Below are 1,153,433 nucleotides of genomic sequence, written 5' to 3'. Positions count from 1 at the left end.
GACCTGCCGGGCCCGGTCGCACTGGCGACCGCTGCGACCGCGGTAGTTACGCCACTGCTCCTACGCATGAGGACGGGAATACTCTGGACCTGGTTTTCTCCCATCCCAGCTCACTGCACGACTTTACTAACTCACTCTCCCTCTCTCGGACCACAACCTTCTTTTCTTCTTTGTCAAGAATTGTCTGCTCACACTGGACACCCCCACCTACCACACTTTCTGGAAAACGCGTACCATTAATACCCAGCAGCTTATGGACAATCTCCATACATCTTCCACACATCTTTAGCCCCTATCTTCTCCCTCTCCTGTCCAGACTTAACATTGTCACACTTCGATAATGCACAGAAGAATGACCTAGATGAAGCAGCACCTTCTACACGCAGAAAGACCCAACACAGATAACAGCAGCCCTGGCACACTATGCAAAAACGCTTTCTTCAGAGTTGCTCAAGGTGCGCAGAGCGGCAGTGGAGAAAATCTCTTAGCAGAAGACATCCACTATAAGTTCATGCTAAAAACCTATAACTCTGCCCTTCATCTGGCCAACAATTCTACTTCACCACCCTTATCACCTCACTATCCAACAACCCAAAATGACTTTTTGAAACCTTAAACTCCCTCCTGAAACATAAAGTACAGGCTCCATCACCAACCTCAGCTGTGAGGATCTGGCCACTTATATCCTAGAAAAAATCAACTACATCCATCAGGATATCTCAGCCCAATCTCCTCAATTGTTAAATGAATAATATGCCGCTTTTGTCTATACATAATGAATAAAGTATATTGTGACAAGTACTGCTCGTGTAAGAGAATGATGGCCCACTCTTGCACAGAGGCCTACCGGAGGATTCTCCTGTTCTCCTGAGGGACAATCCAAGCCTGATAACTGTGTAGCTGCTGAACACACAAAGCAACTCTCAGAAACAATCAATTGTTCTCCTGTTGTTCTGTGTCTACAGAGGCTACAGGGGAAAGGCGTGCACCTGGAAGAATAGAGCAGGTGCAGACTGAACCTGGAGTGGATCCAGTAGAATAATAGACTTGTAAAAACAGCCGCACTCGGGAAATGGGTTTTCAATTGCGTCAAATGTGCAAAATTTTATTAGGAGAACACCACAGTAGTAATAAAGTGTTGAGGTAACGTTTCGACCCCTTGAAAGGTCTTTATCAAACCTCACTTTAGGGTACAGATAAAAGGGGAGGGAAGGAGACACCGCACTGAGGAGATTCGCACAGGCTCCTAGGGAAAGCCAATAATAAAGAGATCAGGGGTTCAGTAAGGCACGGAAGAGGGGCGTGATCCCAACAAGAACTGCGGGTCTGGAGTGTAGGAAGCTTCTGTGGTGGCTTTCCCAAGTGCGGCTGTTTTTTCAAGTCTACAGAGGCTACAGCAGAGGTCATCCAAGGCAGAGCCTCGCAGCTAGTTACTTTTAGTGTTGGGTAGAGCAGACAGAGAGACAGAATTGAGTGATTCCATAATTTTTTTCACTATGCTTGGTTAAAAAAAGTAACCATTACTGACTACCATATTTTTTGTTCTTGATTTCTTTTAGTGTTTCTTAAAGCCAGAAAGTTGCCATTTGAAATGACTTTAGTTTTGTGCCATGTCTGGGATCTGCTTTTTTTCTACAAAAAATAAAACAACTGAATGAACATCCTCCAAGGCCGGTGATTCCCTAATTTTTGCCATTGGTTGTATAATAGCTGAAGTCCTTCATCTTTGCTTTTCTTTTTCATGCAACGCAGACCACCATCACTTCTTCCAGCCAAGACTCGTCTCTGCATAAAATAACATAGTTACATAGAGCACCGCTTCAAGAGCACATTCCCCACTTTTTCCCTTTCTTCTACACCAGGGGTCCCCAACCTGTAGCTCGGGAGCCACATGTGGCTTGCGGTCCCATGAATTGTGGCTCGCGACTGTCTGCCAGCTTGGTGCATTAGCTCAATGTCTAGCAAACTGGTATGAAGAGCACATCTCAAAATGGTGAATTTTGGGAGCAGCCATGTACAGAAGTGCAGATCTGGATGCACATTTACTGGTCTTAGGGGTTTAGAGATGTTTTAGGTATGGTACACTAGAAGATGGTACTGTTAGAGGAGATGCTCAAAGCTGGACGTGACAGTGTGTTGGGAGTCTTTGATGGGAGAATACTGAAAGGTGGTATTGTGGGAACCCTTGGATCTCAGTTTACTGCTTTGGAGTGATTTCTGTGCAAAGCTTTGGTTATCATTATACCTGTAATGGGGGCTTTGGTTGAGACTACTTTGGAGGGGAGTGGGAGCTGGATGTGGCTCGTGACCCTCTCTCTAAGCTGAATGTGGCTCTCAAGGTCATAAAGGTTGGGGACCTCTGTTCTACACTACACATCTGTATACAGATATGCACCCACCATTAATACATAATTGGTTATTATGCAACCCACCATTGAAAATAAAAAATTATAATATGCCACTGAGCCCCTTCTAGCTATACATAGCCACTTTCCCCACCTAATTAATATATACCGTATTTTTTCGGATTATAAGACGCACTTTTTTTCTTCAAAATTTTTTGGGGAAATGGGGGTGCGTCTTACAATGCGGATATACCTTACCAGCACCGTTGCAGCAGGCTGCAGGCTAGGATGAGGGGGTGTCTGGTGGTGCTACCGGTGCCCGGTGGTGCTGCAGGTGTCTCTGGTGCTGCTGCGGGGGTCTCCGGTGCGGCTGCCGGGGTCTCCAGTGCCGAGATCTCCATCTGCGCATGTGCCGCCCCTGGCGGCCATTTTCATGGAGTCCACAGGAAAACATGCAACTGCGGGGGCTTTGGCCTTTCATAAAATGTTGACAGAGCTCCCGCAGCAGCACTGGAGACCTCCGCAGCAGCACTGGAGACCCCCGCAGCAGCATCGGAGACCCCCGCAGCAGTACTGGAGACCCCAGCAGCAGCATCGGGGACCCCCGCAGCACCACCGGAGACACCCGCAGCGGTGCACCGCACATCAGAACACCCACTAATCCCAGCCTGCGGCCTGCAGCATCACCCCACTCCTGCCTCCTCCAGCAGCAACCCTGGGACCCCGCTTCACCGCAGCCACCACCCCTGTAAGCAATAAGATGCATGAATTAGAAGAATCACCATTTTATTAAAAAAAATGTTTTCCTATTTTTCTCCTCAAAATTTGGGGTGCGTCTTATAATCCGAAAAATACGGAAAATTAATTAGTCCCTGTACTCTTTCCCCAAATTCATTACCAGTCACTGCATACTCAACGCCCCCCACTATGTACCTCCCACTCCCCCGACTCATTATATTTACATGCCCCTTCCACCCCAATTCATTGTCATATCTTCTCTCTCCCACCCTCAAAATTCATTATCAACAGCTCCCCCACCCCACATTCAATACATCATTTACTCCCCCACCCTCAAAATTCATAATTACTTGCTCTCTCCCCAGGTCATCATTTGCTCTCCCCACCCTCCACCTTCAATTCAATTGCTCTCCCCATCTCTCACTCATTCATCATTTGTAGTCTCCCGTCCCCTCCCTCCAATTCATCATGTGCAGTCCCCCTTCCCCCACTTCATCATGTGCAGTCCATTTTAACCCCACTTTATCATGTGAAGTCACTTTTAACCCCCCACTTCACCTTGTGCATTCCCCTTTAACTCCCACCTCATCATGTGCAGTCCCCTTTACCCCCATGTCATCCTTTTAATACCCCCCTCGTCATCATATGCAGTCCCCTTTAAACCCCCTCCCCACATCATTATGTGCTATCCCCTTTAAACCCCCTCCCCACATCATCATGTGTAGTCCCCCTTACTCCTTCCCCCATGTCATAATTTGCGGTTCCTTTTATCACCCCCACACTTCATCACGTGCAGTCCCCTTTAAACCCACTCCCCACATCATCATGTGCAGTGACTCTTACTCCTTCCCCCATGTCATAATTTGCTGCTCCTTTTATAACCCCCCCCCCCCACTTTATCATGTGCAGTCCACTTTAAACCCACTTCCCACATCATCATGTGCAATGACTCTTTCTCCTTCCCCCATGTCATCATTTGCAGTTCCTCCTCCTCCGGTCACCCATTTAATTCCTTTTATACAGAAAACAAAAACGTTTTGTATATTTACTTAGCAGTTGCTCCCCAGCAGCATGGCTCTGCCTCCAGCCTCCGGTACATGTCGGGCGGCCCGTACGCAATGACATCACCGTGTACGCGCCATCACCTGACAGGAAGTACACAGAAGATGGAGAGAGCGGGAGCTGCGCAGCCGTCAAGGTAAGATGGCCGTGCACAGCTCCAAGAAAACTCCGGGGCCCCAGCACTGACGTGTGCGCCGCAGCGATGAGGCCCGATGGACAGAAGCACATAAGCACGGCCCCGGACCTGCACGCCCATCAGTGTACTGCTGTTCACTGGGCCCCATACAGCAGTAATGCCCTGATGGTAGCCATGGTGGCACCTGTGGGTTCAAAATACTCACTACACCATTAGTTAAAATCCTTAAGCAGTGAAGCTTACAATTTGGGGTCATTTGGTGGGGTTTCTGCTGGTCTGGCACCTCTGGGGCTCGGCTAATGGCACCTACAAACTATTCAAATGGAATCTATGTTTTAACCCCTTCATGACCAGAGGTATTTTTGTTTTTGCGTATTTTGCTCCCCTTCTTCCCAGAGCCATAACTTTTTTATTTTTTGGTCAATATGGCCATGTGGAGGCTTGTTTTTTGCAGGACAAGTTGTACTTTTGAACGACACCATTAGTTTTAACATATTGTGTACTGGAAAGCAGGAAAGAAAATTTAAGTGCGTCGGAATTGCAAATAAAACTGCAATTCCACAGTTGTTGGTTTTTTTTTTACCGTGTTCACTAAATGCCTAAACAGACCTGCCATTATGATTCTTCAGGTCATTACAAGTTCATAGACACCAAACATGTCTAGGTTGTTTTTTATTTAAGTGGTAAAAAAAAATCCAAAGTTTGGTAACAAAGAAAATGGCGCCATTTTCCAAAACCTGTAGCGTTTCCACTTTTCATGATCTGGGGCTCGATGAGGGCTTATTTTTTGCATGCTGAGATGACGTTTTTATTTATGTAATTTTGGTGCAGATACGATCTTTTGATCACCCGCTATTGCATTTTATTACAATTTAGAGGCGACCAAAAAATGTAATTTTGATGTTTTGAATTTTTTTCTCGTTCCGCCGTTTAGTGATCGGATTAATTTTTTTTATAGTCATAGATCGGGCGATTCTGTACGCCACAATACCAAATATGCATATATTTGTTTATTTTTTCATCGTTTTATTTTGAATGGGGTGATTTGAACTTTTAGATTTTTTATTTTTAAAATATTTTTAAAAACTTTTTTTTTTACTTCTTGCATGCTTCAATAGTCTTCATGGGAGACAAGAAGCTGCAGTACTTTGATCTCCTCTGCTACACACTTGCTATGAGCGCTTACCACAGGGAGGCACTCATAGCAATCTGGCAATGACAACCATAGAGGTTTGCAAGAGACTTCTGGTTGTCATGCCGACCCATTGGTGACCCACAATCATGTGACGGGGTCACTGATGAGTGGGATTTACGACGTGCTTCTGGTAAGCACCAGTAAAATGCTGTTGTCATTAATTGCCGCTGTCAATGTCTTAGTTAACAGCCAAGGGCGGATGGCGATTCCACCTGCAACGGTTGCAGACACATGTCAACTGTATAACACAGCCCTAGATGAATTCCTTAAGGGGTCTAGTTTCCAAAATGGGGTCACTTGAGGGGTTTTCTGCTGTTTTAAACACCTCAGGGGCTCTGCAAATAAGGCATGGTGTCTGCAATCTATTCCTGCCAAATTTACACTACAACAAATACCAAATGTTACTTCTTCCCTTCCAAACCCAGCCGTGTGTCTAAACAGAACTTTTTGGCTATATGTAGAGCATTGCGGTGCTCAGAAGAAATTGGGTAACAAACTGATGAATCCACTTTTTCATGTTTCCCCTTGCAAAAATGAAAAATTTTGGGATAAAGCAACATGTTTGTGAAAAAATAGAAATGATTCAATATGAGGACATATGCTGTGTAGTACCTGTGGGTTCAAAATGCTAACTATAACCCTGGATAAAATCCTTGAGGGGTGTAGTTTCCAAAATGTTACTTGTTGGGGATTTCTGTTGTTTAGGCCTCTTAAGAGCCCTGCAAATCTGACATGACGCCCCAAAATCTATTTCAACCACATTTTTGTTCCTAAATTCAAATGATGCTCCTTACCTTGCAAACCCTGCCATTTGTCCAAATAGAGATTTCTGACCACATGTGAGGTATCAGTGAGCTCAAAAGAAACTGGGCAACACATATATCTCCCCTCCAGTATTTTACCAGTGACTTTCTCACAGTGGGAACATAGCCATAGTTATAACACTTAGATTAAGAAAGATGAATTTTATACTAAACTCTCGAATTGATTATTTTCTAAAAGTGCACATCTTACACCTGGTCAGCAGTAGTGGCATATTGCTTGGACATGCTATAACATACTTTTTCGGAAGGGTCCAACTGCTGTGACCAATACAGATCTTCATTATGAAGGAGTTGCTCATTACGGTGGATCAGTGGTTAGCACTGCAGCCTTGCAGCGCTGGAGTCCTGGGTTCAAATCCCACGAAGGACAACATCTGCAAGGAGTTTGTATGTTCTCCTCATGTTTGTGTAAGCAGGTTGTAGGATGCAGTGATGCAAAGATACTCCTCGCATGGAGATGAACGGTTAAATTTCAAAAGATTGAGAACTAAAACAATGTGATAGCAGTCCACTCAATAAATTTATTGTGTCTGTGGCTTCTTCAGCTGCAGATGATCCGGTGAGGGTTGTAGTCCCAGCAACAGCTGATGCAAGATCCTCAGAGGAGATTCCACAGCTCACAGTATGTCTTCTGGTAGCAACAGACGCTCTCTGGTTTTTCACGTGGCCCCTAGTCCATGAACTTGTGCAGCCAAAGTCAAGGTAGCTGTGTACAGTCTATTGTCATGGGAAGTCTGCAGTATACTGTCCGGCAAAGAGGGCCACAATGACCAGTCCTGCACACGCTTCCCGCTCCTGTGCCCGCACGCAGACCCACATCCCTTTCTCTGCTGGTCTCAGTGGCTCTTGTGTGGCCGACCGCAGTATGTTGCGGTGCTGCGGCACACCAGGCGGAGCACGCTGCACACACACCTGTTTTCTCACTGCTGGCGGGAAACTGCCCGTCACTGTCCACACTTTTATGTTTGCCAAGTCCCCTGCTTCCGGGTGAAGAGGTCTGTCCGGTTCCCTATTCTTTCCCCGGAAAACCTGGGACACAGCCTTGACAGTTCCGGACCTAGCACAGTAGAGGTGCCCGCAGCCCGGTCTTCCTCCTTACACTCCCCCTCTCCTTTAGCTCACCATTCCACAGGCGAGAGTTCCTGTAGTAGACATTGGCATTCTTCCACCTCAAATAATCCGCTGCCAAATAGATTGGTCTTGTTCATATCGAGTGGGGGGTATTCCAGCAGTTGCCCGCTCGGTACGACGTAACTCGGGTTGAGTGGTAGAGTCCAGCTCCCTGTGGAGGACAGGGGTTCGCCTGAGTTCTTTGTAGCAGCCATCTCTGAAGTTTCAGGCCTTCATACTTCCTCTGGATTAATGGGCAATGATCCATCCCCTTCAGGGAAAAAAAACAAATGTATCCTCTTCATCTCAATCAGGAACAGTAGGGGTGAGCGTTGCAGGAACACTTGGTATTCTCTCCCCTTCTTCTGGGTCTCGAGACAGACAAGGATGCAACATACTTTGGTGGACTATTCGGGTAGGAGCTCCTTCCTCACCTACAGATTGGACTTCATAGACAGGACCATTGGACCTAACTAGGCATTTCACCTGATAAGGAGTCTTTTCCCAACGGTGTTACAACTTGCCTCGAGGTCGCTTATCTCGGACCAACACAGGGTCTCCGGCCTTGAGAGATGTCCCCAGAAGAGGTGCCATTTCATGATGCTGAAGCTCTCGAAACCTGGTATGCACCAGCCGATTAAGGGTCTGCAACCAATGTCGATGTTTTAGACCCAGGAAGACATCCCCATCCGTGGGTAGTCCTTTGTTGGCTCCAATTCCAACTCTGTAATCTCTCGTCCTCTTTGCCCAAACAGCAGGGTATATGGGGTGTATCTGGTCGTACTGTGCACCCGATTGTTGTACACTCAGACCAGTTCAGCCAAATACTCAGGCCAGCGGACTTTCCTGTCTTCTTCCAACGTTCTCAACATTTGGATCAGTGTCCTGTTGAAGGTCTCACAGGCTCCATTCCCTTGAGGATGATAGGGCGTCATCCTGGACTTCTAGATCTGGTACAGACGGGTGCAGCTCCTCCATCATGCGGCCTTGGAAACAAGTTCCCGGATTAGAGTGGATTCTCTTCGGACAGCCGTACACCCAGATGAAGTCTCAACAAATAGCCTGTGCAGCCGACTCAGCAGTGTGATCTCGAGTGGGAGTCACCACAGCAAATTTGGTGAAGTGGTCGGTCATCACTAAGCAATGTTCATATCCCAGATGAGCTGGACCCACAGTCAAGTAGTCGATCATCAGCAACTCTAAGGGAGCGGAAGCCATGATGGTCTGTGTGGGGGCTCTCTGTTCTGGAGGTTTGACCAGTTAGCAGCTTTGACATTGCTGATAGGCTTCTTCTACCGCAGTCTTCAATTGGGGGTGGTAGACTAACTCCTGTAACCACTGGAATGTCTTCTCCGGGCCAAAGTGAGGCCCTCTCTCATGAGCCTCATTAGCTACCATGCTGATCAACTTCTCCAGGAGTACCACTTGCCAGGTAACCCCCAACTCCCATACCAACTGCACTTTCTGATACAGAAAGCTGTCTTCCAACTGAAGTCTTTCCCTCTGCCTGAGAATCTGCAGCATTCCTGGGGACAGATCATCTGTTTCACTTCGGCTAGAGAGTCGTTTCAAGGTCCCCCACTGTCTCAGCTGAGCCAGTTCCCTATCTTTCTGCTGGAGTCACAGCCAGTCGTCTTGAGGTTGTCCCAGCACTTGTTCTTTCAATGCCTCTCCGATCTGTCCCTGCGTCACTGCCAACGTCCTGCCGAGGCCCCCAGAACCAAGGAATTTCTTCTGCCTCTAGCTCTTCATCTTGGTCGTGTACAAGCCGGTCATGGGTCACCCTCGACAGAGCATCATCATGTGTGTTCTCGGCCCCCCTTTCGGTACGCAATCTTGCACAGATACTTTGCCATGTGGGCCACCCATCTCTGCTCCAAAGCCCCCAGTTTTGCATTTTCTATTTGGGCCAGGGGGTTGTTGTCGGTGCCTAAGACCTCGGACCCTGACAAGTATTTGGCGAATTTCTCAGTTGTCGCCCACACCAGCATCAGCAATTCTAACTTGAAAGAGCTGTAGCTATCCGGGTTCCATTCTGAGTCAAGAAGGGACTGGCTTGCATAGGCAATTACTCACTTCCTCCAATCCTGCATTTGTTACAGTACAGCTCTTAGGCCGTGAAGTCATTATCATGATGGGTGAAGACATCATGGTAATGCTTCAGCACTTCTTCCACCTGTTGCACCTGTTGGGGTGAGAGCGCCGTCAGTTCTGCCCGCATCTGCTCCACGATTCAACGCCCTTCCTTCATGCTTCCAGATGACTGCTCCGGGGCATGGTAATGGCTGCAGTCCAAGGGTCTCCTGGTTTAACTGCTAGCTGAACAGCCTCTGGTTGCATCATTTCTACTGGCATGCCCAGCACTTGCGCCACTTCACTCCACTGTGAGAGCGTAAGATGATCCTCTCCCAGGTTAACACACCGCACCACTACGCTACCGTCATGTACGATAGCCAATGTCTGAGCAATGAGGAGTCCCAGGGGTATTTGGTGCAGCACCATTGGTTCTATCTGGACTTCAACTCCCTCTTGGTGTGTACAAGCTCATACAGGCAACATGAGTACCGTCTTTCAAGGCGGCAGAATCAGATTAGCAATGGCCGGAATCACCACTCTTCCCATAACTTTTCCTTCAAATGAAATCTCTTGCCTGAGCAGCCTGTATCAGATGTTGAAACACCTTCCTCTGGCGGGTGCAGGGGCTCCATCAGTCTAGAAAAGCAACTGTTGACAGAAGAGTCTCGAGTTCTTTTAGGACGTTCATCCCCAATGTCACAGCGGGGCCATTACTTGAATTTCTAGTGGTCAATACAACTCTTTCCGGCCCACATCTTTGCCACACATGGTAATCTGCATCCAGACCATCCCTGCGATCGTGATGTGCAATTGATTGGCCGCGGTTAGATTAATTACCGGGCCCCTTTCGGGCCATGTTGCCTTAGAAAAATGACGTCAGAAATAGGTTTCTTGCATGGTCATGCACTGGGAACCGGTATAGACTATACAGCGGACGTCCCGACCATCCATTTCGGCACATACAAGGGGGCTCAAGGAAATCAAACTTATGGGACTACCTTCTCTCCACCTTGGCTGCTCAGGCTCCGGGCGTCGTCCCCTGGCCACGGAGCCCACTAGTTTAACGCCTACCCCGCTTTGCGCACTCTCGAGCATAGTGTCCAATGTCTCCACATCTGAAACAGATTGGCTGTCTGTCTGAAATTGTCCTGTTTCCTGGCGAGGTACAAGAGGCAAGCGGGGGTTGGGCTAGTTCTTTCTCTGGTTGTATTTGGAGCCAAATGGGGGGCTTTTCTGAGGTCTGACCACTCTTCCTGCATTTCTTGTATTTCCTTCCGGATCTCTCTGACCCATCCTGGTTCAGCTACGGGGAAAGCGGGCACTTCCCCACTCCGGACCTTCATCGCTGAGACTGCTATCCCCTGCTCCTGCTCCCACACGCTCGCTTCTGCTCCAATCTCTAAGAAACACATGCGCGGATTAACTCGCAAGCACTCCCGCAGGGCCTACTGATACTGGCTACAAGTTGGTCTCTCAGAATCACATCAGGAGGCCCCACACCCACATCATCTCGCTTGGTGATGGCTGCGTGAATCTCCTTCAAGGCGTTCATATATTTGGTCATGGACTCTCCCTCACTCTGATTGCGGCTAAACAAGCGCATGTGCTATTCTCCAAAATCCGTGGGGTCCCCATGCATCTCCTCCAAAATCTGTAACACCTTAGTGAAAGTGTTCCGCTCATGTGGGGGCCAAAACATAACAGAACATCTGGCTTCTCTGTCCAGGGCCATCACAGCAATCTCTGCCTGCATTGTGGGTGTCATAGGGTGCATCCTCAGCATTTCCTTGACCCGCTCGGTCCAGTCCCATAACAGCAAGATGCTCCCTGTAAACTTTTGGGAGATTGCTGAGCATGGCCCCCAGTGGTAAGCTGGCCCTTGGGGCACCAATGACGACCTGGTCTGCCACTTCTGCGCTCGTGGACTGCATCCTGGGATGCAGTGATGCAAGAAAGGCAGTGCAAGGGTTAACAATTTAATTGAACGGTAAAGATATTCCTCGCAAAGAGATGAACAGTTACATTTCAAAAGATAGGGAAGTAAGCAACAACAATGTGATAGCAGTCAGCTCAATAAAGTTATCGTGTCCGTGGCTTCTTCGGCCACAGATGATCTGGTGAAGATTGTAGTCCCAGCAATGGGGCTGATGCAAGATCCTCAGAGGAGATTCCACAGCTCACGGTATATCTTCTGGTAGCAACAAGCGGTCTTCGGTTTTACCCGTGGCCTCCAGTTCATGAACCTGTGCAGCCAAAGTCAAAGGAGCTGTGTACCATCTATTGTCAAGGGAAGTTTGTGGTGTGCTGTCCGGCAAAGATGGCCACAACGACCAGTACTGCACACGGCTCCCGCTCCTGTGACCGCGCGTTGTACTGAGCTTCGCAGAGCCCACAGCCCTTTCTCTGCTGCTGGTCTCAGTGGCATGCTCGTGTGTGGCCGACCGTGGTGTGTTGTGGTGCTGCGACACACCAAGCGGAGCACAATGCGCACACACCTGCTTTCTTACCGCTGGCAGGAAACTGTCTGTCGCTGAGTGTTCTTTTCGTTGGCCACGCCCCCTGCTTCCGGGTGAAGAGGTCTGTCCGATTCCGTATTCTTTCCCCCTGGGACTCAGCCTCAACAGTTCCGGACACGGCATAGTACAGGTGCCCGCAGCACGGTCTTCCTCATTACATTTGCGTGGGTTTCCGCTGGGTACTCCGGTTTCCTCCCACATTCCAAAGACATACTGATAGGGAATTTAGATTGTGAGCCCCACTGGGGACAGCGATGATGTGTGCAAAACCGTAAAGCGCTGCAGAATCTGTTAGCGCTATATATAAATAAAGATTAATATTATTATTATTATGGTGTTGTTCTTTCACAGTATTTTCCTGCACCTGCATTCTATACCACTCGGAATTTTCCTTTTGCCTTTCAGCTGACTTTCATCTAATATGTATAGGGGCCTATAAACCAACAGAGATGTTTCTATCAATTTGTTTCCTTCCCAGATATCCAAGAATGTCTCTCTCACTATATGAAAAAGGAAATTAATTAATGAAATGAAAGCTTATTTACTGAATGACTTTCTCAGTTCATTTATAAGCCCGCAAGGGCAGGGTCCTCTCCCCTCTGTACCAGTCTGTCATTGTTAGTTTGTTTACAGTAAGTGATATTTGTATTTTGATGTAACTCCTTCTTATGTACAGCACCATGGAATCAATGCTGCTACATAAATAAATAATAATAATTTATTAATTTACATATTTATTTTCTGTACATATTACATTTTTCTTTTCCCTTAAATGACCTATACTGATGAAATGTTAACAATACATTTAAATATATTGGATAGCTCGTATAGTAAGATCCATTTAGCTTGGTCTGGCATCTATAACATTTTGTGGATCTTTGAATTCTGAAAGCCATTTGAGTATGCAAACGTCAGTGCCAAATATGTCTTATTATAGGATAATAGATAAAAGGTTATACCACAATTGTTTTACATCAGTCTGTGTCCTAACTTGGTAAAAATTATGATTACCCTATTAACACTACATTAGTTTATTCCCCTATAACATTTAATTGTGTTTCACCTTTTCCGAGAATTGTGGAAGACAATATGCAGAACAACTGCAGAATTTATGCACTAATACTGTATTTTGTAGTTTTCAAGAAAACAAATAGATTGTCGGATGGTGAGTAAAGCTATCGGGATACACATCTGGAGGTTTTGTGCCCCACTCCCTTATGCCCTGATGGTGTTTATACAATGGGCACCATATTTAAAGCTAAAGTGAAGTCTTTCCAAAACCCAACCAGGCCTGACATAAAGTCCAGTCCTGCCCTGCTCCCCATTCTCAATAAACCTATAAAGAAACAATAAAATCAAAATGTTGCCACATTTTTTTACCTCTTTTTTCTATATTTCTTTAAAACCGGCCTAGACTTATATAACTAATTTTATTGATGGAATAATCTTAAATAATCCCAACGCGCTTTAAACCTTATGGTAACCCATTTAATTATTTGTATAGCCTATACTTTATTCTCCTCCCCCTCACATTCCCCTCTTTTTCTTTATATTTCTTATATATCCCCACCTTCCAGTTTTCAGTGTTACAAACACCTTGTACTAATTCATTTAGATCCACCTATAGATTTTAATGATAGGTGTGCTGGTGTAACATATACCTAATTCGTTAGGAACAGAGATTGGAGTAATATTTCTGGCGTAAGGTATGCCACAACTTTCCATGGATTCATTGGGTGCACTTTTCCATGCCCTGTCCCAGCTCTGCTTACTTAGCGCACAAATTTTGTAACATTGGAAGATGTTATACACCAGAAAACTGTCAAACACCATCAAGAATCAGGCCCATAGTGTTCAAGTTGCATTTCAGATGGGTTTATTATCTACTATATCAAATACCCATGAAGCTGACGCTACTGGGGTTCCTCGTTTCGGCCAAAACTTGACGTCAACTTCAAAGTCCCAATGTCAAAATACAGAGAAACTTTAAAAAGGTCTTTTACCAGCTGCTTTTCTGTCAACCCTAACTGGCCGCCGACGGAACCTGAATCAAGGATGTACATGTGGGGCAAGCACTCTGTGATGCTGATGACATGGTGGCATGTTGCAGGCATTTTGTTTGGTGATTCACGTCAAGATTCTGTATAGTGTGGTATTGGGTGGAGTTTGCATGTTTGTATAATGACAAAGGATTACATAATGGCAGGCACTTTGGTGGATCCGAAATCACATAGAAAGGAAAGGCACAATATGTGTCTATGTTTTGTCTGTGTGGGGTACAATAAAGATTTATTTAGCTAGACATCAACTCATGTTAAATGAACTGCCGGTTAATTTCCTTCTGAACATTACAGCCAATGACTATATAGAAGTAGGCTTGCTTGTTTACGGATTTAAACAGGTTACATAGATTGCTTAATGTTATAGAGCATTTTTCTTCACAGCATATTGAAAGCAATCTGTGTACGTCAGCTAATATAATGTGAACCATTTGGCAGACACAGGCTTTTATGAAGTTTTGTGGTGTTAGGGCTCCAAAGGCTTTTTACTAAAGTAAGGAATAAAAGGTTTTGCTAAATCTGGCAGATTGATAGATAACAGAGGGAAAGTTACAACTCAGTAGTTTTACAATAGTGTTTGTGCCTGAGCCTCAGAGTTTGGGCAGGCTTTTGTTCTTTAATTCATAATGCATTATTATTATTATTAACCTTCTAGTGAAATACGTGATATACCAGTAGTCCCCAAAGTTTATTACTCTGAAAGATCATTGCAAAAATAGAAGCCAAAGCCATTACTATGTCACAGCATAATGTCAGTAAGTATAAAAGGATTGTGATGCAACCCAAAAATTACTGTAAAATGCAAGTCTCAAAAAACAAGTCATCCAGACATCCAAACATCCAGAGACTCTACAGGACTGCAGCCAAGACATCATGGCTCCATCACATGGGACACAGATTTGTCATTCTACAAGATGCCAGCTTAGGGGACATTGGCCCCGGCTGGAAAAATACAGATCTGCTCAATTAACCATCGCTGAACCATGGTTACGCTTGTGAAAACTAGGTTGGGACCATACGGTCACCTGGAACCTATGGATACAATTGGAGCACTCAGGGAATATGTGGTCACCTGGCACCATAGATACATTTGTGGAAACCAGGTTGGGACCATCTGGTCACCTGGCACCATGGACACCTTTGGGGAAACCAGGTTGGGACCATCTGGTCATCTGGCCATGCACCTCAAAGGACTGTCATCTTACTAAGCTTGTCATTACCTATTTTTTGTGTGCATGCCACAGGTGGGGTAGTCGACCCAGGATGCTCTGAAGTAACAGCTGCTCTCATCCCTGCGAGTCAGCAGAAGGGTGAGACTCTAATGTGCACCATATTGGGGTATTTTGCTGGGACTGTTCTATGTGTTATTTGCCTGTTTTGTGGTTCAGTAAAGTATTGCCATACTGTTTTTCCCGCACGTTGTGTTGTCTGAGTAGCGTTATGCCCACGTTAAAAGGAGAGCAGGCGTTTGGTGGGGCGATTCCTGGTCCATGCGGTTTTCGGCTATCAGACCATTGTGCCTGCCAACCCCCTCATGTCTCCACAAGTGGCATAGCATAATCTTTGCCTACATGGCCGATGTTACGACATAAGTCACCCCATCCTTGGGCATCTTTCCGACAAGCATATTTCCTTCTCCATATTTGGACCAAAATATATGGACCAACTGTGGTTCTACCTACCTGAACAAACAGCCTCATAGTCATATATGAGCTGGCTAGTTTGGGTCAAGATACCTACTGCTGGTCTGTGTCTTGCTATCCATATATAGATTAATATGAAACATGCTGGTCTAAAATCGTCTTTAAAGAGTAACCCTTGTTTTCATTTTTAATTCATAAATCAATAGTTCAAATGAAAATAAGCAACTTTGTAATATATCTTATCAAAGTCATCTGCTCCTTTCTCCTCCTGGACTGATCATTCACTCTTAATTCAACCTGTATTGCGTGAAGATAAATGTTTATATTACTGAGATAGGAGATGTCCGTTACTCATAAGACTCTATGTAGAGCTCAGGAGTGGCGAGCTAGAGGCAAGCACTAACATCTTTCTGCAAGTTCTCCTAAAATGATAGTTACACTTTAGGCTAAGTTCACACTAGGCGTTTTTTAAATGCAAATTTTCAGCTGAGTTTTACAGTACCTGCAAAGTCTATGATATTTCAGAAATCTCATGCACACAGCTTGTATTTTTTTGTCCTCAGAATCTTGTGATTTGGGTGTTTTTTGCACAATGGAGCATGTCCCTTCTTTCAGTGTTTTTTTCAGCGCTTTCATCCATTGAAATGAATACGTGGAGAAAAAACGGTGGAAAAACGCAAGTATCATGTTTTGCAGTGTTTTTTTTATACCAAAACCTCATTCTTTGGAATATCACTTTTTTTTCAACACTAAACTTTATCAGCATTCAAAAGAGACAAATCTAGCGTGCCAAAACCGAAGCAAAAAAATGCAGCAAAAACATAAGTAAAACCAATGAAAACATGCTTTTTTCTGCAGCTTCTTTCCTGTCAAGAGATCAAGTTTTGCTGCTGAAAAAAAAGTTGTGAAAACACCTAGTGTGAACTTATCCTTAGGCCGGGGTCACACTTGCGAGTGCAATGCAAGAAACTTGCACGAGTCTCTCGCATCAATACCCGGCGCTGCCGCCAGCACTCGGGACCACAGCGTGGGGCTGCATGTATTTCTAAGCAGTGTCGGGTATTGATGCGAGAGACTCAAGCAAGTTCTTGCATTGCACTCACAAGTTTCCAATTTCCAAACAATTTTCCATTATTGGGCCGGTGTCACACTGGCGTTTTAAATGGCCGAGTACAATGCGATAAAAAATCGCATTGCACTCGGACCAATGTTAAGCTATGGGGCAGCTCCCACCAGCCGACTTTTTGTCGGCCGTTTTCCTCAGTCCGAGACAATCGCAGCATGCTGCAATTGTCTCGGACCGAGGAAAACTCTCAGCTCACTCGCACCCATATAAGCCTATGGGTGCGAGTGAGACAGCGCACACCACTCGGATATCATTATCGTTATAAGCGGACCCCAGCAATGGAGGAGATGGAGAAATTCATTTCTCCACCTCCTCCGCAGCTGTGCTCCGATCCTCCCTGTGCGAGAGAATCGGAGCACAGACGCAGGACACTCGGCTCCTGCTCTGCTGCGAGCAGGAGCAGAGTGTCATTAGCATATCGCATCCGATGCTCTCTCATCGGATGCAATACGCCAGTGTGACGCCGGCCTTAGAAAAAAAACTCTACTTCTTTTCTAGAAACAGCACCACTTTAGCCCACGAGCTGTGTATCATTGGCTCTATATATAAGGCCTCTTTCACATGTCAGTATCTCCGGTACTGACAGTTTTCTTACGTACCGGAGACACTGACACACGTAGACCCATTCAAATGAATGGGTTTATGCACATGTCTCCATGTTTTCACAGACTGTGTGTCCGTGTTGAAAACACGGAGACATGTCCGCTTTTCTCCGGCAGCACGGTCCGCAAAGCGTCCCGCACACGTGCACACGGAGAACAGTGTGCACTCTCCTCCATGTGCACGTACCACGTGACCGCTCACACAGGACAGGCTGCCGGCGCTGAGAACAGACATCGCAGGAGCTGGGTGAGTATTTCTCGGCAAGCAGGCGGGTGCACGGGGGATGGGAGGCGGGAGGTGACTCCAAACTTTATTTTTAACAAAAAAAAACAAAAACCTTGATTTTTCATTCCTTCTCTCCAGCGAGCGCTGCTAGGGAGAAGGAATGAATGCCGCCTTCAGCACCAAAAGCAGGGGACAGCACTTAACTCTAGCGCTGTCTCCTGCACAGTCCGTGTGGTCCTCAGTCGGCACACGGGCGGCACACAGCTGCTGCACGTGTGCCACACTGATGTGCCACGTGAGCACATGGATGCACGGAGATGGATAACTCCAGTACAGATTTCTCCGGTACCGGAATTATCTGGACGTGTGAAACTGGCCTAAGACACAAGCTAGCACTGTTCCTAGAAAAAAAAAATCAACAACTTCTATTCTAATCTTGGAAACCTATTAACCCCTTAGTGACCGAGCCAAATTTTTGAAATCTGACCAGTGTCACTTTATGTGGTAATAATTCTGCAACGCTTCAACAAATCCCAGTGATTTTTAGACTGTTTTTTCGTGACACATTATACTTTGTGATAATGGTAAATTTAGATCAATATTTTTTGTGTTTATTTATAAAAAATATAAAAAATTTGAGGAAAATGTTAAAAAATTAGCAATTTTCTAAATTTGAATGATTATCCCTTTAATCCAGATAGTCATACAACAGCAAACCATTAATAAATAACATTTCCCACATGTCGGCTTTACATCAGCACCATTTGTAAAATGTTATTTTGTTTTGTTAGCATTTTAGGAGGTTTAAAATTGTAGCAGCAATTTTTCATTTTTTCAAAGAAATTTACCACATTTATTTTTTTAGGGACTTATCCATGTTTGAAGTGACTTTAGGGGTCCCATATATTGGGAAACCCACAAACGTGATACCATTTTAAAAACAGCACCCCTAAACATATTGAAAACTGCAGTCAGGTAGTTTATTAACCCTTCAGGTGCTTTACAGGAATTAATGCAAAGTGGCATGACAGAAATGAAAATGTGTATTTTTACCACCTAAATGTTGCTAACTTCTAAACAGATTACTACAGCCGTCTGACTCTAGGGCAGATATTTGGTCATGAATTGCCATGGCAAACATCAGGACCACACAATCATGATCTGAGGGCACCAATTGGGATAAAGAGGAAGCCCCCACACTCTGTTAACCATTTATAATGATGTAGTCACTATTGACAGCAGCATCTAAGGGGTTAAACAGATTTAGAAGGTGCAAATACTGATCGTGGCTGATACAGCAAGTTGTCAGCTATAGTGCACAACCGACAGATGCTGGATTGTCACCTGTATGGGGAGGCTATTCTCTTATATCTCAGGTCAGTTAAAAGATGTATTGGCGGTCATTCAGGGGTTAAACTAATTACGAATGTTATTATATCACCAAAATGGGAATGTCAGGGTCTCGTGAGCCATGTGTGGCTCATGAGTCATGGGGGGGGGGGATACGCCATAATACTTGCATAAAAGCTGTGAAAAGTTGCAAAAGTTTTATCAGGAAGGATTCTCCACACCCCGTTCCACCAATGCTTTGTCCATTTGGTGGTGCTGGGCAAAGCTGGCATGAACATTTTTAGAACTTCTTTCTCTTGTGGAAAAAACTGATATTTTAAATATAAAAATACATATGATAAAGTAGAATAAGCAAATGTGATGTTACCAGGGCATCTGACTCAGGGAACAGGATTCTTAGGTAATACGGGCCCAGTCAATCCTACACTAGATCTGATAATAAGACATTTATAATGTGGCCATGTTTTATTGCTTATTTTACAGACGCGATATCCAAACGTACCTTAAGTGGTTCTATTGACCTGAACTGAGATCATCATACAGTAAGTGTCTGTGGTGATAAAAGTTCAGTACAGCAGAACCACAGAGGATTTCGAGAATATGACATTAAAGGGGCTGTCTTGGACTTTAAAGGGACTGTCTGTGACATCTGCCCTCATGGAATATTAATGAGCAACAACCGATCAGCAACCACAGATTTGCTGAAGCACTCACGTGACAGAACAATGTACCGTGATCTCCAGAAGACCCGCACTAACATCAGTGGACAGTGCCAGTTTGGGAGGTGAGTAAAAGCTCCTATCATTTTATTCAGGGCAGCACGGTGGATCAGTGGTTAGCATTGCAGCGCTGGAGTCCTGGGTTCAAATCCCACCAAGGGATGTTTGCATGGGTTTCCTCCGGGTACTCCGGTTTCCTCCCATACTCCAAAGACACACTGATAAGGAATTCAGAATTGTTAGCCCCATTGGGGATAGCGATGATAATGTGTGCAAAACTGTAAAGCACTGTGGAATATGCTGACGCTATATAAATCAAAAGATTATTATTTATTGAGGAAACTCAGGAATTTAAGAAGGGGTTGTCCAAGTAGTGCACAACCCCTTTAAGCATAAATAATTAGAAAATTTAATTTAATTCTGGTCACAAACAGATTTCCCAACGTTATTTGATGGATTTGTATTGTATTACCTCCAGTTCAGCTCCTAAGGGGAGCACCATGAAATATGAATCCAGAAATTATGGAAATTTATGTTCACACTGAGGTTTTTTCATGGGTTTTAGTGCTAAATCCATTTTTATAATAGTGTACACACGATGTCTTTAAATAGCCCCTGAGGTTTTCCTAGGCAAAGTTGCTTCAGGAAAAATTCTGTGTTTTTGCTGTCACTTTTTGTGGCTGCTTGGCCATCAGCATCTTTCTTTTCAATATACTTTCAACTATTAAGAGTGGAGAATGAACATGTTACCTCATTAAATGTATTTGATGCATTTTAGCAAAAACAAAAAGTAGATTATAAATACAAGAAAAGGATAATAAAAAGTGAAGATCTTGGCTAAAAACTAATGCTTACAAAAATACACAGTGTACATTAGGACAAATCGTTAAGGATCATTATAGTTTCAATTAATTTTATTTTCATTAACATAGCAAATTACAACAGGCTCGCGCACATGGGAGTGCAATAAACTTAGATAAAAGAGAATATACATATGTAAACACAACTTCACAAACCTGAATATGACAAGACAAGTACAAAGGAACACATACATGAGGAGAAATGGGGTAGGAAAAGAGATTCTATACAGTGCTCTACAGCAGGTAGCGACGTAATCGCAGGACGAGGCGATGGTTTATTCTGTTTTATGGGTCCCCTCCCCCCCTCTCCGCCCCAACAGGTACAAAACCCACTCCTTTAAATATCAGAATCTTCCTCTGGGTGTCGTTTACTGATGGCTTTATATAGACAAGGTTAAAGTCTGACTGAGGTTTAGGTTCGTTTTTAGTTCTATCCATGGTTTCCAGACTTGGTAAAAAGTATCCCACAAGTCATTTCTTGTTGCTTGTATACGTTCATATATAAGAATTGTATTCATCTTATCTCTAACTGACTGCATAGAAAGTGAAGGCGACTTCCAGTTGGCAGGAATGTGAAGCTTAGCCGTCATACACATTTGGCCTATCAATTTGTGGAACCTGTTAGAGAAGCCTGGGTATTTGGCTCCCAGAAGAAAGGCAGCCGGCTCAAGTTGTATTGCTTTGCCATACATTTGTTCTGTTGTAAATTTAACTTATTGCCATAGAGCCGAAACAACCGGGCACTCCCACCAAATGTGCTTCATGTCTCCTATGGAGCCACATCCTCTAAATCATTTATCTGTTATGTTTGGGTATATGGCGTGAAGTCTACTTGGGACTTGATACGTTCTATGGAGGATTTTAATGGACGTCTCCACCAGGGAGGTCTGATGGCTGCCCCTGGAGACGGTGTCGCAGCATCGCCGCCAATTCTCTAAAGACAAGTCAATACCCAGATCTTCCTCCCACTGCTTCATGTATTTTAATTTGTCGTCTCCATGTGAAATGTTTAAAGACGAGTACAACAGGGAAATAGTTCCCCTACCCAGGGGATCATCATCTCTGTTCGAAACTGATAGCACGGAATGGGATCTTATGTTGTAAAATTTGTTCTGCAAAATGGAATACTTGGCATATACGCAATGTCTCCTTAGCGGGTGGTACATATTTTTGCAGGAATTCCTGTCTGGTTAAAATTATATTGAAGGGCGTGCAAAGATGCTTTAGGATGGTTATTCCATTAGTTACCCACAAGGCATATGGGTGGAAGTCAAGCCCAGGTGTGAACATGGGATTATGGAAGAGGGGGAATAGTGGAGAGGATTTGGACTGAAGGTTAAACTTGAATCTCTCCTTCCTCCAGAGGATTAGGGAGAGAGCTGTAAATGGTGCTGTAATGTGAGTCCTTTCGGGAGTTTCTGGTGGACCACATGAGACTGGATAAGGAAAATGGGTTCAGGAGAGATGATTCCAAGACAACCCATCTAGGTTTGTAGTTAGTAGCACAGGCGCTAGTCAATTGGGCTAATTGGGCGGACTTATAGTGTAGTGTAAAATTGGGTAAGGAGAGCCCCCCAGTTTTCTGTGTATGAACATAGATTTTGTCGAATTCTGGGTTTTTTTTCCTTGCTAAATAAACTTTGAAATCATAGAATGGATTTCGTGAAAAGTCCTATAGGGTAACGGGAAGGGAAGGGAGCAGAACAAGTATAGGAATCTGGGCAGGGAGACCATCTTAATTGCGTGTATCCTGCCCAACCAAGATAACGTCATGGAGGACCATCTAGCCAGGTCAGCTCGAAGACCTCTTTTCAGTGGGAGATAATTCCATTTAAATAGGGTTGATCTATGGGAAGTGAGGTTGACTCCAAGATAAGTTAGGAAGTGCTCATTTTGAGTAAATTTAAACTGGGAGACTATGTTTGTTTGCATATCCTTTGGTGTATTAAGGAATAGGGCTTCGGATTTATCGACATTGATTTTGAGGCCGGAGACCAACTCAAATTTACGGAGAACTGAGAATAAATTTGGGAGAGTAGTAAGTCGGCTGGATAGAGTCAATAGTAAATCATCGGCAAATAGACTAGCCTTATATTGTGCGTCAAGTCCAGTAGGTCCGAGTATGTTTGGGTTAAGTCGTATGGCTTCAGCCAATGGCTCCATGGCCATGGCAAATAGAGCTGGTGAGAGTGGACAGCCCTGCCTCGTCCCTCTTTGTATAATAATGGGAGTAGGTCGAGTGGACGGAAGCTTCAGATGTAGGTCTGTCATATAATAATTGTAGGCACGAGACAAGGTTATGGGGCACACCAAATTTAGATAGAACTTCGAATAGGTAAGTCCACGAGACCGAGTCAAAGGCCTTCTCTATGTCTAAGGCTAATAGTAATAGTGGTTGTTTATGATAGTTTACTGAGTATATGATGTTTACATTTCTTCTAATATTGTCAGGACCTTGCCTTTTAGGAATGAACCCAACCTGGTCATGGTGAATGAGAGTGGGTAAGAGTTTTTTGAGTATTGCGGTAATAATAGACGTAAAAAATTTTAGGTCAACATTTCGCAATGATATGGGTCTGTAATTTTTGGGATACGGGTGGTCTTTTTTTGGTTTCGGGATCACTGTCACAAGGGCAACGTAGAACTCAGGGGGCATCTGGGAGCCGTTTAGTAGAGCATTGCAAAAGTTTTTAATATGGGGTGTGAGGGTATCTTCAAATTTCTTGTAGTAGAGTGCTGTGAGGCCATCGGGTCCGGGAGCTTTATTTTTTTGAGATTTTTAATTATTGTAGACATTTCATCTGTAGAAATAGGTGACTGGAGTTGATCAACAGCAGAGTTGGGGATTTTAGGGAGCGTCAGTTCATCCAGGAAGGAAGATAAGAATTGTGGCGGGGAAGGTTGTGGGGCAGAATATACGAGGGGCGATCCAAAAGTAATGATAATCAATACTAAACACAATGAATATAGTCAAAAAATAAATTTATTTTTCTACATAGTCTCCTAACAAGTCTATACATTTAGTCCATCTCTTTTCTAAACTTAGAATTCCCTTCGAAAAAAATTCTTGATCTTGACCCTCAAAAAAATCCCCAACAGCGGTTATCACGTTGCTATTGTCGTCAAATTTCTTGCCCCGGAGGTATTCCTTGAGCCGAGGAAAGAGAAAGAAGTCACTGGGGGCTAGATCTGGTGAATAGGGGGGTGTTCCACCAGTTCAAAGCCCGCTTCTTGATTGGTAGCCATGGCAACAGCAGCTTTGTGAGCCGGAGCGTTATCTTGGTGAAACAACACTCCAGCCCGCAGTTTGCAGCGCCTTTTCTCCTTGATAGCCTCCCGCAATCTTCTTATTTGTTCTGCGTAGTAGGAGCCCGTAATAGTGGCTCCCTTCTCCAAATAGTCCACCATAATAATTCCTTCAGCGTCCCAAAAAACGGACGCCATAACCTTCCCTGCTGAGCTTGACACTTTGAATTTCTTCGGCGTCGGTTCGTCGGCTTGTTTCCATGTCATCGATTGTTATTTAGTTTCGGGATCAAAGTGGTGGATCCAGGTCTCGTCCATGGTCAAAAAACGTGACAAAAAATTTTCCTTGTCTGCTTGGAACTTTTCGAGATTTGCTATTGAAATGTCAACTCGTTTCTTCTTTTGTTCATCGGTTAACATTTTTGGCACCCAACGCGCGGAGACCTTTCTCATATGCAATTCTTTTGCAAGGATTCTTTGAATACTGCCATATGAGATCCCTGTGACCTCATCTACATGCCTGATAGTCACTCTTCGATCTACCAATACAACTTCTTTAACTTTTTTCACGTTTTCTTCATTGAGGGACGTGGATGGGCGTCCTTCACGATATTCATTTTCCGTCGATGTTCTTCCCAGCTTAAATTCCTTGGCCCAGCATGCAACTGTGGAATATGGAGGAGAAGAGTCCCCCAATGTTTCCACCAAGTCGCTGTGTATGTCTTTGGTAGTCATTTTTTTCAAGCAGAGGTATTTGATGACAGCTCTGAGCTCGTTTTTTTCCATTTTGATGTTCACTCCTCGGAAGTTCATATTCAAATGAATGTAGCTCCTGGGAATCGTGGTCTATTTAAGTAATTTTTTTTCCTGGACTAGTGGGTACCTAAGAGAGAAGAAAACATTTTATTTTAATTTCTGTGTGCAATAGAAATAACCGATTATCATTACTTTTGGATCGCCCCTCGTAGTTTCTGATAGTAGTCTCGGAACGTGTCATAGACAACATCTGGGTGGGCTGAGACTCGGCCCCTGGAGTCTTTAATAGAGGTAACATTATTTAGGAGTTCTTTACATCTGAGTTTACGCGCCAGCATACCAGTTGGCTTATTAGCTTGCCTATAGAAGGTTGATTTTGTCCATGTTAACGCTCTCTCTGTTTTATTTGTAAGAATAACATTTAACTGTAATTTAGTGTCTCTGATCTGTTTGATTAGATAGAGGGAAGTGGAAGTCTGGTTAGCGAGCTCAAGTTTTATAAGTTTATTTTCCAGGCGTGTTTGGAGTTCGGATCTTTGCTTCTTTCTATTAGAGGCAATTTTAATTAATGAGCCGGTAATAAATTTTTTGTGTGCCAGCCAAACAAATCCAGGGGATGCGTCTTCAGTAACGTTAGCCTTGAAGTACATTCCCAATTCATCTTTAATTTTAGAAAGGACAGAAGGGTCGGTGAGTAAGGATTCATTCAGTCTCCTTTTAAATAATTTAGAGGTGGTGACATTGAATTTAAATGTCGAGAGGACCACATCGTGGTCAGACCACGATGATGGGATGTGACGAGAGAACAGGGCCGAGGGGAGCGTATTTGCTGCGGCCAAATGTAGATCTATTCTTGAATAAGATCAGATGAGGTGATCGTATGTGAGTGGAGCGAGCTTTGATAGAATTAATTGGAAGACCAACATCTGGAAGGCTGCAGGGAGATAGCTGTTAACAATACAAATATTCAGACGTCGTGAGGTTCCAAGAAGGATAACGAACCTGCCTTCAGGGTCTGAGTATGAGCTAACGAGCTGAAATGGAAAGCTATTTTTAATAAAAGTGGCAACACCTCTGATTTTTCGACTCCAGGTCGACATGTAACATTGTGAGTAGTTGGCACTAAAATATTTGGGGCGAGATGAGTTGGAAAAGTGGGTCTCCTGTAGACAAATTATGTCTGGTGCGTGTTTCGAGTAGTCAAGGAAGGCCTTCCTGCATTTTATGGGCGAGTTGAATACCTGAACATTGTGTGAAATAACATTACACATGATTTAATAGATATTTACTGCTAATGAGTGAGAAGGTATAGGCTGTGCTCCGGTTCATGTCATCGTCAAGCAGGCGCTAGAATAGCCGAGAAATACAGTAATGATCTCTGTAGGAAGACAGTAGGGAAGAAACAGACTGGGGGAAGTCGAAGACGAATAAAACAATTAACATTATTAAACGGATAACAGATCCAAAAAGTATGGTGATCTGGTTTACCATATTAGGTGGAGCACCAGGTTTGGGCAGCATGTTATGAACCCGACAGCCAGACCCTTAGGGGAGAAAAGGAGGAGAGAAAAAAAAGGGGGGGGGAATGGGGGGAGAGTGGTAGGGGTAATGTGAGATAGGGGTGGCAGGAGCGGAGTGGGAGGGAGTAGAGGAGTATGAGGGGGGTTGGTGGGGTAGGGCTGGGAGAGGGTAGGGTGAGGTGGGTAAAAAACCAAGTAAAAGCATAAGGGTTTGGTGGGCCCTTTATATTAAGACGGAAGCAGGGTAATCATATAAGTAGTCGGAATGTAACTACGGAGTCCAGGCAGGGCCGAAAAAGGATGGCGCAGGTTCTTTGCTTCCCTCTTCCCTGTTCTGGAATCAGTCAGAATGACCAATAGTGCCATAAGCCCTGCCATAAGTTTCTGATTAAGTAATCATATAGGTGGACCAGGTCAGGCGATCCATGCATTCTGGCTCCTTGTTCTGGAGGTATTCTTCCATTCCCTTGTAGGCCGCAATTTTCGTTGTGTCAGGGCTGGTGTGTCAATAGAAACTGGGACCCCTCCTCTAGTGTACGACAAGTGTATATTTGGGAGTCATATGTAAAGATTAAAGAAAAGGGAAAGCTCCATCTGTATTTGATTTGCGTAATTGAAGGGCTGCTGTTATAGGCTTGAGAGATCTCCTCCTGGCAAGCGTGGCTGTCACTATATCGGCATAGATGTGTACTGAGGTTGGCAAGCCGGGCAATACGGGGTTCTCTCTTGCAGCAGTCAGTATTAAATCACGAGCTTCCTCGTAGTGTAATTTTAAAATCACATCTCTGGGCATTTCACTGTTGCGTGGGTTACCCAGGGCCCTGTGGATTCTGGTGATGTGAAGCATGGTCGGGTCCGTGCCAGGCAGCAACGCAGTGAAAAGGGTGGTAGCCGTGTCCTTAAGTGCCACAATGTTTTAAGGGAGACCCCGGATCCGTATGTTGCCCCTGCGCGATCTGTTCTCATAGTCTTCGCATCTGAGCTCGAGGTCAGCGATACGCTCTGTATGTAGTTTGAGGACTTCCTGGTCTTCCTCTAAGGCGTCCGCGGTGGCATCCATCTTTTCCTCTAAGGTAACCGTGCGCTTCATAATATCTTGCAGCTGGGAGGATATTTTCTGCATGGCCGAGGTGAGCTCTGATCGGAAAGTCTCTTGCAGAGATTTAGTAAGAGCCGCAGTGGAGATCACCGTCTCTGCATGTGAGGCGGCCTCTTCCCGATCTGAGTCGCCTCCTGTGCTCTTTGCAGAGGCTGGGGGGAGAGCTGTTGCAGCGGCCATCTTGGGAGTATTGCTGCTCAGAAGAAGCTCCGTGATAGTGCGGCCCGACGGTTGTGCTGGGCTTCCCTTCTTCGGCATCGCCGGTGGGGTATCGCCTGGAGGAGAGATGGGTCCGACAACGGTAAGGCTAGCGTGCTTCGGTTGCTAATTGGGGTCCAAATAGGCTGATCGGGTAGCGGAGCTCAGCGAAACATGTCAGTCACTGCCGAGGTCCGCGCATGCGCCCCTCGCTAAGGATCATTATAGATTATAGATCAGGGAAAAAAATCAGCATAGTTAAATGTTTACATGCTGTAAAAAATTATCCAGTTAAAGATGTGTAACATTTACTTATGTAGTATGACAAAACCTGGTGTTTATAGTGTATAACAAAGTGCATGTGCACCTAATGAGCTGAGTGTTGGTAGACACTCTTCCCTCTGCAGGTGCTCTCAAATAGGTATCCTCTGTTCACTTCGGAACTTTTTGTCATGCTTGTCAGGAAAGGACAAGAGCCTCTACAGTAACATGGCCATATGACAGAGAAGACTAATTTTAGAGGGAAGGTAAGATGGGAATTTGTTGTCAGCTGCCAGATTCTATCCAGATCTGTCCCACAGCAGTACTGTTTTGCAAAACCAATGGAGCACATGGAATCAGAAAAAAAAGACTTTTTTATCTAGAAAAAAAAACAAAACAAATTACTTTAAAAGCTTATCAGTATATCTGGTATGGAAATGATTATGTTATCCGAATATGTTTACTCATCACTACTGGGTTGAGTTAAAGTTCTGCAGTCACATACAGAGGCCGAATCCTGACCGGAGCACTATGCATACTGTCAGGACTCTCTTCCTTTGCCAGATATACTGAGCAGTCATGAGGGCAACAGTATGTGATTTGCCGCCTAAATTCTCATTGGTTTCTCTCAATGTACAGACGCAAGTACAGTTGATCACTGGGAGCCGGCGTGCTGCAACTTCTCTGAGTTGGCTGTTAGCTTGACAACCGGATCAGAGATCTGCCGATTCGCAATCCAGGAGGCAGCAAAATGCAGATGCGAGGGGAGACAGTTCAGACCACATTCAGAGGCCCGACTGCTCCCCCCTGCTGGCTACACTTGCGGCACATGCCCACCCCCCCTCCCCCGTCAAATACGACTTAGCCTTGATACAACACTGGTTCTCCGATGCTGCTCCAACTCTGTATTGATAGGCTGCAGTGGTAAAGTCTTGACTCAGGACAAGAAATCCATGAGGCTGATGGAGTCTCGGGGATCATCCAGGACAAAAGGGTGGACAGGGCTGAAGAGGTACTGTACTAAAGGTACCGTCACACTGAACGATATCGCTAGCGATCCGTGACGTTGCAGCGTCCTGGCTAGCGATATCGTTCAGTTTGACATGCAGCAGCGATCAGGATCCTGCTGTGATGTCGTTGGTCGCTGCAGAAAGTCCAGCACTTTATTTAGTCGCTGGACTCCCTGCAGACATCGCTGAATCGGCATGTGTGACGCCGATTCAGCGATGTCTTCACTACCAACATCGGGTTACTAAGCGCAGGGCCGCGCTTAGTAACCCGATGTTTACCCTGGTTACCATCGTAAAAGTAAAAAAACCAAACACTACATACTTACCTTCCGCTGTCTGTCCTTGGCGCTGTGCTTCTCTGCACTGGCTGTGAGCGCCGGCCAGCCGGAAAGCACAGTGGTGACGTCACCGCTCTGCTTTCCGGCCGCTGTGCTCACAGTCAGTGCAGGAAAGCACAGCGCCGAGGACAGACAGCGGAAGGTAAGTATGTAGTGTTTGTTTTTTTTACTTTTACGATGGTAACCAGGGTAAACATCGGGTTACTAAGCGCGGCCCTGCGCTTAGTAACCCGATGTTTACCCTGGTTACCGGCATCGTTGGTCGCTGGAGAGCTGTCTGTGTGACAGCTCTCCAGCGACCAAACAGTGACGCTGCAGCGATCTACATCGTTGTCGGTATCGCTGCAGCGTCACTCAGTGTGAAGGTACCTTAAGGAAGGAAGAAACATGAAATACTGTGCCCTATATCCCACATGGCACTACCTGATGAACTTGAACTGATTAGTAAATGTTTGCCTGTTGTAAAGAATTTGGTGTTCCCTGAATTGTGTGAACTGGAGCCTGAAGGCGACGTAGCAGTGCGGACTTCAACTGAGTGTGATGCACCCACACTCTACAGCACAGTCTGTAAAGTTTCACAACGAAACCAGGCAGTTTCAACGTCATGAATACCGCTCTGCAGAACACAATGGAGAACTGCTTTAAGTCCATACATTTGCACACAAGTTTTCCTGCAATTGACTGCAATGAACTTGATCAGCTTTTAGAGTTGCCGCATGTGGGACATTTGAATAAAAATCTTGTCCACACCCATCCTCTCTTTTTTATCTATATTTAGGTTCAATCTGCCTGTTATAATACTAGCTAAAGAGTCATTTTCTGCCCCAGTTCATACTATTCTGAAGCTCGGTATCCAGTCTTTAATGTTGAGTTATTCATTGAAATCATTTCTTGGTGTTCAGTCGTCCAGTAATACCAGTCACTAGATATACTCTATCTTGAGATATCTGTAGCATATCCACAGCCAAATGGGGAGTATGTCTGTTGCTTGAAGGTGGATACATATGTGGCACCCCAGGGGTCCGGTTGCCACAGTGGCATTGCCTCCCTCACAGGGGGTGATGTTATGCCTGGAAGCAGAAAGGGATCCCCTTGGCAGGTAACACTAGCATGCAACACTTTCCACTTTCCTGACTCCATATCAGAAGGGGGAGCTCTAAACCCAGTTTCAAGGAAGCTGCCCTATAAGTTCTGGTCTGGCGGGGTTAGTTAGTGCAGTCAGAGACAGTGAAGGAAGAGGAGGCAAGTGAGGAGAGCCTGCGAGTGGAGCTGCGACTGAGCTCACCCCAGGACTAAGTGCCAAGGACCGGACACCGGAATGGTTGTGTGGGGACTGCATGCCCAGCAACTGAATCTGGAGGACAGGAGATTGCAGGTCTTCTGCCCACAACTGACACCTGAAGGCACAGCAGCAAACTATAGTCCGAAGTCACCATGAGGGAGTGACACCTGGAAAAGGCTCGAGCTGCCTGCCTTACGGGTAGTGTTCCACTTAAGGGACAGACTCAGAGAGGGAGTTGAATAGAACATAAGGCATCAAGGACTTAAGGAACAGCGCAGAAGGAAGGCCTCCAAATCCACCAGGCTAGGTGGATACTGAAATGCTTCCAGGCTGACCGGACCTCCAAGATCACCTGTCACCAGTGCTCTGGACTGCATCAGCAATTAAAGGTAAAGAAACTGCAGTCACCGTGTCCTCCAATCATTCCGACACTCCAACATCCACAACCCCTCATAGACTGTCCTGGTAGCCCTGGGGCCCCGCTCTGCCTGTGGGGAGCAAAACCATCCCAGCTGCATCACTATTGGCCCCAACGGTCTCCCTTTAAGCAGCATCGGCCATTCCTTGCCAAGTACCACAAGTGACGTCACAAATAATCCAATTTTCCTATATAAACTTTATTCCTTTCCATCATCCATCCCCTTTAAATTGCACGCCCAGGGCCACGGACTGGGTTACCGCTGCCGTGACCACCCCTTTAAGAACCATCCAACCCGTTTCCGAATACCCCATGACCCTAGCGGGCGTCGCACATATAGCTGTAGAATAGATGGAGAGATGGTCACTGTACATCAGGGGTGTCAAACTGCATTCCTCGCGGGCCTCAAACCATGCGTGTTTTCAAGATTTCCTTAGCATTGCACAAGGTGCTGGAATCATTCTCTGCAGTTGATTAAATTATCACCTGTGCAATGCAAGGAAATCCTGAAAACATGACCTGTTTGCAGACCTCGAGGAATGCAGTTTGACACCCCTGCTGTACATCCATTGTATGTTACAGAAAAAGCCTTGCATCTACCACCACAGTGGACAACAGCCTACAAAAGCCCTGGACCTATTTCCTGTTATCCTGTTACACAGTAGTTCAGCAGCCACAGTCTCTAATATGCAGTAATTTGGTGAACAATGCTCTGGTGCTCAGACCTAGATAAATAACTTAAATTATTCTGGATTCTGCTAAATATTAGACATCCAGTGGAGTCATTATTATAGGGATCCACCAGTGTACTAGCACAGGGACCCTCTGCTGTGTTACTTATAAAATCTAAAGAAAATGTATTTTTAAGTTTTGTGTCCCTTTAATTTTACAAAGTCAGCAATCATTTTGACCTTTATTCTAGAATTCTCTTACTACCCTGGGGTTGGGTGTGGTGCCCTATTTACTTTTCAGCCCAGACACTACGATAACCTGCTTAATTTTCATTCAACTATCATCACATAAATCTAAAACACAACTATTATACTCAAATAGTGTTTTAGTGAATAGTTTTTTTATCAGACAATCCACACTCGTAATGTTTCAGGGCCAGTTTTAATGGGCCACTTTTAAAACACTACCATATCTCTGTCAGCAACATTTAAAGGGAATCTAATAAAAAAAAATTCAAACTGCTCAAACCAGGGGCAGCATAAATCAGATAAGTCTGTATTATTTCAGCCATTCTACTCATAAACAATGCAGAGTTTCAGAAAAAAAACTGCCAAGAGACCAAGCATCTTGGATGATTAGTGAGAAGTCCCCCTGACAAGTCACTTCCTATACAAACAGGGAGAAACTTGTCAGATAAGGAGAGTAAAGTGAGAAAAACCCTGTGGGAACCTACCTCAATAATCAGCCAATACACATAGTCCCCAGTGGTTGGTATCCTTCTGTGAAAGTTAAAAACAAAAAACACAGTGGTTTCTGAAATAGCCTGAAACTGACAAAAGTAATTTTCAATTTAAATTGACTGAACATCAACTAATGAAAAACATAGAACTAATCAAGATGGTCTGGACAAAAAATATAGCAATAACAGCAAACAAATGATTTCTGTAACCCTCTAGGATACTTCTGCACCTGTCCACAGGTCACAGGTATTTTGGCCCATTCCTCGTGAGCCACGAGAAAACTGCTTCAGCTGTCTCAGACTTGAAAGGTACTTTCTCCAGACTGCATATTTCAGCTCCTTCTACAGATGTTCAATAGAATTTAGATCAGGGCTCTTAAAAGGCCACTTTAAAATAGTCCAATGCTTTGCTTTCAGTCTGTAACATCCGTGCGGGCATGGCGTCCCATCTCCCTTCTTCCTCACCACTCTGGGCCCTGCTGTGAGTTTTGTCCTCTGCTGGCTCCATACTCTGGGCCTCATGTCCTTGCTTGTTGCATACCTCCTGGCTGTATGCTTAGGGCGGAGGCCCGGCACTTCCTGTTTCTTATAGTGACTGTGTGCAGGGGGCTTCGTACCCTGGTGTGTACCTGTGTCCTGTGTCTCTCATTTCAGCCACCCAGGGGGGCTTCGTACCTTGGCCTGTACCTGTGTCCTGTATCTCTCATTTCAGCCATCCAGGGGTGCTTCATACCCTGGTGTGTACCTGTGTCCTGTGTCTCTCATTTCAGCCACCCAGGGGGGCTTCGTACCTTGGCCTGTACCTGTGTCCTGTATCTCTCGTTTCAGCCATCCAGGAGGCTTCATACCCTGGTCTAAATCCTTGTTTCTGTGCCTTGTCCCATTCCTGATCTTGTCTGAACTTAGTCCTATACCTGTGTCCGTTTGTATCCCTGTCTGTAGCCTTTCCTATTTCACTGTGTGTTTCCTTGTGTTCACTCCTTCAGCTCTTTGCTCCGCCTCCTGCAGATCTGTTTTTTGCTACGCCTCCTGCGGCTCTACTCTTTGCTCTGCCTCTTGCAGCTCTGCTCTTTGCTCCACCTCCTGTTGTTCTGTTCTTTGCTCCGCCTCCTGCGGTTCTGCTCTACTTCTGTCTTGCCTTCTGTGGCTCTTTCCTGCTCTCCACACCGTGCAGCTTTGCTATGCTCCCACTCCATGCCCTGTGTGTCCTTGTCCCTCCAGTCTGTACTGGTTCCCATCTGCTCCCTTATACTACTTATTCCAGCCTGTGTTCCAGTGTTTCCTGAATCAGTTCCTGTCCCTCCAGTCTGAACTGGCTCCTATCTGTTCCCTACTCGTACCTGCCTATGTTCCCATCCTACCCAAACCAGTTCCAGTCCCGCTAGCTGTGCCCGCCTGCCTGCCTCGAGTGCCAGCCGTGCTCGCCTGCCTGCCTAGAGTGTCAGCCGTGCCCGTCAGTCAGGCCAGCCATGCCCACCTGCCTGTCTAGAGTGCCAGCCGTACCCACCTGCCAGAGTGCCAGCCATGCCTGCCTGCCAGAGTGCCAGCCGTGCCTGCCTGCCAGAGTGCCAGCTGTGCCCACCTGACAGTGCCAACCATGGCCGCCTGTCTGCCAGTGTGCCAACCGTGTCCACCTGCTTGCCAGAGTGCCAGCCGTGCCCGCCAGAGTACCAGCCATGCCTATCCGTACTTGCTCGCACCTGTCACTTGTGTTTTGTCCCTCAGTGGGATCAGCTGCCACAGCCAGACACTACCCTGGAGTGGTACCTAGCAGCTACCTGCCGCACAAGCCTGAACTCACCATCAGAGGCTCCAGTGAATACCAAGGTAGCTGCTTAGTATTGCCCTTTCCAGGGTAGTCTGGTTTGTGGCACCGTGGGATCACAATCCCCTCGCTCACGCCACCCAGTCAAGGTGGGAGCGTGACAGAATCATTCATGGATGACTCTATTTTACCAAGGGTAACAGGAGAAATTGGACCCCAAAATTTGTTGCAATTTGTCCTGAGTACGCTGATACCAAATATGTGCAGGTAAACTACTGTTTGGGTGCATGGCAGAGCTCAGTAGGGAAGGAGCGCCGTTTGACTTTTCAAAGCAAAATTGGCTGGAATTAAGATCGGACTCCATGTTGCATTTGGAGAGTCCCTGATGTGCCTAAACAGTGGAAACCCCAAACAAGTGACCCCATTTTGGAAACTAGACCCCCTAAGGAACTTATCTAGATGTGCGGTGAGCACTTTGAATCCCCAAGATCTTCACAGAAGTTTATAAATTAGAGCCATAAAAATAAAAAAATCATATTTGTTTCACAAAAATGATCTTTGCGCCCCCAATTTTTTATTTTCCCAAGAGTAACAGAAGAAATTGGACCCCAAAAGTTATTGTGCAATTTGTTCTGAGTACGCTGGTACCCCACATGTGGGGGTAAACCACTGTTTGGGCGTATGGCAGAGCTCAGAAGGGAAGGAGTGCCACATTTTACTGTTATGGTTTGCAGGTGCCATGACCAATTGGGAGAGCCCATGAGGTGTCAAAACAGCAGAACCCCCCCTTAAGTGACCCCATTTTATGAACTACACCTATCATTGAATTCATCTAGGGGTGCAGTGATCATATTGATACCATGGGTGTGTCACAGAATTTTATACCACTGGGCAGTGAGGACAACATAACTACATTTTTACCACCAGTTTGTTTTAGTCAAAGATTTTACATTTTCACACAAGTGGGTAAAAATGTCAACAAAATTTGTCCCATTATTTCCTCTGAACGTGGCAGTACCCCATATATGACTGTACAGTGCTACCTAGCCATGCGGAGAGACTCGGGAGGAATGGAGTGCTATTTGCCTATTCAAGTGAATGGGTCTGTGCACATGTCAGTGTTTCCATGGACCGTATGTCTGTGGGCAAAACACGCTGACATGACAATGTCCCGCACACGTGCATACACGTAACACACATGGATGTCATCCATGTGACATGCATCGGCGTCGGGGCTACAGTATGCGCTGTTCCACGACGCTGGGTGCTGAACATGGCTCTCCTCATTCTTCCCTGCTCTGTCGGTGATCGGCGCGAGCAGGGGAGAATGATGAGAGTTACATTTAAATAATAAAAGAGACAACAGGAGGCAGCTGATGGGACTATTACTCCCATGAGCATACCCCTGCTGATGTTAATAACAATGACAGCAGGAGCGTCGGATGGGAGTATTCATCTGCCGGTCCTGCGCTGTAAATAAATATGGTAATTAAAAAAATGGCTTGGGTTCTCCTCTATTTTTTGATAACCAGCCAGACTCACAGCTGTGGGCTGCAATCCTCAGCTGTCAGCTTCAGCAAGGTTGGATATCAAGAATAGAGGGGTCCCCATGCCATATTTTTTAATTATTTAAATAAAAAAAATTAAAAAAAGGGCGTGGGGTCCCCCCCATTTAAGGGGCCATGGATATTGACCCCCCAGGCTAAAAATAGCAGCCTGCAGCTGCCCAGAAAAGGCACATTTATTAGATGCGCCAATTCTGGTGCTTTGCCCGGCTCTTTTCACTTGCCTGTAGCGATGGCAAGTGGGGTAATAGTTGTGGGGTTGATGTCACCTTTATATTGGCAGGTGACAATAAGCCCACGGCTTAGTAATGGAGAAGTGTCTATATGACTAATCCTATAGTTGTATGGTAAATAAAGACACAGCAAGAATAAAGTCTTTTATTTGAAATAATACTAAACACAGTTTTCCATTTTTATTATTACACCTAATTCCAGCGAGGTCCTCCATCTCCTGTAATAAAAGTAAAATAACCCACAATATACCATACCTGTCCATCATTGTGTCCCACACAGTAATCCATGTCTGGGGGATAATTAGTTTGCAACCTGGACAGTGCCAAGATGTGACCGTCCCAGCTGAAAACCGGTGAATGACCTGCTGGGAATGCAGTGTCAGTGACCGGGGGTGACATCAAAGAGGTAACTTCCGATCACTGAGCTCCACTCCCAGCGGTGACTTCAGTGAGATCCCCAATAGCACCGTGAGCTGTGAGCACTCACAGTGCTAGCGGGGATCTCACTGGATCTCATCGCAGTTCAGCCCGGCTGGGAAAGGAGCTCAGTGACCGGAGGTTACCTCTATGATGTCACCCCCGGTCACTGACGCTGCAGTTTATGTCGACGCAGCTGAATGATTTGCAGCTGCTAGACAACTTGAATACATGTGGTGATTGCCTAACTAACAGGCAATTCCCACATGTATTCAAGCTGTCTAGCAGCTGCAAATCATGCAGCTGCTAGACATAAACTAAATCCCCAAGCAAATCTAAATACTCGGAGACCACCTGAGCATGCTCGAAAAAACCCAAGTAAGGCTAGTTTCACATTTGCGGTAGGATCCGCAGCGTTTAATCCGCATCCGCAAGTGCAGGAAAAAACGCATAGAAACACGTACAAAAGCGGTGTTTTTTAGAAGCATGCGGGGAACGCATGCGGTTTAAAAACGCCGCATTTGTATGTGTTTCTATGCGTTTTTTTCTGCGTTTGTGTTTTTGGTGCGCATGGTGAAAAAATTAACAGGAGAAAAATCCAGAAAACCAGACCGCGCCAAGGTGACTTCAGAGGGCGTGTATTATGGGATCTCTATATATAGTCCCTTGAACAGCTGAAATCTTCAGATTTTGCTCCTGTATGCTGTGTCATAATGGATCTTCGCGTGGAGAGCTTTTATTTCAACCTGGATTTAAGCATCAAGCTGTTTATTGCCTGTGCGTTTGCTTGGGAGCAAGACAGAAATCGCGAAAGAATGAGAAGGAGACGGCGTAGGCGTTTTTGGAGACACCCCATTATTGAATTATGTGAGAGACGTGGAGCCTACCACACGCTGTATGGCGAGCTTAATGCCAACCCGGAGAAATTCCATCAATATACAAGGATGTCGCAAGACTCGTTCCGGGATTTGCTTGCTCGTGTCCAAGGAACCATACGGAGACAGGACACCCAGCTCCGTATTTGTAATCCAAAACCAGGAGTGGGTGATAAAGGCAGAGGTGCTAGTTATTTTAATATTATAATTTGCCTCTAATTGTTTCACTCCTTGTTTTGGCTTACAAATACTGATATAAAACACTGACCACATACTGCTATTGTGACGGCAGCCATGTTGCTTAAGTGGTAAGGTTGTTGACGTCATTGCGTCCTGATTCTGCTCTGCTATGCAGTATCCATTGGACACAGACTGAAGAGACAATGACTGTCATACAAAACAGATCTATACTCATCAAGTCAGGTGTCAGAAATAATGAATTCATGATGCACATATAACAGCCTCATGAATTCGCTATTTCTGACACATGTACATATAGATATGCCGTGTTTATGACCACCATCGTCCCTTCACTTTGTGTGGAATATTATGTACACAGACTAGAAAATGGAGGTTACACAAGGCAGTTCTCTACTCACCAGGTCAGGTGTCCTAACTAATGAGTTTTTGGACACCTGACCTGTTGAGTATAGTTCTGCATTGTATTTCCGCCATTTTCTCTTCAGTCTGCAACACTAGTCACAGACTAATGGAAGAGATTATGGAGATAATACATTAATTTTTTTTTTGGCCCACCTCATATCTCTATACTAGAGACACTCAAAGCTGCAGTCATTTATTTGCTAACTACTGGAGCTATGATGTGGCCAAAAAATGAAGTGTTCGGCGCACGGTGTGTGTTGACGGCGGCGAAAGACACAATAAACCACACATAATTGATGGCAAAACAACATTATTTTTTTTTTTACACAAACTTTTAATTTAACTGCGCCTGCTTGGGGTAGAGTGATGTAAACGGGGGGTGTGAAGCAGTGAGGCCTGGCTAACAGTGGACGACGCAGGGATGGCAGGAGAAGGGGCAATGAAACTTGAGGGGTCTGGTAGTTCGGGGATAGGGCTTGACACATGAGAGGCTTGAGACGCACTGGATGGGTGAGACAAACCTGACATTACAGACACACTGGGAGGTGAAGGGGGAGGAACTAAGAGTCAGCTGTTTTTTTTTTCCCTTTCTGGGATTGCTGTGTTCTGGGAGGACTCGGAGGACTCATTTGTCGTGGCATGGTCATGGTGGGTGACCTGTTAGGGTCCGGCTGCATTGTGCCAGAGTCCATAGTGCTCGTAGAGTGTGCAGCCATGCCAGAGTCCATAGTGCTCGTAGAGCGTGCAGCCATGCCAGAGTCCATAGTGCTCGTAGAGCGTGCAGCCATGCCAGAGTCCATAGTGCTCGTAGAGCGTGCAGCCATGCCAGAGTCCATAGTGCTCGTAGAGCGTGCAGCCATGCCAGAGTCCATAGTGCTCGTAGAGCGTGCAGCCATGCCAGAGTCCATAGTGCTCGTAGAGCGTGCAGCCATGCCAGAGTCCATAGTGCTCGTAGAGCGTGCAGCCATGATAGAGTCCATAGTGCTCATAGAGCGTGCAGCCATGCCAGAGTCCATAGTGCTCGTAGAGCGTGCAGCCATGCCAGAGTCCATAGTGCTCATAGAGCGTGCAGCCATGCCAGAGTCCATAGTGCTCGTAGAGCGTGCAGCCATGCCAGAGTCCATAGTGCTCGTAGAGCGTGCAGCCATGCCAGAGTCCATAGTGCTCGTAGAGCGTGCAGCCATGCCAGAGTCCATAATGCTCGTAGATCGTGCAGCCATGCCAGAGTCCATAGTGCTCGTAGAGCGTGCAGCCATGCCAGAGTCCATAGTGCTCGTAGAGCGTGCAGCCATGCCAGAGTCCATAGTGCTCGTAGAGCATGCAGCCATGCCAGAGTCCATAGTGCTCGTAGAGCGTGCAGCCATGCCAGAGTCCATAGTGCTCGTAGAGCGTGCAGCCATGCCAGAGTCCATAGTGCTCGTAGAGCGTGCAGCCATGCCAGAGTCCATAATGCTCGTAGAGCGTGCAGCCATGCCAGAGTCCATAGTGCTCGTAGAGCGTGCAGCCATGCCAGAGTCCATAATGCTCGTAGAGCGTGCAGCCTGTTGTGAATTCTGTGGCTGAATTCACTCCTGTGGTCACAAGTGGTACTGCAGCTTCTGAGCTTCCTCCCTCAGGTGTTCTGGTGAGCTCATTAACTGCTTCATTACTTAACTCCGCCTGATGCTGCTATCCTTGCTCCTTGTCAATGTTTCAGTGTTGGATCTGAGCTTCTCCTGATTGTTCCTGTGACCTGCTGCTCTGTATAGCTAAGTGCTTTTTGCTTTTTTGTTGCTTTTTTTCTGTCCAGCTTGTCTTTTGTTTTGCTGGAAGCTCTGAGACGCAAAGGGTGTACCGCCGTGCCGTTAGTTCGGCACGGTGGTTTTTTTTTTGCCCCCTTTGCGTGGTTTTGCTTTAGGGTTTTTTGTAGACTGCAAAGTTCGCTTTACTGTCCTCGCTCTGTCCTAGAATATCGGGCCCCACTTTGCTGAATCTATTTCATCCCTACGTTTTGTCTTTTCATCTTACTCACAGTCATTATATGTGGGGGGCTGCCTTTTCCTTTGGGGAATTTCTCTGGGGCAAGTCAGGCCTATTTTTCTATTTTCAGGCTAGCTAGTTTCTTAGGCTGTGCCGAGTTGCCTAGGTAGTTGTTAGGCGCAATCCACAGCCGCTTTTAGTTGTGTTTAGGATAGGATCAGGTGTGCAGTCTACAGAGTTTCCACGTCTCAGAGCTCGTTCTTGTATTTTTGGGTATTTGTCAGATCACTGTGTGCGCTCTGATCGCTAAGCACACTGTGTTTCTGGATTGCCTTCATAACACCTGTCATTAGCAAACATAACAGTACAAGGAGCCAAAACTAATGATTCTCAATAGAGGGAAAGAAAAAGTTCTGACATCATTTTTTTTTTTTTTTCTGCTCTGTGTTCACTTTTTTTTTCCCCTAGACATTTGGGTGATTCTGGACACAGGTGTGGACATGGATATTCAGGGTCTGTGCTCTTCAATGGATAATCTCGTTATAAATGTACAGAAAATTCAAGATACTATTGATCGGAAGTCTATGTTGGAACCAAGAATTCCTATTCCTGATTTGTTTTTTGGAGATAGAACTAAGTTTCTAAGTTTCAAAAATAATTGTAAGCTATTTCTGGCCTTGAAACCTCATTCTTCTGGTAATCCTATTCAACAGGTTTTGATTATTATTTCTTTTTTGCGCGGCGACCCTCAAGACTGGGCATTTTCTCTTGCGCCAGGAGACCCTGCATTGAGTAGTGTCGATGCGTTTTTCCTGGCGCTCGGATTGCTGTACGATGAGCCTAATTCAGTGGATCAGGCTGACAAAAATTTGCTGGCTTTGTGCCAGGGTCAGGATGATATAGAAGTATATTGTCAGAAATTTAGGAAATGGTCAGTACTCACTCAGTGGAATGAATCTGCGCTGGCAGCTTTGTTCAGAAAGGGTCTCTCTGAGGCTCTTAAGGATGTCATGGTGGGATTTCCTATGCCTGCTGGTTTGAATGAGTCTTTGTCTTTGGCCATTCAGATCGGTCGACGCTTGCGCGAGCGTAAATCTGTGCACCATTTGGCGGTACTGCCTGAGGTTAAACCTGAGCCTATGCAGTGCGATAGGACTATGACTAGAGTTGAACGGCAGGAATACAGACGTCTGAATGGTCTGTGTTTCTACTGTGGTGATTCCACTCATGCTATTTCTGATTGTCCTAAGCGCACTAAGCGGTCCGCTAGGTCTGCCGTCATTGGTACTGTACAGTCCAAATTCCTTCTGTCCATTACCTTGATATGCTCTTTGTCGTCGTTTTCTGTCATGGCGTTTGTGGATTCGGGCGCTGCCCTGAATCTGATGGATTTGGATTATGCTAAACGTTGTGGGTTTTTCTTGGAGCCTTTGCGGTGTCCTATTCCATTGAGAGGAATTGATGCTACACCTTTGGCCAAGAATAAACCTCAATACTGGGCCCAGCTGACCATGTGCATGGCTCCTGCACATCAGGAAGTTATTCGCTTTCTGGTGTTGCATAATCTGCATGATGTGGTCGTGTTGGGGTTGCCATGGCTACAAACCCATAATCCAGTATTGGATTGGAATTCCATGTCGGTATCCAGCTGGGGTTGTCAGGGGGTACATGGTGATGTTCCATTTTTGTCGATTTCGTCATCCACCCCTTCTGAGGTCCCAGAGTTCTTGTCTGATTATCAGGATGTATTTGAAGAGCCCAAGTCCGATGCTCTACCTCCGCATAGGGATTGTGATTGTGCTATCAATTTGATTCCTGGTAGTAAATTCCCTAAAGGTCGATTATTTAATTTATCCGTGCCCGAACACGCCGGTATGCGCAGTTATGTGAAGGAATCCCTGGAGAAGGGACATATTCGCCCATCGTCATCACCACTGGGAGCAGGGTTCTTCTTTGTAGCCAAGAAGGATGGTTCGCTGAGACCGTGTATTGATTACCGCCTTCTTAATAAGATCACTGTTAAATTTCAGTATCCCTTGCCATTGTTATCTGACTTGTTTGCTCGGATTAAGGGGGCTAGTTGGTTCACTAAGATAGATCTTCGTGGTGCGTATAATCTGGTGAGAATCAGGCAAGGAGATGAATGGAAAACTGCATTCAATACGCCCGAGGGTCATTTTGAGTATCTGGTGATGCCGTTCGGACTTGCCAATGCTCCATCTGTGTTTCAGTCTTTTATGCATGACATCTTCCGTGAGTATCTGGATAAATTCCTGATTGTTTACTTGGATGACATTTTGATCTTCTCAGATGATTGGGAGTCTCATGTGAAGCAGGTCAGAATGGTTTTTCAGGTCCTGCGTGCTAACTCTTTGTTTGTGAAGGGATCAAAGTGTCTCTTCGGTGTGCAGAAAGTTTCATTTTTGGGGTTCATCTTTACCCCTTCTACTATCGAGATGGATCCAGTTAAGGTCCAAGCCATCCAGGATTGGATTCAGCCGACATCTCTGAAAAGTCTGCAAAAGTTCCTGGGCTTTGCTAATTTTTATCGTCGCTTCATCTGTAATTTTTCTAGCATTGCCAAACCATTGACCGATTTGACCAAGAAGGGTGCTGATTTGGTTAATTGGTCTTCTGCTGCTGTGGAAGCTTTTCAGGAGTTGAAGCGTCGTTTTTGTTCTGCCCCTGTGTTGTGTCAGCCAGATGTTTCTCTTCCGTTCCAGGTCGAGGTTGATGCTTCTGAGATTGGAGCAGGGGCGGTTTTGTCACAGAGAGGTTCTGATTGCTCAGTGATGAAACCATGTGCTTTCTTTTCCAGGAAGTTTTCGCCCGCTGAGCGTAATTATGATGTGGGCAATCGAGAGTTGCTGGCCATGAAGTGGGCATTCGAGGAGTGGCGTCATTGGCTTGAAGGAGCTAAGCATCGCGTGGTGGTATTGACTGATCATAAGAACTTGACTTATCTCGAGTCTGCCAAGCGCTTGAATCCTAGACAGGCCCGTTGGTCGTTATTTTTTGCCCGCTTCGACTTAGTGATTTCGTACCTTCCGGGCTCTAAAAATGTGAAGGCGGATGCTCTGTCTAGGAGTTTTGTGCCCGACTCTCCGGGTTTATCTGAGCCAGCGGGTATCCTCAAGGAAGGAGTCATTGTGTCTGCCATCTCCCCTGATTTGCGGCGGGTGCTGCAAAAATTTCAGGCGAATAAACCTGATCGTTGTCCAGCAGAGAAACTGTTCGTCCCTGATAGGTGGACTAATAAACTTATCTCTGAACTTCATTGTTCGGTGTTGGCTGGTCATCCTGGAATCTTTGGTACCAGAGAGTTAGTGGCTAGATCCTTCTGGTGGCCATCTCTGTCACGGGATGTACGTACTTTTGTGCAGTCCTGTGGGATTTGTGCTAGGGCTAAGCCCTGCTGTTCTCGTGCCAGTGGGTTGCTTTTGCCCTTGCCGGTCCCAAAGAGGCCTTGGACACATATTTCGATGGATTTCATTTCTGACCTTCCCGTTTCTCAAAAGATGTCAGTCATTTGGGTGGTCTGTGATCGCTTTTCTAAAATGGTCCATCTGGTGCCCTTGGCTAAATTGCCTTCCTCCTCTGATTTGGTACCTTTGTTCTTTCAGCATGTGGTTCGGTTGCATGGCATTCCTGAGAATATTGTTTCTGACAGAGGTTCCCAGTTTGTTTCAAGGTTTTGGCGAGCCTTTTGTGGTAGGATGGGCATTGACCTATCCTTTTCCTCGGCTTTCCATCCTCAGACTAATGGCCAGACCGAACGAACCAATCAGACCTTGGAAACATATCTGAGATGTTTTGTTTCTGCAGACCAGGATGATTGGGTGTCCTTTTTGCCGTTGGCTGAGTTCGCCCTTAATAATCGGGCCAGCTCGGCTACCTTGGTTTCTCCATTTTTTTGCAATTCTGGGTTCCATCCTCGTTTCTCTTCAGGACAGGTTGAGTCTTCGGACTGTCCTGGTGTGGATTCTGTGGTGGATAGGTTGCAGCAGATCTGGACTCAGGTAGTGGACAATTTGATCTTGTCCCAGGAGAAAGCTCAACTTTTCGCTAATCGCAGACGCCGTGTGGGTCCCCGACTTCGTGTTGGGGATCTGGTTTGGTTATCTTCTCGTCATATTCCTATGAAGGTTTCCTCTCCTAAATTTAAACCTCGTTTTATTGGTCCGTATAGGATTTCTGAGGTTCTCAATCCTGTGTCTTTTCGTTTGACCCTCCCAGACTCCTTTTCCATACATAATGTATTCCATAGGTCGTTGTTGCGGAGATACGTGGCACCTATGGTTCCATCTGTTGAGCCTCCTGCCCCGGTTTTGGTGGAGGGGGAATTGGAGTATATTGTGGAGAAGATTTTGGATTCTCGTGTTTCTAGACGGAAACTCCAGTATCTGGTTAAATGGAAGGGTTATGCTCAGGAAGATAATTCCTGGGTTTTTGCCTCTGATGTTCATGCTTCCGATCTTGTTCGTGCCTTTCATGCGGCTCATCCTGGTCGGCCTGGGGGCTCTGGTGAGGGTTCGGTGACCCCTCCTCAAGGGGGGGGTACTGTTGTGAATTCTGTGGCTGAATTCACTCCTGTGGTCACAAGTGGTACTGCAGCTTCTGAGCTTCCTCCCTCAGGTGTTCTGGTGAGCTCGTTAACTGCTTCATTACTTAACTCCGCCTGATGCTGCTATCCTTGCTCCTTGTCAATGTTTCAGTGTTGGATCTGAGCTTCTCCTGATTGTTCCTGTGACCTGCTGCTCTGTATAGCTAAGTGCTTTTTGCTTTTTTGTTGCTTTTTTTCTGTCCAGCTTGTCTTTTGTTTTGCTGGAAGCTCTGAGACGCAAAGGGTGTACCGCCGTGCCGTTAGTTCGGCACGGTGGGGTTTTTTTTGCCCCCTTTGCGTGGTTTTGCTTTAGGGTTTTTTGTAGACTGCAAAGTTCGCTTTACTGTCCTCGCTCTGTCCTAGAATATCGGGCCCCACTTTGCTGAATCTATTTCATCCCTACGTTTTGTCTTTTCATCTTACTCACAGTCATTATATGTGGGGGGCTGCCTTTTCCTTTGGGGAATTTCTCTGGGGCAAGTCAGGCCTATTTTTCTATCTTCAGGCTAGCTAGTTTCTTAGGCTGTGCCGAGTTGCCTAGGTAGTTGTTAGGCGCAATCCACAGCCGCTTTTAGTTGTGTTTAGGATAGGATCAGGTGTGCAGTCTACAGAGTTTCCACGTCTCAGAGCTCGTTCTTGTATTTTTGGGTATTTGTCAGATCACTGTGTGCGCTCTGATCGCTAAGCACACTGTGTTTCTGGATTGCCTTCATAACACCTGTCATTAGCAAACATAACAGCAGCCATGCCAGAGTCCATAGTGCTCATAGAGCGTGCAGCCATGCCAGAGTCCATAGTGCTCATAGAGTGTGCAGCCATGCCAGAGTCCATAGTGCTCATAGAGTGTGCAGCCATGCCAGAGTCCATAGTGCTTGTAGAATGGAAGGCCATGCCAGGGTTCTGCTGCATCATGGTGGTGGCGGTACGGAACGTCATGCCAGGGTCCTGCTGCATCATGGTGGTGGTGGTATGGAAGGCCATGCCAGGGTCCTGCTGCATCATGGTGTCAGTGTTCTACTTCGGAAGGCCCAGGACATTGCTCCTCATCAGAAGAAGAAGACATTCTGATGCATGCAGAAAGAAAGAAATGGCAGAAATTAGGACATGTAGAGACAGAAAATAGAAAATAAAGGCATTGGCTAGGATATACTAACATTGTTCAGAGGCTTGATTTCTCAAAAATGCTGTGGTCTGTATGCTCTGCTTGGCTGTCTGCTGTGGTCCGTCTGTTCTGCTTGGCTGTCTGCTGAGTAGTGACCTGCAAATGTCCACTACCTCCCTTTATCACCTGGTATGTGGGGGGTGGCTTATCAGGGTCTAGAGATGTTTTTCTCTGGTGCAACGCATGCTTTTACGAACGCAAGCAAACGCATGTGCTTGTGAACACATGCGTTTACATAAACAGCAATGCGTTTTTTTGGCGCATTCCTTATGCAATCGACCCCATACGTTTATAGGCGGCAAATTGACGCCTCTAAAAATTACTACATGTTGTATTTCCGCGCAAAACGAAACGAAGCATGCGTCGTCAAACGCGGCCAAAAGCAAACAATCGCAGACGCATGCGTCCCTAATGTTAAATATAGGAATACACAATGCATGCAGATATATGCGGAAGAAACGCTGCGGACACAACCGCAAATGTGAAACCGGACTTACGAGCATACTCGCTCATCACTATTCAGGACGTCTGAAAGAGGCCTTATAGCAGGTTTTTATGTTTGGCTGCTGTCACACACTAAAAGACGGTTTTTATTGCAAAAATTAGTTTTTGCATGACCATATTTTGAGAGCTATAATTTTTCCATATTTTGGCCCACAGAGTCATGTGAGGTCTCGCTTCTTGCAGGACGAGTTAACGTTTTTATTGGTACCATTATCGGGCACATGACATTTTTTGATCACTTTCTATTCTGATTTTTGGGAGGCAGAATGAACAAAAACCAGTAAGGCTACTTTCACACTAGCGTCGGAATCTCCCCGTCGTAATGCGTCGGGCAGAGATTCCGACGCTAGCGTTTAACGCATTTCACAACGGAGGCAGCGGATGCATTTCTCCTGTGCATCCGCTGCCCCATTGTCAGGTGCGGGGAGGTGGGGGCGGAGTTCCGGCCGCGCATGCGCGGTCGGAAAAAGCGGTCCGTCAGGAGCAAAAAACGTTACATGTAGCGTTTTTTGCTCCCGACGGTCCGCCAAAGCACGATGCATCCGTCGCACGATGGATGCGACGTGTGGCAATCCGTCAATACAAGTCTATGGGGAAAAAACGCATCCTGCAAGCACTTTTGCAGGATGCGTTTTTTCTGCAAAACGACGCATTGTGACGGATTGCAGTTAACGCTAGTGTGAAAGTAGCCTAACTCATTACTTTTTTTGGGGGGGAGGGTGGGGGCGTTTATACCGTTCCATGTGTGGTAAAATTGATAAGGTAGTTCTATTCTTCGGGTTAGTGCGATAACAGCAATACCTCATACAGTTAGGGCCAGAAATATTTGGACAGTGACACAAGTTTTGTTATTTTAGCTGTTTACAAAAACATGTTCAGAAATACAATTTTATATATATAATATGGGCTGAAAGTGCACACTCCCAGCTGCAATATGATAGTTTCCACATCCAAATCGGAGAAAGGGTTTAGGAATCATAGCTCTGTAATGCATAGCGTCCTCTTTTTCAAGGGACCAAAAGTAATTGGACAATGGACTCTAAGGGCTGCAATTAACTCTGAAGGCGTCTCCCTCATTAACCTGTAATCAATGAAGTAGTTAAAAGGTCAGGGGTGGATTCCAGGTGTGTGGTTTTGCATTTGGAAGCTGTTGCTGTGAGCAGACAACATGCGGTCAAAGGAACTCTCAATTGAGGTGAAGCAGAACATCCTGAGGCTGAAAAAAAAGAAAAAATCCATCAGAGAGATAGCAGACATGCTTGGAGTAGCAAAATCAACAGTTGGGTACATTCTGAGAAAAAAGGAATTGACTGGTGAGCTTGGGAACTCAAAAAGGCCTGGGCGTCCACGGATGACAACAGTGGTGGATGATCGCCGCATACTTAATTTGGTGAAGAAGAACCCATTCACAACATCAACTGAAGTCCAGAACACTCTCAGTGAAGTAGGTGTATCTGTCTCTAAGTCAACAGTAAAGAGAAGACTCCATGACAGTAAATACAAAGGGTTCACATCTAGATGCAAACCATTCATCAATACCAAAAATAGACAGGCCAGAGTTAAATTTGCAGAAAAACACCTCAAGAAGCCAGCTCAGTTCTGGAAAAGTATTCTATGGACAGATGAGACAAAGATCAACCTGTACCAGAATCATGGGAAGAAAAAAGTTTGGAGAAGAAAGGGAACGGCACATGATCCAAGGCACACCACATCCTCTGTAAAACATGGTGGAGGCAACGTGATGGCATGGGCATGCATGGCTTTCAATGGCACTGGGTCACTTGTGTTTATTGATGACATAAGAGCAGACAAGAGTAGCCGGATGAATTCTGAAGTGTACCGGGATATACTTTCAGCCCAGATTCAGCCAAATGCTGCAAAGTTGATTGGACGGCGCTTCATAGTACAGATGGACAATGACCCCAAGCATACAGCCAAAGCTACCCAGGAGTTCATGAGTGCCAAAAAGTGGAACATTCTGCAATGGCCAAGTCAATCTCCAGATCTAAACCCAATTGAGAATGCATTTCACTTGCTCAAATCCAGACTTAAGACGGAAAGACCCACAAACAAGCAAGACCTGAAGGCTGCGGCTGTAAAGGCCTGGCAAAGCATTAAGAAGGAGGAAACCCAGTGTTTGGTGATGTCCATGGGTTCCAGACTTAAGGCAGTGATTACCTCCAAAGGATTTGCAACAAAACATTGAAAATAAAAATATTTTGTTTGGGTTATGTTTATTTGTCCAATTACTTTTGACCTCCTAAAATGTGGAGTGTTTGTAAAGAAATGTGTACAATTCCTACATTTTCTATCAGATATTTTTGTTCAACCCTTCAAATTAAACGTTACAATCTGCACTTGAATTCTGTTGTAGAGGTTTTATTTCAAATCCAATGTGGTGGCATGCAGAGCCCAACTCGCGAAAATTGTGTCACTGTCCAAATATTTCTGGCCCTAACTATATATATCTTTTTTTATGTTTTGGCGCTTTTACACAATAAAAACTATTTAATAGAAAAAAATAATTATTTTTGCATCCTTTTATGCTGAGAGCTATAACTTTTTTTTATTTTTCAACTGATGTAGCTGTATGGGGGCTTTTTTTTGCAGAACAAGATGTCGTTTTCAGTGGCACCATGTTTATTTATTTGATGTTTATTTGATCGGATGTCCTTCCACTTTTTGTTCGGCGATATGATGATACAGCATTGTTTTTTGCCTTGCTTTTTATTTTTAGTTTTTATGGTGTTTACTAAAGGGATTAACTAATGAGACAGTTTTATAGGTCGGGTCGCTGCGGATGCGGCGATACCAAATATGTGTACTTTTTATTGTTTAGATTTTTTTTCATTAAAATATTTATTTAGAGATTGAATAAATATTGATTTTTTTTATTTTTGATTTTTTAAAAAAATATTTTACAATTATTTTAATTTTTTTTTTACTTTTTTCTAATTTTTTGACTTTGTCCCACTATGGGACAATCATTTCTTGCAAGCTGATCGCTTCTATAGCTTGCAGATGAAGCAGCACTGACAGGGAGACTTGGTGATCATGCACTGTGCATGATCACCAAATTTCCAAGCTCTGGTGACCCGGATGTCATCATGACGACATCGGGTCACCATGGCAACAATCAAGAGCCTGCATCACGCCGCAGGGTCTCCGATTCAAAGGCAGAGGGGCTGTCAGCCCCTGTGCTGGCTTCCGGAATGCTGCAATTGTGTTCGATCACAGTATTTCGGGGTTAAAGTGCCAGGATCGGTCTGTGCCCCCCTGATGACGGCAGACCCTGAAACGCACATTGGTACAGGGCTTATCTTGGGGACCTCTACTATACAGGCATAAGGTAATAAATTGGGTGGCTTTTGAGCGTACTTACCTAAGTGTACTTTAGCTATGGATGCATATATATGCTTTGCGATTATCGGCTCTATCTAAAGGTACCTTCACACATAACGATATCGTTGCTTTTTGTGACGTAGCAACGATATCGTTAAGGAAATCGTTATGTGTGACAGCGACCAACGATCAGGCCCCTGCTGGGAGATCGTTGGTCGCTGAACAAAGTCCAGAACTTTATTTCGTCGCTGGATCTCCCGTGGACATCGCTGGATCGGCGTGTGTGACACCGATCCAGCGATGTCTTCACTGGTAACCAGGGTAAACATCGGGTAACTAAGCGCAGGGCCGCGCTTAGTAACCCGATGTTTACCCTGGTTACCAGCGTAAAAGTAAAAAAAAAAAAACACTACATACTTACCTACCGCTGTCTGTCCCCGGCGCTGTGCTCTGCACTCCTCCTGTACTGGCTGTGAGCGTCGGTCAGACGGAAAGCAGAGCGATGACGTCACCGCTCTGCTTTCCGGCCTCTGTGCTCACAGCCAGTACAGGAGGAGTGCAGAGAAGCAGAGCGCCGGGGACAGACAGCGGTAGGTAAGTATGTAGTGTTTGGTTTTTTTTACTTTTACGCTGGTAACCAGGGTAAACATCGGGTTACTAAGCGCGGCCCTGCGCTTAGTAACCCGATGTTTACCCTGGTTACCCGGGGACTTTGGGATCGTTGGTCGCTGGAGACCGGTCTGTGTGACAGCTCTCAAGCGACCAAACAGCGACGCTGCAGCGATCCGGATCGTTGTCGGTATCGCTGCAGCGTCGCTTAAAGTGAAGGGGCCTTTAGGCCCTTACATAATTGACACTTTGCATTGCACTTTAACCCCTTAAGCCCCGAGGGTGGTTTGCACGTTAATCCCTTTATGAGATTATAACTCTGGAACGCTTCAACGGATCTTGGCGATTCTGACACTGTTTTCTCATGACGTATTGTACTTCATGTTAGTGGTAAAATTTATTTGATATAACTTGTGTTTATTTGAGAAAAAAATGGAAATTTGGCGAAAATTTGGAAAATTTCGCAATTTTCCAACTTTGAATTTTTATACCCTTAAATCACAGAGATATGTCATGCAAAATACTTAATAAGTAGCATTTCCCACATGTCTACTTTACATCAGCACAATTTTGGAACCAAAATTTTTTTTGTTAGGGAGTTATAAGGGTTAAAAGTTGACGAGCAATTTCTCATTTTTACAACACCATTTTTTTTTTAGGGACCACATCTCATTTGAAGTCATTTTGAGGGGCCTATATGATAGAAAATACCCAAGAGTGACACCATTCTAAAAACTGCACCCCTCAAGGTGCTCAAAACCACATTCAAGAAGTTTATTAACCCTTCAGGTGTTTTACAGGAATTTTTGGAATGTTTAAATAAAAATGAACATTTAACTTTTTTTCACACAAAATTTATTTCAGCTCCAATTTGTTTTATTTTACCAAGGGTAACAGGAGAAAATGGACCCCGAAAGTTGTTGTACAATTTGTCCTGAGTACGCTGATACCCCATATGTGGGGATAAACCACTGATTGGGCGCATGGCAGAGCTCAGAAGGAAAGGAGCGCCATTTGACTTTTCAATGTAAAATTGACTGGAATTGAGATGGGACGCCATGTTGCGTTTGGAGAGCCCCTGATGTGCCTAAACATTGAAACCCCCCACAAGTGACACCATTTTGGAAAGTAGACCCCTTAAGGAACTTATCTAGATGTGTGGTGAGCACTTTGACCTACCAAGTGCTTCATAGAAGTTTATAATGCAGAGCCGTAAAAATAAAAAATCATATTTTTTCACAAAAATGATCTTTTTGCCCCCAATTTTTTATTTTCCCAAGGGTAAGAGAAGAAATTAGACCACAAAAGTTGTTGTGCAATTTGTCCTGAGTACGCTGATACCCCATATGTGGGTGTAAACCATTGTTTGGGCGCGTGGGAGAGCTCGGAAGAGAAGGAGCGCCATTTGACTTTTCAATGCAAAATTGACTGGAATTGAGATGGGACGCCATGTTGCATTTGGAGAGCCCCTGATGTGCCTAAACATTGAAACCCCCCACAAGTGACACCATTTTGGAAAGTAGACCCCTTGAGGAACTTATCTAGATGTGTGGTGAGCACTTTGACCCAACAAGTGCTTCATAGAAGTTTATAATGCGGAGCCGTAAAAATAAAAAATCATATTTTTTCACAAAAATGATCTTTTTGCCCCCAATTTTTTATTTTCCCATGGGTAAGAGAAGAAATTAGACGACAAAAGTTGTTGTGCAATTTGTCCTGAGTACGCTGATAACCCATATGTGGGTGTAAACCATTGTTTGGGCGCATGGCAGAGCTCGGAAGGGAAGGAGCGCCATTTGACTTTTCAATACAAAATTGACTGGAATTGAGATGGGACGCCATGTTGCGTTTGGAGAGCCCCTGATGTGCCTAAACATTGAAACCACCCACAAGTGACACCATTTTGGAAAGTAGACCCCCTAAGGAACTTATCTAGATGTGTTTTGAGAGCTTTGAGCTCCCAAGTGTTTCACTACAGTTTATAACGCAGAGCCGTGAAAATAATTTTTTTTTTTTTCACAAAAATGATTTTTTAGTCCCCAGTTTTGTATTTTCACAAGGGTGACAGGATAAATTGGACCCCAAAAGTTGTTGTCCAATTTGTCCTGAGTACGCTGATATATGTGGGGGGGAAGCACTGTTTGGGCGCATGGCAGAGCTCGGAAGGGAAGGAGCGCCATTTGGAATACAGATTTAGATGGATTGGTCTGCAGGCATTACGTTACATTTGCAGAGCCCCTGATGTACCCAAACAGTAGAAACCCCCCACAAGTGACCCCATATTGGAAACTAGACCCCCCAAGGAACTTATCTAGATGTGTTGTGAGAACTTTGAACCCCCAAGTGTTTCACTACAGTTTATAACGCAGAGCCGTGAAAATAAAAATTTTTTTTTTTCACAAAAATTATTTTTCAGCCCCAGTTTTGTATTTTCACAAGGGTAACAGGATAAATTGGACCCCAAAAGTTGTTGTCCAATTTGTCCTGAGTACGCCGATACCCCATATGTGGGGGGGGGAACCACTGTTTGGGCGCATGGCAGAGCTCGGAAGGGAAGGAGCGCCATTTGGAATACAGACTTAGATGGATTGGTCTGCAGGCGTCACGTTGTATTTGCAGAGCCCCTGATGTACCCAAACAGTAGAAACCCCCTACAAGTGACCCCATATTGGAAACTAGACCCCCCAAGGAACTTATCTAGATGTGTTGTGAGAACTTTGAACCCCTAAGTGTTTCACTACAGATTATAACGCAGAGCCATGAAAATAAAAAAAAAAATTTTTTTCACAAAAATGATATTTTAGCCCGCAGTTTTGTATTTTCACAAGGGTAACAGGATAAATTGGACCCCAAAAGTTGTTGTCCAATTTGTCCTGAGTACGCCGATACCCCATATGTGGGGGGGGGAACCACTGTTTGGGCGCATGGCAGAGCTCGGAAGGGAAGGAGCGCCATTTGGAATACAGACTTAGATGGATTGGTCTGCAGGCGTCACGTTGTATTTGCAGAGCCCCTGATGTACCCAAACAGTAGAAACCCCCTACAAGTGACCCCATATTGGAAACTAGACCCCCCAAGGAACTTATCTAGATGTGTTGTGAGAACTTTGAACCCCTAAGTGTTTCACTACAGATTATAACGCAGAGCCATGAAAATAAAAAAAAAAAATTTTTTCACAAAAATGATATTTTAGCCCGCAGTTTTGTATTTTCACAAGGGTAACAGGATAAATTGGACCCCAAAAGTTGTTGTCCAATTTGTCCTGAGTACGCTGATACCCCATATGTGGGGGGGGAAGCACTGTTTGGGCGCATGGCAGAGCTCGGAAGGGAAGGAGCGCCATTTGGAACACAGACTTAGATGGATTGGTCTGCAGGCGTCACGTTGCATTTGCAGAGCCCCTGATGTACCCAAACAGTAGAAACCCCCCACAAGTGACCCCATATTGAAAACTAGACCCCCCAAGGAACTTATCTAGATGTGTTGTGAGAACTTTGAACCCCCAAGTGTTTCACTGCAGTTTACAACGCAGAGCCGCGAAAATAAAAAAATCTTATTTTTCCCACAAAAATGATTTTTAGCCCCCCACATTTTTATTTTCCCAAGGATAACAAGAGAACTTGGACCCCAAAAGTTGTTGTCCAATTTGTCCTGAGTACGCTGATACCCCATATGTTGGGCTAAACCCCTGTTTGGGCGCACCGGAGAGCTCGGAAGGGAAGGAGCACTGTTTTACTTTTTCAACGCAGAATTGGCTGGAATTGAGATCGGACGCCATGTCGCGTTTGGACAGCCCTTGATGTGCCTGAACAGTGGAAACTCCCCAATTCTACCTGAAATCCTAATCCAACAACACCCCTAACCATAATCCCAACGGTAACCCTAACCACACCTCTAACCCTGACACACCCCTAACCCTAATCCCAACTCTAATCCCAACCGTAAATATAATCCAAACCCTAACTTTAGCCCCAACCCTAACCCTAACTTTAGCCCCAACCCTAACCCTAACTTTAGCTCCGAACCCTAACCCCAACCCTAACCCTAACCCTAGCCTCAACCCTAACCCCAACCCTAGCCCCAACCCTAAACCTAGCCCTAACCCCAGCCCCAACCCTAGCCCCAACCCTAGCCCTAACCCTAACCCCAACCCTAGCCCTAACCCTAGCCCCAACCCGAGCCCTAACCCTAACCCCAACCCTAGCCCTAACCCTAACCCTAGCCCTAACCGTAGCCCTAACCCTAGCCCTAACCCTAGCCCTGATGGGAAAATGGAAATAAATACATTTTTTTAATTTTATTATTTTTCCCTAACTAAGGGGGTGATGAAGGGGGGTTTGATTTACTTTTATAGCGTTTTTTATATCGGATTTTTATGATTGGCAGCTGTCACACACTAAAAGACGCTTTTTTATAGCAAAAAAGTTTTTGCGTCTCCACATTTTGAGACCTATAATTTTTCCATATTTGAGTCCACAGAGTCATCTGAGGTCTTGTTTTTTGCGGAACGAGTTGACGTTTTTATTGGTAACATTTTTGGACACGTGACAGTTTTTGATCACTTTTTATTCCGATTTTTGTGAGGCAGAATGACCAAAAACCAGCTATTCATGAATTTCTTTTGGGGGAGGCGTTTATACCGTTCCGCGTTTGGTAAAATTGATAATGCAGTTTTATTCGACGGGTCAGTACGATTACAGCGATATCTCATTTATATCATTTTTGTTATGTTTTGGCGCTTTTATACGATAAAAGCTATTTTATAGAAAAAATAATTATTTTGGCATCGCTTTATTCTCAGGACTATAACTTTTTTATTTTTTTGCTTATTATGCTTTGTGGCAGCTCGTTTTTTGCGGGACAAGATGACACTTTCAGCGGTACCATGGTTATTACATCCATCTTTTTGATTGCGTGTTATTCCACTTTTTGTTCGGCGGTATGATAATAAAGCGTTTTTTGGCTCGTTTTTTTTCTTTTTTTCTTACGGTGTTCACTGAAGGGGTTAACTAGTGGGACAGTTTTATAGGTCAGGTCGTTACAGACGCGGCGATACTAAATATGTGTACTTTTATTGTTTTTTTTTTTTTTAGATAAAGAAATGTATTTATGTGCATAATATATATATATATTTTTTTATTTATTTAGTAATATTTTTTTATATTTTTTTTTACACATGTGGAAAAAATTTTTTTTACTTTTTTACTTTGTCCCAGGGGGGGACATCACAGATCGCCGATCTCACAGTTTGCATAGCACTGTGAGATCGGCGATCTCACTCATCGCTGCAGGCTTACAGAGCTGCAGCTGCAGTCTGCTCCTGACCCGGAAGTACTCCCTGCAGGACCCGGATGCAGCCCTGCGGCCATTTTGGATCCGGGGACTGCAGGGAGAAGACCTCAGTAAAAGGTGAGCACATCACCTTGTACCGATCCTCTCAGGGAAGCACGCAGGGAGCCCCCTCCCTGCGCAATGCTTTCCTGTACCGCCGGCACACCGCGATCATGTTTGATCGCGGTGTGCCGGGGGTTAATGTGCCGGGAGCGGTCCGTGACCGCTCCTGGCACATAGTGCCGGATGTCAGCTGCGATAGTCAGCTGACACCCTGCCGCGATCGGCCGCGCTCCCCCCGTGAGAGCGGCCGATCGCCTATGACGTACTATCCCGTCGGTGGGAATTAAGGCCCACCCCACCTCGACGGGATAGTACGTCATATGGGATTAAGGGGTTAACTTTCCATACGCCTGTATATATTTTGCATAGTAACATCTTGGTTTGATTAGATATTTCTGTATTTTTTTATTTCTGTAGCATAATGATTACTTGATTATTTGATCTGATTCTTGTTATATATTTGTCCACATTATATTGATTTACAATCATTGACCCCTATGTTGCCCCTTCTTTCTTTGGTATTTTCCCACCCCTCCTTATGGTTTTTGTATCACATTATTTTTTGTTTGAATATTGGACATTTGTCCACTTGCATTGTCCATCTGTGCACCGAGTATAATATTAATTTGGATTTATTGTTGATTTTACCATTCATTTAGCCATCTTAATCTATGTGCACTTTTCCTTGGAATTTTTGTACTTAATTAGTTACAGCAGGGTTTTTGCTCATTTTATTTCTTGTAGGTTTTGTATGTTTTATAGCCATTGTGAACATGCGTTAATGTGCTGCATGCAGGGCTGGTTTTAGACAAAGTGGGGCCCTGGGCAAAAGTTTAATGTGGGGCTCCAAATGCTCACATATTACAACGTCATACAGAAACATTTCAGTTGTATTTACATGCACTGAGTTCACGCAATTAAACGAGCGTGATCGACAATAAGGAAGTTGTTCGACCCTTGTTTCCTGGCCTCTTTTCTCCAGCAGAGGAAGAATGATGGAGACAGATAGTCTTCGATACAGTATAATGCAGGTCCCATATAGTACATATAGTATAATACAATCCCCTAGGTCCTTGATAGAGTATACTGCAGCCCCCTCAGAGTATAATGCAGCGCCACATACAGAGTATGAAGCAGTCCCCCCACACAGAGTATAATGCACCCTCCACACAAAGTAGAATGCAGCTCCTTCAGAGTATAATGCAGCTTCCTCAGAGTATAATGCAGCCCCCTCACACACACAGTATAATGCAGCCCCCCACACACAGTATAATGAAGCACCCCACTCGCAGTATAATACAGCCCCCACACACAGTATAGTGCAGCTCCCACACACAAAGTACAATGCAGTCCTCCTCACACACAGTATAATGCAGCCCCCCCCCCACAGTATAGTGCAGCCCCCACACGTGGGTTTCCTCCAGGTACTCCAGTTTCCTCCAACAATCCGAAGACATACTGATAGGGAATTTAGATTGTGAGTCCCATTGGGGACATTGATGATAATGTATGTAAAGTGCTGCGGAATTAGATAACGCTATATAAGCAAAGCATAATATAGTGAAGCATTTTCACACACACACAGTATAGTGCAGCCTCCCCACACACAGTATAGTGCCACCTCCCTAAACAGAGTATAGTGCAACCTCTACAAACAGTATAGTGCAGCCCCCACATACAGTATGGTGCAGCCACCACATGTGGGTTTCCTCTGGGTACTCCGGTTTCTTCCAACAATCTGAAGACATACTGATAGGGAATTTAGATTTTGAGCCCTATTGGGGATGCAATACATACAGCTGCGGAATAAGGCCGGTTTCACATTTGCGGTTGTGTCCGCAGCGTTTCTGATGCATACATCCGCATGCGTCTTGATTTCATATCTTTTACATTGTGGACGCAGGTTCATGCGTTTGCTTGCGTTCACCTGCGTTTGCATACGCATGCGTCTTTTTGCGGTGTCCGGCTGGGCGCGGCTAATGCACCATGTTGCCATTTTTGAGGTGGCAAATTTCCATCAAATATGCGCAGGCATGCGCATGAGTGTGTGTTAAAAAAGGTATTACTGTCTATGGGAACGCATGCGTACGCATGTCCTTGCACACGCATGCGTTTGATGCGCTTGCGTACTTTGGACTGTGCATGTCCAGGAACCAATTTAGACATGCCCATTGAGACACACCCTCCTGGAAATATCGAACGCATATGCATAAAAAGGGCAAACGCATGCAAAAACGCATGCAAACGCAGCGTTTTTTGCCATCATGCATAAGCTGATGCGGATAAAAAACGCTGCGTTAGCATGCATTGGAATGCGTTTTTGCATGTGTTTGCGGACAAGACGCTGCGAACTCAACCACAAATGTGAAAATAGTCTAAGATAACGCTATACAAGCAAAGCATAATATAGTGCAGCATTCTCAAACACAGTATAGTGTAGCCTCCCCACACACATTATATTGCCGCCTCCCCCCTGATGCCGGTGGGCTTAGCTCAACTTCCATTTTGGGGGTGACAGGTTCCCTTTAATGGTGGACAGGTGACTTCTTCTCAGTCTTCTGGCTACCGGAATTCTCCGCTTCAGCGTGGAGGAAGCTCAGTCGCAGCTTCCATCCAACTCTTTACTCTCCTGCGCTCCTCTTCCCCTTTCAGTCTCCTACAGACTGCTCTGTTCTCGTTCTTTCCAGGAGCTGCAGCACCTCACGTGGCTGCACGGTCCCAGACTTCCTCTCAGACTATCTTTGTCTGGCTGCACTCTTTCCCTGTTTCTGACAGACTAACTCTTTCTGTCCCTCACTCCAGCAGACTAACTAACTCCTCCCCCCATGCCAGAATATATATATCTAGGGAAGCTTCCCTAAAACCGGGATCAGAGCTCCCCCATCTGGCCTGGAGTCAGAAGAACAGTGTTGTAAGTGCTGAATACCTGTTAAAGGGATCCTTTCTCACTTCCAAGCATGACATCACTCTCCCCATGAGGAAAACAATGCCACTGTAACAACCGGATACCTGGGGTGTTACACAGCCTCCCCACATACAGTATAGTACAGCCTCCCCACACAGTATAGTGCTGCCTCCCCACACACAGTTTAGTGCAGCCTCCCCACACAGTTTAGTGCAGCCTCCCCTCACACAGTATAGTGCAGACACACACACAATTCTTACCTCTCCTCCTCGTTCCCCCACTTCTCTGGCTTCCCCAACCGTAAATATAATCCAAACCCTAACTTTAGCCCCAACCCTAACCCTAACTTTAGCCCCAACCCTAACCCTAACTTTAGCTCCGAACCCTAACCCCAACCCTAACCCTAACCCTAGCCTCAACCCTAACCCCAACCCTAGCCCCAACCCTAAACCTAGCCCTAACCCCAGCCCCAACCCTAGCCCCAACCCTAGCCCTAACCCTAACCCCAACCCTAGCCCTAACCCTAGCCCCAACCCGAGCCCTAACCCTAACCCCAACCCTAGCCCTAACCCTAACCCTAGCCCTAACCGTAGCCCTAACCCTAGCCCTAACCCTAGCCCTGATGGGAAAATGGAAATAAATACATTTTTTTAATTTTATTATTTTTCCCTAACTAAGGGGGTGATGAAGGGGGGTTTGATTTACTTTTATAGCGTTTTTTATATCGGATTTTTATGATTGGCAGCTGTCACACACTAAAAGACGCTTTTTTATAGCAAAAAAGTTTTTGCGTCTCCACATTTTGAGACCTATAATTTTTCCATATTTGAGTCCACAGAGTCATCTGAGGTCTTGTTTTTTGCGGAACGAGTTGACGTTTTTATTGGTAACATTTTTGGACACGTGACAGTTTTTGATCACTTTTTATTCCGATTTTTGTGAGGCAGAATGACCAAAAACCAGCTATTCATGAATTTCTTTTGGGGGAGGCGTTTATACCGTTCCGCGTTTGGTAAAATTGATAATGCAGTTTTATTCGACGGGTCAGTACGATTACAGCGATATCTCATTTATATCATTTTTGTTATGTTTTGGCGCTTTTATACGATAAAAGCTATTTTATAGAAAAAATAATTATTTTGGCATCGCTTTATTCTCAGGACTATAACTTTTTTATTTTTTTGCTTATTATGCTTTGTGGCAGCTCGTTTTTTGCGGGACAAGATGACACTTTCAGCGGTACCATGGTTATTACATCCATCTTTTTGATTGCGTGTTATTCCACTTTTTGTTCGGCGGTATGATAATAAAGCGTTTTTTGGCTCGTTTTTTTTCTTTTTTTCTTACGGTGTTCACTGAAGGGGTTAACTAGTGGGACAGTTTTATAGGTCAGGTCGTTACAGACGCGGCGATACTAAATATGTGTACTTTTATTGTTTTTTTTTTTTTTAGATAAAGAAATGTATTTATGTGCATAATATATATATATATTTTTTTATTTATTTAGTAATATTTTTTTATATTTTTTTTTACACATGTGGAAAAAATTTTTTTTACTTTTTTACTTTGTCCCAGGGGGGGACATCACAGATCGCCGATCTCACAGTTTGCATAGCACTGTGAGATCGGCGATCTCACTCATCGCTGCAGGCTTACAGAGCTGCAGCTGCAGTCTGCTCCTGACCCGGAAGTACTCCCTGCAGGACCCGGATGCAGCCCTGCGGCCATTTTGGATCCGGGGACTGCAGGGAGAAGACCTCAGTAAAAGGTGAGCACATCACCTTGTACCGATCCTCTCAGGGAAGCACGCAGGGAGCCCCCTCCCTGCGCAATGCTTTCCTGTACCGCCGGCACACCGCGATCATGTTTGATCGCGGTGTGCCGGGGGTTAATGTGCCGGGAGCGGTCCGTGACCGCTCCTGGCACATAGTGCCGGATGTCAGCTGCGATAGTCAGCTGACACCCTGCCGCGATCGGCCGCGCTCCCCCCGTGAGAGCGGCCGATCGCCTATGACGTACTATCCCGTCGGTGGGAATTAAGGCCCACCCCACCTCGACGGGATAGTACGTCATATGGGATTAAGGGGTTAACTTTCCATACGCCTGTATATATTTTGCATAGTAACATCTTGGTTTGATTAGATATTTCTGTATTTTTTTATTTCTGTAGCATAATGATTACTTGATTATTTGATCTGATTCTTGTTATATATTTGTCCACATTATATTGATTTACAATCATTGACCCCTATGTTGCCCCTTCTTTCTTTGGTATTTTCCCACCCCTCCTTATGGTTTTTGTATCACATTATTTTTTGTTTGAATATTGGACATTTGTCCACTTGCATTGTCCATCTGTGCACCGAGTATAATATTAATTTGGATTTATTGTTGATTTTACCATTCATTTAGCCATCTTAATCTATGTGCACTTTTCCTTGGAATTTTTGTACTTAATTAGTTACAGCAGGGTTTTTGCTCATTTTATTTCTTGTAGGTTTTGTATGTTTTATAGCCATTGTGAACATGCGTTAATGTGCTGCATGCAGGGCTGGTTTTAGACAAAGTGGGGCCCTGGGCAAAAGTTTAATGTGGGGCTCCAAATGCTCACATATTACAACGTCATACAGAAACATTTCAGTTGTATTTACATGCACTGAGTTCACGCAATTAAACGAGCGTGATCGACAATAAGGAAGTTGTTCGACCCTTGTTTCCTGGCCTCTTTTCTCCAGCAGAGGAAGAATGATGGAGACAGATAGTCTTCGATACAGTATAATGCAGGTCCCATATAGTACATATAGTATAATACAATCCCCTAGGTCCTTGATAGAGTATACTGCAGCCCCCTCAGAGTATAATGCAGCGCCACATACAGAGTATGAAGCAGTCCCCCCACACAGAGTATAATGCACCCTCCACACAAAGTAGAATGCAGCTCCTTCAGAGTATAATGCAGCTTCCTCAGAGTATAATGCAGCCCCCTCACACACACAGTATAATGCAGCCCCCCACACACAGTATAATGAAGCACCCCACTCGCAGTATAATACAGCCCCCACACACAGTATAGTGCAGCTCCCACACACAAAGTACAATGCAGTCCTCCTCACACACAGTATAATGCAGCCCCCCCCCCACAGTATAGTGCAGCCCCCACACGTGGGTTTCCTCCAGGTACTCCAGTTTCCTCCAACAATCCGAAGACATACTGATAGGGAATTTAGATTGTGAGTCCCATTGGGGACATTGATGATAATGTATGTAAAGTGCTGCGGAATTAGATAACGCTATATAAGCAAAGCATAATATAGTGAAGCATTTTCACACACACAGTATAGTGCAGCCTCCCCACACACAGTATAGTGCCACCTCCCTAAACAGAGTATAGTGCAACCTCTACAAACAGTATAGTGCAGCCCCCACATACAGTATGGTGCAGCCACCACATGTGGGTTTCCTCTGGGTACTCCGGTTTCTTCCAACAATCTGAAGACATACTGATAGGGAATTTAGATTTTGAGCCCTATTGGGGATGCAATACATACAGCTGCGGAATAAGGCCGGTTTCACATTTGCGGTTGTGTCCGCAGCGTTTCTGATGCATACATCCGCATGCGTCTTGATTTCATATCTTTTACATTGTGGACGCAGGTTCATGCGTTTGCTTGCGTTCACCTGCGTTTGCATACGCATGCGTCTTTTTGCGGTGTCCGGCTGGGCGCGGCTAATGCACCATGTTGCCATTTTTGAGGTGGCAAATTTCCATCAAATATGCGCAGGCATGCGCATGAGTGTGTGTTAAAAAAGGTATTACTGTCTATGGGAACGCATGCGTACGCATGTCCTTGCACACGCATGCGTTTGATGCGCTTGCGTACTTTGGACTGTGCATGTCCAGGAACCAATTTAGACATGCCCATTGAGACACACCCTCCTGGAAATATCGAACGCATATGCATAAAAAGGGCAAACGCATGCAAAAACGCATGCAAACGCAGCGTTTTTTGCCATCATGCATAAGCTGATGCGGATAAAAAACGCTGCGTTAGCATGCATTGGAATGCGTTTTTGCATGTGTTTGCGGACAAGACGCTGCGAACTCAACCACAAATGTGAAAATAGTCTAAGATAACGCTATACAAGCAAAGCATAATATAGTGCAGCATTCTCAAACACAGTATAGTGTAGCCTCCCCACACACATTATATTGCCGCCTCCCCCCTGATGCCGGTGGGCTTAGCTCAACTTCCATTTTGGGGGTGACAGGTTCCCTTTAATGGTGGACAGGTGACTTCTTCTCAGTCTTCTGGCTACCGGAATTCTCCGCTTCAGCGTGGAGGAAGCTCAGTCGCAGCTTCCATCCAACTCTTTACTCTCCTGCGCTCCTCTTCCCCTTTCAGTCTCCTACAGACTGCTCTGTTCTCGTTCTTTCCAGGAGCTGCAGCACCTCACGTGGCTGCACGGTCCCAGACTTCCTCTCAGACTATCTTTGTCTGGCTGCACTCTTTCCCTGTTTCTGACAGACTAACTCTTTCTGTCCCTCACTCCAGCAGACTAACTAACTCCTCCCCCCATGCCAGAATATATATATCTAGGGAAGCTTCCCTAAAACCGGGATCAGAGCTCCCCCATCTGGCCTGGAGTCAGAAGAACAGTGTTGTAAGTGCTGAATACCTGTTAAAGGGATCCTTTCTCACTTCCAAGCATGACATCACTCTCCCCATGAGGAAAGCAATGCCACTGTAACAACCGGATACCTGGGGTGTTACACAGCCTCCCCACATACAGTATAGTACAGCCTCCCCACACAGTATAGTGCTGCCTCCCCACACACAGTTTAGTGCAGCCTCCCCACACAGTTTAGTGCAGCCTCCCCTCACACAGTATAGTGCAGACACACACACAATTCTTACCTCTCCTCCTCGTTCCCCCACTTCTCTGGCTTCTGCAGAGCATCTCATCAGCTCCACTGCTGGCACACGCTGAGTCAGAGGCAGGGGGAGAGTGATGGGAGAGGGAGCGTCATCTGACAATCTCTCCTCCATCACTGCTTACAACTGTATCGGCATCCATGATGCCGATAAGTTGAATGCATGGTGCAGGGGAGGGAGCAGCAGAGCCTGGCCCTTCTTACTCACAGGCCCCATAGCGAATGCATGGTATGCCACTATTAGCGGCACACCACAGGCTGGGGGCCCCTAGAGTAGTGGGGGCCCTAGACAGCTGCCTGGTCTGCCTGCCCCTAACATCGGCCCTGGATGCATGTATACGAACTCAAACCAAGCTCAAATTTTATGTTTCATAGTAGGTACAATGTTCTTTTCTTTGTATGCGTCAGTGAACATAAAGCTGATGTGATTTGCCAAAAAGCTTCAGTTTTGTCCCCTCTGTCCAAAGAGTGTTCTACCAGAAGCATTGAAGCTTGTTAACCCCTTCATGACCCAGCCTATTTTGACCTTAATGACCTGGCCATTTTTTGCAATTCTGACCAGTGTCCCTTTATGAGGTAATAACTCAGGAATGCTTCAACGGATCTTAGCGATTCTGAGACTGTTTTTTCGTGACATATTGAGCTTCATGCTAGTGCTAAATTTAGGTCGATACATTTTATGTTTATTTGTAAAAAAAAATTGGAAATTTGGCGACAATTTGGAAATCTTGCAATTTTCATATTTTGAACTTTTATTCTGTTAAACCAGAGAGTTATGTGACACAAAGTAGTTAATAAATAACATTTTCCACATGTCTACTTTACATCAGCACAATTTTGGAAACAATTTTTTTTTGTTAGGAAGTTAAGGGTTAACCCCTTCCCGACCCATGACGCCACATAGGCGTCATGAAAGTCGGTGCCAATCCGACCCATGACGCCTATGTGGCGTCATGGAAGGATCGCGTCCCTGCAGATCCGGTGAAAGGGTTAACTCCCATTTCACCCGATCTGCAGGGACAGGGGGAGTGGTAGTTTAGCCCAGGGGGGGTGGCTTCACCCCCCCGTGGCTACGATCGCTCTGATTGGCTGTTGAAAGTGAAACTGCCAATCAGAGCGATTTGTAATATTTCACCTATTATAACTGGTGAAATATTACAATCCAGCCATGGCCGATGCTGCAATATCATCGGCCATGGCTGGAAACACTAATGTGCCCCCACCCCACCCCACCGATCGCCCCCCCAGCCCTCCGATCTGTCCGGTACACTGCTCCGGCTCCCCTCCGTCCTGTGCTCCGCTCCCCCCATGCTCCAATCACCCCCCCCCGTGCTCCAATCACCCCCCCTGCACTCCGATCCACCCCCCCTGCAGTCCGATCCACCCCCCTGCAGTCCGATCCACCCCCCGATGCTCCAATGCACCCCCCCCCGTGCTCCGATTCACCCCCCGCGCTCCGATCCACCCCCCCATGCTCCGATCCCCCCCCGTGCTCCCCCCCCACCCCATCATACTTACCGATCCTGCCGGGGTCCGTCCGTCTTCTCCCTGGGCGCCGCCATCTTCCAAAATGGCGGGCGCATGCGCAGTGCACCCGCCGAATCTGCCGGCCGGCAGATTCGTTCCAAAGTGCATTTTGATCACTGAGATATAATCTATCACAGTGATCAAAATAAAAAAAATAATAAATGACCCCCCCCTTTGTCACCCCCATAGGTAGGGACAATAAAAAAATAAAGATTTTTTTTTTCCACTAATGTTAGAATAGGGTTAGGGCTAGGGTTAGGGCTAGGGTTAGGGTTAGGGCTAGGGTTAGGGGTAGGGTTAGGGTTAGGGCTAGGGTTAGGGGTAGGGGTAGGGTTAGGGGTAGGGTTAGGGCTAGGGTTAGGGCTAGGGTTAGGGGTAGGGTTAGGGGTAGGGCTAGGGTTAGGGGTAGGGTTAGGGGTAGGGCTAGGGTTAGGGCTAGGGCTAGGGTTAGGGCTAGGGTTAGGGTTTCGGTATGTGCACACGTATTCTGGTCCTCTGCGGATTTTTCCGCTGCGGATTTGATAAATCCGCAGTGCTAAACCGCTGCGGATTTATGGCAGATTTACCGCGTTTTCTCTGCGCATTTCACTGCGGTTTTACAACTGCGATTTTCTATTGGAGCAGTTGTAAAACCGCTGCGGAATCCGCAGAAAGAAGCGACATGCTGCGGAATGTAAACCGCTGCATTTCCGTGCAGTTTTTCTGCAGCATGTGTACAGCGATTTTTGTTTCCCATAGGTTTACATTGAACTGTAAACTCATGGGAAACTGCTGCGGATGCGCAGCATTTTCCGCAGCGTGTGCACATACCTTTAGAATTAGGCTATGTGCACACGGTGCGGATTTGGCTGCGGATCCGCAGTGGATTGGCCGCTGTGGATTCGCAGCAGTGTTCCATCAGGTTTACAGTACCATGTAAACCTATGGAAAACCAAATCCGCTGTGCCAATGGTGCGGAAAATACCGCGCGGAAACGCTGCATTTGTATTTTCCGCAGCATGTCAATTCTTTGTGCGGATTCCGCAGCGTTTTACACCTGTTCCTCAATAGGAATCCGCAGGTGAAATCCGCACAAAAAACACTGGAAATCCGCGGAAAATCCGCAGGTAAAACGCAGTGCCTTTTACCCGCGGATTTTTCAAAAATGATGCTGAAAAATCTCACACGAATCCGCAACGTGGGCACATAGCCATAGGGTTAGGGTTGGAATTAGGGTTATGGCTACAGTTGGGATTAGGGTTAGGGGTGTGTTGGGGTTAGTGTTGGAGGTAGAATTGAGGGGTTTCCACTGTTTAGGCACATCAGGGGTCTCCAAACGCAACATGGCGCCACCATTGATTCCAGCCAATCTTGTATTCAAAAAGTCAAATGGTGCTCCCTCACTTCCGAGCCCCGACGTGTGCCCAAACAGTGGTTTACCCCCATATATGGGGTACCAGCATACTCAGGATAAACTGCGAAACAATTCCTGGGGTCCAATTTCTCCTGTTACCCTTGTGAAAATAAAAAAATGCTTGCTAAAACATCATTTTTGAGGAAAGAAAAATGATTTTTTATTTTCACGGCTCTGCGTTGTAAACGTCTGTGAAGCACTTGGGAGTTCAAAGTGCTCACCACATATCTAGATAAGTTCCTTGGGGGTCTAGTTTCTAAAATGGGGTCACTTGTGGGGGGTTTCTACTGTTTAGGCACACCAGGGACTCTGCAAACGCAACGTGACGCCCGCAGACCATTCCATCAAAGTCTGCATTTCAAAAGTCACTACTTCCCTTCTGAGCCCCGACGTGTGCCCAAACAGTGGTTTACCCCCACACATGGGGTATCAGCGTACTCAGGAGAAACTGGACAACAACTTTTGGGGTCCAATTTCTCCTGTAACCCTTGGGAAAATAAAAAATTCTGGGCTAAATAATTATTTTTGAGGAAAGAAAACGTATTTATTATTTTCACGGCTCTGTATTATAAACTTCTGTGAAGCACTTGGGGGTTCAAAGTGCTCACCACACATCTAGATAAGTTCCTTTCGGGGTCTAATTTCCAAAATGGGGTCACTTGTGGGGGGTTTCTACTGTTTAGCCACATCAGGGGCTCTGCAAACGCAACGTGACGCCCGCAGAGAATTCCATCAAAGTCTGCATTTCAAAACGTCACTACTTCAATTCCGAGCCCCGGTATGTGCCCAAACAGTAGTTTACCCCCACATATGGGGTATCACCGTACTCAGGAGAAACTGGACAACAAATTTTGGGGTCAAGTTTCTCCTGTTACCCTTGGGAAAATTAAAAAATTCTGGGCTAAATAATTATTTTTGAGGAAAGAAAACGTATTTATTATTTTCACGGCTCTGCATTATAAACTTCTGTGAAGCACTTGGGGGTTCAAAGTGCTCACCACACATCTAGATAAGTTCCTTTCGGGGTCTAGTTTCCAAAATGGGGTCACTTGTGGGGGGTTTCTACTGTTTAGCCACATCAGGGGCTCTGCAAACGCAACGTGACGCCCACAGAGCATTCCATCAAAGTCTGCATTTCAAAACGTCACTACTTCACTTCCGAGCCCCGGCATGTGCCCAAACAGTGGTTTACCCCCACATATGGGATATCAGCATACTCCAGAGAAACTGGACAACAACTTTTGGGGTCAAATTTCTCCTGTTACCCTTGGGAAAATAAAAAATTGCAGGCTAAAAGATCATTTTTGAGAAAATAATTTTTTATTTTTATTTTCATGGCTCTGCGTTATAAACTTCTGTGAAGCACTTGGGGGATCAAAGTCCTCACCACACATCTAGATTAGTTCCTTTGGGGGTCTAGTTTCCAAAATGGGGTCATTTGTGGGGGATCTCCAATGTTTAGGCACACAGGGGCTCGCCAAACGTGACATGGTGTCCGCTAATAATTGGAGCTAATTTTCCATTTAAAAAGCCAAATGGCGTGCCTTCCCTTCCGAGCCCTGCCGTGCGCCCAAACAGTGGTTTACCCCCACATATGGGGTATCAGCTTACTCAGGACAAAATGGACAACAAGATTTGGTGTCCAATTTCTCCTATTACCCTTGGCAAAATAGGAAATTCCAGGCTAAAAAATCATTTTTGAGGAAAGAAAAATTATTTTTTATTTTCATGGCTCTGCGTTATAAACTTCTGTGAAGCACCTGGGGGTTTAAAGTGCTCAATATGCATCTAGATAAGTTCCTTGGGGGGTCTAGTTTCCAAAATGGGGTCACTTGTGGGGGAGCTCCAATGTTTAGGCACACAGGGGCTCTCCAAACGCGACATGGTGTCCGCTAACAATTGGAGCTAATTTTCCATTCAAAAAGTCAAATGGCGCGCCTTCCCTTCCGAGCCCTGCCGTGTGCCCAAACAGTGGTTTACCCCCACATATGAGGTATCGGCGTACTCGAGAGAAATTGCCCAACAAATTTTATGATCCATTTTATCCTATTGCCCATGTGAAAATGAAAAAATTGAGGCGAAAATAATTTTTTTGTGAAAAAAAAGTACTTTTTCATTTTTACAGATTAATTTGTGAAGCACCTGAGGGTTTAAAGTGCTCAATATGCATCTAGATAAGTTCCTTGGGGGGTCTAGTTTCCAAAATGGGGTCACTTGTGGGGGAGCGCCAAAGTTTAGGCACACAGGGGCTCTCCAAACGCGACATGGTGTCCGCTAACGATGGAGATAATTTTTCATTCAAAAAGTCAAATGGCGCTCCTTCCCTTCCGAGCTTTACCATGTGCCCAAACAGTGGTTTACCCCCACATGTGAGGTATTGGTGTACTCAGGAGAAATTGCCCAACAAATTTTAGGATCCATTTTATCCTGTTGCCCATGTGAAAATGAAAAAATTGAGGCTAAAAGAATTTTTTTGTGAAAAAAAAGTACTTTTTCATTTTTACGGATCAATTTGTGAAGCACCTGGGGGTTCAAAGTGCTCACTATGCATCTAGATAAGTTCCTTGAGGCGTCTAGTTTCCAAAATGGGGTCACTTGTGGGGGAGCTCCAATTTTTAGGCACGCGGGGGCTCTCCAAACGTGACATGGTGTCCGCTAAAGAGTGGAGCCAATTTTTAATTCAAAAAGTCAAATGGCGCGCCTTCCTTTCCAAGCCCTGCCGTGCGCCCAAACAGTGGTTTACCCCCACATATGAGGTATCAGCGTACTCAGGACAAATTGGACAACAACTTTCATGGTTCAGTTTCTCCTTTTACCATTGGGAAAATAAAAAAAATTGTTGCTAAAAGATAATTTTTGTGACTAAAAAGTTAAATGTTCATTTTTTACTTCCATGTTGCTTCTGCTGCTGTGAAGTACCTGAAGGGTTAATAAACTTCTTGAATGTGGTTTTGAGTACCTTGAGGGGTGCATTTTTTAGAATGGTGTCACTTTTGGGTATTTTCAGCCATATAGACCCCTCAAACTGACTTCAAATGTGAGGTGGTCCCTAAAAAAAATGGTTTTGTAAATTTCGTTGTAAAAATGAGAAATCGCTGGTCAAATTTTAACCCTTATAACTTCCTAGCAAAAAAAAATTTTGTTTCCAAAATTGTGCTGATGTAAAGTATACATGTGGGAAATGTTATTTATTAACTATTTTGTGTCACATAACTCTCTGGTTTAACAGAATAAAAATTCAAAATGTGAAAATTGCGAAATTTTCAAAATTTTTGCCAAATTTCCGTTTTTATCACAAATAAACGCAGAATTTATTGACCTAAATTTACCACTAACATGAAGCCCAATATATCACGAAAAAAATAATCTCAGAACCGCTAGGATCCGTTGAAGCGTTCCTGAGTTATTACCTCATAAAGGGACACTGGTTAGAATTGCAAAAAACAGCAAGGTCTTTAAGGTCAAAATAGGCTGGGTCATGAAGGGGTTAAAAGTTGACCAGCGATTTCTCATTTTTACAACAAAATTTACAAAACCGTTTTTTTTAGGGACCACCTCACATTTGAAGTCAGTTTGAGGGGTCTATATGGCTGAAAATACCCAAAAGTGAAACCATTCTAAAAACTGCAACCCTCAGGCTGTCGTCATACTAGCAGTATTTGGTCAGTATTTTACATCAGTGTTTGTAAGCCAAAACCAGGAGTGGAACAATTAGAGGAAAAGTATAATAAATGCAGAAGTGGTGCATGTTTCTATTACCCACTCCCGGTTTTGGCTTACAAACACTGATGTAAAATACTGACTAAATACTGCTAGTGTGATGGCAGCCTCAAGGTGCTCAAAACCACATTCAAGAAGTTTATTAACCCTTCGGCCGGCTTCACACTTGCAAGTTTTACGGACGTAAGAGCGCAGAAACTACGTCCGTAAAACTCGCAAAACATACGGCACAATTATTCTCTATGCCCCTGCTCCTATCTGCCGTATTAAACTGATCAGTATTATACGGCTTTCTACGGCCGTAGAAAATCGCAGCATGCTGCGTTTGTCACCGTATTGCGCAAATTAAACGTCAATGAAAGTCTATGGAAGCCCCAAAAATACGGATCACACACGGACCAGCAGTGTGACTTGCGAGAAATACGCAGCGCTGTTAGAGAGAAAAGCCGGCAATTCATTGCGGTGTACAGTAAAATCACACTGACAGCTTCCAGTAGAATAGGTAGAATAAATGTCTACACATAGAATAGGTATATATATATATATATATATATATATATATATATATATATGTCAGTGAGACACATATATATATATATATATATATATATATATATATTAATATTTCTTCCAGCGCTAGACAGCTTTAAAGCCGGTAATTCAATTACCGGCTTTTGCTATCTCCTTCCTAAACCCGACATGATATGAGACATGGTTTACATATAGTAAACCATCTCATATCCCTATTTTTTTTGTATATTCCACACTACTAATGTCAGTAGTGTGTCTATGCAAAATTTGGCCGTTCTAGCTAGTAAATTAAGGGGTTAAATGGTGGAAAAAATTGGCTCGAGTTCATATGAGGACAACCAGCAGAGGGCGCCCTCTTATGATCTCGAGCCAGGGAGCTTTCTAGGAAAGTTCCCACGATCTAGGAACAGCCAGCAGAGGGCGCCTCACCGCAAATGCAGGTAAATATAGGTCAATGACCTACTTTACCTACATTCTCTGGGGTTTTGCAGACATGAGCAATGTTGCATTAGCAAAGCTCGTGGCTGCAAAATATTTTAACCCCTTCAGATGGATTTACATCGTTGGACTTTACAGATCTGCGGAAGGTAAGGATATTGTTGGTTTATTATGTTTTTTTTGTTACAGAACGAGTGTCTTCAGTGATTGGATTGGGCGTTCAATAAAATATTAAAACAACCTTTGTTTTTATTTCATTAAAATAATGTTTAATAATGTGTTTGTGTATTTTTTTAACCCTTTACTAGTATTGGATTAATAATGGCTACACGGGAATGGGAAGAGAGTGGCCAAGTGCCAGAATAGGCGCATCTTCCAGATGTGCCTTTTCTGGGGTGGCTGGGGGCAGGTGTTTTTAGCCAGGGGAAGGGGGCAATAACCATGGACCCTCTCCAGGCTAATAATATCTGCCCTCAGTCACTGGCTTTACTACTCTGGCGGAGAAAATTGTGCGGGAGCCCACGCCAATTTTTTCCGCCATTTAACCCCTTAATTTACTAGCTAGAACGGCCAAATTTTGCATAGACACACTACTGACATTAGTAGTGTGGATTATGCAAAAAAAATGGTGATATGAGATGGTTTACTGTATGTAAACCATGTCTCATATCATGTCGGGTTTAGGAAGGAGAAAGAAAAAGCCGGTAATTGAATTACCGGCTTTCTGCTATATCGCGCTGGATGAAATATTAATATATATACATATATGTGTCTACTGACATATATATATATATATATATATATATATATATATATATATAGACAGTATATATATATATTTTTTTTTTAACACATGGATCCCTTGTATATCCGTATGTCGGTTTTGCAAGCCTGTGATAAAAACACGCAGTACGGATGACATACGGATTACATACGGAGGATGCCATGCGCAAAAAACGCTGAAACACCCTGCCTACGGAGGAGCTACGGACCACTATTTTCGGGACTTTTCAGCGTATTACGGCCGTAATACACGGACCGTATTTTCATACGCTGAGTGTGAAGCCGGCCTTCAGGTGTTTCACAGCAGCAGAAGCAACATGGAAGGAAAAAATGAACATTTAACTTTTTAGTCACGAAGATGATCTCTTGGCAACAATTTTTTTTATTTTCCCACGGGTAAAAGGAGAAAGTGGACCCCAAAAGTTGTTGTCCAATTAGTCCTGAGTACGCTGAAACCCCATATGTGGGGGGAACCACTGTTTGGACGCATGGCAGGGCTCGGAAGGGAAGGAGCGCCATTTGACTTTTTGAATGAAAAATTTTCTCCAATCGTTAGCGACACCATGTCGTGTTTGGAGAGCCATTTTGGAAATTAGACCCCCAAGGAACTTATCTAGATGCATAGTGAGCACTTTGTACCCCCAGGTGCTTCACAAATTGATCCATAATAATGAAAAAGTACTTTTTTTCACAAAAATTTTCTTTTAGCCTCAATTTTTTCATTTTCACATGGGCGACAGAACAAAATGGATCTTAAAATTTGTTGGGCAATTTCTTCTGAGTACAGTGATACCTCATATATGGTCATAAACCACTCTTTGGGAGCACGTCAGAGCTCAGAATGGAAGGAGCGCCAATTGACTTTTTGAATGGAAAATTAGCTCCAATCGTTAGCGGACACCATGTCGCATTTGGAAAGCCCCTGTGTGCCTAAACATTGGAGCTCCCCCACAAGTGACCCCATTTTGGAAACTAGACCCCCCCAAGGAACTTATCTAGTTGTGTGGTGAGCACTTTTTACCCCCAAGTGCTTCACATATGTTTATAACGCAGAGCTGTGAAAATAAAAATTCATTTTTTTCTCTAACATGATTTTTTAGCCTGCAATTTTTTATTTTCACAAGGGAAACAGGAGAAATAGGACCCCAAAAATTGTTGTCCAGTTTGTCCTGAGTACGATGGTACCCCAAATATGGGGGCACCACTGTTTGGGCACACGTCGGGGCTCGGAAGGGAAGTAGTGATGTTTTGTAATGCAAACTTTGATGGACTTGTCCGTGGGCGTCATGTCGCGTTTGGAGAACCCCTGATGTGCCTAAACAGTGGAAACCCCCCAATTATAACTCCAACCCTAACCCCAACACACCCCTAATCCCAACCCTAACCACAAACCTAACCCAAACACACTCCTAACTCTAATCCCAACCCTACCCCTAACCCTACCCCTAATCCCAACCTTAACTTTAGCCCCAACCCTAACTTTAGCCCCAACCCTATCCCTAACTTTAGCCCCAACCCTAACCCTAATTGTACCCCTAACCGTATGTCACAATTCCCCTGACCGCTGTCCGCAATTGGTCAGGATTCCCACCGTGACCGTTACCCCTACGTCACGGATTTAGGTGGCTTTAGGCCAACAGACGGCTATCACATGTGCAGGGGGGCTTATCTTAGTTATCCCTCCACTCCACGATGTGATGAAAAAACACACACAGGGCTATTGACCTCTTAGTTTACAGCAGGGGCTTATTCTAGGTATCCCACTGCTTTGCTATATACCACGAACTGCAGGGATTTATGTATATCCCGCTTACAGTTCCACTTAACACTTGCAGCTCTCTGGCGCCCCCTTACTCTCAGGTCAGATTAGGTACTGCACCCTGGGTAATTAGTCGCCAGAAAGGCTGCCTGCTATGTACTGGCTATTGGGCACGCTGCAGCGACGCAATAACTACTCCCACTCAGGCAGGAACAATAATTATTAACGCTGCAGCCGCTACAACATAACCCAAAAGTCTGCACACTTCTCGCTGCCACCAGCTTTGATTAAACGGGTCCGAAGCTAACCCAACACAGTAGCGTAATTCTCTTCAAGAGACAGGGTACGGCTTTTAGAGCATGGATGAACGAACTAATATGAAATATTATATCCCATAAAAATAATTAGGCAGTGCTTTATCAAAAATAGTTTATAAAGATGTTACAAATGAGACAATTGCAAATATGTACATGGGTAATTATAACATAAAGGGAATAAAAGAGAATAGATAACACTCACATGTTAAAAGCATGGCGGACACCCCAGGCTAGTGCAGTTTCCATACATCCCAGTCCATGGGATGTACTCAGCTCTTCCAGGACAATAGGACAAGAAGTCCAGAAGAAGAAATCAAGCAGAGAGACTGAGCTGGGGAGCCTGCCAGACACTTAATACCTTAAGGCTTTGACATCACAGAAGGGCTGGCTTATCCAGACCCTCCTCTCTCTACATTCTGAGTACTTCAATCTTAAATTTATCTACTTGCTATAACTTCGCTACAACACATGACAGAGTCAGACCAAACCTATCATTCATCTCGGATTAACGTGAGCATTCTAATGAGATCAAATATGTCCTATCTGGGATACATATTTACAGAGAAATCCCTACTTCTTTACCAGATGGAGTTAGAAGCCCGTGTTTCGCGGGATGTGTAGATACACCGAGTGAGGATAAGAATATATATTTTCGTATTTCTATCTTAAATCATTTGCCTAATATCTACCAAAAACTAAACAAAGAATCTTTCATGAATTTTTGGAGCCACTTTTCCATTTCTAATTGGTGAAGGTGGGAGGGGTGAGGGACTTTCCTCTGAGCCTGGAATTTACGACCCCAGGGCAATAAAACCCCCTTCTAGCATACAGTCTGTAGCCCAGAGAGAAACAAGTAGAGTCAGCTAGTGAAGGGGGGGTTTAGCCCACCTCATGAGCTGAAGAGCAACTAAACTTATATGATATTTCATACCATATCGTGACACCTCCCCCTTTTGGTGTGCGCTAGGGAGGCAGTACCCCACGGTATGCCTCCATGGGCACCTCAGTAGGTTCACCCTGGCGGGAGAGTCCATCTGCATTCCCATGCTCTTTGCCCGTTTTATGTTCAATGGTGAAGTCAAACTGCTGAAGGGCAAGGCTCCAGCGTAGCAACCTGCCGTTGGTTCCACACATGGCGTTTAGCCAGCGCAGAGGGTTGTGGTCGGTCACCACAGTGAAAGTGTGACCATACAAGTAGGGCTGCAAGCGCTGCAGGGCCCAGACTATGGCCAGGCACTCCTTCTCGATTGTGGAGTAGGCCACTTCCCTCGGCAAAAGTTTCCGGCTCAGGTATAACACGGGGTGCTCTTGGTCCTCTGAGTCAACCTGGCTGAGTACAGCACCAAGGCCAAACTCGCTGGCGTCGGTCTGCACCAAGAACGGTCGACTGCTGTCGACTGCTTTCAACACAGGGGCGTTGCACAGTGCGGTTTTCAACGCCTGGAAGGCCCCCTCACAGCCATCTGTCCAGTTGACGATGTGGGGTAGCTTCTTCCTGGTGAGGTCCGTCAAAGGTTTTGCCAGGCTACTATAGTGCTTTACAAAGCGCCTATAGTACCCTGCAGTGCCCAAGAAGGACATCACCTGTTTCTTGGTCACGGGAGTGGGCCAGTTCACGATCACTCCCACTTTGTCAGGCTCTGGCTTCAGGGTGTTCCCGCCTACCCGGTGCCCCAGGTAGTGAACCTCCCTCATGCCCATCTGGCACTTTCCCGGCTTGATAGTCAGTCCTGCTTGGTGAATTCGCCTGAGCACCTCCTCGAGATGCTGCAGGTGTTCCTTCCAGGAGGGACTGAAGATGGCAATGTCATCCAAGTACGCCACGGCGTACGTCTCCAGTCCCTGAAGCAGGAGGTTGACCATCCGCTGGAAAGTGGCAGGGGCATTCTTCATGCCGAAGGGCATGACCGTGGACTCGTACAGTCCGAAGGGCGTGATAAAGGCGGACTTCTCCTGCGCCTCGGGGCTCAGGGGAATCTGCCAGTATCCTCTACTCAAATCCATTATTGTCAGGTATTTTGCGCCAGCTAACTTCTCAAGCAGCTCCTAGATGCGCGGCATGGGGTGCGCGTCAGAGGCTGTGATGGCGTTGAGTCCCCTGTAGTCCACACAGAACCGGGTGGTCCGGTCCTTCTTTGGCACGAGAACTACAGGTGAGGCCCACGCACTCTTTGACCGTCGAATCACCCCTAGCTGTAACATCTCATCAATCTCTTGGCGCATAATCTGCTGCACCTGGTCAGAGATTCGATAGGGTGTTCGCCGTAGTGGGGAGTGATTCCCGGTGTCCACCTCGTGGACTGCTAACTCAGTCCTCCCAGGTCGGTTGGAGAACACAACCCGGAAAGGTTCCAGTGTGGTTTGCAACTGCACCCGCTGGGGTTCAGTTAACGAGGCGCTTACCTCCACATCCTCGATGGACCCATTGGCCTTGGCTTGGGCCAGCAAGTCCAGGAGGGTGTCTTCCTCACCGTCTTCGGGCAAGCTGCAGACCGGTAGGACTAAAGGTTCACGTTCGTGATGAGCCTTCATCATGTTGACGTGAAAAGCCTTTCGCCTACCCCGAGCGTGGTCAAGCGTGACCACGTAAGTGACCGGGTTGAGCCGTTGGTGGACGACGTACGGGCCCTCCCAGGCGGCCTGAAGCTTATCCGTTGGTACGGGGACCAGCACCCACACCTTTTGACCCACGTGGTAGGTCCGCTCCCGGGCGTTCTGGTCGTACCAGTGCTTCTGATCAGCCTGAGCCTGCGTCATATTGTCATGCACCAACTGCGTCAAGGTCTGCATCTTGTCACGGAAGCGCATGACATACTCCACTATGGACACTTCAGAAGGGTTCGGCTCCTCTTCCCAGGATTCTCTTACCAACCCAAGGGGTCCCCGGACTCGCCTGCCGTACAGGAGCTCGAAGTGGGAGAACCCCGTCGAGGCCTGCGGAACCTCTCGGTAAGCGAACAGCAGGTGTGGGAGGTACCGCTCCCAGTCGCGCCCTTGGGTCTTAACCAGCATGCGTAGCATCTGTTTGAGGGTACCATTGAAGCGTTCACACAAGCCATTGGTCTGTGGGTGATACGCACTCGATACCAGGTGCTTCACCTGCATTCTCTTACAGAGAGCCTCCATTAGGCGAGACATAAATTGGGTCCCTTGTTCAGTAAGCATTTCCCTGGGAAATCCTACACGTGAAAAGATAGCCAACAGGGCATCCGCCACCTTATCTGCCCTAGTTGACAGAGCTACTGCCTCTGGGTACCGGGTAGCATAGTCTACCACAGTAAGGATGTATTGCTTTCCAGAGCTGTGGGGACGGCCAGCGGGCCCACAATGTCCACCGCGATCCTCTGGAAAGGCTCCTCTATCACTGGCAAAGGGATCAGGTGAGCCTTAAGAGCAGGCCCCGCCTTTCCCACTCTTTGACAAGTGATACAGGAGCGGCAGTAGTTTGACACATCTGTCCCCATCTTAGGCCAATAGAAGTGTTGAGACAGCCGGGTCTTAGTTTTGCTGATCCCCAAGTGTCCAGCTAGCGGGATCTCATGGGCAATCCGCAACAACTCACCCCGGAATTGCTGCGGGACGACCAGCTGTCTTTCCCTCAACCACTCCTTTTGTGATTCTCCGGGTACTGTCTCCCGGTACAACCTTCCTTGTTCCCAGAACACCTTCTCCTTATCAGTCTCGGAGAAGCGCGTCCCGGCGAGTTGTCTCAAACTCTCTAGGCTCGCATCTGTGTGCAGAGCGGCCTGAAACTCCTGGCTAGGGGAAACCAAAAGCGACGTCAGGGTCCCTTCCCCACGGGAATCCTCTTGGACCTGCTCTGGGTCCACCTCTGGTTCAGTCACAGTAATGACTGAGGAGGGTCCGGAAGGCAGACAGTTATCTGCGTTCCGGGCACTCTGACTGCGGGTGACAGCAGCTACGTAGGCTGTCTCCCCGGGGGTTTCTACAGTCCCATCAGCCGGCGCTGCTATGGGCTCTACCTCCCCATCCACCCCCAACACTTCAGGGGCAGTGCTACTTATGGGCCAGTTACCTTCCTCGGTGGCACTGGTCACTTTCATGGCATCACCTTCCTCACGGTTCCTATGCATCTCCCCATTTCCTGTAGCACCGACACTTGCCCCTGTTAGGGGTTCCTCAGCCGTCTCACTCCGCAGAGCGACGTGGCTGGGCACGCCTGTACCTATGGACACATTAACCTTCACAGAAAAATCATTATCAGGTTCAGCTGGCACAGGTACAACATTTTCACCATCAATCCTAGGGAAAAAATGGTTATTAGATGCATCATTACAAGATAAAGCATGGTCAGGTAACACATGCGATCTCCCATCATCATCATCAGGGTTAACGGTACCCTTATTAGTAGATTGGGGAGGGGTATCAGTGACGTAGTATGCAAACATCCTCCCCAAATCAGTCGCCAACAAAACATCAGTGGGCAAATTATCCGACAGCCCCACTTCCTTCACCCCGCTCCCAGCACCCCAATCAATAAAAACCCGGGCCATCGGTAAGGGACAGCTGATGCCCCCAATCCCAGTGACAGTTAGGGTTTTCCCCGGAATGATTTCTTCAGGGGCTGCCAGTTCGGGTCGGATGAGGGTTCGTTCAGCCCCGGTGTCCTTGAGGCCTATAGCAACATGGCCTCCCACAGTGACGGGCTGTACGTTGTCACACATCCTCCCAACCACACCACCCACCAAAAGAACTGCTGCATTAGGCCCTGGGGCCTTGGCTGGGGTGTTCTTCTGCTTGGCTGGGCAGTAGGTACTGATATGACCAGTCTGATTGCAGTGGTAACACTTGCGAGGTTCGGTGGTAGGTCTGGTGCTGTTGGCTAAGGGGACAGGACCTCTGGTGTGCTGGCTGGCAGGGGTACTGGCGTTGGTTGCAGGCTTACCCCCTCTCCAGCTGGTGGTGACTGGCTTCCGCGCTTCCGATCTACGGTTGGACTCATAGGCATCGGCAATCTGCGCTGCTTTCGTCACGTCTTTGGGTTCTCTGTCCATCACGAACTGTCGCACCTCAGCTGGGCAAAGATGAAAGAACTGGTCTTTGATCATCAGGTCTCGCAGCTGTGCAAAGGTGGTCACTGACAGTCCTTGGGTCCACTGGTCAAAGTGGGTCCCCAGTCCATGCACCACATTACTGTAACTGTCGTGTGGGCCACGTTGGAGGGTCCGGAACTTTCTACGGTACACCTCGGGTGTAAGCTGGTACTTGGCTATCAGAGCCTGCTTGATGGCCTCATAGTCACCATCTTGTTCTTGAGGGAGGGCAGCAAACGCCTCCAGAGCTTTACCTCTCAGCCCTGGTGTCAGGTATCGTGCCCATTCATCTGTAGGCAGCCGGTACTGTCTGCAGGCTTTCTCAAAGGCCTGCAGAAAAGTGTCCAAGTCCCCGTCCTTCTCCATAACAGGGAAGTGATCGGGCCGGGGCTTAGGTATCTGAGCGCTGCTAGGCTCACGTCTCTGGGCGGTGGAGGGCATCCCCCCTTGCCAGAGCATCTCCAGTTCATGTTCTCGCTGGGCTTGGCGCTCGGCTCTCTCAGCCTCCCGCTCGGCTCTCTCAGCCTCTCGCTGGGCCTCTCGTTCGGCTCGGGCCTCCTGCCGATACTGCTGAATCAGCCGTAGGTGTCCCTCATGGTCATCAGTGGGGAGTTCTTCCAAGGCCTCCTGCAGGTGGGGGTCCAATTCGCCCGGATTGCTAACAGGGCCAGCATTCAGTGGTTGGACCTCTGCTGCAGCACCATGTTCGCTGGTGCTGGCTTCTGCGGCCTCTGCGCTCTGAGAGCGGTCTCGAGCGGCTTCCCATTGCACCAGATCTGCGACCAGTTGGGCTTTGTTTTTGCTTGCAAAGTCAATGTGCTGTGTCTTGCATAAGGCAACAAGGGTGTCTCTGGTCTGCTGCTCATAAAAGGTTTCTCCCAGCACAACCATGGTTGCCAAATAAAAGATAGGATAGAAAAACGAAGAGAAAGGGAGGGGATAATTACCAGTACGCAATTGTCTCAAGACTAATAAAACACTGAGTTCGTTCTCCAAACTTATTTGCGCAGAGTCCTCGCAAGAACTTTCTGCAAGTTTTTAGTGAGAGGAATGATTACTCAAACCAAATCACTAATGCTCTAAGATATCCCACCGCCTTGCCACCAATTGTCACGATTCCCCTAACCGCTGTCCCCAATTGGTCAGGATTCCCACCGTGACCGTCACCCCTACGTCACGGATTGAGATGACTTTAGGCCAACAGACGGCTATCACATGTGCAGGGGGGCTTATCTTAGTTATCCCTCCACTCCACGATGTGATGAAAAAACACACACAGGGCTATTGACCTCTTAGTTTACAGCAGGGGCTTATTCTAGGTATCCCACTGCTTTGCTATATACCACGAACTGCAGGGATTTATGTATATCCCGCTTACAGTTCCACTTAACACTTGCAGCTCTCTGGCGCCCCCTTACTCTCAGGTCAGATTAGGTACTGCACCCTGGGTAATTAGTCGCCAGAAAGGCTGCCTGCTATGTACTGGCTATTGGGCACGCTGCAGCGACGCAATAACTACTCCCACTCAGGCAGGAACAATAATTATTAACGCCGCAGCCGCTACAACATAACCCAAAAGTCTGCACACTTCTCGCTGCCACCAGCTTCGATTAAACGGGTCCGAAGCTAACCCAACACAGTAGCGTAATTCTCTTCAAGAGACAGGGTACGGCTTTTAGAGCATGGATGAACGAACTAATGTGAAATATTATATCCCATAAAAATAATTAGGCAGTGCTTTATCAAAAATAGTTTATAAAGATGTTACAAATGAGACAATTGCAAATATGTACATGGGTAATTATAACATAAAGGGAATAAATGAGAAAAGATAACACTCACATGTTAAAAGCATGGCGGACACCCCAGGCTAGTGCAGTTTCCATACATCCCAGTCCATGGGATGTACTCAGCTCTTCCAGGACAATAGGACAAGAAGTCCAGAAGAAGAAATCAAGCAGAGAGACTGAGCTGGGGAGCCTGCCAGACACTAAATACCTTAAGGCTTTGACATCACAGAAGGGCTGGCTTATCCAGACCCTCCTCTCTCTACATTCTGAGTACTTCAATCTTAAATTTATCTACTTGCTATAACTTCGCTACAACACATGACAGAGTCAGACCAAACCTATCATTCATCTCGGATTAACGTGAGCATTCTAATGAGATCAAATATGTCCTATCTGGGATACATATTTACAGAGAAATCCCTACTTCTTTACCAGATGGAGTTAGAAGCCCGTGTTTCGCGGGATGTGTAGATACACCGAGTGAGGATAAGAATATATATTTTCGTATTTCTATCTTAAATCATTTGCCTAATATCTACCAAAAACTAAACAAAGAATCTTTCATGAATTTTTGGAGCCACTTTTCCATTTCTAATTGGTGAAGGTGGGAGGGGTGAGGGACTTTCCTCTGAGCCTGGAATTTACGACCCCAGGGCAATAAAACCCCCTTCTAGCATACAGTCTGTAGCCCAGAGAGAAACAAGTAGAGTCAGCTAGTGAAGGGGGGGTTTAGCCCACCTCATGAGCTGAAGAGCAACTAAACTTATATGATATTTCATACCATATCGTGACACCGTAACTTTAGCCAAACTCTAACCCTAATTTCAAAACTGGGGTGGAAGGTGGTGATCGCCGGGTCAGGGAGCAATAACCAGAGCAGGGGGTAGATCAATGGGCCAATCACCAGGGCAGTGGGATATCACTAGGGCAGGGGGCAATCAGCGGGGCAGGGGGCAGATCAGCGAGGCAGGGGGCAATCACCGGGGCAGGGGGGCTGTCAAGCGTGGGGGGTTGCAGAGAGATGCAGCAAGGAGGCGATCCGCGGGGCACAGGGGCAATCAGCGGGGCAGGGGCAATCAGCGGGGCATGGGAGCAATCAGCGGGGCAGAGGGCGATCAGCGGGGCAAGGGGGGCAAACAGTGGGGCAGGGGGGCTGTTAGGTGTGGGGGGCTGAGGAGATGCAGGAGCTGGTAGCAGCAGCAGGGGGTGATCAGGGTGATCACTGGGGCGGGGGGAGTGATCACCAGGGGCAGGAGGTGGCTGTCAGGAGTGGGGGCTGAGATGTAGGAGCCTGAAGCAGCAGCGAAGGGTGATCACTGGGGCAGGGGGGTGATTACGGGAAGGGAGCGGAAGGTCAGGGGATTGGACGGCGGGGGAGCAGGGGCAGCAGAGGGGAGTACTGGATTGCGGACAGGCGGTGGCGGTCAGGCTGAGGCAGCGGCAGTGGTCATGCGTGGTAGTGGTGGCGGAGGCGGCAGCAGCAGACAGGAACCTCACTTTCTAGCTTCCACAGAAGGGATGAAGCTGGAGAGTGATGGCAGCCATGTTTCACTCCGCCTCTCCACATCTGATTGGAGGGATAGCATCACAAAGCCACCCCCCTGGGGTCAACTAGAGGTCCTCACATACCTGCGGGTCAGGTGACATTTCAGTGACCCCGGTCACCCGACCTGCAGGAACGTGATCCAGCCATGATGCATATGCTGCGTCACAGATCGGATTGGTACCGACTTTCATGATGCAGCGTATGCATCATAGGTCGGGAAGGGGTTAATGTGCATAATGGTAAATTACAGCCGCTCTTTTTTATGTTTTGCTTGCAACTGTGCTTTCCTCCTCAGTCATCATATATGTCTACTTTGGCCAAGACAGTGATGGTGTTATCAAAGTGTTATCAACTCACTCAGGAAAACAGGTAACATACTAAAAACTGCAACGGACCCTGCCAGTTCCTGTAGAGACTAGAGATCTTAATCCCGCAGTCCCTAGTAGTTGCTGCATGAGCTGAGATATCCCTAACCAGACAAGAACATGGCAACTCGGATCTATGCAGCCTGAAAGGCCGTCAAGCGCTTCATGTTCCTCCTAAAGAACTGGAGGGCAGACCAGAGAGCAAATTACCTGCAGAAGAAAAAGTGTGCTGAAATAGAAAGAGATTCAAGAGTGAGTAAAACAAACCACGAAATTCAAAATAAGGGATTAGGTATGTACTGTTAGAAAATATGCCACCTACTTCCTAAAAAGAAAGAAAAGATGGGTGCAGCGTAAACAACATAACCATAAAAGAGATATACCGTAGCTGATCTTCCACTAACTGGCTTAAACTACAGCAGTATGGCTGGACATCCAAATGAGACTATCATCAGCAGGAAATACCAAAGGGGGAAAGTATATAAAGCCACACCTGAAAGGTGATAGGGCAGACAAATGAGTAAATGAAAACACCTGTTACACTAAAAAGACTGAAGCAAGGATAACAGAAATTTGGCACCAGGCTGAAAGGTGTATCTGTTGTGGCTTGGCAGACAGACTAGCTGACCACAAAGCACAGGCTCAAGGGACACATCAGTGGGGCCCCCATCCCGATTCCCCAAAGGAACAGGACCCTGTGGAGCGCCCGCCACATCCACCTGTTGATGCGAGTGAGCTAGGGCTTGCTGCTCCATGGACAGCTTCTGCATAAACTGGGAGAGCTCATTAACCTGTTCCATAAGAGCCCTTACCGGATCCATTGTTATATACACTTTTGATTGTGGATGTAACATTTGCATGTAGCTGGAAAGTGGGACCCTGGAGTTGGTTATTGGTGAGCCTTTGGCAGCCCAATCCTACACTGCTTGTGTCTCTTGTATTCTGCGGCTCTGTGTCCCTGTCTTCTATCAGGTAGTTTGTTGTGTGGGACATATACTATTTTAGTGCCTTCCCCCAACATGGAGATTGGCTGTCATAACACTTGTAATGTAACTTGGGGCAAGAGTTCACATTATGATAGTGCAGCGCCCCAGGGTCCTGGTCGTTGCAGTAATGTCATTCTCCTCTAGGGGGAGTGATGTTACGTTTGGAGGCAATTAAGGAGATCTCTTTACCAGGTAACACCAACACACAACACACTTCACACTCCAGTCCACCAGGAGGAGCTATGCTCCTATTTATTACGGCACTCTTCACATATAGGTAAAACTGGAGGTCTGGATAGGAAGTTATATAAACATAAGGATGAATTACCTCGGGGAGATCAAAACATCCAACACCGCAGAGACACCACCACGTGTTTCTCAACACAGTGATCCAGAACACTGCCCCCATCCCTTATGGGAAATATGCAAATGCATGTAGAAAAGCCGCGGAGACACCATCACGTGTTTCTCAACGCAAACAATAAATAGCCAGGTCTTTCACCGGGAAGGAACAACCACGGGAAGGGCAGCATCCATGAAGGAAAACCACCTATGCCAAAACATGCTATCCATCCACAGACAGCTGTTTCGGGGTATTTGCCCCTCATCAGTGTGGAGTAGGAAACTGGCTATTAGGAGCAGTGCCCAGTAAAAGGACTATAAACATAAGGATGAATGACCTCGGGGAGATCAAAACATCCAACACCGCGGAGACACCATCACGTGTTTCTCAACGCAGTGATCCAGAACACTGCCCCCATCCCTTATGGGAAATATGCAAATGCATATGCAGATTCTCCTCCCCATTGTACTCATACTAAAATATGTATTTTTTCCTATCATTTTAACCCTTAGGTTATTTGAGAAAGTAGAAATGGGCCCAATTACCTGAGTTGACCATGCACCTATATTATTAGATCTAAAATCCTCCCATTTTCTAACTCGGGCTTGTTATTGGTGTTTGAATGAATTCTTGGTTAAGCACCCAAATACCATGAAAACGTTGACTATCTTTCTGAACTCAATTAGGGTTCGATGTCCTCTCCCTCTGTTTTAAGGGAAGCACACAAGGCAGTAATGCGGGGTAATTGTTTTAAACAGGGGTCTAGATTAAAAAAAGATGCCAAATTTGTATATAATGAACTAACCTCCCAACTTAAAATTATGGAACTTAAATTGAACTCATCCCCTTCTATGACAGTGTCCAGCGCCGTTCCTGTGGCCGGGGACAGTTAGTGTACAGCGCCATGCTGCTGCCTGTGGCCGAGGACAGTGTGCAGTGCTGTTCCTGTGGCCGGGGACAGTTAGTGTACAGCACTGTGCTGCTGCCTGTGGCCGGGGACCGTGTACAGCGCCGTGCTGCCGCCTGTGGCCAGGGACATTGAATGATGAGTGTGTACAGCGTCGTGCTACTGCCTGTGGCCGAGGACAGTGAGTGATGAGTGTGTACAGCGTCATGCTACTGCCTATGGCCGGGGATAGTGTACAGTGCTGTTCCTATGGCCGGGGACAGACAGTGTACAGCGCCGTGCTGCTGCCTGTGGCTGAGTACAGTGTACAGTGCCGTTCCTGTGGCCGGGGACAGTTAAGTGTACAGCACTGTGCTGCTGCCTGTGGCCGGGGACAGTGAGTGATGAGTTTGTACAGTGTCGTGCTACTGCCTGTAGCTGGGGATAGTGTACAGCGCCGTTCCTGTGGCTGGGAACAGTGAGTGTACAGCGCCGTGCTGCTGCCTGTGGCCAGGGAGTTAGTGTACAGCGCCGTTCCAGTGGACGGGAACAGTGAGTGTACAGCACTGTGCTGCTGCCTGTGGTCGGGGACATTGTACAGCGCTGTATCGCTGCCTGTGGCCGGGGACAATGTACAGCGCCGTGCTGCCTCCTGTGGCGGGGACAGTGTACAGCGCCGTTCCTGTGGCCGAGGACAGTGAGTATACACAGCACCGTTCCTGTGGCTGAGGACAGTGTACAGCGCCGTCCCTGTGGCCGGGGGCAGTGTACAGCGCCGTTCCTGTGGCCGGGAGCAGTGAGTGTACAGCCCGTTCCTGTGGCCGGGGCAGTGTACAGCGCCGTCCCTGTGGTCGGGGGCAGTGTACAGCGCTGTTCCTGTGGCCGAGGACAGTGTACAGCCCGTTCCTGTGGCCGGGGGCAGTGTACAGCGCCGTTCCTGTGGTCGGGGCAGTGTACAGCGCTGTTCCTGTGGCCGGGGGCAGTGTACAGCTCCGTTCCTGTGGTTGGGGGCAGTGTACAGCGCCGTTCCTGTGGTCGGGGCAGTGTACAGCGCCGTTCCTGTGGTTGGGGGCAGTGTACAGCGCCGTTCCTGTGGCCGAGGACAGTGAGTGATGAGTGTGTACAGCGTCATGCTACTGCCTATGGCCGGGGATAGTGTACAGTGCTGTTCCTATGGCCGGGGACAGACAGTGTACAGCGCCGTGCTGCTGCCTGTGGCTGAGTACAGTGTACAGTGCCGTTCCTGTGGCCGGGGACAGTTAGTGTACAGCACTATGCTGCTGCCTGTGGTCGGAGACATTGTACAGCGCCGTGCTGCTGCCTGTAGCCGGGGAAAGTCAGTGTACAGCGCCGTTCTGCTGCCTGTGGACAGTGTACAGCACCGTTCCTGTGGCCGGGGACAGTTAAGTGTACAGCACTGTGCTGCTGCCTGTGGCCGGGGACAGTGAGTGATGAGTGTGTACAGTGTCGTGCTACTGCCTGTAGCTGGGGATAGTGTACAGCGCCGTTCCTGTGGCTGGGAACAGTGAGTTTACAGCGCCGTGCTGCTGCCTGTGGGCAGGGAGTTAGTGTACAGCGCCGTTCCAGTGGACGGGAACAGTGAGTGTACAGCACTGTGCTGCTGCCTGTGGTCGGGGACATTGTACAGCGCTGTATCGCTGCCTGTGGCCGGGGACAATGTACAGCGCCGTTCCTGTGGCCGAGGACAGTGTACAGCGCCGTTCCTGTGGCCGAGGACAGTGAGTGTACACGGCACCGTTCCTGTGGCTGAGGACAGTGTACAGCGCCGTCCCTGTGGTTGGGGACAGTGTACAGCGCCGTTCCTGTGGTTGGGGACAGTGTACAGCGCCATTTCCTGTGGCAGGGGCAGTGTACAGCGCTGTTCCTATGGCCGAGGACAGTGTACAGCCCGTTCCTGTGGTTGGGGACAGTGTACAGCGCTGTTCCTGTGGCCGAGGACAGTGTACAGCCCATTCCTGTGGTTGGGGGCAGTGTACAGCGCCATTTCCTGTGGCAGGGGCAGTGTACAGCGCTGTTCCTATGGCCGAGGACAGTGTACAGCCCGTTCCTGTGGTTGGGGACAGTGTACAGCGCTGTTCCTGTGGTAGGGGACAGTGTACAGCCCGTTCCTGTGGTAGGGGACAGTGTACAGCGCCGTTCCTGTGGCTGAGGACAGTGTACAGCGCCGTTCCTGTGGCTGAGGACAGTGTACAGCGCCGTTCCTGTGGCCGGGGGCAGTGTACAGCGCCGTTCCTGTGGCCGGGGGCAGTGTACAGCGCCGTTCCTGTGGCTGAGGACAGTGTACAGCGCCGTTCCTGTGGCCGGGAGCAGTGTACAGCGCCGTTCCTGTGGCCGGGAGCAGTGTACAGCGCCGTTCCTGTGGTCGGGGGCAGTGTACAGCGCCGTTCCTGTGGCCGGGGGCAGTGTACAGCGCCGTTCCTGTGGCCGGGGCAGTGACTGTACAGCCCGTTCCTGTGGTAGGGGGCACTGTACAGCGCCGTGTGTCCGGGCGGCGCCGCTGGCCGTCACTGTGGGCGGGGGGAGGACGCTTCCTGCCTGTTGCTGAGAGGAAGTTTCGCGTCCTGCTCGCTACATGCCGCCGTGCACGGAGTGTGTGGCCGGGGGCGGAGCGGCATGGCAGCCCCCGCTGCTCCCCAGCATATAGCACCGTTAGAGCAGCAGTACGGCCATGGCGGCTCCTCTCACCCCCGGGCACTATAACACACGTGTATAATGGAGCTGCAGAGCCTGCGCCCGCCGAGTGAGCTGCCCGCTGAGGAGGACGTTGCTGCCTACGGGCCGAGTCCTCACACAGGACGCAGCGGGGAAGCCGAGCTCCTACCGGGGACGCCACGGGACGGGACTATGAGCGACCGTGCTTGGGTGGAGGACGAAGGAGCCCTGGCGGTGCAGGAGTCCGGGGAGTGTGAGCTGCTCGCTGGACCCGCGGAGGAGCAGGGGGAGCTGCTGAGGAAGCTGAGCGCCCTGCACCTGGCGGAGCGGGCAGTGCCAGTCCTGCGGGGCCACAGGTACAGCGAGGAGGGCAGGATGCGCGGCCACATGGATGCCCGGTACCCGGAGCCCCTGAGCACGGAGGAGTCTCCCCGCAGGAGGGCGCGCTCCCTGCCATGGAACCCCATCCCGGAGGCGGAGGACGAGGACGACTCCCTGCTGTGCTGCTGTAAGCTGAAGAAGAAGGTGCAGTTCGCGGACTCCCTGGGGCTGTGCCTGGCCAGTGTCAAGCACTTTCTGCCCTCCGATGAGCCGCTGGTGCCCCCGGCTGTCCTGGCCAGGCTTCAGAGCTACCCCCCGGCCGTGCCGGAGCTCCCGCCGGTGGAGGACACGGCCGTGTGTGAGGGCCCGGTCCCCGCGGAGCTGCTGGCCCGGCTGGATGAGCAGGGGGTGTGCCTGGAGCAGGTGTCCGCCTCAGCCTGGGGGGTGGCCGGGTACGTCCTGGTGAAGGACCCCGGAGACAGTGCCCAGGTGAGAGTCCGCTACACGTTTAATGAGTGGCTGTCCTTCCTGGACTGCCCGGCCTCTGCCCCCCAGCAGAGCACTGCCCCTGGCGCCCAGCGCTTCCACTTCAGCCTTTGTTACCCGCCTTCTACCTCTCTGATACACTTTGCCATCTGCTTCACTACCAGTCATGGGCAAGAGATCTGGGACAACAACCATGGGGCGAACTACACTGTGAGCTGCCAGCAGAACTGGCTACCTGCGCTCCAGCCCTGCAGCCCCGGCCTGGAGGAGTCTGGGGGTCCCCAGCAGTGGTAGCACCCACACTTGGTGCTCAAAGGGTTAACGGGTCACTCTCCTAAGCACAATGGCACTGACTGGCACCTTATCCACATCTGGGCAGATACTGGTCACCCTGATCCGAAATGTCCGCCGGCTTCCTACTACACAATCTAGTGGCCCCCCAGGAATCTACTATACCCCCTGCATTCTCACAGCCACACATGATCGATGGAGGTCACAAGGACACTTCATGTGAAAGGACGGGGTTAATGCCCACTGCGCACGTAATCTGTGAATTATCTGCCCATTACGGGGGCATTTCTGGAGGATGATGGGATGGACTGGGTGATGGCACTGCACAACGTTTCCTCTTGGCTTCTAAATGGGATAATGTGAAATAAATCAGGTTTTTATTTGCCTTCTATCAAGAATCTTCCTTATAACAGACTGATAACGATTATTACTCACCGTGTATGATACGGGTATATGGGAATGATGGCCAACGTTACTGCTCATACAGGGGCATCACCCAGCTTTCTGTAGGATGATGCAGCCTGGTTGGGTGGGTACAGGGATTGGTAAATTTGCCACTTTGGACATGGAAAAGCTGGATGGCGCTGTGCTGGCAGCCATATCTGTTCTTACTCTGCTTTCCCAGGAATGGACATAAGTAGTCAATCCAATTTGCACGGGGCAATACCCAACACAATAAATGGCGCACTGCAACCTGTCGAGCTATCGTATGCTGGGACTTGTAGTGAAACAACAGCTCAAGCATCAGTAATTGCAGAGCTGTGTCCTAAGGGCAGGGATGTAGAATGTTTGCTAGGTGGGATCGGCCGTTGGCACGTTTCTTGGCCACTGTGATATCTATGAGGCTTGCACAGTTTTATAGGAGTGCACTTTACAGCACTGCACTTTACAGCATTTCTTTATGCACTTTCCTATTTTTTTACATGATTAAAGTCCTGCTTCTGCACCATTGTACGGTTTGTGTCTGTTTAATAGAACGTGAGGCTAAGGTTTATCGATTTACCCCTTGTTTTCTCGAATTATGACACTTTGTTCCAGTTTTACAGTATGCGTTTGTCTAAAAAGCAAAGTTGGGCAAACAGTAACTATTTACAGTCTCCAGTGCTGCAGTCCATGAAGCTGCCAAGTGTTCATTACTAAATCATGACTTGTAGTGCCTCTTGTCTCGCGGCTCCAAAACACGACAATACAATCTGCAACTTTATTTATGGCATTTGCTGTGTCACCGTCAACCGGCTCTGTCAACTTATTCTGCCTCTATGAATGGATCACATAAGGAATTCTGTAAAGAATGTTGGGCTACGTTCACATTTGCGTTGTGTGCTGCGTCAGCGGCACAACGCACGCAAAAACGCATGCAAAACGCTGAGTTTTGTGACGCATGCGTTCATTTTTATAGCGCAAAAAAATGCAACAAGCAGCGTCCTCTGCGCCCTGACGCTTGCTCCCAAAAAACGCATGTGTCACAAAACGCATCACAACGCATGTCCATGCACCCCCCATGTTAAATATAGGGGCGCATGCGTCGCCGCGGTTGTGCCCGACGCACCGCAAATGTCAACGTAGCCTTACAAGTTTCCTCTGCGGCCCGTGACCTGTATTAATGCACTTTGCATCTTGTCACTATTTGGCAATTAATTGGAAGGTCTGCAGCAGTGGAGATGTATGTAATGGTGTTCTGCAGCAGCTGAGTGCATTATGGTATTCTGCAGTAGTGGTTGAACTGTATAGTATACACTGCTATAGAAGTTTTGTTTTTTAATTTGGGGAGCACTACAGGTCAGCCAGTGTGGTTGGTTCAGACGAAGGGGCTTTCTAGAAAAGCAATGTGGAGGAAGATATTGGCACATAAGTAATTATGATTCTGACAATCCCTTCTCAATCACTCTGGAAATTAAAGCAAATTAACATCTATACTCCCCTCCGATTCAGGCGCTGTTCCAGCGGTGACGGCACTAGCTCTCCCGGGGCTTGCGTGACACAATGGTGGAAGCAGTGATTGGGAAGGGGTTATCCGAGTAATAGACAACCCCTTTAAGACCCAATTTACACATCTGATCTGAGTCTCAGCAGTTAATAGACACATTATAATGTGTGGCCTTTTTCCGGACTGCAAAATAAAAAAGAAAAATAATTGTACTGATTTGTGGACAAAATGTACTCATTCAATGTAATGGCTCTGCAAAACACATGTCTGTTGGACATGTGTCACTGGTTGTGAGAAGTTTAGAAATGTTTGATTTATTTTTTAGAAAAATGAATGACGATTATGGTTAAAAGTGGACACGCAAACCAAAAATAATTGAACGTCATATCCAGCACTTTGATAAAAATAATTTTTTTCCTGAACGCAAAGAAAAAAAAAACAAACTATTTACGTGAATTCAGTGTTAGCCAGGGGTATCATCGTGTTTACATTTCCATTTTTTTTTTTTTTTTGCTCCCCTTCTTCCCACTGCCATAACACACATATATAAAATAAATATATATATATATATATATAGTTTTCTATTGGAGCAGGTGTAAACCCGCAGCGGAATCCGCACAAAGAATTGACATGCTGCGGAATGTAAACCGCTGCATTTCCGCGTGTTTTTTTTCTGCAGCATGTGCACTGCGGATTTAGTGTCCCATAGGTTTTCATTATACTGTAAACTCATGGGAAACCGCTGCGGATCCGCAGCAAAATCCGCAGCGTGTGCCCATACCCTAAGGGGCACATGTCATCTGATCAGATCAGCTGTCATGTGCCGGAAAAGGTGCAGGCTCTAGCGATGAATGGAGGGAGGCATTCAATGACGGACTATGCCCGTCATTGGCCGTTAAGTGGTATTTCCATCTCCAAAATATATGGCCTACCCATAGAATACACCTTTATTGGGGTTTTTGTCAAGCATTTATTTTCATTTCCAGAGAGTGCATAGATGGTTATAAAAGAGATGAACAAGCCATACTTGCCAATTCCTAGTCCAGCATTGCCATTCTGTCTCCACAGGACTGGAAGTGATGACCACCAGACTTCTGAGGCCGGTCATTGACTGTGTGGTCAGGTGGTGGTTCACGTCTGGAGCATGAAGTGGATTCCATTACTAAATATGACTTGATGATTTCTTTTATAATCAATTAGACAAGCTGATAATCAGGTATGAGTATTCGCTAGAAGACGTGTTCTATTAGCGTCATGTGTAAATATGCTGGAAATCGTCTGATGAATGAACCACACACTTGTTCATCGAGTGATTGGATCATTTATGCTAGCATTAAAATCGTGGTTTTTACAGCATATACTTCTGAGCAAACAGATGTACTTTAGAAAACCTGATACTTTGTTCGTTATATGATTGTTCTTTGTGCATAGTGTTGTGGTTGGCCAGTATAAACAGGCTACTAAATGACAGCCGGTCGACTTGTATATAGCCGATCCTCAGTTTAGCGGTCAAACTCACTTAGTGTTGACGAGCCTTTAGGAACTGGTGTAAGTTGCCTTCTGCTCACTAATGAGGCAGGATGTTCTGGATACTAAGGATATTTTTCTCTTTTGAAGTAGTGTACGGTAGTATCTCTTCTCTCTAAAGCACTGATTGATCTAGTAACTTACTGCTAGGAGTGGAGAGCGCAGTCCTGGAGCAACAGAGTGTTCACATGTCCTGATTTTCTGACAATTCCTACCACGTTTGGTAAATCTGGCACCAGGGGACGATTCATTAAAGGGAACCTGTCACCCCGTTTTTGAAAGATGAGATATAAATAGTGTGAAATAGGGGCAGAGCTGGGCTTTACATTAGTGTCCTTTTGGTGCCTTTATTCCCCCGGGATGCTGCTGAAATACCTTTGTGAAGTGTCCGTTTTGTCCTGTCAGTCAAGTTGGTCAGGTCGAATGGGCGTTGTAAAATAGCAGTTCCTCCCCCTGATTCTCGGCTTGTCTTTCGTAAACGCGATCTGTGAATAGCACAGATCGCGCTTTTTCTTAGCGCCTGCGCAGTGAATTTGCCTCCGGCGCCTGCGCATTATGTTTTGCCCATCTGTGGGCAAAGCATAATTGACATCATTGCGCATGCGCGGGCCTTCACTTTAGCCGGGGTGCCCCGGAAGTTGTCATATCGGCAAAGTGTTATTCTGGATGCCGTATCTCATCCCACACTGCGAGCGTAAGTTTTGTGCCAAGATCGCTCGCCTGCCTTACGCTCGCAGTGTGGGATGAGATACGGCATCCAGAATAACACTTTGCCGATATGACAACTTCCGGGGCACCCCGGCTAAAGTGAAGGCCCGCGCATGCGCAATGATGTCAATTATGCTTTGCCCACAGATTGCCGGAGGCAAATTCACTGCGCAAGCGCTAAACATAACGCCAACGGCGGAACTAAACTTCGCAGGGAATCGCATGAGGTGGGGGAGGAACCGCTATTTTACAACGCCCATTCGACCTGACCAACTTGACTGACAGGACAAAACGGACACTTCACAAAGGTATTTCAGCAGCATCCCGGGGGAATAAAGGCACCAAAAGGACACTAATGTAAAGCCCAGCTCTGCCCCTATTTCACACTATTTATATCTCATCTTTCAAAAACGGGGGTGACAGGTTCCCTTTAAGAAGACCGGTGTTGCTACTTAATTTAACATTTTGTGCCAAAAGAAATGACTCTAATCCGGGACTGAAGTAACGTTTCTGGCCTATAAAACGCCAGCATTTTGTGAATTTGGCAGGTGGATGGAGCCAAGCTTGGCTATTTCCTCAAAAGGGGGGGTGGATAGTGCCAAATGTTGCAATGTTTTTTTGTTTTTTACAGCCATGATTTTTCAGTGTTTTATGGTGAAAACACTTAGATAAATCCACCGTTCATGATTTTAGAAACTGATCCTTTTAAAACTGATGTCCCGACCATAAAAACAAAAATCAGTAAACTGCTACTCAATAAAATCCCAGCATGTTGTGGTTTTAATACTTGTTACTTTATTGTAATAACCAAGCGTTACAGGGTTGTAAATGACATATATGTACCATTGGTATTAGGGTATGTGCACACCTCAGGTTTTTTTTCCCGACAAAATCCTGAGAATTCCGCCAGAAATTCGCGTTTTTTTTCCGCTCGGATTTCTCGCGGAATTTGCGCGTTTTTTTTTGCGTTTTTTTTTTTTTTTTTTTTTTTTTCCTGAATGTCAGTTTTGCTATTAAATCCGCAAAAAGAATGAGCATGTCCATTCTTTTTGCGGATTGCGTTTTTTTTGCGGGAAAAAAACGCATACATCTGCACAAAAAATGCGGAATGGATTCTAAATGATAAAATGCATAATTTTAGCGTTTTTTTTATAGCGAAATTCCGCAAAAAAAAACGCAAAAAATCCGGACGTGTGCACATACCCTTAGGAGTTCAAAGAATGTTTTTGTTTTTTTTTTCTGAAGGGTATATTGTAGTTTATTTAAAGGGAGTCTGTCGCCCCCAAAATGTATATGAACTGCGGCCACCGGCATTAGGGGCTTATCTATAGCATTCAGGTTAGATTGTACTCACCCAGGGGCGGTCTGGTCCGGCACCTCCTATCTTCATACGATGACGTCCTCTTCTTGTCTTCTTGCTTTGGCGCAGGCGTACATTGTCTGCGTTGGGCCTCTCTGACCTTTCCCAGCACCTGCGCACTGCAGTACTTTGCTCTGCCCTCAACAGGACAGATAATGTACGCCTGTGTCGGAGCCGCGGCAAGAAGATAAAAAGAGGACGTCATCGTATGAAGGTAGGAGGCGCTGGACCGCGACGCCCATCGGACCCGGACCGTCCCCCCAGGTGAGTATAATCTAACCTTTATTTCTCATCTTTCAGGATACATCGGGGGCTTATCTACAGCATTACAGAATGCTGTAGATAAGCTCCTATATGATTTTGGGGGTGACAGGTTCCCTTTAAAACAAAGAATGGCCTATCCCTAATTGTTTTGTGAGGTTTATGTACAATTTCCTTTTTTGCCAGGTCATATTTGTCCTAGAATCACTTTCAGATAAATGTAAATTGATAAAAGGGGTTGCTCGCTCCTGGACAAACCTTTTCTTAGAGGTATTCCCATCTCCAAGATCCTAGCCTTATATGTAGTAGGTATAATAATATTAGCAAATACCTCCAATTATAAATGTAGTATAGTTCTTCTGATTTGCTATATTGCTTACCCCATGTGCAGCACATTGCAGTAGCTTGGGTATCCATGGTTACGACCTCTGTTACTTGTTACTGGTCGTCACCATGGATACCTAAGTTACTGCAATGCACTGCGCATGGGGTAAGCAATATAGCGAATCAGATGAACTATACTACATTTCTAATTGGAGGTACTTGCTAATATTAATATTACACCTACTACGTATCTGAGTAGGATATTGGAAATGGGAATACCTCATTAATTGCTTGTCACTTTCCTGCATTAGTACATGAAGTAATTAGTTCCTGGAAGGGGTCTGCATGCATGGAGGGGTCTCTGCAGCTGACCACCCTGTACATGTGGCTGATATTTGCTATAGTCTGTCTTTTTTTCCTTTATTTCCATAGCTGTATAAGTCTGAGCAAAATATTGAATTAACACTTATGGTAAACACTGTAGAGAGGGAAAAAAATAAAAATGCCAGAATTGAGATTTGGTAACCTCTCTTCATTCCCCTTTCCTTCGGGGAAAAAGAAAAAAAGGATTAAAAAGTGATCAAAACGTTGTAATTACCCCAAATAATTGTGAATAAAAAAGTCAGCTTACCATGAGGAAAAACAAGCCCTCACTCCACTCACAATGTTGCAAGTCGTCAAAAATGACAGCAAAAAAAACCCTTTATTTTCAAAATTCAGATTTTTTTTTTTTTTTTGATAACCTAAAGTGAACCTGCCAGCAGTTTTGGCCGATGTAAGATATGGCTACTGCCTTTCAGGGCTGATATACAGCATTCTGTAATGCTGTATATAAGCCCCCGGTCTGACCTGAAAGATAAGAAAAATAACTTCTATTATACTCCCCTGGGGGGGGGGGGGGGGGAAGCGGTCTGGTCCAATGGGTGTCGCAGGTCTGGCGCAATGCCGGGGAGTGATGAAGCAGGAGGGCGGCGTCGCAAGAAGATGGGAGGCGCCAGACCTGCGCCACTCATCGGAACGGACCGCACACCCCCCCCCCAGGTGAGTATAATAAAACTTATTTTTCTTATCTTTCAGGTCGGACCGGGACTTATCTACAGCATTATAGAATGCTGTAGATAAACCCTGAAAGGCTGTGTCTGCATCTTGGGGTATGTGCACACGATGCGGATTTTGCTGCGGATCCGCAGCAGTTTCCCATGAGTTTACAGTTCAATGTAAAGCTATGGGAAACCAAAAACATTCCGCAGCATGTCACTTCTTTTTCTAAAACTGCAGTGAAATCCGCAGAAAAACCGTGATAAATCCGCAGCGGTTTTCCACTGCGGATTTATCAAATCCGCTGCAGAAAAATCCGCAGTGGTTCATAATACGTGTGCACATAGCCTTATAGCGGCAAAAAAACTGCTGACAGGTTCCTTTTAAATAGAAAAAATCCTTGCGATTTTGGAATCTCTGTAGTCTCACTGACATGGATAATGTTTTAATTTTTCAGTACAATGAATGCCGTAAGAACAATGGCAGAATTTTTTTTTTTCATCCCACTTGGAAAATTTTTCCCATTTTCCAGTACATTGTATTGGAAAAATGAATTGTCATTCAAGAGTACAACCCGCCCTGAAAAAAAACAAGCCCTCTTATGTCCATGATGACAAAATTTATAATTCTCTAGTGTTTAGCCCCTTTATGACCTTGGATGTATAGATACATCTGTTAATGGTGTAATGAGAAAAAAAATCTAAACTCCAGAAATGTTTATTGAATTCATTGGGGAGTGTAGTTTGTAAAATGACTTCATAAATAGGTTTTTTTTTGTTGTTCTGGCACCCTCAAACCAATCCAGCAAAATCTGAACTCCAATATGGCGCCTCTTTCCTTCTGAGTTTTGCACTGTGCCTTAAAAGTAGTATTCCCCCACTTATGGGGTAGCGGCGTACGCAGGAGAAATTGCACAGCAAATTGTGTGGTGCAATTTCTCCTGTTGCGCTTATGAAAATGCAAAATTTTGGGCCAAAATAACAATTTTGTGGGGGAAAATGATTTGTTTTGTTTTTTTCTCCCCTGCTCAACGTTATAAACTTCAGTGAAGCACCTTCCTAACAAAGAAAAATTGGTTCCAAAATTGTGCTGATGTAAAGTAGACATGTGGAAATATTATTTATTACATCACAGAGATATGTCACACGAAATAGTTAAGGACATTACAATTAAAAGTTTGAAAATTGCTAAATCTTCAACGTTTTTGCCAAAAAAAATTTTTCCCCACAAATAAACACAAGTCATATCAAAGAAATGTTACCACTATAATGAAGTACAATATGTCACGGAAAAAAGAGTCTCAGAATCAGTGGGATCCATTGAAGCGTTACAACCACATAAAATGACAGTGATCAGAATTGTAAAAATTGATCTGGTCATTAATGTGAAAACCATGTTCGGTGAGTAAAGGGGTTAAAAAAAAAAATCATTACATACAGCTGGTGAAATAAGCATTGAACAAGTCACCAATTTTCTAAATACATCTCTAAAGGTGCTATTGACATGAAATTCTCACCAGATGTTGGTAATAACCAGAGCCTGTGTCAGCACCCAGCAAGTGCCGGGGCCCACCTGCCATCAGAGACACCGGAGCACTATGGGGGCCCAGTGCCGGCGCCTTCGAGCAGGCCCACCCACTTGCTCAGGGCCCCGGCACTTGCGATACTTGCCTCTCCCTGCCTCCACCGCTGTGGTGTCTTCTGTGTCCTCTGACTGTGACGTTTCAGGTCAGATGGCTCGATGACGTCAGGGCTGTGTGCCCTCTGCCTGAACAGTCAGAGTGCAGAGCCGGAAGACGCCGACGCTGAGGAGTCCGGAGCAGAGCAGCCAGTGAGGAAGAGGTGAGTATTTCATTTATTTATTTATTTATTTATTTTTTTTTTTTTATAAAGGTTTGGAGCAATATATGAGGAACATCAGAAAGGGCCCATTATATAGGGCCCATCATACATTAGAGCATCATATAGGGGGCCCATATTATATGGGGCCCTTCATACACAGCATCATATTTGGGGCCCATCATATACTGTATAGAGCAATATATGGGGCCTCTTCTGTATGGAACATCATATGGAGCCCATTATATATGGAACATATGGGGCTCATTCTGTATGGAGTATTTTGTGGTGCCCATAATACTGTATGGAGCAATATATGGGGCTTATTATACTGTATGGAGCACTATATGGGGTCATTATTCTGTATGGAGCAATATGAGGTCTATTATATACCGTATGGAGCAATATATGGGGCCTGTTGTATACTGTATGGAGCAATATATGTGGCTCATTATACTGTTTGGAGCATTATATGGGGCTAATTATTTGGTATGGAGGACTATGTGGTGCCCATAATACTGCATGGAGCAATAAATGGGGCTCATTATTCTGTATGGGGCACTATGTGGTGCCTATAATACTGTATGGAGGACTATACTGTCTGGTTTCTGAGCTATTGTAGAACTTACAATAGATATCACTCATGTAATGTAAGAAGTAAGTGAAATCTTTGGCATTTTACTATACCTATATTTCTCTGCATGAATCGTGCTATGTGTTTAAAATGGCCCACTGGGAATCTTTCGCCTGGGGCCCACGAAAACCTGGAGACGGCCCTAGTAATAACCCATAGAATCCACACAGGCAAAAAAAATCAAACCATAAAGTAAGTTACAGTATGTGTTATAATGAGAAATGACCAGGAAAAAGTATTGAACATGCTTACTGAAATGTATGTAATACTTCGTACAAAAGCCTATGCTGGTGTTGACAGCTTCAGGACGCCTCCTATATGGAGAAACTGGTCTTCAAAAAATACAGAAATAATACTTGCTTCCTCTGCCATAGATCCAGTGCTGATGCCAATCCTACTATTTTTCATTTCCAAGTGCCTGGCATCAGGCCCATGTCTTCAGCAGTCAGGTGCCATATTGTTATCACAACTGAGTGGTCAGTAATACAACATGTGAGCCCTGTGGCTGCGATGGTCATGTAAAGAAGAAAAAAAATTGGGGGGGGGGGGGGGGGGAGAGAGATTGACAGCACTAGCACTTGATTTCCATGGGAAATAAGATATTAATAGAATTTATTTTAATTTTATAGAAATACTGTACGAAGATATCCATATACAAATTTTATTAAATATCATAAATGCAAATTACTTGTAGTAATCGTACTAGTGAGAACTCTAATACTAATACTAGAAATGATTTGCAGGACCCTGGTCCACCAGCCAGGTCAATAACCCATTGCCACCAACCAGAGCCTCTTCTGCTGACCAGGCACGGTACAACATAATACATTATTTCTGTACAATGAAGACTTCAGGCCGTGACTACAAATCAGAAGAGGTTTCTGTGGATTCCGGCAGGTAGTAGGTTCGCACAGCACTGGTTGGCATCCACAGACTACAGCTGTGTTCAAAATAATAGTCCAATATCACCAACCAGATTAATCACTGGTTTTAGTATAAATTATATTACCACATGTCAAACAATTTACCAGTTGGTGCAGTAGATTCTAAAAACCGACAGACTCCGCATTCATTATCTGCATGTTTTTGAGTCTGTATATGAATAATTAATCCCTTTCTGGCATTGGACGTACTATTCTATCCATGTGACCTGGGACTTAATTCCCATGGACGGAATAGTACGTCCATTGCGATCAGCCGTGCTCCTGGGGGGAGCGCGGCTGATCGTGGCCGGGTGTCAACTGATACTCACAGCTGACACCTGGCACTAAATGCCAGGAGCGGTCACGGACCGCTCCCGTCACTTTAATCCCCGAAACTGCAATCAAACATGATTGCAGTGTTCCGGACAGCCCCCTCTGCCTTTGGATCGGACCCCGCGGCATGACGCAGGGTCCCTATTACTCCCATGGTAACCAGAAATGAGAGACTTCCTGTCATGAGCAGTGTTTGTCAGGAAGTCTCTGAGGTCAGTGTGCACAGAGTGCAGCGCTCACAGCCTATACGGCATGCAGATCTGCATGCTATAGAAGCCATCAGCCTGCACAAAATGAGTGTCCCATAGTGGGACACAGTGTAAAAGTAAGAATGAATTAATAATATTTGTAAAAATATTTAAAATGGTAATATAATAATAAAAACATCAATATATATTCCATCAATAAATAAATATTTTAAAGAAAAAAAAATCTAAACAAAAGTACACATATTTAATATCCCCGTGTCTGTAACGACCCGAGCTATCAAATTGTCCCACTAGTTAACCTCTTTAGTGAACACCATTAAAAAAAGGCAAAAAAACAATGCTTTATCATCATACCGCCGAACAAAAAGTGGAATAACACGCGATCAAAAAGACGGATATAAATAAACGTGGTACCACTGAAAATGTCATCTTGCCCCACAAAAAAACAAGCCGCCTTATAGCTCCATCACTGGAAAAATAAAGTTATAGCTCTCAGAATAAAGCGTTGCCAAAATAATTACTGTTAATATAAAATTGTTTTTATTGTATAAAAGCGTCAAAACATACAAAAATTATATAAATGAGGCATCGCTGTCATCATACTGACCCGAAGAATAAAACTGCTTTATCAATTCTACCACACGAGGAACGGTATAAACGCCCAACCCTCCCCCTCCCCCCCCCCCCCCCCAAAAAAAACAAAACAAAAAAAACTGTGGGCCAAAATATGAAAAATTATAGCTCTCAAAATGTGGTGATGCCAAAAGTATTTTTTTGCTATAAAAAGCGTCTTTTAGTGTGTGACGGCTGCCAATCATAAAAACCCGCTATAAAATCTGCTATAAATAGTAAATCAAACCCCCCTTTATCACCTGCTTAGTTAGGGAAAAATAATAAAATTAAAAAAGTATGTATTTCCATTTTCCCATTAGTGTTAGGGTTGGGGCTAAATGGTTTGAATTAAGTTTACAGTTGGAATCGGGGTTAGGGGTGGGTTCGGGGTGTGTTGGGGTCAGGGTTGGGGTTAGGGATATGTTGGGGTTAGGGGTGTATTCAGATTAGGGTTGGGGTTAGGGTTGTGTTGGGGTTAGGGTTGAAGTTAGAATTGGGGGTTTCCACTGTTTAGGCACATCAGAGGCTCTCCAAATGCGACATGGTGTCCGGTCTCAATTCCAGCCAATTCTGCTTTGAGAAAGCCAACGGTGCTCCTTCCCTTCTGAGCTCTGCCATGCTCCCAAACAGTGGTTTACCCCCACATATGGGGTGTCAGCGTACTCAGGATAAATTGCACAGCAACTTTTGGGGTTCAGTTTCTCCTGTTACCCTTGGCAAAATAAATTGGGTGTGAAAATGATTTTTTATTTTTCCGGCTCCACATTATAAACTTCTGTGAAGCACTTGGGGGTTCAAAGTGCTCACCACACATCTAGATTAGTTCCTTAGGGGGTCTACTTTCCAAAATGGTGTCACTTGTGGGGGTTTCCACTGTTTAGGCACATAAGGCCACTTTCACACTAGCGTCATACTCGGCCCGTCGCAGTGCGTCTGGCCGACGTACCGACGCTAGCAGTGAATGCACCGCACAACGGGGGCAGCGGATGCATTTTTCCAGCGCATCCGCTGCCCCATTGTGAGTTGCGGGAAGGTGGGGGCGGAGTTCCTGCCGCGCATGCGCGGTCGGAAATGGCGGACACAACGCTGCAAAAAATGTTACATGTAACGTTTTTTGCTGCCGACGGTCCGCCACAACACGGCGGACGACGGTTGTGACGTGTGGCAAAGCGTCGCAATGGAGAAAAAACGCATCCTGCAAGCACTTTTGCAGGATGCGTTTTTTCTCCTAAACGACGCATTGCGACGTGCAGTGCATGACGCAAGTGTGAAAGTAGCCTAAGGGGCTCTCCAAACGCGAAATGGCGTCCGATCTCAATTCCAGTCAATTTTGCATTGAAAAGTCAAACGGCGCTCCTTCCCTTCCGAGCTCTGTCATGCGCCCAAACAGTGGTTTACCCCCACATATGGGGTATCAGCGTATTCAGGAGAAATTGCAAAACAACTTTGGTGGTCTGATTTCTCCTGTTACCCTTGGGAAAATAAAAAAATTGGGATCTGAAATAATTTTTTTGTGAAGAAAAGTTAAATGATCATTTTTTTAAACCCCTTCATGACCTTGGGATATTTCGTTTTTCCGTGTTCGTTTTTCACTCCTCTCCTTCCCAGAGCCATAACATTTTTATTTTTCCGTCAATTTGGCCATGTGAGGGCTTATTTTTTGCGGGACGAGTTGTACTTTTGAATGACATCATTGGTTTTAGCATGTCGTGTACTAGAAAACGGGAAAAAAATTCCAAGTGCGGTGAAATTGCAAAAAAAGTGCAATCCCACACTTGTTTTTTGTTTGGCTTTTTTGCTAGGTTCACTAAATGCTAAAACTGACCTGCCATTATGATTCTCCAGGTCAGTACGAGTTCATAGACACCTAACATGACTAGGTTATTTTTTATCGAAGTGGTGAAAAAAAATTCCAAACTTTGCTAAAAAAAAACAAACAAAAAAATATTGCGCCATTTTCCGATACCCGTAGCGTCTCCATTTTTCATGATCTGGGGTTGGTCGAGGGCTTATTTTTTGCGTGCCGAGATGACGTTTTTAATGATAGCATTTTGGTGCTGATACGTTCTTTTGATCGCCCGTTATTGCATTTTAATGCAATGTTGCGGCGACCAAAAAAACGTAATTCTGGCGTTTCGCTTTTTTTTTTCTTGCTACGCCGTTTAGTGATCAGGTTAATGCTTTTTTTTAATTAATAGATCGGGCGATTCTGAGCGTGGCGATGCCAAATATGTGTAGATTTGATTTTTTATTTATTTTTTTTATTCATTTATTTTGATTGGGGCGAAACGTGGGTGATTTAAACTTTTATATTTTTTTTTTAATTTTTTTAACTTTTTTTTTTTTTACTTTTGCCATGCTTCAATAGCCTCCATGGGAGAATAGAAGCAGGCATAGCACGATCGGCTCTGCTACATAGCAGCGATCATCAGATCGCTGCTATGTAGCAGAATTGCAGGTGTGCTGTGAGCGCCGACTACAAGGTGGCGCTCACAGCTGCCGAGGATCAGTGACCATAGAGGTCTCAAGGACCTCTATGATTACTATTCTGAAGCATCACCGACCCCCGATCATGTGACGGGGGTCGGCGATTACGTCATTTCCGGCCGCCCGGCCGGAAATGGTAGTTAAATGCCGCTGTCTGCGATTGACAGCTGCATTTAACTAGTTAATAGGTGCGGGCAGATCGCGATTCTGCCCGCGCCTATTACGGGCACATGTCAGCTGTTCAAAACAGCTGACATGTCCCGGCTTTGATGCGGGCTCACCGCGGAGCCCTGCATCAAAGCAGGGGATCTGACCTCGGACGTACTATCCTGTACGAGGTCAGAAAGGGGTTAAACATTCCAAAAATTCCTGCGAAGCACCAGAAGGATTAATAAACTTCTTGAATGTGGTTTTGCGCACCTTGAGGGGTGCAGTTTTTAGAATGGTGTCACTTTAGGGTATTTTCTAAATGGTATTGTAAAAGCGAGAAATCGCTGATCAAATTTTAACCTCTTGACTCCCTAACAAAAATTTTGGTTCAGGCATGTACTATGGAGGACAGAGAATGAACTTCAATCCAATATTGCAGCCAGCATGCAGCCAGCGGGTAAGGAAAGGGTGGATCAAACACCCGAAAACCCCGCCTCTATGGCTGAAGATTGTTCCCTCCAAATTCAGGTGACAGTGTCCCTTTAAAAACGGAGGGTCTATCGACAAGGCTTGGAGATTGCTCACTCTCCTAGCAGATACCAAAGCTACTAACAATACTATCTTTAATGAGATATGTTTTAATGAGGCTGTATGAAGAGGCTCAAAAGGGCTCTTTGTTAATGCGTCCGGGACTAAACTTAGATCCCATTGTGGGAAGTGTGGTTTATGGATCGGTTTTGACCGTTCACATGCAGACATAAAACGGGATATCCACCTATTGCCTGCAATATCATAATGGAAGAGCGCTCCTAGAGCTGAAATTTGAACTTTTAGAGTGCTTGCAGAGAGACCTAACTCAAGTCCCTTCTTCAGAAACTCGTAATATTGGAAATATGGGTATTTCAGAAGAAAACTGCGTTGTGTGGAACTCGAGAAATTTTCTCCAGATTATGGCATAAATTCTTGTAGTGGATGGCTTTCTACTTTTTATGAGGGTATCTATCAACCCTTTAGAGCAGTGTTCCCCAACTCCAGTCCTCAAGAGCCACCAACAGATCATGTTTTCAGGATTTCCTTAGTCTTGCACAGGTGATGCAATTATCACCTGTGCAATACTAAGGAAATCCTGAAAACATGACCTGTTGGTGGCTCTTGAGGACCGGAGTTGGGGAACACTGCTTTAGAGAATCCCCTAAGATTCAGTAATTGCCTCTCAAATTCCAAACTGTCAAGTTCATACCCTTTACCTGAGGGTGGTAGAAGGGCCCCTGAGACAGTAGGTCTGTGGTCTGAGGAAGAATCCAAGGGTTGGTAATTGACATTGCCCTGAGCCATGAAAACCATAGCCTTTTGGGGAAAAAAGGAGCTAACAACACTCTTGCCCCTTCTTCCCTTATTTTTCTGATAACTATGGGTAGAAGATTCAATGGGGGAAAGGCATAACCCAGACTGAATGTCCACGGAACCTGTAGGGCATCAAATATGTCCGGATTGTCCTGTCTGCACAACAAGGCGAATGTTCTGACCTGTCGGTTGGACCTTGTTGAAAATAAGTCTATCTGAGGTACTCCCCATCGGGCATTTATCAGTTTGAAGATTCATCTGTTGAGCATCCATTCGACTTGATGAAGGGTGTAGCGGCTGAGGAAATCAGCACAAAGATTGTCTATACCTCTATATATCAGGGGCTTATCTACAGCATTCTGTAATGCTGTGGATAAGCCCCTGATGCCAGTGGGCGTAGCTCATCTTCGATTTTGGGGATGACAGGTTCCCTTTAACCCTTCTGAATCTTTGACTCCGTGGCAACCTTTCTCTGGCTCTAATTGATACACCTGGAGTGGGGTGTTTATAGACTCCCAGCCTGCTGCTGGAAATTGCCGGTGATATTTCCATTTCTCCCTGTTGAGGCTTAGAGCTATAGCAGTCGGCTATCACCCTTCTTGGTGTTGCTGGAGGATGTCTGTGTTCCATCTCTGAGTCTTCTCAAGATAAGTGTTCCCCTGGTTCGTCTATCCCAGCTGTCTTTAGTGGTAGTGGGGATTGACTAGTGCTTAGCCCATTGTTCCCTAAGTAGGGCTTATCACCAGGGTCAGGCAGGGATTAGGTTTCTGCTCGGCGATAGGTGCAGAACCTATATATTGACGTTTAGGGCAGATAGGGTGACTTTAGATCTGCCTAGGGGTCTCCAATCCCCCTTTCCCTAGAGTTGGGCTCCCTTCACATCATCCTTTCGTGTTGCACTTAGTCTTTTCTACACTGTCATTGACACTGGGAACATTACGAACTGTACCACTTTTTCCAAGGCACTGGTACATGTCATGCTGATGACACATGGATGTCATCCGTATGTCATCTGTGTGCGTGTGTACGGCACGCATTCTGTCTGTGTTGCGCTTAAAAAACGGATATGTCTACAGGTTTTTCACACGGACACACGGTCCATGTGAGAAACCTGACATGTGCGCACCACTATTGAGTACAATGGGTGTGCTTGTGTCTGTATTTGCGTTTCTTAAAAAAACGGACTGCATGCGGACAGAAAAAATGGGCTTATGAAGGGGCCTCAGACTAGCCAGACGAAACACATAGGAACTATTACATTAAGGTGTGCATGCTGGTTTTCTGGAGAAAAAAATACCTTAATAAGTCAGTATATTTTTGCTTAACTCGGAAGTGAACAAAACTATTGCTCCTTGGGTGGAGCATGGGCAGGATGTTGTGTTGCTACTCTTCAAATTCATGAAAAGTTACACCACTTAAATGGTGTAAATTACTCCAGACACTGATAAAATATTCCACTGCCTTCAAACCATCAATATGGTTGATGGACTAGTAAAAGTTATATTTTAACTTATTAGTCGCACCCTGCTTATCATATTGTCTTTTTGATCGGTGGTCATAGACAGGGGATACCCTAATGGCATTTTGAGAAAGGCTTATAATGAAGCCAAAGGGGTTAACAGAAACAATCTACTGGTACCTACTGAAATGTCCACATGTAGATACATCACAACCTACAATAATGGTGCACAACAAATCCGGGCAATATTGCAAAAACATTGGTCCATACTTCTTATGGATGAGGACATTGGAGAAATGGTAGGTCAACATCCCAGAATTACTTTCCAGAAAGGGAGTTCCATTGGGGACAGATTGGTACACAGTCACTACTCTTACCAAAAAAAAAAAAAGAAACCTGACTTTCTAATCATCTGAGGGGGTGTTACAAATGTAGTGGCTGTGTGGCATGCCCTGTCATATCAACAGGATTCAGTTTTTCAAGTGGAATAACAAGAAAGGAATATCAAATATATCACTTCATTAACTGTGGAACTAAAGGGGTGATATATAGAGCGGTCTGTCCATGCGGCCTTGAATACAGTATATAGGCAAAACCATACGTGAATTTAGAAGACGAGTGGGAGAACACTTGAGGGACATTGCCCTAAAAAGAGAAACTCCCCTGGCTAGACACATGAATGCCAAACATAACTGAAAAAGCTGTGATTTGAAATTCATCGGGATAGATAGAATCAATGCGCCTAAAAGAGGTGGGAATTGGGAACAAGCTTTACTGCAATGTGAGACAAAATGGATCTATCGCCTCAAAACACAAACAACTAGAGGCGTTAATGAAATCCTTATTAAAAGTTGTTTCCTCTAGAATAGAGCTGTAATAATGCCAATCTCCATTGGGGGATATACCCAAGTGTAGACACCAAATTATGGATAATGCTACTCACCAATATCCCATGCACAACCTCAGTTCTTCTTTCTGTGCTGCCTCTTGCTCTTGAGGGTGATATAGGGCAAAAAATAGGGCAAGCCGCCGCGGAATAAGGGCGCCTCATCTCGTTTTCCTATCCTAGGGTGCCAACCTCCATTGATAGGTGACAGGAGTCGGATAGAGACTATCCCTCTAACTTTCTCTTTTCCGTGTACTAGGACTGAAGTATACGTCTCACTGTGGGATTGTTTAATATATTTCCATACCATTTCTCCAATCGTTCAATATTTCAAACTAGTCAATTCTTGGAGTGGTGCTCTGCCATAGCCATATAACTTGGTTCATTAGTCAAATCAGTATATCTCTGATCTAAATGAAAAATAAATATTTTTCCCTCTTATGTATTTAATTATCAAATGCTTTGACTTTAGATTCTCCTTCCTATAGGGAGGTCCAGGTAGGATCTTATTTGGGTTAAAGAATTGTCTGTTTATAGCACAAAGCGCTTTTTTCTAGCAGCATATGTGCTTGAAAGGGTTAAACATTTTGTCATCTATGACGCGGCCCCAGGATGTGACGTCTGCGGTCCGGCGCTGCGTTCCAGCTGCTTGCACTCCGGAAGTCACAAAATGATATACACACATTGAAGCTGGAAATGACGTGTGCTGTTCATCTATGCGCTCCACAGCAGCGCGCATAGGATGTGACGTCGGAATACCCGACATGAGGATTATCTGGCGGTCTATTTAACGGCAGCTTATAACAGGTATGACAGGCCGTTCTACTCCCCCGCTGTTATAATGGTCTCCCGTGTGAATTGATGGAGAGACACTTTACCTTCCCCTGATGAGTATAACAAATGAAACGCGTAGGGAAGTAACTGTTTCTATGGGGTTACGGTATGGGTCATAGCTGGTAAATTTTGATTGTGGGGTATTTGTGTAGATGAAAAGGTGCCTCCTCCCCAGACACAATGCCAGCAACTATGGTCCCAGTCTCACCTGATGAATCAGAAATATAAGGCGAGATCGTTCCTTTATTATATTTTTGAATTATCTATGAATTTTTTGCACTTTATCCAATACTGTTGACCTATGATTTTCCAAATGTGGGTTTCAACTTGAGTCTAGATATTGCATGAAGCAAATTGCTTCTTGGATCCTTGGAGGGATATATAGGTCATAATTTTTGGTCCCTCGGATCCTTCTAGTGACATTTTAATTATTGTGGTATATTCAGCATTTAGCTGAATGTGATTTTTGTGAGTCTATTTGTTGTTTGTGATTTTGTATTTGAGTACTTTTTTTACACAATATATTAAAAGTTATATTTTAACTTATTAGTCGCACCCTGCTTATCATATTGTCTTTTTGATTGGTAGTCATAGCTTTTAGAGCAAACCTCAGACAGGCCTGCACATGTGCCTTCTTACGCAAGGGGACATTGCAGGCACTGGGTTTTAAACCTTTACTGCGTAATGTGTAACCAATGGTTTTCTTGGTGACTGTGGTCCCAGCTGCCTTGAGATCATTAACAAGTTCCCCAGTGTAATTTTAGGCTGCTCTCTCACCTTCTAAGGATACCTCATGAGGTGAGATTTTGCATGGAGCCACAGATCGATGTTCATTGACAGTCATTTTGTATTTCTTCCATTTTCTTACTATTGCACCAACAGTTGTCTCCTCACTCAGCATCTTACGTATGGTTTTGTTGCCCATTCCAGCTTTGTGCAGGTCTACGATCCTGTCACTGACATCCTTATAAAGCTCTTTGGTCTTGCCCATGTTGTAGAGTTTAGAGTCTGACTGATTAATTGAGTCTGTGGACAGGAGTCTTTTATAAAGGTAGCTATGTAAGACAGTAGTCTTTAACGCAGGTAATGAGTCGATTAGGAGCATCTAACTGGTCTGTAGGAGCCAGAAGTCTTAATGGTTGGTAAGGGAACAAATACTTATTTCTCACTGCAAAATGCAAATAAATGTATATAATTTATACAATGTGTTTTTCTGGAATTTATTTTTGATATTCTATCTCTCAATGTTAAAATTAACCTACACTTATAGATTGTTCATGTCTTTGTCTGTGGGCAAACTTACAAAATCAGCAAGGGATCAAATACTTATTTCCTTCACTGTAACTAACCATGCAAGTATGTCACTGTAACAGTATTGGCAAAAATCGTATCATTACAATAGTAGGTCACTAATGTATAATTGCCAAATATATCATACAACCTGTCAAATACAACTTTATTTGTGTAATTTAATCAGCTGGATGAAACATTCACAGTTAGCCCAGCCATTTACAGTAGCAATGTATGTTTTTCAGTAACTCCGTCTGAGTATTTGTATATTACAGATCTTTCCTGGGCCTCAATGGTGGAAAAGAATAAACAATTTCAATAGATTAAATGGTAAAATAGATTGGAGAAAAAAGATGAAATAGTAAAAAGTAAATTGGAGAAAAAAAATAAGATCAAACAACTTTTAAAAAATACCAAAAATATCAACTTCAGTGTTGAACCACAGAAATTAATAATAAAATATTTGGGAAGACTCAATAAGACACTAACCATGATGAAATGGTTAGTATCTTGCATCATAACTGTTCAGTATTTCCTAAACAGTGAAAGCTATGCCATTTGTAGCAGAAAAATAGTAAAAAAAAAAAACCCTACATTTTCAAGCCTTATGTCTCTAGATTTTGTAAATAATTTTGAAAAGATAATACATTCCTAAAATGGAATGGCATTTAGAATTAGAAGAATCTCTGAAACGTTTACACCTGCACTCCAGACTAATCACCCTCTTTGACTGCTCCTAAGCAGAATAGTCTTTTATATAATCCATCTCTCAGAAAGAAGTCTATACAGGATCCTAAAATCTGTACACTGTTTTGTTTTACTAATCACAAAGTAGATGATGCTGTAATGCTTAGTGAATATTGAGTATACTAAAAAATTCCTGTGTAAGTTTCCATCTAAAATATATATATATATATATATATATATATATATATATATATGTGTATATATATATATATATATATTGCTAAAAAAAATAAGGGGAACACTTAAACAACAGACTATAACTCCAAGTAAATCAGACTTCTGGACTTCTGTGAAATCAAACTGTCCAATTAGGAAGCAACGCTGACAATCAATTTCACATGCTGTTGTGCAAATGGAATAGACAACAGATGGAAATTATTGGCAATTATCAAGACACTCTCAATATAGGAGTGGTTCTACAGATGGGGACCACAGACCACATCTCAGTACCAATGCTTTCTGGCTGATGTTTTGGTCACTTTTGAATGTTAGTTGTGTTTTCACACTCGTGGTAGCATGAGACAGACTCTACAACCCACACAAGTGGCTCTGGTAGTGCAGCTAATCCAGGATGGCACATAAATGCGAGCTGTGGCAAGAAGGTTTGCTGTGTCTGTCAGTGTAGTGTCCAGAGGCTGGAGGCGCTACCAGGAGACAGGCCAGTACACCAGGAGATGTGGAGGGGGCCATAGGAGGGCAACAACCCAGCAACAGGACCACTACCTCAGCCTTTGTGAAATGAGGAACAGGAGGAGCACTGCCAGAGCTCTGCAAAATGAACTCCAGCAGGCCACAAATGTGCATGTGTCTGCACAAACGGTAAGAAACCGACTCCATGAGGTTGGTCTGAGTGCCCGACGTCCACAGATGGGGGTTGTGCTCACAGCCCAACACTGTGGAGGATGCTTGACATTTGCCATAGAACACCAGGATTGGCAAATTCGCCACTGGCGCCCTGTGCTCTTCACAGATGAAAGCAGGTTCACACTGAGCACGTGATAGACGTGACAGAGTCTGGAGATGCCGTGGAGAGCGATCTGCCCACAACATCCTTCAGCATGACCGGTTTGGCAGTGGATCAGTAATGGTGTGGGGTGGCATATCTTTGGAGGGCCGCACAGCCCTCCATGTGCTCGCCAGAGGTAGTCTGACTGCCATTAGGTACCAAGATGAGATCCTCAGACCCCTTGTGAGATCATATGCTGGTGCGGTTGGGCCTGGGTTCCTCCTAATGCAGGACAATGCCAGACCTCATGTGGCTGGAGTGTGTCAGCCGTTCCTGCAAGATGAAGGCATTGAAGCTATGGACTGGCCAGCCCGTTCCCCAGACCTGAATCCAATTGAACACATCTGGGACATCCTGTCTCGCACCTTCCACCAATGTCACATTGCACCACAGACTGTCCAAGAGTTGGCAGATGCTTTAGTCCAGGTCTGGGAGGAGATCCCTCAGGAGTTCATCCGCCGCTTCATCAGAACATGCCCAGGCATTGCAGAATGGTCATACAGGCACATGGAGGCCACCCACAGTACTGAGCATCATTTCCTTGTCTTGATGCATTTCCACTGAAATGGGATCAGCCTGTAACTTCATTTTCCACTTTGATTTTGAGCATCATTCCAACTCCAGACCTCCGTGGGATATTAGTTGTGATTTACATCGATCATTTTTAGGTTTTATTGTTCTCAACACATTCCATTATGTAATGAATAAAGATTTACAACTGGAATATTTCAATCAGTGATATCTAGGATATGGGATTTTAGTTTTCCCTTTATTTTTTTTGAGCAGTGTATATATTTTTATATATATAATATACATATGATTCTCGCAAAATTAACAAAATTAGAATTTCATCAAAAAGTAAATTTATTTCAGTTCTTCAATACAAAAAGTGAAACTTATATATTATATAGAGTCATTACAAACAGAGTTTTATTTCAAGTGTTTATTTCTGTTAATGTTGATGATTATGGCTTACAGCCAGTGAAAACTCAAAAATTATTTATTAATGTTTTTCTGTGGTATGACTATCTAAATTAAAGGGATAATCACTCAAAGTTTGAAAATTGTTAATTTTTTTTTACATTTTTGTCAAATTTTTGATATTTTTTATAAATAAACACAAAACATGCCTAAATTTACCATGATCATGAATTATATTATGTCTAACGCCAGTGGGTTTATACCTTGTTTCTTTGGCATTACTCTGCATGTCTCTGCTTTAACCCTTTGCTCCTCTCCCCCAAACTTGCAGGGATACTGTAGTCTGTTATCTCTACTGTATGGATGCGGCTCAGTTCCATGTGCCGCTGCGTAGCTATACATGTGCTCTGATGTCTTTGCTCTGCTGCATGACCACCTGCACGTGCGGTCCCTCACTGCCACTGTGGAAGCTATCCGTGGGTTGCAAGGTCCTCTGTAGCTGGTGCATGACTTTCCACGTGTGTTCAGGCTAGCAGTCACTGCCAAGTGCCCTAAGCCACAGTTCCTCTGATGTCTGTGCTGTAATGGTTTCTGTTTGTGCTTGGGGTACGTGCGGCCACACCTTCCCTGCTTTTATTAGTGTTTGTATGTGTACTTTTGTTGCTTTCCTCAGCTTATCCCTGAGGGGCAGCTTCTACATAAACTCTCTGTTTCCTGTTGGGCGTTGTCAGAGAATTGCATTATGTTTCTGAGTCTTGCCTTGTGTGTGAGGTATCCAGCTACCGTTCTGTCTGCAGTATATTCTGGGAGAGCCGATACTTGTTTTTTCACCTGTTCTGGGGGAAAAGTACCCAGATCCATTAGTATCTTGTTTTTTCACCTGTTCTGGGGGAAGAGTACCCAGATCCGTTAGTATCTTGTTTTTCTGCCTGTTTTGGGGCAGAGTACCCAGATCTGTTAGTATCTAGTTTTTTCCGCCTGTTCTGGGGGCAGAGTACCAAGATCCGTTTGTGTCTCGTTCTTCTGCCTGCTCTGGGGTCAGAGTACCCAGATCTGTTTATGTCTTGTTTTTCCACCTGTTCTGGGGGCAGAGTACCCAGATCCGCCTATCCTGGAGGCTGCATATCAGTACCTGATCCTGTCTGAAATGTGTCCTCTGTGTTATGTTCCTGCAGTCCTTTTGTGTCTGACATCCTGTACCCAGTGACTGAGAACCTCCTAGGCTCATCTTTTAAAGATGGAGTCCAGTGTTCTTGCTGAGCGTTTACTACGCTGTGCTCAGCCTGCTATGCGGCGCTAACTCCGCCCGGCACAGGTCAGGCCAGCAGTGCTTGCACCATCCCGCTTGAGTTCCTTCCTAGGTCCAATGCCCAATTGTCCGATGTCCAGCCTGTGTCTGTTGTCCTTCCTGTGTCCAATGTCCTGAGGTTCAGGCTGTGTCCAGATGTCCAGCCTGTGTCCGATAACCTGATGTCCAATCTGAGTCAAACATCCTGAGGTCCAGCCTGTGTATGATGACCTCATGTCCAATCTGAGTCCGATGTACTGAGGTCCAGCCTGTGTCCTGATGTCCAGCCTGTGTCCGATGTCCTGATGTCCAGTCTCTGACCCGATATTCCACCGGTTCCTCGGGGTCCATCCTGTGATGACGTCTATCCTGGGTTGGTGTCTGATGTTCTCCTGCTTAGCCTGTGCTACGCCTGAGGCCTGAGAGAGAGGCCGTCCTATTAAGTCCATGCTAGATGACCCTGGACTGCTTCAACTCATGCTGTCCTCCTGCCTTTGTCTGTTATCCTGAGACGTGTACCCTTCCTTGATGTGTGGAATAGGGATACTGGCATCATTATGTTTTGTTTATGTACTGTGTTTTCATTTAAGTAAACTTTGTTTCTTCATACCTGAAGTTGTGCGGTGTAATCTAGTTCTGCACATTGCCATCTGCTTAGCTGCCACAGACCCTGCTCGCTGCCTTTCCCTAGTCTAGGTAGGCCAGGTTACTCTATGTGGTCCAGTGGGTCCATATACCATTGCCACTTGGGACACTCGCCCACGACGTCATGGCCTGGTGATGTGGAGACGTCGGATTGGCCGCTTCTGCGGTCGCAGTCGTAACAGCGTGTCTTGAAAAAACAATCTCAAAATGACTGGGATTTGTTGAGACATTCCACATAAAGTGACACTGGTCAGATTTCAAAAATTTGGCCCGGTCACTAAGGGGCTAAAATAAGTGTCCACATTAGAGATGGGGAAATGGAACGATTTGCGTGACTCCAGTCTATCAGCTGTGCCTGCCTGTCTATCAGCCGTGTCTGCCAGCCTGCATATCTTAGCACCTGGGAGTGCTCTTATATTATGTTTGACTCCCTTTGTCTGCATGATTTGCCACTGTTAGACAGCCTCAACACGTGGGGATTGCCTGTTTGTTAGGGAATCCTCACATATGTTGAGTAGAGTTGACCGACTTTTACTTTTTTCGGATCGAGACAAAAAAGTCGGGTCGGGTGAAATCAGCCGATTATTGCGAAAAGTCGGGGGCCGACTAAAACATGAAACCCAATGCAAGTCAATGGGAAATCAAAGGCGGCAGTGAGTGGAGGACAGGAAAACACCTACAGTGCCCATTTTAATGCCAAAAACATCAATTCTTATTACTTAAGCTTGACAATCTTAATTTACTTTATAATAATAGTTAGGCATTGAAAACTGGGGGTCATTTGGCTAAAGTTGTGGGGGGGTTGGGCTGGCTCAAGATTTTCGTGGGCCCAGGAAACGCGGAATATGTCACAGAGGTGGAGCAGGGAGAGGTAAGTATTTCAACTTTGCAAGTGCTGTGATCCAGAGCAAGCAGGGGGGGCCCACTCGTTGGCACTGGCACAGGGCCCCTCATAGTACGGTGGTGTGTTTGACGACGGGTGGCACCTCCCACTGGCAGAAACACTTTTGCGTACTATGAGGGGCCCTGTGCCTGTGACGTCGCCAACAAGTATGCCTCTCGCCTGATGAAGGAACCTGCACTTTCATCTGCACCATCCTCTTTGCTCCCGTGTAAGGTGGTATTGTATGCGGGAAGGGGAACCTGACTTTCAGCAGGGTCAGATTCTGGCTGTGTAGAGTGCAAGGGGAATGTAGTGGTGGTCTGGGTCAATGTACCAGCAGACTCATCTAGCAGTGGCTGGGCAATGGGCAGGATGAGGAGGAAACACAGATACAGGCCCAAATAATAAAGTAGGCTAAATGCAGTTCAGAATTGGTAATAGGACTAAACGGGCAGCATTGCTTTGTTCAGTGGAGGACAACTGTAATGAGCGGCAGACACAGTTAGTAGGCCCAAATAATAAAGTAGGCTAAATGCAGTTCAAAATTGGTAACAGGACTAAACGGACGGCATTGCTTTGTTCACTGGAGGACAACTGTAATGAGTGGCAGACACAGTTAGTAGGCCCAAATAATAAAGTAGGCTAAATGCAGTTCAAAATTGGTAACAGGACTAAACGGACGGCATTGCTTTGTTCACTGGAGGACAACTGTAATGAGTGGCAGACACAGTTAGTAGGCCCAAATAATAAAGTAGGCTAAATGCAGTTCACAATTGGTAACAGGACTAAGCGGGCGGCATTGCTTTGTTCAGTGGAGGACAACTGTAATGATTGGCAGACACAGTTAGCAGGCCCAAATAATAAAGTAGGCTAAATGCAGTTCAAAATTGGTAACAGGACTAAACAGGTGGCATAGCTAGGTACAGGGGTGGGCTCCTCTGCTGAGTAGCAGACAGTGGTAGTAGGCGCAAAGTATTAACTGGTCTAAATGGAGGCCAGGGCCCCTGTATATTTTAACTATCAACTATCATTTCAACAAATTTGTATTGGCAGTGCCATTGAAGGATTTAGCAGCACAGACTACACAGTGTTGGAGCAGGGAGAGGTAAGTATTGCAAGTGGTAGAGCACTGTTCGAGCTGGGGGGAACACTTTCTCGTGGTCGGTGGTACTGGCACAGGGCCCCTCATATTACGACGGTGTGTCTGATGTTGGTTGTGCACCACCACCATCAGAGACACTTCATTGTACTATGAGGGACCCTGTACCAGTGCCGTCGCCCAAGAGTGGGCACACCCACCTGTCCAGGCAAACGGCACTCGCACGGGTGCTTGCGCCAGGTGGTGACCACGGCCCTGTGGGGGGGAATCAGCCCATTTAGGGAGATATAAAAATGGCCTATGGTGGACATTCAGCATCTGCAAATGGAGGAATTGGAGCAGTCAGTAAGAGGAGGCCAAAAGCAAGACATTTTTCTGGCAAGCTACGTGTCAGCAGGGGAAGGTGGGGCAAAATAATTTGAAATCCATGATTGGTTCATTTTAATGAAGGTTAGATCATCAACATTTTGGGTAGCCAGACATGTCCTTTTTTCGGTCAGTATTGAACCAGCAGCACTGAAGACCCTTTCTGATAGCACACTAGCAGCAAGGCAAGCGAGTTCCTGCAATGCATATTCTGCCAATTCTGGCCAGGTGTCTATTTTAGATGCCCAGTAATCAAAGGGGAATGACCTGTGAGGGAGAACATCGATAAGGGAGGAAAAGTAGTTCGTAACCATACTGGACAAATGCTGTCTCCTGTCACTTTAAATCGATGCAGCAGCAGCACCTGTAGTGTCAGCGGTCATTGCGAAATCACTCCACAAACTGGTCATAAAACTCCTCTGTCCAACGCCACTTCGGATTTGTGCACTTCTAACACCTCTGCCATGTTGCCCCTTACGGCTCGTGTGAGAACCATCACCGCCGCTGTGTGCTAGGAATACCTGAACCAAACGGTCTACAAGAGTTGCTTGTTTGGTAGCCAATATTTGCTCATTTCCTTAATGTGCGTCAAACTTTGCATTAGCAGACGCATTAGTGGGATGCTCATGCTTATGATGGCGTTGTCTGCACTTACCAGCCGTTTGCATTCCTCAAAACACTGAACGACTTGACAGAGGTCTTGTAGCTTCGACCACTGCACACCATACAACTCCATGTCTGCCATCCAAGTGCCTGCCCGTGTATGTGTATCCTCCCACAAATTAATTACAGCACGCCTCTGTTCACACAGCCTCTGAACCATGTGCAGTGTGGAGTTCCACCTTGTTGCAATGTTGATTATTAGGCGGTGCTGGGGAAGATTCAGCGATCGCTGATGGTTCGGCATACAGCTGGAGTGTACGGGCGACCGGCGGATGTGCGAGCAAAGTCTTCGCACCTTCAGGAGCAGGGCTGGTAACTCCGGATAATTTTTGTGGAACCACTGCACCACCAGGTTCAAGGTGTGAGCCAGGCAAGGTATGTGTTTAAGTTCTGAAAGGGTTATGGCAGCCATAAAATTCCTTCTGTTATCACTGACTACCTTGTCTGCCTCAAGATGTACACTGCCCAGCCATGACTGAGTTTGTTGCTGCAAGTACTCGGCCAGTACCTCCGCGGTGTGTCTGTTGTCGCCCAAACACTTCATTTGTAACACAGCCTGCTGACACTTACCACTAGCTGTTCGATAATGGGACACCTCGTGTGCAACACTGGCAGCTGCGGATGGAGTGGTCATGCGACTGCACTCTGTGGACGAGCTTTCACTTCTTGAGGAGGAGGAGGGGTGGCGAACGGCTACAGCCAACTGGTTCCTAGACCGTGGGCTAGGCAGAACTGTCCCACTATGGCTGTCCCCTGTGGACCCTGCATCCACCACATTAACCCAGTGCGCCGTGATGGACACGTAATGTCCCTGGCCATGCCTACTGGTCCATGCATCTGTCGTGAGGTGCATCTTTCCACTGACTGATTTCTTCAGTGCATGGACAATGCGGTCTATGACATGCTGGTGGAGGGCTGGGATGGTTTTTCTCGCAAAGAAGTGCCGACTGGGTAGGTCATAGCGTGGTACTGCGTAGGCCATCAGGTCATTGAAAGCTTCGCTTTCAACCAACCGGTAGGGCATCATCTCTAACAAGATTAGTATAGCAATGTGGGCGTTCAAACCCTGTGTACACGGATGAGAGGATGAGTACTTTCTTTTCCTAACGAGAGTCTCTTGTAGGGTGAGCTGGACTGGAGAGCCGCATATGGTGGAACTAGCGGTCGTGGTGGTGGACATGGCAGATTGAGAGAGGGTTGGTGATGGTATTCTTGATGTTGGCCTATATACAGTGTTTCCTACCAATAACCTTGTGATTCCCTGACTGCTTTGGCCTTGCAATGACACCTCCACATTTGCTGCTGGTGGTGTCCTAACCGGTGGGCTTACAGTGAGGGAAGCAATGTAGCGTTGCTGACTACCTTCATTCTGAGCTGGTGCACCAACGGTACGGGACGTTTGGTAGTTAGTCCAGGCTTGCAAGTGCATGCTGGTTAAATGTCTAAGCATGCACGTTGTATTTAAATTTTGAAGATTCTTCCCTCTGCTAAAGGTCTTTGAGCATTTCTTACAGATAACTTTGCACTGATCATTCAGATCTTGGTTAAAAAATTCCCACACTGCACTCATCCTAATATGTAATACCTTTTCAGGCATTGCACGCTGTGCTACTTTCACCGGATGGCCATGCTGTCCTAAAACTGTTTTTGGTTTTGACAAACCTTTTTGGCCAGATACGGGCCTGCCAGATGAAAGCTGTTGCAATGTAGATGGCTGCTGTGGATCATCCTCCTCCCTTCTGAGCTACTGGCAGCGGCACCCTCTTTCCCCAATGGCTGCCAATCTGGGTCAACACCTGGGTCATCTATCACCTCCTCTTCAATGTCAAGTGCACCTTCCTCTGTGTCACCGTGTAAGGTGCTATAGCGTTCGTGACGGGGCACCATAGTCTCAACAGGGTCAGATTCTGGCTCAGTATACTGCGAGGGCAATGTAGTGATCTGAGTCAATGGAACAGCATAATAATCTAGCTGTGGCTGTGCATCTGTGCACTCTATGTCCGATTCATCTTGTAATGGGCTGTTAACAATTTCCCTCTCTAACCCAGGCACGGTATGTGTAAAGAGCTCCATGGCGTAACCTGTAGTGTCGCCTGCCGCATCCTTCACTTTTGGTTTGGGTTAAGGACACAAGGAAGCGACTTGTTCCTGACCGTGAGCATCCACTGACAACTCTCTGCTTTCATATTTCGAACTTTCTGAAGAGGAGGCGAAAGAGCTAGAGGCTGAGTCAGCAAGGAAAGCCAAAACTTTTTCTTGCTGCTCTGGCTTTAAAAGCTGTTTTCCTACTCCCAGATAAGGGAGCCTTCGAGGCCTTGTGTAGCCAGACGGTGACGCTGGCTCAACACCTCGAGCCTTTGGTGCTATTTTGCTTTTCCCACTACCACCGTCATTACCAGCTGGCAATGACCGCCCACGGCCTCTTCCACCAGACTTCCTCATTTTTGGAAATATCTAACCAAAATAACAACCGTTATATGGTACTGTAAAACAAGGTAGAAGGTGTATATAAACTTGTTGAGAATTTAAATCTCCCTTTTTTTGGGGGAGACTGCACCAAAACTCAGGCCCAGTGTATTACACGACACAATGTAAGTGGCAGAATGTGGCTGGAAGATATACAACAAACTAACAGAACTGACATAGATCCACTTAGTGCCAATTTAAATCTCCCTTTTTTGGGGGGGAAACTGCACCAAAACTCAGGCCCAGTGTATTACACTACACAATGTAAGTGGCAGAACGTGGCTGGAAGATATACGATAAACTAACAGAACTGACGTAGATCCACTTAGTGCCAATTTAAATCTCCCTTTTTTGCGGGGAGACTGCACCAAAACTCAGGCCCAGTGTATTACACTACACAATGTAAGTGGCAGAACGTGGCTGGAAGATATACGACAAACTAACAGAACTGACGTAGATCCACTTAGTGCCAATTTAAATCTCCCTTTTTTGGGGGGGAGACTGCACCAAAACTCAGGCCCAGTATATTACACTACACAATGTAAGTGGCAGAACGTGGCTGGAAGATATATGACAAACTAACAGAACTGACGTAGATCCACTTAGTGCCAATTTAAATCTCCCTTTTTTTCAGGGGAGACTGCACCAAAACTCAGGCCCAGTGTATTACACTACACAATGTAAGTGGCAGAACGTGGCTGGAAGATATACGACAAACTAACAGAACTGACGTAGATCCACTTAGTGCCAATTTAAATCTCCCTTTTTTTGGGGGGGGAGACTGCACCAAAACTCAGGCCCAGTGTATTACACTACACGAACGTGGCTGGATGATATATCAAAAAATACAAGGACTGTAGTACAATTTCAATCTCCCTACAATGATCTCAGGACAAATATGGCAGCAATAAAAAGGACTGCTGCACACAACAGTGTGGACAAATAAACAAGATAACTGCAGAAAGGAGCAACAGGATTTTTGCTTTTAAAAAAGCAGTTGGTTTGCACAGCGGTGTACAAACAGCAATGCAGCTATCTGGGAGCCTTATAAGGCAGCCTAATAAGCTCGAACAAAGTCCAGCTGACCATGATCGACATCCTTGGAGACTCGGAGCATGGAGCCGCTGTGTCAGGGCGTATACAATCAAAGAAGAAATGAGGAATCCAGCTCAACGACGTAGTGAAAAAAAATTCTTTCTTTATTCACTTGGAAATATATTCAGTGGAGGATAAAAACATCAGCAATACAAAGGATAAAAAGCGATATCAACGCGTTTCTGGTGACAAAGCACCCTTAATCATGGCCGATCCCACACTAGGATCGGGTCGGGTTTCACGAAACCCGACTTTGCCGAAAGTCAGCGATTTTTGAATTTGTCCGATCCGTTTCGCTCAACCCTATTCTCCACCCCCACTCCCTTTGATCGACTCTGTAAAGGGAATCCCTCTACAAAGGGATTGATCACGGACATTTATAGTATACTGTTCACTCCGCCATCATTCCCCCCTCCTAAACATGCTTACATGATAAAGTGGGAGAGATACCTGGGGAGGGAACTTCCGCTTCCTATCTGGCAGGTCATATGGTCTAAGGCAGCTAAATCGTCACCATGCATAACACAAAAGGAAAATCAGTACAAGATACTGATGCATTGGTATCATACGCCGGAGGTTTTACATAATATTTACCCTGCCACGTCTGATAAATGCTGGAAATGCCTGGGGGCTATGGGCTCATTGCCACATATATTCTGGGATTGCGAGACTATATCCCCATTCAGGAATAGAGTACAGGGGTTGATTTCTCAGGTGTTAGATGTACAGAGTCCTCTGGATCCAGTGACTTTTTTGCTTAATGTTCCCCCGTGCCAATGACAAAGGGCCCTGCTAGGCTGCTCCTCCATATCCTAACATCGGCGAAGTGTCTATTAGCCTCGTCCTGGAAGAAAAGATCAGCTCCCACTATGAAAAAACTCCGGAGGAAGATTAACCCCTTTACCCCCAAGGATGGTTTGCACGTTAATGACCGGGCCAATTTTTGCAATTCTGACCACTGTCCCTTTGTGAGGTTATAACTCTGGAACGCTTCAACGGATCCCAGTGATTCTGACATTGTTTTCTCGTGACATATTGTACTTCATGACAATGGTAAAAATTCTTTGATAGTACCTGCATTTATTTGTGAAAAAAACGGAAATTTGGCGAAAATTATGAAAATTTCGCAATTTTCCAACTTTGAATTTTTATGCAATTAAATCACAGAGATATGTCACACAAAATACTTAATAAGTAACATTTCCCACATGTCTACTTTACATCAGCACAATTTTGGAACCAAAATTTTTTTTCGTTAGGGAGTTATAAGGGTTAAAAGTTGACCAGCAATTTCTCATTTCTTCAACACCATTTTTTTTAGGGACCACATCTCATTTGAAGTCATTTTGAGGGGTCTATATGATAGAAAATACCCAAGTGTGACACCATTCTAAAAACTACACCCCTCAAGGTGCTCAAAACCATATTCAAGAAGTTTATTAACCCTTCTGGTGCTTCACAGGAATTTTTTGAATGTTTAAATAAAAATGAACATTTAACTTTTTTTCACAAAAAATTTAATTCAGCTCCAATTTGTTTTATTTTACCAAGGGTAACAGGAGAAAATGGACCCCAAACATTGTTGTACAATTTGTCCTGAGTACGCCAATACCCCACATGTGGGTGTAAACCACTGTTTGGGCGCATGGCAGAGCTCGGAAGCGAAGGAGCGCCATTTGACTTTTCAATGCAAAATTGACTGGAATTGAGATGGGACACCATGTTTCGTTTGGAGAGCCCCTGATGTGCCTAAACATTGAAACCCCCCACAAGTGACACCATTTTGTAAAGTAGACCCCCTAAGGAACTTATCTAGAGGTGTGGTGAGCACTTTGACCCACCAAGTGCTTCACAGAAGTTTATAATGTAGAACCAGAAAAATAAAAAATCATTTTTTCACAAAAATTAACTTTCCGCCCCCAATTTTTTATTTTCCCAAGGGTAAGAGAAGAAATTGGACCCCAAAATTTGTTGACCAATTTGTCCTGAGTGTGCTGATAACCAATGTGTGGGGGGGAACCACTGTTTGGGCGCATGGGAGGGCTCGGAAGGGAAGGAGCTCCATTTGGAATGCAGACTTAGATGGAATGGTCTGCAGGTGTTACATTGCATTTGCAGAGCCCCTAATGTACCGAAACAGTAGAAACCCCCCACAAGTGACACCATTTTGGAAACTAAACCCCCTAAGGAACTCATCTAGATGTGTTGTGAGAGCTTTGAACCCCCAAGTGTTTCACTACAGTTTCTAACGCAGCGCCGTGAAAATTAAAAAAAAAAATCAATCCCCCAAAAATTATTTTTTAGCCCCCAGTTTTGTATTTTCCCGAGGGTAAGAGGAGAAATTTGACCCCAAAAGTTGTTGTCCAATTTGTCCTGAGTACGCTGATACCCCATATGTTGGGGGGAACCACCGTTTGGGCGCATGGGAGGGCTCGGAAGGGAAGGAGTGCCATTTGGAATGCAGACTTAGATGGAATGGTCTGCAGGTGTCACATTGCGTTTGCAGAGCCCCTAATGTACCGAAACAGTAGAAACCCACCACAAGTGACACCATTTTGGAAAGTATACCCCCTAAGGAACTTATCTACATGTGTCGTGAGCGCTTTGACCCACCAAGGGCTTCACTACAGTTTATAACGCAGAGCCGTGAAAATAAAAAATCCTTTTTTTTTCCCACAAAAATTATTTTTTAGCCCCCAGTTTTGTATTTTACCAAGGGTAACAGGAGAAATTGGACCCCAAAAGTTGTTGTCCTAATTGTCCTGAGTACACTGATACCCCATATGTTGGGGTAAACCCTTGTTTGGGCACACGGGAGAGCTCGGAAGGGAAGGAGCACTGTTTTACTTTTTGAACGCAGAATTGGCTGGAATTGAGATCGGACGCCATGTCGCGTTTGGAGAGCCCCTGATGTGCCTAAACAGTGGAAACCCCCCAATTATAACTGAAACCCTAATCCAAACACACCCCTAACCCTAATCCCAACAGTAACCCTAACCACACCTCTAACCCTGACACACCCCTAACCCTAATCCCAACCCTATTCCCAACTGTAAATGTAATCTAAACCCTAACTGTAACTTTAGCCCCAACCCTAACCCTAACTTTAGCCCCAACCCAAACTGTAGCCCTAACCCTAGCCCTAACCCTAACCCTAGCCCTAACCCTAACCCTAATGGAAATAAATACATTTTTTTAATTTTTCCCTAACTAAGGGGGTGATGAAGGGGGGCTTGATTTACTTTTATAGTGGGTTTTTTAGCGGATTTTTATGATTGGCAGCCGTCACATACTGAAAGACGCTTTTTATTGCAAAAAATATTTTTTGTGTTACCACATTTTGAGAGCTATAATTTTTCCATATTTTGGTTCACAGAGTCATGTGAGGTCTTGTTTTTTGCGGGACGAGTTGACGTTTTTATTGGTAACATTTTCGGGCACGTTACATTTTTTGATCGCTTTTTATTCAGATTTTTGTGAGGCAGAATGACCAAAAACCAGCTATTCATGAATTTCTTTTGGGGGAGGCGTTTATACCGCTCAGCGTTTGGTAAAATTGATAAATCAGTTTTATTCTTCGGGTCAGTACGATTACAGCGATACCTCATTTATATCATTTTTTTATGTTTTGGCGCTTTTATACGATAAAAACTATTTTATAGAAAAAATAATTATTTTTGCATCGCTTTATTCTCAGGACTATAACTTTTTTATTTTTTTGCTGATGATGCTGTATGGCAGCTCGTTTTTTGCAGGACAAGATGACGTTTTCAGCTGTACCATGGTTATTTATATCTGTCTTTTTGATTGCGTGTTATTCCACTTTTTGTTCGGCGGTATGATAATAAAGCGTTGTTTTTTGCCTCGTTTTTTTTCCCTTTTCTTATGGTGTTTACTGAAAGGGTTAACTAGTGGGCCAGTTTTATAGGTCGGGCCGTTACGGACGCGGCGATACTAAATATGTGTACTTTTATTGTTTTTTTTTATATTTAGATAAAGAAATGTATTTATGGGAATAATATTTTTTTTTCCATTATTTAGGAATATTTTTATTTATTTATTTTTTTACACATTTTGAAATTTTTTTAAAAACTTTTTTACATTGTCCCATGGGGGGACATCACAGATCGGTGATCTGACAGTTTGCACAGCACTCTGTCAGATCACCGATCTGAGAGCAGTGCAGGCTTCTTCACAGTGCCTGCTCTGAGCAGGCTCTGTGAAGCCACCTCCCTCCCTGCAGGACCCGGATCCGCGGCCATCTTGGATCCGGGTCTGGAGCAGGCAGGGAGGGAGGTAAGACCCTCGCAGCAACGCAATCACATCGCGTTGCTGCGGGGGGCTCAGGGAAGCCCGCAGGGAGCCACCTCCCTGCGCGATGCTTCCCTGCACCGTCGGCACATCGCGATCTAGTTTGATAGTGCCGGATGTCAGCTGCGATAGACAGCTGACACCCGGACGCGATCGGCCGCGCTCCCCCCGTGAGCGCCGCCGATCGCGCTGGACGTACTATCCCGTCCGTGGTCATAGGGGCCCACCCAACCTCGACGGGATAGTACGTCCGATGTCAGAAAGGGGTTAAATAAATGAGACGTATGGAGAATCTTACAGCCTGTATTAATAATCAACTTGATTTGTTCAATTGCATCTGGGCTCCATGGGATGACTATGTAACTAAGCTAACCAACTGATGTTACATGCCTTTTTTCTTTCTTTCTGTGTCTTTTCCCCTCCCTGACTTTTTCCCTATCCCTTCCCCGTACCCCACCTACTCTTAGATGATGCATTAGATGTTTGCCCTAATTTTAATTGGAGCAGCAGTGCTGCATACTGTGCCACTGGAAGAAACATCTAAAACGTTTTGCATTGTTTTGCATAATTTTGCTACAACTATACTTATATTTATGATGTTATTTGTATGAGAAAAAGGAAAATCTTTCAAAAATAAACAGTTTAAAAAAAAAAGAAGGGGGATGAGTGGAAGACCACCTTTAATACACCTAAGAGACATGATGAAAACCTAGTGATGCCATTTGGGTTAACTAATATTCCTGCTGTCCTTCAGCACTTTGTAAATGACATTTTTTGTCACCTCACGGGTAGATTTGTGGTGGTCTATCTTGGTGACATATTGATTTATTCGCCTGACCTTGAGTCACATCAGGTACATGCCAGGCAGGTTTTACAGACAATAAATAATTTGTCAAACCAGAGAAATCTATGCTCTTGGTTCAGGAGATTCCTTTTCTGGGTTATTACTTATCGTTCACCAGTTTTTGCATGGATCTGGCAAAAGTCTGGGCGGTACTGGATTGGGAACGTCATGAGGTCTTAAATGCTTTGCAAAGATTTTTAGGTCTAGCCAACAACTGCCATAAGTGCATCAAAAACTTTTTGGTAGTGGCCAAACCTCTGACAGATATGACAAGGAAAGGGATGGACTTTTCCATATGGTCCAGTCCAGCCAGTGATGCATTTGATATCTAAATAAATGTTTTACTTCCATGCCAATTCTTATACAGCCTAACATCACTCAGTCATTCATTATAGAGGTTGAGATGTCTGAAGTGGGGGTGGTGTATTGTCGCAGGTCGCATCTCCAAGTAAATGGTGTCCGTGTGCATACTTTAAAAAAAAAAAACTGTCATCTGCTGAGAAACACTATGAAATTGGTAATTGGGAACTCTTGGCAATAAAGTGGGCTTTTAAAGAGTGTTGACATTTTTTGGAGGGGGCGGTACATCTGGTCATGGTAATCACGATCATAAAAATGTTATATATTTGTAATATGCTAAGCGCTGACACCAAACAAGCAAGATCATCATTGTTCTTCACCAGATTTAACTTTTTTGTGACGTATAGGCTGGGAATAAGAACATTAGGTGGATGCATTATGTCATTGTTTTTCTGGGGGTGGAGATAATTGTGAAACAGTTATATATGCTCGCCCCTGACAATTGGGATTGCCAATGTTAGTTCTTACTGCCTGGTTCTGGAGTTGGAGGTGTAGTTCATGGTTAGTGTTAATTTCAGTGGAGAGTTTTAGTTTTTTTCCAATTAGAAATCATCCACTCCTAAGTTTGTAAGATAATTTATTAATTGATCTTGCTAGCATGAAGGTAGAAAAATGACCGAACAAAGATGTTAGCACAATCTCCTGTCTCCCTCAATACAATTTCATCAAGTTTAACCCCTTAATGACACTAGCTTTTTCCGGTTTTGCATTTTCATTTTTCGCTCCCCTTCTTTCCAGAGCCATAACTTTTTTATTTTTCCGTAAATATGGCCATGTGAGGGCTTATTTTTTGCAGGACAAGTTGTACTTCTGAATTACATCATTGGTTTGAGCATGTCGTGTACTGGAAAACAGGAAAAAAATTCCAAGTGTGGTGTAATTTAAAAAAAAAGTGCAATCTCACACTTGTTTTTTGTTTGGCTTTTTTCTATGTTCACTAAATGCTAAAACTGACCTGCCATTATGATTCTCCAGGTCATTACAAGTTCATAGACACCAAAAATGTCTAGGTTCCTTTTTATCTAAGTGGTGAAAAAAAAAATCCAAAATGTACTTTAAAAATTGCGCAATTTTCCGATACCTGTAGCATCTCCATATTTCTGGATCTGGGGTGGGTGAGGGCTTATTTTTTGCATGCCGAGCTGATGTTTTTAATTGTACCATTTTGGTGCAGATATGTTCTTTTGATCGCTCATTATTGCATTTTAATGCAATGTCACGGCGACCAAAAAAATGTAATTCTGGTATTTTGATTTTTTTTATCGCTACGCCATTTAGCGATTAGGTTAATCTTTTTTTTTATTGATCGGGTGATACCAAATATGTGTAGGTTTGATTTTTTTACTTTTTTATTTTGAATGGGACAAAAGGGGAGTGATTTAAACTTTTATATTTTTTTCATATTTTTAAAAACTTTTTTTTAAATTTTGGCATGCTCGAATAGCCTCCATGGGTAGCTAGAAGCTGCCACAACTTGATCGGCTCTGCTACATAGAGGCGATGCTCAGATCACCCCTATGTAGCAGAATTACTGCATTGCTATGAGCACTGACCACTGGGTGGCACTCATATAGCAATCCGGCATCAACAACCATAGAGGTCTCAAGCAGACTTCTGGTTGTTATGTCGATGTGCCGATGACCCCCGATCACATGACAGGGGTCACCGGTGAGCGCATTTCCGGCCAGATAGCTGGAAGTGCTTGTTAAATGCCGCTGTCAGAGTTTGACAGTGGTATTTAACTAGTTAAAAACTGCAGGTGGATCACGATTCGACCCGCACCTGTTGTGGGCACATGTCAGCTGTTCAAGACAGCTGACATGTCCTGGCTTTGATGCGGCCTCACCGCCGGAGCCCACATCAAAGCGGAGGTTCTGCCCTCGGACATATTATTCCGTCCGAGGGCAGAAAGGGCTAAATAGATAAAAATAAGGGTGTATCTTAACAATAACTTTAGCTTGGAAAATGTGTGGATTGTTCAGGAGATTATTACTTGCAGTTTTGTCTATGTGCATATCCTCATCCTCTGCTATTTCAGCTTATCACTACTCTGGGTGGGAGAAGGGACAGATCAGAGTAGATATAGGAGCATAGCAAGGCATGAGAACCCAGCTTCTCCACCTTCAGGAGTAATCTGAGGGACAGGGATAGGCCAGGGCACCCCAGGTCTAGCGATCTGGTTAGCCCCCAAGGTCCCAACACCTTCATGACATTATCCCAGTCTATCACCCTACCCGTGCTCTCCATTCTAATGATCTAAGGATAACATGTTCCATATTTCGAATCTTCCACTCCTAGCTTTTAGACTCTTCTTGTGTTGCAACAGTCCTCTGTAATGCCCTATCACAGACAATCTGGTTACTTGCCAGTGTTCGTAATGTTAACCGTGCCCTAAAAACACATTTCTATAGATGGGCATATCACAGCACCGCACCAATCTAGCGCCTTTCTGTTTTACTTTCTACATTTTTCTCAGAATCTGGTCCTATCATCTTCTCACTCATCCTCAATGTACTCAGTATCAATTTGTATCTGTATACATAAAGATACTGGCCCCTGACTGTCATGTGCAATTTTACTTGAATACCTTTATGTATTATAATGATGGCTGGACTATACACGACAAGCAGTTTTAACCTTTTGCGTCGCCCCTATTTTCTTATAGATTGTAAGCTTGTGACCTGGGTCCTCCCTCCTCTTGTTTAAATTGTAGAATTGTGTTACTCTGTAATGTCTGATATTGTTTGTACATGCACCCTCTGAATTGTACAGTTCTGCAGAATTATTAACTAGTGTATAAACTAAGTGCGCTATGCTGTTCATTCCCTTGCAGGGTGCACTCTCCATCTCAGAATATGGCAGCCTTGGCAGGGGAGAGGGACACTTGAATTATTGTAACCCTAAAATTCGCAAGGATGTGTGAGAAGGAAATTCAGAGATATAGCGCTATAGCTTCTATATCATGCTCAAATAAGGAAGTTCAAACTGTCTTTGTACCTGCAGAGGAAACGTGCTAGTTAATGTCCAGTGATTGCAACAGTAGTGTCTATATATATATATATATATATATATATATATATACGATCACTTGAAAGGGTTGACCAGTGAAAACAAGTGATAGCTCATTGATTGGTTCACGTATGACCTCTGGGAATCACTCCAATTTTTATCCCCGTTACAATGGAGCCACAGCATGCATACCGGATTGCTGCTCCATTCAGTCTTTATGGGAATGCCAGAATAAGTAGAGTGCACTGCTCAGCAACCCAATACGTGGAGCAGTGAGCAAGAGTGCACACTATCGTTACAGTCTTACGGGGATAAAAGTGCTTTGTTGTGCCAAACCGTGCAGATCCTATATCCTATGGTCTGGATCCGATCAATAAGTTATCTCCTATCTGTGGATAAGTAATAAACTGTTTTCTCAAGACAACCCTTTAAGAAAGGAGCGTAAAAATGGGACAAGAATTATGAGATAAGTTTTTTTTAAACAGTAGTCTGGCTTAGGAAACATTCTTACATAACCCATTAAAGTGAATCTGTAAGCAAGATTTTGCTATGCAATCTAAAAGCAGCATAGTGTAGGGACAGAGATCCTTATTCCAGCAATGTGCCATTGTAGTTTTTGTAAAGCCCTGTTTTCTCTATCGCAGAACCAGCAGTTCTCTGAATACTGAGCTCTGTATAACCCAGCCCACACCACTGATTGGCAGCTTTCTGTGTACACTGTACCTTGGCAAAAAGCTGCTAAACAGTTGTAGGGGCAGCACTGCACAGAGTAGGAGGACTGCATGGCATGTGACACCTAGTCCTTTAGTGATAATTTCCTGCTGATAAAACATTGATTTAATTGAAATCACAAGAAGCAGCCCATTAAGTAACACATTACTGGAATCAGGGTCTCTGTCCCTACATAATTCTGCTCTCAGATTAAATAGCAGAAACTTAGTGACATATTCCCTTTAATGAATGTATTATTCAATTCTGTCCAGGATCCTCATCTATGAACTAGAGTGGAGAATAGCTGAGAACATTTAAATACATTTTTTTTTTGACTGGCACTTTCACTACTGAGGACCCTGCAGTAGAATAAATTGACACAAAGCTCATTGATTTAAATGAAAACCATGTAATGGACTTATGTAGTAAATAAACATTTGTGGCCTGTATGCTGTGTTTTTACAGGCAAATGAGCGATCAGTAAAGGAGGGAAGCAGCACTGGGTGAAGAATAGAGCTGGAGTGACAGAGACTTTCCATCAGATATACAAATAGCTATTCAGCTATTCAATTGAAATGCTAAGCAACGGACTGGCCATGTAAATGTGTTTCTAGACTTGTCTTTGAAAGAACTACAGACGCACATAAATAGTTTGGGGTGTGAAATCCTGCTGACAGATTCCTTTTAAGCTCTCTTTTAACTGGAGGCTGTTGAAAGTGAAACTGCCAATCAGAGCGATTTGTAATATTTCACCTATTAAAACTGGTGAAATATTACAATCCAGCCATGGCCGATGCTGCAATATCATCGGCCATGGCTGAAAACACTAATGTGCCCCTACCCCACCCATCGCCCCCCCAGCCCTCCGATCTGTCCAGTACACTGCTGCGGCTCCCCTCCGTCCTGTGCTCCGGCTCCCCCCGTGCTCTTGTCCGCTCCCCCCATGCTCCAATCACGCCCCCGTGCTCCGATCCAACCCCCTGCACTCCGATCCAACCCCCTGCACTCCGATCCACCCCCCCCCGTGCATCATCCAACCCCCCGTGCTCCGATCCACCCCCACCCGTGCTCCGTTCCACCCCATCCGCGCTCCGATATCCCCCCCCCCGTGCTCCCCCCCACCCCATCATACTTACCGATCCTGCCGGGGTCCGTCCGTCTTCTCCCTGGGCGCCGCCATCTTCCAAAATGGCGGGCGCATTAATCAAAGTGCATTTTGATCACTGAGATATAATCTATCACAGTGATCAAAATAAAAAAATAATAAATGACCCCCCCCCCCTTTGTCACCCCCATAGGTAGGGACAATAAAAAAAATAAAGATTTTTTTTTTTCCACTAAGGTTAGAATAGGGTTAGGGTTAGGGCTAGGGTTAGGGTTTCGGTATGTGCACACGTATTCTGTTCCTCTGCGGATTTTTTCGCTGCGGATTTGATAAATCCGCAGTGCTAAACCTCTGCGGATTTACCGATGTTTTTCTGCGCATTTCACTGCGGTTTTACAACTGCGATTTTCTATTGGAGCAGTTGTAAAACCGCTGCGGAATCCGCAGAAACAAGTGACATGCTGCAGAATGTAAACCGCTGCGTTTCCGTGCAGTTTTTCTGCAGCATGTGTACAGCGATTTTTGTTTCCCATAGGTTTACATTGAACTGTAAACTCATGGGAAACTGCTGCGGATCCGCAGCGTTTTCCGCAGCGTGTGCACATACCTTTAGAATTAGGCTATGTGCACACGGTGCGGATTTGGCTGCGGATTCGCAGCAGAGTTCCATCAGGTTTACAGTACCATGTAAACCTATGGAAAACTAAATCCGCTGTGCCCATGGTGCGGAAAATACCACGCGGAAACGCTGCGTTGTATTTTCCGCAGCATGTCAATTCTTTGTGCGGATTCCGCAGCGATTTACGCCTGTTCCTCAATAGGAATCCGCAGGTGAAATCCGCACAAAAAACACTGGAAATCCACGGTAAATCCGCAGGTAAAACGCAGTGCCTTTTACCCGCGGATTTTTCAAAAATGATGCTGAAAAATCTCACACGAATCCGCAACGTGGGCACATAGCCTTAGGGTTAGGGTTGGAATTAGGGTTTTGGTTAGGGTTGGGGGTGTGTTGGGGTTAGGGTTGTGGTTAGGGGTGTGTTGCGGTTAGGGTTGTGATAAGGGTTATGGCTACAGTTGGGATTAGGGTTAGGGGTGTGTTGGGGTTAGTGTTGGAGGTAGAATTGAGGGGTTTCCACTGTTTAGGCACATCAGGGGTCTCCAAACGCAACATGGCGCCACCATTGATTCCAGCCAATCTTGTATTCAAAAAGTCAAATGGTGCTCCCTCACTTCCGAGCCCCGACGTGTGCCCAAACAGTGGTTTACCCCCACATATGGGGTATCAGTGTGCTCAGGACAAACTGCGCAACAATTACTGGGGTCCAATTTATCCTGTTACTCTTGAGAAAATAAAAAAATGCTTGCTAAAACATCATTTTTGAGGAAAGAAAAATGATTTTTTATTTTCACGGCTATGCGTTGTAAACGTCTGTGAAGCACTTGGGGGTTCAAAGTGCTCACCACATATCTAGATAAGTTCCTTGGGGGGTCTAGTTTCTAAAATGGGGTCACTTGTGGGGGGTTTCTACTGTTTAGGCACACCAGGGGCTCTGCAAACGCAACATGACGCCCGCAGACCATTCCATCAAAGTCTGCATTTCAAAAGTCAGTACTTCCCTTCTGAACCCCGACGTGTGCCCAAACAGTGGTTTACCCCCACACATGGGGTATCAGCGTACTCAGGAGAAACTGGACAACAACTTTTGGGGTCAAATTTCTCCTGTTACCCTTGGGAAAATAAAAAATTGCAGGCTAAAAGATCATTTTTGAGAAAATAATTATTTTTTTTTTTCATGGCTCTGCGTTATAAACTTCTGTGAAGCACTTGGGGGTTAAAAGTCCTCACCACACATCTAGATTAGTTCCTTTGGGGGTCTAGTTTCCAAAATGGGGTCATTTGTGGGGGATCTCCAATGTTTAGGCACACAGGGGCTCTCCAAACGTGACATGGTGTCCACTAATGATTGGAGCTAATTTTCCATTTAAAAAGCCAAATGGCGTGCCTTCCCTTCCGAGCCCTGCCGTGCGCCCAAACAGTGGTTTACCCCCACATATGGGGTATTAGCGTACTCAGGACAAACTGGACAACATTTGGGGTCCAATTTCTCCTATTACCCTTGGAAAAATAGGAAATTCCAGGCTAAAAAATCATTTTTGAGGAAAGAAAAATTATTTTTTATTTTCATGGCTCTGCGTTATAAACTTCTGTGAAGCACCTGGGGGTTTAAAGTGCTCAATATGCATCTAGATAAGTTACTTGGGGGGTCTAGTTTCCAAAATGGGGTCATTTGTGGGGGAGCTCCAATGTTTAGGCACACAGGGGCTCTCCAAACATGACTTGGTGTCCGCTAATGATTGGAGCTAATTTTCGATTTAAAAAGCCAAATGGCGTGCCTTCCCTTCCGAGCCCTGCCGTGCGCCCAAACAGTGGTTTACCCCCACATATGGGGTATGAGCGTACTCAGGACAAACTGGACAACAACATTTGGGGTCCAATTTCTCCTATTACCCTTGGAAAAATAGGAAATTCCAGGCTAAAAAATCATTTTTGAGGAAAGAAAAAATATTTTTTATTTTCATGGCACTGCGTTATAAACTTCTGTGAAGCACCTGGGGGTTTAAAGTGCTCAATATGCATCTAGATAAGTTACTTGGGGGGTCTAGTTTCCAAAATGGGGTCACTTGTGGGGGAGCTCCAATGTTTAGGCACACAGGGGCTCTCCAAACGCGACATGGTGTCCGCTAACAATTGGAGCTAATTTTTCATTCAAAAAGTCAAATGGCGCTCCTTCCCTTCCGAGCCTTACCATGTACCCAAACAGTGGTTTACCCCCACATGTGAGGTATCGGTGTACTCAGGAGAAATTGCCCAACAAATTTTAGGATCCATTTTATCCTGTGCCCATGTGAAAATGAAAAAATTGAGGCTAAAATAATTTTTTTGTGAAAAAAAAGTACTTTTTCATTTTTACGGATCAATTTGTGAAGCACCTGGGGGTTCAAAGTGCTCACTATGCATCTAGATAAGTTCCTTGGGGCGTCTAGTTTCCAAAATGGGGTCACTTGTGGGGGAGCTCCAATTTTTAGGCACACGGGGGCTCTCCAAACGTGACATGGTGTCCGCTAAAGAGTGGAGCCAATTTTTCATTCAAAAAGTCAAATGGCGCTCCTTCCCTTCCAAGCCCTGCCGTGCGCCCAAACAGTGGTTTACCCCCACATATGAGGTATCAGCGTACTCAGGACAAATTGGACAACAACTGTCGTGGTTCAGTTTCTCCTTTTACCATTGGGAAAATAAAAAAATTGTTGCTAAAAGATCATTTTTGTGACTAAAAAGTTAAATGTTCATTCCATGTTGCTTCTGCTGCTGTGAAGTACCTGAAGGGTTAATAAACTTCTTGAATGTGGTTTTGAGTACCTTGAGGGGTGCATTTTTTAGAATGGTGTCACTTTTGGGTATTTTCAGCCATATAGACCCCTCAAACTGACTTCAAATGTGAGGTGGTCCCTAAAAAAAATGGTTTTGTAAATTTCGTTGTAAAAATGAGAAATCGCTGGTCAAATTTTAACCCTTATAACTTCCTAGCAAAAAAAAATTTTGTTTCCAAAATTGTGCTGATGTAAAGTATACATGTGGGAAATGTTATTTATTAACTATTTTGTGTCACAAAACTCTGGTTTAACAGAATAAAAATTCAAAATGTGAAAATTGCAAAATTTTCGCCAAATTTCCGTTTTTATCACAAACGCAGAATTTATTGACCTAAATTTACCACTAACATAAAGCCCAATATGTCACGAAAAAACAATCTCAGAACCAATAGGATCCGTTGAAGCGTTCCTGAGTTATTACCTCATAAAGGGACACTGGTCAGAATTGCAAAAAACGGCAAGGTCTTTAAGGTCAAAATAGGCTGGGTCATGAAGGGGTTAAGGGACGGTGCTGTATAGAATATATAGTGAGTAAGGAAAATATTCAGACCCCTGTAAATTTTTCACTCTGTTTCATTGCAGCCATTTGGTAAATTCAAAAAAGTTCATTTTTACTCTCATTAACGTACTGAAAAAAAAACAAGTGTAGAAACTTTTGTAAATTTATTAAGAAAAAAAGAGAAACGGAAATATCACATAATAATATAATAATTTTTATTTATATAGCGCCAACATATTCCGCAGCGCTTTACAAATTATAGAGGGGACTTGCACAGACAATAGACATTACAGCATAACAGAAATACAGTTCAAAATAGATACCAAGAGGAATGAGGGCCCTGCTCGCAAGCTTACAAACTATGAGGAAAAGGGGAGACATGAGAGGTGGATGGTGACAAATGCTATAGTTATTCGGACCAGCCATAGTGTAAGGCTTGGGTGTTCATGTAAAGCTGCATCACATGGTCATAAGTATTCAGACCCTTTGCTCAGACACTCACATTTAAGTCACATGCTGTTCATTTCCTTGTGATCCTCCTTGAGATGGTTCTACTCCTTCATTGGAGTCCAGCTGTGTTAAATTAAACTGATAGGACTTGATTTGGAAAGGCACACACCTGTCTATATAAGACCTCACAGCTCACAGTGCATGTCAGACCAAATGAGAATCATGAGGTCAAAGGAACTGACCAAGGAGCTCAGAGACAGAATTGTGGCACCGCACATATCTGGCCAAGGTTACAAAAGAAATTCTGCAGTACTCAAGGTTCCTAAGAGCACAGTGGCCTCCATAATCCTTAAATGGAATAAGTTTGGGACCACCAGAAGTCTTCCTAGACCTGGCCGTCCAGTCAAACTGAGTAATCGTGGGAGAAGAGCTTTGGTAAAGAAGGACCCCAAGATCACTGTGGCTGAGCTCCAGCAATGCAGTAGGGAGATGGGAGAAAGTTCCATAAAGTCAACTATCCCTGCAGTTCTCCACCAGTTGGGCTTTCATGGCAGAGTGGCCAGACAGAAGCCTCTCCTCAGTGCAAGCCATATGAAAGCCCGCATAGAGTTTGCTAAAAAACACACGAAGCACTCCCAGACTGAGAAATAAGATTCTCTGGTCTGATGAGACAAAGATAGAACTTTTTGGTGATAATTCTAAGCGGTATGTGTGGAGAAAACAAGGCACTGCTCATCACCTGCCCAATACAATCCCAACAGTGAAACATGGTGGTGGCAGCATCATGCTATGGGGTTGTTTTTCAGCTGCAGGGACAGGATGACTTGTTGCAATTGAAGGAAACATGAATGCGGCCAAATAGAGGTATCCTGGATGAAAACCTCCAGAGTGCTCTGCACCTCAGACTTGGCCAAAGGTTCACCTTCCAACATGACATTGACCCTAAGCACACAGCTAAAATAACAAAGGAGTGGCTTCAGAAGAACTCTGTGACCATTCTTGACTGGCCCAGCCAGAGCCCTGACCTAAACCCAATTGAGCATCTCTGGAGAGACCTGAAAATGGCTGTCCACCAACATTCACCATCCAACCTGACGGAACAGGAGAGGATCTGCAAGGAAGAATGACAAAGGATCCTCAAATCAGGTCTGAGAAACTTGTTGCATCATTCCCAAGAAGACTCATAGCTGTACTAGCTCAAAAGGGTGCTTCTACTCAATACTGAGCAAAGGGTCTGAATAATTAACACCATGCGAAATTTCAGTTTTTCTTTAATAAATTTGTAAAAATTTCCACATTTCAGTTTTTTTCAGTCAAGATGGGGTGCAGAGTGTACATTAATGAGAAAAAAAATGAACTTTTTGGAATTTACCAAATGGCTGCAATGAAATGAGTGAAAAATGTAAAGGGGTCTGAATACTTTCCGTACCCACTGTAACTAGAGAGGATGGTACGTAATAAGGGACAGTAACATATATAACTAGAGAGGGATGGTGTTATAATAAAAAAGGAAATTATGTAACTAAGGACGGCGCTATTGATAAGTGGGTACACTATATACTAAGGGACTGTGCTATACATAATAAGTGAGTAACTATATACTAAGGTACTGTGCTATACATGAGTATATTACAGTCATGGCCAAAAGTATTGACACCCCTGCAATTCTGTCAGATAATACTCATTTTCTTCCTGAAAATGATTGCAAACCCAAATTATTTGGTATTATTATCTTCATTTAATTTGTCTTAAATGAAAAAACACGAAAAGAATTGTCCTAAAGCCAAATTGGATATAATTCCACACCAAACATAAAAAAGGGGGTGGACAAAAGTATTGGCACTGTTCGAAAAATCATGTGATGCTTCTCTAATTTGTGTAATTAACAGCACCTGTAACTTACCTGTGGCACCTAACAGGTGTTGGCAATAACTAAATCACACTTGCAGCCAGTTGGCATGGATTAAAGTTGACTCAACCGCTGTCCTGTGTCCTTGTGTGTACCACATTGAGCATGGAGAAAAGAAAGAAGACCAAAGAACTGTCTGAGGACTCGAGAAACCAAATTGTGAGGAAGCATGAGCAATCTGAAGGCTACAAGTCCATCTGCAAAGACCTGAATATTCCTGTGTCTACCGTGCGCAGTGTCATCAAGAAGTTTAAAGCCCATGGCACTGTGGCTAACCTTCCTAGATGTTGACGGAAAAGAAAAATTGACAAGAGATTTCAACGCAAGATTGTGTGGATATTGGATAAAGAACCTCGACTAACATCCAAACAAGTTTAAGCTGACCTGCAGTCCGAGGGTACAACAGTGTAAACCCATACTATCCGTCGGCATCTGAATGAAAAGGGACTGTATGGTAGGAGACCCAGGAAGACCCCACTTCTTACCCCGAGACATAAAAAAGCCAGGCTGGAGTTTACCAAAACTTACCTGAAAAAGCCTAAAACGTTTTGAAAGAATGTTCTCTGGTCAGATGAGACAAAAGTGGAGCTTTTTGGGCAAAGGCATCAACATAGAGTTTACAGGAGAAAAAAAAAAAAAAAAAAGAGGCATTCAAAGAAAAGAACACGGTCCCTACAGTTAAACATGGCGGAGGTTCCCTGATGTTTTGGGGCTGCTTTGCTGCCTCTGGCACTGGACTACTTGACCGTGTGAATGGCATTATGAAGTCTGAAGACTGCCAACAAATTTTGCAGCATAATGTAGGGCCCAGTGTGAGAAAGCTGGGTCTCCCTCAGAGGTCATGACCCATCCAGCAGGACAATGACCCAAAACACACTTCAAAAAGCACTAGAAAATGGTTTGAGAGAAAGCACTGGAGACTTCTAAGGTGGGCAGAAATGAGTCCAGACCTGAATCCCATAGAACACCTGTGGAGAGATCTAAAAAATGGCAGTTTGGAGAAGGCACCCTTCAAATATCAGGGACCTGGAGCAGTTTGCCAAAGAAGAATGGTCTAAAATTCCAGCAGAGCATTGTAAGAAACTCACTGATGGTTACCGGAAGCGGTTGGTCGCAGTTATTTTGGCTAAAGGTTGTGCAACCAAGTATTAGGCTGAGGGTGCCAATACTTTTGTCTGGCCCATTTTTGGATTTTTGTGTGAAATAATCAATGTTTTGCTTTTTGCTTCATTCTCTTTTGTGTTTTTTCATTTAAGACAAATTAAATGAAGATAATAATACCAAATAATTTATGTTTGCAATCATTTTCAGGAAGAAAATGAGTATTATCTGACAGAATTGTAGGGGTGTCAATACTTTTGGCCATGACTGTATATACCAAGGGACTGTGCCATACATAAGTGAGTACACTATATGCTAAGGGACTATGCTATATATAATAAGTGAGAACATTATATACTAAGGGACTGTGCTATACAAAATAAGTGAGTACACTATATACTAAGGAACTGTGCTATACATAATGAGTACACTATATACCAACTGTGCTATACAGCTCTGGCAAAAATTATGAGTCCACCACATCAAAACCCTGTCATGGGCAGCCCAATCTCCAGACCTGAACCCCCATTGAAAATCTCTGGAATGGAATCAAAAGGATGATGGATAGTCAAAAGACATCAAACAAATAACTGCTCATATTTTTGCACCAGAAGCAGTGTGAAAAACCGGTGGAAAGCATGCAAAGATGCATAAAAGCTGTGATTAAAAATCATGGTTATTCCACAAAATATTGATTTCTGAACTCATCCGGAGTTAAAACATTAGCATTGTTGTTTCTAAATGATTATGAACTTGTTTTCATTGCATTATTTGAGATCTAAAAGCACTGTTTTTTTTTTTTTTACATTTTGACAATTTGTCTTTGTCAGAAAAAAACAAACAATGTATTGCTTGGAACTTCGGAGACATGTTGTCAGAAGTTTATAGACTAAAAGAAGAATTTACATTTTACTCAAAAATATACCCATAAAGAGAAAAATCAAACAAACTGAACATTTTGCAGTGGTCTCTTAATTTTTGCCAGAGCTGTACATAATAAGGGTACATTCCTGTATCTGTGTGCTGCCCACTTTTAAGGCTATGTGCACACGTAGGAACTGTGGTGCAGAATTTTCCGGACTAAATCTTCATCTCCTGGCAGTATCCGCAGGTGCGTTTTCTATGCGTTTTTTGTGCAGATTTTACCACTGTAGATTTCTATAATGGAGGGGTGCAGAAACGCTGCAGAACTGCACAAAAGAAGTGACATGCACTTCTTTGAAATCTGCGTTTCTGCACAGATTTTTCTGCACCATGTGCACAGGTTTTTTTTTCACATTGATTTACATTGTACTGTAAATCACAGTGCAGTTCTGCAGCGTATCTGCTGCAGTTCTGCACTAAATCTGCACTAAATCTGCATCGTGTGAACATACCCTTACAGACGCATTGAGCATGTCCTCCAAATCGAATCAGAACAGGACATTCTCTGACCATCAAGGATCTCTTTCTCAGATCAGTGATTTTCACGGATGTGTGAATGAACCTATAAAACTCTACGAGTCCATGTGCTGTCTGATTAAAAAAAAAAATCTGTCATCACGCAGGCATATCACCCAAATGTGTGAATGCAGCCTAAGGAATTTTACAGATAACATGATTACTCCAAGTCACACAGTGCAGATGCAGAATAATATTTGCATCCATAAACCTACTGCCGACGTCTCGTTTCTCGTTTGACTAGAGTCAAGGTCTACCAGAATGATGGAAAGAGAAAAGTATGGCGAAGGCGTGGTACAGCTCATGATCCAAAGCATACCACATCATCTGTAAAACATGGTGGAGGCAGTGTGGAGGCAGTGTGATGTCTTGGGCATGCATGGCTGCCAGTAGCACTGGGTCACTAGTGTTTATTGATGATGTGACACAGGACAGAAGCAGCCGAATGAATTCTGAGGGATTCAGAGCCATACTGTGTGCTCAGCTCCAGCCAAATGCAGCCAAACTGGTCGTTGTTTCATACTACAGATGGACAATGACCCAAAACATAAAGCCAAAGCAACCCAGGAGTTTATTAAATACAGAAGTGGAATATTCTTGAATGGCCAAGTCAGTCACCTGATATCAACCCAATTGAGCATGCATTTCACTTGTTAAAGACTAAACTTCAGACAGAAAGGCCCAGAAACAAACAGCGACTGAAAACCACCACAGTGAAGGCCTGGCAGAGCATCAAAAAGGAGGAAACACGGCATCTGGTGATGTCCATGAGTTCAAGACTTCAGGCAGTCATTGCCAACAAAGTGTTTTCAACCAAGTACTAAAAATGAACATTTTATTTAAAATTATTTAATCTGTCCAATTTACTTTTGATCCCTTTAAAAACAGCGTGGCACATGTTAAGGAGCTGAAACTCCTAAACCCTTCATCCAATTTTAATGTGTATACCCTCAAATGAAAGCTGAAAGTCTGAACTTCAACTGCATCTGAACGGTTTTGTTTAAAATTCATTGTGGTAATGTCTATAACCAACATTAGAAAAATGTTGTCTCTGTCCAAATATATATGGACGTAACTGTATGTATACAATATATGTGACCTTGTTATTTTCAGGGCTGCGACGATCATCATGATGAGTTGTGGCTGGGAGATGTCGACATGGGGGTCTGATCAGATGGAGAAGAAACTGGAGAGTGTTGTTCACTTGGTTGGCTGTTGTGAAGGGGTTTCTCTTCACCATGGAGATTATTCTGCGATCATCCACCACTGTTGTCTTCCGTGGGCATCCAGGTCTTTTTGCATTGATGAGTTCACCAGTGCTTTCTTTCTCAGGATGTACCAAACTGTAGATTTTGCCACTCCTAATACTGTAGCAATTTCTCGGATGGGTTTATTCTGCTTTCACAGCTTAAGGATGGCTTGCTTCACCTGCATGGAGAGCTCCTTTGACCGCATGTTTACGTCACAGCAAAACCTTCCAAATGCAAGCACCACACCCCAAGTCAACTCCAGGCCTTATATCTGCTTGAGAATGACAATGAAGGGATTGCCCACACCTGTCCAAGAAATAGCCTTGGAGTCAATTGTCCAAATATTTTTGGTCCCTTTAAAAACAGGGTGGCACATGTTAAGGAGCTGAAACTCCTAAACCCTTCATCCAATTTTAATGTGGATACCCTCAAATGAAAGCTGAAAGTCTGAACTTCAACTGCATCTGAATTTTTTTTAAATTCATTGTGGTAATGTCTATAACCAACATTAGAAAAATGTTGTCTCTGTCCAAATATATATGGACGTAACTGTATGTATACAATATATGTGACCTTGTTATTTTCAGGGCTGCGACGATCATCATGATGAGTTGTGGCTGGGAGATGTCGACATGGGGGTCTGATCAGATGGAGAAGAAACTGGAGAGTGTTGTTCACTTGGTTGGCTGTTGTGAAGGGGTTTCTCTTCACCATGGAGATTATTCTGCGATCATCCACCACTGTTGTCTTCCGTGGGCATCCAGGTCTTCTTGCATTGATGAGTTCACCAGTGCTTTCTTTCTCAGGATGTACCAAACTGTAGATTTTGCCACTCCTAATACTGTAGCAATTTCTCGGATGGGTTTATTCTGCTTTCACAGCTTAAGGATGGCTTGCTTCACCTGCATGGAGAGCTCCTTTGACCGCATGTTTACGTCACAGCAAAACCTTCCAAATGCAAGCACCACACCCCAAATCAACTCCAGGCCTTTTATCTGCTTGAGAATGACAATGAAGGGATTGCCCACACCTGTCCAAGAAATAGCCTTGGAGTCAATTGTCCAATTACTTTTGGTCCCTTTAAAAACAGGGTGGCACATGTTAAGGAGCTGAAACTCCTAAACCCTTCATCCAATTTTAATGTGGATACCCTCAAATGAAAGCTGAAAGTCTGAACTTCAACTGCATCTGAATTTTTTTTTTATTCACTGGGGTAATGTCTATAACCAAAATTAGAAAAATGTTGTCTCTTTCCAAATATATATGGACGTAACTGCATAAATTATTCAGTCTGTGAGTCTCCCCAATTAACTGTAAGGCTATGTGTACACAAAAAATATACAAGGTTTTACAGTACATACAAAGGGAATGAGATCCCTAAAGTCTCATGCTCACGGTTGCTTATTTTTTCCTTATAGACTTTCAGCAGATTAAAATCTGCATAATGTCAATTCTTGCAGCTTATTTCACCCGTACTAATGGGGAAAATGCGTAACAAAAGTTTGGCAAAAAATAAATTTTATGCAGCATTCTTCCTGCCAACACATTAGGATTTGCAGCAGAATTTTCTCCTGCAAATCCTGAACATGTGCACATAGCCTTAGTCCCTGCCCTATGTCCCTCCATATAAGTCATTGATAGCATCATAATGAATTTGTGGGTGGGAGAAGACACTATCAGGTACTGAACATCCTCTGATACCTCCCAATTTGTTACAAGTCCCCAATAGCTCCTCCTCTCACCTTTCAGTTCATTATAAAGTGTCTAGCATTGCCTTTTCCCTCAGCTCCATCATTGCCCTCTCTCCACCTCCATCATTGCCTTCTCATCACCTACATCATTGTTCTCTTCTCCCCCACCTCCATCATTGCCCTCTCCTGCACCTCCATCATTGCCTTCCCCCCACCTCCATTATTGTAGCTCTCTCCCCCACAACCCCTGATTGTCCTGGACCTCTTCCCAGTGTATTGTTTAAAAAAAACAAAAAAACACCACCACTCACCTCTCTGTCCATTCTCCCTCAGCATTGTTGTCGCCGGCAACTTTATCTGACACAGGCGCGTGTTGCTGCTTGCTGACATCATTCTGCTGCACGCGCTTGTGTCAGACAGAAAGCGCCACACCGAACAGGAAGCAGAGGGCAGTTCCCTGCAGCTCCGCTGCCATTTTCTCCTGTAGGCAGTGGAGCTGCAGGGATCGCTCCCTGCCCACTGTGTTTGATGAGTGCAATCAGGTCATTGGCTTCCCAGAGCTTTGGGCTTCGAGAAACAGGCCAGATTGCCCTCAGTATTAGCTGCCCTGCAAGGGGCCTCCTGCATCTCCATGCCCGATGCAGCTACAACGGCTGTAGCGGAGGTATGTCCGTCCCTGCCTCAATACCACAGTACAGCTGTATATAACACTCTACTATAAAATCCAGTTTGAAGCTGGCATTCATGCCATCATTACTGGCATGGGGGTCTTCAGCAGAACCCCAGCTGCAACTCCTCAGTGCACAGATAAGTCACAGGGGTGTTAATGGGAGCATGGAATAACGTTCCCCCCCGTCGGCACAATGTAAATGCTGTTGTAAGAGATTGAGAATGGCAGTTAACAGGTTACCAGTCACGGGTGGAGCTCAGCTCTATGTGCAGCTATTAGAGGCAGATGATGACTGCTTCATGAGGTATGTTGCTGTACTCACGATTCTAGAGGAAAAGGCAACCAAGATCAGCTCTACAGTGCACGTAAAAGCCTGATAATTGGTCAGATATCTGTAGTGGAGGCAGAGCCAAGCAAAGCACAGCAGAGCTCTGCTGGAAGCCTGTGCTGTTTGACACATCCATGTCATACAAATATCCAAAAACCATATATTCATAATTATAGTGGCTAGAGACATATCAATATTAGTCTCACCATTAATAATCAATTTGTGGGTTACTATATTATACAATCTACATAAGAATACAAAGTATCCAAAATAACACAACTCATGGAAATATAAAACTAAATGCAAATTTATTGCACAAAAAATGTTAAAAAACATGGACCATATCATAACTGATACATGTTAGAGGATTGAAAAAGAGAAAATAAATCAAGTGTAGAAAAAAGGAGGTGTTAAGTGAAGTCAGACAGTAAAAAATATTGTGCATTGTTAAACCAAAAGATAATGATCAAATTCAAAGATACATGTAAAATATAAATAACTGCCAATCAAGTCAGTCCATATAGAAATGACTGCAATGTAATGTTTACCCATGGTGAAGTCAGTGGACCATACACATTACCACAACCGCCTCAACACGAGTTTCGCAATTTTGCTTTCTCAAGGGCAGTGTCAGGTAGCTTCAAGCACAGCTCTATGCTATGCGGCTAGTCAGGAGCACACAGAAAAAGTGGCCTACAGGGCTGAGGAGAAACACTGTACTACACAGAAATGTACTTTTTGGAGAAAAAGATCGTCCATTCAGCTATGTGAAGTTGACCACACAGGCAGATGGAGAAGACAAGAGACATACGGCTACAAGAAAAATAGGAAGAAGAAGAATAGATTTACTATGCTTTGTGACAAAATAATAACATGGTGGGAGTAACCCTTTAAAGGAATGGGTGGCCTGGACGTCTTAATATGATCAAATAAAGTGTTACAAGAGTTAGATTTCTTCAATGGGACACCGGTCTAGGGAACCAGCCTGATTGGATAATTTTGGAGTCGGAAAGGAATATGGGGCAATTAGTGTCTGTCTTGTGAGCTTTTTGTGTTCCTGTGGACCAACATGTTAAGCTATAGTTTGAACTCGATGCACCCTTTTCTTTTTCAACTGTATTCACCAATTGGCAAATAGCCCTAATGCAATATGATATAACAATGCATTAGCAAACTAAGACTGCAACAAAATATTTGACAATTGTTAGTTTATTTTCATTCTAGAAAGAGACAATCATAGAGAGTTATATGTCATTTGTTCAATCATACAGTTAAATAAATGGATTTCATCTGATAGGACTGATTTATTCTCCTAAAGGAAAAAAAGAGTTAACATATCCTTTCTATATTACTGCTGAAGCCTTGAACCTTTTAATAAATAAAAAAATATACACCAGTATAGTTATTAGATGAGTTAAGAATGGATGAAGAATATTAATTTGTATCAATCCGGAAATGCAACGCAAGAGTTTATAGAAGTGGACCGATGTGTCAGTCATCCTGAAGGTGAAGGCAATATTACTGGTTCCCTGAAGACTCGATGATCAACTTGTTAGTGGTGTACAAGTGCCCAATTGTAACCTGCAAACAAAAAGAGAAACAATGTTATCACTTCATACATCAAAAATAGAGAATCCAAACAGAAGGCAAACAACACGTGCTTCTCGGATCAAAGAGATAAAACAACGGTAACTGTGGCTCCTGAAACACTGGTGGTACTCAGTCATCCATATATGTTATCCAAGTGGAAAGAATAAAGTCCCTGAAGCTCAGTCTTAAGAAGCAGCATCTTTTAGTGCTATACTGTATATCCACGTGCAAAAAAGGAACAGGGACAAAGAAAACAGCGAGCGGCCCAAGGCCATTTTGTGTCAGTCCAACTTGTTCTCAGGGCAGATTCATAAAAAATGATTATAGGACTGGCACAAAATGTCTGTAGGCCACTCAATGTCTGTACACTGTCCTGACCCCTCTATTTGCCCTAATATGGATCAATAAAAAAGAAGGTGCAAATGTATTCTTTCTACTTGGTCCATCGCAACTAGAGACCATGCTTTATCCTGAAATGAAGAGTGACCAAGCTTTCTCTGTAGGACAGTTAAAGTATGAGACACAATAGCAGAGATTAATCAATGTCTTAAAGAAAAACTGCCTATCACATCCAATGACAGCACAGCCTTCATCTAGAATTCACTTCTTGAAAGATGAAAGCTTTGTCATACTGTGTTTGCAGCAGGAAAACAATCCATACCTGCCAGTAGAAAGGCAAATCCACATATTCTAAATGTGGGTTAATAAATTACAGGGAACCTGTCACCAGGTTTGGCCGATAGGAGTTACGGCCTTCCAGGGCTTATGTACATCATTGTATAATGCTATATATAAGCCCCCAACGTGACCTGGAAGAGAAGAAAAATATCTTTGATTATACTCACCTGCAGGGCGGTCCGCTCCGAGGGGTGTCGCTCTTCTTTTTTGTGAAGGAGCTATTGATTGACCTGGTTTCCTGACATGCACCTGTTTAGCCAGTACATTATTTTTTGTCATTTAGCATGAGTAAATTGAGAAAAATCACCCATATTACCAATTTAATGATAGTAAATTTGCAAATGTAATGAGGTCATTAATGTTTATTAGCTGTTGGCTTTCCGGGCTGGCAGAAAACCATGCTCCTTGCACATGTTTAGGCCATACTTCAATTATATAAGGGGATACAATCTCTATGATGCCGTGCCCATGTGCAGTGTTCAATAGGAATGGATCCAGGCACAGGGACGGACACAGTATTTCACAGCAGGCAATGTAAGAACTATTGCGGCAGCTTACACAACCACCACCTGATCTTCACTACAGCACAGACGGATGTGATCAGAGTTTTTTTTGTTTTTAAATTCACTTTCTTTCCCCAGACTAAATACACTTGCATGTGAGTTTACACACGAAGCAGAGAGCGCCACTCTTGGCCGTCTGCCATGTTCCAGAGGTCAATGTCTCAACATTTTCATAACAGTTCAGTTACCAAAAACAAACACGGCCCTGAAAATACACAATACCCTGCATGCAAAAGAGGTACGGCGAGTCCAGAACGACTCCTCTCCAATGACTCGCTGTACGGAAGAATCAGAACTTTGCTCTGGAACAATCGATATCGGAAGCAATGAACTAAAGTGCTTTGTGGATCACACAGCAAACGTTCCATTTCAGGGTTAGTGGCCCCTTACATGACCATAAATGGGATTTAGCAAGTCCGAGCTTTATTAGCAGCTCTGCAATCCTTCTACCACTGCATGTTATATAGCTTCTGCTCTCATCCGATAGCGTCCGGTGGAAGATACTGTAGTCGGCATCATACATTTACTTCCACGGTGACCAGCAATGATAACACAGCCGGGCACAAGCAGCAGAACCTGCTTACAGCTTCCTTATTTATTTTACTCACTTATATAGCGCCATTAATTCCACAGCGATTTACCAACATCATCATCACTGTCCCCATTCGGACTCACAATCTAGATTCCCTATCAGTATGTCTTTGGAGTGTGGGTGCAAACCGGAGAAGCGGGAGGAAACCCACGCAAACACGGAGAGAACATACAAACTCCTTGCAGATGTTGTCCTTCTTTGGTGGGATTTGAACCTAGAATCTCAGTGTTGCAAAGCAACAGTACTAACCAAAGAGCTATGCTGCCCACAGTGCCAACCTCTTAACCAACAGCCATCCCTCCATCCTCTACTTCCCGAGAAAAATAGTCTTAGTTACTCACCGGTTAACGGTGTTTTTCGGAGTCCATGACAGCACTACGGAGAGAGGGGATCCGCCCTTCAGGAACAGGAAACCTACAGATACATAAGGGCGGCACCTCTCCCCACGCATCAGTTGGTTTACAGAGCACAAGAGGACCACCAAGGTTAATAGCATACACAATAAACAATAATACAATATTAACTATTCACTACCCGTGAATTATATATAAAGGAAGAGGTGTACACCCAGAACTTTAAGAAGACGGGAGGGTATGTACAGGTGCTGTCATGGACTCCGAAAAACACCGTTAACCGGTGAGTAACTAAGACTTTATTCGGTCGTCCATGACAGCACTACGGAGAGAATTACAGGGAGTAACTAACTAGGGAGGGACTACAGCTTGCAGCACCCTTACACCAAAAGAGAGGTCAGAGGAGGCACCCAGGTTCAATCTATAATGGCTATAGAAAGTGTTTGGAGAAGACCAAGTAGCAGCCTTACAAATCTGGTCGATCGACACCTCCAATCTTTCTGCCCACGAAGCCGCCATAGCTCTAGTGGAATGCGCTTTAAGACCTTCAGGCGCCGGCTTGCCCTTTGAGATATAAGCCAGCGAGATAGCCTCCCTGATCCATCTAGCTAGAGTAGACTTCGATGCTCTATGCCCTTTCCTACTACCCTGATAGGACACGAATAAGGCATTATCTAACTTCCAGGGATCAGTTACCGCTAGATACTGCAGGATACATCTTCTTACATCTAAAGTGTGTAACTTCCTTTCCTTATCGTTAGTAGGATTGGGGAGGAAAGATGTAAGGACTATTTCCTGTGTTCTGTGGAAACTGGACACTACCTTAGGGAGATATGCTGGATCAGGGGATAGTATCACTATCATCCCTAAGCTGCATGTAAGGGGGAACCCTGGATAATGCTTGGATGTCGCCTATCCTACGCGCCGATGTTATGGCCACCAGGAAGGCTACTTTAAGGGATAGATTTTTAATAGAGGCTGAAGTAATTGGCTCAAATGGGGCCTCTGTCAAGGCTGAGAGGACTAGGTTCAGGTCCCAAGGCATGACTCTATTCTTCACAATTGGCCTAGACCGTTTTGTTGCCCTGATGAATCTGCTGACCCAGTGATTCTCAGCAATGTTGCAGCCAAAGAGGGCCCCTAAGGCTGATACCTGCACTTTAAGAGTATTTGGGGATAACCCCATATCTAACCCCCTTTGTAAGAATTCCAAGATCTGGACAATCGGTATTGACTTTCCAGCTGTTGCCCCCGAGTTCTGAAGAAACCTCTTCCAGATTCTGACATAGATTTTTGTGGTTATCATTTTCCTGCTTTTCAGCAGCGTGTTAATGAGGGCCAGCGAGAACCCTCTATCTTTTAGTAGCGCCCGCTCAAAATCCACGCCGTCAGATGAAGGCCAACCGCTCGAGGATGGTAGACTGGGCCCTGGGATAGGAGATCCGGAATGTCTGGTAAGACCCATGGGTCGGACACCGACATAGCCCTCAGGCATGGAAACCACGTCCTTCTGGGCCAGAAGGGGGCAATTACTATCACTGTGGCCTTGTCCTTCCTGATTTTCCTCACCACCAGAGGAAGTAGAGACAGGGGAGGAAAGGCGTAGGCTAGCCTGAAGTTCCAGTCTATGAGGAGGGCGTCTACTGCCAGGGGATTTTCTCTGGGGTTCAGAGAGCAGAATTGTGCCACTTTCCTGTTTCCTTTTGTGGCAAACAGGTCTACCTCTGGTTGTCCCCACCTTTCCACGATAAGGTTGAAGATGGTGCCGTTCAGGGACCACTCTCCCTGCCTTAATGTGTTGCGACTTAAGAAATCCGCTGTAGTGTTTTCTGCCCCTTTTATGTGTAGAGCCGTCAACGAGAGAAGATGTTGCTCTGCTAGATGAAACAGACGATCTGCTACACACATCAGGGATCTGGAACGAGTCCCGCCTTGGTGATTTATGTATGCCACGGCGATTGTCCGAGAATACCCGCACGTGGTGGCCCTGTAGATAGACAAGGAGTGTTTTAACCGCCTGTTCCACAACCGTTAACTCCTTTAGATTGGAAGACATCTCCATCTGATCATGATCCCAAAGCCCCTGGACCAATGAATCTCCCATGTGAGCCCCCCACCCAGAAGGGCTAGCGTCCGAGGTGATAATATGAGTTATATTATACTCCCAGGGGACCCCTGTGGACAGGTTCTTTTGATCTAACCACCACTCGAGGGATACCACAGCGTCTTGGGATAGGGTCAGCAGACTGTCCAGACCTCCTCCCAACCTTTTTTGATGTAACAGCACCTCGCCCTGGAGTATCCTCGTATGATACTGAGCCCATCGGACCGCTGGAATACAGGACGAGAGAGACTAACAGAGACATGGCTCTACGTAGGGACATGGTGGGGTTTTTTGAGGCATTCAGCACCTGAAGGTGCAGGCGATTAATTTTTTTCTTGAGGCAAACGGCATTCCTGAACCTGGGAATCCAGGGTCAGGCCTAAAAATCGCTGCACCGTCATGGGCTGTAACCGAGATTTTTTAACGTTTAGCATCCACCCCAGACGCTCTAGAGCCGACATCACTTTATGCAACTGTTCTAGACAGTGATCCGCCGTTTTACCTACGATAAGGAGATCGTCCAGGTAGGGGATTATTAGAATGTTATACTCATGTAGGTGTGCCATAACTTCCGCCATTACCTTGGTAAATACCCGAGGGGCGACTGAAATCCCAAAGGGAAGGGCCCTATACTGGAAGTGTCTTATTACCCCATCCAATCGTACCGCCACCCTCAGGTATCGTTGGTGACCTGCATAAATAGGGATATGGTAATAGGCGTCCTTCAAATCCAATACTACCATAAAGCAGTTTTTAAACAGCAACTTTATTGCGGTATTAATAGTTTCCATTTTAAATGGTTGAACGGTCAGAAAATTATTCAGCGCTCTAAGGTTGATAATTGTTCTGAAGGAGCCGTCTGGTTTACTTATTAGGAATAGAGGAGAGTAGAATCCACTACCCTGTTCTCCTTCCGGAACCTCAGATAGGACATTTTTATCGAGCAGATCGTGAACTTCCGCTTCCAGGGCCGCCTGTTCCGCTGGAGAGGATCTGAGAGGGGTGACTCTGAAGAAGTTCTGAGGGATAGAGGAGAATTCTAGCCGCAGACCCGTAGCTATCAACCCCAAAATCCAATCACTACTGGAGATCTTGGACCAGGCCAGGTAGAAGGCAGATAGTCTACCTCCCACCGGGGCGACTAGTCATTGGGGTGGTTTTTTGACTTCACGGGGTGGCTCCTGACGTCCTCCACCAAACATGAACCCAGTACCTCTCTTCTTTTTCTCGTCCCATCTGCTCTGATCTCTGGCCGGTCTCCTCCGGAAGAATCTTTTCCCTGCGAAGGGGCGCCTGTAAGAAGTAGTTGGTAGATTAGGAAACTTCTTCTTCTCATCTCCGGCTTTCTCTAGTAGCTCATCTAGGACTGGCCCAAACAGGTATTCCCCTTCGCATGGGATAGAGCACAGACGAGATCTGGACTGAAGGTCACCCGGCCAACATTTCAGCCATAGGGCTCTGCGCGCTGCGTTCGATAGTCCTGCCGCTCTAGCCGCCATTCTTGCGGAATCCGCAGAAGCATCTGCGAGAAAGGCAGCAGCATTTTGAATTGTTGGCAGGAATTTCAACATGGAATCTCTGGAAACACCTTCTTCCAATTTAGACCCCAGCTGATCTAGCCAGACCATCATCGATCTAGCTGCGCATGTCGCAGCTACCGCAGGTCTCAAGGCACCAGCCGACATTTCCCATGTCCCTTTAAGGAACGAGTCAGCCTTTTTATCTAGAGGATCCTTTAGGGAAGCCATGTCGTCAAAGGGGATAGAAGATTTCTTAGATGCCTTAGACACCGCCGCGTCTAATTTTGGTGCCTTATCCCATGTGTTCACCATGGGGTCCTCAAAGGGGTATCTTCGTTTAAAGGCCGGTGGAAAAGAGCCTTTTTTCTCTGGCTTTTTCCATTCTTTTTTAATGAGGTTTTGGACCTTGTCATTGAGCGGAAAAAACCTACGTTTTTTAGGGTCTAGGCCGCCAAACATTAAGTCATGTGCTGAAAGTTCTGGTCTTTCATCCGCCACCCCCATAGTGGATCTAACTGATTTAATCAGTTTGTCCATTTGGTCCAACGGGAAACAGAACCGGTTAGACTCTTCATCCGAAGAGGACGCTGAGGAGACAGAGGCGTCTGAATCATTCTCCCTACTTGGGCCAACAGACGAATCCGAATTTGAGGCGCTAGGCTCCCTTCTTCTTTTGGAAGGCTCCCCCCGGGATAGGGATTTCAGGGAATCCTTCACCTCCTTTCTGATAATCTCCCTAAGATTTGATGTGAAATCCGGAGACTCCTCCGCCACCTATGGGAGCGGAAAAAAAGGTTATGTAATTCCTCCGGTGCTACCGCTATATAGTATCCCATTCAACTATTTCCTACCGTCTGCCGCACACACGACTGACAAAGTCTTTTAGGGTAGGCGTCTGGCAAAGGGCAAGCGCATAGCGCGCACTCCTTGTTTTTTGATTTACCAGCGCTTTTTTTCCCCTATGGAAATAAACATAGGAAAAGACTGCATCAGGGTACATTCACGAAGATCTCTTACCCAGGCAGTAGCGGTAGGTACCGGATTACTGGGGGGTCGGTCCAGATCCTTCTGTCTTGATCTGCGACTGGCCTGAACACTGTGCCCGCGGGTCTTCTGCTGGGTATTTGCCTCCGAGGATCTGTCCTCTTGCTCCAGCAGGTCACCGGCAGCTTCTGGCACCTCCATAGCTGCAGATGCCATTAGCAGCTCTGCAGCAGTCTAATCGGCCATATATAGCCCTCCCCCATCCGGAACATGTGCAGGTGTGCATGGCCAGCTTAATCAATCCCCCCCCTGTGCCGGACCCTGCTCCACCCGCCCCTGGACGCTCCCTCCCCATCGCTCCCACCGCATGCAGGACTGCGGTATCCCAGCTGAAGCCGGCCGGCGTCTAACTTCCGGTCCCGGCTCCGCCCCCCCTCGCGTCACTTCCGGTAACGCTAGAGCGCTCAGGGACGCACCCGGAAGCCGGCGTCGCCGGATCCCCCAGCCGCACCCCGCCATACCATCACCGCACATGGCCCCAGCACAGCGGCGATCGCGGCGGAAGCCGGCGCCCGACCCCCGGATCCGCCCCGATCCCAAAGGAGTGCAGAGGGGCGCTCCGGGAAGCCCGCGCCGCATGGATAGGCCTCAGAGGTAGGGAGGACAGGGGCACGGGAGAGCGAATGGACCGGGGGGGTGGGGGAGACATACTCACCTTTGCTGGCCACAGAGACAGACCTCCTCCGGACGCTGCTCCCCACTGCACTGCTCACTGTCGTGGAGCCCTACCCGGGCCCACCGTGGCGCTTCCAGGGACCCGCACTGCCCGAGGTATGAGACCCCCTCGCTACCTGGGTCGGACAGCCGGCCTGGGTGCTTGATAGGTGACTGAAGACCAATCTGTAGGGAATCCTGTCCTCCAGGAACAGGAAACCAACTGATGCGTGGGGAGAGGTGCCGCCCTTATGTATCTGTAGGTTTCCTGTTCCTGAAGGGCGGATCCCCTCTCTCCGTAGTGCTGTCATGGACGACCGAATAAAAATGATGCTAATGTCAACTACACATGAAGACTTGTCAGACGTGGTCACCAAGAGTAGATGTCAGTTCAGAAATGGATAGCTGCTATATTCAGCTGCTAACCAACAGGGGGCGCCACGTAAGACAGGAATATAGACATGCACAGAACCACAACAATGGGGAGGGCGTGTGTATTCATTCTACAGCATCTACTACTGTACTGGCTAATCAGGACCCCTGCTACCTCAGCTACAAGGGAGAAACACAGGAGACACCATGCTGCTATTACTATAGGGGTAAAGTTGGTGCTGCTGCTATGACCATGGAAAGGGGGGGAAGGGATACCTTGTTTGTTAATCTGATACAAGCTTTGGGAAAAGAGTATGTATTGTGCAAAACCAAATGTCTATACATTGTCTGTAGATTGCATCATTACTGGTGCTTAACACCTTAGGCCATGGAAGCCAAAACCATGAGAGGAACAATCAGAGAAAAAGTATAATTCAAACACGTAACCACTTCTGCATTTATTACCCACTCCAGGTTTTGGCTTACCAATACTGAGGTAAAATACTGACCAAATACTGAACATGTGAACGTGGCCTTAGAAGTTGGCTACGAAAACAAAGATATGTCCAGGGCTGTCATATAAGCAGTTCATGGACACGATATTTTCTGAAGAGACCACATGTAATACCGCAACACTGTGTTGTGCTATGTACACTAAAAAAGTGTAATGGAACTTTTCAAAGCTGTACAACGCCATAGTGGCCAAAACACAAACAAAAAACTTACATGTGAACATAACCTTCGTTCAATTACAGATAAAACTAAAGGGAATCTGTCACCTAATTTTGGCTCTATAAACTGTGTCCACTGCCATTGAGGGCTTATCTACAGCATTCGGTAATGCTGTAGATAAGCCCCCGATGTAACCTGAAAGTTAAGAAAAACAAGTTACATTATACTCACCGAGGGGTGGTCCGGTCCGATGGGCATCGCAGGTCCGGGGCCTCCCATCTTCATGCGAAGACGTCGTCTTCCTTGCTTCTGTTGCGGCTCCTGCGCAGGTGTAATTCTCTGCCCTGTTGAGGGCAGAGCAAAGTACTGCAGTAAGCAGGCGCCGGGAAAGGTCAGAGAGACCCAGCACCTGCGCACAGCAATAATTTGCGCTGCCCTAAAAAGGGCAAATCAGTAGGCCTGTGCAGGAGTCGAAACAAGCAAGGAAGAGGAGGTCATAGCATGAAGATGGAAGGCGCCGACCCGGACCCGCGACGCCCATCGGACTGGACCGCCCTGGGGTGAGTATAATCTAACTTGTTTTTCTTAACTTTCAGGTTACATCGGGGCTTATCTACAGCATTACAGAATGCTGTAGATAAGCCCCTGATGGCAGTGGCGGCAGTTTTTATGAGAAAAATGAGGTGACAAATTCCCTCTTCAATCCCGGTTTCCTTCATTTCCAGAGAAAAAGATAGTATACTAATTCAGTACCAGGCAGATATAATGCATTGGGGAAGGAGACCAAAATGGAGAAAGGAAACCTGATTATAAGCTTCTTTGTGGTTTCAAAGCCCCCAGGATATACCAGAAGATGGCCACCAGCTGCATAGTATGACTGCAAAAAGAACATAGTGCGATTGTACAACGGGTACCGTGTGGAACTACACTTATTTTTCATGTTTTTTTTTAGAGATTTGGGCTGTTTGTGGAGATTTACTCATACTCCAGTAATTTTACATACCTGTCGTCTTTTATTGCCATTTTCTCATAAATGATCAAGCATGATTAGGCAAGACGTTAACAGATAGTATTCCAGGGTGCGCAATATGGCAGAAACACTTAGTATATGACACTCCTTCTATAAATAAAGCCAGTTCCAGCTCATACAGATATTTATCGTTGGCCTCACCACTGCTTGCATTGATCTCCACACCGCTGGCTGGCAGTGACTGATTGTGCAGTATTAGCACTAAACTAAAATGTGTAACACATTACTAGCTAACCAAACATGCAGAGCACACAAAGTCGACATCTCAGAGATCCGGTCACAGTCTCAAAAGGCTCTTGTACAAGGCTGTGTTATGGCCCCTTACAGCCAGTGACAACAAAGAGGGACAGGAGAAAATGGAGCTAGTTAGTGCTTAGCATGTGACATAATTTATATAGCGCCATCATCAGGGCCGTATTTAGAGTTTATGCTGCCCTAGGCACTTTTCGTGCTGCCTCCCCCATTGGTATGACTAATGCAGATACTGCCGACAGTGACTTAAGGTACCTTCACACAACGATTTCGTTAACGATATTGTTGCTTTTTGTGACGTAGCAACGATATCATTAACTAAATCGTTATGCGTGACAGCGACCAACGATCAGGCCCCTGCTGGGAGATCGTTGGTCGCTGGGAATGATCAGGACCTTTTTTTTGGTCGCTGATCACTTGCTGTCATCGCTGGATCGGCATGTGTGACGCCGATCCAGCGATGTGTTCACTGGTAACCAGGGTAAACATCGGGTTACTAAGCGCAGGGCCGCGCTTAGTAACCCAATGTTTACCCTGGTTACCATTGTAAAAGTTAAAAAAAAACAAACAGTAGATACTCACATTCCGGTGTCTGTCACGTCCCCCGGCGTCAGCTTCCCACACTGACTGTCAGCGCCGGTCGGCCGTAAAGCAGATCGGTGACGTCACCGCTGTGCTCTGCTTTACGGCCGGCCGGTGCTGACACAGTGCAGGGAAGCTGACGCCGGGGGACGTGACAGACACCGGAATGTAAGTATGTAATGTTTGTTTTTTTTAACTTTTACAATGGTAGCCAGGGTAAACATCGGGTTACTAAGCGCGGCCCTGCACTTAGTAACCCGATGTTTACCCTGGTTACCCGGGGACCTCGGCATCGTTGGTCGCTGGAGAGCTGTCTGCGTGACAGCTCTCCAGCGACCACACAACGACCTAAACAGCGACGCTGCAGCGATCGGCATCGTTGTCTATATCGCTGCAGCGTCGCTAAATGTGACAGTACCTTTAGGCTTCTTTGACATCAGCAATTTTTGCCATTTGCGGCAGATCCAGCAGTTTTTCAGCATCTGCCACGTAACGGATCACTTACGGCAACACTGTGTTCGGCCTCATTCGTTCAATATGGGGCTTGCGGACATGTGTAGCACTTGCCACGATCCGGATAGCAGTGTTTTTGTCTCACCACAAGTGCAAAACTGCAAGTGCCGCACATGTCTGCAAGTAGCCATCACTACCTGTCCCTGCACCTTGCTAGCTCATCCCCAACATCCCACTCTGACCTAAAACTACACTATAAAGCTTTAGAAAAACAATTTATTAACTGCCATATTCCTATGATAATGAGGGATCCAGGTTACGGCGTAGAATGGGACGGGTAGTCTCCGGGTCTCCAATCTCTCCCCCTCGCTGCTCTTATCACGCCCCGCTGGGCGTCATCATTCCTTCTTTTCTCGCCCCCTATGCTAAAATTCCCGCCTCCTCCTGATAATGTATGACGGGCAGCCGGACATCAGTTCCGGTCCGGTGCATTGTGGGGGCTTATCAGGTGTACGACCAGTACGGGACAGCTTCAATATGAGGACTGCGCGTGCACCTGGACCCAGACCGTACAGCCCATAAACCTGCTGTATTTTTACAGCAGCTATCTTAATCTGATGAATTGGTATGGCATAACTGAGTATAGCTAGGAGAGTCTCCCTTATTATTAAAACATAACTTAATACAACACTAAAATCATGGACAAAAAAGACACAACGAAAACCACGTGTATAAAGTGCTCGTGCATACCAGTGCTCAAGATAAAAAATGGTTTGGTCTCACCATTGTAGTAGACATATTAATAGAGGGTCCATTTTTTCATAAGAAGGGGAGGGACTGAAATATTTCTCTGACTCCCTGTCGTGCCGCTGGCTCCTGACACTGTGGCTCTCTGACCGGCGGGGACGATTTCACCGCCGATCAGAAGCGGTGTTTGCTGCGCTGTCATGCACATGACAGCGTGTCAAACACTGCAATGTCGGGCCCGCTCTGCTGGATGACAGGCTGCATGGACACATCATGCAACCTGCCATCTAGAGATAGTAGAACCGAGTGTGAGGTCACATTCTGCTGTCCTTGACTTTTCTGCAGCAAATAGGCTGCAAGAAAAGTCAACCTGCGTATTTGCAGCGTTTTTTTTTTTACCATCCATTCAGTCAATGGGTGAAAAACGCTGAAAAAAGTGACATGCTCCATGCCACAAAAAAGCACAAAATGCTGATCACACAAAAAACCAATGTGTGTGCAGGAGATTTCTGAAATACCATAGGCTTTGCTGGTACTGCAAAAAGCAGCTGAAAATTAGCATACAAAAGCAGCAAAAAAAAAAAACACAGCAAAAACACCCAGTGTGAACTTACCCTAAAACATTACTAATAAGGCTGTGTTGATGTGTTGTATTTTTGCAGGGTTTTTTGCTGCTTTTTTATGCAAGTTGTAAGCTGCGTTTTACAGTATCAGGAAAGTGTATGAGATTTCAGAAATCTCATGCACACACTTTGGTTTCATTTCCCTGACTGATTTGGAAAACTACTGTGTTTTTAGAAACTGCAACATGTCACTTTCAGGTTTTTATGCCTTTGTTTAAAAAAAAAAAAATGCTGAAAGTGACATGCTGCACTTTTTAAAAACGCAGCAGAAATCGCAAGTAGTAGTTTTTGGTGCAAAAACCTTAGAGTTAAATCAGACTTTTTTGGGGAGGTGGAAGGGCACTAAACTTTATCAACATGCACGAGAGACAACAAAACACAGCAAAAACTGCTTTTTGTAAGCAGCTTAAATGCAGCTTTAAATTTGCATTAAAAAAAAATGCAACATGTGAACATAGACTAACAGTTCCATACATCTCGTCATCACTATGTACAGCGCTGCCTAAAAGAAAATAGTGGACAAGCTGCTAAATATCAGAAATGTCACACAATAACAATCAGTCATAAATGCTGACAACCCCACATGTAGGTGCAGACCGTATGCCAGGGTAGTGTCATTATGGATAGCAGAGCTCATATTGGACCTGTCTATGACCTTCTAGGGACCACCTAGTATTTTCCCCCATAGTGACCCTTAGGCTAAGTGCACACGCTGCAGATTCCATTGCGGAATTTTCCACAGCGGATTTCCAAAATCCGCAGTGAAAAACCGCTGCGGTTTTTACTGTGGATTTACTGCGATTTCTTTTGTGGTTTCCTCTGCGGGTTTTCACCTGCAGATTTTTATTGGAGCAGGGGCAAACCCGCAGCGGAATCCGCAGAAAAAATGGACATGCTGCGGAAAATAAACCGCTGCGTTTACGCACGTTTTTTTCCGCAGCATGTGCACTGCGGATTTCATTTCCCATTGCTTTACATGGTACTGTAAATGCATGGGAAACTGCTGCGGATCCGCAGCTACGGAAACGCAGCAAAATCCACAGCGTGTGCACATACCCTTAGGCTGGGTTGACATTGCGTTAATGGGTTAACGCTAGCGGACTCCATTACATGGTGAAATTGTCGCAATTAATGCCATGCAACGGATCCGTTAGCGCACCCGTTGACTTGACTGCAATGTGCTAACAGATCTCTAGTGCATCGCTAGAGCATGCCATTTTTGGCACGCGCTAGCGATGTCCCATTAGTTTTGGACTATGTGCTAAACGGACTGCTCTAACGCAATGTGAACCTAGCCTTACATGACAGGCGGCTGCAGACCATCTGCTGACAGCACAGTGACATGATGAAGGTGCCAGGACTTGCAGGCATTGCTGGGACCATGGCATCCCCTGGAGGTGCACAGAGCAGTATCAGCCCCCATTCCTCCCCCAAAACGTTTCACACATCATTACCTTTCTCTCCAACACATAGACTCCTTTGATCAGTGCTCCCCGGCTATACTGCCCCCATCACAGAGCAGCCCCGAGCCCCTGACATGCACTTACACTATCCACGTCCCGGTAAAGAGAATGCTGGCAGCGTGTTGGGCAGGATCACCCAGCCTGGATTCCTGGATTCCTTGGCATGCAGGTGCCAAGGCTGTGCTGACGGCTGTTCTGGCCTTCAGCACTTCACAGTACAGTCCGGGATCCAGGTTGAGGCTTCACCCTCTGTTTCAGCTGCTCTTCTCCCAGGATGGTGCTCGCCACCACCAGCGCCCCCCACCGCCAGCTGCTCGCAGAGGTCCTGATGGGCAGAGGGCTTCAGCCTTTCCGATTACCGGCCAAGGCACCAGCAGTCCGGCCGGGGTACAGCAGAGGGACGTGATCCAGGATGTGATCCCCAGCAGCCAGGACACTGAGGTGAACTGTCAGGCAGCAATTGAATTAGGCGCCTCAGCGAGGAGGGGGCGGGGCCTATGATATGACGTGTTTCCGCTTCTGGCTCCCTGTGCAGTACATTTGACTGCGTGGGATCCGAGACCCGCTGCAGCCAGAAAACGTAGGTGGGTGGAGCCTTAGGAGCAGGGAGGAGGAGGGCGGAGGGCAGAGGTGGGCGGGCAAGCCCCGGAATATTGAAAAAAAAAAAGCAAAAAAACCCCCAAAACCCTTGTTCAAGTGCCGCCCCCCCCGCATCCTGCCGCCCTAGGCACGTGCCCTCAAGTGCCTAGTGGTAAATACAGCCCTGGCCATCATATTCTATAGTGCCTTGAAGACATCACTGTCCATCATTGGGGCTCACAATCTACAGTCCCTATCAGTATGTCTTTGGAGTGTGGGAGGAAACCGGAGAATCTGGCGGAAACTTGTAGCACTGTAAGATCCAGAAGAGAGCAAGATTCCAGAAGAGGACCCTTTAAAAACACTTTTATGGCGACATATTGAAATTCATGTAGAAAAAAGGATCCCGCTTTCTACCTGGAAGAAATCCAAGCAAACAAGGGGGATCATACAAACTCATTACAGATGTTGTATTGGAGGGAATTAAACCCAGGACCCCAGCGCTGCAAAACAACAGTGCTGAATCAAAGTATATTTGTAAAAAATATATATATTTCCTATACTACAACAAAAACAAACAGTAAGCTCAAAACAGGAAATCATGGGAGGAAGAAATCACCAGCTAGAACATAGCATAAAAATGCACTGAACAGAAGGATAAATGCACACAGAAGGCTATGAAAATGCTCAACAAATAAAATTAAAGTTTCTTAGCGACAATGTGGGTTAATATTGTTTGTAGTCAATAGGGGGCAGTGCAGGCCAGCAAATAAAGTGGGATCCAATATGTATAAGTCCGCAATCATTAATGCAATGATATAAAGTGGGATCCAGTATGTATAAGTCCGCAATCATATAAAGCGGGATCCAGTATGTATAAGTCCGCAATCATATAAAGGGGGATCCAGTATGTATAAGTCCGCAATCATATAAAGGGGGATCCAGTATGTATAAGTCTGCAATCATATAAAGCGGGATCCAGTATGTATAAGTCCGCAATCATATAAAGGGGGATCCAGTATGTATACGTCCGCAATCATATAAAGGGGGATCCAGTATGTATACGTCCGCAATCATATAAAGTGGGATCCAGTATGTATACGTCCGCAATCATATAAAGTGGGATCCAGTATGTATACGTCCGCAATCATATAAAGTGGGATCCAGTATGTATACGTCCGCAATCATATAAAGTGGGATCCCGTATGTATACGTCCGCAATCATATAAAGTGGGATCCCGTATGTATACGTCCGCAATCATATAAAGTGGGATCCCGTATGTATACGTCCGCAATCATATAAAGTGGGATCCCGTATGTATACGTCCGCAATCATATAAAGTGGGATCCCGTATGTATAAGTCCGCAATCATGAATGCAATCATATAAAGCGGGATCCAGTATGTACAATGAGGAAATAAGTATTTGATTCCTTACTGATTTTGTAAGTTTGCCCACTGACAAAGACATGTATAAGTCCGCAATCATATAAAGCGGGATCCAGTATGTATAAGTCCGCAATCATATAAAGGGGGATCCAGTATGTATAAGTCCGCAATCATATAAAGGGGGATCCAGTATGTATAGGTCTGCAATCATATAAAGCGGGATCCAGTATGTATAAGTCCGCAATCATATAAAGTGGGATCCAGTATGTATACGTCCGCAATCATATAAAGTGGGATCCAGTATGTATACGTCCGCAATCATGAATGCAATCATATAAAGCGGGATCCAGTATGTACAATGAGGAAATAAGTATTTGATCCCTTACTGATTTTGTAAGTTTGCCCACTGACAAAGACATGAACAGTCTACAATATTAAGGGTAGGTTAATTTTAACATTGAGAGACAGAATAACAAAAATAAAATCAAGAAAATCACATTGTCTAAATTATATACATTTATTTGCATTTTGCAGTGAGAAATAAGTATTTGATCCCCTACCAACCATTAAGAGTTCTGGTTCCTACAGACCAGTTAGACGCTCCTAATCAACTGGATAACTGCATTAAAGACAGCTGTCTTACATAGACAACTTTATAAAAGACTCCTGTCCACAGACTCAATTAATCAGTCAGACTCTAACCCAGCGGTCCCCAACCTTTTTGACCTTGAGAGCCACATTCAGCACTGAGAGAGGGTCGCGAGCCACATTCATCTCTGAGAGGGGGTCACGAGCAACATCCTGCTTATGTCCCCCTCAAAGTTGTGTCAACCAAAGCCACCATTATGGGTATAATGATAACCAAAGCTTTTCCACAGAAATCACTCCAAAGCAGTACACTGAGATCCAGGGGTTCCCACAAAGCCCCAATTCAATATTATCCCATCAAGGACTCACAACACTCTGTTGTATCCAGCTTGAAAAACGTCCTCTAACAGGTAGTATCATCCTCCAGCGTACCATACCCCTGCTCTAACCTCTATAACATGGAGAAACCGAAGAACAAAACGCCGAACTTATGGTCTAAAAGGAAATACCAGGACAAACAAATATTTGAATAAAATTACCTTTATTAAACAAGAGTGGTAGAGGGTAGTACTAAATCAAAAAATGTGCCCGTACACAGAATATAAAATCAATACAAAAAAATACATAATTAAAAGAAGTTACAGGTCTGTGAGAGCCAGAAATCTTGCATGTTTTTTGGTGACCAAATACTTATTTTCCACCATAATTTGCAAAATAAATCTTGCCATATCAGACAAGTTGATTTTCTGGATTTGTTTTCTCATTTTGACTCTCATAGTTGTGGTCTTCCTATGATGTCAATTACAGGCCTCTCTCATCTTTTTAAGTGGGAGAACTTGCACAATTGGTGGCTGACTAAATACTTTTTTCCCCACTGTAAATAAGGCCCAAATGAAATTCAAAGAAAAGAGGAAAGGGATAGTACATATCATAAAAAGTGTCAATTCCCACAATATGCAGATAAATGCACAAAAAAAAAGTCCAAAAAGGAGCATATGCCCAAAGAATAATCCTGCAGTGATATATCAACTAAAAAGCAATTGTAAATGCAAAAAAATGGTGCTACTGTAACAAAAGTGCAATTATGGATAAAGTGCTGCGTGCAAAACCATATGATGCAGGGGCAATAAAGCACAAAAAAGTGCTATGTGCAAAGGCAATGATGTAAGAACAATGAAAGGGGCCTGTACCTTTAAGGTCCTCCGGTCTGAGTACAAGGCACAGCCCGACGCGCTTTTCGGAATAAATTCCTTTGTCGGGGGAACATGTAAAGCACCTATACGCCATTCACTATAAGGAAATATATATATTGACTGATGTGTTGTTTTATTTTATGATATATAGGTACTACTGTATTTAGTTTGTCCTCTACAACATAGGCAAGACCAAAGAGCTTTATAAGGATGTCAGGGACAAGATCATAGACCTGCACAAAGCTGGAATGGGCTACAAAACCATAAGTAAAATGCTGGGTGAGAAGCAGACAACTGTTGGTGCAAAAGTAAGAAATACAAAATGACTGTCAATTGACAAGGATCTCGGGCACCATGCAAAATCTCACCTCATGGGGTATTCTTGATCATGAGGGAGGTGAGGAATCAGCCTAAAACTACACAGGGGAGCTTGTTACTGATCTCAAGGCAGTTGGAACCACAGTCACCAAAAAAACCATTGGTAAAATTACGCTATAAAGGTTTCAAATCCTGCAGTGCCCGCAAGGTCCCCCTGCTCAAGAAGGCACATGTGCAGGCCTGTCTGAAGTTTGCCAGTGAACACCTGGATGGTTCTGTAAGTGATTGGGAGAAGGTGCTGTGGTCAGATGAGACAAAAATTGAGGTCTTTGGCATTAATTCAACTCAACGTGTTTGGAAGAAGAGAAATGCTACCTATGACCCAAAGAACACCGTCCCCACTGTCAAGCATGGAGGTGGAAATATTATGTTTTGGGGGTGTTTCTCTGCTAAGGGCACAGGACTACTTCACCTCATCAATGGGAGAATGGATGGAGCCATGTACCGTAAAATTCTGAGTGACAACCTCCTTCCCTGTGCCAGGACATTAAAAATGGGTTATGGCTGGGTCTTCTAGCAAGACCCAAAACATACAGCCAAGGCAATAAAGTAGTGGCTCAAAAAGAAGCACATTAAGGTCATGGAGTGGCCTAGCCAGTCCCTAGACCTTAATCCCATAGAAAACTTATGGAGGCAGTAGAAGGTCCGAGTTGCCAAACAAGGGTTTTGCCACCAAGTATTAAGTCTTGTTTGCCAGAGGGATCAAACACTTATTTCTCATTGCAAAATGCAAATACATGTATATCATTTATACAATGATTTTCTTGATTTTATTTTTGATATTCAATCTCTCAATGTTAAAATTAACCTACTCTTAAAATTATAGACTGTTCATGTCTTTGTCAGCGGGCAAAGTTACAAAATCAGCAAGGGATCAAATACTTCTTTCCCCCACTGTATAAGTCCGCAATCATGAATGCAATCATATAAAGTGGGATCCAGTATGTATAAGTCCGCAATCATATAATGTAGGATCTAGTATGTATAAGTCCGCAATCATATAAAGTAGGATCCAGTATGTATAAGTCCACAATCATGTAAAGTGAGATCCAGTATGTATAAGTCCACAATCATGAATGCAATAATATAAAGTGCATGGAATAGCAGACAAATGCTTAAAATACACCGGACGTCAGTAGGCCCAGTAAACATTATTATTATTATTATTATTATTATTATTATTATTATTAATAAACATGACAGTGACACTACAAATTGTGATACATAAAGGAATTACCAATGGCAATCCTTTCCCTCTGGGATGGCAACAACTACAATATATTTCAACAAAGCCTTCAAACCTTGTATGCAGACTTAAAGGGGTATTTCCAAATTTAGAAGTTATTCCCTATCCATGCGATAGGGGATAACCTTTGGATCGCTGAGGTCCAATTGCTGGGATAGCCACCAATCCTGAGAACCAGGGCTCTGAGCACTAGGTCAATAGAGAAAAGGTTGATTAGGTGCACTGCCGCTCTGTTCATCCTTACTGGGAACAACAGAGTGCACTTTGCCCCTGAGGAAGCTACACTGCAGGTGGTGATACGTGTGGGTTTCCCCCCTATCCTTTTATCAGTTACTACACAGGTTTTACCTACCTGCTTTTCATTTGGTTTACTTGCCATCAGTAGGTTGTGCTGGCAGTCCACTATACGTGTAGTCTGACTGTGTCATCTTTGTATTGTTTTTCATTACTCCTTTGGTCTTTTACAATTAATATATTGGGAGTTAGGCATATGTATTATTGGATCTGTTCCGCCCTTGTTTTAAGTTGATCCTTTACCATGTTGGTGCCCTATTGCTTTTTTTGTGACCCTGTTTTGTCTGCTCTGGTCCATGCAATGCTATATTTCCTCTGCGTTGGCCGCTGCAGGTTGGGAGTATCTATTCAAAAGCCGTTTCTCCTTGGTGATCTAGATTCATCTTTATCATAAACCAGTAAAATAGGCGGCTGTCTTGTATTCCTCTGCTATCATCAGCTTTGCTTCTGGAGGGAAAAAAAGGGGGTCGGTTTTCCCGGGCCCACTCATGCAATGGTGAGCTAATTCGAGAGAAATTTTTGAGAGTACCGTAATTCAAATAGAGAGTAATTCTTATTACTATGTGGGGCACAAATAAATATTGACATGACAATTATTTTCGCTATTATTTCTGAGTAATAAATCGAGAGTAATTATCATTACTATGTGGGGAACTAAGAAGAACTTACTGTTTTTGTGCCACACAGCAGGTGCAGTAATAAGGACGCATAAGGCAGCAGCCGCTGAGCATTGGGGTAACAGCAGCATGGCCAATTCATGACAGCCCACCACCCACGGAAAGCTGTACCCCCCCTGAGGAGACCCTATCCTTATATGCCTCTCCCGGGCATTTTTTTTTAGAGCTAGATGCGACCTGTTCTTAAATTTGCAGGTATTTCAGCCCGCAAGATGCATATAAGGTTAGGGTCTCATCAAAGTGGAACACCTTGTTGCGTCTGATGGGCTCACATGAATTGGCCAATTTGTACACTAAATAACTTCCTTTTTAAAAAAAAAAAATTCTATAGCAGTAATTCGGTTTCAATTTTATAAACTCAATGTTTGCATATTATAGTATTTCAGAGTGCACCCTTCATAAAAAAACCTCAAATGTGAGTTGCTATATAACTGTACTGTAATTACATGCATGATCTGAAGGACTTGTATCTACCACTATATTGGCCCAGTACGGCGGTAATATCGGTCTTGGTATTTGTATACTGAATTTTATTCAATAACAGCATTGTTATCTGCTGAGGTACTCACTACACCCCCAATAATTAGTGAACTCCTACTTATTTGTAAGCATGATTACCAAGGTTAGGGGCCCACCCAGACAGGTTTGCCCTGAACGTGATGAACTCCTAGCTAAGCCTCTGTCACTAATATTCTGCTTAGATAGTTCCTGAATATTATAAAAAAAATGAAATATATAAAAGTTACTTCATTTTTCAAGTAAAGGAGAAGGAAACACTTAACTGGCAATAACTGTTTCAACCAGAGTTCACATCTTACATGTCTTCCTCCTTTGGTAGTGCAATCATACAGAGGTATGTATATATATATATACACAGTGGGGCAAAAAAGTATTTAGTCAGTCATCAATAGTTCAAGTTTCACCACTTAAAAAGATGAGAGGCGTCTGTAATTTACATCATAGGTAGACCTCAACTATGGGAGACAAACTGAGAAAAAAAAATCCAGAAAATCACATTGTCTGTTTTTTTAACATTTTATTTGCATATTATGGTGGAAAATAAGTATTTGGTCAGAAACAAAGTTTCATCTCAATACTTTGTAATATATCCTTTGTTGGCAATGACAGAGGTCAAACGTTTTCTGTAAGTCTTCACAAGATTGCCACACACTGTTGTTGGTATGTTGGCCCATTCCTCCATGCAGATCTCCTCTAGAGCAGTGATGTATTTGGCTTTTCGCTTGGCAACACGGACTTTCAACTCCCTCCAAAGGTTTTCTATAGGGCTGAGATCTGGAGACTGGCTAGGCCACTCCAGGACCTTGAAATGCTTCTTACGAAGCCACTCCTTCGTTGCCCTGGCGGTGTGCTTTGGGGCACTCAAAATCTCACGATACATGGCCCCATTCATTCTTTCATGTACCCGGATCAGTCGTCCTGGCCCCTTTGCAGAGAAACAGCCCCAAAGCATGATGTTTCCACCACCATGCTTTACAGTAGGTATGGTGTTTGATGGATGCAACTCAGTATTCTTTTTCCTCCAAACACGACAAGTTGTGTTTCTACCAAACAGTTCCAGTTTGGTTTCATCAGACCATAGGACATTCTCCCAAAACTCCTCTGGATCATCCAAATGCTCTCTAGCAAACTTCAGACGGGCCCGGACATGTACTGGCTTAAGCAGTGGGACACGTCTGGCACTGCAGGATCTGAGTCCATGGTGGCGTAGTGTGTTACTTATGGTAGGCCTTGTTACATTGGTCCCAGCTCTCTGCAGTTCATTCACTAGGTCCCCCCGCGTGGTTCTGGGATTTTTGCTCACCGTTCTTGTGATCATTCTGACCCCACGGGGTGGGATTTTGCGTGGAGCCCCAGATCGAGGGAGATTATCAGTGGTCTTGTATGTCTTCCATTTTCTAATTATTGCTCCCACTGTTGATTTCTTCACCCCCATCTGGTTGGCTATTGCAGATTCAGTCTTCCCAGCCTGGTGCAGGGCTACAATTTTGTTTCTGGTGTCCTTTGACAGCTCTTTGGTCTTCACCATAGTGGAGTTTGGAGTCAGACTGTTTGAGGGTGTGCACAGGTGTCTTTTTATACTGATAAGTTTAAACAGGTGCCATTACTACAGGTAATGAGTGGAGGAAAGAGGAGGCTCTTAAAGAAGAAGTTACAGGTCTGTGAGAGCCAGAAATCTTGATTGTTTGTTTCTGACCAAATACTTATTTTCCACCATAATATGCAAAAAAAATGATAAAAAAACAGACAGTGTGATTTTCTGGATTTTTTTTTCTCAGTTTGTCTCCCATAGTTGAGGTCTACCTATGATGTAAATTACAGACGCCTCTCATCTTTTTAAGTGGTGGAACTTGCACTATTGCTGACTGACTAAATACTTTTTTGCCCCACTGTATGTATGTATATATATATATATATATATATATATATATATATATAAATATATATATATATATATATATATATATATATATATATATATATATATATATATATATATATATACTGCTCAAAAAAATAAAGGGAACACAAACAACAGAATATAACTCCAAGTAAATCAGACTTCTGTGAAATCAACTTAGGAAGCAACACTGTCTGACAATGAATTTCACATGCTGTTGGGCAGACGGAATAGACAACAGATGGAAATTATTGGCAATTATCAAGACATACTCAATAAAGGAGTGGTTCTGCAGGTGGGGACCACAGACCACATTTCAGTACCAATGCTTTCTGGCTGATGTTTTGGTCACTTCTGCATGTTGGTTGTGCTTTCACACTCGTAGTAGCACAAGATGGACTCTACAACCCACATAAGTGGCTCAGGTAGTGCAGCTCATCCAGGATGGCACATCAATGCGAGCTGTGGCAAGGTTTGCTGTGTCTGTCAGCGTAGTGTCCAGAGGCTGGAAGCACTACCAGGAGACAGGCCAGTACACCAAGAGACATGGAGGGGGCTGTAGGAGGGCAACAACCCAGCAGCAGGACCGCCACCTCAGCATTTGTGCAAGGAGGCACAGGAGGAGCACTGCCAGAACCCTGCAAAATGACCTCCAGCAGGCCACAAATGTGCATGTGTCTGCACAAACAGTTAGAAACCAACTCCATGAAGATGGTCTGAGTACCCGATGTCCACAGATGGGGTTGTGCTCACAGCCCAACACCGTGCAGGACACTTGGCATTTGCCACAGAACACCAGGATTGGCAAATTCGCCACTGGCGCCCTGTGCTCTTAACAGATGAAAGCAGGTTCACACTGAGCACGTGACAGACGTGACAGAGTCTGGAGATGCCATGGAGAGTGATCTGCTGCCCGCAACATCCTTCAGCATGACCGGTTTTGGCTGTGTGTCAGTAATGGTGTGGGGTGGCATTTCTTTGGAGGGCAGCACAGCCCTCTATGTGCTCGCCAGAGGTAGCCTGACTACCATTAGATACTGAGATGGGTTCCTCAGACCTCTTGTGAGACCATATGCTGGTACGGTTGGCCCTGGGTTCCTCCTAATGCAGGACAATGCCAGACCTCATGTGGCTGGAGTGTGTCAGCAGTTCCTGCACGATGAAGGCATTGAAGCTATGGACTGGCCTGCCCGTTCCCCAGGCTGACCACACACACTACTGGGCATCATTTCCTTGTCTGAAGGCATTTCTACTGAAGTTGGATCAGCCTGTAACTTCATTTTCCACTTTGATTTTGAGCATCATTCCAACTCCAGACCTCCGTGGGATATTAGTTGTGATTTAGGTTGATAATTTACAACTGGAATATTTCATTCAGTGATATCTAGGATGTGGGATTTTAGTGTCCCCGTTATTTTTTTGAGATTATATATATATGTATATATATACATATATATACACATATATATATATATATATATATATATATATACATACATATATATATATATATATATACACATATATATACATATATATATACATATATATATACATATATATATACATATATATATATATATATACACACACACACACACTACCATTCTAAAGTTCAGGGTCACTTAGAAATTTCCTTATTTTTGAAAGAAAAGCAGTTTTTTTTCCAATTAAGCTAACATTAAATGATTCAGAACCACACTCTATACATTGTTAATGTGGTAAATGACTTTTCTAGCTGCAAACGTCTTCTGGTTTATAATGCAATATCTTCAAAGGTGTATAGAGGCCATTTCCAACAACCATCACTTCAGTGTTCTTATGGTACCTTGTGTTTGCCAACTGTGTAAGAAGGCTAATGGATGGTTAGAATACCCTTAAAAACCCTTGTGCAAGTATGTTAGCACAGCTGATTAGAAAGCCTATAAACTGACCTTCCTTTGAGCTAGTTGAGAAGCTGGAGCATTACATGTGTTGGTTCCATTAAACTCTCAGAACTTTCATGTGAAACTCGACAGTCTATTCTTGTTCTTAGAAATGAAGGCTTTTCCATGCGAGAAATTGCCAAGAAACTGAAGATTTCCTACAACGGTGTGTACTACTCCCTTGCAAGGAGAGCACAAACCGACTCTAACCAGAGTAGAAAGAGAAGTGGGAGGCCCCGCTGCCCAACTGAGCAACAAGACAAGTACATTAGAGTCTGTAGTTTGAGAAATCGATGCCTCACAGGTCCTCAACTGGCAGCTTCATTAAATAGTACACGCAAAACACCAGTGTCAACGTCTACAGTGAAGAGGCAACTCTGGGATGCTGGCCTGCAGGGCAGAGTGGAAAAGAAAAAGCCATATCTGAGACTGGCTAATAAAAGAAAAAGCTTAATATGGTCAAAAGAACACAGACATTGGACAGAGGAAGATGGGAAAAAAGTGTTATGGACACACAAATCCAAGTTTGGAGTGTTTGAAGCACACAGGAGAACATTTGTGAGAAGCAAAACTGAAAAGATGCTGGAAGAGTGCCTGACGCCATCTGTCAAGCATGGTGGAGGTAATGTGATGGTCTGGGGTTGCTTTGGGGCTGGTAAAGTGGGAGATTTGAACAAGGTAAAAGGGATTTTGAATTAGGAAGGCCATCACTCCATTTTGCAATGCCATGCCATATTCTGTGGACAGCGCTTGATTGGAGCCAATTTCATCCTACAACAGGACAATGACCCAAAGCACACCTCCAAATTATGCAAGAACTATTTAGGGAAGAAGCAGGCAGCTGGTATTCTACCTGTAATGGAGTGGCCAGTGCAGTCACCAGATCTCAACCCCATTGAGCTGTTGTGGGAGCAGCTTGACCGTATGGTACGCAAAAAGTGCCCATCAAGCCAAACCAACTTGTGGGAGGGGCTTCTGGAAACATGGGGTGAAATTTCTCCAGATTACCCAAGCAAATTAACTGCTAGAATGCCAAAGGTCTGCAATGCTGTAAATGATGCAAAGGGAGCGTTCTTTGATGAAAGCAAAGTTTGAAGGAGAAAATTATTTCAAATAATTTTTTTTTTTTTTCGAACCTTGTCAATGTCTGGACTAAATTTTCAATTCATTTGGCAACTCATTTGATTAATAAAAGTATGAGTTTTCATGGAAAACACTAAATTGTCTGGGTGATGGTGGCGTGGAGGAAGGAGCGGCCATTTTCTTCCGGACTGTGCCCGTCGCTGATTGGTCGCGGCAGCTATGACAGGCAGCTGCCGAGACCAATCAGCGAATGAATAACCATGACAGAAAGAAGGACAGACAGAAAGACGGAAGTGACCCGTAGACAATTATATAGTATATACAGTGGGGCAAAAAAGTATTTAGTCAGTCAGCAATAGTGCAAGTTCCACCACTTAAAAAGATGAGAGGCGTCTGTAATTTACATCATAGGTAGACCTCAACTATGGGAGACAAACTGAGAAAAAAAAATCCAGAAAATCACATTGTCTGTTTTTTTAACATTTTATTTGCATATTATGGTGGAAAATAAGTATTTGGTCAGAAACAAAATTTCATCTCAATACTTTGTAATATATCCTTTGTTGGCAATGACAGAGGTCAAAAGTTTTCTGTAAGTCTTCACAAGGTTGCCACACACTGTTGTTGGTATGTTGGCCCATTCCTCCATGCATATCTCCTCTAGAGCAGTGATGTTTTTGGCTTTTCGCTTGGAAACACGGACTTTCAACTCCCTCCAAAGGTTTTCTATAGGGTTGAGATCTGGAGACTGGCTAGGCAACTCCAGGACCTTGAAATGCTTCTTACGAAGCCACTCCTTCGTTGCCCTGGCAGTGTGCTTTGGACCATTGTCATGTTGAAAGACCCAGCCACGTTTCATCTTCAATGCCCTTGCTGATGGAAGGAGGTTTGCACTCAAAAGCTCACGATACATGGCCCCATTCATTCTTTCATGTACCCGGATCAGTCATCCTGGCCCCTTTGCAGAGAAACAGCCCCAAAGCATGATGTTTCCACCACCATGCTTTACAGTAGGTATGGTGTTTGATGGATGCAACTCAGTATTCTTTTTCCTCCAAACACGACAAGTTGTGTTTCTACCAAACAGTTCCAGTTTGGTTTCATCAGACCATAGGACATTCTCCCAAAACTCCTCTGGATCATCCAAATGCTCTCTAGCAAACTTCAGACGGGCCCGGACATGTACTGGTTTAAGCAGTGGGACACGTCTGGCACTGCAGGATCTGAGTCCATGATGGCGTAGTGTGTTACTTATGGTAGGCCTTGTTACATTGGTCCCAGCTCTCTGCAGTTCATTCACTAGGTCCCCCCGCATGGTTCTGGTATTTTTGCTCACCGTTCTTGTGATCATTCTGACCCCACGGGGTGGGATATTGCGTGGAGCCCCAGATCGAGGAGATTATCAGTGGTCTTGTGTGTCTTCCATTTTCTAATTATTGCTCCCACTGTTGATTTCTTCACTCCAAGCTGGTTGGCTATTGCAGATTCAGTCTTCCCAGCCTGGTGCAGGGCTACAATTTTGTTTCTGGTGTCCTTTGACAGCTCTTTGGTCTTCACCATAGTCGAGTTTGGAGTCAGACTGTTTGAGGGTGTGCACAGGTGTCTTTTTATACCGATAACAAGTTTAAACAGGTGCCATTACTACAGGTAATTAGTGGAGGAAAGAGGAGACTCTTAAAGAAGAAGTTGCAGGTCTGTGAGAGCCAGAAATCTTGATTGTTTGTTTCTGACCAAATACTTATTTTCCACCATAATATGCAAATAAAATGTTAAAAAAACAGACAATGTGATTTTCTGGATTTTTTTTTCTCAGTTTGTCTCCCATAGTTGAGGTCTACCTATGATGTAAATGACAGACGCCTCTCATCTTTTTAAGTGGTGGAACTTGCACTATTGCTGACTGACTAAATACTTTTTTGCCCCACTGTATGTATATATATATATATATATATATATATATATATATATGTATATATATAGTAGGGAATGCTACTCACTTGGGTGCGTCAAGAAGCATTTCAATTTAAATGTCCATGTTGGATTATTGATGTCTTAAACTATCCCTAAGCAAAGGAAAAATAAGCAGCCTTCACTGCACTGGAGGAAAAAAACAAAAAAACAGTTCTTTGGACAAAGTCCCTTGTCAGCCAGTCCTGGTCACACAAGCTGGATAGCATCCAGTACACTGGCTCAGTCTGGATATCCACGAGTGAGGACTTCTCCCTCCACAGACAGACATGTTCCAAACAACGGACTCCATTTAACCTGTTAACCACACGAGGTATGTGGGCAGCCTGACCCGACCATCTCTCAGGCTGCCCGTAAAATCTGTAATATATATACTGTAGTTTCATTTTTTACATTTAAAATTTTTAAAAAATGACAAAAAGGAAAACAGGCCAATGTAAACGTTTGGGCACCCATGCATGGCTATTACCTAGTAGCTCCAACTTTTGAAAGAATCACAGCTTGTAAACACTTTCATAGCCAGACAAGAGTCTTTAAATTCTTGTTTTAGGGATTGTCCTTAGTGATGAGTGAATATACTCATCACTCGAGATTTCCCGAGCATGCTCGGGGTTCCTCCGAGTATTTTTTAGTGCTCGGACATTTAGTTTTTCTTGCCGCAGCTGAATGATTTACATCTGTTAGCCAGCATAAGTACATGTGGGGATTCCCTAGCAACCAGGCAACCCCCACATATACTTATACTGGCTAACAGATGTAAATCTTTCAGTTGCAAGAAAAACAATCTCCGAGCATTACAAAATACTTGGAGGACACAAGAAATCTCGAGTAACGTGTATACTCGCTCATCACTAATTGTCATGCATTCTTCCTTGGAAAATTCTTCCAGTTCTGTGAGATTCCTGGGTCATCTTTTATGCACTGCTAATTTGAGGTTCAGCCAGATTTTCAATGGTGTTCAGATCAGGGGACTGTGAGGGCCATTTTAAAAACTTCAGTTTGCATCTTTTGAGATACATTATTGTGAATTTTGGTATGTCTTTAGGATCAGCATCCATTTTTGGAAGCAATCCTCTTTTCAACTTCAGCTTTTTTACACATGGTGTTATACTTGCATCAAGAATTTGTTGCAATTTCATTGAATCCATTCTTCCCTCTACCCATGAAATGTTCCCAGTGCCATTGGCTGCAACACAACCCCAAAGCATGATTGATCCACCCCCATGCTTAATGGTTGGCGAGATGATCTTTTCCTGAAATTCTGTGCTCTTTTTTTTCTCCACACATACCTTTGTTCACTGTGGACAAATAATTCTATTTTCATTGCTTCACAGGACTTGTTTCCAAGATGCAAAAGGCTTGTTTAGATGTTCTTTTGCATACTTCTGATGCTGAATTTTATGGTAAGGGTCCAGGAGAGGTCATATTTGTTCAGGTGTCTCTGAACAATAGAACAATGTACCACAAGTACTCCAGAGCCTGCAGTCAAGCGGGGTTCTGATTTGCCTCTCTAGCAATTCTACAAGCAGCTCTCACTGAAATTTTGCTTGGTCTTCCAGACCTTATCTTGACCTCTACTGTTCCTATTAACGGACATTCCTTAATTACATTTCGAACTGAGGACAGGACATCTTGAAAATGCTTTGCTATCCTCCGATAGTGTCACGAGGGTGTCACATACCCCTGGAAGACTTGGAGTTAGATGGTCACATCGGGTAATGAATCACAGTTCTCTTTAGAGATGGTGTGATTCATGTCCTAATTTAAATGGATTCCCTATCCTTCAGTGCTGAGAGGGTTAAGGACTCTTTCCATGCTGGCTGAGACCATACAGCCTGGTTGTTCTCAGCTGCAACTGCTTACCCTTTACTCCCTCTATATATACAGGCGCTGGGTATTTATCACAGCTGGTGAAAGATTCATCTTCCTGTGCTGTTTGCTAAAGCTAAGTAGCTGAAGTGTGGAGTTTGGAGCAGTGGATGTTGCTGAGTGAAAATCGCATACTGCCATTGTATTGCCCATATATTTTAGTGCCCAGTACATTGTAATGCCCAGCTCATGCTTCTGAAGACACGCACCCGTAAATTAGGCAGGCTTTCATCTCTGGATGTTGCTGAGTGAAAATCGCAAACTGCCATTGTATTGCCCATATATTTTAGTGCCCAGTACATTGTAATGCCCAGCTCATGCTTCTGAAGACACGCACCCGTAAATTAGGCAGGCTTTCATCTCTACACAAATGCCAGACGTGTGGACGCTAATGTGTTTTAGGCACACTGGGGCTAAGAAAGAAGGGGGACATTTGGATTTGGGAGTGCAGAATTTACTGAATTTCTTTTGGGGGCCGAGGAAACTCTGGAGTAAGCACTCAAATTAGAGAGCAGGATAAATATGAGCAGAGCCTTACTGCGATCTTTTGGAGACCGGAAAAAAAAAAAAATCAACAGAAGGTGTAGAATTGGTTTTATTTATTTTTAACGCCGTTCCTCGTGTGATATGAGTGATTAGCTGACTTTATTCTTCGGGTTAGTGCGATTACATCAAAACCAGATTTATTAATTTTTTTTGTTTGGCTGCTGTCGTGCACTAAAAAATGCTTTTATTGCGGATCGCCATATTTTCAGAGCTATCATTTTTCATATTTTGGCCAACAAAGTCATGTGAGGACTCGTTTTCTGTGTGACGAGTTGACATTTTTGTTGGTGCCATTTTTGGGCACATGACTTTTGTTGGAATTGGTTTTTTTAGGCCGCTCCGTATGTGGTAAAATTGATAAAGCAGCTTTATTCTTCGGGTCAGTACGATTACAGTGATACCACATTTATATTTTTATGCTTTGGCGCTTTTACACACACTATTTTATAGGAAAAAAATATTTTTTCATCGCTTTAGTCTGAGAGCTATAACTTTTTTATTTTTCTACTGATAGAGCTGTATGGTGGCTATATCTTTTGTGGGACAAGATGACGTTTTCAATTATAACATTTTTATTTACCGTATATACTCGAGTATAAGCCGACCCGAGTATAAGCCGACCCCCCTAATTTTGCCACAAAAAACTGGGAAAACTTATTGACTCGAGTATAAGCCTAGGGTGGAAATGCAGCATTTACCGGTGAATTTCAAAAATAAAAATAGATCATTATTTCCCCATAGCTGTGCCATATAGTGCTCTGCACCGTTCATATTTCCCCATAGGTGTGAACCATATAGTGCTCTGCACCGTTCATTGTGCCCCCTAGCTGTGCCATATACGGTGCTCTGCACCGTTCATTGTGCCCCATAGATGTGCCATATACGGTGCTCTGCACCGTTCACTGTGCCCCATAGCTGTGCCATATACGGTGCTCTGCACCGTTCACTGTGCCCCATAGCTGTGCTGTGCCATATACGGTGCTCTGCACCGTTCACTGTGCCCCATAGCTGTGCCATATACGGTGCTCTGCACCGTTCACTGTGCCCCATACATAGCTGTGCTGTGCCATATACGGTGCTCTGCACCGTTCACTGTGCCCCATACATAGCTGTGCTGTGCCATATACGGTGCTCTGCACCGTTCACTGTGCCCCATAGCTGTGCTGTGCCATATACGGTGCTCTGCACCGTTCACTGTGCCCCATAGCTGTGCTGTGCCATATACGGTGCTCTGCACCGTTCACTGTGCCCCATAGCTGTGATGTGCCATATACGGTGCTCTGCACCGTTCACTGTGCCCCATAGCTGTGCTGTGCCATATACGGTGCTCTGCACCGTTCACTGTGCCCCATAGCTGTGATGTGCCATATACGGTGCTCTGCACCGTTCACTGTGCCCCATAGCTGTGCTGTGCCATATACGGTGCTCTGCACCGTTCACTGTGCCCCATAGATGTTCCACATAAATTTGTGCCGCCGCTGCCGCAATAAAGAAAAAAAAACACATACTCACCTCCCTTGATTGCAGCTCCCGGCGTCTCGTTCCGGCGCCTCCATCTTCCCGGCGTCTCTGCTCTGACTGATCAGGCAGAGGGCGCCGCGCACACTATATGCGTCATCGCGCCCTCTGCCTGAACAGTCAGAGAGCAGAGACGCCGGGAAGATGGAGGCGCCGGCCGGGAAGATGGAGCGGCGCCCGGCGGCTGGAACGAGGACAGGTGAATATGCTATACTCACCTAGTCCTGGCGATCCTCGCGCTGTCCCCTCCTGTCTTCGGTGCCGCAGCTTCTTTCTCTATCAGCGGTCACCGGCACCGCTGATTAGAGAAATGAATAAGCGGCTCCGCCCCTATGGGAGGTGGAGCCGCTTATTCATTTCTGTAATGAGCGGTCCCACGTGACCGCTGAAGAGAGGAAGAAGCTGCAGCGCCGAAGCCCGTGGGACGGCAGGGACAGCGCGAGGATCGCTGGGACTAGGTAAGTATGCCTCAGCGCCCTCTCCCCCTCACCCGCCGACCCCACCGCTACCGTGACTCGAGTATAAGCCGAGGGGGGCACTTTCAGCCCAAAAATTTGGGCTGAAAATCTCGGCTTATACTCGAGTATATACGGTACATTCATCTTTTTGATCGCATTTTATTCCACTTTTTGTTCGGGGTATGATGAAAAAGCATTTTTTTTTGCCCTGTTTATTTTTTCATGGTGTTCGTTAAAGGGATTAACTAGTGTGATAGTTTGATGGGGCGGGTGGTTTTGGATGCAGCAATACAAAACATCTGTACTTTTTTTTTTTTTAACATAAAAATAAAATGTATCTGTACTATATATATATATATATATATATATATATATATATATATATATATATATATATATATATATATATGTATTTACACCGGTATATATAAACTATTTTCTGATATTTTTAAAATGTTTACAATTTTTTTTAACTTTATTTTATTTTTTTACTTAGTTATTCCATGTGACTTTGACTTTCAGCAGCCTGATTGTTGTTATAAACTAGTGCAATAATTTATAACTAAGTGCTGCACTGACAAGTCCCTTAGCCCATGTCTGCGTATGATGTAAGGGGCTTACCATAGCCTGGTGACCTGGATGTCACCATGACATAAGGTCACTATGGCAATAATCCGGCCCCAGCGATGACATTGATCAGAGGGCAGAAGAAACATAAACTATTACATTATATATATTATTATATTAGATTATATAGGGAATATAAACTGATGACGACCTTTAACACTCTCACTGCAGGAATGAATGTGTCGCATGGATTTATGTCTTTTTACATCAACTAAGGAACTTGCCCCTCAGATTATGAGGGGTCATCACAACAGAACCAGACCCCAATAAAACAATCCTTATCTAAGAACTGGCCCAATATTTATGGACATAACTGTTTATCACTCATGGTAATTCTGCTTCATGTCACCTGGCTTATCCATGGTTTTTCCTTTTTTTTTTCTATACTATGTTGTGCATAAATATGTGATTCTTCAGAATTTGTTTTAGTCTTTGCCTGATGAAGAGACCTGTGTAGTCTTGAAAGCTTGCAATTTGTTACCATCTTTTCAGTTAGCCATTAAAAGGTATCAACCACTGAGGACTCTCAATTCTAAATATTTTTCTATCTACTGGCTAACACGGTACCAAGATATATTTCTTTCCTGCACGAAGCACCCAGTATGTCATAGGTTGGGAAGCACTACTACTACTGGGACCATCCAAGGTTGGGAAGGGGTTAATAAAAAACGTAAATCAATATGTTCTGAATTCATAAAAAATGAAAACCCGAAATTTACAAAAATTTGGAAAAATTATGATGTCTGCACATAAAAAGATGGTTATACCAAATAGTTTGAAATTAACGTTTCCTATATGTCTGTTATGTTGCTATCATTTTTGTTAGGGCTCACCAGATGAGGTGGATCCACTAACCCTCTAGTCCAGAGGGGAACACGGACCCCAGACACTAGCACAGCTTCCACGGGACATGTGGAATCATGGGGACTAGAACTAACTGGAAACTCCTGAGCAGATGGACAGATGAAGTGGAACCCAGCAGATGCATGCGAGTTGAAACACAGTAGTACAGATAATGGAGCATATCAAACACTAGAGTCAAAATCCCAAGACAAGTGTGTGTGTCAATGGGCCTTAAATAGATCTAGGGAGATGATGTCATTGATCCATGCCAGGCAACCTGCAACACCCGATGTGGAGCACAACAGAGGGCAGGGGACCAATGAGAAGGGAGCAGAGCCCGGGATATCCGGGACAGGTGTGTAAGAATTTTATTTTGACCATTTCTTTTTCGGTGACATTATAATTACGGTATATTAGTTGAACAGCAATTCAAGAAACTTTCATAAACCTACTGTTTTAGGGAAAGCCAATAGATTAGAAGCCACACAGATATCTCCCCCAATTTTAAAAAAGTTTGTCATACAGAATACTAAACAGTATTTAATAAGTTTGCTAACACTTCAGGTGCTTCAAAAGAACTAATGCAAAGTGGAAAGAAAATAGTGTGGTCAACTAAAAAGGTGGACATACAAGATGACAGTCCAAACAAAGGAAAAAGTTATTACAAATTAGTTGCCTTATTTATAAGCCATCTAGAAAAAAAACATTCATAGCAGGCCAGAATAAATGTTGACTCATTTTAACTCTCCAGCCTTAATCGTAACATCAAATTATAATAGAGATACCAGCTTTTTTCCTTTGTTTGTAATATAATTTACCTGTTCTGATCGACGGGCTTTCTGGATCTCTATGTTCAGTGAGTAAAATAAGCATTGAACGCATTACCAGTTTTCTAAGTAAATATATTTATAAAGGTGGTATTGACAAGAAACTCTAACCAGATGTTGGTAACAATCCATGCAGGCAATAAAATCAATCATCTTTAGAGCGATCTTCTGCAGTAGCTACTTTGCACCATAAGGCTATGTTCACACTATGCGGTTTTTACCGTGGAACCGCCGCGATTTTGCGCTGCGGGTCCGCAGCAGTTTTCCATGCAGGGTACAGTACAATGTTACCCTATGGAAAACAAAAACCGCTGTGCCCACATTGCGAAAAATCACGGAAAAAAACGTGCGGAATTGCTGCGGAAAAAAAGAAGGAGCATGTCACTTCTTTGTGCAGAATCGCAGCGATTCTGCACCCATAGAAATGCATTGATCCGCTTACTTCCTGCATGGGGCTGTGCCCACCATACGGGAAGTAATGCGGATAATGTGCGGGTTATACCCGGGGTGGAGGAGAGGAGACTCTCCTCCAGGCCCGGGAACCATATTTGAGTAAAAAAAAAAAGAATTAAAATAAAAAATAATGATATACTCACCTCTGAAGTCTCAGTGCTGCACGCGGCCGTCCGGTCTCAGGTTTGCTATGCGACCAGGACCTGCGGTGACGTCGCGGTCACATGACCGTGATGTCACGAAGGTCCTGGTCGCACAGCATCACTGGAACCGGACCGCCGCCTGCAGCACCGAGGAGATCGGGACGTCAGAGGGTAAGTATATAATTTTATTATTTTTAACATTACTATTGATGCTGCATATTGCTGCATATGCAGCATCAATAGTAGGGGTAAATCCCGCAGCGGAACCCGCAGGACAAACCGCGATAAATCTGCAGGGATAACCGCAGCGGGTTTGCCCTGCAGATTTATCAAATCCGCTGCGGGAGAACCCGCAGGACAGGACGCAACGTGTGAATGTGGCCTTAGGCTTCATTCAGACATCAGTTTTTCACATACGTATTCTGTGTTTTCTTTTACAAATAGAACAAATACCCATTATAATCTATCATGCTATGCTGTTCACATGCCTATGTTTATTTGCAGACTGTGACTACTGATGAGGTTGAAGCATTATTTATTTTTATAAGTACCGTACTAGTGATGAGCGAATATACTAGTTACTCGAGATTTTTTGAGCACGCTTGGGGGTCCTCCGAGTATTTTTTAGTGCTCGGAGATTTAGTTTTTCTTGCCGCAGCTGAATGATTTACAGGTTAGCAGCATAAGTACATGTGGGGGCTGCCTGGTTGCTAGGGAATCCCCACATGTACTTATGCTGGCTAGTAGCTGTAAATCATTCAGCTGCGGCAAGAAAAACTAAATCTCCGAGCACTAAAAAATACTCAGAGGACCCCCGAGCGTGCTCAAGAAATATAAATTCGCTCATCACTAATAAGTACCATTTATTTCTCTTTGGACCTAATATCTAGTCATCTGATCCCATGCATGTCATGAGTACCTAGATACTATCAAAGTAAATATGTATGCAAAAGCGAAAGGATCTGGGTAATCATTGACTGCCCTCTGGCAGTATAAGGACAGACAATGGTATCCTTTTAAATATTTATATTCAATAAAAGTTATCATTTACTATTTTTGGGGTGTTCCCATGTGAGCCATTACCCTGAGCCTCTTGATTAATTACTTACATCTATCCACACTGCGTGTTCGCAAAATAATCATGGAAATATGTCTGGTTTTGATCTGCATCACAGATCATAATTACCAATTCAAGCAATTCAAGTCTATGGATCAATGAAAATCATGGAAAGAACATGGATGAGATCCGTTTGCTGTCCTTAATTAACATTGTAGTGCATAGGAATAATCTTTACAATTTGTTTATTTAAGGCCATGTTCACACTATCAGTATTTGGTCAGTATTTGGTCAGTATTTGTAAGCCAAAACCAGGAGTGGAACAATCAGAGGAAAAGTATAATAGAAACATATGCACCACTTCTGTATTTATCACCCACTCCTGGTTTTGGCTTACAAATACTGATGTAAAATACTGACCAAATACTGCTAGTGTGAACATGGCGTAAAACTGAAACACTGACCAAACACTGAAGAAAATTAAATAAAAATCACTGGTGACACTAGTAACCATTTTTTGAGTACTTGAAAAATCACTGACGTCCAAATGAGGCCAAAAGGTCCGCCTCTCGCTGTCTTCTCTGAGCTGTTGATGTTGACAGTCACAACTCAATAGCGCCAGAGTCTGCTAGATAAGCTGCCGAGCTGTGCCTGACAGTGTCTGGAACGGAGGGGAGAAAGTGAACACCTTGAAAATCTCTAAACAAACGCCCAGTTGTACTACAAGCAAAAATTTCATATACTGTACCATAGAAGGAACAAATGTCAACATCTCTGCAATTGAATGACGTAGCACAAAATGGAAAACAGCAGTGGAATCAGGGAAGCTCGGGGATTTTTATGAGGTTTTTAGTTTTTGAGCTGGTTAAGGGTCCTCTTCAAACACAATTAAGCTGGATTCCCATGCAAATTATGGTCCATCACTAGAGTTTCTAGCAGTGCTACTAATTTAATCCGTTCACCATTCTCGTAAAGCACAATTCCATGGACAACCCCTCTAAGTACTATAACCACACCACTGTTGTCTGTCGTTAATAATACATATTGATATGAATGTTCTAAGTTCTATACAGTTAACCTATCAGCTCTATACTTGTGGTTCAATGCCCGACCTTTTTCCACATTTAATGAATGCATGCATCCCATATTTCCTGCCATGTGAGATATGACCCCTGTGTGAAGTTGTCTAATATACATATGTCAGAGATAAAATGTAATTTTAGTCTGGTGCATTAAACAATTATATGCCGTCCTAAGCGCTCTACTTGGAATTGTTGTCAAATTAATCATTAGTCATATCACTCTGCAATAAAAATCAACATTGAAATCTGTTCCAACAAGTTTCAACTTATAACAGAAAAGGCTAAATTTGTAAATGTCAAGGTCATTCCATTCCTTGTGCAATTACATGGCCGGTATTGGATTTTTATGCAAACAAGGTAAGGGATGAAATGAACTGAATACTCTCTCCAGACAAACCACTGTGACCTCTAACATGAAATGCCTTGCTTACTCTGAGCTGCTTTCAATAGAAAATTGATGCAATAATTCAACTCTTAACATTCTTTAATGTATACTATAGGCACCATGTGGGCATAGAATATATTAAGTATTATATATTCCTACATACAGTGTGTATGGAAAGTATTCAGACCCATTTAAATTTTTCACTCTTTGATTCATTGCAACCATTTGGTAAATTCAAAAAAGTTCATTTTATTCTCATTAATGTGCACTCTGCACCCCATCTTGACTGAAAAACCCCCAGAAATGGTAGAAGTTTTTGCATATTTAATAAAAAAAAAGAAAAACTGAAATATCACATGGTCACAAGTATTCAGACCTTTTGCTCAGTATTGAGTAAAAGCACCCTTTTGAGCTAGTACAGCCATGAGTCTACCTGGGATGATGCAGCAAAATACAATTTACCGTATATACTCGAGTATAAGCCGACCCGAGTATAAGCCGACCCCCCTAATTTTGCCACAAAAAACTGGGAAAACTTATTGACTCGAGTATAAGCCTAGGGTGGAAATGCAGCATTTACTGGTGAATTTCAAAAATAAAAATAGATCATTATTTCCCCATAGCTGTGCCATATAGTGCTCTGCACCGTTCATATTTCCCCATAGGTGTGAACCATATAGTGCTCTGCACCGTTCATTGTGCCCCCTAGCTGTGCCATATACGGTGCTCTGCACCGTTCATTGTGCCCCATAGATGTGCCATATACGGTGCTCTGCACCGTTCACTGTGCCCCATAGCTGTGCCATATACGGTGCTCTGCACCGTTCACTGTGCCCCATAGCTGTGCTGTGCCATATACGGTGCTCTGCACCGTTCACTGTGCCCCATAGCTGTGCTGTGCCATATACGGTGCTCTGCACCGTTCACTGTGCCCCATAGCTGTGCTGTGCCATATACGGTGCTCTGCACCGTTCACTGTGCCCCATAGCTGTGCTGTGCCATATACGGTGCTCTGCACCGTTCACTGTGCCCCATAGCTGTGCTGTGCCATATACGGTGCTCTGCACCGTTCACTGTGCCCCATAGCTGTGCTGTGCCATATACGGTGCTCTGCACCGTTCACCGTGCCCCATAGCTGTGCTGTGCCATATACGGTGCTCTGCACTGTTCACTGTGCCCCATAGCTGTGCTGTGCCATATACGGTGCTCTGCACCGTTCACTGTGCCCCATAGCTGTGCTGTGCCATATACAGTGCTCTGCACCGTTCACTGTGCCCCATAGCTGTGCTGTGCCATATACGGTGCTCTGCACCGTTCACTGTGCCCCATAGATGTTCCACATAAATTTGTGCCGCCGCTGCCGCAATAAAGAAAAAAAAACACATACTCACCTCCCTTGATTGCAGCTCCCGGCGTCTCGTTCCGGCGCCTCCATCTTCCCGGCGTCTCTGCTCTGACAGATCAGGCAGAGGGCGCCGCGCACACTGTATGCGTCATCGCGCCCTCTGCCTGAACAGTCAGAGAGCAGAGACGCCGGGAAGATGGAGGCGCCGGCCGGGAAGATGGATCGGCGCCCGGCGGCTGGAACGAGGACAGGTGAATATAACATACTCACCTAGTCCTGGCGATCCTCGCGCTGTCCCCTCCTGTCTTCGGCGCTGCAGCTTCTTTCTCTATCAGCGGTCACCGGCACCGCTGATTAGAGAAATGAATAAGCGGCTCCGCCCCTATGGGAGGTGGAGCCGCTTATTCATTTCTGTAATGAGTGGTCCCACGTGACCGCTGAAGAGAGGAAGAAACTGCAGCGCCGAAGCCCGTGGGACGGCAGGGACAGCGCGAGGATCGCTGGGACTAGGTAAGCATACCTCAGCGCCCTCACCCCCTCACCCGCCGACCCCACCGCTACCGTGACTCGAGTATAAGCCGAGGGGGGCACTTTCAGCCCAAAAATTTGGGCTGAAAATCTCGGCTTATACTCGAGTATATACGGTATGCCAAATTAAAGCAGTGACAAAGTATGAGTTTGGCAAAATATGTACATTCACAGGCCTCATTGTGCTAGCATATGAAAAAATTTGTATCTATCAAGCTATGTTGCGCATTTGCCTGTGGAATTTTCTGTGTGGATTCTTCCTCTCTTGGCAGAAAATGCAGTTGAAAATCCACGCAGATTTGATGCGGATATTCACGCGGATTTGTATAAGTTTTTGTAAGCTAAGTAAAGATATATTATTTAGCAAAAAAAGAATTGTGACGTCGTTTCCTTGCCAACCTCTTCTTTTACATACTCCATTGAAGAATATTTACACAGATAGATAAATCTATATAGGATATTTTGATAGATATATCTATAGATAGATAATACCAAGCCCGATGTTTAGTAATACACATAATAAAATGGTACATAATGAGTTAAAGACACACACACACACACACACAAAATCTGCCTTAGGCTGTGGTCACACTTGCGAGAAACTCACATGAGTCTCGCACCTCAATACCCGACACTGCCCCTGGCACTCGAACCAGAGCGTTCACCTGCATAGAACTACATGCAGCCACACACGCCGCTCCTGAGTGCTGGCAGCAATGCTGGGTATTGAGGTGTGAGACTTGTGCGAGTTTCTCGCAAGTGTGACCCACCCCTGCCTTAAACGCAGTATGATTAATTTAAAACAAATGGAAAAAAAATGGAGTGGCCCCCCCCCGCGCAATTTTCAAAACTGGAGAGGGAAAGCCAATGACTGGGGGCCGATGTTTATAGTCTGGTAAGCTGACATGTGCCCGCAATAGCGGCAGGTGAAATCGCGATTCACCCGCCGCTATTAACTAGTTAAATGCCGCTGTCAAACGCAGACAGCGGCATTTAACTACCGCATCAGGCCGGGCGGCCGGAAATGAGCGCATCGCCGACCCCCGTCACATGATCGGAGGTCGGCGATGCTTCTCCATTGTAACCATAGAGGTCCTTGAGACCTCTATGGTTACTGATCGCCGGTAGCTGTGAGCGCCACCCTGTGGTCGGCGCTCATAGCACACCTGCATTTCTGCTGCATAGCAGCGATCAGCAGATCGCTGCTATGTAGCAGAGGCGATGCCTGCTTCTAGCCTCCCATGGAGGCTATTGAAGCATGGCAAAAGTTAAAAAAAAAGGTACAAAAAATGTGAAAAAAATAAAAAAAATATAAAAGTTTAAATCACCCCCCTTTCGCCCCAATCAAAATAAATCAATTAAAAAAAAAAAATCAAACCTACACATATTTGGTATCGCCGCGTTCAGAATCGCTCGATCTATCAATTAAAAAAAAGCATTAACCTGATCGCTAAACGGCGTAACGAGAAAAAAAAAATCAAAAACGCCAGAATTACGTTTTTTAGGTCGCCGCGACATTGCATTAAAATGCAATGACGGGCGATCAAATGAACGTATCTGCACCGAATTGGAATAATTAAAAACGCCAACTCGGCATGCAAAAAATAAGCCTCAACCGACCCCAGATCATGAAAAATGGAGACGCTACGAGCATCGGAAAATGGCGCAATTTTTTTTTTTTTTTTTTAGCAAAGTTTAGAATTTTTTTTCACCACTTAGGTAAAAAATAACCTAGACATGTTAGGTGTCCATGAACTTGTAATGACCTGGTGAATCATAATGACTGGTCAGTTTTAGCATTTAGTTAACCTAGCAAAAAAGCGAAACAAGTGTGGGACTGCACTTTTTTTTGCAATTTCACTGCACTTGGAATTTTTTTCCCGTTTTCTAGTACACGGCATGCTAAAACCAATGATGTCGTTCAAAAGTACAACTCGTCCCGCAAAAAATAAGCCCTCACATGGCCATACTGACGGAAAAATAAAAAAGTTATGGCTCTGGGAAGGAGGGGAGCGAAAAACGAACACGGAAAATTGGAAAATCCCAAGGTCATGAAGGGGTTAAAGGCTATCATCGTGCAGAGTAAAACAGAAATGGAGGCTGTAATGGAGATCAGTCTTTGTCAGCAATGAACTCCGCTTTTGCCTAGGACATAATGATAGCCAGAGATCTGGAAACTATCTGTACAATGTCATGAAGAGGCCTTCACAAGAGAATATAACACTGGTTCTACTTCTGGAATTATGGTGTACGGTGGCATAATGTATGGTAGTGTCCCAGGAGCCATTTTCAACAAGACAATACCAGGCTGCATGTTGCTCATACTACTTTGAGCAGCCTGTGTGGCTTATAGGAGTTATCATGCCCTGAAGCCTCTCCAGAATATTCTCTCATCGAGCAAACCTGTGATGCCATTATTTGGCAATTGCGAAGAGAAATGCCAGCAGCGGAACCTGATGATTTGCTCAAGTGCATCAAGCATGGTGGAAAATTGCTCAAACATTAAAGAACTCCTCCCATAATAATTTGTATCCACTTAATATATTGCAATCATCATATTATATAGCACTGCATACTTACAATTGATCATTTTGCCTTTCTACCCAGCTAATTCCTCTGTCTTCCATTAGGTCTATGACATCACTGACTACCTAAATCCTTTTAAGTTCTGTGTAGAAACAGAAGGTCTCTTTTTCCTGTATGACTCATAAGTCACTGCAAAAGAGCCTGGTAGGGGTACAATGGAGCATCTGAGTCAGGATTTGAAGGGGTGAATAATAAATGCAGGGACAATAAACTTCCTGTTCCACTAGAGCAGAGAAAACAGAAGAATTAGCTGGGTAGAAAGGCAAAATGAGCAATTGTAAGTACACAGTACTACAGTGCTATATAATATGATGACTGGCATACATTAAGAAGATAAAAAGTGATGGGAGGAGTGCCAAGGCGTGTAAGGGCATGTTTTTCTGCACATGGATTACAAACTTGATACTGAATATATTGTGATATTTAAAAAATTTTGAATCCATTATTTATAACAGCTGTTTATTATTAACCAGTCTATCCTTCCGGTGATTTCAATAATTTCACAAGTTTTCCTTCTTGGTGCTGCAATTTCAATCTTGAGTGTAGGATGCAGTGCAGTATATATACAGGTGGATGGGAATCAGAGACGGCTCAGTGTAACCCAGTGGCGTAACTACCGCGGTCGCAGCAGTCGCCAGTGCGACCGGGCCCGGCAGGTCAGGGGCCCGGGCCCGGGGCACCCAACACCATGTTGCAGTGCAGGAGATTCCTCCTGCACGGCAACAGTCCGAGGCGTATCTAGGGGGAGGGGGCTGCCGGGGCGCGTGAGAGACAGGAAGCAGCTCCAGTCATCGTGCCAGGTGAGACTGTCAGCTTCTGCTCTGCAGCCCCGGGATAGAAGGTGAGATCAGGGGAGGGGGAGGTGCGGGACGGAGCCGCATTGGTCAGGAGAAGCTGAGGAGCTGCGGAGCTGCAGCCGGTTTACATCAGCCACCCCTGTACCAGAGAGGAGATTGTGAGTTGTGTATATGAGCTGGTATCGTGTGTGTGTGTGATATCTGTAGTGTGTGTGTGTGTGTGTGTGTGTGTGTGTGTGTGTGTGTGTCAGAGACTTGTGTCCCTTGTCCCCATGTGCCAGTCTCCCTTGCCCATTTGTCTGTGTGTCCCCATGTGCCTGTCTCCTTTGTCCCCTTGTGCTTGTGTCAGTCTCCCTTGCCCACTAGTCCCTGTGTGTCAGTCTCCCTTTCCCACTTGTCCCTGTGTCCCCTTGTGCTTGTATCCCCTGCCCCCATGTGCCCCTTGTGTCAGGCTCCCTTGCCCACTAGTCCCCTTGTGTCAGTCTCCCTTGCCCACTAGTCCCCTTGTAACCTTTTCCCCTGCCTCCTAGCCCCCATGTGTCCCCTTGTGCCTGTCTTCCTTGCTCCCTAGCCCCCCTATGTTACCCTTGTGCCTGTCTCCCCTAGCCCCCTTGTGCCCTCTCCCCTGCCCCCTCGTCACCATTTGCTCGTGTCTTTCTCACTGCCCCTGTATGGAGGGGCTGCATTATACTATTAGGGGGGCTGCGTTGTATTCTATGGGGGTTACATTGAGTTGTATGGCAGGGCTGCAGGGGGGGGGGGGGCATTTGGAAGTTCGCACCGGGGCCCCTAACTTTGTAGTTACGCCACTGGTGTAACCGTCACACAATACAGCTTCACTTCAAATAGGCAATACCTGGGCTTCAAATGCCAATTAATTGGCATCTACTTTGCTGCTTTTCGGTTCAGTGCACCATTCACAGATGTCAGACATGGCAGCAAGTTAAGAATAGATTTCCATCTGTTACAAAATGTCACCTGAGGCACATGAGCCTTTCTACAGCATGTGAACAGTGAGTCTGTCATCTTGAGAAGAGTTAGTATGATAACGGCTGGGAAACAGACAGTCGTTTTAGCGCCTGGATTGTATTGGCTTTGTTAAAGGGAACCTGTCAGGTCCGCCGTGCCCCCAGAACCATCAGCAGTGGTGTCTGCATATATAAACACCCTGCCTAACAGTCCCTGTGTTATATTACACACACAAACAGATCTTTAGGAAAAGTATTTCTAAAGTTTGCTTATGATATGTAAATGAGGGGGCTTTCACTAGTCGAGGGGGTGAAAGTATCACCAGACTAGTCAGCTCACTTAGCATGTAATCACGCCCCTGCTTTACCTGTGCTGGCGTCATCACTAGCACTATACTTCCCTCGCGAATGTACATATCACTGGTGATGATGCCAGCACTTGTAAGTCAGGGGCATGATAACATCTAAGTGGGCTGACTAGTCTGAGGAAACTAACGCCCCTCGAATAGTCAAAGGCCTCATTTACATATAAACAAACTATAGAAATACATAAACAGATCTTTAGAAAAAGTATGTAATGGAACACAAGGAATTTATATATGTAGACAAAATTGTCAGTGGTTCTGATGACACGGGGGACCTGACAGGTTCCCTTTAATGAAGCTTTGCATATTAAATGTTGAAAGGGCTTGTTCACTAGTGGGCAACCCCTTCTTAATTGCTCCAGTGTGAATCATAAAATAAAAACACTTTATACTTACGGTACCTTGCGGTGTGCCGCTGTGATTCCTGGTGGTCACATGACATTGTTACGTCACATACCCACTGCAGCCAATCAGTGGTCGCTGATTGGTATAGCCAATCAGTATTCTGTCAGAGCCTTAAGGCTCCGTTCCCATGAAGAGCTTTTGGTGCGTTTTTGGCGCGGCATCTCACAGTTCCAGCAAAGTGGATGTGATTTATAGAAATCTCAGGCCCACAAAAAATTGTGCTGAAAATCTCGGCTTATACACGAGTATATACGGTACATTAGATGCGGAAAATCTACAGGTAAAAAAAAAAAGTTTTGTCAAAGCCAAATGCCAGGAAGTATCAAAAATTTTAATGAAAGCAAAACATACCAAAAGAGACAAAAATGTAGCATCAAACATTTGATAAAAACGTGTGTAAAAAACACACAAAACTTAATGAAAGACAACAAGTAACCTAATTTAAACAAAAGGTGCAGTAATGGTGCAGAAATTCTGCAACATCAAAAAATCACTAAAAGCTCATCTGGGAATAAAGCCCAAGTGAATCTCTGCTCTTGCATGTTCTCTTAATTATTCCTGTACTCTTCGTCTATACAGACTATCACATTTAGAGAAGCTACAAAAAAAAAGTGCAATTCCACAATTGTTGTTATTTATCTTAGCGTGTTCACTGAATGCTAAAACTGACCTGCAATTATGATTTTCCAGGTCATTACGAGTTTACAGACACCAAACACATCTAGGTTTTTTTTTTTTATTTAAGTGGTGAAAAAAAATCCAAAGTTTGCAAGAAAAAAAAAAGGCAAAAAAGGCACCATTTTCCGAGACCCGTAGCGTCTCCATTTTTCGTGATCTAGGGCTGGGTGAGGGCTAATTTTTTGCGTGCTGAGCTGACGATTTTATTCATGCTATTTTCATGTAGATATGATGTTTTTATCGCCTGTTACAGCAATGTTGTGGTGACCAAAAAAACATTATTGTGGTGTTTTGACTGAGTGTTGCAGCAGAACGGCGCAGGATACCGGAGAAAGCAGCAGTAGGTGAGTATATTAATACACTCACACTACACTATGTGCACGTAAACTGTGGGGAAAATAAGTATTTGATACACTGCCGATTTTGCAAATTTTTCCACCTACAAAGAATGGAGAGGTCTGTAATTTTTATTGAAGGTACACTTCACCTGTGAGAGACAGAATCTAAATATAAAGGCTGAGAAAAAGATACTGGACCTCAGAGGAAGTTTAAAAATCATGAACATCAAGTAACCAATGCTGCAATGTGGAAAATGGCGCCTCAACAGGAAGGGAGGTATATTACAGAATTGTTTATTTCTGCAGTAAAAAAAGCTACTTTTAATTTTAGAATAGTCCCAGATTGTCCCAGATAGTGACACTGATAATCTGTTTGCATGCGGTTATTATTTCCAGCGTATTTTGAGTGATGTAACATATTTCCATCTGCTGGATTTAACAATTTTGTCACCAAAGACACTAATTACTGATTGAAACACTTATCAATTGGAATATCTGTGTATCTATGGCCAACTATAAAGCAATTAGGACAAGTAGTTTGCTCATTATTTAGTTGAAACTATGGATGGTATTTTGATGGAGACAAATCTGTTCATTATGCAGTAAAGTGCATGTAGGAGAACTGTACAAAAGGCCTTTTGTTTCTTTACATAGAAAGTAACCAAGTAACTAAACTGGTCTATTAATTTGCAGCACAGTAGCCATTGTTGGGTGTATTACATGTAGAAACATTAATTTAAAGAGGACTTTTCACTAGATTTGTTTTATTTAAACTGAATACCTCCTCTAATTGGTGCTGCCCCAGTGATTCTGGAACAGTTTTTACTGTTCATTTGTGCCCCACCGTTTCAAAGTTATGCCCTCGGTAATAAAGAAGTACATTTTCCTTTCAATGAGCTGGGCGTATACTACAGAATGTCTTTGTGGACCTTTGCTTTTTCTCCTCTGACTCTGGCCAATCAAAACATGGCCACACCCAGAAAGAAGTTCCGCAGTATACGCCCAATTTGTTGACAAAAAAATGTGCAGCTTTACTATCGGGGCCATAACATTGGAATGGAGTGGCACAGAAGAAAAAGAAAAAACATTTGCAGAATCAGTGGAGCAGCACCATTTGAATGAAATAATCAGTTTAAATGAGAAAATCCAGTTACATGTCCTGTTAAAAGGGGTCTCAGCTGATCACTAGGGATTCAGAATTATGATTTATGATGTTCAGCTGATTGGCAGGGCTGGCTGTTTCTTAAGAAGTGACTTATAGTGAGACAACGGCCTTTATCTTATTTAATTTTTCCGTACTACGTAATTCTTAACCAATGCCATGGTTTTGAATACAACTTTACTTTCCTTAATTTCTGGAATATGACCTAAAGGGAATGACATAAACCCACAATTTACACAGTAATTATTACAGATGGTAACATCAACATATCTTATACTTAATGAAGATCAAGAAAGACAGCCTCATACGAGGAAGGAGAGGGAGTAATATGCTTAATAGTAAAGATAATTGTGGAAGCGCACAGACTTCAAGAAGATAACAGTTGATTCATCACCAGAAGCGGAGGCTTTTGCATTTACATACTCATGTGTACACAGTCTGGAACACATTCTGTCTTCCTACAACTGCTTCACTGCTTTACAGTTTCTCAATTAAAATGTCATTTCGTGTGACTAACTAGAAAATCAGTTTTGGAAATGCTCCCACCCATACATGAGCACAATTCTGGGTATAGGGCACTAAAGTCTACCACTTATCAATTAGAAATGCTCCCAGCTATACAGGAGCACAATTCAGGGTACAGGGCAGTGAAAGCACCACTCCAGCATTTTTTATTTATTTCAGTGCAAGAGTGGTGCTAGTAATCCAAGTTCCCTGACCATGGCATTATACTTACCAACTGCCGTCTTCATCTGTTCCCAGTGACTTCCTGGTCCCGTGCCATCATCTTGTGACAGCAACTTCTCACTGACTGGAAGTCAGAGGTAGCGGTCACAAGCTCTAAACGTAAAGGTACTGTCACACTCAGCGACGCTGCAGCGATAAAGACAACGAGCCGACCTAAACTAGATCGCTGGAGCATCGCTGTTTAGGGCGCTGTAGAGACGTCAAACACAGCAACTCCAGAACGATGCAGGAGCGATCCAGTGACGTAATGTCGACTCACTTCTCGTTCTCGCTGGTTGTTAGCTCCATGTCAAACAGCTGGAGTGTACCGATCCGACACATCTAGGGGCCCTATGCTCGTTGCTGGCGTCGTTGCTTTTGATGTCAAACATGACGATACACACCGACCTGGCGACTAAATAAAGTTCTGGACTTCTAGCTCCGACCAGCGATGGCACAGCAGGATCCAGATCGCTGCTGTGTGTCAAACACAACGAGATCGCTATCCAGGACGCTGCAACGTCACGGATTGTTGTCGTTCTCTTTGCAAAGTTGCAGAGTGTGACGGTACCTTAAATCTATGAGCCTCGTCCTGGCTCTAGTAAGAGTTGTGACTTCCAGGTCACCCAGCAAACACTAGAGCAATCATTTGAAGACCGACAGGAGCGGCACTGGGAACAGATGAAGCCAGCATCTGGTAAGTATAAGACTAAGTGCAGGGAACTTAGATTAGTAGCACCACTCCAGCACTGAAGAAAAATACAAAAAGCTGGAGTGGTGCTTGAAATTTAGCAGTTATTGATAGTTTAGTAAAGGCATTCTACGATATCAGAAAAGGTTTTTCTCTTCTCTATTGTCCACATACCACCTCTTTAACTCGCTTACCATTAAGTCTGACAATCAGTATCTAAAAGAAAAACTGCTTAATAACCAGTCTTTTCAATATAACAGCATATCCTTAGCAACCAGTCTGTCCTAAATGATTTCATTCAGCTCAAGGCATAGTTGTATATGAACTGAGCGCAGGAGAAGTAACAAAAGACGTACCAGTCTTAATGAGGGACATGCAGGAACATGCGCCAAATTTATCAAGATGTGGACACCACTGAATGAATTTGGTGCATCTTCTCAGCGGCGTGCTCCTCGCTAGAAATGTTAGAGATGGGAGTAACATTTTTAGTGTAAGGAATGCCACCACTTTTGTTGCACTTGACGGGCGAACATAGCCATGTTCCTATTCTTCCAACACAGTGCTACCCATTTTGACAGAGCTGCCTAAAACTGGCACGAAAACGCCAAAAGCTGCAACATTTTTGCACAACTTTGCATTGCACAAAAGTTGTGCTACTCTTCAAAATGTTTTACATCAGTTTTCTGGCATAAACACTGTGATGAATCATCCTGCAATATAAATCAAACTACTGGTAAAAAAAAAATCAGGTGGATAAAGACTTAAAAGCGTTGGTCCTATGTTAGCCATTTTTGAGACAGGAAAATCTGTCTCTATGTTGGTCACGAATGGTTGGGCTATGGGAACAGCTGGACATCCTATGCTGCTTTTGCAACACCCATTAAAATCAATGCCTTCTTGGTTGTTTCCAGAGTCCTGACCTCCTATGGTCGTCACATACAGTTAGGTCCATATATATTTGGACAGAGACATTTTCTAATTTTGGTTATAGACATTACCACAATTAATTTTAAACAAAACAATTCCGATGCAGTTGAAGTTCAGTCTTTCAGCTTTCATTTGAGGGTATCTACATTAAAATTGGATGAAGGGTTTAGGAGTTTCAGCTCCTTAACATGTGCCACCCTGTTTTTAAAAAGACCAAAAGTAATTGGACAGATTCAATAATTTTAAATAAAATGTTCATTTTTAGTACTTGGTTGAAAACCCTTTGCTGGCAATGACTGCCTGAAGTCTTGAACTCATGGACATCACCAGACACTGTGCTTCCCCCTTTTTCATGCTCTTCCAGCCCTTCACTGCAGTGGTTTTCAGTTGCTGTTTATTTGTGGGCCTTTCTGTCTAAAGTTTAGTCTTTAACAAGTGAAATACATGCTCAATTGGGTTGAGATCAGGTGACTGACTTGACCATTCAAAAAAATTATTGATTATAGCGCCATTTATTCCATGGCGCTTTACATGTGAGGAGGGGTATACATAATAAAAACAGGTACAATAATCTTGAACAATACAAGTCACAACTGGAACTTCTTTGCTTTAATAAACTCCTGGGTTGCTTTGGCTTTATGTTTTGGGTCATTGTCCATCTGTAGTATGAAACGACGACCAATCAGTTTGGCTGCATTTGGCTGGAGCTGAGCACACAGTATGGCTCTAAATACCTCAGAATTCATTCGGCTGCTTCTGTCCTGTGTCACATCATCAATAAACACTAGTGACTCAGTACCACTGGCAGCCATGCCCAAGCCATCACACTGCCTCCGCCGTGTTTTCCAGATGATGTGGTATGCTTTGGATCATGAGCTGTACCACGCCTTCGCCATACTTTTCTCTTTCCATCATTCTGGTAGAGGTTGATCTTGGATTCATCTGTCCAAAGAATGCTCTTCCAGAACTTTGCTGGCTTTTTTAGATTTTTTTATTTTTTTAGCAAAGTCCAGTCTAGCCTTTTTATTTTTGATGCTTATGAGTGGCTTGCACTGTTCAGTGAACCCTCTGTATTTAATTCCATGCAGCCTTCTCTTTATGGTAGATTTGGATATTGATACGCCTACCTCCTGGAGAGTGTTGTTCCCTTGATTGGCTGTTGTGAAGGGGTTTCTCTTCACCATGGAGATTATTCTGCGATCATCCACCACTGGTGTCTTCCGTGGGCGCCCAGGTTTTTTTGCATTGATTAGTTCACCAGTGCTTTCTTTCTTTCTCAGGATGTACCAAACTGTAGATTTTTCCACTCCTAATACTGTAGCAATTTCTCAGATGGTTTTTTTTTTTGTTTTCGCAGCTTAAGGATGGCTTGTTTCACCTGCACGGAGAGCTCCTTTGACCGCATGTTTACTTCACAGCAAAACCTTCCAAATGCAAGCATCACACCCCAAATCAACTCCAGGCCTTTCATCTGCTTAATTGAGAATGACTTAGTGAAGGGATTGCCCACACCTGTCCATGAAATAGCCTTGGAGTCAATTGTTCAATTCACTGGGGAACACAATTTTTTAAGAGTTAGGGTACCGTCACACTATACAATTTACCTACGATCACGACCAGCGATATGACCTGGCCGTGATCGTAGGTAAATCGTAGTGTGGTCGCTGGGGAGCTGTCACACAGACAGCTCTCCAGCGACCAACGATGCCGAGGTACCCGGGTAACCAGGGTAAACATCGGGTAACTAAGTGCAGGACCGCGCTTAGTAACCCGATGTTTACCCTGGTTACAAGCGTAAAACTAAAAAAAAAAAAAAAACAGCACATACTTACATTCTGGTGTCCGTCAGGTCCCTTGCCGAATGCTTACCGCACTCACTGACTGCCGGCCGTAAAGTGAAAGTGAAAGCACAGCCGCTGTACTCTGCTTTCACTTTACGGCCGGCAGTCACAATGCGGGAAGCAGACGGCAAGGGACCTGACGGACACCAGAATGTAAGTATGTGCTGTTTTTTTTTTTTTTAGTTTTACGCTTGTAACCAGGTTACCCGATATTTACCCTGGTTACAAGCGAACGCATCGCTGGATCGCATCGCTAGATTGGTGTCACACACACCGATCTAGCGATGACAGCGGGAGATCCAGCGATGAAACAAAGTTCTAAACGATCTGCTACGCCGTACGATTCTCAGCAGGATCCCTGATCGCTGCTGCGTGTCAGACACAGCGATATCGTGACGATATCGCTGGAACGTCACGAATCGTACCGTCGTAGCGATCGAAATGGTATAGTGTGACGGTACCCTAAGGTCAGACAACTGTTCTTAATTAATTTTTGGATGCTGAATCCAGAAATGATCTCAGTTTTTCTCTATCACGTCAAGTTTTTGAACTATAGGATCTTTGTCTTCTCAAAACTATGTAAACTACTGTACCTAAAAAGTGTTTTGTTTTTTTTAAATAGTACAAATATGAACAAAAAATGAAATATATAAGAAATAGGCATGACAAAGTTGTGACTACTCTTACAAGTTGCCACGTAGCTCTATATGAGTCGAATTGTAATCAGATAACAAGTCTTATTACAGATATCAGTGCAATTGTGCTTCTCTGGCAGGTAAGTTGTGTAGGAAAAACTTGACGTGCTAGAAAAAAAATGACTACATTTTTGGTATCAGCATGCCAATTTTAGTATAAATCAGCTCAAAAACCTAACTCAACAGAAATTTTTTTTCAAATTGTTCCCCTGTGGTCTCTTTAAAAACAGGGTGGCACATGTTAAGGAGCTGAAACTCCTAAACCCTTCATCCAATTTTAATGTGGATACCCTCAAATGAAAGCTGAAGGTCTGAACTTCAACTGCATCTGAATTGTTTTGTTTAAAATTCATTGTGGTAATGTCTATAACCAAAATTAGGAAAATGTTGTCTCTGTCCAAATATATATGGATCTAACTGTATACTCAGACACTGCTGTCTCAACCATGAATGGATGAGATGGTAATAACCCTTTAAAAAAGGTCTGTCTACAATAAGCAGCTACAGATTGTCCATATTTGGTGAGCTGACATTACAGACATAAGCAAATTGTAAAAAAACAAACACAGAAAAATTAGCCTCTGCAGTTATGTTCTGTATTGCTGGCATCATATCTCCAGGCGGCCACTGATTGGTAACATGGCGATAGCTTGTCAGCAAAAGTTGGAAGGAAACGGCAAAGTAACTGCTCTGGATCAGTGGCAAAATAAAGAGGTGCAATTTTTTTTATTAACATTTACAGCTCTTTTTATTACTTTTTTTTTAGAAATCATAGAAGATCTCACTCGTAATATATGGGGAAATTATTTTAGTTGGAATGCTGATTGTATCTGACCGATAGGTGGCAGTAAAATGCAAGAAAAGACAACAAAAGTCATTCACTAATAAATAACAAAAAAAAATAAATGTGTGCTGAGCCTTGGCTAATTGAATTACTTTTTGTTTTGTTTTTTTGAAAATCAGTTTAAAAAATAAAACAGCATGCTTCACTGTGAATTTTTCCAGGTGCCATCTATTTTACAAAATGCAGAATTGTAGAACAGACAGAGATAAATGGTTTGCCATGATTCGAATGTGAAATGACAAAAAGCTTGCTTGTTCTCTGTGAAATAAAGCTAACAATTCAATATAAATGAATCCAGTCCTATCCTTAGGGCTCATACCTATTTTCGAGAAAAAAACGGCCTGATTTCCGGACAGCTATTGTAGTGTAATGCGATTTCCGTGCGATTTTTTCCATGGAACATCTGTATGACATCCATATGCAACGCGATTTTAACATGAGATTTTTACATACAGCAGTGACGCTCAGGTTAGAGGGCGCTGTGACGTAGTCAGTGCGCGCCCTCTGCTGAGCGTCAGTGCTGGAGACGGAGCCGCACGAGGAGCAGGTAATTATTGAAAGCGCCGGCGTCCTGAGAAGAGAGGTGAGTATGTGATTTTTTTTTTTTTTATGGCAGCACCAGCAGCATTCTAAGGAGCACCTATGGGGCCATAATCAAAGGTGCAGAGCATATATGGCACAGCATTATAAGGAACACCTATGGGGCCATAATCAAAGGTGCAGAGCATATATGGCACAGCATTATAAGGAGCACCTATGGGGCCATAATCAAAGGTGCAGAGCATATATGGGGCACAGCATTATAAGGAACACCTATGGGGCCATAATCAAAGGTGCAGAGCATATATGGCACAGCATTCTAAGGAGCACCTATGGGGCCATAATCAAAGGTGCAGAGCATATATGGCACAGCATTCTAAGGAGCACCTATGGGGCCATAATCAAAGGTGCAGAGCATATATGGCACAGCATTATAAGGAGCATCTATGGGGCCATAATCAAAGGTGCAGAGCATATATGGGGCACAGCATTATAAGGAACACCTATGGGGCCATAATCAAAGGTGCAGAGCATATATGGCACAGCATTCTAAGGAGCACCTATGGGGCCATAATCAAAGGTGCAGAGCATATATGGCACAGCATTCTAAGGAGCACCTATGGGGCCATAATCAAAGGTGCAGAGCATATATGGCACAGCATTATAAGGAGCACCTATGGGGCCATAATCAAAGGTGCAGAGCATATATGGCACAGCATTATAAGGAGCATCTATGGGGCCATAATCAAAGGTGCAGAGCATATATGGCACAGCATTATAAGGAGCACCTATGGGGCCATAATCAAAGGTGCAGAGCATATATGGCACAGCATTATAAGGAACACCTATGGGGCCATAATCAAAGGTGCAGAGCATATATGGCACAGCATTATAAGGGGCACCTATGGGGCCATAATCAAAGGTGCAGAGCATATATGGCACAGCATTCTAAGGAGCACCTATGGGGCCATAATCAAAGATGCAGAGCATATATGGCACAGCATTCTAAGGAGCACCTATGGGGCCATAATCAAAGGTGCAGAGCATATATGGGGCACAGCATTCTAAGGAGCATTTATGGGGCCATAATCAAAGGTGCAGAGCATATATGGCACAACATTATAAGGAGCATTTATGGGGCCATAATCAACGGTGCAGAGCATTCTATATAGCACAGTTGTATATGGAGCATCTATGGGGCAATAATGAACGGTATGGAGCATCTATTTTTATTTTTGAAATTCACCGGTAGCTGCTGCATTTTCTACCCTAGGCTTATACTCGAGTCAATAAGTTTTCCCAGTTTTTTGTGGCAAAATTAGGGGGGTCGGCTTATACTCGGGTCGGCTTATACTCGAGTATATACGGTAACTCTGGCCTGTCTATTTTTGTTATTGATGAATGGTTTGCATCTAGATGTGAACCCTTTGTGTTTAAGTCAACAGTAAAGAGAAAACTCCATGACAGTAGAGACAGATACACCTACTTCACTGAGAGTGTTCTGGACTTCAGTTGATGTTGTGAACGGGTTCTTCTTCACCAAATTAAGTATGCGGCGATCATCCACCACTGTTGTCATCCGTGGACGCCCAGGCCTTTTTGAGTTCCCAAGCTCACCAGTCAATTCCTTTTTTCTCAGAATGTACCCAACTGTTGATTTTGCTACTCCAAGCATGTCTGCTATCTCTCTGATGGATTTTTTCTTTTTTTTCAGCCTCAGGATGTTCTGCTTCACCTCAATTGAGAGTTCCTTTGACCGCATGTTGTCTGCTCACAGCAACAGCTTCCAAATGCAAAACCACACACCTGGAATCCACCCCTGACCTTTTAACTACTTCATTGATTACAGGTTAACGAGGGAGACGCCTTCAGAGTTAATTGCAGCCCTTAGAGTCCATTGTCCAATTACTTTTGGTCCCTTGAAAAAGAGGACGCTATGCATTACAGAGCTATGATTCCTAAACCCTTTCTCCGATTTGGATGTGGAAACTATCATATTGCAGCTGGGAGTGTGCACTTTCAGCCCATATTATATATATAATTGTATTTCTGAACATGTTTTTGTAAACAGCTAAAATAACAAAACTTGTGTCACTGTCCAAATATTTCTGGCCCTAACTGTACGTAGTATATTGCCCAGTCACGTAGTATATTGCCCAGCCAGTAGTATATTGCCCAGTGATGTAGTATATTGCCCAGTGACGTAGTATATTGCCCAGTCACGTAGTATATTGCCCAGTTACATAGTATATTGCCCAGTGACGTAGTATATTGCCCAGTCACGTAGTATATTGCACAGCGACGTAGCATACAGCACAGAGCCACGTAGTATATTGCCCAGCCACGTAGTATATTGGCCAGTCAGGTACTATATTGCCCAGCCATGTATGTAACAGGTTAAAAAATAAGAAATGAAACATAAACTCACCTTCAGAGTGCCCCTTGTAGCTCTGTCGCCTGTGTGCGGTGCACGCGGCAGCTTCCGGTCCCAGGGTTGGTATGAGCGCAGGACCTGTGATGACGTCGCGGTCACATGACCGTGACATCATGGAAGGTCCTTCTCGCATAGCATCTTTGGAACCGGAACCTGCCGCTTGCACTGCCGAGGACAAGACGCACGTCGGAGGGTGAGAATAACCTTTTTTTTAAATTATTATTAACATTAGATAGTTTTACTATTGATGCTGCATACGCAGCATCAATAGTAAAAAGTTGGTCACACAGGGTTAATAGCTGCGTAACCAGAGTGCGTTACACCGCGTTCTGGTAACACTGGCATTAACCCTGAGTGAGGGCTGACTGGATGACTGGAGGGGAGTATGGAGCGGGCACTGACTGTGGGGAGGAAAGAGCGGCCATATTGCCGCCGGACTGTGGCCCTCGCTGATTGGTCGTGGCAATGGTCGTGGGCGTTTTGCCACGACCAATCAGCGACTTGGATTTCATGACAGACAGAGGCCGTGACCAATGAATATCCGTGACAGACAGACAGAAGGACAGAAAGACGGAAGTGACCCTTAGACAATTATATAGTAATTTATACAGTACATACAGTTCATAGTTTTGATGCCTTCAGTGTGAATGTACAATTATCATAGTCATGAAAATACAGAAAAATCTTTATGAGAAGGTGTGTCCAAACTTTTGGTCTGTACTGTATATATATATATATATATATATATATATATATATATACATATACACACATATATATAGATACAAGTATATATATATATATATATATATATATATATATTGTAAATAAATTGAATTATAGTAAAAATAAAATTCTGAGAGGCTATTCTTTTTGTAGGTTCCTATAGTCCAATAATCACCCACTTTCTAATTAATTGATTGATCTCCTTTTTGTAAGTATGCTTCTGAATCTTCACTAGGAGCCCTTTCACACTTTCAATTTTCTCATACATATTCTATTTTTGTTTTTCTTGGATAGAACACATCTATTACACACACGTATTATAGTCCATGGGGCTGTTTACATGACCAGTATTTTTTGTGGACTGAATCTTTCAGCGAATACACATCCAAAATGTGGACCAGCACAGAGATGCTTGCAGAGCTAGTCATGTTCAAAAAGTAGTAAACATCACTATCCCATTTTCCAATATGGCTGTCTGAACCCAGTCTTATTTTCACACCAGTAGTTCTGGTTAGTATTTAGTCAGAACTTGTGAGCTAAAACCAGGAGGCCTCCTAAACATTGTACCACATAATAGTTTGCTTTTGGTTGGTTGCACTCTTCATTTTGTCTTCCAAATACCAAATACTCTTTTGTGATTTTATTATTCATTTACCGGTACTTCTTAAGGCCTCATTCACGCTTTAGTATTTGGTCACAATTTTGCATCAGTATTTGTAAGCCAAAATCAGGATAGGACCCTACATGGAAAGATCCACTCATGTTTAGTATTTTGGATCCACTCCTAGTTTTGGCTTACGAACATTGATTAAACTTTGACTAAAAATAATGATCTGTGAAAAAGGCCATTGTGTTTTCGTAGAGTTTGTATACCATCTTTAGAAATCTGGGTTTCCTGCTGCTTATGACAAAGCCTAACAGTAAAATACCCGTCCACATTTATTATTATTATTATTATACATTTTTATAGCGCCATTTATTCCATGGCGCTTTACATGTGAATACGGGGCAAATATAGACAAATACAATGGTATTACTTGAAGGGTCATATCCAATTGAGAAAATGATGGGACTATATTCATGTTGTGAATCTCATATCAGGGGGCATCTTAAAATTAATGTTGATTTCAATCTCAAGCTAAAACAGTAGCTCTATTTTTATTTATTTAATTATTTATCACACCTTGCAAAATTATGAATGGTAGATATATATATATATATATATATATATATATAATATATATACATATATTATATATATATATAATAACCAAAATGTGTCCTTCTGTCCGAAGCCTCCGGTGCATGCCAGGTCATCGTTTGGAGCAATGTTAGTTAATGCAGCAGCAGCTTCACAGGTGGGCTGGGGGGGAGGAGAGAGAGAAAGTGAGAGAGATAGAGAGACTGTTCCATTTTCGTGAAGTATTCAAATGCACTGTCAACAGTGTGCATGTGCCGGCCATAGTCATGCCATACACGTACTGAGGCGCCATTTTAGTCACGTGTCAAGTAAATTGTACTGTTGAATAAATGTTATTCTCCTCACCAGAATTCGGTTTCAGCAGCATGGGTGCTGCTGGTTCAGCCACCGAGTATACAGAGCGGCTGCTGTAAACGGCCTAAAACTGACACTGGCTTCTACATTGAGGCCGGCTGTCAGTCACAGCCAATGATGCGGTTACAGACTCCGCACTGTATACTCACAGCGGTAACTGAACCAGCGACGCCTCGCCCCTATGACTGAAACCGAATTCTGAGAGGAATACAGCTCATTTTCATCTCGCCGTATTCAGCTGCATGTAGGCCCCAGGCAGCATAATAATGCTGTTACGGGCTCATACTCAGTTGGGTGAAATACGGCCGAGTCTCGCAGGTTAAAACCCGGCTCTGCCGCCAGGACTCCAGAGTGGAGCGTGCCGCCGCACAGCAATACATGGAGCTGCACGCTCCGCTCCCAAGTTCCGGCGGCAGAGCCGGGTGTTACCATGCAAGACTCGGACGTTTTTCACGCAAGTGAGTATGAGTCCTAACTTGCAGTTTAACCACGTTATTGCTGGTCACAGGTTCCCTTTAACATAGCACAAAAATATACCAATAAAAGTGCTTTCCACCCGGATGTAGAATGGGTTTAATAGCTAGTGCGTATATATAATCAATCAATTATCAATAAACAATAAAAAATGTACTTAGTCAATATTTTAGTTATGTATATATATGTATATAAAACTTTCTTTTCCTTGTCAAAGGTATCCATAGCGCTTATTTTCTAAAACATGTTTTAACTTAAAATATGTCTTTTGATCCATACACAAGCATCTTTCATTATAACTTTTTTCCACAAAATCCTATTAGTCTCATGTGGTGACATTTAGAGATCTATTTCATGTCAGTCTAGGCTCACACCACATGTGGATTTGATCCAGCTGAACTACTGTAAATGATGTTCTGAGCACAAATATACTGTATGTATGAAGTTGCATATGTCCACCACTTACTGCCATTAAAAATTATGATAAACTGCAGTTTACTTTTTTCGTTACATGTGGTTATATTGAAAACATAGTCAGCTGTTTTATTGACTATAACTGAGATAAAGAAATTCCAGGATAATCCAGCCAAAGATATGTTATAAGAACAGTGCACTCTTGCGATATGTATGGCTAATCAGTTTATGAACACTTGAGATATACAATACTTTTCAGGAGATTTTCACGCTTTTTACACCATTCACACTCCTCAAATGTGAAATAAAATGAGACTCAATTGTTTGACAGAATTCTAAAAATTGTAAAACGCGTTTTGAATATTGTTAGTGCTCTTACACAGCTAAAGGGTACTACTTAGTAAACAAATAAATAATATGCTATATAAATAGAATGTTATGTGTTAATTACTTATAATGTATGAATAAAATGGAAACAATATTTCAAGGAAGACATTGATTTATATAGTGCCCCGTAGCAGGGCTCAGTAAGTTGGCTGCATAAATCGGATGGATATCAGAACACAATGTTTGTCCTGGCCACGGCTCTCTCGACCATAGCATGACAGCAGCATGTATGTCGACTTATACGGCCGACTTACAGCTCCCTCGCTCCCATGATTGAATTCTGCAGGTGGCTCCTTGGTCCAAGTAGGAAGCACATATGATATGAAACTAGCCTTAATTGTACAGTATGTTCCATACAAAGATGTTAAGATTAGATTGTACACAACTGTATGTAGACTATTGCTTTTGCTTTTTCTTTTTCTGGCACATAGATTCTTCTAATGACTAAATACAAAAGTTGCTTCTAATAAATAAACAATATGACCAATTGTAAACGTGTAATTGTATTAATTTTATTACTTTCAATAAAAAAATGAACAAGATGTAATTAATATTTATCAAAAGGAAACTGATTATTATAGGGCCCTGTTCTTCCCCCGTGATTGGCTTCTAGAAGTGGCCACCTGGGCCTTAAGTTTAAAACTGATGGTATTGAAAAATGGAAAAATTGGTTTAAAAAGGACCTGTCACTTGCTAAAAAAATTTGAGGTAAATAATTTTTAAACATCTCTGATTCCTCAGGACTTTTCCATTTCACGCTGTGTCAATCCATTGCTGAGATATTCATATTTGTCTGTTCTGGAACGCACTATATGGAGTCCAACTGGTTGTTTCTTCAGAGTCTTCTCTGGGGGCGTGTGCTTTCACTCCTCCTTCTCCGACACGGCCAATCACAGCTCATCATCGTGTGAGTCTGTTAGAATGCTAGATCAGATGCTGAGCTATGATTGGTTGCATCTGGGATGGAGGAGTGAAAGTGTACGACCCAGTAAAGACTGTGAAGAAGCATGCAGTTGGACTGCAAATCAGAAATTTCATAGAGTTCCTCCAGAAGAAACGTGAATCTCCACAATGGGAGGGGAGCTCAGGGATTTTTAGAAGGTACGTATTTAACTCAGCACTCGTGTAAGTCCACCACTGAATGGCTAAAAAAGAATCCTCAATTAAAGGGGTTTTCCCATGAACAAGGTAGATTTTAATTAATAGATCTTGGAGTAAAACAAGTTCCATATTTGGATGTGTATAATCTACTATATAAAGCTGAATGTGTGTGTGTGTATGTGTGTATGTGTGTGTATGTGTGTATGTCCGGGATTGGCATCTGCACCGTCGCAGCTACAGCCACAAAATTTTGCACAGTCACACATCTGGACCCCGAGAGCGTCATAGGCTATATTGTGAGGCGAAATTTTAACCCCGCGCGTTCCAATTCACCAAAAAAATTTGCCCCTATCTACATACCGGTGCTCAGGAAGGATATAATGGAACTAGAGAGAGTACAAAGGAGGGCAACAAAATTAATAAAGGGGATGGGAGAACTACAATACTCAGATAGATTAGCGAAATTAGGATTATTTAGTCTAGAAAAAAGACGACTGAGGGGCGATCTAATAACCATGTATAAGTATATAAGGGGACAATACAAATATCTCGCTGAGGATCTGTTTATACCAAGGAAGGTGACGGGCACAAGGGGGCATTCTTTGCGTCTGGAGGAGAGAAGGTTTTTCCACCAACATAGAAGAGGATTCTTTACTGTTAGGGCAGTGAGAATCTGGAATTGCTTGCCTGAGGAGGTGGTGATGGCGAACTCAGTCGAGGGGTTCAAGAGAGGCCTGGATGTCTTCCTGGAGCAGAACAATATTGTATCTTACAATTATTAGGTTCTGTAGAAGGACGTAGATCTGGGAATTTATTATGATGGAAAATATAGGCTGAACTGGATGGACAAATGTCTCTTTTCGGCCTTACTAACTATGTTAATATGTTACATAATGGGGAAAAAAGTGAAAGGAAAAGTGTTGGAGGCGTCGAAGCTACAGCCACAAAATTTTGCACAGTCACACGTCTGGACCCTGAGAGCGTCATAGGCTATGTTGTAAGGCGAATTTTTAACCCCGCGCGTTCCAATTCACCAAACAATTTTGCCCCTATCTACATAATGGGGAAAAAAGTGAAAGGAAAAGTGTTGGAGGCGTCGAAGCTACAGCCACAAAATTTTGCACAGTCACACGTCTGGACCCTGAGAGCGTCATAGGCTATGTTGTAAGGCGAAATTTTAACCCCGCGCGTTCCAATTCACCAAACAATTTTGCCCCTATCTACATAATGGGGAAAAAAGTGAAAGGAAAAGTGTTGGAGGCGTCGCAGCTACAGCCACAAAATTTTGCACAGTCACACGTCTGGACCCCGAGAGCGTCATAGGCTATGTTGTGAGGTGAAATTTTAACCCCGCGCTTTCCAATTCACCAAACAATTTTGCCCCTATCTACATAATGGGAAAAAATGAAAGGAAAAGTGTAGGAGGCAAATTGACAGCTGCCAGATGTGAACAAGGGGGACTTAAAGAATGAGAGCGATGGCGCCAAAGAGTATATACCGTACAGTTGCTAAGGTGGGGCCCCGACATGGGATACTCACCACACACGGGGATATGAACACACACAAAATGCGCCACACACTACCATGTGCTTGAACACATATTACCCTCAGCACACATTTCACCACAAATACACCAACCTCGCCACATAAAAGTTGAAACACAAAAGTCGCCACTCGAAACTCGCCACGCGCAGAACTCGCCACATGCAAAAACTAGGCTCTTGCAAAACTCGCCACAAGTGCAAAACTCACCTCATGGAAAACTCGCCACACGCAAAACTTGCACACGCGGAAAAATTGCCACATGCACAAAAGTTGCAACACATGCAACAGTTGCCTCACACAAAACTTGCACATACTCAAAAGGCACCACACATAAAACTCACCACGTGCAAAACTCGCCATGCGCAAAACTTGCTGCACACAACTTGCTACACTAACCTGTCACATGCAACTCGACACACAAAAAGTTGCTACACGCATGTTGCCACACAAAACTCATCTCACAAAAGTCGCTACATGCATGTCGCCACACGCAACTCAACACACACAACTTGACAAATGAAACTCGCCCTAAAACACACACAAGTCTGGTATTATCCTTCAAAAAAAAAAAAATCTGATTAATAAGTAGACAAACTACAACAAATGTACCATATAGGAAATACGGCAGCTGTCAGTCACATGACCTGTCTATTATGTGTATGTGTGAGCTAATATATATTGCCAGGGGGAGGGCTTCCTGTTGGCTGGGGATTTATCAGGCTGCCAATTTAGCTTACAAATACTGAGGTAAAAATACTGACCAAATAGCATGTGAACGCGGTCTAATACAGGAGGAGATGACACACAGGTATATACTATATACAGGAGAGATGACACACAGGTATATACTATATACAGGAGAGATAACACACAGGTATATACTATATAGAGGAGGAGATGACATACAGGTACATACTATATACAGGAGGAGATGACATACAGGTATATACTATATACAGGGGAGATGACACACAGGTATATACTATATACAGGAGAGATAACACACAGGTATATACTATATAGAGGAGGAGATGACATACAGGTACATATATATACAGGAAGAGATGACATACAGGTATATACTATATACAGGAGGAGATGACATACAGGTATATGCTATATATAGAAGATGACATGCAGGTATATACTATACACAGGAGGAGATGACACACAGATATATACTATATACAGGGGAGATGACACAGGTATATACTATATACAGGAGGAGATGACATACAGGTATATACTATATATAGGAGATGACATTCAGGTATATACTATATATAGGGGAGATGACACACAGCAGGTATATACTATATACAGGGGAGATGACATACAGGTATATACTATATACAGGAGATGACATACAGATGTTTACTATGTATAAGGGAGATGACAAACATATATATATACTGAGGTAATGAGGTGAAAATGAGAGGTGTGAGGTGAAAATGAAAAGGTGTGAGTGCAAAATGAGAGGAGTGAGGAAAAATAGTGGAGTGATCAGAAAATGACAGATGTGAGGTTGAAATGACAAGTGTTAGGGGGGAATGAGAAATGTGAGGGGGAAAATGAGAGGCGTGATGGGAAAATAAGAGAAGTGAGGTGCTATAACTAATCACAGATATTTACTATGCCCAGGCAACGCCGGGCTCTTCAGCTAGTCTTATATATGTGCCACTGCTGTGTACTGTGTAATGGCCGTGTCTGACCGAGCAGCAACATGGTATGATTATAACACATTTCCTAGACTGGGGGGATGCAAAAGAGAGTATACAGACAGAACATAATAGGATCGTAGCTGATTTAGTTTGAGTTCACGTCTGGCTACTCTGCGTCTTTAATATTGAAGGGAGCATAGTGGCAAAAATTAGTGACACAATACTGTGACATGGGTCACAGTTTTTGATTTAATTCTGTTCAGCTTGCCTAAAATAAAAAAAAATAGTTATAAAAAATGATTTGTTCAAAAAATTATCACATATGACAATGAGTTTACATACAAAATGCTGATATAAATTACAATGAACAAAGTAACAATGACAAACTGGAACAGAGGGGAAGAGGGTCCTGACCTTGTGGACTTACAGTCTACGGTTCACTAGTTTGTTTTTTTTGTTCAATTTTTCTATTGAACCCTCATTTAGAAAAAAAAAAGCCTGATTTTCATTAGTCGACACTCAGTAAATTTCAATTGAAAATTACTTTTGTCAGTTTATGTTATTTCAGTGACCATTGTGGGTTTTTCTTACATTACCAGAATGATACCAACAATTTTGTCCACGTCACTAAGAGAATGTTTTCGTAGCAAGAACAATCCAATATGTCCTCATGATAGGATATAAATGTTCCAATGGCAGATAACCTGAGAGGGGAATGTCCATGTGCCTGGGAGTGATCTGCTACAGACACAAATATCTAGAGTCCCCACAGCATTTTCCAGTGATTCGCAAGCGGCTAAATCAAAACGCGCTGCTGCCGATATATTATCATATAAAAGGTAAGTCTACATATTTGTATTAACCATCTGTCAGCATTAATAAAGGGAACCAACAACACAACCTTCAAAGCTTATCAAAAATATATTTTTCGCATCGTGGAACAACAGTTAGTTGATATCTATGTAATGGCCATTTAAGCTTATTGACTATATTTATATTTTCAGGGCTTCATTTTGATATACTGTTGGCAACCAACAAGTGAAGTTTTTCTCTAAAACCCCAGTATATTGAAGCTTCATTTTTAAGAGGTAAGGTGCACAATAGTGTGAATTGTGCTAGTCAGTTACATGCTAATGAAGAACAATGGTCAAGCGTATCAAAATGAAATATATTTATAGTTATATGAGCTAAAAGTGCACAAATATATATTTAAAAAAAAAAATCATGATTTTTATATAACCACAAAATACATACAAACAGCATAAACTAAAAAGGCTATGTCAGCTTAAATATTTACATACAAAAACGTAGCTGGTTCAAATTAGATTTGGAATCATTTGAAATAGTTAAGAATAAGTGATAAACTGAGGAATGGACAAGGTGCTATCAGAGTACAGTATACTGTTACGCAAGGACTTTTTTGGTCATTATGGTCATTAAATGATCAATGCCGTCTCATCTATCTTTAACATACATTAATAATATATGTACTATAACAAAAAATCTCTATATATAGCATGTATATATATATATATATATATATATATATATATATATATAAAACTTTCCTTGGAAGAAGAAGAATTACTGATGTTTGAAGAACAGAGGGCATTAAAAGATTTATAGGACTTGGATATGACTGATAAAAAACCTGGGCATCAGTTGGTTAAGTTCCTAACATCTAATTTGGATTATTATCCGTTGAAGTCAAGACCAGCAATCCTGGATAAATTTCAAGAGGTTGTTGAAGTGGAACTGATTGAACTGAGTAAAAATACAACAAAAAAATCCAAGGGCAATTTGAATAGAAAAGAAAAAATATCATTAGATCAATTAGCACAAAATAAAAATCTTCTAATTAAAAATGCGGACAAAGGTGGGGCGATTGTGGTGATTAATGCTGGACTGTATAAAATCCTAAACCTTAGAGATCTAGAGAAACCGGATGTTTATTTGGAATTAAAAGAAAATACTACTGTGAGATTTAACGGTGAACTTCTAAACTTACTCCAGGAAGGTGTAACAACATGAGCTTTGAACGAAAAAAATAAAAAAAATTGCTATTTGGACCACCCTGTCATTCCAGTGCATCATTCGCTACCAAAAATTCATAAAAATATATTTCCACCTCCTATGAGGCCCATAGTGGCGGGGATTGGTGCACTGGGTGAAAGGCTGGGTGAGTGGTTGGATGCACATCTCCAGCCACTAGTGTCTTTGACTCCTAGCCATATACGTGACACGAAGGCAGTGGTTACCATGATGCATGCTTTTAAGTGGGAGGCTGGTTTCACATGGTTTTCGTGTGATGTAATTAGTCTGTATCCCTCTATTCCCCACAATGTAGCTCTCAAATGTTTATCCTTCTATCTCAGGAAATATAGCAGCTATTCGGAGGTTTTATGTGATTTTTTAGATGTAACGTTTGTCGCTAGTATTGAGGAGGACAGGGTATTGGTGCTCCCTTACCGAAAATCAACTGCTTCAAACAGTATACTGGCAGCTACATCTTGCCACCCCCCACATGTTATTAGAAACCTACCGGTGGGGGAACTCATCAGGACTAAACGCAACAGTTCTGATGATTCTATATATACAAGTGAAAGTAAAAAAAGTTTGCAGCAGATTACAAAACCGTGGTTACCCTAAATGGTGTTTGGAAAGAGCCCATTTGATTGTCAGGAATATTAGCAGAGACTCTTTACTTAAACATAAATGTAAGAAAAATCAAACGGATAACAATATTATTACATTCACCACGGGGTACAGTCCACAATTTAACCAGATCACTGATATTATGCGGAAGTACATGCCTATTTTGCGACAAGATATAATTCTCAGAAACATCTTGGATAATCACGTGGTCCGATTTGTGCCAAAAAGAGCAACTACATTAAAAAACCTTTGGTCTCCCAGCTTATTTGTGGAGGTAGAATGAGATCAAAGGAAAAACTGGCTTAGGCCGGTTTCACAAGTCAGTGGCTCCGGTACGTGAGGTGACAGTTTCCTCACGTACCGGAGACACTGACTCACGTAGACACATTAAAATCAATGTGTCTCTGCACATGTCAGCGTGTTTTCACGGACCGTGTGTCAGTTTGGAAAACATGGAGACATGCCAGTGTTTGTGGGAGCGCACGGATCACACGGACCCATTAAAGTCAATGTGTCTGTGTAAAACACGTTCCGCACACGGATGCTGTCCGTGTGCAGTCCGTGTGCCGTTCAGGAGACAGTGTTACTGTAAGCGCTGTCCCCCCAGCTTGTGGTGCTGAAGCCCCATTCATTTCTTCTCTCCAGCAGCGTTCGCTGGAAAGAAGGAATGAAAAATCATTTAAAAAAATTTTTTTTTTTTTTAAAGGGTGCCGTAATCTGCCCCCTTCCACCCCCTGTGCGCCCGCCTGCTGGCATTAAAATACTTACCCAGCTCCCTCGGCGCTTCCATCCTCTCAGCGTCGCTGCTTGTCCTGTATGAGCGGTCACGTGGTGCCGCACATTACAGTGATGAATATGCGGCTCCTCCTCCCATAGGGGTGGAACCGCAAATTCATTACTGTAATAAGCGGCACCACGTGACCGCTCATACAGGAAGAGCTGCGACGCTGAGAGGATGGAGGCGCCGAGGGAGCTGGGTAAGTATTTTAATGCCAGCGGGCGGGCGCACAGGGGGTGGGAGGGGGCAGATTACTGGCAACTTTATTTAAAAAAAAAAAAAAAGATTTTTCATTCCTTCTTTCCAGCGAACGCTGCTGGGAAGAAGGGATGAATACCGGCTTCAGCACCACACACAGGGGACAGCGCTTAACTGTAGCGCTGTCTCCTGCACGGTCCGTGTGGTCCTCAGTCGGCACACTGATGTGCTAGGTAAGCACACGGACACGGATAATTCCGGTACCGATTTTTCCGGTACCGGAATTATCTGGACGTGTGGGACAGGCCTTAGTGCTCTTGGTTTCCACAAATATGGAGCTAACGTGTGCAAATGTTGCCAGTATGCTACAAAGGATAAAAAATGTGTTTCTTTTACACATAAAAAAGAGTTTCCATTACGCAGTTTTATAAATTGCAATACGGACAATGTTATTTATCTAATTCAGTGCAATATTTGTCAATTTCAATATGTGGGTTGTACCATGAACCCTCTGAAAAAACACATCCGTAAACACTTTGTCCAATGCAGTTAATTTGCCTCCAGCAGGTTTCTCTGCACTTTCACGACATTTCGCCAATAAGCATAATGGGGATCTAAAATCTTTTTCCTTCAAAGGAATAGAGAAAGTGTCTGGGCCCGTTAGGGGGGGCAACTTACACGAAAAAATCCTAGCAAGGGAGAGTAAGTGGATTCTTTTACTGGAAACTAGAGTGCTGTGTGGTTTAAATAGCTGCATGAACTTGATAACGCAATATTAAATATAAATTGAGATGTTATAATAGAAGCTCTATAGTCACAGTAATTTATTTAATATGAAATAATTCCACTATTACCCCCCTTTTTTCCTGTTTTGTGCTGTGAATATCTAAATATTTAATATGAATCTTTTTTGTATCCTATAGATATAGTTGATTTTTATTTGTATTTAATGTGGATTTTAAATATTCGTTTTTTTCATGCTGTTGAAATCCTTAGGTAAGGATCAATACCGCAAGGGGTTACTGTTGGCTATGGGGTTAACTGGGTTAAATCAAATCTATTGGAATTTTCTATACACACCTTTGACACCCAGTAACCCATATGGGCCTTTTTTTCTCCTTCTCTATACTACATTTGCAGTCTTGATTCAGTACTCATTTGGACCTGGAGGAAGACACATGTGGTGTCGAAACATGTCGTCCATAAGGGACTGAATGTATGCAATATTGTAACTGAAGAAATCTGGAACTTTTTAATGGATAAATAAAAGGTATATTTTACTCTACCATTGGGCTGATCGCTGGAGAAACAAAAAGTATATATATATATATATATATATATATATATATATATATATATAATTACAGTTAGGGCCAGAAATATTTGGACAGTGACACAAGTTTTGTTATTTTAGCTGTTTACAAAAACATGTTCAGAAATACAATTATATATATAATATGGGCTGAAAGTGCACACTCCCAGCTGCAATATGATAGTTTCCACATCCAAATCGGAGAAAGGGTTTAGGAATCATAGCTCTGTAATGCATAGCGTCCTCTTTTTCAAGGGACCAAAAGTAATTGGACAATGGACTCTAAGGGCTGCAATTAACTCTGAAGGCGTCTCCCTCGTTAACCTGTAATCAATGAAGTAGTTAAAAGGTCATGGGTGGATTCCAGGTGTGTGGTTTTGCATTTGGAAGCTGTTGCTGTGAGCAGACAACATGCGGTCAAAGGAACTCTCAATTGAGGTGAAGCAGAACATCCTGAGGCTGAGTCAACAGTAAAGAGAAGACTCCATGACAGTAAATACAAAGGGTTCACATCTAGATGCAAACCATTCATCAATACCAAAAATAGATAGGCCAGAGTTAAATTTGCAGAAAAACACCTCAAGAAGCCAGCTCAGTTCTGGAAAAGTATTCTATGGACAGATGAGACAAAGATCAACCTGTACCAGAATGATGGGAAGAAAAAAGTTTGGAGAAGAAAGGGAACGGCACATGATCCAAGGCACACCACATCCTCTGTAAAACATGGTGGAGGCAACGTGATGGCATGGGCATGCATGGCTTTCAATGGCACTGGGTCACTTGTGTTTATTGATGACATAAGAGCAGACAAGAGTAGCCGGATGAATTCTGAAGTGTACCGGGATATACTTTCAGCCCAGATTCAGCCAAATGCTGCAAAGTTGATTGGACGGCGCTTCATAGTACAGATGGACAATGACCCCAAGCATACAGCCAAAGCTACCCAGGAGTTCATGAGTGCCAAAAAGTGGAACATTCTGCAATGGCCAAGTCAATCTCCAGATCTAAACTCAATTGAGCATGCATTTCACTTGCTCAAATCCAGACTTAAGACGGAAAGACCCACAAACAAGCAAGACCTGAAGGCTGCGGCTGTAAAGGCCTGGCAAAGCATTAAGAAGGAGGAAACCCAGCGTTTGGTGATGTCCATGGGTTCCAGACTTAAGGCAGTGATTGCCTCCAAAGGATTTGCAACAAAATATTGAAAATAAAAATATTTTGTTTGGGTTATGTTTATTTGTCCAATTACTTTTGACCTCCTAAAATGTGGAGTGTTTGTAAAGAAATGTGTACAATTCCTACATTTTCTATCAGACATTTTTGTTCAACCCTTCAAATTAAACGTTACAATCTGCACTTGAATTCTGTTGTAGAGGTTTCATTTCAAATCCAATGTGGTGGCATGCAGAGCCCAACTCGCGAAAATTGTGTCACTGTCCAAATATTTCTGGCCCTAACTGTATATATATATGTGTGTGTGTGTGTGTTTGTGTGTGTGTGTGTCACTGACATATGTTTTTTATGTGTATATATATATTCTATTCTTAACATGTCAGTGTGATTTTGCTTTATGGCGGACATGAATTGCCGGCTTTTCAAAGGACACCGATGCGTAAAAATCGGACAGCACTCACATGGGTGCGAATGCTGTGGAATTTTTTCTCGAACCCATTGACTTGCATTGGCGAGTCTCGTCTGAGATACGCAGCAAATCAAGCATGCTGTGATTTTTTTCTCAGTCCGATTTCAGATGAGAGAAAACTCGCAAATGAGATGTCACCTATTGAATAACATTGCTCTGAGTGCAATCCGATTTTTTATCGTTTTGCGCTCGTCTGTTTTTCTCACAAGTGAGTATGAACCCTTAGTATGAAGAAAGCTGCACAAAGTCTTCCCTTTCCTAATTAGCAAAAATTCAAGTTACTAACAGTGCAGCCTTTATAACAATGATCTAACATCATATAATATCTATAATACATTTGCAGTGATCACGGCAAAATATCCCTCCAAGGTATGCATAATATGGCTTTTTAAAATAGTTGTAGTTGTTTATTAAAAGACCCTTGTTTTAGCCTATTTCCCAATCCAGTAGTCTGCAATGAAGTATCAGGTGAGTTATTGGCCTCTCATAGGGTATGTGTACACTTTTCTCTTAGGTGCCGGCAAACCTGCTGAATTTTGTAAGAGGAAGACACTTCAGGAAAACACAACTATATACCTGTGTATATATATATTTTTATCTAAGGGTCACTTCCGTCTTTCTGTCTGTCCTCCTTTCTGTAACGGATATTCATTGGTCGCGGCCTCTGTCTATCATGGAATCCAAGTCGCTGATTGGTCTCGCCAGCTATCTGTCATGGCTGCCGCGACCAATCAGCGACGGCCACAGTCCGATTAGTCCCTCCCTACTCCCCTGCAGTCAGCACCCGGCGCCCGCTCCATACTCCCCGCAGTCACCGTTCACACAGGGTTAATGCCAGCGGTAACGGACCGCGTTATGCCGCGGGTAACTCACTCCGTTACCGCCGCTATTAACCCTGTGTGACCAAGTTTTTGCTATTGATGCTGCCTATGCAGCGTCAATAGTAAAAACATCTAATGTTAAAAATAATAAAAAATGATATACTCACCTTCCTCCGTCTTTCCTGCTCCTGGCTACGCTCTGGTGACCACTCCATGCAAGTGGCAGGTTCCAGTGGCAAGGATGGTATGGGAGAAGGACCTGCCATGACGTCCCAGTCATGTGACCGCGACGTCATCACAGGCCCTGCGCGCCTGCACGAGAAGGACCTGCCATGACGTCACGGTCATGTGGCCGAACTACAAAGGGCCCTCGGAAGGTGAGTATATGTCTATTTTTTAACCTGTGACATACGTAGCTGGGCAATATACTACGTGACTGGGCAATATACTACGTGACGGGGCAATATACTACGTAGCTGGGCAATATACTACGTGACTGGGCAATATACTACGTGACTGGGCAATATACTACGTGGCTGGGCCATATACTACGTGGCTGGGCCATATACTACGTGACTGGGCCATATACTACGTGACTGGGCCATATACTACGTGACTGGGCCATATACTACGTGACTGGGCAATATACTACGTGGCTGGGCAATTACTACGTGACTGGGCAATATACTACATGGCTGGGCAATATACTACATGGCTGGGCAATATACTACATGGCTGGGCAATATACTACATGGCTGGGCAATATACTACGTGGCTGGCAATATACTATGTGGGCTGTGCAATATACTACGTGGACATGCATATTCTAGAATACTCGATGCGTTAGAATCGGGCCACCATCTAGTCTACTATATAATTGTCTAAGGGTCACTTCTGTCTTTCTGTCTGTCCTTCTGTCTGTCACGGAAATCCCAAGTCGCTGATTGGTAACGGCAAAACAGCCACAACCAATCAGCGACGGGCGCAGTCCGACAGCAACATGGCCGCTCTTTCCTTCCCGCAGTCAGTGCACACTCCATACTCCCCTCCAGTCAGCGCTCACACAGAGTTAATGGCAGCGCTAATGCACCCCGTTATGCAGCGGTGTAATGCACTCCATTAACGCTGCTATTAACCCTGTGTGTCCATCTTTTTTTACTATTGATGCTGCCTATGCAGCATCAGTAGTAAAAAGATCCAATGTTAAAAATAATTAAAAAAAAAATAAAAAATCATTATATACTCACAGTCCGTCGGCCCCAGGATGCAGCCGAGGCTTTTCCCGCTCTTCGCGACGCTCGGGTCCATGCATTGTGGTCTCGCGAGATGATGACGTGCGGTCTCACGAGGAGTGACCGGCCCAGTCCGGCCGCTCCCTACTCTCCTGCAGTCAGTGCCTCCTCCATACTCCCCCCTCTCCCCCCAGTCAGCGTCTTCCACCCACATATCGTTGTAGCAGTCCGTTAAACTGACTGCGTTACACCGTGGCATAAAGCGCGGGATTTAAATCCCGCTTCCCTGATTGGTCACGCTGGTTGGGTGCGACCAATCAGCGACATTGCCGCGGGATTTAAATCCCACTTCCCTGATTGGTCGCGTCCAGCGACATTGGCCCAGCCGGCGCGACCAATCAGGGAATCAGGATTTAAATCCCGGGCCAATGTCGCTGATTGGTCGCGCCGGCTGGGCGCGACCAATCAGGGAAGCGGAATTTAAATCCCGCGCCAATGTCGCTGATTGGTCACGCCGGCTGGGCGTGACCAATCAGGGAAACGGGATTTAAAACATGCACTCTGGGACCGCTCACACGGGGTTAATGCCAGCGGTGACGGACCGCGTTATGCCGCGGGTTACGCACTCCGTTACCGCTGCTATTAACCCTGTGTGTCCCCAACGTTTTACTACTGATGCTGCCTATGCAGCGTCAATGGAGAAAAAAATCTAATGTTACAAAAAATAATAATAATAATAATAATAATAAAAAAACCTGCTATACTCACCCTCCGTAGTCCGACGATGCGCTCGCACCTTCCGCCAGCTTCCGGTCCCAGAGATGCATTGCGAAATTACCCAGAAGACTTAGCGGTCTCGCGAGACCGCTTTGTCTTCTGGGTAATTTTGCAATGCATCCTGGGAACGGAAGATGGCCAGAGCCGCGCGCCCATCGCTACAGCGCCGTTGGATCCCAGGGGGTGAGTATGTAACTATTTTTTATTTTAATTCTTTTTTTTTTTTTTTTAACAGGGATATGTGCCTGCACTGCTAAATACTGTGTGGGCTACTATATAATACGTGGGCAGTACCATATACTACATGGCTGCTATATACTACGTGGACAGTACAATATACTACATGGCTGCTATATACTACGTGGGCAGTACTATATACTACATGGCTGCTATATTCTACGTGGGCAGAACTATGTACTACATGGCTGCTATATACTACGTGGGCAGTACTATATACTACATGGCTGCTATATACTACGTGGGCAGTACTATATACTACATGGCTGCTGTATACTACATGGCTGTGTTTACTGTGTGGCCACTGTTATATACTGCGTGGCCTGTATTAACGCATCGGGTATTCACATAGTATATAGCACAGACCACGTACTATTTGTATGCTATATACATGGCTCCTATATACTACGTGGCCTGTGCTATATACTATGTGGCTGCTATATACATACATATTCCAGAATACCCGATGCGTTAGAATCGGGCCACCATCTAGTATTTATATAATTGCCTTGTAATGTTTTCATTTCCTGTTTTGTTCAGATGTCACCGTATCCCAGAATTCAAAGCGAAGGAAGTTCACCGACCGCCATATTGGAAAACCTAAGTGATGGGTGTCTCAATATGGAAACTGCTGCTGGTCCCAACCTATTGCGCGGTACCACCAACGGAACAATGTCACACCACACACACACACTATACGCCGTGCGCATCACACACACATTTACGCAGCCTTTTGCGCGGTGCCACCAGCGGAACACTGTCACGAACACGCTGCTGCCGGGATCAGCCGAATGATTCACTGACTGCCGCCATCTTTGTACAGGAGGAGAGCATGCGCAGTTTTAATGTGACCACCGCTATCTGTCTGTACAAAGATGGCGGCAGTCTGATTTACTGCACCTGTGTGAATTAGGAACAGGTGCAGTGAATCATTCGGCTCTACAGGCAGAGGAAACCGGTCACATTAAAGGGGTTTTCCCCACGAACGAAAGTTAATTTTAAAAATTGTCTGTGTCTGACCGTATATGGAGCAAACCACATCTCCTGGGCAGGGGAGGAAGCAAAATACAATACTGACATTACAGCAGGGGATCACAGTGGATTCATTTTGTGAGGTAAAATATTTCACTGACTGTTTTTAAAAAAATTTTTACCTCACAAAATGTATCCTCTGCGATCTCCTGCTGTAATGTCAGTATTGTCTTTTGCTTCCTCCCCTGCCTAGGAACTGTGGTATGTTCGGTGCATGGTCAGACACAGACAATTTTTAAAATGAAGTTTTGCTTGTGGGAAAACCCCTTTTAAAAGCAAATATCAACGCTAACATGGCTCCTCATTAAAGTATGCCAGTGACAATTAAATGAAAGCAGCAAAGGCACAACGCCGAAGAAAACAAAGGGCAAATGAGACTCGAAGAGCAACAGCATTGCTGGGCCAAAATCAATGCATATAAGCATACCTCCCAACCGTCCCTCATTATGCGGGACTTTCCCGGATTTCATGCTTGTCCCGGCTGTCCTGCACGGGACGCAGAGCGTCCTGCAGACAGAACAGGAGAAGCTGCTGTCACACGCCCCCTTTTGTTAGGCCCCGCCCCTTCCCCGTCGGTGTGTTCCTGAGTCTTCCAGTGTGCCACACCTGAGGTGTGAACATAACACAGCCGGACACAGCCTGGGTGCCGGCGGCAATGTAAGCAGCAGACCATGAGTGGACTGGAGGCTGCTAACGGGACAAATGCAGATCAGTGAGTAGTGGATGTCACAGAGATGACTCACTCCGTCCAGTGCATTGTGGAGGAGCAGCTGCAGCCTCCTGGGAGATAGTGACAACACATCAATGTGGCTGCTTTATTTCCCCAGACATTAAAGGGCTAAGCCTAAGCCCCTATGACAGTCAGTCACTGTATCATCATGTGCTAATTACAAGCTGCAGCTCCGCTTGGTACACACACACGGCTGAGGCTCCGCTCAGTACACTTCGTACACAGACACACACACGCGGCTCTGCTCGGTGCACCTCGTACACACACGCGGCTCCGCTCGGTTCACCTCGTACACGCACGCGCGGCTCCGCTCGGTTCACCTCGTGTGTACACACACACACACACACACACGTGGCTCCGCTCGGTGCACCTCATACACACACGCGGCTCCGCTTGGTACACCTCACACACGCACGCGGCTCCGCTTGGTACACCTCGTACACACGCGGCTCCGCTCGGTGCACCTCATACAGACACGCGGCGCCGCTTGGTACACCTCGTACACACGCGGCTCCGCTCGGTGCACCTCGTACTGTGAAAGGTGTACGGAGCAGAGTCGTGTGTAAGAGGTGTACGGAGCACAGCCGCGTGTGTACGAGGTGTACGGAGCACAGCCGCATGTGTACGAGGTGTACGGAGCACAGCCGCGTGTGTACGAGGTGTACGGAGCGGAGTCGTGTGTAAGAAGTGTACGGAGCACAGCCGCGTGTGTACGAGGTGTACGGAGCGGAGCAGCGTGTGAAAGGTGTATGGAGCGGAGTCGTGTGTGTACGAGGTGTACGGATCAGAGCAGAGTGTGAAAGGTGTATGGAGCGGAGCCACGTGTGTACGAGGTGTACAGAGCAGAGCCACGTGTGTACGAGGTGTGTGGAGCAGAGCCATGCGTGTACAAGGTATACGGAGCGGAGCAGCGTGTGCAATGTGTATAGAGCGGAGCCGTGTGTGTATGAGATGTATGGAGAGGAGCCGTATGTGTACGCAGCGGAGCCGTGTGTGTGGAAGGTATACGGAGCAGAGCAGCGTGTGCAATGTGTATGGAGCGGAGCGGTGTGTGCATGAGGTGTACGGAGTAGTGCCATGTGTACGAGATGTATGGAGCGGAGCCGTTTGTGTATGAGGTGTATGGAGCTGAGCCGTGTATGAGGGTGTATGGAGCGGAGCTGAATGTGTACGAGGTGTATGGAGCAGAGCTGAATGTGTACGAGGTGTATGGAGCGGAGCCGTGTGTGTATGAGATATATGGAGTGGAGCCGTGTGTGCAAAGTGTAGGAGTAGCTATGCGTGGCCATTATACGATACGAAGTATCATGTGCGGCCAATATACAGTATGGAGCATCAAGTGCGGTCATTATACAGTATGGAGTATCATGGCGGTCATTATACAGTATTGAGCATCATGTGTGGCCATTATACAGTATGGAGCATCATGTGTGGCCGTTACACAGTATGGAGCATCATGTGGGGCCATTATAAAGTATGGAGCATCATGTGTGGCCAATATACAGTATGGAGCATCATGTTCGGTCATTATACAGTATGGAGCATCATGTGCGGCCATTATACAGTATGGAGCATCATGTGTGGCCATTATACAGTATGGAGCATCATGTGTAGTCATTATACAGTATGGAGCATCATGTGCGGCCATTATACAGTATGGAGCATCATGTGGGGTCATTCTACAGTATTGAGCATCATGTGCGGTCATTATACAGTATTGAGCATCATGTGCGGTCATTACACAGTATGGAGCATCATGTGCGGTCATTACACAGTATGGAGCATCATGTGGGGTCATTATACAGTATGGAGCATCATGTGTGGCCATTATACAGCATGGAGCATCATGAGCGACCATTATACAGTATGGAGCATCATGTGCGGCCATTATACAGTATGGAGCATCATGTGGGGTCGTTATACAGTATGGAGCATCATGTGGGGTCGTTATACAGTATGGAGCATCATGTGTGGCCATTATACAGTATGGAGCATCATGTGGGGTCGTTATACAGTATGGAGCACTGTGTGGGGTCGTTATACAGAATGGAGCATCATGTGGGGTCGTTATACAGTATGGAGCACTGTGTGGGGTCGTTATACAGTATGGAGCATCATGTGGGGTCATTATACAGTATGGAGCACTGTGTGGCCATTATACAGTATGGAGCATCATGTGGGGTCATTATACAGTATGGAGCACTGTGTGGCCATTATACAGTATGGAGCATCATGTGTGGCCATTATACGATACGAAGTATCATGTGCGGCCATTATACAGTATGAGCATCATGTGCAGTCATTATACAGTATGGAGCATCATGTGCGGTCATTATACAGTATGGAGCATCATGTACAGCCATTATACAGTATGGAGCATCATGTGGGGTCATTGTACAGTATGGAGCATCATGTGGGGTCATTATACAGTATTGAGCATCATGTGCGGTCATTATACAGTATTGAGCATCATGTGCGGTCATTATACAGTATGGAGCATCATGTGGGGTCATTATACAGTATGGAGCATCATGTGTGGCCATTATACAGTATGGAGCATCATGTGTGGCCATTATACAGTATGGAGCATCATGAGCGGCCATTATACAGTATGGAGCATCATGTGCGGCCATTATAGAGTATTGAGCATCATGTGGGGTCGTTATACAGTATGGAGCATCATGTGGGGTCGTTATACAGTATGGAGCATCATGTGGGGTCGTTATACAGTATGGAGCATCATGTGTGGCCATTATACAGTATGGAGCATCATGTGGGGTCGTTATACAGTATGGAGCAACATGTGGGGTCGTTATACAGTATGGAGCATCATGTGGGGTCGTTATACAGTATGGAGCATCATGTGTGGCCATTATACAGTATGGAGCATCATGTGGGGTCGTTATACAGTATGGAGCACTGTGTGCGGCCATTATAGAGTATTGAGCATCATGTGGGGTCGTTATACAGTATGGAGCATCATGTGGGGTCGTTATACAGTATGGAGCATCATGTGGGGTCGTTATACAGTATGGAGCATCATGTGGGGTTGTTATACAGTATGGAGCATCATGTCGGGTCATTATACAGTATGGAGCACTGTGTGGGGTCGTTATACAGTATGGAGCATCATGTGGGGCCATTATACAGTATGGAGCACTGTGTGGCCATTATACAGTATGGAGCATCATGTGTGGCCATTATATGATACGAAGTATCATGTGCGGCCAATATACAGTATGGAGCATCATGTGTGGCCATTATACAGTATGGAGCATCATGTGCAGTCATTATACAGTATGGAGCATCATGTGCGGTCATTATACAGTATGGAGCATCATGTACAGCCATTATACAGTATGGAGCATCATGTGGGGTCATTGTACAGTATGGAGCATCATGTGGGGTCATTATACAGTATTGAGCATCATGTGCGGTCATTATACAGTATTGAGCATCATGTGCGGTCATTATACAGTATGGAGCATCATGTGGGGTCATTATACAGTATGGAGCATCATGTGTGGCCATTATACAGTATGGAGCATCATGTGTGGCCATTATACAGTATGGAGCATCATGAGTGGCCATTATACAGTATGGAGCATCATGTGCGGCCATTATAGAGTATTGAGCATTATGTGGGGTCGTTATACAGTATTGAGCATCATGTGGGGTCGTTATACAGTATGGAGCATCATGTGGGGTCGTTATACAGTATGGAGCATCATGTGTGGCCATTATACAGTATGGAGCATCATGTGGGGTCGTTATACAGTATGGAGCACTGTGTGGGGTCGTTATACAGTATGGAGCATCATGTGGGGTTGTTATACAGTATGGAGCATTATGTCGGGTCATTATACAGTATGGAGCATCATGTGTGGCCATTATACACTATGGAGCATCATGTGGGGTCATTATACAGTATGGAGCACTGTGTGGCCATTATACAGTATGGAGCATCATGTGTGGCCATATTTTTTTGTTTATAATTATTCTTTATGAACAGTGTGATCAGCAGTGCTAAATGGGTGTGGTTGGGACGTGGATATGGATGTGACTAGTGAATGGGTGTGGTCAGAGGCGTGGCCTAAAATTTGCCGCGGCAAGCGTTGCGCGCCGCAAACTTTATCCCTCTTTCCCAACTTCAAAAGTTGGGAGGTATGCATATAAGCATAGGCGTTAAGCACATGAGTCCCCCGAATCAAAAGTCATATGATTATCACAGGATACCATTAGGCAACAACAGCTATGCCTGCCTGCTCCCATCATGACATTACCGCCCTCCTGATGAGATAGCATCAGGCCTCCGTCTAGTAATGTTCTTACCTCCCTTCTGAGTATGTTTTCCTGGGTCTTCTTTGTTCGAAACATTAGACTCGAACAAAGAAGACCCAGGAAAACATACTCAGAAGGGAGGTAAGAACATTTCTAAAACAATCCACAGCGAGGAGATTGGAACAAAACAAAATCCTCTAAACTGCATGCTCGCAAACGCCAGAAGCCTGACAAACAAGATTGAAGAACTAGAAGCAGAAATATCTACAGGTAACTTTGACACAGTGGGAATAACCAAGACATGGTTAGCCCTATGACTGGGCAGTTAACTTACAGGGTTACAGTCTGTTTAGAAAGGATCGTGAAAATCGGAGAGGAGGAGGGGTTTGTCTTTATGTAAAGTCTTGTCTAAAGTCCACTTTAAGGGAGGATATTAGCGAAGGGAATGAGGATGTCGAGTCCATATGGGTCAAAATTCATGGAGGGAAAAATGGTAACAAAATTCTCATTGGGGTCTGTTACAAACCTGTTATGGACCTGGTGGTTAGGAGCACCCGGAACGACCTGATGGTTAAACTAACACAGGACAAGCTCTGGGAAGTGGGAGCTCTGCTGACCGCAAGCCCTAATCCTATCACACATACTAGAAATAGCTGTGGAGCGTACCTAACTCTGCCTAGACGACTCTTCACAGCCTAAGAGCTAACTAGCCCTAGAGATAGAAAATAAAGCCTACCTTGCCTCAGAGAAATTCCCCAAAGGAAAAGGCAGCCCCCCACATATATTGACTGTGAGTTAAGATGAAAGTCACAAACACAGAAATGAAACAGGTTTCAGCAAAGGAGGCCAGACTTACTAAACAGACTGAGGATAGGAAAGGTATCTTTGCGGTCAGCACAAAAACTACAAAAAGACCACGTAGAGTGTGCAAAAAGACCCCCGCACCGACTCACGGTGCGGAGGTGCCACTCTGCATCCCAGAGCTTCCAGCTAGCAAGGCAAAATAATGATAGCAAGCTGGACAAGAAAACAATGAACAAATAATTAACAAGCAGGGACTTAGCTTCTGCTGGAGTAGACAGGTCACCAGAAAGATCCAAGAGCGAACTGAACCAGTACAAGAACATTGACAGCTGGCATGGAGTAACGATCTGAGTGGAGTTAAATAGAGCAGCCAGCCAAAGAATAAACTAAGTCACCTGTGGAAGGAACCTCAGAACCAGCAGCTCCACTCACAGCCACCAGAGGGAGTCCATGGACAGAACTCGCCGAAGTACCATTCATGACCACAGGAGGGAGTTCGATAACAGAATTCACAACACAAACCCCCAAATATAACAGAAACCATGGAAAGTCTACTTCTAAAGCAGATAGATGAAGCTGCAACCCATAATGAGGTCCTGTTTATGGGGGACTTTAACTACCCGGATATTAACTGGGAAACAGAAACCTGTGAAACCCATAAAGGCAACAGGTTTCTGCTAATAACCAAGAAAAATTATCTTTCACAATTGGTGCAGAATCCAATCAGAGGAGCAGCACTTTTAGACCTAATACTGTCTAATAGACCTGACAGAATAACAAATCTGCAGGTGGTCGGGCATCTAGGAAATAGCGACCACAATATTGTACAGTTTCACCTGTCTTTCACTAGGGGGACTTGTCAGGGAGTCACAAAAACACTGAACTTTAGGAAGGCAAAGTTTGACCAGCTTAGAGATGCCCTTAATCTGGTTGACTGGGACAGTATCCTCAGAAATAAGAATACAGATAATAAATGGAAAATGTTTAAGAACATCCTAAATAGGCACTGTAAGCTGTTTATACCTTGTGGGAATAAAAGGACTAGAAATAGGAAAAACCCAATGTGGCTAAACAAAGAAGTAAGACAGGCAATTAACAGTAAAAAGAAAGCATTTGCACTACTAAAGCAGGATGGCACCATTGAAGCTCTAAAAAACTATAGGGAGAAAAATACTTTATCTAAAAAACTAATTAAAGCTGCCAAAAAGGAAACAGAGAAGCACATTGCTAAGGAGAGTAAAACTAATCCCAAACTGTTCTTCAACTATATCAATAGTAAAAGAATAAAAACTGAAAATGTAGGTCCCTTAAAAAATAGTGAGGAAAGAATGGTTGTAGATGACGAGGAAAAAGCTAACATATCAAACACCTTCTTCTCCACGGTATTCACGGTGGAAAATGAAATGCTAGGTGAAATCCCAAGAAACAATGAAAACCCTATATTAAGGGTCACCAATCTAACCCAAGAAGAGGTGCGAAACCGGCTAAATAAGATTAAAATAGATAAATCTCCGGGTCCGGATGGCAAATGTGGTGCCAATATTCAAAAAGGGCTCTAAAAGTGAACCTGGAAATTATAGGCCAGTAAGTCTAACCTCTATTGTTGGTAAAATATTTGAAGGGTTTCTGAGGGATGTTATTCTGGATTATCTCAATGAGAATAACTGTTTAACTCCATATCAGCATGGGTTTATGAGAAATCGCTCCTGTCAAACCAATCTAATCAGTTTTTATGAAGAGGTAAGCTATAGGCTGGACCACGGTGAGTCATTGGACGTGGTATATCTCGATTTTTCCAAAGCGTTTGATACCGTGCCGCACAAGAGGTTGGTACACAAAATGAGAATGCTTGGTCTGGGGGAAAATGTGTGTAAATGGGTTAGTAACTGGCTTCGTGATAGAAAGCAGAGGGTGGTTATAAATGGTATGGTCTCTAACTGGGTCACTGTGACCAGTGGGGTACCGCAGGGGTCGGTATTGGGACCTGTTCTCTTCAACATATTCATTAATGATCTGGTAGAAGGTTTACACAGTAAAATATCGATATTTGCAGATGATACAAAACTATGTAAAGCAGTTAATACAAGAGAAGATAGTATTCTGCTACAGATGGATCTGGATAAGTTGGAAACTTGGGCTGAAAGGTGGCAGATGAGGTTTAACAATGATAAATGTAAGGTTATACACATGGGAAGAAGGAATCAATATCACCATTACACACTGAACGGGAAACCACTGGGTAAATCTGACAGGGAGAAGGACTTGGGGATCCTAGTTAATGATAAACTTACCTGGAGCAGCCAGTGCCAGGCAGCAGCTGCCAAGGCAAACAGGATCATGGGGTGCATTAAAAGAGGTCTGGATACACATGATGAGAGCATTATACTGCCTCTGTACAAATCCCTAGTTAGACCGCACATGGAGTACTGTGTCCAGTTTTGGGCACCGGTGCTCAGGAAGGATATAATGGAACTAGAGAGAGTACAAAGGAGGGCAACAAAATTAATAAAGGGGATGGGAGAACTACAATACCCAGATAGATTAGCGAAATTAGGATTATTTAGTCTAGAAAAAAGACGACTGAGGGGCGATCTAATAACCATGTATAAGTATATAAGGGGACAATACAAATATCTCGCTGAGGATCTGTTTATACCAAGGAAGGTGACAGGCACAAGGGGGCATTCTTTGCGTCTGGAGGAGAGAAGGTTTTTCCACCAACATAGAAGAGGATTCTTTACTGTTAGGGCAGTGAGAATCTGGAATTGCTTGCCTGAGGAGGTGGTGATGGGGAACTCAGTCGAGGGGTTCAAGAGAGGCCTGGATGTCTTCCTGGAGCAGAACAATATTGTATCATACAATTATTAGGTTCTGTAGAAGGACGTAGATCTGGGGATTTATTATGATGGAATATAGGCTGAACTGGATGGACAAATGTCTTTTTTCGGCCTTACTAACTATGTTACTAAGTTTTTTTTTTACGAAACGTATTTCATTTTTGGGTACAAATTACAAATGTACACCAGCACTGCCAATGAGTATCGGTGTTTGAAGCTGCATATACTGACACCCTCTTGCCCTTCTACATAATATAATGTACTGTGATAACTCTATTTTGCCTTGAAGAGAGCCTGTAGCTAGTGACATCATATGTCTGGTGTCTGAGCAAGCGTGATCAGTCGGAACGCTGCCAACTCTGATTGTCCAGCACTGCATGGATTCAAGGTGCAAGAATCCACAGTACTTCCATTAGCCATACCACAGATTGTCAATCAGTACAGAGGACTTCAAATGCCATCTACACAGAGTCTACTCAAATTGGCAGGTAGGCGCTCAGCAGACCATTTATTAGTATTCTTCACAGGTGTATTTAGCGCATATCATTGCTATTTTCTAGGTGTCTCACCAATTTATGCTCCCTGCCAGGCAGGAGTAGTCTATGATCACCTTCGCTGAGAAAGATGGAAACCAATGGTATCTGTTATGATCAGGTAACCTTGGAGCAGCATGAATAACTTTCACTGGAGTAGGTGGTAACTATACTGACCGCAAACCCTGATCTTAACAACGCAACTAGAAGTAGCCGTGGGGTGTGCCTAACAAAACCTAGACACCTTGACACAGCCGGAGGACTAAACACCCCTATAGATGGAAATAGGAATTTCTACCTTGCCTCAGAGCAGAACCCCAAAGGATAGGCAGCCCCCCACAAATATTGACTGTGAGTAGTAGAGGAAAAGACACACGCAGGCAGAAAACAGGATTTAGCAAATGAGGCACACACTAGCTAAATAGGAAAGGATAGGACAGGATACTAAGCGGTCAGTATTAAAAATCCTTCCAAAAATATCCACAGCAGAAAATACAAAAACTCCACCATCTAACTAAAGATGTGGAGTGTATATCTGCAACTCCAGAGAATCCAACAAGACTGAGAAAACACTGACACAGTCTAAGCTGTACAAGAGAAAAACAAATGAATAGCACAGAATATAAGCACACTGCATGTGTGCCACAGAAACAAAAACCAGACACTTATCTTTGCTGAATTGGCAGCTAAGCAGGAGAAGCTAGAAAGTGATCCAACACTTCACAAGAAACATTGACAACTGGCAAGGACTAATGAATCCTGCACACCTAAATATCCCAGTCAGAACTGCAATCAGCAGATACACCTGGCCAGGACTGTGACTCAGACAACTGCATTCCCACTTACAACCACTGGAGGGAACCCAAGAGCAGAATTAACACCCCGTTATTTTATGTATTAGTTGCTTTGAAGACAAGAGCATTTTTGTAATTGTATTAGTGACCTGATTTTGCTATCCCTGATATAGAATGATTAAAGTGGTTAGACACTACTTTACATGTCACTCCCATAGATATGCTCTTCACTAAATACCTTACTTTGCCAAATTCTGCTGTAACCTGAGCTGCTCCCACATGATCTCTGGCTGACAATCTCCTGCTTGATCAGATTATCCCTCAGTTCTGGTCTTTAAAGACTGACAGGTGGGAGGGGCTTGCCATGAGATTGGGCGGAGCTTGTTGCACAGGTGTACAGGGCTGCATTCAGCAGAGCTCACTCGCTTTCTGTGAACACTGCCAGCTCTTCCTTGTATCTGTATATATAGATAGCAGGGTGCATATACATGTACGTACACTGCTGTATACCCTGTGTAATGCATATACACCCTGCTGTATTTTCTTTATAATATAAATACATTGAGATCTCTCCCCATCCATCCATATATCCAAACCATCATCCATGTTAGTGAGGGGGGTAGAAGATAATCTTTACTGACAGGACTGGTGTAATGGTGCTTGTTCACTACTTCTACAGTGTCATGTACAGGACATAGTGCTGGTCCTGTGTGTGACATAAGGAGTGGGAGGAGTTTAGGAGTCTGTCCTCCCTGCTGGCTTGCAGCTCAGCAGAAGGAATGATGGGAAATGTAGTAAGAAGGGAGCAGAGGATTCTGAAGAGGAAGTAATCACTATGACAACAGGGCACATGAAGTGAAGCAGAAAGATTAAAACAACATGAAACTTGGCAGAAAAGTTATATGGGGATATTTAGGGGCATTATCCTTAAGAACTTAGGACAAAAGCCATAACTGAGTCAGGGTAGTGGACAACTTCTGCTACTATTACTAGAGACAGTCATTTTCTACCACTCCAAGTGTAGGTAGGTCTAACGTTCAGTTAATGACTTTTCCTTTCTTATCCATGCCATTCCCAATTATGTGGTGCTGTAAGCATTAGACTTCAAAGCTATCACATGCTAGAGTCGAGTTATTTGAGTCGAGGTATAGAAAATATAAACTTTAAATTATGACAAGACCAAAAAATACTTACTAAAATATTAGGGCGACAATTTCATCATGGGGTCATTAAAAAATGAACAGGGCTCTTTGAATGAAAAGTACATTTTTTTTTTCAATTGCTAATAAATAAAAAAAATCCAGAAGTTTAAAATGAATATTTGTGCTGCAAAATGAAGACCATTGAAATTCACTTGACAGTTGCTTCAGATCTAAACATCTCAGGAACAGCGTTACATGAGCTGCCAAGTAAACCTTAAGTACTCATTATCGATGAAATGGTATTCACTCATCATTCGGCAATTCCTGGACTTGTTGACATTCACAAGCAGAAAGTTCAATTGTATTTCAGGTCCCAAATGAGCATATCCAAAAGTAATAAAGAAAAATCATAGAAACGAAAGTGCATCCGTAAAAAAGTCATTACCAAGTTATTATAAAGCACAGCAAATACATTACAAGACAGTTAACTAAAGACTGCATTGCTTCAGCTCTTCTCCAGTTTGATTGACCAAAGATACCGGAGAACAAATAAGTGATTGCTTTAAAGGTCTTCTAGCAGTCGTAAGAAATCATCTTGGGTCAGCACAATTTACACTAATCATATAAATAAGGAATTGCCCTTGTACATGTGGGAAGTAAGAATGCGGTTTAATTCGCAGGACGTCATCTGGGTAATAAAAGTTACATCAGCCAACAGACATATTTGGCTACAGTAAAACGCTAAACACATTCATTCAGCCTCCCTATCAGGGAAACACGCTATCTATTCAGTCATAGGGCCTAATACGTACTTTCCTAAGTTTATGTTAAAGCGACTCATCAGATTTCACAATGTATTTCTGATCACCGTAGGGGCTATTTTACTGGCTAAATTCCCTGATTTTCTGAATATGTTATTAAAAGGGACCTGTCAGAAACTTCTATACTCCCAAACCATGTAGGTTGTAATGAGCAAGTTGATCTCTTTATAAACCCAAAGCGGCTCTCTAGCAGACTGAAATCATGTTTTGAGGTTCTGTATATGTATCTGGAAGTGTATTGGGGCGTGACGATGGACTTCCAGCTCCTCAGCCTCACGCTGTATTCCCTCCCCTGTATCGGAGCTATTGACCGGTCAGTCAACCAACCAGACGAGTGGAGCAGGGAAAACTGAGGCTGAGGAGCTGGAAGAGCGTGGTTATTATACCCCAAAGCACAGCCAGACATATATGCACATACTGTAACTTCAAGATGGGATTTCTCGCTGCTCCAGCATTGCATTAGGGTTATAAAGAGATCAGAGATTAGAGGTCTGCAATCCTTTGAAAGATAAGCAAGTTGATCTCTTTATGACCCCAATGTGATTCTCCAGCAGTGAGGAATCTCATTATGTAGTTCTGTATTTATGTGTAACTAGATGGCAGCCCGATTCTAAAGAATCGGGAGTCTAGAATCTAATATATAATTGCCTAGAATACTACTGAATCGGGAGTCTAGAATCCATATATACTTGAAATTCGGCAGGAGCTTGAAGAGCAACGTCACTGGGCCCGCCTCCACGCAGTAGAAACTTGCTGTGAGGTAAAAATTCAAAAATCACACCAAAATGGCGGGCGGAGTGTGTCACAGTACGGCACGTTTCTGATTGGTCGCTTGCAGCAGGCGGCAACCAATCAGACACTGGACACTGTTGACGTCACTTATCTCCGGACATTAGCTCCGGACATTATCTCTGCACATTAGCTCCGGACATTAGCTCCGGACAAAGCCACGGAAGTTGGCACAAATTGCAGGAAGTAGTATTCTAGGCAATTATATATTAGATGACAGAGAACTCGGCATGAGACTGAGGAGCTGGAAGTGCATGGTCACACCCAGGGCCGGACTGGCCATCTGGCAAATGCCAGAAGGGCCTGTCTTGTCGTGGGCCACATTGTCTGCTACACTGTTAACAAAAACGGTGTTCTCAAGATACCCATATTGTTAAGAGTTGTGGCGGAGGTATAATTAGGAATATTGGTCTTGTAGTAAATCTTGCTTTCCTCCACACAGGGTAATATTAGTAATATATCCCATCTGGTGCTTGGTTACGGGGACAACATGGGCCTGTGTGATTTCAAATGCCAGGGCTGAATTTCAGCCCCAGTCTATACCTGATCACACCCCAATGCACTTCCAGGCACATGCATACATACATACGGAACTTCAAATCGGGATTATTCGCTGCTGGAGAATCACTTTGGGGACAATAGAACAGCTTGTTTATCTTTTAAATGGCTACACTTTCATAATAATGGTTTGGGGGCATAAAATTTTCTGACAGGTTCTCTGTGTATGACAAATTACGGTATAACCTACCCAGTGAGTAGGTGATAACTGATAGATCCATTGGAGCATGCCTACTAAGGTCCCCCACATATTATCTTTTGTCATAAAAATAATTTGGGGGCCTAGAAATTTCTGGTGGTGGTCTTTACATAGTTTTCTTAGAGCTGACAGAAATTATGTGGTAGCTTTAAAATCCAAGACAGAGTGGCAGTATAATCCTTTTTGAAAGGTTAAACTTAACTCAATCCCTGCCCACCTAATCTGATTGACAGATCCTCCGTGTCCCATCTCCCGGCTGCGATCTCACACTGCTCACTACAAGCAGCAGCTGTCAGGCTGGGTGGATGGTGACAATCATGAGCTCGCTCACTTTAGCTGGGTTCTAAAACTCTTCTTTAACCCCTTCATGACCCAGCCTATTTTGACCTTAAAGACCTTGCCGTTTTTTGCAATTCTGACCAGTGTCCCTTAATGAGGTAATAACTCAGGAACGCTTCAACGGATCCTAGCGGTTCTGAGATTGTTTTTTCGTGACATATTGGGCTTCATGTTAGTGGTAAATTTAGGTCAATAAATTCTGCGTTTATTTGTGATAAAAACTGAAATTTGGCGAAAATTTTGAAAATTTCGCAATTTTCACATTTTGAATTTTTATTCTGTTAAACCAGAGAGTTATGTGACAAAATAGTTAATAAATAACATTTCCCACAGGTATACTTTACATCAGCACAATTTTGGAAACAAAATTTTTTTTTGCTAAGAAGTTATAAGGGTTAAAATTTGACCAGCGATTTCTCATTTTTACAACGAAATTTACAAAACCATTTTTTTTAGGGACCACCTCACATTTGAAGTCAGTTTGAGGGGTCTATATGGCTGAAAATACCCAAAAGTGACACCATTCTAAAAAATGCACCCCTCAAGGTACTCAAAACCACATTCAAGAAGTGTATTAACCCTTCAGGTACTTCACAGCAGCAGAAGCAACATGGAAGGAAAAAATGAACATTTAACTTTTTAGTCACAAAAATTATCTTTTAGCAACAATTTTTTTATTTTCCCAATGGTAAAAGGAGAAACTGAACCACTAAAGTTGTTGTCCAATTTGTCCTGAGTACGCTGATACCTCATATGTGGGGGTAAACCACTGTTTGGGCGCACGGCAGGGCTTGGAAGGGAAGGAGCGCCATTTGACTTTTTGAATGAAAAATTGGCTCCACTCTTTAGCGGACACCATGTCACGTTTGGAGAGCCCCCGTGTGCCTAAAAATTGGAGCTCCCCCACAAGTGACCCCATTTTGGAAACTAGACGCCCCAAGGAACTTATCTAGATGCATAGTGAGCACTTTGAACCCCCAGGTGCTTCACAAATTGATCCGTAAAAATGAAAAAGTACTTTTTTTTCACAAAAAATTTTTTTAGCCTCAATTTTTTCATTTTCACATGGGCAACAGGATAAAATGGATCCTAAAATATGTTGGGCAATTTCTCCCGAGTACACTCATACCTCACATGTGGGGGTAAACCACTGTTTGGGCACATGGTAAGGCTCGGAAGGGAAGGAGCGCCATTTGACTTTTTGAATGAAAAATTATCTCCATCGTTAGCGGACACAATGTCGCGTTTGGAGAGCCCCTGTGTGCCTAAACATTGGAGCTCCCCCACAAGTGACCCCATTTTGGAAACTAGACCCCCCCAAGGAACTTATCTAGATGCATATTGAGCACTTTAAACCCCCAGGTGCTTCACAGAAGTTTATAACGCAGAGCCATGAAAATAAAAAATAATTTTTCTTTCCTCAAAAATGATTTTTTAGCCTGGAATTTCCTATGTTGCCAAGGGTAATAGGAGAAATTGGACCCCAAATGTTGTTGTCCAGTTTGTCCTGAGTATGCTGATACCCCATATGTGGGGGTAAATCACTGTTTGGGCACATGCCGGGACTCGGAAGTGAAGTAGTGACGTTTTGAAATGCAGACTTTGATGGAATGCTCTGCGGGCGTTACGTTGCGTTTGCAGAGCCCCTGATGTGGCTAAACAGTAGAAACCCCCCACAAGTGACCCCATTTTGGAAACTAGACCCCCCAAGGAACTTATCTAGATATGTGGTGAGCACTTTGAACCCCCAAGTGTTTCACAGACGTTTACAACGCAGAGCCGTGAAAATAAAAAATCATTTTTCTTTCCTCAAAAATGATGTTTTAGCAAGCATTATTTTATTTTCACAAGGGTAAAAGGAGAAATTGGACCCCAGTAATTGTTGCGCAGTTTGTCCTGAGTACGGTGATACCCCATATGTGGGGGTAAACCACTGTTTGGGCACACGTCGGGGCTCGGAAGTGAGGGAGCACCATTTGACTTTTTGAATACAAGATTGGCTGGAATCAATGGTGGCGCCATGTTGCGTTTGGAGACCCCTGATGTGCCTAAACAGTGGAAACCCCTCAATTCTACCTCCAACACTAACCCCAACACACCCCTAACCCTAATCCCAATTGTAGCCATAACCCTAATCACAACCCTAATTCCAACCCTAAGGCTATGTGCCCACGTTGCGGATTCGTGTGAGATTTTTCAGCATCATTTTTGAAAAATCCGCGGGTAAAAGGCACTGCGGTTTTACCTGTGGATTTACCGCGGATTTCCAGCGTTTTTTGTGCGGATTTCACCTGTGGATTGCTATTGAGGAACAGGTGTAAAACGCTGCGGAATCCGCACAAAGAATTGACATGCTGCGGAAAATACAACGCAGCGTTTCTGCGCGGTATTTTCCGCACCATGGGCACAGCGGATTTAGTTTTCCATAGGTTTACACGGTACTGTAAACCTGATGGAACACTGCTGCGAATCCGCAGCGGCCAATCCACTGCGGATCCGCAGCCAAATCCGCACCGTGTGCACATAGCCTAATTCTAAAGGTATGTGCACACGCTGCGGAAAACGCTGCGGAAAACGCTGCGGATCCGCAGCAGTTTCCCATGAGTTTACAGTTCAATGTAAACCTATGGGAAACAAAAATAGCTGTACACATGCTGCAGAAAAACTGCACGGAAATGCAGCGGTTTACATTCCGCAGCATGTCACTTCTTTCTGTGGATTCCGCAGCGGTTTTACAACTGCTCCAATAGAAAATCGCAGTTGTAAAACCGCAGTGAAATGCGCAGAAAAACTGCGGTAAATCCGCCATAAATCCGCAGAGGATTTAGCACTGCGGATTTATCAAATCCGCAGCGGAAAAATCCGCAGAGGAACAGAATACGTGTGCACATACCGAAACCCTAACCCTAACCCTACCCCAACCTTAGTGGGGAGAAAAAAAAAAAAAAAACTTAATTTTTTTAGTGTCCCTACCTATGGGGGTGACAAAGGGGGGGGGGGTCATTTATTATTTTTTTTATTTTGATCACTGTGATAGATTATATCTCAGTGATCAAAATGCACTTTGGAACGAATCTGCCGGCCGGCAGATTCGGCGGGCGCACTGCGCATGCGCCCGCCATTTTGGAAGATGGCGGCGCCCAGGGAGAAGACGGACGGACCCCGGCAGGATCGGTAAGTATGATGGGGTGGGAGGGAGCACGGGGGGGGATCGGAGCAAGGGGGGGTGGATCGGAGCGCGGGGGGGTGTAACGGAGCACGGTGGGGGGGGTGTAACGGAGCACGGGGGGTGGATGATGCACGGGGGGTGGATCGGAGTGCAGGGGGGTTGGATCGGAGCACGGGGGGAGCGGACAAGACCACGGGGGGGGGGCGGAGCACAGGACGGAGGGGAGCCGGAGCAGTGTACCGGACAGATCGGTGGCTTGGGGGGGAGATCGGTGGGGTGGGGGCACATTAGTGTTTCCAGCCATGACCGATGATATTGCAGCATCGGCCATGGCTGGATTGTAATATTTCACCAGTTTTAATAGGTGAAATATTACAAATCGCTCTGATTGGCAGTTTCACTTTCAACAGCCAATCAGAGCGATCGTAGCCACGGTAGGGGGGGGGGGGGTATAAAGCCACCCCCCCTGGGCTAAACTACCACTCCCCCTGTCCCTGCAGATCGGGTGAAATGGGAGTTAACCCTTTCACCCGATCTGCAGGGACGCGATCTTTCCATGACGCCACATAGGCGTCATGGGTCGGATTGGCACCGACTTTCATGACGCCTACGTGGCGTCAAAGGTCGGGAAGGGGTTAAATATAAAGCATTATAGAGTCATTTTGACATGAATTTTGAAGGTAAGTATACCAGTCTCTCACCTGTTATAATGAGCTTAGAAGCATTGTTTCTACTTAAGCAGTGCTTTTTAAGCTGTGGGGAAAAATTGCTGGAGCACAATAAAACACTTAAATCTCCAGTGAGCTACCATAACCCCCCCACCAAGGTGGTACTGTGTTAAGGTACCGTCACACTCAGCGACGCTGCAGCAATATAGACAACGAGACGACCCAAACTAGATCACTGGAGCGTCGCTGTTTAGGTCGCTGTAGAGACGTCAAACACAGCAACTCCAGAACGATGCAGGAGCGATCCAGTGACGTAACGGCGACTCACTTCTCGTTCTCGCTGGTTGTTAGCTCCATGTCAAACAGCCGGAGTGTACCGATCCGACACACATCTAGGGGCCCTATGCTCGTTGCTGGCGTCGTTGCTTTTGCTGTCAAACATGACAATACACGCCGACCTGGTGACGAAATAAAGTTCTGGACTTCTAGCTCCGACCAGCGATGGCACAGCGGGATCCAGATTGCTGCTGCGTGTCAAACACAATGAGATCGCTATCCAGGACGCTGCAACGTCACGGATTGTTGTCGTTCTCTTTGCAAAGTTGCTGAGTGTGACAGTACCTTAAAGACTCAGAATCACAAATGCTGGAAAAAACATGTTTAGTGAGGAAATGCAGGTGGGGATTACATTTTGGGGTATGTAGCAGCATCTTGGCTTCAGTACTTGATACTACTTCAGGGCATTTACCAGTTCATAGTAGAGCTGTCGAGTGACAGATTCTCCTTTAATGTGCACGTTAATGATGCATTGGAATAGGAACATTTTCATCAGTTACATGAAGGCGAACACATTATTTCAACCAATTCTTTTAATTTGCCATTTAAAAGTGGGGCATTAAACATTTATGGGCCACCTGCTTTTCTATCTCTTACAATCTGCTCTAAAAAAATTTGCCAACTGGAACAATCACTGAAGATTTTGTTAAAATGTTTCTTTTCAGAACTTAATTTTTATATAGATCTTCTTAAAGAGGTCAGCCAGTTTCTCTTGTTAGTGCAACTTTCCTTCCTGCCAGTGGAGGAGCATGTGATAAGACCAGTTCATCAGCCTCCTCCACCTCACATGGTACAGATGCTTTTCTAATGAAGGAAATGCAATAATAGAAAGGAATATACGGATAATTCTGCTGTGCTGCTGGTCAAGAAGATTCCATTGGAGATGATGGTGTTGAACAAAGAGCAGTTGTATTAATCTATGCGTTTCAGAGTTGAACGAACTCCTGTATCAGGAAAACACAACGTTTTATTTCCTGATGAAGGAGTTTGTTTAACTCTGAAATGCGTAGATTAATACAACTGCTCTTTGTTCAACACCATCGTCTCCACTGGATATCTTCTTGGCCAGCAACACAGCAAAATTATCAGTTTAACCCTTTCTACTATTTCATTTCCTTCAATAGAAAAGCATCTTTACCATGTGAGGTGGAGGAGGTTGATGGACTGGTCTGGGCAAATGCTACGCCACCAGCAGCAAATCTTTGGACATGCCTTTGAAGGGCTCCTGTTGGCTTCCAAAGGGCCTTCAAACCATCACTGTCTTTATTGAACCCATTATGTATTTCTTAAAATGCTACTTTAAATTTTTGAATCTCCATCAAACCAATTTTATAACTGGGCTTGTGATATGCTAATTAGTTGGTGACTACTCATGGAGGCATTGTTTTCCCCGGACTAATCTTCCCACTAACCATATTATCAAGCCCACGTGGGTGTGAGTAACATGATTTGCAAAAGCAGTGTCACAGCAGGCTCTTGGCAAATCTTGGACATATACACAATATTTTGCCTGCCTGGAAATACGCATTAAAGCGGATGTACGTACCTTGGCTTTGTCAGTGCACGGCACATGCCCAGGGTAGCAGCGGTGGTGAAGAACTCGGAAGACTTGCAAAGGCCCAGCAGTTACGGCTGGCTGAGTCCTATGTCACTGCCACCACCTTGGCAGATATTTGCAAAAACCTGGTGGTGATGCTGCTCTGGCAAATCATATTACTCTAGACAGCAGGGGCATGATAACATGATCAGTGGGAAGATTAGTCAGGGGAATGCAAAGCTCCCATAACTAGTTCCGCACTAATTAGCATATCGCAGACCCAGTTATAAAACTGATTTTATGTAGATTCAAAGATCTATTTGTTAGGAAGAATATAAGGTTTCAATAAAAACAGAACTTCTTAAGTTAGATTGGTTTAAGTGTTATACTTATATAGTCGATAGAACATACAGTTGTGTCTACCCCTTCAGCTACAATTAACCTCTCTCGGCAACATTTTTGGGAAATGCCCTTAGGTCATCACAGTCTATGACCTGACACCATTGTTCCTGAGTAAAGGCAGGAATCAAAAGATTGTTGTAATGATTTGCTGGGCTCTTACTACCAGTACATTAATGACTGGCATACAATTCTATAAAGGGGTCTTCTCCCATTGCAGCAAAGAGCACAGTAAATTGGGGAGCAGGTAAGAATATAACCTTCATCAACAAGTTCCCCTATTTTTATATTTTGGGCATATTTTTTCGATGTGGGGCCAGAAACTGATTTAGACTGGCAGTGTCTCTTTTTATAGTTTTGTTCATATTTAAAGATTTATTTTTTCTATTTTTTTCTCATTTATATTATACTAGCTGAAGAGCCCGGCGTTGCCTGGGCATAGTAAATATCTGTGGTTAGTTATAGCACCTCACTTCTCTTATTTTCCCAATCACATCTTTCATTTTCCCCCTCACACCTCTCATTCCCCCCTAACACTTGTCCTTTCAACCTCACATCTGTCATTTTCCGATCACTCCACTATTTTTCCTCACTCCTCTCATTTTGCACTCACACCTTTTCATTTTCACCTCACACCTCTCATTTTCACCTCATCACCTCAGTATATACATGGATTGTCATCTCCCTTATATATAGTATACATCTGTATGTCATCTCATGTATATAGTATATACCTGTATGTCATCTCCCCTGTATATAGTATATACCTGCTGTGTGTCATCTCCCCTATATATAGTATATACCTGAATGTCATCTCCTTCTATATATAGTATATACCTGTATGTCATCTCCTCCTGTATAGAGTATATACCTGTGTGTCATCTCCCCTGTATATAGTATATATCTGTGTGTCATCTCCTCCTGTATATAGTATATACCTGCATGTCATCTTCTATATATAGCATATACCTGTATGTCATCTCCTCCTGTATATAGTATATACCTGTATGTCATCTCCTTCTATATATAGTATATACCTGTATGTCATCTCCTCCTGTATAGAGTATATACCTGTGTGTCATCTCCCCTGTATATAGTATATATCTGTGTGTCATCTCCTCCTGTATATAGTATATACCTGCATGTCATCTTCTATATATAGCATATACCTGTATGTCATCTCCTCCTGTATATAGTATATACCTGTGTGTCATCTCCTCCTGTGTATAGTATATACCTGTATGTCATCTCCTCCTGTATATATATGTACCTGTATGTCATCTCCTCCTCTATATAGTATATACCTGTGTCATCTCTCCTGTATATAGTATATATCTGTGTGTCATCTACCCTGTATATAGTATATACCTGTGTGTCATCTCCTCCTGTATTAGACCTCGTTCACACGTTATTTGCTCAGTAATTTTACCTCAGTATTTGTAAGCTAAATTGGCAGCCTGATAAATCCCCAGCCAACAGGAAGCCCTCCCCCTGGCAGTATATATTAGCTCACACATACACATAATAGACAGGTCATGTGACTGACAGCTGCCGTATTTCCTATATGGTACATTTGTTGCTCTTGTAGTTTGTCTGCTTATTAATCAGATTTTTATTTTTGAAGGATAATACCAGACTTGTGTGTGTTTTAGGGCGAGTTTCGTTTGTCAAGTTGTGTGTGTTGAGTTGCGTGTGGCGACATGCATGTAGCGACCTTTGTGAGATGAGTTTTGTGTGGCAACATGCGTGTAGCAACTTTTTGTGTGTCTAGTTGCATGTGACAGGTTAGTGTAGCAAGTTGTGTGCAGCAAGTTTTGCGCATGGCGAGTTGTGCGCGTGGCGAGTTTTATGTGTGGTGCCATTTGAGTATGTGAAAGTTTTGTGTGAGGCAACTTTTGCATGTGTTGCAACTTTTGTGCATGTGGCAATTTTTCCGCGTGTGCAAGTTTTGCGTGTGGCGAGTTTTCCATGAGGTGAGTTTTGCACTTGTGGCGAGTTTTGCAAGAGCCTAGTTTTTGTATGTGGCGAGTTCTGCGCGTGGCGAGTTTTGAGTGGCGACTTTTGTGTTTCGACTTTTATGTGGCGAGGTTGGTGTATTTGTGGTGAAATGTGTGCTGAGGGTGATATGTGTTCAAGCACGTGGTAGTGTGCGGCGCATTTTGTGTGTGTGTTTATATCCTCGTGTGTGGTGAGTATCCCATGTCGGGGCCCCACCTTAGCAACTGTACGGTATATACTCTTTGGCGCCATCGCTCTCACTCTTTAAGTCCCCCTTGTTCACATCTGGCAACTGTCAATTTGCCTCCAACACTTTTCCTTTCACTTTTCCCCATTATGTAGATAGGGGCAAAATTGTTTGGTGATTTGGAAAGCGCAGGGTTAAAATTTCACCTCACAACATAGCCTATGACGCTCTCGGGGTCCAGACGTGTGACTGTGCAAAATTTTGTGGCTGTAGCTGCGACGGTGCAGATGCCAATCCCAGACATACACACATACATACACACACACACATTCAGCTTTATATATTAGATATTGTATGTAAAGTCTAAAAAGATATTTGGAAAAGAAGGGGAAAGCATTTTAACATATCAATACATTATTTATTTTGTGCGGATTTTCTCCTGTAGCGGACTTGCATATTAGCCTCAAGTGCAGAGAAAGGTCAGACCTGTCGGAGTTTCCTAGGACTCAGCAGCTTCTATTCCTCTCCCTGCTCCTAGTGATCACATATTCGCGGTCTGAGGAGGAACCAGGCAAGTGTTTCCTAAACTGTATACACAAGCGCTGGTTCAGTACTGTGCAAATAGAGATGGAGAGGGTAAACATGGTAATAAACCAGCTCTCTAGTGATGGGCAGCCTGGTTCTTTTTGGTGGTCTGGATCACTTGGCTCCGCTCACCAGAAAGAGCCCACTATTTTGGATCGGAAATGGATCTCTATTAAACATGTGTCCACGAAATCAAAGCAGAAACCCCTTCCTCCAGTAGCCGAAACCCCTCCTCCTTGCAGCCAGCCAATAGCATCAATGGGTGGGAATGGTTTGGGGCACCAAAAGCCTCATTTTACCCTCAGTGACAGCCATTCAGAGATTTTGGTGGCGCTCACTGGACTGCCCACTCCCATAGTTCCCATCAGGGAGCCAGCTCTTTTTCTCTGATCGGTTGCAAACTACCCATCACTATAGATCTCCACCGCAGCTTCATAATCTAGCGAAAACTGCTTAGTCGAATAATGTTTTAGAACGTCAGCGCAAGAATAAGAGAGGACAGCCCGGAAGTATAAAGTCTATGGGCAGTCCACAAACGAATAAAAAAGTTACAAAACAAAAGGAAACATTTAGAAGTGTCTTTATAACGCCATTTTCCTTGAAATCTAAACATTTCTATATAGGTGGGTGCAACCTAGTGATGTCAGGACACCCTATATCAACAGGCAATTACTTCATTTATGGGGCCTAATGAGCCGTTTTAAAGGGAAAAGTCTCCAGAAAAAAAGGCTATTAGCCTGCAGATACGGGGTTAATTTGCAGTTTTATAGCGTTATAATGCTGCTTGGAGCCTGCCTTTAGCCTAAGGTAGCGTTAACAATAAAGGAGTGTTAGTCAGGGCCGGGGACAAGGTCTGTATACTCATAGAAGTGACTGAAGCAGTGATGGCACCGCCCCATGACTGAAGTATAAAGTTCATTTTCTCTCTGCAGCATTAGGCTAAATGGGGGCACTGGCCAGCATTATGACACTATTAACCCCATATCTGCAGGTTCATGGCATTTTTCTGGTGACAGGTTCCCTTTACACAATTCTGTTGGCTTGTAATATTATGATCACAGAAGCTAAAATTGGTTTAGACTTTCACTGTTGCAAACTCTGAACATCGACAATGAAGTACGTTTTTGACCGCAATCCTAAAACTATGCAGAGCTTTCTATTTTTCTGAAAAGGCATAAGAAATCCCTTTACAAGGTAACTTTAGCACTTAAAATACAGCAGTTTTAAATCAATAGGATCTTGACAACGGAAAGAGAATTTTCTTTTTCCCTGACAAAACATTCATTTTAACAATTCTGCTCCGCAGTAATCTCATTGAATCTTTTATAGAGCTCGGCTCAGCAGAAAAAGCTCTAATTTGCTTAGCAAGCATCTCTTACAAAACATGGATGGACTTTGCTTCTATTATTATTCATACATCTGGATTGATTTGAGAAGTCCATGAATTTAATCGATGTCACCCGCCACTGGAGCACGATGTCCTTCAACATTTAATAAAGGGATGTCCCATCAATAGAACCTCTGTTTATTTTTTGCAGCCTCCCTGATAACAAGGCGATTTCCTGGTGCTGGACAGCCCCTTTCTGGTGGAGGACCACCTGATAGTAATCTGACTGTATGTGGCCTTATCAATGAGCTATTACCGTAGGGTGACGCTGCAGTACTGAAGCTCAACTGGCAACCCTTGAGACCTTCAGAGTGATAACGACCTTTTGCAGAAGCTGCATTCTGCGTTGCCTAATATGATAATTCTCCCTAAAACACATAAAAATGGTCAATATTATTGGACAAACCCTTCAATTTACATTTCATGCTGTGCCGTGTTAAATGGCTGCAGTCCGTTAACATGTTTGCTGATCGGTGGCCTTTTAATAACCTGTTTACACAACAATCCATTCTCAGGCACGCATTGAATGCTCAGTTCAGTGCACATAGGCTACAATTGTTCTCAGCAGCACGGATCTTGTTTACATAGGATGATGAGCTGCCGAGAACAATGATGCTTTGGACAAACCAAAAGATCATTTCAGCCAAGAAACTAGCGCCTTGCTCACTCCACGGGAGACTGGCAGCCTGTATAGACTCTACAATTAGGACTGCTCGTTCACGATAATCGAGCAATGTAAATGCAACTTTAAAGCGATACTGTCACCAGGTTTGGCAGATATGAGGTAAGAACACCACCTTTCAGGCCTGATATATAGCATTCTATAAGCTGTATGTCTGCCCCCCAACCTGACCTGCAAAAGAATAAAAAGCGTTTTCTTATACTCACCTGCGGGGCGGTCCGGTCACATAGGTGTCACTGGTCTTGGTCCGACCCCTCCCATCTTCTTGTGATGCCATCCTCCTCCTTGCTTCAAGTGGATGACGTGCCCGACGACATCCAGTCTCCCTGGCTTCGCGCTCCTGCACAGGCGCACTGCTCTGACCTGTTGAGGTCAGAGCAAAGTACTGCAGTGCACAGATGCCCGGAAAGGTCAAAGAGACCCAGGAAGTATAATAAAAGCACTTTTCACCTCTTCCAGGTCGGGTTGGGGGCAGATTATACAGCATTATAGAATGCTGTATATCAACCCTGAAAGGTGATGGCTGTAACTCATATCGGACAAATCAAAAAGCCACATTTTGATTCTTCAAAAACAATTCATCCAATTACACTTCTAGTTTAGAGATAAAAAAAAATTACTAGCCAAGTTGTCCCAAGCTCATCAACAATACAAGTTGATTTTCTGAGTTTTTTAAAAAGATGATATGATTGCTAGAATATACACAGTATGATCTATTTATCAATGTGACCAAATATACAAAACAATTAGCAAATATAGGTAGAATTAGCTAATCGCTAATCCCCAATCACACACACACAGCAATGTCAGCGCACACAAAGGAACCGTCTATTACACGCTGCTTACATCATTCACTACTGAACTTTATTCATTCACTGAGTTAATCGTTCAACATTGATGTGTATGCCAGCAAATAAATGGGAGAAGTACTGGATAAAAACAAAGCAATCAGAGGATGCCGGACCCATTTTTCACTGTTTCATTGCAGCCATTTGGTTAATTCAAAAAAGTTCATTGTTTCCTCATTACTGTAGCCTCTACACCCCATCTTGACTAAAAAAAACAAATGTAGACATTTTTGCAAATTTATTAAAAGAGAAAAACTGAAATATCACATGGTCTTAAATATTCAGACCCTTTGCACAGAAACTCATATTTAAGTCACATGCTGACCATTACCTTGTGATCCTCCTTGAGATGGCTCTACTCCTTCATTGGAGTCCAGCTGTGTTTAATTAAACTGATAGGACTTGGTTTGAAAAGGCACACACCTGTGTATAAGACCTCACAGCGCATGTCAGACCAAATGAGAATCATGAGGTCAAAGGAACTGGCCAAGGAGCTCAGAAACAGAATTGTGGCAAGGCACAGATCTGGCCAAGGTTACAAAATAGTTTCTGCAGTACTTGAGGTTCCTAAGAGCACAGCGGTCTCCATAATCCTTAAATGGAAGAAGTTTAGGACCACTAGAAGTCTTCCTAGACCTGGCCATCCAGCCAAACTGAGCAATTGTGGGAGAAGAGCCTTGGTGAGAGAGTAAAGAAGAACCACAAGATCACTGTGGCTGAGCTCCAGAAATGAAGCAGGGAGATGGGAGAAAGTTCCACAAAGTCAACTATCCCTGCAGCCCTCCACCAGTCGGGCCTTTATGGCAGAGTGGTCCGGCGGAAGCCTCTCCTCAGTGCAAGACCTATGAAAGCCCTCATAGAGCTTGCTAAAAAAACACATGAAGGACTCCCAGACTATGAGAAATAAGATTCTTTGGTCTGATGAGACAAAGATAGACCTTTTTGGTGATAATTCTAAGTAGTATGTGTGGAGAATACCAGGCACTGCTCATCACCTGCCCAATACAATCCCAACAGTGAAACGTGATGGTGGCAGCATCATGCAATGGGGGTATTTTTCAGCTGCAGGGACAGGACCGGTTGTCATTGAAGGAAACATGAATGTGGCCAAGTACAGAGATATCCTGGATGAAAACCTCATCCAGAGTGCTCTGGACCTCAGACTTGGCCGAAGGTTCACCTTCCAACAAGACAACGACCCTAAAAACACAGCTAAAATAACGAAGGAGTGGCTTCAGAACAACTCTGGGACTATTCTTGACTGGTCCAGCCAGAGCCCTGACCTAAACCCAATTGAGCATTTATGGAGAGACCTGAAAATGGCTGTCCACCAACGATCACCATCCAACCTGACGAAACAGGAGAGGATCTGCAAGGAAGAATGGCAGAGGATCCCCAAATCCAGGTGTGAAAAACTTGTTGCATCATTCCCAAGAAGACTCATGGCTGTACTAGCTCAAAAGGGTCTGAATACTTACGACCATGTGATATTTCAATTTTTCTTTTTTTAATAAATTTGCAAAAATTACTATATTTGTTTTTTTTTTTCAGTCAAGATGGGGTGCAGAGTTTACATTAATGAAAAAAAGTGAACTTTTTTGAATTTATCAAATGGCTGCAATGAAACAGAGTGAAAAATTTAAAGGGGTCTGAATACTTTCTTTACCCATTGTATATACTCGTTGTGCAACTGTTGTACACATACACAGCAAAAACTAATATACATGACAAGTGGAAGCTGTGATCTAAATACTGCAGCAACCATTGTGTGATATGTCACCTGAAATCACTGCTTGTGGACTGGCTCCACGCCATTAATAACCGCCCCCCTCAATGTCTGTCTAATGAATTTTCAGAGACATGCAGCAGAATATGTTACAGCTATTCTCGGCCATCTGTCCTTTTTCCCTCTCTGCAGCAATATGAAAGTGCACGGGTTGTAATGTAATACATTGCGCTGTATGCCACTGCACGTTTGCTAATACTGACATATCAATTTAACCTATCAAGAGTCACAACTTCTTTACGGCCGTGCTGCATTGTAAAGGACGTCTGTCTCCTCTATCTCCGGATGCCGACATGATTTTGTTTATAATTTAAAACTCCTTATAGAGGCCTCTGAGAAATGGAATAGTAGGCTGCACGCCGTACAATAAGAAGCCAAGTGAATGGGAGCAGTGTTCTGTCCGGGTACACCGGCAATTCAATTTGTATGTTAATCCAAAGCAGGGCTATGCCTAATCCAAAGAGTCACCAGGGGGGTTTCACAATGAGGGTTTTCAAGTCTTTTAATTATTAGGTACCAACAAGGCTATTTCAGAGTTTTAATCTCATCTAGGTCAATAGTTAGGAAGCCTTAACTGGAAAACAGCCTGCTGCTGCATAACTGCTGTGCTGCTGCATAACTGCTGTGCTGCTACATCGCAGCCTGAGCACTGTCTGATACCATAGCGTAACGAGATATTGCAGCAGAAGAACATAACATTACAGGGAATCTGTCACCAGGTTTTTGTTATGTAATTTAGACGATAATGTAAGAGCAGAGACCCTGATTCCAGTGATGTGTCACCTACTGGTCTTTGTCTTTATGTTTCAGTCCAATAAGTGCTTTATCAGCAGCAGATTATCATTAGAGGACAACTGGTCTCGTGCATCCGTGTCCAACCAGGCTTCCAGCACTGATTAGCAGCCCTCTGTCACTATGCAATATACAGTGGGGCAAAAAAGTATTTAGTCAGTCAGCAATAGTGCAAGTTCCACCACTTAAAAAGATGAGAGGCGTCTGTAATTTACATCATAGGTAGACCTCAACTATGGGAGACAAACTGAGCAAAAAAAATCCAGAAAATCACATTGTCTGTTTTTTTAACAATTTATTTGCATATTATGGTGGAAAATAAGTATTTGGTCAGAAACAAAATTTCATCATGTTCATGGTGTTTGATGGATGCAACTCAGTATTCTTTTTCCTCCAAACACGACAAGTTGTGTTTCTACCAAACAGTTCCAGTTTGGTTTCATCAGACCATAGGACATTCTCCCAAAACTCCTCTGGATCATCCAAATGCTCTCTAGCAAACTTCAGACGGGCCCGGACATGTACTGGCTTAAGCAGTGGGACACTTCTTGCACTGCAGGATCTGAGTCCATGGTGGCGTAGTGTGTTACTTATGGTAGGCCTTGTTACATTGGTCCCAGCTCTCTGCAGTTCATTCACTAGGTCCCCCTGCGTGGTTCTGGGATTTTTGCTCACCGTTCTTGTGATCATTCTGACCCCACGAGGTGGGATTTTGCGTGGAGCCCCAGATCGAGGGAGATTATCAGTGGTCTTGTATGTCTTCCATTTTCTAATTATTGCTCCCACTGTTGATTTCTTCACTCCAAGCTGGTTGGCTATTGCAGATTCAGTCTTCCCAGCCTGGTGCAGGGCTACAATTTTGTTTCTGGTGTCCTTTGACAGCTCTTTGGTCTTCACCATAGTGGAGTTTGGAGTCAGACTGTTTGAGGGTGTGCACAGGTGTCTTTTTATACTGATAACAAGTTTAAACAGGTGCCATTACTACAGGTAATGAGTGGAGGAAAGAGGAGACTCTTAAAGAAGAAGTTACAGGTCTGTGAGAGCCAGAAATCTTGATTGTTTGTTTCTGATCAAATACTTATTTTCCACCATAATATGCAAAAAAAATGTTAAAAAAACAGACAATGTGATTTTCTGGATTTTTTTTTCTCAGTTTGTCTCCCATAGTTGAGGTCTACCTATGATGTAAATTACAGACGCCTCTCATCTTTCTAAGTGGTGGAACTTGCACTATTGCTGACTGACTAAATACTTTTTTGCCCCACTGTACATTGCTGGAATCAGGGTCTCTGTCCCTACCTCATGCTGCTGTCTGATTGCATAGCAAAGAAACCTGCTGACAGATTCCCTTTAAGAAGGGACAAACTATGACAACATTTCCCTTCTTAACCTCTTCACCCCAGGGGCCATTTTACATTTTTACATTTTTCCCTCCCCTTATTCCAAAAGTAATAACTTTTTTATTATATTTCCACCCATATAGCAGTAAGAGGGTTTGTTTTTTACAGGAGGGGTAGTACTTTTGAATGACACCATTGATTTTCCTATATAGTGTACGGGAAAATTGGAAAAGAAATTCCAAGTGCAGTGAAATTGCAAAAAAAAGTGCAATTCCACAATCTTTTTTTTAATTATTATTTACTATATTCACCATATGGTAAAACTGAGCTGGCAATAGGATTCTCCAGGTCAGTATGAACACGCGGATACCAAACATGCATAGTTTTGTGGGAGGTTTTTCAAATGGTGAAAACAAATTTTGAAATTTGTAAGTAAAATGTCTTGTGCTTTTGTTGCCATTTTCCAAGAGCCGTAGTTTTTTCATTTTTCAGCATCTAGGGCTATGTGGGGGCTTATTTTTTGCTCCCTAAGCTGACATTTTTATTGATTACACTGCTGCTCCCATAGAAGTAGATGGAGCGGTGTCACATATTACAATACGGCTTCCGTAAATGTGCACAGAGCTGTGTCACACATTAAACCACTACTCCCACAGAAGTGGATGTTGCGGTGTCACACATTACATACATTAGATACTGTGTATCTAATCCCATCATGTGATACACTACACTGAGCCCTGTATTTAATCCCTGCATGTTACAGTACGCGTATCTAATCCAGCACGTGATACACTCTGCGTATCTAACCCCAGCGCATGATACTACAAGCAACACCAACTAACAGAATAGAAGCTGTCGGCCGTCCTGGGTGACACTGTCCACATGTCAGTATCGTTTTGCTGTCAACAACAGAATGTCTTTGCACTGTGATCCTAAACTTCATCCTCTTTTAAAGGACAACACGTTTTAAAATTTATAATCTTTAAAGAGAACCTGCTAAAAAACTGAGTTACCGTATATACTCGAGTATAAGCCGACCCCCCTAATTTTGCCACAAAAAACTGGGAAAACCTATTGACTCGAGTATAAGCCTAGGGTGGAAATGCAGCATTTACCGGTGAATTTCAAAAATAAAAATAGATCATTATTTCCCCATAGCTGTGCCATATAGTGCTCTGCACTGTTCATATTGCCCCATATCTGTGCCCCGTACAGTGCTCTGCACTGTTCATATCTCCCCCTTGGCTGTGCCCCATATAATGCTCTGCACTGTTCATATCTCCCCCTTGGCTGTGCCCCATATATGCTCTGCACCGTTCATATCTCCCCCTTGGCTGTGCCCCATATATGCTCTGCACCGTTCATATCTCCCCCTTGGCTGTGCCCCATATATGCTCTGCAGCGTTCATATCTCCCCCTTGGCTGTGCCCCATATATGCTCTGCAGCGTTCATATCTCCCCCTTGGCTGTGCCCCATATAGTGCTCTGCACTGTTCATATCTCCTCCTTGGCTATGCCCCATATAGTGCTCTGCAGCGTTCATATCTCCCCCTTGGCTGTGCCCCATATAGTGCTCTGCAGCGTTCATATCTCCCCCTTGGCTGTGCCCCATATAGTGCTCTGCAGCGTTCATATCTCCCCCTTGGCTGTGCCCCATATAATGCTCTGCAGCGTTCATATCTCCCCCTTGGCTGTGCCCCATATAGTGCTCTGCAGCGTTCATATCTCCCCCTTGGCTGTGCCCCATATATGCTCTGCAGCGTTCATATCTCCCCCTTGGCTGTGCCCCATATAGTGCTCTGCAGCGTTCATATCTCCTCCTTGGCTGTGCCCCATATAGTGCTCTGCAGCGTTCATATCTCCCCCTTGGCTGTGCCCCATATAGTGCTCTGCAGCGTTCATATCTCCCCCTTGGCTGTGCCCCATATATGCTCTGCAGCGTTCATATCTCCCCATAGCTGTGCCCCATACAGTACTCTGCAGCGTTCATATCTCCCCCTTGGCTGTGCCCCATATAATGCTCTGCAGCGTTCATATCTCCTCCTTGGCTGTGCCCCATATAGTGCTCTGCAGCGTTCATATCTCCCCCTTGGCTGTGCCCCATATATGCTCTGCAGCGTTCATATCTCCCCCTTGGCTGTGCCCCATATAGTGCTCTGCAGCGTTCATATCTCCCCCTTGGCTGTGCCCCATATATGCTCTGCAGCGTTCATATCTCCCCATAGCTGTGCCCCATACAGTACTCTGCAGCGTTCATATCTCCCCCTTGGCTGTGCCCCATATATGCTCTGCAGCGTTCATATCTCCCCCTTGGCTGTGCCCCATATAGTGCTCTGCAGCGTTCATATCTCCCCCTTGGCTGTGCCCCATATATGCTCTGCAGCGTTCATATCTCCCCATAGCTGTGCCCCATACAGTACTCTGCAGCGTTCATATTTCACTTTAGCAAAACAAAAGTCCAAACGTAACGTTCTAGACGCCTCTGACCAATATTAATACACAAAACAGCAAAGCCAGCCACTAAATTTTAAAACTTAACATTTAATATGTATACTTCTAAAACAATATCTTATGTTTAAAATTATAATTAGGTGCTCATGCGTACCAGTGCACTAGACAAAAAATAGTTTGATCTCACCAAACGCCGTTTCTCTCCTTCTTATAGATTTCTGTGCTTTTCCAGAGCACGGCGTAGGGGAGAGACAAGTAAACCTTTTCCCCTCAAGGGGGAGACGAAGGGGAGGGGGTGGGGGTTGAAACCTATCTCCCCTGTCGTGCCCCGTGTATAAGTCTCCCGCCCTGACAAGGGCAGTTCCCAAGTTTGAGCCTGTTTAAATGAAGCCCATTGGAAAATATAGCCACCCTGGATAATGTATCGTCTTATACTTCCTTTTTTCTTCCCGACGCGTTTCCCTCCCCGTTATGGGGGTTCATCAGGGGATTGAAAGAATGTCCAGGTTCATGAAGGAGACTGCTTGACCCTCACATGGAGGATACTACTAGATGAGGTTTTGTCTGCCACTGCAGAATACCTTCATGAACCTGGACATTCTTTCAATCCCCTGATGAACCCCCATAACGGGGAGGGAAACGCGTCGGGAAGAAAAAAGGAAGTATAAGACGATACATTATCCAGGGTGGCTATATTTTCCAATGGGCTTCATTTAAACAGGCTCAAACTTGGGAACTGCCCTTGTCAGGGCGGGAGACTTATACACGGGGCACGACAGGGGAGATAGGTTTCAACCCCCACCCCCTCCCCTTCGTCTCCCCCTTGAGGGGAAAAGGTTTACTTGTCTCTCCCCTACGCCGTGCTCTGGAAAAGCACAGAAATCTATAAGAAGGAGAGAAACGGCGTTTGGTGAGATCAAACTATTTTTTGTCTAGTGCACTGGTACGCATGAGCACCTAATTATAATTTTAAACATAAGATATTGTTTTAGAAGTATACATATTAAATGTTAAGTTTTAAAATTTAGTGGCTGGCTTTTCTGTTTTGTGTTGAGCGTTCATATTTCCCCATAGATGCTCCACATAAATCTGTGCCATGGCCGCTGCTGCTGCAATAAAAAAAAAAAAAAAAAAAGCCATACTCACCTCTCTTGATTGCAGCTCCCAGCGTCCGGTCCCGGCGCCTCCATCTTCCCGGCGTCTCTGATCAGGCAGAGGGTGCCGCGCACACTATATGCGTCATCGCGCCCTCTGACCTGAACAGTCAGAGCAGAGACGCCGGGAAGATGGAGCGACGCCCAGCGTGTGGAACGGGGACAGGTGAATATTACATACTCACCTAGTTCCCAGCGATCCTCGCGCTGTCCCTGCCGTCCCACGGTCTTCGGTGCCGCAGCTTCTTTCTCTATCAGCGGTCATCGTTACCGCTGATTAGAGAAATTAATAGGCGGCTCCACCCCTATGGGAGGTGGAGCCGCCTATTTATTTCTCTAATGAGCGGTCACACGTGACCGCTGAAGAGGGGAAGAAGCTGCAGCACAGAAGTCCGTGGGACGGCAGGGACAGCGCGAGGATCGCTGGGAACTAGGTGAGTATGCGTCAGCGCCCTCTCCCCCTCACCCGCCGACCCCACCGCTACCGTCACTCGAGTATAAGCCGAGAGGGGCACTTTCAGCCCAAAAATTTGGGCTGAAAATCTCGGCTTATGCTCGAGTATATACGGTAAATAACTGGTAAAAATCCCTGAGCTTCCCCGATTCTGCCACTCTTCTTTATTTTGCACTGGGTCGCTCCATTGTAGAAGTATTCACATTTGTTGCTTTTGGAGCGCAGTATGTGAAATCTCTCCTTGCAGACCAACTGGGCTTTTCTTCACAGTATTCTATGGGGATGTGCGCTTTCACCCCTCCCAATTAGCTCAGCAGCATCTAAGATTGATAGACTGCCAGATCAACTGTAATTGACAGCATCTGGGTTGGGGAATAACGCATGCCCCCTGAGAAAACTCTGAAAAAAGACCACCCAGCAGCTACAAGCAGGGATTTTAAATGTGAATATCTCTTTGATGGAGAGGCACAGCATAAAATGGAAGAGTGTTAGAATCAGGGAAACTTGAGTAAAAGACGGGTCATGTTAAAATAATTTAGTTCATTATATTTAATGCGTGACCCAACCTTGTAAAATAAATGGCCTATTTTTAGAATAGGGCATCTATATTAGATTGGTAAGGATCCAATTTTTGACACATCATTCAATCAAACTACCTCTAAAGCGTCCATGATCCTATGGTAATCTCTTAATTATTTACATTACTCTATAATGGAAAACATTATTTTGTAATGGCTGCACTAGTTATGGAAGCTTCGGCTTATTCACTGCCTCTTTAAGCTGATGAGCGTCTGGGGTGCCTAGAGTAAAACTACCACCAATCTAATATTGATGGCCCATTTTATTGATGGCTAACAATTTTAATGCCTGGATAACTCCTTCAGGCAATGTGGGCTTCTGACTCTTTAGCCCTGGTTAGCCCTGCTGTCAAAAAGGTTCTGCAGTGACAGGGACAGCTTAAGCCTGTGTTCACATCTGCATTGGAGGATCAAAATCAACTTATTTGCTAGAAAAAAAAAAAGTGTAAACATGCTGCGGCCCAAAACGATAAAAGGCCTCATTTTAAAGAGGTTGTCCACGGGGGTGCCGGGTGTCAGACCAGTCCTCAACTGATCAGACATTGATGACCAATCCGAGTTGTGGACAAACTTTAAAAGTAGTGGACAACCTCTTTAGGTTAACAAGGTCTGTTGGACTCCATTTCTGATACATGATGGATGTATCCCCGACTTGAATTCTACCTTCCTGTTCCAATGAGGGAACAAAAAAAAATGAATTACTGACTCAGATGTGAACAGATCCTAATGTCAATCACTATCCATTGATGAAAAGGAATGTACGGTATCTTTTTTGGGGGGGGAGTAAAGTAGGTGGGCAGGCTTGGCCAGAAAACCAAGAGCCAGGGTGGTGGCCAACTGAGAGGTGATCTTGGCAAAGTAGTTTCCAAGTAATGTCCTCTTCATGGTCCAGCCCCATAGCTGTGTTCTGATGTCAGAGGACACTAATCCTATTCACACCATACAGTCCACTGATGTCTACAATAAAAGATGATTATGCCAGAAGTCTGGTCCTTGCAGCTGGTGTCTACGGATGAAATCTTAAGCAACTCACTGGTCGTTTCAATGCAGCCAAATGTTGATATTAGATATGACACTAGCTGGATTGTGAACAGTTCCATATAATCCTTCACTAGAACAAGACAGCAAATATCCTGCCATTTACCAATTGCAGACTGCTATTTTCCTGCAACAGTGTTTGCAAGCAAAATCCTGGCCTTTTATAAAGAGGCGTTTTATATCTTTGTGCTCGGCAAATGGAAAAACTAAAATAAATTGGCATTAATGGCATTTAATTGAGTTATAGGCCCAACGGAAATTGGCTTCTATCAAATAGTTTTATTTTGGAGCAACGTCCCTGGTGTCATTGTGGATAGCGGGAGGTCGAAATTATCTTCCTCATGTTCAAATCTGGCAAATGTGATTGGAAAAGGATGAAGCAGCAGCTGCTCTATGGGTTAAAAACAAAGTCTAGTAAACAAGTTGGGAAATGTCGAGTTTATGAATGCCTCGGACCAATTAAGTGGTGAAAAATATCCTTCAAAATATCAGGATCAGCCCGTTTCAGAAAATGACCAACTTCTATAAAATAAGGCTTATGGTTTATAAAATGTACAACAAGGCAAACAGAAGCCTTCTCAAAAACAAAATATGAGAAAACCTCAAATTGGAAGGGCAATGAAAAAAAAAATACTAATGCATCACGGCAACTGCGCCAATAATGGTTTACTGTAGTTTCTAAAGGAAGATTATATGAATAGGAAATTTTCACAGCCCAAACTCAAATATAAACTAGGTAGAAAACCATATAGGGACTTAGACACCACAAAATCATACATTTTTTATGCTTTTGTGGTCTACAAAATTATCTTTCTTCAATAGTCAAAAAAGGATGTTTGTCGCCGCATTGGCATGGCCCAAAATAAGTTTTTTGAAGGCGTCTTGACACCTTATCTCTGACACCACTTTACTTTGACTATTTAAACCACAATTTACTGTATACTTTTCAAATGACATTTACGGTCCATTTACACTTCAAGATTATCGGAAATGAATATTCCTGGGAACGCAAGTCTCATGATAATCTTCTAAACAGGAGGCTGATCGCCTAATAGACAATCAAAATGTTGATTTGTCGAGTGAAATGATCTTTTGTTTTGCCCAAAAGATCATCAGTCTCGGAAGCGCATTGTTTGGTGTAAAAAAGACGTGTGAGGATGAGAATAATGGCAACCTATGTGCACTGAAACATCTGTTAAAAATTGTTTTAATTGATTGTTGGAGCCGGATTGGCCTGTGTAAACAGTCTATTAAATGACATCATGTGTAGTGATGAGCCAGTGTGCTCGTTACTCGGCCTTTCTGAGCATGCTCGGGTGTTCGCCGAGTATTTTGTGAGTGCTCGGAGATTTAGTTTTTGTCTCCGCAGCTACATGATTTGCGGCTGCTAGACAGCCTGAACACATGTGGGGATTCCCTAACAAACAGGCAATCTCTGCATGTGTTCAGGCTGTCTAGCAGCCGCAAATCATGTAACTGCAGAGACAAAAACTACATCTCTGAGCACTACCAAAATACTTGGAGACCACCTGAGCATGCTCAGAAAACACGAGTAACGGGCATACTCGCTCATCACTAATCATGTGTTGCAAATGAGCCCCATCAAAGAACGTCCTTCCAACACATTTCCTTCAAGACCCCTTACTTATGTAGTGATTGCGAGGCAAAAAATTTGAAAAAAAAAAAACATTGTGATGACCATGTTCTTCAGCCTATCATACAATGAAATATATAAAACAACTTCCAAATGAGGCCGTGACACAAGGAAATGACATGTCCTTCTTACTGGGGGGAATCAAAACACAGTTACAATAGAACAACATACAAATGGTTATAAATTATAATCATAACACATATAAAGAATGGATGATGGTTACGATCAACCGTCAATGTTTGGATCCTGGACTAGATCTTAGGCTGCCGTCACACTAGCAGTATTTGGTCAGTATTTTACATCAGTATTTGTAAGCCAAAACACAGTGGACCTATACCAGCAGATGACATGGCCTCCCCAAACTATCACTGATTGTGGAAACTTCACACTAGACCTCAAGCAGCTTGGATTGTGGCCTCTCCACTCTTCCTCCAGACTCTGGGACCTTGATTTCAAAATGCAAAATTTACTTTCATCTGAAAACAACACCTTGGACCACTGAGCAATGGTCCAGTTCTTTTTCTCCTCGGCCCGGGTAAGACACTTCTGGCGTTGTCTATTGGTCATGAGTGGCTTGACACAAGGAATGCGACACTTGTAGCCCATGTCCTGGGTACATCTGTGTGTGGTGGTTCTTGAAGCAATGACTCCAGCAGCAGTTCACTCCTTGTGAGTCTCCCCCAAATTTTTGAATGACCTTTTCTTAACAATCCTTTCAAGGCTGCAGTTATCCCAGTTGCTTGTGCACCTATTTCTACCACACTTTTTCTTTCCACTCAATTTTCCATTAATATGCTTGGATACAGCACTCTGTGAACAGCCAGCCTCTTTAGAAATGACCTTTTGTGGCTTACCCTCCTTGTGGAGTGTGTCAATGACTGCCTTCTGGACACCTCTCAAGGCAGCAGTCTTCCCCATGATTGTGGTGCATACTGAAACAGACTAAGGGACCTTTCTAAACGCTTAGGAAGCCTTTGCAGGTGTTTTTTGTTAATTATTTTAATTTACTGAGATAATGACTTTTGGGTTTTCGTTGGCTGTAAGCCGTAATCATCAACATTAACAGAAATAAACACTTGAAATAGATCACCCTGTTATTAATGACTATATAATATATGAGTTTCACGTTTTGGATTGAAGAACTGTAATAAAATTAACTTTTTGATGATATTCTAATATAATGAGAAGCACCTGTATGTGGGTCCTGGAAATAAATCTGATGAGGAGTGTTTCTTATGTCAGGTCCTCTGCTAGTCATGTAGTGAACAGAAATCAGTGCCAAATCTGCCAAACCATGTACAATAGCCTCAACCAAAGCATCTCACTGACTTATAATAGGGTCTGTTGGGCTCCACTGAGGTGTTCATTGTTTTGCCATATGAAAGGCTACTCTTCCTGCCAAAAATGACAGAATCTAATGAAGCTTCTGACTTGCAGTAAACATTTGACTGTTTCATAACCATTATCCTCTATATTTAATATAGTTGGCTGTTGCTTACAATGTGACTTTCCACTAGTATCTGACCCCCTTTCATAAGACTTAAAGGGAAGCTGTCAGCAGGTTTTTGCTATGTAATCTGATAGCAGCATGATGTAGGAACAGAATCCTTGATTACAGCAACGTATCACTTAGTTAACTGGGTTCAGTAGTTGTGATAGAATCACATTTTTTTCCTGTTACAGATTTAACAGAGCTTGGTCATTATTTTATTTATTATGCCTTGATAATACAGTATAGCACCATTATATTCCACAGCACTTTACAGACATTGTCATCACTGTCCCCATAGAGGCTCACAATCTAAATTCTCTATCAGCATGTCTTTCGAGTGTGGGAGGAAACTGGAGAACTGGAGGCAACCCATGCACAGGGGGAAAACAAACTCCTTGCAGATGTTTTCCTTGTTGGGATTTGAACCCCAAACCCCAGTGATGCTAACCACTGATGCACCGTGCTGCTTATTTGTTGAACTGTGTACACCCTTGCCCACACTAAGGGTATGTTCACACGTTCCTGATTTCCATCCTTTTTTTTTCAGGACTGTTTTTTAAAAAACTGCAGCTCTTGGCAGAAAACGCAGGTCCTTTTTTTGTCCTTTTTTGATGCGTTTTTTGATCCTTTTTTTATGCAGTTTTCTATGCAGAGACTGTGTGTTTCCTAGGAAGCTTTTTAGGGCTAAAATGGCTGAAAATACCCTAACCCTACCCCTAACCCTACCCCTACCCCTATTCTAACCTTAGTGAAAAAAAAAAAAAAATTCTTAATTTTTTTATTGTCCCTACCAATGGGGGTGACAAAGGGGGGGGGTGTCATTTACTATTTTTTTATTTTGATCACTGAGATAGGTTATATCTCAGTGATCAAAATGCACTTTGGAGCGAATCTGCCGGCCGGCAGATTCGGCGGGCGCACTGCGCATGCGCCCGCCATTTTGCAAGATGGCGGCGCCCAGGGAGAAGACGGCCGGACGGACACCGGGAGGCCGGGTAAGTATAAGAGGGGGAGATCAGGGCACGGGGGGGGCATCGGAGCACGGGGGAGGGGCATCGGAGCATGGGGGAGGGGATCGGGGCAGCCACACTCCACCCACGCACTTCCGCCCGCTTCCCCGCACTTCCTGCTGCAGCGGTTCTGCACCACGAACCGCAATAAAAACCCGCAGATCTATTTTTGATCTGCGGGTTTTACTGCGGGTTTGACCTCACAATGGAGGTCTATGGGTGCAGAACCGCTGCGGCTCCGAAAAAAGAAGTGACATGGTACTTCTTTTTTCCCGCAGCTATTCAGCGCGGTTTTTTTTTTGAAATTCAGGATCATGTGCACAGTGGTTCCTGTTTTCCATAGGGTACATTGTACTGTACCCTGCATGGAAAACAGCTGCGGAACCGCAGCGCCAAAAACGCTGCGGTTCCGCAGTAAAAAACGCACTGTGTGAACATGGCCTAAAGCTTCCTGTGTACACTGTATAGTGAGAGAGAGCTGATAAACAGTGTTGGGGGCATAGCTGGACTAGAACGCCTGAGTCCCGTCATCCTGTAATGATAATCTCTTGCTGATAAAACACGGATTGTATTGACACAGAGAAACAGAGGAGTAAATTACACATCACTTTAATGAAGGTCTTTTCCACTACATCATGGTCTTCTCAGGTTATATAGAAAACACATGATAGATTCCGCTTTAACTCTTCCTAAAAATCACTTTTTTAATATACTTTTTTTTACCTGCGCATCTCTGTGTGAGTCAAATAACCTTTTGTTGTCATATAGACAATACATATATGGTATTAGGGTATGTGCACAGGTTGCGGTTTTTGCTGCGGATCCGCAGCGGATTTGACGCTGCGGATCCGCAGCAGTTTTCCATGCGGTGTACAGTACAATGTTAACCTATGGAAAACAAAAACCGCAGTGCACATGCTGCGGAAAATTCAGCGCGAAAACGCTGCGGGAAAAAAAGAAGTAGCATGTCACTTCTTTCTGCGGATTCCGCAGCGGTTTTCAACCTGCACCAATAGGAAAGTGCAGTTGAAAACCCGCAGAGGAAACCGCAGAAGAAACCGCGTGAAAACCGCAGTGGTTTTGCACTGCAGATTTTCCAAATCCGCTGCGGAAAAATCCGCAGCAAAATCCGCAACGTGTGCACATACCCACCGCATATATATACTATATATATATATATATATATATATATATATATATATATATATACATAAATAGTGATTGTTAAAAAGAGTTAGGACTTATGAAAAGGGGTTAAATAGAAGTGGAAAACCTCTTTAAACCTCATCTAATTCATTTACTATCTCACATAATGATGATGGCTGCACAGTTCCTCTCACACAATTATAGTGTAGAAGGTCACAATTCTGACCATATACTTATGATGATCTATTATCTTATTTAGGAGGACAGTTAGAAAGAAAATCACAGTGTTATCCCAGTAGACAGGGATAGTCCTGGCTCAAGCTGGTCATGTGATTGTGTACTGATGTGTCATGGGATTTACAGCAGCAACTAGAGCAAGGGTGGGCAATTAATTTTGCCATGGGGCCGCATGAGAAATTTGGATGGTTTTAGAGGGCCGGACTAATATAATTAATTAGTTTTTACCCAATACTGTAGTATACATATGCTATATTTTCATAAGCATACAGTATGTTAAACAATGCAGAGATTTACAATACATAATGTCCAGATTTCATTCATTAGTGCCCCCATAATGTCCAGATTTCATTCATTTGTGCCCCCATAATGTCCAGATTTCATTCATTTGTGCCCCCATAATGTCCAGATTTCATTCATTTGTGCCCCCATAATGTCCAGATTTCATTCATTTGTGCCCCCATAATGTCCAGATTTCATTCATTTGTGCCCTCATAATGTCCAGATTTCATTCATTTGTGCCCTTATAATGTCCAGATTTCATTCATTTGTGCCCCCATAATGTCCAGATTTCATTCATTTGTGCCCCCATAATGTCCAGATATTATTCATTAGTGCCCCCATAATGTCCAGATTTTATTCATTAGTGCCCCCATAATGTCCAGATTTTATTCATTTGTGCCCCCATAATGTCCAGAATTCATTAGTGCCCCCATAATGTCCAGATTTCATTAGTGCCCCCATAATGTCCAGATTTCATTCATTTGTGCCCCCATAATGTCCAGATTTCATTCATTTGTGCCCCCATAATGTCCAGATTTCATTCATTTGTGCCCCCATAATGTCCAGATTTCATTCATTTGTGCCCCCATAATGTCCAGATTTCATTTGTGCCCCCATACTGTCCTGATTTGTCACTTGTGCCCCCATAGTGACAAATCAGGACAGTATGGGGGCACAAGTGACAAATCAGGATAGTATGGGTGTACAAGTGACAAATCAGGACAGTATGGGGCCCATACTGTCCTGATTTGTCACTTGTGCCCCCATCATTCAGTCCTGACTCCTGATAATTGTGCCCCACAGCCCCATAATGTCCTGTTTGTGCTGCCCCCATCCGCATTCCCCCCAGGGCTGGCTGCTGCTCCCTCCCCCCTATCATGCATGCAGGAAGGCGCCAGGCAGCTCCATCACCCGGTCCCCGCGGCATGGAGCACTTACCACCGACACCGTCCGACTCCACAAGTGACCTCTGTACAGCCGCACGCACAGAACACCGGCGCAACGGAGCAGAGCAGCGCAGCAGCCTGTGTCACGCTGAGTGACGTCACCCGCTGCTGGTGCTTCCCTGATGCGGAAGTGCCAGCGGCGGTCAGCGCCTCTCAGCGGACAGAGGTTTGAATGCAGGGTGCACAGGCGCAGCGTGGCTGAAGGGAAGGGGAACCAGCGAAGCGCAGCAGCTGTCTCTGGCGGCTGGCCGAGCGGTGCCGGGGGCGGCGGGCCGTTTACAATCGTCAAGCGGGCCGGATGCAGCCCGCGGGCCGCATCTTGCCCAGGTCTGAACTAGAGCAGGGATCCCCAACTCCAGTCCTCAAGGCCCACCAACAGGTCATGTTTTCAGGATTTCCTTAGTATTGCCCAGGTGATAATTGCATTACCTGTGCAAAACAAAGGAAAACCTGAAAACATGATCTGTTGGTGGGCCTTGAGGACTGGAGTTGGGGAACACTGAACTAGAGGACCAAAATGCAGGATTTGCTGTAGGAATCCATATGTCTAAAGGGAAGAAAACAGGAGGCTGATTTACACCCCTCATCTGATTGTCACACTCTGCTCTACACTTCCTAGGGTGTATTAGGTTACTAGCAAGTGCCGAGTGTGACAGACTATTATTATTGTTATAGCGCCATTTATTCCATGGCGCTTTACATGTGAGGAGGGGTATATATAATAAAAACAATTACAATAATCTTGAACAATACAAGTCACAACTGGTACAGGAGGAGAGAGGACCCTGCCCGCGAGGGCTCACAATCTACAAGGGATGGGTGAGAATACAGTAGGTGAGGATAGAGCTGGTCACGCAGCGGTTTGGTCGATCGGTGGTTACTGCAGGTTATAGGCTTGTCGGAAGAGGTGGGTCTTCAGGCTCTTTTTTAAGGTTTCGATGGTAGGTGAGAGTCTGATATGTTGTGGTAGAGAGTTCCAGAGTAGGGGTGATGCGCGAGAGAAATCTTGTATGCGATTGTGGGAAGAGGAGATAAGAGGGGAATAGAGAAGGAGGAAGGAGATCTTGTGAGGATCGGAGGTTGCGTGCAGGAAAGTACCGGGAGACGAGGTCACAGATGTATGGAGGAGACAGGTTGTGGATGGCTTTGTATGTCATGGTTAGGGTTTTGTACTGGAGTCTCTGGGCAATGGGGAGCCAGTGAAGGGATTGACAGAGGGGATAAGCTGGGGAATAGCGGGGGGACAGGTGGATTAATCGGGCAGCAGAGTTTAGAATAGCTTGGAGGGGTGCAAAAGTGTTCGAGGGGAGGCCACAGAGCAGGAGGTTGCAGTAGTCAAGGCGAGAGATGATGAGGGCATGGACTAGGGTTTTTGCAGATTCTTGGTTGAGGAATGAACGGATTTGTAAAATATTTTTGAGTTGAAGTCGGCAGGAAGTGGAAAGGGTTTGGATATGTGGTTTGAAGGAGATATCAGCATCAAGGATTACCCCGAGGCAGCGAGCTTGTGGGACTGGGGAGAGTGGGCAGCCATTTACTGTAATGGATAGGTTCGTTGGGGGGGGGGGGTCACGTGAGATGGGGGAAAGATGATGAATTTTGTTTTGTCCATGTTAAGTTTCAGAAATGTAGCGGAGAAGAAGGATGAAATAGTGGACAGACATTGAGGGATTCTGGTTAGTAGAGAGATGATATCTGGTCCAGAGAAGTAGATCTGTGTGTCATCAGCATAGAGTTGATACTGAAAGCCATGAGATTCTATGAGCTGTCCCAGGCCAAAGGTGTAAATGGAGAAGAGCAGGGGCCCTAGGACTGAACCTTGTGGGACTCCGACAGATAGGGGGCGAGGTGAGGAGGTGGTGTGGGAGACGCTGAATGTCCGGTCTGTTAGGTATGATGAGATCCAGGATAGGGCCAAGTCTGTGATGCCAAGGGATGAGAGGGTCTGTAGTAATAGGGAAGGGTCCACTGTGTCAAAGGCAGCTGACGGGTCCAGGAGGAGGAGGACAGAGTAGTGTCGCTTGCTCTTGGCGGTCAAGAGGTCATTGGTGACCTTAGTAAGGGCGGTTTCAGTGGAGTGGTGTGACCGGAAGCCAGATTGTAAGCAGTCAAAGAGGGAGCAAGAAGAGAGATGGGAGGACAGTTCAAGGTAGACGTGTTGTTCCAGCAGCTTGGAGGCATAGGGGAGAAGTGATATAGGGCGATAGCTAGATTCAGAGGATGAGTCAAGAGAGGGCTTTTTGAGGATAGGTGTGATGGAGGCATGTTTAAAGCTTGAGGGGAAAACAACAGTTGTTAGTGATAGGTTGAACAGATGGGTTAGGGTTGGGATGAAGACTGTGGTGAGGTTTGGGATGAAGTGGGATGGGATCGGGTCAAGTGCACAGGTGGTGAGATGTGATGTTGAGAATAGAGTGGAGAGTCAATCTTCCGTAATGTTGGAGAAGTTGGTTTTGGAGGTGGAGGGCTGGGAAGTCGGGAGGAAGGGCTCTGGGGGTTGTTGACCAAAACTGTCTCTGATGATATCAATCTTCTGCTTGAAAAATGAGGCAAAGTCTTCAGCTGAGATGAGTGGGAGGGAGGAGGTGCTGGGGGACGGAGGAGAGAATTGACGGTGTTGAATAACTGTTTAGGGTTGTGAGACAGGGAGGATATGAGATGAGAAATAGGTTTGTTTAGCTGTGGCGAGTGTGGTCTTGAAAGTATTGAGGGACTGTTTGAATGCGTTGAAGTGCTCGTTGGAGTGGGATCTTTTCCATCTGCGCTCAGCAGCCCTGGAAGCTCGTCTCAGTTCTTTGGTCAGGCTGGTTTGCCAGGGCTGTCTGTTGATTTTGCAAGCTTTGGTATGTGTAAGTGGGGCAGCAGATTCCAAAGCTGCAGCTATTGTGGTGTTATATAGAGCGGCAGCGTCAAACGCATTGTGCAAGGAACTTATATCTGTGAGAGGGAGGAGGGATTCAGAGAATGAGTGTAGGTCAAGGTGTTTAAGATTTCTGCGAGGGTGTGAAAGTTTGTGGGGTGGGGATTGTAGACATGGAGTGGAGAGGGAAGAGAATGTGAGAAGGTTGTGGTCAGAGAGAGGAAGAGGTGAGTTAGAGAGGTTAGATAGGGAGCAGAGGCGAGTGAAGATGAGGTCCAGTGTGTGGCCATCTTTGTGGGTGGCTGTAAATGACCATTCAGTGAGGCCGAAGGAGGAAGTGAGAGATAGAAGTTTAGTGGCAGCTGAGAGGGAAGTGTCAATAGGGATGTTGAAGTCAGCCCATGATGATAGTAGGGATGTCCGCGGAAAGGAAATGAAGTAGCCAAGTGGTGAAGTGGTCAAAGAAGGTGGTGGCTGGCCCTGGGGGGCGGTAGATGACAGCCAGTTGGAGGTTGGAGGGGGAGTAGATGCGCACAATCACGAGGGAGTGCGGTTATAGAAGAAACAATACTGTAAGAAGGTAAAACACTAACATTGTTCAGTTTCCGAGAAAGCTGGGTGATGGCCAATGCAGCTACCATCAGGTTATTTGTGGCACAATTTACCGCAAACATGCTGTGAAGAACATTTGCTTGCTGTTTTTAGGAAGAAATGCTCCAAAATGAAAAATAAAATCAGGCCAATGATTGAATAATGATCAATTCCTGGCATTCCACCCATGGTCTTACACACTTCATTGTGAAGATCCATTACTGAAAAAGAGAAAAGCATTTGGCATTTGAAAAGCATTTCACTCCTGACTTTGTGGAGTAGACAGGGGGAAGGAGAGAAACATAATAGAACAGTGGCTGGCACTTCTGGGCTGTATTACTGCCAGCCTGCTGAGAGCAATTACCATAGCATAGACATCACCACCTTTATTGAGCATTATTGAATAAAGCATGAAGAATAAAAGGGTGTTCGATTCAACAGAAAATGTATTAAAAATTAAGTAAAATTAAAATGTAATCTAAAATTGAGATTGGATCAAATGACTCAATCTGTGTATGCATAAATGTTTAGAACAGAGTTATATAAAAAAAAACGTTTAGAACAAATTAATAACATTTTCACCTCTAATTAAGGTATATGACTCAGCTATTGAGTAGTTATAATAATATTAATCTTTATTTTTATATAGCATAACATATTCCGCAGCGCTTTACAGGTTGCACACATTATCATCACTGTCCCGGTTGGGGCTCACAATCTAGGTTCCCTATCAATATGTCTTTGGAATTGGGAGGAAACCGGAGAACCCAGAGGAAACCCACGAAAACATGGAGAGAACATACAAATTCTTTGCAGATGTTGTCCTTGGTGGGGTTTGAACCCAGGACTACAGGGCTGCAAGACTGCAGTGCTATCCAATGAGCCACCGTGCTGCCCCCAAGAATTTAATTTTGCTAATTTCAATAAACAAATGTAAAAGTTTGGGCACCCCAGATCAAAATTACTGTTATTGTGTACAGTTAAAGAGATTGTCCACTACATTTTATAATTTCCCCATCAATTTTAACCTTGTAAATATATACTGCTTCCAAATGTGCCTGTGAGCGGCGTTATGGACCCCGGCTGCAGCCACTGCTGACATCACGTGAACTTCCGGAATCCCTTCATTCAGCCAGGTGTGATGCAGTCGCAGGCAACCCCCCGACCCAGATTGACTGGGCTGTTGGCAGACTTTTACCACATGTCACAGCCCAATATCCAGCACGTGCACGCGCTTTCCCTTTCTCCTCTGAGCGCCGGAAACTGAACTGTGACATGCGGTAAAACTCCGCCAACAGCCCAGTCAATCAGGATGGGGTGCCTGCAACTGGGTGAAGCCCAGACCAGAACCATATTCACTTGAATATGGGGCCCGAACATCCATTGTTTGCAACACTGCTATGTGCATGACAGCGCGGCAAACACTGCTCCTGATCGGTGGTAAAATCATTACTGCCAGTCAGAGAGCCGTGTTCCCGCACTGTCTAATGACAGCGTGAGCCCGCAGCTGTCATTGGAGGTAAAAAGTTTACCTCCGGTCAATGGCGTGGGCAGATGGGACTACTGCTCCCATCAGCCTACGCCTGCTGCCGCTAAAAACACCGAGAGCAGGAGCGGCTGATGGGAGTATTCATCAAATTACATTATGCGCAAATAAATGAAAAAAGAAATGGCATAGGCTCCCCTGTATTTTTGATAACCAGCCAAGCAAAACTGACAGCTGGGGGCTGTAACCTGCAGCTGTCAGCTTTAGCAAGGTTGGTTATCAAGAATAGGAGTCCCCATGCAATTTTTTAAATTTACATAAATGATTTTAATTAATGGTGTAGGGTCCCTCCCACTTTTGACAACCAACCTTGCTAAAGCAGACAGCTGGGGCTGGTATTCTCAGGTTGGTAAGGTGCCATGCATATTGACCCCACCCAGCCTAAAAATAGCAGTCCACATCTATTAGATGCCCCAATTCTGGCACTTATGCCAGTCTCTTCCCAGTGAAGTCGTGTTCAGTGTCCGTGCCCAAACAGTAGGTGTTCTGTACGGAAGCCAAACTTTACTGTTTGGGTTCACCCATCTCCAATCATTTCATCTTCAACTTTCTAACTGATCACAGGGGTCAGTATTGGGCCCTCTTCTTTTTAACATATTTATTAATGACCTTGAAGGGGGCATTCAGAGTAGAATTTCAATATTTGCAGATGACACTAAACTCTGCAGGGTAACCAATACAGAGGAGGACAATTTTATATTACAGGATGATTTATGTAAACTAGAAGCTTGGGCTGATAAATGGCAAATGAGCTTTAATGGGGATAAGTGTAAGGTCATGCACTTGGGTAGAAGTAATAAGATGTATAATTATGTGCTTAATTCTAAAACTCTGGGCAAAACAGTCAATGAAAAAGACCTGGGTGTATGGGTGGATGACAAACTCATATTCAGTGGCCAGTGTCAGGCAGCTGCTACAAAGGCAAATAAAATAAAGGGATGTATTAAAAGAGGCATAGATGCTCATGAGGAGAACATAATTTTACCTCTATACAAGTCACTAGTTCGACCACACTTAGAATACTGTGCACAGTTCTGGTCTCCGGTGTATAAGAAAGACATAGCTGAACTAGAGTGGGTGCAGAGAAGAGCGACCAAGGTTATTAGAGGACTGGGGGGTCTGCAATACCAAGATAGGTTATTACACTTGGGGCTATTTAGTTTGGAAAAACGAAGACTAAGGGGTGATCTTATTTTAATGTATAAATATATGAGGGGACAGTACAAAGACCTTTCTGATGATCTTTTTAATCATAGACCTGAAACAGGGACAAGGGGGCATCCTCTGCGTTTGGAGTAAAAAAGGTTTAAGCATAATAACAGAAGCGGATTCTTTACTGTAAGAGCAGTGAGACTATGGAACTCTCTGCCGTATGATGTTGTAATGAGTGATTCATTACTTAAATTTAAGAGGGGACTGGATACCCTTCTGGAAAAGTATAATGTTACAGGGTATATACACTAGATTCCTTGATAGGGCGTTGATCCAGGGAACTAGTCTGATTGCCGTATGTGGAGTCGGGAAGGAATTTTTTTCCCCAATGTGGAGCTTACTCTTGCCACATGTTTTTTTTTTGCCTTCCTCTGGATCAACATGTTAGGGCATGTTAGGTTAGGCTATGGGTTGAACTAGATGGACTTATAGTCTTCCTTCAACCTTAATAACTATGTAACTATGTAACTATGTAACAATAACAGTAATTTTAACCAGGGGTGCCCAAACTTTTACACGCCACTGTATAATACATAGTTATCGAATCAAGTTTCTCAATTCTCTCTTGTCCTGTGAAATATAGAAACTTCACAGTGCTCATATAACCTAACCTATCTTTTAAAGTTTAGCTGTTTGTGGTGCAGACCTGTCAGGGTCATTGTTTTCATAAGTTTGCCAGCTCTCTTTACAACTTCCTCCCCTCACTCCTCTTCACTGCAGAGAAGCCTTTTGCTTGATTTAGTGCCAATGCTGCTGGGATCACAGGGTGTAATTAGCTGGCAGGCTCGCACTACAGTCACAAAGCCAGTTTGTATCTCACTGTTGGCTATGATAATCAAGTTATTTGAGATATATTTATCTTTTTTAAGGGGAATCAACAGTTCTTGTTCCAGCTAATCTGAGAGCAGCATAATATACAGATGCCCCTTCCAATAGGCATCACTTATTGGCTGCTTCCTGCAGGTTTGATAAAATCACTGTTTTGTTGGTAATCACTGTTTGTTGGTAGATTATCACTAGAGGACTAGTCAACCTGCTGCCATGTACTCCACTATATTCATTGGCTTTGTATAACCCTGCCTCTTTATTGATTGACAGTTTTCTGCCTATGCACAGTGTACATAGAAAGCTGTCAATCAGTGCTGTGGGTGGAATTATAAAGAGCTCAGCATTCAGTGCACAGTTATTGATATTTAAATACATGATTTTAATAAATGGTGTAGGGTCCCTCCCACTTTTGACAACCAGCCTTGCTAAAGCAGACAGCTGGGGCTGGTATTCTCAGGTTGGTAAGGTGCCATGGATATTGACACCAACATTAAAACTGCAACAAGCAACCCAGCAAGTGATACATTGCTGGCATCATTGTCTCTGCGTTCAGATCCTATGGCTCTCAGATGGGGTAACAAAACTTTTTCATGTTTGAGAGCAATCAGTGTTATTTACCGATATATACATGTGATAGTCTATGAGACTGATCACGTCAGTGATTTTTGCGGACTGAGTGGCCTATGCAAAATAATGGAGCTCTTTGACCTTTTATGGCACCTGAGCACTGCAGTACTTTGTTCTGACCCCAATAGGGCAGATAAGTACGCCTCTGCAGGAGCATGATGCCGAGGATATGCGTCATCCACACGAGGCAAGCAGGAGGGCAGCATCGCAAGAAGATGGAAGGCACCGGACCAAGAAGAGCGACACCCATCGAACCAGACTGCCCGCAGGTGAGTATAATAAGTTACTTTTCTTCTTACAGGTCGGGTTGGGGGCAGATATGCATCATTATAGAATGCCGTATATCAGCCCTGAAAGGTGATGGCCGTATCTCATATCAGCCAAACCTGGTGACAGGTTCTCTTTACGTGTGACAAACGTGCAAAAGAATAGGAAATCAGGATGGGGCAAACTCTTTTTCAAACAACTTGACGTCACTGGGGACCGGAGGGGCAGTCAATGCTCTCTTCTTCAGTGGGATGGGAGCGCATCGTGTGCTAACTCCACCTACCAAGTGTGTCCTCACGCTCGCACTGGCCAGCATGAGGACATAATCCTTCAATGCATGTGAACACTGAGTGAGCATGCTCGCAGTGCAAGTGGGGGTGTAAAGGGCTGGCAGCCGGCAAAATGCGGCTGCCAAAACCAGCACCGTAGTCCCCGGGAATCTGCCCAGGAGCCGCAGAAAAGTTAATTGAGCGGAGGTCCCCCAACCCCTGTTCTTGAGAGTACTAGGCAGAATACAAATATGTATTCCTCAGATTATGAAATGGACATTATATAGTTTAGTGTAGTGACATAATTATTATGTACTAATTGTCACAATTCCACTTTTCTGTGTGTCTGGATTCAATGAATTACTGTCTGCCGTTCAATCTAGAGCAATGTTGAGCTGTCACTATTTGATGGACAGTTCAGCTGCCCAATCGGATGCTAGGGCATCCTGTGCTGTCAGTGTCTTGAATGACAGTTTAGCCATCCAATCGGAGTAAGGGTGGTGCCTGAGCTTCATCCATGTCTCCTGTTTGGATAATTACCTGGCAAATTAGCCATCTCTGCCTCAGACTAGTGCCAATTGTAGCTTCTTGATCATTGGTTTGTTTGCCTTGTTTCTCTATGCTCTGTTCTACTGCTGCCTGACCTCAGACCATGCTTTGACCATCCGTTTGCTTTGAGACTTTGCTTAAACCAATATCTTCCTGGTATTTTGACTCCTGGACCATGATCTGACTATTCTTTTGTATCACTCCTCTGTTTATCATGTACCCTTCTGGCTTCTGACCTTATGATTACCCAGCCTCGCGGCTTGTCCGTGAATAGCGCCACACTAATGTCTTCAGGATTAATTCAGATATCTAAAATATCATATAATAAGTGTTACTCCATTTTAATCAGAAATCAGACACATGTATGTATACAATAAATATAGTTTGATACTCAACTGCACAATAAAACTAAAATTTTAAAAATAGTAAAAGCAATGAAAGCAAGGGGAGACCGGTGAGAGACACAAAATAATAAAGATAAAAAAAAGCAATACAAAGGGTAGCCACAAGATGGCACAATACTACCAAGTAGTGACAATAAGGCTACTTTCACACATCAGGTTTTTTGCATCAGGCACAATCCGGCGAATGTTAGAAAAACTGGATCCGGCGCAGATTGTGAAAAACTGATGCGACGGAACAGTTTTTTCAACGCATCCGGCTAGCATATCTAGATAATGTGGAGCAGGCTCAGTTTAAAAAAAAAAACGGAATCCGGTGCCGGAATCCGTCATTTTCCGGATCGGCACCTTCCGCTCCCATAGACTTCCATTCTAGCAAACAGCCGGAAGCGCCGGATCCGGGTTTTCCGGCTTTTTCGCAGGAGACAAAAAACGTTGCTATGGATGTTTTTTCAAGAAACCGGAAACGGCAGAAAACCGGACGAAATGCAAGGTCATCAGGCGCAATCCGGCACCAATACAAGTCTATATGAAAAAAATCGGATCTGGCGTTAACATTCACCGAATCCGTTTTTTTTTTTTAAATTTAGCCGGGTTGAGCCTGATGCCGAAAATCTGATGTGTGAAAGTAGCCTAATAGGTGTATATAGGCACATAGATATCCACAAGGTTAATTATAATGCAATTGTAACAAGCTGGATATATAGAGATTTGGTGCAATGTAATGCACAAAAATAAAATCAATAGTGAACAGATAAAGATGCATTAAATTATATATACCCCCAAAAATTATAACAGAATGCGTCTTGACATTGGTCTCCACCTAAGACCCCTTAAAGGGACACTGTCACCTGAATTTGGAGGGACCAATCTTCAGCCATGGAGGCGGGGTTTTTGGGTTTTTGATTCACCCTTTCCTTACCCGCTGGCTGCATGCTGGCCGCAATATTGGATTGAAGTTCATTCTCTGTCCTCCGTAGTACATGCCTGCACAAGGCAACCTTGCCTTGCACAGGCGTGTACTATGGAGGACAGAGAATGAACTTCAATCCAATATTGCGGCCAGCATGCAGCCAGCGGGTAAGGAAAGGGTGAATCAAAAACCCAAAAACCCCGCCTCCATGGCTGAAGATTGGTCCCTCCAAATTCAGGTGACAGTGTCCCTTTAATACACATACCGGTCTAATGATGTATGTATAGCCAGCTCTGCAACCAGAGTTAATCCAATACATCCAGGGAAAGCATTTCTACCAGGGCTGTGTAGTCAGTAAGCCAAACCTACGACTCTGACTCTTCATTTTCCCATAAAGTGCAGCACAGATTCATCTCCTCTAAAAGCCCAGATCCTTACATCAGGAACAGAACAGACATTTATACCACATTTCATAACTTTCCAAAATTCTTACATCACATCCTGCATTGCACCAGTATCCAATTTATTACATATTTTAGGAGTTAGAGTCAGTCCAGATTCCATTTTATACCGACTGACTCTACAAAAATGGACATAGGCTCCTACTCCACGGCCTTGATTTCTACAACATAAAACAGGATTCTTTACTGTAAGAGCAGTGACACTATGAACTGTGTGTTCTAAAACGCTAAAATTGAACTAGATGCCTTCTTTAAAGTTGCTTTTAGACATATGCCATTCATATAAAAGTAGGTACTAAATGATTGCTTGGTGCCCATTGCATTGAAAAACAGTTTTAATGGAGTTTGTGACGATGGTAGTTGTGTACCCTACTGGCTAGACATACCCTAAAGGGGCATGACTAAGTGGCTACCGGGTCTTCGCTATAGCCTCTGATGGTGAAGTTAGGTTTGGGCAGCAGGGTAACCACTAGGTTCTACTCCAGGGCAATGTCAGGACCTGCATGAGCTGATCATGCCAAAGCAGGTATACGCAGTACAGAGGGCAAAGACAGAAATGTAGTCAGTTAGTCAAAGGTCAGGGCAGTCAGCAGAGGTTCAAGATACAAAGCAGAGATCAGGAGCGGACAGATCAGACGGAACGGGTTGTGGTAGTGCAACTCACTCAGCTGCTTCACAAAAGTAGACACAGGAACATTTCTTCTGTTGGTTTATTTAAAACATGGCATTAACCAGTGCAGAGTTCACTGAAATAAAACATAGCCGTTCGGGCAAAAACAGGAAACAAAAAAAAGATACCGTATATCACAGTCCACGTGTTGGTGGTAATCCGGCCGCTCAGGGTACAATCAACAAAGTCCAGAACCGCTACACAAAGTTTCTCTGGAGACTTCCTCGCCTCCAAACACACAGAGAAAAATACTAAGTGACCAGACATTTAACCTGCTGAACCACACCCTTGAGGTGGACATATGGGGAGTAGTGTCCTGCAAATCTCTTACACCTATTCACAAAAAAACATTAACTCTCCTTGGTTTCACATCACGGAACATATCAATTTCTGTAGAGACTGGCTCTGCCTCCCTATAACCAGAAGGAATATGCAGCAGAGCAGGGGAATGCTACAAGAGGCAAACTCAGGGAGACGGCCAAAGACGAGGGGAAGCAGAGCAATGACCGCAGTGAGTCAGACATCGCTGAGTGGGCATGCGAGTTATAGGCTTGACAGTGTATTGAATGTGCATGGAGGCTTATGAAGATCGCAGCACTACAAAATTAAGTAAACTGCTATTAACAAAAATATAAAAAGTTATGGTTACCGCACTAGATGACTGGAAGTGGGGAGCTCATCTGGACATTAAATCATATTACCATACTTGGATTTTTTTTTCCCCAATGGAGAAGAAAACTGGCTTCTGGCTCATAGGGAGATATTTTCCTTCAACTAAATCAACAATGAAAGATAAAAGGTTAATCCAAATGGATTTATGCCTTTCCTCTTGGCTCGCATGCAAAATAAGGTTAATTTTGTTGCTAATAAAATTAAGGACACGGTAAGGTTGCAAATGTCATTAAAGTCTAAGTAATGGATATCAAATAAATGAGCTTGCCAATATTGATTAAAGAAAAAGAAAGAAAACATAGTTTATTGCATATCCCCTTCAGCTTTCCTACAATTCTGAGAACGGCAAGGTCGGCATGGAACATGTCTTTCTTACGGTGAACACAACATGTAATAGAGCAGTCTCCATTTATGTCATTGGTGGTACTTTATTGATTTAAATCCCTCTTCTCTCTCCTGTTTAGATGGTAATAGCCCCATATTTAGTAAGTGCGCCTTAGTGGAGGAAAGTCATTTTTATAATTAATTTTGAACAGTCCCTTTGTGAGACAAGGTAACACAACAGCATGACTGACTTACGCTCGGATAAACTCACTGAGCAACAGGCAGGGATCTGCAACCTTCAATACAAAGCCACAGCCTGCAAAATCTATAGTAGGCAGTGATTACATTTCGCAGGAAGAGGAACAGAGGAATGCTACATACCATAGGCAGCCACTCAATGCAATCACTTATAGTAAAGATAATAAACACCACCCACACACACTGTGCTAGGATCATAGTACTACATGTAGCTATACATGCTCATCACTCAGTAATAGAAATAATATCACACTGAAATAAACTATGGAAAACTTAAGTTCTTTTTCCAAAAATTGATCAGTGATAAATTGAAATCAGTTAATGGGAATCTGTCAGCAGGTTTTTGCTATGTCATCTGAGAGCAGCGTGATGTAGGGGCTGAGACCCTCATTCCAGTGATCTGTCACTTGCTGGTCTGCATACCGCCATTGTAATACAATTACAGTTTTCTCTGCTGCAGTTCTAGCAGTGCTCAGAATGGTGAGCCCTGTACAACCCCGTCCACACCACTGGCAGCTTACAGTGTACACTGTGCACTGACAGAAAGCAGCTAGTCAGTGGTGGTGGAGGGTTTATGCAGAGTACGTGACTAAAAGGCACAAGAGACCTAGTCCTGCAGCGAGACTCGTCGGCTGATAGAACACCGATTGTATTGAATCAGCAATACATAACCTAGTGACATCACGGGAATCATCATCTCAGAACATACCTATATCATGCTGCTTTCAGATTACACAACACAAATATTCTGACAGATTCCATTTAAAGGGGTATTCCCATCTACAAGATTCCATCCCAATATGTAGTAGGTGTAATAGTAATATTAGCCAAAAAAAACCTCCAATTAGAAATATAGTATAGTTCTTCTGAATCACTATGTTGCTTACTCCATGTGCAGGGCATTGCAGTTTAATGTACTACATTTCTAATTGGAAGTATTTTTATTATTATACCTACCACATATTGGGATAGGATCATGGATATGGGAATACTCCTTTAAATCTTCTGTTAAATTAAGAGAGAACTTTAGCATTGATGACCTGTCCTTAGGATATGACACGGGCACCTGTGGGCAGGATTAGTGACACGCTGACATTAAAAATCGCTGTCACAGATTGACAGTGATATTTAACAGGTTAACAGAGGCGGGTGGATCGTGATTCCAAACAGCTAAAATGTGCTGGGAAATATGTGGCACAGCGCTGGAGCCCATATCAAAAAGGGACAGGGCATGGGCAGTACATGTACGGCACATGTTGTGAAAGGGTTAGTCTTTTATGTTAATTATTTCTTCCAGGCTCCGGGGCGTGCAGTGCCTGAGAGAAATCCCTGCCTCCCATCTTCATTATAATAGCGCCTCCCTCCCATACATGTCACACTGTCCTGTGATGTGTAGTTGCGGCGCCGTAATCCCGTGCATGCGCTGTGCAATTGCGCTGTTATGGGTGCCTTATCTGCCCTTCCATGGGCAGTGCATTCATTATTATTATTTATTGTTATAGTTATTAGAGGTTATATATTCATCCTGCCTCTGTGCAGAGACTCGCCGGCGCCTGCGCAGAAGCAGGATGAAGACACTCAGGTAAGACTATTTAAGCTATTCTATTACCTCTATGCCCACAATGGCTTAAAAGTGTCCCAGGAGGTGACGGATTCCCTTTAATACTAAGTGCTGGACAATCAGGGACTAACTCTGGTCTGGAGCAAATTTACTAAACTAAATGCATCAAATTTCTGGCTCAATTTGCCCTCCAACAAACCCTCTTATATCCCACCTGTATACAATCACATATATGTTCTAGATGTCTTTTGTTCCACTGCAGGGTTATGGATTATTAGAATTGTCACGCACGTGTATGAAAAGGGTGAGACTTCAGATGCAGCAACATGCACTAGAATGTTTCTGCCACTTTTTGGCACAAAATAAAGCAATTAATAGGTGGTATAAAACTTAAACCAGATATTTTAAATGAACCTGCTGGGTGATTTAAGCTGCCCAAACCATGAACTGCAGCCTGGTGGAATGATTGCAGACAGATTTATTATTCTCTGAAACATGCCAGAGTTTCAGAGAAAATATACAGTACTTTAAACATCCACTGTAGGTAATAGACAGGTATCCGCCTATGTACATGTGAGGGAGAGACCACCTGCAGCAGCGCAGAGAAGAGCCGGGCGAGTCTCGTCTCCAGCTTTGGCTGAATCTTCTAGGACTTCTCTGAAACACTGGGGCATCGTAGAGAGTATTCTTGCAGTCAGGTTGCGATTCATGATGCCAGCAGTATGGGCAGTATGAATCACCCAACAGGTTCCCTATGAAGATGCAACACATTAAGGCTATGTGCACACGATGTGGATCCGCAGCGGATTTTTCCACGCAGAAACGCTGCAGATCCTCACTGTGATGTACAGTATCATGTAAATCAATGTATAAAAAAAATGTTGTGCACATGGTGCGGAAAAATAATTGTGGAATTGCTGCGGATTTAAAAGAAGTGCATGTCACTTCTTTGTGCGGATCTGCAGCGTTTCTGCACCCCTCCATGATAGAAATCCACACAAAATCCACATCAATTCCACGGCAAATCTGCACAAAATCCGCATAAAAACCACGGCAAATCCGCAGATGCGGATTCTGCCAGGAGATGTGGATTTTGTGCAGAAAATTCTGCACCATATTTCCTACGTGTGCACATAGCCTTAGGCTAGTGCACACGTTGCGGATTAGCCTCTGGAAATTTTTGTGCGGATTCTGTATCTCTTGGCAGAAAACGCAGGTGCGGATTTGATGCATTTTTTTAATGCGGATTTGTGCGGATTTCTATTATGGAATGGGTACAAAAACGCTGCAGATCCACACAAAAATGACATGCTCGGAATTTTCTGCACCATTAGCACACATAGGCAGGTCCCAACAATGAGTATCGCCTTATCGTGACTGCCGGGTGCAAATGAATTAGCCAATTTATACACTAAGTATTTCTCAATTTTTCATATTTTTTTGTGCAGTAATGTTTTCATGCTACAGAGTGCAACTTTATTTGTTAGCTATATATGGAGATGGCTACTCATAGTACGCTCCTGTTCCTACCTGATTTCTGTTCGGAAGTGACGGTCAGTCTTTTGATATTAGACAGACGACAGACAGATCTGCCCACATATTTCTACATATCATTTCAGCCTATATCAGTCACTTCTTAGAAGACCACAGTCTGGTGCCCGTTCGAATGAACAGTGAATGCGGACTAGTTTGTATGCTGCTCTTGTCCTCAGCTTCATGTACAGAGCCACTATAATGCCTGGTGTACTGGTACTATTAGAATTGCTTCTCTCACTGGTGGCGGAGATCCAGCATCATGAATTCTATGTGCATCATGATGACAGACATCGTTTATTATTACTAGAAATATTCATCTTCATTATTCCTCTACCACATTTACTATGTTTTCCTTTTATAATAGAACAAATTTATTAAGCAGCCTTCAGCCTTGTCAGCAGATGTGTGCACTTATAATAAGGGTTGTCTGGTCTCTCTATGTCGATAAGCCACAAGAAATATTGAAGAAATGCTTTTCTGAGCTTCATGTTGCTCAATCCTTCATCATCTGAGGGTTTAACGCAAGATCAAACAGACATTCAAGAACACTTACTTTTACAACCTTGGTCATCACTCTACTGTACAACTCAATGCAAAATGAAAGCGATGGAAACAAGATTCTGGGAGCATTCCAGATTATAAATATGCATCAAACTAAGAGCAAAGATCCTGACATGCTCTGCTGATCAAACATACTTAAGGACCATAACATGACCACAAATGGTGATGAAATGGTTGCATAATGCTTACAACGTGCTCTTAGTCCTAGATCATTCACTACTTACAGGGACCCGGTTATCAGCTTTCCAGAGAAGAAACTAATTATATTTTTCGGGAGGGTGGTAATAGAAAAGACCATAAACTTGACTACAAGTGGCTTATCCATCACTGAGAAAATCAACTTTGAATCTTTATACAAGTTTAGCTCATGGTGCCGTAGGGTAGACTGATTCCTGTCAAGTTCACCAATCCTCTGTATCATTCCCTGTCTAGCTCACTCCCAATGGTTTGTATATTGTCTGTTCAGCATGATGATCTCTCAATAAGCAGCAAATCAAGCCAATTGGGTGGCATTAGGCAGGGAATAATGCGGAGGATCAATGCACGCTTCGTACACTCCTTGGCTCAGTTACATAAATCTTCAAAGTTGATTTTCTCAGCAAAGGAACATCCATTTGTGGCCTGGAAGATAGGTGTGAACTTTTCTTACTACCCGATCCAACAATCTCGTGCGACGGTTGCGCCGTGTTGTGGCGGACCGCCGGGAGCAAAAAACGTTACATGTAACGTTTTTTGCTTCCGACGGTCCGCCATTTCCGACCGCGCATGCGCGGCCGGAACTCCTCCCCCACCTCCCCGCACCTCACAATGGGGCAGCGGATGCGCTGGAAAAATGCATCCGCTGCCTCCGTTGTGTGGGGCATTTCACTGCTAGCGTCGGTACCTCGGCCCGATGCACTGCGACGGGCCGAGTACGACGCTAGTGTGAAAGTAGCCTTACAAAAATGGTGGCAAATTTCCGGTATGCATTCCACATCAACAAAAGGTTGCTCAACACGAGATTGAAAGTACTTCTATGTATAGCAAAAAAAGTAGAATATTTACAAATATTGCATTGTGTATCACACCTAATACACCATGCTGTTCCATCATGATATGAGATTGCCCCATACAGTAGGCCTGCCACTCCTCAAGGGCCATCATAAAGGTTGAGCGTTGTGGAACTCATGTCAACATGGGAGAACGCTCGTAACAGTCTTCTACTCTTCAAATTTCCAGTAGTTCTAGCAAAGCTTTGGTACCATTTTATTTTGGGTGAGTGTAATCACTGCTGCATGAATTCTTAACACTGCTGTCTGTGAGTTGTTGGCATGCCTTATCACAGCATTTCTCCTCCTTTAAAACGGATTTTGGCAGCACATTTGTGGATCTTTTGAAATCATGTAATGTCTTCTAACAATGATTTCACCTTGGGGTATGTGCACACGTAAGAATTTCTTGCAGAAAATGTCCGGTTTTCTTCAGGAATTTTCTGCATGCGTATTTTTTTGCTTTTTTTTTTTTTTTTTGCGCTTTTTTTCCGGAGCTTTCCCAATGCATTATATAGCGGGAAAAACGCGAAAAAACCCGCAAAATTAATAAACATGCTGCGTTTTTTACGGAAAAAAACGCATCATGTGCACAAAAATTGCAGAATGCATTTTAAATGATAGGATGCATATGTAAGCGTTTTTTATCATGAAAAAACAAAAAAAAATGCAACGTGTGCACACAGCCTTAAAAACAAAGTTTCCATGTTGTTTATTTATTACCAAACACGGGGTCGGATATAATACAGCCATGTGCAAAAGCCATGATCATGTGCTTAAATGTGCTATTTTGATGTCATTTTTGAAGCCAGAGCAAGGAATAAAAGCTTCTCTGCAAAAATAGAGAAGTAGAATGTTTTCGACAGACCCAGTCACTTGAAAGGGAACCTTTAATGCAAATAAACGCTATTAACCTGCCGATATGCGGATAACCTACAGGATAATAGTGTTCTGACGCTACAATGAGAGCAACGTTGCCGCGAGGAAATGAACTTTATTTCAGTCATAGGGGAGAGGCCGGTGCAGAATCGGTCACTGGTCAGTGCATACTGAGCGGCGGATGTACCTGCACACCCGCCACTGAATGACAGACGATCAAATATGGCCATGCAGCTTCAAAACATTATTAATGGGAATCTGACAGCAGGTTTTTGCTATCTCATCTGAGGACAGGATGAGGTATGAGTTAAAACACTGAATTCAATGATGTGTAACTTACCAAGAAGTGTGCTGTTTACCTACAGTGAAGACTTTAACACAACATATCATTGCTAACATGCACTTGCTAGCCCGACTTCACACTCTCCTGTGATAAGCAGCTCACTGTCTATAGACTACGTACACAAAGAGCCTGGTGTGGGCGGGGGTAGAATTCTCAGCTATGCTTCATCTTACATCTGATTTGCCAGAATGGCTGCACCCAGCCAACTGATACATCATTGGAATCAGGGATTCTTTAGCTACATCAGGCTGCTCTCAGATGAGGTAGCAAAAAGCCTCTGACAGATTCCCTTTAATCTGCAGATTAACTCAATATCAGCAGGTTAATTACATCTTTTTACATGACAGGTTGCCTTTAAAGAGAACCTTTCTTATCCCCAAGATTTATTGTCCAGCAACTGTAGAATTAATCTGCATGTTACGAGGGAGGTTTATTAAAGATTTCCCCTGACCCACTTCTATTTATCACAGGATGTTGAAATTGCACATGTGTAATGATATAAGTCTTTATAGGTTACGAGACAATTTGTAACTCAGAACGGATAACGGTCTTGATTTTACAGGTGCTGAAGTGGTGTGAGGTTATATAATGGACCCAGTGGAATACAGAGCAGTCATAAAGTTCCTTTACTTGAAAGGCCGCACACCAAAGGAGTCTTTCGATGAGATGAAAGACGTTTATTGTGATGATTCCCCATCATACGATGTATTCAAAAACTGGCATCATCAATTCAAATGCGGTCGGACATCAGTTCAAACAGCTCCAGATCCAGGATGACCCCAGTCTGCTATTGAAGAACACACAATCCAGCAAGTGGAGGTCGCCATTTTGGAAAATTGCATGTAACCATTCGCCACTTAGCCCAAAATGTCAAGATTAGCGTGGGGTCTGTGGAAAAAATAATCCAAGACCATCTTCACATACATAAGGTATCCGCTCGCTGGGTCCCCGGCTGCTCACACCTTTCCAGAAGAAGGAACGAGTCGAATACTCTCAGGCTCTATTGACGATGTGCCAAGGAAACAAGGAGGACTATTTCAACAGACTGATCACACAGAATGCATTGGAAGGATCATGAATAACCACCTCCAAAAAAGGCACATGCTAAAAACGCTCAACAGGCAAGGTAACGCTCACAGTATTTTGGGACCAGCACGGAGCAATATTTTTGAATCTTTTAGCAAATGGTACCATGAACACTGGGGCATACTATGCTTCACTGCTGCAGAAATTGCAGGTGGTCATCAAAACCAAAATACATAGCATGCTCACCAAAGGTGTCCACCATCTGCGAGACAATGCACCAGTTCACAACTCACATGTTGCCCAAATGGAAGCATGTTCCTTATTCACCCAACCTGGCACCATTGGACTTCCACCTCGTTCCAACAATGAAGTTATTTTTGAAGGGCAAGCATTTTCCAGATGATGAGACTCTGATTTCTGAAGTTACAACGTGGCTTTGGGTGCAACCTGGCTTCAACAAGCGAGGTGTTTACATTTGCTTAAAGAGATGGGAAAAGTTGTGTGTCCCTAGCAAAACAAATTGTTTCCAAAATTGTGCTGATGTAAAGTAGACATGTGGGAAATGTTATTTATTAACTATTTTGTGTCACATAACTCTCGTATAACAGAATGAAAATTCAAAATTGAAAATTGCGAAATTTTCAAAATTTTCGCCAAATTTCCATTTTTTTCACAAATAAACGCAAAAATTATCGACCTAAATCTACCACTAACGTGAAGCCCACGAAAAAACAATCTCAGAACCGCTAGGATCCGTTGAAGCATTCCCGAGTTATTACCTCATAAAGGGACACTGGTCAGAATTGCAAAAAACGGCCAGGTCATTAAGGTCAAAATAGGCTGGGTCATGAAGGGGTTAAATCACAGATATGTCACACAAAATACTTAATAAGTAACATTTCCCACATGTCTCCTTTACATCAGCACAATTTTGGAACCAAAATTTTTGGGGGTTAGGGAGTTATAAGGGTTAAAAGTTGACCAGCAATTTCTAATTTTTACAACACCATTTTTTTTTAGGGACCACATCACATTTGAAGTCACATTCGGTGGTCTATATGATAGAAAATACACAAGTGTGACACCATTCTAAAATCTGCACCCCCAAGGTGCTCAAAACCACATTCAAGAAGTTTATTAACCCTTCAGGTGTTTCACAGGAATTTTTGGAATGTTTAAAAAAATAAAATGAACATTTCACTTTTCACAAAAAATTTACATTAGCTCCAATTTGTTTTATTTTACCAAGGGTAACAGGAGAAATTGGACCCCAAAAGTTGTTGTCCAATTTGTCCTAAGTACGCTGATACCCTATATGTGGGGGTAAACCACTGTTTGGGCGCATGGCAGAGCTCGAAGAGAAGGAGCGCCATTTGACTTTTCAATGCAAAATTGACTGGAATTGAGATGGGATGCCATGTCGCGTTTGGAGAGCCCCTGATGTGCCTAAACATTGAAACCCCCCACAAGTGACACCATTTTGGAAAGAAGAGCCCCTAAGGAACTTACCTAGATGTGTTGTGAAAACTTTGAACCTCCCAGTGTTTCACTACAGTTTATAACGCAGAGCCGTGAAAATAAAAATTCTTTTTTTCCCCACATAAATTATTTTTTAGCCCCCAGTTTTGTATTTTCCCAAGGTAACAGGAGAAATTGGACCCCAAAAGTTGTTGTCCAATTTGTCCTGAGTACGCTGATACCCCATATGTTGGGGAAAACCTCTCTTTGGGCGCACGGGAGAGCTCGGAAGGGAAGGAGCACTGTTTTACTTTTTTCAACGCAGAATTGGCTGGAATTGAGATCGGACGCCATGTCGCGTTTGGAGAGCCCCTGATGTGCATAAATCAGTGGAAACCCCCCAATTCTAACTGAAACCCAAACACACCCCTAACCCTAATCCCAACCATAACCCTAACCACACCCCTAACCCTAATCCCAACCGTAAATTAATCCAAACCCTAATTTTAGCCCCAACCCTAACTTTAGCCCCAACCCTAAACCTAACTTTAGCCCCAACCCTAACTTTAGTCCCAACCCTAACCCTAATGGGAAAATGGAAATAAATACATTTTTTTAATTTTATCATTTTTCCCTAACTAAGGGGGGTGATGAATGGGGGTTTGATTTACTTTTATAGCGTTTTTTGGGCGGATTTTTATGATTGGCAGCAGTCACACACTAAAAGACGCTTTTTATTGCAAAAAATAAATTTTTGCGTCTCCACATTGTGAGAGCTATAATTTTTTCCATATTTTGGTTCACAGTCATGTGAGGTCTTGTTTTTTGCGGGACGAGTTGACGTTTTCATTGATACCATTTTCGGGTACGTGACATTTTTTGATCGCTTTTTATTTGGTTTTTGTTCATTCTACCTCACAAAAATCAAGCTATTCATGAATTTATTTTGGGGGGGGCTCTTATACCGTTCCATGTTTGGTAAAATTGATAAAGCAGTTTTATTCATTTGGTCAATACGATTACAGCGGTACCTCATTTATATTTTTTTTATGTTTTGGCGCTTTTATACGATAAAAACTTTTATATGTAAAATAATTATTTTTCCATCGCTTTATTCTGAGGACTATAACTTTTTTATTAGTTCGTTGATGACGCTGTATAACGGTTCATTTTTTGCAGGACAAGATGACGTTTTCAGCGGTACCATGGTTATTTATATCTGTCTTTTTGATCGCGTGTTATTCCACTTTTTGATTGGCGGTATGATAATAAAGCGTCATTCTTTTTTTACGGTGATCACCGAAGGGGTTAACTAGGGGGACAGTTTTATAGGTCGGGTCGTTACAGACGCGGCGATACTAAATATTTGTACTTTTTCTTCTTTTCTTATTTAGACAAAGAAATGTATTTATTGGAACAATATTTTTTTTATTTTGGAATTTTTTTTGTTTTACACACATGTAATTTTGTTTTTGTTTTTTTACTATATAGGGTCAGATCGCTGATTTGACACTTTGCTGTGCACTGTTTCAGATCAGCGATCTGACAGGCACAGCAGGGAGGCTTCCCGACTCCTGCTCTGAGCAGGCACTTGGAAGCCACCTCCCTGCAGAACCCGGAGGCCCCCCTTGGCCATTTTGGATCCAGGCCTGCAGGGAGGAGGTAAGAGACACTCTAAGGGTCTCGGGGAAGCATTCAGGGAGCCCCCTCCTTGCGCGATGCTTCCTTATGCCACCAGAACGCTGGGATCATGTTTGATCACAGTGTGCCGGGGGTTAATGCGCCAGGAGCGATCCGTGACCGCTCCTGGCACATAGTGCCGGATGTCAGCTGCGATAGTCAGCTGACACCCGGCCCCGATCGGCCGCGCTCCCCCCGTGAGAGCGGCTGATCGGTGATGACGTACTATCCGGTCGGTGGTTATACGGGCCCATACCACCTCGACAAGATAGTACATGCGATGTCAGAAAGGGGTTAAAGATTTTTCTGAATTTTCATGACTATGAAAATTGTACATTCACACTGAAGTCATCAAAACTATGAATTAACACATGTGGTGTGTCCAAACTTTTGGTCTGTACTATATAAACATACATACATACATACATACATATGTGGTAATTCACGCATAGAGGTAGGAAAAATGAGAACACAGTCTCTTTAAGTCTTTGTTGTTTTATGGTCAGGCAGCATAAACCAACCCATGGGAACAAAACTCAGCCTTTCTGGCTAAAACAGGAACAAAACAACAAAAGGAAAACAAAATTGCTGCAACAGTCTGTATGTTGTGGGCGGCACCTCACTCTGGAGCAGCACAAGTTCAGTCTGTGCTTGACTAGCCACAAAGCCACTGCAGACTCCTCTCTCCAGGCTACCTGAACCCAGACTGCCTGTAGAGCTAGGTTATTTAACCCCTTCACGACATGCTCCGTACTAGTACAGCACATGTCATGTCTCCCTCTTTGATGTGGGCTCCGGCGCTGAGCCCACATCAAAGTCGCGACATGTCAGCTGTTTTGTACAGCCGACATGTGCGCTCAATAGTGGCAGGTGGAATCGCGATCCACCCGCCGCTATTAACTAGTTAAATGCCTCTGTCAAACGCTGACAGCGGCATTTAACTACCGCTTCTGGCCAACGGGCCGGAAATGCGCGCATCGCCCATCACCTCCTTGAGACCTCTATGGTTGTTGATGCTGGCTTGCTGTGAGCACCACCCTGTGGTCGGTGCTCATAGCAAGCCTGTAATTCTACTACATAAGGGCGATCTCAGGATCGCTCCTATGTAGCAGAGCCGATCAGGCTATGCCAGCTTCTAGCCTCCCATGGAGGCTACTGAAGCATGGCAAAAGTAAAAAAAAAAATGTTTTAAAAGATATGAAAAAAAAACAAAAAAAATATAAAAGTTTAAATAACCCCCCTTTCGCCCCGTTCAAAATAAAAAAAAAAAAAAAAAAAAATAAAACACATATTTGGTATTGCCGCGTTCAGATTTGCCCGATCAATAAAAAAGAAGGATTAACCTGATCGCTAAAAGGCGTAGCGATAAAAAATTCAAAATGACAGAATTACGTTTTTTTTTTGTCACTGCGACATTGCATTAAAATGCAATAATGGGCAATCAAAAGAACGTATCTGCACAAAAGTGGTATCATTAAAAACGTCATCTTGGCAGGCAAAAAAGCCCTCACCCAACCCCAGATCACGAAAATGGAAACACTACAGGTATTGGAAAATTGTGCAAGCAGAGCATTCTATATGGCACAGCTTTATATGGAGCATCTATGGGGCCATAATGAACGGTGCAGAGCATTCTATATGGCATAGCTGTATATGGAGCATCTATGGGGCCATAATGAACGGTGCAGAGCATTCTATATGGCATAGCTTTATATGGAGCATCTATGGGGCCATAATGAACGGTGCAGAGCATTCTATAATGCACAGCTTTATGTGGAGCATCTATGGGGCCATAATGAACGGTGCAGAGCATTATATGGGGCACAGCTTTCTATGGAGTATCTATGGGGCCATAATGAACGGTGCAGAGCATTATATATGGCACAGCTTTCTATGAAACATGTATGGGGCCATAATGAACGGTGCAGAGCATTATATGGGGCACAGCTTTCTATGGAGTATCTATGAGGCCATAATGAACGGTGCAGAGCATTATATATGGCACAGCTTTATGTGGAGCATCTATGGGGCCATAATGAACGGTGCAGAGCATTCTATATGGCACAGCTTTATGTGGAGCATCTATGGGGCAATAATGAACGGTGCAGAGCATTATATATGGCACAGCTTTATATGGAGCATCTATGGGGCCATAATGAACGGTGGAGAGCATTATATATGGCACAGCTTTCTATGGCACATCTATGGGGCCATAATGAACGGTGCAGAGCATTATATATGGCACAGCTTTATATGGAGCATCTATGGGGCCATAATGAACGGTGCAGAGCATTCTATATGGCACAGCTTTCTATGGAGCATCTATGGGGCAATAATGAACGGTGCAGAGCATTATATATGGCACAGCTTTCTATTGAGCATCTATGGGGCAATAATGAATGGTGGAGAGCATTATATATAGCACAGCTTTCTATGGAGCATCTATGGGGCCATAATGAACGGTGCAGAGCATTATATATGGCACAGCTTTATATGGAGCATCTATGGGGCCATAATGAACGGTGCAGAGCATTCTATATGGCACAGCTTTATGTGGAGCATCTATGGGGCAATAATGAACGGTATGGAGCATCTATTTTTATTTTTGAAATTCACCGGTAGCTGCTGCATTTCCTACCCCAGGTTTATACTCGAGTCAATAAGTTTTCCCAGTTTTTTGTGGCAAAATTAGGGGGGGTCGGCTTATACTCGAGTATATACGGTATATATATTTCACACATTTCCATACAAATGCTGGGAGTATTGCACATATTAATGCAGTATTTCGGAGATGGCTCTCATTTGTAACACTATTGCTGAATAGATGGAACAGACCTAAGAAAGCAAGGAAGTAAAAATGAACTGTTGGCTTATAAACCTGCATTGACAGTGTGAAATTAGAGATGTGTTCTGTGCCAATGATTATTATCAGAATATTTTAGGTTATTAGTTTGATCTGTGATTTGGGAATAAGGATGTTTGTGAGTGATTTTGCTGCATGGCCATTTTGTGCTTTATAAAACAAACATTACTGAAAGCTTAATTTCATCCTGCAGGGACAAGAAAGTTGGATAAAGAGATTATCAAGTACCAATTGTAACCTGGATCCTATTACTTAGGCAATCTCTGCAATGCAGCTATTTTATCAGGCTGATATGCCGCACATAAGAACAGGGTTGCCTAGCAAACGGCAACCTATTAGAGCTACATAGAAAATGCACTTCACATAAGGACTAGAGGAGAGGTGTTGTGTCTCACTAATAGCCTCTCACATTTCAGCATTATGAAGATTATACTTGTATCTACTAAATTACTATCAAAAAGACATAATTGCTTATTTTTGGTAGGTTTTCATTCACTGCCATTTATAACTTATACTTACCCCTGGATCCACTTTATTAGCAGTCACAATGAGACTTCGCTCAGTAAGGCTTCCCACCTCTATAGATACACACAAGGGCAGCTATTCCGATTTAGGGATTTTTTTACTGCTGCACAACCTCTTCTTAATAACTTCAGTGCCCCATATACAATAAAAACACTATATTTACCTTTTACAGTGGTGCCATTCCAACCATGTTGGTGGTGGTATTCCTATCAGGTCATATCACATTATGTTATGTGACTACTGCAGCTAATCAGCGGCTGCTGATTGGCTGCAGCCTTTACTATTTTGTCAGAGCCACGTCTACACCCATGGAATATTGATGAAATGCAGCTGATCAGTGGCTGGAATGACATGAGGTGAGTAGAGTTGAATGGCATCAGGCAAGTAGAGAGTGGAATTATGTGAGGAGAGTGGAGAGTGGAATTGCCTGAGGCGAGTAGAGAGTAGAATGGTGTGAGGAGAGAGTGGAATAGCATGAGGCAAGTAGAGAGTGGAATGGCGTGAGAGCAGAGAGAGGAATGGCATGAGGCGAGTAGATAGTGGAATGGTGTGAGGTGAGTAGAGAGTAGAATGGTGTGAGGAGAGAGTGGAATGGCGTGAGGTGAGTAGAGAGTAGAATGGTGTGAGGAGAGAGTGGAATAGCATGAGGCAAGTAGAGAGTGAAATGGCGTGAGGAGAGTAGAGTGGAATTGTCTGAGGCGAGTAGAGAGTAGAATGGTATGAGAGTGGAATGGCGTGAGGAGAGTAGAGTGGAATGGCGTGAGGAGAGTAGAGTGGAATGGCGTGAGGAGAGCAGAGAGTAGAATGGCATGAGGCGAGTAGATAGTGGAATGGCGTGAGGCGAGTAGAGAGTAGAATGGTGTGAGGAGAGAGTGGAATGGCATGAGGCAAGTAGAGAGTGGAATGGCGTGAGGAGAGTAGAGATTGGTATGGCATGAGGCGAGTAGAGAGTGGAATGGCGTGAGGTGAGCAGAGAGTAGAATGGTGTGAGGAGTGGAATGGCGTGAGGAGAGTAGAATGGTGTGAGAGTGGAATGGCATGAGGCAAGTAGAGAGTGGAATGGCGTGAGGATAGTAGAGATTGGTATGGCATGAGGCGAGTAGATAGTGGAATGGAGTGAGGTGAGCAGAGAGTAGAATGGTGTGAGGAGTGGATTGGTGTGAGGCGAGTAGAGAGTAGAATGGTGTGAACAGAGAGTGGAATGGCATGAGGCAAGTAGAGAGTGAATGGCTTGAGGAGAGTAGAGATTAGTATGTCATGAGGCGAGTAGAGAGTGGAATAGCGTGAGGTGAGTAGAGAGTGTTATTTTATGTGGGTCACTGAAGTGATTAAGCTGGGATTGTCCAGTATTTGACAACCCCCTTAATGACCGCAGCAACCTTATAATGCACAAGTAAGGCCCAAGTCATCATACCTACTTGAAGCTGCCTGGTGCCACAGATTTCCAGGGGCCTTTTCACAACATTTGGACCAAAACGTAGAGAAAATTAGCCAAAATTAGGGCTACATTAGCAGCAGTAGTTGGTATTACCTGTGGTGTAATGAACCTATGATATAAAGGGAACCTTGGAAACTTACATTTGGAGAGCCAGGGTGTAAGAATGAACAGTTCTCTTATATTAAAGGGAGCCTATCACCCTCAAAATGATTTCTAGACTTGCTATAGTGATATAGGGGACTTCATGCCTATACAAATCATACTAGCACTTGTTACTAATACAGGGCTTGTGAAATTAGCATTTCATTCATATTCATATGAGAGGGCTTTGGTGCACCCACGGCGTGGCCATGAGCTGGGTGCACCGTTACGCCCCCTCAATTTGCATGTTGGGGACTGCCCTGGCTTGTGATGCGTAGCGCTCACTCCTAGAGCGAATGCTGCCGCGTGTGTGTGCGCATGAGCACGGATACTGGCAGTGTTAGCCATTTGTGCACACAGGGGCTGGCACGCTCTCTTACCTGGCTCTCTGTGGACACCATGAGTGGAATCAGCAGAGAGCCGTTTCCATGGAATATGCCATAAATGCCATCACTACAGCCAAGCACTATGCATAGCAATGAATAGAGAGGAAAAACTTCTCTATTCACCGCTGGTCAGATGCCAGATAAAATGTGGTAAAGGGAGACCACCATTCTGAAGAAAGGTGCGGATCGCAGAATTAGATCTCATAACACAACCCATTTAATTCTACCAAAGACTCTTTTTCGGTTCTCAGCTATCTTAGGAAATCTTTCCTTTTCGTTTTGTTATTGCTACAAGTAATGGGGTGAGATGTCCTCTGCTCCTGGACCAGTAGTGACCTATAATGGATCTGTATTGTTATTCTATAAGCAAAGAAAATCTGTGATATAAATTGACTATTTTACATATTTTTAATGGATATCTAGTGAAAAATTTTGAATGTGTAGCTACATCACTTGACGGTCATCTAGACAGTACGCTTGCTAGTATCCGTATCACCTCACTGTCCAATAACCCTAAACGTCTCTTTGACACTTACCAGTCCCTACTCAACCCAAGAGTGCAGGCCCCAACCACTGATCTCCGCGCTGACGATCTGGCCAATTACTTCAAAGAAAAAATTGACCACATTCGACAGGAAATCATCTCCCAATCTCTTCATACCATGCACTGTCCTCCCTCCCCCACTGCATCTAGTTCACTCTCTGACTTTGAACCAGTTACAGAAGAAGAATTAAATCAGGCTCCTTGCATCTTCTCGCCCAACCACTTGCACCAGTGACCCCATTCCGTCACATCTCCTCCAGTCTCTTTCCCCGGCTGTCACCTCTCACCTAACAAAAATGTTCAACCTTTCTCTCACTTCCGGTATTTTTCCTTCCTCATTTAAGCATGCCATCATACATCCATTACTTAAAAAAACCTTCCCTCGATCAAAACTGTGCCGCTAATTATAGACCTGTCTCTAATATTCCCTTCATCTCTAAACTCCTCGAACGCCTGGTCCACTCCCGTCTTACCCGCTATCTCTCAGATAACTCTCTTCTCGAGCCTCTTCAATCTGGTTTCCGCTCTTTTCACTCTACTGAAACTGCCCTCACTAAAGTCTCTAATGACCTACTAACAGCTAAATCTAATGGTCACTACTCCATGCTAATTCTCTTGGATCTCTCCGCAGCATTCGACACTGTGGATCATCAGATCCTCCTCACTATGCTCCGCTCCATCGGCCTCAAAGACACCGTTCTCTCCTGGTTCTCCTCCTATCTCTCTAACAGCTCCTTCACTGTATCTTTTGCTGGTTCCTCCTCCTCTCACCTTCCCCTTACTGTTGGGGTTCCTCAAGGATCAGTCCTAGGCCCCCTCCTTTTCTCTTTGTATACTGCCCCTATTGGACAAACAATCAGTAGATTTGGTTTCCAGAACCATCTCTATGCTGATGACACCCAATTATACACTTCTTCTCCTGTTATCACGCCAACCTTTTTAGTAAACACCAGTGATTGTCTTACTGCTGTCTCTAACATCATGTCCTCCCTCTATCTGAAACTGAACCTGTCAAAAACTGAACTCCTCGTGTTTTCTCCCTCTATTAACCTACCTTTGCCTGACATTGCCATCTCTGTGTGTGGTTCCACCATTACTCCAAAGCAACATGCCCGCTGCCTTGGGGTCATACTTGATTCCGAGCTTTCATTCACCCCCACATCCGATCACTGGCTCGCTCTTATCTGCATCTCAAAAACATTTCTAGAATTCGCCCTTTTCTTACTTTCGACTCTGCAAAAACTCTTACTGTTTCACTTATTCATTCTCGTCTGGACTATTGTAACTCTCTACTAATTGGCCTCCCTCTTACCAAACTTTCCCCTCTCCAATCTGTCCTGAATGCTGCAGACAGGATCATATTCCTCACCAACCGTTACACCGATGCCTCTACCTTGTGCCAGTCATTACACTGGTTACCCATCCACTCAAGAATCCAGTACAAAACTACCCTCATCCACAAATCACTCCATGGCTCAGCACCACCCTACATCTCCTCTCTGGTCTCAGTCTACCACCCTACCCGTGCCCTCTGCTCCGCTAATGACCTCAAGTTAGCATCCTCAATAATCAGAACCTCCCATTCCCGTCTCCAAGACTTTACACGTGCTGCGCCGATTCTTTGGAATGCACTACCTAGGTTAATACGATTAATCCCCAATCCCCACAGTTTTAAGCGTGCCCTAAAAACTCATTTGTTCAGATTGGCCTACCGCCTCAACGCATTAAAGGGAACCTGTCACCCCGAAATTCGCGGGTGAGGTAAGCCCACCGGCATCAGGGGCTTATCTACAGCATTCTGTAATGCTGTAGATAAGCCCCCGATGTTACCTGATGTTTTCTCCTCTTTCAGGTAACATCGGGGGCTTATCTACAGCATTACAGAATGCTGCAGATAAGCCCCTGATGCCGGTGGGCTTACCTCACCCGCGAATTTCGGGGTGACAGGTTCCCTTTAACCTAACTATCCCTGTGTGGTCCATTCAAAAAAACAATCAGGTTCCTTGCAACATGTTCTCATACACTTTATGCAGTTAATAGCCCTCTGTGTCTGTACTGCTACATACTTAGGCAGTTAACTGGTTCATGCAGCTTTACATGAACACCTGAGCCTTACACTATGACTGGTCCGAATAACTAAAGCAATTGTTACCATCCACCTCTCGTGTCTCCCCTTTTCCTCATAGTTTGTAAGCTTGCGAGCAGGGCCCTCATTCCTCTTGGTATCTATTTTGAACTGTGATTTCTGTTATGCTGTAATGTCTATTGTCTGTATAAGTCCCCTCTATAATTTGTAAAGCGTTGCGGAATATGTTGGCGCTATATAAATAAAATTATTACGGTATTATCCGTAAAGGGTTTGGCCACTCCTTTTAAAATGATGGTCTATCCTCAGTAATCAATATCTGATCAGATACTGGGGGTGGAGGGGGAGTACAACAACCGAAAACCGACACTGATCAGTTGCTACCAGTGGCGGCAAAATTTCTTGGATGATGCTGGAACACAGCAGCTCGGTTATTTCTCGGTTATAGTAGCCATGGCTGGGTGCTGCAGATCTGTGAATCTGAAGACACAAAAGAGAATAGTAAAACCAAAAACACTCCGTTTGAAAAAATGTTGCAGTAATTCGCAAGTGCTAGTAAAAGCTACTAGCACTTGCGAATTACTGCAACATTTTTTCAAACTGAGTGTTTTTGGTTTTACTATTCTCTTTTGTGTCTTCAGGTTTCTTGGTGGTGTGTGAACATGATCATACAGACTTGTTCACTGTGCAAGTAGCCCATGTGTTCCTGTTTCCAGATCTGTGAATCTGTAGTACCCATTCCCGGCCACTATAGTTTTGGTGGAGCTGCTGTATTCCAGCAGCATTCAAGAACTCCTGACCGCCACCAGTAGCAACTGATCGGCAGGGTTGGGGAATGTTGAACCCCCACCAATCAGGTATTGATATCAGATATCAATGAAAAAGTAGTGGATAAAACCCTTTTACAAGAAACATTAATGAGGGTAGGGGGCTCCAAGAAGAGAAATAAGCAGACTTAGCAATGCTATTAACACAAATTGTACTGTGTGTACCCAGCTTCTGCGGCGCAGTAAGGTTTTAATCAAATTATTTGTTTTAATCAGTATTTCTACTTATTCCTCACTAATCTTTAGCGCCTTCTCTGGACTGCAATTATAAAATTAAACAAAGCATGAGAGATTACAGAAGTCTGCTATGTTCCAGCTTACATGTGGACCTGATTTATCCTGCTAAGTCCATTGTTAAAGCTTGGCAGTTCGGAGATATTGATAAATGTAAGCACATTATTGATGCCACTTAGAAAAAACACAAGATTGATTATTTACCCAGAGGTGCACTGGCATAAGCAATGACCATCAATACCAGTATACTGCTGACTAACACACAACAAAATGCCTACAAGACCAGGAGTTCATTTACAATTACTGTGATTTTCTCAGCATTAAACTGGGACTATCCTGTGCGTTATAGATATAACTGTAGTTCAGTTCACCACTTAGTGAGAAAAACCTACAGAACTACCGTACATTTCAGAAAATGTATTGATCCAAGTACCGGGATACATGAATATGTCCCCTATTTAGCCAAGGGACCTGATCACATAGGGCCCGATTTATGAAGACTGACATTGTGCATGGCACAGCTGAAGGAGGATGGACCTAATACATTAAAGGGTGCACACCTCTTAATGAATTATGCACTTCTTAGCGCCATCAGAAATGTTACTCCAGTCAGGGACTGGAGTACAGTTCTGGTGTAATTTACACTACCAATCTGGAGTAAATTTTGATGAGTTTGCCAGGGTGGGACTCGTCATGTCTTATTCCACCCAAGCTCCATCCACATTGGTGGAGCTTGGCTAGACAGGAGTAAAAACAGTAAAACTCAACATTTTTGTGCAACTTACTTCAAGTTGTGTCATTTCTGTGCGATAGTTCAAGGTGCTTTACGACAAAAGAAATGGCAAAAACACTTTAAGGAATCAGGTCCAAATGTTTCTGCATTACATTTTGGGGAACCAGCGAGTAACCAGATACATGGGTAACCCCCTACGAAGTCATAGACTGCTAAGACAAGTTCAAATTGACTCAGTTTGTGCTTCTTTCTTAGAGTCAATCCTTTCAGACTAGAACAACAACACAGTAGATTGAGACAACAAAAGTCTGAACCCCTTGGTTGTTTGAATGATTGGTATGTAATACTACATTGCCCAATGCAGCACCCGCTACAGTGAAAGATTATTACCAGGAGGAAAAGCTGCCTGAACCGCCATCAGCGAGACGGGGGAGAGGTATAACGGAGACACAATCTATTGTAGTATTTACAGTTTACGTACAAAGAAGAAAAGAATGTGTATGTAAATATGGCCAATGTGAAGACTGACAAGGGGGATGTGCTGACTTCTACAATAAGTCACTCAGCCATCCCCCATCACACACAGCAATAATGGACAGACTATCTGCCAGGACCCAGTAATATACCCCATGCTATTCCATTCTTTATACCAGGCTGCCACTACAGGCCCCCTCCAGTACTTCTGGCTTTACAGTATAAGCATGTACAGATGGACACTGCTGGGTAAAGCGTTGCTGTTTCCTTCCCAGTGCGACAAGTCCACACATGCCGTTTTCTTATGCCTCCACAGGGTAAGCATGCAAAATATACACAGCAGGGGCAGGGCAGACGGAAGGTGGTGCCATCACATAGTTACTAAATGAAGGCAGGAAGAAGACCTGATGAAGTAGAGGCAAACAACTCAGAAGATAGACAACCAGAAAGACCAACATTTAGGTTTCTGTATGATTAGAAGCTGGTTGTTTTTTGTAATACTGCTTTAATATCTGCTGTAGAATGGGCAGGATGTTAAAGACGTTGTCCAGTTACACGATACCGATGACCTAGCCTCTAGCGTAGGTCATCAATGTCAAACTGGTGGGGGCCTGACAACCGGCACCTCCACCGATCATCTGTTATTAGCATTGGCGGATCCTATTCCAGAGCACATCACATTGAGCCGAGCAGTGCTGTCACGTTCAGTGTGTACAACAGCTGATTGGTGGGTGTTGGCGCTGGACTCCCACCAACCTGAAATTGATAACCTGTCTTAAGGATTGGTCAACATGTGAGTGGACAACCCTTTTAATGACATTGCCAATGATCTGTCTGTAGTCCTAGGGATGCGTCACTGGCTATACTTGAATTAAACATATGCTGTAACGCACAACTCCAGTGTGCGCTTTAAATGTAAGCGTCCTGCCCCCATTCTTATACTCACCTCCCAGTGGCTTCACCTTTTACCGACACCACTCCAATCCCGTGACTCCATCTTGTGCCTATAACTTCTGACTGGCCGGAAGTCAGAAGTCACAAGTGCTCAATGCAAGCCTATGACAGCCAGAACAAGGATGTTGGAAAGTGACCTCCGCGCCGCTCCATGAAACACTGGAGCTGCCAGTGAGTTTAGGACAGGAGGCAGGGGAATTACTTTTAAAGCACCACTCCAGCGGGGCAATAAAAAACACTGGAGTGGTGCTTTAAATAGAATTTGTTAGCACATTTTTACACATTGATTTGGTGGTATGGCTGTATAGATGCTTGGCCGCGAATAAAAATAACTTCTTTGTAGAGATCTGATGTCCGTTCATGACAAATCTAATGTAGAAGTCGTATGCAGATCAGGCTGGAAGTTCATTGGGGGCAGTCCTGACGCATGAACACGCCCCCAGTGCACTTCCAGCCTGATTTATCTCAGCAGTTAGCTTTATGGCAACTACGGTACTTATTGTTCTGACCTGTATGTCGCTTCCATTTACAACATGCAATATTCATTAATTATTTAACGTGCATTTTTCTGCAGTGCAGTCAGTGCTTAGACTTTTTAACCCCTTCATGCGGCTCAAAGACACTACTTATTAGGCAGCACAGCTGCATAATTTCCTTCTGAAGGTACAAGTGAGAGTTTTAGATGTGCTCTTAATATTGTGCTGTCACCCCTGCTGTGATTACTCATGGCATTATAGGAGAACAGTTCAATTTGTCTGCAACAAAAAAGTCACAGGTACGCCATCAATCAAAGTATCAATCGAGAATGTTTTTTTCTGCACTAACTCTGTTCAATTATTATTAAAGAACACTAGGATCTTTATCAAGCTGTCCAATTCAGGAGAATGCAGTTTTATACATAGATTAATGGCGCCGTATGTTAGGCCTGTGTGGCACTAATAATATGCACCTAGAGATCCCAAATATAAAAACGATAGATCAGGAGGCTGAGCTCTGCTAAATCTAATATACCCACATAATAAAAGTTTTATAGACCAATATTATCAGTGTGATGTCAGGGACCACTGCACCAATACCAAACTACTAATGAAATGTAGGAACACTATCCAAGGAGACATATTGACATGGCGTTGGCAATGACACCTTGTCATGTAATCCTTCTGTAGTAAGTGTATCCCTACAAACCGCTTTGTAGATTTCTTTAGATAACTACTATTCAGGGAATTCCTGAAGATATAATCAAACAGGACAAGCACAAGGTCAAAAGTGGCCAGTTTTTGCTTATTTTTTTCTCGCTGCTCCGTTAGTATTCCGTTCTTAAATGGAGCCAGAGATATGGCCATTTTATTCAGTGCTCATTTTTATGGTCTTTGCAAAGGGGGTTTGCTCACAGGATTCTCTTCGGTGTGCCGTTAGGGTTTTCTATTATTTTGTGAGCAATGTCACCTTGGTTAAGACCATAAAGAGGAGCACTACGTTAAAAGGCTAATATCTCTGGAAACGTATGACAGATTGAAAAACAAACAAAAAAAAACAGAATACTCAGGGAATGAAATAAGAGAAAAAAATATCTTCTTTTGATATGATGTTACAGTAAGTCCTCTTACATATGCATTGGGTGTGTAACAGGCTGCAGAACAAGGGGATGCAATCATTTTTAATACAAATAATAATAAATTAAGAAATAAATATATAAGGCAAGAATACAGGCACAAACTGACAAATCATTTTTACGCAAATTGCAAGCGGTCACAATTGGGTTTTTCTAAGGCCGGTTTCACACGTCAGTGGCTCCGGTACGTGAGGTGACAGTTTCCTCACGTACCGGAGACACTGACTCACGTAGACACATTAAAATCAATGTGTCTCTGCACATGTCAGCGTGTTTTCACGGACCGTGTGTCCGTTTGGAAAACACAGGGACATGTCAGTGTTCGTTTGAGCGCACGTATTAAACGGACCCATTAAAGTCAATGGGTCCGTGTAAAACACATACTGCACACGGATGTTGTCCGTGTGCAGTCCGTGTGCCATGCAGGAGACAGCGCTACAGTAAGCGCTGTCCCCCCAGCGTGGTGCTGAAGCCGCCATTCATTTCTTCTCTCCAGCAGCGTTCGCCCCATAGGGGTGGAGCCGCATATTCATCACTGTAATGGACGGCACCACGTGACCGCTCATACAGGAGAAGCTGCAGCGAGGAGAACAAGCAGCGAGGGAGCCGGGTAAGTATTTTATTAACAGCGGGGGGGCGCACAGGGGGTGGGAGGGGGTTGGGGACAGGGATCTTTTTTCTTTTTTTAAACACCAAAAAAAAAAAAGATTTTTCATATCTTCTCTCCAGCGAACGCTGCTGGAGAGAAGAAATGAATGGCGGCTTCAGCACCAGATGCAGGGGACAGCGCTTAACTGTAGCGCCGTCTCCTGCACGGTGCGTGTGGTACCCAGTCGGCACACGGATGCCGCACGTGTGCCACACTGATGTGGCACGTGAGCACACGGACACTGATAATTCCGGTACCGATTTTTCTGGTACTGGAATTATCTGGACGTGTGAGACTGGCCTAACAGACAAGCCAATTAATATAGAATGACATCCGAATCCTGTGTACTATTCTGTCCAAGAATATACTGCCAGATTCACAAATCTGAAAATGATAAGAACCATAGGGATGGGATCGTCACACTTTCTGATGGATTATACGTTTCCTGCATGTTAAACTGTCACCCAGAAACTTCAAACTATAGGACAAATATATCATTTCTGCCTTTATTAATTAGTGTAAAAGTAGACTAGGCTGACAGAGGCGCATATTTGGAGCATCCTGCCATGTATTTGGTCTGCCCAACAACACTTTGTGGTTGATTTACATTAGACCAATATTTTGTGACTACATTTTGTTGCAGTTTGGTGCATGTCAACGCACTTGCTTTCTTTTCTAAACTCCTTCTCAAAACAGTTTTTAAATACGGTACAAATTATGTTAAAATTCTTGCCCTGCAGCAGCGATACGCACAGGGATGGTCCCCACCTGCATCCCCTCCTTGATTGTGGCATGTGGATCCCATATTAGCAGTAGCTATATAATAAGCCCTTGCACAACTACCACATGCATTTCTCCTTTTTTGAGGTTACCCGTTTTGTAGATATTCTTTTTATCTAATTTTCAATAAATAATGTAATTTTTAATACATGTGACATATTTCTCTTCTTTATCCTGGAAATGTATACATGGTCAGATTGTGTTTATGCATCTAATTAAGTAGGTAAAATGGAGGGGGATTGTTAATTTGATAGTTTACACATTGTACTCCTCTCCTATGGTGACCCATAGCATTGGTTTTCTGGTGCCCGGCGGTCTCTGTGCCCTGGGACTCTTGCCTTTCCAATCACAGGCTGCAGGCAGTCACGTGAGAGGTCATCACAGGAGACCAGAGGTACAGGGAAATCTTTCTATGGCAATGCAAAAGGGGTACCATATTTGTTGGACTACATTAACCCCTTCAAGACCCAGCCTATTTTGACCTTAAAGACCTTGCCGTTTTTTGCAATTCTGACCAGTGTCCCTTTATGAGGTAATAACTCAGGAACGCTTCAACGGATCCTAGCGGTTCTGAGATTGTTTTTTCGTGACATATTGGGCTTCATGTTAGTGGTAAATTTAGGTCAATAAATTCTGCATTTATTTGTGATAAACACGGAAATTTGGCGAAAATTTTGAAAATTTCGCAATTTTCACATTTTGAATTTTTATTCTGTTAAACCAGAGAGATATGTGACACAAAATAGTTAATAAATAACATTTCCCACATGTTTACTTTACATCAGCACAATTTTGGAAACAAAATTTTTTTTTGTTAGGAAGTTATAAGGGTTAAAATTCGACCAGCGATTTGTCATTTTTACAACGAAATTTACAAAACCATTTTTTTTAGGGACCACCTCACATTTGAAGTCAGTTTGAGGGGTCTATATGGCTGAAAATACCCAAAAGTGACACCATTCTAAAAACTGCACCCCTCAAGGTACTCAAAACCACATTCAAGAAGTTTATTAACCCTTCAGGTGCTTCACAGCAGCAGAAGCAACATGGAAGGAAAAAATGAACATTTAACTTTTTAGTCACAAAAATTATCTTTTAGCAACAATTTTTTTATTTTCCCAATGGTAAAAGGAGAAACTGAACCACGAAAGTTGTTGTCCAATTTGTCCTGAGTACGCTGATACCTCATATGTGGGGGTAAACCACTGTTTTGGCGCACGGCAGGGCTTGGAAGGGAAGGAGCGCCATTTGACTTTTTGAATCAAAAATTGGCTCCACTCTTTAGCGGACACCATGTCACGTTTGGAGAGCCCCCGTGTGCCTAAAAATTGGAGCTCCCCCACAAGTGACCCCATTTTGGAAACTAGACGCCCCAAGGAACTTATCTAGATGCATAGTGAGCACTTTGAACCCCCAGGTGCTTCACAAATTGATCCGTAAAAATGAAAAAGTACTTTTTTTTCACAAAAAAATTCTTTTAGCCTCAATTTTTTCATTTTCACATGGGCAACAGGATAAAATGGATCCTAAAATGTGTTGGGCAATTTCTCCTGAGTACACCAATACCTCACATGTGGAGGTAAACCACTGTTTGGGCACATGGTAAGGCTCGGAAGGGAAGGAGCGCCATTTGACTTTTTGAATGAAAAATTATTTCCATCGTTAGCGGACACCATGTCGCGTTTGGATAGCTCCTGTGTGCCCAAACATTGGCGCTCCCCCACAAGTGACCCCATTTTGGAAACTAGACCCCCCCAAGGAACTTATCTAGATGCATATTGAACACTTTAAACCCCCAGGTGCTTCACAGAAGTTTATAACGCAGAGCCATGAAAATAAAAAATAATTTTTCTTTCCTCAAAAATGATTTTTTAGCCTGGAATTTCCTATTTTGCCAAGGATAATAGGAGAAATTGGACCCCAAATATTGTTGTCCAGTTTGTCCTGAGTACGCTGATACCCCATATGTGGGGGTAAACCACTGTTTGGGCGCACGGCAGGGCTCGGAAGGGATGGCACGCCATTTGGCTTTTTAAATGGAAAATTAGCTCCAATCATTAGCGGACACCATGTCACGTTTGGAGAGCCCCTGTGTGCCTAAACATTGGAGATCCCCCAGAAATGACACCATTTTAGAAACTAGACCCCCAAAGGAACTAATCTAGATGTGTGGTGAGGACTTTGAACCCCCAAGTGCTTCACAGAAGTTTATAACGCAGAGCCATGAAAATAAAAAAAAAAATTATTTTCTCAAAAATGATCTTTTAGCCTGCAATTTTTTATTTTCCCAAGGGTAACAGGAGAAATTTGACCCCAAAAGTTGTTGTCCAGTTTCTCCTGAGTACGCTGATACCCCATATGTGGGGGTAAATCACTGTTCGGGCACATGCCGGGGCTCGGAAGTGAAGTAGTGACGTTTTGAAATGCAGACTTTGATGGAATGCTCTGTGGGCGTCACGTTGCGTTTGCAGAGCCCCTGATGTGGCTTAACAGTAGAAACCCCCCACAAGTGACCCCATTTTGGAAACTAGACCCTGAAAGGAACTTATCTAGATGTGTGGTGAGCACTTTGAACCCCCAAGTGCTTCATAGAAGTTTATAATGCAGAGCCGTGAAAATAATAAATACGTTTTCTTTCCTCAAAAATAATTATTTAGCCCAGAATTTTTTATTTTCCCAAGGGTTACAGGAGAAATTGGACCCCAAAAGTTGTTGTCCAGTTTCTCCTGAGTACGCTGATACCCCATATGTGGGGGTAAACCACTGTTTGGGCACACGTCGGGGCTCAGAAGGGAAGTAGTGACTTTTGAAATGCAGACTTTGATGGAATGGTCTGCGGGTGTCACGTTGCGTTTGCAGAGCCCCTGGTGTGCCTAAACAGTAGAAACCCCCCACAAGTGACCCCATTTTAGAAACTAGACCCCCCAAGGAACTTATCTAGATATGTGGTGAGCACTTTGAACCCCCAAGTGCTTCACAGACGTTTACAACGCAGAGCCGTGAAAATAAAAAATCATTTTTCTTTCCTCAAAAATTATGTTTTAGCAAGCATTTTTTTAGATTCACAAGGGTAACAGGAGAAATTGGACCCCAGTAATTGTTGCGCAGTTTGTCCTGAGTATGCTGGTACCCCATATGTGGGGGTAAACCACTGTTTGGGCACACGTCAGGGCTCGGAAGTGAGGGAGCACCATTTGACTTTTTGAATACGAGATTGGCTGGAATCAATGGTGGCGCCATGTTGCGTTTGGAGACCCCTGATGTGCCTAAACAGTGGTAACCCCTCAATTCTAACTCCAACACTAACCCCAACACACCCCTAACCCTAATCCCAACTGTAGCCATAATCCTAATCACAACCCTAACCCCAACACACCCCTAACCACAACCCTAACCCCAACACACCCCTAACCACAACACTAACCCCAACACACCCCTAACCCTAACCACAACCCTAATTCCAACCCTAACCCTAAGGCTATGTGCCCACGTTGCGGATTCGTGTGAGATATTTCCGCACCATTTTTGAAAAATCTGCGGGTAAAAGGCACTGTGTTTTACCTGCGGATTTTCCGCGGATTTCCAGTGTTTTTTGTGCGGATTTCACCTGCGGATTCCTATTGAGGAACAGGTGTAAAACGCTGCGGAATCCGCACAAAGAATTGACATGCTGCGGAAAATACAACGCAGCGTTCCCGCGCGGTATTTTCCGCACCATGGGCACAGCGGATTTGGTTTTTCATATGTTTACATGGTACTGTAAACCTGATGGAACACTGCTGCGAATCCGCAGCCAAATCCGCACCGTGTGCACATAGCCCAATTCTAAAGGTATGTGCACACGCTGCGGAAAACGCTGCGGATCCGCAGCAGTTTCCCATGAGTGTACAGTTCAATGTAAACCTATGGGAAACAAAAATCGCTGTACACATGCTGCGGAAAAACTGCACGGAAACGCAGCGGTTTACATTCCGCAGCATGTCACTTCTTTGTGCGGATTCCGCAGCGGTTTTACAACTGCTCCAATAGAAAATCGCAATTGTAAAACCGCAGTGAAATGCGCAGAAAAAAACGCGGTAAATCCGCCATAAATCCGCAGCGGTTTAGCACTGCGGATTTATCAAATCCGCAGCGGAAAAATCCGCAGAGGACCAGAATACGTGTGCACATTCCTAACCCTAACCCTAGCCCTAACCCTAGCCCTAACCCTAGCCCTAACCCTAGCCCTAACCCTACCCCTAACCCTACCCCTATTCTAACATTAGTGGGAAAAAAAAAATTTCTTTATTTTTTTATTGTCCCTACCTATGGGGGTGACAAAGGGGGGGGGGTCATTTATTATTTTTTTTATTTTGATCACTGAGATAGATTATATCTCAGTGATCAAAACGCACTTTGGAACGAATCTGCCGGCCGGCAGATTCGGCGGGCGCAGTGCGTATGCGCCCGCCATTTTGGAAGATGGCGGCGCCCAGGGAGAAGACGGACGGGACCACGGCTGGATCGGTAAGTATGATAGGGTGTGGGGGGGACCACGGGGGGGGGGATCGGAGCACGGGGGGGGGGGGGAATCGGAGCGCGGGAGGGGTGGAACGGAGCGCGGGGGGCGTGGAATGGAGCACGGGGGGGCTGGAATGGAGCACGGGGGGGTGGAACGGAGCACGGGGGGGGGTGGATCGGAGTGCAGGGGGGGTGATTGGAGCACGGGGGGGTGATTGGAGCACGGGGGGAGCGGACACGAGCACGGGGGGGAGCGGAGCACAGGGCGGAGGGGAGCCGGAGCAGTGTACCGGCCAGATCGGGGGGGTGGGGGGGCGATCGGAGGAGTGGGGTGGGGGCACACTAGTATTTCCAGCCATGGCCGATGATATTTCAGCATCGGCCATGGCTGGATTGTAATATTTCACCCGTTATAATGGGTGAAATATTACAAATCGCTCTGATTGGCAGTTTCACTTTCAACAGCCAATCAGAGCGATCGTAGCCACGAGGGGGTGAAGCCACCCCCCCCTGGGCTAAACTACCACTCCCCCGGTCCCTGCAGATCGGGTGAAATGGGAGTTAACCCTTTCACCCGATCTGCAGGGACGCGATCTTTCCATGACGCCGCATAGGCGTCATGGGTCGGAATGGCACCGACTTTCATGACGCCTACGTGGCGTCATGGGTCGGGAAGGGGTTAAGAGGCATACCAGGTTTAGACAGCAGAAAAAAATAAGAAAAACATATTTCATACTAATTAAAACTTCCCTGTTGGGATACAGAAGTAGAGAGGTCAATATCTCTAATTTTAATGAACTAAGGTAAAAAAAAAAATAGAGGTAATAGATCTACTGTTAGTGATTGTCTGCAGTATGTGCTGTATACACACGTAGCTTTACAGCATGCACACTATGTACACTCTGCAGCTCATACATACATCTATAATATAATGCTGGGAGTGTCACTCTGTCCGAAGCCTTTATAGACTGCGCAAGCGCCGGCGCAGTCTGGCCCCCACAGAGTGACGCTCCCAGGAGATCGCGGTATGCGTAAACACTGAACGCACACCACAATCTCCACCGGAGAGTCAGGGACCGCCAGGAGGGTAAGTATATTCACCTGTCCCACATTCCAGCGCTGCGTGCGGCTCCGTCTCCCGGGTTCTCTGCTGTGACGTTCCCAGTTCAGAGGGCGCGATGACGCGCTTAATGCGCGCCGGCGCCGCCCTCTGACTAAACAGTCACAGTCACAGCCAGAGGAGCCGGAAGATGGCGGCGCGCAGTGCTGGAACGGGACAGACAGGTGAGTATAGCAAGTGCTGGGGACCTGAGCTAGCAGTGACTCCGGCACCTGACCCCCACAGCGCGCCGGTGTCCCCGCCTGCTCAGGCCCCCAGCACTCGGTGCCCAGCGACGATAGGGGAGTATGGTTTTTTTTTTTTATATATATATATATGGCAGCAGCATACGGGGCATATATAATGGAGCATCTTATGGGGGGCATATAATACAATGGTGGCGCAGGATGGCAGCAGCACATGACAGAACGGGCGCAGGATGGCAGCAGCACATGACAGAACGGGCGCAGGATGGCAGCAGCACATGACAAACGGGCGCAGGATGGCACCAGCACATGACAGAACGGGTGCAGGATGGCAGCAGCACATGACAGAATGGGCGCAGGATGGTAGCAGAACATGACAGAACGGGCGCAGGATAGCAGCAGCACATGACAGAACGGGCGCAGGATGGTAGCAGCACATGACAGAACGGGCGCAGGATGGTAGCAGCACATGACAGAACGGGCGCACGATGGCAGCAGCACATGACAAAACGGGCGCAGGATGGGAGCAGCACATGACAGAACGGGGGCGCAGGATGGCAGCAGCACATGACAGAACGGGCGCAGGATGGGAGCAGCACATGACAGAACGGGGGTGCAGGATGGGAGCAGCACATGACAGAACGGTGGCGCAGGATAGCAGCAGCACATGACAGAACGGGGGCACAGGATGGGAGCAGCACATGACAGAACAGGGGCACAGGATGGGAGCAGCACATGACAGGATGGGAGCACCAAATGACAGAATGGAGGCGCAGGATGGGTGCAGAACATGTCAGAATGGAGGCGCAGGATGGGCGCAGCACATGTCACAATGGGGGCGCAGGATGGGACCAGCACATGACAGAATGGGGGCGCAGGATGGGTGCAACACATGACAGAATGGGGGCGCAAGATGGGTGCAGAACATGTCAGAATGGAGGCACAGGATGGGTGCAGAACATGTCAGAATGGGGGCGCAGGATGGGAGCAACACATGTCACAATGGGGGCGCAGGATGGAAGCAGTACATGACAGAATGGGGGCGCAGGATGGGTGCAATACATGACAGAATGGGGGCGCAGGATGGGTGCAACACATGGCAGGATGGGGGCGCAGGATGGGTGCAGCACATGACAGGATGGGGACGCAGGATGGAGCAGCACATGTCAGAATGGGGGTGCAGGATGGGAGCAGCACATGACAGAATGGGGGCGCAGGATGGGTGCAACACATGTCAGGATGGGGACGCAGGATGGAGCAGCTCATGACAGGATGGGGACGCAGGATGGAGCAGCACATACCAGGATGGAGACCATATACCAATATAGATGCTAGCCACCCGGGCGTAGAACGGGTTCAATAGCTAGTACACAATACTGCTGCATGCAGAGTACTCGCACACTTAGCTCTGCTGTATGTAACACATACAGCTCTGCTACATACTCACAGCAATGATGCATGTACTCAGCTCTGCTGTACAGTCATGGCCAAAATTTTTGAGAATGACACCAAAATTATATTTTCACATGATCTGCTGCCCTCTGGTTTTTATTAGTGTTTGTCTGATGTTTATATCACATACAGAAATATAATTGCAATCATATTATGAGTACCAATAGGTTATATTGGCAGTTAGAATGAGTTAATGCAGCAAGTCAATATTTGCAGTGTTGACCCTTCTTCTTCAAGACCTCTGCAATTCTCCCTTGCATGCTCTCAATCAACTCCTGGACCAAATTCTGACTGATAGCAGTCCATTCTTGCATAATCAATGCTTGCATTTTGCAAGAATTTGTTGGTTTTTGTTTGTCCACCCGTCTCTTGATGATTGACCACAAGTTCTCAATGGGATTAAGATCTGGGTAGTTTCCAGGTCATGGACCCAAAATCTCTATGTTTTGTTCCATGAGCCATTTAGTTATCACCTTTGCTTTATGGCAACATGCTCCATCATGCTGGAAAAGGCATTGTTGGGCGCCAAACTGCTCTTGGACGGTTGGGAGAAGTTGCTCTTGGAGGACATTCTGGTACCATTCTTTATTCATGGCTGTGTTTTTAGGCAATACTGTGAGTGAGCCGATTCCCTTGGCTGAGAAGCAACCCAACACATGAATGGTTTCACGATGCTTTACAGTTGGCATGAGACAAGACTGGTGGTAGCGCTCACCTCTTCTTCTCCGAATAAGCTGTTTTCCAGATGTCCCAAACAACCGAAAAGGGGATTCATCAGAGAAAATGACTTTGCCCCAGTCCTCAGCAGTCCACTCCCTGTACCTTTTGCAGAATATCAGTCGGTCCCTGATGTTTTTTCTGGAGAGAAGTGGCTTCTTTGCTGCCCTCCTTGAAACCAGGCCTTGCTCAAAGAGTCTCCGCTTCACAGTGCGTGCAGAAGCACTCACACCAGCCTGCTACCATTCCTGAGCAAGCTCGGCACTGCTGGTAGTCCGATCCTGCAGCTGAAACAGTTTTAAGATACGGTCCTGGCGCTTGCTGGTCTTTCTTGGGCGCCCTGGAGCCTTTTTGTCAACAATGGAAGCTCTCTCCTTGAAGTTCTTGATGATGCAATAGATTGTTGACTGAGGTGCAATCTTTGTAGCTGCGATACTCTTCCATGTTAGGCCATTTTTGTGCAGTGCAATGATGGCTGCACGTGTTTCTTTAGAGATAACCATGGTTAACTGAATAGAAACAATGATACCAAGCACCAGCCTCCTTTTAAAGTGTCCAGTGATGTCATTCTTACTTAATCATGACTGATTGATCGCCAGCCCTGTCCTCATCAACACCCACACCTCTGTTAATGGATCAATCACTAAAACGATGTTAGCTGCTCCTTTTAAGGCAGGACTGCAATGATGTTGAAATGTGTTTTGGGGGTTAAAGTTCATTTTCTGGGCAAATATTCACTCTGACATTCAGGAGTATATGCAAATTGCCATTAGAAAAAATGAAGCAGTAGACTTTGGAAAAATTAATATTTGTCTAATTCTCAAATTTTTTGTCCATGACTGTATGTAAACGCACACAGCTCTGCTACATACACACACATACATACACAAATACTACATGCACACTAAACTTTGCCATATGTAAACATGCATGGCCCTGCTGCATAAATACACAGACCTGCCACATACACACACACACATGCACCTCTGCTACATACACACACATGCATCAGCTATATACACACACATACACAGCGGCTCCATACACACACTTCTGCTGCATACTGTAGACTGATCACATGATCTGATATGTAAATCCTTCAGATACTCAGGATGAGCCACATCCCTGCAGGTCCTGGTAAGCTTTCTTTTCTGCCCTGCACCGATCAGATAGATCAGTGTCGTCTGTCTGGCAGAAGGAGGGAGCAGTTCTCTCAGTCATCAGGTAGAGCACAATGTCAATGTTTTCTTTGATCACAATAACCTGTCTCCAGTATGTTAGGTGCACACAGTTTTAGCAACATTATTTTCATAATAAACAGTACATTTTATAGTTTAAAAAAATACAGTACTAGTTGTAATTTTACATAATCGGCTGTTTTACACACAGAAATGATGAGAAGTTTCCATTTTGAACATTCTGGGCAACAGGTGGTGGGTCGTCCGGCATAATGAGTGAATATCTTTATCCTTTATGATCATTCTTGTATTTGTGGACTTGGGGCATTTTACTCTGACTCAGACACTGAAGCAGTGAGAAATGTATGTGCTGACACACAGAAATGAGAATATCAAATTTGGGCAAAACTTTTGTGATATTCAGCAGTTCGAGATTGTGTAGGCAAAGGTGCTAGGTTCATTCCTAAAGAATCCAGATTTTCAGAAATGTCACCCATTGTTGTCTCAATAAATGACTTTGAAAGAAACCCAAACCCCCCCACACAGCAAATAGAAAGCCTGACACTGTGGCGTTAATATTTTCACTACAATTAATTAATACTGCCCAACAATGGAAGAAATCGTTGCTAGCGCACCATGTCGAGTCAAACAAAAACATGGCATCCCCTGCGTACAATTATTTTTCTTTAATCAATTGTACTATTGACTGGTTTGATTTAATACAGTCTAGAGCCATCATGCTGATTTTTATTCAATCCATTTACCAGCTCCAAACATTTCTTCAAAATCTTTGCCGAGTGCAAATAGATTTCAAGCAAATATTAATGAAAGAAGAATAGGGGTGAGTAATGATTGGGGGGGAAACACACATAATAGGAACTTGGAACTGTGGACAATGCACAGAAGGGAAACTAGGAATAGTATAAAAATATGTGCAAAAGAATAAAAAAATACGTGTATATATATATTATTTCATGGCAAAATTTCATTAGCCCAGGATCCAATGCTGCTAGCCCGGCAAATGACGCCATCATATCCACTGAAGCAGTCATGAGCATGTGGCAGATCCCAAGAATGTTGGAGAATAAAACCTTACACCTTCAACCCCTAAACAACCAAGGGTTTTTCAGTTTTTTAATTTCTGTTTTTTGCTCCTCTTCTTCCAAGAGCCATAACTTTTTTATTTTTTGGTCAATATGGCCATGTGAGGGTTTTGTTTGCAGGACAAGTAGTGCTTTTGAAGGACACAATTGGTTTTAACATATCGTGTACTGGAAAATGGGAAAAATATTCCAAGTGTGGTGAGATTGCAAAAAAGTGCAATTCCACAGTTGTTTTTTTTCTTTACCATGTTCACATAATGCTAAAACTGACCTGCCATTATGATTCTCCAGGTCATTACGAACTCAAACACTAGTGATGAGCGAGTGCACTCGTTGCTCGGGTGACCTCCGAGTATTTGTTATTGCTCGGAGATATAGTTTTCATCGCCTCAGCAGCATGATTTACGGCTGCCAGATACGCTGAATACATGTGAGGAATGCCTGTTTGTTAGGGAATTCCCACATGTATTCAGCGTATCTGGAAGCTGTAAATCATGCAACTGCGGCGATGAAAACTATATCTCCGAGCAAAAACAAATACTCGGAGGTCACTCGCTCATCACTAATAAACACCAAACATGTCTAGGTTCTTTATTATTTAAGTGGTGAAAAAAAATCCAAAAATTTGTTAAAAAAAAAAAAGTGGCACCATTTTCCCATAGCATCTCCATTTTTCATTATCTGGGGTTGGGTGAGGTTTTATTTTTTGCGTGTTGAGCTGACGTTTTCAATTATACCATTTTAGTGCAGATCTGATATTTTGATCACCCGCTATTGCATGTTATTGCAGTGCAGTGGCGACCAAAAAAAACTTAATTCTTGGGGTTTTAATTTTTTTCTCGTTACGCCATTAAGCGATCGGGTTCTTTTTTTATATTGATAGATCGGGTGATTCTGAACTTGGCGATACCAAATATGTGTACATTTCATTGCTTTGAGTGAGGCAAAAAGGGGATGATTTGAACTTTTATTTTTTAATATTTTAAAAACTTTCTTTTTTTCTTAACTTTTTGCATGCTTCAATAGTCTCCATGGGAGACTAGAAGCTGCAGCACTTTGATCGCTTCTGCTACACACAGACGATCAGATCGCCTGTGTGTAGCAGAAAAGCTCACTTGCTATGAGCGCTGACCAGGGTGGTGCTCATAACAATCTGGCAAAGACAACCATAGAGGTCTGCTGCAGACCTCTGATTGTCATGGTGATTCATGTAGAAAAGCCGCGGAGACACCATCACGTGTTTCTCAACGCAAGCAATAAATAGCCAGGTCTATCACCGGGAAGTAACAACCACGGGAAGGGCAGCATCCAAGAAGGAAAACCACCTATGCCAAAACATGCTATCCATCCACAGACAGCTGTCTCCACGGCTTTTCTACATGTATTTGCATATTTCCCATAAGGGATGGGGGCAGTGTTCTGGATCACTGCGTTGAGAAACACGTGATGGTGTCTCCGTGGTGTTGGATGTTTTGATCTCCCCGAGGTCATTCATCCTTATGTTTATAGTCCTTTTACTAGGCACTGCTCCTAATAGCCAGTTTCCTACTCCACACTGATGAGGGGCAAATACCCCGAAACAGCTGTCTGTGGATGGATACCATGTTTTGGCATAGGTGGTTTTCCTTCTTGGATGCTGCCCTTCCCGTGGTTATTCCTTCCCGGTGAAAGACCTGGCTATTTATTGCTTGCGTTGAGAAACACGTGATGGTGTCTCCGCAGCTTTTCTACATGCATTTCCATATTTCCCATAAGTGACGGGGGCAGTGTTCTGGATCACTGCATTGAGAAACACGTGATGGTGTCTCCGCGGTGTTGGATGTTTTGATCTCCCCGAGGTCATTCATCCTTATGTTTATTGTCATGCTGATTCATCAGTGACCCGTAATCATGTGAAGGGGTTACCGATGGGCAGGATTAGCGACGCGGTTCCAGTAAGCACGAGTTAAATGCCATTGTCAGATTGACAGTGGCATTTAACTTGTTAACAGCTGCGGGTGGATCGCGATTCTACCAGCGGCTGTTGACGGCACAGGTCAGCTGTGTAGATCAGCTGTCATGTGCCCGGAAAGGTGCAAGCTCAGTGCCGGAGCCCGCAACAAACATGGGCATACTATTACACCCAAAGTCGGAAAGGGGTTAAAGAGTAATTTTTTAATATTTATGTCATAAATCATAAACGCATGTGAAAATAAGTAACTTTGTAATATATCTTATCAGATAAATCTGCTTCTTTCTCCTCCAGGACTGATCATTCATTCTCAAAAATCTCAATACACAGGTAAAACCTGTATTCAGTGAAGACAGATTGTTACATTACTGAGACAGGAGATGGCAGTTACTACTGATAAGATTCTATCTATAAAATGTAAAAGTCTGTCTTCACTGAATACAGATAGTTACCTATGAATTAAGAATTTTGAGAATTATCAGCCCTGGCAGAGAAAAAAGCGGATTTATCTGTTAAGTTATATTACAAAGCTCTTATTTTCATGTGTAATATTGATTTAACTAATAAAAAATGTCCATGTCATTATCATTTCATCTTTAAGGCCTTTACTGGCCAGCCAAGCAGTGGAGTACTGCAATGTATGAGATGGAGCATTATCCTGCAGAAAAATTATAGTTTTCTTGAAAGATGCAGACTTCTACAAGTACCACTGCTTGAAGAAAGTGTCTTCTAAAACTTTGAAGTAGGTTTGGGAGCTGATTTTGAGCCCATCTTCAACCAACAAGCTCATCTTTAATAATAACCGCCCAAAAGGAGTTCCCTACCTCTATCTTACAGGTGTCTGACTCGAAGTGGAGGTTTGTGCCCGTTACAGTCACTCATCTCATCAGTCCATAAAATCTTTGGAAAAATCTGTCTTCAGATATTTCTTGGACCATTCTTGATGTTGCAACATATGTGACTTCTTCAGTGGTGATCAGGTTTCCTTACCTTGGCCATGTATCTGAGCAATGAACACCTTGTATTCTGGGCCTCTACGGAGGTTGCACTTCTGGAATATGACAGCACTGGAGGACAATGGTTTCCTGGTCTCTTCGTGTTTGATTATTCTCAAATCTTCAAAAAATGTCTCTTCAGAGAGGAAGAAGACTAGAACTCTAGTGCCACCTATTAGAAGTAGCAATCCTAACAGTCAATGTCGACCCTTTAACGAGCCTTGTCACATGACTTAGGATAATAGCCAAACCGGAATCTCAATTTGCAGACACTGTGTTTTGGGGTACTGCCCCTCGTCAGATACTTCTTAGATCTCAAACCTTTGGCGCTTAATTTGAGTCTTTTTTTCTCAACATGCTTTTTGTGACCCTGTTGACTATTAGCAACAAAACTTTTGATGGTTCTGTGACCACGGCGTAACATCTTAGTAATTTAGTGAGTGCTGCATCCCTCTGTAAGACTTGTATGAATTTTTGACTTTTAACTGTTCGGCCCATGTTTCAGGAGGAAACAAGCTGCCTCACCCTCCTTTATTACACAAATTCACATCACCTAATCTGCTTGAGCCAATAAACATGCAAGTTTATACAGCTCGGAGTTGGAAAATCTGCATAAAAATGATGAAATGATCATTATACTTTCAGAATAATTGTATATACAGTGGATATAGCTTTCAGCAAGTAGCCATCCCCCACAAACAGGTGCATAAAGTCATGCACACAGTAACGCATTCTCCCTAGACAAAATTAGTCATGGTCTGAGCCGTACTGAAGAGTTCAGTACTTTTAAATGAGACACTTTTCAGAAGGGAGCCATTAGTTTATTAAATTTCTTATCTGTTCCTATGCGAATGGCACGTAAAAATTGCCTGTCCTTTTTTAGCATCTCATTACAGTTCCAAACTATCTCTGTAAATGAGCACAGCACAACATTGGTATGTGGGCAACGTCATGAAGGTTTCCATGATAAATCAGGTGTACACAAGCCTAAGAAATCCATAAGCAATGCAATGCCAACCACATTGCCACTGTACTCTAAAGTGCTGGATACATGTTCTTCGGAGTAATCCAGGCTGATTGTCGATCCTGAGTTGGGTGGATGCCCAGAATATGCTACCTGTCAGACTGCACCGTGACTACTGGAACATTTAATGGAAGAGACTGAGCCCACGCTGGCAGGGTCTTCTCTGATCCTGTATCAGTTGGTGACTTGTTTTGTTCAGGATCATTGTACGTTGTTTTTATTATGTATACACCTTTTCACATGTAAAGTGCCATTGAATAAATGGTGCTATAATAATAAATAATAAAGAGGATTAATGGTACAGGATTTAGTGGTGACTGCTTTGTGGCAACATTTTGGGAAGGTCCTTATGTTGTGAGTTTGTTGAGAAGGAACGTAAGAGGCCTGCACAAAGCCGCAATACCAACCCCACTGAACATCTTGGTGCAGTGTTTCAAAACTGACTGCAAGCCAGACCTTCTTGTCCAACATGTGGGTCTGACCTTTATCTTCTGGATAAATGGGTTCCAATTCCTATAGATATATAAATTGCCTCTTCAGAGGGGAAGAGGACTGGAACTCTATAGCGCCACCTGTTGGAAGCAGCGATCCTACAAGTCATTATCTCCCCTTTAACGAATCTTGCAATATGACTGAAGATAAAAGCCAAATCAGATTTTCAATTTGCAGACACTGTTTCGGGGTATTGCCCCTCATCAGTGCAAAGTATGAGAACTGATTTGGCTAGGTGAGAGGCTCTGGATTGGGGTCTAAGGGGTAACGTTTCTCCTTGTGGAGAGTGGCATACCATCTTTGGCATGCCTCCTCAACTTGGCATGCCAATTCCCATAGACACACTGCAATATTGTATTATTTTGTGTAACACTATCCCAGGAGCTGCCAAAAAAACCTCAACACCATATTAACACTTAAAGTTTTGGAAATAGATATGCAACAACTTTATATAGATGTAATGGTCACATGTCCATATACTTTTGACCATATAGTGTATATTTGGACATAAAAGGTTTGATGGATCCCGTTGCATCATGATGTACAGTATGTACAATCCCTGCTCCTCTCACCTATGGTGATCTAGACCTGTGTAATATACCGTAATTATTCAGTTCCACTTCTAGAAAGATTAGATGAGATTGCTGCAAAACAGTGTAATGTTTTTTTGCAAGCATGTCAAGGACTGCAGCTCACTAGAGAAAAAGCTATAGATTTATATATATTTAACTAAGGCTACTTTCACACTAGCGTTAACTGCAATCCGTCACAATGCGTCGTTTTGCAGAAAAAACGCATCCTGCAAAAGTGTTTGCAGGATGCGTTTTTTCTCCATTGACTAACATTACGCGACGCATTGCGACGGATTGCCACACGTCGCAACCGTCGCGCGACGGTTGCGCCGTTTTTCGGCCGACCGTCAGCTGCAAAAAACGTTCCATGTAACATTTTTTGCAGCCGACGGACCGTCTTTTCCGACCGCGCATGCGCGGCCGGAACTCCTCCCCCACCTCCCCGCACCTCACAATGGGGCAGGGGATGCGCTGAAAAGCAGCATCCGCTGCACCCGTTGTGCGGCGGAGGCAACGCTAGCGTCGGTAACCTCGGCCCGACGCACTGCGACGGGCCGGGCCCGACGCTAGTGTGAAAGAAGCCTTAATGTCTAGGATCTGCAGCAAAATTCTGAGACTGACACTTGGCTTTCTTCCAACGATGTGCCGCACATGTGCTTGAGAAATAGCTCTGTTTTCATTTAACGCTGCTCATCAATAGCTTTTTTCGTGCAGATGAGTGAACAAGGTATCACACAACTACTCACTTTGCATCTGCTAAATCATGACCCTGCCCCCCTTACTGTCAGATGTACTCAATATGGCATATTTTTCTCCCTTTAAGCAATCAGTCTATGACAGATGTTTAGCCATGACCGATGGTGGAGGTCAGCAATGATGTTACTTAAAACTAACTGTACCATATCATTTAGACTGGACAAATTTGCACCTTCGTGCTTAATGTGCCAAGATCACCTATATGGAAAGTAAGAAAGAAGACAAGCGCCCATAGGGTGATATTGCATGGTATGTAGGGGTGGGGGCAAAATGCTGTTCACCTGATGGCATTGATTATAACAACTCTAATATAAAAGTCTGTGTTCGTGTAAGCCATTGCAGTCCACCAGCAGATAGAAAATTCTCTTCTTCTGCACACAATATATAATGAAATTTAGGATAGGCGTTTGAAGACCACCACATTGCTGCAGATGAGAGGTTATGTAAGATGCCCAAATTAGGTAGTCGTGGGCGAGCTCTGGTCCCCACTCACTCTGGCATCCTACAGACAAGTGGCGTCTCAGTCCTGGTATGCTGTTGTGTATGTGGTGATCTCCACTTACTTGTGGCCAGCAGGCCTCTTCTGAGTCAAGGAATCCCTCTTCTGGGACCAGGGCAGCAAACCGTCCAAGTGGTTCATAAAAACCAAACTTTTACTGAGAGAATTGCAGTTTGTACAATATTTACCATCAGGTATAAAGGCTAAGGTCCAACGGGTTGTCATTTTCCCGCAGGTAGCGGATACAACTTTAGCCCTGGTTCTCGGGATAAGCGGCATATCCCCCTTCCTGGGTTTCCTAGCCCTTGGGAATTTTCCTCACCTCTATCAGCATTTCTGGATTGTGATACCTTCTGCCACATGTAGTCTGAGTCCATCTTTCTATCTAGCTTTGCAAGCTGTGTATGCCCCTGGCCCCCGATGTCCATCTCGAGGTTGTCTTTGGCCATTAGACGAACTCGAATGAAAGATATTTAAGGCAGAATATTGAGCTCACATTTTCCCTTAGCAGTCTGTTACCCCTGCTGTATATGCACTCCTGCTTTAGCATAGACTGAAATTACACTTCCTGCCTCTGTCTCTAAAGGTACCTTCACACTGAACAACATAACGATATCGCTAGCGATCCGTGACGTTGCAGCGTCCTGGCTAGCGATATCGTTGTGTTTGACACGCAGCAGCGATCTGGATCCTGCTGTGACATCGTTGGTCGGAGCAGAAAGGCCAGAACTTTTTGTAAATGTAAAAAAAACAAACACTACATACTTACATTCCGGTGTCTGTCGCGTCCCCCGGCGTTCTGTTTCCCTGCACTGTGTCAGCGCCGGCTGGCCATAAAGCAGAGCACAGCGGTGACGTCACCGCTCTGCTTTACGGCTGGCGCTTACACAGTGCAGGGAAGCAGAACGCCGGGGGACGCGACAGACACCGTAATATAAGTATGTAGTGTTTGGTTTTTTTTACATTTACACTGGTAACCAGGGTAAACATTGGGTTACTAAGCGCGGCCCTGCGCTTAGTAACCCGATGTTTACCCTGGTTACCCGGGGACTTCGGCATCGTTGGTCGCTGGAGAGCTGTCTGTGTGACAGCTCGCCAGCGACCACACAGCGACGCTGCAGCGATCGGCATCATTGTCTAGATCGCTGCAGCGTCGCTAAATGTGACGGTACCTTAACACTCAATCCCCCTCCCATATGGGTTGGTACTACAGCTCTTTCCTAGCCAACTGCAGCCCATGGGGATATTCTACCTGTACCACATACAAGTATATAAACACATTCAACCCTTGGGGGTCTGGAAGCAATCCACGAGCTTCCACCATCATTACAGTTCCACACTCCAAGGTTGAAGCATGTAGTATACATACAACTTACTCATATACTATGGTTATTAAAGCTCCACTATCAACCTGCTGTCAATGATGCAGAGCCTCTGCATCATGACTACCAGCTTACTTTTGACAGTATACGTCCCATGTGTATCCGTGTGACCAATGCTGTGTGAGAAGAGGACCGCCTGACTGGCGCATTACAATAGCTAAGCCAGACCTCTTCTGTTACAGTGAAGCATATAGAGAGAATGGGGCTGGCTTAGCCATTAAAATTCTACATCTCTGTAGCCTTTACCCAGGCATTAGCAAAGTATAGCAAATTGAAAACTAAGAGTACATACTATTGCTCTGATGGTTGATGGCCCAGCATTTGTCTCTTTTTGTACTTATGTCCACAACTATATGGTACAGCAGAAATAACTAGTCTCTTCTTTGAAGGTGGAAGACAGACAACATGACATATGAATGGGCATATACCACTGGTCTTACCTGACGCTGAATGACCTCCAGGTTTTCTTTGGCCCTGTATATGAGAGACTGTATCTCATGGAAATCATCAACATTCTTCTTCTCTCTGAAGGCATCTCTTACTCTTCTGATGGCATATGTTCTGGAAATAAAACGGTAAATGGCAATATCACCATCACCATGTATATTAAAAAAAAGCAGAGATTTCCTAAATCAAAGATGTGTGCGAAAAACAGGATTGCTTTATTGTAATGTGATTGGTCCAGGGCTGTCCACTAATGTCAATGGATCTTGCCCTCAATGGTTTCCCCTGTATTTTTGATAACCAACTGCCTCCAATCACAGCAGTGGGCACACGCTATCTTTTGACAGCGTGAGGACTGCGGCTATCTGTGCGGCGGTGATTTTACCGCCGATCAGAAGTAGTAAAGCCGAACCCGAACTTCCAGGTGTCCACCCAGCTCTATTCACCACAAAATAATAATGAAAAAAATTAGATTGCCGTATCATGCTGTTCCTCTGTTATTCCTATTAGAAATGCATCTGGCAATGGCAGTAATAACTGAACAATATCAACCTGTTTAGTGACTTTTTTCCCCCTGAGTTGTCATTTTCATGTTCATTATCTATATTATGAGACCAGAGGCACAGCACAATGCAGCAGAGTTCTCAAACACCATGAGCTTAGGCTCCTTTCACCTTGTGTTTTTGCCCACATTAGAGACTCCAGGCTTGCATCCGAACCCCCCACAAAATGGGCTTTGGGCGTATCCACCGATGGGGCCATTGACTACAATGGTGCTAATAAAGTCAATGTGACCTCTGACTTGCATCATTTTCGGGCGTAAACACCTACTAGAGGTGGACACTCAGCGTCTGAGTATCCGCCTCCAACAGGTACGTCAGAGCAAATGTTGACGCATACACCCAAATTCTGGTTTGCGAGGGGTCTGGACACAAGCCCCGACGGGACCAACGAAGGTGGGCAAAAATGCAGTGTGAAAGCAGCCTTATATATTGAGGAGTACACTTATCCACTAACACAGACATGTCTGGCGAAGAGAAACCAAAAGAGCACGCTGAACAGTTGAAATACATAGAACTGGTAATCCCTTTAATTTAACCATATATTTTTATATATGTGGAGGTGGCAGTATTCCACTATAGGATATGTGCTTGTGCATGACACCTCTCCCAGAATAAATGTTATAATACAAGAGAATATGATCTACAAAAGGCTGTATAGGGAGAAGGAATGTGGATAGCATCTAGGGTTACCTGATGGTAGTGTAGTACTGGTACTCGGTTCATGTGCGCGCACACCCCGACGCGCGTTTCGGAACTGAGTCCTTCGTTAGGGACGTCACTCTTTGCACACAGTGCCAATAATTACCACCTACTGTTAAATAAAGGTGTTTTATTTCACAACTTTCAGTCCCATATCCATCCTTCTCGATCCATGTTCAGCATACTCTTGGTTTCTCACGTATCTCGAATGGTCTGCCATTCAAGTTTCTAAGGGTACCGTCACACAGTGGCATTTTGATCACTACGACGGCACGATCCGTGACGCTCCAGCATCGTAACAATATCGCTCCAGCGTCGTAGACTGCTGTCACACTTTGAAATGCACGACGCTGGAGCGATAATTTCATGACGTATGTGCGATGTAGAAGCCGTTGGTTACTATGCGCACATCGTATACAATATCATGCACACCTTTGTTACACCATGCGATCATGCCGCCTGTTGTGAATTCTGTGGCTGAGTTCACTTCTGTGGTCACAAGTGGTATTGCAGTCTCTGGGCTTCCTCCCTCAGGTGTTTTGGTGAGCTCGTTGGCTGCCTTGCTATTTAGCTCCACCTGAGTCTGTCTTCCTTGCTCCTTGTCAATGTTCCAGTGTTGGATCTGAGCTACTGCATCTTTCCTTGGGCCTGCTGCTCTGCTAGATAAGTGCTTCTAGTTTGTTTTCTGTTTTTTCTGTCCAGCTTGCTATTAACTTTTGCTGGAAGCTCTGAGAAGCAAAGGGGTGCACCGCCGTGCTGTTAGTTCGGCACGGTGGGTCTTTTTGCCCCTTTGCGTGGTTTTCGTTTTAGGGTTTTTTGTAGACTGCATAGTTCTCTTTGCTATCCTCGCTCTGTCTAGAATATCGGGCCTCACTTTGCTGAATCTATTTCATTCCTACGTTTGTCTTTTCATCTTGCTAACAGTCATTATATGTGGGGGGCTGCCTATTCCTTTGGGGTATTTCTCTGAGGTAAGTCAGGCTTGTATTTCTATCTTCAGGCTAGTCAGCTCCTCAGGCAGTGTCGAGTTGCATAGGTAGTTATAGGCGCAATCCACTGCTGCTTATAGTTGTGTGAGGATAGATCAGGTACTGCAGTCTACAGAGATTCCACGTCTCAGAGCTCGTCCTATTGTTTTTGGTTATTGCCAGATCTCTGTATGTGCGCTGATTACTGCACGCTGTGTTGCCTGATTGCCAGCCATAACAGTACAAGGAGCCACACCAATGATTCCCAATAGAGGGAAAAAAGAAATCCTGACATCATTTTTTTTTCTTAGCTCTGTCTTCAGTCTTTTTTTTCCCCTAGACATTAGGGTGCTTCAGGACACAGCTGTGGACATGGATATTCAGGCTCTGTGCTCCTCAATGGATAATCTCGTTGTAAATGTACAAAAGATTCAAGATACTATTGATCAGAAATCGATGCTAGAACCAAGAATTCCGATTCCTGATTTGTTTTTTGGTGACAGAACTAAGTTCCTGAGCTTCAGAAATAATTGTAAGCTATTTTTGGCCTTGAAACCTCATTCTTCTGGTAATCCTATTCAACAGGTTTTGATTATTATTTCTTTTTTGCGCGGCGACCCACAGGACTGGGCGTTTTCTCTTGCACCAGGAGATTCTGCATTGAGTAATGTTGATGCATTTTTCCAGGCGCTGGGATTGCTTTACGATGAGCCTAATTCAGTGGATCAGGCTGAGAAAAATCTGCTGGCTTTATGCCAGGGTCAGGATGATGTAGAAGTATATTGTCAGAAATTTAGAAAGTGGTCAGTACTCACTCTGTGGAATGAATCTGCACTAGCGGCTTTGTTCAGAAAGGGTCTCTCTGAAGCTCTTAAGGATGTAATGGTGGGATTTCCTATGCCTGCTGGTTTGAATGAGTCTATGTCCTTGGCCATTCAGATCGGTCGTCGCTTGCGCGAGCGTAAATCTGTGCACCATCTGGCGGTATTGTCTGAGAGTAAACCTGAGCCTATGCAGTGCGACAGGACTATGACTAAAGTAGAACGGCAAGAACACAGACGTCTGAACAGACTGTGTTTCTATTGTGGTGATTCTACTCATGCTATTTCTAATTGTCCTAAACGCACTAGGCGGTTCGATAGCTCTGCCGTTATTGGTACTGTACAGTCCAAATTCCTTTTGTCCATTACCTTAATGTGCTCTTTGTCATCGTATTCTGTCATGGCATTTGTGGATTCAGGCGCTGCCCTGAATCTGATGGATTTGGATTATGCTAAACGTTGTGGATTTTTCTTGGAGCCTTTGCGGTGTCCTATTCCGTTGAGAGGAATTGATGCTACACCTTTGGCCAAGAATAAGCCTCAGTACTGGGCCCAGCTGACCATGTGCATGGCTCCTGCACATCAGGAAGTTATTCGCTTTCTGGTACTGCATAATTTGCATGATGTGGTCGTGTTGGGGTTGCCATGGCTACAAACCCATAATCCAGTATTGGATTGGAACTCTATGTCGGTAACCAGCTGGGGTTGTCAGGGAGTACATGGTGATGTTCCATTTTTGTCTATTTCGTCATCCATTCCTTCTGACATCCCAGAGTTCTTGTCGGACTTTCAGGATGTATTTGAAGAGTCCAAGTCTGATGCCCTACCTCCGCATAGGAATTGTGATTGTGCTATCGATTTGATTCCTGGTAGTAAATTCCCTAAGGGTCGTTTATTTAATTTGTCCGTACCTGAACACACCGCTATGCGCAGTTATGTGAAGGAGTCCCTGGAGAAGGGACATATTCGCCCATCGTCGTCACCATTGGGAGCAGGGTTCTTTTTTGTAGCCAAGAAGGATGGTTCGCTAAGACCGTGTATTGATTACCGCCTTCTTAATAAGATCACTTAAGTTTCAGTATCCCTTGCCATTGATTTCTGACTTGTTTGCTCGGATTAAGGGGGCTAGTTGGTTCACCAAGATAGATCTTCGTGGTGCGTATAATCTGGTGAGAATCAGGCAGGGAGATGAATGGAAAACGGCATTTAATACGCCCGAGGGTCATTTTGAGTATCTGGTGATGCCGTTCGGACTTGCCAATGCTCCATCTGTTTTTCAGTCTTTTATGCATGACATTTTCCGTGAGTATCTGGATAAATTCTTGATTGTTTACTTGGATGACATTTTGATCTTCTCAGATGATTGGGAGTCTCATGTGAAGCAAGTCAGAATGGTTTTCCAGGTACTGCGTGCTAATTCCTTGTTCGTGAAGGGATCAAAGTGTCTCTTCGGTGTGCAGAAAGTTTCATTTTTGGGGTTCATCTTTTCCCCTTCTACTATCGAGATGGATCCGGTTAAGGTTCAGGCCATCCAGGATTGGACTCAGCCGACATCTCTAAAAAGTCTGCAGAAATTCCTGGGCTTTGCTAATTTTTATCGTCGCTTCATCTGTAATTTTTCTAGCATTGCCAGACCATTGACCGATTTGACCAAGAAGGGTGCTGATTTGGTTAATTGGTCTTCTGCTGCCGTGGAAGCTTTTCAGGAGTTGAAGCGTCGTTTTTGCTGTGCCCCTGTGTTGTGTCAACCTGATGTTTCTCTTCCGTTCCAGGTCGAGGTTGATGCTTCTGAGATTGGTGCAGGGGCGGTTTTGTCACAGAGAGGTTCGGTGCTGGCCGGTCATCCAGGAATCTTTGGTACCAGGGAGTTGGTTGCTAGATCCTTCTGGTGGCCATCTCTGTCACGGGATGTGCGTGCTTTTGTGCAGTCCTGTGGAATTTGTGCTAGGGCTAAGCCCTGCTGTTCACGTGCCAGTGGGTTGCTTTTGCCCTTGCCGGTCCCGAAGAGGCCTTGGACACATATTTCGATGGATTTCATTTCTGACCTTCCCGTTTCTCAAAAAATGTCGGTCATTTGGGTGGTCTGTGATCGCTTTTCTAAAATGGTCCATCTGGTGCCCTTGGTTAAATTGCCTTCCTCCTCTGATTTGGTGCCTTTGTTCTTCCAGCATGTGGTTCGTTTACATGGCATTCCTGAGAATATTGTTTCTGACAGAGGTTCCCAGTTTGTCTCGAGGTTCTGGCGAGCCTTTTGTGGTAGGATGGGCATTGACCTATCTTTCTCCTCGGCCTTCCATCCTCAGACTAATGGCCAGACCGAACGAACCAATCAGACCTTGGAAACATATCTGAGATGTTTTGTTTCCGCTGACCAGGATGATTGGGTGTCATTTTTGCCGTTGGCTGAGTTCGCCCTTAATAATCGGGCCAGCTCGGCTACCTTGGTCTCTCCATTTTTCTGCAATTCTGGGTTCCATCCTCGTTTCTCTTCAGGACAGGTTGAGTCTTCGGACTGTCCTGGTGTGGATTCTGTGGTGGACAGGTTGCAGCAGATCTGGACTCAGGTGGTGGACAATTTGACCTTGTCCCAGGAGAAGGCTCAGCTTTTCGCTAATCGCAGACGCAGTGTGGGACCCCGACTTCGTGTTGGGGATCTGGTTTGGTTATCTTCTCGTCATATTCCTATGAAGGTTTCCTCTCCTAAATTTAAACCTCGTTTTATTGGTCCGTATAGGATTTCTGAGATTCTCAATCCGGTGTCTTTTCGTCTGACCCTCCCAGACTCCTTTTCCATACATAATGTATTCCATAGGTCGTTGTTGAGGAGATACGTGGCACCTATGGTTCCATCTGTGGAGCCTCCTGCCCCTGTTTTGGTGGAGGGGGAATTGGAGTATATTGTGGAGAAGATTTTGGATTCTCGTGTCTCTAGACGGAAACTCCAGTATCTGGTCAAATGGAAGGGTTATGCTCAGGAAGATAATTCCTGGGTTTTTGCCTCTGATGTCCATGCCCCAGATCTTGTTCGTGCCTTTCATGTGGCTCATCCTGGTCGGCCTGGGGGTTCTGGTGAGGGTTCGGTGACCCCTCCTCAAGGGGGGGGGTACTGTTGTGAATTCTGTGGCTGAGTTCACTTCTGTGGTCACAAGTGGTATTGCAGTCTCTGGGCTTCCTCCCTCAGGTGTTTTGGTGAGCTCGTTGGCTGCCTTGCTATTTAGCTCCACCTGAGTCTGTCTTCCTTGCTCCTTGTCAATGTTCCAGTGTTGGATCTGAGCTACTGCATCTTTCCTTGGGCCTGCTGCTCTGCTAGATAAGTGCTTCTAGTTTGTTTTCTGTTTTTTCTGTCCAGCTTGCTATTAACTTTTGCTGGAAGCTCTGAGAAGCAAAGGGGTGCACCGCCGTGCTGTTAGTTCGGCACGGTGGGTCTTTTTGCCCCTTTGCGTGGTTTTCGTTTTAGGGTTTTTTGTAGACTGCATAGTTCTCTTTGCTATCCTCGCTCTGTCTAGAATATCGGGCCTCACTTTGCTGAATCTATTTCATTCCTACGTTTGTCTTTTCATCTTGCTAACAGTCATTATATGTGGGGGGCTGCCTATTCCTTTGGGGTATTTCTCTGAGGTAAGTCAGGCTTGTATTTCTATCTTCAGGCTAGTCAGCTCCTCAGGCAGTGTCGAATTGCATAGGTAGTTATAGGCGCAATCCACTGCTGCTTATAGTTGTGTGAGGATAGATCAGGTACTGCAGTCTACAGAGATTCCACGTCTCAGAGCTCGTCCTATTGTTTTTGGTTATTGCCAGATCTCTGTATGTGCGCTGATTACTGCACGCTGTGTTGCCTGATTGCCAGCCATAACAGCCGCCACAGCGGGACACTAGACGACGAAAGAAAGTTTCAAACGATCTGCTACGGCGTACGATTCTCAGCGGGGTCCCTGATCGCAGGAGCGTGTCAGACACCGCGAGATTGCTGGAACGTCACAAATCGTGCCGTCGTAGCGATCAAAATGCCACTGTGTGACAGTACCCTAAGACGTACACCAGCGTTTCAGAGAAAACAAAGTTTGTAGATCCAGGAACAATGGGCAGAGATAAGACAAGTCTGGTGCCGCCCTGGGCCGGTCTATCCCTATGTGCACACATGGAAAAGACCTGTCAATCAACTACAGCAGTGCAGGAAAAAGGCGCTTGGGTTTACATAGTGGGTAAACGAGAGCAACCAGCACCCGACTGGACACGTTTCGAGCAACAAATGTGCCCTTAGTCCTCAGTGAGGACTAAGGGCACATTTGTTGCTCGAAACGCATCCAGTCGGGTGCTGGTTGCTCTCCTCTACCCACTATGCCGGTCATGTCTCAGCAGCATTTTAATGTGAATAAAGTTTTTTACATTTTATTCCTGGAGCTGGATCCACATTTCCTTTCTCTAAACATGAAAAGACTGACAGGTTCCCTCTAAGGGCTCCTATGAGATTAGGAACAGGAAAGGAAGAATCAGAAGGGGCAAGGAGAGGAGGGGCACTCCACACATTAAATATTTTCCATTATTACATTATTGATAGGTTTTTAAACATTTTTTTTACTCCTAAATTATTCAATATAGCAGCCAAAGGCATCAATTTTTTTTTTTTATGAATTATTAATAAATTATATTTTTTTCCTCAAACTAAAACAATCCCCTGCAAGCGTATAAAACTGCTCAAAAAGCGTTACACTGTGACAAATAAAAGTAACTAACGCATGTTATTCCATTTGATGCTGCATTGCCATAAAATACAACTGCCAATGGTATCCAACAGCTAAAATAAAACATAGAAAAAAGCCTAAAGGGAAAAAAAATAAAAAAATCCCATTTTGTGACCGGTTTACTTTGCCTAATGACGGTTAATCCCGTGTGTTGATATTGCATAAAAGAAAATGATTTTTGCCATTTATTTTCAAAAAGGGGATTAATGACAGATGAGCCCATTAGATGGAGCTAAGCAGCTTCCAGGATGTCTTCTATGGGATCACTGACATTTTCCAGACACGGCTCATGCATAATACATCTCCAGTCCCAGGGAGCACGCTGGCTGTGGTGTGCCACCCTGCTGCCATGCACCAGCAGATGGTGTGTGCTTTTAATTAGGGCCCGTTCACCTAGAATGTGACTTGGGTGTGTATTGTTAATAGAATTTATTAAATATGGAAGTGCACTCATTAAACAGCTGGCACCTTAGGATGAGTTTTATTGTTCCCGGTAAAGATGAAATGTTTAGCTTTCAATACAAAAAGGATAAAGGGTATCGTGTTTGCGTTATGTTCAGCGAGGAAGGAAAATAATTATGGCTGATATTGAGAATTATCATTATCTTGGCGCCATCACGTATCCAGAGCCATAACCTTCTCCTCTAATCAAACTATGTTTATCACTTTGCTGAGCTGCCAAAATGGTCAGAAAATATGTGTCCTATACAACACCCATCTCCAGTGATACACCACTTCCGCTAAATCAGCAGTTTATAATAACCCCGCTCATCTTCTTTATGGTCCATCAGGATATCATCAAGCCTTCAAAATTTTTTTATCTTTTTTTAGGATTTTGGCATTTTCTCAAGTAAACAACATATTGGGAACCTCATGTTCCAGGAGCTCTCAAAACAAGGAAAATGGAAGGACAACTTCTCGGTTCTACTGTAATAGTTAGGAGCATGGCAGCTTTAGAGGGTGGATTTACGTTTGCTTATTTTTTTTTTTATCCACTTGTATAAAAATAATAATCTACCATTTCAGGTTTATAGCTCCGGTGTAGACCTTCGTATCTCCACTGTTACAGACTAGGCTGAAACCCTATGCAATATCATCCAGTAGTCTTTCCAGGTTTGTGAAGAAAATCTACAGTTATTCTATGTGACTGCAGACTCTTGAACCTCACATCGTGCACTGCATGTGCTACCAGGATTCTCTGGATCCAGCAGCGGGTGGTCATGTGATCGCAAGTGTACAATATGCATACTTCCGGCCACAGTCCGACTAGACGTACACGGCTTTGATCAATACAAGTGAAAGCCGCACACGACTAACGGAAATGTGCCTGGGAGTATGCGGTCACATGAATGCCTCGTTGGGCCGGCATCAGTGAATCCTGACAGTGTGTGGCTTGTGTACTATGACTATTCGAAAGTCGTCACAAACTCGAACAACGTCTTTAAGGTCCATCGATATGTGACGACCATTGGCACTAAATGATCAGCTACTTGTTTGCGGTCATTTAATAGCTTCTTTACACAGCGTGACCTGGCTTTAGATGCACACTAGACTGCCATATAAATAGACTGCTATTATTCTCGGCAGCACAAGTTCTGTTTACACAGGGCAAAGTGCTGCCGACAATGATGATCTTTTATGCAGCACTAGATCATTTCACATAATGAACAAGCGAAACGCTCATTCATTGGGTGGGTGATCAATAGACTTTATAGACTGCATGATTTTTGTGAATGAACATTTCTAGGAACTCTTGTCAATGACAATCTTGCACTGTTAACAGACCCCAACTTCCTTCCATTTTGCTCATTTACAATTTGTAGGGGGTCGGACAAAAGGGATTAAAACTTCAGAATCAGACTATACAGTTTGCTTGTTGTCTGTTACCATGGATACCCTTTGTCATACAAAGATGCTGTATACACAAAGCAGTTGGCAATGGTTATTCCCATCTCTAACATAGCTAGGACCGACATCTAAAGGTACTGTCACACTAGACGATATTGCTAGCGATCCGTGACGTTGCAGCGTCCTCGCTAGCGATATCGTCCAGTGTGACAGGCAGCAGCGATCAGGCCCCTGCTGTGCTGTCGCTGGTCGGGGAAGAAAGTCCAGAACTTTATTTGGTCGCTGGACTCCCCGTAGACATCGCTGAATCGGCGTGTGACACCGATTCAGCGATGTCTTCACTGGTAACCAGGGTAAACATCGGGTAACTAAGCGCAGGGCCGCGCTTAGTAACCCGATGTTTACCCTGGTTACCATCCTAAAAGAAAAAAACAAACAAACACTACATACTTACCTACAGCCGTCTGTCCTCCAGCGCTGTGCTCTGCACTCCTCCTGTACTGTCTGTGTGAGCGTCGGTCAGCTGGAAAGCAGAGCGGTGACGTCACCGCTCTGCTTTCCGGCCGCTGTGCTCACACAGACAGTACAGGAGGAGTGCAGAGCACAGCGCTGGAGGACAGACGGCTGTAGGTAAGTATGTAGTGTTTGTTTTTTTTTACTTTTAGGATGGTAACCAGGGTAAACATCGGGTTACTAAGCGCGGCCCTGCGCTTAGTTACCCGATGTTTACCCTGGTTACCGGCATCGTTGGTCGCTGGAGAGCGGTCTGTGTGACAGCTCTCCAGCGACCAAACAGCGACGCTGCAGCGATCCGGATCGTTGTCGGTATCGCTGCAGCGTCGCTAAGTGTGACGGTACCTTAACTCATTAACGGGAGAGGTCAGTCGAGAGGTGGCAGTGTGCCTGCTTTGCAATTTTTGAAAAGGGTACATATAAATTATTGGGTAATTTCCATCATGTTTTAGCTTAAAAAAAAGTTGTTTTTTTTAACTAATCACATTTTCATTCTAAATACCGTATTTTCTGGTGTATAAGACGACTGGGCGTATAAGATGACCCATAACTTTTCCATATAAAATATCGAATTTGGGATATACCCGCTATATAAGACGGGGGTCATCTTATACGCCCAGTCATCTTATACGGCGTGTGGTTCCCAGGGTCTGGAGGAGAGGAGACTCTCCTTCAGGCCCTGGGATCCATATTCATGTAAAAAAAATAAAGAATAAAAATAAAAAATAAAAAATATGGATATACTCACCTCTCTGACGGACCCTGGCTCTCAGCGCTGCAAGCGTCTGCCTCCGTTCCTAAGAATGCAGTGAGTGAAGGACCTTCGATGTCAGATGACCGCTCACGTGACCACGACGTCATCGAAGGTCCTTCACTCACTGCATTCTTAGGAACGGAGGGAGACGCTCCGTCGGAGGGGTGAGTATATCCATATTTTTTATTTTTATTCTTTACATGAATATGGATCCCAGGGCCTGAAGGAGCGTTTCCTCTCCTTCAGACCCTGGGAACCATCCAGGATTGCTCCGTACACCCGTACCTGGTGTATTAGACGACCCCCGATTTTTGGGAAAATTTTTAGGGGTTAAAAAGTCGTCTTATACGCCAGAAAATACAGTATTTTGAATTTGATGGGTTGTCTAGTTTAACTTTATTTTCAAAAATGTATCAGGGACAAGAGTTTTTTTTTTACACTTACCAATATATAAGTATCAGGCCACGTGCCCACGATCAGGATATAGCAGCGTATATTTGCTTCGTCCAAACTGTCTAATCAGGCAGGTAAATCTGCATGTGTTTAGTGAACCATCTAATGACTGGCTATCAGGGAAAATACGCAGTGGAGACTAGCGTTCTTGACATCCTTTATTGATCACCATGGTGTCAACTACCGTAAGTACCTTATGTGTGTTACATGCATTACTAGTATTTATTCACTTACTGCAGGGCATTTATTTATTGTTTTTACTATGGAAAAAGCCCAGCTCCGGAGCCCACTCAACACGCGATCACCCCCACAATCATGTGAATATACCTGATTTTACGTTAAGAGGTTTAAGTAAACTTGTCAGCATTTTTTGACTGTGCAAAACTTCTTTTTCTGGACTTGAATAATGGCTGGAGTCCTGGTCAGACACTACAGCGATCAATCAACTAGAGGAAGAGGAGTTGGGGAGCATTCTTTACATAGAACAGAAAGTAGCTCCTAAGGTCATGTTCACACATTGCGCTTTTGCGCCGTTTTTTAATGCAAATTTTAAGCTGCGTTTTACAATATCAGCATAGGATATAAGATTTCAGAAATTTCATACACACAGATTGTATTTTATTTCCTGACTGATCTGGAAAACTACTGCATTTTTGGAAACTGCAGCAGGTCAATTCTTTCAGCGTTTTTGCAGCATTTTATCACCCATAGATAGAAATGAGTAAGTGCAAAAATGCAGCAAAAAGTGCAAGTTTCAGGTTTTGCTGTGTTTTTGGTGCAAAAACCCTAAGGAAGTCACATCATGATTTTTTTGGGGGGAGGAGGCACTAAACTTTACCATCATGCACAAGAGAAAATAAAAACCCAGCAAAACCTGCTTTTTGTAAGCAGCTTCTTTAGGCCGGGTAACCATGATCCGGAAGTAGCAGCGCTTTTGACGAAGAACATGTTCGCTGCGACCAAAGCGCTACCATCTAATGAACGCAGGTGAAAATCCTCATGTGTTCACTGAACCGTGCGGATTGACCACGTCCAAAACCTTGTATTGATGTAATTTCTGTTGTGGACACTAGCGTCGCTGCAAGTGAAATTGACATGCTGCGGTCTGGAGAGACGCGCCGCATGTCCGTCCCCGCAGCTGAGCCGCAGGCGACTATGCACACATAGTAGACATGGAATTTCTAGAAATCCCATCCACTACGCTGTAACATCTGGCTGCTGCGTATTTGACGCTGCATAAAAACCGTCAGCAGTTTCTGATCGTGGGCACGTACCCTTACACTTATCTCCTGGACAAGTTTCCGCCATCCCGTTTTGTCTTCTGAGGTGGCTTCTGGTATAGAATGAATGGAGAGGAGGCCACACAATGGGAGTCACACAAACGGTAGAATGATCACTGTCCGGTGTGACAATCTCAGGGTTATTATTTTAGATTACTGCTGCTCTATATTGACAATATGGGGGCAAGTAACCGTCTGAGACATTTCCTCCCACTAATAACAGTATAATCCATGGCACGGACCATTCCAATTCTTTTCTTATTCATAACTATCAGGTGCATGGGAGAAGTAGTATTCCAAGATGACCTACAGCTGTTTCGCATGTACACACACTTTTTCAAGGTCTCCTGGTAAGTTGAGAAAACATGTGCCAATATGAAAACGGCTAGAGGTGTTAAATTGCTGTCTTTACCAATGACCGGGTGATCATCTGATGACAGGCAACTTCATAATGCTATTAACTTGTAGATTAACCCCATATCTGCAGGTTAACAGTGTTAATGGACATGACCGGTTCTCTATAAAATAATTATTTTACTACTTCCTAATTTGTAAAGTTACATCAAATTGATAGATTATCTCTAAGCATTTCCATCTCAGTCAAAAAGTGATGCCACATTATAGCTGTAGGTCCAATAAAACCTAGAACGAAAGACAATCCAATGTTGATCATTGAGAAAGGGAATAGTATCCATAAAAGGGATAGTAAAATATGTCTCCTGAAACTGTTGGAAACATTACAAGTATTCTGTAGGAAATTGAAAAACAGATAATTCATTGAATCTGTAACCAACACAAATATGGGGGGTAATAAAATGGTTCAAACATCACTGGAAAATGGCAGTGAGCTAAAGACAGAGAGAAGCAGATGGATCTTATGTGGAACACAATAACCAGGCGCTGGTGATAGGGATCCGCCTGAATTACTAGCATCAGATGGATAAACCAGGAGACAGCAATTTAATGGGTTTATGGGTCAGAGGGGAATCACAAAAGCTGCAGAAGGGCAAAGGGACAAGACACTTGGAGACATGAAACCCTCAGGAGCTGCAGGGGGTCTCTTTATAGAAGAGCTCTTTGTCATCATGAGGGCTTAGGAGAATTTACTCCATAAGAATAATCTGTGCCCTTCCATCAATATGTAAATCGACACTGAAATTAATGCATAAAATTAATGATTCAGCATATAATGTATGTACATTTTTACACATACATATTGGTACATGTTAGTCCTTAACCCCTTCACAACCTAGCAATTTTCCGTTTTTGCTTCCCTTCTTTCCATAGCCATAACTTTTTTATTTTTCAGCCAAAAGAATAATCCAGAGGTAGTTTAAAATGCAAACTAGGAGAAGAGGCGATATTATGATCTTTTGCATAGGGCTTTAATCATAACATCTCCAGGTTTTGCATCGCTGGAGTCTGAAAAAGGGGTATAAAAGATCCAATTGAGGCACGGGGGGAGTGGGGAGAGATTGGAAGTACTGGCATTCAGGACGGGGTCCACAGAGAGAAGGGGATTTAGGCCAGGGTTACATTTGCGAGTGCAATGCGAAACACTCGCACGAGTCTCTTGCATCAATACAAGGAACTGCCGCCGGCTCTTGGGAACGGAGCATTCAGCTGCATAGAAATACATGCAGTTGCACGCTCCGGTGTCGAATGCCGGCGGCAGTGCCAGGTATTGATGCGCGGGTTTCTCGCATTGCACTCGCAAGTGTGACCCCGGACTTAGAAGATCTCTCTAGAGGAAAACATTCCTGGGGAATGGAGTCCAGGGAGCAATGAATAAGGAGGAGGAGGCCACACCAAGGAGAGGACATTCCAAGAAGAAAAGAAGGCTACACCAATGTGGCATAACAAAGAGGTACTAAGACACCAGTGAGATAATGACTGCAGATGAGACCGAGTATGTAGGGAGAGGTCTTTTTTTGGTAACTATGATATTGTGGAAAAGACTGTAACATTAAAGGGAATCTATCAGTAGGATCAACCCTTCTAAGCTGTCTATATAGGCATGCAGGTCATTGGAGGCCTGAGTAAAATGATACCTTGATATCCGTGATCCGATGTGTTATTCCAGAGAAATACGCATTTTTCTTATATTATAAATGAGATAATAAGATCGATGGTTCGAACGCTGATCTGCATGAGAATCTGCCTCCAGAGATTATTTTCAAGGGAACCTGTCAGGTCCCCCTTGTCCCCTAACCCAACAGCATTCACTCATTTAGGAGTAAATTCCCTGAATAACCAGCCCAGTATAATGCTTTTCTGCACAAACGAGGTTGAAAAAAAAGCATTTATAATGTCCTTGTTTCCTATGCTAATGAGGGCTTTGACTAGCAACGGGGCGTTAGTTCCTCAGACTAGTTGACCCTTTTTCCATGTTTGATAAAATAATTTGCAGAAGCTGTGTCATTGCCGCTCATGCAAATCTGGCACGTGCGCGCCGCTTATTTTGGTGTACGCTTCCGAGGCGCGCACTGCGCATGTCTGGGAGTTCATAAGATGGCTTCCGGGCATGCGCAGTGAGCGCCTCTGAAGCAGCTCCTGTAAATTACATTACCACGCCCACGGAGGTGTGATAACATGAAAAAAGGGCGGACTAGTCTGGGGAACTAGTCAAAGCTCTCATTAGCAAAGCAAACGGGGGAAATATAAATGCTTTTTTTAAACCTCATTTGACCAGAAAAAAAACATTAAACAGGGCTGGTTAGGCAGGGAATTTACTCAGAAGTGAATGCTGCTGGGGTGGAGGGCATGGGGGACCTGACAGCTTCCCTTTAAACAAAAAATAACTGCAGATATCCAGGTGTCACTTTATTGAGCATCCTATGACCTGCGTGCCATATAGATGGCTGAGGGATGATCCTACTGACAGATTACCTTCCAGAAATTAGCCCTTATAGACTGTTCACTTGATCCAGGATATAAAACCATATCTTTTAATACACTTTTGTTGCTGTGCTTCCTTTGCTGACCATCCCCTAGAATCTAGGTAAGCATAATGCCATTGTGCAGTATTCCTAACATTTGAAATTGGTACTGTTAATAATATTTCCTGATATCGTTGCATGGTATTCTTATCATTTGATATTTATATTGCTTGCAGTAAAAGTATTTCTCACAGGACACATCATCATTCTCCTTTACCTGTAGTTGTAGGAATTGAACTTCTGGCTTTCTCTTAATAACACCTTGTAAAGATTTAACACTTGCGTCCGACTTGAAGATGCCATTTTTTCTTCAAATGATACAAGGGTTTTTGTCACAGAAATTCTGACATACGATCAGAGAGGATTTTCTGCGCAGGGAAAAAAAAATGATAAATCTTAAATGAGTGAATATGAAATGAAGATTTAAATAAAACATCTACAAAAGCCTCCATCAGAGTCAGTACTATGTATATTTATAACAGGGTAGAAAAGGTTCCCATATAAAGCTTGCGTGAAACTGGCCTAAAGGTCAGATGCCGCCTCATTACAATGGCTTCTGATTTTTTCAGAATCTGATCGATATGATAAATCTGCTATAATCCATTTGACGCCAGGATTTAATTGTTAGACGGGAGAGGGAGGGTTGGAGCGGGGATCTCTTACAAAACATTACGTTTTCTCATAGACTTGTATTAGCGATGGATGGCCTCATGTTTCATCAGTCATTCGCTGGATCCGTTGAAAATTGTTTACCCGGTGGCTGGAGAAAAAGGACATAGTAACTTTTTTTTGTTTTCAACGAAAAAAAAACAGACAGCGACGGATCCGGTGCCGTCTGTCGTTTGCTGGTAGGGAAGCCTATGGCGACGGATTCCGTTTTTTTTAACTGAGCATGCTCCGATTTTTTTTTAGGATCCAATTAGCTGGATCGGCTAGTCGGATCCAGCGAAAAAATGGATCCGTCGCATCAGTTTTTTGTACAATCTGCAACGGATCCGTTTTTTTTTCAAACATTCGACAGATTGTGACTAATGGCAAAAACTGATGTGTGAAAGCAGCCTTACATCACATTTCATCAAACAAAGAATTTTTTCACATTTTTCTGATCCCGAAAAAATCAAAACAAAACAAGCACGATGTCTATATACCGTACATCCTCAAGAATAAGCCGACCCGAGTATAAGCCGAGACCCCTAATTTTGCCACAAAAAAACTGTGAAAACTTAATGACTCGAGTATAAGCCTAGGGTGGAAAATGCAGCAGCTACCGGTAAACGTCAAAAATAAAAATAGATACCAATAAAAGTAAAATTAATTGAGACATCAGTAGGTTAAGTGTTTTTGAATATCCATATTGAATCAGGAGCCCCATATAATGCTCCATACAGTTTATGATGGGCCCCATAAGATGCTCCATATTAAAATGTGCCGCATATAATGCTGCATAAAGGTTAATAATGGCCCCATAAGATGCTCCATAGACACATTTGCCCAATATAATGCTGCACAAATGTTGATTATGACCCCATAAGATGCTCCATACAGACATTTGCCCCATACACTGCTGCACAAATGCTGATTATGGCCCCATAAGATGCTTCATACAGACATTTTCCCCATATAATGCTGCACAAATGCTGATTATGGCCCCATAAAATGCTCCATACAGACATTTGCCCCATACACTGCTGCACAAATGCTGATTATGGCCCCATAAGATGCTTCATACAGACATTTTCCCCATATAATGCTGCACAAATGCTGATTATGGCCCCATAAGATGCTTCATACAGACATTTTCCCCATATAATGCTGCACAAATGCTGATTATGGCCCCATAAAATGCTCCATACAGACATTTGCCCCATATGCTGTTGCTACGATTAAAAAGAAAAAAGTCACATACTCACCTCTTGTCGCTCAGGCCCCCAACACTTGCTATAGTCACCTTTCCCCGTTCCACCGCTGGGCGCCGTTGCATCTTCTGCACTGAAGTTCAGGCAGAGGGTGGCGCGCACACTAATCGCGTCATCGTGCCCTCTGACCTGAGCGTCACTGCAGAGGACGCGGAAGACGGAGCCCGGCGGTGGAACGCAGACAGGTGAATATCGCGCAATGCCCCCCCGTTATACTCACCTGCTCCTGGTGCGGTCCCTGTACGTTCCTGGTTCTCTGGGCGCCGGCAGCTTCTTCCTGTGTTGCGCGGTCACATGGTATCGCTCATTACAATAATGAATATGCGGCTCCACCCCTATGGGAGTGGAGTCGGGTCCATATTCACTACTGTAATGAGTGGTACCATGTGCCCTCTCAACACAGGAAGAAGCAGCCGACGCCCGAAGAACCAGGGACCGCGCCAGGAGCAGGTGAGTATGATTACACAGCTGCCGCACCCCCTCCCCTGCCGACCCCTGGGAATGACTCAAGTATAAGCCGAGAGGGGAATTTTCAGCCTAAAAAAATGGGCTGAAATTCTCAGCTTACACTCGAGTATATACGGTAAATTGCAAAGTAAAAAAAAACAACGTTAAGGTTTTTGGAATATGGGGACAAAAAATACAAAACGGAAATAATGAAAAATGGCCTCAGAGAAGGGGTTAGAAACAAGGGTGTTTTTAGAATTAACCTTGGAATGAGCTATGAATCATATGGACTTTAAGGTTATGTTATATTTCCAATTAAAAAAATTGAATGCAATCGCGCCCCATAAGCTTTATGTAGTTGCATACAGCTCTGGCAAAAATTAAGAGACCACTGCAAAATTTTCAGTTTGTCTGATTTTTCTCTTACATTTTTGAGTAAAATGAAAATTATTCTTTTATTCTATAAACTACTGACAACATGTCTCCGAATTTCCAAGCAATAAATTTTGTATTTATTTTCTGAAAATGAGAAATGGTCAAAATATCAAAAAATGCGTTGCTTGCAGACCTCAAATAATGCAAAAAACCAAGTTCATAATCATTTAGAAACATCAATACTAATGTTTTAGCTCAGAAAGAGTTCAGAAATTAATATTTTGTGGAATAACCATGATTTTTATTCACAGCTTTCATGCATCTTGGCATGCTTTCCTCCTGTCTTTCAACACTGCTTTTGAGTGACCTTTTGCCACTCCTGGTACAAAAATGTAAGCAGTTCTTTGTTTGATGGCTTGTGACTATCCATCTTCCTCTTGATTACATTCCAGAGGTTTCCAATGGGGCTCAGGTCTGTAGATTGGGTTGGCCATGACAGGGATTTGATGTGGTTGTCCTTCATCCACACCTTGATTGACCTAGCTGTGTGGCATGGCGCATTGTCCTGCTGGAAAAACCAGTTCTCAGAGTAGGGAAACATTGCCTGAGAAGAAGGAATCAACTGTTTTTCCAGGATAATCTTGTATGCGGCTTGATTCATAAGTCCTTCTTCCCTGTGGTTTGACTGATCAGTGGGGATCTCAGGATCAATTGGTTTCAGAGAAAGAAAACAAAGCTGCTAGAATGGTCCAGTCAATTACCTGGCCTAAATCCAAATGAACATTTATGGAAGAAAATAAAGCTCATATTTAATAGAAGGAGCCTACGGAAGCTTCAGGATTTGAAAAATGTTTGTGTGGAAGAATAGGCAAAAATCACACCTGAGCAATGCATGTGACTAGTTTCTCCATACAGGATGCGTCGAAGCTGTTATCACCAACAAACGCTTGTGTACGAAGTATTAAATACATTTCAGAAAGCATGTTTAATACTTTTTCCTTGTCTCATTTCTCATTATTACACATAACTTATTTTATGGACATCTGTGGTTTATTTGCCTGTGTGAATTGGATGCGTTGTTACCTACATCTGGTGAGAATTTCATATCAATAGCACCTTTAAAATATTTACTTAGAAAATTGTATATATGTTTGTATGCATGTGTGGTATATATATATATATATATATATATATATATATATATATATATATATATATATATACATAAATGAGGGCAGCACAATGCTCACCAGTGGGTGCCTCCTGGATAAGACCGTCCACATGTCCATCCACATAATGTGCCAAACAGAAAAAGAAGGCGGCACTCCAATGGTTTGTAAAGGTGAAAAGGCTGTGAAGTTTATTTCAGACCCACATCTCGCGACGTTTCGGCTTGCACTGAGCCTTTCTCAAGCCATGAGAAAGGCTCAGTGCGAGCCGAAACGTCGCGAGATGTGGGTCTGAAATAAACTTCACAGCCTTTTCACCTTTACAAACCATTGGAGTGCTGCCTTCTTTTTCTGTTTGGTGTGTATATATATATATTTTTTTTTATAGTGCAGCAGTGTTGATGCTTTGTGACAGAGAGGCAGTGACCACAGGAGAGTTCAAAACAAAGTGTATTTAATGTCCAACATACAAACAGAGAACAATTATTAACATTTTTTAACCTGTGACATACGTGGCTGGGCAATATACTACGTGGCTGGGCAATATACTACGTCGCTGTGCAATATGCTATGTGGCTCTGTGTTGTATACTACGTCACTCGGCAATATACTACATGGTTCTGTGCTGTATACTACATGACTGGGCAATATACTACGTCACTCGGCAATATACTATAAGGCTTGGAAATATACTACTTGACTGGGCAATATACTACGTGGCTCTGTGCTGCATACTACGTCACTGGGCAATATACTACGTGGCTGGGCAATATACTACGTGGCTCTGTGCTGTATACTACATGGCTCTGTGCTGTATACTATGTGGCTCTGTGCTGTATACTACGTAACTAGGCAATATACTACGTGACTGGGCAATATACTACGTGGCTGGGCAATATACGTGGCTCTGTGCTGTATACTACGTAACTGGGCAATATACTACGTGGCTGGGCAGTATACTACATGGCTGGGCGGTATACTACGTGGACATGCATATTCTAGAATACCCGATGCGTTAGAATCGGGCCACCATCTAGTATCGGTGGTGAATGTTCTGCTGCCTGCAACATCCTCCAGCATGACCGGTTTGGCAGTGGGTCAGTAATGGTGTGGCAAGCCATTTCTTTGGAGGAATGCACAGCCCTCCATGTGCTCGCCAGAGGTACCCCGACTTCCATTACATACTGGGATGAGATCTTCAGACCCATAGTGAGACGATATACAGATGCAGTGGGCCCTGGGTTCCTTCTGATGCATGACAATGCTAGGCTTTAAACGGCTGAAGCGTCATCAGTCCCTGCAAAATAAAGGCATTGATGCTATGGACTTGTCTGCCCATTCTCTAGGCCTGAAACCAATCGAGAACATCTGGGACATCATGTCTCGTTCCATCCACCAACACATTGCACCACAGACTTTCCAGGAGCTGACTGTTGCTTTAATCCAGGTCTGGGAGAAGATCCCTCAGGAGAACATCCGCTGCCTCATCAGGGCCATGTCAAAGCATTGGAGAGGTCAAATAGGCATGTGGAGGCCACACACACACTACTGAGCATCATTTCATTGTCTTGAGGCATTTCCACTGAAGTTGAATCAGCCTGTAATTTTAATTTCCACTTGGAGTATAATTCCAAATCCAGACCTCCATGGGATATTAACTTTGATATACATTGATCATTTTAATGTTTTATCATTCTCAACGCATTCCACTACGTAACGAATAAAGATTTGCAACTGGAAAACTTCATTCAGTGATATCTAGGATGTGGTATTTTAGTGTTCCCTTTATTTTTTCGAGCAGTGAGTATGTCTTTTCTAGTAAATAAAAAACAATACAAGTTTTATGGGTGCTTTTTTTTATCACTGTCACCAGAGTTTCATCAGTGTCAGTTTTTACCATCAGATTTTTGTTAACGTTTTATTGTTTCAGATGAAAAAGGGACATAATTTTCTTAAGATTCTCATATCTAGCAGTTTGTGAAAAATGTACACAGATGGCATGGATTTTCTCATGGACCCATAAATTTGCATTGGTAAGTTTGAGTCGAGACTCAGATCAATATGGGTCATGTCTCCATAATTTTGTAATGGAACACTTGAGCCACTGCATCAAAGCTTTTACATTCTTGCATAAAAAGCTTTGAAAAGTCAAGTAACTTTGGTGAAAATGGAGGTGTTGCTAACATTTTGTGACTTCAGGTGTTTTCACACCATTTTTGTTCAGCTTTGGCAAAGTGGGCAAAACTAAGGTGGGACAGGCACATGGCACAAATTGATGATAAGCAGCAGTGTTGGCTATGCCTCAAATCTTACTCCAGTAGGGAATAAAGTAGGATTTGTGAAGAGGAGCACAGAGTGATGTACGCCACTCAGACACACTTGAGTCATTAAGAAGCAAGCACCTCTTAATAAATCAGGAGCCTTGCACTCTACTCCATCCCGTCATCAAGAGTGTCCAGAAGATTGCCAGAAATACAAAGACATGTGTGAACAGCATCATAGATTATAATAGGTAGGAGTTTAATCTCTAAAAACCATGGATAGAGCTCATACAATTAAAATTGAAGTTTGAAAGAGCCTTAAAACATATGTGCCTGCAATCACACAGCCAGGCTCTGATTCATGCAGATGCTGGTTAGGGCACCATAAATCTAAAGACAATTACCCTTTAATTACTACACATGTGAAGCAGTTGTGTCTAGTCTAGGCAATGCCATCTAAACTAAAAACATCAACAGCACAAATTTTTCAGTTCAGACTGTATAGCTCACAGAGCAATGCCTACACTGGATCCACGCCACCGCTGAGAAGCTTTCTGCATATACAGCTCTGGCAAAAATTAAGAGATCACTGCAAAAGTCTTAGTTACTCACCGGTTAACGGTGTTTTTCGGAGTACATGACAGCACTACGGACAGAGAGGGGATCCGCCCTTCAGGAACAGGAAACCTACAGATATATAAGGGTGGCACCTCTCCCACGCATCAGTTGGTTTACAGAGCACAAGAGGACCACCAAGGTTAATAGCATACATAATAAACAATAATACAATAACTAACTATTCACTACCCGTGAATTACATATAAATGAAGGAAGAGGTGTACACCCAGAACTTAAGAAGACGGGAGGGTATGTACAGGTGCTGTCATGGACTCCGAAAAACACCGTTAACCGGTGAGTAACTAAGACTTTATTCGGTCGTCCATGACAGCACTACGGAGAGAATTACAGAGAGTAACTAACTAGGGAGGGACTACAGCTTGCAGCACCCTTACACCAAAAGAGAGGTCAGAGGAGGCACCCAGGTTCAATCTATAATGGCTATAGAAAGTGTTTGGAGAAGACCAAGTAGCAGCCTTACAAATCTGGTCGATCGACACCTCCAATCTTTCCGCCCACGAAGCTGCCATAGCTCTAGTGGAATGCGCTTTAAGACCTTCAGGCGCCGGCTTGCCCTTTGAGATGTATGCCAGCGAGATAGCCTCCCTAATCCACCTAGCTAAGGTAGATTTTGATGCTCTATGCCCTTTCCTACTACCCTGATAGGACACGAATACGGCATTATCTAACTTCCAGGGATCAGTTACCGCTAGATACTGCAGGATACATCTTCTTACATCTAAAGTGTGTAACTTCCTTTCCTTATCGTTGGTAGGATTGGGGAGGAATGATGGAAGGACTATTTCCTGTGTTCTGTGGAAACTGGACACTACCTTAGGGAGATATGCTGGATCAGGGGATAGTATCACTCTATCATCCCTAAGCTGCATGTAAGGGGGAACCCTGGATAATGCTTGGATGTCGCCTATCCTACGCGCCGATGTTATGGCCACCAGGAAGGCTACTTTAAGGGATAGATTTTTAATAGAGGCTGAAGTAATTGGCTCAAATGGGGCCTCTGTCAAGGCTGAGAGGACTAGGTTCAGGTCCCAAGGCATGACTCTATTCTTCACAATTGGCCTAGACCGTTTTATTGCCCTGATGAATCTGCTGACCCAGTGATTCTCAGCGATGTTGCAGCCAAAGAGGGCCCCCAAGGCTGATACCTGCACCTTAAGAGTATTTGGGGATAACCCCATATCTAACCCCCTTTGTAAGAATTCCAAGATCTGGTCTATTGGTATTGACTGACTAGCTATTACCCCCGAGTTCTGAAGAAATCTCTTCCAGATTCTGACAAATTTTTGTGGTTATCACTTTCCTGCTTTTCAGCAGTGTGTTAATGAGGGCCGGCGAGAACCCCCTATCTTTTAGCAGCGCCCGCTCAAACTCCACGCCGTCAGATGAAGGCCAACCGCTCGAGGATGGTAGACTGGGCCCTGGGATAGGAGATCCGGAATGTCTGGCAAGACCCATGGATCGGACATCGACATAGCCCTCAGGCATGGAAACCACGTCCTTCTGGGCCAGAAGGGGGCAATTACTATCACTGTGGCTTTGTCCTTCCTGATTTTCCTCACCACCAGAGGAAGTAGAGACAGGGGAGGAAAGACGTAGGCAAGCCTGAAGTCCCAGTTTATGAGGAGGGCGTCTACTGCCAGGGGATTTTCTCTGGGGTTCAGAGAGCAGAATTGTGCCACTTTCCTGTTTTCTTTTGTGGCAAACAGGTCTACCTCTGGTTGTCCCCACCTTTCCACGATAAGGTCGAAGATGGTGCCGTTCAGGGACCACTCTCCCTGCCTTAATGTGTTGCGACTTAAGAAATCTGCTGTAGTGTTTTCTGCCCCTTTTATGTGTAGAGCCGTCAACGAGAGAAGATGTTGCTCTGCTAGATGAAACAGACGATTTGCTACAAACATCAGGGATCTGGAACGAGTCCCGCCTTGGTGATTTATGTATGGCACGGTGACTCGATTGTCCGAGAATACCCGCACGTGGTGGCCCTGTAGACAGACAAGGAGTGTTTTAACCGCCTGCTCCACAGCCGTTAACTCCTTTAGATTGGAAGACATTGATCATGATCCCAAAGCCCTTGGACCAATGTATCCCCCATGTGAGCCCCCCACCCAGAAGGGCTAGCGTCCGAGGTGACAATACGAGTTATATTATATTCCCAGGGGACCCCTGTGGACAGATTCTCTTGATCTAACCACCACCCGAGGGATACAATAGCGTCTTGGGATAGGGTCAGCAGGCTCTCCAGACATCCCCCAACCTTTTTTGATGTAACAGCACCTCGCCCTGAAGTATCCTCGTATGATACTGAGCCCATCGGACCGCTGGAATACAGGTCGAGAGAGAGCCTAGCAGAGACATGGCTTTTCGTAGGGACATGGTGGGGTTTTTAGAGGCATTCAGCACTTGAAGGTGCAGGCGATCAATTTTTTCTTGAGGCAAACGGCATTCCTGAACCTGGGAATCCAGGGTCAGGCCCAAAAATTGCTGCACCGTCATGGGCTGTAACCGTGATTTTTTAACGTTTGGCATCCACCCCAGACACTCTAGAGCCGACATTGATCCGCCGATTTACCTACGATAAGGAGATCGTCCAGGTAGGGGATTATTAGAATGTTGGACTCATGCAGGTGTGCCATAACTTCCGCCATTACTTTGGTAAATACCCGAGGGGCGACCAAAATCCCAAAGGGAAGGGCCCTATACTGGAAGTGTTTTATTACCCCATCCAACCGTACCTCCACCCTTAGGTATCGTTGGTGACCTGCATAAATAGGGATATGGTAATAGGCGTCCTTCAAATACAATACTACCATAAAGCAGTTTTTGAACAGCAGCTTTATTGCGGTATTAATAGTTTCCATTTTAAATGGTTGAACGGTCAGAAAATTATTCAGCGCTCTAAGGTTAATGATTGTTCTGAAGGAGCCGTCTGGTTTACTTATTAGGAATAGAGGAGAGTAGAATCCACTACCCTGTTCTCCCTCCGGAACCTCAGATAGGACATTTTTATTGAGCAGATCATGAACTTCCGCTTCCAGGGCCGCCTGTTCCGCTGGAGAGGACCTGAGAGGGGTGATTCTGAAGAAGTTCTGAGGGATAGAGGAGAATTCTAGCCGCAGACCCGTAGCTATCAACCCCAAAATCCAATCACTACTGGAGATCTTGGACCAGGCCGGGTAGAAGGCAGATAGTCTACCTCCCACCGGGGCGACTAGTCATTGGGGAGGTTTTTTGATTTCACGGGGTGGCTCCTGACGTCCTCCACCAAATATGAACCCAGTACCTCTCTTCTTTTTATCGTCCCATCTGCTCTGGTCTCTGGCTGGTCTCTTCCGAAAGAACCTTTTTCCTGCGAAGGGGCGCCTGTAAGAAGTGGTTGGTAGATTAGGAAACTTCTTCTCATCTCCGGCCTTCTCTAGTAGCTCATCTAGGACTGGCCCAAACAGGTATTCCCCTTCGCATGGAATAGAGCACAGACGAGATCTGGATTGAAGATCACCCGGCCAACATTTCGTTGGATCGTTGGCAGGAATTTCAACATGGAATCTCTGGAAACACCTTCTTCCAATTTAGACCCTAGCTGATCCAGCCAGACCATCATTGATCTGGCTGCGCATGTCGCAGCCACAGCAGGTCTCAAGGCACCAGCCGACATCTCCCATGTCCCTTTAAGGAACGAATCAGCCTTTTTATCTAGAGGATCCTTTAGGGAAGCCATGTCATCAAAGGGGATAGACGATCTCTTAGATGCCTTAGACATGGCCGCGTCTAATTTTGGCGCCTTATCCCAGGTGTTCACCATGGGGTCCTCAAAGGGGTATCTTCGTTTAAAGGCCGGTGGAAAAGAGCCTTTTTTCTCTGGCTTCTTCCATTCTCTTTTGATGAGGTTCTGCACCCTGTCATTGAGCGGAAAAGACCTACGTTTTTTAGGGTCTAGACCGCCAAACATTAGGTCCTGCGTTGAACTTTCTGGCCTTTCGTCCGCCACCCCCATGGTGGATCTAACTGATTTAATTAGTTTGTCCATTTGGTCCAACGGGAAACAAAAACGGTTTGACTCTTCTTCCGAAGAGGACGCTGAGGAGACAGAGGCGTCTGAATCAATCTCCCTACTTGGCCCAGCGGACGAATCTGAATTTGAGGCGCTAGGCTCCCTTCTTCTCTTGGAAGGTTCTGCCCGGGATAGGGATTTCAGGGAATCCTTCACCTCCTTCCTGATAATCTCCTTAAGATTTGAAGTAAAATCGGGAGACTCCTCCGCCACCTATGGGAGCGGAGAAAAGGCTATGTCACTTATCCGGTGCTACCGCTATACAGTATCCTATACAACTATTTCCTACCGTCTGCCGCACACACGACTGACAAAGTCTTTTAGGGTAGGCGTCTGGCAAAGGGCAAGCGCATAGCGTGCACTCCTTGTTTTTTGATTTACCAGCGCTTTTTTCCCCCTACGGAAATAAACATAGGAAAAGACTGCATCAGGGTACATTCACGAAGATCTCTTACCCAGGCAGTAGCGGTAGGTACCGGATCACTGGGGGGTCGGTCCAGATCCTTTTGCCTTGATCTGCGACCAGCCTGATTACTGCGTCCGCGGGTTTTCTGCTGGGGTTTCGCAAGGGTCTCCGAGGATCTGTCCTGCTCCTGCTCCAGCAGATCACCGGCAGCTTCTGGCACATCCATAGCTGCAGATGCCACAAGCAGCTCTGCAGCAATCTAATCAGCTATAAATAGCCTTTCCCCGCCGGGACATGTGCAGGTGTGAATGGTCAGTAATTAGTCTCCCCCCTGCCCGGGGGGGAGGGGGAGGAACATACTTACCACGCTGACCCCAGAGACAGACCTCCTCCGGACGCTGCTCCCCTCTGCACCGCTCACTGCCGTGGAGCCCTACCCGGGCCCACCGTGGCGCTTCCAGGGACCCGCACTGCCCGAGGTAGGAGACCCCCTCGCTACCTGGGTCGGACAGCCGGCCTGGGTGCTTGATAGGTGACTGAAGAAAATCTGTAGGGAATCCGGTCCTCCAGGAACAGGAAACCAACTGATGCGTGGGAGAGGTGCCGCCCTTATATATCTGTAGGTTTCCTGTTCCTGAAGGGCGGATCCCCTCTCTCCGTAGTGCTGTCATGGACGACCGAATAAATTTTCAGTTTGTCTGATATTTCTCTTTACAGGTACCGTATGTATACTCGAGCATAAGCCGACCCAAGTATAAGCCGAGGCACCTAATTTTGCCACGGAATACTGGGTAACCTTTCTGACTCGAGTATTAGCCGGGTATGTATTGTCCCCTCATTCCTATCCCGGTATATGTGGTTCCCCCCGTCCTGTCCTGCTCTGTGTGGCTCCCCCTGTTGTATGAATGGCTCACCCCCTTCCTTGTATGCATGCCTCCCCTGTCCCATCTTGTATGCATGGCTGGGCTCCCCCGTTCTCCTCCATCATACTCCCCCTCCTTGCACCGTCGCTGAACGTCTCTGCATCTCTGTCCCGACGCGCAGCTTTTTACTGTGCTGAGTGGTCACGTGGTACCACTCATTAAAGTCATGAATATGCACTCCACGCCTATGGTAGTGGAGTCGCGGCCATATTCATGACATCAATGAGCGGTATCACGTGACCGCTCAGCACAGGGAGAAGCTGCCACGCTGGGACAGAGATGCAGAGCGATGCACCGACGGAGGGTGAGTATTGAGGCCTTCTGGAAGCCGGCGGCTGCAGCTGTCACTGTGCTACAGCCGCCAGCTCCCCGCTCCCCCGCCGGCTTCCTGGACCATGACTCGTGTATAAGTCGAGGGGGCACTTTCAGCACATAAAAATGTGCTGAAAATTTTGGCTTATACGCGAGTATATACGGTACATTTTTTAATAAAATGTAAATTGTTCTTTTATTCTATAAACTACTGACAACATGTCTCCGAAGTACCAAGCAATAAAATTCTGTATTTTCTGAAAATGAGAAATGGTCAAAATAACAAAAAATGCATTGCTTGCAGACCTCAAATAATGCAAAAAAAAAAAACCAACAAGTTCATAATTATTCATAAACAACAATACTAATGTTTTAACTCAGGAAGAGTTCAGAAACCAATATTTTGTGGAATAATCATGATTTTTAATCACAGCTTTCATGCATCTTGGCATGCTTTCCACCAGTCTTTCAAACTGCTTTTGGGTGACCTGATGCCACTCCTGGTACAAAATAGAAGCAGTTCTTTGTTTGATGGCTTGTGACTATCCATCTTCCTCTTGATTACATTCCAGAGGTTTTAAGTGGGGTTCAGATCTGGAGATTGGGCTGGCCATGACAGGTATTTGATGTGGTGGTCCTTCATCCACACCTTGATTGACCTAACCGTGTGGCACGGCGCATTGTCCTGCTGGAAAAACCAGTCCTCAGAGTTGGGGAACATTGCCTGAGTAGAAGGAATCAACTGTTTTTACAGGATAACCTTGTATGCGGCTTGATTCATACGTCCTTCGCAAAGATTAACCTGCCGAATTCCAGCTTTGCTGAAACATCCCCAATCCTCCACCAAACTTCACAGTGGGTGCGAGACACTGTGGCTTGTACGCCTCTCCAGGTCTCCGTCTAACCATTAGACGACCAGATGTTTGGCAAAGCTGAAAATTAGACTGAGAAGATTACCTTACTCCAGTCCTCTATGGTCCAATCCTTATGGTCTTTGGCAAACTTCAGCCTGGCTCTCCTTTGCTTCTCTTTGATGAAAGGCTTTTTTCTAGCTTTACATGACTTGTGTCCTGCCGCTAGGAGCCTGTTACGAACTGATCTTGCTGTGCACTTCACCCCAGCTGTCATTTCCTTTTGTAGGTCACTTGATGTCTTCCTGCGGTTGCTGAGTGACATTTGAATAAGATGACGGTCATCCCGGTCAGTGGAGAGTCATTTTCGCCCTCTGCCTTTCTGTAGCTTTGTTATCCCCAATGTCTGCTGCTTGACCTTGTTGTAATGAACTGCAGTCTTAGAAATTTTAAGGATGGAGGCAACAGGAAGCGCACTATGTCCCTCTGCTAGTAAATGGACACAGCCAGAATAGATCCCTTCTTTTCCTCATTCAAGACTTTTCTTTTCAACTCCTTTTGCATGGTTAAAAGATATTTTTTCAATCCTATCACTTTTGGGATATTACTAGCACTTGTTTTGCCATCCAGCTTGTCCTATTGCAAGAGGATTGTGAACACATGAGCAGTGTTTTTTATATTTTCCTTTGTTAAATAAGATTTAGTTCAGGTGATCACCTAATCAGAAGCACATTAAGTAGAATGAGGTGTACTGTGGTTGGAATTCAACTGATACTGGAATGGAATGGCTGTCCGACATGTAGAGAAGCCGATTTTTATAAAACTGTGCAGTGGTCTCTTCATTTTGGTTATAGGATGTTTCACCCCCGGGTACATTTCGCCCACGCACATTTCATCCCCAGCATTTGTCCCCCAGGAGGATACTTACCTGTCGCAGTTGCAGCTCCTTGGGTCATGGAGTGCAGTCTAGCGGTTCCCTGTGACGCCAGATGGAAACAGTTGATTTAACATGTCACAAAAGTGCAGCACTCTGTACAGTATTTTTGTGATGTGGATTGATGACTAACGGGAATTCATGAACCACAAGGAAAAACTGGCGAAACATCCAAACACAAAATTCTGGGGGCAAAACGGTACAAACAGGGCAAAATATACCCGGGGGTGAACTGCTGGGGCTGAAACATCCAAATCCCCTTAATTTTATACAATACAGACATCTGAGAGCGGTCGTAATTTACGGTCGGATGGAGCGCCTCCTGTCCAGGATTCAACAGCATCATCATCATACATGGTATATAAAAAGTAAACATATAACCCAGACCCATTACCACACACTCGGGATGGGTAACACTCTACTCAATCAGTAAACATACTGATCCGCTAGGCAATTATTAAACTGCACGCTGAATCAAGGAGTGTTGTACTTTTTTTTGGATAAAAAGTTATAACTTCATTGACACAAACAATACAAAAGATAAAACAATGCCTCACAACCATAAAGATCAATTATATGATGGCAGGTAAAGCCCCCGTCACACAAAGCGAGATCGTTAGCGAGATCGCTGCTGAGTCACAAGTTTTGTGACGCAACAGCGACCTCAGTAGCGATCTCGCTATGTGTGACACGTAGCAGCGACCAGGCCCCTGCTGTGAGATCGCTGGTCGTGTCGGAATGGCCTGGACCTTTTTTTGGTCGTTGAGGTCCCGCTGGGTAGCACACATCGCTGTGTTTGACACCTTACCAACGACCTCATGACAGGACGTCCCTCATTGAGGTCTGTTAATCGTCATGAAATAGCTGCCATGTGACATTGTTGTACAGGTCGCTACAGGTCGCCGCATCGCTGCTGCGTCGTTGGGAAGATCTCACAGTTTGACATCTCACCAGCGACCACATAGCGACGCAGCAACGATCCCTGACAGGTCGTATCGTTGTCGGGATCGCTGTAGCGTCGCTAAGTGTGACGGGGCCTTAAGCGTAGAAAGAATTCTAATGGTAGCAGGAAAGCACCAGATAATAAACATTCTTTGACTTATTAAGCCTGACAGAGCATGCTGAGAAAATATCTCGATTAAAGGGAACCTGTCACCCCGTTTTTTCAGTATGAGATAAAAATACCGTTAAATAGGGCCTGAGCTGTGCTTTACAATAGGGTATTTTTTGTCCCCTGATTCCCCAACTATGCTGCCGAAATACCTTACAAAAGTTGCCGTTTTCGCCTGTCAATCAGGCTGGTCAGGTCAGATGGGCGTGGTCACAGCGCTGTTTCTCCCCCACATCTTGCTTATCTTCCCGTTGGTGGTGTAGTGCTTCTCGCATGCGCAAGTGCCGAATGCACTGCGCAGCTGTAGAAAAAGAGTGCGATCTGCGCTATTCAGCGGTTTCTCGGTGGGCGCGGCCATCTTCCTGAGGCCGCGAGTGCGCAGATGGAGTGTTCTGCTTCCCGGGGCTTCAGGAAAATGGCCGCGGGATGCCACGCGTGCGCAGATGGAGATCGCGGCGGCCATTTTCCTGAAGCCGAGATGCGAACTCGGCTTCCTCTGAAGCTGTCGCTAAACGCGCGTTGGGGTTTGGCAGAGATCGGCGTGCCATGTGTGGCTGGAAGCGGGGAGCTCCGTACACTTAGGTAATACGTATATATTGGGGGTTTTTTTTTGCCTAGTGTTTCTGACATAGTTAGGCAATAATCTGCAGGGCATTGTAGGTCTGATTTAGACTAGCAATTGGGCGTATTGAATATATGTACGTCTGTATGGCCCTCGGTTGCACTAATTATAGTTCGGAGCATTGTTTCAATTGCAGCATTTGACAGAGTTGCGGTCCTCACTGCTCATTTTTGTTGGGGCAACGATATTAACAACTGCATGTATTGGATTTGATATTTGCTCTGTTTAAGAAATTTGTCCAGCGCTTTTGTATGCGGGCTTTGCATGGTGTTGTCTGGTTGCCCTGGCAGAACGATTGAATTTATGCGGTACATTACATGCCTTGTAGCCATTTTTTGCCGACATTGATTTAGCACATCGTTTCAGCTCATGAGTATGTGTTGATTTTGTTAAGATGTTTTCTTAGCATGCTCCATTGTCAAAACCGACGGGATTAGGCAGGCAATAGTTAATACGGCATTTAGGCTTTATTCAAACTAGCATTGACGCGTATTAAATATATGACCACATGTATGGTCCTTGGTTGCACTAATTGTAGTTGCGGCTTTGAGCATTTTTCTTTCAACTAGGCAACTGAATTTAGTTAAGTGGTCTTATGACTGGGCTCAGCAATTATTAAAAGTTGTGGTTCTTCACTGCTCATTGTACTAGGGCAACGATATTGGGATCATTGCATGTAGCGAATGTGACTGTGGCCCTGCTATTGATTCTGGTTAGTAAATTTGGACACTGTCTCTGATTACGGGCTTTGTATAGCGTTTCTATTTACCCAGGTGGGATTATTGAATTAATACTAAAACATTGCACGCATTACAGACCCCCGTTTTTCACTATCATCAATCCAATATTTATGTCCAGAGCAGATGTATAACAACATTCAAAACTCAGCATAACAATATCTTTCAATTCAAAACGTGTCAAATTTAACTTAATCGAGATATTTTCTCAGCATGCTCTACTGTCAGGCTTAATAAGTCAAAGAATGTTTGTATTACCTGGTGCTTTCCTGCTACCATTAGAATTCTTTCTACGCTTACCTGCCATCATATAATTGATCTTTATGGTTGTGAGGCATTGTTTTACCTTTTGTATTCTTTGTGTCAATAAAGTTATAACTTTTTATCCAAAAAAAAGTACAACACTCCTTGATTCAGCGTGCAGTTTAATAATTGCCTAGCGGATCAGTATGTTTAATGGTATATAAAAAGTCTACACACCCCTGTTAAAATATCAGGTTTTTGTCATGTAAAAAAATCATACCAAGAAGAAGAATTTCAGAATATTTTCCACCTTTAAAGAACTCCTCTCATCAAAATTTGTATCCTCTTAATATATTGCAGTCATCATATTATTTAGCACTGTGTACTTACAATTGCTCATTTTGCCTTTCTACCCAACAAATTATTCTCTTTTCCATTAGGTTCGTTGACATCACATGATTAATAACAGACCAGCTGAATCCTTCCAAGATCTATATAAGAACAGGAGGTCATTTTTTCCTGCAGTCATAAGTCACTGCAAAAATCCCTGGCAGGGGGAGGAGTGGCAGGGACAGGAATAAAAGAGGGGAATATAAATGCAGGGACAAGAGACCTCCTGTTTCTACATAGAGTAGATATAAGAGAATAATTAGCTGGGTAGAAAGTCAAAATGAGCAATTGTAAGTACACAGTGCTATACAATATGGTGACTGTAATATATTAAGAGGATAAAAACTTTGTGAGTGCTTCTTTATATTACCTAATCTGTGCATATCCATTTAGAAACAAATAATTTTGAAGGGGAAATAAAAATAACAAAACTAAAATATTGTTGTTGCATAAGTGTGAACAGACCTCTTATAATTGGGGATGTGGTTGTGTTGAGAATTAGCTAATCACATTTAAACTTATGTTAAATAGTTATGAGTACACAGCTGCCATCATTTAAAGGGATTCTGATTAACCCCATATAAAGTTTAGCTGTTCTATTAAGATTATCCTGACATTTTCATAGTTTCACTTTACAGTAAAATCACAGCAAAAGGATCTCATTGTTGAAAGATACAAGTCAGGAGAAGGGTACAATAATTTTTATCCAAGGCATTAGTTATTCCATGAAACACTCGGAAGACATCATCAAGAAGTGGCTTAAATTTGGCACAACATTGACATTTAGAAATAATTGTCCCACAAAAACTGATGAAAGGACGAGAAAAAAATTGGAGGCTGCCAGAGCAACAGTCAATGAGACGCAATATTTTTTTCCAAGCACTGGTTGTGTACCGCTTGTGATAATATTCTCCCAAATTATTGATCTGCCTGACCTGTGTGGTAGAGTGGCAAGATGGAAGCCTTTTCTTACAAATAAAAACCATCCAAGCCCAGCCATGTTTGGTCAAATACTACATCAAGTCTGCCAAAAGCATGTGGGAAAGTGTGTTACAGTCTGATGAGGCCAAGTTTGAACTTATTGGTAAGACTATAAAAAGGTATTTTGGGTGCAAAGCCACCACTGTGGATCACCAAAAGAACACCATATCTACAATGAAGCATGGTGGAGGCAGCAATATGCTTTAGGGTAATTTTTAGGCAGCACGATTTGGGGCTTTAGTGAAGGAGGACAACATAATGAAAAGTTCCAAATAAAAAGGTGAAGCTGATAAAAAGGTGAAGCTAATGAGGCATTTCACTTTCAGCCCGATATCAACCCTAAGCATACCTCCAAGTCAACAAAAAAATTAGCTTTGCAAAAAGACCAACATTTTGGAATTGCCAAGCATGAGCCAAAACCTGAATTTAATAGAAAATCTGGGTTGAACTGAATAGGAACGTGCAGCCCTAAAAGATTTCAGTTTGTTTCTCAAAGGATTTGTACAGATTACGGGCAACATTAAAGATAGGAAAAGTTCTGAAATTATTCTTCTTGTTACTCCGGCATTTTATCAGGTGTATGTAGACTTTTTATATCCACAAGCAATTGAGCTCGGGTCAGGAGACCTGTGGCCAGACTTGAACTTGCAGCTGAACTTTGGCCTGATGCTGAGAATACAAACCGCAAAGTATATTAGAGAGTAGCAGAAGTTTCCATTTATACAGTGATACCTTTTAGTGTTGTTTACAGAAAACTGGTGTATTGATCTGCCACAAAATGACAAATGACATACGCCTCTCGCTTTATATGTCTTTGCATCTTTCTACATCACAGAGTCATGGTCGAAAGTGTTTGCACCCTGGAAATTATTCCAGAAAATGAAGTGTGTCTTACAGAAAATTATTGCAATCACACATGTTTTGTTTTACACGTTTGTTTATTTCCTCTGCGTGTATTTGAATAACACAAAAAATACACAAAGAAAAAAGTGGAAAATTGGACATGGAGATCAGAAAAAGGAGAAGAGAACTATCTGAGGACTTGAGAACCAAAATTGTTGAACAATATCAACAATCTCAAGGTTACAAATCCATCTCCAGAGATCTTGAAGTTCCTTTGTCCATAGTGCGCAACATAATCAAAAAGTTTACAACCCAAGGCACTGTAGCTAATCTCACTGGATGTGGATGGCAGAAAAAAAAATGATGAAAGGTTGCAACGCTGGATAGTCCAGATGGTAGATAAGCAGCCCCAATCAAGCTCTCCTACAGGCTTAGGCCGGCCTCACACTAGCAGTATTTGGTCAGTATTTTACATCAGTATTTATAAGCCAAAACCAGGAGTGGGTGATAAATACAGAAGTGGTGCATATGTTTCTATTATACTTTTCCTCTAATTGTTCCACTCCTGGTTTTGGCTTCCAAATACTGATGTAAAATACTGACCAAATACTGCTAGTGTGACGGCAGCCTTAGGGTGAATTAAATTAAACGCTATGGCAGGAGACCCCACAGCTGACATAAAAACATAAAAGCTAGACTGCATTTGCCAAAATGTGCGGAAGTAAGCAAAAAATCCTTCTGGGAGGGCATCTTATGGACAGATGAGACCAAGATATAGCTTTTAGGTAAAGCACAACATCGTATTATTGACTGAAAACGGAATGAGGCCTACAAAGAAAAGAACACGGTACCTACAATCAAATATGGTGGAGATCCCAAGATGTTTTGACAGCGTGAAAGGCATCAAGAAATCTGAAGATTACCAACAGATTTTGGGACGTAATGTAGTGCTCACTGTCAGAAAGCTAGGTTTGCGTCCTAGGTCATGGGTCTTCCAGCAGGACAATGACACCAAACATACTTCAACAATCAGCCAGAAATAGAGGGACAAAGTGCTGGAGACTCCTGATGTGGCCAACAATGAGTCCGAACCTAAATCCCATTGAACACCTATGGAGAGATCTTAAAATTGCTGTTGGGAGAAGGCACCCTTCAAATATGAGAGACCTGGAGCAGTTTGCAAAAGAGGAGTGGTCCAAAATCCCAGTTGAGAGGTGAAAGAATTTAGTTGATGGTTACAGGAAGAGACTGATTGCAGTTATTTCTTCCAAAAGGTCTGCAAGCAAATATTAAGTTGAGGGTGCCAACAATTTTGTCCGGTCCACTTTTGAGGTTTTGTGTGAACTTATGGCCAATGTGCGTTGTTTTCTCCTTTGTGTATTGTTCCAATACACACAAAGGAAGTAAATGTGTGTATAACAAAACATGTGCAATTGCAATAATTTTATGTGAGAAATACTTCAGTCTTTTAGCCATGACTGTACAATGGATATTTTCTACATTGTCCCTCATGTCCACTCATCTATATATAATACAGTTAAACATGGACATTGTGCAGAAAATGTCTATTGTCCAGTCTGGTCCTCCTTGGCAGCTGGACCAGGGTAGTCTTAAAGGTGTTGTCTAAGTTTGTGAGCAAAGTCTGCACTCACTCGGTCACGATTCCCTGTGCGGGTGGCCGCATACCTGCTGTTACATGCCGACTGGTCTCAATAGAAATTGGAAGAAGCTGAACGGGTCTACTCGGAATGTGATCGCCTACATGTGATCATGTGGCAGCTTGCTCGCAGCAGCAATACTGGAGAATCATGACAGCAGCCAGGATTCAGACATCCGCAGTAATATGAGGTGTCTACAGACTTTTCTCTCTAACCTGGACAACCCCTTTAAGTTTTGCAGCTGGCTTCCTTGGCGCCTCTGTCGCTCACCACCTCATCATGATGTCATAGGGCATAGTAAGCTCCTGAAGTACCCAGGGTGCCAAGCCGAGGATGCTGTGGAGGACTGGACACTGTGCCGGAGTGGAAATCTCCTTTTGATCATCTCTGTAGACCAACCAAAGCCGGGTCACTCTTATTCGGTAGTTTCTTTCATTGTTTTCTTTTTACAGGTTTAATAACAATCAGAAATGAGCACAGTGATAAAATACAATGCAGTAAGGCGCCCTGAGGTCAACAGACTTAAACGCAGCTAAAAAAAAAATATAAAAAGTGGCACGATAATAGGCATCAAAGGGGGCATTGCTGGGAGTTATCAAAAGGGTTAAATGGCTTTGGCCCACTGATCTTACACAACCGTTACACAGAGAGGGTTGCCCCATAACAAAAGCAGGTGATGCCAGCCTGACCCAAATACAGCTGGCATCAAAGTGGGCAACTAGCAACATTTTACAGATGTGGATAAGTAACTGGTGTTTCTATAGGTCACAATGATCTCGCACCCCCGTTACACGGATAAAGATGTACCTGGCCAAACGGGTCCGGGGCATCTGAGCTGGCACCAAAGTGGGCATTGTCGGTTTTCACAGATCTGAATAAATAATAGGTATTTAAATATCAGAGACTTGGCTATGTGGCCACTATGATGGAGGGAACCTGTTTGGGCCAGGTAACAGCGTTCTGCTCTTGATTGGTGTATGTGGAAAGGTTGCGCCTGATCAGTGGCCAAAGACACTTAAAGGGAACCGGTCACCTCGTTTTTTCAGATTAAGATAAAAATACTGTTAAATAGGGCCTGCACTGTGCGTTACAATAGTGTATGTAGTGTACCCTGATTCCCCACCTATGCTGCGAAATACATTACCAAAGTCGCCGTTTTCGCCTGTCAATCAGGCTGGTCAGGTCAGGTCAGGTGGGCGTGGTGACATCGCTCTTTTCTTCCCCAGCTTTCCGTTGGTGGCGTAGTGGTGTGCGCATGTCCAGAGTTCCGAATCCCCTGCGCGCACGTGAAGAAACAGCGCGCGATCTGCGCTATTATCCCTGTCATCGGTGGGGGCGGCCATCTTCCTGGGGCCGCGCGTGCGCAGATCGAGTGCTCTGCTGCACGGGGCTTCAGGAAAATGGCCGCAGGATGCCGCGCGTGCGCAGAAGAGATCGCGGCGGCCATTTTCCCAAAGCCGAGTTTGCATCTCGGCTTTGGGAAAATGGCCGCCGCGATCTCTTCTGCGCACGCGCGGCATCCTGCGGCCATTTTCCTGAAGCCCCGTGCAGCAGAGCACTCGATCTGCGCACGCGCGGCCCCAGGAAGATGGCCGCCCCCACCGATGACAGGGATAATAGCGCAGATCGCGCGCTGTTTCTTCACGTGCGCGCAGGGGATTCGGAACTCTGGACATGCGCACACCACTACGCCACCAACGGAAAGCTGGGGAAGAAAAGAGCGATGTCACCACACCCACCTAACCTGACCAGCCTGATTGACAGGCGAAAACGGCGACTTTGGTAATGTATTTCGCAGCATAGGTGGGGAATCAGGGTACACTACATACACTATTGTAACGCACAGCGCAGGCCCTATTTAACAGTATTTTTATCTCAATCTGAAAAAACGGGGTGACAGGTTCCCTTTAACTCTTTGTAAGCACCAGTGACTTATTCAGCTCTGTGAGATGTGGCTATTTCTGATGCCCAGAAGCCATTTGGGCCAGACTGGAGTATGATGCGGGGCATCACCATCTGTGGATTCTTAGTGTGACAGCAGTGGCTCAAAGCAGTTTAACCCTTTAAAAACACCAGTGACATTTTCAAATCTGTAAAAATTGGCTGTTTGCCCACTTTGATGCCAGCTCTGATGTGCAGACCCCATTTGGGCCAGGCTGCAGTGACCCACATTTGATGCGGGCATCACTATCACTGGGTAAATCTGACAGGGAGAAGGACTTGGGGATCCTAGTTAATGATAAACTTACCTGGAGCAGCCAGTGCCAGGCAGCAGCTGCCAAGGCAAACAGGATCATGGGGTGCATTAAAAGAGGTCTGGATACACATGATGAGAGCATTATACTGCCTCTGTACAAATCCCTAGTTAGACCGCACATGGAGTACTGTGTCCAGTTTTGGGCACCGGTGCTCAGGAAGGATATAATGGAACTAGAGAGAGTACAAAGGAGGGCAACAAAATTAATAAAGGGGATGGGAGAACTACAATACCCAGAGAGATTAGCAAAATTAGGATTATTTAGTCTAGAAAAAAGACGACTGAGGGGCGATCTAATAACCATGTATAAGTATATAAGGGGACAGTACAAATATCTCGCTGAGGATCTGTTTATACCAAGGAAGGTGACGGGCACAAGGGGGCATTCTTTGCGTCTGGAGGAGAGAAGGTTTTTCCACCAACATAGAAGAGGATTCTTTACTGTTAGGGCGGTGAGAATCTGGAATTGCTTGTCTGAGGAGGTGGTGATGGCGAACTCAGTCGAGGGGTTCAAGAGAGGCCTGGATGTCTTCCTGGAGCAGAACAATATTGTATCATACAATTATTAGGTTCTGTAGAAGGACGTAGATCTGGGGATTTATTATGATGGAATATAGGCTGAACTGGATGGACAAATGTCTTTTTTCGGCCTCACTATGTTACTATCTGTGTGTCATTGATGTAGGAACAGTGCCTCAAATTAATTTAACCCATTAAAAACACCACTTATTGAAATCAGTGAATATTGGCTAACTGCCCGCTATGATGCCAGCTCTGAGGTCCAAAACCCGTTTGGGCCAGGCTATCTTAACTTGCGTTTGACCTGGCGTAGCCCTATGTACTTATATATGGTGTGGCATCAGCGGCCAAAGTCTTTTAACCCCTTCAAAAACACCAGTTACTGTGAAAACGGTCTGTCTGCCCACTCAGATGCCAGTTGCGATGCCCAGACCCCATCTGGGCCATGCTGGAGGGACCCGAATGTGACACGTGGCAGCACTGTGTCATGGCGGTGCGGGACCGGTGGGGCAAAGTCATTTAACCCTTTTTATACCTCCTCTCGGCTCCCACTATGACGCCAATCGGGCCACTTGTAGCATTTTTGGGAGCTGTATTTAACCCTTCTCACCCCGGGGCGCCGCTGAGCTGTAAGTTTATCATTGTGCTAGTTGTTTCTCATTCAACCAACAAAATACAAACATTGTAAATAAGAAGCTGGACACCTAGGAAGCCAACTCCAGCCTCAGAGATGGCGGCGCGATGATGAGGACTTCTGTGAAGCGCTTCACCTGTCATAGACAACAGTCAGAAGTACGGACCTCACTGACGGCAAAGGATTTCTCACAGTGCAGGTACAAGCTGGGCCACAAGCTACTGGGGCTCTGTGCCTGTCTGGAGGTGCAGCCCCTCAGTGCGGGCGGCCAGGAGGACACTACGCGGGACACTCACTCTGCTCCGGGACCAGGTGACAGGAGAAGCCGGATCTCAGGAGGCAAAGGACCTTGTGTGACGTCACAGCCATGTGATCAGGCACGCGTGGGGGAGGAGTCAGGCTTCAGCTGGGGGCGTGTCCTGTACGGGAGCTGCTGAGGTGTCTGCTGCCTCCCCCACAGGCGGACAGCGCATGCGCTGCGGCTGCACTGCGACAGGTCGGTAGGTGTCGCTGCTACTCGTAGTGCAACACAGTGGGATGGTTACATGGCCGCTGCGAGAAGCAGGTCACCAGCATTCAGCAAGGCTGGCCTTCTACACCTGTCTGGTCGAGGTCCCTTGTGTCGCAGTTCAGGTGTTGCACTGTGACGTAGCAGCGACAGCCTATCACTAGAATCACATTCCAGATGGATTAACCCCTTAAAGACCAGTAGTTCCGTTTTTGCGTTTCCATTTTTTGCCCCCCTTCTTTCAATGGCTGTAACTTTTTTTATTTTTCCATCAATATGGCCATGTGAGGGCTTGTTTTTTTGCGGGACCAGTTGTAGTTTTGAACAGCCCCAATGGGTTTTACTATATCATGTACTGGAAAACGGGAAAAAAATCCAAGTGTGGTGACATTGCAAAAAAAAAGTGCAAGTCCACAATTGTTTTGGGGATTTTTTTTTACCATGGTCTCTAAGGTTACTTTCACACTAGTCCGTCGGTACGGGCCGTCGCAAACCGTCGGCCCGACGGACAGTGTGATTGATTAGCACAACGGGGGCAGCGGATGCAGTTTTACAACGCATCCGCTGCCCATTGTAAGGTCCGGGGAGGAGGGGTCGGAGTTCCGGCAACGCATGCGCGGTCGAAAATGGCGGACCAGATGCACTGAAAAAGTTACATGGAACGTTTTTTGTGCGTCGCAGCCGCCAAAAACACGACGCATCCGTCGCACAACGGATGCGACGTGTGGCCATATGTCGCTAATGCAAGTCAATGGAGAAAAAACGCATCCTGTGGACAACTTTGCAGGATGCGTTTTTTCCCCAAAACGACGCATTGCGACATCCGTCACACGAAGCTAGTGTGAAAGTAGCCTAAATGCTAAAACTGAACTGCCATTCTGATTCTCCAGATCATTACGAGTTCACTGGCATCAAACAGGTCTAGGTTCTTTTTTTATTTAACCCCTTCATGACCCAGCCTATTTTGACCTTAAAGACCTTGCCGTTTTTTGCAATTCTGACCAGTGTCCCTTTATGAGGTAATAACTCAGGAACGCTTCAACGGATCCTAGCGGTTCTGAGATTGTTTTTTCGTGACATATTGGGCTTCATGTTAGTGGTAAATTTAGGTCAATAAATTCTGCGTTTATTTGTGATAAAAATGGAAATTTGGCGAAAATATTGAAAATTTCGCAATTTTCACATTTTGAATTTTTATTCTGTTAAACGAGAGAGATATGTGACACAAAATAGTTAATAAATAACATTTCCCACATGTTTACTTTATATCAGCACAATTTTGTAAACAAAATTTTTTTTTGCTAGGAAGTTATAAGGGTTAAAATTTGACCAGCAATTTCTAATTTTTACAACGAAATTTACAAAACCACTTTTTTTAGGGACCACCTCACATTTGAAGTCAGTTTGAGGGGTCTATATGGCTGAAAATACCCAAAAGTGACACCATTCTAAAAACTGCACCCCTCAAGGTACTCAAAACCACATTCCAGAAGTTTATTAACCCTTCAGGTGCTTCACAGCAGCAGAAGCAACATGGAAGGAAAAAATGAACATTTAACTTTTTAGTCACAAAAATTATCTTTTAGCAACAATTTTTTTATTTTCCCAATGGTAAAAGGAGAAACTGAACCACGAAAGTTGTTGTCCAATTTGTCCTGAGTACGCTGATACATCATATGTGGGGGTAAACCACTGTTTGGGCGCACGGCAGGGCTTGGAAGGGAAGGAGCGCCATTTGACTTTTTGAATGAAAAATTGGCTCCACTCTTTAGCGGACACCATGTCACGTTTGGAGAGCCCCCGTGTGCCTAAAAATTGGAGCTCCCCCACAAGTGACCCCATTTTGGAAACTAGACGCCCCAAGGAACTTATCTAGATGCATAGTGAGCACTTTGAACCCCCAGGTGCTTCACAAATTGATCCGTAAAAATGAAAAAGTACTTTTTTTTTCACAAAAAAATATTTTAGCCTCAATTTTTTCATTTTCACATGGGCAACAGGATAAAATGGATCCTAAAATTTGTTGGGCAATTTCTCCCGAGTACGCCGATACCTCATATGTGGGGGTAAACCACTGTTTGGGCACTCGGCAGGGCTCGGAAGGGAAGGCGCGCCATTTGACTTTTTGAATGGAAAATTAGCTCCAATTGTTAGCAGACACCATGTCGCGTTTGGAGAGCCCCTGTGTGCCTAAACATTGGAGCTCCCCCACAAGTGACTCCATTTTGGAAACGAGTCCACCAAAGGAACTAATCTAGATGTGTGGTGAGGACTTTGAACCCCCAAGTGCTTCACAGAAGTTTATAACGCAGAGCCATGAAAATAAAAAAAATAAATATTTTCTCAAAAATGATCTTTTAGCCTGCAAATTTTTATTTTCCCAAGGGTAACAGGAGAAATTTGACCCCAAAAGTTGTTGTCCAGTTTCTCCTGAGTACGCTGATACCCCATATGTGGGGGTAAACCACTGTTTGGGCACATGCCGGGGCTCGGAAGTGAAGTAGTGACGTTTTGAAATGCAGACTTTGATGGAATGCTCTGTGGGCGTCACGCTGCGTTTGCAGAGCCCCTGATGTGGCTTAACAGTAGAAACCCCCCACAAGTGACCCCATTTTGGAAACTAGACCCCGAAAGGAACTTATCTAGATGTGTGGTGAGCACTTTGAACCCCCAAGTGCTTCACAGGAGTTTATAATGCAGAGCCGTGAAAATAATAAATACGTTGTCTTTCCTCAAAAATAATTATTTAGCCCAGAATTTTTTATTTTCCCAAGGGTTACAGGAGAAATTGGACCCCAAAAGTTATTGTCCAGTTTCTCCTAAGTACGCTGATACCCCATGTGTGGAGGTAAACCACTGTTTGGGCACACGTCGGGGCTCAGAAGGGAAGTAGTGACTTTTGAAATGCAGACTTTGATGGAATGGTCTGCGGGCGTCACGTTGCGTTTGCAGAGCCCCTGGTGTGCCTACACAGTAGAAACCCCCCACAAGTGACCCCATTTTAGAAACTAGACCCCCCAAGGAACTTATCTAGATATGTGGTGAGCACTTTGAACCCCCAAGTGCTTCACAGACGTTTACAACGCAGAGCCGTGAAAATAAAAAATCATTTTTCTTTCCTCAAAAATGATGTTTTAGCAAGCATTTTTTTATTTTCGCAAGGGTAACAGGAGAAATTGGACCCCAGTAATTGTTGCGCAGTTTATCCTGAGTATGCTGGTACCCCATATGTGGGGGTAAACCACTGTTTGGGCACACGTCGGGGCTCGGAAGTGAGGGAGCACCATTTGACTTTTTGAATACGAGATTGGCTGGAATCAATGGTGGCGCCATGTTGCGTTTGGAGACCCCTGATGTGCCTAAACAGTGGTAACCCCTCAATTCTACCTCCAACACTAACCCCAACACACCCCTAACTCTAATCCCAACAGTAGCCATAACCCTAATCACAACCCTAACCTCAACCCTAATTCCAACCCTAACCCTAAGGCTATGTGCCCACGTTGCGGATTCGTGTGAGATTTTTCAGCATCATTTTTGAAAAATCCGCGGGTAAAAGGCACTGCGTTTTACCTGCGGATTTACCGCGGATTTCCAGTGTTTTTTGTGCGGATTTCACCTGCGGATTCCTATTGAGGAACAGGTGTAAAACGCTGCGGAATCCGCACAAAGAATTGACATGCTGCGGAAAATACAACGCAGCGTTTCCGCGCTGTATTTTCCGCACCATGGGCACAGCGGATTTGGTTTCCATATGTTTACATGGTACTGTAAACCTGATGGAACACTGCTGCGGATCCGCAGCCAAATCCGCACCGTGTGCACATAGCCTAATTCTAAAGGTATGTGCACACGCTGCGGAAAACGCTGCGGATCCGCAGCAGTTTCCCATGAGTTTACAGTTCAATGTAAACCAATGGGAAACAAAAATCGCTGTACACATGCTGCGGAAAAACTGCACGGAAACGCAGCGGTTAAAATTCCGCAGCATGTCACTTCTTTGTGCGGATTCCGCAGCGGTTTTACAACTGCTCAAATAGAAAATTGCAGTTGTAAAACCGCAGTGAAATGCGCAGAAAAAACGCAGTAAATCCGCCATAAATCCGCAGCGGTTTAGCACTGCGGATTTATCAAATCCGCAGCCGAAAAATCCGCAGAGGACCAGAATACGTGTGCACATACCGAAACCCTAACCCTAGCCCTAACCCAAACCCTAGCCCTAACCCTAACGCTACCCCTAGCCCTAACCCTACCCCTAGCCCTAACCCTACCCCTAACCCCGCCCCTAACCCTACCCCTAACCCTACCCCTAATCCTAGCCCTAACCCTAGCCCTATGTTAACATTAGTGGAAAAAAAATTCTTTATTTTTTTTATTGTCCCTACCTATGGGGGTGACAAAGGGGGGGGGGGGGTCATTTATTATTTTTTTATTTTGATCACTGAGATATTATCTATCTCAGCGATCAAAATGCACTTTGGAACGAATCTGCCGGCCGGCAGATTCGGCGGGCGCACTGCGCATGCGCCCGCCATTTTGGAAGATGGCGGCGCCCGGGGAGAAGACGGACGGACCCCGGCAGGATCGGTAAGTATGATGGGGTGGGGGGGAGCACGGGGGGGATCGGAGCATGGGGGGGTGGATCGGAGCGCGGGAGGGGTGGAACGGAGCACGGGGGGGTGGAACGGAGCACAGGGGGGGTGGAACGGAGCACGGGGGGGTGGAGCACATTAGTGTTTCCAGCCATGGCCGATGATATTGCAGCATCGGCCATGGCTGGATTGTAATATTTCACCAGTTATAATAGGTGAAATATTACAAATTGCTCAGATTGGCAGTTTCACTTTCAACAGCCAATCAGAGCGATCGTAGCCACGGGGGGGGTGAAGCCACCCCCCCTGGGCTAAACTACCACTCCCCCTGTCCCTGCAGATCGGGTGAAATGGGAGTTAACCCTTTCACCCGATCTGCAGGGACGCGATCTTTCCATGACGCCACATAGGCGTCATGGGTCGGATTGGCACCGACTTTCATGACGCCTACGTGGCGTCAAAGGTCGGGAAGGGGTTAAGGGGTGAAAAAAAATTCCAAAGTTTGTGAAAAATAAATAAATAATTAATTAAAAGTTGCCATTTTCCGAGACCTGTAACATCTACATTTTTCAAGATCTGGGTCCGGGTGAGGGCTTCTTTTTTGCACACCGATCAGTTTTATTCAGAGGTGTCAAACTGCATTCCTCGAGGGCTGCAAACAGGTCATGTCTTCAGGATTTCCTTGTACTGCACAGGTGATAATTTAGTCACCTACACACATAATGATTACAGCATCTTGTGCAAAGCTAAGGAAATCTTGAAAACACGCATGGTTTGCGGCCCTCGAGGAATGCAGTTTGACAACCCTGGTTTTATTGATACCATTTTGGTGTATACACAACCCCTGGCAAAAAATTATGGAATCACCGGCCTTAGAGGATGTTCATTCAGTTGTTTAATTTTGTAAAGAAAAAGCAGATCACAGACATGGCACAAAACTAAAGTCATTTCAAACGGCAACTTTCTGGAAACACTAAAAGAAATCAAGAACAAAAAATGTGGTAGTCACTAATAGTTACTTTTTTTAACCAAGCATAGGTGAAAAATTATGGAATCAATCAATTCTGAGGAAAAAATTATGGAATCACCCTGTAAATTTTCATTCCCAAAACTAACACCTGCATCAAATTAGATCTGCTCGTTATTCTGCATCTAAAAAGGAGTGATCACACTTTGGAGAGCTGATGCACCAAGTGGTCTAACATGAATCATGGCTCCAACATGAGAGATGTCAATTGAAACCAAAGGAGAGGATTATCAAACTCTTAAAAGAGGGTAAATCATCACACAATGTTGCAAAAGATGTTGGTTGTTCACAGTCAGCTGTATCTAAAATCTGGACCAAATCCAAACAACATGGGAAGTTTGTTAAAGGCAAACATACTGGTAGACCAAAGAAGACATCAAAGCGTCAAAATTGGAAACTTAAAGCAATATGTCTCCAAAACAGGAAATGCACAACAAAACAAATGAGGAACGAATGGGTGGAAACTGGAGTCAACATCTGTGACTGAACTGTAAGAAACTGGGATTAAAGGAAATGGGATTTACATACAGAAAAGCTAAACGAAAGCCATCATTAACACCTAAACAGAAAAAAAACAAGGTTACAATGGGCTAAGGAAAAGCAATCACGGACTGTGGATGACTGGATGAAAGTCATGTTCAGTGATGATTCACAAATCTGCATTGGGCAAGATGATGATGCTGGAACTTTTGTTTGGTGCCGTTCCAATGAGATTTATATGGGTATGTGCACACGATGCGGAAAACGCTGCGTATCCGCAGCGTTTCCGCAGCTGCGGGTCCGCAGCAGTTTCCCATGAGTTTACATTACAATGTAAACCTATGGGAAACAAAAAAGGTGTGCACATGCTTCTTTCTGCAAATTCTGCAGCGGTTTTACAGCTGCTCCAATAGAAAACCGCAGTTGTAAAAGTGCAGTGAAATCCGCAGAAAAACCGCGGTAAATCCGTGATTAAATCTGCAGCAAAAACGAAGCGTTTTTGCCCTCCAAATTTATCAAATCCACTGCGGAAAAATCCACAGAGGACCATTCTACGTGTGCACATAGCCTCAAGATGTCTGCCTGAAGAGAGCATGCAAATTTCCACAGTCATTGATGATATAGGTCTGCATGTCAGGTAAAGGCACTGGGGAGATGGCCGTCATTACATCTTCAATAAATGCACAAGTTTATGTTGATGTTTTGGACACTTTTCTTATCCCATCAATTGAAAGGATGTTTGGGGGATGATGAAATCATTTTTCAAGATGATAATGCATCCTGCCATAGAGCAAAAACTGTGAAAACATTCCTTGAAAAAAGACACATAAGGTCAATGTCATGGCCTGCAAATAGTCCGATCTCAATCCAATTGAAAATCTTTGGTGGAAGTTGAAGAAAATGGTCCATGACAAGGCTCCAACCTGAAAAGCTGATCTGGCAACGGCAATCCGAGAAAGTTGGAGCCAGATTGATGAAGAGTCCTGTTTGACACTCATTAAGTCCATGGCTCAGAGACTGCAAGCTGTAATAAAAGCCAGAGGTGGTGCAACAAAATACTAGTGATGTGTTGGGAGGTTTTTTTTGTTTGTTTTTCATGATTCCATATTTTTTTCCCTCAGAATTGAGTGATTCCATAATTTTTCCCCATGCTTGGTTAATAAAAGTAACCATTACTGACTACCACATATTTTGTTCTTGATTTCTTTTAGTGTTTCTTAAAGCCAGAAAGTTGCCATTTGAAATGACTTTAGTTTTGTGCCATGTCTGTGATCTGCTTTTTCTCTACAATATTAAACAAGTGAATGAACATCCTCCAAGGCCGGTGATTCCATAATTTTTGCCAGGGGCTGTATGATCTTTTGATTGCCCATTATTGCAATGTTGCAGTGACCAAAAAAAACCCATAATTCTGGTGTTTCGATGGTTCTTTTTTTTTTTTATTTTTTTTTTTTTTATTTTAGGGCAAAGGGAGTGATTTGAACGTTTATTTAAAAAAAAAATAATTTAAAAAACATTTTTTTACTTGATGCATGCGTCAATAGTCTCCATGGGAGACTAGACACTGCGATCATCTGATCACTTTTGCTACATAGAACAGGACTGCAGCCCTGCTCTATGTAGCAGATGCTCACTTGCTATGAGAGCCGACCGCTGGGGTCTCCTGCTCTCCATGGGAGGAGGTAATACCCCGATGGCAGCCCTGGGAGTTTGTATGTCATACATTGTACAGTATGCTTGTCATACACTGTAGTTAAATTGTACAGTGTGCTTGTCATGTGCTGTGGATACATTGTACAACTGTGTGTCTGCAGGGAGAGAGGGACTGCCACCAGAGATACAGTACCCCCTTAAGCCCCCCTTATGGGGCCATGAATATCAGGATATGGATGAGGGGACCAATCATACCAGGACCCTCTACTTTTGTGTGAAATTGCATTTCTGTGACATCCTGTGCCATCACCTTTTGCTGTTTTACTTTTATTCTTTATATTTGTACTATTATTGTTTTTGTGATTCTCCTTTTCGTAATAAACATAGATATTTTTTTTTAATGTTTTTTGGACTTTGACTCCCAGTCGCTTAGGCTAGGTTCCCTTTGCGTTAATTGGTTAACGCTAACGGACAGCGTTGCACGGCGAAAATGTCGCAATTAACGCCGTGCAACGGGTCCGTTAGGGCACCCATTGACAGCAATGTTATTTCTACCAATAGCGCATCGCTAGCGCGTGCCAGTTTCGGCACGCGCTAGCGATGTGCCGTCCTTTTGTGACGGACCTCGGACGCTGCTTGCAGACCAAAAAGAAACATTGCGTTAGCGCAATCCGTTAGCGCTATGCGCTTAACGGAATTGGAACCTAGCCTTACAAGTCTCAGTGTTATACATTGTAGTTACATTGTACAGCTGCATGTCATCCATTGTACAGTGTGCCTGTCACACACTGTAGTTACGTTGTACAGCTGCGTCTCATCCATTGTACAGTGTGCCTGTCACACACTGTAGTTACGTTGTACAGCTGCATGTCATGCATTGTACAGTGTGCCTGTCATACAGTGTAGTAACGTACAGCTGCGTGTCACCCATTGTATAGTGTGCCTGTCATACAATGTAGTTACATTGAACAGTTGCGTTTCACCCATTGTACAGTGTGCCTGTCATACAGTATAGTTACATTGTACAGCTGGGTGTCACCCATTGTACAGTGTGCCTTTCATACAGTGTAGTTACATTGTACAGTTGTGTGTCATCCATCGTACAGTGTGCCTGTCATATATTGTAGTTACATTGTACAGCTGTGTGTCACCCATTGTACAGTGTGCCTGTCATACAGTGTAGTTACATTGTACAGCTGTGTGTCACCCATTGTACAGTGTGCCTGTCATACACTGTAGTTACATTGTACAGCTGTGTGTCACCCATTGTACAGTGTGCCTGTCATACACTGTAGTTACATTGTACAGCTATGTCTCACCCATTGTACAGTGTGCCTGTCATACACTGTAGTTACGTTATACAGCTGTGTCTCACCCATTGTACAGTGTGCCTGTCATACACTGTAGTTACATTGTACAGCTGTGTGTCACCCATTGTACAGTGTGCCTGTCATACACTGTAGTTACATTGTACAGCTGTGTGTCACCCTTGTACAGTGTGCCTGTCATACACTGTAATTACATTGTACAGCTGTGTGTCAACCATTGTACAGTGTGCCTGTCATACACTGTAGTTACATTGTACAGCTGTGTGTCACCCAGTGTACAGTGTGCCTGTCATACATTGTAGTTACATTGTACAGCTGTGTGTCACCCAGTGTACAGTGTGCCTGTCATACATTGTAGTTACATTGTACAGCTGTGTGTCACCCAGTGTACAGTGTGCCTGTCATACATTGTAGTTATATTGTACAGCTGTGTCACCCATTGTACAGTGTGTCTGTCATACACTGTAGTTACATTGTACAGCTGTGTCACCCATTGTACAGTGTGCCTGTCATACATTGTAGTTACATTGTACAGCTGTGTGTCACCCATTGTACAGTTTGCCTGTGATAGTGTAGTTACATTGTACAGCTGTGTGCCACCCAGTGTACAGTGTGCCTGTCACACACTGTAGTTACGTTGTACAGCTGCGTCTCATCCATTGTACAGTGTGCCTGTCATACAGTGTAGTAACGTACAGCTGCGTGTCACCCATTGTATAGTGTGCCTGTCATACACTGTAGTTACATTGAACAGTTGCGTGTCACCCATTGTACAGTGTGCCTGTCATACAGTATAGTTACATTGTACAGCTGTGTGTCACCCATTGTACAGTGTGTCTGTCATACACTGTAGTTACATTGTACAGCTGTGTCACCCATTGTACAGTGTGCCTGTCATACACTGTAGTTACATTGTACAGCTGTGTCACCCATTGTACAGTGTGCCTGTCATACATTGTAGTTACATTGTACAGCTGTGTGTCACCCATTGTACAGTGTGCCTGTCATACACTGTAGTTACATTGTACAGCTGTGTGTCACCCATTGTACAGTGTGCCTGTCATACACTGTAGTTACATTGTACAGCTGTGTGTCACTGTCACGATTCCCCTGACCGCTGTCACCAATGGGTCAGGATTCACACCGTGACCGTCACCCCTACGTCACGGATTGAGGTGACTTTAGGCCAACAGACGGCTATCACATGTGCAGGGGGGCTTATCTTAGTTATCCCTCCACTCCACGATGTGATGAAAAACCACACACAAGGCTATTGACCTCTTAGTTTACAGCAGGGGCTTATTCTAGGTATCCCACTGCTTTTCTATATACCACGAACTGCAGGGATTTATGTATATCCCGCTTACAGTTCCCCTTAACACTTGCAGCTCTCTGGCGCCCCCCTTACTCTCAGGTCAGATTAGGTACTGCACCCTGGGTAATTAGTCGCCAGAAAGGCTGCCTGCTATGTACTGGCTATTGGGCACGCTGCAGCGACGCGATAACTACTCCCACTCAGGCAGGAACAATAATTATTAACGCCGCAGCCACTACAACATAACCCAAAAGTCCGCACACTTCTCGCTGCCACCAGCTTCGATTAAACGGGTCCGAAGCTAACCCAACACAACAGTAACAGTAGTGTATTTCACTTCAGAAGACTTAGGGTACGGTTTTTAGAGCATGGAGAAGAACTAACATATAATAGTATATCCCATTAAAAATAATTAGGCAGTGCTTTATCAAAAATAGTTTATAAAGATGTTACAAATGAGACAATTGCAAATATGTACAAGGGTAATTATAACATAAAGGGAATAAATGAGAAAAAGCAACACTTACATGTTCAAAGCATGACAGGCAACCAGGCTAGGGCAGTTTTTCCCATACGTCCCAGCTCATTTGGACGTGAGCAGGGCTCTTCCAGGACAAGACAAGAAATCAAGCAGCAAGTCACTCCTCAGAGCCTGCCAGACACTTAAAACATTAAGGCTGTGACATCACAGAAAGGCTGGCTTATCCAGACCCTCCTCTCTCTACATTCTGCCTAAACTTTAAACTATTCTCTCTAATTTCTATAACTTCACTACAAAACACGTCATAGTTCTAACAAACCCATCAATCATCTCGGGTTAACGTGAGCATTCTAATGAGATCAAATATGTCCTATCTGGGATACATATTTACAGAGAAAACCCTACTTCTTTACCAGACGGAGTTAAGAGCCCGAGTTTCAAGGGATGGGTACCTACACCGAGTGGGAATACGAATATATATTTTCGTGTTCTTACCGTAAACATGGTGCATAATATCGTACCAAAACCAAACAAAGGATCTTTCATGAATTTTGGAGCCACTTTACCAGTTCTGACTAGTGAAGGTGGGAGGGGTGAGGGACTTTCTTCTGAGCCTCGACTTTACGACCCCAGGGCAATAAAACCCCCTTCTAGCATACAGTCCGTAGCCCAGAGAGAAACAAGTAGAGTCAGCTAGTGAAGGGGGGGGTTTAGCCCACCTCATGAGCTGACGAGCAACTAAACTTATATGATATTTCATACCATATCGTGACACCTCCCCCTTTTGGTGTGCGCTAGGGAGGCATTACCCCACGGTATGCCTCCATGGGCACCTCAGTAGGTTCACCCTGGCGGGAGAGTCCATCTGCATTCCCATGCTCTTTGCCCGTTTTATGTTCAATGGTGAAGTCAAACTGCTGAAGGGCAAGGCTCCAGCGTAGCAACCTGCCGTTGGTTCCACACATGGCATTTAGCCAGCGCAGAGGGTTGTGGTCGGTCACCACAGTGAAGGTGTGACCGTACAAGTAGGACTGCAAGCGCTGCAGGGCCCAGACTATGGCCAGGCACTCCTTCTCGATGGTGGAGTAGGCCACTTCCCTCGGCAAAAGTTTCCGGCTCAGGTATAACACGGGGTGCTCTTGGTCCTCCGAGTCAACCTGGCTGAGTACAGCACCAAGGCCAAACTCGCTGGCGTCGGTCTGCACCAAGAACGGTCGACTGCTGTCAACTGCTTTCAACACAGGGGCGTTGCACAGTGCAGTTTTCAACGCCTGGAAGGCCCCCTCACAGCCATCTGTCCAGTTGACAATGTGAGGTAGCTTCTTCCTGGTGAGGTCCGTCAAAGGTTTTGCCAGGCTACTATAGTGCTTTACGAAGCGCCTAAAGTACCCTGCAGTGCCCAAGAAGGACATCACCTGTTTCTTGGTCACGGGAGTGGGCCAGTTCACGATCACTCCCACTTTGTCAGGCTCTGGCTTCAGGGTGTTCCCGCCTACCCAGTGCCCCAGGTAGTGAACCTCCCTCATGCCCATCTGACACTTTCCCAGCTTAATAGTCAGTCCTGCTTGGTGAATTCGCCTGAGCACCTCCTCGAGATGCTGCAGGTGTTCCTTCCAGGAGGGACTGAAGATGGCAATGTCATCCAAGTACGCCACGGCGTACGTCTCCAGTCCCTGAAGCAGGAGGTTGACCATCCGCTGGAAAGTGGCAGGGGCATTCTTCATGCCGAAGGGCATGACCGTGGACTCGTACAGTCCAAAGGGTGTGATAAAGGTGGACTTCTCCTGCGCCTCGGGGCTCAGGGGAATCTGCCAGTATCCTCGACTCAGATCCATTATTGTTAGGTAATCTGCGCCAGCTAACTTCTCAAGCAGCTCCTCCATGCGCGGCATTGGGTGCGCATCCGAGGCTGTGATGGCGTTGAGCCCCCTGTAGTCCACGCAGAACCGGGTGGTCCGGTCCTTCTTTGGCACGAGAACTACAGGTGATGCCCACGCGCTCTTTGACCGTCGAATCACCCCCAGCTGTAACATCTCATCGATCTCTTGGCGCATAGTCTGCTGCACCTGGTCAGAGATTCGATAGGGTGTTCGCCGTAGTGGGGCGTGATTCCCGGTGTCCACCTCGTGGACTGCTAACTCAGTCCTCCCAGGTTGGTTGGAGAATACGACCCGGAAGGGTTCCAGTGTGGTTTGCAACTGCACCCGCTGGGGTTCAGTTAACGAGGCGCTTACCTCCACATCCTCGATGGACCCATTGGCCTTGGCTTGGGCCAGCAAGTCCAGGAGGGTGTCTTCCTCCCCGTCTTCGGGTAAGCTGCAGACCGGTAGGATGAAAAATTCACGTTCGTGATGAGCCTTCATCATGTTGACGTGAAAGGCCTTTCGCCTACCCCGAGCGTGGTCAAGCGTGACCACGTAAGTGACCGGGTTGAGCTGTTGGTGGACGACGTACGGGCCCTCCCAGGCTGCCTGAAGCTTATCCGTTGGTACGGGGACCAGCACCCACACCTTTTGACCCACGTGGTAGGTCCGCTCCCGGGCATTCTGGTCGTACCAGTGCTTCTGATCAGCCTGAGCCTGCGTCATGTTGTCATGCACCAACTGCGTCAAGGTCTGTATCTTGTCACGGAAGCGCATGACATACTCCACTAGGGACACTTCAGAAGGGTTCGGCTCCTCTTCCCAGGATTCTCTTACCAACCCATGGGGTCCCCGGACTCGCCTGCCGTACAGGAGCTCGAAGGGGGAGAACCCCGTCGAGGCCTGCGGAACCTCTCGGTAAGCGAACAGCAGGTGTGGGAGGTACCGCTCCCAGTCGCGCCCTTGAGTCTCAACCAGCATGCGTAGCATCTGTTTGAGGGTACCATTGAAGCATTCACACAAGCCATTGGTCTGTGGGTGATACGCACTCGATACCAGGTGCTTCACCTGCATTTTCTTACAGAGAGCCTCCATTAGGCGAGACATAAATTGGGTCCCTTGATCAGTAAGCATTTCTCTGGGAAATCCTACACGTGAAAAGATGGCCAACAGGGCATCCGCCACCTTATCTGCCCTAGTTGACGACAGAGCTACTGCCTCTGGGTACCGGGTAGCATAGTCTACCACAGTAAGGATGTATTGCTTTCCAGAGCTGCTGGGGACGGCCAGCGGGCCCACAATGTCCACCGCGATCCTCTGGAAAGGCTCCTCTACCACTGGCAAAGGGATCAGGGGAGCCTTAAGAGCAGGCCCAGCCTTCCCCACTCTTTGACAAGTGATACAGGAGCGGCAGTAGTTTGACACATCTGTCCCCATCTTAGGCCAATAGAAGTGTTGAGACAGCCGGGCCTTAGTTTTGCTGATCCCCAAGTGTCCAGCTAGCGGGATCTCATGGGCAATCCGCAACAACTCACCCCGGAATTGCTGTGGGACGACCAGCTGTCTTTCCCTCAACCACTCCTTTTGTGATTCTCTGGGTACTGTCTCCCGGTAGAACCTACCTTGTTCCCAGAACACCTTCTCCTTATCAGTCTCGGAGAAGCGCGTCCCGGCGAGTTGTCTCAAACTCTCTAGGCTCGCATCTGTGTGCAGAGCGGCCTGAAACTCCTTGCTAGGGGAAGCCAGAAGCGACGTCAGGGTCCCTTCCCCACGGGAACCCTCTTGGACCTGCTCTGGGTCCACCTCTGGTTCAGTCACAGTGATGACTGAGGAGGGTCCGGAAGGCAGACAGTTATCTGCGTTCCGGGCACTCTGACTGCGGGTGACAGCAGCTACGTAGGCTTTCACCCCGGGGGTTTCTACAGGCCCATCAGCCGGCGCTGCTATGGGCTCTACCTCCCCATCCACCCCCAACACTCCAGGGGCAGTGCTACTTATGGGCCAGTTACCTTCCTCGGTGGCACTGGTCACTTTCATGGCGTCACCTTCCTCACGGTTCCCATGCATCTCTCCATTTCCTGTAGCACCGACACTTGCCCCTGTTAGGGGTTCCTCAGCCGTCTCACTCCGCAGAGCGACGTGGCTGGGCACGCCTGTACCTATGGACACATTAACCTTCACAGAAAAATCATTATCAGGTTCAGCTGGCACAGGTACAACATTTTCACCATCAATCCTAGGGAAAAAATGGTTATTAGATGCATCATTACAAGATAAAGCATGGTCAGGTAACACATGCGATTTCCCATCATCATCATCATCAGGGTTAACTTTACCCTTATTAGTAGATTGGGGAGGGGTGTCAGGGACGTAGTATGCAACCATCCTCCCCAAATCAGTCCCCAACAAAACATCAGTGGGCAAATTATCAGACAGCCCCACTTCCTTCACCCCGCTCCCAGCACCCCAATCAATAAAAACCCGGGCCATCGGTAAGGGACAGCTGATGCCCCCAATCCCAGTGACAGTTAGGGTTTTCCCCGGAATGATTTCTTCAGGGGCCGCCAGTTCGGGTCGGATGAGGGTTCGTTCAGCCCCGGTGTCCTTGAGGCCTGTAGCAACATGGCCTCCCACAGTGACGTGCTGTACATTGTCACACACCCTCCCAACCACACCACCCACCAAAAGAACTGCTGCATTAGGCCCTGGGGCCTTGGCTTGGGGGTTCTTCTGCTTGGTTGGGCAGGAGAGACTGATATGACCAGTCTGATGGCAGGTGTAACACGTGCGAGGTTCGGTGGTCGGTCTGGTGCTGTTGGCCACGGGGCCAGGACCTCTGGTGTGTTGGCTGGCAGGGGTACTGGCGTTGGTTGCAGGCTTACCCCCTCTCCAGCTGGTGGTGACTGGCTTCCGCCCTTCCGATCTACGGTTGGCCTCATAGGCATCGGCAATCTGGGCTGCTTTCGTCACGTCTTTGGGTTCTCTGTCCATCACGAACTGTCGCACCTCAGCTGGGCAAAGATGAAAGAACTGGTCTTTGATCATCAGGTCTCGCAGCTGTGCAAAGGTGGTCACTGACAGTCCTTGGGTCCACTGGTCAAAGTGGGTCCCCAGTCCATGCACCACATCACTGTAACTGTCGTGTGGGCCACGTTGGAGGGTCCGGAACTTTCTACGGTACACCTCGGGTGTAAGCTGGTACTTGGCTATCAAAGCCTTTTTGATGGCCTCATAGTCACCATCTTGTTCTTGAGGGAGGGCAGCAAACGCCTCCAGAGCTTTACCTCTCAGCCCTGGTGTCAGGTATCGGGCCCATTCATCTGTAGGCAGCTGGTACTGCCTGCAGGCTTTCTCAAAGGCCCGCAGAAAAGTGTCCAAGTCCCCGTCCTTTTCCATAACAGGAAAGTGATCGGGCCGGGGCTTAGGTATCTGAGCGCTGCTGGGCTCACGTCTCTGGGCGGTGGAGGGCATCCCTCCCTGCCGGAGCATCTCCAGTTCATGTTCTCGCTGGGCTTGGTGCTCGGCTCGCTCAGCCTCCCGCTCGGCTCGCTGGGCCTGAGCCTCTCGCTCGGCTTGCCGCTCGGCTCGGGCCTCTCTCTCAGCTCGGGCCTCTCTCTCGGCTTGCTGGGCCTCCTGCCGGTATTGCTGAATCAGCTGCCGACGTCCCTCATGGTCGTCAGTGGGGAATTCTTTCAAGGCCGCCTGCAGGTGGGGGTCCAATTCGCCCGGATTGCTAACAGGGCCAGCATTCAGTGGTTGGACCTCTGCTGCAGCACCACGTTCGCTTGTGCTGGCTTCTGCGGCCTCTGAGCTCTGAGATTGGTCTCGAGCGGCTTCCCATTGCACCAGATCTGCGACCAGTTGGGCTTTGTTTTTGCTTGCAAAGTCAATGTGCTGTGACTTGCATAAGGCGACAAGGGTGTCTCTGGTCTGCTGCTCATAGAAGGTTTCTCCCAGCACAACCATGGTTGCCAAATAAAAGATAGGATAGAAAAACGAAGAGAAAGGGAGGGGATAATTACCAGTACGCAATTGTCTCACAACTAAAAAGCACTGAGTTCGTTCTCCAAACTTATTTGCGCAGAGTCCTCGCAAGAACTTTCTGCAAGTTTTTAGTGAGAGGAATGATTACTCAAACCAAATCACTAATGCTCTAAGATATCCCACCGCCTTGCCAATAATTGTCACGATTCCCCTGACCGCTGTCACCAATGGGTCAGGATTCACACCGTGACCGTCACCCCTACGTCACGGATTGAGGTGACTTTAGGCCAACAGACGGCTATCACATGTGCAGGGGGGCTTATCTTAGTTATCCCTCCACTCCACGATGTGATGAAAAACCACACACAAGGCTATTGACCTCTTAGTTTACAGCAGGGGCTTATTCTAGGTATCCCACTGCTTTTCTATATACCACGAACTGCAGGGATTTATGTATATCCCGCTTACAGTTCCCCTTAACACTTGCAGCTCTCTGGCGCCCCCCTTACTCTCAGGTCAGATTAGGTACTGCACCCTGGGTAATTAGTCGCCAGAAAGGCTGCCTGCTATGTACTGGCTATTGGGCACGCTGCAGCGACGCGATAACTACTCCCACTCAGGCAGGAACAATAATTATTAACGCCGCAGCCACTACAACATAACCCAAAAGTCCGCACACTTCTCGCTGCCACCAGCTTCGATTAAACGGGTCCGAAGCTAACCCAACACAACAGTAACAGTAGCGTATTTCACTTCAGAAGACTTAGGGTACGGTTTTTAGAGCATGGAGAAGAACTAACATATAATAGTATATCCCATTAAAAATAATTAGGCAGTGCTTTATCAAAAATAGTTTATAAAGATGTTACAAATGAGACAATTGCAAATATGTACAAGGGTAATTATAACATAAAGGGAATAAATGAGAAAAAGCAACACTTACATGTTCAAAGCATGACAGGCAACCAGGCTAGGGCAGTTTTTCCCATACGTCCCAGCTCATTTGGACGTGAGCAGGGCTCTTCCAGGACAAGACAAGAAATCAAGCAGCAAGTCACTCCTCAGAGCCTGCCAGACACTTAAAACATTAAGGCTGTGACATCACAGAAAGGCTGGCTTATCCAGACCCTCCTCTCTCTACATTCTGCCTAAACTTTAAACTATTCTCTCTAATTTCTATAACTTCACTACAAAACACGTCATAGTTCTAACAAACCCATCAATCATCTCGGGTTAACGTGAGCATTCTAATGAGATCAAATATGTCCTATCTGGGATACATATTTACAGAGAAAACCCTACTTCTTTACCAGACGGAGTTAAAAGCCCGAGTTTCAAGGGATGGGTACCTACACCGAGTGGGAATACGAATATATATTTTCGTGTTCTTACCGTAAACATGGTGCATAATATTGTACCAAAACCAAACAAAGGATCTTTCATGAATTTTGGAGCCACTTTACCAGTTCTGACTAGTGAAGGTGGGAGGGGTGAGGGACTTTCTTCTGAGCCTGGACTTTACGACCCCAGGGCAATAAAACCCCCTTCTAGCATACAGTCCGTAGCCCAGAGAGAAACAAGTAGAGTCAGCTAGTGAAGGGGGGGTTTAGCCCACCTCATGAGCTGACGAGCAACTAAACTTATATGATATTTCATACCATATCGTGACAGTCACCCATTGTACAGTGTGCCTGTCATACACTGTAGTTACATTGTACAGCTGTGTGTCACCCATTGTACAGTGTGCCTGTCATACACTGTAGTTACATTGTACAGCTGTGTGTCACCCATTGTACAGTGTGCCTGTCATACACTGTAGTTACATTGTACAGCCGTGTGCCACCCAGTGTACAGTGTGCCTGTCATACACTGTAGTTACATTGTACAGCTGTGTCACCCATTGTACAGTGTGCCTGTCATACATTGTAGTTACATTGTACAGCTGTGTGTCACCCATTGTACAGTGTGCCTGTCATACACTGTAGTTACATTGTACAGCTGTGTGTCACCCATTGTACAGTGTGCCTGTCATACACTGTAGTTACATTGTACAGCTGTGTGCCACCCAGTGTACAGTGTGCCTGTCATACACTGTAGTTACATTGTACAGCTGTGTCACCCATTGTACAGTGTGCCTGTCATACACTGTAGTTACATTGTACAGCTGTGTGTCACCCATTGTACAGTGTGCCTGTCATACACTGTAGTTACATTGTACAGCTGTGTGTCACCCATTGTACAGTGTGCCTGTCATACATTGTAGTTACATTGTACAGCTGTGTGTCACCCATTATACAGTGTGCCTGTCATACACTGTAGTTATATTGTACAGCTGTGTCACCCATTGTACAGTGTGTCTGTCATACACTGTAGTTACATTGTACAGCTGTGTGTCACCCATTGTACAGTGTGCCTGTCATACACTGTAGTTACATTGTACAGCTGTGTGTCACCCATTGTACAGTGTGCCTGTCATACACTGTAGTTACATTGTACAGCTGTGTGTCACCCATTGTACAGTGTGCCTGTCATACACTGTAGTTACATTGTACAGCTGTGTGTCACCCATTGTACAGTGTGCCTGTCATACATTGTAGTTACATTGTACAGCTGTGTGTCACCCATTGTACAGTGTGCCTGTCATACACTGTAGTTATATTGTACAGCTGTGTCACCCATTGTACAGTGTGTCTGTCATACACTGTAGTTACATTGTACAGCTGTGTGTCACCCATTGTACAGTGTGCCTGTCATACACTGTAGTTACATTGTACAGCTGTGTGTCACCCATTGTACAGTGTGCCTGTCATACACTGTAGTTACATTGTACAGCTGTGTGCCACCCAGTGTACAGTGTGCCTGTCATACACTGTAGTTACATTGTACAGCTGTGTCACCCATTGTACAGTGTGCCTGTCATACACTGTAGTTACATTGTACAGCTGTGTGTCACCCATTGTACAGTGTGCCTGTCATACACTGTAGTTACATTGTACAGCTGTGTGTCACCCATTGTACAGTGTGCCTGTCATACATTGTAGTTACATTGTACAGCTGTGTGTCACCCATTGTACAGTGTGCCTGTCATACACTGTAGTTACATTGTACAGCTGTGTCACCCATTGTACAGTGTGCCTGTCATACACTGTAGTTACATTGTACAGCTGTGTCACCCATTGTACAGTGTGCCTGTCATACATTGTAGTTACATTGTACAGCTGTGTGTCATCCATTGTACAGTGTGCCTGTCATACACTGTAGTTACATTGTACAGCTGTGTGTCACCCATTGTACAGTGTGCCTGTCATACACTGTAGTTACATTGTACAGCTGTGTGTCACCCATTGTACAGTGTGCCTGTCATACATTGTAGTTACATTGTACAGCTGTGTGTCACCCATTGTACAGTGTGCCTGTCATACACTGTAGTTACATTGTACAGCTGTGTCACCCATTGTACAGTGTGCCTGTCATACACTGTAGTTACATTGTACAGCTGTGTGTCACCCATTGTACAGTGTGCCTGTCATACACTGCAGTTATATTGTACAGCTGTGTCACCCATTGTACAGTGTGCCTGTCATACACTGTAGTTACATTGTACAGCTGTGTGTCACCCATTGTACAGTGTGCCTGTCATACACTGTAGTTATATTGTACAGCTGTGTGTCACCCAGTGTACAGTGTGCCTGTCATACACTGTAGTTACATTGTACAGCTGTGTGTCACCCATTGTACAGTGTGCCTGTCATACACTGTAGTTACATTGTACAGTGTGCCTGTCATACACTGTAGTTACATTGTACAGTGTGCCTGTCATACACTGTAGTTACATTGTACAGTGTGCCTGTCATACATTGTAGTTACATTGTACAGCTGTGTGTCACCAAGTGTACAGTGTGCCTGTCATACACTGTAGTTACATTGTACAGTGTGCCTGTCATACACTGTAGTTACATTGTACAGTGTGCCTGTCATACACTGTAGTTACATTGTACAGTGTGCTTGTCGTACATTTGCACTGTATACTCATTACTTTCCGACGCTCTCACATTTGTATTCCTGGCACACCTTGACTCCGCCCCCACACGTGACAGAGCACATGGTGGTGACGTCACGTAAGGTCCTTCAGCCTTGGGAGCTCTCTAGGCCCGCAGTCATGCGCCTCCTTGCACAGCTTCTGTGAGTGTGTAGTGTGCTCCGGCTCTGCGGCCTCTTACCATGGAGGCACGAGTCCTGTCCTGTCATGGCCAGGGTGCTGCACCAGCTGACTGTAGAGGGGACATGTGACTGGTACCGCTGTGGGGAGGTCACTGGGTGCGGGGTGAACGTTGCTGCAGATTTCCTGGTCGCTGACAGTTTCGGTGCTGTACACAATAGTTAACCCTTTCATCAGGGAAGGGAACTTCTCATTAGGATACAGCATAATGTCTGATCACTATGAGTGCAGGCGAGCCATGCGGGAAGCCCAGCATTGTATGACCACAGGGCAGTGCACATCCTGTGTGTGGGATGTCACAATGGAAACTGCAGATATTACTAACTAGATCTGTGCCACCTGATGAAGCTGGTGTACTTGTTTTGAAGATGCATGTAACAATGGCAGTGTAATCCTTTTTGAAAGTTTTCTGTCTGATCTGCAAAAGAGTATGTTGTGAGTCCAGCTAGCGTGCCAGAGTGCATTCATTTATTCTCTGCCCATATAATAATAATCATCTTTATTTTTCTATAGCGCTAACGTATTCCGCAGCGCTTTACAGTTTGCACACATTATCATCACTGTCCCCACTGGGGCTCACAATCTAAATTCCCTATCAGTATGTCTTTGGAATGTGGGAGGAAACCGGAGAAAACCCAGAGGAAACCCACACAAACACGGGGAGAACATACAAACTCCTTGCAGATGTTGTCCTTGGTGGGATTAGAATGGCAAAATAGAAAAAGTAGGCGCGCACTTACCCTGTTGCGGTGAATATCACTTTATTAGGACATATAAACAAACGGATAGCAGGGAGGGATAGAGTCAGCCACGGACAACGATCGTTTCATGCTCTACGGCACTTCAACGGGTCCTAACGCTGAGTGGAACAGGAAGGAGTTTTATAGACCCATCCGGATCCCAAACTCCTCCCCCTGGACTCCAAACATAAACTGTGTTACATTTAAAACAAAATGATGTTAAAAACAACAATGATAAAATAGCACATGCTGAGAACTACAAATAAACCGAATATAACTTTTAGAAACAATAATTGAGACACTTTTATAACAAAACCGACATGTCGACTTTGTCATTCAAACCAGATGGTCCTGCTGCATCTGCGCGCAGGATCCATCTGGCTTCCCTGCGCAGCAGGAGGCGGCACAAATCCCCTCCTCCCTCAGGCAACGAAACCCGCTCCAAACCCGCAAATCTCAGTACGTGGGCATCTCCTGCATGGTAAGTGTGTAGATGGTCTATTAACCTCGGAGCTCCTTTCCCTGTTCTAATGGAATAAAAATGCTCCCTAATCCGAACAAATAGCGGGCGAAATGTTTTGCCAATGTAGAAGCGTCTACACGGACAAAAAAGAACGTAGACGACATGGGTAGTCCTGCAAGAAATAAAGTCCCGTACAGTGTGCTGGATATGACCTACTCTAATTCTATTACACACTTACCATGCAGGAGATGGTTTGAATGACAAAGTCGACATGTCGGTTTTCTTATAAAAGTGTCTCAATCTTTGTTTCTAAAAGTTATATTCGGTTTATTTGTAGTTCTCAGCATGTGCTATTTTATCATTGTTGTTTTTAACATCATTTTGTTTTAAATGTAACACTGTTTATGTTTGGAGTCCAGGGGGAGGAGTTTGGGATCCGGATGGGTCTATAAAACTCCTTCCTGTTCCACTCAGCGTTAGGACCCGTTGAAGTGCCGTAGAGCACGAAACGATCGTTGTCCGTGGCTGACTCTATCCCTCCCTGCTATCCGTTTGTTTATATGTCCTAATAAAGTGATATTCACCGCAACAGGGTAAGTGCGCGCCTACTTTTTTCTATTTTGCCATTGGATTCTGTGTACATTTTTTCTGGCAGCAGCACCCCGTTGATTCAGGTGTAGAGGATTCATACAGCCAGTATCACTTTCTGTGGTGCTAGACCGATGATATAATACGGTCATTGAGTCTGACCTTTGAGCAGTGCGGATGTGTGTTTTTTCTACTATTGGACTTGGTGGGATTAGAACCCAGGACTCCAGCGCTGTAAGGCTGTCCACTGAGCCACCGTGCTGCCCCTAATGAGATTGACAGCTCCTCAATTCCCGTCCTCACTGCTGCTGAGGTCTCACACTAGTCAGTACAAGCTGCAGCTGTTATTCAGACTGGGTGGATAGAGAGTGAATACACCTTATAATAATAATAATTTTATTTATATAGCGCCAACATATTCCGCAGCGCTTTACAAATTATAGAGGGGACTTGTACAGACAATAGACATTACAGCATAACAGAAATACAGTTCAAAACAGATACCAGGAGGAATGAGGGCCCTGCTCGCAAGCTTACAAACTATGAGGAAAAGGGGAGACACGAGAGGTGGATGGTAACAATTGCTTTAGTTATTTGGACCAGCCATAGTGTAAGGCTCGGGTGTTCATGTAAAGCTGCATGAACCAGTTAACTGCCTAAGTATGTAGCAGCAACAGATACAGAGGGCTATTAACTGCATAAAGTGTATGAGAACATGATACGAGGAACTTTTTTTTTTTTTTTTTTTTATGATAGGCCACACCGGGATTATTAGGTTAATGTGTTGAGGCGGTAGGTTAATCTGAACAAATGAGTTTTTAGGGTACGCTTAAAACTGTGGGGATTGGGGATTAATCGTATTAACCTAGGTAGTGCATTCCAAAGAATCGGCGCAGCACGTGTAAAGTCTTGGAGACGGGAGTGGGAGGTTCTGATTATTGAGGATGCTAACCTGAGGTCATTAGCGGAGCGGAGGGCACGGGTAGGGTGGTAGACTGATACCAGGGAGGAGATGTAGGGTGGTGCTGAGCCATGGAGTGCTTTGTGGATGAGGGTAGTAGTTTTGTACTGGATTCTGAAGTGGATGGGTAACCAGGGTAATGACTGGCACAGGGTAGAGGCATCGGTGTAACGGTTGGTGAGGAATATGATCCTGGCTGCAGCATTCAGGACAGATTGGAGAGGGGAGAGTTTTGTAAGAGGGAGGCCAATTAGAGAGTTACAATAGTCCAGACGAGAATGAATAAGTGAAACAGTCAGAGTTTTTGCAGAGTCGAAAGTAAGAAAAGGGCAAATTCTAGAAATGTTTTTGAGATGCAGATAAGAAGAGCGAGCCAGTGATCGGATGTAGGGGGTGAATGAAAGCTCGGAATCAAGTATGACCCCAAGGCAGCGGGCATGTTGCTTTGGAGTAATGGTGGAACCACACACGGAGATGGCAATGTCAGGCAAAGGTAGGTTAGTAGAGGGAGAAAACACGAGGAGTTCAGTTTTTGACAGATTCAGTTTAAAATAGAGGGAGGACATGATGTTAGAGACACCTTGCTCATGAGCTCTCTCTTGCTGAACTCCGTAAAAAAAATGTATATAGCCATTCTTATGTGGATTTTCTAAGTACACCAGGCTAATGTATACAATATGTTGCCCTTCCAGCAGAAAACCTAGAATTGATATGCGAGTGTTTAAAGAAAATCTATCAGCAGGTTCTTGTTATGTCATCTGAGAGCAACGTGATGTAGGTACATAGACCCTGAATCCAGTGATGTGTCACCTGCTGGTCTGCATGCCTTCATTTTCATACAATCACAGTTTTTTCTGCTCCAGATCTACCAGTGCTCAGAATGCTGAGCTGTGTATAGCCCGCACCATTGGCAGCTTACTGTGTACACTGTGCATTGATAGAAAGCAGCTAATCAGTGGTGGGGGCAGATTACACAGTTACGCAGTTGACTAGGAAGCAAGAGACACCTAGTCCTGCAGTGATAATCTCCTGCAAGTAATACACTGATTTTATTAGCACAACAACACACAGCCCAGGAAGTGACACACCACTGAAATCAGGATCTCTGCCCCTACATCATGCTTCTCTGTTGTGAATTCCGCTGTCCTGTGGGGAAGCTGTTTGTTCCTGATGGATGGACAAGTAAGGTGATTTCTGAGGTTCATTGTTCGGTGTTGGCTGGTCATCCTGGGATTTTTGGTACCAGAGATTTGGTTGCTAGGTCCTTTTGGTGGCCTTCCTTGTCGCACGATGTGCCTGCTTTTGTGCAGTCCTGTGGGACTTGTGCACGGGCCAAGCCTTGCTGTTCCCGCGCTAGTGGGTTGCTTTTGCCTTTGCCGGTCCCTGAGAGGCCCTGGACGCATATTTCCATGGATTTTATTTCGGATCTTCCTGTTTCCCAGAAGATGTCTGTTATCTGGGTTGTTTGTGACCGGTTCTCTAAAATGGTCCATCTGGTACCTTTGCCTAAGTTGCCTTCCTCCTCAGATTTGGTTCCATTGTTTTTTCAGCATGTGGTTCGTTTGCATGGCATTCCAGAGAATATTGTGTCTGACAGAGGTTCTCAGTTTGTCTCTAGATTTTGGCGGGCCTTTTGTGCTAGGATGGGCATTGATTTGTCTTTTTCTTCGGCATTTCATCCTCAGACTAATGGCCAAACTGAGCGAACTAATCAGACCGTGGAGACCTATTTGAGATGCTTTGTGTCTGCTGATCAGGATGATTGGGTGTCTTTCTTGCCGTTGGCCAAGTTTGCCCTTAATAATCGGGCTAGTTCGGCTACTTTGGTTTCACCTTTCTTTTGTAATTTTGGTTTTCATCCTCATTTTTCTTCTGGGCAGGTTGAGCCTTCTGATTGTCCTGGTGTTGATTCTGTGGTGGACAGGCTGCAGCAGATTTGGACTCATGTGGTGGACAATTTGACGTTGTCTCAGGAAAGGGCTCAACGTTTTGCTAACCGCCGTCGGTGTGTTGGTCCCCGGCTTCGTGTGGGGGATTTGGTTTGGTTGTCTTCTCGTCATGTTCCTATGAAGGTTTCTTCACCTAAGTTTAAGCCTCGGTTTATTGGTCCTTATAAAATTTCTGAAATTATTAATCCGGTGTCTTTTCGTTTGGCTCTTCCAGCCTCTTTTGCCATTCATAATGTTTTCCATAGATCTTTGTTGCGGAGATATGTGGTGCCCGTTGTTCCCTCGGTTGACCCTCCTGCCCCGGTGTTGGTTGAGGGAGAGTTGGAATATGAGGTTGAGAAGATTTTGGATTCTCGTTTTTCGAGGCGGAGGCTTCAGTATCTTGTCAAGTGGAAGGGTTAGGCCAGGAGGATAATTCTTGGGTTGTTGCCTCCGATGTCCATGCCACCGATTTGGTTCGTGCTTTTCACTTGGCTCGTCCTGATCGGCCTGGGGGCTCTGGTGAGGGTTCGGTGACCCCTCCTCAAGGGGGGGATACTGTTGTGAATTCCGCTCTTGGGCTCCCTCCGGTGGTTGTAAGTGGCACTTTTGTGAATTGTGCTCTTGGGCTCCCTCTTGTGGTTTCAAGTGGTATGGCTGCTCCTTGGATTTAGCTGTCAGCAGCTGCTTCTACTGATTGTCTTTTCTGCTCGGCTATTTATGCCTGGCTCTTTCCTTCAGCCAGTGCCACTTGTAAATGGTTCCTGGTTGGATTCACATCTCTTTGGATTTCCCTGTTATCCTGACCAGTTCAGCAAAGCTAAGTTCTTGCTTGCTCTTTTCTGTCCACAGATTGTGGACTTATCCGTTCTGTGCTTTCTATGTTTGTCCAGCTTATCAGTATGAATTATCTCTGTGTTGCTGGAAGCCCTGGGAAGCAGATTTACCCTCCACACCTTTAGTCAGGTGTGGAGATTTTTGTAATCTCTGTGTGGATTTTTGTAGTGTTTTATACTGACCGCACAGTATTCCATCCTGTCCTATCGATCTTGCTAGACTAGCCTCCTGTGCTCATCCTGGTTTCATTCTGTGTATGTCTTTTCCCTCTCCACTCACAGTCATTATTTGTGGGGGGCTAATCTATCCTTTGGGGATTTTCTCTGAGGCAAGATAGTTTTCCTGCTTCTATCTTTAGGGGTAGTTAGATCTTAGGCTGTGACGAGATGCCTAGGGAGAGTTAGGAGCATCCCACGGCTACTTCTAGTGTTGTGTTGAGCTTAGGGACTGCGGTCAGTACAGTTACCACTTCCTTCAGAACTCGTTCCATGTTGCTCCTAAACCACCAGATCATAACACTTGATCATGATCGCATAATAAGTGACGGTATCCTCCTACTGAGATGCCCACGTGAATACTGATGATGCACATACTGTACCTCTCAGCTGGTGTGTGGGTCATAATGTCATTGGCACCGCTCACTTCTGATAGGAAAGCTGGTGGCTCTGGAAACTGGCAGATAAACCCTTTAATATAACGCCTCTAGATTGCAATCATTGTTATTTGGTTACTGTATGTTGATATTATTTAGGCATTATATATTGTCTACTGCATGTTTTTGCACTGATAGCTTGACAGTATTGTGCAGTACTGTATCATTCAAGGAACTCTGTGGAAGTTTTACTTGTCCCATTACTTGCACTGTTTCTGTGCTACAATGTCCAGCACTTATAATAAGTTTTTTTTATTGAATTATTTGCACACAATATGACAGTATACAATATGGGGGGGGGTAGGGGGGAGACAGGACCAACAGAAGGTTCCACACAAGACCCCATTCTAAGGCCAGTTTCCGATACTGGAGATGTTCATGTGTGTAATACTTACAGCACACGTGTGGCAACCGTGTGCTGCATCAGTATCACACGGACGGGCACCAGGGAAGAAAACGGTACAGTAAGTGCTGGTCCCTGGCGCCGGGTGCTGAAGATTCTCTCATCATTCTCCCCTGCTCTGCCGGTGATCAACGCGAGCAGGGGAGAATGAGGAGAGTTGTATTTAAGTGAGAACAATGACAGCAGGCGGCGTCTGATGGGACTATTACTCCTATCAACCTACCCCTGCTGCCGATAATATCAGTGAGAGCAGGAGCTGCAGATGGAAGTATTCATTAGCCGCTCTGGCGCTGTAAGTAAATTAAAAAAAAAAAATGGAGTGGGTTCCCCTCTATTTTATATAATCAGCCATGGAAAACTCACAGCTGGGGGCTGCAACCCTCAGCTGTCAGCTTCAGCAAGTCTGGGTATCAAGAATAGAGGGGAACCCATGATGTTTTTTTAAATTATTTAAATAAATAATAAAAAAAGGCGTGGCCTCCACCCCATTTTTGACAACCAGTCTTGCTAAAGCTGACAGCTGGAGTCTGGTATTCTCAGTCAGGCTGGTAAGGGGCTATTGATATAGGCCCCCCTTAGCCTAAAAATAGCAGCCCGCAGCTGCCTAGAAAAGGCGCATCTATTAGATGGGCCAATTCTGGCGCTTTGCCCGACTCTTCCCACTTGCCCTGTAGCGGTGGCAAGTGGGGTTGACTTCACCTTTGTATTGTCAGGTGACATCAAACGTACAGATTACTAATGGGGAGGCATCTATAAGACACCTATCCATTACTAATCCTATACTTACATGGTAAATAAAGACACAGCCAGAATAAAGTCCTTTATTAGAAATAAAACACACTTTTAATTTTAAAATAGCAGGCGTTAAGTGACTATAATTGTTTATTACACCTAAGCCCTCGTCTTCTGTAATAAAACTAAAATAAAAAACAACAATATCCCTCACCTGTCCATGTTTCTGTCCCACGCCATAATCCATATCTGGGGGATAAACAGTTTTCAACCTGGATTGTTGTAAAAAATGGGGGCACCCCTCTATTATTGATAACTAGCCTTGCTGAAACCCACCCTGGATTTTTAAAAAAATATTTATTTACAGCACAGGCGTTGATTGATGAATACTCCCATCAGCCGTTCCTGCTCTCGCTGTTATTAGCAGCAGGTTTAGGCTGATGGTAGTAATAGTCACATCAGCCGCCATCTGCTGTCATTGTTCTCAATTAAATACAACTCTCATCATTCTCCCCTGCTCGCGCTGATCAAGGGAGAATAATGAGAGCCATCTTCAACACTCGGTGCCGGGAAACAGTGCTTACTGTAGCACTGCTTCTCAGGTGCTGGGACATCACACAGATGATATCCCAGAGTGTTATCCGTGTGCACGTGTGCGGGACGTTTTGCGGCCCATGCTCATGGTAAAAAACGGACATGTCTGCCTGTGGGTCACATGTGCACAGACCCATTCACTTGAATGGATCTACAGTCATGGTCAAAAGTATTGACACCACTGCAATTCTGTCAGATAATACTCATTTTCTTCCTGAAAATGATTGCAAACACAAATTATTTAGTATTATTATCTTCATTTAATAAAAACACAAAAGAGAATGAAGCAAAAAGCAAAATATTGATCATTTCACACAAAACTTCAAAAATGGTCCAGACAAAAGTATTGGCACCCTCAGACTAATACTTGGTTGCACAACCTTTAGCCAAAGTAACTGCGACCAACCGCTTCCGGTAACCATCAATGAGTTTCTTACAATGCTCTGCTGGAATTTTAGACCATTCTTCTTTGGCAAACTGCTCCAGGTCCCTGATATTTGAAGGGTGCCTTCTCCAAACTGCCATTTTTAGATCTCTCCACAGGTGTTCTATGGAATTCAGGTCTGGACTCATTGCTGGCCACCTTAGAAGTCTCCAGTGCTTTCTCTCAAACCATGTTCTAGTGCTTTTTGAAGTGTGTTTTGGGTCATTGTCCTGCTGGAAGACCCATGACCTCTGAGGGAGACCCAGCTTTCTCACACTGGGCCCTACATTATGCTGCAAAATTTGTTGGTAGTCTTCAGACTTCATAATGCCATGCACACGGTCAAGCAGTCCAGTGCCAGATGCAGCAAAGCAACCCCAAAACATCAGGGAACCTCCGGCATGTTTGACTGTAGGGACCGTGTTCTTTTCTTTGAATGCCTTTTTTTTCTCTTGTAAACTCTTATGTTGATGCCTTTGCCCAAAAAGCTCTACTTTTGTCTCATTTGACCAGAAAACATTCTTCCAAAACGTTTTAGGCTTTTTTAGATAAGTTTTGGCAAACTCCAGCCTGGCTTTTTTATGTCTCGGGGTAAGAAGTGGGGTCTTCCTGGGTCTCCTACCATACAGTCCCTTTTCATTCAGACGCCGACGGATAGTACGGGATGACACTGTTGTACCCTCGGACTGCAGGGCAGCTTGAACTTGTTTGGATGTTAGTCGAGGTTCTTTATCCAACATCCGCACAATCTTGCGTTGAAATCTCTTGTCAATTTTTCTTTTCCGTCCACATCTAGGGAGGTTAGCCACAGTGCCATGGGCTTTAAACTTCTTGATGACACTGCGCACGGTAGACACAGGAACATTCAGGTCTTTGGAGATGGACTTGTAGCCTTCAGATTGCTCATGCTTCCTCACAATTTGGTTTCTCAAGTCCTCAGACAGTTCTTTGGTCTTCTTTCTTTTCTCCATGCTCAATGTGGTGCACACAAGGACACAGGACAGAGGATGAGTCAACTTTAATCCATGTCAACTGGCTGCAAGTGTGATTTAGTTATTGCCAACACCTGTTAGGTGCCACAGGTAAGTTACAGGTGCTGTTAATTACACAAATTAGAGAAGCATCACATGATTTTTCGAACAGTGCCAATACTTTTGTCCACCCCCTTTTTTATGTTTGGTGTGGAATTATATCCAATTTGGCTTTAGGACAATTCTTTTTGTGTTTTTTCATTTAAGACAAATTAAATGAAGATAATAATACCAAATAATTTGTGTTTGCAATCATTTTCAGGAAGAAAATGAGTATTATCTGACAGAATTGCAGGGGTGTCAATACTTTTGGCCATGACTGTACGTGTGTCAGTGTCTCCGGTACGTGTGAAAACTGTCACCACACCTATTGGAGGCACTGACCTGTGAAACTGGCCTAAGATAGTGATGAGTGAACATGCTAGGGAGAAGGTGTGCTAACCGAGTGTCTTCGGCGTGCTTAAATATTCAAGTCCCCACGGCTGCCTGTCTCGTGCCTGTGTGTTGGGTAATAATCCCTGCATGGGTTGCAGATGTTGAACGGCCACAAGACATGCACTCCGAAGTCACTCAGCACCCAAGCATGCTCCAATAACACCTTATCCGATCACATTCACTCATCACTAAAAACGACCTATAGGAGGGATAGCCAATGACTGCCTAGGTGTTATATGTAAACAGAAAACAATTTGGACAACTAAAATATATACAAATTGATGTTCTCTTTATTATCTTTATTATTGAATAATAATAAAAACATTACATAACATTTGGAGAATTACATGCATAGGATAAATAGTACAAGTCCAGAAGATTATATTACATTACCTATGACTCCTGCCCATTCCGTATATACATCAGCACTTGGCTGTGAAACTAGTGGGATATTATAAAGCCTACAAATATAAATGATATAATCACCCACTGCTCTACAATGCAAGAAGTGAACCCCTCTTATCAGATACTGAACAATATGTCCAAATAACCTGAAGATAGTCATGGTAATGATGGCAATCAATCAGAAATGCAGGGTAGCACTCACAATATCTATACATACCCGGTGGGGGTGGAACACGTTTCTCCTTGCTTGTTTTTCTCTTGTTATCCTTACTACCTTATTACTGATTTTTATTTACTTATTATTCTGTGCTTATATAACACCATTAATTCCTCAGCGCTTTACAGACATTATCATGACTGTGCCCATCAGTATGTCTTTGTAGTGTGGGAGGAAACCGGAGAACCCGGAGGAAACCCACGCAAACATGGTGAGAACCCAGGACCCCAGTGCTGTAAAGCAGGTTACTTGTGTGCTGTTTAGTACCTGATTTGAGAGGGTTCACTACCTACACTGCAGAGCATTAGACTGGTTAGTTATATCAGTAAGTTTTTACCCCACTAGTTTTCATAGTTTCCTACCTTACTACTAATGTACAGAATTTATTATCTGCTGGTCAGGAGCCATTTGCGATATAATTTAATCTTCTGGTACGATTTATCCTATGCGACGCTTTGGTGGTTTACTTTATTTAATTCACCCAATTTTATGTAATGTTTTGATAACACTCATTAATAAAGATAAGATCAATTTGTATATACTTGTTGGATTTTTTTTGGATTACCTATACAACCTAAGGGGGCCTATACACTACAAGATAATCGCGAACTTACATGTTTCAATTTCAAAGAAGAAACAGAATAAACAGCATGTGCAACAATAAAGGCACCCCTATTTAATACTTGGTTGCACACCCTTTGATATTGATGACAGCCTCCAAAGTTTCTTGTAGCCATGTATAAGCTTCTTCTCAGATGGTGTTTTACTTTTCTTTGCAGTTTGTTCAAGCTCTTGAATTTTTGCAGGGTTCTTTTCCCCAATGGCAGATTTCCGCTCACCCCAAAGATTTTCTATGGGATTGAAGTCAGGACTCATTTTTGGCCATTTTAATGCAGTCCATTTTTTTTCTTTTTCGTCCATTCCTGTGTACTTTTGGATGTGTGCTTTTGGTCATTGTCTTGCTCGAGGACCCATGATCTTTAACTCAAACCAAGTTTTCTTACACTGGGTAGGGCATTTTGCTCTAAAATCTCTTGAAAATTCTCTGACTCCATGATTCCTGTGATATGGTCAGGGCCTCCAGTACCAGACACAGCAAAGCAACACCACAGCGTTATGGATCCTCCACCATGCTTAACTGTTGGTACGGTATTCATTTCCTTAAAAGCTTCATTGCGCTGTGTGAACATACTGTTGCACTGCATTACCAAAGAACTATGTATTTGTTTGATCTGTCCACAGAACATTTTCCCAGAAGGATTGTGGTTTGTCAAGGTACTCTTTGGCAAAGATCAGTCGTTCCTTTTTATATCTTTTCTTCAGCAATGGTTCATTCCTTGGTCTCTGCCCACAAATCTCTGCGTGGTTTAGTGTGCGGCGTATCGTACTTTTTGAAACCATGACTCGAGACTGTTCCAGGATCGTTGGCCTTCAGGTCTTTGGCGGTTTGATGTGGTGTTTTTTTACACCATTGGCCTCAACCTTCGAAGACATCTTTTGTCAATTTTCCTCCTTCAGCTATGTCCAGGGAGGTTCTTGACTTTTTCATGCTTGGCATTGTGCTCTGTTGAAACTGGGATACCAAGGTCTTTGGAAAAGTCCTTTTTCCCTTTGGAAGTCTTGAGTTTGCTAATAATAGCGGTTCTGATGTCGTCAGACAGCTCCTTCACCATTGTGACAAAGGAATAGTACCTGCAATATGGGTTTTAAAACACTGAAGTCATCATTGGCTAATTCATGTCACATGGCCACTGACAATTAATCAGAGGTGATTCTCATTTGTGATTTACCACGTCTCCATAGTAATTTATGCGTCTCCATACTAATTTAATGTAAAAAATGCCAATACCAGTGTTATAACAAGCTTTAGGTTTTCTTTTTTCCCCTCCCATTGTTTTGTTTTAAATTGTTGTTTATCATTTGCTCTTTTGTATTTAACAGAATTGCTCTATACAAGAAAAACTGTTTCACGTGATTCATTTTTTTTCAGGAGATATTCCACATTATGTACTATGCTGCGATGAGCAGGACTGTACCCATTATAGCCTATAATGCTATTCACATGTCTGTTTTTTGATCGACCGTGTGTCCATGCAAAACTTTCAGAGGCATTTCCTTTTTTTTTTCTGTAGCTATGAAAAGGGCCTAAACTAGTCTTTGGGTCTATGAAAAACATGTACAGGACATGGATAGGAGAAGCTTTATAATTCATTTATTTCTTTATGCATCTTTGAAAAACACTGATAGTAAACACGGACAAGCCGACCATACACTTATGACATGCCAACCATATACTGATGACATGCGGACCATACATTGATGGTAAAAACGGACACACGGACCATACACTTATGACACGCCGACCATACACTGATGACATGCGGACATGACACGCCGACCATACACTGATGACATGCGGACATGACACGCCGACTATACACTGATGAAATGCAGACATGACACGCCGACCATACACTGATGACATGCGGACATGACACGCCGACCATACACTGATGACATGCGGACATGACACGCCGACCATACACTGATGACATGCGGACATGACATGCCGACCATACACTGATGACATGCGGACCATATACTGATAACATGCGGACCATACACTGATGACATGCGGACATGACATGCCGACCATACACTGATGACATGCGGACCATATACTGATAACATGCGGACCATACACTGATGACATGCGGACCATACACTGATGACACGCGGACCATACACTGATGACACGCGGACCATACACTGATGACACGCGGACCATACACTGATGACACGCGGACCATACACTGATGACACGCAGACCATACACTGATGACACGCAGACCATACACTGATGACACGCTGACCATACACTGATGACATGCGAACCATACACTGATGATGACACGCGGACCATACACTGATGACACGCGGACCATACACTGATGACACGCAGACCATACACTGATGACACGCAGACCATACACTGATGACACGCTGACCATACACTGATGACATGCGAACCATGCACTGATGATGACACGCGGACCATACACTGATGACATGCGGACCATACACTGATGACACGCGGACCATACACTGATGACACGCAGACCATACACTGATGACACGCAGACCATACACTGATGACACGCAGACCATACACTGATGACACGCAGACCATACACTGATGACACGCTGACCATACACTGATGACATGCGAACCATACACTGATGATGACACGCGGACCATACACTGATGACACGCGGACCATACACTGATGACACGCGGACCATACACTGATGACACGCGGACCATACACTGATGACACACGAACCATACACTGATGATGACACGCGGACCATACACTGATGACACGCGGACCATACACTGATGACACGCGGACCATACACTGATGAGACGCGGATTATACACTGATGACTCGCGGACCATACACTGATGATGACATGCGGACCATACACTGATTACACGCTGGCCATACACTGATGACATGCTGGCCATACACTGATGACATGCTGACCATACACTGATGACACGCGGACCATACACTGATGACACGCGGGCCATACACTGATTACACGCTGGCCATACACTGATTACACGCTGGCCATACACTGATGACATGCTGGCCATACACTGATGACATGCTGACCATACACTGATGACATGCGGACCATACACTGATGACACGCGGGCCATACACTGATGACACGCGGGCCATACACTGATTACACGCTGGCCATACACTGATGACATGCTGACCATACACTGATGACACGCGGACCATACACTGATGAGACGCGGATTATACACTGATGACTCGCGGACCATACACTGATGATGACATGCGGACCATACACTGATGACACGCGGGCCATACACTGATTACACGCTGGCCATACACTGATGACATGCAGACCATACACTGATGGTAAAAACGGACACACGGACCATACACTGATGACATGCGGACCATACACTAATGATAAAACGGACACTCTGATGACACCAATACCATTTTTTCACATGTGTTTAAACATGAACGAATGAGGCCTAAGTGGTACAGTGGGATCACTATACAATCAGTCACAACTGAATACACATGCTGGAGAAATAACTGTGAAATACATGCAGCTAAATTAGAAAATCTATATTTGTATGTGTGTAATCTGCACAATACCGCACTCAGTGCAGGGGAATATTGTGGCCCGGATTCTGACGGCTGGCTGTATGGGCTGTCCTATATGAGGCCGCACTCTCCCTCTAGTTACAGGGCATGTGTGCAGGTATAGAACATGATTGCAGATGGAGCTGATTCTTTCTTTGGTGCGTTTCAGGCCTTGTTCTGAAGTCAGGAGATCCATACTGAAAAACTCACAGCCTTGCTGGAAATGGTATTCCACAGTCAGTAACAGAATTTCTGGTAAGGAATCTTCTGAACTTAGTTGTTATTTCTTTTCGTGACTTGTATTATAGAACATGCCGACTTTTAAAGAGGTACCGTATTCTCAACATTGGAAGTTGTCCCCTCTTCAGAAGGTTGTGGGTGTCCAACTGCTGGAGATCGGGGCTCTGAATCACTCCAATCATTATCTGCTATCTCCAAACATGTATCTTATGACCATAACTGTCCATATGATTAAAATATCACATTCCTTATCCCACACGTTAAACACTATTAAAGGTAAACTCCATTAAAAGAATTAATAGTCCCATGTACGGCAACATGGCACCAAACAAAATATACAGCTTATCCTGCATTTAGCTCCATTGACAGAAAAACAAAAAAAATGTAAAACATAAAAACCGATACTGACCCACAGAATAACTCTAGGGCAGTATTTTCACATAGCATACATTCACTGTCCGGTTTGCGATGTCTGGGTGGGCCGCGGGTCTACTGATCCCATCTCAGTGGCCTCATAGGCTGTTGAGTTGCGGTCCATACTTGAATAGGCAATGTCGGATGTGTGAAACCGGCCTTAAATGTCATTTTTCCTGCACGGTGAACTACAAATAAAGGAAAACCAGGATAGAATTGGCTAGAATAGTTTTTTCATAACTAACACGTATGGGAAAACCAGTTTTGAATATCATAAAATGTCTGATCTGTTAAGATCCACATCCTTTTACCTCCATAGAACACTGTACTTATTGCAAAGCTTGCTTGGCTACCTATGCCTCTGTTCTTCACCTTAGTGTAGGTACATAATGCTGACATCTAGGGTAACGTCTCTCCTGGAGACGTGACATGGAGAGTGACATGCCAGTGTCCGGAGACTTATAGGCCACACATTGCTCCTCTGGGAACATAGAGCTGGGTTGTTGGTGGTTCCAGCTCTTTTGTAGGCTCCATTTAGTGTCTGTGAAAAGTGGAATCATGTAATACAGCTATTCATTTACATTCCCTACACTTTTTGCTGATTAAAAGCAATTCTTGTGTGCAAAAAGTAGGAAATATTTAGGTTGACCCCTTCCTGCCAAAGCCTGTTTTCACCTCTCTGACCAGGACAAAGTTTTAAATTCCGACCAGTGTCACTTTTTGTGGTAATATCTTTGAAATTCTTCATATCCCAGCGATTCTGAGATTGTTTTTTTTTCGTGACACATTGCACTTCATGGTGGTTGTAATTTCAGGTTGATATGAATTGTGTGTATGAAAATATCGAAAATAATGGCCAAAAATAAAATGTTGCAATTTTTGACCTTTACATTTTTGCAGCATAGTCATGCTGTACAGAGAAGTTAAGAATAACATTTGCCACTTGTCGACTTTACATCAGCTTCATTTGCTTTTTGGTTGTTAGAAGAGTTAAACGTTTTAGCAGCAATTTTTCAATGAAATTACGAAACCTATTTTCTTAGGGACCTTTTCACTTTTGAAGTGACTTTGAGAAGCCTATGTGACAGAAAACACACAAACAAGACCCCGTTTTAAAATCTTCCTTCTCATCATATTCAAAACCAAATTCAGAAACGTTAACGCTTTAGGTGCTTCACAGGGATTAATGCAAATTGGATGAAATTAATGAAAAATTACAAAAATTAAAATGGTGCTTTAGCCCTAAATTTTAAATTTTCACAAGGGTTAAAGGAGAAACTGGACTCAATAATTTGTTGTACAATTTCTCTTGAGTATGCCGATACCCCATATGTATTTGGAAACTACTTTTCTCCAGTCACCTTCCACGACAGCGGTACTGGAGGATGTCTCCCCGCCCTAATGGGGGACAGGAAACACTAAGAGGTTAAATACTCTCCCCTTCCTGCCACCTCCAGTGTTTTTCCTGTCCCCTATGGGGCATGAAGAGGTCCTGTGGTAGTGCTGCCGTGGCCGGCGATCGGAGCACTCAGGTCTTACCTAGCCGGGCAGCCTGGGTCGGGATGTGTCTCCTCCCTGCGGCGCTGCTCCCGTCTCCCCACTTTGTGCGGACTCGGGACCCTTTCTCCGCTCCTCCTGCGCTCCTTCGGGAGTAAAGCGGAGCGGTGTGGTGCGGCCGGGGTCCCCGCGCGGCTCCCCGGCATTTCCTCCTCTCCTCATGGCCGGAAACGGTGGACGCGTGAACCGGAAGTACCCGAGCTTCCGGTTCACGGCATGTGCGTTGCAGCGGTGGAACGCACGCGCGTCGGACTACAGTTTGGATGGCGGCATAGCGGTCTTTCCCCTACGCCTGGGACCGGGAGGAGGAGCACAAGATTGGACGCAGCTTCCACGGTATTTAACCCTGGTAGTCACCTCCAGGTAAGGCCCCCTGTCTGACTGACTGGACTTCAGTACTGACTGACCATGGAGGGTGTCAGATCTGTCTCTGCTTCTGCCGAGCCCTGCGTCCTCCCTCCTACCGTGAGTAGTGGGTTAAGGTCCCTCTATCCCTGTATTCCTTAGGGTGCATATACTTAGTCCCCCTTCTCTCTCTCTTTTAGGGAGGCAAGGCCTCTTCCCCTAGGAAGGACAGATCTTCCAAGACAAAATCGGAAGATCGAAAATGTGGTGTTTGTGCATCAAAGCTACCTTCTCTTACAAGAAGAGACTGTGCCAGCCCTGCACTGATGAAATAATTCGCTCAGAACAGCCATCCTTGTTTGAGAGCATTAAATCCCTCATTAAACAGGAAGTTCCGTCCTCAGTATCGGCCCTTTCCCAGTCTCTGTTACCTCCGCCACCTCCTCCTAAAAAAAGGAAGATGGCAACAGTTACTTCTGATTCAGATTCTGGTGAACTTCATTCCTCTGGCTCGGAGGATTTGTGGGAGAATGAGGGCTCCACTTCCACCCCCAAAGAGGAGAGTAAAAAATATTATTTTTCCTCCAGAGGACATACAGGAGTTAATTAGTATGGTCAGGGGGACAATGGGTGTCGAGGAGGAGGAGGAGAAGCCATCAGTGCAAGATGAGATGTTCGGTGGGTTAAAACCTAAAAAATTAAAGGGGTTCCCTATACATGAGAATGTACAGAGTCTCATCCTTCATGAATGGGAATCTCCCGAAAAGGGTCTTACTGTTCCCTCTGAGCTTAAAAATCATTTTTCTCTCGATGGAGACGTCTCCCTGTGGGATACCCCTAAAGTAGACGTGCAGGTCTCTAGAGTGTCAAAAAAGACAACCCTCCTTTTCGAGGATTCTTCCCAACTCAGAGACCCTATGGACCGCAAGATGGAGAGTTTACTAAGAAGATCGTGGGAGACTTCTACCAATCTCCTTAAAACAAACATTGCGTCCACCTGCGTGGCTAGATCCCTATTTCGTTGGCTCCGCACGCTGGAAGACCACCTTACCCAGGGAACATCTAGGGAAGTAATCTTAGATTCTCTCCCGCTTCTCCAGAAAGCTACGGGCTTCCTTGCCGATGCTTCGGCAGAGTCCGTAAGAGTGGCTGCCAAATCGGCAGTTCTCTCTAACTTAGCCAGAAGAGCTCTATGGCTCAAGTCTTGGAGTGGGGATATAACGTCCAAAACAAAGCTCTGTGCCATTCCCTTTCAGGGCCGCTATCAGTTCGGGCAGGCCCTGGATGATATTCTGGATAAAGCAACGGACAAGAAAAAAGCACTTCCGGAACAGAGAAATCCGAAGAAACGTTTTTTTTGTCCCTCAAAGGAGCAACCTTTCCAACGGGAATTCAAAGGGAAAGGCAAATCAGGACGCTGGAGCTATCCTAAAGGGGGGAAAGGTAGGAACATCCTGGTTCCCCAGTCCCAGCAGACCCCGGACAAACAGTGACTACTCCCAGGGCTTTGGGGGGCGTCTCTCGAGCTTCATCAACCAGTGGAGGTCCATTTCGTCGAACCAGTGGGTACTCGACACTATTCAGAATGGACTAAAATTAGAGTTCGAGAGCCCTCCCCCTCATCACATATGGATAACCTCATTGCAGAGTCTCAGCCCTCAGGGCGCATTCCTTTCCGGCCTCCAGAACTTACTCCAGGAAGGAGTAATTTCCCCAGTACCTCATCAAGAAATTGGCAGAGAACACTATTCCCACCTGTTTCTGATCAAGAAGCCTTCGGGGAAGCACCGAATAATAATCAACTTGAAACCCCTGAATCAAGTAATAACCTACAGGAGGTTCAAGATGGAGTCGGTCAAAACAGCGATCCCTCTGATAGGACAGGACTGGGCGATGGCTACAGCAGATCTGAGGGACGCTTATTACCACGTCCCAATCCATCCAGAATTCCGGAAGTACCTAAGATTCACAATATCTCAGGATCGGGAGATGGTACACTACCAGTTCAACTCCCTTCCCTTCGGAATCGCCTCAGCTCCCAGAGTCTTTACAAAAATCATGACATAAGCCATTATATTCATCCGTCTTCAGGGGATCTGCATAGTACCCTATCTAGACGATCTACTCAGTCGCTCCCTCAGTCTCCCGCCTCAGGGACAACTTATCAAGATCTCTAGAAATCCTAAAGTCGTTGGGTTGGATCCCAAATCTAGGGAAATCGGACCTTCATCCCTCCAGGAGGAAGAAGTTCCTAGGAGTCCTTCTGGACTCGGAGGCGAGAAGATCCTTTCTGCCCAGAGAACGTCAACTCGATCTGGTACAGAAGATAACAGCATTCAGAACCCTGAAGGCTCCTACTCTACGACATTCCATGTCTATGCTGGGATCTCTAACATCTTGTATCCAGATGGTACCTTGGGCACAAGCCCACACGAGAGTCCTCCAAACCCACATCCTATCATCCTGGGACGGACAGCAGAGTTCTCTCGCCAAGAGAATTTGCCTTCCCAATCATGTCAAGGCATCCCTGACATGGTGGCTACGGCTCCGAAACCTCCAACAGGGGGTCAGTTGGGATCAAATCCCGCTAAAGACACTAACATCGGATGCCAGTCAAAGGGGATGGGGAGCTATAGTTGAGGGAACCCATTTCCAGGGCACCTGGGCCCCAGACATCAGAGCAAGCTCTTCAAACTTCAGAGAACTGAAAGCGGTGGAAGAAGCATTAAAAGCTGCATCCTCCATTGTTCAAGGACACCATGTCAGAATATATTCCGACAATATGACCACGGTAGCATACCTTCGTCTTCAAGGAGGCACAAGATTCAGGAAACTAAAAACCTTAGCCTCAAACATTTTTTTCTGGGCAGAGAGGCACGTCCTCTCTATCTCAGCAGTTCATCTGAAGGGGTCAGCCAATACCCAGGCAGATTTCCTGAGCAGAAGGGATGTACATCCAGGGGAATGGTGTCTGGACCAGGAGGTCTTTCTCTTCCTGATTTCCAGATGGGGGATCCCAGAGGTGGACCTTTTTGCCAACAGTCAGAATGCCAAGCTGCGAACTTATTTCTCCCTAAATATGACAGACAGAGCACTGGGCATGGATGCGTTCTCTCACCCGTGGAGGTTCAACCTTGTTTATGCATTTCCTCCGATCCCATTGATATCAAAAACTCTACAGAAGATCCGATCGGAACGAGTTACGATGATTCTAATCGCGCCAACATGGCCAGGGAGGAGTTGGTACAGCGCCCTGTTAGACATGGCTCAGGAAGGTCCAGTATGTCTACCTCAGAAGGAAAATCTTCATCAGGGACCGTTGCTGCATCCAAACCTTCACAGATTGAATCTTTCAGCATGGCTTCTGAGGCCGAGATACTAAGGGCAAGAGGTCTCTCAGATGGAGTAATTCATACTCTCCAGAACAGTAGAAAACCCATAACAAATGCCATTTATGCCAAAATCTGGAAGAAGTTTTCATCGTGGTATCTTCCAGATATTCCAGACCCATTTCATCCAAATATTGCCAAAATTCTGGACTTCTTACAGAGGGGTCTAGAGTTGGGTCTTAAGCCTAACACCTTAAAGGTACAAATTTCAGCACTTAGCTCCTATTTAGATCAGGAACTAGCCAAACATCGGTGGATCAGGCGTTTTGTAACTTCAGCAAGTAGAATCCGTCCCAGAGTTCTCAACAATACTCCTCCTTGGGACCTTAATTTGGTCCTTAATAGTCTAACTCGGGACCCTTTCGAACCTTTATCTCAGACTTCATTAAAGGTTCTTACCCTAAAAACGGTCTTTTTAGTGGCTATTACCTCTGCCAGACGGATAGGAGAACTACATGCCCTATCCATACAAGAGCCTTACTTAAGGGTAACATCTGATAGTATAATCCTTCGTCTAGATCCTACCTTCCTACCTAAAGTAACATCAGACTTTCATAGAGGTCAGGACATAGTGTTGCCCTCATTCTACCAGGATCCTTCTAATGTGAGAGAAGAGTCCTTCCACACTCTGGATGTCCGCAGAGTGGTTCTACATTATCTTTCACAAACAGAGAGTTGGAGGATTGACCAAAATCTCTTCATTCAACTCTCCGGGAAGAACAAAGGCAGAAAGGCTACGAAAAATACTATCGCCAACTGGATTAAACAAGCCATATCTCTGGCATACTCATCCCAGAATCTACCACCTCCTCCATCACTGAAGGCCCATTCTACACGTTCGGTGTCAACATCATGGGCAGAGAGAGGTGACACTTCTACGGAGCAGATTTGCAGAGCCTCCACCTGGTCATCAGTACATACGTTCACCAGGCACTACAGGCTTGATTTCAACCGGGATTTAACTTTCGGCAGAACAGTTCTGCAAGCGGTTGTCCCCCCCTAGAAATTATTTGTTGGTACTACTCCAGTACCGCTGTCGTGGAAGGTGACTGGAGAAAATAGAATTATTCTTACCGTTAATTCGGTTTCTAGGAACCTTGCACGACAGCACTAATTTCCCTCCCTATCTGATGATTTTATTGGATGATTCCTGCACTTGAGTGGTAACTATACATACTACTGTGTCCAGAAAAAACACTGGAGGTGGCAGGAAGGGGAGGGTATTTAACCTCTTTGTGTTTCCTGTCCCCCATTAGGGCGGGGAGACATCTTCCAGTACCGCTGTCGTGGAAGGTTCCTAGAAACCGAATTAACGGTAAGAGTAATTCTATTTTCAGGCACAGCTCAGAAGGGAAGGAACTCTATGTTAGAGTAAAGATTTTGCTGGAATGGTTTGAGGGTGCCATGTCACATTGGCAGAGCCCCTGAGGTGCCAGAACAGGAAAAAAAAAACATAGAGACCCCATTTTTTAAACTACATCCCTTAGTGAATCCATCTAGGGTTGCAGTGATCATATTGACACCACATGTGCCTCACAGAATTTAATACCATTGGGCAGTGAAGAAAGAATAATTAAATTTTTACCACTAAAATTTTGTTTACAACAAAGATTTAAAATTTTCACAATAAGAAATAGGCAAAAATGGCCCCATAATTTGATATACAAGTTCTGAACTTGGAAATACCCAATATATGGTACAAGTTTGTAAAATACACCCTGGGAATCTGGAAATTCATCTACGGATTTAGTGGTGACTTTAACTCCTTGGGTGTTTCTTGCATTGGATGTTGCATAGTGAAAATTACTAATATGCCAGTGTAGTGCCCAATACATTCTGTCCATTGTTATGGTTGTGAAGATATGCTCCCCGTAAATTATGTCGGCTCTCCTAGCTATAGTGTTTCCAAACATGTTGGCTAAGTAGCTCAGGATTTGGGAGCGCAGATGCTGCTGGATTTCTTTTAGGAGAGCCAGGTCTCTTTTCCAGAGCCTTTGAACTACCAGTAATGTGGACACCCCCTATATATCTGCTCACAGATGATGGAACTGAGTGGGGGCTTGTTTTGTGGGTTGAGATGAAGCTTTTGGAACACCTTTAATACCAGGTTCACATTTACTCTATAATCTTCACTGACCATTTTCTCCGGGGGTGACTTTCTACATCTCCGAAATACAGATTTAGATGAACCACCCGATGTATCCATTCACTATAATGAGGCAGCAGAGTACCTCTGATCTCCGCCTGGCCTCGGTTCAGTTGTGTCAGTCTTTTGAGAGGTGCACAAAATAGTGGTGGACTATGCTTTTGTGTTCGTCTAAAAACATTGACACCACCGGATCATAGACCAGACTAAAGGTACCGTCACACTCAGCAACTTTGCAACGAGAACGACAGCGATCCGTGACGTTGCAGCGTCCTGGATCGCGATCTCGTTGTGTTTGACACGCAGCAGCGATCTGGATCCCGCTGTGCCATCGCTGGTTGGAGCTAGAAGTCCAGAACTTTATTTTGTTGTCAGTTTGGCGTGTATCGTCATGTTTGACATCAAAAGCAACGACGCCAGCAACGAGCATAGGGGGCGTCTCAGCGTCTCCTTCTAGCCAGGTAGGCGTGTTACATTACAAAAGGAGACGCCCTCAGCCGCGACGGCCTGGGAGGGAACTTGCAGCAGGAACAATGGTTGTGGGCGGAAATGAGTGGCTGTGACGCCGTCTCCCTGTGAACGCTGATAGGCCACAGCGGGATCATCTGTAGCTGCGTTCCGAAATATAAACCGCGACTCTACTCCTTTGCAATCACTTGTGCGTCCTCCGCCACCTACGAGCCTCACGTGAGCATCCTGTTTGGAATTCCAGAACTCTGCATACTACCGACGTCTTCGTCCTCCATCTCTTTCAAGTTATCAACAGTTAGTAATATCTTTGTGCTGTTTGTTTCATCTGCCATGCAGCAATGCTAATTTATGTGTATTGTAGATCTCTGCAGAGATCTGTTTGAGCTTGCAAGTTTGTAAACAAATACGCTTTTGCGCTGGCTGGCAGCCATTTTGAGCGTTCGCTTTATGAAAAGGTACACAAATACATTTTTGCGCTGGCTGGCAGCAATTTTGAGCTTTCGCTTTATGGAAAGGTAAACAAATACACTTTTGCGCTGGCTGGCAGCCATTTAGAGCTTTCGCTTTATGGAAAGTGTATTGTAGAGTGATGTATACTACATCTCTGCAGAGATCTGTTTGAGCTTGCCAGTTTGTAAACAAATACGCTTTTGCGCTGTAGTATTGGCCGTTAGTGGTCATTACTGGGTAACAAGGATTTGGTGATGTGGTGTGTAGCCTTAGGATGTTCACCAACAAAATGGCCACCGCCAAAATTACATTTGCCATCCACAAAATGGCTGCTAGCAATAGGAAAAAGCACACGGCCCATCCACAAAATGGCTGCTAACAATAGGATAGGATTACTTTATTCCTCAAATCCGTATGATAACAGCGGTACCAGATTTATAAAGGTCTTTTTTTATACATTTCCTTAGTACCACACACATTTTTTTTGCATCATCATATTTTGAGAGCTTTAATTTTGCCATGTTCTTACTGACAAAGTTATGTGAAGGTGTGTTTTTTGATGGGCGAGTTGAAGATTTTATTGATACTCGTTTGGGGTACATAATTTTTGATCACTTTCTATTATGATTTTTTTATAGAATAAAATATTGGTTTATGTATTGCTATATTCTGAGAGCTTAGCTTTTTCAATCATCCGTCAAGATGACGTTTTCAGGGACATCATTTCTATTTACATAAGAATTTTTGATCTGGTTGTATCTAATGTTTTGTCCAGTTGTGATAACAAATATGTGTATTTTTTGTTTTTACATAAAATCTCAATATTTATTGGCGTAATGTTTTTCTTAGTTTTGTTAACCTTTTTTTTTTTACCTAGTCCTCATATGGTACTTTAATTTTTATCTGCCTTATCCCTGCTGTAATGCATTGCCATACCCATGCATGGCAATGCATTACAGCTGTCAGTGTGACACTGACAAAACGCCTTTTAGACCCAGCTTATGGCATGTTCTAACAGGCCACCGTGGCTGGCAGACTCAGAGGTCATTATTTAAAGGCTTAAACAGGCAGGAGCAGTGCAGGAAACAGCCCGGGCTGTTACAGCAGGAACTCTGCTATCAGTTAAGCCAAGCTCACAGTTACAATTGTGCAGGCACAGATCCTGCGCCTGTATAATCACTAGGACGGATCAGTACATACATTTGTGGAAATACATAGCAAAATAGGACACACTGTTCCATTCAATGTGGGGGAAGAGTTTAAAGGGCTTTTACACTTAAAAAAATAGTGAACCCCAAACACTTGTATTTATGTAAAATAACATACAGAGCAACTACTCACTCTTCCCCAACCCCGGGTCTAGCGCTTTCCAGTTTCCTGGAAAGTGGATTGGTCGTCTTGGGCCAGTTGAATGGCCACCAAGGTCTCCCGATCTGTCCCCCTTAGACTTTTATCTTTGGGGTCATTTGAAGGCAATTTTCTATGCTGTGAAGATACAAGATGTTTAGCATCTGAAACAGCAGACACTGGAAGTCAGTGCTAGCATTTCTTCTGCGGTGTTGCTATCAGTTTGTCAAGTGTGGGAGAAGAGGGTTGCATTGACAATTTAACACAATGGGCAGCACTTTAAACACATTTTATAAGTCGTCATAATCTTGTAAATAACTAATGAAAGAATAACGTTATGTTAAAACCAAGAACACCATTGTTTTTGTTGTGAAATTCTCAATACGTTTGATGTGTCACATGACCCTCTTCCCATTGGAAAAAATAAAGTTGGATCCAAAATGGCTGACCTCAAAATGGCCGCGATGGTCACCACCTATCTTGAAAAGTTTTCCCCCTCCCATATACTAATGTGCTACAAACAGGAAGTTGATATCACCGACCATTCCCATTTTATTTAGGTGTATCCATATAAATGGCCCACCCTGTATATATAGAAACATAAATACCGTATATACTTGAGTATAAGCCGAGATTTTCAGCCCATTTTTTTGGGCTGAAAGTCCCCCTCTTGGCTTATACTCGAGTCATACCCAGGGGTCGGCAGGGGGAGGGGAACGGGGGCTGTCTAATAATATGAAAAATGAAGAAAGATAGCACGGCACCACTACTGTTTGAAAACCCAAAATCTCCACAGCTACTTGCCGCTGCTGTGCCGTATATGCCTGGTAAAAGGACACTCGGGTGTACTGTTTCAGTAATGTATAAGTCCTAAATGAAGAAAAAGCAGAAGTGCACTCACCGGTCCTGAAAAACACCAATCCTTTATTTAGAACATGTGCAGGTGACAACAGGGAGAACGTGGACAGAAAGGATGACGGCCGTTTCGCGCTGCCGCGCTTCATCAGGACCCGTAGAAGTGCGGCCGTCTAATAATACTCACCTGCTCCTGGCATGGTATTTGCAGGTCCCTGGGTGCCCGACACCCCAGCTTCTTCCTGTACTGAGCGGTCACATGGTACCGCTCATTACAGTAATGAATATGCGGCTCTACCTCCCATAGGGGTGGAGCCGCATATTCATTACTGTAATGAGCGGTAACGGTGACCGCTCACTACAGGAAGAAGCAGCAGCAGCGCCGGGGAAGCAGGGTCTGCACCGCACTAGGAGCAAGTGAGTATAGTGGAGAGGGGGAGCGCAGCTGTGCGCGATATTCACCTGCTCCTCGTTCCAGCCGCCGCTCCATCTTCAGCATCTTCTGCAGTGACGCTCAGGTCAGAGGGCGTGGTGACGTGGTTAGTGCACGCCCTCTGCCTGAACCTCAGTGCAGAAGATGCTGAAGATAGAATGGCAGCGGAACAAAGTCAGGTGAATATTGAAAGTGCCGGGGGCCTGAGCGACGGAGAGGTGAGTGTCATTTTTTTTTTTTATCGCTGCAACAGCAAATGGGGCAAGTGTCTGTATGGAGCATCTTATGGGGCCATAACGTTTGTGCAGCACTATATGGGGCAAGTGTTTGTATGGGGCCATAATCAACGTTTGTGCAGCGCTATATGGGGCAAATGTCTGTATGGGGCCATAATTAACGTTTGTGCAGCACTATATGGGGCAAATGTCTGTATGGGGCCATAATTAACGTTTGTGCAGCACTATATGGGGCAAGTGTCTGTATGGAGCATCTTATGGGACCATAATCAACGTTTGTGCAGCACTGTATGGGGCAACTATCTTTATGGAACATCTTATGGGGCCATAATCAACATTTGTGCAGCATTATATTGGGCAAATGTGTCTATGGAGCATCTTATGGGGCCATTATTAACCTTTATGCAAGATTATATGGGGCATATTTTAATATGGAACATCTTATGGGGCCATCATAAACTTTATGGAGCATTATATGGGGCTCCTGATTCAATATGGATATTCAAAAACACTTAACCTACTGATGTCTCAATTAATTTTACTTTTATTGGTATCTATTTTTACTTTTGACATTTACCGGTAGCTGCTGCATTTCCCACCCTAGGCTTATACTCGAGTCATTAAGTTTTCCCAGTTTTTTGTGGCAAAATTAGGGGGGTCGACTTATACTCGGGTCGGCTTACACTCGAGTATATACGGTATATGAAAATTGAGAGCAGCACAAGTCATTATGGATGATGGGTGAAGGCTTTTTTTGAAAACCCATCACAACATAGTCCAAAAAAAGCAGCCCTTAGATGTGATATTTCAGCTTTATGTACTGAGCCTTTTTGATGCAACAATTCAATGCAGGATGCAACTGTAAATAGGAGAAATCAAACACAAACAAACATTGCCAAAAGAATTAGGATTGCATTAGGATTTATGTATAAAAATTCCTAAAGTGCCATAGAGATTAAAGTGACATATATAATGTCTGATTTGAATACATGAGCGTGTAAACTTTTCAAAGTCGACTTATTTATTAAAGGGGTTTTCCACTATTTGGCCAACCCCTTTTTAAATACAATACTGCCCAAAGTAAAAAAAAAAAAATAAAAATCAGCATATGCTCACGTCCCGGACCACAACCGACATAAATGTTCCTTCTGGGAGAAGTGTGAGCTCTGCAGGTCATCAGTGGCTGTGGTCTCCAGATGGAGACCACAGGCTGGAATGGTCTTGTTGATCCTCTTCAGCAAGGAGTCCTGCTTTTGTCTTCAGCACAATTATAGCTTAAAATTGGTCTGTAGACCACATAGGCAATGCCATAGAGAGGCAATTACGAGGCAATGTCACACCAGTCATCCCAGAATTACAGTGTGGGGTGGTATAATGTATGGTAGCCAGTCCCATCTCGTCTTCATTCCATGTACACCAACAGCTAGTTAATTATTAGGTACCCAACAATCGGTGATCTTCAGGAGTGTATCTTAGTAAATGTACCAGCAATTTCTTACATATGCAAAGTGTCAAAATAATGACAGACCTCCCAGTATGTGTGAACAATATAAGCTTCAGACAAAGGAAATAACGCACCATTTGCAACAAGAAACAAAAAGTACAATACTTTATTTGGGATCCATGAAGTATCGTTTCTCCTTGCGGAGAGTGACATGATAAGCATGTCGAGGTGAGGAGACTTAAAGCCGCAATGCTCCTCCGGCTTTAAGTCTCCTCACCTCGACATGCTTCTCATGTCACTCTCCGTGAGGAGAAACGATACTTCTTGGATCCCGGTCAGACGCCTCTCAATCAGCCAAACCAGATCTCCGCTTTGCACTGACAAGGGGCAGTACCCCGAAACACAGTGTCTGCAAATTGAGATTCTGGTTTGGCGTTTATCCTAAGTCGTGTGACAAAGCTCGTTAAAGGGTTGACATTGACTGTTAGGATTGCTACTTCCAATAGGTGGCACTAGAGTTCTAGTTCTCTTCCTCTCTGAAGAGACAATTTGCAATACTTTATTTGTACATAAATGGTTGCACTTACAGTAGAAACACATACATTGCACAAAAGCCAAGTAAAAAATGCTTTAAAATCAAGAAAGTGGAAGAGCACCAAAAAGTATGGTATAGGATCAACAATTAGTAAATCTATTACTCAGTATCCCATTTTTTAGGGGAACATTGCCTTGTTAGATCCAGGCACTGGCCCTCAAATATCTAATGCAAATGATTACAATTATGCCCAACACTTCTAGAAAAGGGATTGGAAAAATCACTAATATGTGACAATTGTAAAAAATAGAAGCAAAACCTTCCAATAAAGGAACAGAATATGGTAAGTTGTGCCAGGGATACATGTGATACACAACCCTTCAAATAAATGATTAGAAATATAGGGAGGTCAATTTGCTTATGGAACATTGATGGTATCAATAGAAGTAGAACACGCTCCTTCCAGTAAGGAATTTTAAAATGTCCATACCCATCCAATATGAGATAAGATTTAAGGGAAACTGTCAGCAGGTTTTCACCCCCAAACTATTTATATGTGCATATAGCGCTTTCAAAGGCAAGTCCGGCCATACCTTTACATGTTCGGCCCCTTCCTCTGTTACTGAGAAATCGGCATTTGAATTGATATGAAAATAAGACTGAAGAACTATTTGTAGCTCTGAAGCTTTTGTCACTCCAGCTCTGTTTCCTGCCAGCATTACCTGTTTCTGCTTGACTGACAGCTCAATAATGTGTGACTTCAGGCAAAGGAGCTGTCAGTTAAGCAGAAAGAGGTGGCTCTGGGCGGAGAATAGAGTTGGAGTGACAGAGGCTTCAGATCTACAAATAGTTGTACAGCCCCATTTGCATATAAATTGAAAGGCTGATCTCTCAATAATGAAAGAAAGCACTGGCCATATAAAGGTATTGCTGGACTGGTCTCGTAAAAAGCTACATGTGTATATGAATAGTTTGGAGTGTGAAATCCTGCTGACAGATTCGCTTTAACCTCTTCACGATATACATTTATATATGTCAGGGACAGTCATATATCTTGTCCCTGAATTTGATGTGGGCTTGCAAGCACGCGGAGCCCACATCTTTCCTAATATATGACAGCTGACTTAATTAGGCTTCATGCGCCTTTAAAGGGAACCTGTCACCCCCGAAATCGAGGGTGAGCTAAGCCCACCGGCATCAGGGGCTTATCTACAACATTTTGTAATGCTGTAGATAAGCCCCCGATGTATCCTAAAAGATGAGAAAAAAAGGTTATATTATACTCACCTGGGCAGCGGTCCGATCCGGTGGGCATCGCGGTCCGGTCAGGGGCCTCCCATCTTCCTTGAATGACGTCCTCTTCTGGTCTTCATGCTGCGGCTCCGGCGCAGGCGTACTTTGCCGTGTTGAGGGCAGAGCAAAGTACTGCAGTGCGCAGGCGCTGGGAAAGGTCAGAGAGGCCCGGCGCCTGCGCACTGTAGTACTTTGCTCTGCCCTCAACAGGGCAGACAAAGTACGTCTGCGCCGGAGCTGCAGCGTGAAGACCAAAAGAGGACGTCTGATGAAGATGGGAGGCCCCGGACCGGACCGTGACGCCCATCGGACCAGACCGGGACCGCCCCTGGGTGAGTATAATCTAACCTCTTTTTCTTATCTTTTAGGATACATCGGGGGCTTATCTACAGCATTACAGAATGCTGTAGATAAGCCCCTGATGCTGGTGGGCTTAGCTCAACTTCGATTTTGGGGGTGACAGGTTCCCTTTAACAGCCCTGTTAATGAAGAGAAGGAAAAAGCGGAAACTCGCCCAGGAGTGATGAGATTAAGGAAGCCAAATATAGTAAACTATTATGTTGTAAGCTGGATCCTATCCGATATGGTGTTTGGTAAACATAAATAAATAGTATAAAGGTGATAAAATGAATATACAAGTAACCGTCAATACACTTAGTGTATAAACGCACAATAAAGTATTAGAAATGTAAGGCTACTTTCACACATCAGGTTTTCAGTGTCAGGCTAAATCCGGCTAATTTTCAAAAAACCGGATCAGGCGAATGTTGCCACCGGATCAGGTTTTTTCCCATAGACTTGTATTAGTGCCAAATTGCATCGGATGACATTGCGTTTCATCTGGTTTTCGCAGGATCCGGCAAATCTGCCGCTTCCGGTTTCTTGAAAAAACGTCCACAGCAACGTTTTTTGTCTCTGGCGAAAAAGCCTGAAGCGCCGGATTCGGCGCTTCCGGCTGTTTGCTAGAATGGAAGCCTATGGGAGCCGGAAGGTGCCATAACCGGAAAAAGGCGGATCCGGCGGCCTGATCCGGTTTTTTAAACGGAGCATGCTCCAAATTTTTTTTTTGTCCAGTAATCTAGATAGGCTAGCGGGATCCGTCAAAAAAACGGATCCGTCGCATCAGTTTTTCACAATCTGCGCCGGATTCAGTTTTTCCAACATTCGCCGGATTTAGCCTGACACTGAAAACCTGATGTGTGAAAGTAGTCTGAGTGATGTATGTCTAGTAGTAAGGCGAAAGCAACCAAACCTTATCTATCAAAAATGATCAGTATCAATAAAAATAGAACCAGCTCCATTCAATATGGATTTATAAAATGAATCGATACCTTTCCATTATGGAATAAGGTTAAAGCAGCTAAGAAAAATATAATGTTATAAAATTGAAATCATTCAATATGTGATGTAAGGGGTTGACACGCTTAGCTGCTTCCTCAGGTAGACGCAGAAACACTTAGGTTACTTTCACACTAGCGTCGGTACGGGCCCGTCGCAGTGCGTCGGGCCGACGTATCGACGCATGCTGTGAAGTAAAAGCACAACGGGGGCAGCGGATGCAATTTTACAACGCATCCGCTACCTCATTGTAAGGTTTGGGGAGGGGGGGGGGCGGAGTTCCGGCCGCGCATGCGCGGTCGGAAAAAGCGGACCCGAAGGACAAAAAAACGTTGCAAGCACGTTTTTTTTTGTCCCGACGGACTGCAAAAACACGTCGCATCCGTCGCACAACGGATGCAACGTGTCGCAATGCGTCGCTAATGAAAGTCTATGGAGAAAAAACGCATCCTGCAGGCAACTTTGCAGGATGCGTTTTTTCTTCAAAACGACGCATTGTGACGTGCGTCAAACAACGCTAGTGTGAAAGTAGCCTAAGATAGTGAAACTCCTGCTGGTTTATTGAAGTCAGCATAGACCAAAATATAAAAAAATGTGCCTCTCTGTTGCGGAGATATTAGCACTCAAAGTATTGGCACCTAATAAGTTAACTTTTGTTAAGTCAAAGTGGGTATTATCAGATAGTAACTCATACAGAAAAATTAAAAAAACAAAAATATTTTATTCCACTTTGCAGCCATAATTACATTGTGTGTCCATTCCATCATGAAAAATGTGGTCCTCTTGAAAAGGCTCATACTATATAATTGTCTAAGGGTCACTTCCATCTGTCTGTCTGTCCTTCTGTCACGGTTATTCATTCGCTGATTGGTCTCAGCAGCTGCCTGTCATGGCTGCCGCGACCAATCAGCGACGGGCACAGTCCGATTAGTGCCTCCCCTACTCCCCTGCACTCACTGCCTGGCGCCCGCTCCATAATCCCCTCAACTCACCGCTCACACAGGGTTAATGGCAGCGGTAACGGCCCGCGGTGTAACACACTGCGTTACCGCTGCTATTAACCCTGTATGTCCCCAACTATTTACTATTGATGTTGCCTGTGCAGCATCAATAGTAAAAATATGTAATGTTAAAAATAATAATAAAAAAAAAAAAAACCTGCTATACTCACCATCCGCTGCCTTTCCTGCTCCTCGCCACGCTCCCGGGACCGCTCCATTGCAAGCGGCAGCTTCCGGTCCTAGGGCTGGTGTGCGACAAGGACCTGCCGTGACGTCACGGTCATGTGACCGCGACGTCATCACAGGTCCTGCTCATACCAGCCCTGGGACCGGAAGCTGACGCTTGCAATGGAGCGATCCCGGGAGCATCGCGAGGAGCAGGAAAGGTGGCGGATGGTGAGTATAGCAGGACTTCAACGGGCCTTCGGAAGGTGAGTATATGTTTATTTTTTTAAGTCTCTATACTACGTGGCTCTGTGCTGTATACTCCGTCGCTGTGCAATATACTATGTGGCTAGGCAATATACTAAGTGCCTGGGCAATATACTATCGTGCCTGGGCAATATACTATGTGGCTGGACAATATACTCCGTCGCTGTGCAATATACAGTTAGGTCCATATATATTTGGACAGAGACAACATTTTTCTAATTTTGGTTACAGACATTACCACAATGAATTTTAAACAAAACAATTCAGATGCAGTTGAAGTTCAGACTTTCAGCTTTCATTTGAGGGTATCCACATTAAAATTGGATGAAGGGTTTAGGAGTTTCAGCTCCTTAACATGTGCCACCCTGTTTTTAAAGGGACCAAAAGTAATTGGACAATTGACTCCAAGGCTATTTCATGGACAGGTGTGGGCAATCCCTTCGTTATGTAATTCTCAATTAAGCAGATAAAAGGCCTGGAGTTGATTTGAGTTGTGGTGCTTGCATTTGGAAGGTTTTGCTCTGAAGTAAACATGCGGTCAAAGGAACTCTCCATGCAGGTGAAACAAGCCATCATTAAGCTGCGAAAACAGAAAAAACCCATCCGAGAAATTGCTACAATATTAGGAGTGGCAAAATTTACAGTTTGGTACATCCTGAGAAAGAAAGAATGCACTGGTGAACTCATCAATGTAAAAAGACCTGGGCGCCCACGGAAGACAACAGTGGTGGATGATCACAGAATAATCTCCATGGTGAAGAGAAACCCCTTGACAACAGCCAACCAAGTGAACAACACTCTCCAGGAGCTAGGCATATCAATATCCAAATCTACCATAAAGAGAAGACTGCATGAAAGTTAATACAGAGGGTTCACTGCACGGTGCAAGCCACTCATAAGCATCAAGAATAAAAAGGCTACACTGCACTTTGCTAACAAACATCTAAAAAAGCCAGCACAGTTCTGGAAGAACATTCTTTGGACAGATGAAACCAAGATCAATCTCTACCAGAATAATTGGAAGAGAAAAGTATGGCGAAGGCGTGGTACAGCTCCTGATCCAAAGCATACCACATCATCTGTAAACCACGACAGAGGCAGTGTGATGGCTTGGGCATGCATGGCTGCCAGTGGCACTGGGTCACTAGTGTTTATTTATGATGTGACACAGGACGGAAGCAGCCAAATTAATTCTGAGGTGTTCAGAGTCATACTGTGTGCTCAGATCCAGCCAAATGCAGCCAAACTGATTGGTCATCGTTTCATACTACAGATGGACAATGACCCAAAACATAAAGCCAAAGCAACCCAGGACTTTATTAAAGCAAAGAAGTGGAATATTCTTGAATGGCCAAGTCAGTCACCTGATCTCAACCCAATTGAGCATGCATTTTACTTGTTAAAGACTAAACTTCAGACAGAAAGGCCCAAAACTGAAAACCACCGCAGTGAAGGCCTGGCCGAGCATCAAAAAGGAGGAAACACAGCGTCTGGTGATGTCCATGAGTTCAAGACTTCAGGCAGTCATTGCCAACAAAGGGTTTTCAACCAAGTACTAAAAATGAACATTTTATTTAAAATTATTGAATCTGTCCAATAACTTTGGGTCCTTTTAAAAACAGGGTGGCACATGTTAAGGACCTGAAACTCCTAAACCCTTCATCCAATTTTAATGTGGATACCCTCAAATGAAAGCTGAAGGTCTGAACTTCAACTGCATCTGAATAGTTTTGTTTAAAATTAATTGTGGTAATGTCTGTAACCAAAATTAGAAAAATTTTGTCTCTGTCCAAATATATATGGACCTAACTGTACTCCATCGCTGTGCAATATACTACGTGACTGGGCAATATACTACGTGGGCTGTGCAGTATACTACGTGGCTGGGCAATATACTACGTGGCTGGGCAATATACTACGTGACTAGGCAATATACTACGTCGCTGGGCAATATACTACGTGGCTGGGCAATATACTACGTGACTGGGCAATATACTACGTGACTGGGCAATATACTACGTGACTGGGCAATATACTACGTGGCTGGGCAATATACTACGTGGCTGGGCAATATAGTACGTGGCTGGCCAATATACTACGTCGCTGGGCAATATACTACGTGGACATGCATATTCTAGAATACCCGATGCGTTAGAATCGGGCCACCATCTAGTATGATATAAAGGTGTTGAAGGATTTACATTTTAAAGACCCACATATCCATTAATACTGTACTTTTTTAAGGGAATTGATTTTACTGATAGATTTTCTTGAAGATTACTGACAAATTTAGGAATTGTGATTAGGGTTGAGCGAAACGGATTGATCAATATCAGAAATCGCCGACTTTTGGCAAAGTCAGGTTTCGTGAAACCCGACCCGATCCCACAGTGGGATCGGCCATGAGGTCGGCGATCTGCGCGCCAAAGTCACATTTCGTATGACGCTTTAAGCTCCATTTCTCAGCCAATGAAGGTGCATGCAGAGTGTGGGCAGCGTGATGAAATAGGTCTCGGTCCCCACCATCTTAGAGAAGGGCATTACAGTGATTGGCTTGCTTTCTGCGGCGGCACAGAGGCTATAAAGGGGCGTGCACGCCGACCGCCATCTTACTTCTGCCGATCTGAGCATAGGGAGAGGTTGCTGCAGCTTCGTCAGAAGCAGGGATATATTTAGAGAGGGAAGATTAACCCCCAAACCGCTTGTGCTGTAGCGATTTCCACTGTCCAACACCACCTTTTCTTTGCAGGAACAGTGTTTTTTTTGGGTGCATCAGCTATGTAGCTTCTAAGGCTGCATTCTAAGGCTCCCTGATAGCTGCATTGCTGTGTGTATGCCGCTGTGCAAACCAACTGCTTTTTTCAAAGCAAAAATCCTGTTGCTTCTTTCTGCACAGTTCTGTTTTTTCTTTCTCCACAGTCTTTTGTGTGCACTGTGCAGCAGCCCTTTTTATTGCTGCCATACTTGTCCTTTAAAGGGACACTGTCACCTGAATTTGGAGGGAACAATCTTTAGCCATGGAGGTGGGGTTTTTGGGTGTTTGATTCACCCTTTCCTTACCCGCTGGCTGCATGCTGGCTGCAATATTGGATTGAAGTTCATTCTCTGTCCTCCATAGTACAAGGCAATCTTGCCTTGCGCAGGCGTGTACTATGGAGGACAGAGAATGAACTTCAATCCAATATTGCAGCCAGCATGCAGCCAGCGGGTAAGGAAAGGGTGAATCAAAAACCCCAAAACCCCGCCTCCATGGCTGAAGATTGTTCCCTCCAAATCCAGGTGACAGTGTCCCTTTAATCATTGTAGGGCGACTGAAATTCTACTCCAGCCGTTGTATTTTTTGATATATCTGGCAGCCACGTTCTGCCGTGTCCATTGTGTGGTGTAATACACAGTGCCTTTTTTTTTTCCTGCAGTCTCCCGTCCCCCCCCCAAAAGGGAGCTTTACATTGCCACTAAGTGGATCTACGTGAGTTCTGTTTGGCGTATATCTGCTAGCCACGTTCTGCCTTGTCCATTGTGTGGTGTAATACACAGGGCCTGTTATTTCCTGCTGTCTTCCCGCCAAAAAAGGGAGATATAAATTCTCCAATAGTTAATATACACCTTCTACCTTGTGCAACAGTAGCATATAACGCTTGTTATTTTGGTAACATTTCCGCAAAAATGAGGAAGTCTGGTGGAAGAGGCCGTGGGCGGTCGTTGCCAGCTGGTACTGATGGTGGTGGTGGTAGTGGAGCATCTGGTGGTACTGGGAAAAGCAAGATAGCACCAAATGCTCGAGGTGTAGAGGCAGTGTCATCGTCTGGCTACACAAGGCCTCGAAGGCTCCCTTCTCTGGGAGTAGGAAAACAGCTTTTAAGGCCGGAGCAGCAGGAACAAGCTTTGGCTTTCCTTGCTGACTCAGCCTCCAACTCCTTCACCTCCTCTTCAGAAGCTTCGAAATCTAAAACCAGCGAGTCGTCAGTGGATGCTCCAGGTCCGGAAAAAGTTGTTTCCTTGTGTCCTTCACCCAAAATAAAAGTGAAGGATGCGGCAGGCAACACTACACTTTACTCCGTGGAGCTCTTTACACATACTGTGCCTGGGTTAGAGAGGGAAATTGTTAAAAGCCCATTATAGGAAGAATCGGACATGGAATGTACAGATACACAGCCACTGCTTGATTATTATGTTGTTCCATTGACTCAGATCACAACTTTGCCCTCGCAGTGTACTGAGCCCGAATCTGACCCTGTGTGTGTCTGACTATGGTGCCCAGTCCCGAACTCTATAGCACCTTACACGGTGACACAGAGGACGGTGCACATGACATTGAAGAGGAGGTGATAGATGACCCAGTTGTTGACCCAGATTGGCAGCCATTGGGGGAAGAGGGTGCCGCAGCCTGGAGCTCAGAAGCCGAGGAGGATGATCTGCAGCAGCCATCTACATCGCAAAAGTTGTCATCTGGCAGGCCCGCATCAGGCCCAAAACGTGTGTCAAAAACCACAACAGGTGTAGGAGAGCGTTGCAATCCAGTGGCAGTAGCATGGTGTGCAAAGCCTGAAAAGGTATTCCATAGTAGGACGAGTGCAGTGTGGCAATTTTTTAACCAAGATCCGAATGATCAGTCCAAAGTTATATGTAAGAAATGCTCCAAGACCTTTAGCAGAGGGAAGAATGTTCAAAATTTAAATACAACGTGCATGCGTAGACATCTAACCAGCAGGCACTTGGAAGCATGGACTAACTACCAAACGTCCCCTACCATTGGTGCACCTGCTCATATTGAAGCTAGTCAGCAACGCAACATTGCTTCCCTAACTGGAAGCCCACCGGTTATGACACTACCAGTAGCAAATGTGGAGGTATTGTCGTAAGGCCAAAGCAGTCAGGGAATCGCAAGGTTCTTGGTTGGAAACACTGTAGGTAGGCCCACATCAAGAATACCATCGCCAAGCCTCTCTCAATCTGCCATGTCCACCCCCCCCCCCCCCCCGCTATTTCCACCATATGCAGCTCTCCAGTCCAGCTCAGACTAAAAGACTCTCGATAGGAAAAGAAAGTACTCTTCCTTTCATCCGTGTACACAGGGTTTGAACAGCTACATTGCTCGACTAATCTCGTTAGAGATGATGCCCTACCGTTTGGTTGAAAGCGAAGCTTTCAAAGCCCTGATGGCCTACGCAGTACCACGCTATGACCTACCCAGTCGACACTTCTTTGCGAGAAAAGCCATCCTAGCACTCCACCAACATGTCAAATAACGCATTGTCCATGCAATAAGTCAATCGGTCAGTAGAAAGGCGCACCTCACAACAGATGCATGGACCAGTAGGCATGGCCAGGGACGTTACGTGTCCATTACCGCACACTGGGTTTATGTGGTGGATGCAGGGTCCACAGGGGACAACAATACTGGCACAGTTCTGCCTAGCCAACGGTCTAGGAAACAGTTGGCTGTAGGCGTTTGCTCCTCCTCCTCCAGAAGCGAAAGCTCGTCCACAGAGCGCAGTCGCACGATCACTCCATCCGCAGCTGCCAGTGTTGCACCCGTGGTGTCCCATTATAGATCAGCTAGTGGGAAGCGTCAACAGGCTGTGCTGCAAATGAAGTGTTTGGGCGACAACAGACACACCGCGGAAGCACTGGCCGAGTACTTGCAGCAAGAAACTCAGTCATGGCTGGGCAGTGTACATCTTGAGGCAGGCAAGGTAGTCCGTGATAATGGAAGGAATTTTATGGCTGCCATAGCCCTTTCAGAACTGAAACACATACCTTGCCTGGCTCACACATTGAACCTGGTGGTGCAGTGCTTCCTCAAAAACTACCCAGATTTACCAGCCCTGCTCCTGAGGGTGCGCAGACTTTGCTCGCACATCCGCTGGTCACCCGTACACTCCAGCCGTATGCCTAACCATCAGCGATCGCTGAATCTTCCCCAGCACCGCCGAATAATCGACGTGGCGACATGGTGGAACTCCACACTGCACATGCTTCAGAGGCTGTGCAAACCGAGGCGTGCTGTCATGTATTTGTGGGAGGATACACATACACGGGCAGGCAGTTGGATGGAGTTGTCTGGTGTGCAGTGGTCGAAGCTCCAAGACCTCTGTGAAGTCCTTCAATGTTTTGAGGAATGCAAACGGCTGGTCAGTGCGGATGACGCCTTCATAAGCATGAGCATCCCACTAATGCGTCTGCTGATGCAACGTTTGACGCACATCAAGGAGCAGGCGTCTGCGGCCGAGGAGGAGGGAAGCCTTTATGACAGTCAGCCCTTGTCTGCTCAGCGAACTATCCTGAATGAGGTGGCGGACGAAGAGGAGGAGGAGGATGATGGGGATTAATACTTATGGGAGGAGGATGCTTCACAGGGGGCAATAGAAACTGGTGGCATTGCAAGGTCAGGTACAGTGTTTTTGCGGGCCACAAGTGATGTAGATTTTCAAAAAAGTGCTTCTCAACCCAGCACAAGCAGTGAATTGACACCTGGAATTTTGGCCCACATGGCAGAGTATGCCTTGCGTATCCTAAAATGGGACCCCCGCATTATCAAAATGATGACCGATGACGATTACTGGTTAGCATGCCTCCTGGATCCACGATACAAAGGCAAATTACAAAGTATCATGCCACATGAGAACCTTGAGCAAATATTGGCTACCAAACAAGCAACTCTTGTAGACTGTTTGGTTTTGACATTCCCAGCACACAGCGGCGCTGATGGTTCTCCCACGAGCTGTAGGGGGCAACATGGCAGAGGTGTTAGAGGTGCACAAAGCCGAAGTGGCGTTGGACAGAGGGGATTTATGACCAGGTTGTGGAGTGATTTCGCAATGACCGCAGACACGACGGGTACTGCTGCATCGATGCAAAGTGACAGGAGACAGCATTTGTCCAGTATGGTTACCAACTATTTTTCCGCCATTATCGATGTTCTCCCTCACAGGTCATTCCTCTTTGATTACTTGGCATCTAAACTAGACACCTGACCCGAATTGGCAGAATATGCATTACAGGAGCTCGCTTGCCTAGCTTCTAGTGTGCTCTCAGAAAGAGTCTTCAGTGCTGCTGGTTCAATACTGACCGAAAAAAGGACACGACTGGCTCCCCGAAATGTTGATGATCTAACCTTCATTAAAATGAACCAATCATGAATTTCGAATTATTTTGCCCCACCTTCACCTGCAGACACGTAGCTTGCCTGAAAAATTGCTTGTATTTGGCCTCCTCTCACTGACTGCTCCAATTCCGCCATTTGCAGGTGCCGAATGTCCACCATAAGCCATTTTTATACCCCCCTGAATGGGCTGACTCCCCCCACAAGTCCGTGGTCACAACTTGGCGCAAGCACCCGTGCGAGTGCCGTTTGCCTGGACAGGTGTGTGTGCCCACTCTTGGGCGACGGCACTGGCACAGGGTCCCACATAGTACAATGAATTGTGTCTGACGGTGGTGGTGCACAACCAATGTCAGACACACCGTCGTAATATGAGGTGCCCTGTGCCAGTACCGCCGCCCACGAGAGAGTGTTCCCCCGCAGCTCGAACTGTGCTCTACCACTTGCAAAACTTACCTGCCCCACCACTGTGTAGTCTGTGCTGTTAAATCCTTAAATGGCACTGCCATTACAAATTTGTTGCAATGATAGATGATAGATAAATATACAGGCCTGGCCTCCATTTAGACCCCTTAATGCTTTGCGCCAACTCACACTGTCTGCAACTCTGCAGAGGAGCCCACCCCTGTACCTCACTATGACACCAGTTTATTTATGACTAATTCATTGGCTGACATTTAGCCAACTTTAGTATTTTGGCCTACTAACTGTGTCAGCCACTTATAACAGTTGTCCTCCGCTGAACAAAGCTGTGCCACCTGAGTAATCCTGTTACCAATTGTGAACTGCATTTAGCCACCTTTTTTTATTTTAGGCCTCTGTCTGTCTGTCTGTCTGTCTGCGCCAGACATTACAACTCTCCCCCTCTGAAACAAGCTAGGCTGCCTGGTTAGTCCTGGTAGCAGTTTTGAACTGCATGAAGCCACCGTTTTTAATTTTAGGCCTCTGTCTGTCTGTATGTCTGTCTGTCTGTGCCACACATTACAACTGTCCTCCGCTTTACAAAGCTATGCCGCCTGTGTACTACTCAAACTAATTTTGAACAGACATTAGCCTACTTTTTTTTATTTTAGGCCTCTGTCTGTCGGTCTGCGCCACACATTACAACTCTCCCCCTCTGAAACAAGCTAGGCCACCTGGTTAGTCCTGGTTGCAGTTTTGAACTGTATTTTGCCACCTTTTTTATTTTACGCCTCTGTCTGTCTGTCTGTCTGCACCACACATTACAACTCTCCCCCCCCCTGAAACAAGCCAGGCCGCCTGGTTAGTCCTGGTAGCAGTTTTGAACTGCATGAAGCCACCGTTTTTAATTTTAGGCCTCTGTCTGTCTGTATGTCTGTCTGTCTGTGCCACACATTACAACTGTCCTCCGCTTTACAAAGCTATGCTGCCTGTCTACTACTCAAACTAATTTTGAACAGACATTAGCCTACTTTTTTGATTTTAGGCCTCTGTCTGTCTGCGCCACACATTACAACTCTCCCCCCCTGAAACAAGCTAGGCTGCCGGGTAAGTACTGGTAGCAGTTTTGAACTGCATGAAGGCACCTTTTTTAATTTTAGGCCTCTGTCTGTCTGTATGTCTGTCTGTCTGTTCCACACATTACAACTGTCCTCTGCTTTACAAAGCTATGCCGCCTGTGTTCTACTCAAACTAATTTTGAACAGACATTAGGCTACTTTTTTATTTTAGGCCTACTGTGTCTGTCTGAGCCACTTATTACAGTTGTCCTCCGCTGGACCAAGCTATGCCGCCTGTGTACTCTTCTGACCAGTTTAGAACAGCATTTAGCCTACTTACTTATTTTGTCCTAGTAACTGTGTCAGACTCTCACAACAGTTGTCCTCCACCGCTGAACCCAGAATATAGCCTTATATTTTATTTTAGGCCTACTCAGTGTGTCAAAGCCACTAATTACACTTGTCCTCCTCCACTTAACCACGCTATGCCGCCTGTGTACTCCTCGTACCAACTCTGAAATGCAATTAGCCACCTTTTTTAATTGTGGGCCTACTCTGTCTCTCTGAGCCACTTATTACAGTTGTCCTCGGCTGAACAAAGCTATGCCGCCTGTGTACTCCACTTACCTATTTTGAACTGCATTTTGCCTACTTACTTATTAAAGCCTACTAACTGTGTCTGCCTCCCATTACTGTTGTTCTCCAGTGAACAAAGCTGAGCCTCAATTTTCATCCGGTGTCAGATATTTAACTGCATTTGGCCTACTTCTTTGGTTGGGCCTACAAATGGTGTGTGCCACAGCTTGGTGTTTTCCACAGAATAAAGGTGATCTTAAATTTACAAGCTTTCAGCCTATATCAAATATTAAACTGCATTTGGCCTACTTGTTTGGTTGGGCCTACTAGCGGTGTCTGCCGCTGCTTGGTGTTCTCCTCCACTTTACAAAGCTGAGCTTCAATCTTCAGGCTTTTGGGCTATATCAGATAATATTATACTGCATTTGGGCTACTGGTTTGGTTGGGCGTACTGTTGTGAATTCTGTTGTCAGGCTCCCTCCTGTGGTCATGAATGGTACTTCGGCCGGTTCTATCTATGGAATTCCTCTGGTGGCTGTGGGTGTTTCTGAGTTTCCTTCCACAGGTGACGAGGTTAATTCGTTAGCTGGCTGCTCTATTTAACTCCACTTAGATCTTTGCTCCAGGCCACCTGTCAATGTTCCAGTATTGGTCTTGTTCACTCCTGGATCGTTCTTGTGACCTGTCTTCACTATAGAAGCTAAGTGCCTGCCTGTTTTTCTCTGGTTTGCTATTTTTCTGTGCAGCTTGCTATTTTGTTGTTATCTTGCTTGCTGGAAGCTCTGGGACGCAGAGGGAGCGCCTCCGCACCGTGAGTCGGTGCGGAGGGTCTTTTTGCGCCCTCTGCGTGGTCTTTTTGTAGGTTTTTGTGCTGACCGCAAAGCTACCTTTCCTATCCTCGGTGTGTTCAGTAAGTCGGGCCTCACTTTGCTAAATCTATTTCATCTCTGTGTTTGTATTTTCATCTTTACTCACAGTCATTATATGTGGGGGGCTGCCTTTTCCTTTGGGGAATTTCTCTGAGGCAAGGTAGGCTTTATTTTTCTATCTTCAGGGCTAGCTAGTTTCTTAGGTTGTGCCGAGTTGCATAGGGAGCGTTAGGAGCAATCCACGGCTATTTCTAGTGTGTGTGATAGGATTAGAGATTGCGGTCAGCCGAGTTCCCACGTCCCAGAGCTCGTCCTTTATTATCAATAACCACCAGGTCATTCCGTGTGCTCTTAACCACTAGGTCCATTATTGTCCTGACCACCAGGTCATAACAGCGTACTAACGGTGTCTGCCGCTGCTTGCTTTTCTCAACTGTACAAAGCTGAGCTTCAATCTTCAGGCTTTCGGCCTGCATCAGATATTACACTGAATTTGGGCTACTGGTTTGGTTGGGCGTACTAACGTTGTCTGCCGCTGCTTGGTGTTCTCCTCCACTTTACAAAGCTGAGCTTTAATCTTCAGGCTTTCGGCCTAAATCACATATTACACTGAATTTGGGCTACTGGTTTGGTTGGGCGTACTAATGGTGTCTGCGGCTGCTTGGTGTTCTCCTCCACTTTACAAAGCTGAGCTTCAATCTTCAGGCTTTCGGCCTACGTTACATATTACACTGCATTTGGGCTACTGGTTTGGTTGGGCATACTAACGTTGTCTGCCGCTGCTTGGTGTTCTCCTCCACTTTACAAAGCTGAGCTTCAATCTTCAGGCTTTCGGCCTACATCACATATTACACTGCATTTGGGCTACTGGTTTGGTTGGGCGTACTAACGGTGTCTGCTGCTGCTTGGTGTTCTCCTCCACTTTACAAAGCTGAGCTTCAATCTTTAGGCTTTCGGCCTACATCACATATTACACTGCATTTGGGCTAGTGGTTTGGTTGGGCGTACTAATGGTGTCTGCCGCTGCTTGGTGTTCTCCTCCACTTTACAAAGCTGAGCTTCAATCTTCAAGCTTTCTGGCTATATCAGATATTACACTGCATTTGGGCTACTGGTTTGGTTGGGCGTACTAACGGTGTATGCCGCTGCTTGCTTTTCTCAACTGTACAAAGCTGAGCTTCAATCTTCAGGCTTTCGGCCTACATCAGATATTACACTGCATTTGGGCTACTGGTTTGGTTGGGCGTACTAACGTTGTCTGCCGCTGCTTGGTGTTCTCCTCCACTTTACAAAGCTGAGCTTCAATCTTCAGGCTTTCGGCCTAAATCACATATTACACTGAATTTGGGCTACTGGTTTGGTTGGGCGTACTAATGGTGTCTGCGGCTGCTTGGTGTTCTCCTCCACTTCACAAAGTTGAGCTTCAATCTTCAGGCTTTCGGCCTACATCAGATATTACACTGCATTTGGGCTACTGGTTTGGTTGGGCGTACTAACGTTGTCTGCCGCTGCTTGGTGTTCTCCTCCACTTTACAAAGCTGAGCTTCAATCTTCAGGCTTTCGGCCTACATCACATATTACACTGCATTTGGGCTACTGGTTTGGTTGGGCATACTAACGTTGTCTGCCGCTGCTTGGTGTTCTCCTCCACTTTACAAAGCTGAGCTTCAATCTTCAGGCTTTCGGCCTACATCACATATTACACTGCATTTGGGCTACTGGTTTGTTTGGGCGTACTAACGGTGTCTTCCGCTGCTTGGTGTTCTCCTCCACTTTACAAAGCTGAGCTTCAATCTTCAGGCTTTCGGCCTACATCACATATTACACTGCATTTGGGCTACTGGTTTGTTTGGGCGTACTAACGGTGTCTGCCGCTGCTTGGTGTTCTCCTCCACTTTACAAAGGTGAGCTTCAATCTTCAGGCTTTCGGCCTACATCACATATTACACTGCATTTGGGCTACTGGTTTGGTTGGGCGTAGTAATGGTGTCTGCCGCTGCTTGGTGTTCTCCTCCACTTTACAAAGCTGAGCTTCAATCTTCTGGCTTTCTGGCTATATCAGATATTACACTGCATTTGGGCTACTGGTTTGGTTGGGCGTACTAACGGTGTCTGCCGCTGCTTGGTGTTCTCCTCCACTGAACAAAGCTGTGCCGCCTGTTTACTCCTTTTACCAATTTTGAACTTCCTTTGGCCCACTTTATTACTTGGGCCTACTAACTGTCTGCCACTCATTACAGTTTTTCGCCACTGAACAAAGCTATGCCGCCTGTTTAGTCCTTTTACCAATTTTTAACTGCATTTAGCCTACTTTATTCTTTGGGACTATATCTGTGTTTCCTCCTCATCCTGCCCATTGGCCAGCCACTGCTACATGAGTCTGCTGGTACATTGACCCAGACCACTACATTCCCCTTGCACTCTACACAGCCAGAATCTGACCCTGCTGAAAGTCAGGTTCCCCTTCCCGCATACTATACCACCTTACACGGGGACAAAGGGGAAGGTGCAGATGAAAGTGCAGGTTCCTTCATCAGATGGGGGGGCATACTCGTTGGCGACGTCACTGGCACAGGGCCCCTCATAGTACGCAAAAGTGTCTCTGCCGGTGGGAGGCGCCCCCGCCGTCAAGCACACCGCCATACTTTGAAGGGCCCTGTGCCAGTGCCAATGCCAACGAGTGGGCTCCCCCTGCTTGCTCAGGATCACAGCACTTGCAAAGATTAAATACTTACCTCTCCCTGCTCCACCGCCGTGACGTAGTCCGCGTTTCCTGGGCCCACTAAAATCTTGAGCCAGCCCTACCCCCCACAACTTTAGCCAAATGGCTCCCTGCTTTCAATGCCTAACTATTATTATAAAGTAAATTAAGATTGACAAGCTTAAGAAATAAGAGTTGATGTTTTTGGCATAAAAATGGGCACTGTAGGTGTTTTCCTGTCCTCCACTCACTGCCTACTTTAATTCCCCATTGACTTGCATTGGGTTTCGTGTTTCGGTCGATCCACGACTTTTCGCAATAATCGGCTGATCGCCGAAACCCGACTCGATCCTAAAAAAGTAAAAGTCGCTCAACTCAAACAAATTGTGATGTTTATAAAAGACTCTTGTTTCTCTACAATTTCAGGGAAAGGGAGGTATAACATGAGTACTTTTCCCACTTACAAATAGAAACCGTAACTCGTGTTACGAATGTACTATTCCTCATCCGCCTTTTGATAAATTTATCTGAAATTGTTCCACTGATATGAAAAATAATGTCTCTGATGATGAATTCTTCCCCACTTCTCTAGACTACCTAGATGTCTTCTTCCCACCATGAAAATTAATTTGCGCGAAGCTTCTGAATGAAATTGCAGAGAATTGACCCGCTTGGGGAGAATGGCAGCATCATAGTACCAGGGCGGTAAAGAGAGTGTGCTGACTATATAAACTGTCTTTTATGAGCGTATTGACCATAATTCGAGCCTCTTATTATTTTCTCACTCTTAGATTTGCCATTAGTGGCTTTAGTAGAATCTTTAAATGACCGCCATAATTATTCTGCAAATTACTCGACGCAAATTGATCAAAGAGGTCTCCCCTCATTGATGAAGCAGATCGTTACATCCTCATGTCACCGTGTGACAGAGGTGAAGGAAATTGATCATACACCTTACATTTTCTGTTTCATTGAACCAAGATAGTGTTGTGACATTGATTTCCAATCCAAGCCTCATTAGCGTTTGTTAGCTGCTTAGTAACAGATTACTGGGTGTCATTCATATGCCTTTTGAGACTAGTCTGAATGAATTGTTCACTGTCAGAAGTTTGATGGCAAAGCAATAAAATGTGAGAATGATAGTTTAGCTGGTTATTATCATGCTAATGGCAATGTTAGCAGTGAGGGAAGTTTGAAACAGGAACTTGGGACATTTGACTTCTTACAACGCGATTCCTAATCATCTGACATTAGTTCGGAATTTGTAAACATTGCCTTTCGATATGCCCATTAGATGGTGCTGCCAGCAATGCCTTTCCTTTCCAAGTTATTGCTGATCGTAGAGCCCTTCACTTATGAGAAATCCTTTTATTAGTGGTACATAGGCTGTCAATACTGCAGATGTCTGTCATCAGCAGATTTTTCTCATCTCCATTGGTACCAGTATGCCGTTCTGCCTTTCTTGCCTTATGTATAATACAACCGCGTTACATTTAGAATTCCAATACCGGTTTGCTGGTTTACAATCACTATTTACGTCAGAGGTTTGGAAGGTGATTTGCAAATTTCTGTAATATGGTGTACTGTTATTGGAATTCTGTGTTATTGATGCCGGGTAATCCTAAAGCAAAGTATACTAGGAATAGACTCCACCTTCACGTGCAGAAGAGCACATCAGTCTGCTTCAGAAACTTTGTTTACTCTTAAAGGGAATCTGCCATCAATATTTTGTATAAAATCCAAGAGCAGCATGATGTAGGGGCTGAGAGCTTGATTCCAGCAATGTGTCACGTACTAGGATGTGTGTTAAGGTTTCAATAAAAGAAGTGTTTTAGCAGCAGGAGGTTATCACTACAGGACTGCAAGTCTAGTGTCTCCTAGTCCTGCTGCTCTTTTCAAGCCCCGCCCCCACTGCTGATTAGCAGCTTTCTATGCATGCAAAGTGAACATAGGAAGTGGCTGACCAGTGGTATGGGCGGGGTTATTTAAGGCTCAGCTTTTTTCAGCACTCCTAGATTTGCATCAGAGAAAACTTGGATTGTGTCAAAAACAGCATGCAGAAAAGTGAGTGACACATCACTTTTATCAAGGTCTCAACCCCTCCATCATGTTGCTGTCAGCTTACATAGCAAAAACATAGTGGCAGATTCCCTTTAAAGGGATGACCTCTACTGGAAAACTCTTAATACAGTGCCCCACAGAAAATAGAAAGATGGTTGTATTATGAGACTGCTGCAATCAATCAGTCGATGCTAACTGTCTGCAGTGTTGATGAAATATTAACCAGCTGTCACTTTACACAACGATCACCCATTGAGAACTACAGCACCAGCATTGTTGTAATGGAATTGCTAGAATTTTTCGCATAGCGCTGAATTGATTAGGCATGTGTTGTCCAGTAATGATGAAGAGTTGCTGAGAGGTGGTGAAGGCCTTCTGGTCCTTTGGCATGAGTTGAACCAGGATTCAGGGTTTTAACCAGTATTTTTGAGCCAAAACGCTTTTGCTGTTGACCGAAGCATTTTAGGCAAAATGTAATGATGGGTTGTCCAGTAGTAGATATCCCCTCTTAACCCCTTTACCCCCAAGGGTGGTTTGCACGTTAATGACCGGGCCAATTTTTACAATTCTGACCACTGTCCCTTTATGAGGTTATAACTCTGGAACGCTTCAACGGATCCTGATGGTTCTGACATTGTTTTCTCGTTACTTATTGGGCTTCATGATAGTGGTAAAAAATTTTGATATTACCTGCGTTTATTTGTGAAAAAATGGAAATTTGGTGAAAATCTTGAAAATTTCGCTATTTTCCAACTTTGAACTTTTATGCCCTTAAATTACAGAGCTATGTCACACAAAATACTTAATAAGTAACATTTCCCACATGTCTACTTTACATCAGCGCAATTTTGGAACCAAATTTTTTTTTTTAGTTAGGGAGTTATAAGGGTTAAAAGTTGACCAGCAATTTCTCATTTTTACAACACCATTTATTTTTAGGGACCAAATCTCATTTGAAGTCATTTTGAGGGGTCTATATGATAGAAAATACCCAAGTGTGACACCATTCTAAAAACTGCACCCCTCAAGGTGCTCAAAACCAAATTCAAGAAGTTTATTAACCCTTCAGGTATTTCACAGGAATTTTTGGAATGTTTAAAACAAAATGAACATTTAACTTTTTTTCACTAAAAATTTACTTCAGTCCAATTTGTTTTATTTTACCAAGGGTAATAGGAGAAATTGGACCCCAAAAGTTGTGGTACAATTTGTTCTGAGTACGCTGATACTCCATATGTAGGGGTAAACCACTGTTCGGGCGCATGGCAAAGCTCAGAAGGGAAGGAGCGCCATTTCACTTTTCAATGCAAAATTGACTGGAATTGAGATGGGACGCCATGTCGCGTTTGGAGAGCCCCTGATGTGCCTAAACATTGAAACCCCCCACAAGTGACACCATTTTGGAAAGTAGAGCCCCTAAGGAACTTATCTAGATGTGTGGTGAGCACTTTGAACCAGTTTATAGCGCAGAGCCGTGAAGCGCAGAGCCATGAAAATAAAAATTCTTCTTTTTTCCACAAAAATAATTTTTTAGCCCCCAGTTTTGTATTTCCCCAAGGGTAATAGGAGAAATTGGACCCCAAAGTTGTTGTCCAATTTGTCCTGAGTACGTTGATACGCCATATGTGGGGGGGGGGGCACCTTTTGGGCGCATGGCAGAGCTCGGAAGGGAAGGAGCGTCATTTGTAATGCAGACTTAGATGGATTGGTCTGCAGGCACCACGTTGCATTTGTAGAGTCCCTAATGTACTTAAACAGTAGAAATCCCCCACAAATGACCCCATATTGGAAACATGACCCCCCCAAGGAACTTATCTAGATGTGTTGTGAGAACTTTGAACCCCCAAGTGTTTCACTACAGTTTACAACGCAGAGCCATGAAAATAAAAAATCTTTTTTTCCCACAAAAATGATTTTTTATCCCCACACATTTTTACTTTCCCAAGGGTAAACAGAGAAATTGGACCCCAAAAGTTGTTGTCCAATTTGTCCTGAGTACGCTGATACCCCATATGTTGGGGTAAACCCCTGTTTGGGCACACGGGAGAGCTCGGAAGGGAAGAAGCACTGTTTTACTTTTTCAACGCAGAATTGGCTGAAATTGAGATCGGACGCCATGTCGCGTTTGGAGAGCCCCTGATGTGCCTAAACAGTGGAAACCCCCCAATTCGAACTGAAACCCAAACACACCCCTAATCCTAACCATAACCCTAACCACGCCCCTAACCCGAACATGCCCCTAACCCGAACATGTTTTTTTATTTAGATAAAGAAATGTATTTATTGGAACAATATTTTTTTTTTCATTATTTAGTTTGTTTTTTTTTACTTGACAAAGCACTGTGTCAGATCAGCGATCTGACGTGCACTGCTCCAGGCTTGCCGACAACTGCTCTAAGGAGGCGCTTGCAAGCCACCTCCCTGCAGGACCCGGAAGGATCCCCACGGCCATTTTTGATCCGGGGCCTGCAGGGACAAGGACGTAGGAGACCCTCTGATTAACGCGATCACATCGCGTTGTTTCGAGGGTCTCAGGGAAGCATGCAGGGAATGCTGCGATCATGTTTGATCGCAGTGTTCCAGCGGTAATGTGGCGGGAGCGGTCCGTGACCGCTCCTGGCACATAGTGCCGAATGTCGGCTGTAATAATCAGCTGACACCCGGCGGCAATCAGCCGCGCTCCCCCTGAGAGTGCGGCCGATCGCCTATGACGTACTATTCCATCCATGAAAAGTAGGGTCCGGGTCACATGAACGGAATAGTTCATCTAATGGCAGAAAGGGGTTAAAATAGATTTAGGCTGAAGCTGCATGCTAGCTTTAACTCTTTGGAAACATGGCTATTGTTTTTTTTTCTCTTATGTATTTTTCTACCTTGCCTCTGAAAATCCATAACTGTTTTATTGTTTTATTTTTCTGTCAACATAGCTTACACATGTTTGGCATTACTGTAATGAGGAGATACCAATTAATTTACAATGTGCATACCTCTAGAACTACAAGCTGGGCACAATGTACTGGCACTACAATGGCATATTTGTATTTTCACTCTGCAACATCCATTGCTGCTTGTTTGTGGAAAATATCCAGGGAGTCATATTTGTGGGGTTGATATCACCTTTGTATTGTCTTGTAACATCAAGCCCATGGCTTACTAATGGCAAAGCGTCTGGAGGACAACTATCTATTACTAATCCTGTAGTTATGTTGTTTATAAACACACAGCCAGAATAAAGTCCTTTATTAGAAATAAAAAAAACACACTTTTACTTTTTTATTTTAAAATAACAAACACAGTTATACTCACCTAACTCCCATTCCACTGAAGCCATGGTCTCCTGTAAAAAAACATGAAATAATAAACAAAAATACTCAACTAATGCCCAATTCCAATGAAGCCAACGTCTCCTGTAAAAAAATAAAAAAACACCATATCCCTTACCCTTTCGTCGTTCTTTCCCATGCCATACTCCATGTCTGAAATAAACCATTTTCAACCTGGACGATGCCAAGATGCGACCGTCCAGACTGAGAACCACTGGTAAATGAGCTGCTGCAATCTCAGCCTTAGTGATTAGCGGTGACTTCATGGAAGTTACCGCAGGTCATTGAGGCTGCGTTCCCAGCATGGCCTTCAGTGAGATCACCGCTAGCACATTGAGAAACTGTTTCACTGTGCTGTCAGTTTTGCCTAGCTGATTATCAAAAATACTGGGGAACCCATGCTGTTTTTTTACATGATTTATTTAGAACGCAGGCGGTGGCTAATGAATACTACTATCAGCCGTCGCCTGCTCTCGCTGTTATTAGTGTCAGCAAGCGTAGGGTGATAGGACTACTGGTACCATCAGCCAGCGCCAGTGACCAGAGGTAAACTTTTTACCTCCGATCACAGATGCAGGCTCACGCTGTAATTTGACCACGTGGAAACCACAACTCTAACTGGCGGTAATGATTTTACCACCGTTCAGATGCAGCGTTTGATACGGATCCCGAACTTTACTGTTCGGTTTCGCCAGTCTCTGAGGTGTCGTTTGTAAAATGGAGTCACCTATCAGATGTCCTGCTTTCCTGACACCTCAGAAGATCTGCCAATGTGACATGGCACCCGCAAACCATTCCAGGCAAATCTGAACAACTCCGATATGGCACTCCTTCCCTTCTGAGCTTTGCACTCTGCCGAAAAAGTAGTTTTTGACCACATATGGAGTATTGCCGTACTCAGGAAACATTGCGTAGCAAATTTTTTGTTCCATTTTCTCCTATTAGCCCTTTTGAAAATGAAAAACTTTGAGCTAAAACAACATTTTAGTGGAAAAAATAACTTTTCATTTTTATAGCCCAATGTTATAGAATTCTGTGAAATACATGTGGGTTTAAAATGCTCACTACACCCACAGTGGAATTCTTCAAAAGGTGTAGTTTCCAAAAATGGGGTCCCTTATGGGGGTTTCTGCTGTTTTGGATCCTTGGTGGCTCTCCAAATATCTATTCTAGACAATTTTGTACTCCAAAAGTCAAATGGTGCTTTTTCCTTCTGAGCCCTTCTGTGCGCTCAAACAGTACTTTTTCACCACATATATTAGTCTACTCGGGAGAAATTGCACAACAAGTTGTAAAGTCCATTTTTTCCCGTTACCCATGTAAAAATCAACATTTGGGGCTAAAGCAACATTTTTTTTTTATGGGAAAAATGTATTTATCCATATTCACGGCTTAACGTTATAAAATTCTGTGAAGCACATGTGAGGTCTAGGTGCTCGCCACACCTCTAGATAAATTCCTTTAGAGGTGTAGTTTCGAAAATAAGGTCACTTGTGGGTTTCCACTGTTAAGGACGTCATGGGCTCTGAAAACACAACATGGCGTCTGCTACCTATTCCAGTCAATTTTTAGCTCCAAAAGTCAAATGGTGCTCCTTCCCTTTTGAGCCCCATTGTGCACCCAAACAGTAGTTTTCCACCACATATGAGGTTTCTGTTCTCACGAGAAATTGGACAACAAATTAGTGTTACGTTTTCTACTGTTACTCAAATGAAAAGTTTGAGGCTAAAGTAACATTGTTGTGGTAAAAAGTTAAATTTTCATTTTTTCCTTCCACATTGTTGTAATTCCTGTGGTGCACCCAAAGGGTTAATGTACTTCTTAAATGTGATTTTAAGCACCTTGAAGGGAGCAGTTATTAAAACGGTGTCACTTTTGGGCAGTTTCTGTCATGTAGCCCCTCAAAGTCACTTCAAATGTGCTAGGGTCACTAATCTTTGTTGGAAAATTGCTGAACTTTGAACCCATCTAACAAAAAAATGATGCTGCGAAAATGATGCTACTGTAAAGTAGACATATGGGAAATATTATTTATTAACCATTTTGTGTGGTATAACTATCTGATTTAAGGGCAAAAAAAATCAGTTTGAAAATTGCAAAATTCAATTTTTTTTAAATTGTCTATATTTTCATAAATAAACACAAATCATGTCAACCAAAATTTACCACCAACATATGAAGTACAACATGTCACGATGTTTCCAAATGTTTTGCAATTTGGAACCAAAGCACAATTTGTAGGAAAAAAACAGTAAGCAATTATTTTGCTACAAACAGGAAGTAGTGTAGAGGCCTGATTAGTGGAAGTTTGTAGTCCCCACTGTCAGAAGAACAGAGCTTTCCCCTACAGGTTGGAGTCCTAGACGTGACTCTCGCCTACTAGATGACTTACTTTCTATCTACTTTCTATCCTGTGGATATAGGCTTTGAATACTCCAAAAATTAAGTTGTTAATCACCTTAAGTTTTATATACTATATACTGGTGAATCATATGTGTCATAGAAAATGACTAGCAAAAAGTATTTACTCCTCATCCCCTTGGCATTTTTTGTGTTTTGCTACCTCACAACCTTGAATTTCGCTGCTTTTTCTGAGGGTTTGCATCAGTTCATGTAAAGAACATGCCTACAACTGCAAACGTTTGGTTTTCTTTTTATTGTGAGTAAAATAAGAAATAGGGCAAAATAACTGAAAACTTCAGTGTGCATAACTATTCACCCCTCTAACGTAAGTACTTTGTAGCGTCTTCTTTTGTGGTATTTACAGCTACAAGTCACTTTGGATAAGTCTCTATGAGCTTTCCACAGCTTGCCAATAGGATTTTTGCCCATTCCTCAAGGCAAATATTCTTAAGCTCCTTCAAGTTACATGGTTTTCTATGCTGAACAGCAATCTTCAAGTCTGACCACAAATTCTTATTTGGATTAAGGTCTGGGCTTTGACTAAGCCACTGTAAAACATTTACATGTTTCCCCTTAAACCACTCGAGTGTTACTTTAGCAGTATGCCTTGGGTCATTGTCTTGTTGGAAGGTGAACTTCCGTCCCAGTCTTAAATCACTGACAGACTGAAACAGGTTTTGCTCAAGAATATATCTTTATTTCGCACCATTCATCTCCCCCTCTACTCGGACCATATTGCCCGCTGCCAAAAAACATTCCCACAGCATGATGCTGCCACCACTATGTTTCACTGTGGAGATGGTGTTCTTGGGGTTATGGGCTGTGTTGGTTTGGTGAAAGACATAGCATTTACCTTGGTGGCCAAAAGGTTACATTTTAGCCTCCATCTGACTACAACATCTTGCTCCATACATTTGGGGAGTCTCCCACATGTCTTTTTGCAAACTCAAAATGAGCCTTACATTTTTTATGCGTAAGTAAAGGCTTTTTTTTGCCTACTCTTCCATAAAGGCCACCTCTATGGCATGTACAGCTTATTGTCATAGTATAGACAGATACTCCAGTCTCTGCTTGGAACTCTGCAGCTCATTCGGGGTTATCCTTGCTCTCTTTGCTGCCTCTCTAATTAATGCCCTCCTTGCCCAGGCTAAGAGGTTTTGGTGGGTAGCCCACTCTATGCAGGTTTGTTGTGGTGCCATGTTACATTTGCTGATAATGGATTTTATGGTGCTTCTGGGATTATCAGAGATTTGGATTTTTTTTTATAATTGTCGTCTTCACATATTGTGTGACGTTCTGATATGTTGTGCCTGTTCCAAATTAATTGTTAAATCCAAGTACACGTACAGAGAGAGAGAACCACATTGACATGCTTAGTATCAGAATAGAATTCCTTTGAGTCACTCTTGGTCACTCTTTATATACAGTTGTGCTCAAAAGTTTACATACCCCGGCAGAATTTTTGCTTTCTTGGCCATTTTTTTCAGAGATTATGAATGATAACACCAATACTTTCTCCACTCATGGTTAGTGGTTGTGTGAAGCCATTTATTGTCAAACTAAAGTGTTTTCTCTTTTTAGATCATAATGGCAACCTAAAACATCTAAATGACCCTGATCAAAAGTTCACATACCCTGGTGATTTTGACCTGATAACATGCAGAAGTTGACACAAATGGGTCTGAATGGCTAATAAAGGTAACATCCTCACCTATGATCTGTTTGCTTGTAATCAGCGTGTGTGTATAAAAGCTGAGTGAGTTTCTTCGACCCAGACAGACTCTTGCATCTTTCATCCAGCCACTGACGTTTCTGGATTGTGAGTCATGGTGAAAACAAAAGAATTGTCAATGGATCTACGGGAAAATGTAGATGAACTGTATAAAACAGGAAAGGGATACAAAAAGATATCCAAGAAATTAATAATGTCAGTCAGCAGTGTTCAAACTGTGATTAACAAATGGAAAATCAGGGGCTCTGTAAAAACAAAACCATGGTCAGGTAGACCGACAAGAATTTTGGCCTCAACTGCCAGGAAAATTGATCGGGATGCAAAGAAAAACCCACAAATAACATCAGGTGAAATACTGGATTCTCTGAAAGCTAGTGGTGTGGCTGTTTCAAGATGCACAATAGGGAGGCACTTGAAGAAAAATGGGCTGCATGGTCGAGTCGCCAGAAGAAAGCTATTACTGCACAAATGCCACAAAATATCTCGCCTACAATAGGCAAAACAGCACAGAGACAAGCCTCAAAACTTTTGGAACATGGTAACTGGAGTGATTAGACCAATATTTAACTTTTTGGCCACAACCATAAATGTTGCATTTGGAGAGAGGTCAACAAGGCCTATGATGAAAGGAACACCATTCCTACTGTAAAGCACGGATGTGGATCGCTGATTTTTGGGGATGTGTGAGCTACAAAGGCTCAGGAAACTTGGTCAAAGTTGAAGGAAAGATGAATGCAGCACGTTATCAGCAAATACTGGAGGCAAATTTGCAATCCTCAGCCCGGAAGCTGCGAATGGGAGACACTTGGATGTTTCAACATGACAACGATCCAAAACACAAGGTCAAGTCAACCTGTCATTGGCTACAGCAGAACAAAATGAAGGTTCTGGAGTGGCCTCCTCAGTATCCTGACCTCAATATTGACTTACTCTGGGTAGATCTCAAGCGCGCAGTTCATGCTAGACAGCGCAGCAATTTACAGGAACCGGAGGCTTTTTGCCAAGAATGGTGGGCAGCTTTACCATCTGAGAAAATAAAGAATCTCATCCACAACTACCACAAAAGACTTCAAGCTGTCAATGATGTTAGAGGGGGCAATACACGGTATTAAGAAATGGGGAATGTGAACTTTTGATCAGGGTCATTTGGATGTTTTGGGTTGTCATTCTGATTTAAAAAGAGAAAACACAGTAGTTTGACAATAAATGGCTTCACCAAACCACTAACAATGAATGGAGTAGAAGGTTTGGTGTTATCATTGATATTCTCTGAAAGCAATAATTCTTCCGGGGTATGTAAACTTTTGAGCGCAACTGTAGGTTTTTAATAGTCATGCATTGTAACAATAGAATTGGCTCAGCTTATCTCTGAATATTTACTGGCATTAGCATACATACTTCTAGTTGGCTAAAGTTAACCCTATTCACACCCAGCTTTTGGATCTAGGTGTGGCTCTACTCCTTAGGCTACTTTCACACTTGCGTTTTTAGCAATCCGTTGCAATCCGTCGTTTTGGGCAAAAAACGGATCCTGCAAATGTGCTCGCAGGATGTGTTGTTTGCCCATAGACTTGTATTAGCGACGGATCGCGACAGATGGCCACACGTCGCGTCCGTCGTGCGACGGATCCGTAGTGTTTTGGTGGACCGTGATAAAAAAGTTCAATGTAACGTTTTTTGTCCGTCGCGTCTGCCATTTTCTATCGCGCATGCGCCGCCAAAATTTCACCCCTTCCTTCCCGGACTTCAGATTGGGCAGCGGATGTGTTGAAAAACTGCATCCGCTGCCCACATCGTGCACAAATTTCACAACATGCGTCGGTACGTCGGGCCGACACATAGCGACGGACCCGTACTGACGCAAGTGTGAAAGTAGTCTTAGTTTCACTTTTCCGTTATCTCTAAGTCTTTAGACAAAGACATTCCTTAGAGCCTCTATCTTAACATAGACTCCATTTTGCAAGCAAGGAGATGCACATACAAAAACCAAAATGTAGTCAGGATAGATAAATATAAATCCTGCTCTCACATAACCCAACCCTGACTTGTACATCTCAACAACTTTGGCCCTGACTTGTTTGGAGATCTCCTTGGTCTTCATGGTGTTGTTTGGTTAGTGGCGCCTCTTGCTTAATGGTGTTGCAGCCTCGGTGGTCTTTCAGAAAAGGTGTGTATATATTGACAGACCATGTGACACTTAGGTCACATTCAAATGTTGTTTTTTGCTGCTTTTTTTATCCAGGCAACACCTGCTTGAATCTCGTTTTTTGCTGCATATGGCTGCATTTTTGTTGTGGCTTATGCATGCTGACAAAGTTAGTGACCCCCCAAAATATCCTGAGTAGTGATGAGTGAGTGTACTCGTTGCTCTGGTTTTCCCAAGCACGCTCGGGTGATCTCCGAGTATTTGTTAGTGTTTGGAGTTATTTACAGCTACTAGCCAGCCTGAGTACATGTGGGGGTTGCCTGGTGGCTAGGGAATCCTCACATGTAATCAAGCTGTCTAGTAGCTGTAAATCATTCAGCTGCCGCGATGAAAGCTTAATCTCCGAACACTAACAAATACTCGGAGATCACCCGAGCGTGCTCAGGAAAACCCGAGCAACGAGTGCACTCGCTCATCACTAATCCTGATACAACTTCTTTAAGGTTTTTGCATGAACAGATACCTGCGTTTTTTGCTGCATTTTTGCTGTTTTTGCACTTACTCATTTAACCGTTTCCTATGGGAGAAAAAATGCTGTAAATACACAAAAAAAAGCGCTGAAAGAAGTGACGTGATGCAGTTTTCAAAAACACAGCAGTTTTCCAAATCGGTCAGGAAAATAAAACTAATGTGGTTTGCATGAGATTTCTGAAATCTGGTACTGTAAAACACAGCTTAAATTTGCATAACAAACACAGTAAAAAACACTTAAAAACGCAGCGTGTGAACATAGCCTTAGATTGAACACAGGTTGACTTCCTCTCACTTATGAAGGTAATTGCTTGCACCAGAAATTTTTAGGGGCTTCATAACAGAAGGGGTGAATACATAAGTACATGACGACAATTTTTAGTTATTTGAGCCCATAAATTTAGTGTAGGCATACATTTTTCTCACTTCGCCCACTAAGACTATTGAGTGCTAATGCATCACACACAAATCAAATTACGAAAATACTTAAACACATGTTGTAGTGCAACAAAATATATAAAAAGCCAAGGGAGTGAATACTTTTCAGAAGCTAGTATTATTTGGTTGACGTAGGTAAGAGATGGTTATATCTCTGCACATGCCCACCATAAGATGATAGTATCCGATTTTGTCAGGACATGCCATATTGATAGCGGTAATGATAACGCCAAATTGTCAGTTTATTCCTATGTGTTCAGAAGGAATAATTTTAAGTTATATTCTTATTCCAATTTTACACTGATAATCTTTATTGTTAATGAATAATGATTCTGATTGCCATACCTATTTGTTTCAGTGCAGTGTTGCTTATCAGTGTAAATGTAAGCATAAGCCTCATAGGGTCTCTTCTGATGGCAGGCTGGGGGCCTTTGTTAGACCATTTTCTTCCATGGCAAGCCTGTGAATGTGTGCCACAGAAGGGGTAACTACGGGGGCTTCCTTCCTTTTGTTTGTTGTGTGTGGTATTACCCATAGCATGGTGTTAAATAGCTGGGATTAGGTTTATATCTGACCTTGACCATTATCGGGATGTCAGATGGTAGGCCGACTTCAGACGGGAATATGCAAAATTGTCTATTTTTCATCAAGAAAAACAGGATTATTTTTCATCCTTATGCTGTTGGTATGTCTGTTTTTTACATCCATGAACCATCCTTGTGCCCATTTTGTACATTCGTATTGCATCTGTTTTGTGCATGAACTACTTAATAAAAAGGTCAAATGCAGTTTCCTATCTTAATAATTCTAATTGATTTGTGAAAAATGCATGACATACATATGAATGGTAACCCTTTTTACTCACCCACTGACTGATGGGAGAATATAATCCGAAATATGGATCAAAGTAATACTTGCTGTTTGTTTTTTTCACACGTAGACCATTGGTTTGTGTGAAAAAAGTTCATGTGAATTATGGTAACTTGCATTGGTCAGTGTTGTATCCGTTAGTTTTACATACAGACAGCACACGGACGAACGAACCTTAAGTCGGAGCTCATGCCTAATGGTGGGTTTAGATGAGCACAATCAAAATTGTACATTTTTACATCCGTCTAGTGTTCATTCTGTCTGTTTTTCATTTGTGGTCCATTCATATACCGTCCATATACAGTACAGACCAAAAGTTTGGACACACCTTCTCATATAAAGATTTTTCTGCATTTTCATGACTATGAAAATTGTACATTCACACTGAAGGCATCAAAACTATGAATTAACACATGTGGAATTACATACTTAATTTCAGTTGTTTCACACTTTTTTTTAATGTCTTTTATTCTAGGTTCTTCAAAGTAGCCACCTTTTGCTTTGATGACTGCTTTGCACACTCTTGGCATTCTCTTGATGAGTTTCAAGAGGTAGTCACTGGAAATGGTCTTCCAACAATCTTGAAGGAGTTCCCAGAGATGGTTAGCACTTGTTCGCCCATTTGCCTTCACTCTGCGGTCCAGCTCTCCCCAAACCATCTTGATTGGGTTCAGGTCTGGTGACTGTGGAGGCCAGGTCATCTGGCGTAGCACCCCATCACTCTCCTGTTGTCCTGTTGAAAAATAAATGATGGTCCAACTAAACGCAAACCAGATGGAATAGCATGTCGCTGCAAGATGCTGTGGTAGCCATGCTGGTTCAGTATGCCTTCAGTTTTGATTAAATCCCCAACAGTGTAACCAGCAAAGCACCCCCACACCATCACACCTCCTGCATGCTTCACGGTGGGAACCAGGCATATAGAGTTCATCCGTTTACCTTTCCTGCGTCGTACAAAGACACCGTGGTTGGAACCAAAGATCTCAAATTTGGACTCATCAGACCAAAGCACAGATTTCCTCTGGTCTAATGTTCATTCCTTGTGTTCTTTAGCCCAAACAAGTCTCTTCTGCTTGTTGCCTGTCCTTAGCAGTGGTTTCCTAATTGCTATTTTACCATGAGGGGCCTGCTGCACAAAGTCTCCTCTTAACAGTTGTTGTAGAGATGTGTCTGCTGCTAGAACTCTGTGTGTCATTGACCTGGTCTCTAATCTGAGCTGCTGTTAACCTGCGATTTCTGAGGCTGGTGACTCAGATAAACTTATCCTCAGAAGCAGAGGTGACTCTTGGTCTTCCTTTCCTGGGGCGGTCCTCATGTGAGCCAATTTCTTTGTAGCGCTTGTTGGTTTTTGCCACTGCACTTAAGGACACATTCAAAGTTTTCCCAATTTTTCGGACTGACTGACCTTAATTTCTTAAAGTAATGATGGCCACTCGTTTTTCTTTACTTAGCTGCTTTTTTCTTGCCATAATACAAATTCTAACAGCCTATTCAGTAGGACTATCAGCTGTGTATCCACCAGACTTCTGCTCAACACAACTGATTGTCCCAACCCCATTTATAAGGCAAGAAATTCCACTTATTAAATCTGACAGGGCACACCTGTGAAGTGAAAACCATTCCCGGTGACTACCTCTTGAAGCTCATCAAGAGAATGCCAAGAGTGTGCAAAACAGTCATCAAAGCAAAGGGTGGCTATTTTGAAGAACCTAGAATATAAGACATAATTTCAGTTATTTCACACTTTTTTGTTAAGTATATAATTCCACATGTGTTAAGTTTTGATGCCTTCAATGTGAATGTACAATTTTCATTGTCATGAAAATACAGAAAATCTTTAAAGGGAACCTGTCACCCCGTTTTTTCAGTATGAGATAAAAATACTGTTAAATAGGGCCTGAGCTGTGCGTTACTATAGTGTATTTTGTGTACCCTGATTCCCCACCTATGGTGCCGAAATAACTTACCAAAGTCGCCGTTTTCGCCTGTCAATCAGGCTGGTCTGATCAGATGGGCGTGGTGACATCGCTGTTTCTTCCCCCAGATCTTGTATATCTTTCTGTTGGTGGGGTAGTGGTTTGCGCATGCCCAACTTCTGAATCCACTGCGCAGGCGAAGAAAAAACACGCGATCGGCGCTATTTCCCTGGTGAGCGGTGGGGGCGGCCATCTTCCTGAGGCCGCATGTGCGCATATGGAGTCCTCTGCTGCCCGGGCCATTGCGAACTCGGCTTCAGGAAAATGGCCGCCGCGATCTCCATCTGCGCACGCGCGGCCACAGGAAGATGGCCGCGGCCACAGGAAGATGGCCGCCCCCACCGATCACCAGGGAAATGGCGCCGATCGCGCGTTTTTTCTTCGCCTGCGCAGTGGATTCAGAAGTTGGGCATGCACAAACCACTACGCAAGATCTGGGGGAAGAAACAGCGATGTCACCACGCCCATCTGACCAGACCAGCCTGATTGACAGGCGAAAACGGCGACTTTTGTAAGTTATTTCGGCAGCGTAGGTGGGGAATCAGGGTACACAAAATACACTATAGTAACGCACAGCTCAGGCCCTATTTAACAGTATTTTTATCTCATACTGAAAAAACGGGGTGACAGGTTCCCTTTAAATAAGAAGGTGTGTCCAATCTTTTGGTCTGTACTGTATGTGTTTAGTAAATCTGTATGGCATCTGTGCTTTCCATAAACAATTTAATAAATGGCAAAGACCAAATACCATTGTCTATCTTAATAATTTTAATGGACCTGTGAGAAACGCACAGCTTAGGCCTCTTTCACACTTCAGTTATTTGGCGTCAGTCTAAAACCGCCATTTTCCTCAAATAACGGATCCGTCATTTTTTTTGACGGATCCGTTATTTTCCCATAGACTTGCATTAGTGACGGATTGTGACGGATGGTCGTCCGTTCCATCCGCCATGCGACGGATCCGTCGACATTTGGCGGACGTTTTCTGAAAATAGACGGACATTGGAACGTTTTTTGTCAACGCCGAAATGGCGGATCGCGACAGATCCGTCGCGTCCGCCATTCCATAGAATGGGCGCCTATGGGCGACGGATCCGCCGCAACCGTTTTTTCGGCGGATCCGTCGCCCCAATCCGTTTTTTCAATTGCGCATGCTCCAAAAAGTAGATACTTCTCCCAGACAACCCCCAAGTAACGGATCCGTCAAAAAAACGGATCCTTTAGAACCGTTTTCGCAACAATTGTGACGGATCCGTCAATCCGTCACTATGTCGGTAGTGACTGACGCCAAAAGACTGAAGTGTGAAAGAGGCCTTATGGATGGTAGTCCGTATGTGCTCAGTTTTTTGCTCATCATTTACTTACAATGGGCAGGTCTGATCCAGAATACAGATTAGAGTATGCTGCAATATTGTACACACAGGCTACCTGTCCGTGTCTACATAGGGCCATGAGAACTACCACATTGACTTGCATTGGTCAGTGTGCTGTGCGTATGCTGTCAGTTTTGTATATGGACAGCATGCAGAAGTTTAATAACCTCATTGGAATTAGTGCTAGGGGTGATGGCAACTGGTATGAGTCCCAAGCCCGTGCCACCGCTGTTCTGTACTTTCAAAGCACCACTAGCGGAGGGGGTTTTTTCTGCACTGGAGTGGTGATTTAAAATAAGCCATATTTTTATACTCCCCTCCCGGCGGCTTCAACTTTTACAAACGCCACTCCAATCCCCTGGCACCATCTTGTGCCCATGACTTCTGACTGGCTGGAAGTCAGAAGTCACATCACAAGAGCTCAATGCACGTCTATGAGAGCCAGAACAAAGCTCTCATAGAGATGTATTGACAAGTGAACTCTGATGCTCTCCATGAAACACTGGAGCTGCCGGCAGGTGGAAAAGGATGAAGGGGGCGGCAGGTGAGTATGAGACAAGGGGAAGGGGAATTATATTTAAAGCACCTCTTCAGCGCTGCAATAATAAAAAAAAAGTATAAGAGTGGTGCTTTAAGGAACAGTGCAGGAAATCCTTTTTGTCCATGATGTGAAAGTACAGCACTGTGCTGGAAGGGGTATTAAATAATGCACAAAGTGTATAAGTTCTGATCTTCCTACAATACCTTTTTGGCGTATAATGCAAATGTGAAGAGTGCCTAATGTCAATTTGAGAGGCACACACATGCTTTGATGCTCAGTAAATCACTGAATGTGACCCAGAATTCTTTTTCAAGAAAAGAATACTTGCTGTAAAAAGCAGATCATAAATCTACTGACTTGATTTGAAACAGTGGAAGACTAGGAAGGCTGAAGGTCAAGAAAATGATTAATTAGGTGGTTACATTCTCTCTTTAAACAAATTAAGGACTGCAGATATGCCAGGGGCGAGAAGCACAGCACAGAAGAGAATCTCATCAGCATGTAAAACTGGATAGATCATCAAAAAGAAATTGAAGCAGAACTTTTAATTACAGTGAATGGCTTCAGTCAAAATCCTTCTGTTTAATTGTCACTAGCAAAGAATCCACTGAGGACGTGGAGTGCACATATTCCTTTGAGTCATGGTAACTCTTTTAAGGGTTTAGCACACTAAAACTTTCCAGGAAAGAGACAAACTTTTTTACTTATCTTGATTAGAAAACTAATTTTCATATACGCTATTAGGAAACTCTGAAATAATAGAGGGGATCCTTTTTCAGGATTCTCAATAAATGGCCAGAATGGAGAATAGTTCCTGCATTACCCAGGTAGCTCCCGTATTTCAGTAGATGCTGTATAATGCTCAGCCTCCACATTTGGTGGTACTGGAAGGAAAATGAGGTCTTCCTGCCAGGTTTCCCCCTAAGATTATTGGAGGTTTTGTATTTTAGGGGTTTTCTTGTTTCCTGACTGCAGCTTTTGTTTAATTTAAAAAAACTGTGCTTTTCTTACCCTTCCTGGATCAAATGCTGAGTCCACCATTTTCATCAGAATGTCATCTGAATTTCATCAAAGTTTGGTCTCGTAGTCCAGGAAAAACAGCATTTGGATTGCATCCGACTGAGTCTGATTTATTCATGAACTCGTAGATTTGCATTGCCAATTTTGATTCAAAACTCGGATCAATATTGGACATGTCTCCGCAATTTTGCATTCAGTCCAAAAACAGACAGGTAAACAGCCTCATAGACTTTACTAGGTCCAAGTTCTGTCCTTACAAGTAGAACATTAGTAACAATAATGATAATTTTATTTCTATAGCCCCAACATATTCTGCCGCACTTTACATTTTAGAGGGGACTTGTACATACAATAGACATTACAGCATAACAATAAACACAGATCAAAACAGATACCAAGAGGAGTGAGGACCCTGCTCGCAAGCTTACAAACTATGAGGGAAAAAAGGGAGACACGAGAGGTGGATTGTAACCATTGCTTTCGTGGTTCGGACCAGCCATAGTGTAAGAATCAGGTGTTCATGTAAAGCTGCATGAACCAGTTCACTGCCTAAATATGTAACAGAACAGACACAGAGGGCTATTAACTGCATAAAGTGTATGAGAACATGATGCGAAGAACCTGATTATGGTAAAAATTTTAATGGGCCACACAGGGATAGTTAGGTTAATGCGTTAAGACGGTAGGCCAGTCTGAACAAGTGCATTTTTAGGGCACGCTTAAAACTGTGGGGATTGGGGATTAATCATATGCACCTGGGTAGTGCATTCCAAAGAATTGGCGCAGCACGTGAAAAGTCTTGGAGATGGGAGTGGGAGGTTCTAATTATGGTGCTAAACTCAGGTCATTAACAGAAAGGAGGGCACGGGTAGGGTGGTAGACCAAAACAAGGGAAGATATGTAGGGTGGTGTTGAGCCATGGAGCGCTTTGTGGATCAGGGTAATAAGTTTATACTGGATTCTGGAGTGGATGGGTAACCAGTGCAATGACTGGCACAAGGTAGAGGCATCGGTGTAACGATTGGTGAGAAATATGATCCTGGCTGCAGCATTCAAGACCGATTGGAGAGGGGAGAGTTTGGTAAGAAGGAGACCGATTATTAGAGAGTTACAATAGTCCAGACAAGGATGAATAAGAGAAACAGTGAGAGTTTTTGCAGAGTTGAAAGTAAGAAAGGGTCGAATTCTAGAAATGTGTTTGAGGTGCAGATAACAAGAACCAGTGATTGGATGTGGGGGGTGAATGAAAGTTCGGAATCAAGTATGACCCCAAAACAGCGGGAATGTTGCTGGGGAGTAATGGTGGAACCACACACGGAAATGGCAATGTCAGGCGTAGGTACATTAGCAGAGGAAGGAAACACAAGGAGTTCAGTTTTTGACAGGTTCAGGTTCCAATTATGTGAAACAAAGGTCTATGTTTTGGGCAGCAGCTGTAACAACCCTGCCGGCATCACTGCATGGCCTTCCATTCCCCACCTGCCTGTTACATCAACTCACTCACCCAGTGCCATGCTGTGAGATCTGTCTGCTGCCGGTTCCATGCCATGTGCTCCATGGCCGCTTACTCTGTGTGCACTTCCTGGCTGTGTGCATAGGGGGCCGGCGCCAGCAACTACGGATTCTTATTGAGACTGTGTGCACCCTAAGGTGCTCCTGGCCTATAGCCCTGAGGCCTCTGATACTTAAAGCATCCTCACCCATTGGAGGATGCCTGAGCAAACTATTTCCCTCAGTTAGCACTTGCTACTGAGCTGCCAGGTTGTGTATGTTTCCTGTCTCAGAGGGCTGCAATTAGCAGGCCTTAATCTGTGTTCTGTTTGTGTGTCCGTTCGTGTCTGAACTCTGGTCTATGTCCGTTCCTGTCTGTACTCTGGTCTATGTCTGTCCCTGCTCCTCTTTTGTCATTAATCATTTCCCACTCTGCTGTGTGTACCTCCACCTTATCTTTCTGCTCTGTTCACCACTGTCTGTGGCTCTGCTTCTCTCTGCTCAGTTCTACCACAACCTGTGGTTCTGTGTCTCTCAGCTTTGCTCTCAGCTCTGCTCTCTGTAACTTTGCTCTGCACTCTGACCTTGCTCTACACTCTGTGGCTTTGCTCTCAGCTCTGCTCTCTGTAACTTTGCTCTGCACTCTAACCTTGCTCTGCACTCTGTGGCTTTGCTCTGCGGTTCTGCTCAGCTCTCGCTCTGCGGCTCCGCTCCTTGTGGTTCTACCGGGCTCCGCTCCTTGTGGTTCTACGTCTCTTGCTCTTGGCTCCGCCTCCAGCGTTTCTGCATGTGGCTCCGTCTCCAGCTCTTAGCTCTGTCTTCTCCTTCTTTGCTCTTAGATCCGCCTTCTCCTTCCTGCTCTTACTCCGCCTCCTGTGGTTCTGCTTTGCATCCGCTCTTGCTCTACCTCTGTTCAGCAACTTGCCGTACAGGTTCCTACCTGTTACCATATACTCTCCAGTCTGAACAGGATCTTACCTGTTTCCATACACCCGCCTGTACACCAGTTTCTACCAGAGTATCAACCCTGTCTGCCTGAGTGCCAGCCGTGCCCGCCCGTCTGCCTGAGTGCCAGCCGTGCCCATCTGTCTGCCTGTATCTTCATCAAGCCAGTCTGCCCGTCAGGGCCTCTGCCGTACCCATCCGTCAGCCAGTGACACAGCTGTGCCTGCCTGCCTGTGTCTTGTCCCGGTGGGATCAGCGTCCACAGTCAGACTCCACCCTGGAGTGGCACCTGGTAGCTTCCTATTGCACAAGTCTGACCTCACCATCAGAGGCTCCAGCGAACACCTAGGAAGCTACTTAGTTACGCCCCTTACAGGGAAGTTTGGTCTGTGGTCCAGTGGGGCCACACCCCTAGACGCCCGCGCCAATCAGTCTCGGCGCGAGCGTTACAGCAGGTTAAGGGTTAAGACTTTTGTACATCTGTAACATCATGCACAGCTCTTGGACAAGTGTTGCACTATTTTATTTTAACCCCTTAAGCCCCGAGGGTGGTTTGCACGTTAATGACCGGGCCAATTTTTACAATTCTGACCACTGTCCCTTTATGAGGTTATAACTCTGGAACGCTTTAACGGATCCCGGTGATTCTGACATTGTTTTCTCGTGACATATTGTACTTCATGGTAGTGGTAAAATTTATTCGATATAACTTGCGTTTATTTGTGAAAAAAACGGAAATTTGGCGAAAATGTAGAAAATTTCGCAATTTTCCAACTTTAAGTTTTTATGCCCTTAAATCACAGAGATATGTCACGCAAAATACTTAATAAGTAACATTTCCCACATGTCTACTTTACATCAGCACAATTTTGGAACCAAAATTGTTTTTTTGTTAGGGAGTTATAAGGGTTAAAAGTTGACCAGCAATTTCTCATTTTTACAACACCATTTTTTTTTTAGGGACCACATCTCATTTGAAGTAATTTTGAGGGGTCTATATGATAGAAAATACCCAAGTGTGACACCATTCTAAAAACTGCACCCCTCAAGGTGCTCAAAACCACATTCAAGAAGTTTATTAACCCTTCAGGGGTTTCACAGGAATTTGTGGAATGTTTAAATAAAAATGAATACCGTATATACTCGAGTATAAGCCGACCCCCCTAATTTTGCCACAAAAAACTGGGAAAACTTATTGACTCGAGTATAAGCCTAGGGTGGGAATGCAGCATTTACCGGTGAATTTCAAAAATAAAAATAGATCATTATTTCCCCATAGCTGTGCCATATAGTGCTCTGCACCGTTCATATTGCCCCATAGATGCTGCACAGATGCCCCATACAGTGCTCTGCACCGTTCATATTGCCCCATAGATGCTGCACAGATGTCCCATACAGTGCTCTGCACCGTTCATATTGCCCCATAGATGCTGCACAGATGCCCCATACAGTGCTCTGCACCGTTCATATTGCCCCATAGATGCTGCACAGATGCCCCACAGTGCTCTGCACCGTTCATATTGCCCCATAGATGCTGCACAGATGCCCCATATAGTGCTGTGTGCCGTTCATATTGCCCCATAGATGCTGCACAGATGCCCCATATAGTGCTGTGTGCCGTTCATATTGCCCCATAGATGCTGCACAAATGCCCCATATAGTGCTGTGTGCCGTTCATACTGCCCCATAGATGCTGCACAGATGCCCCATATAGTGCTGTGTGCCGTTCATATTGCCCCATAGATGCTGCACAGATGCCCCATATAGTGTTGTGTGCCGTTCATATTGCCCCATAGATGCTGCACAGATGCCCCATATAGTGCTGTGTGCCGTTCATATTGCCCCATAGATGCTGCACAGATGCCCCATATAGTGCTGTGTGCCGTTCATATTGCCCCATAGATGCTGCACAGATGCCCCATATAGTGCTGTGTGCCGTTCATATTGCCCCATAGATGCTGCACAGATGCCCCGTATAGTGCTGTGTGCCGTTCATATTGCCCCATAGATGCTGCACAGATGCCCCATATAGTGCTGTGTGCCGTTCATACTGCCCCATAGATGCTGCACATAAATCTGTGCCATGGCCGCTGCTGCTGCTGCTGCAATAAAAAAAAAAAACACATACTCACCTCTCTTGATTGCAGCTCCCAGCGTCTCGTTCCGGCGTCCTGTCCCGGCGTCTCTCTGCACTGACTGATTAGGCAGAGGGCGCCGCGCACACTATATGCGTCATCGCGCCCTCTGACCTGAACAGTCAGAGCGCAGACGCCGGGAAGATGGAGCGGCGCCCGGCGGCTGGAACGTGGACAGGTAAATATGCCATACTTACCTAGTCCCAGCGATCCTGACGCTCCCCGCCTTCCTCCCCGTCTTCTGTGCTGCAGCCTCTTCCTGTCAGCGGTCACCGGCACCGCTGATTAGAGAAATGAATTGGCGGCTCCACCCCTATGGGAGGTGGAGCCGCCTATTCATTTCTGTAATGAGCGGTTCCACGTGACCGCTGAAGAGGGGAAGAAGCTGCAGCACAGAAGATCGTGGGACAGCAGGGACAGCGCGAGGATCGCTGGGACTAGGTAAGTATGCCTCAGCGCCCTGTCCCCCTCACCCGCCGACCCCACCGCTACCGTGACTCGAGTATAAGCCGAGAGGGGCACTTTCAGCCCAAAAATTTGGGCTGAAAATCTCGGCTTATACTCGAGTATATACGGTATTTAACTTTTTTTCACACAAAATTTATTTCAGCTCCAATTTGTTTTATTTTACCAAGGGTAACAAGGTAAAATGGATGCCAAACGTTGTTGTACAATCTGTCCTGAGTACGCTGATACCCCATATGTGGGGGTAAACCACTGTTTGGGCGCATGGCAGAGCTCGGAAGGAAAGGAGCGCCATTTGACTTTTCAATGCAAAATTGACAGGAATTGAATGGGACGCCATGTTGCGTTTGGAGAGCCCCTCATGTGCCTAAACATTCAAACCCCCCACAAGTGACACAATTTTGGAAAGTAGACACCCTAAGGAACTTATCTAGATGTGTGGTGACCACTTTGACCAACCAGTTGCTTCACAGAAGTTTATAATGCAGAACCGTAAAAATAAAAAATCATATTTTTTCACAAAAATGATCTTTTCGCCCCCAATTTTTTATTTTCACAAGAGTAAGAGAAGAAATCGGACCTCAAAAATTGTTGTCCAATTTGTCCTGAATACGTTGATACCCCATATATGGGTGTAAACCATTGTTTGGGCGTATGGCAGAGCTCGGAAAAGAAGGAGCGCCATTTTACTTTTCAATGCAAAATTGACTGGAATTAAGATGGGACGCCATGTTGGTTTGGAGAGCCCCTGATGTGCCTAAACATTAAAACCCCCCACAAGTGACACCATTTTGGAAACTAGACCCCCTAAGGAACTTATCTAGATGTGTTTTGAGAACTTTGAACCCCCAAGTGTTTCACTACAGTTTATAACGCAGAGCCGTGAAAATATATATATTTTTTTCGCAAAAATTATTTTTTAGCCCCCAGCTTTGTATTTTTACAAGGGTAACAGAATAAATTGGACCCCAAAAGTTGTTGTCCAATTTGTCCTGAGTACGCTCATACCCCATATGTGGGGGGGAACCACTGTTTGGGCGCATGGCAGAGCTCGGAAGGGAAGGAGCGCCATTTGGAATGCAGACTTAGATGGATTGCATTTGCAGAGCCCCTGATGTGCCCAAACAGTACAAACCCCCCACAAGTGACCTCATATTGGAAACTAGACCTCCCAAGGAACTTATCTAGATGTGTTGTGAAAACTTTGAACCCCCAAGTGTTTCACTACAGTTTACAACGCAGAGCCGTGAAAATAAAAAATCCTTTTTTTTTCCACAAAAATGATTTTTAGCCCCCCAAATTTTTATTTTCCCAAGGATAACAAGAGAACTTGGACCCAAAAAGTTGTTGTCCAATTTGTCTCGAGTACGCTGATACCCCATATGTTGTGGTAAACCCCTGTTTGGGCGCACGGGAGAGCTCGGAAGTGAAGGAGCACTGTTTTAGTTTTTCAATGCAGAATTGGCTGGAATTGAGATCGGACGCCATGTCACGTTTGGAGAGCCCCTGATGTGCCTAAACAGTGGAAACCCCTCAATTATAACTGAAACCCTAATCCAAACGCACCCCTAACCCTAATCCCAACTGTAACCCTAACCCTGACACACCCCTAATTCTAATCCCAACCCTAATCCCAACCGTAAATGTAATCCAAACCCTAACCCTAACCCTAGCCCTAACCCTAATGGGAAAATGGAAATAAATACATTTTTTTTTAATTTTATTATTTTTCCCTAAGGCTAGGTTCACATTGCGTTAGGGAAATCCGTTTAGCGCTAGCGGATTGCGCTAACGCAATGTCTTTTTATGTGTCGCGTTTAGTGGTCACGTTAACGTCCCCGCTCTGGAAGATCGGGGATCGCACCTCGGGCGCGCCGCGGACGCTGCAAGCAGCGTCCGAGGCGCGCCACAAAAGAACGGCACCTTGCTAGCGCGAGCCGAAAATGGCAGGCTCTAGCGATGCGCTACACCCGAAAATCACATTGCTGTCAATGGGTGTGCTAACGGACCCGTTGCACGGCGTTAATTGTGACATTTTCGCCGTGCAACGCTGTCCGTTAGCGTTAACCCATTAACGCAATGTGAACCTAGCCTAACTAAGGGGGTGATGAAGGGGGGTTTGATTTACTTTTATAGCGTTTTTTATATCGGATTTTTATGATTGGCAGCCGTCACACACTAAAAGACGCTTTTTATAGCAAAAAAGTTTTTGCGTCTCCACATTTTGAGACCTATAATTTTTCCATATTTTGGTCCACAGAGTCATGTGAGGTCTTGTTTTTTGCGGGACGAGTTGACGTTTTTATTGGTAACATTTTCGGACACGTGACAGTTTTTGATCGCTTTTTATTCCGATTTTTTGTGAGGCAGAATGACCAAAAACCAGCTATTCATGAATTTCTTTTGGGGGAGGCGTTTATACCGTTCCGTGTTTGGTAAAATTGATGAAGCAGTTTTATTCTCCGGGTCAGTACGATTACAGCGATACCTCATTTATATCATTTTTTTTATGTTTTGGCGCTTTTATACGATAAAAGCTATTTTATAGAAAAAATAATTATTTTGGCATCGCTTTATTCTGAGGACTATAACTTTTTTATTTTTTTGGTTATGATGCTATATGGCGGCTCGTTTTTTGTGGGACAAGATGACGTTTTCAGAGGTACCATGGTTATTTATATCCGTCTTTTTGATCGCGTGTTATTCCACTTTTTGTTCAGCGTTATGATATTAAAGCGTTGTTTTTTGTCTCGTTTTTTTTTTTTTTTTTTTTCTTACGGTGTTCACTGAAGGGGTTAACTAGTGGGCCAGTTTTATAGGTTGGGTCGTTACGGACGCGGCTATACTAAATATGTGTACTTTTATTGTTTTTTTTTTAAATAAAGAAATGTATTTATGGGAATAATATTTTTTTGTTTTTCTTCTTTATTTAGGAATTTTTTTTTTTTTTTACACGCGTGGAAATTTTTTTTTTTACTTTTTCACTTTGTCCCAGGGGGGGACATCACAGATCACCGATCTGACAGTGTGCACAGCACTCTGTCAGATCGGTGATCTGACATACAGCCAGGCAGGATTAGAGCTGCAGCTGCAGCCTGATCCTGACCCGGTAGTGCTCCCTGCAGGACCCGGATGCAGCCCCGTGGCCATTTTGGATCCGGGGCCTGCAGGGAGAAGACGCTCGGTACACGGTGAGTACATCACCGTGTACCGATCGTCTCAGGGAAGCCCGCAGGGAGCCCCCTCCCTGCGCGATGCTTCCCTACACCGCCGGCACACCGCGATCATCTTTGATCACGGTGTGCCGGGGGTTAATGTGCCGGGAGCGGTCCGTGACCGCTCCTGGCACATAGTGCCGGATGTCAGCTGCGATAGGCAGCTGACACCCGGCCGCGATCGGCCGCGCTCCCCCCGTGAGCGCGGCCGATCGCATATGACGTACTATCCTGTCACTGGGAATTAAGTCCCAGGTCACCTTGACGGGATAGTACGTCATATGGGATTAAGGGGTTAAAGAAAATAAGACCTTGATTGACAACTTGGAATGAACCTGAAATGAACCAGAAATTTGTATAAGAAGTTTTACAACATCCATCCTCTGCCATTCTGAATTTATTATATTTGTCGTTTGCAATGGATGGTTCTTGTTATGGAGGACAATGATAGAAGCTGATCATTGGACCTGTTATCAGCTACATACGTGGTCAAAATTGTTGGTACACCTCGTTTAATGACAGAAAAACCCACAATGGTGACATAAATAACTTGAATCTGACAAAAGTAGTATGAAATAAAAGATCTATGAAAATGAACAAAATAAAGTCAGACATTGCTTTTCAACCATGTTTCCACAGAATTAAAAAAAAAAAAAATAAAACTCATGAAATAGGTCTGGACAGAAATGAAAGTGTGTACATAGCCTTATTCCCTGTCCTGTGTCCCTCTATTCATTATAAGTACTAGATAGCATCATAATGAATTTGAGGGTGGGAGAAGACATTATCAGGTACTTGGCATTCTCTGCTACCTCCCAATACGTTACAAGTCCCTGATTTCTTCTCCCACCTTTCAATTTATTAGAAAGTGTACTATGCACCTTACCCTCTCCTCTCCCAAAAAAGTCCCCAATAGCATCACAATGAATTGTGAGATGGAGGAGGAGGAAGATGCTATCAGGGGCTTAGCACCCTCCTCCAGCACCCAATTCATTTTACATCCATATCTAACGTCCTCCTCCCCTCCCCATAAGTCCATAATAAGTCCTCCTTCCTTCCATCCCAATCCCCCACATCCCTCATTGTCGTCCTCCTCCCCCTCCATCGTTTCCCTCTCAACCACCCCCATCATTGCCCTCTCCACCACTTCCATCATTGCCTTCTCCACTACTCCATCATTGACCTAACTACCACCTCCATTATTTCCCATTCCACCACCCCAATCATTGTTGTCCCCCACCTCCCCTATCATTGCCCTCTCCACCACCTCCATCAGTGCCCTCTTCACAACCCCCATTATTCTCCACCACCTCAATTATTGTTCTCTCCCACCACCCAAATCATTGTTCTCCCCCACTACAACCATCATTGCCCTTTCCACCACCCCAATCATTGTTCTCCTCACCACCCCATCATTGCCCTCTTCACCACCTCCATCATTGCCCTCTCCACCACCTCCTTCATTTCCCATTCCACCACCCCTCAATCATTGTTGTCCTCACCTCCCTTATTGTTGCCTTCTCCACCACCTCAATCATTCTTCTCTCCCACCACCCACATCATTTTTCTTCCCCATTACCTCCACTATTGCCCTCTCCACCACCTCCATCATTGTCTTCACAACAACCCCATCATTGCCCTTTCCAACACCCCAATAATTGCTTACCCCACCACCTCCATCATTGCCCTCTCCACCTCCCTCATTGCCCTTTCCACCACCTTCCTCATTGCCCTTTCCACCACCACCATCATTGTTCTTCCCCACCACCTCTATCGGTGCCCTCCACCACCTCAATCATTGTTCTCTTCCGCCACCCCAATTATCCTTCTCCCTCACTATCTCCACCATTGCCCTCTCCACCACCTCCATCATTGCCTTCACCACCACCTCCTTTATTGCCTTCTGCACCTCCTCCATTATTGTTCCCCCCACCTCCCCCAATGTATTGTTAAAATAATACAGCACCACTCACCTCTGCACGTTCCCCCGCAGCATCATCGTCGCTGGCAGCTCTCTATCTGACACAGGCTTGCGCTGAATGCTGACATCATCCATCCGACGCAGCAGAGGACGGATCCCTGCAGCTCCAATTGGCTGCCATTTTATCCTGTAAGATGCGGAGCTGCAGGGATCGTTCCCTGCCCACTGCACATGAGGGCAATCTGGCCTTGAGTCCCTCTGAGCCTCGGGATCAGAAAAATAGGCCAGATTGGCCTCAGTGTTAACCGCCTTGGAGTGGCCCCCCTCCACCTCTGGGCCCCGATGCAGGTGCATCAGAGGTATGTCCGCTCCTGCACTGACTAACACTGATGAAAATCAGATGAAAATCACTAATGAATCAGCCCATATTTGAGAAAAATTACGGATGTCTGAATGAGGTCTTTGAATGTTAAGCAGTTCTTGGCCACATGGCAAATTGTTGATGATAGGGGGTTGATGTCAAAATTTAGCTTTGCTGGGATTTATACTCTGTCGTTATAGAGACTTTCATTTCCACATCTTTCACGGTAACATAAGGGGAAAAAGGGACCATAGTATTGCCTCCATGTCAACGGGTAGAAGTCCAAAGACATTTAGCTAAATTCTATCATAGCCGTCCTCATCATTATTATTTCCTAGAGAAACATTGAGGACACGCAATGCTCTTTTTGATAAGTTGCGACTTTACCAGGATTGGTAGGGTGGCGTAACAGTTTTTCATCATCTCATAGAGTATTCTCAATGTTAGCAGTGTGACAGTGCTCCCCATGACTGAATGCTGTTGTACAGAGTGACAGATGATATTGCCATTGAAGGGTTATGTCAAGAGATGATTATTGACAAAATTATTTGTATATGTCTTATTCATATATCTTTGAAGTTGTTTATAACTATGTTTTGATCAGTTTTGTGATAAAAGAAATTTGTTTGTACCATTTTTCAGTAATTTATGACGAGTTTTGACAGAGTGCTTTAGATTACAATCGAACTATCTGATGTAATAACCTTCAAAGAACAGACTGACAAAGTAACAGCTAGTATCTCACAAAATGTGCTTACTACATGGTGTAGCTAAATCATCCAAAAGTTTTGCCAACTGCTTCAGCCATGGCACCGCATATCTATGGCTGGGGTTTTGAAAATTCCATCTTCATGTTTGCGTGTGGGCAAATGAGAATATTTCAATTTTACTTCCACATCCACAGACTACTCATTCTGTTGTGGAAATGTCACAGAAGTCCCACACTCAATGTACACTGCTCACAAAAATAAAGGGGACACTAAAATCCCCTATCACTGAAGGAAATATTCCAGTTATAAATCTTTATTCATTACATAGTGGAATGTGTTGAGAACAATAAAACGTAAAAATTATCAACGTAAATCACAACTAATATCCCACGGAGGTCTGGAGTTGGAATGATGCTCAAAATCAAAGTGGAAAATGAAGTTACAGGCTGATCCAACTTCAGTTAAAATGCCTCAAGACAAGGAAATGATGCTTAGTAGTGTATGTGGCCTCCACGTGCCTGTATGACCTCCCTACAATGCCTAAGCATGCTCCTGATGAGGCGGCTGATGGTCTCCTGAGGGATCTCCTCCCAGACCTGGACTAAAGCATCCGCCAACTCCTAGACAGTCTGTGGTGCAACCTTGGTGAATGGTGCGAGATATGATGTCCCAGATGTGTTTAATCGGATTCAGGTCTGGGGAATGGGCAGGCCAGTCCATAGCTTCAATGCCTTCATCTTGCAGGAACTGCTGACACACCCCAGCTGCATGAGGTCTGGCATTGTCCTGCATAGGAGGAACCCAGGGCCAACCGCACCAGCATATGGTCTTACAAGGTGTCTGAGGATCTCGGTACCTAATGGCAGTCAGGCTACCCCTGGCAAGCACATGGAGGGCTGTGCGGCCCTCCAAAGAAATGCTACCCCACACCATTACTGACCCACTGCCAAACCGGTCATGCTGAAGGATGTTGCAGGCAGCAGATCGCTCTCCACGGCATCTCCAGACTCTGTCACGTCTGTCACATGTGCTCAGTGTGAACCTGCTTTCATCTGTGAAGAGCACGGTGCCAGTTGCAAATTTGCCAATCCTGGTGTTCTGTGGTAAATGCCAAGCGTCCTGTACGGTGTTGGCCTGTGTGCACAACCCTAATGTGTGGACGTCGGACACTCAGACCATCCTCATGGAGTCGGTTTCTAACCATTTGTGCAGACACATGCATATTTGTGGCCTGCTGGAGGTCATTTTGCGGCGCTCTGGCAGTGTTCCTCCTTGCACAAAAGCTGAGGTAGCCGTCCTGCTGCTGGGTTGTTGCCGTCCTACGGCCCCCTACACCTCCTGGTGTACTGGCCTGTCTCCTGGTAGCACCTCCAGCCTCTGGACACTACGCTGACAGACACAGCAAACCTTCTTGCCACAGCTCGCATTGATGTGCCATTCTGGATGAGCTGCACTACCTGAGCCACTTGTGTGGGTTGTAGAGTCCGTCTCATGCTACTACGAGTGTGAAAGCACAACCAACATTCAAAAGGGACCAAAACATCAGCCAGAAAGCATTGGTACTGAGATATGGTCTGTGGTCCCCACCTGCAGAACCACTCCTATATTGAATGTGTCTTGATAATTGCCAATAATTTCCATCTGTTGTATATTCCATTTGCACAACAGCATGTGAAATTGATTGTCAAACAGCGTTGCCTCCTTAGTGGACAGTTTGATTACACAGAAGATTGATTTACTTGGAGTTATATTAGGTTGTTTAAGTGTTCCCTTTTTTTTTCAGCAGTGTAGATGGGAAAATTCCATGGTTAAGTTGCAGCAATATCTCACATCTTTGCTGCCTTTGTGCTTGAAATTCGCAGTTTGTCAGTTCTTTATTAGGATTTTCATGGAGGATTTAATTTTTGCAAAGCTTAGGGAGGAATCTATATCAAATCCAAAATGTAATTTGCAGCAGATTTGAAGTGAACATGTTTGCCTGATTGCAGATAGCTAAGGATTTGTGTACATGAGTTTTTTAAAGTGGGTCTGCTCCATATCCTCTTGAAAAAGCAAATAGAAAACGTACATAAGAATGAACACATGCATTCCAAATTCCCATGAACAGTGACCAGGGAAGGTTGTAGTGAAGATGGTTAAGAGGAAGCAATGTATTTTTTGAGCAGAGATCAGTGAAACCGTTGATGGATCCTAAAAGTGGATGACAATGCAAGGTGAAATGCTAGTGGATTGACGATGACAACAATCTTACAGGGACCGATGAACCTGTGTCCCAGTTACTAAGAAGGAACCTTCAACTTTATGTTCTTTGAGGACAACCACAACAAATCACTAACACACAGGTCCGGACCCACCAAACATCTCCGACCAGCCACACTCTTATATTTGGACACCTTACCACGCTGATGTCATTTATGAAGAAAAACGTTCCTCCTTGGGTACTTCTGAAGAACAATTCCTATTGAAAGAGCAGAACTAAGGATGTAATCTGTATGCCCCGAAGAACGAGAACTTACTAGTAGACTCGTGACAACTATTATTCACTGCAAATTCAGCTAGAGGCAAGTAGGTAACCCAATCTTCCTGATTCTCAGACAAAAAACACTTAAGATAAGTCTTAAGATTTTGGTTTACACTTTCATTTGGCCCATTAGACTGTGGATGAAAGGCTGGAGAAAATTAAACATGGATCCCTAAACGAGCGCAAAATGCTTTCCAATCTTTGTAAATAAATAGCGCCACCTGTTGAAAACAATATCAGTAGGAATCCCATGTAACTATTTCATTTCTTTTGATAAAAATTTGCGCCAAGGTCTTGGCGTTAGGTAAAGTGTGTAGCCCAATGGAATGAGACATCTTGCTGAATGTGTGCACCACTACCAATATTACAGTATTACCCGAAGATACAGGTAGATCAGAGATGAAATCTACCTACAAATAAAGGTACCGTCACACTACACAATATCGCTAGCGATCCGTGACGTTGCAGCGTCCTCGCTAGCGATATCGTCCAGTGTGACAGGCAGCAGCGATCAGGCCCCTGCTGTGCTGTCGCTGGTCGGGGAAGAAAGTCCAGAACTTTATTTTGTCGCTGGACTCCCCGCAGACATCGCTGAATCGGCGTGTGTGACACCGATTCAGCGATGTCTTCACTGGTAACCAGGATAAACATCGGGTAACTAAGCGCAGGGCCGCGCTTAGTAACCCGATGTTTACCCTGGTTACCATCCTAAAAGTAAAAAAAAACAAACACTACATACTTACCTACAGCCGTCTGTCCTCCAGCGCTGTGCTCTGCACTCCTCCTGCTCTGGCTGTGAGCGTCGGTCAGCCGGAAAGCAGAGCGGTGACGTCACCGCTCTGCTTTCCGGCCTCTGTGCTCACACAGATAGTACAGGAGGAGTGCAGAGCACAGCGCTGGAGGACAGACGGCTGTAGGTAAGTATGTAGTGTTTGTTTTTTTTTACTTTTAGGATGGTAACCAGGGTAAACATCGGGTTACTAAGCGCGGCCCTGCGCTTAGTTACCCGATGTTTACCCTGGTTACCGGCATCGTTGGTCGCTGGAGAGCTGTCTGTGACAGCTCTCCAGCGACCAAACAGCGACGCTGCAGCGATCCGGATCGTTGTCGGTATCGCTGCAGCGTCGCTAAGTGTGACGGTACCTTTAGTCCAAGGTCTACTGGGAATGGCCAGTGGTTGAAGATCCCCAGACAGATGAGTATGAGGGCCTTAGAATGTGCACAAACACTGCAGGAAGCTACATGCTCCTGAAATCCTGGTGTTTCCCAAAACATCAAAAACTTTATGTAAAGGAGCTCTGTGGTGGCTTTACTACCAGGATTCCTAGACAAGACCAAATCATGATGTTCGCTTAAAACTTTAGGAAGAGATTCAGAGGAACAAAAAGTTTACCTAAAGTAAAGGCAGCTGGGGTGTATCCCTGGGCCTCTTCAAACTACCTCTCCAGATCAGAACATATAGTTGCAATAAATACCCCTTTCTGTAATATAGTAACCGGTTAACATTTATCTCTACCTCCAGGAAAACAGTGAGATAACCCATCTGCCTTAATGCTCTAATTCCTTGTCCTATACATCACAAAAAGTTAAATCTGGTGTAGAACAAGGACCATCTTGCTTGTCTAGGTCTCAGATGCTTAGCAGATTCCAGATATAAAATATTTTTATGATAGGTGATTACCTTCACCTTATGTACTTCCCCTTCCAAAAAATGTTGCCGCTCTTTAAAAGCCCACTTTATTGTCAAGAGTTCCCTATTACCAATGTCATAGTTTTTCTCAACATACGATAGTTTCTTTGAAAAGTATGCACACGATGCCATTTTACTTGTATACACGCCCTGCAACAATAAAGCCCAACCCCCCTTTAGACGCATCAACCTCTACAACGAATGTCTCAGTGACGTCAGGCTGTATAAGAATCGACACGGAAGCAAAACATTTCTCTAAGGTATTAAATGCTTTACTGGCCGGACTGGACCATATGGAAAATCCGTCCCTTTCCTGGTCATATCCCTCAGGGGTTTTACCATTACAGTAAAGTTTTTGATGAACTTACGGTAGTAGTTGGCGAAACCTAAAACCTTTGTAAAGCCTTTAAGTCCTTAAGACGATCCCAATCAGTACCACCCAGACTTTCGCCGGATCCATGTGAAAACCGGTGGATGATAAGTAATAACCCAGAAAAGGATTCTCCTGAACTGAAAAGATTCATTTCTCTGGTTTGACAAATAATTTGTTGCTCAGTATCTGTAAAACCTGCCAGACACGTACCTGATGTGATTTGAGTTCACGTGAATACATCACTATGTCAAAATAGACCAACACAAATCTACCAGCCTGCCTCTCCGGCCAAGAAGTATTAGATAACCTACTTGTCCCTCCCAACTGCATGTGTTCTTCTGTTGACTCAGCCCTAGATTTCCTTGCCCCAGGCCCCTTGAAACTTGGAGAGTCTCTTTGTCTCTGATGAAAATAGTGGTCCACACGGATAGCCAGAGACATGGCCACCTCCAGAGAAACATGGTCAGAGTCATCGTATATATGAACCAGAGCCTGAAGTAATTCCTCAACCCTCCGAAGTGACTTAGAATCCGACAGGAGAGAAAAAGCCCAGGATTGGGGGTCACCCTGCAGGGGAGAATTATGATCCCCACCTGTTGCTCCTCGGTACCTGAGGAGTGAGGACATAATTTAAAGTTTACATGCACCCTGGTCTATTCTTGTCCCCCTGGATTACTCTGAAGGTGAAGACGCCAGGTTCATGTGCTTTGCTATGCTCAAATATCATCCCTGATCTGTCCCCTCCTCCACCCAGGGTAGTGGCAACCTGAAGTAGATAGGAATACACTAATCAGACAAACAATAGAATATGGACAAAATACCATCCATACAATATACACACACCAAACACAGAGTGGGACACAAGAGAGTTAAAGGAAAAAGAAACCAAACAGGAGAGGAAAAAGCCTACACTGTTTTGTATGATAGTGAAGTGCTTCTAACCAATGTTGGAGTTCGTGAAAGTAGACACCACAGTCTCCTGGCCCCTCATTGTCACTGTATTCCCATGTCAGCATCCTTCTCCACAGATACCACTCTGTTGAGCTCTTGAGTTTTTTGTTGGCACGGCTGTGATGCTGACCCCCCATCTACACACATGACCACTGCAGTCAAACACACGATAACTTAGAACTGCGTTTATGATTCACAGGCTGTAGAATGCAGCTGTGATTATTGGCGTTGGCCCTGTAGAATGTATGCAATAGCAGTCCGCAGAATTGTGAATGCTGCTCTGGACTAGATCAGACTCTAAATTAGGATCAGGTGAAGATAAACAATGCAACTGAACTTGATTATATTTACATATCAGGTGTAACATAGATTTCAAAGGTAATATACCCTGTAAGATGTCAATGTGGATGGGATTTATGAAAGTTTTAAAAGCACATAAAATATATGCCATGTTACAGTCCAGTCGCCAATGACCCCGGCAGACTCTTGAAATGTGTCACTTCTATATGAAATAGCTAGAGAATGTTAATCTGAAAAATGCTTGCCCTGTGGACTACAGGAAAAGGGCCCCTCTTTGCCCTTTTAACAATGTATTCTCTGTTTCTGATTACCATCTTATACGTAGATGTTTGTAATGATGAATTGATGCAAGATTGTGATCCTATGTTAACCCCTTGGCACAAAATGACATGGCATGCATCTGGGCAGCACGGTGGCTCAGTGGTTAGCACAGCAGCCTTGCAGTGCTGGAGTCCTGGGTTCTAATCCCACTCATGACAACATCTGCAAAGAGTTTGTATGTTCTCTCCGTGTTTGCGTGGGTTTCCTCCGGGTCCTCCGGTTTCCTCCCACATTCCAAAGACATACTGATAGGGAATTTAGATTGTGAGCCCCATCGGGGACAGTGATCATAATGTGTGCAAAACTGTAAAGCGCTGCGGAATATGTTAGCGCTATATAAAAATAAAGATTATTATTATGCATGTATGTCAGCACTGTGGTCATCATGTGTGGAGCGGGCTCAGGAGCCGAGTGGTACATAGCTGTCATCTATCTCTAATGGAAGCGTGCAGAGCTGAGCACTGATTGCTGCTATTAACTATTTACATATCAGCGTCAATCTCTGACATCTGTATTGAAATGGAGCAGATAATTCCATCAGATTCCCTGCTGAAGGACTCTGACACTGCCATCCTGGTACTCCTATGAAGCTCAGGGGATTGTGATTGTCATTGTGTAAAGCAATGCTGTTGTTTAAAGGATGTAGTAAAATAAATGATCAGAGAATCACAGGTTCATGTCCCCTAAAACGGCGCAAAATTAAAGTTAAAAAAAAAAGTTTATGAAGATAAAAAAAATACAGTAGTATAGCAGTAAAAATTTGAATCCCCACTTATTTCCCATTAACCTCTTTCTGCCAGCTGACGGAATAGTACGTCGTCAGCTGTCATTATCCCCCGCTTTGAGGTGGGTTTCGGCGGTGAGTCCACCTCAAAGAAACCACATGTCAGCTGTTTTCAACAGCTGACTTGTGCTCGCAATGGGTGCGAGCGGAATCGCGATCCACCCGCTCGCATTAACTAGTTAAATGCCGGGGGGCGTGTCCGGATGCCAAGCTGAGCAGACGTGTGGTGAGGGAGCTCCTGCCATCTTCCAGCTATAAATAGCATAATATCACCCTGCATCACCGGGTTCCACAGTCAGCATGGGGCCCAGGAAACCTAGAAACACACAGCAACCAGCGGTGGACCAGCCAGCGCAGCGGACAGCTCTGGACACCTTCCTGGGCCTTGAACAGGTCCAGGGAGATACTCAGGCACCATCTTTACAGAGGCGGGTCGGTGAGGAGGGGGTTTCCCGGCGTGACACTCTGCATCAGGACAGCATTCAGGAGGCAGATGGCTGCAGGGAGGAGGAGGAGGAGATCTCCCCCTCTACATCGGGGGAAGAGCCGTGCACAGAAGGAGCTGAACTTCATGGAGACCAGACCAGCACCGCTGCTGACAGCAGCCACGAGGTGAGGGGGAGGGGGGATGTGGGGCCCCCCTTCCTACACCCGTCTTATCAGCTCACACAAACAAACAGCTCCTCTTCACATCAGGAGGCCCATGGACGAAATATTACACAGGACACTGCCTATATCCAACCCCATCGGGGACACTACTCCTCTCATTGTCCACATTCTTCAGTTAACTATCCTCCTAACTCACAGCCTGTTGGCAGCTTTAGGGGGCCTCCCCCTCCCTCCCAAGACTGGCAGTCTATTCTGGCATCCCTACCATCTAAAGAGGACTTTAAGATCCTTATCAGTGAGGTCAAACACATATGCAGGGCAGAAATAGCCAATGTAAGACAAGATTTACAACACTTAAATGGGAGGATAGAAGCCCTGGAAGAGGAACATGACTCCACAAGAAAACACATGACAGAAATTCACCAGCTAGTGTCCTCACAATAAAAAGTGATGGAGGAAATGCAGTCCCACTTAGAGGATTTGGACAATAGAGGACGCAGATGCAACATTCGTGTGAGAGGAGTGCCTGAGGTAGAGGACTCTGAATCTCCTGATCTGATCCTGCAGGACATCTTTAATAACATTCTGGGTGCACCTTCAACCAATATAACTAAGTTGGACAGAGCACATAGGGCGCTACAGCCTAAGAACATGTCTACTCAACCCCGAGATATTATATGCTGTGTTCACGACTTTACTACTAAAGAATTGATCATGTCCAAAGCCAGGACCCGGGACCAGATCCCCTCATTTCGGGGAACAGAGGTTCAGCTCTTTCCAGATCTCTCCCGTATTACCCTGCAGAAGCGGAGACACCTCAGGCCCCTGTTGTTAATACTCCAGGAACACCAAATTAAATATAGATGGGGGTTCCCATTTGCCCTGACAGCCAGGAAGGATGGAAAGTCTGCGTCTCTGCACACCCCTGCTGATGTGACATCCTTCTGTACAACCCTAGAGATCCCAGCGGTTGACATTCCGCCATGGGTCCTGCATGTCCCTAGGGCTCCCCCTCCGCCGGTGTAGACCAAGATGGGGAGAGGAAGGCGCGGGGCGCGTGGGGGAGGTGGGGAGAGGGGTGGCTGCGCCCCGTCTTCCCCCCGTGCCCGTAGACTTGACTCTTAGTTTAGGCTTGTTTAGAACGGGCCGCGTACTCTCTTTTTCCCTAAGTCCCCCTTTCTGATTGGCCCCTCTGCTTTTTGGCCTGCGACGCTGGAAATGGGACATCCAAACCCCGCCGAGGGATGGATACAGTGCTGCCCCTGTGTGTCTGGAGCCGCATCATTTACTGAAACAATTGAAGCAGGTCACCCGGGAAGGCGGGTGGCGGGGGCTCCACCAGGGCCACTTCGGTTGCTTCTCAGTTGCCCCTTTCTTCACGTTGGAGGGGCGGCTGGCTGGTGATGCACTGGCTCTCTCGGATTCGGAGACTTCCACCTATCCTAGGGCTTCCCTGGGATTGTTATTGAGACCTACTATTTCTACCACTCTGGCCCTCCGAGCCAAGAGTGGGTTTCCTCAGGGGATCCCTCTCTGGATTAAACCCCGGGTATTGTTCTCAATTGTTCTTCTATGTTTTTTTCACTTTTTGGATATGTAATTTACTAACTGAGTGTCTATGTCTTCCCTTTTCCCTGCTGTTTTTATCCTACCCAACCATCCAAATTTCGTTTTCACCCTCGGTTCGATCCTTGACAGCCTTCATCTGGTGGACCAGCCGCGCTGAGATAACCTCTATGTTAACCTACACCTTCAAAGGTAACGGTCCCGACACCTGCACTACATTCCACTCAATACAACTAAGATGACACGTATTGTATCTATTAACGTGCGGGGTCTTAATTCTCCCCGCAAGAGGAAATTGCTGTTACAGGAGTTGCGCTCCACTAGGGCAGATGTGGCCTTTATCCAAGAGACCCACTTTGACTCTACAGGCTCATTTAAGTTTGCCTCCCACGTATTTCCCCAACAATACCTAGCAAGCACGAATTCTAAAAAAGGGGGGGTTGCAATCCTGATTGCAAAAAACTGCCCCATACAAGTCACTGGAAATCACTCTGACCCTAAGGGACATTACGTGATCCTAGAGGCACAGGTGGGGGGCTCTCCTCATATTCTCGCTAACATTTATGCCCCGAATGAGGGACAGATTCGCTTTTTGAGGGGGGTATTCTCACTAGTGGAGGGGCTTCCCCGCGCGGCAACGATAGTGGGTGGGGATTTCAATCTTCCATTCTCTGAAACATTTGACAGGCTCTCTCTCGGGGGGTTGCCGCCCTCTGACTCTGTAAAGAAGCTGTCTTTGGGCTTCCGGAGGATTATAAGATCTGAGGCTCTCTTTGACGCATGGAGGGTGGCACACCCTGGAGAGAGGGCCTTCACCTTCTTTTCGCAGCCACACCGGACCCATACCAGGATCGATTACTTCTTTGTAAACTCTGCTATTCTTAAGAGGCTGGGGGGGGGGGGGGTGGAACTGGGCTCCATTACTTGGTCAGATCATGCTCCTGTGATCATGGAACTTGAGGGAACCCACTCACGACCTAGATTTGGCCACTGGCGCTTAAATGAATCTCTACTCAAGGACCCGGAAGTTAGGGCCTCACTGCATAAGCAACTGGAGGAATTCTTCCAGCTCAATACAGGCTCGGTCTCCTCCCTGGGAGTTCTGTGGGAAGCACATAAGGCGGTGATGAGGGGCCATTGTATTAGGGAGGGCGCCAGGGCCAAGAGATCCGCAGGGGTCCAGAGGGCACATTTGACTTCTCAATTAAAGCTTCATGAGAGGAAACTCGCTGAATCTCCCTCTCTGGCCGCTTTGAAAGAGGTGGTCAGACTAAGGGAAAAATTAAAAGATCTGGCGGTGGCGGAGAAGCTGCTAACTTTCTCTAGACAGAAATTCTATGAAAGGGGCAATAAGGCACATACCCTCCTGGCACGCCAGCTGAAGGAACGCTCCGCGGCTTCATGTCCTCAGACCTTACGGGACGCTGCAGGGGTGACGCACTATCACCCTGATGCCATAGCTGACATTTTTTATAATTTCTACAAAAAACTGTACAATCTCGGTCCCTCATCGGCTGATGGTTCCCAGGGTTCAGGGGCTATTGGAGACTATCTTGCTACCTTAGATCTCCCCTCACTACCTAGTGAGGCGATTGAATCTTTAAATAGCGCAGTATCCCCCGAAGAGGTAGAGGAGGTTTTGGAGTCCCTACCCATGGGAAAATCACCTGGCCCTGATGGTCTGACGTATTTTTACTATAAGACATTCGCCAAAACACTTCTTCCTCACATGACCTCGGTATTTAACTCCTTCTTGCAAGGCGACCCAATCCTGTCCACAATGCTACATTCCCACCTCATCCTCCTTCCAAAGCCGCCTAGGGACCCCTTGGACTGTGCAAACTATAGGCCAATAGCCCTTTTGAATTCGGATTTGAAGGTGTTCACCAAGCTGCTGGCCTCCAGACTTAATAAATGGCTACCCTCGATTATTCATAAAGACCAAGTGGGCTTTATTCCATGCCGTCAGGGGGGGTGATAACACTAGGAGGGTTGTCGACTTGGTGGACATCTCGAACCGAAAGAAATTGCAAACATTAGTACTGAGCCTCGACGCCGAGAAGGCTTTCGATCGCCTCTCCTGGCCATTCCTTTTTAGTACGATGCGGGTCTTTGGCATTTCTGGGGGATTTTTGTCCGCGCTGAGATCCCTATATAACCACCCTACAGCGGCCATAAAACTTCCTCTCTGTACATCTAAACCATTCACTATATCGAATGGCACCAAGCAGGGGTGCCCTTTGTCGCCTCTTCTGTTTGCCCTTTGCATAGAGCCCCTGGCAGCGTCCATACGACGGGACCCCAATATCTCTGGGGTGATGATTGGGAGTAAATCTTTTAAGATCGCACTATTTGCGGATGATGTTCTATTGACGCTTACTAATCTCCACGTGTCCTTTCCGAACCTCATGAGGGCTTTGAGGAGATACGGGGACCTATCTGGATATAAAATCAATTCCAGCAAAACGGAGGCTATGCCGCTGAACATCCCCCCTGAGGTATGGGACCATCTATGCCTGAATTTTAAATTCAGGTGGAAACAGGATGCTGTGAAATATTTGGGGGTGAATATTACGTCCTCATACGAGACCCTCTACAAACTAAATTTCCCCTCCCTCTTTAAAGAATCAAAAGCCTGCCTAACTAAATGGCAATCACTTCCTCTCTCGTGGATGGTTCGGATAGCGGCGGTAAAAATGAGTCTTTTACCCAGATTGATCTACGCCTTTGAGACCCTCCCAGTTGGAGTTCCGGTCTCGGAACTGAAGTCCCTTCAGGCGGCTATTATTAGGTTTATATGGCAACAAAAGCGCCATAGAGTGGCTAAGGAGGTTCTCACAGCTCATAAGACCAGGGGAGGGCTTTCTGTGCCAAATATTCTTAAATGCTACTGGGCTACACACCTGAGGAGAATGCCCTGCTGGACGTCCCTATGGGCCTACAGCAGGTGGAATGAAATAGAGAAATTATGGCTTGCCCCAATACACCCTAACTCTCTTTTATGGTCGCCAGCACAATATAAGTCCTTTCCACCCCTTCTAGGCCCCATGCAGTCCACTCGTGACATTTGGAACACCTGCACACGGAGATTCGCCCTCATGTCACCTTGCTCTCCCCTGGTGTCCTTCATCTATCAGCCACAGCTCCCAGGCAGTTTAGAATCTCCTATGGTTCACCCTTGGCTTAAAGCAGGCCTATTAAGATTTGCGGACATTATAGACGGGGAGACCATGGAGATTCACTCCTTTGATTATCTTAAGCAACATTTCTCGATTTCCAACAGGGAATTCTTTCAATACCTACAAATTAGAGATTTTGCTAACTCCCTATATGGTAAAGCGGGAGCTTCTATCCCCACGGATTTCGAGAAAATTTGCAGGAGAGGTGTGAACACCAGGGGTCTGGTTTCAGAAATTTACAACATTTTATCGGATCCACAGGATGGGTCTGGTGAATCTTTTCTATATATGCGCAAGTGGGAGGCCGCCTTGGAGCGGCGTATTTCTCCCCGAGAGTGGTCTGTCATTTGGAGGAATGCCACAAAATCATCAGTGTGTACTCTCTATAGAGAAAATATCTATAAGATACTAATGCACTGGTATCACACTCCAGAGTTTCTGCATGGACTGAATCCCTCTATCCCTCCCTCCTGTTGGAGATGTGGGGGAAGCACTGGGTCTCTTGTCCACATATTTTGGTCATGCCCAAAAATTGTGCCCTTTTGGGGTCAGGTTAAGTCCCTCATAGATAAGGTATTGCATGCAGACATAGAACTAAACCCGCTAGTGCTTCTCCTGGGTCACGGGGCGCCGGGTATGGGCAAACTTTCCAATAGATTATTGCAACATATCCTTACGGCGGCCAGATGCCTGATTGCTCGTCTTTGGAGACAGCCGAGTCCCCCTTCGCTTCAGATCCTCCTTGGATGCATCATGGATGTCAGAAGGATGGAACACCTTACAGCCTTACTAAATGACTCGGTGGTGCGCTTCCAGGCTATATGGTCCTTGTGGGATTATCATGCAGCGGGATCCGACCTGTAGTGCGACTGAGTTCGGATTTGATTAATCGATTTAACTGAGGTTTTTCCCTTTTTTTTTTTTTCCCCCTCTCTCTTTCCTCCCTTCTTTCTACCCCTTATTGTCTTGTCTTTGTCATTTACGTCTTTGTAGAATTAAGGTCATTGTTGGCCTTATATTGTCTATTTTGTTTATATCGTTTACTGTTCATGCATTCTATACAGAAACTAAATGCTTGTAAGACCCTGTTTTGTTCTAAAACGTTTAATAAAATAAAAAATGTTATGGTTAAAAAACTAGTTAAATGCCGCTGTCAAACTCAGTATTAACCCCTTTACCCCCAAGGGTGGTTTGCACGTCAATGACCAGGCCAATTTTTACAATTCTGACCACTGTCCCTTTATGAGGTTATAACTCTGGAACGCTTCAACGGATCCTGGTGATTCTGACACTGTTTTCTCGTGACATATTGTACTTCATGATAGTGGTAAAATTTCTTTGATAGTACCTGCGTTTATTTGTGAAAAAAACGGAAATTTGGCGAAAATTTAGAAAATTTCGCAATTTTCAAACTTTGAATTTTTATGCAATTAAATCACAGAGATATGTCACACAAAATACTTAATAAGTAACATTTCCCACATGTCTCCTTTACATCAGCATAATTTTGGAACCAAATTTTTTTTTTGTTAGGGAGTTATAAGGGTTAAAAGTTGACCAGCAATTTCTCATTTTTACAACACCATTTTTTTTTAGGGACCACGTCTCATTTGAAGTCATTTTGAGGGGTCTATATGATAGAAAATGCCCAAGTGTGACACCATTCTAAAAAGTGCACCCCTCAAGGTGCTCAAAACCACATTCAAGAAGTTTATTAACCCTTCAGGTGTTTAATAGGAATTTTTGGAATGTTTAAATAAAAATGAACATTTAACTTTTTTACACAAAAAATTTACTTCAGCTCCAATTTGTTTTATTTTACCAAGGGTAACAGGAGAAAATGGACCCCAAAAGTTGTTGTCCAATTTGTCCTGAGTACGCTGATACCCCATATGTGGCAGTAAACCACTGTTTGGGCGCATGGGAGAGCTCGGAAGGGAAGGAGCGCCGTTTGACTTTTCAATGCAAAATTGACAGGAATTGAGATGGGACGCCATGTTGCGTTTGGAGAGCCACTGATGTGCCTAAACATTGAAACCCCCCACAAGTGACACCATTTTGGAAAGTAGACCCCCTAAGGAACTTATCTGGATGTGTGGTGAGCACTTTGACCCACCAAGTGCTTCACAGAAGTTTATAATGCAGAACCGTAAAAATAAAAAATCATATTTTTTCACAAAAATTATATTTTTGCCCCCAATTTTTTATTTTTCCAAGGGTAAGAGAAGAAATTGGACCTCAAAAGTTGTTGTCCAATTTGTCCTGAGTACGCTGATACCCCATATGTGGCAGTAAACCACTGTTTGGGCGCATGGGAGAGCTCGGAAGGGAAGGAGCGCCGTTTGACTTTTCAATGCAAAATTGACAGAAATTGAGATGTTACGCCATGTTGCGTTTGGAGAGCCACTGATGTGCCTAAACATTGAAACCCCCCACAAGTGACACCATTTTGGAAAGTAGACCCCCTAAGGAACTTATCTAGAGGTGTGGTGAGCACTTTGACCCACCAAGTGCTTCACAGAAGTGTATAATGCAGAGCCATAAAAATAAAACAAAATTTTTTTCCCACAAAAATTATTTTTTAGCCCCCAGTTTTGTATTTTCCCTAGGGTAACAGGAGAAATTGGACCCCAAAAGTTGTTGTCCAATTTGTCCTGAGTACGCTGATACCCCATATGTGGGGGGGGGGGGGACCACCGTTTGGGCGCATGGGAGGGCTCGGAAGGGAAGGAGCGCCATTTGGAATGCAGACTTAGATGGAATGGTCTGCAGGCGTCACATTGCGTTTGCAGAGCCCCTAATGTACCTAAACAGTAGAAACCCCCCACAAGTGACACCATTTTGGAAAGTAGGCCCCCTAAGGAACTCATCTTGATGTGTTGTGAGAGCTTTGAACCCCCAAGTATTTCACTACAGCTTTTAACGCAGAGCCGTGCAAATAAAAAATATTTTTTTTCCACAAAAATTATATTTTAGCCCCCAGTTTTGTATTTTTCCAAGGTTAGCAGGAGAAATTGGACCCTAAATGTTGTTGTCCAATTTGTCCTGAGTACGCTGATACCCGATATGTGGGGGGGAACCACTGTTTGGGCGCATGGGAGGGCTCGGAAGGGAAGGAGCATCATTTGGAATGCAGACTTAGATGGATTGGTCTGCAGGCGTCACATTGCGTTTGCAGAGCCCCTAATGTACCTAAACAGTAGAAACCCCCCACAAGTGACCCCATATTGGAAACTAGACCCCTCAATGAACTTATCTAGATGTGTTGTGAGAACTTTGAACCCCCAAGTGTTTCACTACAGTTTATAACGCAGAGCCGTGAAAATAGAAAATCTTTTTGTTTTCCCACAAAAATTATTTTTTAGCCCCCAGTTTTATATTTTCCCAAGGGTAACAGGAGAAATTGGTCCACAAAAGTTGTTGTCCAATTTGTCCTGAGTACGCTGATACCCCATATGTTGGGGTAAACCCCTGTTTGGGCACACAGGAGAGCTCGGAAGGGAAGGAGCACTGTTTTACTTTTTCAACGCAGAATTGGCTGGAATTGAGATCGGACGCCATGTCGTTTTTGGAGAGCCCCTGATGTGCCGAAACAGTGGAAACCCCCCAATTATAACTGAAACCCTAATCTAAACACACCCCTAACCCTAATTCCAACGGTAACCCTAACCACACCTCTAACCCTGACACACCCCTAACCCTAATCCCAACCCTATTCCCAACTGTAAATGTAATCTAAACCCTAACCCTAACTTTAGCCCCAACCCTAACTGTAGCCCCAACCCTAACCCTAGCCCTAACCTTAGCCCTAACCCTAGCCCTAACTCTAGCCCTAACCCTAGCCCTAACCCTAGCCCTAACCCCCCTAGCCCTAACCCTAGCCCTAACCCTAGCCCTAATGGGAAAATGGAAATAAATACATTTTTTTTTAATTTTTCCCTAACTAAGGGGGTGATGAAGGGGGGTTTGATTTACTTTCATAGCGAGTTTTTTTAGCGGATTTTTATGATTGGCAGCCGTCACACACTGAAAGACCCTTTTTATTGCAAAAAATATTTTTTGCAATACCACATTTTGAGAGCTATATTTTTTCCATATTTTGGTCCACAGAGTCATGTGAGGTCTTGTTTTTTGCGGTACGAGTTGACGTTTTTATTGAAAACATTTTCGGGCACGTGACATTTTTTGATCGCTTTTTATTCCGATTTTTGTGAGGAAGAATGACCAAAAACCAGCTATTCATGAATTTCTATTGGGGGAGGCGTTTATACCGTTCCGCGTTTGGTAAAATTGATAAATCAGTTTTATTCTTCGGGTCAGTACGATTACAGCGATACCTCATTTATATCATTTTTTTATGGTTTGGCGCTTTTATACAATAAAAACTATTTTACAGAAAAAATAATTATTTTTGCATCGCTTTATTCTCAGGACTATAACTTTTTTATTTTTTTGCTGATGATGCTGTGTGGCGGCTCGTTTTTTGCGGGACAATATGACGTTTTCAGCGGTACCATGGTTATTTATATCTGTCCTTTTGATCGCGTGTTATTCCACTTTTTGTTCGGCGGTATGATAATAAAGCGTTGTTTTTTGCCTCGTTTTTTTTTCTTTTTCTTACGGTGTTTACTGAAGGGGTTAACTAGTTGGCCAGTTTTATAGGTCGGGTCGTTACGGACGCGGCGATACTAAATATGTGTACTTTTATTGGTTTTTTTTTTATTTAGATGAAGAAATGTATTTATGGGAATAATATTTTTTTTTTTTCATTATTTTGGAATATTTTTTTTAATTTTTTTTTACACATTTGGAAATTTTTTTTTTTACTTTTTTACTTTGTCCCAGGTGGGGACATCACAGATCAGTGATCTGACAGTGTGCACAGCACTCTGTCAGATCACTGATCTGACATGCAGCGCTGCAGCCTTCACAGTGCCTGCTCTGAGCAGGCTCTGTGAAGCCACCTCCCTCCCTGCAGGACCCGGATGTTTGATCGCGGTGTGCCAGGGGTTAATGTGCCGGGGGCGGTCCGTGACCGCTCCTGGCACATAGTGCCGGATGTCAGCTGCGATAAGCAGCTGACACCCGGCCGCGATCGGCGGCGCTCCCCCCGTGAGCGCCGCCGATCGCGCTGGACGTACTATCCCGTCCAGGGTCAGATAAGCCCAGGGCACCTCGACGGGATAGTACGTCTAAGGTCACAGAGGGGTTAAACAAGCACTACCGGCCGCGCAGCCAAAAGTGCGCGCACCGCTGCACCCCGCCACGTGATCGGGGGTCATCGGTGCATTGCCATCACAACCACAGGTCTCCTCGAGGCCTCTATGGTTGTTTTTGGCAGATTGCAATGAGCGCCACCCTGTGGTTGGCGCTCATAGCAAGCCTGTAGTTCTGCTGCATAGAGGTGATCTGTGCATCACCTCTATGTAGCAGAGGCGATCGAGTAGTGGATGCTTCTAGCCTCCCATGGAGACTATTGAAGCATGCCAAAATAAAAATAAAAATGTTTAAAAATATTTAAAAAATAAAAGTTGAAATCACCCCCCCTTTCGCCCCAATCAAAATAAAACAATAAAAAAATCAAACCTACACATATTTGGTATCGCCTCGTTCAGAATCGCCATGATCGCTAAACGGCATAGCGAGAGAAAAATCAAAGCGCCAAAATTACATTTTTTTGGTCGCCACTCGCCACTACATTGCATTAAAATGCAATAACGGATGATCAAAAGATCAAAAGTGGTATAATTAAAAACGTCAGCTCGGAATGCAAAAAATAAGCCCTCACCCGACCCCAGATCACGAAAAATTGAGACGCTACCACTATCGGAAAGTTGTGCTCATTTTTTTTTTTTAAGTAAATTTTGGAATTTTTTTTACCACTTAGATAATAATTTTTTATTTATATAGCGCCAACATATTCCGCAGCGCTTTACAAATTATAGAGGGGACTTGTACAGACAATAGACATTACAGCATAACAGAAATACAGTTCAAAACAGATACCAGGAGGAGTGAGGGCCCTGCTCGCAAGCTTACAAACTATGGGGAAAAGGGGAGACACGAGAGGTGGATGGTAACAATTGCTTTAGTTATTCGGACCAGCCATAGTGTAAGGCTCGGGTGTTCATGTAAAGCTGCATGAACCAGTTAACTGCCTAAGTATGTAGCAGTACAGACACAGAGGGCTATTAACTGCATAAAGTGTATGAGAACATGATACGAGGAACTTTTTTTTTTTTTTGTTTTATGATAGGCCACACCGGGATTATTAGGTTAATGTGTTGAGGCGGTAGGTTAATCTGAACAAATGAGTTTTTAGGGCACGCTTAAAACTGTGGGGATTGGGGATTAATCGTATTAACCTAGGTAGTGCATTCCAAAGAATCGGCGCAGCACGTGTAAAGTCTTGGAGACGGGAGTGGGAGGTTCTGATTATTGAGGATGCTAACCTGAGGTCATTAGCGGAGCGGAGGGCACGGGTAGGGTGGCAGACTGAGACCAGGGAGGAGATGTAGGGTGGTGCTGAGCCATGGAGTGCTTTGTGGATGAGGGTAGTAGTTTTGTACTGGATTCTGGAGTGGATGGGTAGCCAGTGTAATGACTGGCACAGGGTAGAGGCATCGGTGTAACGGTTGGTGAGGAATATGATCCTGGCTGCAGCATTCAGGACAGATTGGAGTGGGGAGAGTTTGGTAAGAGGGAGGCCGATTAGTAGAGAGTTACAATAGTCCAGACGAGAATGAATAAGTGAAACAGTAAGAGTTTTTGCAGAGTCGAAAGTAAGAAAAGGGCGAATTCTAGAAATGTTTTTGAGATGCAGGTAAGAAGAGCGAGCCAGTGATCGGATGTAGGGGGTGAATGAAAGGTCAGAATCAAGGATGACCCCAAGGCAGCGGGCATGTTGCTTTGGAGTAATGGTGGAACCGCACACGGAGATGGCAATGTCAGGCAAAGGTAGGTTAGTAGAGGGAGAGAACACGAGGAGTTCAGTTTTTGACAGGTTTAGTTTCAGATAGAGGGAGGACATGATTTTAGAGACAGCGGTAAGACAATCACTGGTGTTTTCTAAAAAGGTCAGTGTGATATCGGGAGCAGAAGTGTATAATTGGGTGTCGTCAGCATAGAGATGGTACTGGAAACCAAATCTACTGATTGTTTGTCCAATAGGGGCAGTATACAACGAGAAGAGTAGGGGGCCTAGGACTGATCCTTGAGGAACCCCAACAGTAAGGGGAAGGTGAGAGGAGGAGGAACCAGCAAAACATACATAGATAAAAAATAAACCTAGACATGTTTGTTGTCTATGAACTTGTAATGACATGGAGAATCATAATGACAGGTCACTTTTAGCATTTAATGAACCTAGCAAAAAAGCCAAACAAAAATCAAGTGTTGGAGTGCACTTTTTTTTTGCAATTTCATCGCACTTGGAATTTTTTTCCTGTTTTCTGTTACACGACATGGAAAAAGCAATGATGTCGTTCAAAAGTACAACTCATCCCACAAAAAATAAGCCGTCACATGTCCATATTGACGGAAAAATAAAAAAGTTATGGCTCTGAGAAGAAGGGGAGCAAAAAACGAAAATGAAAAAACAAAAAAAGCTCCGGGGGTTAAGGGGTTAAAAATAAAGAAGTTAGCATAAAAAAAAACATTTTTGATATTTCCGCGTTCGAAAAGGAGTGGACTATCAAAATATAAAATTAACCCATACAGTAAGCGCTGTATAAAGAGAAAAAAGAACCACCACACCTCCATAAAAAAATCTCACAACTTCAGATGTAACCCATATTGGTATCAATAAAGCAATCATATTAGCATGTAAAAATCAAAGATTACGGGTCTCAGAAGGATGCTCTACAAACTAACGTTTTTATTTTTGTTTTACAAATTTTGTCAATTTTTTTACTTTTTTCTTTGGGAATTTTCTCCCTCGATTTGATAATAATGAAAAAAACCCTCTGTGCTAGATACTAGTGATGAGCGAGTATAGTCGTTGCTCCGGTTTTCCCGAGCACGCTCGGGTGATCTCCAGCTATTCGTAACTGCTCGGAGATTGTTTTCGTCGCCTCAGCTGCATGATTTACAGCTGCTAGACAGCTTGAACACGTGGGGATTCCCTAGCAACCAGGCAACCCCCCACATGTCCTCAGCCTGGCTAGCAGCCGTAAATCATGCAGCTGAGGCAACGAAAACTAAATCTCCGAGCAGTTACATATACTCGGAGATCACCTGAGCATGCCCGGGAAAACCCAAGCAACGCTCGCTCATCACTACTAGATACGTATCACCATTAGTGATGAGCGAGTGTTCTCGTTGCTTGAGTGGTCTCCGAGTATTTGTAACTGCTCAGAGATTGTTTTCGTTGCCTCAGCTGCATGATTTACACCTACTAGCCAGCTTGAATACATGTGGGGATTCCCTAGCAACCAGGCAACCCCCACCTGTACTCAGGCTGGCTAGTAGCTGTAAATCATGCAGCTGCATCAACAAAAACTAAATCTACGAGCAGTTATTAATACTCAGAGGTCACTCGAGCAATGAGTTCACTCGCTCATCACTAATCACCATATTTGTTCTGACTTGGAGGATCATGTTTTTGGCTCATTTTTACCATACAGTGAATACTGTGTGCAAAGCACAAAAATCAACAGAACCGTACACCTCCATACAGTGTTTAGTGCCCACTCTTGGATGGCAGGTACTAAGATTTGATCCAAAATACAATGCATAATTATTCCTATTAACCCACTTACTGGACATACGATGTACAGTTATGTGATAGGCAGGTAGCAGGCATTTGATGCGGGCTCATAAACTGAGCCCTCATCTTTCCTGGCAGATGATGGATGTGATATTCAGCAATCATCTGATTCTAAAAGCCACGAGTGGAGCACAGCTCCACCCACGGTTGTTCACCGATTACATTTACCCAAACTGGCAGGGGGAGGGGGGCATTTCATTGCATGTGTTTATTGACACCTCCATGGTGTGATCACAGGCTGCTGATGAGTTGCCTTGACAGCCTGTGGTCAGCTGAAGACCCCCTCCCTGTGCCTGTATTGACAGTACTTCTGTGAACTCCAGATTCTGGCTGGTGTTTATAGCACACCATGATTTTTGCTGTATGCAAATCAGTACTATGGTATTGCTGTATATAGCACAAGTGATCGGAGGATTGCAGGTTCAAATCCCCTACTGGGATTCACAAGTACAGTGAAAAATAAAAATTATTATTTTTAATTATAATATATATATTAAAGTGCCCCATTAAAAAGAAAGATAAACTACACATATTATATGTGTGTGTATGTATGTGTGTGTATATATATATATATATATATATGTTTATATATATATATATATATAATGTAGTTACGTATTTGATAGATAAGGACATATAGATACGTCCTTATCTATCAAAATATAAAATGTATTAACTTGATTTATAAAGAATGAAATGAGAAAAAAAAAATCTAAACACCAGGATTGTGGGTTTTTTTTTTGCCAAAAAATACAAAAAGGGGTGATCAAAACATTGTATCTACACTAAATGGTATCAATAAAAACTACAGCTCAAGGCGCGAAAAAATAAGCCCTTACACAAACCCATCAACCAAAAAGTGAAACGCTATGCGTCTCGGAAATTGGTGACACAAGCAAAATTTTCTTTTTCTTTTTACAAATTTCTGAATTTTAAATAAAAAAAAAAAACTAGACATGTACCATATCTCAGTAATCGTACTTACATGGATAATTTGCATGGTGAACAAAAAGCCCAAAAAACAATTGTGGAATAGTATAGCCATGTCAGGAAGGGGTTAATAACAAAATGTTTAAATGTTATAAAGAGAGGAGAATAAAGCCAAACATTTCCAATTCATGTGATGAAACAAAGCTGCCAAAATTAATCTGAAAATTCTGTAATTTAAGTGAGTTATGCGGTTTTGAATGTGTCAAAATGTAATGAAACACATATCATATTGAGAAAGGCTGAGAGTGAACAGACTAAACACTCTCTAGGATCGTTACTGGAGCTCGGCCTCTTCGCAGACACAGTCACTCTGTCACTATTGCTTATGCAGCATCACAGCAATATGGCATTTTGATGTGTTACTGAAGTGGTAAAGAAGCTCACTATTGTTACAGTCGTGTTCTAACCAATGGGTAACCATGTCATCCCGCTGCAGTCCTATATACGCCGAGACAGGCATTGGAGGAGATGGAGAAATTACATTCTCCATCGCCTCCACACCTGTGCGGTGATTGTCTCATGCGAGAGGATCGGAGCACAGTGAACTGACACTCGGCTCACACTGGGAAGCAGAGCTGGAGCTGAGTGTCATTACCACATCACATCTGATGTGACACGCTTGTCTAATTCCAGCCTAAGTAAGTGAAACATTGCTAGAATCAAGGTCTTTGACCCTACATTAAGGCTGCGCGCAGATGGACTAATAAAAATCTGGTGACAGAACCCCTATAACTCCTTCACAACCTTTGACATATATGTACCTTTGGAATTCTTATATTTCCAGTGGCAGATGACAGACCTGAGTGGGGGCTGGTTTTGTGCGGGATAAATAAGTTTTTTTTCTTGGCAACGTTTTGGAGTGCATAATTTTTGATCGCTTGCAGAATAAGACTGGATCACATTCCTGTGTTCAACGCCGAGCTCCTACATTGCAGTTTCCATGTAAATGCCACAAAAATGCAATTCAGACAGAATCACTCACTCTAATGAGGCAGATGGAGACACTTTTAACTCCGTTTAGAGTGTGTTCTGGTGGTTTAGGTGTTCACAGAACTGTGGTCGTCCACACTTGTGTGTTACAAAGACACCTAAAATAACCTGACATCAACGGAACAGAGACCAGACAGCATCCATAGTTTATCCATGTGCATCATAAGTTAGTCGTTTTGTCTGAGGTTTTGTCTGAATTATGGTTTTGGGGATTTACACAGAAACCCCAAAGTGCTCAGCGGAGAGTGCAGGATAAATGTGAGCTGAAACTCATTTTGATTTTTGGTCGGTAGATTCAACAAATTGACCACAGTACAAGAACAGTTCCTATTTTTATTTTTGCGCAGTTCACAGTACAATATAAGTGATAAGATATCTTCAAATTCTACAAATAGCCTTTTCAGAGAGGAAGAGGACAGGTTACTTGCGCCACCTTTGGGATGCAGCTATGCAGTATGTATGCATTTAACGGCACAATTCTTTTACATTTTTCGATTCTCCATATCTGAACTGTTTCGTTCTCCTCCTTTTGTTCCTGCAGCAGCTCGGAAGGCTGAATCAAGTAGACAATCTCTTGTGGAAAATAAACAGTTGAGATGCAGGTAATGTATTTCGAGAAACAGTCCCAGTTTAGAAAGCAAGTAGGAAAAATATTTTTGTTCAATTACTCAATGAAGTGTTGACCTGCCGTAGTCACCAAAACAGTTCTCATGCCAAGTGAGGTAACTAATAAACCAGCAGCATGTGCAGGCTCACAATTCTCTTTTTTTATTCCACTTGTCAGAACTGCTAGCCCTCTTGAGCATGATTGCATGGTTTTATCACACAGAGAATTCTGTTCGGCAGATAAAGAGCTCTGTTTTCACTGCACTTTTGGGAAATAAGAATGGCTGTTGGCAGTTTCACTGTTGAAAAGCTAATGAATATAATGTGCACCACTCCTCACTCTAAATGGCTGAAGGCCAAAGCCATTTTATTCAAAAATCATCAGCGTTAGACATTTGCTGAACTAGAGATTTCTTGCTATTGAATTCTATTACCGTATATTACATTTCTTTATATCCTGAAATAAAATTAGATTTTCGGGACGACTGTTTCTTTAGGAGCTACATGCCTAGACATGTAATCTTTTGCTTTGATGACTGCTTTGCACACTCTTTGCATTCTCTTGATGATCTTCAAGAAGTAGTCACCGGGAATGGTTTTCCAACAATCTTGAAGGAGTTCCCAGAGATGCTTAGCACTTGTTGGCCCTTTTGCCTTCACTCTGCGGTCCAGCTCACCCCAAACCATCTCGATTGGTTCAGGTCTGGTGACTGTGGAGGCCAGGTCATCTGGCATAGCACCCCATCACTCTCCTTCTTGGTCAAATAGCCCTTACACAGCCTGGAGGTGTGTTTGGAGTCATTGTACTGTTGAAAAATAAATGATGGTTCAACTAAACGCAAACCGGATGCAATAGCATGTGTTAATTCATAGTTTTGATGCCTTCAGTGTGAATGTACAATTTTCATAGTCAGGAAAATACAGAAAAATCTTTAAATGAGAAGGTGTGTCCAAACTTCTGGGCTGTACTGTATCTCTCTCTCTCTCTCTCTCTCTCTATATATATATATATATTACACAAATAGAAACCCTTAAGCAGGTTGAAGGGAACCTGTCAGTGGGCTCAACCCTCCTAAGCCATCTTTGAGGGCATACAGGTCATAGCGAGCTGAGTAAAGTGATGGACTGAAAGAACATCTGCAGATATGTCAGGTAGGCTACAATCAGATGGTCGTAGATTCTCTCATCCAAGACAATTGGGCCGATTATGCAAATGACACTCCTATCAAACTTTGATTAGAGTTAATCGGAGTGTCAGCCCAGTGTGCTCCGATTATCTCGGATGAGAGATTTGGAGCACACTGTGAGGAAAAGATGAAGAACAAAAGTTCCATTATGTGAGTTCGGGAAAATTGGATGTCATCCGAGTGCAGTCCAGTGTTTTCCACTCACCCATAGACTTGAATGGCTGAGTGACGTCCAATTTCAAAGTGAAATAGGAGTAAGATGCAATTTTTTTCCATTAACAAATTCTGCCAGTGAAAAAAAATCGTGCTTCAGCACTGCCCCATTGAATACCATAGGTCCGAGTGCTATCCGCTAAAATTTTTTTATTGTAATCACACACAGCTTTGTAGCGAGGCCAAGAGACCAGAGAGCGGATATGACATGTCTCACACTGGTACAATGACCGAAAGAAAAAAGGGTAGCATGCAAACTATAGGGATCACCACAGAGATTTACCAAAATATAACAATTTTATTAAACCACACTCAGAGAACACTACACAAAGCAGTTAAAAACACTTAAAATTTGCAAAAACATAGCAAAAAGGTAATAAAGACCAGACCTGTAATAAGGTCAAACCGCAGTGCCACCCTGAAAACTACCTAAGGGATCAAAATGAGAGTCCCCCCGTGGCTAAGAATAGCCTGACCATAGGGCGTCCTATACTACCTGACAAAATGTACCAGGCCTCCAAGGTAGCATCCCCATGTGATGGATCAGGGCAATAGAAGATGGTAAAATGAGAAGGTGGCACCGGGCACAGGTGTCTCACACTGGTATCGCACTCTTTTATTTAAAATAATCTCTGCAGATTTTCATGTAAATCAGTGTCCGGCCCATAGACCTGAACAGCTCATTTAGGCTGGGTTCACATTGCGTTAGTGGGTGTCCGCTAACAGAATCCGTTACATGGCGCAATTAACGCATTGTAATGGATCCGTTAGCGCACCCATTGACCGCAGTGTAACTAACGCATCGCTAACGTATGCCTTTTTTGGCATGCGTCAGCGATGTCCTGTTATTTTCGGACATACCTCGAACGCTGCTTGCAGCGTTCAGGGTCCGTTCTTTGCTAGCGCAGATCGGGCATCTGCGCTAACGGGATCGCTAGACGCAATTCCTTTTTGGACATTGCGTTAGCGCATTCCGTTAGCGTATGCGCTAAAAGGATTGCACTAACGCAATGTGAACCTAGCCTTACATATAACAAAAGTGTGGATTTCTCTGGAATAAGGCATTGGTCCACAGATATCAATGTGTCATGCTATTCAGCATCCTATGACCTACATGCCCATATAGATGGCTTAGGAGGGTTGATCCTACTGACAGATTTCCTTTAATATGGATAAATATAAGTAAATGAGCCAAGCCATTAAACTGGCCAAATTTTGCCATAACGATTAAGCCATGCCGTGTGAGCCCCAGAATTACTGTATGATATTGTAGCCATGTATTTTTTTTCATTTTTTTTTCCCACCTGCCCTTTCACACTACTTGAACATTGCGGAGAAGTGAGAGTGGACTGCTAGCAGGGGTGTTACTTTAGCAGTCACACTCAGCCCTGGAACTTATTCGGATCCAAATGGCCCCCTTTTGCTAAATTCTTTCAAAGTGGATGCATTTTTTCATAACTCAAGAAGCAGAGGTGCAAAGTTCACATTCAGAGAACTTTCCTTTTCTACTCTCTCACAGTCTTATGAACTAACCAAGTTAGAACTCCAGGTTGCGTCCCCTGTATTAGTCACCAATTGACCTTAGGTGGCCTGCAGAAGGCATCAGCAAGAGATGTAAAGAGTGGATGTTGAAGTTAACGGTCAATACTAGAACAGTCTAACTTGAGCAGAAGCTTGGACAGAAATGAACAAGCTTCATGTACAAAAATTTGCCAAGTTCGATAGCCAGAGTACAAAAGCAGAACAAGAGACATAGTTGTTATAAGAGGGCATAGTCAAGAAAACTTGAGCACTTGGTCAGGACTTACGTAAGTACACAGAGTACTTGTCATAAGGTTACCTCAACAGAGAGGAGCCTGCAGACCGCAGCATCTGATTGCTCCTACTCTTGTGCTGAAAAGAAGCACTTCACCTTCTTTATAAATGGTGTTTATTTCTTTTGGCAGAACACTGGTTAATAGGCCACTTTGGGAACTCTGGGAGTCTGAGCTCTCAGCTGAGCTCGGCTAGCCACTCCTATCCCTTTTATAATCTGGGTCTAAAACACAAGGCCAAGTCAACCTGTCATTTTCTAGAGCAGAACAAAGTGAAGGTTCTGGAGTGGCCATCTCAGTCTCCTGTGTTATGACCTGGTGGTTAGGAGCACCCGACACGACCTGATAGTTAAACTCACACAGGACAAGCTCTGGGATGTGGGAGCTCTGCTTACCGCAGGCCCTAATCCTATCACAACAACTAGAAATAGCCGTGGAGCGTTCCTGACTCTCCCTAGACGCCTCTTCACAGCCTATGAGCTAGCTAGCCCTAGAGATAGAAAATAAAGCCTACCTTGCCTCAGAGAAATTCCCCAAAGGAAAAGGCAGCCCCCCACATATATTGACTGTGAGTAAAGATGAAAGTCACAAACGCAGAAATGAAACAGGTTTCAGCAAGGGAGGCCAGACTTACTAAACAGACAGAGGATAGGAAAGGTATCTTTGCGGTCAGCACAAAAAACTACAAAAGACCACGCAGAGTGTGCAAAAAGACCTCCGCACCGACTAACGGTGCGGAGGTGCCACTCTGCATCCCAGAGCTTCCAGCTAGCAAGACAAAATCATGATAACCAGCTGGACAGGGAAACAAAGAACAAATAATAACTATCAGGAACTTAGCTTCTGCTGGGGAAGACAGGTAACCAGAAAGATCCAAGAGCGAACTGAACAAATGCAGGAACATTGACAGCTGGCATGGAGTAACGATCTGAGTGGAGTTAAATAGAGCAGCCAACCAAAGGATAAACCACGTCACCTGTGTAAGGAACCTCAGAAGCAGCAGCTTCACTCACAGCCACCAGAGGGAGTCCATGGACAGAACTCGCAGAAGTACCATTCACGACCACAGGAGGGAGTTTGACAACAGAATTCACAACACTCCTGATCTCAATATCATTGAGCCAGTCTCGGAAGATCTCAAGCGTGCAGTTCATGCTAGACAGCCCAGGAATTTACAGGATTTTTTGCCAGTAAGAGTATGCAGCGTTACCAGACTAGTTCTACCGTCTTCTTGTCAGTTCTCGTTGTTACCTTTATGATATTTTTACATGAACAGATACACTGTAGATTTCGGCCTTGATTTATCAAAACTGGCATTTGTCGACCAGTCTTGATGAGCTCCGTGCTCTATTAGGATGTGCCAAATTCATAAAGAGGCATGAATTAGGCTCATCATTCAACTGCAGTGTGAAAATGCCAAAAATGTTACTGCGGTCAGGGACTGGAGCACATTTCTGTCATAATTGCATTACTCTTGTGGTATAACTTATGATCAATTTATCCACGTCCCATCTGGCCTCGGTCCCTCCCACTTGTCAAAAAGTTTGTGACGCTGGCTGAGCATAAACCTATCAAGTTGCAAGATTTTGCAAATTTTCAATTAGATTTACAGAAAAGTGCTGATGATTCTGAGCCCTTTTGCCCTATTCATTAAGACAAGCATTATACACACGTAATGAAGGGAAAGAAGCACATGTCACCTAATTAATTCGGCACATCTTCTCAGTAGCATGCGTCTCCTTGCTGCTTTCCAGAAAAGCGCTGTAAAAAACACTGCCACTGTTGATGAATTTGATGGTCATTCATGGCCATGGCATATGCCACTCTGGCTCATCCACTGATTTGCCCAATTTGTGTTAGCTGCTTGAAACAGTCTAACACGTCACAAGTTGCATAATGTTTCTGTAACTCCACATTGCCCAAAATTGTTGCGACTTTTCATAGTATTTTATCCTAGTTTTTTTGGGTGTAAACACTTTGATAAATTGGCGTCTTTGTGTTTGGTTTAACCACCATTTTGGACAATAAGCAAGCAATTAAGTAAATTGACTGCCAAATAGTAAATATCAGTCAGCAATTAGGATATGTTCACACCATATTATTTGTGCATGTTTAGCTTATGTGCCAGGCAGGGCTGTGGGGTCGGTAAGCCAATCCTCCTACTCCTCAATCTCCCTGACTTACAACTGCGACTCCAACTCTTCACCCCGGCCTCACTACTGAGCATGTACATAAAGTGCAGCACAGATTCAGGGGTCAGGCGCATCTCTTGCACTCCCGGGTTCAGGCGCAGTGCGCCTGACATGCACAGGTATGGAAACCATCTATAGTATGTAATTATCTCAATTTCTGGTCTCTAAATGTAATCAGTGACCTTCATAGGGATGTAATAAAAGAAAAAGAGTACACAAAATCCGATACAAAAAAAATCATAAACATAATAAATCAAAAAGTACCCAAATTTCACAGCGACCCCCAAATAGCCTCCAGTTTTCAGGATATAACTATTACTAAACATTAAAATTTGGAACAAAAATGTAATTGTAGGGCACTTAGTTACTGGAGTCATATTGACTCAGACGTTAAAAGTTCAGCAGAAGAAACACTTTGGCAGAGAGAAAAGCAAGGTTTGCATCATATTATATCTTAGATTATTATTACGTGTTTGGGCCATTTCTAAGAAAACCCTTGTCATGATCCATTTTTGGATTCGTGGCAGCTCTGGATCCACTATGTTTTAAATGTAGGTTTCTTTTCCTTTCAGGACCAGCGGGGGGTTAATGAGTGACTAGGTCAGCTGATGTGGGTGGTGACCACTCCCACCATTCTTTAAATGGTCACCTGATGCATCAGCTGACCTAGCCACTCTGCAGTTGCGGCAAGGGAAACTGAAATTAACCCCCCGCTGGTCCTGAAAGGAAAAAAAAAGCTCCATTTAAAGCATAGTGGAACCAGAGCTGCCACAAATCCAAAAATGGATTGTGACAACCCTTTTACTTGTAAGAAAACCCTCTTATTTCTACGAAATATCCACAAACTTTGCATTATTCATTCATAACACAAGCAAAATTATTGTGACAAAAAACAAAAAGTACGAACCTTCAACAGTGAGAACCTTCAGGCACAATGAGTCTGAGAGGCCCTGGAGGTCATGTCTGCTCTCCGTAAGGATGGCGGTAAAACTGAGTGATGGGTTGTCAAGCAGCATCTAAATATAGGAAGGTACTGGGTGAGGGTGTGGAACCAAGAACGTGTGAGCTGTGCCTGGCAGGCCTTTTGCGCCTAACGCAAGGTTAAATATATCCTATCACTAAATTTGGGGCCACTAAACTATCTGCACATCTTTAGTTAGTGTTTAGCTTACCAAACATGGCATTAGGTAGTAATTAGCTTGTAGGTTACCAGACATGAGTTTGGAACTGCGACGCCGATTGCATCAGTTCTGCGACATCAATTAACGTACTTTATACAAATATAGCTGACGACAGTATGACTATGATTCAATCCCGGATTCTTTGTATATTTCATCAACCTTCCACCTCCTTTGCCCTTAGAATAGGGACAATTGCCCTTTGCTCTGCCTAATCTGAGAAAGCAGGCTCCCTGCCAACTCATTGGAAAGTTTCCGGCTAAACCATCTATAATGGACATCCCTTGGCAGATTGTAATGAAGGGGAAGCAGCGTGGTCAAGATGGATCATCTCCTTTTTAGGCTATTGTACTTTTGTTTTACTTAATCTTATTTTTTATTAGAAAGAAAGAAATATTATTATAATGACATATGCAAATTGCCTCTTCAGAGAGGATGAGGACTTGAATGCTGTAGTGCCACCTGTTGGACCAACAGGTAGCGCTATTGAGTTCAAGTCCTCTTCTTCTCTTAAGAGGCAATTTGAATATTAAATTTCCCAGAGGAGCATTGCACGGTGAATAAGCTTCCTTATCCTGGCATGCCAGAGCCGGTATGTCACTCTCCGCAAGGAGAAACGTTACCCTTTAGACCTTATTCTAATGACAGACATTTTCACATGGGGAATTAGATCAGTCTAAACATAATTCTAGATAAATACTGTTCTGAAAATTACAGTAACAATAATCCAATAACTCTCTTTGCTAATCACATACCGTGACATTATGGAGTAGGACTAGTTGACATCATGAACCACTTGTACCCACGGCTGATCTGATTTAAAGAATGTCTTTCCCCTTAACAGATTGGTTGGACTCACAAGATGTCAGCCCTTGGGAGATGAGACATGACTTGTGCGCTGCTATGGTTTAGTCCCCATGGCCTGAGTTATTGCTGCAACATTGGAAATTTTATTGGGACTGGAGCTGATGGTGCCCAGTCCAGACAGCCAGTTGCCACAAGTATGGAGAGCTGTGAGGTAGATACTGGCACCACAGTGATGACCGTAAGGAGCGGTTAATGAATTATAGTACCGATACCCCAGAAGCAGAGAGGTTAAAGATAAGCATGTTTAAAACACTGCCCAGTGATACTTGTGGTACCTCCATTGTTAACTGACCGTGTGATATTTTTTGAGACGATAAGCATGTCTTAACACTGCACAGAGATACCAGTGGCACCTCCATGTTTAACTGGCCATATTATCATTTATGAAAGTTGTCTGCTGTAACATTTAAGCGACTTAGCTTTTTCTCTTGGGTTATTTTCACACATCGCGGTTTTGCAAAGAAAAATGCAGCATTTTACTGTCCTAGCAAAGGGAATTACATTTTTGAAATCTCATTCTTTCATTGCAGATTTGAAGCAATTTCATATCGTGGGCTTGTCATTTCTTTCAGTGGTTTTTCCCCTTTGGAAAAAACAAATAAAAGACACACTTTTTTATGCAGTGTTTTTCCTGTCAATAGAAACGACATTTTTAATGCAGAAATATCTGCAGCAAATAATTAATGTATGCACAAACCCCTAATCAAGACATGTTACCAGATTAAATGGAGCCAGTTATTGCTACTGTTTTATTGCTGCCTCTCCCCGGAATATTAAGGTTTTTTAGATTTTCTTGTAATCTACTATACTACTATACAGTCCCAGGTATATACGGTAGGTTATTTATTTAATTCAATTTTTTTGGTCTTTACAAAGGAGGTGAGGCTCACAGGGTAATAATGCAGAGCAGCTTAAATACCTGCCCCACAGAATCCTGGGAACAGTCTGCATTTTTCTCACAGTTCTCGGCAGCTCCAACACACAGACTGCTCAGATTTCCTAGCTGACCTGTGCAGTCTCCATTGAGAGAGACTCTGGCACGTCTGTGTCCCAATTACAACTCACATTTTGGCCGTTCACTCACCAGCAGCACACTCATCTTTGGTCAACATCCAGCAGTCTGACATAATTAGTGACCACAGGCCCTAGTCATGTGCATCTAATCAAGACATGCAATACAAGGATTTAACCCATTCCTATCTGGCTTTGCTACATTGTATATGTGTTGTTGTGTCCACAAATGTATGCATAACCTGTCATCAGTTTTCTAGATAATGGCAGGAAATAGATTAAAATTTAAGATTGGTTTTTTGAAAATGAATGCTCATCTTGGGGTAGGTTCACACGAGCGTATAAAAAATAGTTCAGAGTTTCATCCAGTAGAGTGGGACGATTTTGTTTTTCACTTGTCCTCAGTGTGCAATCTAATTTTTTACAGCAACATTTATTAATAATTTGCAGGACCATTTACAGTTTCCTATGTTACAGAATTGCAGTGTATTCATATAAAAAGGGAGGCTATACTGTGTCAATGTATAGCATCTGAATTTTTGCCACATACCTATAGACTTAAATGGGTGAGTAATATCCTATTTACGGAAGAAACTAGTGCATGCTGCGATTTTTTTTTTCCATTGGTTTTACCATATCCTGTACTTAAAAATGGGAAATAATTACAAGTGCGGTGAAATTGCAAAAAAAGTGCAATTCCACAAATCATTTTTTTTATTTATTTATTTATTTTTACCATGTTCACCAAATGCTAAAACTGACTTGCTATTATTATTCTCCAGGTCATTACGGGTTTTCCGATACCCGTAGTGTCTCCATTTTTTGTGATCTTAAGTTGGGTGATGGCTTTTTATTTGTGTGTCGAGCTGATGTTTTTAACCCCTCTGTGACCTTGGACGTACTATCCCGTCGAGGTGCTCTGGGCCTATCTGACCCTTGACTGGATAGTACGTCCTGCCCTTTAATGCGATACCGCGACTTAAGTCGCGGTGATCGCATTAAAATTCCGACGCCATCTCACCTGGGGGGAGATGGCCTCGGCATCCAGGGCATTGTCGCCGCCCACTCGCCCTCTCGATCGCTGTGATTGGCTGTTCAATTCTGAACAGCCAATCACAGCCATTCTCATTGTTTCAGCCAATCGGAGCGGCTGAAACAATGAGGTCACAGGCTAGGATCGAGTACCGATGTACTCGATCCTAGGTCCGGTGCTTGGCAACGCCAGGCACCGGCAAGAACACCCCGGATTGGCGCGATCGCCGATCGCATCGATCGCGCCAATCGCAGGGCACCGCGCGGTATTACCGCGCTGTGCCCTGCCGGAACCTGCGTGGATCGGTGCTCTGTGCTCTAATAGCACAGATCCTAGGATAGGATAGGATAGGATAGGACACAGTGCAGGCCCAGCAGGGCCTGCAGGAGCCGATTGGCGCGATCGATGTCATCGTCGATCGCGCCAATCACAGGGCGCAGCGGCGATCACGCTGTGACCGCTCTGTGCCCTGCAGGTGACCTGGCTGTGACCTGCCTAGGATGGCGCGAACAGATCCGATCCTAGGCAGGTCACAGCCAGGTCACCAGGAAAGCTCTGATTGCTGATTGGTGGGATCGATGTTATGGTCGATCCCACCAATGACAGGTCACAGCAGCAGCATGACCGCTCTGTGACCTGTCTGTGTCACCTGCCTGACCTGTGTATGACCGCTCTGCAGGGTCCTCATTCTAGCTGAGGATTCCTACAGAGCGGTCATACTGATGGATCTCCTGGCTTGATCTCTCTGCTGGATCTACCTTCTGTGCTGGGTATTGTGGTGCCACAGCAGCCTGTAGCACCACAATCCCTGCTAAAGAAAGAAGACAACTAAACGTAAGTTTTATCCCTGATCCCTGCCCAATCCCCGTTCATCCGTGCCCAATCCCCGTTCATCCGTGCCCAATCCCCGTTCATCCACCCCAATCCCCGTTCATCCACCCCAATCCCCCCTTCCCCCTCTTTTTACCCCCTCCACCCCCATTTGTGCCGCCTCCGTGCGCACATTTAGTAGCCGCCGAGCGTTGATTGGTGACGCAGTTCACCGATCAACGCTCGCGCTCGCTTTTTTTCCCTCGCCCCCGTTGCGCCAACTCCGTACACACATTCCGCAGCCGCCAAAGTTTGATAAGTGACGCAGTTCACTTATCAGAGTTTGTGCCTGCCGTTTTCCTTTTTTTTTTACCCCCCTTTTGCGCCACCTGACTACAACCGTACGTTTTGATCACTGATCCCTGCCCAATCCCCACTTCCACCCCCATCTCCCTTCCCCCTCTTTTTACCCCCCTTTGCACCTCCTTCCATGCGCCCATTTAACAGCCGCCGAACGTTGATTGGTGACGCAGTTCACCGATCAACGCTCGCGCTCGCTTTTTTTCCCTCACCCCCGTTGCGCCAACTCCGTACACACATCCCACAGCCGCCAAAGTTTGATAAGTGACGCAGTTCACTTATCAGAGTTTGTGCCTGCCGTTTTCCTTTTTTTTTTTTTCACCCCCCTTTTGCGCCACCTGACTACAACCGTACGTTTTGATCACTGATCCCTGCCCAATCCCCACTTCCACCCCCATCTCCCTTCCCCCTCTTTTTACCCCCCTTTGCACCTCCTTCCGTGCGCCCATTTAACAGCCGCCGAACGTTGATTGGTGACGCAGTTCACCGATCAACGCTCGCGCTCGCTTTTTTTCCCTCACCCCCGTTGCGCCAACTCCGTACACACATTCCGCAGCCGCCAAAGTTTGATAAGTGACGCAGTTCACTTATCAGAGTTTGTGCCTGCCGTTTTCCTTTTTTTTTTTTTCACCCCCCTTTTGCGCCACCTGACTACAACCGTACGTTTTGATCACTGATCCCTGCCCAATCCCCACTTCCACCCCCATCTGCCTTCCCCCTCTTTTTACCCCCCTTTGCACCTCCTTCCGTGCGCCCATTTAACAGCCGCCGAACGTTGATTGGTGACGCAGTTCACTGATCAACGCTCGCGCTCGCTTTTTTTCCCTCACCCCCGTTGCGCCAACTCCGTACACACATTCCGCAGCCGCCAAAGTTTGATAAGTGATGCAGTTCACTTATCAGAGTTTGTGCCTGCCATTTTCCTTTTTTTTTTTCACCCCCCTTTTGCGCCACCTGACTACAACCGTACGTTTTGATCACTGATCCCTGCCCAATCCCCACTTCCACCCCCATCTCCCTTCCCCCTCTTTTTACCCCCCTTTGCACCTCCTTCCGTGCGCCCATTTAATAGCCGCCGAGCGTTGATTGGTGACGCAGTTCACCGATCAACTCTCGCGCTCGCTTTTTTCCCCTCAGCCTTTTTGCGCAACCTCCGTACACACATCCCGCAGCCGCAAAACTTTGATAAGTGACGCAGTTCTCTTATCAGAGTTTGTGCCTGCCTTTTTTTTTTTTTACAGGTTTTTCTTCTCCTTTTAGCATTTTCTTTTCAGATAAGTTTGCACAAATCACTATCCCCCCACACATACACATACAGTTATCAATAAAGTGCACCCAATCACCATATTCACACAAAAATGTCCCGCTCGTCCCGTTCGTCCCAACAGCGCTATTCATTGGAGGAGGCATATGCTTTCCTTGCCTCCGACACTGATAGCGAGGGAGAGGATCCCACTTTTCTTTACTTTTCTGATTCTTCATCCTCTTCCTCCTCCTCCTCCTCTTCCTCCTCATCTTCCTCCTCGGGTCCTGCGGAACCACCACGCAGACGCCCCAGGACAGAAGATGAGGCAGCCCCCACCACTCCTGAACCAGCGCTCCCCACTGCGGAACCCACATGGACCTCGCCCCCTGAAAATTACGAGCCACTAATTCCTGATTTTGTGGCAGAATCAGGAATCAAGTTTGACACCACGGGCCTCACAGAAACACACTTTTTCAAAGTCTTTTTCTCTGAGGATTTTATTAACCTCATGGTGGAGCAAACTAATTTGTATGCTCGTCAATTTTTGGAGCAAAACCCCGGTACATCATTTTCCAACTGGTCTCCTGTAGACGCAGTTGAAATGATGCAGTTTTGGGGCCTGGTCCTCCACATGGGGATCGTGAAGAAGCCAGAAATGCGGCAATATTGGAGTGTAGATGTTTTATATAACACTCCAGTATTCCGAATGGCCATGGTTCGGAGATGTTTTGAGGCCATCCATAAATTCCTGCATTATTCCGATAATGCACAGTGTCCCGCACGAGATGACCCCAACTTTGACCGTCTGTTCAAAGTTCGGCCGGTCATCGAACACTTCAACAAAAAGTTTTCTGAAGTGTACGTGCCCAAAAGGGACATCTGCGTGGATGAGTCCTTGGTCCATTTTAAGGGGCGGCTCGGATTCCGTCAATACCTGCCCAACAAAAGGGCCAGGTACGGAATCAAACTCTACAAGCTATGTGAGAGTGCCTCAGGGTACATCCACAGGTTTAGAGTGTATGAAGGGAAGGACAGCAGGATTGAACCCCCTGAGTTTCTTCCTGTCCTGGGAGTGAGTGGGAAGATCGTGTGGGATTTGGTGCACCCACTGCTGGATAAAGGTTATCACCTCTATACTGATAACTTTTATACCAGCATCCCACTCTACAAATCCCTCTCTGCGCGAGGTACCGCAGCCTGCGGTACTGTGCGCAAAAATCAGAGAGGCCTCCCAAAGACGCTACTTCGGCAGATGCTCAGAAAAGGTGAGAGCAAGGCCCAATGTAGCGACCACCTGCTGGTGGTCAAGTACAAGGACAAGAGGGATGTCCTTCTCTTGACCACCATACATGGTGATGGCAGAGCCCTCAGCACTGTACGGGGTACCTCTACACAGGTCTGCAAACCGGACTGTGTACTGGGCTACAACAAAAGCATGGGGGGGGTTGATCTCTCTGATCAACTCCTCCAACCATACAGTGCTTTGAGAAAGGCCAAGGTGTGGTACAAAAAGTTGGCCGTCCACATCGTACAAATGGCAATGCTCAACGCTTTCCTGCTGTTACGATGTGCACGCCACACCGATACGTCGTACCTTCAGTTCCAGGAGGTAGTGGTTAAGGCCCTGATATTTGGTACTCCGGAAGGAGAGGGCCCCAGTACTTCCGGAACTGAAGGTGCTCGTATCGTACCAGGCCAGCATTTTCCAGGGGTGGTCCCGCCAACCGGCAGAAAAGGTAAGCCGCAAAAAAGGTGCCGAGTGTGTTACAAAAGGGGAATACGCAAGGACACCATTTATCAATGCGACACCTGCCCCGAAAAACCTGGCCTGTGTATGAAGGATTGCTTCAGATTGTACCACACCTCCATGCACTACTAATTTACTTTACAAGAAAGCGTACATTAGTTCCAAAAAGGGGGCACATCTAGATAAGTTCCTTGGGGGGGGGGTCTAGGTTCCAAAATGATGTCACTTGTGGGTTTTTTTACTGTTTAGGCACATCAGGGGCTCTGCAAACGGAACATGACGACCGCAGACCATTTCTGCATTCCAAAACGTCACAACTTCCCTTTCGAGCCCCAACGTGTGCCTAAACAGTTTTTTCCCACATATGGCGTATCAGCGTAATCAGGACAATTTGGACAACAACTTTTGATGTCCAATTTCTCCTGTTACCTTTGGGAAAATTAAAAATTGGGGACTAAAATATCATTTTTGTGGGAAAAAATAGGATTTTTTATTTTCACGCCTGGGCATTATAAACTTTAGTGAAGCACGTGGGGGTTCAAATTTCTCACCAAACACCTAGATAAGTTCCTTAGGGGGTACAGTTTCCAAAATGGGGTCACTTGTGGGGGGTTTCTACTGTTTATTCACATCAGGGGCTCTGCAAATGGAACATGATGCCAGCAGAACATTCCATCAAAGTCTGCATTCCAAAACGTCACTACTTCCCTTTCGAGCCCCAACGTGTGCCCAAACAGTAGTTCCTCCCCACATATGGGGTATCAGCGTACTCAGGACAAATTGGACAACAACTTTTGGGGTCCAATTTCTCCTGGTACCCTTGGGAAAATTAAAAATTGGGGACTAAAATATCATTTTTGTGGGAAAAAATAGGTTTTTTTATTTTCACGCCTGGGCATTACAAACTTTAGTGAAGCACGTGGGGGTTCAAAATTCTCACCAAACACCTAGATAAGTTCCTTAGGGGGTACAGTTTCCAAAATGGGGTCACTTGTGGGGGGTTTCTACTGTTTAGTCACATCAGGGGCTCTGCAAATGGAACATGATGCCAGCAGAACATTCCATCAAAGTCTGCATTCCAAAACGTCACTACTTCCCTTTCGAGCCCCAACGTGTGCCCAAACAGTAGTTCCTCCCCACATATGGGGTATCAGCGTACTCAGGACAAATTGGACAACAACTTTTGGGGTCCAATTTCTCCTGGTACCCTTGGGAAAATTAAAAATTGGGGACTAAAATATCATTTTTGTAGGAAAAAATAGGATTTTTTATTTTCACGCCTGGGCATTATAAACTTTAGTGATGCACGTGGGGGTTCAAAATTCTCACCACACAACTAGATAAGTTCCTTAGAGGGTCTAGTTTCCAAAATGGGGTCACTTGTGGGGGGTTTCCACTGTTTAGGCACATCATGGGCTCTCCAAACGCGACATGGCGTCTGATCTCAATTCCAGCCAAATTTAGCTTGAAAAAGTCAAACGGCGCTCCTTTCCTTTTGAGCCCTGCCATGCGCCCAAACAGTGGTTCCCCCCAAATATGGGGTATCAGCGTACTCAGGACAAATTGGACAACAACTTTTGGGGTCCAATTTCTCCTTTTACCCTTGAGAAAATAAAAAATTGGGGACTAAACGATCATGTTTGTGGAAAAAAATAGGAATTTTTTTTTTTCACGCCCGGGCGTTATAAACTTTCGTGAAGCACTTGGGGGATAAAAGTGCTCATGACACATCTAGATAAGTTCCTTAGGGGGTCTAGTTTCCAAAATGGGGTCACTTGTGGGGGGTTTCCACTGTTTAGGCACATCAGGGGGTCGCCAAACGCGACATGGCGTCCGATCTCAATTCCAGCCAAAGTTAGCTTGAAAAAGTCAAACGGCGCTCCTTTCCTTCTGAGCCCTGCCATGCGCCCAAACAGTGTTCCCCCCCATATATGGGGTATCAGCGTACTCAGGACAAATTGGACAACAACTTTTGGGGTCCAATTTCTCCTTTTACCCTTGAGAAAATAAAAAATTGGGAACTAAACGATCATGTTTGTGGAAAAAATAGGATTTTTTTTTTTCACGCCCGGGCGTTATAAACTTTCGTGAAGCACTTGGGGGATAAAAGTGCTCATGACACATCTAGATAAGTTCCTTAGGGGGTCTAGTTTCCAAAATAGGGTCACTTGTGGGGGGTTTCCACTGTTTAGGCACATCAGAGGGTCGCCAAACGCGACATGGCGTCCGATCTCAATTCCAGCCAAATTTAGCTTGAAAAAGTCAAACGGCGCTCCTTTCCTTCTGAGCCCTGCCATGCGCCCAAAAAGTGGTTCCCCCTCACATGTGGGGTATCAGCGTACTCAGGATAAATTGACAACAACTTTTGAGGTCCATTTTCTCTTTTTACCCTTGGGAAATTAAAAAGATTATTGCTGAAAGATCATTTTTGTGACTAAAAAGTAAAATGTTAATTTTTTCCTTCCATGTTGCTTCTGCTGCTGTGAATCACCTGAAGGGTTAATACACTTCTTGAATGTGGTTTTGAGCACCTTGAGGGGTGCAGTTTTTAGAATGGTGTCGCTTTTGGGTATTTTCTGCCATATAGACCCCTCAAAATGACTTCAAATGTGAGGTGGTCCCTAAAAAAAATGGTTTTGTAAATTTGGTTGTAAAAATGAGAAATTGCTGGTCCAATTTTAACCCTTATAACTTCCTTGAAAAAAAAAAGTTTGTTTCAAAAATTGTGCTGATGTAAAGTAGACATGTGGGAAATGTTATTTATTAACTATATTGTGTCACATAACTCTCTGGTTTAACAGAATAAAAATTCAAAGTTGGAAAATTGTGAAATTTTCAAAATTTTCGCCAAATTTCCGTTTTTTTCACAAATAAACGCACGTTATATCGAAGAAATTTTAGCACTATCATGAAGTACAATATGTTACAAGAAAACAATCTCAGAATCGCTAAGATCCGTTGAAGCGTTTCGGAGTTATAACCTCATAAAGGGACAGTGGTCAGAATTGTAAAAATTGGCCTGGTCATTGACGTGCAAACCACCCTTGGGGGTAAAGGGGTTAATGATACCATTTTGGTGTGGATACAAATTTTTTGATTGCCCGCTATTGCATTTTAATGCAATGTAGTGGCGACCAAAAAATGTAATTCTGGTGTTTTGACTTTTTTTTTTGCTACGCCGTTTACCAATCGGATTAATTGTTTTTATAGTTTGATAGACCGGGAGATTCTGAACGTGATGATACCAAATATGTATATGTTTGATTTTTTTTATTGTTTTATTTTGAATGGGGCGCAAAGGGAGTGATTTGAACTTTTATATTTTTTTAAATATTTTTAAAAACATTTTTTTTTACTTTTTGCATGCTTCAGTAGTTTCCATGGGAGACTAAAAGGTGCCATAACCTGATTGGCTCTGCTACATACAGGCGATAATCAGATCGCCTGTATGTAGCAGAATTGCTGACTTGCTATGAGCGCTGACCACCCGGCAGCGCTTATAGCAATCCAGCAGTGACCACCATAGAGGTCTGCTGGAGACCTCTGATTGTCATGCCAACCCATCGGTGACCCGCAATCACGTGACTGGGTCACTGATGGGTGGGATTTCCAGCGCGCTTGCCGGATGCACGTGTTAAATGCCTCTGTCAGAGATTGACAGCGGCATTTAACGGGTTAACAGCGGTGGGTGGATCGCGGGCACATGTCAGCTGTTCACAACAGCGGATATGTGCTCGGAAAGATGTGGGCTCAAGTACAATAATCATGAACAGTAGAAGTCAGTGACTGGTACAGGAGGAGAGTTGATTTCTCAGTAACAGGGGAACGGACTGGCCATGTAAAGGTATTGCAGGACTGGTCTTTGAAAGAGACACAAGCACATATAAATAGTTTTGGGGGGTGAAATCCTGCTGACAGATTCACTTTAACTTAACATTTTTCTTGAGTAGTGGTTATTATCTCTCATTAGAGAATGTTTAACAGACAATTTATTCAAAGCAAGAGACACTTTGCTATTGTTCGGAATTCCGGTAAGGAACTAGAGAGTCAGAGAATCTGATATATGGTTTCTCCAGTTATTACAAATGTTTAATCAGACACAACTCCGAATTCTAATTACATTAGTTAATCACATCATATTTGTTTTATATTAGTATGATGCCCACATTTCATTCATTCGATCCCGGTTTTATAGTAGTGAGGTAATGTGGAGACTTTTATAATCTAATTTGGGATTATTTATGAGCAGTAAAATGAAGATATGCACGCATGCATTTACTTGCTAACACGAAAAACTAAATTAGTCAACATATTTGCTTGGAAATTAGACACAACATTAATTATAGCATTCCATTAATTATGTGTAAATCACCGCTTTGTTGCTTATTAAAATAACATAACTGTTTGAAGCGCACATCTCGGTGGTAGGTTTCAAGCCTGCAATTAATGTGACTCATTGGCATCATGCATCTCAGCAATTGGGCAGTGTGTTGTGTGGAGTCCGACATTAGTTGTGATGTTTCAAATGTTATGCTCATTTAATTTTAAAAATTGACTCCAAATTGCTTCAAAAGAGAACAACTTAAAGTAAGTCCGCTTTGTCACTTTGCTACTTTTGTGTTTAAGGGGGTTGTCTGAGACTTTAATATTGACTTTGCTGTGCTGGTCTGCTACAGATCACTTCTGGCCACTGCTGGCGCCGGGAACAGCTGACCGGCGACAGTGCCAGGTGTTGCACCCCTGCTGATTTGGTATTGATGACCTATCTAAAAGGTAGGCCATCAATATTAAAGGGAACCTGTCACCCCCAAAATCAATGGTGAGGTAAGCTCACCGTCATCAGGGGCTTATCTACAGCATTCTATAATGCTGTAGATAAGCCCCCGATGTTACCTGAAAGAGGAGAAAAAGAGGTTAGATTATACTCACCCAGGGGCGGTCCCGCTGCGGTCCGGGTCTGAAGGGCGTCTCAGGTCCGGTACAGCGCCTCCCATCTTCATTCCATGACGTCCTCTTCTGGTCTTCACACCGCAGCTGTGGCGCAGGGGTACTTTGTCTGTCCTGTTGAGGGCAGAGCAAAGTACTGCAGTGCGCAGGTGCTGGGACAGGTCAAAGATATTAATATTGACCTTAGAAATCACGTTCCGAAAGCAACTTTTAGCATGAAATGAGTGCTTTAATAACAAAACATACAAAATCCATAGTTGCAGGATTAATTTTTTTTCCGCCATTTCATGCTTCTTGGATTTTTATGTCCATTTTTCTGCACATTGTATTGTACAATGTCGTCAATCGCAATTACTTGTGCTGCAAATTTTTTTTTTTACAATTTTCGACATGCTTGGGTTTACTCTCAGTAGAGTTCAATTTACTCAAGATAATATACGGTAAGTAAGCATTTTAGGTATATTAAGAGTTAGCTAAAATTCAAGGTTTCTAATTTTTTTTCAAGAAGCTGAACTGTATGCTTCTCAGGGATTTCTTTACTGTTAGATTCTTTTTAAGGAACGGTGGCTTCGGGCCACAGGAAATTGATTTAAAGCAGCAAGCTGTCAAATTTTTTAGCTTCTGGGCGATCAAGTGCTTGATTTGATCTTTCCAGGGGGTTGTTCTAAAGTGAACTTTTCTTTTTTCTTTTCAGTACTGTGATAGCTCCAAGTAATGATGAAACTTAGCTAAATATATTGTACTATACATTTTAGGGCTGGCTGCCATCGTCATTAAAAAAGTTGGGCTTGAAGACTAGATTTACGTTTCAGCACTAATTTAATGGCTAGTTCAAAATGCATGGCTATTGGTTCTGCAGGGGAGATAGGCTAGTAGGACAGTATTACCATTAATCCAGGGAATGTAGGAAAACTGATGTGACTACTAGGGAGGTAGTGAGGAAAACTATAAGGAAAATTTACACTGGTAATTGCAAATTTATACATTGGGTGGCAAAACTGCACTATTTCTATGGTCAACCCTAATATGAGTACCGTATGTACTCGAGTATAAGCCAAGATTTTCAGCCCATTTTTTTGGGCTGAAAGTCCCCCTCTCGGCTTATACTCGAGTCATACCCAGGGGGTCGGCAGGGGAGGGGGAGCGGGGGCTGTCTAGTTATACTTACCTGCTCTGGCGCGGTCCCTGCTTCTCCCAGCGCTGCAACTTCTTCCTGTACTGAGTGGTCACATGGTACCGCTCATTACAGCAATGAATATGCGACTCCACCTCCCATAGGGGTGGAGCCGCATATTTATTGCTGTAAATGAGCGGTAACTGTGACCGCTCAATACAGGAAGAAGATGCAGTGCCGGGAGAAGCAGGGACCGCGCCGGGAGCATGGGGCCATAATGAACGGTGCAGAGCATTATATGGGGCACAGCTTTATGTGGAGCATCTATGGGGCCATAATGAACGGTGCAGAGCATTATATATGGCACAGCTTTCTATGGAGCATCTATGGGGCCATAATGAACGGTGCAGAGCATTATATGTGGCACAGCTTTATGTGGAGCATCTATGGGGCCATAATGAACGGTGCAGGACATTATATGTGGCACAGATTTCTATGGAGCATCTATGGGGCCATAATGAACGGTGCAGAGCATTCTATATGGCACAGATTTCTATGGGGCATAATGAACGGTGCAGAGCATTATATATGGCACAGCTTTATATGGAGCATCTATGGGGCCATAATGAACGGTGCAGAGCATTATATATGGCACAGATTTATGTGGAGCATCTATGGGGCCATAATGAATGGTGCAAAGCATTATATATGACACAGCTTTATATGGCACATCTATGGGGCCATAATGAACGGTGCAGGACATTATATGGGGCACAGATTTCTATGGAGCATCTATGGGGCCATAATGAACGGTGCAGAGCATTCTATATGGCACAGATTTCTATGGAGCATCTATGGGGCCATAATGAACGGTGCAGAGCATTATATGTGGCACAGCTTTATGTGGAGCATCTATGGGGCCATAATGAACGGTGCAGGACATTATATGGAGCATCTATGGGGCCATAATGAACGGTGCAGAGCATTCTGTATGGCACAGATTTCTATGGAGCATCTATGGGGCATAATGAACGGTGCAGAGCATTATATATGGCACAGCTTTATATGGAGCATCTATGGGGCCATAATGAACGGTGCAGACCATTCTATATGGCACAGATTTCTAAGGAGCATCTATGGGGCCATAATGAACGGTGCAGAGCATTATATATGGCACAGCTTTATGTGGAGCATCTATGGGGCCATAATGAACGGTGCAGAGCATTATATATGGCACAGCTTTATGTGGAGCATCTATGGGGCCATAATGAACGGTGCAGAGCATTCTATATTGCACAGCTTTCTATGGAGCATCAATGAGGCCATAATGAACGGTGCAGAGCATTATATATGGCACAGCTTTATGTGGAGCATCTATGGGGCCATAATGAACGGTGCAGAGCATTATATGTGGCACAGATTTCTATGGAGCATCTATGGGGCCATAATGAACGGTGCAGAGCATTCTATATGGCACAGCTTTCTATGGAGCATCTATGAGGCCATAATGAACGGTGCAGAGCATTATATATGGCACAGCTTTATATGGAGCATCTATGAGGCCATAATGAAGGGTGCAGAGCATTATATATAGCACAGCTTTATATGGAACATCTATGAGGCCATAATGAACGGGGCACAGCTTTATATGGAGCATCTATGGAGCAATAATGAACGGTATGGAGCATCTATTTTTATTTTTGAAATTCACCGGTAGCTGCTGCATTTCCTACCCTAGGCTTATACTCGAGTCAATAAGTTTTCCCATTTTTTTGTTGCAAAATTAGGGGGTCAGCTTATACTTGGGTCGGCCTATACTCGAGTATATACGGTACATGCAGTTTTACCTGCAATGTCTGAGCAAATAATGGTGTTAAAGAGTACTGACTACTGGGGAAGCGAAACCATTGCTTCATTGTAAGGCTATGTGCACACGTCAGGATTTTCTGCAGAATTTTCCTGAACAAAACCGGACTTTTTCTGCAGGAAACCCGCATGCGTTTTTTTCGCGTTTTTTGTGCATTTTTTTTCCAGAGCTTCCCTCTGGATTAAATAGTGGCAAAAATGTAAAAAATCCGCAAAATTAATGAACATGCTGCGTTTTTTTACCGCGATGTGTTTTTTTTTCGTGGAGAAAAACGCATCATGTGCACAAAAATTGCAGAATGCATTAAAAATTATGGGATGCTTATGTATGCGTTTTTTAAGCGTTTTTTCCACAGAAAACGGCCGAAAAAAACACGAAAAATCCTGAATGTGTGCACATAGCCTATGTGGCTATTTTTTACAAAGTTTACACGATCGTATTTCATGATAAGCTTGGAGGCCTGGTGTTATATTGGGCAGAATTAATCGTATCTGCAGTTCTGTCATTTTAAATCCTTAGTTAAATGGCTAACTCAGTGATGGGACTTCTTGTGTCACTCCCAGGTCTCTATGGCTACACTTATTAGGTCTTACAGAGACCGCGTTTAATGGGATGCTTGTTTAATACCAAAAGTATTATAGTGTATTATTTGACCATAGAAGCCCATAGAAGTCCCAAGTCCCTATCTGGGAGACAAGTAAAAAGAATACATTTAAAAATATTTAAAGAGAGCGAAAAATAAGTTTCCCCCTTGCTCTGTTTTGTTAAAAACAAACAGTTTTTGGTGTCAAAGCTTCTGTTAAAACTAGAGTTGGTGCAAATTAGTTGGCGCATTCCATCCGCCATGATTGTGGTCTGTGGCCACTGCCCAGAAGCCAGAATACTGCCTCTTACATGTCGTCATACACAGCTCTTCACGAGAAATGGAGACGCTACGGGTATCGAAAAATGGCACAATTTTTTTTTTTAACAAAGTTTGGAATTTTTTTTCACCACTTAGATAAAAAAGAACCTAGACATGTTTGGTGTCTATGAACTCATAATGAACTGGAGAATCATAATGGCAGGTCAGTTTTAGCATTTAGTCAACCTAGAAAAAAAGCCAAACAAAAAAAAAAATGTGTAGGATTGCACTTTTTTTGCAATTTCACCACACTTGGAATTTTTTTCCCGTTTTCTAGTACACGACATGATAAAAACAATAATGTTTTCAAAAGTACAACTTGTCTCGCAAAAAATAATGGGATTGTAACATGAAGTTTTGTAAAACGGCCCCAGCAATTAAAAGCATTTTTTAACAAAAGTCCCCAAAGCGCGTTGCTCTTAACAAATGTGACATGGACATCTGGTGTGAGACTCCTGTTCCATATGCTGCTGTAAATGACTGCCAGTGACTCAATTAATGGAGATCTCTCAGAGTGTTGGTTGTAAGGTGACAAGAGACAGTAGAGTGGACAAATAATGTTCTCCTTACTGCCACAATGCAGATTGGACGAGGTAAAACTAACAATGTTCTTTTTCTGGTCTATGCAGATACAACTCCAAGCTATAAATGGCTATATTATGTATACCAACATATCCCTATAGTATTAGAAACGTTTAGATTTTATCAATGTATTCTTATATTATACCCTTCACTCCCCAAGCCTGTTTTCATCTTCATGACCAGGCCAAATTTTACAATTCTGACCACTGTCACTTCATGAGCTTATTGATCTGGAACGCCTCAACATATCCCACTGATTATGTTTTTTCGTGACATTTTGCGCTTCATGATGGTGGTAAATTTGTTTGATTTGACTTGCGTTTATTTGTGAAATTATTGAAAATTTGGTGAAAATGTATCCCCGTAAACCTGAAAGTTATGTCACACAAAATAGTTACCGTAATAAATAACGTTTCCCGCATGTCTAATTTAAATCTGCATACATTTTTTCGTTAGGAGGTTACAAGGGTTAAAAGTTGAGCAGCAATTTCTCATTTTTTTCGAACAAAATCAGTTTTTTTTTTTAGAGACTACATAATTTTTGAAGTCACTTTGAGGGGCCTATATGACAGAAAATACCCAAACGGGATACCATTCTAAAAACTGCACCCATCAAAGGTGCTCAAAACTACATTCAAGAAGATTGTTAACCCTTCAAGTGCTTCACAGGAATTAAAGAAATGTGAAAGGAAAAAAATGAACATTTTACTTTTTTTCACAAAAATGTTATTTTAGCCTCAATTTTTTCTTATTTTCACAAGGTTAACAGGAGAAAATTTCCCCCAAAATTTATTGCTCAATGGAACAGTGGAATGTTCAGTGGAACATTACTGTTTTGGTGCACTGCAGGGCTTGGAGGGGAAGGAGCACCGTTTGACTTTTTGAACGCAAAATTGGCAGGAATAGATAGCGGACGCCATGTTGAGTTTGGAGAGCCCCTGATGTGCCTAAGCAGTGGAAACCCCCCCCACAAGTGACACAAGTTTGGAAACTAGACCCCAGTAGGAATTTATCTAGATGCATGATGAGCACCTTGAGTCCCAAGGTGCTCACAGAAGTTTACAATGTTAAGCCGTGAAAATAAAAAATAACATTTTTTCCACAAAAATGTTGTTTTAGCCCCAAATTTTTATTGTCACAATGGCAGCAAGAGAAAATGGACCCCAAACATTTTTGTGCATTTTCTGTAGAGTACGTCAGTACCCTATTTGTGGGGGAAAACTATTGTTTGTGCTTATGGCAGGGCTTGGAAAGGAAAGTGATTTGCTTTGAAACAATAGTTTTTTTTTTCGAATGAACTTCGGCGTCATGTCGTGTTTGGAAAGCCCCTAATGTGCCTAAACAGTGGAAAATCCCTCACAAATGCCTCCATTTTGGAAACTAGACCCCTCAAGGAATGTATTTAGACATGTGGTGTGTACCTTGACACCAGAGGGGATTCACAGAAGTTTATAACATTGAATTTATTTTTTCCACAAAAATGTTTTTTTTTAGCCCCCCAAATTTTTCATTTTCACAAGGATAACAGAAGAAATTGGACCCCAAGATTTGTTCTGCAATTTCTCCTTTGTATACTAGTACTTTGTACGTGGTTGAAAACTACTTCTCAGGCACAGTGCAGAGCTCAAAGGGAAGAAGCGCCATATCGGATTTCTAATTTTGATGGAATGGTTTGAGGGTGCCATGTCACATTGACAGAATCCCTGAGAGGGCAGAACCGCAGAAACACCTCCTTAAGTGACCTCATTTTACATATTTCACCTCCAATGAATTCATCTAGGGGTGCAGTGAACATGTTCCCCCACAGGATTTTAGATCATTGGTGGTGAAGAAAGAAAATAACATTTTCTTTCTAGTAAAATGTTGTTTTAGCTCGAAGTTTTTAATTTTAATAAGGGCTAATCAGGAAAAATGGACCTTTCAGTTTGTTGTACAATTCCTCCTGAGTGTGCCAATACCCTACATGTAATCAAACACTACTTTTCTGGCACAGTGCAAAGCTCAAAAGGGAAGGAGGGCCATATTATAGTACAGATTTTACTGTTATGGTTTGCGGGTGCCATGATCCACTGGACTAGCCCCTCAGGTGCCACAACAGTAGAACCCCGATAAGTGACCCCATTTTACAAACTACACCTCTCAATGAATTCATCTAGGGATGCAGTGATCATACTGACATCACTGGTGTGTCACAGAATTTTATACCATTGTGCAGTAAAGAGCAAATATTTACATTTTTACAACAAAAATGTTATTTCTGCTGTACATAGAAATACTCCATATGTGGCTGTACAGTACTACTTTGCCATACGGAGTGACTTGGGAGGGACAGAGCGTTATTTGCCTCCTGGAACGCAGATTTTCCTAGAATAGTTTGCAGACTCCATATAAAGAGCCCCTAAGTGCCAGAAGGGCAGAATTCCCTCTCAAGTGACCCCATTTTGGAAATTATAACCCTTGCAAATCTGCTATTGTAGTGCCTGTACATTGTAGTGCCCCCATATATTGTAGTACCTAGTAGATTATTCCCAGGTTGTGCTTTAGGAGACATGTACCCTTAATTTAAGCGACCTTTCATCACTGCAGAAATGCCGAATGTGGATGCTAAATGCGGTTCAGGCACAGTGGTATTCAGTTTTTGCACCGCCATATTTGAGAGCTATAATTTTTCCATGTTTCTACAGACAGTCATATGATGGCTTGTTTTTTTGCGGGACGAGTTGATGTTTTTATTGGTACCATGTTATTCCAATTTTTGGGAGGCGGAATGAACAAAAAAACAGTATCTCAGGAATTGTTTTTTTATTATTTATGCCGTTCCGTGTGTGGTAAAATTGATACGGCAGTTTCGTTCTTTGGGTCAGTATGATTACAGCGATATGACATTTTATAATTTTTTTTGTATTGGCGCTTCTACACAAGAAAAACTATTTTGTATAAAAAAGAATTATTTTGGCATCGCTTTATTCTGAGAGCTATAACTTTTTTATTCTCTGCTGATCGAGCTGTATGGCGGCTTGTTTTTTTGCAGGATAAGATGATTTCAGCAGTACCATTTTTATTCACATTCGACTTTTTGTTAATGTTTTCTTTCACTTTTTGTTCTGTGCTATGATGAAAATGCATAGTTTATTTTTTCTTTTTTACGGTGTTCATTGAAGGGGTTTACTAGTGGGACAGTTTTATAGGTCAGGTCAGTCTGGATGCGGCAATACCAAACATATACTTTTTTGTTTGTTTTGTTACATAAAAATACATATTTATGGGTATACTTTTTTTTTAAATTTGAGATTTAAAAAAAAATAGTTTTACATGTTTTGATAACTTTTTTTTGTAACTTTTGTTACTTAGGCCCTCTACAGGATTTCAACTGTCTGATTACTAGTATAATTCATTGCAGAGCACCAACTGTAGACCATGCTCTGACATCGGTCACAGCATTTATGGGGTTAAATTGCTGGGGGGGCGGTGCAGGCAGTCAATAGCAGGTGTCCGCTTTCATGTTAGCGGAACATTCCGTGGTCTTCCACAGTGCATAGCCCCTGTGCCCTCTCGATCGCCAGGACGTATGTGCATACAAGGTCCGGTTAGAAAAAAATGGTGTGTGTGCCTCAACACTTTCACCTCCAGGCAATTTTCCATTTTTGTCCCCTCCCCCTTCTTCCAAAAACCCTAACTTTTTTGGTCACTATAGCCATATGAGGGCTTGTTTTTTTCGGAACAGTTTATACTTTTGCGTTACACCATTCATTTTTTTTATGTGATCCACTGGAAAGCAGGAAAAAAATTCCAAGTACATTAAAATTGTAGAAAAATGCAATTCCACACCATTTAAAAAAAAAAGTTATTATGTTCTGTTTATGAGCAATATGTTTCTCCAGTTCAGTTCGAGTACGCAGATTCCAAACATGTGTAGTTTTTTGAAGTTGTGAAACCAATATTTCTGAAATTTTGTAAGAAATATCTTTTAGCTTTGGTCGCTATCTTCTGAGACCTGTAACGTTTTCATTTTTGAGGATATGGGGCTGGGTGAGGACTTATTTTTTGCATCCTTAGAGTACTTTTTATTTGATACCATTGTAGGGTAGATATGATGTTTAGATCCCTTCTCATTGAATGTTATTGCAATGTTGTGGTGACCAAAAAAACGGAATTCTGGCGTTTTGATTTTTTTTTTATCATGCCTCTAACCAATCGGATTCATTTATTTTATAATTTGATTGGTCATTTACGACCGCAACAATTTCAAATATGTGTATTTTTTAAAATTTTTATTTGTAATGGAGCAACTTGTGTTTTTTATATTTCAAAACTTTTTTTCACTTTTTACTGTATTTAAAGGTGCTGCAATCATCTGATCACTTATGCTCTGTATAGAGTAAATCACGATCTTCTATGAACTCCAGCTACGGGCTGACTTTCACAGGAGGATCGTAATGAAAAGCATGGGGGGCTTCAGCAGACCTTTGGCTGTCATGAAAACCCATCGGTGCCCCGATTGAAGTGTGGAATGACGCGCCGCCTACCAGCGCTTGTTAAATGCCGCTGTCAGAGCTGTTCCACCCGCGGCTGTTAAAGCCTGATGGTGGCTGATTAAATCACCCATCATTTTAAGACATGGTGTGGGTAAATTGTGTGTAGCAATCCCCAAGCATGCTCAGCATATGGAAACAGATGAGCAAGCTCATAGTGACTTGTACAGAACGAGATGTGTGTCTATTTGGCTATTGGACCCTATACCTTTTCCCAGCTGCCGTAATCCTCAGGTAGAAGTAAGAAGAACCCCATTTTCAGCAGCTGGGCCCACTGTGGATTAGTGATTAATGGTTTTGTGGGAAGAAACCCCTTAAAATGTAATTTTCGTGTATTCAATCTATTCTATTAAACTATTTGTTAGGCTATTCTCCTCGGTGTCATAAGGAAATTAACTCCGAATAGCAATTAGTCTTAGAAATTTCCAGCATAAATGTTTACTTTGGTTTTGGTTGTTTTCCGGTGCTGTATAAACAGATTTAGACAGTCTCATTCAGGCTATTGATCATTATTTAGCGAACCTTCCTTCTCTAGGGTCAAGGAGTGAACTTTAAATGGAAAGCAATCAGCAACTGCTGAAATCAATTTAATTATTTTATTCTGCCTCCCAGCAAATGACAGAATGAAGAAGAAAAGAAAAGGAGGGATTCTCCTGAGAAGCCACTTAGAATGCACGCTCCGAAATGCTGCAAATTAAATGCCAAAAAGATTCAAGAAATTTGACATAACCTTCTAACATTTATCTTTTTCCAACAAACTGCTCCCTTGTAGTATTCCACACTCAAATATATTATAATTATATAATCAAAATTGGAATTAAAGCATAGTGGGTCATTTTTTCACTTGTCTTAATAAATGCCATGCCTGTAATTGCTTTGCTGCTTGGTAGCCCCTGTGTATTTACATTCCCACAGATCAGTTTTATTAACTTAATTTTCTCTAAAAATAAACTTTTCTTCTATGAGTACTATATACAGGATCTAATGAATAGAGGTTAGTCACTGGTGGCCCTTTGGACCAAAGAACCATAATATTCAGCCTCCCTCTCTTGTAAGGCTAAAGATGCAAAAGCCTAGAGAGAGTGGAACACTTTACCCTTTTTTTATTTTTTATTTTTTTTTGTAGCATGGAAAGAATAAAATAGGGGTAGACCAGTTTTTGCAAAATAATAATAAACATTTTTATTTATATAGCGCTAACATATTCCGCAGCACTTTAGAATTAACTAGCAGAAGAGCCCGGCGTTGCCTGGGCATAGTAAATATCTGTGGTTAGTTATAGCACGTCACTTCTCTTATTTTCCCATCACGCCTCTCATTTTCCCAATCACATCTTTAATTTTCCCCCTCACATCTCTCATTTTCTCCCTCACACCTCTCATTTTCTCCCTCACTCCTCTCATTCCCCCCTAACACTTGTCATTTCGACCTCACATCTGTCATTTTCCGATCACTCCACTATTTTCCCTCACTCCTCTCATTTTGCACTCACACCTTTTCATTTTCACCTCACACCTCTCATTTTCACCTCAGTATATACATGTTTGTCATCTCCCTTATATATAGTATACACCTGTATGTCATCTCCTGTATATAGTATATACCTGTATGTCATCTCCCCTGTATATAGTATATACCTGCTGTGTGTCATCTCCCCTGTATACAGTATATACCTGTATGTCATCTCCTCCTATATATAGTATATACCTGTATGTCATCTTCTCCTATATATAGTATATACCTGTATGTCATCTCCTTCTATATATAGTATATACCTGTGTCATCTCCTCCTGTATATAGTATATACCTGTGTGTCATCTCCCCTGTATATAGTATATATCTGTGTCATCATCTCCTGTATATAGTATATACCTGTATGTCATCTTCTATATATAGCATATACCTGTATGTCATCTCCTCCTGTATATAGTATATACCTGTAGGTAATCTGCTCCTGTATATAGTATATACCTGTGTGTCATCTCCTCCTGTATATAGTATGTACCTGTATGTCATCTCCTCCTCTATATAGTATATACCTGTGTGTCATCTCTCCTGTATATAGTATATATCTGTGTGTCATCTCCCCTGTATATAGTATATACCTGTGTGATCTCCTGTATTAGACCTCGTTCACACGTTATTTGCTCAGTATTTTTACCTCAGTATTTGTAAGATAAATTGGCAGCCTGATAAATCCCCAGCCAACAGGAAGCACTCCCCATGGCAGTATATATTAGCTCACACATACACATAATAGACAGGTCATGTGACTGACAGCTGCCGTATTTCCTATATGGTACATTTGTTGCTCTTGTAGTTTGTCTGCTTATTAATCAGATTTTTTTTTTTGAAGGATAATACCAGACTTGTGTGTGTTTTAGGGCGAGTTTTGTTTGTCAAGTTGTGTGTGTTGAGTTGTGTGTGGCGACATGCATGTAGCGACTTTTGTGAGATGAGTTTTGTGTGGCAACATGCGTGTAGCAACTTTTTGTGTGTCGAGTTGCATGTGACAGGTTAGTGTAGCAAGTTGTGTGCAGCAAGTTTTGCGCATGGCGAGTTTTGCGCGTGGCGAGTTTTATGTGTGGTGCCTTTTGAATATGTGCAAGTTTTGTATGAGGCAACTTTTGCATGTGTTGCAAATTTTGTGCATGTGGCAATTTTTCCGCGTGTGCAAGTTTTGCGTGTGGCGAGTTTTCCATGAGGTGAGTTTTGCACTTGTGGCGAGTTTTGCGTGAGCCTAGTTTTTGCATGTGGCGAGTTTTGCGCGTGGCGAGTTTTGAGCGGCGACTTTTGTGTTTCGACTTTTATGTGGCGAGGTTGGTGTATGTGTGGTGAAATGTGTGCTGAGGGTGGTATATGTGTTCAAGCACATGGTAGTGTGTGGCGCATTTTGTGTGTGTGTTCATATCCCAGTGTGTGGTGAGTATCCCATGTCGGGCCCCAGCATAGCAAATGTACGGTATATACTCTTTGGTGCCATCGCTCTCATTCTTTAAGTCCCCCTTGTTCACATCTGGCAGCTGTCAATTTGCCTCCAACACTTTTCCTTTCACTTTTACCCATTATGTAGATAGGGGCAAAATTGTTTGGTGAATTGGAAAGCGCGGGGTTAAAATTTCACCTCACAATATAGCCTATGACGCTCTCGGGGTCCAGACGTGTGACTGTGCAAAATTTTGTGGCTATGGCTGCGACGCCTCCAACACTTTTCCTTTCACTTTTTCCCCATTATGTAGATAGGGGCAAAATTGTTCGGTGAATTGGAAAGCGCGGGGTTAAAATTTCACCTCACAATATAGTCTATGACGCTCTCGGGGTCTAGACGTGTGACTGTGCAAAATTTTGTGGCTGTAGCTGCGACGGTGCAGATGCCAATCCCGGACATACATACATACCGTATATACTCGAGTATAAGCCGACCCGAGTATAAGCCGACCCCCCTAATTTGGCCACAAAAAACTGGGAAAACTTATTGACTCGAGTATAAGCCTAGGGTGGAAATGCAGCATTTACCGGTGAATTTCAAAAATAAAAATAGATCATTATTTCCCCATAGCTGTGCCATATAGTGCTCTGCACCGTTCATAATTCCCCATAGCTGTGCCCCATATAGTGCTCTGCCCCATGCAGTGCTCTGCACCGTTCATTTTGTCCCATAGCTGTGCCCCATACAGTGCTCTGCACCGTTCATATATCCTCATAGCTGTGCCCCATACAGTGCTCTGCACCGTTCATATATCCTCATAGCTGTGCCCCATACAGTGCTCTGCACCGTTCATATATCCTCATAGCTGTGCACCATACAGTGCTCTGCACCGTTCATATATCCTCATAGCTGTGCACCATACAGTGCTCTGCACCGTTCATATATCCTCATAGCTGTGCCCCATACAGTGCTCTGCACCGTTCATATATCCTCATAGCTGTGCCCCATACAGTGCTCTGCACCGTTCATATATCCTCATAGCTGTGCCCCATACAGTGCTCTGCACCGTTCTTATATCCTCATAGATGTGCCCCATACAGTGCTCTGCACCGTTCATTTTGTCCCATAGATGCTCCACATAAATCTGTGCCGCCGCCGCTGCTGCAATAAAAAAAAAAACACATACTCACCTTTCTTGCTTGCAGCTCCCAGCGTCCGGTCCCGGCGTCTCTCTGCTCTGACTAATCAGGCAGAGGGCGCCGCGCACACTATATGCGTCATCGCGCCCTCTGACCTGAACAGTCAGAGCGGAGCGACGCCGGGAAGATGGAGCAGCTCCCGGCGGCTGGAACGCGGACAGGTGAATATTACATACTTACCTAGTCCCAGCGATCCTGACGCTCCCTCTGCCTGTCACAGCTGTCTTCGGTGCCGCAGCCTCTTTGTCTATCAGCGGTCACCGACACCGCTGATTAGAGAAATGAATACGCGGCTCCACCCCTATGGGAGGTGGAGCCGCCTATTCATTTTTCTAATGAGCGGTCCCACGTGACCGCTGAAGAGGGGAAGAAGCTGCAGCACAGAAGACCGTGGGACGGCAGGGGGAGCGCCAGGATCGCTGGGACTAGGTAAGTATACCTCAGCGCCCTCTCCCCCTCACCCGCCGACCCCACCGCTACCGTGACTCGAGTATAAGCCGAGAGGGGCACTTTCAGCCCAAAAATTTGGGCTGAAAATCTCGGCTTATACTCGAGTATATACGGTACATACATACACACACACACACATTCAGCTTTATATATTAGATTAGGGACATGTACAGAGAATAAAAACAATACAAAGTAACATGTTTCCAAAGTTACAGGAGGAGTGAGGACCCTGCTCACAAGCTTACAATCTATAAAATGCAAAAGCCAGTTAGCAATAGCTTCACTATATGGTCTGTGCTTAGTGGCCAAATCATAAATACTTCTATAGACCTCAGTAGAAAGAAGCGCTCAAAGCCACGCGCCTCGGGTATGTGTTTCCTGGGAATTGTCTGGCCCTGCATTTCATCAACCAATAGATGTTTAACCCCTTAACGACCGCCGATACGCCATTTAACGGCGGCAGTTAAGGGTACTTAAACCACAGCGCCGTTAATTAACGGCGCTGTGGAAAAAGAGAATAGCGCCCCCCCAGAGTCGGATTTTCTCTGGGATCTCGGTTGCCGGGAGTAGCTGAGACCCCAGAGAACATGATTCGGGGGGGGGGGGTGTTTTACTGACCCCCGAGTTTCGATCGCTGGTAATTAACCGTTTACCGGCGATCGCAAAAAAAAACAAAACGCGATTTCCCTTTTAATTTCTCTGTCCTCCGATGTGATTGCACATCAGAGGACAGAGAAATGGGGTCCCCGATAGCCCCCCCGATACTCACCTGTCTCCCCCGGTGCTCCTCGTGGCTCCCGATGGGCGCCGCCATCTTTTTCCAGCAAAAAAATGGTGGGCGCATGCGCAGTGCGCCCCCCGGCCGGCACCGGGAGGATCTTTGAGGTCTCGGCTGCCGGGGGTAGCTGAGACCCCAAAGAACATGATCGGGGTCAGCTTTTACGGACCCCTGTTTTGCGATCGCCGGTAATCAACTGTTTACCGGCGGATGCAAAAAAAAAAAAGCGATGTGTAATTCTCTGTTTTCTGATGTGATCGCACATCAGAGGACAGACAAATAGGGGGATTCGGGCACCCTATTATACTTACCGGTGTCCCTGGGTCCTCCTGCGTCCTCTCCTGCCCGCCGGCTTCTTCATCGGGAAAGAAAATGGCGGGCGCATGCGCAGTGCGCCCGCCATCTGCCGGCCGGCAGGAGAGAGCAGTTGGGGCTAAAATTAGTGTTAGGGTTGGGGCTAAATTTAGGGTTAGGGCTAGGGTTAGGGTTAGAGCTAGGGTTAGGCTTCTTTCACACTTGCGTCGGTACGGGGCCATCGCAATGTGTCGGCCCGATGTACCGACGCATGTTGTGAAAATTGTGCACAACGTGGGCAGCGGATGCAGTTTTTCAACGCATCCGCTGCCCAGTCTATGTACTGGGGAGGAGGGGGCAGAGTTATGACCACGCATGCGTGGAAATGGCGGACGCGACGTACAAAAAAAAGGTTACATTGAACTTTTTTGTGACGGCGGTCCGCCAAAACACAGCGGATCCAGTGCATGACGGACACGACGTGTGGCCATCCGTCGGCAATACAAGTCTATGGGCAAAAAAGGCATCCTGCGGGCACATTTGCAGGATCCGTTTTATGTCCAAAATGACGGATTGCGATGGATGCCACACGACGCAAGTGTGAAAGTAGCCTTAGGGTTAAATTTAGGGTTAGGGTTAAGGTTGGGGCTGAATTTAGGGTTTTGGTTAGGGCTAAAGTTAGGGCTAGGGTTGGGGCTAAAATTAGGGTTAGGGTTAGGGTTGGGGCTAAAATTAGGGTTAGGGTTGGAGCTAAAGTTAGGGCTAGGGTTGCGGCTAAAGTTAGGGTTAGAGCTGGTATTAGGGTTGGTATTAGGGTTAGGGTTGGCATTAGGGTTACGTTTGGGATTAGGGTTAGGTTTGGGATTAGGGTTAAGGTTAGGGTTGGGATTAGGGTTAGGGGTGTATTGGGATTAGGGTAAGGTTTGAGGTTAGGGTTGAGATTAGGATTAGGGGTGTGTTGGATTTAGGGTTTTGATTAGGGTTGAGATTTGGGTTGTTTTGGGGTTAGGGTTGTGATTATCGTTAGGGTTGTGATTAGGATTATGGATCGGGTTGGGATTAGGGTTAGGGGTGTGTTGGGGTTAGGGTTGGAGTTAGAATTGGGGGATTTCCACTGTTTAGGTACATCAGGGGGTCTCCAAACACAACAGCCAATTTTGCGCTCATAAAGTCAAATGGTGCTCCTTCCTGAGCTCTACCGTGCGCCTAAACAGTGGTTTACCCCCACATATGGGGCATCAGTGTACTCGGGATAAATTGGACAACAACTTTTGGGGTCCAATTTCTCCTGTTACCCTTGTGAAAATAAAAACTTGGGGGCTAAAAAATCTTTTTTGTGGGGAAAAAAATATTTTTTATTTTCACGACTCTGCATTATAAACTTCTGTGAAGCACTTGGGCATTCAAAGTTCTCACCACACATCTAGATAAGTTCCTTGGGGGGGTCTAGTTTCCAAAATGGGGTCACTTGTGGGGGAGTTCTACTGTTTAGGTACATCAGAGGCTCTGCAAACGCAACATAACGCCCACAGACCATTCTATCAAAGTCTGCATTCCAAAACAAGGCTCCTTCCAAGCTCTGCCGTGCGCCTAAACAGTGGTTTACCCCCACATATGGGGTACCAGCATACTCAGGACAAATTAGACAACAACTTTTGGGGTCCAATTTCTCTTGTTACCCTTGTGAAAATAAAAACTTGGTGGCTAAAAAATCTTTTTTGTGGAAAAAAAATATTTTTTATTTTCACGACTGTGCATTATAAACTTCTGTGAAGCACTTGGGCATTCAAAGTTCTCACCTTACATCTAGATAAGTTCCATGGGGGGTCTAGTTTCCAAAATGGCGTCACTTGTGGGGGATTTCTACTGTTTAGACACATCAGGGGCTCTTCAAACGCGACATGGCGTCCGATCTCAATTCCAGCCAATTCTACATTGAAAAAGTAAAATGGCACTTCTTCTCTTCCAAGCTCTGTTGTGCGCCCAAACAGTGGGTTACCCCCACATATGGGGTATCGACATACTCGGGAGAAATTGCACAACAACTTTTGTGGTCTATATAGACTAGCTGGGTAGTAATCCAAGAGAGAATATACAACAGCAATAGCGGTTGGATACTTAATAAAACTTAGCTTTTAATAAATACTAAATAAAAAATTACAGAAAACCACAAAGAAAAAGAATCAGGGACCTGTGATGGATGTGCCCTTAACCTAACACAGAAAGGGGAAGACAAATAGACGTAGACACACAACAAAAAATTGACTGTTGTAGTCCCAATATTGTCAAATAGGGACCAACAATAGTAGCAAATAATGCAAAAAATAAGGATGTCCTACTCAAAGCATACCTCTCTATACGTAATTGCTGCAATAATATGGTGTCCCATGTAACGTAATTAGGGACCATATCCACATAATAGATAGTGCAGACCACAAAAATAGACCGAGAGTGTAGCCATAAAAGACCCCCTTTTTTTTAAAGATGCAGATATCGCTACAGGGCGCATGCGGTGCCACCACCCGTTACTTGTTATATGTAAAGATGCCCCGGGTTACAGTAACAGTCAATAAGCAGTACGTCACCAAAGCCTCAAGGAAAAATATAAATAGTGCACTAAGCCACATATAGAACGGAATTATATACCCCCATTGCAATGCTAATGAGCGTTCAAAAAGTGGCCAGTGCAATCCATATACCTTTTGCATGAAAGCGACATCCTCTCTGGATGCACCCTAAATCAATGCAAACATATAAACTTGCACAGACAAAGTCCCGCTCACTGCTGCGGGCAAACACCACTACATGTATAGCCCACTGTTGTGGGTGGATCTCACCAGAGTCTGACGGTTTTCTCTGCCATAGTGAGGACACTCAATGTAGTGAGGTAATGGTGAGGCCGTGACATAAGACAGCGTCTCCCGACGCGTTTCATCCTACCGGAATCATCAGGGGAGTAGCAGGGTATGACTGAGCCGCCTTACCGATCTCCCTCGCTCCTGTGTCATTTGTATGTTCGGACCGCCAGCGCGTCAGAGAGACTCCGCCCTTGGCGTGTGACGCGTCTGGGGTCATATGAAATACTTCCGGTGTGGTAGGTTACTCGTCTGGTATGCTTGGAATGCAAACCGGGCACCCCAGTGGAATGCACGAGGTGCGCCTGCGGCGTAGACCAGAGCAGTGGCTAACCTTTACACCGTACCTATAGTGTGGGACAATGCTGTCAAAGTAGATGAACATTAAGAATCCCAAGTAGGGCTGCACCACATAAGGGTGAAGCGATGAATATAAACAAACACCCCTTATGGACAAGCCCTAAAAAGGGGCGGATACTTAGAATCTAGCGCCGACCCATACCCAAAGTAGCATGATACAGAATTGACCCATACCAATAATGGAATGACCCAAAATAGGGAAAAAGATGACCTGAGGTAAAGAAACTTAAATTGACAAAACACAAATTATGACACGAACCAAAAAAAGAAAAAAATGGCTATGAATTCAATTACTTGGACGTGACACCACGGACCTATATACTAATGAGAAACAGAGAGTGCAGTGGATGTGCCGGGGAGCCTGCAGACCCTATTGAAGACTAAACCTATTATTCTATCTGTGCCCTGCCTGTCGCGGAGGTTGGCACCCTAAGAGAGAAATACGCAGAGAAAAGGCGCCCCCACTCAACGGAGGCTGTCCCTAACTGCATAGCCCTATTTTGTCCCTAAATTGTGCATGGGTGATAGGAAAGTAGATATGCAAGCAGTACATGGTTATGGAGCATACTTTTGAGGGTGGAGGGGGGGGGGCATTTCACCCTACCGTCTGAAAACTGCCTAACGCGGGGGTTGGCACCCTAAAATCCTTCGCAATGGCGCCCCCACTCCACGGCGGCTTTCCCTCATTGCAAGACCCTTAATCGCGATGTACAGATGGAAAGTGAATTCTATAGAAAACAGCTATAGGGTTGTAACTCATTCATGCCTGCTGGCTGCACAGTTCTCAGGGTGAATATCCACCTGCTCTCTTTTTGCAGGATCAATTTATCCCAATCCCCTCCCCTTGCTGGAGGGGTTATTTTATCAATGCCGATAAAAGAAATTTTTTTGGGGTTACCTTGATGGAAATTATTCATGTGGGTTGCCACTGGGGTTTCTCTTCTGTTGGCAATATCCCGGAGATGTTCCCCAACCCTCTTCCGAAATTCCCTCTTTGTCTTGCCCACATATTCCAAACCGCACTCACAGGTGGCTTTGTAAATCACACCTTTGGTACGACAATTAATGAAATGTCGGATGGAATATGAGGTGCCAGTTACACTGCTCTGAAAAGTTTTTGTTGATGTGATAGAGGCACAGGCCTTACATGTGCCACATTTGTAGCACCCTTTTGTTTGATTCATCCACCCAGGTCTGTTTTCTGGTTGGTAATGGCTGTGAACCAATCTGTCTGATAGAGATCTGCCTTTTTTATAGGTGATCTGAGGCCGTTCGGGGATATATTTGCTTATGTCATTATCCATCTGGAGTACAGACCAGTGTTTCATCAAAACATTTCTGACGTCACCCGCTCCATTGGAAAACCTGGTAATGAAGCGAATGACATCATTATCATCAACCTTAGGTTTGGGGATCAGTAACTGTTTCCTCTCTTTTTTCAGGGACTCCTTGTAGGCCCTATTGAGGATCCCTTCCTGGTAACCCCTTTCCAAAAATCTATTTTTCAGGTCATCTGCTTGTTCTTGGAAGGTGTCAGAGCTAGAGCAATTTCTACGAATTCTTAAATATTGCCCCTTTGGGATACCTCTTTTTAGTGTAACAGGGTGGTTACTTTCCCATCTAAGGGAAACATTGCTGTTTCCTTCCTGTGTGTTTTTGTACTGATCTCACCATCCTGCTTTCTTTCAATGCAGATGTCCAGAAATGCCAATTTTGTTGAATTCACCTCATGGGTAAAGTGGAGACATAGATCATTTGTATTGAGGCCTTCCACAAAGGTACCGAATTCAACGGCACTACCCTTCCAAATTACCAGGACATCGTCAATGTACCTTAACCAAAGTACTATCCTATCATCTGGACCTGCATTAGGATTACCGAAAACAGTTGTTTCCTCCCACCAGCCCAGGAGCAGATTTGCATACGAGGGCGCACAAGGGCTGCCCATCGCAGTGCCCCTGAGCTGGTGGAAGTACTTGCGATCAAATAAAAAAACATTACTGGTCAAACAGAATTCCAGGGCCTCCAAAATGAATTTGTTATGTTTTTCATACTGTATCCCTCTTGTACTCAGATAGTGGCTCACAGCCAACAGACCCTTGTCATGTGGGATGGATGAATACAAGGCCTCTACATCAATGCTCCCCAATATCATGTCGGGGTCTAGATATATACCATCCAGTTTACTTAGAAGGTCCGTGGTGTCACGTACAAAAGAATTCAGAGAGCCTACAAATGGTTTCAAAATTTTGTCAATATATATGCCGAGTCTTTCAGTTAAACTATTGTTACCGGAAACAATAGGTCTTCCTTTCAAGGGATTTGTGCCCTTGTGCACTTTGGGAAGACAGTAGAAGGTGGGCATGACCGGATTTCTTGGAAGCAGGAAATCTCTCTCATCCCTGCCCAAAACACCGTCATCATAACCCCTTCCAATTATGGACTTCAGTTTTTCCCCAAGGCACACCAGTGGGTTACCAGTCAAGACCCTATAATCCTCTGTTTTGTCGAGCAGGGAAAGACATAGGTCATGGTAATCGGTGGTATTCATGATGACCACATTGCCCCCTTTATCAGAAGGTTTTATTGTGATACTGTGGTCTTTTTCCAGATTTTGTGGTCTAATTTCTCCTGTTACCCTTGTGAAAATAAAAATTTGGGGGCAAAAAGATATTTTTTGTAGAAAAAATGCGATTTTTTTTATTTTCATGGCTCTACGTTATAAACTTCTGTGAAGCACCTGGGGGTTTAAAGTGCTTACCACACATCTAGATAAGTTCCTTAAGGGGTCTTGTTTCCAAAATGGTGTCACTTGTGGGGGGTTTCCACTGTTTAGGCACATCAGGGGCTCTCTAAACGTGACATGGCGTTCGATCTCAATTCTAGCCAATTCTGCATTGGAAAAGTCAAATGGCGCTCCTTCACTTCCAAGCTCTGCGGTGCGCGCAAACAGTGGTTTACCCCCACATATGGGGTATCGGTGTGTTCAGGAGAAATTGCATAACAAAATTTATAGTTACATTTCTGTTTTTACACATGTGAAAATAAAAAAAAATGGTTCTGAATTAAAATGTTTGCAAAAAAAAGTTGAATGTTCATTTTTTCCTTCCACATTGTTTCAGTTCCTGTGAAGCCCGTAAAGGGTTAATAAACTTCTTGAATGGGGTTTTGAGCACCTTTAGGGGTGCAGTTTTTAGAATGGTGTCACACTTGGTTATTTTCTATCATATAGACCCCTCAAAATGACTTCAAATGTGATGTGGTCCCTAAAAAAAAATGGTGTTGTAAAAATGAGAAATTGCCGGTCAACTTTTAACCCTTATAACTCCCTAACAAAAAAATTTTTTTTTCCAAAATTGAGCTGATGTAAAGTAGACATGTGGGAAATGTTATTTATTAACTATTTTTCATGACATATCTCTCTGATTTAAGGGCATAAAAATACAAAGTTTGAAAATTGCAAAATTGTAAAAATTTTCGCCATATTTCCATTTTTTTCATAAATAATCGCAAGTAATATCGAAGAAATGTCACGACTAACATGAAATGCAATATGTCATGGAAAAACAATTTCAGTATCAGCGGGATCCGTTAAAGCGTTCCAGAGTTATAACCTCATAAAGTGACAGTGGTCAGAATTGTAAAAATTGGCTCGGTCATTAAGTACCAAATTGGCTCTGTCACTAAGGGGTTAAAAGGAACTCTTGCATGGAGATGAATGGTCACTTCTCTGTTCTTCCCACACATATTCACAGCTGCTGTTTTAAAACCAATACCATTTACCCAGATTATTAATAATTTTCATGCCAGCAGAGGTCAGAGTAACGGCTTTATAGGGATCATAGACACCAGTGCAGATTGCGCTTTAATAAATGTCTCATCCATATTAGTACTCTGATACTTCTGTACACTAGAGTGGTCAGTCATAAAAAAAAACACTTAAAGGGAATCTGTGGGCAGGTTTTTGTTATGTAATTTGAGAACAGCATGAGATAGGGGTTAAAACACAGCATTCATTTATGTGTCACATGTCAAACTGTGTGCTGTTGTTTACTTACCGTGATTTTATCACCTGGTGATTATGATTGCAGTGACGAGCTGGTGCAGACTCTTGTCCGACTCCGCCCTCCTGAGATAAGCAGCTCACTGTCTATGGACATTGTATATACAGAGCCTGGTGTGGGCAGGGTTATCTTTTCAACTCTACTGCTTTGCTAAATCTAAGAACTCTGATTGTGTTAGAACCACTGCAAACAGCAAATTAAGTGATTCAGGGTCTCTCTTTTTACAACAGGCTGCTCAGATGAGGTAGCAGAAACCCACTGACAGATTCCCTTTAAAAAAGAACTGGTCATGACAATCAATCCACCCCTCCCTATCCACTTATGTGGTATTGTCATGAATCTCTTTGAAAAATAAGCTAAGGTATATTTTTATACAATCTAATGCTCCATAATTTAAAAATCCATGATTTAACCCACATGTAAATAAGGTTGCAGTGCTCGGTGCATGATCAAGCGTCTTCTTCCATGGCTCCATTTTCTACTCCGTGCCACCTTCTTCTGTTTCACTGACAGCCCACTAGGTTGGCTTCAAAGCCAAGTAGATAATACAGACAATAGAAAGGAGGCTGAGGCTCAGGAACTGCTCCGATCACATCTAATTTCCAATGTGGATTTTTCGGTTGTAGAGTGGCAGATTTTATCAATAAAGGTATACATTGGTTTATCGTTCAAAGAGCTGCATGACCATACAAGCAGTTTTGGGAGGGATGTGGAGGGTTGATTGATATGTCAGATTCCTTTTTACACAGATCAAACTGAGCAGTGTTAAGCAGCTGGACCCAAGAGCAGGAGACGGCCTTCCTGATTTCCAGGCATTGCTGTGGAACCATAACCACTCTTTCCAGTAGTCGGAGGAGAGGAGCACATTGGGAGGACATGATCTGTGTCCTCCCAGCAATCCTTTGTGATCACTGCTAATAACTGGCAGGTATTGGATCACTATGATCTCTGATCTGCTCGCAGAGAGTTGCCGGGATAACACAAATTCTGATATTCCAGCTTCCTATAATACACCTTTTGGTGAATGGCTGCTTTCGCACATTTAAGATCTGTTTCGATCTGCTTTGGTGGCTCCATTGTGGATCTGCCCAAAATTACCAGACCATATTTAACTGGAAAATGGATAGACACTGTGACAGAAATCTAACCCACCCTATTATAGCTAATAAGGTCCATTATGTGACATTGGTAACATGAGATGGAATTGGTACTGCCATAAGTTTTGTTTTTCTGCTCCTCTGATGGAGCAGAACAATGGAAATAAAGAACTCAGATGTGAACAGGTCATGAAGCTCGTTCTTCTTCAGCAGAATGTCTGATAGTCTTCCTGACGTATTTGAGGGTTTGTGCACACTGAGTTTTCTTGCTACATTTCTGGAGCAGAAGCTCCATGTTTTTGTAGGAGTTTTGAGGTTTTTTGGATAAATTGGAGTGTTTTCACTTATTTTTTTTTAACCTAAAATTAGCAAAAAAGCTCAGTGCACACACACTATAGGAACCAACAAAGGCTCCATATACAGCCTGACCTCAGTGTCAGAGTAACTCTATTTTTTTGCGTACGAGAAAGAATCACTGACATCTGAAAGAGTCTTTATAGCTAGAAGCATGGTCAGTCATAGGCCAAAAAAATCATAGAAACTTGCAAAATTGTAATTTAAATTAAACCCATTTCATAGCTGTAATGACTTTTAAGCCATTTTTATTACAAACAAATAAATGTATACTCCTGTCAATACAGTTGGCTCATTTTACTCTAGTGATTTTCAGTTTAAAACAGGCGTATAAAACCGCAGTGTTAATAATTCCCCCTAAGTTTCTCTACAATACATATCACCATCTAGGCAATGTATATATTTTGTAAATTATTGCCGTAATGCACTGTCTGGACAATAAATGACTCAATCGGGCAAGATGTATAACTCCTATCTGGACACTCGTCAGTGCTAATTGTCCAATATGAAAGCGCACAGTTACATAACATTGCTGCCCCACTCTTCATGTTTTTAAAAGATTTGAGGGATCCCATTCCCATGTTTTACTTGAGTAAAATAGTGAAGATTTACATAGGTTTAGAGAGGGGAGAATTTCTATGCAGGCAAACCAAAGACAGTTCTCCCAATTCTTCAAGTTAGTTGACTTTAGTTTCTTTCCGTTAAAGTTTATAGTTGAAAGAACAACTTCTTAGAACAAACTCTGAAGACGACACTTTTTTTTTCATATACGGTATATATATATATATAACTTGGGCAATGACAAGCTTGAAACCCGCAGAAGTAATATTTTGCTAGGTAGGTCAAGAATTCACTGGTGGCCACACTGTTCTCACACAGTGCTGCAGGTACAGGGGGCGGCTGAAGCAGCTCTATAATACAAAGTTTGTGCACACCTTAACAGTGGGGAGTTGTGATTGGAATCAGGCTCCGGGCTTTATGTGTAATAAAACTATCCTTTTATTGCGTCTTATATTCCATTGTAGAACATTTATTATTCCATATCTTTTCTTTCTGGTTCCGCAATTCTTCTAAATATTTGGATTATATATGAATCATTTTATGTTGTATCGAAATTAATTTGGTTAGAAGTTGCTCCAATTGAATGAATATACATTTTTGGCTGTGATTTATCATCAAGACTACCTCCTTTTCAGACTATGTACATGATATTCACCAGTGAACTGAAGTATCTATTTTAGTGCTTCTTGTTTTTTTTTTTTACTGTTATGGTTGTTTTTGATGTCGGCATAACAGCCACATTTTTTAAGAAGATGATGCTTCAAGGAAGCAACTGTTACGTTTTTCCTTAAACGTCTCTTTTGGCTTTTTCTAGCAAGGCTGTGGAATCAGTAAGCCATACCTTCCAATCCGACTCCTCAATTTCCCTAACTCCAACTCAAACTCGCTCATACATGGCTTTTGTTTAAATGATAAATGTACTGTAGTTAAATGGTAATATCACGCTTTTAATCACCATTATAATACACTAATAAAGCTATTTAGATAAAGCATAAAACATATTTATTGGAATACGACAGTTCTGAGATGAGTGCAGGCATTCCTTCCCAGTGTCACTTTTGAGCATGTACGTAAGGTGCAGCACAGATTCATCTCAACTAAAAGCCTAAATCCCTATATACGGAACAGAACAAACATTTCAGAACTTTCCCAAATTCTTATGAAAACATTTACAGCACATAATGCACTGTACTACTATACCCAATTTATTATACAGTTGTGCTCAAAAGTTTACATACCCCAGCAGAATTTTTGCTTTCTTGGCCTTTTTTCAGAGAATATGAATAATAACACCAAAACATTATCTCCACTCATGGTTAGTGGTTGGTTGAAGCCATTTATTGTCAAACTAATGTGTTTTCTCTTTTTAAATCATAATGACAGCCCAAAACATCCAAATGACCCTGATCAAAAGTTCACATACCCTGGTGATCTCATGCACAAACATTTACACACATGGGTTTGCATGGCTACTAAAAGTAACATCCTCACCTGTGACCTGTTTGCTTGTAATCACTGTGTGTGCATAAAAGCTGAATGAGTTTCTGGGATCCAGACAGACTCTTACAACTTTCATCCAGCCAATGACGTTATATGTTACTAGATGGTGGCCCAATTCTAACGCATCGGGTATTCTAGAATATGTATGTCCACGTAGTATATTGCCCAACCACGTAGTATATTGCCCAGCCACGTAGTATATTGCCCAGCGATGTAGTATATTGCCCAGCCACGTATTATATTGCCCAGCGACGTAGTATATTGCCCAGCGATGTAGTATATTGCCCAGCCACATAGTATATTGCCCAGCCATGTAGTTCACGTAGTATATTGCCCAGTCACATAATATATTGCCCAGCCACGGTAGTATATTGCCCAGTCACGTAGTATATTGCCTAGCCACGTAGTTCACATAGTATATTGCCCAGTCACATAGTATATTGCCCAGCTACGTAGTATATTGCCCAACTTGCCCAGCCGCATAGTATATTGCCCAGCCACGTAGTATATAGCACAGAGCCACGTAGTATACAGCACAGAGCCACGTAGTATACAGCACAGAGTCACGTAGTATACAGCACAGTCACGTAGTATACAGCACAGAGTCACGTATTATACAGCACAGAGCCACGTAGTATACAGCATAGAGCCACATAGTATACAGCACAGACACGTAGTATACAGCACAGTCACGTAGTATATTGGCCAGTCACGTAGTATGCACCATATCCCTGTTAATAAAAAAAGAATTAAAATAAAAAATAGTTACATACTCACCTCCTGGAGCCTCCGGATCGAAGCGGCCGGTTCCCGATGCATGTCGCGCGCTCCGGTCTGAAGATTGCATTGCGGTCTCATGAGATGATGACGTAGCGGTCTTGTGAGACCGTACGTCATCATCTCGCGAGACCACAATGCATGCAGCGGTCACCAGGGCGTTGCGCGGAGCGGGAAAGGCTGGTTCCTGATCCAGGGGGGCCACCGGAGGGTGAGTATGTAACTATTTTTTATTTTTTTTTAATTATTTTTAACATTAGATATTTTTACTATTCATGCTGCATAGGCAGCATGAATAGTAAAAAGGTGGTCACACAGGGTTAATTAGCAGCGTTAACCGAGTGCGTTACACCGCGGTCAATGCTGCCATTAACCCTGTGTGAGCGCTGACCGGAGGGGAGTATGCGGACGCTGGGCACTAACTGCGGGGAGGAAGGAGCGGCCATTTTCTTCCGGACTGTGGCCGTTGCTGATTGGTCGTGGCAGCTATGACAGGCAGCTGCCGAGACCAATCAGCGAATGAATAACCATGACAGAAAGAAAGAAAGAAGGACAGAAAGACAGAAGTGACCCTTAGACAATTAGATAGTAGACTAGATGGTGGCCCGATTCTGACTCATCGGGTATTCTAGAATATGCATGTCCACGTAGTATATTGCACAGCCACGAAGTATATTGCCCAGCCACGTAGTATATTGGCCATCGACATAGTATTTTTCCCAGCCACGTAGTATATTGCCCAGTCACGTAGTTTATTGCCCAGCCACGTAGTATATTGCCCAGTTACGTAGTATATTGCCCAGCCACGTAGTATATTGCCCAGTTACGTAGTATATTGCCCATTTACGTAGTATATTGCCCAGCCACGTAGTATACAGCACAGAGCCACGTAGTATATTGCACAGTGACGTAGTATATTGCCCAGCCACGTAGTATATTGCACAGCGACGTAGTTTATTGCCCAGCCACGTAGTATATTGCCCAGCCACGTAGTATATTGCCCAGTTACGTAGTATATTGCCCAGCCACGTAGTATATTGCCCAGCCACGTAGTATATTGCCCAGTTACGTAGTATATTGCCCAGTTACGTAGTATATTGCCCAGCCACGTAGTATATTGCCCAGTTACGTAGTATATTGCCCATTTACGTAGTATATTGCCCAGTCACGTAGTATACAGCACAGAGCCACGTATTATATTGCACAGCGACGTAGTATATTGCCCAGCCACGTAGTATATTGCACAGTGACGTAGTATATTGCCCAGCCTTGTAGTATACAGCACAGAGGCACGTAGGATATTGCGCAGTGACGTACTATATTACCGAGCCACGTATGTCACAGGTTAAAAAAATAAAAAATAAACATACTCACCTAACGATCCGAGGGCCCCTTGTAGTTGAACATACTCACCATTCTTGTCGCTGCTCCTCAGCGTCCCGTCTCTCCGCTTCATGGGATCCAACGGCGCTGTGCAGATGGGCGCGCGGCTGCCGCCATCTTGCGTTCCCAGGATGCTTTGCGAAATTACCCATATGACTGAGGCTGGTTTCACATTTGCGGTTTTTTTTTTGAGCTTTTGCGGTAAAAAATGCAAAAAAACGCAGCGTTTTTTGCATGTGTTTTGACGCGTTTTTGCAACGCATGCATTTTTTCTCTGCATGCGTTGTGTTGCAGAAATGCAACATGTAGTAATTTTTGTGGCGTTTTTTTTTGCCGCAAAAACGCATGCGTTTTTATTAAAAAAAACAGAAAACACACTGATATGCCACCCCCCACCATAAAAGTGATAAAGGGATCCTAACCCTAACCCTAAAGGGATCCTAACCCTAAAGGGATCCTAACCCTATCCCTAACCCTACCCCTAACCCTACCCCTAACCCTAACCCTAAAGGGATCCTAACCCTAACCCTAAAGGGATACTAACCCTAACCCTACCACTAACCCTAATCCCATTAGGGTTAGGGTTAGGATCCCTTTAGAGTTAGGGGTAGGGTTAGGATCCCTTTAGGGGTAGGGTTAGGGTTAGGATCCCTTTAGGGTTAGGGTTATGATCCTCTAACCCTAACTATTTCTGTTTATAGTGGGTTTTTTTTAGTTTATTTTGATTATTGGCAGCTGTCACACATTTCTCAGCATGCGTTTAAAAAACGCAAACGCATGAAAAAACGCATGTAAATGCGTCAAAACGCCCCATTTTTTTCACCACATGAAAAAACGCACGAGTTTACATGTGTTTTTTCACCATGCATTTTTTTTAAAAACGCATGCGCTTTGAAACGCAAGTGTGAAACCAGCCTTAGCGGTCTCGCGAGACCGCTAGGTCTTATGGGTAATTTCGCAAAGCATCGGGAAAGGAAGATGGCGGCAGGCGCCAGCGGCTCAGCGGACAACGGAGGGTGAGTATAGCAGTTTTTTTTTCTTTTTGTATTATTTTTAACATTATTTTCTTTTACTTTTGATGCCGCATAGGCAGCATCAATAGTAAAAGGTTGGGGACACACAGGGTTAATAGCAGCGGTAACGGAATGCATTACCCACAGCATAACACGGTCCGTTACCGCCGGCATTAACCCTGTGTTAGCGGTATGGAGCGGGCGCCGGGCACACTGACTGCGGGGAGCGGAGCGCCGGGGACACTGCGGAGAGCGGAGCTCCGGGGACACTGACTGCGGGGAGCAGGCGCCGGGCACTGACTGCGGAGAGCGGGCGCTGGGCACTGACTGCGGGGAGTAAGGAGCAGCCATTTTCTTCCGGACTGTGCCCGTCGCTGATTGGTCGTGGCTGTTTTGCGGCGACCAATCAGCGACTTGGATTTCCATGATAGACAGAGGCCACGACCAATGAATAACCGTCAAGTATACAAAAAAGCAGCCGCACTCAAGAATTGATTTCAATGTAGAAAGTTTCCTTTGTTTTTATTCAAGTGCACAGGCACCACCAAATAATTTTAAAGAAAAAGCAAGTGATTGCGGACAAGGTAACGTTTCGACCAGGCACGGTCTTTCTCAAAACCTCACTTAAATAAGAGGAGTGGTAAGGAAGAGAAGATATGAGCAAAGAGTCCCCAAGGACAGTTCCAAGTAGAATTCAGGAATCAGATGTCCGTGTCATTGGTGACATTAAAGAGAAAAAAATGATTTTTTTTTTGAATTTTCCAAATGGCTGCAATGAAACAAAGAGTGAAAAATGTAAAGTGTCTGAATACTTTCCGTACCCACTGTACTTTATAAGCCACTTGGAAGACTAGTGAGACATGTGCACGGCCCCATACACCAACATATTTTGTCGGATCTCGCTTGCACTGAAAATACGCTTGTCTGCACCTGCAGTAAAGCTGGATTCGCAACATCCGTATTTACATGGACTGGCTGAACTTGACACCCCAACTTGACAACCTCATATCTGCCTACTCAGCCTGCGAAACACAGATGTGTGAATCCAGCATAAAAAGGGTTAGAAGCAGCCTTTTATTTTCACAAGTTTATTCCAACCAATGGCTGGTCTCGAGCTCTTTACCTGTGGTTCTCTAGCTATTGTTAGCTATTTGGTATCAAATCAAAAACATATTGTTACCAGTTGAAAGCTCCAAATAATATTATACCCCTGTAGTTCTTGGTATTTGTTGTTTCTGCTGTCATGGTGGAAATTACATCATTACACATTAATTCCAGAGACAAAAAAAAACAAAACTTGAAGTTTAGGTCCCGTGATGTGTTTTTGACCCTACATATTTTCACTGAGCAAAAAATGCAGCGTCTTACAGTTCCAGCAAAATGGATGGGATTTATAGAAACTCATGCCCATTGTACTTCTTTTTCTTGTGCTGTATAAACTGCACTGTGGTACATGTTTTGAAATCCGCACCATTCCAATTTTTCTTGAGGGTACGCTGAGATTTTCCCCAAGTAATTGCATTAGATTGGGAAAATCTGCAAGTAAAAATGCATATGCGGTTTTAGTACTTTTCCTTTGCGAAAAGGCACTAAAAACAGATGCAATCCACACATGATGGTATTAATGATGTTTGGGCAAAGTCAAGAACCGGAAAGTATCAAAAACAAAACAGCTTTAATAAAAACATGGCATCTCGTTTTAAAAAGAAACAAAACCAGAGCATCAAAAACGCGATAAAGATGCAATGGAAAAAAAAGAAAAAACACTAGTAACCTAATTAACCTATCAGGTGCAAAAACGCAACAACAAAAACTCACCAATATAATCTTATAGTGAATTTATACATTGCGTTTTCTGGCAAGAATGCAGCCTGGTTTTATCTATTTATTTTTTCTGGCGTTTTGGTCCTTTTTTCTTTTTATACAAAATATTCTGCAGCTAGATGTTAAGTGAAACTCAGCAGAAAAATACATTTTTTAACACTTTTTTTTCTGCATTTTTTTTACATCCCTGAGCTGCATTCACACATTTTGTTTTAATACAGAGTCTAGCCACAATGTTCAAAAATGTCTGTGAAAATGCTGTTGTTGTGCTGCAATTATAACAGAAAAAATGCACCGTTGCTACAACGTGTGAATTCACCCTTAATGTTTTCTTTTTTGCAGAGACAAAATTCACCATACATCAGATAATGACACTTAATAGACTAAGATTGGAATTTATTAAGGTTTTTTTCTCCAGTTTTCGGGTTCCAAAAGGCACAAATTAAGTTGCAAGTCTTGTCAAATTGTGACTTCTTGACCCTATTGAAATGTGGGTGGGAAACTGCATGGTAGCCATGCAAATAAGCTATAATAATAATAATTTTATTTCTGTAGTGCTAACATATTCTGCAGCACTTTACATTTTAGAGGGGACTTGTAAATATAATAAAAGACATTAGAGAGTAACAATAATCACATAAATCCACAGATACCAAGAGGAATGAGGGCCCTGCTCGCAAGCTTACAATCTATGAGGAAATAGGGGACACACGAAAGGTGGATGCTAACAATTGCTTTCATTGTTCTGACCAACCATAATGTAAGAATCGGGTGTTCATGTAATGCTGCATAAACCGGTTATCAGCCTAAGCATGTAAAAGTTCAGACACAGAGGGCTATTAAATGCATAAAGCATGTGAGAACATGATGCGAGGAACCTGGTTATGGTGAAAATTTTGAATGGGCAACACAGGGATAGTTAAACAAATGTGTTGAGGCGGTAGGCCAGTCTGAAGAAATGCATTTTTAGGGCACGCTTAAAACTGTGGGTGTTGGGGATTAATCAAATTCTTCTAGGTAGTGCATTCCAAAGAATTGGTGCAGCACGTGAAAAGTCTTGGAGATGGGAGTAGGAGGTTCTGATTAACCTCAGGTCATTAGCAGAACGGAGGGCACTGGTACGGTGGTAGACTGAGATGAGGAGGAGATGTAGGGTGGTGCTGAGACATGGAGTGCTTTGTGGATGAGAGTGAAAGTTTATATTGAATTCTGGAGTGGTTGGGTAACCAGTGCAATGATTGGCACAAGGTAGAAACATCAGTGTAACGGTTGGTAAAGAATATGAACCTGGCTTCAAGACAGATTGGAGAGGGGAGAGTTATAAGCCAGATTTATGAATTGCAATTCTTTCACCAGTGAAGGGAATATAGAGTGAGAAAACAGCTGTAGGCAAAAGTGTTATATCTAAAGATTTATGAAACATCATGCCAACACTTCATAAATTTGGCACAAACTACAGCAATGTAGCCTCAAGCAAAACTGAAAAAAATCCTCTCATAATCATTTTTTTTCTAAGTATCATTCCAAAAATTCTGGACCAGAGTCTGTTTGGGAAAGTTGAACATAGTATGTAGCATGCCCCCGGCTCAGTGTAGCTTCGGAAATAGGAAAAGAACTAACCTGGAACATGGGCCAGTGTAGCCTTGGAAATAAAAAAAGAGCCAACCTGGAACATGGTTCAGTGTAGCCTTGGAAATAATAAAAGAGCCACTCTGGAACATGGGTCAGTGTAGCTTCGGAAATAGGAAAATAACTAACCTGGAACATGGGCCAGTGTAGCCTTGGAAATAGGAAAAGAGCCACCCTGGAACATGGGTCAGTGTAGCCTTGGAAATAATAAAAGAGCCAACCTGGAACATGGTTCAGTGTAGCCTTGGAAATAATAAAAGAGCCACCCTGGAACATGGGTCAGTGTAGCCTTGGAAATAGGAAAGGAGCTAACCTGGAACATGGGTCAGTGTAGCCTTGGAAATAATAAAAGAGCCACTCTGGAACATGGGTCAGTGTAGCCTTGGAAATAGGAAAAGAGCTAACCTGGAACATAATGTTGAAACTGAATGGGTACCAGTTAAGTTACCATCTCATTAAAAAAGTTTATAAGTGCATTCCAGAGAGGTAAATTTGTAGTGTTTAGCTGTAGTTGCAAATTCTATTTCACACCAGATCTCATTCACATGCCAGCATTCATATTTTTTCTGAGACCAATAGAGGAAAGTTGACTGTGGCCTACTTTGACATGCTGTTCCATCATTGCCAGACGGGTGGTGCAGTGTTATGCCACGGGCAGTTGAATGGTCCGGTGTCACATACTAGGCAGACAGGTGGTGCAGTGTCATGCCATAAACAGACAGGACAGGTGGTGTGTTGTCTTGTCAAAGGCATACAAGTGGTGTGGTGTCACGCTATGGACAAACAGATAGTGTCAAATTAATGGGTGGTGTGGTGTCATGTCATCGGCACATGGGTGGTGTCACATTATGGGCAGATGGGTGGTCTGGTGTCACATCATGGGCAGACGGATGGTGTATTGTCCCATCTTGGCCAGATAGGTGGTGTATTGTCATGTCATGGGCAAATGGCTGGTGTGTCACGTTGTGTGCAGATGCGGGATACAGTGTCACATTATGGACAGACAGTGGTCCAATGTCATTGGCAGACAGGTGGTGTATTGTCGCATCATGGGCAGATAGTATGACTGCGGAAAGGACATTTAGTGTAATTTCATCTGCAGAAAAGCATCCTGCAGGATATATTGACAGATGTCAATCCGTATAATCTATATATGTAAACTATTCCTGTGACTGTGTATCCGGTACATACAATTATATTAATAAAACGCCAACTTCAGCCGATAATTTATTTTGCACATCTTTTCATGAAAGTTGTCGCTCTATTCGCAAACTACTGCTTTTTGTCATCCTAAATAAGATGTATTGCACATTTTTCCACATAAAAGGTAGATTCTTCTTTGACACAGCAGCAGCTTGGCATTCTGCTCACAGTACACGTTTAGTAATGAATGAATTCTTTCATGTTATCCTCTCCTCTTAAATAATGGAACAGGCAACTGCAGACAGCCCCCGTCTGATTCATAAACAAGATAGTATTTTACCATCTAAAAGATGATTATTGGTATTCATTGGTGCATTATACCATAAAATCAAAGGCTGACTCGGCTCCAAGAATATATCTTCACTCCAGTTCATTCCTGAAATACTTAGTGCTGCGCTTAGCTTATCATTTTTTTTTTTTTTAAAAGAACAATTTCAAAGGGGCTAGTTGCTTTTAACATCTTCTCTCAGTTCTGAGATCAGCCCTGGCACTGTACGTTCTATCGCCGATCCTTGTGTGCAGGCGCCATACCCTCTGCATAATTTCTCTGACAAATAATTCTCATTAATATTTCAGTAGTGCTCTTACAAGCCGTAGCCACACTGTGCCCCAGGCAGAGAGTTATAGTTCCATCTAGAGCAGAATAAGCTTAGCTTTTTAAATGCTTTGTCAGGACCGATGACATCTCAAGTTCACTTACATATGTAGGTATTTGCAAAGTAGAATCTTCAATGCAGGCTCATAGGTACACAGCGCACATACTCTTCCTTTCCAGGGAAAAAGTACCTCCTTAATCCCTTCCCGCCAGGCCAGTTTTCACCTTCATGACCAGGCCAAATTTTACAATTCTGAACAATGTCACTTTATGTTTATGATGTTATTTGAGAAAATATTGGAAATGTGGAGAAAATTTTGAAAATTTAGCAATGTTCAACGTTTAGTTCTTATTCCCTTTATCTAGAGAGTTACCGTATTTTTCGGACTATAAGACGCACCGGACTATAAGGCGCACCCAGGTTTAAGAGGTGGGAAATAGGGAAAAAAAATATTTGAAGCAAAAAAATTTGGTAAAATATTTAATAACATAAATAACATACTATTATATGTGGTGTTATTATATATAATAGTATGTTATTATGTTGGAAGCTGCGGGACCAGTGTGGTGTCTGTACAGTACTATATGAAGATGCTGGAGGGCGAGTATAAGAATGGGGGCACAGGGCTTATATTGAAAGCACCACTCCAGCACTGCAAAATAACACTGGAGTGCTGCTTTAAAATCCCATGGGAGAACTAGAACTCCCAGCAAGTCCTGCAGATCCTATGACATGCTGGGAGTTATAGTTCACCAAAGGAGTGGCAGAGTGCTTTATTGTGTTTTGTAAAGACTAACCTCTTAAATGTGGCAGCCAGCCACATTGTGGTGAGGTAAAAGCATCCCATGACTGCACACAGAGCCTTCCCTCTTGTTTCCTTTCCACAGCACAGATTATGAGGAAGCTGCAGATTCTAGTGGAGAGCCTGAAGGACCTGTGATGATGTCAAAAAGAGGGAGGGCTCTGAGCTGCCATGTGATGCTCCAGCCCGCCCACTCCTGACATCAAACAGGTCCTGTTTGTGCACAGCACTTGGCGTCCAGCCCAGGCATGGCAGGCAGGTATGCAGAGATCTCCTCTCCCCTCTGGCCCCTGCTGCTGCTGCATCCTCCTCCCCCCGACACACAGATCTCCCCAGCTGCTGCAGGAATCAGCACTGGGGAAGCCATGTGTGTCCCTGCTTAAGTGCAGTATTCATTTGCTGCTCCTGGCTCACTGCTCAGCTGATAGGTGGGTGGGGAGCCGCTAATGAATATTCACTGCACTTAATCATCGGGACCACATGGTTTCCCCAGGCTGATTATGGGCAGCGGGGACATCCTGAAGTGGCATAACAGTGCGATCCCACTCACTGCTGCCCCCCTCCCCACATGCTACATCCGTACCATAAGACGCACCCAGACTTTCCTCCCAAATTTGGAGGAAAAAAAGTGCGTCTTATGGTCGGAAAAATACGGTATATCACAAAACCAGTTCATGAATAACATTTACCACATGTCTGTTTTCTATCTGCATCACTTTTGAAACATAATATTTTTTTTTTTTTGAAGTTAGAAGGGTTAAAAGTTGATCAGCAATTTTTTCATTTTGCTAACAAAATTTTCAAAACCATTTTTTTTTAGAGACCACAAAATATTTGAAGTGATTTTCGGGGGCCTATATGACAGGAAATTCAAAAAAGTGACACCATTCTAAAAAAATTGCACCCCTCAAGAAGTGTAGTAAATCTTCAGGTGCTTCACAGAAATTAATGCAATTTGGAACAAAAAATGAACATTTTACAATGGTAATAGGAGAAAATGGACCCCAAAATATGTTGTGCAATTTCCCCTGAGTATGCCGATACCCCATATGTGAGATAAAACTACTGTTTAGGTACACTGCATGGCTCATAAGGGAAGAAGTAACATCGGACTTTTGGAGCACAAAATTGGCTGGAATCATAAGCGAATGCCATGCTACATTTAGAGAGCCCCTGATGTGCCTTAACAGTGGAACCCCCCACAAATGACACTATTTTGGAAACTAGATCCCTCAAGAAAGGTATCTAGATATGTAGTGAGCATCTTGAAACCCCAGGCGCTTCACAGAAGTGTATAATGTAAAAATAAAAAAGTCACTTTTTTCTACAAAAATTCTTTAAGCCCCCATTTTTTTTATTTTCACAAAGATAACAGGAGAAAATGGACCCCAGAATATGTTGTGCAATTCTTCTGAGCACGTAGATACTCTATACGTGGGGAAAACTACTGTTTGGGCGCACGCAAGGCTCAGAAGAAAAGAAGTGACATTTTGGAATGCAGACATTGATGGAAAGGTCTGGGGTAGGGTTGAGCGAAACAGATTGGTCATTTTCATAAGTCGCCGACTTTTGGCAAAGTCGGGTTTCATGAAACCCGACCCGATCCCTGTGTTGGGTCGGCCATGCGGTACGCGACTTTCGCGCCAAAGTCACGTTTCAATGACGCAAAAAGCACCATTTCTCAGCAAATGAAGGTGGACGCAGAGTGTGGGCAGCGTGATGACATAGGTCTCAGTCCCCACCATCTTAGAGAAGGGCATTACAGTGATTGGCTTGCTTTCTGCGGCGTCACAGGGGCTATAAAGGGGCGTTCCCGCCGACCGCCATCTTACTGCTGCTGATCTGAACATAGGGAGAGGTTGCTGCCGCTTCGTCAGAAGCAGGGATAGCGTTAGGCAGGGTACATTAACCCCCAAACCGCTTGTGCTGTAGCGATTTCCACTGTCCAACACCACCTTTTGTTTGCAGGGACAGTGGAGGCTACATTTTTTTTTCCTCAGCGCTGTAGCTCATTGGGCTGCCCTAGAAGGCTCCCTGATAGCTGCATTGCTGTTTGTACGCCGCTGTGCAAACCAACTGCTTTTTTCAAAGCACAAATCCTGTTGCTCCTTCCTTTCTGCACAGCTATCTTGTTTGTTTGTCCACACTTTTGACTTTTTTGTGCAGCAGTCCACTCCTTGTTATTGCTGCCTGCCATACTTTGCTGAGATTACTTGAGATTACTGGAGGTAGATAGTAATTGTAGGACAGTCCCCTTTTTTTTTTTTTTTCGTTATATCTCTTCAAGCCACTTTCTGCCACAGAAAATATACTCTAATACAGTGGCCCAGATTTATTCACTAGTCTCCCTGAAGAAAAAAAAAAGGGTGCAGATTAAAATTGGCAAATCTGCATCAGTGGCAGTCCTGTGTGTGGCATCTGTGTCTCATTTTCTGGCACAGAAAACATACAGTCTAACAGTGGGCCTGATGTCTTGCCAATTCTCCCATAAATAAAAAAAAAAAATAGTGGGAGATTAACATTGGCAATTCTGCCTCAGTGCCAGTCGTGTGTGTGGCATCTGTCTTTAATTTTGTGCCACAGAAAACCTAGTGTGTAATACTGGGCCTGATTTTTTGACAATTGTCCCAGAAAGAAAAAAAAATTGTGGGAGATTAGGATTGGCAATTCTGCTTCAGTGTCAGTCGTGTGTGTGGCATCTGTCTTTAATTTTGTGCCACAGAAAACCTAGTGTGTAATACTGGGCCTGATTTTTTTTTTAGAATTCTCCCTGGAAAAAAAAAATAGTGGGAGATTAAGATTGGCATTTCTGCCTCAGTGCCAGTCCTTTGTGTGCCATCTGTCTCTAATTTTGTGCCACATTAATCCTAGTGTGTAACACTGGGCCAGATTTTTTGACAATTCTCCCAGAAAAAAAAGGGTGAGATTAAGATTGGCATTTCTGCCTCAGTGCCAGTCCTGTGTGTGGCATCTGTCTTTTATTTTGTGCCACAGAAAACCTAGTGTGTAACACTGGGCCTGATTTCTTGACAATTCTCCCACAATAAAGTTACAAAAAAAGTGGGAGATTAAGATTGGCATTTCTGCCTCAGTGCCAGTCGTGTGTGTGGCATCTGTCTTTAATTTTGTGCCACAGAAAACCTAGTGTGTAATACTGGGCCAGATTTTTTTTAAATTCTCCCAGGAAAAAAAAAATAGTGGGAGATTAAGATTGGCATTTCTGCCTCAGTGCCAGTCCTGTGTGTGGCATCTGTCTCTCATTTTGTGCCACAGAAAACATACAGTCTAACAGTGGGCCTGATTTCTTGCCAATTCTCCAATAAACAAAAAAAAATTGTGGGAGCTTAAGATTGGCAATTCTGCCTCAGTGCCAGTCGTGTGTGTGGCATCTGTCTTTCATTTTATGCCACAGAACATATACTGTATAAGAGTGGGCCACATTTCTTCAATATTCTCCCAGAAAAAATAAAAAGGGGGAGATTTTTATTGGTAGTGTCTGCATCTGCGTCAGTCCTGTTAGTGGCATATCTGTCTGCCACTGAAGCTGTGTACTGTTATACATTGGGCCTGATTTTCCCTGCAGTCTCACCCACCTATAAAGGGATATATAAATCCAACAGACGTTTGAGTTCGCCTTGTAACTGGTTTTACAGTAACAAATACCGTTAGTTTGGTTACGTTTTTCAAACAATGAGGAAGTCTGGTGGAAGAGGTCGTGGCCGTGGGCGGTCATTGCCAGCTGGTAATGATGGTAGTGGTGGTGGAGCATCAGGTGGTCGTGGGAAAAGCAATATAGCACCTAAGTCTCGAGTTGTTGAGCCAGGTTCGTCGTCTGGCTACACAAGGCCTCAAACGCTCCCTTTTCTGGGAGTAGGAAAACCGCTTTTAAAGCCGGAGCAGCAAGAACAAGTGTTGGCTTTCCTTGCTGACTCAGCCTCTAGCTCTTTCGCCTCCTCTTCTGAAACTGCTAAATGTAAAAGCAGCGCGTCATTAGTGGATGTTCACGGTCAGGGACAAGTCACTTCCTTGTCTTCTTCACCAAGAACAACAGAGAAGAATGCGTCAGGCGACACAACGGGTTACTCCTTGGAGCTCTTTACACATACCGTTCCTGGGTTAGAAAGTTAAATAGTTAACAGGCCATGCCCATTACAAGTTGAATCGGACATGGAGTGCACAGATGCACAGCCACAGTCAGATTACTATGCTGTTCCTTTGACTCAGACCAGAACATTGCCCTCGCAGTGTACTGATCCAGAATCAGACCCTGATGAGACTATGGTGCCCCGTCACGAATGCTATACCACCAGCTTACACGGTGACACAGACGAAGTTGCACACGAGATAGAAGAGGAGGTCATAGATGACCCAGTTGTTGACCCCGATTGGCAGCCATTGGGGGAACAGGGTGCAGGCGGCAGTAGCTCTGAAGCGGAGGAGGAGGAGCCGCAGCAGGCATCAACATCGCAAAAGGTTCCATCTGCTAGGCCCGTATCTGGCCAAAAACGCGTGGCAAAACCAAAACCAGTTGTAGGACAGAGTGGCCATCCGGTTAGTGTTTGGGTGACAACAGACACACCGCGGAAGTTCTGTCTGAGTTCTTGCAGCAAGAAACTCAATCATGGCTGGGCAGTGTACATCTTGAGGCAGGCAATTTAGTGAGTGATAACGGAAGGAATTTTATGGCTGCCATACCCCTTTCACAACTGAAACACATTCCTTGCCTGGCTCACACCTTAAACCTGGTGGTGCAGTGCTTCCTGAAAAGTTATCCGGGGTTACCCGACCTGCTCCTCAAAGTGCGCAGACTTTGCTCGCATATCCGCCGTTCGCCCGTACACTCCAGCCGCATGCAGAACCATCAGTGGTTTTTGAACCTTCCCCAGCATCGCCTAATCATCGACGTTGCAACAAGGTGGAACTCCACACTGCACATGCTTCAGAGACTGTGCGAACAGAGGCGTGCTGTTATGTATTTTTGGGAGGATACACATACACGGGCTGGCATGGAGTTGTCAGGTGTGCAGTGGTCGAAGCTACAAGACCTGTGTCAAGTCCTTCAGTGTTTTGAGGAATGCACACGGCTGGTTAGTGCAGACAACGCCATAATAAGCATGAGCATCCCCCTAATGCGTCTGCTGATGCAAAGTTTGACGCACATAAAGGAGCAGGCGTCTGCAGCCGAGGAAGAGGGAAGCCTTGATGACAGTGAACCATTGTCTGGTCAGGGTAGTCTACAGGACGAGGTAGCGGACAAAGAGGAGGAGGACGAGGATGATGATGGGGATGAGTATTTTTTGAATGAGGAATCTTCTCCGGGGCCAATAGAAACTGGTGGCGTTGCAAGGCCGGGTTCAGGTTTTTTGAGGGAGACAAGTGACGTAGATTTGCCAGAAACTGCCCCTCAACCCAGCACAACCGCAGATTTGACAACTGGAACTTTGGCCCACATGGCGGATTATGCCTTACGTATCCTCAAAGGGACACACGCATTATTAAAATGATGACCGATGACGATTACTGATTGGCCTGCCTCCTTGATCCTCGCTATAAAGGCAAATTGCAAAATATCATGCCACATGAGAACCTCGAACAAATATTAGCAACCAAATAAGCAACTCTTGTAGACTGTTTGATTCAGGCATTCCCAGCACACAGCGCCGGTGATGGTTCTCACACGAGCTGCAGGAGGCAACAGGGCAGAGGTGTTAGAGGTGCACAAATCAGAAGTGGCGTTGGACAGAGGGGTTTTCTGACCAGGTTGTGGAGTGGTTTCGCAATGACAGCAGACAGGACAGGTACTGCAGCATCAATTCAAAGTGACAGGAGACAACATTTGTCCAGTATGGTTACTAACTATTTTTCATCCCTTATCGATGTTCTCCCTCAACCGTCATTCCCATTTGATTACTGGGCATCCAAAATAGACACCTGCCCTGAATTGGCAGAATATGCATTGCAGGAGCTTGCTTGCCCAGCAGCTATTGTGCTATCAGAAAGAGTATTCAGTGCTGCTGGTTCAATATTGACCGAAAAAAGGACTCGTCTGGCTACCCAAAATGTTGATGATCTAACCTTCATTAAAATGAACCACTCATCGATTTCTAATTATTTTGCCCCACCTTTCCCGGCTGACACCTAGCTTTCCTATAAAAAGGTCTTGCTTGTGGACTGGTCTTACTGACTGTTCCAATCTCTTAATTTGCAGCAGCTGTTTGTCCAGCATACGACATGTTTACACCTCCCTAAATGGGCTAACTCCCCCCACGGGGCCGTGGTCTCGCCACCTGTGAGAGTGTCGTTTGTCTGAAGAGGTGGGTGTGTCCGCTTTTGGTCGACGGCACTGCCACTGGGTCCCTCATAGTACAATAAAGTGTCTCTGGCGGTGGTGGCGCGCACCCAACGTCAGACACACCGTTGTAACATGAGGGGCCCTGGGCCTGTACTGCCGGCCGCAAGAGAGTTTCCCCCCCAGCTCAAACAGTGCTCTACAACTTGCAAAATTATCTCTCACAGCTCCACCAATGTTTAGTCTATGCGCTGACATCCTTCAATGCCTGGCACTGACAATACCAATTTGTTGACATGTATGATGCTAGTTAAAATAGTCAGGGTCAGTGTCCTATATTGACACCAGTAAATACTTAGCGCCAAATTACTATGTCTGAAACTCAGCAGAGGAGCCCACCCCTGTACCTAAGTATGCCACCCTTTTTTTGGTTTTGTTGTTTTGCGAGACATTAACATCTATTTATTTTTTGGGAGTACTAACTGTGTCAGACACTCCTTCCAATCGTCCTCCGCTGACCACACCAATGCTGCCTGTGTACCCCTGCCACATAATCGAAGGTGCTTTGAGACTATTTTTTTTTAATTTTAGGCCTACTAAGTGTGTCTGCGGTCCCTCCTTCAAATTGTCCTCCGCTGACCACACTAATGCTGCCTGTGTACCTCTGCAAGATAATTCAAACTGCTTTGAGCCTATTTTTTAAAATTTTAGGCCTACTAAGTGTGTCTGCGGTCCCTCCTTCAAATTGTCCTCCGCTGACCACACCAGTGCTGCCTGTGTACCCCTGCAAGATAATTCAAACTGCTTTGAGCCTATTTTTTTAAATTTTAGGCCTACTAAGTGTGTCTGCGGTCCCTCCTTCAAATTGTCCTCCACTGAGCACACCAATGCAGACCGTGTACCCATGTAACCTTTTTTAAACCTGCGTCGAGCCAACTTTGTGGTGTAAGGCCTACTAACAGTGTCTTGCAGCGCCACTCAATACAGCTGTCCTCTTTAAAAAAAATTACCAGCAATTATCAGGTTTTCAGCCTATCGGAATTTTACAACTGCAGTGGGGCTACTAGTTTGGTTGGGGCCTACTAACAGTGTCTGCCGCTCCAAGGTGTTCTCCTGGTTGCCTTTCCTGAGCTTCTATCTTGAGGCTCTTATTAAATAGTTGTTAAATAGAACAAGTCCATTTGGCCTACTAGTTGGGTTGGGGCCTACTAACGGTGTCTGCCGCTCCTTGCTGTTCTCCTGGTTTCCTGTCCTGAACTTCCATTTTCAGGCTCTCGTTAAGTAGTTGTTATTAGTTAATATTACACAGAATTTGGCCTACTAGTTGGGTTGGGGCCTACTAACGGTGTATGCCGCTCCTTGCTGTTCTCCTGGTTTCCTGTCCTGAAATTCCATTTTCAGGCTCTCGTTAAGTAGTTGTTGAAACAGCACTGCATTAGGCCTACAAGTTGGGTCTTGCTTGTAGAGACGGTGTCTGCCGCTCCAAGGTGTTCTCCAGGTTGCCTCTCCCTAGCTTCTATCTTGAAGCTCTTGTTAAGTAGTTGTTGAAACAACACTTGATTAGGCCTACAAGTTGGGTCTGGGTTCTACAAACGGTGTCTTCCGCTCCAAGGTGTTCTCCAGGTTGCCACATAATCGAAGCTGCATAGAGCCTATTTTGTTATTTTAGGCCTACTAAGTCTGTATGTGGTCCCTCCTTCCAATATTCCTCCACTGACCACACCAATGCTGCGTGTGTACCCCTGGAACCTATTTAAAAGTGCATAGAGCTTTTTTTAAAAAATTTTTAGGCCTACTAAGTCTGTCTGCGGTCCCTCCTTCCAATAGTCCTTGACTGACCACACCAATGCTGCCTGTGTACCCCTGGAACCTATTTAAAAGTGCATAGAGCCTACTTTTTTATTTTAGGCCTACTAAGTGTTTCTGCGGTCCCTCCTTCCAATTGTCCTCCACTGAGCACACCAATGTAGACCGTGTACCCATGTAACCTTTTTTAAACCTGTGTCGAGCCAAATTTGTGGTGTAATGCCTACTAACAGTGTCTGGCAGCGCCACTCAATACAGCTGTCCTCTTTAAAAAAAAAAATACCTGCAATTATCAGGTTTTCAGCCTATTGGAATTTTACAACTGCAGTGGGGCTACTAGTTTGTTTGGGGCCTACTAACAGTGTCTGCCGCTCCAAGGTGTTCTCCTGGTTTCCTTTCCTGAGCTTCTATCTTCGGGCTCTTGTTAAATAGTTGTTAAATGGAACAACTGCATTTGGCCTACTAGTTGGGTTGGGGCCTACTAACGGTGTCTGCCGCTCCTTGCTGTTCTCCTGGTTTCCTGTCCTGAACTTCCATTTTCAGGCTCTCGTTAAGTAGTTGTTAATATTACACTGCATTTGGCCTACTAGTTGGGTTGGGGCCTACTATCGGTGTATGCCGCTCCGTGCTGTTCTACTGGTTTCCTGTCCTGAATTTCCATTTTCAGGCTCTCGTTAAGTAGTTGTTAATATTACACAGAATTTGGCCTACTAGTGTGTTTGGGGCCTACTAACGGTGTATGCCGCTCCGTGCTGTTCTCCTGGTTTCCTGTCCTGAAATTCCATTTTCAGGCTCTTGTTAAGTAGTTGTTGAAACAACACTGCATTAGGCCTACAAGTTGGGTCTTGGTTGTAGAGACGGTGTCTGCCGCTCCAAGGTGTTCTCCAGGTTGCCTCTCCCTAGCTTCTATCTTCAAGCTCTCATTAAGTAGTTGTTGAAACAACACTGCATTAGGCCTACAAGTTGGGTCTGGGTTGTAGAGACGGTGTCTGCCGCTCCAAGGTGTTCTCCAGGTTGCCTCTCCCTAGCTTCTATCTTCAAGCTCTTGTTAAGTAGTTGTAGGCCTAATGCAGTGTTGTTTTAACAACTACTTAACAAGAGCTTGAAGATAGAAGCTAGGGAGAGGCAACCTGGAGAACACCTTGGAGCGGAAGACACCGTTTGTAGAACCCAGATCCAACTTGTAGGCCTAATGCAGTGTTGTTTTAACAAGTTGGATCCGGGTTCTACAAACGGTGTCTTCTGCTCCAAGGTGTTCTCCAGGTTGCCTTTCCCTAGCTTCTATCTTCAGGCTCTCGTTAAATTGTTTTTAATATAACACTGCATTTGGCGTACTTGTTTTGTTGGCCCTACTAACGGTGTCTGCCGCTACTTGATGTTTTCCTACACTGAACAAACCAGTGCCGCCTGTTTACTTCTGTTACCAATTTTGAACTGCATTTAGCCTGCTTACTGATTTGGGCCTACTCACTGTGTCAGCCTCTCATTACAGATGTACTCCACTTAACAAAGCAATGCCCCCTGGTTAGTCCTGTTACCAATTTTGAACTGCATTTAGCCCACTTTATTCTTTGGGCCTATATCTGTGTTTCCTCCTCGTCCTGCCCATTGCCCAGCCAGTGATAGATGAGTCTGCTGGTACATTGACCCATAACGCTACATTCCCCGTGCACGCTACACAGCAAGAATGTGACCCTGCTGAAAGTCAGGTTCCCCTTCCGGCATACCATACCACCTTACACGGGGACAAAGAGGAAGGTGCAGATGAAAGTGCAGGTTCCTTCATCAGGTGGGGGGGAAACTCGTTGGCGACGTCACTGGCACAGGGGCCCTCATAGTACGCAAAAGTGTCGCTGCCGGTGGGAGGCGCCCCCGCCGTGCAAACACACCACCGTACTTTGAGGGGCCCTGTGCCAGTGCCAATGCCAACGAGTGGGCCCCCCCTGCTTGCTCAGGATCACAGCACTTGCAAAGTTTAAATACTTACCTCTCCCTGCTCCACTGCCGTGACGTGGTCCAGATTTCCTGGGCCCACTAAATACTTGAACCAGCCCTACCCCCCACAACTTTAGTCAAATGACCCCTAATTTCCAATGCCTTACTATTATTATAAGGTAAATTAAGATTGACAAGCTTCAGTAGCAAGAATGAATGTTTTTGCCATTAAAATGGGCACTGTACGTGTTTTCCTGGCCTCCACTCACTGCCGACTATGCTCCCCTATTGACTTGCATTGGGTTTCGTGTTTCGGTCGATCCCCGACTTTTCTCGATAATCGGCCGATTTCACTGTCTGTGCAATAGTGCTAGGCCATACGGCGATACTTGGGAGGGATGGAGCGTTATTTGCCTCCTAGAATGCAGATTTTCCTAGAATAGTTTGCAGACTCCGTATACAGAGCCTGTAAATGCTAGAAGAACAGAATCCCCCTCAAATGACCCAATTTAGGAAATTATACCTTGGGAAAGCATAACGTCTTTGTTCTACCAGTAACGTGAAATCCCCTATATTTCTGTTAACAGATGACAATTCACAGCAGTCTGATTTTTTTTAATATTGCCAAAATTAACATTTTGTATTTAAAAGTGTTTCATGTCAAGTCAGATATTGCTACATTTATTCCTACTCTGATGATGTCGGTATATGCATCATTATCAATTGCCTTCAAGTTAATTGTGAAAATAATTAGATTATGTACCAGCCTACAGTACATACTCCAACCTTGGTTGTCTTTATAGGTCTTAATAAAAAGTCTATTTTAGGGAATGCTGACACTTCTGGGCTGTAATAAGTGCTGCAAGGCAAAGTGTCTGATTAAATCAGCTGAGCATGATGTGTGACACCTTCTGTGAAACTTCTGCCTAAAATAGTATGTAAATGAAGCTCTGTGTAAATGTTGTCATACAGGTCTGCATATCAAAGATATGGCACACTCTCTCTGTAATCTACTCCCAGACTTGCTTTACTAAGCAAGATAGAAGTGTGTATGTAGAGTCCCTGCACAAGGACTGACCCCTTATAGCAGGGCGAGGAGTCACTATGGCTCAGTGTAAACTTGCATACATCCCAAAAATATTATTCAATATGTATAAATAAATTCATCATGATGAGTGTATATTAAAAAAAAAAACAATATAGTGTCTTCAAATATTGCTAATTGACATAGAGAAAAATTAAAAATCCATAAGACATCTCCAGAGACGGACATATCACCACAATAAACATATGGGATTAATTGTGACTCAGAGAAACTTATTAAAACATGTAAACTATAGAGAAGACTAACGCTACAAAATCCATTGAAGTGCGGACCTCCTGCAGTGTCCAGGTAATTACAGCAGAAAAAAATGCTTTGAGAAGAAAGACAACAAAAAACACCTGCAAAGGCTTCCTAAGCGTTTTAAAAGGCCCCTTAGTCTCTTTCAGTAGGCTCTACAATCATGGGGAAGACTGCTGACTTGACTTTGCTAAGGAATTTGGCTGTTCACAGAGTGCTGTATCCAAGCATATTAAAGGAAATTTGAGTGGAAGGAAAAATCGTGGAAGAAAAAGGTGCACAAGCAACCGGGATAACCACAGCCTTGAAAGGATTGTTAAGAAAAGGCCATTGAATAATTTGGGGGAGATTCATAAGGAGTGGACTGCTGCTGGAGTCATTGCTTCAAGAGCCACCACACCGAGACTTATCCAGGACATGGACTACAAGTGTCGCACTCCTTGTGTCAAACCACTCATGACCAATAGACAACGCCAGAAGCATCCTACTTGGGTCAAGGAGAAAAAGAACTGGACTGTTTCTCAGTAGTCCAAGGTGGTGTTCTCAGTTGAAAGTAAATTTTGGATTTATGTTGGAAATCAAGGTCCCAGAGTCCGGAGGAAGAGGGGAGAGGCCACAATCCAAGCTGCTTGAGGTCTATTGTGAAGTTTCCACAATCAGTGATGGTTTGGGGAGCCATGTCATCTGCTGGTGTAGGTCCACTGTGTTTTATCAATATGAAAGTCATCGGCAATATCAGCGGCACTTAACTCGCGCCGTTGAGTGCGCAAGTCCCTTCTTCCACCCATCGGCTCTTCTGTGACGTCATTGCTGAACGTCGATGGGCTGTCATGATAGCTGGAGGTCAGCTGATGATCCCCGTAACTGTCATTATGTAACTCCTTTGAAACCCTGCCTATGACAGAGCTTCAAAGGAGACTGTTATTTCTGCTATATGGAGCAATGTTGAGGCATACAGCACAAGTGATCGGATGATCGCATCTTCAAGCCCCCTAAAGGGGCTAAAAAAGTCAGTAAAAAGTAAAAAAAATATACAGTGGGGCAAAAAAGTATTTAGTCAGTCAGCAATAGTGCAAGTTCCACCACTTAAAAAGATGAGAGGTGTCTGTAATTTACATCATAGGTAGACCTCAACTATGGGAGACAAACTGAGAAAAAAAAATCCAGAAAATCACATTGTCTGTTTTTTTATCATTTTTTTTGCATATTATGGTGGAAAATAAGTATTTGGTCAGAAACAAACAATCAAGATTTCTGGCTCTCACAGACCTGTAACTTCTTCTTTAAGAGTCTCCTCTTTCCTCCACTCATTACCTGTAGTAATGGCACCTGTTTAAACTTGTTATCAGTATAAAAAGACACCTGTGCACACCCTCAAACAGTCTGACTCCAAACTCCACTATGGTGAAGACCAAAGAGCTGTCAAAGGACACCAGGAACAAAATTGTAGCCCTGCACCAGGCTGGGAAGACTGAATCTGCAATAGCCAACCAGCTTGGAGTGAAGAAATCAACAGTGGGAGCAATAATTAGAAAATGGAAGACATACAAGACCACTGATAATCTCCCTCGATCTGGGGCTCCACGCAAAATCCCACCCCGTGGGGTCAGAATGATCACAAGAATGGTGAGCAAAAATCCCAGAACAACGCGGGGGGACCTAGTGAATGAACTGCAGAGAGCTGGGACCAATGTAACAAGGCCTACCATAAGTTACACACTACGCCACCATGGACTCAGATCCTGCAGTGCCAGACGTGTCCCACTGCTTAAGCCAGTACATGTCCGGGCCCGTCTGAAGTTTGCTAGAGAGCATTTGGATGATCCAGAGGAGTTTTGGGAGAATGTCCTATGGTCTGATGAAACCAAACTGGAACTGTTTGGTAGAAACACAACTTGTCGTGTTTGGAGGAAAAAGAATACTGAGTTGCATCCATCAAACACCATACCTACTGTAAAGCATGGTGGTGGAAACATCATGCTTTGGGGCTGTTTCTCTGCAAAGGGGCCAGGACGACTGATCCGGGTACATGAAAGAATGAATGGGGCCATGTATCGTGAGATTTTGAGTGCAAACCTCCTTCCATCAGCAAGGGCATTGAAGATGAAACGTGGATGGGTCTTTCAACATGACAATGATCCAAAGCACACCGCCAGGGCAACGAAGGAGTGGCTTCGTAAGAAGCATATCAAGGTCCTGGAGTGGCCTAGCCAGTCTCCAGATCTCAACCCTATAGAAAACCTTTGGAGGGAGTTGAAAGTCCGTGTTGCCAAGCGAAAAGCCAAAACATCACTGCTCTAGAGGAGATCTGCATGGAGGAATGGGCCAACATACCAACAACAGTGTGTGGCAACCTTGTGAAGACTTACAGAAAACGTTTGACCTCTGTCATTGCCAACAAAGGATATATTACAAAGTATTGAGATGAAATTTTGTTTCTGACCAAATACTTATTTTCCACCATAATATGCAAATAAAATGATAAAAAAAACAGACAATGTGATTTTCTGGATTTTTTTTTTCTCAGTTTGTCTCCCATAGTTGAGATCTACCTATGATGTAAATTACAGACGCCTCTCATCTTTTTAAGTGGTGGAACTTGCACTATTGCTGACTGACTAAATACTTTTTTGCCCCACTGTATGTTTAAATAAGTCCAATATATAAATAAAATTCTAATCACCCCCTTTTCCCCAGTGAAAATAAAGATATAAAAAACAAAAAAACTTTTAAAAAATACACATTTGGTATTGCTGCATTCATAAAAGTTCGATCTATCAAAATATAAAAACAATTAACCCTGTCGGTAAACATCGTAAATGGAAAAAATTAAATGCTGTAGATAAGCCCCCGATGTATCCTGAAAGGTGAGAAAATGAGGTTAGATTATACTCACCTGGGGGGGGGCGGTCTGGTGCTGTCCGATGGGCGTTGTGGTCCGGGGCCTCATATCTTCATACGATGACGTCCTCTTCTTGTATTCATGCTGCGGCTCCGGTGCAGGCGTAATTTATCTGCCCTGTTGAGGGCAGAGCAAAGGACTACAGTGCGCAGGCGCCGGGCCTCTCTGACCTTTCCCGGCGCCTGCACACTGCAGTACTTTGCTCTGCCCTCAACAGGGCAAACAAATTACGCCTGTGCATGAGCCGTGACAGGAAGCAAGGAAGAGGACGTCATCGCATGAAGATAGGCGCCGGACCATAACGCCCATCGGACCGCACCTGACCGGCCCCCAGGTGAGTATAATCTAACCTCTTTTTCTCATGTTTCAGGTTTCATCGGGGGCTTATTTACAGCATTACAGAATGCTGTAGATATGCCCTAATGGTGAAGGCCGCAGCTTATATACGAAAAAGTAGGTGACTGATTCCCTTTAAGTTTTTGCTATACTGATGGCAGTGTAATCCTGGATATGACATATCCAGAATTATTCCTAATTAAGCTTCTCTACATACCTTTTGGTGTGCAGTTCCTTCCATTTAGTGCTGTATAAAATGTTAAGAAAACAAGAGTGCAAAGATTTGGAAATCTCTTTATAGCCATATATAGCCAGAAGAAGAATCCAATTTCACCTGTCAGAAGTGTAGACTAGTGGCCCTTTTAGAAGAAAAGGTGCGGGGTCTGCAAGAAAGAATAGCAACTTTGAAACTCATCAAAGAGAATGAAGACTTTCTAGACAGAACAGAAGCATCTCTACTGGTCACAGAAGGTGCAAAAAGTGTCAGAGATCCTCCAAAAGCAGATGAGTGGAAGCATGTGACCAAAAGAAGCAAGAAGACCATGGAGAAATCACCAACCACACAACTGAAGAACCGATATCAAATCTTTGTAGAGGATGAAGATGGCACACCTAAGAATGAAGCAATACCAGCAAGCAAAAAAGAAAAGGGCACACAGCAACAAGTGACAGCAAAAAGTACAGCCAAGAAGCAACGAAGAGTGGTGGTGGTGGGAGACTCACTACTGAGAGGCACCGAAGCAGCCATCTGCAGACCGGACATAACTGCAAGAGAAGTATGCTGCCTTCCAGGTGCGATGATCAAGGATGTGACCGATAGGATACCAAAGCTCTTCAGCTCCAAGGACGTCCACCCATTTCTTCTGATACATGTTGGCACCAATGACACGGCAAGGAAGGACCTACCGACAATCTGCAAGGACTTTGAAGAGTTGGGGAAGAAAGTAAAGGAACTGGATGCACAGGTAGTTTTTTCTTCTATCCTTCCAGTAGACGGGCATGGCACCAGGAGATGGAACAGGATCCTTGATGCAAACAACTGGCTAAGACGATGGTGCAGACAACAAGGATTTGGATTCCTGGACCACGGTGTGAATTACTGGTATGATGGACTCCTCGCCAGAGACGGACTACACCTCAACAAACCTGGGAAACACACATTCGCCAGAAGACTCGCTACACTCATCAGGAGGGCGTTAAACTAGAAGAAGAGGGGACGGGAAGAAAAACATTAGACTCGAACAAAGACGACCCAGGAAAACATACTCAGAAGGGAGGTAAGAACATTTCTAAAACAATCCACAGTGAGGAGATTGGAACAAAACAAAATCCTCTAAACTGCATGCTCGCAAACGCCAGAAGCCTGACAAACAAGATGGAAGAACTAGAAGCAGAAATATCTACAGGTAACTTTGACATAGTGGGAATAACCGAGACATGGTTAGATGAAAGCTATGACTGGGCAGTTAACTTACAGGGTTACAGTCTGTTTAGAAAGGATCGTAAAAATCGGAGAGGAGGAGGGGTTTGTCTCTATGTAAAGTCTTGTCTAAAGTCCACTTTAAGGGAGGATATTAGCGAAGGGAATGAGGATGTCGAGTCCATATGGGTTGAAATTCATGGAGGGAAAAATGGTAACAAAATTCTCATTGGGGTCTGTTACAAACCCCCAAAGATAACAGAAAGCATGGAAAGTCTACTTCTAAAGCAGATAGATGAAGCTGCAACCCATAATGAGGTCCTGGTTATGGGGGACTTTAACTACCCGGATATTAACTGGGAAACAGAAACCTGTGAAACCCATAAAGGCAACAGGTTTCTGCTAATAACCAAGAAAAATTATCTTTCACAATTGGTGCAGAATCCAACCAGAGGAGCAGCACTTTTAGACCTAATACTATCTAATAGACCTGACAGAATAACAAATCTGCAGGTGGTTGGGCATTTAGGAAATAGCGACCACAATATTGTGCAGTTTCACCTGTCTTTCACTAGGGGGACTTGTCAGGGAGTCACAAAAACATTGAACTTTAGGAAGGCAAAGTTTGAACAGCTTAGAGATGCCCTTAATCTGGTAGACTGGGACAATATCCTCAGAAATGAGAATACAGATAATAAATGGGAAATGTTTAAGAACATCCTAAATAGGCAGTGTAAGCGGTTTATACCTTGTGGGAATAAAAGGACTAGAAATAGGAAAAACCCAATGTGGCTAAACAAAGAAGTAAGACAGGCAATTAACAGTAAAAAGAAAGCATTTGCACTACTAAAGCAGGATGGCACCATTGAAGCTCTAAAAAACTATAGGGAGAAAAATACTTTATCTAAAAAACTAATTAAAGCTGCCAAAAAGGAAACAGAGAAGCACATTGCTAAGGAGAGTAAAACTAATCCCAAACTGTTCTTCAACTATATCAATAGTAAAAGAATAAAAACTGAAAATGTAGGCCCCTTAAAAAATAGTGAGGAAAGAATGGTTGTAGATGACGAGGAAAAAGCTAACATATTAAACACCTTCTTCTCCACGGTATTCACGGTGGAAAATGAAATGCTAGGTGAAATCCCAAGAAACAATGAAAACCCTATATTAAGGGTCACCAATCTAACCCAAGAAGAGGTGCGAAACCGGCTAAATAAGATTAAAATAGATAAATCTCCGGGTCCGGATGGCATACACCCACGAGTACTAAGAGAACTAAGTAATGTAATAGATAAACCATTATTTCTTATTTTTAGGGACTCTATAGCGACAGGGTCTGTTCCACAGGATTGGCGCATAGCAAATGTGGTGCCAATATTCAAAAAGGGCTCTAAAAGTGAACCTGGAAATTATAGGCCAGTAAGTCTAACCTCTATTGTTGGTAAAATATTTGAAGGGTTTCTGAGGGATGTTATTCTGGATTATCTCAATGAGAATAACTGTTTAACTCCATATCAGCATGGGTTTATGAGAAATCGCTCCTGTCAAACCAATCTAATCAGTTTTTATGAAGAGGTAAGCTATAGACTGGACCACGGTGAGTCATTGGACGTGGTATATCTCGATTTTTCCAAAGCGTTTGATACCGTGCCGCACAAGAGGTTGGTACACAAAATGAGAATGCTTGGTTTGGGGGAAAATGTGTGTAAATGGGTTAGTAACTGGCTTAGTGATAGAAAGCAGAGGGTGGTTATAAATGGTATAGTCTCTAACTGGGTCGCTGTGACCAGTGGGGTACCGCAGGGGTCAGTATTGGGACCTGTTCTCTTCAACATATTCATTAATGATCTGGTAGAAGGTTTACACAGTAAAATATCGATATTTGCAGATGATACAAAACTATGTAAAGCAGTTAATACAAGAGAAGATAGTATTCTGCTACAGATGGATCTGGATAAGTTGGAAACTTGGGCTGAAAGGTGGCAGATGAGGTTTAACAATGATAAATGTAAGGTTATACACATGGGAAGAGGGAATCAATATCACCATTACACACTGAACGGGAAACCACTGGGTAAATCTGACAGGGAGAAGGACTTGGGGATCCTAGTTAATGATAAACTTACCTGGAGCAGCCAGTGCCAGGCAGCAGCTGCCAAGGCAAACAGGATCATGGGGTGCATTAAAAGAGGTCTGGATACACATGATGAGAGCATTATACTGCCTCTGTACAAATCCCTAGTTAGACCGCACATGGAGTACTGTGTCCAGTTTTGGGCACCGGTGCTCAGGAAGGATATAATGGAACTAGAGAGAGTACAAAGGAGGGCAACAAAATTAATAAAGGGGATGGGAGAACTACAATACCCAGATAGATTAGCGAAATTAGGATTATTTAGTCTAGAAAAAAGACGACTGAGGGGCGATCTAATAACCATGTATAAGTATATAAGGGGACAATACAAATATCTCGCTGAGGATCTGTTTATACCAAGGAAGGTGACGGGCACAAGGGGGCATTCTTTGCGTCTGGAGGAGAGAAGGTTTTTCCACCAACATAGAAGAGGATTCTTTACTGTTAGGGCAGTGAGAATCTGGAATTGCTTGCCTGAGGAGGTGGTGATGGCGAACTCAGTCGAGGGGTTCAAGAGAGGCCTGGATGTCTTCCTGGAGCAGAACAATATTGTATCATACAATTATTAGGTTCTGTAGAAGGACGTAGATCTGGGTATTTATTATGATGGAATATAGGCTGAACTGGATGGACAAATGTCTTTTTTCGGCCTTACTTACTTACTAACTATGTTACTATTCACAACAGATATTAGAAGTTGAAAGTTAGTCATTTTTTCTATTTCATTTGAAAAAAAATAGTTAGAAATTGATGTCCGTAACACATCTAAAAAGAGCTGGGACTTGGTTAGGAAAAAGCACGAAAAGTAATGGTAAGGTTTTAACTAAGTCACCTGACTGTGTATAAAAAGAGCATAAGGCTAGGGTCACATTGCGTTAGTGCAATCCGTTTAGCGCTAGCGGATTGCGCTAACGCAATGTTTTTTAAGGGGCCGCGTTCGGGGTCGCGGTAACGTCTCCGCTCTCGCAGATCCCCAATCTGCGAGAGCGGGGAACGGACCGCGGGCGCGCCTCGGACGCTGCAAGCAGTGTCCGCGGCACGCCAGGAATCTCCAGCGCGTCGCTAGCGCGTGCCGAACATGGCACGCGCTAGTGTAGCGCGTTCCCATTAGCGTGAATGGGCGCGTTAACGGCCGCGTTGCACGGCGTTAATTTCGCCGTGCAACGCTGTCCGTTTAACGCGGTCCCATAACGCAATGGGAACCCAGCCTTAGAGAGGCAGCATCTCTCAGAAGCAAAGATTTTAACACTGCTGTTAAAATGCAAGATGTTTGTTTCTTCATACAGTATATTTTCATTAATATTTGAGGGACGACCAATTTAGATAATGTCAATGTGGTGCCTAATGTATGTCTCTTCTTGATGACCTTCTTCACAGTGTTCCATGGTTTATCTTATGCTGCATGGCTAGGTGGATAGTTGTTTGTGATTATATGAGAAGCATTTATGGTGCATTTATCTGTGACTGTTGCTTGGGTGTGATAATGAGTGTGATAATTCCCTTTCCTTCTATTTTGTTTTTTCCCCATCCTCCACTCCTGGATGCATTCTCCTGTTATATGTGAGTGAATATTTGTATGCCTGTTATTTTTAGTTGCCTTGTTCGTCTGGTTGGTGTACTGCGGTGCACGGCTGCTCCTCTCTTCCCTGGGTGGGGAAAGGGTACAGATGGAGGGCAGATACAGGACATAAGGCAAGTTACGTGGCCTCGGCATCTTCACCTTCAGAAGTAACCAGGGGAATAGGGCGAGCTAAGACACCCCCTAGTGTTAGGGACAGGGAAGGAGCCCCTGGTCCCGGGTCACCCAACAACCGAATTAGATGCCTTTGCTGTGCTGTAAGCTGTTTATGGTCCATGGATTTTGTTGTAAAATGCAACTATGAAAATGTCAGGAGAATCTTACTGGAACTGCAAACTTTATATGGTGTTAATCAGAATAACTTTAAATGGTGACAGCTGTGTAGTACTATTTCACATTAGTTTAAATGTGATTGGCTAACTGAGCACAACCACGTCCCCAATTATAAGAGGGTGTTCACAGTTATGCAACATTATTTTAGCTTCGTTTTTATTTTTTCCTTCAAAATGATTTCAGTTTCTTTCTCAATGGATTTTGACAGATTATTGATGACTTTAAATGGGAAAAATGTTCTCAAACGGTTCATTGTCTTGTGATTTTTTTTTTACATGACAAAAGCCTAATGTTTTAACGGGTGTGTAGACTTTTTATATCCACTGTACCTTACATAATACCATCAAAAGAGTCAGAGGTTCTAGAGAAATCCATGTTCTAAAAGGATAAGGCTGGCTTTCAATCTTGGATGCTCTAGATCTATAAGCTTTCAGGCCGCCGCTCTACATTAAAAACGGGCATAAATCACTGCACTCTGCCCAAAGATCATTGTCTGTGAACATAGTTGGCCTTGCAATAAATGCAAGTTGAAGCTCTATCTTGCAAATAAGTTGTACATCAACAAAGTTAAAAAAAAATGCTGCTGTCTTCTCTGGGACAAGTTCATTCAAAATTGACTCGGGCAAAATGGAAAACCATTGTGTGGTCAGATGAATCAAAATGTGAAATTCTTTATGGAAACCAAGGATTCTCTGTCCTGCAGACTCAAGAGGAGAGGGGACATCCAGCTTGTTGTCAGTACACAATGCACAAGCCTTCACCTCTCATGGTATGGAGTTTCATTGGTGCCTATTGCATGGGCAGCTTACACATCTTGAAAAGCACCATCAATGGCAAGAAAGACCATCTAGAGCATCTAGAATGGTATATCAGACAAAAATGGGACATTTGTTCTGTCCTCACTAAACGTTACCCCGAGGTGTGCTCGTAGTCTGACAGGCAGCTAAACCGATCTACCATAGTCCAAAAGGAAGACTATCTTGAAGTCTGTGCAGATTATCAAACATTGGCAAATATATTCTGTGAAACTAGGAGCAATGATATAACAAGGTATCATTACATGTATACAGGTAACACAAATTGTCTCTTCAGAGAGGAAGAGGACTAGAACTCTAGTGCCACCTATTGGAAGTAGCAATCCTAACAGTCAATGTTGACCCTTTAACCCCTTCACCCCGAAGCCTGTTTTCACCTAAGTGACAGGGCCAATTTTAACAATTCTGACCACTGTCCCTTTATGAGGTTATAACTCTGAAACGCTTCAATGGATCCTGGCGATTCTGACATTGTTTTCTCGTGACATATTGTACTTCATGATAGTGGTAAAATTTATTTGATATTACCTTTGTTTATTTGTGAAAAAAATGGAAATTTGGCAAAAATTTTGAAAATTTTGCAATTTTTAAACTTTGAATTTTTATACCCTTGCATTAGAGACTCATATCGCACAAATTAGTTAATAAATAACATTTCCCACATGTCTACTTTACATCAGCAACATTTTGGAACCAATTTTTTTTTCGTTAGGGAGTTATAAGGGTTAAAAGTTAAACAGCGATTTCTCATTTTTTCATCAACTTTTATAAAACCATTTTTTGTAGGGACCACATCATATTTGAAGTCACTTTGAGAGGCTTATAGGATTTAAAATACCCAAAAGTGACACCATTCTAAAAACTACACCCCCCGAGGTACTCAAAACCACATTCAAGAAGTTTATTAACCCTTCAGGTGCTTCACAGGAATTAACGGAATGTGGAAGGAAAAAAATAACATTTAACTTTTCTTTCCACATAATGATCTTTTAGCAACATTTTTTTTATTTTCACAAGGGTAAAAGAAGAAAATGGACCACGAAAGTTGTTGTGCAATTCCTTCTGAATACACTGATACCCCATATGTGGGAGAAAACCACTGTCTGGGTGCACGGCAGGGCTCGGAAGGGAAGGAGCGCCTTTTGACTATTTCAAACCAAAATTGGCTGGAATTGAGATTGGACACCATGTCCCGTTTGGAGAGCCCCTGATGTGCCTAAACAGTGGAAAACCGCCACAAGTGACCCCATTTTGGAAACTAGACCCTTCAAGGAACTTATCTAGCTATGTGGTGAGCACATTGAACCCCCAGGTGCTTCACAAAAGTTTAGAACGTGGAGGCGTAAAAATAAAAATTCACATTTTTCCCCCAAAAATGATCTTTTAACAACAATTTTTTTATCTTCACAAGTGTAAAAGGAGAAAATGGACCACTAAAGTTGTTGACCAATTTATCCTGAATACACTGATACCCCATATGTGGGGGAAAACCACTGCTTGGGCACACGGCAGGGCTCGGAAGGGAAGGAGCGCCATTTGACTTTTACAAACCAAAATTGGCTGGAATTGAGATCTGACACCATGTCCCGTTTGGAGAGCCCCTGATGTGCCTAAACAGTGGAAAACCACCACAAGTGACCCCATTTTGGAAACTAGACCCTTCAAGGAACTTATCTAGCTATGTGGTGAGCACATTGAACCCCCAGGTGCTTCACAAAAGTTTAGAACGTAGAGGCGTAAAATTAAAAATTCACATTTTTTCCCCAAAAATGATCTTTTAACAACAATTTTTTTATCTTCACAAGTGTAAAAGGAGAAAATGGACCACTAAAGTTGTTGACCAATTTATCCTGAATACACTGACACCCCATATGTGGGGGAAAACCACTGCTTGGGCACACGGCAGGGCTCGGAAGGGAAGGAGCGCCATTTGAGTTTTACAAACCAAAATTGGCTGGAATTGAGATCGGACACCATGTCCCGTTTGGAGAGCCCCTGATGTGCCTAAACAGGCCACAAGTGACCCCATTTTGGAAACTAGACCCTTCAAGGAACTTATCTAGCTATGTGGTGAGCACATTGAACCCCCAGGTGCTTCACAAAAGTTTAGAACGTAGAGGCGTAAAAATAAAAATTCACATTTTTTTCCCAAAAATGATCTTATAACAACAATTTTTTTATCTTCACAAGTGTAAAAGGAGAAAATGGACCACTAAAGTTGTTGACCAATTTATCCTGAATACACTGATACCCCATATGTGGGGAAAAACCACTGTTTGTGCGCATGGCAGAGCTCGGAAGGGAAGGAGCACCATTTGGAATGCAGACTTAGATGGATTGGTCTGCAGGCGTCACGTTGCATTTGCAGAGCCCCTGATGTGCCTAAACAGTGGAAAACCGCCACAAGTGACCCCATTTTGAAAACTGGACCTCCCAAGGAATTTATTTAGATATGTGGTGAGCACCGTAAACCTCCAAGTGCCTCACTCCACAAGTGACCCCATTTTGAAAACTGGACCTCCCAAGGAATTTATTTAGATATGTGGTGAGCACCGTAAACCTCCAAGTGCCTCACTCCACAAGTGACCCCATTTTGAAAACTGGACCTCCCAAGGAATTTATTTAGATATGTGGTGAGCACCGTAAACCTCCAAGTGCCTCACTCCACAAGTGACACCATTTTGAAAACTGGACCTCCCAAGGAATTTATTTAGATATGTGGTGAGCACCGTAAACCTCCAAGTGCCTCACTCCACAAGTGACCCTATTTTTAAAACTGGACCTCCCAAGGAATTTATTTAGATATGTGGTGAGCACCGTAAACCTCCAAGTGCCTCACTCCACAAGTGACCCTATTTTTAAAACTGGACCTCCCAAGGAATTTATTTAGATATGTGGTGAGCACCGTAAACCTCCAAGTGCCTCACTCCACAAGTGACCCTATTTTTAAAACTGGACCTCCCAAGGAATTTATTTAGATATGTGGTGAGCACCGTAAACCTCCAAGTGCCTCACTCCACAAGTGACCCTATTTTTAAAACTGGACCTCCCAAGGAATTTATTTAGATATGTGGTGAGCACCGTAAACCTCCAAGTGCCTCACTCCACAAGTGACCCTATTTTTAAAACTGGACCTCCCAAGGAATTTATTTAGATATGTGGTGAGCACCGTAAACCTGCAAGTGCCTCACTCCACAAGTGACCCCATGTTGGAAACTACACAGTGTGTTGTGTCAACAGGGTATAAACTAATTTTTATTAATTTGTGGACGTGTGGTATGCTTTGAAGCAATCCTTAATGCAAAGGCCAGGTTTCTCAGGGCAGGTTTCACAATGGTAAATTGTGTCCTTTCGGATTTCCCTCTTGGAACATACTCTGCACCGTTTTTGTGATCGTCCTGTCCTCGCTGTTTGGGGAACCTGTCCTGGGAAATGTTGACCTTGGACAATACGGGCACTATCAGATTCAGAAGTACTGGGACCCTCACCTCCCTGAGTGCCAAACATTAGGGCCTTGATGACTACCTCCTGAAACTGAAGGAAGGTCCCCGTATTGCCTGCAGATCGGGACAGCACAAAAGCATTGTACAGTGCCATCTGTACAATGTGCACGGCCAATTTTTTGTACCATACGTAAGCTTTTCGCATGGCACTGTATGGTTGGAGAACCTGATCTGAGAGATCCACACCACCCATGTACCGATTGTAATCCAGGATACAATCTGGCTTTGGGACTTGTGTTGTGGTCCCACGAACAGTGACAAGGGTGCTGTTGTCACGGTGTATGGTGGTCAGGATAAGGACATCCCTTTTGTCCTTATACTTGACCACCAGCATGTTGTCGCTGCATTTGGCTCTGCTTTCCCCTTTTCTTAGCGTTTGCCCAATTAGCGGCTTAGGGAGGCCTCGCTGATTTTTTCGCACGGTGCCACATGTAGCTGTACCTCTGGCAGAGAGGGCCTTGAAGAGTGGGATGCTGGTTTAAAAGTTGTCAATGTAGAGGTGATAACCCTTATCCAGCAGTGGGTGCAGCAATTCCCACACAATTTTCCCACTCACCCCCAGGATGGGGGGGCATTCAGGGGGGTTAATCTGGGTGTCCTTACCCTCGTAGACCCTAAATCTGTGGGTGTACCCTGAGGTACTCTCGCACAGTTTGTACAACTTTATTCCGTACCTGGACCTCTTACTGGGCAGGTACTGTCGGAATTTTAGCCTCCCTTTGAAATGAACAAGAGATTCATCAATAGCGATGTCCCTCTGGGGTGTGTACGCCTCAGCAAATTTTCTGCTGAAGTGTTCAACCACTGGACGAATTTTATATAGACGATCAAAGTTTGGATCGTCTCGGGGAGGACACTGCGCATTATCACTGAAATGCAAAAATTTTTGGATCGCTTCAAATCGTGTCCTTTTCATGGCCATGCGGAATACCGGTGTACTGTAGAGAATGTCAGTACTCCAGTATTGCCGAAGCTTTGGCTTTTTGATTAGGCCCATATGCAGCACAATTCCCCAAAATGTCATCATCTCTGCTGCATTTACGGGGGTCCATCTGGCATAAAATGACGTGGGATTTTGGGTGAAAAATTGTTGGGCATACAGGTTCGTCTGGGCCACCATAATATTTATTATTTCATCACTGAAAAAGAATTTGAAGAAATCAATTTCAGTGAGGCCAGTCGTGTCAAACTGGATTCCTGAGCTGCTGCTGAAATCCGGAATGACGGGCTGAAAATTTTCCGGGGGTGCAATCCATACGGGATTGATTGCTGCAGGAGTTGCCTGGGTCCTACGGCGCCTTATTAGGGGTCTTTCCTCACCAGATGAGGAGGAGGATGAGGAGGAGGAGGAGGAATAGAGGAACGTGGGATCTTCCTCACTGGCTGAATCTGTGTCGGACGCAAGGATGGCGTAAGCCTCCTCTGGTGAATAGCGCCTTGTTGACGAATGGGCCATTTTTTTTTTCCCAAACGCACTAAAAATTAGACGACGCAACTAATTATTCTTTTTACAAAAGAAAAGCGAACGCCACTAACAGTGTGACGTACGCTCCCCTAATGCACTAGAGATTATCTGGCGATAGCAGATTTTTTTTATGCACAAGACGCTACCTCCCTACCTATAAAACTCAGTACGATTTTTTTTTTCTAAAAGATGATCGGTCGTCACTAACGCTGTGACGCCGGCTACACTAACACGCTACCACTAAACTACTCTGTACAATTTTTTTTTTTCTCTAAAAAAAAAAAAAAGACCGGTCGTCACGAACGCTGTGACACCAGCTAATCTACGTCTAAGACTACACTGTACTAACTACTATTATATTTTTGTAAAAGAAAAAAAAAAAAATCGGACGTCGCTTAGACTGCGAAGTCCGTTACACTAACTAGCTAAAAAATAAAAGTCCTGTGGCGCAGTCTCTGATCAGCAGCGATACTGATCAGAGCGCTGCGGACACAGGAAGAGCACGAATGCTCTGCGCGGGACGCCGCGCACAGGAAAAAAGCGCAAAAAAGTGCGCACAAAATTGAATTGGAGGGGGGTACTTGAACAGGGATGGAGGGACGTCACCAAACACTGACGCCGGCTACGCTACCTTGTTACGTCTAAAACTACACTGTACTAACTACTATTTTTTTTCTAAAAAAAAAAAAAAACGGACGTCGCTTAGACTGCAATGTCCGCTACACTAACTAAAAAAAAAAAGTCCTGTGGCGCAGTCTCTGATCAGCAGCGATACTGATCAGAGCGCTGCGGACACAGGAAGAGCACGAATGCTCTGCGCGGGACGCCGCGCACAGGAAAAAAAGCGAAAAAAAGTGCGCAAAAATTGAATTGGAGGGGGGTACTTGAACAGGGATGGAGGGACGTCACCAAACACTGACGCCGGCTACGCTACCTTGTTACGTCTAAAACTACACTGTACTAACTACAATTTTTTTTCTAAAAAAAAAAAAACGGACGTCGCTTAGACTGCAATGTCCGCTACACTAACTAACTAAAAAAAAAAAGTCCTGTGGCGCAGTCTCTGATCAGCAGCGATACTGATCAGAGCGCTGCGGACACAGGAAGAGCACGAATGCTCTGCGCGGGACGCCGCGCACAGGAAAAAAAGCGCAAAAAAGTGCGCAAAAATTTCAATTGGAGGGTGGGGGAGGGAGGGGGTACTGGAACAGGGATGGGGGGATGGGAAAGGGGTGGGGGAGGTGCTGCTGCTGCTGTGATCACAGGAGTCACACAGCAGGCAGATGGCAGCAGAGAGCACACAGCACTGGAGCACAAGCTGGAGCACAAGCTGGAAGCAGGAGATCGCAGGGACGATCGCACTGGCCACCAATGGATTATTTGACTAAGGTGACAGAGGGGCAGGGCGGTGATCAGTATTTTAAATTAACCCCTTTGGCGCTGATTGGCTAGAAGCTATTGTTCAGCCAATCAGTGCCATAGGGGTTAATCAGGTGAGGTGACGTGGTGATCACCCCACCTACTGTGACGGCTGTGATTGGTGCGACGTCACACAGCATCAATCACAGCCTGTCACATGCTTTTTTTTTTTTTTAAACTTTATTGTCAAATCGCTGTGATTGGCTGGTCAGAATTGACCAGCCAATCACAGCGATCGCTGATGCGGGGGGGCGGTGCAGGCACTCGGGGCTGCGTGCATGGATGGTCTGCTGTCAGGGACAGCAGACACCGGAACCCGATCACCGCGCGGTGCCGCGCGGTGACCGGAAAATGGCGGCGCCGTACTAGTACTGCGGCTGGCACTAATGCAGTGCCGGCAGCGCAGTACTAGTACGGCGCATGGCGCGAAGGGGTTAATGAGCCTTGTCACATGACTTAGGATAATAGCCAAACCAGAATCTCAATTTGCAGACACTGTGTTTCGGGGTACTGCCCCTCGTCAGTGCAAAGCGGAGATCTGGTTTGGTGAGTGAGAGGCGTCTGACCGGGATCCAAGAAGTTTAATTTCTCCTTGCGGAGGTAACACAGAAATACATGAGGCAAATGGCTGAACAGTTTATAAATGACGTGTTAAACCAGCCTGCCTTCCAGTCTTATAAATGCAGCTGACTAATGCAGGGGTGGGAGGCTTAGGTATTTGTTGGCTGCAAACTAGTACCACATAATCCTTCTTACCAGCAATGTGAACACGAAGGGGAATAAAATAATGGATGACCTCTGAACACCAGTCAATGAGGTATTGAGCTCCTTATTCTCAAAATGCACCACTACAGAGTAATAGACAGGAAGAGCAGAGGGACAAAAAGCCAATGCCGATAAGTAAATTCAGCCACTAGATGGAGCCTGTGCGCTGCAACCAACAATGAAACTTCATGCTGAAGGCATGACAACATTCCTCTTCCAAAATTCCAGTAATTGGTCTCCTAACTTCCCAGATGTTTACAGACTGTTTTGAAAAGAAGAGGGGGTGCCACATTATTCTAGGCATGGCTATGTCCCAACTTTTTTGAAGTGTCCTGCTACATTCAATTTCTATATGAGTTAGACATTTTTCCACTTCATTTGAAAAAATTAACTTTCAACTTCTGTTATGTGATCTGCAGAGGGAAAAATAAGTATTTGATACACTGACGATTTTGCAAGTTTTCACTTATACAAAGAATGGAGATGTCTGCAATTTTTATTGTAGGTACACTTCAACTGTGAGAGATAGAATCTAAAAATAAAAAACACCTACCAACCAGAAAGAATTCTGGTTAGTTTTTATTTAAAGGGAACCTGTCAGCAGTTTTGGCTGATATACGGTCATCACCTTTCAGGGCTTATATACAGGATTCTATAATGCTGTATATAAGCCCCCAATCCGACCTGGAAGAACTGAAAAATAAGTTTTATTATACTCACCTGGGGAGCAGTCCGGTCCGATAGGTGTCACTGGTCTTGGTCTGGCACCTCCCTTCTTCTTGTGATAATCACCTGCCTGCTTGCTTCTTGTAGTTGGCGCGACCCTGCATCATCCACACAGGCTGCCCGGCATCGCGCTCCTGCGCAGGCGTACTTAACTGCCCTGGCACCTGCGCACTGAAGTACTTTGGGGGTGCTTTTCTGCAAAAAGGATAGAACAACTGCACCGTATTGAAGGAAGGAAGGATGGGGTCATGTATCGCAAGATTTTGGCCAACAACCTCCTTCCCTCAGTAAGAGCATTGAAGATGGGTCGTGACTGGGTCTTCCAGCATGACAATGACCCGAAATATACAGCCAAGGGAACTAATGAGTGGCTCCGTAAGAAGAATTTCAAGGTCTTGGAGTGACCTATCCAGTCTCCAGACCTGAACCCAATAGAAAATCTTTGGAGGGAGCTGAAACTCACTGTTACCCAGCGACAGCCCCAAAACCTGAAAGATCTGGAGAAGATCTGTATGGAGGAGTGGGCCAAAATCCCTGCTGCAGTGTATACAAACTTGGTCAAGAACTACAGGAAATGTCTGACTTCTATAATTGCAAATAAGAGACTCTGTACCAAATATTAAGTTCTGTTTTTCCCATTGTATCAAATACTTATTTCACGCTATAAAATGCTAATTATTCATGTAAAAATCATACTATAATTTTTTTTTAAGATTCTGTCTCATAGTTGATGTACCTACCATAACAATTTACAGACCTCTCTGTTCTTTGTAGGTGGAAAAACTTGCAAAATCTGCATTGTATCAAATACTTATTTTCCCCACAGTATATTCTATGGAGATTAAAATATGGCTATAAGAGAGTACAAAATCATTGCATCCTTGTTTTTTTTTTTTTTACAATTTACACAGTGTCTTAATTATTTTGGAACTGTGGGTTGTATTAACTTGTTAGTATATTTCTGAAAATTCATAAATTTATCCTCTTCATTTGTATCATATGAACTCATGGTGACCCTAGTTGGAACGTTATGCCTTTTATCTAACGTGGGTCGCCATCTGCATCATCAGAACTTACTGTGTGATTAAACTGCATAGTCTGCACCACACAAGTTCTGCACAGGAGGAAGGTGGAAACTCCTATCACAGTTACTAATGATGACTAATCAGCTTCTGTCACACAGTTACAACTTCCTGCACTTCAGCCTCCTTATTGTATACTGTATTATATAATAGTTTATTTAGGAGAATAGAGAGGTTAGGATAGTCCACAAACAGGCAGAAATGATGCTACATCGATACTATATTGATTAACCTTGGAATTGACCGCAGAGCACAAATGGAAAGAAAGTTAAGGAAATATGCCATTTAAGATGGAGTCTGTAAAAAAAGTATCTGGAAGCTGAAGTTGCATGGAAGCTAGTAGATTGTACATAAAAACCAAGACAGTGATAGATATAATTAAGTGGGGGCGTTTAGTAAAATATAGAGGGTTTTTTAATAGTACATTGATCAGTTTCTATAGCCTGTTACATCTAATTGATTTTCAAGTAAAGGATTGTACAATGCAATATGATCCAAAGATATGCATGATTAGTTAAAAAATCATTACCAGCCCACATGTATAAACCACGCAACAGCAGTAATTAGCACTGTATTTATTATACTATAATATACTGTAATTATAATAAAATTACTACAGGATAATTGTGGGTCATCAGTACCCAAATTAGAAGTACGGTAAATAATTACATTAAAATCTTACGTAAAAGGGGTTGTGAAGAAAATTAACATCAAAGAGTGAATCTTACCTACCGTATATCTGTGTATTTAACACTATAGATCAGTTGTACTCGACCTTTCTTACCTTAAGAGCCAATTTCAGCTCTGAGATGTGGTCATGGACCACATCTAGAGCCCTTGTCCCCCTATTGTCAAAGACAACAGCCAGTGACATCCAATGTTTTCCCTCACATTAGTTATTTCAAGAACCTCCTTTTAACGCTATAATGACAACCAAAGCTTTGGCACAAAAATTAAACAAAGTCCTTGTGCTGTCCTCTCCTATAGGTAGCATACTTACCCACATTGGCCATTCTTTCATCTAGCATTCCTACCAGACTATAACATTCAGCTCCAATAGCGCATTTAATTAGCAGTATCATCTTATCTCAAGCATAGCATTTATCTCTCCACCCAAACAGTATAAATTCAACCAGATCTTCTTGTCTACATGTAGGTAGTCATAAAAGTCACCATCTGGAGACCACCATCTGCTATACCTGGTGCTAATGCATTAATCTGGCAGAGCTTCATGAGCCATTTCTGTACTGATGGTTCTATTGACCTATTTATTTTCTGATGATAGTTCTGATGCTGTATTTACGTACTATTAATGACTCTAGTGTTTTATGTATGTACTGATGTTGAGTTTGGTTTCGTATTCATATGCAGATTATGGTTTTGGTGATGAATAAGTACCTAAGTCACCAGAACAAGCATGAGTGCATGAGGACCATGATCATTCCATGAATACAACACTAGAATAACTATCACAACATTAATTTGTCACCAGAACTGTTAACTGAACAGTTATACATCACCAGAACCATCATTAGAACAGCTATATGGCACTAGAACCACCATCAGTTTTGTTGCTTGGTGGCTGAGGGGTGGGGATGCCAACAGCTTCATCTATTCACCTATGGCTCCAAAATACCTTGTCCCGGGCCCTGGTTGGGGACCCTTGGTGTAAATCATGTGACCAACAGGACATGCTTTAAATGAAGCATGAACTCTAAAGGGCCAATTCATCTAGACTAGTGTTTCTTATTCCACCCTTAAAGAAAAATGTGGCATAGTAGGATGTGCCAATTCTGCCTGTTAAAAGACACCCAAGTTTTTAATATTTTAATAATATATTCTAGGTTTATTCATGTCGCTAAGGGATACCTAGTTTGCTTCCCTTTTTGTTGTACTAAAATATTTCTGTTACTTTCTGGTATGACAAATGGATGCGCTGATTCACAACACTTTTTCTTATATTACAATATAACAAGTTTATTGCTTAACAGCACTACACTTAAATCACAATAAAACAGTGTAATATTAGCACGTCAATACATATATGAATCAATATGCTAAAATTATACATGATTGCAATATATGAAAACCCCAGTAAGAGTATGGTACACCCACCCACTTATAAAGACACACACACAAACAAACACAAGCGGAAGCAGTCTACCCACCTGACAATGCTGTCTATGTTCCTAAGGGGACTCTGGGATATAAGAAAGGGTTATGGGTAAGCAGTAGAGTGTGATACTTATGAAGATCTGGGTCTGCTTGTGGTGCTGGTGGATTTTCTTCTTTTTGTGTATGCTTGAACTCTGTCCATGTCTTGTACCCTGTTGTTGTCCTGAGCTACTGTCTATTTCTCTAGCTATATTTTTATCTTCATTTCAGTCATTGACTATAACTCGCCTAACCTGGTCACGTCACCATGTTCTGATGGAATGTGTTAGTGTATTTCCAAGTAAGCAAAGTAGTGATATGCCATCATTGTAGTATAGCATTTATGAGAATGAAAGGGGAATCCAGCTCAGGAAAGTATATAAAATCAAAAGTTTTTATTCCAAAATATTTAAAAAAAGAGGAAACACTGCATGTCAAAAATCAGCAATATCCAATGAACGGAAGGACGACCATGATACAGCTGAACGCGTTTCGAACACTAGGTGTTCTTAGTCCACAGGCTGTGGACTAAGAACACCTAGTGTTCGAAACGCGTTCAGCTGTATCATGGTCGTCCTTCCGTTCATTGGATATTGCTGATTTTTGACATGCAGTGTTTCCTCTTTTTTTAAATATTTTGGAATAAAAACTTTTGATTTTATATACTTTCCTGAGCTGGATTCCTCTTTCATTCTCATCGTTTCCAGAGAGCCTTGGCAGAAGCTTTTTCCGTGCTCGGACTGAACAAATCCCATGGAGATTACTCAAAAAGGGTGAGCTGAAATTTTGTGTGTGTTTTTCCAGTATAGCATTTATGTCTGTCCCCAAGGCACTGCCACCAGGTTTGGATATGAGTTTCAATGGGTGCAAAAAAACTGGTTTTGAGAATGAAAGCAATCAGCTCCATGTCTATTCAATCCCATCCCCAGAATATTCAAATGCTTACCTAGCCCCCTCCCAAAAAAATAATACAGGATATATATATATATATATATATATATATATATATATATATATATATATATATATATACATACACACACTAGCCATTGAACCCGTTCTACACCCGGGTGGCTAGCATTTATATTGGTATATGGTCTCCATCCTGGTATGTGCTGCTTCCATCCTGTGCCCTAATCTTGTCATGTGCTGTTACTGTCTTGCGCTCCCATCCTGTTATATGTTGCTCCCATCCTGCGCCCCCTTCCTGTCAAATGCAGCCCCCATCCTGCGCCCCTTCCTGTCATATGTAGCCCTAATCTAATCCTGCGCCCCCTTCCTGACATGTGCAGCCCCCATCCTGCGCCCCCTTCCTGTCATGTGCAGCCCTTATCCTGTTTTGTGCGCCCCCGTCATGTCATTCTCTCTCTCTCATTGCGACCTCCCGGGCGCGCCTCTTTTTCAGGTAGGCATACCGCGATCTCCTGGGCTGCGTAACTCTGTGGGGTCCAGACTGTGCTTGCGCAGTCTATAAAGGCTTCGGACAGGGTGACGCTCTTACATTCATATTATATATATATATATATATATATATATATATATATATATATATATATAATGCTATTCCCCAGCAATCAGTAAGTGTTTCCTTTCTGTCCTCTGACTATTTTCAAGTGTCATCTGTCTGTAATAGTTTAGTCACTGAGACAATTTTCAAGAACTATGAGCAGATTTTTGCTGCTCTGTCGTCAAACTGCATACAGGCATTAAAGATAGTTGGTCTTTTGACCAGGGCAAGGGAGCTGTTGGGCAATGGCATGTGAAATACAGAATATAAGAAACTAGACATAATTGACTGGTATATCTGCTTAAAGTAGTTTTACCTTATAGGGATAGGTGCAATCAAACTTTTTAGCAGGTGATGTTTCTCAGGGGTGTTCGCATTCTTGTGTCTTGCCAGGAATACTACTTCAGTAAGAGATAGAAATAACATTTCTGGTGTAAAAAAACTCTGCCACTATTCAGTAACTTGACCAATTGGCATTGCCCTGCCCATCCCACCACGGATCATTTCAAGATATGCCCATTTTGGTAGAGCTCCCCGATACTAGTATTAAAAAAAAAAAAAGCCAAAAATCTCAACATTTTTGCACAGCTCTGCATTGCACAAAAGTTATGTGACTTATTGCAAAGTGTTTCATGGCAGAAATGTAAACACTTTGATGAATCAGGGCCATTGTGTGTGTTTTTATTACTATTTACACCTACTTCAAGAGCTTTGAAATTATTGAGAGAAATGTGTATGCTAATGGAATTACAAATGTACCAAACCCTGTAATCCATTCCCACACAGCCTGAGAAATGTGTGGTGCTGTAAAATGGTTACCCTTTATTTCTAGAGCTGAACTGCTGGGACCCCAGTGATCCTTAGAATGGGGGTCTGGATTCCTTATTTTGAATGGACATGCCCAACATCCATTCCATTCATTGTGTATGGCACTACCATAAATAGCTGAAAGCTGTGCTTGGTTTCTCCGACAGTCCCATGGACAATCAAGGAAGTGGAAGCTGAGATGCAGCTTTGCAAATCCTGTTTCTTGGGTTTCAGAGCCCCATTCTCAAAATTTCCAAATTCATGGCACCAGAACCCAGACGAACAGTAAGTTATCCCCAATTTTAAGGCTAGGGTATAACTTTTGATTCTGGAAATAACGCTATTTGTGTGGATTCTGGAAATAACGCTATATGTGTTTGATAGACCCGTACCCAATAAACTGTTCTGCTAAGATCAGAGAAAATATAATAAAAAAGAGGGAGATGGCTCCATTTGTTTCTCTAGCATTGACATCTGCACTGGGAAGTCCATGTTGTTATGGAATTTTTGAAGGGAATACTATGGTTGCGTCAATAGACTGTGCATTAGATAGCAACATCTCATGGGTTTCTGGATTGTGGTACAATAATGTTGAGGTAAAAATATTATGGAAAATCAATATTAGGACCCATATACGAGTCAGGGCAGGTAGAGAACAGAAAACAAATGCAGAATGGCACTGTCACAGGGAAACTGCAACAGAGAGGGACCAGAAGATTGTGGCGTCTAATTTCACCAACTCCTGCACTGGTTAGAAGTTCTTCACCGTCTTATTAAACTGTGCAGGTTTTTCCTTGCTTCCAGTGCAATTATCTGTTCAATTGAAGCTCCTGGAGATTACATGCACTTAGAAATTGCTAGTGTTAGTTGTTACTTCCTGGTTTGGAGTTGGAGGTGTAGTTTGTGGTTGGAGTTGGTGTTTGGAGATTTGTTCAGGAGATTGTTGCTTGGAGTTTTGTTTGGGTTCATATCCTCATCCTCTCCTTTTGGTTTTTCCTTCCCCCTTCCTTTAACTCCCCTGTGTTCCACTCTGGTGAATGTATTTCAATGATTGTTATTTTCATTTAGTGCAAGACCTTGGACAATTTATGAAAACATTAGATATTTCATGAAAACGTGAACCTGATCACTGTGAAAGAGATTTGTGGCTGTTTTAAAACAGTCTTATTGACTGATGAGTGCTGTGCACCCCTGGATGGCCCAGATGGATGGAGTGGATAGTGGACGGTTGGTGGATAGCCACTATGTCCTAGCAAGGCTACAACTTCAGCAAGGAGAAGGAAGAGTCATGTTTTGGGCTATAATCATGGAAAGACCTAGCAGTAACCTATAGGGTCTCTGAATGTGAGAAAATGACCTTGGCAAAGTATGTAGAGTTTTTGACCACTTTCTTCCATGGTTCAAAATGATAGCAAAATCATATTCATGCATGACAGTTCATAATCTCATGCTGTAAAAATATCTGTGAGTCATTGTCTGCTATGCGCATAAAAGGAGCGAAATTCATAATGTGGCCACCATCCTCCTCTGACCTCAACCCTATTGAGAACCTCTGGAGTATCCACAAGCTGTATCTATATAGCTAGTTCTTTGAGGGTGGGAGGCAGTTCACATCAAAACAGCAGCTCTGGGAGGCTATTCTGTAAACCTCCAAAAACATTCAACTCGAAACTATCCAAAAGCTCACAAGTTCAATTTATGCAAGAATTGTGAAGGCAATATCAAAGAAAGGGTCCTGATTGCAGTAAATGTGACCTCTTTATACTGCAGGTTTAAGAAATGACAATTTTCAGTTATTTACAACCTACAAAATGTATGGAAACTCTACTGTGCATAATTATTTGAAACTGTGCATCTTAAGTTTTTTTAGTTTTTGATAATTTTGATGGTTGATGATTTAAACACTATATTGAGTCATTTGCATCAACTATTTAGGAAAGTCAGACAAATACCATTTGCATAATAATTTGGAACGCAGTGTTTAAAAATTGCTTCTCAAAATTGTATTCAGAAGACCTTTTTGCCTAGACTTTCTTAGGCTACTTTCACACAACAGTTTTTTTGCCGCATGCCGATTCCGGCGTCGCGCCGCAGCGCCGGATCCGGCGTAATTTGTGAAAACCGGATGGGACGGATCCGATTTTCAGCCGGATCCGATGTCCAGATCCGGCGAGAAACCGGATGCATCCCATCCGGTTGGCATCCGTTTCGTCTGGTTTTCCATCCGGTTTTTGACGGATCCGGTTTTTAAGAACTCCCCTGGGAGGCTTCAAAATGTAATTGGCCCCCTCAAAACTATATATACAGTCTTCCTACAGCCCATCAGTCACAGGTTGGAGAGAAGCAAGTGTTTGGAGAGAGATGGATGTCGTTATTGCGACAATTCTGCAGAACAACGTGGATTTCATTGTGGAGGCGAATCGCTTGAAAGCAATTGTTCTGGAGAAGGAGCAAGAGAGACAACGCATCATGCATCCGCGCCGACGCCGTTTGTGAATCCACCCCATCACCGCACAGAGAATGACATGTGGGGTGTTTTCTACATTGCACATGGAGTTACGAGGAAACCCAGAGAAATTTTTCTCATATATGCGGATGAAAGCGGAGAACTTTGATCTATTTGTGGACCGAATTGAACATCTCATCCGAAGGAGTGATCCGTATTGCCGATTCTCTATTTCACCGGCCGAGCGTCTGATTGTCAGTCTTTGGTAAGCCATTTTTATTATATGTTCTCCTGTAATACACTTTAATTGAGTGTAATTTGATTTTGTAGTAATTTCTGCCTTGATTTTGTTCACAGATTCCTTGCTGTCATGATCCCAATGGCAGGGGATCACTAAAGGACAAGCACAGATACAAACAAGCTCTAGGGCGATGGAACCTGAGCTGACCGCGACCCTGAACCTAACACACAAATAAAAGTAGCCGGGGAACGTGCCTACGATGATCCTAGACGTCTCACTCCAGCCGAAGATCTAACTTCCCCTATTAGAAGAAACACAGACCTCTCTTGCCTCCAGAGAAATCCCCCACAGAAATAGCAGCCCCCCACATATAATGACGGTGAAATGAGAGGAAAGCACATACGCAGTATGAAAACAGTTTCAGCAAAATGAGGCCCGCTAAAGCTAGATAGCAGAGGATACAAAAGTGAACTGCGCGGTCAGCGAAAAACCCTTCAAAAAACCATCCTGAAATTACTTGAACTCATGTGCCAACTCATGGTACATGAGGAGCAATTTCAGCCCACTAGAGCAACCAGCAGCAAGAATCACATATCTGCAGGCTGGACTAAAAACCAAATAAAGCAAAACACCAAAACAGGAAAATCCAAACTTAGCTTGACCAGAAGGTTCTAGGAGCAGGGAGCAGAGGTAACAAGACACACTGGATACATTGATAACCGGCGAGGAAATGCCAGCAAAGCCAGGTTAAATAGGAAACTCCCATATGCTGATGGAACAGGTGGAACCCAGAAACCCAGGAAAGACAAGTCACCCAGTACCATCAGTAACCACCAGAGGGAGCCCAAAAACAGAACTCACAACAGTACCCCCCCCTTGAGGAGGGGTCACCGAACCCTCACGAGAACCACCAGGGCGACCAGGATGAGCCCTATGAAAAGCGCGAACCAAATCACCAGCATGAACATCCGAGGCAACCACCCAAGAATTATCCTCCTGACCATAACCCTTCCACTTGACCAAATACTGGAGTTTCCGTCTGGAAACACGAGAATCCAAGATCTTCTCCACAACATACTCCAATTCTCCCTCCACCAGCACTGGAGCAGGAGGCTCAAGCGAAGGAACAACAGGTACCTCATACTTCCGCAACAACGACCGATGGAACACATTATGAATAGCAAACGATGCCGGGAGATCCAAACGAAACGACACAGGGTTAAGAATTTCCAAGATCCTATAGGGACCGATGAACCGAGGCTTGAACTTAGGAGAAGAGACCTTCATAGGAACAAAACGAGAAGACAACCACACCAAGTAACCAACAAGAAGTCGAGGACCCACGCAGCGACGGCGATTAGCAAACTGCTGAGCCTTCTCCTGGGACAACTTCAAATTGTCCACCACATGACTCCAAATCTGATGCAACCTATCCACCACCATGTCCACTCCAGGACAATCAGAAGGTTCCACCTGACCAGAGGAAAAACGAGGATGAAACCCCGAATTACAAAAGAAAGGAGAAACCAAGGTAGCAGAACTAGCCCGATTATTAAGGGCAAACTCGGCCAGCGGCAAAAAGGTAACCCAGTCATCCTGATCAGCAGAAACAAAACACCTTAAATAAGTTTCCAAGGTCTGATTAGTTCGTTCAGTCTGGCCATTCGTCTGAGGATGGAATGCAGACGAAAAGGACAAATCAATGCCCATCTTAGCACAGAACGTCCGCCAAAATCTAGACACAAACTGGGATCCCCTGTCAGAAACGATGTTCTCAGGAATCCCATGCAAACGAACCACATTCTGAAAAAACAGAGGGACCAACTCAGAGGAGGAAGGCAACTTAGGCAAGGGTACCAGATGAACCATTTTAGAAAAGCGATCACACACAACCCAGATGACGGACATTTTTTGAGAGACAGGGAGATCCGAAATAAAGTCCATGGAAATGTGCGTCCAAGGCCTCTTCGGGATAGGCAAAGGTGACAACAATCCACTGGCCCGAGAACAGCAAGGCTTAGCCCGAGCACAAACCTCACAAGACTGCACAAAAGAACGCACATCCCTCGACAAGGAAGGCCACCAAAAAGACCTGGCCACCAAGTCTCTAGTACCAAATATTCCAGGATGACCTGCCAACGCAGAAGAATGGACCTCGGAGATGACTCTACTGGTCCAATTATCCGGAACAAACAGTCTCTCAGGCGGACAACGATCAGGTTTACCCGCCTGAAACTCCTGCAAAGCACGTCGCAAGTCTGGGGAGACAGCAGACAAAATCACCCCATCCCTAAGGATACCAGAGGGCTCAGAATTTCCAAGGGAGTCAGGCACAAAACTCCTAGAAAGAGCATCCGCCTTCACATTCTTTGAACCTGGCAGGTATGAAACCACAAAATTGAAACGAGAGAAAAACAGTGACCAACGAGCCTGTCTAGGATTCAGACGCCTGGCAGACTCAAGGTAAATCAAATTTTTGTGATCAGTCAAGACCACCACACGATGTCTAGCACCCTCTAGCCAATGACGCCACTCCTCAAATGCCCACTTCATGGCCAAAAGTTCCCGATTACCAACATCATAATTCCGCTCAGCCGGCGAAAACTTTCTAGAAAAAAACGCGCATGGCTTCATCACTGAGCCATCGGAGCTTCTCTGTGACAAAACCGCCCCCGCTCCAATCTCGGAAGCATCAACCTCAACCTGAAAAGGGAGCGAAACATCTGGCTGACGCAACACAGGAGCAGAAGAAAACCGGCGTTTAAGTTCCTGAAAGGCCTCCACAGCCGCAGGAGACCAATTAGCAACATCAGCACCCTTCTTAGTCAAATCCGTCAAAGGCTTAACAACACTAGAAAAATTAGTTATAAAACGACGATAGAAATTAGCAAAGCCCAAGAACTTCTGTAGACTCTTAAGAGATGTAGGCTGCGTCCAGTCACAAATAGCCTGAACCTTGACGGGATCCATCTCAATAGTAGAAGGGGAAAAAATATACCCCAAGAAAGAAATCTTCTGGACTCCAAAGAGACACTTTGAGCCTTTTACAAACAAGGAATTGGCCCGCAGGACCTGTAACACCTTCCTGACCTGCTGAACATGAGACTCCCAGTCATCAGAAAAAAACCAAAATATCATCCAAATACACAATCATAAATTTATCCAGATATTCACGGAAAATATCGTGCATAAAGGACTGGAAGACTGAAGGAGCATTAGAAAGTCCAAAAGGCATTACCAAATACTCAAAATGGCCCTCAGGCGTATTAAATGCGGTTTTCCACTCATCACCTTGCTTTATTCGTATAAGATTATACGCACCCCGAAGATCAATCTTAGTGAACCATTTAGCCCCCTTAATGCGAGCAAACAAATCAGTCAACAATGGCAAAGGATACTGATATTTTACGGTAATCTTATTCAAAAGACGATAATCTATACAAGGCCTCAAGGAACCATCTTTTTTGGCCACGAAAAAAAAACCTGCTCCCAAAGGGGACAAAGATGGACGGATATGTCCCTTTTCCAAGGACTCCTTAACATAATCCCGCATAGCAGTATGCTCTGGCACTGACAGATTGAACAAACGACCCTTAGGAAATTTACTGCCTGGAATTAAATTTATAGCACAATCGAAATCCCTGTGAGGAGGAAGCGAACTGAGCTTAGGCTCCTCAAAAACATCACGATAGTCAGACAAAAACACAGGAATCTCAGAAGGAGTAGATGAAGCGATAGAAATCGGAGGTGCATCATCATGAACCCCCTGACAACCCCAGCTTAACACAGACATTGATTTCCAGTCAAGGACTGGATTATGAGTTTGTAACCATGGCAGACCAAGTACTAGAACATCATGCAAATTATACAGTACCAGGAAGCGAATCACCTCCTGGTGAACGGGAGTCATACGCATGGTCACTTGTGTCCAGTACTGAGGTTTATTCATAGCCAAAGGTGTAGAGTCAATTCCCTTCAAAGGAATAGGGACTTCCAGAGGCTCCAGACTAAACCCACAGCGATTGGCAAATGACCAATCCATAAGACTCAGGGCAGCGCCTGAATCCACATAGGCATCGACGGAAATGGATGATAATGAACAAATCAGAGTCACAGACAGAATGAACTTAGACTGTAAAGTACTAATGGCAACAGACTTATCAACCTTTTTTGTGCGTTTAGAGCATGCTGATATAACATGAGCTGAATCACCACAATAAAAGCACAACCCTTTTTTCCGCCTATACTTTTGCCGTTCACTTCTGGACTGAATTCTATCACATTGCATTATCTCAGGTGACGGTTCAGACGACACCGCCAAATGATGCACAGGTTTGCGCTCCCGTAAACGCCGATCAATCTGAACAGCCATAGTCATAGACTCATTCAGACCAGCAGGCGCAGGGAACCCCACCATAACATCTTTAATGGCCTCAGAAAGGCCATCTCTAAACTTTGCAGCCAGAGCGCACTCATTCCACTGAGTAAGTACCGACCACTTCCGAAATTTTTGACAATAAATTTCTGCCTCATCTTGCCCCTGAGAGAGGGCCAACAAAGCTTTTTCAGCCTGAATCTCTTGGTTAGGTTCCTCATAGAGCAAACCCAATGCCAGAAAAAACGCATCTGCATTAAGCAACGCAGGGTCCCCTGGTGCCAATGCAAATGCCCAATCCTGAGGGTCACCCCGCAGGAAAGATATAATTATCTTGACTTGCTGAGCAGGGTCTCCAGAGGAGCGAGATTTCAAAGAAAGAAACAACTTGCAATTGTTCCTAAAATTCAGAAAACGAGATCTATCTCCAGAAAAAAACTCTGGGACAGGAATTCTAGGTTCAGACATAGGAGCATGTACAACAAAATCCTGTATATTTTGAACCTTAGTGGCAAGATTATTCAGGCTGGAAGCCAAACTCTGGACGTCCATGATAAACAGCTGGGATCAGAGCCATTCAAAGATTAAGAGGAGGAGGAAGTAGCCACGCTGCAATAAGGCTAGGCAGCAAACTCTGAGGGAAAGAGAAAAAAAAAAAAAAAAAACTTCCTCAGACTACTTATCCTCCTACTTCAGCCAATACAATTAACACTTTGTGGGCCGGTTATACTGTCATGATCCCAATGGCAGGGGATCACTAAAGGACAAGCACAGATACAAACAAGCTCTAGGGCGATGGAACCTGAGCTGACCGCGACCCTGAACCTAACACACAAATAAAAGTAGCCGGGGAACGTGCCTACGATGATTCTAGACGTCTCTCTCCAGCCGAAGATCTAACTTCCCCTATTAGAAGAAACACAGACCTCTCTTGCCTCCAGAGAAATCCCCCACAGAAATAGCAGCCCCCCACATATAATGACGGTGAAATGAGAGGAAAGCACATACGCAGTATGAAAACAGTTTCAGCAAAATGAGGCCCGCTAAAGCTAGATAGCAGAGGATACAAAAGTGAACTGCGCGGTCAGCGAAACACCCTTCAAAAAACCATCCTGAAATTACTTGAACTCATGTGCCAACTCATGGTACATGAGGAGCAATTTCAGCCCACTAGAGCAACCAGCAGCAAGAATCACATATCTGCAGGCTGGACTAAAAACCAAATAAAGCAAAACACCAAAACAGGAAAATCCAAACTTAGCTTGACCAGAAGGTTCTAGGAGCAGGGAGCAGAGGTAACAAGACACACTGGATACATTGATAACCGGCGAGGAAATGCCAGCAAAGCCAGGTTAAATAGGAAACTCCCATATGCTGATGGAACAGGTGGAACCCAGAAACCCAGGAAAGACAAGTCACCCAGTACCATCAGTAACCACCAGAGGGAGCCCAAAAACAGAACTCACAACACCTTGCTACCGGAGAATCCCTTTCGTCACTACATTTCCAGTTCAGACTGTGAATTTCCACCATCTTCTGAATTGTAAAGCACACTTGCCGTGCACTGTGGGACTCTTAGCACAATGAATTTATACCACATCCTACAATGGAGATTTGGTTGGAAGTAGCCGAGAAATTCCAGCAAGTGTGTCAGTTTCCCAATTGCTTGGGCACGGTGGACGGGAAACATATCCTTATCGTGAAACCGGCTGGTTCGGGATCAGAATATTTTAAATATAAAAAGTACTTTTCCATTGTGCTGATGGCCATCGCTGATGCGGATTACAAATTTGTAGCGGTGGATATTGGGGCGTATGGCCGCTCTAATGATTCCCAAGTTTTCAAACTGTCTGCAGTGGGGCGTCCTTTGTATGGAAATACCTTTCAATTCCCCCCCCCTCCCAAGACCACTGCCTCAACCTCTGGGCCACCAATGCCTTTTGTTTGTGTTGGGGATGAAGCCTTCCAGCTGTCAGAACATCTTCTGAAACCCTACCCCAGTCATGGATTAACCCAAACTAAAAGAATTTTTAACTACTGCCTCACCCGTGCACGGAGAATGGTGGAGTGCTCTTTTGGGATTTTGACCGCCAAATGGAGAGTTCTACTGACATCTAGAAACTTGAATACAGACACTGTTGATGAGGTGGGGAAAGCTTGTGTTGTCCTGCACAATTTTGTGATTTCCAAGGAACAGATTTCCATTGAGGACCACTCTGAAGAAACCACCTTGGCTGATTATAACAACATAACGTATAGAAGTTCTGTGACAGTTTCCCAAATTAGGGACCAATTCGCAGAATACTTTATGTCACCGGAAGGAAGAATCAACTGGCAGGATGAGAGAGTTTGAACAATTTGTCTTTGACCTTGTAACGGTATTTGACCTACTTTTACCCAAGTTGTGTACCTCTTTGGGTTGTACCCAAAGTATTTTACCTTCTTTTACCCAAGTTGTGTACCTCTTTGGGTTGTACCCAAAGTATTTTACCTCTACCAATAAACCATCTTTAACCCAAGTGTTAACTATACCTTATAAAGAAAATACACATTTGCTTTAAAAACACAGTTTTATTACGACTTTTTTGAACAAAACAATAATAAAATTCTGTTTGGCAACACAAAAATAAACTTTATTTGGCTGCACCAAAACTTAGAGGTTTGAACATGTTGGGGTGGACATAGTGCTGGAGGGGCTGTCAGATAGGGACACTTCAACAGTGGGAGTGTGGAGAGAGGAATGTGGTGGTGGTGGGGAAGGATCAATAGGTAGTGGTGAAGGGGTGGAGAAAGCAAGTGAACGGGCGCAGGATACTGGGAGTTGTTTTAGGAATTTGGTATGATGGAGGGGTGTATCTGATGGTTTGGGAAGATTGGGACGCTGAAGCGTTGAGGGGTGGAGAAGGGGGTTGGGACATGAAGGGTGAATGAAGCTGGTGGTAGTGGGCAGGGAGAGGAGGCGCAGAAGATGTTGTTGGAAACTGGTTTGGGGAGGGATGTTCATACTTTTCTGGATGGTGGGAAGGGGCACGGGCGGGATGCTGGTAGTGGTCTGGATGGTGGGACGGGGCACGATCACGATGTGGGTAATGGTGAGGTTTGTGGGACAGGGCTTGGGCACGTTGCTGGTACGGGTCAGGAGGATGGTAGTGGCTGTAGTGAGGGACAGTGGCTGAAGGGGAGGCAGGTGCAGGAGGGGTGGCAAGTGCGGTGGCTTTGGAGGCAATGAGTGCTAGAGTAGACTGGCAGGCTTCCATTACTTGCATCTGCTGATCAGTAGATAGCTTCTCCTTTTGCTCGAGTACCGACCGGAAAAAAGTGTGGTTCGGTGACTGACTTGCCTCTGAACGCATCGTTAGCAGAAGTGTATGCAACTCAAGTATGCCTTTATTTATTAAATTGAAACCTGCAGCCATTTGCTCGGACAAAACTTTGAGACTGTTCTGAAAGGATGCATTCAGGTGCAAGAACTCGGGCGCATAGCTCTGTACCTGACCCCTCTGCCACTGGCGCCCCAAAGCCACAGGTGTTCTAGAGGTGGCAGCAGCAGAGGGGTGGGGTACAGGAAAAGCTCCTTACCAGCAGATTCATGCAATGGAACCGGCCAGGATGCTCCAGCGCTGGTGGATGGTACAGAAGGATCAGATGGGTGGGAAGGTGCAGAGGGGCCGGGACTGTCGAAGTGTCCCTTGGTGGCGGACTCCTGAGAGATCGCCCCAGAAGGATTCAACACAGCTGCAGGCTCCCAAGTGCTCCCGACAGTGCTGTGGAACAAAGAAAAAAAAAAAATTAATATACTGATATTGCATGGCCCTTGCTGAAACAACAAAAGAGGATTAGACATGTAAAACATTGCTAATTACATGTGGTGGGTAATATTTACCTTCGGGTCACCATCGTTGACCTGAGGAACGACAGGGCTTGGGCATATTCGCATCTGCTCCTGCGTCCTCCAGAACCACTCGGGGCCCACATCTCTTTGATGAACTCCTTCTTAAAGCGATCTCTGATAGACCGCCATCGTTTCACAATCCTCTCTCCTGTAAAAAGGGAGAAACACAAATTGGTTAAGATACAATCCTTTGAATGCATCAACATAACTGAACTGTGTATACTTACGTTCTTTATTCTGGGCCCAAACATCGAGGTCCTCCCAGTTCTCAACTAGCTGTTGGCATACTTGTTCCCAGAGTCGACGGAGCACTATGACATCAGCATGGTGGCAGTCACCCATGTTCCACAGCGGCTCCCTGTCTCGGATCAGATCAATGAGGAGGTCAATATTGAGGCCGACCTCCTCACCGTCCAAATCAGGAGCACGCTGTGAAGCCTGTTATGAAAAAAGGGCAAAAAAATAAAATTAGATTCAAAACAAAGAAAATACCCCCCAAAAAAACAACAAAAAAAAGATGCTTACACGATGACAGCTGCCACGACTTTCACGCCGATGACCCTGGGAGCCACTCGGAGGACCTCTGAATGGAGCACCAGAATCCGAACTCTAAAAGTAAAACATAACAATTATGTGCTTGTAGTTTGCCTTTTTATGTGTTGTGTACATTTTGATATCTATAATGATCATTCTGTTCATGTTGTGCGATGTGTCCAATGATCTGTTTCTATGTGTTGTGTGCATTGTTCTTTCTGTAATCTTTTGTTTTTATGTGTTGGGTGTAGTGTGTGGTTTGTGGTTCCGTGATGCTTGAAAGAAACATACCAATTGTGATCCCGCTCCAGATTTTTCTCCACCCCTTCGGTCTTCTTCCGAAAGCACCTCTTCTGCTGCTGCAGCAGCTTCCTACAAAAATGAAAGATGGTGAAATACATTAATATATATATATATATATATATATACAGAGAGAGAGCTAGACAAAGAGAGAGAGCTAGACAGAGAGAAAGACAGAGAGCTAGACAGAGAGAGAGCAAGAGAAAGCTTGAGTGAGAAATTATATAAAAAAGATATATTCATCTCAGTGCGCTGCCGACTAGAAAGAGGGCTCCCAGAAGAAGACATGGCTGATGGCAGGTAGGCTCTTGCTGGCAGGCAGGCAGGCTAGGCTCTTGCTGGCAGGCAGGCTAGGCTCTTACTGGCAGGCAGGCAGTCTAGGCTCTTGCTGGCAGGCAGGCAGGCTAGGCTCTTGCTGGCAAGCAGGCAGGTTAGGCTCTTGCTGACAGGCAGGCAGGCTAGGCTCTTGCTCGAAGGCAGGCAGGCTAGGCTCTTGCTGGAAGGCAGGCAGGCAAGGCTCTTGCTGGAAGGCAGGCTAGGCTCTTGCTGGAAGGCAGGCAGGCTAGGCTCTTGCTGGAAGGCAGGGTGTGGTAGGCTGTTGGCTCTCTTGCTGGAAGGCTGGAAATGAGTGAGGGTCTCAATGGCATTGTTTTATATATATACATATATATATATATATATATATATATATATATATATATATATATGTTCTGAGCATGCTCAGATTAAAAAATTGGAGCAGGCCGCCTGGTCCGCCTTTTTCCGGACCCTGCGCATTCCGGCATCCATAGACATGAATTATAGCAAAAAGCCGGAAGAGCCAACTTTGAAACAACTTTAATCCATGTCAACTGGCTGCAAGTGTGATTTAGGATCCGGATAACTAAATCACACTTGCAGCCAGTTGACATGGATTAAAGTTGTCTCAACCGCTGTCCTGTGTCCTTGTGTGTACCACATTGAGCATGGAGAAAAGAAAGAAGACCAAAGAACTGTCTGAGGATTTGAGAAACCCAATTGTGAGGAAGCATGAGCAATCTCAAGGCTACAAGTCCATCTCCAAAGACCTAAATGTTCCTGTGTCTACCGTGCGCAGTGTCATCAAGAAGTTTAAAGCCCATGGCACTGTGGCTAACCTGTTATGACCTGGTGGTGAGGACAATAATGGACCTGGTGGTTAAGAGCACACGGAATGACCTGATAGTTACTAATAATACAGGACAAGCTCTGAGACGTGGGAACTCTGCTGACCGCAATCCCTAATTCTATCACACACACTAGAAATAGCCGTGGATTGCTCCTAACGCTCCCTATGCAACTCGTCACAGCCTAAGGAACTAGCTAGCCCTAAAGATAGAAAAATAAGCCTACCTTGCCTCAGAGAAATTCCCCAAAGGAACAGGCAGCCCCCCACATGTAATGACTGTGAGTTAAGAAGAAAATTACAAACACAGAGATGAAATAGATTTAGCAAAGTGAGGCCCGACTTACTGAACAGACAGAGGATAGGAAAGGTAACTTTGCGGTCAGCACAAAAAACTACAAAAAGACCACGCAGAGGGCGCAAAAAGACCCTCCGCACCGACTCACGGTGCAGAGGCCCTCCCTCTGCGTCCCAAAGCTTCCAGCAAGCAAGACAAAAATCAATATAGCAAGCTGGACAGAAAAAATAGCAAACAGAAAAAAAAGCATGAACTTGGCTTCTGCTGGGAAGACAGGTCACAAGAACGATCCAGGAGCGAACTAGACCAATACTGGAACATTGACAGGTGGCATGGAGCAATGATCTAGGTGGAGTTAAATAGAGCAGCCAGCTAACGAATTAACCTCGTCACCTGTGGAAGGAACCTCAGAAGCCGCAACCCCACTCACAACCACCAGAGGAAGCCCCTGGACAGAACCAGCCGAAGTACCATTCATGACCACAGGAGGGAGCTTAACAACAGAATTCACAACACTAACCTCCCTAAATGTGGACGGAAATGAAAAATTGACAAGAGATTTCAATGCAAGATTGTGCGGATGTTGGATAAAGAACTTCGACTAACATCCAAACAAGTTCAAGCTGCCCTGCAGTCCGAGGGTACAACCGTGTCAACTCGTACTATCCGTCAGCGTCTGAATGAAATGGGACTGTATGGTAGGAGACCCAGGAAGACCCCACTTCTTACCCCGAGACATAAAAAAGCCAGGCTGGAGTTTGCCAAAACTTACCTGAAAAAGCCTAAAACGTTTTGGAAGAATGTTCTCTGGTCAGATGAGACAAAAGTAGAGCTTTTTGGGCAAAGGCATCAACATAGAGTTTACAGGAGAAAAAAAAAGAGGCATTCAAGGAAAAGAACACTGTCCCTACAGTCAAACATGGCGGAGGTTCCCTGATGTTTTGGGGTTGCTTTGCTGCCTCTGGCACTGGACTACTTGACCGTGTGAATGGCATTATGAAGTCTGAAGACTACCAACAAATTTTGCAGCATAATGTAGGGCCCAGTGTGAGAAAGCTGGGTCTCCCTCAGAGGTCATGGGTCTTCCAGCAGGACAAGGACCCAAAACTCACTTCAAAAAGCACTAGAAAATGGTTTGAGAGAAAGCACTGGAGACATCTAAGGTGGCCAGCAATGAGTCCAGACCTGAATCCCATAGAACACCTGTGGAGAGATCTAAAAATGGCAGTTTGGAGAAGGCACCCTTCAAATATCAGGGACCTGGAGCAGTTTGTCAAAGAAGAATGTTCTAAAATTCCAGCAGAGCATTGTAAGAAACTCATTGATTGTTACCGGAAGCGGTTGGTCGCAGTTATTTTGGCTAAAGGTTGTGCAACCAAGTATTAGGCTGAGGGTGCCAATACTTTTGTCTGGTCCATTTTTGGAGTTTTGTGTCAAATGATCAATGTTTTGCTTTTTGCTTCATTCTCTTTTGTGTTTTTTTTTCATTTAAGACAAATTAAATGAAGATAATACCAAATAATTTGTGTTTGCAATCATTTTCAGGAAGAAAATGAGTATTATCTGACAGAATTGCAGGGGTGTCAATACTTTTGGCCATGACTGTAATTATTATTATTATTATTTATAATTACTATTATTGCGCCATTTAGTCTATGGCACTTTACATGTGAGGAGGGTATACATAATAAAAACAACTACAATAATCTTGAACAATACAAGTCACAACTGGTACAGGAGGAGAGAGGACCCTGCCCGCGAGGGCTCACAATCTATGTAAAAGAGTGCAAAGGAGGGCAACAAAATTAATAAAGGGGATGGGGGAACTACAAAACCCAGAGAGATTAGCAAAATTAGGATTATTTAGTCTAGTAAAAAGACGAATGAGGGGCACTGTCATGCCGTTGCTGCCGCCGGCTCTTCCCACTGCAGCTCGCCGGGTGCGCGCGCGCGCCGCATTCAGCTCTGCGCGTGCGCACATCTGATTCCTCTGTTGGCGCTCTTTCCTGTCCTCTCTGTCATCCTGGAGGACTGTAACCCGGAAGTAGCTCCCATGCTGCTATGTAAACTGCTTCCTGCTGCTTCTCTGTGCCTGATGTTCATTTGTGTTTACAAGTGCTTCTGGCCACCTGTGGTCTCTGAGCGTTCCTATCTCTCTGACTTTGGGTCTCCTCCGCCCTCTGCAGTGCCTGCCTGTTTCCTGTGTTCCTGTCTTGTTCCTTCAGTTCCTTTTCCTCTGCAGTACCTGCCCGGCTCCTATATCTTTTCCTTGCTCCCGTCAGCCTCGGTCTCTCCATATTGTCCTGCCAGTCTCCGTGCCTCTGTAGCGTTCCCATCTTCTCCCTTGTCTCAGTATTTCCTTTCTGTTCCCTCTTTCCCTTTGTGCCTGCTGTGTTCCCATCTGTTCTCAGTCGACCCTCTAGCTTCCGTGGCGATAGTCCCTCACGGGCCTGCCCCTAACTCTCCCTGTATAGGGGGCGGTCCACCTGGTCAGCTCGTCCGAGAGGGGTTCGTCATCACGGTCCAGTGGGTCCACTCTCCGTTTGAATATACATGCTCTAATCGGACTGCACTCGGGTGACATCCGAGTGCAGCCAGATTCTTACAGCGTCACAGTAACATCAGGCCATGGACCCCGCTGGAGTCTCTGCCACTCAAAAGGAGTTACTCTTTTTGCGTGAAAACCAGACTAGGATCATGTCATTTTTAAAGAATATGGAGTCTCGCCTAGCGGCTTTACAGCCTTCTGATCCTGGTATTGCTCCGCAGTTGGTTGCCCTTCAGCAGGAGCTAGATCAACAACGGGACACTCGGTCCCATATTTTGAATTTTATGGCCTCCATTAATGATCGGCTTCGCTCCCTCCAGAATGTGGCCTCTGGTTCCACTCCTGTCTCTGCGCCACAACCCTCTCCCCGACTTGCTAGACCTCCTCCGTATGGTGGGGATTCTAAAGCGTGCCGTGGCTTTCTTAATCAATGCCAGTTGCATTTTGAATTGTCTCCGCTACTTTATCCTACCGACCGAGCTAAGGTTGCTTTTATAGTATCCCATTTGGAGGGTGAGGCTTTGGCATGGGTTAATCCCCTCTGGGAGCGTGATGATCCTTTGGTCTCCCAACTCAATCCGTTCCTGGATACCTTCCGTAAGGTTTTTGATGAACCTGGTCGTCTGGTCTCTACCACTGAGTCCCTCTTTAACCTTTACCAGGGTACTCTCTCAGTAGCCCAGTATGCCATCCGTTTCCGGATTCTGTCCTCAGACCTTGGGTGGAATAATGAGGCTTTGGTTGGAGCGTTTTGGCGTGGTTTGTCTTCACGGATTAAGGATGAGTTGGCGGGACAGGACACTCCCACCTCTTTGGATGATCTTATCTCCTTGGCCATACGCATTGATCTGCGCTTTCAGGAGCGCACTCGTGAGCTTGCCAGAGAGAGGAGACCTCTTCGCCAGACCACTGTTGCTCGAGGGACTTCCTTTTCTCAAGCAACCCCGGTGGCTTCTTCATCTTCTCCTGAACCCATGCAGGTCGATCGCCTTAAGTCTTCTGAGCAACGCCGCAAAGAGAGACTCGCACAAGGTCTTTGTTTTTACTGCGGCAGTGCCTCTCATCTCTTACGCGCGTGTCCTCAGAAGTCGGGAAACGCATCCGCCTAGGACAGGTAAGAGAGGCCTTCCTAGGTGGTTATGATTCCTCTCCGCCTCTGGTTTTGTCTGTTATTCTTCATTTAGGTTCCCATCACTTTTCTCTGGAGGCTTATGTTGATTCAGGAGCGGCTGGGAACTTTGTTCAGCTCGAGGTTGTTAACAGGCTTGGGATACCTGTTAGACCCTTGGAGACTCCTAGACAAATAGCTTCTGTCGATGGTCAGCCTTTGCGGGAGACCGTCAACTTGGTTACGGAGGAAGTCGAACTTCAGATTGGAGCACTTCATCGTGAGAAACTGGCCTTTTATGTTTTACCTTTTTTGTCTCATTCTTTAGTTTTGGGTCTTCCTTGGTTGAGAGATCACGAACCCACGCTGGACTGGCGTACTGGAGATGTTCTACGGTGGGGACAGTCTTGTCTGAACAGGTGCCTGCTTTCCGTCAAGCCTGCGTCCTCCTCTTGGTCTGCTTCGGAATCCATGGGAATTCCTCCTGCCTATTGCGCTTTCTCGGACGTCTTTAACAAGAAGGAAGCGGAGATTTTGCCGCCGCACCGTTCTTATGACTGCCCGATAGACCTTGTTCTTGGTTCTACTCCACCTAGGGGTCGTATTTACCCATTGTCTCCTACCGAGACTCAAGCCATGTCCGAATATATTCAGGAGAATCTGGCCAGAGGCTTCATTCGAAAGTCTTCCTCACCTGCAGGAGCTGGGTTCTTCTTCGTTAAAAAGAAGGACGGTTCTCTTCGCCCATGTATAGACTACCGGGGTCTCAACACCATCACGATCAAAAACAAGTACCCACTTCCTCTCATACCAGAACTCTTTGATCGTCTGCGTGGAGCACGAATCTTTACCAAATTGGATCTCAGAGGAGCTTATAATTTGATCCGTATCCGTTCTGTTGACGAGTGGAAGACTGCGTTTAATACCAGAGATGGTCATTATGAATATTTGGTTATGCCCTTCGGTTTATGCAATGCACCCGCAGTCTTCCAGGAGTTCGTAAATGATGTTTTTCGGGATCTACTTTACACCTGTGTTGTAGTGTACTTGGACGATATCCTTGTGTTCTCTCCAGATCTGTCTACTCACAGAAGAGATGTACGGCAAGTACTTCAGCGTTTGAGAGAGAATCGGCTGTATGCAAAACTGGAAAAATGTGTCTTCGAACAGTCATCTCTACCCTTCTTGGGTTTCATCATTTCCGACGCTGGTTTGTGTATGGATCCGGGAAAAGTTTCTGCCGTGCTCAACTGGCCGCGTCCTCTTGGAGTGAAAGCAATTCAGCGATTTCTTGGATTTGCTAACTACTATCGGCAGTTTATACCTCACTTTTCCTCTCTTTCAGCTCCAATCTCCTCCATGATTCGGAAGGGTGCCAATCCTCATCTGTGGTCGTCTGAGGCCGAAGAGGCTTTCCGGTCCATCAAGCAAGCCTTTGCCTCAGCTCCTATTTTTCATCGCTCTCCCAGGTTTACCTTCTGCTCCCGAATTGGCAAAGATTTTTGTTCACCATATTTTTCGTCTTCATGGTCTTCCTTTACATATTGTTTCTGACCGAGGTGTTCAATTCACCGCCCGCTTCTGGAGATCCCTCTGCAGATCTATGAACATTTCGCTTGATTTTTCTTCGGCCTACCATCCACAGTCCAATGGCCAGGTGGAACGTACTAATCAGACCTTGGTAACTTATCTCCGCCATTTCTCCAATTCTCATCAGAATGATTGGTCTGACTTACTGCCATGGGCTGAGTTTTCTTACAATAACCATCCCAGCGAAGCTACTAACAAATCTCCATTTTTTATCGTCTACGGTCAACATCCTGGTCTTCCTCTTCCGGTTCCTCCTGTCTCTACTGTACCAGCGGCTGATCTTCTGTCTAGAGAGTTCTCCAGGGTCTGGCAGGAGACCAAGTCCGCCCTTGAGTTGACTCAAGTTAGGATGAAGAGACATGCGGACAAAAGACGTCTTGATTCTCCTATATTCCATCCTGGGGACAAGGTTTGGGTTTCTTCTAAATTTATCCGTCTCAAAATCCCTTCACATAAGCTGGGTCCTCGCTATATCGGTCCATTCGAAGTTTTGTCTCGTATTAATGACGTTTCTTACAAACTTAAGTTGCCTGCCTCTCTGCGTATTTCTAATTCTTTTCATGTGTCTCTCCTTAAACCTGTAGTTTTTAATCAGTTTCATTCTTCTAACCTTTGTTCTCCTTCGCCTGTTTCCGAGGATGATGTCTTTGAGGTTAGGGACATCTTAGCCATGAAAAAACTTAGAGGGAGAACTTTGTTTTTGGTTGACTGGAAGGGTTTTAGTCCTGAGGAGAGGTCCTGGGAGCCTCGAGAGAACATTCGGGCTCCTCGTATTTTGTCCCGGTTTCTTTCTAGTCTTAAAAAGGAGGGGCGTAAAGGTGGGGGTACTGTCATGCCGTTGCTGCCGCCGGCTCTTCCCACTGCAGCTCGCCGGGTGCGCGCGCGCGCCGCATTCAGCTCTGCGCGTGCGCACATCTGATTCCTCTGTTGGCGCTCTTTCCTGTCCTCTCTGTCATCCTGGAGGACTGTAACCCGGAAGTAGCTCCCATGCTGCTATGTAAACTGCTTCCTGCTGCTTCTCTGTGCCTGATGTTCATTTGTGTTTACAAGTGCTTCTGGCCACCTGTGGTCTCTGAGCGTTCCTAGCTCTCTGACTTTGGGTCTCCTCCGCCCTCTGCAGTGCCTGCCTGTTTCCTGTGTTCCTGTCTTGTTCCTTCAGTTCCTTTTCCTCTGCAGTACCTGCCCGGCTCCTATATCTTTTCCTTGCTCCCGTCAGCCTCGGTCTCTCCATATTGTCCTGCCAGTCTCCGTGCCTCAGTAACGTTCCCATCTTCTCCCTTGTCTCAGTATTTCCTTTCTGTTCCCTCTTTCCCTTTGTGCCTGCTGTGTTCCCATCTGTTCTCAGTCGACCCTCCAGCTTCCGTGGCGATAGTCCCTCACGGGCCTGCCCCTAACTCTCCCTGTATAGGGGGCGGTCCACCTGGTCAGCTCGTCCGAGAGGGGTTCGTCATCACGGTCCAGTGGGTCCACTCTCCGTTTGAATATACATGCTCTAATCGGACTGCACTCGGGTGACATCCGAGTGCAGCCAGATTCTTACAGCGTCACAGGCAATCTAATAACCATGTATAAGTATATAAGGGGACAATCTAAATATCTCGCTGAGGATCTGTTTATACCAAGGAAGGTGACGGGCACAAGGGGGCATTCTCTGTGTCTTGAGGAGAGAAGGTTTTTCCACCAACATAGAAGAGAATTCTTTACTTTTAGGGCAGTGAGAATCTGAAATTCCTTGCCTGAGGAGGTGGTGATGGCGAATTCAGTCGAGGGGTTCACGAGAGGTCTGGATGTCTTCCTGGAGTGTAATAATAATAATAATAATAATGTTTATTTATATAGCGCCAACATATTCCGCAGCGCTTTACAAATTATAGAGGGGACTTGTACATACAATAGACATTACAGCATAACAGAAATACAGTTCAAAACAGATACCAAGAGGAGTGAGGGCCCTGCTCGTAAGCTTACAAACTATGAGGAAAAGGGGAGACACGAGAGGTGGATGGTAACAATTGCTATAGTTATTCGGACCAGCCATAGTGTAAGGCTTGGGTGTTCATGTAAAGCTGCATGAACCAGTTAATAAATTTTTTTTTTTTTTTTAATATAGGCCACACAGGGATCGTTAGGTTAATGCATTGAGGCGGTAGGCCAGTCTGAACAAATGAGTTTTTAGGGCACGCTTAAAACTGTGGGGATTGGGGATTAATCGTATTATCCTAGGTAGTGCATTCCAAAGAATCGGCGCAGCACGTGTAAAGTCTTGGAGACGGGAGTGGGAGGTTCTGATTATTGAGGATGCTAACCTGAGGTCATCAGCGGAGCGGAGGGCACGGGTAGGGTGGTAGACTGAGACCAGAGAGGAGATGTAGGGTGGTGCTGAGCCATGGAGTGCTTTGTGGATGAGGGTAGTAGTTTTGTACTGGATTCTTGAGTGGATGGGTAACCAGTGTAATGACTGGCACAAGGTAGAGGCATCGGTGTAACGGTTGGTGAGGAATATGATCCTGGCAGCAGCATTGGTGGTGATGGCGAATTCAGTCGAGGGGTTCACGAGAGGTCTGGATGTCTTCCTGGAGTGTAAGAATATTGTATCTTACAGTGATTAGGTTCTTTAGAAGGACGTAGATCTGGGAATTTATTCTGACGGAATATAGGTTGAACTGGGTGTACAAATGTTTTTTTTCGGCCTTGCTAACTATGTTACTGTGTTACAGGAACATAGACCTTAATTTTTGGAGACTTGTCTTGTGGTCCGCTGAAACTAAAATGTAACTTTTTTTGCATAATGACCATCGTTACATTTGGAGGGAAAAAAAAGAGGCTTGGAAGCCTAAGAACACTATCCCAACTGTGAAACTCGGGGGTGGCAGCATCATGTTGTGGGGTTATTTTGCTGCAAGAGGGACTGGTGCACGTCACAAAATAGATGGCATGAGAAAAGATTATGTGACAATGCTGAAGCAACATCTCAAGACATCAGCCAGGAAGTTCAAGTATGGGCGGAAATGGGTTTTCCAGATGGACAATGACCCGAAGCATACTGCCAAAATGGTAACAAAGTGGCTTAAGGTTAACAAAGTCAATGTTTTGAAGTGGCCATCACAAAGACCTGATCTCAATCCTATTGATATGGGCAAAGCTGAAAAGGCAGGTGGGAGCAAGGTGACCAACTATTGTGAGAAGCTTGTGCAAGGATATCCTAAATGTTTAAACCAAACCATTCAGTTTAAGGGCAATGGTACCAAATACCAATGAAATGTATGTAAACTTTTGACTTTGCAGTAAGTAATAATAACGCCTTAAAACATTCTTTCTCATTATTCTGACATTTGGCAAATATTAACCCGTTCACTATCAGAGGTATTTTTGTTTTTGCATTTTCGTTTTTTTTCTCCCTTTTTTCCCAGAGCCATAACTTTTTTATTTTTTCCATCCATATGGCCATGTGAGGTTCTTGTTTTTTTGCCGGACAAGTTGTACTGTGAAACTGCAAATTAAGTGCAATTCCACAGTTGTTTTTTTTTTACATTTTTTTTACTATGTTCGCTAAATGCTAAAACTGACCTGCCATTATGAGTCTCAAGGTCATAATGAGTTCGTAGACACCAAACATGTATAGGTTCTTATTTATTAGAGTGGTGGAAAAAAAAATCCAAAGTTGGGTAAAAATAAATAAAAATTGGCGCCATCTTCCAAGACCTGTAGCGTCTCCATTTTTCCTGATCTTGGGTTGGGCAAGGGCTTATTTTTTTGCCCGCCAAGAAATTTTTATTGATATCATTTTGGTGGACATATGATTCTTTGATCGCCCATTATTGCATTTTATTGCAATGTAGCGGCGACCAAAAAAACATAATTCTGAAGTTTTTAATTTTTTTCTTGTTACGCCGTTTAGCAATCAGTTTAATTCTTTTTTTTATATTGATCGATTGGGTGATTCTGAACGCGGCGATAGCAAATCTGTGTATATTTGATTTTTTTTATTGTTTTACTTTGAATGGGGCAAAAGGGGGATTCTTTTGAACATATATATATATATATATATATATATATATATATTTTTTTTTTATTTTAAGATTTTTTAAAACTTTTTTACTTTTGGCATGCTTCAATAGTCTCCATGGGAGACTAGAAGCTGCAATAATTCGATTACCTCTGCTGCACACAGGCGATGATCAGATCGCCTGTATGTAGCAGAAATGCTCACTAGCTATGAGCGCTGACCACCCGCTATAGCTATGACAACCATAGAGGTCTGCTGGAGACCTCTGGTTTTCATACCAACTCATCGGTGACCCGCGATCATGTGACAGGGTCACCGGTGGGCGGAGTTTTTGACGCACTTCTGTTAAGCGCAAGTTAAATGCCGCTGCAGAAATTGACAGCGGCATTTAACTAGTTAACAGCCTTCAGAGCCCCGATTCTCAGGATCAGGGAAGGTCACAGCAGTGGAGCCCGCAGTAATAGTTTATCCCCTACCCTATGGCTAGCTAAGTGGTAAATTACATGCTTGACACAACCTTTTAAATAACCTTCTCATCCCCTCTAACCTCGCGGTCACTTTACTGTCCTCTTCCACACATTCACAGTATCTTTGTAAGTAAGTTTGCTTTTTTTTTCCTCATACAAGGATGTACAAAATCTGAACAATAAAAACTTAACCATTTGTGTAAGGTTAACTGAAACCTATATTAAAGTGCAATAATTTATATGATACAAAATGTCAACTCTGTTGACATTATTTAAGTGTAAAACATTTTGTAATCATCTCCGCCAATGTAAGTAGTCTTGAAATGCAGTGCTATGTCTTATTGTGATGAATTGGTTTTCATTTGAGTGAAGAAAACATCTTGAAATCCTTGAACTACTTTCATAATCATAAGACAAGCCTTAGTTTTTCAACTTGTTTATATCACTGGGGAGAAGGCAAAAAATAAAAGACCATTTTGTCTACATTAAAGATGGGAAAATGTAGGCTCTGTCTCAGCATTTAATCATTTTCAGTCATCTGCTCCTACAAAGGAAGAGAACCAGTAATGAAGACACAACCATGCACTCTCTCATACTTACTGGTTGTATAATGTGCCTGGAATGATGCCATGTTTTTTAGATATACAGCTCTGGCAAAAATTAAGAGACCACCAGATGAAAACCCTGTCACAGGCAGCCCAATCTCCAGACCTGAACCCCATTGAAAACCTCTGGAATGTAATCAAGAGGATGATGTATAGCCACAAGCCATCAAACAAAGAACTGCTTACATTTTTGCGCCAGACGCAGTGTGAAAGACTGATGGAAAGCATGCCAAGATGCAGGAAAGCTGTGATTAAAAATCATGGTTATTCCACAAAATATTGATTTCTGAACTCTTCCTGAGATAAAACATTAGTATTGCTGTTTCTAAATGATTATGAACTTGTTTTCTTTGCATTATTTGACATCTGAAAGCACTGTTGTTTTTTTTAAATTTTGACCATTTCTCCTTTTCAGAAAAAAAAATACAAAATTTATTGCTTGGAACTTCAGAGACATGTTGTCTGAAATTTATAGACTAAAAGAACAATTTACATTATGCTCAAAAATATACCTATAAAGTGAAAAATCAGACAAACTGAACATTTTGCAGTGCATTCTTAATTTTTGCCAGAGCTGTATATATTACACAGTATATCACAAAAGTGCGAACACCCCTTACATTTTTGTAAATAGTTTTATATCTTTTCATTTGACAACACTTAAGATATGACAATTTGCCCAAAAGAGTTAAGGCAGTGCTTGAAAATAATAATGGCTATACAAAATATTAACACTTTGGGCATAATTTGGCCATATTTACCTAGGGGTATATATATATATATATATATATATATATATATATATATATATATATATATATATATATACAGTGCCTACAAGTAGTATTCAACCCCCTGCAGATTTAGCAGGTTTACACATTTGGAAGTAACTTGGCATTGTGACATTTGGACTGTAGATCAGCCTGGAAGTGTGAAATGCACTGCAGCAAAAAAGAATGTTATTCTTTGTTTATTTTGTTTTTAAATTGTGAAAAGTCTTTTCAGAGGGTCATTTATTATTCAACCCCTCAACCCAATAGAATTCTGTTTGGTTCCCCTAAAGTATTAAGAAGTAGTTCAGGCACAAAGAACAATGAGCTTCACATGTTTGGATTAATTATCTCTTTTTCCAGCCTTTTCTGACTATTTAAGACCCTCCCCAAACTTGTGAACAGCACTCATACATGGTCAACATGGGAAAGACAAAGGAGCATTCCAAGGCCATCAGAGACAAGATCGTGGAGGGTCACAAGGCTGGCAAGGGGTACAAAACCCTTTCCAAGGAGTTGGGCCTACCTGTCTCCACTGTTGGGAGCAACATCCGGAAGTGGAAGGCTTATGGAACTACTGTTAGCCTTCCACGGCCTGGACAGCCTTTGAAAGTTTCCTCCCATGCAGAGGCCAGGCTTGTCCGAAGAGTCAAGGCTAACCCAAGGACAACAAGGAAGGAGCTCCGGGAAGATCTCATGGCAGTGGGGACATTGGTTTCAGTCAATACCATAAGTAACGTACTCCACCGCATTGGTCTCCGTTCCAGACAAGCCCGTAAGGTACCTTTACTTTCAAAGCGTCATGTCAAGGCTAGTCTACAGTTTGCTCATGATCACTTGGAGGACTCTGAGACTGACTGGTTCAAGGTTCTCTGGTCTGATGAGACCAAGATTGAGATCTTTGGTGCCAACCACACACGTGACGTTTGGAGACTGGATGGCACTGCATACGACCCCAAGAATACCATCTCTACAGTCAAGCATGGTGGTGGCAGCATCATGCCGTGGGGCTGTTTCTCAGCCAAGGGGCCTGGCCATCTGGTCCGCATCCATGGGAAGATGGATAGCACGGCCTACCTGGAGATTTTGGCCAAGAACCTCCACTCCTCCATCAAGGATCTTAAGATGGGTCGTCATTTCATCTTCCAACAAGACAACGACCCAAAGCACACAGCCAAGAAAACCAAGGCCTGGTTCAAGAGGCAAAAAATCAAGGTGTTGCAGTGGCCTAGTCAGTCTCCTGACCTTAACCCAATTGAAAACTTGTGGAAGGAGCTCAAGATTAAAGTCCACATGAGACACCCAAAGAACCTAGATAACTTGGAGAAGATCTGCATGGAGGAGTGGGCCAAGATAACTCCAGAGACCTGTGCCGGCCTGATCAGGTCTTATAAAAGACGATTATTAGCTGTAATTGCAAACAAAAATTATTTCACAAAATATTAAACCTAGGGGTTGAATAATAATTGACCCACACTTTTATGTTTAAAATTTATAAAAATTTAACTGAGCAACAAAACTTTTTGGTTTGTAAGATTTATGCATCTGTTAATAAATCCTGCTCTTGTTTGAAGTTTGAAGGCTCTAACTTATTTGCATCTTATTAAACCTACTAAATCAGCAGGGGGTTGAATACTACTTTTAGGCACTGTATATATATATATATATATATATATATATATATATATATATTTGTCTAAGGGGTACTTCCGTCTTTCTGTCCTCAACTTCCGTAACGGAAATCCCGCGTCACTGATTGGTCACGGCAGCTGCCTGTCATGGCTGCCGCGATCAATCAGCGACGGGCGCAGTCCGATTAGTCCCTCAACTACAGTCACAGTGCCCGCCACCCGCTCCGTACTCCCCGCAGTCAGTGTCCCCGGCACCCGCTCCATACTCCCTGCAGTCAGTGTCCCCGGCGCTCCGCTCCATACTCCCCGCTCCATGCTCCCCGCAGTCAGTGTCCCCGGCGCCCGCTCCATACTCCCCGCAGTCAGTGTCCCCGGGGCTCCGCTCCATATTCCCCGCAGTCAGTGTCCCCGGCGCCCGCTCCATACTCCCCGCAGTCAGTGCCCGCTCCATAATCCCCTCCAGTCACCGCTCACACAGGGTTAATGCCAGCGGTGACGGACCGCGTTATGCCGCGGGTAACGCACTCCGTATCCGCTACTATTAACCCTGTGTGACTAAGTTTTTACTATTGATGCTGCCTATGCAGCATGAATAGTAAAAAGATGTAATGTTAAAAATAATAAAAAAACAAAAAACCTGCTATTCTCTCCCAGAGATGCATTGCGAACTTACCCAGAAGACTTAGCGGTCTCACGAGACTACTAAGTCATCTGGGTAATTTTGCAATGCATCTTGGGAACGGAAGATGGCAGCCGCATCACACAGCTTCACTGAATCCCAGGGGTGAGTATATAACTATTTTTTAATTTAGTTTTATTTTTTTAACAGGGATATGGTGCCCACACTGCTTAATACTACATAGGCAGTGTTATATACCTACATGACTGGCCAATATACTACGTGACTGGGCAATATACTACGTGACTGGGCAATATACTAAGTGGTTGGGCAATATACTACGTGACTGGGCAATATACTACGTGGCCGGGCAATAGAATCGGGTCACCATCTAGTATTTATATATGTATAGTGTTAGATCGGCTCATTCAGCTGCTTAATGAGGTAATCACAGGAATGCTTTTTTTTAACTCCTTAGTGACCGAGCCAATTTTGGCCAAGACTTATTTTACAATTCTGACCACTGTCACTTTACAGTAGTGTTCAAAATAATAGCAGTGTGATCAAAAACATGATTTAATTACTAAATCTGTATACTAGTTTTTATTTCCATGAATTGGAAACATCACACACTGTTTTCAAATTCATAATATGAAGAGAAATGTACAGAATTTTAACTAATTTACAGAAAAAAAAAATAACATTGGGCTCTTCTAAAAAATACCAGTGTCTGCATTTGTCTTTACAAACTCACAATATGTACTATTTATTTTTTGTGGACTTATCATCACTGTGATTTACTAACCTAATATTTAGTTGTATACCCACAGTTTTTTTAGAACTGCTTCACATCTATGTTCCACCAACTTCTGGCACCTGTCACCTGTTATTCCAGCCCAGGATGCATGGACTACATCCCACAATTTTTTGGCATTTGTTGGTTTGCTTCAGAAACTACATTTTTAATGTCACCCTAAGAGTGTTCTATCAGATTAAGGTCCGAGGATTGGGCTGGCTGCTCCATAACCTCAATTTTGTTGGACTGGAACCAAGATTTTGCTTGTTTGCTGATCATGTCTCATGATCTTGTTGAAACACCAATTGAAAGGGCATATCCTCTTCCGTATAAGGAAACGACTTATTTCTTAATATATGCAAACTAGTCCATGATCCCGCGTATGCAGTAAATAGGTCCGGCACATCCTTACGGATTGATACGGACTGTTACGGACGATCCGGCTGTGAACCGGAAGATAACATTTGAGTTATTTTGCAAGTTGACAAAGCCAGGAGATAAAGTTTGAGTTATTTTGTAAGATGCGAAAGTAAAGTTGCCTTACAATATTCAGTACAGACCAAAAGTTTGGACACACCTTCTCATTTAAAGATTTTTCTGTATTTTCATGACTATGAAAATTGTACATTCACACTGAAGGCATCAAAACTATGATTTAACACATGTGGAGTTATATACTTAACAAAAAAGTGTGAAACAACTGAAATTATGTCTTATATTCTAAGTTATTCAAAGTAGCCACCTTTTGCTTTGATGACTGCTCTGCACACTCTTGGCATTCTCTTGATGAGCTTCAATAGGTAGTCACTGGGAATGGTTTTCACTTCACAGGTGTGCCCTGTCAGGTTTAATAAGTGGGATTTATTGCCTTATAAATGGGGTTGGGACCATTAGTTGTGTTATGCAGAAGTCTGGTGGATACACAGCTGATAGTCCTACTGAATAGACTGTTAGAATTTGTATTGTGGCAAGAAAAAAAGCAGCTAAGTATAGAAAAATGAGTGGCCATCATTACTTTAACAAATGAAGATCTGTCAGTCCGAAAAATTGGGAAAACTTTGAAAGTGTCCCCAAGTGCAGTGGCAAAAACCATCAAGGGTTACAAAGAAACTTGCTCACATGAAGACCGCCCCAGGAAAGGAAGACAAAGAGTCACCTCTGCTTCTGAGCATAAGTTTATCTGAGTCACCAGCCTCAGAAATCGCAGGTTAACAGCAGCTCAAATTAGAGACCAGGTCAATGCCACACAGAGTTCTAGCAGCAGACACATCTCTACAACGACTGTTAAGAGGAGACTTTGTGCAGCAGGCCTTCATGGTAAAATAGCTGCTAGGAAACCACTGTTTCTGTGCTTTGGTCTGATGAGTCCAAATTTGAGATCTTTGGTTCCAACCACTGTGTATTTGTGCAACGCAGAAAAGGTGAACGGATGGACTCTACATGCCTGGTTCCCACTGTGAAGCATGGAGGAGGTGTGATGGTGTGGGGGTGCTTTGCTGGTGACACTGTTGGGGATTTATTCAAAATTGAAGGCATATATATATAGTGAAATATCTTGTTGTAAAGCAGTATTTAAAGGTTCACACATGAAGACATTTTATTGATCATGATTTCTTCCATATTGGTTCACTTCTAGTAATGTGAACATCTTCGTATTTAGAATGGAGTGCTTACTGGTGCCTGCTGTGTCCACTTTCTCTGCGTGCAGGTGCTAGCAACAGTGTGATGAGGTCACAATGTGCTGACCTCATGCCGCGGCGTGTCAGGGTGAGGGCTGATGAGCACTCCTCTGCCCCAGTCCCAGCACCACAGTCTTCAAATGTATTTGAGCCTCAAAAAAAAAAAAAAACCGTATATACTCGAGTATAAGCCGACCCGAGTATAAGCAGACTCCCCCAATTTTGCCACAAAAAACTGGGAAAACTTAATGACTCGAGTATAAGCCTAGGGTGGGAAATGCAGCAGCTACCGGTAAATTTCAAAAGTAAAAATAGATACCAATAAAAGTAAAATTAATTGAGACATCAGTAGGTTAAGTGTTTTTGAATATCCATATTGAATCAGGAGCCCCATATAAAGCTCCATACAGTTCATTATGGCCCCATAAGATGCTCCATATTAAAATATGCCCCATATAATCCTGCATAAAAGTTAATAATGGTAAGATGCTCCATAGACATATTTGCCCAATATAATGCTGCGCAAATGCTGATTATGGCCCCATAAGATGCTCCATAAAGATATTTACCCCATATAGTGCTGCACAAACATTGATTATGGCCCCATACAGACACTTGCCCCATATAGTGCTGCACAAACGTTATGGCCCCATATAGTGCTGCACAAACATTATGGCCCCATATAATGCTGCACAAACGTTATGGCCCCATATAGTGCTGCACAAATGTTATGGCCCCATACAGTGCTGCACAAACGTTATGACCCCTTATAATGCTGCACAAACGTTATGGCCCCATATAATGCTGCACAAACATTATGGCCCCATATAATGCTGCACAAACGTTATGGCCCCATATAGTGCTGCACAAACGTTATGGCCCCATTTAGTGCTGCACAAACGTTATGACCCCTTATAGTGCTGCACAAATGTTATGGCCCCTTATAGTGCTGCACAAACCTTATGGCCCCATATAATGCTGCACAAACGTTATGGCCCCTATTAGTGCTGCAAAAATGTTATGGCCCCATATAGTGCTGCACAAACGTTATGGCCCCTTATAGTGCTGCAAAAATGTTATGGCCCCATATAGTGCTGCACAAACATTATGCCCCATATAATACTGCACAAACATTATGGCCCCATATAATGCTGCACAAACATTATGGCCCCATATAGTGCTGCACAAATGTTATGGCCCCATATAGTGCTGCACAAACATTATTGCCCCGTATAGTGCTGCACAAATGTTATAACCCCATATAGTGCTGCACAAACGTTATGGCCCCTTATAGTGCTGCACAAACGTTATGGCCCCATATAGTGCTGCACAAACGTTATGGCCTCATATAGTGCTGCACAAATGTTATAGCCCCATATAGTGCTGCACAAATGTTATGGCCCCATATAGTGCTGCACAAATGTTATGGCCTCATATAGTGCTGCACAAAAGTTATGGCCCCATAGATGCTCCATACAGACACTTGCCCCATTTGCTGTGATAAAAAAAAAAAAATCATATACTCACCTCTCCGTCGGTCAGGCCCCCGGCTCTTTCAATATTCACGTGCTGATCGTTCCAGCACCGCTCCATCTTCAGCACTGACGATCAGCAGAGGGTGTGCACTAACTACGTCACCGCGCCCTCTGACCTGAGCTCCGCTGCTGAAGATGGAGCGTCGCCGAAACGAGGAGCAGGTGAGTATCGCGCAGCGCTCCCCATAATACTTACTTGCTCCTGGTGCTGTGCAGTCCCTGCTTACCCAGGGCCGCATTTTCTTCCTGTAGTGAGCGGTCACTGTTACCGCTCATTATAGTAATAAATATGCGGCTCCACCTCTATGGGAGGCGGAGCCGCATATTCATTACTGTAATGAGCGGTACCATGTGACCGCTTAGTACAGGAGGAAGCTGCCGGCGCCGGGAAGCCAGGGATCTGCAGGGACCGCGCCTGGAGCAGGTAAGTTCAATTAGACAGCCCCCACTCCCCCTCCCCTGCCGCCCCCTGGGTATGACTCGAGTATAAGCCGAGAGGGGGACTTTCAGCCCAAAAAAGTGAACTGAAAATCTCGGCTGATACTCGAGTATATATATATATGGTAGATATATATATATATATATATATATATATATATATATATATATATATATATATTGCTATTACTATGTGACAGGATTTTTCTTAGTAAACTACAGACACTGTCCGGTTGGCGCAATTATACGGAATAAAATTATACTTTGGTTGAGGAAATCCGTCTTGTGGTTGTTTAATCTGTATTTGCAGTTTTTGTATTTGATCCTTCAGTGACCTTGCTGCTATTTTACATACTGCATATAATAGTGTTGGCTTAGAAAAAAAAAAATTAACTTCAGCAAAATGGTGGCCACGCAGTAGCATCTATCTCATAATGCCTATAATATTGTTGGTTTAGAAAATAAAAATGGTGGCGGCTCATGTGCAGTTGCATCTATCGCTTGCCAACAGATGCTACTGCGCAAGCGTCGCTGCCATTTTACTGCAGCCCAGACATTTTTTCTCCCAAAAAATGGCGCCGCAAGCGATAGATGCTACTGCTCATGTGATGGCACCATTTTGCTGGAGGTTAAAAAAAAAAAAAAAAAAACATTGCTGCAACAAAATGGCGCTGGCAAGAGATAGATGCTGTTGTGCATGCGCTACCACCTGCCACCATTTTGCTGAAGTTACATTTTTATTTATAAGCCAACAATATTGTATGCATTATGCCATAGATGCTACTATGCATGTGCCACCATTTTCCTGAAATTTTTTTTTTTCTGAAGCCAACAATATTGTATTTATTATGTAAAATAGGGGGAGGTCATAAGCCCATAAGGAATGAATTTATGAACAAAGCACCAAATAAAGACCTCCCCCCACAAGCCGTCCCATAGCACGAGAATCTTATTAACTGAAAACTACAAATACAGACTAGACAGCCACAAGATGGATTTAATCAACCAGGTTATCATTTTAATCAGTATAACGACGCCAACCTGACACTGTATGTAGTTTACTGAGAAAAATCCTGCTGACAGGTTCCCTTTAAGCTACAGTTTTTGGAAGTAGGGTGGGGTAGTTGAATGCAAAACAAAGAAATCATCAGTGTACCCTAAACACATTTCTGCCATTTGAGGTCTGAAATGGCAGGAATGTGTTTAGAATATACTGAATTGAAATATCTATGCATGCCAATGCATTATCACTTATCACGTGGAAAACTTCTTCCCCTTTGCCTAATCACTAGTGGTGGTATTATATGGAAATATGCATAGAAGATAATCTGTCCACAGGTTTTTGACCCTAATCTGAGCGCAGCATAATGTAGAGGCAGACACTGAGTCCAATGATGTGTAACTTACTAGGCTGCTTCTTGTAGTTTTGATAAAATCACAGTTTTGTCAGCAGGAAATTATCACAAGAGAATTAGTATACCGGCTGATTTATCTCTGTGTGATCCTGCCTGCAGCAGTGATTGACAGCTTTCTGTCTATGTACAGTGTACACAGAAAGCTGTTATTCAGTGGTTTGGGTGGGGTTATGCAAAGCTCAGCATTCAGAGAACTGGTAGATCTGCAGCAGATAAAACAGTGATTTTATAAAAACGCAACAAGAAGCCCAGTAAGTGATACATAGCTGGAATCAGGCCCCTTTGTCCCTACATCATGGTGCTCTCAGATGGGGTAGGAAAAACCTGGTGACAGATTCCATTGAAGTTGTTGCTCCTGGAAGATGTGCTAGCTACAACTTTATTGCAGTGTTGCAATGATGAGTGATCCCTTTTGAAGAGAGGAGTAAAGGTTCTCTTTAATTTGTGTATAGATATACGGTAGATAATCACAACCCATTGAATCAAACTCCTAAAATTACATTGATAGTGGTCTTCTATGGGGGGATTGGATGTCTTCACCAAGAAGTTTGCCGGGATGCATAATTTATGTTCTCCATGTCTTTAATTTTTGTTGAGAAAAAATTAATTTCTTCTTCTTCTTTTTCCTTTAGGCCCTTCAAAACACAATGTTCTTCAGTGTTTGACAGTTCAACATTTTCCAAGGATATGGATCAATAGGATAAGGCAAGGATGCCTACGAACAATAACCTCTAAAACCTCTTCAACCGATATTTCCAGCCAAGTAGAACTTCTCGGTAGACTCTTCCCAAGAGATGATTACACAAACGTCACAAGTAAAATCCTATCCTTGGTTGGGAAGAACCTGCACAATCAGAAATACCATCCGCTATGGTTAATAAAAGAAAGGATCAAGGAATTCTTTTATAGGGAATTTATAGGTCGCTTTGGAAACCCTCTTTTTTCAGTTTATGATGATCTTAGCCCGATTGTTACCACAGAGCAGAATTTCGACAAATTGCTCATTCCTTTGGATCATCCTACTAGAAAAAAAGGTGACAATTACTATTTAAACAAGACACACATGCTACGTGCTCACACTTCAGCCCATCAGTGGGATTTGATGCACTCAGGACTAGATGCTTTTCTGGTGGTGGGGGATGTCTACCGACGTGATGAAATTGACAGGAGTCATTACCCGGTTTTTCATCAAATGGAAGGTGTCTGCCTTTTCTCAAACCATGAGGTAAAGTAGCAATGTATAGTAAATAATGTGTATCTTGCTAAAAGGTTATATTATTACCAAAGAGTTTCCACCAGAAATCTTTGAGAAGGAAGAGATTGTTGGAGACATATTTATTTAGTTTTTATTGTAGTAGATATTGTAAGACAGCGGCTTTTGTGTCCATGCGGCCGTGAAGCAGTGACCTAATAAAGTTTAACTTAAACGTCTTTATTTTCGAACTTACAAACAAATGCAAACAAAGTTATCCTCCGACATTTGCAGCCGGAATGTCTGTATCAGTCCGTATTAGTCTGTTGCTATGGACGACTGCACCACCGTATAATCCATGGGTGAGATAAGGACTTGCTCAAGTCTCTGGTCTGTGTTTAGTTTCACACAGACAAGCCTGCACAGAGCTCTTGCTCTGTTGCTTTCAAATCACAACACAGCCACACCTCTAAAGATTAACTGAGAGTTTAAATGGGAATCGTGGACATGGGCCACTCTCCAGACCAGGAGTGTAGGTAGAGCTCTGTCCACTACCATCCTACTGAGCTCTCCAAAAATGAGAGCCTATGTGAGATTTTCTTAAATCTGACTTGGCCAAATAGTTTGACTAAATCGACACTCTTTCGTTTTGCATTGTAACCACAGCTGTGGCTGTAATTACAATGCTTTCCAGAAGGTTTAATATGTTTCTTTGTACATCCTAAGAGACACATAATGACCCTTGTATATGATTCCCCTCACTGCCTCACAATATCCATAAATTCAGCCGTGCACAGACTTTATCTCACAAGGTTTACACCCTCAGATTGCATCGCCCCCTAGGGTCACAATATAACTTAAGAGTATTCCCATCTGAGACATTGAAGGCCTATCATAGTAACATAGTTATTAAGGTTGAAGGAAGACTTTAAGTCCTTCTAGTTCAACCCATAGCCTAACCTAACATACCCTAACATGTTGATCCAGAGAAAGGCAAAAAAAAAACATGTGGCAAAGAGTAAGCTCCACATTGGGGAAAAAAATTCCTTCCCGACTCCACATACGGCAATCAGACTAGATCCCTGGATCAACACCCTATCAAGGAATCTAGTATATATAGCCTGTAACATTATACTTTTCAAGAAATGCATCCAGTCCCCTCTTAAATTTAAGTAATGAATTACTCATTACAACATCATACGGCAGAGAGTTCCATAGTCTCACTGCTCTTACAGTAAAGAATCCGCGTCTGTTATTATGCTTAAACCTGTCCTAAATTTTAGCATCCATCCCCATGGGTCCTTCCTAAGAACAATTTGAGGGTCAGTTGCTGTTTTGCTATTAGGTAGAGATGGATGAACCCGTGGATGTTCCGGTTCAGCCAAACATTAAAAAAAGGTTTGGTTGGGGTACTAGAACAGTACCAAACTTCAACTCAAACCCAGACCTCATTCAAATGTATGAGGGTCCCGAACAGCCAGTGTTTTTCACTTTGTCATCTGTGTGACGGCATGAGAAACACCAGCTCTGATCAGCGGTAAGTTCATTACTGCCAATGTGTGCTCTCCAGTTCCCATGCAGCAGCTGTGACCGGCGGTTAAAAGGTTACTGCCTGTCACAAGTGTCAGCCTATGAGAAAGTGCTACTCTTATCATCATACAGTACACCTGGTCTCACAGATAGCAGCAAGATCAGGTGAGACTGATGAGCATATTCATCATTCGGCACTTGTGCTATAAATAAATAAATTTAAAAGACAATGGTGTGTGGTCTCCTCTATTTTTGATATCTAGCACCAGTAAAGCTGACAGCTGCGGGCTGCAGCTCCCAGCTGTCAGCTTTATATTCGCTGGGTATTGAAAACAGAGGGGTCCCATGCTGTTTTTTTTATTTTTTAATTATTTAAATAATTTAAAAAAAAGTTTCTGGGGTCCCCCCATTTTTTACAACCAGCCCAGCTAAAGCAGACATCTGGGAAGGGGCCATTGATATTGTCCTTCCCCATCATAAAAATGGCAGCCTGCAGCTGCCCCAGAGAAGGTGCATCTATTAGATGGGCCAATTCTGGCAATTTGCCCTGCTCTTTACACTTGCCCTGGTGCTGTGGCCAGTGGGGTAATAGTGGTGGGGTTGATGTCAACTTTGTAATGTCAGCTGACACCAAGCCCACAGGTTAGTAATCGAGAGGTGTTTATAAGACACCTCTTTTACTAACCCCATAGTTAAATTGTAAAAATTACACAGCAAGATTAAAGTCCTTTAATTGAAAGACAGACACAGACGCCTATATTTTAAATAATTGCTCCCCGTCCCACTTTTTACTGTAAAATAAAAAATAATAAACCACCATATTCCTCTGTCAGGCCAGCAGATAATCCATATCTGTTCCAGGAAGAACTCCAGCTCTGTGATTTGTTGAGCGCTGGCATGATGCGACTACTCAGGAAGCCAGCGAGAAAACACTGAGATAAGAGCATGATTATGCTCCTGCAGTCTGTAGCGTTGACATGAGAAAGGTCACCCGAATCCATAGCTGATGAACCCTGGTCACCTCACTGACGTCACCGCTCACTTTGTGAGATCTTTGTCACGATGGTAGCGTTGACTTAAGTGAGGTGGCCAGGGTTCATCAGCTATGGACTCGGGTGACCTTTCTCATGTCAACGCTACACACTGCAGGAGCGTAATAATCATGCTCCAGTCTCAGTATGTTCTGGCTGGCTTGCTGAGCAGTCGCATCATGCCAGTGCCCAACAAACCACCCAGAAGTAGCAGAGCTGCAGGTCTTCATGGGACAGCATGATGTAAGGATTCTCGGCAGACAGGGGAGGAATATGGTAGGTTATTAGTTTTTATTTTACATTAATAAATGGGATAAAGAGTATTTATTTAAAATAAAGGAGTCTGTGTCTCTCGTTTAATTAAAGCACTTTACTCCTGCTATGTGCTGTGTATTTTTTACAATATGGCTATGGGGTTCGTAATGGGGGTGTCTTATAGACACCATGCCATTACTAACCTGTTGGCTTGATATCAGCTGACATTACAAATCGGACATCAACCTCACAACTATTAACCCACTTGCCACTGCAACAGGGCAAGTGGGAAGAGCAAGGCTAAGTGCCAGAATTGGCGCATCTCATGGATGCGCCATTTCTGAGATGGCTGACAGCTGGTATTTTTAGTCAGGGGGGGAATATCAATGACCCTTTTCTAGGCTATTAATATCAGCCCAAAGCTGTCTGTTTAGCCTTTGCTGATTATTGATTATAGGGGGGACATTTCATTTTTTCAAGGGTCTCCTCTAAATTAACCAGTAAAGGTCAAGGAAGCAGCTGTGAGCTGATATTAATAGCCTGGGAACATTTATGCTATTGGCCCGTTTCCAGAATGTTAACATCAGCCACCAGCCGTCTGCTTTCCCTTAGCTGTTTATGAAAATTACGGGAGATTAACTGAGAGTTTAAATGGGAATCGTGGACATGGGCCACTCTCCAGACCAGGAGTGTAGGTAGAGCTCTGTCCACTACCATCCTACTGAGCTCTCCAAAAATGAGAGCCTATGTGAGATTTTCTTAAATCTGACTTGGCCAAATAGTTTGACTAAATCGACACTCTTTCGTTTTGCATTGTAACCACAGCTGTGGCTGTAATTACAATGCTTTCCAGAAGGTTTAATATGTTTCTTTGTACATCCTAAGAGACACATAATGACCCTTGTATATGATTCCCCTCACTGCCTCACAATATCCATAAATTCAGCCGTGCACAGACTTTATCTCACAAGGTTTACACCCTCAGATTGCATCGCCCCCTAGGGTCACAATATAACTTAAGAGTATTCCCATCTGAGACATTGAAGGCCTATCATAGTAACATAGTTATTAAGGTTGAAGGAAGACTTTAAGTCCTTCTAGTTCAACCCATAGCCTAACCTAACATACCCTAACATGTTGATCCAGAGAAAGGCAAAAAAAAAAACATGTGGCAAAGAGTAAGCTCCACATTGGGGAAAAAAATTCCTTCCCGACTCCACATACGGCAATCAGACTAGATCCCTGGATCAACACCCTATCAAGGAATCTAGTATATATAGCCTGTAACATTATACTTTTCAAGAAATGCATCCAGTCCCCTCTTAAATTTAAGTAATGAATCACTCATTACAACATCATACGGCAGAGAGTTCCATAGTCTCACTGCTCTTACAGTAAAGAATCCGCGTCTGTTATTATGCTTAAACCTGTCCTAAATTTTAGCATCCATCCCCATGGGTCCTTCCTAAGAACAATTTGAGGGTCAGTTGCTGTTTTGCTATTAGGTAGAGATGGATGAACCCGTGGATGTTCCGGTTCAGCCAAACATTAAAAAAAGGTTTGGTTGGGGTACTAGAACAGTACCAAACTTCAACTCAAACCCAGACCTCATTCAATGTATGAGGGTCCCGAACAGCCAGTGTTTTTCACTTTGTCATCTGTGTGACGGCATGAGAAACACCAGCTTTGATCAGCGGTAAGTTCATTACTGCCAATGTGTGCTCTCCAGTTCCCATGCAGCAGCTGTGACCGGCGGTTAAAAGGTTACTGCCTGTCACAAGTGTTAGCCTATGAGAAAGTGCTACTCTTATCATCATACAGTACACCTGGTCTCACAGATAGCAGCAAGATCAGGTGAGACTGATGAGCATATTCATCATTCGGCACTTGTGCTATAAATAAATAAATTTAAAAGACAATGGTGTGTGGTCTCCTCTATTTTTGATATCTAGCACCAGTAAAGCTGACAGCTGCGGGCTGCAGCTCCCAGCTGTCAGCTTTATATTCGCTGGGTATTGAAAACAGAGGGGTCCCATGCTGTTTTTTTTATTTTTTAATTATTTAAATAATTTAAAAAAAAGTTTCTGGGGTCCCCCCATTTTTTACAACCAGCCCAGCTAAAGCAGACATCTGGGAAGGGGCCATTGATATTGTCCTTCCCCATCATAAAAATGGCAGCCTGCAGCTGCCCCAGAGAAGGTGCATCTATTAGATGGGCCAATTCTGGCAATTTGCCCTGCTCTTTACACTTGCCCTGGTGCTGTGGCCAGTGGGGTAATAGTGGTGGGGTTGATGTCAACTTTGTAATGTCAGCTGACACCAAGCCCACAGGTTAGTAATCGAGAGGTGTTTATAAGACACCTCTTTTACTAACCCCATAGTTAAATTGTAAAAATTACACAGCAAGATTAAAGTCCTTTAATTGAAAGACAGACACAGACGCCTATATTTTAAATAATTGCTCCCCGTCCCACTTTTTACTGTAAAATAAAAAATAATAAACCACCATATTCCTCTGTCAGGCCAGCAGATAATCCATATCTGTTCCAGGAAGAACTCCAGCTCTGTGATTTGTTGAGCGCTGGCATGATGCGACTACTCAGGAAGCCAGCGAGAAAACACTGAGATAAGAGCATGATTATGCTCCTGCAGTCTGTAGCGTTGACATGAGAAAGGTCACCCGAATCCATAGCTGATGAACCCTGGTCACCTCACTGACGTCACCGCTCACTTTGTGAGATCTTTGTCACGATGGTAGCGTTGACTTAAGTGAGGTGGCCAGGGTTCATCAGCTATGGACTCGGGTGACCTTTCTCATGTCAACGCTACACACTGCAGGAGCGTAATAATCATGCTCCAGTCTCAGTATGTTCTGGCTGGCTTGCTGAGCAGTCGCATCATGCCAGTGCCCAACAAACCACCCAGAAGTAGCAGAGCTGCAGGTCTTCATGGGACAGCATGATGTAAGGATTCTCGGCAGACAGGGGAGGAATATGGTAGGTTATTAGTTTTTATTTTACATTAATAAATGGGATAAAGAGTATTTATTTAAAATAAAGGAGTCTGTGTCTCTCGTTTAATTAAAGCACTTTACTCCTGCTATGTGCTGTGTATTTTTTACAATATGGCTATGGGGTTCGTAATGGGGGTGTCTTATAGACACCATGCCATTACTAACCTGTTGGCTTGATATCAGCTGACATTACAAATCGGACATCAACCTCACAACTATTAACCCACTTGCCACTGCAACAGGGCAAGTGGGAAGAGCAAGGCTAAGTGCCAGAATTGGCGCATCTCATGGATGCGCCATTTCTGAGATGGCTGACAGCTGGTATTTTTAGTCAGGGGGGGAATATCAATGACCCTTTTCTAGGCTATTAATATCAGCCCAAAGCTGTCTGTTTAGCCTTTGCTGATTATTGATTATAGGGGGGACATTTCATTTTTTCAAGGGTCTCCTCTAAATTAACCAGTAAAGGTCAAGGAAGCAGCTGTGAGCTGATATTAATAGCCTGGGAACATTTATGCTATTGGCCCGTTTCCAGAATGTTAACATCAGCCACCAGCCGTCTGCTTTCCCTTAGCTGTTTATGAAAATTACGGGAGATTAACTGAGAGTTTAAATGGGAATCGTGGACATGGGCCACTCTCCAGACCAGGAGTGTAGGTAGAGCTCTGTCCACTACCATCCTACTGAGCTCTCCAAAAATGAGAGCCTATGTGAGATTTTCTTAAATCTGACTTGGCCAAATAGTTTGACTAAATCGACACTCTTTCGTTTTGCATTGTAACCACAGCTGTGGCTGTAATTACAATGCTTTCCAGAAGGTTTAATATGTTTCTTTGTACATCCTAAGAGACACATAATGACCCTTGTATATGATTCCCCTCACTGCCTCACAATATCCATAAATTCAGCCGTGCACAGACTTTATCTCACAAGGTTTACACCCTCAGATTGCATCGCCCCCTAGGGTCACAATATAACTTAAGAGTATTCCCATCTGAGACATTGAAGGCCTATCATAGTAACATAGTTATTAAGGTTGAAGGAAGACTTTAAGTCCTTCTAGTTCAACCCATAGCCTAACCTAACATACCCTAACATGTTGATCCAGAGAAAGGCAAAAAAAAAAACATGTGGCAAAGAGTAAGCTCCACATTGGGGAAAAAAATTCCTTCCCGACTCCACATACGGCAATCAGACTAGATCCCTGGATCAACACCCTATCAAGGAATCTAGTATATATAGCCTGTAACATTATACTTTTCAAGAAATGCATCCAGTCCCCTCTTAAATTTAAGTAATGAATCACTCATTACAACATCATACGGCAGAGAGTTCCATAGTCTCACTGCTCTTACAGTAAAGAATCCGCGTCTGTTATTATGCTTAAACCTGTCCTAAATTTTAGCATCCATCCCCATGGGTCCTTCCTAAGAACAATTTGAGGGTCAGTTGCTGTTTTGCTATTAGGTAGAGATGGATGAACCCGTGGATGTTCCGGTTCAGCCAAACATTAAAAAAAGGTTTGGTTGGGGTACTAGAACAGTACCAAACTTCAACTCAAACCCAGACCTCATTCAATGTATGAGGGTCCCGAACAGCCAGTGTTTTTCACTTTGTCATCTGTGTGACGGCATGAGAAACACCAGCTTTGATCAGCGGTAAGTTCATTACTGCCAATGTGTGCTCTCCAGTTCCCATGCAGCAGCTGTGACCGGCGGTTAAAAGGTTACTGCCTGTCACAAGTGTTAGCCTATGAGAAAGTGCTACTCTTATCATCATACAGTACACCTGGTCTCACAGATAGCAGCAAGATCAGGTGAGACTGATGAGCATATTCATCATTCGGCACTTGTGCTATAAATAAATAAATTTAAAAGACAATGGTGTGTGGTCTCCTCTATTTTTGATATCTAGCACCAGTAAAGCTGACAGCTGCGGGCTGCAGCTCCCAGCTGTCAGCTTTATATTCGCTGGGTATTGAAAACAGAGGGGTCCCATGCTGTTTTTTTTATTTTTTAATTATTTAAATAATTTAAAAAAAAGTTTCTGGGGTCCCCCCATTTTTTACAACCAGCCCAGCTAAAGCAGACATCTGGGAAGGGGCCATTGATATTGTCCTTCCCCATCATAAAAATGGCAGCCTGCAGCTGCCCCAGAGAAGGTGCATCTATTAGATGGGCCAATTCTGGCAATTTGCCCTGCTCTTTACACTTGCCCTGGTGCTGTGGCCAGTGGGGTAATAGTGGTGGGGTTGATGTCAACTTTGTAATGTCAGCTGACACCAAGCCCACAGGTTAGTAATCGAGAGGTGTTTATAAGACACCTCTTTTACTAACCCCATAGTTAAATTGTAAAAATTACACAGCAAGATTAAAGTCCTTTAATTGAAAGACAGACACAGACGCCTATATTTTAAATAATTGCTCCCCGTCCCACTTTTTACTGTAAAATAAAAAATAATAAACCACCATATTCCTCTGTCAGGCCAGCAGATAATCCATATCTGTTCCAGGAAGAACTCCAGCTCTGTGATTTGTTGAGCGCTGGCATGATGCGACTACTCAGGAAGCCAGCGAGAAAACACTGAGATAAGAGCATGATTATGCTCCTGCAGTCTGTAGCGTTGACATGAGAAAGGTCACCCGAATCCATAGCTGATGAACCCTGGTCACCTCACTGACGTCACCGCTCACTTTGTGAGATCTTTGTCACGATGGTAGCGTTGACTTAAGTGAGGTGGCCAGGGTTCATCAGCTATGGACTCGGGTGACCTTTCTCATGTCAACGCTACACACTGCAGGAGCGTAATAATCATGCTCCAGTCTCAGTATGTTCTGGCTGGCTTGCTGAGCAGTCGCATCATGCCAGTGCCCAACAAACCACCCAGAAGTAGCAGAGCTGCAGGTCTTCATGGGACAGCATGATGTAAGGATTCTCGGCAGACAGGGGAGGAATATGGTAGGTTATTAGTTTTTATTTTACATTAATAAATGGGATAAAGAGTATTTATTTAAAATAAAGGAGTCTGTGTCTCTCGTTTAATTAAAGCACTTTACTCCTGCTATGTGCTGTGTATTTTTTACAATATGGCTATGGGGTTCGTAATGGGGGTGTCTTATAGACACCATCCCATTACTAACCTGTTGGCTTGATATCAGCTGACATTACAAATCGGACATCAACCTCACAACTATTAACCCACTTGCCACTGCAACAGGGCAAGTGGGAAGAGCAAGGCTAAGTGCCAGAATTGGCGCATCTCATGGATGCGCCATTTCTGAGATGGCTGACAGCTGGTATTTTTAGTCAGGGGGGAATATCAATGACCCTTTTCTAGGCTATTAACCCCTTCATGACCCAGCCTATTTTGACCTTAATGACCTGGCCGTTTTTTGCAATTCTGACCAGTGTCCCTTTATGAGGTAATAACTCCGGAACGCTTCAACGGATCCTAGCGGTTCTGAGATTGTTTTTTCGTGACATATTGGGCTTCATGTTAGTGGTAAATTTAGGTCAATAAATTCTGCGTTTATTTGTGATAAAAACGGAAATTTGGCGAAAATTTTGAAAATTTCGCAATTTTCACATTTTGAATTTTTATTCTGTTAAACCAGAGAGTTATGTGACACAAAATAGTTAATAAATAACATTTCCCACATGTCTACTTTACACCAGCACAATTTTGGAAACAAAATTTTTTTTTGCTAGGAAGTTATAAGAGTTAAAATTTGACCAGCGATTTCTCATTTTTACAACGAAATTTACAAAACCATTTTTTTTAGGGACCACCTCACATTTGAAGTCAGTTTGAGGGGTCTATATGGCTGAAAATACCCAAAAGTGACACCATTCTAAAAAATGCACCCCTCAAGGTGCTCAAAACCACATTCAAGAAGTTTTTTAACCCTTCAGGTGCTTCACAGCAGCAGAAGCAACATGGAAGGAAAAAATGAACATTTAACTTTTTAGTCACAAAAATTATCTTTTAGCAACATTTTTTTTATTTTCCCAATGGTACAAGGAGAAACTGAACCACGAAAGTTGTTGTCCAATTTGTCCTGAGTACGCTGATACCTCATATGTGGGGGTAATTCACTGTTTGGGCGCACGACAGGGCTTGGAAGGGAAGGAGCGCCATTTGACTTTTTGAATGAAAAATTGGCTCCACTCTTTAGCGGACACCATGTCACGTTTGGAGAGCCCCCGTGTGCCTAAAAATTGGAGCTCCCCCACACGTGACCCCATTTTGGAAACTAGACGCCCCAAGGAACTTATCTAGATGCATAGTGAGAACTTTGAACCCCCGGGGGCTTCACAAATTGATCCGTAAAAATGAAAAAGTACTTTTTTTTCACAAAAACATTCTTTTAGCCTCAATTTTTTTTATTTTCACATGGGCAACAGGATAAAATGGATCCTAAAATTTGTTGGGCAATTTCTCATGAGTACACCGATACCTCACATGTGGGGGTAAACCACTGTTTGGGCATATGGTAAGGTTCGGAAGGGAAGGAGCGCCATTTGACTTTTTGAATGAAAAATTATCTCCATCGTTAGCGGACACCATGTCGTGTTTGGAGAGCCCCCGTGTGCCTAAACATTGGAGCTCCCCCACAAATGACCCCATTTTGGAAACTAGACCCCATAAGGAACTTATCTAGATGCATATTGAGCACTTTAAACCCTCAGGTGCTTCACAAATTGATCTGTAAAAATGAAAAAGTACTTTTTTTTTCACAAAAAAATTCTTTTCGCCTCAGTTTTTCATTTTCACATGGGCAATAGGATAAAATGAATCCTAAAATTTGTTGGGCAATTTCTCCCGAGTACGCCGATACCTTATATGTGGGGGTAAACCACTGTTTGGGCACACGGCAGGGCTCGGAAGGGAAGGCGCGCCATTTGACTTTTTGAATGGAAAATTAGCTCCAATTGTTAGCGGACACCATGTCGCGTTTAGAGAGCCCCTGTGTGCCTATGCATTGGAGCTCCCCCACAAGTGACCCCATTTTGGAAACTAGACCCCCCAAGGAACTTATCTAGATGCATATTGAGCACTTTAAACCCCCAGGTGCTTCACAGAAGTTTATAATGCAGAGCCATGAAAATAAAAAATAATTTTTCTTTCCTCAAAAATGATTTTTAGCCTGGAATTTCCTATTTTGCCAAGGGTAATAGGAGAAATTGGACCGCAAATGTTGTTGTCCAGTTTGTCCTGAGTACGCTGATACCCCATATGTGGGGGTAAACCACTGTTTGGGCGCACGGCAGGGCTCGGAAGGGAAGGCACGCCAATTGGCTTTTTAAATGGAAAATTAGCTCCAATCATTAGCGGACACCATGTCACGTTTGGAGAGCCCCTGTGTGCCTAAACATTGGAGATCCCCCACATATGACCCCATTTTGGAAACTAGACCCCCAAAGGAACTAATCTAGATGTGTGGTGAGGACTTTGAACTTCCAAGTGCTTCACAGAAGTTTATAACCCAGAGCCATGAAAATAAAATAAAAATTTTATTTTCTCTAAAATGATTTTTTAGCCTGCAATTTATTATTTTCCCAAGGGTAACAGGAGAAATTTGACCCCAAAAGTTGTTGTACAGTTTCTCCTGAGTACGCTGATACCCCATATGTGGGGGTAAACCACAGTTTGGGCACATGTCGGGGCTCGGAAGTCAAGTAGTGACATTTTGAAATGCAGACTTTGATGGAATGCTCTGCGGGCGTTACGTTGCGTTTGCAGAGCCCCTGATGTGGCTAAACAGTAGAAACCCCCCACAAGTGACCCCATTTTAGAAACTAGACCCCGAAAGGAACTTATCTAGATGTGAGGTGAGCACTTTGAACCCCCAAGTGCTTCACAGAAGTTTATAACACAGAGCAGTGAAAATAATAAATACGTTTTCTTTCCTCAAAAATAATTTTTTAGCCCAGAATTTTTTATTTTCCCAAGGGTTACAGGAGAAATTGGACCCCAAAAGTTGTTGTCCAGTTTCTCCTGAGTACGCTGATACCCCATATGTGGGGGTAAACCACTGTTTGGGCACACGTCGGGGCTCAGAAGGGAAGTAGTGACTTTTGAAATGCAGACTTTGATGGAATGGTCTGCGGGCGTCACGTTGCGTTTGCAGAGCCCCTGGTGTGCCTAAACAGTAGAAACCCCCCACAAGTGACCCCATTTTGGAAACTAGACCCCCCAAGGAACTTATCTAGATATGTGGTGAGCACTTTGAACCCCCAAGTGCTTCACAGACGTTTACAACGCAGAGCCGTGAAAATAAAAAATCATTTTTCTTTCCTCAAAAATGATGTTTTAGCAAGCAATTTTTTATTTTCTCAAGGGTAACAGGAGAAATTGGACCCCAGTAATTGTTGCCCAGTTTGTCCTGAGTACGCTGATACCCCATATGTGGGGGTAAACCACTGTTTGGGCACATGTCGGGGCTCGGAAGTCAAGTAGTGACGTTTTGAAATGCAGACTTTGATGGAATGGTCTGCGGGCGTCACGTTGCGTTTGCAGAGCCCCTGGTGTGCCTAAACAGTAGAAACCCCCCACAAGTGACCCCATTTTGGAAATTAGACCCCCCAAGGAACTTATCTAGATATGTGGTGAGCACTTTGAACCCCCAAGTGCTTCACAGACGTTTACAACGCAGAGCCGTGAAAATAAAAAATCATTTTTCTTTCCTCAAAAATGATGTTTTAGCAAGCAATTTTTTATTTTCTCAAGGGTAACAGGAGAAATTGGACCCCAGTAATTGTTGCCCAGTTTGTCCTGAGTACACTGATACCCCATATGTGGGGGTAAACCACTGTTTGGGCACACGTCGGGGCTCGGAAGGGAAGGAGCACCATTTGACTTTTTGAATAAAAGATTGGCTGGAATCAATGGTGGTGCCATGTTGCGTTTGGAGACCCCCTGATGTGCCTAAACAGTGGAAACCCCTCAATTCTAACGCCAACACACCCCTAACCCTTATCCCAACTGTAGCCGTAACCCTAACCACAACCCTAACCCCAACACACCCCTAACCCTAACCACAACCCTAATTCCAACCCAACCCTATCCCTAAGGCTATGTACCCACGTTGCGGATTCGTGTGAGATTTTTCCGCACCATTTTTGAAAAATCCGCGGGTAAAAGGCACTGCGTTTTACCTGCGGATTTACTGCGGATTTCACCTGCGGATTCCTATTGAGGAATAGGTGTAAAACGCTGCGGAATCCGCACAAAGAATTGACATGCTGCGGAAAATACAACGCAGCTTTTCCGTGCGGTATTTTCCGCACCATGGGCACAGCGGATTTGGTTTTCCATAGGTTTACATGGTACTGTAAACCTGATGGAACACTGCTGCGGATCCGCAGCGGCCAATCCGCTGCGGATCCGCAGCCAAATCCGCACCGTGTGCACATAGCCTAATTCTAAAGGTATGTGCACACGCTTCGGAAAACGCTGCGGATCCGCAGCAGTTTCCCATGAGTTTACATTTCAATGTAAACCTATGGGAAACAAAAATCGCTGTACACATGCTGCGGAAAAACTGCACGGAAACGCAGCGGTTTACATTCCGCAGCATGTCACTTCTTTCTGCGTATTCCACAGCGGTTTTACAACTGCTCCAATAGAAAATCGCAGTTGTAAAACCGCAGTGAAATGCGCAGAAAAACCGCGGTAAATCTGCTATAAATCCGCAGCGGTTTAGCACTGCGGATTTATCAAATCCGCTGCGGAAAAATCCGCAGAGGACCAGAATACGTGTGCACATACCGAAACCCTAACCCTAACCCTACCCCTAACCCTACCCCTACCCCTAACCCTACCCCTAACCCTACCCCTAACCCTAACCCTAACCCTAGTTCTAACTCCAACCTTAGTGAAAAAAAAAAAAATCTTTATTTTATTATTGTCCCTATCTATGGGGGACAAATGGGGGGGGTCATTTACTGTTTTTTTATTTTGACCACTGTGATAGATTATATCACAGTGATCAAAATTCACATTGGAACGAATCTGCCGGCCGGCAGATTCGGCGGGCGCACTGCGCATGCGCCCGCCATTTTGGAACATGGCGGCGCCCGGGGAAGAAGACGGACGGACCTCGCCAGGATCGGTAAGTATAAGGGGGGGAGATCAGGGCACGGGGGGGGAGATCAGGGCACGGGGGGGCGTCGGAGCACGGGGGGGGAGGGATCGGAGCATGGGGGAGAGTGATCGGTGTGCGGGCGGGTGGATCGGTGTGCAGGGGGGGTGGATCGGTGTGCAGGGGGGGTGGATCGGAGCACGGGGGGGGATCGGAGTGCGGGGGGGTTTGATTGGAGCACGGGGGGGTGTGATTGGAGCACGGGGGGAGCGGACAGGAGGACGGGGGAGCGGAGCACAGGACGGAGGGGAGCGGGCCACAGATCGGGGGGCTGGGGGGGCGATCGGTGGGGTGGGGTGGGGGCACATTAGTATTTCCAGCCATGGCCGATGATATTGCAGCATCGACCATGGCTGGATTGTAATATTTCACCATTTTTTTAGGTGAAATATTACAAATCGCTCTGATTGGCAGTTTCACTTTCAACAGCCAATCAGAGCGATCGTAGCCACGAGGGGGTGAAGCCACCCCCCCTGGGCTAAACTACCACTCCCCCTGTCCCTGCAGATCGGGTGAAATGGGAGTTAACCCTTTCACCCGATCTGCAGGGACGCGATCTTTCTGTGACACAGCATATGCGTCACAGGTCGGATTGGCACCGACTTTCATGACGCATACGCTGTGTCACAGGTCGGGAAGGGGTTAATATCAGCCCAAAGCTGTCTGTTTAGCCTTTGCTGATTATTGATTATAGGGGGGACATTTCATTTTTTCAAGGGTCTCCTCTAAATTAACCAGTAAAGGTCAAGGAAGCAGCTGTGAGCTGATATTAATAGCCTGGGAACATTTATGCTATTGGCCCGTTTCCAGAATGTTAACATCAGCCACCAGCCGTCTGCTTTCCCTTAGCTGTTTATGAAAATTACGGGAGACAGCACACCATTTTTTAATTTATTCAATAACTATACAGATTGGCGCACAAAACCGTTAATGTTCGCCATGTGTCCCGGATACCCTGTGCTGTGTGCGGTACCGAACATGGACTTTGAACCGAATATTAATCTGCTGCGCCTAATTAAGCTTGGTAAAATAAAAATGCAAAAAGAAATTTGGGCTCCCTCCCCTTTTTTCACCTCCACCTCCCCCCCCCACTTTGATCTCTACATCATGAATGTATTTTTTTAATCTTATTTAATTTTTTTCTCTCTTATTTTAAGTCCTTTACCTAAAAAAACGTGGAATGGATGGCTGGATGAAAGATGGATGGATAGACCCATTGTTGATAACCAACCAAGGGAAAGCAGACAGCTGGGGGCAGTAGGCCACAACTTTCTGCTTTCACTAAGCTGTTTATTAAAATAGGGGGGGAACCTACAATGTTTTTTCATTTATTTCTTACTAATATAAATAAATAAATGGAAAAAGTACGTGGGGCCCCCCTATTTTTAATAACCAGCTGAACGAAAGCTGATCACTGATGTTAACATTCTTGGAACATTTAATTTTCTTCACAAAAAATTTACTTTAGACCAAACCTTTTTTATTTTCACAAGGGTAACAATAGCAAATGCACTTTAAACCAGAAAATAAGGAGAAAGTTGATACCCAGGTAAGTATATGTATCCGTATCATACAAAGTTCAAGCAGACACCACAACACTTTTAAAGAAAAAAACTGCTTGAAAAGTAATCACTGAATAACCAAAAATCATTCAATGTAACAAATTTTCATTTTATTAAAGAAAGACAAAAGTATATTAAAACATTTGACAAGACATGATAAAAAAGAGAGATATAATAAAAACCAAAGGGAGCAGATCAGCACTATTAGAAACCAGTATATTTCAAATCTAAATCTCAAAGATTGGAACCTATAGTATGAACGAATTAGACTGCAATGAACACATCGAATATAATTTCAAATAGTATAAATTGCAATTTACTATATATATATATTATCTAGTAATAGTCATTTAGATTGTATTTATTTATTGCCCCAAAATTCCATACCACAGGTACAATCAATAATAATCTTGATCATTTATATGCACCATTGCAAGTAAGAAAAGTGCAAAGTGCAATCTAATATATAATTGCCTAGAATACTACTTCCTGCAATTTGTGCCAACTTCCGTGGCTTTGTCCGGAGCTAATGTCCGGAGCTAATGTCCGGAGCTAATGTCCGGAGATAAGTGACGTCAACAGTATCCAGTGTCTGATTGGTTGCCGCCTGCTGCGAGCGACCAATCAGAAACGTGCCGTACTGTGACACACTCCGCCCGCCATTTTGGTGTGATTTTTGAATTTTTACCTCACAGCAAGTTTCTACTGCGTGGAGGCGGGCCCAGTGACGTTGCTCTTCAAGCTCCTGCCGAATTTCATCAAAAAAAATGATAATACCATTTACCAAAACTATATATATTTAGTTGTGAAGTGGTTCAGTGACATTTTCACACCAATTTTGAACTTTTGTTTGGTGTTTTCTCCATATACTGCCTATTATTTTTGTTCTTTCTTACTATTATTTATTAATTGTATTATTCTTACATTTGAATAAATAAAGTATATATGGATTCTAGACTCCCGATTCTTTAGAATCGGGCTGCCATCTAGTGTAATATAAAGATATGCTTTACCATAGGAGTAGATAAAGGAATAGGTAATACTAACCGGAGTTCATGCTGCATGTGCTGGTGCCGCCACACTCCAACACGCTTCACACGTTGCTTCGTCAGGGAGTGACGAAACAACATGTGAAACTCACGTCACTAAGGGGTTAATGTACTTTTGTCCTTATTGGTGTCTTAATAAAGTGAAAATTTGTTTCATTGAATGATCTTTGATTATATAGTGATTACTTTTGATTTTTGAATGTAAAATTTGCTGGAATATTTAGCTGACGCCATGTCGCGTTTGGAGAGCCCCTGATGTGCCTAAGCAGTGGAAATCCCTCACAAGTGACACCATTTTGGAACTCAAAATTCCAGGGATTTTATCCAGGAGTATAGTGAGCATTTTGAAGTCACGTGTACGACACAGAATTTGATAACATTAGGTCTTAATAGTGAATATGTCATCATTAGTGTTGAGCGCAAGTGCTCGCTACTCCAGTCTGCAGTGAGTGCTCAGGTATGCACCGAATATTGTGGGTGCTCGAGTGACATGCTCAAGTCCATGGCCTGCATATTTTGCAGCTGCTATACACCCAAAAAGAAACATGCATACCAGAGCACCCGATGCAAACTAGAGTAGCCAGCACTTCCGCTCAACACCTAGTCATCATATCGTCATTTTTTTTTTCTACTTTTGAAAAACCCAAACACAACTCTCACCCCAGCCATAAGCTCAACTGTAGAGAATGACATTTAAAAAAAAAAAAAAATCTTAGAATTTTTATGTAACTAAAGGGGTGTCAAAAGGGGATTTGATTTACTATTTTTTTTTATTTTGATCACTGCGATAGGTCTATTACAGTGATCAAATGGAACTAATAGGAAAAATGTCCTATTGTTGCTGGGCACCAGCCCGCAGATCTCGACAGACGCACTGCACTTGCACCCGCCATACTTTTTTCCAGGAAGATGACGTCAGGCCGGGGGATGTATCAGGAGGGCCTGGTCCAGAAGGCGGAGACACTGTGGGGTCTCGGGGGGGGGGGGGGGGGGGGGAGGAGGACATCATTTCTCTGTCTTCCGACATGTATATCATGTCAGAAAAGAAAGACATACAGTAGTTGGAGTAGCGGGCACATTTTTTTTTTTTTATTTTATCGCCGTTATTCACCGGAAAATCCGTCACGTTCTTTGGGGTGGCCAAGACCCGGAGATCGCCGTTATTCACTGGAACATCCGTCACGTTCTTTGGGGTGGCCGAGACCCGGAGATTTTCTGACTCTGGGGAGGCCCTACAGCCTTATTCCCAATCACTATTTTAAAACGGCAATGAGTTAATAAGTACACTTAAAGGCCGCTGTATCAATGCGTATCGACAGTCGTTAAGCGGTTAGGAGTGAAATAAAATGTTTTTGTTTAAATTTTGCATCTCTTTATGGAGATATTATCTATGCACTTCTCTCTACATTATGCTGACCAATCATAATCAAGTAGAAACGCTTAAAAGAAAGAACATGTCCTCTCCATAGCTTAGAGCAGATTTCTCATTGTGTGAGATGTAATGATGCAGCTCTGATCTCCTGGTCTAACCTCTTGCATGATTAGAATGCCAGGATGGCTAACATTTTTCAGATAAGGCTCATGTGAGGGGAAAGAGCAGTACAGCTAAGTTTAGCTGTGTCACCTTATAATCATTTCTATCATCTTTCCCCCTCTCCTAGCACTGTCAGCTCTGGTGTTCTGTCCCTCACCATTTTGTCTGTAGGGCGGGCTGTCATTACACTTCACACACCAGTAGTCCAGAACATTCAGATTACTCCTGTGTAAGGGAGTCCCACCACCCACTCTTGGAAAAATCTCACCTTTGCATCCCGTCCCCATCAATCGCACATTAACTATTCCCATCAAACACCATATTATATACATAGCCATCAGCCTGGCACCACGACAAGGTAAACTCTTTTGGCAGGGCCCTATTCTAGTGTAACCTATTAAAAAATGTTAAAATATCTAATACTCCTTTTAGATATATTTCTATTTATATTTCTTTAAGGAAATGTGTCATACTTTTTTTAAAATGATCAATAATATCACATTCAAGGGAACAAATACAGCCACACGATGACCAGCTCACATATTACCATCACATATTGACCGAATAAGGGTATGTACACACATTGCTGATTTTTCCACGTGGATTCTGAAAAATCCGCAGGTAAAACGCCCTGCATTTTGCCTGCGGATTACGTGCAGATTTTGTGCAGAATTCACCTGCGCTTTTACACCTGTGGATTCCTATGAAGGAATAGGTGTAAAACGCTGCGGAATCCGCACAAAGAATTGACATGCTGTGAAAAATAAACCGAAGCGTTTCCACTGGAATTTTACACAGCATGTGCATTGCGGATTTGGTTTTCCATAGGTTTACATGGTACTGTACAACGCATGGAAAACTGCTGCGGATCTGCAGGGCCAAATCTGCTGCAGATCCGCAGCCAAATCCGCAACGTATGCACATACCATTATACCACATACAAGGAAGAAATGCATCCACACCATGACCAGATCTTATATTACCACCACATAGTGACCGAACAATACCACATACAAGGAACAAGTACCGCCACACCATGACCAGACCACATAGTGACCTAATACTACAATACTGATCATTAATAAAAAACACAATATTAATAGTACCATAAGTGCCAATAAACACAGGAACACTGTATATGCTATATAGTGTATAGTGTCAGTGTATAGGTAATACAGTCGCATTACACAGAAGCAGTGTATTGTGTACAGGTTATACAGGGATCACCTGTGACATTATACACAGGAGCTCTGTAGATAGTGTCTAGTCCACATGTAACACAGTGATGACTAGTGACATGAGCTCTGTATATACTATACAGTGTGTTGTCACCACCGACATTATACACAGAAGCTCTCTATATAGTATACAGGAAATACAGTGATCACCGATGACATTATACACAGGAGCTCTGTATATAGATTATAGTGTATTGGTAAAACAGCGATCATTAGTGACATACACAGGAGCTCTGTATATAATATCAGCGTTCAGGTAATTGTTGTGAATTCTGTGGTCGAGCTCCCTCCTGTGGTCATGAGTGGTACTTCGGCTGGTTCTGTCTATGAGCTTCCTCTGGTGGATGTGAGTTGGGCTGCGGCTTCTGAGTTTCCTTCCTCAGGTGACGAGGTTAAGTCGTTAGGTGCTGCTCTATTTAACTCCACCTAGTTCTTTGTTCCTGGCCTCCAGTCAATGTTCCAGTATTGGTCTTGCTCTCTCCTGGATCGTCCTTGTGGCCTGTCTTCACTGCATAAGCTAAGTTCTGCTTGTGTTTCTTGGTTTGCTATTTTTTCTGTCCAGCTTGCTATTTTGGTTTGTTTTGCTTGCTGGAAGCTCTGGGACGCAGAGGAAGCACCTCCGTACCGTTAGTCGGTGCGGCGGGTCTTTTTGCGCCCTCTGCGTGGTTGTTTGTAGGTTTTTGTGCTGACCGCAAAGCTATCTTTCCTATCCTCGGTCTATTCAGTAAGTCGGGCCTCACTTTGCTAAAATCTATTTCATCTCTGTGTTTGTATTTTCATCTTTACTCACAGTCATTATATGTGGGGGGCTGCCTTTTCCTTTGGGGAATTTCTCTGAGGCAAGGTAGGCTTATTTTTCTATCTAGTTTCTCTGGCTGTGCCCGAGGCGCCTAGGTCTGGTCAGGAGCGCTCCACGGCTACCTCTAGTGTGGTGTGATAGGATTAGGGATTGCGGTCAGCAGAGTTCCCACGTCTCAGAGCTCGTTCTATGTTATTAGTAACTATCAGGTCACTTTGTTTGCTCTTAACCACCAGGTCCATTGTGTTTCTGAACCACCAGTTCATAACAGGTAATGCAGTGATCACCTGTGACATTATACAGAGGAGCTCTTTATATAGTGTAAATGTATAGGTATTATAGTGATCACCAGTGACATATACAGGAGCTGTGTATATATAGTGTAGTGTATAGATAATACAGATATCACTAGTGACATAAACGGGAGCTTTGTATATACTGTATAGTGCACAGGTATACAGTGATAACAAGTGACATTATACACAGGAGCCCTGTATATAGTGTATAGTGTACAGGTAATACAGGGATCACCATTGACATTATAATCGGGAGCTCTATATATAGTGTACAGTGTACAGATAATACAGTGATCACCGGTGACATACACAGGAGCACTGTATATAGTGTCAGTGTGCAAGTAGTGCAGTGGTTACCAGTGATGTTATACACAAGAGCTCTGTATATAGTGTACAGGTAATACTGTGATCACCAGTGACATTATACTTAAAAGCCCTGTATATAGTACATAGTGTACAGGTTAAACTAGGATCACCAGTTGCATTATGCACAGGATCTTTATATATAACATTAGTGTACAGGTAATACAGGGATCAGCAGTGACATTATACACAGGAACTCTGTATATAGTGTAAGTGTACAGATAGCATACTGACTCACCAGTGAAGTGTCTAGTTGAAGTCCTTCATCTTAGTTCTTCTTCATGCAGCGCAGACCGACATCACTTCTTCCAGCCAGGACATGTCTCCTTGTTCCAGAGCACATTCCCCAATTTGTCCCCAACTTCTACCCTAAGCCAGGTGAAGAAAAAAAGGGACATTCTACCACCCTACACAGAAACAGAACTCCCCTCAATCCATCATTTGTTCTCACCACCCTCAATTCATCATCAGTTGCTGGTCCTCAGCCCCCAGTCTCAATTCATCATTTGCTGTATCCCATCCCCCATCTCAATTCATAATCATTTTTTCTCCCCCAACCCCCAGTTTCAATGAATCATCATTTGCTGTCCCCCACCCCCAATTCATCATCGTTTGCTGTCCCCCACCCTCAATTCATCATCATTTGCTGTCCCCCACTCTGAATTCATAATTATTTAAACTCCCATACATCATCATTTACTGTCCCTCATACTCAGTTCATTATCATTTGTTCCACCCACACCCATTTAATTCATTTTATTAAAGAAAAAATGTTTTTCATATGATACCCTGCAGCTCTACTTCCGGTATCCAGCTTGCGTAAATACTGGTGCCTACTTGATGACGTCATTGCACAGAGGCAGTCAAAAGCAAGTCACAGTCACGGTTTCATTTTGATTTGATGGCCGTGGAACTCCAGGAAAGCTCCCTTCGCCGAGATGTGTGACGCCCCTGGAATCCGGTGAGAGAAAAAAAAGGCTTCCACCCTTATGCTTCTTCTCACTGGTCCATATACACCAGTAAGGGCAGTAGTGCCCTAATGGCTGCCCTGGTAAGACATAACAACAGCCTTGATCTCACTGCAAGTGATTACAAGTTACTTGAACGCAGCAGTCATAAGTATGAATACAATAAGGAGAGTTGATAGAAGGCACCGTAACACCAGTCTTGGCAATAAAGTTTTTTTCCCTACTCCCTTTCACTGACTAATCATGTTCTGCTGTAACAGGGTGGATGGTACTCTGGAGGGAGAAAGGGGCAGGGAGATGGAAGAGCTGTATGCAGTATGCACAGAAGCAGTGAGTGAGCTCTGCTGAACACAGCCCCACACACACATACCGCATGAAAGTCACATGATTGTGATGGCGCATCAGACTCTATAGTCAGGAACTCTGGGAACTCTGATGTGACATCACAGGAAATCAGAAGATTCTCAGACAGAAATAATATGACCAGGAGGGCATCTCAGGTTACAGAAGAATTTGAGAAAGAAAGTTGTTTAGAAAAAGCTTATCTATGGCAGTTAGTTCTCATGAAAAGGACTTATTAAATAGTGGCCAACTCCTTTAAATTAGTAACTGGTAGTTAGTTTTACTGTACAGTGAAGGACATAATTATTTGATCCAATGCTGATTTTGCCCACTGACAAAGACATGAACAGTCTATAATTTTAAGGGTAGGCTAATTTTAACATTGAGAGATAGAATATAAAAAATAAAATTCAGAAAAACACATTGTATAAATTACATAAATGTATTTGTATTTTGCAGTGAGAAATAAGTATTTGATCCCTCTGGCAAACAAGATTTAATACTTGGTGGCAAAACCCTTGTTGGCAAGCACAGCAGTCAGATGTTTTTTGTAGTTGATGATGAGGTTTGCGCACAGGTCAGGAGGAATTTTGGTCCACTCCTTTTTGCAGATCATCTCTAAATCATTAAAATTTTGAGGCTATTGCTTGGCAACTCAGAGCTTCAACTCCCGCCATACGTTTTCTATGGGATTAAGGTTTGGGACTGGCTAGGCCACTCCATGACCTTACTGTGCTTCTTTTTGAGCCACTCCTTTGTTGCCTTGTCTGTATGTTTTGGTTTATTGTCTTGCTGGAAGACCCAGCCATGACCCATTTTTAATGTCCTGGCAGAGGGAAGGAGGTTGTCACTCAGGATTTTATGGTACATGGCTCCATCCATTCTCCCATGCGGTGAAGTAGTCCTGTGCCCATAGCAGAGAAACACACCCAAAACACAATGTTTCCACCTCCATGCTTGACAGTGGGGACGGTGTTCTTTAGGTCATAGGCAGCATTTCTCTTCCTCCAAACACCGCGAGTTGCGTTAATGCCAAAGACCTCAATTTTTGTCTCATCTGACCACAACACCTTCTCCCAATCACTCACAGAACCATCCAGGTGTTCACTGAAAAACTTCAGACGGGCCTGCACATGTGCCTTGTTGAGCAGGGGGACCTTGCGGGCTTTGCAGGATTTTAAACTTTTACGGTGTAATGTGCTACCAATGGTTTTCTTGGTGACTATATTCCCAGTTGCCTTGAGATCATTAACAAGTTTACCCTGTAGTTTTAAGCTGATCTCTCACCTTCCTCATCATAGGGATACCCCACAAGGTGAGATTTTGCATGGCACCCCAGATCGATGTTGATTGAGAGTCATTTTGTATTTCTTCCATTTTCTTACTATTGCACCAACAGTTGTCTCCTCACCCAGCATCTTACTTATGGTTTTGTAGCCCATTCCAGCTTTGTGCAGGTCTATGATCTTGTCCCTGACATCTTTATAAAGCTCTTTTGTCTTGCCCATGTCCTAGAGGTTTTTTAAAACAGGAACACATGAGCCATGCGCACAGTGAACAAGCCTGTAGGGACATGTTCACACCACCAAGAGACTGAAAACACAAAAAAGCACAGTAAAACCAAAAAATACTCTGTTGCAAAAAAATCACAGTAAACAGCAAGTGCTAGTAAAAAGATGGAAAAACACAGGGTATTTGGTTAATACGTTTTTTTGCAAAATTTGTACTGTATATTAAGCCACTGTACCAAACGTCAAGATATACCCATATTAGAGCAGTCCTAACTAATGTATGTAATCCTTATCTGATGTATTTAAAAACCTGGTCGTATGTATAATACCTGTATGAGCAGGATTCAGAAAGGAAATGTCCAATGTGGACTCGCTGCATAGAACGGCTCTTGTGCGCATGGCTCATAAGGAGGGGAGGAGAACTCCGTAGTCTTGTAGAAACAAGAAAACAATTATTTAAAAAAGAGGTTGTAGAGGTTAGAGTCTGACTGATTAATAAATTGAGTCTGTGGACAGGAGTCTTTTATAAAGGTGACTATGTAAGACAGTGGTCTTTAATGCAGGTAACGAGTTGTTTAGGAGAGTCTAACTGATCTGTAGGAGCCAGAACTCTTAATGGTTGGCAGGGGATCAAATACTTATTTCTCACTGCAAAATGCAAATAAATGTATATAATTTATACAGTGTAGTTTTCTGAATTTTATTTTTGATATTCTATCTCTCAATGTTAAAATTAGCCTACCCTTAAAATTATAGACTGTTCATGTGTTTGTCGGTGGGCAAACTTACAAAATCAGCAAGGGATCAAATACTTATTTCCTACACTATATAGTACACCTTGTCTGTAAATAATCTCATGGTATCTAGGAGGTTTCTTGGTTTTAATGCAGAAGAGGAAACCCTTTTTAGATGTCAAGGTCAATAATCTTCACTCCCCGAGCACTGTCTTTTCTACACAATGCGAATGCACCTTTCTGAAATATCTCTAATAATGTGAATACTTAATATTCATTCTAGAACATTGTGTTGAGGTTCTCACGTTGTAATTAAATTTGTTAAGCGCAGCAGGGGAAAGGGGAATGAAGCAAAGCTAAAATGTTCTGAGAGTTAATAACAATTGAACAGTCTTTTTTTTCCTAATCGGATTTTGTCTGCTAATACTGAGACAAGCCCAAGTAGGTAATGATTAGGATGCTTGACAACTAATGCATGCAAGCAGTGTGTGTTACTCTTGCTTTTGGGCCTGTGTAAATAGATACTTGAAGATCAGATCACTACAAGTATAAGCAGCGACTGGCAAATCAGAATAGATATGCATGGTTGTTGTCGCATGTAGCTTCAGGACCCATGCCCTGTACGAAAAGCCAGAAATGTGATCGCAAGAGGGTCCCATGTTCAGCGCCACATAACGCAGAAATGATTTGTCTGCCCATGGTGATGTTATAGCTTTTCATATGTTCTCCAGGACAAGTTATACTGTACTGGTAACATATCTAGATGAATTTTTGATAACTCTGAAAAGCCTATGGCTTATACATATAGAATTATATTTTTAAGCCCATCTGATAACATAATCGCATATGTTTAGGTTATGGTAAAACATTTAGAGTATTTCTAGATCCTGGAGAACATAGAAGTGTAAGCCCCTTTGTTTTTTTCTCCTACACAGCAGTACTCTCAGCTATCCTCATTCATGTGGACCATCAGGGCTTACCTAGCGTTGTGGCCCCATCCTTCTGAGGATCGAGGGTGTAACATATGTGCCAGTTCCTGTCCTCTATGTCTAGACTTCAGCTGCTGGTCAGGGCTACACCTTTGTTGTGGGTGCCATTTGACTGTTATGGTCTTATTTTACTCCTTGGACATTTGGTGCTGCTAAATCAGGGAGCTATGGTGTTGTGAATTCTGTGGCAGAGCTCCCTCCTGTGGTCACAAGTGGTACTTCGGCTGATTCTCTCTGTGAGCTTCCGTTGGTGGAGGAAAGTGGTACTGCGGCTTCTGAGTTTCCTTCCTCAGGTGATGTGGTGAAGTCGTTAGGTGCTGCTCTATTTAACTCCACCTAGTGCTTTGATCCTGGCCTCCAGTCAATGTTCTAGTATTGGACCTGTTTCCTCCTGGATCGTTCCTGTGGCCTGCTGCTCTGCATAGCTAAGTTCCACTTTGCTATTTTGTTTGCTGTTTTTTTCTGTCCAGCTTGTCTATTTGTTTTTTCCTGCTAGCTGGAAGCTCTGGGACGCAGAGGGTGTACCTCCGTGCCGTTAGTTCGGTACGGAGGGACTTTTTGCCCCCTTTGCGTGGTTTTTGTAGGGTTTTGACCGCAAAGTTACCTTTCCTATCCTCGCTCTGTTCAGAAAGTCGGGCCTCACTTTGCTAAATCTATTTCATCTCTACGTTTGTCTTTTCATCTTAACTCACAGTCATTATATGTGGGGGCTGCCTTTTCCTTTGGGGTATTTCTCTGAGGCAAGGTAGGCTTATTTTCTATCTTCAGGCTAGCTAGTTTCTCAGGCTGTGCCGAGTTGCATAGGGAGCGTTAGGCGCAATCCACGGCTGCCTCTAGTGTGGTTGGAAAGGATTAGGGATTGCGGTCAGCAGAGTTCCCACGTCTCAGAGCTCGTTCTATGTTTTTGGGTTATTGTCAGGTCACTGTATGTGCTCTGACCTCTATGTCCATTGTGGTACTGAATTACCTTATCATAACACTATGGGGTTGCTATTTGGTTAATTACTCCTTTCTGAGAACCCTCGGGGGGGCTGTCTATTTAAATTCCTGAGCCACTGATTTCGATTACCGGTCAATTAGTTCTGCTTACCTGGACTACAGCCCTAGCCGTAGTCCTTGCTCATTGTGTCTCCTGGTTCATCCAATTTTCTGACTTTGACTTGTATTTTGACCACCAAGTTGTGCTCTGATTTTGTCCTTGATGTCACCTTTTGGTATTGAACAAGTGTGATGACCTTTCTTTCCTCTGATTCACTCCTCCTGCCTGCAGCCCTTCTGTGGAAGCAATCTAGTGGGCCCCATTGTGAAACCAGATCATTATGTGGGGTTAAAGGGTGAAGGCCAGAGTTCCAATGGAATCTGCCAGCTGTAATGGCTCGCGACAAGTCTGTCTGAGATAGGCTTTTTGAGCCCGTGACCTCCAACAGATGTACCAGAGGGGTTGCGGCAATTAGACCACCAACAACCAATATCTGAAAGTAATATGCCATTATTTACCATGAGATAAAGCAGGAGTCGAAATCACAGGATGATGTGCTGGCTAGAACAATGTTTTTTTTTTTTTTTTTTGTGGAGCACAAAAGACGAACTGTTCACTCCATGAAGAAATGTTTTATTTGTTCGTCAGGTGATCTGCAGCCTGTTCAGAGTGCAAGATTATTGTGATCTAGTGTTCCTAGGAATGCGTGTTCATGGGAATCTTGGTGTAAATGGACTTCATTCCCATGAGTGATTGGTGAGTTTTTGATGTTGTAGATTTTCTGCACCTATTATGTAAATGAGGTTAGTTGCGTTTCTTTCATTGCATTTCTGAATGCGTTTTTTAAATGCATTTTTGACTCAATAGTTTTTGCCTCTTTTGGTATGTCAGGTTTTAAATAAAGCTGCTTTGATTTTTATACTTCCTGGTATTTGGCTTTGACAAGTTACATGCGTTGTTAGTGGGTTCCCCAGCGAAAAGGCACGAAAAACACATGTACGGTGAATAAGCCTCCTTACCATGACAAGCCAGAGCTGGTATAGCACTCTACGTAAAGAGAAACCTTACCCCTTAGACCTCAGTCCAGAGCCTCTCACCTAGCCAAATCTGTTCTCATGCTTCGCACTGATGAGAGCCAGTAGCCTGATTTGATTCTGATTTGGCTCTTATCCTAAGTCATATTGCAAGACTCGTTAAAGGGTTGATTGTGACTTGTAGGATCGCTACTTCCAACAGGTGGCGCTATAGAGTTCAAGTCCTCTTTTTCTCTGAAGAGGCAATTTGCTTACTAAAAACGCATCTGCATTTTTTTACCTGTGGATTTTCCACATCTAATGCAATTCTAGTGGCAAAATCTGCAAAAACTGACATGTTAAGGATTTGAAACAGGCACTGTAGATCAATTTATGCTGCATAATGAAAAAGTTCAACGGGCATGAGACTTCTATAAATCTCAACCACGTTGACCTACGGGTGCAACTATTGAGAGCGAGTATTCTTAGGCTGATCGGTTAGTGTAAACAAGCTGCAAATCACCATGTTAAATTGATTTTTAAACTGAATTAAAAATTATCATTCTCAGCAGCACATAAGTCCTGTGTAAATAGTGTGTGCTGCCGAGAACATCGACTGTCTGTGTATGCAGAATAATCAATTAGCGATCGCTCTGTTTGCATTGGAAACATTGTCAACCTTATTCAGATGGGCAATTAAATGACCGATTGGCTTCTCTATAGCAGATGGGCGGTCATTTACAGCCACAGGAATGACCAGTGTAAAAAGCCTTAAAGGTGCATCTACACTTCTCAATGATCAAAAACAAGCATTCCCCAAAATCCTCAATTCCTGATAATCCGGCAGGGTAAAAAGGCTACCAATCTGAGAGCACCATGTTGTATGGGTTGAGACACGGATTCCAGCGATGTGTCAATTACTGGGCTGTGTGTTTTTATTTCAATACAATCCGTGTTGTATCAGGAGGAGATCATGACTAGAGGACTAGGTGTCTAGTGTCCCCTGGTCCAACTGCACCCCCACCAAGAATTATCAGCTTTCTGTCAATATGCAATGTGCACAAAAGCTGCCAATCAGTGGTGTGATCGGGGTTATACAGAGCTCAGCATTTGAGCACTGCTAGATCTGCAGCAGAGAAAACTGTGATTCTGTCACAACTAAACTAAGTGATACATCACTAGAATCAGAATGTCTGCCCCTACATCATGCTGCTGTCAGATTACATAGCAACAGCCTAGTGCCAGATGCCATTTGATGTTACTGTCGTACTGTACTGCTCTCAGATCACACATTGCTATTGTCAGAATGGGGTCATTTTTAGGTTCTACCCTGTGCCCCAGTAATTGCCATGTGTGTTTTATGGACACAGAACTCTGCTGTGACTGTAATATTCTAATAACTCACAGTACAGGTGCTTCATCCCATATCCATCACATTTTTCCTTTTATCCCATGTATGTTAGAGGACATATGCCTTTTATTTCTTTGTTTCTTTTCTATGCCAACGTGTTTTTTTAGTCTCTTCTTAAAAAAGGAATGTAATGTTCTTTCCCACATGTGAATCTTCACATAAATAATTGAAAAGCTTTATTTTAATTAAGCCTTCTGTTCATAAGCATACTAGTGAATCAAAGTTGACTTTTGAAATTTGCAATTTCTCAGCTTCCTGATAATAGCACCATATCATTGCCACACAATTCACTGTATCTCCCCAGGCTACCCACCAACAAGATGACTATGCCAGCTAGCACAGGGCCTATCAACCCTTCTCGCCGGACAGACCCCGGTGATGCTTGGATCTCCCCATGTGTGGTACAACTCAGTGCCAAAATTCCAATATTGCTCATTTTACCTTTCTTACTATGTGTTTCCTAAACTGTGTTAATATAAAATTGGTAGAGAATAAGTCAGATATGTTGCTAAACCATACTTACTGCAGCCATTGAAAAACTGGGTAACAGTCACATCTGCCAAGTCATGTCTGTGAGCTGCACCTCGCCAACAATATGGGGGGCATCACAGTGTGAGCAATTCTGATCTAGAACACCTATTTCCATCAGCCCTAATGGGGCACATGATACAGTTGGGCCTCCGTGAGAAGTCACAATTATACAGGCGGTCTGGCATACCTGGTACATGGACGGCCATTTTTTATATGGCCTTATATAACATATAACATTTTCTTTGTAGCGGACACAGCAGTAAAATTGAACAACTGAATGTAAGTTCTCTATGGTTGCTTTTTATATTATCCCCCAAGCCGCATATGGGCATCACAGTCCAAGTACCCGTGTATGGAGCAGGCTCAGGGGTTGTACACGCTCCATACAGAGCAGTGCCAGCTGTAACGCATAGCTGGTATGTGCTAATAGCAGCAGTGATCAGCATTAGTCGCGATCGCTGCTGTTTAACTATTTACATGCTGCTGTCAATCAATGACAGCAGCACTTAAACAGCATGATCGCCTGTGCTTGCACTCGCTGTTGCCCACTGACCCCGACCGATGGGAGGCCATGGCAGCTGGGAGTCTGTCTGTTGAAGGCCTCCATCACCAACATTTTGGTAGGGCTGAAGCTCAGCTGAACTTCAAAGAAGGCCGCAATTGATAACTGATCATGCTATCTCTGGTTAATCTAAATATAAAGGAAAAAAAGGAAAAAAAAAGGAATAAAATAATAATAGTAAATACACATAATTGTTAGCAGGATGTCCATAAAATTCGCAAAAAAAAAAGAAAGTCAAAATTCCAGATTTAAGGTTTTTCAGCCACAGCAGTTACCCACATGGCATTAAAAAGTGATCAATATACAGTATGTACCCAAAAGCAGTATAAATTAAAATGACAGCCCAGCATGCAAAAGAAAACAAGCTTGCTCATAACAGTTGCCTGTTAGTTTTCTTCTTTTTCTTATGTACATCGATTAACAAATCTCAGCTCATATATATGATCTACAGAGGCTTTTGAAACTTTGGAAATCTTCCCTATTGTTGAGGGCTGGTTAAGGGCTTGTCCAATACTATTAACGTCAATCTTGATAGGAATAGGGTAGTGGGAAAAAAAATATTCCATCATGCACACTACAGCTTCATTTATTCTTATTTGGAGTTCCTAAAATTGCTGGGCACTGCACCTTCTCCTCTTCGCTGCTCTCATTAAAGTCAATGGAGTGGCAATGCGCATGATCAACATCCTCTCCATTTGTAGGATCTCGGAGAGATCCACGGTGGTCTGACCCCCAGCAATCGGAACGTTATCCCCCATAATGTGGAATTGTGAACACAACTTTTAAGTCAATCAAAATAGCAGCTTCAGATGTATAAAAAACAAGCAACCTTACTCTACTTTTAATTTGTTCGACAGCCTCTCCACTGCTGACAGTCACTCACTGGTCTCTGAAGACATGAATTGATGGCATTTTTTACCAGCATGTCACCTCTTCCACCATGCAAATAGCTATAGCTTATCATATGTAATACTTTCCATACGTTATATTGTGATCTTTTTTTTTGTCTGGCTACCTTCCAAAACCTCAAATGTATATTTGGCCAACAGGGGGCTGTGTTTGGACAAAAATGAATTTAGATTTTTTTGCATGTTGCAGTTAAACTAATAAAAGCCATGAATAAAGCATTATCACAGCACAATAATTTCTTTTTTTTTCTTCTTCTTATAGCTTTTTGCCAAAGTTGAAAATAATGATGCATTCCAATTGTTTGAGAATGGTTTTCGCACATCCAGCAAACAAGAGAGCCATACACTTGAAGCCATGAAACTTCTGGAGTATCACCTAAAGCAAACACTTTCTAAACTAATTACTCATCTGTTTGGTGAAGGTATGTGCAGATAATTTATATTAGATAAGAAGGATGCATTTTTAAAACAAAGTATTTTTAAACCTTTGAGCCAGGGGTTTTTACAAGGGACCTGTGTCCATAGGCCTCATGGAAAACCCAGGCCGGCGGAGGAAACGGACTGCCCCACTACCATCCTGTAGTCTCTTAAAAAATAAAAGCCCATGGCAGGTTTTCCTAAAATCTGCCTTGGACAAATAGCTTGCCCAAGATGAACACTTACTTTTATTTTGCATTGCAATCACAGCTATACCTGTGACTGCAATGCACTCCCGCTGCCTCAATACTTTGCTGTGCGCATCCTTGGGGACACATAGTGACACATAGCAACCCTCGCATACAACACAGGCCACTGCCTTGGGCACCCGGTATGGTTTTATTCGTACCCCTACATGAGGCTCAGTGACAATATCATGCTGGATGACGGAGGTACGACCGGATAATTTCAAGAATACATCTGCATTTTTTTTTACTAATTTCCGCACCTCTCATCGCTACTGTTTCGAGAGAGTGTCTCCTATTTTTACCTCTCTTGTCCTTGGCCTGTGACAAAGGGTTCACTTTTTGTACTACTGTGGTCGCTTCTGTGACCAAACATTCCCGGTCCTTCAATGCTTTCAACAGATTGACATGATACAACTGTTCAGGATTTCTTTTCCCAAGCTGGTAAACTTAGTAGCTTACTTCCCCCGTTTTTTTCCCGAACTTCATATGGCCCTTGCCACTTGGCCATAAGCTTGCTTTTGGTGGTGGCACCAAGCTATAACCCGATCTCCAGCTTTAAAGGAGTGGACCGTGGCCTTTTTGTCATACACGCGGCCCTGCACTGCCTGAGCATCCACCAAGTGCTCATTTACGATAGGCATGACCGCTGTGATCCAGTCCTGCATATTGGCCACATGTTCTATCACACTTTTATGTGGCGTAGGTTCCTGCTTCCACATATTAGTTATGTCCAGCAGACCCCTAGGATGCCTGCCATACAGTAGCTCAAAGGGTGAAAACTCCGTGGAAGTCTGAGTACCTCGTGAATGGCGAACATAAAGTAGGGCAACAACATGTCCCAATCCCTTCCATCCTTGGAAACCACCTTCTTGACCATGGACTTTAGGGTTTTGTTAAAGTGCTCAGCTAACCCATCGGTCAGAGGGTGGTACACAGACGTGCGCAACTGCTTTATCTTGAGGGGCCTTAACAGTTTCCTCATTACCTTGGACATGAAAGGAGTCCCCTGATCAGTGAGGATCTCCTTCGGTATCCCAAGGCGACAGAAGATGGCAAGCAACTCCAGGGCGATAAGCTTAGCCAAAGTGTGCCAAAGCGGAATGGCATCCGGGTGCTGGATGCCATAGTCTACGACTACTAATATGTGTTGGTGGCCCCGGGTGGATTTTACTGTTGACCCTACCAGGTCTATTGATGTCCGCTCAAAAGGTACCTCTATAATGGGCAGAGGCACCAATGGACTCCTGTAGTTCGCGGTGGGTGAGGTTAGTTGGCACTCCGGACACGTATCACAGTACCTCTGGACCTCAGCGTAGACTCCAGGCCAAAAGAAACGCTGCAGTATGCGTTCCTGCATATTTTTGACCCCCAAGTTCCCTCCCAGCATGTGGGTGGTAGCCGTTTCGAGCACCGCCCAACGGTAAGATTCGGGCACTACCAGTTGTTCTACCACCTCATCTCGGACTTTATCCACCCTGTATAATAACTCCTGGTTGATTGGCATACGTAGGAATACCGTCTACACACCTGGTTGCTGAGCCACCCCATTTACCTCGATTACTCTTTCCCGTGCCTGGGTCAGAGTGGGATCCTTGAGCTGAGCTGTCCCTTACTTACCAGGGAACACTTCCAACTCGGGAATCGATGGGGTATCCTCGACATCTCCTGCCAATACCTCTAGGGGAAACCTATTGGGGTGACACTCTGTCCCTAGGTTGGTGACCCCTTTGGCAGATATCCCTGACTCAGGATCTTCGGGTTCTGTGCCTGGAATACCATTCACCCTGGGATGGTTAACCCTGGTCTCCCACAGGGACCGGAACAGGGACAAGTCTCTTCCCAACACAGTCCCATATGGAAGAGTCTTCACCAACCTCACCACATGTTTTATTTCGCCACATTGTATGGAAAATGTAACCTCCACGGTCGGGGACTCCCGGAGATCTCCATGGATACACACCACCCATAAATCAACTATTCACTGAATCATTAGGAACTACAAGGAGTGGGGTTATTGTGGTAAACAAGGCTTCAAGACACGCAAGAAAGTCCAGAAAGTGCCAGGATCATCTTCTAAAATGGATTAGGCTACATGATCCAGTAAACCAGTGCAGATATTGCTCAGAAATGCCAGCAATCAGGTCTCAGTACAGCTGCTTTCACAGTGTGACAAAGGGTTTTGGAGACTAGCCTATAACTTTACATCCAAGGAAGCCCTAACTGCTTGAGCCGGTTTTCATCTTCCTGACAGCCCAGTTTTTCAAATCTGATGATTCACTTAACATGGCAAAAACTTTGGAATGCTTATTCCAATCTTAGTGTGGGCAACTCAGTGGATAGCACTGTAACCCACCAAGGACCACATCTGCAGGGAGTTTGTATGTTCTGCCTGTGTGTGTGTGGATTTCTGGTTTATAACCACACTCCAAAAACAAGCTGATAGGTAATTCAGATTGTGAGCCACGATATGAACAGGGAAAAGGAGAGCGCGAATGATGAGCAGTGACATCACTGCTTATCATTTCGGTCCTTGTGCAGTTCTCATGACACCCGGCACCTGTGAACTGAGGTAATCTTAACAACGTCATCTCAGTTAACAGCAGTCGGGTCTCACAGAGTGCAGCATGAGACCCATTAGCAACTGCTGCTCCAGTTTATGGATCTTCATTCTCTGAACCAAGAAGACGGGGCTCATCGTGGGACAACCGTTTGGACTACAATGGATTAGTGATGATTATTTTTTTTAATAAATGAGTGAAAGAGGGACATTGTCGGGAGGGTTTCATTCAAATAACGGACTTTTGTGTGTGTGTGTGTTTATTTCTTTTGACTATGGTGTTAGTAATGAGGGTGTCTGACAGACTCCTCTCCATTACTAACCTGTGGGATTGATGTTAGCGACAGCTGCTGACATCAACTATGCAAAACCATTACCCTGATTGCCAATGCAGCAGGGCAATCGGTGATAACTAAGCTAAGTGCCATGGATGTGCCATTTCTGCGGTGGCTGAAGGTTGGTCTTATTAAGCTGTGAAGGGGCCATTATCCATGGACCTCCCCAGTCTATTAATATCATCCCCTAAATGTTTACCTTACTGGTTATTAAAATTACGGGGGACCCCACATTTTTTTTTTTAGGGGCCCATCATTTTTAATAACCAGAATAGGTAAAGCAAACTGATATTAATAGGCTGGGAAAGTCCATGGATATTGGCCTCTCTCAGCTGTCTGCTTTCCCTTGGCTTGTTATTGAAAAAAGGAGGGACTGCACGTTGTTTTTTCAATTTCTTTATTTAATTTACACTGTTAGTCCTCTAGTGATTAATCTCCTGCTGATAAAAAAGGGATTTTATGAAAAACCACAGCAGGAAGCCCAGCAAGAGAGACATCACTGGAATCAATTCTAATGGTAAACTATAACGAAGATGTATACACAGAGCTAATAAACACAAAATGAGTCAGTTCTGTTGGTATGCCAAATGTTGTTGCATCTATTGTATTTTTTGGACTATAAGACTCACTCCCCCCCCCCCCCCTGATTTTGTGGAAAAATCAGGTGTGCATCTTATAGTCCAAATGTAGCTTACCAGGGGTTTGCGGTGGTGGTGGAGCGGGATCACAGGAGGCAGGGTCCCTTCCTAAAGAGGCTGGCGGTGGCAGAAGCAGTACAATGCTGCAGGCCCAGTGTTGGTGGTGAAGCAGAACAGAGTGCATTGGTTTCCCGGCGGCAAGCGAGCGCTGCCTTCGGTGTTCATTTCCCTGATGCCCAAGGCATCAGGTAGATGGCCGCCGGGAAAGCCATGCTCTCCATTCTATCTTACTGCCGTCACCGGGGCGATTGCATCGCACTGCTGGGGCGCTCATTTCTGCCACCCAGGGCCCGCTGCATTGACTCACATCTGCTGCTGCCAGCTTCTCGAGGAAGGGACCATGCCTCCTGTGACCCCACTCCACAGCTGCTGCTCCCAAGTAAGATACCTTAAATTTGGACTATAAGATAGACCCCTTTATTATAAAAAAATATTTTTTTTCTGTTTTCCTCCCCAAAATTTGGGGTGCATCTTATTGTCCGAAAAATACTATAATAATCAATTTATATCAAAACTGCCTCTCCAATTTTGTTCCACCAACACACAGGGTGGTGGGGCACCTCACAAGTAAACCAAGAAGCAATGTTTTCAATAATTGTTTTGTTGTGTAGTCCTTTATGTTTGCCTGTTGATAGGATGTTTGGCTGTGTTTGCTGAACGCAAGACCTAATCAAACCTGTGTTATCAAGAGTTCCATTATTTCACTTTTTTATCCATACCATTTCCCAAATAGTTTAAGATCTTTTTTTTTAGATGTGTGAGACTAATCATGTAGACCTGCATTCTCAGAATGTTAGTTGATGGAGGATCATCTGATCAGGACTGTCCATCAGCGTCTTCCAATTGAAAAACACTGCACTTGGAATAGTTGTTTTCTTAATTTGTGATGGACAGATCTGGTCACGTGCTCCCCATTTAACTATTTTTGGGCAGAAGTGCTGTCAAGTCTGTGATGAGGATGCACAAACAAGTGCAGGAGAAGAACCTGTAGCATTTGTTTTTTGATAATCTATCGATCTATCCATGTTGTCTTCAGTACGTTTTCTACATACTTTGTAACTGCATTGTGACATTTAGACCCGATACTGAGAAATGAGCCATGAGAATGCCTGCAGTCTTGCTTTGGTTTCTGTCAATAGCACATTCTGCCACGTGAAATACTGTATATAGACATATTCTCAGTAGTTACCCGTGATTCCCATTTCAGAGCTCACTGCTATTGTCATGATCTTTTTGTTTTACCCTCTTTGTCCAGAAACGGGTAGGAACATGACTAATGATTGATTGCGCACTTACAAAGTTTATGAATTGAGTGCATTTCTTTGGAGACGTGAGCACTTTTTCATGTAAATGTAGAATTTGCAAATCTTTATGATCTGAGTCAAGGGTAAGACTTAGTTCTTTTTTTGTTTATTACAGGCCTGGAGATTAGATGGGTAGACTGTTACTTTCCCTTCACTCATCCATCTTTCGAATTGGAGATCAAATTTCAAGGAGAATGGATGGAAGTATTAGGATGTGGTGTCATGGAGCAGAAGTTAGTAAATTCAGGTAAGGACTCAGCCCGCTACCTTAAGGTACTGTCACACTCAGCAACTTTGCAACGAGAACGACAACGATCCGTGATGTTGCAGCGTCCTGGATAGCGATCTTGTAGTGTTTGACACGCAGCAGCGATCTGGATCCCGCTGTGCCATCGCTGGTCGGAGCTAGAAGTCCAGAACTTTATTTCGTCGTCAGGTCGGCGTGTATCGTCATGTTTGACATCAAAAGCAATGATGCCAGTAACGTTTTTACATGGAGCGAACAACCAGCGATAACGATAAGTGAGTCACCGTTACGTCACTGGATCGCTCCTGCATTGTTCGGGAGTTGCTGTGTTTGACGTCTCTACAGCGACGCTCCAGCAATCGGCTCGTTGTCTATATTGCTGCAGCGTCGCTGAGTGTGACGGTACCTTTATACTACCAAATTGATCTATTGCTGACAGCAAAAGCTTTGTAGAATCTTAGATTGGCTTACAGAACATCCAGCATTTAACAATCTGCTCTGCAGGTCAGTTTCGCTGCAGTTAAGTTTAGCGATGAGATTTGTTCATGTGTTATCCACTTTACTGCTACTGTTTTCCACTGCAGATTTTCTGTCCAGGCATAAATCCACAACTATTCTGGTATGTGTGAAAGTACTCTTATAATACTGTATTCCAAAAGGTGACATTTTGGCTTTGGGCATAAAGGCACCCCACTGGGTATGAAGGGTTAAATGCTGACGCATAGTACGCCATAATTACTTGTTTAATTATAGGCCCTTAATTGGTTACTTCTTCTCAGTAGTCTGGTTTTCTCCTTGTGAAATGCTTATCTTGATGATGTTGGAAAGTAGCACCAGAATTTCTAGATTATCGAATAATATATTTGTCAGACATTGGCTACAGCAGATATAAAGGAAACATTTTATTAGATTACAGGGATTGTGGATATTTTATCTCAGAAAATTCATTTGCCGACTGCCAGACAAGAAAGATATTGTGTCTTTCTTTTTCTCTGTACCAAAAGGCAGCATGTAATAGAGGAAGGACAGCTATATCGCGCAAGATGCAGAAGAACGTTTTGTCAGGCATGGACTATCCCTGTTATATTCTGTGTTTTGCTTTTTGATAAGGCAGGGGTATTTGACATCTCACCATAGTAACTAGATCTATCCCATGTAAGAGATTGATCTAGAAAATTATTTTCCTGAGCTCAGCACTTCTTATTTTTTTTTATTTTTAAAGACATATTTTCTTAGGTTTCATACAGGGGACAAAAAATTAGGCTGGATTGACACCAAGTTTTTTGCAGATTTTTTCATGGCACTTTTCACAGTTTTTGAATCCTAAAACACTGGAAGCAGAGAGGTAGAGCCAACATCTCATCACCGTTCTCATGAAATGTTTGGGAAGCCTTCAGAAAATGAGTGACCTCCTGAAAGAATTAGCACATCTCCCAGGTGCTGCTCAACCATAAACGTACGCTTCCAGATTGTTTTTGTGTGTGACATCGGGATGCTCGATCATGAGTCCTGTAGTCCAAATTCTATGTTGAGGACAAGAAGCAATGTGTGGTCTTTTAAAATCTTGTTGGGCGTCCACACAGAAACTTGCAGTAAAAGTTAGCCGATCTGTGTTACTTTAAAATCTGCAGTAATTATTGAAAGTTTACCACACAGCACACGGTGGTTTCATTTTTGGTACCTTCCTGATGTAGTTGTGGTTGGTGGCTTTGGAAATGTGACAAAGCTGCAATACCAAGCACAGACACTGCTAAGTTTATAGCAGTGTAACAAATAATGAAGAGACTATAATGCTTGTCCCAACACCATGGTCCCAAACGCTGAGAAGATAGACCGTCCGCTTTACCGAACGTGAACACCCTTATAAAGCTCATGTATGTACAGTACCCATTTCTTCTCTATTCTGTTCAAAGGGAAGGTGCATTTTTTTTCATGACATATAGACAGATACTCCAGATTTCCGACGGCTTTATACTTGAACAACCAGGCTTTGAAGTTCTAACATGTTTGGTGATTTGTCACATCATTGTCCTAATTTGCATGAAGTGTGGGGATCAGTAATGGTACAGGTGTTTCGTGGGCATAGATTGATTCTGTAATATATGCAAATATTTAAATGAAATATAAATTGTGGGTTTTAAATTAAGTTTTAAAATTACAGCGTATACATATGCATTCATGACTGTTCCTCTTCAAAACCGTCAAGCAGATGGTGCTTGGAAGTTATTTGTGACTTTGATGTTATACTTGTGAATACATTGCGCCTTTGATTGTTGTATTATGGCCGCCATGACACAGTATGCCTTTACGCCTTAGCTGGCTGAGGACATTGTGTAACTTTCATACAGAAAGCTTTTAAGACAATAGTGATCACACCAGATGCCCCTAGAACATGTAACTGGCCAATGGGACGTGCTATTCCAATGGAGGGAGGATGCTTGAACAATTGGTGGAGATCTCCCATGCTACATGTCCGTAGGGAAAGCTACAGACAATAACTAATGTTTTTGCCTAGTTTAATGTTCAAGGAAAAGTTTGCGAATGTTTTTTTTTTTCAATTATTTAACTGTACTCTTTATTGTATCCAACTATCTTACTTTGTCCTTAAAAGGAACTTGTCAACCTCTCTATACATTTATCAATGGGACTAAGCAAAGTCAGAATAGGAACACAGTAGCTTAGTGCAGTGTACTAATATATGTGAAAGTTAGCATGATCAACTGACAGACTATGCAAGGTACTCTTCTCAGTCATAAACAAGGTGAATGAATTAATTAAAGCTGTCAAAGTTGTGTGAATATTTTCTTAAAGGTATTCTTTCTCATGCATAGCAGCCACCAGTAATGCATAATTAATGGTCTTTGATGTGATGTCTCATTTTCCTGAGCTGTTCCGACACAATTAGGTTACGAAAAAGCATGTTTATGTAAAGAATTCTACCACATAATCGAAATAGTGAATATTTTCAAGCACATAGTATTCTTGCAGAGGCCGAATGCTGTAATTGCTGTCATTTAGTTCTAAAGGGTTACATAGCTTTTTTAAGCTACAATGGACATCTGATTGCATGGGCACAAAATGCCCTCTAAATAAAATGATCTTCTTGTGTGAATGTTTTCATGCATCTTTAGAGAAAGTACTGTCACTCCATCAGGCTTAAAGGAGATATCTGGTAAAAGGTAAACGTTTTTCATGTTGTGATTATTCTACAGATGGCCTCATTAATGTTTGCTAAGCTCATATTTTACTAAGCAGGACCCCAAACGTGTGTTGGCTGTTGTGGGTTGGAACAGTCGAGCCAGCACTGATTGGGTGCAGGGCTCACGTGTCATACCAACCGCACGAGTGCTGACACCGCTGGAATGATGTTGTACAGGAGATCAGTATATGTGTTTTTATTTCAGTGAGGCCAAATATGAGGAATGAGAAGAGGTTGTCCTAGTAGTGGACAGCCCCTTTAAAACTTATGTGATGCAGCGGTAGGACCATACACAGTGAAACGGCAGTGACCCAAGCAAGTTCAAACAAAACGTTCTTTTATTGTGTTACTTCACACAGTCAATATAGTATACACACAGAGAGTTCTGCAGACAACTGCCCTGTCTGCTTCCAAGAACACACTGACACACCTCCCCCAGTACTACAGGGCTTTTTAATCAGTCACTGCTTCACTATTCTAATTACAGCCACACCTGTGTCTGTAGTACGCCCTCATGGCCTCACTACGCTTCCTTGCACATTCTGGAGAGCACATACAGCGCCCCCTAGCTGTAACAGGGGTCACTGCCTCACATATCCTCTCACCCTGTTCATACCTGTGGGGTTGAACATTTGTTACCCCGTAAGGGCGAAAGACAGGGTATCAGTATGCCCCCCTGACATCCCCGCTCACTACATTAAGAAACCAAAGTAGGGACTGGAACCATCGCTCAACGCACGCATCCCTCCCCTTCTCCTCCATATTTCATTACGGGACCACCCACCCTGATCTCCATTGCAGAAGCCAAACCCTCTTTTCTGATTAACCGCAGATTTGGGCCAGTTTTGGGTGGTCTTTACTTTGTTTACTTCAGGTTCACTAACCCCACGGGTCATCCTGTCACCTAAGTATCTGCTTTCGGGCCCCTGGTACCGCTTCCTCTGTACCCTTACCCGTGCATCAGTGACTATATCACGCTGAAACGCCACGGACCGCGCTGGCAACTCTGAGCATATATCTGTCCTACGCCGCACCCGAACTGGAGCCTCCCGACACTGCGGTCTAGCGAGCACTCTATCAAATTTACTCTGACCCCCGGCCCCTTCCTTGACCGGTGCCAGAGGGTTCCTCGTGCGCACATCCACAGTCGCCTCTGCGATCGTACACTCTCGGCTCTTCTCATTCCTGCGTCTTTTATATCTGCGTCTCGGAAAGAGACCCTGGATCTGAGCTGTCCCAACCTTACCAGGGAACACCTCCAGCTCGGGGTTCAATGGGGTCCCCACAACCTCTACTGCCTCAGCCTCTAGAGGGAGCCTATCGGGATTACACTCTAATCCTAAATTGGTGACCCCTGTGGCAAACATCTTATGATCTTCGGGTTCTACGCCCAAAACATCTTTAGCTTCTCCTGCCATTACCTCTAGGGGGAGCCTATTGGGATTACACTCTGTCCCTAGGTTGGCGACCCCTATGGCAGGTATTTCAACATCTTTGGGTTCTGCACCCGGTATAACTTTTTCCATGATAGGGTTTACCCTGGTCTCCCACAGGGACCAAAACAGGGGAAAATCTTTTCCCAACACAGTCCCGTAGAGAAGGGTCTTTGCCACTCCCACCACATGTCTAATGTCTCCACATGGTGTAGAAACATTGACCTCCACGGTCGGGTACTCCCGGATTTCACCATGGATACCCATCACCTCCATTGGTGTTGTCCCCAGCAACAAAGGAACGATGGACCAGAGTCACTTTACTCCCCATGTTCAGGAGAGCCTCTGTTCGGCACCCATTCACAAGTACCTGGCACAATTCTGGTTCGCCGCCAGATGTTCCCCTAGTGGTGATACAGACAGGCCGGGCACACATAGACTCCTGACCATTGTTCCCACAGTCCACGGGCTAAGATGTTACTGAACAGTTACTAGCCCCATGCCCGGGCTCTGGTGCAACATCCTGAGTGGACTTATACCGCTCAATCAATTCTATCAGCAGTTCCAGGTGGCCTAGGTCCCTCAGCCCGACCCAATGCTGCATGGCGGCCGGCAGAGCCCTCACCATCCAATCAGCCACGATTCTCTCCATCATCTCATACGGAGAACAGAACTCAGGCTGGAGCCACTCCTCCACCAATTGCAACAAGTCACTTGCTTGAGACCTGGCAGACCGAACCTCTACATAGGACCACTGGTCCACCCAATGATCGGCCCTTACCTTTGTGGTCTCTTCAGGACTCTGCTGTTCACCCCTCACATTAGAGGTCTCCACTTTACCTTCGTTGAAGCTCATAAGACAGCCCAAGACGCAGGGTGTCAGTCTTTCTGGTTCCTTTAGCCTCTGTGCTGCTCCACACAGAGAGAGCTCGGCAAACAACTGCCCTGTCTGCTTCCAAGAACACACTGACACACCTCCCCCAGTACTACAGGGCTTTTTAATCAGTCACTGCTTCACTATTCTAATTACAGCCACACCTGTGTCTGTAGTACGCCCTCATGGCCTCACTACTCTTCCTTGCACATTCTGGAGAGCACATACAGTGCCCCCTAGCTGTAACAGGGGTCACTACCTCACACTTACTTGCTCCATATATTTGCTTCTTAGGTTGAAATGAAATCATCATGTATTTGGGCGTATTTATTTTCTCATCATTTCACAAAATAAGTGCTCCATATATTCTATTTTGTTAAAGAGGTTGTCCTAACTTAAGTTACAAGTCCACAGTCACTCCTTGGAGGAAGACTAGCAGTGTGCTCCTAAAGCAACAGCATGAGAAAACCTCTTTAAGAACAGATAAATCAAGTAAAATATCTACCTGCTTCCTTCAAGCTTATGATGACATTCTGAATCTTTCATACCAGTGATAAATTAAACTAAGTACCCGTAATTTGCCAATAGGCACTCATAAAAAGTAAAAGTTGTACTTTATGTAACGCAGGTGGGTGTGGATCCACTTGCAGACAGGTTGGGCTTCCCTGAAGGGGCGTGACTAATTCTCTTGGTTTGCAGCAGCTGTCCGGATGATCAGATATAGGAAGATATGCGTGAGCACTACTATGCGGAGAAAGGCTGCTAAGATTCACCCTACCTACCACAGATAGATGCAGCTTAAGCCAAGCATCCACTTTTGCCTTAAGAACGCCTAAGATCGGAGTCAGATTCCTCTGTATGTAATCGGTAACAGGCATTGATACCCATATCCCAAGATACTTAAATTGGCTCACCACCTTCAGTCGCCCATCCTCCAGTGGCTCCTCCCCAGCGTCATCTACCTTAAACAAGATAAACTTACCCCAATTTATCTTTTCTGCTTATATATCTTTACTTTGTAACATGACCTTGCAAATACTTTTGTATATACTTTTGTTGTTATTATTATTTATTTGTTACTCTTGTTATGTATTTACACATATGTTTGTATTTTGATGATTTATGTAGTAACTGATGAAGGTCACCATTGACCGAAACGTTTTCCTGCATTTACTACAATACATTTTCCCGTATCATTCACCAAAGTTGAGTGCTAGGTTTCTTCAGTTTTAATTTGTATGGTTTGGGAATATGAACCTTATCAAAATGATTCTGATGCTGAAAATGCTATATATTCTTCATAATGCGCCAGTTTGGATACCGCGCGGGAAATTTAGGCAGATTAATTCTCTTTTTAGGAATTTGATATGGGGGAGACAGCATCCGCGTATAAAACTAGAGACACTTCTGCGACCCAAGGAAGATGGGGGCCTGGCATTGCCTAACCCTGAAATATATTTTCTTGCAGCCCAAAGTCAGCATCTAAAGGACTGGGCGCATGAAGGGTCATCTGGAGCTGTACAGCAGTTGATGGAAGCGGTGACAAAAAGAAGGCCAGTAGTACAATGTTTGGAAGATGGATCCCTGGGGGCTCTGGGGAAATTATACCCGACTATGTTGTTGATATGTAGGCTGTGGGGTAGGCTGAGACATATACGTGGGATTACGGACTTGACTAGATTCTCACCGCTATGGCATAACAATAATTTACAGGAGTTTGGGGCATTGGGGGTACTAACAGAATGGCAGGTCAAAGGAATTCAGTATGTGTATCAGATAATTGAGCGGGATGAGTTGAAATCCTTTCCCCAATTGCAGGCGGAATTTGGTCTTGGGCCTGCGGGGGAATATCAGTATTTGCGGATGAAGCATGCTTTTGGAGCTCAGAATAGGGACGGCGGTATTAAAATTCAAAGGGATATAGTGCTAGAGTATGTGTGTACTGAAGGGACTACTGGAGGGGTTATTTCTACTTTGTATAAAGACCTGTTATATACTTTTCTGTTGGGGTTTCCAATAATGGCGAGAGCTAAGTGGGAGAGGGATCTGGGTCCAATGGAGAATGAGACTTGGGAGTCGGTAGTAGAATGGGTCCCACGACTGTCACTAACCGTATAGGCTATCACAGCTCTATGTAATATGCAGGGTATATAGGTCTCCGAAAGTGCTATGTAAGGCAGGTTTGCGTGATGATTCTGAGTGCCCGAGGTGTAAATCTACAGATTTGGATATATTTCATATGATGTGGACGTGTCCGAGACTGGCTGCCTTTTGGTTGGTAGTTTTGAGCCTTATGGAAGGTGTGTATGGATGCATGGTGCCAAGGGACCCGGTGGTGTGCTTGCTGGGGGGCGTGGATGAGATTGGAGTGGATAACAACCTGAAGATAGCTATTGCTAGATTACTGTACATGGCTAGGAAGGTAATAGCGTGAAATTGGATCAGAGAAGAATTCCTTCAGTATGTGAAGCAAGGCCTGGCACTGGAAAAGGGGTTTTATAAGAAAAGAGGGAAAACTGAAATGTTCAATAAATTATGGTCTCCGTGGATTGCCAAGGGATAGGGGTATTATAGAAATTGAGTGAATTAGGGTCCCAAATTGATGTCGATGTGACATGTGGCTTACATTCCTGGCTGAGGGATTAAATTACTCTATAGTTTTAATGATGGAGTTGTTAAGCAAGGTGAGCTGTCTTGTTGGGTGGGGGCGGGGGACGTTGGGATTAAAGGGGGTTGTTCGAAAGAGAAAACTTTGTATTGAAAATGAGAATGTAAACATGACAATTACCTTGTTATTCTTAATAAAAAATTTATTTGAATAAAAAAAAGATATACAGTGGGGCAAAAAAGTATTTAGTCAGTCAGCAATAGTGCAAGTTCCACCACTTAAAAAGATGAGAGGCGTCTGTAATTTACATCATAGGTAGACCTCAACTATGGGAGACAAACTGAGAAAAAAAAATCCAGAAAATCACATTGTTTTTTTTATCATTTTATTTGCATATTATGGTGGAAAATAAGTATTTGGTCAGAAACAAAATTTCATCTCAATACTTTGTAATATATCCTTTGTTGGCAATGACAGAGGTGAAACGTTTTCTGTAAGTCTTAACAAGGTTGCCACACACTGTTATTGGTATGTTGGCCCATTCCTCCATGCAGATCTCCTCTAGAGCAGTGATGTTTTTGGCTTTTCGCTTGGCAACACGGACTTTCAACTCCCTCCAAAGGTTTTCTATAGGGTTGAGATCTTGAGACTGGCTAGGTCACTCCAGAACCTTGAAATGCTTCTTACGAAGCCACTCCTTCGTTGCCATGGCGGTGTGCTTTGGATCATTGTCATGTTGAAAGACCCAGCCACGTTTCATCTTCAATGCCCTTGCTGATGGAAGGAGGTTTGCACTCAAAATCTCACGATACATGGCCCCATTCATTCTTTCATGTACCCGGATCAGTCGTCCTGGCCCCTTTGCAGAGAAACAGCCCCAAAACATGATGTTTCCACCACCATGCTTTACAGTAGGTATGGTGTTTGATGGATGCAACTCAGTATTCTTTTTCCTCCAAACACGACAAGTTGTGTTTCTACCAAACAGTTCCAGTTTGGTTTCATCAGACCATAGGACATTCTCCCAAAACTCCTCTGGATCATCCAAATGCTCTCTAGCAAACTTCAGACGGGCCCGGACATGTACTGGTTTAAGCAGTGGGACACGTCTGGCACTGCAGGATCTGAGTCCATGGTGGCGTAGTGTGTTACTTATGGTAGGCCTTGTTACATTGGTCCCAGCTCTCTGCAGCTCATTCACTAGGTCCCCCCGTGTGGTTCTGGGATTTTTGCTCACCGTTCTTGTGATCATTCTGACCCCACGGGGTGGGATTTTGCGTGGAGCCCCAGATCAAGGGAGATTATCAGTGGTCTTGTATGTCTTCCATTTTCTAATTATTGCTCCCACTGTTGATTTCTTCACTCCAAGCTGGTTGGCTATTGCAGATTCAGTCTTCCCAGCCTGGTGCAGGGCTACAATTTTGTTTCTGGTGTCCTTTGACAGCTCTTTGGTCTTCACCATAGTGGAGTTTGGAGTCAGACTGTTTGAGGGTGTGCACAGGTGTCTTTTTATACTGATAACAAGTTTAAACAGGTGCCATTACTACAGGTAATGAGTGGAGGAAAGAGGAGACTCTTAAAGAAGAAGTTACAGGTCTGTGAGAGCCAGAAATCTTGATTGTTTCTGACCAAATACTTATTTTCCACCATAATATGCAAATAAATTGTTAAAAAAACAGACAATGTGATTTTCTGGATTTTTTTTTCTCAGTTTGTCTCCCATAGTTGAGGTCTACCTATGATGTAAATTACAGACGCCTCTCATCTTTTTAAGTGGTGGAACTTGCACTATTGCTGACTGACTAAATACTTTTTTGCCCCACTGTATAAGCAGAGCCAAGATTCCAGCACAATTCCAAATCTAATGAGTGAAATATAAGAGAGGAGAAACTGATAGGGTGCCCAAGTGGGAGTAAGGACATACCAAAATAGCTGTAGTTTGGCAGGTAAATTAATCCCTGCGTCAACTTTTGTAGAGGATTAGGGTAAAGTAAATCAGCTGAATGTTATAAAAAAGCCGAGTGAACAGAAGGGGCAACAGGTACACTTACTTAGATAAATTTGTTGTGCGCTGCTGGCATGGGTAGCCCAGTTAAATAGTGGTGAGGCAATCACTGGAAAAACATTAGGAAGGAACACTTTAAAGTAATCATGTAAAACCGGGGGATTGCAGGGAAAAACAAGGCCGTTACCTGGAGCAAACGTGCTCACTGACGCGGAGTCCACCGCTCGTCTGGCCTTGTTAGGTAGCGTGCCGGTATAAGAAAAAAAGAGGCGGGACTTAGGGGGAGTGCGGCCAATGGCACTCGGTGGCTGCCGGATGGAAACAAGATGGCCGTGCGTTCCAAACTACAATACAATTACTACAATTTTCCCGCATCATTCACCAAAGTTGAGTCCGGATGATCAGAGACACGGGTACGAGGTACAGGTGGATGGAGACAAAGATATGGTCAGACAATTAAAGGTCAGGACAGGCAGCACAGGTTCAACATACATATCTGAGGTCAGGAGTGGAGAGGTCAGGAGTGGAGATGTCAGCATAAACGGGTAGGCAAGCCGGGTCAAAAAACAGGAGAGACAATACAAGAACGAACCTTACAGGAATCAAGACAGAGACTGATTCTTAGATCAGGTAAGCAGTGGTGGGGGGGAACTGCCTTAAAAATTCCCTGCTGCTTGGGGACCAAACGATCTTATTTCTGCAGGATACGATGGGGTTAAATACCTGCAGAAACTGGCCAAGCATCCCTACAACCAGGTGCAGACTTACCAGAAGCAGGAGGATGCAGTAGTGTTGGAATTGCTACCTGATGCAGCTCAGTGAGACAGTCTGTGACTAGGGAGAACAGAGCGATGACTGCAGTGAGGGTGGCACTTACCTACTGTGTGAGTCATCGGTGTGACAATCCCACTCCCACCCTGATTGTGATCTCTCCTTTTTTGGCCAGACCGTCGAAGAAACCTTTTGAGAATGGTAGGGATTAGGGTTGAGCAAATATACTCATTGATCGAGATTTCCCGAGCATGCTCGGGTGTCCTCCGAGTATTTTTTAGTGGTCGGAAATTTAGTTTTTATTGCCGCAGCTGAATGATTTACATCTGTTAGCCAGCATAAGTACATGTGGGGGTTGCCTAACAGATGGAAATCATTAAAATAAAAACTACATTTCCGAGCACTAAAAAATACTCGGAGGATACCCGAGCGTGCTCAGGAAATCTCGAGTAACGAGTATATTCGCTCATCACTAGTAGGGATGTTGATGTCCCGAACGGGCTCCCAAGACCGCTCCTCAGAACCAAAACCCCTCCAGTCAACCAAATTGAAGGTCTTCTCCTGGACCATCTTGGAGTTCAAAATATCCTTAACCTCGAACACATTCGAAGGACCTTCAGGAACAGACATATGGGCAGAAGTATGGGCCTTGGAGAACCAATTTAGGACTACCGGCTCCAAAAGTGAGAGGCGTGAAATGCATTTGAGATCTCAAGATTGGGCTGAAGCTTATAGGTCACCAGGTTGACCTTCCTGAGTATCTTGAATGACCCAAGGTACCAAGGAGCAAACTTGTACGAAGGCACCTTTAGCTGAATATTCCAAGAAGACAACCAAACCCTATCTCCATGGTGATACTGGGGATCCAAACTTCTCGTTATCTGCATGAATCTTCATCCGAAACACTGCCTTAAAGAGGAAGGACTGGATTTGCTGCTGTATCTGAATTAAGTCTCCGTAAGAGGAGTTAGCAGCTGGTGCCCTGGAGGAAGCAGACAAAGGAGAGGACACTTGACGATGCTGGAGTATACAATGAATACTGAAGATGTTCCAGAATACTCTCCAAAGTGTAAGTCACTCCAGTAAATTGTAATTAACCCATTAACCCGTTACCGATATTGAATATATCTATATTTCATGGTCAGCTGGCACTTACAGACCTATGACATGTGGATACACCATGGCAATCTTGCACACACAGAGGCTGTGCGTGCGCGATCGCTACTAGTTGTCAGCTGATTCTGACAGCTGACATATGGCGCTCAGTGCAGGAGCGGTGCCCGCAACACTCTTGGCATTTTAACCCCCTAAAAACTACAATCGATTTCAATCACAGTATTTAACAGGTGTTATGCGCTGCGCAGAGAGATCGAGCAAGACTGGCACCATGCCAGCAAAGGTGCAGTCACAGACGCACTTGGCACAAGCTGCTCAGCTAGGCAGGCCCTTGAGGGTTTTCACCCAGCTCCCAGAGATAGAAGGGGGACTTTGCAGGAATCCTTTCCAGACCCACCGTTGTCTGGTAGCTAGCATCTGGTGACACGGCCAGTTCCTAGTCAAGAACCAGGTGGGTACCTCTGCAAAAAACTCTTAGACTGTATTGCAAAGAGACCAGGGGAAGAACTCTACATAAAACCCAGAAAAGATAGCTACCAATATTGCTAGTCTTGCTGGGTTTCTGCATAGCGCATAACAGAATATACAGCCAAGGCCTGAGCAGGGTTAAATACCCCACCTGATGCTGAAGGAACTGATCAGGTGTTGACTACCCTCCCAATCATCCCTAGATAACGACTCCCTGCTAATTTGCACAGCAGAATGGACAAAATCCCACCACTGCCTAGTACCAGACATTGTAGTTCCCTCATTGCTTGACAACAAGGGAACACATCATCACATGTTCCCCAGGCAGTTAAATCTGTGGGAGATATGGCGGCATGCATCCCCAGACATCTAACTACATCAAAATGCAATACTCCAAGAGATTGGAACGGTTTCCCTTAGTGTGATGTATCACTTGGCTGACTACAGGATGGCAGCCGGGCAGTCCGTTTCCTCCCCAGCCCCAGGTTTTCCATGTGGCCAACAGCCACAGGTTCTTTTGTAAAAATCCCTGCACAGGACCAAGCAGAGCCAAATGGCTGGCACCCTCAGCGTGCACGGTGGTGCAGTCGCCAGTGGCAACCAGTCACGGACTGTCTTTGTTTTCTCAGCTGCAATGCAGAGTATACAGCATGCTGTGCACTGTGTGAGGGTTGGACATTAAACATGTTTTGCTTTGAACTTTGCTGGGTTACTTCCTCATCACTGCACAGCGTGGATACTACTGCACTACATTGCACAGAACCATAATTCCTAACAGGCAAGCAAAGGGAGACAGCCCCCTCTGCTCTCCGATCAGCTTCCCTGTTGCGCCGCGATCGTTGTTATGATGACTCGTTGTGGTCATGACAACATCCGGGTCACCAGAGCTAGCAAACTTGCTAGATCATGCTCAGAGCACAATGTAGCAAGTTTGTCAGTCAGTGCAGCGCTGACAGTTTGTAAAACATAGCAAAGCTCCACATTCAAAGCTAAGCAACAGTCACAGATAAATCCACCAACCGCCTACTCTAATAACCACCAACAAAAACCTCCAGCCATGCAGCATAAGATAACTCTGACAATGAGTGCTAGCCAAGGCCCATTTTATATGGGAGATGAGTAGCTAACAGTGCACAGCTGGGAACCTTCGCTCCAGCAGCTGTCAACAGAGCAGATTAACCACTGCACTGCCAAAATAAATTGATGGTTAAGTGTTTCTAATCTGTGCAGGAGTAGAAGAAATCAGATGCTGGAGTCTTATGGCTTCCCTCTGTCACTGTAAAACCGTGACAGGTGTCTCTTACAGGCGGTTCTGCAGTTCTAGCATCTCAGAGCCTCTGCCAGTGTGACGTGGCACCCTCAAATCAGTCCAGCAAAATCTCTGAACTCCAATATGGCGCTTCTTCCCTTCTGAGCTTTGCACTGTGCCTCAAAAGTAGTTTTCAATCACATATGGGGTATCTGCGTACTCAGGAGAAATTTCACAACAAATTTTGAGGTCAATTTTCTCCTGTTATCCTTGTGAAATTAAAAAAAGGGGCTCTACGTTATAAACGTCTGTGAAGCACCTGAGGGTTCAAGGTGCTTACCACACATGAGGTGTCTAGTTTCCAAAATGAGGTTACTTGTGGGGGTTTTCACTGTTCTAGCTCATCAGGGCTTTCCAAATGTGACATGACATCTGCTGTCCATTCTATCAAAATCTGTGTTCCAAAATGTCACTCCTTCCTTTATGAGCGCTGCCGTGCGCCAAAACAATAGTTTTTCACCACATATGGGGTATATGTGTGCTGAGGAGAAATTGCACAACTAATTTTGGTGTCAATTTTCTCCTGTTACCTAGCAAAAATAAAAAACATTGGGACTAAAAGAACGTTTTTCTTCAAGGTGCTCAGCACACATTCCAAAATGGTGTCACTTTGGGGGGTTTCCACTGTGTAGGCACATCAGGGGCTCTCCAAATGCGATATTTTGTCCGCTAATTATTCTGACAAATTTTGCTTTCAAAAGGTCAAATGGCACTCGTTCTCTACCAAGCTCTGCTGTGGGCCCAAACAGTAGTTTTCCTCCATATATTGGGTATCGGGGTACTCAGGAGAAATTGTACAACAAATTGTATGGTGCAATATCTCCTGTTACCCTTATGAAAATGCAAAATTTTGGGCAAAAAAAACACATTTTTGTGGGAATTTTTTTATTTTATTTTCACGGCTCAATGTTATAAACTTCGGAAAAGCCCCATGGAAATTAACGTGCTCACCATACATCTAGATACACTCCTTGCAGGAGTATAGTTTCCAAAATGGAGTCACTTGAAGGGGGGTTTCCACTGTTTAGGAACATCAGGGGTTCTCCAAAGGCAACTTGGCATCCGCTAATTATTCCAGCAAATTTTGCCTTCAAAAATGCAAATGGGGCACCTTCCCTTCCGAGCAATGCCATGCGCCCAAACAGTGGTTCTCCCCCACACATGGGTATCTGCAATGTCAGAAGAAATTGTACAACAAATTTTGGGGTCTGTTTTTCTGGTTACCCTTCTGAAAATAAAAAAATTGAGATCTAAAGAAAAAAAAATTGTGAAAAAAATTGAAATGTTTATTCCTTCCATATTCTAAAAATTCCTGTGAAGCAGGAAGCAAACCAAAATTATGTTTCAATAATTGTGCTGATGTAAAGTAGACATGTGAGAAATGTTTTCTTATTAACTATTTTGCGTGACATAACTTTTGATTTAAGGGCATAAAAATTTAAAATTTGAAAACTGCTAAATTTTCACCAAATTTCAATTTTTGACTTACAATATGTCATGAAAAAACAGTTTCAGAATTTGTGTGAGCCGTTGAAGCGTTCCAGAGTTATTACCTCATAAAGTAACATTGGTCAGAACTTTAAAATTTGGCCTGATCATGAAGGTGAAAACATGCTTGGGAACTGAAGGGGCTAGAAGTGAATTAAGGGTATGTGCACACGTTGCAGATTTGCCTGTGGAACTTTCTGCGCAGATTCTGCATCTCTTGGCAGAAAACGCAGGTAAAAATCCATGCAGATTTGATGCGTTTTTGATACGGATTTTCATGTGTTTTTTCTTTTTTTTCATGCGGATTTGTATGCGTTTTGGCAGGTTAAATAAAGATCTAATTATTTAACAGAAAAAAACAAAAACGAATTGTGATGTCATTTCTTGTCCAACCTCTTCATTTACATAGTCCATTGATGAACAATATTTACACACAGATAGATTGATTGATAGATAGATCTATAGATCGATAGATAGATCTATAGATGGATAATAGATCTATAGACAGATAGATAGATCTATAGATAGATAGATCTATAAATAGGTAGATAGAGCTATAGACAGATAGACAATCTATAGATCTATCTATTATCTATCTATCTATAGATATATCTATCTATAGATAGATGGATAGATAGTTAATACCAAGCCCAATGTTTAGTAATACAATGGTACATAAAGAATTAAAATACACACACACACAAAATTTGCGTTAGGTTGGGGTCACACTTGCGAGAAACTCGCACGAGTCTTGTACCTCAATACCCGGCACTGCCGCAGGTACTCGGACCAGAGCATTCAGCTGCATAGAAATAAATGCAGCCCCACACTCTGGTCCAGAGTGCCGGCGTCAGTTCCGGGTATTGATGTGAAAAACTCGTGCGAGTTTCTTGCAAGTGTGACCCCAACCTTAAACGTAATATCTGTTTAATTTTAAACAAAATGCGAAAAAAAAAATGGTGTGGGCTACCGTGCAATTGTTTGCGCCAGAGAGGGAAAGCAAGCGACTGGGGGCCAATGTTTATAGCCTAGGAAGTGGTTAATACCCATGGATCTTCCCAGGCTGTGAATCTCAAATCGCAGCTATATATTCAGACTTTACTGGCTACTAAAATAGGGAGACCCCCCCCAAAAAAAAAAAAAGAAAATGACATGGGGTCCCCCTATAATTAATAGCCAGAAAAGGCTGCGGGCAGCTGCGGGCTGATATTCAGAGCCTAGGAAGGGGTCATGGATATTACCTCCCCCCCCCCCCGGCTACAAGTACTCCAGCACACAGCCACCCCAGAAATGTCAGATGCGCCAATTCCGGCACTTACCATCTCTCTTACCACTGCCCTGTAGCTGTGGCATATGGGGTAATAGGGGGTTAATATCACCTTTGTAGTGTAAGGTGACATCAAGCTGGCTTAGTAATGGAGAGGCGTCAATAAGACACCTATCCATTACTAATCCTATAGTTGTGAAAGGTCCGACACACTCCATATAATAACGACTGTCCCACGATGATCTCCCCTATAGAGCAGTCACATCAAGAGGTGTGACCGCTCCACAGGGCATCCAGTGACACACTGACAGGAGACAATGGCTCCTACAGTGTTATCACTAATGGTTCAATAAGTTCAGGCTCTCACTTTACTGCACCGCTCCATGAGAATTTTCCCATGCAGCAGTGCCGCAAGTGACAGTATGAACTCTCTTGAAGTCACGGTGGTGGAGGGATACAGTGCGGAAGGATAACTGCTGTCATTGTATCACCAGAGCCCCTGGTAAACGGTCACATCTGCCGATGTGACAGCTCTTCACGGGAGATCGCCGTGGGACACTCATTATTAAATGGATTACATCGGATCAGATAGTATACTGTTGGTTTATTATTTTATATTTCTTACAAGTGATCAAGGGATTCGAGGACCAGCTGATTTTTGAGTATATACTGTATGTTGTATGTACTGTATGTGTGTGTGTTTTTGTTTTTTTTAAACTTGAATACAGTAGCCGGATGATGGGAATACTGTCCCATCATTCAGCTAGCTGTCACAGAAGCAGGCTCTAGTAGTCCCATCGGACGATGCCAGCCTACACACAGCTCCGCACACACATACAGCCTCGCACACCCCCGCAGACCCCCACAAAGACACACACAGATACACACAAGCAACCGCACACAGACACGCACATCTTCTCCGCAGACACAGTCTCTGCCTACACACATAGGGTCTGCCCACACTCCGCCCACACACTCTTCCTCCTCCCGATCTGCAGCGTTTCTCGCACCCAACTCTGCAGCAAAACTGCAGATTTTTTTAAACCTGCAGTTTAGCTGCGGATTTGACGGAATCAATCGAAGTCAATGGGTGCAGAAACGCTGCAGATCCGCAAAAGGAATTGACATGCTGCGGGAAATAAAATGCCTGAAATCTGCTATTTTTTTCCACAGCATGTGCACACCAATTGTCATTTTCCCATTGACTAACATTGCTTGTGCACTACACTGCGGATTTTATGCAATTCCACGTGTCCAAAAATGCTACGGAAATGCATCAAAATCCGCAATATTTGCACATAGCTTAAATCATCTAATGTTATTCAGACATTTCACTTTCTTGAACTTTAGTTGTAATCTTAACTAACCAAATAGAGATTAAGGGGGTCTTTTGGGCTCAAGAGAAATTCCTCTGTATGTCTGCTGATTGCTGAATCGTGATAGTGTGCAATGTCCACAAAGTCAGAATTCCCCTCTATTTCCAGGGCAAGTAGGTGGTCATGTTAATGTTCTATTCAGAGACGTGGATGAGATTCTAGTTGGCATGTGACCACCCACTTATGACTTAAGCTGTACTTGTATCAAACTTATCAAGGTTCATTACAGACTATTGATTTTTTGTGCAAATTACTGTATGAGGAATCTTAGGGTATGTGCACACGTCAGGAATTCTGGCAGAAATTTTCCTGACAAAAACCGGACATTTCTGCCAGAAATCCGCATGCGTTTTTACCGCGATTTTACCGCGAGTTTGATGCGTTTTTGACACGTTTTTTTACGCGTTTTTGGTGCGTTTTTTGTGCGTTTTTTCCCAAATGCATAGAATTGCAGGAAAAACGCAGAAAATCTGCAAAAAGAACATGCTCATTTTTTTACCGCGATGCGTTTTTTTCGCGGAAAAAAACGCATCTATGTGCACAAAACATGCAGAATGCATTCTAAATGATAGAATGCATAATGTATGCATTTTTAATGAGTTTTTATAGCAGTTTTAGCGCGAAAAAGCGCAAAAAACCCTGTACGTGTGCACATAGCCTACCCAAGTTAACACATTGAATATCACCTACTGGGTGATAATGAAATGTTGTAAGGAGTCATGAAAAAAATGTCTAGTATTACCACAATGCATAAAGCCTTCTTGGGTGTATATGTGATCTTCCAGGATTCTACTTTACAGCTATAACTAAGAGGGCCAGGCATAGACTTGTTTAGTTTTTGTCAGATATAAATGACTGCTCTTGAGTCTTGACATTAATCTCTGGCTTCAATTAATCTTCGATATTGAAAGAAATACAGTATGACATAAATTGGGCAGGTAAATGCCATGAAATGTAGTTTCTGAGTAGATTCATTATAATTGATGTTTTGTGTATTGTTTGTTATGCTCTAAATAGTATGGATAAAACATTAATGCTATGTTTGTAAGAAAGACTTATAGTGTGTATAGTCTGTGCACCATCAACATGAAAAACACAGTGCTTATGAGTATATTGCAGTGTTCAGTGAAATCTGGGTGACAAGAGGAAACAGGAGAAAATTACAGCAATATGCTTTGATACGTGAACTCTGAGAGCGCGTATATGTATAGACGGGGAAAAGGCCCAGCAAGGTTATATTGCTACTTCATAGTAGATTGCATTGCCACACTTTTTTTATCCACTGAGAAGAGTTCAATTGGAGTCCAAATTTGCATGTTTTGAACTTCATTTGTCTAACTGAAGTCCATAGCTACATTAGGGGCCAGTGAATCCCATTTTGAGGGCTTGATAAGGGTATGAATGTGGTCTAAACCTTGTCTTATCAACATCATTAGAAGGGTTGTCCACTACTAGGACAACCCCTTCTTAAACTAAATGTTCTGCCCCGATAAAATAATAAAGCCTATACTCGCCTACCATGCTGTCTCCGTTCCTGTGGTGTCGGCATTGGCGGGCCCGGGGCTGTGATACAGTGGATTGACACGTGATGCCCAGTGCCCATTCAGCGCTGGCATCACTGTCTCCGCCTTCGGACAAACGGAACATGAAGAGGAAGTCTGCGATGAGCTGTTGCTCAGACTTCCTCTTCATGTTCAGTTCGTTAAAGTGTGAAACAGTGATGCCAACACTGATTGGGCGTCGGGCATCACATGTCATTCCACTGCATCACAGCCCTGGAACCGTGGGAACGGAGCCGTTCTCTGTAGGAACGGAGATGGCACGGGAGGTGAGTATAGGCTTTATTATTTTATCGGGGCCGAATATTTAGTTTAAGAAGGGGTTGCTCTAGTAGTGGATAATGCCTTTAAATGCAAATAATCTTGTTCCGTCCTTGGTTATTCTACAGCTCATGGTATACATTGGGCTGGGGAGAATACTCTACAATTTTTAGCAGTAGTCATGTGCTTCCTTTTGAAAACACACTTGGGAGCCGATTAATCAAGACTGGTATTTTGTACTCTTTGTTGAATCAGACCATTAGTTCACAATATATCTGGCTTGAGAAAGACTCCATTTGGCAGACCTGAAACTAGAGTTGACCAAAAAGATTTGCAGAACCTTCTTCAACAGTTATGTTGGTAGTCCTTGGTCACTGGACCACAGAACTGCAAACCTCCTGCTACATGTCGGCATCTCCAACGCCTCTGCTGATTATTAAACACACAACATCATTATGTTGTGACGTACGTTGGTGTCGAACTGAGCCTACTAATCAGTGGAAATGCCAAGCATGTTGGCAGAAAGTAGGAGATTTGCAGGGCCTTGTCCTGGCTGCCAGGGACTACAGTACAGGCCTCTGGACCTGGTTTCTGCAAACGTTTTTCCTCAACTGTGTCTAAGGCCGGGGTCACACTTGCGAGTGCAATGTGAGAAACTTGCGCGAGTCTCTCACATCAATACCCGACACTGCCGCCAGCACTTGGGACCGAAGCGTGCGGCTGCATGTATTTCTATGCAGTTGAACGCTTCGGTCCTGAGTGTCTGCAGCAGTGCTGGGTATTGAGACGAGTTTCTCGCATTGCACTTGCAAGTGTGAGCCCGGCCTAAAACATTGCATGGCTGAATAGAGGACATTTTCTTTTTTCTCTTGAATTTTGGAGTGCAGCCTTATACTTTTCTGTTCAGAATTTACAATAGATATGTCCTTTCCATGACTTCAGATGCTACACATCAGTCACTGCAGATAATTACTCCCAAAAGGCTCATGTGACTTGTAACTCCGTTTTCAAGGTCCCTTGAAGTGTTTGTTCTTGCATTCTGCGTGAGGTTTAATGACAAGTGTCACTTTTGTGGGTTTTCCTATTTTTATTCACGTTTAGGTATACTTTTGAGATCAAGGTACCATTCTCATCTTAACTCCTTCTCCCCCGGGAGATTTTCCTTTTTTTCTTTCACTTTTTCCTCCCCTTCTACCAAGAGCCATAACTTTTTTCAGCCATATAGGGGTATGAGGGCTTGTCTTTTGCAGGACGAGTTGTACTTTTGAATGCCGCCATTCATTCTGCAATGTAGTGTACTTAAAACGGAGAAAAAATCCACGTCCAAGTGCTGTAAAATTGCAAATGCAATTCCACAATGTTTTTTTTTTATTTTTTTTATTTACCATTTTCAATATATGGTAAAACAGAACTGGCAATGTTATTTCCCAGATCAGTATGAGTAGGCAGATACCAAACATGTTGAGATTTTTTTTATTATTTAAGTAGTGACAAAAAAAATCAGAAATTTGAGAAAAAAAATGTTTCTTTTGTCTCCATTTTCCTACACCTGTAATGTTCTCATTTTTTTACTGATACCATTTTGGGCAGGGCCGGCTCCAGGATTTTGTGGGCCCCGGGCAAAAGAGTCTCAGTGGGTCCACATACCACGATTCATGATGCACAGATACGGAGGAGAAATATAGATATACTACATAGGGCCTAGCCTTCCCCCTCATCCTTCACATAGGCAGATATGCACACACACAATACGCAGACATACACACACACACACACATCTACAGTACGCAGACATGCGCAATCACACACACACACACACATGCACACACACAAATACGCTGACATGCACACACACACACACAATACGCAGACATGCACACACACAATACGCAGACATACACACACACACACACACACATCTACAGTACGCAGACATGCGCAATCACACACACACACACACACACACACATGCACACACACAAATACGCAGACATGCACACACACACACAATACGCAGACATGCACACACAATACGCAGACATACACATACAGTACACAGGCATGCTGCACACACATACAGTACTCAGACATGCACACACACACGCAGCACTCAGACATGCACACACACAATACGCAGACATGCGCGCACACACAGACAATACGCAGACATACACACACAATACGCAGGCATACACATACAGTACGCAGACAAGCTGCACACACATACAGTACTCAGACATACACACACACAATGCGCAGACATACACATACAGTACGCAGACATGCTGCACACACATACAGTACTTAGACATGCACACACACAGACAATACGCAGACATACACATACAGTACGCAGACATGCTGCACACACATACAGTACTCAGACATGCACACACACAGACAATACGCAGACATACACACACAATACGCAGACATACACATACAGTACGCAGACATGCTGCACACACATACAGTACTCAGACATGCACACACACACAATACGCAGACATGCGCACACACACACAATACGCAGACATACACATATTGCCAAAGCTTGTGGGATGGTTGACCCTCTTGCTCCATTTTTGACTTTTGCTATGGAAGCGTTTCTTATCTGGGAACATTCACAGTTCTCTACCTTAATTTATTGATTATGGGCCAAATCTCCAGTCAGTGTTTTATCCATCCAGACACACCAGGAAAATGATCGTTCAGCAGACTGCTCCCGTATCTCTCCAGACTCCCCCCTCCTCTGGCATGTGGCTGTGGAGGGAGCGCTGCTTGATCGATGGCCGTCACTTAAACATACATGGCCACCCACAGTGCACGCTGCAGCTGTGTCTGTTACTAATGATGCGGTCAGGCAGACACTGTGCCTTTAACTTTGCTTGTGTGTCCGCCCGGCCGCGTCATTACTAGCAGAAGCAGAGACATCGCTGCAGCAGCGTGCACTGTGCGCGGCCATGTTTATTTAAGTGACGGCTCAGCTCAAGTAGTGGCGAAGCTGCTGAGGGAGCAGCCCGGGCTCCCTGGTATCCTGGCCACGAGTGGGCCCCCCCATTTGTTCAGGGCCCTGGCATTTGCCCCGGTACGCCGGGTGCTGACGCCGGCCCTGATTTTGGGGTACATACGATGTTTTGATCTCCTTTTATTGCAATGTTGTGTTGACTAAAAACAACTTAATTCTGGCATTTTGATTTTTTTTTTCTCCTTACGTCGTTTACCAATCTGAATAATTAATTTTATATTTTGATAGATTGAACATTTCTGAATATTGTGATACCAAGTATGTGTAATTTTGTAATTCGTTTATTTTTAATGTGGCATAAGGAGGGTGATTTGAACTTTTGTGGTTTTTTTTTTAAATATATATATTTTTTTACTTTTTTTTACTGTATTTAATGGTCCCCTTAGGAAACTTCAAGCTGCAACCCTCCGATTGTGTGTGTTATACATAGCAGCATTTCAGCACTGCTATCTACAGCAAAAATCAGGAAACTTCTATGAACACCAGCAATTGGCCGGCTGTCATGACATCCAATCAGCGTGACAGGCGTGTTGATGGACGGGATCAATGGCGCACTCCGTCTGCTCGTGTTAAATGTTGCTGTCAGTGATTAGCAGCGGCATTTAACTGGTTAACAGGCGCGCCTGTTAGAGGCACTTGATGTCTGATTAAATCAGCCATCAAGTGTGGGGAAAGATGCGGGTTCAGCATATGAGCCCATATCAAAGGCAGGGACACGGCGGCTGAAGATGTAAATATACATCATCGGTCATGAAGGGCTAAAATCTGAATATATAAAAAGCAATATATTTGCACTATGCAGAGGCATTGTTAGATTTGGAGTTTTATCTCTACATGTTTTGGTATGTGCCTTTGTAAGACAAAAAACTCTCCATGAAATGAATCTGTGCTTTCAGATGACTTTTCAGAACACACTGGGAGTTGTTTATCCCTGAAAATTAGCACTATATACGGACAATATTTGACCTGAATTCATTCATGTTTCCTTAGTTTGCCCCTCTGCAAACTCTAGCTGCAATTTTCCATTTTCCTTGAGCTATTGGGTAGAGACTAACTGCTATGATGTTGCTCATACACAGAGAGATAGATTACTTCTTTCTCTGTGTAACACATGTTCAGAAGCAGCAGCGTGGTGACATTATACACAAGTACTGGGTAATGCAGCTGTGAATCCAGCACAATGGCGGTACAAAACACTTGCTAGAATGTAACAATGGCATATATATGTGTCTTTGCCTCTCTCTCACTTAGTCCATCACTCCTGCTACTCCTCTCCTCTCCATAGACTTCAATAGGCAGCTGTAATCTCCAGAGATAAATCTTATTGAGCATCTGTGGGGCATCCTCAAACGGAAAGTGGAGGAGCGCAAGGTCTCTAACATCCATCAGGTCCATGGTGCCGTCATCGAGGGGTGGAAGAGGATTCCAGTGGCAACCTTTGAAGCTATAGAGAACTCTATGTCCAAGAGAGTTCAGACAGCGCTTGAAAATAATGGTGGACACACAAAATATTGACACTTTGGGCACAATTTGGCCATTTTCACTTAGGGGTGTACTCATTTTTGTTGCCAGAGACTTAGATATTAATGGCCGTGTATTGAGGTATTTAGAGGGCACACCAAATTTACTCACTTTTGTGATATACTGTGGGGGTGTACGTATGTACAGTACAGACCAAACGTTTGGACACACCTTCTCATTTAAAGATTTTTCTGTATTTTCATGACTATGAAAATTGTACATTCACACTGAAGGCATCAAAACTATGAATTAACACAGGTGGAATTATATTGTTAACAAAAAAGTGTGAAACAACTGAAATTATGTCTTATATTCTAGGTTCTTTAAAGTAGCCACCTTTTGCTTTGATGACTGCTTTGCAACTCTTGGCTTTCTCTTGATGAGCTTCAAGAGGTAGTCACCGATAATGGTTTTCAATTCACAGGTGTGCTCTGTCAGGTTTAATAAGTGGGATTTTTTGCCTTATAAATTGGGTTGGGACCATCAGTTGTGTTGTGCAGAAGTCTGGTGGATACACAGCTGATTGTCCTAGTGAATAGACTTTTAGAATTTGTATTATGGCAAGAAAAAAGCAGCTAAGTAAAGAAAAACGAGTGGTCATCATCACTTTAAGAAATGAAGGACGGACAGTCAGTTCGAAAAATTGGGCAAACTTTGAAAGTGTCCCAAGTGCAGTTGCAAAAACCATCAAGCGCTACAAAGAAACTGGCTCCCATGAGGACCGCCCCTGGAAAGGAAGACCATGAGTCACCTCTGCTTCTGAGGATAAGTTTGTCCAAGTCAGCAGCCTCAGAAATCACAAGTTAACAGCAGCTCAGATTAGAGACCAGGTCAATGCCACACAGATTTCTAGCAGCAGACACATCTCTACAACAACTGTTAAGAGGAGACTTTGTGCAGCAGGCCTTCATGGTAAAATAGCTGCTAGGAAACCACTGCTAAGGACAGGCAACAAGCAGAAGAAACTTGTTTGGGCTAAAGAACACATGGAATGGACATTAGACCAGTGGAAATCTGAGCTTTGGTCTAATGAGTCCAAATTTGAGATTTTTGGTTCCAACCACCGTGTCTTTGTGCGACACAGAAAAGGTGAACGGGTGTACTCTACATGCCTGGTTCCCACCGTGAAGCATGGAGGAGGAGGTGGGATGGTGTGGGGGTGCTTTGCTGGTTACACTGTTGGGGATTTATTCAAAATTGAAGGCATACTGAACCAGCATGGCTACCACAGCATCTTGCAGCGGCATGCTATTCCATCCAGTTTGCGTTTAGTTGGACCATCATTTATTTTTCAACAGGACAATGACCTCAAACACACCTTCAGGCTGTATAAGGACTATTTGACCAAGAAGTAGAGTGATGGGGTGCTACACTAGATGACCTGGCCTCCACAGTCACCAGACCTGAACCCAATCAAGATGGTTTGGGGTGAGCTGGACCGCAGAGTGAAGGAAAAAGGGCCAACAACTGCTAAGCATCTCTGGGAACTCCTTCAAGATTGTTGGAAGACCATTCCTGGTGACTACCTCTTGAAGCTCATCAAGAGAATGCCAAGAGTGTTCAAAGATGTCAAAGCAAAAGGTGGCTACTTTGAAGAACCTAGAATATAAGACATAATTTCAGTTGTTTCACATTTTTTGTTAAGTATATAATTCCCCATGTGTTAATTCATAGTTTTGATGCCTTCAGTGTGAATGTACAATTTTCATAGCCATGAAAATACAGAAAAATCTTTAAATGAGGTGTGTCCAAACTTTTGCTCTGTACTGTATGTGTGTGTATATATATATATATATATATATATATATATACATATACATATATATATATATATATATATATATACATATATATATATATATATATACCGTATATACTCGAGTATAAGCCGAGATTTTCAGCCCAAATTTTTGGGCTGAAAGTGCCCCCCTCGGCTTATACTCGAGTCACGGTAGCGGTGGGGTCGGCAGGTGAGGGGGTGAGGGCGCTGGGGTATACTTACCTAGTCCCAGCGATCCTCGCGCTGTCCCTGCCTTCCTCCCCGTCTTCTGTGCTGCAGCGTCTTCCCCTCTTCAGCGGTCACGTGGGACCGCTCATTACAGAAATGAATAAGCGGCTCCACCTCCCATAGGGGCGGAGCCGCTTATTCATTTCTCTAATCAGCGGTGCCGGTGACCGCTGATAGAGAAAGAAGCTGCGGCACCGAAGACCAGGCAGAGGGACAGCGCGAGGATCGCCAGGACTAGGTGAGTATAGCATATTCACCTGTCCTCGTTCCAGCCGCCGGGCGCCGATCCATCTTCCCGGCCGGCGCCTCCATCTTCCCGGCGTCTCTGCTCTCTGACTGTTCAGGCAGAGGGCGCGATGACGCATATAGTGTGCGCGGCGCCCTCTGCCTGATCAGTCAGAGCAGAGACGCCGGGAAGATGGAGGCGCCGGAACGAGACGCCGGGAGCTGCAATCAAGGGAGGTGAGTATGTGTTTTTTTTTCTTTATTGCGGCAGCGGCGGCACAAATTTATGTGGAACAGCTATGGGGCACAGTGAACGGTGCAGAGCACCGTATATGGCACAGCACAGCTATGGGGCACAGTGAACGGTGCAGAGCACCGTATATGGCACAGCACAGCTATGTATGGGGCACAATGAACGGTGCAGAGCACCGTATATGGCACAGCACAGCTATGGGGTACAGTGAACGGTGCAGAGCACCGTATATGGCACAGCACAGCTATGTATGGGGCACAATGAACGGTGCAGAGCACCGTATATGGCACAGCACAGCTATGGGGCACAGTGAACGGTGCAGAGCACCGTATATGGCACAGCACAGCTATGTATGGGGCACAGTGAACGGTGCAGAGCACCGTATATGGCACAGCACAGATATGGGGCACAGTGAACGGTGCAGAGCACCGTATATGGCACAGCACAGCTATGGGGCACAGTGAACGGTGCAGAGCACCGTATATGGCACAGCACAGCTATGTATGGGGCACAATGAACGGTGCAGAGCACCGTATATGGCACAGCACAGCTATGGGGCACAGTGAACGGTGCAGAGCACCGTATATGGCACAGCACAGCTATGGGGCACAGTGAACGGTGCAGAGCACCGTATATGGCACAGCACAGCTATGTATGGGGCACAATGAACGGTGCAGAGCACCGTATATGGCACAGCACAGCTATGGGGCACAGTGAACGGTGCAGAGCACCGTATATGGCACAGCACAGCTATGTATGGGGCACAGTGAACGGTGCAGAGCACCGTATATGGCACAGCACAGATATGGGGCACAGTGAACGGTGCAGAGCACCGTATATGGCACATCTATGGGGCACAGTGAACGGTGCAGAGCACCGTATATGGCACAGCACAGCTATGTATGGGGCACAGTGAACGGTGCAGAGCACCGTATATGGCACAGCACAGCTATGTATGGGGCACAGTGAACGGTGCAGAGCACCGTATATGGCACAGCACAGCTATGGGGCACAGTGAACGGTGCAGAGCACCGTATATGGCACAGCTATGGGGCACAGTGAACGGTGCAGAGCACCGTATATGGCACATCTATGGGGCACAGTGAACGGTGCAGAGCACCGTATATGGCACAGCTATGGGGCACAGTGAACGGTGCAGAGCACCGTATATGGCACATCTATGGGGCACAATGAACGGTGCAGAGCACCGTATATGGCACAGCTAGGGGGCACAATGAACGGTGCAGAGCACTATATGGTTCACACCTATGGGGAAATATGAACGGTGCAGAGCACTATATGGCACAGCTATGGGGAAATAATGATCTATTTTTATTTTTGAAATTCACCGGTAAATGCTGCATTTCCACCCTAGGCTTATACTCGAGTCAATAAGTTTTCCCAGTTTTTTGTGGCAAAATTAGGGGGGTCGGCTTATACTCGGGTCGGCTTATACTCGAGTATATACGGTGTATATATATATATATATATATACAGTCATGGCCAAAAGTATTGACACCCCTGCAATTCTGTCATATAATACTCATTTTCTTCCTGAAAATAGTTGCAAACAAAAATTCTTTGGTATTATTATCTTCATTTAATTTGTCTTGAATAAAAAAACACAAAAGAGAATGAAGCAAAAAGCAAAACATTGATCATTTCACACAAAACTCCAAAAATAGGCCAGACAAAAGTTTTGGCACCTTCAACCTAATACTTGGTTGCACAACCTTTAGCCAAAATAACTGCGACCAACCGCTTCCGGTAACCATCAATGAGTTTCTTACAATGCTCTGCTGGAATTTTAGACTTTTCTTTTTTGGCAAACTGCTCCAGGTCACTGATATTTGAAGGGCGCCTTCTCCAAACTGCTATTTCTAGATCTCTCCACAGGTGTTATTTGGGATTCAGGTCTGGACTCATTGCTGGCCATTTTAGAAGTCTCCAGTGCTTTCTCTCAAACCATTGTCTAGTGCTTTTTGAAGTGTGTTTTTGGGTCATTCTCCTGCTGAAAGACCCATGACCACCTCTGAGGGAGACCCAGCTTTCTCACACTGGGCCCTACTTTATGCTGCAAAATTTGTTGGTAGTCTTCAGACTTCACAATGCCATGCACACGTTCAAGCAGTCCAGTGCCAGTGGCAGCAAAGCAACCCCAAAACATCAGGGAACCTCCGCCATGTTTGACTGTAGGGACCGTGTTGTTTTCTTTGAATGCCTCTTTTTTTCTCCTGTAAACTCTATGTTGATGCCTTTGCCCAAAAAGCTCTACTTTTGTCTCATCTGACCAGAGAACATTCTTCCAAAATGTTTTAGGCTTTTTCAGGTAAGTTTTGGCAAACTCCAGCCTGGCTTTTTTATGTCTCGGGGTAAGAATTGGGTCCTTCCTGGGTCTCCTACCATACAGTCCCTTTTCATTCAGACGCCGACGGATAGTACGGGTTGACACTGTTGTACCCTCGGACTGCAGGGCAGCTTGAACTTGTTTGGATGTTAGTTGAGGTTCTTTATCCAACATCCGCACAATCTTTCATTGAAATCTCTTGTCAATTTTTCTTTTCTGTCCACATCTAGGGAGGTTAGCCACAGTGCCATGGGCTTTAAACTTCTTGATGACACTGCGCACGGTAGACACAGGAACATTCAGGTCTTTGGAGATGGACTTGTAGCCTTGAGATTGCTCATGCTTCCTCACAATTTGGTTTCTCAAGTCCTCAGACAGTTCTTTGGTCTTTTTTCTTTTCTCCATGCTCAATGTGGTACACACAAGGACACAGGACAGCGGTTGAGTCAACTTTAATCCATGTCAACTGGCTGCAAGTGTGATTTAGTTATTGCTAACACCTGTTAGGTACCACAGGTAAGTTACAGGTGCTGTTAATTACACAAATTAGAGAAACATCACATGATTTTTCGAACAGTGCCAATACTTTTGTCCATCCCCTTTTTTATGTTTGGTGTGGAATTATATCCAATTTGGTTTTAGGACAATTCTTTTTGTGTTTTTTCATTTAAGACAAATTAAATGAAGATAATAATACCAAAGAATTTGTGTTTGCAATCATTCAGTATTATCTGACAGAATTGCAGGGGTGTCAATACTTTTGGCCATGACTGTATATATTTTCACTATATATATATATATATATATATATATATATATATATATATAAAAATATATATATATATATATATATTATATATATATATATATATATATATATATATATATATATATATATAATATATTTACTGTTGGTTTATGAAAAAGGATAGACACTAATTAGGCAATAATACTATAATAATAGAAACAGTAATACCCAACTCTTAAATCTCTCTGCCTTGCATACCATTTTTGCAAGGCTAGGAGCTCAGTGAAAATAACAAACAACCCTTATTCGAGGAGCCATCTCCGCTACCACCTTCAGCCTAATTAGGCCTCATCCACACTGGATAGATTCCCTCTTCCCTACTCCAACAACCAGGCCCTATTCCAAGTTTTAAGCTAAACCCCATGCACTGAAGAATCTTTCTCCACTGAAAACACTTACCGTATTTATTGCCTGAAATATCACATTTGGTAACACACACCGGCCATTTTTGCTAAACACATGTAGTACCACTAACCCAAATTTGCGTCACTATACACTGCTGTTGTAATGCACATTTACACAATTTGTGAAGCAGAGACTCCAGTTCAAAATGTGTTGGAGACCCCACGCCACACAAATTAAATAGAGTGCTATGTCACAGAACCAATGTTTTTTTTTTTTCTTTTCATACCTGCTATATAAGCATACAGAAAAAAACACATGTTTGACATTCTGTACTTCAGTACTATTCCTCAATTCAGAAACAAAAAGGTTACAGCAAAAAAGACGTGGCAAAGGCATACTGTTAACAGAGCTGCATGTATCTCTACGCACATCCGAAATTCGCATGTGGTATGTTATAACAAACATTTTGAAGGCAGTTGGTACTGTCGGGCAATGGAAGCATGGAGCTTAAATATTTTCTAAAGAAAACTTGTCACTTTCCTGTATTTAGCTCAACACTTAACATTCCCAGAGCGAAAAGGCACTGATGTCTCCGTGCTGTTATTTCCCTCCTGCTTCCCAACCTTCAGAACCCTGGAATTACCTGCTAATTAATACAGTTGTGCCTCCCATGCCATCTGCTAGTGCCAGGGACTTTCTAAAGTCACTGTTAGGAAATTGCAGTCTCCTACTACGGTACCACTCACCCCCACAAAGCAGGTGGTGTTATCATTTTAATGACACTGACTGAATGAAGGCGAGTAATGGTTGTGGCATAAATATTCATATACAAATGCTCTGCTAATAGATATCGCTTAGGAATCTGCCACAGCTAAGACTATTACAAGACTCGTTTCTCCTAATAAGAAGTAAGGTCTTAATAAATTGTTTATTATTCTGCATATGTTTATTACTGGTTGCCTTTTCATAGGATAGCATAGTCAACTAATCTTATCTGCAGAGCAAAAATAGTGACCTATATATGTCCAGCGTATAGAGTGAGCCAACCATTTTCATAGGCCCCGATTCACCTAACCATGGTGGAAAAGAGTGTGATTGTAATATTAGCAACTCCTGTTATGATTAAGCTTAGATTACTTGATATCATTAATTGGAAAAAAATTTTTTTTTAAAAAATGCACTTATGTGTCCTCCACTACCCACAGTTCCTATAAATAATGTTTTCATTCACCAGAAGAGGAGGCATCGGTAAAGGAGAACAAGGTGGTGAGAGCTGAACACGTGTTCTTCTCATTCTGAATTCAAGAAAGCATCACAACTTGTAAAGCATGTACAATGGAAGACGGACAGTGCATGCAGGGCTGGTTTTAGGCAAAGTTGGGCCCTGGGCAAAAGTTTAAAATGGGGCCCCAAATGCTCATATATTATACCATCACAGAAACATTTGGATTGTATTTTGCATGCACTGATTTCAGGCCGCTAAACGAGCGTGATCAACAATATTTAAATCGTTCGACGCTTGTTTCCCGACCTCTTTACACCAGCTGAGGATCAAGGATGGGGACAGAATGATCACTAGTAGATCAATCTGTCCCCATCCAGTATCCAGATACACTGCACAACAAATTTCAGGGAAGTTCTTGTCGCCTGAGAAAATTTTATATGTGCTCCAAAAGTCTGTATCATGTAAGGTTTGTAACCCCTTCATGACTGGAGCTTTTTTCGATTTTTTTCGTTTTTCGCTCCCCTCCTTCCCAGAGCCATAACTTTTTTATTTTTTTGTCAATATGGCCATGTGAGGGCTTATTTTTTGCGGGATGAGTTTTCCTTTTGAACAACACCATTGGTTTTACCATGTCGTGTACTCAAAAACGGGAAAAAAAATCCAAGTGCGGTGAAATTGCAAAACAAGTGCAATCCCACACTTGTTTTTTGTTTGGCTTTTTTCCTAGGTTCACTAAATGCTAAAACTGACCTGCCATTATGATTCTCCATGTCATTACAAGTTCATGGGCACCAAACATGTGTAGGTTCTCTTTTATCTAAGTTGTGAATAAAAATTCCAAAGTTTGCTAAAAAAAAAAAAAAAAAAATGGCCAATTTTCCGAGACCCGTAGCGTCTCTATTTTTCGTGATCTCAGGTTGGGTGAGAGCTTATTTTTTGCGTGCCGAGCTGACGTTTTTAGTGATACCACTTTTGTGCAGATATGTTTTTTTGATTGCCCGTTATTGCATTTTAATGCAATGTCGTGGCGACCAAAAAAACTTAATTCTGGCATTTTGATTTTTTTTATCGCTACGCCGTTTAGCGATCAGGTTAATTCTTTTTTTTTTTTATTGATAGATTGGCGATTCTGAACGCGGCGATACCATATATGTGTAGGTTCGATTTTTTTTTTATATATATATTATTGTTTTACTTTGATTGGGGCGAAAGGAGGGTGATTTGAACTTTTATGTTTTTTATTTTTTTTTATATTTTTAAACACTTTTTTTTTTAACTTTTGGCATGCTTCAATATCCTCCATAGGAGACTGGAAGCTGCCATAGCGCAATCGCCTCTGCTACCTAAAGGTGATGCTCAGATCACCTCTATGCAGCAGAATTACAGGCTTGCTATGAGCGCCGACCACAGTTCTAGGTATATATGGTTCATTTAAAGGGTTATTAAAAAAATGTATCCCCGATCCATTTTATGCTGTAAATAGCTGAGCATTGTTCTCAGCAGTCCCGCTGACAATGAATGGAAATAAAGCCATGAGTATGCACCTCTGCTGTATTCAATGCCTTGCAGCAGAGCTTCATTCTCAGGGTTCAAATGACCCCATCTGGTAAGGAATATGTTAATTTTTTCCAAATAAACCTTTAATAATGACACATCACTACCCAAATCAATACATAAGCATATCTTGCAATACTATCAATATTAGATAAATAATTATTTTTCATTGTGGGCACCTCACAACAATGGCACAGTTCTGTCACGACTCTATTGTCGGGTATCCCGGGGCCAGGGTCTCCTTCTCTGTCCCTGTCGTTAGGGGTGCCCTAGCTTTTTCTGTTCCCCAGATTACTTCTAATAGTGAAGATGCCGGGGCCACGTACCTTGTTGAGCTCCTGAATCCGCCCGCAGTCTGATTCCTCCCCCCCACCCAAGGAAGAGGGGAGTAGTAGTGTATGGCTGTACAACTGCCAGACTAACAAGGTAATACGAACAAGGATAAAGGAAAATACTAATCATACAAAAATGCACAAACAAACTGTAGAGGGAGACACTGGGGAGTGAAGGATGGGAAAAACCAAAGTAGGAGAAGGAGAGGATTTGCACGCAACCAAAACCTAGCAACAGCCTTAGATAAATCTACCTAACACCTTCACATACAACACACCACCAACTCCCGAACCATGCAGCAATGAAGCTCACTCTTGCACTGCCTACTTGCGATGGTGTAGGATACTTGCATAAGAGGTATATGTGTGTGTGTCTCTGTAGCAGAACTGTTTGTATGACAGATGTTTGTGTAGCAGGGCTGTGTGTGTCTACTGGACATGTAGCACAGTTGTGTCCATAGCAGAGTTGTGTGTATAATGTGAATACTGAAGAGATATGCTAACAGAAGCTGACTTTTAACCTATTACCTTCCCCTATCATATCGCTATTAGACCTCCTTACATCACTTTTTTGACCTCTGTACTTGTTTATACCATCAGATAAGTTTTGCTTAATAGAAAATATGTTTCCTATTTTCTGATGTCTAAAACTTGGGTGGAGCTTTTAGTAAGGTGTGTGCTATAATCCGAAAAATACAATATATCATTGTAAGGCTTTGTGTACATGTTGCAGATTTTTCGCATTTTTTCGCTATAAAAACGCATACATTATGCATCCCATCATTTAGAATGCATTCCGCAATTCTTGTGCACATGATGCGTTTTTTTTCCACGAAAAAAATGCATCGCGGTAAAAAACGCAGCATGTTCATTAATTTTGTGTATTTTTTGTGGATTTCCCACTATATTATTGTATTGGGAACCAACGGAAAAATCCACAACTGCACCAAAAACACGGTAAAAACACTCAAAAACGCATGCGGATTTCTTGCAGAAAATGTCTGGTTTTGCTCAGGAAATTTCTGCAAGAAATCCTGAACGTGTGCACATAGTCTAACATATGAGAATATTAAGGCTGTGTGCACATGTTGCTGATTTTTCGTGTTTTTTTCGCTATAAAAACGCGATAAAACCGCAAAAAACAGCATACGTTATGCATCCCATCATTTAGAATGAATTCCACAATTTTTGTGCACATGATGCGTTTTTTTTCTGCGAAAAAAACACATTGCGGTAAAAAATATAGCATGTTCATTAATTTTGCGGATTTTTGGAGGATTTACCACTATATAATGCATCGGGAAATGTCGGGAAAAATCCGCAAAAAAAAGCGCAAAAAACTGCCCAAAAACGCATGCAGATTTCTTGCAGAAAATTTCAGGTTTTTCTCAGGAATTTTTTGCAAGAAATCCTGAACGTGTGCACATAGCCTTACAAACATTCCATATTTAGTGTTGTTGGGTGAAGATAGTGATCCTACTGACTTTCTTTGGCGTCCGGAAGCCCACACTTGTACATGGAAAGGGATATGGTTGCAATAAAACCGAGAGAAGTAATCCCATTACTGTAGTCATAGAAGTGCGCATGAATACTTTCTAAATGACCTGTATATAATTTATTTACTCGCTTAGCTGCTCATTAAAATGCTATTTTACATCTTTATCACCAAGTATACCATTTCATCATTTTTCTGCAGGGTTAAATGTCCATGCCATACAGCTTCCTACATATTACTCTCAATATTATCATTGTAGGTGGATTTGTTTCTAATAGCATGTAACACCATCCACAGTTGGCGTAAACTCTGAAATGACCCACAAGTATGACATGATAAACAGGGTGACATACAGTACAGTACGTTGCAAACTCAAGAAACAGTATGCATCTTTTGTTTTTTACCCACCATTTTTTCCTTTTGCATCGTCTTCTGGTTCTTTTTTTAATAGAAGAATATTTTATATATTCTCTCAACCATCCTGTACATTTATTATGCAGCACATTGTTTCACCATAGCCTTGAGGGATGGGCATGGGATACTTTACCTGGGAACAGAATCACTGCTCCATATGAATAATTGGATCATCTGATGAAATACAAAGTTGAATTTTTGATTCTGGTGCTTGAATTCCACTCTGAACCCCTTATTAAGTTTAGTAATCCATTGAGTGGGTTCTGTCCGGAGGAGTGTAAGGCGACACATGCAGTTACCATTACAAAGCTGCAGGGATCTTGTATGCCACTTTACAGGCAACATTAACAATGCTGCGTACGGCTTAAAGGGGTATTGACATTTCCAAGATCCTATCCCAATATGTAGTAGGTGTAATAAGAATAATATTAGCAAATATCTCCAATTAGAAATGTAGTATAGTTCTCCAGATTTGCTGTCACTTTCACTATGCAGGGAATTGCAGTAGCTTTGGGTATCCATGGGTGCAACCACTCATATAGTGACAGTTATTAGTGGTTGGAATCATGGATACCTAAGGTCCTGCAATGCAGACACATGAGGAAAGAGACCTAGTGAATTAGAAAAACTATACTATATTTCTGATTGAAGGTATTTGCTAATATCATTATTATTATTCTACGTACTACATACTGGGATAAGATCTTGAAGAATACCCGATTATTGGAGAAATGCAGTATAACAGAGACTACCATATATACTTGCGCATAAGCCGACCCCCCCTAATTTTGCCACAAAAAACTGGGAAAACTTAATGACTCGAGTATAAGCCTAGGGTGGAAAATTCAGCAGCTACCGGTTAATTTCAAAAATAAAAATAGATACCAATAAAAGTAAAATTAATTGAGACATCAGTAGGTTAAGTGTTTTTGAATATCCATATAAAAGGAGTCCTATATATAATGCTTCATACAGTTTATGATGGGCCCCATAAGATGCTCCATATTAAAATATACCCCATATAATGCTGCACAAATGTTGATTATGACCCCATAAGATGCTCCATACAGACATTTGCCCCATATAATTCTCTACAAATGCTGATTATGGCCCCATAAGATGCTCCATACAGATATTTGCCCCATATAATTCTGCACATGGCCCCATAAGATGTTCCATAAAGACATTTGCCCCATATGCTGTTGCTGCGATTAAAAAAAAAAAAATCACATACTCACCTCTCAGGCCCCCAGCACTTGCTATACTCACCGGTCCACGTTCCACCGACGGCCGCCACTGCGTCTTCCCGGCCTCTGCACTGACGTTCAGGCAGAGGGCGGCGCTCACACTAATCGCGTCAAGCGCCCTCCGATCTGAGATCACTGCAGAGGACGGGGAAGGCGCAGCGGCAGCCGTCGGTGAAACAGGGAACAGGTGAATATCGCGCACTGCGTTATAGTCACCTGCTTGTGGCGCAGTGCAGTCCCTGGTTCTCTGGCACCGGCAGCTTCATCCTGTATTGAGCAGTCACATGGTATCGCTCATTATAGTAATGAATATGCGGCTCCACCCCTATGGGAGTGGAGTTGGGTCCATATTCATTACTGTAATGAGCGGTACCATGTGAAGGAAGAAGCTGCCGGCACTTGGAGAACCAGGGACCTGCAGTTGAGTATTGTTAGACAGCTGCCGCTGCCCCTCCTCTGCCGACCCCTCGGTATGACTTGAGTATAAGCCGAGAGGGGCAATTTCAGCCTAAAGAAATCGGCTGAAATTCTCGGCTTATACTCGAGTGTTTATGGTATATGTAACATCTGTTAAGTTTACTGCTCAGGCCTCTAGACTGGACTTTTGCTGCGGATGATACTTGAAGTTTACCCAATTGTTTGGACTGATTGACCTTCATTTCGTAATGATGGCCACTCGTTTTTCTTTACTTAGCTGCTTTTTTCTTGCCATAATACAAATTCTAACAGTCTAGGACTACAGTAGGACTATCAGCTGTGTATCCACCAGACTTCTGCACAACACAACTGATGATCCCAACCCCATTTATAAGGCCAGAAATCCCACTTATTAAACCTGACAACGCACCCCTGCGAAGTGAAAACCATTTCCGGTGACTACCTCTTGAAGTTCATCAAGAGAATGCCAAGAGTGTGCAAAACAGCCATCAAAGCAAAAGGTGGCTACATTAAAGAACCTAGAATATAAGACATATTTTCAGTTGTTTCACACTTTTTTGTTAAGTATATAATTCCACATGTGTTAATTCATAGTTTTGATGCCTTCAGTGTGAATGTACAATTTTCATAGTCATGAAAATGCAAAAAAATCTTTAAATGAGAAGGTGTGTCCAAACTTGTGGTCTGTACTGTACAATGGTATGCCTATGTAGTAACATTTAACATAGCCATACAGAAAAGAATTGTAGAATTGTTCCCAACATGTACCTCACGTAAATAGCTCCAATGCAGTGTGCACACAGCCTTACTGTAATACAACCATAAAGGGTTTGGCCACTTTGTCTTGTGTAGGCTTCCTCACAAACTGACCAGCACTGCTGTCTTTAAAATGGCTGCTGATGGAGGGAGGCTCATGTGACTGGACCTCTCGATCATCCTCTTCCAATTGTAAATTACCTTACAATGGGAAAGTGATTTTTCTATTGGTGGAAAAGTGCACTAATAAGAGAAACTCCTTTAAAGGGTTGGTAGAAATTTATGGATAATGTCACCTCACCAAGCTGGATGTTCAGGCTCCAAAATGCTGGGAGGATTCAGAGGGACTGTGAATGTTTGAGCAACAGCAAATTCATAAACAGGCCAAAGGAAGGATCCAGAGTGGAATGTATTATCCCGGGTCCCGTATTTTGCGGATTATAAAATGCATCGGATTCTAATATGAACCCCAAATTTTCAGAGGAAAATAGGAAAAACATTTTCAATAAAATGGTGGTGTGTGTTATAATCAGCTTTTACGGTTGCTTACCTGGGGGGCGGCGGTGGTGCAGAGGGGTCTCAGGTGGCAAGGGCACTGCTGCAGGAAGCTGGTGGCCGTGTTTGGCTGTGTGAGCGCTCCGCCGACATTTTGTGAAAGCCCGGAGCACACCCGCTTTCCATGCTTTTCAATGCAGTGGATTCCGGGAAAATGATCACTGGAGGTGGCGCATGTGCAGTTTGTGATGGAAAGTGTGGGGCTCTGGGTTTTCACAAAATGTCGGCGGAGCCCCCACGCCTCCAAACACCACCTCCTACCATGTTTTATACATATTTAACATATTTTTAGCATTATAAGACACACTTTAATTTCCCCCAAATTTGGAGAAAAATAGGGGTGCATCTTATAATACAAATGTAGTTCACCGGTTTTGATGGAGCAGGGTCCCAGATTCGCTTGCTGCTGCAGGAAGGTTGCAGGAGTGGGGTGATGCTTTGGGTCGAAGGCTAGTAGGAGAGGGTGTTTGGCGATGCGGGGCCAACATTTTGTGAAGCACTAGTAAATTAAGGAGATGAAAAGGCGCAAATACGGTCTTATCCTTCGGATTAATTGTAGTTTTTAAAAAGGAGCTGCTCACCTGATGGCATAAGCCAAAAGCATGTGTGTAGCGGCTGCTGCAGATCCACGGGCCGCCCACGCGACCTTCTCAGAGATGTTTGTAAAGGATAATTTGTGGATTAAATCCGCGCTGCCACAATGATACAAATTCAGATATATTGAAGAATTCTGGTGGTTTATTCAATGCGTTTCAAAGTCTATCTGACCCCTTCTGTTATGTTTGCTAATGACAGGTGTTATGAAGGCAATCCAGAAACACAGTGTGCTTAGCGATCAGAGCGCACACGGTGATCTGACAAATACCCAAAAATACAAGAACGAGCTCTGAGACGTGGAAACTCTGTAGACTGCACACCTGATCCTATCCTAAACACAACTAAAAGCGGCTGTGGATTGCGCCTAACAACTACCTAGGCAACTCGGCACAGCCTAAGAAACTAGCTAGCCTGAAGATAGAAAAATAGGCCTGACTTGCCCCAGAGAAATTCCCCAAAGGAAAAGGCAGCCCCCCACATATAATGACTGTGAGTAAGATGAAAAGACAAAACGTAGGGATGAAATAGATTCAGCAAAGTGGGGCCCGATATTCTAGGACAGAGCGAGGACAGTAAAGCGAACTTTGCAGTCTACAAAAAACCCTAAAGCAAAACCACGCAAAGGGGGCAAAAAAAACCCACCGTGCCGAACTAACGGCACGGCGGTACACCCTTTGCGTCTCAGAGCTTCCAGCAAAACAAAAGACAAGCTGGACAGAAAAAAAAGCAACAAAAAAGCAAAAGGCACTTAGCTATACAGAGCAGCAGGTCACAGGAACAATCAGCAGAAGCTCAGATCCAACACTGAAACATTGACAAGGAGCAAGGATAGCAGCATCAGGCGGAGTTAAGTAATGAAGCAGTTAACGAGCTCACCAGAACACCTGAGGGAGGAAGCTCAGAAGCTGCAGTACCACTTGTGACCACAGGAGTGAATTCAGCCACAGAATTCACAACAGTACCCCCCCCTTGAGGAGGGGTCACCGAACCCTCACCAGAGCCCCCAGGCCGACCAGGATGAGCCGCATGAAAGGCACGAACAAGATCGGAAGCATGAACATCAGAGGCAAAAACCCAGGAATTATCTTCCTGAGCATAACCCTTCCATTTAACCAGATACTGGAGTTTCCGTCTAGAAACAGGAGAATCCAAAATCTTCTCCACAATATACTCCAATTCCCCCTCCACCAAAACCGGGGCAGGAGGCTCAACAGATGGAACCATAGGTGCCACGTATCTCCGCAACAACGACCTATGGAATACATTATGTATGGAAAAGGAGTCTGGGAGGGTCAAACGAAAAGACACAGGATTGAGAACCTCAGAAATCCTATACGGACCAATAAAACGAGGTTTAAATTTAGGAGAGGAAACCTTCATAGGAATATGACGAGAAGATAACCAAACCAGATCCCCAACACGAAGTCGGGGACCCACACGGCGTCTGCGATTAGCGAAAAGTTGAGCTTTCTCCTGGGACAAGATCAAATTGTCCACTACATGAGTCCAGATCTGCTGCAACCTAACCACCACAGAATCCACACCAGGACAGTCCGAAGACTCAACCTGTCCTGAAGAGAAACGAGGATGGAACCCAGAATTGCAAAAAAATGGAGAAACCAAGGTAGCCGAGCTGGCCCGATTATTAAGGGCGAACTCAGCCAACGGCAAAAAGGACACCCAATCATCCTGGTCTGCAGAAACAAAACATCTCAGATATGTTTCCAAGGTCTGATTGGTTCGTTCGGTCTGGCCATTAGTCTGAGGATGGAAAGCCGAGGAAAAGGATAGGTCAATGCCCATCCTACCACAAAAGGCTCGCCAAAACCTTGAAACAAACTGGGAACCTCTGTCAGAAATAATATTCTCAGGAATGCCATGCAACCGAACCACATGCTGAAAGAACAAAGGTACCAAATCAGAGGAGGAAGGCAATTTAGCCAAGGGCACCAGATGGACCATTTTAGAAAAGCGATCACAGACCACCCAAATGACTGACATCTTTTGAGAAACGGAAAGGTCAGAAATGAAATCCATCGAAATATGTGTCCAAGGCCTCTTTGGGACCGGCAAGGGCAAAAGCAACCCACTGGCACGAGAACAGCAGGGCTTAGCCCTAGCACAAATCCCACAGGACTGCACAAAAGTACGTACATCCCGTGACAGAGATGGCCACCAGAAGGATCTAGCCACTAACTCTCTGGTACCAAAGATTCCAGGATGACCAGCCAACACCGAACAATGAAGTTCAGAGATAAGTTCATTAGTCCACCTATCAGGGACGAACAGTTTCTCTGCTGGACAACGATCAGGTTTATTCGCCTGAAATTTTTGCAGCACCCGCCGCAAATCAGGGGAGATGGCAGACACAATGACTCCTTCCTTGAGGATACCCGCTGGCTCAGATAAACCCGGAGAGTCGGGCACAAAACTCCTAGACAGAGCATCCGCCTTCACATTTTTAGAGCCCGGAAGGTACGAAATCACAAAGTCGAAGCGGGCAAAAAATAACGACCAACGGGCCTGTCTAGGATTCAAGCGCTTGGCAGACTCGAGATAAGTCAAGTTCTTATGATCAGTCAATACCACCACGCGATGCTTAGCTCCTTCAAGCCAATGACGCCACTCCTCGAATGCCCACTTCATGGCCAGCAACTCTCGATTGCCCACATCATAATTACGCTCAGCGGGCGAAAACTTCCTGGAAAAGAAAGCACATGGTTTCATCACTGAGCAATCAGAACCTCTCTGTGACAAAACCGCCCCTGCTCCAATCTCAGAAGCATCAACCTCGACCTGGAACGGAAGAGAAACATCTGGCTGACACAACACAGGGGCAGAACAAAAACGACGCTTCAACTCCTGAAAAGCTTCCACAGCAGCAGAAGACCAAATAACCAAATCAGCACCCTTCTTGGTCAAATCGGTCAATGGTTTGGCAATGCTAGAAAAATTACAGATGAAGCGACGATAAAAATTAGCAAAGCCCAGGAACTTTTGCAGACTTTTCAGAGATGTCGGCTGAATCCAATCCTGGATGGCTTGGACCTTAACTGGATCCATCTCGATAGTAGAAGGGGTAAAGATGAACCCTAAAAATGAAACTTTCTGCACACCAAAGAGACACTTTGATCCCTTCACAAACAAAGAGTTAGCACGCAGAACCTGAAAAACCATTCTGACCTGCTTCACATGAGACTCCCAATCATCTGAGAAGATCAAAATGTCATCCAAGTAAACAATCAGGAATTTATCCAGATACTCACGGAAGATGTCATGCATAAAAGACTGAAACACAGATGGAGCATTGGCAAGTCCGAACGGCATCACTAGATACTCAAAATGACCCTCGGGCGTATTGAATGCAGTTTTCCATTCATCTCCTTGCCTGATTCTCACCAGATTATACGCACCACGAAGATCTATCTTAGTGAACCAACTAGCCCCCTTAATCCGAGCAAACAAGTCAGATAACAATGGCAAGGGATACTGAAATTTAACAGTGATCTTATTAAGAAGGCGGTAATCAATACACGGTCTCAGCGAACCATCCTTCTTGGCTACAAAGAAGAACCCTGCTCCCAGTGGTGATGACGATGGGCGAATATGTCCCTTCTCCAGGGATTCCTTCACATAACTGCGCATAGCGGCGTGTTCGGGCACGGATAAATTAAATAATCGACCTTTAGGGAATTTACTACCAGGAATCAAATTGATAGCACAATCACAATCCCTATGCGGAGGTAGAGCATCGGACTTGGGCTCTTCAAATACATCCTGATAATCAGACAAGAACTCTGGGACCTCAGAAGGGGTGGATGACGAAATCGACAAAAATGGAACATCACCATGTACCCCCTGGCAACCCCAGCTGGATACCGACATGGAATTCCAATCCAATCCTGGATTATGGGTTTGTAGCCATGGCAACCCCAACACGACCACATCATGCAGATTATGCAACACCAGAAAGCGAATAACTTCCTGATGTGCAGGAGCCATGCAGATGGTCAGCTGGGCCCAGTATTGAGGTTTATTCTTGGCCAAAGGTGTAGCATCAATTCCTCTCAATGGAACAGGACACCGCAAAGGCCCCAAGAAAAACCCACAACGTTTAGCATAATCCAAATCCATCAGATTCAGGGCAGCGCCCGAATCCACAAACGCCATGACAGAAAACGACGACAAAGAGCATATCAAGGTAATGGACAGAAGGAATTTGGACTGTACAGTACCAATGACGGCAGACCTAGCGGACCGCTTAGTGCGCTTAGGACAAACAGAAATAGCATGAGTGGAATCACCACAGTAGAAACACAGACCATTCAGGCGTCTGTATTCCTGCCGTTCAACTCTAGTGATAGTCCTATCGCACTGCATAGGCTCAGGTTTAACCTCAGGCAGTACCGCCAAATGGTGCACAGATTTACGCTCGCGCAAGCGTCGACCGATCTGAATGGCCAAAGACAAAGACTCATTCAAACCAGCAGGCATAGGAAATCCCACCATGACATCCTTAAGAGCCTCAGAGAGACCCTTTCTGAACAAAGCTGCCAGCGCAGATTCATTCCACTGAGTGAGTACTGACCATTTCCTAAATTTCTGACAATATACTTCTATATCATCCTGACCCTGGCACAAAGCCAGCAAATTTTTCTCAGCCTGATCCACTGAATTAGGCTCATCGTACAGCAATCCGAGCGCCAGGAAAAACGCATCGACACTACTCAATGCAGGGTCTCCTGGCGCAAGAGAAAATGCCCAGTCTTGAGGGTCGCCGCGCAAAAAAGAAATAATAATCAAAACCTGTTGAATAGGATTACCAGAAGAATGAGGTTTCAAGGCCAGAAATAACTTACAATTATTTTTGAAACTTAGAAACTTAGTTCTATCTCCAAAAAACAAATCAGGAATAGGAATTCTTGGTTCTAACATAGATTTCTGATCAATAGTATCTTGAATTTTTTGTACATTTATAACGAGATTATCCATTGAAGAGCACAGACCCTGAATATCCATGTCCACACCTGTGTCCAGAATCACCCAAATGTCTAGGGGAAAAAAAAAAAGTGAACACAGAGCAGAAAAAAAAAAAAAAAAAAATGATGTCAGAACTTTTTCTTTCCCTCTATTGAGAATCATTAGTGTTGGCTCCTTGTACTGTTATGTTTGCTAATGACAGGTGTTATGAAGGCAATCCAGAAGCACAGTGTGCTTAGCGATCAGAGCGCACACAGTGATCTGACAAATACCCAAAAATACAAGAACGAGCTCTGAGACGTGGAAACTCTGTAGACTGCACACCTGATCCTATCTTAAACACAACTAAAAGCGGCTGTGGATTGCGCCTAACAACTACCTAGGCAACTCGGCACAGCCTAAGAAACTAGCTAGCCTGAAGATAGAAAAATAGGCCTGACTTGCCCCAGAGAAATTCCCCAAAGGAAAAGGCAGCCCCCCACATATAATGACTGTGAGTAAGATGAAAAGACAAAACGTAGGGATGAAATAGATTCAGCAAAGTGGGGCCCGATATTCTAGGACAGAGCGAGGACAGTAAAGCGAACTTTGCAGTCTACAAAAAACCCTAAAGCAAAACCACGCAAAGGGGGCAAAAAAAACCCACCGTGCCGAACTAACGGCACGGCGGTACACCCTTTGCGTCTCAGAGCTTCCAGCAAAACAAAAGACAAGCTGGACAGAAAAAAAAGCAACAAAAAAGCAAAAGGCACTTAGCTATACAGAGCAGCAGGTCACAGGAACAATCAGGAGAAGCTCAGATCCAACACTGAAACATTGACAAGGAGCAAGGATAGCAGCATCAGGCGGAGTTAAGTAATGAAGCAGTTAACGAGCTCACCAGAACACCTGAGGGAGGAAGCTCAGAAGCTGCAGTACCACTTGTGACCACAGGAGTGAATTCAGCCACAGAATTCACAACACCCTTCATCAGGAAAATCCTCATGAAGGGGTCAGATAGACCTTGAAACGTGTTGAATAAACCACCAGAATTCTTCAATTTATCTGAATTTGTATCATTGTGGCAGCGCAGATATAATTCACAAATTATCCTTTACAAACGTTTTGTGAAGCAAACACTTATATATACACTTCTCAAAAAAATAAAGGGAACGCTAAAATCCCACATCCTAGATATCACTGAATGAAATATTCCAGTTGTAAATCTTCATTTATTACATAGTGGAATGTGTTGAGAACAATAAAACCTAAAAATTATCAACGTAAATCACAACTAATACCGCACCTTGATAAAGAGGCGAAACGCGCGTCGGTGGCGGCGTGGGTATGTGTCCTGACTTGGCATAGTATGGGTAAGCACACTTGTGAGCATTTAAGACATCCCTACAAATCGGACTGAAATGCCCGGACTGAATGCAGGTCTCTTGACCCGATTGTGACGGCTTCATATATTTCTATGAAACTGTCACACTTGGGACAGGAGAACAGCAGCTGGTCTGTCAATTGTAGTCCTATCTCAAACCGATTTGTATAGAGGTCTGAATGCGCTCTAAAGATGATGATAACCCTACAACTCCTCTAAGGTGACTCCATGTTGACTTGGAGCCCTAGCCCCAAACAGAACTGAGGCCCGGACACCACTGTCTGCCCTTGCCCCAAACAGAACTGAGGCCCCGACACCATTCCCTCCCTAGCCCCAAAAAGAACTGAGGCCCCGACACCACTGCCCGTCATAGCCCCAAACAGAACTGAGGCCCCGACACCACTGCCTGCCCTAGAGTCAAACAGAACTGAGGCTCCGACACCACTGCCTGCCCTAGTCCCAAACAGAACTGAGGCCTTGACACTGCTGCCTGCCCTAGCCCCAAATAGAACTGAGGCCCCGACACCACTGCCTGCCCTAACCCCAAACAGAACTGAGGCCCCAACACCACTGCCTGCCCTAGTCACAAACAGAACCGAGGCCTGGACACCACTGCCTGCCCTAGCCACAAACAGAACTGAGGCTCTGACACCACTGCCTGCCCTTGACCCAAACAGAACTGAGGCCCGGACATTACTGCCTGCCCTAGCCCCAAACAGAACTGAGGCCCGGATACCACTGTCTGCCCTAGCCCCAAACAGAACTGAGGCCCGGACACCACTGACTGCCCTAGCCCCAAACAGAACCGAGGCCCCGACATCACTGCCTGCATTCTGCTTATAGGTTTTAATGGAACACTACCTGGTTTTATACATTTGTTACAGCACAGTATAATAGATGTCCACTTATAAAAATGTATCTATATTCTATATTAGTCAGCCCTTATTAGAAGAACAAAACTCATATCTGCGGGTTGGATCTGAAAGGGTTTTAGGATTGCAAAACTAATGTTTTTTTTTTCAAGTGACAGCATGCGCCAGCTCAAGATTTGTTACTCCCCCCTCCTCAGCCAATCTATGCTACAAAGCAGCTGCTGGCCTCTTTAATTGCACGAACATGAGAAAGGAAACTCAGTTTTTTTACATAATATGAGGCGATTAGAGCAGGGTTTCAATCAGTAAGGATTCCCCCGGGCAAGGTCTTGTCCCACCAGCACATATAGCATGGCCCGGCTGACACAGAGGTGACTCCAGAACTCAGCGGAGGGGACTGCGGTATGATGCTGCAGATGAGCACCAGCGGTTGCCATGGAGATCTCGGAATACAGCTGAATTTCAAAGAAAGGCCACTTGCAAAAGCACGGGAGCACAGCAGAAATGTAATGAAAACAAGCAGAACGCAGAGAAGCCCCCGCAAGAAAAGTCCCAGATGGAGATTGGGACCATTACATATTATTTTTTTTTTCTGCCTCAAATAAATAAACCAATAATGTATTCGAAAACATATCAGGGCAGAAAAGGTCATAAATGCATATTAATGGAGTCATCAAGGGGAAGGTGTCTGTGTTAAACAGCCGGGAGGCTGAATGGTGGTCTTATTCGGCAGGGCTCCCTTCACGCCTCTGGGGTTTAGTGAGCGCCTTGGGATTTGTTGGAAACATATGCGCTGCTGCTGATGATTGAAAAATTACCACCACAATTAGTCATGGATGGCTGCAGGCAAGACCCCAAAGGCTGCGGACAATGTGATTAAATCCATGTATGTGACAATTAACTCTCCTGCAGGTTTATTCACAGAGGGTGGTGTTTTATGAAGGAAGGAGAGGGAAAGGACACATAATGCAGCAGGATGGATATGATACAGCTGGCTCAATCAATTTTCCGCTGACACTGAATTAATCACACTCAGATTAAACCCATTCTCGGTCCCTTCTCCGCAGCCTGCTCTTCGAATCTGAGATTTTTTGTTAGTGAGGACATGAAAGTATGACAGATTAATTTCCACGTCAGTGTGGAGTTTTTAAGCAAACCACAAATCCGGTTTTTGGTGGTAGCAGGTTCAATTATTTAGTAACGAATCAGCAGGCTTCACATATTTTGTTGCCAGGAATTCCCTCTTGTATCACAGCTGAGTAACTGCGAATATATATTTGTCTAGTTACCAGCAAAAGGGCCAGTGATGTGTATCAGAGGTGCGTCAGTGCCGCGCTGACAGCTTCCGCCGGCTGTTTTACCACTTCGGTATTGTGCTTCCATGGCTGACCTTTTAATGCATGATTATTTTTTGCTAAATGATCTCAGCACAAATAATTAAAACTCAGCGGAAGCATGAAGACATCCAGTTGTCATACTATCTGCACTAATATTGGCTATGGAGTGAAATGTAGTTATTTTGCATCTAGCTCCTTGGATCTGGCCGCTATGGATGTCCTGTAAAGACTTCTAAGGCTATGTGCACACGTTTAGTATTTGGGGCACAAATACGCTGTGGAAAATAGCCACATTTTTGTGTTTTTTTCTTTCTTTTTAACGTGTTTTGGTGCAGATTTTCTGCCAGTTGTTAGAATGAGTGAAATCTGCAGCAAAAGCGCTGAATTGACACTGACCCTGAATTCAGGATTCTCATTCACTTTCCTGGCATCAGGATTGCTTCAGGTTTTGTGACATCAGCATAGAAAAAAAACGCAAAAAAATCCAAAACATGTGCACAGGCCCTAAAAGTCTGGATGAGATCTCAGTCCTGTGGACTTGTAGGATTTTCGCCATCATTGCAAGGAAATTGTACATTTTTGGGATGGCCTAGGTTTGTCCCAGAAATGCATTATTGGCTATGCTACAAGAATGTAAAATCTAGCTTGAAATTCACAAAACTGCAAGACACAATATATTAATATATATTAACCCCTTCATGACCAGGGGATTTTTCGTTTTTCCGTGTTCGTTTTTCGCTCCCCTCCTTCCCAGAGCCATAACTTTTTTATTTTTCCGTCAATTTGGCCATGTGAGGGCTTATTTTTTGCGGGACGAGTTGTACTTTTGAACGACATCATTGGTTTTAGCATGTCGTGTACTAGAAAACGGGAAAAAAATTCCAAGTGCGGTGAAATTGCAAAAAAAGTGCAATCCCACATTGGTTTTTTGTTTGGCTTTTTTGCTAGGTTCACTAAATGCTAAAAATGACCTGCCATTATGATTCTCCAGGTCATTACGAGTTCATAGACACCAAACATGACTAGGTTATTTTTTATCTAAGTGGTGAAAAAAAATTCCAAACTTTGCTAAAAAAAAAAAAAAAAAAAAATTGCGCCATTTTCCGATACTCGTAGCGTCTCCATTTTTCGTGATCTGGGGTCGGTTGAGGGCTTATTTTTTGCGTGCCGAGATGACGTTTTTAATGATAGCATTTCGGTGCAGATACGTTCTTTTGATCGCCCGTTATTGCATTTTAATGCAATGTCGCGGCGACCAAAAAAACGTAATTCTGGCGTTTCGAGTTTTTTTCCCGCTACGCTGTTTAGCGATCAGGTTAATACTTTTTTTTATTTGATAGATCGGGCAATTCTGAGCGCGGCGATACCAAATATGCGTAGATTTGATATTTTTTTTATTGATTTATTTTGATTGGGGCGAAAGGGGGGTGATTTAAACTTTTATGTTTTTTTTATTTTTTTCACATTTTTTTAAACTTTTTTTTTAACTTTTGCCATGCTTCAATAGCCTCCATGAGAGGCTAGAAGCAGGCACAAGCCGATCGGCTCTGCTACATAGCAGCGATCTGCTGATCGCTGCTATGTAGCAGAATTGCACGTGTGCTGTGAGCGCCGACCACAGGGTGGCGCTCACAGCGACGGGCAATCAGTAACCATAGAGGTCTCAAGGACCTCTATGGCTACAATGGAGACGCATCGCCGACCCCCGGACATGTGACGGGGGTCGGCGATGACGTCATTTCCGGCCGCCCGGCCGGAAGCGGTAGTTAAATGCCGCTGTCTGCGTTTGACAGCGGCATTTAACTAGTTAATAGGTGCGGGCAGATCGCGATTCTGCCCGCGCCTATTACGGGCACATGTCAGCTGTTCAAAACAGCTGACATGTCCCGGCTTTGGTGCGGGCTCACCGCGGAGCCCTGCATCAAAGCAGGGGAGCCGGCATCGGACGGTATAGTACGTCCGATGCCGGTAAGGGGTTAATATAATAAAGCAGTACCTGCTCTGCTCAGATAGGTAATGGGTCCTATTTTGTTGTTTCTGATGACAAGCATAGTTGGTCTACAGCATTGTAGGGAAACTGTTATGTGATTCATGCTGCCCAAACCATGCAGCATGGATGAAAGCATGCCTGGACGATTGCAGCCAGGTTCATCCTTCTCTGAAATGCTTGTTTCAGAGAAAATGTAGCTAAAGGGGCAGCGCAGGACCCTGGCAAGCTTCTACCCGCTGTTCTCCAGGTCATTGACGGGTCTCTCCCATAGCGGGAAGCCGGTCAGTGACCTGCGGCGTCACTAAGAGAGACCAGCCAATGGAGCTTTGGACAAGTCTTGTCTCTTTTTATGGTCCCTGGACGTACCATCTAACAATATTTCCTCTGAAGAGCTGGGGTGTTTCAAAGAAAACTATACCTGGCTTCAGTCGTTCTGCTCTGATTCATGCTGCCTGTGGTTTGGGCAACATGATAGGTGGGACAAGTCTCCTTAAAAACACGACTCAACAGAACCATTATTTGCCAATACCAGTGCATATGTTCGAGTTTTCAGCCATAGCTATACCTCCCATCAAAGGCTTGAGTGTTGAGTATATGGCGCCTAGTGACGCTTTCTTCTATGCTTCTGCTATGGTGGGCTTATTGAAGCAACTACAGTAGATACATTCATAGAGTTAGGCTAAATTCACACTGGGCGTTTTTGCTGCTTTTTTATGCTAATTTTTAGCTGAATTTGCCAGTACCAGCTATGTCTATGAGATTTCAGAAATGTCGTGCACACAGGTTTAGTTTTTTGTCCTCAGTATTTTGTGCTTTGCTTGTTTTTTTTTTAGCTATAGAGCATGTCACTTCTTTCCGCATTTTTTCAACGTTTTTCACCCATTGAATGGAAAAAAAACACAGCAAAACCACCACAAAAAACACAGCAAAACCACCACAAAAAACACAGCAAAACCTGCGTTTTTGCCAGAGCTTCTTTCCTGCTAAACACTTATGTTTTGCTGCTGAAAAAAAAACGCCTAGTATGAACTTAGCCTAAAGCTTTCCCTTTCAGGAATATTGTTTTCTATGCATAGACACTGTTGTATATTGATATGATATACTATATGTAGTTTATGATAATGACTCATAATAACTAAGGTTTTAAGGAACTTGCAGTATATGTGTTTATAGTCTGTCTGAATAATCCGGCTTTCAGTCACTGAGTGTTGGTCTACCGGCTATTATTGAATTCTTGTCTACCTTTATTAACTTTGGGTGCAGGTAAGCAGCAGTCTTTGTAGTAGTTTTATATTGTACTTTTTATGTAGTGGATAAAACATAAGATGTGTCCTGTGATCTAACAGCTAAATAATTACCATAAATCAAATTGTCTGTCCTTAATGTGCTTATATCTAATCATGTTAGATTTCTATCGCATTTACATGTATATTATCAACACCATCTTGGCTAAAACTCGTATCACAGATGTGGCTCGGCCCCCGTGGGAGGTTAGGATGACATTAATTGCTGAAGCAGTGACAGGGATAGCACAGAGAGTCACAATTATCTCCATCCATCTGACATTCCAAAGTTGACATTGGGGCGATTTGTTGTTCTCATCTCTTTGTCTGGTGATCAGAGGTTTCTTGAAGCTGATGTAAATTTTTCACATACTTTTCTCCGAAATCACAACCCTTCGACGCTCTATGTCTACAACACACTTGTCCTGAGATGTTTACAAGATAATTCTGTTGTCACATATGACATGATGAAATATTGCATCATCTCAGGCTTTAGCATGACTTTTTATAGATAGATCAGGACCCTACGGATGAATCTTGCAACTGGACGCGAGTTGTGTGTGAATTTACCACTGTGCTTTTACAAAACCATGGCTTAAAAAAATAGCTTTATTACTATCCAAATTTTTCATATAGTTCCTATGTGTCTTTGAATGTTCTTCAAGCACCAGAGTTAAAAGGGTTCTCTAGGAATAGAAGAGATCCTGATCAAGCTTTTAAAGGCAGCTAGTCCAAAATGTATAGCATCAAGTACATATACATCAAGTACACCGATGCCTCTACCCTGTGCCAGTCATTACACTGGCTACCCATCCACTCCAGAATCCAGTACAAAACTACTACCCTCATCCACAAAGCACTCCATGGCTCAGCACCACCCTACATCTCCTCCCTGGTATCAGTCTACCACCCTACCCGTGCCCTCTGCTCCGCTAATGACCTCAGGTTAGCATCCTCAATAATCAGAACCTCCCACTCCCGTCTCCAAGACTTTACACGTGCTGCGCCGATTCTTTGGAATGCACTACCTAGGTTAATACGATTAATCCCCAATCCCCACAGTATTAAGCGTACCCTAAAAACTCATTTGTTCAGACTGGCCTACCGCCTCAATGCATTAACCTAACGATCCCTGTGTGGCCTATTTATAATAAAAAAAAAAAAAAAAAAAGGTTCCTCGCATCATGTTCTCATACACTTTATGCAGTATTAGCCCTCTGTGTCTGTACTGCTACATACTGGTTCATGCAGCTTTACATGAACACCTGAGCCTTACACTATAGCTGGTCCGAATAACTAAAGCAATTGTTACCATCCACCTCTCGTGTCTCCCCTTTTCCCCATAGTTTGTAAGCTTGCGAGCAGGGCCCTCACTCCTCCTGGTATCTGTTTTGAACTGTATTTCTGTTATGCTGTAATGTCTATTGTCTGTACAAGTCCCCTCTATAATTTGTAAAGCGCTGCGGAATATGTTGGCGCTATATAAATAAAAATTATTATTATTATTATTATTATTATTATTATTATTATATATACAGTGCTCAGCTTATATGAGTACATCCCCATTGAAAAGTAAACTTTTAAGCAATATCTCAATAAATGCAAGAATATTTTCCAACATTTTGACAAGACTGAGTTTCATATAACATTTTTAACCCATAACATGAAAGTAAAGTTAACAATATAACTTTCATTACAAAGCCAAATCTGACCAGTGTCAATATGTAGTAACTAGATGGTGGCGCGATTCTAACGCATTGGGTATTCTAGAATATGTATTTGTATGTATATAGCAGCCACATAGTATATAGCACAGGCCACGTAGTATATAGGAGCCATGTAGTCAGGCTTGATTTAAATCAGTGATTTAAATCAAAGTTTCTACCTAACTGAATTTGACTCCGCAGAGGTCCCAGCCTCTTCTTCGCGGCAAAAATGTTACAACATGAACAGAGTTGAGAAAAAGACCTTAATCCTATTGTTCTACAAACCTATGAATACAGAATCAACCCCTTCAGTGCCAAGTCCAAGAAGTTAGACAATATGTTTCTGATTGTTTGGAGTGGAATAGATCTGCACAACACAAGAAGAATGTGAATCTAAGTGTGAGGAGGAGGAAGGGCAAGCAGACAAGAAAATGAAAGTGAAACTTTGAGCACAATACTGCAGCATAGCCACAGACAGACAAGTCTGGATCTGTTTGTGTGTACGATCTGAGGTTTATTACATTCTTTCCTTATAATGGCAGCAGGCTGTAAAAGAGACCCAGTTTGGGAATATTTTAATGAAGCTCCTTCGCCTATCGGTAAGGCAGGCATGCGTGCAAAATGCAAACGATGCAACAAAGAGATGCAAGGCCTGGTGGCGCGAATGAGGCAACATCATGAGAAGTGCGGTGATGAAGATGAGCTTCATTAAAATATTCCCAAACTATATATCTTGTTTGCTATCAATGGCCACATTTGTGGGAGTATTTTGTAGTATGGTATTCCCTCTGTTAGGTTGTATTTGTTTATGCTTAGTATTTCTTATACTGTATATATGTGTTATATAGTAAATAGTAAAATAGAATTACCGTATATAATCGAGTATAAGCCGACCCGAGTATAAGCCGACCCCCCTAATTTTGCCACAAAAAACTGGGAAAACGTAATGACTTGATTATAAGCCTAGGGTGCGAAATGCAGGAGCTACCGGTAAATGTCAAAAGTAAAAATAAATACCAATAAAAGTAAAATGAATTGAGACATCAGTAGGTTAAGTGTTTTTGATTATCCATATTGAATCGGGAGCCCCATATCATGCTCCATAAAGTTTATGATGGCCCCATAAGATGCTCCATATTAAAATATGCCCCATATAATCCTGCATAAAGGTTAATACAGTAATATCCCCATAAGATGCTCCATAGACACATTTGCCCAATATAATGCTTCACAAATGTTGATTATGGCCCCATAAGATGCTCCATAAAGATATTTGCCCCATATAGTGCTGCACAAACGTTATGGCCCCATAAGATACTCCAGACAGACATTTGCCCCATATAATGCTGCCCAAATGTTAATTATGGCCCCATAAGATGCTCCATAAAGATATTTGCCCCATATAATGCTGCACAAACATTATGGCCCCATAAGATACTCCATACAGGCATTTGCCCAATATAATGCTGCACAAACGTTAATTATGGCCCCATAAGATGCTCCATAAAGATATTTGCCCAATATAATGCTGCACAAACGTTAATTATGGCCCCATAAAATGCTCCATACAGACACTTGCCCCATATAGTGCTGCACAAATGTTGATTATGGCCCCATACAGACACTTGCCCCATATAGTGCTGCACAAATGTTATGGCCCCATAAGATGCTCCATACAGACACTTACCCCATTTGCTTTTCCTGCGATAAAAAAAATCACATACTCACCTCTCTGTTGCTCAGGCCCCCGACACTTTCAATATTCACCTGACTTCATTCCGGCGCCGCTCCATCTTCAGCATATTCTGCACTAACATTCAGGCAGAGGGCGCGCACTAACCACGTCATCTAGCCCTCTGATCTGAGCGTCACTGCAGAAGATGCTGAAGACGGAGCGGCACCGGAACAAGGAGCAGGTGAATATCGCGCAGCGCTCCCCCTCCCCATTATACTCACCTGCTCCTGGCACTGTGCAGTCCCTGCTTCCCGGCGCGGCAGCTTCTTCCTGTACTGAGCGGTCACCGTTACCGCTCATTACAGTAATGAATAAGCGGCTCCACCCCTATGGGAGGTGGAGCCGCATATTCATTACTGTAATGAGCGGTACCATGTGACCGCTCAGTACAGGAAGAAGCTGGGGAGCCAGGGACCGCGCCAGGAGCAGGTAAGTATAATTACACAGCCCCCGCTTTCCTCCCCTGCCGACCCCTGGGTATGACTCGAGTATAACCCGAGAGGGGGACTTTCGTCCCCAAAAAATGGGCTAAAAATCTTGGCTTATACTCGAGTATATACGGTAATCCAGAGTTAGTCCACATTATATTAAAGAGTTATTCCTAAAATAGCTAGTTATTTATCCTATGGATCGGAGTCATCTTGCTATGGGTCTCATGGCTGGGACCCCCAGTGATCCCCAGCACTGGAATATGGAACCCGGAGAATGGAATCTTCAAAATCCCTTACTGAATGGAACACATACTAGAACTTCTCTCCATTCATTGTCTAATGGACTACTGGAAAGATCAGAGTACATCACTCGGCTATTTCAGGCAGTCCCATTGACAATGAGTGGTGCTGAAGTTGAGCATGTACACCTCTGCTCCATTCAGGTAGAAGCTGCATAGCCCTGTTCTAAGAAATTCCAGCAATCCAGCAATTTATCCCTTATCCTACAGATAGCGGATGGCTTGTGATTGTGGGATTGAATCTTTTAATACTAACTGACCAGTGTCCAATATGCCCATATTTACAAGTTATATACAGCATAAAGCATATATTGACTTTAATCCAACTGCAATTTGTGTACAAGCCAACCACCTCAGACCTCATCGCATTGACAGCTTGCTGCTTCTTCTGAGATAAACCCCTTAAGTCAATTTGTTCAACCAACTATAAAGAAGTGGACATGGCAAGTGTTTGAAACTTATGGATTTTGATGCACATTAATTATGGATTTCACCCATTGTATTGAAGAGAGTTCTCAATAGGTCCTTGAGGAGATAAAGCTGGTGTAGGGAGTCTTATAGGCAAACTATGCAAGTTAACTTACCATATATACCCGAGTATAAGCCGACCCAAGTATAAGCCGAGGTACCTAATTTTGCAATGGAAAACTGTATAAGATTATTGACTCGAGTATAAGCCGGGTATGTATTGTCCCCTCATCCTTGTCCCGGTAAGCGTGGTTCCCCCGTCCTGCTCTGTGTGGCTCCCCCTGTTGTATGCATGACTCCCGTGTCCCATCCTTGTATGCATAGCTCGGCTCCCACGGTCCCATCCTCGTATGCTCGGCTCCCCCTGTCCCATCTTTGTATGCATGGCTCAGCTCCCCCGGTCCCATCCTTGTATGCTCGGCTCCCCCGGTCCTATCATTGTATGCTCGGCTCCCCAGTCCCATCCTTGTATGCATAGCTCCCTCATCCTCCCCCGTCATACTCACCCTCCTCACTCCGTTGCTGAATGTCCCTGCATCTCCATTGTCTGGGCGCGGCAGTTCTTCCTGTGCTGAGCGGTCACGTGGTACCTCTCTTTAAGGTCATAAATATGCGCTCCATGCCTATGGGAGTGGAGACGCGTCCGTATTCATGACCTTAATGAGCGGTACCACCTGACCGCTGAGCACAGGAACAGGACAGAGCTGCCGGCGCCGGGTCAGAGATGCAGTGATGAAGATGCAGCGATGGAGGGTGAGTATTGATGTCTTCTGGAAGCCAGCGGCTGCAGCTGTCACTGTGCTACAGCCGCTGGCTCCCCGCTTCCCCTTCCCCGCCGGCTTTCTGGACCATGACTCGTGTATAAGCTGAGGGAGGCGTTTTCAGCACAAAAAGATGTGCTGAAAATCTCGGCTTATACACGAGTATATACGGTACATTCAAAAGGTAAAAACGGTCTCTCTGGGGCCATCTATAGGTAGCTCAATGAATGAGCTGATAAATAGTCTTGAAACATAAGTAGTATTTTAGACAAAACGTAGACACCCATCCTAGTCATTGAGTCTTCATGCTTAGGGGTTTCTTTTTTAAAAACACAGATCAACAATGAAAAAAAAAATCAAACTAAAAATAGTGCTCCCTCCTCACCTTCGTTGTTTTTTTTTTTTTTTTAAGGGAACCTGTCAGGCTATTTATGGTGCGCAATCTACAGATAGCATGAATCGCAGCCTAACTGCATGCATGCAGACAGATATATTTTTCTCTGAAACACTTTGTTTCAAAGGTGATATACCCTTGGGTATACTAATAGATCACAGACTGTGATCAACAGCGTGATGCAGCAACAAAAAATGCAAACACAGTTCTAGGATGTATTAGGAGAAGCATAGAATATTGATAACGTGAAGTAATTATCCCCCTCTACTCCTCCTTGGTCAGACCTCATCTGGAATACTGTTAATAAGATGGGACAGTTCTGGGTACCACATTTTAAAAAAGACATTGAAAAACTGGAGCAAGTTCAGAGAAGAGCGACCAGGATGGTGAGTGGACTGCAAACTATGTCCTACGAGGAACGGTTAAAGGATCTGGGAATGTTTAGCTTGAAAAAAAGAAGGCTAAGAAGAGACTTAATAGCTGTCTACAAATATCTGAAGGGATGTCACAGTGTAGAGGGATCATCATTATTCTCATTTGCACATGGAAACACGAGAAGCAATGAAATGAAAGTTAAAGAGGGAAGATACAGATTAGATATTAGAAAAAACTTGTTGACAGTGAGGATGATCAATGAGTGGAACTGGCTGCCGCCAGAGGTGGCGAGTTCTCCTTCATAGGAAGTCTTCAAACAGAGGCTGGACAAACATCTGTCTGAGATGGTTTAGTGAATCCTGCATTGAGCAGGGGGTTGGACATGATTACCCTGGAGATCCCTTCCAACGCTAACATTCTATGATTCTAAATACCCTTGAAGATCTGGTTGGGGACTATAGCCAGAGAAAAGACTAGACCAACTTTGCCCCGCCCGCACTTACCTTTGCCACTACAGTTTTTTCCCTTGCGTATATATAGGAAAGATCTGTCAACCTCCAGCTGAAGCTCTTGGAATTGCCACCTGGGGACTTAGTTGGACTTGTCTATCTCTGGCTATGGATTCCGCCTGATTCTTCAAAGGTATTGTAGTAGATCAGCTCACTTGGCTATACACAGAAATAAACACGGCAACATTAACATTAGGAATGTCCTTGGTTTATAACATGCAGCATAAACCAAGGTGAAGCACAAAGTAAACGCGGCCCTCTGGGCAAAAGAGCAAAACAAAAACGGTAGGACTAAGCACAGTCCTTGTATTAATGGGGATCAGCCAACTCATCATTAGCAAGACCTACGGTTTAGGTATCAGCAAACCACAAACAGTATCTTGGAGTGTTCCTCTCCAGACACTGAATAACTACTGCCTATGGAGGTCAGCTACTTAAGCCCCTGACCATACCCTGGGGTTGAGATTAGGTGGACATCCTCCCATCCGCTCCATGGATGTTCACATAAAACTCAGCCCATTATACAAATTAGCTGTTAACTCCTCACCGCACTTAGTGTGCTGGAGGAAAATCTCTGGGTTTTATATCACTGACGCCCTTAAGCACAGTGAGACATATCTCCCCTCCAGCACTTTACCAGTGACTTTGTCCCAGTATATTGTCTCTGAAACATCGGAGCATTTGATTAAATAATATACCTGACTGTAGTTGTGCAGCCAGGTTACTATTCAGGCTAGCCGTGGTTTGGGCAGCATGAATCACCTGACAGGTTCCCTTTAACCCATTTTCTTACACACTACGGTCATATATTGTTTTGCTCATTTCAGTCATTTCCTCAGATTGTAGTGAATTATACCAGCTCCTATGAGTAAAACGTCACTGTGGTCACTGGGTTGCCGAACATATCTCCATGTGATACAGGAATATGAAAGGATTCACACCAGAAGCCAAAAATAGGATCGTCGACACTAACTGTTTTGAATATTGACGAAGATGTTAGTATTTTTTTTGCGATGTACCAGCTATGGGAGGTATAACGCGTCACGAACATGAATCGAGGCAGGAAATGAAAGTTAAAGGCACCAGGGAGATGCCTTCTACAGTTTCAGAAGTGCTGCTGTTTTTAGTCCTGTTTAGAAAAGGTTTCACATTCGCAGGCTTATTGATTACTTTGCCTCATGTGCCCTTGGTTGCTAAGCATCACAACCACCATTTGTTTTTGGGAGGATAGAAAGTTTATGTAAGAAAATATTCAAGGCGTATGGATTTTTATGCCAGCTGGACATTGCTTAAAAGCATGTTCCATGCTCCATAAATCACATTTAATTATTTTTTCAGTTAAATGACACTTCGATTTTTGAAGATCTTGTGAAGTCGCGTCTCATGTCCTTACTGTTCACTGAATGAAGCTCACCTCTACTAAGAAAAGAGACAAAAATGGAGATATTAGAAGCCAACATTCTTTATAGCGAAAAGATCTGTATGTTTATATATCAAGGAGCAATCTGCATCCATGACTTTGCTAGTTACGACAAATATAATGAAACAAACACAGTCCTCTGATCGTACTACATACTAAGGGATGTTTTCATGCTGCATCCTCTACCCTACCCTGTTATGTGCAGCACTGCACCTTGGCCAATGTCATTGTTATTCCATTTGCATCCGAAAGGGTCAACATCACTTCTGTTTCCAGGCTAAACCCTCTTTGATTTTGGCAGTATCTTATGTGCATTTTATAAATTTGTGTTTAAAGAGAATCTGTGACTCACTCACTGGAAAAAATGGAGTTAAATGCTTTGTAAAAATCTCTGAGCTTTCCTGATTCTATTGCTGTTTTCCGTTTTGCGCTGCATCACTCCATTACAGAGATATTCATATTTGTTGCATTTGGAGCATAGTATGTGAAATCTCTCCTTGCTGACCAACTAGGCCCCAGCTCATGAGTGCACTGCTCCAAATCTCTGTTTAGCTTCTTTTTTTTAAATTGCATTTGTTAACAGGGTTGGCATTCAGCCATTTCTTATCAGTTATTCAAATCATAGCCGGTTCACAGAACCAGCAAGAATTGCCCCGATCTGGTTCGAAAGTCGGCATCTGCTCTACGAGGTGTCTCTCAGGGGGCATTACAATTCTTCAGCAGAAGGAGTACTGTGCCACCCGCTGACAGCCGAGAACCTGGGAGACATGGGAGATATATGGGAGACAAGAATGGAAGATATATGGGAGATATAGGGGACATATTGGGATCTGGATGGGAGATATATGGGTAAACAGTATGGGGGACCTATGGGGGCCAGGATGGAAGAAATATGGGGGACCAGGATAGAAGATATTTGTAGACCAGTAACGGAGATATAGGGGACTTGGATGATAGACACATGAGGACCAGCATGGGAGACATATGGGACCATGATGGAGCACATATGAGCACCAGGATGGGATACACATGGGAACCAGGATGGGAGATACAGTACAGACCAAAAGTTTGGACACACCTTCTCATTTAAAGATTTTTTTGTATTTCCATGACTATGAAAATTGTACATTCACACTGAAGGCATCAAAACTATTTATTAACACTTCTTTTTTTTGGAAGTGCATTGAACAGCAAGGTGGATTGCTGCTGAGGGGAAAGAGAAAAAAAAATCTCATTAAATTTTCAGCTTAGCGAGTGTGAACGAGCTGTGACCTAAGCGTAAGTGCGAACGGCGGTAAGTGTAACTTGTCATTCAGTGACTTTGGATTCAGGAAGTTTCAAAACGGAGGAAGTACTGAATTGCTGTCTGTGTTTTATTGATACTTTGCATTTATTTATTTTTTTAACTTTCCTGTCTGGTGTAATCCCCATTAGGAAATGTGCTCCACTATTGTTAATGCCATCCAGTGTACATCTTGTCACATGTATGCAGTCCTTGATCAGCCGGTCGAGGGTGCATACTGCTGTGCGAGATGTGAGCACGTTGTGCATTTGGAAACCCAGACTCTGAATCTAAATGTGCAGCTTGCAACACTGAGATCCATTGACAATATGGAAAGGAGTCTTCTGCTCACTGAGCAGACACTCAATAGGATAGGTGAGGGGGGATGGTAGCATGGAGCTGCAGGACAGTGAAGTAGCAAGCTGGGTGACAGTTAGGAAGCGGGGTAAAGGGAAGAGTGACAATGGGGCTAGTCCTGATCTGGCACACCCCAATAAGTTTGCTAAGTTGGCAGATGAGGGGGGTGCCAGTACAGGGGTAGCACTGCTGCAGCCAGGCATGTCCTCTGAAAGCCGGAGGAGTGACTGCTCCAGTAAGGAGGGGAATAGGAGAGCAGGGCAGGCCAGACAGGTGCTGGTAGTGGGGGACTCAATTATTAAAGGAACAGATAGGGCAATCTGTCACAAAGACAGGGATCACTGAACAGTGTGCTGCCTACCTGTGCTCGAGTCCGACACATCGCTGATCGGGTGGACAAATTACTGGGAGGGGCTGGTGAGGACCCAGCAGTCATGGTGCACATTGGCACAAATTACAAAGTTAGAGGTAGGTGGAGGGTCCTTAAAAACGATTTCAGGGAATTAGGCTACAAACAAGGACCTCCAACGTGGTATTTTCTGAAATACTGCCTGTACCACGTGCCATGCCAGAGAGGCAACGGGAGATTAGGGAGGTTACTAAGTGGCTCAAGAATTGGTGTAGGAAGGAGGGGTTTGGGTTCCTGCAGAACTGGGCCGATTTCTCAGTTGGCTACAGGCTCTACGCTAGGGACGGGCTGCACCTTAATGGGGAGGGTGCAGCTGTGTTGGGGGAGAAAATGGCTAGAAGGTTGGAGGAGTGTTTAAACTAGGGAATAGGGGGGAGGGTATTCATTTTATAGGAGGGGAAGATAGTACAGATAGAGACCTGGGCACAAATAAGGAAGTTGGGGGTGGCGGTGGCATGGGGGGTGGGGTTAGAACAATTAATAATTTGAGAAAGAATAGAGGTGCAGGGAGATATATAAAATGTATGTATACTAATGCCAGAAACCTCGCCAACAAAATGGACGAATTCGAATTAATAATGTTGGAGCATAATTATGACATGGTGGGGATATCTGAAACATGGCTGGATGAGAGCCATGACTGAGCTGTTAACTAGCAGGGTATTAGTCTGTTCAGAAATGACTGAATGGATAGGCGAAGGGGAGGGGTGTGTCTGTGTGTAAAATCATCCCCTTTACCCCCAAGGGTGGTTTGCACGTCAATGACCAGGCCAATTTTTACAATTCTGACCACTGTCCCTTTATGAGGTTATAACTCTGGAACGCTTCAACGGATCCTGGTGATTCTGACATTGTTTTCTCATGACATACTGTACTTCATGATAGTGTTAAAATTTCTTTGATATTACCTGCGTTTATTTGTGAAAAAAACGGAAATTTGGCGAAAATTTTGAAAATTTAGCAATTTTCCAACTTTGAATTTTTATGCAATTAAATCACAGAGATATGTCACACAAAATACTTAATAAGTAACATTTCCCACATGTCTACTTTACATCAGCACAATTTTGGAACCAAAGTTTTTTTTTGTTAGGGAGTTATAAGGGTTAAAAGTTGACCAGCAATTTCTAATTTTTACAACACCATTTTTTTTTAGGGACCACATCTCATTGAAGTCATTTTGAGGGGTCTATATGATAGAAAATACCCAAGTGTGACACCATTCTAAAAACTGCACCCCTCAAGGTGCTCAAAACCACATTCACGAAGTTTATTAACCCTTCAGGTGTTTCACGGGAATTTTTGGAATGTTTAAATAAAAATGAACATTTAACTTTTTTTCACAAAAAATTTACTTCAGCTGCAATTTGTTTTATTTTACCAAGGGTAACAGGAGAAAATGGACCCCAAAAGTTGTTGTACAATTTGTCCTGAGTACGCCGATACCCCATATGTGGGGGTAAACCACTGTTTGGGCGCATGACAGAGCTCGAAAGCGAAGGAGGGCAATTTGACTTTTCAATGCAAAATTGCCAGGAATTGAGATGGGACGCCATGTTGCATTTGGAGAGCCACCGATGTGCCTAAACATTGAAACCCCCCACAAGTGACACCATTTTGGAAAGTAGACCCCCTAAGGAACTTATCTAGAGGTGTGGTGAGCACTTTGACCCACCAAGGTCTTCACAGAAGTTTATAATGCAGAGCCATAAAAATAAAACAAAATTTTTTTCCCACAAAAATTATTTTTTAGCCCCCCGTTTTGTATTTTTCCAAGGGTAAAAGGAGAAATTGGACCCCAAATCTTGTTTTCCAATTTGTCCTGAGTACACTGATACCCGATATGTGGGGGGGAACCACCGTTTGAGCGCATGGCAGAGCTCGGAAGAGAAGGAGCATCATTTGGAATGCAGACTTAGATGGATTGGTCTGCAGCTGTCACATTGCGTTTGCAGAGCCCCTAATGTACCTAAACAGTAGAAACCCCCCACAAGTGACTCCATATTGGAAACTAGACCCCTCAAGGAACTTATCTAGATGTGTTGTGAGAACTTTGAACCCCAAAGTGTTTCACTACAGTTTATAACGCAGAGCCGTGAAAATAAAAAAATCTTTTTTTTCCCACAAAAATTATTTTTTAGCCCCCAGTTTTGTATTTTCCCAAAGGTAACAGGAGAAATTGGACCCCAAAAGTTGTTGTCCTATTTGTCCTGAGTACGCTGATACCCCATATGTTGGGGTAAACCCCTGTTTTGGCACACAGGAGAGCTCGGAAGGAAAGGAGCACTGTTTTACATTTTCAACGCAGAATTGGCTGGAATTGAGATCGGACGCCATGTCGCGTTTGGAGAGCGCCTGATGTGCCTAAACAGTGGAAACCCCCCAATTATAACTGAAATCCTAATGCAAACACACCCCTAACCCTAATCCCAATGGTAACCCTAACCACACCTCTAACCCTGACACACCCCTAACCCTAATCCCAACCCTATTCCCAACTGTAAATGTAATCCAAACCCTAACTTTGGCCCCAACCATAACTGTAGCCTTAACCCTAGCCCTAACCCTAACCCTAGCTCTAACCCTAATGGGAAAATGGAAATAAATACATTTTTTTAATTTTTCCCTAACTAAGGGGGTGATGAAGGGGGGTTTGATTTGATTTGATTTGGCAGCCGTCACACACTGAAAGACGCTTTTTATTGCAAAAAATATTTTTTGCGTTACCACATTATGAGAGCTATAATTTTTCCATATTTGAGTCCACAGAGTCATGTGAGGTCTTGTTTTTTGCGGGACGAGTTAACGTTTTTATTGGTAACATTTTCGGGCACGTGACATTTTTTGATCGCTTTTTATTCCGATTTTTGTGAGGCAGAATGACCGAAAACCAGCCATTCATGAACTTCTTTTGCGGGAGGCATTTATACCGTTCTACGTTTGGTAAAATTGATAAAGCAGTTTTATTCTTCGGGTCAGTACGATCACAGTGATACCTCAGTTATATTATTTTTTATGTTTTGGCGCTTTTATACAATAAAAACTATTTTATAGAAAAAATAATTATTTTTGCATCGTTTTATTCGTTACGGACGTGGCAAAACTAAATATGTGTACTTTTATTGTTTTTTTTTTTTTTATTTAGATAAAGAAATTTATGGGAATAATATATATATATATTTTCATTATTAAGGAATTTTTTTTTTTTTTTTTACACATGTGGAAATTTTTTTTTTAATTTTTTTACTTTGTCCCAGGGGGGGACATCACAGATCACTGATCTGACAATTTGCACAGCACTCTGTCAGATCAGTGATCTGACTTAGAGCACTGCATACTTACCAAGCGCCTGCTCTGATTTTCCATGCCAGAAACAAAGCTTCTGGGCATGCTCAGTGTGGAAAAAAGGGATTCGGTCGCCGGAAATGTTCTTTCACACATCAGTTCTGTGCGTTTATTGCCGGAAACGTCCCTTCAGGCTTTTTCGCCGGACACAAAAAACGTTGCAGGAGACTTTTTTGTATCTGGCAAAAAAGCCTGAAGGGACGGATCTGGCACAAAACGGATGAAACGCATGTCCTTCAGGCACAATCCGGCAGTAATACAACGCTATGGGGAAAAAACGGATCAGGCATCAGAAAAAAACTGATCCAGATTGTGCCTGAAACTGCCGGATTGTGCCTGAAACCAAAAACCTGATGTGTGAAAGCAGCCTAAAAAGCAAATCAAAGCAGTAAAGATTGAGACAGAGAGACTTATTGCCAGAGAGAGTAAAAATAATCCCAAAATATTCTTTAACTACGTTATTAGTAAGAAACTAAAAAATGATAGTGTTGCCCCCCTTAAAAATAGTCTGGGTGAAATGGTGGATGAGGATGAGGAAAAAGCCAATATGCTAAATGACTATTTTTCATCAATATTTACACAAGAAAATCCCATGGCAGACAAAATGACTAGTGATAAAAATTCCCCATTAAGTGTCACCTGCTTAACCCAGCAGGAAGTACGTCAGCGTCTAAAAATCACTAAAATTGACAAATCTCCGGGCCCGGAGGTGATACATCCCCGAGTACTGCAGGAATTAAGTACAGTCATTGATAGACCATTATTTTCAATCTTTAAAGACTCCATAATAACAGGGTCTGTACCACAGGACTGGCATATAGCAAATGTGGTGCCAATATTCAAAAAGGGGACAAAAACTGAACTCGGAAATTATAGGCCAGTAAGCTTAACTGTGGGTAAAATCCTGGAGGACATTCTAAGGGACGCTATACTGGAGTATCTGAAGAGGAATAACCTCATGACCCAGTATCAGCACGGGTTTACTAGGGACCGTTCATGTCAGACTAATCTGATCAATTTTTATGAAGAGGTAAGTTCCGGACTGGTCCAATGGAACCCAGTGGACGTAGTGTATATGGACTTTTCAAAAGCTTTTGATACGGTGCCACACAAAAGGTTGATACATAAAATGCGAATAATGGGGATAGGGGAAAATATGTGTAAGTGGATTAAGAGCTGGCTCAGGGATAGGAAACAAAGGGTGGTTATCAATGGAGCACACTCGGACTGAGTCGCGGTTAGCAGTGGGGTACCACAGGGGTCAGTGTTGGGTTCTCTTTTTAACATATCTACTATATAATTGTCTAAGGGTCACTTCCGTCTTTCTGTCTGTCTATCCTTCTGTCTGTCACGGATATTCGTTGGTCGCGGCCTCTGTCTGTCATGGAATCCAAGTCGCTGATTGGTCTCGCCAGCTGCCTGTCATGGCTGCCGCAACCAATCAGCGAAGGCCACAGTCCGATTAGTCCCTCCCCTGCAGCCAGCGCCTGCTCCATACTCCCCGCAGTCACCGCTCACACAGGGTTAATGCCAGCAGTAACGGACCGCGTTATGCTGTGGGTAACTCACTCCGTTACCGCCGCTATTAACCCTGTGTGACCAAGTTTTTACTATTGATGCTGCTTATGCAGCATCAATAGTAAAAACATCTAATGTTAAAAATAATTTAAAAAAATAAAAAATCATTATATACTCACCTTTCGCGACGCTCCGGTGAATGCTCCATGCAAGCGGCAGGTTCCGGTGCCAAGGATGATATGGGAGAAGGACCTTCCATGACGTCATGGTCATGTGACCGTGACGTCATCACAGGTCCTGTGCGCCTGCGCAAGAAGGACCTGCCATGACGTCACCGTCATGTGACCGAACTACAAGGGGCCCTCGGAAGGTGAGTATATGTTTATTTTTTTATTTTTTAACCTGTGACATACGTAGCTGGGCAATATACTACGTGACTGGCCAATAGACTACGTGGCTGGGCAATATACTACGTGGCTCTGTGCTGTATACTACGTCGCTGTGCAATATACTACATGGCTCTGTGCTGTTTACTACATCACTGGACAATATACTACGTCACTGGGCTATATACTACGTGACTGGGCAATATACTACGTCACTGGGCAATATACTACGTAACTGGGCAAGATACTACGTGCCTGGGCAATATACTACGTCACTGGGCAATATACTACGTGGCTGTGCAATATACTATGTGGCTGGGCAATATACTACATGACTGGGCAATATACTACGTGACTGGGCAATATACTACGTGACTGGGCAATATACTATGTGGCTGGGCAATATACTACGTGACTGGGCAATATACTACGTGGCTGGGCAATATACTACGTGGCTGGGCAATATACTACGTGGCTGGGCAATATACTACGTGGCTGGGCAATATACTACGTGGCTGGGCAATATACTATGTGGCTGGGCAATATACTACGTGACTGGGCAATATACTACGTGACTGGGCAATATACTACGTGACTGGGCAATATACTATGTGGCTGGGCAATATACTACGTGGCTGGGCAATATACTACGTGGGCTGTGCAATATGCTACGTGGACATGCATATTCTAGAATACCCAATGCAATAGAATCAGGCCACCATCTAGTTTATTAATGATCTTGTAGGGGGCATACAGAGTAGAATTTCAATATTTGCAGATGACACTAAACTCTGTAGGGTAATCAATACAGAGGAGGACAATTTTATATTACAGGATGATTTATGTGAACTAGAAGCTTGGGCTGACAAATAACACATGAGCTTTAATGGGGATAAATGTAAGGTCATACACTTGGGTAGAAGTAATAAGATGCATAATTATGTGCTTAATTCTAAAACTCTGGGCAAAACCGTCAATGAAAAAGACCTCGGAGTATGGGTGAATGACAAACTCGCATTTAGTGGCCAGTGTCAGGCAGCTGCTACAAAGGCAAATAAAATAATGGGATGCATTAAAAGAGGCATAGATGCACATGAGGAGAACATAATTTTACCTCTATACAAGTCACTAGTTCGACCACACTTAGAATACTGTGCATAGTTCTGGTCTCCGGTGTATAAGAAAGACATAGCTGAGCTGGAGCGGGTGCAGAGAAGAGCGACCAAGGTTATTAGAGGACTGGGGGGTCTGCAATACCAAGATAGATTATTACACTTAGGGCTATTTTGTTTGGAAAAACGAAGGCTAAGGGGTGATCTTATTTTAATGTATAAATATATGAGGGGACAGTACAAAGACCTTTCTGATGATCTTTTTAATCATAGACTTGAGACAGGGACAAGGGGGCATCCTCTACGACCGGAGGAAAGAAGGTTTAAGCATAATAACAGACGCAAATTCTTTACTGTAAGAGCAGTGAGACTATGGAACTCTCTGCCGTATGATGTTGTAATGAGTGATTCATTACTTAAATTTAAGAAGGGACTGGATGCCTTTCTTGAAAAGTAATATTGTTGTTTTAACCCCTTCACGACATTAGACGTATCCATACGTCATGGTCGGTTGGTACTTACTGACCTATGATATGTATGGGTATGGATATGTCATGGTGATTTTGCGTGCACCAAGGCTGTGCGCATGCAATCGCCGCCGGGTTTCAGCTGATTCTGACAACTGCAACCGACCGACACTTTAACCCCCTAAATACTGCAATCATAGTAACATAGTAACATAGTAACATAGTTAGTAAGGCCGAAAAAAGACATTTGTCCATCCAGTTCAGCCTATATTCCATCATAATAAATACCCAGATCTACGTCCTTCTACAGAACCTAATAATTGTATGATACAATATTGTTCTGCTCCAGGAAGACATCCAGGCCTCTCTTGAACCCCTCGACTGAGTTCGCCATCACCACCTCCTCAGGCAAGCAATTCCAGATTCTCACTGCCCTAACAGTAAAGAATCCTCTTCTATGTTGGTGGAAAAACCTTCTCTCCTCCAGACGCAAAGAATGCCCCCTTGTGCCCGTCACCTTCCTTGGTATAAACAGATCCTCAGCGAGATATTTGTATTGTCCCCTTATATACTTATACATGGTTATTAGATCGCCCCTCAGTCGTCTTTTTTCTAGACTAAATAATCCTAATTTCGCTAATCTATCTGGGTATTGTAGTTCTCCCATCCCCTTTATTAATTTTGTTGCCCTCCTTTGTACTCTCTCTAGTTCCATTATATCCTTCCTGAGCACCGGTGCCCAAAACTGGACACAGTACTCCATGTGCGGTCTAACTAGGGATTTGTACAGAGGCAGTATAATGCTCTCATCATGTGTATCCAGACCTCTTTTAATGCACCCCATGATCCTGTTTGCCTTGGCAGCTGCTGCCTGGCACTGGCTGCTCCAGGTAAGTTTATCATTAACTAGGATCCCCAAGTCCTTCTCCCTGTCAGATTTACCCAGTGGTTTCCCGTTCAGTGTGTAATGGTGATATTGATTCCCTCTTCCCATGTGTATAACCTTACATTTATCATTGTTAAACCTCATCTGCCACCTTTCAGCCCAAGTTTCCAACTTATCCAGATCCATCTGTAGCAGAATACTATCTTCTCTTGTATTAACTGCTTTACATAGTTTTGTATCATCTGCAAATATCGATATTTTACTGTGTAAACCTTCTACCAGATCATTAATGAATATGTTGAAGAGAACAGGTCCCAATACTGACCCCTGCGGTACCCCACTGGTCACAGCGACCCAGTTAGAGACTATACCATTTATAACCACCCTCTGCTTTCTATCACTAAGCCAGTTACTAGCCCATTTACACACATTTTCCCCCAGACCAAGCATTCTCATTTTGTGTAGCAACCTCTTGTGCGGCACGGTATCAAACGCTTTGGAAAAATCGAGATAGACCACGTCCAATGACTCACCGTGGTCCAGTCTATAGCTTACCTCTTCATAAAAACTGATTAGATTGGTTTGACAGGAGCGATTTCTCATAAACCCATGCTGATATGGAGTTAAACAGTTATTCTCGTTGAGATAATCCAGAATAACATCCCTCAGAAACCCTTCAAATATTTTACCAACAATAGAGGTTAGACTTACTGGCCTCTAATTTCCAGGGTCACTTTTAGAGCCCTTTTTGAATATTGGCACCACATTTGCTATGCGCCAATCCTGCGGAACAGACCCTGTCGCTATAGAGTCCCTAAAAATAAGAAATAATGGTTTATCTATTACATTACTTAGTTCTCTTAGTACTCGTGGGTGTATGCCATCCGGACCCGGAGATTTATCTATTTTAATCTTATTTAGTCGGTTTCGCACCTCTTCTTGGGTTAGATTGGGGACCCTTAATATAGGGTTTTCATTGTTTCTTGGGATTTCACCTAGCATTTCATTTTCCACCGTGAATACCGTGGAGAAGAAGGTGTTTAATATGTTAGCTTTTTCCTCGTCATCTACAACCATTCTTTCCTCACTATTTTTTAAGGGGCCTACATTTTCAGTTTTTATTCTTTTACTATTGATATAATTGAAGAACAGTTTGGGATTAGTTTTACTCTCCTTAGCAATGTGCTTCTCTGTTTCCTTTTTGGCAGCTTTAATTAGTTTTTTAGATAAAGTATTTTTCTCCCTATAGTTTTTTAGAGCTTCAATGGTGCCATCCTGCTTTAGTAGTGCAAATGCTTTCTTTTTACTGTTAATTGCCTGTCTTACTTCTTTGTTTAGCCACATTGGGTTTTTCCTATTTCTAGTCCTTTTATTCCCACAAGGTATAAACCGCTTACACTGCCTATTTAGGATGTTCTTAAACATTTCCCATTTATTATCTGTATTCTCATTTCTGAGGATATTGTCCCAGTCTACCAGATTAAGGGCATCTCTAAGCTGTTCAAACTTTGCCTTCCTAAAGTTCAATGTTTTTGTGACTCCCTGACAAGTCCCCCTAGTGAAAGACAGGTGAAACTGCACAATATTGTGGTCGCTATTTCCTAAATGCCCAACCACCTGCAGATTTGTTATTCTGTCAGGTCTATTAGATAGTATTAGGTCTAAAAGTGCTGCTCCTCTGGTTGGATTCTGCACCAATTGTGAAAGATAATTTTTCTTGGTTATTAGCAGAAACCTGTTGCCTTTATGGGTTTCACAGGTTTCTGTTTCCCAGTTAATATCCGGGTAGTTAAAGTCCCCTATAACCAGGACCTCATTATGGGTTGCAGCTTCATCTATCTGCTTTAGAAGTAGACTTTCCATGCTTTCTGTTATATTTGGGGGTTTGTAACAGACCCCAATGAGAATTTTGTTACCATTTTTCCCTCCATGAATTTCGACCCATATGGACTCGACATCCTCATTCCCTTCGCTAATATCCTCCCTTAAAGTGGACTTTAGACAAGACTTTACATAGAGACAAACCCCTCCTCCTCTCCGATTTTTACGATCCTTTCTAAACAGACTGTAACCCTGTAAGTTAACTGCCCAGTCATAGCTTTCATCTAACCATGTCTCGGTTATTCCCACTATGTCAAAGTTACCTGTAGATATTTCTGCTTCTAGTTCTTCCATCTTGTTTGTCAGGCTTCTGGCGTTTGCGAGCATGCAGTTTAGAGGATTTTGTTTTGTTCCAATCTCCTCACTGTGGATTGTTTTAGAAATGTTCTTACCTCCCTTCTGAGTATGTTTTCCTGGGTCGTCTTTGTTCGAGTCTAATGTTTTTCTTCCCGTCCCCTCTTCTTCTAGTTTAACGCCCTCCTGATGAGTGTAGCGAGTCTTCTGGCGAATGTGTGTTTCCCAGGTTTGTTGAGGTGTAGTCCGTCTCTGGCGAGGAGTCCATCATACCAGTAATTCACACCGTGGTCTAGGAATCCAAATCCTTGTTGTCTGCACCATCGTCTTAGCCAGTTGTTTGCATCAAGGATCCTGTTCCATCTCCTGGTGCCATGCCCGTCTACTGGAAGGATAGAAGAAAAAACTACCTGTGCATCCAGTTCCTTTACTTTCTTCCCCAACTCTTCAAAGTCCTTGCAGATTGTCGGTAGGTCCTTCCTTGCCGTGTCATTGGTGCCAACATGTATCAGAAGAAATGGGTGGACGTCCTTGGAGCTGAAGAGCTTTGGTATCCTATCGGTCACATCCTTGATCATCGCACCTGGAAGGCAGCATACTTCTCTTGCAGTTATGTCCGGTCTGCAGATGGCTGCTTCGGTGCCTCTCAGTAGTGAGTCTCCCACCACCACCACTCTTCGTTGCTTCTTGGCTGTACTTTTTGCTGTCACTTGTTGCTGTGTGCCCTTTTCTTTTTTGCTTGCTGGTATTGCTTCATTCTTAGGTGTGCCATCTTCATCCTCTACAAAGATTTGATATCGGTTCTTCAGTTGTGTGGTTGGTGATTTCTCCATGGTCTTCTTGCTTCTTTTGGTCACATGCTTCCACTCATCTGCTTTTGGAGGTTCTCTGACACTTTTTGCACCTTCTGTGACCAGTAGAGATGCTTCTGTTCTGTCTAGAAAGTCTTCATTCTCTTTGATGAGTTTCAAAGTTGCTATTCTTTCTTCCAGACCCCGCACCTTTTCTTCTAAAAGGGCCACTAGTCTACACTTCTGACAGGTGAAATTGGATTCTTCTTCTGGTCGATCTGTGAACATGTAGCACATGCTGCAGCTCACCATGTAGGTTGTCACATCTGCCATGTTGCTCCTAGATCCTGCTGACTTGCTGTGTGTTTTCCTTCTTGTGTAATCTACTCAGCCAAGCTCTCTTGCAATAATGTCCTACAGGCAAAAATTCCTGAAGCTTGAATCCCTGGTTTGGTGATGCTTTCGAAGCAGCTGGTCCCGGCTGTACCCAACGATCTTCTAGCTTTGGGAGACTTCGCTTCTCCCAGAAGGCACCTGGAATATGCAAATTAGCCTCCTGAAGCTTGAATCCCTGGTTTGGTGATGCTTTCGAAGCAGCTGGTCCCGGCTGTACCCAACGATCTTCTAGCTTAGGGAGACTTCGCTTCTCCCAGAAGGCACCTGGAATATGCAAATTAGCCTCCTGAAGCTTGAATCCCTGGTTTGGTGATGCTTTCGAAGCAGCTGGTCTCGGCTGTACCCAACGATCTTCTAGCTTAGGGAGACTTCGCTTCTCCCAGAAGGCACCTGGAATATGCAAATTAGCCTCCTGAAGCTTGAATCCCTGGTTTGGTGATGCTTTCGAAGCAGCTGGTCCCGGCTGTACCCAACGATCTTCTAGCTTAGGGAGACTTCGCTTCTCCCAGAAGGCACCTGGAATATGCAAATTAGCCTCCTGAAGCTTGAATCCCTGGTTTGGTGATGCTTTCGAAGCAGCTGGTCCCGGCTGTACCCAACGATCTTCTAGCTTAGGGAGACTTCGCTTCTCCCAGAAGGCACCTGGAATATGCAAATTAGCCTCCTGAAGCTTGAATCCCTGGTTTGGTGATGCTTTCGAAGCAGCTAGTCCCGGCTGTACCCAACGATCTTCTAGCTTAGGGAGACTTCGCTTCTCCCAGAAGGCACCTGGAATATGCAAATTAGCCTCCTGAAGCTTGAATCCCTGGTTTGGTGATGCTTTCGAAGCAGCTGGTCCCGGCTGTACCCAACGATCTTCTAGCTTAGGGAGACTTCGCTTCTCCCAGAAGGCACCTGGAATATGCAAATTAGCCTCCTGAAGCTTGAATCCCTGGTTTGGTGATGCTTTCGAAGCAGCTGGTCCCGGCTGTACCCAACGATCTTCTAGCTTAGGGAGACTTCGCTTCTCCCAGAAGGCACCTGGAATATGCAAATTAGCCTCCTGAAGCTTGAATCCCTGGTTTGGTGATGCTTTCGAAGCAGCTGGTCCCGGCTGTACCCAACGATCTTCTAGCTTAGGGAGACTTCGCTTCTCCCAGAAGGCACCTGGAATATGCAAATTAGCCTCCTGAAGCTTGAATCCCTGGTTTGGTGATGCTTTCGAAGCAGCTGGTCCCGGCTGTACCCAACGATCTTCTAGCTTAGGGAGACTTCGCTTCTCCCAGAAGGCACCTGGAATATGCAAATTAGCCTCCTGAAGCTTGAATCCCTGGTTTGGTGATGCTTTCGAAGCAGCTGGTCCCGGCTGTACCCAACGATCTTCTAGCTTAGGGAGACTTCGCTTCTCCCAGAAGGCACCTGGAATATGCAAATTAGCCTCCTCCAATCGATATTGATTGCAGTATTTAGCAGGCAAGCAGATGGAGGGAACACCCTCTGCTCTCCGATCGGCACCCCCACAACGTCATCATGAGGGGCCGATCGTTGCCATGTGACCCAATGTCGTCATGATGACATCCGGGTTAGCAGAGCTAGCAAACTTGCTACAACAAACTCTGAATGCGATGTTACAAGTTTGTCTGTCAGTGCAGTGCTGACAGTTTGTAAAGCATAGCAAAGCTCCTGCTTTGCTATGCTTTACAAGCGATCACGCTGCAAAAAGTGAAAGTCCCATAGTGGGACAAAGTAAAACAGTAGATAAAAGTGAAAAAATAAAGTAAAAATATGCTTTATATATAAAAAAAAAAAAACAATAATAATAAAAAAGTTAAAATGTATTGTACTCATTAATATTTATTTTTCTGAAAAAAAAAGTACACATATTTGGTATCACCGCATGTGGAACAACTCAACTTATAAAACTGTCCCACTAGTTAACACCTTTAGTGACCATTAAAAAAAACAAAACGGAAAAAAACAATGCTTTTTCCTCATACCTCTGAACAAAAAGTGGAATAAAACGTGATATATATACAAACAGTATAGCTGAAAACATCATCTACTGCCGCAAGAAACAAGCGCCTAAAACATAAAAAAATAAATGTGGTATTGCTGTACTGACCTGAAGAACAAAGCTGCCTTATCAATATTACTACACACAGAATGATATAAAAAAAAAACCTCAAAAAACAATTCTTGAATTGCGTTTTTTTTTTTTTCATTCCCCAGTATCGGAATAGAAAGCAAACCAAAAATGTCATGTACCCAAGAAATTCATGAATTGCTGTTTTTTGTTCATTCTGCCTAATAAAAATCGGAATAAAAGCGATCAAAAAATGTCATGTGCCCTAAAATGGTACCAATAAAAATGTCAACTCGTCCCACAAAAAACAAGACCTCACATAACTCTTTTGGCCGAAAAAGGAAAAATTATAGCTGTCTAAATATGGGGATGCAAAAACTAGTTTTTGCAATAAAAAGCGCCTTTTAGTGTGTGACAGCTGCCAAACATAAAAACCCGATATAAATCTGGTATCGTTGTAATCGCACCAACCCGAAGAATAAAGTCATCTAATCACTTATACTGCACGAGGGTTGGCATAAAAAATAAATAAAACCAACTTCAACATTACTGCTAGCACAAAGGTTCTGGAAAAGCTAAATGGCTCCTTGCCCCTTAAAAGAAATTCAGCAAATTCTGTGCACTCAAAGCCAAATGACCCCCCCCCCATTCTGAGCCCCAGTGTGCCTAAACCACATTTAGCGCCCACATATTTGCCATTTCTGTAGTGATGAGAGCCCGCCTCATCACTACATGTGCGTGTCTCCAGACCTGGGCATAACATACTGGTCACTACAGCGTACTGGTCACTATGGCAGTTTGCGATTCTCACTCAGCAACATCCACTGCTGCCTCTTTCTGGAAAACACCCATGGAGGCAAAATAGTCACTACACCTGTAGATAAATTACCAAAGGGTATAATTTCCAAACTAGGGTCACTTGAGGGGGGATTCTGCTTTTCTAGCACTTAGGGCAGTGATGGTGAACCCATGGCACGCATGCCACAGGGGGCACGCAGAGCCCTCTCTGTGGGCACGCATGCCAGGCCTGCCGCGCACACACTCCACTGCCTTCCGATGTTCAAATATATTGTGGAAAAGTGCAGGCTTAGTACCGGAGCCCACACCAAATGGGGAGTCTGACATTACACCCGATGTCAGAAAGGGGTTAATTCCTGTTAAGCATCTGAAGAGTTAATAAACTTCATGAATATGGTTTGGAGTACTTTGAGGGGTGCAGTGTTTAGAATGGTGTCACTTTTGGTATTTTCTGTCATATAAGCCCCTCAATGTCACTTCAAATGTGATGTGATCCCTAAAATAATGATTTTGGAAATTTTGTTGTAAAAATTAGAAATTGCTGGTCAACTTTAAACCCTTATAACTTCCTAACAAAAAAAAATTATGTTTCAAAAATTGTGCTGATGTAAAGTAGACATGTGGGTAATGTTATTTATTACCAACTATGTGTGACATAATTCTGGTTTAGGCCATGTTCACACGTTGCGGTTTTTACCATGGATCCGCGGCATTTTTGACGCTGCGGATCTGCAGCAGTTTTCCATGCGGTCTACAGTACCATGTAAACCTATGGAAAACCAAATCCGCTGTGCACATGCTGCGGAAAAAAACGTATATGGAAACGCAGCGTTGTTTTTTCCGCAGCATGTCAATGCTTTGTGCTGAACTGCAGCATTTCTGCACCCATTGACTTGCATTGGGTCGGGCACTTCCGCAGCAAAACTACAGATGTAAAACAGATCTGCGGTTTAGCTGAGGAGGAAATGCTGCAGTTTGGGAGGGGGGGAAGAGTGTGGGCGGTGACTGTGTGTGCGGGTGGGGTTTGCGGGCTCTCCGTGCCGGGTCTGCGGGTTGTCCGGGTGGTCTGCGGGCTCTCTGTGCCGGGTCTGTGGGCTGTCCGGGTGGTCTGCGGGCTGTCAGTGCCGGGTCTGCGGGCTGTCCGGGGTCTGCAGGCTCTCCGTGCTGGGTCTGCGGGCTGTCCGGGTGGTCTGCGGGCTCTCCAGGGGTCTGCGGGCTCTCCGTTCCGGGTCTGCCGATGTCACTGTTCTATAGGGGAGATCGTTGTGGGACACTTGTTATTAATTGGACTACGGCGGACAGGTAGTATACAGTTGGTTTATTATTTTTAATTTTTTACAGGCGATTGAGTATGGTAAGTATGGTTAAATTAAGAATATTAAAATACTTTTTTCTGGCTGTGTCTTTATTTTTTTTAACTCTTTCACTACTTTAGGATTAATAATCCTGCTTAATGTAACCCGGCTTAAGGTTACCTTACAATAGCAAGGTGACATTAACCTCTTATTACCCCATATCTCACCGCTACTCGGGAGTGGGAAGAGAGGGGCTAAGTGCCGAATTGGCGCATCTGTGAGATGGTATTTGTAGCCGGGGGGGGGAAATATCCATGGCCTCTCTCTAGGCTATGAATGTCAGCCAGCAGCTGTCTGCTTAGCCTTTCTGGCTATTAAATATAGGGGGACCCCACGTCATTTTTTTGGGGGGTCCCCCTATTTTAATAGCCAGTAAAGGCTATGCAGACAGTTGCGGGCTGATATTCATAGCCTAGAGAGGGGCCATGGGTGTTACCCCCTTCCCAGGCTACAAATATCTATAGATATAACTAAGGATATATCTATAGATATAACTATAGCTATATCTATCTATAGATATATTTATAGATAGATATATCTTTAGATACTTAGATGTTTCTATCAATATATCTATCTGGCTACTTTCACACATCAGGTTTTTGCCGCCAGGCACAATCCGGCGAGTTTTGAAAAAACGGATCCGTGGGTTTTTTTTTCGCCGGATCCGTTTTTTTCTCATAGAGTTATATTAGCGCCGGATTGCTCCGTATGGCCACACGTTTCATCCGTTTTTTGCCGGATCCGTCAGAACAGCTGTTTCCAGGGGACGCAGAAAACGTACAGAAAAATGTTTTTTTCTGTCCGGCGAAAAAACGCGCAGCGACGGATCCGACGAAAAACGTATGAAACTGAGATGTGAAGTGATGAATCCGGCCTTCGCATCCGGTTTTTCATGCATTTTTCCATTGAAATCGTACATTTTCCATTCTCTCTCTCAAAAAAAAACTGGATCAGTTGCATCAGTTTTTCACTATTTGCAACATATTTGTTTTTTCAAAAATTTGCCGGATCCTACCTGATGGATAGATGTACAGTCATGGCCAAAAGTATTCACACCTCTGCAATTCTGTCAGATAATACTCAGTTTCTTCCTGAAAATGATTGCAAACACAAATTATTTGGTATTATTATCTTCATTTAATTTGTCTTAAATGAAAAAAACACAAAAAGAATTGTCCTAAAGCCAAATTGGATATAATTCCACACCAAACATAAAAAGGGGGTGGACAAAGGTATTGGCACCCTTTGAAAAATCATGTGATGCTTCTCTAATTTGTGTAATTAACAGCACCTGTAACTTACCTGTGGCACCTAACAGGTGTTGGCAATAACTGAATCACACTTGCAGCCAGTTGACATGGATTAAAGTTGACTCAACCTCTGTCCTGTGTCCTTGTGTGTACCACATTGAGCATGGAGAAAAGAAAGAAGACCAAAGAACTGTCTGAGGAATTGAGAAACCAAATTGTGAGGAAGCATGAGCAATCTCAATGCTACAAGTCCATCTCCAAAGACCTGAATGTTCCTGTGTCTACCGTGCGCAGTGTCATCAAGAAGTGTAAAGCCCATGGCACTGTGGCTAACCTCCCTAGATGTGGACGGAAAAGAAAAATTGACAAGAGATTTCAACGCAAGATAGTGCGAATGTTGGATAAAGAACCTAGACTAACATCTAAACAAGTTCAAGCTGCCCTGCAGTCCGAGGGTACAACAATGTCAACCCGTACTATCCGTCGGCGTCTGAATGAAATGGGACTGTATGGTAGGAGAACCAGGAAGACCCCACTTCTTACCCCGAGACATAAAAAAGCCAGGCTGGAGTTTGCCAAAACTTACCTGAAAAAGCCTAAAACGTTTTGGAAGAATGTTCTCTGGTCAGATGAGACAAAAGTAGAGCTTTTTGGGCAAAGGCATCAACATAGAGTTTACAGGAGAAAAAAAGAGGCATTCAAAGAAAAGAACACGGTCCCTACAGTCAAACATGGCAGAGGTTCCCTGATGTTTTGGGGTTGCTTTGCTGCCTCTGGCACTGGACTGCTTGACCGTGTGCATGGCATTATGAAGTCTGAAGACTACCAACAAATGTTTCAGCATAATGCAGGGCCCATTGTGAGAAAGCAGGGTCTCCCTCAGAGGTCATGGGCCTTCCAGCAGTACAATGACCCAAAACACACTTCAAAAAGCACTAGAAAATGGTTTGAGAGAAAGCACTGGAGACTTCTAAGGTGGCCAGCAATGAGTCCAGACCTGAATCCCATAGAACACCTGTGGAGAGATCTAAAAATGGCAGTTTGGAGAAGGCACCCTTCAAATATCAGGGACCTGGAGCAGTTTGCCAAAGAAGAATGGTCTAAAATTCCAGCAGCGCATTGTAAGAAACTCATTGATGGTTACCGGAAGCAGTTGGTCGCAGTTATTTTGGCTAAAGCTTGTGCAACCAAGTATTAGGCTGAGGGTGCCAATATTTTTGTCTGGCCCATTTTTGGAGTTTTGTGTTAAATGATCAATGTTTTTCTTTTTGCTTCATTCTCTTTTGTGCTTTTTCATTTAAGACAAATTAAATGAAGATAATAATACCAAAGAATTTGTGTTTGCGATCATTTTCAGGAAGAAACTGAGTATTATCTGATAGAATTGCAGGGGTGTGAATACTTTTGGCCATGACTGTAGATAGATATATGGATAGCAATACGAAAATGAAGGAAAAAACGTGGCAACACTCACCGATCCTGTTAAGCAGATTGTGTCTTTTATTCAACAGCCGTTTCGCGCCTACACCGGCGCTTCTACGGACACGTAGAAGCGCCGGTGTAGGTGCGAAACGGCTGTTGTCCTCTCCCCACTCACCTCTTGTATGTTTTTCTCCCCCGAGCCGTGAATACGGTCTCATCATCGCTTGAATAAAAGACACAATCTGCTTAACAGGATCGGTGAGTGTTGCCACGTTTTTTCCTTCATTTTCGTATTGGTACACTTTTGCTGTGTTTTCAAACGTGAGCACCTCTCTGGACTTTCTGAGCTCAGTAGTTCCTCTAGTGATCCCACTGTTACTTCTTGTCATCAGGCTGTGCGGCTTTTTCTATTTTTGTTTTTTAGATATATGGATAGTTAGGCTACTTTCACACATCAGTTTGTTTCCGTCAGGCAGGATCAAGCAAATTTTTGAAAAAACGGATACGTTGCAAATAGAGAAAAACTGATCCGTTTGTTTTTTTAGAGAGAGAGCAAGAGAGAGAGAGAATGGAAAATGTGCATGATTTCAATGGAAAAAATGCATGAGAAACCGGATTCAGAGGCCAGATTCATCATTTCACATCTCAGTTTCATACGTTTTTTGCCGGATCCGTCGCTGCGCGTTTTTTTCGCCGGACAGAAAAAACTTTCCTCTGTACGTTTTCTCTGTCCGCTGGAAACCGTTTCTTTCGACGGATCCTGCAAAAAACGGATGAAACGTGTGGCCATCAGGCGCAATCAGGCGCTAATATAACTCTATGAGAAAAAAAAACGGATCCGGCAAAAAAAAAAACATCCGTTTTTTTCAAAACTCGCCAGATTATGCCTGACGGCCAAAACCTGATGTGTGAAAGTAGCCTAACTATCCATATATCTATCTACATCTATCTATCTCATTCCATCTATCTATCTATCTATCTATCTATCTATCTATCTATCTATCTGGCTCTCTTATCTATGTGTGTAATGGAGTGTGGGTTGGACAAATGTAAAAGAGGAGGTTGGACAAGACATGACATCACAAATCTTTTTTTTTGTTCAATAATACATCTTTATTTAGCTTTCAAAAACGCATACAAAACTGCATCAAAAAACGCATCAAAACCGTGCAAAAATGCATCAAAAGTGCATCTGCTTTTTCTGCCAAGAGCTGCGGATTTAGTGCAGAAAAATCCGCAGGCGAATCTGCAACGTGTGCACATAGCCTCAAGGGCATAAAAACTAAAAGTTGGAAAATTGCTAAATTTTCTCTAAAGTCCTGATTTTTTCACAAATAAACATAAGTCATATCAAAGAAATTTTATCACTTTAATGAAGTACAATATGTCATGAGAAAACAGTCTCAGAATCAGTGGGATCCGTGGAAATGTTCCATAGTTATCTACTATATAATTGTCTAAGGGTCACTTCCGTTTGTTTGTCCTTCTGTCTGTCCTTCTTTCTGTCACGGGATATTCATTGGTCGAGGCCTCTGTCTGTCAAGGAATCCAAGTCTCTGATTGGTCGCGCCAGTTGCCTGTCATGGCTGCCGTGACCAATGAGCGATGGCCGCAGTCCGGAAGAAAATGGCTGCTCCTTCCTCCCCGCAGTCAGTGCCCGGCGCCCGCATACTCCCCTCCGGTCAGCGCTCACACAGGGTTAATGGCAGCATTGACCGTGGTGTAACGCACTTGGTTAACGCTGCTATTAAACCTGTGTGACCAACTTTTTACTATTCATGCTGCCCATGCAGCATGAATAGTAAAAAGATCTAATGTTAAAAATAATAAAAAATAATAAAAAATAGTTATATACTCAGCCTCCGGTGGCCCCCCGGATCAAAGCGGTTACCGACGCTCCTCGCGACGCCCCGGTGACCGCTCCATGCATTGTGGTCTCGCGAGATGATGACTTGCGGTCTCGCGAGACCGTTACGTCATCATCTCGCTAGACCGCAATGCACTCTTCAGACCGGAGCACACGAGGGGCGTCGGTAACCTCTTCGGTCCGGGGGGCCAACGGAGGGTGAGTATATAACTATTTTTTATTTTAATTCTTTTTTTTTAATAGGGATATGGTGCCCACATTGCTATAGACTGCGTGGGCTGTGCAATATACTACATGGACTGTGCAATATACTACGTGGGCTTTGCAATATACTACGTGGGCTTTGCAATATACTACATGGACTGTGCAATATTCTACGTGGGCTGTGCAATATACGTGGGCTGCGCAATATTCTACGTGGGCTGCGCAATATTCTACGTGGGCTGGGCAATATACAATGTGGGCTGCGCAATATACTACGTGGGCTGCGCAATATACTACGTGGGCTGCGCAATATACAACGTGGGCTGCGCAATGTACTACGTGGGCTGGGCAATATACTACGTGGGCTGCGCAATGTACAACGTGGGCTGCGCAATATACAACGTGGGCTGCGCAATATACAACATGGACTGCGCAATATACAACGTGGGCTGCGCAATGTACTATGTGGGCTGGGCAATATACTATATGGGCTGCGCAATATACAACGTGGGCTGCGCAATATACAACGTGGGCTGCGCAGTATACAATGTGGGCTGCGCAATATACAACGTGGGCTGCGCAATATACAACGTGGGCTGGGCAATATACTATGTGGGCTGCGCAATATACTATGTGGGCTGCGCAATATACAACGTGGGCTGCGCAATATACAACGTGCGCTGCGCAATGTACTATGGGCTGGGCAATATACTATGTAAGCTGCACAATATACTACGTGGGCTGCGCAATATACAACGTGTACTGCGTGGGCTGCGCAGTGTACTGCGTGGGCTGCACAATGTACTGTGTGGGCTGTGCTATACACTACGCATACATATTCTAGAATACCCGATGCGTTAGAATCGGGCCACCATCTAGTTACCACATAAAGTGACAGTGGTCAGAATTGAAAAAAATGGCCTGGTCATTAAGGTGAAAACAGGCTTCGGGGTGAAGTGGTTAAGAAAGTAAAATGAATACACTTTGTTTTCTTTTTGATTACTAGGGGCTTTCTGCCCTTACAGTAAGGGGTATTTTTGATGTGTGACTGTTTTATTGTCCTACTATCTTCCCCTTAGTGTGTCTTTTTTGTATCTGGTCTGTTATTGTGGCAAATTCATTCATCTCCATTTCTAGATAGGATTTTTATTAATGGATTGTGTTGATGTGAGTAAATGCACTGTATTTATTTGATTACGGTAATTTGCCTTCTCCGTCTGGTTTTGCTTTTTTGGCTTGTCTATGATTTATATTTTATTGGCCGTTGAGTTTTTGTATTGTAACAGCAATGTCAAAATGTGCAGTTCTAGAAAACAATGATCCATATTCAGTATGTAATTTAAATACCGTATATACTCGAGTATAAGCCGACCCGAGTATAAGCCGTCCCCCCTAATTTTGCCACAAAAAACTGGGAAAACTTATTGACTCGAGTATAAGCCTAGGGTGGAAATGCAGCATTTACCGGTGAATTTCAAAAATAAAAATAGATCATTATTGCCCCATAGCTGTGCCATATAGTGCTCTGCACCGTTCATATTTCCCCATAGCTCTGCCATATAGTGCTCTGCATCGTTCATATTTCCCCATAGCTCTGCCATATAGTGCTCTGCACCGTTCATATTTCCCCATAGCTCTGCTATATAGTGCTCTGCACCGTTCATATTGCCCCATATCTGCCCCATATAGTGCTCTGCACCGTTTTCATATTGCCCCATATCTGCCCCATATAGTGCTCTGCACTGTTCATATTGCCCCATATCTGCCCCATATAGTGCTCTGCACTGTTCATATTGCCCCATATCTGCCCCATATAGTGCTCTGCACTGTTCATATTGCCCCATATCTGCCCCATATAGTGCTCTGCACTGTTCATATTGCCCCATATCTGCCCCATATAGTGCTCTGCACCGTTCATATTGCCCCATATCTGCCCCATATAGTGCTCTGCACTGTTCATATTGCCCCATATCTGCCCCATATAGTGCTCTGCACTGTTCATATTGCCCCATATCTGCCCCATATAGTGCTCTGCACTGTTCATATTGCCCCATATTTGCCCCATATAGTGCTCTGCACTGTTCATATTGCCCCATATCTGCCCCATATAGTGCTCTGCACTGTTCATATTGCCCCATATCTGCCCCATATAGTGCTCTCCACTGTTCATATTGCTCCATATCTGCCCCATATAGTGCTCTGCACCGTTCATATTGCCCCATATCTACCCCATATAGTGCTCTGCACTTTTCATATTGCCCCATATCTGCCCCATATAGTGCTCTGCACTGTTCATATTGCTCCATATCTGCCCCATATAGTGCTCTGCACCGTTCATACTGCCCCATAGATGCTCGGTATAAATCTGTGCCGCCGCTGCTGCTGCTGCAATAAAAAAAAAAAAGCCATACTCACCTTTCTTGATTGCAGCTCCCCAGTGTCCAGTCCCGGCGTCTCCCCGCTCTGACTGATCAGGCAGAGGGCGCCGCGCACACTATATACATCATCGCGCCCTCTGACCTGCACAGTCAGAGCGCAGATAGACGCCGGGAAGATGGAGCGGTGCCCGGCGGCTGGAACGCGGACAGGTGAATATTACATACTTACCTGGTCCCGACGTCCGGCTCCGCCTGCCGTCCCACGGTCTTCTGTGCCGCAGCCTCTTCCTCTATCAGCGGTCACCGTTACCGCTGATTAGAGAAATTAATAGGAGGCTCCACCCCTATGGGAGGTGGAGCCGCTTATTCATTTCTCTAATGAGCGGTCCCACGTGACCGCTGAAGAGGGGAAGAAGCTGCAGCACAGAAGACCGTGGGAGGGCAGGGGGAGCCGGACGTCGGGACCAGGTAAGTATGCCTCAGCGCCCTCTCCCCCTCACCCGCCGACCCCACCGCTACCGTGACTCGAGTATAAGCCGAGAGGGGCACTTTCAGCCCAAAAATTTGGGCTGAAAATCTCGGCTTATACTCGAGTATATACGGTATGCGTAATATGTTATCTTTATGTAAGCAATGTTATAATATATCTCGTATATCATTTTTTGTTCTGAAAATGCCCCCCTCGGCTTATACATAAGTCATTAACCCAGAAAGCCGGCTGGGAGGGGGAGCGGCGTAACAGCGGGTCACAGAGGCAGGAGCCGGCAGCGGTGGCTAAAGCCTGTGCCGCTGCTAAAGAGAAATAACTATTAATTTCTCTTATAGCGCGCACAGTGACAGCTGCAGCCACCGGCTTCCAAAAGACATCCTACTCACCCTACAGCGTGCCCTTGCAGCATCTCGTTGGTGCTGGCTTTCAGTTGCTCTTCCTGTGCTGAGCTATCATGTGGCACCGCTCATTAAGGTAATGAATATGCATGCATCTCCACTCCCATAGGCGTGAAGGAAATATTCATTACCTTAATGAGCGGTGCCATGTGATCGCTCAACACAGGAAAAGCAACTGGAAGCCAGAACAAGGTGTTTCGAGAGCACGCTGGGGGGTGATTAGGATATTTTGATTTTCTTTTGTAATAGGAAGCATGCATGCATGGACGGCAGGGGCGAGCCACACATAACAGGACGGGGGGAGCCATGCATACCAGGCTAGGACGGGGGAGCCATGCATACCAGGACAGCAACAGTGGGAGCCACGCATACCAGGACAGCGACAAGGGGAGCCACACACAACAGGCCAGTGACAGGGGGAGTCACGCATACCAGGACAGCTATGGAGGGAGCCACGCACTACAGGACGTGGGAGCCACGCATCCCAGAACAGCAATGGGGGAGCCACGCATACCAGGACAGCGACAGGGGAGCCACACATACCAGGACAGGGATGAGTGGACAATTCATACCCGGTTTATAGTCGAGTCAATTAGCTTACCCAGTTTTCCGTGGCAAAATTAGGTGCCTCGGCTTATACTCAGGTCGGGTTATACTGGAGTATATATGATATATATATTTGGAAAAAATATATGTTGTGAAAGTTAACAGGCACAAGTTAGCCCATTTCTTAGAGCCCTTTTACATTGCCATTTTCCTATGTTCAGTGGCCCCGTTGGGGCTTGCGTTTGAACACCCTACAAAACAGAATTCTGGTTTCTGTACCAACAGGACAATTGACTATAATGATGCAAACTAAGTCATCATGTTCTCTGCGAACACCTAAACGTAGTCTACCACGCCTTAGATGTAATGAACTATTTTCTTTAGAAGTAATGTGTAACTACCCATAGGTGGAGCTAGGAATTTGGTTCTTCGGATTGGGCCCCTAACCAGGTAACCTTGATTACAACTGGGTGACGCACCCTAATAGTGGATGTATGAGAACCTCAGCAGATGACCGCTGTTGCTGAAAATAATCTCTATACAAAGACCAACATTGATATTACCGCCATATGGTCAGTGGCAGATACCTGTCCCATGGAACATACTGTATAAGTTACTACAGCACAGTTATAGATGGTGACTTACAGCTGATGTTCTTTCTGATGGACTCGTTCACTTTGACATCTTTTACATCTGGCCAAGACCGACACGACAACTTATCCCAGCCAGGACTCAACTGCAGAGAATACAACAAAGACACCTCATGTCTCATATTTTCAGCACTGTTACCATCGATTCCCAACCTGCACAAACTGCTCATCCTGCTGATACCCCAATACTGAGCTGCTGCTGCCGTAAGTGTCCCTATTACTGCACCTGGTGTGGTACTATGTACCCTCTAAATTCTAAAGCAACCCTCTAGAATATAGTAATGCTGTGTGCAAGTGCCCTAGAAAATAGTGCCCACATTTTGTCCCCTAGAAGGTAATAATGCCCTGTGTGTGTCCCTTTGACAGTGACGGTAACGAGTTCCCCTATAAAAATAAGTGGCCACTTTACATTTGATAGTGTCTCGAGTTTCCCCCCTGTGTAGCTCCCCTATTATTATGCGCAGTATTATTATTTATTATTATAGCACCATTTATTCCATGGCGCTTTACATGTGAGGAGGGGTATACATAATAAAAACAAGTACAATAATCTTAAACAATATAAGTCACAACTGGTACAGGAGGAGAGAGGACCCTGCCCGCGAGGGCTCACAATCTACAAGGGATGGGTGAGAATACAGTAGGCGAGGGTACAGTATAATGCTCCCTCACTGTATACTTCCACCCACACAGTATAGTGACCCTTTGGTAGGCCCCAAACTTTTTGATGGCTCCAACACTGTATGATGGCTCCCTCGCTTTAATCTCCACACTGTATGATGGCCCACTAGATAGCCTCCATATAGTATAATTCTCCAGATAGTCCTTAATATAGTATAATGCACTCCCTCTGCTGTCCGCATACACGTTAGCACGGTGTGTAATGAGAAATGTAGCTAAACCCCCTGTCTTCTTTAAGAAAAAAAAATTGTAACCTTCTTTTATTGATTGTAGATGTGACAGGAAAGGGTGAAACTATAAGATGCAATAACAGGAAAATTTCAGAATATATAACTGTACAGTGCATAAAATACAGATAGTCTGCAATACACATTAACATGAGGTAATATACAAGCTGGTAATTACCTTTTTAAAGGGAATCTGTCACCCCATTTTAGGCTTATAAGCTGTGGCCACCGCCATCAGGGGTTTATCTACAGAATTCTATAATGCTGTAGGTAAGCCCCCGATGTAACCTGAAAGAGAAGAAAAACAAATTATATTATACTCACACAGGGGCGGTCCCGGTGCCGTCCGGTCCGATGGGCGTCGCGGTCCAGGTCCAGCACCTCCCATCTCCATACGATGATGTCCTCTTCTTTGCTTCCTGTCGCGGCTCCTGCGCAGGCATACTTTGTCTGCCCTGTTGAGGGCAGAGCAAAGTACTGCAGGCTCTGGGCCTCTCTGACCTTTCCCGATGCCTGCACACTGCAGTAATTTGCGGGCCTCTATAGTATAATGCTTTCCCCATAGGCAGACTCTATATAGTATAATACACTCCCCATAGGCAGACTGTGTATTGTATAATTTACCCACCACTGGCAGACTCTATACTTTATAATGCACTCTCCCCATAGGCAGACTCCATATAGTATAATTCACGCCATAGGCAGACTCTATATAGTATAATGCACCTCCCATAGGCAGACTCTGTATAGCCTACAACAAGCCGACAAGCCTACAACCTGCAGTAACCACTAATCGACCAAACCGCTGCATGACCAGCTCTATCCTCACCTACTGTATTCTCACCCATCCCTTGTAGATTGTGAGCCTTCGCGGGCAGGGTCCTCACTCCTCCTGTACCAGTTATAACTTGTATTGTTTAAGATTATTGTACTTGTTTTTATTATGTATACCCCTCTTCACATGTAAAGCGCCATGGAATAAATGACGCTTTAACAATAAATAATAATAATAATAGTATAATTTGCTCCATAGGCAGACTCTATGTTGTATAATGCACCACCCATAGTCAAACTCTATATAGTATAATGCACCCCACATAGGCAGACTCCATATAGTATAATGCTCCCCCATAAAATAAATAAATCCAACGCTCACCTCTCCTCCTCGTTCCTCCGCTGCTCTTCGTTGCCCGCACATCTCTGGACAGCGGGCACTGAGAAGCATCGTCATCGCGACCTCTGTCAGTATCTGCATCAGGTACGTCAGATGCTGCGAGAGGGATAATGGGAGAGGGAGCGTAATGCTCTCACTCATCAATGCGGTCAACTATATCGGCATCTAGCCAATACAGTTGAACTTGCGATGATGGGCAGGTGGCAGTGCAGGGTGATCGATTCTCCCTGCTCTGCCATAGTTACAGTAGCGTAGCTCCGGATGGGCCCCTTCAGAGCATGGGGCCCAGGGCAACCACCCCGTCTGCCCCCCTTGTAGCTACATTACTGAAGTACTCCCATGCATCGAACTGTGAGTCATTAGTGCCATGCATGACCCTAGACCTACATGTAATTTTAAAATGAATTTGATGGCTTGGAGATGCTGTTTTCGGATGCTTGACTTGTGCATTGTTTTTTTTATTCAAATAAATTTTTATTAAGAATAACAAGATAAATGACATGTTACATTCTTATTGTCAATACAAAGCTTTTTCCCCCCCTTCAAACATTCCCCTTCAATCTCACCACCCCCCAACCCCACCCAACAAAGCAGCTCACCTTGGTTAGCACTTCCATCATTAGACCAATATACTATCTAATCCCTCAGCCAATAATATAAGCCACATTTAACATTACCATTAATTAGGAACCTTAATTAACTCTCCCTCTATAATACCCCTATCCCATAGCAATCCACAGAGACCACATTTTATTGAACATTTCGATTTTCCCTCTTTTTTTATAAAACCCCTTTTCCAGTGTCAGGCCCTGCTTCACATACTGGAGGAACTCTCCTCTTGACGGCGGTTCTTCCCTAATCCAATTTCGAGCTATTACCTTCCTAGCCATGTATAACAATCTGGCAATAGCTATCTTTAGGTTGTTATCCACTCCAATCTCATCCACACATCCCGACAAGCATACTATAGGATCCCTTGGCACCTTACATCCATACGCACCTTCCATACGACTCAAAACTACCACCCAAAAAGCAGCCAGTCTCGGACACGTCCACATCATATGAAGTATATCAGCATCTGCAGTTTTACACCTCGGGCATTCAGAATCATCACGCAAACCAGCCTTATATAGCACCATCGGTGACTTATAAACCCTGTGTATCACATAGAGCTGTGACAGTCTATACGGTTCGCTCAGTGACAATCGTGGGACCCATTCTATCACCGACTCCCAAGTCTCATTCTCCATTGGACCCAGATCCCTCTCCCACTTAGCTCTCGCCATTATTGGAAACCCCAATAGGAAAGTGTGCAACAGATCTTTATACAAAGTAGATATGACTCCCCCAGTAGTCCCTTCATTACACACATACTCCAGTACTATATCCCTCTGAATTCCAATACCTCCATTTCTACTCTGAGCTCCAAAAGCATGCCTCATTCGCAAATACTGAAATTCCCCCACAGTCCCAAGACCAAATTCCGCCTGTAATTGGGAAAATGATTTCAATTCACCTCGCTCAATTATTTGATACACGTATTGAATCCCTTTGACTTGCCATGCTGTCAGTACCCCCAGTGCCTCAAACTCCTGTAAGTTGCTGTTACGCCAAAGCGGTGAGAATCTAGTCAAATCCGTGACCCCCCGTATATGTCTCAGCCTACCCCACAGCCTGCGTATCAACAACACAGTCGGGTATAATTTCCCCAGAGCCCCCAGGTATCCATCCTCCAAACATTGTACCACTGGCCTTCTTTTTGTCACCACTTCCATCAGCCGCTGTACCGCCCCAGATGACCCTTCATGCGCCCAGCCTTTTAAATGCTGACTCTGGGCTGCAAGAAAATACCGTATTTTCCGGCGTATAAGACGACTGGGCGTATAAGACGACCCCCCAACTTTTCCAGTTAAAATATAAAATCTTAAAAATCGGGGGTCTTCTTATAACGCCGTATGTCATCTTATACGGCCGGTGACTAATGTGCCTTTTTTGGGGGGGGGGAGTGGTCCCGATGACGGAGGGGCGTCTCACAGGGAAGTGTGAGTATGCCCCATTACCTCATATTGTAGCTGCAGCGTCAGCGTGGGGTGCTGGGGAGCGGCGGCGGCTGCTCCTTTGTGCCGCGTGGGTGCTGTGGGGCGGCGTTTCCTTTTGGTACAGCGCCGGGGCTCTGTGCTGTGGGGCGGCAGCGGCGGCGTATCTTCAGGGAGAGTCAGTCGGGGCTCCTCCGGCATCTCCCGAAATCCCGGAGGCGCCGGGACGAGATCTGAATCTGAGCCTGCGCCGCCCCCAGCGGCCATTTTCCCGGAGGCCACCGCATCGCAGCAATGGAGCTGCCGGCGCCTCCGGGATTTCGGGAGATGCCGGAGGAGCCCCGACTGACTCTCCCTTAAGATACGCCGCCGCTGCCGCCCCACAGCACAGAGCCCCGGCGCTGTACCAAAAGGAACTGCCGCCCCACAGCACCCACGCGGCACAAAGGAGCAGCCGCCGCCGCTCCCCAGCACCCCACGCTGACGCTGCAGCTACAATATGAGGTAATGGGGCATACTCACACTTCCCTGTGAGACGCCCCCTCCGTCATCGGGACCACTCCCCCCCACCCACCATAGATACCCGGCGTATAAGACGACCCCCGACTTTTAAGAAGATTTTCAGGGGTTAAAAAGTCGTCTTATACGCCAGAAAATACGGTATATTTCAGGGTTAGGCAATGCCAATCCCCCATCTTCCTTGGGTCGCTGAAGTGTCTCCAGTTTGATACGCGGATGCTGTCTCCCCCATATCAAATTCCTGAACAGAGAGTTAATCTGTCTAAATCTCCCGCGTGGTAAACTTGTGCATTGTTAACAAATTAAAACCATGTGCATTATGTACAACTACCCTAAATTCAAAACTAATCATTATTAAGATATTTTAGGTGGGTGTATTATGTAAATTATCTGGGGTCATTAGAACTTTGTAATTTCTTGATCATTAGAGCTTCGCCTAATTAGCATATTCTTGATTGATGTCAATATGTTTATGCTCTTGCATGCACAATTATTTACCGTATTAATGGCATGATTATGCATCGCACTGATGTCAACATCGTCTTTTTCATACTAAAGAAGTGTCTTGTCTTCTTTTTTTTCTGTCATTTTTTTCTCAGAAGAACCTTTGACAGACTCAGTGTGCTTACAAAGGGAAGGTTACAGCTGCCTTATTTGAAACTGATCCATAAAATTTCGAGCTGTATTCCTTATGTGAAAGTGTTGGGGCCGGAATGATAGAGAGAATGTTAAAGATGCCTTCACTTCATAGAAAGTGTGAGAATGAGAGCTGATGGATGGAACTATGTTTTGAGTGCCATAACATGGCAGCCACAGAAGTCTATGGACCCCTGCTAGAAAACTGTAGGTTTTTTTTTAACCGATATACTTCTAGAATCATGAAGGGCAATGAGATAATTTAAGGATCCATAGAGAATTTGTGCTTCACCATCCAGGTTGTGTTCACACATCTCACCCTTATGTGTGAGGCTTTTTGCTACCTCCTAAGCTAGTTTTTTTTGAGGAATAAACAATGTAATACATATTCATAAGCACTAGGAGAAAATACTATCTCATTTTGTCTAAACACCCCCCCCCCCTCCATTTCCCTTGAGTGTTTTTTGACTTGCCAATTAGAGATGTCTGGATACTTTGATCTACACACTATTGTCATACACAGTGTGGGAAGACTAAGTGCAACACGAGGGTAAGGGAGCCCAAACTCTAGGGAAATGGGGAGTGGAGACTCCTTGGCAGATCTAATAGCACCCTGCCTCCCCTACCGTCCCTATATTGGTTCCACACCAATCACGGAGCAGGAATCTAAACCCTGTCTATCCCTAGAGCTAGGCCCTTAATAGGGAAGGTGGGGTTGAGCACTGGTCAGTCCTCACTGTACACTAAAGAGAAGAAGGGAGACAAACAAGGGGGAAGCAACTTAGCTTGAGCAGACTCAGCGATGTAACCCCAAATGTCCTCAAACAGCACCAGAGAGGAAGTAAGCCAACTACTACAGCAGACTGAGAGTCTATAAACACCCAGGTTCAGGTTTGTCAAGAGCTGGAGGGTGGTTGCCACTGGGTCCAGTCAGAAGAATTAAGAAGTTGTCTGCAATGCCAAATGCAGAGACCTTCTGAAGCCAGATGCAGTGACTGTAGCATCTGACACACCCTTGACAACTGTTAAGTAATAATCCTAATAAAGTAGTTTTTACCACCAAATATACACTGCTCAAAAAAAGGGAACACTAAAATCCCACATCCTAGATATCACTAAATGAAATATTCCAGTTGTAAATATTTATTCATTACATAGTGGAATGTGTTGAGAACAATAAAACCTAAAAATGATCAATGTAAATCACAACTAATATCCCACGGAGGTCTGTAGATGCAATGATGCTCAAAATCAAAGTGGAAAATGAAGTTACAGGCTGATGCAACTTCAGTGGAAATGCCTCAAGACAAGGAAATGATGCTCAGTAGTGTGTGGCCTCCACGTGCCTGTATGACCTCCCTACAACGCCTGGGCATGCTCCTGAGGGTCTCCTCCCAGACCTGGACTAAAGCATCTGCCAACTCCTGGACAGTCTGTGGTGCAATGTGACATTGGTGGATGGTGCGAGACATGATGTCCCTGGAGTCAGCTATATTCCTGTTTAGTGCTTGGAGGAAATCTGTGTTTTTCTCTGAGTCTACTCAAGCTAAGTGTTCCTCTTGTTTGTTTATCCTATCTGTCTTTAGTAGTAGTGGGGCTTGTCCAGAGCTTGTCCTGTCCTTCCCTATGTAGGCCTTATCGCCAGGGTCAGGCAGGGGTTAGGTATCCTGCTCACCAATAGGCGCGGAACCTGTATAGGGACGCTTAGGGCAGACAGGGTGATGTTAGATCTGCCTAGGAGTCTCCACTCCTCCTTCCCTAGTGTTGGGTTCCTTTCCCCTTATCCCTTCATGTTGCAGTTAGTCTTTCCTACACTGTGCGTGACAGCTAGTGCTCAAATTAATCAGTGATCATATGGGAGGGGAGGAGGAAGGAGTTGCTCTTATCCGCTAAAGCTCCTTGTCATGCCCCTGCATTGCTCCTGCCCTAACAAGGGCAGTCCCCAAGTGGAGACCTCTCACAATTTACCCATAAGGATTGTGTAGTCTCCCAACGCCCCCCCCCCCCCCCTTCGGGGAGGGGACATCGGGGATTTAGAATAGAATATGGGAATATGCAAATAGTAAGTAGTACCAAATCAAATCTAATTGTGTCAGTGTACATGTAGAGGCACTAACACAATCGGTCAGATTTGATTTGATACTGTTTGCCACTGCAAGAGTCCAAACTACTTGTATAGTCACATATTCTATTCTAAATTCCCCCTGCTGAACCCCCCCGAACGGAGAGGGAAACACGTTGGGAGGCTACACACCTTATGGGTAAATTTTGAGCAGGTCTACACTTGGGGACTGCCGTTGTTAGGGCAGGAGCAATGCAGGGGCATGACAAGGAGCTTTAGAGGATAAGAGCAACTTCTTCCTGTGAATTTGTGACAGAGAAAGAAACAACATTGGTGAGACCAAACCAATTTTTAATACGAGCATTGATTAATTTAAGCACTAGCACTTTATATGTCAATTTGGTTGTCTATGATCTATATTTTGGCTACTAACCTTTTCTGGCAAGCTAAACATTCCCAAATCCTCTAACCGTTCTTCATAGGACATTGTTTGCAGTCAGGGCCAGCCCGAACGTATAGGCGAACTAGGCGGCCGCCTAGGGCGCCGACCCAAAGGGGGCGCCAGAGAAAAAATAGAAAAAATTATAAAAAATCTTTTCAAAAGGCAAAAAGTTTTAGGGATGGAAAGAAAAGTGTACATAAATTTTTTTTACCATAAATTTAAAAGAAAAACCATTGAGCTTCAATTTACGCACGGAAAGGAGGCGCTAAACTACGGACGTGAGTCGTTTGCATCGTCTGCTGACAGGTCTTTGATCCCGCGCGTTTAGTTTGCTCCTAAGTTTTCAAATGTTGGCAAAGCAAAGCAAACAACCAAAAATGCACACTTAGCACACACTACACTAAGGGGGCGCCCGAGGCGAGAAAAAAATACGTATACTTAAAAGGTAGGTGTACCATATGGCCTATTTATGCGTAGTTTGGACTTTAGGTACTAGTTGGCGATGATATTGATAGATGTCATCAGCAGTCGATGTGGCTAGTGGGAGGAGTCTGTTTTGACGCATTGGCGTAGACTGCCTGGCTGGACTGCCAGTCAGGCCAGCTAAGGCAAGGGAGATAGATAGTATCTACGTTTTTTGCATATCGGCGCGCGTGATTATAATATTTTCGAGGTATGTCTCTACTGTTTGCATGCTTTATCATATGAGCCATTGCTGTTATTTTGTATATTCATTAGATTCATTGTTCCATAAGGTTTCATGAATGCAAATAGAAAATAGGAGGTTTTTAGTAAATTTTTGGCCTAGGTTCTAAAGTGTTAGGCACTGCGAGATAGGTATATTGTTTTGATTTTCAAAAATATTGGAAACATTGGAAATTGTTAAAGAAATTTGTGGTTTTTGTCTTAAAAGTAAAATTGTATTATATAATGTTCAGATAACAATTTTAATCGGCGCGTTAACTTTTAGGTAAATGCTGTGTGTTGTAACGAGTCATGGCTGATAAGAAGAAAAACTTTCGGGGTTTCAGAACCGTAAAAGAAAAGCTGAGGAGGAGAAATGACTTTCAAAAATCAAAGGGTCATTTTTAAAATATCTAAGCAATAGAAATGAAGACGTGGAATTCCAAACGTTGGAACAACCGACTTCTGTTGCCTCTGAAATATCGAATGTGGAAATAGAATTTGTTTCTCATGCTGAAAATAGTGAACTACAACAATCAATATCTGGTGGTAGATCTGATCAAAGTACCAGTACTGACATGGAGGCTGGTACATCTATAGAAATACTACGCAAAGACTATTCGGACGATCCCGCTACGTGGACCGTAATCCATGATGACTTACGCCTACATGTAGTAAAACTCGGCCCCACACAAGTTAAAGATTTCGATTTTCCTTTGGACCCTAATCGTAGAAAATTTTCTTGTGTTCACTATAAACGTCATCTTGTCAATGGTGAAAGTCTTGAACGCAATTGGCTAACGTATTCTATTCAGAAAAATTCAGTTTTTTGTTTTTGCTGCACGTTGTTTCCAATCACTTCAACTAGGAATCATCAAACGCTCAGCCTTAAGTACTGATGATGTAAATGACTGGAAAAACATCTGCTATTTTAGCCAGCCACGAAAAAAGCAAAGATCACATGATTAGCTTTCAAAAATGGAAGGAACTCGAAAATAGACTTAAGATGAACAAGACCATTGACGAAGAACACTTACGCAAAATTGAAGAGCAAGAAAAATACTGGCATCAAATTTTAGAAAGGTTGATAGCTCTAGTGAGGGTACTAGGTACGCAAAACTTAGCATTCCGTGGATCAAATGATGCATTGTTTGCATCTAATAATGGGAACTTTTTGAAATTTGTGGAGTATTTGGCTATGTTCGATCCCGTCATGTGTGAGCACATTTGGAAAATCCAGGACAAAGAGATTCATGCACATTATTTGGGAAAAACAATACAGAATGAGATGATTCAACTGCTAAGTAATGGTATTCAGGAAAAGATTCTTGATGATGTCAAAACTGAAAAATACTTTTCTGTAATGCTGGATTGTACTTCAGACGTGTCTCATGTTGAACAAATGACTATCATTGTTCGGTTTGTTTCCACATCAGAAGACAAAAAGTTTGAAATTAAAGAGCACTTCTTGGGATTCATTCCTGTTTGATTCAACTGGAGGTGGTTTGACAGCCGCTTTCTTGAACAAATTTGAAGAACTGTCGCTCTCTGTGGACAACTTACGAGGGCAATGCTACGACAATGGGAGCAACATGAAGGGAAAAAAACATTGGACTGCAAAGACGAATTTTGGACATAAACCCACGTGCATTCTTTGTGCCTTGCAGCTCCCATTCTCTAAACTTAGTCGTCAACGATGCCGCTAAATGTTGTTTTGGAGCGACAACTTTTTTCTTGTTAGTTCAAAATCTCTACGTATTTTTCTCTTCGTCAACTCCGCGTTGGGAAGTACTCGTGCGTCATTTGCCATCTCTGACTCTAAAACCCCTAAGCGAAACAAGGTGGGAAAGTAGAATTGATGCTCTGGCCCCCCTCCGTTACCAATTGAGCGAAGTCCATGATGCCCTAATAGACAGCAGAAAATATTAGTCTCACAGGAAGCTCTAGAAATGTCTCCCGGCTAGAAGCTCAAGGTCTGGCTAAACAAGTTGGAACATTTTCTTTTGTTACATCTGTTCTAGTATGGTTCAACATTTTGTACGAAATCAATTTGACAAGTAAGTTACTTCAGTCACAAGAATTCGATTTAGCTACTGCTTCTCAACACCTGGACAAAACAAAGAAATATCTGCAATCATTAAGAAGCGATGAAGAGTTTGAGAAGCTGTTAGTTGATGCGAGGGAAATCGCAGAAGAGCTTGGCATACCAGCTAATTTTGAGTCAAGTTCTGCGCCAAAACGTTTAAAGAAGAAAAACAGACAGTTCTCTTATGAAGGGAAAGATGAGCCCATAAGAGATGAGATCAAAATTAACTTTTGTGTTGCGATCTTAGATAGTGCTATAAATTCAGTTGATGAGCGGTTCACTCAGCTGAAAGAAATGGAATTGAAATTTGGATTTTTGTACCACATCCGTTCACTTGAGGGAAAACCAAGCAAATTTGTTCTGGATAAGTGTAATGCTCTGGAAAAGTCTCTTACACACAACGAAGTAAAAGACATCGATGCCATAGACATATGTGGTGAACTGCAGGCAATGTCAAGACGTGTTCCAGAAGATTCATCACCAAAAGACGTTCTTGAACTTTTGCTTAAATCTGACTTGAAAGAAAGTGTACCCAACCTGGTGGTGGCTCTAAGAATTCGTTTGACTCTGCCTGTGTCCGTGGCCTCAGGAGAGAGAAGCTTCTCAAAACTAAAGATAATTAACCCCTTCCCGACCTTTGACGCCACGTAGGCGTCATGAAAGTCGGTGCCAATCCGACCCATGACGCCTATGCGGCGTCATGGAAAGATCGCGTCCCTGCAGATCGGGTGAAAGGGTTAACTCCCATTTCACCCGATCTGCAGGGACAGGGGGAGTGGTAGTTTAGCCCAGGGGGGGTGGCTTCACCCCCTCGTGGCTACGATCGCTCTGATTGGCTGTTGAAAGTGAAACTGCCAATCAGAGCGATTTGTAATATTTCACCCATTATAACGGGTGAAATATTACAATCCAGCCATGGCCGATGCTGCAATATCATCGGCCATGGCTGGAAATACTAGTGTGCCCCCACACCACCCCTCCGATCGCCCCCCCACCCCCCCGATCTGGCCGGTACACTGCTCCGGCTCCCCTCCGTCCAGTGCTCCGCTCCCCCCCGTGCTCGTGTCCGCTCCCCCCGTGCTCCAATCACCCCCCCGTGCTCCAATCACCCCCCCTGCACTCCGATCCACCCCCCCCCGTGCTCCGTTCCACCCCCCCGTGCTCCATTCCAGCCCCCCCGTGCTCCGTTCCACGCCCCCCGCGCTCCGTTCCACCCCTCCCGCGCTCCGATTCCCCCCCCCCGTGCTCCGATCCCCCCCCCCCGTGGTCCCCCCCCACCCTATCATACTTACCGATCCAGCCGTGGTCCCGTCCGTCTTCTCCCGGGCGCCGCCATCTTCCAAAATGGCGGGCGCATGCGCAGTGCGCCCGCCGAATCTGCCGGCCGGCAGATTCGTTCCAAAGTGCATTTTGATCACTGAGATATAATCTATCTCAGTGATCAAAATAAAAAAAATAATAAATGACCCCCCCCCCTTTGTCACCCCCATAGGTAGGGACAATAAAAAAATAAAGAAATTTTTTTTTTTCCACTAATGTTAGAATAGGGTTAGGGTTAGGGTTAGGGTTAGGGGTAGGGTTAGGGGTAGGGCTAGGGTTAGGGTTAGGGGTAGGGTTAGGGGTAGGGTTAGGGGTAGGGGTAGGGTTAGGGGTAGGGTTAGGGCTAGGGTTAGGGTTAGGGTTAGGAATGTGCACACGTATTCTGGTCCTCTGCGGATTTTTCCGCTGCGGATTTGATAAATCCGCAGTGCTAAACCGCTGCGGATTTATGGCGGATTTACCGCGTTTTTTTCTGCGCATTTCACTGCGGTTTTACAATTGCGATTTTCTATTGGAGCAGTTGTAAAACCGCTGCGGAATCCGCACAAAGAAGTGACATGCTGCGGAATGTAAACCGCTGCGTTTCCGTGCAGTTTTTCCGCAGCATGTGTACAGCGATTTTTGTTTCCCATAGGTTTACATTGAACTGTACACTCATGGGAAACTGCTGCGGATCCGCAGCGTTTTCCGCAGCGTGTGCACATACCTTTAGAATTAGGCTATGTGCACACGGTGCTGATTTGGCTGAGGATTCGCAGCAGTGTTCCATCAGGTTTACAGTACCATGTAAACATATGGAAACCAAATCCGCTGTGCTCATGGTGCGGAAAATACCGCGCGGGAACGCTGCGTTGTATTTTCCGCAGCATGTCAATTCTTTGTGCGGATTCCGCGGCGTTTTACACCTGTTCCTCAATAGGAATCCGCAGGTGAAATCCGCACAAAAAACACTGGAAATCCGCGGAAAATCCGCAGGTAAAACACAGTGCCTTTTACCCGCAGATTTTTCAAAAATGGTGCGGAAATATCTCACACGAATCCGCAACGTGGGCACATAGCCTTAGGGTTAGGGTTGGAATTAGGGTTGTGGTTAGGGTTAGGGGTGTGTTGGGGTTAGTGTTGTGGTTAGGGGTGTGTTGGGGTTAGGGTTGTGATTAGGATTATGGCTACAGTTGGGATTAGGGTTAGGGGTGTGTTGGGGTTAGTGTTGGAGTTAGAATTGAGGGGTTACCACTGTTTAGGCACATCAGGGGTCTCCAAACGCAACATGGCGCCACCATTGATTCCAGCCAATCTCGTATTCAAAAAGTCAAATGGTGCTCCCTCACTTCCGAGCCCTGACGTGTGCCCAAACAGTGGTTTACCCCCACATATGGGGTACCAGCATACTCAGGACAAACTGCGCAACAATTACTGGGGTCCAATTTCTCCTGTTACCCTTGTGAATCTAAAAAAATGCTTGCTAAAACATAATTTTTGAGGAAAGAAAAATGATTTTTTATTTTCACGGCTCTGCGTTGTAAACGTCTGTGAAGCACTTGGGGGTTCAAAGTGCTCACCACACATCTAGATAAGTTCCTTTCGGGGTCTAGTTTCTAAAATGGGGTCACTTGTGGGGGGTTTCTACTGTTTAGGCACACCAGGGGCTCTGCAAACGCAACGTGACACCCGCAGACCATTCCATCAAAGTCTGCATTTCAAAAGTCACTACTTCCCTTCTGAACCCCGACGTGTGCCCAAACAGTGGTTTACCCCCACATATGGGGTATCAGCGTACTCAGGAGAAACTGGACAACAACTTTTGGGGTCCAATTTCTCCTGTAACCCTTGGGAAAATAAAAAATTCTGGGCTAAATAATTATTTTTGAGGAAAGAAAACGTATTTATTATTTTCACGGCTCTGCATTATAAACTTCTATGAAGCACTTGGGGGTTCAAAGTGCTCACCACACATCTAGATAAGTTCCTTTCAGGGTCTAGTTTCCAAAATGGGGTCACTTGTGGGGGGTTTCTACTGTTTAGGCACATCAGGGGCTCTGCAAACGCAACGTGACGCCCGCAGAGCATTCCATCAAAGTCTGCATTTCAAAACGTCACTACTTCAATTCCAAGCCCCGGCATGTGCCCAAACAGTAGTTTACCCCCACATATGGGGTATCACCGTACTCAGGAGAAACTGGACAACAAATATTGGGGTCAAATTTCTCCTGTTACCCTTGGGAAAATTAAAAAATTCTGGGCTAAATAATTATTTTTGAGGAAAGAAAACGTATTTATTATTTTCACGGCTCTGCATTATAAACTTCTATGAAGCACTTGGGGGTTCAAAGTGCTCACCACACATCTAGATAAGTTCCTTTGGGGGTCTAGTTTCCAAAATGGGGTCACTTGTGGGGGGTTTCTACTGTTAAGCCACATCAGGGGCTCTGCAAACGCAACGTGACGCCCACAGAGCATTCCATCAAAGTCTGCATTTCAAAACATCACTACTTCACTTCCGAGCCCCGGCATGTGCCCAAACAGTGATTTACCCCCACATATGGGGTATCAGCGTACTCAGGAGAAACTGGACAACAACTTTTGGGGTCAAATTTCTCCTGTTACCCTTGGGAAAATAAAAAATTGCAGGCTAAAAGATCATTTTTGAGAAAATAATTTTTTTTTTATTTTCATGGCTCTGCGTTATAAACTTCTGTGAAGCACTTGGGGGTTCAAAGTCCTCACCACACATCTAGTTCCTTTGGGGGTCTAGTTTCTAAAATGGTGTCATTTCTGGGGGATCTCCAATGTTTAGGCACACAGGGGCTCTCCAAACGTGACATGGTGTCCGCTAATGATTGGAGCTAATTTTCCATTTAAAAAGCCAAATGGCGTGCCATCCCTTCCGAGCCCTGCCGTGCGCCCAAACAGTGGTTTACCCCCACATATGGGGTATCAGCGTACTCAGGACAAACTGGACAACAATATTTGGGGTCCAATTTCTCCTATTATCCTTGGCAAAATAGGAAATTCCAGGCTAAAAAATCATTTTTGAGGAAAGAAAAATTATTTTTTATTTTCATGGCTCTGCGTTATAAACTTCTGTGAAGCACCTGGGGGTTTAAAGTGCTCAATATGCATCTAGATAAGTTCCCTGGGGGGTCTAGTTTCCAAAATGGCGTCACTTGTGCGGGAGCTCCAATGTTTAGGCACACAGGGGCTCTCCAAACGCGACATGGTGTCCGCTAACAATTGGAGCTAATTTTCCATTCAAAAAGTCAAATGGCGCGCCTTCTCTTCCGAGCCCTGCCGAGTGCCCAAACAGTGGTTTACCCCCACATATGAGGTATCGGCGTACTCGGGAGAAATTGCCCAACAAATTTTATGATCCATTTTATCCTACTGCCCATGTGAAAATGAAAAAATTGAGGTGAAAAGAATTTTTTTGTGAAAAAAAATTACTTTTTCATTTTTACAGATCAATTTGTGAAGCACCTGAGGGTTTAAAGTGCTCACTAGGCATCTAAATTAGTTCCTTGGGGGGTCTAGTTTCCAAAATGGGGTCACTTGTGGGGGAGCGCCAATGTTTAGGTACACAGGAGCTATCCAAACGCGACATGGTGTCCGCTAACGATGGAAATAATTTTTCATTCAAAAAGTCAAATGGCGCTCCTTCCCTTCCGAGCCTTACCATGTGCCCAAACAGTGGTTTACCTCCACATGTGAGGTATTGGTGTACTCAGGAGAAATTGCCCAACACATTTTAGGATCCATTTTATCCTGTTGCCCATGTGAAAATGAAAAAATTGAGGCTAAAAGAATTTTTTTGTGAAAAAAAAGTACTTTTTCATTTTTACGGATCAATTTGTGAAGCACCTGGGGGTTCAAAGTGCTCACTATGCATCTAGATAAGTTCCTTGGGGCGTCTAGTTTCCAAAATGGGGTCACTTGTGGGGGAGCTCCAATTTTTAGGCACACGGGGGCTCTCCAAACGTGACATGGTGTCCGCTAAAGAGTGGAGCCAATTTTTGATTCAAAAAGTCAAATGGCGCTCCTTCCCTTCCAAGCCCTGCCGTGCGCCAAAACAGTGGTTTACCCCCACATATGAGGTATCAGCGTACTCAGGACAAATTGGACAACAACTTTCGTGGTTCAGTTTCTCCTTTTACCATTGGGAAAATAAAAAAATTGTTGCTAAAAGATAATTTTTGTGACTAAAAAGTTAAATGTTCATTTTTTCCTTCCATGTTGCTTCTGCTGCTGTGAAGCACCTGAAGGGTTAATAAACTTCTTGAATGTGGTTTTGAGTACCTTGAGGGGTGCAGTTTTTAGAATGGTGTCACTTTTGGGTATTTTCAGCCAAATAGACCCCTCAAACTGACTTCAAATGTGAGTTGGTCCCTAAAAAAAATGGTTTTGTAAATTTCGTTGTAAAAATGACAAATCGCTGGTCGAATTTTAACCCTTATAACTTCCTAACAAAAAAAAATTTTGTTTCCAAAATTGTGCTGATGTAAAGTAAACATGTGGGAAATGTTATTTATTAACTATTTTGTGTCACATATCTCTCTGGTTTAACAGAATAAAAATTCAAAATGTGAAAATTGCGAAATTTTCAAAATTTTCGCCAAATTTCCGTGTTTATCACAAATAAATGCAGAATTTATTGACCTAAATTTACCACTAACATGAAGCCCAATATGTCACGAAAAAACAATCTCAGAACCGCTAGGATCCGTTGAAGCGTTCCTGAGTTATTACCTCATAAAGGGACACTGGTCAGAATTGCAAAAAACGGCAAGGTCTTTAAGGTCAAAATAGGCTGGGTCTTGAAGGGGTTAAACCCTATTTAAGGGCAAATATGATGCAAGAGAGGTTGGTTGGGTTGGCAACAATTTCGATAGAATCTGAAGTTGCTAAACAAATTAATCTCGGTGAGTTAGTGTCATCCTTTTTAAAAAAAAAGGCAAGGAAACAAAAATTTTAATTACCTATGGTCGTTTTTGTTTTGTGTTATTGATTACTTTGTATATATTTGTCCTATACAACTTCTCAGAAGATTAAAGAGTTAGGAGAGAGTTAATTAATTGTTGTTGTAGTTTATTTTGCGCCTAAATTTATATCCCAAGTTTTAATCTACTGCCAAGTATAGTGGGGGCGCAACAAAATAGTTTCGCCTAGGGCGCCGTAATCTCTCGGGCCGGCCCTGTTTGCAGTCCAGTCACCATTCTGGTCGCTCTTCTCTGAACTTGCTCCAGTTTGTTCATGTCTTTTATAAAAAAAATAGTCCTGTATCAGTTATTAAGCACATACACATTTCACCAATTCTTTTTTCCTAGTTGTTCCTTTTTCAGAGGTGCACTTGTACTCATAGTTTTATGTCCAATTTTCATTGACTACTGATATATTTGACTTATCTAATGAGATAAAATGACTCTTGGCTTTTTGTTATTGCAATAATTATATTCTGGTTGTAAAGATTGACATGTAGATATGTAGATACAACATGAATATTATACAGTAATGTACAGTATAATATTCTAATGGGCTATAAATATTCTGTTACCAAATGCTGAAAATCATTCAGCCCACCCAAAATGAATACCTTTTACATTTCTTAAAAGAAAAAAAAAAAACACATAGAGATGAGCGATCCTGAACTGTAAATTTGGGGGGTTCGTACTATGCTGAACTCCAACCACAGATCTCTCCTGGAATTCTGTTTTACAGTTCGGGAGACCGACCAACCTTCCACAGATCCACTCATCCCTACATATGAACAGATCATTCTTTTTCCAAAAAGTAATTTATATGGAAGTTAAATATATGCTAAGCCAAACATTTACTGTCAAAAATTAACCAAAACAATTCCCATAGTAGCAAAATCATACACTTGTATTGTGCTTTTCTCACAAAGTGCAGTCATTGAGTCAATTAGAGCATGAATATTGACAAGATTTTTCTCAAGGGTCTTTTAGATTTTTGATTCTGGGGATCCTATATAGAAAATACTCTTTCTGATGGATATTAGTTGTTTGGCCTCATGTACATGAGCCATTTACATTTATCTTGTGTGAGAAAAACCCTGTATTCTAGCTTTTGTGCCACCTTTGTGCAAATGTTTGTGGCTCAAATTTTTCCCCTACAAGCAATGCAGTGGCTGTATGTTAAGGCTCATATTGCAACTACGGAAAATATTTCTGCATATCTTTGCTGGCCCCATAGTTTATTTAACCCCTTCCCGACCTGTGACACAGCGTATGCGTCATGAAAGTCGGTGCCAATCCGACCTGTGATGCATATGCTGTGTCACAGAATGATCGCGTCCCTGCAGATCGGGTGAAAGGGTTAACTTCCATTTCACCCGATGTGCAGGGACAGGGGGAGTGGTAGTTTAGCCCAGGGGGGGTGGCTTCACCCCCCCGTGGCTACGATCGCTCTGACTGGCTGTTGAAAGTGAAACTGCCAATCAGAGCGATTTGTAATATTTCACCTATTAAAACTGGTAAAATATTACAATCCAGCCATGGCCGATGCTGCAATATCATCGGCCATGGCTGGAAACACTAATGTGCCCCCACCCCACCCCACCGATCGCCCCCCCAAGCCACCGATCTGTCCGGTACACTGCTCCGGCTCCCCTCCGTCCTGTGCTCCGCTCCCCCCGTGCTCTTGTCCGCTCCCCCCATGCTCCAATCACCCCCCCGTGCTCTGATGCAACCCCCCCGTGCTCCGATCCACCCCCCGTGCTCCGATCCACCCCCCCGTGCTGCGATCCACCCCGCGCTCCGATACACCCCCCGTGCTCCGATACACCCCCCGTACTCCGATACACCCCCCCGCGCTCCGATACACCCCCCATGCTCCGATCCCCCCCCTGTCCTCCCCCCACCCCATCATACTTACCGATCCTCCCGAGGTCCGTCCGTCTTCTCCCTGGGCGCCGCCATCTTCCAAAATGGCGGGCGCATGCGCAGTGCGCCCGCCGAATCTGCCGGCCGGCAGATTCGTTCCAAAGTGCATTTTGATCACTGTGATAGGTTATATCACAGTGATCAAAATAAAAAAAATAGTAAATGACCCCCCCCCCCCTTTGTCACCCCCATAGGTAGGGACAATAAAAAAATAAAGATTTTTTTTTTCCCACTAAGGTTAGAATAGGGTTAGGGTTAGGGTTTCGATATGTGCACACGTATTCTGGTCCTCTGCGGATTTTTCCGCTGCGGATTTCATAAATCCGCAGTGCTAGACCGCTGCGGATTTATGGCGGATTTACCGCGGTTTTTCTGCACATTTCACTGCAGTTTTAGAACTGCGATTTTCTATTGGAGCAGTTGTAAAACCGCTGCGGAATCCGCAGAAAGAAGAGACATGCTGCACAATGTAAACCGCTGCGTTTCCGTGCAGTTTTTCTGCAGCATGTGTACAGCGATTTTTGTTTCCCATAGGTTTACATTGAACTGTAAACTCATGGGAAACTGCTGCGGATCCGCAACGTTTTCCGCAATGTGTGCACATACCTTTAGAAATAGGCTACGTGCACACAGTGCGGATTTGGCTGCGGATCTGCAGCGGATTGGCCGCTGCGGATTCGCAGCAGTGTTCCATCAGGTTTACAGTACCATGTAAACCTATGGAAAACCAAATCCGCTGTGCCCATGGTGCGGAAAATACAGCGCGGAAACGCTGCGTTGTATTTTCCGCAGCATGTCAATTCTTTGTGCGGATTCCGCAGCGTTTTACACCTGTTCCTCAATAGGAATCTGCAGGTGAAATCCGCACAAAAAACACTGGAAATCCGTGGTAAATCCGCAGGTAAAACGCAGTGCCTTTTACCCGCGGATTTTTCAAAAATGATGCTGAAAAATCTCACACGAATCCGCAACGTGGGCACATAGCCTTAGGGTTAGGGTTGGAATTAGGGTTGTGGTTAGGGTTGTGATTAGGGTTATGGCTACAGTTGGGATTAGGGTTAGGGGTGTGTTGGGGTTAGTGTTGGAGTTAGAATTGAGGGGTTTCCACTGTTAGACACATCAGGGGTCTCCAAACGCAACATGGCGCCACCATTGATTCCAGCCAATCTTGTATTCAAAAAGTCAAATGGTGCTCCCTCACTTCCGAGCCCCGACGTGTACCCAGACTGTGGTTTACCCCCACATATGGGGTACCAGCATACTCAGGACAAACTGCGCAACAATTATTGGGGTCCAATTTCTCCTGTTACCCTTGAGAAAATAAAAAATTGCTTGCTAAAACATCATTTTTGAGGAAAGAAAAATGATTTTTTATTTTCACGGCTCTGCATTGTAAACGTCTGTGAAGCACTTGGGGGTTCAAAGTGCTCACCACATATCTAGATAAGTTTTTTGGGGGGTCTAGTTTCCAAAATGCTGTCACTTGTGGGGGGTTTCTACTGTTTAGGCACACCAGGGGCTCTGCAAACGCAACGTGACGCCCGCAGACCATTCCATCAAAGTCTGCATTTCAAAAGTCACTACTTCCCTTCTGAGCCCCGACGTGTGCCCAAACAGTGGTTTACCCCCACACATGGGGTATCAGCGTACTCAGGAGAAACTCGACAACAACTTTTGATGTCCAATTTCTTCTGTAACCCTTGGGAAAATAAAAAATTCTGGGCTAAATAATTATTTTTGAGGAAAGAAAACGTATTTATTATTTTCACGGCTCTGCATTATAAGCTTCTGTGAAGCACTTGGGGGTTCAAAGTGCTCACCACACATCTAGATAAGTTCCTTTGGGGGTCTAGTTTCCAAAATGGGGTCAATTGTGGGGGGTTTCTACTGTTTAGCCACATCAGGGGCTCTGCAAACGCAACGTGACGCACGCAGAGCATTCCATCAAAGTCTGCATTTCAAAACATCACTACTTCAATTCCGAGCCCCGGCATGTGCCCAAACAGTAGTTAACCCCACATATGGGGTATCACCGTACTCAGGAGAAACTGGACAACAACTTTTGGGGTCAAATTTCTCCTGTTACCCTTGGGAAAATAAAAAATTGCAGGCTAAAAGATCATTTTTGAGAAAATAATTTTTTATTTTTATTTTCATGGCTCTGCATTATAAACTTCTGTGAAGCACTTGGGGGTTCAAAGTCCTTACCACACATCTAGATTAGTTCCTTTGGGGGTCTAGTTTCCAAAATGGGGTCATTTGTGGGGGATCTCCAATGTTTAGGCACACAGGGGCTCTCCAAACGTGACATGGTGTCCGCTAATAATTGGAGCTAGTTTTCCATTTAAAAAGCCAAATGGCGTGCCTTCCCTTCCGAGCCCTGCCGTGCGCCCAAACAGTAGTTTACCCCCACATATGGGGTATCAGCATACTCAGGACAAACTGGACAACAACATTTGGGGTCCAATTTCTCCTATTACCCTTGGCAAAATAGGAAATTCCAGGCTACAAAATCATTTTTGAGGAAAGAAAAATTATGTTTTATTTTCATGGCTCTGCGTTATAAACTTCTGTGAAGCACCTGGGGGTTTAAAGTGCTCAATATGCATCTAGATAAGTTTCTTGGAGGGTCTAGTTTCCAAAATGGGGTCACTTGTGGGGGAGCTCCAATCTTTAGGCACACAGGGGCTCTCCAAACGTGACATGGTGTCCGCTAACAATTGGAGCTAATTTTCCATTCAAAAAGTCAAATGGCGCGCCTTTCCTTCTGAGCCCTGCCGTGTGCCCAAACAGTGGTTTACCCCCACATATGAGGTATCAGCGTACTCGGGAGAAATTGCCCAACAAATTTTAGGATCCATTTTATCCTGTTGCCCATGTGAAAATGAAAAAATTGAGGCTAAAAGAATTTTTTTTGTGAAAAAAAAGTACTTTTTCATTTTTACGGATCAATTTGTGAAGCACCTGGGGGTTCAATGTGCTTACTATGCATCTAGATAAGTTCCTTGGGGCGTCTAGTTTCCAAAATGGGGTCACTTGTGGGGGAGCTCCAATTTTTAGGCACACGGGGGCTCTCCAAGCGTGACATGGTGTCCGCTAAAGAGTGGAGCCAATTTTTCATTCAAAAAGTCAAATGGCGCTCCTTCCCTTCCAAGCCCTGCCGTGTGCCCAAACAGTGGTTTACCCCCACATATGAGGTATCGGCGTACTCGGGAGAAATTGCCCAACAAATTTTAGGATCCATTTTATCCTGTTGCCCATGTGAAAATGAAAAAATTGAGGCTAAAAGAATATTTTTGTGAAAAAAAATACTTTTTCATTTTTACGGATCAATTTGTGAAGCACCTGGGGGTTCAAAGTGCTCACTATGCATCTAGATAAGTTCCTTGGGGCGTCTAGTTTCCAAAATGGGGTCACTTGTGGGGGAGCTCCAATTTTTAGGCACACGGGGGCTCTCCAAACGTGACATGGTGTCCGCTAAAGAGTGGAGCCAATTTTTCATTCAAAAAGTCAAATGGCGCTCCTTCCCTTCCAAGCCCTGCCGTGCGCCCAAACAGTGGTTTACCCCCACATATGAGGTATCGGCGTACTCGGGAGAAATTGCCCAACAAATTTTAGGATCCATTTTATCCTGTTGCCCATGTGAAAATGAAAAAATTGAGGCTAAAAGAATATTTTTGTGAAAAAAAATACTTTTTCATTTTTACGGATCAATTTGTGAAGCACCTGGGGGTTCAAAGTGCTCACTATGCATCTAGATAAGTTCCTTGGGGCGTCTAGTTTCCAAAATGGGGTCACTTGTGGGGGAGCTCCAATTTTTAGGCACACGGGGGCTCTCCAAACGTGACATGGTGTCCGCTAAAGAGTGGAGCCAATTTTTCATTCAAAAAGTCAAATGGCGCTCCTTCCCTTCCAAGCCCTGCCGTGCGCCCAAACAGTGGTTTACCCCCACATATGAGGTATCAGCGTACTCAGGACAAATTGGACAACTTTCGTGGTTTACCATTGGTAAAATAAAAAAATTGTTGCTAAAAGATAATTTTTGTGACTAAAAAGTTAAATGTTCATTTTTTCCTTCCATGTTGCTTCTGCTGCTGTGAAGCACCTGAAGGGTTAATAAACTTCTTGAATGTGGTTTTGAGAACCTTGAGGGGTGCACTTTTTAGAATGGTGTCACTTTTGGGTATTTTCAGCCATATAGACCCCTCAAACTGACTTCAAATGTGAGGTGGTCCCTAAAAAAAATGGTTTTGTAAATTTCGTTGTAAAAATGAGAAATCGCTGGTCAAATTTTAACCCTTATAACTTCCTAGCAAAAAAAAATGTTGTTTCCAAAATTGTGCTGATGTAAAGTATACATGTGGGAAATGTTATTTATTAACTATTTGTGTCACATAACTCTCTGGTTTAACAGAATAAAAATTCAAAATGTGAAAATTGCGAAATTTTCAAAATTTTCGCCAAATTTTCATTTTGATCACAAATAAACGCAGAATTTATTGACCTAAATTTACCACTAACATGAAGCCCAATATGTCACGAAAAAACAATCTCAGAACCGCTAGGATCCGTTGAAGCGTTCCTGAGTTATTACCTCATAAAGGGACACTGGTCAGAATTGCAAAAAACGGCCAGGTCATTAAGGTCAAAATAGGCTGGGTCATGAAGGAGTTAAAGGCCTCATGGTTAGGATTTACGGTATGCAAAAAAAGTGAAACTTCCTGCACAATGTTAGCTATTTCTTGAAGTTGTGAAATCTCTACACAGGATTGATTTAGGAAATGTGAGTCAAAAAAACCCCAGCAAAAGCCACTGTGAAAACAGAATTAGTTTTTTTTTTTTAAATACCTGGAACACAAAAACCTGACTTAAATATTTGGCCATTAAAACTTCCCTTTATGGAGTTACAGTGGGTATGGAAAGTATTCGGACCCTTTAAATTTTTCACTCTTTGTTTGCCATTTGCTGAATTAAAAAAAGTTCATTTTTTCGCATTATTGTACACTCTGCACCCCATCTTGACTGAAAAAAACAGAAATATAGAAATGTTTGCAAATTTAATAAAAAAGAAAAACTGAAATATCACATGGTCATACGTATTTAGACCCTTTGCTCAGACACTCATATTTAAGTCACATGCTATCCATTTCCTTGTGATCCTCCTTGAGATGGTTCTACTCCTTCATTGGAGTCCAGCTATGTTTAATTAAACTGATAGGACTTGATTTGGAAAGTGTTAGCACCATGCTGGCTTCCCGGTGTGTCAGTTCACTCACCCGCACTGCAGTTGTTCCCGCTCCCTCTCATGCGCCACATGCTCCCAGCAGCACTTCCAGCCGGGCCTCTGGCTATGTTCTTAGGGCTCGCGCTCTCGCCCTCTTAAAGGGCCAGCGCGTGCACTTGCTATTTCCTCCCCAACCAATGGTTTTGAGGCATTATGTATATATTGCTTCCTCTCCACTGGGGAGGTGCTTGAGCAACATTCCTGTTTCAGACTATGTTGTGTAAGGTAGCATACCAGTGCAGGTCCTGTCTGCTATTCACTAAGTACAAATCCCACTTGCTGCACTCAGAAGCAAATACTTCTTGCTGCACTCAGAAGCTAATCCTGCTAGCTGCACTTAGATGTAAACTCTGTCTCTGATACAAGCTCTGCCTGTTACTCCATTCAGTCTGTCCTTCGGGTCCAGCTGCTGCGCGACAATTGGTCTGCCCTGGAGTGGTACCTGAAGTTCAGTGGGACCCAAGTCTAGCCTGACCATCGGAGGCTCTAGTGAATAGTCAGGTGATCGCTTAGTCACGCCCCTCCTCCGCTTTCCGTGGCACAGTGGTTCCACAAACCACAATCGTGACAGTTTGTTCAAGCGTTGGATCCCACTGGATCCCAGACCCTGCCCGTACAGACCATATACCAGAAGCTTTGCCGACAGAAGAACGCACAGGAAAAGCTGTCCACACAGTTACAGACCTTAACCACTAACTTGGAGGCCTTAAATATGTCTCCAGAGTTCCAGCAAGTCGAAACAGCCGTGTCTCCTCCAGAGAGTTCCCAGACAATTTGCTTAGTTAAAGATCCTGGTCCCCGACTTGCAGCTCCAACATGTTTTGATGGCAATCCGAAGCTCTGCCACGTGTTCAACAACCAGTGCCGGCTACATTTTGAACTTCTTCCACACCACTTCCTGCTGGATCGAACAAAAGTGGCGTTTCTAATGTTGCACCTTAGAGAGAAGGCCCTGGCGTGGCTGAATCCATTATGGGAGAGAGAGGATACGATCAGCTACAATTTGCCAACATTCTTGGAAGCTTTCCACAAAGTGTTCGATGAGTTTGGGTGAACCATCTCAGCAGCTTCAGCTCTTTTCCGTTTACATTCCATCCAATTCTACTGTGGGGCAGTATGCAGTACACTTTCGCACCCTGGCATCCGAACTCAGATGGAATAACAAAGATTTGGTGGCGACATTCTGGGAGGGGCTTTCCGGAGATATTAAGGATGTGCTAGCTGGTCGACATCTACCAAACACCCTCGACGATCTGATCTCTCTTGCCATCCATATAGACCTCCACTTCTGTGAGTGTGCTAGTGAAGTGGCACGTGAAAGGAAACCGCAGCGCTTGGCTCAGTTTTTTCAAGGACCAGAGAAGCCCTGGCATCATGCGGGGGTAGGAGAGGTCTCTCTAAATGGAAAGGACGTCTCTCAATCTCTGATTCTTGCTGTGGCCATGACAACCGGTAAATCCCAGTTTGTTGAGTCAGCATATGTGGATTCCGGGGCAGCCGGAAATTTCATCCTTCAGGCTGTAGTGGATCAGTTCCAAATCCCAGTTCATCCACTCCAGAACCCCCTGGCAATAACATCTGTCGATGGGAGAACTCTTCGGAAGACTGTTCTTTTGGCTACTGAGCTACTTGAGGTCTGTAAGAGGATGCTCCATACGGAGAAAATGGTCTTTTATGTCCTCTCCAACATGCTTCATGCCTTTCTCTTGGGCCTACCAAGGCTGCGTCCGCACGAACCTGTCTTGGACTGGAGAACTGGAGAGGTGCTTCACTGGGGACATTTTTGTCATCGGAAGTGTCTGGCTCCCGTACACCTGGCTAAGGCCCAGTCTAGTCCAGCATCGCTGCCCGGTTGCTGTCTGCCTATTGGTCCTTCGCCGACGTATTTGACAAGAAAAAAGCAGAGACTTTTCCGCCCCATAGGCCGTATGACTGCCGTATTGACTTGACTTATGGATCTACACCCCCTAGAGGCCAAATTTACCCTCTGTCCCCAGCTGAGACTCAAGCTATGTCGGACTACTTTCAGGAGAATTTGGCCAGGAGGTTTATTCAGAAATCCTCCTCACCTGCTGGGGCCAGGTTTTTCTTCATCAAGAAGGATGGATCTCTATGACCCTGAGTAGACTATTGAGGTCTCAACCAGATCACGGTAAAAAATAAATATCCTATCCCACTGATTCCAGAGTTTTTTGACCGATTAACCCTGCTGTTCTGTTGGTCAAAAATGACCGACTTTGAACTTCAATATTCTTTAAAATATTCAAGATGCGGCTCTGAAACCTGTGGCCGACCGACCCATCCTCATTTAAGTCAATCAACCACAAGTTTCAGAACCGCATCTTGAACACCCCAAAAAATACCAAAGTTCAAAATAGGTCTCCCCAGACCGAACAGAACAGCAGGGTTAAGAGGTGCCAGGATCTTCACCAAATTTGATTTAAGAGGCACCTACAATCTAGCCCTTCAGGCTCTCCATGGCACAGTGGTTCCACAAACCATGATTGTGACAGAAAGGCACACACCTGTCTATATAAGACCTCACGGCTCACAGTGCATGTCAGACCAAATGAAAATCATGAGGTCAAAGGAACTGACCAAGGAGCTCAGAGACAGAATTGTGGCAAGGCACAGATCTGGCCAAGGTTACAACAGAATTTCTGCAGTACTCAAGGTTCCTAAGAGCACAGTGGCCTCCATAATCCTTGAATGGAAGAAGTTTGGAACCACCAGAAGTCTTCCTAGACCTGTCCATCATAGCCAATCAGAGCAATCATGGGAGAAGAGCCTTGGTGAGAGAAGTAAAGAAGAACCCCAAGATCACAGTGGCTGAGCTCCAAAGATGCAGTAGGGAGATGGGAGAAAGTTCCATAAAGTCAACTATCATTTCAGCCCTCCACCAGTCGGGCCTTTATGGCAGAGTGGCCCGATGAAGCCTCTCCTCAGTGCAAGACATATGAAAGCCCGCATAGAGTTTGCTAAAAAACACATGAAGGACTCCCAGACTATGAGAAATAAGATTCTCTGCTCTGATGAGATGAAGATAGACATTTTTGGTGATAATTCTAAGTGGTATGTTTGGATAAAACCAGGCACTGCTCATCACCTGCCCAATACAATCCCAACAGTGAAACATGGTGGTTGCAGCATCATGTTGTGGGGGTATTTTTCAGCTGCAGGGACAGGATGACTGGTTGTCATTGAAGGAAACATGAATGCGGCCAAGTACAGAGATATCCTGGATGAAAACCACTTCCAGAGTGCTCTGTACCTCAGACTTGACCAAAGGTTTACCTTCCAACAAGACAATGACCCTAAGCACACAGCTAAAATAACAAAGGAGTGGCTTCAGACCAACTCTGTAACCATTCTTGACTGGCCCAGCCAGAGCCCTGACCTAAACCCATTTGAGCATCACTGGAAAGACCTGAAAATGGCTGTCCACCAATGTTCACCATCTAACCTGATGGAACTGGAGAGGATCTACAAGGAAGAATGGCAGAGAATCCCCAAATCCAGGTGTCAAAAACTTGTTGCATTATTCCCAAGAAGACTCATGGCTGTACTAGCTCAAAAGGGTGTTTCTACTCTATGCTGAGCAACGGGTCTGAATACTTATGACCACATGATATTTCAATTTTTTCTTTTTTAATAAATTTTTACACATTTCTACATTTCTGGGGTTTTTCTTTCAGTTCAAGATGGGGTGCAGAGTGTATGCTAATGAGAAAAAAAAAGAACTTTTTTGAATTTACCAAATGGCTGCCATGAAACAAAGAGTGAAAAATTTAAAGGGGTCCGAATACTTTCCGTAACCTCTGTAAATGAAATGTGTCATGGGAAAATTACTAGTGATGAACAAACACCTTATCTGAGTGTGTTCAGGTGCTACTTGAGTGACTTCAGTGTGCTCGAATAATATGCTCGTGTCCCCATAGCTGCATGTCTGGCGCTTGTTCGATAGCCGCAACACATGCAGGAATTGCCTGTTTTTGTTCCAAACAATTTTATTGGATTTTCAACTGAAATAGGGTAAATATGAGGGGTGAGTAGGGGAGGGGGGGGTAAAGGGAAGGGAAATGATAAAGGGGGGGTAAGGGGAAAAATAACATTAACAGTCAGTATAATGTACATCAGGTATCAAACATTTTTCAAAAGAAATGTAAACATTTTGAGAAACATTTGGTGTATATCTTGTAAATGAACATATTAACATATGAGAGTGTGAAACTTTTATTAACCTATGTCATTCCTTCTAAAGTTAAAATAGTTATGTTAATTACTCTTGAGGTTCAAGTAGTCAGAGGGGGGAAAGACTTAAGGTACCTTCACACATAACGATATTGTTAACGATATCGTTGCTTTTTGTGACGTAGCAACGATATCGTTAAGGAAATCGTTATGTGTGACAGCTACCAACGATCAGGCCCCTGCTGGGAGATCGTTGGTCGCTGAACAAAGTCCAGAACTTTATTTCGTCGCTGGACTCCCGTGGACATCGCTGGATCGGCGTGTGACACCGATCCAGCGATGTCTTCACTGGTAACCAGGGTAAACATCGGGTAACTAAGCGCAGGGCCGCGCTTAGTAACCCGATGTTTACCCTGGTTACCATCCTAAAAGTAAAAAAAACAAACAGTACATACTTACCTACCGCTGTCTGTCCTCGGCGCTGTGCTCTGCACTCCTCCTGTACTGGCTGTGAGCGTCGGTCAGCCGGAAAGCAGAGCGGTGACGTCACCGCTCTGCTTTCCGGCCGCTGTGCTCACACAGACAGTACAGGAGGAGTGCAGAGCATAATGTACAAAAAACAAAGATGCGCCTTGTCATGGCTGGTGGGCTCTCATGCATTGGCTAAGTTGTGTACTAAGTATCTTTTTTTCATAAATATATTCATAAGTGTAATCTGTATAGCAGTAATGTAATCCATATTTAATATATTCAATGTTTGCATACGGTATATCTTAGCACTTAAAGAGTTATGCTGGATTTATCTATCTAATCCATCTAATTCATCTGATCTATCTGTCTATATATCAATCTATCGATCTATATGTCTATCTATGTATTCTATCTGTTAGTCTATCTATCTAGTCTGTATCTATCTCTCTCATTCCCGCCTTTCTGTCTGTCTATGTTTGGAAATTGTCTTCATTGTCTACATACAGCTCTAGCAAAAATTAAGAGACCACTGCAAAATGTTTAGTTTATCTGATTTTTCTCTTTATAGGTATATTTTTGAGTACAATGTAAATTGTTCTTTTATTCTATAAACTTCTCACAACATGTCCCCGAATATCCATGCAATAATTTTTGTATTTTTTTCTGACAAAGAGAAATGGTCAAAATTTAACACTGCTGTACTGTTCGGGTCAATATGACCCGAAATGATTTTTGAGACCCTGTAGATTTTTTTATATGAGGATTTGAAACTAGTGGTATCTTGACTTTGACTTCTCCTCATTTGTGGAGCTCTCTCTCTCTCTCTCTCTCTCTATCTATATATTGTGTTTACTTTTTGCTACACGCTGATTGTTACACTTGTACTGTTCGGGTCAATATGACCCGATAGCATTTTATACTGTTCTACAGGTCTCTGATTATTTCTGACTGCAAAAGTTATGTTTTTTTATGTGTACTTCATCTCAAAATGGTGGTGGTTTCACTGTTCTTATCAGTAAGCAAGTAATTATCTAGTATTATCCATTTGCTGTTTGTGAGAGAGGAGACTGGTTGTCTATTATTAAAGACAATATATACCAAGTAAGCCAGCAAAATACGGCATCAAGATCTGGACACTTTGCGACAGCAAAAGTTCATATGCTCTAAATGTTCAAGTGTATACAGGAAAAACCCCTGGTGAAAGACCTGAAAAAAATCAGGGTATGCGTGTTGTTCTCGATTTGACTCATGGACTAAAAGGACAAAATGTCACATGCGACAACTTTTTTACATCCTATCAACTAGGCCAGATGTTGAAGAAAAAGCAACTTACCATGCTGGGTACTATAAGAAAAAACAAACCTAAACTACTGCAAGGTATCCTTAGCAAGAGAGAGGTGTACAGTTCTACTTTTTTTTTCTGGAAATACAACTGTTGTTTCTTATGTTCCAAAAAAAAACAAGCAGGTACAGTAATTCTAATGAGAACAATGCACCATGACAATGCCGTAAGTGATAGAGAAGACAGAAAGCCTGACATTATTTTGGATTATAATGCCTCAAAGGGAGCAGTTGATACTTTAGACCAAGCAATATCAACATATACATGCAAACGCAAAACCAATCGGTGGCCAATAATTTTATTTTATAACATACTGGACGTTTCTGCATACAATGCATTTGTCTTATGGAGAGAAATCGACCCCGATTGGAACCGGAATAAGCTTCATAAAAGAAGATTATTTCTTGAGGAATTGGGCAAATCCCTGGTTAGGCCATATATTGAGAGCAGAAAAGTGACCCCCAGAAGTGAGGGAGCAACAGCTATTGTAAAAAGTGTCCAGCATGCTCAAGAAAGAGACTCCACATCCACGTCCTCCACCAGCACAGCTACCAGCAGCACAGCTACCAGCAAAAAAAGGAAGAGATGTAGCTTCTGTCCATCTTCCTGTGACAATAAGACTAATCTGACATGTGCTGGATGTTCAAAATATCTGTGTAAGGCCTCTTTCACACGTCCAGATAATTCCGGTACCGAAGAAATCGGTACCGGAATTATCCATGTCCGTGTGCTCACGTAGCGAATCAGTGTGGCACACGGACCATGCAGGAGACAGTGCTACAGTTAAGCGTTGTCCCCTGCGTGCGGTGTTGAAGCCGCTATTCATCCCTTCTCCCCAGCAGTGTTCGCTGGAGAGAAGGAATGAAAAATCAATGTTTTTTTATTTATTTCCCCTTAAAAATAAAATTTGTGCGTCCCCTCCCGCCTCCCATCCCGTGTGTCCCCCCCCTCTCCCCCCCCCCCCGCTTGCCTGTCGGGAAATACTCACCCAGCTCCTGCGATGTCTCCTCTTAGTGACCACTGGCAGCAGGTCCTGTGTGAGCTGTCACATGGTCCCACTCATTACAGTGAGGAATATGCGCATATTCATCACTGTAATGAGTGAGACCATGTGACCGCTCACACCTGACCTGCTGCCAGAGGCCGCTGAAAGGAGACATCGCAGGAGCTGGGTGAGTATTTCCCGGCAGGCAAGCGGGGGGGGGGCACATGGGATGGGAGGCGTGAGGGGACGCACAAACTTTATTTTTAAGGGAAAATAAATAAAAAAAACATTGATTTTTCATTCCTTCTCTCCAGCGAACGCTGCTGGGGAGAAGGGATAAATAGCGGCTTCAGCACCGCACGCAGCGGGGACAGCGCTTAGTGTAGCACTGTCTCTCCTGTGGGCGGTACGTGCACACGGAGGAGAGTGCACACTGTTCTCCGTGTGCATGTGTGCTGTCCGCATTGTGGGCCGTGCTGCCAGTAAAAAACGGACATGTCTACGTGTTTTGCACACGGACACACGGTCCGTGTGAAAACACGCACATGTGCAGAAGCACATAGATCCTAATGGGTCTACGTGTGTCAGTGTCTCCGGTACGTGAGAAAACTGTCACTACACGTACCGGAGACACTGACGTGTGAAAGAGGCCTAAAGGACATGTGTGTCTTATTATTGTGTTCAGTGTAAAAACGCATGAACATGTTCAGTTTGTCTTTTTTCTTTCTAAAAAGGTTGAAGTTTTTATGATTTTTTATTTGTTGATTTATAAATATTGTTTTCAAAAAGTTAAATTTCATGTTTTAGTAATAGTAATGTAAAGCTTCTTTGTTATTTGTGTGCAGAATGCCAACAATCAAAGATAATTGTAAAAAGCCTGTGTAACCTTTTTATGAAAAAAAATAAATTAAGTTTAAATTTAAATTTTTCATTTGTTTATGATCAACCATGTTCACATACAGTATAATAATGAAAAAAAGTATTCAAATAAAACACTTAGAGTAGCTAAAAATCAAGAATTAATAGGTCGGGTCATATTGACCCGGGAAGAGTACAAGTGTATAGCAAATGCGAACAGAACAGCAGGGTTAAGAATAAACTCAGCGCTTTCAGACCTCAAATAATGCAAAAAACACAAGTTCATAATCATTTAGAAACAACAATACTAATGTTTTAACTCTGGAATAGTTCAGAAATCAATACTTTGTGGAATAACCATGATTTTTAATCACAGCTTTCATGCGTCTTGGCATGCTTTCCACCAGTCTTTGACACTTCTGGCGCAAAAAAATTAAGCAGTTCTCTTTGATGGCTTGTGACTATCCATCATCCTCTTGATTACATTCCAGAGGTTTGCAATGGGGTTCAGGTCTGGAGATTGGGCTGCCCATGACAGGGTTTTGATGTCGTGGTCTCTTAATTTTTGCAAGAGCTGTATATCCTGCTGATTGCCAGAGTCCAGCACCTAATGTCTTACTGAAATAGCAATACCACCTGTCACCTAACTTTTCTTCTTGTAGGGATTTGAGGTGTTTTACCTCTTCTGACTAATCTCAGACAGCAGGTTTCAAGGAAAAAGTATCTCCTCTATTATAAAGCTATAGGTAGATAACACAGAATCCATCATTTAGCATAGGTGATAGATACACATCTCAGAGTATGCCTACAAAACTCTCATAGAGAAGTCAATAAACATATCTGGGCGATTGTGTGCTATTGTGCCAGGCGGCTGCTGGAAAGCATATCTGTAAATGCTGTTTTCTGCAGCTCAGGCATAATCGTTCCCCATGGTATCGGAAAAAAAATTCAATCAGTAAAAAATAGATTTGAATAAAAGAGTATGTATTAGTCTTTGGCTTGAATTAGTAAAAAAGTAGATGATGTATTTACTGTTAGCTGCAAGAAGAGTGGAGTCTTTATTACTCATTTTTTCAGGTGTCATTGATGTTCCTTACTTAAGATTGCAGAACTGCATTAGGTGTGTAATTCAGACAATTCATTAAAAAAATCTATACTAAAACAATTTCTTCCTAAATTTGATTAATGTCTTAGTGCTAACAAAAAAAGCCGTAGCCGATCAATAAGCCAGAGATGTGTGTAACCGCTGTATTATACTAGACAAGGTCTTTCCTGTTCGGAGACAGAACGGGAAGATGCCACACTGAGATTCTAACACAAGTGTTTTTTTTCTGTTGTGCTTTATGTGATAACTAGATCACACAGTTGTTTATTTTAGGTTTATTGTTTGGGGTTTCTAGGGACTTTGTGCCATTCATTTTAAGCAAAGTACATGGCAGCATAGCGAGAACACGTGCAGTAATCCCTACCTTAGGGGAAAGATGGCTGAGTGTCTAGACCTGTAGCTGTATCTTCCCTGAATAAACAGTCGCTGCTGAGAAGATGCTTAACAGATTGCTTTTATAACTGCTATGACAATAGGTCTACATTCACACTTGCATTAGGGCATTCCTTAAAACCGAATAAGGGTATGATCAAACCTGGCATTTTTGCTGAGTGTTTTTTTTCTGCACTGAAAGCAAGCTTGGTGGCAGGAAAAACGCTGCTTACGATACACTCGTTTTATGTGCTTTTTACTTACATCAAATACATGGCTGAACGAATTAGCATGCTGAATTTTGGCATCACATTTCAAATTCACGCATAAAACATTATATACATGAGATTTCACACATTTCATTGATTAAGCTGGTACTGTACAGCACTCCGTACTTTGCACACCAATTACGCGGTGAGCTTCCCTGCCGGAGCGCATGACCTGAAATACGTGACCTCCATGGGGAGTGGACAGAGGCGGGGCCAGATGCCGAGTGGGGGTGGTGACCGGCTGAGCCGGAGAGTAGTCTGAACGTGCCGAAGTCAAGCCGGGAGGTCAATGTAGTGCCAAAAGGGTGAGACATAATCATGGTCGGGAAGCCGAAGATAGCGGTGCAATACAAACAGGGCAGACAGGAGGGAAGTTAGAGTACCAAGCCGAAGGTCAGAGCCAGAAACAGACAATTAGCACAGAGGCCCAAGTCCAAAGTCCAGTGCTACCTTGCACAAATAAAATTCATCAATCTAAGTAACTGAAGTTGAGTGTGAGACTTTTATATTGATTGCTGACGGTTTGGGAACCTAGTCTCTGCACCACATATATAGCAGTGCACACGGTGTTTATTTACACAGAGTCCCAAGGCAAAGCACAGAACGAGAAAACAGACCGAGTCATACACAAGAATGCAACCTGACAACAGTATGCAAGCACACAGACACACAGCCAAGACAGATGTATCACTATCAAGGATCCCTAGATGAGGACGGGTAAATATACCCCTCCCCAAACCAGAAGGAGGTTTTAAAAATTAACCCCGAGAGGACAGGGATGGAACCCTGAAAAGTTTGGTCCGGCCGCACCCTAAAACAATATTGTCTCTATGGACATCAGGGCGCACGTCCTCACCAGGGGGTCCATCCCAGACAGAAAATCCAAATGCAAATGAAGAGAAGGACAGCGCCACACCAGGAAGTGCAAAAACAGCTCACATTTTATTCTGCCTCCTGCAGCAACGTTTCGTTCCGAGGACCTTTGTCAAGCACAGTACAAAACCATTCCAGGGGTCCATCCCAGACAGAAAATTCAAATGCAAATGAAGAGAAGGACAGCGCCACACCAGGAAGTGCAAAAGCAGCTCACATTTTATTCTGCCTCCTGTGGCAACGTTTCGGTCCGAGGACCTTTGTCAAGCACAGTACAAAACCATTCCAACCACCATTATATATCCTTAAGCCCACCCATTAATTAGCTAGCAGCCAATAGGGATACCATAATATTGTAGAAAAAACACACAGCAATATAACATACATAAACATAAGTAAAAACAGTTATATATGAGTAGCAGTCTGTACAGATCATCATCTAACTGTACTGTGTTACTGTGTACTGTACTACTAAGTTTGTTTTTAATAATTGTAAAAGGGAATCTGTCACCCCATTTTTTGCCTATAAGCTAAGGCCACCGCCATCAGGGGCTTATCTACAGCATTCTGTAATGCTATAGATAAGCCCCCGATGTAACCTGAAAGATAAGAAAAACCAGTTAGATTATACTCACCCAGGGGCGGTCCCACGGTGCGGTCCAATGGGCGTCGCGGTCCGGTGCCTCCCATCTTCATACAATGACTTCCTCTTCCTTACTTCCTGTCGCTGCTCCGGTGCAGGCGTACTTGTGCAGGCGTACTTTGTCTGCCCTGTTGAGGGCAGCGTAAAGTACTGCAGGGTCCGGGCCTCATTGACCTTTGCTCTGCCCTCAACAGGGCAAACAAAGTATGCCTGAGCAGGAGCAGCAACAGGAAGCAAGGAAGAGGACGTCATCGTATGGAGATGGGAGGCACCGGACCTCGACGCCCATCGGACCAGACGCATCGGGGCCGCCCCTGAGTGAGTATAATCTAACTTGTTTTTCTTATCTTTCAGGTTACATCGTGGCTTATCTACAGCATTATAGAATGCTGGAGATAAGCCCCCTGATGGCGGTGGCCGCAGCTTATAGGCCAAAAATGGGGTGACAGATTCCCTTTAAATTAAGAATAATAGGCCAAATATGTTGATATGGTAATTGATCATCCAGACATCTTTGTGTCTATCTACCTGTCGTTCTTTTTTTTCTCACGTTCGTTGTTTCTTTCTATCACTTCTTTCTTTTTATCGCGTTTTTCATTTTTTACTTACTTTCTCTCGTTATTTCTTTAGCATTCTTTCAATCTCTTCTTTTTTTCCTTTCTTCTTATGTTATCTGGTCTGTTTTTTCTGTTTTTTAATTGGCTGTATATTAGTCCTGATATGGCCGTCACAAGGCTCCCTGTTTTTGATTGATATTAACATGCATAGTATCTCTGTTCATGTTATCCCCATTGATGCCATAAACAGGATAAAAAATAAGTACTCTTTATGGTTGTGTGTAGCTTGTCCAAAGCAATTTCTAGCCGTGGCTGTAGACCACCTAAAGCTATGCCTCAGGCGCACTTGTCTCACTAGTCATTCATAACAAACTGTAAGGTTTTTTTTGTCGTGTTCTATTGTTTAAGCTGTTTAGCTAGCATAACTGTTGAAAAAGACATTTGTAGAAATTCTTTTTGATAACTTGACACATCAGATATAAAATATGCAAACTGTAATCTCAGAAGCTAATTTGTAGCACTTAGGAAATGCTTATGGCAGTGAAGTTCTTAGCATTCATAGGTTAATGTAAGGATAACCTTTGTGTCTCTGACAACCTTTTTTTTTTTTTTAAAGCAGGTTATGTTATCAAGGACACACACCCCAAGCATAAGTCTTCCTTTTCGACTGTGGCCCCTTAGTCAAACTGCTGATTTTCATGGGTACAGCACTTTGTAATCAGCTGATTTTCCTGGCTAAATTGTAGCCAGCCAAGCATTTCCCCTACAGCAGCAACTATAGTATAGAACAGAAGCTAAGCAAAGTGCATCCATGGGCCAGAGTGGAAACGTCAAAGGGACGAATTAATGGTCCTCGTTTCACCCCATGCCCTCGCCCATCTGCTGCCACTCTCTTCCCAAAGTCATCACTATCCTCAACTTCAAGATACTGATAGCGTTGAATACATTGGTGGAAGACAGAGCCGTCTGCTCATTTGGTTCCAATTACGATTGGTGGCGAATATTGTATTTGCAATATTCGCCGAACACAGCCGAACGTCATTGGAGTCAAGGGGAGTAGAAATGAACGAATATGTTATATAGGGTATGAATATGGCAAAATCAAATTTGGTGACCGATTCTGAACATATTCGCTCAACTCTTTGACCCAGCACACGCGATGACGTAATTACATCACATCTACTGTACAGAGTCAGTGCACTGGTGTTATGAACTGGTGGCCTAGGAGCAACATGAGACGTTCTCTGGAGAAGGTGGAACCTGTACTGACCGCAGACCTGAGCTTAACGCCACAACTAGCAGTTGCCGTGGAATGTACCTAACGCTCCCTAGACATCTCGACACAGCCGGAGGACTAATTAACCCTAAAGACAGAAAAGGAAAACCTATCTTGCCTCAGAGAAAATCCCCAAAGAAAAAATAGCCCCCCACAAATATTGACTGTGAGAGAAGAGGGAAATAACATACGCAGACTGAAGTCAGAATTTAGCAAAGGAGGCCATACTAGCTAGATAGAAAGGATAGGACAGAATGCTATGCGGTCAGTATTAAAATACTTGAAAATATCCACCACAGAAAATTCAAAAATCTCCACATCTGACTAAAGACATGGAGGGTAAATCTGCATCTCCAGAGACACAGCTTGGCTGCAAAAATCCTTCACAGACAAAGCTGGACAAGACAAAACATGAAAAAGCACTGAACTATAAGATCCACAGCCTTAGGACAGCAAAAACCAAGCCAGAACTTATCTTTGTAGAAAAGAACCGCAAACAGGAGAGACCAGGTATGGATGTGAATCCTCCAAAAACAATGGACAACTGGCACTGACTAAAGGATAAAGCAGGACTAAATAGCCCAGCCCAAATTACAAAAAGTGGATACACCTGATAAATGCTGCGATCCAAAGACAGCAGCACTACCACTCATAACCACCGGAGGGAGCCCAAGAGCAGAATTCACAAGAACTGGAGACCGAAGCTGCGGGGGCTCATACTTTATCTAGGAGGCAATGTGGATATTAACCCCTTTCTGCCATTAGACGTACTATTGCGTCCATGTGGGGTGGGCTTTACTTCCCAAGGACGCAATAGTACGTCATATGCGATCGGCAGCGCTCACGGGGGGAGCGCCGCCGATCGCGGCCGGGTGTCAGCTGTTTATCGCAGCTGACATCCGGCACTATGTGCCAGGAGCGGTCACGGACCGCCCCCGGCACATTAACCCCCGGCACACCGCGATCAAAGATGATCGCGATGTGCCGGCGGTACAGGGAAGCACCGCGCAGGGAGGGGGCTCCCTGCGGGCTTCCCTGAGCCCCCCGCAGCAACGCGATGTGATCGCGTTGCTGCGAGGGTCTCACCTCCCTCCCTGCTCCCTCCAGCCCCGGATCCAAGATGGCCGCGGATCCGGGTCCTGCAGGGAGGGAGGTGGCTTCACAGAGCCTGCTCAGAGCAGGCACTGTGAAGCAGCCTGCACTCCTATCAGATCAGTGATCTGACAGAGTGCTGTGCAAACTGTCAGATCACTGATCTGTGATGTCCCCCCCTGGGACAAAGTAAAAAAGTTAAAAAAAAAAATTTCAAATGTGTAAAAAAAATAAAAAAAAATATTCCAAAATAATGAGAAAAAAAAAAAATATTATTCCCATAAATACATTTCTTTATCTAAATAAAAAAAAAAAAACAATAAAAGTACACATATTTAGTATCGCCGCGTCCGTAACGGCCCGACCTATAAAACTGGCCCACTAGTTAACCCCTTCAGTAAACACCGTAAGAAAAAAAAAAAAAAAAACGAGGCAAAAAACAACGCTTTATTATCATACCGCCGAACAAAAAGTGGAATAACACGCGATCAAAAAGACAGATATAACTAACCATGGTACCGCTGAAAGCGTCATCTTGTCCCACAAAAAACGAGCCGCCATACAGCATCATCAGCAAAAAAATAAAAAAGTTATAGTCCTGAGAATAAAGTGATGCAAAAATAATTATTTTTTCTATAAAATAGTTTTTATCGTATAAAAGCGCCAAAACATAAAAAAATGATATAAGTGAGGTATCGCTGTAATCGTACTGACCCGAAGAATAAAACTGCTTCATCAATTTTACCAAACGCGGAACGGTATAAACGCCTCCCCCAAAAGAAATTCATGAATAGCTGGTTTTTGGTCATTCTGCCTCACAAAAATCGAAATAAAAAGCGATCAAAAAATGTCACGTGCCCGAAAATGTTACCAATAAAAACATCAACTCGTCCCGCAAAAAACAAGACCTCACATGACTCTGTGGACCAAAATATAGAAAAATTATAGCTCTCAAAATGTGGTAACGCAAAAAATATTTTTTGCAATAAAAAGCGTCTTTCAGTGTGTGACGGCTGCCAATCATAAAAATCCGCTAAAAAACCCGCTATAAAAGTAAATCAAACCCCCCTTCATCACCCCCTTAGTTAGGGAAAAATTTAAAAAATGTATTTATTTCCATTTTCCCATTAGGGCTAGGGTTAGAGTTAGGGCTAGGGCTAGGGCTAGGGTTAGGGTTAGGGTTAGGGTTAGGGCTAGGGTTAGGGCTAGGGTTAGGGTTAGGGCTAGGGTTAGGGTTAGGGCTAGGGTTAGGGCTAGGGTTAGGGCTAGGGTTAGGGTTAGGGTTAGGGCTAGGGTTAGGGCTAAGGCTACAGTTTGGGTTGGGGCTAAAGTTACAGTTAGGGTTTAGATTACATTTACGGTTGGGAATAGGGTTGGGATTAGGGTTAGGGGTGTGTCAGGGTTAGAGGTGTGGTTAGGGTTACTGTTGGGATTAGGGTTAGGGATGTGTTTGGATTAGGGTTTCAGTTATAATTGGGGGGTTTCCACTGTTTAGGCACATCAGGGGCTCTCCAAACGCGACATGGCGTCCGATCTCAATTCCAGCCACTTCTGCGTTGAAAAAGTAAAACAGTGCTTCTTCCCTTCCGAGCTCTCCCGTGTGCCCAAACAGGGGTTTACCCCAACATATGGGGTATCAGCGTACTCAGGACAAATAGGACAACAACTTTTGGGGTCCAATTTCTCCTGTTACCCTTGGGAAAATACAAAACTCGGGGCTAAAACATATTTTTTGTGGGAAAAAAAAAGATTTTTTATTTTCACGGCTCTGCGTTATAAACTGTAGTGAAACACTTGGGGGTTCAAAGTTCTCACAACACATCTAGATTAGCTCCCTGGGGGGTCTAGTTTCCAATATGGGGTCACTTGTGGGGGGTTTCTACTGTTTAGGTACATTAGGGGTTCTGCAAACGCAATGTGACGTCTGCAGACCATTCCATCTAAGTCTGCATTCCAATTGGCGCTCCTTCCCTTCCGAGCTCTGCCATGCGCTCAAACGGTGGTTTCCCCCAACATACGGGGTATCAGCGTACTCAGGACAAATTGGACAACAACTTTTGGGGTCGAATTTCTCCTCTTACCCTCGGGAAAATACAAAACTGGGGGCTAAAAAATAATTTTGGGGGGAAAGATTTTTTTTTTTAATTTTCACGGCTCTGCGTTACAAACTGTAGTGAAACACTTGGGGGTTCAAAGCTATCACAACACATCTAGATGAGTTCCTTAGGGGGTCTAGTTTCCAAAATGGTGTCACTTGTGGGAGGTTTCTACTGTTTAGGTACATTAGGGGCTCTGCAAATGCAATGTGACACCTGCAGACCATTCCATCTAAGTCCTCATTCCAAATGGAGCTCCTTCCCTTCCGAGCCCTCCCATGCGCCCAAACAGTGGTTCCCCCCCACATATGGGGTATCAGCGCACTCAGGACAAATTGGACAACAAATTGTGGGGTCGAATTTCTCCTGTTACCCTCGGGAAAATACAAAACTGGGGGCTAAAAAATAATTTTTGTGGGAAAAAATTTTTGTTTTATTTTTACGGCTCTCCATTATAAACTTCTGTGAAGCCCTTGGTGGGTCAAAGCGCTCAGCACACATCTAGATAAGTTCCTAAGGGGGTCTACTTTCCAAAATGGTGTCACTTGTGGGGGGTTTCTACTGTTTAGGTACATTAGGGGCTCTGCAAATGCAATGTGACACCTGCAGACCATTCCATCTAAGTCTGCATTCAAATGGCACTCCTTCCCTTCTGAGCCCTCCCATGTGCCCAAACAGTGGTTCCCCCCACATATGGTGTATCATCGCACTCAGGACAAATTGGGCAACAAATTTTGGGGTCCAATTTCTCCTGTTACCCTCAGGAAAATACAAAACTGGGGGCTAAAAAAATAATTTTTGTGAGAAAAAAATTTTGTTTTATTTTTACGGCTCTGCATTATAAACTTCTGTGAAGCACTTGGTGGGTCAAAGTGCTCACCACACCTCTAGATAAGTTCCTTAGGGGGTCTACTTTCCAAAATGGTGTCATTTGTGGGGGGTTTCAATGTTTAGGCACATCAGTGGCTCTTCAAACGCAACATGGCGTCCCATCTCAATTCCTGTCAATTTTGCTTTGAAAAGTCAAACGGCGCTCCTTCCCTTCCGAGCTCTCCCATCCACCCAAACAGTGGTTTACCCCCACATATCGGGTATCAGCGTACTCAGGACAAATTGTACAACAACTTTTGGGGTCCAATTTCTTCTCTTACCCTTGGGAAAATAAAAAATTGGGGGCAAAAAGATAATTTTTGTGAAAAAATATGATTTTTTATTTTTACGGTTCTACATTATAAACTTCTGTGAAGCACTTGGTGGGTCAAAGTGCTCACCACACCTCTAGATAAGTTCCTTAGGGGGTCTACTTTCCAAAATGGTGTCACTTGTGGGGGGTTTCAATGTTTAGGCACATCAGTGGCTCTTCAAACGCAACATGAGGTCCCATCTCAATTCCTGTCAATTTTGCATTGAAAAGTCAAACGGCGCTCCTTCCCTTCCGAGCTCTCCCATCCGCCCAAACAGTGGTTTACCCCCACATATGGGCTATCAGCGTACTCAGGACAAATTGTACAACAACTTTTGGGGTCCAATTTCTTCTCTTACCCTTGGGAAAATAAAAAATTGGGGGCGAAAAGATAATTTTTGTGAAAAAATATGATTTTTTATTTTTACGGTTCTACATTATAAACTTCTGTGAAGCACTTGTTGGGTCAAAGTGCTCACCACACCTCTAGATAAGTTCCTTAGGGGGTCTACTTTCCAAAATGGTGTCACTTGTGGGGGGTTTCAATGTTTAGCCACATCAGGGGCTCTCCAAACGAAACATGGCGTCCCATCTCAATTCCAGTCAATTTTGCATTGAAAGTCAAATGGCACTCCTTCGCTTCCGAGCTCTGCCATGCGCCCAAACAGTGGTTTACCCCCACATGTGGGGTATTGGCATACTCAGGACAAATTGTACAACAATGTTTGGGGTCCATTTTCTCCTGTTACCCTTGGTAAAATAAAACAAATTGGAGCTGAATTAAATTTTTTGTGAAAAAAAGTTAAATGTTCATTTTTATTTAAACATTCCAAAAATTCCTGTGAAGCACCAGAAGGGTTAATAAACTTCTTGAATATGGTTTTGAGCACCTTGAGGGGTGTAGTTTTTAGAATGGTGTCACACTTGGGTATTTTCTATCATATAGACCCCTCAAAATGACTTCAAATGAGATGTGGTCCCTAAAATAAAATGGTGTTGTAGAAATGAGAAATTGCTGGTCAACTTTTAACCCTTATAACTCCCTAACAAAAAAAAATTTTGTTTCCAAAATTGTGCTGATGTAAAGTAGACATGTGGGAAATGTTATTTATTAAGTATTTTGTGTGACATATCTCTGTGATTTAATTGCATAAAAATTCAAAGTTGGAAAATTGCGAAATTTTCATAATTTTCGCCAAATTTCCGTTTTTTTCACAAATAAACGCAGGTACTATCAAATAATTTTTACCATTGTCATTAAGTACAATATGTCACGAGAAAACAATGTCAGAATCACCAGGATCCATTGAAGCGTTCCAGAGTTATAACCTCATAAAGGGACAGTGGTCAGAATTGTAAAAATTGGCCCGGTCATTAACGTGCAAACCACCCTTGGGGGTAAAGGGGTTAATAATGTATTTAGGAGGCTATATGAGGGCTCATAATGTATTTAGGGAGCTTTATGAGGGCTGATACTGTATATAGGAGGCTATGTGAGAGCTCATATTGTATATAGAGGGGCTATGCGGGGTTCATACTGTATATAGGGGGCTATGTGGGGCTCATACTGTATATAGGGGTTTATGTGTAGTCTCATACTGTATATACAGGAGCTACAGTACGTGGAGGCTTTTACTGTATGTAAGGGACTGTGCGCGGGCTCATTACGGTATATAGCGGGTTGTAAGCATACTTCATTCTGCTCAATATTATTATTATTATTAATATTATTATTATTAATATTATTTAAAATAAAATAATAATTATAATTACAAGTAATATATTAATATTAATATTGAGCAGAATTAATTTTAGTTTATTGATTCGACCCTCTACAATATTCATGGTCTCTCATGTGGCCACTCGGGAAAATTAATGGTGTAGAAGGTATTATTATTATTATTTATTGTTATAGCGCCATTTATTCCTTGGCGCTTTACATGTGAGGAGGGGTATACATAATAAAAACAAGTACAATAATCTTAAACAATACAAGTCATAACTGGTACAGGAGGAGAGAGGACCCTGCCCATGAGGGCTCACAATCTACAAGGGATGGGTGAGAATACAGTAGTATTACATTGCAGGTGTTATGTGAATAAGCCTTACCTGTAAGACAAGTATAGCTCCAATCTACCAGAATAGAGGACTCTTGTGCTCAGCCGCTATCTATCCTGGCTCGTAGAATGGAGGTCCCAAGTGCAGACCTGCTATATCGTATTTTTACACCCTTTAGAAGACCAAATAATATTACCTTGAGCTACTTTTCTTAACAAGATTTCAGTTGTCAGCAATCGATAAGTGCATCAGTAAAATGGCTTTCTTACTGTGACCGTCACTTACAAACCCCTTAAAAAGTCATTAGATTGTGGTATAATGTTCAGTCTTTCAGTTTCTTTTTTTTTTTTTTTACAGATTAACCCCTTTACCCCCAAGGATGGTTTGCACGTTAATGACCGGGCCAATTTTTACAATTCTGACCACTGTCCCTTTATGAGGTTATAACTCTGGAACGCTTCAACGGATCCCAGTGATTCTGACATTGTTTTCTTGTGACATATTGTACTTCTTGATAGTGGTAAAAATTCTTTGATAGTACCTGTGTTTATTTGTGAAAAAAATGGAAATTTGGTCAAAATTATGAAAATTTCGCAATTTTCCAACTTTGAATTTTTATGCAATTAAATCACAGATATACGTCACACAAAATACTTAATAAGTAACATTTCCCACATGTCTACTTTACATCAGCACAATTTTGGAACCAAAATTTTTTTTTGTTAGGGAGTTATAAGGGTTAAAAGTTGACCAGCAATTTCTCATTTTTACAACACCATTTTTTTTTAGGGACCACATCTCATTTGAAGTCATTTTGAGGGGTCTATATGATAGAAAATACCCAAGTGTGACACCATTCTAAAAACTGCACCCCTCAAGGTGCTCAAAACCATATTCAATAAGTTTATTGACCCTTCTGGTGCTTCACAGGAATTTTTGGAATGTTTAAATAAAAATGAACATTTAACTTTTTTTCACAAAAAATTTACTTCAGCTCCAATTTGTTTTATTTTACCAAGGGTAACGGGAGAAAATGGACCCCAAAAGTTGTTGTCCTGAGTATACCGATACCCCATATGTGGGGGTAAACCACTGTTTGGGAGCATGACAGAGCTCGGAAGCGAAGGAGCGCCATTTGACTTTTCAATGCAAAATTGACTGGAATTGAGATGGGACACCATGTTGCCTTTGGAGAGCCACTGATGTGCCTAAACATTGAAACCCCCCACAAGTGACACCATTTTGGAAAGTAGACCCCCTAAGAAACTTATCTAGAGGTGTGGTGAGCACTTTGACCCACCAAGTGCTTCACAGAGGTTTATAATGCAGAACCGTAAAAATAAAAAGTCATATTTTTTCACAAAAATTATCTTTTCGCCCCCAATTTTTTATTTTCCCAAGGGTAAGAGAAGAAATTGGACTGCAAAACTTGTTGTACAATTTGTCCTGAGTACGCTGACACCCCATATGTGGGGGTAAACCACTGTTTGGGCGCATGGGAGAGCTCGGAAGGGAAGGAGCGCTGTTTGACTTTTCAATTAAAAATTGACAGGAATTGAGATGGGACGCCATGTTGCGTTTGGAGAGCTACTGATGTGCCTAAACATTGAAACCCCTCACAAGTGACACCATTTTGGAAAGTAGACCCCCTAAGGAACTTATCTAGATGTGTTCTAGTGCTTTGACCCACCAAGTACTTCACAGAAGTTTATAATGCAGAGCCGTAAAAATAAAACAAAAATTTTTTCCCACAAAAATTATTTTTTTAGCCCCCAGTTTTGCATTTTCCCGAAGGTAACAGGAGAAATTGGACCCCAAAATTTGTTGCCCAATTTGTCCTGAGTGCGATGATACACCATATGTGGGGGGAACCACTGTTTGGGCACATGGGAGGGCTCGGAAGGGAAGGAGTGCCATTTGAAATGGAGACTTAGATGGAATGGTCTGCAGGTGTCACATTGCGTTTGCAGAGCCCCTAATGTACCTAAACAGTAGAAACCCCCCACAAGTGGCACCATTTTGGAAACTAGACCCCCTAAGGAACTCATCTAGATGTGTTGTGAGAGCTTTGATCCCCCAAGTGTTTCACTACAGTTTGTAACGCAGAGCCGTGAAAATAAAAAAAAAAAACTTTCCCCCCAAAATTATTTTTTAGCCCCCAGTTTTGTATTTTCCTGAGGGTAAGAGGAGAAATTAGATCCCAAAAGTTGTTGTCCAATTTGTCCTGAGTACGCTGATACTGCATATGTTGAGGTAAACCCCTGTTTGGGCACACGGGAGAGCTCGGAAGGGAAGAAGCACTGTTTTACTTTTTCATCGCAGAATTGGCTGGAATTGAGATCGGATGCCATGTCGTGTTTGGAGAGCCCCTGATGTGCCTAAACAGTGGAAACCCCCCAATTATAACTGAAACCCTAATCCAAACACACCCCTAACCCTAATCCCAACAGTAACCCTAACCACACCTCTAACCCTGACACACCCCTAACCCTAATACCAACCCTATTCCCAACTGTAAATGTAATCTAAACCCTAACCGTAAATTTAGCCCCAACCCTAACCCTAACTTTAGCCCCAACCCTAACTGTAGCCTTAGCCCTAACCCTAGCCCTAACCCTAGCCATAACCCTAGCCCTAACCCTAGCTCTAACCCTAGCCCTAACCCTTGCTCTAACCCTAGCCCTAACCCTAGCCCTAATGGGAAAATGGAAATAAATATATTTTTGTAATTTTCCCTAACTAAGGGAGTGATGAAGGGGGATTTGATTTACTTTTATAGCGGGTTTTTTAGCGGATTTTTATGATTGGCAGCCGTCACACACTGAAAGACGCTTTTTATTGCAAAAAATATTTTTTGCGTTACCACATTTTGAGAGCTATAATTTTTCCATATTTTGGTCCACAGAGTCATGTGAGGTCTTGTTTTTTGCGGGACGAGTTGTCGTTTTTATTGGTAACATTTTCGGGCACGTGACATTTTTTGATCGCTGTTTATTCCGATTTTTGTGAGGCAGAATGACCAAAAACCAGCTATTCATGAATTTCTTTTGGGGGAGGCGTTTATACCGTTCCGCGTTTGGTAAATTCGATGAAGCAGTTTTATTCTTCGGGTCAGTACGATTACAGCGATACCTCATTTATATCATTTTTTTATGTTTTGGCGCTTTTATACGATAAAAACTATTTTATAGAAAAAATAATTATTTTTGCATCGCTTTATTCTCAGGACTATAACTTTTTTATTTTTTTGCTGATGATGCTGTCTGGTGGCTCGTTTTTTGCCCGACAAGATGACGCTTTCAGCGGTACCATGGTTATTTATATCTGTCTTTTTGATCACGTGTTATTCCACTTTTTGTTCGGCAGTATGATAATTAAGCGTTGTTTTTTGCCTCGTTTTTTTTTTTTTTTCTTACGGTGTTTTCTGAAGGGGTTAACTAGTGGGCCAGTTTTATAGGTTGGGCCGTTACGGACGCGGCGACACTAAATATGTGTACTTTTATTGTTTTTTTTTTTTATTTAGATAAAGAAATGTATTTATGGGAATAATTTTTTTTTTTTTCATTATTTAGGAATATTTTTTTTTACACATTTGGAAATTTTTTTTTTTTACTTTTTTTACTTTGCCCCAGGGGGGGACATCACAGATCGATGATCTGACAGTTTGCACAGCACTCTGTCAGATCACCGATCTGACTTACAGTGCTGCAGGCTTCACAGTGCCTGCTCTGAGCAGGCTCTGTGAAGCCACCTCCCTCCCTGCAGGACCCGGATGCCGCGGCCATCTTGGATCCAGGCCTGGAGCAGGGAGGGAGGTAGAGAGACCCTTGCAGCAACGCGATCACATCGCGTTGCTGCGGGAGGCTCAGGGAAGCCCGCAGGGAGCCCCCTCCCTGCGCGATGCTTCCCTGTACCATCGGCACAACGCGATCATGTTTGATCGCGGTGTGCCGGGGGTTAATGTGACGGGACCGCTCCTGGCACATAGTGCTGGATGTCAGCTGCGATAGGCCGCGATCAGCCGTGCCCCCCCCGTGAGCGCGGCCGATCGCGTATGACGTACTATCCCGTCGGTGGTCATAGGGGCCCACCCCACCTCGACGGGATAGTACGTCTAATGTCAGAAAGGGGTTAATGAGTATGTTAAATGGACTAAGCTAAGGAGAAAACGAGAAAACTTTATGGCTCCGATGGAAAGGGTATGGATAAGAGACCATAATATAAAGATTATATGTTCACTTTTGCAAATTGTCTCTTCAGAGAGGAAGAGGACTAGAACCCAAGTGCCACCTATTGGAAGTCACAAACCTAATAGTCAATATCAACCCTTTATTGAGCCTTGTCTTATGACTTAGGATATAAGCCAGAACCAGAATCTCAATTTGCAGACACTGTGTTTCAGGGTACTGCCCCTCATCAGTGCAAAGTGTGAGATCTGGTTTGGCTGGTAGGAGACATCTGACCCATATGACCCATCCTAAGTCATATGACAAGGGTTGTTAAAGGGTCGACATTGACTGTTAGGATTGCTACTTCCAGTAGGTGGCATCGGAGTTCTAGTCCTCTTCCTCTCTAAAGAGACAATTTGCATATTTCCTAGAGGAGTATTAGTGCTTAAAAGTCTCCTCATTTCGGCATGCTTGACATGTCATTCTCCTCAAGAAGAAATGTTACTCCTTGGATCCTGTTCACTTATGTAATACTGAAAATAAAGAGTTCGCATCTCGGCTTCAGGAAAATGACCGCCGCGATCTCCATCTGCGCACGCGTGGCATCCCGCGGCAATTTTCCTGAAGCCCCGGGCAGCAGAGGACTCCATATGCGCATGCGCGGCCTCAGGAAGATGGCCGCCCCCACAGATCACCAGGGAAATAGCGCAGATCGCGCGTTTTTTCTTCTCCTGCCCAATGGATTCAGAAGATGGGCATGCGCAAACCACTACGCCACCAACGGAAAGATATGCAAGATCTGGGGGAAGAAACAGCGATGTCGCCACGCCCATATGACCTGACCAGCCTGATTGACAGGCGAAAACGGCGACTTTGGTAAGTTATTTCGGCAGCATAGGTGGGGAATCAGGGTACACAAAATACACTATAGTAACGCACAGCTCAGGCCCTATTTATCAGTATTTTTATCTCGTACTGAAAAAACAGGGTGACAGGTTCCCTTTAATTATTATAAGGCCTCTATGCACATTAGAATGTCAGACGATCTTACAGGGGATAATTCTGTTAATATAAATATGGTGATGCTTTCACTGACCAGTTTAACATCTTCCTTTCCTACAATGGAATGGTACATCATGGGCAGGGTGTGGGAGTATGAAGCTCTCCCGAGCCCTCCACACAAGACCGGTGCCTGCTGTGTTTTACCCAATCTGTTACAGCAGCAATTGGAACTAGCTTTGATGCCTTCTGCTGTTTAACCATTTAAATGCCACTGTCCATCTCTAATAGTAGCATTTAAAGGGGTGTTCTCAAGTTTGAAAGTTATTCCCTATCTATAGCATAGGACATAATCATCCGCAATGGCCCCCAGTGATCTCTACAACTGGGGCTCTGATGAACCCCTACTGAATAGTCTTGTTTGCTAGATGGATCAAATATTTATTTCTCACTGCAAAATGAAAATAAATTTATATAATGTAGACAATGTGATTTTTTGGATTTTATTTTTGATTTTCTATCTCTCGATGTTAAAATTAACCTACCCTTAAAATTATAGACTGTTCATGTCTTTGTCAGTGGGCAAACTTACAAAATTAGCAAGGGATCAAATACTTATTTCCCCCGCTGTATTCTAAACAGTGTCAAGAAGGCTACATTATAACTGTGTGACAGGAGCTGTGCAGTCATCATCATTATCTGTGACAATAGCTTCTGTTTGCCATGTGCATGGTACAGTCCATTTAGTTTAATCATACAGGAAATTAATTTGACTAAGATGGTGACTCTCTTTTAAAGAACATAAAGCCATGTACTTTTTTTTTACTGAAGAGATGTATTCCATAAATTTCCAAATAGAAAATAGTAACTAAATAAGATAATACTAAAATCCATATTGATGAACTAGGGGCAGGATGCAAAAGAAAAATAAACTTTTTGCAGCTCATCTGTGCAGGGGAATGCTTATAGCCGCCATTCACAATGCTGTGAGCGATGATAGTACCAGCTCTTATACTCCTCTATGAATGAAAAACAGTGGCTCCTGGGTAAAATAAACTTTATTTTCTCCTGGTAGCTGTGCTTTTAGCAAGCATTGTGGCGCTATTAATCTGAAGATAAACCCTACAGCTGTAGGTTATTAGTATTTGGGGACATGTCAAGTTCCATTTAATCTTCAAAAAATAAACACAAAATGTGAGTTTCTTGGGAAGTTACCTTACATAGTTATAAAGTTCAGTAAAGCAGGCTTGAGACTGGCTTTCTGATTCACCAGTGTCTGTAGGTTAAGCTCCTGTGTGTTCTCTTTGGTTTTTGCCTTCAGCAGTGCATCTTCTTTTATCACAGTGTATGATTCATGTCATTTACAGCAATTTATCAGACAAGTGCCTGTACATTTTACTGAAAAAGATTCTTTTCCCTTTACTTTCTACAGCGTAGTTCCCAATTAATGAAGGAAAAATCCCAGCAATGACATATCTTTGCCTTCAGTATTCTAACGTCTCCTTGTACTCTTTACAAAAAAATGTCATGAAGTACAAATGCTGCTTCTTTATCTTTTCAAAAGTTTTGAAGTCTGACTCTTTATTAGCAGAGAATCACCAGGATACATATTGAAAGTTCTGAAACAACAGAAATTATTTTTATTTAAGAAGTTAAAAGTTATTGTGTTGGTTTTTTTAAACGCATGCACCCTAGGGCTATATCACTAGTGAAGCACAGCAACCGTTTTGGATTTTTTTACACCCAATTTCGGTAATCGCTGTGCAATACCTGCAACAGCCTCATTCATTGGAGTCTAAGGGTATGTGCACACGATGCGGAAGACACTGCGGGTCCGCAGCGCTTCCGCAGCTGCAGGTCCGCAGCAGTTTCCCATGAGTTTACATTACAATATAAACCTATGGGAAACAAAAAACGCTGTGCACATGCTGCCGGAAAAAAAACGCGCGGAAACGCAGCGGTTTACATTCTGCAGCATGTCACTTTCTGTGGATTCCGCAGCGGTTTTACACCTCCAATAGAAAACCGCAGTTGTAAAACCGCAGTGAAATCCGCGGTAAATCTGCGATAAATCTGCAGCAAAAACGCAGCGTTTTTGCCCTGCAGATTTATCAAATCCGCTGCGTTAGACTCTCACAATCTGTAAGCAATGACAAAGCCTAGCAATGTTTTGTCACTTCTAATGGTGGAAAAGCCCCTTTTAAGTGGTGTGTATTGCATTTTATGATGTTTAATAGAAACCTGGCAAGCTTGTTTGTAGACTTTCTTTATTCATCTAAGTGAGCTATAAATGAGATCACTTCAAATCAAATTTATATGGATCCACCAAATTTCCTATTGTCTATCAAGAGAGTTTCATGTTCTTGATGCCTACAGTTTATTCAGTCTGCTCTAACACTGCCCGTATATCTTAGATGGCTCTCTGATAGACTATCTCTCCATACTCCTCTATAACCACACTGTCTCACCTGCGTGTTCATGTGTTTATAGGGATAAATCTACCATCGGACTTCCCTTTCAGTGTCTGATCTCCATCTGAAACAAACAGATCGGGCATTGAATTCATGCTGTCTTTACTTCTCTCCCGTGACTTAATTTGTTGGGTTGCCTACATACAGATTTGATGGTTCCATTGGTATTGTCTTTTTTGTCCGAATGCGATCTAATGTTTATGGTGACCTTAGAACACCAAAGTCATTAGGTGGTGGAACCCTAATAAAGGAAACTATTATCTGCTCATAGAAGCACCAAGAATGTATAGATCCCCTGAACCTGAATATTGAGATGCTTAATTCTGTTTCTACAGTCAGTTTGTAAAGTGCACTTCAAGTTTAGGGGTCACCTGTCGGAAAGCTACAGTATGTGTTATGTTGTTGCCTATAAGATAGGGTGATTTGAGGTTTTGGGTAAATGTAGGCTGTGGGCTAGTGTCACAGTGGCCCCTTGTCTACCCCACATTGGACTTTACAAGCACATGGGCCCTGGGTATTATACCAGTGCTGCTTGGGCGCTATAATATTACTTATTAGAAAGCGATGATATCTATAATGATGCACATATAAAAATATACTATAAAGAAAATGTGTTCTATATCAGACACTATAGCTGGTGTTAGGATCTGTGTGCAAGCAAGAACCCTAAGGAGAGCAGAAGACCATAGTGAGAAACACGTGATGGTGTCTCCGCTGTGTTGGATGTTTTGGTCTCCCTGAGGTCATTCATCCTTATGTTTATAGTCCTTTTACTAGGCACTGCTCCTAATAGCCAGTTTCCTACTCCACAGTGATGAGGGGCAAATACCCCGAAACAGCTGTCTGTAAATGGATACCATGTTTTGGCATAGGTGGTTTTCCTTTTGGATGCTGCCCTTCCCGTGGTTGTTCCTTCCTGGTGAAAGACCTGGCTAATTATTGCTTGCATTGAGAAACACGTGATGGTGTCTCTGCGGCTTTTCTACATGCATTTGCATATTTCCCATAAGGGATGGGGGCAGTGTTCTGGATCACTGCGTTGAGAAACACGTGATGGTGTCTCCGCGGTCTTGGATGTTTTGATCTCCCCGAGGTCATTCATCCTTATGTTTATAGTCCTTTTGCTAGGCACTGCTCCTAATAGCCAGTTTCCTACTCCACACTGATGAGGGGCAAATACCCCGAAACAGCTGTATGTGGATGGATACCATGTTTTGGCATAGGTGGTTTTCCTTTTGGATGCTGCCCTTCCCGTGGTTGTTCCTTCCCGGTGAAAGGCCTGGCTATTTATTGCTTGCGTTGAGAAACACGTGATGGTGTCTCCGCGGTGTTGGATGTTTTGATCTCCCCGAGGTCATTCATCCTTCTGTTTATAATTTTTCTGATGGACTCAACGTTTTTCTGATACAATGACTTATAACTGCTTGTGTATTATTTGTTTTTAGCCATTTTTATATTTTGAAAAAAAAAAGTTTTTTTAGATTTTTTTTCTAAGGGTTTTTCAATGCTTAAAATATTGGAAAACCCTAGTCAACATGGCATTTTTAAAAATAATTATCATACTTGCAGTGCATTGGTGAAATAAATAATGTAACATTGTAACTCATCTATATAGAGAAGGTTTTTTTCACTTTGGGGAAGGTGGACCTCAAGTACTGTAAAATACCTAAAAAGAAAAACAAATTGTGTGATTGCTAATTGGGTCCAAGTGCTGGCTCTCAGTTGTTGCTTGGATCTTGGTGTTTTTCCTGCAGGGGTGAGTGGTGATGTGACGTTGTAGTTAATCACTGAGCTCAGAGGCTATACTGAGGTAGATGTCATGAGCCACATAGCTCAGTGATTGGCTACAGTGGTGATGCATGCTGTCGACATGACGTAACCACTACAACCAAATCACAGATCCGAGCAGTTGTGTGGAGCCAGCACTGATCCAGGAGAGGGGGAATATCTACTTTGCTTGCTATCTTGGGTATTTGGGGTCCACTTTCTTGAAAGTAAAAAATAACCCTTTAAATTGACTTGTTTGTTTATAGTAACTCTGCATTAAAACTTTCTGTAAAAAATGTATATGTACACTTGCAGACGGCTTTACCAGAGTTGCCAGTAGTCATGACATTGGCATGCAGCATCGTCAACGGAGCAGAGCGGAAGAGAACCCGCTTCTCTGTTGACTTGACATCAGCAGAAGTCGATGATTGCCGGCAGGAGTGGTCTGTGACTGTTTCTTGCTGGCAGAGTTCTGCGGGCACAACAGGCAGCTTTTAAACTACCTGCCTGTTAGTTCTTATGCCTGTAGCAAAAATAAATAATGCTAGCTAACAGCTTTTAAAGACATTGGTGACAAAACATTGTCACCTATCCATAGGATGTATGATAACTTACTGATTGGTTGGGGTCAGACTACAGGGATCCGCACCAATCAGCAGAGAAAGGAAATTTATCACCAACTTGGCACTTTTATTTTACAAAATGGAGTGGCAGGTCTAATGTCCGACTGCTACTCTGTTCAGTCTCTATGGGGCTGCCGGAAAAGGCTGAGCGTGGCACTTGGCAGCCCAAAAAGGAATGAAGGGAGCGGCGGTCAAGCATACAGCTGCCACTTCATTCTAACAGGGATGAAAGGTCCCTCCCCATTTAGCCGATCTGTGCTGTTCCCAGTGGTCACACCAAAACTGATCAGTAAGTTATTATATTTCCTTCAGTTTTGTCTGTCCAAACAGCTGGTTGCATAATCCAACTAAAGAATAATACAGGGAGATTGAAGAGTTCTTCTGATAGAAAATATGTGAAATGTAGATACTATAAAGTCACTGCCTCATATATTAACCCTAATAGGTGTCTTGTCCTTAGATCACCTTTTCGTGTAAGATTCTATTACCAAACAGTAAGTGAACCTAATTAATGGAATAAAATCAATCTAAGAAGCTTAAAAAGGGAAATTCTTTCAATAGGAATCTGTTTATTCATAGAAAACTAATTATATGAGAGAGTTGTTTATATGCTGAAAGTTAAAAAATAATAAAGACCTGGACTGTTAATGGGATCTTAGATCTGTATGACTTGGACTTGAAACTTCTAAATTGGTCAGCTCTGTTTTTGAAGTAAAATAAAGTTTCCATTGAAGTTTTTTTCACAGCCTTTTTACTGATCAAATTAGAAACTGTGTCAGGACTTTCCAAAAAGTACATTATATTTTGCCTTAATGGCCCTTTTATTATAAGAAAGAATCATCCTAGGTTCCCTTTTGGACCATCAGCAGAATTTAAACAATGTATATATATATATATATATATATATATATATGTATATATATATATATATATATATATATATATATATATATATAGCACTGGGGTGCTGGGTTCAAATCCCACCTGGACAACATCTGCAAGGAGTTTCTATGTTCTCCCCGTGATTGCGTGAGTTTCCTCCGGGTTCTCCAGTTTCCTCACACATTCCAAAGACATACTGATAGGGAATTTAGAATGTGAGCCCCATCGGGGACAGCGATGACATCTGTAAAGCGCTGTGGAATTAATGGCGCTCGCTTCCTGGCAGCTAGTAGCATTCACGCAGGTACAAAGTCTCTTTCTGGAAAATCAGGTGGTTTTATTGCAGTTCATCAAACTTCCAGGACGAATGAAAAAAAAACTGCCTTTTCTTGACATAAAGGTGAAAATAAACTAAAACAAAGTTCATACAGCAATACGAAAACAGGGCTGTTCAGCCGCTTATAGTTAACCCCTTCATGACCCAGCCTATTTTGACCTTAATGACCTGGCCGTTTTTTGCAATTCTGACCAGTGTCCCTTTATGAGGTAATAACTCAGGAACGCTTCAACGGATCCTAGCGGTTCTGAGATTGTTTTTTCGTGACATATTGGGCTTCATGTTAGTGGTAAATTTAGGTCAATAAATTCTGCGTTTATTTGTGATAAAAACGGAAATTTGGCGAAAATTTTGAAAATTTCGCAATTTTCACATTTTGAATTTTTATTCTGTTAAACCAGAGAGTTATGTGACACAAAATAGTTAATAAATAACATTTCCCACATGTATACTTTACACCAGCACAATTTTGGAAACAACATTTTTTTTTGCTAGGAAGTTATAAGAGTTAAAATTTGACCAGCGATTTCTCATTTTTACAACGAAATTTACAAAACCATTTTTTTTAGGGACCACCTCACATTTGAAGTCAGTTTGAGGGGTCTATATGGATGAAAATACCCAAAAGTGACACCATTCTAAAAAATGCACCCCTCAAGGTACTCAAACCCACATTCCAGAAGTTTTTTAACCCTTCAGGTGCTTCACAGCAGCAGAAGCAACATGGAAGGAAAAAATGAACATTTAACTTTTTAGTCACAAAAATTATCTTTTAGCAACATTTTTTTTATTTTCCCAATGGTACAAGGAGAAACTGAACCACGAAAGTTGTTGTCCAATTTGTCCTGAGTACGCTGATACCTCATATGTGGGGGTAAACCAATGTTTGGGCGCACGGCAGGGCTTGGAAGGGAAGGAGCGCCATTTGACTTTTTGAATGAAAAATTGGCTCCACTCTTTAGCGGACACCATGTCACGTTTGGAGAGCCCCCGTGTGCCTAAAAATTGGAGCTCCCCCACACGTGACCCCATTTTGGAAACTAGACGCCCCAAGGAACTTATCTAGATGCATAGTGAGAACTTTGAACCCCCGGGGGCTTCACAAATTGATCCGTAAAAATGAAAAAGTACTTTTTTTTCACAAAAAAATTCTTTTAGCCTCAATTTTTTTCATTTTCACATGGGCAACAGGATAAAATGGATCCTAAAATTTGTTGGGCAATTTCTCATGAGTACACCGATACCTCACATGTGGAGGTAAACCACTGTTTGGGCACATGGTAAGGTTCGGAAGGGAAGGAGCGCCATTTGACTCTTTGAATGAAAAATTATCTCCATCGTTAGCGGACACCATGTCGTGTTTGGAGAGCCCCCGTGTGCCTAAACATTGGAGCTCCCCCACAAATGACCCCATTTTGGAAACTAGACCCCCCAAGGAACTTATCTAGATGCATATTGAGCACTTTAAACCCTCAGGTGCTTCACAAATTGATCTGTAAAAATGAAAAAGTACTTTTTTTTTTCACAAAAAAATTCTTTTCGCCTCAGTTTTTCATTTTCACATGGGCAATAGGATAAAATGAATCCTAAAATTTGTTGGGCAATTTCTCCCGAGTACGCCGATACCTCATATGTGGGGGTAAACCACTGTTTGGGCACACGGCAGGGCTCGGAAGGGAAGGCGCGCCATTTGACTTTTTGAATGGAAAATTAGCTCCAATTGTTAGCGGACACCATGTCGCGTTTAGAGAGCCCCTGTGTGCCTATGCATTGGAGCTCCCCCACAAGTGACCCCATTTTGGAAACTAGACCCCCCAAGGAACTTATCTAGATGCATATTGAGCACTTTAAACCCCCAGGTGCTTCACAGAAGTTTATAATGCAGAGCCATGAAAATAAAAAATAATTTTTCTTTCCTCAAAAATGATTTTTAGCCTGGAATTTCCTATTTTGCCAAGGGTAATAGGAGAAATTGGACCGCAAATGTTGTTGTCCAGTTTGTCCTGAGTACGCTGATACCCCATATGTGGGGGTAAACCACTGTTTGGGCGCACGGCAGGGCTCGGAAGGGAAGGCACGCCAATTGGCTTTTTAAATGGAAAATTAGCTCCAATCATTAGCGGACACCATGTCACGTTTGGAGAGCCCCTGTGTGCCTAAACATTGGAGATCCCCCACATATGACCCCATTTTGGAAACTAGACCCCCAAAGGAACTAATCTAGATGTGTGGTGAGGACTTTGAACTTCCAAGTGCTTCACAGAAGTTTATAACGCAGAGCCATGAAAATAAAATAAAAATTTTATTTTCTCTAAAATGATCTTTTAGCCTGCAATTTATTATTTTCCCAAGGGTAACAGGAGAAATTTGACCCCAAAAGTTGTTGTACAGTTTCTCCTGAGTACGCTGATACCCCATATGTGGGGGTAAACCACAGTTTGGGCACATGTCGGGGCTCGAAAGTCAAGTAGTGACATTTTGAAATGCAGACTTTGATGGAATGCTCTGCGGGCGTTACGTTGCGTTTGCAGAGCCCCTGATGTGGCTAAACAGTAGAAACCCCCCACAAGTGACCCCATTTTAGAAACTAGACCCCGAAAGGAACTTATCTAGATGTGAGGTGAGCACTTTGAACCCCCAAGTGCTTCACAGAAGTTTATAACACAGAGCAGTGAAAATAATAAATACGTTTTCTTTCCTCAAAAATAATTTTTTAGCCCAGAATTTTTTATTTTCCCAAGGGTTACAGGAGAAATTGGACCCCAAAAGTTGTTGTCCAGTTTCTCCTGAGTACGCTGATACCCCATATGTGGGGGTAAACCACTGTTTGGGCACACGTCGGGGCTCAGAAGGGAAGTAGTGACTTTTGAAATGCAGACTTTGATGGAATGGTCTGCGGGCGTCACGTTGCGTTTGCAGAGCCCCTGGTGTGCCTAAACAGTAGAAACCCCCCACAAGTGACCCCATTTTGGAAACTAGACCCCCCAAGGAACTTATCTAGATATGTGGTGAGCACTTTGAACCCCCAAGTGCTTCACAGACGTTTACAACGCAGAGCCGTGAAAATAAAAAATCATTTTTCTTTCCTCAAAAATGATGTTTTAGCAAGCAATTTTTTATTTTCTCAAGGGTAACAGGAGAAATTGGACCCCAGTAATTGTTGCCCAGTTTGTCCTGAGTACGCTGATACCCCATATGTGGGGGTAAACCACTGTTTGGGCACATGTCGGGGCTCGGAAGTCAAGTAGTGACGTTTTGAAATGCAGACTTTGATGGAATGGTCTGCGGGCGTCACGTTGCGTTTGCAGAGCCCCTGGTGTGCCTAAACAGTAGAAACCCCCCACAAGTGACCCCATTTTGGAAACTAGACCCCCCAAGGAACTTATCTAGATATGTGGTGAGCACTTTGAACCCCCAAGTGCTTCACAGACGTTTACAACGCAGAGCCGTGAAAATAAAAAATCATTTTACTTTCCTCAAAAATGATGTTTTAGCAAGCAATTTTTTATTTTCTCAAGGGTAACAGGAGAAATTGGACCCCAGTAATTGTTGCCCAGTTTGTCCTGAGTACGCTGATACCCCATATGTGGGGGTAAACCACTGTTTGGGCACATGTCGGGGCTCGGAAGTCAAGTAGTGACGTTTTGAAATGCAGACTTTGATGGAATGGTCTGCGGGCGTCACGTTGCGTTTGCAGAGCCCCTGGTGTGCCTAAACAGTAGAAACCCCCCACAAGTGACCCCATTTTGGAAACTAGACCCCCCAAGGAACTTATCTAGATATGTGGTGAGCACTTTGAACCCCCAAGTGCTTCACAGACGTTTACAACGCAGAGCCGTGAAAATAAAAAATCATTTTACTTTCCTCAAAAATGATGTTTTAGCAAGCAATTTTTTATTTTCTCAAGGGTAACAGGAGAAATTGGACCCCAGTAATTGTTGCCCAGTTTGTCCTGAGTACACTGATACCCCATATGTGGGGGTAAACCACTGTTTGGGCACACGTCGGGGCTCGGAAGGGAAGGAGCACCATTTGACTTTTTGAATAAAAGATTGGCTGGAATCAATGGTGGCGCCATGTTGCGTTTGGAGACCCCCTGATGTGCCTAAACAGTGGAAACCCCTCAATTCTTACGCCAACACACCCCTAACCCTTATCCCAACTGTAGCCGTAACCCTAACCACAACCCTAACCGCAACACACCCCTAACCACAACCCTAACCCCAACACACCCCTAACCCTAACCACAACCCTAATTCCAACCCAACCCTAACCCTAAGGCTATGTACCCACGTTGCGGATTCGTGTGAGATTTTTCCGCACCATTTTTGAAAAATCCGCGGGTAAAAGGCACTGCGTTTTACCTGCGGATTTCACCTGCGGATTCCTATTGAGGAATAGGTGTAAAACGCTGCGGAATCCGCACAAAGAATTGACATGCTGCGGAAAATACAACGCAGCGTTTCCGTGCGGTATTTTCCGCACCATGGGCACAGCGGATTTGGTTTTCCATAGGTTTACATGGTACTGTAAACCTGATGGAACACTGCTGCGGATCCGCAGCGGCCAATCCGCTGCGGATCCGCAGCCAAATCCGCACCGTGTGCACATAGCCTAATTCTAAAGGTATGTGCACACGCTTTGGAAAACGCTGCGGATCCGCAGCAGTTTCCCATGAGTTTACATTTCAATGTAAACCTATGGGAAACAAAAATCGCTGTACACATGCTGCCGAAAAACTGCACGGAAACGCAGCGGTTTACATTCTGCAGCATGTCACTTCTTTCTGCGGATTCCACAGCGGTTTTACAACTGCTCCAATAGAAAATCGCAGTTGTAAAACCGCAGTGAAATGCGCAGAAAAACCGCGGTAAATCTGCCATAAATCCGCAGCGGTTTAGCACTGCGGATTTATCAAATCCGCTGCAGAAAAATCCGCAGAGGACCAGAATACGTGTGCACATACCGAAACCCTAACCCTAACCCTAACCCTACCCCTACCCCTACCCCTAACCCTACCCCTAACCCTACCCCTACCCCTACCCCTAACCCTACCCCTAACCCTAACCCTAACCCTAACCCTACCCCTAACCCTACCCCTAACCCTAACCCTAACCCTAGTTCTAACTCCAACCTTAGTGAAAAAAAAAAAAAATTCTTTATTTTATTATTGTCCCTATCTATGGGGGACAAATGGGGGGGGGTCATTTACTGTTTTTTTATTTTGACCACTGTGATAGATTATATCACAGTGATCAAAATTCACATTGGAACGAATCTGCCGGCCGGCAGATTCGGCGGGCGCACTGCGCATGCGCCCGCCATTTTGGAACATGGCGGCGCTCGGGGAAGAAGACTGACGGACCCCGCCAGGATCGGTAAGTATAAGGGGGGGAGATCAGGGCACAGGGGGGGGAGATCAGGGCACGGGGGGGGCGTCGGAGCACGGGGGGGGAGGGATCGGAGCAAGGGGGAGAGTGATCGGTGTGCGGGCGGGTGGATCGGTGTGCAGGGGGGGGGATCGGTGTGCAGGGGGGGTGGTTCGGAGCACGGGGGGGGATCGGAGTGCGGGGGGGTTTGATTGGAGCACGGGGGGGTGTGATTGGAGCACGGGGGAGCGGACAGGAGGACGGGGGAGCGGAGCACAGGACGGAGGGGAGCGGGCCACAGATCGGGGGGCTGGGGGGGCGATCGGAGGGGTGGGGTGGGGGCACATTAGTATTTCCAGCCATGGCCGATGATATTGCAGCATCGGCCATGGCTGGATTGTAATATTTCACCATTTTTTTAGGTGAAATATTACAAATCGCTCTGATTGGCAGTTTCACTTTCAACAGCCAATCAGAGCGATCGTAGCCACGAGGGGGTGAAGCCACCCCCCCTGGGCTAAACTACCACTCCCCCTGTCCCTGCAGATCGGGTGAAATGGGAGTTAACCCTTTCACCCGATCTGCAGGGACGCGATCTTTCTGTGACACAGCATATGCGTCACAGGTCGGATTGGCACCGACTTTCATGACGCATACGCTGTGTCACAGGTCGGGAAGGGGTTAATGTCTGATACTCAGTCTCTAGCAGAGTCTGAAGAGCACACAATGGATTGGAGGATTGGAATGACCAGTCCCACCCTGCTCTACCAGCGCTTCCAAAAAACTGAACCTAAAATACCATGCCCTTTATCCACCCTCTCAGCATCTATCGTGCAGGAGCCATCTCTCTGGGTCCCACACCACCAAGGCTAAGCAGCACACTTCATCCAGTACCTGTACAGCTGCAAGCTTACTATATATGTACAAATGAATATTTATATATTCCAAAAATGGAAGTGTTAATATTTTAAAACTTTTTTTTTATTAATTAACTTAATGCAGAATCAATGTAAAAAATATAAACCTAAATCAAATCAATATTTGGTGAAGCTACCCTTTGCCTTCAAAACAGTATACGTTTTTCTATGTACACTTGCTCAAAGCCAGGGATTTTGTATGATGACTGTCAACTCTATGAGTAGCCAATTATACCAAACATGTGATAATGATCATCATTTTCATATGTAGATTGCAGCACAGTCTTTAATTGAAACAGCTATTATTTGGGTGAGGAATAGCATCTAAGAGGATTAATTTCCTCCTTGTGCAGAGTGACGTGCCACGTCTGGCACACCGGTATGAAGAGACTTAAACTCCTTGCATGCTTTTGTGGGAAATTAAAAATATGCAATTTGTCTCTTCAGACAGGAAGAGGACTTGAACTCTAGTTCGACCTATTGGAGGTAGCAATCCTACAAGTCAATATTGACCCTTTAACGAGCATTGTCACATGACTTAGGATACAAGCCAAATCAGAATCTCAATTTGCAGACAGTGTTTCGAGATGTTGCCCCTCATCAGTGCAAAGTATGACCATAGGTGACTGTAGTGCAGGTAACGAGTTGATTAGGAGCGTCTAACTGGTCTGTAGGAGCCAAAACTCTTAACGGTTGGTAGGGGGATCAAATACTTATATCTCACTGCAAAATGCAAATAAATTTATATCATTTATATAATGTGATTTTCTAGATTTCATTTTTGATATTCTATCTCTCAATGTTAAAATTAACCTACCCTTAAAATTATAGACTGTTCATGTCTTTGTCAGTGGGCAAACTTACAAAATCAGCAAGGGATCATTTCTCCCACTGTAATAATAACAATCTGAGGCCTCCTAGGGCTGTCTTCAAAGCATTTCAAGCTCATTAACACAAACACAGCCTTAATAATGTCAAATTGGCCATAATATACATGACGATGGGTTAACTTATGATGACATAACCAACAGCCTGTTTAAACCAGCCCATCTATGCAGTGTGTTATGTAAGTGAAAAGGTTCCCCCTTTTGGGGGTCAGATGCATGCCATGCCAACGTTTATACGTGTTTATAAGGTAGAAAAACCATACCTTTTTGGGTGAGTAATAATTGGCTGCTTGTAGTGAAAATGAAGAAACGACAGCTAATAAAACGCTTTTCATCAAATTGTCCCTCTTTTTGGATCAGCAATTGGTTTGATGTTTGGAAAATGAAAAAGCAATTTTTTTTGAGAATCTGGCTTTTACATATCCTTTTTTTGGGAGCACTAATAGGTTTGCCACTTGGAAAGTTAAAAAAAAATATTTTCTAGCACCTGGCAGAATAGTGCAGTGGATCGTTTTGTATTTCCTGGCAGAGCCATATTAATGCTAAGCAAAATCACAAGATTAGGAATGAAGAAATAAAAATGTAAATTTTTTTATTAGTAACAGATCAAGATACAGTGCTGGCAAATCACTGCCGCAACTGAACACTGATGCATTAGACTGTCGTGATGTATAGAGTTGATGCTAGCAGTAATCTGTAGCTTTTGTTTCTTCAAATAAATGAGGAAGCGCCAAGTCAAGTCAACTGGAAGAAGATTTTTTTGGATCTAAATAATGTAAGATGTCTCCACCATTGATGAGTTTTCAACATATTTTGCATTAGTGTTGTGAATATCAGATAAAAGTATTTCCTTTAAAATCTTTTGTACTAATCTTTTGGATTTTCAAATTTTTTTTTTTTGTTACAGCTGGTGCTCAAGACAAAATTGGATGGGCGTTTGGTCTTGGATTAGAGAGATTGGCCATGATTCTTTATAGTATTCCTGACATTCGCTTGTTCTGGAGTGAAAGTGAGCTTTTCCTAAAACAATTCCATGTGTCCAACATCAACCAGGCAGTTCAATTTCAGGTAAGTAATGATTAGGGTCTTGCTAATTGAATTGTGTTAACTGTCGCTAAATTGGTAACTAGTTTCTCATAAATATTGGTTTTTTTTATTATTTTTAAAATGTAAAAGATGAAAACATATCATATATATATTTTTTGCTTAAAATACAAAGGAAGTGTGTCATCTTCAGGCCTTTTGGAGATCATTTCATTGTCAACTTGCTTAACTGTTCACAATGGCAGTCATTTAGACCTGAGGTGCCCAGACTTTTACATGCCACTGTATGTTGTGTCACATGTACTCATATTCGTTGTTGAAATTTCCCAGAAAGAGACGTTTCTCTGAAAGTGTTTCTGAGAACCAAATATAGGTCTTGGTGTTTATACTCTCGAGGCTTGTCCCTAAAGCCAGTTGATATCACATTTATAAAGATATCTTTTTTTACGTTCAGAAAGACAGCTGGGCAGCAATAAAGGTCACTGTATTTTGTAAACCATTGTACATGACAGTTTGCCTGTCTCCATGGGATATCATTATCAGTTTTCAAAGAAAAACTACAATATTAGTGCAGTGAAATCTCTCCCTACCAAAAATATCTTTTGAGAAGACCATCCCCTAGAGTAGATATTTTTGGTGAATAATTTACATCGTTTGTATATAGTCTCTTCTTTTAGAGTACACCCCTCAATAAGGCTATTTTTTACTCTAAGTGTAGGTGGTCATCTCAAAAAGGCTTGACTGTAATTACTAAGATTTTTAAAGTAGCGAATTTTCTCAGGATCATTTGTGCTGCTTTTGATCCCAAGAGTTTTCTGAAATGAACTTTGTTCTTTTCAGCTTTGTATGTAGATATCTATATCAATGGTATAATAATAAATTCTAGCCATCGACTTTCTGTTAGTAATATAAGCAATGATCTGAAAAATCTACTGTAATGTTCATTTAAAAGTCTTCATACACATAAGGTGATTGGTGGACTGAGCTAACTTTAATGTGTATGGGACCTCCAAACCCCTTCCCAATAGAATATGAGGAAAAGAGGTATCGGGAATGTCGAATTAAAGTCCGATTGTTTTGTTCTCCTTTTTTTTCTCATGGAAAGCACATGCACGCTTGGACAATTTGAAATGTGCACAGATTGTGCCCAAAAGTAACCATGTCTCCAGTAGTCATTTAATTGGCCTTACCTTGGGTAAGATTAGGATATCAGTCCATTATAGTTACCGTAGCTTGAGAAAGTTTGTCTCATTAAATTCAGCTTGATATTATACTAACCTTCACATAAACTAGGCCACTGTGCCTCGTGTGGGTATTAAAGTGATTATGTCCACCGAAATAGCTCACTGTTCACATCATTATCATTACACTTATGTAAAAGCCAGAAAACTAGTGAGTACAATATGAACAAAAGAGCAAAATATGAAATACTTTGGACTTTGAGGACTGTAGGCCTCTCGCTCAGTAATTGTCTCTGAGGAAGAGGTAGATTACTTAGAAACTTGTGTTGTTCAATATTTCTCTTAGATTGGTTTCACACTCTACATTGTTTTGTAACGCTGTTAAAGTTTTCCGGAAGAATTTAATGCTATTTTGTAGACAAAAGTAAGAAGTGGATTTAAAGTGAGTATGAAATAGACATGAGGAACCTATACTTTAAGCTGCATTAAAATCTGCAGTAGCGTTTTTCCTAAAAGAAAAAAATGAGTGTAAAACCGTAGCATAACCTGGTTAACATTTTACTTTTCTTTTCATCCCTTATTTATATTAAATGATTTGATAATTTGATAGAGACCCCACCTTTTGAACAGCCATTCATTGTGTCAAAAATTCCACTTCGTGATGAAATCATTCTACAGCAGTATTGACCAGAAAATATGGACAGGAAAGATTTTTGCAGTTGCTGCAAAGTAGATTAGGATAGTGACGTGTTATGGGCATCCTGTTCTATCTTGTCGGAGAGATACTCTATAGGATTAAGATTTGTAGACAGAAGATATGAGAAGCAAGGAAAACTAGAGCTAATCCATAACGATATAACTCTTGTGGCATGGTTCACTGTCCTACTGCCATTGGGTAAACAGCTTATCTGAATTGATTAACTTGGTCAATCACAATCCTTATCCTTAAATAAGTCCTGCTGTCTAAACATCCATCTTCAGATAACTGAGGACTCACATTATCACCAAACCAATCTACACTGTTGATACATGACAGGAAGAGTCCATTGGCTTATGCTGCTTGCACCCAATTCTGTAACTCCCATCAGCATTGTGAAAAAGAAATATGGATACATCTGACCAGGCTTTGCTTTTCCTTTGCTCATTGATCTAAATTTGAGCTCTCTTTGCCCAATGGAGTCTTGCTTTTCTGTTTTCTTAGACAGCAATGGCACTCGAATTGGTCTGTTGCAGTTTTAGATCATCCATGCTAGAAAACAGCAAGTTGTGTGCTGAGACATGAGCTGGAGCACCAGCATTCTATTAGGCTTCAGTTTGCTTGAGTTGCACCACCAGATCATCAGAATGATTCTTCACATCCTCCTCTGGCTCTTTCGTTGATGAGTTGGTTACATGCAAAGGATAAGCTTTGACTGGATGCTGCTCCTTAATGACACCATTCTCAGTATACTTTTCAAACTGTTGCATGAGAAAACCTTACAATGAGTTATGTCTGGTTCAAAATTATTGAGCTAGATTTTCCTATTTTAGCATATGTGCACATGATGAGTATTTGCAGCATATTTTTCACCACCAAAAATCAGAGAGTTAGTAGAAAAACACCTCCTAAAATATGTACCTTTTTGACACTTCTTTATGTACAATTTTCATGAGTTTTTACTTTTTACGGTGAAAGTGCTAAAAGAGTTGACATGCTGAAGATTTGAAAAGAACGCTTTGATAACTCAAATCCACAAGGAAAAAATAAGCATGTGCATGAGATTTCAGAATTCTCATTCGCCTTGCTTGTACTTTACAGTGTAGCATTTTAATCTTAAAAAAAAAAAAAGAGCTGAAAAAAGTGTGGCAAAAATGAATCATGTGAACGCGTCCATAATGTGGACTTCACAATGAAACTGATACTTGGAAAACTGTCTTGAATTTATTCTGCACTTAAGGATTAGTTATCAAATTTCCCGAAAGTGACACTCCAATCCTGAAAGAGCAGTTGTCTTTAATAAAGTGGCTATTAAAGTGGTTGCCTATAACTTCAGTATGAGCAATCTATCTCTAGGATAGTTCATCAATATTAGATCACACGTCCAAAACCCAGCGCCCAAACAGTTTACAGAGCAGAATAGCAGAACTTCATATACTGTGTATTGGTCACTCTCGGGTACTACTGTTGGGCATGTCAATTATAATGTACATAGTATAATACATGATTACATGGCAGTTGAAGAATTTCCTTTTCACCAATGTAAATGCCAGATGCACCAAGGGTAACAGCATTTGAGAGTAAAGTGAAAAGTTCATATGACCCTGATCAGGCTTACAGAGTACCAACAGGGATGCCAATTTAGTGTCCTGCCTATCTTATTGCTCAATTGTAATGGTCTTTTTTATTGGGTGTGGCATAAACCGTATTCCTGGCATGATCAATACTTTTTTTAGGTCAAAAAGCAGTATACCTGGTATGATCAATACTCTTTTTTAGGCCAAAAAGCAGTATCCCTGGCATGATCAATACTTTTTTGAGATCAAAGGATTGCTGTCATGATTGTGGACTGGATTCCTTCCCTTCCTCTCGAGGTTAATTTGTATAGCCTCCTTTTTGTTTGGGGAGGGCTATATTTACCCGCCTTCATCTGGGGATCCTTGTCAATGATACATCTGTCTTAGGGTATGTGTCCACGTGCAGTAAACGCTGCGTGTTTGACGCTGCATAGGGACGCAGCGTCAGACACGCAGCGTCCAGATGTTACAGCATAGTGGAGGGGATTTAATGAAATCCCGTCTCCACTATGCGTGGTAACACGCACGTGGCGGCCCTGCGACTCCGGACATGCTGCGCGTCTTTTCAGATCGCAGCATGTCCGTATATCTTGCGGCGACACTGCGTCGCCGCAAGATATAGCACAGGGCCCTATGGTGGGGAGCGATGATGCCGGATGTGTGCTGTGAACACATCCGGCATCATCGCGTCCCAGAAAGGGGGCGGGGCTTACCGCAGAGTGGCTAAGCCGCTCCGGCGATACCGCCGGCCATCCTGAAAGTGGACACATACCCTTAGGGTACCTTCACACATAACGATATTGTTAACGATATCGTTGCTATTTGTGACGTAGCAACGATATCGTTAATGAAATCGTTATGTATGACAGCGACCAACGATCAGGCCCCTGCTGGGAGATCGTTGGTTGCTGAATAAAGTCCAGAACTTTATTTGGTCGCTGGACTCCTGCTGACATCGCTGGATCGGCGTGTGTGACACCGATCCAGCGATGTCTTCACTGGTAACCAGGGTAAACATCGGGTAACTAAGCGCAGGGCCGCGCTTAGTAACCCGATGTTTACCCTGGATACCATGCTAAAAGTAAAAAAAAACAAACACTAGATACTTACCTACAGCCGTCTGTCCTCCAGCGCTGTGCTCTGCTCTCCTCCTGTACTGTCTGTGAGCCGGAAAGCAGAGCGGTGACGTCACCGCTCTGCTTTCCGGCTCACAGACAGTACAGGAGGAGAGCAGAGAAGCAGAGCGCAGCGCTGGAGGACAGACAGCGGTAGGTAAGTATCTAGTGTTTGTTTTTTTTTTACTTTTAGCATGGTATCCAGGGTAAACATCGGGTTACTATGCGCGGCCCTGCGCTTAGTTACCCGATGTTTACCCTGGTTACCGGCATCGTTGGTCGCTGGAGAGCTGTCTGTGTGACAGCTCTCCAGCGACCAAACAGCGACGCTGCAGCGATCCGGATCGTTGTCGGTATCGCTGCAGCGTCGCTTAATGTGAAGGGGCCTTTAGCTGTGTGTCTGACCCCCTGGTGTGCTTGCATACTGTTTAGTCCAGGCAAAAAAAGGAAAAACCAGCACCAGGGGATTTCCATAAAAAATCAAGTTTTGTCTTTTATTTAATCCATTGTTTGTAAAAAGTTAAAAACATACATATCATAGGGTCTCAAGGGGCAAACATCCCCCCGCACGCCTGACGCATTTCTGACTTTATGTCCTTAGCCATAGGCATCGTCCTGTGATACTCTGGTGAGCACTGTGAAAATCCTTTTCCCCTCTCGCATGTTGATTTATACTGTTTAGTCCGTTTGCTCTCTGGTGTATGACTCAGCCTGTTTTCTTATTCTGTGTTTTGCCTTGTGATTCTGTGCTTATTGTCTGTTTCTGGCTTTGACCTTTAGTTTGGTACTCTAACTTCCCCCCGGTCTGCCCCGTTTGTACTGCACCGCTATCTTCGGCTCCCCGACCTTTTTCCTTCGTCCCAACCACGCTTATGTCTCACCCTTTTGGCACTTTATTGACCTCCCGGCTTGACCTTGGCACGTTCAGACTACTCTCCGGCTTCACCAGTCACTGCTGCTACTCGGCATTTGGCCCTGTCTCCGTCCACTCCCCCGGATGTCACGTGCTTCAGGTCCTGCGCTCCAGCAGGTAAGCTCACCGCAGCGCTCATTACTCTCTCTCTGTCCTTCTGTAACACGTGCACAGACTCCTGCTGTAAGTCGGAAGCAGGGCTCTTGACAATTGCAACTTCATAAAGGAGATACTAGTCACACTAAATTTAGTAAAATCATTTACCCAATTTTATTTAGTTTCTTTTGTCTTTTTTTATTAGCTTTGAGATTATTTTGCCTTAACTCTTATCCCCATTGTTAACGATTAGTGGATAATATGTCAGAGAAAAAATGCAGAGATGTTTACCCGCTGAAGCCTCCGACCAAATGCACTGCACATGTTTATACTGAACAATAATTAAAAACATTGCTTGATTATTTTTTTACAAAATAGCCCCATGCAACAGACCATTTAGGGTTTAATAAAGATTGTTTCTTCCTCTCTAGTTTTAAGAATGAAATATATTTATTATTCAGTTTCAAACACTTAATATAACACCAGATTCAAGTAGCACAGGGTATAGCAGAGCATAACTGATTGGATGGGAACTTACTAAATATTTAAAACAATGCTAATAGTACCTAACTTTTGCAATAAGAAAACAATACCATTAAATAATAGAAGATGCATAATAGAAGTGCACAAATAATACATACAAGATGCTGTGGCCCCAAAACTGCGTTTTATAATGTAATATATATATATATATATATATATATATATATATATATATATATATATATATATATATATATATATACAGTGGGGCAAAAAAGTATTTAGTCAGTCAGCAATAGTGCAAGTTCCACCACTTAAAAAGATGAGAGGCGTCTGTAATTTACATCATAGGTAGACCTCAACTATGGGAGACAAACTGAGAAAAAAAAATCCAGAAAATCACATTGTCTGTTTTTTTAACATTTTATTTGCATATTATGGTGGAAAATAAGTATTTGGTCAGAAACAAAATTTCATCTCAATACTTTGTAATATATCCTTTGTTGGCAATGACAGAGGTCAAACGTTTTCTGTAAGTCTTCACAAGGTTGCCACATACTGTTGTTGGTATGTTGGCCCATTCCTCCATGCAGATCTCCTCTAGAGCAGTGATGTTTTTGGCTTTTCGCTTGGCAACACGGACTTTCAACTCCCTCCAAAGGTTTTCTATAGGGTTGAGATCTGGAGACTGGCTAGGCCACTCCAGGACCTTGAAATGCTTCTTACGAAGCCACTCCTTCGTTGCCCTGGCGGCGTGCTTTGGATCATTGTCATGTTGAAAGACCCAGCCACATTTCATCTTCAATGCCCTTGCTGATAGAAGGAGGTTTGCACTCAAAATCTCACGATACATGGCCCCATTCATTCTTTCATGTACCCGGATCAGTCGTCCTGGGCCCTTTGCAGAGAAACAGCCCCAAAGCATGATGTTTCCACCACCATGCTTTACAGTAGGTATGGTGTTTGATGGATGCAACTCAGTATTCTTTTTCCTCCAAACACGACAAGTTGTGTTTCTACCAAACAGTTCCAGTTTGGTTTTATCAGACCATAGGACATTCTCCCAAAACTCCTCTGGATCATCCAAATGCTCTCTAGCAAACTTCAGATGGGCCCGGACATGTACTGGCTTAAGCAGTGGGACACGTCTGGCACTGCAGGATCTGAGTCCATGGTGGTGTAGTGTGTTACTTATGGTAGGCCTTGTTACATTGGTCCCAGCTCTCTGCAGTTCATTCACTAAGTCCCCCCGCGTGGTTCTGGGATTTTTGCTCACCGTTCTTGTGATCATTCTGACCCCACGGGGTGGGATTTTGCGTGGAGCGCCAGGTCGAGGGAGATTATCAGTGGTCTTGTATGTCTTCCATTTTCTAATTATTGCTACCACTGTTGATTTCTTCAGTCCAAGCTGGTTGGCTATTGCAGATTCAGTCTTCCCAGCCTGGTGCAGGGCTACAATTTTGTTTCTGGTGTCCTTTGACAGCTCTTTGGTCTTCACCATAGTGGAGTTTGGAGTCAGACTGTTTGAGGGTGTGCACAGGTGTCTTTTCATACTGATAACAAGTTTAAACAGGTGCCATTACTACAGGTAATGAGTGGAGGAAAGAGGAGACTCTTAAAGAAGAAGTTACAGGTCTGTGAGAGCCAGAAATCTTGATTGTTTGTTTCTGACCAAATACTTATTTTCCACCATAATATGCAAAAAAAATGTTAAAAAAACAGACAATGTGATTTTCTGGATTTTTTTTTCTCAGTTTGTCTCCCATAGTTGAGGTCTACCTATGATGTAAATTACAGACGCCTCTCATCTTTTTAAGTGGTGGAACTTGCACTATAGCTGACTGACTAAATACTTTTTTGCCCCACTGTATATATATATATATATATATAATGCCAACCTAGCTTGATAATGGTCTGTGAACTCCTGTAGGAGGCAGACAATGCATCCATTGTATTGAATCTGTCCTAGCATGTACAGCTTGGATACATTTAGAGAGTTATCTTTGAGTTGGTCAGGGCTCCTTATCTTTTGCAGACTAGACTGATATGTTGCCTTTAGTCCCCTGTGTGCATCTTGCCTTCTAAGCCGCTTTGACATTCTGTACAATAAAGGCTTTTGAAATGATCCTCTCTACCAGCGCTTTGTGTAGTCTCACTCATGACACTGACATTTTGAGAGAAATATTTTGCTTCTGATCTAATGTCAGACATTGGTACACATCCTCTTCATCTCCTTTTTTTACATGTCCTCATTAAGAGCTCAGCGCATTCCTATGATTATGCACATTGTTAGTTATTAGTCATGCATTGTATGTAAGGATTTTAATTGTGTGAAAATCTGGCCTGTAAAAATATACATGTACTATAATGTATGGTCATAAAATGTTAATTGGCATTGCAGATGGCATCGCCCTATATATCACTGCACATTTACACTGAGTGCAGAATTAGGCAAGTGGGTATTTTAACCATATCATCATTTTTATGTAGCTTTTCCAACTCCAAGGTGTATAACCTTGAGTGGTTATTGAATGAAGCAGATCAGGTGATGTGTATTTGTGTAATAAGGAATGATGAGGCCTACGGCTACACCTCCCTTTATCAAAAAAAGACATTTACAGTAACTGACTATGAGAGTTTACCGGAGTTCATTGACTCCGGTACTCTCGCTTTACGGCACTGCTGCGTGGGAAATTTCTCACGCAGCTCTACTGTCATAAAATGAGAGGCAGGAGCTGCAAAACTCCGGTAAACAACGCGATACACTGCCAGGAGCATCGCTCCTGGTAGTGTATCGCCGGAGAGCAACCGATCGGCGCGGGACACTCGTTTGGATATCTGCGGACAGGGAGTATGGATTTGTTTTATATTTTTGGGACGTTATCCTAGGGGACCGATGGCTTCGCGTACCTGTATGTGCTGTATGGTGAGTATGTATTCTATGTTATATGGTGTATGTACTCTCATGTATGTTACATGTATTATATGTGTATTGTATGTGTTTTGTGTTTTACTTTCAATTGTACTGAGTCGCCGGACACAGGGACTACTCTCCCATACTAATAACGGATGGGAGCAGTAGTCCCATACGGCGACTTAGTTCAATTAGGTGGCACTATCATCGCATGGGGAAAGACAAAGACTTGACACACACACACATAGACAGACACACACATACATACATACCAGATCAATCAGACATCAATCCCCATGCGATACGATAGGACTCCATGACGGTGACTTCTGACTTCCACTCCGCCCACACACTTCTTCCTGCCTGACATCATTGTCATCACCTCTGCAGCGTTTTTTACACCCGAACCTGCTGATCTTTTTATATCTGCGGTTTTGCTGCAGGTTTTGCTGACGCAATGCAAATCTATGGGTGCAGAACCGCTGCAGATCCGCACTAAGAATTGACATGCTGCAGAAAAAACAGCGCTGTGTTTCCGCACGTTTTTTTCCGCAGCATGTGCACAGCGGATTTGGTTTTCCATAGGTTTACATGGAACTGTACACCGCATGGAAAACTGCTGCAGATCCTTAGCATCAAAAACGCCGCGGATCAGCGGTAAAAACCGCAACATGTGCACATGGCCTAACTCTTAGGGCAGTGAGAATCTGGAATTCCTTGCCTGAGGAGGTGGTGATGGCGAACTCAGTCGAGGGGTTCAAGAGAGGCCTGGATGTCTTCCTGGAGCAGAACAATATTGTATCATACAATTATTAGGTTCTGTAGAAGGACGTAGATCTGGGGATTTATTATGACGGAATATAGGCTGAACTGGATGGACAAATGTCTTTTTTTGGCCTTGCTAACTATGTTACTATGTTACAATGTTAATGCATTTTTGCATTTGCACACTGTGATTTTTTTGTGCTTATTTTTGAATGGAAAAATCAATTATTTATAAGATTTTGCCAAATGCAGATGTTACATAGTGTTGAAACAACTTTCACACTGTACTCCAATACAATTAAGCTGGTTGCCATAGAAACCAATCCTTTTGGTTCAAAGAGAACACATGTGAAAGTAAATTAAAATGAAATGAGAACCCAAAGCCGTTACATTGGATATAAAAAGTCTACACACCCCTTTGAAAATGCCTGCGACTTTGTCATGTAAAAAATAAAATCATACCAAGAAGAATCATTTCAGAACTTTTTCCACTGTCAGCCTCAATCTGTACAAATCCTTTGAGAAACAAACTGAAATCATTTTAAGGGGTAAAATTATAATTGGGAATGTGATTGTGATAATAGTTAGACAATCATATTTGCACTCATGTTAAATAGTAGTCAGTACACAGCTGCCATCAGTTAAAGTGATTCTAATTAACCCCATTTAGGCCATGTTGACACAGTGCGTTTTTTACTGCGGAACCGCAGCGGTTTTGCCGCTGCGGTTCCGCAGCTGTTTTCCATGCAGGGTACATAACAATGTAACCCTATGGAAAACAGTCACTGCCGTGCACATGATCCGGAATTTCGTTTAAAAAGCCGCGCAGAATAGCTGCGGCAAAAAAGAAGGAGCATGTCACTTCTTTTTCCTGAACCGCAGCGGTTCTGCACCCATAGACCTCCATTGTGAGGTCAAAACCGCAGTAAAACCCGCAGATCAAAAATATATCTGCGGGTTTTACTGCGATTTGATGTGCAGAACCGCTGCAGCAGGAAGTGCGGGGGAGCGGGCGGAAGTGCGTGGGCGGAGTGTGGCTGCCCCCCCGTGCTCCGATCCCGCCCCCCCGTGCTCCGATGCCCCCCCCCGTGCTCCGATGCCCCCCCCCCCAGTGCTCCGATGCCCCCCCCGTGCCCTAATCTCCCCCCCTTATACTTACCCGGCGTCCCGGTGTCCGTCCGGCCGTCTTCTCCCTGGGCGCCGCCATCTTGCAAAATGGCGGGCGCATGCGCAGTGCGCCCGCCGAATCTGCCGGCCGGCAGATTCGCTCCAAAGTGCATTTTGATCACTGAGATATAACCTATCTCAGTGATCAAAATAAAAAAATAGTAAATGACACCCCCCCCACTTTGTCACCCCCATTGGTAGGGACAATAAAAAAAATTAAGAATTTTTTTTTTTTTTTTCACTAAGGTTAGAATAGGGGTAGGGGTAGGGTTAGGGTTAGGATTAGAAAACTGCATAAAAAAAAAGGATCAAAAAACTCATCAAAAATGGACAAAAAAGGACCAAAAAAAGGACCTGCGTTTTCTGCCAAGAGCTGCAGTTTTTTAAAAAAAACAGTCCTGAAAAAAAAGGATGGAAATCCTGAACGTGTGAACATACCCTTAAAGTTTAGCTGTTCTAGTAGGATCATCCTGACATTTTCTTAGTTGCATTTTACAGCAAAAGCCATAGTTTGTATACATCTTACAACATAACTTTTAATAGAGATAGTTTGTTATCAGTGAGAAGGGTACAAAACATTTTCCAAGTCATTGGATTTCCCATAGAACACTCCAAAGATGGTCATCAATAAGTATCTGAAATTTCACACTACAGTGACATTACCTGGGACTGGACTTCCCTCAAAAATAGATGAAAAGACAAGAAGGAAAGTTCTGGGGGCTGCCATGAGCCCGATAGCAACATTCAAAGAACTGCAAGAATTTCTGATAAGTACTGGTTGTGTGCTACCTGTGACAACAATTTCCTGTATTCGTCATATGTCTGCCCTGTGGGATAGCATGGCAAGACAGAAGGCTTTTCTTATGAAGAAACCATTCAAGCCCAGCTATTCTTTTCCAAAACCTACTTCAAGTTTGCCAAAAGTATGTGTGAAAATGTGTCATAGTCTAATGAGACAAAGGTTTAACTTTTTGACCATGATTCCAAATAGCATATTTGGTGCAAATCCAACACCAGAAGAAGACAATACCCACAACGAATATAAAAAAAAAACTGCCCATCACATCCTAAACAGGTCTGGACAAGTGCTTACCTAGAGTTGCCAACTCATGTACAATGAAACAGATAAGGCAGTACTCTTTTTTGATATGTAGATGTAGAGATGTAGACTGTCTGAGAGGTTTGGCATTAGGTCCTAGCAATGAGAATCGCCTTAACGTAGCTGCCAGGTACACATGAATTGGCCAATTTATTCGCTAAGCATTCTCAATTTTTCATATTTCTAGTGCAGTAATGCAATTCAATTTTCATATTTTATGTGTGCATGCTATAGCGCTACAGAGTGCTACCTTATCTGTTTCATACCCACAATAAAGCATGATGGAAATAACACTATGCTTTATGGCTGTTTATCTGGAACTGGGGCTTTAGGCAAGTTCAAGAGAATTATTCACGGTTTACAAAATTAGTCAGTTTTACAACAAATGGTCAGGTCTCTGCTAAAAAGCTGAAGATGAACAGGAAACTCAGCACGACAACACCCTAAGCATACATCCAAATCAACAAAAGAATGCTTTCACCAGGAAATTAAAGCTTTGGAATGGCCCAGCCAGAGCCCAGACCTGAATGCAACTAAACCCTGTGGGTTGACCTGAAGAGGAATATACACAGGAGATGCATTCATAATATGACAGTTTTTGAAGCACTGCTGCAAGGAAAAGTGGGCAAAGATTGCCATATCTAGATTGGCCATGCTGATAGACTCTACCCAAAAAGATTGAATTCTGTTATAAATTCAAAGGGTAGTTAAAGGGAACCTGTCACCAGGTTTTTCCAATATAAAGTACAGCCATCATCATTAGAGCCTTTTTACAACATACTTAAAGATTTTTTTTTAAAAAAAGGTCCCCAATCAAGTCTGCAGATCCAAAAAAATAGGTTTTATTATACTTACAGATGCCATCTCCTATTAAGGCATACTGCCATTCTGGGTCCCCTGATGAGCCCCGATAATGGCAAGAGGCGAAATGTGTAGGGCCAGGGACAAGGGACATCATAATACTGGGAATTACCCTAATCAGATAAGTGTATCAGAATGTTTTTTTTAATTGTCTATGTTATTGTTGAAAGAGCAAATTAATGGGCAAAATCACTTTAATTGTGTTACAAGCTGTTATGCATCTATTTTCTTGAATCTACCTCAGGCACGTGCACTTTTCTACTTTTTTCTTTTTTGTGACACAACTAGTATATTATTAATACTGTGTGATCTAACCCTTTAAGACCCACTTTTGTCAATTGAGTTTTTTCCTTGTGATTTACGATTTTGACTGATATAATGAGGGATAGCTATTGAAACTTAAGGCTGAAGGGACAGTTCCTATATGAGACTAGTCCAGCTAGATATTGAAGCTTTTTTTTTTTCGTGAGATACAGCTTCCTTTTTGAGTCAGAGCCTAGGGGTATCATGGACATTATAACTATATGTTGAATGCATGTTGAATTATTGTCATAGCTCTTTACAAAAGGGGCATGCAGGGCGATGAAGGGACTGCCAACATTAAGCGGGGGCGCCACATCGAACTTTATGGAGCCAAACTCTGCTGGTAGGTAGGACTACAGCAAAAAGGGACATATTAGGGTCAGTATAGGAATGACACGTTACACTACTTAATCCTTGCTTCCTATTGTTCTTTTTTTTGTTTTGTTTTTTTACATTTTCCCCCTATAGAAGTCCTTGGGAGGTGTTTTTTCTAGATTTTAATTTATAAATGTACTATCACTCTTAATTGAATCATTAAAAGTTAAATTCAGTGATTCAACCAATGACGTCACAGATTAAAGTAATTAAGTTTTTACTTTTATTCATCCAACGCTGACTGCTATAACTTCTTTCATCCACAATCATCTCTACAGAATGTAACACGCAGACAAGTAGAGTGCCCACAGTAGCGGTATACCTTCCAAAAGAATATATTACAATAGTGTTGTTCCCGTTTGTGTCCCCTGACATTAGAAATATCTCCCTCTGGGGCTCCCATAGGATATTAATGTTTATGTACCCTTTTGTGGTCCTGTAGAATAGTACAATTTTCTTTTCTGCCCCCATACAGTAGTAATGTCTGTCCTTGTGCACAATTACAGCAATATTGCCCCTCTTCCCAGTGGCTCTCATACTGAATTAACATTTACCTTTTCTGCCTCTATACAGTAATAGCAGCCACCTTTTGTGACCCAATATAATTGGAATGTCCCACATTTTGGTCTCACACGTTAACAATTATTAATGTATAAGGCCATGATGGTAGATATTATTACTCTATGGTGGCCAATTGGGGAACATCATTATCGAATGGGGGCCATGGTGGAAGACATTATTAGTATATGGGGCTACAATGGGGGACATAACCAGAAGCGTTTGTGATGCATGTTGCCAGAAGAGTATCAATTTGAAGAACAAAGTTAATATGTAATTAATACTGTCCTGTATAAAATAAAAAAATATTACAAATATGCTGTTTCCAGTTAATCAAACCTCCCCAAAAACATAACAAAATGCACTAAAGAAAATAAGCCCTCATAAAATAAGCCTTGCAAAAAACAAGCCCTCATACCGCTCAGTCAACAGAAAAATAAAAATATTCCAGCTGTATAAATATGGTAACATAACGTTTTTATATAAACAAGTGCTTTATTGTATAAAAGCAGTAAAACTTACAAAAATGTATACATTTGATGTCACAGTAATCTTAGAGATCCTCAAAATAAAGTTAACATGTTATTTCTACTGAACTGTGAACACCGTAAAATCAAATCACAAGAACCATGGACAGAATTGTATTTTATTTTAGCATTCTATACTACCCCTTTCTCCCTGCATGCCCCCACCCCCCAAAAAAGGCAGTGAAGGAGATAGCTTAGAAAATTATAAAAACAACAGGATCAATGAATAAATGCCAAAGAAAATTGCAAAATGGGATGATGTTCACACATAGGAGATAAACCACACAGGTGGAAGGATATGTAAATATCTGTGTGGAGAGAAGGTAGATGAGTATTAGCTTCATGCCATGTATAACTGCAGACTACCCTTTAAAAGTATTGCACTGAAAAATGTATTGCACAAGTGACCAAGCACACGTGCTATCCCTAGCCAGATCTGAATATATAGAAGTAATTCAACTATAGAGTTGAATAGCACTTCTTCACTTTCCAGCCCTGCCGTGTGCCCAAACAGTAGTTTCCAACCATATATGGGGTATTACCGTATTCAGGTATGATTGTTTATCTTTTTTAGAAAGTAGGAAAAATTCAACATTTTTATTTAAAAAAAAAAAAAAAATGTTTACATTTGACTTTGGGTTACTTCCTTTTAAGCACCTGAAGGCTTAACAAACATCCTGAATGCAATTTTGAATACTTTAAGGGATGCTGTTTATAAAATGGACTTTTTTTTTTTTAAATATATAGGCATCTCAAAATCTGCAGGGGAGGACCTGTTCAAAGACCTGAAGGGACCTGGGACCACCGTCTCAAACATTATGTTACGTACCCGCTTCTCAGCACGCGACTTAGGGTTGCGCCTGCAAGGGTTAATCTATCTCCTTTCACTCAGTCCAGCATTCAACCTCTGTCCTATGCTAAAATGGGGAGCATAAATCACACACCAACAAAGGCCACACACCCGGCTCATACAGGCTGCCACCACTCACCGAACACATGGGCGATGAGTCCCAGAAATATTACTACTACTGTCTTGCAATCATAAGGATCACACACTTTAAGCATACAAGGTTCATGCTTATTAAAGTTTTACACTTTAATAGAAAAGGTACAGTGCTTACAATAAAAAGGTATAAAAATATGGGAATAAAAAGTGACATACAAATATGCAAAAACAGTGATAAAATAAAGGGATGAAAACTTACAGAAATATCAAACTATTTGTTTCTCTGTCCCTGAGAGAGGGAGAAATATGGAATGGATCACATCACCTTTCCAGGCTTTTCCCACATGTGAACATATTATTTTGTGTGTAGGCCTAATTTATAGAGTCAACCTGGAGGTCAAATTTCTAGACTAGCCTCTCATGTTAATATTATAAATGCTGGTTTGTGACTGAACCATGGCCACTCCACCAATTAATATATTATTTTCTCTGAAACGCTTTGTGTAACGTTTCTCATAAATAGATGGTGTCAAGCTGTAATTGACATATCTCTCCAAAAGAGCCAGAAGGTGTGAAACGTTTCCCCTTCCTTGTTCTTAGCAAGGCCCCCTGGTGAGATTGGAGACAGGAGACTGCCGTCTCAGTATAACATATGCTGTGACCCCTATGAGATCTGCAGTCTCAGGACAGATGTTAAATTACTGCTAGCCACACGCCCATACCTATACATATTTCACTACACATTACCATTAGTAATCACTATGTCGTCATTGATTTCAAATCCTTCAGGGCATGCAAAGTCCTCCTGCACATGTCCAATGTCATGTCAGAACATGTCCAGGTGCATTTGAAGTTTGCCAGTGACCATCTGGAGGATCCAGAGGAGGCATGGAAGAAGGTCGTGGTCAGATGAGACCAACATAGAACTTTTTGGTATCAGCTCCACTCGCCATGTTTGGAGGAATAAGGAGTACAACCCCAAGAACATTATCCCAACTGTGAAGCATGGTGGGGGCAACTACACCGTATTGAAGGGAGGATATACGGTGTCATGTATCACAAGATTTTGGCCAACAACCTCCTTCCCTCAGTAAGAGGATTGAAGATGGGTCATGACTGGGTCTTCCAGCATGACAATGACCCAAAACATACAGCTAGGGCAGCTAAGCAGTGGCTCCGTAAGAAGAATTTCAAGGTCCTGGAGTGGCCTAGCCAGTCTCCAGACATGAACCCAATAGAAAATCTTTGGAAAGAGCTAAAACTCAATGTTGCCTATCGACAGCCCCAAAATCTGAAATATCTGGAGAAGATTGGTAGAGGAGTGGCCCCAAATTCCTGCTGCAGTGTGTGCAAACTTAGTCGAGAACAACAGGAAACGTCGGAACTCTGTAATTGCTAACAAAGGTTTCTAAACCAAATATTAAATTGTTTTTCTATTGTATCAAGTACTTATTTCATTCAATGAAATGCAAATTTCATACAATGTGATTTTCTGTTTTTTTTTATGATTCTGTCTCTCACAGTTGTAGTGTATCTACGATAAAAATTACAGACCTCTCCATTCTTTGTAAGTAGGAAAACTTGCAAAATCGTCAGTGTATCAAATACTTATTTTCCCCACTGTATATACATTTGTGCTCAAAAGTTTTACATACTCCGGTGGAATTTTTGCTTTCTTGGCCTTTTTTTCAGAGAATATGAATGATAACACCAAAACTTTTTCTCCACTCATGTTTAGTGGTTGAGTGAAGCCATTTATTACTGTGTTTTTTCTTTTTAAATCATAATGACAACCCAAAACATCCAAATGACCCTGATCAAAAGTTCAGATATCCCATTTCTTAATACCGTGTATTGCCCCCTCTAACATCAATGACAGCTTGAAGTCTTTTGTGGTACTTGTGGATGAGGTTCTTTATATTCTCAGATGGTAAAGCTGCCCACTCTTCTTGGAAAAAAGCTTCCAGTTCCTGTAAATTCCAGGGCTGTTTAGCATGAACTATGTGAGATCTCGGCAGTTAGAAAAGTGACTTCTCATTCATTGACATGAGGACGGCGGGGAAAGGGAGACAGAGGCCCGAGAGTGGTATTAAAATGGAAACACAGTGTCCTAAAACAAAGGTATGCACATTATCAACATTACAGGGACTTTACTGCTGATGGGACCCTTATATAGACTACCTAAATGTTAAACAGTTGTTTTACATATATACTATATATATATATATATATATATATATATATATATATATATATGTATATATATATATATATACATATATATATATATATATATATATATATATATATATATATATATATATATATATATATATACATACAGTAATATGAAAAAGTTTGGGCACCCCTATTAATCTTAAGCTTAATGTTTTATAAAAATTGTTTTTTTTGCAACAGCTATTTCAGTTTCATGTATCTAATAACCGTTGGACACAGTAATGTTTCTGCCTTGAAATGAGATTTATTGCACTAACAGAAATGTGCAATCTGCATTCAAACAAAATCTGACAGGTGCATAAGTATGGGCACCCTTATCATTTTCTTGTTTTAAATACTCCTACCTACTTTTTACTGACTTACTAGAGCACTTTTTTTGGTTTTCTAACCTCATTGAGCTTTGAACTTCATAGCCAGGTGTATGCATTCATGAGAAAAGCTACTTAAAGTGGCCACTTGCAAGTTGTTCTCCTGTTTGAATCTGCTCTGAAGAGTGGCATCATGGGCTCCTCAAAACAACTGTCTAATGATCTGAAAACAAAGATTATTCAAAATAGTTGTTCAGGGGAAGGATACAAAAAGCTGTCTCAGAGATTTAACCTGTCAATTCCCACTGTGAGGAACATAGTAAGGAAATGGAAGAACACAGGTACAGTTCTTGTAAAGGCCAGAAGTGGCAGGCCAAGAAAAACATCAGAAAGGCAGAGAAGAAGAATGGTGAGATAAGTTAAGGACAATCCTCAGACCACCTCCAGAGAGCTGCAGCATCAACTTGCTGCAGATGGTGTCACTGTGCATCGGTCAACTATACAACGCACTTTGCACAAGGAGAAGCTGTATAGGAGAGTGATGAGATAGAAGCCGCTTCTGCAAGCATGCCACAAACAGAGTCGGCTGAGGTATGCAAAAGCACATTTGGAGAAGCCAATTTCTTTTTGGAAGAAGGTCCTGTGGACTGATGGAACCAAGATTGAGTTGTTTGGTCATACAAAAAGGCGTTATGCATGGCGGCCAAAACACACAGCATTCCAAGAAAAACACTTGCTACCCACAGTAAAATTTGGTGGAGGTTCCATCATGCTTTGGGGCTGTGTGGCCACTGCCGGCACCGGGAATCTTGTTAAAGTTGAGGGATGCATGGATTCCTCTCAGTATCAGCAGATTTTTGACAATAATGAATCAATGACAAAGTTGAAGTTACACAGGGGATGGCTCTTTCAGCAAAACAATGATCCACAACACCGCTCCAAATCTACTCAGGCATTCATGCAGAGGAACAATTACACTGTTCTGGAATGGCCATCCCAGTCCCCAGACCTGAATATCATTGAACATCTGTGAGATCATTTGAAGAGGGCTGTCCATGCTCGGCGGCCATCAAACTTAACTGAACTGGAATTGTTTTGTAAAGAGGAATGGTCAAAAATACCTTCATCCAGGATCCAGGAACTCATTAAAAGCTGCAGGAAGCGACTAGAGGCTGTTATTTTTGCAAAAGGAGGATCTACTAAATATTAATGTCACTTTTCTGGTGGGGTGCCCATACTTATGCACTTGTCAAATTTTGTTTGAATGCAGATTGCACATTTTCTGTTAGTACAATAAACCTCATTTCAAGGCAGAAACATTACTGTGTCCAACAGTTATTAGATATATGAAACTGAAATAGCTGTTGCAAAAAAAAACAATTTTTATAAAATATTAAGCTTAAGATTAATAGGGGTGCCCAAACTTTTTCATATAACTGTATATACACATACACACATACACACAGTGGGGAAAATAAGTATTTAATACACTGACGATTTTGCAAGTTTTCCTGCCAAAGAATAGAGAGGTCTATAATTTTTATCGTAGGTACACTGTTGACTGGTTTTCTTTAAGCGCAATTTAGAAGTGTCAATCTTGGAACATTGTTGTGCACTGACATATTTTGACTATTTCATAGGTTAATCTAAAGTGTATAAGTTACCAAGACTAATAGTAAGACTTAAAGGGAACCTGTCACTCCCAAAATCGAAGGTGAGCTAAGCCCACCAGCATCAGGGGCTTATCTACAGCGATCTGTAATGCTGTAGATAAGCCACCGATGTATCCTAAAAGATGAGAAAAAGAGGTTAGATTATACTCACCCAGGGGCGGTCTCGCTGCGGTCCGTTCCGATGGGTGTCGCGCTCCGCTCCGGTGCCTCCTTTCTTCATCAGGTGACGTCCTCTTCTTCTCTTCACGCTGCAGCTCTGTCGCAGGTGTACTTTGTCTGCCCTGTTGAGGGCAGAGCAAAGTACTGTAGTGCACAAGTTCTGGGTCTCTCTGACCTTTCCCGGTGCCTGCGCACTGCAGTACTTTGCTCTGCCCTCAACAGGGCAGACAAAGTACACCTGCGCCGGAGCCGCAGCGTGAAGACAAGAAGAGGACGTCATCATAAGAAAATGGGAGGCCCCGACTGGACCACGATGCCCACCACAACGCACCCTGATGCTGGTGGGCTTAGCTCACCTTCGATTTCGGGGGTGACAGGTTCCCTTTAAAACAAAACTTTACACATCCAAAATTACGCACTATTTACAACATTCTTAATTAACACTGAAGATAAAGCTTTGTAAGATACTGGTATCGCTAAAAACATAACTAAGCGATGAAATGAAAGACATGTAGATGAGCTGCGCAGTGAGATGATAAATGAGTACAAATATTTTCTTCCCTAAAGACAGGTTATTCCTCTCCGGTTCTGCTGCTCAACACACTGCACATTTATCTTAGGCCATTTTCCTTAATTATGCTAAAGAATTTGCCTTCTTTAAGTCTCGGTGCTCATGACAAGCATATAAAAACAATTATTCCAAAATGTGTTTTTTTTTTTTTTTTTTTTTTGCAGTAATGCTCATAATTGCTTACTGGGGGACTATGATGTGAAGCATTTTATTCAGTGTGGCAATTTATGAGAAGTAATATATGTCACTCATCTGTGTGTTCCGGTAGCTCCTTCTTATTGTTTTGCATCTCTTTTGCAGAAAATTAATTCATTTGACAGGTTTATTCGTATAACAGGCTGTGAAATCCCTTTGATTTCACAGCTGATTCGCTGAGGGTTTCATTAATCCAAAATGAATCACAGATACCTTTTTTAGCTTTTTGTGTGTGTACAAGGAATTTTCACAACTAGGTTATTTTGAAGACGTTTCCTTAAGCAGTCATTTAATGTTGGAAACACTTTTTTTTCTTAACAGTTTGAGAATTCCGTCTTGGTTTCCATTCTGATGGTGTGCAAGGGCTGTGGACAAGGTCACACGTAAAATAACACTAGCTATGGAACTATAACCAATCTAATTCAATATATACTCCCAGACATTACTTTCTTTCCTTTAATTCGATTTATCGTTCTTATACCAAATATACTAGTAGCGTTCCACCAGTTGCTCTCCAGCTGTTGCAAGACTACAACTCTCAGCATCTCCAAACAGCTTGCCAATTGGAGCTTATCTAATTTTATCTTCAGTATTATGGTTTCTAACCAAATCCATGCTATTCAAGCATACTTCATAATTAATCACCATGGTAGAGTCAATAATTGACAACTTATATTTCAAAATTCCCTTTCCTCTTAAAGCCATTGTTTGAAAGCTTGGACAACTACTTGGATAACCCTATCCCCCCTGAGCAAAATAACAACATTCACCTTCACTTGCTCTCCTGGGGCTCGCGAGCCCTGCAGCCAATCAGCCCTGGCTTCATTCTTAAAGACGTATCTGACATCAGCCGCAGCTCTGACTCTTCCTCTTGATGTCCGATTCATCCCAAGAAAAGACGGAGAAGCCAGGGCTGATTTGCTGCAGGGTTTGTGTTACAGAACAACGATAGCGGAAATTCATGGATTCACCGTGATACCGCAGTGGATGCTGAAATGATTGCCAATGTCATTTAGATGCATCTGTCAGAGAGTGACCGTGGCATTTAAATGGCTAAGCTGCAGCGATTGGAGCAGCATGTATAAGACAGCCAGTTCCTGTTAAGTATGGAGCGGCCTCGGCATCACACACGCACATACCAATACATCCTCTGTCAGGAAAGGGGTTAAAGAGCTTTTGATAGCTCCTGTTTACTATTGTCTGTAATTTTGAGTGGTCAGAACTGCTGACCGACTCACTTTAATGCCCCCTACTTGCCCAATACACCCACATAATGCTACCTGGTCTATACTTCAAAAACACCAAAAAAGGACACATTCAAGAAAAAACACCAAAAACAGGCAAAGATGCTTACCTGTCTAAATAGGCCTCAATACAAATGCACAAGCGGGGTGCAGCGGACCCAAACAAAATAGCAAATGCACAGGTGCAATACCTAATGAAACAGCCAGCCTTCAATAAGGGTTTGGCCATGTGGTACACCAATGCACTAAGATAAAATACTCTGTATGTGGCGTGTTCACACAAGGAATACAAAGCGTCTGGCTACAGCCTATTAATGACGCCATATGGCGGGCTGCCCAGTGCTAAAATGCATCCTGTGTGAACAGAGGCCACAGTGTACAGAACAATTTGGGCCCAGCTGCACCCTGCAAAAAATATACGTGCAAAAAAAAACATATAAATATATGTAAGGTATTAGTTGATATTACAGCCATAATATGGAAGCTGGCAACCCACGCCAAGGGTCCTTACGTATTGCCAGTCCTACTCTAACATGAAAAACACCAAAAAAGGACACATTCAAGAAAAAACACCAAAAACAGGCAAAGATGCTTACCTGTCTATGGCGTCATTAATAGGCTGTAGCCAGATGCTTTGTATTCCTTGTGTGAACACGCCACATACAGAGTATTTTATCTTAGTGCATTGGTGTACCACATGGCCAAACCCTTATTGAAGGCTGGCTGTTTCATTAGGTATTGCACCTGTGCATTTGCTATTTTGTTTGGGTCCGCTGCACCCTGCTTGTGCATTTGTATTGAGGCCTATTTAGACAGGTAAGCATCTTTGCCTGTTTTTGGTGTTTTTTCTGGTCTATACTTCAGTTTCACGACAACTAGCAGCACGTGGCTATGGGCCTAGAGCTCTAGCTTTCCAGCACTGGAGTCCCTGGTTCAAATCCCACCAAGGACAACATCCTCAAGGAGATTGTATGGTCTTCTCACGTGGGCCAAAGGTATACTGATAGGGAATTTAGATTGTGAGCCCCAATGGGGCCGACAACATTGCATTTTACTTTACTTCCAGTCCATTTAGTCAATTACATGCTGGTGAATTGCACATTCATATTCCATGTGGTTAGAGCAACTTTTTGTAAATTCTAATTGATGTCTCTTAACAAATTAGTTCAGTGAATTAGTTGATATAATTTAAAGTTCTGATTCACGGTTATACAAACTATCTATAACGGAACTCAATTGTTTCTATCTGCACCTCTTTCTGTCCCATATGTCCAGCTGTGTGTCACTTACTGGGCTGCTTGGTGTAGTTTTGATAAAATCACTATTTTATCAGCATGGGATTCCAGGACCATTAAATCTGCTGTTATGTAATATTCCATATTTATTAGCTCTGTATATCCCCACCATTGATTGACAGCTTTCTGCCTATGCTGTGTACACAGAAAGCTGTCAATCAGTGGTGTGGACAGATCTCCGCTTCCAGAGAACTGGTATATCTGCAGAAGAAAAATCAAGGATTCTATCAAAACTACAGCAAGCAGTCCAGTAAGTCATTTCTGCTGCCGGGGTAGCAAAAACCTAGTGTCAGATTCCCTTTAATTCATATCCAATTGGCTGATTTAAAAATTAAAAAAAGCATCAGTTTTTTATTTTACGTTAGGAACAAAGGTTGAATAGGAATTTATGATTGTCAAAATAAAGGGAAAAATATATTTTTGTTGATTTATATAATTAGGGACTTGTATAATATGCAGTCTTAATGCTTCCAATTGTATGGTTGAAAAATAATTTTTTTTTCTAATTTATTTTCAGCCAATTAGCAAGTTTCCTTATTTGAGCAATGCCATTTCCTTCTGGCTGCCTAGCGAAGGATATCTGGAGAATGATTTTTATGACCTGGTCCGTAACGTTGCAGGAGATATCGTTGAAGAAGTGTCTTTAATTGACCAGTTTACACACCCAGAGTAAGTTCCGATTTTATAGATTTTTGGCATGACTGAAATGAAGCTGGGTTTTGCACTCCCTTTACTACCCTACTACTGTTAGATAGACAGCTGTTGGCTGAATGGTCGCATTTCTCCTGACTCATATACATGCACGCTTGCTTATGGTTCGCTCATACCAGTCTCTATTAGAAGCAGTTGAAAGATGTCTCTTCCTTTCTCCTCCCAGCACATATTATAATGTTAGTCATCCCCTTGTTGGGCTGACGTTCATCTAGTAGACACCTTACATTTTGCCCTTGACTTACTGAATCACATCTTATCTTGCTGAAAACTAGGCATAGTTAACATTCAGAGATAACCAAATAACATTCAGAGTCATGAAACAGGACTGTCCAGCTAAAATATGAATTCGTAAGTTTCCTAGATTTATGGGAATTGCTATGGACATGGTGAAGATTCTAGATTTTCTAGATTTGTAGGAGTTGTTATGGACATTGTCAAGTTTCTAGATTTTATAGGAGTTGCTATGGCCATGGCCAAGTTCTAAATTTTCTAGATTTATAGGAGCTGCTATGGACATGGTCAGGTTTCAAGATAATTTAGATATATAGGAGTTGCTATGGACATGGTCAAGTTGCTTGTATGTTATTGGTATCGCTACTAAAAGTGGTATGCCAATCACTTGGATATCATGACAGCTGTGCAATTTTTTTCCTATAAAGAAAGAGATAGAAACAATCTTAACAGTGAGGGCTTGATCACAAGTGTTAGATATGCTGCAGATTTTTTGTCCAGATTTACAGACAGAAAATCCACAGCGCGTTACAGTAGCAGTAAGTGAATGAGTTTAAAAGAATCTGATTAAAAAGCTGCAGAGGTACATTTTTGCACTGAAATTAACACGCAGTGCAGATTTTTACAATTTCCCTCTCCAGTAAATACTACAACCCCTGGCAAAAATTATGGAATCACCGGCCTTGGAGGATGTTCATTCAGTTGTTTAATTTTGTAGAAAAAAAAGCAGATCACAGACATGGCACAAAACTAAAGTCATTTCAAATGGCAACTTTCTGGCTTTAAGAAACACTAAAAGAAATCAAGAACAAAAAATATGGTAGTCAGTAATGGTTACTTTTTTTAACCAAACATAGGGGGAAAATTATGGAATCACTCAATTCTGAGGAAAAAATTATGGAATCATGAAAAACAAACAAAAAAACACTCCAAAACTTCTCTAGTATTTTGTTGCACCACCTGTGGCTTTTATTACAGCTTGCAGTCTCTGAGCCATGGACTTAATGAGTGTCAAACAGTATTCTTCATCAATCTGGCTCCAACTTTCTCTGATTGCCGTTGCCAGATCAGCTTTGCAGGTTGGAGCCTTGTCATGGACCATTTTCTTCAACTTCCACCAAAGATTTTCAATTGGATTGAGATCCGGATTATTTGCAGGCCATGACATTGACCTTATGTGTCTATTTTCAAGGAATGTTTTCACAGTTTTTGCTCTGTGTCAGGATGCATTATCATCTTGAAAAATGATTCCATCATCCCCAAACATCCTTTCAATTGATCGGATAAGAAAAGTGTCCAACATATCAACATAAACTTGTGCATTTATTGAAGATGTAATGACAGCCATCTCCCCAGTGCCTTTACCTGACATGCAGCCCCATATCAACAATGACTGTGGAAATTTGCATGTTCTCTTCAGGCAGTCATCTTTATAAGTCTCATTGGAACGGCACCAAACAAAAGTTCCAGCATCATCACCTTGCCCAATGCAGATTCGTGAATCATCACTGAACATGACTTTCATCCAGTCATCCACAGTCCATGATTGCTTTTCCTTAGCCCATTGTAACCTTGTTTTTTTCTGTTTAGGTGTTAATGATGGCTTTCGTTTAGCTTTTCTGTATGTAAATCCCATTTCCTTTAATCCCGGTTTCTTACAGTTCGGTCACAGACGTTGACTCCAGTTTCCACCCATTCGTTCCTCATTTGTTTTGTTGTGCATTTCCTGTTTTGGAGACATATTGCTTTAAGTTTTCGGTCTTGACGCTTTGATGTCTTCCTTGGTCTACCAGTATGTTTGCCTTTAACAACCTTCCCATGTTGTTTGTATTTGGTCCAGATTTTAGATACAGCTGACTGTGAACAACCAACATCTTTTGCAACATTACGTGATGATTTACCCTCTTTTAAGAGTTTGCTAATCCTCTCCTTTGTTTCAATTCACATATCTCTTGTTGGAGCCATGATTCATGTCAGTCCACTTGGTGCAACAGCTTTCCAAGGTGTGATCACTCCTTTTTAGATGCAGACTAACGAGCAGATCTAATTTGATGCAGGTGTTATTTTTGGGTATGAAAATTAACAGGGTGATTCCATATTTTTTTCCTCAGAATTGAGTGATTACATAATTTTCCTGTATGCTTGGTTAAAAAAAAGTAACCATTAGTGACTACCACATTTCTTGTTCTTGATTTATTTTAGTGTTTCTTAAAGCCAGAAAGTTGCCATTTGAAATGACTTTAGTTTTGTGCCATGTCTGTGATCTGCTTTTTTCTACAAAATTAAACAACTGAATGAACATCCTCCAAGGCCAGTGATTCCATAATTTTTGCCAGGGGCTGTATTACATCATGGAGCAGGTACAGGTATATAGAGCACACAGGGCAGGTGTTGGCAGTATTAAACAGCTGTCATCTCCCAATACCGCATTCACATATCCGAGTGTCAAAGTGTCAGTATGGACTGGCCTCTGGTCTTCTGATGCAAACCTTACATCCTCATAGGCAATTATATTTGGCTGTCAAGTTCATGTCAGTGGACCTATGGCTGGTGCCTGAATCAGTCTGTTTATGGATGCGTGAATGTGACCTTCCAACAGCACAGTGGGGGCTAATAAATATACTTGAAAAAAAAAAAACAATAGAAATTTCCCCTTTTTCAACATTCAAATTAACAATATTATTTTTTATTTTTAAAGTGCCAACATATTGTGCAGCACTTTTTAGAAATTACAAAGAAATAATATACAAAAATGGGTACCATATATACTCGAGTATAAGCCAAGATTTTCAGCCCAAATTTTTGGGCTGAAAGTGCCCCTCTCGGCTTATACTCGAGTCACGGTCGGCGGTGGGGTCAGCGGGTGAGGGGGAGAGAGGTCTATCGCATACTTACCTGCTTCCGGGGCTTCTGGCGCTGTCCCTGCAGTCCCACGGTCTTCGGGTGCTGCAGCTCTTCCCCTGTTCAGCGGTCACGTGGGACCGCTCATTAAAGTTATGAATATGGACTCCACTCCCATAGGGGTGGAGCCGCATATTCATTTCTCTAATGAACGGTAACGTTGACCGCTGATAGAGGAAGAGGCTGCGGCACCCGAAGACCAGCTGTCCGGGGGAAGGAGCCAGGGACGCCGGGAGCAGGTGAGTATTACATATTCACCTTTCCGCGTTCCACCCGCCGGGCGCTGCTCTGTCTTCGCGTCCTCTTGCAGTGACTGTTCAGGTCAGAGGGCGCGTACTAGTGTGCGCCGCCCTCTGCCTGAACAGTCAGTGCGGAGAGACACCGAGACGGGACGCTGAGGAGCTGCAAGCAAGAGAGGTGAGTATGTAATTTTTATTTTTTTTTATTGCAGCAGTAGCATTATATATGGCACAGTTTTATATGGAGCGTCTATGGGGCAATAATCAACGGTGCAGAGCATTATATATGGCACAGCTTTCTATGGCACATCTATGGGGCAATAATGAACGGTGCAGAGCACTATATGGCACAGCTTTATATGGCACATCTATGGGGCAATAATGAACGGTGCAGAGCACTATATGGCACAGCTTTCTATGGCACATCTATGGGGCAATAATAAACGGTGCAGAGCACTATATGGCACAGCTTTCTATGGCACATCTATGGGGCAATAATGAATGGTGCAGAGCACTATATGGCACAGCTTTATATGGCACATCTATGGGGCAATAATGAACGGTGCAGAGCATTCTATATGGCACAGCTATATATGGAACATCTATGGGGCAATAATGAACGGTGCAGAGCATTATATGTGGCACAGCTTTATATGGCACATCTATGGGGCAATAATGAACGGTGCAGAGCACTATATGGCACAGCTTTCTATGGCACATCTATGGGGCAATAATGAACGGTGCAGAGCACTATATGGCACAGCTTTCTATGGCACATCTATGGGGCAATAATGAATGGTGCAGAGCACTATATGGCACAGCTTTATATGGCACATCTATGGGGCAATAATGAACGGTGCAGAGCATTCTATATGGCACAGCTATATATGGAACATCTATGGGGCCATAATGAACGGTGCAGAACATTATATGTGGCACAGTTTTATATGGAGCATCTATGGGGCAATAGTGAACGGTGCAGAGCATTATATGTGGCACAGCTTTATATGGAGCATCTATGGGGCCATAATGAACGGTGCAGAGCATTATATGTGGCACAGTTTTATATGGAGCGTCTATGGGGCAATAATGAACGGTGCAGAGCATTATATGTGGCACAGCTTTATATGGAGCATCTATGGGGCCATAATGACCGGTGCAGAGCATTATATGTGGCACAGCTTTATATGGAGTATCTATGGGGCAATAATGAATGGTGCAGAGCATTATATGTGGCACAGCTTTATATGGAGTATCTATGGGGCAATAATGAACGGTATGGAGCATCTACCGTATATACTCGAGTATAAGCCGACCCGAGTATAAGCCGACCCCCCTAATTTTGCCACAAAAAACTGGGAAAACTTATTGACTCGAGTATAAGCCTAGGGTGGAAATGCAGCATTTACCGGTGAATTTCAAAAATAAAAATAGATCATTATTTCCCCATAGCTGTGCCATATAGTGCTCTGCACCGTTCATATTGCCCCATAGCTGTGCCCCATATAGTGCTCTGCACCGTTCATTATTGCCCCATATCTGTGCCCCATATACAATGCTCTGCACCGTTCATTTTGTCCCATAGCTGTGCCCCATACTGTGCTCGGCACCGTTCATTATTGCCCCATATCTGTGCCCCATATACAATGCTCTGCACCGTTCATTGTGCCCCATACAGTGCTCTGCACCGTTCATTGTGCCCCATACAGTGCTCTGCACCGTTCATTGTGCCCCATATAGTGCTCTGCACCATTCATTTTGTCCCATAGATGCTCCACATAAATCTGTGCCGCCGCTGCTGCTGCAATAAAAAAAAAACAAAAACACATACTCACCTCTCTTACTTGCAGCTCCCGGCGTCTCGTTCCGGCGTCCGGTCCCGGCGTCTCTGCACTGACTGATCAGGCAGAGGGCGCCGCGCACACTATATGCGTCATCGCGCCCTCTGACCTGAACAGTCAGAGCGCAGACGCCGGGAAGATGGAGGCGCCGGGAAGATGGAGCGACGCCCGGCGGCTGGAACGCGGACAGGTGAATATTACATACTTACCTGCTCCCGGCGTCCGGCTCCCTCTGCCTGTCACAGCTGTCTTCGGTGCTGCAGCCTCTTTCTCTATCAGCGGTCACCGGCACCGCTGATTAGAGAAATGAATACGCGGCTCCACCCCTATGGGAGGTGGAGCCGCCTATTCATTTTTCTAATGAGCGGTCCCACGTGACCGCTGAAGAGGGGAAGAACTGCAGCACCGAAGACCGTTGGACAGGCAGAGTGAGCGTCAGGATCGCTGGGACTAGGTAAGTATGCCTCAACCCCCTCACCCGCCGACCCTGCCACCCACCTTGACTCGAGTATAAGCCGAGAGGGGCACTTTCAGCCCAAAAATTTGGGCTGAAAATCTCGGCTTATACTCGAGTATATACGGTATTTTTATTTTTGAAATTCACCGGTAGCTGCTGCATTTTCTACCTTAGGCTTATACTCGAGTCAATAAGTTTTCCCAGTTTTTTGTGGCAAAATTAGGGGGGTCGGCTTATACTCGGGTCGGCTTATGCTCGAGTATATACGGTATATTCAGTAATCACCAAAATAGCTGGTATTGGTCTGCACACTGTCACCAAAAGATGTAGTAAAAGTCTATCAAAACATTTTTTGGACCTCAAAATAATATCTTTAAGAACTACAGCTTGGCATGCAATAAAGGCTCCTCATACAGCTCAATCAGTGGAAAAGTTATGGGTATTTGGAAATGGCAACACAAGCCACTAAAATAATAATCATAATCATGATAATAATAAGAATATAATAATCATCATCATATTAATAATAAAACTATACAAATTTGGTATTGCCATATTTGTAATGACCTGGAAAATCACAATAAAGAATATAAAAAAAATCAAAACCAAAAAAACAATGGCAGAATTGTGTTTTCATGACCATTTCAACTTACTTGGCTTTTTTAGATCTGTTTTCAGTGCGTGATATGATACAGTACAACTTGTTATGCTAAAGATTCGGCTTTATTTGATTCTATCAATGCAAACAGATAAAAGTTATGGCTCTTGGGAGAGGGGAGGGAAAAGAACAAAAACTGGCTGCAGTATGTCTAATCTTTATTTGAATCTTCATTGTGGGTTTCTGCTTATGCAATTTATAGAGCCAAATCTGCAACAAATTCCGCATGCAATATTTGTAGATTTTGCAGTGAATTTGCAACAAAATTAGCAATAGATATTTTTTACAATTAGTGTACAAGTTTTTTTCTCCATGTAGCCCCAGGCTTAGAATGGGTGCCCTAGTTGACAAGTGATCTTCAATTTGTATTCAAGAAGCTTGCAAAATCATTTACTGCAAAAATGTCTGCAATTAAATCTTATAATGAAAAATACATCTCTTTAATTTGAAGGAAATAAATGGTGCGTGCGCCCATAGAAAAGGAATAATTTCATAAAGCAATTTTCCAGTTCTTCAGTGCTTCAGGTGTTTATGAGAGCAAGAATATTCCGCTCTACTCTTTCTACCACCTAAATTATCAGTACGTTGGCAGAAATTATCATAACCCCATAATAGGTTAATAGGGTCTGTTACAATTCAAAGATATTAATTTGTAAACGAATCCAACCCATCCATCATGACTTCATTAGGAACAGATGCCAGTGTGAATAAAGGCATGACCACAAACGTGGTAGAATGTGTTTTGTTTATTGACTTGTTTCTATATCTGCCTTTATATTTTAGCTGTCAGATAAATATTGTGCATATTGACGTATAAATTGAACTGTCACCATTAAATAATCCTTTTCAACAATTGATTTATTTTCGCCTGCATGAGATGTTTGCTCACCTTCAGGCAGTGTCCATTTTTGTAAGACTTTTGGTACTGTAAAGACACTGGTTACAATTGCTGTGGATAAAATCATAAAAAATTATGCTGCTTCATCTAGTGACAGAATGCTCATTCTTTTTCCACAGCTCCCAGGAAATATCACTGATAATGATGACATTCCCTATTCAAGCAATCTAGAGGTGTAGCTTACATATGTCATTTTAACTGATAAGTGATGACAGTAGCAGCAGGTTGAAATATACACATCTTATTCCAGCTGAGCAATGGGATGTTGTAAACTGCAAAACGCTATTGTGTTTAATAGGCACATCATGGCACTAATGCTTACATCTTAAACAAATCTATGTGTGTATATGCTGAGCTCTGTGTATATATAAATATATTCACAGTGTTAAGCATAAATGAGCACACCTCAACAGATTTGTCAGAAAAGTTTTAATACTACCATTCAATAAAATACTCCCGCAAAAAAAAACCCAGAAAATAATGATGGAATTGCATTTTCTTTCATCATTTCATCCCAAGTTGCCTTGGCTGTATGTTTTTGGTCATTGTCATGCTGGAACACCCAGCTACAACCCATCTACCAGTGCTCTTACTGAGGGAACGAGATACAGTCGTCCTGTCCCCTTTTCAGAAAAGCACTCCCAAAGTAGGATGTTTCACCCACCATGCTTCATGGTTGGGACGGTGTTCTTGGGGTTGTGATCATCTTTCTGTGCGACAAGGGTGTTCCAGCCGGTAACGTTCCTGGTAACCGAGTTGGAGAATGCTGGAGTAGCGTTTGACATCACAGCAAGCATCTACGAAGTCCTGTGTTGTCTACAACCTATGCTTTTTGAGGAAATCTCAATTCCTCTTCATCAGGGTAACTATAGCTTCTTACTGTGATATCACACACTACTCCAGCATTCGCTCACTCAGTTGCTAGAGACGCTACCAGCCACAGCGCCTTTGTTGCACAGACTTGATAGACTTACCAAAGAACTCACAGCATCTCGCTGCACCGCACCCATTTCTAATTGCTTGTATTGCTTGTACGCTTGTATTTTAGTTGACACATTGGGGGCACAACCACTTTAAAGCGAACCGGTCACATCACAAAATGCTATTTACCCTGCAGATATGGGGTTAATTTGAACTATATTCGTCCCAGAGGCCTACAGTTTTCAGTTATACAGGAGCAGCCGATGCAGCTTCAGTCACCACTCAATACATAGCTCCCAAACAATACATAGCAGCCGGAACTGACTGACAATCGGCTCAGCAGTGCATCCGTACAGAGCCGTCTGCCAGTCAGTGATGGTGCATGGTTACAGCCGTCGCTCACAATGTACAGAGCTGGTTGTCAGCCAGTGATGGTGCAAGGTTACAGCCGCTGCTCACCATGCACAGAGCCGGCTGTCAGCCAGTGATGGTGTACCGTTACAGCTGCCGCTCTCCATGTACAGAGCCGGCTTTCAGCCAGTGGTGGTGCACGGTTACAGCCGCTGCTCACTATGTACTGAGCTGGCTGGCTGTCAGTCAGAGATGGTGCACGGTTACAACCACTTCTCACTATGTACTGACCCAGCTGTCAGTCAGAGATGGTGCACGGTTACAGCCGCCACTCACTATGTACTTAGCGGTTACGCCTCTATATCTGAAAATGGGAGAAATAAAGTTAATTTCCTCCAGGCAGGATGACACCTTTACAATGCTGTTAGCCTGTAGATTACACCCATATCTGCAGGTTAATAGAATTTTTGACATGACAAATTCCATTTACAGGTGTAACCCCTTCTGAATCCCTTTGTTTCCCCCAGTATAATAATAAATAATATCACCTATAGTCACCTCCAGTGCTTGTGCCATTACACCAGTGTCGGTACTGGATCTCCCGGGTATCATGTGACATTGCTATGTCACGTAATCCCTGTGGAAAATAAGCGCTGGCTGTGCTCTCCTCTCCAGAGGACAAATCAGACACCCAGAGGAAGTGACAGCTGTGGCTGCCCTTTCACTTCCTCCAGATGTCAATTATGTCCATAGGAGAGAAAAGCCAAGCCAGCGCTGATTGTAACAATGTCACATGATACCCGGGAGATCCAGTGCCAACACTGGTGGAATGGCACCAGCACTGGAAGTGACTATAGATGATATTATTGTTCTGGAGGAAACCTAGGAATTCAGAAGGGGTTGTCCGAATATTGGACAACCTCTTTAACGCAAGACAGCAACTGCTATGGCCCTTATTCCTCAAGATCGAATTCAGGGCTTGATGAGATGTGCTGGAAGGAGAGGAGCTGGATTCATTATGCCTCTTATCGAATCCTGCCGCGTCTTAAACTTTTTCGACTTATCAAAGCGTTTTAAGCCAGATTTCTGGCTGAAAACACTTTGGTCAATTGGGGTCTATGTGTCCTTATAACAGAACATCGCCATATACACATGCTGGGCAACACAGGCCTATTACATACATCTGACATAGTCACACAGGCACACATTATATACAAGTACACCGCACACATGCTGTGCATCACACCCTCATTACATACATCTCATATAGTCACACATATCATACAGTGCCTTGCGAAAGTATTCGGCCCCCTGGAACTTTTCAACCTTTTCCCACATATCATGCTTCAAACATAAAGATACCAAATGGAATTTTTTGGTGAAGAATCAACAACAAGTGGAACACAATTGTGAAGTTGAACGAAATTTATTGGTTATTTTAAATTTTTGTGGAAATTCAAAAACTGAAAAGTGGGATGTGCAATATTATTCAGCCCCTTTAACTTAAAGGGCCGCTGTCACCCTCTCCAGCCGTTATAAACTAAAAGAGCCACCTTGTGCAGCAGTAATGCTGCATTCTAACAAGGTGGCTCTTTTAGTTTTTGGTGCATTTATTCCCAAAATAAAGCGTTTTATTACTTCTCCAAAATACCTGTCTTTCGCCAGGGAGGCAGGTCCTCACCCCCCTGCTTGAAACGCCACACTGCCGTCACTCAAATCTTCAGGGGCTCCGGGCGCCGCCCCCTCCGCGTTGTTTTCGCATGAAATCCGGCGCCTGCGCTGTGTAGTACTGTCTGGTGCAGATGCAGTGAGCTCTGGCCGTCTGACGTCACAGCTAGGCTTGCAGACTGCAAGCATGATATGTGGGAAAAGATTGAAAAGTTCCAGGGGGCCGAATATTTTCACAAGGCACTGTACATGTACTTAGTAAACACAAGCTCTATAAGAAACGATCAGCAGGCACACATCATATACACAGCACATGCATGCTGGACAAGTATCACACCACACGTGTCACAAACACGTATCAAACACCCATGTATCACACACACATCAAACACACGTAACACACACACATCACACACACGTGTATCACACACACACGTGTCACACACACACATATCAAAGACATGTATCACACATGTATCATACACTTGTATCACACACACATATGTATCACACACGTGCATCACACTTGTATCACACACATACGTATTACACACACATGTATAACATACACACGTGTATCACACACACATCATCACACACGCAATATCACACGCAGCATCACACACGCAGCTCACACACAGGCAGCTATCACACACAGGCAGCTCACACACACAGCTCACACAGGCAGCTCTCACACACGCAGCTTTCCCTCACGCAGCTCACACACACACACAGCTCACACGCGCAGCTCACACACACATGTATCACACATAGCTCACACATACAGCATCACACACACACACACGTACATGACACACACACACACCTGTACATGGCACAAATGTACATGGCACACACACGCAGCATCACACACACGCAGCTCACACACGCACTTGCAGCTCTCACACACATGCAGCTGACACACACATGCAGCTCACACGTGTATCACACACAGATCACACACACATGTACATGGCACACAAACATACATGGTACACACACACAGCTCACACGCGCAGCATCACACACACGCACATGCAGCTCTCATACACACATGCATCATCACATACACACGCAGCATCACACACACACAGCTCACACACACGCAGCATCACTCACACACGCAGGATCACTCACACACACACAGCATCACACACGCAGCATCACTCACACACAGCTCACACACGCAGCATCACAAACACACAGCTCACACACGCAGCATCACAAACACATGCAGCATCACACACACACAGCTCACACACAGCATCACACACACTAGATACCTCATACACACATCACACTCACACACTCTCCTCTGTGGTGCAGGGGAGGCTGATGTCCATGTGCAGCTCTGCACTGTCCCAGCACATCCCCGGTCTCTCCTGCTCTGATGGGATAGCAGATAAAAGCAAGAGAAGCCGTCACCGTGCTGACAGGAGCTTATCTCTCCCTGGGAATGCTCGCACACACAGGAAGGTATTCTAACCTTTCATCTTGATTGCCGTTGGCTCTCTCCCTCAGAGTCACGGTGCCGGACAGGAGCACTGGCCAATCAGCGACATCCAGGGCTCTGGGCATAACGTTCAGGGCAAGAGCCCCAGAGTTTTCAAGCTAGCGACGCCCCTGGAGGAGAGCACGCTGTTCTCTGATGCTGGTACTGGCCAGTGTCAGACAGAGAGGCAGGCATCCTGTGTGCACCGTGGTGGCCTTTTCAAATTTCTGACTTAGGGCTCCGTCTCACTTGCGTGAAATACGGCCAAGTCTCGCAGGTTAAAGCCTGGCTCTGCCACCGGCACTCCAGAACGGAGCGTGCGGTGGCGCAGCAATACATGGAGCTGCACGCTCCGCTCCCAAGTGTTACCATGCGAGACTCAGATTTATTTCACGCAAGTGAGAAGGAGCCCTAAGGGTATGTGTCCATGTTCAGGATTGCATCAGGATTTCGTCAGGATTTTACTCAGGTAAAATCCTGACCAAATCTGCACCTGAGGTCACTGGCAGGTCACCTGCGTTGTCCTTGCGTTGTTTCAGCATTGTAAGGACATGCATGTCCGTTTCCGCAGGTATGTCGCATGCATCTTTTAATGCGTAGTGGAGACAGGATTTCATGAAATCCCCTCCACTATGCTGTAACATCTGGATGCTGCGTGTTTGAAGCTGCGGCTCTACGCAGCGTCAAACACGCAGCGTTTCCTGAACGTGGAAACATACCCTTAGTCCTGTGTGTGCACACTCTCCTGCTTGCCCGCACTGACGGGGGCTGCACTCAAGCACTGACGCGTTCCGCTGCGGCCATATCAGCGTGTGTACCAACAGAGCATGCGTGCACACAGGGTCTAGTCAGAAGTTTTAAAGGGCTGGCGGCCCATTTTGTAGTTCAGAGCCGCCCGTCCACCAGGCATATGCCCGCTTTCTCAGATTGCCAATCCGGGCCTAGACACCAGTACACACAGGAGTGCTCAGAGGTACAGGGTACCCCCATCCTCCAGTAAACTGACTCACAGCATCTTGCTGCATCACGCCCATTTCTTATTGCTTCTGGATACAGGATTCCTACAGCAGACCCCAGTAGACACAGGAGCGCATGGGAGGAGCTAACTTTCTTTGTATCACTTAGTCTCAGCCTCCTAGTGGCAGCAGCATACACCCACGGTCTGTGTCCCCCAATGAGTGGCTCGGAGAAAAGGATTTTATGGTGAGTATACAAAAATCCCTATATCTGAACTTTTAAAGAGTTTGTCTCATTTTCTTAAACTAATAAAATTGCAACGTGTTTACAAAAAAACATGTAACTTTGCAAGATACCCCTTATTAAAAATCCTCTACGTTTTGAAGAATCAGTGGATATTTAATTTTATAGTGAACAACTTGTTGCCAATGTTACCGGCTTCCCTTCAGTCTGAGTCTAGGCAAGGAACATGGGCCGCTTGCAGGCCCTATGCTTAAGAACCAGCTTGAGCCACTTTGATACATCCCATTAGCTTCAGTCTGTAATAGTGTGTTATCTCCCAGTCCACCTCCATTGCATTATGGGCAGTTAGGCCCCTCCATTAGCATTCCCTGACCTACATTTGGTGCGAGACGTGTTTCGGTTCTTGCTTGCAGGGGGCTTCCCTGATGCATAACTTTGCAGACTGTCCAAAGACCAGATTGGATTTCAGTGTCCTTCTTCATACTTTGCTTTATATTTAACAAATGTTTGAGGGGGTAGATGTGAGCACCTCTGCCCAACCAGGGGGCTAATCCCATGAGAGGTAGAAAGTAAAAAGACAAGTTTTGGTTCATTGTTGGTGCTGTGTCTTGGAAAGGTGAGGATATGTTACTGCGGCCAGGTCCTGGTGCCACTACTTGGAGTATTGAAGACTGGGGATCATCTGCCACATAATTGTTACCTGCCTTGCCTACCCTGTTGGATTTGGAGAGCTATTCTAAGGACCAGTGTCTTATTTTCCATGTTATTGATTACTTGTTGGTGCCCCCGGATTTTTTTCCTGATGCTGTGTTACAGACTCTGAATAATTATATCTATGCTTGGTGGAATATTCTCCAAGTGACGCAATAAAGTTTGATTGTTCACCGGTCTGCCATCACATCATGCTGTGCTACACACCCCTTTCACACCATCCACCTGTGCTTTTTCAATGATGCTAAGGCAAATCTACCTCCAATAGCATCAATGGAGGGTACTCAGTTTGGACCAGCAGCATTACCATGCCGCTGGTCTGAACTGTCAATTTTCAGGAGTACGGTGCCCCTGGCAAAAAAGAATCTATACGGTATAGGCTGGGTGCGCTCCTGAAGGTTAAACATGAGAAAACCCCTTTAGGGAACACAAAACCTGTAAGTGAAGAAAGTTAATTATTTATTTTCTTCTTTCTTCTTCTATTTCATCTATGCCACATGCAGACTTTTTTTTCTTCATTTTTTATCCCTTTGTTTTGGGATCAAGATCAAGAGATAAATAACGTGCAAATATGTATATTTTTCTTTTTAGTTTATTTTAATTTTTTCTTTGAACTGTTATGTGCTGAGGAAAGTTACAAATTTGTAAATATTTTGCATGTATTAAGATATTTTTATCATTTTTCTTCTATGTATGTCAACCAGTTAAATGTACTCGTACTTGAATGTCTCTAAGTAAATCCACTTTTAAAATAGGTAAAATAGCAGTAGAAGAAAAACAACAAAAAAAGCTAAGAATGCTTTGACAATAGCTGTCAGTATGGGGAGTCTTCCATTATTAATGATTTTGTTTTCTTTGGCTTTTAGCTGTGAAACATTTTACCTCTCTGGGTCAGCTAAATACTGGATTTCCTGTGCTCGATTTTTTTTTTAGTTCCATTAATCATTTATGTAGTATATTCAGTACAGGCTAGTAAATCGTTTGTTTGATGGTTGCCTTTTTATAGTATTCAGAATGTTTTGCATTTGATAATGTTGATTGATAATGATTATGCCCAGTATTTTCCTTCTAAGCCATGATTTAGATTGGTACAGGATAATTTTACTTTGTTATTGATGCCGCATTACCACTAAAGTGGTAGAGGACCTTTCACCAAATTTTTCATGTTCAACTGGACACAGGATTTAATTGTAATGCTGCATAGCTCCTGTGATGCCCAAGAGACCGGGATACCCAGCACCGGACCAATGGGGTCTGTCTCTTAAGCGGGATGTCACGGGTGGCTTGACCCGGTGCTGTGGCCTCAGGCAATGCACAGTGTAAGGGGTATCATGAGGGAACAGGCACTTACTTGATCAGCAGCAGGTTCTCCCAGCGGTGATGATCCCGATCCTGGATAGATGGCTATTGTCCAAATGAAAGACTGAGGCATTGAAACGTTTAACCAGTTTACTTTAACATAAAGGGATTTACAACCAGTCCTGTCACTGGAGTCTGTATGGGAACTCTGAGTTACTTTGACCCTGCCGGGGTCTTCGCCTCTTATTGTACGCAATTTCTGTGTGGCCCTGCTGCTGTATGTGAACTGGCTGCCGGCCCAATCTGTCCCCCCCCGGGTCCTGGTTCGACGGGCAACCCGAGTCCTTTTATCGGCTTACCCCCTCCGGGAGTACCGCTGAACTCTGTGTCTGTTGCTGCGTCCGGCCCTAGTGAAGCTGATATCACCTCACGTTTTTCCGGTTGCTGTATTATATATAATGAATACAGCCACGGATCCGGTATCAGTCTTTGCGCCTGTTCTGGGTAGTGATTAATGCTACCCGGTTCTCACAATGTCCTTTTTCTCTGTCCCTCTTCTCCTCAGGCCGGTGATTTAGGCCTGGAAACAGTCACAGGGCTGTTAGAAATTCAGCTGTATGACCTCTCACTTTCAGCTCCTTAGCCCAACTGCCAGTTCTTCTCTCAGACCAGAATGGATCAAGGGGAGTCTCTGGAGCTCCCCCTTCTGGCCGGAGGTGGTAGTGCAGTTTTGCTATCTTAGTACTTGTATTTAGTGTCAGTAACTATTTTTGTGGCAAATACCCCTAGGGGTACCACATTCCCCTTCCCCCACCATGCAGGGACGCTGTCATACTCACCACCCCTGCCGCGTGGTGTGGTCAACCGATGTGCTCCCTGCTTCCTTCCTGATCTGAGTCCTGGCGTTATGGACACTCTTTCAGAGGCAGCACTTGCATATAGTAAAATGCCCTCAGCCTATAGATGAGAAGCATTTAGTGTAGGTGTTCACCTGCAACATAGCTTCCAGCCAGTAACTGAGAGGCATCTTGTTTAAAAGGCACCCTCACCAGTTATGGAGGGGCCAAGCAACACATTGAGTCATTAGGTAGTGTGGTGTTATACCTTGAAGTTGTGAGGTCTCCTGGTCCCGATGTGGCTTTTGCCCTGAACCTAAATCCATGGTCCCTGTGTGGCCAGGGTCCTGAACCCCTATCCCTGGTCCTGGTGTGGCAAGTCCTGAACCTGAAGTACTTGGTCCTGGTGCTGCCAGTCCTGAACCTGAAGTCCCTGGTCCTAGTGCGGCCAGTCCTGAACCCAAAGTACCTGGTCCTTGTGCAGCGACTTCTGATCGTGTATTCACTGTCTCTGGACTGCTACAATCAGTCTGCAAACACTGAAGACTTATTGGTGGCACCTGAACCCTGAAGCTGCTCCAGCAGTGCCTAAATCAGTCCTGTCTCTCTGTGTCAGTAACAGTTCTGCCTGAGGATCCTGAACCTAGTACTCTGAACAGAGCCAGAGTCCGTTTTAGAAGCCATTCTGCCAGAGAGTCCAGAATGTAGAAGTCTGAACGGAGTCCGAGTCCATATCCGTGTCTGTGTACCTGAGCGCTGGGGTCAGCAGCTGCAGTACCGAGGACTGCCTAGGAGTGGTACTTGTCAGCTAACCGCCAGCAAGCCTGACTCGACTATCAGGAGTTCCAATGAACACCTGGTAGCTGCTTAGCTAAGCCTGGCCCCATGGCACAGTGGGTCCGCAAAACCACATACGCTGTCTGCATGCGTAACAATAATATTGGCTGTAGAATTGAATGAAATATTTTATTTGTTTTTAATCCCTCAGTTATGTGGATGTAATCAGAGTTTTCACTGGGGATGTATACTTCTTCTCCCTGTATGATGCTGAGCAATCATTAGCAGCCTGCAACACTCAAAGGAGCACAGAATATTTACCAACCATAGTTTAAGCAGATTTCTCAGTATGTAAGGTGTATGACAGACAGCACTGATATTCTAGTCTAACCTCCTGCATGATTTGAAAGCATAGGTGACTTACACCTTTTAGATAAAATCCCTTTGGGGGTATGGGAAGCACAGCTGAATTTAGCTGTGTCACATTACATACTCTTTAATCAGCTATTCTCCTCTGCTAGCACTATCATTTACTGTATTGTCCATCCCTCTAGACTGAGTGTCTGGAGATGTATGTGTCAGTAATCACACTTTTGTCTGTTGAGGTTATTGCAACCTGTGTTTGCTGTGCAATGAGATCAGAGCAAAGTCTCATAATTTCTCACAAAGGAGTAACCCAGAACTGATGGCTCTTATGTGACACATAATATCAGCCCTGCAGATTTGTTACAAGTTGGTTGATCACAGTAGACATAGGAGTGATTATATCTCACATACTGAGAAATCTGCTCTAAGCTATAGTGGGGGCATGTTATTCTTTCTCCAGTGTGTTGTTGCCTTAGGATTGGTCAGCATCATACAGGAGGAAAAAGAACACGCCCCCAGTGAAAACTGTCTAATAACACCCACTTGGACTTAGTGAAAGTTAACTCATTAGGTACAAAATACTTTGATTTCTAATGTCTCCACAGCAGAGAGGCAAAATGTAACAAATAGACAAACAAAAATAAAACCGTTTTATTCTTTTCAACAGCCACTAATACATTGTTTCTCCAGTTCAACTTAAAACATTGGTGAAAGGTTCTCTTTAAAGAGTACCTATCACCTGATTCGTGCTGCCTATACAACAGACATGAAACCGAAGCCTATACAACAGACAGCATGAATCAGAGCCTGGCAGTACGATTGCAGCAAAGCATATTGTTCTCTGACACGTATCGGTGGTTCAGAAAAAAATATGGCTTTCAGATCCATCCGTGGACTTTCGACATGGATGAAACTAATACCAGTCCACCCCGGAAAAGCTGCTTCTAGTGACCCTACAGGTGAATGATATGTGTCTCCCATGTGTGTACCTATGAGAGTGACATGTCAATCACCTGCAGCCGAATGGAGAGAAGCAGGCCTGGGGTAAGTGATGGCACCAGACTAGTCTCGATCTTAAAATCATGTTTTGAAACACATCAGCGTTTCAGAGACATACACACTTAGTTGCAATCATGCAAGCAGACTGATTAAGGTCAGGGTCCCACTTGCGTGTGTAACGTGAGAAACTCGTGCAAATCTCTATCATCAATACCCGGCACTGCCGCCGGCACTGGGGACCGGAACGTGTGGCTACATAGAAATACATGCAGCTGAACGCTCCGGTCCCGAGTGCAGGTGTCAGTGCCGGGTATTGCTGCAAGAGATTTGCACGAGTTTCTTGCATTGCACACGCAAGTGTGACCCCGGCCTTATGCTGCTCATTGTTTTGGTAGTAAGAATCATCTGACAAGTTCCTTTTTTAATATTTATTGAATTTTACAAAATGTAAGAATAAAAAATAAGACCTGACAGTCACAATTTGACATACAAATTTGAAAATTAGAAAGAATGAAGTACAATGTGAATAAACTGTTGAGAGGCGTGTCCCCCTAATTGCATCAAAACATATTGCTTAATGGAACAGTAGAAGACAAAAAAATCAAGCAGAAGTTATAATCAACACCAAATTTAGCAGACTCCATCCACAGATGTCCTATTATTTTGAGCCGAAAAATAGTTCTAGGGAGCCCATACAACCTCAAATCTGTCCACTCTTGCATTCATTAAAGCTGTCATGTGTTCCATCATGTGAATGTCAGCTATTCTATTTAGTAACTTTTGGTAAGAGTGGGTAGTGGTCTGTTTCTATTGGAGGGCGATCAAACACCTAGCTGCTGTTAGTATATGCAATAGCAATCTGGCCGAATTCTTCCCCATTCCTCTAGTAGAAACATTTAATAGGTATGTAGCAGGATCCAGCTCAACCTCCACATAAAGAACCTTTTGTATTAGGGTTTTCACCTTTTACCAAAATCCATCCAGCCCAGGACAAGACCAGAAAATGTGGAGCTGTTGGTTCAAACTGTGAAGGAGCTACGGAGCATAATACCAAAACATCAAAGTTTTATACTGTTTCTCCTTATAGAGGGTGCAGATAGAAGACTTGGCCGATTTTTCCCATATGTTCTGCCAGCATTGGAAAGACAGCTCGCTTCTCAGGAGAGACTCCCTTCTAATCATATAAGGATGTTTCAAGGGAGGATCCACCCGAGGAGAACCTAAAATCCTGTAAATATCTGATATTAGCCCTTTAGTCGGCGTGCCCTTTTTGCATAACCTCTTAAATTACTTTGGTTGAAAAACTGTGAATGAGCCATATAGTAAAGACGCAAGGTGTTTAATCTGCATAAACTGAAAGAACTCTCTAATAATAATCTTTATTTTTATATAGCGCTAACATATTCCGTAGCGCTTTACAGTTTTGCACACATTATCATCACTGTCCCCGATGGGGCTCACAATCTAAATTCCCTATCAAGTATGTCTTTGGAATGTGGGAGGAAACCGGAGTACCCGGAGGAAACCCACGCAAACACGGGGAGAACATACAAACTCTTTGCAGATGTTGTCCAAGGTGGGATTAGAACCCAGGTATCCAGCGCTGCAATGCTATCCACTGAGCCACCGTGCTAGTTATAGCAAATTTAGATTTAATAGCATCAAACGAGAGAAACTTCAATGTGTTTCCATCGCCTAAGTCTGCATCTATATATATAATCATCTAAGGGACACTTTTGTCTGTTTGTCTTTCTGTCTGTTTGTCTGTCACGGAAATGCCGCGGTGTAAACGCAGTCCGTTAACGCTGCTATTAACCCTGTGTGAGCAACTTCTTACTATTGATGCTGCCTATGCAGCATCAATAGTAAAAAGATCTAATGTTAAAAATAAGAAAAAAAAAAAAAATGATTATATACTCACCTTCCAGCACCTTTCCCGCTTATCGCGATGCTCCGGGCCATGCATTGTGGTCTCGCAAGATGATGACGTAGCGGTCTCACGGGACCGCTAAGTCATCTGGGTAATTTCGCAATGCATCGCTGGGAACGGAAGCTGGCGGCCGAATCACGCGCATAGGGACAGCTTCACTGGATGCCGGAGGGTGAGTATATAACTATTTTTTATTTTCATTCTTTTTTTTAACAGGGTTATGGTGCCCACAGTGCTATATAGTACTTGGGCTGTGTTATATACTGCGAGGCTGCCATATACTATGTGGGCAGTGTTATATACTGTGTGGCCTGTGTTATATACTGTGTGGGCAGCGTTATATACTATGTGGGCAATTTTATATACTATGTGGGCAATGTTAAATACTACGTGGGCTGTGTTATATACTGCGTGGATGCTATATATTATGTGGGCTGTGTTATATACTACGTGCGCAGTGTTATATACTACGTGAGCTGTGTTTATATACTACATGGCAGTGTTGTATACTATGTGGGCAGTGTTATATACTACGTGGCAGTGATATATAGTACGTGGGCTGTGTTATATACTGCGACGCTGCTATATACTATGTGGGCAGTGTTATATACTGTGTGGCCTGTGTTATATACTGTGTGGGCAATGTTATATACTATGTGGGCAATTTTATATACTATGTGTGCAATGTTAAATACTACGTGGGCTGTGTTATATACTGTGTGGATGCTATATATTACGTGGGCAGTGTTATATACTGCGTTGGCTGTGTTATATACTACGTGGGCTGTGTTATATACTACGTGGCAGTGTTATACTGCATGGGCTGTGTTATATACTATGTGTGCAGTGTTATATACTACGTGGGCTGTGTTATATACTATGTGGAAGTGTTATATACTACGTGGGCAGGGTTATATACTACGTGGGCAGGGTTATATACTATGTGGGCTGTGTTATATACTACATGGGCAGTGTTTTATATACTATGTGGGCAGTGTTATATACTACGTGAGAAGTGTTATATACTACGTTGGCAGTGTTATATACTACGTGGGAAGTGTTATATACTACGTGGGCAGTGTTATATATTACATGGGCAGTGTTATATACTGCGTGGGCTGTGTTATATACTACGTGGGCAGTGTTATATACTACGTGGGCTGTGTTATATACTACGTGGGCTGTGTTATATACTGCGTGGGCAGTGTTATATACTACGTGTGCAGTGTTATACTACGTGGGCAGTGTTATATACTACGTGGGCAGTGTTATATACTACGTGGGCTGTGTTATATACTGTGTGGATGCTATATATTATGTGGGCAGTGTTATATACTACGTGGCAGTGTTATATACTGCGTGGGCTGTATTATATACTACGTGCGCAGTGTTATATACTAAGTGGGCAATGTTATATACTACGTGGCAGTGTTATATACTATGTGAGCAGTGTTATATACTACGTGGGCAGTGTTATACTGCATGGGCTGTGTTATATACTACGTGTGCAGTGTTATATACTACGTGGGCTGTGTTATATACTATGTGGCAGTGTTATATACTACGTGGGCAGGGTTTGCTACGTGGGCAGGGTTATATACTATGTGGGCTGTGTTATATACTACGTGGGCAGTGTTATATACTACGTGGGCAGTGTTATATACTACGTGAGAAGTGTTATATACTACGTGGGCAGTGTTCTATACTACGTGAATCCAGAAAAAAAGATGTGCACACTGTCACTGGGTTGGTGCAGGCATGAACAAAATAGTCCAAGTATAGGAAAAATCATCCGCACTCAAAATGGTTGAAAGTTCTGCAAACTGTGTAGTTTCTTTATTGACATATACAATAAACATCACCAGGTGCTTTTTTAGGAGGTAAATGGGTGGCGGATTATTCAATTCGGGTAACGTTTCGACCCCAGCGGGTATTTATCAAAACCTCACTTATGCCAAAGAGGTAGAGGAGAGGAGAGAGAGACGAGTTCCCATAGGGCAGCTCCGGTGGAGTTGTGTGAAAGCGCATCCGCCTAGTGGGTGATATAGTGGGCAGTGTTATATACTGCGTGGGCTCTGTTATATACTACGTGGGCTGTGTTATATACTACATGGCAGTGTTATATACTACGTGGGCAGTGTTATATACTACGTGGCAGTGTTATATACTATGTGGGCAGTGTTATATACTACATGGGCTGTGTTATATACTATGTGGGCAGTGTTATATACTGCGTGGGCTCTGTTATATACTACATGGGCTGTGTTATATACTACATGGCTGTGTTATATACTGCGTGGGCTGTGTTATATACTACGTGGGCTATGTTATATACTACGTGGCTCCTATATACTACATGGCTGTGCTATATACTACGTGGCCATCTGTGTTACGTGGCCTCTGCTATATGCTATGTGGCTGCTATATATATATACATACATACATACAGTACAGACCAAAAGTTTGGACACACCTTCTCATTTAAAGATTTTTCCGTATTTTCATGACTATGAAAATTGTACATTCACACTGAAGGCATCAAAACTATGAATTAACACATGTGGAATTATATACTTAACAAAAAAGTGTGGAACAACTGAAATTATGTCTTATATTCTAGGTTCTTCAAAGGAGCCACCTTTTGCTTTGATGACTGCTCTGGACACTCTTGGCATTCTCTTGATGAACTTCAAGAGGTAGTCACCGAGAATGGTCTTCCAACAATCTTGCAGGAGTTCCCAGAGATGCTTAGCACTTGTTGGCCCTTTTGCCTTCACTCTGCGGTCCAGCTCACCCCAAACCATCTGTGGAGGCCAGATCATCTGGCGTAGCACCCCATCACTCTCCTTCTTGGTCAAATAGCCCTTACACAGCCTGGTGGTGTGTTTGGGGTCATTGTCCTGTTGAAAAAGAAATGATGGTCCAACTAAACACAAACGGATGGAATAGCATGCCGCTTCAAGATGCTGTGGTAGCCATGCTGGTTCAGTATGCCTTCAAATTTGAATAAATCCCCAACAGTGTCACCAGCAAAGCACCCCCACACCATCACACCTCCTCCTCCATGCTTCACGGTGGGAACCAGGCATGTACAGTCCATCCGTTCACCTTTTCTGCATTGCACAAAAAAACGGTGGTTGGAACCAAAGATCTCAAATTTAGACTCATCAGACCAAAGCACAGATTTCCACTGGTATAATGTCCATTCCGTGTGTTCTTTAGCCCAAACAAGTCTGTTTTGCTTGTTGCCTGTCCTTAGCAGTGGTTTCCTGGCAGCTATTTTACCATGAAGGCCTGCTGCGCAAAGTCTCCTCTTAACAGTTGTTGTAGAGATGTGTCTGCTGCTAGAACTCTGTGTGGCATTGACCTGGTCTTTAATCTGAGCTGCTGTTAACCTGTGATTTCTGAGGCTGGTGACTCAGATAATCTTATCCTCAGAAGCAGAGGTGACTCTTGGTCTTCCTTTCCTGGGGCGGCCCTCATGTGAGCCAGTTTCTTTGTAGGGTTTGATGGTTTTTGTCACTGCAATTGGGAACACTTTCAAAGTTTTCCCAATTTTTTGGACTGACTGACCTTCATTTCTTAAAGTAATGGTGGCCACTCGTTTTTCTTTACTTAGCTGCTTTTTTCTTCCATAATACAAATTCTAACAGTCTATTCAGTAGGACTATCAGCTGTGTATCCACCAGACTTCTGCACAACACAACTGATGGTCCCAATCCCATTTATAAGGCAAGAAATCCCACTTATTAAACCTGATAGGGCACACCTATGAATTGAAAACTATTCCCGGTCACTACCTCTTGAAGCTCATCAAGAGAATGCCAAGAGTGTGCAAAGCAGTCATCAAAGCAAAAGGTGGCTACTTTGAAGAACCTTACATTGTAAAAGCGACTTCCGGCTTACATGTAGAGACCAGTGTGAATCGGCAAGTCGGGATAACCCATGAGAAGACTGGAGTCTCTCAGGATACTGGGGAAGACTGCTATTCATGATAATAATAATAACACACTTCAACTAAAGTACATGTATATTTACACAGGTTTAGCCTATAAAAGTTTAATGGGAGTGCTTCCTTAAAGTATAATGAGCAGCAGGTGTTGGAAGACCAGCCAGACTTTCTAGATATTTCAACACAATCTCTTATTTTTGGGGGGCAGTAAGTCCACCAATCAATATATATAACACACAACCTTAAGTTAAATGACAAGAGGGAAAGACGGTTAAATTGCAAATTAGAATTAAAAAGTAAATTTTTATTATAATTATTTAAAAGGTTATAAAATTCAAGCTACAGAACAAAAGAAAGAAGTGCGCCAGCATTGGGTTACATTTTATGAAGACCATATCATATGCACATTTTGTAGTCTAATGCAATTCAGAGTAAATCATATATAGATATAATATACTTATTACAAGTGCAATCAAAGGGTTATCTTAGAATGAGTAGTGTCATTGCTATACATAAAAAGGGATAGTCTATATCACTGAATTAAAGTGTTAGTGCATTTATAACATAGTATAAATAGGAGATAAAGTATGTCTAGCAAGAACACAAGTCACTCTCGTTTAAACAATATTTCTCTCTGTAGTGAGATGTTAAGCATTGTGTCTGCAGAGAAAGGCATTAAATTGGTAAGAGGAGAGAAGATAAAGTGAACTCGGAGAAGGTTCTAACTAATAAATAATAATAATAATCTTTATTTATATAGCGCCAACATATTCCGCAGCGCTTTACAGTTTAACAGCTTCAAACACAACAGTCATAAGTAACAATGTTAACAATACAATAATTAAAGCAACACAAGACGACCCTGCTCGTGAGAGCTTACAATCTACAATGAGGTGGGGAAATACAAAGTACAGGTGTGTATTTACAATGATGTATTTACAATGATGGTCCAGCCATCTTCAGGGAGTGGGGGATAGATGGAAGTAGTGAATGGGCTACACACAAACAAAATAACTGGTTAGTGAACATGATAGGCCGCTCTGAACAAATGTGTTTTGAGGGAGAGCATAAAACAATGCAAATTGTGGATGGTCCTAATTTCTTGAGGTAGAGCATTCCAGAGGATTGGCGCAGCACGGGAGAAGTCTTGTAGTCGGGAGTGGGAGGCACCGATTAGTGCAGAGGTTAGTCGAAAGACATTTGCAGAACGCAGAGGTCGGTTAGGCCGATAGACAGAAATGAGGGAGGAGATGTAAGGGGGTGCTGCACTGTGAAGAGCTTTGTGAGTGAGAACAAGTACTTTGAATTGTATCCTGTAATGAATGGGCAGCCAGTGTAATGACTGGCGAAGAGCGGACGCGTTTGAGTAACGATTAGCTAGATAGACGACCCTGGCTGCTGCATTAAGGATAGACTGGAGAGGGGAAATAGTCGAGTGAGGGGGAGGCCAATTAATAGAGCGTTGCAGTAGTCCAGACGGGAGTGGATCAGGGCGATAGTGAGGGTTTTTGTTGTTTCTATAGTGAGAAAAGGGCGGATCCTAGAGATGTTCTTTAGGTGTAAGCGGCATGAGCAGGCAAGAGATTGTATATGGGATGTGAAGGAGAGATCGGAGTCAAACATAACACCCAGACAGCACACCTGCTGCCGGGGTGTTATTATGGTGCCACCCACGGAGAGGGAAACGTCAGGTTTAGGGAGGTTAGTAGATGGTGGGAGCAGAAGAAGTTCAGTTTTGGAGAGGTTGAGTTTCAGAAAGAGAGAGGACATGATGTCAGAGACTGCAGACAGACAGTCAGAAGCGTTCTGTAGTACAGCAGGAGTAAGGTCAGGGGATGACGTATATAGTTGTGTGTCATCGGCATAAACATGGTACTGAAAGCCAAATCTGCTGATGGTCTGTCCAACTGGGGCCGTGTAGAGACAGAAGAGAAGGGGGCCAAGGACTGAGCCCTGGGGTGCTTTGACAATGAGAGGAAGAGAAGATGAAGTGGAGCCAGAGAGCAGAACACTGAAGGAGCGGTCAGAAAGATAGGAGGAAAATCAGGAAAGAGCAGTGTCCTTAATGCCAAGTGACTGGAGCCTAGAGAGTAAGAGAGGGTGGTTAACAGTGTCGAAAGCTGCAGAAAGATCGAGAAGAATGAGCAGAGAGTGGTCACTGTTATATTTTGTTGTCAGAAGGTCGTTGGTCACTTTGATGAGTGCAGTTTCTGTCGAGTGTAGGGGGCGGAAGCCGGACTGTGAAGGGTCTAAAAGGGAGTGAATGGAGAGGTAACGGGTAAGGCGGGAGTAGACTAGGTGCTCCAAGAGTTTAGAAATGAAGGGGAGATTGGAGACCGGTCTGTAGTTGTTTGTGCAGGATGGGTTGAGGGTGGGTTTCTTTAGTAACGGAGTAATGATAGAGTGTTTGAAGGAGGACGGAAAAATGCCTGAGGAGAGTGAGAGATTAAAGATTGTAGTTAGGTGAGTAGTGACGACTGGAGAGAGAGACTGGAGGAGATGAGAGGGAATGGGGTCGGTAGAGCATGTAGTCACATGAGAAGAAGAAAGGAGCCTAGAGACTTCTTCTTCTGTGATGTGATCAAATGCGGAGAGTGAGCCAGGGGAGATGCAGGGAGGGACGGGAGTCACTGAACTTGGTGTCTGGGAGCGGATTTCCTGACGGATATTGTCTATTTTCTCTATAAAGTGGGAGGCCAGGTCATCAGCACAAATGTCTGTGATAGGGGCTTGAGCTTTTGGCCTGAGGAGGGAGTGAAAGGTGTCAAAAAGTTCCTAGGATTGTTGGATAGTAAGGAGATCAGAGTGGTGAAGTAGGTCTGTTTGGCGATGTGAATGGCAGAGTTATAGGTTTTTAACATAAATTTGAAGTGTATGTTTGTGTTCTCACAAAGTGACATGTGCATAGTTCCCATGTTCTGCTCATTGGTGATGGAAGAACAAAGCAATTTTTAATACCATGAATGCTGTCACCATCCTTATCTGTCATTTGACATATGTGACATATAGAAGCTGTACTGTTGATTTAGAATCATCCAGCAACTGTAGGGGTTAAAATGGTTATATCAGACAGGGAGTGGTTAGCTCAGCCCCAGAAGATATTGGGAAAGTTATTATTGTGTCCTGGACATACAAGAGTAAGGTGTGTGCCGGAGAGTCTCCTATCAGACTGAAATCAGACAATCTGTATAGACCAGTTCTTCTTGGGAAGTGATTTCTGTAATCATAGAAGCAGTCATGACAGCTTGGAGCATACTTATTACCTTAGGATAGAAGTGAGAGAGCTATAGCACCGGTCTCATCCCCCACCTCACTGCATGAGTAAGGTACTGTTCTGCTTCGGTTAAGACACTGTGTGTGAATGGAAGCTATCTGTGAAGAGACTTTTATGTATGTTAATGAGGCATTACATAAAGAGAAGTGATTCTGTGTGATGAAAAGAAGCTTTAACCCTGCTGTTCTGTTCGGTCTGGGGAGACCTATTTTGAACTTTGGTATTTTTTGGGGTGTTCAAGATGCGGTTCTGAAACTTGTGGTTGATTGACTTAAATGAGGATGGGTCGGTCGGCCACGGGTTTCAGAGCCGCATCTTGAATATTTTAAAGAATATTGAAGTTCAAAGTCGGTCATTTTTGACCAACAGAACAGCAGGGTTAATGAAATCCATATGATCAACTTCAGCTCAGAACTGTGTCATAGCTGTGTGCCTGTAAACTGTTACCTCCCCTCTACTGTGAAGAATTATAATTAATGGTCGCCCTGAGTAAGATTTCCCCAGGATTCCAACTTCCAACAAGGACTCATGTTTCCTTTGTATTGCCCTCAAAATTCTGAGTTACGTGCATGCAACACATAGACTGAATACAGGCTGCTTAAAGGGAACCATTATCCTATTCTAACTTTCAAGAGATGTGGGAAGGCACATTTATGTATGTTAGGGGAATGGGAAGTGACTTCAAAGTGGAGCTTCAATTTAAGCTTGCTTGTGTGCAGATACTAATAAATCATTACATATATTACAGCCATTGCCCTATGTTTCAAGTTTGTTTCCTCTCTTGTCGCCTGCCAAGAAGCATACATTGTTTCTTTAGGTCTAAAGAAAGAAGTTTTTTTTCTGCAGAATGCCAATATTATTCTGTCTCTACAGGCACTTGCTCTCTTTTCTCCATTATTACATTACAGTGCTGCTAACTTCAAAGTCGCTCCATTGATTTTTTTTTTTATGATTTGGAAAAATCTGTTCATTCGAGTAGTTTATGTGCCTTTGTGGAATACTGCATTCTTGCTGCCCTTTATTTCACTTGATATGAGGGCACAGTTTCTTGGCCCATTAAGATAATTTTTAGATTGAACTCTGTATTAACCAATGTACTGTGCTTCTTGGAGAACTATCGCGTAGCTAAATATTCTAAGCTGTCCTTTCTTATGTAATAAAACTGTAATCATGTCTATAACCCTTCTCTTTACAGCTGCATGTATAATGCATTAAAAGCATATTACAGTCTTCAAACAATAATATGCAGGCAGCTAATGCACTGTCAGCACAGAATTAGATGAGCATTAAGCATGGATGGATATAGTAGTGAACAAGACGGCCATCTAATATATAAAGTTGAATGTGTGTGTGTGTATGTATGTGTGTATGTCCAGGATTGGCATCTGCACCGTCGCAGCTACAGCCACAAAATTTTGCACAATCACACATCTGGACCCCAAGAGCGTCATAGGCTATGTTGTGAGGCGAAATTTTTAACCCCGCGCTTTCCAATTCACCAAACAATTTTGTCCCTATCTACATAATGGGGAAAAAGTGAAAGGAATGGTGTTGGAGGCAAATTGACAGCTGCCAGATGTGAACAAGGGGGACTTAAAGAGTGAGAGCGATGGCGCCAAAGTGTATATACCGTACAGTTGCTAAAGTGGGGCCCCGACATGGGATACTCACCACACACGGGGATATGAACACACACAAAATGCGCCACACACTACCACGTGCTTGAACACATATACCACCCTCAGCACACATTTCACCACACATACACCAACCTCGCCACATAAAAGTCGAAACACAAAAGTCGCCGCTCAAAACTCGCCATGCGCAATACTCGCCACATGCAAAAACTAGGCTCACGCAAAACTCGCCACAAGTGGAAAACTCGCCACACGCAAAACTTGCGCACGCGGAAAAATTGCCACATGCACAAAATTTGCAACACATGCAAAAGTTGCCTCACACAAAACTTGCACTTACTCAAAAGGCACCAGACATACAACTCACCACGCGCAAAACTCGCCATGCACAAAACTTGCTGCACACAACTTGCTACACTAACCTGTCACATGCAACTCGACACACAAAAAGTTGCTACACGCATGTTGCTACACAAAACTCAACACACACAACTTGACACATGAAACTCGCCCTAAAACACACACAAGTCTGGTATTATCCTTCAAAAATAAAAATCTGATTAATAAGCAGACAAACTACAAGAGCAACAAATGTACCATATAGGAAATACGGCAGCTGTCAGTCACATGACCTGTCTATTATGTGTATGTGTGAGCTAATATATACTGCCAGGGGGAGGCCTTCCTGTTGGCTGGTGATTTATCAGGCTGCCAATTTATCTTACAAATACTGAGGTAAAAATACTGACCAAATAACGTGTGAACGAGGTCTAATACAGGAGGAGATGACACACAGGTATATACTATATACAGGAGGAGATGACACACAGGTATATACTATATACAGGAGGAGATGACACACAGGTATATACTATATACAGGAGGAGATGACACACGTATATACTATATAGAGGAGGAGATGACATACAGGTACATACTGTATACAGGAGGAGATGACACACAGGTATAAACTATATACAGGAGGAGATGACACACAGGTATATACTATATACAGGAGCAGATGACCTACAAGTATGTACTATATACAGGAGGAGATGACATACAGGTATATGCTATATATAGAAGATGACATACAGGTATATACTATATACAGGAGGAGATGACACAGATATATACTATATACAGGAGGAGATGACATACAGGTATATACTATTTATAGAAGGAGATGACATACAGGTATATACTATATATAGAAGATGACATACAGGTATATACTATATACAGGAGAGATGACACACAGCAGGTATATACTATATACAGGGGAGATGACATACAGGTATATACTATATACAGGAGATGACATACAGGTGTATACTATATATAAGGGAGATGCAAACATGTATATACTGAGGTGAAAATGAGGGGTGTGAGGTGAAAATGAAAAGGTATGAGTGCAGAATGAGAGGAGCGAGGGAAAATAGTGGAGTGATCGGAAAATGACAGATGTGAGGTTAAAATGACAAGTGTTAGGGGGGAATGAGAGGAGTGAGGGAGAAAATGAGAGGTGTGAGGGAGAAAATGAGAGATGTGAGGGGGAAAGTGAAAGATGTGATTGGGAAAATGAGAGGTGTGATGGGAAAATAAGAGAAGTGAGGTGCTATAACTAACGACAGATATTTACTATGCCCAGGCAACGCCGGGCTCTTCAGCTAGTACAGTATAAAGTTGAATGTGTGTGTGTATGTATGTGTGTATGTCCAGGATTGGCATCTGCACCGTCGCAGCTACAGCCACAAAATTTTGCACAATCACAAGTCTGGACCGTGAGAGCGTCATAAGCTATGTTGTGAGGTGAAATTTTTAACCCCGCGCTTTCCAATTCACCAAACAATTTTGTCCCAATCTACATAATGGGGAAAAAGTGAAAGGAATGGTGTTGGAGGCAAATTGACAGCTGCCAGATGTGAACAAGGGGGACTTAAAGAGTGAGAGCGATGGCGCCAAAGTGTATATACCGTACAGTTGCTAAAGTGGGGCCCCGACATGGGATACTCACCACACATGGGGATATGAACACACACACAAAATGCGCCACACACTACTACGTGCTTGAACACATATACCACCCTCAGCACACATTTCACCACACATACACCAACCTCGCCACATAAAAGTCGAAACACAAAAGTCACCGCTAAAAACTCGCCACGCGCAATACTTGCCACATGCAAAACTAGGCTCACGCAAAACTCGCCACACGTGCAAAACTCACCTCATGGAAAACTCGCCACACGCAAAACTTGCACACGCGGAAAAATTGCCACAATGCACAAAAGTTGCAACACATGCAAAAGTTGCCTCACACAAAACTTGCACATACTCAAAACGCAACACACATAAAACTCGCCACGCGCAAAACTCACCATGCGCAAAACTTGCTGCACACAACTTGCTACACTAACCTGTCACATGCAACTCAACACACAAAATGTTGCTACACGCATGTTGCCACTCGTGACACAAAACTCATCTCACAAAAGTCGCTACATGCATGTCGCCACATGCAATTCAACACACACAACTTGACACATGAAACTCGCCCTAAAACACACACAAGTCTGGTATTATCCTTCAAAAATAAAAATCTGATTAATAAGCAGACAAACTACAAGAGCAACAAATGTACCAATACGGCAGCTGTCAGTCACATGACCTGTCTATTATGTGTATGTCTGAGCTAATATATACTGTCAGGGGGGAGGGCTTCCTGTTGGCTGGGGATTTATCAGGCTGCCAATTTAGCTTACAAATACTGGGGTAAAAATACTGACCAAATAACGTGTGAACGCGGTCTAATACAGGAGGAGATGACATACAGATATATACAGCAGGAGATGACACACACATATATACTATGTACAGGAGAGATGACACACAGGTATATACTATTTACAGGAGGAGATGACATACAGGTATATACTATATACAGGAGGAGATGACATGCAGGTATATACTATATGCAGAAGGAGATGACACACTGGTATATACTATATACAGGGGAGATGACATACAGGTACATACTATATACAGGGGAGATGACACACAGGTACATACTATATACAGGGGAGATGACACACAGGTATATACTATATACAGGAGAGATGACACAAAGGTATATACTATATACAAGAGGAGATGACACACAGGTATATTCTATATACAGGAGAAGATGACATACAGGTATATTCAGTCATGGCCAAAATTTTTGAGAATGACACCAAATTTATATTTTCACATGATCTGCTGCCCTCTGGTTTTTATTAGTGTTTGTCTGATGTTTATATCACATACAGAAATATAATTGTAATCATATTATGAGTACCAATAGGTTATATTGACAGTTAGAATGAGTTAATGCAGCAAGTCAATATTTGCAGTGTTGACCCTTCTTCTTCAAGACCTCTGCAATTCTCCCTGGCATGCTCTCAATCAACTTCTGGACCAAATCCTGACTGATAGCAGTCCATTCTTGCATAATCAATGCTTGCATTTTGCCAGAATTTGTTGGTTTTTGTTTGTCCACCCGTCTCTTGATGATTGACCACAAGTTCTCAATGGGATTAAAGGGAACCTGTCACCTGAATTTGGCGGGACTGGTTTTGGGTCATATGGGCGGAGTTTTCGGGTTTTTGATTCACCCTTTCCTTACCCGCTGGCTGCATGCTGGCTGCAATATTGGATTGAAGTTCATTCTCTGTCCTCTATAGTACACGCCTGCGCAAGGCAAGATTGCTTTGCGCAGGCATGTACTATGGAGGACAGAGAATGAACTTCAATCCAATATTGCAGCCAGCATGCAGCCAGCGGGTAAGTAAAGGGTGAATCAAACACCCGAAAACTCCGCCCATATGACCCAAAACCAGTCCCGCCAAATTCAGCTGACAGAGTCCCTTTAAGATCTGGGGAGTTTCCAGGCCATGGACCCAAAATCTCTATGTTTTGTTCCATGAGCCATTTAGTTATCACCTTTGCTTTATGGCAAGGTGCTCCATCATGCTGGGCAAGGCATTGTTGTCGCCAAACTGCTCTTGGATGGTTGGGAGAAGTTGCTCTTGGAGGACATTCTGGTACCATTCTTTTTTCATGGCTGTGTTTTTAGGCAAGACTGTGAGTGAGGCGATTCCCTTGGCTGAGAAGCAACCCCACACATGAATGGTTTCAGGATGCTTTACAGTTGGCATGAGACAAGACTGGTGGTATCGCTCACCTCTTCTTCTCCGAATAAGCTGTTTTCCAGAAGTCCCAAACAATCGAAAAGGGGATTCATCAGAGAAAATGACTTTGCCCCAGTCCTGAGCAGTCCACTCCCTGTACCTTTTGCAGAATATCAGTCGGTCCCTGATGTTTTTTCTGGAGAGAAGTGGCTTCTTTGCTGCCCTCCTTGAAACCAGGCCTTGCTCAAAGAGTCTCCGCCTCACAGTGCGTGCAGAAGCACTCACACCAGCCTGCTACCATTCCTGAGCAAGCTCGGCACTGCTGGTAGTCCGATCCTGCAGCTGAAACAGTTTTAAGATACGGTCCTGGCGCTTGCTGGTCTTTCTTGGGCGCCCTGGAGCCTTTTTGACAACAATGGAAGCTCTCTCCTTGAAGTTCTTGACGATGCGATAGATTGTTGACTGAGGTGCAATCTTTGTAGCAGCGATACTCTTCCCTGTTAGGCCATTTTTGTGCAGTGCAATGATGGCTGCACGTGTTTCTTTAGAGACAACCATGGTTAACTGAAGAGAAACAATTATACCAAGCACCAGCCTCCTTTTAAAGTGTCCAGTGATGTCATTCTTACTTAATCATGACTGATTGATCGCCAGCCCTGTCCTCATCAACACCCACACCTCTGTTAATGGATCAATCACTAAAACGATGTTAGCTGCTCCTTTTAAGGCAGGACTGCAATGATGTTGAAATGTGTTTTGGGGGTTAAAGTTCATTTTCTGGGCAAATATTGACTTTGCAAGTACAGTAATTGCTGTTAAGCTGATCACTCTGACATTCAGGAGTATATGCAAATTGCCGTTAGAAAAAATGAAGCAGTAGACTTTGGAAAAATTAATACTTGTCTCATTCTCAAAATTTTTGGCCATGACTGTACTATATACAGGAGGAGATGACACACTGGTATATACTATATACAGGGGAGATGACATACAGGTACATACTATATACAGGGGAGATGACACACAGGTACAGTTAGGTCCATATATATTTGGACAGAGACAACATTTTTCTAATTTTGGTTATAGACATTACCACAATGAATTTTAAACAAAACAATTCAGATGCAGTTGAAGTTCAGACTTTCAGCTTTCATTTGAGGGTATCCACATTAAAATTGGATGAAGGGTTTAGGAGTTTCAGCTCCTTAACATGTGCCACCCTGTTTTTAAAGGGACCAAAAGTAATTGGACAGATTCAATAATTTTAAATTAAATGTTCATTTTTAGTACTTGGGTTGAAAACCCTTCATTTTTAGTACTTGGGTTGAAAACCCTTTGTTGGCAATGACTGCCTGAAGTGTTGAACTCATGGACATCACCAGACGCTGTGTTTCATCCTTTTTGAAGCTCTGCCAGGCCTTCATTGCGGTGGTTTTCAGTTGCTGTTTGTTCGTGGGCCTTTCTGTCTGAAGTTTAGTCTTTAACAAGTGAAATGCATGCTCAATTGGGTTGAGATCAGGTGACTGACTTGGCCATTCAAGAATATTCCACTTCTTTGCTTTAATAAACTCCTGGGTTGCTTTGGCTTTATGTTTTGGATCATTGTCCATCTGTAGTATGAAATAACGACCAATCCGTTTTGCTGCATTTGGCTGGATCTGAGCACACAGTATGTCTCTGAATACCTCAGAATTCATTTGGCTGCTTTTGTCCTGTGTCACATCATCAATAAACACTAGTGACCCAGTGCCACTGGCAGCCATGCATGCCCAAGCCATCACACTGCCTCTGCTGTGTTTTACAGGTAATGTGGTATGCTTTGGATCATGAGCTGTACCACGCCTTTGCCATACTTTTCTCTTTCCATCATTCTGGTAGAGGTTGATGTTGGTTTCATCTGCCCAAAGAATGTTCTTCCAGAACTGTGCTGGCTTTTTTAAATGTTTTTTTAGCAAAGTCCAGTCTAGCCTTTTTATTCTTGATGCTTATGAGTGGCTTGCACTGTGCAGTGAACCCTCTGTATTTACTTTCATGCAGTCTTCTCTTTATGGTAGATTTGGATATTGATACGCCGACCTCCTGGAGAGTGTTGTTCACTTGGTTGGCTGTTATGAAGGGGTTTCTCTTCACCATGGAGATTATTCTGCGATCATCCACCACTGTTGTCTTTGGTGGGCGCCCAGGTCTTTTTGGTCTTTTTGCATTGATGAGTTCACCAGTGCTTTCTTTCTTTCTCAGGATGTACCAAACTGTAGATTTTGCCACTCCTAATATTGCAGCAATTTCTCGGATGGGTTTTTTCTGTTTTCGCAGCTTAAGGATGGCTTGTTTCACCTGCATGGAGAGCTCCTTTGACCACATGTTTACTTCACAGCAAAACCTTCCAAATGCATGCACCACACCTCAAATCAACTCCAGGACTTTTATCTGCTTAATTGAGAATGACATAACGAAGGGATTGCCCACACCTGTCCATGAAATAGCCTTGGAGTCAATTGTCCAATTACTTTTGGTCCCTTTAAAAACAGGGTGGCACATGTTAAGGAGCTGAAACTCCTAAACCCTTCAACCAATTTTAATGTGGATACCCTCAAATGAAAGCTGAAAGTCTGAACTTCAACTGCATCTGAATTGTTTTGTTTAAAATTCATTGTGGTAATGTCTATAAACAAAATTAGAAAAATGTTGTCTCTGTCCAAATATATATGGACCTAACTGTATATACTATATACAGGGGAGATGAAACACAGGTATATACTATATACAGGGGAGATGACACGCAGGTATATATACTATATACAAGAGGAGATGACACAGGTAAATACTATATACAGGAGGAGATGACACACAGGTATATACTATATACAGGGGAGATGACACACACATATATACTATATACAGGGGAGATGACACACAGGTATATACTATATACAGGAGGAGATGACATACAGGTATATACTATATACAGGAGGAGATGACTTACAGGTATATACTATATACAGGAGGAGATGACACACGTATATACAGGTATATACTATATAAAAGAGGAGATGACACATAGGTATATAGAGGAGAAGATGACATACAGCAGGTATATACTATATACAGGGGAGATGACATACAGGTATATACTATATACAGGAGATGACATACAGGAATATACTATATATAGAAGGAGATGACATACATGTATATAGTATATACAGAAGAGATGACATACAGGTATATACTATATACAGGAGGAGATGACACAGGTTTATACAATATACAGGAGGAGATGACATACAGCAGGTATATACTATTTACAGGGGAGATGACATACAGATATATACTATATACAGGAGATGACATACAGGTGTATATTATATATAAGGGAGATGACAAACATGTATATTCTGAGGGGAAAATGAGAGGTGTGAGGTGAAAATGAGGGGTGTGAGGGAAAATAGTGAAGTGATCGGAAAATGACAGATGTGAGGTCGAAATGACAAGTGTCAGGTGGGAATGAGAGGAGTAAGGGGGAAAATAAGAGGAGTGAGGGGAAAATGAGAGGTGTAAGGGAGAAAATGAGAGATGTGAGGGGGAAAATGAGAGGCGTGATGGGAAAATAAGAGAAGTGAGGTGCTGTAACTAACCACAGATATTTACTATGCCCAGGCAACGCCGGGCTCTTCAGCTAGTATATTACATAAGCAGAACAACTGCATCAGATCAGAACTGCACTTTACATCAGATGGAGGAAATCTGTGTAGAAAAGGATGAGAAAGATGTACTTATTTAGCGTTAAGTGTAGATTTTCACAAATTTGAGGTTCACAAATTTTGAGTAATTTTGCTCCATGTGCCCATTTAAGACATGTGGAAGTCAAACAGAAGGGTCTACAACTTCTATCACACAATGACTAGCCCAGGCCTGTTTCCAAGCTTTAATAAACTTGTTCTATCGGTGCACAACATGCACGGGTATCATCAGGCACTTGTTCAAAAAGCTTGGGAAAATAAACTACTTTACTCTTGGCAGCTGTTCCTGGAGAATATCCTCTTTTTTTTCTCTCGGAAACATGCAAGCAACAATATTACCATTGGCGTGCCATGTCTGTCTCCATTACAGGTGAAATTTCTTGGGGGGCATGCATGAAGAATTGGACATGCCCCCTTCCGTTCCCCGAAACATTGCATCACATGAAACTGGAATGGAGGCAGTTAAGGCATGTCAGTGTTAATACTGATTCTTGGATGTTGTAAAGGAAAGAAAATGGACAGCGTCCTGTTAAGACTTCCAAGCATGAGTAGTTGCTTTTCTCAAGCTTTTAGAAGTGCCCAAGGACACTTGTGTCTCCCACTATGAGCCAGAGCAAAGAGCTACTTACAAATAGAGGCTTTTTAACAGTGCTGCATTCTTATGAATTGTTATATATATATATATATATATATATATAGTAGGGGTTCCACTCACTCAGCTGCGACGGCTGACACTCAGGAGGCAGGTTCCTTTAAAGTTCACTGGGTTTATTGCTCCATAAACCATGTGGCAAAACAACAGAAAGCAAATAGCCTTTGGTTCAGGCAAAGAAAAACAAGTGTCCAGTTCATCCGGCTCAGTCCTGAAGCCGTAACACACTCAGGAGGGTTTCACCTCCACACATATCTACTTGTGTTAAGCATTAGGCTTTCTTTTATATGTCTAACCACACCCAGAACCCATCACATGACCAGACATGTGGTTGTGACATCACCACAGGTCCTGAAACACATATAGGTAGCTATGATTACATCACAGCAGCAAGCCATCTATAAGACACATATCTCCCATCGATTAGATACCCTTTAGCCACGCTACAATATATATATATATATATATATATATATATATCGGTGTATGTAAAGCCTTAAAAGGAGCCTGTCATTAGATTAGATAAGAATCAGAGCCAGACTGTGTGATTGCAGTCAGATCTATCTTTCTCTGAAAGTCTGCAACATTGCAGAGAAAACAACTCTTGTGTGCCCTCCACTCCCAGTGGGCTTCTCCATGCATCACTTCAGTTGATTGACAGTCCTCTCCAATGTGTATACATAGGGAGAGGCCTATAAATCATCTAGAGCAGCTGGGGAAAAAAATGACCGGGGACATTATTCTACTAGTGATATCTTTCTTTATAATCCTCGGATGGCTTTTCAAACTACCGTATGTTTTATCTGAAACACTTCAGAAGAATGCCTGACTGCAATTCAGCCTGGTCCACTGTGTGTGCCCTCATGCAGGAGCTGAGTTGTTCTGCACATCCTCTTGAGTGATTGCTGCATATGTGTTTCATTGTGGACTGCGTCTCCACTTAGTAGGATACTGCTGTATATATTACTTATTGTAACGGTGGATGTTGACCCAACACCCACTGCTCCACAAACCGGCCTTACCATGGAGGGGAGTGACTAGGTGACTACATGGGGTTTACTAAAGCCTGTGGTGGTGGCGGGGAAACGAGGAAAAGAGGTAAGTATTGTATTTTGTTTTAATCAGTGAGTACATTTTGGTGGCCATAATAAAATATGGAGGACTACGGGGTGCATTATACTATTTAGATGACTATGGGGTGCAATATACTTTATGGAGGACTATGGAGAGTGCATTATACTATATATCTGACTATGATGTGCATTATACTGTATTGAGGACTATGGGGAGTGCAAAATACTATATGGATGGCTATGGGGTGCAATATACTGTTTGGGGAATGCTTTATATTATATGGAGGACTATGGGGTGCATTATCATATGGACTATGGGACTTCATTATACTATATGGAGATCTATGGGGTGCATTATACTGTACTAGATGGTGGCCCGATTCTAACGCATCGGGTATTCTAGAATATGCATGTCCACGTAGTATATTGCCCAGCCATGTAGTATATTGCCCAGCCACGTAGTATATTGCCCAGCGACGTAGTATATTGCCCAGCCACGTAGTATATTGCCCAGTTATGTAGTATATTGCCCAGCCACGTAGTATATTGCCCAGCCACGTAGTATACAGCACAGAGCCACGTAATATATTGCACAGTGACGTAGTATATTGCCCAGCCACGTAGTATATTGTCCAGCCACGTAGTATACAGCACAGAGCCATGTAGTATATTGTTCAGCCACGTAGTATACAGCACAGAGCCACGTAGTATATTGCACAGCGACGTAGTATATTGCCCAGCCTTGTAGTATACAGCACAGAGCCACGTAGTATATTGCCCAGTGACGTAGTATATTACCGAGCCACGTATGTCACAGGTTAAAAAAATAAAAAATAAACATACTCACCTAACGATCCGAGGGCCCCTTGTAGTTTAACATACTCACCATTCTGGTCGCTGCTCCTCAGCGTCCTGTCTCTCCGCCTCCTGGGATCCAACGGCACTGGGCAGATGGGCGCGCGGCTGCCGCCATCTTGCGTTCCCAGGATGCTTTGCGAAATTACCTATATGACTTAGCGGTCTCGCGAGACCGCTAGGTCTTCTGGCTAATTTCGCAAAGCGTCCCTGGGAAAGGAAGATGGCGGCGCGAGTGCCTCAGCGGACAACGGAGGGTGAGTATAGCAGGTTTTTTGTTTTTTTACTATTTTTAACATAACTTTTTTTTACTATTGATGCCGCATAGGCAGCATCAATAGTAAAAGGTTACCCGCGGCATAACGAGGTCCGTTACCGCCGGCATTAACCGTGTGTTAGCGGTGACCGGAGGGGAGTATGGAGCGGGCGCCGGGGACACTGACTGCGGGGAGTAAGCAGAGGAGCGCCGGGGACACTGACTGCGGGGAGCAGTGCACCGCGGACACTGACTGCGGGGAGCGGAGCGCCGGGGACACTGCGGGGAGCGGAGCGCCGGGGACACTGACTGCGGGTAGTATGGAGCGGCCATTTTCTTCCGGACTGTGCCCATCGCTGATTGGTCGTGGCTGTTTTGCGGCTACAAATCAGTGACTTGGATTTCCATGATAGACAGAGGCCACGACCAATGAATATCCGTGACAGACAGACAGAAGGACAGACGGAAGTACCCCTTAGACATTTATATAGTAGATAGAGGACTATGGAGTGCATTATACTGCACTGCTCAAAAAAATAAAGGGAACCCTTAAACAACAATATAACTCCATGTAAATCAAACTTCTGCTAAAGCAGATGACACATAGGTACATACTATATACAGGAGGAGATGACATACAGGTATATACTATATACAGGAGCATAAGACACATATGTACATACTATATAGGGGAGATGACATATAGGTACATTCTATACAGGGGAGATGACATAGTTTACCTCAGTATTTATAAGCCAAAACAAAGAGTGGGTGACGTGTTTCTATTAAACTTTTCCTCTGATTGTTTTACTCCAAGCTTTAGCTTACAAATATTGAGGTAAAAATACTGACCAAATAACGCGTGAATGAGGTCTAATACAGGAGCAGATAACACACAGGTAATGTATATACTATATACAGCGGAGATGACATACAGGTATATACTACACTGCTCAAAAAAATAAGGGGAACATTTAAAAAAGAGAATATAACTCCAAGTAGATCAAACTTCTGCTAAATCAAACTGTCCACTTAGGAAGCAACACTGTTTGAAAATCAGTTTCACATGCTGTTGTGCAAATGGAATAGAGAACAGATAGAAATTATTGGCAATTATCAAGACAAACTCAATAAACAAATGGTTCTGCAGGTGGGGACCACAGACCACATCTCAGTAGCAATACTTTCTGGCTGATGTTTTGGTCACTTTTGAATGTTGTTTGTGCTTTCACACTCGTGGTAGCATAAGACGGACTCTACAACCCACTCAAGTGGCTCAGGTAGTGCAGCTCATCCAGGATGGCACATGAATGCGAGCTGTGGCAAGAAGGTTTGATGTGTCTGTCAGCATAGTGTCCAGAGGCTGGAGGCGCTACAAGGAGACAGGCCAGTACACCAGGAGATGTAGAGGGGGCCGTAGGAGGGCAACAATCCAGCAGCAGGACCACTACCTCAGCCTTTGTTCAAGGAGGAGCAGGAGGAGCACTGTCAGAGCCCTGCAAAATGACTTCCAGCAGGCCACAAATGTGCATGTGTTTGCACAAGCTGTTAAAAACCGAATCCATGAGGATGGTCTAAGTGCCCTACGTCCACAGATGGGGGATGTGCTGACAGCCCAACACCATGCAGGACGCTTGTCATTTGCCACAGAACACCAGGATTGGCAAATTCGCCACTTTTGCCCTGTGCTCTTCACAGATGAAAGCAGGTTCAGACTGAGCACATGTGAGAGTCTGGAGACACCGTGGAGAGTGATCTGCTGCCTGCAACATCCTTCAGCATGACTGGTTTGGCAGTGGGTCAGTAATGGTGTGGGGTGGCATTTCTTTGGAGGGCCGCACAGTCCTCCATGTGCTCGCCAGAGGTAGCCTGACTGCCATTAGGTATCGAGATGAGATCCTCATACCCCTTGTGAGACCATATGCTGGTGCGGTTGGCCCTGGGTTCCCCCTAATGCAGGACAATGCCAGACCTCATGTGGCTGGAGTGTGTCAGCAGTTCCTGCAAGATGAAGGCATTGAAGCTATGTACTGGCCTGCCCATTCCCCAGACCTGAATCCGATTGAACACATCTGAGATATCCCTGTATAATGTAAGCCCGCAAGGGCAGGGTCCTCGCCCCTCTGTATCAGTCCGTCATTGTTAGTTTGTTTACTGTATGTGATATTTGTAACTTGTATGTAACCCCTTCTCATGTACAGCACCATGGAATCAATGGTGCTATATAAATAAATAATAATAATAATAATATCATGTCTCGCACCATCCACCAATGTCATGTTGCACCACAGACTGTCTAGGAGTTGGCAGATGTTTTAGTCCAGGTCTGGGAGGAGATCCCTCAGGAGACCATCCACCGCCTCATCAAGAGCATGCCCGGGCATTGTAGGGAGGTCATACAGGCACGTGGAGGCCACACACACTACTGAGCATCATTTCCTTGTCTTGAGGCATTTCCCCTGAAGTTGGATCAGCCTGTAACTTCATTTTCCACTTTGACTTTGAGCATTATTCCAACTCCAGACCTCTGTGGAATATTAGTTGTGATTTACGTTGATCATTTTTAGGTTTTATTGTTCTCAACACATTCCAGTATGTAATGAATTAAGATTTACAACTGGAATATTTCATTCAGTGATATCTAGGATGTGGGATTTTAGTGTCCCCTTTATTTTTTTGAGCAGTGTATATGGAGGACTATGAGGTGCATTATACTGTATGGAGGACTATGGGGTACATTATACAGTACAATATGCAGTACCATGGGGTACATTATACTATATGGAGAACTATGGGGAGAGCATTATACTATATGGAAGGCTTTGGGGAGGGCATTATACTGTAAGGAGCACAATGGGTGCAGTATACTATATGAGGGACAATGGAGTGGAATATACTATATGGAGGACTATGGGGCCAATCATGCTATATAGAGGGCTATATGGGGGCCATTTTAATATTTGGAGGGCTACGTGGGAGCCTTTATACTTTATGGAGGGCTATGTCGGGGCCATTTTACTGTATGCAAGTAATTATATAGTATGAAGGTTTATGTAGGGTCCATCATACTGTTTGGAGGGGTAGTGGGGGCCATTATACAGTGTGATGAGGTGTGGGGCCATTATAATGTATGTACACCCATTATACTGTTTGGAAAGCTGTGTGGGGTCACAGTTGGGTCACCATACTTTGCTGGGGTAGCTGCAGTGGGGTACAGTAGAGTCAGCATAGTGTGCATGTGCATGGTACTGTGGAGGAGTTCTCTGTGGGCTTATCATACTGCATTTGGGGGTCACTTTTGTTGCCATCATACTTTATGGGTGCAATGAAAGAGGAATCTAAGGTTTCAGTAGGAGAAAAATTACTTTGTGAGGACTGCAAAGTTGTGAGATATACTCTACTGTGACCCCCGCCATATATTATTTTTTCTTTATTAGAAGGGCCAATTAAATCTTCTGCTTTGGGGCTCGATGATTTCTATGTACACTTCTGGTTCCAAAGGGTATAGTCTCTCATAGTTTCTCAGTATGGAGAGTTACAAGTTGTACAAGGAGACTTAGGCCATGTTCACACAGTGCGTTTTTTACCGCGGAACCGCGGCGGTTTTGCCGCTGCGGTTCCGCAGCTGTTTTCCATGCAGGGTACAGTACACTGTACCCTATGGAAAACAGGACACACTGTGCACATGGTCCGGAAATTGTAAAAAAAAAGACGCGCTGAATAGCTCCCGGAAAAAAGAAGGAGCATGTCAATTCTTTTTCCGGAGCCGCAGCGGTTCTGCACCCATAGACCTCCATTGTGAGGTCCAAACCGCAGTAAAACCCGCAGATCAAAAATATATCTGCGGGTTTTACTGCGGTTTGATGTGCAGAACCGCTGCAGCAGGAAGTGCGGGGAGCGGGCGGAAGTGCGTGGGCGGAGTGTGGCTGCCCCCCCGTGTTCCGATCCCGCCCCCCCGTGCTCCGATGCCCCCCCCCAGTGCTCCGATGCCCCCCCCAGTGCTCTGATGCCCCCCCGTGCCCTAATCTCCCCCCCCTTATACTCACCCGGTGTCCGTCCGGCCGTCTTCTCCCTGGGCGCCGCCATCTTGCAAAATGGCGGGCGCATGCGCAGTGCGCCCGCCGAATCTGCCGGCTGGCAGATTCGTTCCAAAGTGCATTTTGATCACTGAGATATAACCTATCTCAGTGATCAAAATAAAAAAATAGTAAATGACACCCCCCCCCCCTTTGTCACCCCCATAGGTAGGGACAATAAAAAAAATAAAGAATTTTTTTTTTTTTTTCACTAAGGTTAGAATAGGGGTAGGGGTAGGGTTAGGGGTAGGGGTAGGGTTAGGGGTAGGGTTAGGGTTAGGGGTAGGGTTAGGGGTAGGGTTAGGGTTAGGGTTAGGGGTAGGGTTAGGGGTAGGGTTAGGGGTAGGGGTAGGGTTAGGGGTAGGGTTAGGGTTAGGGGTAGGGTTAGGGGTAGGGTTAGGGGTAGGGGTAGGGTTAGGGGTAGGGTTAGGGGTAGGGTTAGGGGTAGGGTTAGGGTATTTTCAGCCATTTTAACCCTAAAAAAATTCCTAGAAAACACACAGACTCTGGCTAGAAAACTGCATCAAAAAAACGCATCAAAAAACGCATCAAAAACGGACCAAAAAAGGACCAAAAAAAGGACCTGCGTTTTCTGCCAAGAGCTGCAGTTTTTTAAAAAACAGTCAGGAAAAAAAAAGGATGGAAATCCTGAACGTGTGAACATACCCTTATAGTTCCATTCTAGAGAAGTCCTTATTTCACTGTAATTTCGGGTGAACATTTTAATGAGATTTTAGTGTAGTAGTTTTTTTTTTTTTTTTTAAAGTTGGCATGGAAATGAAAATAAGAATAATTAGGCAAATAACGTAATCTTATGGTGTGCTTACATTATACTGTACATTCAGTTTGTGTATGTGTAGGATACCCATAAAGGTTGAAATGCATTTTTTGTTGGCATTTTTGTTGTAGCTTATTAGATCATTTCAAACTAGCATTGAGATGTTTTAAGTGTTTGCCATTTGTGAAACACAAAGTTATAAGAGATGCTTGACACTGTATTTTTCTGCAAAGAAATATTGACATACTGCTTTGTAGTAGATGAAGTTCAATGTAGACAAATTTAAAGAAATGCCAAGTTCAGTCAGCCAAGCTAACAAAATGTTGGCACGGATCATCAGATGTGTAATTGCAAAGTGAAAGAAAACTCCTTTATTGACGGCCATGGTAAAAGCAGATCTGGCATATCTGATGAAGTTGTGGACATGCACTTGGAGAAATCATATTGAAAATAAGAATTAAAGAGCACCTTTGTATCACATTCTGAATTATAAGCCAGAACGGAGACCGGCTACACTATGCCTTTGGAGAACATTACATGTGTAATAGTCAGTTTTATCTGCTGTGGAAGAGTAGGTAAATTGATCACTTGTTTCCAGAAGCAGGACAGCTTCTGTAATACTTATTTTAAGGGTACCTTGTAAGAAAATTGGATTGTCTATAGTGGACAACCCCAATGAACTTTCCACAATTACCGTAGTATCCAGAATTTCCAGAATCATTTCAAAATGATGTAGTCTTAGGTTAAGCATTCCTAGTTTAAGTTCCCACTATGAGTTTTTGATGTTGCATATTTTTGCTGAATAAAAAGTTCACTTTACAGTTAATGCAAGATTGATTGGATTTATAAAAAGGCCATTGTGCTTTTCTTTTATGCAGCATAAGATGACCTGTGGTGCTTGTTTCTAATCCACAACGTGTCAATGTCTCTGGTGGATACAGAGTTTTATGTGCGGATTTCAATCATAGAATTGCATTAGAAGCGGAAAATCTGCAGGTAAAAAACACTTATGTGTTTTTAGTGCTTTTCTGCTGCGGAATACAACATGTGGTTAACAACAACTGACATATCGGATCTAAACATGCATGTATGGGTCCTAAACGGGACCGATTGATCAAAGAGAAAAAGAGCAACTTCTAACATAACATAATCCTACAAAAGCAAAGGAGTAATCTGCCATAGGCAGCCAAATACGATAAGAAACAGTATCATCAGTAATGTATAAAGAATTATTTATTGAAATTACATAAAATTAAAGGGTATGTACCCTAAAGACAAAACAAGATGGGTATGGAAGGTGAAAAGCCTGGCAACACATGGCAAAAGGTAGTTAGCAGCAACACAGAGCCCAATGCAGAATAACACATGTATCCCTTAATTAACTATATGTAACAAGTAGAAATACAGAGATTGCCTGTGAGGAGATATGTGCTGAAAAGAAAGTAAATCTGCATAGGTTCAGGGAGGCACGGAGAGTGAGATGGTGTGGCCCATGCAGTCACTGACATGGTCCACACTCCCCCACAACCCTGACAGGCTTAGCAGCAGTGAAACAGCACCTGGTCAACCCGGTAGGACTTCCCAAGTTCCTCATTAGATATGCCTAATCCATTAACAGGATTATATTGGGCCAGAAACCAACCCCAGTAGTATGGAAAGTAAAGCTGAGAATACAGACATGTGGATACGTGGATCGAGATAAAAGAGCAGACAAAGGTTAAATCATATGTTTAATCGCCTTAAGGGCAGATTAGACAATGTACTATATACATGATGGTTTTACATACAGTATACAATGGTTAGATATGCAAATACGTGTAAAGTACAAAAGATATGAGCAGAGGGATCATCTAATTTACCGATTTGATGTTCGACCATTTGTGCGCTGTGCCGCAGGGGACATGGGCTGCCAGCTGGTTCCTAGTTCCTTAACAGCAAGCATAACAGAGAGAGACCACATGGGCTTACACAAGCCTTTATTCCTTTGGTGGCTCACACCTTTTTCCACTCCCGGGAGCGTCCTTATTCCCTTTTTCTGGAGGTTTGTAGCTACATCGCTCAAAACCTATGAAAGATCATAACTTCCCAACGGAAGGTCATGGAGCAGCATTTCTGGCAACTTCGGGTCTGGCCGGGACCGATTACGATTGGAGACCAAACATAACATTGCTACCTGGCTCCTAGTAGCCATTCTACGTATCTCCTCACATTAAGGGGCCCATTCCAGAGATTTTGAAAATGTAACTGGTGTGTGGCAAGGATGTACGATAAGCCCATATACTCCTTATGAAATTACACCTAATTCAACAAAGCAGTTAGACCTCATGGTAGCCACAGGGTGTCTTCCTGTAGGAGCTTGGAGACTGCTAGCTGTGGGGGTGTGAATTTCTTCTCTGAAGCTGAGAAGGCTGCCCCCCCAGGGTTTCCTGATACATCTACACTTGTTTCAGGAGGATAGTAGGCTGCCATTAAATCCCCCCATCCTTCACACGCTCTATAAATCCAATCAAATTAATCAAAGACCAATGGGAGGAGAGGGGCTGAGTATATCCCTCATCCCATGCCTTTAAATAAACCGCAAAGTTCTGAAAAGCATGCGGTACAGATATATCTATTGAAGACCAATGTCTTCCTTTTTTGTGCCTGTGCACTGCACTAATGGGCTTGCAGAAGATCATGACACAAGCCAATCCCTTATCACGGGTTGCACATGCGCTGTGTAATGGTCTGAATTCACCACCCTCCGGCTGGATAGGCATTAGCCGACCACAGAAGGATGCTGGTGCATGCACATTTGAGCCCCTGGCAAGTAGCTCCTGTGCATTGTGTAGTCTCAAATAAAGTTGCCGATACTGATCAATCAGCTGTCACTGGTAGTGCATATGCTGTGTGATTTTAAATTGCCAATGTCACAGCACAACTGTTGGGTGACCCGGGACCAGGGGCTCCTTCCCTGTCCCTAACACTAAGGGGGCACCCTAGCTCGCTCTGCTCCCCGGGATACTTCAAATGGCGAAGATATCAGGGCCTCTGCCTTGGCCTTATCTTCTGAGTTAGCCCTCTGTCTGTTCTCTTCCCCCACCAGGGAAGAGGGGGCGCTACTGTGCACCATAGGTACACCAACCCACCAAACAAGGCAATACAACAAGGCAACAAGTGTTAACGGAAAACAAAAAATTCACTCACATGTAACAGAGGAATGCATCGGGGTGTGAATGTAAGGGAATAATCGAAAATAGAGAAGGATAAGGAATTACTACGCATACAAACCAAGCAACAGTCACCAATAACTCCTTCAACTCTCCTCATATGTACTCCTCTCTCACCATTAGCCATACAGCAAATGCTTGCTCTGACAATGACTTGTAACAGAGCCCTGATTATAAAGGGGAGGGGAGTGGCTAACCAAGCTCAGCTGTGAACACAGGGATTTCCAACATGGCCGATTAACCAATGTTCTGCCAGAAGAACAGCTGGTCGGCGTCTCTCTGAGCAACTGCCACCGCGTTCCACGTGCGCTGACATCCACAGGATATCCCATTGCATCCAGGCAAGTTGAATAATCAAGTTGGAGGAACCAACACTGACCCCATACACGCTTTACCTACTGTACCAGTAAAATTGTTCTGATGAAGGTCCGGTTGTGGACCGAAAAAGTTCAAACTTATATCTTTGTGGATGCACATTAAAGGATCTTCTTTTTGAGTGCCAAGTTTTTTCTGATTTTCAAAAAATAAAAAGTTATGGCTCTGGGAAGAAGGGGAGCAACAAACAAAAATGCAAAGATGAAAATACTCTGGGGATTAAGGGGTTAAAATGAAGGAGAAGTGCTTCTTCTCAGTGCCGGAGTCGGAGCAATCAGACGCTGTGTTCTTCTAGCTCCACACTGTTGCAGTAACCCCGTGACAGCTGTCCTCTTGTTATAAAGTTAATTAAGTATTGGCCTATCATAGACAGGCACCAGTGCAAGAGTGACACCAGATGGCATGGTAAATATGCAGTTTTCACTGCAGCTATAAGGAAGAGCTTGTCCAGTAGTGGACAATCCTTTTAATGTTGGTAATGGTTAACTAAATTAAATTAAATTGTATCACCAATGTTTTTTACTGCGGTGATGGAAGGAGGCGGACGGTCCCTCCCCCCGTACCTTACAAGGGAGGATGGATTGAGGGTGCCTGCACCATCCATATTACAGCCCCCCTCTCTTCTGACCTGGATCTTCATGGACTGAGTATATGAAGAAGGGCTGGGAGGGCTCCTGCAGCATTGCGTTCCTATCCGAATGCTTCGCATTCGCGCCCGTTGTGCCGGTGCTATAAGCTATTCTCCCCATTTTCGGCCTCTATTATGCCGAAGGCCGTGGCTCCCCCCCTAGTGCACGTGGGCCCACTCTCAAGCACGCGTACAGTACAGACCAAAAGTTTGGACACACCTTCTCATTTAAACATTTTTCTGTATTTTCATGACTATGAAAATTGTACATTCACACTGAAGGCATCAAAACTATGAATTAACACATGTGGAATTATACACTTAACAAAATAGTGTGAAACAACTGAAATTATGTCTTACTAGATGGCAGCCCGATTCTAAAGAATCGGGAGTCTAGAATCCATATATACTTTATTTATTCAAACGTAAGAATAATACAATTAATAAATAATAGTAAGAAAGAACAAAAATAATAGGCAGTATATGGAGAAAACACCAAACAAAAGTTCAAAATTGGTGTGAAAATGTCACTGAACCACTTCACAACTAAATATATATAGTTTTGGTAAATGGTATTATCATTTTTTTGACGAAATTCAGCAGGAGCTTGAAGAGCAACGTCACTGGGCCCGCCTCCACGCAGTAGAAACTTGCTGTGAGGTAAAAATTCAAAAATCACACCAAAATGGCGGGTGGAGTGTGTCACAGTACGGCACGTTTCTGATTGGTCGCTCGCAGCAGGCGGCAACCAATCAGACACTGGACACTGTTGACGTCACTTATCTCCGGACATTAGCTCCGGACATTAGCTCCGGACATTAGCTCCGGACAAAGCCACGGAAGTTGGCACAAATTGCAGGAAGTAGTATTCTAGGCAATTATATATTAGATATTCTAGGTTCTTCAAAATAGCCACCTTTTGCTTTGATGACTGCTTTGCACAATCTTGGCATTCTCTTGATGAGCTTCAAGAGGTAGTCACCGGTAATGGTATTCACTTCACAGGTGTGTCCTGTCAGGTTTAATAAGTGGAATTTCTGGCCTTATAAATGGGGTTGGGACCATCAGTTGTGTTGTGCAGAAGTCTGGTGGATACACAGCTGATAGTCCTACTGAATAGACTGTTAGAATTTGTATTATGGCAAGAAAAAAGCAGCTAAGTAAAGAAAAACGAGTGGCAATCATTACTTTAAGAAATGAAGGTCAGTCAGTCCGAAACATTGGGCAAACTTTGAAAGTGTCCCCAAGTGCAGTGGCAAAAACCATCAAGCGCTACAAAGAAACTTGCTCACATGAGGGCCGCCCCAGGAAAGGAAGACCAAGAGTCACCTCTGCTTCTGAGGATAAGTTTATCCGAGTCACCAGCCTCAGAAATTGCAGGTTAACAGAAGCTCACATTAGAAACCAGGTCAATGCCACACAGAGTTCTAGCAGCAGACACATCTCTACAACATCTGTTAAGAGGAGACTTTGTGCAGCAGGCCTTTATAGTAAAATAGCTGCTAGGAAACCACTGCTAAGGACAGGCAACAAGCAGAAGAGACTTGTTTGGGCTAAAGAACACAAAGAATGGACATTAGACCAGTGGAAATCTGTGCTTTGGTCTGATGAGTCCAAATTTGAGATCTTTGGTTCCAACCACCGTGTCTTTGTGCGACACAGAAAAGGTGAACTGATGGACTCCACACGCCTGGTTCCCACCGTGAAGCATGGAGGAGGAGGTGTGATGTGTGGGGGTGCTTTGCCAGTAACACTGTTGGGGATTTATTCAAAATTGAAGGCATACTGAACCAGCATGGCTACCACAGCATCTTACAGCGGCATGCTATTCTATCTGGTTTGCGTTTAGTTGGATCATCATTTATTTTTCAACAGGACAATGACCCCAAACACACCTCCAGGCTGTGTAAGGGCTATTTGACTAAGAAGGAGAGTGATGGGGTGCTACGCCAAATGACCTGGCCTCCAGTCACCAGACCTGTACCCAAATGAGATGGTTTGGGGTGAGCTGGACCGCAGAGTGAAAGCAAAATGGCAAACAAGTGCATCTCTGGGAACTTCTTCAAGATTGTTGGAAGACCAGTATATAATGCCACATGTGTTAATTCATAGTTAAATCATAGTTTTGATGCCTTCAGTGTGAGTGTACAATTTTCATAGTCATGAAAATACAGAAAAATCTTTAACTCAGAAGGTGTGTCCAAACTTTTGGTCTGTACTGTATATCGAGCAGCTCCATTCACCCAATGGCGCTTCTCAGAGAGGCGCCTCTTTTGAATCTGAACAGGGGCACCACCGACAAGCCGCAGATCCAGGACATTCACGGGCACAGGACCTGGGGAAAGCGCCACAGTCCTATAGAAGAATAGGCTGCGCTGACACTTAGTCCTTCGGCTATAGCAGCCTCCCAGCAGTATACAGCCCATATTAACCAGATATTAGCCAGGGGTACAGTATGTCAAGAAGAACCAACAAAGCCCATATGGTATTGTTCGCTTCATGTACCTCCTGTCACACTGCTTTTCCGCAAGCGCAGAATAAGCAATTATGCAAAGCCTACAATCCCGAACGCGCTCAGGAGCCCTCCGCGGCGACTGATCCCAGTGTACCTTGCCCTCCTGAATGGGCCTCGTCTCTGTCGCAGTCCATGGCATCACTGGGTAGAGCAATGGAGTCCCTTCAGGCCCCTGACAGGAGTAGAGACAGCTCACCTGTCTCAGAGAGATCCTTCATCTCGCAGGATCCGTTGGCCTGCAGGGGCCGCTCTCACTCAAAGCATGCATGGGCAGCCAGAAAACGATCCCATAATGCGTCTCCCAGGCTGTCTGGCACCTCATCACCCATGAGATCCGACTCTTGCTCCCCTTCACCAGAGGTTGGTAGTGAGCAGAACTCGGACTATGATTCTGATGGGCCCTTCAGTCTAAATGCACCTAGTTATTAGGAGACAGTTGATAGTCTTATTGAGGCTGTCAATCAAACCTTGGAGATTGATGAGGAACCCACGCTTACTACAGACCACAAAGTGTCGTTTAAACAGACCAAACGCCCCAATAGGACATTTGGCAGTCATCCTGAGTTTGAGGACATAGTGCAGCGGCATAATGAGCTGCCAGACAAGCGTTTTACAGGCCAGAAGGCGCTTGAAGCGAGATACCCTTTTGCATTGCATCTTCGCATAAACTAGGCAGAATCCCCCCAGTGGATCCACCCATATCACATTTGGCCTCCAAAACCCTGCTGTCCTTACCTAACGGATCCTCCATCAAGGATCCCACAGATCGCCTAATAGAGAGCCTCGCTCGCTCAGTGTTTGAGGCGTCAGGCTCAGAACTCTCCCTCTCCTTCGCTGCAGCAGGGGTGGCTAAGACCATGGTATCCTGGGTGGACTCTCCACATGAGGTTGCTGATCTTGCTAACCAAATATCCTTAACTGGGGACTATTTGGTTAATAGTCTGGACGCGGCTAACTGCACGGTTCTTCCATCCGCGAATGTTATTTCTATTATGAGAGCTTTGTGGCTCAGGACATGGCGAGCAGACTCTACATCAAAAAAGTCCCTAATTTCTCTGCCTTACCAAAGCGGCCGGATATTTGGTGAGAAGCAAGACCAGCTTATCTCAGACACCACAGGTGGAAAAACTAACTTCCATCCCCAACAGAAGGTTAGGCGACCCTTTCGTTGCCAGCAACAAACGCGTGTTCGGCCCTTTCGCAGGCCTGCGTTGGCCACTTCAACCAATCCTTCTGGCTCGGGCCACTGCGCTCAGGGGGACAGAGATCGTCAAGTCTCATACAAAACCAACCCATTGTGGAAGAACCATCCCAACCACTCTAAGGGATCCAGGTCACACAGATTTTCAGCCAAATAACTCGAGGCTCTTTCCGGTTGACACCGGCAGAGTAGGCGGTCACTTGCTCTGTTTTCGCAATGTCTTTCTCTCCGTCATTCTCGGCGCATGGGTCAGACATCTGGTGTCTTTCGGATACAGAATAGAATTTTGCTCCCTTCCCCCAAATCAGTTTTTTCTTTCTCGTACCCCCAAAGCAGAGGCACACGCCCGATCGTTTTTTCAGGCCATAAAGTTTCTCCAGCACAATGGGGTTAGCATTCCTGTGCCGGAAAATGAAAAGATTACAGGGGTTCTACTTGAACCTGTTCGTGGTTCCAAAAAATGGAAGGAACTGTAAGGCCCATTCTACACCTAAAGCTCCTAAACAGGTTCGTCAAAAATCAGACGTTTCCGGATGGAGTTGCTCCATTCCATCATCTCTTCGATGGGAAGAGGAGAGCTCTTGGCGTCTATCGACATCCAAGACGTCTATCTTCATGTGCTCATTTTTCCCTCTCATCAAAAGTTTCTGCGTTTCTCTGTCCGCGGGCTACACTTCCAGTTTACAGCCTTGCCCTTCGGACTAGCCATTAGTCCCAGGGTGTTTAGAAAGATTATTGCGGCCATCATGTCCATTCTACATTCTCGGGGCATGGTCATCTTGCCATACTTAGACGACCTCCTGATCAAGGGACCATCTTTTCAGGCCTGCGTCCACATTACTATAGATACACTGTCTTGCCTGGGGTGGCTCATAAACTTGAGGAAGTTTTCTCCTGTCCCAACTCAGAAAATGTCCTTCTTAGGAATGATCTTGGACACCTCCCAAGGGTTGGTGACTCTCCCTCGAGACCAGGTCCTAGCCATTCATCTGGGAGTCCAGGCACTCCGTCGGCCTTTTCCTTATTCCATTCGTTTCAGCATGAGGATCCTAGGGAAAATGGTGGCGGCAATGGAAGCTGTTCTGTTTGCCCAGTTTCACCTCCGCCCCTTGCAGCGTGCGCTGCTGGCAACCTGGAGCAAGAGTCCATTTTCTCTCGACCACCCATGCCGTGGGTCCGCCCTGGTGGATGCTGAGCTCCTCCCTCCTTCAAGGGAAATCCTTCTCCCCAGACCATTGGCTGGTGGTCACTACCGACGCCAGTCTCCTCAGCTGGGGAGCTGCTCTCCATCACCACACGGCTCTGGGGCGTTGGTCGTCTTGGGAGTCACACCTTCCAATCAATCTCCTAGAAATACGGGTGATTTGGTGGGCTTTGCAGCACTTCCATCATCTTCTGGCGGGCGCCCAGTCCAAATTCAGTAGGACAATGCCACGGTTGTGGCTTATATAAATCGCCAAGGGGCACCAGCATCAGAGCAACCATGCGCCAAGTAAAACACGTCCTTTGCTGGGCAGAGAAAAACAACTCTGTGATCTCAGCAGTTCACATGCCAGGCATAGAGAACTGGGCAGCGGATTTTCTCAGCAGGCATGGTCTCTCATCGGGGGAATGGTCTCTCCATCCAGAGTTTTATCAGCAGATCTGTCAACGCTTCCGTGAAATCAGTTTCGGCTACCATACATGTTTCTTCCATTGCCGCTGCTTCCGAAAATCATCCGGAAGGTCAAAGCAGAAGGGGTCCCAGTAATTCTGGTCACCCTGGACTGGCCTCATCTGGCATGGTACGCAGAGCTATTGCAACTAGTTGCCGAGGTCCCCTGGTTGCTACCCGACCTTCCGGATCTACTTTCCCAGGGCCCGATCTACCATCCGAACTCAGGGATTCTGTGTTCAATGGCTTGACCGTTGAATCCTGGGTCCTGACTCAGGCCGGGTTCTCCCGGGACGTAGTTACCACGATGATTAGCGCTCGAAAGCCCGCTTCGGCACGCATCTATCAGCTCACCTGGAAAGTCATTTTTGCGTGGTGCAGAGACCACGATCATCCTCCACTCATTTTTTTCCATTCCTGACATTTTGGAGTTTCTTCAAGCCGGCCTGGACTCGGGTCTAGCGTCAAGTTCCCTCAAAGGACAGATCTCAGCCTATTCTATATCGGTCCTATTTCAACACAGGATTGCTTCCAATCTGAAGGTAAAGACTTTCTTTAAGGGGGTCTCCCACTTTGTACTGCCCTATAGAGCTCCCCTGGACACCTGGGACCTTAACCTGGTCCTAGGTGTTCTACAGGAATCTCCTTTCGAGCTACTACAGGATGTCTCGTTAACTTACTTTTGGTGGAAGTTTGTTTTTCTTGTTGCGATAACGGGTTTCGGAGTTGGCTGCTCTCTCCTGCCGAGCCCCGTTTCAGATTTTTCACCGGGACAAGGTGGTTCTAAGACCAGCCCCTCCATTTCTCCTAAAGGTTGTTTCCTCCTTCCACATTAGCGAGGACATTGTCTTGCCCTCATTTTGTCCGGCACCAGTACACCGGGTGGAAAAGTCCCTTCACACTTTGGATCTAGTGAGAGCTCTGAGGAGGTATTTGTCAAGGACAGCACCTTTTTGCCAGATGGACGTGCTGTTCGTTCTCCCCGAAGGTCACAAGAAGAGATGTGTGGCTTCAAAGTCATCGATAGCCAGGTGGATTCGGTCAGCGATTCATGAATCCTATCGCGTCAGAGGCAAGCCTATTCCACCAGGGATCAGAGCACACTCCACACGGTTGGTGGGCACCACTTGGGCCCTTCGGCACCAGGCGTGGGCTGAACTGGTTTGCAAGGCTGCAACCTGGTCTTGCCTGCATACATTTTCAAAATATTACAATGTCCACACTCAGACTTCAGCAGAGGCGATTCTGGGCAGAAAAATTCTGCAGGCGGCGGTAGCACACTTGTAGACAGTTGGTATTTGTGGCTTATTCTGCTGGGTTAATTTTCCCACCCAGGCACTGCTTTTGGATGTCCCATAGTCCTGTGTCCCCCAATGAGGTGAAGGAGAAACAGGGATTTTTGTGTACTCACCGTAAAATCCTTTTCTCCGATACACTCATTAGGGGCACACAGTACCCAGCCTATTGACCTGATGGCTCTGTTTGATATTTGGATCTTTTTTACACGTTGTACCTTGTATTAAATATTGTTTTCTCCTACTGCTTTTGCACTAAACTGGTTCTTGTGGAGCCAGCATGAAGGTATATACTGCAGAGGAGGAGCCGACTTTTTTTCGTATTCACTTAGTGTCAGTCTCCTAGCGGCAGCAGCATACACCCCATGGTCCTGTGTCCCCCAATGAGTGTATCGGAGAAAAGGATTTTACAGTGAGTACACAAAAATCCCTGTTTTTGCAACAAAATTTACAAAGCCATTGTGCAATTTTTCCTGAGTTCGCTGTTACCCCATATGTGGTGGAAAACTACTGTTTGAGGGCACCTCAGTGCTTGGTAATGAAAAAGCACCATTTGAAGCCCAAAATTGACTGTAACAGATAATAGATGGCATGTCATGTTTGCAGAGGCCCTAACAGTGGAAGCCCCAGACAATTGACCGCATTTTGGAAACTAGACCCATCAAGGAATTTATCCAGAAGAGTCGTCAGCCCTTTGAACCCACATATGCATCACATAATTTGATGATGTTGAGCAATGAAAAATGAAAAAATACATTTTTTCCAACAAAAATGTTTCTTTAGCTTCAAATTTTGCATTTGCTCAAGGATAACAGGAGAAAATGGACCACCGAGTTTGTTGTGCAATTTCTCCTGAGTATGTCCATACCTCATATGTGGTGATAAACTACTGTTTGGCTACACAGCAGGACTCAAAATGGAAGGAGTACCATCTGACTTTAGGAGCTCAAAATTGTCTTGAAAAGATAGTGGGTGCCATGATGCATTTGTAGAGACCCAGATGTACCTAAACAGTGGAACATCCCACTAGCATCCCTGTTTTGGAAACTACACTCCACAAGGATTTTATCCAGAGGTGTGGTGAACCCCTTTAACCCACAGGAATTGAGAAACTTTGATAACATTGAGCTGTGAAAATGAAAATTATGATTTTCCCCCCAAATGTTGCTTTAGCCCCCAAGTGTTTCATTTTCACAAGGGTAGCAGAGTAGAATGGACCTCAATATTTGTTAAATTTTTCTGAGTACGCCGACACCCCATGTGTAGTGGGAAACTACTCTTTGGCACACTGCCAAGCTCCAAAAAGGAAAGAGTGAGGTTTTTGAGTAAATACCAAAGCCACTAGAGACTCAAGGTCTACAAAAATTCAGTTTTCAACAGCAGAAAAAAGGCAGCAACACTTACCCGCCCAGATCTTGGAGCAAATGCACTGCAGGGTGCAGCAAGCCGATAAAGCAAGATGTTAGCAACACAGGTGCAAAATACCAGATCAACAGCCACTCTCCACATACCCACTCCTGGAGGGGGTGACTGCCCAGTATACAATTTCACAATAAAGGCCCACATACGGCATTGTTCACACAATGGTACTGCATAGTGTCTGGTACACAGCCTATTAGTCACGCCCCTACTTTTCGATTAGGTGGGCTGGCCAGTACACTCTCAATGCATCCCAGTGCGAACACCCCTCATGCAAGACCGAACGTGTTTGTGCTTGGCTGCACCCTGAAAAATATAGTGCAAAAAATATACAAAAATAGTGAGGTATTGGTTGATATTTTGGCCAAAATACGCAAGCTCGTAACCCACGCTAAGGGTCCCCACGCTTACAAGTCCTACACTAAACTAAGTAGCAAAGCCACTAGAGACTCAAGGTCTACAAAAATTCAATTTTCAACAGCAGAAAAAAGGCAGGCACACTTACCTGCCCAGATCTTGGAAATGCACTGCAGGGTGCAGCCAGCCCATAAAGCAAGATGTTAGCAACACAGGTGCAAAATACCAGATCAACAGCCACTCTTCACATACCCTGTTGTGAATTCTGTTGTCAAGCTCCCTCCTGTGGTCATGAATGGTACTTCGGCTGGTTCTGTCCATGGGCTTCCTCTGGTGGTTGTGAGTGGAGCTGCGGCTTCTGAGTTTCCTTCTACAGGTGACGAGGTTAATTCGTTAGCTGGCTGCTCTATTTAACTCCACTTAGATCATTGCTCCATGCCACCTGTCAATGTTCCAGTATTGGTCTAGCTCTCTCCTGGATCGTTCTTGTGACCTGTCTTCCCAGCTGAAGCTAAGTTACTGCTTGTTTTTCTCTGGTTTGCTATTTTTCTGTCCAGCTTGCTATTTTGTTTTTTGTCTTGCTTGCTGGAAGCTCTGGGACGCAGAGGGAGCGCCTCCGCACTGTGAGTCGGTGCGGAGGGTCTTTTTGCGCCCTCTGCGTGGTCTTTTTGTAGGTTTTTGTGCTGACCGCAAAGTTACCTTTCCTATCCTCTGTCTGTTCAGTAAGTCAGGCCTCACTGTGCTAAATCTATTTCATCTCTGTGTTTGTAATTTTCATCTTTACTCACAATCATTATATGTGGGGGGCTGCCTTTTCCTTTGGGGAATTTCTCTGAGGCAAGGTAGGCTTTATTTTTCTATCTCTAGGGCTAGCTAGTTTCTTAGGCTGTGTCAAGTTGCATAGGGAGCGTTAGGAGCAATCCACGGCTATTTCTAGTGTGTGTGATAGGATTAGGGATTGCGGTCAGCAGAGTTCCCACGTCTCAGAGCTCGTCCTATATTTTTAGTAACTATTAGGTCACTCCGTGTGCTCTTACCCACTAGGTCCATTATTGTCCTTACCACCAGGTCATAACAATACCCAGTCCTGGAGGGGGTGACTGCACCCTTTGCTATTTAGTTTAGTGTAGGACTCGTAAGCGTGGGGACCCTTGGCGTGGGCTACGAGCTTGCATATTTTGGCCAAAATATCAACCAATACCTCACTATTTTTGTATGTTTTTTGCACTATATTTTTCGGGGTGCAGCCAAGCCCAAACACGTTCAGTCTTGCATGAGGGGTGTTCGCACTGGGATGCATTGAGAGTGTACTGGCCAGCCCGCCTAATCGAAAAGCAGGGGCGTGAATAATAGGCTGTGAACCAGACACTATGCAGTACCATTGTGTGAACAATGCTCTATGTGGGCCTTTATTGTGCAATTGTATACTGGGCAGTCACCCCCTCCAGAAGTGGGTATGTGGAGAGTGGCTGTTGATCTGGTAATTTGCACCTGTGTTGCTAACATCTTGCTTTATGGGCTGGCTGCACCCTGCAGTGCAATTGTTCCAAGATCTGGGCAGGTGAGTGTTGCTGCCTTTTTTTCTGCTGTTGAAAATTGAGGTTTTTGAGTGCAGACATTTATGGAATGGTTTGTGGGTTCCTTGTTGCATTTGGAGAGCCTTGATGTGCATAAACAGTGGAAACCTCCCACAAGTGAGCTATGTATGGTGAGCACCCCAAATCCACAGGTGCTTCACAGATATTTATGAGGTTCATCCGTGAAAATGAAAAAATGACATTTTTCCCACAAAATTGTTGCTTTAGCTTAAAATTTTTCATTTTCCAAAGGGTGAATAGGAGAAAACGAAAGGTAAAATTTGTGCAATTTCTCCTGGGTGTGCCAGCATCCCATATGCGGTCAAAAGCTATTTTTGAGGTACAGTACAAAGCTCAGAAGGTAAGGAGCAACATATTATGGTGTAGATTTTTGGTTGGGTTTACTGATACCGTGTCACATTGGTATAGCCCCTGAGGTGCTAGAACAGCAGAGCCCTCTATGAGGCAGTGACTCATGTCACAGGTAGGGGTCGCTGTGTGTTCTCCCCAGGTTGTGCATGGAGACGGATGAAGTCCAAAGGTGTGCATAGCAGTCACAGATTTTCGGTCTGGGTTTTCCATGTGGCTGAAAACCACAGGTTTGTTATTTAAAAACCCTGAAGTTAGGGGTGTGGGTGTGTCAGGTGCAACGTCAGTGTCAGTCTGGTGTGTGCTGTTGTGCAAAGCAGAGGCCTGCAGAGCACTGGCTGTGTGTGTGAAGCAGCACAGGTCAGCGGAGCCAGCAGCTATGGCAACTGAATAGCCTGGTACCCACAGCGTACACAGTGATGCAAGTCGTCCATGGTGACTGGTCTCGGATGTGGACAGTCCTATGCCCGGAGGTGAACCGCAGGTGGATGTCCTGCACCCGAAAGAGTCGGATGTGGACGGTCCTGTGCCCAAAAGGGGACTGGCATGTGTAACGATTGCAAACAGGTGGATATGGTGCCCAGCTGCTATCCGGGGGATATCCTGGGCTGTGTGAGTAAACAGTCTGTGATACAGCGGTGCAGGACACCCACGGGAACTAGTCAGAGGAGGACTGGCATATGTAGTGCCTGCAACATGTGAAGCTGTGTTTGGAGACTGTAATATGGCGTGTTTAGGGACTGCAATCTAAAAGCCATATGATGTGTAGTGCTATGAAATGGGCAATGAGACGAGATGCAACTGTGTGTATTGAACTTTGATGATGTGTACTATAAAATGCTATGCACCTTTATGTGTGAAGTAACACATTAAGGAGACTTTTGTGTTTGAACTTTGTGGGTCACTGCCTCTTCACTGCTTACGGTGCTACCGCAGCATTACACCTCCCATAAGTGACCCATACAAACTACACTCCTCATTTCATCTAAGGGAGCAGTGATCATATTGACTCCACGGGTGTATCACAGAACCTTATACCATTGGGTGGTGAAGAATTAAATACATTACTACAACAAAATTGGATTTGGCCTCAGATTTTACTTTTTCACACAGAGAAATTGGTACAAATGACACCAAACTTTGACACACAATTTCTTTAGAACATGGCAATACCCCATATGTGGCTGTAAAGTACTGCTTAGCTGCACGGCGAGACTCGGGAGGGATGGAGCGCTATTTGACTATTGGATAACAGATTTTCCTAGAATAGTTCGCGGACTACATATACATAGCCACTAAGTTCCAGAACAGCAGAATCACCCCTCAAATAACTCCATTTTGGAAATTTATCAACTGGTGTAGTGACAATTTTGATTCCATGGGTGTTTCTCCAGAAACAAGCAGCAATGGATGTTGCCGATTCAAAATTGTATACCTGCCAAGGATTTAACTAGTGTGACAGTTTGATAGATCATTCTAGGCGCGGTGATATCAAATATGTGGGGTTTTTTATGTTTTGCCTCTCTTACACAATAAAAACATTTTTTTAGAAAATAAAATGTTTTTGCATGGCTTTGCTCCATTTTTTGTTTGGCGGTATGATGAAAAAGCATTGCGTTTTGTAACGCTTTTTGTTTATTTTTTTACAGTGTTCACTGAAGAGCTTACCTAATGAGACAGTTTTATAGATTGGTTCGTTTTAGACGCGGCAATGCCAAATAATTTGTTTATTTTTGTTTTTTACATTAATATATTTATTGGTATAATATTTAAAAATAAAATTTTATTCTATATATTTTTTTTAAGATTTTTGTTTACTTTTTTTACCTTGTCCCAGGATGGGACATCAACTTTTTCTGCCTTGATTGCTGCTTTTGCATTGCAGTGCACACAGGGAGGAGGCATTTCAGCTCCTGCTCTGAGCAGGAAGTTACAGGCTGCCATACCTGTATCACCCAGCAGCCATCTTTCGGCCCGGGGTTACCAGGGAGACCATCGGAACAGCACTATCAAGCCAGTCTGTTATGACGATCGATGTTGCTTTTACTATTGACAGCTGCATCAGAGGGGTTAAACACCTGCAAACGGCGCTATCACAGATCATGGGCGTTTCTGCAGGGTGTCCGCTATATGCTGGCTCTGTGAGTGAGCCGGCGAAATCGGGAACGCACCTCCTGTAACGACGTACGTGTATAGTGGATGTTGTGAAAGGGTAAAGGTTCACATGGGCCAGCTGTTGTTTTGTTTGCATGAGATGATGGCTACAGATTTTGCAGTTACCACGGTGAAAATAAAATTGTAAAATAAAATAAACATACGGTATCCAGTACTGCGCAATGAACTGCAATGCGGACAAAACCTAGAGAGCCTCGCATGATAAATAGCAGTTGTTGGGAGACGGCATCTATAGTCAGAACTTTTAGTTTGCTTTGCTTATAATGTGGATAATAGTTTGTAGTTCCTTTTCTTTAGTGAAGTCATGTTTTTATCTCCGCTATATGTATTATTGAGCATAATTCCGTTTATTGATAAAGAAGAAGGAGTCAGGTATTAGAAAGTTTTGTAGCAATTTTAGTTGTAAATCCTACTTTTCAAGATAAAAGCTTTATTTTTGCAACTATATATTGTATAAATATGGAGTTAAACCCAAATGCCATATTTTACAATGTATTACTGTCAAAACATTGACATAAATACTGTAGACCAATAAATCTGCCCCATAGTTATTACTTTATTCATTTCTTCAGCTATCCAATATATTCTTTTCCCACATGAAATTGCAGAATCAGGATGGTGTCTCAGGAGGAAAGACAAAGTATGTTTTTAAAAAGTTGTCAACAGATTGAGATGTATGTAATTGAACAGCTGGTCATGCCCTTGGATGATCTGGAAAGATTAATTTATCCTAGTGTAATGACTACAATCTATTAGCAGTATTGTTAATTATAACTTAAAAAGTAGGAATGAATCTCTGAAATATTTGCTGCTTATTTGCAGTTTTTTTTTACTTAAATGTGCAGATGTACAAGCAAAATAAACGTAATGTCTATTTGACTGTATCACATCTATCTACAAGTGTTCCTCGCTAAATTAGAATATCATCAAAAAGTTAATTTATTTCAGTTCTTCAATACAAAAAGTGAAACTCATATATTATATAGAGACATTGCAAACGGAGTGATCTATATCAAGTGTTTATTTTTTTAATGTTGATGATTATGGCTTACAGCCAATAAAAACCCCAAAATCATTATCTCAGTAAATTAGAATACTTTATAACACCAGCTTTAAAAATGATTTTAAAATCTGAAATGTTGGCCAACTGAAATGTATGTTCAGTAAATGCACTCAGTACTTGTTCAGGGCTCCTTTTGCATTAATTACTGCATCAATGTGGCGTGGCATGGAGGCGACCAGCCTGTGGCACTGCTGAGGTGGAAGCCCAGGTTGCTTTGATAGCAGCCTTCAGCTCGTCTGCATTGTTGAGTCTGGTGTCTCTCATCTTCCTCTTGACAATACTCCGTAGATTCTCTAAGGGGTTAAGGTCAGGCCAGTTTGCTGGCCAATCATGCACAGTGATACTGTTGTTTTTAAACCAGGTATTGGTACTTTTGGCAGTGTAGACAGGTGCCAAGTCCTGCTGGAGAATGAAATTTCCATCTCCAAAATGCTTGTCGGCACAGGAAAGTATAAAGTGCTCTTAAATTCCTGGTAGACGGCTGCACTGACTTTGGTCTTGATAAAATACAGTGGACCTACAACAGCACATGACATGGCTCCCCAAACCATCACTGACTGTGGAAACTTCACACTAGATGTCAAGCAGCTTGGATTGTGTGCCTCTCCACTCTTCCTCCAGACTCTGGGACCTTGATTTCCAAATGAAATGCTAAATTTACTTTCATCTAAAAACAACACCTTGGACCACTGATCAACAGTCCAGTTCTTTTTCTCCTTGGCCCAGGTAAAATGCTTCTGGCATTGTCTATTGGTCATGAGTGGCTTGACACAAGGAATGCGACACTTGTAGCTCATGTCTTGGATATGTCTGTGTGTGGTGACTCCTGGAGCAGTGACTCCAGCAGCAGTCCACTCCTTGTGAATCTTGCACAAATATTTGAATGGCCTTTACTTAACAATCCTTTCAAGGCTGCGGTTATCCCGGTTGCTTGTGCACATTTTTGTACCACACTTTTTCCTTCCACTTAACTTTCCATTAATATTCTTGGATGCAGCACTCTGTGAACAGCCATCTTCTTTAGCAGTGACCTTTTGTGGCTTACTCTCCTTGTGGAGTGTGTCAATGGATGCTTTCTGGATATCAGTCAAGTCAGCAGTCTTCCCGATGATTGTAGAGCCTACTGAAACAGACTAAGGGAGCTTTTTTAAACACTTAGGAAGCCTTTGTAGTTTGGGGTTTTCATTGGCTGTAAGCCATGATCATCAACATTAAAAGAAATAGACACTTGAAATAGATCAGTCTGTTTGTAATGACTGTATATAATATGAGTTTGAATTTTTGTATTGCAGAACTGAAATAAATTAACTTTTTGATGATATTCTAATTTAGTGAGGAGCACTTGTATTTATCTGTGCATCTATCTGCAAGTTTTTTCTTCTTGGAATAAATTGCAAACTGATGCATTTTTTAATCAAGTAACCAGTTGGTTAGCCATAAGTGTCCATCCACAACTTAAATGTCTTTTTCCAAGGTTTCCTTGAATGCCAAGAAACCTGTTTGTGGTGCTCATATTAGTATGACAAATAGATTTTAATTATAGAGGACCTGCCTTATCCTACACAGAAAAATGAGTTAAATACCTTGTAAAAAGAATCCCTCACCTTCCCTGATTCTGCCACATTTTTCTGTTTTGTTCTGTCTCATTCCATTGCCAAAATATTAACTTTCTTTTTCTTTTCTTTTGGAGCGCAATATGAGACATTTTTGCTTGCAGTCCAACTAGGATTTCTTCAGTCCTCAGGGTGGGGGGGTGGGTGCTCTCACCTCTCACCTCTCCCTCATGAATGCTGCTAATCACAGCTCTGTAGCATCTGTAACTACTAAACTGCTTGATCAGAAGCTGAGCTGTGATTAGCAGCATCTGTGAGTGAGGAGTGAAAGCGCACATTCAACTGGACTGCGAAGCAGAGATTTCACAAACTGTACTCCATGAGAAATAAAATGAATACCTCTGCAATGGAGTAACATAGCTCAAAATGGAAAAATGAGGCACAATGAGGAAAGCTCAGGGATAATTAGAAGGATTTAACTACATTTTTTGAGCAAGTGAAACTGCTTGATCAGAAGCTGAGCTGAGATTAGCAGCATCTGTGAGTGAGGAGTGAAAGCGCACATTCAACTGGACTGCGAAGCAGAGATTTCACAAACTGTACTCCAGGAGAAATAAAATGAATACCTCTGCAATGGAGTAACATAGCTCAAAATGGAAAAATGAGGCACAATGAGGAAAGCTCAGGGATAATTAGAAGGATTTAACTACATTTTTTGAGCAAGTGAAAAGTTCTCTTTAATTGAAATATATTTATCATAGTAATATCAGCACCATAAACAGGTTTCCTGACATTAAAAAAATCTTTGAAAATTATTTTTTAAGTGTGGGTGGTCATTATGGCCAACAGACTGGCAGATTGGTTCTTGATTTTATCTCAATTATTGAGCAAGTGACAGGTCTTCTTTAAATGCCATTTTGTTATTTACTATTGCAATCTGCTGTTTTCTTACCTTACACTAAGGTCTAGTAGTAGTAATGGGCTAGTATAAAGTCTTTCATTCATTGGGCTGTTTCTCCTTAATCATCTTCTTAAAGCCGGGGTCACACTTGCGAGTTCAATGCGAGAAACTTGCTTGAGTCTCTCGCATCAAGTCCCGGCACTGCCGTCGGCACTCGGGACCTGAGTGTGCGACTGCATGTATTTCTATGCAGCTGAAAGCTCCATTCCCAAGTGCCGGCGGCAGTGCCGGGACTTGATGCAAGAGATTCACGTGAGTTTCTCGCATTGAATTCGCAAGTGTGACCCCGGCCTAATAGTTACACTCATCACCCACACACTTCTCAAATAGTCCCAGCACTCCCACCTGTCTTTTTTCCGAATAGCTGCAATAATCATCCCTCCTCATACACTTGCCCAGTAGTCACTTTACATCTTCTTCATTCTGCTTGTGATCACAGCAGAAACTATAGCCACACTTTTTCAACAAGCAATGACTGCAAAACTCTTCCAAAACTTATAGTACAGCTTCCTTTCAATCCCCGCTCTTATGTACATACTTCCCACGCAGACTCTACTATATCATCATGTTGTATGGGATGTTTTGCTGGAAAAGGTACATTATAAGGAAGAAAGGTTAAAATACAATATATCAAGGAGTCAGCCAATATGGCGCAAATATGTTGGTGCCTCTCTGTCATCAGTACTGGACAAGTATTCCGGTAGTGTTTTGTGATACATTTGTGGAAGGCTAATCAAGCATTTAAATAATGTTAAGTTTCACAGCTCCCAGTTATTAATGCTGCGGAGAGAGCTGCACACAGCAGCAACAGAGATGAGCTAAATGCTGGGTTCTAACCTGGTCACCAACAGGACTTTAGACATGTGCCAGAGTGGGAGGAGGTCAGGGGGCGGAGGCAGATGTCGGGGAACAGAGAAGGGATAAATACTGGAGATTTACCAAAGAAGCAAAGATCAGAGCCAATAGATCACGAGGTACCAAAGGGGAGAGACAGGGGATTGTCAGAAATCCAGAATAGCAAACAGAGTAACACACAGAGAGCAAGGTAAACACAGTGCAGACCAAGCAAACACTCCAAGAGTCAGGCACACAAACCAAGACAGAAAGTATAGCTGACAAAGAACCCCAGCTGGGAGTGAGTATAAATACCACTCCCATCTTGAAAGAGAGGCCAACCATATTAACCCTGCGAGAACAGGACTTTAACCATGTCCTAACCATGACATTAAGGCCAGGTTCATATTGCGTTAGGGCAGTCCGTTCAATGCGTGCAATACATGGACTGTGTTAATGCAAGTGCCGTTAAAGATCGTGTTATGCAACCACGCTAGTGCAGATGCTCCATCTGCGCTAGCAGTGACGGACCCCGAAATGCTGCAGACAACCGCATCCGAGGGTCCGTCACAGAATGACGGTACATCGCTAATGCATGCCGATTATGATATGCGTTTAACGATGCTCTACATAATTGCTGTCAATGGGTGTTCTAACTCATCCGTTACATAGCTTTAGTGCCGCTATGTAACGGATGCCATCAGAGCGATGTGAACTCGGCCTTAGCCATTAAATGACGATGTGATCACATAATAAGACATTGTATTCAACTTTTTTTTAGACATCAAAAAAAATATAATTTTAAAAACTGACTTAACATTGATCTGTCTCAGCTATGGAATTAAAACACATGGTCGCATGATCTAGGCAACGTTAGATTCTGGGTCTCTACTTCTGTTTAACCACTTACTGTATGTTTCGATTAAATATTCACACATGCCCAAATTAAGTCAGGAAATAAGGATTTTTGTTAAATTATAGATTATAAATTATTCAGCTCTCATTCCAACTATGTAAGTCCTCCTTATAAATAAATCAGTAAAAGGTAATTTGATGGGAAAACAAAATGAATGGTTAAGCGTAAAGGTCTCTTTGGCACATTACAAATGTCATATATGCCTTTAGACCCTAGAAAAACTGTCACAAAATGAAAACTGGATTTATTTCCTAACCCGCAAACAAATGCATTTTGTAAATCCAATTGCAAATTGAAAGTTCTGTGTGTAAAAAGTGGATTATTTTATGAAATACGGTAGCAGACATCAGAAGAAAAATGCATAAATGTAGTCCTATTACAGTATGGTGTGCCAAATGGCATAATCCGCTCCGTTGCATTAGTTAAAGGGAACCTGTCACCCCGTTTTTTGAGATTGAGCTATAAATACTGTTAAATAGGGCCTGCGCTGTGTGTTCCTATAGTGTATGTAGTGTACCCCGATTCCCCATGTATGCTGAGAAATAACTTACCAAAGTCGCCGTTTTCGCCTGTCAATCAGGCTGGTCAGGTCGGGAGGGCGTGGTGACATCGGTGGTTCTTCCTCAGCTTTACGTTGGTGGCGTAGTGGCGTAGTGGTGAAGACACAGCGCGCGATCTGCGCTGTAATCCCTTGCATCGGTGGGGGCGGCCATCTTCCTGGGGCCGCGCGTGCGCAGATCGAGTGCTCTGCTGCACGGGGCTTCAGGAAAATGGCCGCGGGATGCCGCGCGTGCGCATTAGAGATCGCGGCGGCCATTTTCCCAAAGCCGAGATGCAAACTTTTCTCTAGGTGTTTCGTTTCTGGTATCCTTGCTTTTAGGTGTTTTAGGTGTTTTCATTTACTCAATTTTGTGCCCTATCTCCTTTCGGGTGCGATTTTATATACTCATGCTAGTGATAGTCTCATTCGGCTATCCAAGCAAACTGCTGAGTAGCACTGCTACCGGCGGCCTTGCATGGTGTCCCCTTCTCTCTCCATACGGGGATGCCGGATTACTCACCGCCCCGGTCTTCGACATGCTCCTGCTTCCTGTCTCCTGTATGCACATAAAAAACTCCCTCTCACCTAGGGAATCGCCAAGCATTGAGTTGAATCATTAGTCAGTAAGGTGTACAACTAGTGAGTTGTAAGGTGGTGCAGCCAGTGTCCTGAACCTCTATCCCCTGGTCCCAGTGTGGCCAGTCGCTGCAGACAATAACAGAAATCAGGAGCAGCAATGTAGTCTCAGCTGGACCTGGTAACGGTGAGCAAAGCAGAGTTTCTTTGTATTTTTAACTAAAAACAAACGGCAGTTGGTTGAAAAGGGTTTTATGAAACCGGAAACTGTCTTTAAAGAACACCTGTCACCAGGTTAAAATTGACCAGTTATTGCTCTAAATTTAGTTCCACTGCCCCCCTGAATATTCTGTTTTTATTTTTAAATACGCCATACGGTTTCAGAGCTATAGGTCTTTTTAGTCGGTGTCTATTTTGATGGTCCTTACAAGGGGTGTGGCTCACAGGATTCTCTGAGTGTCTTAGGCTATGTGCACACGTCAGGTTTTTTTCCTGACAAAATCCGGAGAATTCTGGCAGAAAATCGCGTTTTTTTCCGCACGGATTTTTCACGGTTTTTGCGCGGATTTTTCGCGGATTTTTTTTTTTTTTTCCTGAAAGTCATTTTGGCTTAGAAATCCGCAAAAAAAACGCAAAAAGAATGAGCATGTCCATTTTTTTTGCGGAATGCGTTTTTTTTACGGAAAAAAACGCATCCATCTGAACAAAAAATCCGGAATGCATTCTAAATGATAGGATGCATATTTTTAGCGTTTTGATGCGGAATTATAGCGTTTTTACAGCGAAATTCCGCAAAAAAAACGCTAAAAATCCGGACGTGTGCACATACCCTTAAGGTGCTCTGCATTATTACCCTGTGAGCTTGCCATATCTCTGGAATTGAAAATAAAGCAAAAAAAAAAACAAAAAACATAAAACAGCTAGAATAATATAAGAAGAGAAATTGGCCACTTTTGACCTTATGACAGGTCAATAAATGTATGTTTTGTAATATTGTGTCATAAAGGAGCGGGTTTATTGTTATGACCGTCTCGTGGCAATTTTTGGTGTTGTGTTATGATTACACATGCAGTATTAATGGGATGCCATTTAATCCACTCCTATTTGATGTGACAGTAATAAGTGAGAATACAGGACCACCAGGAAAGTTACCCCATTTTCGACCAGACAGTTTTTCAGTTTTTTTCCATATATGTGGTTTAAAGAGCTGCAATTTTTTTTTCTCATTCAGCTATTCAGATAAACTTTTGCATTTTTTTTTGTAATACATGAGGCTTCATTTTTATGTCATTGTCAGTTTTTAAAAAAAACTTTATTTGCTGATATCGGGTGGTAGGGATCGCATGCCTGTTTTACACATTATTTTTTTTTTGTGACTGCAAAGGACTGCCAAAATAGCTTATTTTTTACTATTTAGATGGGGTGGGGCTAGTAAGACTGATTTGGATTGACAGCAGCCTTTTTTCAATGTACCATATTTATTTTTTTTCCTGCTTTTTAATTAGTTTTCATTTGTTTCACATGTTGGATGAAGGCTGGGTCCAATGGATAAAAGCGCTATTAGTGCTTTTTCTTACTCTGTACAATGCGCTTGTTCGGCGATGTGTATAGATTGATATAGAAGGCAGAGACAGTCATAAATTTCTTCTTCTTTATAGGAGGTCCAGTTGCGTCTGACAGCTGCTTCTCCGCTCCCACAGCTGAATGATTGCATAACACTGCTCTACAATGCAGTGACATTTTCGCATTACTGCAGAGTAGAATGTGCACTGACTGGATGTATATCATCTATGAATGGTCCAGAAGTAATTATCTAACCTTTTTTTTACTAGAGTTTATTCAGACTTTTTTTGTGACCGTCTTTAAAACAAAATTTAGAACCTTTGGCCCCATGATGTCTACAGGTAAAATAATTTAAAAGCAGATGGGCAGACATAGAATTTGGAGAGATATGCATGATTTTGCAGTGTTTTGCAGTTTAGTGAAATCACTGTGAAAGCATGGGTATCAGAAATGGAATGGATAGGTGCTACACATAAACTTAATGATGATCTTATCAACTTTTATCCAACATCAATATCAACTTTTATGCATTAATATCTAATTTCTCTGAACAAACTCGGGCTTCATTCTGTTTTGGCTAGAGAATCAGGCAAAATTGGATTTTACTCGGGAATTCAATTTGATTAGAAAAGTTATCCTTTGCAAGTGTATTGTCCTTTTTTATGCTCTGGAGTCTTTTCAAATCACAGATCATGATGTAAGATATAAAAACTAAAAAAATACTTATTCTTGCCTCACAGATTACCTTTGGCCGCTCCCGATGCTTTCTGCCCGCTGTCCAATCCTGTGCACCTTTTGGTGTCACCTCTCCAGCCCTGTGATCACTCTAAGCCTGGACTTCCAGCCATTAGTAGGTCCAGGAACATGTGCAGTGAACTCCAGAGCCTGCTTGTCCCCAAAATCCCTGGCTTAGAGTGAACAACAGCCCAGAGATGTGGTGCAATGGAGGACTGGACAGAGGACAGTGACCAGCAAAAGGTTAAAAAGAAAAAGAGGCCAGTATGTTTTTTGTTTTTAACCTTTTGCCAATGATTTAAGGTTCAGCATGAGCACGACCACAGCTGGTCATCATTTCACTGAATTTGCTTGGAGTGAATTACCAAAATTATCTATTTTTCCCAGAATGCGGATATTTGTATACCTTGATCAGAATTTCATTCCACTCGAATAAACTCCCCCACCTGTAGTCCTCACAAATATGGCCGAGAAAGAAATTATGTGGACCCAGTCAACATATTATAAGCTTACCAACAAACCTGGTAGGTAGCCTATTGGAATAGCAAACTATCAACCATATCTATTCCCTCCAAACCAAACCTTACCACAGTACTTCTAATGCTGACGTGATCCTTAAAAAAAAGTGTATGACACTTTTTCAACGGCCCTTCCTCTAAATCAGTGTCTGAATCAGACATGGCATCTTTAAATAAGGAGATTATATAAGAGAGGATACCATGTGCGACTAAAAAAACTGAATTAGAAAAACCACCAATCTGCAGTGGTTTTTCTGCTAAATATTATAAAAAGTCTGCAGATACACTAATCTATATATATAATCGTCTAAGGTCCACTTCCGTCTGTTTGTCTGTTGCGGAAATCCCGCGTCGCTGATTGGTCGCAGCCGGCTGGGCACGACCAATCAGCAGCAGGCACTGTCCGGCCGCGAATTGGCCCCTCCCTACTCCTTTCCAGTCAGTGCCCCCTCCATACTCCCCTCCAGTCAGCGCCCACATAGCGTTTTGGCATTCCGTTAAACGGACTACGTTACACCGCAGCATAACACGGTGTAACAAAGTCTGTTAACGCTGCCATTAACCCTGTTACCGGGCGCATCACCACTAGCGATGTTCCGTCATTCTGTGACGGACCCGGAAACGCTGCCTGCAGCATTTCTGGGTCCGTCACCACTTTTGACAAGTGTGACCAACGTTTTACTATTGATGCTGCTTATGCAGCATCAATAGTAAAAATATATAATGTTAAAAATAATTAAAAAAAAAAATTGTGATATTCTCACCTTCCGGCGTCCCCGGCAGCTTTTCCCGCTCCTTGCGATGCTCCAGTCCCAGTAATGCTTTGTGGTAATGACCCCAGATCACATAATCACGGGTTATTGCTGCAAAGCATCACTGGGAACGGACCTGGCGGGAGCATCGCTAAAGGCCTGCGTTGAATCCGGGGGCCGCCGGAAGGTGATTACATAACTATTTTTTATTTTAATTCTTTTTTTAACAATGATATGGTGCCCACACTGGGCTGTGTTATATATTGCGTGGGCTGTGCTATATACAACGTGAGCCCTGCTATATACTACGTGGGCTTTGTTATATACTACGTGGGCTTTGTTGTATACTACGTGGGCTGTGCTATATACTGCGTGGGCTGTGTTATATACTACATGGGCTGTGCTATATACTGCGTAGGCTGTGCTATATACTACGTGGGCTGTGTTATATACTATGTGGGCTGTGTTATATACTACGTGGCTGTGCTATCTACTACGTGGGCTGTGCTATATACTATGTGGCTGTACTATATACTGTGTGGGCTGTGCTATATACTACATGGGCTGTGCTATATACTACGTGGGCTGTGTTACATACTACGTGGGCTGTGCAATATGCTATGTAGCTGTGCTATATACTATGTGGCTGTTCTATATACTACTTGGCTGTGTTATATACTACGTGGCTGTGCCATATACTATGTGGCTGTGCTATATACTACGTGGGCTTTGTTATATACTACGTGGGCTGTTCTATATACTACATGGGCTGTGATATATATATTATGTGGACTGTGCTATATACTACATGGGCTGTGCTATATACTATGTGGGCTGTGTTATATACTATGTGGGCTGTGTTATATACTATGTGGGCTGTGTTATATACTATGTGGGCTGTGTTATATACTACGTGGGCTGTGCTATATACTGCGTGGGCTGTGCTATATACTGTGTGGACTGTGCTATATACTATGTGAGCTGTTCTATATACTGCGTGGGCTGTGTTACATACTATGTGTGCTGTGCAATATGCTATGTGGGTGTGCTATATACTACGTGGCTGTGCTATATACTATGTGGCTGTGTTATACACTATGTGGCTGTGCTATATACTACGTGGCTGTGCTATATACTACGTGGGCTGTGTTATATACTACGTGAGCTGTGCTATGTACTACGTGGGCTGTTATATACTACATGCACTGTGTTATATACTGCGTGGGCTATGCTATATACTATGTGGGCTGTGTTATATACTATGTGGGCTGTTTTATATACTACATGGGCTGTGCTATATACTATGTGGCTGTGCAATATACTACGTGGCTTTGTTATATACTATGTGGCTGTGTTATATGCTACGTGGGCTGTGTTATATACTATGTCATCTGTGCTATATACTATGTGGCTGTGCAATATACTATGTGGCTGTGCAATATACTATGTGGCTGTGCAATATACTACGTGGCTGTATTATATGCTACGTGGCTGTTATATACTATGTTGCTGTGCTATATACTTCATGGCTATGCTATATACTACGTGGGCTGTGTTATATCCTACGTGGGCTTTTATATGCTATGTGGGCTTTGTTATATGCTACGTGGGCTGTGCTATATGCTATGTGGCTGTGCATTATAGTACATGGCTGTGCAATATACTACGTGGCTGTGTTATATACTACATGGCTGTGTTATATACTATGTGGGCTGTGTTATATGCTACGTGGGCTGTGCAATATACTACGTGGCTGTGTTATGTTACGTGGCTGTGCTATATGCTACGTGGACTGTGTTATATACTACGTGGCTATGTTATATGCTACGTGGCTGTGCTATATGCTACATGGGCTGTGTTATATACTACGTGGCTGTGTTATGTACTATGTAGCTGTGTTATATGCTACGTGGGCTGTGTTACATACTACGTGTGCTGTGCAATATGCTATGTGGGTGTGCTATATACTACGTGGCTGTGCTATATACTACGTGGCTGTGTTATACACTATGTGGCTGTGCTATATACTACGTGGCTGTGCTATATACTATGTGGGCTGTGTTATATACTACGTGGCTGTGTTATGTACTATGTAGCTGTGTTATATGCTACGTGGGCTGTGTTACATACTACGTGTGCTGTGCAATATGCTATGTGGGTGTGCTATATACTACGTGGCTGTGCTATATACTACGTGGCTGTGTTATACACTATGTGGCTGTGCTATATACTACGTGGCTGTGCTATATACTATGTGGGCTGTGTTATATACTACGTGGGCTGTGCTATGTACTACGTGGGCTGTTATATACTATGTGCGCTGTGTTATATACTGCGTGGGCTATGCTATATACTATGTGGGCTGTGTTATATACTACATGGGCTGTTTTATATACTACATGGGCTGTGCTATATACTATGTGGCTGTGCAATATACTACGTGGCTTTGTTATATACTATGTGGCTGTGTTATATACTACGTGGCTGTGTTATATACTATGTAGCTGTGTTATATGCTACGTGGGCTGTGTTATATACTATGTGGTCTGTGCTATATACTATGTGGCTGTGCAATATACTATGTGGCTGTGCAATATACTATCTGGCTGTGCAATATACTATGTGGCTGTGCAATATACTACGTGGCTGTATTATATGCTATGTGGCTGTTATATACTACGTTGCTGTGCTATATACTACATGGCTGTGCTATATACTACGTGGGCTGTGTTATATCCTACGTGGGCTTTTATATACTACGTGGGCTGTTTTATATACTACATGGGCTGTGCTATATACTATGTGGCTGTGCAATATACTATGTGGCTTTGTTACAGACTATGTGGCTGTGTTATATACTACGTGGCTGTGTTATATACTATGTAGCTGTGTTATATGCTACGTGGGCTGTGTTATATACTATGTGGTCTGTGCTATATACTATGTGGCTGTGCAATATACTATGTGGCTGTGCAATATACTATGTGGCTGTGCAATATACTATGTGGCTGTGCAATATACTACGTGGCTGTATTATATGCTACGTGGCTGTTATATACTACGTGGCTGTGCATTATACTACATGGCTGTGCAATATACTACGTGGCTGTGTTATATGCTACATGGCTGTGCTATATGCTACGTGGGCTGTGTTATATACTACGTGGCTATGTTACATGCTACGTGGCTGTGCTATTTGCTACATGGGCTGTGTTATATACTATGTGGCTGTGTTATATACTATGTAGCTGTGTTATATGCTACGTGGGCTGTGTTATATACTACGTGGGCTGTGTTATATACTATGTGGTCTGTACTATATACTATGTGGCTGTGTAATATACTACGTGGCTGTGTTATATGCTACGTGGCTGTGTTATATATTACGTGGCTGTGTTATATACTACGTGGCTGTGCTATATACTACATGGCTGTGCTATATACTACGTGGGCTGTGTTATATCCTACGTGGGCTTTTATATGCTATGTGGGCTGTGTTATATGCTACGTGGGCTGTGCTATATACTACGTGGCTGTGCATTATATTACGTGGCTGTGCAATATACTACGTGGCTGTGTTATATACTACATGGTTGTGTTATATACTATGTGGGCTGTGTTATATGCTACGTGGGCTGTGCAATATAGTACGTGGCTGTGTTATATGCTACATGGCTGTGGTATATTCTTACGTGGGCTGTGTTATATACTATGTGGCTATATTATATGCTACGTAGCTGTGCTATATGCTACATGGGCTGTGTTATATACTATGTGGGCTGTTATATGTTACATAGCTGTGCTATATTTCTCTGCTGTATCTGTGCATCATGAATCATGGTATGTGTTAAAAGGGGGCCACTGAGACTCTTTCGCCCGGGGCCCTCAAAAACCTGGAGCCAGCCCTGGCTTCACTGATTGGTTGCGCCCAGCTGGGCTCGACCAATCAATCAGCGACAGCCGCAAATTGATGCAGGATTTGAACCATGCTTCGCTGATTGGTCGCGCCTGTCCGGCCGGCCGGCCGAATCCTGTGTATTGATTGCATTATTCTTAAATCTTCATAAATAAACTACATTCTGATTCTAGAATACCCGATGCGTTAGAATCTGGCCACCATCTAGTACCTTATTTCCTCCCCTCACACTTGGACACTTATCATATAGGAAGGTCAGACCTGCCACTGCAGGAGACCTTTATGAACCTGAAATTTTTACACTGATGAACCCCCTGAACAGGGGAGGAAACGCATTGGGAAAGGAAGACACATTACTCAGGGAGGCTATAGTTGTCATGGGCACCGTGTAGTTGATCTATACTTGGGTACTGCCCTTGTCAGGACGGGAGTCTTTTTGCAGAGGGCACGACAGGGAAGTCAGACCCCGAGACCCCCCCCCCTCCCATATTTTTTCCTCTCTTTTTACTTCAAGTTTACCTGTCCTGATCCTTTATGAATGGTGGAAAATCAGGAAACAACAATTGGGTGAGATTGTACCATTTTATTACATGCACTGGTATTTTTGAGCACTTTATAATTTTTTGTCTGTTTATTGTCTTTTTATCATATAAATTAAAGGTTACGTTTTATCAGATTTAGAAGTTATGATCTTATGTTAACTAGAAACTCAATTTTTGGAGAGAGTGATTTCATTTTATAAGAGTACAGAAGTATAAATTGTCCTAACACCACTTTAAAGAGCAGACTATTTTCATACAAATCAATATTGAAAGAAAAGTCCTAACAAAGAAATAAAAGCAAAAATATCACTTTATTGACCCTCAATAGAATAAATATTATAGCCATTAAACCCAGCACATAAATTCTTTCCAGCGATGAGGTGGTTCAATAGTTATGTTTCCATAAAACATTTTATCTATTATTTTATATTTGTGCTATTTTTTCATGATTTTGTGAGAGAATTTAAAGTCTAAAGTTTTAAAATCATGTTTGTAGATTGTGTATGTAATCTTAATGAGACAGTCACAATATAATGGCTTTGCATGCTTTCTATTTAATCTCTATATATAATTGTGTAAGGGTTTTTCTGTCTGTCTGTCCTGGAAATCCCGCGTCTCTGATTGGTCGAGGCCGCCAGGCCTCGACCAATCAGCGACGGGCACAGTCTGCCGCGAATTCGCCTCGACCAATCAGCGACGGGCACAGTATCGACGTAGATGTCATAATGGTTGCCATGGCGACGATGATGTCATAATGGTTGCCTCGACCAATCAGCGACGGGCACAGTCTGCCGCGAATTCTGGAATCATCATTGTCCATATACTACGTGAACATGCATATTCTAGAATACCCGATGCATTAGAATCGGGCCACAATCTAGTCTACTATATAATTGTCTAAGGGTCACTTCCGTCTTTCTGTCCTTCTGTCTGTCTGTCACGGATATTCATTGGTCGCGGCCTCTGACTGACAAGGAAATCCAAGTCGCTGATTGGTCGTGGAAAAAAAGCCACGACCAATCAGCGACGGGCACAGTCCGGAAGAAAATGGCCGCTCCTTACTCCCCGCGGTCGCTTCCCGGTGCCCGCATACTCCCCTCCAGCCACCGCTAACACAGGGTTAATGCCGGCGGTAACGGACCGCGTTATGCCGCGGGTAACGCACTCCGTTACCGCCGCTATTAACCCTGTGTGTCCCCAACTTTTTACTATTGATGCTGCCTATGCGGCATCAAGAGTAAAAACATGTAATGTTAAAAATAATAAAAAAACAAAAAACCTGCTATACTCACCCTCCGTTGTCCGCAGAGCCGGACGCCATCTTCCATTCCCGGCGATGCATTGCGAAATTACCCAGAAGACTTAGCGGCCTCGCAAGACCGCTAAGTCATCTGGGTAATTTCGCAATGCATCCTGGGAACGGAAGATGGCAGCAGCCGCGCGCTCATCGCCTGCGCCAGATCCGAAGATGAGTATGTTTATATTTTATTTTTTAACCTGTGACATACGTGGCTGGGCAATATATTACGTAGCTGGGCAATATACTATGTGACTGGGCAATATACTACGTGACTGGGCAATATACTACGTGGCTGGGCAATATACTATGTGGCTGGGCAATATACTACGTGACTGGGCAATATACTACGTCACTGGGCAATATACTACGTCACTGGGCAATATACTACGTGACTGGGCAATATACTACGTGGCTGGGCAATATACTACGTGACTGGGCAATATACTACGTCACTGGGCAATATACTACATCACTGGGCAATATACTACATCGCTGTGCAGTATACTACATGGCTGGGCAATATACTACGTGGCTGTGCAATATACTACGTGACTGGGCAATATACTACGTGGCTCTGTGCTGTATACTACGTTGCTGGGCAATATACTACGTGGCTGGGCAATATACTACGTCACTGGGCAATATACTACGTCACTGGGCAATATACTATGTCACTGGGCAATATACTACGTCACTGGGCAATATACTACGTGGCTCTGTGCTGTATACTACGTCACTGGGCAATATACTACGTCGCTGGGCAATATACTACGTGGCTGTGCAATATACTACGTGGCTGTGCAATATACTATGTGGCTGTGCAATATACTACGTGACTGGGCAATATACTGCGTGGCCCTGTGCTGTATACTACGTCGCTGTGCAATATACTACGTAGCTGGGCAATATACTACATTGCTGGGCAATATACTACGTCACTGGGCAATATACTATGTCACTGGGCAATATACTACGTCACTGGGCAATATACTACGTGACTGGGCAATATACTATGTCACTGGGCAATATACTACGTGGCTGGGCAATATACTACGTGGTTGGCCAATATACTACATCACTGGGCAATATACTACGTCGCTGGGCAATATACTACGTGCCTGGGCAATATACTACGTGGCTGGGCAATATACTACGTGGCTGGGCAATATACCGTACTATGTGGCTGGGCAATATACTACGTGGACATGAATATTCTAGAATACCCGATGCGTTAGAATCGGGCCACCATCTAGTAAGTTCTATAACACACCAGCATTTCTTTGTTGTTTCCGGCAAAAACATAAAGCAACAGTTCTTCTGCAGGTTTGGCAACATGTCCTGTAAATATTTTTGAGTGTATTCGTTCTTTTCCTTATAACGATCTGTAAAGTCCATAATAAGATCTTGCACAATTCATTGTGACATGCCAGGCAGGTTTGTCATCTTGAATCACTTTGCCCAGCCAGAGCATCAAGAGTCCTAAGCTTGGCAGCCTCGGGCAGCCCCCCTGAGCACTGGGACAAACAAAATTACTTTTTGCCTGCAATGTACTTGATGTCTGGAGTAACATTTTTCTAAAACCATGTTACAAATAGCTGTTCTCCGGCTTTTCTTAACATTATACCAATTTTCCTATATCACTGTTGAGCATATGAAATATGTCATTTCTTCTCGTATTTGTTTTCAGCAAGGTGTAGAAAGCTATTATTCCATTTTTTTGTTACTCCGATTACCAATAGTTAGTTGTATTCATACATTATCATCCATATATAAATACAATTAATGTCATCCATTTTGCCCTGTCATACATGGTAACTAACCCTTGTGATTACAAATACCTTTTATCAGTAGCATTGCTACTGGGGTGGCAGAGGGGCTGTCGCCCTGTCACATGAAGGGGCCCATCGGGATCCAATGCCACTTCTGTGGTGAGGCAGAACACAACACAAGAGGAGAGCAGCAAAATGCTTGCTCCTGTCTGACAGAGACTCTGCACACTGGCTATCACAGTGGCCAGTTGTGGTATCAATCCTGCAGTGTACGGTGCTGATTGACCTTAGGGGCTTCTTATTGGCTCAGGCACGCTGGGTCCTAGTGCCCACATAGCATTTCACTCAGACACTTCCTGGTCCTGCCTGCAAACTTCATCAGTAAGTGGGGATGGAATTTATTAGGTTGATTAAATGTAATCATGTCATGGTTACTGGGGTGAATGTGAGATGATGGGGCATTGTGGGAGCTGAAGTGGAGGTGGGGAGGGGACAGGGCACTGCTGGGTGAATATCAGACTATGTGGGTATAGTGGGGGAGGAAGGACAGGGCACTGGGAGGTGAATGTGAGACAATGGGGGTATTGTGGAGGTGGGAGAAGGAGGGACAGGGTACTGGGGGATGAATGTGAGACAATGGGGGTATTGTGAGGGCTGAAGTGGGGGAGGTGGACAGGGCACAGGGGGGGAATGTGAGACCATGGGGGTATTATGGCGGCAAAGGTGGGGGAGGGGGACAATGTGGATATTGTGGGGGAGGGAGTATGGCACTGGGGGGAGAATGAGATGATGGGATATTTTGGAGGAGGGGAGCACTGGGGGTGATTGTGAGAGGATGAGGGTATTGTGGGAGCTGAAGTTGAGGTGGGAGGGTGGGACAGAGCACTGGAGGGTGAATGTGAGACAATGAGGGTATTGTGGGGGCTGAAGTGTAGGTGAGTGAGGGCAGACAGGGAACTGGAGGGTGAATGTGAGTCCATAGGGTATTGTGGAGGAAAGGGACAGGGCACTGGGGGGGGGGGTGAATGTGAGATTATGTGGGTTTTGTGGGGGCTGAAGTGGGAAAGAAGGGACAAAGCACTGGGGGGTGAATGTGAGACGATGAGTGTGTTGTTGAAGCTGAAGTGGAGGTGGGGAGATGGGACAGGTCGCTAGGGGATGAATGTGAGGTCACTAATCAATGTAAGTTTACGAGAAGCTCATTCTGGCCTCTTTCTTGCCATGTTCTAGCTCTCATAGACTTGCATTGAGAGCTTGTGATGTAGCTTCTAAATTCAGGCCAGTCAGAAGCTACTGTCACAAGATGGAGCTGCGGGACTGGAGCGGTGCCGAAAAGCGTCAAATACTCTGGAGGATCAGACGCAGGGGACTTGCGTTTAAAGAACCACTCTAGCAGTGAAACTCTCCCCCGCTGGAGTTGTGCTTTAATAATTTAATAATAAGCAATTTATTACTATAAAGTTAATAAAGGCTTGGAATAGATGTCTGCAATCAATTTATGGGACTGCATACTGCCGAATCTTGACAGAGAGCGCCTGCTGTATGAGCCCCAAATATCACTGGCACTATCAGGCAGTCATGCGACCACGTTTGCTATGTGCATGTGTCGACTAGAAAGGTTTGACTTCTCACAGTAGAAGAGAATTGAGAGAAACCGAAAGTCTAGTCGTCACATGCCCACCTGCTGACATCTGCCATGCTGTGGCCATTATTAGTGTATAGGGGAGCTGTAGGGGCATTATACTGTGTAACGTGAAGCTGTGGGCCCATCATACTGTGTATAGTGGAGCTGTACATGAGGAAACATAACGGACATTATTTAATGTTAAGTAGGGACTTAAGCATTATTGTTATAGAGGCAGAGCTGTCTATCGCCGCAAAACATGCAGCCGCAGGGTCTCGAAAATATCCGAGCACACCCAAGATACTCGGATAACACCTGCGCATACTCGCTCATCACTATTTCCTATACATTTGTATACTCAATATGCAACAAGCCTTTCCTATAGAGATTCTTTTTTTACATGTTTGAGCATGATTACCATTCTCCTTTCTTTCTTTGGCACTGCAAAAACATATCTGTGACCCTTTTTTAATCGAAGTCAATGGCAATTCTTTTCTAATTATATTATATTTGCATTTAATTTATTTCAAAGTTATATATTTACTAGCTATTGAACCCGTTCTACGCCCGGGTGGCGAGCATTTACAGTGGGGCAAAAAAGTATTTAGTCAGTCAGCAATAGTGCAAGTTCCACCACTTAAAAAGATGAGAGGCGTCTGTAATTTACATCATAGGTAGACCTCAACTATGGGAGACAAACTGAGAAAAAAAAATCCAGAAAATCACATTGTCTGTTTTTTTAACATTTTATTTGCATTTTATGGTGGAAAATAAGTATTTGGTCAGAAACAAACAATCAAGATTTCTGGCTCTCACAGACCTGTAACTTCTTCTTTAAGAGTCTCCTCTTTCCTCCACTCATTACCTGTAGTAATGGCACCTGTTTAAACTTGTTATCAGTATAAAAAGACACCTGTGCACACCCTCAAACAGTCTGACTCCAAACTCCACTATGGTGAAGACCAAAGAGCTGTCAAAGGACACCAGAAACAAAATTGTAGCCCTGCACCAGGCTGAGAAGACTGAATCTGCAATAGCCAACCAGCTTGGAGTGAAGAAATCAACAGTGGGAGCAATAATTAGAAAATGGAAGACATACAAGACCACTGATAATCTCCCTCGATCTGGGGCTCCACGCAAAATCCCACCCCGTGGGGTCAGAATGATCACAAGAACGGTGAGCAAAAATCACAGAACCACGCGGGGGGACCTAGTGAATGAACTGCAGAGAGCTGGGACCAATGTAACAAGGCCTACCATAAGTAACACACTACGCCACCATGGACTCAGATCCTGCAGTGCCAGACGTGTCCCACTGCTTAAGCCAGTACATGTCCGGGCCCTTCTGAAGTTTGCTAGAGAGCATTTGGATGATACAGAGGAGTTTTGGGAGAATGTCCTATGGTCTGATGAAACCAAACTGGAACTGTTTGGTAGAAACACAACTTGTCGTGTTTGGAGGAAAAAGAATACTGAGTTGCATCCATCAAACACCATACCTACTGTAAAGCATGGTGGTGGAAACATCATGCTTTGGGGCTGTTTCTCTGCAAAGGGGCCAGGACGACTGATCCGGGTACATGAAAGAATGAATGGGGCCATGTATCATGAGATTTTGAGTGCAAACCTCCTTCCATCAGCAAGGGCATTGAAGATGAAACGTGGCTGGGTCTTTCAACATGACAATGATCCAAAGCACACTGCCAGGGCAACGAAGGAGTGGCTTCGTAAGAAGCATTTCAAGGTCCTGGAGTGGCCTAGCCAGTCTCCAGATCTCAACCCTATAGAAAACCTTTGGAGGGAGTTGAAAGTCCGTGTTGCCAAGCGAAAAGCCAAAAACATCACTGCTCTAGAGGAGATCTGCATGGAGGAATGGGCCAACATACCAATAACAGTGTGTAGCAACCTTGTGAAGACTTACAGAAAACGTTTGACCTCTGTCATTGCCAACAAAGGATATATTACAAAGTATTGAGATGAAATTTTGTTTCTGACCAAATACTTATTTTCCACCATAATATGCAAATAAAATGTTAAAAAAACAGACAATGTGATTTTCTGGATTTTTTTTTCTCAGTTTGTCTCCCATAGTTGAGGTCTACCTATGATGTTAATTACAGACGCCTCTCATCTTTTTAAGTGGTGGAACTTGCACTATTGCTGACTGACTAAATACTTTTTTGCCCCACTGTATATTGGTATATGGTCTCCATCCTGGTATGTGCTGCTCCATCCTGCGTCCCCATCCTGTCATGTGCTGCACCCATCCTGCGTCCTCATCCTGTCATGTGCTGCACCCATCCTGCGTCCCCATCCTGTCATGTGCTGCTCCATCCTGCGTCCCCATCCTGTCATGTGCTGCACCCATCCTACTTCCCCATCCTGTCATGTGCTGCACCCATCCTGCGTCCCCATCCTGTCATGTGCTGCAACCATCCTGCTTCCCCATCCTGTCATGTGCTGCACCCATCCTGCGGCCCCATCCTGTCATGTGCTGCACCCATCCTGCGTCCCCATCCTGTCATGTGCTGCACCCATCCTGCGTCCCCATCCTGTCATGTGCTGCACCCATCCTGCATCCCCATCCTGTCATGTGCTGCACCCATCCTGCGTCCCCATCCTGTCATGTGCTGCACCCATCCTGCGTCCCCATCCTGGTATGTGCTGCACCCATCCTGCGTCCCCATCCTGGTATGTGCTGCACCCATCCTGCGTCCCCATCCTGGTATGTGCTGCAACCATCCTGCATCCCCATCCTGCGTCCCCATCCTGGTATGTTCTGCAACCATCCTGCGTCCCCATCCTGCGTCCCCATCCTGGTATGTGCTGCAACTATCCTGCGTCCCCATCCTGGTATGTGCTGCAACCATCCTGCGTCGCCATCCTGCGTCCCCATCCTGGTATGTGCTGCAACCATCCTGCGTCCCCATCCTGGTCTGTGCTGCAACCATCCTGCGTCCCCATCCTGTCATGTGCTGCACCCATCCGGGGGCCTGAGCAGGCGGGGACACCGGCGCACTGTGGGGGTCAGGTGCCGGTATCGCCGCCAGCTCAGGCCCCCCAGCACTTACCATACTCACCTGTCTGTCCCGTTCCAGCGCTGCGCGCCGCCATCTTCCCAGTCTCCTGGCTGTGACTGTTCAGTCAGAGGGCGGCGCCGGCGCGCATTAAGCGCGTCATCGCGCCCTCTGAACTGAAGGTCACAGGCTGAAGACAGGGAAGATGGCGGCGCTCAGCGGTGGAACGCAGGACAGGTGAATATGGCCGATACTCACCCTCCTGACGGTCCCTGCTTCTCTGTTGGAGATCGCGGTGTGCGTTCAGTGTGAACGCATACCGCGATCTCCCGGGAGCGTCACTCTGTGAGGCCCAGACTGTGCCGGCGCTTGCGCCTGCGCAGTCTATAAAGGCTTCGGACAGAGTGATGCTCCCAGCGTTATATTATAGATGTCTCTAGTATTATACCTTGTAGGAAAGAAAAATTGCATGTAGTGTCTTATCTCACAATTTAAAGGAAGATTCACCAGTAATGTAACTGCTCACCTGATGTAGAAGATTCATAGGCACTCGTAGTGCCGGCTGCCGCAGATCCACCGGTTGACATGTGACCGTAGCTAAATCGCTGAATAGGAGGATTTGTGGGTTATGATCCGCACTGCCAGCTCATCCAGAAACAGACAAAATCATAACCCACAAATCCTCCTATTCAGCGATATTTATGTCTCGGCACTCCTCTGCTGTTCCGGTGCTCTGCGGTGATCTTCCTGGCCTTCACTCTCGTCCTCAATATCACTCCTTTGGTTGTGGGTCACACGCAAGCAGTTTTTAAATCCATTAGTGATCTGGTTCTATGACTTAATTTGGCTGTGGGTACAGTTGCCTCCAGTTTGCTTGGACACTACTAATGTTTCCCCATCTGACGTCTATGAGATGGCTAACGTGGTTCTTTAGCAGTAATGCCACCAGAATGAGCTCAGTTTGAAGCCCTATCTCAATCTGCTGCAGCTTTTTCTGTATCACTACAGGACTCAAATATTCCTGTTCCTACAAGTTTCAGATGTCCAGGGCTTCAGATAGCGTACCTCCATGGTATGAGGAAAGTATGAGTATTTAGTTTGAAGTTGTGATCCACCATATTCCTTCAGACTGCTCAAAGATCACTTCTATGATTTCACTGTTATTTTGTGTTGCTCTTAAATTGTGTCCTAAGATTGGAACTGTAGTCATGGTAGAAGAGATGTCGCGATTGTATGGCACCTAACAAACATTGCCCCACAGAGTGGTTGGTGTATCATCTCCTCTTAGCATCCTAATAGCCACATGGGTAATTTCAGGGATGGGTATTTTGTCTTTAATCGTTGTTGCCCAATATGGAATTAGAACTGTGGTGCTGAATAGAACAGATTTTACTGTAGAAAAACTTGGGCTTCTCTGTTAATTTAGCAAAGATATATTTGCATATTTGTCTGTCAGCAAAATTTCAGGTTTTCTCAGCAAATCGTCCTCATTTTACACATTTGATAATTCATAGGGGAAGTCAAGATGTTTAATTTTATGATAAATCAGTCGATGACTATTAGTATATTTCTAGATACAAACTATTGGACATTTAGTCCTTACACACTAAATTAAATTATGAAAAATTTCTGTGGGGCGAAGTATACTTGTCATCTCTGAGATAATTTGTCAGCGTAATAGACATGTTATACGACATTTTTCTCACCAAAAAACTAGACTGTAAACTTTGCTTAAATCTGATGGAGCAGCAATGTCATGCTGATAAATGATGGTAACTGTTTTATGAAGAAGCAGAACTTAATCACTATGCAACAGGCACATCACATCTTTGTTATTTGCATGAATGCAGCATGGCTAGACAATGTCACTAGAAGGGGTGGTCCAGGACTTTTACATTGATTAGGATAGGTCCTAATATCTGATCAATGCGGATGTGACACCGGCCACCCCTGCCGATCATCTGCTAGTGGCAGTGCTCAGTAGCAGATCTGCCCGCGCAGCTTTATCAGTGACATAGTGGACACTGCCAGGTACTGCACTTCCTCTTCCTATTCAAATCAGTAGGAGTCACATTTGCAGTACCCAGCCACAGCCGCTGTGCTGTGCAGCTTCACAACTGAGCACCTCTGACGGTCAACACCAGGAGCAGCTAATGGTTGTCGCAGAACCACCGATCGTATATTCATGTCCTACCCTAAGGATAAGCCATCATGTAAAAGTCCTGGACCACTACTTAAAATTTCACATATATGGCCATAAACTAATCTACCGTAGGCTAGAAACAAAATATTTTTTATTGTAACTGGGACTGATGAAGACAACCAAGAGCTGCAATCCTCTATTCCTGCCAGTCCTATAGGCCTTAAATGGAGCACTAGCTGCCATGCGGTACCCCTCAGTCCCAATGCAGTGATTAGTAACGGGATCAGAACTACTGGTATGGTAATTGTAGTGAGTACCAGCATTGCACCTGCACCCACCTTGCACAGAGGAGATCGAGGAGCCAAACTGGCCAGCCCACCGGCAACAGGGAAAGCAGATGAGATACAGATACCCCCTAGGTGAAGCAGAATCTCCAGCCTATAATGCCTGACTGGAAGACCTAGAATTTTAACATTTAACTGTATGTTTATGTTAAGGATTTGGTTCTCTAAAAATTGGAACGTCACAGATTTAGTTTTTTTTTTTACAAGAATACATTAACTTTAAATAAGATGTGCAAAATAAACTGAGTATCCTAAAAAGCAATCTTGGGTTTTGCAATACCTTTAGGTACTGCCTGGATTGTACTAAGGCTAAATCCACTTTAGCCTAAAGTACAGTATATAGCTTTACCTGACATAAACTTTAATTATCCCATAGTCCAGTATTGACCAGATGGGGGCCAAAACTGTGTTCTTTAGACCTCCTTATGCATGAAATGCGACCTCATTCCATTGGTTTAACTTTGTAGCACAAGCACAATAGACTGTGCCTTCTTATACCAAAAGCTACTGCAAAAAACAGTATGCCGTGTAGTAATCTTTTGGTTTTTTTTAGAGTATATCCCTATGAAGAATGGATGGCAAGTCATCTATCTTGGCTGTAGCCACTGTCTGTTGTATAGCACGTGACAGTGGGCATAAATGCAAACCTGAGATGCATAAATTATTTTTAGAGATGAGCTGATCAGAAAATATTCAAATTTGTCTGTTTGCATGTTTTTTATCCCAGGAAATTTTATTAGAGGAGATGGTATTATAAGGTGAGTATAAGGTTTTTTACATTTTTTAACCCTGCTATGGCTCTTTATGGCTCTGAAAAATGGCGGCCAGCAGCCGCCCTTCTACTCAATCCGCATGGAAGCGAATTACTAAAAATCCACATTTTGGCAAATGAGGATTTTTGTAAAATTCAAGTATAATTCACAGTTACACTCAAATTGATTTTGCTCATCTCTAATTATTTCTTTATATTTCTAGTAAAGTGAGATGTTTTGTTGTATCTTTTCATCATCAAGAAATAGTACTAGTTGACCCTTCAAAGACACCGGCCCTGTGTCTGCTAAATTCAATACAATACATCTAATAGAGAACAATCTGTGCATCTGGGAATGTTATTTTATCTGCTTGACAACCTTGCTCAATCTGAGATGCAGCAGCAGCAACCACTTTTCATGGGAGCATGCGGATAAAAGAGTAATCTCATTTTAGCCATCTTTTTCTCCCTGGCTCCTTTAGAAGCTGTCTGGAAAGAAAACAACATCAGCGACAGATTGGTATTATAGTCTTTTTTTCTGGGACTAGGAATTCTACCTATCCATACACTTTGTATGCTTTTTACACCTTTACAGTAGCAGTTGGAGAGTGTCCTGGCTATGTTTTTGGAAATATTTTGAGAAGCTCTGGAGAGGGACAGAAGCTCACACAAAATAGGGCAATATCGTCTGGTAATGATAGGTATAATCAATGGTAGCACTCATGTAGAGGTGTTTTGTGCAGGCGTAACACTAATGAAGGCATGCAAAGCCGCTGCTACTGCCCCATGGCTGGAGGAAAAAGGTTCTTCCAGAGCTAAAGGGCAAAAATGGAAGCTGGCACATTTAGGTGGCCTGCGCTGCAGGAATGAAGAGCTTTGGGATTCCAAAAGGGTTTTTATTAAAAACCAACGCATTTCGGCGCCTTTCTCAAGGTTTACTGACTATGGGAACGGGTAAGGGATGTGGATGAGACCCTTTATAATATCTCTTCCAGAAAAACTGATTTTCAGATCCCTGGAGAGACAACGTAGATCTGTCCAAATTTCTGCAGTGATCTCCTCTGGCCAAAGCACTCACAGATTCATTTCCTTAGACCTTTCTGTTTTTATCGCTTTTATATTTAGACTGTTTTTGCTTTCTTGTATGCCTTTTTGTTATTTCATATTTTTGTACCTTTTTAAGCATTGTAAGTTTTTTTTTTTTTTAATCAAATCTAATGTGTAGTATGGTTTGTCCTTGCTGCTCTAAATGTGCCCACAATCTCAAAGATGTAAATTGTAGCCTCATTGTATTGCCCTGTATATGGCAGAAGAGAACCAATCAGATGCCTGGGAAAGGAAGGTGGGTGGCGTGCATCCTAGTATGTGACCCAGTGCAGGCATCTCGCTGACCTATCAAAATTGTGAATGGTGGGCATGAAAATGTGGTGTGGAACTGGTGGTGAGTCATTGTCAGTCTGTTGTGATAGGTCAGTGAACGAGTGTGGAAAGTAGAGTCCCCCTTTACGGTCACTTCTGAGTCATGTGTGCAGCGAGTGGGTGGTGGGGCTCGTGTTATGAGGATCTTATTACAATTTTCCATGTCTTGTTAATGCGCTTATAGAAATTGCAAGCTATCATGATCTTCCATATTATATGTTTCCCTACTACTACATTTATAAAACATATTATTTTCTAGAAATGTTCTGAAACTAAGGTTTCCTGTTTATATTTACTATTGTACCGCTTTGCAGTCTCATTCTTATGCATAAACTGTACCTGTGATGAATGGCAGCGCTATGCAGCATCATTAAATCTAAATTCCTCAGTTGTCCGGTCTTCCTGTACATATTTCCAGTGCACATCTTTACTTTCCTTTAACCATAAATTAAGCAGGTTAAGACATAAAAAGCAAGCTGTAAGCATTTCACTAGAAAGCTATAGTGTTCTTACTCTGATTGCTAAATAAGAGAGTTTATCATTGGTTTTATTAGTTTGTCAAGTATGCACAGGTGCATCTTTGTGAGCACAATGTTTTTGTCTTTTTATATTGCTTTGGCCAATAAATTTAAGTTCTGTGCTATAACGGGATCCTTACTTGCGGTGTCCTGGAAATATTCCTATTGAAATGGTGCAGGTGTAATGTGATAACTCTGTATTTATGATGTATATTACTCATTGCTTGAACACCAGCATGCAATGGGGAGACTAATCTGGCTTGCTATGAACTGCTCTAAGCCCAAAGCTTATCTTAACGAAACAAATAGGTACGATAAATATTAGAAGAAGACTTTTGATGTCATACCCCACAATTGAGTCAAGGTTGCAGTGCCAGTGTTGGCACCAACTAAACACTGGCACGCACACACATTGAAAACGAAAAGGGTTGATACTTTTCTTACTATGAAATGCTTCCTTCTCTAGTTTAGCATTTCCCAAGCCCACAGACCAGAGTTAAAGGTACCGTCACACTAGACGATATCGCTAGCGATCCATGACGTTGCAGCGTTCTCGCTAGCGATATCGTCCAGTGTGACAGGCAGCAGCGATCAGGCCCCTGCTGTGCTGTCGCTGGTCGGGGAAGAAAGTCCAGAACTTTATTTGGTCGCTGGACTCCCCGCAGACATCGCTGAATCGGCGTGTGTGACACCGATTCAGCCATGTCTTCACTGGTAACCAGGGTAAACATCGGGTAACTAAGCGCAGGGCCGCGCTTAGTAACCCGATGTTTACCCTGGTTACCATCCTAAAAGTAAAAAAACAAACACTACATACTTACCTACCGCTGTCTGTCCCCGGCGCTCTGCTTCTCTGGTCTGGCTGTGAGCACAGCGGCCGGAAAGCAGAGCGGTGACGTCACCGCTCTGCTTTCCGGCTGCCCGGCGCTCACAGCCAGACCAGAGAAGCAGAGCGCCGAGGACAGACAGCGGTAGGTAAGTATGTAGCGTTTGTTTTTTTACTTTTAGGATGGTAACCAGGGTAAACATCGGGTTACTAAGCGCGGCCCTGCGCTTAGTTACCCGATGTTTACCCTGGTTACCGGGGACCTCGGGATCGTTGGTCGCTGGAGAGCTGTCTGTGTGACAGCTCTCCAGCGACCAAACAGCGATGCTGCAGCGATCCGGATCGTTGTCGGTATCGCTGCAGCGTCGCTAAGTGTGACGGTACCTTAAGCCCTTCACTTTTTAATCACTTACTCCCCAATCACTTATAAATCCCCCGTACACATTAAATTACAATGATCGTTCTACATTTCACGACTCCTCCATACACAGGAACTTTCTGTTCTCCCAAGCACCTCTGTCTTCTCTATGAGAGAGCTCCTGCTTGACTATTCAGAGAACGAAAGGATCAGCTGTGAGAACTCCAGTGTGTCACAGTTTTTTCTCATCCAACATCATCTGTCGCAGGAGATTTAAGAACCATTTACATTGCAAGATAATCATGAACAGGCATTGTTAAAAATTCTCGTTTCACGATCATCTTGCCATGTAAAAATGCTGATGAATGAGCTTTTTGAAATGATCTTTTGTTCAGCAAAAATGATCATTGTGACCGGTGGTGCATTGTCCATTATAAACAGGACTTGCTCTGCCCAGAACTATGGCAGCAAATAAGCGCTAAGCGATCCAGTATAGATCACCCAGTGCGCATCATGTGCTTTGACTTGTAGTCATATGAGCGCTGATTGGTTAAACTTAAACAATCGGCAGTCGTATTGTGCAGCCAGACGGTCCATGCAAATGGATCTTTAGGAGGTCCCCATACATATTAGACTGTCAGCTAATCCCATCGACTTTAGTTAAAAATGTATGGAGGACTTTAGTTAGGTTTTTTTTTGCTGCTAGTTTGTTTCAGAGGAAGGCAAATGAACCTTGTGGATAATGACTGACAACTTCATCTCATAGTAAATCAATAACTCTATACCATTAAGATAAATGTAAGGCCTTATTTGTTGATTATTATTGCATTGTTTTTGCTATTCCTAACTCTTGGTAGGGGTTTTGGCAACTCTTAGGCTATGTTTCCATGGGGCGTATTGAAAAAGCTTTGAACGCAGAAGATACCCCGCTCCGCCCAAAGTGCCACCCCCTGTTGTACGCGCGGTGATTCCAGATGTGTTCATTCAACGCATGCAGAATCACTGCATCGTATTCATAGACTGTGTTATTTATCTTGCGGAGACGGAGCTTCTCCGCAGGATAAATAGACATGCTGCGGTCTATAAAGACGCACCGCATGTCCGGCCATGCACGCATAGCGGAGACGGGATTTCATAAAATTCCCTCCCTCCCTAACATCTGGACGCTGCGGCTGTAGGCAGCGTCCGATCCGCCACAAATCCTGAAGGTTTACTGAACGTAGAAACATACCCTAGAGTGGGTTTACAGTTGCCAAAATGCAACCTTTAAATGATTGCTGTTCAGCGGTCATTTAATAGCTTATTTTTGACTGCCCACCCACTGTTTTGTGCACATAGATTGATGCCTAGAATTCATTTCTCCTAATGAATGAGTATTTTGCGCACTCCCCAGGTGATTGGCAGCCTGCTTTAACTGATAGATTTTTCGAAAACAGTAATCATCCAGCATAAATGCACCCTCAAGCTTCATTCAGACATCGGGCATGTCTCCGTGATTTTGTATGGACCGCTCGGCCTGCAAAAAATCACGGACATATGAACAGCCCCATAGACTGTCATAGGTATGAATGCTATTCAAGAAATCAAATGGATAGCACTCATGCTTGAAAAACTGATGTGCAAATGAACCCTTACTTTGAGCAATCAGTTCTTATTTTGACGTTGGAACTGCATTTTCTTCAACATTTGAATGATGTAATGGTGACTCAGATTATTCTGGTTTCACCATCTTTTACCTTTTCTTTATACCAGAGGTTCGCTGTGTGTAAAATGACAAGGTCCTGCTTACTTACCCCTAGTGCTCTAGTTTCGGCTTTCTGCTGATGCTGCTTTAGTTCTTATTGACGTGTCTAGTGGTGATGTCACGACAAAAGCATGTGACTGCTCCGATCAGTTTGTGGCTGCTGCGACCAAGCATAGTCATAGTTGTGGCATCACTGCTGCAAACCTCTCCAAACCATAGCCTATTTGACACTGAGGGAAAAAAACAAAGGAAAAAGTAATAATATAATAATGTTTTCACATATCAGCACCAAAAATATCCAAACATTATGACTAGTGATGAGCGAATATACTTGTTACTCGACATTTCTCGAGCACGCTCGGGGGTCCTCCGAGTATTTTTTAGTGCTCGGAGATTTAGTTTTTATTGCCGCAGCTGAATGATTTACATCTGTTAGCCAGCATAAGTACATGTGGGGGCTGCCTGGTTGCTAGAGAATCCCCACATGTACTTACACTGGCTAACAGATGTAAATTATTCAGCTGCGGCAAGAAAAACTAAATCTCCGAGCACTAAAAAATACTCGGAGGACCCCCCGAGCGTGCTCGGGAAATCTCGAGTAACGAGTATATTCGATCATCACTAATTATGACCAAATTCTAAAACCTATATTGATTTGATAGGGAATGAATAGCTTGCTGATAACCGGGGGTAGGGCCGATAGCACCCCAGCAGTCCTGAAACAAATGATTAGGAACTACTTTTATCACATTAAAATTAAAGAAATTTTAAAAAATAAACATTTTTGGAATCACTGTGTCCATAAAATTATGGGAAATTTAAATATAAAATGAATTAACTTGCTAATGCCATAATGAAAAAAAAAAAAAAAACACAAAAGCCAGAATTTTGTGTGTGTGTGTTTGTAGGGGGGGGGGGGAAGGGGGAGAGGGGGGTATATAACACAGCCCACGCAGTATATAGCAGCCCACATAGTATCTAGCAATGTGGGCACCATATCCCTGTTAAAGAAAGAATTAAAATTACAAATAGTCTTATACTCACCTTCTGGCCGCCCCCGGATCCAGGGGTCTCGCGAGACCGCTACGTCATCTCCGGTCATTGCCGCAATGCATTCTTGGGACCGCAGCATCGCGAGGATCGGGAAAGGCAGGCGCGGAAGGTGAAAATGTTTTTTTTATTATTATTTTTAACATTATATGTTTTTACTATTGATGCTGCATAGGCAGCATCAATAGTAAAAAGTTGGGCAAACTTACACGGTTAAAGGCAGCGTTCACAGACTGCGTTACACCGCGTTATGCCGCGGTGTAACGCAGTCCTAAAACGCTATGTGGGCACTGACTGGAGGGGGGTGTGGACGAGGCACTGACTGGACGGAAGTAGGGAGGGGCCAATTTGCGGCCGGACTGTGCCTGTCGCTGATTGGTGGCGGCCGCGACCAATCAGCGACCCGGGATTTCCATTACAGACAGACAAACAGACTGAAGTACCCCTTAGACAATAATATATATACTAGATTGTGGCCCGATTCTAACGCATCGGGTATTCTAGAATATGCATGTCCCCGTAGTATATGGACAATATATGGCGGCCTCGACCAATCAGAGACGCGGGATTTCTACGTCGATACTGTGCCCGTCGCTGATTGGTCGAGGCCTGGCGGCCTCGACCAATCAGAAACGCGGGATTTCCAGGACAGACAGACAGAAAGACAGACAGACGGAAAACCCTTAGGCAATTATATATATAGATAGATACCTGTATGTCATCTCCTCCTGTATATAGTATGTACTTGTGTGTCATCTGCTCCTGTATATAGTATATACCTGTATGTCTTCTCCTCCTGTGTATAGTATATACCTGTGTCATCTCCTCCTGTGTATACCAAAATAGAAAAAGAAAACATATTTTTATTAAACATATACGTACAATACATTTAAAAGTAAAAGTTTTTATTTTGTTTGTTGTTGTTGTTGTAGGAATTGTATAATTGGAAGTGCCTTTCACTAGGCCAAAAAATTCTTGTGGTTTAATCCTCCTGTATATAGTATGTACATGTGTGTCATCTACTCCTGTATATAGTATATACCTGTGTGTCATCTGCTCCTGTATATAGTATACATCTGTGTCATCTCCTCCTGTATATAGTATATACCTGTATGTCATCTTCTCCTGTGTATAGTATATACCTGTATGTAATCTCCTGTATATAGTATATACTTGTATGTCATCTCCTCCTGTATTCCTGTATATAATATGTACCTGTTTGTCATCTGCTCCTGTATATAGTATAAACCTGTATGTCATCTCCTCCTGTTTATAGTATATACCTGTATGTCATCTCCTCCTGTATATAGTATGTACTTGTGTGTCATCTGCTCCTGTATATAGTATATACCTGTGTGTCATCTGCTCCTGTATATAATATAAATCTGTATGTCATCTCCTCCTGTATATATACACTGCTCAAAAAAATAAAGGGAACACTAAAATCCCACATCCTTGATATCACTGAATTAAATATTCCAGTTGTGAATCTTTATTCATTACATACTGGAATGAGTTGAGAACAATAAAACCTAAGAATGAGCAACGCAAATCACTACTAATATCCCACGGAGGTCTGGAGTTGGAATGAGGCTCAAAGTCAAAGTGGAAAATGAAGTTACAGGCTGATCCAACTTCAGTGGAAATGCCTCAAGACAAAGAAATGATGCTCAGTAGTGTGTGTGGCCTCCACGTGCTTGTATGTCCTCCCTACAATGCCTGGGCATGCTCCTGATTAGGCTGCGGATGGTCTCCTGAGGGATTTCCTCCCAGACCTGGACTAAAGCATCCGCCAACTCCTGGACAGTCTGTGGTGCAACGAGATGTTGGTGGATGGTGCGAGACAAGATGTCCCAGATGTGTTCAATCGGATTCAGGTCTGGGGAATGGGTGGGCCAGTCCATAGCTTCAATGCCTTCATCTTGCAGGAACTGCTGACACACTCCAGCCACATGAGTCCTGGCATTGTCCTGCATTAGGAGGAACGTAGGGCCAACCGCACCAGCATATGGTCTCACAAAGGGTCTGAGGATCTCATCTCGGTACCCAATGGCAGTCAGGCTACCTCTGGCGAGCACATGGAGGGTTGTGTGACCCTCCAAAGAAATGCCACCCCACACCATTACTGACCCACTGCCAAACCTGTCATGCTGAAGGATGTTGCAGGCAGCAGATCGCTCTCAATGGCGTCTCCAGACTCTGTCACGTCTGTCACATGTGCTCAGTGTGAACCTGCTTTCATCTGTGAAGAGCACAGGGTGTCTGTGGCGAATTTGCCAATCCTGGTGTTCTGTGGCAAATGCCAAGCGTCCTGCACGGTTTTGAGCTGTGAGCACAATCCCCATCTGTGGACGTCGGGCACTCAGACCATACTCATGGAGTCGGTTTCTAACCGTTTGTGCCGACACATGCACATTTGTGGCCTGCTGGAGGTCATTTTGCAGGGCTCTGGCAGTGCTCCTCTTGTTCCTCCTTGCACAAAGCCTGCTGCTGGGTTGTTGTCCTCCTACAGCCCCCTCCACGTCTCCCGATGTACTGGCCTGTCTCCTGGTAGCGCCTCCAGCCTCTGGACACTACGCTGGCAGACACCGCAAACCTTCTTGCCACAGCTCACATAAATGTGCCATCCTGGATGAGCTGCACTACCTGAGCCACTTGTGTGGGTTGTAGAATCCGTCTCATGCTATCACGAGTGTGAAAGCACAACCTGTTAGGGCTAGCGGAACGCACCAAATAATACGACAGATAGAGTATGGTGCGTTCGCAGCCCGGGGTCCACCGTGCAGAAATGGAACCTGCTGCCAAGTAATGACGGACTATATGGCGGTACTCATAAGTATACACACGTGGGTTAAACTTCACCCAGCGTGAAGGAAGCGATCCTGTTGCGTCACAGGACCGCGGTACCGCACATAGAGCGCGAGCAAGTAGTCAGCGAACTCAACCCCAACTAGGATTGAAGTCCGATTAGACCCTTGCTGGCACAACACCGCAACTGGGTGTGTAAGGAAACTATATCACAATATTAAAGCACAAGAGTGCATGCGGTGCCGCACTGACGAACGCCACTAACCACCCAGGCTTGGGTAAGGAAAGCACAGAGGAAGTGCACGGCGCCGTACTGGCGGTCACAGCAACTGGACGCTGTAATGTGTGATTCGTGCAGTAGGATAAGTCGGGCGCTAGATAGCAGCCATACACCTTCCGCGAACAGACATTCAATAGGGTAGGGGTATCCAAGGACGACTTGCACTCACAACATACACACATTAACAATTGTACACTAGCGCATGGCCGTGCGGTCATGCGCAGTTTATATAGCTGCAGCACAGGAAGTGGCCACAGAAACTTTGCCCTTCCAAGACCTGCCAAGAGGACCAATGGAATGTGCTGCAGAGCCTGAGCACATGACCCTCGATCTCCAACGGGAGATCTTGCCCTGGGCATGCTCAGTGTGTGCAGACAAGGACTTAGTCCCAGAGAAGTCCGCTCGCTGCTGACCAGCACTGGCTTTAATGGCAGAAGCTGAAGAAGCAGCAGTAACTCTCTGTACAGAGTGAGACTGAGCAAGACGCTGGGACCGACGTCTCTGCTGAGCAGGCTCCACTGCGGCTGGATAAGAATGGGAGACCGCAGCGGAGATGGCTCGAGATTCCCCCTGTGCAGAAGCGGGAACTCGAGACCTAACACAACCAACATTCAAAAGTAACCAAAACATCAGCCAGAAAGCATTGGTACTGAGATGTGGTCTGTGGTCCCCACCTGCAGAACCACTCCTTTATTGAGTGTGTCTTGATAATTGCCAATAATTTCCATCTGTTGTCTTTTCCATTTGCACAACAGCATGTGAAATTGATTGTCAAACAGTGTTGCTTCCTAAGTGGACAGTTTGATTTCACAGAAGTTTGACCTACTTGGAGTTATATTCTCTTGTTTAAATGTTCCCCTTATTTTTTTGAGCAGTGTAGTATATACCTGTATGTCATCTCCGCTGTATATAGTATATACAGTACCTGTGTGTTATCTGCTCCTGTATTAGACCTCTTTCACGCGTTATTTGGTCAGTATTTTTACCTCAATATTTGTAAGCTAAAGCTTGGAGTAAAACAATCAGAGGAAAAGTTTATTAGAAACACGTCACCCACTCTTTGTTTTGGCTTGTAAATACTGAAGTAAACTATGTCATCTCCCCTATATAGTATGTACCTATGTGTCATCTGCTCCTGTATATAGTATATACCTGTATGTCATCTCCTCCTGTATATAGTATGTACCTATGTGTCATCTGCTACTGTATATAGTATATACCTTTATATCATCTCCTCTCATCTCCTCCTGTATATAGTATGTATCTATGTGTCATCTGCTACTGTATATAGTATGTACCTATGTGTCATCTGCTCCTGTATATAGTATATACCTGTATGCCATCTCCTCCTGTATATAGTATATACCTGTATATCATCTCCTCCTGTGTATAGTATGTAACCTGTGTGTCATCTGCTCCTGTATATAGTATATACCTGTGTCATCTCCTCTTGTATACAGTATATACCTGTATGTCATCTCCTTCTGTATATAGTATATAACTGTCTGTCATCTCCGCTGTATATAGTATGTGCATGTGTGTCATCTCCTCATGTATTAGACCTCATTCACACGTTATTTGGTCAGTATTTTTACCTCTGTATTTGTAAGCTAAAACTTGGAGTAAAACAATCAGAGGAAAAGTTTATTAGAAACAAGTCACCACTTCTGTATTTTTCTCCTACTCATTGTTTTGGCTTATAAATACTGAGGTAAACTGTCATCTCCCCTGTATATAGAATGTACCTGTATGTCACCTCCTCCTGTAGTATATACCTGTGTTGTCTGCTCCTGTATATAGTATGTACCTGTATGTCATCTCCCCTGTATATAGTACAGTTGTGGCCAAAAGTATTGACACCCCTGCAATTCTGTCAGATAATACTCAGTTTCTTCCTGAAAATGATTGCAAACACAAATTCTTTGTTATTATTATCTTCATTTAATTTCTTAAATGAAAAAACACAAAAAGAATTGTCCTAAAGCCAAATTAGATATAATTCCACACCAAACATAAAAAAGGGGGTGGACAAAAGAATTGGCACTGTTCGAAAAATCATGTAATGCTTCTCTAATTTGTGTAATTAATAACACCTGTAACTTACTTGTGACACCTAACAGGTGTTGGCAATAACTAAATCACACTTGCAGCCAGTTGACATGGATTAAAGTTGACTCAACCTCTGTCCTGTGTCCTTGTGTGTACCACATTGAGCATGGAGAAAAGAAAGAAGACCAAAGAACTGTCTGAGGACTTGAGAAGCCAAATTGTGAGGAAGCAAGAGCAATCTCAAGGCTACAAGTCCATCTCCAAAGACCTGAATGATCCTGTGTCTACCGTGCGCAGTGTCATCAAGAAGGTTAAAGCCCATTGCACTGTGGCTAACCTCCCTAGATGTGGACGGAAAAGAAAAATTGACAAGAGATTTCAACGCAAGATTGTGCGGATGTTGGATAAAGAACCTCAACTAACATACAAACAAGTTCAAGCTGCCCTGCAGTCCGAGGGTACAACAGTGTCAACCGGTACTATCCGTCGGCGTCTGAATGAAAAGAGACTGTATGGTGGGAGACCCAGGAAGACCTCACTTCTTACCCCGAGACATAAAAAAGCCAGGCTGGAGTTTCCCAAAACTTACCTGAAAAAGCCTAAAAGGTTTTGGAAGAATGTTCTCTGGTCAGGTGTGACAAAAGTAGAACTTTTTGGGCAAAGGCATCAACATAGAGTTTACAGGAGAAAAAAAAGAGGCATTCAAAGAAAAGAACATGGTCCCTGCAGTCAAATATGGCGGAGGTTTCCTGATGTTTTAGGGTTGCTTTGCTGCCTCTGGCACTGGACTGCTTGATCGTGTGCATGGCATTATGAAGTCTGAAGACTACTAACAAATGTTGCAGCATAATGTAGAGCCCAGTGTGAGAAAGCTGGGTCTCCCTCAGAGGTCATGGGTCTTCCAGCAGGGCAATGACCCAAAACACACTTCAAAAAGCACTAGAAAATGGTTTGAGGGAAAGCACTGGAGACTTGTAAGGTGGCCAGCAATGAGTCCAGACCTGAATCCCATAGAACACCTGTGGAGAGATCTAAAAATGGCAGTTTGGAGAAGGCACCCTTCAAATATCAGGGACCTGGAGCAGTTTGCCAAAGAAGAATGGTCTAAAATTCCAGCAGAGCATTGTAAGAAACTCATTGATGGTTACCGGAAGCGGTTGGTTGCAGTTATTTTGGCTAAAGGTTGTGCAACCAAGTATTAGGCTGAGGGTGCCAATACTTTTGTCTGGCCCATTTTTGGAGTTTTGTGTGAAATGATCAATGTTTTGCTTTTTGCTTCATTCTCTGTTGTGTTTTTTCATTTAAGACAAATTAAATGAAGATAATAATACCAAAGAATTTGTGATTGCAATCATTTTCAGGAAGAAACTGAGTATTATCTGACAAAATTGCAGGGGTGTCAGTACTTTTGGCCACAACTGTATGTACCTGTGTGTCATCTGCTCCTGTATATAGTATATACCAGTGTGTCATCTCCTCCTGCATTAGACCTCATTTACACGTTATTTGGTCAGTATTTTTACCTCAGTATTTGTACGCTAAAACTTGGAGTAAAACAATCAGAGGAAAAGTTTATTAGAAACATGTCACCACTTCTGTATTTTTCTCCCACCCTTGGTTTTGGCTTATAAATACTGAGGTAAAATTATGACCAAATACTGAACATGTGAATGTGGCCTTATACCCAGCCTCCACCTGCAGCGCTTCACTCTTCTCTATACACAGCCTCATACTGCAGCACCACCTCACTTATCTCATTTTCCCGCTGATATCTCTCATTTTGCCCCTCACATCTCTATCCATGAGGCTCCTCCCTTTCTATTGAAGTCATGCCTCACAGAAGCAACTCCAATCTAGACGCGACGGAGCTAGATGTGGCCTGTGCCTGCTATGTGGAGTGGCATGGCTCTATACATATACACATACACACACACACACACAAACACATACATACACTCAACTTTATATATAGGTAACCTTATTTTCTCATCATTTTGTGGAATTTGAACTAATATTCTTGAGTATGTTGGTGTACCTAGGATTTGGGCTTGCTATTATCTAGAGTAGATGTTTAACAGAGTGTCCAGGGACACTCATCATTGAGTGAGGGAACCACATTGTCATATTAGGATGTTAACCTCTGCAGTTTGGTAGCAAAACAGGTTTGAAGGGCTCATTATTGATAGATAGGTCTAACCATGACGAAAAAGGACTAGCATTATGCTCACCTTTTTAGTTATATAAAAATAAAAGTTATTTTTAGTTTTTTTTTCCTAAGAAGCAGTGCGAAACGCGCGTCGGGGCAGAGGGACGCCGAGGTATTCACCCATGTGGCCGACTTTAAGGTTGTTCTTCCATTCTTACATAATGAGTTTTTTCCAGTGCTGAGAAATATATGTTACCTTAGAGGATTAGCGCTTGCTTACCTCCTGAAAGTGTATACACTATTGGGACACTTGGTCTGTAAGGTTTTTTCCAGTGCTGAGAAATATATGTTACCTTAGAGGATTAGCGCTTGCTTACCTCCTGAAAGTGTATAACTATTGGGACACTTGGTCTATAAGGTTTTTTCCAGTGCTGAGAAATATATGTTACCTTAGAGGATTAGCATTTGCTTACCTCCTGAAAGTGTATACACTGCTGGGACACTTGTTCTATAAGGTTTTTTTCATCACACATACTATATATCTCAGTTGTCATGTCTATACGGTATGCACCTTTAGGATATATATTATATACCCATATGTTGTGTCGGCCCAGTTTTAGGGTTTAGCCTATGGCAGTTCTGTCCCTCTTTTTTGTATGGTCCAGTATCCCTTTTACTATTTTGACACATGTTGTTTTATAAGAATTATATTCTAATAAAGTTGTTGTTTTTCTACAAGTACCATGGTCAAGGTCATTTTCATTTATTTGGTATGATCAGACCCTACGTTATATAGTGTTTAGTATGGTACATAATTTCCCAGAGGGGAAATACAGTGGGGCAAAAAAGTATTTAGTCAGTCAGCAATAGTGCAAGTTCCACCACTTAAAAAGATGAGAGGCGTCTGTAATTTACATCATAGGTAGACCTCAACTATGGGAGACAAACTGAGAAAAAAAAATCCAGAAAATCACATTGTCTGTTTTTTTTAACATTTTATTTGCATATTATGGTGGAAAATAAGTATTTGGTCAGAAACAAAATTTCATCTCAATACTTTGTAATATATCCTTTGTTGGCAATGACAGAGGTCAAACGTTTTCTGTAAGTCTTCACAAGGTTGCCACACACTGTTGTTGGTATGTTGGCCCATTCCTCCATGCAGATCTCTAGAGCAGTGATGTTTTTGGCTTTTCGCTTGGCAACACGGACTTTCAACTCCCTCCAAAGGTTTTCTATAGGGTTGAGATCTGGAGACTGGCTAGGCCACTCCAGGACCTTGAAATGCTTCTTACGAAGCCACTCCTTCGTTGCCCTGGCGGTGTGCTTTGGATCATTGTCATGTTGAAAGACCCAGCCACGTTTCATCTTTCATCTTGGAAACTTGGGCTGAAAGGTGGCAGATGAGGTTTAACAATGATAAATGTAAGGTTATACACATGGGAAGAAGGAATCAATATCACCATTACACACTGAATGGGAAACCACTGGGTAAATCTGACAAGGAGAAGGACTTGGGGATCCTAGTTAATGATAAACTTACCTGGAGCAGCCAGTGCCAGGCAGCAGCTGCCAAGGCAAACAGGATCATGGGGTGCATTAAAAGAGGTCTGGATACACATGATGAGAGCATTATACTGCCTCTGTACAAATCCCTAGTTAGACCGCACATGGAGTACTGTGTCCAGTTTTGGGCACCGGTGCTCAGGAAGGATATAATGGAACTAGAGAGAGTACAAAGGAGGGCAACAAAATTAATAAAGGGGATGGGAGAACTACAATACCCAGATAGATTAGCGAAATTAGGATTATTTAGTCTAGAAAAAAGACGACTGAGGGTCGATCTAATAACCATGTATAAGTATATAAGGGGACAATACAAATATCTCGCTGAGGATCTGTTTATACCAAGGAAGGTGACGGGCACAAGGGGGCATTCTTTGCGTCTAGAGGAGAGAAGGTTTTTCCACCAACATAGAAGAGGATTCTTTACTGTTAGGGCAGTGAGAATCTGGAATTGCTTGCCTGAGGAGGTGGTGATGGCGAACTCAGTCGAGGGGTTCAAGAGAGGCCTGGATGTCTTCCTGGAGCAGAACAATATTGTATCATACAATTATTAGGTTCTGTAGAAGGACGTAGATCTGGGGATTTATTATGATAGAATATAGGCTGAACTGGATGGACAAATGTCTTTTTTCGGCCTTACTAACTATGTTACTATGTTAATGCCCTTGCTGATGGAAGGAGGTTTGCACTCAAAATCTCACGATACATGGCCCCATTCATTCTCTCATGTACCCGGATCAGTCGTCCTGGCCCCTTTGCAGAGAAACAGCCCCAAAGCATGATGTTTCCACCACCATGCTTTACAGTAGGTATGGTGTTTGATGGATGCAACTCAGTATTCTTTTTCCTCCAAACACGACAAGTTGTGTTTCTACCAAACAGTTCCAGTTTGGTTTCATCAGACCATAGGACATTCTCCCAAAACTCCTCTGGATCATCCAAATGCTCTCTAGCAAACTTCAGACGGGCCCGGACATGTACTGGCTTAAGCAGTGGGACACGTCTGGCACCGCAGGATCTGAGTCCATGGTGGCGTAGTGTGTTACTTATGGTAGGCCTTGTTACATTGGTCCCAGCTCTCTGCAGTTCATTCACTAGGTCCCGCCGCGTGGTTCTGGGATTTTTGCTCACCGTTCTTGTGATCATTCTGACCCCACGGGGTGGGATTTTGCGTGGAGCCCCAGATCGAGGGAGATTATCAGTGGTCTTGTATGTCTTCCATTTTCTAATTATTGCTCCCACTGTTGATTTCTTCACTCCAAGCTGGTTGGCTATTGCAGATTCAGTCTTCCCAGCCTGGTGCAGGGCTACAATTTTGTTTCTGGTGTCCTTTGACAGCTCTTTGGTCTTCACCATAGTGGAGTTTGGAGTCAGACTGTTTGAGGTTGTGCACAGGTGTCTTTTTATACTGATAACAAGTTTAAACAGGTGCCATTACTTCAGGTAATGAGTGGAGGAAAGAGGAGACTCTTAAAGAAGAAGTTACAGGTCTGTGAGAGCCAGAAATCTTGATTGTTTGTTTCTGACTAAATACTTATTTTCCACCATAATATGCAAATAAAATGTTAAAAAAACAGACAATGTGATTTTCTGGATTTTTTTTTCTCAGTTTGTCTCCCATAGTTGAGGTCTACCTATGATGTAAATTACAGACGCCTCTCATCTTTTTAAGTGGTGGAACTTGCACTATTGCTGACTGACTAAATACTTTTTTGCCCCACTGTATGTTTATGATTGAGCAATCTACTGTGAATATATTTATATGTTAGGTAACCTTATTTTCTCATCATTTTGTGGAATTTGAACTAATATTCTTGAGTATGTTGGTGTACCTAGGATTTGGGCTTGCTATTATCTAGAGTAGATGTTTAACAGAGTGTCCAGGGACACTCATCATTGAGTGAGGGCACCACATTGTCATATTAGGATGTCAACCTCTGCGATTTGGTAGCAAAACAGGTTTGTAGGGCTCATTATTGATAGATAGGTCTAACCATGACGAAAAAGGACTAGCATTATGCTCACCTTTTTAGATATATAAAATAAAAGTTATTTTTAGGAGGTTTTTTTTCATTTGATTTTAATATATATGTGGGCCCCACACGACTAATATACACTACCGTTTAAAAGTTTAGGGTCACCCAGACAATTTTGTGTTTTCCATGAAAACTCATACTTTTATTAATTAAATGAGTTGCCAAATAAATTGAAAATCTAGTCCAGACATTGGCAAGGTTCGAAACAAAGATTATTTGAAACAATAATTTTCTCCTTCAAACTTTTCATCAAAGAATGCTCCCTTTGCAGCAATTACAGCATTGCAGACCTTTGGCATTCTAGCAGTTAATTTGCTGAGTTAATCTGGAGAAATTTCACCCCATGCTTCCAGAAGCCCCTCCTGTTATGAAAGGTAATTCAGTACCACAATGGACATAGAGATCAGCGCACACACAGTGACCTGGCAATAACCCAAAAAACAAGAACGAGCTCTGAGACGTGGGAACTCTGTTGACCGCAATCCCTAATCCTCTCCAACACACTAAAGGCAGCCGTGGATTGCGCCTAACGCTCCCTATGCAACTCGGCACGGCCTGAGAAACTAGCTAGCCTGAAGATAGAAAATAAGCCTACCTTGCCTCAGAGAAATACCCCAAATGAAAAGGCAGCCCCCACATATAATGACTGTGAGTTAAGATGAAAAGACAAACGTTGAGATGAAATAGATTTAGCAAAGTGAGGCCCAACTTTCTGAACAGAGCGAGGATAGGAAAGCTAACTTTGCGGTCAACACAAAACCCTACAAACACCACGCAAAGGGGGCAAAAAGACCCTCCGTACCGAACTAACGGCACGGAGGTACACCCTCTGCGTCCCAGAGCTTCCAGCAAGCAGTAAAAAACAAATAGACAAGCTGGACAGAAAAAAACAGCAAACAAATAGCAAAGAGGAACTTAGCTATGCAGAGCTGCAGGCCACAGGAACGATCCAGGAGGAAACAGGTCCAATACTAGAACATTGACTGGAGGCCAGGATCAAAGCACTAGGTGGAGTTAAATAGAGCAGCACCTAACGACTTCACCACATCACCTGAGGAAGGAAACTCAGAAGCCGCAGTACCACTTTCCTCCACCAACGGAAGCTCACAGAGAGAACCAGCCGAAGTACCACTTGTGACCACAGGAGGGAGCTCCGCCACAGAATTCACAACAGTACCCCCCCCCCTTGAGGAGGGGTCACCGAACCCTCACCAGAGCTCCCAGGACGACCAGGATGAGCCATATGAAAGGCACGAACAAGATCGGGAGCATGGACATCAGAGGCAAAGACCCAGGAATTATCTTCCTGAGCATAACCCTTCCACTTAACCAGATACTGGAGTTTCCGCCTTGAAACACGAGAATCCAAAATCTTCTCCACAATATACTCCAACTCCCCCTCCACCAAAACCGTGGCAGGAGGATCAACAGATGGAACCATAGGTGCCACGTATCTCCGCAACAATGACCTATGGAATACGTTATGTATGGAAAAAGAATCTGGAAGGGTCAGACGAAAAGACACAGGATTAAGAACCTCAGAAAAATTATACGGACCAATAAAATGAGGTTTAAACTTAGGAGAGGAAACCTTCATAGGAATATGACGAGAAGATAACCAAACCAAGTCCCCAACCCGAAGTCGGGGACCCACACAGCGTCTGCGATTAGCGAAACGTTGAGCCTTCTCCTGGGACAAAGTCAAATTGTCCACTACATGAGTCCAAATCTGCTGCAACCTGTCCACCACAGTATCCACACCAGGACAGTCCTAAGACTCAACCTGCCCTGAAGAGAAACGAGGATGGAACCCAGAGTTGCAGAAAAACGGTGAAACCAAGGTAGCCGAGCTGGCCCGATTATTAAGGGCGAACTCAGCCAAAGGCAAAAAGGACACCCAGTCATAGTGATCAGCAGAAACAAAGCATCTCAGATATGTTTCCAAGGTCTGATTGGTTTGTTCGGTCTGGCCATTAGTCTGAGGATGGAAAGCCGAGGAAAAAGACAAGTTAATGCCCATCCTACCACAAAAGGCTCGCCAAAACCTCGAAACAAACTGGGAACCTCTGTCAGAAACGATATTCTCTGGAATGCCATGTAAACGAACCACATGCTGGAAAAACAATGGCACCAAATCAGAGGAGGAAGGCAATTTAGATGAGGGTACCAAATGGATCATCTTAGAGAAGCGATCACAGACCACCCAAATGACTGACATCTTTTGAGAGACTGGAAGATCTGAAATAAAATCCATAGAGATATGTGTCCAAGGCCTCTTCGGGACCGGCAAGGGCAAAAGCAACCCACTGGCACGAGAACAGCAGGGCTTAGCCTGAGCACAAATCCCACAGGACTGCACAAAAGTACGCACATCCCGCGACAGATGGCCACCAAAAGGATCTAGCCACTAACTCTCTGGTACCAAAGATTCCAGGATGACCAGCCAACACCGAACAATGAACCTCAGAGACAACTTTATTCGTCCACCTATCAGGGACAAACCGTTTCTCCGCTGGGCAACGATCAGGTTTATTAGCCTGAAATTTTTGCAGCACCCGCCGCAAATCAGGGGAGATGGCAGACACAATTACTCCCTCTTTGAGGATACCCGCCGGCTCAGATACACCCGGAGAGTCGGGCACAAAACTCCTAGACAGAGCATCCGCCTTCACATTTTTAGAGCCCGGAAGGTGTGAAATCACAAAGTCAAAACGGGCAAAAAACAACGACCAACAAGCTTGTCTAGGATTCAACCGCTTGGCGGACTCGAGATAAGTCAAGTTCTTATGATCAGTCAAGACCACCACGCGATGCTTAGCTCCTTCAAGCCAATGATGCCACTCCTCGAATGCCCACTTCATGGCCAGCAACTCTCGATTGCCCACATCATAATTTCGCTCAGCAGGCGAAAACTTCCTGGAAAAGAAGGCGCATGGTTTCATCACCGAGCAATCAGAACTTCTCTGGGACAAAACAGCCCCTGCTCCAATCTCAGAAGCATCAACCTCGACCTGGAACGGAAGCGAAACATCTGGTTGACACAACACAGGGGCAGAAGAAAAACGACGCTTCAACTCTTGAAAAGCTTCCACCGCAGCAGAAGACCAATTGACCAAATCAGCACCTTTCTTGGTCAAATCGGTCAATGGTTTAGCAATACTAGAAAAATTGCAGATGAAGCGACGATAAAAATTAGCAAAGCCCAGGAACTTTTGCAGACTTTTCAGAGATGTCGGCTGAGTCCAATTATGGATGGCTTGGACCTTAACAGGGTCCATCTCGATAGTAGAAGGGGAAAAGATGAACCCCAAAAATGAAACCTTCTGAACACCAAAGAGACACTTTGATCCCTTCACAAACAAAGAATTAGCATGCAGGACCTGAAACACCGTTCTGACCTGCTTCACATGAGACTCCCAATCATCCGAGAAGATCAAAATGTCATCTAAGTACACAATCAGGAATTTATCCAGGTACTCTCGGAAGATATCATGCATAAAGGACTGAAACACTGATGGAGCATTGGCAAGTCCGAATGGCATTACCAGATACTCAAAATGGCCCTCGGGCGTATTAAATGCTGTTTTCCACTCATCGCCTCGCTTAATACGCACAAGATTATACGCACCACGAAGATCTATCTTGGTGAACCAACTAGCCCCCTTAATCCGAGCAAACAAATCAGATAACAATGGCAAGGGGTACTGAAATTTAACCGTGATCTTATTTAGAAGGCGGTAATCTATACAAGGTCTCAGTGAACCATCCTTCTTGGCTACAAAAAAGAACCCTGCTCCTAATGGCGACGATGACGGGCGAATATGCCCCTTCTCCAAAGACTCCTTCACATAACTTCGCATAGCGGCGTGCTCAGGCACAGATAAATTAAACAGTCGACCTTTTGGGAATTTACTACCTGGAATCAAATCGATAGCACAATCACAATCCCTATGCGGAGGTAGGGTATCGGACTTGGGCTCATCAAATAAATCCCGGTAATCAGACAAGAACTCAGGAACCTCAGAAGGGGTGGATGACGAAATAGTCAGAAATGGGACATCACCATGTACCCCCTGACAACCCCATCTGGACACAGACATGGACCTCCAATCCAATACTGGATTATGGACTTGTAGCCATGGCAACCCCAACACGACCACATCATGCAGATTATGCAACACCAGAAAGCGAATATCCTCCTGGTGCGCAGGAGCCATGCACATGGTCAGCTGGGTCCAGTACTGAGGCTTATTCTTGGCCAAAGGCGTAACATCAATTCCTCTCAATGGAATAGGACACTGCAAGGGCTCCAAGAAAAACCCACAACGCCTAGCATACTCCAAGTCCATCAAATTCAGAGCAGCGCCTGAGTCCACAAATGCCATGACAGAATACGATGACAAAGAGCAGATCAAGGTAACAGACAGAAGAAATTTTGACTATACCGTACCAATGGTGGCAGACCTAGCGAACCGCTTAGTGCGCTTAGGACAATCAGAGATAGCATGAGTGGAATCACCACAGTAGAAACACAGCCCATTCAGACGTCTGTGTTCTTGCCGTTCAACTCTGGTCAAAGTCCTATAGCACTGCATAGGCTCAGGTTTAAGCTCAGGTAATACCGCCAAATGGTGCACAGATTTACGCTCGCGCAAGCGTCGACCGATCTGAATGGCCAAAGAAATAGACTCATTCAGACCAGCAGGCATAGGAAATCCCACCATGACATCCTTAAGGGCTTCAGAGAGACCTTTTCTGAAAATAGCTGCGAGCGCACCTTCATTCCACTGAGTGAGTACGGACCACTTTCTAAATTTCTGACAATATACCTCTATTTCATCCTGACCCTGACACAGAGCCAGCAAATTCTTCTCTGCCTGATCTACAGAATTAGGCTCATCGTACAGCAATCCGAGCGCCAGGAAAAATGCATCGATATTACTTAATGCAGGATCTCCTGACGCAAGAGAAAATGCCCAGTCCTGAGGGTCGCCACGCAAAAAAGAAATAACGATCCTAACTTGTTGAGCTGGGTCACCAGAGGAGCGAGGTTTCAAAGCCAGAAATAGTTTACAATTATTTTTGAAACTCAGAAATTTAGTTCTATCTCCAAAAAACAAATCAGGAATAGGAATTCTCGGTTCCAACATAGAATTCTGAACCACAAAGTCTTGAATACTTTGTACTCTTGCCGTGAGCTGATCCACACATGAAGACAGACCTTTAATGTCCATTGCTACACCTGTGTCCTGAACCACCCAAATGTCTAGGGGAAAAAAAAGGCAAAACACAGTGCAAAGAAAAAAAAATGGTCTCAGAACTTCTTTTTTCCCTCTATTGGGAATCATTAGTACTTTTGGCCTCCAGTACTGTTATGAAAGGTAATTCAGTACCACAATGGACATAGAGATCAGCGCACACACAGTGACCTGGCAATAACCCAAAAAACAAGAACGAGCTCTGAGACGTGGGAACTCTGTTGACCGCAATCCCTAATCCTCTCCAACACACTAAAGGCAGCCGTGGATTGCGCCTAACGCTCCCTATGCAACTCGGCATGGCCTGAGAAACTAGCTAGCCTGAAGATAGAAAATAAGCCTACCTTGCCTCAGAGAAATACCCCAAAGGTAAAGGCAGCCCCCACATATAATGATTGTGAGTTAAGATGAAAAGACAAACGTTGAGATGAAATAGATTTAGCAAAGTGAGGCCCAACTTTCTGAACAGAGCGAGGATAGGAAAGGTAACTTTGCGGTCAACACAAAACCCTACAAACACCACGCAAAGGGGGCAAAAAGACCCTCCGTACCGAACTAACGGCACGGAGGTACACTCTCTGCGTCCCAGAGCTTCCAGCAAGCAGTAAAAAACAAATAGACAAGCTGGACAGAAAAAAACAGCAAACAAATAGCAAAGAGGAACTTAGCTATGCAGAGCTGCAGGCCACAGGAACGATCCAGGAGGAAACAGGTCCAATACTGGAACATTGACTGGAGGCCAGGATCAAAGCACTAGGTGGAGTTAAATAGAGCAGCACCTAACGACTTCACCACATCACCTGAGGAAAGAAACTCAGAAGCCGCAGTACCACTTTCCTCCACCAACGGAAGCTCACAGAGAGAACCAGCCGAAGTACCACTTGTGACCACAGGAGGGAGCTCCGCCACAGAATTCACAACACCCTCCCACAAGTTGGTTTGGCTTGATGGGCACTTTTCGCTTACCATACGGTAAAGCTGCTCTGGTGACTGCGGTGACCACTCCATTACAGATAGAAGACCAGATGCCTGCTTATTCCCTAAATAGTTCTTGCATAATTTGGAGGTGTGCTTTGGGTCCTGTTGTATGATGAAATTGGGTCCAATACTATTTAATGAAGCTGCCAGTTGAGGACCTGTTAGGTGTCGATTTCTCAAACTACAGACTCTAATGTACTGTACTTGTCTTGTTGTACAGCGGGGCCTCCCACTTCTCTTTCTACTCTGGTTAGAGCCTGTTTGTGCTCTCCTCTGAAGGAAATAGTACACACCGTTGTAGGAAATCTTCAGTTTCTTGGCAATTTCTCGCATGGAATAGCCTTCATTTCTAAGAACGAGAATAGACTGTCGAGTTTCACATGAAATTTCTTTTTTTCTGGCCATTTTGAGAGTATAATGGAACCAACAAATGTAATGCTCCAGATTCTCAACTAGCTCAAAGGAAGGTCAGGTGTATAGGTTCTCTAATCAGCCAAACTGTTTTCAGCTGTGCTAACATACTTGCACAAGGGTTTTCAAGGGTTTTCTAACCATCCATTAGCCTTCTTACACAGTTGGCAAACACAAAGTACCATAAGAACACTGGAGTGATGGTTGTTGGAAATGGGCCTCTATATACCTATGAAGATATTGTATTACAAACCAGATGTTTGCAGCTAGAATAGTCTTTTACCACATTTACAATGCATAGAGTGTATCTTTGAATCATTTAATGTTAGCTTCATTGGAAAAAACTGTGCTTTTCTTTCAAAAATAAGAACATTTCTAAGCAATCCTAAACTATTGAACTGTAGTGTACTTATTTTTTTTTTATCAATAAAACTGTCAGGTCTGCATGCAACAAGCAAACCAGAATGGCACCACAAATTATTATTTTTTTTTTTGTAATTGTTTTTTCACCACTTAAGTAAAAAAAAACAACTGCAAGTTCATCACCATAACCTAAATGACCTGATGAATCATGTTTCCTAGTCATAGTAATTGTTTTCGTCATATCATTTGTCCAAGGTTTTTTTGGTATGGTAAAATGAATGATGTCATTGAAAATTATATCTTGTTTTGTAAAGATAGCTATATCAGTGGAAAAATATAATGGTTCCTAATAAAACTTGAGGTGGAAAAAATGAGATTCTAGAAAAAGAAGTCTCTTGGGAGTTATGTGGTTAAAAAAGGGGAAATGAATGGTTTTTTTTTATTTATTTAAATTTACCTAAATTAAGTGTGAAAATAAGTGAATAAGTTAAGTTTACCCAAAAAGTGTGAAAATACAACTCTCCCCCCCCAAAAAAAAAAGTGTTAAAAAATGTATGCTTCTGGGATGCACAAATGATAGAAAAGAGTTGAATCTTTAACCCCTTTACCCCCAAGGGTGGTTTGCACGTCAATGACCAGGCCAATTTTTACAATTCTGACCACTGTCCCTTTATGAGGTTATAACTCCGAAACGCTTCAACGGATCCTGGTGATTCTGACATTGTTTTCTCGTGACATATTGTACTTCATGATAGTTGTAAAATTTCTTTGATAGTACCTGCGTTTATTTGTGAAAAAAACGGAAATTTGGCGAAAATTTTGAAAATTTCGCAATTTTCAAACTTTGAATTTTTATGCAATTAAATCACAGAGATATGTCACACAAAATACTTAATAAGTAACATTTCCCACATGTCTCCTTTACATCAGCATAATTTTGGAACCAATTTTTTTTTTGTTAGGGAGTTATAAGGGTTAAAAGTTGACCAGCAATTTCTCATTTTTACAACACCATTTTTTTTTAGGGACCACGTCTCATTTGAAGTCATTTTGAGGGGTCTATATGATAGAAAATGCCCAAGTGTGACACCATTCTAAAAACTGCACCCCTCAAGGTGCTCAAAACCACATTCAAGAAGTTTATTAACCCTTCAGGTGTTTAATAGGAATTTTTGGAATGTTTAAATAAAAATGAACATTTAACTTTTTTACAAAAAAAATTTACTTCAGCTCCAATTTGTTTTATTTTACCAAGGGTAACAGGAGAAAATGGACCCCAAAAGTTGTTGTCCAATTTGTCCTGAGTACGCTGATACCCCATATGTGGCAGTAAACCACTGTTTGGGCGCATGGGAGAGCTCGGAAGGGAAGGAGCGCCGTTTGACTTTTCAATGCAAAATTGACAGGATTTGAGATGGGACGCCATGTTGCGTTTGGAGAGCCACTGATGTGCCTAAACATGGAAACCCCCCACAAGTGACACCATTTTGGAAAGTAGACCCCCTAAGGAACTTATCTGGATGTGTGGTGAGCACTTTGACCCACCAAGTGCTTCACAGAAGTTTATAATGCAGAACCGTAAAAATAAAAAATCATATTTTTTCACAAAAATGATATTTTTGCCCCCAATTTTTTATTTTTCCAAGGGTAAGAGAAGAAATTGGACCTCAAAAGTTGTTGTCCAATTTGTCCTGAGTACGCTGATAGCCCATATGTGGCAGTAAACCACTGTTTGGGCACATGGGAGAGCTCGGAAGGGAAGGAGCGCCATTTGACTTTTCAATGCAAAATTGACAGAAATTGAGATGGGACACCATGTTGCGTTTGGAGAGCCACTGATGTGCCTAAACATTGAAACCCCCCACAAGTGACACCATTTTGGAAAGTAGACCCCCTAAGGAACTTATCTAGAGGTGTGGTGAGCACTTTGACCCACCAAGTGCTTCACAGAAGTTTATAATGCAGAACCGTAAAAATAAAAAATCATATTTTTTCACAAAAATTATATTTTTGCCCCCAATTTTTTATTTTTCCAAGGGTAAGAGATGAAATTGGACCTCAAAAGTTGTTGTCCAATTTGTCCTGAGTACGCTGATACCCCATATGTGGCAGTAAACCACTGTTTGGGCGCATGGGAGAGCTCGGAAGGGAAGGAGCGCCGTTTGACTTTTCAATGCAAAATTGACAGGAATTGAGATGGGACGCCATGTTGCGTTTGGAGAGCCACTGATGTGCCTAAACATTGAAACCCCCCACAAGTGACACCATTTTGGAAAGTAGACCCCGTAAGGAACTTATCTGGATGTGTGGTGAGCACTTTGACCCACCAAGGGCTTCACAGAAGTTTATAATGCAGAGCCATAAAAATAAAACAAAATTTTTTTCCCACAAAAATTATATTTTAGCCCCCAGTTTTGTATTTTCCCTAGGGTAACAGGAGAAATTGGACCCCAAAAGTTGTTGTCCAATTTGTCCTGAGTACGCTGATACCCCATATGTGGGGAGGAACCACCGTTTGGGCGCATGGGAGGGCTCGGAAGGGAAGGAGCGCCATTTGGAATGCAGACTTAGATGGAATGGTCTGCAGGCGTCACATTGCGTTTGCAGAGCCCCTAATGTACCTAAACAGTAGAAACCCCCCACAAGTGACACCATTTTGGAAAGTAGACCCCCTAAGGAACTCATCTTGATGTGTTGTGAGAGCTTTGAACCCCCAAGTATTTCACTACAGTTTATAACGCAGACCCGTGCAAATAAAAAATATTTTTTTTTCCACAAAAATTATATTTTAGCCCCCAGTTTTGTATTTTTCCAAGGTTAGCAGGAGAAATTGGACCCTAAATGTTGTTGTCCAATTTGTCCTGAGTACGCTGATACCCGATATGTGGGGGGGAACCACCGTTTGGGCGCATGGGAGGGCTCGGAAGGGAAGGAGCATCATTTGGAATGCAGACTTAGATGGATTGGTCTGCAGGCGTCACATTGCGTTTGCAGAGCCCCTAATGTACCTAAACAGTAGAAACCCCCCACAAGTGACCCCATATTGGACACTAGACCCCTCAATGAACTTATCTAGATGTGTTGTGAGAACTTTGAACCCCCAAGTGTTTCACTACAGTTTATAACGCAGAGCCGTGAAAATAAAAAATCTTTTTGTTTTCCCACAAAAATTATTTTTTAGCCCCCAGTTTTGTATTTTCCCAAGGGTAACAGGAGAAATTGGTCCACAAAAGTTGTTGTCCAATTTGTCCTGAGTACGCTGATACCCCATATGTGAGGGTAAACCCCTGTTTGGGCACACAGGAGAGCTAGGAAGGGAAGGAGCACTGTTTTACTTTTTCAACGCAGAATTGGCTGGAATTGAGATCGGACGCCATGTCGTGTTTGGAGAGCCCCTGATGTGCCGAAACAGTGGAAACCCCCCAATTATAACTGAAACCCTAATCTAAACACACCCCTAACCCTAATTCCAACGGTGACCCTAACCACACCTCTAACCCTGACACACCCCTAACCCTAATCCCAACCCTATTCCCAACTGTAAATGTAATCTAAACCCTAACCCTAACTTTAGCCCCAACCCTAACCCTAGCCCTAACCCTAACCCTAACCCTAGCCCTAACCCTAGCCCTAACCCTAGCCCTAACCCTAACCCTAGCCCTAACCCTAGCCCTAACCCTAGCCCTAGCCCTAACCCTAGCCCTAACCCTAGCCCTAATGGGAAAATGGAAATAAATACATTTTTTTTTATTTTTCCCTAAGGGGGTGATGAAGGGGGGTTTGATTTACTTTTATAGCGAGTTTTTTAGCGGATTTTTATGATTGGCAGCCGTCACGCACTGAAAGACCCTTTTTATTGCAAAAAATATTTTTTGCAATACCACATTTTGAGAGCTATAATTTTTCCATATTTTGGTCCACAGAGTCATGTGAGGTCTTGTTTTTTGCGGGACGAGTTGACGTTTTTACTGAAAACATTTTCGGGCACGTGACATTTTTAGATCGCTTTTTATTCCGATTTTTGTGAGGAAGAATGACCAAAAACCAGCTATTCATGAATTTCTATTGGGGGAGGCGTTTATACCGTTCCGCGTTTGGTAAAATTGATACATCAGTTTTATTCTTCGGGTCAGTACGATTACAGCGATACCTCATTTATATCATTTTTTTATGGTTTGGCGCTTTTATACGATAAAAACTATTTTACAGAAAAAATAATGATTTTTGCATCGCTTTATTCTCAGGTCTATAACTTTTTTATTTTTTTGCTGATGATGCTGTATGGCGGCTCGTTTTTTGCGGGACAATATGACGCTTTCAGCGGTACCATGGTTATTTATATCTGTCCTTTTGATCGCGTGTTATTCCACTTTTTGTTCGGCGGTATGATAATAAAGCGTTGTTTTTTGCCTCGTTTTTTTTTTTTTTTCTTACGGTGTTTACTGAAGGGGTTAACTAGTGGGACAGTTTTATAGGTCGGGTCGTTACGGACGCGGCGATACTAAATATGTGTACTTTTATTGGGGTTTTTTTTTATTTAGATGAAGAAATGTATTTATGGGAATAATATTTTTTTTTTTTTTCATTATTTTGGAATATTTTTTTTTTATTTTTTTTACACATTTGGAAAATTTTTTTTTTTACTTTTTTACTTTGTCCCAGGGGGGGACATCACAGATCAGTGATCTGACAGTGTGCACAGCACTCTGTCAGATCACTGATCTGACATGCAGCGCTGCAGCCTTCACAGTGCCTGCTCTGAGCAGGCTCTGTGAAGCCACCTCCCTCCCTGCAGGACCCGGATCCGCGGCCATCTTGGATCCGGGGCTGGAGGGAGCAGGGAGGGAGGTGAGACCCTCGCAGCAACGCGATCACAGGCTTCTCAGGGAAGCCCGCAGGGAGCCCCCTCCCTGCGCGGTGCTTCCCTGCACCGCCGGCACATCGCGATCATCTTTGATCGCGGTGTGCCAGGGGTTAATGTGCCGGGGGCGGTCCGTGACCGCTCCTGGCACATAGTGCCGGATGTCAGCTGCGATAAGCAGCTGACACTCGGCCACGATCGGCCGCGCTCCCCCCGTGAGCGCGGCCGATCGGCTATGACGTACTATCCCGTCCAGGGTCAGATAAGCCCAGGGCACCTCGACGGGATAGTACGTCTAAGGTCACAGAGGGGTTAAGCTTTAACGATTTATACTAACTGACCGGCAGCGATAAATGGCCATCGGACTTATCTATCTGCTGTTATTTGATGGCCTGTTTGGATATTTATTGTTATTGGCAGCACAGGTCCTTATACTCTGCATAATTGTAGGTATACAAGTTGTGACTGGCACTGTGAAAAATAAATATAGGGTCGCACACCTATGGTCCCTAACCACTAAATGTCCTACGTCCTATATGTGCCAAACCAGCCTCAAGTGAATGGGTAGTAAAAATGAAACCAGGCATGGCTTGCAATTAAAACCTTGAATGGGAATGATGGGTGGAAAAGGGTGCTGAGCCCTGGAGGAGGTCACTACCCATCATCAACATTGCGGATAGGTGCCAAAGCTACCTTTACATTGCATGCATTATTCTAGTCCATAAAACATGCTTTGATTTTTGGACATGGACCAATATTATGCTCATCTGAATGAACCCTATCTCACTATGTATATCAATATTATGTTGTTGCATGCTGTGTGAATCAACTATTTGATGAAATTACTGACATGACGTTTAGAAAAGTACATTATCTTAAATGCCTTTTGATTATTTCATAATAACAGACATATTTTTGTAAAATGTATTAATTTTTTCATCATTATATAAGCTGCGTAATTACAGCAGCTTTGGATATTTTCTCTGCCACCAACAGAAAATGCTCAAACCAATATGTCAGTTGAGAAGTAACAGTGTTTTGGACTTGCAAAACAAACAGTTTATGATTTTGAACCAAATGTTTTATGTTTTGTGTTCTGTGTATCCCGGAACAATCATTTTCAGAATAAATGATATCTTGTCGTAACTGATAACCGGTTTTCTGAGTATGTTCTCCTCAGTTAGAGTGGTGACAGATTTAAAGTGGGCTGAATCTGAGGTTTCCGTGGCGCCATCCTATAAGATGCCTTGGCTTCATCTAAAGAATTTGAAAAAAAAAAAAAACAAATACTGGCAGACAGCAAGAGCCAGATCATTTTTATGAAATGGCTTTTTCAAAATTAAATCTTCTCTCACAAGAAAATTAGCTTTTGTGTACCCGGTGAAATGCAAAATTTCTGTTAAATTCTTGTCTTTCAGTGCAGCTTTTTAATCCTTTCACATCATGGCCAGTTTACATTTTTTCCTTTTCCTTTTTTTTTTCTTATATTTGTCTTATAAGAGCCATAACTGTTTTAGTTCATCTTTTGACATGGTTGTATGTGGGCATGTTTTTGAGGGACAAGTGTCAGGTTGTGATGGTCTCAGGTAAGGAAGGGGGTCCTCTAACTGTGTCTTGAACTGGGACCCCAACTATCCCTGTCCCAGGTGATACTCTTGAGGGTGGGTAGGGAGGCCCGAGTCTCCGACCTCACTATGCTCCTGTTAAACCCTGGTCTATCCCTACCCCAGATAGAAATGTATTGTAAACAAGACACAGAATACAAAACAAGGAGAACAGAAAATCCCTATCATACAAAAGCACTAACCATCAATAGGGAGGAGGATAGGGGCAAGGAGGAGTAAACTAAAGGGGACCAGGGACCAGGAGATAAACAGACATGTAGAACAGCAAACCACAGAACACTTCAGTGACAACTCTACTCCAGCCACTTAGCTTTAGCACACAACATAGGAAGGTGAATCTTTCACCGGCAGGGACAAAAAGGTTTGACCAGTTTATATAGGAAGAGGTAATGACCAGATCAGATGGAGATGCATGTGTCTGACCAGCCTACAATGGGTTGTTAACCTCATCAACACCAGAAGAAACAAAATTCCTTTAATATGGGACACAAATCACACCATCTCTAAAGAAGACCGGCGATCCATTACCTGGCGTGAGCGTCTAACTCCAGGTCTTCCAGGGAGATGTGACACCCTCGTGACGGCAAGTTGTATTTTTATAGGCATCATTTATATTATGTAATAGAAAGTGGAAAAAAATAAAAGGGGAAAAAAAATCTCTGTGGAGTTATTGTGATATTAAACAAAAAAGGTCAATTCTGAAATTGTAATTTTTACAATATTTGCTGTGTGGTAAAAATGGCACGTTAACTTTCCTCTATAGTGATATGTAATATATGTTGTTTTTTTTAATTATTTTTGTTTTAAACCTAAAATCTGGTTTGTGTTGCCTTATTCTGAGAGTTAATTTTTTTTTTAGTTTTCTGTTGCTAGAGCTGAATGTTTTTTTTTGTTTTTTTTGCAGTGTTGGAATAATTATGAAAATAAAAATTGAAGCCTATAACATTTTTTTTTCACAGAGAAAGGAAACCTGGCCTATCCATTATTTATTTTCCAGGAGAAGTCGTTGGGATATGTACCATATACAGCCTTGTATAATTATTAGTGATGAGCGAATAGATTGTGCACTATTCTTACTCACACAAATAGTACGCTATTCAGGCTATGCGTTACTCAGCGAGTAATTAGGTATTCGCCTCGGTATATTCGAGTCACCCGCCCAGCATGTTTTGCACTTTATTTGCAGGCAATGACCATGCTGGGCTGGCTTGCCAATCACAGTAATGTCGGCACCATCTTTGATCATACAGCGTCATAGGGAATATTTAACCCCTTAGCGACCGCCGATACGCCTTTTAACGGCGGCCGCTAAGGGTACTTAAACCACAGCGCCGTTAATTAACGGCGCTGTGGAAAAAGTCAATAGCGCCCCCCAGAGGCCGATTTTCTCCGGGGTCTCGGCTGCCGGGGGTAGCCGAGACCCCAGAGAACATGATTCGGGGGGTTTTTAACCCACCCCACATTTGCGATCGCCGGTAATTAACCGTTTACCGGCGATCGCAAAAAAAAAAAAAACGCGATCTCTTTTTAATTTCTCTGTCCTCCGATGTGATCGCACATTGGAGGACAGAGAAAAGGGGTCCCAGGTGGCCCCCCAATACTCACCTAGCTCCCCCGATGCTCCTCGTGTCTCCCGGTGGGCGCCTCCATCTTCAAAATGGCGGGCGCATGCGCAGTGCGCCCGCCGGCCGGCACCCGGAGAATCTTTGGGGTCTCGGCTGCCGGGGGTAGCCGAGACCCCAAAGAGCATGATCGAGGTCGGTTAATTACCGGCGACCGCAAAAAAAAAAAAAAAAAGTAAAGTGTAATTCTCTGTCCTCTGATGTGATCGCACATCAGAGGACAGAGAAATAGGGGGATTCGGGGACCCTAGCATACTCACCTAGGTCCCTGGATCCTCTTGCTGCTCCTCCTGGCCGCCGGCAGAAGAAAATGGCGGGCGCATGACCAGTGCGCCCGCCATCTGTCTCCATCTGCCGGCCGGCAGGAGAACAGCAGTTGGGGCTAAAATTAGGGGTAGGGTTAGGGGTAGGGTTAGGGCTAGGGTTAGGGCTGGGGTTGGGGCTAAATTTAGGGTTAGGGTTGGGGCTAAATTTAGGGTTAGGCTTCTTTCACACTTACGTCGGTACGGGGCCGTCGCAATGCGTCGGCCCGACATACCGACGCACGTTGTGAAAATTGTGCACAACGTGGGCAGCAGCTGTAGTTTTTCAACGCATCCGCTGCCCAATCTATGTCCTGGGGAGGAGGGGCCGGAGTTACGGCCACGCATGCGCGGTCAGAAATGGCGGATGCGACGTACAAAAAAACGTTTCTTTGAACGTTTTTTTGTGCCGACGCTCCGCCAAAACACAACTGATCCAGTGCACGACGGACGCGACGTGTGGCCATCCGTCACGATCCGTCGGCAATACGAGTCTATGGGTAAAACACGCATCCTGCGGGCACATTTGCAGGATCCGTTTCTTGTCCAAAACAACGGATTGCGACGGAATGCCAAACGACGCAAGTGTGAAAGTAGCCTTAGGGCTAGGGTTAGGGTTGGGGCTAAAGTTAGGGCTAGGGTTGGGGCTAAAGTTAGGGTTAGAGCTGGGATTAGGGTTAGGGTTTGGATTAGGGTTGGTATTAGGGTTAGGGTTGGCATTAGGGTTACGCTTGGGATTAGGGTTAGGTTTGGGATTAGGGTTAAGGTTAGGGTTGTGATTAGGGGTGTATTGGGATTAGGGTTAGGTTTGAGGTTAGGGTTGAGATTAGGATTAGGGGTGTGTTGGATTTAGGGTTTTGATTAGGGTTATGGTTAGGGTTGACATTAGGGTTGTTTTGGGGTAAGGGTTGTGATTATCGTTAGGGTTAGTGATTAGGATTATGGATCAGGTTGGGATTAGGGTTAGGGGTGTGTTGGGGTTAGGGTTGGAGCTAGAATTGGGGGGTTTCCACTGTTTAGGTACATCAGGGGGTCTCCAAACACGACAGCCAATTTTGCGCTCAAAAAGTCAAATGGTGCTCCCTCCCTTCTGAGCTCTGCCGTGCGCCCAAACAGTGGGTTACCCCCACATATGGGGCATCAGCGTACTCGGGATGAATTGGACAACAACTTCTGGGGTCCAATTTCTCTTGTTACCCTTGTGAAAATAAAAACTTGGGGGCTACAATATCTTTTTTGTGAAAAAAAAAATATTTTTTATTTTCACGACTCTGCATTCTAAACTTCTGTGAAGCACTTGGGCATTCAAAGTTCTCACCACACATCTAGATAAGTTCCTTGGGGGGTCTAGTTTCCAAAATGGGGTCACTTGTGGAGGGTTTCTACTGGTTAGGTACATCAGGGGCTCTGCAAACGCAACATAATACCCGCAGACCATTCTATCAAAGTCTGCATTCCAAAACGGCGCTCCTTCCTTCCGAGCTCTGCCGTGCACCCAAACAGAGGTTTACCCCCACATATGGGGTACCAGCATACTCAGAACAAATTGGACAACAACTTTTGGGGTCCAGTTTCTCTTGTTACCCTTGTGAAAATAAAAACTTGGGGGCTAAAAAAGCTTTTTTGTGGGGGAAAAAATATTTTTTATTTTCACGGCTCTGCATTATAAACTTCTGTGAAACACTTGGGCATTCAAGATTCTCACCACACATCTAGATAAGTTCCATGGGGAGTCTAGTTTCCAAAATGGGGTCACTTGTGGGGGATTTCTACTGTTTAGGCACATCAGGGGCTCTCCAAACGCGACATGGCGTCCGATCTCAATTCCAGCCAATTCTACATTGAAAAAGTAAAATGGCACTCTTTCTCTTCCAAGCTCTGCGGTGCGCCCAAACAGTGGTTTACCCCCACATATTGGGTATCGACGTACTCAGGAGAAATTGCACAACAACTTTAGTGGTCTAAATTCTCCTGTTACCCTTGTGAAAATAAAAATTTGTGGGCAAAAAGATCATTTTTGTAGAAAAAATGCAATTTTTTTTTTCACGGCTCTACGTTATAAACTTCTGTGAAGCACATGGGGGTTCAAAGTGCTCGCCACACATCTAGATAAGTTCCTTAAGGGGTCTAGTTTCCAAAATGGTGTCACTTGTGGGGGGTTTCCACTGTTTAGGCACATCAGGGGCTCTCCAAACGCGACATGGCGTCCAATCTCAATTCCAGCCAATTCTACATTGAAAAAGTAAAACGGCACTCCTTCTCTTCCAAGCTCTGCGGTGCGCCCTAACAGTGGTTTACCCCCACATATTGGGTATCAGCGTACTCAGGAGAAATTGCACAACAACTTTTGTGGTCTAATTTCTCCTGTTACCCTTGTGAAAATAAAAATTTGTGGGCAAAAAGATCATTTTTGTGTAAACAAAAGCGATTTTTTATTTTCACGGCTCTACGTTATAAACTTCTGTGAAGCACTTGGGGGTTCAAAGTGCTCACCACACATCTAGATAAGTTCCTTAAGGGGTCTAGTTTCCAAAATGGTGTCACTTGTGGGGAGTTCCACTGTTTAGGCACATCAGGGGCTCTCTAAACGTGACATGGCGTCCGATCTCAATTCCAGCCAATTCTGCATTGAAAAAGTCAAACGGCGCTCCTTCACTTCTAAGTTCTGCGGTGCGCCCTAACAGTGGTTTACCCCCACATATGGGGTATTGGCGTATTCAGGAGAAATTGCATAACAAAATTTATGGTTACATTTCTGTTTTTACACTTGTGAAAATAAAAAAAATGGTTCTGAATTAAGATGTTTGCCAAAAAAAGTTAAATGTTCATTTTTTCCTTCCACATTGTTTCAGTTCCTGTGAAGCACGTAAAGGGTTAATAAACTTCTTGAATGTGGTTTTGAGAACCTTGAGGGGTGTAGTTTTTAGAATGGTGTCACACTTCATTATTTTCTATCATATAGACCCCTCAAAATGACTTCAAATGTGATGTGGTCCCTAAAAAAAAATGGTGTTGTAAAAATGAGAAATTGCTGGTCAACTTTTAACCCTTATAACTCCCTAACAAAAAAAATTTTGTTTCCAAAATTGTGCTGATGTAAATTAGACATGTGGGAAATATTATTTATTAACTATTTTTTGTGACATATCTCTCTGATTTAAGGGCATAAAAATACAAATTTTGAAAATTGCAAAATTTTAAAAATTTTCGCCATATTTCAGTTTTTTTCATAAATAATTGCAAGTAATATCGAAGAAATGTTACCACTAACATGAAGTACAATATGTCACGAAAAAACAATCTCAGAATCAGCGGATCCGTTGAAGCATTCCAGAGTTATAACCTCATAAAGTGACAGTGGTCAGAATTGCAAAAATTGGCCTGGTCATTAAGTACCAAATTGGCTCTGTCACTAAGGGGTTAAAGGCTGCCGGCAACATCTTGCTCAGATTGCTGCCGCAAACAGTGTAGGGAAAGTTATAGGAGCTTACAGGGTGTGTTATTCATTCCAAAAAGCTCTTTTAAGAGCTGAAGATTGTGAAGACTAGTTCTTTGTTAGGTGGGGATACCGTAGGGAGAGATTTAATAGGAGGGAGAGTAAAAGGCAACCTTTAAAACCTGGGTGTTTTATCATCATTGCAAGTACGTGCTGCAGATCTCTTCTATTTCCCACTGTGTTGTATAGTTAGTATTAGGAACAGATTGTGGGATTAGGATTAAATAGGGAGCATTTCATCCACTACCAAAATATACAAGTCAGCTATTTGTAGAGGCAAATAATATTAGGTAGTACCAGCATATACAAAACCATTTTCTTTGGAGCTACATAATATTTTTAACACCACAAAATAATATTCATCAGTGCCAGAATACAGTAACATCCATTTTAAAAGCTAATTGCTAAATAATATTCCTTGTCTATTGCTTAAATACCTAATATTTCTCAAGCAGCTATGGAAACGTGACTATTTACCAGTAATTTCCCTGAGTCTGCTGTTGGCGTGTCTCATAGAGCCGATGTAAAAAAAATTGCAAAAATTTTTTAGTGGTTTAATAAATAGCGTATCTTTATCTAGCAGTTGTGCAACTTGTGCAATCCGGGTAGAGATAAAGTAAGCAAACATCACAATTTACCAGTGACAATAATTTTCATTTCTCCTCTCTTGCAGTGTGTCAGCAAGGCAATATAAAACAAAATTATAATTTTCTATTGGTTTAATAAATAGCGCATCTTTATCTAGCAGTTGTGCGACTTGCACAATCCGGGTACAGATAAATTAAGCAAACATCACAATTTACCAGTGGAAATAATTTTCAGTAGTCTGCTGTTTCAGTGTGTCAGCAAGGCAATATAAAAAAAATTATAATTTTCTATTGGATTAATAAATAGCGTATCTTTAGCTAGCATCTGTGTGACTTGCGCAAAACCTGCAGAGATACGCAAACGAGACTATTTACTTCTAATTTACATCAGTCTGCTGTTGCCGTGTATAATAAAGCTGAGATCTGAAAAAAAATAGCCACACATTGCTAGGTACGGTGACTTTGTACATAAGACCTTTGCGAGGGTACTTGTAAAAAATGAAGCCAGTATTTTTTTTTTCTTAAGCATAATGCATTTAGTTTGAGAAAGGTTGATGTCAAGGGATGTGGATGTGGTGGTGCCCACCAAGGCCATGTGACAGATCTGATGGTGACTGTTTCTCGTTCTAGCTTCCTATAAAAATTTGGTCAGCGCCCTGCACTAATAAACGAACCCAGACAAGTGTGAGGCTGTTGTGGGTTGGATGGCAAACAAAGGCTCCAGTGTGTTCACAAGCAGCACCACAAAGTATTCCACATGGTCCAGTCTCAGTAGCCAAGAGGCTTGGCCTCTGAATCCTCAACCTGATTTTCCTTCCTCCCACTATCAAGAGTTCCAAGAGACATATGACCCCAATGCTGGCCACTCTGAGGAACTGTTTACGTTACCTTGTAATTTGTTAGGCCTCTCAACGTGTACCACTAAAGAGGGTCATGAGGAGGTGGAGTGCAGTGATGCCCAAACATTTGAGCACCCACGGCCAGGAGAAAGCCACATTGGGAAAGGTCAATTCATGTCTGAACAGGTGGAGGACAATCATGATGCACAGTTGCCATCAGTTCAGCCTGAAATTGCAACTCAGAAGGAGGATCACATAGAAGAATTGGAAGATGATGTGGTCGATGATGAGGCCACTGATCCATCCTGGCACAGTGGTACGCCTACCGAGCACAGGAGTGCAGAGAGGGATGGATTTGTAGCATGAAAACAGGCAAGAAGAGGCAGTAGTTTGACCAGAGGAGAACTCGGTCAACTGTTCCACAGAGCCCCCCATTTGGATAGATAACAGGACAAGGGTGCTTTGTTCCCCTGTATGGCAGCTTTTTTCTGAAATTCCTTCAGACAAAACAACTGTAATTTGCAGCATCTGCCAAACAAGGCTAAGAAGAGGCAAGTACACTGCCAACCTGAGCACCACCAGCATGCAAAAGCACATGGCAGCGAAGCACACCCAGAAGGTGGGTGGATCGTCTGGGTACAAAATCTGTGTCTGGGGGTGAAACCACTGCCCCTTCCCCTGTGTTACAGCCTTCGCAATCTGCTGACCATGAAACAGATGCTCATGATGAGCCAGTGTACTCGTTGCTCGGGTTTTCCCGAGCACGCTTGGGTGTCCTCCGAGTATTTGTTAGTGTTCGGAGATTACGTTCTCATCGCGGCAGCTGAATGATTTACAGCTACTAGACAGCTTGATTACATGTGAGGATTCCCTAGCAACCAGGCAACCCCCATATTTACTCAGCCTGGCTAATAGCTGTAAATCATTCAGCTGAGGTGATGAAACACTAACAAATACTTGGAGGTCACCCAAGCGTGCTTGGGAAAACCCAAGCAACGAGTACACTCTCTCATCACTAGTGCTACCTCCTGCCCACAACCTGCAGTTGCACAGACACAACTGTCAGCAACTACATCCGGTTCATTGTCCAGCGCAGCGTTCAGTTGTCCCTGCTCTAGACGTTTCCCAGAAAGCAGAAATATCCACCCTCCCGCAGGCAGAAACGCTAGTCACCCACATTGCCAGATTGCTAGCCCTGGAAATGTTGTTTCAACTTGTGGGAACTGAGTCTTTCCACTATCACTTGGGGGTGGCAGCCCCACGGTACTTGATTCCCAGCCACCACTATTTTTCTCGGTGTGCCATCCCCACGTTGCATAAGCACGTTACACAATATCAGCTGTGCTCTGGCTAATGCTTTCAAAGAGAAGGTCCACTTAACCACATACAGCACATGTGGACAAGTTCTTCTGGACAGAGATGACACATTTCCCTAACGGCACACTGCATGTTACCTGGTGGAGTTAGGGACAGCGTCAAAGGCTGGGACATCACACATCTTACCCACTACAAGCGGGCTAAACTTCCATCAAGTTTCCATCAAGTTTTCAGTCTCTTTGTATTCCAGTTCCTGTCCCTCCTCCTCCTCATCCTCAGCGAAACTAGCCTCGCCATCACTCCCCAGCTGGGAAGTCTGCAGCACTGTCTTGATGAAGCGGCAGCACGCTCTACTGAAGCTCATCTGTTTAGGTGATAAAGCTCACAATGCAGCCGAGCTGTTGAAAGGGATAAAAGAACAGACCAATCAGTGGCTCTCCCCATTGAACCTCCAACCAGGTCTGGTTGTGTGCGATAATGGGCGTAACTTGGTGGCAGCTTTAAAGCTCGGCAAGCTGGTACACTCTCTATGTATGGTCCACATGCTGAACTTTGTTGTACAGTGGTTTTAAAAACGTACTCTGACTTGCCGGACCTACTTGCCAAGGTACGCTGTGTTGGCTCACATTTCCGAAAGTCATCTCAGGATTTTGCCGGTCTAGCTTTGCTGCAGCAGCGTTTTAATTTGCCTCGCCACTGACTGATTTCTGACCTGCCCACAAGCTGGAATTCGACCTTTCATATGCGGTGAAGGCTAGAGCAGCAGAGGGCAGTGTCTGAATTCCAGCTTCTCAATGCCTGTCAGAGTAACACTCAGTCCCCACACAAAACAACTGCCGAGTGGGTGTGGATCTCTGAAATATGTGAGGTCCTTCAAAACTTTGAGTACTGCACCAAGATAGTGGATGCTGATGATGTTATTATCAGCGTAACCAACCTTCTTTTCTGTCTATTAAAAAGTTTGCTGCAGAATCTCAAAGAGGAAGCTTTGAGTGCCGAGCAGGTGACTATAGAGCAAGGTTTTACAGTGGCTGATACCACATAGCTGAGCCTCACACAATATTGTCAGGCCACATTGGGTGATGAAAAGGAACAGGAGGATGAGGAGGAACAGTTTTTGGTCTGCACTACAGTGGGGACTCCCAGTCCCAGCTTCATGTCTGTCCAGCATGGATGGCCTTAAGAGGAGGAAGAGAAGAGGCTATGCGTCATGAGGAGGAGAGGATGGTTAGTGTTTTTCCTTGTGAGGACACTGAACGTTTAACTCTTTGTAGTCTGCCACACATGGCACAGTTCATTTCCAGCTGCCTTTTCCAAGACCCTCATGTGACACACATTTTGTCTAACATGAAATACTGGCAATGCACCTTTCTTGATCCACGGTACAAGGAGAAATTTGCTTCTCTCCTGTCCGGGGCAGTCATGCCATTTTCAATGCATGCATGCCAGAGGTCCTTTGTGGAAGTCTTGTTAAAAAGATTACCCTCAGACACCGCTGCTGGCAGAGGTACCGGCTCTTTTCACCCACAAGGATTGCAGGGGAGGGCCACGTACACCAGGTGCAACTCAGGAGAGGGGGGAGAAATGTCCACCAACTGGGCCATTTTTATGAAACTGTCATATCATCAAGGGCTATCTGTGGATGTAAATATGACAAGGAAGGAGAAGTTGACCAAGATGGTCAAGGACTACTTAAGAGACCATACCAGCATTCTTCCTGATTCTTCAGTGCCCTTTAACTATTGGTTGCTTAAGCTGCATACTTGACCCAACATTTCCTTGGAGGTGCTGCCATGCCCTGCCTCAAGTGTGTGGTCTGAGCTGGTTTTTAGTTCGGCCGGTGGAATCGTAACGGATAGGCGCAGACAGCTGTTAACGGAAAATGCAGACAGACTGACTGTTCTAGAAACTGAACAAGGACTGGATTTACTCTGGCTTTGTAAGCTCTATGGATGACAGCAACATCATGTAAATCAGCCCAAATGTTTTTTTTTGGGAAGTTGTCTTAATGTCTATCCCTTACCACCTAAACCCATTTTGTTCAGTAAATTCCCTCCTCCTCCTGCTTCTGCAAAAAGTACTTAGTGGTCATCAATGTATACTGTACCCCACGTGGGTAATGTTTAATTTTTACTTTTTGAAAACTGCACATTGTGCAATGGTGAAACTTGTACTCCCTACCTCTACCTATTGTAATAAATGCTAAATGTATTATGAGATCCCCATCACAGCCTCTTTCAGCATGTATGATATAGACCCATTGGGTTAATTTTTGGAAAACTTTGCACATTGTGCAATGGTGAAACTTGTACTCCCTACCTCTACCTCTTGTTATAACATCTAAATGTATTGTGAGATCCCTATCATGGCCTCTTTCAGTCTGTATGATACAGACCCCTTAGGGTAATTTTTGGAAACCTTTGTACATTGTGCAAAGGTCAAATTTCTACTCTCAATCTCTATATATTCTATTATAATTTTTTATGATGTTGCCCTTCTCATGGTCTCTTTAAGCATGTATCTGATAGCCTGATTTTGATTTTTGGGTCTGCACTTGGACATTTTGGAACATGAATGCATTAGTATGGTTCACACAATTTTTCAGGTTTCAGCCTTACACAAAATAATAATATAAACAATAAAACATGTTCAATTTGCTGCTAGTTCGAAAATCTTACCCACACATCCCTTTATAAAGGGAAATTCAACATTTTACATCTGTTAGCATATACCATATACAGTTAGGGCCAGAAATATTTGGACAGTGACACAATTTTCGCGAGTTGGGCTCTGCATGCCACCACATTGGATTTGAAATGAAACCTCTACAACAGAATTCAAGTGCAGATTGTAACGTTTAATTTGAAGGGTTGAACTAAAATATCTGATAGAAAATGTAGGAATTGTACACATTTCTTTACAAACACTCCACATTTTAGGAGGTCAAAAGTAATTGGACAAATAAACATAACCCAAACAAAATATTTTTATTTTCAATATTTTGTTGCAAATCCTTTGGAGGCAATCACTGCCTTAAGTCTGGAACCCATGGACATCACCAAACGCTGGGTTTCCTCCTTCTTAATGCTTTGCCAGGCCTTTACAGCCGCAGCCTTCAGGTCTTGCTTGTTTGTGGGTCTTTCCGTCTTAAGTCTGGATTTGAGCAAGTGAAATGCATGCTCAATTGGGTTTAGATCTGGAGATTGACTTGGCCATTGCAGAATGTTCCACTTTTTGGCACTCATGAACTCCTGGGTAGCTTTGGCTGTATGCTTGGGGTCATTGTCCATCTGTACTATGAAGCGCCGTCCAATCAACTTTGCAGCATTTGGCTGAATCTGGGCTGAAAGTATATCCCGGTACACTTCAGAATTCATCCGGCTACTCTTGTCTGCTCTTATGTCATCAATAAACACAAGTGACCCAGTGCCATTGAAAGCCATGCATGCCCATGCCATCACGTTGCCTCCACCATGTTTTACAGAGGATGTGGTGTGCCTTGGATCATGTGCCGTTCCCTTTCTTCTCCAAACTTTTTTCTTCCCATCATTCTGGTACAGGTTGATCTTTGTCTCATCTGTCCATAGAATACTTTTCCAGAACTGAGCTGGCTTCTTGAGGTGTTTTTCTGCAAATTTAACTCTGGCCTGTCTATTTTTGGTATTGATGAATGGTTTGCATCTAGATGTGAACCCTTTGTATTTACTGTCATGGAGTCTTCTCTTTACTGTTGACTTAGAGACAAATACACCTACTTCACTGAGAGTGTTCTGGACTTCAGTTGATGTTGTGAACGGGTTCTTCTTCACCAAATTAAGTATGCGGCGATCATCCACCACTGTTGTCATCCATAGACACCCAGGCCTTTTTGAGTTCCCAAGCTCACCAGTCAATTCCTTTTTTCTCAGAATGTACCCAACTGTTGATTTTGCTACTCCAAGCATGTCTGCTATCTCTCTGATGGATTTTTTCTTTTTTTTCAGCCTCAGGATGTTCTGCTTCACCTCAATTGAGAGTTCCTTTGACCGCATGTTGTCTGCTCACAGCAACAGCTTCCAAATGCAAAACCACACACCTGGAATCCACCCCTGACCTTTTAACTACTTCATTGATTACAGGTTAACGAGGGAGACGCCTTCAGAGTTAATTGCAGCCCTTAGAGTCCATTGTCCAATTACTTTTGGTCCCTTGAAAAAGAGGACGCTATGCATTACAGAGCTATGATTCCTAAACCCTTTCTCCGATTTGGATGTGGAAACTATCATATTGCAGCTGGGAGTGTGCACTTTCAGCCCATATTATATATATAATTGTATTTCTGAACATGTTTTTGTAAACAGCTAAAATAACAAAACTTGTGTCACTGTCCAAATATTTCTGGCCCTAACTGTACTTCTCATATACACAGCACTCCAGTAGGTGGGTGGAACACCTCGGTACAAAATCTGTATCTGATGGTGAAATCACTTACCCTTCCCTTGTATTACGTCCATCCTAATCTGCTGTCCATGAAGGAGGCGCTGATGCCTCCTGCCTACAACCTGCAGTTGCACAGACTCAACAGTCAGCAACCATGTCCAGTTCGTTGTCTCAATGCAGCGTTCACTTGTCCCTTGTCAGCATATATCTCTGTTCACAAATTGTTAATTAGATAGGGCATACATATTTGTTAGAAAATTATTTTGTCTGGTGCTGGATAAAGTCGATTGTTGACTTTTTTCCAGTCTCCTAAATTAGACTTCTGTCTCTTTATTAAACTGTTGTTTCCCTTACATTTTCTAAATTTGGGTCCTTACAAAATATGGTGGTGGTGTATTGGCTAGATTATGTATATTTTAAGCACATCTAAGTGACTGGTTTAATACGCTTCACAGACCTATTCAGGCCGCAGCCTCACACATATTGGAACATGGTCATTGCCACACTAAGGCCTTTACTTGAGCTCTGTAGCACTGCCTGTCACCGGAGTAATACACTCTACAGACCTCAACACTCTCTGTGACATATCTTGTAATTTCTCCATTGTTGCTCAAAACTATGCAAAAGATACATTCTGCCTGGTTGGGTAGTTTCCAGTAGAACAGCGTATGCTTGTGCAGATTGGTCAATGGCACTCCTGTCTCTTTTCCTTGAGTAGGCTTCTACCAAGTAAAATGAGGCTTGTACATGTTCCTGACTTGGGCTTCAGACCTGACATACTGACCGCAATACAGGCCTTCGCTTGCATACATATAGTCAGAATTTAATTCTATTGCTTTTGGTGTCTGGTAGAATCCAATTTATTAACACTGATCATACAGCTCCTCCAACTCTTGTATATTTACCTTACAGTGGCTTCACCCGCTATGACAGTTGTTCCATTGGGATCGGGTGGCAAAAATGAACAGTGGAGGGTCTTTACCAAACTCAGGTTTCATGGCACCTGCTGGCAGTCTGCAAATTGGAAGCGAGGGCCACATGAATGGACCTGGTGGTGGTGGAGATGCCAGGGGTCTCGGAAAATGGTGTTTGGTATCTACAAACTCACAATGCCCCGAGAATCATAATGACAGGTCAGTTTTAGCATTTAGTGAACATGGCAAAATAGCAAAGCAAAAAAACAATTGCGGAATTGTATTTTTTTTGCAATTTCACCTCATTTTGATCTTTTTTCCCATTTTCCAGTACACTATAGGGCAAGGGTGTCATTCTAAAGTACAACTCGCCCCACAAAAATCAAGGTCTCACGTGGCCATATTGACGAAAAAATAAGTTATGGCTCTGGGAAGTAGGGGAGAAAAAACAAATGCAAAAACGGAAAAAACCCAAGGTGGTGAAGGGGTTAAGGAGTGTTCAGTGTTTGCATATGGTCAGTCCTCATTACACTAATCTGATCAAACGGTAAGGGAGTGATTTAATGGCTAATCAAAATACAATAAGCTAGAACTAAATTACACTGAAATCAGAAAGCAAATGAACCTGTCTCAAGACTATGCTTCTGAATTTAGCAAGTAGATGGAAGATTAAACAGCTAACCAAACATTCCTCAAATTACTTTTGAGGTAACAAAGTCATTTATTTAAAAGTTTAGACAGGAGGTGAAAAAAAGTAAAATAAATCCAGATAAAAATAATCAGTTGTGGTATTATTGTACTAATATTTCATAATAATGTGTTATTATAGGCTTTATTTCTGAACAATGGAATAAATACAAGTGAGTTTTATTTACTCTGCTATGACATGACTGATGGTCCAGATCCTACTAAATGTCCTTAATGATTTTTACAAACTCTTCTGCACATCTTAATGTGCATGCAATGACACATCAGCCATTCTATGTTATGGCATGGAATTATGTCAGACATGTTTTCAGGATCCTTCTTTGTCGGAACCTTCTTTAAAGGGAACCTGTCACCCCCAAAATCGATGGTGAGGTAAGCTCACTGTCATCAGGGGCTTATCTACAGCATTCTGTAATGCTGTAGATAAGCCGCCGATGTTACCTGCAAGAGGAGAAAAAGAGGTTATATTATGCTTACCCAGGGGCGGTCCTGCTTCGATGGGTGTCTCAGGTACAGAACAGCGCCTCCCATCCTCATTCCATGATGTCCTCTTCTGGTCTTCACGCCGCGGCTCCGGCGCAGGCGTACTTTGTCTGCCCTGTTGAGGGCAGAGCAAAGAACTGCAGTGCACAGGCGTCGGAAAGGCCAGAGGAGGGGAGAAGGGAAGGGAAAGGAGGGGGGAGGGGGAAAGGGAAAACTGGAAAGGGGAACTCACCTGAATGGAGGGGTGCAAGGTAATATGGGTAAAGGCTCACTACTTTGTCTGTGAAGAAAAGGAGAAATTAGATCAACAAATTACGTTCGTGGTTCAGACCCTTAGGGGAAGTGTCTGTAGGGTATGCATCCAAAAGGACTCTCTTTGTTGTAGGAGTTTTATATGGCTCCCACCACATCCTGGCCTTGGTACCGATTCGATAATTTGAAATCTGAGTTGTGAGACAGTATGTCTGGCATTTGAGAAATGGACTGGTAAAGGAAGCCATGTCTTACCACATCTGATTGTGGATTTGTGGTTTGCGATTCAATCTCTGATGTGTTGTGTTGTCTCCCCTACATATAGACGACCACATAGACATTTCACCACATAAACCACAAAATTGGACTCGCAAGTGTAATAGCCCTTGATTGGATAGGACTTACCCGTCCTGGGGTGGACGACCATATCGGACTTAATGACGTTTGAACAGGCAGTGCAATTGAGACAGGGAAATGTGCCCCATCTTGCTGTACTCGAGAATTGTTGGGTTGGTTTTTTAAGAGTGCCACCAATGTTAACCCGGATAAGGTCATCCCTAATATTTTGAGGTCTCCTGCTGCACATAATTGCCTGGGATTTGAAGGTTTCAATGGATGGCTAAGCCTTAGTTAGGAGGGGCCAGTGTCTACGGATAGTGGAATGAATTTTGGACATGAAAGGGTGATAAGTATGTACAAATGGAATGCGTTCAGTTTTGTGTGTAGGAGGGTCTAGAGGTGGTGGATTCAAAACTCTCTGTCTCAGCTGTGAGTAGATCAGGTGGGTAGGAGAAGACTATTGCGGTCAGTTGGTTCAGTGTAGAGATCTGTTGGAAGGTGGCCTTGATGGTCCTTGCACACAAGTGTATCCAGGAATGTTATCCTATGACTACTGTGGTTAAGCGTGAATTGTAGTTCATGTCTGATAGAATTGAGGACTGTAAGGAAGTCATTGAGAGAGTCAAGAGGGCCATGCCAGATTCAAAAAATATCGTCGATATATCTACTCCAACATCTGCAGTGTTTAAGAAAGAGTGCATGATTGTATACAAACAGCTCCTCAAAATGTATTTCTTTACAGTCCTCAATTCTATGAGACCTGAACTACAATTCATGCTTAACCACAGTAGTCGTAGGATCCGATTCCTGGACACACTTGTCTGCATGGACCCTCAAGGCCACCTTTCAACAGACTTCTATACTGAACCAACTGACCGCAATAGTCTCCTGTATTCTAGTTGCCATCCCAAACCCACTAGGAACAGCCAACCAAGGTCCTTATACCAAAGAGTAGCTAGGATCATTAGTGACAAAACCATCTTGCCCACCAGACTCAAAGAGATGTCAGACAAATTCCAGGAAAGGGACTACCCACCAGATCTCAAAACTGAGACACAGAGGGTGTTGAATCCACCACCTCTAGACCCTCCTACACACAAACCTGAACGCATTCCATTTGTACATACTTATCACCCTTTCATGTCCAAAATTCATTCCACTATCCATAGACACTGGCCCCTCCTAACTAAGGGCTTATCCATCCATTGAAGCCTTCAAATCCCAGGCAACTATGTGCAGCAGGAGACGTCAAAACATTAGGGATGACTTTATCCAGGCTGACATCGGTGGCACTCTTAAAAAACCAACCCAACAATTCTCGAGTACAGCAAGATGGGGCACATTTCCCTGTCTCAATTGCGCTGCCTGTTCAAACATCATTAAGTCCGATATGGTCATCCACCCCAGGACAGGTAAGTCCTATCCAATCAAGGGCTATTACACTTGCGAGTCCAATTTTGTGGTTTATGTGGTGAAATATCCATGTGGTCGTCTATATGTAGGGGAGACAACACTACACATCAGAGATAGAATCGCAAACCACAAATCCACAATCAGATGTGGTAAAACATGGCTTCCTTTACCAGTCCATTTCTCAAATGCCAGACATACTGTCTCACAACTCAGATTTCAAATTATCGAATTGGTACCAAGGCCAGGATGTGGTGGGAGCCATATAAAACTCCTTCAACAAAGAGAGTCCTTTTGGATGCATACCCTACAGACACTTTCCCCCAAGGGTCTGAACCACGAACATAATTTGTTGATCTAATTTCTCCTTTTCTTCACAAACAAAGTAGCGAGCCTTTACCCATATTACCTTGCCCCCCTCCATTCAGGTGAGTTCCCCTTTCCTGTTTTCCCTTTCCCCTCTTTTCCCCTCCCCCTCCTTTCCCTTCCTTTCTCCCCTTGTTTTGTCTCTACCCCTTCCTGTGGTTCGCCTGTTTCTACCCCTTATCACCACATCACATTTCACACATACCTGCAACTTCATACTCTTATATCATTACTAACAACATGGGGATTTGATGCCTCTATTTTATCTGACTGGTTACCATGATCACCTCACTGCATCTACATCTGTATAATAAAGTCTTCACAAGCATCTATCAAGAGTGTGCTGTGATGGAACATTACTCAATTACGCGGATTGCCATCCCACTTCACTAGCTACTCGTATCTCAGGAAGAGTGCTCACCACACTACCCATCTAGCTCTTGTAAATCAAGCAGCAACTCTTCCCTCTGAGCTATTCATCTTGCTGGGCAGTTCCTTGCTAACCTAGCACCTGTGTTGTTTCTGATTTTCTCCGCTCTGCTTTCCTGATCAGGTCAGTTCATAACAAATATTCTGGTTCTACGAGAAGAACTGTCTCCACTCTCTACTGTATTTTACTTAAAAAGATGGGATGGCAAATTTCTACTTTCATCTCACTTATTGAATAAAAAGACTTCTATCACAATCTCCAAGGTTTACTTCAATTGAAGGATATGGCACAGATAATTATTAGTGATGAGCGAATAGTGAAATATTCGGATTTGGGAAAGTCGGCGCAAATAATTTCTAATATCTGTGTATTTGTACCGAATTACGAACCCAATACAAGTCAACAAGAAAGCCGAATATTTTTCTGCTGGGCCCAACAAACAGGTCTGGGGGCATGAGAAAAAAGCTGAAATGGATGGGAAAGTACTAAAACTATATGGGAACAGCATGAACAAGATACCTTCTGACTCACATATGGTATCTGGGAATAATGTTGTCAGACGATTGCGCTTGTTTTACGGAGTTTTAAGGCTATGTGCACACGTTGCGGATTTGTGTGCGGATTTTTACTCACTGTTTTTGCAAAATCCGCAGGTAAACTTCACTGCGGATTACCTGCAGATTTGTCACGGATTTACCGCAGTTTTTGTGCAGTTTTTGTGTGGATTCCACCTGCGGATTCCTATTGAGCAGGTGTAAATTGCTGCGGAATCCGCACAAACAATTGACATGCTGCGGAAGAAACACCTCCGCGTTTCCGTGCGTTTTTTTCCACAGCATGTGCACTGCACATTTTGTTTTCCATATGTTTACATGGTACTATACAACACATGGAAAACAGCTGCAGATCCACAGCGTCAAATCCGCTGCGGATCTGCAGCAAAATCTGCACCGTGTGCATATAGCACAAAAGGACATACCAAACAAACCAACTTTTTTTTTTTAATCGGAAAAATGCTAAGAAACCTTTTTTCCCTTCATAATTACTTATATATAATGCAAAATTAAAAAAAATGTAAACCTCTCCTTTAGCATATGTCCAGATGGAGCGTTTTGGCATTAGTTTTCCCTTTCACATTTGTGAGGGCTCTCACTCTTACATTTGGGAGGTCCCTCCCTCATGCCAAATAGTTAGCAAGATAGTGGAATTCATATCCCCGATCCCTTTACAAAGCCATTTCAAACAAGCCCATTTGAATTTTGGGTATCGCCTGCCAGCACCACCATGTCCATCGTCATGTCATTATGCGGCCCTCGCTTACAATTTGCAGAGTGCCAGTAGGTGCTGTTAAACCTGAGTTTGGTAAGGACCCTCAGGTGGCCATATATCATACATTTGGGAGAGCTCTCACTCCTACATTTCAAGGCTGCAGTTATCCCGATTGCTTGTTAACCTTTTTCTACCACACTTTTTCTTTTCACTCAACTTTCTATTAATATGCTTGGATACAACACTCTATGAACTGCCAGCTTCTTTAGCAATGACCTTTTGTGGCTTACGCAAGCAGCTATAGTGTGATGTAATCAACACTATTTAAGTACCCTCAGGGTTATCAATGAAATATAGCTAGTAGGATATCCCAATAATAAAACATAACCTTTAATACATAGATTAAAACCTGGACAACCAACCAAAATCACAAACGTCCAAAAAATCAAAAAGTGCTCATGTGAACCAGTGCTCAAAAGATAAAAATTGGTTTGGTCTCACTAATAAAGACGGACGGGTGGTCACAGTAGTATTTCTCTCCGTCTCCTTAGCTGACAGTTGGTGGTCCAGATGCAAGGGTGGGGATTGGGGGTAGGGTTTTTCCTTATCTTCCCTGTTGTTCCCTATTGTTCCCCGTTTAGACTCCGGTCTTAACAAGGACAGGCCCCAAGTGATCTCTAACTATGGACACCACCAATAGATAAATATGTTCAATATTCTCCTCCCAACGCGTTTCATATACGATACCGGAGACTCATCAGGGGAGTTGGATGAAAGTTGGTGCCAACGAGGCACTAAAGATAGTCCAACATATGTCCGTACATATTACAGGTCCCGCCGTGGCTGAGTACCCATAAGTCAAATTAGCCATCTGTGTTTGCAGCCTAGAGTCAATGACCCTGCAGGCGTACCCCTTTTTATATCATGCCCAGGGTTGTAGTTCCCCCCTCAGCGTGTGATCTCACGTGTAATTACGTATACCCACTACCCATGTCCATCCCTGATCAAAGTCAGGGGTGGGGATTATTGTGGGACCAGGTTTACTCACGGATCAAACGGGCGCCATGCTTCCCTGCCTGGCTTTCTTGTGCATGGCTTGTGCTCCAGACACTAGAACATATTCTAACCGGAAGTTGTGATGCCATCTTGTATGTGTCACTTCCGGTAATTTGCGTCCAGCTAACAAATCTCTTCCATGCGTTCCACCATTGGAACGCACTTCTGCCGGTAGTGACCACGCAGTCTTAGACGCGTCACTACCAAAGACTGGGCACAGCAGAATAATTAAAAACGAAACAGCATACAGTGACACTGAAACCGGGAAGTATTCAGATAGCTGGGGGGTATTTTATTCACTAGTATGCTCTATATTTGAAAAAGATCCGAAGATCTAGTTGTCACATATTCTCATTCCTGCATGCCAGTATATATGGCGTCGCGTCGCTTCCCTAATGTCATCGCTAGTTCTATAATGGCAAGAGGGTATGCAGCCACAAATATATCCACACGATTTGCCTCAAAGGGAGGCGGGCTCCCAACAGAATTAGCTTCATCCACAAAAGACACAAATATTCAATAACATATAACATAAAGGTTGAGTCCATTTTATATTACTGAATAGCAATCCCAAGAGTTTCACTGGTTTTCAACCCTCAAAGGAGAGTACCAGAATAAATCATAATATGAGGGATAGCTACATACGGACAGGGGGGATAATCCCTTTCCACATGTCAGCGTCGACACATTATGTTTTGTTTTCTTTGGTGGTTCCTTATGGTGACATTCCCATACCATAATCTAATCCATCTGCAGTGGCCAAGTATCAAATACCCTGCCCTGTACTGAATGCCAATAAATGGAGTAATATCCCCAGTGTACAAAGCAAGAGAGGTAGATGGGGGGGTGCGGGGAGGGAGAAAGAAAAGGAGGAGAGAATTAGGCCATGTTCACACGTTCCTGATTTCCCTGCTGTTTTTTCTGCACTAAAAACCGCAGCTCTTGGCAGAAAACGCAGGTGCGTTTTTTGGTGCGTTTTTGGTGTGTTTTTTGGTGCGTTTTTTGATGCGGTTTTTAGTGCGGTTTTTTATGCAGTTTTCTCTGCAGATTGTCTGTGTTTGACACAAATAAAGCTTACTGCAGTGGGGGAAAAAAAATAAAATAAAATGATGTCATTTCCTTGTCCAACCCTTTTCTTCTTCCATCCTCCATTTTGGGACTTAACACACCAAAATGAGTGGACGTGTTTTTAATGACAGCGCTCTGCAGAGTGCTGAGCGTAGGCCAGATCACAGCCCGCGGATCCAGCTCCGCACGCCACACCGGATTGCGATCCTGGGGTTGATTCTTCTAATCCTGAATCGTCATACACGTCAGGTAAGCAGATGTCTGTTTGTTTTATATATTGGGTTATGGGTACATGTCCACGTTCTGGAAACGCTGTGTGTTTGGCGCTGCGTGGGGCCGCAGCGTCAAACATGCAGCGTCCAGATGTAACAGCATAGTGGAGGGGATTTCATGAAATCACGTGTCCACTGTGTGTCATCCGTCAGCCCTGCGACTCCGCACATGCTGCGCGTCTTTTATGATCACAGCATGTCCGTGTTCCTTGCAGAGAAGCTGCGGCTCAGCAAGGAATAAAACAGGGCCCTATGCGTGGGGTGCGATGATGCCGGATTTGTACAATGAACACATCTGGCATCATTGCGTCCCAGAAGGGGGTGGGGCTTTGCACATAGCGGCTTTGGCGCTCCGACGATAACGATGGCCATCCTGAACGTGGACACGTACCCTTACATATTCCGCATTGCTTTCCAGGCATGTTTGATATATTTTTCTCATCGTTGTGTTTTACAAAATATATATATATATTTTTATTTATTTTAGAGGCAGCGGCGGCAGAGAAGGCGTGCACAGAAAAGAATGTGGGTGCACCCTCTTGTAGCAGAGCGCACAGAGAAGGGGCACTTTTATGTCCTTTACAATGATTTGAGGAGGTAAGTTGACATATATTGAACGACAAATTTACCTTTTTTTGCTAACAATGTAACTTGTGAAGTAACCCTTTTTTGTGTTTCTTTTTCAATTTTCAGATATCCGGACAAATTTATATCTTTTTGTCGGCTACCAATTCTGGCATTTCGACAGACTGCTCACCATCCTGGCACCCCATTTGACACTGCAAGACACAGTGATGAGGAAGTCCATCTCTGCAGAGGAAAGGCTGCTCATCACCTTGCGGTAAGTAACAATTTTTTTGTTGGAATGTCGTTAGGTCTCTATTTTACACGTCTCTGTGTCCAGTATGTGTGATTAAACCCACCCACCCCTCTTGTTGGACGGGGAGCACACATACACACACACACACATGAGAAACGGCCGAGTGTTGCATGGTAATCCCTGGCCCTGCCGCCTGCACTCTGGAGCGTAGTGTGCACCCACATACCAATACATGGAGCCGCACGCTCCACAACGGAGTGCATGCAGCAGGTCCGGGGATTACCTTGCAACACTCGGTCATATCTCGCATGTGTGTGTGCACAAGTCCCATCAGTCCTTTTTTTAGTTTGTTTACACCCTTTGTGTTGTGCCGGGTGTTAATGCCATCATTATTGAATGCTTAACATAACACATGAATGGTGCTGGACGCATATTATAGCGGCCTTAACTTGTGACATGTTGTAATTACCTATTTGTGTGACACTTCTAATTTTCTTTTTTGTTTCTTTGCAGATTTTTGGCCACAGGAGAGAGCTATACATCCCTGCACCTCCAATTTAGAGTTGGTAAATCTACCATCTCTAACATTGTGAGGTGTACATGTACCGTCATCTGGCAGAAGTTGCAGCCTATAGTGATGCCTTCCCCAACCGAGGAGACTTGGCTGCAGGTTGCAGCAGGCTTTCAGTCTGTGGCCAATTTCCCAAACTGCATAGGTGCAGTCGATGGTAAACATGTAAGGGTTCAGCAGCCCCCACGATCAGGATCACGCTTCTTTAATTATAAGAAGTATTTTTCAGTGGTCCTGATGGCGGTGGCTGATGCCCATTACAAATTTGTTGCCATTGATGTTGGTGCCTATGGTAGTACTGGGGATTCTCGGGTGTTGCGAACGTCACAGATTGGGATGCAAATTCTTCAAGATGGCGGAACGCTCCCAGCCCCAAGACCTTTGCCGGGTTCCACACATCTAGTGCCCTTTGTGATGGTATCGGATGAGGCGTTTCCCTTAACGACAACACTGCTGCGCCCAACCCACGAAGGGGACTGGATGCCCGACGGAGGATTTTTAATTATCGGCTGAGTCGTGCACGCAGATATGTGGAATGCACCTTTGGGATCATGACCAGTCAGTGGAGGATCTTTCACACTGCCATTCAGTTGGGCACAGACACCGTTGATGCTGTGATAAAGGCTTGCTGTGTACTCCTCAACTATGCTCGTGAGTACAACACTGACGTAGATGTGGAGTAACAGCAGCCAGAATTTAATCCAGTGGTCAACGGGGGTCTGGGCAGGCCGTCCAACTCTGGTGTGCGTGTGAGAGAATCCTTCACTGACTACTTTATGAGTCCTGAAGGTGCCGTGCACTGGCAATACTCCTGTGCTGGTGTTGAGCAGCCTGACCAGCAGAGAAGGATGCATCTACACTGACCCTCCCCAAAAAGTTGCCGACATCGCTGCTAACTGTTGTGAAAAGATCCCGAAGAATGTGAATCGACAACAATCAACACAAAATTGTGTTTCAAAAATTTTTTTGGTCATGTTACCCCAAAAAAAAAAAATTTGGTTGTAATTTAAATAAAAAACATTTTTGGGCTTAATTTCTTTTGTTTCTTTGTATCTCCAAAAAATGGGGGGTGTTTTCATAAATTAACTGCAGTATGAGATATAGAATAGTTAACACATAACAGTAATACAACCCCCAAAACACTAATCGATTGCCCATATACCCAGGACAGCGTCCGACACAGAGGCCTTGTCCCCATTGTCTAAAAACAGAATATTTTTTGAAAAAAAATTTATTGTAACAAACACAAAATATTTGTAAATTTTATAAATTATTTTTCAATTTGAAACACATTAATTAAACAGCCCATTACAAAGCCAACGTGCAACTGGAGCTAGAAACAAAAGCTCAGGTCCGGACACCATACTCATAGATTGGTCTTGTCACAGATTGACAAAACTAAATGGAATTTTACTAAGAGATACTTTCCATTATATAGAAAAACACAAGAAAAAAGAAGTACATTATCTCAGCTAATCCTTAAAATTGTCAGTTTATTTAAAATATTAAAAATGAACAAAATATAACAGAAAAACCGTATTAATACAGAGATATTCGAATAATAGGGAACGGGTGCACCACAACATCCACTATCACATAACAGGAGGGGAGAAGGACATGAGTTGTCAAAGGAGTAATAATGTGTCCCTGTACATCTCTATTGAGACCTCCAGTGCCAGTACTCAGTTATATTTTTTACTCCTTTGACAACTCATGTCCTTCTCCCCTCCTGTTATGTGATAGTGGATGTTGTGGTGCACCTGTTCCCTATTATTCGAATATCAATACGGTTTTTCTGTTATATTATATTTTGTTCATTTTTAATATTTTAAATAAACTGATAAGTTTACCGATTATCAGATATGATGTACTTCGTTTTTCTTGTGGTTTTCTGTGCAACTGGAGCTGTAGCCCATTTTACTTTTAATGCAGATAGGTGTACTCGGGAGAATACAGGTAATTTGTTCCCTCTGTTTGAGAAGTTGGTCCCAGTTGCTGAGAACTTCCTCTATCTGCATAACTGCCTTGACTGTTGCCCAAATACTGTGGTCTTGCAGGTGTGTCCGGTGTTCTGTGTTGGGGCCTGAACAGTCCCAACACCCCCATCAGAACCTCGTTATATGGCAAAATAGGAGCAGGGCCCTCCAGAGCAGTGAGGGACATCTGGACCATAGACATGAAAAGAGACTGCCTATCCGGTGGCAGTGAGCGGGTCTTTCTTGCGACAGTTAATGAAAACGAATCGCAATGGTCGTCGCTAGAAGATTTTTTTTATAAAATCAAGGGTGTCCGAGGCAATTTGCACCGTTTGGTCCTCATTGTTCTTCTTTGTTTTTTTTTTCTTTTCTCTGCTGCCACCGGATAGGCAGCTCTCTCACAGCTTCTGCGGAATCAGATGCTTCAGCAGCTGCTGAAGCAGATGTGGATGCAGCAGCTGCTGAAGTGGATGTGGATTCAGCAGAAGCTGTGGGAATGGATGGAGAGATGATCCCTCCCACTCCAGAGGAACTGCCTGCTCCATCCTCAGTGTCGCTTTCATCCACATCAGCTGCTGACATGTTTCCTTCCGTCCTGTGGGGGGAAAAAAGATCATTAATAAAATTTTTCTAGGCTGCGAAGGATCAAATTTTTACATGCAGCAAATAGGCTGCTACTTAAACATTTTGGCCCACTATTTTGCTTGTGTAGTGATAAGGCGTGTTTTCATGTAAGTCATGCATTATCACCACATATTATATATAAATAATCTTGTGGAGTGGATTGTAAATTACCTTCGCAATGTCCGGCTGGTGACAATGAATTGGAGCTCTTCGCTAAAGAGAAAGGTTTTTTTACTCGGCGACGAGCCACTCTTAGCACAGTCATTTATAAACTTTGTGAATCTGTCCCTGATGGAGCGCCACCGTTGCCTCACATCTTTATCTACAAAAAAAAGGTTCCAAAAAACAACAACAATTTTTTAGAGATCTAAACAAATTATATTTTTAATAAAATCAAGGTTTGCTAAATAAATTTAATTATAATTACCAATTTGTCGTTGTGTTGCCCCTGGATGCTTGTCCCATTCCGGGAACATGTCACGCACAATTTTGTTCCATGCTAGCTCCCGATAATATTTGTCTTTGTACGATTCATTAGAAGGGTCCCACAGGGCCGGATAATCACGAACCTACAATGAATACAATAGTGTCATTTCATAATCTATAGAACGACAAAGTAATGTTACAGAAATGGTTTTAAAAAGTTGGAATATATTAAAGTAACCCCTAAATGAACCCAAGGACAAACTAAAAACACAAACACCAATAAAAACGTTCGTGTGCAGATGTTTTAAAACTAGCTCTGGCGCCGTTAATCCTGAGCGGCCCGTGCGCCAATCATCAAAATAAAGTAAAAAACCCACTATAAACTGAAATAGTTAGGGTAGGGTTAGGGGTAGGGATCATAACCCTAAAAGGGACCCTAACCCTAAAGGGATCCTAACCCTAGCCCTAACCCTAAAGGGATCCTACCCCTAACCCTAAAGGGATCCTAACCCTACCCCTAACCCTAGCCCTAACCCTACCCCTACCTCTAAAGGGACCCTAACCCTACCCCTACCTCTAAAGGGACCCTACCCCTACCCCTACCTCTAAAGGGACCCTAACCCTACCCCTACCTCTAAAGGGACCCTAACCCTACCCCTACCTCTAAAGGGACCCTAACCCTAACCCTACCCCTACCTCTTAAGGGACCCTACCCCTACCTCTAAAGGGACCCTAACCCTACCCCTAACCCTACCTCTAAAGGGACCCTAACCCTAACCCTAGCCCTAACCCTACCCCTACCTCTAAAGGGACCCTACCCCTACCTCTAAAGGGACCCTAACCCTACCCCTAACCCTACCCCTACCTTTAAAGGGACCCTAGCCCTAACCCTACCCCTAACCCTACCCCTAGCCCTACCCCTACCTCTAAAGGGACCCTAACCCTACCCCTACCTCTAAAGGGACCCTAACCCTACCCCTACCTCTAAAGGGACCCTAACCCTAGCCCTAAAACCCTAACCCTACCACTACCTCTAAAGGGACCCTACCCCTACCTCTAAAGGGACCCTAACCCTTCCCCTAACCCTACCCCTACCTCTAAAGGGACCCTAACCCTACCCCTAACCCTACCCCTACCTCTAAAGGGACCCTAACCCTACCCCTACCTCTAAAGGGACCCTAACCCTACCCCTAACCTTACCGCTAACCCTACCCCTAACCCTAACCCTAAAGGGATCCTAGGGTTAATGATAGGCTTGCTATTGTAAGGTGGCATTAAGCCCGGTTAATAATGGAGAGGCGTCAATAAGACGCCTATCCATTATTAATCCTATGAAAGGGTTACAATAATATATGGGGACCCCCGAAAAAAAAAATACGTAGGGTCCCCCTATATTTTGAGGCCAGAAAGGCTAGGCAGACAGCTGTGGGCCATTATTTGTGGCCTGGGAAGGGGTTAAAATACACATGGCTGTTCCCAGGCTATGAATATTAACCCACAGCTGTCTGCATAGCCTTTCTGGCACTAAAATATAGAGGGCCCCGAAAAAATAAGTGTTGGGGTCCCCCTATATTTTTAGGCCAGAAAGGCTAGGCATACAGCCGTGGGCCAATATTTGAGGCCCAGGAAGGGGTTAAAATACCCCTGGCTGTTCCCAGGCCATGAATATAAGCCCACAGCTGTCTGCGTAGCCTTTCTGGCACTAAAATATAGGGGGCCCCGAAAAAAAAAAGTGTTGGGGTCCCCCTATATTTTCAGGCCAGAAAGGCTACGCAGACAGCCGTGGGCTTATATTCATAGCCTAGGAAAGGGGCCATGGATATTTGCCCCCCCCCCCCCTGGCTACAAATATAAGCCCGCAGCCGCCCCGGAAAAGGCGCATCAAAAAGATGCGCCAATTCCGGCACTTAGCCCCTCTCTTCCCACTCCCGTGTAGCGGTGGGATATAGGGTAATGAGTGGTTAATGCCACCTTGCTATTTTAAGGTGGCATTAAGCCCGGTTAATAATGGAGAGGCGTCAATAAGACGCCTCTCCATTATTAATCCAATGAAAGGGTTAAAAAAAAACACAAACACTAGAAAACAAATATTTTAATGAAATAAAGACACCCACTTTTTGACCATATTTTATTGTACGCTCAATCCGTCCTGAAGACCCTCGACCTGAAAAAGACGCAAAATAAAAAAACAAATTCATACTCCCTGGCCCTGTCCGCAGACATCCATCGAGGGTCCCACGAAGATCTGCCATGGAGAACAGACACATCCAGAGATATGTCTGCTCTCCATGGCTGCAGCAACACACTGACAGGAGCCATAGTTCCTGTCGGTGTGTCACTGCGCATGCGCGAGCGAGTTTACCGGCGGACATTGACCCCGGCACTCTCGCTTAACGGCAGTGCTGCGTGGGAAAGTTCAACGCAGCTGTACTGCCGTTAACCGAGACGCCGGAGCCATTGAACTCCGGAACAGTACGCGATACACTGCTAGGAGCTTCGCTCCTGGCAGTGTATCGCCGGAGAGCAGCCGATCGGCGTGGGACACTCGTTTTAAGGATTCTGCGGACAGGGAGTATGAATTTGATTTTTTATTTTGGGATTTTTTCTAGGGGATCGAGGGCTTCGCCTACCAGTGTGCTGTTGGTGAGTATATACTCTGTGTTATATGTTGTATGTACTGTGTGTCATGTATGTGTATTGTGTGTGTTTTGTGTTACTTTACAATTGTGCTAAGTCGCTGGACACAGGGACAACTATCCCATCCTAATACCGGATGGGAGTAGTAGTCCCATACAGCGACTTAGCACAATGGTGGCACTAGCGTCGCATGGGGACACACACACATATACACACACACATACATACCAAATCTATCAAACAGCCGACATCGATCCCCATGCGACAGTATGCCTCCATGACAGTCTCTTCGGGATCCAGGACCACACTCCGCCCACGCACTTCCGCGCATCAACTTCCTCCCGCTTCCCCGCACTTCCTGTAGCAGCGGTTTCTCCACCCATAACCGCAATAAAACCCGCAGATATATTTTTGATCTGCGGGTTTTACTGCGGGTTTGACCTCACAATGGAGGTCTATGGGTGCAGAACCGCTGCAGTTCCGCACAAAGAAGTGACATGGTCCTTCTTTTTTACCGCAGCTATTCAGCGCGGCTTTTTTAGTGAATTTCCGCAATGTGGGCACAGCGGTTCCTGTTTTCCATAGGGTAACATTGTACTGGTTCTCCTCCTATCTCTCTGACCGATCCTTCACTGTATGTTTTGCTGGTTCCTCCTCCTCTCACCTTCCCCTTACTGTTGGGGTTCCTCAAGGATCAGTCCTAGGCCCCCTACTCTTCTCGTTGTATACTGCCCCTATTGGACAAACAATCAGTAGATTTGGTTTCCAGTACCATCTCTATGCTGACGACACCCAATTATACACTTCTGCTCCTGATATCACACCGACCTTTTTAGAAAACACCAGTGATTGTCTTACCGCTGTCTCTAACATCATGTCCTCCCTCTATCTGAAACTAAACCTGTCAAAAACTGAACTCCTCGTGTTCTCTCCCTCTACTAACCTACCTTTGCCTGAAATTGCCATCTCCGTGTGCGGTTCCACCATTACTCCAAAGCAACATGCCCGCTGCCTTGGGGTCATCCTTGATTCTGACCTTTCATTCACCCCCTACATCCGATCACTGGCTCGCTCTTCTTACCTGCATCTCAAAAACATTTCTAGAATTTGCCCTTTTCTTACTTTCGACTCTGCAAAAACTCTTACTGTTTCACTTATTCATTCTCGTCTGGACTATTGTAACTCTCTAATTGGCCTCCCTCTTACAAAACTCTCCCCTCTCCAATCTGTCCTGAATGCTGCAGCCAGGATCATATTCCTCACCAACCGTTACACCGATGCCTCTACCTTGTGCCAGTCATTACACTGGTTACCCATCCACTTCAGAATCCAGTACAAAACTACTACCCTCATCCACAAAGCACTCCATGGCTCAGCACCACCCTACATCTCCTCTCTGGTCTCAGTCTACCACCCTACCCGTGCCCTCCGCTCCGCTAATGACCTCAGGTTAGCATCCTCAATAATCAGAACCTCCCACTCCCGTCTCCAAGACTTTACACGTGCTGCGCCGATTCTTTGGAATGCACTACCTAGGTTAATACGATTAATCCCCAATCCCCACAGTTTTAAGCGTGCCCTAAAAACTCATTTGTTCAGACTGGCCTACCGCCTCAATGCATTAACCTAACATTCCCTGTGTGGCCTATTTATAATAAAAAAAAAAAAGGTTCCTCGCATCATGTTCTCATACACTTTATGCAGTATTAGCCCTCTGTGTCTGTACTGCTACATACTTAGGCAGTTAACTGGTTCATGCAGCTTTACATGAACACCTGAGCCTTACACTATAGCTGGTCCGAATAACTAAAGCAATTGTTACCATCCACCTCTCGTGTCTCCCCTTTTCCCCATAGTTTGTAAGCTTGCGAGCAGGGCCCTCACTCCTCCTGGTATCTGTTTTGAACTGTATTTCTGTTATGCTGTAATGTCTATTGTCTGTACAAGTCCCCTCTATAATTTGTAATTGCTGCGGAATATGTTGGCGCTATATAAATAAAAATTATTATTATTATTATTATTACTGTACCCTGCATGGAAAACAGCTGAGGACCCGCAGCGGCAAAATCGCGGCGGTTCCGCAGTAAAAAATGCATTGTGTGAACATGGCCTTAAGGGTAAGGAGGGTTTATTTACATGAGGGTTTTGGAACTATATACCTTAACCCATGATGACCCTACCAGGAATTGTGTGTCATATAGGGGCCCTCACAGAAAACACCCAAAATTAAGTTGGTCATTTAATCCCCGGGGGTAACAAGAGTCCAGAGTGAATATCCATTTTGCCTGCCTTTGCAGGAGTAACCTATCCAGGTCCCCCCCTTTTTGTGGTGTGCCCTCCTTGGGGAGTGTGTCAATGACTGCCTACTGGACAACTGTCAAGTCAGCAGTCTTCCCCATGATTGTGGAGCCTACTGAAACAGACTAAGGGACCTTTTAAATGCTTAGGGAGCCTTTGCAGTTATTTTTGTTAATTATTCTAATTTACTGAGATAATGACTTTTGTGTTTTCATTGGCTGTAAACCATAATCATCAACATTAACAGAAATAAACCCTTGAAATAGGTCACTCTGTTTGTAATGACTCTATATAATATATGAGTTTCACTATTTGTATTGAAGAACTGAAATAAATTAGCTTTTTGATGATATTCCAATTAAGTGAGATGCACTTGTAAGTGGTGAAAAAAAATCAAAGTTTGTAAAAAAGAAAAGTTTGAAAAAAAGCGTTTTCCGAGACCTGTAACATTTTGATTTTTCAGTATTTGGGGCTGGGTAAGGGCTTATTTTTTCTGGGCTGAGCTGACATTGTTATTGATGCCATTTGGGGGTAGATGCGATGTTTTGATCGCCCGTTATTGCTTTTTAATGCAATGTTATGGCGACTAAAAAAACGTAATTCTGGCATTTTGATTTTTTTCATGTTGCGCCATTTACCGATCGGATTAATTCTTTTTATACAGTATATTGATAGATCGGGTGATTTTGAACACGGCAATACCAGATATGTGTATTTTTTTTTAAATTTTGTTTTATTTTGAATGGGGCAAATGGAGCGTGAATTATACTTTTACATTTTCTATATAGTATGTTTAATATTTTTAAAAAACTTTTTTTCAAATTTTATTGGCTTCAAAAGATTCCATGGGTGACTTGAAGATGTGATCATCTGATCACTTCTGCTATACAGAGCATGGCTTCAGCCCTGCTCTGTGCAGCAGAAATGCTTACTTGCTGTGAGTGCCGACCGCTGGGCGGCGCTTCTAACAATCCAACTATGACAACCACAGGGGTCTGCTGCAGACTCCGCATAGTCATGCCAATCCATCGCCGACCCGTGGTCATATGACACGGGCGTCGATGGTCGTGGTTTGTGATGCGCTTTTTGCGCATTCATGTTAAATGCTGGTGTCAGATTGACATCAGTATTTAACATGCTAACAGCCGCAGGTGTATTGTGATTCCACCCGTGGCTGTTAGGGGCACATGACAGCTGATCAGATCAGCTGTCACGGGCTTAGCGCCGGAGTCCGAACCAAACAGAGAGAGGCACCCAATGATGGACACTGCAAGTATTTGGGTGTTAAAGGGAATCTGTCACCTACTTTTCCGTATATAAGCTGCGGCCACTGCCATCAGGTGCTTATCTACAGAATTCTGTAATGCTGTAGATAAGCCCCTGATGTTACCTGAAAGATAGGAAATGCAAGTTATATTATACTCACCTGGGGGGGCGGTCCGGTCCAATGGGCGTCGTGATCCGGGTCCGGCGCCTCTCATCTTCATGCAATGACATCCTCTTCCTTGCTTCCTGTCGTGGCTCCTGCGCAGGCGTACTTTATCTGTCCTGTTGAGGGCTGCTGGAGTTTTGAAGCAAATGGGAGCAGTGATATGGGGCGGTAGCTGGGCATAGCAGTTGGGTCAAGGTTAGTTTTTTTTAGGATGGGTGTGATGGTGGCATGTTTGAAGGCCGAAGGGGAAGGTACCAGAAGATAGCGATAGGTTGAAGAGATGGGTTAGGGCTGGAATGAGCATGTTAGTGACATTGGGGAGCAGGTGGGAGGGAATGGGGTCAAGTGCACAGGTGGTGAGGTGCGATTTCGAGAAGAGGCGAGTAAGCTCTCCTTCAGTGATGTTGGAGAGGGAGGTTATTAGGGAAGGGCAGAGGTCTGGTATATGGAGTGGTTGGGGTGATGGAACTGTAAAGGTTAGCCTTGTTTGGTTGATCTTGTTTTTGAAGTAGGTGGCAAAGTCCTCAGAGGAGATGAGGGGAGTTGGAGGTGGCAGTGGTGGGCGGAGGAGGGAGGTAAATGTGCTGAATAGTTGTTTTGGGTTGTAGGATAGTGAAGATACAAGGTTAGTGAAATAGGTCTGTTTAGCGGAGGTGAGGGCAGATTTGAAGTCAAATGTAGCTTGTTTGAAAGCAGTGAAGTTGTCTGGCAGGCGTGTTTTCTTCCAACGCCGCTCCGCAACCCTGGATGCTTGTCAAAGTTTTTTTGTGAGATTGTTATTCCAAGGTTGCCTATTGGTTCGTCACACTGTGCCATGCATGAGAGGGGCGACTGAGTCTATGGCTGATGTGAGGGTGGAGTTATAGAAAGCAGTGGCACTGTCCATGTCGTGGAGTGAAGATATGGAGGACAGGGGTAGGAGAGAGTCTGAGAGTCTGTGAATGTCTAGGTGTGCGAGGTTTCTGCAGGGTGTGGTAATGGCTGGACATGGGGGGCAGGTGAGGAGGACAAGGATGAGAAGGTGAGTAGATGGTGGTCAGATAGGGGGAAGGGAGAGGTTGTGAGATTAGATAAGGAGCAGAGGCAGGTGAAGATGAGGTCTAGTGTATGTCTGTCTGTGTGGGTGGCTGTGGAGGACCACTGAGTGAGTCCAAAGGATGAAGTAAGGGCCAGGAGTTTGGAGGCTGCTGGCTGGCGGGTGTCAGTAGGGATATTAAAGTCGCCCATGATGATGGTGGGGATGTCAGCAGAGAGAAAGTGAAGGAGCCAGGTGGAGAATTGGTCGATGAAGGCAGTGGCTAAGCCCGGCGGTCGGTATATGACCGCCATTTGGAGATTGGAGGGAGAGTAGATACGGACAGAGTGAACCTCGAAAGAGGGGAGGATAAGGGAGGGTGGGGGTTGGATAGGGTTGAAGGAACAGTTTTTAGAAAGAAGGATACCCACTCCTCCACCATGTCTGTTGCCAGAGCGAGGAGTGTGGGTAAATTGGAGGCCACCGTAGCTCAGTGCTGCAGGCGAGGCCTTGTCAGGGGGCATCAGCCAGGTCTCAGTGAGGGCCAGGAAGGAAAGGTTGCGGGAAGTAAAGAGATCGTGGATCACATGGAGTTTGTTGCATATAGAGCGGGCATTCCAAAGTGCCCCAGAGAGAGGAAGCAGGGTGGTGGGGGTCATTGGCACAGATTTTAAGTGTGAGGGGTTGCGATAGTTTCTCATAGTGTGAGAAGGATAGGGGTGAGGATTTGTGATGAATGAGGCGCGGGGGCAGGATTGGGGGGGTTGTGTCGCCAGCAGTAAGAATAAGCAGAGAAAGAAGCAGGTGGGTGAAGGAGAGTGATTGGCTTATATTATATTTTGTTGGTAGAGGTCTGAGGTTATAGAGCAGGTCTGCAGATGAAGCGAGGTGGGGGTAAGAGAGAGGGGAAGATAGTTATGTGGTTTGAGGGTGCAAGGGTATGGGGTTAGTGGAGGAGAGTGAGGATTAGTGGAGAAAAAACAGTGGGGGAAGTGTGAGCATGGTTAAAGAACAGGGGAGAAAAAGGAAGACAAGTAAACTTAGAAGACAGTGATTAGTCTTACCGTCTGGCCGATTTCTGGACTATTTCTGGTATATTTCAGATGACACACTTAAAATATTTATGAAGTAGTTGAATTTAGAAAAAGGCTGTGGAAAAATAAAGTGGTCGGAGATGGAACCTGCTCAATTTAGGGCTGTGTGCAATATTATTAATGACTGGATAGTTAGCAGTGTATTGTTATTGTTTATATTCTACCCCTATACAGTACCTGAATTGGGTATTGTCACGCACGCGCCCAGACTGAATGGCGCGGGCATACGGGGGTGGTTTGTGGCCCCACTGTGCCACAAACCAGACTACCCTGGAAGGGGCGTGACTATGACAGCTGCCTGGGTTTTCACTGGAGCCTCTGATGGTGAGGTCAGGCTTGTGCAGCAGGCAGCTGCCAGGTGCTACTCCAGGGTGGTGTCTGGCTGTGGCTGCTGATCCTACTAAGAACGGAGCAGGCACGGCTGGCACTCTGGCAGACAGGCGGGCACGGCTGGGACACAGGCAGGCAGACGGGTACAACAGAGACACTGGCGAGCAGGCGGACACGGCTGGCTCTCTGGTAGGCAGGCGGGTACGGCTGGAACATAGGAAGAACCGGTAGGGACCGGTCTGCAGGCAGGTATGAGAAACAGGTTGGAACCTGTTCAGACAGGAGGACTAAGTAACAAGTAGAAGGTGGAACTAAGAGAAGAGAAGGAGAAGGCAGAGCCAAGGGCGGAGCCGCAAGAGGCGGAGCCAAGGGCAGAGACGCTGGAGGCGGAGCCAAGAGCGGAGACGCTGGAGGCGGAGCCAAGAGCGGAGATGCTGGAGGCGGAGCCAAGAGCGGAGACGCTGGAGGCGGAGCCAAGAGCAGAGACGCTGGAGGCGGAGCCAAGAGCAGAGACGGAGCCAAGTGCAGAAAACACAGGAGGCGGAGCCAGATAGAACCGCAAAGAGCGGAGCCAGATAGAACCGCAAAGAGCGGAGCCACAGAGCAAAGCCAGAGAGTGCGAAGCAAGGACTGAGTGCAGAGCCGCAAGAGTGCGGAGTGTAAGCAGACTGAGAACACAAGGAAAGACAAAGCAGGGAAGGAAGCCACAGACAAGAAGACCGAGATAAGACTAAGTACAGACAAGGCAATGGAACAAGACACAGGGACCAGGATATTCTGCCTCCTGGAGGGCGGACTACAAGATCAAGGCAATAGCACAGAGAAAAGCCTCCAGAGAGGGAGTAACTCAGAGCAAGGCCAGGCAAACTCAGCAGCTAAACACTAACTGAGCTAACACATTGCACAGGCCCAGACCACAGGGTGGAGCTGCACTATATACAGGAGGTCTCTTGATAATTGGTCATGAACTGATTTGACAGATGCACCTGATTCCTATAAGAACCAGAGAGTTCAGGCGCCGGCCCCCTATACACATAGCCATGAGGCATGCAGAGAGCAGAGACACAGAACATGGAGCTGGCATGAAACAGAAACCACATCATGACCTGGAGCAGTGGGTAAGATTGTGTGAGAGATGTGAGGCCATGACGTGATGACAGCAGAGTTGTTACAGGTATTAACAACACACGATCTAAAGGTTAAGAAATAAATCTAATTGTTTATATTAATAAAAAGGTTGTTAGGTTATCTTGTTTTTTTCTCCTGTGGCTCTATATTTATATGAATTCTGGAAAATAAAGAGATACAACCAGAAAAATATTAAAGACTTTGAACTTTGATGTTGGTGAGGACATTTAAGAATATTATTGACCGGAAGGAAAACAAACTGAAGAGAATCAATGATAACCAAAGAAAGCCTATTCTTCTGTTGGTAGCAAAAATAGATGGAAAGAAACTATTAGTGCAAAGTTCATTGAAAAAGACCATTATACTCCATTAAAGGTAAAAGTGCTATCCGTAGAAGGTGATATTTTCACTAAAATTCTACACAGAGAGTACATTGATTTGAATGGGCCCTGTGCACTCCGCCTCCCCAGTTCTAGAGCTGACTATAAATTGAATACAAAGATCAATGCGGGTTCCAGCAGAAGAACATAGTGATTTTATTATCAAAGAACATTTCTCCAAAAAGTAAATTGGCCCAAATGAGGAGAACCTTTAGTTGTAGCACTTTGAGGCACTATTGATATCATTTACATTAACTTGGTATCCTATCTACTGACAGGCACCCCTTTTTTTAGTACTTTGCATATTAGTTGAATGAATTTTCTTTACATACATTTTAAGGCCCCCATGCCATTAAGGGTAGGTTAACACCAGCCTATAAAAAATGGTTCGGAGTTTCATCCACAAAATTGGGACAATTTTTTTCTTACCTGTCATCCATGTACAGTTTGTACGCAATCTGTTTCTTTACAGCAGCAGCTATTAATCATCTACAAGACCATTTATAGTTTTCTGTGTTACAGAATTGCAATGCATCCCCAAAAATTGGATGCTATACTGTGGCTCCGTATGGAGTCCGATTTTTCTTTTTTTTACCGCTCATCTGCCCTCCCCATTGAATAAAGTTGGTCCGAGTGCTGTCCATTTTTTCCACCAACAGCACTCAGACCGAAAATACAGTCATGTGAAGAGCTCAAAAGTTGACAGAATCCACAGATATGTTTGGGCACCTTTACAGTCAGAAGAGCAATAAAATGACTACTGTGATATTTAGTAAGTGTGATGAGTCAAATAAATATAGGCATTCAGGCTAAGGCCACAAAATGGCAGAAGGTTACCTGCCATGCCTTATTTATGTTTGGTATGTCATCTTCTCATTTTTGTTAATGGAAGAAGTTCCCCAGGAACAGATATTCTGAAAGGTAAAAATCAATCTTCTCATTGAAAGAAAAGCTTTCTATATGCGTCTGGGATTTGTTGTTATTAAAGGCCTATATGGACTAAATTCTGTTTATACCCAATTTGATTTATATCTGAAGGGCTGGAATTCTATGCTTCCTGAAAGGTCTTCTTGTCAATACTATTGCTCTCCAGAAACGGACAGGGAGATTCTTCACTTTAAAGAAAATTACTTAATAATTTAGAGCCAGGATTTCTGCTCATTTGGACATATAATATCTTAATGTCTTGAATTTGATGTGATATGATGCAGAGGTGTTGATTTCAGGTAATGTAAATTATAGTATTATTCCTTAGTGCTACACGACAGCACATCTTACTTTACTTTAAATGGAAGTAATCCACAAAATGTTGTTCATCTGAGAGCGTAGGATACTTAGGACCTGAGACATTTTTTTTGGAGCAAGATGCATCAAATTCATAAAAAATTGTGTCTGCTGATGAATTTGGTGCTTCTTTCAGCTGTTGTGCACCACAAGAAATGCCATCCAAACCAGTCAATTATGATGAATATGAATGGCCATACTTGGCCATCCATCATGCCCGCAAATCTCAGGCCACTTTTCAAAATGTTGATATAATTGGGCACAAGATTTTGCAACATTTCAAAAAGGTTTTGTAATATTTCTTACAGTTTTACACCATAATTCTGGCTAAAACTATTTTAGGAATCAGGGCCTTAGTACTTATTACAGTGGGGGAAATAAGTATTTGATCCTTTGCTGATTTTGTAAGTTTGCCCACTGACAAAGACATGAACAGTCTATAATTTTAAGGGTAGGTTAATTTTAACATTGATAGATAGAATATCAAAAATAAAATACAGAAAATCACATTGTATAAATTACCTATATAAATTTATTTGCATTTTGCAGTGAGAATTAAGTATTCGATCCCCTACCAACCAACAAGAGTTCTGGCCCCTACAGATCAGTTAGACTCTCCTAATCAACCCATTACCTGTATTAAAGACAGCTGTCTTACATAGTCACCTTTATAAGCGACTCCTGTCCACAGACTCAATTAATCAGTCAAACTCTAACCTCAACATCATGGGCAAGACCAAAGAGCTTTATAAGGATGTCAGAGACAAGGTCATAGACCTGCACAAAGCTGGAATGGGCTACAAAACCTTAAGTAAAATGATGAAAAGGAGACAACTGGTGGTGCAATAGTAAGAAAATGGAAGAAATACAAAATGTCTGAATACTTTCCGTATCCACTGTGTCTATAATAACATGAAAATAAATAATACAGTGACAAAAAGAAATATATATTTCCCACATAAAAAGTATATATCTCTCTGAATCTAAAGTCACCAATATTAACCCCTTCACCACCTTGGGTTTTTCCATTTTTGAGTTTTCGTTTTTCTCTCCCCTTCTTCCCAGATCATTAACTTTTAGATTTTTCCATCAATGTAGCCGTGTTAGGGCTTGTTTATTGCAGGACGAGTTGTACTATTAAATGACACCATTGTTTTTACCATATCATGTACTGGAAAATGGGAAAAAAAAGTTCAAAATATGGTGAAATTGCAAAAATAGTGCATTTCCACGATTGTTTATTTCTTTTTGCCATGTTCACTAAATACTAAAAGTGACCAGCCATTATGATTCTCCAGGTCATTACGAGTTTGCACATACCAAACCTGTCTAGTTTATTTTTTATTTAAAGGGACACTGTCACCTGAATTTGGAGGGAACAATCTTCAGCCATGGAGGCAGGGTTTTTGGGTTTTTGATTCACCCTTTCCTTACCCTCTGGCTGCATGCTGGCTGCAATATTGGATTGAAGTTCATTCTCTGTCCTCCATAGTACACGCCTGCGCAAGGCAAGTTTGCCTTGTGCAGGCATGTACTACGGAGGACAGAGAATGAACTTCAATCCAATATTGCAGCCAGCATGCAGCCAGCGGATAAGGAAAGGGTGAATCAAAAACCCCAAAACCCCGCCTCCATGGCTGAAGATTGTTCCCTCCAAATTCAGGTGACAGTGTCCCTTTAAGTAGTCAAAAAACATTCAAAGTTTGTAATAAAAAAATAAAATGAAAATGCCACCATTTTCCGAGACCCAGAGCAAACAACAAACAGGCAGTCCCTGCATGTTTTGTCGATGTTGAACAATCGCAAGACATGCAGCTGCGGCGACTCAAGCATTCTTTTTTCGAGCACACCAAAAATACTCAATTAGGACACGACTGTGCTCGGATAACACCTTATCCGAGCACGCTCACTCATCACTAATTACTAGCTAAAATGGCATAATGATTGTATGAATTTATCTAAATGGCAGATACAGCACATCCATCGTACTGAATAGTATCTACAAAATCAAATAAACTAATCAGCGATATGCACCTATAACTTTCAAGTTTAACCACCAGTCAATGCAAACGTCTATAATATTTAATGTGACAAGTGCATATTTAGTACCACTTGAACCTCATGAAGCTCAGGATCGGGCAGTATCACATGTGTAATTTCTGCTTGGTTCCTAAAGGCACCCCAATATGTATGGGTAAAACGAAGTCATGCTGTATGAAATACATACAGTATATATGATTCAAAATAAGTCAGGCTGTATAAGATAATCCAGACCAATAGATGGTTAAAAAACTATATATGATGCCCAGTATGAACAAATACAACTAAATATGAAACTCAACGCGTTTCCCCTTTGATGGTCTCAAAGGTTCATTAGGTGTATAACACAATAGTATTTAGCTTACATTCTCATCAGAAGATCACTCTTACCTAGCGCAGGCATGGATATATAAAGGTAAAGAAGTGTATACATAGGGGTTCTTGGCTTACGCCTTTAGTGGGAAGCTCTCCTTGATAGGCACCTAGTATAAAGCAGTGATATATTGATGGTTCCGTGCTGCTGTTGGTGGAGTACTGAATTAATTATGGTGTTGCACTGACAATCTTTTTTAAGTAATTTTCATTAAAGTAATGGTTGTAACTTGTAAGGTAGTAGTGTTGTCTGTGATGTAGAATGTCATGCTATGCAGGGAATATAGCTGGAAGGGCATCGTCATGCCCCAGTGCACTTCCAGACTTAACTTCAAAACACAATTATTTTCCCTGCTGGAGCAGTTTTGGGTTCAAAAAGGGATCCACTAGCTTATCTTTTAAAGGGCTACACAAGCATAAGTTGTTTGGAGAGGTGAGGGGGTTAACATTTCTGACAAAACACAACATATAAAAAATGTTTTTCTTTTTTCATCAGTCCCCCTTAGAATGAAGTTCTATCCATGATTGCACAACAGGTTGGATAGTGAGGTACCAGTTTACAGGTTTTTGGGCACTTTCAATTGTTATTTTATGGCATTATTTGGTCTACAGCAATAGATACAGCTACTTTGGGCTTGCTGTACAAATTCATAAAAACTTATGTGCAACTCGTTTTTGAACTAAGTTGTAAACATACGTCAACCCAATCAGTTGTTCAATGCAGGTCCATTTTTCCTAATCTGGAGCAACCAGCTGATATCGCCGTATGATGCCACTTCTGGTCATGAGTTGCTTCTAAGAACGAATACAGTGCCAAACAGATGTATCGTACAGCGGCACAGAAAGGTTCGGCTTCTGTGTAGTACAGAACCACAGGTATACCTTGTGCCATAGCCAGGCGAATGAGACCTAAGAGTATGTTCACTTTAGGGTTATTATAACATTTAAATCAATATTAGTTCTTATGTCATATACGTTTTCATTTTCGCATTTTATATATTTTGTTTTTACAATCTGACCTTCATGTAGCAGTTCATTTATATCTGTACCTCAGGGTTTTGTTTTTTAATAATTGTTTTCGTTTCTAATTATTTCACAATTGAATTGTATTTCCTGTCGGTGCCGATTACTTTTAGTGCAGGTTAAATTTAATAAGCGCTTATACTTAACTCATATAAGTTAGAAACCACTTTGAGTAGTAATATTTTGCTACAACTGCGAACATCGGGTATAAGGTTTATATGATCAACATCTCATGGGGCTGCAAGGTTCATTCGAGGGATCTCATTGCAGAACACCAAATATTATTGCTATACTAATAATGAGCATCTCTGACTCTCCATCAACAGAGCCTCACCGGGGAATAATTTAGGTAAAAGTTAAATAGTTTGTAACGTCCTTGATTTTCAGTATGTATAGGTTTTGTAATCAGTATTTACATACAGATTGTGTGATTTATTGTAATGAATGAGTTACAGTGGGTATGTAATGGACCAGATACTGAGCTACAACATTCCTATAAATTGGCACAATGTCACTGACCGTCCAGCCATGGGATTTGTATGTTTTTAAGTTTAGAGTAGAAACAAAAAATCAGCAAAAGATGCAGATGAATACTAGTAGTCAAAGATGGGCACAGAGACTACAAACATTGCAAACCCATTGGGGGAGATCGGATGAATTAGCGGGTGGCACATTTAGACTTTTTCATTGAAGCAAAAATCGGCCTGAACATAATTCATTTTGAAAAGCCCAATGTGATTAACATCAGACACTTCTTTTGAGTTACAGATCTGAAAATGAAAATAAGAGGATTATGAAAAATGAGAAAGAATCAACAAAGAAAAGAAAAAAAAATGTTTAGTGTTTTGTATATAAAATATTATTTTATTATACAAACAAATCAAACCATCTTAGATCTGATTACAGTTTTCAGCAGTAATTGTTTTACATGGACACAGGCAATCGTTATTACCAGGCAGCCTCACTGTAGTGTGACCTCTGGACCACTGATGTAGGGTTGTCATGAATCAAAATCATCTTTGATTCTTAAAATATTTTCAAATGAGCAAATTTGTTAAACATTTTTATTGAACTGAAATTAAGCTATTTTCTAGATGCTCTAGGTTCCTCTGATCTGCTGAATTTTTTATTTAATGCTATATGGCAGAATATATTCTTCCAAATTCAAATAAACTCCCTCAAATTAATTACTTTTACAAAAAATGGAAAGGAACGAAGAATGAAAATCATGCATGGCCAAGCATGACCGCTATATATAGAGCACAGTCAATATGTCTAACTGCAGGGTGTTCTGTACAATCAATAGAAATATTGTTGCATGACACATCGAGGTAGAAGATGCTAACTTAAAGACAACCTGAAAGAGATCAATGCTACCAGCTCACAAGGACTCTTCATAGATTTGTAATATTGATCATTTGTGTTCTGTCCTGCTGAAAGTGTCCAGTTGGCCAGATATATTTATCAGTTTTCTCTGTATCTCCTAGGTTTGGAATGAGATATGTTATGAACAGGTGATTCAGAACCGCAATGGACCTAGTGGTTAAGAGCACACAAAGTGACCTGATAGTTACTAATAACATAGGACGAGCTCTGAGACGTGGGAACTCTGCTGACCGCAATCCCTAATCCTATCATACCACACTAGAGGTAGCCGTGGATTGCGCCTAACGCTCCCTATGCAACTCGGCACAGCCTGAGAAACTAGCTAGCCCTGAAGACAGAAAAATAAGCCTACCTTGCCTCAGAGAAATTCCCCAAAGGAAAAGGCAGCCCCCCACATATAATGACTGTGAGTTAAGATGAAAATACAAACACAGAGATGAAATAGATTTTAGCAAAGTGAGGTCCGACTTACTGAATAGACCGAGGATAGGAAAGATAGCTTTGCGGTCAGCACAAAAACCTACAAACAACCACGCAGAGGGGGGCAAAAAGACCCTCCGCACCGACTAACGGTACGGAGGTGCTCCCTCTGCGTCTCAGAGCTTCCAGCAAGCAAGAAAAACCAATATAGCAAGCTGGACAGAAAATATAGCAAACAAAAGTAACACAAGCAAAACTTAGCTTATGCAGGGCAGACAGGCCACAAGAACGATCCAGGAGAAAGCAAGACCAATACTGGAACATTGACTGGAGGCCAGGAACAAAGAACTAGGTGGAGTTAAATAGAGCAGCACCTAACGACTTAACCTCGTCACCTGAGGAAGGAAACTCAGAAGCCGCAGCCCCACTCACATCCACCAGAGGAAGCACATAGACAGAACCAGCCGAAGTACCACTCATGACCACAGGAGGGAGCTTGACCACAGAATTCACAACAGTACCCCCCCTTGAGGAGGGGTCACCGAACCCTCACCAGAGCCCCCAGGCCGACCAGGATGAGCCAAATGAAAGGCACGAACCAGATCGGCAGCATGAACATCAGAGGCAAAGACCCAGGAATTATCTTCCTGACCATAACCCTTCCACTTAACCAGGTACTGGAGTTTCCGTCTCGAAATACGAGAATCCAAAATCTTCTCCACTATATACTCCAACTCCCCCTCAACCAAAACCGGAGCAGGAGGATCAACGGATGGAACCACAGGTGCCACGTATCTCCGCAACAATGACCTATGGAATACGTTATGGATGGAAAAAGAAGCTGGAAGGGTCAAACGAAAAGACACAGGATTAAGAACCTCAGAAATTCTATACGGACCAATGAAACGAGGCTTAAACTTAGGAGAGGAAACTTTCATAGGAATATAACGAGATGACAACCAAACCAAATCCCCAACACGAAGTCGGGGACCCACACGGCGCCTTTAGTTAGCGAAACGTTGAGCCTTCTTCTGAGACAATGTCAAATTGTCCACCACATGAGTCCAAATCTGCTGCAACCTATCCACCATAGTATCCACACAAGGACAGTCAGAAGACTCAACCTGCCCTGAAGAGAAACGAGGATGGAAACCAGAATTGCAGAAAATCGGCGAAACCTAAGTAGCCGAGCTGGCCCGATTATTAAGGGCGAACTCAGCCAAAGGCAAAAAGGACACCCAATCATCCTGATCGGCAGAAACAAAACATCTCAGATATGTTTCCAAGGTCTGATTGGTTCGTTCAGTCTGGCCATTTGTCTGAGGATGGAAAGCCGAGGAAAAAGACAAATCAATGCCCATCCTAGCACAAAAGGCTCGCCAAAACCTCGAAACAAACTGGGAACCTCTGTCAGAAACGATGTTCTCCGGAATGCCATGTAAACGAACCACATGCTGGAAGAACAATGGCACCAAATCAGAGGAGGAAGGCAATTTAGACAAGGGTACCAAATGGACCATCTTAGAGAAGCGATCACAAATAACCCAAATGACCGACATTTTTTGAGAGACGGGGAGATTCGAAATAAAATCCATAGAGATATGTGTCCAAGGCCTCTTCGGGACTGGCAAGGGCAAAAGCAACCCACTGGCACGAGAACAGCAGGGCTTAGCCCGAGCACAAATCCCACAGGACTGCACAAACGAACGCACATCCCGCGACAGAGACGGCCACCAAAAGGATCTAGCCACCAAATCTCTGGTACCAAAGATTCCAGGATGACCAGCCAACACCGAACAATGAACCTCAGAGATAACTCTACTCGTCCATTTATCAGGGACAAACAGTTTCTCCGCTGGGCAACGGTCAGGTCTATTAGCCTGAAATTTTTGCAGCACCCGCCGCAAATCAGGGGAGATGGCAGACAAAATTACCCCCTCTTTGAGAATGCCCGCCGGCTCAGACAAACCCGGAGAGTCGGCCACAAAACTCCTAGACAGGGCATCCGCCTTCACATTTTTAGAGCCCGGAAGGTACGAAACCACAAAGTCAAAACGGGAGAAAACAGCGACCAACGAGCCTGTCTCGGATTCAACCGTTTGGCAGACTCGAGATAAGTCAAGTTCTTGTGATCAGTCAAGACCACCACGCGATGCTTAGCTCCTTCAAGCCAATGACGCCACTCCTCGAATGCCCACTTCATGGCCAGCAACTCTCGATTGCCAACATCATAATTACGCTCAGCAGGCGAAAACTTCCTGGAAAAGAAGGCGCATGGTTTCATCACCGAGCCATCAGAACTTCTTTGCGACAAAACAGCCCCTGCTCCAATCTCAGAAGCATCAACCTCGACCTGGAACGGGAGCGGAAAATCTGGTTGGCACAACACAGGGGCAGAAGAAAAACGACGCTTCAACTCTTGAAAAGCTTCCACAGCAGCAGAAGACCAATTGACCACATCAGCAGCCTTCTTGGTTAACTCAGTCAACGGTTTATTTTGTGAATTCTGTGGCAGAGCTCCCTCCTGTGGTCACAAGTGGTACTTCGGCTGATTCTCTCTGGGAGCTTCCGTTTGTGGAGGAAACTGGTACTGCTGCTTCTGAGTTTCCTCCCTCAGGTGATCTGGTGAGGTCGTTAAGTGCTTGTCTACGTAACCCCACCTAATGCTTTGATTCATGCTTCCTGTCAATGTTCCAGTGTTGGACTTGTGTTTCTCTGGATCATTCCTGTGGCCTGCTGCTCTGCATAGCTAAGTGCTTCTTTGCTATTTGTTGCTATTTTTTTCTGTCCAGCTTGTCTATTTGTTTTGCTGGAAGCTCTGGGATGCAAAGGGTGTACCTCTGTGCCGTTAGTTCGGTACGGAGGGTCTTTTTGCCCCTTTGCGTGGTTTTCTTTAGGGTTTTGTGTAGACCGCAAAGTTATCTTTCCTATCCTCGTTCTGTCTAGAATATCGGGCCTCACTTTGCTGAATCTATTTCATCCCTACGTTTGTCTTTTCATCTTACTCACAGTCATTATATGTGGGGGGCTGCCTTTTCCTTTGGGGTATCTCTCTGAGGCAAGGTAGGTTTATTTTTTCTATCTTCAGGCTAGTTAGATTCTTAGGCTGTGCCGAGTTGCATAGGTAGCGTTAGGCGCAATCCACGGCTGCCTCTAGTTGTGTTTGGAGAGAAACAGGGATTGCGGTCTGCAGAGTTCCCACGTCTCAGAGCTCGTTCTATTATTTTGGGTTATTGTCAGATCACTGTATGTGCTCTGACCTCCATGTCCATTGTGATACTGAATTGCCTCTCATAACAGTACAGGAAGCCAAAAGTACTAATGATTCTCAATAGAGGGAAAAAAGAAGTTCTGAGACCATTTTTTTTTCTTGGCTTTGTGTTTTGTCTTTTTTTTCCCCTAAACATTTGGGTGGTTCAGTACACAGGTGTAGCGATGGACATTAGAAGTCTGTCTTCATTTGTGGATCAGCTCTCGGCAAGAGTACAAAAGATTCAAGACACTATTGATCAGAAATCTATGTTAGAACCAAGAATTCCTATTCCTGATTTGTTTTTTGGAGATAGAACTAAGTTTCTGAGTTTCAAAAATAATTGTAAGTTATTTCTGGCCTTGAAACCTCGTTCCTCTGGTGATCCAGTTCAACAGGTTTTGATTATTATTTCTTTTTTGCGCGGTGACCCTCAGGACTGGGCATTTTCTCTTGCGCCAGGAGATCCTGCATTGTGTAATATCAATGCGTTTTTCCTGGCGCTCGGATTGCTGTACGATGAGCCTAATTCAGTGGATCAGGCAGAAAAGAATTTGCTGGCTCTTTGTCAGGGTCAGGATGAGATAGAGGTATATTGCCAGAAATTTAGAAAATGGTCAGTGCTCACTCAATGGAATGAATCTGCGCTGGCAGCTATGTTCAGAAAGGGTCTCTCTGAAGCCCTTAAGGATGTCATGGTGGGATTTCCTATGCCTGCTGGTTTGAATGAGTCTATGTCTTTGGCTATTCAGATCGGTCGACGCTTGCGTGAGCGTAAATCTGTGCACCATTTGGCGGTATTACCTGAGCTTAAACCTGAGCCTATGCAGTGCGATAGGACTTTGACCAGAGTTGAACGGCAAGAACACAGACGTCTGAATAAGCTGTGTTTCTACTGTGGTGATTCCACTCATGCCATCTCTGATTGTCCTAAGCGCACTAAGCGGTTCGCTAGGTCTGCCACCATTGGTACGGTACAGTCAAAATTTCTTCTGTCGTTACCTTGATCTGCTCTTTGTCATCATATTCTGTCATGGCGTTTGTGGATTCAGGCGCTGCTCTGAATTTGATGGACTTGGAATATGCTAAGCGTTGTGGGTTTTTCTTGGAGCCCTTGCAGTGTCCTATTCCATTGAGAGGTATTGATGCTACGCCTTTGGCCAAGAATAAGCCTCAATACTGGACCCAGCTGACCATGTGCATGGCTCCTGCACATCAGGAGGATATTCGCTTTCTGGTGTTGCATAATCTGCATGATGTGGTCGTGTTGGGGTTGCCATGGCTACAAGCCCATAATCCAGTATTGGATTGGAAATCCATGTCGGTGTCCAGCTGGGGTTGTCAGGGGGTACATGGTGATGTTCCATTTTTGTCAATTTCGTCATCCACCCCTTCTGAGGTTCCAGAGTTCTTGTCTGATTACCGGGATGTATTTGATGAGCCCAAGTCCGATGCCCTACCTCCGCGTAGGGATTGTGATTGTGCTATCAATTTGATTCCTGGTGGTAAATTCCCAAAAGGTCGACTGTTTAATTTATCCGTGCCTGAGCACATCGCTATGCGCAGTTATGTGAAGGAATCCCTGGAGAAGGGGCATATTCGCCCGTCATCGTCGCCATTAGGAGCAGGGTTCTTTTTTGTAGCCAAAAAGGATGGTTCGCTGAGACCTTGTATAGATTATCGCCTTCTTAATAAGATCACTGTTAAATTTCAGTACCCCTTGCCTTTGTTATCTGATTTGTTTTCTCGGATTAAGGGGGCTAGTTGGTTCACCAAGATTGATCTTCGTGGTGCGTATAATCTGGTGCAAATCAGGCGAGGCGATGAATGGAAAACTGCATTTAATACGCCCGAGGGTCATTTTGAGTATCTAGTGATGCCATTCGGACTTGCCAATGCTCCATCAGTGTTTCAGTCCTTTATGCATGACATCTTCCGAGAGTACCTGGATAAATTCCTGATTGTGTACTTGGATGACATTTTGATCTTCTCGGATGATTGGGAGTCTCATGTGAAACAGGTCAGAACGGTTTTTCAGGTCCTGCGTGCTAACTCTTTGTTTGTGAAGGGATCAAAGTGTCTCTTTGGTGTGCAGAAGGTTTCATTTTTGGGGTTCATCTTTTCCCCTTCTACTATCGAGATGGATCCTGTTAAGGTCCAAGCCATCCATGATTGGACTCAGCCGACATCTTTGAAAAGTCTGCAAAAGTTCCTGGGCTTTGCTAATTTTTATCGTCGCTTCATCTGCAATTTTTCTAGTATTGCCAAACCATTGACCGATTTGACCAAGAAGCTAACACATTGCACAGGCCCAGACCACAGGGTGGAGCTGCACTATATACAGGAGGTCTCTTGATAATTGGTCATGAACTGATTTGACAGATGCACCTGATTCCTATAAGAACCAGAGAGTTCAGGCGCCGGCCCCCTATACACATAGCCATGAGGCATGCAGAGAGCAGAGACACAGAACATGGAGCTGGCATGAAACAGAAACCACATCATGACCTGGAGCAGTGGGTAAGATTGTGTGAGAGATGTGAGGCCATGACGTGATGACAGCAGAGTTGTTACAGGTATTAACAACACACGATCTAAAGGTTAAGAAATAAATCTAATTGTTTATATTAATAAAAAGGTTGTTAGGTTATCTTGTTTTTTTCTCCTGTGGCTCTATATTTATATGAATTCTGGAAAATAAAGAGATACAACCAGAAAAATATTAAAGACTTTGAACTTTGATGTTGGTGAGGACATTTAAGAATATTATTGACCGGAAGGAAAACAAACTGAAGAGAATCAATGATAACCAAAGAAAGCCTATTCTTCTGTTGGTAGCAAAAATAGATGGAAAGAAACTATTAGTGCAAAGTTCATTGAAAAAGACCATTATACTCCATTAAAGGTAAAAGTGCTATCCGTAGAAGGTGATATTTTCACTAAAATTCTACACAGAGAGTACATTGATTTGAATGGGCCCTGTGCACTCCGCCTCCCCAGTTCTAGAGCTGACTATAAATTGAATACAAAGATCAATGCGGGTTCCAGCAGAAGAACATAGTGATTTTATTATCAAAGAACATTTCTCCAAAAAGTAAATTGGCCCAAATGAGGAGAACCTTTAGTTGTAGCACTTTGAGGCACTATTGATATCATTTACATTAACTTGGTATCCTATCTACTGACAGGCACCCCTTTTTTTAGTACTTTGCATATTAGTTGAATGAATTTTCTTTACATACATTTTAAGGCCCCCATGCCATTAAGGGTAGGTTAACACCAGCCTATAAAAAATGGTTCGGAGTTTCATCCACAAAATTGGGACAATTTTTTTCTTACCTGTCATCCATGTACAGTTTGTACGCAATCTGTTTCTTTACAGCAGCAGCTATTAATCATCTACAAGACCATTTATAGTTTTCTGTGTTACAGAATTGCAATGCATCCCCAAAAATTGGATGCTATACTGTGGCTCCGTATGGAGTCCGATTTTTCTTTTTTTTACCGCTCATCTGCCCTCCCCATTGAATAAAGTTGGTCCGAGTGCTGTCCATTTTTTCCACCAACAGCACTCAGACCGAAAATACAGTCATGTGAAGAGCTCAAAAGTTGACAGAATCCACAGATATGTTTGGGCACCTTTACAGTCAGAAGAGCAATAAAATGACTACTGTGATATTTAGTAAGTGTGATGAGTCAAATAAATATAGGCATTCAGGCTAAGGCCACAAAATGGCAGAAGGTTACCTGCCATGCCTTATTTATGTTTGGTATGTCATCTTCTCATTTTTGTTAATGGAAGAAGTTCCCCAGGAACAGATATTCTGAAAGGTAAAAATCAATCTTCTCATTGAAAGAAAAGCTTTCTATATGCGTCTGGGATTTGTTGTTATTAAAGGCCTATATGGACTAAATTCTGTTTATACCCAATTTGATTTATATCTGAAGGGCTGGAATTCTATGCTTCCTGAAAGGTCTTCTTGTCAATACTATTGCTCTCCAGAAACGGACAGGGAGATTCTTCACTTTAAAGAAAATTACTTAATAATTTAGAGCCAGGATTTCTGCTCATTTGGACATATAATATCTTAATGTCTTGAATTTGATGTGATATGATGCAGAGGTGTTGATTTCAGGTAATGTAAATTATAGTATTATTCCTTAGTGCTACACGACAGCACATCTTACTTTACTTTAAATGGAAGTAATCCACAAAATGTTGTTCATCTGAGAGCGTAGGATACTTAGGACCTGAGACATTTTTTTTGGAGCAAGATGCATCAAATTCATAAAAAATTGTGTCTGCTGATGAATTTGGTGCTTCTTTCAGCTGTTGTGCACCACAAGAAATGCCATCCAAACCAGTCAATTATGATGAATATGAATGGCCATACTTGGCCATCCATCATGCCCGCAAATCTCAGGCCACTTTTCAAAATGTTGATATAATTGGGCACAAGATTTTGCAACATTTCAAAAAGGTTTTGTAATATTTCTTACAGTTTTACACCATAATTCTGGCTAAAACTATTTTAGGAATCAGGGCCTTAGTACTTATTACAGTGGGGGAAATAAGTATTTGATCCTTTGCTGATTTTGTAAGTTTGCCCACTGACAAAGACATGAACAGTCTATAATTTTAAGGGTAGGTTAATTTTAACATTGATAGATAGAATATCAAAAATAAAATACAGAAAATCACATTGTATAAATTACCTATATAAATTTATTTGCATTTTGCAGTGAGAATTAAGTATTCGATCCCCTACCAACCAACAAGAGTTCTGGCCCCTACAGATCAGTTAGACTCTCCTAATCAACCCATTACCTGTATTAAAGACAGCTGTCTTACATAGTCACCTTTATAAGCGACTCCTGTCCACAGACTCAATTAATCAGTCAAACTCTAACCTCAACATCATGGGCAAGACCAAAGAGCTTTATAAGGATGTCAGAGACAAGGTCATAGACCTGCACAAAGCTGGAATGGGCTACAAAACCTTAAGTAAAATGATGAAAAGGAGACAACTGGTGGTGCAATAGTAAGAAAATGGAAGAAATACAAAATGTCTGAATACTTTCCGTATCCACTGTGTCTATAATAACATGAAAATAAATAATACAGTGACAAAAAGAAATATATATTTCCCACATAAAAAGTATATATCTCTCTGAATCTAAAGTCACCAATATTAACCCCTTCACCACCTTGGGTTTTTCCATTTTTGAGTTTTCGTTTTTCTCTCCCCTTCTTCCCAGATCATTAACTTTTAGATTTTTCCATCAATGTAGCCGTGTTAGGGCTTGTTTATTGCAGGACGAGTTGTACTATTAAATGACACCATTGTTTTTACCATATCATGTACTGGAAAATGGGAAAAAAAAGTTCAAAATATGGTGAAATTGCAAAAATAGTGCATTTCCACGATTGTTTATTTCTTTTTGCCATGTTCACTAAATACTAAAAGTGACCAGCCATTATGATTCTCCAGGTCATTACGAGTTTGCACATACCAAACCTGTCTAGTTTATTTTTTATTTAAAGGGACACTGTCACCTGAATTTGGAGGGAACAATCTTCAGCCATGGAGGCAGGGTTTTTGGGTTTTTGATTCACCCTTTCCTTACCCTCTGGCTGCATGCTGGCTGCAATATTGGATTGAAGTTCATTCTCTGTCCTCCATAGTACACGCCTGCGCAAGGCAAGTTTGCCTTGTGCAGGCATGTACTACGGAGGACAGAGAATGAACTTCAATCCAATATTGCAGCCAGCATGCAGCCAGCGGATAAGGAAAGGGTGAATCAAAAACCCCAAAACCCCGCCTCCATGGCTGAAGATTGTTCCCTCCAAATTCAGGTGACAGTGTCCCTTTAAGTAGTCAAAAAACATTCAAAGTTTGTAATAAAAAAATAAAATGAAAATGCCACCATTTTCCGAGACCCAGAGCAAACAACAAACAGGCAGTCCCTGCATGTTTTGTCGATGTTGAACAATCGCAAGACATGCAGCTGCGGCGACTCAAGCATTCTTTTTTCGAGCACACCAAAAATACTCAATTAGGACACGACTGTGCTCGGATAACACCTTATCCGAGCACGCTCACTCATCACTAATTACTAGCTAAAATGGCATAATGATTGTATGAATTTATCTAAATGGCAGATACAGCACATCCATCGTACTGAATAGTATCTACAAAATCAAATAAACTAATCAGCGATATGCACCTATAACTTTCAAGTTTAACCACCAGTCAATGCAAACGTCTATAATATTTAATGTGACAAGTGCATATTTAGTACCACTTGAACCTCATGAAGCTCAGGATCGGGCAGTATCACATGTGTAATTTCTGCTTGGTTCCTAAAGGCACCCCAATATGTATGGGTAAAACGAAGTCATGCTGTATGAAATACATACAGTATATATGATTCAAAATAAGTCAGGCTGTATAAGATAATCCAGACCAATAGATGGTTAAAAAACTATATATGATGCCCAGTATGAACAAATACAACTAAATATGAAACTCAACGCGTTTCCCCTTTGATGGTCTCAAAGGTTCATTAGGTGTATAACACAATAGTATTTAGCTTACATTCTCATCAGAAGATCACTCTTACCTAGCGCAGGCATGGATATATAAAGGTAAAGAAGTGTATACATAGGGGTTCTTGGCTTACGCCTTTAGTGGGAAGCTCTCCTTGATAGGCACCTAGTATAAAGCAGTGATATATTGATGGTTCCGTGCTGCTGTTGGTGGAGTACTGAATTAATTATGGTGTTGCACTGACAATCTTTTTTAAGTAATTTTCATTAAAGTAATGGTTGTAACTTGTAAGGTAGTAGTGTTGTCTGTGATGTAGAATGTCATGCTATGCAGGGAATATAGCTGGAAGGGCATCGTCATGCCCCAGTGCACTTCCAGACTTAACTTCAAAACACAATTATTTTCCCTGCTGGAGCAGTTTTGGGTTCAAAAAGGGATCCACTAGCTTATCTTTTAAAGGGCTACACAAGCATAAGTTGTTTGGAGAGGTGAGGGGGTTAACATTTCTGACAAAACACAACATATAAAAAATGTTTTTCTTTTTTCATCAGTCCCCCTTAGAATGAAGTTCTATCCATGATTGCACAACAGGTTGGATAGTGAGGTACCAGTTTACAGGTTTTTGGGCACTTTCAATTGTTATTTTATGGCATTATTTGGTCTACAGCAATAGATACAGCTACTTTGGGCTTGCTGTACAAATTCATAAAAACTTATGTGCAACTCGTTTTTGAACTAAGTTGTAAACATACGTCAACCCAATCAGTTGTTCAATGCAGGTCCATTTTTCCTAATCTGGAGCAACCAGCTGATATCGCCGTATGATGCCACTTCTGGTCATGAGTTGCTTCTAAGAACGAATACAGTGCCAAACAGATGTATCGTACAGCGGCACAGAAAGGTTCGGCTTCTGTGTAGTACAGAACCACAGGTATACCTTGTGCCATAGCCAGGCGAATGAGACCTAAGAGTATGTTCACTTTAGGGTTATTATAACATTTAAATCAATATTAGTTCTTATGTCATATACGTTTTCATTTTCGCATTTTATATATTTTGTTTTTACAATCTGACCTTCATGTAGCAGTTCATTTATATCTGTACCTCAGGGTTTTGTTTTTTAATAATTGTTTTCGTTTCTAATTATTTCACAATTGAATTGTATTTCCTGTCGGTGCCGATTACTTTTAGTGCAGGTTAAATTTAATAAGCGCTTATACTTAACTCATATAAGTTAGAAACCACTTTGAGTAGTAATATTTTGCTACAACTGCGAACATCGGGTATAAGGTTTATATGATCAACATCTCATGGGGCTGCAAGGTTCATTCGAGGGATCTCATTGCAGAACACCAAATATTATTGCTATACTAATAATGAGCATCTCTGACTCTCCATCAACAGAGCCTCACCGGGGAATAATTTAGGTAAAAGTTAAATAGTTTGTAACGTCCTTGATTTTCAGTATGTATAGGTTTTGTAATCAGTATTTACATACAGATTGTGTGATTTATTGTAATGAATGAGTTACAGTGGGTATGTAATGGACCAGATACTGAGCTACAACATTCCTATAAATTGGCACAATGTCACTGACCGTCCAGCCATGGGATTTGTATGTTTTTAAGTTTAGAGTAGAAACAAAAAATCAGCAAAAGATGCAGATGAATACTAGTAGTCAAAGATGGGCACAGAGACTACAAACATTGCAAACCCATTGGGGGAGATTGGATGAATTAGCGGGTGGCACATTTAGACTTTTTCATTGAAGCAAAAATCGGCCTGAACATAATTCATTTTGAAAAGCCCAATGTGATTAACATCAGACACTTCTTTTGAGTTACAGATCTGAAAATGAAAATAAGAGGATTATGAAAAATGAGAAAGAATCAACAAAGAAAAGAAAAAAAAATGTTTAGTGTTTTGTATATAAAATATTATTTTATTATACAAACAAATCAAACCATCTTAGATCTGATTACAGTTTTCAGCAGTAATTGTTTTACATGGACACAGGCAATCGTTATTACCAGGCAGCCTCACTGTAGTGTGACCTCTGGACCACTGATGTAGGGTTGTCATGAATCAAAATCATCTTTGATTCTTAAAATATTTTCAAATGAGCAAATTTGTTAAACATTTTTATTGAACTGAAATTAAGCTATTTTCTAGATGCTCTAGGTTCCTCTGATCTGCTGAATTTTTTATTTAATGCTATATGGCAGAATATATTCTTCCAAATTCAAATAAACTCCCTCAAATTAATTACTTTTACAAAAAATGGAAAGGAACGAAGAATGAAAATCATGCATGGCCAAGCATGACCGCTATATATAGAGCACAGTCAATATGTCTAACTGCAGGGTGTTCTGTACAATCAATAGAAATATTGTTGCATGACACATCGAGGTAGAAGATGCTAACTTAAAGACAACCTGAAAGAGATCAATGCTACCAGCTCACAAGGACTCTTCATAGATTTGTAATATTGATCATTTGTGTTCTGTCCTGCTGAAAGTGTCCAGTTGGCCAGATATATTTATCAGTTTTCTCTGTATCTCCTAGGTTTGGAATGAGATATGTTATGAACAGGTGATTCAGAACCGCAATGGACCTAGTGGTTAAGAGCACACAAAGTGACCTGATAGTTACTAATAACATAGGACGAGCTCTGAGACGTGGGAACTCTGCTGACCGCAATCCCTAATCCTATCATACCACACTAGAGGTAGCCGTGGATTGCGCCTAACGCTCCCTATGCAACTCGGCACAGCCTGAGAAACTAGCTAGCCCTGAAGACAGAAAAATAAGCCTACCTTGCCTCAGAGAAATTCCCCAAAGGAAAAGGCAGCCCCCCACATATAATGACTGTGAGTTAAGATGAAAATACAAACACAGAGATGAAATAGATTTTAGCAAAGTGAGGTCCGACTTACTGAATAGACCGAGGATAGGAAAGATAGCTTTGCGGTCAGCACAAAAACCTACAAACAACCACGCAGAGGGGGGCAAAAAGACCCTCCGCACCGACTAACGGTACGGAGGTGCTCCCTCTGCGTCTCAGAGCTTCCAGCAAGCAAGAAAAACCAATATAGCAAGCTGGACAGAAAATATAGCAAACAAAAGTAACACAAGCAAAACTTAGCTTATGCAGGGCAGACAGGCCACAAGAACGATCCAGGAGAAAGCAAGACCAATACTGGAACATTGACTGGAGGCCAGGAACAAAGAACTAGGTGGAGTTAAATAGAGCAGCACCTAACGACTTAACCTCGTCACCTGAGGAAGGAAACTCAGAAGCCGCAGCCCCACTCACATCCACCAGAGGAAGCACATAGACAGAACCAGCCGAAGTACCACTCATGACCACAGGAGGGAGCTTGACCACAGAATTCACAACAGTACCCCCCCTTGAGGAGGGGTCACCGAACCCTCACCAGAGCCCCCAGGCCGACCAGGATGAGCCAAATGAAAGGCACGAACCAGATCGGCAGCATGAACATCAGAGGCAAAGACCCAGGAATTATCTTCCTGACCATAACCCTTCCACTTAACCAGGTACTGGAGTTTCCGTCTCGAAATACGAGAATCCAAAATCTTCTCCACTATATACTCCAACTCCCCCTCAACCAAAACCGGAGCAGGAGGATCAACGGATGGAACCACAGGTGCCACGTATCTCCGCAACAATGACCTATGGAATACGTTATGGATGGAAAAAGAAGCTGGAAGGGTCAAACGAAAAGACACAGGATTAAGAACCTCAGAAATTCTATACGGACCAATGAAACGAGGCTTAAACTTAGGAGAGGAAACTTTCATAGGAATATAACGAGATGACAACCAAACCAAATCCCCAACACGAAGTCGGGGACCCACACGGCGCCTTTAGTTAGCGAAACGTTGAGCCTTCTTCTGAGACAATGTCAAATTGTCCACCACATGAGTCCAAATCTGCTGCAACCTATCCACCATAGTATCCACACAAGGACAGTCAGAAGACTCAACCTGCCCTGAAGAGAAACGAGGATGGAAACCAGAATTGCAGAAAATCGGCGAAACCTAAGTAGCCGAGCTGGCCCGATTATTAAGGGCGAACTCAGCCAAAGGCAAAAAGGACACCCAATCATCCTGATCGGCAGAAACAAAACATCTCAGATATGTTTCCAAGGTCTGATTGGTTCGTTCAGTCTGGCCATTTGTCTGAGGATGGAAAGCCGAGGAAAAAGACAAATCAATGCCCATCCTAGCACAAAAGGCTCGCCAAAACCTCGAAACAAACTGGGAACCTCTGTCAGAAACGATGTTCTCCGGAATGCCATGTAAACGAACCACATGCTGGAAGAACAATGGCACCAAATCAGAGGAGGAAGGCAATTTAGACAAGGGTACCAAATGGACCATCTTAGAGAAGCGATCACAAATAACCCAAATGACCGACATTTTTTGAGAGACGGGGAGATTCGAAATAAAATCCATAGAGATATGTGTCCAAGGCCTCTTCGGGACTGGCAAGGGCAAAAGCAACCCACTGGCACGAGAACAGCAGGGCTTAGCCCGAGCACAAATCCCACAGGACTGCACAAACGAACGCACATCCCGCGACAGAGACGGCCACCAAAAGGATCTAGCCACCAAATCTCTGGTACCAAAGATTCCAGGATGACCAGCCAACACCGAACAATGAACCTCAGAGATAACTCTACTCGTCCATTTATCAGGGACAAACAGTTTCTCCGCTGGGCAACGGTCAGGTCTATTAGCCTGAAATTTTTGCAGCACCCGCCGCAAATCAGGGGAGATGGCAGACAAAATTACCCCCTCTTTGAGAATACCCGCCGGCTCAGACAAACCCGGAGAGTCGGCCACAAAACTCCTAGACAGGGCATCCGCCTTCACATTTTTAGAGCCCGGAAGGTACGAAACCACAAAGTCAAAACGGGAGAAAACAGCGACCAACGAGCCTGTCTCGGATTCAACCGTTTGGCAGACTCGAGATAAGTCAAGTTCTTGTGATCAGTCAAGACCACCACGCGATGCTTAGCTCCTTCAAGCCAATGACGCCACTCCTCGAATGCCCACTTCATGGCCAGCAACTCTCGATTGCCAACATCATAATTACGCTCAGCAGGCGAAAACTTCCTGGAAAAGAAGGCGCATGGTTTCATCACCGAGCCATCAGAACTTCTTTGCGACAAAACAGCCCCTGCTCCAATCTCAGAAGCATCAACCTCGACCTGGAACGGGAGCGGAAAATCTGGTTGGCACAACACAGGGGCAGAAGAAAAACGACGCTTCAACTCTTGAAAAGCTTCCACAGCAGCAGAAGACCAATTGACCACATCAGCAGCCTTCTTGGTTAACTCAGTCAACGGTTTATTTTGTGAATTCTGTGGCAGAGCTCCCTCCTGTGGTCACAAGTGGTACTTCGGCTGATTCTCTCTGGGAGCTTCCGTTTGTGGAGGAAACTGGTACTGCTGCTTCTGAGTTTCCTCCCTCAGGTGATCTGGTGAGGTCGTTAAGTGCTTGTCTACGTAACCCCACCTAATGCTTTGATTCATGCTTCCTGTCAATGTTCCAGTGTTGGACTTGTGTTTCTCTGGATCATTCCTGTGGCCTGCTGCTCTGCATAGCTAAGTGCTTCTTTGCTATTTGTTGCTATTTTTTTCTGTCCAGCTTGTCTATTTGTTTTGCTGGAAGCTCTGGGATGCAAAGGGTGTACCTCTGTGCCGTTAGTTCGGTACGGAGGGTCTTTTTGCCCCTTTGCGTGGTTTTCTTTAGGGTTTTGTGTAGACCGCAAAGTTATCTTTCCTATCCTCGTTCTGTCTAGAATATCGGGCCTCACTTTGCTGAATCTATTTCATCCCTACGTTTGTCTTTTCATCTTACTCACAGTCATTATATGTGGGGGGCTGCCTTTTCCTTTGGGGTATCTCTCTGAGGCAAGGTAGGTTTATTTTTTCTATCTTCAGGCTAGTTAGATTCTTAGGCTGTGCCGAGTTGCATAGGTAGCGTTAGGCGCAATCCACGGCTGCCTCTAGTTGTGTTTGGAGAGAAACAGGGATTGCGGTCTGCAGAGTTCCCACGTCTCAGAGCTCGTTCTATTATTTTGGGTTATTGTCAGATCACTGTATGTGCTCTGACCTCCATGTCCATTGTGATACTGAATTGCCTCTCATAACAGTACAGGAAGCCAAAAGTACTAATTCTCAATAGAGGGAAAAAAGAAGTTCTGAGACCATTTTTTTTTCTTGGCTTTGTGTTTTGTCTTTTTTTTCCCCTAAACATTTGGGTGGTTCAGTACACAGGTGTAGCGATGGACATTAGAAGTCTGTCTTCATTTGTGGATCAGCTCTCGGCAAGAGTACAAAAGATTCAAGACACTATTGATCAGAAATCTATGTTAGAACCAAGAATTCCTATTCCTGATTTGTTTTTTGGAGATAGAACTAAGTTTCTGAGTTTCAAAAATAATTGTAAGTTATTTCTGGCCTTGAAACCTCGTTCCTCTGGTGATCCAGTTCAACAGGTTTTGATTATTATTTCTTTTTTGCGCGGTGACCCTCAGGACTGGGCATTTTCTCTTGCGCCAGGAGATCCTGCATTGTGTAATATCAATGCGTTTTTCCTGGCGCTCGGATTGCTGTACGATGAGCCTAATTCAGTGGATCAGGCAGAAAAGAATTTGCTGGCTCTTTGTCAGGGTCAGGATGAGATAGAGGTATATTGCCAGAAATTTAGAAAATGGTCAGTGCTCACTCAATGGAATGAATCTGCGCTGGCAGCTATGTTCAGAAAGGGTCTCTCTGAAGCCCTTAAGGATGTCATGGTGGGATTTCCTATGCCTGCTGGTTTGAATGAGTCTATGTCTTTGGCTATTCAGATCGGTCGACGCTTGCGTGAGCGTAAATCTGTGCACCATTTGGCGGTATTACCTGAGCTTAAACCTGAGCCTATGCAGTGCGATAGGACTTTGACCAGAGTTGAACGGCAAGAACACAGACGTCTGAATAAGCTGTGTTTCTACTGTGGTGATTCCACTCATGCCATCTCTGATTGTCCTAAGCGCACTAAGCGGTTCGCTAGGTCTGCCACCATTGGTACGGTACAGTCAAAATTTCTTCTGTCGTTACCTTGATCTGCTCTTTGTCATCATATTCTGTCATGGCGTTTGTGGATTCAGGCGCTGCTCTGAATTTGATGGACTTGGAATATGCTAAGCGTTGTGGGTTTTTCTTGGAGCCCTTGCAGTGTCCTATTCCATTGAGAGGTATTGATGCTACGCCTTTGGCCAAGAATAAGCCTCAATACTGGACCCAGCTGACCATGTGCATGGCTCCTGCACATCAGGAGGATATTCGCTTTCTGGTGTTGCATAATCTGCATGATGTGGTCGTGTTGGGGTTGCCATGGCTACAAGCCCATAATCCAGTATTGGATTGGAAATCCATGTCGGTGTCCAGCTGGGGTTGTCAGGGGGTACATGGTGATGTTCCATTTTTGTCAATTTCGTCATCCACCCCTTCTGAGGTTCCAGAGTTCTTGTCTGATTACCGGGATGTATTTGATGAGCCCAAGTCCGATGCCCTACCTCCGCGTAGGGATTGTGATTGTGCTATCAATTTGATTCCTGGTGGTAAATTCCCAAAAGGTCGACTGTTTAATTTATCCGTGCCTGAGCACATCGCTATGCGCAGTTATGTGAAGGAATCCCTGGAGAAGGGGCATATTCGCCCGTCATCGTCGCCATTAGGAGCAGGGTTCTTTTTTGTAGCCAAAAAGGATGGTTCGCTGAGACCTTGTATAGATTATCGCCTTCTTAATAAGATCACTGTTAAATTTCAGTACCCCTTGCCTTTGTTATCTGATTTGTTTTCTCGGATTAAGGGGGCTAGTTGGTTCACCAAGATTGATCTTCGTGGTGCGTATAATCTGGTGCAAATCAGGCGAGGCGATGAATGGAAAACTGCATTTAATACGCCCGAGGGTCATTTTGAGTATCTAGTGATGCCATTCGGACTTGCCAATGCTCCATCAGTGTTTCAGTCCTTTATGCATGACATCTTCCGAGAGTACCTGGATAAATTCCTGATTGTGTACTTGGATGACATTTTGATCTTCTCGGATGATTGGGAGTCTCATGTGAAACAGGTCAGAACGGTTTTTCAGGTCCTGCGTGCTAACTCTTTGTTTGTGAAGGGATCAAAGTGTCTCTTTGGTGTGCAGAAGGTTTCATTTTTGGGGTTCATCTTTTCCCCTTCTACTATCGAGATGGATCCTGTTAAGGTCCAAGCCATCCATGATTGGACTCAGCCGACATCTTTGAAAAGTCTGCAAAAGTTCCTGGGCTTTGCTAATTTTTATCGTCGCTTCATCTGCAATTTTTCTAGTATTGCCAAACCATTGACCGATTTGACCAAGAAGGGTGCTGATTTGGTCAATTGGTCTTCTGCTGCTGTGGAAGCTTTTCAAGAGTTGAAGCGTCGTTTTTCTTCTGCCCCTGTGTTGTGTCAACCTGATGTTTCTCTTCCGTTCCAGGTCGAGGTTGATGCTTCTGAGATTGGAGCAGGGGCTGTTTTGTCGCAGAGAGGTTCTGATTGTTCAGTGATGAGACCATGCGCTTTTTTTTCCAGGAAGTTTTCGCCTGCTGAGCGGAATTATGATGTGGGCAACCGAGAGTTGCTGGCCATGAAGTGGGCATTCGAGGAGTGGCGTCATTGGCTTGAAGGAGCTAAGCATCGCGTGGTGGTATTGACTGATCATAAGAACCTGACTTATCTCGAGTCTGCTAAGCGTTTGAATCCTAGACAGGCTCGTTGGTCGCTGTTTTTCGCCCGTTTTGACTTTGTGATTTCGTACCTTCCGGGCTCTAAAAATGTAAAGGCGGATGCTCTGTCTAGGAGTTTTGTGCCCGACTCTCCGGGTTTATCTGAGCCGGCGGGTATCCTCAAGGAAGGAGTAATTGTGTCTGCCATCTCCCCTGATTTGCGGCGGGTGCTGCGAAAATTTCAGGCTAATAAACCTGATCGTTGTCCAGCGGAGAAACTGTTTGTCCCGGATAGGTGGACAAATAAAGTGATCTCTGAGGTTCATTGTTCGGTGTTGGCTGGTCATCCTGGAATCTTTGGTACCAGAGAGTTAGTGGCTAGATCTTTTTGGTGGCCATCTCTGTCGCGGGATGTGCGTTCTTTTGTGCAGTCCTGTGGGATTTGTGCTCGGGCTAAGCCCTGCTGTTCTCGTGCCAGTGGGTTGCTTTTGCCCTTGCCGGTCCCGAAGAGGCCTTGGACACATATCTCCATGGATTTTATTTCAGATCTTCCCGTTTCTCAAAAGATGTCAGTCATTTGGGTGGTCTGTGATCGCTTTTCTAAGATGGTCCATCTGGTACCCTTGTCCAAGTTGCCTTCCTCCTCTGATTTGGTGCCATTGTTCTTCCAGCATGTGGTTCGTTTGCATGGCATTCCAGAGAATATCGTTTCTGACAGAGGTTCCCAGTTTGTTTCGAGGTTTTGGCGAGCCTTTTGTGGTAGGATGGGCATTGACTTGTCTTTTTCCTCGGCTTTTCATTCTCAGACTAATGGCCAGACCGAACGAACCAATCAGACCTTGGAAACCTATCTGAGATGCTTTGTTTCTGCCGATCAGGATGACTGGGTGTCCTTTTTGCCTTTGGCTGAGTTTGCCCTTAATAATCGGGCCAGCTCGGCTACCTTGGTTTTGCCATTTTTCTGCAATTCTGGGTTCCATCCTCGTTTCTCTTCAGGACAGGTTGAGTCTTCGGACTGTCCTGGTGTGGATACTGTGGTGGACAGGTTGCAGCAGATTTGGACTCATGTAGTGGACAATTTGACCTTGTCCCAGGAGAAGGCTCAACGTTTCGCTAATCGCAGATGCCGTGTGGGTCCCCGACTTCGTGTTGGGGATCTGGTTTGGTTATCTTCTCGTCATATTCCTATGAAGGTTTCCTCTCCGAAGTTTAAACCTCGTTTCATTGGTCCCTATAGGATTTCTGAGGTTATTAATCCTGTGTCTTTTCGTCTGACCCTCCCAGATTCTTTTTTCATACATAACGTCTTCCATAGGTCATTGTTGCGGAGATACGTGGCACCTATGGTTCCATCTGTTGACCCTCCTGCCCCGGTTTGGTGGAGGGGGAATTGGAGTATATTGTGGAGAAGATTTTGGATTCTCGTGTTTCAAGACGGAAACTCCAGTATCTGGTTAAATGGAACGGTTATGCTCAGGAGGATAATTCCTGGGTTTTTGCCTCTGATGTCCATGCTCCCGATCTTGTTTGTGCCTTTCATGTGGCTCATCCTGGTAGGCCTGGGGGCTCTGGTGAGGGTTCGGTGACCCCTCCTCAAGGGGGGGGGGTACTGTTGTGAATTCTGTGGCAGAGCTCCCTCCTGTGGTCACAAGTGGTACTTCGGCTGATTCTCTCTGGGAGCTTCCGTTTGTGGAGGAAACTGGTACTGCTGCTTCTGAGTTTCCTCCCTCAGGTGATCTGGTGAGGTCGTTAGGTGCTTCTCTACTTAACCCCACCTAATGCTTTGATTCATGCTTCCTGTCAATGTTCCAGTGTTGGACTTGTGTTTCTCTGGATCATTCCTGTGGCCTGCTGCTCTGCATAGCTAAGTGCTTCTTTGCTATTTGTTGCTATTTTTTCTGTCCAGCTTGTCTATTTGTTTTGCTGGAAGCTCTGGGACTCAAAGGGTGTACCTCCGTGCCGTTAGTTCGGTACGGAGGGTCTTTTTGCCCCTTTGCGTGGTTTTCTTTAGGGTTTTGTGTAGACCGCAAAGTTATCTTTCCTATCCTCGTTCTGTCTAGAATATCGGGCATCACTTTGCTGAATCTATTTCATCCCTACGTTTGTCTTTTCATCTTACTCACAGTCATTATATGTGGGGGACTGCCTTTTCCTTTGGGGTATCTCTCTGAGGCAAGGTAGGTTTATTTTTTCTATCTTCAGGCTAGTTAGTTTCTCAGGCTGTGCCGAGTTGCATAGGTAGCGTTAGGCGCAATCCACGGCTGCCTCTAGATGTGTTTGGAGAGGATCAGGGATTGCGGTCTGCAGAGTTCCCACGTCTCAGAGCTCGTTCTATTATTTTGGGTTATTGTCAGATCACTGTATGTGCTCTGACCTCCATGTACATTGTGATACTGAATTGCCTCTCATAACAGGTTTAGCAATACTAGAAAAATTATTGATGAAGCGACGATAAAAATTAGCAAAGCCCAGGAACTTTTGCAGACTCTTCAGAGATGTCGGCTGAGTCCAATCATAAATGGTCTGAACTTTAACAGGGTCCATCTCGATAGTAGAAGGGGAAAAAATGAACCCCAAAAATGAAACCTTCTGAACACCAAAGAGACATTTTGACCCCTTCACAAACAAAGAATTCGCACGCAGAACCTGGAACACCATTCTGACCTGCTTCACGTGAGACTCCCAATCATCCGAGAAGACCAAAATATCATCCAAGTATACAATCAGGAATTTATCCAGGTACTCTCGGAAGATGTCATGCATAAAGGACTGAAACACTGATGGAGCATTAGAAAGCCCGAATGGCATAACCAGGTACTCAAAATGGCCCTCGGGCGTATTAAATGCTGTTTTCCATTCATCGCCCTGTTTAATACGCACAAGATTGTATGCACCACGAAGATCTATCTTGGTGAACCAACTAGCCCCCTTAATCCGAGCAAACAAATCAGACAGCAGCGGCAAGGGGTACTGAAATTTGACCGTGATTTTATTTAGAAGGCAGTAATCAATACAAGGTCTCAGCGAACCATCCTTCTTGGCCACAAAAAAGAACCCTGCTCCCAATGGCGACGACGACGGGCGAATATGACCCTTCTCCAAGGATTCCTTTATGTAACTCCGCATAGCGGCGTGCTCAGGCACAGACAAATTAAACAGTCGACCCTTAGGAAACTTACTACCAGGAATCAAATTGATAGCACAATCACAATCCCTATGCGGAGGTAGGGCACTGGACTTGGGCTCATCAAATACATCCCGGTAATCTGACAAGAACTCTGGGACCTCAGAAGGGGTGGATGATGAAATAGACAGAAAAGGAACATCACCATGTACCCCCTGACAACCCCAGCTGGACACAGACATTGATTTCAATCCAATACTGGGTTATGGACTTGTAGCCATGGCAACCCCAACACGACCACATCATGCAGATTATGCAACACCAAAAAGCTAATATCCTCCTGATGGGCAGGAGCCATGCACATGGTCAGCTGGGTCCAGTACTGAGGCTTATTCTTGGCCAAAGGCGTAGCATAAATTCCTCTCAATGGAATAGGATACTGCAAGGGCTCCAAGAAAAACCCACAGCGCCTAGCATACTCCAAGTCCATCAAATTCAGGGCAGCGCCTGAATCCACAAATGCCATGACAGAATAGGATGACAAAGAGCAGATCAAAGTAACGGACAAAAGAAATTTCGACTGTACCGTACCAATGGTGGCAGACCTAGCGAACCGCTTAGTGCGCTTAGGACAATCGGAGATAGCATGAGTGGAATCACCACAGTAAAAACACAGCCCATTTTGACGTCTGTGTTCTTGCCGTTCAGCTCTGGTCAACGTCCTATCGCACTGCATAGGCTCAGGTCCATGCTCAGATAATACCGCCAAATGGTGCACAGTTTTACGCTCACGCAAGCGTCGACCGATCTGAATGGCCAAAGACATAGACTCATTCAGACCAGCAGGCATAGGAAATCCCACCATGACATCCTTAAGGGCTTCAGAGAGACCTTTTCTGAAAATTGCTGCCAGCGCACATTCATTCCATTGAGTGAGCACAGACCACTTCCTAAACTTCTGACAATATATCTCTACCTCATCCTGACCTTGAGACAGAGCCAGCAAATTTTTCTCTGCCTGATTCACTGAATTAGGTTCATCATACAGCAATCCGAGCGCCAGAAAAAACGCATCAATATTACATAATGCAGGATCTCCTGGCGCAAGGGAAAATGTCCAGTCTTGAGGGTCGCCACGACGTAATAAAGAAATAATGATCTTAACTTGTTGAACTGGGTCACCAGAGGAGCGGGGTTTCAAAGCCAGAAACAGTTTACAATTATTCTTAAAACTCAGAAACTTAGCTCTATCTCCAGAAAACAAATCAGGAATAGGAATTCTTGGCTCTAACATAGAATTCTGAACCACAAAGTCTTAAATATTTTGTACTCTTGCAGTGAGATGATCTACACAAGAAGACAGATCTTTAATGCCCATCACTACACCTGTGTCCTGAACCACCCAAATGTCTAGGGGAAAAGAAAGACAAAACACAGTACAGAGAAAAAAAAATGGTCTCAGAACTTCTCTTTTCCCTCTATTGAGAAGCATTAGTACTTTGGGCCTCCAGTACTGTTATGAACAGGTGATTCAGAACCACAATGGACCTAGTGGTTAAGAGCACACAAAGTGACCTGATGGTTACTAATAACATAGGACGAGCTCTGAGACGTGGGAACTCTGCTGACCGCAATCCCTAATTTTATCATACCACACTAGAGGTAGCCGTGGATTGCGCCTAACGCTCCCTATGCAACTCGGCACAGCCTGAGAAACTAGCTAGCCCTGAAGACAGAAAAATAAGCCTACCATGCCTCAGAGAAATTCCCCAAAGGAAAAGGCAGCCCCCCACATATGACTGTGAGTTAAGATGAAAATACAAACACAGAGATGAAATAGATTTTAGCAAACTGAGGCCCGACTTACTGAATAGACCGAGGATAGGAAAGATAGCTTTGCGGTCGGCACAAAAACCTACAAACAACCACGCAGAGGGAAAAAAAGACCCTCCGCACCGACTAACGGTACGGAGGTGCTCCCTCTGCGTCTCAGAGCTTCCAGCAAGCAAGAAAAACCAATATAGCAAGCTGGACAGAAAATATAGCAAACAATAGTAACACAAGCAAAACTTAGCTTATGCAGGGCAGACAGGCCACAAGAACGATCCAGGAGAAAGCAAGACCAATACTGGAACATTGACTGGAGGCCAGGAACAAAGAACTAGGTGGAGTTAAATAGAGCAGCACCTAACGACTTAACCTCGTCACCTGAGGAAGGAAACTCAGAAGCCGCAGCCCCACTCACATCCACCAGAGGAAGCACATAGACAGAACCAGCCGAAGTACCACTCATGACCACAGGAGGGAGCTTGACCACAGAATTCACAACAGAGATAGCAGATATGGTCAATTATAGTGTCCTTATCAATATGGCACGTTAAAAATCCACATTAGTGATGATACTGGAATGATAACATAAACTAGCATTGTTTCTAGAATTACATATCACATTAGATGTTACGACATATTCAGGAGTGGTGACTGTCCATTTAATCTGTTTGCAAAATTATACAGCTGTTGCTAAATTAATCTTATTCCGATGAACAAAGCTAGTTTTAAGATGGAGATATATTTCACGTTACTATATCTTGAAAGTGCAGCTGACATATAAGGATTGTATTTCTAAATCTAATGTGACACCAAATGTATTGTATCAGGCTTTCCAGATATGTTCTTATTATGAAGATCTAAGCATTCCTAAATAATTCTTTGTAACAAATCCCATGTTTTGATTTCACCCTTTCCTTCCAAGAACTATAACTATTTTATTTTTTTCCAGCATCATAGCCATATGGGTAGAAATTTTCAAATCAATTCAATGCAAAACTGTTCTGTGTCAAGTTTTGTGAAATTTGAACAATTTGCTAGTACCTAGTAGCATCTCCTTTTGCAAGTACCACAGCTTGTAAACTCTTTCTATGGCCAGCCAAGAGTCTTTCAACTCTTGTTTGACAACTATTGCGAGAAAATGGGGAGACAAAGAGCGCAATAGCGTCTTATCTACATTATGCAGGAGAGAATATATACCAAATTTGCTCACCTGGTTAGGATGAGATAAGAGCATAGCGGCTGCTGCAGATCCACAGGTCTTCAACGACCAGAGAAAGTACTGTATTCAATGGGAAATTCGTAGTTAAAATTCTGCGCTGCCGCTGGGATGAAATTCAGGAGAATGTAGTTGATTCACAGTGGCGGAATTTTAACTACGAATTTCCCATTGAATACAACTCTTGTTTGAGACATTTTCAATGATGTTCAGATCAGGGGACTGTGATGGCCATTGGAAAACCTTCTGCTTGCACCTTTTGAGGTAGTCTATTGTGAATTTTGACATGTTTAGGGTGATTATCCATTTGTATAAGCCATCCTCTTTTCAACTTCAGCTTTTTACAGATGGTGTTATGTTTGCATCAAAAATTTGTTGAAATTTCATTGAATCCATTTTTCTTTCTACCTGTAAAATTTTCCCTGTGCCATTGGCTGCAGCACAACCCCAAAGAATGATTGATCCACCCCCATGCTTAATGGTTGGCGAGATGTTCCTGAAATTCTGCGCTCTTTTTTTCCATACATACCTTTGATCATTGTGTGCAAAGAGTTCTATTTTAACCGTATCGGTCCACAGGACTTGTTTAGAAAATGCATCAGGCTTGTTTAGATGTTCTTTTGCAAATTTCTGATGCTGAATTTTATGGTGGGGATGCAGGATATATGTTTTTCTCATGACTCTTCCATGAAGGCCTTATTTGTGCACGTGTCTCTGAGCAGTAGAACAATATGCCACAAATCCAGAGTCTGCAAAATCTTTCTGAAGGTCTTTTTAAGACAAGCAGGGGTTCTGAATTGCCTCTATTGAAATCCTATGAGCAGCTCTCACTGAAATTTTGCTTGGTCTTCCAGACTTGATCTTGACCTCCACTGTTCCTATTAACTGACATTTCTTAATTACATTTCAAACTGAGGAAAGGGCAACTTGAAACGCTGTGCTATTTTATAGCCTTCTCCTGCTTTGTGGGCCTGTGCCTTTTTTATTTTCAGAGTGCTAGCCAACTGCTTAGAAAAAAACCCATGGCTGCTGTGTTTTGGCACAAGGTTAGAGGAGGCTGGTTATTTATAAAGCTGGGAAATTTGCATCACGTGGCCTTTCCTAACTATGATAGTGAACAAGCCAGAACCTTATCAGGCTAGTTAAGTTATCTGAGCACAAAAAATATCCAAAGGTGCCAAAACGTTTGCAGCTGCCCATTTTCCTTTTTATAATTTTTAAAATGTAGAAGATGAAAATATATATATTTTGCCTAATATACAAATGAAATATGTCATCTTTAACTTTAGCTCTTTTAGAGCATTTCATCTTCAACTTTATTAACTGTTCACAATAACAGTAATTTTGAGCAGGGGTGAGCAAACTTTTACATTCCACTGTAGTTCTCGGAGATCTTATGAAGCTGTTCTACTGACTTTGAAAATCCTTGTCATAATAGCAGTATAATTCTCTTTAAAAGTTTAAATTAATTCTCCACCCAATGTGCCTGATTGACAGGTCCTCACTGTCCCTTTTTCCTGCTGCTGCTGAGATCTCTGTCAGTCAGGCCAGGTGTGGGCAGACTGAATACACTTGGACTCATGAGATTTTTCACTCTTTGGTTTGGCTTGTAAAATTCCCATTTTCATTTTGAGTATTGTACAGTCATTCTGACATGGCTTATCAATGTTACAACACCAGACTCATCAGGTTTAAGTGATCTATTAAAAAATATGTATGCAGTAGTGTGAAGTCTGGACAGAGATCCTCTTTAATGACACCATTTATAATACCATATAATGTATTGATAAATGGAAATAAAAATCTTTGTTGAGTAGTACTGGTTATTGAAGAAAATCAAAAAATACAATTCCTCAGATGTTTATTAATAATAATTTGGCATTTTGAAACTATTTTTCGGCAGGATTTAAAAAGTTTATTAACGTGGCGCCTTAAGGTGGTGTCTTCAGTAGGTCCCAGTCTGTCCTGACAACCCATTGGTACCCACAAAATAACTTGTGGGAGGTCAGTAGGATGTTGAAGTCACACAGGGGGACCCTGACTAATTGATTAGATGCCTTGGTCGGCGTAACACATCCACCACCCGCTGTGTAAGGACCATTCTTTATACACTTGTACTTAAAGGGACACTGTCACCTGGATTTGGAGGGAACAATCTTCAGCCATGGAGGCGGGGTTTTGGGGTTTTTGATTCACCCTTTCCTTACCCGCTGGCTGCATGCTGGCTGCAATATTGGATTGAAGTTCATTCTCTGTCCTCCGTAGTACATGCCTGCACAAGGCAATCTTGCCTTGCACAGGCGTGTACTATGGAGGACAGAGAATGAACTTCAATCCAATATTGCAGCCAGCATGCAGCCAGCGGGTAAGGAAAGGGTGAATCAAAAACCCCAAAACCCCGCCTCCATGGCTGAAGATTGTTCCCTCCAAATCCAGGTGACAGTGTCCCTTTAACATGTGATGGACATGTTGGGAAGGCATTAAAAGGGTTGTTTTTTTTATTTTCTGTAAAGTCCGCTTATTTTGTTCATGGATTGTGTCTGCCCCATTTCCTCTTGATTCAGTCCCATTTACTCTCCTAAAGTCTATTACTCAAATTGCATCACTCTTAATGGGCTTTCCTGATGACTTTCATGATTAAGCCAAATCTGCTTCTGGCATTAAATTTAAAATTTGATTTCAGTGTTTGTTGAAATATAAAGGAAGCTTTATGGAACGAAAATAGTTGCGGAAAGTTGCTAAAACATTTGCTAGATTTTAGTCAATGACCCGCTTTTTGCCTGCTATGTAATTTGGAATATAAGATTAAAAATAGCAAGTGGCGCTCCCAACAAAAATTGGTACGTTATAGAGACTAAATAATTAGCTCCCAACACAAATTGAGCAGGTTAATGGATATTGACTCCCATCTGTCTCTCCATCTGCCTAAAAGTTTTATCACTTCATAAACTTCATTGAAAAAAGTAGAAATGTTTCCTTTCGACTAAATTTTTGTACTTTTGACTCCATTACATTACTATGTAGTCAGAACTGTATGTACTACCCTAGAAACTGTTTATTTAAAGAGAAGTAGAAGGCGTTCATATATTTTACTAAATTATAGTCAAGTTAATGAATTGTAATGATGAACTGTTAAATTATGATTTATTTTAATAAAAAAGCTCATCATTTAACTAAACAAGTCTTACAATGTTTGTGTATTTCGCTAAATTCTTCGTTTCACCTAAAGAGACCATTTCACATTGGGTATAAAGTTCCATCCATAGGCAGAAAGTTTTAGAACAAGAAAAAGCTGTGAAATTGATGCAAAAGATGGAGCACTCTTTCATTTTCAAGACTGGTGGGTTTCATGGCAGTCAGACTCCCTGTGATATAGTGTTGCTATATTCTGTGTGTTTTATATGTTGAGTGTTTTTACATGCTATATTTTAAAGAAAATATCTGGATTTTCTCCCTTGCACTAGGCAAATAATTGACTTTTTATTTCTGACTTGTTAAGAGTTTACCTGTTTCCTACAAAGAGATATACCTTATTAAAAGGATTCTGTCGGTTTTAGATTTTATGATCTTAAAAGAGCAGTACGAAGAGTTAGGCCGGGGTCAAACTTGTGAGTGCAATGGGAGAAACTCGCACAAGTCTCTTGCATCAATACCCGGCACTGACGCCTGCACTCTGGACCGGAGCGTGCGGCTGCAAGTATTTCTATGCAGCTGAACGTTCCGAGCCCAAGTGCCAGTGGAAGTACCGGATTTTGATGCAAGAGACTTGTACAAGTTGGCACTCGCAAGTGTGACCGCGGCCTTTTTTGTTAACTTGCACTAGATGTTTCCTTATTTTCTGTAGAAACAAGGTTTTCTTCAATTGTTTGGAGATTTCATCAGTCTTTTTTTCTTATAGGGCTCACAATATAAGCTCTCTATCTCACACCCACTTATTCCAATTTCATGAATTATCTCCCCACAGTTCCATACTTAGTCCCAACTTAGACTGTTTTTGCAGTGTAGGTGAAATGTTGCACTGATGTCTTAATATAATTTCTTTTTGACTTTCTCTTCCAGGACGAAGAGAATCAGCCATTGTTACCGAATTAAATATCGACACATGGAGTACACTCTGACACAGACTGAAGTCAGCCTATTACATAAGAAAATTGGCAGCTTGGTAATAACGGAGTTGGGAGTGGAAGGAAGATTTTAACATGTTGTATTTGCAAATTCTCTTTCTATAATGCAAATTATGTAAAATGTCATTTGTTTAAGGTCAGGTATATGACTTCAAATATAACCATATCTGATTAAATATGCTTTTCATTCTATTTCTTTTGTCACATGAATTTCTGGGTCATCTTATTTACATCTTCAAACTTAGTTCAGGTTAAAGAGGTTTTCCCATCTCATATTTGATATGCCATTACTTTGTTGGATGTCCATCCTCAGGGACTGCAATGATCTTGAGAATGAAGTGAAGCAATCCTGGTGTCTCCCTGTTTCCTTTTAAATTTTTCCCTGCTTATCAGCATCACTGGCTACACAGTGGTGCAAGGACCTAAAACCAGCCCTCTGTCGCTCAGGGTCATTGGCTGGGGCCACTTTAGGACGGCACTATGTCTGTTGTGGATTCTGTGGCAGGGCTCCCTCCTGTGGTCACAGGTGGTACTTCGGCTGATTCTCTCTGTGAGCTTCCGTTGGAGGGAAGTGGTACTGCGGCTTCTGAGTTTCCTCCCTCAGGTGATGTGGTGAGGTCGTTAGGTGCTGCTCTACTTAACTCCACCTAGTGCTTTGATCCTGGCTTCCTGTCAATGTTCCAGTATTGGACTTGTTTTCCTCCTGGATCGTTCCTGTGGCCTGCTGCTCTGCATAGCTAAGTTTTCCTTTGCTATTTTGTTTGCTTTTCTTCTGTCCAGCTTATCTATTTGTTTGCTGGAAGCTCTGGGACGCAGAGGGTGTACCTCCGTGCCGTTAGTTCGGTACGGAGGGTCTTTTTGCCCCCTTTGCGTGGTTTTTAGGGTTTTGTGTTGACCGCAAAGTTACCTTTCCTATCCTCGCTCTGTTCAGTTAGTCGGGCCTCACTTTGCTAAATCTATTTCATCTCTACGTTTGTCTTTTCATCTTTACTCACAGTCATTATATGTGGGGGGCTGCCTTTTCCTTTGGGGTATTTCTCTGAGGCAAGGTAGGCTTATTTTCTATCTTCAGGCTAGCTAGTTTCTCAGGTTGTGCCGAGTTGCATAGGTAGCGTTAGGCGCAATCCACGGCTGCCTCTAGTGTTGTTGGAGAGGATCAGGGATTGCGGTCAACAGAGTTCCCACGTCTCAGAGCTCGTTCTATGTTTTTGGATTATTGTCAGATCACTGTATGTGCTCTGACCTCTATGTTCACTGTGGTACTGAATTGCCTAATCATAACAGTACAGGAAGCCAAAAGTACTAATGATTCTCAATAGAGGGAAAAAAGAAGTTCTGAGACCATTTTTTTTTCTCTGCACTGTGTTTTGCCTTTTTTTCCCCCTAGACATTTGGGTGCTTCAGGACACAGGTGTAGCAATGGACATTAGAAGTCTGTCTTCATGTGTGGATCAGCTCTCGGCAAGAGTACAAAAGATTCAAGACACTATTGATCAGAAATCTATGTTAGAACCAAGAATTCCTATTCCTGATTTGTTTTTTGGTGATAGAACTAAGTTTCTGAGTTTCAAAAATAATTGTAAACTATTTCTGGCCTTGAAACCTCGCTCCTCTGGTGATCCAGTTCAACAGGTTTTGATCATTATTTCTTTTTTGCGTGGCGACCCTCAGGACTGGGCATTTTCTCTTGCGCCAGGAGATCCTGCATTAAGTAATATCGATGCGTTTTTCCTGGCGCTCGGATTGCTGTATGATGAACCTAATTCAGTGGATCAGGCAGAGAAAAATTTGCTGGCTCTTTGTCAGGGTCAGGATGAGATAGAGTTATATTGTCAGAAATTTAGAAAGTGGTCCGTGCTCACTCTATGGAATGAATCTGCGCTGGCAGCTATGTTCAGAAAGGGTCTCTCTGAAGCCCTTAAGGATGTCATGGTGGGATTTCCTATGCCTGCTGGTTTGAATGAGTCTATGTCTTTGGCCATTCAGATTGGTCGACGCTTGCGTGAGCGTAAATCTGTGCACCATTTGGCGGTATTACATGAGCTTAAACCTGAGCCTATGCAGTGCGAAAGGACTTTAACCAGAGTTGAACGGCAGGAACACAGACGTCTGAATGGGCTGTGTTTCTACTGTGGTGATTCCACTCAGGCTATCTCTGATTGTCCTAAGCGCACTAAGCGGTTCGCTAGGTTTGCCACCATTGGTACAGTACAGTCAAAATTTCTTCTGTCCGTTACCTTGATCTGCTCTTTGTCATCGTATTCTGTCATGGCATTTGTGGATTCAGGCGCTGCCCTGAATTTGATGGACTTGGAGTATGCTAAGCGTTGTGGGTTTTTCTTGGAGCCCTTGCAGTGTCCTATTCCATTGAGAGGAATTGATGCTACACCTTTGGCCAAGAATAAGCCTCAGTACTGGACCCAGCTGACCATGTGCATGGCTCCTGCACATCAGGAGGTTATTCGCTTTCTGGTGTTGCATAATCTGCATGATGTGGTCGTGTTGGGGTTGCCATGGCTACAAGTCCTTAATCCAGTATTAGATTGGAAATCCATGTCGGTGTCCAGCTGGGGTTGTCAGGGGGTACATGGTGATGTTCCATTTCTGTCAATTTCGTCATCCACCCCTTCTGAGGTTCCAGAGTTCTTGTCTGATTACCGGGATGTATTTGATGAGCCCAAGTCCGATGCCCTACCTCCGCATAGGGATTGTGATTGTGCTATCAATTTGATTCCTGGTAGTAAGTTCCCAAAAGGCCGATTGTTTAATTTATCTGTGCCTGAGCACGCCGCTATGCGCAGTTATGTGAAGGAGTCCCTGGAGAAGGGGCATATTCGCCTGTCATCGTCGCCATTAGGAGCAGGGTTCTTTTTTGTAGCCAAGAAGGATGGTTCGCTGAGACCTTGTATAGATTACCGCCTTCTAAATAAGATCACGGTTAAATTTCAGTACCCCTTGCCGTTGTTATCTGATTTGTTTGCTCGGATTAAGGGGGCTAGTTGGTTCACCAAGATAGATCTTCGTGGTGCGTATAATCTTGTGCGAATTAAGCGAGGCGATGAATGGAAAACTGCATTTAATACGCCCGAGGGTCATTTTGAGTATCTAGTAATGCCATTCGGACTTGCCAATGCTCCATCAGTGTTTCAGTCCTTTATGCATGACATCTTCCGAGAGTACCTGGATAAACTCCTGATTGTGTACTTGGATGACATTTTGATCTTCTCGGATGATTGGGAGTCTCATGTGAAGCAGGTCAGAACGGTTTTTCAGGTCCTGCGTGCTAATTCTTTGTTTGTGAAAGGATCAAAGTGTCTCTTTGGTGTGCAGAAGGTTTCATTTTTGGGGTTCATCTTTTCCCCTTCTACTATCGAGATGGATCCTGTTAAGGTCCAAGCCATCCATGATTGGACTCAGCCGACATCTCTGAAAAGTCTGCAAAAGTTCCTGGGCTTTGCTAATTTTTATCGTCGCTTCATCTGCAATTTTTCTAGTATTGCTAAACCATTGACCGATTTGACCAAGAAGGGTGCTGATGTGGTCAATTGGTCTTCTGCTGCTGTGGAAGCTTTTCAAGAGTTGAAGCGTCATTTTTCTTCTGCCCCTGTGTTGTGTCAACCAGATGTTTCGCTTCCGTTCCAGGTCGAGGTTGATGCTTCTGAGATTGGAGCAGGGGCTGTTTTGTCGCAGAGAGGTTCTGATTGCTCAGTGATGAAACCGTGCGCCTTCTTTTCCAGGAAGTTTTCGCCTGCTGAGCGAAATTATGATGTGGGCAACCGAGAGTTGCTGGCCATGAAGTGGGCATTCGAGGAGTGGCGTCATTGGCTTGAAGGAGCTAAGCATCGCGTGGTGGTATTGACTGATCATAAGAACTTGACTTATCTCGAGTCTGCCAAGCGGTTGAATCCTAGACAGGCTCGTTGGTCGCTGTTTTTTGCCCGTTTTGACTTTGTGATTTCGTACCTTCCGGGCTCTAAAAATGTGAAGGTGGATGCTCTGTCTAGGAGTTTTGTGCCCGACTCTCCGGGTTTGTCTGAGCCGGCAGGTATCCTCAAGGAAGGAGTAATTGTGTCTGCCATCTCCCCTGATTTGCGGCGAGTGCTGCAAAAATTTCAGGCTAATAAACCTGATCGTTGTCCAGCGGAGAAACTGTTTGTCCCTGATAGGTGGACGAATAAAGTTATCTCTGAGGTTCATTGTTTGGTCTTGGCTGGTCATCCTGGAATCTTTGGTACCAGAGAGTTAGGGGCTAGATCCTTTTGGTGGCCATCTCTGTCGCGGGATGTGCGTACTTTTGTGCAGTCCTGTGGGATTTGTGCTCGGGCTAAGCCCTGCTGTTCTCGTGCCAGTGGGTTGCTTTTGCCCTTGCCAGTCCCGAAGAGGCCTTGGACACATATCTCTATGGATTTTATTTCAGATCTTCCCGTTTCTCAAAAGATGTCAGTCATTTGGGTGGTCTGTGATCGCTTTTCTAAGATGGTCCATTTGGTACCCTTGTCTAAATTGCCTTCCTCCTCTGATTTGGTGCCATTGTTCTTCCAGCATGTGGTTCGTTTGCATGGCATTCCAGAGAATATCGTTTCTGACAGAGGTTCCCAGTTTGTTTTGAGGTTTTGGCGAGGTTTTTGTGGTAGGATGGGCATTGACTTGTCTTTTTCCTCGGCTTTCCATCCTCAGACTAATGGCCAGACCGATCGAACCAATCAGACCTTGGAAACATATCTGAGATGCTTTGTTTCTGCTGATCAGGATGACTGGGTGTCCTTTTTGCCTTTGGCTGAGTTCGCCCTTAATAATCGGGCCAGCTCGGCTACCTTGGTTTCGCCATTTTTCTGCAACTCTGGGTTCCATCCTCGTTTCTCGTCAGGACAGGTTGAGTCTTCGGACTGTCCTGGTGTGGATACTGTGGTGGACAGGTTGCAGCAGATTTGGACTCGGGTAGTGGACAATTTGACCTTGTCCCAGGAGAGGGCTCAACGTTTTGCTAATCGCAGACGCTGTGTGGGTCCCCGACTTCGTGTTGGGGATCTGGTTTGGTTATCTTCTCGTCATATTCCTATGAAGGTTTCCTTTCCTAAGTTTAAACCTCGTTTCATTGGTCCGTATAGGATTTCTGAGGTTCTTAATCCTGTGTCTTTTCGTCTGACCCTTCCAGATTCTTTTTCCATACATAACGTATTCCATAGGTCATTGTTGCGGAGATACGTGGCACCTATGGTTCCATCTGTTGACCCTCCTGCCCCGGTTTTGGTGGAGGGGGAGTTGGAGTATATTGTGGAGAAGATTTTGGATTCTCGTGTTTCAAGACGGAAACTCCAGTATCTGGTTAAGTGGAAGGGTTATGCTCAGGAAGATAATTCCTGGGTCTTTGCCTCTGATGTCCATGCTCCCGATCTTGTTCGTGCCTTTCATGTGGCTCATCCTGGTCGGCCTGGGGGCTCTGGTGAGGGTTCGGTGACCCCTCCTCAAGGGGGGGGTACTGTTGTCGATTCTGTGGCAGGGCTCCCTTCTGTGGTCACAGGTGGTACTTCGGCTGATTCTCTCTGTGAGCTTCCGTTGGTGGAGGGAAGTGGTACTGCGGCTTCTGAGTTTCCTCCCTCAGGTGATGTGGTGAGGTCGTTAGGTGCTGCTCTACTTAACTCTACCTAGTGCTTTGATCCTGGCTTCCTGTCAATGTTCCAGTATTGGACTTGTTTTCCTCCTGGATCGTTCCTGTGGCCTGCTGCTCTGCATAGCTAAGTTTTCCTTTGCTATTTTGTTTGCTTTTCTTCTGTCCAGCTTATCTATTTGTTTGCTGGAAGCTCTGGGACGCAGAGGGTGTACCTCCGTGCCGTTAGTTCGGTACGGAGGGTCTTTTTGCCCCCTTTGCATGGTTTTTAGGGTTTTGTGTTGACCGCAAAGTTACCTTTCCTATCCTCGCTCTGTTCAGTTAGTCGGGCCTCACTTTGCTAAATCTATTTCATCTCTACGTTTGTCTTTTCATCTTTACTCACAGTCATTATATGTGGGGGGCTGCCTTTTCCTTTGGGGTATTTCTCTGAGGCAAGGTAGGCTTATTTTCTATCTTCAGGCTAGCTAGTTTCTCAGGCTGTGCCGAGTTGCATAGGTAGCGTTAGGCGCAATCCACGGCTGCCTCTAGTGTTGTTGGAGAGGATCAGGGATTGCGGTCAACAGAGTTCCCACGTCTCAGAGCTCGTTCTATGTTTTTGGATTATTGTCAGATCACTGTATGTGCTCTGACCTCTATGTTCACTGTGGTACTGAATTGCCTAATCATAACATATGTCCCTTTAAGAGGGCGGGAGCGCGTGCATGTGTGCCGTGCACAGACACTGGAGAAAGAGGAGGAAGAGCAGTATTGGGGCCGCTGCATTAGGTCGGCTTTCCTGCTGAGGGAGGGAGGACGCGTGCAGAGACGTCGGCACTATATGGGGGATCGCCAGGACTGCAGAAATCAATGTTGCCTCATTCTATGTATCAATCAAGATCGCAGAGTTCAGATCTACAGAGATTATAAACTTATGTAGTAATTTAGAAAGCAGCAAAGAGAAAAAGCGAGGGTCATATAAAATGGGGATCACCACACATTGGATGTAGCAAAATAGAACAATTTTTATTACATTTAAAAACAAATGAAACAAGCAATATAGAAAACAGACAGTTTAAAAACAATTTAAAAAATTAGTTTTAGGTCCAATTTATGCAGAAACATTTAAACTTCTAATGGGTTCATAAACATTTAAGCAGCACTGTATATGTTAACAAACTCTGTCTTGGAAGTATGAGTATGCAAAGTGAATTTTTGGTGTTTAGTCTAATGTCTTGGTGCCTACAGTCTGGAGTGGCTTTATTTGGGACCCATTATTAGTATATTTGTGACCCATTAGTGATGAGCGAGTATGCTCGTTACATGAGTTTCTCCGAGCATGCTCGGGTGGTCTCCGAGTATTTCGGCGTGCTCGGAGATTTAGTTTATGTTGAGGCAGCTGCATGATTTGCGGCTGCTAGACAGCTGGATAAATATGGGGATTCCCTAACAAACAGGCAATCCCCAGATGTATCTCCGAGCTCGCCGAAATACTCGGAAACCACTCGAGCATGCTCGAAGAAACTCGAGTAATGAGCATACTCGTTCATCTTATTAGTTATTGTAACCTGCTTAATGAGTACTTATATGGGGGCCAGAGTCTCATCTCACCATATTGCCTACATTCGTACACTTGGCAAAGATCAGATTTTAAAGTCTTCTTTACAACATATAGTAGCACACAGTATGTCCTAAATCAACCATTTACCCGATATAAAACTCCACCATGAACCAAGCATAAAAACGTAATCCACAAATTACTTTGACGCTCTCTGCCAGCACAGCTGATATCGAGACTGTACCAATTGGGAAACGTGGAGAATAAGCCAAAAGACATTATCCTGGAAACGGCGTATTTAAAACAATATGGATTTTGTTGTGCTCATTTAGACTAAAACTATTGTACATCCGTGCAGAAGAATTTATGCCCAAACATTATGACCTAGAAAGGATACCAAAGCAATTACTTTATACTGTGGTGTCATTAAGTTGCTGTTTATATATCCCCCGTGGTGGTCATTACTTTGCCAAGCAAAATTGCATCATTTGCTAACATGGATGGATACAGATCACAAATACAAGTGATCGCTATAGCATATATAGTAAGTATTGTCATCTAATCTGCTATAGGCTCAAAAACAAAAGGTTTTTCCGACAAAAGGGTTTGTAGGAATTCGCTCAGATAGATGTTAAGCAGTGTTCACACAGGCAACATTGTAGTCCAACAAGGCAAGCTTTATTATCTCCTGAAGGCACTTTAACACAAAACAACCCTGCTCTGGCACAAAGGTAAGCACAGCAGGAAAGTACAGTACATGCGGTAGGTCAATACTTCTGCAGATATGTGTCCAATACTTTGAATGGTATTGTAAAATATTAATATATCAATAATAAAAAAATAGAAGATTACTTAACGTATACAGAGTCTAATTAGCAAGCAGAGATTCTGGTTTGTGATGGAGTTATTTTGAGGACTTTGCTAGATACATCTGTTCTCTGTATGTCATAACTATAGGGCTCTTGTCAGAACTGTCAACATGTGGCTATTTGGAGATACTAAATGATTCTTGTAAAGGTCACAAGCAATATGTTTATATTTCAAAATGAGGTAATGTACAGGACTAATATGCATATTCTGCAAGTTACTAGTTTTCTTCTAATATGGTAGAAGCTACGAACACAGCGGTAGATCACCATATGTGGTTATGAGATAGCAAAATAGAAACCAATGTAAGTCTATGAGTCAAAATAGTATATAAGCAGACCCGACTCCTGTTCAGTCAGATTTCTCATTACTTTGGGAGTCTCCTACACGGACCACATCATGCCTCAAGACCATATGTAAGACCAATGACTGATTGGTTTCTCTTCTATAATCTAATACTTAATTTTGTGTGCTATGAACTTATGAACTTACTTTTCTTCATTTTTGTAATCACTTTTTGAATGAACATGAAACAAGATTTGCTTTATCCACACAATTCGTTATTGCTTTCCTTTCTATCCTCATCATGCTCTTACTTGACAAAATAAGGAAGTGTTATTTTTTCGAACAGATATACATCTAATACTCCGGCAAGTATATGTCCAATACTCCAGTAGGTATACGTCCACCATCACACAGATCAGTATGAGAGCTCTCTGGGTCCCACAATCTGGTACTCTGCCCACCATTAAATGCTTATTTTTCTATCTTGGACCAAAGACTGCTCAACTCCTCAGCTAACTTGCCAGTCACTCCATTCAGAGAGACCCTGGATTGTCTGTCTCCCATCTACAGCTCACATTTTGACTGGTTGCTCACCAACCTCCACACATTCCACTCTGCTGCATCCATGTCCTGGTTCTTAGCTAAATACTGCAGGTGCATTTAATCCAATCCTGCACAGCTGGGATTTATCCCTCACCTACCTGGCCTTGCTGCAGGTTTCATATATGTTTAAATACTTTAATGTGTTTTTAAACTTTTTTTTAATTTCTTTACCCTTTGTCAGGCACACCTCTGACACTCCTGAGTTCAGGTGCAGTGCGTCTGACAGGCACAGGATATAAAGCCACCTATAATATCTAACTATCTCAATTTCAGGACGCTAAAAGTAATCACTGACCTTCATAGGGATGTTCTAAAAAAGACTATACAAAATCAGATGCCAAAAAAAACTTTAATAACCCTATACCTATTAAAACAAAAAGTACCAGTTTTCTCAACTAATGCCAAATAGCCTCCAGTTCTCATATTATAACTATTACTAAACATTACAATTAGGGGAAAAAAATTAATGGTAATGCACTTAGGTGATACGTGATTACTATTCACTTATTCACTCAGATTCAGAGATAACATGTTCAGCAGAAGACACACAGTTACACTTAAGGTACCTTCACACTAAACGATATCGCTAGCAATCCGTGACGTTGCAGCGTCCTCGCTAGTGATATCGTTTAGTTTGACACGCAGCAGCGATCAGAATCCTGCTGTGATGTCGTTGGTCGGGGCTAGAAGGCCAGACCTTTCTTTGGTCGCTGGCTCTCCCGCTGACATCGCTGAATCGGCGTGTGTGACACCGATTCAGCGATGTCTTCGCTGGTAACCAGGGTAAACATCGGGTTACTAAGCGCAGGGCCGCGCTTAGTAACCCGATGTTTACCCTGGTTACCATCCTAAAAGTAAAAAAAACAAATGCTTCATACTTACCTACCGCTGTCTGTCCCCGGCGCTTTGCTTTCCTGCACTGACTGTGAGCACAGCGGCCGGAAAGCAGAGCGGTGACGTCACCGCTCTGCTTTCCGGCTGCCCGGCGCTCACAGCCAGAGCAGAGAAGCAAAGCACCGGGGACAGACAGCGGTAGGTAAGTATGTAGCGTTTGTTGTTTTTTACTTTTAGGATGGTAACCAGGGTAAACATCGGGTTACTAAGCGCGGCCCTGCGCTTAGTAACCCGATGTTTACCCTGGTTACCGGCATCGTTGGTCGCTGGAGAGCGGTCTGTGTAACAGCTCTCCAGCGACCAAACAGCGACGCTGCAGCGATCCGGATCGTTGTCTGGATCGCTGCAGCGTCGTTTAGTGTGAAGGTACCTTTAGAGAAGCAAAGCTGGCAGATATTTGCATGGGACAGGCAGATCGTGTTGTGACATTTTATGCACTCATAATTTGACATCCTTCTGCCACCAGTTTCAACAATGCAGGTGGTACATCATTTACATCTTTTGGGAGGTGTGAGAGGTGGTGATTTTTCTCGATCATCTTTCTAAATTCTTCTACGCAGTGGTTCCAATTGATTGCTGAGATAAATCACTTGTGAATTGATACCACCCACATTGAACATCGATAAGAAGATGGCCATTGGCCAGCGCCTGGTGTTTCGACTAAGTGTATGTGGCTTCTTGCTCCATTGGGTCTTTTTATCTTTGCCCAAAAAATAAGTTTTTTCTGTATCTTGTTCATCTGTATCAGTCTTCTCACCATCCTGCTCTGTTCCTGAATCACTTTTATATTCTTCTACCTCATCCTGAGATGAAATGTCCCTCTCTTTCCCTAAATCTTGACTCATTGTGGGGTCTCCCTCATCATCATTTAACAGCAGATTATTCATTTCTTCAACATGAAAAGGGTTAGAAAATGTATACATTTTGCTGGCCATTTAAACAGAGAATCTGAAGTAATAGATAGTAGGTGTTAGGGCACATGTGAATTAGAGGCCGCCTTCTTTTTTCTAAGAAAACCCTACTTATTTCCACAAACTTTGCATTATTCATTCATAAAACAGGCTAAATAAGCAATTTATGGATCGTGCTATCCTTGAATTTTGGATTACAAGAGGAGGAAGATCAGCGAGGACTCAGGCTTTAAGGTTGGACTTTGAAAAGGCAGATTTTAGTGGACTCAGAAAGAGAGTAGGAAAGATCCAATGACTGGATGTCCTAAAGGATAGTAATGTCAAAGAAGGATGGAAGTGAAGCTTGCAAGGGAGACCAAAAGCAGTAAAAAAAGGATTTTGGGGGTAAGTCAAAAGAAAAAGGAAAGTCAATTATGCTTTAGGATTTTTACAGGACGAAAGGGATGAAATGGTCAAAAACAATGTTGAGAAGGCCGAACTTTTAAATTTCTATTTTGCATCTGTGTTCTCTAAGAAAGCAATTGTAACATCAAATGATCTTCACGGTGCCATCAAAGGAATAAAATAATCCACACTGTCAATAAACAGAGAGCTGGTGAGGGAACACTTAGCTAATTTAAATTAATTTATATCTGGTCCAGATGAATTACATTGTAGGATACTTAAAAAAGTTAGCACAGGAAATTGCAGAACCAGTAGCCAGAATAGGTGAAAGATCCTGGAGAATACAAGTCCCAGAAGATTGGAGAAGGGAAAATGTTGTCCCTATCTTCAAAAAAGGAAAGCAGATGGAGCCAGGAAATTACAGGCCAATCAGTCTTACTTCTATGCCAGGAAAGATCTTTTTTATTTTTATAAATGATCTAAATAAGGGAATTGAAGGTAAACTGATCAAATTTGCAGCCTATGCAAAGCTAGGAGGGAAAGCTAACACTAGAGAACACAGAGAACGGATTCAGAAGGATCTATATAAGCTTGAACAATGGGCAGCAACTAATAGAATGGTATTTAACATGGAAAAATGCAAGATTCTACATCTGGGCAAGAAAAACGAAAATTACATCTACAGAATGGGAGGAATATAACTAAGCAACAGCACGTGTGAAAAAGACTTGGGTACACTAATAGATCACATACTGCGCATGAGTCATCAGAGTGATGCAGCAGCAAAAACGTCAAACACAGTTCTGAGATGTATTAAGAGAAGCATAGAGTCTAAATCACATAAAATAATTATCCCCGTCTATTCCTCCTTGGTTTGGCCTCATCTGGAATACTGTGTCCAGCTTTGTGCACCACATTTTATAAAAGACATGGAAAAACTGGAGCAAGTTTAGAGAAGAGCTACCATGATGGTGAGTGGGCTGCAAAGTATGTCCCATGAGCAACAGTCAAAGGATCTGGGAATATTTAGCTTGCAAAAAAGGCTAAGAGGAGACTTAATAGCTGTCTACAAATATCTGAAGGGATGTCACAGTGTAGAGGGATCATCCTTATTCTCATTTACACATGGAAATATGAGAAGAAATGGAATGAAACTGAAAGGGAGATGATCCAGATATTAGAAAATCTTTTTGACAGTGACGGTGATCGAGTGAAACAGGCTGCCATGAAAGGTTATTTCTCCTTCAGTGGAAGTCTTCAAACAGAGGCTGGAGAGACATCTTTTTGAGATGGTTCTGTGAATCCTGCATTGACATTTGGACACGAGGACCCTTGAGGTCCCTTCCAACTCCAACACTCTTCAATTCTATGATTATGCTGCTCTCAGATTAGGTGAAAGATTTTCTTGAAGCTGGATACTATAAATATTATACCTTCTAAATGTTGGAGAGCCACAAATAGTACCCTATTAAATAAATTAAGGTGTTTTCTGTCAAGGTCACAAAGTCTATGGTAGTGCATTTTATGTTATCGGTCTGCTAATAAATAAATCAAAACTGCTCTTTGTAGCAGCATAATACTAAGTTTTATATAATAAGGTCTTAAAATAACAATTTTAGATAAACACTGAATGTCAAAAAGGTGAATGTCTCCAATGAACTCTAATTTCTGCTTGGCTGATGGTAAAATTCTGAATGATTCTTCCTTGCAATGTCGATCGCCTTAGGGTTTGTCGTTCCCAGAAGTAATTTAAAAAATCATTGTCTGTATTTATTGTCAAAGCCATAACACTTTACTAAAAATCCTCTCTGTCAAATTATTATGTGATGTGTGTTATTTCTGTTACATACAGGAGTTTTCATAACTGTGAATTGGTCTCTATTCCAAGAGAGGTCAAAGCCAGGGGTTTCCAAGAAGAAAAAATAGGAGCAGTGGTACATTTTAAAGGGGTTGACAACTAATGCAAAAATTTGTTAAATGTCCTGCGGGTAATATAATAAATGAGAAAAAATTATGGCCTTCCAGACGGCAACACTCCTCACTCACTACTGTGTACCCTTTCGGTTTCTTGGCATTAAGGTCCTCAGTCTTGTAGTTATGGATGATATTTGAAAGCTGCTCTAATCAGTGGCTGATGATTGGCTGCAGTGGTCACTGCCAGTTTTTGATGCTAGGTGATTGGTTGGGGACACAGTAAAGATTGCAGATGAGTTGGCCTGATCCTGAAAGTGAGTACATTTCTTTTTTATTAATTACACCACTTTGGGCCAAATTACATTCAAATTTTATTGTAGTAAACAACCCCTCTAAGTACCCTACCACTTCATCGATGATACTCCTGTGATCCCCTACTGGTTTTTGTTTACAATCTGGAAGCAATAACTGGTCCATCAGTCGTTGGTCACTATAGTAACGTCATGTTAACGGTTACCAAAAAAAGGGAATGCCTTGCTAGAAGAGCAACATTAAAGGTAAATGAACAAATTTCCAAGTAAAAAAATAAAGTTCACATTCATGTAATGGTCATATGCTATAATAATAGTGGGAGAAAAACGCTAAAGTAAGAATATAGTCTGCTAGCTTCCTACAATAAATGTTGCTGATTTGTGCCAAAGGAGGTGTTACTTAGTTTTGACTAACGGGCTGCCCACACATTTACAGATGCCAAATGCTTCATTTATTCATTTTTTTTCTCCTGCAAAGTTCAGAATATAAACAGCTTTAGACTAACATTTGCAGAAATGTTTCATTTTTAAAGTGGTTGTCTGGTTTAGAAAACTCAAAACATCTTCTACTGAATTGTATGATCAATAGAGAAGGGGCTTGTGTACAATCTGTGGGTACAATTTCAATTGTAAAAAGTAGAGATCACCTACAAAAGTGTCTCTCTTGAGTGCTTGGCACATCTGTACTGTACTTTATGAACAACCTTTGATTTAAATAAGGAACTTTTTATTACTTTCTTTTCTATGGGGTGGTATGGCTGGGAAATTAAACAGTTCATGACTAGGCCATCTCCCTTTCCTTACAAAGCACATTTTATTTTTTTTTGTACATGCACTTTTAACCCCTTCCCGACCTTTGACGCATACGCTGCATCATGAAAGTCGGTGCCAATCCGACCTGTGACGCAGCGTATGCGTCATGGCCGGATTGGGCTCCTGCAGGCCGGGTGAAAGGGTTAACTGTAATTTCACCCGGCCTGCAGGGACAGGAGGTGTACTTTAGCCCAGGGGGGGTGGCTTCACCCCCCCCCCCCCCCCCCCCCGTGGCTACGATTGCTCTGATTGGCTGTTGAAAGTGAAACTGCCAATCAGAGCGATTTGTAATATTTCACCTAAAAAACTGGTGAAATATTACAATCCAGCCATGGCCGATGCTGCAATATCATCGGCCACGGCTGGAAACACTGATGTGCCCCCACCCCACCCCACCGATCGCCTTCCAGCCCCCCGATCTGTAGTCCGCTCCCCTCCGTCCCGTGCTCCGCTCCTGTTGTGAATTCTGTGATCAAGCTCCCTCCTGTGGTCACGAGTGGTACTGCGGCTTCTGAGTTTCCTTCCTCAGGTGATGAGGTTAAGTCGTTAGGTGCTGCTCTATTTAACTCCACCTAGTGCTTTGATCCTGGCCTCCAGTCAATGTTCTAGTATTGGTCTTGCTTCCTCCTGGATCGTTCCTGTGGCCTGTCTGCTCAGCATAAGCTAAGTTCTGCTTGTGTAATTTTTATTGCTTATTTTCTGTCTAGCTTGCTTTTTTGGGTTTGCTTGCTTGCTGGAAGCTCTGAGACGCAGAGGGAGCACCTCCGTACCGTTAGTCGGTGCGGAGGGTCTTTTTGCCCCTCTGCGTGGTTGTTTGTAGGTTTTTGTGTTGACCGCAAAGCTATCTTTCCTATCCTCGGTCTATTCAGTAAGTCGGGCCTCACTTTGCTAAATCTATTTCATCTCTGTGTTTGTATTTTCATCTTACTCACAGTCATTATATGTGGGGGGCTGCCTTTTCCTTTGGGGAATTTCTCTGAGGCAAGGTGGGCTTATTTTTCTATCTTCAGGACTAGCTAGTTTCTCAGGCTGTGCCGAGTTGCATAGGGAGCGTTAGGCGCAATCCACGGCTACCTCTAGTGTGGTTTGATAGGTTTAGGGATTGCGGTCAGCAGAGTTTCCACGTCTCAGAGCTCGTCCTATGTTTTGTGGTTTTTGTCAGGTCACTTGTGTGCTCTGAACTTCAAGGTCCATTGTGGTTCTGAATTACCTATTCATAACAGTACTGGAGGCCCAAAGTACTATGCTTCTCAATAGAGGGAAAAAAGAAGTTCTGAGACCATTTTTTTTTCTTTGCACTGTGTTTTGCCTTTTTTTTCCCCTAGACATTTGGGTGGTTCAGGACACAGGTGTGGTGATGGACATTAAAGGTCTGTCTTCATGTGTGGATCTTCTCACTGCAAGAGTACAAAATATTCAAGACTTTGTGGCTCAGAATTCTATGTTAGAACCAAGAATTCCTATTCCTGATTTGTTTTCTGGAGATAGAGCTAAATTTCTGAGTTTCAAAAATAATTGCAAACTGTTTCTGGCGTTGAAACCTCGCTCCTCTGGTGACCCAGTTCAACAAGATCATTATTTCTATATTACGTGGCGACCCTCAAGACTGGGCATTTTCCCTTGCGCCAGGAGATCCTGCATTATGTAATATTGATGCGTTTTTTCTGGCGCTCGGATTACTGTACGATGAACCTAATTCAGTGGATCAGGCAGAGAAAAATTTGCTGGCTCTGTGTCAGGGTCAGGATGAGATAGAGATTTATTGTCAGAAGTTTAGAAAGTGGTCTGTGCTCACTCAATGGAATGAATGTGGTTTGGCAGCAATCTTCAGAAAGGGTCTCTCTGAAGCCCTTAAGGATGTCATGGTGGGATTTCCTATGCCTGCTGGTCTGAATGAGTCTATGTCTTTGGCCATTCAGATCAGTCGACGCTTGCGTGAGCGTAAATCTGTGCACCATTTGGCGGTATTATCTGAGCATAAACCTGAGCCTATGCAGTGCGATAGGACTTTGACCAGAGCTGAAAGGCAGGAACACAGACGTCAGAATGGGCTGTGTTTCTACTGTGGTGATTCCACTCATGCTATCTCCGATTGTCCTAAGCGCACTAAGCGGTTCGCTAAGTCTGCCACCATTGGTACGGTACAGTCGAAATTTCTTTTGTCCGTTACTTTGATCTGCTCTTTGTCTTCCTATTCTGTCATGGCATTTGTGGATTCAGGCGCTGCCCTGAATTTGATGGACTTGGAGTTTGCTAGGCGCTGTGGGTTTGTCTTGGAGCCCTTGCAGTGTCTTATTCCATTGAGAGGAATTGATGCTACGCCTTTGGCCAAGAATAAGCCTCAGTATTGGACCCAGCTGACCATGTGCATGGCTCCTGCGCACCAGGAGGATATTCGCTTTCTGGTGTTGCAAAATCTGCATGATGTGGTCGAGTTGGGGTTGCCATGGCTACAAGTCCATAACCCAGTATTAGATTGGAAATCAATGTCTGTGTCCAGCTGGCGTTGTCAGGGGGTACATGGTGATGTTCCATTTCTGTCTATCTCATCATCCACCCCTTCTGAGGTCCCAGAGTTCTTGTCTGATTACCGGGATGTATTCGATGAGCTCAAGTCCAATGCCCTACCTCCACATAGGGATTGTGATTGTGCTATCGAGTTGATTCCTGGTAGTAAGTTTCCTAAGGGTCGACTGTTTAATTTATCTGTACCTGAGCACGCCGCTATGTGGAGTTACGTAAAAGAATCCTTGGAGAAGGGTCATATTCGGCCGTCGTCATCACCGTTGGGAGCAGGGTTCTTTTTAGTGGCCAAGAAGGATGGTTCGCTGAGACCTTGTATTGATTACCGCCTTCTAAATAAAATCACGGTCAAATTTCAGTACCCCTTGCCGCTGCTATCTGATTTGTTTGCTCGGATTAAGGGGGCTAGTTGGTTCACCAAGATAGATCTTCGTGGTGCATATAATCTTATGCGTATTAAACGGGGCGATGAATGGAAAACTGCATTTAATACGCCCGAGGGCCATTTTGAGTACCTAGTTATGCCATTCGGACTTGCCAATGCTCCATCAGTATTTCAGTCCTTTATGCATGACATCTTCCGAGAGTACCTGGATAAATTCCTGATTGTATACTTGGATGATATTTTGGTCTTCTCGGATGATTGGGAGTCTCATGTGAAGCAGGTCAGAATGGTGTTCCAGGTCCTGCGTGCTAATTCTTTGTTTGTGAAGGGATCAAAGTGTCTCTTTGGTGTTCAGAAGGTTTCATTTTTGGGGTTCATTTTTTCCCCTTCTACCATTGAGATGGACCCTGTTAAGGTCCAGGCCATTTATGATTGGACTCAGCCGACATCTCTGAAGAGTCTGCAAAAGTTCCTTGGCTTTGCTAATTTTTATCGTCGCTTCACCTGTAATTTTTCTAGTATTGCTAAACCATTGACCGATTTGACCAAGAAGGGTGCTGATGTGGTCAATTGGTCTTCTGCTGCTGTGGAAGCTTTTCAAGAGTTAAAGCGTCGTTTTTCTTCTGCCCCTGTGTTGTGTCAACCAGATGTTTCGCTTCCGTTCCAGGTTGAGGTTGATGCTTCTGAAATTGGAGCGGGGGCTGTTTTGTCGCAAAGAGGTGCTGATTGCTCGGTGATGAAACCATGCGCCTTCTTTTCCAGGAAGTTTTCGCCTGCTGAGCGAAATTATGATGTTGGCAATCGAGAGTTGCTGGCCATGAAGTGGGCATTCGAGGAGTGGCGTCATTGGCTTGAAAGAGCTAAGCATCGCGTGGTGGTCTTGACTGATCACAAGAACTTGACTTATCTCGAGTCTGCAAGACGGTTGAATCCTAGACAGGCTCGTTGGTCGCTGTTTTTCCTCCCGTTTTGACTTTGTGGTTTCGTACCTTCCGGGCTCTAAAAATATGAAGGCGGATGCCCTGTCTAGGAGTTTTGTGCCTGACTCTCCGGGTTTGCCTGAGCCGGCGGGTATTCTCAAAGAGGGAGTAATTGTGTCTGCCATCTCCCCTGATTTGCGACGGGTGCTGCAAAAATTTCAGGCTAATAAACCTGATCGTTGCCCAGCAGAGAAACTGTTTGCCCCTGATAGGTGGACGAATAAAGTTATCTCTGAGGTTCATTGTTCGGTGTTGGCTGGTCATCCTGGAATCTTTGGTACCAGAGATTTGGTGGCTAGATCCTTTTGGTGGCCGTCTCTGTCGCGGGATGTGCGTTCTTTTGTGCAGTCCTGTGGGATTTGTGCTCGGGCTAAGCCCTGCTGTTCTCGTGCCAGTGGGTTGCTTTTGCCCTTGCCGATCCCGAAGAGGCCTTGGACACATATCTCTATGGATTTTATTTCGGTTCTCCCCGTCTCTCAAAAAATGTCGGTCATTTGGGTAGTTTGTGATCGCTTCTCTAAGATGATCCATTTGGTACCCTTGTCTAAATTACCTTCCTCCTCTGATTTGGTGCCATTGTTCTTCCAGCATGTGGTTCGTTTACATGGCATTCCAGAGAACATCGTTTCTGACAGAGGTTCCCAGTTTGTTTCGAGGTTTTGGCGAGCCTTTTGTGCTAGGATGGGCATTGATTTGTCTTTTTCCTCGGCTTTCCATCCTCAGACAAATGGCCAGACTGAACGAACCAATCAGACCTTGGAAACATATCTGAGATGTTTTGTTTCTGCTGATCAGGATGATTGGGTGTCCTTTTTGCCGTTGGCTGAGTTCGCTCTTAATAATCGGGCCAGCTCGGCTACCTTGGTTTCACCGTTTTTCTGCAATTCTGGGTTCCATCCTCGTTTCTCTTCAGGGCAGGTTGAGTCTTCGGACTGTCCTGGTGTGGATACTGTGGCGGACAGGTTGCAGCGGATTTGGACTCATGTAGTGGACAATTTGACCTTGTCCCAGGAGAAGGCTCAACGTTTCGCTAATCGCAGACGCTGTGTGGGTCCCCGACTTCGTGTTGGGGATTTGGTTTGGTTGTCATCTCGTTATATTCCTATGAAGGTTTCCTCTCCTAAGTTTAAGCCTCGTTTCATTGGTCCGTATAGGATTTCTGAGGTTCTTAATCCTGTGTCTTTTCGTTTGACCCTTCCAGATTCTTTTTCCATCCATAATGTATTCCATAGGTCATTGTTGCGGAGATACGTGGCGCCTGTGGTTCCTTCTGTTGATCCTCCTGCCCCGGTTTTGGTGGAGGGGGAGTTGGAGTATATAGTGGAGAAGATTTTGGATTCTCGTGTTTTGAGACGGAAACTCCAGTATCTGGTTAAGTGGAAGGGTTATGGTCAGGAAGATAATTCCTGGGTCTTTGCCTCTGATGTCCATGCTGCCGATCTTGTTCGTGCCTTTCATATGGCTCATCCTGGTCGGCCTGGGGGCTCTGGTGAGGGTTCGGTGACCCCTCCTCAAGGGGGGGGTACTGTTGTGAATTCTGTGATCAAGCTCCCTCCTGTGGTCACGAGTGGTACTGCGGCTTCTGAGTTTCCTTCCTCAGGTGATGAGGTTAAGTCGTTAGGTGCTGCTCTATTTAACTCCACCTAGTGCTTTGATCCTGGCCTCCAGTCAATGTTCTAGTATTGGTCTTGCTTCCTCCTGCATCGTTCCTGTGGCCTGTCTGCTCAGCATAAGCTAAGTTCTGCTTGTGTAATTTTTATTGCTTATTTTCTGTCTAGCTTGCTTTTTTGGGTTTGCTTGCTTGCTGGAAGCTCTGAGACGCAGAGGGAGCACCTCCGTACCGTTAGTCGGTGCGGAGGGTCTTTTTGCCCCTCTGCGTGGTTGTTTGTAGGTTTTTGTGTTGACCGCAAAGCTATCTTTCCTATCCTCGGTCTATTCAGTAAGTCGGGCCTCACTTTGCTAAATCTATTTCATCTCTGTGTTTGTATTTTCATCTTACTCACAGTCATTATATGTGGGGGGCTGCCTTTTCCTTTGGGGAATTTCTCTGAGGCAAGGTGGGCTTATTTTTCTATCTTCAGGACTAGCTAGTTTCTCAGGCTGTGCCGAATTGCATAGGGAGCGTTAGGCGCAATCCACGGCTACCTCTAGTGTGGTTTGATAGGTTTAGGGATTGCGGTCAGCAGAGTTTCCACGTCTCAGAGCTTGTCCTATGTTTTGTGGTTTTTGTCAGGTCACTTGTGTGCTCTGAACTTCAAGGTCCATTGTGGTTCTGAATTACCTATTCATAACACGCTCCCCCGTCCTGTTCGCTCCCCCCGTGCTCCAATCCCACCCCCCGTGCTCCAATCCCACCCCCCTGCACTCCGATCCACCCCCCTGCACTCCGATCCACCCCCCCGCACTGCGATCCACCCCCGCACTCCGATCCACCCCCGTGCTCCAATCCACCCCCCGTGCTCCGATCCACCCCCCGTGTTACGATCCACCCCCCCATGCTCCGATCCACTCCCCCAGTGCTCTGACGCCCCCCCGTGCCCTGATCTCCCCCCCCCCCTTATACTTACCTAGCCTCCCGGGGTCTGTCTGTCTTTCCTGGGCGCCGCCATCTTCCAAAATGGCGGGCGCATGCGCAGTGCGCCCGCCGAATCTGCCAGCCGGCAGATTCGTTCCAGAGTGAATTTTGATCACTGTGATAAAACCTATCACAGTGATCAAAATAAAAAAAACAGTAAATGACCCCCCCTTTGTCACCCCCATTGGTAGGGACAATAATAAAATAAATAATTTTTTTTATTTCCCACTAAGGTTGGAGTTAGAACTAGGGGTAGGGTTAGGGGTAGGGTTAGGAATGTGCACACGTATTCTGGTCCTCTGCGGATTTTTCCGCAGCGGATTTCATAAATCCGCAGTGCTAAACCGCTGTGGATTTATCGCGGATTTACCGCGGTTTTTCTGCGCATTTCACTGCGGTTTTACAACTGCGATTTTCTATTGGAGCAGTTGTAAAACCGCTGCGGAATCCGCAGAAAGAAGTGACATGCTGCGGAATGTAAACCGCTGCATTTCCGTGCAGTTTTTCCGCAGCATAGGCACAGCGATTTTTGTTTCCCATAATTTTACATTGAACTGTAAACTCATGGGAAACTGCTGCGGATCCGCAGCGTTTTCCGCAGCGTGTGCACATACCTTTAGAATTAGGCTATGTGCACACGGTGCGGATTTGGCTGCGGATCCGCAGCAGTGTTCCATCAGGTTTACAGTACCATGTAAACATATGGAAAACCAAATCTGCTGTGCCCATGGTGCGGAAAATACCACGCGGAAACGCTGCGTTGTATTTTCCGCAGGATGTCAATTCTTTGTGCGGATTCCGCAGCGTTTTACACCTGCTCCTCAATAGGAATCTGCAGGTGAAATACGCACAAAAAACACTGGCAATCCGCGGTAAATCCGCAGGTAAAACGCAGTGCCTTTTACCCGCGGATTTTTCAAAAATGGTGCTGAAAAATCTCACACGAATCCGCAACGTGGGCACATAGCCTTAGGGTTAGGGTTGGGTTGGAATTAGGGTTCTGGTGAGGGTTAGGGGTGTGTTGGGGTTAGGGTTGTGGTTAGGGGTGTGTTGGGGTTAGGGTTGTGATTAGGGTTATGGCTACAGTTGGGATAAGAGTTAGGGGTGTGTTGGAGTTAGAATTGAGGGGTTTCCACTGTTTAGGCACATCAGGGGGTCTCCAAACGCAACATGGCACCACCATTGATTCCAGCCAATCTTGTATTCAAAAAGTCAAATGGTGCTCCCTCACTTCCGAGCCCCGACGTGTGCCCAAACAGTGGTTTACCCCCACATATGGGGTACCAGCATACTCAGGACAAACTGCGCAACAATTACTGGGGTCCAATTTCTCCTGTTACCCTTGAGAAAATAAAAAATTGCTTGCTAAAACATCATTTTTGAGGAAAGAAAAATGATTTTTTATTTTCACGGCTCTGCGTTGTAAACGTCTGTGAAGCACTTGGGGGTTCAAAGTGCTCACCACATATCTAGATAAGTTCCTTGGGGGGTCTAGTTTACAAAATGGGGTCAATTGTGGGGGGTTTCTACTGTTTAGCCACATCAGGGGCTCTGCAAACGCAACGTGACGCCCATAGAGCATTCCATCAAAGTCTACATTTCAAAACGTCACTACTTCACTTCCGAGCCCCGGCATGTGCCCAAACAGTAGTTCACCCCCACATATGGGGTATCACCGTACTCAGGAGAAACTGGACAACAAATATTGGGGTCAAATTTCTCCTGTTACCCTTGGGAAAATTAAAATAATTCTGGGCTAAAAAATTATTTTTGAGGAAAGAAAACGTATTTATTATTTTCACTGCTCTGTGTTATAAACTTCTGTGAAGCACTTGGGGGTTCAAAGTGCTCACCTCACATCTAGATAAGTTCCTTTCGGGGTCTAGTTTCCAAAATGGGGTCACTTGTGGGGGGTTTCTACTGTTCAGCCACATCAGGGGCTCTGCAAACGCAACGTGACGCCCGCAGAGCATTCCATCAAAGTCTGCATTTCAAAACGTCACTACTTCACTTCCGAGCCCCAGCATGTGCCCAAACAGTGGTTTACCCCCACATATGGGGTATCAGCGTACTCAGGAGAAACTGGACAACAAATTTTGGGGTCAAATTTCTCCTGTAACCCTTGGGAAAATTAAAAATTGCGGGCTAAAAAATCATTTTTGAGAAAAGAATTTTTATTTTTTTATTTTCATGGCTCTGCGTTATAAACTTCTGTGAATCACTTGAGGGTTCAAAGTGCACACCACACATCTAGATTAGTTCCTTTGGGGGTCTAGTTTCCAAAATGGGGTCATTTGTGGGGGATCTCCAATGTTTAGGCACACAGGGGCTCTCCAAACGCGACATGGTGTCCGCTAATGATTGGAACTAATTTTCCATTTAAAAAGCCAAATGGCATGCCTTCCCTTCTGAGCCCTGCCGTGCGCCCAAACAGTGGTTTACCCCCACATATGGGGTATCTGCGTACTCAGGACAAACTGGACAACAAAATTTGTGGTCCAATTTCTCCTATTACCGTTGGCAAAATAGGAAATTCCAGGCTAAAAATCATTTTTGAGGAAAGAAAAATTATTTTTTATTTTCATGGCTCTGCGTTATAAACTTCTGTGAAGCACCTGGGGGTTTAAAGTGCTCAGTATGCATCTAGATAAGTTCCTTGGGGGGTCTAGTTTCCAAAATGGGGTCACTTGTGGGGGAGCTCCAATGCATAGGCACACAGGGGCTCTCCAAACGCGACATGGTGTCCGCTAACAATTGGAGCTAATTTTCCATTCAAAAAGTCAAAAGGCGCGCCTTCCCTTCCGAGCCCTGCCGTGTGCCCAAACAGTTTTTTACCCCCACATGTGAAGTATCGGTGTACTCAGGAGAAATTGCCCAACAAATTTTAGGATCCATTTTATCCTGTTGCCCATGTGAAAATGAAAAAATTGAGGCTAAAAGATTTTTTGTGTGAAAATAAAGTACTTTTTCATTTTTACGGATCAATTTGTGAAGCACCTGGGGGTTTAAAGTGCTCACTATGCATCTAGATAAGTTCCTTGGGGCGTCTAGTTTCCAAAATGGGGTCACTTGTGGGGGAGCTCCAATTTTTAGGCACACGGGGGCTCTCCAAATGTGACATGGTGTCCGCTAAAGAGTGCAGCCAATTTTTCATTCAAAAAGTCAAATGGCGCTCCTTCCCTTCCAAGCCCTGCCGTGCGCCCAAACAGTGGTTTACCCCCACATATGAGGTATCAGCGTACTCAGGACAAATTGGACAACAACTTTCGTGGTTCAGTTTCTCCTTTTACCATTGGGAAAATAAAGTGTTGCTGAAAGATCATTTTTGTGACTAAAAAGTTAAATGTTCATTTTTTCCTTCCATGTTGCTTCTGCTGCTGTGAAGCACCTGAAGGGTTAATAAACTTCTGGAATGTGGTTTTGTGCACCTTGAGGGGTGCAGTTTTTAGAATGGTGTCACTTTTGGGTATTTTCAGCCATATAGACCCCTCAAACTGACTTCAAATGTGAGGTGGTCCCTAAAAAAAATGGTTTTGTGAATTTCGTTGTAAAAATGAGAAATCGCTGGTCATATTTTAACCCTTATAACTTCCAAGCAAAAAAAAATTTTGTTTCCAAAATTGTGCTGATGTAAAGTAGACGTGTGGGAAATGTTATTTATTAACTATTTTGTGTCACATAACTCTCTGGTTTAACAGAATAAAAATTCAAAATGTGAAAATTGCGAAATTTTCAAAATTTTCGCCAAATTTCCGTTTTTATCACAAATAAACACAGAATTTATTGACCTAAATTTACCACTAACATGAAGCCCAATATGTCATGAAAAAAACATCTCAGAACCGCTAGGATCCATTGAAGCGTTCCTGAGTTATTACCTCATAAAGGGACACTGGTCAGAATTGCAAAAAACGGCAAGGTCTTTAAGGTCAAAATAGGCTGGGTCATGAAGGGGTTAATGGCTGTAAAAAAAAAATCTCGTTTGGGTTTGCAAATAATGTTTGCTTTTTTTTTTGCAATACATCGTGCTTAAGTTTTATGTCATATTCCTTTTTTGCTGCTATCTGAGAAAAATATAGTGAAAAATAGAAAATGTGTGTATTTATCATATTTTTTTTTTAAATTTCAATCACAAAGGAACAAAAATATATAATTTTAATAGCATTACCTTTTTGTATAAATTATTTTAATACATTGAACATATTTTCTTTTGATAGACACAGGGCTATAAACTTTATTTCAATTTGATGTTGTTTTTTTCTTTCTTATTTATTTTTCTATTTATTTTATAGACCGTGCCCATTCATTAAGTATCAAAAGACCTTTTTATTATTATTATTATTATTATACATTTTTATAGCGCCATTTATTCCATGGCGCTTTACATGTGAATACGGGGCAAATATAGACAAATACATTAAACATGAGCAAATAACAAGGCACACGGGTACAAGGAGGGAGGACCCTGCCCGCGAGGGCTCACAGTCTGCAGGGGATGGGTGATGAAACACTAGGAGAGGGTAGGGCAGGTTGTGTGGCGGTTCAGTAAGTTCAGGATCACTGCAAGCTGTAGGCTTGTCGGAAGAGGTGAGTCTTCAGGTTCTTTTTGAAGGTTTCTATGGTGGGCAAGAGTCTGATGTGTTGGGGTAGAGAGTTCCAGAGTATGGGGGAAGCATGGGAGAAGTCTTGGATGCGGTTGTGGGAAGAAGAGATGAGACGGGAGTAGAGAAGGAGGTCTTGAGAGGATCAGAGGTTGCGTGTAGGTAGGTACCGGGAGACCATGTCACAGATGTATGGAGGAGACAGGTTGTGGATGGCTTTGTATGTCATTGTGAGGGTTTTGAACTGGAGTCTCTGGGCGATAGGAAGCCAGTGAAGGGCTTGACATAGGGGAGAGGCTGGGGAATAGCGGGGAGACAGGTAGATTAGTCGGGCAGCAGAGTGTAGGATAGATTGGAGTGATGCCAGAGTGCTTGAGGGGAGTCCAGAGAGTAGGAGGTTGCAGTAGTCGAGACGGGAGATGATAAGGGCATGCACTAGCTTTTTTGTGGTGTCGCGGTTAAGGAAAGCACGGATCCGGGAAATATTTTTGAGTTTGAGACGGCAGGAGGAGGCAAGAGCTTGGATATGTGGCTTGAAAGAGAGGGAAGAGTCGAGGATCACCCCGAGGCACCGGGAGTGTGGGACTGGGGAAAGTGAGCAGCCATTGACATTGATGGATAGGTCTGTTGGAGGGGTAGAGTGAGATGGGGAAAGATGATGAATTCTGTTTTGTCCATGTTCAGTTGTAGAAAGCGAGCAGAAAAGAAGGCCGAGATAGCAGACAGACAGTGTGGGATTTTGGTAAGTAAGGAGGTGAGGTCAGGTCGGGATAGGTAGATCTGCGTGTCATCAGCGTAGAGATGGTACTGCATACCGTGGGATTCTATGAGCTGTCCCAGGCCGAAAGTGTAGATGGGTCCCAGAACAGAGCCTTGAGGAACACCGACTGACAAGGGGCGAGGTGAGGAGGTGGTGTGGGGGAGGGAGACACTGAATGTTCGGTCTGTCAGATATGACGAGATCCAGGAAAGGGCCAAGTCTGTGATGCCAAGAGATGAGAGGATTTGTAGCAGAAGGGAGTGGTCCACAGTGTCGAAGGCAGAAGACAGGTCCAGGAGAAGGAGGACAGAGTAGTGTCGCTTGCTCCTGGCAGTTAGTAGGTCATTGGTGACTTTAGTTAGGGCAGTTTCAGTTGAGTGATGGGAACGGAAGCCAGATTGTAACCGGTAAAAAAAGAGGGAGCAGGAAGAGAGGTGGGAGGACAGTTCAAGATGGACGTGTTGCTCTAGAAATTTGGAGGCATTAGGGAGAATAGATATTGGGCGATAGCTAGACACAGAGGATGGGTCGAGGTATGGCTTTTTGAGGATGGGTGTGATCTTGGCATGCTTGAAGGATGAGGGGAAGACACCTGTTGTGAGTGAGAGGTTGAAGAGGTGCGTTAGGGTTGGGATGAAGACCGTGGAAAGGATAGGGATGAGATGGGACGGGAGCGGGTCGAGCGTGCAGGTGGTGAGGTGTGATCTTGACAGGAGGGTGGAGAGCTGATCTTCTGTCATGGTGGAGAAGCTGTTTTTGGAGGAGCAGGGTTGAGCAGCTAAGAGGGGCAGTGGGTGCTGTGGGCCAAAGCTTTTTCTGATCGTATCAAACTTCTGTTTAAAGAAAGAGGCAAAGTCTTCAGCAGAAATGAGAGGGGAAGGAGGAGGTGCTGGGGGACGGAGTAGAGAATTGAAAGTGTTGAAAAGCTGTTTAGGGTTGTGAGACAGGGAGGATATGAGAGATGAGAAGTAAGTTTGTTTTGCGGCAGTGAGCGCAGACTTGAAGCTGGCGAGGGACTGCTTGTATGCAGTGAAGTTGGCGGCAGAGCGAGATTGCTTCCACCTCAGCTCAGCATTCCTGGAAGCCCATCTCAATTCTTTGGTCAGGCTGGTCAGCCAGGGCTGCCTGTTGAGTGTATGAGTTTTGCTATGCATGAGCGGGGCGGCCGAATCGAGTGTTGCTGTTATTGCGGTGTTATAAAAAGTGGCAGCAGCATCTGTGTCATGAAGGGAGGCTTTGTCTGTAAGAGGGAGAAGGGACTCAAAGAGTGATTGTAAGTTGAGATGTTTGAGATTTCTGCGAGGGAGTTTGTGGAGTGGGGGTTGCACATTAGGAGAGGAGAGGGAAGAAAATGTCAGTAGGTTGTGGTCAGACAGGGGGAGGGGTGAGTTAGTGAGATTAGTAAGGGAGCAGAGGCGAGTGAAGATGAGGTCCAGCGTGTGGCCATCTTTGTGAGTGGCCTCAGAGGACCATTGAGTAAGGCCAAAGGAGGCAGTCAGTGATAAAAGTTTAGAGGCAGCTGAGGTGGAAGTGTCCATGGGGATATTGAAATCACCCATGATGATAGTGGGGATTTCAACAGAGAGGAATTGAAGTAGCCAGGTGGTGAAGTGGTCGAGAAAGGTGGAGATGGCTAGTTCTGGGGGGTGGTAGATGACAGCCAGCTGGAGGTTGGAGGGGGAATAGATGCAGACAGAGTGCACCTCAAACGAGGGAAGAGTAGCGGAGGGTGGTAGCGGGATTGGAGTGAAGGAGCAAGTGTCGGACAGGAGCAAGCCAACTCCCTTTTAGGGGAATATGGAAATAATAACACATTACTTTTCTTGCTGATTTTCAGGATAATTGGGTTGCTTTGTTACCCCAAGTTATAGTGGAAATTAATTGTCTTCTTGAACCCAGCTGCTTCTGCTCTCTCCCTACACCCAGCTAAACAAGGGCCTGCAAGCTGCTTACTCTGCAATGACATTTTAGAAAGTCAGTGCAGAGTCAAGTGTGTAGTTTAAAGTATATAGATGGACCAGGAGTAGTTAACCCCTTTACCCCCAAGGGTGGTTTGCACGTTAATGACCAGGCCAATTTTTACAATTCTGACCACTGTCCCTTTATGAGGTTATAACTCTGGAACGCTTTCTCATGACATATTGTACTTCATGATAGTGGTAAAATTTCTTTGATATTACCTGCGTTTATTTGTGAAAAAAATGGATATTTGGTGAAAATTTTGAAAATTTCGCAATTTTCCAACTTTGAATTTTTATGCATCTAAATCACAGAGATATGTCACACAAAATACTTAATAAGTAACATTTCCCACATGTCTTCTTTACGTCAGCACAATTTTGGAACCAAAATTTTTTTGTTAGGGAGTTATAAGGGTTAAAAGGTGACCAGCAATTTCGCATTTTTACAACACCATTTTTTTTTAGGGACCACATCTCATTTGAAGTCATGTTGAGGGGTCTATATGATAGAAAATACCCAAGTGTGACACCATTCTAAAAACTGCACCCCTCAAGGTACTCAAAACCACATTCAAGAAGTTTATTAACCCTTCAGGTGTTTCACAGGAATTTTTGGAATGTTTAAATAAAAATGAACATTTAACTTTTTTCACAAATAATTTACTTCAGCTCCAATTTGTTTTATTTTACCAAGGGTAACAGGAGAAAATGGACCCCAAAAGTTGTTGTACAATTTGTCCTGAGTATGCTGATACCTCATATGTGGGGGTAAACCACTGTTTGGGCGCATGACAGAGCTCGGAAGCGAAGGAGCGCCATTTGAGTTTTCAATGTAAAATTGACAGGAATTGAGATGGGACGCTATGTTGCGTTTGGAGAGCCACTGATGTGCCTAAACATTGAAACCCCCCACAAGTGACACCATTTTGGAAAGTAGACCCCCGAAGAAACTTATCTAGAGGTGTGGTGAGCACTTTGACCCACCAAGTGCTTCACAGAAGTTTATAATGCAGAACCGTAAAAATAAAAAATCATATTTTTTCACAAAAATTATCTTTTCGCCCCCAATTTTTTTATTTTCCCAAGGGTAAGAGAAGAAATTGGACCCCAAAAGTTGTTGTACAATTTGTCCTGAGTACGCTGATACCCCATATGTGGGGGTAAACCACTGTTTGGGCGCATGGGAGAACTAGGAAGGGAAGGAGCGCCGTTTGACTTTTCAATGCAAAATTGACAGGAATTGAGATGGGACGCCATGTTGCATTTGGAGAGCCACTGATATGCCTAAACATTAAAACTCCTCAAGTGACACCATTTTGGAAAGTAGACCCCCTAAGGAACTTATCTAGAGGTGTGGTGAGCACTTTGACCCACCAAGGGCTTCACAGAAGTTTATAATGCAGAGCCGTGCAAATAAAAAATATTTTTTTCCCCAAAAAATTATCTTTTTGCCCGCAGTTTTGTATTTTCCCAAGGGTAACAGGAGAAATTGGACCCCAAAAGTTGTTGTCCAATTTTTCCTGAGTACGTTGATTCCCCATATGTGGGGGGGAACCACCGTTTGGGTGTATGGGAGGGCTCAGAAGGGAAGGAGCGCCATTTGGAATGCAGACTTAGATGGAATGGTCTGCAGGCGTCACATTGCGTTTGCAGAGCCCCTAATGTACCTAAACATTAGAAACCCCCCACAAGTGACCCTGTATTGGAAACTAGACCCCCCAAGGAACTTATCTAGATGTGTTGTGTGAACTTTGAACCCCCAAGTGTTTCACTACAGTTTATAACGCAGAGCCGTGAAAATGAAAAATCTTTTTTTTCCCACAAAAATTATTTTTTAGCCCCCAGTTTTGTATTTTCCTAAGGGTAATGGGAAATTGGACTCCAAAAGTTGTTGTGCAATTTGTCCTGACTACGCTGATACCCCATATGTGGGGGGGAACCACCGTCTGGGCGCATGGCAGAGCTCGGAAGGGAAGGAGCGCCGTTTGGAATGCAGACTTAGATGGATTGGTCTGCAGACGTCACGTTGCATTTGCAGAGCCCCTGATGTACCTAAACAGTAGAAACTCCCCACAAGTGACCCTATATTGGAAACTAGACCCCCCAAGGAACTTATCTAGATGTGTTGTGAGAACTTTGAACACCCAAGGGTTTTTCACTACAGTTTATAACGCAGAGTCGTCAAAATAAAAATAAAAAATTTTCCCACAAAAAATTATTTTTTAGCCCCCAGTTTTGCATTTTCCCAAGGGTAACAGGAGAAATTGGACCCCAAAAGTTGTTGTCCAATTTGTCCTGAGTACGCTGATACCCCATATGTTGGGGTAAACCCCTGTTTGGGCACACGGGAGAGCTCGGAAGGGAAGGAGCACTGTTTTACAATGCAGAATTGGCTGGAATTGAGATCAGACGCCATGTCACGTTTGGAGAGCCCCTGATGTGCCTAAACAGTGGAAACCCCCCAATTATAACTGAAACCCTAATCCAAACACACCCCTAACCCTAATCCCAGCGATAACCCTAACCACACCTCTAACTCAGACACACCCCTAACCCTAATCCCAACCCTATTCCCAACCATAAATGTAATCCAAACCCTGACTTTAGCCCCAGCCCTAACTGTAGCCTTAACCCTAGCCCCAACCCTAGCCCTAACCCTAGCCCCAACCCTAGCCCTAGCCCTAACCCTAAAGGGAAAATGGAAATAAATAAAAAAATTTAATTTTTTAATTTTTCCCTAACTAAGGGGGTGATGAAGGGGGGTTTGATTTACTTTTATAGCGGGTTATTTAGCGGATTTTTATGATTGGCAGCCGTCACACACTAAAAGACTCTTTATTGCAAAATATATTTTTTGTGTTACCACATTTTGAGAGCTATAATTTTTCCATATTTGAGTCCACAGAGTCATGTGAGGTCTTGTTTTTTGCGGGATGAGTTGACGGTTTTATTTGTAACATTTTCGGGCACGTGGCATATTTTGATCGCTTTTTATTCCGATTTTTGTGAGGCAGAATGATCAAAAACCAGCTATTCATGAATTTCTTTTGGGGGAGGCGTTTATACCATTCCGCGTTTGGTAAAATTGATAAAGCAGTTTTATTCTTTGGGTCAGTACGATTACAGCGATATCTCATTTATATCATTTTTTTATGTTTTGGCGCTTTTAGACGATAAAAACTATTTTATAGAAAAAATAATTATCTTGGCATCGCTTTATTCTCAGGACTATAACTTTTTAATTTTTTTGCTGATGATGCTGTATGGCGGCTCGTTTTTTGTGGGACAAGATGACGTTTTCAGCGGTTTCATAGTTATTTATATCTGTCTTTTTGATCGCGTGTTAATCCACTTTTTGTTCGGCGGTATGATAATAAAGCGTTGTTTTTTGCCTCGTTTTTTTTCTTTCTTACGGTGTTTACTGAAGGGGTTAACTAGTGAGGCAGTTTTATAGGCTGAGTCGTTACGGACGCGGCGATACTAAATATGTGTACTTTTATTGTTTTTTTTCTTTATTTAGATAAAGAAATGTATTTATAGGAATAATATATATTTTTTTCTTTATTTAGGATTTTTTATTTTTTATTTTTTTTTACACGTGGAAATTTTTTTTTTTACTTTTTTACTTTGTTCCAGGGGGGGACATCACAGATCGGTGATCTGACAGTTTGCACAGCACTCTGTCAGATCAGCAATCTGACTTACAGCGCTGCAGGCTTACCAAGCGCCTGATCAGGCACTTGGTAAGCCACCTCCCTCCCTGCATGCCGTGGTCATTTTGGATCCGGGCCTGCAGCGAGGAAGGATGTAGGAGACCCTCGGTGCAACGCGATCACATCGCGTTGCTGCGGGGGTCTCAGGGAAGCCCGCAGGATGCTCCCTCCCTGCGCGGTGCTTCCCTATACCACCGGGGGCTAATGTGCCGGGGGCGGTCCGTGACCGCTCCTGGCACATAGTGCCGGATGTCAGCTGCAATAGGCAGCTGACACCCGGCCGCGATTGGCCGCGCTCCCCCCGTGAGCGCGGCCGATCGCGTATGACGTATTATCCCATCGGTGGTCATACGGGCCCACCCCACCTCGACGGGATAGGACGTCATATGTCAGAAAGGGGTTAAAGGGAATTTGTAAGCAGGTTTTTGCTACATCATCTGACAGCAGCATGATGTAGGAAGAGACACTCTGATTCCAACGATGTATCGCTTAGTTTACTGTGTGTAGCAGCTCTGACACAATCAGAGTTCTTAGATTTAGCATGAAGCAGAGCTCAAAGATAACCCCACCCACACCAAAGTCTGTATGTACATTGTCTATAGACATTATCACATGAGGGAGCGTGGTTAGACAAGTGCTCGCACACCAGCTAGTCACAGCAATCATAATGTCCTGGTGATAAAATCTTCACTGTAAATATGAGGCTACTTTCGCACATCAGATTTTCGCTGTCAGGCTCAATCTGGTTAAATTTTAAAAAACCGGATCCGGCGAATGTTGCCGCCAGATCCGTTTTTTCCCCATAGACTTGTATTAGTGCCGGATTGCACCGGATGACATTGGGTTTCGTCCATTTTTCGCCACATCCGGCAAATCTGCCGTTTCCGGTTTCTGGAAAAAATGTGCATAGCAATGTTTTTTATCTCCGACAAAAAAGCCAGAAGCGCCGGAACCAACGCTTCCGGCTGTTTGCTAGAATGGAAGCCTATGGGAGCCGGAAGGTGCCGGATCCGGGAAATTACGGATTCCAGTGCCGGATTCCGTTTTTTTAAACTGAGCATGCTCAAAAAAATTTTTTATCCAATAATCTAGATATGCTAACCGCATCGGTTGAAAAAATGGATCAGTCGTATCAGTTTTTCTCAATCTGCTCCAGATCCGGTTTTTCCAACATTCACTGGATTGTGCCTGATGCTAAAAACCTGATGTGTGAAAGTAGCCTAAGACAGCACACCGCTTAATGTATATGCATTACTGAATTCTGTGTTTTAAGCTCTGCATCATGCGGTCTTCAGATTACATGGTAAAAACCAGCTGACAGATTCCCTTTAAAGGGTACCTACTAGCTCTCCTGCTAGGCCTGTTTTAGTAAATACTTGAGCTTTCTATTCTCCAATTCTGGAACATATTTTCCTATTATTTTTATATTGTGCCATTCCTTTTCATTTTCCTTGTTTTTTTTTCTGTAAATGAATTAATAAATTGACAATTGATTGATATCTTCCTCTTGTCAAAAAATGTTCATGTCGTATACAGTCCTTCAGCACTGACTGGACAACGTCAAAGTTTGTAGAGTCTTGCCCTATTGACTAGAACTCCAAAGCTTTGGTGCTTTGGGTCCATGTTTGCAAAGACTTTGCTCTGGTGTTTTGCATTAGTTCCTAAATCTAAATATGACATTTGTGTTATGTGTGCTTTTAACCAACTAAAAGGGTTGTCTCAACATTGCATTTCAGGAATGCTTTACTCCCCAAGGCAAACACCTGAGTTCTTGATACCAAACTTTACACTGCTTTCTCTGTATGTACATATAAAGATACAGGTGCCTCTAAGCAAGTGCAATGAAAAAGACATGATAATGGCCTACCAGCCTTAGACAAACTAATGGAGAGGGCAGTGTTGGATCTGCTAGAGATAGTCGTAGGTAAGAAGAGAAATACTGCTTACCCACCACTGCATCCAACTGGGAGCATGGGGATTACCAATTAGGGGCCAAAGGTGCTGGAGCTGCTTTTCCTCAACAGCTGCCAGGGAGGGAGAACAGCATCTAGTCTAGCTAGTGCTGAGAGGGGAGGAGATGTGTAGAATTGCTCCTGATCAGTTTTGAATGCCAAGGGGCCATTTTATCATAATGAATAGTGTTGGAGAGGGGTGGCCAGGATCAGGAACTTCAAAATATGGATTCCTGAGGTCCCAATGAGTTTCAGTGATTACATGAAATGTTGTTACTGCTCATTGTCTAGGTGACTGGCCACTGCTGCTGGCTTGGAGTGATGGCTGGTCTCCTAGGCAACGAACAGTAAAAAACATGCTCAGTTTTGCAAAATACATTTGCAATTTAAGTGACCAAATTAAGATCATGAGAATAACTATTTAAATATTGCTTGTCTAAAGCAGCTCCTCCTCATTCTTTTTCATGCTGCTTTCTTACAACACAGAATATGGGCTCATGTAGACCGCCGTGAATCTAAGTCCGATCACAGACCTCAATACATTGACAGGCTGCGGTTCTCCTGACTGGAGCATGACTACTTAACATATTTCTATGAGGCTGTTATTCTCGGGTTGCGAGACACGGAGTTAGTGCATTGTGGTCCATGATCAGACCAAGGACCAGCGGCACCTGCTTGAGACCTAACAAACTGCTGTGCCGTCCCCTTCTCCTCTCTTCCTGTAAATTGTTTAGATATTTTTGAGGGCCTACTTGACATTTCAGAACATTTTCATTTTATAGGAAACTATAAGCTGCTAGAAAGTGAAGAAAATGCAGTTTTCCCCAAATAAAGTACATTAAAAGTTCCAACAATTCACATAGACTGTTAATCTATGAAAAAATGTCTGGTGTACTTTGAAGAAGAAAGAGATAATGTCTCAACAGTTTTCACATTTAAGAACTTAGTGGCATCCTACATACTGACATGAACCGAACAGTAACCAAATGTAATTGTACTTTAATGAAAGACAGCGGTGAATTATGAGTTCAGGCAGCGGTAACATTTACCAGCATAGAAATCATTTGTTCCTTTATTGGTCTTCGTTCCTAATGACTATTCTAATCCGTGCTCAAACACCAAAATCGTAAGAACCTCCTATTAAGAAACTCTTAAGGGATTTGCAATAAAAAAAACTCTATTGCTGGTAGCCTTGTCCTTCCAAACTCCTACAAATAGCCCTTCCCTAATGTAAAATCAACAGTCCTAATTCCTGCACTTGGATATTTAATAAATCACATTATGCTTTGTTTGATTTGGGTTTTTTGGTTGCATTGCGATCTTCATGGTCTGTTTTGAGCTAAGATTACAGTATAAGTTAATTTACCTTGCAGCTTGAAATTGAATTTTAATTTTCATGTGCGCTAAGACGAGATACTTAATGGTTTACATTCATTCATTAATTAATGTCAGTGGTTTCACTATCCCTGTCATCAGACTGGGAACAGTGGAGATAATTTGTAGCATGCCACAGGCTACCTTTTCAGCAGGCTATCAGCAAATTTACAGCTCAATTTAGTTTATCAGGCTTTGGCTGTTGTGCAGTAAATTGCTGGACAATTAGTGCTCCTGACCTATGATCTGATAGAATTATGTATTTGGGATGCAAAGTCTGACATTGTCTTGTTGATGTGTACAGTGTAACTTGTTATGGTGCCCCTTAGAAATAAATCTAGATATTATGGATAATATTAAACAGTAGATTATATTGCCCACACTGCTGGATATTTTGCATGTACCTAGAGTTTAAGCAAATAAAATTCCTCCATAACTGGTCCATTTTTGGCTTTCAAACGACTGCATTATAAATCTTGCTCCAACTACTGTGCCGCATCTATACCATGTTATCATTTTTATGCAGATTGTTTTGATTATGGCAATGCCAAAAATATTTTTTTTGTTAACAACTTTGGCTTATTAAAAATGGTTTTAAAAAAATTGTGTCACCAATAACATTTATTTTTTCTGTCGACAGAGCTAAGAAAGCATGTATTTTTATGCAGAACTAACCTAATCGTAGTTCTTATTAATGCTCTTTGGGTTACATTTTTTTTTCTCAATTTTTTTGGAAGGCCAGTAAACATAAACAGCATTGTTTTACATTTTATTTTATTTTTCTGTTGCTTGCTCACTGTGTAGGTTTAACCTAATGATAATTTAAAGAAAATCTTGTAGGTCAATTTTGATGCCCAAACCTTGGGCAGAATGAATCATGGACATATTAACTGCAGTTATTCAATTTTAAACACTCAGGCTTGAACTGGCCCACAGGAGAACAGGAGAATCGTCTGGTGGGCCTCAGTGCAAGAGTGAGCCACCACCCTCTTATAACAGAGGTACTTGGCACGATATACTTTATTCACTATGTACAGACAAAGGCGGCATCCTATTCATTTAACAATCTACCCAGTTCATTGATATATAAATTTGTGATAGAGGATAATATCTCATTTGCATGTAGCTGAAAAGTGGGGCCCTGGAGTTGATTACTGGTGGGCCTTTGGTACCCCAGTCCGACATTGATCACACTCCTTGGTAGCTTTTCACCTGATTCTCCATCACCTTTTTTTTTACCATGTAGTCTCCCTATTCTTGTCTTTTCTGCATAGCATTGATGACATGGCTCATGCAGTCATTTTTGTCATACACTTCTCATGAAAATCATTTTCCACATAGCATAGTACTAATGACATTGCTCATGATAATTTTTTGGGGTGGACTTTCGGTGGCTTTATTTCTTAAGAAAAATTTATTGGGAAAGCAATTATTTAACAAGGTCACTTTAAATACTTGATTTAGCTAATCCATTATTAGTTTGTACTGTTGTAGAAAAATGTCTGGAAATGCCTTGTTAATAAAATATTAACAATTACCCTGATAGTATAAAGAGACAGGCCATCTTAATGGAATACCAGTGAATCAAATTATATTATATGAAATATTTTTGCTACCTTCCAAAGTTACACAAAATGCTCAAAAGGCCATATTGAGTGGTTCATTGTTGGACACAACTTGATAAAAGTCTATTCATCTAAAACATCATTATTTCCACATGAATTTGTATCACTTTGTGCAGCAATGTAACATGTTCACATAAAACCTATTTTCAAAACTAAAAGTGTCCAATACTCATATCTAGGGTTGAGCGAAACGGGTCGGCCATTTTCAGAAGTCGCCGACTTTTGGCAAAGTCGGGTTTCATGAAACCCGACCCGACCCCTGTGTGGGGTCGGCCATGAAGTCGGCGATCTTCTGAATCTGGTATCGGAATTCCGATCCCGAGTTCTGATATGTTTGCAATATCGGAAATCGGTATCGGAATCCATATTTAGGTGTAAAATAAAGAATTAAAATAAAAAATATTGCTATACTCACCCTCGGACGCGCCCTGGTACTAACCGGGAACCTTCCTTCCTTCGAATCAGCGCTTCCAGGACCTTGCGGTGACGTCGCGGCTTGTGATTGGTCGCGCGACCGCCCATGTGACCGCTCGCGCGACCAATCACAAGCCGTGACGTCACCGCAAGGTCCTTCAAGCGCTGATTCTTAGGAAGGAAGGCTGCCGGAAAAAAGCAGGGCGCGTCCGAGGGTGAGTATATACCTAATAGGAATATACTCACCCTCGGACGTGCCCTGCTTCTTTCCAGCAGCCTTCCTTCCTAAGAATCAGCTCTTGCAGGACCTTGCGGTGACGTCGCGGCTTGTGATTGGTCGCGCGAGCGGTCACATGGGCGGTCGCGCGACCAATCACAAGCTGCGACGTCACCGCAAGGTCCTGGAAGCGCTGATTCGAAGGAAGGAAGGTTCCCGGTTAGTACCAGGGCGCGTCCGAGGGTGAGTATAGCAATATTTTTTATTTTAATTCTTTATTTTACACTTAAATATGGATCGCAGGGCTTGAAGGAGAGTTTCCTCTCCTGCAGACCCTGGGAACCATTGGAAACCCAATGCACTGCATTGGGTTTCGAGTTTCGGCCGACCCCGACCCCGACTTTTTTATAGGATCGGCCGATTTCACTCGACCCGACTTTTGAAAAAGTCGGGTTTCGTGAAACCCGACCCGATCCTATAAAAGTAAAAGTCGCTCAACCCTACTCATATCAACTATGTGAAAAAATGATTGCCTATTAAGTCCTCCATATATTAAAGTTAAATAAACCACTGATAATGGACTGGCTGATTATCCGATGTGTATAAGGTCCTCCCAACTGGATGACATTGGGGGAGAGAAATATTGGTGTATCATCATTTCAAAGGCTGATACTTTTATTTTCAGGGTAGAGGAACTTATGTCAGAAAAGTCTGGCAGAATCTTTTTCCTCCCTCTCCATTTAAAACACATGAGCATTCAGCTGATCCGGGTAATTAGGGCTATGTGGGAGTCGGAAGAGATACATTTGAAACTAGAAGTTTACATACACTATATAAAAAGACACATATTGCTTATATGCATAGTAATCTTAGTGTATGTAAACTTTTGACTTGGCAGTAAGTAATAAAAATGCCTTAAAACATTATCTCTCACATTATTCTCGCATTTGGCAAATAATAATTATGGTAATCCTAATGGATCTAAAACGGGAATGATTTATTTTGATTTCATGAGATACAGCAGATGGTTATGTCCAACTAAATCTCTTGAGTATACAGGTCCTTCTCAAAAAATTAGCATATAGTGTTAAATTTCATTATTTACCATAATGTAATGATTACAATTAAACTTTCATATATTATAGATTCATTATCCACCAACTGAAATTTGTCAGGTCTTTTATTGTTTTAATACTGATGATTTTGGCATACAACTCCTGATAACCCAAAAAACCTGTCTCAATAAATTAGCATATCAAGAAAAGGTTCTCTAAACGACCTATTACCCTAATCTTCTGAATCAACTAATTAACTCTAAACACATGCAAAAGATACCTGAGGCTTTTATAAACTCCCTGCCTGGTTCATTACTCAAAACCCCCATCATGGGTAAGACTAGCGACCTGACAGATGTCAAGAAGGCCATCATTGACACCCTCAAGCAAGAGGGTAAGACCCAGAAATAAATTTCTCAACAAATAGGCTGTTCCCAGAGTGCTGTATCAAGGCACCTCAATGGTAAGTCTGTTGGAAGGAAACAATGTGGCAGAAAACGCTGTACAACGAGAAGAGGAGACCGGACCCTGAGGAAGATTGTGGAGAAGGACCGATTCCAGACCTTGGGGAACCTGAGGAAGCAGTGGACTGAGTCTGGTGTGGAAACATCCAGAGCCACCGTGCACAGGCGTGTGCAGGAAATGGGCTACAGGTGCCGCATTCCCCAGGTAAAGCCACTTTTGAGCTACAGAGAAGCAGCACTGGACTGTTGCTAAGTGGTCCCAAGTACTTTTTTCTGATGAAAGCAAATTTTGCATGTCATTCGGAAATCAAGGTGCCAGAGTCTGGAGGAAGACTGGGGAGAAGGAAATGCCAAAATGCCTGAAGTCCAGTGTCAAGTACCCACAGTCAGTGATGGTGTGGGGTGCCATGTCAGCTGCTGGTGTTGGTCCACTGTGTTTCATCAAGGGCAGGGTCAATGCAGCTAGCTATCAGGAGATTTTGGAGCACTTCATGCTTCCATCGGCTGAAATGCTTTATGGAGATGAAGATTTCATTTTTCAGCACGACCTGGCACCTGCTCACAGTGCCAAAACCACTGGTAAATGGTTTACTGACCATGGTATTACTGTGCTCAATTGGCCTGCCAACTCTCCTGACCTGAACCCTATAGAGAATCTGTGGGATATTGTGAAGAGAAAGTTGAGAGACGCAAGACCCAACACTCTGGATGAGCTTAAGGCCGCTATTGAAGCATCCTGGGCCTCCATAACATCTCAGCAGTGTCACAGGCTGATTGCCTCCATGCCACGCCGCATTGAAGCAGTCATTTCTGCCAAAGGATTCCCGACCAAGTATTGAGTGCATAACTGAACATTATTATTTGTTGTTTTTTTTGTTTGTTATTAAAAAACACTTTTATTTGATTGGATGGGTGAAATATGCTAATTTATTGAGACAGGTTTTTTGGGTTATCAGGAGTTGTATGCCAAAATCATCAGTATTAAAACAATAAAAGACCTGACAAATTTCAGTTGGTGGATAATGAATCTATAATATATGAAAGTTTAATTGTAATCATTACATTATGGTAAATAATGAAATTTAACACTATATGCTAATTTTTTGAGAAGGACCTGTATAGCGTCTTGGAATAAAATATAACTTTTTATGAAATAAATATAAAATATAGAATGCATAAAGTGCAAGGTGCCAGGACAAACAAGACAAATTATGTGGAACAAATGAGAAAATATAGCCTATACAAGAAAGAGCTAGGGGATTCTTTTTGAAAGATCATCTAGTCCCAGTTTCCTCCTCTCAATGGAGGATTGATCCTATCTATTTTTTTATTATTATTATTATTATTATTATTATTATAGAACCATTTATTCCATGGTGCTTTACTTGTGAGGAGGGGTATATATAATAAAAAACAAGTGCAGTAATCTTAATCAATACAAGTCAAGACTGGTACATAAGGAGAGAGGACCCTGCCCGCGAGAGCTCACAATCTACAATCTATTCCGATAAATGTGATCGAAGAAGAGTGGGGGAGCATATTTGAGACATTGAGACAAATAAAAGAGATACGGCATTGGCAAATCATATCAACAATTGTCATCAGGGTGATGCCAAGACTATCACATTTATGGGAATAGATAGGATCAATCCTCCATTGAGAGGAGGAAACTGAGGCCAGATGGTCCTTCAAAAAGAATCCAAATGGATCTTCTGGCTCCAGACCACACACCCTAATGGTCTAAATGACCAACTTGCTTTTTCTTCCTTCTTATAGATCAGGACTAACTAGGGACTGATAGGGAGGGCCAGCCGCCGATGAGTGGGCACGTCAGTGTTTCCGGTTCCTTAGGGTGCCAACCTCCGCATTAGGTAGGCTATAAGTTAGAATAGCAACCACAGGGATGATAGCTCCTCACGCGGATTTTATTTGCCTCTCTATTTTCCACCCCTTTTTTCTTTTTTTCTCCTCTTCTTTTTCCCCTTTCTTTCACTCCCATGCTGTATTTTGGGGAGATTGATCTGATTAGCGCACGTGTGGTTATACGTGTTTCTACATCCCCCTGGCATACATAGTTCACACTAGGGGGGTTTGCTTTTTCTGCTTATTTAACCCATCTGATCACCACCCAAAGATTCCTGTAAGGTCATGCCATGAACAAGGGCCCGCACATGATAGGATCGCTCCTTTAATTTAACCAAATGCATTACCATGGTTATTAAAGTGTTAAAATTTCCTGCAACGGTAACAACAGTAAGGTTCTGAGTAAAGACCTTTTTATAGCATGTGTATGCTCATGTCTAGTAGAGGAGATATCTTTCTGCAGCTTGACTTGGATATATGTTATAGTGACATCCTTCTCCCTGCAGCGCATGTGCCATAACCAGAGCTTGCGTTCCGCTTAGGACCCATGCGGGTCAGAGACCTGATGCCTGCACTATCTTGCAGTCCAAAGGCTGGAAGTACTATATCTGCGAATTGGAAGTACCACGCTGACTGAGGGTAAGGCATGTATATATGAATGGACAGTCAAACACCGCTCGCATATGACGGTATTCTACACGGCGACATGATCGCATTTGCCCCAAAGCACTCCCCTGATGAGCATTGACGAAATGAGAAAAAATGTCCACTGCTGATTACTGAAAAGAAACAAACAATAGGGAAAAAAGTATTTAGTCAGCCACCGATTCTGACCACTTAAACAGATGAGAGAGGCCTGTAATTTACATCATAGGTAGACCACAACTATGAGAGGCAAAATGAGAAAACAAATCCAGAAAATCACCTTGTTTGATTTGACAAGATTTATTTTGCAAATTATGGTGGATAAAAAGTATTTGGTCACCTAAAAACATGCAAGATGGACTCTGGATAAGTGGCAGAAAGTGGATTTCTCTGATGAATCTTCAATAGAATTATACCACAGCTGCCGCAAATACTGCTGGAGACCTAATGGAGCCTGTATTGATCCAAAATACACCCATAAAACAGTTAAATTTGGAAGGTGGAAAAATCATGGTCTGGGGTTACATTCAGTATGGGGGGTGTGCAAAACATTTTCCTCTCTAATTCCCTTAACCTTCTGGCTATTACAGAAACCTGGATCCAGCACTCAGACACAACCGCCGCTGCCGCTCTCGTTTGGTGGGCTGAAATTTTCACATACCACCAGACCTGAGAACAGACAGGGTGGAGGTGTTGGTTTGCTCCTTTCATCACAATGTGCTTTCCAAGTCATCCCCCTGGTTCCCTCACTTACATTTCCTTCCTTTGAAGTCCACGCCATCAGACTCTTTAAGGCCTTCTTGCAAGTGGCAGTTGTTTATTGCCCTCCAGGCTCCTCCTGCCTGCATCTAGACCACTTTGCCAGCTGACTTACTCACTTTCTATCCTGTGACATCCCCACCCTCATCATGGGAGACTTTAACATCCCCATCAATGATCCCCTCTCCCAATCTTCCTCTCATCTTCTTTCTCTAACTTCTTCATTCAGCCTAATCACAGTTTTCAAATTATCCTACGCATGAGGATGGGAATACTCTGGACCTGGTTTTCTCCCATCCCGGATAGCTGCACGACTTTACTAACTCCCCTCTCCCGCTCTCGGACCACAACCTTCTTTCCTTCTCTGTCAAAAATTGTCTCCTCACCCAGGACACCCCCACTTACCACACTTATCGGAATACACATACCATTAATACCCATCAGCTTATGGACAATCTCCACACATCTTTAGCCCCCATCTCCTGCCTCTCCTGTCCAGACTTAGCATTGTCACACTTCAATAATACACTGAAGAATGCCCTAGATGAAGCAGCACCTTCTACACGCAGAAAGACCCGACACAGACAACGGCAGCCCTGGCACACTATGCAAACATGCTTTCTTCAGCTTTGCTCAAGGTATGCAGAGCGGCAGTGGAGAAAATCTCTCTTAGCAGAAGACTCCACTATAAGTTAATGCTCAAAACCTATAACTCTGCCCTTTATCTGGCCAAACAATCCTACTTCACCACCCTCATCACTTCACTATCCAACAACCCAAAATGACTTTTTGAAACCTTAAACTCCCTCCTGAAACCTAAAGTACAGGCCCCCATCACCAATCTCAGTGGTGAGGATCTGGCCACTTATTTCCTAGAAAAAAGCAACCACATCCATCAGGATATCTCAGCCCAATCTCCTCAGTGCCTAGATCCCCTTCCCTGCTGCACCTCAAGCTCACTAGACATCTTTGAGCCTGTTTCAGAAGATGAAGTTTCCAAGCTCCTCACTTCTGCTCGGCCTGCAACCTGCAACAGTGACCCCATTCCTTCACATCTCCTGCAGTCTCTCACCAGTGGTCACCACTCACCTGACTAAAATATTTAACCTCTCTCTTTCTTCAGGTATCTTTCCCTCCTCATTTAAACATGCCATCATAACCCCTTTACTTAAAAAGCCATCCCTGGACCAGAACTGCACTGCTAAGTAAAGACTTGTCTCTAACCTTTCCTTCATCTCTAAACTCCTGGAACGCTTGGTCCACTCCCGTCTAATCTGCTGTCTCTCGGATAACTCTCTTCTCGACCCCTTACCAATCTAGTTTCCGCTCTTTACACTCCACTGAAGCTGCCCTCACTAAAGTCTCTAATGATCTAATAATATCTAAATCCAAAGGTCATTGCTCTCTGCTGATTCTCCTGGATCTCTCTGCCGCATTTGACACTGTGGATCACCAGCTCCTTCTCACTATGCTCCGCTCCATAGGCCTCAAGGACACAGCCTTCTCCTGGTTCTCCTCCTACCTCTCTGACCGCTCCTTCACTGTATCTTTTGCCAGCTCCTCTCCTCGTCCCCTTACTATTGGGGTTCCGCAGGGCTCAGTCCTAGGCCCCCTCCTCTTCTCTCTATACACGGCCCCTATTGGACAAACAATCAGCAGATTTGGGTTCCAGTATCATCTCTATGCTGATCACACCCAATTATACACCTCTTCCCCTGACATCATCCCTACCCTAATTCAAAATACCAAGGATTGTCTGTCTGTTGTCTCTAACATCATGTTCTCCCTCTATCTGAAACTAAATCTCTCCAAAACTGAACTTCTTGTGTTTCTCCCTTCTACTAACCTCACTCTACCCAACATCGAAATTACCCTGGAGGGTTCAACCATAACTCCCAAGCAGCATGCCCGCTGTCTTGGGGTTATATTCGACACCGAACTTTCCTTTACTCCCTATATCTGATCACTCACTCGCTCTTGTCACCTGCATCTTAAAAACATCTCCAGAATCCGACCTTTTCTCACCTTTGAAACTGCTAAGACTCTTACTGTCGCTCTTATTCATTCTCGTCTGGACTACTGCAACTCCCTTCTGATTGGTCTCCCTCTTACCAAACTTTCCCCTCTCCAATCTATCTTGAATGCAGCAGCCAGAGTCATATTTCTGTCCAGCGGCTTCACCGATGCCTCCATCTTGTGCCAGTCATTACACTGGCTACCCATTCGCTACAGGGTCCAGTATAAACTCATCTCTCTCACCTTATATCTCCTCTCTCATCTCTGTCTATCGCCCTACACGTGCCCTCCGTTCTACAAATGACCTAAGACTAACATCCCTCGTAATCCGAACCTTGCACCTCCGTCTCCAAGACTTCTCTCGTGCTGCGCCAGCTCTCTGGAATGCACTTCCCCAGATGATCAGACTGATACCTAGCCCTGACCTATTCAAGCGCGCTTTGAAAACCCATCTCTTCAAACAAGCCTACCACATCAACTACTCAGTAAACTAACTTTGCCCTGTTCCCTCCTTCCAAATATTATTCTGAATCTGCACTCTACTATTCATCTGTCTCCACACCCTCCATGCACATGATAACTGCACTTGATACTTGACTATTGCACTTAAACACACAGGCTGATGACCGGATCAAGCAGCTTTATATGAAAATCCCTATTTATTATAGTTGCCAGACCTGAAATAACAAGCACTTTTCACCTATTGTGTCCCCCCATTTCCTTGTAGATTGTAAGCTTGCGAGCAGGGACCTCACCCATAATGTCACTTTTTAAATTGTCTTAACTTGTACTGAATTTATTGTCTGTACATGTCCCCTCTTAATTGTAAAGTGATGCGGAATATGTTGGCGCTATATAATTAAAAAAATATTATTATTATTATTATAAGGTGGAAAGCAATATTAATAGCCTAAAATATCAAGACGTATTAGCTACCTCTTATATTCCAAATGATAAAAAGGGGTCAATTTCTGCAGCAGGATGGTGCTCCATCTCATACATCCATCTCTACAACAAAGTTCCTCCAGGCAAAAAAAATCAAGGTGCTCAAGGACTGGCCAGCCCAGTCACCAGACATGAACATCATTGAATATGTTTGGGGAAGGATGAAAGAGGAAGCTTGGAAGACAAAACCAAAGAATCTAGATGAACTTTGGGAGGCATGTAAGACTGCATTCTTTGCTATTCCTGATGACTTGATTAATAAATTGTATGAATCATTGTTGAACCACATACCTTCAAGCTCATGGAAGTCACACAAAATAATAAATATGCCTCTAATAGCACCATAAACTTTATTCACCAATGATATGCAACATATATTTTTATTAATTATTTGTTTGAATATCACATTACTTTCTGTGGGCGACAAAACTTTTGTCTTGCCAAAATCTGACCATTCTGTGTCCATTAACTGATCAATATTTATGCATTGATGCCAATTTATTTTCTTAACCTAAACCACATTTCAGAGGGTTTCAGCTTTCAAAAGAATAATTTATACAACCAATGGATGAATTTAACGTCAAGTTATAAGCTTTTATTTACATAACATGGAAAAGTGACATAACTTCTGTCAGGGAGTATAAAAGACACCTATCCACAACCTCAAACAGTCACACTCCTAACTCCATCATGGTGAAGACCAACGAGCTGTCGAAGGACACCAGAAACAAAATTGTAGCACTGCACCAGCTCGGGAAGATTGAATCTGCCATAGGCAAGCAACTTGGTATGATGAAATCAACTGGGATCAATAATAATAAAATGGAAAACATACAAGACCACTCATAATCTCCCTCGATCTGGGGCTCCACACAAGATCTCACCCCGTGGGATCAAAATAATCGCAAGAACGGTGAGCAAAAATCTCAGAACTACACAGTGGGACCTAGTGAATGGGACCACCATAACAAAGGCTACCATCAGAAACACACTACGCTGCCAGGGACTCAAATCATGCAATGCCAGACGTGTCCCCTTGCTTAAGCCAGCACATGTATGGGCCCATCTGAAGTATGTTAGAGAGCATTTGGATTATCCAGAAGAGTATTGGGAGAATGTCATATGGTCTGATGAAACCAATGTAGAACTGTTTGGTAGAAACAAAGCTAGTCGTGTTTGGAGGAGACAGAATGCTGAGTTGCATCAAAAGACCACCATGCCTACTGTGAAGCATGGCAGTGGCAACATCATGCTTTGGGGGTTTTCTCTGCAAAGGGACCAGGACGACTGATCCATGTACATGAAAGAATGAATGAGGCCATGTGTTAGGACTGGCGGAACTCACCAAGTTTAAGATGGAATAGTATTCGGTGCATTCGCAGTCCGAGGTCCACCGTGCAGGTGAAAACCTGCTGCTAGTAACGACGGACGATATGGCGGTACAATGTGAATACACACACGGGTTAACTTCACCCTGTGTGAAGGAAGCGAACCCTGTTGCGTCACAGGGCCGCAGTACCGCACCAAGAGCGCAAGCAAGAAGTCTCAGAACTCAATCCCAAGACACAGGATTTGAGTTCATAAAGACCTCATGCACTCGACACCGCTACTGGGGTGTCAGAGTGACAGAAATAATTGTATTTAGATGCACGAGAGTGCGTGCGGTGCTGCACTGGCGGACGCCACTAACCACCCTGGCTTGAGTAAGGAAAGCGCTGAGAAAGTGCATGGCGCCGCACTGGCGGTCACAGCAATTAGACGCTGTAATGTGTGCTACGTGCTGATGGCGTGGACGGGCGCTAGATAGCTTCCATCATTCGCGAACAGTCATCAACACTAGGAATGGGAATGATTTAGGAGCTTTCATCCATCGACATACGTCCATCTACACACACACATTATCAAGTCAATACTAGCGCATGGCCGTGCGGCCATGCGAGCCTTAAATTGTTTCAGCACGTTTAGGACCTTCAAAGAAGGACCAATGGAGTTGCTTCAGTACCTGAGCATGTGACCCCAGATCTCCACTGAGAGATCTTGCCCTGGGCATGCTCAGAGTGCAAAGCAGGATTTAGTCCTAGCACCTACAAGGACCTTCCAGAAGGACCAATGACCTTAGCTGCAGTATCTGGTCATGTGACCCTCAATCTCCACTGAGAGAGCTTACTCTGGGCATGCTCAGAATGTGAAAAGCAGGACTTAGTCCCAGAAGCGTCTGCTCGCCGCTGCCCAGCACTGACTTCAATTGCAGAAGCAGGAAATGCAGCAGTAACTCTTAGCACAGAGTCAGACTGAGCGAGACGCTGGGATCGACGTCTCTGCTGAGAAAAATTATGGAATCACTCAATTCAGAGGAAAAATTATGGAATCACCCTGTAAATTTTTATACCCAAAAATAATACATGGATCAAATTAGATCTGCTCGTTAGTCTGCATCAAAAAAGGAGTGATCACACCTTGGAGAGCTGTTGCACCAAGTGGACTGATATGAATCATGGTTCCAACACAAGAGATGTCAATTGAAAAAAAGGAGAGGATTATCAAACTCTTAAAAGAGGGTAAATTATCACGCAATGTTGCAAAAGATGTCTGCTTTTTTTCTACAGAATTAAACAACTAAATGAACATCCTCCAAGGCCGGTGATTCCATAATTTTTGCCAGGGGTTGTAATACGTAACAATAGTTCAGTAAACAACAGTAATTTGTAGTGATGAGCAAATATACTCGTTACTCGAGATTTCTCGAGCATGCTCGGGTGTCCTCCGAGTATTTTTTAGTGCTCGGAGATTTAGTTTTTCTTGCCGCAGCTGAATGATTTACATCTGTTAGCCAGCATAAGTACATGTGGGGATTCTCTAGCAACCAGGCAATCCCACATGTACTTATGCTGGCTCACAGATGTAAATCATTCAGCTGCGGCATTAAAAACTAAATCTCCAAGCACTAAAAAATACTCGGCGGACACCCAAGCATGCTCGAGAAATTTCGAGTAACGAGTATATTCACTCATCACTAGTAATTTGCAATCAAAAACTTGGGAAAATAATACCATATACTATAAATAAACACTAGTGATGGGCAAGCACTACAATGCTCGGGTGCCCTGTTGCTCAGGTCGAGCAAATTGGAATACTCGGGTACTCAACCCGAGCAACGAGCCCAATGTAAGTCTATGGGAGACCCGAGTATTTTTACCGCGATCCCCCGTGGGTCCTTTTAAAGTCTAAAAACGTCTGAAAATGACGGAAACACTGCTCAAATAACACAGGAATCTCATGGGGATCGCCCCGGAAGCATTCCTGACTCCTAGTTCACAGCTTGAGGCTATGTTCACACATTCCTGATTTCCCTCCTTTTTTTTCAGGACTAAAAACCGCAGCTCTTGGCAGAAAACGCAGGTCCTTTATTTGTTGCTTTTTTGGTGCGTTTTTTGATGCGTTTTTTGATGCAGTTTTCTATGCAGAGTCTGTGTGTTTTCTAGGAAGTTTTTTAGGGTTAAAATGGCTGAAAATACCCTAACCCTAACCTTACCCCTAACCCTACCCCTAACCCTACCCCTAACCCCACCCCTAACCCTAACCCTACCCCTAACCCTAACCCTATTCTAACCTTAGTGGAAAAAAAAATTCTTAATTTTTTTTATTGTCCCTACCTATGGGGGTGACAAAGGGGGGGGGGGGTCATTTACTATTTTTTTTATTTTGATCACTGAGATAGGTTATATCTCAGTGATCAAAATGCACTTTGTAATGAATCTGCCGGCCGGCAGATTCGGCGGGCGCACTGCGCATGCGCCCGCCATTTTGCAAGATGGCGGCGCCCAGGGAGAAGACGGCCGGATAGACACCGGGAGGCCAGGTAAGTATAAGGGGGGGGGATGAGGGCACGGGGGGGGCATCGGAGCACGGGGGGTGGCATCGGAGCATGGGGGGGTGGGATTGGGGCACGGGGGGGCAGCCACACTGCAGCGGTTCTGCACCACAAACCGCAGAAAACCCGCAGATATTTTTTTCATCTGCGGGTTTTACTGCGGGTTTGACCTCACAATGGAGGTCTATGGGTGCAGAACCGCTGCAGTTCCGCAAAAAGAAGTAACATGGTACTTCTTTTTTACCGCGGCTATTCAGTGCGGCTTTTTTCGCGATTTTCCACAATGTGGGCACAGCAGTTCCTGTTTTCCATAGGGTACATTGTAATGTACCCTGCATGGAAAACAGCTGCGGACCCGCAGCGGGAAAATCGCGGCGATTCCGCATGAAAAAAAGGATGGTGTGAACATGGCCTTAATAATTTTTTTCCCGAGATTCATGACATTTTTCCCAATGCCACAAAAGATACATTAAAACGAAACCAAAATGGGTTTTGCCTGGAAATATGTAAAGGTACATCCTTTGCAGGTTAATGACTTAGCTGTAAGGCCAAATATTTAACCCCAGACCGAAAATTTCCTCTCCCACTTAGGCTTAGTTCCGATGCAGCGTTTAAGCCCAGTAAGCCTTTGAACCCACATAATGGATGGGCCCATGAAAATCCACTTCACAATATGCATTTTGTACTCCCGTATGCCTTTGTTTTACACATTGGCAGCAAGGCCAGCCCTGATGCATAGTCAGTCATATGCACACCATTAGGCCTTGGAATCCACATACTGAATGGGCCTATAAAAATCGACTTCACAATATGCATTTTGTACTCCCATACTCCTTTGTTTTACACATTGGCAGGAAGGCGAGCCATGCTGCATAGTCAGTCATATGCACTCCATTACACCTTGGAACCCACATAGTGCATGGGCCCATGAAAATCCACTTCACAATATGCATTTTGTACTCCCGTACATCTTGGTTTTACACATTACCAGCAAGGCCAGCCCTGCTGCATAGTCAGTCATATGCACCCCATTACGCTTTGGAACCCACATGCTGGATGGGCCTATGAAAATCCACTTCACAATATGCATTTTGTACTCTGTACTCCTTGATTTTACACATTGGCGGCAAGGCCAGCTCTGCTGCATAGTCATATGCACCCCATTAGGCCTTGGAACCCACATAGTGGATGTGCCCATGAAAATCCACTTCACAGTATGCATTTTGTACTCCCGTACTCCTTGGTTTTACACATTGGCGGCAAGGCCAGCCCTGCTGCATAGTCATATGCACCCCATTAGGCCTTGGAATCCACATACTGGATTGGCCCATGAAAATCCACTTCACAATATACATTTTGTACTCCCATACTCCTTGGTTTTACACATTGCCAGGAAGGCCAGCCCTGCTGCATAGTCAGTCATATGCACCCAATTAGTCCTTGGAACCTACATAGTGGACGTGCCCATGAAGATCCACTTCACAATATGCATTTTGTACTGTCAAACTCCTTGGTTTTACACATTGGCGGCAAGGCCAGCCCTGCTGCATAGTCATATGCACCCCATTAGTCCTTGGAACTCACATAGTGGATGTGCCAATGAAAATCCACTTCACAATATGCATTTTGTACTCCTGTACTCCTTTGTTTTACACATTGGCAAGAAGGCGAGCCCTGCTGCATAGTCATATGCACCCCACTAGGCCTTGGAACCCACATAGTGGATGGGCCCATGAAAATCCACTTCACAATATGCATTTTGTACTTCCGTACTCCTTGGTTTTACACATTGGCGGCAAGGCCAGCCCTGCTGCATAGTCATATGCACCCCATTAGGCCTTGGAACCCACATAGTGGATGTCCCCATGAAAATCCACTTCACAATATGCATTTTGTGCTCCATACTCCTTTGTTTTATACATTGGCAGGAAGGCCAGTCCTGCTGCATAGTCAGTCATATGCACCACATTAGGTCTTGAACCCACATACTGGATAGGCCCATGAAAATCCACTTCACAATATGCATTTTGTACTCCAGTAATCCTTGGTTTTACACATTGCCAGCAAGGCCAACCCTGCTGCATAGTTATATGAACCCCATTAGGCCATGGAACCCACATAGTGGATGTGCCCATAAAAATCCACTTCACAATATGCATTTTGTACTCCCGTACTCCTTAGTTTTACACATTGGCAGGAAGGCAAGCCCTGCTGCATAGTCAGTCATATGCACCCCATTAGGCCTTGGAACCCACATAGTGGATGGGCCCATGAAAATCTATTCGTGTTTTTTAATGGTATGATGGTTCCCTCTTTGCAGAATTATTTACAGGAGAATTTGGCAATTGTGTTTGCCGTGTTTTTAACACTAAGGTTCAGATACGGCTTTAAAAAAGGCTAATCCTTGTAATACAAAGCAATTTCATTGCAAACTACAAAATTCAAGGAATATTATAATTGAATAGTGTGAGTGCGTACATTTTTGTTTATGTTAACAATAACATACAAAGGTTAATAAGTACATATAAGGATTACATAAATATACTGATTACGTATATATGAGAATTAACTTCATACAGTCTACTTAGATCATCACCAAGAGGCTTTTAAATATCATCCATCTGGAATATCCGAGAAGCAACACCAAGACAGAGAACCCCTGGGAGATTACCTACACTTCATGGGCTTCCCCAATTACACAGCTATCAGCACACTGTACATGTAGAGGTACCCCAGTTTGGGCATCTGTCTTAGTCATGTTTCTCTGGTGGATGCTTTCCTGAAACGGAAAGTACTTGCAAGCAGCATAATACAAAGAATAGCAGGTTTACCCAGAATCCTTTGCAGTAGGCGGAGCTATGCAAATCATCTCTTTCCACCCCGGTCTAATCCACAGCGCTTGGAACCGCCAAGCGTGCAATGCTGCGGATTAGTTTCTAAATTTACACAGCCAACCAATTCCTACCTGTGGACACGTGTTTCGGGCTTTAGGCCCTCATCAGCACAGGGCTGGAATTGGTTGGCTGTATGGAGTGGGGCTCGGTGAGCAAGCGATACATATATGCTAGCCACCTTAGGGAGAGACCCAAGTTGGGCTAAATGTAGCGGGACGAAAGAGACCGAAAAGCCCTCTACTTAAAGGAAATACATAGTGGATGCTTTCCTGAAACGGAAAGTACTTGCAAGCAGCATAATACAAAGAATAGCAGGTTTACCCAGAATCCTTTGCAGTAGGCGGAGCTATGCAAATCATCTCTTTCCACCCCGGTCTAATCCACAGCGCTTGGAACCGCCAAGCGTGCAATGCTGCGGATTAGTTTCTAAATTTACACAGCCAACCAATTCCTACCTGTGGACACGTGTTTCGGGCTTTAGGCCCTCATCAGCACAGGGCTGGAATTGGTTGGCTGTATGGAGTGGGGCTCGGTGGGCAAGCGATACATATATGCTAGCCACCTTAGGGAGAGACCCAAGTTGGGCTAAATGTAGCGGGACGAAAGAGACCGAAAAGCCCTCTACTTAAAGGAAATACATAGTGGATGCTTTCCTGAAACGGAAAGTACTTGCAAGCAGCATAATACAAAGAATAGCAGGTTTACCCAGAATCCTTTGCAGTAGGCGGAGCTATGCAAATCATCTTTTTCCACCCCGGTCTAATCCACAGCGCTTGGAACCGCCAAGCGTGCAATGCTGCGGATTAGTTTCTAAATTTACACAGCCAACCAATTCCTACCTGTGGACACGTGTTTCGGGCTTTAGGCCCTCATCAGCACAGGGCTGGAATTGGTTGGCTGTATGGAGTGGGGCTCGGTGAGCAAGCCCCACTGAGCCCCACTCCATACAGCCAACCAATTCCAGCCCTGTGCTGATGAGGGCCTAAAGCCCGAAACACGTGTCCACAGGTAGGAATTGGTTGGCTGTGTAAATTTAGAAACTAATCCGCAGCATTGCACGCTTGGCGGTTCCAAGCGCTGTGGATTAGACCGGGGTGGAAAGAGATGATTTGCATAGCTCCGCCTACTGCAAAGGATTCTGGGTAAACCTGCTATTCTTTGTATTATGCTGCTTGCAAGTACTTTCCGTTTCAGGAAAGCATCCACTATGTATTTCCTTTAAGTAGAGGGCTTTTCGGTCTCTTTCGTCCCGCTACATTTAGCCCAACTTGGGTCTCTCCCTAAGGTGGCTAGCATATATGTATCATGTTTCTCTGGTCTTATATAGTGATTCACACTATGTAGTAACTCTAGTTTCACCCAGACCTTCAAGTGGCCACTTTTCAAGGTTGAATGAAGCTGAGATATCATGGACTCATCAGACGAGGGACCATAAACCCCTAAAAATAAAAGCCACAAGAATTTAGATCAAACCACCACAGGCAGAGTTTCAGTAAACCTTAATGTTTTACAATGACAAACAGCAAACATATAGAGGCTTCGAACTGTTTGTGAAGTGAGTAAGCAAACATTTATCAAGATTGTGTCACTATGAGCATTATCTGTCACATCTGTAAATGTTTTACAAGACATGCAGCTATGTGATTGTCTGAATGCATTCGGTGTACAGTATTTCAATCTTGTTTACAAATCGCCATTTGTATATTCTCCATTTGTACAATTGAGGCAGCCAAAGTTATGGCTCTCAAGGACAGAAACTAATATAGTGGACAAAGCTGTATTTTTAATTAACTACTGAGCCAAACTAATAGCATTGCTTTATCAAATTTATATGAAGTCTATTGTGTCCAATTTGAGCAACCAGGCAACACAAAAAGGAGCTTTTCAAGTGAGCTCTTTAAGGTACGCAAATGTGAAGTGTTTGCCATCAAGGATGTGGTTCCCCAATGGGGGATACCTTTTTTAAAAATATACTATTGCCATCACAGCCCCCCTTGCCCAAACTTCATGGGCCTATAAGAGTACAAAGCATGTTCACCCAGGTCATGTCGTCGGTGATAAGGAAGAGACATTGCAGGAGACATAGTTAAGAATTAGGGCCAATGTAGTGGTGTGAGTCTCTGAGACTTGCATGCAGTGCATGATCTGCCAAACAATTCCGCAATGGGGGTACCTTTTTTAAAAATACACTAGTGCCATTGCATGCCCCAAGCCCAAACTTTAACGGCCTATAACAGTACTGAGCACGTTCACCCTGGTGATCTAGTGGCAGGTACATTTTAGATTGCAGGAGACCGAGTTAAGATGTCAGCCCAATGGAATGTCATACCTAATTCCCCAATGTGGGGTCCATTTTTTTAAAAATAAAAGAGTGCCATCACAGCCCCCTTGCCCAAATTTCACTGGCCTATAACAGTACAGAGCACGTTCACCCTGGTGATCTACTGGCAGGTACAGGACAGATTGCAGGCGACCGATTTAAGAAGTAGGCCCAATGTAATGTCATGCCCAATTACCCAATGTGGGATCCTTTTTTCAAAAAATAAGAGTGCCATCACAGCCCCCTTGGCCAAAATGTACCATACAGAGCACGTTCACCCTGGTGATCTACTGGCACGTACAGGATAGATTGCAGGCGATCGAATTAAGAAGTAGGCCCAATGTAATGTCATGCGCAATACACCAATGTGTTGTCCTTTTTGGACTTAAAAAAATAGTGCCATCACAGCCCCCTTGCCAAAAATTCACTGGCCTATAACAGTACAGAGCACATTCACCCTTGTGATCAACTGGCAGGTACAGGCAAAAAAGAACAAAAGAAACCGAATTCATGTCTAAATTAAATAATGATGTATTTATTAAGGATAGGGTACACCATCTGGTGAGGGAGGGGGGAATACCAAACAGAGGGGCACTACACCAGGAGACGGAAACGTATTTATACAATATACTAAGGTGACTCATAATAATACACAAGTCAAAGATGTAAATAAATAAGTACATACATGGCACCAATAGTAGCAAATTAATATCCACAGGAAAAATGCGGCCAGTGTGTGCATGGAGGTACACCATAAAAGTAAGGTGCAAGTGCAGAGTTACTAGAGGTTAAGATAGCAACCGCTAATCAAAACTCAGAGCCTAAAATGCGTGCAATGATTGCTGCTGATGTATCATAATATGATTATGGCCACAAACATAATTACCTGGGGGTGATGTGAAAACTGTCTCCTTGATGCGCCCGCCCCTGGCAGGTACAGGACAGATTGCAGCAGACCGAGTTAAGAAGTAGGCCCAATGTAATGTCATGCCCAATTCCCCAATGTGTTGTCATTTTAAAAAAAAATAAAAGAGTGCCATCACAGCCCCCTTGGCCAAAATGCACCGTACAGACAACGTTCACCCTGGTGATAAAGTGGTTCTGGATGAGGAGGATGAGGATAAGGAGGAGGTTAGGAACAAACAGACCAAATCTGGAAGCATATACCCATGTGTGGAATGCACCTCCCCAAAAAAGAGAATGTATTTGAGGTTATGTTTCGCTATTTTCACTTGGTGGTGTACAGAAGTCTTTCCCAATCCAGGCCTTGTTCATTTTTATAAGAGTCAGCCTGTCAGCATTTTCAGTTTACAGGCGGATGCGCTTATCTGTTATAATTCCACCAGCGGCACCAAAAACCCTCTCTGACAGAATGCTAGCAGCAGGGCAGGCCAGGACCTCCAAGGCGTAGAGAGCTAGTTCATGCCACGTGTCCAGCTTGGATACCCAATAATTAAAAGGCACAGAGGAATCACGGAGGACATTTGTATGATCTGCAAGGTACTCCCTCACCATCTTCCCAAACATTGCACTTCTTGTGACAGCACCCCTTGCCTCTGTGCCGCCACGATGGGAGGGTCTGAGAAAACTGTCCCAGAACTTGGCCATTGTTCCCCTGCCTGAGCTGGATTGTACTTCTGTCTTTGTACAACAAACTCTGACATCTGCTGCCAGCGTTCTCACATGGGAATTTTCTAAGTAATTCCACTACAAGGGTCCTGTGGTACTGCAACATTTTAGTACACCTCTCTGCCTCAGGCAGAAGAGATTGAAAGTTCTCCTTGTAGTGTGGGTCTAGAAGTGTCACCAACCAGTAATGAGTGTCCCCCAAAATTTTGATAATCCGAGGGTCACGTGAAATGCAGCGCAACATAAAGTCAGCCATGCTTGACAGACTGCTAACAGGCAAAACTACCATGTACTCACCAACAGGACAACAGACCATGCTGTCCTCCTCATCCTCCTCCTCCCTGTCCTCAGGCCATCCCCGCTGAACAGAGGCTAATACAGATGTGTTTTTAGTACTGTCTATAGCGCATGAAAATAGCTCCTGTTCTTCCTCCTCTTCCTCCTCATTGCCTACCAATCCACGTTGAGAAGACATGAGGCTAGGCTGAGTGTAATCCCCCTGTATGCTTCCTTGCTCCATGTCCTCATGCTCCGCGTGCAATGCATCCTCTTTGATTGTGAGCAGAGAGTTTTTCAGAATGCTGAGAAGCAGGATGGTGATGCTAATTATGGCGTCATCGCTGCTCGCCATCTTGGTGCAGTCCTCAAAGTTTTGGAGGATGTTACATATGTCTGATGTTACATATGTTACACAGGTGGACTTTGCCGGCAACAGCATTGTTGAGGGCACGGGTAATGTTGTGGGACACATGTTGGTGTAATGCCGTTACGGCACACCGGGAGAAATAGTGGTGACTGAGAACCGAATACCTTGGGATGGCCGCCGCCATCAGGTTGCGGAAAGCTTCCATCTCAACAAGCCTAAAAGGCAGCATTTCTAGCGCAAGCAGAAGAGAAATATTAGAATTGAGGACTGTGGCCTGTGGGGCGTTGGATGGGTATTTCCGCTTGTGTTCCAAAGACTAGGTTATAGACAACTGAACGCTGTGCTGGGACAAGGACGTTGGTGGTCTTGCTGATGGTGCTGCTTGACTGTGGGCCACAACAGGTGCAGGGCTAGAGGCATCTTCACATGCACGGTATACTGGGGAGTGGTTTCTACGCAAAACAGTGGAAGAAGCAGTGGAGTGACCAGCAGGCAGTGGCCCTGGAGCCTGGGGTTCAGCCCACAAAGTCGGGTGCTTTGCTTGCATGTGCCTGATCATGCTGGTGATGGTCAGGCTGGTTGTTTTGCTACCCCTGCTAATGTGGGAACGGCATGTGCTGCAATTGGCCTGTTTGGGGTTATCGGCAGAGTCTTTAAAAAATAAACCAAAAAAAGAGAAAAAAATCCAGCTTCCAAAAACTTACAAATTTATTCAGGATAAAAGGCAAAGTCCAGTCCAATCCAATAAATTACATAGTGAAGAGTAGCAAGCTACGCGTTTCGAACAATGGTATGTTCTTTCTCAAAGCTTACAAATTTATTCAGGATAAAAGGCAAAGTCCAGTCCAATCCAATAAATTACATAGTGAAGAGTAGCAAGCTACGCGTTTCGAACAATGGTATGTTCTTTCTCAAAGCTTTGAGAAAGAACATACCATTGTTCGAAACGCGTAGCTTGCTACTCTTCACTATGTAATTTATTGGATTGGACTGGACTTTGCCTTTTATCCTGAATAAATTTGTAAGTTTTTGGAAACTGGATTTTTTTCTCTTTTTTTGGATTGCTTGCTCACGTGATGACTACACGTTATCCGTGCTTCCCCACAACACATGCCGACAGGTGAGCTGGTATGTATTTTTTTCTTTAAAAAATAGCCAGACTCCGGAAGATCTCACAGGTGGAATGGCAACTTCACTCATGTTGGTGTTACAGGGAATGGATGCATGCTTTCTGTCTGTGGCCACCACACTGCTTCTTCCTGCCTGTTGGGGGATATGCCTCCTTCCCCATTTGTGCTGCTGTCCTCGCTATGCATGTCCTCCTGCCAGGTTGCGTCAGTCACTATGTCATCCACCACCTCGTCTTCCACATCAGCACCCTGCTCCTCCTCCTGACTTTCTGGCAATTGTGTCTCATTATTGTCCACCTCTTGTGACACTTTCCCACCATCACCTTCATGTGACCGGGGCTGGTCAAAGCTTTGGGCAGCTCTACATGCGATCTCATCTTTCCCCACTTTAAGTTGACCGGCAGAGATTTCTGAATCTTGAAATGGAAAACTGAACAGCTCTTCAGAGTGTCCAAGTGTGGAATCAGTTGTCTCAGGGCACTCAGCATGGTGGGAGGAAGGAGGATCAGGGTGAGGAATATCCTGGCCACACTCATGGCTACTCAGTCTTGACCGTGTGGAAGACAAGGTGGTGGTGGTGGCTAAGTGACTAGAAGCATAGTCAGCTATCCAACCAACAACCGTTTCACACTGCTCTGGCTTCAATAGTGGTGTGCTGCAGTCCCCTTGAAACTGGGACAGGAAGGTCAAGCGAGAAGATGTGGGTCTTTGTTGTTACCCACTTTCACCTTGCCCACGGCCTCGTCCTCTGGATGCACCATCAGCATCACGTCCACTTCGCCGTCCCTTGCCTTAACCTTTTTAAATGGACTACTGTCCTATTTCAAATGCTCAACACAAATGTCTTTATTAGTAGCGAAATAATATGTGATCAGTATGCCTGCAAGTCTATGATTTTTCAAACACCAGGCAGGCCTCAGCCTTACCTAACAGACTGTATTCAATTTTGCTTTTTTTTTTAAAGTTAATTTATGCTAAATAGCGCTGTATAGAATTTGAGTATCACACAGCCAGAAAATAAGTACACCGGCCTACAATGTCCAAACTTGGAGCAGAGATATATGAGGGCTCTCACAGAAATACCACACTGGCAAATCTGTGGCCTTTGAATTGTTTTTATGCTAAATAGTGCTGTATAGAATTTGAGTATCACACAGCCAAAAAATAAGTACACTGGCCTCCAATGCCAAAACTTGGAGCACAGAGATATTTGACGGCTGTAACGGAAATAGCACACTGGCAAATCTGTGGCCTTTGAATTTTTTTTTATGCAAAATAGTGCTGTATAGAATTTGAGCATCACACAGCCAAAAAATAAGTACACCGGCCTCCAATGCACAAACTTGGAGCACAGACATATATATCGGCTGTAACGGAAATACCACACTGGCAAATCTGTGGCCTTTGAATTTTTTTTTTATGCGAAATAGCGCTGTACAGAATTTGAGTATCACACAGCCAAAATATAAGTACACTGGCCTACAATGCCCAAGCTTGGAGCAGATATATATGAGGGCTCTCACAGAAATACCGCACTGGCAAATCTGTGGCCTTCAAATTATTTTTAATGCTAAATAATGCTGTATAGAATTTGAGTATCACACAGCCAAAAAATAAGGACACCGGCCTCCAATGCCCAAACTTTGAGCACAGAGATATGTGATGGCTGTAACAGAAATACCACACTGGCAAATCTGTGGCCTTAGAATTTTTTTTTATGCTAAATAGCTGTTAGGTCTCGAGTTCCCGCTTCTGCACAGGGGGAATCTCGAGCCATCTCCGCTGCGGTCTCCCATTCTTATCCAGCCGCAGTGGAGTCTGCTCAGCAGGGACGTCGGTCCCAGCGTCTTGCTCACTCTCACTCTGTACAGAGAGTTACTGCTGCTTCTTCAGCTTCTGCCATTAAAGCCAGTGCTGGTCAGCAGCGAGCGGACTTCTCTGGGACTAAGTCCTTGTCTGCACACACTGAGCATGCCCAGGGCAAGATCTCCCGTTGGAGATCGAGGGTCATGTGCTCAGGCTCTGCAGCACAATCCATTGGTCCTCTTGGCAGGTCTTGGAAGGGCAAGTTTCTGTGGCCACTTCCTGTGCTGCAACTATATAAACTGCGCATGACCGCACGGCCATGCGCTAGTGTACAATTGTTAATGTGTGTAAGTTGTGAGTGCAAGTCGTCCTTGGATACCCCTACCCTATTGAATGTCTGTTCGCGGAAGGTGTATGGTTGCTATCTAGCGCCCGACTTAGCCTACAGCACTAATCACACATTACAGCGTCCAGTTGCTGTGACCGCCAGTACGGCGCCGTGCACTTCCTCTGTGCTTTCCTTACCCAAGCCTGGGTGGTTAGTGGCATTCGTCAGTGCGGCACCGCATGACTCTTGTGCCTTAAAATTGTTATTTAGTTTCCTTACACACCCAGTTGCGGTGTTGTGCCAGCAAGGGTCTAATCGGACTTCAATCCTAGTTGGGGTTGAGTTCGCTGACTACTTGCTCGCGCTCTATGTGCGGTACCGCGGTCCTGTGACGCAACAGGATCGCTTCCTTCACGCTGGGTGAAGTTTAACCCACGTGTGTATACTTATGAGTACCGCCATATAATCCGTCATTACTTGGCAGCAGGTTCCATCTCTGCACGGTGGACCCCGGGCTGCGAACGCACCATACTCTATCTGTCTTATTATTTGGTGCGTTCCGCTAGCCCTAACATTACACTAGCTCCAGGGTCTGGCTAGTAATAACGGACAAACAGCAATCCTTGCGGTATATCCAGCAGCTGGAGGGTAGGTTGGCGGCTCTTGAGAGCGCAACCTCAGCTGTGGATGTTACCGCAGTTGCTGTACAGGCTGCTAGCGTGGCTGCAGCAACCCTGTCCATTGCCATCCCTGCTCCGACATTTTCTCGCCTCCCGCTGCCAGAAAAGTTTTCTGGTGATGGCAAATTTTGTAGGGGATTTGTGAGTCAGTGCTCTATTCACCTCGAGCTCCTGGCTGCACGTTTTCCCACAGAGCGGGCTAAGGTGGGATTTATAGTGTCTCTCTTGTCGGACAGGGCGTTGGAATGGGCTACGCCGCTGTGGGAGCGTGGCGATCATGTGGTGCAGAGTGCTCCGCTGTTTCTGAGCACTCTGAAACAGGTCTTTTTAGGACCTCAAGTCACCCATGATACTGCGCTCCAACTGCTGGCATTAACTCAGGGTGAGTCCTTGGTCAGTCATTTTGCCGTCCAATTCCGCACTTTAGCTTCTGAGCTGGATTGGTCGGATAAAGCTCTTATCCCCATATTTTGGAGGGGCCTGGCTGACCACGTTAAGGACGCTCTGGCCACTAGGGAGATTCCTGCCACACTGGAGGAGTTAATAACTGTCTCCACTCGAATTGACCTCCGTTTTAACGAGCGGAGGTTAGAGCGAGCCCAGTGTAGGCAGAGGTTTCGGCTGGCTCCTACCTTCGCCAAACCTCTGGAATCTCCGGTTCTGGTTCCTAAGTCACATGAGGCCAGGGAAGTGTCACAAGCGGGATCTAAGTCCCGGACCGCTGGTGCACTCAAGGTCTGTCATGTATGCCAGCAGTCGGGACATCTAGCCACCAGATGTTCTCAGCGGTCGAGGAAACGTCAGCGTCTAGTGGTAGTAGGTGGAGGTGCACTAGACACGGCAACGTTTGCCTCTAAATTGTCCTTTAAGGTGACAATTACTATAGGCTCATTCTCCCACTCGGTAGAGCTCTGCGTGGATTCTGGGGCGGAGGGCAATTTTATGTCTTCTGCCTTCGCCCAACGTCACGCAATACCCCTGGTTATGCTAGCTCAACCAGTAACGGTACGAGTGGTGAATGGGTCGACACTGCCCTCACAGATAACACACCAGACCATCCCTTTTACTCTGTCCATGTCGCCATCTCATCAGGAGATTATATCTCTGCTCGTCATTCCTGAGGGAATTGATGAGGTCCTGTTGGGAATACCTTGGCTAGGGTACCACTCTCCTCATATCGAGTGGTCCTCTGGTAGAATCCTGGGATGGGGCGAATCTTGTGGGGGTAGGTGTCAGAGGGAGTGCGTTCAGGTTGCTACTACTGAGGTACCCGCAGATCTTTCCTCTCTCCCCAAGCAGTATTGGTCTTATGCAGACGTGTTCTCCAAAAAGGCGGCGGAGATCCTTCCGCCCCATCGCCCCTATGACTGTCCTATTGATCTCTTGCCTGGTGCTGAGCCTCCCCGGGGTTGAGTCTATCCGCTATCTCTCCCGGAGACGGAGGCAATGTCACAGTACGTCCGGGAAAATCTGGCAAGAGGATTCATTAGGAAGTCAGTGTCACCTGCTGGGGCAGGGTTCTTCTTCGTGCAGAAGAAGAATGGGGAACTACGTCCATGCATAGACTACAGGGGTCTTAACGCCATCACCGTTAAAAATAAGTATCCTTTGCCCTTGATATCTGAGCTCTTCGATAGGCTTCGGGGAGCAAGGGTATTTACTAAACTAGATCTGCGGGGTGTTTACAACCTGATTCGCATCCGTGAGGGGGACGAATGGAAGACGACTTTTAACACCAGGGATGGGCACTATGAATATCTGGTGATGCCCTTTGGGCTCTGTAATGCCCCAGCCGTTTTCCAAGACTTTGTGAACGATATCTTCCGGGATATGCTTTCCACCTCGGTCGTAGTCTATCTGGATGATATTCTCATCTACTCTCCAGATATTGACTCCCACCGGAGAGATGTTTGCAAAGTCTTCGACCTCCTACGGGCAAACTCCCTCTATGCCAAGTTGGAGAAGTGTATGTTTGAGCAGGAGTCCTTACCTTTCCTAGGCTACATCATCTCTGCCCAGGGATTGGCTATGGATCCTGCTAAACTACAGGCTGTGATGGACTGGCAGGAACCCCATTCTCTTAAAGCGGTGCAGCGCTTTATGGGGTTCATTAATTATTATCGCCAGTTCATTCCGCACTTCTCAACTTTGGTAGCTCCCTTGGTTGCCCTCACCAAGAAGGGGGCGAATCCCAAATTGTGGTCTGAGGAGGTCTCCAAGGCCTTTAACTCTATAAAGTCACACTTCGCTAGCGCTCCCATCCTACATCGCCCCGATGTTGATAAGCCATTTATCATGGAGGTGGATGCCTCTTCTGTTGGTGCTGGAGCAGTCCTCTTCCAAAAGGATGCTCAAGGTCGGAAGCATCCTTGCTTCTTTTTCTCCAAGACCTTCTCACCAGCAGAGAGGAATTATTCCATCGGGGACAGGGAGTTGCTAGCCATGAAGTTGGCTTTCTCGGAGTGGAGACATCTCTTGGAGGGAGCACGTTTTCCCTTCCAAGTCTTCACAGACCATAAAAATTTGGTGTACCTGCAGACAGCCCAGCGGTTGAATTCTCGCTAGGCCAGATGGTCCTTATTCTTCTCCCGGTTTCATTTCACCCTCCATTTTCTTTCTGGGGAGAAGAACATTCGGGCTGACGCTCTCTCTCGCTCCGTTGTGTCATCTGCGGAGGAGGAGGAGGAGCCTCAGCTTATTGTCCCCACCGAGAGCTTGAGAACTGTGGCCCCGGTTTCGCTAGAGTCTGTGCCCCCGGGCAAGACTTTTGTTCCATCCAATTTGCGACCGGAGGTTCTCTCTTGGGCACACTCGTCCAGGGTGGGTGGACATTTTGGTACCAAAAGGACATCTGAGTTACTGGCGAGGACATACTGGTGGCCGCATATGGCTCGTGATGTCGCAGAGTATGTTCGGGCGTGTGTCTCTTGCGCCAAGAACAAGACTCCTCGGCAACGGCCAGCTGGTTTGCTTTATCCTCTGCCGGTGGCGGACAGGCCCTGGGAGATGGTCGGGATGGACTTTGTGGTGGGCTTACCCAAGTCTCGTAACTGCACCATTATCTGGGTGATCACCGACCATTTTTCCAAAATGGTGCACTTGGTGCCTCTTCCACGGCTACCTTCTGCATGGGCGTTGGCTGTCTTGTTCGTCAAGCATATCTTTCGCCTACACGGTATGCCAGACAAAATTGTTAGTGACCGGGGTCCCCAGTTTGCGTCTCGATTCTGGAGAGAGCTTTGTCTTCTACTCAGTATTGAGTTGAATCTCTCTTTGGCATATCATCCCGAATGGGTTGGTAGAGAGGGCCAACCAGACCATGGTCACATATTTACGACATTTTGTTTCTGCCAGGCAGGATGACTGGGCATCCTTGCTACCGTGGGCAGAGTTTGCACTTAACAATGCCGTAGCCGACTCCACCGGTCAGACTCCATTCCTCCTAAATTACGGCCAGCATCCGCGTGTTCCTGTGCCCATGCCTGTGTCTTCTGCTGACTCCAGGGTGGCAGACTGGGCTGTGGAGGCACGGGACATTTGGGACCGCACTCAGGATGCCATTCAGGCCTCCAAGGAGAGAATGAGGTCCTCCGCCGATGTTCATCGGTGCCCCGCTCTGACCTTTGCTCCTGGCGACTTGGTGTGGCTCTCCGCCCGTAACATCAGGCTGCGAGTTGAGTCCACTAAGTTTGCTCCTCGCTACTTGGGTCCCTTCAAGGTTCTCGAACGGGTTAATCCTGTGGTCTACCGTTTGGCTCTTCCTCCACGCTTGGGTATCACCGACACCTTTCATGTGTCCCTCTTGAAACCCGTATACATGTCCCGGCTTTCCGAATCATCTGCCGGGACATCGGGTTCGTCTACGGACGATTACGAGGTGAACGCTATTTTGGGGTGCAAGGTGGTACGCGGCAAAAAGTTCTATCTGGTGGATTGGAAGGGTTATGGCCCAGAGGACAGGTCATGGGAGCCTGCTGAAAACATTCGGGCCCCACAGCTCATTGCTGCCTTCGAGCGTAGCGAGGCCCAAGGAGGGGGGGGCCCTAGGAGGGGGTTAATGTTAGGTCTCGAGTTCCCGCTTCTGCACAGGCGGAATCTCGAGCCTTCTCCGCTGCGGTCTCCCATTCTTATCCAGCCGCAGTGGAGTCTGCTCAGCAGGGACGTCGGTCCCAGCGTCTTGCTCACTCTCACTCTGTACAGAGAGTTACTGCTGCTTCTTCAGCTTCTGCCATTAAAGCCAGTGCTGGTCAGCAGCGAGCGGACTTCTCTGGGACTAAGTCCTTGTCTGCACACACTGAGCATGCCCAGGGCAAGATCTCCCGTTGGAGATCGAGGGTCATGTGCTCAGGCTCTGCAGCACATTCCATTGGTCCTCTTGGCAGGTCTGGGAAGGGCAAAGTTTCTGTGGCCACTTCCTGTGCTGCAACTTTTTAAACTGCGCATGACCGCACGGCCATGCGCTAGTGTACAATTGTTAATGTGTGTAAGTTGTGAGTGCAAGTCGTCCTTGGATACCCCTACCCTATTGAATGTCTGTTCGCGGAAGGTGTATGGTTGCTATCTAGCGCCCGACTTAGCCTACAGCACTAATCACACATTACAGCGTCCAGTTGCTGTGACCGCCAGTACGGCGCCGTGCACTTCCTCTGTGCTTTCCTTACCCAAGCCTGGGTGGTTAGTGGCGTTCGTCGGTGCGGCACCGCATGCACTTTTGTGCCTTAAAATTGTTATTTAGTTTCCTTGCACACCCAGTTGCGGTGTTGTGCCAGCAAGGGTCTAATCGGACTTCAATCCTAGTTGGGGTTGAGTTCGCTGACTACTTGCTCGCGCTCTATGTGCGGTACCGCGGTCCTGTGACGCAACAGGATCGCTTCCTTCACGCTGGGTGAAGTTTAACCCACGTGTGTATACTTATGAGTACCGCCATATAGTCCGTCATTACTTGGCAGCAGGTTCCATCTCTGCACGGTGGACCCCGGGCTGTGAACGCACCATACTCTATCTGTCTTATTATTTGGTGCGTTCCGCTAGCCCTAACAATAGCGCTGTATATAATTTGAGTATCACACAGCCAAAAAATAAGTACGCCGGCCTACAATGATCAAACTTGGAGCACGCAAATATATGAGGCATTTTTCGTTGAATTTAAAAACACCAGAAAAAAAAGGGGGGGGGGGGCACAAGGGTAGCACACACACCTATGCTGCGTATGACTGATAAACTATAACTTTTCATCAGGCCTCAGTCTGACAGAACAGACTATATTTTTTGGGGGGGGGAGGAATTTTTGGAAAAAAAAGGTATATATACAGTAAATAAGCTGCAGCAGCAGGCAGTTATGGAGCTTTGGGAAGGATGCAGTGGGACCAATGGATGCACATACAGTTCCTGCAGGCCTTGCATTGATTTGGATATGCTTTGCCTTACCTACCTAGCGCTGCAATATCGGGACCCACGAATTAGCCCTAAAAAGGACTTTTGGTTTCTGAGGGGTTGTGGATGTAAGAGTTATAGACCTACACTAACTCTAAAACCACGCTTCTGACCCTATCTCGGCAGCAGCTCTCCCTACTTCCACTGAAACAGGAACAGAATGCAGTGAGCAGGGCGGCGCCAAGTCTCTTATACTCGGGATGATGCTGTACGGCATAGCCAATCACTGCACGACCACAACAAAGATGGCTACGGCGTTTCATGGCCTGGCAGACAATCCCTGCACCGTGATTGGGTCTCTAAAGTCTGCCAAAACTGCTGGGTGGAGACTGCAGTTACTGCCGAATAATCCCGGAAATGCTCGCTGCTCGCCGAGTACGCCGAGCATACCGATACTCGGGCGAGTAACGAGTAGTGGCGAGCACGTTGGCTCATCAATAGTGCTGATGCATCACACCCAAATTGTATTAAAAAAATATTTAAACACAGGTTGACATGTAACGGAATTGGTGAAAAGCTAAGGTGGGGTGAATACTTTCACTGTATGCTGTATCCAGGGCCGTATTTGCCACTAGGCACTTGAGGGCACGTGCCTAGGGCGGGGACGATGCGGAGGGTGGCACCTAAGCAAGGTTTTTTTTTTTTAAAGTCCTGGGTCACCTCCCGACCGACCGCCCCCTCACATCCACCCCCACCGCCACCCGCCCCCCGCCTGCCTGCCTGCCTCCCACCCACCCTCCTTAAAGGCGATACTCACCATGCTCCAGCGATGCCTAGTCTCAGCGTCTGTAGCGTGTCCTGAGTGAGCGGTCACGTGGTACCGCTCATTAAGGTAATGAGTATGCACATATTCATGACCTTAATGAGCGGTACCAAAATGACCGCTCACTCAGGAAGAAGGTGCTGCGCCGGGAGTCGGACTCGAGACAGAGCCAGAGGGATGTCGGCGCGGCCACGTGGTGTGGGACAAGTGAGTATGAGCAGTACAGTAATGTGTGCAGGGCACGCTTCGGGCACAGTAATGGGGCATCTTCTGCCCGGCCGGGCGCTGGCTCCTCAGTCTGTTTCTGCCATCATTGCAGGTAACGGAGCGGCCGCCCGACTGTCACCGTCACTCACTGCTGCATGACGACACTGTCTGGGATTTCCCAGCAAATAGAAACAGAGGCAGCTGCAATAGTGAGCGATCAGATACAGCCGAGCACCATGGCGGATAGGGCCGTGGTATTATATGGGCATGATTGAGGGACAGGGGGAAGAAAAAGGATGGGGAGCAGAGCCATGGGAGAAGGAGCGGGGGGTGGAGAGATGAGCCATGCATATGGGGGGATTATGAGCCATGCATACAAGAGGTGGGGGGGAATTATGAGCCATGCATACAGGAGGGGGGGATATGAGCCATGCATACAGGGAGGGAATTATGAGCCATGCATACAGGAGGGGGGAGATATGAGCCATGCATACAGGGGGGGAATTATGAGCCATGCATACAGGAGGGGGGACATGAGTCTTGCATACAGGGAGGGAATTATGAGCCATGCATACAGGAGGGGGGATATGAGCCATCATAAAGCAGGGGGGATATGAGCCATGCATACAGGAGGAGGGGGGGAATATGAGCCATGCATATGGGATGGGAGGGAGATGAGCCACGCATACAAGATGGGAGGGGGGCATTATACAGTATTGAGCATCATGTGGGGTCATTATACAGTATGGAGCATCATGTGTGGCCATTATACAGTATGGAGCATCATGTGTGGCCATTATACAGTATGGAGCACTGTGTGGCCATATTTATTTTTGTTTATAGTTATTGTATATGAAACAGTGTGATCAGCAGTGCTAAATGGGTGTGGTTGAGACGTGGATATGGGTGTGACTAGTTGTGAAATGGGTGTGGTCAGGGGTATGGCGTAAAATTTGCCGCGGCGCACGCAAACTTTATACCTCTTTCCCTTCTTCAAAAGTTGGGAGGTATAGTACCACATTTGCCAGATCACCGCAAGTGCCACAAATCCCATGGGGAATGAATGAGGTCAAACGCAGTATTGCCGTAAGTGATCCGTTACATAGCAGATGCAGAAAGACTGCCCGATCTGTTGCAGAAGGCGACTTTCACATCAGCGATTCTTGCCAAAGTCTATGCCGATAGTGTCATACTCACCAATGGGGGAGGCAGCACTAAAAGTGCCTAGGGCAGCAGAAACTCCAAATACAGCCCTGGCTGTATCTCTATTATTTTGTTTTAAATAGTTTATTTAGCCCACTTAATGAGTACATGCCACACCAAATTGATATACAGCCACGGCCGAATGAGGAGGCACCCTTGAAATTGTTCCAGAAAATGAAGTATTTATCACAGAAAATTATTCAAATTACCCATGTTTTGTTATACTCATGTTCATATCCTTTCTGTGTATTAGAACAACACTAATAAAAGCATAGGGGAAAAAAAAGCAAATTTGGCATCATTTCACATAAAACCTCCAAAATGGGCTGGACAAAATTGTTGGCACCTTTACAAAATTGAGGGTAAACAACTTTGTTTCAAGCATTTGATGCTCATTCAAATTCACCTGTGGCAAGTAACAGATATGGGAAATATAAAAATCACATTTGAAACTACATAAAAAGGGTAATTTGACCATGGACCCAAACCCAATATAAATCAATGGAGACCCAAACTTCAGGCTGTAAAATGTTCATAGTATTCACTAGGGTGCAGCAAAAGGAAGTAAAATGTGTTTAAAAACAAGACAGTTGCCCTCAGCTGTCTGCTTTATCATGGCTTGTTATCAAAAATAAAGGGACCTCCACATTTTTTTTTAGTTATATAAATAAATAATTTAAAAAACGGCATGTGGTCGGTCTCCCCATTCTTGATAACCAGCCAATGTAAAGCAGACAGCTGGGGACTGGTATTCTCAGGCTGGGAAGTTCAATAGTTATTGTGCTCTTCTCAGCATGAAAATAGCAGCATGCAGCCAACCAAGAAAAGGCACATCCATTAGATGCCCCAATTCTAGTGCTTTCTCTGTATGTTCCCGCTTACCCTGGTGCTTTGGAAAATGGGGTAATATTTTGAGGTTGGTGTTAGCTGTGAATTGATAGCTGACATCAAGACTCCACCACACTCCCTCTTTCACCAATATATTATTAAAAATGGGCCCACAAAGCTCCGACGGTAATCCAATAATGAATAAAGACTCCCCCCACTCCCTCATTTACTAATTTATTAATTAAAAATAAATCCAATAAGTTCCAGTGGTAATCCAAGAGTGTTAAGTCCCATGACGTCCATCAAATCCTATTGAGACTCGTTCTGAGAATGTTCTCAGAACGAGGATCAATAGGGTTACTCGCAGTTAGCGGCAGGCACGGGCCGGAGAATTTCCATGCCTGCAACGCAATGAGTGCAAATTATGAAGTCTCATTCTGAGAACTTTCTCCGAACGAGACTCCATATGATTTAATGGATGTTGTGGGACATTACACTTTTGGATTACCATCGGAGCTTCCTTGATTTATTTTTAATAAATAAATTGTAAACAAAGGAGTGGTGAAGTCTTTATTCAAATAAAGTATTTTTTTTTCCTGTGTGTCTGTGTTTTTTTAACTATTCACTTACCGGGTTAGTAATGGGGTGTCTGATAAATGCTACTTCATGACTAACCTCTGGACTGCATGTTGGCTTTCAATTCACAGCTGACGTCAAAATATTACCCCATTTGCCAAACCACCAGGGCAAACGGGAAAAGCAGGGCAAAGTGCCAGAATTGGTGCATCTAATTGATGTTCCTTTTCTGGGACGGCTGTGAGCTGCTATTTTTAGGCTGGTAAGGGACCAATAACCAGGAACCTTCCCAGCCTGAGATACCAGCCCCCAGCAGTCTGCCTTACCTTAGCTGCTTATCAAAAATTAGGGGGATACCAGTTCATTTTTTCAATTATTCATTTAAATATATTCAAGAAAGAAACATCGTGGGGCCCCCTCTATTTTTGATAACAATTAAGATAAAGCAATCAGCTGAGCTCACGTCTTTTTTATTATTATTATTATTTTTTCTTCACATGGTGCACCAGAGAATCACAGGCACGCCAATATTTGTCATGGATGTGATTGGGCTGGAAGTGCCCACACCAGAAGCTTGTTCATTGGCTGTGCAGATGCTTTGTTCGGGATGCTAAACCCAAGCAGTAACATGAACTTCCATGAGAAGTTTATGTTCTGAGTCTGAGTAAGTGTCTGGTACAGATACTGAATATTAGCATTCATGTTCGCCCATCACTGCTCAGGATACATTATTACTATACATTGGAGGGACTTAGAGAGCATTCATTCTTTAACCCCTTCATGCAGCAGTCCATTTTCGTTTTTGCATTTCCATTTTTTGCTTTTTTACTTCACAGAGCCATAACTTTTATATTTTTGTGTCAATATGGCCTTGTGAGGGCGTGTTTTTTGTGGGATGAGTTTTACTTTTGAAAGACAATTGGTTTTAACATATAGTGTACTGGAAAATGGAAAAAAAATCCAACTGCGGTGAGATGGCAAAAAAGAGCAATTCCACAATTGTTTTCAGTTTTTGTTTTTACCATGTTCACCAAAAGCTAAAACTGACCATCCAGTACGATTCTCCAGGTCATTACGAGTATGTAGATACCAAACATGTATAGGTACCTTTTTAAGTGGTGAAAAAAATCCGTTTGTTAAAAAAAAAAAATTTGCATAATTTTGAGACCCATAGCTTCTCCATTTTTTGTGATCTGGTGCTGGCTGAGGGCCTATTTTTTATATGTTTTTATTTATACGATTTTGGTGTAGATACGATGTTTTGATCGCCTGTTATTGCATTTTAATGTTGCTACTATCAAAAAACTGTAATTCTGGTATTTTGACGTTTTTGCTCGTTACGCCGTTTACTGATTAGAGTAATTCTTTTTATACATTTAAAGATTGGGTGATTCTGAACTCGGCGATAGCAAATATGTGTATTTTTTTATATTCAAATTGCCTCTTCTGAGAAAAAGAGGACTTAAACTCTATAGCGCCACCTGTTGGAAGTAGCGATCCTAGAAGTCACAATCAACCCTTTAATGAGTCATGCAATATGACTTGAGATAAAAGCCAAATCAGTATTTCAATTTGCAGACACGGTGTTTCGGGCTGTTGGCCCTCGTCAGTGCGAAGCATGAGAACTGATTTCGCTAGGTGAGAGGCTCTGGACTGGGGTCTAAGGGGTAACGTTTCTCCTTATGGAGAGTGACATACCAGCCAGCTTGTCAAGGTAAGGAGGCTTATTCGCTGTGCAATGCTCCTCTGGGAAATGAAATATGCAAATTGCCTCTTCTGAGAAAAGAGGACTTAAACTCTATAGCGCCACCTGTTGGAAGTAGCATTATTGGAAGTAGTAGTATTTTTTTATATTACTTTATTTTGAATGAGGGGTGATTTAACCCCTTCACGACATGTGTCTTATATGTATGGCGCATGTCGTGTCCTTCCTTTGATGTGGGCTCCAGAGCTGAGCCCACATCTTTCCCAGCATATTTCAGCTGTTTTGAACAGCTGACATGTGCCCCTAACAGGCAAGGGTGGAATCGCGATCCACCCGTGGCTATTACCCCATTAAATGCCGCTGTCAATCTCTGATAACGGCATTTAATGTGATCGCGCCATAAGCACGTAAATAATCCCATCGGCGCCCATCTCACATGACCGCGGGTCATCAATGGGTTGACATGACAACCAGAGGTCTGCAGGAGACCCCTGTGGTTGTCATTGCTGGATTGCTATGAGCACCGCCCAGCGGTCGGCGCTCATAGCAAGTGAGCATTTCTGCTACACACAGACGATTTGATTATCGCCTTTGTGAAGTGATTCGCATTTCTTCCCGCAGCTGTTGGGGGCACATGTCAGCTGTTGAAATCAGCTGACATGTGCCAGAAAAGATGTGGGCTCAGCGTAGGAGCCCACATCAAAGGGGGAGACCCAACATGTCATGAAGGGGTTAAATGGAGAGACTCAGGGGACATTATTAAATGTTAATTGGACACTTAATTATTATTGTTATAGGGATACTCAGGGTATTGTGACCATTAAAGGTGCACACAGTGGGCATTACTACTTTCTAGGTGGCAGAAGCTGGACATTGCTTTTTAGAGAATTTGTCCAGGGCATTAATATTTTTAGGGGATATGGGGGTGGGCATGATTATGTGTGAAATATGCTACATATATATGCATTTGAGTTATATTCATGCATATGCAATTCAAGCATACTTAATTATACATCTTTAACCTACAAAGTGGTCTTTTCCATGTGATTCTCTACCACCATACCAGCAAGCAATTTTCAAACTATGTTATCTATGTTTTTTAACTTAATTCAATCAAAAACTGTTATTTTATAAAGCTGCTTGGTCTCCTATTTCTACCACTTGTAATAAGTTAAAGTATTGTTGTACCAATTTAATTGGTTATTTTTCCATCATGTTGAGGATTGTGTATATATATATATATATATATATATATATATATATATATAGTGCATTGATATAGTGAAGCGGCTATCATTAAATGTGACTGGAACATCCTAAAACTGTTCCAATTGCTTCACTAGAAATAAGGAGTCTAACATACCCTGAATTCAGCCCCATTCTATTATTCTTTTTACATCAAAGTTTACAGTTTACAGTCTTAGAAATATATTTAATAAACCTCACAATTCCACAGATTTTGTGCTGAGGTCACCTCCAGATGCATTTTAAAACTCAGGAATATGCTATAAAGAATAGGTGATTTTTATTCACCAACCATTTGAGCACATGTAAACAATAAATGTGAGTTTGTGTGGTCTACCTATTTGTGGCTCTATTGTTGTTGCCTCTACAGACTCCCAGTTGCCTTGGCAAATTTCAGCAACTGAATTTTGGCAGTCTATGATGTTGTCTTATAATTAATCATATAAGGCACTCAGGATAAATATAGAAGTGCCTAATTTAAGTTACAATCCATGAACATGTACCTTCAGCTGATAAAGGCTGTAGTTTCATGAAGCGGCGTAGCAGGCAAGATGGTGTGAGGGAAGCTCACACTGTAGGAACACAGGTGAAACAAACTGCATTTGCAGAAAGGACTGTGGATATCACAGCACTAGTGTAGTGTGACAACTTCACTGTCTGAGAAGGCACCTTCCCAGACAGTGACGTCGTCACATTACACTGAAGGTCCATGTTGGACCAAAACATCAAAGCTGTGCTTTGGACTGGTTTGAATTGAAATAAAAGTCTTGCCGATTGCCGGATCTTACTTAAATGTATGTCCTTGACTATATTATTGATTTTATGCACAAGTTTGCCTTGAGTATGACTGCAATACCTTTACTCAATGACTTGGAGGGCTGTCCACATGGAGTTATGTCCACATAAAGTTGGGCCATATAGTGAATATATAAAAATGGTCCCTGAAGAAAGTAATAACAATCTCACTAAAAGTAAGGCCCAAAAGAGCTATTTTAGTTAAAAAAAATTGAGTCAATGATCCAAGAATTTTTGGCTTTCAGAACCCCAAAACTATTTTTGTTCTTTAAGAAGTTAAAATGCATAATCTTAATATATACTTACCTTGTATCCCAGAATTCCAACCGGCTGAAGTTCATCGACCTCTATATTGGGACACCCAAGTGATGGGTGTCTCAATATGGAAACTGCTGGTGGTACCAACCTCTTGCCCGGTACCACCAGCGGAACAGTGTCGCACCACACAAACACACACACACACACTGTGTATGCCGTACGCACCACACACACACTGTATACACTGTCCGCAGCCTCTTGCGCGGTACCACCAGCGCAACACCCTCGAGAACACACCGCCACCGGGATCAGCTGAATGATTCACTGACCGCCGCCATCTGTACAGGAGGAGCACATGCACAGTTTTAATGTGACCGTCGCCATCTGTGTGCACAAAGATGGCGGCAGTCTGTTAACTGAACTGCATGCACAGTGGTGGAGAAAGAGAGAGCAGACAAGGGGAGGACACATGAGGTACAGAGGTCAAAGAAGAGATGACATAAGAGTAGAAAACAGCAAATGGGGAGAGAGAAAGCGCACAGGGGTGAGAGAGACAGCGCACAGGGGGAGACAGCTCAAACGGGACATCACATGAGGGGAGAACACAGCACATGAAGGAGAGAGACAGCAGAAAAAGGGGGATAGCACATGGGGTAGATAGGTCAAAGAAGAGAGCACAGACAGGAGAAGTCAGCACATGGGGAAAGAGAGAGTGGTTAGGTGGGTGAGCACATGGGGGGTAGAGATTCTCAACGCTGCAAAGCCTGCCCCCATCGTGACATTACCTCCTTCCATCTAGCTATTTATAATTGTGTTATATGCAGTATTTACTTCGACTCATTTTGCATTATTCTTTTTGTTGAAATCATTCAGGGTGCCAAATATGCAATAATATGAATGAGATATCTGCCAAAGTTTTTGAACATATTCTAATTGTATTCTTGATTCTCTCAACTGCACAATTATCATTAGACATTTTCTTTGTATTTTGTATTTATTTTTTGGCAGCTTACTTGCATGTTTATTGGTGAGTTAACGAATATAAATGGAGGCCAACAGCTACCTTATCTGCGAAAACATCTCCAGCCAGTCTTCAGTAATTTTATCTGCTCATAATGACAGGGTAATATAAAATTGAAAGAATTGCAATGAACTGTTATGCTTGTAGACAAATCAAGTAACAATTTAATTGCTAAAAGAATGCAAGTGTAACCTTATTAGATTTATAAAGTATATCCATAGAAATAATTTAACTCAAACAGCATTGGGCTTCTAACAGATGAACTAGGGGACTTGACTGAAAGAGATAAAGAGAAAGCCAATTTATTAAATATGTTATTTTCATCTGTGTTTACAAAAGGCAGAAACAATGCCAGGAAACATGCTGTGTTGTAATAACCCACGCTTAACAGTAGATATTATTGGTCTAAATCAGCAGGATATATATTTAAGATTAAACAAGTTCAGATTGATAAAGCACCTAGTCCAGATGGCATCCACCCACATACGTTCATAGAGTTACATACTTACAAATTCACAGGTACTTATTATGTTTCAAGAGAACCCTATAGTTTGATCGGGGTTAAAATGTGGCAGATGTTTTACCAAGATTTAAAAGAAAGTATAGTTAAGAAAGCTCACATTATAATTTAGTAAAATTTTGATAAGAAAAATATATTTTATATCAGAAACTACTCCTTGAAGGAGATCTTATCCCATGTTGTGCCTTATATCAGGACATCATATGTAGACACTTATTTGCTGGACTATCAGTCCAAAGACCATAACTAATATGACCATACAAAAAAAATTCATTCTCGATAATGACACAATTATATTCCCATAAAAAATGCTTTATTTAACAAAAATTGTAAAACATTAAAAAACCTGCAGACACATGGCATTACTTTAAATTTACAGACCCAGAGAATGTTACCATCCAAAAATGAATAAAAGTTAAATTATACGTACAGCAAAATTATGTCAAATAAAATATTTAAAAAATGTTAGAGACTAGCTTCTTCACTTTGCTTTTCTTGGCTTTTTATATATATTTGTTTTTCCTCCTTTATTCACTTGTTTAGATTGTTTTTGATGTGCATCATCAGGGTACTATACACAATATGGACAGCATGGTGTTTTAGTGGTTAACTCAGTTGCTCCGAGTACTCTGGTTTCCTCCCACACTCCAAAGACAGGCTGATAGGGAATTTAGATTGTGAGCCCCGATAGGGACAGTGATGATGATGTTTATGAAGAGTGGGGGAATTAATAGGGCTATATAAATAAGCAAAATAAATGAACTTTTCAACCTTTTCCCACATATCATGCTTCAAACATAAAGATACCAAATGTAAATTTTGGGTGAAGAATCAACAACAAGTGGAACACAATTGTGAAGTTGAACGAAATTTGTTATTTAACATTTTTGTGGAAATTCAAAAACTGAAAAGTGGGGTGTGCAATATTATTCAGCCCCTTTAACTTAATACTTTGTTGCGCCACATTTTGCTGCGATTACAGCCGCAAGTCGCTTGGGGTATGTCTCTATCAGTTTTGTACATCGAGAGACTGAAATTCTTGCCCATTCTTCCTTGGCAAAAAGCTCGAGCTCATTGAGGTTTGATGGAGATCGTTTGTGAGCAGCAGTTTTCAGCTCTTTCCACAAATTCTCGATTGGATTGAGGTCTGGACTTTCACGTGGCCATTCTAACACCTGGATGCCTTTATTTGTGAACCATTCCATTGTAGATTTTGCTTTATGTTTGGGATCATTGTCTTGTTGGAAGACAAATCTCCATCCCAGTCTCATGTCTTTTGCAGACTGATATAACCCAACAAAAGTATCCAAAAGAAAAAATAATAAAAAATAATAAAAAAATTTTTTCACATAGATTTTTAATTCATAATTAGACAGATAATGATTACACACAAAAATGTCAATAAATATAATAAGCAGATGACAATGCAAGAATATTTTATTAAAAGTATTATTAAAATCACAGTATTTAAATGTAGACAGATATAATAGTAAAAAAATAAATATATAAAAATATATGAGAATAGATGTGTCCAGCAGGGGCAGTAGCGTAGCTACCGGGGGGGCACAGGGGGCCATCGTCCCGGGCCCCGCGCTCTGAGGGGGCCCACCCGGAGCTACGCTACTGTAACTGCATCAGCGCACGCAGCACGCCGATGCAGTTACATTCTGCGACAGGGCAGGGAGAATCGATCTCCCTGCTCTGCCGCTATAGGGCCCCTGGGCAGGCGGGGGGGGTGTCCCGGTGCCAGCAGTGGGCCCCCCGCCCGTTATCGCAATGTGAGCTATACAGCTCATCGCAGTGATGAGGGAAGGAGCGCTACGCTCCTACCCCCATCATCCCCCACACTGACAGCGGGCACGATGATGTCACCGCCCTGCGCCCGCTGTCAGTAGATAAGCGGGAGCAGGGAGCGCCGCTGGAACAAGGAGGAAGAGAGGTGAGTATTGTTTATTTATAGGATCTGCTTATGGGGGGAGTGCTGCCTTATTTATAGGATCTGCCTATTGGGGGGGAGTGCTGCCTTATTTATAGGATCTGCCTATTGGGGGGAGTGCTGCCTTATTTATAGGATCTGCCTATTGGGGGGGGGAGTGCTGCCTTATTTATAGGATCTGCCTATTGGGGGGGAGTGCTGCCTTATTTATAGGATCTGCCTATTGGGGGGGAGTGCTGCCTTATTTATAGGATCTGCCTATGGGGGGAGTGCTGCCTTATTTATAGGATCTGCCTATTGGGGGGGAGTGCTGCCTTATATAAATGATCTGCCTATTTGGGGGGGTCCTGCCTTATTTATAGGATCTGCCTATTTGGGGGGGAGTGCTGCCTTATTTACAGGATCTGCATATTTGGGGGGGAGTGCTGCCTTATTTACAGGATCTGCCTATTTGGGGGGGAGTGCTGCCTTATTTACAGGATCTGCCTATTTGGGGGGGGGAGTGCTGCCTTATTTACAGGATCTGCCTATTTGGGGGGGTGCTGCCTTATTTATAGGATCTGCCTATTTGGGGGGGAGTGCTGCCTTATTTACAGGATCTGCCTATTGGGGGGGTGCTGCCTTATTTACAGGATCTGCCTATGGGGGGAGTGCTGCCTTATATAAATGATCTGCCTATTTGGGGGGCGCTGCCTTATATACATGATCTACCTATTTGGGGGGGAGTGCTGCCTTATTTACAGGATCTGCCTATTGGGGGGGTGTGCTGCCTTATTTACAGGATCTGCCTATTGGGGGGGCGCTGCCTTATATACATGATCTGCCTATTGGGGGGGTGCTGCCTTAAATACAGGATCTGGCTATGGGGTTGCTGCCTTATATACATGATCTGCCTATGGGGGGAGTGCTGCCTTATATGCATGATCTGCCTATTTGGGGGGGAGTGCTGCCTTATATGCATGATTTGCCTATTGGGGTGGTGCTGCCTTATTTGCAGGATCTGCCTATTGGGGGGGGGGGTTGCAGCCTTACATACAGGATCTGCCTATTGGGGGGGTGCTGCCTTATATACAGTATCTGCCTCTGGGGGATGCTGCCTTATATACAGGATCTGTCTATGGGGGTGCTGCTTAATACTACAGGGTCTGCTTATGGGGGTACTGTCTTATACTACAGGGTCTGCCTATGGGGTGCTGCCTTATACTACAGGGTCTGCCTATGGGGGTACTGTCTTATACTACAGGGTCTGCCTATGGGGGTACTGTCTTATACTACAAGGGCTGCCTATGGGGTGCTGCCTTATACTACAGGGTCTGCCTATGGGGGTACTGTCTTATACTACAGGGTCTGCCTATGGGGTACTGTCTTATACTACAGGGTCTGCCGATAGGGGTGCTGTCTTATACTACAGGGTCTGCCTATGGGGTGCTGCCTTATACTACAGGGCCTGCCTATGGGGTACTGCCTTATACTACAGGGTCTGCCGATAGGGGTGCTGTCTTATACTACAGGGTCTGCCTATGGGGTGCTGCCTTGTACTATATTGAGGACTATCTGGCACATTATACTATATGGATGTTATCTATGGGGCCATCACACAGTGAAGGGGCATCATACAGTGTGGGGATTACAGTGAGGGGGCCATCATATAGTGTTGGAGCCATCAAACAGTTTGGAGGCTAATAAGGGGTCAGTATACTGTGTGGGTGGTACTATACAGTTAGGGGGCATTATACTTTGTATAGGGGAGCTGTACAGGGGGGAGACTGAGGACATTATTATTAAATGTAAAGTGGGCACTTATTGTTATAGGGGAACTCAGGTTACTGTCACTATCAAAGGGGCACACAGGGCAATATTACTTTCTAGGGGGCAAAATGTGGGCACTAATTTCTAGGGCACTTGCACCCGGCATTACTTTAGAGGGTACAGAGAACCACACAGCAGGTGCAGTAATAGGGACACATATGGCAGCAGCGGCTCAGTATTGGGGTATCAGGTGCAATAATAGGGACACATACGGCAGCAGCGGCTCAGTATTGTGGTATCAGGTGCAGTAATAAGGACACATACGGTAGCAGTGGCTCAGTATTGGGGTATCAGGTGCAGTAATAGGGACACATACGGCAGCAGTGGCTCAGTATTGGGGTATCAGGTGCAGTAATAGGGACACATATGGCAGAAGTGGCTCAGTATTGGGGTATCAGGTGCAATAATAGGGACACATACGGCAGCAGCGGCTCAGTATTGTGGTATCAGGTGCAGTAATAGGGACACATACGGTAGCAGTGGCTCAGTATTGGGGTATCAGGTGCAGTAATAGGGACACATACGGCAGCAGCGGCTCAGTATTGTGGTATCAGGTGCAGTAATAGGGACACATACGGTAGCAGTGGCTCAGTATTGGGGTATCAGGTGCAGTAATAGGGACACATACGGCAGCAGTGGCTCAGTATTGGGGTATCAGGTGCAGTAATAGGGACACATACGGCAGCAGCGGCTCAGTATTGGGGTATCAGGTGCAATAATAGGGACACATATGGCAGCAGCGGCTCAGTATTGTGGTATCAGGTGCAGTAATAGGGACACATACGGTAGCAGTGGCTCAGTATTGGGGTATCAGGTGCAGTAATAGGGACACATACGGCAGCAGTGGCTCAGTATTGGGGTATCAGGTGCAGTAATAGGGACACATACGGCAGCAGCGGCTCAGTATTGGGGTAACAGGTGCAGTAATAGGGACACATACGGCAGCAGCGGCTCAGTATTGGGGTATCAGGTGTAGTAATAGGGACACATACGGCAGCAGCGGCTCAGTATTGGGGTATCAGGGGCAGTAATAGGGACACATACGGCAGCAGTGGCTCAGTATTGGGGTATCAGGTGCAATAATAGGGACACATACGGCAGCAGCGGCTCAGTATTGTGGTATCAGGTGCAGTAATAGGGATACATACGGTAGCAGTGGCTCAGTATTGGGGTATCAGGTGCAGTAATAGGGACACATACGGCAGCAGTGGCTCAGTATTGGGGTATTAGGTGCAGTAATAGGGACACATACGGCAGCAGCGGCTCAGTATTGGGGTAACAGGTGCAGTAATAGGGACACATACGGCAGCAGCGGCTCAGTATTGGGGTATCAGGTGTAGTAATAGGGACACATACGGCAGCAGCGGCTCAGTATTGGGGTATCAGGGGCAGTAATAAGGACACATACGGCAGCAGCTCAGTATTGGGGTATCAGGGGCAGTAATAGGGACACATATGGCAGCAGCTCAGTATTGGGGTATCAGGTGTAGTAATAGGGACACATATGGCAGCAGCGGCTCAGTATTGGGGTATCGGGGCAGTAATAGGGACACATACGGCAGCAGCGGCTCAGTATTGGGGTATCAGGTGTAGTAATATGGACACATACGGCAGCAGCGGCTCAGTATTGGGGTATCAGGGGCAGTAATAGGGACACATACGGCAGCAGCTCAGTATTGGGGTATCAGGGGCAGTAATAGGGACACATATGGCAGCAGCGGCTCAGTATTGGGGTATCAGGTGCAGTAATAGGGACACATACGGCAGCAGCGGCTCAGTATTGGGGTATCAGCAGGATGAAGAGTTTGTGCATATGGCGGTAATATCCATGTTTGTCTTTATATAGAGATCATCTTCAATAATAGCACGGTCATCTGCTGAAGTTCTCCTCCACTATTAGGGCGCGTCACCCAGTTATAATAAAAGTTACCTGGTTAGGGGCCTACTCAGAAGCTTCGCCCCCCCTGAACCAAAACCCTAGCTACGCCTCTGAGCAGGGGAGAGGGAGCAAACAAACCGCGTGGCAAATGGGCATGAAATAATACTAACTGTTATCACAATAGTACCAGCATAAAAAAATAAATAAAAAAATAAGTTAAATAATGGTAAACCAAATAGGGGTGCAATTTAACAATCAATGTAATGAAAATTCATACAAATGTGGAAAAAAAAATCAATAGTGGTCAAAGGTAAAAAAATATATATAAGAAAAAAACACTTAAAAATAAGTGCAACAATGTGCAAGAAGTGTATTATAAATGCTAGTTTAAACTCATATATATGCAATAAAAAAAAAGAAAAATATTACAAATATATAGTCGTGATCAAGTGATCAAACAAGCCACCAACAATAAGGTATAAAAGAATAAGGGATAAATCACATAATGCCACAATGCTCACCAGTGAGGAGCTCCACCGTCCCCTGCTCACACCACTCCAAAGCACGTTTCGCTACCGCTTCGTCAGGGAGTGACGAAGTCTGTTATTTTGCAGACTGAAACAGGTTTTCTTCAAGAATGGTCCTGTATTTTGCTCCATCCGTCTTCCCATCAATTTTAACTATCTTCCCTGTCCCTGCTGAAGAAAAGCAGGCCCAAACCATGATGCTGCCACCACCATGTTTGACAGTGGGAATGGTGTGTTCAGGGTGATGAGCTGTGTTGCCTTTACGCCAAACATATCGTTTGGCATTGTTGCCAAAAAGTTCGATTTTGGTTTCATCTGACCAGAGCACCTTCTTCCACATGTTTGGTGTGTCTCCCAGGTGGCTTCTTGCAAACTTTAAATGGCACTTTCTATGGATATCTTTGATAAATGGCTTTCTTCTTGCCACTCTTCCATAAAGGCCAGATTTGTGTAGTGTACAAGTGATTGTTGTCCTATGGACAGACTGTCCCACCTCAGCTGTAGATCTCTGGAATCATCCAAAGTGATCATGGGCCTCTTGGGTGCATCTCTGATCAGTCTTCTCCTTGTTTGATATGAAAGTTTAGAGGGACGGCCGGGTCTTGGTAGATTTGCAGTGGTATGATACTCCTTCCATTTCAATATGATCGCTTGCACAGTGCTCCTTGGGATGTTTAAAGTTTTGGAAATCATTTTGTATCCAAATTTGGCTTTAAACTTCTCCACAACAATATTGTGTTCCTTGGTCTTCATGATTCTCTCTGTGCTTCAAACAGAACCCTGAGACCATCACAGAGCAGGCGCATTTATACGAAGACTTGATTACACACAGGTGGATTATATTTTTCATCATTAGGCATTTAGGTCAACATTGAATCATTCAGAGATCCCCAATAAACTTCTGGAGTGAGTTTGCTGCACTGAAAGTAAAGGGGCAGAATAATATTGTACACCCCACTTTTCAGTTTTTGGATTTCCACAAAAATTTAAAATAACCAATAAATTTCGTTCAACTTCACAATTGTGTTCCACTTGTTGTTGATTCTTCACCAAAAATTTACATTTGGTATCCTTATGTTTGAAGCATGATATGTGGGAAAAGATTGAAAAGTTCAAGGGGGCCGAATACTTTCACAAGGCACTGTATAATTAAGACTTAATAAACATTTAATTAAAGTAAAAAAATCTACAAGTCCTAATATTTATTATTAATTTATTTAAAGGCTTACAGCTCAAGCTCGAGCTGTGTTGACTTGATGGATGAATGATCTGTAGGATGATCGATCTTGTGCAAGCCTAGAAAGGTCAACCATGGTTTTCTCTGCCATTGTCTTGATAGTATCAAGCTGTCGAGTTGCTGGTCTTCCTCAGCATTGGATTAGATTGCAGTGACTGGCCCGAAGTCACGTCAACCACGTAATAAATCCCACATGTTGTAATACTATTGTAGGAACTCGAGGATTCTGGTAGCGTGGGGCAATGAACAGACAGAGACGGGTTTCTTTAGTGCAAATAGTGTATTTGTACAACAGCAAATATTACCCAAAGCAATATACTGATAACTCGCAGTGACCTGCAATGAAACAAGTCCTTGAAACTTATACAGCAAAATGGCAGAGTTCTTAAGACAGAGTCCTCAACAAGGTGATCAAAAGCTGAGTGTGAACGGTGACGTGGTGCAGATCAAAACACTGGCGGTGCAGAAAGAGTCAAATCCACGTATGTAGTAAACACAGGGAAGTCCAGAACAAGTCCTCAGGTTAATCCCAGGTATGACAAGAACACGGGCAAGTCCAGAAACTAGTTCACAAGTTGATCCCAGATGTGGCATGAACACGGGTAAGTCCAGAAACAGGTTCACATTAAAGTATTATACTGGTGTTGGTTTCAGCAGCTCCCACCAGGGGGAGTAATGAAGGATTAAGTAGCAACACACAGTCCAGAAACACAGTTCAGAAACATAATTCAGAAACACAGTTCTTACCAGGAGGAGTGAACCAAGGGTTAAGTTCCAAAGTCAACAGACTAAAGATAATATGCAGAGAATGTCCAGAGCCATGGGTAGAAGCACACTAAGAACAAGCAGCTGAGCTGAAGGGGAACGGAAGCAGAATACTCCAGCAAGGAAGCTGACACCTGAGTCGGGTTTTAAACAAATGAGCAGGAAGAAGGGCAGACAAAAACAGCAAACTCAATCTTAACAAAGGGTAAGATCATTCACAAGGTGACTTGGAAAACCCGGAATGCTGACACGCGTGTGCACTGCCCATCCGCTCCCCGGGCATGCACACTGGCTCTGAGTGTACAGCCGGAGCGCAGAGTAGATGGGGATACAATGACGTGCATTGCGTGTGCACTCACACATCATGTAGACACTGATTCGGAGCGGCTCCGGCGCATGTGTGCATCTCACATGAAGCTAGGGCTGTACACCCAGAGTCAGTGTGCATGGCCGGGGAGCAGTTGGGTAGTGCGCATGCCCAGGATTTGATACATAGTTGCCGTGACTTCGGGTCAGTCACAGCAATCAAATGCAATGCTGTGGGTGTGCATAATTTCAAAAGTACACTGAACGATTCATGACTGAAAAGATAAAGTCATCACTCCTATGGCTGAAAGAAAAGGGGAAAGGGAATCCTCTAATGATATAAAGTGTTTATTTTAACCTAATACTTTGAGATTTCTGTTGATAAAAACATGTTAGTGATGCACATTGCATCACTAACCGCACATTGGGATTAGTTTAACACTAGAAGTCCCAGAAATGTCGAGCTCCAAAGGTTCCAAAGGTAGAAATGTTAAATGACCCCTCTCTGGGACTTCTAGTGTTAATAGACAAAAGCAAGGTGACAGGTTCCCTTTAAATTTCAAAAGTTTTGGCAGCTGGCAACCCACAGGAATGTGATATCTCCTTGAATTATGGATATATCATATTCATGTGTGGTATGTATAGAATGATGTATAGAATGTTTGGAGAATGTTCAGTAAGATGACAGCCATGTTGTTTCTCGTGCAGATTTTTTGGGGAAAATATGACCCACTGCCTAAATGAGAACTGAAACTGAATCAGAATCGAATCTAATCAGCCATCCCCCTCTTACCTCAGCGAAGGTAGGAGAGAGAGTCTAGTGAGTTCCTTCATGACATGTCATCTAAGAAATATCCTTGTTAGACCACAGAGAAGCAATGTGTATATCCTTATTTCCTGCTGCTTTCACCTGGGTGAGAGGTGCTTATGGATCTCATTCATAAAACATATCTGTAATTATCCCTTTTAGACTGTTATTGCCTGCATGTATGTCATTTTATTATTTAAAATTTCTCTGTGATATAGAGTTGTGCTCAAAAGTTTACATACCCGGCAGAATTTTTGCTTTCTTGGCCTTTTTTCAGAGAATATGAATGATAACACCAAAATGTTTTCTCCACTCATGGTTAGTGGTTGTATGAAGCCATTTATTGTCAAACAACTCTGTTTTCTCTTTCTAAATCATAATGACAACCCAAAACATCCAAATGACCCTGATCAAAAGTTCACATACAATCCTTATTTTAGCATGATAACATGACCAGAAGTTAACACAAATGGGTTTGAATGGCTACTAAAAGTAACATCCTCACCTGTTTGCTTGTAATCAGTGTGTGTGCTTAAAAGCTGAGTGAGCTTCTGGGATCCAGACAGACTCTTGCATCTTTCATCCAGCCACTGATGTTTCTGGATTGTGAGTCATGGGGAAAGCAAAAGAATTGTCAATGGATCTATGAGAAAAGGTAGTTGAACTGTATAAAACAGGAAAGGGATACAAAAAGATATCCAAAGAATTGATAATTCCAGTCAGCAGTGTTAAAACTGTGATCAACAAGTGGAAAATAAGGAGCTCTGTAAAAACAAATCCACGGTCAGGTAGACCAACAAAAATGTCATCCACAACTGCCAGGAAAATTGTTCGGGATGCAAAGAAAAACCCACAAATAACAGCTGAAATACAGGACTCTGAAAATTAGCGATGTGGCTGTTTCAAGATGCACAACAAGGAGGCACTTGAAGAAAAATGGGCTGCATGGTCAAATCGCCAGAAGAAAGCCATTACTGTGCAAATGCTACAAAGTATGCCGCCTACAATACGCAAAACAGCACAAAGTAGCAAGGTATTTTGGAGTGATGAGACTAAAATTGAACTTTTTGGCCACTACCATAAACGTTACATTTGGAGAGAGGTCAACAAGGCCTATGATGAAAGTAACACCACTCCAACTGCAACGCATGTGTCACGATATATAGTGACACCACGGGGGGGTCGGTCGGCAGACAGCATGACACACAATGTGAGGGTAAGGGGGTGAAGAAGGCTCTATCAATAGGGAAATGAGGAATGGTCACCTCCTGCTCAAACCTGAGCCTGACCCTGAACCTGCCCTCCCATAATGCCCTAAGTGGGTCCTTCCCCCCACCGCCATCACGAACCTCGTCCCTCACTGTCACCTCATACTACCCTGGCTAGTGCACTGGCTGGCAAGGGCGCTAGCCTCACCACTGCAGATAGTACAACACAGGTCAGTAACAAACAAGAGACAGACAGGGTAATAACACAACTTAGCTTTACTAGTTCCTCTGCTGCAAAGCACCACACAGCAGAATAAAGGCACCAGGATCACAAACTCACAAAACCAGCTGATAAACCACAGCAGCCAGCAAGCTCTTTAGTCCAGGCTTGGTCACTGTAGATTGCTCTATCACTGACAACTGATGCATCAAGTGACCATTTAAAGGATGGAGGGAATGGTCGCCACCCTCATCAGCTGACCTAACAACTCTGCAGTTACAACAGATTGCCAGTGAGGGAAACTGGCATTAACCCTGGCTCGTCCAGAAAGGAAAAATGCTTCATTTAAATCATAGTGGAACAAGATCTGCCACAAATAAAAAAATGGACCGTGACAGTACCCCCTTTCAACGAGGGGCCTCTGGATCCTCAATACTGGACCTCACTGGAAACGATGAATGGTGAGGATGCCTCCATCCACAAGGATTCACCTCCGCAGTCACCTAATCTTCAGCCCAATGGAGTTGGCAACAACGTAGGCTCCGGAGGCAGAACAAATCTCCAGAGCCCCGACCTGTGGAATACATTGTGTACATGCATTACTGGGGGTACCGCCAGCTGGAAAGTTCCCTGGTTGAAAATGGCCATCACCCAATATGGCCTGATCACCCTAGAACTCCAGATCCTAGTTACATACTTCCACCTGATGTTTTTGGTAGACACCCACACGTACTCATTCATGCACAGATCTGTGCCTGAACTTTTATTTCCACGCATGCCTTTGCCAAAGGATGGTGAACTCTTTGAGGAACCAACAACAGAGGCCTCCCCCTGTGTCACCAAACTCATACCCTCACTACATACAGAGGGAACCAATACCCTTCCCTGATCTCTCCTCCTGGGAGGACACCGAGACTCAGGGTTTACCTATGGTGAGGGTTGAATGCTGCCCCTACTCCCTAGTAGCTCCTTAGCTACAACTAATGGAGAAGAAGGGGTAGGTTTAAGAAGGATGGCAGAGACAGTAGCTCTCAGGCAGCAGTCCTTGCAAGACTGGTCCCAACTGGCTACTTATCCGGACCGCAAATTTATAATTGGGTTGTGTTTCTTAAGCCAGGGAAGGCCTAGGACGAATGGAGTTGGCATACCCTCCAAGATGTAGCATGACAGGGACTCTTCATGAAGAGACCCTATATGCAGGTTAATATTATCTAAGACTTCGATCACCCTCTACGGGCTGAGAGAAACAGAGTCAATTGCCTGAACACTAATGGGTCCCACTAGCATCCTACCCATCAGACCATGGGTCTAAACAAAGAGAGAATCCACCAGATTGACTCCAGCTCCACTATACAATAATAATAAATAAATACAGAAAATTAAATACATTCTGTAAAAAGCAAATCAAGGCAGCAAAGATTGAGACAGAGAGACTCATTGCCAGAGAGAGTAAAAATAATCCCCAAATATTCTTTAACTATGTAAATAGTAAGAAACTAAAAAATGATAGTGTTGGCACCCTTAAAAATAGTCTGGGTGAAATGGTGGATGAGGATGAGGAAAAAGCCAATATGCTAAATGACTTTTTTTTAATCAGTATTTACACAAGAAAATTCCATGGCAGACAATATGATCAGTGATAACAAAAATTCCCCATTAAGTGTCACCTGCTTAACCCAGCATCAAGTACGGCGGCGTCTAAAAATCACTAAAACTGACAAATCTCCGGGCCCGGATGGGATACACCCCCGAGTACTCCAGGAATTTAGAACAGTCATTGATAGACCATTATTTTTAATCTTTAAAGACTCCATAGTAAGAGGGTCTGTACCACAGGACTGGCATATAGCAAATGTGGTGCCAATATTCAAAAAGGGGACAAAAACTGAACTCGGAAATTATAGGCCAGTAAGCTTAACCTCTACTGTGGGTAAAATCCTGGAGGGCATTCTAAGGGATGCTATGCTGGAGTATCTGAAGAGGAATAACCTCATGACCCAATATCAGCATGGGTTTACTAGGGACCGTTCCTGTCAGACTAATCGGATCTGTTTCTATGAAGAGGTAAGTTTCGGACTCGACCAAGGGAAGGCAGTGGACATACTGTATATGTAATTTTTAAAAGCTTTTGATACGGTGCCACACAAAGGTTGGTACATAAAATGAGAATAATGGGGATAGGGGAAAATATGTGTAAGTGGGTTAAGAGCAGGCTCAGGGATAGGAAACAAAGGGTGGTTATTAATGGAGTACACTCGGACTGGGTCGCGGTTAGCAGTGGGGTACCACAGGGGTCAGTATTGGGCCCTCTTCTTTTTAACATATTTATTAATGACTTTGTAGGGGGCATACAGAGCAGAATTTCAATATTTGCAGATGACACTAAATTCTGCCGGGTAATCAATACAGAGGAGGACAATTTTATATTACAGGATGATTTATGTAAACTAGAAGCTTGGGCTAACAAATGGCAAATGAGCTTTAATGGGGATAAATGTAAGGTCATGCACTTGGGTAGAAGTAATAAGATGTATAACTATGTGCTTAATTCTAAAACTCTGGGCAAAACCGTCAATGAAAAAGACCTGGGTGTATGGGTGGATGACAAACTCACATTTAGTGGCCAGTGTCAGGCAGCTGCTACAAAGGCAAAAAAAATAATGGGATGCATTAAAAGAGGCATAGATGCTCATGAGGAGAACATAATTTTACCTCTATACAAGTCACTAGTTTGACCACACTTAGAATACTGTGCACAGTTCTGGTCTCCGGTGTGTAAGAAAGACATAGCTGAACTAGAGCGGGTGCAGAGAAGAGCGACCAAGGTTATTTGAGGACTGGGGGATCTGCAATACCAAGATAGGTTATTACACTTGGGGCTATTTAGTTTGGAAAAACAAAGGCTAAGGAGTGATCTTATTTTAATGTATAAGTATATGAGGGGACAGTAAAAAACCTTTCTGATGATCTTTTTAATTATAGACCTGAGACAGGGACAAGGGGGCATCCTCTACATCTGGAGGAAAGAAGGTTTAAGCATAACAACAGACACGGGTTCTTTACTGTAAGAGCAGGGAGACTATGGAACTCTCAGCCGTATGATGTTGAGTGATTTGTTACTTAAATTTAAGAGGGGACTGGATGCCTTTCTTGAAAAGTGTAATGTTACATGTTATATATATTAGATTCCTTGATAGGGCATTGATCCAGGGTACTAGTCTGATTGCCGTATGTGGAGTCGGGTAGGAATTTTTTTCCCCAATGTGGAGCTTACTCTTTGCCACATGGGTTTTTTTCTTGCCTTCCTCTGGATCAACATGTTAGGGCATGTTAGGTTAGGCTATGGGTTGAACTAGATGGACTTAAAGTCTTCCTTCAACATTAATATCTATGTTACTATGTTTCTATGTTACTATCCACAAGCACAAATATAGTCTCAGTTACCCCACCAACCACCACTTCAGCAGGAATGATACACTGATACAAAAAGATGTAGGAAATTTATACATTCTGGTCACCTCCCTCCACACGACCCGGGGACTCGGCTTTTGAGATGGTGAACATACTTTGACGTGAGCTGGACAGACATTGATGTGCTGACCCATAAGTCCACAATAGAAACATGCCTCCATACCATGGAGAACCACAGGCAACCCCGTTTGCAAAGAGACTCCTCCCACCTGCATAGGTTCTTTCATCTGCACCAGTGTGTCCTCCTCCCTAGAAGGAACAACAGGGAGCAGATTTGATGTATATCTCTCACTGAGGCGTCTATCCACCCGGATAGCAAGGTCCATGGTGGCTTCCAACAACCAAGGAGTTGCGTACTGCACCAGAGTATCCTGTAGCCTAGGTGACAGACCCTGACTGCATGTCAGTGGCCCATCTCCTAAACTCTGAGCAGTACTCCTCAGCCGGCCGGGGCCCCGTTTGATTTTACGGAGTCTAGACTCAGACAGGGAGTCACCATCAGGATCCCCATACACCAGCGCCAATGCTGCAAAAATCTTGTCCACTGACTGCAAAGATGGTGATTCAGTCAGCAGGGAGAAGGCCCAGGATTGGAGATCACCCTTGAGAAGGGAGACTATAATCCCCACATGGTGTTCCTCACTCCCTGATGAATGAGGGCAGAGCCTGAAATATAGTTTACAGGCCTCCTGAAAAAAAAATTATCTCTCCCTCCAGATAACCTGTCTGAGAGAGATATCTTGGGTTCCGGTTGTGCCAGCACATGAGCGAAGACCCAGAACTCCAACAACTGCTGAAGCTTCTGCACCACCTGACACTGCAGCTCCTTAACCTCATCAGTGAGGGTCTGGATCAGCTGAGCAAAAGCCTGTGCTTGGGCTATCAGTTCACTGGAAAAAAGTATTGGTCAGTGATAATATCACGTTATTTATAGCAACCCCACGAGAAGTGGGGTCAGACGGCGGATAGCACGACACAACGGGATGGTAAAAAGGTGAGAAAGGTCATACCAATAGGGAAATGAGGAATGGTCACCTCTTGCTCAAACCTGAGCCTGACCCTGCACTCCCCTAAGTGAGTCCTTCCCTCCTCCACCGTCAGGAACCTTATCCCTCGCTGTCACCTCACACTGCCCTTGCTAGTGCCCTGGCTGGCAAGGACACTAGCCTCACCACTGCAGATAGTACAACAAAATGGACAGTGACAAACATGAGACAGACGGGGTAATAACACAACTTAGCTTTATTACTTCCTCTGCTGCAAAGCACCACACAGCAGAATAAAGGCACCAGGATTACAAACTCACAAAACCAGCTGATAAACCACAGCAGCCAGCAAACTCCTTACTCCAGGCTTGGTCACTGTAGATTGCTCTATCACTGACAGTCAGCTGATGCATCAGGTGACCATTTAAAGGATGGAGGGAGTGGTCACCACCCACATCAGCTGACCTAACAACTCTGCAGATACAACAGATTTTAATCTTTCCATATTCTCTTTGATATATGTAACCTGCCTTTTTACTTGGGTGCACAATTATATATGGAGTGTCCCCAGACGCAGGACCGCGGGTTACTCGGTACCGGTCCTCTCTGTCTCGGTTCTAGGGTTGTCACGGTGTCTGGACCCGGTCCATGACCCTGCTAAGGGGCGTCCAATGAAAGGTGATGCAAGTCTGTCAAGGTTTCGTGACGCCACCTGTGGTATTCGGTCAGGGTGACCGACGCTGCTGAGGGGTCCACTGGGGTGATGTAACGGCAGCTAGATGGAATACCTTCCCACTGGTGAAGTATATCCCCAGGGCTTCCCGGTAGTGTAGGTGGCGATGATGTGAGGTGCAGTTAATAACGAGGACACAGAGTTGCAGTCTCTTTACCTTTTTACTGAAGAATTCGGGATCCGCAATCCAGAGCACTGCTAACAGGGCTGGCTGAGACCGGCCGGTCCGAAGGCACATCCAGAGTTCCCTTTGCAGGTGGAAATCAGTGCCTACCAACTAGCACCTGTGTGTTGTAGTTCTTCCCTGCTGATCATTCGGGATAGTCCTCACAACTTTCGTATTCGTTCTTTCTCTCTCCGTCCCCCAAGTATATCTGGCTAGGACGCATCCGTTTGATAGGAAGGCTCGGAGCTATTCTGGGACACTAGAGACACCCCTCTCCACGTTTGCCCCCTATGTCTGCTTAGGTGATGTAAGGTAGACAGCCAACCTATAATCAACTGTCCTGCCGCTGTTTGAAGTAATGCTTGGAGTCAGTTACTTCCTCGGCGTTCCAGCCACCAGCTACGCGCCTCAGTAAGATGTTGCCGATCTCGGGGCACGACTCCTACTGGCTCTACTTTGTGCTGTGATCTCATTTCTCACTTCTCCACAATATCCTTCGCTTCGTGTCCTTCCTTAGGATGCCGACGCAAGGTAGTGCAGGCGCGGCTTCGTAGCATTCTGTCCTTCTGCTAGGTACCTGCCAGGAACCCACCCCTGACAGGTCCTCCCTGGAGCTCTCCCAGGCTGCGTTCTGACTAACTTCCTATCCAACCCCCAGTTTTACCAGAGTGTGAGGAGTGGCCTAATACATAGTGCCTTTTGCTCCCCCTGGTGGCCGGAGTGTGAAGTGTAATGTGTGACTGTGATACCTGGTCAGGTGAACTCCTTTAGTGCAATCAGACATAACATCACTCCCCTTAGTGGCAAAGCGACATTACTGCAACGACCAGGACTCTGGGGCGCTGCATATATATTAACTGTTCATTCTTTGGTCTCTTAGCAGCACAGCACAAATGCACTTTTTCCTATTGTTGATATTGTAAACCATTTTTGCTGCTACCATTCTTTTCCCAGTTGTCAGCCTGTCCCATGTTCATTGCCTCTCTTTTTCTTCCCTGGCTATTTGTGTCCACCTGCACCCTATTTTAATATTATTTTGTGATCAGTAAAGCATATATATATATATATATTTCTTCACACAACCTGGATTTTAAATTCAGTTTCTTCCTTGGTTTATAACCTCAATGTTGCCTGAGATTAAGCCACCGGGTCTCACGGAAGCTCCAGTGCCGGACTGTTGAATGCTGGAGTGCCAGACTTGCGGCCGTTTATCAACACTGGCACATGCAAAGCAAGATAAACAGTTGCTATGAACTCAGGTCACCTTACTGTTCTTGTTGACAATTAAAAAAGTAATTTAAATAAATGTGTGTGGGTCCAATGTAATTTTCATAACCAGCAGACAGAAAGCCGACGGCTGGGGGCTGATATTAATATCCTGGGAAAGAGACAATATTCATAAAGGTTCTCAGGTTATGAATATCAGCTCACAGCTGTATACTTAGCCTTTCCTGATAATTTAAATGGGGGACAACCCCAAAAAATGACATGAGGTTCCCCTGCATTTATAATAACCAGCCAGGCAAAATTGACAGCTATGGGCTGCAACCCTCAGCTGTCAGCTTCAGCAAGGCTGGCTATCAAGAACAGAGGGGTCCCCACATTGTATTTTAATAAATAATTAAAAAACTGTGTGAGGGCCACCTCATTTTTGACAACCAGCCATGCTAAAGCTGATGGCTGGGGGCTGGTATTCTCAGGCTGGTAAGGGGCCATGGATATTGCCCCACCCAGCCTAAAAATAGTAGCCCGCAGCCGACCCAGAAAAGGTCATCTATTAGATGGGGTTTGTTCAGTGCTACAAAAACTATGCTGAAATTCCAGTAAGATTAGTTTTGAAACAGTTTCTTATTTCCTCCCCATGTTTCCTTCTATCTCTTACTACACCAGCCATATCATGTCAAATACATTTGAACAGAAAAACCTTTCGTGAAATCCTTGACCTCTATCCTTTTTTCCAATTATTCATGAAAATTATCAATAAATAGAGTTGAGCAAAAACACTCACAGTAACCTGGTCAACAGCCACATTGACAGCGGGACAAGAGCTCGGTGAACTTTCCCCTACCAGCTGGTATCCCCAGCTCCCCTGTATGGCATCATTGTTGCGCCAAGCCTAGTAGTCAAAAGAGTTGCCAGGACTTCCAGTACAGTAAGGTTCTTAGAGCTCTGGTCTGCCAGAGACGGACTACAGACGTTGTAGCTGAACCTGTAATTTTATTTGCTTAGCTCTTTCAGTAAGCCTTAATGTGAAGTCTGAAATTACATATATTTTTGGTTGGAATGAAAGAAATAGAATAACTGAATAAAACATTTGCAGAAGTTTGTAGATTTCTATCCAAATGTTCATATAGTAGCGATTCAAAAGTTACAGTAGTAGACAATCTTTGGTGATTATTTTTGTTTTATGAAACAATAAACTGACAGACTGAAAGAGGTAGGTAGGCATACAAAGTACATAAAAACAAGCAATACATTTTTTAGATATGCTATGCAGTCCTAGAAAGCAATAAACTGGCATCATCCAGTCAATGGTTAGAAATCTATATATATATATATATATATATATATATATATATATATATATATATATATATTTGCGCTGAAGGTGCCATCAGGTCTAAAAAACAATTAATAGAAAGGCTCTCTACATAGAATAATATCCATCGCACTATGTTTAGTCAATTACCTTATTGGCAGTTCATTATACGGCATCTATCGTCCATATAAGGTCCTAGCGGTTACCGGGTATTCACATGCATATGTTCGTAACTAAAGTCTCCCGAACGTATGCACAGCGATAATGCTCTCTTCTACTCTCTTTCCAAAAAATGTGTGAGGAAAGGGTGTAAAAACCTGTGCCGGCCGGTGACAGTCACCCCTTACCTCACAAACAATGCTTCCGGATCTTCAGCAGTAGCCCGCGCTTCCACAAACAAGTTGCCGGCGAGGTGCAGTGAAGCTGCAGGACCTCGCGTGACGTCACATACACGTGATGCTTCACGTGACCGGCTAACGGAGTGCACCTAGGACCAAAAAGTTCTGTCCAACGCGTTTCGGAGTCGGCAGACTCCTTCCTCAGGGATGGTCCGGTGCATGACAGAGATGCTTTTATATCATATAGCGGATGGAAGCGCTGGGTCTACTTATTAAAGGCAAAGAGTTCAATCTCGCTATTAAGTCCATTTGGAATCAGTGTGTTCATTTCAAAAATCCACTTGCTCTCCTCCCTTGACATCTGATGGATGAAATTACCCTTCCGCCAGTTCTTTTTCACTATTTTGATCCCAGTAACCACAATGTCTTTTACTGAGCCCTCATGGTATTCCTCAAAGTGTTGTGATAGAGGGTGACCCGCAAACTTTTTGCTAATATTGCGTAGATGTTCCCCAATACGTACACTCATAGGTCGTATAGTGCGCCCTATATATAATTTCCCACACGGGCATTTTATGCCATAAATTACTCCTCGGGTGGAACAAGTTATGAAGTCCTTAATTTCTGCTTCATTATCTTTATTAATAATGCTCAATTGTTTTTTCGTGTTTAGTTTTCTACACGGTAAACACTTTTTGCATGGAAAAAAGCCAGACAGGGCCTTTGATGTAAACGGTAGTGTAGGTGACACAGGTTTAAGAACAGATGGAGCTATTATATTGCCCAGATTGTTCGCTCTCCTATAAACAAATCTAGGGTATTCGGCTAATGTGTTTCCGATCACTTTGTCTTCCTTCAATATACTCCAATGTTTATTTACAATTTTTTTCAAGAGGTGGCTATTAGAATTATATGGCGTTATTATCGGTATCCCTTCATTTTCCATGTTATTACTTTTTTTCTCTTTCTGTTTGAGTAGTTTATTTCTTGATTGTTTCCCTACTTGCTCCTTAACCCGTATCAGAGTCTCTTTATCATATCTTTTCTGGCTGAACTTCTCTATCAGGATATTTTGTCTCCTTCTTGAAATCCTCTGGTTTGGAGCAATTTCTGTGGGCTCTTATAAATTGGCTTTTGGGGACATTCAAGAGCCAACTGGGTAAATGGCAACTATTTAATGAGATATAATTATTTGAGTCAGTGGGTTTGTGGTACAAAGTGGTTTGAATCCCGTTACCTTCTATAAAAAATTTTAAATCTAAAATTTTTTTCTTTATTACTTGTATTCGCTGTGAAATTTAAAAAATAATTATTTTTATTAAGTTCATTGATAAAATCCAATAATAAAACAGGGCCCCCTGACCATATAAAAACTATGTCATCTATAAAACGCTGCCATAGGACCAGGTTCGCCCGCAGGAGTCCATCCCTATAGATGTTATCTTCCTCCCACTTACCGACATACACGTTAGCGTAACTAGGGGCGAACCTGGTACCCATGGCAGTGCCCCACTGCTGGGAGTAGTAGTCCTTCCCAAAACAAAAGTAGTTGTGGGTAAGTATAAAATTTATGCATTTAATGATAAAAGAAATTTGATCACCTGGTAAAATTCCATCTTTAGATAAAAAATATTGGACTGCTTCACATCCTTTCTGGTGCTGGATGACTGTATATAAAGAGGTGATATCAAGAGTGCCGATTATATAATGGTCCTGCCACTGAACAGTTTGTAATATTCGTAAAACATGTGCACTATCCTTTAGGTAGGGTGGAAGTAAGGGACATAATTTCTGTAAATGGCAGTTTATGTCCGTTTATTTGCAGCAGGAGGATTACCAATATAATACTTTCTGTGCAGCGCCCTTAGTCGCTTTTATATAATGGTTAGAAATCTATCAAGAATGGGAATCAGGAACCATGCATACAAGGATGGGAATCATGAACCATGCATACAAGGATGGGAATAAGGAGCCATGCATACAAGGATGGGGATAAAGTGCCATGCATACAAGGATGGGAATAAGGAGCCATGCATACAAGGATGGGAATAAGGAGCCATGCATACAAGGATGGGAATAAGGAGCCATGCATACAAGGATGGGAATAAGGAGCCATGCAGACAAGGATGGGAATAAGGAGCCATGCAGACAATGATGGGAATAAGGAGCCATGCAGACAAGGATGGGAATAAGGAGCCATGCAGACAAGGATGGGAATAAGGAGCCATGCATACAAGGATGGGTATAAGAAGCCATGCAGACAAGGATGGGGATAAGGAGCCATGCATACAAGGATGGGAATAAGGAGCCATGCAGACAAGGATGGGGATAAGGAGCCATGCATACAAGGATATGAATAAGGAGCCATGCATACAAGGATGGGAATAAGGAGCCATGCATAGAAAGATGGGAATAAGGAGCCATGCATACAAGGATGGGAATAAGGAGCCATGCAGACAAGGATGGGGATAAGGAGCCATTCATACAAGGATATGAATAAGGAGCCATGCATACAAGGATGGGAATAAGGAGCCATGCATACAAGGATAGGGAAAAGAAGCCATGCATACAAGGATGGGAATAAGGAGCCATGCATACAAGGATGGGAATAAGAAGCCATGCATACAAGGATAGGGAAAAGAAGCCATGCAGACAAGGATGGGAATAAGGAGCCATGCATACAAGTATGGGAATAAGGAGCCATGCATACAAGGATATGAATAAGGATCCATGCATACAAGGATGGGGAAAAGAAGCCATGCAGACAAGGATGGGAATAAGGAGCCATGCATACAAGGATGGGGATGAGGAGCCATGCAGACAAGGATGGGGATAAGGAGCCATGCAGACAAGGATGGGGATAAGGAGCTATGCATACAAGGATTGGGATGAGGAACCATGCATACCAGGATGAGGGGACAATGTATACTAGTATAGAGATGAGGGGGCCATGCATACAAAGATCAGGAAGAAGGAGGAAGCCGTGCATATGAGGATAGGGATGAGGGGACAATGTATACCGGCATAGATATGAGGAGGCCATGCATACAAGGATGGGGATGAGGAACCATGCATACCAGAATAGGGATTAGGGGACAATGCATTCCTGGCTCATACTTGGGTCAATACATTTTCCCAGTTTTTCTAGGCAAAACTAGGTGCCTCAGCTTATACTCGGGTTGAATTATACACAAGTATATACGGTATGTACAATAATATATTTTACAATTATAAATTTGTACAGTACAGTATTGAGGTGTGAGAATTCTTCAGCAAAATATTATTCACTAAGCAAATTAAACTGACTCAAAAATATGTAAATTGCTTCATAGACATGAATGTTTACCTTCTTCCCACGCAAAATATGTTGACCAGTTAGAATTACAATGTGTTCTACATATACAACTGGCCAATTACTATAATGATGGGTTAATTAGTTTGCCCTGACATTGTCCCACATTTGCATCTGTGATAAGAAAATACATTGTAAACCATTAAAATAATGCATCAATAATACTCATACTATACTGTGTGGTTTATACTCATACTATACTGTATGTTTTAATACTATTTATATTGTTGCATTTTTATGTCTGTACTCTGACCTTTATATATTTGGCACTTTTTTATGGCATATGCTGCATACTCCTTTGTAACTTCTCAATTTGATAAAAAAAATTTATTTATTTAAAGAGCTGATGTGGATCCGAAATGCCTTATAAGATGATAAATTACTAGCATTGAATAATTTCCAATGGATATCCCTTGAGATCGCTCTAAAGCAAGATCTGACTTTATCTTCTTCATATCAATTGTAAACCACTGGTAAGAAAACTGTGCACTGTGCACTTTATCATGAGTTACATAATATATTTATTTATATTTTAATTTGGTCTTACATCCTCCTACACATTATGAGGCAGTGAAGGGAATCATATATGAGGAATGCTATGTGTCCCCCAGAATCGAATTGCAATTACAGCAACAGCTGTCGTTACAATGCAAAATTTGTAACCAAATTAGATATAAGAAAACCTGACACGGGCTTTTATTTTTGAAGAGATCTGTAGGATAGTAGTTGGACGGATATCTCCCTTCACTCCAGGTCTTGGTAGTGGCCCATGTCCAAGATTTCCATTTAAACTTTCAGTTAAGGTTTGGGTGTGTGACTTGTTGCTTTGCAAGTAGCAGAGCAGGAGGGATCTCTTTATGCCTGTCGGTGTGAGATGAAACACAGACCAGAGACCAAGAGACATGAGCCAAAACTTTACTGCACCTACGGATTGATACGGACATTCCAGCTGCAATAAAAGGATAACAATTTTGGATTTATTTTGTGAGTTTGAAAATAAAGACGTTTATGTTTAACTTTCTTGGGTCATTGCCTAATTACCGAATGTAGGAGAAAGTTGCTGTCTTACATATGGTGGAGAATCTCAAAAAGGAGGACAAATTGAGTTTTTAAAATTTTTTTTTACAAAAATCTTTATTGACACAATAATGAACATACAAAATGACAGATAAAAAAGTGCTATAAAGGGCACCACAAAAAGTAGTGGCATTTAGTACAAATTATAGCTCAATTCACAATTGAGATGTCACCTCTCTGCTGTCCAGAATCCCGGAGTGTCTATCAGCCATATCCTCCTTCTTCAACTCTCATTTCCTAAAACTCAATGTAGACAAAACCGAACTCATCATCTTTCCCCCATCTCGCGTATCCCCCCTACCTGATCTATCTATTATGGTAAACGGCATCACACTCTCTCCCGCACCTGAAATCTGCTGCCTTGGGGTAACTTTCGACTCTGCCCTGTCCTTCAAACTGCATGTCCAAATTCTTGCCACCTCCTGTCGCCTCCAACTCAAAAATATTGCCAGAATCCGTCCCTTCCTCAGCCCACAATCTACTAAAACTCTTGTGCATGCCCTCATCATCTCCCGCCTCGATTACTGCAACACCCTCCTCTGTGGCCTCACCGCTAACTGTCTTGCACCACTCCAGTCTGTCCTCAACTCTGCTGCCCGGCTAATTCATCTCTCTCCTCGCTACTCCTCTGTTTCTCCCCTTTGCAAATCCCTCCACTGGCTCATATTTCCCCAACAAATCCAGTTCAAACTACTAACACTGATCTACGTACAAAGCCATCCACAACCTGTCCCCTCCCTATATCTCTGAACTAATCTCCCACTATCTTCCCTCACGTAATCTTCGATCCTCCCAAGACCTCCTACTCTCCTCCACACTTATTCGTTCCTCACACATCCACCTCCAAGATTTCTCCCGAATATCCACCATCCTCTGGAATTCCATGCCTCAACACGTCCGATTATACACCACCCTTGGATCCTTCAGAAAAGGCCTACAGCCTGCAATAACCATTCTGCCACCTCACCACCGCCCGAGCTGCCACTTCACCAACCACCCGAGCTGCCGCCTCACCAACCACCTGAGCTGTCACCTCACCAACCACCCGAGCTGCCGCCTCACCACCACCAGAGCTGCCACCTCACCACCACCAGAGCTGCCACACCCCTGACTTTCTGTCTCTTCCCCAATATCCCATAGAATGTAAGTCCACAAGGACAGGCTCCTCTCCCCTCTGTACCAGTCTGTCATTGTAAATGTGTGTACTGTAAATGATATCTATAACTCTGTACATAACCCCTTTTCTCATGTACAGCACCATGGAATCAATGGTGCTATATATACATAAATAATAATAATAATAACAAACTTTTGACCACAAACCATGCAACCCTGGGCATTAATATAGACATAAGAATAGTATAATGACTGATGCACTTTTTGCTTACAGCAGGGGGCATTGTAAAATGATTCTCTGAGCTCAACAAGCAAGTCCTCATCTAACGATTAATAAATTTGGTATTGTGAATTGAGCTATACTTTGTACTAAAGGCCACCACTTTTTGTGGTGTCCTTTATAGCACATGTTTTTATCTGTCCTTTTGTATGTTCATTATTGTGTCAATAAAGATTTTTGTACATTTTTTTTTAAAAATTCCACATTTGTCCTCCTTTTTGCGATACAATGTTTTTTGAGTAATATGTAATCAATTGCGTCACTTTTGGAGCACTATCTAAATACGAGTCTGGGTTTGCAGGAAGTGTAAACTGAGGCATATCCCAAAGTAAACTGCATGTGGGTGCTCAAGCCTGCAACACTGCAGCTCAGGCCTGCCGACCACCAGGAGAAGCTACTAAGGCAGTTGGTCATCACCCAACAGCAGCAGCTGCAGTTTCAGTGGCAACAGCAGGAGCAGCACCAGCAGTAGCTGTACTACCAGCAGCGGCAGATGACTAACAACTTCATTCTGCAACAGACAGTGGCACTGCGAGAGACACACCCCATCGCTGACCCTGGTTCATCCTGAAGCCTGAGACAAAGTCAGGTCAGCATGGAGGAAGATGTACAGGCACAACGAGTGACCCGACTTGCTAGGTCTCAGGCTTATGAGTTGTTGCAGTTAGTATAAAATTGCTCCAGCCTGAGCCATTGAGCTCAATCCAGTTGGTAGATAGGTTAGTAGTCGAACGGTTGGTGCAAACTCTGCCAGCAGCTATACAGCTATACAGCACTTGGTGGGGCAAGGGGAGCCCGGCAACCTAGATGAGGTGGTTAGCCTGATCAAGCGTTATGTGACCACCCCAGGACTTCATACCCCACTGCGAGTATCATGGCAGCACCTGCAATCCCAGGAGACTGGAAAAGGGACCCAACCCTCAAAAGGGACCCAACCCTCTGATGGGGTCATAGTAGAGAAAACTTGGCACTCGAAAGGTTGTGTTGAAAATTAGAAAATTTGTTTAATAGACAATCTTTATCAAATTGTATATGTGCTGCCGAAGCAACCACATATACAATTTGATACAGATTGCCCATTACACAAGTTTTCTCTAATATATTATTGTTTATGGATTGGAACCCTACTTGGGCACCTATTTGCACTATAGGAGTGCCGTATAGCTACCAGCATTACCTCTGATGGGGTCAGTCAGAACCGAGCACATCCAAGAAAAGGAAGAAAATGTTCCAGCTTCCAAGTAAAATATACAAGTTTAATCCAACATATTAAAATGAGGAGACAACTCCTGGGACGGCATCATACACATAGTAAAGCGAGCGACGCGTTTCGACCAAGCGGTCTTGATCACAGCTGATCTGCTAAATGACATATCCGGTATAAAAGCAATATAGCACCAATCAAATGCTGGAAAAATGTCATATGACACATAGGTCCTATACAACACAATATACATATAAAATTGGAAATATTACAAAGGTATGAAAGAAAGATATAAATTCAAAACAATAATATGGAAAACAATAAACAATAAACAATAAGGGACATTGCTAATAATGAAACATTAATTCATTTTGTTTGTTTAAACCATATGGAAACCTAGTACCCAAATTAAAGATCCAGAACGCTTCTCTGGTAAGTAACGCTCTATGAATATCCCCACCGCGTGGAGGTTTTTTAATTTTCTCAATACCTGTTACTTTCAGAGAGTCTGTATTGCGGGAGTGAAAATCAATGAAGTGTTTTGCCACAGTGGAAATAGTCCGACTGTTATTTGTGGTACATTTTATATCATAAAGGTGTTCTGATATGCGTTTTTTTAGTTTGCGAGTGGTACAACCGATATATGATTTATCGCAAATTGCACAATCAATTTTGTAAACTACAAAGCGTGTGTTGCAGTTTATAAATGTTTGAATCTTATATTGATTTCTATTGCCTCCGATGCCGAAAAATTTAGCGGTGATGAGATGTTTGCACGTAGTGCAGTTAGTTAAGTTACATTTGTGGCAGCCTGTGCAGTGCAACCAGGTATTAAACGAATGTTCAGAAGAAAAGTGATTGGGAGATATCATATTGCCTAAAGTGGGCGCTTTTCTGGCCACTATATTGCATCCATTGGACAGAATCCGAGCGAGAGTGGGATCCCCAAACAAAATTGGTATGGCTTTATTAATAATAGTTTTGATTTTATTGAACTGAGGACTAAATTGTAGACACACATATGGTTTATCACCTATGTTAGTTCCATTTATAATTTTCTTTTTATTTTTATTTTTATTAATTTCACTATCCATTTCTGAAGGGATGAGATTTGATTGCTCTTTCTGATTAACTATATATGCTGCTCTGTCCAGCATCCAATGCGGATATCCCCGTTTTAAAAATTTGTTTCGTGATTGGACTAGATCTTTGGATAGATTATCATTGTTGTTACAATTTCGCTTCAGTCTAGTAAACTCACCCACAGGAATGGCTTTAATTGTGTGCTTGGGATGACTGCTTTTAGCATGAAGTAAACCATTCCCTGCCATTGGTTTTATGAAGGTCCGTGTGGAAATCAATTCATCAGGAACACCTGTCAACTCTAAATCCAAAAAAGAAATCTTGGACACAGCATGAACATATGTAAATTTTAAATTGAAATTGTTAACATTGATATAGTTTACAAAGTCCTGTATGGCAGATACATCGCCTCGCCAAATTATAAGCGTATCGTCGATGTATCTGCCATACCAGTGAATAAATGCGGAAAACGGATTGGAAACCGCAAAGAGATGTGAATACTCCCAATAGGACATGACCAAATTTGCTAGGGAAGGTGAAAACTTAGCCCCCATGGCCACACCTGTGCATTGTAAAAAATATTCGGAATCAAAGGAAAACAAATTATGAGTTAACAAAAAGAAAGTTACCTGTAAAATAAAATTAATCAAATCACTTGAGTATGAACTATACTTGTTCAGATGGAATTGTAGCGCTTAAATTGCAACATCGTGAGGGATACAAGTATATAATGAAACTATATCACAACTCAGCCAGGTATACTCTGATTTCCATTTCTTTTTTGTTATAATACCCAATATGTCTTTAGTATCTTTAATATAACCTGGAGTCCTAGACACCAGCGGCTGCAATAAAGAATCAAGCCACTGACCAAGAAATTCGTTCAAAGACCCTATGCTGGAGACTATGGGTCTCATGGGTGGAAAAGCAGCTTGTTTGTGAATTTTGGGTAGCCCATATAAAATGGGCATAACTGGGTGAGAGACCCATAGAAAATCAGCCTGTTTGATGGTTAAGACCCCCAAAGATACCCCCTCTTCAATAATTTTGTCAATTTCCAATTTATATGAGGAGGTGGGATCAGAGATTAGTTTCTTATAGACATTAGTATCTGACAGAGACTTTAAGATTTCATTTTTATAGTCAAGGGAATTCATGATGACAATTATGCCTCCTTTATCACTAGTTTTTATAACTATGTCATTCATATCTTTGATCTCCTGAATAGCTCGTTTCTGATTTTTAGATAAATTATATTTAATTGGAACCCTTTGCTCCTGCAAGATTTTAAGATCACGTTCCACTACTTCCTGAAATTTGTTCATGCATTCAGCCCGAGACTGTAAAGGGTAAAAAAAGGGGTTCTTTGTTACCAAATTTAGAGATTGATTGACAGATCTGTTAGATCCAATATCGTGATCCTGTAAATCCTGCAGAATCAAAAGGGACATTTGTTCATGGAAATCTAATGAATGAAAAACATTCACTAGCCCATTATTATCATCAGATGAATGTTCCTGTTGATCAACTGAAAAAAAATGTTTTTTAATTGTGAGATTCCGAATAAATTTATTAACGTCCAAAATAGTTGTAAAAAGATTAAAGTCTTGATCCGGTGCAAAATTTAAGCCATAAGTCAGTACCTGTAATTGAGCCTGTGTAAAGGATCTAGATGATAAATTTATAACATTATTATTTATCTCATTGCACCCTTTCTGCGGCGGGTCTGCACACCATACAGGCTTTCTATGCTTCCTCCCACCGCGCCTTTTGCGTTTTTTGACTTGCTCACATGTCTAATGGGACTAGTGTCTGTAAGCTCATTGAGGGAGACATCCGATGTGCTGCAGCCATTATCATCAGAGTCCCCCTCTCTTGAGCTGAAAATTACAAAACGCTTGTTTTGTTTTTTTCCGACGATTGGAGAAACGCAGAATGGATCTAGGTGTTCTAGAGGAGTCCATGCCTTCGTTCCAGTTAAAAACTTTATTTGTTGCATAGTCATCCAAATCGCGTTGAAACTTGCGTTTTTTTCGTTGTATAATTTCATCTTCCAATGTTTTGACGTCTTCTTGGATTTTTTGTAAGAAACATTGTTGTCAAAAATGACATTCATGCTCTGTAAGTTTACTTTAGACACATCAATTTCTTTTTGTATGTCATTGAAATTTTTGTCCTCGTATTTCACAATTAGACGCATAAGATTAAGTGAACAGGTACTTAATATTTCATTCCACTCCTCAGAGAAGGAAGAACCTAAATCAGTGGTGGCTTTTTTCTTTATTCGCAAGCCTCTTGGCACCATATTTTTAGATATATAATTTTGAAGTGTAGTTAGATCCCACCAAGTTTTAGTTTCTTGAATCATAAGTTTTTTCAATGCAGACCATAAATTCGAAATTTCAGAGGTAGCAATATTCTCTTCAAATGTGCCAGAAAAAACCTTGGCTGCCTTTTGCATACGGTTTGTGGTGGTGTCCGACATGGTGCAATGTCCCAAAGTAAAATATAATAAAAGCAGAAATAGCACTTACTAGTGATGATATGTAGCCAGTCCCGAAATAAGGAGTTAAAACTCGGGTGCACGGTAATCAGCAGAATATAGCATACAAAACAGGGAGCCAGCACACCGAGGAAATGCAGGAAGCCCGGAACTCCGTCCTGACGTGACGTGAAGGATATCCAAGAAAAGGAAGAAAATGTTCCAGCTTTCAAGTAAAATATAAAAGTTTAATCCAACATATTAAAATGAGGAGACAACTCCTGGGATGGCATCATACACATAGTAAAGCGAGCGACGCGTTTCGACCAAGCGGTCTTGATCACAGCTGATCTGCTAAATGAAATATCCGGTATAAATGCAATATAGCACCAATCAAATGCTGGAAAAATGTCATATGACACATAGGTCCTATACAACACAATATACATATAAAATTGGAAATATTACAAAGATATGAAAGAAAGATATAAATTCAAAACAATAATATGGAAAACAATAAACAATAAGGGACATTGCTAATAATGAAACATTAATTCATTTCGTTTGTTTAAACCACTTGGAAACCTAGTACCCAAATTAAAGATCCAGAACGCTTCTCTGGTAAGTAACGCTCTATGAATATCCCCACCGCGCGGAGGTTTTTTAATTTTCTCAATACCTGTTACTTTCAGAGAGTCTGTATTGCGGGAGTGAAAATCAATGAAGTGTTTTGCCACAGTGGAAATAGTCCAACTGTTATTTGTGGTACATTTTATATCATAAAGGTGTTCTGATATGCGTTTTTTTAGTTTGCGAGTGGTACAACCGATATATGATTTATCGCAAATTGCACAATCAATTTTGTAAACTACAAAGCGTGTGTTGCAGTTTATAAATGTTTGAATCTTATATTGATTTCTATTGCCTCCGATGCCGAAAAATTTAGCGGTGATGAGATGTTTGCACGTAGTGCAGTTAGTTACGTTACATTTGTGGCAGCCTGTGCAATGCAACGAGGTATTAAACGAATGTTCAGAAGAAAAGTGATTGGGAGATATCATATTGCCTAAAGTGGGCGCTTTTCTGGCCACTATATTGCATCCATTGGACAGAATCCGAGCGAGAGTGGGATCCTCAAACAAAATTGGTATAGCTTTATTAATAATAGTTTTGATTTTATTGAACTGAGGACTAAATTGTAGACACACATATGGTTTATCACCTATGTTAGTTCCATTTATAATTTTCTTTTTCTTTTTATTAATTTCACTATCCGAGCACATACTGAGGGGGTAACATGGATTGAGGGTGGCAGGGGACCAGGTACTTCTAAACCAGTCTCGTGGACTAATGTTGCCACTGCTATCAGGTGCTGGCGGTGCCCAGGGTCAGTACATGTGGCTGCCAACTGCCCCCAGACTGCTGAACCCATGGACAACAGGGTTTACTCACTGGTTGTTGATGCATGTTCAGACTATCTAAACCGTGGACACCATCAGTCCAGCTGGTGAACCCCATCTGTGCCAGGTGTGCATCAATTGACACCGGGCAGATGCTCTCCTGGACTCAGGGAGCCTAGACTCATCCATGGGTCACTGATCTCCGGGTTAGAGCCCACTGGGGGAAATTCGGGGTCGTTTGTATACACAGCGAACTTCAGGAGTGCTCAATGGTGGAGGTTGCCTTTTCCACTCTGTTCGGGAAGGTTAAACATTTGGTGGGAGTAGTAAAGACCCTTCATTACTGGGCTGTGTTGGAAAGAGACTTGCCCCTGTTCTGGTCCTTGTAGGAGAGTAAAACTAACAGTCCCAAGATAAATGTCTGTCTGGTTGTGGAATGTCATGGTTTGGATAGGGTTAATGCCCTGCCCTCTCAGGGTTAATTGTTGTGGCCTCCTTTTGGATCTAGGAGGGTTATTTATACCCACGCTGGACTAGGATTTTCTGTCAGTTATACTTTCGCTTGGTCTGTGTGCCTGACCCCCTGGTGTGCATGTGCATACTGTGTTGTTTGTTTGCTCTCCGTGCTTGATCTGGTCTGTTTGATCTTCTTGGCTTATCTGCTTTGTGTTTCTATTCCAACTGACTATCCTTCTGTCTCAGCCTCCAGTACCTCGCTTGTCCCCTGGTTACTGACCTCGGCACATTTGACTACTCTCAAATGCCATTCGCCTCATTTGCACCCCGGCGCCTGACTCAGCCCCTGGCCACTCCCCCTCTGTCACATGGTTAAGGTCCTGCTTGCTACCTGGTGAGTTCTCCACCGTTCTGCTCTGGGCTCCCTTACTGCAGCGGCTAGCCTCCCGGCAGTATTTACACCCGGGAGCCTTAACATTATGACTGACCCTACAGTCTCTTTCAGGTGGTTAGGTGAGAGTTTATTATGGATCCGGTACGGGCTCTCACGGAGCAGGTTAATGAGCTCTCGCAACTTATGCAGAAGCTGTCCATGGAGCAGCAAGCCCTGGTTCACCCACACCAGCAGGTGCAGAGAGATGTGGCGGGTGCTCTACATGGTCCTGTTCGATTGGGGCCTCGGGATGGGGGCCCTAGTGATGTATCCCTAGAGGACTCCGAACCACCGGTAAAGTTACCTGACAATTTTTCTGGGGATTAAAAATTGCTTAGGGTTTTTAAAGAGAGATACAAGTTGTTTTTTGAGTTACATCCCCGAGCTTCGGGTAATGAAAGGCAGAGGGTGGCGATTATTATGTCCTTGTTAAGGGAGGGGAGGCTCCACAGGCATGGGCTTTCTCTCTTTCTCCCTCTGCTCCTGAATGTATGCCGGTGAACTTGTTCTTTGAGGCATTGTGGCACATTGATGACGAGCCTGATTGAGTGTGTCTCGCAGAGGATAAGGTGATGAGTGTGATACAGGGGAGGCACTCAGCCGAATGGTTCTGCTCAGAGTTTAGACACTGGGCCGCTGAAGTATCCTGGAATGACGCTGCCCTGAGGGGGTTGTTCCACAGGGGCCTGTTTACCTGCTGAAGCCTCCAACCAAATGCACTGCAGGGTGCAGCGGACCCGATTAATGATGGCAAACACACAGGTGCAAAGAATATCGATGAAACAACCACTTTCAATCCAATGTTGGCTGTTTGGCATTAGTGCACAAAAAGATAAGCGATAATAGTCTCTATGTGGAGTTGTTCACACAGGCAACGCAGAGCATCTGGTTGACAGCCTATTACTAAGGCACATATAGGCGGGCCACCCAGTGCTACAAAATGCATGCTGTGCGAACAGAGGCCAACAGTTTACAGAGCCATCTTGGTCCGACTGCACCCTGCAAGATAAAGTGCAAAAAAAACCCCACATATCAATGTCTGCAAGGTATCAGTTTATATTGGGGCCTCAATACGTAAGCTGACAACCCGCCAACCCGCAAGTCCTCTTTTTGTGTCGGTGAGCTTTTATTCTATGCTTAGCGTTAGGACTGGCAAAATGTAAGGACCCTTGACGTGTGTTGCCAGCTTACGTATTGAGACCCCAATATACACTAATACCTTACATACATTGATATGTGTTTTTTTTTTTGCACTTTATCTTGCAAGTTTCGGTCAGACCAAGTTGGCTCTGTAAACTGTTGGCCTCTGTTTGCACAGCATGCATTTTGTAGCACTGGGCGGCCCGCATATATGTGCGTTAGTAATAGGCTGTAAATCAGATGCTCTGCATTGCCTGTGTGAACAACGCAACATACAGACTATTATCGCTTATCTTTTTGTGCACTAATGCCAAACAGTTAACACTGGATTGAAAGTGGTTGTTTCATCGGTATTTTTTGCACCTGTGTGTTTGCCATCATTAATCGGGTCCGCTGCACCCTGCAGTGCATTTCTTTGGAGGCTTCAGCAGGTAAACATCTCATCTCTGCATTTTTATCTGTGACTTTTTTCAATTTTTTGGAGGATTTTTAAGTCCTCTTTTTGTGTCGGTGAGCTTTTATTCTATGTTTAGCGTTAGGACTGGCAAAATGTAAGGACCCTTGACGTGGGTTGACAGCTTACGTATTGAGGCCCCAATATAAACTAATACCTTACATACATATGTGGTTTTTTTTTGCACTTTATCTTGCAGGGTGCAGTCGGACCAAGATGGCTCTGTAAACTGTTGGCCTCTGTTCGCACAGCATGCATTTTGTAGCACTGGGCAGCGCGCATATATGTGCATTAATAATAGGCTGTAAACCAGATGCTCTGCATTGCCTGTGTGAACAATGCCACATACAGACTATTATCGCTTATCTTTTTGTGCACTAATGCCAAACAGCCAACACTGGCTGTGTGATTGAAAGTGGTTGTTTCATCAGTATTTTTTGCACCTGTGTGTTTGCCATCATTAATCGGGTCCGCTGCACCCTGCAGTGCATTTGGTTGGAGGTTTCAGCAGGTAAACATCTCTGCATTTTCTCTGTGACTTTTTTCCGCAGGGGCCTGTCTGACCTTTCACAGGACCCTCTGGCATTACATCCGCCCCCTATACCCTGGAGGACGCCATGACGCAGTCGGTCCGCATGGACCAGAGACTCCGTGCCAGGGGAGTGATGTGGCAGGAGTCTCCATTATACTCCAATCTATATGACACTGCATCCGTCCCTGAGCCCATGGAGGTTGGGGCTATCTCAGTGATGGAAAGAGAGAGAAGACACTGCAGAGACAACTAACTATGCTTTTACTGTGGAGCCTCTGGACATTGGAAAAGGGACTGTCCCTCTTGTCCTTCTTCTGCTAAGCTGTCGGGAAACCCCTAAGTCTGTGTAATGATCGAGGAAGTCACCCAGACTACCAGGTACATTTTTCCTCACTTGCTAAAATTTTGCTTCAGGTGGGATTGGAACTTGCTGGCGGTCCTGTCATGACCACTGCCTTTGTTGACTGCAGTTCTACCATTAATCTGATCGATGCCCAGGTGGTGACTCTTAATAAGATAGGGACAGTCAGGCTTAAGAATCTTGTTAAAATTGTGCTTATTGACTTGTCTCCTCTCACCCAGGATGGAATTTGTTTCATGTCTGAAGTTTTTTCTCTGAAAGTGGGTTCTACTCATGTGGAAAAATTAAGTTGTTTTGTTCTAGATAATTTGCTTGCTGGACTGGTACTAGGGATGCCTTGGCTTCAACGCCATAATCCTATCATTGATTGGGCGACGGGGGAGATCACTCAGTGGGGATGTAAGGATACCGGTATATGTTGTAACCTGGTTCCTCTTGTCACCCCTGTAAAATCTGTTTCATCTGTTGGTCTGGAGGGTATTCCGGAATACCTGAAGGACTTTGAAGACGTGTTTTCCGAAAGGGAGGCTGAGGCACTTCCACCACATAGATCTTTCGATTGTGCCATTGATTTAGTTCCGGGAGCCAAGTTACCCAGGGCTCGCCTGTTTAATTTGTCCGGGCCTGAGCATCAAGCCATGAAGGAGTACAGAGCAGAGAGTCTCCATAAGGAGCATATTCAGCCTTCTGTTTCACCGGTGGCAGTGGGGTTCTTTTTCGTAAAAAAGAAACATGGTGGTTTGCGGCCGTGCCTCGACTTTCAGGAACTAATAAAATTATAGTAAATAACCACATACCCTCTTCCCCTGATCCCCGATTTATGTAAACAACTCACGGGAGTCAAATGGTTCTATAAGCTCGATTTACAAGGGGCTTATAACCTTATAAGGGTCCGGGAAGGGGATGAATGGAAAACAGCAATCTTGATGACTGAGGGGCTGTTTTAAAACTTAGTTATGCCCTTTGGTCTCACTAACGCTCCTGCCGTTTTTCAAAATTTTATTACTGTTGTTTTCTCTGACCTAATTGGGCGTATGGTTCTTAGGAGACTCAGGGAGAATCATTTATATGATAAACTGTAAAAATGTTCATTTTTTTGTACAAGAACTGTCTTTTCTGGGTTTATTTGTGTCAGGGGAGGGATTCACCATGGATCCTGAAAAGGTCTGGGCCATAACAGATTGGGTGCAGCCTCATGACTTGAAGTGGTTGCAGCAATTTTTGGGCTTTGCTAGCTTCTATAGCAAGATCATTAAGGGTTTTTCACAGGTGGTAAATCCTTTGACGGACCTCACCCTCAAGGGGGCTGATGTGAAAAATTGGTCTGTGGCTGCAAAAAATTATTTCCTGACACTAAAAAAATGTTTTACATTAGCTCCTGTGTTGGTACAACCCAATCTGTCAACACCCTTTATTGTGGAGGTTGACTCTTCTGAGGTGGGGGTGGGGGCAGTTTTGTCTCAGGGTCCTTCCACACTGACTAATCTGAAGCCGTGCACCTTTTTTTCTAAAAAATTCTCTCCGGCCGAGAGAAATTATGATGTCGGCAACATGGAATTTGGCGGTTAAGATGGCTTTTGAAGAGTGGAGGCATTTCCTAGAGGGGACCATCCACCCCATTACAGTTATCATTGATCATAAAAATTTGGCCTCTATCGACACTGCCAAGAGATTGACCCGCAGACAGGCTCAGTGGGCGCTTTTTTTTTCTCGATTTCAATTTACCATCACATTCCACCCGGGATCTAAAAATATTAAGGCTGATGCTTTATCCCAAAGCTTTGATTCTATGTCCCCTCCAGAACCCCCTCCTGCATTCTTCAGCCAGGAGTAGTGGTGGCTGAAATCTCATTTGATTTGCAGAGATAGGTTTTGGAGGCCCAAACCCGAGTTCCTGGTAGTAAATTGCAGATAAATTGTTTGTACCGAAACGGTACCATCTCAGACTCCTTCAGAAGTTTCACAATTCTGTGTTAAGTGCCCATCCTAGGATTGCAGCTACGCTGGGGGCAGTTGCTAGGGGTTTCTGGTGGCCCTCTATGGTATCAGATATTAAAAAGTTTGTGACTGCAAGTGGGGCATGCGCCCATTCCATGAGTTCTCATACCCCACCGGCCAGGGAATTGGTGCCTTCACCAATTCCAGATAGGCCATGGACACATTTGTCAATGGACTTTATCACAAATTTCCCTCCTTCCAGGGGCAACTCAGTGGTATGGGTGGTGGTGGATAGGTTCTCCAAACAAGCCCACTTTGTACCTCTGCCCGCATTACTGTCTGCTGAAACCTTAGCCTGCTTATTTATACTGCATGTTGTGTGGTTGCATGAGGTGTCTGTGAATGTGGTGTCAGACAGATTTGTGCAGTTTGTGGTCAGATTTTGGATGGCTTTTTGTAAGAAGCTGGGGATTACGCTGTCTTTCTCCTCTGTCTATTACCCAGAGTCTAATGGACAGACTGAACTCACAAATCAATGTTTGGAGCAAATTCTAAGATGCCTGGCCTCTTCCAGACAGGAACACTGGTGTGAGGTATTGCCCATGGCAGAATTTGTGTTTAACTCTCATGTGAGTCAGTCCACTGGAAAGTCTCCCTTTCAGGTCAACTATGGGTTTGGCCCACATTTTGGGGAATTTTCCTGCAAGGATTCAGATTGTCCTGGAGCCAAATGCATGGTACAACGTTTGAGAACTCTTTGGAGGGAGGCTCAGATAAGGCCCAAGAAAGGTACAAACGATTTGCAGACAGGAGGAGGGGGCCAGGTTCGGCGTTTGTAGTAGGAGAGAAGGTGTGGTTATCCACTCGTAATATCAAGCTTAAGATACCCTCTATGAAGCTGGGCCCCAAGTTTATTGGTCCATACAAAATTGTGGAGGTAGTCAATCTGGTGGCCTACAGACTACAATTGCCCACCTCCTTCAAAATATCTGATGTCTTCCACAGGTCCCAGTTAAAGCCAGTGGGGACAGTTAGGGAAGATTCCTCGTCCAATACTCCTCCAGTATTGGTAGTGGGACAGCTGGAGTATGAGGTGGGGCACATCATTGACTCTCGGTGGGTGCACCGGAACCTCCAGTATCTGATACATTGGATAGAGTATTCTCTTGTGGATCCATCATGGGTCCCGGCCAGTTCAGTGCATGCCGATCGTCTGGTGTGGGCCTTCCATGCCAGATATCCAGAGAAGCTTGCGGGTCCAGTGGCCCGGTGGACAGGGTTATTGCCTTGCCCTCTCAGGGTTAATTGTTGTGGCCTTCTTTTGGATCTGGGAGGGTTATTTATACCCACGCTGGACTAGGATTCTTTGTCAGTTATACTTTCATTTGGTCTGTGTGCCTAACCCCCCTGGTGTGTGTGTGCATACTGTGTTGTTTGTTAGCTTTCCATGCTTGATCTGGTCTGTTTGATCCTCTCAGCTTCTCTGCTTTGTGTTTCTATTCATTTGCTTACTCAACTTTCTGATCTCGACTTCCACTTGACTATCCTTCTATCTCTCCCTCCAGTACCTCTCTTGTCCCCTGGTTATTGACCTCAGCACATTTGACTACTCTCCAGCGCTGTTCGCCTACTTTGCACCCTGGCATCTCGCTCCTCCCCTGGCCACTCCCCCTCTGTCACATGGTTCAGGTCCTGCTTGCTGCCCAGTTAGTTCTCTGCCATTCTGCTCTGGGCTCCCTTACTGCAGAGGCTATCCCCCTGGGCAGTAGTTACACCCGAGAGCCTTGACAGAACTTGAAGATCCTGAGTTAGGGATACCTTCAGTAGGGGTCACCCTCATAAGGAAACAGTGTAAACCCAATAAGTTTCCCACAGAGGTGTTGGCAGGAGATGTTGAGGAGACCCCATCAATGCCGGAGATGGAAGTATCCCGGGGAACATTTGGGACAGCTCAGCTCCAAAATTCCCCACTGACTTGGGCATGGGAAAGGGTGATCAATATAAATGGTGTGGGTCAACAATCTGGGGCAGAGGTGGTTTTGCCATGAATAGCGGTCAACTAAGAGTTGTTATATCAGGTTGACAATATCCAGAACAAAGTAATGGAACACCTAGTAGTGCAAGTCGTATCGTTGAGCCGTTCTTGAGATTGCTCACAAACACATGCTGGATGTTGACCTAGGGGTTAAAAACATGCAAAAGTGGATTCTGCAGTAGAGATGAGCGGTGTTTGAGTCAAACTGTTCGCCAATTTCAAATTCGAGCTGTTTTGGGCGGTGTTCGAGTCGTTCGTCGAACCCGAACAATTTGCTTAAAATTTGGCTGTTCGAGTTTCTGTTCGATAACCACCAAAAGACTAGCTTGATTTGCACATTAAAACTGTTTATCATTGTTAATAGACTGTTTCAGTGTATAGTGGGCGGGGGGGGGAGGGGCAGGGGATAGATCTTTGCTGAAATAACGCCGATCTCCATTTTTTTTTCTTTCCCACATTTACAGTGGGGCGGTGCAGTCTCTCAGCTTATCAGCAGTGCGCACACACACAGCAATGTGCATGTGATGCACACAAGCAAGGGCATGTGTCATTGGCTGTGTATGTCACATGTCCTCCTTGCCCTATAAGAATCAGCCATTTATTTCGTCGCCACCATTTCCTCACTGCTGCAGCTTAGTGTTAGACGGCACCGCTGCTGCTGTGGGCGCTATACAGACTAAGAGTATTTTTTTGGAGCGAATTGTCAGAGAGATAGGTTTAAGGAGTCGGGAGGAGTTGGGACTAGTTGTAATATCAGCCCTTTTCAGGGTAGGTTACAGCAGTTCATAGCACTGTTTGCCACGGCTCCTGACGAAGCCACTACAGGTGAAAAGTGCGTCGAGGCTTCCCTCTCTGCCTGCAGTACGCCGACATTTATCACTAACATGTCTCAAAGTAACTGCACACAACTTTTGTGACACACACTGTATGCATAATTGTGTTGCCTGGACTATACTATGTGCTCCCTGTTTCTTATAATGCATAGGGTGTGATTATGGGGGTTTATTTAATCCAAGACTATGTGCACACTTAGGATTATTTACCCTAGCATGATCATCTAGCACTTGTTGGCATGTGGTCAGAGTAGGGTGCTCGGATTTTTCATGTTATCTCTAGCATTGTTTTTGCCATCTACATATGCTATCTTTTAGCTGTTGCTTTTTTCTCACACCTCTTTGTCCATATACTGTGTTTACTTATAGTATGTTGATGTATATTTAATACTTTAATAAACGACTTTTGCATATTTATCTCTATACCTCTATTCTTTCGGCACAGACCTTTGGTCAATGACCATTTCATCATTAAGTATGATCTTTTAGATCTAGTTTTACTAGTTATCATTAGACCTGTCTGGTGCGTTTAAGGTTGTTTTAGGTTTATATGGTTTGGCCTAGAGGTATGCCCCCTGTTGGCCGAGAGGGCACTATTGTTTAGGTGTTTTTTCTGTTTGCCAGGCAGGTCTGTGCCAGTGCTATGCAAGTGTTTGTCACAGCATTTGGTCTTTTGGGCTAGTAGCATTGTCTGATAGCCATCTGAATAGCCCGCCTGTGAAGCTAGCTACACCGCCTGTGTATCTCAATTTTTACTGCATCTAAGGCTGGTTTCACACTTGCGTTTCAAAACGCATGCGTTTAAAAAAAAAAACGCATGGTGAAAAAACGCATGTAAATACGAGTTGGCGACTCTGGGTTCAGCACCTGTTCACACTTAGTCTATGTTTGGATGCGCCGGTCAGGTTTTTGAAATGTATTCTTTAGCCTTCTGATCGTGCACTCCGCCTCCTAGCTTCAGGTGTTTTAATTACAGCAGGTCCAATACCCCTCCACAGAGAGAGAGAATTTTAGTCTAAGAAGAGGTTTCACATGTACCCATTCAGATGGAGACGTTTATTCTCAGCGAGGTAAGGCAAGCGTAGGACCTGGTATAAGAGAGATGCCGTAAAGGGGCTACCAGGTACACATAAAATTGGCCATTTTTATGCGCTAAAAGCTCTCATTTTTCATATTTCTAGTGCAGTAATGCAGTTCAAATTTCGTGTTTTCAAGTTTGCATGTTTTAGCGCTGCAGTGTGCTGCCTTATTTACTTAACTATATACGAGTTGGCGACTCTGGGTTCAGCACCTGTTCACACTTAGTCTATGTTTGGATGTGCGGGTCAGGTTTTTGAAATGTATTCTTTAGCCTTCTGATCGTGCACTCTGCCTCCTAGCTTCAGGTGTTTTAATTACAGCAGGTCCAATACCCCTCCACAGAGAGAGAGAATTTTAGTCTAAGAAGAGGTTTCACATGTACCCATTCAGATGGAGACGTTTATTCTCAGCGAGGTAAGGCAAGCATAGGACCTGGTATAAGAGAGATGCCGTAACGGGGCTACCAGGTACACATAAAATTGGCCATTTTTATGCGCTAAAAGCTCTCATTTTTCATATTTCTAGTGCAGTAATGCAGTTCAAATTTCGTGTTTTCAAGTTTGCATGTTTTAGCGCTGCAGTGTGCTGCCTTATTTACTGAGCATAATGTAGACCCTCGTTCCAAAACTGTAACTCCTGTTGGTGGAGACAATGAGGAAGATGATCTGGGGATTTATTATGATGGAATATAGGCTGAACTGGATGGACAAATGTCTTTTTTCGGCCTTACTAACTATGTTACTATGTTACTATGATGAGCCTGAGATACCTGATTGGAACAAAAACTTGACTTTTCGGTCGAGGCAGGAAGAGGTTGGCTCTGAGGAAGACGGGTGTGAGAACACACAGGATGATGATGACGAGGTTGTAGACCCCACTTACTGTCAACCCCCAGTCCGCCAGTCCATGAGGTCAGCAGAGGAGGTGGAGGAGGATGCTAGAGACGAGTCTAATGACGAGGTAACGGTGCGTCTCCTGGACAGAGACAGAGTAATGGAAGCACATCAACAACTACATCCTCAAACCCAACTGTGCCTCAGACCAGAAGTCATGGTGGCTCTTCAGGTCGCGCGGGCTCTAAGCCTTGCATAGCCTGGGCATTTTTTGACATCGCAAAGGATGACCCAACTCATGTTGTCTGTAAGATTTGTCAACAAAATCTCAGTAGAGGCCAAAAAATCACTAGCTTGAATACTTCATGCATGAACCGTCACATGGATATGAGGCATAAGTTGCAGTGGGAAGCTCACTGTGCTACAATGCGGCCTAGTGGGCCGGGTCAACCACCGTCTGCCCCATCAAGTGCATCCGCGTCCTCTTCATCCTCTGTGACTGTGGGGACAGCAGTCGTACATGGTTTTGGATGCAGACCTTCCACCTCTTTACCCGCAACAGCCAGCGTGATTGGCAGGTCGTCAGGACATTTGCAAGTGGAAACACCTGCTGGTGTTGAGCGCTCTCCGACATTAACACCACATTTTGATCAAGGCAACATAACATCTCCGCCTGCACCTTCCTCACAGATCAGCAGTTTGCCGGGGACACCCTACTCAACTCCATCTAAGCACGGCAGCCAGCCCTCAGTCCCTCAGATGTGGACAAGTAAAATACCATTTCTTCCTAGCCATGACAAAGCTAAGAGGTTGAATTTCTCCATCTGCAAGCTGTTGGCTCCAGAAATGCTGCCTTTCCGCCTGGTGGACACAGAGGATTTTTGAGACCTTATGTCTGTCGCAGTGCCCCAGTACCAGATGCCCAGTCAACAATACTTCTCAAAGAAAGCTGTGCCTGCGCTACACCAGCATGTCGCACACAACATCCCCGCTTCCTTGAGAAACTCTGTGTGTGACAGTTTGCATTTCACCACAGACACTTGGACGAGTAGACATGGACAGGGGTGTTACATGTCGGTGACTGGGCACTGGGTAACTACGGCGACATCAGGAGAAGGGGCTGCTGTCCAAGTCTTGCCGTCGCCACGAGTTGCTCGTCGATCCTCTGTATCTAGAAGTTCCTCCACTGCTTCTGCCTCCTCAACCTCCTCTCAGTCCTCCACCTGCACCCAAAGCCTGTCTGGTAATGCCACCCACGTTGTAACTGCACAGAAGGAATCCTGCACACCTCCTCACTATGCTGTCACCAGGGCTCAACGACATCAGGCAGTGTTTACATTTAAATGTCTGGGAAATGTGAGTCACACAGCTGAGGAGTTGTGGTCAGCTCTGGAGACCGAGTTCCATCAATGGTTGTCTCCACTCAACCTGCAGCCAGGGAAGGCTGTGTGCGACAATGCTGCAAACCTGGGTGCGGCCCTTCGCCGGGGCAATGTCACACACGTGCCTTGTATGGCTCACATTTTGAACCTGGTTGTCCAGCAATTTTTATCCCACTTTCCAGGACTAGATGGGCTTCTGCAGAGGGCACGGTCGCTGTGTGCTCACTTCCGCCGTTCGCATCCCGCAGCTCGATGACTTGCGTCTCTACAGAAGTCTTTGGGCCTGCCAGTTCACCAGCTGAAATGCAATGTACCCACACGGTGGAATTCAACTCTGCACATGTTGCAGCGACTGTGGCAGCACCGACGAGCCCTGGTGCAATATGTTATGATGTATAGCCTGGGCCAACGAGATCAAGAGGTGGGGCAAATCATGCAGCAGGAGTGGTCTCAGATCAGGGACCTATGCACCCTTCTGCACAGTTTTGAAATAGCGACGAAGATGTTTAGTGCTGACGATGCCATTCCGGTGATTTACATGCTGGAGCACACCTTACACAGTGTTCGGAGTCAGGTGGTGGAACAAGAGGAGGAGGAGGAGGAGGAACAGGAGGAGTCGTATGCGGAAGGGATCATATCTCCAAGGTCAAGAAGGTTGGCAGCACCAAGGTGGCTGGCATTAAAGGCTGGGGGAGAGGGATTACCGAGGGCGCATGGTAGCAGCCAAACTGTTGAGGAAGGTGCAGGAGGCGAGGAAGAAGTGGAGGACGAACTGGCGCTGGGCATGGAAGACTCATCAGATGAGGGAGACCTTGATCAAATATCTGTTGTGCAAGGTTGGGGGGAGAGGGCTGACGAAGGAAGCATGATTCTCACCTCGCCACCACCAAGACAACAAGGACTTGGTCCTCCTGGATGCGCAAGACACGTGAGTGCCTTCTTGCTGCACTACCTGCAACATGACCTTGGATTGTCAGAATCCGAAGTAATGCTGACTAGTGGGTTGCCACACTCTTAGATCCCCGGTACAAAAGCAAATTTGGTGAAAAAATTCCTGCCATAGAAAGGGATTCACACATGCAGGAGTATCAGCAGAGACTGTTACAGAATCTAACATCTGCTTTTCCACCAAACACCAGTGGTGCACGTAGTGAATCTCTGAGTTCTAACTTGCCAACCGTGGGACTATCGAGTCATCACTCAAACCATAACAGTAACATCATATCTGGTGGTAACAGCAATTTTTTTCCAATCGTTTCAAATTTTTTTTAGACCATCCTTTGCAAGGCCACAGGAGACAAGAAGTCTGACGCACAGCTAACGCCTAGAGAGGATGGTACAAGAGTATCTCCAAGTTAACATCGATGCCATGACTGTGGAACTGGACCCTTGCTCATTTTGGACTTCCAATCTTGAAAAATAGCCTGAGCTCGCCACTCACGCCTTGGAGATCTTGTCATGCCCCGCAGCCAGCGTTCTCTCTGAACGTGTGTTTAGCGCTGCTGGTTCTGTGCTGACAGATAAGCGCACGCGGCTGTCCAGTGACAATGTAGACAGACTAACGTTCATCAAGATGAACAAATCCTTGATCCGCAAGGACTTTTCTACCCCTGTGTCATCTTGGGGAGACTAAAAGCTTGATGATTTTTGAAAATCACCTCACCAACCGTTTAAAAAAAACTCTGGCGAAGTTGATGCCACTTAAGTGGTGTCTGTGGCCAAATTTTTGGAAAAATGGAGACTCTTTTATTTAGTCCCCTTGCTGAGTTTTACATGACGTTGCCATCATCAATTCCAGGTGGGTGGGGTTGTCTGCAGAGTTACTTCCTCATACTATGGCCTGGGATTCAGAGGTCTGCTCCAAAGCTTCAGTGTCTGCTAGTCAGCAGAGTAGCCCAGCCACCCACTGCCTGTTTACCTAAGTACTATTTTTAGCGGCATCTGGCCCAGGAAATCCTTTTGGGCCTAGTAGAATTTGGTGCTTTTCAGCAGCGTACTTCACCCATGAAGCAAGCTACACCGCCTGTTTACCTAAGTACTATTTTTTAACGGCATCTAGCCCAGGAAATCCTTTTGGCCCTAGTAGAGTTTGGTGCAACTCAGCAGCGTACCCCACCCATGAAGCAAGCTACACCGCCTGTTTACCTAAGTACTATTTTTTAACGGCATCTAGCCCAGGAAATCCTTTTGGGCCTAGTAGAATTTGGTGCTACTCACCAGCGTACTTCACCCATGAAGCAAGCTACACCGCCTGTTGATCTAATTACTAATTTTTAACTGCATCTAGCCAAGGAAATCGTTTTGTACCTAATAGCATTTTATGCTACTCAGCAGCGTACCCCACCCATGAAGCAAGCTACACCGCCTGTTTACCTAACTACTATTTTGTAAAGGCATCTAGCCTAGGAAATCCTTTTGGGCCTAGTAGAATTTGGTGCTACTCAGCAGCGTACTTCACCCATAAAGCAAGCTACACCGCCTGTTTACCTAACTACCATTTTGTAATGGCATCTAGCCCAGGAAATCCTATTGGGCCTAATAGAATTTGGTGCTGCTCAGCAGCGTACTTCACCCATGAAGCAAGCTACACCACCTGTTTACTTAAGTACTATTTTTTAACAGCATCTAGCCCAGGAAATCCTTTTGGGCCTAGTAGCAATTTCTGCTACTCAGCAGAGTACCCCACCCATGAAGCAAGCTACACCGCCTTCTTTCTTTCTCAATCTAACCCCTCGGCTCTGGGGTGTCCACTCTCCCTCCAGCTCTCTCCTTCTCACAGGCGGACTACTGCGTGTTTTCACACTGTGGCGAATCTTTTGGGCCCAGGCATAAGAAGTCGTCGAGGTAATGGATAATATGTGCCGCCTTACAAACGTCCATGATGACACATTTGAGGAAGCAACTAAACGCCTCAAATAGTGAGCAGGATATGGAGCACCCCATGGGCAAACAGCGATCTATGCAGTATGCTCCTTCACAGAAGCAGCCCAATGGGAGGACACTAATCGGAGGCACAGGTAGTTACCGGAACGCCCCCTCAATGTCTGTTTTGGCCATTAGGGTGCCCCTTACCAACTTCTTGACCCGCCTGATTGTCTCATCAAAGGAGGCACAGTACATAGTACTGTTCTTGGTTCCGCTTCGATGTTGTCGTTTACTGACCTGTCCCTTGGATATGACAAATGGTGGATTAGTCTGAATGTATTGGGTTCATTTTTTGGCACAACTCCCAATGGGGGTACCACTACGTCTTCTAAGGAAAGTGTTCTGAATGGACCCGCCGCCATTCTACCTATTTTTTTTGTCAAGACGTCTGGGTGTTGGGTAGAGTGAGTTTACATTTTTACTCCAGCCTTTCTTGATTTTAGAAGGGCATGACATGCCTATAGCTGTGTCTCCTCCTCCTTTTACTCCTCCACCTCTTTTCTTTTCGCATGACTACAGTGGGGCAAAAAAGTATTTAGTCAGTCAGCAATAGTGCAAGTTCCACCACTTAAAAAGATGAGAGGCGTCTGTAATTTACATCATAGGTAGACCTCAACTATGGGAGACAAACTGAGAAAAAAAAATCCAGAAAATCACATTGTCTGTTTTTTAAACATTTTATTTGCATATTATGGTGGAAAATAAGTATTTGGTCAGAAACAAAATTTCATCTCAATACTTTGTAATATATCCTTTGTTGGCAATGACAGAGGTCAAACTTTTTCTGTAAGTCTTCACAAGGTTGCCACACACTGTTGTTGGTATGTTGGCCCATTCCTCCATGCAGATCTCCTCTAGAGCAGTGATGTTTTTGGCTTTTCGCCTGGCAACACGGACTTTCAACTCCCTCCAAAGGTTTTCTATAGGGTTGAGATCTGGAGACTGGCTAGGCCACTCCAGGACCTTGAAATGCTTCTTACGAAGCCACTCCTTCGTTGCCCTGGCGGTGTGCTTTGGATCATTGTCATGTTGAAAGACCCAGCCACGTTTCATCTTCAATGCCCTTGCTGATGGAAGGAGATTTGCACTCAAAATCTCACGATACATGGCCCCATTCATTCTTTTATGTACCCGGATCAGTCGTCCTGGCCCCTTTGCAGAGAAACAGCCCCAAAGCATGATGTTTCCACCATCATGCTTTACAGTAGGTATGGTGTTTGATGGATGCAACTCAGTATTCTTTTTCCTCCAAACACGACAAGTTGTGTTTCTACCAAACAGTTCCAGTTTGGTTTCATCAGACCATAGGACATTCTCCCAAAACTCCTCTGGATCATCCAAATGCTCTCTAGCAAACTTCAGATGTGCCCGGACATGTACTGGCTTAAGCAGTGGGACACGTCTGGCACTGCAGGATCTGAGTCCATGGTGGCATAGTGTGTTACTTATGGTAGGCCTTGTTACATTGGTCCCAGCTCTCTGCAGTTCATTCACTAGGTCCCCCCGCGTGGTTCTGGGATTTTTGCTCACCGTTCTTGTGATCATTCTGACCCCACGGGGTGGGATTTTGCGTGGAGCCCCAGATCGAGGGAGATTATCAGTGGTCTTGTATGTCTTCCATTTTCTAATTATTGCTCCCACTGTTGATTTCTTCACTCCAAGCTGGTTGGCTATTGCAAATTCAGTCTTCCCAGCCTGGTGCAGGGCTACAATTTTGTTTCTGGTGTCCTTTGACAGCTCTTTGGTCTTCACCATAGTGGAGTTTGGAGTCAGACTGTTTGAGGGTGTGCACAGGTGTCTTTTTATACTGATAACAAGTTTAAACAGGTGCCATTACTACAGGTAATGAGTGGAGGAAAGAGGAGACTCTTAAAGAAGAAGTTACAGGTCTGTGAGAGCCAGAAATCTTGATTGTTTGTTTCTGACCAAATACTTATTTTCCACCATAATATGCAAATAATATGATAAAAAAAACAGACAATGTGATTTTCTGGATTTTTTTTTCTCAGTTTGTCTCCCATAGTTGAGGTCTACCTATGATGTAAATTACAGACGCCTCTCATCTTTTTAAGTGATGGAACTTGCACTATTGCTGACTGACTAAATACTTTTTTGCCCCACTGTATATGTAGTTGTGACTTTTCCATATGTTTGTTGTGTCTTCTGAGCAGTTGGTCAGCTTTTGGACACCTTTTAAGGTGTTTTCTATGTGTTTTCCATGTGTTTATATGTGTTTTTGTTTGCCTGCTATTGGTTTCAATGGGGTTCGATGAACATTTCGTCGAACACGTCCCTGTTCGACGAACGGAACCGAACCGAACCCAAACACTAGGGAGGTGGCTAAACACTATTCTGCAGCGGTTCTTTTGGCCCAAGATTTATGTTGAGGTGCAGAGGTTTTGTGAGCCTTGCCCAGAGTGTCAGCTGACCACACCCACTGCAAATTTCCATAGTCCATTGGTTCCTCTGCCTATTATAGAGGTAATCTGAAAAAATTCTGGGGAGAGAAAATAGGGTTTTATCCAAATAAAGTAGGGGTATAGGCGTTAGATTGTGTTAACCTGACTAGTCTTCTTTTGCTCTTGCAGTATGTTACAGCTGCTGCAGATCCATGGTTTACGACATAACCTAAAATACTTTTATCCAGAAGAATTGTTTAGTGGAAATCCTCTGTGCTGCTGAGCGATTGAAGAGACGTCAGTCTATGTGTGGTTTATTAATAAATTGTGTCTTTATTCTAGGTGTTTCGAAGTTACAAGAACTTCTTCCTCAGGAAAAAGGAGCACATGTACATAGTAGATATAACGGTGGATTCTTCTAGGTACACGTTTTGAATCTAGGCGCCAAAAAGATACCACCTGACAGGTTAGGTTGTGTCAAGGTTCAATGTAAGTGTATCTGGTCTTTTTGTGTCATAAAAGCAGGATTAATAAAAATTCGCATACAATAAATTACATACGTTTGTTAATGTGAATACTTTTCTGCCCAAAGATGACAAAAGTATTCTAGGAGTGATACCTTTATTGGCTAACCAGAAAATAATATGTTTGCAAGCTTTCAGAGCACAGTGGCTCATTCTTCAGGCAAGTTTACAAATAGATTAGATTAATAAGAAAAAAGCACAACATTTAAGGAATACTACAGTAGGACATTTGTTCAGGTGGTGGTAGGTGTGGTGCCTCCTAAAAATAAGCCAAAGAAATCAAATTAGGCATTTTCTTACAAATGGAGAGGCAGTGGGAATGATGTTTTTAGTTATCTGGACTCCGTCTGGTGGACGTGTGAATTGTATCCATGTAGTGACTCATAAATCCAAGTGTTAAGTTGAGTCCTAGTGTCAAAGAATTGAACATCTTCATTAGTTTGAATTCCCAAATTTTTCTTTTTCTGTCATCCTTGAAATGACCTTTTAGTATTAAGACTTTTAAATCTGTCATACTGTGTCCAGGTCTAGAGAAATGTTTTCCCACAGGCGAGTCCATTTCATTGTGTGTGTGTGTAGATTCATCCTTGTTTGTAGTTTTTGCATGGTTTCCCCAGTATAGATACTCCCGGGGCACCTCATACATTGTATCTTGTACACCACGTTGGAGGATGTACGTGAAAAGGAACCCGCGACCTTATAGTCCTGATTTGTGCTTGGTACGCGGACTATATTTGTTTTTAATATGTGAGTACAAGTTTTGCATTTTTTCATTGTTGCATGGGAATGTGCCAGTCACTGATGGTGATGAGAGGACACTTCTGACAATGAGATTCCTTAAGGTAGGGGGCTGTTTATAGGAGAGTGGTAGTTTTGGGAATATGTCTTTCAATTTGTAGTCTCTGTGGAATATGGGTTGGAAATCAGCACCAATTTTCCTTAGGATGCTCATGTGGGGGTTATATGTGACCACAAGAGGTACCCTGTTGTTATCCTATCTCAGTTTGTAATCCAGGAGGCTGTTTCTTAGGATCCTTGTAGTCCTGTGGATCTGTTCATCTATTACCAGTGGATGGTATCCTTGTTGTAGGAATGTGTTCCTAAGTGATAGCAGCTGTAGTTCCCCTTCTTTACTGTCTGAACAGATCCGAATATACCTCAGAGTTTGACTGTAGATGATGGATTTTTTTGTGTGTCTTGGATGAAAGCTGTTCCATCTAAGATAAGCCGGACATTCGGTGGGCTTATGGTAAATTTATGTTTGTATGGCATTGTCCTTGATGTATATCGTCATGTTCAGAAAATGTATTTGGGTCTTTGAAAACTTGAGGGTGAGCTTGATGGTTGGGTGGTACTTGTTGAAGTTATTGTGGAAGGTGAGTAGATCATCTTTTGAGCCTGTCCAGATTATTAGCAGATCATCAATGTAGCGGAAGTATGCAAGAGGTTTAACATAGCAAGATGACAAAAATTCTTCCTCTGGTTTCGCCATAAATAAGTTAGCATATTGTGGGGACATTTTGCTTCCCATGGCGCTGCCCATACACTGTTGGTATAAATTGTTCCCAAAAGAAAAGTAGTTGTGATGGAGCACAAACCTGATAAATTGCAGTGCTAGTTCTGTGGCTAGATTGTTCTTTTGAAGAAAATATTTGCATGATGCAATTCCATCCTCATGAGCATTGTTGGAATAGAGACTCTACATCCATGGTTGCTAGTTTCGTGTCCTCTGGAATTGGGCCCATCGCTGACAATTTGCAAAGAATATCCGTGGTGTCCTAGATATAGCTGGATGTTTGCCTCACCAAGGGTTTCAGAATATTCTCCACCCAGCCTGAGATATTCTCAGTTAAAGTCCCAATACCAGAGATGATAGGCCTCCCAGGATTACCTTCTTTATGTATTTTAGGCAACATGTAGAAGGTACCTTTGATGACATGTGTTAGTTCCTCTGTATATTTTTTGGTCAGATCTCCCTGAAGGGGAGTGTTGTATTTTATAGCCAAGAGTTGTCTGCTTCCTGGATGTAATCTGTCTTTTTCATTATGACTACAGCTCCTCCTTTGTCTGCTGGTTTGATGATGATATTGTTATTGGCTTTTAAGGATTGTATGGATTTTCTTTCCTCCATAGTGATATTTTGTGGCACTTTATGGTGTATGTCCAAAGTGTCAGATTTGACTTTTTTACAGAAACAGTCAATGTAGTGATCCAGGGTTGGGTTGTGCCCAGGTTGCAGGGTCCAGTTTGTCCTCTTTTTCTTTTTTGCTGTGTCGTTCAAATTGTCTTGTGATGTGATATCTGCATGGTTATGAAAGAATTCTTTGAGAGTTCCTCGATATCACTACAGAACTGAGCTCTATCAAGCTGTTTTGTAGGACAGAATGTTAGTCCCTTTGATAGAACATGCATTTCTCCTGTACTTGGCTCATATTGTGAGAGGTTTACAAGAGAGAATGATGTATTAAAATGATTCTGTAAATTGAGCTTACCTTCAGCTACATTGACACCTGCTTTGTTCCTGAGTCTGTCCAGTTTCTTTTTCTTATTGATAATGAGGTGATGTTGTAAATTGTTGTAGAATTCCTGCAATGTCTCCTTGATTAGACATGAACCTGGTCCTTGTATTCGGTCCTGTAGGTAATTTATCTCTTTATGGATGGTCCTCTTCTTGTGGTAGAAAAATCCAATTAGATGATTCAGCAATCTCTCAGATGATCTGTAGCAAAGTTTCTGTGAAAAATGGTTATTGTAGGTATACTTTGTTGGATTCCTTATCATGAGGCCTTTAGGGTTTAGGTTTTCCTTCTTGCATCTGGATATAAAGAAGATGTCGCTGTTCATTTGTGCCAGTTTCTTCAGGAGGTTTTTCGAATCCATCTGTGATCGGTACATTGGGGTATCTTCCATTATCATGATGTACAATAACAAATTGTACAAATTTTATTGTGGTACTGTGCTAGCCAGAAAAATCCATGTGAATACTTTTCTGCCCAATGGTGACAAAAGTATTCTAGGAGTGATACCTTTATTGGCTAACCAGAAAATAATATGTTTGCAAGCTTTCAGAGCACAGTGGCTGTGTTAGAAGTCGAGTTTCCTCTGCTGCACAGGGGGAATCTCGATCCGTGTCTGCTGCGGTCTCCCATTCGGTATCGGCCGCAGTGGGCTCTGCTCAGCGGAGACGTCGCTCCCAGCGTCTCGCTGGGGCTGATTCGGTGCATAGGGTCACTACTGCCTTTTCTGGCTTTCCTATGGTACCCTGCACTGATCTGCGGCGAGCGAGCCTCTCTGGGACTAAGTCCTTGTTTACTCACACTGAGCATGCCCAGGGCAGGGTCTCCCATTGGAGGTCGAGGGCCACATGTTCGGTCACATGCTCAGGTGCTGCAGTACATTCCATTGGTCTTTCTGGAAGGTCCTGAAAGGGCAAAACATGCTCAGGTACTGCAGCACTTTCCATTGGTCCTTCTGTAAGGTCCTGAAAGGGCAAAAACTTCAGTAGCAGCTTCCTGTGCTGCAACTATATAAACTGTGCATGACCGCACGGCCATGCGCTAGTATCGTCTGTTGCTATATGCTTTGCGCCAATGTGGTCATGTGTTTGTATGTGTTCAGGGACCCGGCTGAAATAAGCCCCTAGAATGCTGGCACCTCCGGCGAGGAGATTGTGTATAAGTGCGTTCAGGGACCCGGCTGAAATAAGCCCCTAGAATGCTGGCTCCTCCGGCGAGGAGATTGAGTATGCATGCATGACCACTCACTGCTCACATCTGGGTAGTTGGCCTGTGCCTCTGTGAAAGTCTAACAGGGCACAGAGCTCACCTCTAGCGGTTACTCTGTGAAGCTAACAGAGTTAGTATATACCGCCATATAGAGCCACCATTATTTAGCAGCAGGTACTTTCCTGCACGGTGGATCCCGGGTTGCGAACGCACCAATTCCTTTTAATAAACAATATATTTGGTGCGTTCCGCCAACCCTAACAGGCTGCTTCTTCAGGCAAGATTACAGATAGATTAATAAGAAAAAATCACAACATTTAAGGAGTACTACAGTAGGACATTTGTTCAGGGGGTGGTAGGTGTGATGCCTCCTAAAGATATGCCAAGGAAATCAAATTAGGTATTTTATTACAAATGGAGAGGCCGTGGAAATGATGTTTTTAGTTATCTAGAGTCCGTCTGGTGGAGGTGTGAATTGTATCCATGTAGTGACTCATAAATCCAGGTGTTAAATTGAGTCCTAGTGTCAAAGAATTGAACATCTTCATTAGGCCGGAGTCACACTACAGCGAGATACGGCCGAGTCTCGCAGGTTGAAACCAAGCTCTGACACCGGCACTCCGGAGCGGAGCGTGCAGCTCCATGTATTGGTATGCGGCCGCACGCTCTGCTCTGGAGTGCCGGTGCCAGAGCTTGGTTATAGCCTGCGAGACTCGGCCGTATCTCGCTGTGTGTGATCCCGGCCTTAGTTTGAATTCCCAAATTTTTCTTTTTCGGTCATCCTTAAAATGACCTTTTAGTATTAAGACTTTTAAATCTGTCATACTGTGTCCAGGTCCAGAGAAATGTTTTCCCACAGGCGAGTCCATTTCATTCCTGATTGTGTGTCTGTGTAGATTCATCCTACTTTGTAGTTTTTGCATGGTTTCCCCAATATAGATAATGTACTTCCAGGGCACCTCGTAGTCTTTATTATGTACACCACATTGGAGGATGTACATGAAAGGAAATCCATGACCTTATAGTCCTGATTTGTGTTCGGTACGCGGACTATATTTGTTGGTAATATGTCAGTACAAGTTTTGCATTTTTCATTGTTACATGGGAATGTGCCAGTCACCGATGGTGATGAGAGGACACTTCTGACAATGAGATTCCTTAAGTTAGGGGGCTGTTTATTGGAGAGAAGTGGTAGTTAAAATGGTCCAAAAAGGATTAAAAAGACAAAAAGAAGAAAAAAAAAAAATATATATATATATATATTTATATTAAAAATTCATAGTAGTTTTGCTCTGGTCTAGAACCCTTGTTATATTTGTTAAAAAAACATGTTCAATGTCCTGCTTCGCTACCTTGCCAACTATTCTGTCTGATGTTGGTTGGTTAGTATGGGTGAGAGCTCATTTAGACCAGAGACAAATTTCCAACTTGTGTTCTAATGAATTACTGATATTTAAAACTTTAATACAGATCATTATTAAAAGGCAAATATTTTTTCTTATGTTATATATCTCTAAAATATGTTACTTTTTACTTAATTTGTGCTGTTTTTATTACTACATTTTCTGCAGATTCAATGGTGCACCATCTGGCTCAGGATGAGCAAACTGCTAGAAGCAGGAACTTGACTATAGCAGTCAGGTAACAGTTAACATATAACAGCTATTATATGTTATATGCAGCGTTGGACTGGAGTACCTTGGGCCCACCAGAGAAAAATCATTCTTGGGGCCCACCATGCAGTTTAAAAATACCACACAGGATAGATCCTCTATATACCACATCACACACGAGAGCTGACAGATCCTCTATATACCACATCACACACGAGAGCTGACAGATCCTCTATATACTACATCACACACGAGAGCTGACAGATCCTCTATATACTACACCACACAGGAGAGCTGACAGATCCTCTATATACTACACCACACACGAGAGCTGACAGATCCTCTATATACTACACCACACACGAGAGCTGACAGATCCTCTATATACTACACCACACAGGAGAGCTGACAGATCCTCTATATACTACACCACACACGAGAGCTGACAGATCCTCTATATACTACACCACACGGGAGAGCTGACAGATCCTCTATATACTACACCACACAGGAGAGCTGACAGATCCTCTATATACTACACCACACACGAGAGCTGACAGATCCTCTATATACTACACCACACAGGAGAGCTGATAGATCCTCTATATACTACACCACACACGAGAGCTGACAGATCCTCTATATACTACACCACACAGGAGAGCTGATAGATCCTCTATATACTACACCACACACGAGAGCTGACAGATCCTCTATATACTACACCACACACGAGAGCTGACAGATCCTCTATATACTACACCACACAGGAGAGCTGACAGATCCTCTATATACTACACCACACAGGAGAGCCGACAGATCCTCTATATACTACACCACACGGGAGAGCTGACAGATCCTCTATATACTACGCAACACACAGGAGAGCTGACAGATCCTCTATATACTACACCACACAGGAGAGCTGACAGATCCTCTATATACTACACCACACAGGAGAGCTGATAGATCCTCTATATACTACACCACACGGGAGAGCTGACAGATCCTCTATATACTACACCACACATGAGAGCTGACAGATCCTCTATATATTACACCACACAGGAGAGCTGACAGATCCTCTATATACTACACCACACGGGAGAGCTGACAGATCCTCTATATACTACACCACACAGGAGAGCTGACAGATCCTCTATATACTACACCACACACGAGAGCTGACAGATCCTCTATATACTACACCACACAGGAGAGCTGATAGATCCTCTATATACTACACCACACATGAGAGCTGACAGATCCTCTATATACTACACCACACGGGACAGCTGACAGATCCTCTATATAATACACCACACACGAGAGCTGACAGATCCTCTATATACTACACCACACAGGAGAGCTGACAGATCCTCTATATACTACACCACACACGAGAGCTGACAGATCCTCTATATACTACACCACACACGAGAGCTGACAGATCCTCTATATACCACATCACACACGAGAGCTGACAGATCCTCTATATACTACACCACACACGAGAGCTGACAGATCCTCTATATACCACATCACACACGAGAGCTGACAGATCCTCTATATACTACACCACACGGGAGAGCTGACAGATCCTCTATATACTACACCACACACGAGAGCTGACAGATCCTCTATATACTACACCACACAGGAGAGCTGACAGATCCTCTATATACTACACCAGACAGGAGAGCTGAGAGATCCTCTATATACCACACCACACAGGAGAGCTGATAGATCCTCTATATACTACACCACACACGAGAGCTGACAGATCCTCTATATACTACACCACACAGGAGAGCTGATAGATCCTCTATATACTACACCACACACGAGAGCTGACAGATCCTCTATATACTACACCACACACGAGAGCTGACAGATCCTCTATATACCACATCACACACGAGAGCTGACAGATCCTCTATATACCACATCACACACGAGAGCTGACAGATCCTCTATATACTACACCACACGGGAGAGCTGACAGATCCTCTATATACTACACCACACACGAGAGCTGACAGATCCTCTATATACTACACCACACAGGAGAGCTGACAGATCCTCTATATACTACACCAGACAGGAGAGCTGAGAGATCCTCTATATACCACACCACACAGGAGAGCTGATAGATCCTCTATATACTACACCACACACGAGAGCTGACAGATCCTCTATATACTACACCACACAGGAGAGCTGATAGATCCTCTATATACTACACCACACACGAGAGCTGACAGATCCTCTATATACTACACCACACACGAGAGCTGATAGATCCTCTATATACTACACCACACACGAGAGCTGACAGATCCTCTATATACTACACCACACACGAGAGCTGACAGATCCTCTATATACTACACCACACAGGAGAGCTGACAGATCCTCTATATACTACACCACACAGGAGAGCTGACAGATCCTCTATATACTACACCACACAGGAGACCTGACAGATCCTCTATATACTACACCACACGGGAGAGCTGACAGATCCTCTATATACTACACCACACAGGAGAGCTGACAGATCCTCTATATACTACACCACACAGGAGAGCTGACAGATCCTCTATATACTACACCACACGGGAGAGCTGACAGATCCTCTATATACTACACCACACAGGAGAGCTGACAGATCCTCTATATACTACACCACACAGGAGAGCTGACAGATCCTCTATATACTACACCACACGGGAGAGCTGACAGATCCTCTATATACTACACCACACACGAGAGCTGACAGATCCTCTATATACTACACCACACACGAGAGCTGACAGATCCTCTATATACTACACCACACACGAGAGCTGACAGATCCTCTATATACTACACCACACGGGAGAGCTGACAGATCCTCTATATACTACACCACACAGGAGAGATCACAGATCCTCTATATACTACACCACATAGGAGAGCTGACAGATCCTCTATCTACTACACCACACGGGAGAGCTGACAGATCCTCTATATACTACACCACACAAGAGAGCTGACAGATCCTCTATATACTACACCACACACGAGAGCTGACAGATCCTCTATATACTACACCACACAGGAGAGCTGACGGATCCTCTATATACTACACCACACAGGAGAGCTGACAGATCCTCTATATACTACACCACACAGGAGAGATGACAGATCCTCTATATACTACACCACATAGGAGAGCTGACAGATCCTCTATATACTACACCACACGGGAGAGCTGACAGATCCTCTATATACTACACCACACAAGAGAGCTGACAGATCCTCTATATACTACACCACACAGGAGAGCTGACAGATCCTCTATATACTACACCATACAGGAGAGCTGACAGATCCTCTATATACTACACCACACGGGAGAGCTGACAGATCCTCTATATACTACACCACACGGGAGAGCTGACAGATCCTCTATATACTACACCACACAAGAGAGCTGACAGATCCTCTATATACTACACCACACGGGAGAGCTGACAGATATATATATATATATATATACATACATCTCTATATACTACACCACACAGGAGAGCAGTAATGTAGGTCCACTATGTGTAGTAAAATACTTACCGGTGGCCATATTCCACTGCAATGAAGACACAAGCAACGACACAGCGGCAGAAGACGGCGACTGCTGCGTATTTTATTACACACAGGGAAGCTTTCTGTTGGGGGCGAGACATTGTTGTTATTAGTACAATTTTGGGATAGATGTAATGTTTTCATCATTTGTTATAGCTTTTTTTGTGGAATTGTAGCGAACAGAAAAAAGGACATTTGGCATTTGTTTCTTTTTACGGTGTTTTCTGATCAAGTTAATAGTTTTTATAATTTTATCGATCGGACTTTTCTGAACCCAGCAATACCAAATATTTGTTGTTTTTTATTTTTAAAATATATTTATTTTCAATGGGATAAAAAGGGTGATTTGAACTTTTAGGAGTTTTTTTATTTTCTTTTTACTTTTCACTGGTACAGTTAGCCCCCTTTGGCTATGTGCACACGTTGCGGATTCTCTGCGGATCTGCAGCGTTTTTTGCGGTGTAGAAACGCTGCAGATCCGCAATTGATATACAGTACAATGTAAATCAATGGGAAAAAAAATGCTGTGCACACTTTGTGGAAAATCCGCTGCGGAAACGCTGCGGTTTAAAAGAAGTAGCATGTCACTTCTTTTTTGTGAAACTGCAGCGTTTTTGTACCCATTCCATTATAGAAAACCGCAGGGGTAAAAAGCGCAGCAAATCCACAAGAAAACCACAGCAAAAATGCAAAAAAAACGTTGCGGAATTGCACAAAAAAATGCGACAAATCCGCAGGTGCGTTTTCTGCCAGGAGAGGCTGAATCCGTACCATATATTCCTAAGCCTAATCCGCAACATGTGCACATAGCCTTCGAGGACATGAAGATGCGATCATCCGCTCACATGTGCTAATATATACAGTGATGCCACAGCATTCCTGCATATAGAAGAAATTATGGTCTCCTTTAAAGCTTGGCTACAGGAACCCATCGGCGACCCACGATCACCTCATGGGCACCAATCGATGAGAGAATGATACGCACACATGCTGGCGTGTGTTATATGCTGCTGTCAGAGATTGACACTGGCATTTAACACGCGCCATACATGTAAGGCTGATGTCGTAAGGGTGTTAATCACCTGAGGACCCCCTTCACCACTGTGTCACCCAATATCCTATGGGCCCCCTCCCCCACTGTTTCACCTCTAATTTCCTATGGGCCCCCTCCCCCACTGTGTCACCCAATATCCTCCTCCCCCACTGTTTCACCTCTATTTTCCTGTGGGCATGCTCAGAGAGTGAAAGGGAAGCCACAGTAAGGCTATGTGCACACGATGCGTATTTTGCTGCGGATCCGCAGTATTTCCGCAGCTGCGGGCCCGCAGCAGTTTCCCATGCGTTTACAGTACCATGTAAACCTATGGGAAACAGAGAACGCTGTGCCCATGCTGTGGAAAAAACCGCGTAGAAACGCAGCGGTTTACATTCCGTAGCATGCCACTTCTTTCTGTGTTTTCCGCAGCGGTTTTACAACTGCCCTTACGGAAAACCGCAGTTGTAAAACCGCAGTGGAAAATGCAGAAAAACCGCGGTAAATCAGCAGCGGTTTTCCACTGCGGATTTATCAAATCCGCTGCAGAAAAATCTGCAGTGGACCCAGAATACATGTGCACATAGCCTAAAATAGAGGTAGGGGAGGGGGCCCACAAGAAAATTAGAATATCACTGTGGGCCCCCTTCCCTGTGTCATCTTTAGGATGCATGGGGCCCCCTCCCCTAACTGCCTCTGTGGCCGGAGATCTACTCAGGGTGCCAGCATCATAGAGTTATGTACTTACAGTCACACTGACTGCAGCCATCAGACTCCATCTGCTCCACTGCCATGCTGTATGCTGCCTGCTTGGGTAGGACTGCTGACCAATCACAGCACAGCTCCTTGCCTGAGCTGTGCTGTGAGCTCACACAAAGAAAACTAACGCTGATTGGCTGAATTACAGCCAATCAGCGTATACACTGCTGCCCAGGGCATTTTTGAAGAGGAGCAGAGCCGTGGAGCACAGGAAACAGGTGACTGCGGGTCAGCTGTGTGTGGTGTCTCCTCTCAGCCTCACAGTCAGCTGTTTCTCTGACTGTGCTGGCTGGAGTGAGGGTCGGCACTCTGCACACACAGCTCTCCTGGCAGAGGAATGGCAGCGGCAGCAGGTGATGTGAAGGAGCGGCTCCTGCACTTCCCATCACCTGTGCAGTCTGCCAGCCGCTGCGATGCCGGCTATACAATGCGGTGCCGGCTGGGTTTACACTATGAGCATGATGCAGGGGCCGGGCAGGCACAAATGAGGGAGGCAGGGGCTGGGGGCGGGGCCCACTGGAGGATTGTCCGGTGTCCCGGTGCCCCAGTCCGACCCTGGTTATATGTTAACCCCATGACTCACAATCACCATTTGTGTCACCTTCTGTGCATGTTATCAGGCCAAAATCACCAGGGTATGTGAACTTTTGATCAAGGTCATTTGGATGTTTTGGGTTGTCATTATGATTTAAAAAGAGAAAACACATTAGTTTGACAATAAATGGCTTCACCCAACCACTAACCATGAGTGGATAAAAAGTTTTGGTGTTATTATTCATATGCTCTGAAAAAGGCCAAGAAAGCAAAAATTCTCCCGGGGTGTGTAAAGTTTTGAGCACAACTGTATAAGCTGTCATTTGAAGTAAATAAAGTGCCTAGTGCTAGAGAATTGCAATACCCTGAAAAAAAGTGTTCCTCACACTCCCTGTTGATATCCTGTTAGTAGAGAAGGTACATGTAACAAGTAAATCCGAATCTCACAATAAATATAGAAAAATAATAATAGTAAATCTATGTAAACCTGTAGCGTGTACGCTAGTACAGAACATTGGGGATGGGAAACATATAAAGATAAAGTTTTGTGCCATGTCTGTGATTTGCTTTTTTTCTACAAAATTAAACAACTGAATTAACATCCTCCAAGGCCGGTGATTCCATAATTTTTGCCAGGGATTGAACTTCTACAATTACAGGTCTTAATTTATTGGAGGTTTCTGGCGTCTCCCCTGTGAGGCACTCTGTTTTTTTTTTACCTTGTTCATGTACTATGTTTTAATATTAATAAATAAAATTATATATTTTACCTTAATGGATCTCTTCATTCCCCTGGGTACATATTAGTGGTACTAGACTCTGCTACTCGTTACCCACAGGCAATTCTGCTTTGTCACACCTCAGCTAAACATATCGCCAGGGAGCTGTGTGCCATGTTCTGCTACCTTGGCTACCTAAGGAGATCCTGACAGTTGAAGGGACTCCTTTTGTGTCCAAGATGTCAAAAGAACTGTGCATGGTGATGTACCTTCCACAGACCATTGGTCTAGTTGAAAAGTTTAACAAAGAAAGTGGTCTCTAAAGGGATTGGGATATGTTACTGCTTTATTTAATGTTTGCCATTCGAGAGATACCGCAGTCTTCAACATGGTTCTCTCCATTCGAGCTTTTATAAAGTAGACATCTCAGTGGACTACTGGACGTATTCCAAAAGACGTGGGAATAGGAACCTACTCCCCATAAAAGTGTAATAGAGCACGTTGTGAGTATAAAGGACCGGATTGCAGCGGTGATATTGCAGCCTATAGTAAAACCTACTTGTTAGTTTGCAAGCAGCAGAGCAGGAGGGTTCTGTTTATGCCTGTCAGTGTGAAATGAAACACAGAGACTTGAGCCATGACTTTACCGCACCTACAGATTATAGGGTGGAGCAGTCTTCTGGCCAGTTGCGAAATGTATGATAAAAGTTGTGGATTTATTTTGTGACTTTGAAAATAAAGACGTTTATGGTGGGACACTGCCTAATTACCACACAGGCGATGAAGCCGCTGTCTTACGACATAATTTATTATGGATTTACTATTATGAGTTCCATATTTTTGTGCTCTGTCCCTCCTTCTCTCATCATTTAATTGTTCCATTTCTCTATCTGTTTTTGGCTTTAAATTGTTTTGCCCTAGCTTCTTGCTATTGCCAATAAATGTATATTTTGATTACTTGGTGTAGTTGATTTCTTTTTTGAATTGTATAAGTATATAGCAATATCCAGGTATCCAGTACATTTGATATGTTGGAGCCATAAATGACAATAACAAACTGACATGTGGATTCTCCCGCACAGGATGCCCTTGTTGTTGTTTGTTTCCTCTCCAAATCAATAGTCAATGGTGATAGCAGTGGAGGTGGTGATGATGTCTCAGCCATGTGTTGAGATCATCCCGCAGGAAGTACTACAGTATTGTGAACTTCTCTCCTTCCTAATGGTGTGAGTGCAATCCAGGTATGAATAATGCAGTTTCCTTTTTATAGAAGTCATCTTATATTAGGAAGCAAAGTGGCTCAGTGGTTAGCACTGAAGCCTTGCAATGCTGGGGTCTTGTGTTATGAACAGGTGATTCAGAACCACAATGGACCTAGTGGTTAAGAGCACACAAAGTGACCTGATAGTTACTAACATAAGACGAGCTCTGAGACGTGGGAACTCTGCTGACCGCAATCCCTAATCCTATCATACCACACTAGAGGTAGCCGTGGATTGCGCCTAACGCTCCCTATGCAACTCGGCACAGCCTGAGAAACTAGCTAGCCCTGAAGATAGAAAAATAAGCCTACCTTGCCTCAGAGAAATTCCCCAAAGGAAAAGGCAGCCCCCCACATATAATGACTGTGAGTTAAGATGAAAATACAAACACAGAGATTAAATAGATTTTAGCAAAGTTAGGCCCGACTTACTGAATAGACCGAGGATAGGAAAGATAGCTTTGCGGTCAGCACAAAAACCTACAAACAACCACGCAGAGGGGCAAAAAGACCCTCCGCACCGACTAACGGTACGGAGGTGCTCCCTCTGCGTCTCAGAGCTTCCAGCAAGCAAGAAAAACCAATATAGCAAGCTGGACAGAAAATATAGCAAACAAAAGTAACACAAGCAAAACTTAGCTTATGCAGGGCAGACAGGCCACAAGAACGATCCAGGAGAAAGCAAGACCAATACTGGAACATTGACTGGAGTGTTATGAACAGGTAATTCAGAACCACAATGGACCTTGAAGTTCAGAGCACACAAAGTGACCTGACAAATACAAATCAGACACTGATGGAGCATTAGAAAGTCCGAATGGCATAACCAGGTACTCAAAATGGCCTTCGGGCGTATTAAATGCTGTTTTCCATTCATCGCCCCGTTTGATACGCACAAGATTATACGCACCACGAAGATCTATCTTGGTGAACCAACTAGCCCCCTTAATCCGAGCAAACAAATCAGACAGCAGCGGCAAGGGGTACTGAAATTTGACCGTAATTTTATTTAGAAGGCGGTAATCAATACAAGGTCTCAGCGAACCATCCTTCTTGGCCACAAAAAAGAAACCCGCTCCCATTGGCGACGATGACGGGCGAATATGACCCTTCTCCAAAGACTCCTTCACGTAACTCCGCATAGCGGCGTGCTCAGGTACAGATAAATTAAACAGTCGACCCTTAGGAAACTTACTACCAGGAATCAAATCGATAGCACAATCACAATCCCTATGCGGAGGTAGGACATTGGACTTGGGCTCATCGAATACATCCCGGTAATCAGACAAGAACTTCTTTGACCTCAGAAGGGGTGGATGATGAGATAGACAGAAATGGAACATCACCATGTACCCCCTGACAACCCCAGCTGGACACAGACATTGATTTCCAATCTAATACTGGGTTATGGACTTGTAGCCATGGCAACCCCAACTCGACCACATCATGCAGATTATGCAACACCAGAAAGCGAATATCCTCCTGGTGCGCAGGAGCCATGCACATGGTCAGCTGGGTCCAATACTGAGGCTTATTCTTGGCCAAAGGCGTAGCATCAATTCCTCTCAATGGAATAGGACACTGCAAGGGCTCCAAGACAAACCCACAGCGCCTAGCAAACTCCAGGTCCATCAAATTCAGGGCAGCGCCTGAATCCACAAATGCCATGACAGAATAGGAAGACAAAGAGCAGATCAAAGTAACGGACAAAAGAAATTTCGACTGTACCGTACCAATGGTGGCAGACCTAGCGAACCACTTAGTGCGCTTAGGACAATCGGAGATAGCATGAGTGGAATCACCACAGTAGAAACACAGCCCATTCTGACGTCTGTGTTCTTGCCTTTCAGCTCTGGTCAAAGTCCTATCGCACTGCATAAGCTCAGGTTTATGCTCAGATAATACCGCCAAATGGTGCACAGATTTACGCTCGCGCAAGCGTCGACCGATCTGAATGGCCAAAGACATAGACTCATTCAGACCAGCAGGCATAGGAAATCCCACCATGACATCCTTAAGGGCTTCAGAGAGACCCTTTCTGAAAATAGCTGCCAGCGCAAGTTCATTCCATTGAGTGAGCACGGACCACCTTCTAAACTTCTGACAATAAATCTCTATCTCATCCTGACCCTGACACAGAGACAGCAAATTTTTCTCTGCCTGATCCACTGAATTAGGTTCGTCGTACAGCAATCCGAGCGCCAGAAAAAACGCATCATTATTACATAATGCAGGATCTCCTGGCGCAAGGGAAAATGCCCAGTCTTGAGGGTCGCCACGTAACAAAGAAATAATGATTTTAACTTGTTGAACTGGGTCACCAGAGGAGCGGGGTTTCAAAGCCAGAAACAGTTTACAATTATTTTTAAAATTCAAAAATTTAGCTCTATCTCCAGAAAATAACTCAGGAATAGGAATTTTAGGTTCTAACATAGGATTCTGAACCACTAAATCTTGAATGTTCTGTACTCTTATAGTGAGATTATCCATCAAAGAGGACAGACCCTGAATGTCCATGTCCACACCTGTGTTTTGAACCACCCTGATGTAAAGGGGAAAAGAAAGACAGAACACAGTGCAAAGAAAAAAAAATGGTCTCAGAACTTCTCTTTTCCCTCTATTGAGAAGCATTAGTACTTTGGGCCTCCAGTACTGTTATGAACAGGTAATTCAGAACCACAATGGACCTTGAAGTTCAGAGCACACAAAGTGACCTGACAAATACCAAAAACATAGGACAAGCTCTGAGACGTGGAAACTCTGCTGACCGCAATCCCTAATCCTAACACACCACACTAGAGGTAGCCGTGGATTGCGCCTAACGCTCCCTACATATAACGACTGTGAGTAAAGATGAAATACAAACACAGAGATTAAATAGATTTAGCAAAGGCCCGACTTATTGAATAGACCGAGGATAGGAAAGATAGCTTTGCGGTCAACACAAAAACCTACAAACAACCACGCAGCGGGGCAAAAAGACCCTCCGCGCCGACTAACGGTACGGAGGTGCTCCCTCTGCGTCTCAGAGCTTCCAGCAAGCAAGAAAAACCAAAATAGCAAGCTGGACAGAAAATATAGCAAACAAAAATAACACAAGCAGAACTTAGCTTATGCAGGATAGAGAGGCCACAGGAACGATCCAGGAGGAAGCAAGACCAATACTAGAACATTGACTGGAGGCCAGGATCAAAGCACCAGGTGGAGTTAAATAGAGCAGCACCTAATGACTTAACCTCATCACCTGAGGAAGGAAACTCAGAAGCCGCAGCCCCACTCACATCCACCAGAGGAAGCTCATAGACAGAACCAGCCGAAGTACCACTCATGACCACAGGAGGGAGCTTGACCACAGAATTCACAACAGTCTTGCATCCCACCAAGGCCAGTATCTACAAGAGGTTTGTGTGTTCTCCCTGGGTTTGCGTCGGTGTCCTCCAGGTACTCCAGTTTCCTCCCACACTCCAAATACATACTGATAAGGACCTTAGATTGTGAGCCCCATCGGGAACAGCTATGATAATGTCTGTTAAAGGCTGTGGAATTAATGGTGCTATATAAGCAAGTAAAATAAATAAGACCTGCTTTCTGACCAATTACTGCAGCGGGTCAGGGGATCAATACTCGGTAATTTTCAGCAGACGATGGGTGTTCCCAGCGCCCTATTCAAATCACTTTTGTGCTATGACAGTTTTTGAATTTTTTTTGGATTTAGTGCTCTTATACTGGATTCCTCATATACTTTAACCCCCAGGGAGTCTTTCTGGACTTAATGCTTCGATGATTTGATTATCCTTCTACCGCACATCTCTACCTGGCCCCTTGGGCTTAGACCTGGATATTTTCACTCTGTATTAATTACATGATTTTGTTATTGACCCCAATTCTCTGGTTGTTACCCAGATAGCTGGGCCCTCTTACCCTAACCCACTTCACTGGCCACCATTACTTTTGTGGATGCAACTTAGGGGTGACATCTCTATACAAAGATGAAAGGTGAATATCAGAGAACCTTTGCACCCTGCTAAGAGCAAAGTCTGTATGGTAATAGTGTGAAATCTTCTGTTTACGCGATGGCCATTGATAATCATGTTATTAAAAATGTTTTTTCTCATGCAAATAGTAGGGTTTTAGTACACCACAAATCTGTACTAGACTTGTGTGACTGTGAGCTTTAAACATAGTGTCAGTAGAGTATTTTTAAGCAGAAATCTTTTATATTAAGTCTTCTCATTGTATTTTTAAGAAAATGCTGATGGAATGTTAAATTTACTGTGGCTTTATATACAATATGAGTGGTATTAATAAAATCAGTACTTGCCTGTCATAATGCCATGCCATTAGGGAAACGGATGATAAATGAATGGAGATATGAACGTATGGCGATATGGGCCAAAATTAGATTATCTTTTATTGCTTGAAGCTGGCACTAGCTAGTACATAGAAAGCATTTTTCAACTTAAAGATGTAAACCATGAGCTAAGCCCAGACATTAATCAAAGAACCTTGAAGGTGGTTGAGAGGAAACAATTAGAAGTGAAAGCTACATTCAACTTTGAACTGCAGCCAATTAGTATCCAACCTTGAGTTCTAAATTGCATTTGAATTGGATCAATAAATTGCACATAAACACCACATATTCAGCTTTACTGTGCGTATTTACCAGCAGGACTCTCACTCTAATCTTCTAAGAACAAGCAGCTAATATTGTAATAGAATATAGAAAATGGAGAGAAATATCTGTTTAAAGGGAAATAAATTTCACACTTAGTATTATTTCTCCCTGGTTCCACAAATATTGTTCATTTTTCTAAGACTATTTTCACATAATAAACTTACCTGGAGCAGCCAGTGCCAGGCAGCAGCTGCCAAGGCAAACAGGATCATGGGGTGCATTAAAAGAGGTCTGGATACACATGATGAGAGCATTATACTGCCTCTGTACAAATCCCTAGTTAGACCGCACATGGAGTACTGTGTCCAGTTTTGGGCACCGGTGCTCAGGAAGGATATAATGGAACTAGAGAGAGTACAAAGGAGGGCAACAAAATTAATAAAGGGGATGGGAGAACTACAATACCCAGATAGATTAGCGAAATTAGGATTATTTAGTCTAGAAAAAAGACGACTGAGGGGCGATCTAATAACCATGTATAAGTATATAAGGGGACAATACAAATATCTCGCTGAGGATCTGTTTATACCAAGGAAGGTGACGGGCACAAGGGGGCATTCTTTGCGTCTGGAGGAGAGAAGGTTTTTCCACCAACATAGAAGAGGATTCTTTACTGTTAGGGCAGTGAGAATCTGGAATTGCTTGCCTGAGGAGGTGGTGATGGCGAACTCAGTCGAGGGGTTCAAGAGAGGCCTGGATGTCTTCCTGGAGCAGAACAATATTGTATCATACAATTATTAGGTTCTGTAGAAGGACGTAGATCTGGGGATTTATTATGATGGAATATAGGCTGACCTGGATGGACAAATGTCTTTTTTCGGCCTTACTAACTATGTTACTATGTTACATGTCTGACATTCCCAGTCAGAGTACCGACCATAATGTTTGGATCAGCCACGGGTCTCCTGACCTGAGCTCAACAACTCATAGGTATATATAAGGCTGTGGAGTTTGGGTCAGAAGACCTGCAGCCGGTCCAGGCATCAAGGTCCGTAGCCGGACGTGAAGATTGGATGTGTGAAACCAGTGTAAGGCCACTTCACACTTTGTATTTTATGGTCCATACAAACCAGCTGCAGATCTCTTAACCTTAACTTGACAGCCTATGCATATATGAGTCTGTCAAGGAAACCCACGGCTACTTCAAGCATTGTGGTCCATAATGGGATGTGTACAACATGCCTAATGGTAAAACAGTAAAAACAGAAATTTACATATTCTGCCACTTATATTAGTTGAAATGCAATATGAAGAAAGAATTTATCTTTCTTTTTTTGTTTGCTTTCCTTCTAATTAACAGGAAATAAAAAAATATTGACATTTTTAGCTTAAGGTGAGAAAACTTTTTTTGGTGGCGTAGTAGAGCCATTGAGGGCCAGTGCGTTAAATCTGAGATCCAGACCAGCCTGAATGAAACATTACTGTGTACTTATTGGATATAGCCTGTTCACACTATCTTCGTGGCCTACAATTGTTGCTTGTTGCAGCCATGATGACTATGATCAAATATGATCAAATAGATCACCATGAATCCTGACATATAGCATAGAGTAAAGGCCTACATATACATTAGATGAAAGTCTGCTGGACCAGTCCGACTCTTCCCTGACTGTTGATATTGGTGGAGGGGAAAGATTTGACAGTTTGAATTTCAATGCTCCATACTTTTTCCCCCCTCTTCTCTCTTGATTGAAAACACACAAATCCTCATCAGAGCTGAGCATTCATGTGTATGGAAGTGTCAGACAAGACATTCAGCTGACACCTTTTTCATGTATATAGCCAGCTTTACTCATACACAAGAGTGATAGGAAATGTTTTCAAGGGCCCCTCCAACCATCCATTTAATTTACACTAGAGTTTCTCTCTTATATGGTAAAGTGGTCTTTGGCCTTCTCTACTGCACAAGGGCCCCAGTGTAATCAGTGTATCAAAACTCTGCACATCTTATACACAAATCTGGTCATCAAGTCACTGTTTATGGGCAACAATGAAAACCTGAATGACTATATACTGTATAAGGTATTTAGTCATCATTTAATACATGCAGACAAATCTGAATGATCAGTTCATTTTGAACACAAATGACAGTGTACCATGCACATATGTTGTCATTTTGGTTGTATTTACATGCTCTGAGTTCAGGATGTTAAATGGGCGTTATCGGAAATATTGGGTAAAATGATGGGCACTGAATGATCGCTAATAGATTAATCTGTCCCCATGCAGTATCATGTTATCAGCAGCACATCATCAGTTTTCACCAGGCGTTGTGCTGCTGAGAACAATGATTTTTGTTCCAGCATAAACAATCCAATCACTCGATGAATATGCAGCATTTTGCTTGTTAAGTATACTATACCCAATAATCCTACACATAGTATAATACACCCCATAGTCCTCCACATAGTATAATGTGCCCCATAGTCCTTCACAGACTATAATACACTTCCCATAGTCTAATACACTCTCCATAGTCCTCCATATAGTATAATATGCTCCCCATATCCTCTCTGTAGTATAATGCACTCCCCATATCATCCCTATAGTATAATGTACCCGTTATACTTCTCCACATAGTATAATGCATCCCATAGTCCTCCATATTGTATAATGCACCCCAAGTCCTCAATATAGTACAGTACACTCCTCATAATATAATGCACCCCATGTTCCTTCATATAGTATAATGCTTTCCTTGATACAGTATAATGAAAGTCCCATATAGTACATATAGTATAATGCACTCACCATGGTTCTTGATAGTATGGCATAATGCAGTCCCCATATAGCATATTGCAGCTCCCATATAGTACATTTAGTATAATGCAACCCATAGTCCTCAATGAAGTATAATGCAGCCCCCTCATAGAGTATAATGCTGCACACCTCAGAATATAATGCAACCCCCATAGAATATAATGCAGACCCTCCCATAGAGTATTAGAGTATAATGCAGCCCCCCACACACAGTATAATGCAGCCATACACACACTATAATGCAGACCCACAGTCCACCAGTATAATACACACACTATAATGCAGCCCCACAGTCCAGGAGTATAACATACACACACAGTATAATGCAGACACACAACCAATACTTACCTCTCCCTGTTCCCCCAGGGCTCTGGCTTCTGCAGCACATCTCATCAGCTCCACTGCTTGCACAGCGTGGCGGACGATGAAGTGACATAATGGCACGCCCACTGCGTCAAAGGCAGAGGTGGAATGATGGGAGAGGGAGTGTGAAATTTGATCTGCTAAGTGAGCCAGCAATCATAGCAATCCTTTAGTGTCTCTGCAGAACAATATGCGATCTGTGCTAAGGCCAAACTTAACTACCGCTGGAGCGCCCTGCCCTGTTTGTTCCTGTGTAGCATCTGCTTGTGCCTCTCCACTCTTCCCCTTCCTCCCACCATGTGGGAAAGCTGGCTTACTCACCACCCCAGCCACAGCAGCATCCCCGGAAGCTGTCCCGTCCTCCTATGTGCGTGATGCACTGGGTTCTGGCAGTGTGCTGCCCTGCTCTTAAAGGGGCAGCTCGTGCACATATTAAAATGCCCGAGTGGAGTTTAATATTAGTTATTTTGGTGTGTGCAGCTATATATTGCCAGGACCCCTGTCCTAGTCTGTTAACCCCTTCATGACCCAGCCTATTTTGACCTTAATGACCTGGCCGTTTTTTGCAATTCTGACCAATGTCCCTTTATGAGGTAATAACCCAGGAACGCTTCAACGGATCCTAGCGGTTCTGAGATTGTTTTTTCGTGACATATTGGGCTTCATGTTAGTGGTAAATTTAGGTCAATAAATTATGCATTTATTTGTGATAAAAACGGAAATTTGGCGAAAATGTTGAAAATTTCGCAATTTTCACAATTTGAATTTTTATTCTGTTAAACCAGAGAGTTATGTGACACAAAATAGTTAATAAATAACATTTCCCACATGTATACTTTAAATCAGCACAATTTTGGAAACAAATTTTTTTTTTGCTAGGAAGTTATAAGGGTTAAAATTTGACCAGCGATTTCTCATTTTTACAACGAAATTTACAAAACCATTTTTTTAGGGACCACCTCACATTTGAAGTCAGTTTACGGGATCTATATGGCTGAATATACCCAAAAGTGACACCATTCTAAAAACTGCACCCCTCAAGGTGCACAAAACCACATTCAAGAAGTTTATTAACCCTTCAGGTGCTTCGCAGCAGCAGAAGCAACATGGAAGGAAAAAATGAACATTTAACTTTTTAGTCACAAAAATTATCTTTTAGCAACAATTTTTTTAATTTCACAATGGTAAAAGGAGAAACTGAACCACGAAAGTTGTTGTCCAATTTGTCCTGAGTACGCTGATACCTCATATGTAGGGGTAAACCACTGTTTGGGCGCACGGCAGGGCTTGGAAGGGAAGGAGCGCTATTTGACTTTTTGAATGAAAAATTATCTCCATCATTAGCGGACACCATGTCGCGTTTGGAGAGCCCCTGTGTGCCTAAACATTGGAGCTCCCCCACAAGTGACCCCATTTTGGAAACTAGACCCCCCAAGGAACTTATCTAGATGCCTAGTGAGCACTTTAAACCCTCAGGTGCTTCACAAATTGATCTGTAAAAATGAAAAAGTACTTTTTTTCACAAAAAAAATTTTTTCGCCTCAATTTTTTCATTTTCACATGGGCAACAGGATAAAATGGATCCTAAAATTTGTTGGGCAATTTCTCCCGAGTACGCCGATACCTCATATGTGGTGGTAAACCGCTGTTTGGGCACACGGCAGGGCTCGGAAGGGAAGGCGCGCCATTTGACTTTTTGAATGGAAAATTCGCTCCAATTGTTAGCGGACACCATGTCGCGTTTGGAGACCCCTGTGTGCCTAAACATTGGAGCTCCCCCACAAGTGACCCCATTTTGGAAACTAGACCCTCCAAGGAACTTATTTAGATGCATATTGAGCACTTTAAACCCCCAGGTGCTTCACAGAAGTTTATAACGCAGAGCCATGAAAATAAAAAATAACTTTTCTTTCCTCAAAAATGATATTTTAGCCTGGAATTTCCTATTTTGCCAAGGGTATTAGGAGAAATTGGACCCCAAATGTTGTTGTCAAGTTTGTCCTGAGTACGCTGATACCCCATATGTGGGGGTAAACCACTGTTTGGGCGCCCGGCAGGGCTCGGAAGGGAAGGCACGCCATTTGGCTTTTTAAATGGAAATTTAGCTCCAGTCATTAGCGGACACCATGTCACGTTTGGAGAGCCCTTGTGTGCCTAAACATTGGAGATCCCCCAGAAATGACCCCATTTTGGAAACTAGACCCCCAAAGGAACTAATCTAGATGTGTGGTGAGGACTTTGAACCCCCAAGTGCTTCACAGAAGTTTATAACGCAGAGCCATGAAAATAAAATAAAAAATTATTTTCTCAAAAATGATCTTTTAGCCTGCAATTTTTTATTTTCCCAAAGGTAACAGGAGAAATTTGACCCCAAAAGTTGTTGTCCAGTTTCTCCGGAGTACGCTGATACCCCATATGTGGGGGTAAACTACTGTTTGGGCACATGCCGGGGCTCGGAAGTGAAGTAGTGACGTTTTGAAATGCAGACTTTGATGGAATGCTCTGCGGGCGTCACGTTGCGTTTGCAGAGCCCTTGATGTGGCTAAACAGTAGAAACCCCCCACAAGTGACCCCATTTTGGAAACTAGACCCCGAAAGGAACTTATCTAGATGTGTGGTGAGCACTTTGAACCCCTAAGTGCTTCACAGAAGTTTATAACGCAGAGCCGTGAAAGTAATAAATACGTTTTCTTTCCTCAAAAATAATTATTTAGCCCAGAATTTTTTATTTTCCCAAGAGTTACAGGAGAAATTGGACCCCAATATTTGTTGTCCAGTTTCTCCTGAGTACGATGATACCCCATGTGTGGGGGTAAACCACTGTTTGGGCACACGTCGGGGCTCAGAAGGGAAGTAGTGACTTTTGAAATGCAGACTTTGATGGAATGGTCTGCGGGTGTCACGTTGCGTTTGCAGAGCCCCTGGTGTGCCTAAACAGTAGAAACCCCCCACAAGTGACCCCATTTTAGAAACTAGACCCCCCAAGGAACTTATCTAGATAGTGCTGAGCACTTTGAACCCCCAAGTTCTTCACAGACGTTTACAACGCAGAGCCGTGAAAATAAAAAATCATTTTTCTTTCCTCAAGATGTTTTAGCAAGCATTTTTTTATTTTCACAAGGGTAACAGGAGAAATTGGACCCCAGTAATTGTTGCGCAGTTTGTCCTGAGTATGCTGGTACCCCATATGTGGGGGTTAACCACTGTTTGGGCACACGTCGGGGCTCGGAAGTGAGGGAGCACCATTTGACTTTTTGAATACAAGATTGGCTGGAATCAATGGTGGCGCCATGTTGCGTTTGGAGACCCCTGATGTGCCTAAACAGTGGAAACCCCTCAATTCTACCTCCAACACTAACCCCAACACACCCCAAACCCTAATCCCAACTGTAGCCATAACCCTAATCACAACCCTAACCCGCAACACACCCCTAACCACAACCCTAACCCCAACACACCCCTAACCCTAACCACAACCCTAATTCCAACCCTAACCCTAAGGCTATGTGCCCACGTTGCGGATTCGTGTGAGATTTTTCAGCATCATTTTTGAAAAATCCGCGGGTAAAAGGCACTGCGTTTTACCTGCGGATTTACCGTGGATTTCCAGTGTTTTTTGTGCGGATTTCACCTGCGGATTCCTATTGAGGAACAGGTGTAAAACGCCGCGGAATCCGCACAAAGAATTGACATGCTGCGGAAAATACAACGCAGCGTTTCCGCGTGGTATTTTCCGCACCATGGGCACAGCGGATTTGGTTTTCCATAGGTTTACATGGTACTGTAAACCTGATGGAACACTGCTGCGAATCTGCAGCGGCCAATCCGCTGCGGATCCGCAGCCAAATCCGCACCGTGTGCACATGGCCTAATTCTAAAGGTATGTGCACACGCTGCGGAAAACGCTGCGGATCCGCAGCAGTTTCCCATGAGTTTACAGTTCAATTTAAACCTATGGAAAACAAAAATCGCTGTACACATGCTGTAGAAAAACTGCACGGAAACGCAGTGGTTTACATTCCGCAGCATGTCGCTTCTTTCTGCGGATTCCACAGCGGTTTTACAACTGCTCCAATAGAAAATCGCAGTTGTAAAACTGCAGTGAAATGCGCAGAAAAACCGTGGTAAATCCGCAGCGGTTTAGCACTGCGGATTTATCAAATCCGCAGCGGAAAAATCCGCAGAGGACCAGAATACGTGTGCACATACCGAAACCCTAACCCTAACCCTAGTTCTTACCCCAACCTTAGTGGAAGAAAAAAAAAATCTTTATTTTATTATTGTCCCTACCTATGGGGGTGACAAAGGGGGGAGGGTCATTCAGTATTTTTTTTATTTTTCATCACTGCGATATGTTTTATCGCATGATCAAAATGCACTTGAAACGGAATCTGCCGGCCGGCCATTTTGAAAGATGGCGGCGCCCAGGAAAGAAGACGGTAAGTATGATGGGGTGGGGAGGAGGAGCACGGGGGGGTGGATCGGAGCATGGGGAGGTAAATCGGAGCACGGGGGGGTGGATCGGAGCACGGGGGGTGTATTGGAGAATCGGGGGGTGGATCGGACTGCAGGGGGGGTGGATCGGACTGCAGGGGGGGTGGATCGGAGTGCAGGGGGGGTGGTTGGAGCACGGGAGTGGGATTGGAGCAGGGGGGTGAGCGGACAAGAGCACGGGGGGGTGCGGACAGGAGGACGGAGGGGAGCGGAGCAGTGTAAATGACAGATCGGAGGGCTGGGGGGGGCGATCGGTGGGGTGGGGGCACATCAGTGTTTCCAGGCATGGCCGATGATATTGCAGCATCGGCCATGGCTGGATTGTAATATTTCACCAGTTATAATAGGTGAAATATTACAAATCGCTCTGATTGGCAGTTTCACTTTCAACAGCCAATCAGAGCGATCGTAGCCACGGGGGGTGAAGCCACCCCCCCTGGGCTGTACTACCACTCCCCCTGTCCCTGCAGATCGGGTGAAATTGGAGTTAACCCTTTCACCGGATCTGCAGGGACGCGATCATTCTGTGACACAGCATATGCGTCACAGGTCGGATTGGCACCGACTTTCATGACGCATACGCTGTGTCACAGGTCGGGAAGGGGTTAAAGTTATTCCCATATCCTGTGCTCCCATCAGCCTTAATATACAGTACGTGCAGAATTATTAGGCAAGTTGTATTTTTGATCACATGATACTTTTTATACATGTTGTCCTAATCTAATCTGTTCAGGCTTGAGAGCCAACTACCAATTAAGTAAATCAGGTGATTTGCATCTCTGTAATGCGGAGGGGTGTTGTCTAATGACATCAACACTCTATATAAGGTGTGCTTAATTATTAGGCAACTTCCTTTCCTTTGGCAAAGTAGGTCAGAAGAGAGATTTGACGGGCTCTGAAAAGTCCAAAATTGTGAAATGTCTTGCAGAGGGATGCAGCAGTCTTGAAATTGCCAAACTTTTGAAGCTTGATCACCGAACAATCAAGCTTTTCATGGCCAATAGCCAACAGGGTCACAAGAAGCGTGTTGGGCAAGAAAGGCGCAAAATAACTGCCCATGAATTGAGGAAAATCAAGCGGGAAGCTGCCAAGATGCCATTTGCCACCAGTTTTGCCATATTTCAGAGCTGCAACGTTACTGGAGTATCAAAAAGCACAAGGTGTTTGATACTTAGGGACATGGCCAAGGTAAGGAAGGCTGAAAAATGACCACCTTTGAACAAGAAACATAAGATAAATCGTCAAGACTGGGCCAAGAAATATCTTAAGACTGACTTTTCAAAGGTTTTATGGACTGATGAAATGAGAGTGACTCTTGATGGGCCAGATGGATGGGCCAGAGGCTGGATCAGTAAAGGGCAGAGAGCTCCACTCCCACTCAGATGCCAGCAAGGTGGAGGTGGGGTACTGGTTTGAGCTGGTATCATCAAAGATGAACTTGTGGGACCTTTTCGGGTTGAGGAGGGAGTGAAGATCAACTCCCAGACCTACTGCTAGTTTCTGGAAGACAACTTCTTCAAGCAGTGGTACAGGAAGAAGTCGGTATCGTTCAAGAAAAGCATGATTTTCATGCAGGACAATGCTCCATCACATGCCTCCAACTACTCCACACCGTGGCTGGCCAGTAAAGGTCTCAAAGAAGAAAATAAAATGACATGGCCCCCTTGTTCATCTGAACTGAACCCCATAGAGAACCTGTGGTCCCTCATAAAATGTGAGATCTACATGGAGGGAAAACAGTCCACCTCTCAGAACAGTGTCTGGGAGGCTGTGGTGGCTGCTGCACGCGATGTTGATCGTAAACAGATCAAGCAACTGACAGAAGCTATGGATGAAAGGCTGTTGAGTGTCATTATAAAGAAAGGTGGCTACATTGGTCACTAATTTTTTGGGGATTTTGTTTTTGCATGTCAGAAATGTTTATTTCTATATTTTGTGCAGTTATATTGGTTTACCCGGTGAAAATAAAAAAGTGAGATGGGAATATATTTGGTTTTTATTAAGTTGCCTAATAATTCTGCACAGTAATTGTTAACTGCACAAACAGATATCCTCCTAAGATGGCCAAATCTAAAAAAGTCTTTTGGGTTGATTGAGAACATAGTTATTGATCAATAATAAAAATAATCCTCTAAAATACAACTTGCCTAATAATTCTGCAAGCAGTGTACTTTGCCCGTGTTCCTGTGATTCTAATCCTGAAACCGAATCTGCGGTACCTATCTCCGAATCCTTGGTCCTGTTGTGGCCAGTCCTTTGTCCGTTGTCCCTGGTCCTAATGCGGGCCGCTCCAGTACTGTTCCTGATATCTATGGGTGTGAACAAGAATCTACTGAGCTATAAGACAAAAAGACGGATGGCACCGCCAGTACTGCTGATTCCTATGCTGTCAATGTCATACCATACTTCAGGCTTAGCCGTATGACCCCGGGTGCTAGTCTAGGAAAACATAGTGTCATAAATCCTCCAAAAAAAAGCAGATAGCACTCACCGGTCTTTTGTAGAAATTCTGCTCTTTATTTGTAATTAAAAAAGCATGTTGGCCAGGGGAGTGAGGACGGGAGTGGAAGCATTAGCAGGCGCGAAACGGCCGTCATCAAGCTTCTGCCCACTCCCATCCTCACTCCCCCGGCCAACATGCTTTTTTACTACAAATAAAGAGCGGAATTTCTACAAAAGACCGGTGAGCGCTATCTGCTTTTCTTTCGAGGATTTGTGAAAAAGAATCTATCTTCTATATCCAAGCTGTGTCTACAGTCCGTCTCCAGTTCCAGCTAGTCAGTGACCTTGGTCACGTCTCCCTGTGTCAGCGAACCCGACCCATTGGATCAGCAGCTGCAGTATCGACGCCCGCCTAGGAGTGGTACCTGGCTGCTACCTGCAGTCCAGTCTGCCTCCACTCTCAGAAGCTCCAGCGAACACCAGGTAGCCGCTTAGCAACTCAAAGGTTTCTGGTTTCTCTTCTGCAGTTCTCTAAAAGCTGAGCTCTGTATAATCCCACCCACAACAATGATTAACAGATTTTTGTGTACATTGTATATAGGTAGAAAGCTGCTAATCAGTGGTTGGGGTGTGGATGGACTACATAGCAGCAGGTTTAACACCTTAGAGACCGCCGATACGCCTTTTAATGGCGGCCGCTAAGGGTACTTAAACCACAGCGCCGTTAATTAACGGCGCTGTAGAAAAAGTAAATAGCGCTCCCCAGAGTCAGATTTTCTCCGGGGTCTCAGCTGCCGGGGGTAGCCGAGACCCCAGAGAACATGATTCGGGGGGGTTTTTACCAACCCCGCATTTGTGATCGCCGGTAATTAACCGTATACCGGCGATCGCAAAAAAAAAAACGCGATTTCTTTTTAATTTCTCTGTCCTCTGATGTGATCGCACATCAGAGGACAGAGAAATGGGGTCCCAGGTAGCCCCCCAATACTTACCTATCGCCCCCGATGCTCCTCGTGGCTCCCGATGGGCGCCGCCATCTTCAAAATGGCGGGCGCATGCGCAGTGCGCCCGCCGGCCGGCACGGGAGAATCTTTGGGGTCTCGGCTGCCGGGGGTAGCCAAGACCCCAAAGAACATGGTTTTACCGACCCCTGTTTTGCGATCGCCAGTAATTAACTGTTTACCGGCGACCGCAAAAAAAAAAAAAAAAAAAAGCAAAGTGTAATTCTCTGTCCTCTGATGTGATCGCACATCACAGGACAGAGAAATAGGGGGATTCGGGGACCCTATCATACTCACCGGTGTCCCTGGGTCCTCCTGCTGCTCCTCCTGGCTGCCAGGGAAAAGAAAATGGCGGGCGCATGCGCAGTGCGCCCGCCATCTATCGCCATCTGCCGGCAGGCAGGAGAAGAGCTGTTGGGGCTAAAATTAGGGTTAGGGTTAGGGCTAGGGTTAGGGCTAGGGTTAGGGTTAGGGTTAGGGCTAGGGTTAGGGCTAGGGTTAGGGCTAAATTCAGGGTTAGGGTTGGGGCTAAATTTAGGGTTAGGGTTGGGGCTAAATTTAGGGTTAGGCTTCTTTCACACTTATGTTGGTACGGGGCCGTCGCAATGCGTCAGCCTGACATACCGATGCACGTTGTGAAAATTGTGCACAACGTGGGCAGCGGATGTAGTTTTTCAACGCATCCGCTGCCCAATCTATGTCCTGGGGAGGAGGGGGCGGAGTTACGGCCACGCATGCGCAGTCAGAAATGGCAAACGCGACGTACAAAAAAACGTTACATTGAACGTTTTTTGTGCCGATGGTCCGCCAAAACACAACTGATCCAGTGCACGACGGACGCGACGTGTGGCCATCCGTCACGATCCGTCGGCAATACAAGTCTATGGGCAAAAAACGCATCCTGCGGGCACATTTGCAGGATCCATTTTTTGTCCAAAATGATGGATTGCGACGGATGCCAAACAACGCAAGTGTGAAAGTAGCTTTAGGGCTAGGGTTAGGGTTGGGGCTAAAGTTAGGGCTAGGGTTGGGGCTAAAGTTAGGGTTAGAGTTAGGATTAGGGTTAGGGTTTGGATTAGGGTTGGTATTAGGGTTAGGGTTGGCATTAGGGTTACGCTTGGGATTAGGGTTAGGTTTGGGATTAGGGTTAAGGTTAGGGTTGTGATTAGGGGTGTATTGGGATTAGGGTTAGGTTTGAGGTTAGGGTTGAGATTAGGATTAGGGGTGTGTTGGATTTAGGGTTTTGATTAGGGTTATGGTTAGGGTTGACATTAGGGTTGTTTTGGGGTAAGGGTTGTGATTATCGTTAGGGTTAGTGATTAGGATTATGGATCGGGTTGGGATTAGGGTTAAGGGTGTGTTGGGGTTAGGGTTGGAGCTAGAATTGGGGGGTTTCCACTGTTTAGGTACATCAGGGGGTCTCCAAACATGACAGCCAATTTTGCGCTCAAAAAGTCAAATGGTGCTCCCTCCCTTCTGAGCTCTGCCGTGCGCCCAAACAGTGGGTTACCCCCACATATGGGGCATCAGCGTACTCGGGATAAATTGGACAACAACTTTAGTGGTCCAATTTCTCCTGTTACCCTTGTGAAAATAAAAACTTGAGGGCTACAAAATCTTTTTTGTGGAAAAATTTTTTTTTTTATTTTCACGACTCTGCATTCTAAACTTCTGTGAAGCACTTGGGCATTCAAAGTTCTCACCACACATCTAGATAAGTTCCTTGGGGGGCCTAGTTTCCAAAATGGGGTCACATGTGGAGGGTTTCTACTGTTTAGGCACATCAGGGGCTCTCCAAACGCGACATGGCATCCGATCTCAATTCCAGACAATTCTACATTGAAAAAGTAAAACGGCGCGCCTTCACTTCCAAGTTCTGCGGTGCGCCCAAACAGTGGTTTACCCCCACATATGGGGTATTGGCGTATTCAGGAGAAATTGCATAACAAAATTTATGGTTACATTTCTGTTTTTACACTTGTGAAAATAAAAAAAATGGTTCTGAATTAAAATGTTTGCAAAAAAAAGTTAAATGTTCATTTTTTCCTTCCACATTGTTTCAGTTCCTGTGAAGCACGCAAAGGGTTTATAAACTTCTTGAATGTGGTTTTGAGCACCTTGAGGGGTGTAGTTTTTAGAATGGTGTCACACTTCGTTCTTTTCTATCATATAGACCCCTCAAAATGACTTCAAATGTGATGTGGTCCCTAAAAAAAAAAAGGTGTTTTAAAAATGAGAAATTGCTGGTGAACTTTTAACCTTTATAACTCCCTAAGAAAAAAAATTTTGTTTCCAAAATTGTGCTGATGTAAAGTAGACATGTGGGAAATGTTATTTATTAACTATTTTTCGTGACATATCTCTCTGATTTAAGGGCATAAAAATACAAAGTTTGAAAATTGCAAAATTTTGAAAATTTTCGCCATATTTTTTTCATAAATAATTGCAAGTAATATCGAAGAAATGTTACCACTATCATGAAGTACAATATGTTACGAAAAAACAATCTCAGAATCAGTGGGATCCGTTGAAGCGTTCCAGAGTTATAACCTCATAAAGTGACAGTGGTCAGAATTGCAAAAATTGGCTCGGTCATTAAGTACCAAATTGGCTCTGTCACTAAGGGGTTAACATGGTGGTGTGATTCAGTCACATTATTATTATTATTTACTTTTAGAGCACCATTGATTCCATGGTGCTGCACATGAGAAGGGGTTACATGCAAAACACAATTAGATATTACAATGAACAAACTACTTTACAAACAGATAAAGTACAGAGGGGAGAGGGCCCTGCCCTTACGGGCCTAAATTCTACTGAGTAACTTGGTGCATTATTCAATAACGTGGTGGTGTTATCCAGTCATTGTATATTGGTCTTATCCTGTAAGGTTGTGATGTTATCCACTCACTGTATAATAGTATTACAACTTGATGGTGTTATCTAGTCACTGTATGGTGGTGTTCTATTTTTCATGGAATAAAGGTTTTATTAATTTATGGTATGCTGGCATTCTCCGATCAAGGTACAAAGATGGTGTTTTGCAGGGCAAGACATGGCAGTGGCATTCAGTTGCGGAATACAGATGTTATATTGTGGTGCCCCTGGGTCCTGGTCATCACAGTAGCATTACTTTCCTTACGAGGAGAGTGATGTTACGTTTGGAAGCGATGAAGGATATCTTTTATCAGGTAATCACCATACACACAACATGTTCAAACTCAAGGCCACAAGGGGGAGCTTTTGATCCTATTCCTAGATGACTCCCCTGCATATGTATATATAATGGTTTTGGAGGAAAAGTTAGGAGAATTTCAGTCAAAAAGTGCCAGGAAGCAGACTGGAGCAATCTGAGGCAGGAAGAAAGTATGAGGGGCCGTGCAGCCATGAGAAAGTGCTGCAGTTCCTGGATAGAAATACAGAAGGAAAGGACATCGTTCAGTGAGAGTGAAGGAGAGCGAGGCACAGGCAAGGACACCAGGGGGAGGACAGCAGTGAGCAGACTGTCTCCCTGGCAAAGCGCAGATAACTGGTAGCTGGCACACCGAGGTTGTAAGGGACTATAGGACTTACATCAGAGACCGGCAGGACAGCTGAATTTCAAGTTACCTGACCGCCACACACACCTGAAGACACAGTAACACATAGAGCCTGGGGCATGATAGAGTCCCTGTATAAAAGGCTCGAGTTACCTGTCATACAGGTATTGTCCTATCCTATATGGGGGACAGAGAGAACAACAGTGAGGACCTTACAGTATCTTAAGCCAAAGACAGTAAGGGACTACAACACCACCACGCTAGAGGAAGGCTTTTAACTCCACTTGGTAAAGGGGACTCTGGATTCGCTTCTAAGCCGGCCGGACCCTACCTGCCCTTTGATCTGGTACCCTGGACTGTGGCTGCCTGAAGTCTTCAGTAAACCAGGTAAAGAGACTGCAAACCTGTGTCCTTGTTCTTTACTGCGCCATTCACCATCTTCCATCTACACACCGGGAGCCCTGGGGATATACTTCACCTGTGGGAAGTTACACCATCTAGCTGCCATAACATCACCCCAGAGGACCCCTTAAAGCAGCGTCGGTTCCCACTGACTGAATACCACAGGTGACGTCACGAATATAAACTTTATTCAATTATCCCTTTTACATGGGGGCCCAGGGTCACGGACATCCCCCTGTAACACCGGACCCAGTACCAGGTACCCCACGGCCCTGGCGGGCAACTCAATATGTTCAGGTGTATGCTACTATGCTTTCTTTTAAATGGAATGTATCATCAGAAAATGTTCTTTTTTTTTAACGCCATCACTTAAAAGGTTGTAAATATATGCCCATGCTAGGGTCCGCAAGGGTGGAGTGGGCTCAGGAGATGAGCCCTTTCCTTAAACGTCAGATGCTGGCTGTGTTACACAGCCACTATCTATGTCTAATACCAGGTGGCAGAGCTTGCTTAAATTGCTGCTGGTAAAGGGAATCTGTCAGTAGGATCAACCCTCCAGAGCGAACCTGAACTGTATAGCTCGGGGTTCGTACCAGACATCTAGTGTCCGTCACTGAACATGGACTTTTTACCGGTCCGGATTATTGTTCGTGTTCGAATTCTGAATAAGATTTGTTGAAAGGCTGCAGTGAAGTCAATCAGAAAGCTTTTGGCTGTGGGCACTTCCTGAACCATGACAGCTATACCATTCTTCTCTATTTAGTGTAGGGACAGGACACATCTCAAGTGAGGGACAGCATTAGACTTTGTGTGTGCCAAAAAGCCTCTTATGTGTACTCTGCTGGCGTCTCATTGAGAGTACTGTGCAACAAAACCGCATATCTGTTGGAGTACTGTGCCTTTAGGCCTCTGTATGTACTCTTCACCTCTGCAGTCATTTTGGTATGAGTGGTGTGCCTAAAAATTAATTCTACTCTGCAGCCGTCTTTTTGCGAGTAGTGTGCCTAAAAAATAGTTCTACTCTGCCACTCTGTCTGTGCCATTTGTGGGCCTAAAAATTAACTATACTCTACCAATGTGTCTGTGCGAGTAGTGAGCTTAAAAATTAAGTCTACTCTGCAGATGTGTGTGTTTGAGTAGTGTGCCTATTAAATAATTCTACTTTGCAGCCGTCTCTTTGCCATTTGTGAGCCTAAAAAATAATTTTACTCTGCCTCTGTGTCTACACGAATATTATGCCTAAAGATAATTCTACTATGTTGCTCTGCCTGTGCCATTTGTGGGTTTAAACAATAATTCTATTCTGCAGCAGTCTCTTTGCAGCAGTCTCTTTGCCATTTGCGGGCCTAAAAAATAATTTTAGTTTACCGCTGTGTCTGTACAAGTAGTGTGCCTAAAAAAATAATTCTAGTCTGCCGCTCTGCCTATGACATTTGTGGGCCTAAAAATAATTCTACCCTACAGCCGTCTCTTTGCCATTTGTGGGCCTAAAAAATAATTTTACTCTACCGCTGTGTCTATATGAATAATGTGCTTAAAAAATAATTATTCTCTTCAGTCTTGTGTGTATGATTAGTGTGCCTAAAAAGACTCTATGAAGCTGCTTCACATTTAGCTTTATAGATGTTCCTTTCTCTGGATTGTAAGCTGTATACTGTTCTTGGTGGCAGGCCACTATTTCTACTATTCTGACTCTTCAAGGAAATATGAGTCTCTAAATCCTTAGCCATGAATGTCTTAGATAACTATATGACTGTTGTACTCACATGCAAGGTGTCCTCAGATAGTGCCAACTCAGCTATACTGAATTGTAATAAGTGTCCAGGAGAAACAGAGTAGATATTCTCTGAAATCCTGTATTAAGTACTATACAGCAGGTGGAAAGAGTAATCCCAAAAAGAGAGGTATACATGTGCATCCAAAGATGGCTACAGTAAACTGATAGTGAAGAAGGGAGGAGCAAGGGCTAACATCATCAACTACAGAAGGGAAGAAGGGACACACTTCAAAAGACAGAGCTTCTCCCTAGCAACAGCAAAATTAAAGGCATGACACAGAAAATACACAACAAGTTGTTACCTTTCATGGGACACAACAACACTGCCCACGCCACTCGGCTTAAATTTTAATTTTTAATTATTTAAATTATTTATTGTTTAATTGTCCTGCTCTTACCTCCATTTAGCTTCCTTTTGCAGCCCCCTAGCCCTGACTATGATCATTTTACAGCCATTTTAAGGCACTGAAGTTCGGGCTCCCCTTGACATCTATTGGGTTCGTGTTCAGGGTCAAGTTTGGATGCCGATTCGAACTTTGAACTACAGTTTGGCCCAATGCGACAATCTGATGTCTTGTTCCAGAGAAATCCACATTTGTCTTATATGTAAATGAGCTGTTAAGATCCATGGGTCAGACACTGATCTGCATGAGAATATACCTCGAGATCTTATTTAAGGGAGCATTACCATTGTGAACCAAGTAATACCTGATACTTTGCTCTCATAATCTGATGATACATTCTTGCAGATGGCTTAGGATTGCTGATCCTGCAGACAGATTCCCTTTAACCATTGTAGTGCAGTGGTATCCGCGCTGTTCAGTGATGAGGCAGTTACCCAGGAAAAGTTCAAAGTAAAGTCTCTTTTAATTTTCATAGTATTCACAAACAGAACATAACTCGGATCCTCTGGTTCGCAGCCGGGAAAACAAAGATAGTCCGTGAACGGTTGCCGTGGATGACTGCACCGCCATATATGCTGAGGGTGCCAGGCTTTTTGGCTCTGCTTGGCCCTGTGTTGCTTCACACAGGTAGTGCTTTGCAGAGCCGATTGTTCTGCCTGCTTGCAAGACCAAAACTGACACACCCAACCCTCTGCTGCAAGAGTTTTTACAATAACCTGTGGCCGTAGGCCACATGGAAAACCCAGCACAGTGAGGAAACAGACCAACTCCACTACCTTCCTGTAGTCCGTTTAAAAAATAAAAACCCATGACAGGTTTTCCTAAATCTGCCTTGAATAAATAGCTTGCCCAAAGCCAACACTCACTTTTATTCTGCATTGTACCCACAGCTATACCTGTGACTGCAATGCACTCCTGGGGGACACATGGCGACCCTCGCATATAATGCCGGTCACTGCCTCACACTATTTAGATGGCATTTTCAACTTCCGTCAGTGACATTTAAATTAAGTGCTAGCTTCAGTTGGCCCCAATGTATTATGAGAGCAGAAATGGCCTTCTGACGGTCCCTGTTGCTGCCATCTTGGTACTCCTGTTAAGCCCAGCATCAGGTAGTAGACTGAGATCACTCTATGTTGCAGCAATACTGTGGTATTGCAAAATATAGAACAAAAGAGCAATTGATCACAAGTTCAACTCCCCTAAGGGGACTGAAAAGTGAAATTGAAAACAATTTTTAAATACATAAAAATTCAAATCACCACCCTGTCCGCCCTCGTTAAAAATAAATTAAAAAATGAAAAGAATTTGGTATCACCTCTTCCATAAATAAATAAAAAAGGAAAATGTATTATTTCATATAGTAAATACTGTAAAAATAGAAATGATAGGATTGCAGTCTTTTGGTCACCATACGTCCCTAAAAAGACACAATGAAAAGCCATCAAAATGTCACGTGCACTCCAAATTGATATAAGTAAAACCGTCAGCTCACAGCACAAAAAAGAATTCCTCACACGGTTCAGTTACCAGAAAAATATAAGTAATACAGAACTTAGAATAAGGCAACACATAGATTTTTTTTTTCACTAACTGCTAAATTTCTTTTCATCAATCACTTAAATAAAAAATTATCATGCAAATTTAGTATCGCACAGACCTGGAGAATCATGCTTCCAATAAATTTTTATCTGGTTTTACACTTTTATATGAGCGCCACAAAAATAATGCTCAAAAATCAGCGGTGTCATAAATTTTCACCTTTTCATCCAACTTGGATTTTGTTTTCTTGTTTTCCACAATTGTAAAATGAATGGTGGTATAATAAGCAGATTGGGGTAAATAAAATTTAACTTTTAATATGTCATTTAAAATGATTTATAGACCACACAAATCACATAAAAAGTGCAAAAGTGCCATAGTGTTGTGAATATATAAAAAATAGCCGATTACCACTCAAGAACATACAAACAGGTCGGTATCTGGTTCACAGATTAACCTACAGTTAGGTCCATATATATTTGGACAGAGACAACATTTTCTAATTTTGGTTATAGACATTACCACAATTTATTTTTATACAAAACAATTCAGATGCATTTGAAGTTCTGACTTTCAGCTTTCATTTGAGGGTATCCACATTAAAATTGGATGAAGGGTTTACGAGTTTCAGCTCCTTAACATGTGCCTCCCGGTTTTTAAAGGGACCAAACGTAATTGGACAATTGACTCCAAGGCTATCTCATGGACAGGTGTGGGCAATCCCTTCATTATGTCATTCTCAATTAAGCAGATAAAAGGCCTGGAGTTGATTTGAGGTGTGGTGCTTGCATTTGGAAGGTTTTGCTGTGAAGTAAACATGCGGTCAAAGGAGCTTTCCATGCAGGTGAAA

At 43.8% G+C, this 1,153,433-nt stretch overlaps 3 protein-coding genes across 6 annotated transcripts; 2 read left to right on the top strand and 1 right to left on the bottom strand.

Moving 5' to 3' along the window:
• The first annotated feature begins 86,984 nt into the window (after positions 1–86,984).
• PPP1R3G (protein phosphatase 1 regulatory subunit 3G) lies at positions 86,985–89,253 on the top strand. The gene has a single exon (XM_069730712.1). It carries the CDS (start codon positions 87,168–87,170, stop codon positions 88,206–88,208), a length of 1,041 nt encoding a protein of 346 aa, XP_069586813.1. The 5' UTR covers positions 86,985–87,167; the 3' UTR covers positions 88,209–89,253.
• Positions 89,254–143,829: 54,576 nt separating this feature from the next.
• Positions 143,830–355,259, bottom strand: LYRM4 (LYR motif containing 4). 2 transcript variants are annotated; one of them, XM_069730710.1, is made up of 4 exons: positions 355,166–355,259; positions 330,811–330,961; positions 315,010–315,130; positions 143,830–144,219 (listed from the first exon to the last, which is right to left on the bottom strand). In XM_069730710.1, the coding sequence occupies exons 2-4, from the start codon at positions 330,894–330,896 to the stop codon at positions 144,157–144,159; spliced, it is 270 nt and encodes an 89-aa protein (XP_069586811.1). In that variant the 5' UTR covers positions 330,897–330,961; positions 355,166–355,259; the 3' UTR covers positions 143,830–144,156. The 2 variants fall into 2 exon arrangements, with proteins under 2 accessions (XP_069586811.1, XP_069586812.1); XM_069730711.1 differs by having other exon boundaries at positions 355,036–355,235.
• Positions 355,260–376,191: 20,932 nt separating this feature from the next.
• Positions 376,192–993,046, top strand: FARS2 (phenylalanyl-tRNA synthetase 2, mitochondrial). 3 transcript variants are annotated; one of them, XM_069730708.1, is made up of 9 exons: positions 376,195–376,281; positions 385,633–385,722; positions 391,094–391,179; positions 595,526–596,118; positions 627,110–627,269; positions 632,522–632,653; positions 780,746–780,906; positions 804,660–804,811; positions 992,790–993,046. In XM_069730708.1, the coding sequence occupies exons 4-9, from the start codon at positions 595,957–595,959 to the stop codon at positions 992,926–992,928; spliced, it is 906 nt and encodes a 301-aa protein (XP_069586809.1). In that variant the 5' UTR covers positions 376,195–376,281; positions 385,633–385,722; positions 391,094–391,179; positions 595,526–595,956; the 3' UTR covers positions 992,929–993,046. The 3 variants fall into 3 exon arrangements, with proteins under 3 accessions (XP_069586808.1, XP_069586809.1, XP_069586810.1); XM_069730707.1 differs by lacking the exon at positions 385,633–385,722 and having other exon boundaries at positions 376,192–376,281; XM_069730709.1 differs by lacking the exons at positions 376,195–376,281; positions 385,633–385,722; positions 391,094–391,179 and adding an exon at positions 474,800–474,861.
• Positions 993,047–1,153,433: the final 160,387 nt, after the last annotated feature.

This window comes from Ranitomeya imitator, chromosome 6 (assembly GCF_032444005.1).
Source record: "Ranitomeya imitator isolate aRanImi1 chromosome 6, aRanImi1.pri, whole genome shotgun sequence".
In the NCBI taxonomy this organism is placed as follows: domain Eukaryota; kingdom Metazoa; phylum Chordata; class Amphibia; order Anura; family Dendrobatidae; genus Ranitomeya; species Ranitomeya imitator.
Note: the sequence above shows the minus strand (reverse complement) of the source record. Positions and strands in the feature narration are given on the sequence as shown.

Coding starts and splice junctions, on each gene's coding strand:
- PPP1R3G (XM_069730712.1), top strand. CDS start 87,168: ATGGAGCTGCAGAGCCTGCGCCCGCCGAGTGAGCTGCCCGCTGAGGAG.
- LYRM4 (XM_069730710.1), bottom strand. CDS start 330,896: ATGGCATCTTCAAGTCGGACGCAAGTGTTAAATCTTTACAAGGTGTTA. Junction 315,131..330,810: donor TTCAATTCCTACAACTACAG/GTAAAGGAGAAT, acceptor TTTTATTTCCAG/AACATATGCCATCAGAAGAG. Junction 144,220..315,009: donor TGGAGGTCATTCAGCGTCAG/GTAAGACCAGTG, acceptor TTTTGTTTGCAG/GTTACAATTGGGCACTTGTA.
- FARS2 (XM_069730707.1), top strand. CDS start 376,202: ATGGTGGTGACGTCACGTAAGGTCCTTCAGCCTTGGGAGCTCTCTAGG. Junction 376,282..391,093: donor CGCCTCCTTGCACAGCTTCT/GTGAGTGTGTAG, acceptor GGTGCGTTTCAG/GCCTTGTTCTGAAGTCAGGA. Junction 632,654..780,745: donor GCAGAAGTTAGTAAATTCAG/GTAAGGACTCAG, acceptor TTTTTGTTACAG/CTGGTGCTCAAGACAAAATT.